The sequence below is a fragment of the Atheta coriaria genome, unplaced genomic scaffold, assembly GCF_025399875.1.
Source record: "Atheta coriaria isolate IRGN ID8LTWV9N9 unplaced genomic scaffold, Caltech_Dcor_3.1 hic_scaffold_9_pilon, whole genome shotgun sequence".
Lineage (NCBI taxonomy): Eukaryota > Metazoa > Arthropoda > Insecta > Coleoptera > Staphylinidae > Dalotia > Dalotia coriaria.
The window spans coordinates 1,832,521-2,919,601 of NW_027045451.1; the positions used below are offsets into that span (position 1 = coordinate 1,832,521).

At 37.6% G+C, this 1,087,081-nt stretch overlaps 138 protein-coding genes, 16 long non-coding RNA genes and 57 other non-coding genes across 279 annotated transcripts; 97 read left to right on the forward strand and 114 right to left on the reverse strand.

Moving 5' to 3' along the window:
• Positions 1-53,581: 53,581 nt before the first annotated feature.
• Positions 53,582-54,027, reverse strand: LOC135799054 (uncharacterized). Its single transcript, XR_010549875.1, has 2 exons — positions 53,903-54,027; positions 53,582-53,848 (listed from the first exon to the last, which is right to left on the reverse strand). It is a non-coding gene; the product is annotated as an uncharacterized lncRNA (long non-coding RNA).
• On the forward strand, positions 53,726-58,273 carry LOC135799040 (uncharacterized). Of its 2 annotated transcripts, none has more exons than XM_065312049.1 (9): positions 53,726-53,789; positions 54,191-54,360; positions 54,415-54,745; positions 54,801-54,928; positions 55,045-55,420; positions 55,479-55,594; positions 55,648-56,012; positions 56,069-56,274; positions 56,344-58,273. In XM_065312049.1, exons 2-9 carry the CDS (start codon positions 54,259-54,261, stop codon positions 58,131-58,133), a joined length of 3,414 nt encoding a protein of 1,137 aa, XP_065168121.1. In that variant the 5' UTR covers positions 53,726-53,789; positions 54,191-54,258; the 3' UTR covers positions 58,134-58,273. The 2 variants fall into 2 exon arrangements, with proteins under 2 accessions (XP_065168121.1, XP_065168120.1); XM_065312048.1 differs by lacking the exon at positions 53,726-53,789 and adding an exon at positions 53,836-54,013.
• Positions 58,130-60,593, reverse strand: LOC135799043 (BOS complex subunit ncln). 2 transcript variants are annotated; one of them, XM_065312053.1, is made up of 5 exons: positions 60,085-60,593; positions 59,297-60,025; positions 58,845-59,245; positions 58,565-58,785; positions 58,130-58,507 (listed from the first exon to the last, which is right to left on the reverse strand). In XM_065312053.1, exons 1-5 carry the CDS (start codon positions 60,254-60,256, stop codon positions 58,369-58,371), a joined length of 1,662 nt encoding a protein of 553 aa, XP_065168125.1. In that variant the 5' UTR covers positions 60,257-60,593; the 3' UTR covers positions 58,130-58,368. The 2 variants fall into 2 exon arrangements, with proteins under 2 accessions (XP_065168125.1, XP_065168124.1); XM_065312052.1 differs by having other exon boundaries at positions 58,845-59,249; positions 59,301-60,025; positions 60,085-60,586.
• A 274-nt stretch (positions 60,594-60,867) lies between these two features.
• Positions 60,868-62,420, forward strand: Task7 (TWIK-related acid-sensitive K[+] channel 7). Its single transcript, XM_065312055.1, has 2 exons — positions 60,868-61,191; positions 61,254-62,420. The coding sequence occupies exons 1-2, from the start codon at positions 61,065-61,067 to the stop codon at positions 62,153-62,155; spliced, it is 1,029 nt and encodes a 342-aa protein (XP_065168127.1). The 5' UTR covers positions 60,868-61,064; the 3' UTR covers positions 62,156-62,420.
• Positions 62,390-64,214, forward strand: LOC135799046 (uncharacterized). Its single transcript, XM_065312058.1, has 5 exons — positions 62,390-62,827; positions 63,210-63,575; positions 63,636-63,771; positions 63,841-64,022; positions 64,078-64,214. The coding sequence occupies exons 1-5, from the start codon at positions 62,764-62,766 to the stop codon at positions 64,170-64,172; spliced, it is 843 nt and encodes a 280-aa protein (XP_065168130.1). The 5' UTR covers positions 62,390-62,763; the 3' UTR covers positions 64,173-64,214.
• A 10-nt stretch (positions 64,215-64,224) lies between these two features.
• Positions 64,225-65,180, forward strand: Dph5 (diphthine methyl ester synthase). The gene is made up of 2 exons (XM_065312059.1): positions 64,225-64,439; positions 64,498-65,180. The coding sequence occupies exons 1-2, from the start codon at positions 64,305-64,307 to the stop codon at positions 65,164-65,166; spliced, it is 804 nt and encodes a 267-aa protein (XP_065168131.1). The 5' UTR covers positions 64,225-64,304; the 3' UTR covers positions 65,167-65,180.
• Positions 65,181-65,296: 116 nt separating this feature from the next.
• LOC135799048 (farnesol dehydrogenase-like) lies at positions 65,297-66,871 on the forward strand. Its single transcript, XM_065312060.1, has 2 exons — positions 65,297-66,074; positions 66,136-66,871. Exons 1-2 carry the CDS (start codon positions 65,979-65,981, stop codon positions 66,796-66,798), a joined length of 759 nt encoding a protein of 252 aa, XP_065168132.1. The 5' UTR covers positions 65,297-65,978; the 3' UTR covers positions 66,799-66,871.
• A 102-nt stretch (positions 66,872-66,973) lies between these two features.
• Positions 66,974-68,801, forward strand: LOC135799045 (E3 ubiquitin-protein ligase CHFR-like). 2 transcript variants are annotated; one of them, XM_065312057.1, is made up of 5 exons: positions 66,974-67,338; positions 67,398-67,508; positions 67,572-67,695; positions 67,806-68,125; positions 68,188-68,801. In XM_065312057.1, exons 1-5 carry the CDS (start codon positions 67,282-67,284, stop codon positions 68,545-68,547), a joined length of 972 nt encoding a protein of 323 aa, XP_065168129.1. In that variant the 5' UTR covers positions 66,974-67,281; the 3' UTR covers positions 68,548-68,801. The 2 variants fall into 2 exon arrangements, with proteins under 2 accessions (XP_065168129.1, XP_065168128.1); XM_065312056.1 differs by having other exon boundaries at positions 66,977-67,338; positions 67,755-68,125.
• On the reverse strand, positions 67,650-68,174 carry LOC135799053 (uncharacterized). The gene is made up of 2 exons (XR_010549874.1): positions 68,035-68,174; positions 67,650-67,962 (listed from the first exon to the last, which is right to left on the reverse strand). It is a non-coding gene; the product is annotated as an uncharacterized lncRNA (long non-coding RNA).
• LOC135799042 (angiogenic factor with G patch and FHA domains 1) lies at positions 68,687-71,283 on the reverse strand. 2 transcript variants are annotated; one of them, XM_065312050.1, is made up of 7 exons: positions 70,823-71,283; positions 70,550-70,756; positions 70,316-70,483; positions 69,985-70,123; positions 69,181-69,796; positions 69,024-69,123; positions 68,687-68,960 (listed from the first exon to the last, which is right to left on the reverse strand). In XM_065312050.1, exons 1-7 carry the CDS (start codon positions 71,087-71,089, stop codon positions 68,781-68,783), a joined length of 1,677 nt encoding a protein of 558 aa, XP_065168122.1. In that variant the 5' UTR covers positions 71,090-71,283; the 3' UTR covers positions 68,687-68,780. The 2 variants fall into 2 exon arrangements, with proteins under 2 accessions (XP_065168122.1, XP_065168123.1); XM_065312051.1 differs by lacking the exon at positions 69,985-70,123 and adding an exon at positions 70,169-70,256.
• A 44-nt stretch (positions 71,284-71,327) lies between these two features.
• On the reverse strand, positions 71,328-72,418 carry LOC135799049 (ribosomal RNA processing protein 36 homolog). Its single transcript, XM_065312061.1, has 4 exons — positions 72,181-72,418; positions 71,710-72,123; positions 71,536-71,653; positions 71,328-71,478 (listed from the first exon to the last, which is right to left on the reverse strand). Exons 1-4 carry the CDS (start codon positions 72,247-72,249, stop codon positions 71,345-71,347), a joined length of 735 nt encoding a protein of 244 aa, XP_065168133.1. The 5' UTR covers positions 72,250-72,418; the 3' UTR covers positions 71,328-71,344.
• A 98-nt stretch (positions 72,419-72,516) lies between these two features.
• LOC135799052 (uncharacterized) lies at positions 72,517-81,163 on the forward strand. 3 transcript variants are annotated; one of them, XR_010549872.1, is made up of 7 exons: positions 72,517-72,791; positions 72,856-73,234; positions 73,626-73,668; positions 79,293-79,343; positions 79,865-80,041; positions 80,147-80,307; positions 80,659-81,163. It is a non-coding gene; the product is annotated as an uncharacterized lncRNA (long non-coding RNA). The 3 variants fall into 3 exon arrangements; XR_010549873.1 differs by lacking the exon at positions 80,659-81,163 and adding an exon at positions 80,539-80,557; XR_010549871.1 differs by lacking the exon at positions 80,659-81,163 and having other exon boundaries at positions 80,147-80,362.
• On the reverse strand, positions 73,894-74,917 carry LOC135799051 (5'-deoxynucleotidase HDDC2). Its single transcript, XM_065312062.1, has one exon. It carries the CDS (start codon positions 74,737-74,739, stop codon positions 74,128-74,130), a length of 612 nt encoding a protein of 203 aa, XP_065168134.1. The 5' UTR covers positions 74,740-74,917; the 3' UTR covers positions 73,894-74,127.
• On the reverse strand, positions 75,022-79,125 carry Nup133 (nuclear pore complex protein Nup133). The gene is given in 9 exon segments (XM_065312047.1): positions 75,022-75,226; positions 75,284-76,066; positions 76,119-76,320; positions 76,382-76,683; positions 76,686-77,106; positions 77,174-77,953; positions 78,009-78,678; positions 78,748-78,871; positions 79,110-79,125. Coding segments are annotated over 8 exon segments (3,414 nt in total). The 5' UTR covers positions 78,864-78,871; positions 79,110-79,125; the 3' UTR covers positions 75,022-75,086.
• Positions 79,159-79,230, forward strand: TRNAH-GUG (transfer RNA histidin (anticodon GUG)). The gene has a single exon. It is a non-coding gene; the product is annotated as a tRNA-His (tRNA).
• Positions 81,164-86,496: 5,333 nt separating the features above from the next.
• On the forward strand, positions 86,497-86,569 carry TRNAA-AGC (transfer RNA alanine (anticodon AGC)). Its single transcript has one exon. It is a non-coding gene; the product is annotated as a tRNA-Ala (tRNA).
• Positions 86,570-86,657: 88 nt separating this feature from the next.
• Positions 86,658-92,353, reverse strand: FBXO11 (F-box protein 11). The gene is made up of 8 exons (XM_065312250.1): positions 92,217-92,353; positions 91,692-92,012; positions 91,267-91,628; positions 91,027-91,201; positions 90,747-90,971; positions 90,433-90,677; positions 89,121-90,376; positions 86,658-89,052 (listed from the first exon to the last, which is right to left on the reverse strand). Exons 1-8 carry the CDS (start codon positions 92,311-92,313, stop codon positions 88,923-88,925), a joined length of 2,811 nt encoding a protein of 936 aa, XP_065168322.1. The 5' UTR covers positions 92,314-92,353; the 3' UTR covers positions 86,658-88,922.
• Positions 92,354-92,494: 141 nt separating this feature from the next.
• On the forward strand, positions 92,495-94,287 carry Sras (Ras converting CAAX endopeptidase Sras). Its single transcript, XM_065312253.1, has 5 exons — positions 92,495-92,640; positions 93,225-93,330; positions 93,397-93,535; positions 93,595-93,831; positions 93,892-94,287. Exons 1-5 carry the CDS (start codon positions 92,495-92,497, stop codon positions 94,152-94,154), a joined length of 891 nt encoding a protein of 296 aa, XP_065168325.1. The 3' UTR covers positions 94,155-94,287.
• Positions 94,257-98,617, reverse strand: LOC135799239 (BTB/POZ domain-containing protein KCTD3). Its single transcript, XM_065312256.1, has 12 exons — positions 98,350-98,617; positions 97,911-98,224; positions 97,426-97,845; positions 97,283-97,364; positions 97,023-97,225; positions 96,760-96,963; positions 96,586-96,702; positions 96,200-96,220; positions 95,465-95,604; positions 95,117-95,400; positions 94,882-95,063; positions 94,257-94,618 (listed from the first exon to the last, which is right to left on the reverse strand). Exons 1-12 carry the CDS (start codon positions 98,406-98,408, stop codon positions 94,422-94,424), a joined length of 2,223 nt encoding a protein of 740 aa, XP_065168328.1. The 5' UTR covers positions 98,409-98,617; the 3' UTR covers positions 94,257-94,421.
• On the reverse strand, positions 94,779-94,849 carry TRNAG-GCC (transfer RNA glycine (anticodon GCC)). Its single transcript has one exon. It is a non-coding gene; the product is annotated as a tRNA-Gly (tRNA).
• A 135-nt stretch (positions 98,618-98,752) lies between the features above and the next one.
• On the forward strand, positions 98,753-98,824 carry TRNAE-CUC (transfer RNA glutamic acid (anticodon CUC)). Its single transcript has one exon. It is a non-coding gene; the product is annotated as a tRNA-Glu (tRNA).
• An 80-nt stretch (positions 98,825-98,904) lies between these two features.
• Positions 98,905-101,303, reverse strand: LOC135799238 (fas apoptotic inhibitory molecule 1). Its single transcript, XM_065312254.1, has 4 exons — positions 100,512-101,303; positions 100,079-100,320; positions 99,411-99,639; positions 98,905-99,229 (listed from the first exon to the last, which is right to left on the reverse strand). The coding sequence occupies exons 2-4, from the start codon at positions 100,226-100,228 to the stop codon at positions 99,018-99,020; spliced, it is 591 nt and encodes a 196-aa protein (XP_065168326.1). The 5' UTR covers positions 100,229-100,320; positions 100,512-101,303; the 3' UTR covers positions 98,905-99,017.
• Positions 101,304-101,442: 139 nt separating this feature from the next.
• On the reverse strand, positions 101,443-103,372 carry Faa (fumarylacetoacetate hydrolase). The gene is made up of 6 exons (XM_065312252.1): positions 103,190-103,372; positions 102,829-102,939; positions 102,644-102,765; positions 102,432-102,572; positions 102,120-102,373; positions 101,443-102,062 (listed from the first exon to the last, which is right to left on the reverse strand). The coding sequence occupies exons 1-6, from the start codon at positions 103,271-103,273 to the stop codon at positions 101,509-101,511; spliced, it is 1,266 nt and encodes a 421-aa protein (XP_065168324.1). The 5' UTR covers positions 103,274-103,372; the 3' UTR covers positions 101,443-101,508.
• A 213-nt stretch (positions 103,373-103,585) lies between these two features.
• On the reverse strand, positions 103,586-116,365 carry Gad1 (glutamate decarboxylase). The gene is made up of 10 exons (XM_065312251.1): positions 116,179-116,365; positions 111,115-111,345; positions 109,454-109,657; positions 109,217-109,335; positions 108,904-109,155; positions 108,769-108,836; positions 107,752-107,830; positions 106,090-106,239; positions 105,705-105,899; positions 103,586-105,640 (listed from the first exon to the last, which is right to left on the reverse strand). Exons 1-10 carry the CDS (start codon positions 116,234-116,236, stop codon positions 105,467-105,469), a joined length of 1,530 nt encoding a protein of 509 aa, XP_065168323.1. The 5' UTR covers positions 116,237-116,365; the 3' UTR covers positions 103,586-105,466.
• Positions 105,968-106,060, forward strand: TRNAI-UAU (transfer RNA isoleucine (anticodon UAU)). The gene is given in 2 exon segments: positions 105,968-106,005; positions 106,025-106,060. It is a non-coding gene; the product is annotated as a tRNA-Ile (tRNA).
• TRNAH-GUG (transfer RNA histidin (anticodon GUG)) lies at positions 106,886-106,957 on the reverse strand. The gene has a single exon. It is a non-coding gene; the product is annotated as a tRNA-His (tRNA).
• Positions 107,213-107,294, forward strand: TRNAL-AAG (transfer RNA leucine (anticodon AAG)). The gene has a single exon. It is a non-coding gene; the product is annotated as a tRNA-Leu (tRNA).
• On the reverse strand, positions 107,436-107,507 carry TRNAH-GUG (transfer RNA histidin (anticodon GUG)). The gene has a single exon. It is a non-coding gene; the product is annotated as a tRNA-His (tRNA).
• Positions 112,640-112,721, reverse strand: TRNAL-AAG (transfer RNA leucine (anticodon AAG)). The gene has a single exon. It is a non-coding gene; the product is annotated as a tRNA-Leu (tRNA).
• On the forward strand, positions 113,465-113,536 carry TRNAH-GUG (transfer RNA histidin (anticodon GUG)). The gene has a single exon. It is a non-coding gene; the product is annotated as a tRNA-His (tRNA).
• On the forward strand, positions 114,009-114,171 carry LOC135799916 (U1 spliceosomal RNA). The gene has a single exon (XR_010550081.1). It is a non-coding gene; the product is annotated as a U1 spliceosomal RNA (small nuclear RNA).
• TRNAH-GUG (transfer RNA histidin (anticodon GUG)) lies at positions 114,274-114,345 on the forward strand. The gene has a single exon. It is a non-coding gene; the product is annotated as a tRNA-His (tRNA).
• On the reverse strand, positions 115,465-115,536 carry TRNAH-GUG (transfer RNA histidin (anticodon GUG)). Its single transcript has one exon. It is a non-coding gene; the product is annotated as a tRNA-His (tRNA).
• LOC135799917 (U1 spliceosomal RNA) lies at positions 115,637-115,799 on the reverse strand. Its single transcript, XR_010550082.1, has one exon. It is a non-coding gene; the product is annotated as a U1 spliceosomal RNA (small nuclear RNA).
• A 3,218-nt stretch (positions 116,366-119,583) lies between the features above and the next one.
• On the forward strand, positions 119,584-122,110 carry LOC135798202 (uncharacterized). The gene is made up of 2 exons (XM_065310960.1): positions 119,584-119,670; positions 120,511-122,110. Exon 2 carries the CDS (start codon positions 120,512-120,514, stop codon positions 121,157-121,159), a length of 648 nt encoding a protein of 215 aa, XP_065167032.1. The 5' UTR covers positions 119,584-119,670; position 120,511; the 3' UTR covers positions 121,160-122,110.
• A 288-nt stretch (positions 122,111-122,398) lies between these two features.
• Positions 122,399-124,143, forward strand: Txl (Thioredoxin-like). Its single transcript, XM_065310959.1, has 6 exons — positions 122,399-122,612; positions 122,700-122,856; positions 122,916-123,023; positions 123,363-123,485; positions 123,540-123,700; positions 123,766-124,143. Exons 1-6 carry the CDS (start codon positions 122,515-122,517, stop codon positions 123,974-123,976), a joined length of 858 nt encoding a protein of 285 aa, XP_065167031.1. The 5' UTR covers positions 122,399-122,514; the 3' UTR covers positions 123,977-124,143.
• A 1,333-nt stretch (positions 124,144-125,476) lies between these two features.
• TRNAH-GUG (transfer RNA histidin (anticodon GUG)) lies at positions 125,477-125,548 on the forward strand. The gene has a single exon. It is a non-coding gene; the product is annotated as a tRNA-His (tRNA).
• A 1,134-nt stretch (positions 125,549-126,682) lies between these two features.
• On the forward strand, positions 126,683-129,467 carry LOC135798199 (calcium-independent phospholipase A2-gamma-like). The gene is given in 5 exon segments (XM_065310958.1): positions 126,683-126,934; positions 127,335-127,896; positions 127,955-128,093; positions 128,096-128,833; positions 128,893-129,467. Coding segments are annotated over 5 exon segments (1,743 nt in total). The 5' UTR covers positions 126,683-126,896; the 3' UTR covers positions 129,159-129,467.
• A 3,045-nt stretch (positions 129,468-132,512) lies between these two features.
• LOC135799550 (G protein-activated inward rectifier potassium channel 3-like) lies at positions 132,513-140,632 on the forward strand. 2 transcript variants are annotated; one of them, XM_065312681.1, is made up of 5 exons: positions 132,513-132,846; positions 132,958-133,001; positions 138,744-139,245; positions 139,463-139,701; positions 139,860-140,632. In XM_065312681.1, the coding sequence occupies exons 3-5, from the start codon at positions 138,823-138,825 to the stop codon at positions 140,362-140,364; spliced, it is 1,167 nt and encodes a 388-aa protein (XP_065168753.1). In that variant the 5' UTR covers positions 132,513-132,846; positions 132,958-133,001; positions 138,744-138,822; the 3' UTR covers positions 140,365-140,632. The 2 variants fall into 2 exon arrangements, with proteins under 2 accessions (XP_065168753.1, XP_065168752.1); XM_065312680.1 differs by lacking the exons at positions 132,513-132,846; positions 132,958-133,001 and adding an exon at positions 135,515-136,228.
• Positions 133,247-133,328, forward strand: TRNAL-AAG (transfer RNA leucine (anticodon AAG)). Its single transcript has one exon. It is a non-coding gene; the product is annotated as a tRNA-Leu (tRNA).
• Positions 140,633-140,737: 105 nt separating the features above from the next.
• Positions 140,738-142,176, forward strand: LOC135799551 (inward rectifier potassium channel irk-1-like). Its single transcript, XM_065312682.1, has 4 exons — positions 140,738-140,879; positions 140,935-141,394; positions 141,460-141,743; positions 141,816-142,176. The coding sequence occupies exons 1-4, from the start codon at positions 140,806-140,808 to the stop codon at positions 142,105-142,107; spliced, it is 1,110 nt and encodes a 369-aa protein (XP_065168754.1). The 5' UTR covers positions 140,738-140,805; the 3' UTR covers positions 142,108-142,176.
• An 8,380-nt stretch (positions 142,177-150,556) lies between these two features.
• On the reverse strand, positions 150,557-247,803 carry LOC135799552 (uncharacterized). 6 transcript variants are annotated; one of them, XR_010550021.1, is made up of 9 exons: positions 247,424-247,803; positions 184,217-184,431; positions 179,530-179,665; positions 171,901-172,034; positions 167,891-168,113; positions 151,557-151,806; positions 151,433-151,505; positions 151,342-151,368; positions 150,557-151,230 (listed from the first exon to the last, which is right to left on the reverse strand). XR_010550021.1 is itself a non-coding variant. In XM_065312684.1 (6 exons), the coding sequence occupies exons 1-6, from the start codon at positions 247,467-247,469 to the stop codon at positions 151,733-151,735; spliced, it is 828 nt and encodes a 275-aa protein (XP_065168756.1). In that variant the 5' UTR covers positions 247,470-247,803; the 3' UTR covers positions 150,557-151,732. The 6 variants fall into 6 exon arrangements, 2 of the variants coding, with proteins under 2 accessions (XP_065168756.1, XP_065168755.1); XR_010550022.1 differs by having other exon boundaries at positions 151,342-151,505; positions 151,563-151,806; XR_010550020.1 differs by having other exon boundaries at positions 151,342-151,505.
• Glys (glycogen [starch] synthase) lies at positions 201,647-204,850 on the forward strand. The gene is made up of 9 exons (XM_065312678.1): positions 201,647-201,970; positions 202,131-202,287; positions 202,400-202,581; positions 202,671-202,862; positions 202,923-203,123; positions 203,190-203,452; positions 203,518-204,173; positions 204,229-204,440; positions 204,520-204,850. Exons 2-9 carry the CDS (start codon positions 202,146-202,148, stop codon positions 204,748-204,750), a joined length of 2,079 nt encoding a protein of 692 aa, XP_065168750.1. The 5' UTR covers positions 201,647-201,970; positions 202,131-202,145; the 3' UTR covers positions 204,751-204,850.
• TRNAH-GUG (transfer RNA histidin (anticodon GUG)) lies at positions 224,685-224,756 on the forward strand. The gene has a single exon. It is a non-coding gene; the product is annotated as a tRNA-His (tRNA).
• Positions 227,765-227,836, forward strand: TRNAH-GUG (transfer RNA histidin (anticodon GUG)). Its single transcript has one exon. It is a non-coding gene; the product is annotated as a tRNA-His (tRNA).
• Positions 231,118-231,190, forward strand: TRNAF-GAA (transfer RNA phenylalanine (anticodon GAA)). The gene has a single exon. It is a non-coding gene; the product is annotated as a tRNA-Phe (tRNA).
• TRNAF-GAA (transfer RNA phenylalanine (anticodon GAA)) lies at positions 242,460-242,532 on the reverse strand. The gene has a single exon. It is a non-coding gene; the product is annotated as a tRNA-Phe (tRNA).
• Positions 247,804-248,059: 256 nt separating the features above from the next.
• IntS8 (integrator complex subunit 8) lies at positions 248,060-252,059 on the reverse strand. The gene is made up of 10 exons (XM_065312616.1): positions 251,587-252,059; positions 251,228-251,425; positions 250,868-251,165; positions 250,378-250,813; positions 249,849-250,317; positions 249,612-249,794; positions 249,349-249,555; positions 249,040-249,285; positions 248,613-248,978; positions 248,060-248,554 (listed from the first exon to the last, which is right to left on the reverse strand). Exons 1-10 carry the CDS (start codon positions 251,720-251,722, stop codon positions 248,103-248,105), a joined length of 2,991 nt encoding a protein of 996 aa, XP_065168688.1. The 5' UTR covers positions 251,723-252,059; the 3' UTR covers positions 248,060-248,102.
• On the forward strand, positions 252,030-254,792 carry LOC135799497 (reticulon-4-interacting protein 1, mitochondrial-like). Its single transcript, XM_065312621.1, has 7 exons — positions 252,030-252,544; positions 252,609-252,846; positions 252,903-253,048; positions 253,103-253,255; positions 253,450-254,157; positions 254,209-254,405; positions 254,762-254,792. Exons 1-7 carry the CDS (start codon positions 252,497-252,499, stop codon positions 254,772-254,774), a joined length of 1,503 nt encoding a protein of 500 aa, XP_065168693.1. The 5' UTR covers positions 252,030-252,496; the 3' UTR covers positions 254,775-254,792.
• LOC135799498 (ribosome biogenesis protein BMS1 homolog) lies at positions 254,658-260,104 on the reverse strand. Its single transcript, XM_065312622.1, is given in 6 exon segments — positions 254,658-255,241; positions 255,304-255,479; positions 255,540-255,746; positions 255,749-256,925; positions 258,312-259,795; positions 259,854-260,104. Coding segments are annotated over 6 exon segments (3,510 nt in total). The 5' UTR covers positions 259,912-260,104; the 3' UTR covers positions 254,658-254,833.
• Positions 257,255-257,326, reverse strand: TRNAH-GUG (transfer RNA histidin (anticodon GUG)). Its single transcript has one exon. It is a non-coding gene; the product is annotated as a tRNA-His (tRNA).
• TRNAH-GUG (transfer RNA histidin (anticodon GUG)) lies at positions 257,632-257,703 on the forward strand. Its single transcript has one exon. It is a non-coding gene; the product is annotated as a tRNA-His (tRNA).
• On the reverse strand, positions 257,933-258,004 carry TRNAH-GUG (transfer RNA histidin (anticodon GUG)). The gene has a single exon. It is a non-coding gene; the product is annotated as a tRNA-His (tRNA).
• A 100-nt stretch (positions 260,105-260,204) lies between the features above and the next one.
• On the forward strand, positions 260,205-289,990 carry mim (missing-in-metastasis). 4 transcript variants are annotated; one of them, XM_065312617.1, is made up of 14 exons: positions 260,206-260,831; positions 276,510-276,571; positions 276,999-277,072; positions 285,376-285,460; positions 285,536-285,863; positions 285,940-286,227; positions 286,450-286,563; positions 286,646-286,826; positions 286,905-287,240; positions 287,295-287,531; positions 287,686-287,766; positions 287,921-288,175; positions 288,243-288,874; positions 288,936-289,990. In XM_065312617.1, the coding sequence occupies exons 1-14, from the start codon at positions 260,760-260,762 to the stop codon at positions 289,041-289,043; spliced, it is 2,853 nt and encodes a 950-aa protein (XP_065168689.1). In that variant the 5' UTR covers positions 260,206-260,759; the 3' UTR covers positions 289,044-289,990. The 4 variants fall into 4 exon arrangements, with proteins under 4 accessions (XP_065168692.1, XP_065168689.1, XP_065168690.1 ...); XM_065312618.1 differs by having other exon boundaries at positions 286,941-287,240; XM_065312620.1 differs by lacking the exon at positions 286,450-286,563 and having other exon boundaries at positions 260,205-260,831.
• LOC135798989 (putative inorganic phosphate cotransporter) lies at positions 263,581-264,929 on the reverse strand. The gene has a single exon (XM_065311998.1). It carries the CDS (start codon positions 264,869-264,871, stop codon positions 263,717-263,719), a length of 1,155 nt encoding a protein of 384 aa, XP_065168070.1. The 5' UTR covers positions 264,872-264,929; the 3' UTR covers positions 263,581-263,716.
• LOC135798988 (putative inorganic phosphate cotransporter) lies at positions 264,909-266,593 on the reverse strand. Its single transcript, XM_065311996.1, has one exon. It carries the CDS (start codon positions 266,459-266,461, stop codon positions 264,962-264,964), a length of 1,500 nt encoding a protein of 499 aa, XP_065168068.1. The 5' UTR covers positions 266,462-266,593; the 3' UTR covers positions 264,909-264,961.
• LOC135798987 (sialin-like) lies at positions 266,453-268,146 on the reverse strand. Its single transcript, XM_065311995.1, has one exon. The coding sequence runs from the start codon at positions 268,110-268,112 to the stop codon at positions 266,565-266,567; it is 1,548 nt and encodes a 515-aa protein (XP_065168067.1). The 5' UTR covers positions 268,113-268,146; the 3' UTR covers positions 266,453-266,564.
• Positions 289,981-290,912, reverse strand: LOC135799499 (uncharacterized). The gene is made up of 2 exons (XR_010550013.1): positions 290,789-290,912; positions 289,981-290,730 (listed from the first exon to the last, which is right to left on the reverse strand). It is a non-coding gene; the product is annotated as an uncharacterized lncRNA (long non-coding RNA).
• A 2,416-nt stretch (positions 290,913-293,328) lies between these two features.
• On the forward strand, positions 293,329-294,571 carry RpS12 (ribosomal protein S12). 2 transcript variants are annotated; one of them, XM_065310881.1, is made up of 4 exons: positions 293,329-293,467; positions 293,603-293,632; positions 293,826-294,168; positions 294,467-294,571. In XM_065310881.1, the coding sequence occupies exons 2-4, from the start codon at positions 293,616-293,618 to the stop codon at positions 294,521-294,523; spliced, it is 417 nt and encodes a 138-aa protein (XP_065166953.1). In that variant the 5' UTR covers positions 293,329-293,467; positions 293,603-293,615; the 3' UTR covers positions 294,524-294,571. The 2 variants fall into 2 exon arrangements, with proteins under 2 accessions (XP_065166953.1, XP_065166955.1); XM_065310883.1 differs by lacking the exons at positions 293,329-293,467; positions 293,603-293,632 and adding an exon at positions 293,714-293,733.
• On the reverse strand, positions 294,556-296,109 carry Zmynd10 (zinc finger MYND-type containing 10). Its single transcript, XM_065310879.1, has 3 exons — positions 295,879-296,109; positions 294,832-295,827; positions 294,556-294,779 (listed from the first exon to the last, which is right to left on the reverse strand). Exons 1-3 carry the CDS (start codon positions 295,962-295,964, stop codon positions 294,584-294,586), a joined length of 1,278 nt encoding a protein of 425 aa, XP_065166951.1. The 5' UTR covers positions 295,965-296,109; the 3' UTR covers positions 294,556-294,583.
• Positions 296,110-297,616: 1,507 nt separating this feature from the next.
• Positions 297,617-300,685, forward strand: LOC135798136 (trafficking protein particle complex subunit 12). Its single transcript, XM_065310878.1, has 6 exons — positions 297,617-298,219; positions 298,282-298,458; positions 298,677-299,159; positions 299,220-299,410; positions 299,469-299,703; positions 299,840-300,685. The coding sequence occupies exons 1-6, from the start codon at positions 297,935-297,937 to the stop codon at positions 300,083-300,085; spliced, it is 1,617 nt and encodes a 538-aa protein (XP_065166950.1). The 5' UTR covers positions 297,617-297,934; the 3' UTR covers positions 300,086-300,685.
• On the reverse strand, positions 300,676-301,511 carry ND-B22 (NADH dehydrogenase (ubiquinone) B22 subunit). Its single transcript, XM_065310880.1, has 3 exons — positions 301,336-301,511; positions 301,011-301,153; positions 300,676-300,949 (listed from the first exon to the last, which is right to left on the reverse strand). The coding sequence occupies exons 1-3, from the start codon at positions 301,437-301,439 to the stop codon at positions 300,762-300,764; spliced, it is 435 nt and encodes a 144-aa protein (XP_065166952.1). The 5' UTR covers positions 301,440-301,511; the 3' UTR covers positions 300,676-300,761.
• A 5,186-nt stretch (positions 301,512-306,697) lies between these two features.
• LOC135799888 (follicle-stimulating hormone receptor-like) lies at positions 306,698-323,157 on the reverse strand. Of its 3 annotated transcripts, none has more exons than XM_065313121.1 (13): positions 322,799-323,155; positions 314,560-314,778; positions 314,288-314,362; positions 312,974-313,048; positions 312,234-312,311; positions 312,095-312,169; positions 311,234-311,302; positions 310,528-310,596; positions 310,315-310,389; positions 310,025-310,142; positions 308,746-309,141; positions 308,284-308,569; positions 306,698-307,919 (listed from the first exon to the last, which is right to left on the reverse strand). In XM_065313121.1, the coding sequence occupies exons 1-13, from the start codon at positions 322,804-322,806 to the stop codon at positions 306,952-306,954; spliced, it is 2,511 nt and encodes an 836-aa protein (XP_065169193.1). In that variant the 5' UTR covers positions 322,807-323,155; the 3' UTR covers positions 306,698-306,951. The 3 variants fall into 3 exon arrangements, with proteins under 3 accessions (XP_065169193.1, XP_065169194.1, XP_065169195.1); XM_065313123.1 differs by having other exon boundaries at positions 307,146-307,329; positions 322,799-323,157; XM_065313122.1 differs by lacking the exon at positions 312,974-313,048.
• Positions 323,158-325,036: 1,879 nt separating this feature from the next.
• On the reverse strand, positions 325,037-326,883 carry LOC135799892 (dual specificity protein phosphatase 23-like). Its single transcript, XM_065313128.1, has 2 exons — positions 326,151-326,883; positions 325,037-325,629 (listed from the first exon to the last, which is right to left on the reverse strand). Exons 1-2 carry the CDS (start codon positions 326,526-326,528, stop codon positions 325,372-325,374), a joined length of 636 nt encoding a protein of 211 aa, XP_065169200.1. The 5' UTR covers positions 326,529-326,883; the 3' UTR covers positions 325,037-325,371.
• A 146-nt stretch (positions 326,884-327,029) lies between these two features.
• Positions 327,030-341,801, reverse strand: Brf (Brf RNA polymerase III subunit). Its single transcript, XM_065313124.1, has 12 exons — positions 341,427-341,801; positions 341,136-341,360; positions 340,959-341,063; positions 329,859-330,008; positions 329,536-329,629; positions 329,149-329,281; positions 328,841-328,946; positions 328,642-328,779; positions 328,345-328,548; positions 327,835-328,084; positions 327,580-327,776; positions 327,030-327,486 (listed from the first exon to the last, which is right to left on the reverse strand). Exons 1-12 carry the CDS (start codon positions 341,641-341,643, stop codon positions 327,338-327,340), a joined length of 1,968 nt encoding a protein of 655 aa, XP_065169196.1. The 5' UTR covers positions 341,644-341,801; the 3' UTR covers positions 327,030-327,337.
• On the forward strand, positions 333,768-340,774 carry lute (BTB/POZ domain containing protein 3 lute). Of its 3 annotated transcripts, XM_065313125.1 has the most exons (6): positions 333,768-334,102; positions 336,215-336,581; positions 338,055-338,454; positions 338,518-338,734; positions 339,233-339,598; positions 339,660-340,774. In XM_065313125.1, exons 2-6 carry the CDS (start codon positions 336,326-336,328, stop codon positions 340,125-340,127), a joined length of 1,707 nt encoding a protein of 568 aa, XP_065169197.1. In that variant the 5' UTR covers positions 333,768-334,102; positions 336,215-336,325; the 3' UTR covers positions 340,128-340,774. The 3 variants fall into 3 exon arrangements, with proteins under 3 accessions (XP_065169197.1, XP_065169199.1, XP_065169198.1); XM_065313127.1 differs by lacking the exons at positions 333,768-334,102; positions 336,215-336,581 and adding an exon at positions 337,277-337,438; XM_065313126.1 differs by lacking the exons at positions 333,768-334,102; positions 336,215-336,581 and adding an exon at positions 337,575-337,935.
• A 523-nt stretch (positions 341,802-342,324) lies between the features above and the next one.
• TRNAV-CAC (transfer RNA valine (anticodon CAC)) lies at positions 342,325-342,397 on the forward strand. The gene has a single exon. It is a non-coding gene; the product is annotated as a tRNA-Val (tRNA).
• Positions 342,398-342,485: 88 nt separating this feature from the next.
• side-VII (sidestep VII) lies at positions 342,486-454,464 on the reverse strand. Of its 5 annotated transcripts, none has more exons than XM_065311957.1 (15): positions 453,943-454,464; positions 395,822-395,954; positions 393,219-393,427; positions 364,144-364,254; positions 355,367-355,582; positions 355,101-355,252; positions 353,533-353,677; positions 352,280-352,410; positions 352,045-352,204; positions 351,686-351,979; positions 349,776-349,888; positions 349,100-349,295; positions 348,689-348,907; positions 347,403-347,671; positions 342,486-343,951 (listed from the first exon to the last, which is right to left on the reverse strand). In XM_065311957.1, the coding sequence occupies exons 1-15, from the start codon at positions 454,058-454,060 to the stop codon at positions 343,691-343,693; spliced, it is 2,727 nt and encodes a 908-aa protein (XP_065168029.1). In that variant the 5' UTR covers positions 454,061-454,464; the 3' UTR covers positions 342,486-343,690. The 5 variants fall into 5 exon arrangements, with proteins under 5 accessions (XP_065168029.1, XP_065168027.1, XP_065168028.1 ...); XM_065311955.1 differs by having other exon boundaries at positions 347,403-347,689; XM_065311956.1 differs by having other exon boundaries at positions 348,689-348,910.
• Positions 350,661-351,694, reverse strand: LOC135798956 (tubulin polyglutamylase complex subunit 2-like). Its single transcript, XM_065311959.1, has one exon. It carries the CDS (start codon positions 351,557-351,559, stop codon positions 350,714-350,716), a length of 846 nt encoding a protein of 281 aa, XP_065168031.1. The 5' UTR covers positions 351,560-351,694; the 3' UTR covers positions 350,661-350,713.
• On the forward strand, positions 359,745-359,817 carry TRNAA-AGC (transfer RNA alanine (anticodon AGC)). Its single transcript has one exon. It is a non-coding gene; the product is annotated as a tRNA-Ala (tRNA).
• On the forward strand, positions 359,914-359,986 carry TRNAA-AGC (transfer RNA alanine (anticodon AGC)). Its single transcript has one exon. It is a non-coding gene; the product is annotated as a tRNA-Ala (tRNA).
• On the forward strand, positions 360,085-360,157 carry TRNAA-AGC (transfer RNA alanine (anticodon AGC)). Its single transcript has one exon. It is a non-coding gene; the product is annotated as a tRNA-Ala (tRNA).
• On the forward strand, positions 363,307-363,379 carry TRNAV-UAC (transfer RNA valine (anticodon UAC)). Its single transcript has one exon. It is a non-coding gene; the product is annotated as a tRNA-Val (tRNA).
• Positions 363,835-363,907, forward strand: TRNAV-CAC (transfer RNA valine (anticodon CAC)). The gene has a single exon. It is a non-coding gene; the product is annotated as a tRNA-Val (tRNA).
• TRNAV-UAC (transfer RNA valine (anticodon UAC)) lies at positions 364,834-364,906 on the forward strand. Its single transcript has one exon. It is a non-coding gene; the product is annotated as a tRNA-Val (tRNA).
• On the reverse strand, positions 370,419-370,491 carry TRNAV-CAC (transfer RNA valine (anticodon CAC)). Its single transcript has one exon. It is a non-coding gene; the product is annotated as a tRNA-Val (tRNA).
• On the reverse strand, positions 370,570-370,642 carry TRNAV-CAC (transfer RNA valine (anticodon CAC)). Its single transcript has one exon. It is a non-coding gene; the product is annotated as a tRNA-Val (tRNA).
• TRNAV-CAC (transfer RNA valine (anticodon CAC)) lies at positions 370,719-370,791 on the reverse strand. Its single transcript has one exon. It is a non-coding gene; the product is annotated as a tRNA-Val (tRNA).
• TRNAV-CAC (transfer RNA valine (anticodon CAC)) lies at positions 370,870-370,942 on the reverse strand. The gene has a single exon. It is a non-coding gene; the product is annotated as a tRNA-Val (tRNA).
• Positions 371,018-371,090, reverse strand: TRNAV-CAC (transfer RNA valine (anticodon CAC)). Its single transcript has one exon. It is a non-coding gene; the product is annotated as a tRNA-Val (tRNA).
• On the reverse strand, positions 371,170-371,242 carry TRNAV-UAC (transfer RNA valine (anticodon UAC)). The gene has a single exon. It is a non-coding gene; the product is annotated as a tRNA-Val (tRNA).
• Positions 371,322-371,394, reverse strand: TRNAV-CAC (transfer RNA valine (anticodon CAC)). Its single transcript has one exon. It is a non-coding gene; the product is annotated as a tRNA-Val (tRNA).
• On the reverse strand, positions 371,474-371,546 carry TRNAV-CAC (transfer RNA valine (anticodon CAC)). Its single transcript has one exon. It is a non-coding gene; the product is annotated as a tRNA-Val (tRNA).
• Positions 371,623-371,694, reverse strand: TRNAV-UAC (transfer RNA valine (anticodon UAC)). Its single transcript has one exon. It is a non-coding gene; the product is annotated as a tRNA-Val (tRNA).
• TRNAV-CAC (transfer RNA valine (anticodon CAC)) lies at positions 371,780-371,856 on the reverse strand. Its single transcript has one exon. It is a non-coding gene; the product is annotated as a tRNA-Val (tRNA).
• Positions 371,951-372,023, reverse strand: TRNAV-CAC (transfer RNA valine (anticodon CAC)). The gene has a single exon. It is a non-coding gene; the product is annotated as a tRNA-Val (tRNA).
• TRNAV-UAC (transfer RNA valine (anticodon UAC)) lies at positions 372,103-372,175 on the reverse strand. Its single transcript has one exon. It is a non-coding gene; the product is annotated as a tRNA-Val (tRNA).
• TRNAV-CAC (transfer RNA valine (anticodon CAC)) lies at positions 372,255-372,332 on the reverse strand. The gene has a single exon. It is a non-coding gene; the product is annotated as a tRNA-Val (tRNA).
• Positions 372,407-372,478, reverse strand: TRNAV-UAC (transfer RNA valine (anticodon UAC)). The gene has a single exon. It is a non-coding gene; the product is annotated as a tRNA-Val (tRNA).
• On the forward strand, positions 384,183-497,052 carry LOC135798957 (uncharacterized). Of its 2 annotated transcripts, XR_010549820.1 has the most exons (9): positions 384,183-384,590; positions 398,333-398,358; positions 414,939-414,966; positions 435,510-435,535; positions 441,585-441,610; positions 462,289-462,321; positions 477,499-477,554; positions 486,603-486,648; positions 496,898-497,052. It is a non-coding gene; the product is annotated as an uncharacterized lncRNA (long non-coding RNA). The 2 variants fall into 2 exon arrangements; XR_010549819.1 differs by lacking the exons at positions 384,183-384,590; positions 398,333-398,358; positions 414,939-414,966; ... (2 more) ...; positions 462,289-462,321; positions 477,499-477,554 and adding an exon at positions 486,236-486,491.
• LOC135798722 (ribosomal protein S6 kinase delta-1) lies at positions 490,376-493,372 on the reverse strand. Its single transcript, XM_065311637.1, has 10 exons — positions 493,239-493,372; positions 493,029-493,186; positions 492,852-492,963; positions 492,695-492,799; positions 492,270-492,629; positions 491,783-492,184; positions 491,459-491,715; positions 491,088-491,396; positions 490,825-491,026; positions 490,376-490,762 (listed from the first exon to the last, which is right to left on the reverse strand). The coding sequence occupies exons 1-10, from the start codon at positions 493,332-493,334 to the stop codon at positions 490,568-490,570; spliced, it is 2,196 nt and encodes a 731-aa protein (XP_065167709.1). The 5' UTR covers positions 493,335-493,372; the 3' UTR covers positions 490,376-490,567.
• On the forward strand, positions 493,703-494,903 carry Hus1-like (Hus1-like checkpoint clamp component). Its single transcript, XM_065311638.1, has 5 exons — positions 493,703-493,845; positions 493,901-494,211; positions 494,267-494,377; positions 494,431-494,608; positions 494,663-494,903. Exons 1-5 carry the CDS (start codon positions 493,794-493,796, stop codon positions 494,872-494,874), a joined length of 864 nt encoding a protein of 287 aa, XP_065167710.1. The 5' UTR covers positions 493,703-493,793; the 3' UTR covers positions 494,875-494,903.
• On the reverse strand, positions 494,839-495,625 carry LOC135798724 (transmembrane protein 222). 3 transcript variants are annotated; one of them, XM_065311641.1, is made up of 2 exons: positions 495,473-495,625; positions 494,839-495,409 (listed from the first exon to the last, which is right to left on the reverse strand). In XM_065311641.1, the coding sequence occupies exon 2, from the start codon at positions 495,399-495,401 to the stop codon at positions 494,895-494,897; it is 507 nt and encodes a 168-aa protein (XP_065167713.1). In that variant the 5' UTR covers positions 495,402-495,409; positions 495,473-495,625; the 3' UTR covers positions 494,839-494,894. The 3 variants fall into 3 exon arrangements, with proteins under 3 accessions (XP_065167713.1, XP_065167714.1, XP_065167712.1); XM_065311642.1 differs by having other exon boundaries at positions 494,839-495,403; positions 495,473-495,620; XM_065311640.1 differs by having other exon boundaries at positions 494,839-495,594.
• Positions 497,053-502,477: 5,425 nt separating the features above from the next.
• On the reverse strand, positions 502,478-508,737 carry LOC135799752 (uncharacterized). The gene is made up of 3 exons (XR_010550060.1): positions 508,581-508,737; positions 504,084-504,230; positions 502,478-503,953 (listed from the first exon to the last, which is right to left on the reverse strand). It is a non-coding gene; the product is annotated as an uncharacterized lncRNA (long non-coding RNA).
• A 414-nt stretch (positions 508,738-509,151) lies between these two features.
• On the forward strand, positions 509,152-512,802 carry LOC135799749 (probable peptidoglycan muropeptide transporter SLC46). Of its 2 annotated transcripts, none has more exons than XM_065312954.1 (8): positions 509,152-509,736; positions 510,746-511,006; positions 511,063-511,323; positions 511,402-511,576; positions 511,647-511,827; positions 511,883-512,252; positions 512,343-512,583; positions 512,645-512,802. In XM_065312954.1, the coding sequence occupies exons 2-8, from the start codon at positions 510,940-510,942 to the stop codon at positions 512,733-512,735; spliced, it is 1,386 nt and encodes a 461-aa protein (XP_065169026.1). In that variant the 5' UTR covers positions 509,152-509,736; positions 510,746-510,939; the 3' UTR covers positions 512,736-512,802. The 2 variants fall into 2 exon arrangements, with proteins under 2 accessions (XP_065169026.1, XP_065169027.1); XM_065312955.1 differs by having other exon boundaries at positions 509,152-509,340.
• LOC135799759 (spermine oxidase-like) lies at positions 512,621-514,455 on the reverse strand. The gene is made up of 4 exons (XM_065312965.1): positions 514,013-514,455; positions 513,351-513,945; positions 513,090-513,292; positions 512,621-513,032 (listed from the first exon to the last, which is right to left on the reverse strand). The coding sequence occupies exons 1-4, from the start codon at positions 514,453-514,455 to the stop codon at positions 512,792-512,794; spliced, it is 1,482 nt and encodes a 493-aa protein (XP_065169037.1). The 3' UTR covers positions 512,621-512,791.
• A 371-nt stretch (positions 514,456-514,826) lies between these two features.
• On the forward strand, positions 514,827-522,416 carry Sptz (zinc finger FYVE-type containing 26 spastizin). The gene is given in 6 exon segments (XM_065312953.1): positions 514,827-515,780; positions 515,783-516,282; positions 517,561-519,876; positions 519,934-520,172; positions 520,238-520,339; positions 520,403-522,416. Coding segments are annotated over 6 exon segments (5,742 nt in total). The 5' UTR covers positions 514,827-515,059; the 3' UTR covers positions 522,267-522,416.
• Positions 522,270-523,420, reverse strand: LOC135799751 (uncharacterized protein C14orf119). Of its 2 annotated transcripts, none has more exons than XM_065312958.1 (4): positions 523,304-523,420; positions 523,058-523,245; positions 522,657-522,877; positions 522,270-522,605 (listed from the first exon to the last, which is right to left on the reverse strand). In XM_065312958.1, exons 3-4 carry the CDS (start codon positions 522,846-522,848, stop codon positions 522,429-522,431), a joined length of 369 nt encoding a protein of 122 aa, XP_065169030.1. In that variant the 5' UTR covers positions 522,849-522,877; positions 523,058-523,245; positions 523,304-523,420; the 3' UTR covers positions 522,270-522,428. The 2 variants fall into 2 exon arrangements, with proteins under 2 accessions (XP_065169030.1, XP_065169031.1); XM_065312959.1 differs by having other exon boundaries at positions 523,058-523,183; positions 523,246-523,394.
• Positions 523,421-524,231: 811 nt separating this feature from the next.
• Positions 524,232-525,331, reverse strand: LOC135799750 (RNA polymerase II-associated protein 3-like). Its single transcript, XM_065312956.1, has 2 exons — positions 525,061-525,331; positions 524,232-524,999 (listed from the first exon to the last, which is right to left on the reverse strand). The coding sequence occupies exons 1-2, from the start codon at positions 525,193-525,195 to the stop codon at positions 524,388-524,390; spliced, it is 747 nt and encodes a 248-aa protein (XP_065169028.1). The 5' UTR covers positions 525,196-525,331; the 3' UTR covers positions 524,232-524,387.
• A 3,191-nt stretch (positions 525,332-528,522) lies between these two features.
• Positions 528,523-532,788, reverse strand: dpa (disc proliferation abnormal). The gene is made up of 4 exons (XM_065310839.1): positions 532,280-532,788; positions 532,051-532,220; positions 529,905-532,004; positions 528,523-529,848 (listed from the first exon to the last, which is right to left on the reverse strand). Exons 1-4 carry the CDS (start codon positions 532,563-532,565, stop codon positions 529,741-529,743), a joined length of 2,664 nt encoding a protein of 887 aa, XP_065166911.1. The 5' UTR covers positions 532,566-532,788; the 3' UTR covers positions 528,523-529,740.
• Positions 532,789-532,955: 167 nt separating this feature from the next.
• On the forward strand, positions 532,956-540,052 carry Dab (DAB adaptor protein). 6 transcript variants are annotated; one of them, XM_065310836.1, is made up of 8 exons: positions 532,956-533,806; positions 534,073-534,440; positions 534,492-534,629; positions 534,682-534,906; positions 534,962-535,334; positions 535,774-538,626; positions 538,682-538,915; positions 538,976-540,052. In XM_065310836.1, exons 1-8 carry the CDS (start codon positions 533,770-533,772, stop codon positions 539,800-539,802), a joined length of 5,055 nt encoding a protein of 1,684 aa, XP_065166908.1. In that variant the 5' UTR covers positions 532,956-533,769; the 3' UTR covers positions 539,803-540,052. The 6 variants fall into 6 exon arrangements, with proteins under 6 accessions (XP_065166908.1, XP_065166909.1, XP_065166904.1 ...); XM_065310837.1 differs by having other exon boundaries at positions 534,082-534,440; XM_065310832.1 differs by having other exon boundaries at positions 532,957-533,806; positions 534,962-535,370.
• A 1,690-nt stretch (positions 540,053-541,742) lies between these two features.
• On the forward strand, positions 541,743-542,699 carry LOC135799274 (putative gamma-glutamylcyclotransferase CG2811). 2 transcript variants are annotated; one of them, XM_065312302.1, is made up of 3 exons: positions 541,744-542,209; positions 542,292-542,535; positions 542,620-542,699. In XM_065312302.1, exons 1-3 carry the CDS (start codon positions 542,035-542,037, stop codon positions 542,645-542,647), a joined length of 447 nt encoding a protein of 148 aa, XP_065168374.1. In that variant the 5' UTR covers positions 541,744-542,034; the 3' UTR covers positions 542,648-542,699. The 2 variants fall into 2 exon arrangements, with proteins under 2 accessions (XP_065168373.1, XP_065168374.1); XM_065312301.1 differs by lacking the exon at positions 542,620-542,699 and having other exon boundaries at positions 541,743-542,209; positions 542,292-542,605.
• Positions 542,679-544,371, reverse strand: LOC135799272 (protein CDV3 homolog). Its single transcript, XM_065312298.1, has 3 exons — positions 544,038-544,371; positions 543,416-543,840; positions 542,679-543,151 (listed from the first exon to the last, which is right to left on the reverse strand). The coding sequence occupies exons 1-3, from the start codon at positions 544,215-544,217 to the stop codon at positions 543,010-543,012; spliced, it is 747 nt and encodes a 248-aa protein (XP_065168370.1). The 5' UTR covers positions 544,218-544,371; the 3' UTR covers positions 542,679-543,009.
• A 249-nt stretch (positions 544,372-544,620) lies between these two features.
• Positions 544,621-546,672, reverse strand: Cht2 (Chitinase 2). Its single transcript, XM_065312295.1, has 3 exons — positions 546,367-546,672; positions 545,443-546,107; positions 544,621-545,280 (listed from the first exon to the last, which is right to left on the reverse strand). The coding sequence occupies exons 1-3, from the start codon at positions 546,443-546,445 to the stop codon at positions 544,651-544,653; spliced, it is 1,374 nt and encodes a 457-aa protein (XP_065168367.1). The 5' UTR covers positions 546,446-546,672; the 3' UTR covers positions 544,621-544,650.
• Positions 546,673-547,317: 645 nt separating this feature from the next.
• Positions 547,318-548,618, reverse strand: mdlc (RING finger protein mdlc). The gene is made up of 2 exons (XM_065312297.1): positions 547,816-548,618; positions 547,318-547,714 (listed from the first exon to the last, which is right to left on the reverse strand). Exons 1-2 carry the CDS (start codon positions 548,616-548,618, stop codon positions 547,534-547,536), a joined length of 984 nt encoding a protein of 327 aa, XP_065168369.1. The 3' UTR covers positions 547,318-547,533.
• Positions 548,619-548,799: 181 nt separating this feature from the next.
• On the forward strand, positions 548,800-553,309 carry Cpsf73 (cleavage and polyadenylation specificity factor 73). Its single transcript, XM_065312293.1, has 7 exons — positions 548,800-548,941; positions 549,002-549,163; positions 549,227-549,774; positions 549,842-550,017; positions 552,017-552,584; positions 552,645-552,832; positions 552,892-553,309. The coding sequence occupies exons 1-7, from the start codon at positions 548,871-548,873 to the stop codon at positions 553,249-553,251; spliced, it is 2,073 nt and encodes a 690-aa protein (XP_065168365.1). The 5' UTR covers positions 548,800-548,870; the 3' UTR covers positions 553,252-553,309.
• On the reverse strand, positions 550,241-551,912 carry LOC135799267 (delta(24)-sterol reductase-like). The gene has a single exon (XM_065312294.1). It carries the CDS (start codon positions 551,837-551,839, stop codon positions 550,277-550,279), a length of 1,563 nt encoding a protein of 520 aa, XP_065168366.1. The 5' UTR covers positions 551,840-551,912; the 3' UTR covers positions 550,241-550,276.
• On the reverse strand, positions 553,248-554,882 carry yip2 (yippee interacting protein 2). Its single transcript, XM_065312296.1, has 4 exons — positions 554,725-554,882; positions 554,496-554,662; positions 553,849-554,421; positions 553,248-553,792 (listed from the first exon to the last, which is right to left on the reverse strand). The coding sequence occupies exons 1-4, from the start codon at positions 554,741-554,743 to the stop codon at positions 553,355-553,357; spliced, it is 1,197 nt and encodes a 398-aa protein (XP_065168368.1). The 5' UTR covers positions 554,744-554,882; the 3' UTR covers positions 553,248-553,354.
• Positions 554,883-555,369: 487 nt separating this feature from the next.
• On the forward strand, positions 555,370-556,531 carry DCTN6-p27 (dynactin subunit 6). Its single transcript, XM_065312299.1, has 4 exons — positions 555,370-555,517; positions 555,575-555,745; positions 555,810-556,080; positions 556,153-556,531. The coding sequence occupies exons 1-4, from the start codon at positions 555,501-555,503 to the stop codon at positions 556,237-556,239; spliced, it is 546 nt and encodes a 181-aa protein (XP_065168371.1). The 5' UTR covers positions 555,370-555,500; the 3' UTR covers positions 556,240-556,531.
• Positions 556,532-562,992: 6,461 nt separating this feature from the next.
• LOC135798564 (homeobox protein GBX-2-like) lies at positions 562,993-568,885 on the forward strand. Its single transcript, XM_065311429.1, has 2 exons — positions 562,993-563,531; positions 568,082-568,885. The coding sequence occupies exons 1-2, from the start codon at positions 563,096-563,098 to the stop codon at positions 568,555-568,557; spliced, it is 912 nt and encodes a 303-aa protein (XP_065167501.1). The 5' UTR covers positions 562,993-563,095; the 3' UTR covers positions 568,558-568,885.
• Positions 568,886-576,121: 7,236 nt separating this feature from the next.
• Positions 576,122-576,744, reverse strand: LOC135798449 (uncharacterized). The gene is made up of 2 exons (XR_010549707.1): positions 576,610-576,744; positions 576,122-576,543 (listed from the first exon to the last, which is right to left on the reverse strand). It is a non-coding gene; the product is annotated as an uncharacterized lncRNA (long non-coding RNA).
• LOC135798447 (proton-coupled zinc antiporter SLC30A2-like) lies at positions 576,691-578,708 on the forward strand. The gene is made up of 6 exons (XM_065311298.1): positions 576,691-576,906; positions 577,142-577,261; positions 577,316-577,500; positions 577,628-577,759; positions 577,817-578,247; positions 578,313-578,708. The coding sequence occupies exons 1-6, from the start codon at positions 576,691-576,693 to the stop codon at positions 578,450-578,452; spliced, it is 1,224 nt and encodes a 407-aa protein (XP_065167370.1). The 3' UTR covers positions 578,453-578,708.
• Positions 578,608-580,254, reverse strand: Stlk (Ste20-like kinase). The gene is made up of 5 exons (XM_065311299.1): positions 579,942-580,254; positions 579,651-579,883; positions 579,230-579,588; positions 578,948-579,175; positions 578,608-578,886 (listed from the first exon to the last, which is right to left on the reverse strand). Exons 1-5 carry the CDS (start codon positions 580,113-580,115, stop codon positions 578,816-578,818), a joined length of 1,065 nt encoding a protein of 354 aa, XP_065167371.1. The 5' UTR covers positions 580,116-580,254; the 3' UTR covers positions 578,608-578,815.
• Positions 580,244-582,099, forward strand: Rpt5 (26S proteasome regulatory subunit Rpt5). The gene is made up of 3 exons (XM_065311296.1): positions 580,244-581,192; positions 581,254-581,625; positions 581,685-582,099. Exons 1-3 carry the CDS (start codon positions 580,580-580,582, stop codon positions 581,966-581,968), a joined length of 1,269 nt encoding a protein of 422 aa, XP_065167368.1. The 5' UTR covers positions 580,244-580,579; the 3' UTR covers positions 581,969-582,099.
• Positions 582,100-582,121: 22 nt separating this feature from the next.
• Hrd3 (HMG-coA reductase degradation 3) lies at positions 582,122-585,315 on the reverse strand. 2 transcript variants are annotated; one of them, XM_065311289.1, is made up of 6 exons: positions 584,691-585,315; positions 584,130-584,567; positions 583,602-584,068; positions 582,912-583,547; positions 582,574-582,852; positions 582,122-582,519 (listed from the first exon to the last, which is right to left on the reverse strand). In XM_065311289.1, the coding sequence occupies exons 1-6, from the start codon at positions 584,959-584,961 to the stop codon at positions 582,391-582,393; spliced, it is 2,220 nt and encodes a 739-aa protein (XP_065167361.1). In that variant the 5' UTR covers positions 584,962-585,315; the 3' UTR covers positions 582,122-582,390. The 2 variants fall into 2 exon arrangements, with proteins under 2 accessions (XP_065167361.1, XP_065167362.1); XM_065311290.1 differs by having other exon boundaries at positions 584,130-584,510; positions 584,691-585,314.
• Positions 585,316-585,965: 650 nt separating this feature from the next.
• On the reverse strand, positions 585,966-587,589 carry cbc (crowded by cid). The gene is made up of 4 exons (XM_065311295.1): positions 586,811-587,589; positions 586,564-586,754; positions 586,193-586,509; positions 585,966-586,129 (listed from the first exon to the last, which is right to left on the reverse strand). Exons 1-4 carry the CDS (start codon positions 587,466-587,468, stop codon positions 586,018-586,020), a joined length of 1,278 nt encoding a protein of 425 aa, XP_065167367.1. The 5' UTR covers positions 587,469-587,589; the 3' UTR covers positions 585,966-586,017.
• Positions 587,590-587,645: 56 nt separating this feature from the next.
• AlaRS-m (alanine--tRNA ligase, mitochondrial) lies at positions 587,646-597,380 on the forward strand. The gene is made up of 8 exons (XM_065311288.1): positions 587,646-588,040; positions 588,093-588,266; positions 588,336-588,481; positions 588,534-588,870; positions 588,927-589,066; positions 589,124-590,668; positions 590,727-590,937; positions 590,995-597,380. Exons 1-8 carry the CDS (start codon positions 587,822-587,824, stop codon positions 591,196-591,198), a joined length of 2,976 nt encoding a protein of 991 aa, XP_065167360.1. The 5' UTR covers positions 587,646-587,821; the 3' UTR covers positions 591,199-597,380.
• Positions 591,230-593,341, reverse strand: LOC135798442 (adipocyte plasma membrane-associated protein Hemomucin-like). Its single transcript, XM_065311293.1, has 4 exons — positions 593,202-593,341; positions 592,818-593,140; positions 592,587-592,755; positions 591,230-592,491 (listed from the first exon to the last, which is right to left on the reverse strand). The coding sequence occupies exons 1-4, from the start codon at positions 593,339-593,341 to the stop codon at positions 591,504-591,506; spliced, it is 1,620 nt and encodes a 539-aa protein (XP_065167365.1). The 3' UTR covers positions 591,230-591,503.
• Positions 594,448-596,760, reverse strand: LOC135798444 (protein DEK-like). The gene is made up of 5 exons (XM_065311294.1): positions 596,619-596,760; positions 596,000-596,386; positions 595,043-595,948; positions 594,835-594,987; positions 594,448-594,723 (listed from the first exon to the last, which is right to left on the reverse strand). The coding sequence occupies exons 1-5, from the start codon at positions 596,658-596,660 to the stop codon at positions 594,709-594,711; spliced, it is 1,503 nt and encodes a 500-aa protein (XP_065167366.1). The 5' UTR covers positions 596,661-596,760; the 3' UTR covers positions 594,448-594,708.
• Positions 597,244-601,119, forward strand: Not10 (CCR4-NOT transcription complex subunit 10). Of its 2 annotated transcripts, XM_065311292.1 has the most exons (9): positions 597,244-597,379; positions 597,435-597,733; positions 597,792-598,194; positions 598,250-598,702; positions 598,757-599,080; positions 599,144-599,304; positions 599,417-599,605; positions 599,662-599,760; positions 600,467-601,119. In XM_065311292.1, the coding sequence occupies exons 1-8, from the start codon at positions 597,291-597,293 to the stop codon at positions 599,724-599,726; spliced, it is 1,983 nt and encodes a 660-aa protein (XP_065167364.1). In that variant the 5' UTR covers positions 597,244-597,290; the 3' UTR covers positions 599,727-599,760; positions 600,467-601,119. The 2 variants fall into 2 exon arrangements, with proteins under 2 accessions (XP_065167364.1, XP_065167363.1); XM_065311291.1 differs by lacking the exon at positions 600,467-601,119 and having other exon boundaries at positions 599,662-599,978.
• Positions 601,120-609,571: 8,452 nt separating this feature from the next.
• Positions 609,572-615,448, reverse strand: LOC135799117 (homer protein homolog 2-like). Of its 2 annotated transcripts, none has more exons than XM_065312144.1 (6): positions 615,287-615,448; positions 614,716-615,004; positions 614,484-614,655; positions 614,204-614,426; positions 611,854-612,038; positions 609,572-611,788 (listed from the first exon to the last, which is right to left on the reverse strand). In XM_065312144.1, the coding sequence occupies exons 1-6, from the start codon at positions 615,310-615,312 to the stop codon at positions 611,463-611,465; spliced, it is 1,221 nt and encodes a 406-aa protein (XP_065168216.1). In that variant the 5' UTR covers positions 615,313-615,448; the 3' UTR covers positions 609,572-611,462. The 2 variants fall into 2 exon arrangements, with proteins under 2 accessions (XP_065168216.1, XP_065168215.1); XM_065312143.1 differs by having other exon boundaries at positions 614,204-614,438.
• On the forward strand, positions 613,428-614,201 carry LOC135799122 (cuticle protein 19-like). Its single transcript, XM_065312148.1, has 3 exons — positions 613,428-613,616; positions 613,671-613,829; positions 613,881-614,201. The coding sequence occupies exons 1-3, from the start codon at positions 613,602-613,604 to the stop codon at positions 614,130-614,132; spliced, it is 426 nt and encodes a 141-aa protein (XP_065168220.1). The 5' UTR covers positions 613,428-613,601; the 3' UTR covers positions 614,133-614,201.
• A 207-nt stretch (positions 615,449-615,655) lies between the features above and the next one.
• LOC135799123 (small ribosomal subunit protein eS17) lies at positions 615,656-616,341 on the forward strand. The gene is made up of 2 exons (XM_065312150.1): positions 615,656-615,816; positions 615,892-616,341. The coding sequence occupies exon 2, from the start codon at positions 615,894-615,896 to the stop codon at positions 616,290-616,292; it is 399 nt and encodes a 132-aa protein (XP_065168222.1). The 5' UTR covers positions 615,656-615,816; positions 615,892-615,893; the 3' UTR covers positions 616,293-616,341.
• A 37-nt stretch (positions 616,342-616,378) lies between these two features.
• Positions 616,379-618,087, reverse strand: LOC135799118 (uncharacterized). Its single transcript, XM_065312145.1, has 5 exons — positions 617,947-618,087; positions 617,342-617,884; positions 616,961-617,283; positions 616,667-616,896; positions 616,379-616,608 (listed from the first exon to the last, which is right to left on the reverse strand). The coding sequence occupies exons 1-5, from the start codon at positions 618,012-618,014 to the stop codon at positions 616,558-616,560; spliced, it is 1,215 nt and encodes a 404-aa protein (XP_065168217.1). The 5' UTR covers positions 618,015-618,087; the 3' UTR covers positions 616,379-616,557.
• Positions 618,088-618,120: 33 nt separating this feature from the next.
• LOC135799114 (solute carrier family 35 member F5-like) lies at positions 618,121-621,172 on the reverse strand. 2 transcript variants are annotated; one of them, XM_065312140.1, is made up of 7 exons: positions 620,717-621,172; positions 620,460-620,657; positions 620,126-620,398; positions 619,823-620,005; positions 619,452-619,765; positions 619,147-619,386; positions 618,121-619,092 (listed from the first exon to the last, which is right to left on the reverse strand). In XM_065312140.1, exons 1-7 carry the CDS (start codon positions 620,828-620,830, stop codon positions 619,020-619,022), a joined length of 1,395 nt encoding a protein of 464 aa, XP_065168212.1. In that variant the 5' UTR covers positions 620,831-621,172; the 3' UTR covers positions 618,121-619,019. The 2 variants fall into 2 exon arrangements, with proteins under 2 accessions (XP_065168212.1, XP_065168211.1); XM_065312139.1 differs by having other exon boundaries at positions 618,121-619,098.
• Positions 621,173-621,259: 87 nt separating this feature from the next.
• On the forward strand, positions 621,260-622,352 carry LOC135799124 (uncharacterized). Its single transcript, XR_010549883.1, has 2 exons — positions 621,260-621,478; positions 621,766-622,352. It is a non-coding gene; the product is annotated as an uncharacterized lncRNA (long non-coding RNA).
• Positions 622,353-622,461: 109 nt separating this feature from the next.
• On the reverse strand, positions 622,462-626,080 carry LOC135799113 (UTP--glucose-1-phosphate uridylyltransferase-like). 3 transcript variants are annotated; one of them, XM_065312136.1, is made up of 4 exons: positions 625,940-626,080; positions 623,834-624,253; positions 623,199-623,766; positions 622,462-623,147 (listed from the first exon to the last, which is right to left on the reverse strand). In XM_065312136.1, exons 1-4 carry the CDS (start codon positions 625,967-625,969, stop codon positions 622,621-622,623), a joined length of 1,545 nt encoding a protein of 514 aa, XP_065168208.1. In that variant the 5' UTR covers positions 625,970-626,080; the 3' UTR covers positions 622,462-622,620. The 3 variants fall into 3 exon arrangements, with proteins under 3 accessions (XP_065168208.1, XP_065168207.1, XP_065168210.1); XM_065312135.1 differs by lacking the exon at positions 625,940-626,080 and adding an exon at positions 625,427-625,566; XM_065312138.1 differs by lacking the exon at positions 625,940-626,080 and adding an exon at positions 624,326-624,618.
• LOC135799125 (uncharacterized) lies at positions 625,464-626,132 on the forward strand. The gene is made up of 3 exons (XR_010549884.1): positions 625,464-625,605; positions 625,681-625,898; positions 625,992-626,132. It is a non-coding gene; the product is annotated as an uncharacterized lncRNA (long non-coding RNA).
• Positions 626,133-626,225: 93 nt separating this feature from the next.
• On the forward strand, positions 626,226-626,666 carry LOC135799760 (riboflavin kinase-like). Its single transcript, XM_065312966.1, has one exon. The coding sequence runs from the start codon at positions 626,226-626,228 to the stop codon at positions 626,664-626,666; it is 441 nt and encodes a 146-aa protein (XP_065169038.1).
• A 583-nt stretch (positions 626,667-627,249) lies between these two features.
• LOC135799116 (uncharacterized) lies at positions 627,250-629,267 on the reverse strand. The gene is made up of 2 exons (XM_065312142.1): positions 627,669-629,267; positions 627,250-627,608 (listed from the first exon to the last, which is right to left on the reverse strand). The coding sequence occupies exon 1, from the start codon at positions 629,104-629,106 to the stop codon at positions 627,715-627,717; it is 1,392 nt and encodes a 463-aa protein (XP_065168214.1). The 5' UTR covers positions 629,107-629,267; the 3' UTR covers positions 627,250-627,608; positions 627,669-627,714.
• A 12-nt stretch (positions 629,268-629,279) lies between these two features.
• On the forward strand, positions 629,280-630,793 carry LOC135799120 (uncharacterized). Its single transcript, XM_065312146.1, has 5 exons — positions 629,280-629,419; positions 629,479-629,814; positions 629,871-630,087; positions 630,146-630,484; positions 630,546-630,793. The coding sequence occupies exons 1-5, from the start codon at positions 629,368-629,370 to the stop codon at positions 630,655-630,657; spliced, it is 1,056 nt and encodes a 351-aa protein (XP_065168218.1). The 5' UTR covers positions 629,280-629,367; the 3' UTR covers positions 630,658-630,793.
• Positions 630,794-631,448: 655 nt separating this feature from the next.
• On the forward strand, positions 631,449-632,521 carry LOC135799121 (uncharacterized). The gene is made up of 3 exons (XM_065312147.1): positions 631,449-631,591; positions 631,818-631,991; positions 632,052-632,521. Exons 1-3 carry the CDS (start codon positions 631,477-631,479, stop codon positions 632,198-632,200), a joined length of 438 nt encoding a protein of 145 aa, XP_065168219.1. The 5' UTR covers positions 631,449-631,476; the 3' UTR covers positions 632,201-632,521.
• On the reverse strand, positions 631,664-631,736 carry TRNAK-CUU (transfer RNA lysine (anticodon CUU)). The gene has a single exon. It is a non-coding gene; the product is annotated as a tRNA-Lys (tRNA).
• A 329-nt stretch (positions 632,522-632,850) lies between the features above and the next one.
• LOC135799115 (uncharacterized) lies at positions 632,851-642,457 on the forward strand. Its single transcript, XM_065312141.1, has 7 exons — positions 632,851-632,993; positions 639,127-639,368; positions 639,434-639,698; positions 639,770-639,942; positions 640,006-640,259; positions 640,314-640,467; positions 641,764-642,457. The coding sequence occupies exons 2-7, from the start codon at positions 639,128-639,130 to the stop codon at positions 642,066-642,068; spliced, it is 1,392 nt and encodes a 463-aa protein (XP_065168213.1). The 5' UTR covers positions 632,851-632,993; position 639,127; the 3' UTR covers positions 642,069-642,457.
• A 2,140-nt stretch (positions 642,458-644,597) lies between these two features.
• On the reverse strand, positions 644,598-644,670 carry TRNAR-CCU (transfer RNA arginine (anticodon CCU)). The gene has a single exon. It is a non-coding gene; the product is annotated as a tRNA-Arg (tRNA).
• A 1,435-nt stretch (positions 644,671-646,105) lies between these two features.
• Positions 646,106-647,230, forward strand: LOC135799001 (uncharacterized). The gene is made up of 2 exons (XM_065312012.1): positions 646,106-646,262; positions 646,319-647,230. Exons 1-2 carry the CDS (start codon positions 646,248-646,250, stop codon positions 647,114-647,116), a joined length of 813 nt encoding a protein of 270 aa, XP_065168084.1. The 5' UTR covers positions 646,106-646,247; the 3' UTR covers positions 647,117-647,230.
• Positions 647,231-654,915: 7,685 nt separating this feature from the next.
• On the forward strand, positions 654,916-654,987 carry TRNAT-UGU (transfer RNA threonine (anticodon UGU)). Its single transcript has one exon. It is a non-coding gene; the product is annotated as a tRNA-Thr (tRNA).
• A 529-nt stretch (positions 654,988-655,516) lies between these two features.
• Positions 655,517-663,401, forward strand: LOC135799228 (uncharacterized). Its single transcript, XM_065312244.1, has 12 exons — positions 655,517-655,759; positions 657,226-657,295; positions 657,370-657,681; positions 658,649-658,808; positions 659,784-659,867; positions 661,375-661,508; positions 661,580-661,716; positions 661,777-661,931; positions 662,010-662,088; positions 662,159-662,321; positions 662,389-662,575; positions 662,635-663,401. The coding sequence occupies exons 1-12, from the start codon at positions 655,743-655,745 to the stop codon at positions 662,832-662,834; spliced, it is 1,698 nt and encodes a 565-aa protein (XP_065168316.1). The 5' UTR covers positions 655,517-655,742; the 3' UTR covers positions 662,835-663,401.
• Positions 656,502-656,573, forward strand: TRNAT-CGU (transfer RNA threonine (anticodon CGU)). The gene has a single exon. It is a non-coding gene; the product is annotated as a tRNA-Thr (tRNA).
• TRNAT-UGU (transfer RNA threonine (anticodon UGU)) lies at positions 656,711-656,782 on the reverse strand. Its single transcript has one exon. It is a non-coding gene; the product is annotated as a tRNA-Thr (tRNA).
• Positions 663,402-663,466: 65 nt separating the features above from the next.
• LOC135799230 (uncharacterized) lies at positions 663,467-664,635 on the reverse strand. The gene is made up of 5 exons (XM_065312245.1): positions 664,514-664,635; positions 664,232-664,427; positions 663,955-664,092; positions 663,745-663,879; positions 663,467-663,683 (listed from the first exon to the last, which is right to left on the reverse strand). Exons 1-5 carry the CDS (start codon positions 664,524-664,526, stop codon positions 663,563-663,565), a joined length of 603 nt encoding a protein of 200 aa, XP_065168317.1. The 5' UTR covers positions 664,527-664,635; the 3' UTR covers positions 663,467-663,562.
• Positions 664,636-665,253: 618 nt separating this feature from the next.
• LOC135799011 (uncharacterized) lies at positions 665,254-666,298 on the reverse strand. The gene is made up of 5 exons (XM_065312020.1): positions 666,188-666,298; positions 665,945-666,125; positions 665,747-665,887; positions 665,549-665,683; positions 665,254-665,485 (listed from the first exon to the last, which is right to left on the reverse strand). Exons 1-5 carry the CDS (start codon positions 666,198-666,200, stop codon positions 665,371-665,373), a joined length of 585 nt encoding a protein of 194 aa, XP_065168092.1. The 5' UTR covers positions 666,201-666,298; the 3' UTR covers positions 665,254-665,370.
• Positions 666,299-666,604: 306 nt separating this feature from the next.
• On the reverse strand, positions 666,605-669,562 carry LOC135798847 (uncharacterized). Its single transcript, XM_065311812.1, has 10 exons — positions 669,493-669,562; positions 669,219-669,420; positions 669,021-669,158; positions 668,819-668,962; positions 668,752-668,762; positions 667,939-668,409; positions 667,480-667,862; positions 667,246-667,421; positions 666,890-667,011; positions 666,605-666,826 (listed from the first exon to the last, which is right to left on the reverse strand). The coding sequence occupies exons 1-7, from the start codon at positions 669,503-669,505 to the stop codon at positions 667,690-667,692; spliced, it is 1,152 nt and encodes a 383-aa protein (XP_065167884.1). The 5' UTR covers positions 669,506-669,562; the 3' UTR covers positions 666,605-666,826; positions 666,890-667,011; positions 667,246-667,421; positions 667,480-667,689.
• Positions 669,563-669,912: 350 nt separating this feature from the next.
• On the reverse strand, positions 669,913-671,034 carry LOC135799013 (uncharacterized). Its single transcript, XM_065312025.1, has 4 exons — positions 670,894-671,034; positions 670,629-670,839; positions 670,292-670,567; positions 669,913-670,223 (listed from the first exon to the last, which is right to left on the reverse strand). Exons 1-4 carry the CDS (start codon positions 670,904-670,906, stop codon positions 670,160-670,162), a joined length of 564 nt encoding a protein of 187 aa, XP_065168097.1. The 5' UTR covers positions 670,907-671,034; the 3' UTR covers positions 669,913-670,159.
• Positions 671,035-671,546: 512 nt separating this feature from the next.
• LOC135798764 (integumentary mucin A.1-like) lies at positions 671,547-673,229 on the reverse strand. The gene is made up of 5 exons (XM_065311709.1): positions 673,198-673,229; positions 672,869-672,917; positions 672,194-672,794; positions 671,859-672,137; positions 671,547-671,789 (listed from the first exon to the last, which is right to left on the reverse strand). Exons 2-5 carry the CDS (start codon positions 672,879-672,881, stop codon positions 671,726-671,728), a joined length of 957 nt encoding a protein of 318 aa, XP_065167781.1. The 5' UTR covers positions 672,882-672,917; positions 673,198-673,229; the 3' UTR covers positions 671,547-671,725.
• A 178-nt stretch (positions 673,230-673,407) lies between these two features.
• On the reverse strand, positions 673,408-674,416 carry LOC135799150 (uncharacterized). Its single transcript, XR_010549895.1, has 4 exons — positions 674,153-674,416; positions 673,955-674,089; positions 673,814-673,881; positions 673,408-673,750 (listed from the first exon to the last, which is right to left on the reverse strand). It is a non-coding gene; the product is annotated as an uncharacterized lncRNA (long non-coding RNA).
• A 184-nt stretch (positions 674,417-674,600) lies between these two features.
• On the reverse strand, positions 674,601-676,787 carry LOC135798997 (uncharacterized). 2 transcript variants are annotated; one of them, XR_010549851.1, is made up of 9 exons: positions 676,576-676,787; positions 676,367-676,519; positions 676,144-676,313; positions 675,636-676,090; positions 675,404-675,578; positions 675,202-675,351; positions 675,007-675,141; positions 674,911-674,939; positions 674,601-674,853 (listed from the first exon to the last, which is right to left on the reverse strand). XR_010549851.1 is itself a non-coding variant. In XM_065312010.1 (6 exons), coding segments are annotated over exons 1-6 (672 nt in total). In that variant the 5' UTR covers positions 675,637-675,785; the 3' UTR covers positions 674,601-674,671. The 2 variants fall into 2 exon arrangements, 1 of the variants encoding a protein (XP_065168082.1); XM_065312010.1 differs by lacking the exons at positions 676,144-676,313; positions 676,367-676,519; positions 676,576-676,787 and having other exon boundaries at positions 675,636-675,785.
• Positions 676,788-676,815: 28 nt separating this feature from the next.
• LOC135798996 (uncharacterized) lies at positions 676,816-678,002 on the reverse strand. Of its 3 annotated transcripts, none has more exons than XM_065312009.1 (5): positions 677,884-678,002; positions 677,647-677,818; positions 677,295-677,361; positions 677,146-677,231; positions 676,816-677,085 (listed from the first exon to the last, which is right to left on the reverse strand). In XM_065312009.1, exons 2-5 carry the CDS (start codon positions 677,672-677,674, stop codon positions 676,901-676,903), a joined length of 366 nt encoding a protein of 121 aa, XP_065168081.1. In that variant the 5' UTR covers positions 677,675-677,818; positions 677,884-678,002; the 3' UTR covers positions 676,816-676,900. The 3 variants fall into 3 exon arrangements, with proteins under 3 accessions (XP_065168081.1, XP_065168080.1, XP_065168079.1); XM_065312008.1 differs by having other exon boundaries at positions 677,295-677,565; XM_065312007.1 differs by having other exon boundaries at positions 677,295-677,579.
• Positions 678,003-678,546: 544 nt separating this feature from the next.
• LOC135798612 (uncharacterized) lies at positions 678,547-679,190 on the reverse strand. Its single transcript, XR_010549750.1, has 3 exons — positions 678,967-679,190; positions 678,858-678,904; positions 678,547-678,796 (listed from the first exon to the last, which is right to left on the reverse strand). It is a non-coding gene; the product is annotated as an uncharacterized lncRNA (long non-coding RNA).
• Positions 679,191-679,976: 786 nt separating this feature from the next.
• Positions 679,977-681,099, reverse strand: LOC135798366 (uncharacterized). Its single transcript, XM_065311190.1, has 5 exons — positions 681,022-681,099; positions 680,789-680,966; positions 680,599-680,727; positions 680,413-680,541; positions 679,977-680,326 (listed from the first exon to the last, which is right to left on the reverse strand). Exons 1-5 carry the CDS (start codon positions 681,077-681,079, stop codon positions 680,149-680,151), a joined length of 672 nt encoding a protein of 223 aa, XP_065167262.1. The 5' UTR covers positions 681,080-681,099; the 3' UTR covers positions 679,977-680,148.
• A 392-nt stretch (positions 681,100-681,491) lies between these two features.
• LOC135798637 (uncharacterized) lies at positions 681,492-682,530 on the reverse strand. The gene is made up of 5 exons (XM_065311523.1): positions 682,399-682,530; positions 682,181-682,343; positions 681,977-682,108; positions 681,782-681,919; positions 681,492-681,711 (listed from the first exon to the last, which is right to left on the reverse strand). Exons 1-5 carry the CDS (start codon positions 682,403-682,405, stop codon positions 681,633-681,635), a joined length of 519 nt encoding a protein of 172 aa, XP_065167595.1. The 5' UTR covers positions 682,406-682,530; the 3' UTR covers positions 681,492-681,632.
• A 325-nt stretch (positions 682,531-682,855) lies between these two features.
• Positions 682,856-683,914, reverse strand: LOC135798870 (uncharacterized). The gene is made up of 5 exons (XM_065311837.1): positions 683,859-683,914; positions 683,614-683,800; positions 683,416-683,556; positions 683,226-683,357; positions 682,856-683,151 (listed from the first exon to the last, which is right to left on the reverse strand). Exons 1-5 carry the CDS (start codon positions 683,863-683,865, stop codon positions 682,881-682,883), a joined length of 738 nt encoding a protein of 245 aa, XP_065167909.1. The 5' UTR covers positions 683,866-683,914; the 3' UTR covers positions 682,856-682,880.
• Positions 683,915-684,206: 292 nt separating this feature from the next.
• On the reverse strand, positions 684,207-685,566 carry LOC135798348 (salivary glue protein Sgs-3-like). The gene is made up of 5 exons (XM_065311167.1): positions 685,452-685,566; positions 685,203-685,389; positions 685,005-685,145; positions 684,820-684,951; positions 684,207-684,761 (listed from the first exon to the last, which is right to left on the reverse strand). Exons 1-5 carry the CDS (start codon positions 685,456-685,458, stop codon positions 684,290-684,292), a joined length of 939 nt encoding a protein of 312 aa, XP_065167239.1. The 5' UTR covers positions 685,459-685,566; the 3' UTR covers positions 684,207-684,289.
• A 248-nt stretch (positions 685,567-685,814) lies between these two features.
• On the reverse strand, positions 685,815-686,755 carry LOC135798680 (uncharacterized). The gene is made up of 5 exons (XM_065311583.1): positions 686,647-686,755; positions 686,403-686,586; positions 686,206-686,343; positions 686,005-686,139; positions 685,815-685,939 (listed from the first exon to the last, which is right to left on the reverse strand). The coding sequence occupies exons 1-5, from the start codon at positions 686,651-686,653 to the stop codon at positions 685,879-685,881; spliced, it is 525 nt and encodes a 174-aa protein (XP_065167655.1). The 5' UTR covers positions 686,654-686,755; the 3' UTR covers positions 685,815-685,878.
• A 3,726-nt stretch (positions 686,756-690,481) lies between these two features.
• Positions 690,482-733,940, forward strand: LOC135799265 (uncharacterized). The gene is made up of 9 exons (XM_065312292.1): positions 690,482-690,812; positions 716,930-717,125; positions 719,453-719,596; positions 728,054-728,164; positions 729,459-729,592; positions 729,651-729,819; positions 729,883-730,235; positions 730,292-730,522; positions 730,585-733,940. The coding sequence occupies exons 2-9, from the start codon at positions 716,978-716,980 to the stop codon at positions 732,862-732,864; spliced, it is 3,570 nt and encodes a 1,189-aa protein (XP_065168364.1). The 5' UTR covers positions 690,482-690,812; positions 716,930-716,977; the 3' UTR covers positions 732,865-733,940.
• Positions 733,941-733,973: 33 nt separating this feature from the next.
• On the reverse strand, positions 733,974-745,056 carry LOC135798020 (uncharacterized). The gene is made up of 4 exons (XM_065310676.1): positions 744,974-745,056; positions 739,439-739,705; positions 734,537-735,079; positions 733,974-734,452 (listed from the first exon to the last, which is right to left on the reverse strand). The coding sequence occupies exons 2-4, from the start codon at positions 739,699-739,701 to the stop codon at positions 734,089-734,091; spliced, it is 1,170 nt and encodes a 389-aa protein (XP_065166748.1). The 5' UTR covers positions 739,702-739,705; positions 744,974-745,056; the 3' UTR covers positions 733,974-734,088.
• LOC135798021 (carbohydrate sulfotransferase 11-like) lies at positions 735,784-739,398 on the forward strand. Its single transcript, XM_065310677.1, has 7 exons — positions 735,784-736,429; positions 736,483-736,731; positions 737,879-738,129; positions 738,194-738,449; positions 738,510-738,677; positions 738,738-738,892; positions 738,989-739,398. The coding sequence occupies exons 2-7, from the start codon at positions 736,564-736,566 to the stop codon at positions 739,095-739,097; spliced, it is 1,107 nt and encodes a 368-aa protein (XP_065166749.1). The 5' UTR covers positions 735,784-736,429; positions 736,483-736,563; the 3' UTR covers positions 739,098-739,398.
• On the forward strand, positions 740,226-741,428 carry LOC135799473 (uncharacterized). Its single transcript, XM_065312593.1, has 3 exons — positions 740,226-740,838; positions 741,040-741,210; positions 741,316-741,428. Exons 1-3 carry the CDS (start codon positions 740,248-740,250, stop codon positions 741,415-741,417), a joined length of 864 nt encoding a protein of 287 aa, XP_065168665.1. The 5' UTR covers positions 740,226-740,247; the 3' UTR covers positions 741,418-741,428.
• LOC135799014 (putative gustatory receptor 28b) lies at positions 741,553-743,592 on the forward strand. Its single transcript, XM_065312026.1, has 4 exons — positions 741,553-742,625; positions 742,675-742,845; positions 742,902-743,048; positions 743,435-743,592. Exons 1-3 carry the CDS (start codon positions 741,687-741,689, stop codon positions 743,025-743,027), a joined length of 1,236 nt encoding a protein of 411 aa, XP_065168098.1. The 5' UTR covers positions 741,553-741,686; the 3' UTR covers positions 743,028-743,048; positions 743,435-743,592.
• Positions 745,057-745,135: 79 nt separating the features above from the next.
• On the reverse strand, positions 745,136-745,983 carry Cks30A (Cyclin-dependent kinase subunit 30A). Its single transcript, XM_065310678.1, has 2 exons — positions 745,770-745,983; positions 745,136-745,702 (listed from the first exon to the last, which is right to left on the reverse strand). Exons 1-2 carry the CDS (start codon positions 745,856-745,858, stop codon positions 745,519-745,521), a joined length of 273 nt encoding a protein of 90 aa, XP_065166750.1. The 5' UTR covers positions 745,859-745,983; the 3' UTR covers positions 745,136-745,518.
• Positions 745,984-746,219: 236 nt separating this feature from the next.
• cactin (cactin, spliceosome C complex subunit) lies at positions 746,220-748,812 on the forward strand. The gene is made up of 4 exons (XM_065310673.1): positions 746,220-746,352; positions 746,422-747,653; positions 747,715-748,466; positions 748,529-748,812. The coding sequence occupies exons 1-4, from the start codon at positions 746,339-746,341 to the stop codon at positions 748,715-748,717; spliced, it is 2,187 nt and encodes a 728-aa protein (XP_065166745.1). The 5' UTR covers positions 746,220-746,338; the 3' UTR covers positions 748,718-748,812.
• On the reverse strand, positions 748,680-750,852 carry LOC135798019 (sodium/hydrogen exchanger 9B2-like). Its single transcript, XM_065310675.1, has 6 exons — positions 750,423-750,852; positions 750,027-750,361; positions 749,781-749,956; positions 749,440-749,708; positions 749,127-749,372; positions 748,680-749,069 (listed from the first exon to the last, which is right to left on the reverse strand). Exons 1-6 carry the CDS (start codon positions 750,615-750,617, stop codon positions 748,836-748,838), a joined length of 1,455 nt encoding a protein of 484 aa, XP_065166747.1. The 5' UTR covers positions 750,618-750,852; the 3' UTR covers positions 748,680-748,835.
• Positions 750,853-752,630: 1,778 nt separating this feature from the next.
• On the forward strand, positions 752,631-761,531 carry LOC135799761 (zinc finger protein 474-like). The gene is given in 7 exon segments (XM_065312967.1): positions 752,631-753,795; positions 755,375-755,491; positions 757,137-757,235; positions 760,219-760,363; positions 760,425-760,559; positions 760,562-760,642; positions 761,275-761,531. Coding segments are annotated over 7 exon segments (1,749 nt in total). The 5' UTR covers positions 752,631-752,772; the 3' UTR covers positions 761,424-761,531.
• Positions 757,332-760,015, reverse strand: LOC135798018 (probable peptidoglycan muropeptide transporter SLC46). The gene is made up of 5 exons (XM_065310674.1): positions 758,505-760,015; positions 758,146-758,247; positions 757,871-758,092; positions 757,660-757,816; positions 757,332-757,582 (listed from the first exon to the last, which is right to left on the reverse strand). The coding sequence occupies exons 1-5, from the start codon at positions 759,496-759,498 to the stop codon at positions 757,456-757,458; spliced, it is 1,602 nt and encodes a 533-aa protein (XP_065166746.1). The 5' UTR covers positions 759,499-760,015; the 3' UTR covers positions 757,332-757,455.
• A 1,449-nt stretch (positions 761,532-762,980) lies between the features above and the next one.
• LOC135799762 (lysosomal proton-coupled steroid conjugate and bile acid symporter SLC46A3-like) lies at positions 762,981-763,736 on the reverse strand. The gene has a single exon (XM_065312969.1). The coding sequence runs from the start codon at positions 763,734-763,736 to the stop codon at positions 762,981-762,983; it is 756 nt and encodes a 251-aa protein (XP_065169041.1).
• Positions 763,737-764,109: 373 nt separating this feature from the next.
• LOC135799016 (probable peptidoglycan muropeptide transporter SLC46) lies at positions 764,110-766,253 on the reverse strand. Its single transcript, XM_065312027.1, has 5 exons — positions 765,084-766,253; positions 764,926-765,027; positions 764,725-764,862; positions 764,422-764,662; positions 764,110-764,346 (listed from the first exon to the last, which is right to left on the reverse strand). The coding sequence occupies exons 1-5, from the start codon at positions 766,009-766,011 to the stop codon at positions 764,202-764,204; spliced, it is 1,554 nt and encodes a 517-aa protein (XP_065168099.1). The 5' UTR covers positions 766,012-766,253; the 3' UTR covers positions 764,110-764,201.
• Positions 766,254-766,874: 621 nt separating this feature from the next.
• LOC135799017 (neuralized-like protein 2) lies at positions 766,875-768,113 on the forward strand. Its single transcript, XM_065312028.1, has one exon. The coding sequence runs from the start codon at positions 767,138-767,140 to the stop codon at positions 767,879-767,881; it is 744 nt and encodes a 247-aa protein (XP_065168100.1). The 5' UTR covers positions 766,875-767,137; the 3' UTR covers positions 767,882-768,113.
• Positions 768,114-768,471: 358 nt separating this feature from the next.
• On the forward strand, positions 768,472-773,195 carry LOC135797930 (eukaryotic translation elongation factor 2-like). Its single transcript, XM_065310528.1, is given in 10 exon segments — positions 768,472-768,534; positions 768,649-768,823; positions 769,271-769,485; positions 769,655-769,848; positions 770,149-770,357; positions 770,581-770,840; positions 771,026-772,352; positions 772,570-772,651; positions 772,654-772,826; positions 773,059-773,195. Coding segments are annotated over 9 exon segments (2,532 nt in total). The 5' UTR covers positions 768,472-768,534; positions 768,649-768,820; the 3' UTR covers positions 773,128-773,195.
• Positions 773,196-773,711: 516 nt separating this feature from the next.
• On the forward strand, positions 773,712-775,374 carry LOC135797931 (uncharacterized). The gene is made up of 6 exons (XR_010549649.1): positions 773,712-773,926; positions 774,091-774,150; positions 774,319-774,369; positions 774,573-774,627; positions 774,864-774,921; positions 775,165-775,374. It is a non-coding gene; the product is annotated as an uncharacterized lncRNA (long non-coding RNA).
• A 9,833-nt stretch (positions 775,375-785,207) lies between these two features.
• On the reverse strand, positions 785,208-787,288 carry LOC135798882 (uncharacterized). 4 transcript variants are annotated; one of them, XR_010549796.1, is made up of 5 exons: positions 787,077-787,288; positions 786,041-786,128; positions 785,877-785,928; positions 785,713-785,786; positions 785,208-785,599 (listed from the first exon to the last, which is right to left on the reverse strand). It is a non-coding gene; the product is annotated as an uncharacterized lncRNA (long non-coding RNA). The 4 variants fall into 4 exon arrangements; XR_010549794.1 differs by lacking the exon at positions 787,077-787,288 and adding an exon at positions 786,650-786,753; XR_010549797.1 differs by lacking the exon at positions 787,077-787,288 and adding an exon at positions 786,294-786,488.
• Positions 787,289-787,532: 244 nt separating this feature from the next.
• Positions 787,533-790,759, reverse strand: LOC135798881 (microprocessor complex subunit DGCR8-like). 3 transcript variants are annotated; one of them, XM_065311860.1, is made up of 6 exons: positions 790,569-790,759; positions 789,775-790,333; positions 789,511-789,701; positions 789,155-789,452; positions 788,725-789,095; positions 787,861-788,659 (listed from the first exon to the last, which is right to left on the reverse strand). In XM_065311860.1, the coding sequence occupies exons 2-6, from the start codon at positions 790,232-790,234 to the stop codon at positions 788,114-788,116; spliced, it is 1,866 nt and encodes a 621-aa protein (XP_065167932.1). In that variant the 5' UTR covers positions 790,235-790,333; positions 790,569-790,759; the 3' UTR covers positions 787,861-788,113. The 3 variants fall into 3 exon arrangements, with proteins under 3 accessions (XP_065167929.1, XP_065167932.1, XP_065167931.1); XM_065311859.1 differs by having other exon boundaries at positions 790,552-790,759; XM_065311857.1 differs by having other exon boundaries at positions 787,533-788,659; positions 789,775-790,759.
• A 146-nt stretch (positions 790,760-790,905) lies between these two features.
• LOC135798892 (protein jagged-1b-like) lies at positions 790,906-839,646 on the reverse strand. The gene is made up of 15 exons (XM_065311875.1): positions 839,051-839,646; positions 836,075-836,407; positions 805,645-805,699; positions 804,171-804,425; positions 803,654-803,714; positions 802,716-802,849; positions 800,042-800,275; positions 796,716-796,829; positions 796,288-796,494; positions 795,692-795,819; positions 795,096-795,249; positions 794,546-794,692; positions 794,347-794,460; positions 793,682-794,251; positions 790,906-793,616 (listed from the first exon to the last, which is right to left on the reverse strand). Exons 1-15 carry the CDS (start codon positions 839,138-839,140, stop codon positions 792,289-792,291), a joined length of 3,924 nt encoding a protein of 1,307 aa, XP_065167947.1. The 5' UTR covers positions 839,141-839,646; the 3' UTR covers positions 790,906-792,288.
• A 1,784-nt stretch (positions 839,647-841,430) lies between these two features.
• TRNAT-AGU (transfer RNA threonine (anticodon AGU)) lies at positions 841,431-841,504 on the reverse strand. The gene has a single exon. It is a non-coding gene; the product is annotated as a tRNA-Thr (tRNA).
• A 196-nt stretch (positions 841,505-841,700) lies between these two features.
• TRNAT-AGU (transfer RNA threonine (anticodon AGU)) lies at positions 841,701-841,774 on the reverse strand. Its single transcript has one exon. It is a non-coding gene; the product is annotated as a tRNA-Thr (tRNA).
• A 6,872-nt stretch (positions 841,775-848,646) lies between these two features.
• Positions 848,647-848,720, forward strand: TRNAT-AGU (transfer RNA threonine (anticodon AGU)). The gene has a single exon. It is a non-coding gene; the product is annotated as a tRNA-Thr (tRNA).
• A 67-nt stretch (positions 848,721-848,787) lies between these two features.
• TRNAG-UCC (transfer RNA glycine (anticodon UCC)) lies at positions 848,788-848,859 on the reverse strand. Its single transcript has one exon. It is a non-coding gene; the product is annotated as a tRNA-Gly (tRNA).
• Positions 848,860-850,099: 1,240 nt separating this feature from the next.
• On the forward strand, positions 850,100-850,173 carry TRNAT-AGU (transfer RNA threonine (anticodon AGU)). The gene has a single exon. It is a non-coding gene; the product is annotated as a tRNA-Thr (tRNA).
• A 431-nt stretch (positions 850,174-850,604) lies between these two features.
• On the forward strand, positions 850,605-850,678 carry TRNAT-AGU (transfer RNA threonine (anticodon AGU)). Its single transcript has one exon. It is a non-coding gene; the product is annotated as a tRNA-Thr (tRNA).
• Positions 850,679-851,708: 1,030 nt separating this feature from the next.
• Positions 851,709-851,782, forward strand: TRNAT-AGU (transfer RNA threonine (anticodon AGU)). Its single transcript has one exon. It is a non-coding gene; the product is annotated as a tRNA-Thr (tRNA).
• A 268-nt stretch (positions 851,783-852,050) lies between these two features.
• TRNAT-AGU (transfer RNA threonine (anticodon AGU)) lies at positions 852,051-852,124 on the forward strand. The gene has a single exon. It is a non-coding gene; the product is annotated as a tRNA-Thr (tRNA).
• Positions 852,125-879,452: 27,328 nt separating this feature from the next.
• LOC135799023 (flavin-containing monooxygenase 3-like) lies at positions 879,453-889,141 on the forward strand. The gene is made up of 4 exons (XM_065312034.1): positions 879,453-879,678; positions 887,674-887,874; positions 887,930-888,698; positions 888,767-889,141. The coding sequence occupies exons 2-4, from the start codon at positions 887,687-887,689 to the stop codon at positions 889,073-889,075; spliced, it is 1,266 nt and encodes a 421-aa protein (XP_065168106.1). The 5' UTR covers positions 879,453-879,678; positions 887,674-887,686; the 3' UTR covers positions 889,076-889,141.
• A 1,092-nt stretch (positions 889,142-890,233) lies between these two features.
• Positions 890,234-896,439, forward strand: LOC135798708 (senecionine N-oxygenase-like). Its single transcript, XM_065311620.1, has 5 exons — positions 890,234-890,610; positions 892,660-892,798; positions 892,861-893,160; positions 895,592-895,906; positions 896,015-896,439. Exons 1-5 carry the CDS (start codon positions 890,402-890,404, stop codon positions 896,324-896,326), a joined length of 1,275 nt encoding a protein of 424 aa, XP_065167692.1. The 5' UTR covers positions 890,234-890,401; the 3' UTR covers positions 896,327-896,439.
• A 266-nt stretch (positions 896,440-896,705) lies between these two features.
• Positions 896,706-898,643, forward strand: LOC135798706 (uncharacterized). Its single transcript, XM_065311618.1, has 2 exons — positions 896,706-897,739; positions 897,799-898,643. The coding sequence occupies exons 1-2, from the start codon at positions 896,860-896,862 to the stop codon at positions 898,545-898,547; spliced, it is 1,629 nt and encodes a 542-aa protein (XP_065167690.1). The 5' UTR covers positions 896,706-896,859; the 3' UTR covers positions 898,548-898,643.
• Positions 898,644-898,692: 49 nt separating this feature from the next.
• Positions 898,693-902,027, forward strand: LOC135798704 (uncharacterized). The gene is made up of 4 exons (XM_065311615.1): positions 898,693-898,821; positions 898,876-898,938; positions 899,004-901,237; positions 901,303-902,027. The coding sequence occupies exons 1-3, from the start codon at positions 898,726-898,728 to the stop codon at positions 900,933-900,935; spliced, it is 2,091 nt and encodes a 696-aa protein (XP_065167687.1). The 5' UTR covers positions 898,693-898,725; the 3' UTR covers positions 900,936-901,237; positions 901,303-902,027.
• Positions 902,028-902,289: 262 nt separating this feature from the next.
• Positions 902,290-905,226, forward strand: LOC135798703 (uncharacterized). Its single transcript, XM_065311614.1, has 4 exons — positions 902,290-903,446; positions 903,531-904,049; positions 904,118-904,587; positions 904,645-905,226. The coding sequence occupies exons 1-4, from the start codon at positions 902,426-902,428 to the stop codon at positions 904,960-904,962; spliced, it is 2,328 nt and encodes a 775-aa protein (XP_065167686.1). The 5' UTR covers positions 902,290-902,425; the 3' UTR covers positions 904,963-905,226.
• A 136-nt stretch (positions 905,227-905,362) lies between these two features.
• LOC135798709 (putative transferase CAF17 homolog, mitochondrial) lies at positions 905,363-906,864 on the forward strand. Its single transcript, XM_065311621.1, has 2 exons — positions 905,363-905,551; positions 905,607-906,864. Exon 2 carries the CDS (start codon positions 905,631-905,633, stop codon positions 906,714-906,716), a length of 1,086 nt encoding a protein of 361 aa, XP_065167693.1. The 5' UTR covers positions 905,363-905,551; positions 905,607-905,630; the 3' UTR covers positions 906,717-906,864.
• Positions 906,865-907,797: 933 nt separating this feature from the next.
• On the forward strand, positions 907,798-909,992 carry LOC135798705 (heat shock protein 70 A1-like). The gene has a single exon (XM_065311617.1). The coding sequence runs from the start codon at positions 907,955-907,957 to the stop codon at positions 909,887-909,889; it is 1,935 nt and encodes a 644-aa protein (XP_065167689.1). The 5' UTR covers positions 907,798-907,954; the 3' UTR covers positions 909,890-909,992.
• LOC135798707 (ataxin-10-like) lies at positions 909,982-912,341 on the reverse strand. The gene is made up of 6 exons (XM_065311619.1): positions 912,183-912,341; positions 912,011-912,107; positions 911,510-911,950; positions 910,491-911,457; positions 910,370-910,433; positions 909,982-910,206 (listed from the first exon to the last, which is right to left on the reverse strand). The coding sequence occupies exons 3-6, from the start codon at positions 911,629-911,631 to the stop codon at positions 910,013-910,015; spliced, it is 1,347 nt and encodes a 448-aa protein (XP_065167691.1). The 5' UTR covers positions 911,632-911,950; positions 912,011-912,107; positions 912,183-912,341; the 3' UTR covers positions 909,982-910,012.
• Positions 912,342-912,747: 406 nt separating this feature from the next.
• LOC135798711 (proteasome subunit alpha type-5-like) lies at positions 912,748-914,101 on the forward strand. Its single transcript, XM_065311623.1, has 3 exons — positions 912,748-912,902; positions 913,082-913,353; positions 913,476-914,101. The coding sequence occupies exons 2-3, from the start codon at positions 913,082-913,084 to the stop codon at positions 913,987-913,989; spliced, it is 786 nt and encodes a 261-aa protein (XP_065167695.1). The 5' UTR covers positions 912,748-912,902; the 3' UTR covers positions 913,990-914,101.
• Positions 914,102-914,132: 31 nt separating this feature from the next.
• LOC135798710 (tRNA selenocysteine 1-associated protein 1-like) lies at positions 914,133-915,480 on the reverse strand. The gene is made up of 3 exons (XM_065311622.1): positions 915,300-915,480; positions 914,855-915,209; positions 914,133-914,768 (listed from the first exon to the last, which is right to left on the reverse strand). Exons 1-3 carry the CDS (start codon positions 915,336-915,338, stop codon positions 914,251-914,253), a joined length of 912 nt encoding a protein of 303 aa, XP_065167694.1. The 5' UTR covers positions 915,339-915,480; the 3' UTR covers positions 914,133-914,250.
• Positions 915,481-917,653: 2,173 nt separating this feature from the next.
• Positions 917,654-923,758, forward strand: LOC135798712 (uncharacterized). 2 transcript variants are annotated; one of them, XR_010549773.1, is made up of 5 exons: positions 917,654-918,023; positions 918,114-918,152; positions 923,151-923,226; positions 923,287-923,438; positions 923,507-923,758. It is a non-coding gene; the product is annotated as an uncharacterized lncRNA (long non-coding RNA). The 2 variants fall into 2 exon arrangements; XR_010549772.1 differs by having other exon boundaries at positions 917,656-917,980.
• A 1,183-nt stretch (positions 923,759-924,941) lies between these two features.
• On the reverse strand, positions 924,942-933,471 carry LOC135798998 (uncharacterized). Of its 11 annotated transcripts, XR_010549853.1 has the most exons (19): positions 932,853-933,109; positions 932,648-932,736; positions 932,484-932,535; positions 932,320-932,371; positions 932,156-932,207; positions 931,992-932,043; positions 931,828-931,879; positions 931,664-931,715; positions 931,500-931,551; positions 931,336-931,387; positions 931,172-931,223; positions 931,008-931,059; positions 930,845-930,896; positions 930,681-930,732; positions 930,518-930,569; positions 930,354-930,405; positions 930,190-930,241; positions 925,181-925,232; positions 924,942-925,068 (listed from the first exon to the last, which is right to left on the reverse strand). It is a non-coding gene; the product is annotated as an uncharacterized lncRNA (long non-coding RNA). The 11 variants fall into 11 exon arrangements; XR_010549855.1 differs by lacking the exon at positions 930,354-930,405 and having other exon boundaries at positions 932,853-933,110; XR_010549854.1 differs by lacking the exons at positions 924,942-925,068; positions 925,181-925,232; positions 932,853-933,109 and adding exons at positions 929,647-929,773; positions 933,256-933,471.
• On the forward strand, positions 927,314-928,315 carry LOC135799171 (uncharacterized). Its single transcript, XR_010549913.1, has 2 exons — positions 927,314-927,993; positions 928,057-928,315. It is a non-coding gene; the product is annotated as an uncharacterized lncRNA (long non-coding RNA).
• A 7,902-nt stretch (positions 933,472-941,373) lies between the features above and the next one.
• LOC135798391 (MAGE-like protein 2) lies at positions 941,374-942,809 on the reverse strand. Its single transcript, XM_065311232.1, has 2 exons — positions 942,771-942,809; positions 941,374-942,705 (listed from the first exon to the last, which is right to left on the reverse strand). Exons 1-2 carry the CDS (start codon positions 942,780-942,782, stop codon positions 941,698-941,700), a joined length of 1,020 nt encoding a protein of 339 aa, XP_065167304.1. The 5' UTR covers positions 942,783-942,809; the 3' UTR covers positions 941,374-941,697.
• Positions 942,810-950,811: 8,002 nt separating this feature from the next.
• Positions 950,812-962,990, forward strand: LOC135798524 (paired box protein 1 homolog). 2 transcript variants are annotated; one of them, XM_065311383.1, is made up of 5 exons: positions 950,812-951,016; positions 955,326-955,363; positions 959,027-959,247; positions 960,130-960,364; positions 960,721-962,990. In XM_065311383.1, the coding sequence occupies exons 2-5, from the start codon at positions 955,351-955,353 to the stop codon at positions 961,362-961,364; spliced, it is 1,113 nt and encodes a 370-aa protein (XP_065167455.1). In that variant the 5' UTR covers positions 950,812-951,016; positions 955,326-955,350; the 3' UTR covers positions 961,365-962,990. The 2 variants fall into 2 exon arrangements, with proteins under 2 accessions (XP_065167455.1, XP_065167456.1); XM_065311384.1 differs by having other exon boundaries at positions 960,148-960,364.
• A 551-nt stretch (positions 962,991-963,541) lies between these two features.
• Positions 963,542-964,444, forward strand: LOC135798468 (trypsin alpha-3-like). Its single transcript, XM_065311315.1, has 2 exons — positions 963,542-963,601; positions 963,705-964,444. The coding sequence occupies exons 1-2, from the start codon at positions 963,550-963,552 to the stop codon at positions 964,406-964,408; spliced, it is 756 nt and encodes a 251-aa protein (XP_065167387.1). The 5' UTR covers positions 963,542-963,549; the 3' UTR covers positions 964,409-964,444.
• A 1,936-nt stretch (positions 964,445-966,380) lies between these two features.
• Positions 966,381-976,219, reverse strand: LOC135798937 (LHFPL tetraspan subfamily member 3 protein-like). The gene is made up of 3 exons (XM_065311926.1): positions 975,631-976,219; positions 967,026-967,268; positions 966,381-966,946 (listed from the first exon to the last, which is right to left on the reverse strand). The coding sequence occupies exons 1-3, from the start codon at positions 976,031-976,033 to the stop codon at positions 966,744-966,746; spliced, it is 849 nt and encodes a 282-aa protein (XP_065167998.1). The 5' UTR covers positions 976,034-976,219; the 3' UTR covers positions 966,381-966,743.
• A 159-nt stretch (positions 976,220-976,378) lies between these two features.
• Positions 976,379-977,918, forward strand: LOC135798697 (uncharacterized). Of its 2 annotated transcripts, XM_065311607.1 has the most exons (3): positions 976,379-976,455; positions 976,847-977,097; positions 977,161-977,918. In XM_065311607.1, the coding sequence occupies exons 2-3, from the start codon at positions 977,018-977,020 to the stop codon at positions 977,822-977,824; spliced, it is 744 nt and encodes a 247-aa protein (XP_065167679.1). In that variant the 5' UTR covers positions 976,379-976,455; positions 976,847-977,017; the 3' UTR covers positions 977,825-977,918. The 2 variants fall into 2 exon arrangements, with proteins under 2 accessions (XP_065167679.1, XP_065167680.1); XM_065311608.1 differs by lacking the exon at positions 976,379-976,455 and having other exon boundaries at positions 976,811-977,097.
• A 7-nt stretch (positions 977,919-977,925) lies between these two features.
• Positions 977,926-981,286, reverse strand: LOC135798696 (transcription factor TFIIIB component B'' homolog). The gene is made up of 3 exons (XM_065311606.1): positions 980,372-981,286; positions 979,764-980,259; positions 977,926-979,707 (listed from the first exon to the last, which is right to left on the reverse strand). The coding sequence occupies exons 1-3, from the start codon at positions 980,955-980,957 to the stop codon at positions 978,300-978,302; spliced, it is 2,490 nt and encodes an 829-aa protein (XP_065167678.1). The 5' UTR covers positions 980,958-981,286; the 3' UTR covers positions 977,926-978,299.
• A 401-nt stretch (positions 981,287-981,687) lies between these two features.
• Positions 981,688-986,538, reverse strand: LOC135798718 (NPC intracellular cholesterol transporter 1 homolog 1b-like). Its single transcript, XM_065311633.1, has 12 exons — positions 986,194-986,538; positions 985,131-986,132; positions 984,852-985,069; positions 984,500-984,786; positions 984,261-984,437; positions 983,788-984,192; positions 983,494-983,728; positions 983,184-983,438; positions 982,709-983,122; positions 982,469-982,650; positions 982,178-982,409; positions 981,688-982,114 (listed from the first exon to the last, which is right to left on the reverse strand). The coding sequence occupies exons 1-12, from the start codon at positions 986,195-986,197 to the stop codon at positions 981,818-981,820; spliced, it is 3,708 nt and encodes a 1,235-aa protein (XP_065167705.1). The 5' UTR covers positions 986,198-986,538; the 3' UTR covers positions 981,688-981,817.
• Positions 986,539-986,986: 448 nt separating this feature from the next.
• LOC135798719 (ATP-dependent RNA helicase vasa-like) lies at positions 986,987-990,004 on the reverse strand. Its single transcript, XM_065311634.1, has 5 exons — positions 989,850-990,004; positions 989,483-989,544; positions 989,340-989,427; positions 988,743-989,230; positions 986,987-988,680 (listed from the first exon to the last, which is right to left on the reverse strand). Exons 2-5 carry the CDS (start codon positions 989,522-989,524, stop codon positions 987,379-987,381), a joined length of 1,920 nt encoding a protein of 639 aa, XP_065167706.1. The 5' UTR covers positions 989,525-989,544; positions 989,850-990,004; the 3' UTR covers positions 986,987-987,378.
• A 474-nt stretch (positions 990,005-990,478) lies between these two features.
• On the reverse strand, positions 990,479-993,140 carry LOC135798246 (ATP synthase subunit alpha, mitochondrial). Its single transcript, XM_065311024.1, has 6 exons — positions 992,973-993,140; positions 992,422-992,658; positions 991,974-992,314; positions 991,594-991,912; positions 990,948-991,525; positions 990,479-990,868 (listed from the first exon to the last, which is right to left on the reverse strand). Exons 1-6 carry the CDS (start codon positions 993,036-993,038, stop codon positions 990,754-990,756), a joined length of 1,656 nt encoding a protein of 551 aa, XP_065167096.1. The 5' UTR covers positions 993,039-993,140; the 3' UTR covers positions 990,479-990,753.
• Positions 993,141-993,166: 26 nt separating this feature from the next.
• LOC135798248 (cyclin-dependent kinase 20-like) lies at positions 993,167-994,898 on the forward strand. 3 transcript variants are annotated; one of them, XM_065311029.1, is made up of 5 exons: positions 993,167-993,269; positions 993,593-993,836; positions 993,894-994,322; positions 994,386-994,613; positions 994,668-994,898. In XM_065311029.1, exons 2-5 carry the CDS (start codon positions 993,651-993,653, stop codon positions 994,812-994,814), a joined length of 990 nt encoding a protein of 329 aa, XP_065167101.1. In that variant the 5' UTR covers positions 993,167-993,269; positions 993,593-993,650; the 3' UTR covers positions 994,815-994,898. The 3 variants fall into 3 exon arrangements, with proteins under 3 accessions (XP_065167101.1, XP_065167099.1, XP_065167100.1); XM_065311027.1 differs by lacking the exon at positions 993,167-993,269 and adding an exon at positions 993,382-993,526; XM_065311028.1 differs by lacking the exon at positions 993,167-993,269 and having other exon boundaries at positions 993,584-993,836.
• Positions 994,808-997,086, reverse strand: LOC135798247 (uncharacterized). 2 transcript variants are annotated; one of them, XM_065311026.1, is made up of 5 exons: positions 996,988-997,086; positions 996,258-996,375; positions 996,047-996,173; positions 995,776-995,982; positions 994,808-995,621 (listed from the first exon to the last, which is right to left on the reverse strand). In XM_065311026.1, exons 2-5 carry the CDS (start codon positions 996,274-996,276, stop codon positions 994,925-994,927), a joined length of 1,050 nt encoding a protein of 349 aa, XP_065167098.1. In that variant the 5' UTR covers positions 996,277-996,375; positions 996,988-997,086; the 3' UTR covers positions 994,808-994,924. The 2 variants fall into 2 exon arrangements, with proteins under 2 accessions (XP_065167098.1, XP_065167097.1); XM_065311025.1 differs by lacking the exon at positions 996,988-997,086 and adding an exon at positions 996,631-996,977.
• A 291-nt stretch (positions 997,087-997,377) lies between these two features.
• On the reverse strand, positions 997,378-1,002,579 carry LOC135798695 (sister chromatid cohesion protein PDS5 homolog B-B-like). Of its 2 annotated transcripts, none has more exons than XM_065311605.1 (7): positions 1,002,311-1,002,579; positions 999,893-1,001,984; positions 999,549-999,826; positions 998,638-999,489; positions 998,295-998,573; positions 998,149-998,184; positions 997,378-998,064 (listed from the first exon to the last, which is right to left on the reverse strand). In XM_065311605.1, exons 2-7 carry the CDS (start codon positions 1,001,970-1,001,972, stop codon positions 997,957-997,959), a joined length of 3,633 nt encoding a protein of 1,210 aa, XP_065167677.1. In that variant the 5' UTR covers positions 1,001,973-1,001,984; positions 1,002,311-1,002,579; the 3' UTR covers positions 997,378-997,956. The 2 variants fall into 2 exon arrangements, with proteins under 2 accessions (XP_065167677.1, XP_065167676.1); XM_065311604.1 differs by having other exon boundaries at positions 998,149-998,187.
• A 460-nt stretch (positions 1,002,580-1,003,039) lies between these two features.
• LOC135798451 (far upstream element-binding protein 3-like) lies at positions 1,003,040-1,009,195 on the forward strand. Of its 3 annotated transcripts, none has more exons than XM_065311301.1 (11): positions 1,003,040-1,003,258; positions 1,003,428-1,003,491; positions 1,003,537-1,003,695; positions 1,003,812-1,004,033; positions 1,004,256-1,005,047; positions 1,005,104-1,005,315; positions 1,005,410-1,005,628; positions 1,005,688-1,005,918; positions 1,005,980-1,006,082; positions 1,006,142-1,006,326; positions 1,007,418-1,009,195. In XM_065311301.1, exons 1-11 carry the CDS (start codon positions 1,003,169-1,003,171, stop codon positions 1,007,448-1,007,450), a joined length of 2,310 nt encoding a protein of 769 aa, XP_065167373.1. In that variant the 5' UTR covers positions 1,003,040-1,003,168; the 3' UTR covers positions 1,007,451-1,009,195. The 3 variants fall into 3 exon arrangements, with proteins under 3 accessions (XP_065167373.1, XP_065167375.1, XP_065167374.1); XM_065311303.1 differs by having other exon boundaries at positions 1,005,425-1,005,628; XM_065311302.1 differs by having other exon boundaries at positions 1,003,540-1,003,695.
• A 130-nt stretch (positions 1,009,196-1,009,325) lies between these two features.
• On the reverse strand, positions 1,009,326-1,011,805 carry LOC135798452 (cilia- and flagella-associated protein 45-like). The gene is made up of 6 exons (XM_065311304.1): positions 1,011,657-1,011,805; positions 1,010,734-1,011,601; positions 1,010,499-1,010,672; positions 1,010,297-1,010,449; positions 1,010,010-1,010,242; positions 1,009,326-1,009,895 (listed from the first exon to the last, which is right to left on the reverse strand). The coding sequence occupies exons 1-6, from the start codon at positions 1,011,695-1,011,697 to the stop codon at positions 1,009,817-1,009,819; spliced, it is 1,548 nt and encodes a 515-aa protein (XP_065167376.1). The 5' UTR covers positions 1,011,698-1,011,805; the 3' UTR covers positions 1,009,326-1,009,816.
• Positions 1,011,806-1,012,014: 209 nt separating this feature from the next.
• On the forward strand, positions 1,012,015-1,012,812 carry LOC135799066 (small ribosomal subunit protein uS10-like). The gene is made up of 2 exons (XM_065312076.1): positions 1,012,015-1,012,175; positions 1,012,379-1,012,812. The coding sequence occupies exons 1-2, from the start codon at positions 1,012,173-1,012,175 to the stop codon at positions 1,012,739-1,012,741; spliced, it is 366 nt and encodes a 121-aa protein (XP_065168148.1). The 5' UTR covers positions 1,012,015-1,012,172; the 3' UTR covers positions 1,012,742-1,012,812.
• Positions 1,012,813-1,021,402: 8,590 nt separating this feature from the next.
• LOC135799154 (uncharacterized) lies at positions 1,021,403-1,038,754 on the reverse strand. Its single transcript, XM_065312175.1, has 4 exons — positions 1,038,532-1,038,754; positions 1,022,219-1,022,412; positions 1,022,069-1,022,152; positions 1,021,403-1,022,010 (listed from the first exon to the last, which is right to left on the reverse strand). Exons 1-4 carry the CDS (start codon positions 1,038,591-1,038,593, stop codon positions 1,021,871-1,021,873), a joined length of 480 nt encoding a protein of 159 aa, XP_065168247.1. The 5' UTR covers positions 1,038,594-1,038,754; the 3' UTR covers positions 1,021,403-1,021,870.
• Positions 1,038,755-1,071,835: 33,081 nt separating this feature from the next.
• LOC135799089 (cuticle protein-like) lies at positions 1,071,836-1,072,904 on the forward strand. Its single transcript, XM_065312110.1, has 2 exons — positions 1,071,836-1,071,877; positions 1,071,945-1,072,904. Exons 1-2 carry the CDS (start codon positions 1,071,866-1,071,868, stop codon positions 1,072,800-1,072,802), a joined length of 870 nt encoding a protein of 289 aa, XP_065168182.1. The 5' UTR covers positions 1,071,836-1,071,865; the 3' UTR covers positions 1,072,803-1,072,904.
• A 4,327-nt stretch (positions 1,072,905-1,077,231) lies between these two features.
• LOC135798682 (doublesex- and mab-3-related transcription factor A2-like) lies at positions 1,077,232-1,082,224 on the forward strand. The gene is made up of 2 exons (XM_065311584.1): positions 1,077,232-1,077,855; positions 1,080,543-1,082,224. The coding sequence occupies exons 1-2, from the start codon at positions 1,077,384-1,077,386 to the stop codon at positions 1,081,298-1,081,300; spliced, it is 1,230 nt and encodes a 409-aa protein (XP_065167656.1). The 5' UTR covers positions 1,077,232-1,077,383; the 3' UTR covers positions 1,081,301-1,082,224.
• Positions 1,082,225-1,087,081: the final 4,857 nt, after the last annotated feature.

Below are 1,087,081 nucleotides of genomic sequence, written 5' to 3' on the forward strand. Positions count from 1 at the left end.
TCACGTGTTAAACATTAAACCAGTGCGCTAGTTAAGTGAATCGATGTTTATCTTAATGATAGTGATACTAGGCGATGAACACCTTATAAAGAAAAATAATTAACTTTCAATTTCAATATTTTTTAATGAGTTTACCATAATAACATGAGGTTGTACCTACTTTAGTCTTGTAGTGATTACATAAATTGCATAAAATTGATCGTAATCTATAAAACTCGCATAGATTCTTTCACATTTTCTATTTTTGTTTATTCCTGGATGGTTTTGAAGTTATTGACTCGATTATACGCGGATTCGATTCGATCGTCTCGCAGAGCATAAGCAAAGACATTCGTTATTGGAAACGAAAAGCTTGTACTCGACAACAACATCGAAAAAGCTCTCAGAATCCAACGTAATAGATTGGTACACATTGAAATATGTTTTGTTTTATTTTTATATAAAATATTTTCACAGAAATCTTCTGTAGAAGGGAATTTTTTAAGTTTTTAAAAATTAAAAACGCTGATGAATCTTTTAACAGCTTTGCTTTCGGTGCGTGTTTTTTACGATTTTTTCACGTTTAATTTCGAAACGCATAAAGAACAAATTTAATGAGTCGCGCCGCGGCGCAACAGTAAAAAGGACACTTCGGAGTTGAAGGAGCAGCGCGGTCTTCTTAATTCGTAATTAGCTGAGCTATTTATGACTTAATTAAAAATTCAACAACGACAAACGGTCCGACGAGGGTCGCGTCGCTTCTAATGACAAACAAACGACCAAGACGTTTTGTTCAAGTCTCTGTTTTTTCTTTTTTAAACTTTTTAAACACTTAGACCTAAACTACATATGCAGGTTTAATTTTCGAGAATCTCCCATGGGGTGAGCTCTTAGCGAACATGAATAATCAGAATAATTTACGATCAAGCCCAACCTCCAACGTAACATACCACTATGTTTAGCTTCCAGCGGTTGTAGGCTTCCCAATACACATATCTCTAGTACTAGCGCTAGTCGGTAGATGGCTTTGTGTTGTTGTTGTCGTAGGACAATGCGTCCACGCTTAGGATTCGTAACGACCGCAATCGCAATCAAAATAACAACAAAGGTGATGTCCAATGACCTCTCCACCAGCATCCCCATCTTGCTAATGTGCAGCTCTGTGCAACCAACACCCAAGTGTATCAGTAATAGTATTAGTTTTACTCGTCGTGTATGCAGTTAACTCCAGTTTGAAAGAGAAGTCCGGGACGGTATTGTCACGAGTTGCAACTTATAGCAACCACACATGCAGTTATTGTCCGTGTGTAACTCCGCAAATAATAAAAGCTTAGGTAGTATAACTCTGGTGCCTGGACTTGAGACTCTTAGTTCTAGTTTGGCCGGTGCGCGACGTTTTCCTTTAATGGCGGCGTGAGTAATGGCCATTAAAGTGTCCCAAGATTGTATGGTTGCACTCCCATTGCGGCGATTTCCTCTTTTGCAATCCCACCCTCTATGAAAGTTAAAATCTTTAAATCTTTTAAACTTAAAAGAATAAAAAAGTTAGTTTATGGGTTTTTGATTTTTTTCAAATGAATAGTGTTAAATTGTATTGAATGGTGTTCAGAATTACATGCAAATTAAGCCCTCATTGGCTTTATTGCGTGTAATGCGGATTTAACACGCCATTAAACTAAATTCTACATGGGAGCGACAATCGGTGAATATTTAACCTCAAATAATGCTAACATATTGGATACTTAATAGTTTTTGGCTCGCAATTTCGCCTGTGTTTATTTAAATGAATAAAAAATAGTTTATTTAATAACTTGCTTGTTTTATAGACTAAATAAGAGCCAATTCTGTTTAAAAAAAATCAAAATTCTTAGTTAAAATGACAAAAAATGCAAAAATTCACTTGAACGTAATTTTTTGACAAATCTGTTGTTATTTCTTGAATAAAAACTATTCTATGTTCTTCACAATATTCTTGAGAATATTTATACAAAATTTTATAATAATTTGTTGCGTAGTTTATGCGTGAAAGCGAAACAAACATACAAAATCACTTCTACATTTACAAAATGAATAAAAATTTAACACTAGACTTACCCAAACCAAAATGAACTTATTAATTCGCATAAAAAAATAAATTTTTCTTCATTTTATTGTTAAGAAACACGTTTTGACTTTTATTACTGATATCCGCGATATTCCGACGCCATCCGCTGTCGATGCATGTCTCCTGACGTTATTCTTGCCGGCGTCAATTCGCATCCGTATATAATTATCATTCGATCTCGACGCACATTGCGATTATGACAACTACCGGTTGTGTGCATGTCATGCCTGGTCAAAAGATTCGCACTCTCGCAATTTTTATTCATTCCACATTCGCGTGTTGCAAAAGTGCACGTTTGATTAATCACCCTCACGATCGATTTCCGTTTATGGTGTTCAGTATTCATACAACATATCAAACATAAAACATATTGCTATTTGTAAAACAAAACATATCTTAATATAAAAATATAAAAAAAATAAACCGGTTAGTCGAAGATCTAAATATTGAGATCAATGTGGGGAATTTCAACCGGCAACTAAAAGGGTTTAATGAGTCGCATCGTTTTGATAAAATTTATATGCACCTGTACTTGCCGCCGGAGTTTAATTAATTTTTTCGGTGAAATTTTTTATATAGAAATAAATTTCGTAAAATTTATGATGAAATTGTTGTGTATTGTATTTTTTTATTATTATTATAAGTGTACATGGTTGGTTTTGAAATGTTTTGTAGGATTTATTAGTGCGGCGCGTATTTTTCGACTGGAAACATTTCATATTAATATGAATATCATGCTCGTCGGCGGCGCAAATGAATGGTCATAGTTTACAATCTGGTTTCGACCGACATTTATATTAAAATAATACGTCTATATCATCCCTCGATTTTTTGCGCGCGTTTATTAAACAAAGTAGTTTTTATAAATTTATCTAAATGTTTGAATTTCCAACACACAAAGGTCAACATTTGCATTGGTAATGCGTGTACGATTTGCCGGTCAATAAAATACGTGATTTATTTGTTCTTCCCTCCTTCGCGCTTATTCGTTGGGTGAAATTCAAACTTTCGGCGCTCGGTCGCAAGGCGACAGCACTTTATTGTCGGATGTTAGATGTTTATAGAATTTTTAGCTCTGCCATCCTCGTGATACCGCCCTTGGGATTTCGATACTGACGTGAAATCACGCGCGGATCAAGCACGTCATCGAATTTGTCATAATTTGCGTTATTTATTGCTTTGGAATCCTTGAAAATATCTGTCGTACTTAAAGTAAACACTTAGATATAAAAAAATTTAAGTTTTCACACAGAGTGTTTAAAAATATTAAATATTTATTTTTGTATTGTGCGTTTTTTTGTGTTTTAAGGAGTTAAATATTAAAATCTACTCGAGATTTTTACGCCTTGTGTCGCAGTTGTGAGTTTTATGTACGGCCATTCGGTGGTCGGCGTTTTGTGCGTTTTGTTGCGGTGCTTTTCGGTTTGTTTTGTAGTCGCTTGTGTGCTTTTATATTTTTGCGCGTTTTCATATATTCATGTTTTTCGCCCGCCCGCGACGCGACCGAATCTTGCCTCCCCCGCACTGCCCCGCGACGAAAAAAGCGAGACATAAAAATATCGTAAAACGACATGTCGTGCATGCATAAGTGGACAAACAAGGCTTCTAAGACGACGAGCCTCTGCAGCAAAAACCAGCAAAGATGCGTAGAGACGCGTTGAGTTGTAGACATTTGGCGAGGTTTTCATCAAAACAAAAACAAAAACAAAACAAATTGACACACATAATATTTATTACAACATTACCACAAAATAAAACCAAAAAAATTAATTAAAATAAATCAAATTTTATAAATTTGAAAGGGAGGAACTAAAATTAGAAAAACGCCCACACACGCCTTAAGTTTTTCAAGAGAGTAATAAGATAAATATCGAAAACTATAATTTATTTAATTCGGACCACACACATCGTAAAACTAGCATAAAAATATTCTCGTGAAATTATTTGAAAATCATAAAAGTGTGATATGTTTCACACGAGCATAATTAATATGCATAAATCTTTTACAGCAGCCGCGCCCGCACGCTACACGCCAACAGGCGTCCGCGCGTTTCATAAATTTTAATATTTTCCCCGGATTTTCCGCGTGTGTGCGATTAGTCGGTTAGTGATTTTGATTTCGGGCATGAAATGTTTATATCCGCGCAGTTATTGGATGATTTCGAGTTGATTAATAAATTGTTATCGAGCGGAATTCGCCAAATCAGCGAATCAGTTATATCCGGGTGTGCGTGCCGGAAAATACAGAAAACGCGTACAAATCACGTCTGTGTCAGTGAATTAGAGCGGAATGATGGGGGATGAAGTGGTAAAATCAATAAATGCATGAATGACACACGAATTATTAATGTCTAAATATACGGCGAATGTGTTGAGTCAACGTGGGTATTAATCGCGGTTTTCTTACACGTCCAGAGGTAAATTTATAGTTATTTGATGATAACTCGTAAATTATTAGCGATAATACAATGAATCTTTTGAAACGTGATAGATAATTAAATTATCTATCGAATTACTTTAACAGTTTGTTAATAACATTATTATTCAATAAGTTATTAATAATTGAACTTGAATTTTGTGTAAAAAATAAAAGTTTTTTTAAATTTATTTATAAATTGTGATCAAAAACTGCTATCATTATAATTATAGCATAATTAATTGGAAATTTAATAGTTTATAGGCTACCGCAAAAATAATGGTGATAAGTAAATTAGTGTTTGCGTAATTAATTAAAAACTAAAATAATCCACGTAGAAAATTCAACAAAAATTATACGCGGGATATAAATTTATAGTTTTTTGATAATGACTCGTAAATTATTAGAGATAACGCATTAATTCTTTTAAAATTAAATAGATAATTAAATTACCCATCAACTTGCTCAAAAATTTTGTCAATAAGATAAATATTCAAAAAGTTATTAACAAATCAAGTTGAATTTATTAAAAAATAAATATTTTTTTATAAATTTTATTATAACTTTTTAAATAAAATTGCTCTCAATATAATTCAAACATAATTCAATCGACAATTTAATATTTTATAGATTTCAACAAAAATTGTGCCGTTAAGTGAATTAGTATATGCGTTATTAATTAAAAACGAGAATAATCCATGCAGAAAATCCAACAAAATATTTTATGATTCATTTTTTATTGTTTTAATATCGATTTCAGCCATAAACTTAATTAAAAAACTGTCCAAGACAATAAAGACATTAAAAACATCTATCCATAGAATTTTTCGGTTCTTTATTTGATCGCCGGAGGAAAATATAATAAAGTTATAAATTGTTTCGAGTTTCGATCTGCGCGAGTTTGTGTTTGTGTCCCATTCATTAAAATGTTCGCCCCGGCGCTTGTTGCACACGGCTACACGTTCCAGTAGCCGGATTCCGATACGAATTCGGACTTCGCATCGAAGGTATTTTTATAACGTTTTTATTGCGCGTGTTTCGTCTGCTTTTTTCGTTTGATTTTTTATTACTGTATAGCAGCACGAAGCGGCTACTTATCGGCTTCGCTACATAGCGTCACATGACGATAAATAAAATCTGAATTCGTTTCTCAAGTCGGCGCACAGGCACATTGAGAGATAAATACTTTGATTTAACAGATAAATTTGAATCGAAATGAAAAATTAAATTAATTTGTTTTTTAAATTAAAAATTTGTTTTTAAAAAAATAAAATTCATATTTTTTATTTAAAAATACAAAACATAACTAAAAATTCAAGAAAAATAGTTTTAAGTAGTTTTGTTTTAAAGTTCTACTTAGAATACTAGACCCATAAACCCAAAATATTTTTTTACCTGCGCAGCATCACACAATAAATTGTTTCAGTCCCTTAGTGGCAGATGTTTGGTTACCTGAGTTACCTCTTTTATTCTCATCACATATCCACTTAATTTTTATTCCATCTCATAGAACATCCACTTTTTTATTTTCTAACTTCTTCAACTCCAACTGTTTCTTATTTTTTACCACTTCATCTCTACACTCAATAGTGTATCTTGAATCTAACTGAATATTTCATACGAATAAATATCTTATTGTTGCATGAGTCATTCTTCTTGTCTAGCGATCGACACTTTCACAATAAACTAACAAATGTTTGAATTCTCCATCGTATTGTAACTCTACGTGAAGCGTGTAGCGTTGGTATCTAAATATAAATTTTAAATTAACGTGTAATGGCAATAAATAAAGATCAACATCAGTAGACTCACTGAGGAAGCCGAGACGAGTCAATAGTTAACACGTCTGTAATTATAGGTACGAGCCGAGTGCGCTGAGATTATGAAAGGTGATAAATTTTCATTTAAAAATGAAATCAAATTGGTTTAATATCGAAGCGAATAAAATGAATAGAATTAAATTTTCGAATATGCGCGATATTGAATTGTGCTCGTTGTGCATTAACATACGTTTCAATTAATTGCGTTTCATTCGATTGCATTCCGTCGCAGTGCGATATGCTGGTTGTTTTATATATTTGCGCATTATACGCGCGCCGATGAAAAAGTATTTCCGGTGTTGCGTAATTCAACCCGCGCGCGCGTGCGTGCGAATGTTTTTTAAACGCGCGCGAACGAGTTAATTAAAAGAGGTCATTTGTTGTCCTGCTGAAACAATTCGCTTTAATTGGCCGGCCGTGTTTTTGTGTGTTTGGCACGCCGGATGCGTTGTACTATTGAGTGCGTTTCCGTTTCAATTTACGCCTCCACCATCGCATCGCGATGCTAGAAATATTCTAATAACATTTATTAACATTTTTCTATGCGTGCGTATCCATAAATCAACAATTAAATTTAAAAAAATATTTTATTTATTTAATCTGATAGAGAAAAATTAGTTAAACTAACAATTTGTTTAAATTTGTTTCAATTTTCAACCCGCATGCACTGTGTACATAATCGAATTGTGCGCTGCAATTTGATGATGTAGATTTAAAAGCGCTAAATAGATTTATTCGATTTTCGGGCGCGCACTGCCCGAAATTGAATTTTCGGGTGGAAATTTCGGACGCCGCCAACTTTTCCGTCGAGTGTCGACGCGCTGCCCGCCGGCGGCACATTTATTAAGACATTTATCTCAATTAAAAATTAATCGTTTTTAATTAACCGAACTCGTGCGACTGCCGCGCGCGTACGGAAATTGGCGCACGCTTTACGTTCCATCGGCGAAGAAGAAGGCAGGAGGGCATTCGGAAGTTTGCGTGCCGCCACCGCAAAACACCCCTTGGCATAAAATACAATTACATGACGAATTTCAAACCGAACAAATGCATTAAACAACAAAATTCACATTTTTAATCATAAAACGCATAAAACTATTTAAAAAAACATTTTATTTACTTTTTTTAAATTTAAAACTCAATTTTCTCGCATGTTGTTAAAATTAAACATGAAAACCATAAAGAGATAATAACCAAAAAAAGAACCCTTGTGGAGAATTGCAATTGGAAATCCCAAAACGCAAATCCTTTTAAAAACTCAACTTGCATTACCGTCGCCTCTGTACTCCATGCTCAGGAGCTTCAATTCCTATTTCTGTTTCAGCGAGCCGCTCGGTAATTAAGTTTCCGCGTGCGGCCCAGAACCGAGTCGAGAATTAAGTCCTCGTGTGTTTATAAAGACACACGAAAAAAAAAATCGTAATGAGAAAATGTTTCATCACTCCGTAAATAGCTCTAAACATAATGCAACTTCTGTACATAAGATGGCGTTAGTGGTATATACAAATATAGGTCACATTAATTTATTTTTCCTTTTTTAGTTTTTACGGTACATATCGCACTTTTCATTCGTTAATCTCTATTACTGGATATTTATGCGTGTTTCTCGTGTGCACGTCTAACTATATTTCCAGTAGTGTGATACTGCTGGTACAATTACCGAGTATTGCGAGCCGAGCTCGCCGCTTGCCTCATTTCAATGTTTCATACATAATAAATTTAATAACGCATTAATTCCACGTTCCGGTCTTCATGAGTCCTCTTCGTGCGAGTATTAAATTAAGTTTATTCGTTTTGTATTCTCACTTTTTTATACTGCGGAATGCACTACATACAACCTAGATATACGAGTATTCGAGTACTACTCGTAGAAGCAGGCGAGGAATGGATTAATAAATTACATCCGGTTGTAAATTTGATCGGATGTGTTATTAAATAATCTGGATGATAAGAAAAAATGAAACGTACGAATTAAAAGCAAGAAAATGTATAATTTGCTCCGCCTATTACTACTGAGTGTGCTGCGCATGCGCAGTGGTAATTACTATACTTCGATTGAGTTATTTATGCGTTTCGAATAATATTTATCTTTATTACGCTATTACTCTATTACTATTGTTATTTTTATATTTATTCCATATCAACATTACGGCAATTTTATTAGTTTGGATATATCTTCGTTAACATGCCACGAAAATTCCGTTTTGTATTGTTATTATAACCGAAATTATCGTGGCATCGTTTTTATGCGTGTTTACGCGTATTTACGGATGTTTACGTGCGTATATATCTTTTTGTTGTGGACTTGTGGTCGTCCCTATCCACGAAAATTCCTCCCTCTAAGTTTACGACCGCGTTAATCGAAGAAAACGCCACGAAAACCCAGACGGTACCAAGGGAATGGAATCATGTCGCATGATAATAACATTCTTTATATTCTCAAAGTCGGACAACCACAAATTTGACTAGTTGGATAATAGATCATACAAATATAGAACAAAACAATATTTATTTATTTTTTCTTGGTTTTGAGACACTAAAGTGGTACTTTAAACACGAGTGATTAAAGTCGTGACTAAAGGGCTTTAGTCATGGGTAAAAACAAATCAAAGAAATATTTTAGCAAAAAACAAATAAAAACTAAAATAGTTGTGGTAAGTTATTGTCACCTTAGAGCTTTAATTTCCCAAGTTGGTAATAAACCTATAAAAGCAATAAAAATCAAAGTTTTAATTTTAATCTATAACTTTTTTGTAACCAAAATAAAAAATACATTTACGACGAAAATAAAACCAGCATAACAATTTAAAAGAAGTTTTCCCACCCTTATCTTCACTATTTAGTTTTTTTTTCATTATCATCTACAAAAAACTAAAATACATAAGTACAGGTTCAACTTGAATGGTAACGAGTCGAGTGTAGACGCTGTGCATTGTCTGAACTAATTTAATTAAACATGTGTAGAGCGCTAATTGCAAGACCCGCCCGCATATTAAAGTATGAATAATTCACGCTGGGACAAAACTCCCTTATTAATTATATAGACCTATCTCTTCTCCGCACTCATTCTTAAACGCACACACATAAATTCACACACAATTCATAGTTACGAATTAAATTTTCGAATTTATAGAGATATAACAAACACTTATGTTGCGCCTGGTTGTGTATTGTGCGTCAACTGGAAATAAATTGTGACAAATTCGCTTTTATACGTTTTTTATTGCCGCTCGTATTTTTTAATGCGTGATTAATTATACAGTGTTGCGGTGCGCGCCAGCATTTTACGGCTGGTAGCATTTTCATCGCGCTACAGTGATGCGTTAAACATTTATTTCATATTTATATGCAGGTTTGCAATTTTTCAATTGTGCGGTGATTTATTGCAATCGCCATTTTAATATTTCACAAATGGATATGAATATAATCTGTGTATAATGTTACTAGCGCCATCTATTGATCATATTTCGTACCAAATTTTGATTAAATTATAAAATATGATCTTGTCTGATAATGTGCGGTGCGAATATGAAGCAATATGATAAACTAGTTAGGTTTGTGCCCCTTAATTAATTCGAAACTAATATGGAGCAACATTAACCATTAATCAAGGACCAAGGACCCAAGGTAATAACCACCCCAAATAAGTACCCTTTGCGGTGGCGCAGGTAAAAGCCATACAGACCTAATAGAGATCATATTAATTTTATAAGCATATACAAGGTGAATTAAAAAATTGAATTTTTTTGGAACACTTTGTATTTTTGTGACTTACTAAGTGGAATCTTGAGCGATCGAGATGAGGCCGTAGCGAAACACCCTTAAATGTTGTCGTGTCGACACTCCATTAGCAAAGTTGCACGCGAGCAATGTAACCAACCCTATTGCCAGTCTCTGTGTGTGTGTGTGGGTGTATGAATGTGTGCAACGTCAGCGAAGAATGTCGTCGCACACCCTCGAGCAAATCGGTCGCGATCAGCGATCAGCCGATCAGACGAAAACGTCAATCGAGGTAAAAGTCTTGTCAATGCCGGTGACATTTTAATATGATATCTGATATCTCTCATCTTCAATCTTAAAAAGGAGGATTTTAGAGCACGGAATTCAAAAGAATCTGAAAAGAAACATTTTACAGATGTTTAACATTTATTTAGTGCATTTTTCGTAATATTTAACGTACTTACCGGAATACGCATGCGCAACTTACTCATTACCACTCAGCCCGCCTACTTAATCTTCTCATGCGCAATTAAAATACAAGGCGGAGTTTAAATTTAATGCAACAGATGTTTAATTTAGTACAAAGTGGATATTTTCAAGTAAAACGTACTTAAGTATCAAATAATGGCATTCATTGTAATAAAATCTATGTAAAAAGTAAGTTAAAACCGAGTTTAAACATGTACAGTTCAAGTACAAGTACAAGTTTTCCACTTTCGTGCGTTTAAAAGCAGTTTAAACACAAAGTAATGAACGGTATTAAATTTCATTATGCTGAACAACGAAAGAAGTTCAAGTGCAAGTGCAACTTCAAGTGTCGCATTAGTTTAATCACAAGAATGTGTCTGAACTCTGCTTAACAATATTTTTAATATTTTTTTCTTAGTAAATTAAATTAAATTAAAACTTTTCACATCCAAAAACGGTAAAAATATAATTTTATTGAAAACATTTACAAATTTGAATATAAATTCACTTTTCGCTTGGTAATGTTCATAATTCGATAAATTATGATGATCATGATCGTTATGTTTAGTGCTGGAAGCACTACAAGCACTACAACTCTAGTTAAGCCTCTAACTAGAGGCTAAAATGAGTTTTTTGTTGGCTCATGACGAAAAAAAAATCGATACAAGTGTAATATTACATAATTCAAGCCTCAGGCTGTGAACCCGAACGATTTAATGATTATTACAAGCAATAAGTGAATTAGATTATAATAATTTGATTCATATTTCAATGAAAATACTTCCGCTGGAATTTTTTTCGAATATGATATTGAAGTTATTGAGTAATATGAAACTTTGATTTAATGTTAGAATAAAGTACATACTTGTATGTACTTGTACATTATAGTAAGATGATGAGTAGGTACGACATTCACTTAAAACTTTACAAATTTCCCTTTGCTGCAGCCGAGCGCAACATCGCGGCGACATATCAAAGAGATTCGCAACTAAAACTTGTTTGTCTCGACATTATTACGCCGCCATTGTGTGGCATATTCTCGACTGCTGGTGCACTCTTCGGTAAATTCGTTTACTCCCGTACTCACCCCGACCTGCCAAACAACCCTCGTAACCGACATCGACATGAGCGGTACTTACCGACCGATATTCCTGCAAGTGTAGCTAAAATGTAAATCGACTTCCAAGAGATACTTGTGTGCAAAATATGCAGCGCAAAGTTGTGGATTTTACGCAAACAAACTGTATGTATCGATGATTGGGGAGTACTAGAGTACAAATTGAGTCGGGCGGGTAGTATATAGATTTGAAAGTTTGTCGGAAAACTTGTTTTCCGCTTGGAACCCAAAAATTTGCATTAATTTGACATTACCAAACTATCCATCTCATCGGATGCGATGCGCGCTCCGTTTTTCAAAATGACGAGATTCTTATTTCGCCCGAGCGTGTCGAAAATGTGTTTGGAAAGCGTGTGTTAAAATGTAATTTATGTGCTAAACATGAAAAAAGTGCCGACTGGTGAGATGATGAGATGTTCAACCTAGTCCCACTTTTTTCACACTGTTCCGCACACGCGCTGATGAAGCAAATTTTTGCCAAATTCAACACAGCATGTTTAAAAGCTGAGAAAAAAAAACTGTCAACGCCAATGTGGGTCACTTTACAATCAAACAAAAAAAAGTTAAAACTGAAAAGTTCAAAGTGTAATGTGAAGTGTGGACATCTCCAGCATTCAGTAACTACCTTCAGAGTGGATCTCTCCCAGCTGGATGTTGAACTAGTGTAGAAAAACCGCTTGTAATGCAATTGGGAGGCACTCGACCTCTTTGGGGGTGCTTCGGGAGTGCGCTACTCTCTGGTCGAGGACGCACCCGGTTGGGGGGCGGCTGCAGGGCGCGCACCGTGACGGCGTCCCGAAAACGACTCCATTACGTCACGGCCTGTGGTTTATTACGCTCATTCGTGAAGGTTTGCGAGCGTTTGCAAAGCTTTGCGCTGTGCGCCGCGGGTCCCGGAGCTCCAGGGTCGAGAAACCGTTAGGTCCCCAGCTGTTTACCGACTTTTTGCCCACATCATAATGCGCGTTATTAGTTCCCGTTTATTTTCGCTCGACAGGGGGCTCCGCCAACATATAAGTCACCCACCTTCACATCATGCGCCCGCTTTTTGTCCACAAGCAAAGATTTTGCCAAAAAAATGAAGAAAAAAATCTAAAATATAAAATCTCGGCGGCCTGAGTGTAGGTTGATTCAATTCAAAATTAATTAAACAATATATTTTGAATATTTTAATACAATTCGTCTGCGCATCGTGTGCGCAGGGTTTTGAATTCGTAGCATCATTAGAAGAGTAACGCAGTTGTGCGACCTTGCACTCTAGCGCAGCGAGCGTTCAACTGTCCTTTAGTCTTTCAGTTTTGTTGCAATCAGTGCAACAGGCATCTCTGCACCCAAACCTGCTGAAAATTAAAGGAGAATAAATAAAGGAGAAATAAAGGAGAAAAATTAATCATAGCAAATTAGTGTTATCAAGTGCAACTCAATACCAATCGTAGGAATAAGTAAGAACTCTCATAATTTATACTTCAAAGTTTGCAAATTAGTGGTTCGTAATATAAAAATTACAACTTCGGAACTAAACATGGCATGCATAACTTTTTGTGTTTCGGCCGGCTTGTTTACTAACGCGAATACGTGTTTTGTTTGTTTGAAACGCATTTCTGCGTGAGATTCGGCGTCTTATCAGTTATTCGTTCTCTTTTTATTATTGACTGTCTTTCAATCGGTGCGAATGTATGAAAACAAAACAAGACGCGAATGTTTTGATTTTAACGTTTTTACTGCGCTGCAAAGAGATGCGCATTACGCATCGCGCACTGACGCGTCTCTCAGTCGGTTACCACTACGAGTGTCGCGTACAGCTCAACGTTAAAATCACTGAAAATAAAAGTAATCGGCAGAATATTATAGTGATCCAGTGCAACTCAGTACTAATTGCAGTAACAGGTATAATTTCATATAATTAATACTTTCGGACTTATAAACTTATTTTTAACTAGGTTTTATAAAAATTAAAATATTTTGCATGTATTAAAATACAATGTATTCGTACGTAATTCGGCTACACTGACCTCTGTTACATTGGCAAGGTGAGCGCGATCGGCGCGTGTTATCAGTTGTTTGTTTACTTTTCGCATTCTTCTATCTTTACTTCGTTGCAATATAATGCAATAAGTAAAATAACTAAGCGCGATGTATTTGATAAATGTAAATATTTTAAGATTTTTATACGAAGTGACACGCTAAATGAAACTTTGCAATATTTAAATATTTCAAACTCTTTAACTTTGCTCGTATATTAATACTGTATATTTGTAGATTAGTAAAAAATGCATTTTCGATCAATATTTCAATTGCGGGTATCTCCCAAACCAAAAATGGTAGAAAGGAACGGATTGAAGATTCTTAAAATGTACAGGAAATTCTCTTAGTACATGTAAGGTATTTTTTTGGTATATCCCTACTTTATTATAATTCGAATAATAATTTGAAAAAAAGTGAAGTGAAGTGAAGTGAAGTGCGCGCATTAATACAAAGAGAAGGTAATACTAACGCAAATTATTATTTTATTATTATTTTCAGAAACCAAAAATGTTTTTAATATGTATTGATTGTTTTTTCTGCTTGTCTTTCAGGTTTATATTCGATTTTGGTTGAAAATTTTTGTAATTCGGGCGCGTTCGATTTTCGGTTATGTATTAATTAATATTTGTTTTCAGGACCTTTTTCTCTCTGGGCCATTATTCTCCTTTTACCTTTAATATCAAATACTCATTCTACTATTTAAATTACTTTGTCTACTTTATTCATAAAAAAAATATAATTAATTTTCAAAATTAAGTCCACAATTTTTTTTTCAAATCAAAGTAACAGATTACCAAATCCTGACCCAATCCTGTCTCTCTAATAACTATTTACCTTGCAGGTACAGCAGATTTACCTCTAATATCGGTTAACCTGGAGAGGTGTAACGAAATACTCATCGAGTGCGGGTCGCGTCGCGATTCACTTAAACTCTTATCAACTCTCGGTCAAATCCTCTGACACCTATCCAAGGAGAATCGAAAGACAATCAGTGCGCTTTATTTCCGTTTCAAATTTTATCCGCATTTCCGACAAAGCGAGTGCGTGCCGCGTATAGTAACAAAAATTCGAATCAGTATCGCGTAATACTAATACGTTTCTTGCTCTTAAAGTGTCTGTTAAACACTAGTGACGATCAAAGACATTCCAAGTCCAATTCCACGAGGGTAGATGAGGGTGAGTCCACTACAAGCAACCTACCAGCGTTTGGACTCAAGTTTGGATAAAATTATCGACACTTCCTCCTGAGAAACTCTGACGTAGGATCCCAGTTTCTAGGAGCCGGATGTAAGGTAGGTGTGGTGATGACCTGGACCGGAGGGTAGTCACGAGTGCCTCTGACTGGTGTATGCGCAAAGCATTTTGCTGCGTATGTGACAGCCGAAGGGGAGACACACTCGAGGCTAGGTCCTTGGTCTAGGGATAGTCCACCCAGCATTGCTAGAAACGCCGGATGTCTTTAAGTAGTGAGTGCATTTTCATTCTGGGAATCTAGGTTTGGGTAGTCATCATTAGGTACCAAAGGGCCAATTATGAGGGAGGCTGTTGTCTTGGGAGAGGACCTGTATCATCGCTCCAATATTTTTAGCCATTTTTTAGTGCCTGGCATTGTGATAAAGGGAGGGAACCATCTCGATTTTCGTCTTGTGCAGACTTAATTGTTTCAGGTTCTTATTTCTACTGTGTCCTAGATATTTAACCAATCAAAAATCTTGAAATATTCGTTTAACATGTTTTTTAGGTTCATACTTTATATGTAGATTAAGACGCCGCGATCCGATCCTATTTATCTCTTTTAGTTTACGAGATATTCGCGATTGAAAAAAATGGTCAAAAATTGGAAAATGTCACTTTTTAGTACTTTTAGTCGCGTTTTTTGAACTGTTACTGTAAGAAATATAATTATTTTATATTTTTATCTGATAGAGCATTTTCCAATCTTCCATAATCTACATTTTTCTGGTTGCTATCTCTTTTAGTTTAGAAGATATCAGCTTTCAAAAATCGTCGAAAAAAAGTATCAAGCACCCCCCCTTGGCAATTTTTTCTTAAGAATTAAAATTTCATCTCTCAGATTTCGATTTTAACTAGCCTATCTTGTAGAGAATGTTTCGTAGATTAAGAATCTACGATTTGGCCTTCCTATCTCTTTTAGTTTAGGAGATATTCGCATTTGAAGAAAATGGTCAAAAATTGAAAAATGTCACTTTTTAGCACTTTTAGTCGCATTTTTAGACCTTTTACTCTATGAAATTAAATAATTTTAAATCCCTAGCTAATAGAGAATGATCCAATCTTTCATAATCTACTTTCCGCCGGTTGCTATCTCTTTTAGTTTAGAAGATATTCCCTATTGAAAATCGTCGAAAAAAAGAATCAAGCACCCCCCTTTGCCCATTTTTTTCTTAAGAGTGAAAATTTCATCTCTTAGATTTCGATTTTAACTAGCCTATCTTGTAGAGAATGTTTCGTAGATTAAGAATCTACGATTTGGCCTTCCTATCTCTTTTAGTTTACGAGATATTCGCATTTGATTCTTCAATTTTCTAATGGTCAAAAATTGAAAAATGTCACTTTTTAGCACTTTTAGTCGCATTTTTCGACCTTTTACTCTATGAAATTAAATAATTTTAAATCCCTAGCTAATAGAGAATGATCCAATCTTTCATAATCTACTTTCCGCCGGTTGCTATCTCTTTTAGTTTAGAAGATATTCACTATTGAAAATCGTTAAAAAAAGAATCAAGCACCCCCCCTTGCCCATTTTTTTCTTAAGAGTGAAAATTTCATCTCTTAGATTTCGATTTTAACTAGCCTATCTTGTAGAGAATGTTTCGTAGATTAAAAATCTACGATTTGGCCTTCCTATCTCTTTTAGTTTACGAGATATTCGCATTTGAAGAAAATGGTCAAAAATTGAAAAATGTCACTTTTTAGCACTTTTAGTCGCATTTTTCGACCTTTTACTCTATGAAATTAAATAATTTTAAATCCCTAGCTAATAGAGAATGATCCAATCTTTCATAATCTACTTTCCGCCGGTTGCTATCTCTTTTAGTTTAGAAGATATTCCCTATTGAAAATCGTCGAAAAAAAGAATCAAGCACCCCCCTTTGCCCATTTTTTTCTTAAGAGTGAAAATTTCATCTCTTAGATTTCGATTTTAACTAGCCTATCTTGTAGAGAATGTTTCGTAGATTAAGAATCTACGATTTGGCCTTCCTATCTCTTTTAGTTTACGAGATATTCGCATTTGATTCTTCAATTTTCTAATGGTCAAAAATTGAAAAATGTCACTTTTTAGCACTTTTAGTCGCATTTTTCGACCTTTTACTCTATGAAATTAAATAATTTTAAATCCCTAGCTAATAGAGAATGATCCAATCTTTCATAATCTACTTTCCGCCGGTTGCTATCTCTTTTAGTTTAGAAGATATTCACTATTGAAAATCGTCGAAAAAAAGAATCAAGCACCCCCCCTTGCCCATTTTTTTCTTAAGAGTGAAAATTTCATCTCTTAGATTTCGATTTTAACTAGCCTATCTTGTAGAGAATGTTTCGTAGATTAAAAATCTACGATTTGGCCTTCCTATCTCTTTTAGTTTACGAGATATTCGCATTTGAAGAAAATGGTCAAAAATTGAAAATGTCACTTTTTAGCACTTTTAGTCGCATTTTTCGACCTTTTACTCTATGAAATTAAATAATTTTAAATCCCTAGCTAATAGAGAATGATCCAATCTTTCATAATCTACTTTCCGCCGGTTGCTATCTCTTTTAGTTTAGAAGATATTCCCTATTGAAAATCGTCGAAAAAAAGAATCAAGCACCCCCCTTTGCCCATTTTTTCTTAAGAGTGAAAATTTCATCTCTTAGATTTCGATTTTAACTAGCCTATCTTGTAGAGAATGTTTCGTAGATTAAGAATCTACGATTTGGCCTTCCTATCTCTTTTAGTTTACGAGATATTCGCATTTGATTCTTCAATTTTCTAATGGTCAAAAATTGAAAAATGTCACTTTTTAGCACTTTTAGTCGCATTTTTCGACCTTTTACTCTATGAAATTAAATAATTTTAAATCCCTAGCTAATAGAGAATGATCCAATCTTTCATAATCTACTTTCCGCCGGTTGCTATCTCTTTTAGTTTAGAAGATATTCACTATTGAAAATCGTTAAAAAAGAATCAAGCACCCCTTGCCCATTTTTTTTAGATTTCTTAAGAGTGAAAATTTCATCTCTTAGATTTCGATTTTAACTAGCCTATCTTGTAGAGAATGTTTCGTAGATTAAAAAAGCACCCCCTTGCTACGATTTGGCCTTCTAATGGTCTATCTCTTTTAGTTTACGAGATATTCGCATTTGAAGAAAATGGTCAAAAATTGAAAAATGTCACTTTTTAGCACTTTTAGTCGCATTTTTCGACCTTTTACTCTATGAAATTAAATAATTTTAAATCCCTAGCTAATAGAGAATGATCCAATCTTTCATAATCTACTTTCCGCCGGTTGCTATCTCTTTTAGTTTAGAAGATATTCCCTATTGAAAATCGTCGAAAAAAAGAATCAAGCACCCCCCTTTGCCCATTTTTTTCTTAAGAGTGAAAATTTCATCTCTTAGATTTCGATTTTAACTAGCCTATCTTGTAGAGAATGTTTCGTAGATTAAGAATCTACGATTTGGCCTTCCTATCTCTTTTAGTTTACGAGATATTCGCATTTGATTCTTCAATTTTCTAATGGTCAAAAATTGAAAAATGTCACTTTTTAGCACCTTTAGTCGCATTTTTCGACCTTTTACTCTATGAAATTAAATAATTTTAAATCCCTAGCTAATAGAGAATGATCCAATCTTTCATAATCTACTTTCCGCCGGTTGCTATCTCTTTTAGTTTAGAAGATATTCACTATTGAAAATCGTTAAAAAAAGAATCAAGCACCCCCCCCTTGCCCATTTTTTTCTTAAGAGTGAAAATTTCATCTCTTAGATTTCGATTTTAACTAGCCTATCTGGTAGAGAATGTTTCGTAGATTAAAAATCTACGATTTGGCCTTCCTATCTCTTTTAGTTTACGAGATATTCGCATTTGAAGAAAATGGTCAAAAATTGAAAAATGTCACTTTTTAGCACTTTTAGTCGCATTTTTCGACCTTTTACTCTATGAAATTAAATAATTTTAAATCCCTAGCTAATAGAGAATGATCCAATCTTTCATAATCTACTTTCCGCCGGTTGCTATCTCTTTTAGTTTAGAAGATATTCCCTATTGAAAATCGTCGAAAAAAAGAATCAAGCACCCCCCTTTGCCCATTTTTTTCTTAAGAGTGAAAATTTCATCTCTTAGATTTCGATTTTAACTAGCCTATCTTGTAGAGAATGTTTCGTAGATTAAGAATCTACGATTTGGCCTTCCTATCTCTTTTAGTTTACGAGATATTCGCATTTGAAGAAAATGGTCAAAAATTGAAAAATGTCACTTTTTAGCACTTTTAGTCGCATTTTTCGACCTTTTACTCTATGAAATTAAATAATTTTAAATCCCTAGCTAATAGAGAATGATCCAATCTTTCATAATCTACTTTCCGCCGGTTGCTATCTCTTTTAGTTTAGAAGATATTCACTATTGAAAATCGTCGAAAAAAAGAATCAAGCACCCCCCCTTGCCCATTTTTTTCTTAAGAGTGAAAATTTCATCTCTTAGATTTCGATTTTAACTAGCCTATCTTGTAGAGAATGTTTCGTAGATTAAGAATCTACGATTTGGCCTTCCTATCTCTTTTAGTTTACGAGATATTCGCATTTGAAGAAAATGGTCAAAAATTGAAAAATGTCACTTTTTAGCACTTTTAGTCGCATTTTTCGACCTTTTACTCTATGAAATTAAATAATTTTAAATCCCTAGCTAATAGAGAATGATCCAATCTTTCATAATCTACTTTCCGCCGGTTGCTATCTCTTTTAGTTTAGAAGATATTCACTATTGAAGATCGTCGAATAAAAGAATCAAGCACCCCCCTTTGCCCATTTTTTTCTTAAGAGTGAAAATTTCATCTCTTAGATTTCGATTTTAACTAGCCTATCTTGTAGAGAATGTTTCGTAGATTAAGAATCTACGATTTGGCCTTCCTATCTCTTTTAGTTTACGAGATATTCGCATTTGAAGAAAATGGTCAAAAATTGAAAAATGTCACTTTTTAGCACTTTTAGTCGCATTTTTCGACCTTTTACTCTATGAAATTAAATAATTTTAAATCCCTAGCTAATAGAGAATGATCCAATCTTTCATAATCTACTTTCCGCCGGTTGCTATCTCTTTTAGTTTAGAAGATATTCACTATTGAAAATCGTCGAAAAAAAGAATCAAGCACCCCCCCTTGCCCATTTTTTTCTTAAGAGTGAAAATTTCATCTCTTAGATTTCGATTTTAACTAGCCTATCTTGTAGAGAATGTTTCGTAGATTAAGAATCTACGATTTGGCCTTCCTATCTCTTTTAGTTTACGAGATATTCGCATTTGAAGAAAATGGTCAAAAATTGAAAAATGTCACTTTTTAGCACTTTTAGTCGCATTTTTCGACCTTTTACTCTATGAAATTAAATAATTTTAAATCCCTAGCTAATAGAGAATGATCCAATCTTTCATAATCTACTTTCCGCCGGTTGCTATCTCTTTTAGTTTAGAAGATATTCACTATTGAAAATCGTCGAAAAAAAGAATCAAGCACCCCCCCTTGCCCATTTTTTTCTTAAGAGTGAAAATTTCATCTCTTAGATTCCGATTTTAACTAGCCTATCTTGTAGAGAATGTTTCGTAGATTAAGAATCTACGATTTGGCCTTCCTATCTCTTTTAGTTTACGAGATATTCGCATTTGAAGAAAATGGTCAAAAATTGAAAAATGTCACTTTTTAGCACTTTTAGTCGCATTTTTCGACTTTTTACTCTATGAAATTAAATAATTTTAAATCCCTAGCTAATAGAGAATGATCCAATCTTTCATAATCTACTTTCCGCCGGTTGCTATCTCTTTTAGTTTAGAAGATATTCAATATTGAAAATCGTCGAAAAAAAGAATCAAGCACCCCCCTTTGCCCATTTTTTTCTTAAGAGTGAAAATTTCATCTCTTAGATTTCGATTTTAACTAGTCTATCTTGTAGAGAATGTTTCGTAGATTAAGAATCTACGATTTGGCCTTCCTATCTCTTTTAGTTTACGAGATATTCGCATTTGAAGAAAATGGTCAAAAATTGAAAAATGTCACTTTTTAGCACTTTTAGTCGCATTTTTCGACCTTTTACTTTATGAAATTAAATAATTTTAAATCCCTAGCTAATAGAGAATGATCCAATCTTTCATAATCTACTTTCCGCCGGTTGCTATCTCTTTTAGTTTAGAAGATATTCAAGTATCAAGCACCCCCCCCTTGGCGATTTTTTCTTAAGAATGAAAATTTCATTTCTCAGATTTTCGTTTTAACTATCCTATATACTATCCTGATAGAGATTAGTCCGTAGGTTAAGACGCTGCGATCGGATCCTATTTATCTCCCTTAGTTTACGAGATATTCGCGATTGTAAAAAAATCATGTGTGTAGTTCACATGCGGTAGAAGTTAAACCTTCAGAACACTGTACTGCGAGAGAATGAGATGAAAGTCGTATCAGGAGTGAGATAATTTTAGGGTATATTTATTATTATAATATTGGAATCGAGTGTAACAGTTATTTAATATTTTTCTGTCGAAATTCGCGACACTTATCAGCATTAGTTTTTGGCATACTTGAAGATCGTTATTATAGTATATACAGAAAATATGTAGAATCAAGTGGCTTGTGGCAAGATAAAAGTATCGCAGAAAGAGGAGACGAAGCTAATAGGAAAACTGTATATTTGTGTTCTGTTTTTCTCTCGCGGGCTAAACCATTTAATCGAACACATTTGTTTGTTTTTAGTGTCGTTTCATTAATTTTGAAATCACAACGATTCTAAAGAAGTTTTCACTTCTAAAATACAATTCTTTTCAATTTACTTCAGCTTTAGTATCTGCCCTGCGAGGAGAAGAAATTGTATTGTTTTGTGGCTTTATTCGGCGGTAAAAAGTAAGCGACCGCAACAATGACAACTATTTACAATTTTGCAATATTTGCGTACGTGCTCGCAAGCGTACGAGCGCAAAAGCATTTTTCCGTTTTGCACCGCGTATTCGCACGCGCACGGCGAACAACGTATTCATCGCTTTCATTGAAATTCCATCCGCACGAGTAATATAATATGAGAAAAGTCTATTGTACGCGCCGCTGTCAATACAGGACGCGATTATTTGGATTGTAACGAGCCCACGCGCATATTACAAACGTTATTGTATGCAACCATATCTTCACCAACGGTATGTGTTGCCTAAATTCACATTTGATAACTATTTAAATATAGATGTCGCTTTGACACTTGTGAAAAATGTATTTTCTCAACGCTGACAGTTGTGCGGTTAAAGTTTTGATGTCTTCGGAACATATTCGCCGGAAGACATGTTTTTATTCTCGCATAAACTCATCAGAAGCGTCGAAAAATATAAAGTTTTAAAGCGGGCGACGCTGTCGAATGAAAGCAACGCGGAGCAGATTGCCACAAATCATTTTATTTGTTGTGCCGCCGCCCCCGCCTCCGCCATCTATGGGAAATCGAAGGCAAGGTTGGTCCCCGACACCAGCCACTAAAATGTTTGCGCGCAGCCAAAAATAAAAAAAAACCAAACCGTACATGAAAGTTGAAAGTTGGCGGTAGTCGCGGTCGACGGCGGCGGGGACATTTGTCATGGGAAATATTTACTCATAAATCAAACGCGCCGGCTATATCTCAAACGCATCTCGCTGGCAAACCACGAAACCTAACACACATAGATAATGTTCCAATGTTGATTAAGATCGACACGTTGTAACCTAGAAATAAAAGTCAACGTTAGGCAACTTTTTGTACACATGAAACGCGTTACAAGTTGCCTACATTATGAAAAGTAAACTTTTTATCGAGATAATAGAATAGTTTCTCCAAAAAATGTTTTTGTCGATGCCAGGGTGAGAAATGATAAATCAGTTTGCGTTCGCCATAAAACATCCCTCGGTAATGCTATGCACGACGTCAACTCTATCTAACGCACATTCGCCGCGCACATATATTACGCGTAACAAGAAGAGATATATGCGCGTTCATAATTTATACGTTCGGAAGTTGAAAACGATATAAATATTCTTAAAAGTATGCTGGTAAGAATGCTGGTAAATATGGTAATTCGCGTCCGTCTCCGACTCTCCTCCACAGCCGCTTCGATCCGAACCGAATCGAACAAAGTTATATATGAAAATATCTCGCCATATTTCACGCATAAAAAAATAACACAAGTAAAAACTAAAATTTGCAAGAATTGTCGTAATTTCTTGCTATCTGTTAAGTCATTTTTCTTCGCGTCTTTCTACTCGCATAACTTCTTGGCCATTTTTTGGTTATCGAGTTGTTTAAGTTGTTTTAACGTAAATTGTAGCCCTATTTAGTCGCGCATTTGTATGGACATCTAGTCGAGATGATAGATGGCCAAATTCGGTCATATTTCAACCCTCTACATATGCAAAACGGACGTTTTTCTAACAGTTTGTCTTTTAACACAGAATATTCTTTGTTTTTTTTTTGCTATTGGAGTAAATTTGATTGTTTTAAAGTGTTGCCACCTATCGCTATCTCACCCAAGTAGTATAAATACCTACAAACTGAATATTAACCTAACAAATATTTAGTTTGTAACGCCAAGATCGCTAGTTTCAATACAGTCGAGTATGTTTATCTAAATCGAGAGTTTCATGAACCAAACGTGCATCCCGAGTGCAAGTGCAGAGTTCAAGCATGGCGGCTAGAATAACAGTGCAAAATCAACAAAAACGAACAATTTGTAATTAATATCACTGCAATTTTCAGTTTATATTTTACTGCACTGTAAAATATTTGATATTTGAATCTCTGATATCATGTATCAAAGGTTTCTCATATTCTAGCAGGGGTTAGACGCTTGTTTCGTGAAATTCTCCCGGATGCAACGCACAAGAGTTTAGTACGTACGTAGGACGTACAGATTAGGAAAGCATATCTTGTTTGCAGGCGCACACGGAGCCTGGGATCTGGAAGAGGATCCAGGCGTGGTGCGTGCTCGTGCGGATAGTAACAATTCGTCGACAACGAGATTGCATTTCCGTGTCGTCTGCAAACGATGCTACCGCCGCCGTCGCCATTCCGAAGGTCTATTTATGTGTCGCTGATGACGATAATAAGACGCGCACGCAAGAACGTGGAACTTCACTTCGTCGTAGTAAGACGATTTCCATGAAGTGCTTTCATGTCTTCATCATGTATGTGTGTGACAATCTGTCGAATCCTATTATATTCATCTAACGAATCACAAATATAGAAAAAGTATTATTTTTTACAACAAATGTCAAAAAACAATTTTAAGCCAACTTAAGTTAATATTTTTAGTAGTTTACTACGTGTAGGTAACAATACCTAACTAAAATCTTTGCCATCATTGTAAAAACATGCATAATCTATGTCTTAACCTCACTTTTATTCAACAGTTGTTAAGTGAAACATGCTCACGACACAAACCGCTGAATTATGTTATTCCATTGCTGCGTTTTTATGCCGACATAAAGGTATTGAAAATGCTTCAAAAGGCGGTAAATTAAAAAGAATGAAAAAGAAATCACACCGAAATTTTTGAACCCACCTCTTCGTTTACACGCCGTGACTAATTGCGTCGCGTTTTCGGCACCGGCACCTTTCAACGTCCGTCACGCTCGTGACGATACACAAAAATCAAATTCAACATAAGCTCACCCCACAACTTTTGAGATTCTAACGGTCTAATAAATAAACTTCGCACCTCAACACAAATTGATGGAGAAAGGAAAAGGGTTGAAGTAAAAAATAAAATGTTTTGATACTTCTATTATTTCACCTGTCTTTTTTAACACCTGTAGAGTTATTTACTATCTGCTTCATCGAAATAGATACCGAGATTTAATGGTTTTTGAAGCGAAACAAATTAACTGTGTTTTCATGCGGAAAATTATTTTTTTTAAATTTTAAATATTTTTGTAAAAAATTTGTTTCGTTTGCGATGATAATTCCAGCTCAAATATTGAATATTTGCGTAGATATTTTACGAAAATTTCACCCTTCGTGATGCGCGTTCATCGTCTCTGCATAGTTATACAAATAAACTCGCGTCTTATCTCGCCGAGACAAACATTCGAGCGCGACGCGCATAAAGCCGAAATCGAAGACGTCTGTCCTGAAAAGTCTTAAACGACTTAAGAGATAAGAGAATGAATGCAATCCTCGAGTCTCGAGTCGCGCATCGCAAATCGCAAAGAAATCAAAGTTACGTGTGTGTTACACAAGTCGCTTGTCTACCTATCCGAACGCAAAGAATGGCTGAAGGAATGAAAGAATTACTTCGGCGTTTCTGCGAGTTCAAGAGTTCAGAACACATTCAGCATTAGACGAAAGTCGGAAAGTGAAAACCATGTTTACGGCGCGAATGAAGTGAATGAGTGAATGGGAGAATGAAGAGACGAAAATATCAATGTGACTTTTCAATGTCATGCCGATAGCCGCCCGCCATTTATATCCGCACACGGCGTAGTTTCGTGAGAATATCGGGAGTCGTACTTTCGTGTCGCAGTGAAGAATCTCTTGCCGACGTATGGCGACAAGGAATAATTGACGGGATAAAGGCACAGGGTACAACTACCCCAAAACATCTACATCTACATTTATCACTCTGAGCTATTTGATATAGGCAACCAATTATACACTATATTTATTTTTGCCGTCGTAAATTTTTCAAACTGCAGCAAGTTGTTTATCGGTAAAAATTGAGTGAAAAATATTGACTCTTGACTTATTTATAATCCCCCCTTTCGTGCGGCTGGTGGAGAAGACAAATGTTACGCGAATGTCGCGCTGATGGTCGCGTAATGCCGCTGCAATGTCGACGCTCGCAACCGCCGCCTTCGATGTAGCTTGTTTGTCCTGCAAAATTGGGTGCTATGTTTGTCTGCTTTCTGCCTTCTGCCCTTCTTCAAACTTTACAGACTGTTCTCGAAACTGCTTAAAACAGCAACAAATGTTTTCACCGCGTAATGAAACTATTTTTAACACAAAATTCTTAAAATTTAGTTAAATAGAATTATTTTTATGTTTTTACGCTTTTTCGGGTTATTTCTGGTGTTTATCATGTTGGTACCGCGGCAACACATTTTGCTTTGGGCGTAAAAAGTTAAAGAATGCGCTTGTTTACTCTCGACAGCCACGGAGACGTCGACGTATCATCTCCGCAAATTGGCTGCCACAAATAACTCGCTTTTGTTTTTATCGCGTGCCAACTCTCTTAAGGAGGCCGCATTAATCAAAAACGCGGTTTCATCAAACTTCCTTCTTTTACTGCGCTCATCGTCATTGGTATTAGCTTAAGCCAATTTGTTCTTCTCAATCAAAAATTTAATTTTCCTTACGCAGTGAAAATTTTTACTTTCTTGAGACATAAATAACGATTTTTTACTTTTTTGCGATTCTAACACTATCTATTCACTGGTCTGGTCCTGGTCACACTGTGGAATGCCATTGAATCATGTGTGATTCTTGCGGTCGCGCTTCGCTTTCGTATAAATCAATCTCCTTCTTATCTCCTTTGCACTTTCCACTGAGCATTTAATTAATTACGGGACGCGCGGGCGCGCACACATCGCGATCGTTTCTTTGCATTAATGCTGCGCGGTCATTCGCTCGCTTTTTCTTATTTGCTTATTTTCGCTTCTTTTGTTTTCGGCCGAGAGTGCCGAGGACGCGATCGATTTGTTTGGCTGCTAATCGCCAAGAAAAATAACTGCACATAGAAAAGACCATCTTTCTTACCATAGCGCAAGATCAGACTGCAGTTGAAGTTGAAGAGCAGATGATAACGTCAATTTGTGTCTCTTTTAAAGCCAGCATGACAGTGTTGTGATGACAGTTTCGAGATTATAGAGAATTTAAGTTTAAGGAGACGTAAAAAACAAAAACAAAGCAAAATAATTCATTCTTATCTATTTATTATACGTGTTTTTGTAGTAAATTATGAACGAATCAATTTCTATAACTTTTTATACCCTGAAAGTCTTCTTTAGTGTTTCTTATCTTTATGTGTGTCATTTTATGCAAAACATTTTGGCTTTTATTCAAAATCATCCATCGACTGCCATTTTCTTTGTCTACATGACATTATTTATTGTTATCATCCCAAATATAAATATTATATATTTTTAAACGTGGAAATAAAGCTAGTGACATTAAATTGAAGCAATTGCAGAAGATTTAATTCGCTCGGTGCGCAGTACGCTGACATTTTAATAGTTAAAGTTAAATTAAACTCTGCAAAAGTTCGCGGAATTTATCGCCGACGAATTGCGAATAATTGTGAAACACATTAAGCTATTTAACAAATTTTATTGTTTGCTATGTACCACAATGCATAAAAAATCGTATTCTTTGTATTTTCTATAATTGTAATCGCAATTACGATTTCTTGCATGTAATGCTCGTCACCGGTCGTAAAGTTGACACACAAACGTGTGCGTGTCGCATTTCTATTTCTAACCTACAAATTACGCTATAGAAGAAATGGTGCAAATTTACGAGGCTCTTTGTGCCGCGTGCTCGGCGCGACGTTTTATGTGTTTACGCTGCCTCCGCCATCACACCGCCGCCCGGCGATAACGTCAACTTCAACATTGACGACGAAGTCGACTATGATGTTGATGACATTACACGTTTCTGGAACGCGTTTGACGCCCAGACGTTTCCGCCTTTTCGTTGCTCCCGGACTATATACCTACTTCAGAATGAAAGAATGATGGTGGAAAAAACACACCTCAGGTGAAGTCAGATCTAGACTTGCCTTGGTAGTAGATTTCAAGCTTGTGTTGTTGTTGTTGGAGATGTCATGTTGGAGTTGAAGTCAACTCGCAGTTCGCATGCATCATGCATATCTTGATAAGGTGGACACGTCCAGGTGCGATGGTCATTCAACACAAGTTGTGCGCGCAGCACAAAGGCGCCCAGCGACAAATATTAACTGGCTTCCATGCCCACGGTGTGTTTTTAATGGCTGTATAGCGTTTTTTAATGTTTCCGTCGCCGTACAAGTCTTGGCTTTTGCACCAAGCACAGATTCGTGTTAAATTGAGTTAAATTTTGCATTTTATGCGCGTTCCAAGTCACATTGATTCGAACAGGTGCATAAATATCAGTAAAGAAACCGACACAAGGATTAAGCCATTAAAATTCACTTTTTGCAATAAAAACCAACAAAATTCCGCATAAAATCATCGATTTATTATGTTTTACACTGATTTTTATACATCAAAGTAAAAAAACCGAAATATTTTAATTAAATTTCAGTGTTAAGGAAGATTTTTGTGTAAAGAAGATATTTTAATCCATCTTCATGTAAGTGTAGGTGTAGTACAGCTCCCTTCTGTTATTACTTTCTGCAAGTTTCATGCCGAGTGCAACTGGAAGCTTCTCGAAACTTTGCCGCCGACTAAAAACACACATTCGGGCGTCGTATGTTTTCCTAGGTCCTAGATCCTAGGTCGCAGCGTGTTGTTACGATGTTAAATGATTTCAAAACCGAACCGATTAGTTAGGCAACCGCACGTACAGGGCAACGGCGTCTGGCACACAACTTGCGTTATATATATTTCAGTTAGTCCACCCGCCTCTCTTTCTTCCACCCTACCGAAACTCACGCAAAAGAGAAAGAAAGTTTTGTGTTGTGCTTGTAACTTGGGCGTGGAGGAATGTTGGCCTACTTGGGTAGCTAGGTGGTATAAATAGTATAAGTTGAGGTAAGGGTCACTTGTAAAATTGGTTGCCGACTTTTTCGAGTAAACTTTGAATGTTTAGGTTTTATTGCGGAACGTGTGCATCTAATAAGCACGAGTGTTAAGATGTGAAATGTAACTTACTTAACGCAGACAGTAAACGCAGAACTATTAGCGTCTTACGACGGAATGCAATGCAGAGTCGTAACGTAACCGTAGTCGTAACGACGGCGCCTTCGACCTCTGACTTCCTACATTCAACATTCAACATCCACAGGAACAGCTAACGTCTCCGGCAGGTCCTTCTGCTTTATGTAATAATTAGATTTTACAAGTTGAATGCTCACCGCGAACACTACTCAAACACAAAATTTACAAAAACAAAAAAAGTGATTTTAACCTCTTTAAAATTAAATATTTAATACATAACCTCAATTTTTAACTATTTCTGGTAAATAATATTAGATAGGTGCTTGTAAATAGTTGAAATTTTGTAGAAAATTGAAATTATAGTTACTGTTACAAACTGTAGAAGGTGAAAGGACGAGAATATGTGGAGAGTGGTAGGATTCGCAGAAGGTTGAATGTTGAATGTGTCTGAGGTGGCTGTTGGGGTTGCTGGAGGGGTTGGAGGTCGTGGTTGTGGGCGGGTAGTCGATGAGTGCGCTATCTGGGATTTCGCGCAATATGTGTACGCTACGTACGCGCGAAATATGTTTTACTCAAACATAACAACACACCGGGCCGGGAGTGCGGAAGTGCGGGCGCATCCGGCTTGGGCGTTTTACAGTTTCCAACGTTCGTCCTGGTTACCGCTACCTCTGCAGCATCTTGGGTGTAAATGTTTCGAATTAGTTTATGGACTTACTTCAAGTGCATATAAAGTTGCCTAACTTTGATACATTTTCAAAAAATGACTAAAAATAAATATTTTGTTCAAAAAACGTGACATTTACCCTTTGCAAAGAATCATATTAATTAATTCTGAGACTCGTTGAATGTTAAATTCTAATTCGTAAGTCTGCAAAGACAAACAGACTGGACTTGTGCCCTTTTCTCGACTTCCTCAAAATGTCCTAGTAAGAGTAAAATTTAAACAATGATCTCGGCGTAGATCTCACCATTCCCGAAACTTTCTCAAACTTTCAATGCAGAACTTAGAATATGTTGACACAATTGTAGAGGATGTAGAAAAGTGAAAAGTCAAACACAAGTTTTCCACGATTTTCAAATAATCCACATAGGAAAAAAGCGCGCCTTGATCAAATTACTATTTGAGAATGAGGTCGGAGTTAGAAACTGATCAAGAATAAAATTAAACCGGTTTGTTTCGGATTGTCGACCGTGGAGTCCTGAAGCGGTGAAGGAAAGCTGATAATTTAATATTACACTTCACAGCGGATGCTCGTAATAAATAAGAAATAAATACGTTCGGCGTTTGGATGAAGGGCGCTGAGATATCGCGCATTCGAGGTTCGAAACGATTTTCATCATCTTTTGCAGCGAGCGTTGAACGTTTAAAGATTCGCTAAACCCAATCGGGACGCGTTCGTTCCGATCTTATTCCGTGCGGCGTTGTTGTTTTTCATCCGTTCATTTTCATTGCTTGTCCAACATTTCCAATAAGTAACAAAAACACATTTTGCTTTTTCTTCAAGCTTTAAAAGAAAAAGCTCGTAATAATAATAATAATAAACATGCATCCGAAATCTTTTTTTAAACTAATATTTATGTTTACATATTTTTTAAAGCAATTACTTTGCATTGGTTTCTGTTTAATTAACGACCGACGCAAAAACACGTTTAATTACGCGCAAGTATTTATTGTAATATGGATGCACATGTTTTTGCATTAATTAGTGCAGTGGGGAAGCCTTTTTAGTTGCTTTTAATTTCCTGTTTTACACTTGGAACACCACGTAACATAAAAATGTAAAAAATCATCAAAGTACAGTTTTTAAATTAAAATAACCTCAAAATAAAACAAAATTTTAACTAACGCCATCTATCAACTAATAGTCTATACCAACACTACAAAAGGTTATATAATGATTTATATTTTGTTTTCGCTTGTTTCGGACAGTTTTATTTTATTTTTTTCGGTTGTAGCTTTTGGTGTTTGGTATTTGCCATTTACGGATGTCCCCGGTTGTCGGGTAGCTTGTTCGTGGGTGGCTTAACGCCGAGGATAAAAATGTCTCGTAATAAAGCTCAAGAGACAACGCGACACGCCAGAGCTTCAGAGGTCTGCAGAAGAGAGTTTTATTTTATAGAGTCGCGAAAGGAAAGATACAATACTTTTACCACTTTCTCCACTTTTCTTTTTTGAAATTTATTAATATCACTAGTAGAATACCATACTTTATTATTTTGTATTAGTATTAGTTTTGCGCTATTTACAACCTTTAAACACTTCGTCCCTGCCTGTTATGGTTGTAGAAACCTTAAGGATGTGCTTGTCCTGGGGATGTGCAGTCTCGCACGTAAAGATAACACGACGTAACAACATGCCCCCATCGACCTGTCCTAACATAACACTATTACAACCCCGGTAAACCACAAAAAGACAACGTAACCTTGAAAAAAATAACAAAAATGTTTTTCTTTTCTTTTAAAGAATAAAAAAACAGCAAACTAATTGGAGTGAATTGCTTTGCATTTAGGCACTAATCAAGGCTATCAGGACTATCAGGACGATTAAATCCAAGCTGAACAAACAACCATATTTTCCCTAGTCAAAGTTTTTCTGATTCCTCCTTCGCTCATTCTTTCTTGTTAATTGCAATTATTTTTTCTTTAAGGTAGCACACATTTTTGTCTGCCGGCCGAAACAAAAACCAAGTTTATGCTCCATTTTCGGTCATTTTCCTTTATTTCCCTCTACGTTTCGCTGCATTCCGCTCGGTAATTTTTTCCTCGCAGCAACTTTAGCTGCTAGTGTCTAGTCGGTCTAGTAATTCTCGCTATTTGTTTCGACTTTTTCCGAACGTCCGCACTTGCGTGGCTAAAAAGCGACTTTTTCGTCTCATTTGAAGTTAGTTTATGGCGATGAGCTGCTGGTGTGTGCGTTTTTTTCTTCCGCTGCGGTGCGACGCTGCTTTTTTGCGAGCGTTTTGCTCGTTTCTTCAATTATTTGCTTTCTTTGCGTGTTGCGACAATCGCCGGCGGTCGTTATTTCATGCCAGAAGGTCGCTCGCGTCTAATATACGAAAATACACACAGATGATAACGATACAAGCGATAAAACCTTCTCCTAGACGCTGGGCAACTAGCTCGGGATGGAATAAAAGAAAATAAAGAATACATAAAATTGTAAACGTCGTGCAATAACGACAAATTACAAACTATTTACGAAACAAAACATCAAATTAATTAATTTTAGTCTAAAAATCACAAAAAATTTAAAATAAATTAAATTTTAATCATTTTTAATTTAATTCTTTAAATATAGATGGCGCTAGTTACAAATGTACTTAAAATCACAATACTCTTTAATTTAGTCAATTTAGAAGTTAATTCTACATCTTCATCTCTTGCTGCTCATGTTTTGTCTTTATGCTGTTAAAATCTTAGAGTGTTTGAGAGTCTATTAGAGTTTAGTAGCGTTCGTGCGTTCGCAGCCAGGTTCATACTTTATATCACTCTAAAATTCTAATGTTAACTTATACGACGCGCACACTTCTTCTTGGTTACGAGTAAAATTTGTCATTCGCGTCGTAGACTCGTCTCTACTTTAAAACACTAAAACCGTACAACTCCAAACCCCGCACACACCTGAGCGCTGAGCAAACGTGCGAAGACTTTAGCGACATTTATCAAAAGTGCTTCGCGTGTTTCCCCAGCACTAAATTTTCGAAATCTTGCGCAACTAAATTTTATACGAACGCAATTTTCGTACGTATAGTTATAATTTTAGTTATAATTCACATAGTTTGCAACAAAAAGTAATATTAGCATTTTGCAAATACACAGCGAATGAAAATAGCAAAGTTGTGCATGATGAAACGGACGTGTTGCAGAGTGTAAAGTGTAAAGTATAAAGTTAGTTAGCAGGTGCAACAGTCAAGGCGACCACTGCGCTATCTTTCGTCGGATTGTTCATTAAAGTTTGCGACTCTTTACGCCGCAGCATACGCGAGGCATATTTGGTTGCCTGCAATTTTGCGCACCAACGCTATTTGTTTCTTCCACTTGCCGCATCCGGACAACTTTCTGTCTTCACCTTTACTTCTCACTATAGCATAATTTCATAACTTTTCATTCTTACGTGTAAATAACAAAAATAAAAATTTTCTGCGGTTTTTAAAACATTCACTTTCGGACATTTTCGCAAGCTGTCATTCGCTGGCTGGTTTTATGCACTTGCACACACAATTTGCATAAAGAAATCCGGGCTTCAACGATTGGCCGGAAAGCGATCAAGGCGAACCGCGCACAAATCCGCAAATCGACGAAATTTACGATAGGTGCCATCGGCATAAATTCCACCTCGGCGGGCACACCGTGTTACGCGCATCAGGTAAAAACACGCCGACGAGCCGAAAATAATGAATAAAGATGAGAAATCAAGATATCGCAAGAGGCATGTTCGAATTTTTTGCGCAGCGCATTCGAACTCAATTCGACTAAATTAGTATGACAACGAGTTGAACAACAAACTGAAGAATTAAAAAAAAAGAGATCATGATGTTGAATGCGTTTGCAGTCGAAATATATTAAACCCCTGTAAAACCTGTAAAAAATCTATTGACAGGACAATAACTTCACGATAACGAGCTTGTTTCGTGCAACAGTTGCTTATCAGTTTAAATTAAATTACAATCGTCGGGGTTTTTATTTATTTTATTTCGTTGCGGTTTATTTATTGCCAATTTATTGTTTCATTTGCTTTTATTTGTTACGCACTTGTGCGGATTTTCGACTGTCGTTTGTGGGCGCGTCTTCGCTGCGTGCTGCTTTGCGTAAATATAAAACATTTGTTAGTTTATTGCTGTTGTGTTTCACTTTTGTCTGCTGCTGCTGCCGCGCATGGCGGTGTCAAAAAGGCGACGTACCGAAAACGAAACGGGAACGCGTATTCGAGCGGAAAATTCAATCACTCCGAATAGATACGATGTTTGCGCGAGCGCCGTCGATGCTTCTCGCTCTGGGGGGCGGCATGGGGGTGGTGTATGTGGGTGAGGATGAGGCGCGTCGTTTGCGCTTCTATTTTTCTCCGCCGACGGCTCGTTTTTGCCTACTTTATTTCTAGCGCGAAGAATAGGGGAGGAATAGGGCGAGGGATGAAGTCATGAGGTTATCCATTGGTTTGTCGCGCTTGCCAAGAACATTCATACATAAACTATATTTCTACTAAAAGCAAAAATTGATATTAGTAATTTTATATTTTTAACTAGTTCAAAATAGATGGCGTTACTTGAAAAACAAATTTTTTAATATAAAAATGACTAAATTTTGTTTATACCGACGGTATATTTTGTTGTGTCATTGTGTTAGGTTCCTTCTTATGCTCATTCTTATTCCTTCATAACATAATGAATGCATATATTCATACGCAATATATATCTCTCCGCCAAAAAAGTAAAACTCGAAAACTTTCGCTGCCACCATTTTTTTTTCCTTTAAGATTATCACAAAGCGAGTAAAAAATTGATTTTAATATTAATAATTAATTAATTTTTCTAGTTTATTCTTTTTTTGTTATTACGCGCCCTTCGTACGTCACAAGCGTCGCGACGTCCTCGCTCATAATGCGCGATGACGTATTGCAACGACGTGATATCATTTCTCGCCGATGGCATAGACAAATGAACCGGAGATATTTTAACTTTTTCACCGACGACTGCGCCCGCCGACGCACACACAGACAAAAACACCCGACATGCCTCAACCTAGCCAACCTAGCTCAAAACTGACTGAGTGACTACAACTCCATACAAAGTCGAAAATCCTACCGAGTGACTCAAAAAATCACCCGCTCCGAAAGGCAGTTATCTCGCTGTGTTATCTTCAAGAACAAACCGAAAAGTTTTTTGCTCGCTTTCGACGTGAAACAATTTATGAGCGCCGCGTTTGATTTATCGCCGGCGCGCCATTATTATAACTAATAACACCAACTAATTCTTTCATATTTCTCTCGACGGCGTGCTGGCGGGGCATAGCGACGACAACTCATCACTGGCTTTATCGCAACGCGTCGATATAACTAATATTCGTAATAAGTCCGCATCGGGTTTTTGTCGTCCTGCAGGAAATTTCTAGTTACTCAACATAACCCACAAGTTTTTTGCTAGTTTTTCAATTTACCCAAAGTGCTATCGTCAATATAGCATAGATACATCTATTGATTGTGAGATTACTGATGCCATGCAATCTATTACCACCATTACCAAACTCAACATAACCTCAATTTTAAACTTTTTAAAATTTCGGCTTTTTTTGTTTTCATTTTAAATTTAATTGTTTTATTAACTTCACTGAAGTAGTTTAACCTGTCCAGCAGTTGTAATGATAATTTTTCATCGGTCGCTGGCGCTCGTCAAACTCAAAATGACTAATAACTCATGTCTCGCAACGAGCGCCGAATAAATCTCGAGTGAGTCCAAAGACCACACACTTAGCCCAGCAGAAGCCATCCCGATTCACTTCTTCACGTCAACACATCAGCATCAGCTTCTGCTTCTGTTTTAACTTTACATATTCATGCCGCACCCGCTCTCCACTACACACACACAGCGCCAAACGGAAGTCACATTGTGCGCTTGTGTCCAAGTAAGGTTATGTTGTGTGAGTGAACGAAATATTACGTGCCGCGCGCCGTCTCTAAACGTATTACGATTACGAGCCCTCGTTACCCATGCAGGAAGAGAAGAAGACGATGATGGAGAGAAGCTATGAGTAAGACGGAGAGAGGAAGGAGAGGTTTCAACCCTCGCAAGATTAATTCTGACGATAACTCGCCCGAGATATGACTAATTATCAACGCGTCGCACTATTACCATCCAGTCCGATATCTAGTCGAAATCTAGTCAGTTGAAAATCTAGTAGAGTACTATGAACACACCCTTTAGGTATTTTGTGTATTTTGGGTTGTCTACTTTTATTCGTTGTGTTTTAGGTTAGAAGTGTTTTTTTGTGTGCGGGTTTAGGTAGACTCTTGATCTGATAAATTAGTTCATTGGGTTTTTCTACGTTAACCCAAAGTTCTTTACCTGCGGGCGGCTAATTGTCGCCGAATCAAGTTTTTTGCTGCCTGGGGTCTCCTGCGGTGCGCTTTGCTTTTTCTGCGCACTATTTGTCAACCGGTCAGCGTCCCCTGTTAGCATATTAGCAGGCACATAAAACAACCCTTGATAAAACCCGAAAAAAATCAATTTATAATTAACCCACTTTTGTTTCTACCTCCGTTAATTTTATTTCGACTTTCTTGATTCGGTAAATTCAATTTTCATGGATGAAATTAGTGTTATGATTGCCACTTTACTAAGCAGAAACACGCATCGCACACATCAACATCAATATCAAACTGGTAGTTGTACCTAGATTTACTTTGAGGGTGTGCGACCAAGGTGTCAGTACAACCACAGCAGCGCACATTTTCGAATTACCTCCTGCTGGCGCACGCAGCAGGGGCGCATGCAACTTGCGCTTTCGCCTAGCCGCGTATTCGGAAATTTCGTAATGGATAACGGATTTGTGGGTGCTCGTATTACATAACTGTGTAATTTGCACCCCCTTGACAGTCGATTGCGTTTTGGTTCTCTTCGCTACCCACAGCTGAATCGAACGTCGCCGTATATACCGAGTGTCAAATACTCTCACCCACATCTTTTTAAATATAAAAAATCAGAACATAAAATCAACTACCCTGTAATATTCAAATATAGGCAACCAACATACCGCTACACTTTAACTCTACATGTGTTATGTGTGTGATGTGTGTAGCATATACTTACAATACATATTTCAGTGTTGAGTTGAGTCGTTCGTGAGTATTCGGCGTTTCCGCGTTTCGAATGTGGAATGTGGAATTCAATTTTCACGTGCAATTATCGCACGCCTCGGTTGGCATACGATTTCGGCTCGGCGGCGCATTACACGCTCGCCGGTGTTATTAGCGCCGATTTTTTATTTCCGCTCGTACGTTACACTCGCTCCGACACTTCCGTACGCGCACTGCACCCCCTTATGAGGGTTTGGGGGTGCTCGGGGGGTGAAAATCAGTTATCGGCTTTCATTATCGCCGTTATGTGTGGGCATGTTCATTATTGATTGGGATCTTTTCATCTAACTGTGTCTGTTTCTGCGCCGGCCGAAAATCCGACTTTTGGGGTGACTCGGGGTGATTTATTGATAATCCAGAGTTCTTGGTCTGTCAATATATAGGCATTGATCAATTCTAAATAAAAAAAAATTAATTCTGCGCATGCGTTTATTCATATGAGTAGGCTACTCAAAATGGGCGTGGCATAAATTGCAGTATTAGATTATGATGTTAAAAAAAGTAAGCTGAGATGAAATATAATGTACAATATGAACATCTACGATGACCTATTTAATTTTTTTCCGTTCTGTGCGTCTTCATAATTCGTTTCTTTCGCATCCTTCGCTCGCATTGTGATCGCGGTGCGTTTTTCATGCGTGCGTATCAACGCCCGATTGCTATCTGAGTTTCTTGCGCCCCGACTCGCGCTTTCATCCGCGCGTTCTTGATGATGATCGAGATAATAATAACTTTCTTAATAACGATTTCTTGCGGCGCTTCTTTGTCTTCGAAGGTCGATACTGTGCGCCGCTGATTGCGATCACGATGGTTATTTATTGAAATATCACACAAACAAACAAAATCAAAAAAATTATTAATAAAAAGAACTCAGACTTTATAAAACTCTCAACTGGATATAATAAAAATCTGGTGTTTGGTAGGAAAACGATCATAAGCTCGTAAACACACAACTGTCTGGGCATTTCGGTGAATTATTCCCACGTCGACAATAGTCCAACGACGCTCGCGACGCCTTTTCGTCCTTGCGGCTATGTTACCACACCATCTTCATCTTCATTCACATCTCCACTGCTCAAATCTGAGTCAAAGTCGAGTGGCTCTCATAGAATGTCCTTGGGCGTTAGGGGCGGCCGGGGGTGGCGGTAGTATGATGGTGGTAGTGTCCGGCGAGGCAAAACTATTACGTTCCTTCATTTCGTTTCATTGACTGCCCTTTCGGGAGCGTTCATTTCGAGGCAATAACGTGTGCGAGTGTTTCGCACTTATTGCCGCTATCCGCCAGAGGTCAGCACAAAACAAACATCAAATATTACTATTATTTTCTTCAACGTCTTCACGCAACACAAAACTTTGTACATGTTATTAACTAAGTTTACTTAATATTTTGAAAACTGCATTGATTTTTGGTCACAGGAAGTCAATGGCGATGAGAAAATTTGTATTTTGGTGACAAACAAAACACTTTTGGCTTTACAAAGTCGTAAAACAGTCCGTGGTGTGTTTTTATTGAAAATAATCGTAATAATATTTAATTCGTAAAGTTGTCGTGCCATAAATGCGTTGAACGCTTTTAAGTCAATTATACAATTACAATTATAAACGATTATAATTAATGTTGAAGTAATTAGACGCTGGGAAAAAGTGAAAAGTGTTAAACCTCGATGAAGAATTTTCGCATTTTCAGGGTTATTACAATGCCGACAAGACGAACGCCGTGCCCAAAACGTAATTCGTGCTAATTTCGAAATAATTCGGTCTAATTAGTAGAGAGTTTCGAATTTGAATTTAGAACGATTTAACAAGTTTAATTGCCAAAATCAACACGGGAATCGGATAAACCTAAAACGTCGATGTTGGGATAATATTTAAGGTTTAAATACTTTAGCAAAAGCAGAAAGAAAAAAAAACTTTTACTTTGAGTGGTAGTTTTCATCACAATTTTTCTAGCTTAGTTTCTTGTTCGTCGTAGTGTTTTTTGTGCTGCCCGAAGAAGAATTTAGGTTTCTTTCGTTCAGCTGGACTTTTCTTTGGTTTTGCCAAGGGTTTCGCACATTGGCGTGTGGTGCAGCGCCAGCTCTCCGAAAGAAGTGCTTCCGACTCGTAGAGATTAAATACTTTCGTAATCGACTCTACGTGATGACCAATTTATTTTTATTCCCGAGGCTCGCCTCGTCGAGACTCGCACACACGTCGCGGCGTTCCTTTGTCGAAAGCGCCATTAGCACGGAACGGGCAGAGGGCGCTGAAAAACAAAAACACACCTCTACGAGTAGTCCTCGTACTAGAGTTACGAATTCTAAGATTTCCGGCGTCGTTGCTGCGTTGCTTTGGCGTTTCTTAACGCTGGAAACTTTTCCTATTCCTTGGATTACTGCAAACGCATCGTGATTCTCATCCTCTTCGTCTGGTACTCACATAATCAAAGCCCATCGGCATCTCGACGTCGTCGCCCGGCGCCATCAAACAATGGATTTTCTTTTCGTCAACGAGATGCACGCTTTCAAACCGAAAAAAACTAATATTGTAATTGCACCCTTCGCGCGCGCGGAAGAAGTCTTTAAGCCGAAGGCGTCGACGCTGGTTTTTTTTGTGCGCAAGTTTCGCAAGCGTTAAAATTTTTTATTTTTATTTTGCGTTTGCCATTCTTATGGGAACTTATAGTTCTTAGCTGGGTTTATTTATGATGGCACTTTATATACAAAATGGGTTGTTTTTCTTACCCTTTTTTGCACTTCTTTACAATCCAAGATAGAAAAAAATTAACACACTGTATGTAGCTTTAAAATAAGGTTATGTGCGAAGAAAGAAAACTAACGATGTTGAGATGTATGCGATAATAATCCCGTTGCGATAAAACGTTCGCATGCCGCCAGCGCTCGAGATCCTGAGGATGTCTTCATCCATCCATTTCGAAATGATGGAGGTGATGGAAATGACGCCTGAGGAAATGATGGTGCACGACGAAAGGACGGATGCAAAAGAATGCTGTATTTACCCTCGATGTTTCCAAATAAAACAAAAAATAAACGCGGGTAAAGAAACGAGTGATAAAAGCAATGTTAGATTGTTGCGAAATGTAACACTTGAGAGATCTGGAAGTGTCGCAGCGGGCAATAAAAATAAAGAAGCGAACAAAACGCACGCACCAAACGGCTGGAAAAAATGAATAAATGTTTCGGAAGCCGATGGTATAACGAAGGGTGCCAAATTCAGCGAATTCCTCGAGGGGGAAATTTAGCGTTGACATTTGATCAATTTTACTCTTTTTTTTTTCTCTACGAACGACTGAATTATTTTAAGGGATATGTTATTTAGATATTAGATCTTAAGTAAAAACATATTAAAAACATTGCGCATGCGCAATTAGTAAGTTTTTGTTACTTTTGGATAATTTATCGTTGATTTTAGTGCGTGTGCCAAATACTAATGCTGTGCATTAACAACACTTTCGTATCTTATGCATTTTTGCATCGAGGGATGAAATGGTCTTCGATTCTTCGCCTGATTCGTTTTTGCTCGATGTATTTTACGACGCTCTCTGCGTTTACGTATTTATGCAAACTTTACGAGATTTCTCGCATTGCGCGTCGCGTCGTCGATTTTTAAGACTTATGGGAATAAGGTCGCGCTTATCCTTCTCCGCGCCGACGCCCTTATCGTCCTGGGGCGAAAAATCGCCAGGCATTCCTGCAGACCGCACTCTCACACTGACACACACATACCCATTGCGTTGTTTTGGCCCTTGCCTACAACGTTTTGCGAACGCTTTCGATATTTATGCTCTCGGATCGCGGGCGCTTCATTAGCTTTATTGAACGCGACCATAAATCCTGCGCCCGAGCGCGCGACGAACAACAACACAATAACGGTTTACGTGGTCAATGAGGTTAAATAAAGTGCATTAGTCCGGACGTTCCAAGTCGAAAACGCCGAACTCGAAATGGAAAAGTTTAATTCACACTATTTGTCTCCGGCGGGGACAAGAAACCGCCGCACTTTTTGCGTTTTCTTACATCCAACAACAAACTAAAAGCAAACGCATCACGAAACAATCAATTTTAATTAAAGAAAAACAAAAATGATTTAATATATGCAACCAACATTACACTTTAATCTTGTTATTTAAATCCGGCACGTACTCTTTGACTTGACGATTGTAAATTCACCGCACGCAGTTTATTATCGCGGCAAGCCAATAATTACACAATTAAATCAGCCTCAAGATGGCACGTTGAGAGGCGGCGTGCGTTTTTATAATCGCTCATAATCAAATAATAACACTCGTCGACGGCGGGCGGCGCTAGTGTGCCATTATGGTGCTTATTAACTACCCGACACGCGTATTTATAGCGTCGCCTTTGCGGGCGTGCTTCGACTTGTTTAAGTTGTTTATTAAAACACCCTAAACGCCAACGACGCAACTTGCCGCTGTTCCATTCATAAATCAACCCTTCTTAACCGTACTCATTATTATTTACAAGTTAATGCCACTAGCGTAGGATTCAGGCAACCAAAAGCACTCTATGCCTAAGCAATTGTAATTCTAACCGCATTTTAACACTTTTCTGAACAGCATTTGTCTATTTTTAAAAATTATGAAAATTAATGCACGGTTGTCATTTGGTATGAGATATAATACGACTTAATAGTTGAGAAATTTAGTAAATGTAGCGGTGAATAGCACTAAATTTATGACGGTCGTCGAGGCATTATATCGACTCGTTATGCGCGCATAATCGTTATGTATTAAGATTTTATGCGTCGCTTGATAAATGCCTCCCGTACGCATGTGATCGTGATCCATTCTCGATGATCGCGACGCACGCTGAGTGTAATCGCGCTTTTGTTGTGTTCTTTGTCATATTTACCTCTTGTGTTAATTTCTTCTCGAGGGGATTATGCAAATGTAAGCAGATTCGTTCACGTTTTACATTTTTGTGTTAATTTTTCATTTTTTCTCATAATTTATGTAGAATTTATGCATTTTTTTTAATTTTTAAAATAACTTACAAATTTTCTTATGATCTGATGTAGGCAACCAATTATACAAATAAGTCTAGTTCTGTTCAAGTATGCGCTATTCACATTGTATATGCGGCGAGTGCAAGACATAGAAATATTAGTCATAATTCAAGACGTCGTCTTGGGTGCGCCGGTACTTCATGGCCGGTCTTTTCCACTTGTCGCCGAAAACGCTGAACACATCGTCGCTAAGCAAGTGCAAGTGAGTGCAAGTAACACGTTGAGCCCTTTCGAGCTGCAGCGTCGCGTCGCAGCGCCGCTCGTAAGTCATGTGCAGAGTAATCCCTACATTTATAATATTTTGGACAGGTCCTTTTACTCCTTTCAAGACTGCATCAACCCACCCAAACCCTCAAACAAAATTTCAACTTTACAACCATAATAATATTAGTTTTATTTGCAAATAAATAAATTGAAGAATTGCGCAGGTCAATGGGTAACAAAGCGTTTGGAAAATGTTGGCATAATATCCGCTTTTGGATTTTGGTGTGTCGTATGCAAATTGGCAAATCGTCGATGCAGACCTGGGACGATTACGAGAATTGCAGCCGGGGAATTCGTCCTGCTTGTGCGTATCTCATCGGATTCGGCGCTCAGTGGCTCACGGTTGGCGGTGCAATCGCATGGCGGCCGGTTACGTAACCCCGGAGACATCCACCACAGCCAGCAGAGCAACCGGATGAATTGCTCTAGTAGTGGAGCTCGCATTCTGGCCCACAGCCCATCTCGCAACCGGTTGGCAGCGTTGCATAAGCTCTAACTACTCATGTAAATCCGGTTAATTGTATTGCAGCTCAGGATACTCATCTTGTCTTGGACACACTGGTACTATACGAAGTGTAAACGAAAAAAATGCATTTTAATTTATTTAATGCAAAGCATTTTCGTCTTTTTGGCCGGGAATTATGACATAACTTATTTAAAATGTTGGTAAATCCGGTCCTGAATAACACAGTAGCAGAATGAAGCAAATATGCATCAAGCCTGAAAGCTTGGCGCACTGACGGTTGCGCCGTTTTGCATGACGCGAATGTGGGGATGCGCTATCTGCATTGTTTGTTTGTCGCGCGGCTCTCGCCGTCCTAGTGAAGTGAAGGCAATTACATCCCCGAAAGCCAGCGGGCGCATTTTCCGTTTTGCTGCAGTCCTGCCGCTGGAAATCTCGACAAACGTCCGCATAGCACATGCAGTCACAGTCATAGTTATGTGGGTTGCCTATACACCATCCGCCATGACGCTCTATTGTCAGCTAGTCAGCGCTCAACATTCGTGGAAAATTCGTACAACTCGTGAATTTCAGGAATTCGCCAACTAAAATCTAAAGCCGTATAAACTAGACGCGTAGGCAGCCTGCATCAAGTGGTTATTTTTAGTTTTATGTTAATTTCAATACAGGTTAGGTTCAGTTTGAGGTTAAAATTGGTCCGGGATGCAGAAGGAGTTAAATGAAATGAAATAGGATATGGCGAGTCGTGCTCCCCGGAGAAATTACACTTTGTGTATAAATACGAGCTTGTGCGGCAAGGGTGGCTAACGCTTTATAAGTACGCCATACATCTCCACCCCGCGCGCATCGTATTTATGAGTGGTGGCTCCGAACGATTCCATGCCCCGTACGCGACGCGGCAAATTCGCGTGTCCTTCGCATTTAAATTTAAATTTGCTACCGGCTTCGTTTATTTCAACAAAATTATACAGTATGTTTACACTGTAATTCAATCTTCAAAATTAAAACAAAAACAACCCCTAAAAACACGTTTTTGCAACAAAACCTTCATAAAAATTAAAAATTTGTTTAAAAATGGTTTAAAACACATGGTATACGGTGTGGTGTAACCAAAAGATGAGGCAAAATATGCGAATATGCCCCGGTGTCCCGCGAATATGCAGAAGAGATGAAAATTTGTGCGGAGGTCGCGTGGGCGCTAGGCGCCTGCGGGTCCAGCGCGATTATCACGAAAATTGATGTTCGTTACCTACTCCCAGGACGTCAATTACGGTTATTGTTTGTGGCGATCGCGGTGCTACTTTTTTATTCGCGCCCGGCGCTTTTTTCTGTTATATATTCGCACACAAGCTAAAGTTGAATAAAAAAACGTTCGCGAATTTATCGTATGAGCGCTCGTCAGCGGTTTTCGAATCAATATACACCGAATTTCAAGCGGATGATGAATGAAAGCAACATATTTCCATCACGAGCAGAATATTTATATTTAAAGCTTATTTAGTGAAATATTATATCATAATATTTCATTGCGGGGATTTATTTTTTATAAATTTATTATTTTTGCTAATGTAATGGAGTACTCGCTAATAAATTAGTAATGGAAAAGTGTTTTGATTACTACTATAATTAATATTTACAAATTAATAAATGGAGGAACTTAAATTTAAAATGGTGAAGTAATAAAAGCAATTTTATATTTAAAACATCAAAATATAATGAAATATTATATTTATCGCCAAATTATATATTTATTATTAAAGTTTAACTAAAACTTTATAATTTGTCGTTTAATTGAAGTTTCTATCATTTTTAGTTTTAGAGTAATCAAAGATTAAATTATTTTTTCAGTTTTTCAAGTCGATTTTGTATCTATATGATTTATTTTGATTATAGGCAACTATTTATACACCTTCTAACCAAACTTAACGCTAAAACTTGTTTTCGTTGTTTTGGGTTGTTCCAAGTGGTCATAATCCTGATTGTCCGTAATCAACCTGCCTAAAAACTTGTGTCGGACAAACCTTCTTACTCCATAGCTCGAGTCCCGAGTATTTAGGACATCTCGGTAGGTAGATAGGTATCCAGTTAATTAGGGAAGAACCTGCGCGGAGTGACATTACTTGCCGGGCACTCTGTAATTAAACACACAACAAGCGAACGCGTCGGTCCTTATGCTAATGAATCTTAGCTTTATGTTTACACCCGTAAATGTCAATACGACGTAGCAAAGGGTTGCGCGTAAGAAGCGGAAGACGCAAACACGAACAAGTGACAACTCGCAATTGCGAATTGTTGAATTTAGGTCAGTTTTTATCTCTACAACAAGAACAACGACAAGATCACAAAAAGACCAGCAACTCCTAAAAGGAAATTGAATTTTCTTACTTTGCGAAATTTGTTAACTAAAATAATATCATTTTTGTTACTATCTTCTTTTGCTAAATTCTCACACTGTTCCTCTGAGCACACCCGCGAGTTGCAAGAGTTTCATTCCACTTCGAAGTTGCACTTCCAAATGAAGACAATCAAGACAATAAACACTTCCCTGTACCTTGGCACCTTTATGCGCTTCGACTGTTTCGAGTGCTCGGCGTTCCAGCACTGCGCTCTGCATTTGCAACAACTTAACATCGCACGTACGAAATTCCAAATTCGAAATTAACCTGAACATAGGGAAGGTGCGGATGTTACTACGTTGCGAAATAGTTTCAGTTTTCTTCGGCGGCAAACGTCTTCAATAGACGTGCGCGAATTGAACGCCGAACTTGCGAGATTAGTCCAGAATCCTGAGGTAATGTTGGCGTTATCAGAAGTTTCATATTTCGGCAATTCATGTTGCTTCAAAACTTGCTTATGTAAGATTTTGAAATTCTCGTTGTTTCAAGTGGTAAAAATTGTATTTTTGAAATTCCCGCCAAAATTTTAGACTCAAAATGACGACAGTGTTGAGTTTTACGCTCTCCATGACACTAAATTCAGTTTCTAGTCCAACAGGTGAGCATAATGTCCATTATTACAACATTATCAAAATATGAAGTCTTATCACAAGCCGAAAAACGCAGTCAACACACTTGAAAAATCCACGCAGTCTTTTATGCTCCCCAGACGCATTTTAATGCCATCAATGGCTCGATTCTTCTGACTCTGCCCTATTATAGGTGCTACTTACTGGCGCCCGGTTTTTATTTCCCCATTGTCGCCGCGCTTTGCATCTCCTCGACGCAAAGAAGTCACTTCCTCGCCATTATTCTCATCCTCACAATTTCTTAGTTTTTTTTTTACGGCTTGCGCCCTCCGACAATTGGACTCGCGCTCGTCTCGCTCGCTCATTTCCTGATCCGTCGACGGGCGGCGACAAATGAACGTGCTCCACGCTGATAACACCGAAATGCCATAGCTGGGCGCGAGTATATTTCACTTGCTAAAATAACCACCGCTACGTGTGTCGCCTTCTGCGCGTATAATTCTAATACCGAGCCTGAAACTGCAACCGTAAAAAAGACGAATTGAGTGGCGGCGCTCCTCAAATTGAATTGGAATAGTGAACGGCGCAGACGCGCTGTATGTTCGCGAGTTCGAGTGAAAATAAGGAAATAAAATAAAAGCGCCGAGAGTGCCAATATGCTCGAGCGAATATTTAAATTTTCCACTTTCTTACTCCGCGCGCGCGCGCTTATTTAAAGCGCACACATCGGAATATTCCAAATGAAAACCATCTGCATGTCCTTCAATGCCTTCATTTCCATCCCTCGCTATCGACTACGTCGTGCAATATAATTTGTCCTCAATTTATCTTTTATTTCCTGCTTGGGTTATAAACGCGCTATAATACAAAACATTCGCCGAATGGTTTTTATGTGTTTATTTTTATTTCGACGAGAATTAAAGTGGTGGTGCGTTGCGAGCTTCGCAACTCCGACAAAGTGGAAGTAATTTAATCGCGGTAATGAGGCGACGTTCGTCGGTGAATGATTGCGTCGATATTTTGCAAAAATTAAGCGAAATTAAACGCCGAACACTCAAACGCCCCGAAACCGGTAATATCGATGCCATCGACGAAAGCAATTTGGATAAAAGTTTCTTCTTTCTTTTTTACTCTTTACCAAAGAGAGGAAATTTCTTGTTATTTTAAAAGCATCACAAATTATACGACGTGCCATAATGACTACTTATCGAAACCAATTTCGCTTATTATTATTATTTTTTAATTTTAGCTGTAAGTAATTACATGTATGTTTGGTTTCCAACCAGCAACGTTGTGTTCTACTCGTACCGTGACATAACCTATAGTTTTGCGTAATTGACACGATTTAAATAATTTAACTGTCTGCAATGCGTCAAGATGTCAGTGGGGCGAGAGAAAATTGTTTCTGCGAAGATTGCACATGCATAAACAATTAACACGTGATATATAACCTAAAAACAAAACGAGATGAATTGTAACTAAATTGTTATATTTGTGAATTTGATCCGTATTTTTATTTATGTTTGCACACGACTATTATCTTCGTCCACAGAGTCGGGTTTAGCTCAAGGCGATGAACGCCGACATAATTATCACCTTTCGAGCAGTTGCGAGCGCCCTGCTCGTCGCTCCAGCGATTTTTTTCTCGTTCTTCGCCGTCGCCACCAAACAGATGCGCTATTACACGCGTTTACTTCTGAAGCTGTTAAAATTCTCCTTACCAGCGTGCTCGTTTGATGTCGATCGCGCGTTATAATGGCGCGCACGAACGTTGAAATCCGTCGCACTTCCTTCACCTACCTGTGGTTCTCATGAAACATACAGAGTGTTTCAGAAAACACTATTTTTCAATCAAATAATCATCATTATTATACTATACTATTAAAATGTTTGTATATTGGGTTGCATATATTATATTTCCAACTCTTGATCGATAAATTGTTTCACTTTGTATTTTCAAGCTTCTGATTAAACTCGACGCGTTTTTTTAACGAGGCATTGATTCTGTGATGCACACACTATGGATTCGTTTCGGTCGCCTGCGGCCATCTTTGCTCGACTCTTCGCGGCGGATAACAATGCCTGTTATTAAAACTCTTATTATTCCCTCGTCTACACTATCCAAACTCGTTTGCTCGCTGGTCAGCGTCATCAGGCGCCTCGCCGCGGATAAATACGTAAACGAATTATAATGTTCGGCGTTGAGGGCTATAATTTCGCCGTGTGTATTTTTAACAATGTTAACAACCATCTTTTTTCTTGCACTTCATCATTATTGACCTGCATATCGGCTTCATTCACAATCAGCGCCTCTTTCGGGAGTGAAAACCAGTAGAAACAGTTGGCGTTGCAAATAATGGGGTATCAAATTGATGATATGCGCATGAAAATAAAACGAAGAGATTCTTCAATGGAGCGAATAAATTTATAACAACCGCAGCGAATTAAGGTAGTTACGAGTTATAAATCAACCTTCACTGCTTGAATTACAATTTAATTTAAAAGATTTAACAATCAAGTTACGATGCGCATCAACATATTTAATATTGGTTGAAATTTTAGCTGGTTGAGAGAAGATTTAATTTATTAGTTAATATAGTTGGTTATGTTAGTAATAACCAATAATAACTAAATTTAATTGCATTTTATGTTAGGCATAACGAAATTTAAACTTTCATTTGAATTTCAATTCACTTTTAATACGATTGCTGTTTGATAGCGACGTTGAAAATGAATATTAATATAATTACTGTTTGCATGTTCATCAAGCGAATCAAGATTTTTTTATTTGAGACTAATTAAAACAGTGATTGTTGGTTAAAATATATAAATAGTAAATAACGTCCTCTGTATTTATAACCTTATAATATGATGCAGTAAATTTGGTTGCCTACATATAAATCATCAATTTTAATAGTTTATGGTTTGATGTCTCAAAAAATCTAAAATAAGGAAATCTGAATTCACAGCCCATGAAAGTAGCGGGTTTTCTGCCAAAATCAACGCCGATATAGCAACCCGCAATAAATGAATAAAACAAGCGCGTGTGGAACGAAACGCGAACATTTTACGGCTGTTTGGCATTAGTTTGCTTGTTGTTGTCGGTTGCGCCCGCCGCCGCGCCGTCCCCGCTCGTTGTTTTTAGGGAGTGTTAAAAAAGTAATTAAATTTTTATGGCGACGATGGTCCGTTTAGCGCGCTTTGCGTACAACACCTTTCCACAATAACAGAAAATTTGCAAAATTCACAAATTGCGCCGCTATACGCTTGTTAGCAAATGACTTGCTTAATGGACTCGAAAATAGTGCCGGCAATAATAAAATCAAACTCGGCGAAGGAAAACAAACGACGCCTTTGGCTTGCGGGTTGTTTGTCTTGGTTATTCTTAGCCGCCGCACAATGACAAACAAATTTCGAATCTCCCACACCGCCGCATCACCATCGACACTTTTAACTTTCGCCGAATTGCGAAAGACGCAATATAGTTGTGCGCCGAAGAGTTCCAAAGTCGCTTTGTTTTTTTATTCGCAGGTTTATGTTGATGTTGATGGCGCTGCGGTGTTGATGTGGAGCATTGTTTGGTCTGCGGCGCTGCGGAGAACTATAAACATGTCGTCTTCGATCCTTCCGAAACTTTAACGACAGTTGCTCCGCACTTTCCTTACACTCCGGCGTGTTCATGTTCGATATTTACTCGAATTTTTTGCAAGAAAGCTAAAAGATTTGTTTTTCTTGCAAAATTGACAGTTACCTGCACCAAGTTGCCAAATTTACCAAAAATTTAAAAATGTCAATTTTTAGCATTTTAAGTCGTATTTTTTTACCTTTAACTGTAGGAAATATAATTATTTTATATTTTTATCTGATAGAGAATTTTCCAATCTTTCATAATCAATAATCCGTTGGAAGCTATCTCTTTTAGTTTAAGTGATATGAATTTATAAAAATCGTGGGAAAAAAGTATCAAGCACCCCCCCTTGGCAATTTTTTCTTAAGAATGAAAATTTCATCTCTCAGATTTCCGTTTTAACTATCCTATCTGATAGAAAATGGTCCGTAGATTAAAACGCTGCGATCGGATCTTAATTATCTCTTTTAGTTTACGAGATATTCGCGATTGAAGAAAATGGGCAAAAATTGAAAAATGTCACTTTTTAGCACTTTCAGTCGCGTTTTTCGACCTTTTACTGTAGGAAATATAATTATTTTATATTTTTATCTGATAGAGAATTTTCCAATCTTTCATAATCAACAATTCGTTGGTAGCTATCGCGTTTAGTTTAAGAGATATTAATTATCAAAAATCGTCGAAAAAAGTATCAAGCACCCCCCTTGGCAATTTTTTCTTAAGGATGAAAATTTCATCTCTCAGATTTCCGTTTTAACTAGCCTATCTTATAGAAAATAGTCCGCAGATTAAAACCCCGCGATCAGATCTTAATTATCTCTTTTAGTTTACGAGATATTCGCGATTGAAGAAAATCGTCAAAAATTGCAAAATGTCACTTTTTAGCACTTTCAGTCGCGTTTTTTGACCTTTTACTGTGGGAAATATAATTGTTTTATATTTTTATTTGATTGAGAATTTTCCAATCTTTCATAATCAACAATTCGTTGGTAGCTATCGCGTTTAGTTTAAGAGATATTAATTATCAAAAATCGTCGAAAAAAGTATCAAGCACCCCCTTGGCAATTTTTCTTAAGGATGAAAATTTCATCTCTCAGATTTCCGTTTTAACTAGCCTATCTTATAGAAAATAGTCCGCAGATTAAAACCCGCGATCAGATCTTAATTATCTCTTTTAGTTTACGAGATATTCGCGATTGAAGAAAATCGTCAAAAATTGCAAAATGTCACTTTTTAGCACTTTCAGTCGCGTTTTTTGACCTTTTACTGTGGGAAATATAATTGTTTTATATTTTTATTTGATTGAGAATTTTCCAATCTTTCATAATCAACAATTCGTTGGTAGCTATCGCGTTTAGTTTAAGAGATATTAATTATCAAAAATCGTCGAAAAAAAGTATCAAGCACCCCCCCTTGGCAATTTTTTCTTAAGGATGAAAATTTCATCTCTCAGATTTCCGTTTTAACTAGTCTATCTTATAGAAAATAGTCCGTAGATTAAAACGCTGCGATCGAATCTTAATTATCTCTTTTAGTTTACGAGATATTCGCGATTGAATAAAATGGGCAAAAATTGAAAAATGTCACTTTTTAGCACTTTTAGTCGCGTTTTTCGGCCTTTTACTGTAGGAAATATAATTATTTTATATTTTTATCTGATAGAGAATTTTCTAATCTTTCATAATCAACAATTCGTTGGTAGCTATCGCGTTTAGTTTAAGAGATATTAATTATCAAAAATCGTCGAAAAAAAGTATCAAGCACCCCCCCTTGGCAATTTTTTCTTAAGGATTAATATTTCATCTCTCAGATTTCCGTTTTAACTAGTCTATCTTATAGAAAATAGTCCGCAGATTAAAACCCTGCGATCAGATCTTAATTATCTCATTTAGTTTACGAGATATTCGCGATTGAAGAAAATCGTCAAAAATTGCAAAATGTCACTTTTTAGCACATTTGGCCCCGTTTTTCTATCTTTTACTTTACCAGTTGGTACCAGTTGCCTATATTTTTAAAAATGTTTGTGCGTACTTTAAGTATAGTTTTATTTACGGTGTGAATATTAAAGTTAATAAAAGATGAATTATTCGGTAGTGGGTAATTAAATGCATCGCCAACTTAATTGTGGATTGTGTGTGTATGTGCGAGGGTGGATGATCGAATAGTATTGTTGGCAGTTGGGGCGCAAAGGCATAAATATGTATAGGTGGCGCGCCGATCGCGACCGCAGGTCCGATCGACTCGTTTTGTTTCGCACGATTTATCGCGCGATAAATCGTCCCGGCCGGACAATAGATAGTTGCAGCGCAATTGCTGGAGCGACGATTTTTGCGCCGCCCTACTGCGGCTTTAATTATTATTAAACCGTTTTCCGACAATCGAAAACGCACTCATTGCGACTGCATGCCGTTCGAAAGCGCAGCTAAAACCAACAAAAGGTGTCGCTTTGAAGGACAGCTGAACACAAACACCCTTTAGGGCTGGCACACCGTAATTTCGAACGCACTGTATTTTTAAATGCATAGAGCGCATGCAGTTGTAGGTTTTGGCAGGCGATTATTCAGCCGCGGTGTTCGTTAACACCGCTGGGTGGTTTTTCGATAGTCGGTGATATTTTTTGTGTTTTGCGGACGTTTTTATGCGTTTTCGACACCGTCAAATGCGAATATGCATATTTCAACTATTTAACTTCAACAAATATCTATCTAGAGGAGTACTATTACCAAATAAAACAATTACCTACCAAATTACACAGTTTAAGCGCTATTTTTGAACAAAATTGTTATTTTATCTAAAAATAATTGATTAATTGAATTAATTAACAAACATATTTATTTTTCATTGAAATAACAAACCTGCAGCAGTTATTTGCACTAAACTGAAAGTAATTTATCAAAGTTTTTATTAATAACGCGTTGTGCGTCAAAACATTGGTTTTATTTGATCACAAATTGATCTTTCATGTTTCGAGAACATTATCACGCGCTGCAGGTGAGAATATAATTATGTATGATTCAAAAAATTGAAATCGAATGCGCAAGACACTCGATCACTCGCACTTCGCACATAATTTATTATTGCTAGACCTGCGAAAGATAATTACGCTGTCGACGTATTCTACTTAATGAAAATCATGTTCAACAATAAGCCAGAAAAAAAAAACAAAATAAATTGCGCGAGACTCAATTATAATAAACAACTCAAGAAGTGAATTGAATTAGAGTTGTTTTTTATTTAATCTTCATATTGCAAATGCATACCTTTGGTAATAAGATCATATCTCAATAGAAATTGCGATGAAAAACTCAAGTGACATGATGTTATGATGAATTATTATTATGTAGGCGTCGCGACACTTTTTTTGAACAAGTTTTTGTCGATTGGGCGAACAACAGGTATTTTTAATCTGTTTATATCAACCAGACGCGTAAGATTTAATTAAATTTTACTTAAAAAATGTTTTTGTCGCAAAGAAACGGCGAGAAATGAAGTTTTTAATAAAAGTGATTTTACAACACTATAAACCTTTGTTTTTATTATTTATTATTTAAATTGTGATAATTATTATGCATAAACATAACTCATTTTTAACTAAGACATTTCACGCACGTCATGTTTGGGTTTGGAAGCGTTTAATGCGCCATCAATTAAAATACAGATTCGGGCGATTTTTAACTAGCGATCGAATGCGACTGGGCAAAACTGAAGCTTTTTTAAGTAGGCTATAAATTACGCCCTGCGTACCCTCTGGTCGCTGCTTTTTTGGAGAATGTTTGCTTCGCTCTAATGTTGTACACATCGTTTTTACTTTCGTTGCTTTCGTCCCTCGCAATAGCTATACGTTACGATAATAGCTAAAGAGCGCCGCGAGTGTAATGGAGTATAATAAATTAATATTGAATTTCTTGCTTATAAATTATTCATAAATAATTTATGCTTGCGTGGTATATGAATTACCTGGAGTTCATTACTACGCCGAAAAGAAATTGCAATAAAACACGCATAATAATATTTCGGAGCACATTATTTCAAGTTTTATATATTGCAGAAAATCTAAAACGTGACATATGCACTATATAATTGTAATTTTTAAATTTATTGTAATTGTATGCGCCTTATGCAATCATGTTATTGTTTTTTTTAACTATTTTTGTACTCACACTGTATACTCAAACAATATTTCCTTGTACATACGAATATTTCTTTATTTGTGGGTTTTTATTCAAGTGCCTGTCTGTGCTCACGAAACCGTTGCACATATTTCACTAATTCGTTTTGTTCTTTATTCTTTCTTGGGAATTCTTGTTTGGTCCGTACTGGCCGACCATTGGGCGAAGCATTTTTGGAAAAAGGCAAGGAAACGATGGATTTTCTTGTTTTGTCATTGCTTGAGGTTTTAGTAGTTTTGTTGCAGTGAATCGAGGCGTATCTAACTAATGGATAGCCAAGTTATGTGAACGTTTGTTATGACAAGCAAAAACATATTATTGAAAACTGGTTTAATACTAAACTATTCGAAAGAAGGTATAATTTAATACCACTGGCGCTGAGTTCTGACCTAATGTTTGAAAATTATTACTAATTGTACCATTTTGATACAGCTGGCGACATCTGTCGATTTCTAATTGTACTAATGTAACTTTAAACAGTTACAGAATTAATTTTTAATGGCGTAATTCAGTTTCAATTAGTATTTAGTAATATTATAAAAAAATACATTGCTTATTTAATCATTTTTATAAAGTACTTGTATCATTCAGATTATTTTAAATTTAAATTAGAAAACTGTCTTCTGTCAATACCATCATCGTTTGACTTTTGACATCTATGGTTTGTTTTTGTTATCAGCGGCTGGTTGTCGCGCAAATTTGCTCCACACATTCGGTTTGTGCAATTTCCCCATGATAACGCGATAACAAGTTCACTTCCGTTTGTGCACCGCCCTAAAATGTGCTAGTCTTTATTTATTTGTGTTTAGTTTGCTTATTATACCTTACAACATCACAGCTGTTACAATTACTGTTATTATTTGCAATATAAATATCAACCTAAAATTAATCATTTTAAAACTTACGTAATTACAAAATTAACAAGTTATGCTTATCAAGGTAAGATACCTAAATTTTAATCAAGATAAAATTATGTGGCAATTGTGTGAACCACAAGGTTATTGAAGGTCATGAAGATTAAGAAGTTGGGGAATCACCTTATTTAGAAACGCTTATCTGCCAGCACAAGAGCATTCGTGTGTGGCATAAACTCTTAATCGATTCCGTTATTTCTAGATGAGACGCCAGCTGTAGCAGGTGTGTTTTATCGAATTAATTGCAAAAAGTTTGATCAATAAATCACCATGAATCAAGTTACTCTGCAGAGTAAGCTGAGTTCAATAAGTGATGCAGGCATCAAAGTTATTGACTCATTTACTGAATCAATAGCGGAAGCATTATATAAAGTAAGTATATCTAAAGTGATTTTATGTTTCCTATTTAACAAATCAATTTTGTAGGACAAGCTGCTGTTGATTTATTTTCATGACCCAGCCTCAAGCAATAACAATTTTGTAAAAGTATTACTTAATAATGACATCAACAGCTTGTTCAATCTGGATTTTGTCATCCACATATCAAATGCACAACATATGGAACAAGAGTTCACAAAGTATTTTAAAGATACACCTGATAATATGGCTAACAAGTTGATGACAATTGGAGTGAGGTCACTCGACAAAGTTGAGCATGTATCAACCATTGATGTACTTAACACAGATCAGGAAGTCATATTATATGAGTTATATAAGCTTAATACAGCTTTTCAAGAACAACTTTTGAAAGAAAATGGTAAGTTGTTCAACATATCTAATACTAGAAGGGCTAATAAAAACATAAATTTAAGATGAAACTATTGAGCAATGTGCAAAAGTGTACTTGGATACTTTTGCTTGGTTGGATAAAAATGATTACCCATATGTTTCTTTGAAAGATGTCTTGGATATTACAATGAATCAACCTCTACCACATTTAGTAAGTGTTAGCTTAACAATATTTTGATGTTAATGTTTTTAAATGGCGGAAAACAAATGAATTACTAGTAATATTGTATGGTATGAATACAAGCATTTTGTTTTTGATGTAAACAGAGGAAAATATTGATGGTCTACATGTACAAAGAAGGAAGTGCCTTAACGAAACAATTTAACTTTTTTCTTGAATCTGGAGTGCTAAACAAGTACAATCCACTTATGATACCAGTATTCTGGAATATATCTGATGTGCGCTATCACAAGGCCTTAAAATTCGCATGTCAACGATACTTTGAACAAGACGTACTGGAGAAAACTGTTTCCAGCCAGGAGGGCGGCGTGTTTTTTTTCATGCCGGATGAACGCAGTATTTGTTCGACTCCTAGAATATTCACGAAAATAACCAGCTCCGACGAGTACACTGAGATTTCATATTTGATTGAATCTCTGGATTACATTTTTAGTGATTTTCAGGAAATTAATAAAATCACTGGTAATGAATATTTCCAATAACTATTTTTATGAATACTTTTACATTTATTTTTTCGTAGATTTTTATGAAATTGACGCAATTGATACATATCTTACGAAGAGTAACAAGTTGTTTACTAAATATATTGTGCGCCGTTCTTTGCACGATATTGCCGAACTATGTTTGCAAGTTCCGGTAGGTTTATATCATTAAAACTATTATGTAAAAATTAAAATGAAAATTTTCAGCGTAAAATGTTATTGTTGTACTTTTACAAAAGCGAATCAAAATTTCAATCGACTTTGCCGAGAGTGAGACATCTTTTGCACAAAGAGCAAGTGATTTTTTTGCCCTGGGATATTACTAACAATGCGCACAATGAACATTTGATTCGAGCACTGCAGAGAGCGTTTGGTTTGAAAAAGATTGAACAGATTTTGAAAGCGCAAAAAAGTGCCTTGTTTATGTTTCTGCCAATCGGCAACACTCTTGTATTGCATTCAGTATTGGAAGATGATTCAAGCGTTTCCGAAATTGAGAAGGCCTACAAAGCTTCGCACAAATTCCTTATGTTGGAGAGTGAGTTAAATGATGAGATTGAAAGTGATGCAGGGTAATACAAAAAAACATTAGAAATGATATATTATACTCTTAATTTCTCTCAAACAGGCCAGCTGCTTATCAGCAAGTAATGTGTGATCAGCTTGGGGACCGTGATTTCGACTGCTTCCAACTTGAACGTGGTGAAGACAAGGAACTAAAATCGAAAATAGGTTTTGCTTATTTTGGACCACCTAATGATGAGAAGGGCTATGACAAAAATCAAGACAAACAGATAAATACAGCATATAAAAAGATACTATCAGAAGCTGCAAGTAAGTTTAGAACATTTTTATGAAAATGCAAAATGCGTATTATAAATGAATGATTGATTGTCATTTTAGAACTTGGGGAAAATGATAAAATGCTCTATATTAGTTTTATGCGCGTGTGCATAATGCCTTTACCCGATGAAAAGCACAAAAAGATGGAGAAAGATGTCACGTACCAACCAGCGTTGGATTTCAATGCGCTACCACTTTTTGGAATTCGCAAATGCTTTAATTGTCCAGCAAGTAACTCGGCTTGCCGAAAGTACATTGATCATATCGGACGCACATACGAAACCTGGGAGCACTTCCTCGAGGACAACAAGTATCCCAAGGTAATGCTGATCGCTCCAAAGAACGGAAAATACACGTGCGATTATCGCGGACATGTGCAACTAGAAGTCTGCATGTCTCCTGCATGCGGTATTGGCGTAGCCGTCTTGAAAGGTTTCGACATTGGTGTTGGTATTGCCGGTGGTGTAGTGGGCGTCGTTGGGGTCGCTACATCATTTATAGCATTACCTGTGCTACCCTTTGTTGCCATGGGTGCTGGTGTCGGCGTGGGCATCTATAGTATTGTACGCAGCGGAATGATTCTGGCTGATCGGGTAAAACATGGCGAATCGATGAGTTTGAGTTCAGCAGAAGCACGCGGCGCATATTTGAACATTCTCGCTGGTTCTTTAGGTTTCACTACAGCTGGAGCAAGTTTTGCTTTATCGTACGCGGCGCGTTCTGGAGTTAATATTGGCATGGGCGCTCGTGCCGTAATGAATGGCATTACCATAGCGAATTTAACCGCTGGCGGCGCGGCACTTACAAACTCCGCGTACGATGTCATCATTCAATGGTCGGAAGATGGCCGTCCCAATGCCCTAGCATTGGTGCAACTTTCATCATCAGTGTTATTCTTCGGACATGCCGTGTACAATACGCAATTTGCTGGTACAATTGTCCGCAATGCACAGGCGACGTCGATTAATGAAATCCTCGATTCCTTATCGAGCAATCGTCAGCGCAAAACTGTTCTACGACTGATTAACTCTACAGCTGACCAGGTCGGTAGTACATCAGCCGCAAACGCCGAAGTTATAAGGTACATGCGCAACATCGATAATATCCAGGAAGTCGTCGGTGTCTTAACGCGTGATACACGCATGATGAGTCGTAATGGGGTGCGGTATTCGGTTGAAAACCAAAAGATTGTTTTCAACGGGGTCGAAATGAACGTATCCGAGTTTGGCAACATGTCCAAACTACAACGAAGCGATTTGATTACATCCATCTCGGGTGATTCAAGCGCAGTGCGTCAGCCCGGCTCACCAGTCAAAGTCAGCAAGACGAACTTCCTCACAATCGAGAGGATTCTCGATACGTACAGAACCGCATCTCCGTTTATGAAACTTATGTTAGAGAAAAACACGACGATGGAAAAACTGAACGAATTAATTAACGTCTTCAGCCCTTATATTCAACGACAATTATTGATGATCATGGGGAAGTTTCTGAATAGCATCGGCCATAATAGCAACAAATTATTTTGTTCGCTAAGTAGTCTTTACCCTGCGGTTCAGTTGCCACTGCGTGTGATGGATATTATAATACAATTCTATAAAGGCGCTGTTGATGAAAAAACGAAGGAATCAATGCCTACAATTGATTTTATCATAAAATCTATGGAGAAGATTATTATCATCAGCAGCATGTCCATGGCAGGGTTACTCGTAGAACTCACAACGTTTTGCAGTAAGTGGGTGGTGCAAGCGATGATAAAACTTGAAACCGACGCGGACCTCAATGGCGCGACTTCAACGAGAGCAATCAAGCATTGTGATAGATGCAACGGGAATTATTATCAAAGTTAACGCTTTAACAAGTTATTTTTATTCTTCAACTGACTGCTTTTAATTCATTTTTAAAGTGTTAGTGTTTTTACAGTATAAATATTGTTAGATATATTTTTATAGTAAATTTGTAGGCGAAATAAAAAAAAACAAGAATCAAACACTTGCAATCAGTAGTTGAAGGTACAAACTTATTCAACTACAGCTACGTACACGTTTCTGTACATTTTGGCAACTAGAGCATTTACGCTAGGGACTAATTAACCTTTTGTTTTTTGGTGGCGCTGCATGCCATCGTATAGACGACGGGGAAGTGCTGAATGGCGAAGTATATTGCCACCAGGTAGCCGACGATGCCGATGGTGAGGATGAGATCGAAGAATGCTGGTTTTACACTGAAAGTCAACAAAAGTAGTAGAAAAAACAATTGTTTAAATGTAAATTTAAATTACCTGTAGATGTTCATCGTGCCCTTGGTTACATCATAAAATACAAAGTCGGGATCACGTTTATCTGGCACCGCGTAGGTAATCTTCACATCACGCAGGTATTTCGAAAATGTGTCTTTGAACAAAGCCACCAAGGAATTATCCTTATTGCTCAGTAATTGCGCGGAACGTGGCTGTGAACTTAAATGATTCATCCATGCTTCCAATGAAGTCCTTTCAACCTTCTAAAAGCACATTTCAAAAATTATCCTCCAAAAATGTAAATATTTTTTGATTTACACACCAGTGATTCACCAAAGACTGATCCAGTAACATTATAAATGCTTCTAGACAGCGCATCAGCAAGAATCTGCGCATTCTGAACAAGTTGATCCATATTGAAGTTGCGACGTGTGTCCAATATCGTACCGCGTTTCATATCTTTGTGGGATTTGAGTGTGGATAACGTGAATGCCGGAAGGCGACGAATACTGTATCTTTCATGCTCCCAAGCGAGGAGATCATCAGCCAGATTGATTTTCTTGTGGACACCTTCAATTGGCTTATCGTATTTAGAATGTTCGGCCGAAGCTTTTAGATTTTTGAAGAGTGTGGACGCCGAGGAGCCTTCTTTGGGGGGTTTTGATACGTGCATGTACAACGAATCACTGGATGCCATCGCGTCCAGACACATCACGTAGGAAGCTTCCTATAAAATTAAATCTACAATAACAAAAAAATTGATTGTATATTAACTTGCTTGTATAATAGATCCATCCAAGGAGTCCAATTGATCCTCAAGCCACTTCTTGCTCCCTTGGAAGTTAAGTTTACCACCGCCAGACAACAGAAACACAATATTATACATTCCATGTGTTTTCGAATCATTGTACAACAATGCAAATAGCCGCATCAGTTCCAACAAAATGGCAACTCCAGAAGCATTGGAGTCAGCTCCATAGGCAAGATCTGGTGCCATTCCAAAACTGTCATAATAAGCAACAACAGCAATAGTGGGTACTTTTCCATCTACACCATATCCAACCAGGTTACCCTGGACAGTCGCAATCTTTACATCACTCCTTACACTTGGAGTCTTTGGATTGATTACAATTTGATACCCAGTAGCAGCTACTGATGAAAGCATCACCTCTGAGGCTGACTTGCTCCTATCATCAGCCACTGAACTCACAGCCACTTCATTAACAATACCATCCAGTTCAGGAGTTGATGTGGCAAAATACACTGGAATTGTTATTTCCTGTGCAAGCATTGCATTCTCTAGCAGTAGCAAGTGTTGCTGTTCTTCACCAGACAGTAAAGCCATGTCATCCGGGAGGATAACCAGCAAAGCACCGGCTTTACTGCGGATATTTCGGAAGTGATCAACGGTGAGCTCTTGCAATCTCACAGCAACGCAATGTCGCGACGTGGACCAGCTATTTATGGATCGGATTTCCAAGTTAATCATTGCACTTCTACATCCTATATAAATGAAGTTATTAGATTATCGCATATTATACGAGTTTATTTGTTATATTTACCGTGAGCGACTCCATGTAGGTCGTAGTGTTGCATTCGGCACACAGGGAACTCATGTGATGCGGCCACTGGGTTTGCAGGTGATACAATTATGAAAATGGGCAGAAATACTAAAAGGTAGTATGGTAAATAGCCTTTGAACAGCTCCTCGGCCTCTTCGAACCACATTTTCATTCAATACTATCGCGAATTTGTTTAGATCGTCGACGGCATAGAGCACGTACGCTAAATCGGGTGACTAGTGGAAAACTTACTAGGTTAATCGAATTATATCACTGATGCCACCGGAATCAGCACAAGTGTAAAAATAACTAAAACCGACCCTAGATCACCATAAATATCCGTTTCCGGCCATTCCACTGCCACCAACTGCAACGGATGCTATAATTAATTATACGTTTTTATTATATTAAATTAAGTTAGTGTAGTTTTCACACTATAACACATAGAACTATGCATCTGAATGTACAAATAACTATTTTATTTTAAACTCTTGTTTCCTTGGATGTTCGTATTCATATCTTCGTTGTGCCCGTCTAAAATAGCAATTTATCAGTTTATTTATTTAGTTTTATCAACATTTGAATCGTATTTAAACTTACTGCAAAAAATATCGAAACAAACACAGTTTTATTATCATGGTGATAACAGCAAGTGCAAAGAGAATGATAACAATGTATACTCCAGCGGATTCCGCTAGTTTTCTACGATTTGCAACCATTTTGAAGTTTCTGATGTTTCAAAATCATATGTGTCAAAGCCTGCTATGAGATAAATTGATGCCTGCGATGTTGGAGGAAAGCGTGCGCTTTCCACATGCGCATTGCGAATTTTCCCGTCTATCCCGAAAAGCGCGGTCGATCGATGCTTATCAAAGTGCGTGAACACGCAAACAGCTGTCCTAAATCCAATTTTTCTATTTAATTCATATTTCCTGGATGAAAACAAACTAAATTCAAGTAGTAACTAATTTATAATCACCATGAAAAGGCAAAACGTGCGCACATTGTCTTTGGTTGTCTGTACTTTTACATATTTATTAATTGGTGCCGCAGTTTTTGATGCATTAGAGTCTGATGAAGAAGCAAGGAGAGATGTAATGCTCAAAGGTAAATAGTTTATTATTTTTTGCTTGAAAAACAAAATGGCGGAATAAATATTTGCCTTTCAGATGCAACCTGGGCGTTAAAATTGAAATACAACATCTCCGAAGAAGATTACCGCATGATGGAGTTGGTAATAATTGAATACAAGCCGCACAAAGCCGGACCACAATGGAAATTCGCCGGAGCCTTTTACTTCGCGACTGTGGTCCTCGCCATGATTGGTTACGGCCATTCCACGCCTGTGACTGCCGGAGGAAAAGCTTTCTGCATGGGCTACGCAATGGTTGGCATTCCTCTCGGCCTAGTTATGTTCCAGAGCATCGGTGAACGTCTCAATAAATTCGCTTCTGTGGTCATTCGTCAATTCAAAAAGTATATGCACTGCCAACGCATTGAAGCAACCGAAATGAACTTGATGTTTGCAACGGGCATGCTTAGCTCCATCATCATCACCACCGGAGCCGCGGTTTTCTCACGATATGAAGGCTGGACCTATTTTGACAGCTTCTATTATTGTTTCGTTACCCTTACCACCATTGGTTTCGGGGATTATGTCGCTTTGCAGAATGATCACGCGCTGCAGAATCAACCTGGATATGTCGCGTTGAGTTTGGTGTTTATTTTGTTTGGCCTCGCAGTTGTGGCTGCCAGTATTAATTTATTGGTGTTGCGGTTCATGACCATGAACGCCGAGGATATCAGACGTGAAGATACCGAGCTGCAATCATCATCGCATCATGTGTTGACTTTGGATGGGGAAGTAATGGCGGTGAATGGGAAATTGTTGGCTGGGCACGCGTATGATGATGATGTGGATGTGGACCGCATGTCGGTATGTTCATGTAACTGTCTAGGGTTGAATCATGGCGACAATCAGGAGTTGTTATTGGATACAAGTTATCATCCGTCCCAGACGGTTCTTGCAGGGAACGCTGGGCATTTAAAGGTAAAACGGGCGTCTGTGTGACACATACATCACAAATACAGTTTGGAGTAAAACTTGAACTTTAAATGCAAACAAAAGTGAGAATTGAATCTTGAAAAATGAAATGATCATGAAGAGGAACATATTTCTACCAACAAAAACACAGCTTTACGAATTTTACAATGCTAATTATTCTTAATTAATTAATTAACATTATCATTACTTAATGTATGCGTACGGGTAGTTGTAGAGCATTACAAGTGTTACGATTTTTGTACTTCCATTAAAAGTTATATAAACATTATAATTGTATAGTTGTCGCTTTAGATTATATAGATTAGGTTATGTTTTGTTGGTTGTATACGTTCACACTTTGTAAATTCGTGGTTGAATAGCTGTGAGAGCCAATCAAGCGCAGGTTAATCAATCATCTAACGCGTTTTATGTGCAGCCCTTGTTGGAGGGTGGTGAGCGTGAAGTGAACGCATGTGAACCGCGCAAACGTCAGCTCATCTGATATTCTGTATTCCGATCAGATCGTCGATTAGCGCGTCAGTTTCGGTTGGAAAGTTTGTCGATAAAGTTCAACATGTTGAGGAGTCTACGCTAAAAACTCCAAAACGGATCAAAAGCCAAAATTCATTTTTAAAATGTTGAAGATTCAAGCGGTGCAAGCATTTAACAAAGTGATTTCACTTTTGGCGATTATTTTTGGTGAGTAAAACCAAAAAAAATTTAAATTTTATTTAAGAAAAAATTGCGTATTGATTTATATAAAATTGTTGATGATTTATTGTGCAGTTGTGTTAAGACACTGATTAACTACGTAAATAATTAAATATTTCGGTGTATTTGCGATTGTTTCTACTTGAATACTCAAATCGGTCACGTAGACCGCAAGAATGTAAAAAACTGTGTGCGATGTATGCGTGTTACACCCTTTGATGCTATTTATAAGACAAAAGACTGAGTTCATGTTTAAAATATTCAAACCCTAATTTAACCCTTCAATCTGCCCAATCAATTCTTAATTTTTCATTAACAAAATTGAGAATTTGTAAGCGAATGAAATAAATTGCTGTAATTCATGTTTTAGTTTGCCATTATGTATCGTGCGTACAAATCAACTATATTAAAGTCCCAAGTTCCGTTCGCAACAACACACGAAGACCAATCATCATGGATTGCAATTATTCTGTGCGTTCGGATGATACCCACCTGGTAGTGAAATGGTTTCTTAACGAAGACCCGGTTTACCAATGGATTCCACCGAAGAAACCGCAGAGTTTAGGTGTTTTGCGCGATCGCGTCGATACGAATTATTCTGTGAGCAACGACGACAAAATGGCGTATCGTGCTATGAAAATACTTAATCCTACTACAGACATAGCTGGGACTTACAAATGTGCAGTTTCTACTTTTGCCGATGAAGATTTCTCCGAGAAAAATATGATAGTCTTTGGTAAACGCATTTATTTAGGTTAATAAAAAAGACTTATGTATGTATTTTGATGCATTTTAGAGCCTGAGCGTGATTTAAAAATGATGGAAACTGTCGCAAAAGATGGTAAAGTCAATTTTACGTGCATGGCGTCAGAGGCATATCCAAAACCAAGAATTACTCTCTATCGTGACCACAAGAATGATGTTATTAATAAGTTAGTAATTAAACACGCACTTTAATCATTATTTTTCCATTGCCACTCATTCATCATTCTTGTTTATAGAAACCCTTTGGAACCAATTGAATGGGACACAGTGCGACACGAAGAAGACGGTCGTTATACAACTTTTACAACTGCAACTGCAAAAATTACTGATCTTTATGAAGGAGATTTAATAACTTGTGAATTGAGAATTCCGGCAACTGGTTATGTAAAATTAAAATCATTAGTGTACTATCCACGCAGTAAGTATCAAAATGACGTTAAATTATAGGATAAAATTAAAATGTTCTATTTTAGATATGTATAAACATAATGAAGCATCAAGAAACTACGCAACATTATTTCTGCATCATTATTTCATTATTATGATGCTCTTTTATCAATTTATTTAATTTAATCTATATTTGTGTAAAATATATTCAACTTGATGTGTACTGTGTTGCATACCAACGATTTAAACATTCCAACCACGTGAAAGAAGTGAAAACGTACAAGTTCAAGATTTAAATTTATTTCACTTAAAAATGTTCTATATAATTGGTTTAGGTCTCGGTGATTGCAAGGATATTACCGTTAAAGGACTTGAAATCGTTAGGAAGTGTTCCCGAGTATATTTAGAAGCGTACACATCGATTTTAACCTGTGGAACTGAAGCCTTGGTAAGGTAACCTGCAAAAATGTTAATAAAACATACATAACATAAACAATTTCTTAAAGGAAAAGTTTTATGGGCGTGAATTAATCGTCGCTGATCGTGATCTTGTTGAACAAGGCGCAGATGACATTCTAGCAGGCTCTGGCACAGAAGATGTAGCACTGCTTGTAGTTGGAGATCCATTTGGTGCTACAACACACACAGATTTCATCCTAAGAGCACAAGAAAAAGGCATTCCCTATCAAGTTGTACATAATGCTTCCATTATGAATGCTGTGGGCTGTTGTGGGTTACAGTTGTACAGCTTTGGTGAGACAATTTCAATTCCGTACTGGGATGACACTTGGCAACCTGATAGTTTTTATGATAAGATTGTTGCAAATTATGATAGGAAGTTACACACTCTATGTTTGTTAGACATTAAGGTGAAAGAACCTACATTGGAAAGCCTCACAAAAAAGAAAAGGGAATACATGCCACCTAGATTTATGTCTGTGAAGGAAGCTGCTGTGCAATTGTTGCAAATTATTGATAGGAAACAGGCAGGGATTAAAAAGGATGTGTTTTGTATTGGTTTGGCTAGAGTAGGTGCTGAGAATCAACAGATTGTTGGCTGTAGTTTAGAAAAGATGAGTGAGGTTGATTTGGGGGGACCTTTGCATTCGTTGATTATCGCTGGTCCGGATTTACATCCATTGGAGGTGGAATATATTGAGCAATTTACAATATAAATTGTTTAAATTTGTTTGTGTTTATTGAAATATTGGGGATTCCTTTGAATTTGTACGAGGGTAGCGGTAGAAGTGACTTTATTCGGGGCACCGTACGAGGGTAGCGGTAGAAGTGACTCGTATTCAGGGTACAGTACAGAAGCGGTAAAAGTAACTCGTCATCCTAGGCAAAATGGGGTGGGCCGGCGAATCTCGCCCTTAATGACTAGGTACTCACAACACGCGACCAATCGTGGGCCTGTGTGCCTTCCCCCACCACTTTTAGCAGGTTGCCCGTGGGTTTAAAAGACGAGCGCGGAGTGCGCACCGCGCTCAGTCGTTCCTTAATCGTCCAGCAGTCCAGTCGCAGTCCCCTAGGGTCCTCTACGCTCCTCTACTTTGCTATTTGCGTTGGTTTAGTTCACTCGCGCTGGATTTCGTCCTTTTCGGGTATTATTTCATTGCGCACAACTGATACATGCTCGCCACTTCTGCTGCACCGTGCTCTACTGTAATAAATTCATATGTTTTATTGCTTTTAAAGAATAGCAGGCGCCCTTGACGCTAAAACACGAAATTTATTTCGGTTTTTATATGTATTGATAAGTTTCACGATTGATTGAGCAATAAAATAATATCTGTTGTTACTGTTTTTATTACACGTGCATATCTTTTATAGTTATCTAGTCAATTAAATTAATAACATTAATTGGCAAACAAAAATGACTTCATCCTTGAAGCAGACATCATAAATAGAAAAATGATGCATCGAATATAAGCAATAAACCTAAGTCTGTGGTTGCTGTTGCATCAACTGTTAGTAATATTTAAAAATGGAGCGTTGGGCAGGAAAAGTTGCGATTGTTACTGGGGCAAGTGCAGGAATCGGCGCGACTGTCGCTGAAAAACTTGTCAGATCCGGTCTTGTCGTAAGTTATTCTTTAAAATAACTTATTTTCATGCCATAATTTATTTTATTGACACTAATAGGTAGTTGGACTTGCTCGTCGCGTTGAAAGAATCCAAACTCTAGCTAATTCACTTGTTGCTTCGAATGCGCCTGGAAAACTCTACGGTGTAAAATGTGACATGACGCAAGAATCCGATATTCTTAAGGCTTTCCAATGGACCACTTCCAATGTAGGAAAAGTACATATTCTTATCAATAACGCTGGAGCTAATCTGGGCGGAAATCTCATCGATGGAATCACGGACAATTGGCGTACCATGTTTGAGATAAACGTGATTGGATTGTTGATTGCAACGAGAGAAGCTATTAAAATAATGCGAGAGAATAATATCGACGGACATATCGTGAATGTGAACAGCGTCGCAGGACACACATCTATTTATATTCCGTCTTTTAATGTGTATCCTGCGACAAAGCATGCGGTCACAAATTTAAGTCATTGTTTGAGGGATGAGATTACTGCTCAAGGGTTGAATGTGAAAGTGACTAGTGTTAGTCCAGGATTAGTGCAGACCGAATTTTTCACTGAGGAAAATCTTCCTCAAGAATCTGCTGACATGTTTAAAGGATGGCCGTATTTGGAGGCCAAGGATGTGGCTGATACTATTTTGTATGTTTTGAGCACTCCGCCTGAGGTGCATATTGGCGAGTTAACATTGAGACCAAAACGTTCTCCAGCTTAAGAGCTTTGAAAACATAGTTTATTCTTTATTGTACTAATCTTGTACTACACTGTAAAAAAGAAACTTTAATCAACCTATCCGTTTTTAAATAGTTTCCAGCGACATTTATGCAACTTGTTATACACAACGGTCAGAGAAAGGTCAATTGCATACTTACACAATTTCAAAGTCTGTCAGATTATTTCCTCCTTCAAACGAAGTTTCAAAGTTTTACGTCGTGCAGAAACTACTGTGGCAGTTACTTCAATTAGTACTTATTTCTGAAGCAAACCGTTTTGCGTGTTGTTAAGCTGTTATTCTCCTAATATCGAAGGTGGCTAAATATTTGCTAAAGAAACGAGACACGTTCTTCTGTTTATTGAGGTTAAAAAACTGCTGCTCGTGTGGCGGTTTTTCACGGTTCAATCAACGGTCGCTAAAAACAAGACGTAGTTATCTGCTCTCAACGATCATTTGTTTAATAGTAAATAGTATTAGTATTACATGATGCCGGAACTGTTTGAATTTGCAACTGGGCATTATATTTCGTTGTGTGATCAGGTATGTTTCATTGGTTAAATTTTTTCCAATTGCATATCACATATTTATTTGTCTTGCAGTTTCTTGTGGGTAGAGCATTAGAATGCTCATATATTATTGCTGAACTTTTAATCAGTCGTCATCACTGCAAGTTTACAACCAATGATGGTAAATGGTACATCACTGATTTGGTAAGAACTCAAGAACTAAACTTAAGTTGTGCATATTTTGATTTTTTTACTTATTTTATGCAGAGTTCCAATGGGATATATGTAAATGATAGAAAAATAACGCCAAACACACCATTTGAATTGCATCACCATGATACTATAGAATTTTCCACATATTTATTTGGTTTTAAACTACAAAGAGATCCAGGTATTTAAAAATTTTATATTCTTAACACATAACATTTTATATTATTTACAATAATTCAGATGTAAATTATGGTGATGTGGAAATAATTAATTTGGATAACACTGCCACAGCTGTGAATCAATTAGAAGCACCTGCAAATCCTCCTCTTGTGCCCACTACAGATGTAAAACAATCTGAACAACCACCACAGGTAGTGACAGTGAATACGGTTGCATCTGGAGGATCATCAAATGATAGCAAAATTGATGATGAGCTCACATGCAGCATCTGCAGTGAGTTATTCATCAGTGCAGTCACAGTCAATTGCCAGCACAGTTTTTGTGAGCTTTGTATACTCACCTGGATGAAAAACAGCAAAAACTGTCCGATTTGCAGACAAGTGATTACTTCACAAGCTTCCAGTATTACCATTAATAACCTTGTATCACTTGTGAGTACAATGCACGAGTATGAAGTATTAATTGTATAAAAATAACTTGTTTATAATGTCAGGTGGTCGCCAAAAAGACTGAAGAAGAGAAAGCCACACGCAAAGTGGTTGTCGCCGAGCGTAAAACTGAATTCCAGCGTGCAAGTAAGTCACCTCCGGCCCGTGGTGGCCGAAGACGTGGCCGAACACGTGGTGCACGCATTACTCGCCCCGCACCCACACCAACAGGCGCCAGCAGGCGTGGTCGTACCCGTGCCTCAAACCCACCACCACGACAAGATGTCATCAATATAAGCAGCTCTGACTACTCGGAGCCGGACACGCTGTCCGATTCCGATTCGGACACCGACATGGACATCGACATCGACATCGACATTGTTAATTCGCGAATAATAATGGGACCTTTGCGCTTGGATCATTAATAATGATTGCAGATGAGTTCTTATAAGATGACGTCAATATGTCGCTGGGCCTTATGGAGTACACTCATTTCTTCAGTAAGAGGTTTGCGCGGGCCGCGTACTCCGTCTCGACACGAAGGTAAACAACCAAATAATACGATTATTACTTGTTCAGTTCTTATTTTATAATTCGTTTGCTCTCTCTTGATATGTGCGGGGCACAATATTTTATAATTTTGATACATGTTAAATATTTATAAATCCGATAAATCAAAGATGTCGTCCGGTGCTTGCGCTTGATTATAGCGCTCCTGTGCTTTACTCCAAACATTCTTCTTTGGATTTTTCGGTTGTACAATGGTGCTGGGTTGAATCACTTTGGTATCGCTTGTGGAACCCATTCCAGAGGTTCCGGGATTCGATAAAAGCTCAATCTAAACGGAATTTTGTTATGTTTTGGTGGTGTACATGTTATGTAGTTTAATTTTACAACTTACGGGTTCTAATCGTCCTTGATTGTCTTTCCCAAGTGCTTGACCTTCTTTCCAACCCATCTTTGATAGTAGTTTAAACCCTTTATTGTTTGACGCAATGGATCTAGTTAAATATTAGAATATTATTAGATTTGCATCAAAATTTAACCAAAAAACTTACTCTGTAAGGGAAGCAGTCTGTGTTTTTTCATGTGGATTTTGACTGCCGACCGTGACGCGTCTCTGTAATGCTCTATCTTTATATCCCGCCCCGGGGGCGGTCTTTCCTTGATCATTCTGCGTTAAACCAAACTTTTTCCGTAGTTGCTTCAACTGATGTTTGTGATCTATACTTTTCGTATTTTTAACTTCTTCTTCTGTAGTTGGTTCTTTGGTTTGCAAGTTTTTCAATAATCCCGGCTCGCAATGGCCGCATGTCTGATTGCCATTATGCACGTGACACAAGAGAATAGTGCTTCCTATTTGCACCCGACTGCCATGCGGAATTTCCATCGGCTCGCTTTCAACTTTTGCTGGGGATACGCGTTTGCCATTTAGGAGCGTGCCGTTCCTGGAGCCTATATCAGTTAGAAAATAGGAGTTTTTTTCAGAGTCGTAGGTGATCTTTGCATGGTGTTTGCTGGTGTTGATTTCAGGCAGAAGCAAGGCATGTCCGCCTTCGCGACCTATTGACCCACCCTCGAAAGTTATCAGGTGCAGAGAGCCTGGTTTTAAAGATGGAATTGCGGTTTCTTCGATTATTATCCGCATGCATGGGGGATATTGTTTTGATACGTCTGAAAAAAAAAAACAATAAATAGTATACTTAACACCATTGTGGACAATATCAATCAAAATTTTGTTTTAAAATGTAATTTTATAAAGGCACATTTATACAACACGAAAATTAAGGAAACGAACAAACATTTAATGTGTTTTTGTGCGTTTTCTTAATTTTAATACTTTTAGTTTCGTCTATTGTTACCAATATCACTCTCATCCGAGAAACTAGTAGACGAACTTTCAGAGAGTTCTGTACATTCGCCGTCCTCCAACTCTTGCTGTGGTTTAACCTCAGGTGAAATCTTGGTCTTCTTTCTTGCGTCTTGATCTTCGTCGTCGTCCTGCAAATAATAATTCCGCTATATTCAAACGCGTTCAGTACATACCGCATCCGCGCCGACGGTACGCCGACACTCGCAGCGAATCGAACGACATCGTCAATTCGTCCAGATTACTAATAGAAGTTTTGATTACCTGCAGCAAACAAAACGAAGATTAAAATCAACTGCATGAAGAACTGTTTTATGACTTACATGTGGTTCATCCTGTTTTGATTTTTGCCTTTTTTTACTTTTTCGCTTGGTGTGTTTTGTATGTTGTACTTCAATACCTTCTGTTTGTGAGTGGAATTCATACTCTTTTGTGTCTTGATTATACTTGAGATATGTGCCTGAGTTGCCATCATAATATAAACCATATTCCTGTTGAATATTTTTAGTTTTTGATAAGTTGGAGTCCAAGCATTTAATTATAACATATTAACTTACTGCATTGTAATAATAACCAGAGTTATAATCATAGTAGAGTCCTGATGTCTCTTCATAGACAAATCCATTTGTGTGCAGTGCTTGCTGGGCAGCTTCAGTTATTTCTTCAGTTACTGATTTAGTTAAATTTGGTTTTGCTTCAATTGTACATCCATTTTTAATGGATTCTTGATTGGTTTGAGTTGCAACTGATTTTTTCTTCACTTTCTATCATTCAAAATCAGTAAATTAAAATTTTTCTTAAGTGGTATAATGAAATTAAGGAATAGTTACCTCTTTTTTATATTTTTTCAATTTTTTCTTCTGTTTCTCAATGCATTTCTGTAACATTTTGATAAAATCTAAAATCTCAGGAAACTGCTCTAGTTTTTGTCTAAATTCAAATGAAAGCTCATATTTATCTTCTTTTCCTTTGCTTTCTATTTTCGAAGGAAGCTTTTCTGTACCAGATCCTAAGGTATCTGTTGTGATTTCTGATGAACTTTCTTCATTTGTGTTTGTTAGATCATCACATGATTGAAAGTTATCTTTGGCCTCCATATCAACACAAAAATAATTCGTAGGCACCCTTTCTAATACACTAATGGAATTATTTAATAAAAATACTAATTTTAACGTTATTAAAATCGTTTAATTCAATGTTTTTGTTGTATTTTAAGTAAATTCTGAAGGGTTTTGTTAAAATTTGACGTATTTGTAGGTTATAGGGAAAAGGTTGCAAACATTTTACTGAATGCCTGGTTGCTAGCATGGAGGGGCAAAATAATTTAGAAAACAATTAATTTAATTTGTTTATTAATTGACATTATCTAGCCTCTTTCTCTCCTTGCCCTGTAACTTTCTGGAACGACGCTCGATGTGCTTCTGAACTTTGTTATTCTTCTTAAGATCTTCATACTTAGCAACCAAGTTTTCAATTTTCTTGTCAGCTGTAAAATGATGTTTAGTAATTTACACACATAACAAAAACTAGATGAATAACTTACACTTCCTCTTGTATAATGGTTTCTCTCCTTGTTCTTTCATCTGTTGGAATTGTTCAGCATCTTGCTTTTGTTTTTGCTCAATTTTATCAAGTTTTTCACTTTCTCTAAGTTGATTATCCTGCAAAATAAAAGCAAATATTAATCACTGTTTAGAAACCAGCTTGCAGAACCTACAATTCTCTGAATAAGTAATTTAATCTGTTTCTTTTTGTCTCCATCCTTGGTCTCCTCATATTCAGCAGCAAGTTGTTTCCTTTCATCTCTTTTAATTTCCTCTACAAATTTATAATCATTTCTAAACTGATCCTTGTCAAAAGTTCCACATTTCTCATCAAATCTTGGATCCCTGCTGTATTGCTGTTTAGGCTGTGGAATATTAGGTATCTGTCTCTGAATGAGTCTTGGTTTGATTTTGGAAGACCTTTCTCTTGGCCTGTTTTTATTGACTCTAGTGAACTGTTTTTTGGGTTCTTTCTTCTTGTTGTTGTCCCCGTGAACGGTTTTGTTATACATTTTGGAACCTATTTCTTCCTTTAGTTTTTGCAGTTGTTCAAAAGACATTGTTGATAGTTCACTTCTGATTTTTAGCTAAAATAAGAAAGTGCAGGAGATAATATTTCGTTAATGTTGCGGTGTGTAAATTACTCTTTCTTCTTCTGTAACATCATCAACTTGTTCTTCAACATCTGAAGCATCTGATGAATCTGACGACATCGTTTCTAAATGTTATTTTCTGTTGGGGAAGATATTGATAAATATTTTGTTATGATCAGGTTAGACTTTCGTGGAGTGTAATTTGGGTAGCACGTGGTACAGAATCATATAGATAAGTATTTTAAATAAGGCTTCAATCATTTTACATCATTATACCACGTAAATTTATAATTCTCTACTGTTTTTAGATTTAAAATATATTCTACTGCTATTCTAGATAGATTTTTATATTATTTTCATCTCAAATTTATCTCAATTTGAATGTTTATTGTTATGATCTTATCTCATGTTGATTATAATGTCAACCTCTAAATATAAGTAAACTTCATGCGTAAATATCAATTGCATTTGATATTTTGATAGAAAATAAACAATAAGCTACAAAAATGAGCGGAAATAAAGTCGTGAAGTTCTTCCAAAAAAATGTAGTTATGATATCCGGCATTGGCATCATCATTGCAACGCATTGGGGTTGGTCTCAGCTGCAACATAATCCCAACCTAGTGCCAGAAGATAAAAGAAAGGAATTACCAATAATTATTGTACGTAAATTTGAAGTTATTATAAGGGAACTTAATTCGTTTTCAAAAACATGATTTACCCTAGGGGTTGAAACATCTATCAAATGAAGCAATGGAAATAATAAAGTCATTTTCTTCAAGTGAGACAAGTGGCAAAGCAGTTGAAAAAAAATGAATGAACAAATGCAATAGTAGCATATAGAATTTGTGACAATGTAAATACAATTAAACTATTAATTATTTGTTATGTATTAATATAGATTAGAATATTGTAAACAAATACAAGAAGTACCGGCCAATTTGAGTGGTGCAACCGGCATAACTTGTTAGTGTGGTTGCATAGGTTCTTCTGACAAACGCATATTTCAATGTCATTGCTAAACATGCAACCAGTGCGTACAACTTTCATGTTTAAATCGTGACTTCCACATCCTCTTTCTGTGATCCTTGCTGTTTTCGATTTGGTAAGCACCTTCTTCACACAGAACGACATCTCTTCGCGGCATTGCATTAATAAATCTGTTTTCATGCGCTTGTTAGTCCCGGTAAAATAAATTGAATCACATGCTGGATAGGTGTCTTGTAAACTTGACTTGCATTGAAAACATGTGAGGCCAGTTAGGTTTTTGAAATCAATGTTTAATGATCGATTGCGTCCAGCAAACTCTAAAGATGCTGATATAAAACCTAATTTCAAGAGAAATATAAGAAAACTTGTAATGTTTCTCATTTTTGATGTGAATGCTGGTCTTTGAAGGTTATTTGTCAAGTAAACAATAACAATTCAAATGCTTGGATCACACTTGCATTTAATTGGCATATTTCCGGTCATTAATCCTTTGTTTCGTATTCTAGGAAGTGACCACGACCACAGAATCTCCCACTCATCAAATTATTGGTAACTATATTCCTCTTAATTATATATTTTTAAATTACTAATGTGGAAATGGAATTTTATTTCACAATTTATTTTATCTTATGTTGAGGTAAATTTAAGAGCTTAAAAACATGAGCCAATGCTGCAAACAGTTTTGAGATTGTTTCTTTTGTACTTTATATCAGAAACACTAATATGCAAGCAAATTTGACTGCAATAATAAATAATAATCAAAAAAAAGCACAATATGAATAAAAATATTTATTATTAGAAGCTTCTGCCTGCCTTACATGATAAAGATACTTGCAATTATTAAAAGTGGTAACTACCAGAGGCTGAGATTTAAAAATTCCTTTCAACAAGTACCAATTTGTTACACTAAGTAATATCCTACCTTAAATTAAATAATTTGAAAGCTGAGCAACAGATCAACAATTAATAATTTATTATTTGTTAAATTGAACTAGTTATAGCCTCTAATCAGAACTGTGGTTGTTCACATGTGCTAGTTCCATTTGTACTTGCACCACTAAACTCCTGTCTTTGATTGAGCAGCTCTGCAACTAGTTTCCTTACGAATGGATGCTCAAACTTTCCATGAGTGCTGTCAAAGAACTCCTGTAGACTTTCTGGCGCCATATCCCTCTTCTCATACCACAATGCAGTGTAAATCATATCAAATCTATCCAAGTCTTTGACAAACTTAGCCTCATTGGTTTCCTTTGCCAGATACTCTTTATATAACGCCAGAATCTCCCCGCCGATTTCTTCACCCAGCAGCTTTGCAATATCCTCCATAGCCTGCAGCTCCTGATTGTGCTTGATATCCTCTGGCACGTTGTCCCTTGGCGTGATATCACCAACAATGCACTCTGCCAGGTCATGCACCAAGGCTAGCTGCATGCACTTATTTTTGTCGAGGCCGCTGTTTTTACCGATCAAAAATGTCATCATCGCCATGGCGTACATGTGCCCGGAGATCTGCTCATGATTCTTCACATCCATTTGATCCCATCCTTTGCGCGACGAATGTTTGAGCGTGTTGAGTAAGTTGATAAAGTTGAGCGTCTTCTTCGTGTCGAGGTCATCCATTGTTACTGATGATTACACGACACGTTATTGTGTTCTATTTTTAAGAAAAATAGCGCGTGTGGATGATGAATGTTGTTGGACGAAACACAAAGAATTTGATGAATGATTGCCGGAGCGAATGAAGCGAGTGCGTGTATGACTGAATGTGAACGTATGAAAGAAAAGGGTTATGATTTTAAATTCGATTCAAACCCTTCCATGGGCTCATAAAGGGTCACGACATCTATAAGTGGAACTAGTAATCAAAGCTAAGGTATGAATATTAATGAAAATGCAGAGTAATTCAGAGTAAAAACGCTTTCAAATTTATTTTATTATGAAAATAGTTAAATAGAAACAGACATATTCTAAATCTCCATTATATTCGAGACATGTTCATATCCAGTCCTCAGAAGGTATTCAAAACTCTTATTGTTTTGCAATTCAACAAGTTCAGGGTGATTTAATAATGAATTTAAGGGAGGCAGAAGCGATTTGGGATCAGCACCTAAACAAACACATTAATTATTAGGTATAAGTATAAATTGCAAGTCAAAATACTTACCCAAAACTAACGCCAAATCTACAATTTTAAACATAAGTTTGTTTTGCAATATCTCAATCGGGGAATCCAAGTTCTTATCGTCCCAATGATCTCTCAAAATTGCGCTCTTCCAAATATTCAACGCCAGCTTCTTTTGCAACTCTTCATCCTTGATAAAACTCAACAAATCCAAACTTTTCTTGTAATCTAATTCAGTAGCATCTTTATACTCCTCACAAGTGTATAAATGTATCAATTCCTTTGCTGGAATTACGCTCGGTTTTAAACTATCGTAGCCATACTGTTGCAGAACATAATCGGGTAGTTCCTCCTGATAAACAATCAAATCTAGTTGCATATTAATGTTCTCAATTTCTTTCTCGTTAGTTTTTGCACTTGTGAGAGCCGCCAGCTTAGCTAAACTCAACATAGTTTTTTGCCTTGTGAGCGAATCGGTTTCGTTCAACGCTAGACGCTTTAAGGTAGCTGAAGCATCTAAGAAATTTCGATCAAATGTATTCTGAATCCAAGATAACGTCGGATGTGTAGTTAAGAAACTGCGTAGATTTTGAGAGGATTGATTTGGAACGTCGTGACGATTGCAGAGATCGATAAGTTTTCCTTGTTTATTCTCCTGTAGGAACCAGTTGTAAACAAAATTAGGAAAGTCTTGATCTTTAAAACGCTCCATGTACGTGTCCAAGCGTGATTGATTGTTGGTTTTCTCACAGATAAGAATAAGTGATTCAAAATCGAGATATTTTTCAGCTAAAGTCGCTGCACCATCCCATTGCGCCTCTTCAACTGTAAAAACATTTAAGTTTATAACAATCAAAAAGTATTTATCATTACTTACTCAATGGTTGAATTAACTTCTTTCGGTCTAATGCGTACTGTTTGAACATAATATCAGCATTAGGTCCACCTTGAATGCTCTGATGATGAGATTTTCTGCCATCAAGAATTATATCAATTAGCGCAACTTGTTGTTCAAACAATGTTTTCTGAAGATCAAATTCGCTTGTTGCCTTCGCGCCGTAGTTATAAGTCAAGTATTGCTAAAACGTATAATTAAAATATTGTGTACTAACAATTTGGAGAAATCTTGTAATAACTTACGAGAGAAATCAAACTATCCATTAAACCATCCTTGCCACTTGCTGCAGTCCATGGCACAAACTCCGCTGACAGAGAACAACAAATCGGCTCATAATACTCAGCATTAGCTTGCCGATAACTTAATACTTGCTGCAAAACGTCCAAAATCACCACATTTGTGTTAAGGATCATGAGTGCCACCTCATTAGGATTCATATCTGAATGTGCAGCGGAATCACAGTTCGCCACCATCTCGATGATGACATTTTGAAACTTGTAAAGTTGAGTATAGAAAATATTTTGACTTGTTAGTCCACCCTCCTGGAAATATCCAGACCATCTACAGCTGCATCAATCGCTCGCTGGATAATATCATCCACAGGTCTTGCACGCAGTGCTAATGCTGCGACGATTTTCTCACTATTCTCCGCTAAGACGTGACCGGTTAACATAGCAGAGTTACGCAGCGTAACAGCGCCGAGCTTCTTCCAGGTTTCGGACTCTTTGAGAAACTTTACAAAAAGCGCATGAGATCTTTGTTTATCTTCGATTTGCGGCGTGATTTGCATTGCGTACGAACTGCCCAAACCAACCGGCTTGTTCACCCAGTGTGGATCGTTAGCTGGAGTGTCCGCCAATATGTCGTTACTGATTGATACAACGACTCGGTCGATGGGAGAATCAATACCGGGCTTGTAACTGTCGTCCATGGCGAAAGTTTCGCTAATAATTGCATTTCTTTCGTCCTGGAGAAACAAAGTAAGTTAAATAAATAATAGTATACATTGTTATATGTAAAATAATGTAACATACTATTTTATTATGTATGTGATACACGAATGCTGCAGAAAATTGGCTCACTGCATCCTTGTAAGCAATTTGTAACTCTTCCGGATTTATGGAATACAATGTTAAATTCCCAGCATTTGCGCCGCTCTCGAAAATAGAAGTTTCTAACGGGGTACCGGTACTCATGATGCTTGTATTAACATCGGTGTCATTAGCAGCAACAGACACCAAACCGTAATTTCTGGAGAAGAAAACCGGCGCATTGACGCAAATTGACCCGCCAAGTAGATAATCCTGCGGTGAATTAAATTCCAGACAATCGGGTTCTTCATGTGGTTTAACCACGGTGATACTACGACGATTGTGAATGTAAGAAGTATGGTTGCAAGTGATGAATCTGTATGCCAAACTTTCCAATGAATTCTCCTCGGAATAAATTCCGGTTAGTTTGAGAACATTGAAGCTGGTGAAATGCGCCGGGGTTGGTGAAGCATCGACTGTTATCAATGCGTAGTGAATTTGTGGAGAGATGTGGGTGTTGACTGCTGCAGCGAGCAAAGTGAGAGTATTGGAATCGCCTTGAATGTCGAGAATCCACGATTCGACATCGTTGATTTCACCGCCACAGGTCTCCCAGAATGTATTAAAGAAACCTTCTTTAACCGGACGAGTTAAGTCAGCGGCGTAGAGAAATTCTTCGGATTCATGATTGGATAGTTTCCATTTTTGTAGAGAATGTCCAGCGAGGACGTAAATATGCCATGATTGATTTTCTAATGCGGTAGCAAGAACTCTTACCATCCGCTGAACAATTTTAAAATTAATTTAACTTCAAACATCGTGCAAATTAATTACTTACCGTTTCTGCTGAAGTATCAGTACTAATTGGGCCAAAAATAAATGAAGACATTCTCTTACTGATCCCACCAAGCCATCCTGAAGGCATTTTCAAAGTATTGCAAGATAAAGCAGGCCTAGGAACTTCAGTCCTCTGCACCAGAACAACTGTACAAGTGGTAGTTGCCAAAATACATCCCAATCCTTCAACTGAAGTGAGACTATCACATTCTTGTCCTTGCAAGTCTATCTGTTGCTCAACTGACATGCCCTCATGAGTAACCACTGGCCAGTACCTAACTACTCCCTCAGGTGAGACAGCAATGCATGAAGGGAATGTGTTGCCACTTGAAGGAAACACAGCAACTAACTCTGCCTTGTGTGCCAAATCACTCTGTGGTAGTTGCAGTTCATAGCACTGGTTAGTCATGCCACCCCTTTTTGGTGTACCACTTTGAACCTGCAGGGGTGTAACCCTGTACTGCCATATCAGGAGGCGGCGACCACATACTAACCAGGCATATCCACACTCAGGAGATAATCTGGCTGACACTGCTGCATTTCTATCAGCAAAAGTTAGAGCTTCAGTGACAAGTACTGGCAAAGGCTGGCCAAACCTTTCAACAGTGTTTTGGGGTGTTTTCAGAATGATTTGAGCAGTAGCTGTAGAACGACCGGATAGACTTAGGCGCCTTTATGAAAAGGAAATATTTAAATTTATATTCAAAATTCAAACCGTTTTCTAGGTTATTATAACTTACGATGATTTCCTGAATGCCGGTGCAGCCAGGGTCCGTTTCGATGTTAAACTTTGTCGCGTTCGTGGTGAGAAAGGACTTTTGTTATGAAACAATGGGCTGGAGAAACTTTTATCCATGATTTTGACTGAAACTTTAACATGTAAACAAATACAGCATGTGAGTACAAATCATGCGGCGGGAATACAAATTCTAATATCTTATGTTAACATAGGCAACCAGAAATTCAGCTGAAGAATCAGCTGAACCACTGGTAAGAACAAAACATCACTTGAAAACAGTCACTAATAATGCACGTAACTAATTTTTGTGGGTATTAACTAAGTATTTAATTAAAACGTAAAGAAAAGCGTATATAAAATTACATGTTGTTTCTGTGAACAAGAATATACACACGCTGACAAGCCTTCGGTAGCCGTGATCGTCTAGTGGTTAGGACCCTACGTTGTGGCCGTAGTAACCCAGGTTCGAATCCTGGTCACGGCAATGTGCAAACATTGTCACGGTGAGGGCATTTTTTAAAACCAAATGTTTTGTTGTTGTATCAGGGTCCACAGCAGTTTAACATACCCTTGCAGAATAATAGCAGCAGTGTTAATGTGAGTATTGAAACTAATTATTAACTTTTAATCCAATTTTTGTAATGTTTCTAAATAGAAGTCACAAAATCTTTCTGTATTACAGTTTCCTGTCATAACTACTGCTAGTTGAAACATACAAAGCTAGATGGCGCCAGTCTCGCTACTTTTGAATATGTGTAATTGTTTTCGTTTTCTTCTGTTCGTGCACACGTGTACTGTTTACGCGACGACAATCAATGTGTTTATTGCGTGCAATCAAGATTACGTTTGTTTCGAACAAGCGGTAATTTTATCATTATATTCAATACTTCTAAAACCTTAATGTTTATTTAAAGATGATGATTTTATCTTATACCGCCCCAAGATAATTTTGATGAGCGTTGTTTATACTTCGTAACGTGAATTTTTTTATGTGACCCTTCGAAATATTACGGAAATATTCTTCGTGTTATCCACACGAAAGTACGACAATATTTTTTATATATTGAGCCCGAGGGAAATGTTACAGCATTTTACTAATGTTTTTTTTTTCACATCAGGTAACATTGGCTGGGAATGTGGTTCGTCACACTTGCGGGTTCACCATACTTTAATTTCACTTCTTGGAGGATGCAATAGAAAATGAAGTAGCAGATGTAGCAAGAAGTAAACAGAAATAGCTTTATATGCCTTGACATTCTGTTCCTGGAGGATTGTTGATTACCTTGTTCGAAAAGGTAAATAATTTATTTTTATTTTTTCCTAATATTGTATTTTGTTGACTTTTAATATTGAAGCAGACTGAAAATTGTCCAGTGTTGTTCTAACAATACGTTTTTTAGGTTTAAGTTTGGCATTCTCCAAAAAGATGAAAGACTGATGTGAAGCATAGAAAATGCATAAGGAGACTTAACATAGAAGAAAATGGGAGAAGGAAAATTTCATGAGGTGTCCTGACAGTCATGTGAAACCAGCTCCAAAATCCACACGTTTATTCAGTACAGTAAGTGTTTACTTTACTTTGCATAGCACAATAAGAAAGATAAATTGATGAATTACTACTTGCGCTTTTACCTATTTTATTTTTACCGTATCAAAACAACTGAGTTGAAAATGCGATGGGATGCATTGTGTTTTTACCAATCGCGAATTAATTTTCGATTCACGCGTGGCTGGTTCCGTAGACTGACATACACTTTATTTAAAATTGCAAATTGAATTTATTTTCTCCCAGGGATACGGCGATGGCCGGAATGCACTTGATTATTCGTTTTGGTATAGAGATTTACGGAAATCGTAAACTAAAAGTAAAACTTTAAACTGTTAAAGTCTACGTCCATTTCGTCTATTCTAGATCCTTCTCAATGGGGGCTTCGCAATACTGATAGTGACCGCGTGTTGCCGACGTTAGCTGTGTGCAGATCAGGGCACATTCAGTGTAATTTCGGTCACAGGGTGTACCGCGCGTGTTCATCGCGATTTATTTTGTTTCTTCAGAACATAATTAAGTACATCGATTGTTATTAAATAAAGAATAGGCGACATGAACCGGAGTCGGGCGTGATCGAGGTTTCACAAGTGCGATGGGATGAGTTGTATTTTTTGATATTCAGTTCACGCGTGTGTGGTTCCGTCGGCTGACAGTTATCTTCTCACATCTAGCAATAACTTGTATTAAAATAAGTTCCTGCAAATAGACCACGAACCATGGAGTTTACAATATGACGGTAGTATTGGAGATGTGCGTATTTTAAGGCAAGTCTTTACTGCTGCGGGATTTGATAGTCGTCAATATTTCTTTATTTAAAAAATGAATATATTGTTAAATATAATTAATAAAACACTATTTAAAATTTCAATCGCATTCACATTTCTTTGTGATATCCTCTTTATCGTTTCCAGGTTAAGCATCTTACATCATATTGCGTATGAATCTTGTGTGCGTGAAATGTGTACAACATAGCTAAGGCTTGTGTTGTTGTTTTTAAAAAGTTGAATAAAGTAGAAACATAAATAGAAGAATCAAATATTAATGATACAAACACTCGGTGGTCGAGTGGAGACGTGCACCTGCTGGCATGCTAGCGGACACGGATCGAATCTCAGGTTTAGAAGGCATTTTTCTCAAATATAAAAATATCAGATGTAATTTGGGTTGCATATATGAATTGCAACGAAATATAAGAGAAATTGAAATACAAGTGAAGGCAATAAGAGAAGTAAGAAAGTAAGTGGAGAAACGAGAACAGAGAAATAGAAGTAGGAGTAGTAGTAGTAAAGAATAAGAGAAGATAGAAGGAAGAGAACAGAGAGTAGAGTAGAGTAGAGAAGAGGAGGAGTTAGAAGAAAGAGAACAGGGGAGGATCAGATTTTTAAATTTTTTGGCACGTGTCGTTATAAGACAGTCCACGGCCCACTGCTTCGGTCCATCCACTGCTCCCGGCCCAACCTACAGCTACGATGTCTCTGCGCTTCATCCCCGAAATTATCAGGCATATCAACAATTTTTATGGTGGGGGATCACCCCCAGAGAGAGGGAACTCCTTATAAGGACAATCCTTATGAGGCCTTGTTTAAATATTTCTAAGTTTTAAGTCGCCTCAGGAGAGGTGACACTTAAAAATATTCTTACAAGTTCTGACCTGTTGCTGAAATGAAAGAAGGAGTACACAAATCATACAGGTTACCTTAACAATTTTTATAGAGGGGATCATCCCCTGAGAGAGGGAACTCTCTTAGAGACCTGTTCCTGAAATGATAGAAGGCGAACACACAAATCAAAGAAGTCAATATATCTTACTATTTCTTTATTAATAATAGAATACAAGTTTATATTTTACAAGTCAACAGAATACGTGCCGCCATATTGAAGCAGGACTTACGACCTGCATAGTCGCGCACATGCAAACAAGTACTACTTTGTAAAGTTCTACCGGGATAATCAAATTAACAAATAGCCTATTTTCTATGTGATTGAAAATGAAAACAAATATACAGGGTGTTACAAAAAGAAAATTTACAACGCAAACAAAAAACTATCACTATCACTACAAACGTCGCTCCTTTTCTCTAAACGATCGGGGAAACTAATATACAGGGTGTTTCAGAAAGAAAATTCAAAGCGCAAAATGGAAAATCCTAAAAACAACAGATGAAGCAAAATTTTCACGGACACAAAAGAAAACTAATATACAGGGTGTACCAGAAAGAAAATCCCAAGTTCAAAACAATGAACATTCAAAACTCACAAATAAAGACAATCTTCTACGTGCTGTTAGGAAAACTAATATACAGGGTTTTACAAAAGCAAAATTTTCGAAACTACAAAGATAATCAATATTCACATCATGACACGGGAAATTTATATGGAAACAACATTATTTTAATATAAATTAAAATATTTCACCCGGAAATGATCGGGAAATTAAGCAAAAAGGTGCTAGAAAAAAAAAACAATTACATTTTAATATATTGTGAATATATATTTATTCATTATTTAAACCGACGGGTAAAGCATCATCATAAATTGATAGAATATCCGGTGGAAAACATCTAAATCAACAGACGGCAAGCGACGGCGCGTGGCATTACTGTCTTTAAATACGATAAAAATAACTAGGTAATTCTTGGTAAATATTAAGATATACGGAGACTACAAAAACGAAGAACTATTCACCGTACAAGATTTTATTACGTCAACAAGAGACTTCTTAATTCAATGATGCTAACAAGTGCAATTCGATTAAAAACATTCACGTGTTCAACGAAAGGATGACCGAACCGACGGTCGACGGCAAACTGAGCGCGATCGACCACATGAATATTGTCATTTTAATAATCTACCGATTATTTTTAAAACCGTCATGGTAATAATTAAATCATGCATGTTATTTTCGGAAACGGGACTAATAATTCTGATAGGAATGAAACACGTGTTTGTAATTTGCAAGATAATACAAGCAAAATTAATATCCCTCAAATGGAATAATCAATTTAAGTTACACCTCCTTAAGTTTCCGTGAAAAAATTTATTACACACGTACCTTTGCATTGATGAGGAAATTCTATATCCTGTAATATATTCTACCAACTAAAAACTCGCGTAGGGATTGACAAACACTTATTTCTTAGTTAAGAAGACTCTAACTGCGACAAATCATTGAACGAAACAGCCGCACATGCCCGTCCCGAATATTTTGATGATGGCCGAAAGAATACACGTCGATTAATCCAATTAAAACCTCAAAACGCGTGCGGATTAGAGGGACTCGACGGCGGACCACGCGGTGTAACGACTGCCGTGTGAGCTGCGCGTTGCCAGGTACAAGGCAGGTACGTCGCGATAATACGCGTCAATCGAACAAAAAAGTTGTTTATAACAAACGTAGTGGTAAACCCGTAGTTGAGAAGACCAAACTAAAATTTCACAATGTTGAAATAACCGACATACACGAGTACAAGTGTACGAGTACGAGTACCCAAGTGCGTATACACACAACTATCATTATAACTCGCGTTACGGAATTTTCTCGCAATAAATTTCGGTACAGGGAAATAAGGAATTAAATTCCGCATCTGGGAAAATTATTCTAAACTAAGTTTGAGACCGCGTTCGCGAGTTATAACCAGAAAACTACAATTCCTAGCGCAACGAGTACTACGGCGCACATACACAACTTTCAATATAACTAGCTTTATGGAATTTTCACGCAATAAATTTCGATATAGGAGGATACCGAATTAAATTCTGCATCAGAAAAAATTATTTCGAACTTATTGTGACATCGCGTTCGCGTTTTACACTAAAAAAACTACAATTCTTAGCGCAACGAGTACTACGGCGCACACACACAACTTTCAATATAACTCGTGTTATGGATTTTTCTCGCAATAAATTTCAATACAAGGGAATACAAAATTAAAAATAACTATTTCATTGTAAATATTAAGATATATTGAGACTGCAATAAATAAAACTATTCACAGTTAAAGATTTTATTTTATCAACAAATTATTAATTTAATGATGCAATTCGATGAAAATTGTTTACGTGATCCTCGAAAACATGACCAAACCGACGGCCGACGGCAAAGCAAGTGTGGTCGACCACATGAACCTTGTCATTTTAATAATCCTCAGTTAATTTTAAAAACTGTGCTTGTAATAATTAAATGAAGCATATTATTTTCGGAAACGCGACTAAGAAGAATTCTGATAAAAATGCCACCACGTGTTTGTAATCTACAAAATTAATATTTCTCAAATTGAATAATCAATTTACGTTAAATCGCCTTAACTTTTCGCGAATAATTTTAATTATCCACCTACCTGTGCATTGATGAGGAGATTTTCTATCCGGTAATAATTCTATCAACTGAAAACTCACGCAGGGATTAACGGACACTTATTTCTCACTTTAACCACCATAAATCATTAACACACATGTCCATTGCAAATATTTTGCCGATGGTCAAAAGAATACAAGATAATTAATCCAATTAAAACCTCAAAACGCGTGGCGATTAGAGAGACACGCTCGCGGACCACGCGGTGAAACAACTGCCGTGTGCGTTGCGCGTAGTCGGGTACAAGGCAGGTATGCAGCGATATCACGCGCCCGTCGTTGTATATACACAAACGTACTGATAAACACGTAGTTGAGAAGACAAAACTAAAAATTCACAATGTTGAAATACACATACACGAAATTTACTTTTACTTTCAATATTTCTCGGCATACGAAAATAATTTATTATTGCTTTGGGATGTAATAAGATTGAGCCTTCGTAAAAGTTTACTGTATACCTTACTTAATTAAATAATTGGTGTTCACAACACTGCGCTTAATTTAAATATTCACTGTAAATAAAGTATTAAAATCGGAAAAATAATAACTTATCTCTTGTGCGAAATGGCGTGATCGCACACGGACACGGTGTGCACTCACTACCACCGACAAGTAGTATTTAACGCGAAAACGTGCATCGTAGTGCCATCTAATCGACTATCTAGTAACGGCAAGTGTAAATTCAAAACACATTTTATCAAATCCTACAACACGAGCCACTTCTACCGCTGCCCTTGTACGGTGCCCTAAATACGAGTCACTTCTACCGCTACCTTCGTACGGTGCCCTGAACACGAGTCACTTCTACCGCGGCCCTTGTACGGTGCCCTGAATACGTGTCCTTTTTTAAACTAAAATTGCAAGAGACCAACGGATCAAAGAATATGAAAGATTGGAAAATTCTATTCTTTGGGTCCTAAAGAGTTAAATTTTTTTTATTTTAGTCAAAAGGTAAGAAATAAGAATTGTATTCTTATATTCGCTTCGCTTGAAGTGACAGCACATGCCATGCAATTTTAAGCACATTTATGAATATAACAATTTATAAAACACTACGAAAATATGATAATAAAGAAAAACAAACGGCCGAAATGGAATCAATCCATGCGGTTGAGAATATTATTTAATTTACTTACTGGTTAGTATTGTAAAACTTCCATGGTAAACGGCATCCGTCGGCACCCCGCTCACGAACTAATACACAATATTTGCATTTCGCGAATATCTATTAAGCGATACATCATTAGCGAGACACAATAAGCAAAAATAATCACTAAGAACACCCAAAGTAATACGCGTTACCGAATTAAATCCTAAGAAAGGAGAGTCACGACGACCGCGTGCGAATCATCCGTCGAATACGGTGAAACTAATTTTTATTCCTGCAGCGTGAGCAAACGATACACGCAATGCCATCACACGGTCGCGTATATAGTACAAAACTATACACTACTATCGTACGCGAATCACCTGACAATAAGAGATAAGAACAAACCGGTCGAATTCCAGTGCGGAATTAAAATAGCGCAAACGGTATCGAAATAATGCGCAATTTCCACAGTAAATTTACGAAAATGACAATATTTGCACACTTTTGACCCACCGCTTATAAAAACACTTGCGCAATTTACGTTTGTAAGCAGCATTGAAATGTAAAACCTTATATACTTATGTTTTATGTATTATATTTTATGTATAATTGTGTCGACTGTGTCAACCTACCGAGGCTTAGTTAACACACATATTGTTTGTAAAGCGTACTTTACACCAAATGTTACTTCTGTTGTATTGTGCGTTCTTGCTGTTGTAGGTTTTGTGCATATAAGAAATAGCTGAAACTCAACAGGGGGCGTAGCTCAGATGGTAGAGCGCTCGCTTAGCATGCGAGAGGTACCGGGATCGATACCCGGCGCCTCCACAATGGTTTTAGAAATTTTTAAATTTTAGAATATAATAAAAACACATTCTAATGTAGTCCACGAAAATAAACTTAATAATGCAATTACTGAAATATTTAGCCATATATTTTATATATAATGTACACAGTACAATACGGTGCTAGCTAACTATTAAACGACACTCGTCAGAATTGATCTACAAGGCTGACATTTACCTCGCCTCGCTCACCTCAACTCGTCATATTGCAATAATAATTTCTCATCAAATTTTCAAGTATTACGTGTTCCCCCTCAGCTTTTCGCCTCTTTACATGTCCGCTTGCATTTCACGTGTATTTATAATAGGTCCATACAAGACGTCGCCTAAGATTAAGAGCCTTAACTTTAGAATTAGTATTATGCATTATTTATAATATAATCGCGTAGTTAATTAATTTCATTAATTAATAGAAAAGGACAATATTTTACAAACATTTGATATACATCGTTATAGTTAATTGTATGTAGTAGACTATTCATCAGTCGCAATATTGATCATTTTTATTAAATTATGTTATTTCTTTTCCAACACACTCATCCTACGATTTGCAAACGTCTTTTTTTCTACCGTCGCCTCTATTTCAAAAATAGTCACATCATTTAAATAAAATCAGCAGGCGCCAATAATGATCATCTTAATTTGCTTCACTTCTTGTGTCAAAGGCAATCATACATGTGTGTGTGTGCGGTATGTGTGTGTCGATTCTAAATTAAAGACGAAATTCTTTGCAGTTGCGGCTTGAGGCCGTCACGTGCATCTTCGAGGCAAGACTATTGCTTTATTACAGTACAACAATAAAGACACGCTCGGTCAGTCGCATTCCGTTGAATCATGAAGAAGAAAATTACACAATACAAAACAGGTTTATATAATGCTGCTTCCGCACTTGATGATGCGTGTATCGTATGTATGTATAATATAGTTTAGGCAATTTGAGTGTATATGGCACCTGTTTCATTTGATAATTACATATTTCTATACACACGTCTATCGATAAGATTTTTGTCTGCATTTGTTTTGTATGATGAAGCATTTCTGAGTGCATTTGGTTCGGTGTCTTATTGTTACCACTCGTGTATCAGGGGTGTTCCGACATTTTATTATTTAACTATGTACAAAATGCAACAACACGCATAAATATTTTTGTTTGTGGTTTTAGTTTTCCTCCCGCCCTCTAAGCAATAAATTTGTTTTGTCTTCACTTAAACAATACTGATTTATCAATACAGTTCCATACTCTATCAATTGTTTTATCAAAAAGAGAAGAAGAAACACGTTCTAACTTACTCACATAAGAACTATCACACTCTGTAAAGTTAAATTGTTCGCGCGATTTCCATTTTCTGCTGACAATTGCGTCTGGCTTTCGACCATTCTCACTCGCAACAAAATAGAGATACGAAATAAAAATAAATAGCAAAGTACACTAAAGTAAACACTATCGAGTAATTATGCAACAATCAAAAACGTTAGTGCCATGTAAGAAAAGAAAACGTTAGTGCCATCATCACTCTCTCTTTTTCACTCCTGCTTGTAACGAATTGTTGTATTCTAACATAGAAATAAATATCACCAGCAATTGGTCTGATGTTGGGAGTGTGTGGAATGAAGATAAATCGTCGACACAGCACAAGTACGCCAATAGTTATCGCATTAAAAAGATAATAATTAATGTCTATGTATAAAAAATTAAAGCTGTTGTAAAGTGCACGATTACATCCAACTTAGTTTCATTGCCGTCTTCAGCTGCTTGTTTGTGATCGCATCAACAAATAAAATAACAATCAATTTTTCGTGTCTGACACAAAACAATAATTCGATTTCTGAAAATAGAAAACATAAGTCGTTATCAGCAGCTAGCAACATAAAACATAATCGCGCACGAATTTTGTAGTAGTGGAAGCCATTGCGTTGATGATTGTCAGTAGAGAACATCTTTATACGTCTACGAATCGCAGCGGTTCGTAAATTTCTCTTTTCCTCTCGCGTCTTGTCATCCTCTCGTGTGTATGCAGCTTTTACATACGCAAATCAGTCGGTGAAATATATTGCTAAGCGATAACTTAATTATAAACAACAACAATCAACGAATCCAGTGGTGCTTCTCCGCGAGCGTCCCGTCACAAAATACACACAAAGTCACAACACGAAATTATAAAAAATGAACATCCTTTTTTTAAAACTACGATTGCGAGTTGTTCCTCTTCTGGCACACAAACCACTCTCAAATATTGCAAAATACTGCACAAACTAAAACGTCTCGTTGACATCCATATCGTTCTTCTACATAATTGAACACAATGTGTTGTGTTGCTATTTTGATTGATCGGTCACTAATTCACCATGAGCGTATGAGATTCCATCGGCGCCGCCGAATCGTACAGCGTGTCCGTGTCCTGAGTGGGTTCGCCTTGCAGCTGACACTGATTCGTTAGCGTGCCTGCACCACAATCACAGAAAAATCTGCAATAGAAATAAAAAAATTATACGTATGCACAAATGAAATACGCATGCAGGTTTGTTAATTATACCTATCATGTCTGATGAACTCAACGTCATGCCCCGCATGGCAAGTTTTGATACAGTTGACGCAGATCGCATTGCGGTCCGTCGTGTTGCAGGTCTGACATCGATAAAAGTCGTGCATTGGAAAGGACGTATAACTTGAGATTTTGTACAAACACTGGCCGTTTGCCACGGCCTTCTCGACGGCGTCCTGATTGTTGAAGATCTTGTTGCCGCGCACGATTGGCTGCACGCCACTAGCCAAACACAAACCACCGAACCGATTGTTAAAGATTTGATTAAACTCTAAGGTTGCAGTGGCGTTGTTGGTGATCTCCACGCCGGCCGCCAGCCCGTCGAATATTCGATTCCGCCGCAGTATAGGGTGGCTCTGCGTCGAAATGAGCACACCGGCCTGAGCATTTCGAAATATATCGTTCTCCTCCAGTATTCCTTTACCGCCATTAAAAATGCAAATGCCGCCGTCTCGACCGTCGAATATTTTATTGCGCTTTAAAGTCGGATTTGAATCGGTTTTAATCCATACGCCCGCCATCGCATTGTCAAAAATCTCATTCTGTTCCAGCAAACCCAACCCGCCGTTGTACACCAGCACGCCGCCATTCTGCCCGCCCCAGATTTTATTACCGCGAATAACCGGATTGCTTCCGGTGCGAATTTGCACGCCCGAATACAAATGATTAAATATATCGTTGTCTTCCAGTTTGCCGTGTCCGTTGTCATAGAAATAGACACCGACCTGCTTGCCGGAGTGGATACGATTACGGCGCAGCACCGGCGTGCTACCCGTTGTGATCCACACACCCGCTAGTGTGTTCGCATACACTTCGTTCTCTTCAATCAGACCCTGGCCCTTTTCATGAACATAGATGCCACCATGTTGACCGTGGTGGATCTTATTATGGCGCACGATCGGATCACTGTTAGTCCGGATTTGTATACCCGCGAGTGCATTGCCGTAAATGTTATTGTGCTCAATCAGACCGCGCCCTTCGCCGAAGATGTACACGCCGCCCTGGTGACCGTTGTAGATCTCGTTGCGGCGAATCGTGGGGTTGCTGTTGGAGGTGATCCACACGCCGGCGAAGTTGTTCGAGTGGATCTTGTTGTCGATGAACTGGCCGAGCCCATTTTCGTGCACATAGATGCCGCCTGTCTGGCCGTGGTGGATCTCGCAGTGAACGACGGTAGGGTTGGCGCCGGCTTTCACCTCAAAACCGGCGATACGGTTATTGTGAATATCATTCGCCTCAAAATACCCCTGGAAAATTCGCTCATAATAAATATTTCTCTCTTGAAATCCTCGTATTTTCTTACCAATCCATTGTCGAATGTGAAAATACCCACGTCCCTGCCGTGGTGGATGTGATTCCGACGCATGATCGGATTCGCATAATTCTTTACCCAGATGCCCGCCAGGGCATTCCGGCTGATTTCGTTATCCTCGTAGGTGCCCTGCGCGTAGTCGGTTACGTATAAACCCACGTTTTCACAATCGGATATGTCACAATGTCTAATGACTGGATTCGCACTCACGCCGCTCACACAAACAGCCGCACCGACTGCAAAGATTGATCATCACAGTAAGCAACAGAATTCATAAAAAAAACAAAAACAAAACCACAACTCACCGACAGACGTGCTTCGAATTATACAATGATCCACCGTCGGACTGCAATTCTCGCCTACCTCCAAGCAATAGTGCTTGTGATGGGGCACCGTCGAGGTCACATCGGGCGAAAACTTCAGTGTCAAATGACCGGCGTACGCCTGTTTCGCGCCCTCAACGAACATCACGGTCGATTCTGATTCGCGCTCTAGTATTACCGACTCTGCCACATTACCAGGAGCGGCACCTTAAAATATAAAACCAGTTATAACAAGTCAAACATTTCAATAAATACAACATACCTATCAGTGAAATGTCTGAATCTATAACTAAAAATTCGCCGCGATAAGTCCCAGCGTGTAGGAAGATGAGCGCCCCTTGACTGGAAGCTTCACCTGTGTGACTACTGGCACATGAACCACCCGATCCGGTTGTACTATTACTTCCACTACGTTCATCTGCATAATCTAATGCACCCTAAAAGCGTAATGTTTTGATAGTTAAAATCATGCGAACTGTAGTAGAGAAAACCCACAACTTACTTGTACTGTATTAAAATAACACAAGTTACGTCCTTTAAACGTGAGATCCTGATAGCCAGGTCTGACGTGAATGCCGCGATACAGCTGCCTAAACGACTCTTTCCACGGATTCGCCAGATCTGACTCCTCGGGACTAACAAACTCAAAGCGGCACGGCGCCGGATTAAAAAGCGGAAGGTCGTACTCGTACACGCTCTGATACAGCCGCTTCCAGATCTCCGTGTCGTTGGCGATCATTTGAAAGCGTTTGCAGACTTGACTAACTCTGCACAGGTCCAACTCCAGCAAGTAGTTAAAAATAGTGAGCAATACTTCGTCGGGAAGTTCGTATTGTAAGTAGTGTGCAGCTGTGGGGGCGCAATCTACAAACAAAATTAATGATTGTAGGTTTGAATCAATAGGTTATATGAAAGATGTGTACATACTTTCATAGGAGGTTGAACACGTCCGCCGAGGCCGTTTCCTGGCTGGTAACATCGCCGACGCGTAGCAAACTTGTGCGGGTGCCGTCGGCGTGGCGGGCGATGTCGGCGAGCCGGCGGTGGCTGCGCTGGTGCTCGGACCGCCCTCATGATGCGAGGGTGATTTGCGGCGGAGGTCGTAGGGCGAGTGGTGGGCGGGCACGGTGCTGCTGGTGCTGGTGCTGGGCGCGACAGCCGACGACGGCCCGCTGCCGCCAGGCGCAAGCGGCGCTGGAATGTTCTGGTTTAGGATCGGAATCGGGCAGGAGGGCTCGCACGGTTCAGCTGTAAATCAGACACAAACATCAGATAATCATAAGATAACTGTACAGCCAGCAAGCGTCGAAATTCGTGGGGCCCCCGGAATAGCATTCACAATATGCGGCCAGCGGGTGATCGTATATATGCTGTATACATCTGTGTGTGTTTGCGTTTGAGTGTGTGTATTGTAATGTAGTGTGTTAAATTCCAGCTCTTTGCTCCACTTACCGGAGGTCGTCCTCGACGGCGTCGGTATCCGGTTGGCGCCTTTCCTCCGGGATCGTCGCACGCACGACCGGGAGGCCGTGAACGAGGCGCTCGGCATGTTGAGAACGGCGCTGCAGCCCAATGAATTCCGCTCCGAAACAAAGAAGACACACTAAGCACTGCTGTCGGCCATTTTCACACTGAACGCCAGCGCACACAGACACAGACTGTGGAACAATTGTGCGGCCCGGCCAATCGACGCGCCCGTCAGCCGCTCACGTGACCGTCAAAATGTCAGAATGGAAGAAGAGCCGCAGCCGCAGCAGCAGGCCGTCCTGACTGGAATGAATGCGATTTCGGTGTGCGTTATTTCCATTTCGGCATGCCTGCTGCATTCGATCACGTACGTCGCCAGTCTGTACATATGGAACTACCCGCACGACAGGTAAATCTCTTTGCATTTGCTGCAAATTTCGTTGCTAATCTTGCGCGCACCGCCGCGCCGCGACACGGGCTGACTTAACCAATAATCCCAGCGGCCAGCACTGGCATTCACCCACGAAACTTGTCCAAAACAAAAGACGACGGCTGTGTATGCATTTGTGTGTGTGTGTGAGAGCGCGCGGGTGTGTGGCGACTGGGCGCGATTAGTTGGTGTTTGTGCGTGCGCCTACTACTGCACACAAACTGAACCAACCGAACGGTACTCCCTCTTGCTCCACTTCTCCACGTCTCCGCTGCATACTCAACCGGGTTTCTGATACCGCGTCACCGCGTTATGGTAATTTGTAATTATATTTGGAATAATCCCCAACTTTGATTATTCAAAATATCAACCGCCATTTTGAAATTAAAATGGCCGCTGAACATTTTGCATTGTCGATTTTTTGACCGTGAGAAAACGTTAAACCGGGCCGACCAGTTTAATTATTTATCTGCCAGCCCTACCTTCGAAATTCTACATATGAAAGCCGATGCATTAACATATTATCTATGAATGAAGCGCCGCTAACGATTTTTGCGTTTCAGGAATCACCCCAACAGCATAATAAAGCGCTTTATAAGCGTGTTCATTATGTTGTTCATCTCTCCAGTATTTTTATACGTGGCTTTGGATAAAGCCATTTTAAAAGAGGTATCCACACTCTCGTTGATTCAGTATCAATCGCCATCAATTAATGTAATGGTGTTTCAATTGCAGAAAACATTTTTAGAAATATTGGGCCTTCGCTTAGACGGTCTACTGCAAGCATTTACGATGCCTTTATTTTTAACAATGATCCTGTTTCTTGGCCCACTTTACATGCAAATGTTAAACGGGCTTTTTAAAGTCTACACAGGTAGATATACGAAATGTTCAGCGTACGTACGAATCGATTCGATCCGCCATTAATTACAGAACCCATGCATTGGATCAACAATCTAAAAGATTTGACGTGGATCCGTGCACACATTGTGGCACCGCTCTCCGAAGAATTCAGCTTTCGATCATGCATGCTACCACTGCTCCTGCAGTGTTTCCGTCCGTTGGCGGCGGTTATCGTCTGTCCGATTTTCTTCGGTGCTGCACACTTCCACCACGTGTTGGAGAATATCAAAATGGGCGTTCCGTGGAAACGCGCAGTATTAGTTTCGTGTAAGTTTCATTCCTGCTTGAATAAAGAATATATAAAATAATGTGCATGTATGATTGCAGTGTTTCAATGTAGTTATACGACATTGTTTGGTGCGTACTCCGCGTATTTGTTCTATCGGACTGGGCACCTGGCGGCGACGTTTATCACACACGCATTCTGCAATCACATGGGTGTGCCGGACATCGGAGAATTAATGCAGTACCAATCGAAGCAGAAGGCGTGCGTGACGATCGTCTTCATCATCGGCTTCGTTTCCTGGTGTTATCTCCTCAATCCACTCACCGAACCCAAGTGGTACAAGAACGAAATCTATTTCAAATGATGACAATGAATGCTCTCATCTGTCTTCGATTAACAAGACTGGAATGTTACATTAATTACCTCACATACAACCACACACGTTGTTGATCATTTTTAACGCAAATATAATACGAACGTGTCTTTTTATAACTAAATCCTTTACAAATTACTGTAGCCAGTGAGCAATTATTTATAACAAGTACATGAGAGCCTCTACATATGCTTGGCAAGAAAGTAGCACCGAAATGTTTATACGTCAACGAGAGAAAGCAATCAACATATTCGAATATCAATTGGAACTAGACGATTTGTCGCTGTCCTGGTTCAACTGGTTGAGGAATGCGACATTGCTCGACTTGAGGCGCACGGCGGCGGCGAGTGAGGGCGATGGCGACATGCACGGTGTCGAACACAGGCTGTTGCTCAGATCACATTGGTCCACCAGACGCAATAATTCCTCTGGTGATGGACCTCCATTCGTCATTTCTACAAGCATAACAATTCAATTAAAATATCAAAATTTACGTAATATTATAACTGCGGAATTAAATTTGGTTGTTTGGTGGCGCTAAGGGACATTACTAACATTTGTCAATCGACATTTACTATTCGTAGATCCAAGTAACAAGAAATTGTTTAAAACGTTTGCATCGGCCGGGAATCGAACCCGGGCCGCCCGCGTGGCAGGCGAGCATTCTACCACTGAACCACCGATGCTCACATAAGACAAAGTATTAAATAATTTTTACCTGTATCAGTCTTATAAGATGGATCTAATGCCGTGGTTAGATCCCACATTTGAATTGAGCCGTTCGAGTGACCAGTGAAGATGAATCTTCGCGGTCGTGAGCCCATCCGGCTGGATCCTTCGCATTCATGCACGAAGAATGCGCTTACAGTGCTTCCATCCACTGCCTTTATAACACAAACCCTGGAAAATATATTTCTTAAGCAAATACACCGAATTAATACATAATAATTTACCTTTTTCCATTACTAGCCAATCTGACATATAATTGATCATTGTCTGGAACAACCTTCTGTACGAAAACCTGCTCATCGTCCTGTTCACCAAAGGGACCACAGTCATTAGCGGTCGAATAACTAATACACGGTTCAACTGATTCAAGCGAAACAATTTTAAAAGAAGCCTCTGGAGTGGATCCTGGTTGTGTGGAAATCATCCCTCGGAAACGTGTTACACGCCAACTGCGCACATGGTTGTATTCACAACACACTGAGACTAAATATTTCTCAGATAATGTAACCTATGACAAAAATTAATTTTAAAAACAAATTGGTATTGAAAAACTTTGATTTTATTCGTGTTACCTTTGTGACAGGACTTTGATGAACTGTAAACGTCTGGAATAATTGTGGGCCATGTCCAACCGTCTCCGGATGTTGTACGATGACACGCACTGATCCCGATTTAGTACCATACGCAATCTCGATCCAATTCCCGCATAAATCTAAGAGGGAACAAAAAAAGATTACTTCATGCCCGGAAATGATCACAAGTTGAAGTTCTACTAAATTAATACAGTGCCAAGTATACAAACAGCATGATGAGTACAACAGTACAAGTACAGACAGACACAGCAACAGATAATTCTAAGTACAAGACAAGACAAAAAGAACAAAAAATAATAGAATACTGCCAAGTTTAACTAATAGTAGTCAGTCAACCATCGATAAAATCCATCGAATTTCGACCAAAAAAAAAGCAAGAATCTCACTATTGATTAATAATTAATGACAAATTGGTAATGGTTGATTGTCCTTGTGTTGGCATACCAGCACAGAACCAATTTTGTGTGTGCAACAACTACGCAAATCCTTCACCGCAATGATTTCGAAACGTCCTCCATTGAATTCGTTATAGATTACAAAAACAAACAAAAATAAACTAAAAAAAAAAGGACGAGAAATAAACAAATACTACTGGCATCGTATGTCGCAACTTGAAACATGCCTGCGTTGTCGCTCATCAAAATATGATCAATTGTAATAATAATAATTAAGCGTTTTAATAAAATAAAATAATTGTGTTTGTATAAGTCATACCTTCGCGGCCCCTCTCCGAAGCTGGCATGAAACACAAGGCTTTTAGTTTTTACGAAGAAATCAAAACTCACTGGCTATAAGGTGGAATACGGAACCATGGAGCGGATGATATACACACACTACTTCCAGAAAATCGGTAGCCAACAAACAATCGTCAATATTTCAATTATAACGTGATTAAATGGCTACTTACTTTCTGGAATGTTGTATAGTAAAATTAATAAAAAAATAAATAGATACAGATACACCGATTGAGCTGAGGTTGTGTGCGCAATAATTGGAAAGTCCTCGGAAAGTATTTGATGATGACATTGCGTGATATACAACATCAAATCGTTTAATAGCATTTTCGATAAAATTTAATGCAGTATTTGTTGATAACTTACTTGTCTTTGGTGTTAGGTAGACGGAGATTGCTGTCACTGGATCGTTGTTCGGGTCCTTGTATAATTCGGTGACAAGAAGATCGTTGTCCTTCATACGTAGTGGAAACTTTTGCATATCTAAACAATAAATGCATTTTATTAGTGCTGCATAAATAAAAATTGTCTTAAACTTACCAATATAATAAATACAACCATTGTTACAACCCAAAAGTAAAAAAGAGCCTGCTGTATCAAACGAAGCGATGGGGACGACATCTTGCGTTTGCCAGTGCTGAGTCATCGCATGCCAAACGCCGAGTTTACCAGATGAAGACAAAGCCACCAGTTGACTACCGATGAAAAATAAATACTCGACGCGCACTTGCAAATTAAAAGTACCTAAACAGAAAAATCTAAAGTTAAGTTCCTTCACATATTGATGTTAAACTTTTACTGACCAATATTAGTCCTAACGCCATCTTCTGAAATTCCCCATAACCTAACTTGACTGCCGTATGAAATCGCCACCATTTTGGTTGCTTCACCAGCACTTCCACTGCCCATTTTTGCATTAATTGCGATGCGTTCAATGCAATGCTCTATGTAAGGACTCGTAAAAACAAGTTGCCAACCACTTGAATCCTTCAGACTAAAAATTACACTTTTATATAAATAAATTAGTTATGCTCGATGCGGGATATATTTACCGATAACAGACGAAAAATGTGCATAGGCAACCACAAACCAATTGTGATGTGCTTTTATGATTTGCACGCGTAAAGGATCAGCCCAACCGGAATCTAAATCATTCAAAAATGTTTAAATCTAGTAAATCTGTGTGTATTTTTATTAATTACTTACTTGTTGTACTAAAAATAAGCCCCAAATCATTCCGAAATAATTTATTAAGATCTGCAGACGAATTACGCGCATGTCGCAGATCCAAAGACGCAGCCCTAGAATGACCAGGTCCAGGTGGACCCCTCGCTGCTAAACCTCGCAGATCCTGCGAGCTACGACTACAACTACCCGATATCCCTCGCAATTCCAGCGAAGGATTTCGTGTGTGGCCTGTGGGACGCGTTTGTAAAAAGTTCCCATTGAGTACTTGTGGTGTAACCAATGGTGCAGCAATAGGTGGACATTGCAAACCACTTACACCAGCTGTGTTTTCATTGACTGCCTCATTAACAACAACTGTATCATTTGCAGTTCTATTAGGTTTATGCACAGCTGTTGTTTCAATTGATGTGGTTGGTGCCAAGTCATTCACAGGAATTACTAAACAGATTAAAACACAATGGTGAGCATGGAATTTAAGATATTTGATTGTAATAGGTATTTACTTGGTGGTGGCAGTGAACCACAAAACAGTACATCACCACAACCAGAATGTGTCATCTCCTCGCAAAGATTCAGCCTCTTCACCAATGGTGCAATGCCATAATATTCAGCCTCATGCTTCAAAGTCCTCAGGTCAATATTCTTCAGCGATATCTCTCTGGTTCGTAAATAATTTAAAATAGACGAGAAGATTGTAGGGTCGCGGTCGATAAATATAGCGCCTTTTTCGTCTCGTAAACTCGATATGCGACCGCTGAGTAGTGATGTAAAAAATGTGTCTGGAATCCATGTCAATGTTTGTCTCGACGTGGAAAAGCTACACATTTGCAAATAAATATAAAAATCAGAGGTAACATTTGTAAATACAAGTATAGCTAGCATAATATTTATTATTATTGTTAGTGTAGTGTACGTTATTGATTTATAATCTGGATCGCTTACTTTTTTCCACCGACATTTAAATGCAGGATGTCTCCGGAGTATACGGGATGGAATGCCATTGTTGTGCACTAATTACGCGCAAGCGATCAGTTTTTACGTACACGGTGCTATTTTACTATCATTTTGTTGCACCGATGCTTCGTTTACACCGTATTTATTTAGAAACTCACACAACACAAACAAATTGATTTAGGAGGTGACAGGTCAAGGTTCTTGTTCTTGCTTGACAGTTAGAAAGTTACTGAAGCAAGTGCTGTGCATTACTACTGTGTATAGTGGCCGTACTATCAGAGCAAAGAAATCGTAGAAGTGGTAGCGCAATAGTACAGTAGTAAATATGAAGAGGGTGTTAGTTGAAAAGTGCAGTATACTTTTATAATTTACAGAAGCTAGGTAGATATAATCCGGTATTGTCTAGTGGCTAGGATACCTGGCTCTCACCCAGGAGGCTCGGGTTCGATTCCCGGTACCGGAAAACATCTGTTTTTTCAGGTTTAGTGTTTTATTTTGTCGGTCATGTCATCAACTGTCAAATTGTATTGTCAAACGTCAATATTTGAGTACATTGTATTTATTTACACAACAAAATGACACTTTCTTTCACTATTCTCTTACAGTTTGTTAAAAATGTAACAAATAACATTTATTCATGATAAAATACAATAAATCTACTTCTTCCAATCAGGCAGTTCACTATCCTCCTCAACACGTTTATGGTTAACGTACAAATTATGCACGATGCCCGCCTTGTTATCAGCCGAAGATTTAATCGTCGCTGGCGCGTCGGCCAAATAAAACCGCATTTCCGTTCCGTCCGGAACAAACGCGTTCTCCGCCTCCACTAACTGCCCGTTGACCCATATGTTAAGCGTTTGCTTTTCTGTAAATAAAAAGCATGGGTGTGAGTTAGTCACTATCGCAATGCACGTTATTCATGTTATTAATCATTCAGATTTGACCAAAACACGTAAGCACGAAACACTTAGATGTTACGTAAGGTCATGAATAAATAAATAATAAATGCAATTGTTTTGCAATTGCATGCACTCATGCACTCGTACCGAAAACGACCCTGAAGCGATTCCCATTGAACAGCACGCCCCAGGAGCGCAGGAATTTGTTTTGTTTCTCGATAAACTTTTCGTACGGCTTGCCGTCTACGTATAACATGTAGCTGAACGTGAAGTGCGGTTGTGGATCGACACGCAATTCGCATTTAGTTTGGTCGTTGCCGAGGGTGAACTTTTCGTCACCGACCAACTTGAACATCCAATCGCGACGTAGGATCTCCTGGAATCAGAACAAAAAAATTTCATTGAAAGAAAAAAAAGTGCAATTTTATTATAACTGAGTTCTAAAATTTTGCCCTTGTAGTTTTTAATATAATTTGGCCAAATTTTTATCTTTCAATTTATTTTGAGCGTTTTTCTTTTATTGCCGAAAAATTATTATCCTTTTTAAATAAAACGTGTCCTATATTTTTACAATGTCCTTGAAAATATATGTACAAATTTTCAAGATGATCGGTTGAGTCGTTCCCGAGTAAAAGCGAAACAAACAAACATTTTCATATAGCTATTGTTTTCGATTTTCTTTTTTAAATTTCAAGGTTAGATTTGTATTATAAATGCCGTCCTAATATAAAAATGATAATATTGATTATTTGATTATCATTATTGGTGACGAAAATCAAACTAATTTCCTTGAAATAATTTTAATTTGATTATACCTTGCCATCGATCCGCAGAACGCGCTTTCCACTTGTTGATCCATGCTCAAATTCGATTGTGTGCATACCGTCGCAAAGTGGGACGCTCCAGTAGGCGACCAAGTCGCTTCGGTCCTGTGTGTTTTTCGCCAAGGCGCCGCTCAACGCCATTGTCGCGCTTGTGGATGACACACGTTGTTTAATTTCTCAGTAACGGCGAGTTCAATTAATCAATCGGTAATTAGTGAGCAATACTACACCACCTGGAAACACACCATCGATTTGGTTGAATAATTTATTATTTGGGTTAAAAATAACAAAATTGATGAGAATTTCAAAAGTTTACAAAAAAAATTTAATTAAAAAAAGATTTAACATAAAAATAAGTTTTAAATAAATAGTTTTAAATTTTAAAAAGTTTTTCAAAAATTTTCTAAATATTATATTTACTTACTTGTTTTTTATTTATTAAAATATCCTTTCACATTTAATTAAAATAATCTAAACAAACAACTTGTTTTGTTATTTTTTTATACCCTAGTTCCGAATATGCGTGCAGCCGCCACAATAGTTTCGGTTTGACTAATCACTCGCTTGCCGCCAACCGCGAACGGCGCTAACCACAAACCAGCGACCGCACCGGCGAAGAAGGATACGCGAATGCAGAGCAGCATACCTTACAACAAGCGTACCTGCCCGCTTGGCTTGCGGCCACCCTCGGCGATCAATATTTTTTACATTAACATGATTTCACCATAACGGAGAAAAAGACAACGGCGTATACGCGGCTCGCAGCGCGCACATTAATAATTCAATACAGTTTATCGTTTGCTCACTTAATGGTGAATGGTACGTTGGTATGCGCGGCGTTTCATAATAACAATTTAAACGTTCATAGTGGTGTTGATATAGGGTACGGGTTGATGTAGTACATACAACAACATACAACGCTTAATTGCGGGAGCGATAATTTATAGGTTATTAGCTAACAATGGCGGAATGTGTTATAATTTTGGGTAATACATTATATCTTAACAAGGTTTTACATAAAAAAGAAAAAAACAAGTTTTTTTGCTTCTCACGACTCATTTTCCTATTTTTTTCTGTGAATTACAACAAATTAATCTTTAAAAACTTAAATTTTTGACAGATTACTTCATAACCTTAAAAATATATAAGGTTATAATCAATATTCATATTTTAATAATGATAAAAAGTGAATAACATAAGCATAATCCTTGAATCAATATTTCAAATGGAAATATTAATGTCTCCAGTAAAATATTTATAACAAATCGAAAAGTAACCAGTCCTATACTTTCCACAAAATAAAATTTCATGAAATAATCAATAAAATCTAAGTAAATCCTGCTTACGTACACATCTATTTTTGTATTCTTCATTTATTTATAAACAAACGTATGGCAACTGAAAACAACACAACCTTTGCTTTAATTCATATTTAATGCTGGAAGCAAAGTGCCTACGCAATCTCCAAAACCGATAACGCACCCGTTGCGTTCGCACGACCCACGCATGATGACTGTATCATTATCCTGCAAGAACTTACGCTGTGATCCGTCGCTGAGCGTCATTGGTTTGGTGCCCTTCCAGGACAACTCCAACATGGATCCGAATGAATCCGGTGTTTCTCCACTGATTGTCCCACTTGCAAGCAGATCCCCTGCGTTCATATTGCAACCGGTGATGGAATGATGCGCTAATTGTTGTTTTGCAGTCCAGTAGAGATATTTATAGTTAGATTGACAGATTGTGGTTGGTGTGGTGGTTCCTTTAGGCATCAATTGTACTTCGAGTTTGATGTCAAAGTTAAAAGCGTCTTCATGGCGTAGATAAGGGAATGGTTGTGGAGATTGTTCAAAGTTTGGCACTTTGAAGGGTTCCAATGCAAAAGTTGTGACAACCCAGGGAGAAATCGATGTACCAAGGTTTTTAGCTGTGAATGGTCCAAGGGGGACATATTCATACTTTTGAATATCTCTGGCTGAAATTTATATTATTTAATTGTTTGTTAATAGTAAAATAAAGAGTGACATCGTACCGCTCCAATCATTCATCACAACAAATCCAAATATCCTCTCGTGAGCTGTTTTAACATCAATAGGTTCACCTAGTTTATTAGCAGGTCCACCAACAAAGAAAGCAACTTCTAATTCAAAGTCCATGAGTTTACAGGGACCGAAAACAGGATCAGCTCCTTCAATAGCTAAAATTTGACCATGAGGCCTTCTAATTGGAGTTCCGGAAATGACCACAGATGACGCACGACCATGATATCCAACAGGTAAAAATTTCCTATAAATAAAAATAAATCAAAACAGAAATTTTAAGTTTTATTTAGACGTAGACGTACCAATTTGGCATTAGAGCATTTTCCTTGCTACGAAACATAATCCCCACATTGGTGGCGTGATGAATCGAAGAATAAAAGTCGGTGTAGTCGCCAATGCGTGCTGGTAAGTGCATTGTAGCGTGCGATTGCGCCACGAAGGCCCTGCAATTTTCAAATAGCATGCGGTTATATTTTCATACTTCATCAAAGCGAAAAGAAAAATTATAACTTGCTTTGATCTCAATGCGGCATTATTTTGCAGCGTGGGACAATCGACCGATAAAAGTTTCTGCAAAGTTTCACGTGCTTCCTTCCAGGCATTGTGGGGCATAGACATGAAACTATTGAGCGTTGTCTGCATTACAAAATAGGTAAAAAGTAAATATTAAATTGATAAAGTTTGTGGTATTTTATTTACTTCTTTAAAGACATGTTGGTTGGTTTTTAGAAGCGGCCCATCAAATAAATGTGCAATTTCTTTTAGATCTAGAATTAAATCACCAATTGCAACTCCAATTCTATGCGTGTCCTGAAAATTAAAAGAAATAGAATTAAACTTGGTAATAGTACAAATTTACGACGGTAGAGGTCTCTGGCAGTCCGTACGCTGAATTATATTCTCTACAACGTACACTTTACAAATAACAGATGGATATACCTGTACCAATCGCATAAAGTTTCTGCGTTGAATGTTTACAAGCATAGTTTATCTCCATTTGTTTATAAAGATTGCTTCTGACCTGTTTAACCTATATTAGATATTTTAAATAAGAACTTACATCGCTTGCAGTAGAAAATACGCCGTAAGGTAAATTTTCAATAGGAAACTGACAGTTTTTCGTATATTCAACAAACGACTTCATTTTTATTAACACTCACAGTTGGTTATTAACTCAGAAGTTGCGCGGCTCGCCTGCTCCCAGCAACTGGTCGTCAAGCGCAGCGAATAAAGTCAAACAAAACTGTAAGCAGTGGAAGCGTACACCTTATCAAGGCCGTATTCAAATTTTCCAGTTCTGCGCCGGTAAAGAATTGTAGAAATACAGAAAAACACATTCCTATTAGATTCTGTATTAAAACCTGAAATGTAAATAGTTACAAATTAATATTTATAAGTGTTTTAGAAATTTACACATTCAAACGTTACCATGGCAACAAAAAAATCTCAAAAACCATTCAGTTTACACTTTATTTCATTAATTACATCTCATTCGTTTGAAATTCAAACTTCAAACGCAACATACATATATTTCCAGGGTTATTTAAATTTCGATGATAGATCTCCTGTTACCCCAACCAACCAGTAACTTTAAAGATAATAATCGTAATTGATACACATGTTTAAGCGTGCTAATGATACATGATTCCAACGTTGATGTCCTCATCATCAATATCAATATCAATTCTAACTTATTCTAAATCTAAGTGAACTAAATCTTGTCCTAAATCAACTTAGTGCGCTTAATTAAGTTTATATTCTATCAACGTGTACGCGTACAAGTTAAACTGCATACCGTCGGCATGGAAGACTTGGTTTTGTTGTTAGTTGTTATACATCAACGTCATGTTATTGTAAATTGCAAAAAATTCGATAAAAACCAAAATTAAATCGATCAAATGTAAACGCCTACTAAAATACTATATATTTGGCTTCTTTTTTAGCTATTCAGTGTCATCATCAATGAGTCTGGCAGTTCTTATAAATGTGTCTCTCTAAATATACCAATTTCTTTGTTTTTCTCAGTTTTTACAATAGACTAGAATATATTTTTGCTTTCTTTTGGTTGCCCCCGATAAACTTTCAATATATACTTTTATTTATATGTTTTCTGTTCGTTTATAAACTATATATCGCAAATCAACAACAATATACTATCATTTTTATCGTAATACTCTTCAACCGAATAAGATTAAGCGTCTGCGTACATTTTTTATACAGAAACAATCATCAACTGTTTACACGATAGTTGTGAGTAGATTATTTATATTTATATATGCGTTTAGATATGAGTTTTCTTCTATACAACATTTTATTGCGTCAGCTACACATTTTTGTTCGAAATTATGATACTTTCAGTATATGTGAATTGTTTTTTTTTTTTGGTTAATTACTTTATATTAGAAATTTATACGCTACAAGTAAAACACTTAGGTTTCATGTTTTTTGTTTTAGTTTTGCTTTCAGATTCCGCTCGCGCTGGAAGGGAACTAACACACAATTTTTTTTTACATTCATAATATTGATTACAGTACAGTGTTTTCATAGATAATAGTTAACGGATAACGAAGAGACAGCAATAACAACATTACTATCATAGTCGCAGTTATGTAGTTTACGTGGACACAACGAAATAAACGTGATGAATTTTACATTTTTCAATCACAAAACTCCGTCAACTTTAAGAAACATTTGCACATACAATGCATGAATTATATTTGTTTATATTGTAGATATATGTAGTTGTATAATCAACTAGATGTTGATCTGGGAGTATATTTCGTGAGGTAGTGTTTTGTAATTTAGTAATCTGTGAGTTATTTCAATGTAAAATGTTTAAATGTTTAAAATTGCAAATATATTTCATGCACTGTATATTATGCGCATTGATATGTTTTTCTATTAGATAATATTGGTTGTTACTTCCTCGTTTGCATCCAAAGGAACAGGTTATTCCACATATTTAAATATTTTCCACCTGCTTCATCAAAATAATTAATTATGCTATAGTTTATACTCGTGCGAGTGCGCATCCGTCGCGATAACTTTAAGTTTTTACTTGTTTTGGGTTGTAATGGCGGCGTCGCATAAATCTCTCTTTAAATGTACACAACAATCATAAAATTTTGTGATTGAATCGATAACGCATCGTTAAAATCGTCAAATATAGAATGAATAATATGAACAACAAGTTATGTATAGAATTAAGTCGTCAAGTTGCAGCATGTCCGGCTTAACTACATGTGTTTTATGTTTATACATTACGTTCCACAAGAATTTATAATATACACGTCGTCTGTAACGGTTGAACTGTTATTTAACTAGATAGGCAACCAGCTTACAAGTCGTGGCCGAGGCGGTCGAGTTCCGATAACAAAAAGTCGATATCTTTTTCCGTCACCGCAGCCGAGGAAATGATGTTTCGGAAGAAGTTGGGTCTTCGATCATCGGGTTGATAACCTACCATCAGAGTACCACTCTGCATCATGCGGCCTTTCATAATCGGGCAAATCTAAACACACAAAACAAACATATATAAATATATATTATAATAATGTGTTAGTTTGGTTGCCTACCTTGCCGAGTTCAACTTCACGCTGTGCGCTATGAGCAACTCCGCGCCATCTGGTCGGGATGTACCAGAAGCTAACGTTGACCATTTCCGGTTCCAGAATAAGATAGAATTTGTCGGGCATTTCCTTGATGCGCTTCACCATGTAAGCCGATAGTTCCATCAGACGATCCATGTGCTTTTCAAATCCTTCATCGCCCTGTGTTTTAAATTAAGTCAAGTAAGGTTATGTTCCACAAAATTTTGCGTAAATACAGGTGGTACTCATCCCCAGTGGCGCAATTGGTTAGCGCACGGTACTTATAAGACAGTAAGTCGTGAGCGATGCCGGGGTTGTGAGTTCGAGCCTCACCTGGGGAATTGTTTTGTAAATAATTGCATTGTTTTACCTTTGCGCGCCATTGCAGCCACAATTTGAAGATGTCATTGTGTCGTCCGCATTGAATGACTTTATCACCGGTATCGTACTCGACATCGTAGAGCTTGTCCGGCATGAAGAGATATTCGGCGTCCATTTGATTGCAGCTCATCAACAATCCCTGCAAGACATCAGAAGGCACTGTGTTGTTATTTGTAACTGGTCTTCTTTTAAAGCAAAGAAAAGTCTCCCTCTCCACAAAAGTTATAGCCCCAAAGGGCAGGAGACGATGAGACAGGCAGTGGTTATACGGATGAATGGCCAAAATGTAACTACAATATTCTTCATCATCCGTCTTCCATTCCTAGCCATTCACCCGTCCATAAAGTCCAAGCTGTGCGTCTGTGCTTGGGCAGGAGGCAAAAGGAGCGAGAGTGAGGACACGTGCACACGCGCCAGTATAACTTGGCATGAATGGCAGGAAATAACAAACTGACGGCTGAGGAATTTCAAATTGAAAATTCCACAGCTGCTGCTCTACGGCGGCGGCGGCTCCCTTCCCGCTTAGAACATCATACAACATTCCAATATGTTGCAGGCTTGCGCGCCCTTCCTGCAATTCGTAGTTTACGCCACGGTGGTAGTATAGATAGGGGCCGTTCGAGTACGCAGACTGAGTTTAATAGGTTTTATTTTTATATCGACACGTTGGGAGTTTAGAATACCCGAAAGTTTAAACGGAATATTAAATTTATTTTAAAATTTGTTTAAAATTTTGCTTTTGTGAAAATAAAAGAATGTCTTCTCCGTGACAATGTATTATACATTGCCGTGACCAGGATTCGAACCTGGGTTACTACGGCCACAACGTAGGGTCCTAACCACTAGACGATCACGGCTACAGAAGACTTATTAATGTGTTGCTTTCGTTTAAAACAGCAACAAATTAACTTTCACGTTGAGTGCAGTTGCTCTACATTAATCTACGTAGATTGCTTCATTCGTTTGCTGTGTTGCCAGTTTTATCATCATCAGATGTAATGGCAACACCGCATATTTAACTCTAATGTAAAATTCTGCAGTAATAACCTTAAATTTTGGGTTTGCAACAATGTAGATTAGAAAATTTTAAGCTAAATTCACGTTATCAATAAGGTAGCGTGGCCGAGCGGTCTAAGGCGCTGGTTTAAGGCACCAGTCTCTTCGGAGGCGTGGGTTCGAATCCCACCGCTGCCAACATGGTTTTGGTCAAGTTAGGTTAGGTTTAAATATGGCGGATAGCAAAATGCAATGCAACTTGCATGCGTCTGCTAACCTTAAGTGTTATTTTGCTAAAATGTAAAAAGTTGTCTTCTCCGTGACAATGTTTTTACACATTGCCGTGACCAGGATTCGAACCTGGGTTACTACGGCCACAACGTAGGGTCCTAACCACTAGACGATCACGGCTACAGAAGACTTGTTATTAACAACTTTCACCAAGCCACTGCAGTTTTAACCGCTTCGTTTACTCTAGATTAATTAATTTGCATAAAACGCCTACCGTGGGTTGCATATCACAATATCGTATATTCCGTTTTATATCAAAACACACACAAATATCACATGAGACAAATGCAATCTCAGTGCCAAGGTTAACCAGATAAAAATCTGTTTAAATCTAAACATGTTGATATTTTTGTTTTTAACTTACATCTTCCTTGAAGTGAATAGTAGAGCACTGCAGCAGCGTTCCCATCAATTTGTGCGGGTTCCATGTGACGGACGAAGCCCTGAAAGTACCAAAATTAATTATTTTAAATTCTCCCGCAAAACAAACAAAGCGCACCCTCTTCTCAGCCAGCGAGACAGGCGCTAATGGTAATAAAATAAAAACGGAAAGTGTAAGTGCCGAGATTAACCACCGCCACTGCCACCGCCGCCACTTGAAATGTGGCTTCTCTTCCGCAAAAACAGACGGGGCGCTTTAAATCCTCCTTATCGCTCCATAACCATTCGCTTTGCATAATCCGTGTGTTTTTCATTATGCAATGCCGAGCCCACAAAACACTTCTTCGGCTATACAAAGTGCAAACCGATGATGGATTTGGAGGACGTGCCGAAAGGGCGATAAGCAATATATTTACTCATATTCAAATCATTTGACTTTCAAACTAGTTTATCTCGAAACAGATTGTATATAGCTATCTATAAAAAGCATACGTGTCGATGATAAGGATAAAGACCGTTAATGCTTTATCAATAAACATATTTCGCGTTTGATTTATCGCTTCGATATTGATTTTCTCCTCTTTTTTGTGGCTGTACGCCTAAGGGTGGAAAACTGAGAGTGCCAAGAGAGGAAAACCATGTTCCGAACACAAGTGAACAGCTTAATCCTTTGATTACAATGTGAAACACTGCAGATGTTACAAAATTTAATCCAAAATTTATAAAAATTGTTTTTAACAGAATAAATTTTGAAAATTTATGTTTAAATTTATTTCCGCATTGTTTTGCCCAGTTTGACACTTTGACACAGAGTTCACATCGCGGTAATAAATTGTTTCAACGCAATTAAACCGCGCAGCCGCCTGCCGCTGACTGTAATTAATTGCACGATCATTAATCAAAGTGTAGCCTTTGTTCGACGCGTGCATATTAAAGCTAAACGTGCGCCAACAGGCCAGATGAGGTCGTTTTTAAATTCTACCCTCCACATTAACCTTACCTTTCAATTCCGGTTAGACGCGGATGTCTGTACTTCTTTGAGAGTAAAAGACCACCTCCCCAAGCAGCCTTTACAAAAATTTAAAAATTTATTAAGGTATGTATTCAAACTATAAAAATATTTTGCAATTCTTACATCTACATGCATCCACATTCCATATTTCTCGCAGATATCAGCAATTTCGTTGATGGGATCAAAGGAACCCAATACAGTAGTACCAGAGGTGCAAGCAACAAAGAATGGAATGTGTCCTCTTCCTTTCCGGTCCACGACGAGACGTTCCAACTCAGCTGGGATCATCCTACCATTGATGTCAGACGGTACAATAACGCAGTTATCAGTACCAAGACCACAAACCGAAGCGCATGATTTCACTGAGTAATGACTCTGGAAACAAAACCAAAATTTGATTTTCTGCGTTTTAGACTTCCCAAAATGCAGGAATTACTTGGTCAGAAGTGAACATGACTAATTGTCCCTGGATGGTAGCAATACCCTTCTCCTTGTAGTTGGGGAACATCTTATGACGAGCAGCAAGGAAAGCGTAGAGGTTGGAAATGGAACCACCTGCAAATAACCAACAATAAATCCGTGCAAATTTACGCGTAAAAGCGTTTAATAGGCTTTTGGGATTTCGACTCCCGTGCGTAAACTGAGCATTGAATAATTAACGAAGGGTACTCGCCTGGTGCGAGAATAGAATCGCCATTCTTCCAGTTGCTTCCGATGATCTCCCGCATATGCGTCATCACAACATTCTCCATCAGAATGAAAACCGGAGCGATTTCATAGGTGAACATGTTGGTATTCGCCGTCGCCGTCAACCACTCGCCCGCCATTGACACAATATCCAAACCAGTTGACAGTTGGTTGAAGAAATGTGGATGACCTATTGCAACAATCAAAACAACAAACGACCAGGATTAACTTTAGATCCATGTAATCAATTTGAATGTCTAATGCCTGTGCCCATGAATTTCCTATTATGTCGTGCTATTGCTCGGAATAATTGAATACTCCGCTGATGTTGAAACAAAGATATTACTCGCGGGCGTATGGACAGCACCCTCATGCAACTTGTAACACATTTCCGGCATCGGCCGCTGTTTGGATCACCGAACGTTCTTTTGAACCTCCGCGCGCACACACGTGACTCCCAAGCCGTCGGATTAAGGGATAACGCGCGAAGAGGGATATCGGAGAACAAACGTAAACCATCAATCAAGTCGAGCACCTAAGCGTGCAGTTTTTTTGTTGTCTTTCAATGAGTTTTGCTTTTGTTTGTGCGCAAAGTGTGCAGGAATCGCTATGCAGAAACTTGAAAAGATTGACAAGCCGCTTGCTTAATAGCGGGATCTTGTCGAGGCGTTTTTGAGTGACAGGAATCGCGCTCTCCATCTCTGCACTTAGTGCGCGAAACACTAATCTGCCTCTGAATGCTCCTCACCCGTCTGTTTGCTTCGATCGTGTCCATCGGATCGGAAAATAACAGGGCGCACTAATCTCTATCCGGATATAACTTTATTTATACAGTGTGTTTTTATTTAAAATTTAAAAAAAATCAAAAATAAAAATTAACAGTATAATCACAGTTTATGTTATATTAGGTTATGTTATAAATTCCGCGATAAATTTTTGTCCCGTCGAAGAATATTGAATAGAAGTGTGTCGATGATAGCATTTTGAAGAGGGTTGCAGCAATATAAACAGCCTCCACACCCTGCAGACGCAAGAGTGGTGTAATTAAGGGCACTCAAATGGCCCCCTACGCTTCGATAGCCCCAAGCTGGATTAATCGCAACCCTCCACACACAGCTGTGGAATGTGTAGCATACTTTTCCTTCTTTTTTACAATTCCTCAACGTGAAACGTGAAAATTAAATTTAATTATATTGTTGTTTACGCGTCTACGGAATGAAAATATCCACATAATGCATGCGCAAATATTTAATAAACTCTTCGGCACATAATCAAAAACAGATGGCGAGACGCACGAGAGATAAACGCAAAATCCATTACTATGCTCACTATGCGCGGGATAAAACGTGTTATCGGCGTTATGAACTTGTGGGCTGATAATAATTGAATTACGGCCGCAGGGCTGACATGAATGAGCTGCTGATTTCGGCCGTGTGTCAAACGCAGGACAACAAGCAAGACTCTCGAGTGTCCGGGCAGGCACGTGCCGTTATCATTTGATTATCGCTTGCAGAATGGAGGGCGGTAACATCATCAGCACACCGCTCTTAAAAATCTTGCGTTATTGTTACACATCGCCCCTTGCTACTCGAATTTCTCACAGATTGATATCATGATTTGTGGTTTGTTATTTTAATCGCAACGTACCTGTTTTCACTTGGTATTTCAGAGTGCTGACACAATCGTTGATTAGCGTTTGTAAATTCAAGCCCTGCTCGGGTATCTCAAGGTCGAGGATCTTTTTCATGTCTTCTGGATGACGAAAGTCGAGGATTTTCACGTTGCGGTCGTTGGTCTGCATGACGAACTCCTTGAGGACGTCGACGACCTTCTGGAGGAACTCCAGGGTGACGTCCGTGTTCTTGTACGGTAGTAAATCTGCAGCAAATAGAAATGATAGAAACAGTGAAGTGGAGTTTCTATTTTGGGGCTGTAATACATTTGACAAACAGGAGATTAGAGCAAATCCCTTAGTTATGTGTAATCCACTTCTCCCCAACGGCATTTCCGACACATGCGGTGTTAGTTTCCTGCAGGGTTTTTCTTTATTTTCATTTTTTAATGTTGAAAATATCAAAAAACAAAATTTTTGTTTGCTTTATAATTAAATTAAAATTTTGACCAAAAAAGTTTGGTGTGATGGTCGATGGGTGAATAATTGATGTTTGCTGAACGAGTTCATTTACATATAATCGCGCCCGACCACTTATTTACATTTGGGCTCTGAACGTTTGCAGATTCGCGCTTCCCAAGTGGGAAAGTGGGATAAAGCCGATTCAACCACACCGTAATGCACACGATCAATATTTGATTATGTAAATTCAAATGTTTGGTTATTTCGAGCTGTTTGAAAGCGAATTACTGCTATTAATTAATACAGATTATATTTGGGAATATAATATAATCGGTTGCCCGAAACAGAGTCCGTTGGAGGGCGCTTAGTGAGGCTCTATGCTCCACATAGGAGCCAAGAACATTATATATATATATATATATTTGGGAATATTTTACAGCGATTTTTGTTTGCGAAAATTTTTAAAATATATTTTGCTTGGGGTAGAAGTGAGCAACAACTGTGATCACAATGTAATGTGGAGATAAACGCCAGAAAAAGGGCCCATGAGACTTTTAATTAAAACTCGAGCGCACCCTCAGCGGTTACAATCGCTGCGTTCATCCTTGTAGTTTTGTGCGCATTGTCACTACTACAACTAGAGTAAAATGAAATGACAAGGGGTGAAGTCACAGACGCACAGATTCAGCCTCTTGCCAGTGGCTCACGGTAAATATTTTGTGTTTATTTCTTTATTTATAGATGTATAATACGAAAAATTATCAAAATGAACAAAATTTTGATATTAAAACATTTTTGTTGATTGTTTTTTGTATTTTTGGTTGTATTATATCAAAATTGAGAAATAGTGGTCCATGTGTTACGCCACTGGCGAAAATCTTAATTCCGACCGAAATTGCGCAGCTCCACCGATGTGTATTACAAGCTGTGCATCCAGGAAGCAGATGTTACCCGTTAGATTATTCCCGACAAGAAAGGTTCGCAAAATCTACTTTTGATTGATATTCTGTCACTGAATATGTGAAAATATTTGCTTTTTTGCTCTACAAACCCGTGAATCTGTTCTTTTTCTGTCAAAAACACGAAATAAAACATTTTTGGCAGCGGTGGGATTCGAACCCACGCCTCCGAAGAGACTGGTGCCTTAAACCAGCGCCTTAGACCGCTCGGCCACGCTACCACATTGATAACTCTTATCACTCTCTGAAAATTTTCATATTTGCTAAATATTATTGATTAGTTCATTCAATTCGTCCGATCAAGCTGCGTCAGCAATAAAATGATTATTAATAGCGAAGGGGAACAAACACTGGTGCTCCAAAGCTGTTAAACACTGCATCTCGTCTAGCGTTCCATTAATATATAAAAAAAGCACGACAGAGCGTCCCTGGGGGGCATTTTCGCGAAACCAAGATAGACAGGACGGTAATGCCGCCACCAAAGCCACACTAAATAAACTACAACGAAGTACGGATTACCGCTTGAAAAATTACTCCTGGCTGGAGTCTAGCAGGAGTGCAAGGAGCATTGAAGAGCTGCGAATAAATCGCGCGCCCTTTTTGGGCCACGGCACCGAGGTTCCTTCGTCATTCCTGAAATATACGGGCTTGGTGCGCGCAGTCGGAAGGGCGCTATATCCGCGTGGATTTGCGAGGAAGAAAAATGGAAATTGAATCGTAACGTTGCTGCGCGTCTAGATTTTTTCGGTGGTAGGTACTCGTATCAGCAAATTGTGTGAGGTGAACCGAACATAAAGTTTTATGATTAATTTATATTTAGTATGCATAAAAAGAAAGTTGAGCTCTGTAGGCAACCGATATATCATGTTTTAAACTGGAATTTATTATTCATATTAATCTAGAGCAAACGGAAATAATGTGAAAGTTGATTTCTTCGAAGCAGACAAAGAATAAGTCTTCGGCAGCCGTGATCGTCTAGTGGTTAGGACCCTACGTTGTGGCCGTAGTAACCCAGGTTCGAATCCTGGTCACGGCAATGTGTAAAGGCATTGTCACGGTGAAGACATTTTTGGGACTTTTGAAAAATTCATTGTTTTACAAAGTAACGTCCATATAATCTTTCAAATCATCCAATTGGACACATTTTGGATAAAATTTGTCAAAATGCAACGATTCTAGGGCTTAAAAAAGGGCATGGTATCAAAGTTCAAAAGTTAAACTAATTATATAAGACAATTTAGAAATTTTTGCAAAAATAACAAAATAAAAACCAAGAATTCGATCCAACAACCAAAATAAAGTCCGATATATACATAGCCAGTGCAACCATTGTACCTAACTATTCAATACTAAAGACTCTTTTGAATTCAAAGTGTAGTTTAGGAAATACTTATGATTATTCACTAAATATTTTAGTAAATGTCCCTCAAAAGATGGCACTGAAGTATTTTCTACAAAAGATTTCACAATGTCTTTGCATATAATGATGAGGAGTACCGCTTGAAAGCATACTTACCTGGCGTAGGGGTTACCGTGATCAACAAGGCGGTTCCCCCAGGGTGAGGCCCTTCCATTGCACTACGGTTGGGCTGACCCCTGCGATTATCCCTAATGTGGATAACTCGGGCGCGCAATTTTTGGTCGTCGGGACTGCGTACGCGCTGTCCCGGTTTAAAACTATCTAAATAAAATATTTATTCATTGTTAACTGTAGCGTGAAAGTCGATTTCTTGCCGCGGTCGTCGAAATCAGCAAAGAAACAAGTCTTCTGTAGCCGTGATCGTCTAGTGGTTAGGACCCTACGTTGTGGCCGTAGTAACCCAGGTTCGAATCCTGGTCACGGCAATGTTAAGAACATTGTCACGGTGAAGACATTCTTTTATTTTTTACTAAATTTTTGGTTTGCGTTGGAATTTAAATCCGTTTGAATGTGTTTGTAAGCGGAGTGACACAGGTGGTCCCGTCACGAAGGTAATCCTTTAATTGGAGGCTTTAAACTGACTAATTTATTATTTACTCGCCCTCATCATCAAGCGGGATGCGCGCGCGTGTGGGAAGCGCGCCGCTTGCGTAACATCCCTTTGTGAGCAAATCGGATTTTGCATCGGGGCGCTCCCTGCCGGCGAGTCAATACGGGGACAATATGCTCACAGCAGGGTTTGGAGGTTTGTGCGTTTAGGGGCGCAATATTATAATACGTCTGGAATTAATTCGAATGAAATTATTATGTACGTCAGCTTGCGTCTTACGCTTTGCGGTTGGATTAACTTTACAATCCGGACTAATTTTAATAAAAACTGTACGAGTACTTCATTTTAATATAACACAATATTTTCTGTATTATTTTATATTTATATTTGATGTTTTATTGTTGTGGATGTAAAGGTTTTTTGCAGTTGTTTGTTTTGTACTCGAAACTCGTATATTTCGAGTGTTTGCCGTTGTGTGTCGTTGTGTGAAAAGCGCACAACAAAATCAACGAATCGTAAGTAATCGACACAGACATCATCTGACGCTGTAGCTGTAGCTGTAATCTGCAGATGACTCTTGAGTGTAATGCAAGCAAGTACTTAAATACTCATAGATTTTAGTTGAAAGCATTTGCAGTTTCTGACAGTTGTGTAGTTATGATTCAACAACAGATTAGACCGATTTATCTTTTAATTAAGTTCTTTAAAGATTAAAACTTTTGTGTTTTACAGTGTGTTTTGTGTTTTTTTTTTGTTTTTGGCAAAAATGAAGCTATTATATCCTAAACTAACACCGGCAATGACAAAACAAGTAAAAATGGTAATTATTTTCCTTAAAACAACTTGCTTTCAAAGATAAAATTAAGAATTATTTGTACGAGTAATTTACACTTTTATGATGTTTTTCAAAATGACTAACAAACCAAATAGGAACCAAAACCTAACAAAACAATATTAATAAAAATGTCTTCACCGTGACAATGTTTTTACACATTGCCGTGACCAGGATTCGAACCTGGGTTACTACGGCCACAACGTAGGGTCCTAACCACTAGACGATCACGGCTACAAGACTTGTTTCTTCGCTGCTTTCGACGACCGTGGCAAGAAATAAACTTTCACGCTACAGTTCTTATTGAATAATTATTGTATTTAGATATTTTTAAACCGGGACAGCGCGTACGCAGTCCCGACGACCAAAAATTGCGCGCCCGAGTTATCCACATTAGGGATAATCGCAGGGGTCAGCCCAACCGTAGTGCAATGGAAGGGCCTCACCCTGGGGGAACCGCCTTGTTGATCACGGTAACCCCTACGCCAGGTAAGTATGCTTTCAAGCGGTACTCCTCATCATTATACGCAAAGACATTGTGAAATATTTTGTAGAGGAAACTTCAGTGCCATCTTTTGAGAGACATTTACAATAATATTTAGTGAATATTCATAAGTATTTCCTGAAGTACACTTTGACTTCAGATGTAATCTATAGTTAGTATACAGGTTACATAACTGGTAAATCAATAAGGCAAACAACATGGCCGCCAACCGGAAACAATCAACCCTTAATTTTCTCCTTAAATTAATTTCTACCCATTTTATTTTATGACATTTTAAATATTTCCGTTTTTAAATACTAATTTTGAACACAAAACTAAGAGATTTGTTCAAATATTATAAAAATTTGTAGAAAATTTTATTGTTAACATACCTGTGCATTTCAAGTTCGCTGTGGAAGCACTTAATTTAAAATCGTGTGAGTTTGCCATGGCTGCGACGGTGGTTGCGTTGCGACGACGGGACGAGAGGCCGAAGCTGCTGGAAGCTGTGGAACGTCTAACGCTGGACCGAAGAGCTCGCTGGAAAGGTCACACTAGGTGACCCAATTTCGGGCTGCGATTTTGCGCGCGCAACCACCCACGTTCCGGCACGCGGCGCTCTTCGCTGTCGGCACGTCGCTAATGGCTGCCGGAATTTACCAAACCACAGGCGGGGCTTCGGCCAGGGGTGTAGAACACAGTCAAACTTTTACAATCACAAAAACACGTATTTCCTATACATTAACCCAAAAACTGCAAATAAAACGAAAAATTACATCAATACTAAAAAAAACTTATTTTCACATTTTTATGTTCAACCATCTTAAAATATCAAATTTACAACATTTAATATATTTTATTATATTATACCCAGGTTAAGAGCTTGCGGAGGCGGCAGCAAGTCGAGTATGCAACTCAACATTTTGGGGGCGGTTTGAGGGCGAATCCATGCGCGGTAGCCGCCGCCAATCACAAGCCCCGGCCTGCGTCGATCAATATTCAAATGGAAATGTGTTTTCCACCCACACATATACATTTATCCTGGTGGCGAACGTGCTGAATTTAGAAGCGTCTCTCAACCCACGACTTTTTCCGCCTGCTCACTAATGTTTCCAAAATGGCAATTTTCAGCGGGCACCCACGTGCCGGACTTATCTGGGGCACACGTGCCAACCCCCCAAGAACGCTTTTTATATTTTGATAAATCTGCGAGCAAAACGTGGCTGAAAAAAAGAACAACGCATTCCTTTGCGTTGCGTTGCCTTGCAAAACGTTCCAAGTCCAAGGAACTTATGGTCTAGGCTAGGGGTGGATTAGTTTGGTGTCGAGGGGTCAAAGTTTGCAACAGTGGAGAATAGGGCACGTTTTGAGATTAACATTTGGGCATAATCCACGATTACGTAATCTTAGTTAATAGACCACAACATAATTTTAGGTAATCTTGGGTTGGTTAGGTAGTAATTTTATTTTTATATAAATTTGGTTATTTTAATTTTTAATTTTATTAAATAATTTAAATCAATTTAAATTGCCATTCCAAAGTTAATTACTGCAATTAAACTTGCGTTGGGGATTTTATTACAGTGGTATGTGATTTAATTTGCTTTTTATACAAAGTGAAACAAATTAAACCAAATTATACCACAAAACTAGTGCTATAGACACACAATTTTAAGGTTATATTAATTATTTGCTCGCATATTAGTTCTTTGGTATATTTATTTAATTATTTATGTTTTTTGTTTATATATTACAAATGTGTATGTTTGGTTGCCTACCCAGAGCATTTTTGACAGCAAAATAACAGTTACTTACTTTTCCCGCTTTACAACCCACAGAAATGTCATAAATTATAACTTTATACTACCCAAAATAATAGCACAACACCCTGTATATCATATCCTATTAATTTCTTGATTTATCCTCAGCAATTACAACATTTGAGTTATCTGCGCAGTGAATTCAATTGCTGCACGTTCGGCAATAAGACTTGTTTAACGATCTGAACATTAATGTGTTTTTCTTCGTTTTATTAAAGCACCAAACAATAAATGAAGCTCTATTAATTACTTCAGATCGAACGAAGTTTGCCCTCTACGCGTTTTTTACACTGGTAGCAATAAAAACAAACCATTTTGATGGTCGGTGTTTGCGACAGCTCTCCAAGCGATAAATCACAGATGGTGGCAGTCGTAGTTTTGCTGCAGATTGTGACTTAGGACTTCAACACGACGCAAGTTTTTACATCATCGTTGCAAAGTTTTAATTTCACTTCCTGCCGGCCTTCCGAGCTTAGCTAATGGTGAAAAACGACGACGGCTCTGCTTCAATTTACTGGATACTGAAAAGTTTGGATGTTAGATTGTAGCAGGAAGCAGGAAAAGAGAAAATGAATTATAGGTAATTAGTAAAGATTTATATTCGTTTTATTTTTAGATTTTATTGGTTGAAATTGAAATTTTTGCTTAAAATTCATTAAATTGCTTGTAAATTCTCAGAATTTTGGAAATTTGTCAGGAAATTGTAATATTACAATGTAGATTATATAAAATTCATGAAATTTAATTTTTGTTTAAAATTTCTTTCTCAAAAACTTTGTCTGTTGGGCGGCGTGAGAAGAAAAAGTTAGTTAAACCGTTGCTCGCGTTCGTCCCGGCTGCCCGGGGAAATTCTCCAGCTACCTCTCAGCCTTGGGGCTTTCCAACACTTCCAACACTGGCGCTGCTACCACCGCTGCTGCTGCACGAATATAATCTTGCTTTGGAGAACGGAAGCGGCTGAAACGATCGCGACACCCGCGCGTGACGTCAAATGGAGTGGGTTTCCCGGCGGCGGCTGCCACCAACTCAGCCAGCGCCGAATTGCACGAGGCAAATTGCCCACACAGAAACAAACTTTGTTTAAATTCCACGAATTGATCGTATGGGTCATGTTCCTGTGTATAACCGGAAACTGGACTGGATGGAGGATGGCGGAAGTGTTATACTATGTAGGCAACAAAAGCAACACCAAATTGATGCGGTTGATTGATTATATTATCACATAAAGCAGAAAATGGACAAGAGAGGATTAAATAGACATAAACTAAGAATAATAAACTTTATTTTTACAGGTAATTAAGAAAAAAGCATAAATAATTGCAAATAAATGTGTTTTACTAAAATATTTTTAATTTTATCATTGAAAATGTTATTTATTTATTTTAATAAATAATGATTTCTTTCCAGGTACCACCTGAAATACTAAATATTCCATTATGGAGGAAATACCTATACACTTCCGGTTTGCTCGGAAAACCCTTTCCAGTTTCCACGGCCATATTGATACGCCGGCAGCATCTGGCAGAGTTCCAAAATCAATAGTGCCTCTCGGCTCTCAACAGGAACAGCTAAGTCCACGACTTCAATTCGGCGGGCTTTCTTAACAGCCTGGGTGTTTGTTGAAAAATAAATTATGATTTATTCACCAACCTAAAACCATTCTATTTCATCATAAAGGCAGGCATGCAATTTCTATAGAGCTTATTCAAGGAGCAAATTACAAACCACTTTTGTTGAATTATTTGTTTTAAAGCAAACTTTAATAACATACGAAAATATTTAATTTAAATATTTCTTTGAAATCTCTTAAGTAGATAATTACTTATTACTTGGTTAGTTATGGTTTTCCCACAAAATATTATTGAGATATTAATTGTTTATTGTTGCTTTGGTGCTTGACTAATGCATTGCATGTTATCAGGCTTTTGTTTTTGATCTATGGCTGTTATCTGGAAAATAATACCTATAAATTTGGATCCTCGCGCCGGAAAGGCTTAGTTTGCTGGTATCAAACCGACAGTTAACAAAGTTTGCATATTGATTCAATATAATTACATTTATCAGGTTGGTAAAACAATATTACTCACAAAATACCACAAAATAAAGATTTTTTGTGCGGTAACCCAGAAAAAGCTGTATAATTGGTTGCCAACTTCCATAATTCAAAAACCATCACCAACCTCAATTAAAAACCATTCATCAAACCATATGACTGATTCAGGTCATAGTCAATCATAAATATACCCCTGATTTATTAATTCACAAATTAATACCTATAATAAATCATTTTTTACTTTTAACAGCAAAATTTAGTTCTATTCAGTCAGATTTATGTAAATTGCAAATAAAATTACCGCTTACATACACTTATCTACATGGGTGCATGTGCATAGAAGGGATGCACGCGTAAGCTGTCCTAATAGGGTTGGTTAGCCGCGCATTGAAGCGGCAAATGGCCGCCGGTCTGGTGGTGACATCTGACGTGCTCGCTGCGATTGTTTACACGCGACGCCGGCCCTTCTTCCCTGCTGCGCCCTCGTTTCCTGCCGCTGACTGCGATTTATGATATCCACTTGCGCAACAGCCCCGCAAGGGTGGCATGATATATCGCGGCCGCTGTGATGACACTTATTAAAGCAAAACGCTTTTTGACTCGACCATAAACAGACATAAGCTGCGCTCGACGTTGAGGAGACTCAAACAAGTCAAACAAATTTGCTACACTGTCAAGACACATCAAAAGTTTAATTCATTAAACAAAATTAATTAAACATAGAATCTGAATTAATTTTAATCAACTTAATATGAAATAATTTTTGTATTTTTGAACAAAAAATTATAATTTTTTAGTTTTTGGATTTTTTGATGTTTTGTAAAACAGTGAGTGTGTTTATATGTTTGCAGGATGTCAATACTAGCAACACTGGTCCTGCTGGCAGTATCAATGGGCGTTGCAACTGCAGGACATGCGCATACAGAGGGTAGATTGAAACCAATCGGACGCGAGGAAACTCGCAGCATTTGCGCATCACTATGCCTTGCAGGACTGGGCGGCGAGCCCTGCGGCGCGCCCTGCGCCACCCTTACACCTCGCAATCAAACTCAGTCCGACGGCGGCAGTGCGCCGAGCGGCACGCTCGCCGCCGGCGCAATCAAGACGCGTCGCGACGCCTGCCCGCTGCTCTGCGAGTACCGGCTTGGCGATCCGCTCTGCGACTGCAACGAAGGCCGCACCACCGCTGCAATAAAAAGCGGCAACTATCCAGCCATCGACTACCATCGCATCTGTGGCTACTTCTGCTCTGAACACAACTATCACATCTACGGATGTCCACTATGCGGTGTCTATCGCATGCAGGATTTGGATCGTCGTGTACGTCCCACTGAAATGGACATCGACTGGGAGGAATGGTGTCGAGAGCAGTGCTCCATTGGGATGGGCGGCGTCGCCTGCGACTGTGACCTTCCACTTCCACTACCGATGAATCTAATCTCGCAGGACAGATCGCTAAAATCCTCTGAAGAAGACACTACTGATGCTTCCGAGGTTTGATTCTGAAAAATATAAAAATTTGTAAGAGAATTAAGTGTTGATTGCATGCTTTAAGTTCAATTGGCGATTTTATCGATGTATTAAATCAAAAGAAATGAAAACAAACCAAAAGTCAGTTGTACCTTGTACCTGCAACCAATTCTAAACAATATTTTTATTAATTAAATGAATTTAATAAAAAATAACTTGAATTTATTATGAATTATGTCTTGATGAACGTGAACATGAACGCAAACAAACTCACAAAGTCTTCCAAGCGTTGTAAATATACATAACACGTAAATAAATTAATAATAATTATAATAATGCTAAAATATTGTGCTTTTTAAAGGAAAAAATTAATTAATTTTAATTTAATCACTGTGCAGTTGTTGCATACACAATTCAGAACATACGCTTTGCCCAAATAATATAATTGTACTGCTTTTCAAGAAAATTTGGTTGAATATTGATTTCTTTGTGATATTCGTAGTTATTCTTAGAATAATCATATCAAGATGATGTCACATCAGTAAATTTCTAATTCGTCTGTACATATATTGACGTTTCGAAACGTTTCCATATTTTTCCTACTTATGGTCAATATTAAAAGTAATTTCTTTATACGAACATGATATGAATGTAATTTAAGGATAAAATATGTATGTATGCAACCATATATGAATATTTATAAGAAGAGTCATGTATGAAGAGAAGAGTCATAACCAATTTAGGCTGCCAATGTACAAAAACATCTAGTATTTATGGATATATAGGTATTGTAAGTATAAGAATTTTAGTTGTTGAGAATTTTGATTTCATCATTATACAAATGAGAAACTGTTGTGTAAAGACAATAACTATTTGAGGATAACTAATGTTAACATGTAATTAAGATTATATATTAAAATGTAACTATATTGTAAGCATAAATAAATATTAAAGATATATATGTATGCTGTCTAACAGAAATATTGAGTGTTTTTTCAAGTTTTTACTTGACTTTATCCATTTTTCCTCTTTACTGTCCGCTAAATTGTCAAATTTGCCTGAAAAATTAATCAAAAGGCAAGAATAATGTCTGGAAACTAATTTTACGTATTAAATTTTTTAAAAAACCCAGTCTTGTGATACAATTTAGTATAAATTTACCATATTTCAAGAACTTTGTTGTTTTGTGTTTCGATTTTTGTTTTTAATTTATTTGAAAATTTCCATGGTAACATAGGCAACCCAATATACACCCAAACGCGCATCAGATTTTGTAAACAGCAACTGTCACGTCTAAACCTGCCAGTCATTACAAATTCCATTTGAAAGTCGCCGAATAGGATAATTTCCAGTTCTAGAAGAGACTAAATCATACCAACAACACGATGACTCTAGTGCGCGCTATCGAAGACGAGACCCATTTCCAAACGGAATTAACTAATGCGTCCGCAAAACTGGTCATCGCCGATTTTACGGCTACATGGTGAATATAACCACAATTTATATTCTAGAAACATTGTTTTTAATCCTATTTACGAATGGAAAATTGATATATTATTAATTATTTTAGGTGTGGGCCTTGCCAACGCATGGCTCCAGTCTTCCAGCAATTGTCCACCAAGTATGCAAATGCTGTATTTCTGAAAATTGATGTGGACAAGTGCCAGGACACTGCATCTAGTCAAGGTGTATCAGCCATGCCTACATTTATCTTTTATCGTAACAAGGTAACAATATTTATAATAACATTCATTCAATTAAATTCTATTAAACAAAATATTTATAGGCAAAGATTGATAGAGTCCAAGGAGCTGATCCAGCTGGTTTGGAAAACAAAATCAAACAGCATTATGGTGATGGTGACACATTGGAAGGTGAAGGAGTGGGTGGACATGTATGTATATTAATACTTCATCACCTAGTAAAAATAAAATGTAAAATGTGCATAGAACATTCACTTAAATGCATTTATTTGTTTATAGATTGTGTATGAACTGCTTCAAGCTGCTTCATTTGATCAATCTTAACTGTTTTGGGAATAATCTATGAACATTTTACAAATATAAAAGAAACAATGGTTTTGACAAAAAATAAGTGGGAAGAAGAGCATTAAGAGAGTTTGTTTTTACTTTTTTTAGCGATTTTGTCAAAACTGCTGTTGTTCATGCACCTAACATACAAATTCTTTGTAAATTATTGAAATTAAATCAAATAAATGTGATTATTTTTGTAGATGGACTTGGCTCCATTCATTATGAAAGCGCAATGTGAGTGTTTGAATGAGAGTGACGATCATCCGCTTGTTCATGCGTTACAAGCTGGTGGTGGAGTTTTGCAATCTGATTGTGATGAACAAGTAAGTTTAATTATTAATAATTTAATACAAAAAATTAATAAAAATTATTTACAGCTTATTATTTCGATAACATTCAATCAAGCGGTGAAAATTCACAGCTTGAAGTTCAAGGCACCAACTGACAAAGGGCCGAAAACGATCAAGATCTTCATCAATCAACCACGCACGCTTGATTTCGACATGGCTGATAGTAATACATGTGTCCAAGACTTGGTGTACGTAAAATTAATTTAAAAAACTTTAATTTATTAATATTTCTGTTTATTATTGATTAAATTAGGATTGCTCCTGAAGATTTGGATGGAAGTCCGATTTTGCTGCGTTACGTAAAGTTCCAGAACGTGATGAACGTTCAGTTCTTCGTCAAAGATAACCAGTCTGGCGGAGAGGTAACTCAAATCAATCATTTTTCGATCATTGGCTCACCGATCAACACCACCAACATGGGTGACTTCAAGCGGGTGGCTGGCAAGAAGGGCGAAAGCCACTAGTGTCAAATAAGTGAATGTGGTTTGTAATCTAAACTTTTGTAATGTTTGGTATGATTTACTGATTTGTTTGTTTCGAGTAATAATTATTTGATTATCCAGAAATGATCAGAGCTAGTAGATTGCATTTAACCAGCTGAGATGATAAATAAATTGAAAGTTTAATCATATATTCATAGATAAATAAATTTTGGTGGTGTGACTTCCAAAATCTCTCACTCCATAAAAATTGTTGATTGTTTACTGCGTTAATGATGATTTAAAGGATTTCCACGTGAGTGTATGATGTGTACCTGCCCGTTCTCCACGTGGAGGCCAAACTGCGCGTTATATTTACTGGTCGTTTATTTGCAAAACATATTTTTTGCAACACGCTACTCTTATTTGCTATTATTACGCACCTCATTCGCCAAAAAAGCGCGTCAACAACCTAACTGTTTACTTTCCCAATGAGTGTAGCCTTGAATTCCTATTACTAATAATAACAAAGTTAAACGAGGAGCGTAAAACGAGCAAAAACACTTTCTACGTATGTACATGCACTTGAAATCAAATATTAAGTTACATATTACTACATACGCAATTCATATCATTCATAATCGCATCATATTTATAAATATGTGGTATCAGTCATCATTGATTGAAATTGTTGAATGTATAATTATAATTGTGACGTATTTAGATAATCGGATGCAGATTATTCAACGTAGTATTTTGTATGTAAATTTTAATAGATATTAACAATGCGATTTGACGATTGTTTTGAGTTTTAGAATGCGCAGTTCACTGTACGATTGTTTTTGTATTATATAAATAATTACGTTAGGAATATGAATTAAGTAATAGGAAAGGATCTGTTTGAATTGAAGATTTTTTATGTTATAATTGAAAATTCTATTCAAATCAATCTTTAGGAGAGTACACCCACACATCCACGAGTCTTCTTTATTTAATTTAATGCATACTTACTGACACCAATGCAAGTTACAAGAAACTAGTTTCTAGAAGAAAATTAAGATGACGCTAGAATGCACTTTTGCGCTAGAAATATTCAAGCGATGCGGAACAGTCCAAATCAGGAATTCAACAATGTAAACATCATACATAAAAACATCGAATTTTTACTATCTAATGTTTACAATATTATCATGCCAACAATTCCACACTACACTACACTAAATGTATTCAATTTTCTATCGCAAAACACGCGAGGTGTCAGAAAAGTAGGCTTGTAAAAACATATTTTAATGCGACGTAAATTCTCTGATGACGTGATTATGTTACCTTGAAGATATGCCAAATTATTGTTTGCGAAATATTCGTTTATTGATTTTACTGAGTTTTATCGCCCAACTGTTAAAATTCGACAAATTATTATGTATATTATTCGTGAAAGTGTAGTAACGCAAAATTATAAATTAACCACGTTATACATTTATGCAATGTTGTATAAATTTATTATCGTGATTGTTGGATAAATACGTTTTTTATAAGTCTTCTGTAGCCGTGATCGTCTAGTGGTTAGGACCCTACGTTGTGGCCGTAGTAACCCAGGTTCGAATCCTGGTCACGGCAATGTGTAAAAGCATTGTCACGGTGAAGACATTTTTATTAATACTAGGTACTCTATAAAATTTAAAAGTTAATATCCGGTTCATTACCTGTTATCACTATCTACTATCATGTCGGTTTTTCAAAACAAAAACATTGTATACCTATGAAAAACATCATAAAGTGTAAATTACAAACAATTATTCATTGTATCCTTGAAATTAAGCTGTTTTGACCAGAATAATTCGCATTTTACACTTCCACTTTCGCACAACTTGAAAACATCGTTGATCTTGATTTTCATTTCTGTTGTGCACATACCTCCTAAACACTACGTCACGCTTTGTGACTCGTACGTTCGTTGAATGGCCTGATCCTGGAGGTGTGGCTTTGCGCATCGTACGATATCATTTATAAATAAAGCAAACGCTCGATGCCAATACACGTGCGGTGTTCTAGTGTTCTAATAGCGTTAGTTTGTCGTGTTTGCAGAGGGGGTAAGTAAAGTAAAAATACACTTACGCTCGAGTCTTTACAATGCGTAGCGTGTTGTCGTGCTCCTGACGCTGTTGATCACTGAAGTGATCAGCTTCAAGTAGCGCGATTCGCGTAAATCGCGGAAATCGAATACGTCGAGTATCGAAACGGCCAAAACAATATCGAACCGACGACGTAGTAAAACCGCGTCCAACTACGAACTGATTGTGTTTAAATTCGCGCGCGCTCTCAGAATTCATCAGTCAATTTTAACAATCAGAAAAGCGAACAAGTCATAAACTTTATTTAACAATTAAGCCATTGGGCTATTATTTAATATTATTATTACTATTTATACGTAAATAAATACAAGTGAATATTTATTGAGTGCTGAAAGTTTTAATATTTTAATCTTAAGTTATTTATTAGAATTTGAATAAAAACATTTAAAAGTGTAACAAAGAAGATTTTGCGTCATGTCATTAAGCAAAAACATAAAACACTATCGGAACCTTGATCGAGGCATCGCTATAGTCAATAAAAGGTAATTATGACTGTATATTTTGAATTTGTGTGAAAGGTTATCATGACTGTGATTGTGAATTATGATGAGGCACTATTAAATTCTGAAATCTGAATATTGTACATACAAACTTGCAGTTCAGTTTCTCCATGGCAACTGCCCGCGACGGTTTCGTCAGTAATTTATTAAGTTACTTGAAAACGCAAGCAGCTACACAACTAATCCTTTCATAATTAGTTTATCTAACAAATTCTACATGAATTGTCGTTATTATTATTATTTCTATAGTTGTTTCGGCTAATTAATTAATAAATAGATAAAATTCCTATCTCTAATTCGGTGTGCAACGTTATACAACAGTTATAATTGAAAATGAGTCAGTTGAACATTGGCCAACTACAAAGCAACATGTTAGTATATTAATTGTTATTTCTACACTTAAATTAAGTAAAATTTTAATTGTTACAAGTGATTTTGTTACATAACAAAGCATTTTAGTTCTAAATATTACATTTCCTGTAAACAGGGTTGCCTAATAAGAAACTTTGACGCAATTTCTTTGTTATGCTGAAATTGTCAGTGTCAGCTGGAGTCAGCTCTATTTGTTTGTGTGTGCATCATTCGCTTTTCATCAAAATTTTTAAAAATGTGCTGTGGTATGCAAGGCCATTTAATCCAAATTCATTAAGTACATCAAATTATGTTGTAGTATTAAAGATGTGTAAGTTAATTAACAAAATCTTGTTCATCATCCTACTGTATGACTATGACTACATATCTTTATATAACTATTGGGTAATTTCATTTCAGGCCATTCACAGCAAGCTCCAATACACTAATTCCACCAAAAATGTCTTCAAAGGCAATCTCCAACTCAAATCTCAAGCTGATCAACACCCTAAAGCTTTATTTCAACAAATTCACCTCTGATAAATCATTGCAGAATGCAGTCAGCAAAGAAGTTGCTAGTATGCTACAAAAGTACCAGCCAAGTGTGTATGGTAATGAAATTGTAAGGAATTTTGATTCATCTGCAGTCACTGCAAATGATCTGGTCAAGAATAATACTAGCACCAAAGCAAAAACTGATGTGAAGAAATCAGAGTCAAGTAGCATTGGTAATGTTATCAATGGCATCTCAATGAAGTTGAAAATCACAAAAGAGGAACCAGCTGTACCTGCCATCACAGAAGTACTACCAAAGTGGAGAACTGAGGCACCTACAATATCAAGATCATCAATTCAATCAAGAACCACACAAATTATTAATAATATTACCACTGCTGGAACAGATGAGGGAAGAATTAAACATGTTTCTGAATTGGGGCAACATTTACAGCTTTATCCAGATGCTAAAAGTGCAGCTATTAAGGTATAACTGGTTTTTGTAGTTTTTTTAACGTTTTATTTAATAAAATAAATTATTACAGGAAGGTGCAATCAGATTATTATTAAGAATTGAAGAACGCACGCGTAGTAATCTTCTAGTCGGCGCAATCAATGAAGTTTTCGCTTTGCTTGGTCACATGAAACCGCTACCAAACCGAGGAATTCGCATTTTATCAATTGACGGGGAGGAGTACGAGGCATAGCAGTTATTGATATGCTGCATAAATTAGAAGAGTTAACTGGTAAAAGAGTCTATGAATTGTTTGATTATATCTGCGGAGTGAGCACGGGTGCAATTCTCGGTTGTTCATTGGGCGCAATGCAAAAATCCTGCGATCAACTACGTAAAGATTACATTGATATTAGCACGAAAGTATTTACGCAGTCTGTGATCAAAGGATCTAGTAGTTTGGTGTGGAATCATTCCTATTACAACACTCAGATGTGGGAGCAGGAAATGCGCGGGCAAATGGGCGAAGTTTCCCTGCTCGCGACAAATCGTATTCCAAAATGCCCGAAAATCGCCACTGTTTCTGCAGTTGTCAACCACGAGAGGGTTTCCGCTTATGTATTTAGAAATTATGCGTTACCATGGCGAGTGCAATCACAGTACATGGGTAGTATGGATCATAAGTTGTGGGAAGCTACAAGAGCATCAGCTGCAGCGCCGACTTATTTCGAAGAGTGTAAGTTGGGTAATCTCGTTCATCAAGATGGCGGCATCTTGGTGAATAACCCAACTGCTGTGGCGATTCACGAAGCGAAATTGTTATGGCCAGATAGTCCAATACAATGCATTGTTTCCTTTGGTACTGGACGCACTGTCTACAATCCAAATGAAGCGGATGAAAGTACTACCACGGTGACATCTTGGACGAACAAATTTAGAACTCTACTTGAAAGTGCAACTGATACAGAAGGTAATATATTAGATTATACATAAATTTTTATAAAGATTAAATTTTATTGTTATTTAAAGGAGTTCACACAATGTTGAGTGATCTACTTCCAAATAATGTCTACTTCCGCTTCAATCCGTACCTGACTGAGATGGTGGGCATGACAGAGATCCAACCGCAGAAGATTGAAACCATGGAGCGCGACGTTATTATGTACCTGCGCCGCAATGAGGATAAGTTTCAACAGGCCGCTGAGTCGCTGATGCAACCGCGAACGTATTTGCAGAAAGCCACTGATTATCTTAATAAACAGCGGGAGTTTCTGGGATTGCCGAGTAAGTTGTAAGCAAACTTAGCGCAGCAATCAGCGACCATTTCTACTGTATTAATGATTAATATTAAATTAATGGCATTCCGCATTTATTTCGTACTGGGTGTTTGGATGCACGAGGTTTTTATCAAATTGACAAAAAGGAAATTTCTAGTAGAGTGAAATTAGCTACATCTGTGATTTCATATTTATTCTATTTAATCTTGTTCTGTATGTTATTAGTTAGTGATATGAGAATATATTGAATGGTTACCATCTAAATATTAAATTATTATTATTTATATTATAGGAATATTGTAATAAATATGGTAAAAAATCAAGAAATACTACTTTTGTTCATCTGTTACTCTGTGGTGTATATTCGGTTGCCTACGTTAAAACACTACTAAATGAACTTATTCTTTGATGCGGTTTTTATCTCTTGTGATGTAGATAAGATCAAAAAAGTTATCGTAAACAACACGCATAAAAACATACCAAAACAAAGTCGTACAATGTTTAGTTAGTCTTGCAGTGTTGCTGTGGCGGTATGTTTGTGCACGAAAGTAAATTGGAAACTAATTAACGTCTTAATAAATCTACTCGCGCGCAAAGTTCTCGGTTCACGTTTGTGCTTCTGTTATCGTTCCACCTTCCACCCGCGCGAGACGGCGTAACACGTTCCTGATTTATGCGTTTAATTGTTTAATAAACTCGCACCTTCACAATGACGATATTCGCATTAAAACTCGCTGCGCGTCGGAATATATTTTACGAGCATTGATTTTTTACGCAAACGATGGGCGTCGTGAGTCCGTTAATACGGCGCGTCGGTAAGTTATGGCAGTTCACCGCATCAATTACAATAATCACTTTTTTATCGGCGATAAAGTTGCTAAAAACGGGAAGGCACGCGGCGCGCGTTCTGTGGCTCGCTTCAAATTTATATCGAATATTAATAGATAGTCTTCGATGGGGTTGTAAGAAGGTGCCGGCCTGGATTAGGAGCGCGGATGATACTTTATGAGGCACTTGAAAATCTGTAAAATCGATTTCGCTTACGAAGTTGCAGTTGGGGTCGGTTATAAATGTAAGCGCATATTCGTTTTAATAATGAAGTGATTTTTTCCAAAGCGGACATTTCTGATAAGTAGTGTTACGACTAAAATTATGTATTACAAGTTCTATTATTTTAAATGAAGATGTGAATATATACATCATTTTGTTTATTATTGTTTATTATGGCAGTGGAATAAAATTATGCATTAGCATAACAATTAGCAATTAGTTTTCTGGCGTTGTGAAGCGTATTGTTTGTTTGGGTTAGTGATGCGCGTACTTTATGCATACTTAAATATTACTCGCAAAAGTGGGTCTAGATGGCAGTAGTATGCAGTTATCGAAATTAAATTTAGAAGTCAACGTAGCGCAGCACGTTATTGCTGTGTGGTGACTGTGTATGTGAACGCACACGCTATGAATGCAGATTGTTTGTGTGTCAGTGAGCCCACATTGAGACGAATAGAAACAAGCGGCTCGGCGTGAGTTCACAAGATGTGAACATTTAAATACGCGGTATTCTTAAATATTCACCTTTCATACAAAACTATTTGTTTCATTCTAAGAAATTCAAGAAACCTTCTTTATAAATATACTTAATATTAATATAAAGAGCAAAGAGTTAAAATAGGCATTACTACTATAATATATATACGCATAAGACAAAATTCATTACAGATATGAAATAATTAGATTTGCGTTATTGCGTCATTTAGATAAGTAAAGATGTTACATTGTTAGATAATACTAGGGTAAATTCCCCGGGGCCCGACTCGCGTTGGTCGCCATTGCCTTTAGTTTAAAAGATATGCACTATTATCGTTTATTGACTCGAATAAGTGACTCGTATTCAAGGCACCGTACAAAGGCAGCGGTAGAAGTGACTCGTGTCCAGGGCACCGTACGTCGGTGCATTGTATAGCTGACTCCCAATTGTCATTTTTTTCGTATTAATTAAAATTACATCTCTTCTATATGCATTTTAATAAGCCTATCCTGTATAAATATTTACGTAGATTAAAACGCTGCGATCAGATCTTATTTATCTCTTTTATGAGAGTTTACGAGATATTCGCGATTGAATAAAATTGGCAAAAATTGCAAAATGTCACTTTTTAGCACTTTTAGTCGCGTTTTTCGACCTTTTACTGTAGGAAATATAATTATTTAATATTTTTATCTGATAGAGAATTTTCCAATCTTTCATAATCAACAATTCGTTGGTAGATATCGCTTTTAGTTTAAGAGATATTACATATCAAAAATCGTCGAAAAAAGTATCAAGCACCCCCCCTTGGCAATTTTTTCTTAAGATTAAAAATTTCATCTCTCAGATTTCCGTTTTAATTATCCTATCTGATAGAGAATAGTCCGTAGATTAAGACGCTGCGATCAGATCTTAATTATCTCTTTTAGTTTTTCACGTTTTAATTATCCTATCTGATAGAGAATAGTCCGTAGATTAAGACGCTGCGATCAGATCTTAATTATCTCTTTTAGTTTACGAGATATTCGCGATTGAATAAAATTGGCAAAAATTGCAAAATGTCACTTTTTAGCACTTTTAGTCGCGTTTTTCGACCTTTTACTGTAGGAAATATAATTATTTAATATTTTTATCTGATAGAGAATTTTCCAATCTTTCATAATCAACAATTCGTTGGTAGATATCGCTTTTAGTTTAAGAGATATTACATTTCAAAAATCGTCGAAAAAAAGTATCAAGCACCCCCCCTTGGCAATTTTTTCTTAAGATTAAAAATTTCATCTCTCAGATTTCCGTTTTAATTATCCTATCTGATAGAGAATAGTCCGTAGATTTAGACGCTGCGATCAGATCTTAATTATCTCTTTTAGTTTACGAGATATTCGCAATTTTTTCTTAAACATTAATTATTGATTATAATAGTCTAAATTGTGGGACTAGTATCTGTCGCATTCATAGATGTCACTAGAATGCACTAAAAATCTTAAAATCGAGTTATACGACTTATTTTTATATTTATCGACAAACGTGGGCACGAGAATAGTTTTGTATACAACGCTGTTATCTGCGATTCGGTGTAAACAACGTTTTTAACGCATGTGTCCCGCACGCTGTCTCCTAGTACGCATCAACTTGCTGCATGCAGTTTAGTTCAGATTACAGGTAATGTGCCTATTGAAAATTCACGCACGAGGTCGCGTGTCATCGACGCGCAGCCGACTTTGCGCATCTATTGCAATTCGCGCACAAGGTCGCGTGCCGTCGACGCGCCGTCTTTGCGCACCTCTTGCTTTCTTATCATATAGGTACTGTCCCGTCGATGTTTACGCAGTTTCGGCATGCACTATCGGCGCATTGCAGCCAGTTTCATGCCGGACGCTGGTTAATCCAGCTGTGTTTTGAAAGACTTATATCGGTTATTCGGACTTCAATATTCTAAATTTGTGTAATACTCGAAGATCAATCGACTATATATTTGTACTTTGCGACTATAGTAATTTGTTTAATGTTCGGAAATGCCGGTTTTTGATTGCGTTTGTTATGTACAAGTCACGTGATAGTGGATTTGATAACATTTTTCACTTGGCGTTGTGTGTGGTGTCGGTTACTAAATTAATCGGATATAATATATCACCTCCATGTTGATTGTCATCATTAAGAATGATCCATCAGGCTCATGTAAGTATTTTTTAACTAAACAGCACAGATTGTTTATTTTGTGTTGATTGTTAATTATAACATAATTCAATTGTATGAAATATTTTTGTTTTAATTTATGTCTTCGTTTAGTTACAGCACTCGTTGTGTCTGGCAGTCCTATAAGCGGTACACTGGTAAGTTTATAATTCAATTATATTTTTCGGTCAAATTTACATTTGCTGTTTATAAATAAGTTTTCTATTTATCACGTACTACCTACCTGCAGAACCGATGAGTATCGCTCTTAAATCGCAAACACAAAAAATTAGCAAAAAATTCACGTTTGCCGGGGCCCGTGGATTTTCCACGGGATTCGCGCTACCTCTCCACGGCCCTGAGTGTACTTTGCGTGAAATCATTTGTGAAGTGTGTCTAAGCAGGTAGCGTGGCCGAGCGGTCTAAGGCGCTGGTTTAAGGCACCAGTCTCTTCGGAGGCGTGGGTTCGAATCCCACCGCTGCCATATACTTTTCCTAATTTTTGCGTCAATATTTGGCAATTTTCACTATTTATTCGTATTTGTCCGGGTGTAGTTATAAATAATTTTGTTAGTAAATCTATATACCATTTTTAAGTTTCACTTTGTAATAAATAGGTTAATCTTAAAGTGGTCCACTCAAGCAAGCATTTCGTCTCTCAAGATTTCCTTTTGGTAGTAAATATCTAACACGATTGGATATCGTCTGAAAGCTCCGCTTCTCCAGGCTCTCCATTCATGCGGAGCGTTGTTGAAGATGGACTCACGTGTGATTAAGCTTCGATGTGTAACCATAACGCAATCAGAACATAACTTTAATCGCATTTAATCAGGAGTAAGATGATCTAATCTTACAACTCATTCCAAGGAATCGGATCGGCTCAAACCGGGCATAAATCATTCTCGCGCGAAAACCCGACCGGGACTAATTCGTCCCATTGCCAAATCCAACGTGGCGGCGAATTAACGCTTCGGCTAACAATCATCGCACTCGAACAGTGCTGAAATTTATTAAACTGCTTACGAAGACAAAAAGTCGTGTTTGCACTTAGTTATTTGTGTAAACGCATTAATCAGGCCGTTCGTTTCCCCGAATCATTTTTAATTTGTGTCAAGGGCGTAGAAAGGAGATTTCATCATGTATATCCTGGGTAACCTGGATTGCAGGATTAGGTTGGGTTAATGTTTGGGCGTTCTCTGGAATTGGTCCACCGGAATATTAGAGAACGCTGGAGTATTCCCGGAAATTGAGTTTGAACTACAACATCCGCTCATTGACATTGCTGTAAATTTATCTACTAGCCATAATACAAACAGATATATTCTTGACATTTGACGATTAATACATTAGTCACCGGGTGAAATTTTATTCAAATCAATTTGAATTGTCTCTTTGGTAAGAAACAGCCGACATAATGCTCTGGAGTTTTCCATTAAAACAAAAAGCGAAATGAAATTGGGTTGCCGAGTAAACAACGTACGAAATTGCAGTGCACGCTCGCGCATCCCCATTACAGCCGATCGCATTCTTTGCCATCGTACGAATACCATCAGCTCCTAGGCTCTCCTGCAGTCCTGGCGATACACTTGTTTCTTTCCGGTGCTTATCCGATGCGGCTGTGCGCGTTAGCGTGGCCCCTGCATCGGCTGAGGATAACATTCGAAATTTATTATTCCAATCGCATTCGTGCACCTACATGCACCGACGATAAAGTAGAAAAAATTAAGTGCCTTTATCCACTTACCTGCCGGCATTCTTTCTGGTCTTGCATGGAGTTACAAAGTACAATTTGCTAGGTAGCTGCTACAAATCAAAATTAAAACAAAACAAAATGCAAATTGGATGAATTTTTGATTCAGGCATAAAGTATTTTTCATAATAAAATTTGTGAAAAATTCTGGAGGACCTTTTGGCAGGAAAAATGTGATTAATTTGGAAATTTGAATTTTATAGAGAATTTCACTTGGATTAAGATTTTTTATTCCATTACTTTCTATTGCTTTTAGTTTTTGAGATAATCGTTATCGAAATACTAAGGAAAATGAAAAGTCCCCTGCCACCAGTGGCGTAGCATTAGAATGACAGGGCTAGCAAAATGCTACCGGCTTTTGATCCAAGGGGGCCCTGCTCCAAAAGCCTGATTTATTAAAAATAAATTGCAATTTGATTATTTTTACTGAGAAAGCTCCGTACATAAAAATTTACAAAAGCAATAAATTATATTGTTACGCCAATTGATAATAAAAACCATGAATTGTCATGATATGTTATCTAAAAAACGTAAAACATAAATTTGTCATTTTATTACAGTTGCAAACACCCATTTACGCTTTGACAATCTATTAGCAACAATTGAAAATCATACTCGCGTGAAACAATACACCACAACACTACAATACAACTAAATTTCTATAAACATGTAAAACATGAAGTTAAATCAGTTAAACATTCACATTATTTACAAATGCTCATCACGCGCATGTGTGAGCACTACGCGCAATTAAAATAAATTAATCATAATTTCAACAAATGACGCGGTTTACATACGACCGAAATTCGTGAATAAATGTGAATGCGTAATAAATATCAACGCTTTATCATCATGATGGTTTCGTGTCACGGCGATCGGTTTAAGCGTGTTTTACAAAACAAATTTACATCCTTTCACACAGTCTACAAGTGCGGTTTGTGCGATTAACAATATTATCATTATATTTGGTGTCGGCTAAATTTAATTACGAGTAGGTACGTGTAAGACAGTTAAATATAATTTGTGTTGGGTAATAAATCAAGTTATTTCTGTCAACCCACGACATATTTCAAAGTGTGTTTTATCATTATTTTACAAAAGTTTTTAAATCACATATAATAATCATATAAGTTACTAACGCGTTGGATTTCATTGACATTGATTGCATTATGTTGAATTATGGACACTAATTATTGTGTTTAATATTCGCTGCTCCGTCGTGACATAAACACTTTTCTCTCAGTTCTCGCTTAGTATTTCTTAACTGTGCACGTTTGTTGTCCGTCAGTCGTAATCCGTCGACAGCTGGTCGCGTGTCGGTTTTTTGTTTGGCAATATCTTGATTAATTAATTAACTAGTGCACATCGGGTGTTACGCAATTGAAAATCTCACATATACATTATGAAATTACACGTGGTGGAAAACTGATTGGGTTCTATATTGGATAAACATTGTACGAAGTGGAATATGGAGAGGAAAAGCGGCAACGTGACCGAACAATACGCAACGGAAGAACGAGCGGATTCGCGGAATTCGCACGAACTCTCCGAGATGCAATCGGTAGTGCAACGTGATTTTCCCGTTTTCTTGACGGGACCTCATTATAAGAAGTATCCGTCGTACAAGTCGTTCAGGTAATTAAATTTTTAGACTCGTTTTTAATTTTTTATTTCGAGAAAACTGAAATTGTATCAATTTTGTTATTGTGCACTGATACAAATCACAATACACAATTCATCCTTGTAAATAATAACGGCTATTATGCTAATGCTTGTTTAACGATGTGCATTTCAATTATTGATACATTGCAAATGTTTGTTTATTCTATGATGAGATAGGTACTTCAATAAACTTACAGTTTGATAAAACACATGAATAAATATCGCGTATTTCTGATAAAATGTATTTATTTTTTTGTATTGTGTATAAAATATTGTATTACGGATGCTGATAGATTAATGTTGACAATTTAATCCATGTAGTAGTGTCAGTGGATTAATTTAAGTAGCAATCGCAAGAAACTTAATGTGAACGCATGTGTGTAATTGTATTAGTCCAGGTTTAATATGAGTTTTAGTGTGTGACGTTACACCGGGAATATAACATCCTTGCAATTTTATTATCCTATAAATTAAAGCTAATTACGCCACTATACAATAACCGTGGCGAGATGGCACGATACCATGAATGACCAAGGGATAAACGCCGTGCGCGGACGACTTCCTCTCGCTGCTCATTGCTGTTACGGCCGCTAATGTTCATTGCTAACGTATTGTCTTTGCCGGTTTGTTTGTGTTTGTTTTACGGCTTTACGTGGGAATTTGGCTAATGCGATGTGGAGCCCAAAACGCGGCGAAATAGCGAATGTAAAAGTCAAACTGTGCTTGCACAGCCCACGAATCAATGACTATGTTAGTTTTAGCTGTTAGTCTTAATACTTCATCATCTCACAAATAAACAAAGTATTTTTTAAAACCAGAGTGACATTGAATTGTGTCGTATTCAATGCTATGCTTGGATCTTGATGAATTATTCAATATGTAATTAATAACTCGTACAAAATTTTAATTTGAAATTCAAATTCAGCGTTGTCGCAATGTCTGTGTTTAATCACGGCAATAATACGTTTCATATTGCTTCGTGTCCTTTTGCAGGAAATTCATTCTTATTAATTTAATTTTTCAGCCCGCAAAGGGACTATTAGAATTTAATTAAATCAGAGGAAGGAAACGCGCTGTGAAGGATCCATTGTTTGATATTACCACCCGAAATTCGGCAAGAAAAGTGTTTGACATGTGAAATTTTTCATTTGCATGTTTAACCTTGCCATCAACGTATAATTCAAGCACTGCGTCATTTTCATTAGGTTATTGTAGAGGGTTTAATTGGTTTTTCAAATATTTGTTCACCTGTGGTTTGATTGTTTGCTCAGCATCTTTCAATAATATTGACGCATCTCATTTTGAATAAAATTGAATTTTGCATGATGAATATCAAGAAGAAGCGAAGCGATTTTATAACAAATTCACTTTATTACTCATACACGCTGGCGCTCGCTACCAATCATCTTTGTTCGCCATCTTCTTCATTATTAGTATCCGGTTATCTACAAGTTTTCCGGGATTGCAGTTGAGTTGTGACTGGTGACTTTAACATCATACATAGTTTGCCGGCAACGAAGCCAAAGTTGGCAAGTTTGTCTAATCTAAAATGATGAAGAATTTCGGGACGCTTCCAGCTATTGGGGAAAAGTCGACGTAATTAGAATGCAAAATGCACGTCGCACGTACTAGAACTACGAGCACAAAAAGTGAAAAACAACAAGCGTAATTCGATTGCACGTCGCATGCAGACGCGTGCAAACACAATTAATGATAATTATACAATAAAATGTGTGTGTGGAGTATGTACGCGCGCTTATCGCATCTCCCAGATAGATACCGAAGAAGTAAACGGGAAGCAGTGCGGTTGGCGTGTGTGCAAATGCATTTATATCTACAAACTGGCATTCGGAATTTCAATTCGATGAAAAATGCTGGAAGCGCTAGACCGTGCGTGCGTTGCTGAGCGCACAACAAAGGAAAAATATAATTAATGCTGTAAATTGAGTTATGCCCGCACACTGTCGCCGTCGATATTCTGCACGCAATGAAATGAAGTCGAAACCAATAAAAAGAGTAGGTATTTCGTAAATCGACATTCAAGTAAAAAGAATCGTTGCTGAAACAAACGTTTTCTGGTTTAATCATGCGCAGATAGATAAAAACAAACTTAATTAATATAGATTTTCTTTTTTTTAGAAACAAATTAATTATTATTTAATTCATAAAAATTATTTCAAGCATATTTTCATCGGTTTTGAAGGAAATATACTGAAAAAACATTACGAAAATTAGTTAAATTTTATCACTTGTTATGAGATTCTTATCTAATCATGATATTATCTTAAAGTAAATACCGCGATAAAGACCTACTTGTGCCCGACAGCTCAAAATAGTAAAAATTTACCGCAGTAACATTGAATTGATTGATCCATCAATAATGTAATTCCTGCCAACTGCGCCGAAGTGCAAAGAAAAACCGTCATGCTTTGACATAATCCGTGAATTAATATCAGCAACAACTCATAATGTTTGTCCCACCCCGCAGGCGTCAAACGCGTGAACCGAAGAGATTAGTGCGTCGGCTAATTAAGAAGAATGGCGGGTCGAACGTGTACAAGGCGCGAATGCGCAACCTCTGGGACCGGTACATGCGCGACTTGGGCCACACAATCGTCGACAGCCGCTGGAGATGGACGGTGCTTTCACTCTCCTCCTCGTTTCTGCTCAGCTGGTTCATCTTCGCCGTTGCGTGGATGCTCATTGCAAACGTGAACGGCGATTTGGATCCGGATAGTCCTTCACCGACGCCCTGCCTTGTCGGCAATATAGGCTTCGGTGGTTATATGATGTTTAGTATCGAGACACAGCAGACAATCGGATACGGCTCGCGGTACATCACCAACCACTGCCCGGAAGGCACGTTCCTGATGTGTTTGCAGATCATTCTAGGGTGCGCCATATGCGGTGCGATGGTGAGCATCGTTAACGCCAAAATGGTGCGACCCTTCCAGATGTACTCCAAAGGGCTATTCAGCAAGAAAGCAGTGGTTTGTATTCATCATATTTACTCGTATAAAACATCAATCAATATATCGATTTTAATACTGTTTTGATTCTTTGAAACAAAATGAAAATCTTGCTTATTTCGCGGAGACTAAGCCGTCAAAATCAAATATTTGTTGAATGATATGCAATTTCCGGCCTCTTTCATTTCTCTCAGATATATCATTAATAATTCATTCAAAATCTAATTTAAATACACAGATATGTCTGCGGGACGGAACGCTGTGTCTGATATTCCGCGTACGCGACGAGAATGGCAGATACGCAATAGGAACGACCGTGAACGCATATCTGGTGCAGAGTCGACCGGAGGAGCCGTTCCTGAAATCGCTAGCGCTGGAAAAGACGGGGCTGCTCATATGGCCATTGGAGGTCGTTCACAAAATAACGCCGTCGAGCCCCTTTTACGATCTCTCGGCCAAAGAACTCATAACGAAACGGTAAGCCCGCCCCGCATTAGATTGAATTTAATCGTCCGCTTCCTTTGATTCACTCGACTTTCGTTTATGTTGCTCGAAAGCGTCTGGCTGTAATTTTTTGTATTTTTTATTCTCAAGCTAATCGTAGACTTTATTTACCATTTTGCACGCGTCATCAGTTTTGAGATAATCGCCACGATGGAGGGAACTTCGGCATCGACGGGTCAGTGCTCCAAGACGCGGACATCGTACCTCAGCACTGAGATTCTCTGGGGATGCGCTTTCAAGTCATGCATCTACTATAGCGGCGAGGCGAATTGTTACACGGTGAACCACGATGAGTTCAATACGACGCGCGAGATCCTTACGCCGTTGTGCAGCGCGCAGCGGCTGAGCGAAGTGCTGCAGGACATCGCCAGCGTAACCGATATTCCTTACAACTTTGCCGATGGTGAACTTCGACGCGAGCAGCTTCACAATCACGATCTAGAGGATAATGATTCCGATGCGGACGGAGAGCAGCGTTTTGTCGCTCATGATGACGACGATGATAACGATAGCGTCTACGATAACATCCCGCGCGCCGGGAAGCCTGCGTTTGAAACGATGAACTCGTCAACTTGCGATGTCGACGTCGAGGAGCTGTTGACTTCATTGGCGAACGCTGTGAAAGCAAAAAGATAATTCCACGGTTATTAGGTATAATTAAGCGAACGAAATCCGAAAATAAATTGAGCAGGCAGGTTTGAAGTTGGAACTTGTCCGTGAATGCTCAAAATGTTGTGGGAGTCGTTTGGTGCACACGTCACTAGCAGTTGTCACATTTTAAGTGAGAGTGTGAGCGCGTGCATGTAATAATACTTTAACGATTGAGTTGTAAACTTCTTAAAGTGTATTTACATCCGTGCGCATAGACTGCCAATAAAGTAATATTTATTTATGAGATAAGAAAGCGTGATGGAGTGAGCTATTTGTATCTGTGACAGATTCATATAAGGAATTTATGGGACGGCGGTAAACGCGATTTTCTCGATTTCATACGCCAGTTTTCCGTTTGATGGGCTACGTGCCGCATGAACTCGACTTCGTGCAGTAATAATTCGATTGCAATAAAAATTGACAAAAATGTTTCAGCATAGTAGTGCGAATAGTGCCGAAGGAAACTTGATTTATGCACCGAAAACAACCTGCTATTCCAGGTAAAACTATTATACGTACAGAAGTAACGTTTTTTGTTTTGTTTTTGTTTTGTAGAGTTTTGACCGCAGACGGTTATCTAAATGTCCATATAAAAGATATACCAAACAAATATCGACGTTATGCGAAAGATTTGGGTAACACACTCATAAACACCCGCTGGCGATGGATATTGTTAACATTGACACTGGGAAATGGCCTCGCCTGGTTGGCGTTTGCATTCGGCTGGATGTGTTTGGCGATGTACAGCGGCGACAATGGCAAGACTGACGGCCAGCCGGACGTTTGCATAGTGGGCACCAGACACTTCACGGGCTATTTGCTGCTGAGCATCGAAACGCTCACGACGATCGGATTCGGGGAAATTTATCCGGCCGATTGTCTCCACAGTTGGTGGATCCTGGCACTAGAAGCGATGGCTGGCGTCGCAATCGAGGGTGCGCTCGTCACGGCGGTCTACGTCAAAATGTCCAGACCCATTAAGCGCGTGAACGGACTATTGAGCAAAAAAGGCGTTGTAATTTCTTCCGACCGCTGTTCCTATTGCGCCATTTGTTGAATTTAAGTGATTTCTTTGTTTAGGTCTGCATGCGCGATGGACGATTCTGTCTCGTGTTTCGTATCTACGACCAAACAGGCCGGTATTGGACCAAGAGTAAAATTAAGGCCTTCATGATCAGCGGCAAGAATAAACGACGTTCAAGTTCCAGTCCTACTACGTGCAGTCGCAGCGAGGAGGTATTTCGCATGCAGAAATTACAACTGGAACCGTGCGAATTACTAGCTGGACCCGTCGACATCGTGCACGTTATTACAAGTCGCAGCCCGCTGTGGACGCTTGCAGCTTCCGATTTTTTGCTTGAAGGGTACGTAGCACAGCACTTCTCGAATCGTTGAACAATTGTGCACTGTTGTTAATTTGCTGTACTTAATTGTAGCTTTGAAATAGTTCTCACTGTAAATGGCGATTCGGCGACGACTGGCCAACCGTCTGAAGCGAAAAAATCCTACACAAGTCGAGACATTCAATGGGGATGTCGTTTCGTCCCGTGCGTTGAATTCGACGAAAACGCCGGCAGTTATGTGGTTGATTTTAATCGATTTAATTCAACGCGAATGTACGCCACTCCTCTGTGTAGTCCCGCACAACTTCGCCATCTGATCAGTGAGATTGACCGCAATGACACGTACGGACGCAGTTCATCCGCAGGCACTTCATTCGACAAATAATTGAAAATATCTCAAAGCGGGTTCAAACGAATCCAATTTCCCAGTAGCATTAATAAATTATCAACATCAGTTTAAATTGAATTACGAGCGGCTGGTCATGGACACGTAGAAAATTTAATTTGAGCACCGATCGTACGGCTGAGAGCACCGTCCGCCGAGGGCGTAATGACGGCGTCGTGCAAATAATCATGAAAAAATCATGGCGTGATGTCTGAAGCACTTGTCGGAAAGACTCGGCAAAGTAAACATTTTTTTGTGTTTTGCGCCTTGGCCAGCAAGAGTCGCCGACTAAGAGGATTGGATTCTTTTACTTCTACGCCTCTTCTATATTCTTTTTCGTTTGGGTTTTTTTTCTTGCACAGTGGAAAACTTTCCTTTCATATTTTAATTTGTCATTGGAATTGCAAAGTTCGCTGCGACGATGACGACTTGGAATCGAAACGACGCAAGGACTTCAGATTGAAGCTTTTAAAAGTGAAGAAAAAGTTATTGAGTCTCAAGAAGTACGTAAAATGTTGATCGCAACTTTCCCTTTCGTTGCATCGATTGATAATAATTATTGTATAGAATTTTGGTTTTAATCAAATTAATTTCTGCCGAAAGGCAGGTCCGAACTTTATGCAAAGAAATTATGCAAAGAATCAGTTATTTCAAGTTTTGTTCCGATGTCTAAATTAGTTTTCAAGTTTCAATGACCATTTTAAACCAATGTGTAGAAATCCCGGTAAGCGCGCTTGTAATGCCAAAACTGGCAATGCTGCAAAACGAATATCTCTGTATGTATGTAAACAATTTTTTGTCGGCGTATCCCACTGCTTATCGAAGTAACCGCGTGTTGGCGACGTTGGCTGTGTGCAGTTCAGTGCTCATGCAGTTCGGTTTCGGTCATCGAGTGAATCCCGCGTGTTCATTGCGACTAGTTTTGTTTATTTATATTATAATTAAATATAACGATTTATGTTGCTAGTGTGATTGCACGCGTAAAACGTTTTTCAACCGTAGAATAATCGTCAGTTCACCTGTGCGCGTGTGTGGTTCCGTCGGCCATCGGTGATTGTTGTTTCGCCTCTGGAATTATATTCAACTCAATTTTGGACTAGTACTCGTTGGTTCTCAAGAACAACCATGTAAGTAAAATTAATTGGGAATATCAGAAAAATTAATCGGAAGCGTGTCGTTTCCAATACGGGTTGTGTTAAAAGTTATCTCCAGCGAAACATGATAATCATAGCGCGAATCTTTTATCAATAATTCGATTATCTATTCGTGTATCATTAACATTTGACAATGTATTTATTAACAACGATCATATATAGTAAATCGTGATTTCGGGTATAGTTACTCGTATAACTTTTAACTAAACAGCACAGATTATTTGTTTTTCTCCACTGTTTGATTATAATATTACTAAGTCGTATGAAATATTTTTGTTTTAACTTATGTTTTCTTTGTTTCATTTACAGTATTTGCCGTGCCTTGGAGTCCCATGAGTTCTGCATAGGTAAGTTTATTGTATTTTATGAGAATAGTCCGTAGATTAAGACGCTGCGATCAGATCCTATTTATCTCTTTTAGTTTGCGATATATTCACAATTGAAAAAAATGGTCAAAAATTGGAAAATGTCACTTTTTAGTACTTTCAGTCGCGTTTTTTGACCTTTAACTGTTGGAAATATAATTATTTTATATTTTTATCTGATAGAGAATTTTCAAATCTTTCATAATTAACAATTAGTTGGTAGCTATTTCCTTTAGTTTGAGAGATATTAATTTTTGAAAATCGTCGAAAAAAAGTATCAAGCACCCCCCCTTGGCAATTTTTTCTTAAGAATTAAAATTTCATCTCTCAGATTTCCGTTTTAACTGTCCTATCTTATAGAGAATAGTCCGTAGATTAAGACGCTGCGATCAGATCTTATTTATCTCTTTTAGTTTACGAGATATTCGCGATTGAATAAAATGGGCAAAAATTGAAAAATGTCACTTTTTAGCACTTTTAGGCGCGATTTTCGACCTTTTACTTTAGGAAATATAATTATTTTATATTTTTATCTGATAGACAATTTTCCAATCTTTCATAATCAACAATTTGTTGGTAGCTATCGCTTTTAGTTTAAGAGATATTAATTATTAAAAATCATCGAAAAAAAGTATCAAGCACCCCCCCTTGGCAATTTTTCTTAAGAATTAAAATTTCATCTCTCAGATTTCCGTTTTAACTATCCTATCTTATAGAGAATGGTCTGTAGATTAAGACGCTGCGATCAGATCTTATTTATCTCTTTTAGTTTACGAGATATTCGCGATTGAATAAAATGGGTAAAAACTGAAAAATGTCACTTTTTAGCACTTTTAGGCGCGATTTTCGACCTTTTACTTTAGGAAATATAATTATTTTATATTTTTATCTGATAGAGAATTTTCCAATCTTTCATAATCAACAATTCGTTGGTAGCTATCGCTTTTAGTTTAAGAGATATTAATTATTAAAAATCGTCGAAAAAAAGTATCAAGCACCCCCCCTTGGCAATTTTTTGTTAAGAATTAAAATTTCATCTCTCAGATTTCCGTTTTAACTATCCTATCTGATAGAGAATAGTCCGTAGATTAAGACGCTGAGATCAGATCTTATTTATCTCTTTTAGTTTACGAGATATTTGCGATTGAATAAAATGGGCAAAAATTGAGAAATGTCACTTTTTAGCACTTTTAGTCGCGTTTTTCGACCTTTTACCGTGAGAAATATAATTATTTTATATTTTTATCTGATAGACAATTTTCCAATCTTTCATAATCAACAATTCGTGGGTTGCTATCTCTTTTAGTTTAAGAGATATTAATTATCAAAAATCGTCGAAAAAAAGTATCAAGCACCCCCCCTTGGCAATTTTTTTCTTAAGACTTAAAATTTTGTCTCTCATATTTCCCTTTTAACTATCCTATCTGATAGAGAATAGTCCGTAGATTAAGACGCTGAGATCAGATCTTATTTATCTTTTTTAGTTTACGAGATATTTGCGATTGAATAAAATGGGCAAAAATTGAAAAATGTCACTTTTTAGCACTTTTAGGCGCGATTTTCGACCTTTTACTGTAGGAAATATAATTATTTTATATTTTTATCTGATAGAGAATTTTCCAATCTTTCATAATCAACAATTCGTTGGTTGCTATCTCTTTTAGTTTAAGAGATATTAATTATTAAAAATCGTCGAAAAAAAGTATCAAGCACCCCCCCTTGGCAATTTTTTGTTAAGAATTAAAATTTCATCTCTCAGATTTCCGTTTTAACTATCCTATCTGATAGAGAATAATCCGTAGATTAAGACGCTGAGATCAGATCTTATTTATCTTTTTTAGTTTACGAGATATTTGCGATTGAATAAAATGGGCAAAAATTGAAAATGTCACTTTTAGCACTTTTAGTCGCGTTTTTCGACCTTTTACTGTAGGAAATATAATTATTTTATATTTTTATCTGATAGACAATTTTCCAATCTTTCATAATCAACAATTCGTGGGTTGCTATCTCTTTTAGTTTAAGAGATATTAATTATCAAAAATCGTCGAAAAAAAGTATCAAGCACCCCCCCTTGGCAATTTTTTTCTTAAGACTTAAAATTTTGTCTCTCATATTTCCTTTTTAACTATCCTATCTGATAGAGAATAGTCCGTAGATTAAGACGCTGAGATCAGATCTTATTTATCTTTTTTAGTTTACGAGATATTTGCGATTGAATAAAATGGGCAAAAATTGAGAAATGTCACTTTTCAGCACTTTTAGTCGCGTTTTTCGACCTTTTACCGTGAGAAATATAATTATTTTATATTTTTATCTGATAGACAATTTTCCAATCTTTCATAATCAACAATTCGTGGGTTGCTATCTCTTTTAGTTTAAGAGATATTAATTATCAAAAATCGTCGAAAAAAAGTATCAAGCACCCCCCCTTGGCAATTTTTTTCTTAAGACTTAAAATTTTGTCTCTCATATTTCCCTTTTAACTATCCTATCTGATAGAGAATAGTCCGTAGATTAAGACGCTGAGATCAGATCTTATTTATCTCTTTTAGTTTACGAGATATTTGCGATTGAATAAAATGGGCAAAAATTGAGAAATGTCACTTTTTAGCACTTTTAGTCGCGTTTTTCGACCTTTTACCGTGAGAAATATAATTATTTTATATTTTTATCTGATAGACAATTTTCCAATCTTTCATAATCAACAATTCGTGGGTTGCTATCTCTTTTAGTTTAAGAGATATTAATTATCAAAAATCGTCGAAAAAAAGTATCAAGCACCCCCCCTTGGCAATTTTTTGTTAAGAATTAAAATTTCATCTCTCAGATTTCCGTTTTAACTATCCTACCTTATAGAGAATAGTCTGTAGATTAAGACGCTGCGATCAGATTATATTTATCTCGTTTAGTTTACGAGATATTCGCGATTGAATAAAATGGGCAAAAATTGAAAAATGTCACTTTTTAGCACTTTTAGGCGCGATTTTAGACCTTTTACTGTAGGAAATAAAATTATTTTATATTTTTATCTGATAGAGAATTAATTATCGAAAATCGTCGATAAAAATTATCAAGCACCCCCCCTTGTCCATTTTTTCTTATGAATTAAAATTTCATCTCTTAAAGTTATAATTGAACTAACTTATTCTTTTCGTAGGCCGAAAAATGTTGAAAGTAAAAGTAAATTTTTGTATGTGTATTTCAACATTGTGAATGTTTAGTTTCGTCATCTCAACTACGTGTTTATCAGTACGTTTGTGTATAAACAACTTTTTTTCAGCTGACGCGTGATATCGGTGCAACCTGCCTTTAAGCCGGCTACGCGCAGCGCACACGGCAGTTGTTTCATCGCGTGGCCTCTGATCGTGTCCCTCTACTCGCTACGCGTTTTGAGGTATTAATTGGATTAATCGTCGTGTTTTCTTTCGGCCATCGGCAAAATATTCGCAATGGGCATGTGTGCCTGTTTCGTTTAATGATTTATGACGGTTAGAGTTTTCGTAAGTGTGAAATAAGTGTCCGTTAATCTCTGCTCGAGTTTTCAGTTGATAGAATATATTACAGGATAGAAAATCTGCTCATCACTGCACAGGTCGGTGGATAATTAAATTTATTCGCGGAAAGTTAAGGCGGTCTAACTTAAATTGATTATTCAATTTGTGGGATATTAAATTTGTAAATTACAAGCACGTGGTGGCATTTTTATCAGACTTCTTCTTAGTCACGTTTCCGAAAATAACACGCTTCATTTAATTTTATTTCATGTGGTTGACCACGCTTACTTTAATATAATAATACAAAGAAATACCTAGTTCTTATTACGTCTTTAACACGTTCACGCCGGCGTGTACCACCGGCGGTACACATGCGTCTGGTTAGTCGGACGGCGTGTACCACCGTATTCAGAATAATTTTTCCAGATGCAGAATTTAATTTTGTATCTCCATGTTTTTAAATTTATTGCAAGAAAATTCCATAACTCGAGTTATATTGAAAGTTGTGTGTGTGCGCCGTAGTACCCGTTGCGCTAGGAATTGTAGTTTTCTGGTTATAACTCGCGAACGCGGTCTCAAACTTAGTTTAGAATAATTTTCGCTGATGCGGAATTTAATTCTTTATTTCCCTGTATCAAAATTTATTGCGAGAAAATTCCGTAACGCCAGTTATAATGATGGTTGTGTGTATACGCACTTGTACTGGTTGCGCTAGGAATTGTAGTTTTCTTGTTATAACTCGCGAACGCGTTCTCAAACTTAGTTCGGAATAATTTTCCCAGATGCGGAATTTAATTCTTTATTTCCCTGTATCGAAATTTATTGCGAGAAAATTCCGTAACGCGAGTTATAATGATAGTTGTGTGTATACGCACTTGTGTACTCGTACTCGTACACTTGTACTCGTGTATGTCGGTGATTTCAACATTGTGAAATTTTAGTTTGGTCTTCTCAACTACGGGTTTACCACTACGTTTGTTATAAACAACTTTTTTGTTCGACTGACGCGTATTATCGCGACGTACCTGCCTTGTACCTGGCAACGCGCAGAGCACACGGCAGTCGTTACACCGCGTGGTCCGCAGTCGTTACACCGCGTAGTCCGCAGTCATGTCCCTCTAATCGCCACGCGTTTTGAGGTTTTAATTGGATTAATCGACGCATGTGGGCATGTGCGGCTGTTTCGTTTAATGATTTGTCGCGGTTAGAGTCTTCTTAACTAAGAAATAAGTGTTTGTCAATCCCTACGCGAGTTTTTAGTTGGTAGAATATATTACAGGATATAGAATTTCCTCATCAATGCAAAGGTACGTGTGTAATAAATTTTTTTCACGGAAACTTAAGGCGGTGTAACCTAAATTGATTATTCCATTTGAGGGATATTAATTTTGCTTGTATTATCTTGCAAATTACAAACACGTGGTTCCATTCCTATCAGAATTATTAGTCCCGTTTCCGAAAATAACATGCATTATTTAATTATTACCATGACGGTTTGAAAAATAATCTGTAGATTATTAAAATGACAATATTCATGTGGTCGATCGCGCACAGTTTGCCGTCGGCCGTCGGCTCGGTCATCCTTTCGCTGAACAAGGGAACGTTTTTAATCGAATTGCACTTGTTAGCATCATTATATTAAGAAGTCTCTTGTTGACGTAATAAAATCTTGTACGGTGAATAGTTCTTCGTTTTTGTAGTCTCCGTATATCTTAATATTTACAAAGAATTACCTAGTTATTTTTATCGTATTTAAAGACAGTAATGCCACGCGCCGTCGCTTGCCGTCTGTTGATTTAGATGTTTTCCACCGGATATTCTGTCAATTTATGATGATGCTTTACCCGTCGGTTTAATTAATTAATAAATATATATTCACAATATATTAAAATGTAATTGTTTTCTTTTCCAGCACCTTTTTGCTTAATTTCCCGATCATTTTTGGGTGATATCTTTTAATTTATATTAAAATAATGTTGTTTCCATATAAATTTCTCGTGTCATGATGTGAATATTGATTATCTTTGTAGTTTCGAAAATTTTCTTTTTGTAACACCCTGTATAATAGTTTTCCTAACCGCACGTAGAAGATTGTCTTTATTTGTGAGTTTTGAATGTTCATTGTTTTGAACTTGGGATTTTCTTTCTGGTACACCCTGTATATTAGTTTTCTTTTGTGTCCGTGAAAATTTTGCTTCAACTGTTGTTTTTAGGATTTTCCATTTTGCACTTTGAATTTTCTTTCTGAAACACCCTGTATATTAGTTTCCCCGATCGTTTAGAGAAAAGGAGCGACGTTTGTAGTGATAGTGATAGTTTTTTGTTTGCGTTGTAAATTTTCGTTTTGTAACACCCTGTATATTTGTTTTCATTTTCAATCACATAGAAAATAGGCTATTTGTTAATTTGATTATCCCGGTAGAACTTTACAAAGTAGTACTTGTTTGCATGTGCGCGACTATGCTGGTCGTAAGTCCTGCTTCAATATGGCGGCACGTATTCTGTTGACTTGTAAAATATAAACTTGTATTCTATTATTAAAAAAGAAATAGTAAGATATATTGACTTCTTTGATTTGTGTGTTCGCCTTCTATCATTTCAGGAACAGGTCTCTAAGAGAGTTCCCTCTCTCAGGGGATGATCCCCTCTATAAAAATTGTTAAGGTAACCTGTATGATTTGTGTACTCCTTCTTTCATTTCAGCAACATGTCAGAACTTGTAAGAATATTTTTAAGTGTCACCTCTCCTGATGCGACTTAAAACTTAGAAATATTTAAACAAGACCTCATAAGGATTGTCCTTATAAGGAGTTCCCTCTCTCTGGTGGTGATCCCCCACCATAAAAATTGTTGATATGCCAGATAATTTCGGGGATGAAGCGCAGAGACATCGTAGCTGTAGGATGGGCCGGGAGCAATGGATGGACTGAAGCAGTAGACTGTCTTATAAGGACACGTGCCAAAAAATTTAAAAATCTGATCCTCCCCTGTTCTCTTTCTTCTATCTTCTCTTATTCTTTACTACTACTACTCCTACTTCTATTTCTCTGTTCTCGTTTCTCCACTTACTTTCTTACTTCTCTTATTGCCTTCACTTGTATTTCAATTTCTCTTATATTTCGTTGCAATTCATATATGCAACCCAAATTACACCTGATATTTTTATATTTGAGAAAAATGCCTTCTATACCTGAGATTCGATCCGTGTCCGCTAGCATGCCAGCAGGTGCACGTCTCCACTCGACCACCGAGTGTTTTTATCATTAATATTTGATTCTTCTATTTATGTTTCTACTTTATTCAACTTTTTAAAAACAACAACACAAGCCTTAGCTATGTTGTATACGTTTCACGCACACAAGATTCATACGCAATATGATGTGTGTTATCCTGGAAACGATAAAGAGGATATCACAAAGAAATGTGAATGCGATTGAAATTTTAAATAGTGTTTTATTAATTATATTTAACAATATATTCATTTTTTAAATAAAGAAATATTGACGGGTATCAAATCCCGCAGCAGTAAAGACTTGCCTTAAAATACGCGCATCTCCAATACTACCGTCATATTGTAAACTCCATGGTTCGTGGCCTTACAAACTTCTTCCATGAGTACCCGCCATGTCTATTTGCAGGAACTTATTTTAATCCAAGTTATTGCTAGATGTGAGAAGATAACTGTCAGCCGACGGAACCACACACGCGTGAACTGAATATCAATTCGCGATTGGTAAAAACACAACTCATCCCATCGCACTTGTGAAACCTCGATCACGCCCGACTCCGGTTCATGTCGCCTATTCTTTATTAACTAACAATGGATGTACTTAATTATGTTCTGAAGAAACAAAATAAGTCGCGATGAACACACGCGGTCCACCCGGTGACCGAAATTACACTGAATGTGCCACTGATCTGCACACAGCTAACGTCGGCAACACGCGGTCACTATCAGTATTGCGATACGCGCGCTGAACACCGTAAATGTTTACATACAAATATTGCGCGCACCTAAACAATGACCTCGAATATTTTTGATCTCGAATATTCGCAGACCTATCTTCTTCTAGTGCAAGTCTTCTATCCGATTGACATACTTTTAAACTGTAACATAAAGAAGAGAGGATTAAAATTAAATTATGTTTTCACACAGACCATTTTTTAAATTCTCACATGTCAATAATTTTAATAGTCTATATTAGTTCCAAAACTCACCAGTTAGTGGACATCTGGGAGGAGGATCTAGAATAGACGAAATGGACGTAGACTTTAACCGTTTAAAGTTTTCATAAAACATTCAATTTACCTTTGGTTTACGATTTCCGTAAATCTCTATACCAAAACGAATAATCAAGCGCATTCAGGCCATCGCCGTATCCCTGGGAGAAAAGAAATTCAATTTGCAATTTTAAATAAAGTTTATGTAATACCTATACAGTTTTATTCGATTGTCGACGACGACTCCAGTACTTTGCGGCAGAAATCTTTGAGCTTCTCCGAGCCCATTCGCGACGGCAATTGAGTCGCCCGTTGGCAGTCTCCTCGACTACAAGTAGTTTCGTCGTCGAATGTGTGTTTTAAGCACATCACTATCGTAGTGTTTGTACTACACCGGAAAGGACGTCGACGGCAGCAGCGCGAGACGACGGCTTGCAAGAGCCGGGTGCACGCTGGGGGAAACTGCAACAATGCATAATCCCGTCGGATAAAGGATTTGCTTTCCGAAAAGCGGGAAGGGTTCCCCAGCCGCACTTTATTGTGTCGAGGCGTTGGTCGTGGCGCAAATAGCAGGCGGAGATCCGCTGTTGTCGGGCTAGATTCGCGCACGGTGGCGCGATCTTGAGTGATAGACGTCCAGCAAACCCAAGTGGAAAACCAGAAAAGTGCATCTTGTCCAACGTGGCGAACACAAATTCGATTGAACTAATCCACCATCGACGACGAGGGTGCGGATAACGCACAACAAACTCAAAATTCGACGCATTCTTTGCTCCCTCCAGCCACATTCGGCGTCGAATGGCGGACAAAGAGAAAACTGGGAATAAAGGCGCAATCAAACTCGCAAATTTTACCGCTCGGCAATCTCTTTATCGCGTTCAATGTTTTGGCATGGTGCTTCTGCGCTTACGGGTTTTTCCGTTTTGGATAGCAACTGTATCATCAAAGAGTAGCACGTGGAGTAATCCATACAGTGCAGGCGCATGTACGAGCTCTGATGTGATTATAACATGCCGCCGAGGGCGATACACATAAACATGAGATGTTTACGTAAAAGGTATACGCACATCGAATCCAAAATTATTTTTATTGATTGAAAGCACTGAACCCACGGCAAACCGACGCGATGTGCCAGCGGGAAATACAAAAAACCGCACGAATTGTGATGTCAATGGATAGCGTTGTTAGCGTGGACGTGAGCTTGTCCACTGTTCTGTCATTCCGCACAAAAATTCAGCGCCACAAACAGGAAGAGTATTACTACGGATTACATCAAACCAGGCTCGATGGAAAACGCTGTCGGAATGCATTGCATAATTTAGTACAATTGTGACGCAGATATTTGCATATGAGACAAACACTGCGCGTATTCTATTCTTTCATTTGTGAAATTAACAAAATAATCAAAGCGTATTTTGAATAATAGTTTAAAAAATGAAACAAGATTTATTCAAATGGAAGAACTTTAAACCATCCACAAGTAGAATGAGTAACGTAGGCAAAGAAGCACTTTAGGAAGCAGTTTACTGTTTCACGCTTGAATCCTTCTCCCTTATGGTGATTCGCAATTCTTTTGTTTTTCATTCTAAGGCGAATACAACCTGTAATGCTTTCGTAAAATTTGTTGGTCTCTGTTTAAACGTTCTTCCAAATTGTAATGACATAAATAAGAGTTAAATTGCCGTGAGCAACAACTGAAATCCCTAGATGCAAAAAATCCAAACAGTTTCCATTGCTTTGTTGGCAAGAAAATGTGGTCAGATCTAACTAGGCTCTGCATAAATCAGCAGCAAACAATGCAGCGCCAACTTGTTTTGCATGCCGTCTAGTAATATTTAAAAGTTTGCCTTTCAACTATAATTTGGAAGCAGAGGTAACTGCGTAGCGACGAAAGCATAAAGTAATTATGGATTTTTAACGAGGAAAAAGTCCACGCTGCTCGAAACAAGGTAATGAAATAAGTTGGTATTATAGTTGCTTATACCTACATAGTTTGCGTTTGCGGATTTTATACGAACACGAGCAACATGTGTTCAGCAAGTTTGAGGTTTGAGGGCGCACGCTACGCATCAACGAGACAAGAGAGCCAGACCCTCGACGAAATCATCGTTATACCGTAACATTATGAACTAATTAATGCATTAAATGTTGGAAATTACGAAAGTTTTAAGTGGTTTGCATTCGTGTGTCATAAAAAAAAGCTAAAAGTGTTTTTAATTCGCCAAGTAGAGTGTACCACTCACATCAAAGGAATGAAAAAAACTTTGCATTGCAAAAAACAAGGTCAATGGTTGTTGATTATTAAGACACATTTGCTATTTATAGCAGAACGAAGCATTCATCCGCGAAAAAAGTTTAATGCCTTTTAAAAGTGTTTTTGCGCCGAAGGCTCAAGTTTTAAGCACGTCGTATTGGTTCCTTTTTGTTGAATGATTACGGGTGTCAGAAAACCCCACGATGGTTGTAAATGATTCCTTCATTTAGTGAAAAATCCATATAACTCAAAAAACTAACCGAGGGTGAGTGAAAGGACGCGGAAAGCGAAAGCTTCCAAACGGATGCACGAAGTGGAAAAACCAGCCTTGTATATATCGATATATTCTAACTCTATGCATATACTCAACAAATTTGAATTCAAATGTATACCGCCTGCCCATTAAATCATACGCTCATGACTTTTTCTCCCCTAAACTCTACAATTCACAAAACCAGTATCCAACACAATCAAATTTCAGAGTTTAACATTTTAAATCGGTCTATTGGGAGATGAAAAATGAATCACTTGATGCGTTGTTGAAAAAACAACCAGAAGAAGGAAATTTACCGCCAGCTTAAACCTATCTTTTTTTCCGGGCTTCTTTTTCCGATAGATGCGTGCGTATATATTATGTATTGCCATATTTCGCCGCCAACCAACCGTCAAACATGCACGCCGCCGCCGATCGAGAAAGTTGTGCGGCGGCGCATTTCTTAACAAAAAAAGTAGGAAAAAAGAAAAGAGTAAAGTTTGCCGGAGGTCTTTGGGGAGAATGCAAACTTAAAGGTCCATCGAGGATAATGTATAAAGAGTTTCGACTTAACGGCTCAATTTAATATTTAAGTAGATAACATTAAGTTAATTCAACACTGGCGCGAAATTTTACTAGCCACCCAGAAAATTTTCAGCGTGTTTTTGACAATGTTGATGATAAAAAATTTATTTATTTTAAGCGAAATTCTGTGTGGAATTTGAAAAAAAGTGAGTTTTCAGCGTCGAATTTCCCGAGTTAGAACCGGCATTTAAGTGGAAACTTAATACTTTGCGGGAAACTTGTTCGTGAACCGATTTCTTGCTCGTGGTGAGCGCACATTGCTTTGCGTCCGCGGCCGCCCAACCCGCCTTCCACAACTCGGCTTTCAGCGCGCTTTAATTGGAAATAACTTGTAATAGTTACGTATTATGCATCTATAAGCGCATTAAAAACTAGTTATTACCAAGTCGAAGCCGGTTGATGCCGTGAATTACGTCGGGTATTACAGCAAACGTGCGCCGCATGCAGATTTTACATTTCGACAACTCGGTCCAACTCAAAAGCCTTTAAACTTTGGAACCGAATTTCAATTTTAAAATGTCCGAGTATATTTACAAATCATATGTTACAATAATTTTAGTATAATTAATTTAATTTCCAGTGTCGATTTAATAAAATTCCTGGAATTTTGTGCGTATATGATGTAAAACCGCCGAGATTTTCATTAAAAAAACATGAATTTCAGCGGATTTATGAAATAGTTTAATTCGGGATCAAATTAACGCGGAGCATGTTGCTGCATTTTATCGGACGCAAGCCAAAACTGTTTAAAGCTGGCGAGCTAAATTCTCAGCGTTAAGCGACGTCGAAAAGAAGAGGAAAAACTGGCACAATTAACTAAATTAGGCTATAAAACAAGCTCTAAGTGGACAATTTTTAAGTCGGATAAAAGCGGCGAAAGAATGGCGAAAGAGTCACGTCGAGATTGCGTCGTAACGGATTAAGTTATAGAAATTACTTCGCGTCCACGCGCTCGGGATAACTATCAGATTTAACAAAGAAACTAAAATCAGCTACGCTGCAATCGAAAAATCAGGTTAATCTCTTTTTAAATTCCTAATATTTTATTTATCCAGTTCAATAAAAACAAAACTTTGTGTGCATGATTTATTTGCTATCGAAAGTTATTTTTATACTAAAAATTTAGAGTAATTCGGTGAATGTTTTTCAAACAATCCATTTTTAATGAAATTTCCCTACTGCATAAACTATTTGGAGAATAAAACTCATAAAATTCCCGCTTTGAAATCTATTATCTATGAAAATCAACAAAAAACGTAATTAACGATGAACAAACATTCCATCTATAAAACATTCGCTATTTTTAATTGATTTTAATATTTTTAAACGCAGAAAACGTTAAATTTTTTTTATCATACTTTAAATACCTATTAGATATTACGCTCGTTATATTTACCAACACTTCAGTAACTTTTATGTGGTTTCCTTATCTAGCACATTTTCGTAAAATTTTTATTTTCATTTTGTAATAAACCTTTAAACTTTAGGGCGCACGGTTAATTTAAACATTATTTCGACAAGATCTCCGCGTCATAATATAGCCTCCACCCTGGCTGCAGAAGCACTCATAACAGCAAAGACTATGGCGACTGACATCATGCAAAATCCCATTTTACGTTCGTTCATTCACTTTATGGCCATATACTTACTTAGTGCATATAGTTACAAAAGGAAACGCCGCCGTTCATCACTTCTCGGTCGTGCGGTGTTTGTTAAAGCCACGCGGTAGCTCAGGGTCCCGAAAAAAGGAAAATTATAAAAATGATTTTATGAGAGACGCTCAACGTACGACTTGATGACGACGCGGACGACACTTCAATGTTCCCTCTTTTTTATGTCGCCCTTAAATCGAGCAAGCAGGTTTCGGCGTGCGAGCAAATGAGCTTGCAGATTTATGCATTTCACCTAGTCGACGATAGACTTCATTGCTTTTTTTCTTCACGCGTGCGCATTTTGTGCCCATTTTATGCTCACCGCAACGTGATATTTTTCATCACGAATGTTTACTCGTCATTTGCATAAGCATCATGCGTGATGCTGAGCATTCCAGACGTTTCGCACATTTTCATTATTAAAGCAAACATAATTACAATTGTGTACTGGAAATTTTTTACAATGTGTCATAACATGTAAGCGTATTGTATTGATGAGGGTCGCTCAACAAAATGTGAAATTAAAAAATTCCGCAAAATCCCATTAAATCACATTATAAGCATGCCTGGATATTGCTATTATTGGAATTTCAGACATGTGTGTCTTTCATCAAAAATTTTCATCAATATACTTCCGGAATAAATTAAGAGTCAATTTAAACCAGATTAAAAAGCAATGAAATATTAACAATCAAAAAGTTCACCGCCTTCACGCGTTAATACAAACATGTTATCTATAATGCATTTCATCTTCATTAAATTTTCACCGCGCGATAATTTATGACGACTTGCAAATTGGCTCTTATCTGGAATTTTCGTGTTGCACCCTACGCCCCGGTGTAATATTTTGTTCGTGCGTCCGTCTGCATAACGGAATATGCTTGTAAATAATTTAGCCCCTCACGGATATTTGCGCATAATAAATATAAAATAAAAGGAGTGTTGGGGCAACGGGGAAAAATCATAAAATTCGTGCTTGCGGTCTGCCGACTGCGAAAGGGACATTCGCATTCGGGGCGGCGCGAAGCACCCCCCTCGTTGGAAAAACGGAAGTCGAAGCGAGTGAATAAAAGCGTCGGCGGACATAGAAATGCACGCGATAAAAAAAAAAACGCCAAAAAAACTCTTTTATTTTGAATTAATCCGGAGGTGAAAAAACCGACGGCGGCGGCGGTAGCTCAACCATAAAAAGCGTTTTAATTTTTATCAAAAATCCAAACGCACACTCGTCATTTTGCTCCAATCGCCGCTTTAGAGCTCAAATCATAATCACAAGCCAACGCAAAAACTGACTTTTTATATAAAATAAAAAAGTTTTACACAAAGCGTAAATTATTTTAATACCTACAACTTTTTAAAAATTGATAAAAATCAGTTTTACTTAAATAAGTAGTTGAAAGCTGGTGGAGGCGCCAGCTTTTTCTGATGAGTGTAATCATCTTAATCACGTAATCTCTGCCGCTAATGTTAGGAAAAGCTCGAGGGGGTGCAGTCATCTCATCACCGACGAGGCCGCGAAGACCGCAGAGCAATTTACACACGTCTCTAGGCTTTCCGCATCGGCACGTGTGTTAAATCTGCGCGCGCCCACCGGTTAATGTCAAAACTGTGCGGGCAACGTGTATAATGAAGAAAGACCTTTTAAGCGCACATTCCGCCCGAGATATATTGCTGCTGCCCGTGTGTATTCAACTTCAATGCAGACGCTTAGAGATGTTTTTTTCTTCGAAAAGAAGAATTTTACTCGTCTTACGTAAAACCCTCAGCGGGTCAAAGCTCATCGCGGTTTGCAGTCAAGTAAACTTTGAGCACTTTAAGCGGCAAGAACCACAGCGGTGTACATTTTATAATGATTTGCGCTGGCTTTTTACCTTCCCGAAGCAGCAATCAGAAAAGGCATCTACGAAATTAATTAGAAAGTTTATTTAAGGTTGATTTATCTCCCTTTGAAATTCAGGTATATTTAGTTCTTTTGAAATCAAGATTTCGATGACGTGGCATAAATTAATTAGGCAATCAAAAACTTCTTTTCATAATTTATGGCTTCATACCGCTGGCAATTTAAAAGTTGAGTAATTACTTGTTGCATCGTGATTGACTAACGAATAAAAATTTAATATTATTCTAGTGGTATTTGTCTTAATCAGACACGTTCAATATTGAGAAGGACATTGATTTCCTAATATTTGCTAATAGTTACTTGGTGGCCATGTTAGTTTGATTAGCCAGAGGCCGGAAGTCAAAGCACGTCTAAGCGACCGAGGATAGACGTAGTTTACGATCCGACGTAATGGTACTGACTGATTAGATCGTGCGACGTGAGGTAATGTTGTTTATTGGACTGCAGTCTTAATATGTAATAAACTTAGCTAAGATGCCCGATTCAGTTTAAGTAATATTTATTTCGTTTTTGTAACAATAATAGATTTATAACTGCCGGAGCGGAAGATTCGATAAGAAAGTATCCGTTCGATTCTAAATCTGACTAAAATAATTTCCTCATCCATTATCTGGCCTTTTAGAGGTTGCGAGCCGTGCGCGGAAAGAAGGTATTATTACATCGCTTTTCACTATAATTTTCCTTTATTTGGTTTTTCTTTTATTTGGGGCTCAGCATGTGCGCCTCTTTTCTTTTCTCCCAGCGGGTTTTTGTTCTTTTTTCCATTCATTCTTCCTGCGGTTGCGGTGGTTTGTTCGTTCATTTTTTCCACTCCTTTTCTTGCGCGGTTTTTCTGGCAAATTGGATTTCATTTCGCCGTTTGCTCGATTCTAAGTAAACCACAGGAACGACGATTATTCCTGGTAATGTGCGGACATTATTGACAGATGCGCACGGTTCAATTAAAATCGCAATTACGGCAAAATTAACTCGCACCGAGTAGGAATCAAGCGTTCAGGATGACGCAAACAATGCAAACTTGAATTACTACTTATTTTAATGAGCAAATGATAATTTAAAAAGAAATCCGAGTAAAAATTTGATTTAACAGCGTGATAGCGATTTTTAACGTTTAATAACTTCTGTTTTGTGATAGCGATAGAGAGTTTCGAATCACGTACTCAATGGAAAATATTAAATTAGACCGCGTTGTGTTTTCTATATCCTACGGCAGCTGTCATAATATAGCACGTAGGTAAATGCGCACGCCATAAACATGCGCCGGGATTTTCGACGCAGCAGATCTGCCCGACATAGTTTTACGAGTTTCGCAGGCGGTAAATTCGCGGAATTATGAAGCTCTTTGTAAAGGTGGCAACGCTAGTGCATTTTGATGCACTGACGCCTTGTTTTGTTAGATCACATTATGTAGATGCACGTGACTTATGCAACGAGGTGTAGTTTATGTCCCAAAACAAACAAAATTCACTTAATTACTAAAAAAAGAAACTTTTACATGATTAGTATAATTGGTTGCGGAAAACACCATGCATGAATCCTTCTAATGACAAAAGCACAGGATTTATTGTGACATTGCGAGATTTTCAGATAATGGAAGGCATGCGGTATGCCACATGCGTGCCTCGATGAGCACGCATAAAAAAAGTAATTTAATCACGCGCGGTGGCTGTGCACTTCTTCTGGCCGTCCGCGCCGCAATTGTCGCTGATCTTTATTTACAGCAAGCGCGCACCCCGAGAGACAAGATGTCACACAATAGAAATACGCGCCGTCGAACGATCGTTTTTATTGCGGTTTATTTCCACGCGTCCTGCCTTAGTGACGCCATGTCAGAGCGGGTTTTTTTGCGTCTTCTTAGTGTGTACGCGCACGCAGGCGAATTTTGGCTCTGGCATTATGGTTGAAGATGACGAGCAAGCGCTCGCGCGCCGCGATGCGATGTCGAAGTCTTTTCTAGAGTTGCGAATGAAAATCCATGACGCCGCCTCAACAATAGGGATCAATTCCGGTCTCAGACCGACACCGAGCAATATACGCCCCAGTCAGAGCTGTAATACAGTTTGGAGGAGTAGATATTCATTTTGCTGGTGGCAACTGAACACAATGCAATACAATATTTGCTAATACAGGGCGTTTTTTAAGTGTTACGTTATTTTTAATGAAAAAACAATAAATTAGATTACTCTAATGTAATTTTTGCTGATGAAGTTCAGCACTCATTGAAATTAAAGCTTAGAGAGCGCTGAAACAGTGGAAAACTGGGCGATGAAAGACTTTGTCGTTTAATGCCCACGAACGAAATAACTTTGACTGAATCGCCCCGGCTTGTTCAGCGAGAAGAAAAGAGGTTTAGCGTTTTATATCTTGAGCTATGTGCGCCGCCCCGAACGCGAATTTAACGCCCATCATGCGCGATGTGTGTTTAGGTCCCGTATTCCAAGCGTCTTTGTTCGCAAATGCATTTCGCGATGTGTCGCACGTCGACAATTGTGCTCGCTGCGTAGTGTGTGCTGATTCCCCATTGGAATAAGCATCGCGTGTAAAGTCAGTGGAACCTTTGGCGGGTGTTACTTACATGGCAGATAATCGGCGCGCCGCGTCGCATCCTTTTAATATGAAATTGTCTGCCGTTTGGGATTCGGCAGTGTTCGCCGCGTCGAAGGTAGTCACAGTCGGGTCGCCTATGTGAAAGGGTAAACACACAGTTCGGTCGTTTTCACCGGGATTCACCGTCGGTCTCCTCCTTCCAGCCCGTACACCATTGTCAACCGGATATCCTATTCCTGCGCGCAGACATCGGCACTTAAATTACTTCCATTTCTTCTCCGGGGGCGGCCGGAACAAGACGGCGAAGCGATCGTCATTACTGTCGAAAAAGCTTTCTCAAGTCTCTCGCACCAAACGCCCGTATCTCCACCCCGACCATTCGATGACGAGTAGAAGAAGACGCGGAGATGCAGAACTGTGAGCTGCCGCTCGCGATCCTTCAATCCACATCAAAACGTTAAAAAGTTTGCCGAACTTTTCCAAGGCACCGCGCGGCGCGTTTCGCTACTTAGGGTTTGAGTTACTTTCGTCTGGATGCGCGCATACTTCTTAAAAGTATTAGTGCATCATCTCTACCCGAGCAAAAATAAATAAGCACACATATTTATGGCACAATATGGAAGCCAGCGGAACGTAAGTTACGGATCAAAGTTGGAAGCTTCAAAAGCATAACTTTTCGAATATGTAGAATAATAATAACGCATTTGTATACAATGCTTCGCGTTCTTATCTTCTTATTAAATTAAATTAACTTTTGTTCGTCGAAAGTCACATTTCTGGTTGTGCAGTGCACAAAAATCAATACCAAGTTCCACGTATACTACAATTACACATAATTTCAGGTCATTATGCGTTACAAATTAGCGTCGACTGCGTCAAAGAGAAAATACAACTTTGCGAATGCATAAAATCATCGCAACTACAGCTTTTTGTTTCGTGTAAATTTCACCGCCGGCCGTTTCGTTGCTTCTAACTAAATCGTTGACCATAAATGCCTGGTACTGCACGATGAACGACCTCGAAGCACAAAAAGCGCGCGCGCTCGGAATTAAACGAATCGAAATCCTGAAATTTATTAAACGCACTACAATTGCCCTGCGAGTTTATCAGATGCCCGCCCGGGCGCGCTCCACAATTGATATCTCTAATTGCTCAAAATTCGTTCAACCACCGGGAGCAAGCAATAAAACTCCCGGCGCTGTTTACGTACGGATTTTCGCAATGTTCAACTTGCACATAAAACGCTCGATGTTAACTTATGTATTTCATTGGTTTTGTTTTATGTTTGCAAACGCAGAAAAAAAACAATAATGTCGCTGGACGTAGAACCTGGCTAGTGGCGAAATGATATTTACGATTATTATCGCCACACCTGCAACCCTCCAGGACCCTCAGGTCCGACTGCTTTCCATTCGTTTTTCTCGACGCTCCTAAACACATTTAAATGAGATAAAGGCCAAGTTTATTGCTTTTATATGCGTTTGTTCGCCACGGCGTGCTGAAAAAGGACGCGCCGTTTGTCTTCTGCTACTTGGAGCCCACCGTGTGCACTTGTTTGATTTTCGAGTGCCGCATGTAGAATGCAATAACAGCCGACGACATCGCTTTAATTTTAATCAGCGCAAACAAGAGTGTTGTTTGCGCGCGCGCGCGCCTGAGCCGAATTCAATATTCAAAGTGTGTGTTATAAATTGATAATTAGTTCGGTAGACTTATTAAAAGGTAGCGAGGATGCGCAGCGAAGCGCCAGCGGTGGATTCAATTTGTAATCAAGACGAGCGACGCTTGTTTGGCGTTCTTTATTATACGCGCGTAATGCGCCGTTTAATATTCCGGTGCGAGAGTCCAAAAATTATCCCGCGTGGCAAAGTGCCATTTTGGTGCTGGTGCAGCAGGCCACCGAAAAGTGAAGTAAATGAAATAAATATAAAGAGAGTTTTAATTAAAATTCATCATGATTTACGCTTTTAAGGGGACTATAATCCACGCGCGCGCACACACAAAAAAAAAACCTTCAATTGTGCGAAGGGCCAGCGTCGTGTTTCGCAAACTCTCGGCGGGGCTCAGGGCCTAAGAAGAAAGTTTCATCCCGGCTTTTGTCTCAACCAAATCGGATCAGCGAGTTATAGCAGTGGTGAATGCGCCAACGCCGTTTGTGTGTTGTGGACTGTGGGTAAATTTCCTTTATTTTTTTCTCCTATTTACGCTAGGACACTGGGTACATTTTCCGCATTGTCATTGCGTTACCGGATTTTTTTTTAGTTTCTGCGGACGACATTGAAAATTGAATCAGAAACTTGAAGCGCGCAGAGTTAAAGAGTAAAAAAATAAATAATGCGATATTTTATAAAATACGATACTTTATCGTCATGCAGCGTGCATAATACAACAAATTAATATGATAAAATCAACGCAAACTAATTGATATAAACGTAAGTACTTTCAAACATTAATTAAAGTGAAATTTCATATAAACCACTAGATTACCAAGTTACGAGTGCTCTTCATAAATGATTTTCTAGCTCTAAATTATATTTATATGTGTAGCAGGAGAGTTGATAGAAGATCAAAGCGGTGCGTGATTAATTGTGATTTAATTTTGTTGCGAGCTCTGTTACCTACCTCGGTGTCTGCGTCTGTCTGCGAAAGTCGCAAGGGTTGACTTCGTTCTAACTCCATTTGCTAACACAAATCAATAATAATTTAATGCAGCGTAATTGCGCGCACATTTCAAACACCTCTATCAAAGTAATAGTTTATTTATAGAAATTAATCTTATTTCATGTTTATCATACAGTTCGGATAAAATTTATGTCATCATGTCGTTCGCACGCCCAACTTATTCGTTACACTTTGCATTTTAAATTCATGAATATTTACAGAGGACATAATTGCTAATCTCACAGTGGTTTTGAACAAACCTTTCATCCATCATGTTAAGAATGATTTATATTCGCGAAACTTTCATAATTATAATTTTAACTTGTCTATAAAATATGAAATATAAATCATTCTTAATACTTATAACAACATAATGCGCCAATATTTCCATTTTATCAGTCAAATGTTTCAGTATTTTTATTATATTTATATACGTTTAGTTTTAAACATTCTATTGATATTGTATTTAATCATATTCAATAAACACAACGTTGTTCGGCTTATCAAAAAACAATTCGAATAGTCTGCACACACGATCACATTTGCAGGTGCAGTTTATGTTTACTACTCGAAATGTGATCGTGTGTGGCGGCTATTACACTGTCCGAATGATTGTATGAATATTTTACAATAGTTTTCGAAACAACGCAAAAACTGTGTACGGTTTGAAGTGTTCAAGTATACGTGGACTTACGCTCTACAATATTCTATTTACTATGTACAAACAACCGTTGTTTTAATTTATATTTTGCTTAAAACTGTACGTTATCTCCATTAGGAGTATGTAATTCTACGTTATAAACTTCCATTGCTCGTGGCACGTGGCAGTTTTCGTTGTTTCATAAAAATAATACGTCCATCAGTCGCACTTTTGTTTAAAACTCGCACAAAACGTCTTTTTTCATTTGAATCTCGCTGAAAATAGTTCATTTAATCATTACAATCACCAAAATTGTTCGACGTGCACCAATATCGTAAAGAAGCATGTGATTAATGAACTGTTAATCAGTGTCGAACTTCCTGCAAACACACAAGCATAATTATTTAGTGTGTTTAAGAAAAAAGTGTTTGTGTGTGTGTGTTTGTGTGTTGTAGTATTGTAATTCAAGGCACAAAATGCTGAAATGTATGTAGATACTTTGTACGCTACAGGTCGGACGTGCGATCATGAAGAAAATATAAACAAGTTATTCGTGAGCTGTAGAAATGCTCGATGCATTATGCTTTATGATAAAACACATTTTCTCTGAACGCGATTCACACTTAAGACCTCTTGGCTTGCCATTCGCGCCCTGCGCCAGCATCTGCATTCACATACGCGTGCGTTTTCATAGTCATGGATTTCCAACAATCGGACCCGAAGTGAGTCCGCATCAGCCCCGTGATTCAGCAAACCGAATGGAATTTATTGTGTATTGGCGTCGGCGCGGCGCCGAATGCATTCGGGGAGATGCTGTGCGGAGATACGTGAGTGCGGCGTTTCAACGAAATAATTCAAAGCGCGTGCAGGGCAATGGCGGGGGATATTTGACTGGTTCGAGCGCATGAATAAATCCGGAAACTATTCGCGCGGTACGCGAGCAAGACGCATTTGCGATGAACACGGGCGAGCTGGAGCGAAACAACGCGTCTCGGCGGAGGAAAAACGCCAAAAGAGTAAAAAATAATGCCACACGACGGCGGCGGTGGCGGCGGCCGTAAAACCGTAAAACGTTTATATCGAAGTTTTGTTGCTCGGCCGCTTGCTTAGCCTTCAAAAACTCGCCGGGTCTGACCGTCTAGCAGGCAGGGGTTTAGCTTCTAGCATTTTCGAACGAGTTGAACGAGGTCACCTGCTATTATTACGGGTCCCATCCCTTGGGCGCCATATAAATACATTATATAGAATATAAAACTGGAAATCAGTTCGCTCAGCTCACCGGTGGGTGCTTTGCGAAAGAGAACGCTGCAGCAACTGCCACGTCGTGAAAACCCTCCCTTAAAACCTGAAACTATGGTTGCTTTACCCTCCAGATATCTATGTGTACCTATCCCGCCATTGACACGCTTCCCGATTTCGTTAGGGCAGCCACGAATTCGTTTTTTATTTACGGCTGCCGGCAGCCTCGCTTCTTTATTACCTGCCGATGGTCATCTAGATCTGGACCTTCAACTTCTCGTTGGTGGATTTGGATGGACGGCTGTTTGTTCTTATCAAACAAATAGACCGGCCACGGTTTCCATATCAACATCTAATGGTCTTGCATTTATATATTGGTTGATTCAGAAACCGAATAATATTTCGACTCATATGTGAAGGTTTTCTTGCTTTTAGAAACACCAAGTGGGGAAGTTTTGGAAGCAGAATAAAAAGAAGACCGCGTCATTGGAGACGTTTGTTTGTCTTGGGCTAACAATACATATCAGATGTAATGAGGAAAAACTGCTTTTGATGTCATAGAATATCGAAGAACACCACCACAAATATTAATTTCTTTCAGTTTTGACATAAATTGAGTTAAATCTCATACTGACAAAGATATCGTATTTCCTCACATTCTAAACGTACTGTATTATCACCCACATATGATAATGAAGCAAAAACATTAATTAATTTAGAAAATCAAACGCTGAGCTGAATAATTCCGAATGCTGTTTACACAAATTTGTAACCGCAAACAATAACGAAGTAAATTCACCGGTAATTCAAGTGCCAATTGATGATTGCAGAAGCAAAATCCAATCCGAAAACTTTCGCACAGCAAACAAAAGATGCGGCCCAAGCTTAAAGTTTTTAATTAAAAGTTATAATAATCATAGCGCGCGCGTTCGCGCCCAAAAGCAAACGGAATCAATTATTATTCATCATCGGATGTGCGGCTTGCCGATGCACGAGTGCCAATAAGCCACCGCGGCGACGGTGGTGGTGGTTGTACGAGATGCTCCTTTCCACGCCGGCGGTGAGAGCACGCGGAAGGAAATGCGGTGGCGCATCTGGAAACCGCCGATAAGACCGCATAATCTCTTATTGATATCAATATTAAACGTAATTAATTGGATCGTATCTCGTCGGAGCGAATTTGATTATAGCTGTATGTACCGCTCACGGCATATGCTCGCCTATCCACAATGTTACATTAATTAGCCGCATGTATTAATTAATCAAGCGGAACAATCACTACATGTTAAAATTGCATATGAGGATTAAGTGGCCCAGCACGTGAGATTATACAAAAACAAAATTATAGAAATATAGAAATAGAAAGCAATTTATAAAGCGTTGAAAGCGACAAAAAATACAATATATTATATACAGGGCGATGAAATATTTGATGTGGAATTGAAAAATGTAACTAGCGTCGTTACACGCTTCTTTAAGCGTTAACAAACAGTCTGTGAAGCGTTTACCGGCTCTTCGAAAGGAAACGAAAGTATATGAAAAGAAGAAAAATGCGAACCGGGCCACCGGTTCACATTACCGCAGGCTGAAAATGCGCATAACCGAGTTGTGCGTGTTTGTGTTTCAGCGTGCGCGCTGGATCTCTATCGCGGTGTGCGGTTTAAGTTTGTGACATTATAGTTTCAATGGCAAGATAAATGTGCAACTTTTAGTACACCCCAATCCAATTTCAAAGTACCGACTCTCCATAACTCGTCTCGTATAATCTAAATTTGAAAGTGCGCCGCCGCCTCCGCCGTTGCTCACAGTGAAGGCGGAGAAGTGGAAGACGCGATTCCGTTTCTACGTTTCGTTATGCACTTGTATCTGCGCACTGAACGCGGGACGTCTTCGTACGTATTAATCAAGATAGTTTTCGAATGGAATGTATCTGCCGCCTCCGACGCCATTTTGTGTTGTTCAGTATCAAACGCTGCATACAATTTAACGCTTAAAGGAGTTACTTAATGACATTTAAATACGTTTCAAAGCGAACTGAAACACAATTACCTTTCATCTCTAATGGAAATTGATTTCAAAAGAAAATGAAAATTTTAATACAAAAAATGTATTCTCCAAAGTAGTTAATTTGTTATGATAATGTTTGTAGTTTCCAAAGGACCTCCCAAACGCAATCATTTAACACCCGAGAGAATGTTTGTCCGAACACGCAATAATTATGTAAATAAATTACCCTTCCCTCCCGCAGAACGCGCCCGGATCGCATAAATTCGCGCATTACAAGCGAACAAAGCACGTGCACTTTAATAAAGCTGTAAATTAAACGTTCGGCTGCGGCTCAACGTTCCGCTAAGTGGAAGATATTGCCCGCTGTTGCAGTAAATACGTTCTTGTTATCAATGCTAATGACCCAACAATCCCCAGCAGTCGGGAGCGTTTTCGAAATAGTGCCTCCACCGCCGCAAGTCTCCGACAGGCCGCCCTTCGCCTAATAAGCGACGGCACCAAAACGCAACATGAACATGCGGCGGCAGCCAAAAACACAAATATCTCCAATCAATTTCGATCACATGCAGACCTTCGCGGAACAATTGAACCTGACGTGCACTTAATGTACCGAAACTGTAACCACCGCCACTGGCTGAAGGCCCGGAATGTGTATGTGGGTGTGCGCAAGTGTGTAAATGTGGTTGGGTCATCAATGCAAGAAGCGAGTGGCCCTTTCTTAGAAGGTTGCTTAAAGGGACTTAATTCCGACGGCAATAAGTTTCGAGTTGTCGGGGTGGTAGAAACTAGTAGAGATGTGAGCACCTACCGTTAAGACTGCGACCCATTAGTAATACAGAAGCGGGTTGCGGCGTATCCGGCTTGACCTCCACCTCCACGCTGTTGGCGCGGTAGAGACGGAACTGGGTCGCTTCGCACCTTAACCTGATGGCGCCCCAACTGCCGCCCACGCCGGTCAGTTCTAATCTACTGTTGGCAGTATCCAGCAGCTCGCTGTCTTTAATAATCGACGCCGACGTCGAACCCGGCACCTGCGGACACACAGACAAAACGCCAACTCAATGAAAATCACATCATTACAGATTTACTTATACTAAGTTACGCGGACATGTTTAACAACGAGTGTTAATTAATATTAGAAAGCGGGCGTGCTTTTGTCGCGCACGGTCGCTCCGCAAATATGCGAAACACAATGCCGGCGACGCGTGTTTTAATTATTTACCCCGTGAACCCCGCCGGAGGCGATACGTGTTAGCGACGCATGACCGCACCCGGCTCGAACAAAAGGTAAACTTTTCAAAAAGTCATCGAATAAATTGAGGTCTAACACACATCGAATATTCGCCGACGCCGAAAGCCAAAGTCTACTAGCGCCGAAACGCGAGAATAGAATAATTGAATCAATGATTAGTAAAGTTATTCGACAGCAATGCCTGCGCCCGGTGTGGAGGACTTTGTCGGGGTTTTCGGTTTACGAACGGTTGTCCGCAGGCGAATTACATAATTTCCATCGCAAATATAACCGCTGTTCACATGCACCAAATAGCACAAAGTCAACCTGCATACCAACACGGCTTAAACCTGAAATTTCAAAAATTTAACCATAAACTCCCGCTTTGACCTTACTATTAATTATCATCAATCCATTGCATTTAATTTATCATCATTCGACGCACGCCCATATCGACCAATTAGCACTAATGAATCAAGAGCGCAATTCGATTGTGACACAAACATAATTATCCGTTCGGCTCCATTTTATTATATTTTTACCACCCGCGATGTCATTGCAAAGTGGTATAATTATTAATTGCTCCGTTTGTAGCAGGGCCGCGAGCGGGCGCGAGCTCGGACACGTGCACGCATGTCGAACACAGGATACAGGAATTGAATCAGGGATAATTTGTACGTTTTGGTCGCGCGCGCGCCCCAATCCGCAATGTTCAGCGCGGCTCAGTAGCCGGTTAAAAGCGTGTTGGGGGTGGCGTTGGGTGCGTGTAATAACATTGCACGTCCGGACCTAAATACACGAGGTTGGGTCATGTATACATATGTGTTTGTTTATTGTATAGCGCAAGGTTTCAAGCTTACATACTTTCAATTCACTACAGTGTATTTGTTGCGCGCGCGTTTGAACCTCGTTCACGGCCATGTTTAGCTTTAATTAACAGCGATAATTGCGTTTGGATTTTACGATGCACCTACAGGTTTCCATAATTAACTAACAATAATTTTTTAGTGTTATAACGCGAAAGAGAGAATTATGTATCTCTGTAGAACCACAAACTCAATTTGCTACAAATCAGTTTAATTTAATTCTAGTGCAGCAGCAGCAATTCTGAACAAACATGTTCAATTATATCGCATACTAGTGTTGGCACAATCCCACCACAACAACAACACGCAAATCTCAATTAGCAGTTGTGCACCAGTTATGTATCCACCATGTATATTGATATATCTAATTGTTTAATGGAACTTGCATCAGATTCCGCTAATACCCCTAATAATTCTCAATCTAAGTAAACATGTCGCATAATACGTCTGCAGTGAATCAAATAAATGCAATTTTTTTGGGCGAAAATTTTAGTTTTGAAGTTTGAAAAGGTACAACTACATCCAATTATTGCTCCTGCGCATAGCTACGTCTATTGAATGAAGGATTGTTCAGTATTTCGTTCATTGTTTTGTTATGGAAGTGCAGCTGGCTATTGTTCGCCTGGCTGCGAATAGAATCGAAATTGCAATGCGGTGTTTTGTGCGCTGCGGGCGGCGGGGAATGATGAAATAACGAATTGAATTTTGATAATGCCATAATAACTGCTGGTGTTAGAACGCGTTCAATGCCAACTACCAAATAGCATACGTTAACGAGCATATCTACAGAAACACCGCACGTCGACCAAAAGCTTTAATAATTCTGGACTTGATTAGCACCCGGTTTTAATCCTTCAATTCCACCAAACTCAATTTGACGGATTTCGACGAAATATTAAAAATTCAACGTACTCGTATAATTTCCGATTAATTTTCTTGCGACGATGTTGACACTGAGTGAAAAGAAAAAGAAGTCGCAAAGGCAAAGGTATTAGCACTGGGTTTTTACGAGCTCTCGCTTTTATGATCACCGCATTAATGAAACGTGCCCCGGACAAAACGCGAAAGATAATAAACATGTCGCAAATGTGTCGAGTCAACTGAAAAAAATGTCATTTTCCAAATGACTTCGTTTCTATATTTTTGAATGCAAACGCATACTTTCATCTGAAAATCCACGTGGTTTAGAAAAAGCTAACTTTGCTTGATTGCGACGCAACGACGAGTGCTCTTTAGTTTCATGTTATTCAGCGAGGTCATGAGTGGATCATCTCTACTATATTCATACTCTCTACCAACTAGTAGTAGATAAAATTTATTCACATGTCTACAGAAACATCAAATAAATGAACTAGAAACAGTGACGGTGATTAATCTCTACCATATCAAACAGGACAATCAAAACAAATATTGCCGAGTGTAATATTCATCGCACAAAACGTCCCCACGAGTTTGGAACACGTTTGAAAGGAACTCGGAAGTAATAATGGTGTGCGCTGTGCATGTTGTGTGTGTGGTTGTGCTTTGGCGTGGACCACGCGTGCCAAAACAACCGTCGAACTCAATTAATTTCCCATTAAACGAGAGTTTAGGCAACACAACACAGGCGCGCGCGTTGCTTTGTGTCCCCGCGAAAGCGATGCGTGTGTACACCGACGGTATACGCTTAATTAATTGATTAGCGTAATACGATATTAATTATCGAAATCCCCATAATTGCCTGATGCCATGAAGATGCTCTTGTAAACCGCAATGAAGTATCGTATGCTTCAAGTGGAAGCACAATTCGCTTTGTACTCGTAGATCATTATCGTCGAATTATTTAATATGTGAGATTTATGTAAAGCATCCACCGCTACATTTGTCCAGCATGTTGAATGTTGAAATATGACAGTCGCAGAGATATTAGCTAGAGTTTAGTCCAACTTCCGATGCGTTACCGCCATTAAACAAGTTGCTTGGACGTGCAAATAGATCCACTCATCTACAGGATGTTGAATCCGCTCGGATACGTTTTAAATCAACGGAATTAATGCGGAAATACTTAACATGTAATAAACAAAGTTGGTTTGTAAATGTTTTGGTCCGAATTAATAATATACTGCAGTGTAGGAAATACGCGAGTAAAGAGTAGAGGGTATTGCAGAGATTTTGCTCGGTATAATCTGCACGAGTGGGAAAATATATAGCAGAGGTATAGCTACAGATGAATGTTGCATCGGTGGCACATATGCCCTTAAACGCAGTTAACTTTATGATAAATAGACGGATAGAGTTCGAGGGGTTTGCACACGGACCGCAGTTACACAGCGCCAACAAGCAAACTCACTTCTCTGAAGCCCGAAACTAGCTTTATACATTCACATGTGTGAGTTGGATATGTAAAATGCATTTGCGTTTACATGTCCACCAACTCCACAGCGTTGAAATAAACTCAACAGCAATGATACAAACAGAAAAAGAATAAAATATTTAACTAAATTTTAGTGTTTTGATAATTGTCTGTATAATTCTATGCAATGACAATTTGAAATGTTTTGCAGCCAGCAAACACAACACCCACAATAATGTGAATATTATGCCGCGCTGATCATATCATCTGAATGCGCACGAAATCACGCGGCATTCCACCCGCGGCATTCGACGCACGCATATTAGCATTCGATGGGCGGCAGGCGAGGGTTCGACGTAATAGAATCGAAGGTAGTGGAGTGTACTCACCCTTTGATCGTTGACATACCACGTGAGATTGGGCGCAGGTGACGCTGGCGGCGCCTTGCATTCTGCTATGAGTGGGCCGCCTCTTTCCAACCCTGCACGATCCACAGTCACCGCTGGTACACCGTCAGGAACAACTGGAAACAAACAAAAAATAAATTTATCATTTGTTCCATTACGTCGGCTAAAATTTAAAAAAATATATTCGAACAGTGAATAAATATTTATCAAACAGTTGTAATCCCCCCATGTGTCGAATGTTTATATGACGAGAGTGGACAAATAACTAAAACAAATAAATGGCAGACACTCGTTTCAATTTGGATCACAAATGCGTGTTTTATTTACAAACGACGAGACGACTTTATGGACACTGTTGATTTAGTCTACACTACGAGTAAATACGATAGGTTCGCATCCTTGTAAAAAATTTATCGTCTTTTTCGATTGCAATAGATCTTGCGTACGCGCCAGGGGTGGTGATTAATTTCCGAGGTGATAAGGTGATAAGATGACAAAGAAGGGCGTAAATTGTTTACGTCGCGGGCGAAAACATAAAGTCGAGAGGACATTTATCGTACGCAAAGAAGTAGATCAGCGGCGGTGGAGCATTCTTTAGCCGCCTCCACATCCGCCTTGCATTTTCAACAATTTACGCGCGAGCGGCACTTTTATGACTGCTTTTTGTTGTGCGCTCGCGGAATTTTTCTCTATTCACTCGCGGGCGGGTAAATGCTTTTAGCAGCGGCGGTCTGCAGGACAAAAAGCGCGTTTACGGACGTGTTTAACATAATTTTGTTTTTGCGACCTCACTATTCCTCGTCGGGCGGTGCTGAAAATGTTGTACAACACAAGACAGCACAACATTAATCACCATCAAATGTTTCTAACGATGCGCTGCGTTCAATTGAAAAGAAAATGCAATTATTTTATTTAAAATATTCGAAATAACTGTACAACACGCTCGTGGAAGTTTCACGATCGAGTAATCCGAGCTGAATTACCTTACGCTTCCAAAACCGTTTAATCCGGATTTAAATAACTTTCTGTGGGCTGTTAGTCGCCTGCTGTGCCTACGCCACACACCACCAACCCCCGCAACCTGCGTGAGGCGGTGCTTTTTGTTAAACGCCGCGTTAAAAGCCGCGCCTCATTGTGAGGCTATTGTTTTATTCGCATCTTAATTATTTTTATAATACTAATTGTGCTGCTCACTGAACGCGGGGGCGAGTTAATTAAATATTATAATCCGGTAAGCACGTATTCAAAAATTAAATTTTTTAAATAAATTTTAAAATATTCTGCATAATATAATTTAATCTGCTTTATCCCACGCGTTGTACACACGTCAAAAGAATGAAAAAAGAACGTAAACAAAAAACAATCACACACACAAATAATAAATTATGTTTTTCTAAACAAGTCGACGGGACGTCGACTAACCTTAACCGAATCCTTTTGTAAAAACCTACTTTTCATCCGTGGAGTCTTTCATTCCGCTCATTCCCAAAAACGAGTGTTTTCGGCAGTTTGTCATTGGAACTACACGGCATATTAATCAAAAAATATTCCGCCGCTCGTTCGTTTTTTATCTCCTTCGTTTAGTAAACTTTTTTTGTGCGTTTGTTGGCGGCGTCCGTGTGTGGTGCCGTCGTCTCCAGCATCCGCACACGCACAGCGGTCGCGCTTTCCAGGAAGTCGAAGTTCTTTCCGCTCATAATAGAGATGCAAACCGTCATGTGTCGAATGAAAGGAAGAGAACGCGCGGCGGTGGTAGTAGGAGCAAGCGGGAGGTCATTCATCATTCCCGCACCAAAGTGAAGGACCCAAAAAGGACCAGGAAGACGACGGGGCGTCCCCGATACAATCCGCACGCGTTTTGCATTCGCAATTTCCTACGGCGCGCGCGCGCGGTGACTTATCGAAATTACAATAAAACCGCTAGAGCGCCACCATTGTCTCCGCGATAATTTATCTCACAACCGAAGCTCCCGGGCACAAAACTCTCCAAGAGCTTTGTGTCTTTGATTGGTTTTGCTCCGCTTCGAAAAATTGATTTGCTCCGCAAATAAATTCGGCGGTCAGTTTGAATTTCGAGGTCGTAAATAAACACAGCAGTAGATAATGATAACGGTTGATGGCGCAACGTGTGGTCTAGCACACTCCGAAATTTTAATTCGACTCCCGCGAGCACCGGAAAACCATTCGGTTAGCATTTTAATCCTTTTTTTACGCTAGGTTAGTGACCATAATACGAAAATTGTCCGTAATGTTCCAGCGGTATGATATACAAGGTGATGCGAGATTAAACCGCGACAATGGTAAACGCAATTACCTCCTGGAGTAGCATGGTGTTCAGAACACCGCTGAGTTGAAGAGAGGATGGAACAAAAGAAGGAAGCGCCGAGTTTCAGTTATTCGCTTGCTCGCCACTGCGCTCGAATGGGCAATAACGGGTTGAAATTCATCCCTAATGCGTCTGCTCGACTTGGTAAACATTCGCATTAAAGTTTTCGCGATGGCCCATATTCGAATACGAAATGTTTTCGGGGTAACTGGTGGCGCGTGGGGTGTGGAGTGTAGACTTAAAGTTGGAATTATCAAGATTCAAGAAATTACTAGGTTAAAATTAAAAAATAATTCCAATAATCTTCACAAACGCACAAAACTCTATTCTAGGTTATCACTTGATGCTTATTTAACCTCTCAAATAATAATTTAATATTATCTTTGTATATTGTTTTGTCAAAGCACTCACTCAGTCGATCCTTTTAACATTTCCCTATTATCCGTTGTCTCTTCCTTTCGCAATGACGTTAAATCTGAAAACTCACACGTTCGAGATTTCCATCGCTTCCACCGCACTTAATGAATCCACACAGGCTTAATTAGTACTTAACATACGCATCTCCTCGAAGCTACTTTGAAAAGATGTCGCTTTAGCTTTGCATCTCTATTCATAAGATAATTCACTTTTCTACAGCGCGCTGCATGGCAAATTCCCCAAAATAAATACACTTTAATTAAGTTACTTGTCAAAAACAATTTAGTGCACTCAGTGTATACGTGTTGTAAAATGCAACACGAGTTCACTGAGCATAACGACATGTCACAACCTCCTAGCTGAGTTTATAGTTGATAGTTACACCTGTAATTTATTAACGACGCTGTTATTTTTGGCAAACAGGGTGTGGTGCGGTACTGAAAGTGAGCGACGACCTCGACACTGACTTCGCCCGTGATTCTCGACAAAGATGACGTCGCAGAGTTAGAATAAAGAGACGGAAGAAGAGATAAGCGCGGAATTTATTGGGAAGTTTATTCAGGACGTTCCTCACTGCGTCGTCTGGCGTCGAGCCGCTTGATATACTGAAAATTTAGTGAATCTGTGACCAAATTTGTTAAATGTCTCCAATTCCAGCGCATTCCAAGACTTGTAGAAATGAAATACTTGAGATTATTTCTTGATTAAAACTTTTTACCCTTTCATCTCGCTGATATGGCTTAAAAGCTCAATTTGTAATTATTATTCTACAAGAAAAACTTTATTTGTATTTTTACGTTTCTGTAACACTTGGTATTGAAACAAATTAAAAGACAGTTTTATCTCTTGAGCACCTCTTTGCGTGCGCCATTTCAAAGAAAGGAAAAGCATTGTAAATTTATGTAAGCAAGGTAAAGGAGTTTAGTGAGCCGGAGCGACGATTCGAAGCGCTTTTGCAGCCGATTTCAAAATTTCGTTTCGAAACTTTGAAAGTTAAATTGTGTCTGCGCGCTACTGCTATACACGCACACCTATCCGGAGCAGCAGCAGGCAAAAATAAAAATATAAAAAAATCAGATACAAAATGTTACGCGCTAAATTTCCTCGCATTCATATACCAAAGTAGCAAGCGACGCCGACGCCGTGTCGACGACGGTGGCATTATAAAGTATAAAACGCGTTTTGCTAACGTCCCAATGTCAAAGACACGGCACACGGCGCACGGCAAACGCACACCGCGCATTTTTATACAGATAATTTCGCAGTGTCTACGGCTGCAGCTTGCGGAAAAGACCAAATAAAAGACGCGCGCGCAGTAACAAACAAAAAATATGTACGCCGACGTGCAAGATGCAAAAGGAAGACGACGGGGCGCGCACAAGGCAAAGGGCGAACGAACATGCGACATCCGGTTTCCGTTCGTGCACAAACACCACTATCGCGCGTCTGTTTGTTCGCAGTGAGAGCCGCGGCGACGGAAAGATGACGGCATACGGTTGGTTTCGGTTTTTCGCCGCTTCAGAAAGCGCTAAAGAAAAAATAATGTCGCACCGACGCTAACCTTAAACTCCTGCTTTGAATTGCAAATTTTAACAACAGATTGAGCGCCGGGCGGGCCTTTTTGAACCTTACAACTTGCACACGTTGAATTGCAACCAACTTCAACATACTTTTGCACTACACAAATATTTACCTAATATTTTTATTCCCCGCACAAAAAGAAAAAAAGACGAAAGGAATAAATTTTCTACAATACTAAACTACTTGCTACTTAACTAAACCAAACCTGATATCGATTTTTATCGTGGCGTCCCCATTGTTCTCATTTCCGCTCATCCTTTTTAAACACAGACGCAATTTGATATGAAAGTGTTTCAGCTTATAATAGAATATAGAGCAGCGAATAGAAATGAAAAACATAAAAGCTGATGCAGCATAAAAGTATCGAATATATACACATTGTGGCGCGCCGAGAAGAAACGCGCAGTCTAATAACCAAATGTCGAAGCAGAAAAATCCGCCCCGCAGCGAAAAGGAGCGTCGGCGGATGCAAACGGAATGCCGAAGAGCCGCGCGCATCGTAAATACACAATGAAAGTGTCCTTGCGGGCCTTCGGAGACGGCGAGGCCGGCTGGGCGGCCGCCCAGTGAGATATGCTTTGTGCAATCGCGCAGCGGGACCACTTAACTCGAATTAAATCTGCATTACACTTGCCATAGGCTTGGCAGATTATGATCGTCGAAGCAATTAAACTAAGTAGAAACAATTTTAATTAAATTGTTGATCAAAGTCATCACTGGCAAATGTATTATACTTTTAAATCTTCTTAGAAATTCAAAGCAAATTTTCATCCTCAACAATTTAGTTAATAATTCATCCGCTTTTTCATGTGTGGCGCTAGTGTCCTTTTTTTCTAGTGTATCCAATTTACATTGGCAATTTACCAGAGTATTCCCAAATCCCCAATAAAATTTAGAAACCCAAATGGAAACGAAGTTCCTGTTTCTCGTGTGTACGAGTATTTTAGTACTAGATTCATCCGCGTGTGGCTAAGGTTGAAATGTCACGCTTGCAATTACTATGACCATTGAACCGACGCCATTTGCAATGCATGAGACGACTCCTTAAGGAAGCGATCGTCATTTATTAGCGAGAAATATCCGTGCTAATATCCTCCGACCACACTACTGTCCTTGCTGACTGTGCTGCATTGATGCTAATATCAACATATTACAGCGCCCGAGTGGTTGAGCCCAGCCCTTAGGCGGGTGTTTATGTTCGTGCTAAAAGGTCACTTTACACTTGTCCAGGGAATAGGATAACCGACATCCTCTGTGCTGGTCTGTGTGCATTAACCGGCCAAAAACATTGGGGGAAACACAAGCGGCCGGAAAAAATACTCGACTTATAACGAATTAAGTTTAACTTGACCTGGCTTCCTCGAGGGACGATAGACGGGAGAGACTAAAGTTTATCGTTTAGATCAAAAAGGGATTAAAGCTCTTCGAGCGTCTCGGATTGAGTGCGTAACATATAAAGAGCGAAATTTGATTTACTCAGTTTGCCATTTAAGCATCTCCCCCGAAAAGTTGAAAAGATCAATCAATTTTGTAATGCGTGGAGAAAAAAGGTTTGACCCACAAATAAATAAAACCAAATTGCGTCAGTGCAATAACGCGCGCATATCTAATATTGGCAATAACTCTTATCACATATAGACGGATAATATCATAAACAAAAATATACAGCGATATAAATTCATGCAATAAATTATTAATATAAATCCACGGCATGTGAGCGCATTTAATGTATGCGACGGTGAAAAGTTTTAATTCATACAATACGAGTATGAATCTCTCCCTCTCGATGTGTACGGCGTTATGCGAGTAATAAAAACTTTATTAACTTTATATGACAACCCGACTGCTTTTTTATTACAATCCTACACGTCAACTGACTGATGAGCATCATTATTTCGTATATTTAATTTATCTATATGTGTCTAAAATATTTAAAACGCATATTTCTGATGGAAAATGTAAAAAATCACACAAATACTAAACTTTATACACGATGATATTATTATTTGCAGTTATTGAATTATAATTTTCAGGTATATTAATACCATATTAATCTCATTATTTCAATCAGTCAAATATTAATTAATTGATCAAAAACCCATTGTAAAATAATCCCGAGCCATTAGATGTAACACACAATACATATTTCCCAACTAATTAACGACTATGAAACGGCGACTGATTCGTAATTAATTATGCAACCATAACACAATTAATGTTGTGTTTAAACTGACTTTTATTCCAAAATCCTTTGAAATATTTTGTATGAAATTCAACGTAATATAATAATTTTCACGTTCAAAATGAAATTAAATTCCTTTTATTGAAATTTGTGCAGCGAATTTAATTAAACGTAAAATCATCGACGAGAAAAAAAAGAATTCCATTTGGTGGAAAACTTATGTGCGGTGGTCAATGTACATGCACAAAATCGTATATCATTTCCGGCGGTTGGTGTATTGCTTCAAGCACTTGATATGGCTAAACGTAATGACCGCCCATTAAGTTAATGTAGACGAAGGGCGGCCATAAACGTGCGCGGAAAGAAAAGTAAACAATATGCGGGAACAACGAATGTTATAACGTTAGTTGAAACGATGGCTAATTAAACGCAGGAGGTATGTGATTGCGCGCTGGAACTCGCGTGCATTGTGCACTCACTCTTGGGTGGAAATTAAACGTTGGTGCACACAAAAAAAGCGCTCATGATGAATTATTGGAATTTCCAGCAAAACGCCAAGAAGCGCACTTTGCATCCATCGTGCACAAATTTTCAATTTCCTGTTCATTCTGCTAAAAGTCGGTATAAACGAAACTCAACAGTGAAGGATATGTGTCGATCATGCATACAGTGTGTTTTTATTAAAACAATGCAAGAGCAATGGAATTAATTTGTTTAATTTGTATTTTTTTACAACACTCGGTATTTTATGAAATATTTAGCATTCAATATTGAAATGCGTTCAAGACGGCTAAAAATGTCAGAATGGGTCATCAGTCATTTTAATATCGGCGATATTTAACGGGATTTTCCACCGCTCTTGCATTATTTATTTATTGTCTTTTAATAATAAAACAGGAAGCCGTCCTTTCATTCAATTCCCTCGCGTTTTTCGTTTGCACATCCCTCTCTTTCATTTCCTCATCATGCACCAATTGGTTTTCGAGTGCATGCTCAGCACGCTCGAACGAAATTTATTCTAAGGTTATGAACCACAGCAACAGACCCCGACGGCCATTTTGGGTTCGTGTGCGGGGAAAAGCCCGGGAACAAAGTTTACACTTACCGGCCACCGTCATCGGCGCAGACTTCATTTCGGTGTGGAATAGCGGAGCGTCCGCCGACACCTCGCATTGGAATAATCCGGACAATGGACGACCGACCGACAGCAGCGTCACCTTCCTGGCGTTCGAGACGGACACCTGCGAACAACACAGAGCAAAGAGAAGAATGAGTCCGGGTATGCGGAGGCGGCACAAATGAAATTTTGATTGAATGCATCGCTCTCATCAGGTTCTCGTAAATGGCAAACGATTTCTTCTCTTCTTTGATTGAATGGACGACATTGTGCAATCGAATGGATTCAGGGAAAAGAAGAAATGAAGCAAAAATCTGCAGCAATTTATATCCAATTATAATTTCGCGGAAGCAAACATTAGCATTTTAATAATCTGTCTTCTCCGACTCGTCGGTGTTAACTTTTTCTATATCATACCCTTGGGTCTTGTGCGATGACAACTTCAATAATAAAAATTGTCGTCGCATTAATATTTAAATGAAACAGATGCCTGCAAGCACTTCTTAGATACACTGTCAAAAAAAGTCGAAAAGAATTCCGGTGAAGTACAAAAACGAAATAAAAAGCCTCGTTTGACTATAGGTAGGCCTCCTCTCAGCAAATGGAACAATTCAAAGTGCGATTAATTTCGCCTTTTCGTTTTTTTCTCTTTGGCGCGTTTCCTTTAGATTGCTCACTGGTAAATGAAAAAAACCAAAGAAATGTGCTACCTTAACGAATTCCCTTATGGATTTATACAGTGGAAAAACGGAACCGGAATGAATAAAAAAAAAGAATAGGAGCGTTTAATGAGAACATCGACAGTTTTTTCTTTTCAATTTTACATCAAATGATCATCATTAATTCAACACAACATAAATTTATCAAAAAATTGTTTTTGATGTTTTATCTGAAGGGAAAACTATTAATTCTTTGGAAACAAAGCGCCAAGTGACACGACGTCAGCCACCAAACTTTCTGGTCTTATTTAACGTAATTAACTTCTCCAAAGTGTGCACACCGCGTAAGTTGGGAGCGAGTGTAACAAATCGAAACTGCAGATTAATAACCGCAGTCGAGCGGCACGACGACGCGCAAGAAACGCTGTTTTTACAAACTGCGCGCGCTGATATTGCAATCTATAGACGCACAATGAATCCCAAGAGAATAAGCTGGACTAAGATAACTACTTTAGGCAAGTAGCAGCCCCAGCTTGCACCGAAACAATAGCAAACTTTTCGACGGTTTCGTGTTTCCACTTGCAGTCGTGGTCATAAGCGCAAAAAATCCGCGTAACAAGGGTAAAAGTTCACTGCAAGTGATGCGCCCGCATACTTCCGGTTTTCCGGTACATTTAAACCAGGAACGCGCCAGCAGGTGAAATTAATTAAGCAAAAACGTAGAAAAAATCTGCAGAAACCTAGCAGATAAAAGAATTTCAAGTGGAAAATTTAAAAAATTTACAGAAAAAGTCGCGTTCTCAAAGGAAATAGATATCGCTGCTGCAGCACGAAACTTGATACATTAAACAGTCTAATTTGTCTCCCACGCCCGACTGATGCGCCGCCGGCGAAACACGAGATACTGATTAAAACGAATTAAAATCGTTAATTAAAACCCATGCAGAATTGCACCTTTCCGTCTTTGCTCTGCGCCTCAGCCTCAGCCTCTTCGAAGATTGCAAAACAAAATAAAACAAAACATTTAAATCAAGGTGTGTGCGCGGGTAAATAAGATTAATTTCGTTTTGATTTCTTTTAAAGCCTGATTAAGAGCCTCGAGAGAGTTGAAAGCTTTTTACAATCGTCTCGAAAGTTTTTTTTACATCAACAAAAACTTCACTAAAAAGATGCGCATCATTAAGTTTATAGAAAAAAGTAATACCACAATAAAACAGTCAGAAACATAAGCATATTTATTACTATACCCGGATTGGAAAAGTATGGGAAATGAAAGTGGAAAGTGTAGAAAATATCAGTTTCTACGATTGATTGATAGCGCGGAGTCAAGACTTGTTTTCGAATCCCATTTCCAGAAGCTAACATTCGTCACAAGATCACAAACAAGTCACAATGGTAAAAATATCGTATAAACGGCTTCCTGCTGCGATAACGTATAGATTTTGACTGTGATTGATTCGTATGTGGATGAAAAATATTTCATTTTATAAACCGCATAGAACTCGGCATACTCAACTAAATTACAGACTTTTATAATGTAATTTTGTTGTTGTACATCATAATCTATTCATCAAACATTTCGAAAAACGTGTCAAATCGAATTTTTGAATAAATATTTACCCTGAAAACAACTACTACTTGCAAAAGGTAAATATTGGTCCAAAAATTGAAATTGTTGATTGTTCACATACGGATTTTGTTTATTTTGATGTTTTTCCCATAGTTAAATAAAATAAATGAATATTACTAGAAGATGCCGCACTTTCCAACTACATTAATCATGAATTTCCAGTCAATATGAGACAAAACAAATCGTGAATATACATAAATGTGAAAATGATTGAATGTTATCCCTGCTCACGACTTGAGCTTGAGCACAGGCCGGCATATTATCAATAACACTCTCTGGCAAATTGCGCACGCTCGCTTAGAGATGGTCCAGAACTTTTCTATTTTTGGTTGTAAATCGCAGCCCATTTGTTTCGTCAATTTTCAATTTTACATCGCGCTCACACACAAAGCACTTCTTTACAAATTGCTCGCTAGATTTACTCGACTAACAGCTGCAATTTGTAAGTACACGCGGGCGCATTCTTGAATATTTAATACTCGACTGTCTTCTATGAACTTTATCTATCTTCTTTTATCGAATTACTTTTCTAGTGTGAATAGAAAAAACGTCGAGTGGTGCATGTGAAATTTCGATACACTTTTATAACTTTCCTTTCGATTCGGCCAATTTTACGATGTCGTTCGCCATTGTTTTCATTTTTCGCGTTCGTGTTTTATCTCCTGCGCCTTAAGTGAGAGTGCTGCAGGGCTACGGCTTCAGGTTAACGTAGTCGCATAAAAGTTGTTGTACCTTGACCCTGTCGGTTGCGGGGCTCACCAAATGGTGAAAATATACACATATACGCAGAGCGATATAAAATTTTTGTGTCCGTCATTTCCATTTCACATGCGTTTTTTGCAATGCTGTCAGGCATCAAACATCAAGAAAACCATGTGGATACATGGCGTCTACACTTTATTATTCCTTCATGTATTATTTCGCTTTTTGCTACTTTTCTAGCAAAATATAAGTTTTCTTGAGATAACAAACACGGTAAACAGGATGGAATAAACAAGCGCATATAAAAGTAGTGAATATTTTATCTTATTATGTATAAATAATAAATTATAATAGAATTACTTCTGAAATTTAATTTTTTACTTCGTTTTTAATTCCAACAATAAAGATATTTAAGCAATAAACACATAAACAATAAATTTACGATGTGCGCGGTTGTAAAACAGCGACTTAAAAAAATCATAAAATTATTATTCATTTTTTTCCGCTGCGTATAGTGTCGCAGTGCGAGTTTTTATTTCTACGTACTTTATGGTGAAGGCGCCGGGCTACTAGCTCACTGCGGTGCGTACCGGGTATTTTTATATAATCATACTCGTGTGGTCCTCGAGAGGGACACGACACCACAGTTAAGTGCAAAAATGTGACAAGTATGCGACAACAGGCCGTAAACGCAAAATAAACAAACGTGAATTTATATTTTGTTATTTATTCTAGCGATTGAATAAAAAAGCGTATTTTATAATTAGATAAAATTACATTTTTCTGTATTTGCTGGAAAATGATTATCGCGAATATTGTTTGTTGTGAGAAGTTTCCGAGAAATAATAAAATTAAAAAACGCGCAAACAAAATCCAACCACCCTGCAGCCACTCAGCACAAAAAGCGAACTGAAGCAAACCAAGCAAAGCAAAACCACAAACAAACAGTTGCCATTTGCTGCGTTATGTTCCATTTCATTCAGTTTCGAGTCGCCCCGAGAGTTCGGTTCAACCATTACGCCTCAGTGTCGGACGCATTGAAAGCGTCAACATTTCAACGTGTACTCGCATGTCATAGTGCTTTAACATCATAAGTATGCACATTCGCGCAAGCAAACAAACAAACATAATAAAAATTACAAACAAGCAAACGCAGTCGTAGAAAAATATTAAATATTCAGATAATACACAGTGTAATTGCACTTGCACGTCTGCAACGTAACGAGAAAAAGAGAATTAAAACCGGATGTAGAGAGAGCGTGCGCGTTAATACTCGCGATAATTTTTCTTAATGTAATTTAAAAACACATCTCCCAGCGTAGTGCTTCCCCCATTCAGATAATAGTTGTTATAATAACGTGTTATGTAACCAGACAAACTTGCCACAGAATAAGTAACAGAGAATTGTAAAGCCGGAAATGAGAGACTTTCGCAGAGTTTAAACTTTCCATTCATGTAGCTGCGTCGCACGCGCGCTTCCTACATGGAAGAAAAACGACAAGCTCTCGCAAGTTGTTATTCCGGAGCTGCTTTGTCTTCTACGCTTGTATTTGGATTGTAAAAGTCAAGAGAAGTTGTTCGCGGAATATAATGTGAACACGCCGACAAGAGGAGCAAAATATTAACTTTATCACCACAATATGATATTAATTATATCTTAAAATCTAAAAAAATTAATACTTACATCAACGTGAAGGCCAGGCAATGGGAAAACTCTTGTAGGTGGTGCTTCCTTCGGCACGTACCGATAGAACTCGTCCGAATTGCGATACCACTTGACCGAGTAAAGCGGTGCTTCCTCCAGGTCATAGTCGCATTGCAATGTGACGGAGTGGCCCACACGGACGGCTCGTGGCACGGTTAGGCGAAGATTTGTCAGGCTGCAGCTTCTGCAAATTTCTGAAATGAGAAAAAGAAATTTAGAAAATTTATAGAAATAGGGCTGAATTCAATCTAAGATTAACAGCCAAAGTCTTCTACGCATGGAATGAAACGAAAATTGCTGAATATTCGATGAGTGAAAGTATTACGTCGATGGCTATGATAGTAACGACGGTGCGAACGCTTACAGTAAAGTAAATCCTTCGAATCCATCCACTAAGCTTTCTCCGTTACGTGAAAAAATAACTTAATATACATAATGTTTTAAATTTTCATTTTATAAAAATTAAAATTCGTTAAAATTTTAATTTTTGAGTTTCAACTTATAAAAACTTAAATTTTTATATAAAAAATCTTGAATTTTGAATTTTTAAAATTTTTATTTAACACTCTGTATAAATGTGTGTATAGATGTAGATATCAAATCAAAAATTCGCGTCTGAAGGTGCAGGTAGTCTTCTTTTCTATTTTACTTCCCCTTGAGCGGAAAAAGTGTAGTGATGAATATCAACGCAAAGATTCACACTTTTCGACGAGTTCACATGTGTAAAGAGCGAGGCGGCAGCACAAGAGGACTCGAGCGGCCCTCCAACGCTTCTCGTCGATGTGATATCGCCGCGAATATAATCCGATTCGGCGCCGCATAGGTGACGCCCGAAGACGCGCACTGATATATCGACAAATCGGCTTTTCTCTCCTTTTGCCGGGCGCAAATAGCAATCGGCTCAGAAGCGGCACCGGCGTCACACGGCGATTGCTAAAATGAGTGATAGAAATCGGAGGAGCCGGCATTGAATCATAAAAAAGGGGTAATAGGGACGGTTTTGTTACAAAAATAACATAAATTTCCACTTTAACTTAAAATTCCAACAAACTTGGTACTTAGTCGGTAATAGGTAGAGAATAATATGTGGAAACATTTAAGCGTTACCCACACGGCAAAGTTTGCACAATTAACGCCAAAATTATAATAATAGCTTTAGTATTCCCGTCACAAACGCGGTGAACAAAGCCCTACCGCACGTAGAGATCCCGAGCAAGTCACATTCACACAGCAAACACCCGAAATCTGATATTTACTATTTGTGTAACAACATGTATATTCATACCATTGCAATGTTATAATGAAGATATGGCAAGTTAAAGCCTCAGTCAGCTGCTGGTACAAGACGTGAACGACCAAAGGGAGCGAAGGATACGCAGGCATATGCGCAGACAAATCCTGCATGCCAAGACAAGGATTCCAACGGTAGCAACATCGGATTCAGGATTGCATGTTTCGTCTCGTCTTGCTAATTCTAATAGAATCCGTAATTAATTTATGCCCGTTGAGTTTCGACTGTCGCACGAGGAATAACATAATGCGCACGACACACACATTAAACCGAAACTATTTGTTTGTATTGAATTATAGAATAATAATGCAAGATACACAAAAGGCAATTATGTGTGTGCAAATATAAATAAATTCACGTGCTCATCAGGAACGTATTCAAACAGACCGGTGAAGATTATAAAACCAATGTCGCTTTCGCGAAGCTAAATGAAGAAGACTTGGAAGCCACGAACGGAATTTAATAAATCCGCTCGCAAACGACATGAATTACCGCTTGTTCGATAACGCCGCCGCTGCCGCCGCCGCCGTTGCCTCTTGAGCACACAAATTTCAACTTCTTAAACTTTACAGGCGACACCACCATTCGAATTTGTGTCATTTGTGCGGCATTCAATCCCCCGGTGTAATAATCACATTGTCAGCGCCCCGGTTGTTTTAATTAAACTTTTATTAAATCGACGTTTCATCTTGGCGCACCACTCGTCGTTTAACATAATTTTACATAACTTCTTTAGCGCCGGCGCAAATATTTATACAATGTTTCCGAAAATAGAATTACAAGTATGAATAGTTTGGCGGCGAGTGCGCGAAATTTTCTCGGCGGTGCACACGCGCTTGAAAGAAAATAGTTTGGGAAATTATGGAAATTTCACCGGTGAGGGCCCTCAACTCTTGATTTAAATTTCAAATATACTTTAGGTAGCCTCGTTTCGGTTGAGGATGCAATTGTAGTTTACGAAAAATAAAATAAAATAAAATAAAATGCAGAATTTGTTTTTGTGATTTTGTGATTAATTTAACACTTGCAGGTTGACAAATGAAAGATTTACTTTTAACCGGGATGCAGATGAGTTACGAGAGTTAAGATTGTGTTCAGGTCCGCATTCGAAATATCGGAATGCAGAGCGAGAATTAACTGCGCGGGTGGGAGCGCGCGCTGGGAATGTCAACGCATCTGAAATGCAAATCGCATTCGCCCCGGCATTAATGTGTTTTCCCTCATTGTGTCGTCTGTCGCGGCGCAGCGTTCGCGTACTTCCTGTAATGATTAACAGCTACAACAGCAACGCCGGCGGCGGTGCGACGACATCAATAAAAACAAAAGCACTCGACGCAAAGAACTATTAAAAACCGATAAAACTAAACGCCTTCGACGATAAGCAAGAGGAATGCCTTTGGGAAACTTGAGCCGAATTGGGCGCCTTTTAATTCGACTTTAATTACGCGTCATTTGATTATTTCATCAAAGAAAAGGGCAGCTGTAATACGAATATAGCCGTAATAAGGGTCGGCCCATGGAATGCGAATGAAGTAAAAACAACTTTAATAATCTGCTTTTCCAAACAAATGCCACCGCCGCCCAAGGAGCGCGCGCGCAAGAACAACTTTATATGGGCCTAATCTAATAACGATACACAACGAAATAATAATATTGCAGAGTGCGGGCGTGCCGTCGATCCCTTCGTCTATTAGGGACGCAAAGAGGGTCGTTGAAAGGCACAACTTGACAATAACATCAACCAAATAATGAAAAGGGAAGAGCCGCCAGTGTTGGTGGCATATTTCGGTTAATTAAACTTTAAACTTAAATTACCTAAAAGCCTATGCATACTCGTACACGCTCATCACTTTTCTATTAGAATGTTTAACACAGAAAACTTTTTTTACAAAAAAAATTAAAATTAATTAATTACAAATTAATTGAATCAATTTAAAAGTTTTTCTTTAATTTCTTTGTTTGTTTAGTTTTTGCTGTTTGTTGGCTTTGTGTGCAATCGCAGCATTTTTGGTTATTTCGATTCCTTCCGATTTTCTTAACTTGCTCAAAGACCCGCATTGTCTCTTCTATTTATAGCTATTTCGCTGTTATTTCCTCTGTCGTCGCCGACACAAACAATACCTGCATCATGCCGGCGGATAAGCGCGTATTTTTCTCTCCGACTTCGAGCGGAAAATTGTATAAGCTTTATTTATAGTGAGCGGTGTGGTGTTTTGGTCTTGACTTGCGAGAATTTTTACAGCGTTCTAATGCGTTTTTTCTATTTCTACCTTTATAGCCTCTATTTTCCCTCGGTATCATGGCATGCAAAGTTACACTTTAGTACCTCTTAGTTAAAGCCGTGACTAAAGTGCCGTTTAGCACACTTGGTATTAAATATACTATTAAATTTAAAAAATAAATGCTTGTGGGTCAATTCTTGAATTTAAAAGGTTCTAATAATTCAATTTAAAAAATATGATTAGAAAACACTCCGTTTATTAATTTTATCCCAACCTATACCTCTGTTTAAAGTTATTATCATCTTGTAAAGTCGTCGGCATAAGACGACGGGCCGTCGTGTCGTAATCCGGTTAAACGCAGAAGAGAATTTGATGTCTTTTCAGAATCGCTCCTCACGCATAATAATAAGCCATTGTCCTTTTGTGTTTGTGCACGCGAGTACGTGCGCACCGCCCGCTTGTCTCTACTCCTCGAAGGAATTTCATTATATCATTGCCCATCAGCTTCTACCACCATCATCATTACGTCTCCGACAAAGTGGAAGGACGGAGCGAAGGGAAACACTCGCTCGTCCTTCGACGCTTTTGGGGACCGATGTCTTCTTGGATTACTTCCAGATGAATACAGAATTACGCCAACCGTATCGCTAATTATAGTGCGAATAAAATAAAACGGATTTATTTATGCACACATTATGTTTACTTAGTAATATAATGAACAATTTGCCAACAGATGTAGGCGTAGTGTGGTTACGTAAAATTTCTCCCTAGTTATGCGCCAAATGTTCCTGTCACATTGATGTTTATAAATAATGTATTTTATTAACAACGCACAAAGGCCCCGAAGGATTTTAATCGGTTAAACATCGTCGTTTGTAAACAAACTTCGTGTGCGCCCCGAGTAATTGAGAAATGTACAATACCATGACTAATAACATGAACAATTTGCTTACAAACAAGTAATTTTGTTCTTGGTGGCGTTCATGGCTGGAATTTTAAGCTTGAACAATCACATTCTTTCCCCACAAACAAACACAAAACATATCAACTGAAAATTGTATTTTTTTCGGGTCGTAATTAAAAAATAATCCAACTTTAGAATTTATTAACTTTTCAGCCTGCGAGTGGAGAATTTTACGGGTAAGTTAATTCAATTACGAGACACTTCTAGCCGCCAGTAGGTAACCCACTTAGCAGGAAGATGACGAGACGGAAACTGCATGACGACCAAACGTTAATTCACCGCGCGCCATGTTTGAGAACACATTCTGCATGGCTAAATGCAGCCGCCCAACTTTGCTCTAACCAACTATTCACTAGTTTGCTATAAATATGAAAGTGGATTACACACAATCAGAAATATCATGTAAGCAACCGCGGTAATTTGTGCCCTACAACACCCTGTATAATCTGGTAGGCTAGGAGAGTTTAGGAGTTGGCTGGCTGAAAGTGGATTAATTGAGTTGCTTGCAATGCTAATGTGTATACATACACAAACCCGTATATTCGCAATCCGGCAGCAAAATCGGATTATTTATTAAACGGACCGCAATATAAAGTAGGCTGAACCGTTCTCGAGAGTCCTAAGGCCAGACACAGAATTTAATCCACGATTTTTTCGTCAACTGGATATTTTTTTTCTGCTGGGCAAAGAGTTATTTAGTCGACGATCAATTAAACACTGCCATAATTCATTGTTAGACACAATATCAAAATAAAACATCCGTGCGCGCATTTATTTAATCGGGATTTATTTCCGCGGCGTGATGTGTTACATTTCGCAGGCAATTGGCGAAATTTTCCGCTGTGCATTACAAACATTTACAGAAATATATCTGTGTGTTCAAAGCGTATAGCTAAACATGTTCGCCAATTGACGATGCGTTTGCAAATACATTCATGATCAAACGCAAAGCACGAAAGTCGCAAGGGATAAAAATGATTTTTTTGTTGTTTGACGTTCACAGGTTTTATGCAACGGTCTGTAGGTGGAAAACAAACAACTAGAAAACGCAAAATTAAATCCGCCAAACACGTACTTCCAATTTATATTTTGTGCACACTGCAATTGCGGCAATATATCGTTCAATTTTCATCCAAGCACGTGTTTAACTCTCGGGAAAGATAAACCGTTGAACGCGCGTGGTGATTGGAAAGAGCTGAATTAATTGGAAATAATTTACTGCCCACTTGCATGAAAAATATTAATGAACATAAAATTCAACGCAATACAAATTATGTTTTTCACAGAATAAAAACTCTACAATGTAGACTTTAATTTAATGTGAACACGCTACTCTTTTGTAACAAGAAAACTTGTTTACTGGTAAACATACGTTCATAATAGGCAAATAAATGTTTAGTAAAGAGCCAATTTTATTGCGCACGCTGCCAACATTTTTTATGAAAAAAAAAATCACTTGAAAACAATGTTAGCACAATATTCGCCACGAAATAATTGCGAAACGCTGAAAATTCAAACCAAAATCACAAAATTCCAAACGAAATGCGCCAGTGACACGAAAATTTCCATCCGTATCATCATCATCATCACTATAATCGCACTGTGGTTAGTGGTCGGTGTTGTTATTTACGCAATTATAAAATCGCAACACGCACCCTGTAAATGTTTAAATGAAATGAACTCCAATCGCAAACCATAACATATAGATGCGTAGATGCTGCACGCCGACATTCCGAAACATAAATAATTGCAAATGAAGTCGATTTAATTCTAGGCCGAGCTATTCGCCGAATCGGAAAACTAAAATCACACACAAAGCGCGCGCCGCTTTCCGTGCGCTTTTCGGCGTGGTATCAGCTCTCGCAAAACGCAGACGATTAACGGCCCATCAATGTGCGTCGGTATAATTTCGATTGGAATGTTTTCGTGCGTGTACGGAACACCGTTGGGTAGGAGCGTAATCGATGCCGATTTCAATCAGCAATTTCCCAAAAATTAGTTTCGAGGCGATAATCAAAAATCGCGCCGGCCGACACGGAACACAATTAACTCGCACGCAGGTAGGTAATTTTAATTGAAATAGCTGCGAAAACAACAACTATCGAGACTTTGTAGATTGACAAAAATTGCATTCGGCGCGAATGCCGCGCAGTGTGTTGTATCAAGGGTGTAAAACAGCGCGCAATTTCATTTGAGCTTTTCCACCCACGGTAAACTCGTTCGAAGCGGGCGCGGGGTGGGCTTTACCGTAAGACCTCGAGTTCAAGCCCTGCATACAGAACGTCATATTATCGCCAAATAAATTCACCGAAATGCGTTGCCATGCTACTTTCAACTCAACTATCGCATAATACCGACACTTGCATCAGATCTACGTGTATTACTTTTATCTAAAGTTCAAGTTAGGTTAGGTTGTTGCATTATGACGTCACCGCTGTCATTCAATGTAATGCAAGTAATGTATACGCTAGAGATGCTTTTTTATACGTGGTGCTTTTTGAGATGATTTGTAACAACCCGGATGGAAAGAAAAACACGAAGAGAACGCCGAACAAACCGTGGAAACTAAATTACCCCATCGACGAGCGCGCGGGTTTAATGCCCAATGCCCACATACATCCGCCGCTTACCCGTTCCGAGACGGAATTCGCAAGCGGGCAAATAAAACCGACGTGGCGGCGTCCAATCAACGAACACACCGACTTCCGAACCAACAAAGATTTCCGCCTTTTTCTTCGATTGCATAGGTGCCTGCGAACAATTTATGGACGTATTTTTCCGATGACAACTTGTTGTTATTGTCCAAGTTTCAGCTGCGCGCCACAAACTGAAGAGGTTAATAAATTAAACCACAAAGAAACTCAAATAACCCCAGCACACACTGTATAAGTAACTGTTTTTAATATGTACGCTTGCATACGTTAGACTGTAGGAGACTGCGGAAACGAAATTTATGAATACTTATTGTCCTCAAGAGAATGGCAAAGAGGTCTCCGCCGTCGTCTATTCCTCGCGCACTAATTCGCACGTCTTAAAACTCCCCCGTGCCGCCGGTGTAACAATACCATTACCATATTAATATTTAAACAGCCATTTTACTTACAAACAATCTTTTCGCAGCGAAGGTCTTTGTGTGTACGAGGGGCCCGGTTCATTATAAACTTAAGCGTATTCACATCCTACGAAAAACAAAACTTTGAATCATTCGCCGCGCGTCGGAATAATCTACGAGCGAAAGTTTTACAATTTCCCTCGGCTGCTGGTACTGTTCTGTGCTTTTTGTCCAAAGTCGCACGGCGTACCGGACATTCTCGGAATATTTATCGCGTCATGCATGCTTATTACAAACGAAGACAAAGTATTGCATAACAAAGCCAGTGGGGAAGTTAATCAAATTAAATTCTTGTTTATGGAGTTAATTATAGTTGAAATTATTAGAATTTTAGATATTTCGTGCTAATTAAACATTCTGTGTGGCCTACAACTACTCCTGATAATTCTCCAGAGTTTCGATCCTTGGTAGTGACTTTGCGTATCAAAATCTGTCGTGTCTCGTGTCACTTTAGCATTCAATGACATAACTCGCGCTAATCTTTAAAGCAATTACGGCAGGTTAGTGCATGCGCGAGCGGCGTCGTGGGATTCCATTAGGAAAGTCGACGCAAACCGACATCGTCCCCCATCCATAAACCTTAAACCTCATCCTACGTCTCAAAACTCAGAATGCTTTGTACCCACGCGGAATATATGCCCTTTGCTCAGATTTAGCGTATTAATTGTACCAAAGCAACAATGTCGTATTAACTAGTCTCTCGATAAAGATGTTGGGCACCGCCGCAATATACTTTGTGAAAATTTCCAACAACACGCAAACAAACGTATGGAAGACTAAACTTTAAGTGTATGCTTTTTGGTTATAAACGTCGAAAGATAACACAAGTTTAATAGCTACATTTCCGACTACGCTGTGTAATAATAAAAGCAGTTTTATAATCCGAATCTTACATCTTTAATCTAACTACGTATAAATTTTAAAAGTTCGCAATAAACATAATCGGAGAATATCGGAGAGTTAATTCCAGTTGAATTTTTATATCATCGTAAAATTTCGTAATTTCAATTGATGTAATGTTTGATTATGGATACGCTTGGTAGATGAGCAGAATTCCACCCCCGCGTACATACCAGGATTGCGCGTATGACACATACTAGAGGAAAAGTGGAGCGTTTCAGGTATGTGCGGTATGTGCAAGATGTGCTCGCCGGCGTTTCCGATGTCATTGTAATTGTCAGCGTGGAGGACACTCATGACGGCTTCGTGCTCTCATATTCTCAACCAGGCTTCTATATCATGCATGACTACAGGTTGATCTAGTTAGTTAATGAACTATTTGCATATCAGCAAAAATAAAAATAAATGAAACGCATTATGAAATAGAAAATCGTTTCAAAACGATAAAAAGTGTTTTTGTGCAAACATGGTATGAATGTATTATAAACGAGAAGAAAATGCGTTTTAAATTGAATCTTCCGCATCCACAAAAAGTTTCTGTCCATGGAAATAATACTATTGTGGTTTTACCTTTGCAAAAGCTATTTTAAACATCAACAAAGCTCGTTTTTGTGATATTTGCGCAAAAAATCTGTAATTTCGTTTTGATATTCTTTAAAAGATAAAAATCATATATTTATGCATTTATTATTACTCTTTATAGTATAAATTAAATTGTGTTATCGATTTTAACATCAAGAAAAAATATTATGCGTTTTATTTATTTTTACGCAGACTTTACTTTTGTCATGATTAATGTCTAAGGCGGATTTATACGCCTAAGTTAATTTACAAACTCGTCAGTTCATCCAATCGTACATGATGTTATGAAGGTTAAACGATTTTTTTTCGTTCGCAGCTTTGACGATTATCCGTCTACCACCGCGACGCAAAAAAAGACTTAATTAATCACATAACTCAATTGCCCACACCCCCTGAGAATAAAGACAGAACTTTTCCGCCGACAGGACAACAACAAAACAAGAAAAAAGAAAGAAAAAAGAATTAAGTTTAATAATCTGTTTACTTTTTTTGGAATGCGCGCACGCATGCGTGTGTATTGTTTACTCTTCGTAAAGTCGCAACTAATCGCCGATACCTAATGACTCCGATGCGTCCGGCAATTAATTCATTTTATTGATTGTTTGCTTTTAGCAGCGAGCAGCGCGAAGCGATAAAACTTTTACTGTTTCGCTGTTATATGTTTTCTTCCTCAACTATGCTTTATGCCTTATTCAATGGCGTCGCTCATCGCGGAAAGCGATCATTTCTCTGTGTGTGCTAGGAGAAGTGAAGAGATAAAAATAGTTTTGACTCTCGGGCTTTAGTTTCAAACAACAGAGTTGCGACGATGGCAGCGTCGACATCGACTGGAGGCGGCAACCGGCCAACACAATACGGTCATTCGATTAGGAAGTGGAAAGTTTGTTGTTCGATTTATTGTGTACTGGCACTTACTGAATGCGCGCTGCGCTGCTGGTGCTGCCAACGATGGAACTATTACTAAGTGCCCCGAAATGCATAGCGCGAGTGAAGTAATGCAAAGTAAAGTAGTTCGATATTAGTAGATAACTTCACAAAGTCGGCAAAGGAGGATATCGCATTCCCATTTATTTTCAATATCAGAAAACTGCTTTGTAGCAAAAATAACATTTCCATTTTTATGTTCTCTACGTTTTCAAAAAACGCAAATTTTTTTTGCTTTTAATTGCATTGGAATGGCATGGTACTCAACTCAATTTGAACAATAATCGAAAAATTGAAATTTTATGCTTCAATTTTGGTCCGAATCAAACCGAAATTGCGTGCTGAATATTTTTTATTGTTTACGAACATAAAACAGCGCATTATGTGCTTATACTGATTGATTTCACTACGAAAACAAGTATAAGAATTTTATCAGACGTAATTTATTAAACCCGGATAAGTTGTGTAGTAAAAAGAAAGTTTTAAAAGGTCAATAAGTTAGTTTAACATATTAAAACATAGTTAGCAAAGCGTGGGCGCGTTGAAAACGAAAACTTGGCCAAGAATTCTCATTAAACTAGCCCCGACATGACTAATTGTTAATCTACCAACTATAGTAAAGTTTACAAGTAAGTACACTGCCATCTACAGTGTGATTCATAAACTAAATGGTCGTTTAATGTTTTTTCGTTTTTTAAAGAGAAAAAAAAAAAAAGCACATAAATACGTCGACGGTAAAGCTTAAAGAAGCTGAATGCGTGCGTATTCTGCGAATTTTCAAATTCCACCCCTTACATTGAGCGCCGGCGGTCTTTAAAACTCAATCAACATTCGATTTAAATCTGTTTTCCGTGTTCCGCTCGCGCGCAGTTTAAAATATTCCCTCAACGAAAGCAACTTTTCACTCACGTTAAGTAAATGTATCGGAAGAGTGCACTGTGCCGCCGCTGAGCGCTGTTTCTGGCATCGCTGGAGATTAAATAGTTTCACTTTATTGATTGCATCGACTGTGCGCTCGTTTCTTACTCAAATTTTTTGAAACATTTCCGGGAATGCGTTTGAGTAATTCATCCATTCCAATTGCCAACACTCGGTCTATCCGCCGCCGCCGCCGCTCGCATTCATCGCGCCGAAAAAGAACGCGAGCGTGGTGCGCATTACATCAATCAGTGTAAAACATGACTCTTGAGTTTTGTTGTCGAGGCGAACGTCGAAAGCAACAAACTCCATTCGATCGCATCACTAGAGCTGGAGCGTAAGTTTCCCGCCGCCGTTGTGATCTCGTATCTTGCAATCTTGCCGCCGCCCCCGGGCGAAACGAATGGCATTCGGGCGAGCGACCTCGCGAGAAAGAAATTAAACACCTCTTTGTGTAGTGAAAACCGTTTGACCGAAGAAGAAGAAATTTATCAACTTTTTCCGATAGTAAATCACGCGCGGCCGTACGAGTTTGGACAATCTACAAATTGAGTTGAACCGACTCCACATTAATTTATTTGAAAAGTTCGCTTAAAAATAAACCAACAGGTGTAAGAGAACAGCGAGATAACTAGTTTTAAGAGTGTCGTAAAAACGCACACGATAAATATGTCATCAGTGCTTTACAAAATCCTTTTTAAACGCAAACTAAGTAGCAACTGAAGAAATAAATTAAAATCGACTCATTGCTAGACAGTTAGTGAAGAGCTAAGCAAATTTACACGATAAATTTAATCTCTTGAATTGCCGAGTCAAGAACATTTATTCTACACCCACTTGACTAAAATTTACAAAGCTTAACTATAGGCAACCAATTGTACCGACCAATGTTAGACTAATGAGGGTTTTCTGTACATTTGGCTGCCTATAGTTGAAATATTTGTAGATATCTGTAAAATTTGTATCCACCCGATTGATCGTATGGAAATGCATTTTCCTACGGGTCTATTTTCACAATGCTCACGTGGGCATTTCCCTCGGTTCCCATTTCGAATCGCGTACCCTCGAAACTCAAGCAAAAACACGTGCGCACAGGAAAAGAGAGGAAACTGCTAAATAATGCAGACTGGTTTGTGCTTTTCTGCTGACTACACGCGCCCCCTGCATGCATGGCCCGTCTGCCAATTTGAATAATGACTATGTGAACAAATTGTTGCCGAAATGTTGAAGCTCGATATTAACTTGAAGCTCATATATCATCAACAAACACTTTTCTATACACTGTTTTTCTTTCATCATCAAATCATCAACGCTTTGTGAGTTTTTTACAAAAAGTTGACTGCAAGTGAATTCAATTCGTCTTCAATTTATAACTTTGTAATGTCCTTAAAAGCGTTCTTTGAGCAATCATTAACCGCTTGGCGAGTTAATGTGCGGCCACTCGGAATTGTTTTTTCCGCTTCCTTGTCGTTCGTTTTACGACATGTGATTTTATGATTGTGAAGGAACGAAAGAAAGAAATGCCTTTTTTATACGCACTTACACTTATTTGAACCCTTTGTGCACAAAGTGTTGCATAACTAAACAATCAACGCGTTCAAAAGAAATAAATCCCGCTTTTTATCAACAATATTCTATTCTGATTCCAGGAAATATGTGTTTTCAATTTCTGAAGTGTTCTAACGCCATGTTTACTTAATACCCTCAACCTAAGCCCTTTTTATGTCACCTGCCGTGAAACACTTGGTAGCAACCCGGGGGTGTCTCGATGCGGTCGCTGTAAAAGTTGGAATGCGAGTTTAAGTAGTTCTCGGTGTGGAAACTGGCTGTAAATGTTTATTGCCGCCCTTAAAATTTTAATACATTTTTCATCGCCCCGAAACGCGCCGCGCGCGCTGTCGTCGCCTGCGTGCGCGCGCGCACACATTTCTAATTACCCTTTGAGCGCGTTAAATAATCATTGCTGCTGGTGGCGCTCGCAACACTTAAACAAACATCCCTTTTCTCACGCAACTTTGCCCGATGCTAATCTCGAACACGTCGGTTAACGAGACAACGAAACAATACACACCCACACACATACCGCACAGTAAACAGAGGATACATTTGCGTTTACATTTACAAAATTGACTGCGACCTAGGTAATAACTTCACTTTGCACATTGTTTGCAAACATAAACAAACATCATTTCAGCTAGGTAATAATAATTTCATCGTATTGATGCTCATCAAATTGTTAATATTGATATGGACTTATGATTTGGTGCAGAAAAATTAACCTTGGCCTAGATTCAGAGATACGCAATCGCGTTCGTCGTTCGTATTACGGTTAATTGTCGTCGGTGGTCGTAATTGCATGCGAAGTATATTAGAGTGGAGGAGAGCGTGCGGAGAAAATGCGGCTCCTGGCGCGAGATCAGCAGTTTCTCGACCGCTGAGCGCAACTAAGGGTCTTCCTTCCTCGGGAGCGCCTCCGAGAGGTTACATTAAGAAGCAATTAGGTACAATGGATTACGTGCGAGTGCGGCAACAGGGAGTGCAGTAAATCTCAGCCTCAAAATGACAAAATCAATGTTTTACTATAAATTTGCAATAAAATAATTTTAAACACCCTGTAAATATTAAGTGATATTTACCAATTAAAGCAATGCACCACATCTACTTCAATGCTACTCAAAATAAATTAAACAACACGTTTATTACATTTGCCGATACACAGTCGCTAATAACGTGCAACGTGAACGGAAAACTTCCTCGCAGTCGAGGTAAACTTTGGAGTTTCATTAAAAGCGATATCAATTAGTGTTGGTGGAGACGGTTCTTTTCGCACGACGTAACTCGCCGCCCCCGTGAAGCAAGTGCCGTGTCTTGGTAGTGCTAATGCACTCTCAACATTTTCAATGCTTCGCAATAAAAAATAAAAACAATTTCCAAGCAAGCAATTAAAAAGCTTTCATTTTACGTCTATAATTGACCGAAACATAAACAGAAAAATAATCGGAATTAATTAGCGCGGTGTTAATGAATGTTAATGAGAGCATTTTTTCGTTGATTTTTCGGAAATTAAAAGTTTGCGTTTGACGTGAAAGCGACGTATCAATTTCGATACAGTCAAGATGAAAGTACGCTCCTTGCGCAAAGAGAGTGCGATTATCCAATGAATTATTAATGGCTTCTTATAATCAATTAAAAAGCCATCAGCGCCAACACCACACATAGCGTGGTCTTAATCTGGGCGCTATATAAGAGAATTATTTATCGGTTTTGCCGTTTTGCGCTTTTACGCGCGCGCCGTAATCGAGGAAAACTTGTTGGATGTGTAAAACCTTTCCGAAGCGGTTCAAAGAAAACGTGCGAGGGTGCACTGATAGGCCATGGATTAACATGTCAAGATATAGCCAAACCCTTTTATTTTCATATTTCATCTCGACCAGATTTTAATTTAAAAAGAGGTGTTTTTTTCGTGGGAGAAGAAAAATAATACTGGAATTATTTTTGTTATTTATTGTACGTGTGAAATCTATTCCCTCGACTCGGTGGATTCTTGTGTGTAAACAAGAGACAGGCTTTATGAGAACGTGAGCTGCGTGACTGACACACGTTGGGTTTAATCCGAAAATAATCGATGGCGGCCCGAAAACGTGTTATATTATTTTGCATCGTGTCGTGAAGAATATACAAAGTGTTAAAAAAATATTTCAACACAAAACATAAATATTTATAAATTAAAAATGAAAAAATTAAATTTTTGACTTAATTAATACATTATCTATTAAATAATGCAATATAATGAAACACTTGACCTCTTAAGGGACTAAAGAAACATCCAGTATCGACTATATTGGGTTTACAAGCTCAGCATCGTAGCTGTCATCGGCTTGTTAAACGTTTCGCGTGTAAGCGCGCGCGACATCCCCGCCGAGGTGTGATAAACTCGACAACATTTCGCTAACCAAACTACGACGACGCAAGAGATGCTTTTCTATAATGCGCGGCCGAGGGCGTGATGGTGATCGACTGCGATGGTGACGGAATAACTAAAGTATAAACCCAGGGCTACAGGGCTACAGCAAAATGAATGTCGACTCAGTGAGAGACAATATGTAAGGTTTTGGTGATGACGGCGCTGCTGCCCCCACACCCCGCCAAAGTCTGAATATTCATGAGTTTCTTGCCGACGCGCGTCTCCGCGGAGCACATGCCTCACGATGTCGTGATGGTCGGGGACCTAATGGAAGCCGAACTGTGGCAAGCCCCGAAGACTTACATTACTTACAAGAATAAGATCGCGTGGGTATACTCCTCGCGCGCACGTCTGTGACAGCGCTAGTTATAGATTCGCAGACACCCAGCCCACTGGTCCGCGTATTCCCCAAAGACGTCGAAGATTATGTTCATTTATATTAAGCAACGTCGCGCGCTACGCTCGCCGTGAGAGGGCAGATCAATCAGACATCTAATGAGACTTAAATTTCCTTCTCGTGGGCGTGGCTCCGCATGAGTTGATGAATGGTTAGGGTTGTGCCTGTGCAGCTTCAAGGCATTTCGCATGTCGTTTAGGAGTTTATACCAGGGCTCTGGCTATGTCTATGATATAATAACCGATTGCGGCTGATGACGGTTATTTATAAGTGGGATGCGCGTTGCGGGTTGCGTATTATGTACGCGGAAGGCGCATAAATTGAGTTGCAAATGTGGCCCATGTCAAACCGGCAGATGGATACCATTCCCACTCATCGAAATGAAAATTGTTTACTGGCGGTGCTTTATCATCGTCATACAACAACGTTGCAGACAACAAATTACTTTCGAACATATTTTTTCTACTAAATTGTAATAAATAGGAGTTTATTATGCTGAAATCTACGACCTTCGAAATATCCAGAGACTCCTTACTATTTATTCTCAGACTTGTAGAGTTATGTTGCTCGGGCACGGAAAAACTTTTCGAGTAAAATTTACAAACTAGCGATTCTTTAAAGCCAACGGCGCCAACCAACGCCAACGCCTCCTAGGAATTGGATTTATTGCTTGCCCGAATGTGCAATACTAACTATTATAGTCTATATCCAGCACATTTTCTTCGAACTGGTTAGAAACGTTAGAAACCCAAGACATCGTTTCATTTCGCGAATTGCAAATTGCATTGCAGTCGCTTTGGATTCTAAATAAACTCAAGTACTTTGTTATTTGTTAGTGTAACGAGACAAGATCTCAGCACATAAATAAAAATATTACAAGAAGATTTGCTATTACGCTACTGTTCGCAAATATTGTTCTTCATAACAGTTTAATAAATAAAATACTTGAGTGTATGAGTATTTTTTGCTTATAAAACCAAATTTAATAACCACTCGACGCTCGCCGCCAAACAAAAGAACTAAGCGCGCGCGCAGGAATGAATTTGCTTTTTGGGACTTTCGAATTTTAATTAAAATCGCCTGGGAGCACAAGGTTTACACCTCTGCGACAAGGCGTCTGTGAACTAATTGGTGTAGCTAAATGTTTGCTCCCCGATGCCTCCGGCGCGACCTTCGCGTAAAAATGTCGCCAATTTGTTTCACAGCGCAGAGTACTTGCGTCCCGTGACGAGAGGAAAAGCTGAAAGCTGCGTATTCTTATTTGCGCCGAGACACAGCGGCTTAATGACATTTAGACACCATTAGCAAACACAAAAGGTGTTTATCACTTAAAGAGGGCGAAAGCAAAATTTCACGAAGGTCAAAGAAACACTCGAAATATAATCACATAAAAGCAGCAGCGGAAAACTTTTGAGTGATTTATTAAACTAATTAATTGAAAATTACTAATTGGACATGTGTACGACTAAAATATAATTAATTATATTGCTAGCAGGGGAATTAATAGCCTTTGTATCTAAACTACTGATGTAATAATACTCTAGCCTCGAGTTTACTAGCGCAGTATGAAGAGAACTTCAAACGGAAATCGCAGAAGCTAGGGATGTCCGTGTCCGGGTCGCCAGGACTGTCCCTGCCTAGGGAACTGTCCCGACTTTTGATCGCAGACAGGAAAACCTATGATAAACAACTTGTCTTACAAAATTCTCGGATTTACAACATAAGGAAGTCAAAAATAAAAAAATTTGCAATTAAAATTTTTGTATTTTAAGCGCTGTTTTGTTTGGTTTTCTAAACTTGATGTCAAATGTCAAATGATTACGCAAGGACAATATTTCAGTCGCAATAATATCTCCGCGTGTGTTTAAAAATAACTACGCACCATTTTACAACTGTATAAGTGTTTTATTGCGTCTGCTATCTGAGATGCTCGAGTTGTAGCTCTAGTATTAGCGCATCATCGATGTGGTTGAACCCGATTAGGCATTTGACCGTTTACGAAGGTGACCTTCACAAAGTTCTAAATCAACCTTGTGGCGTCACGCGTCCAATGGCAGCGTGCGTATATACGGCACATGTTCAAACGGCTCCTACTGAGCAGGCGCAAGTTGCTTAGCATACTCACTCGGTTCGTAGATCTCGGTTCCCCGCACTGGCGCACTACACGAGCGTCTCTTTCAACCCGTCCCGCGAACCGAACGTTCAATATCGCGACGCCCGCGACTCCAAATACCGGTGCACCGCGTGCCGTGTCGTAGGTCAACTACTTTTAGCCATCAATACAAAACAGAAACGCGAAACGCGTACTTCACGAGTCGTTGCACTGCACATCCGATGGCATTGTTTTTAATGTGTTAGCGATATTATTATTTAATTGATTGTTTTAATTCGTGCCGAATTGCGGTGTGAAAACGCGTGTGTGCTCTCGCCCGGCGCGGTTGATTACTACTACGATAGAGGTATGTGTTGCAGCGCTGCGTGTGTGTTTCTACCTGAAATAGATTTCGGTGCAAAAATCGTAAACAACTCGCGGCGTATGCGCACGCGGCGCGTGTAAAAATGAGATAAGAGTCCACGATACTGCGTTGTGTGCGATGTTTATTCGATTTTGTTTTGCAGCGCCGCAGTAACGCAATGTCGAAAGAAAAACCATCGAGCCGGCGATTTTATCGCGCGGAATCCAGTACAAATCTGATGGCGTATCTGGACCGCGGTATGACGGCCGAGGAAGAAAACCGGTGGACTTTTGAAGTCGCCTGGGAGGCAGCTAATAAAGGTACAAATTATTCGCAGACCAGTTTATAAATGCATATTTAAAATTAAAAAAAAAAACATGAAACCTTGATTAATATTCAAGTTTTAAAAAAATGACACGCATATTTTTCTAGTTGGTGGAATTTACACGGTAATCCGATCGAAAGCATATGTTTCGACGGAAGAAATGGGCGACCAATATTGTTTAATAGGTCCTTATAAAGAACACTGCGCTAGGACTGAAGTTGAAGAAGGACCTCTCGGAAGTCAAGCGTTAAATGATGCTGTAGCCGCAATGCGCAATAAAGGATTTAAAGTGAGGATAATCTACGTTTTAATTTTTTAATCCTCAAGGTTGAATTATAGTCCAAAACCATGTAAATAACTTTAAATGTTATGCTCTAGGTGGTAACAGGTAGATGGCTAGTCGACGGTAACCCACAAATTATCCTGATGGACGTGGGCACAGCCGCGTGGAAATTGGATGAGTTCAAAAGCGAGCTCTGGGATAAATGTGCACTGGGCGTGCCACATTTGGACATCGAAGCGAACGATGCCATTATTTTGGGCAACATGGTTGCTGATTTCCTAGCCGAAGTATGTTTTATGCAAATTTGTATATTTAAACAAATTTTTTACTAAAATTCTGATGTTTAGTTTCATGAATCGGCGAAAAATCAAGGCGAAGGCATGCCACCGCATATCTGCGCGCATTTTCACGAATGGCAGGCGGGTGTTGGTTTGATCATCTGTCGCACGCGGCATCTTAACATCGCCACTGTCTTCACCACTCACGCTACCCTTCTTGGAAGGTATTTGTGTGCGGGCAATACTGATTTTTATAATAACTTAGACAAGGTAGTTAGTTTTTAGACCAAAAATCATTTGATTATTAAATATGAAAAAAATTGTTTTGTGATTTAGTTTAATGTAGATGAGGAAGCCGGAAAAAGACAAATCTACCATCGATATTGCATAGAACGAGCCGCTACGCACTTATCACACACATTCACTACAGTTTCGGATATCACCGGTTACGAGGCCGAGCATTTGCTGAAACGCAAAGCGGACGTCATCACGCCGAACGGATTAAATGTGAAAAAATTCTCCGCACTTCATGAATTCCAAAATTTACACGCCATATCCAAGGAGAAGATCAACGAGTTTGTCAGGGGACATTTTTACGGGTAAGATAAACATTACCATTAAATTCTTCAACCCCAAACCATAAAACTTAAATATTTTTCAATAGACATTATGATTTCGATTTGGATAAAACCCTGTACTTCTTCATCGCTGGCCGATATGAATTCGGCAACAAAGGTGCTGATATTTTCATTGAATCGCTGGCTCGATTAAACCACCTTCTGAAGAAGCACAAAAGTGACGTCACTGTAGTAGCATTCCTAATTTTTCCTGCCAAGACCAACAACTTTAACGTAGAATCATTGCGTGGACACGCAGTTACTAAATCCCTTCGGGAGACTATCAATGATATACAGCAGAAGATTGGCAAACGCATGTATGAGATATGCCTTAGTGGCCGTATGCCAGATCCAGTTGAACTCATGGAGAAAGAAGAATTAGTTCGTTTGAAACGTTGCATTTATTCATTGGGACGCAATGGTCTTCCACCAGTTACAACCCATAACATTGTAGATGATTGGAATGACCCTGTATTGTCTTCAGTACGAAGATGCAACCTGTTTAACACAACCAATGATCGCGTTAAAATAATCTTCCACCCAGAGTTCCTTAGCTCCACTAATCCACTCTTTGGATTAGACTACGAGGAGTTTGTACGTGGATGCCATCTAGGTGTATTCCCAAGTTACTATGAACCATGGGGATACACACCCGCCGAATGTACAGTCATGGGTATCCCAAGCATCACAACCAATCTATCAGGTAACATCGAAGTTCCCCATCAAACTATGAACACAATTCATTGAACTTTCTGTAGGCTTTGGTTGCTTCATGCAAGAACACATCGCGGATCCAATGTCGTACGGTATATACATTGTGGATAGACGCTTCATCTCATTGGACGACAGCATCAATCAGTTGGCGTCATTCATGCACGACTTTAGCAAACTGACCCGTAGACAGCGCATCATTCAGCGTAATCGTACCGAGCGCCTGAGCGACATGCTCGATTGGAGAAACCTCGGCGTGGTATGTATAAGCCTCGTTTATCGATCATGTGCATCTCGCATTTCCGCGCGGAATGTTTACGCCGCACTATTGTTTACAGTATTACCGACAAGCGCGCACAAAAGCGCTGCACGTCGTTTTCCCCGAGCTGGAGCGTGAACTGGAACAGGGGATCGGATCGTTCAGTTATCCGCGTCCGATTTCGGAACCGCCCAGTCCCACATCCAGCAAGCACACCACTCCAGCAACTTCGGTGCATGGTAGTGATGATGAGGATGATGACTCAGTGGATGAGGAACGTGAACTTGCCGAACTGCGCAATCGCAATTGATTCTATTAGCCTACTCAATCACATATTCACCTGCTGCCATACTCGGGAATTCTTCCGGTGCTATATTACTTTTAAATATAGTCGAGATAATACAACACAACACTTTTGTTTTGTTTACACCCACAATCCCTCATTCCATTCAGGGTTTATTTTTGTTTTTTGTACGCTTGAATTCTTTATAAAATGTTTTACCGTCGCTCTAGTGCAGTGATTACGCATAAAACCCACAAAGAAATATAAACATGCAAAGAGGAAGAGATCCTTTAATTTAGCTGAAATTTACTTACGTTTCTTCTCTCTGTGTGCGCCCTTGGGCGCAGAGTAACATTTAGGTTCTGGCGCCAAAAAACGATGCGTGCGAAAGGAGAGAACCCCTCTACCCCGCCCAATTGAAACGCGAGGCACAGGCGCACACAAAGGAAGTCTTCAAAAGTCTTTCGCTTTGCATTTCTTTTTTTGTTTTATTTAGCTCCGCACCCTCAAAAGCGTGTGCCGTTGGCGTGCGATGGTAAATATCAGGGCGCAAGGAAAATAAAAACATAAATACAATGACTCCCTCATACCCGCGCGCGTGTGGTGCAAAAAAGCGAGAAAAGTTCTGCTTCTTTTTTTATTTCGACTTTAATCCATCCGCAAATTAAATTTTGCCTCGTGCGGGCTTCGTCTTAGTGCGGCGCACGGGGTTGCTCCGGTGATTGTATCGTTAGAGACGCGAGTGTCGCTCGCGACAAAATGTCTCTTTAACCTTCAATATATGTGCTTTTTGCTCGACTCAAGCGTAATAATGAGATTCGCAAACGAGCGGCACGGCGGACGAGACACGGCGTCACTTTTAAAATGGAGCCGCTACACCCACATATGCTCCACAGCGTTAATATAATATTTTCACACTTCGTACGAAACTCATTTGAGGGCGGAAAAAAAGTTTGCCACGTATATAGTTTCAATTTCTTTTATTAAAAGAAAAAAGGAAAATTTTTGAAATTTTCTTGTTTGCGGTAAAATATTCTCGTTATTATCCCGGATATAGTTTATACAACACAACCTCAAGTTGTCGGTTGTGTGGCTGCAGCGTGTGTTTGATTCTCTGTTCGTTTGTTGATGGAGCACGACGAATACTATAGATATAGTTGGGATAAATTTAATAAAGCCAAACGTAGCAAACATCTGTCGTCCGGAAAAGCCGGCTTATTTTTACTCTGGTTTTAGTATTCGCGTATTTTTTCTGCTGACATTATACAGCTTCATTTTCTAACGTAATTTTTACCTTTCGACATAAAATATTTTGTTACACAATGCATAAATAATAAGACGTAAATAAAAATGATTCGAATACGGTATTTATCTTTAGCATTGCATAAATGATTGACGACTGCGAAATATTTTCGACGTCCGCATTGTAAATAATGCGCCGATTGAGAAAAACACAAAACACAAGATGCGGAAAAAGCAACATGACGTGATGCGCGCATTTCCGGTGTGCGCGCGAGATTTCCTCGTCGAATATCGACGCCAATTTGTTTTCATGCCTCGCAAATGTTGATTCTATCATGGAGATTTCCGCCCGCGAAGATGCGAAGCGACGAGTCAATAAACGAATAATAAGTCAGAATGTCACAACACAAAAACCCCGAATGTAAACGTATATTGCGGATTTACTTTGGAAAATAATACCGACAAGTTGTTATCTAGATTACCGTCTACTTGTAAATGAAATGTAAGGCAATAATCATAAGAGTTAACAAAAATGACTATTACATGATCATTAGATGCTTGAGCTGAATTCGGAAAAGAACGAACGCAGGCTCCCCCAATGGGGTAAGTTTTTTTACGCGTGCCCGTCCTTTGGCCTCTCCTGGGCCTCGTGTAATAACAATAAAACGTCGAATAAGGGAGAATAAAGATTCCATAAGTTTTCGACCGGAGTGGAGTTGTTAGTATCCGAAAAAATACAGAATGTTAATAAATTACATTTTAAAAGTGCCAACAATCCAAACGTATTTCTCCAGGTAATAATTTCAACTAGTGAAAGAAAATAATTGAATCTTTGCGTTGAAGTTACTTGCCAAGTCTTAAATTTCCTCTTTTCGTCGCAGTCGACGACGGCGAAGCATTTATTGAACTCGATTGAATCGAACGCCGAGCAATTATTGCGTTACGATATTTGTACAACATCCAGAATTCGATTGCGATTGGAATTCCCCGGAGCGTGCCGCGGCTAAATTTAGCCGAGCTGGCTGCGATTCCAGAGCCGCTCCTGAATATGAATCGCAGGCTCCCCATATAATAAGGAGCCGAAGAAAAGGGTAGCGTCCGTCGATAAATAACGACTCCAATAAAAATGTATAACATTTAAATATAAAAAATGTATATGTATAATATCTCCGGCACGAGTTCAGCGCATAGCGTAACATTTGTTATGAGAGTGACCCTTAAGGATTTTTCGTGTGCGTGCAAGAAATGGATTCGGCTACGTATGTTTTATAAGAGAGAAAAAGGCGGAGGCATCTCAATTACATATGAAAAATAACGAATTTCTTTCTTTGTCATAAGCAGAAGTTGTGTGACGTTCGAACTCTTAGAGGTCTTGCCTTCGTGCGGAAATGATGACAGCCAAACACAGGAAAACCTTTGAAAACTCTAGGTGGACATGGACCATTTCCACACACGTCCGATATTTATGGATATTGGTTGTTGTTTGCCAATGTTCTTGGTCGAACTTTCCTTCTCCAAAAAAGGATTATGATATTTTCTCAGCCCCGAAACCAGATGGCGTTGTACCATAAATCAAAACGTCACTCCCCGAGGTTATTTTCAGCTTTTGCAACGTCAATTTTAATTTAAAAAACGTAATGCATTGTCAGGGCGTGAGAAATAGGTGGAAACGTTAAAACAAATTGGTTCCGCATGATGGTGCGCGCACATGCTATTGAATAAATAATTTCTTGCAAAATACATTCCGGCTGGAATGTCGCGCTCGAGTTCCTCGTTGCTGGCGCACTTGGAATCCTCGTTGCACGTCCGAGGCATTTGCATCGCAGCAGCCAGCAATGCTGCACACTCACTTGCAACAACGCGCAAAATGGCCACCCGTTATGAATTTGGTGTATTGCACAGTAGTGCGCACACATGGAAATAATAAAATACGCATTAACCGTTCGTGATGCATGCCTGGCGTCCATCCACGTGTTTTCGTTCGGAGGGCATATAATTGTATGCAAAACGTATGCGAGTGCCCACAAAGCGCGAGAAAAGAAAAACATTACAATTTATATTATTTCGAGGTATAACAAGTGTTTTGTCAAAAGCATCAATAGCGCATAAAAACGCATTTTGGGCATTCAAGGATGCACAAAAAATATTGTACTCTCATTTACATATTGCTCATGGCACACAACTGTCAGTTGAATGGAAAAAATTGTTAAAAGCATGCGTTGATTTGAAATTTGTGTCGCACTCGTTGTTATACGCTTTGTGTAATGTGCAAAGCTTGTGCATCACTGCGTTCAGCGTTGGCGCATGTAACACTACAGTTTCCGCTATTTTTGTTCGACGCAAAATGCAGTTTTACGATTTTGTGGTGGAACCATGAATATATCGCCATTAACCGAATAAAAAAAACATTGTAAACGTGAATTTACACGGTAACCTCAAATATTTATTTGTTGGTTTTATTCATTTCCAAAAACTAGCAGTAATATTAAACTTTGGCTAATGTTGACTTTGTAGTGGTGATAAAAATCATTGCTGCACCTTTCAAAATGCCGTGAGTCGTGTATGTGGTTGAGTTCATTTTCGTTTTCGTTTTCGTCAATGCGCCATTTTGTTTTGCGGTGTTCGTGCGCGCCGAAACTCAAATAGACGCAGAAATAAGAACTTGTTCAGAATGAAAGCGGCGGTAGCAGTGTGCGGAAAGCTCTTCGCACGAGGGTAAAGTCATGCCGAAGTTTATTCTACATGAATACTGCATTGCAAAATTGCAAATTGGACGCCGATTCAATTTACATACATTTCATCAAACGATATAGATACCTTGACAGGTACGATAACAAAAACGAAGGGATGAAAGCATCGTTTGCTCGCCAGCAGCCACGAATATATAATATTTTGTTGCCGTGAATAAAATTTAGACATTGCGGGGTTTGAATAAATTACATATTAAATTTTCATGAAGAAACACCAAGAAAAAAATCACATTTTCAAATATTTTTGAAATTTTCCATTAAATGACTCAAATATTTTCTTTTACATAAAATATAAATATTTACACAAAAGGAAAATATTGTGGAAAATTTATTTTTACGTGTAATTCTTGTTCAAGAACAAATAAATTAACCAAAACATCATTTTTTACGTGCGGTAAAAACGTGAATCCCAAATGGTAATTAATCATCTTCGATTTGGTTATGATGTACGAGTATGCGCCGCGCCTCCTGGCATCTATGCAACTCGCGCGTATTGTGTTTAATAATAGTTATGCAGCCCCCCTTGCAATTCCGCCAACAGTATAGAAAATGTAATGCATGTGTATACGTATATACTCTGCGGACGATTCAATTAAAGTGCTCACTCGCTTTCCTATATTTCATTGTGAAAATACAATGTGTGCTTCTATTTTCCCGATGAAAACGCATTCATATATCCCCCTTGCGTGCGCAAACAGGAAAGCGGAAAGTGAGAACAATGCATGCATTTTACGTGCCGTTTATCCTGCCAACGCATCGCAATCAACTAATTCTTTTATTCTCACGTTTGAGATGTTCATTTACACAACAATTCAATCATTAATAATACCAACAAAATCTCCACTTTATTATTCAAAAATTTATAGGAAGAAGAAGACTAAAATGTGCACGTTTTTGGCATTCAGAAGAAAAAATAAAAACATTGGTGTAAAACGCAACGACATGGGAAATACCGACGAGATCGTCAAATTATTATGAAACGCTCGTTTCCGAAGCGGCTACCGGTACGTGTGTATCACATGCGCCGTCGCGCGCTGCCACCATCACAGCATAGAAAAAACAAGCCCATGTTTTATATCGTAATATCTCTCAATATAAAATCGATTCCGTTAACCGCTCGACTGTTATGAATGCAATATGAGCTTTAAGAGCCCGTGCACGTCTCGCGCGTACGTATTCGACAAACTACCCAAAAACTACTTCACTTATATGCCACTAAACTTGCAGCTTTTCCATCGATTTCCCTCGCGCTTCACAACGATAATTTCACGTCAAACGCAGACGTACTTTAATTTTTTTCCTCCGGAAATTTTAAGTAGGAAAATATTGAAAGTATTTTATTGCCTGTGTGTGATTTTTGTAACAATGACCATTGATGCAATCCCAACAGTGGTCGCTGATCTGATTAAAACCCCCTCGGCGCACAGGTAATGCAGGAACATTATTAACAGTTCAGCCACGCCGTATTCAAATGCTCCCCTCATTCGACAGTGTAACCACAAACCTCTAAATCCATTGACTGCTTTCCATTCGCACACTCGCGCCGCGTTTGGACAAACATAACGAGAGCCCACGGTTTACACGAATTGAATGTCAACATCCACCAACTCAACTCAACATTGTAATAATGACTGCCATGAGAAGGCTTTAATGCGATACCTGTGCTTTCGTAGAAGACTCAAAACGCAGTCTGATTTTTTTTTCGGTACGCTGTCTTGGTTTCTCTTTTTTTCAGGCGTTGCTTGAGGTATTATTTTTGAACTGGCCTATATTTCTCGCCGCTCTTATCCTCCACGACGCGCTTTTTGCACCATCCGCTTTTGTAACCGAAACAAGTCGGACACGACAGTGGCTGTGGTGGCAGACGATGCGCAACTAAATACTCTTAAACAAAGTAACTGACGCTTTTGTCACATAAAACTTTTTCTCCGCTAAATGCAGCCGTAAGAAGCAGCGCACCCAACGGCCCTAAACCGAGTAGCACTTAGAGCCACTACAGCAATACATACTGGTCGTTTTAAAAGCTGCTAGGGTTTCTTTTTTACTCTTACAGTGTTATATAACATAGTCAAGCAAAACGAAAACGATTTTCTAGAATCTTGAATCAGGAGTATTTTTACAAGCTAGAATAAAGACAATACGGATGTTATGGTATTTCCTAGCAAGATTTCTTTTAAAACTGTCGGTAAATTTGATATTTTCGATGAAAACCGAAAATACGTCGAGAAAAAACACGGATTGTTTTTGTTTGACGCGGACAAGAGAAACACATTTCAACAAATAGAACGACAACAATGGCTGCCAGAAGAAACGCTCAATTATAGCAAAATCACTATCGGTTTGATAGAAAACACCCGAGACGGATGAAGATAAGAATGTAGAATAAAACAACTAACAAAAGAAATCAAAAACCTTTTAAAAAATCAGAAAATCATTTTACTATTAAATAAATTAATTTCAACGCACGTACAAATACGTAAACTTAATTTCCTCTAAATAAAACCTGAGTTGAATAGAAATAATACCTTCAGAGGTTAATTATGCTCGTATTTTCTGCAATTAAAATTTCTCCGAAATTCTTTGAACGTAAATACGCATTCAGTAATATTATGGATGCAGTTGTGTGCCGCCCTAGTTTATAATAACATATGAACGTAGAATACCCAACTAAAGCAATATTAATGCAAATACGTGCCGGGGATAGTCGACTCGCCACGGCATCAATAGAATCGAGAGACCGGATAGGACAAACAAAGGTGTCCGCATTACAGATTCCTGAATGGAGTGTTTGCATTTTGCAGGTGTGGGATGTACTCTCGACGATCGTACAATCGCAGGGCGTTCAATACACATGTATATATGTTAAATGAGTGTGTGTGGTAGATTGAGTTGCAGTTGGCGAATATTGTTGAGGAAATAGACATGATCAAGTGACTTGCAGACTAAGTTTAAGTAGTTTGGGTTAACATAGACTTAGATATTAGTTCATCTATCACGATTATTATTATTGACTTAAACTAGGTCTTGTTTGTTTTGTAGTAACTTAGAAATCAAAAGTGAAACAGGAATTTTTCCGGAAATAAAAATAGTAGAAAAATAGTGAAAAGTAAAGAGTGAAAACGCTTTGTACGCGTGATGCACCTTATCTCTGGTTGTATGGATCAGTCCGCAGCCGCACGCAGTGTTTGCCTCCGTTTGTTCCGTACTCTTTCCTTTCGCCCTTGATATCAGCCGCGACTCAAACACAAACAAGATACGCACATACGAACAGAGAAAGCTCGGTCGGGACACGGATTACACACAACCCTGCGACGTGAAATAAGGATGAGAAGACTACTGCCGGCTCCCTGCCGACTTAATACACACGTTGATTTCGATGTGTTTTCGTTCAAGGCTCGAGGTCGGCGGTGGGCTCAGCGAACGGCAAACGTGCGGGAATCTAAAAAGCTGTTTGCTTAGGATCTCATGCTCTGCAACCGTTTTCGGTTTCCGAAGATGCGCCCCAGATAAAAATTACTTTCAAACGTATTCTCCATTAACAAAACGCAATGCTCAACTTATCACAACTCAATCAACAAAAATTTATTATTTTTAAAATAAAAACAATAAAATTTTAGGAAATAAAAAGGGATTTATGGATATATCTTTGCAATAATGCAATTTGTGCTTGTGGCTAAATTTCTAATGTGAGTTTTCGAAATAAAATCGTGCGCAGAGCGAAGAAAAACGCGACCGACCCCGAAATTAAATAAAGATGTCAGAATGCGCAGAATTGAATTTTGTTGTTTGCTTTCAACTGTCGCACGAAACTCGCATAGAACCCGGAGAGACAATGCGATATTGGATTTTCACTCTGCACGTCCCAACTATATATCTACCTGCACAAAGTTAATATTTGCTCTATGGTCAAGTGGATCTTTTTTCTCAGTGTAACTCATTTAAAATTTGCTTAAAACACAATTATTACCAAAAGTTCTTCATATAAGAATAAGAATAGGAAAATAATTCTCGTTATAAATTTATGTGCTTCACATAAATTCACTTTATGTTATGCTTTAATTAACTTTGCATTAATGCGGCGCTATTTTTACACCAAAGTTCTCGTTTTTACAACTTGAACGTAAATTAAAACACATGCGCATATATTATGCGGAGCTAAACGCTACAAACTGTAGCGAAATTGATTAATGGCCAAGTCTGCATTTTCCCTTCTAGCTGTATTCGGGAGTGGACACAATTTATATACGCCAAAAATGTCATGCAATGCAGTTTTCTAAACGAAACAAACAAACAAATATATCTCCATTAAAAATATTAAATCATCACTGTAAATTTTAAAACAAAAAATAATTTAATAAAAATTTACTCTTTAAATTGATTAAAAATAGTGTTGTTTATTTTTAAATTGCAAACACTATTAGTTTAATTTAATTTAATTTAATAAAAGTTGGAATAAAAATAAACGCGATTAAAATCAGATTTATGAGGTTGCATGTTATGCAATTCCGCTCGATGTAGCATAATACGCTCGATATTTGCCAGGAAGTGAGATTTTGAGAAGTGGTACCTATCGAGCAAATGAGTTATTAGGAAATTTCGTGGTTTCACTGTTGGTATCTGTCTCTGCGCCGAGCGGCCGCACCGCATCGTACAAACCCAAATCATTCGCGATGCCGTCGAGTTTCTGCGCATTGTTCCCCGCAAACTGTTTGCCGGATTGTGTCGGCTTTGCGCCACAGCTTGAAGGGAATGATAAACTTGTGTAGAACTATTGTACTATCGTTGTTTCAATTGTTAATCGCGTAGCACTGGATGTAATTTCGCCTCGGTCGCTAATCCCACATCAATCAGTAAAATATATCAACTTTTCCAACACACACACAAAACAACTTTTTCTATTATCTACTAGTAAATAAAATTCCTCATATTTTAATCCATTACGTATGGAAAATATAAATGATTTATACAAGTTGACGACTTGTTTGCGGCATAAATTTGAAAGTTCACACCGTTCGAGAAAAATGTCACCGCCGCATGTAAAATACGAAGCGGTGATTATGCCACCCAGCACCGCAGTGAGATATTATTCATCGCTGTGCGTTGATATAAAATTACAACCGATTTGTTCGTTTCAAAGGAGGCGACTAATCTCGCACCTTCGTTCGTCGCGTGAAAAATGATTCGAAACAATAACCCCGGTGCGCGTCACTGTGCACTTAACTTTAGCACAGCCCACACACAACATTATTCCTCCCTTAGAAATTACCCGCATGAATAATACTGGTGAGTGATGCCAAGTCATAATAGATATATTAACGCGGCGGGAATGCAGTGGGTTGAAAATAAAACTGCGCACAGTGACAGTTTTCACACTTTGGAACGCGGACGCTGACTAATTTGTTCATTTGTTAAACGCACCTTTTATCCTTTCCTCTTGTATTACGTAAAATGTCGTCAACATAAAAATATAACGCATTTTACATCTAGTGAATAAAATACAGTATTTTATTCGTGTATAATACGCCCCGAGATTAATTTTTAATTAAAATTTGCAGATGTTTCATTTTACGAAAATATTTTTTTGCTTTTTATCCAAAAATAACAAAAAGAATCCCAAACACATTTATACCTGGCGGCGTTTACTGCGCTTTCCCTTAAGTAACATAAAAAATCGTCGCCGCTTAATAACGGGCTGACCCCGGTAGCACCTACCAATTTTTCATGCACACACAACCCCTTTGCGCAAACATCGTACTTACGTTGTTAGCAAGCAGGTTGACGTCCGCGTGCGCGCGCGAAGATGGAAGCGGTTTTTTCCGCTGCCGCCGCCGGCGTGAAATTTAATTAACAGCTTGATGGATCGACTCACCTGTAACACACAATTATGTTTCAGTTAGAAGAAAAATTGAATCAGCCGCTGGTATATACACGCGGATTAGAACGCGTGGCGTACAGCACGCCAGGCAATGTGAAAATGAACGAGGCGTGGTGATTAATTAATAAAACGCGCGTTGAATCAGGTCGATTGTCGTAGCGGATGAATTTAATTAGTTGACGAGTTTATTTGACTTAATCGCAATTAAGTCGGTACTTTTCTTCGAGATATCGACGTGAATGATTGAAAAACAAATCGGTTTAACTCCTATCTTCATGGTTGATCATAGATGGCGTCACTTCTATTGTTAAAAATTCAGTATGTAATAAAAACGCATAATAATATTAAAAATATATTTATGGAGTTCTAGATCGCGTCAAACATCGCATAAAAACGGCAATAAAAATGAAACATTGTACGCACTCAAGACTACAATATATTTTTTTTATAACCGGAGTAGTTTTACGAATAAAAAATTCTTTATATTATTAATATTATGTAGGATCAGCAATATTTTGAAGTGGTAAACGAGTAGTTATAACAAAACGTTTATAATTTGTGTAATTGCACAAATGATTTAATCATTAATACACATTCAATTTTCAGTTAGTGTCAGCTGTTTATCAATGCTGATTACGTAGAATGTGCGCTGCAGCTAAAATTAAATTGAATCACGTTATTGAAAAGAGGCCCCCTTTCATTACGTGAATAACTAATGAATGAGTAAATTTGGAATGGAATCCATTTTCGACATGGTATTTGCCGAGCTGCGTGGCGACGAGTTTAATTCTGCACGGCGCATCCACCCAAGCGCAGCGCCAAATATAGGTTAGGGTTTAACCATGTTAACCTTGTCAATATCTAATCTAGTTTGAGTGCAGCAATAGTTTAGATTTACTTTTACGCTTTTTGTACAGATTATATCAGAAATTCACTGTTTGAAAATATTTATGGAGAAATCCACTGGGAAAATATTCAAAAAATGAAAAAAAAATAAAAATGACGTAGGATTCCTTGAGACTGCTTTTGGAATATTAAAAAAAACTTATCAATTATTTCTGAAAATAATAAGCTCCGTGAGAAAAACAAATAAAAACTTGTAACGTCCGTAAGTAAATCGCTGAAAGGACTCTTTAAAAAAGCTTTCTTCCTGTTATTGCGCTTTGTTCGCGAGCGGTTTTTCGTGACGCGCAATTTTTCTCCACACGCCAACATCTGCGTATTCAGCGCAGGTTTGTTACAGTGTAATTGCGCTCGGTGCGGCGGCGGTGCTCCAGCTCGCAACAACAATGTACTCGTTTTATTCGGCGCGTCGGCACCGCCAAGTGATTTTTAATTTGAGCCGCCGCCGCCGCCGTCCGACCTCGTCGGGTTGCGGTCGAAAAACTAGCGCGCCGACTCGCTCACGTCTCTAAAATGGGAAACGCATCAGTGGGAAAGCACTAAAAATGTGCTTCCACTAAATATTCCCGCACAGACCCCTCGGGGTGCTGGCGGTTTCTCTCCAGTTTCGGGTTTTCATCGAAAAATCCAACACTTAGCGCTTGTTCCGTTCATCTCTTCCATTGCTGGCCGAATGATGTAATGCTTGTTGGTGAGAGTTGGCAGAGTTCAAATTGAGTTTATATGCTCACGAAGTTTATTTCTGTCTTGTTTTTCGGTGTTGTTTTATTTTTTTCTGACCCCGACTGACGTAAAAACAGAGAAAAAAAACGCAATAATTACGAGGAACCGAAATTGCTAATAGCTAAACAATGTGTTTTTATTTTTTACATTTTCAGCTCGAAATAAAGTTATTTTTACATGTAAAGAAATAAATCGAGTAGAATTTAATTTGTTGGTACTTTTCACCAAGTTTTCAAACAGATATAATATAGCAATTTGTCATTCCTCATCAATATCGAATAAATAAGTTCGAGTTCTGAAATCCAATTGAAAAATTGTATCAGGAACGTCCATTAAAAATTTCATATCGCATCGACGATTGCGGCTCGAGAACGACACTCGGGAAAGTGGTAGAAGCAGAGTTTCTTGCCGGCAGTGAGCGACTAACGCAACTGAAAAGCCACCAGCACCGGGCGCGAAGTATGAAGATTAATGTTGCCGATCCACGAACGAGCGCGAAAATATGCCACAGTTTCGCGTCGAAAATAAAACACAGAAAGCAACACACTGTGAATTTTGAAGGATTAGCGTTAACTGCTTCCTTCACTTATTTCTTACTCAAAATATTTCAAAACCTTTCTTTCAATACAATATTTGAACCAAAAAAGTTAATATTCTTAAAAGTTTATAAACAGTGTTGAAATTTTTTATTTATCTTTTCAAAGACGAAAAAAACGTGTTTCCTTATGAATATTTTGACATCCGCAAAGCTTTGACACGTACTTACACCCTCAGCGAAACAACCACGTCGCTCCAGCCGTCATCCCCGCATTCCACCTCTAATGCCTCATAATTTATCGAATCGGTCACGACTTACAAGCGCCGAGACGAGACGATATATAGACGCAAAAGGAAAACCGAGCGTCCGGGCGGAGGCAGCTGCCATAGGACATTTTTCCTCATCATTTGTCAAAACCGGCGAGGAAAAACAAAATCCCACACAACAGCAACACACACAAAAAAAAACAACACGTTTATTATTTAGCGCCGAGAGTATTATATGCATTTAAGGATCGCATGAATATTGAAACGGTTAAGGAGGTCAGAGTTTTTCCGCGTGCGTCAGGGATGCGCTATCTCGCGCATAGTCAAAAATGAAAGAATAACATGCTAATAATAAATCATGCCGGTCTATGAGACGAGGAAGACGGGAAAAACAAAGCGCTGTTATGTCCGGGGATATGTTTTTATGACTTTGTGCTGCAGCGGACGCGCTGAATGCACGAATTATACAAAGTGTTTTGATCTTCCTCAAAAATAATGAATAAAATCATATTTTATTAAATATAATAGAAATTATTAAACACTCGGTATGGTGAATGTTGTTTTGTGCTGTCGTATTGGCCCACAAGTCATTTATTTTCGATTAATTTTTCTTTTCGACGAGCAAACAGTGTTTCGAAAACCATCGCCTAAATGATTCAGGCAGCGGAAAAAATCAACAAATTCGTTACTTTTTTATGAACGCCATGTGGCCCCAGCGGAGGGAATAGCATCATTATAATATCATTAATCTGACAACCGAATGACAATTATATCAATAAATGCAAAAGTTACCAAAATTACTTTCCACGCTTTTATAACCTCGAAAAAAATGCGTACAGATATTAAATAGTATTTTATTATAAATAAAATATGTGATGTGTGAAGTGCTTCGTGTGAAATCGTAGTAAAACACTGCATACGGTTTTTAGGAAGTTGTTCATTTAAATCGGAACATAACTCGCATATTTTGAACGACTTTAACACATACAATCTTATACTGGGTGTTTCCAACCAAAATATGAAAAATATATAATTATAAATAAATATCCAAAATATCATCAGTAATAATTAAGATATATTTAAATATTTATTTTTAAAATATTTTTATTTTCTGTAATTTTGTGATTTTTAATGTTTTAAACACCCTGTACCCGGAAACTATGTAGTATGGTAGTGGCCAGTCTGAGAAACGATAAGATACGATCGGCTCCAATTACACCTTCGTATAAATCAGAATGATATACGAGTTTGTTGATATAATAACATTCGCCGCAATTTTTCATTCGCATCGTACGTTAAGTTGTTGCCGTCGTTCTGCGCTACTCTGAAGTGGTGTGAGTTGGGTTGCTCGTGATTAGGTTGCGCGGCTAATCACGCTCCCCGTCCGAGCTTTAACCGGTGTTTAATTTAACAACGCCGTTTAATTATTGTAATAGTAACCATACAGAAAATATTTCCCTCGAGTTATATTCGCAATAATAAATATAAATTTTTTCGAGGAGGAAAATAATTTATAATCAGCAAGCCGAAAAGTCTACTTCATGTTGAGATAATTCACAATTTTCTCCGTATTATGCGGATCACGGATTGCGATAGCACGAAAAAAATATTACCCGCCAGGATTAACAACGCTACCTACCCGTACGTTGGAACAAGAATACGAAAATATTCAGAGAAGGACTGCGTTTCGGGCACGTAGCGTTTCAACTATACTCTCCCGACTGTAGCACAATGTGGAACACGCCCATTCCGAAATTGTAAATTATTTTCAAGTTATGTTTCATTTAATCACGCTAGTCTTGTTTTAATGCACACCGCGCTCAAGGAATGTTATTTACGATAAGCATACTTGAAAATAAAAATTTGTTGAATATATCTTGATTTTATCTGCGAAAAATATAAAATTCAAGGTTTGTTTAATTACAAACGTCACAATAATTTCCACCGAAAGATAAGGCGCACATTTTTCACATTTCAATTAGTCTAAGAGGTCAAAGTTGAATTTTATCTTAAAATAAAAATATGTTTATTTTTATCTTGTAAATATTTATAGCAATATCAGCCCAATTTATGCATATTGTTTTGCATTCAGCATTTTTATGCCTTTGTGAGCAGTACGCATAAATTATATACGATCAGTAGGCCGCGCAGATCAGCAAATTATCCGCTGTTTCCAATCATCCGAGCGTAAAATTAATATTGGAAAACAACAAAAACATCCGATGATAATTACGTGCACAGCACAGCAGATATCTTTATTAAAGTGTCAGTAAAATAAATAAAAGCCGTAATTATTATGCCGCTCTCCATGCGAAATTACTATATAAACTACATCATGGTACTATATTATGCATAGAAATGAAATTAATTAAATTCACCACGAATACTTAACATCAAAACATGCCGCGAAACAAAACCGACGGCATTCGAGCGATAAAAGTTGCGAATTAATCTTTCTGGCGAATTCAAATAAGCAATTTGAAAGTTTTCCGGCCCGGCGAAATATTTCGGCGGCGCGTTAGGTATGCCAGAATATATCCATAATAATCTAACGTAATTATTACATAAAATGATAACTGGGGAATAACAATGAATATTTTATTAAAAGACGCCTGGAAGCCTTGGATGGCGGTGACTGGGTAGAGTCTGACAGCGCGGGACATAATTAAATTGTTACGCCCTGCACAACCTCGTTCCGAATTGGAATTCTAATGATAACTAATTCCGACGCGCAAATGAACAACGCCCGAGCGCAACGAGACGAGTGTTTGTCATCGCTACCTATTTTCCATTCATGGAACGTAAATTACGCTCTTAAAGTTTTGACGCGCGCTTTTTATTTAACATCTTATTTGTTTTTATTGCGCAAGGTACTCAAAAGTTTAACCAATATAAGCGCGAATAAAACACGACGCTACAAAGCAGCCAGTGGGCTTAATAAAGACGAGGCGACATGTGGAATCAGCATAAATTTTTTTCAGAAAAAAAATAAAGTTTTCTTTTTGTGTAGCGTAGATGTTAGAAAAGTTGCATACAACAATAGAAATGGAAATAAACCAGGACGAAAGAATAACTCCTACTCATATGTAAAAGAAACTTAAGAAGCCAGTGAATGCGTGCGCATATTTTATATTCGTATCCTTGGGCATATCCGCTTATTCCAGTTTTATGTTTATTACCGCCGCCGCCACCGCATCCACCGCCGCACTCAGCATCGAAGTGGAACAAGCAGAAAATTTAAGGACTACACATGTAGCAGGCCGCGCGCATAGTTTGTCTTGGACCGAACAAGAACAAGTACCACTGAACAGTCTTGTAGACGTATGCAACTATTGAATGCGTTGGATTTCGTACAGAGTACTCGGAAAATCACTCAAGCAAAATATTATTACGTGAAATATGATGCTTTACAAAAAAATTCTGAGAATAAAAACCTCAAAAAATGAAAAATTTGTTTTAAATAAAAGAAAATATGTATGCTTTGTTTATTTTAATTAAAATTGATATATGATACACTCTGTGAGGCGTGTGCGCAGGGTGCTAGCACGCTTCGAGCACTTATTGCATTTTGACCCAATTTCGGTATTATTTTCAACCACCAATGCTCCAGACGCCCAACTGCAAGTCTCAGTAGTGCAGTAGTCATCGAACTTGTATGCAGCCGAGAGAACTATCATTAAATCAAAGAACAATGCTTACTGTGGACAGAAATTCTCCACTTATACTCTACAATAACGTTTTGTTTGAAGATATGAATCGTTTTCTTCTAAAAAGTTTAAAAATTCCTCAAAAAATAAAAAATAAATTTACAAAAACAAAATTTCTGTTTGCAGTTAAATTAATGTCCTAATAGGTCACCGGTCAACTATCCAGTGCTCAAAGGAAATGCGATAGCAGTAATCCCAGCTCAAACAAATGATTAGCCTCAGGTGTCACTTAGCAACCCATTCATGTTCATTTCGCGTGCGACCAAAGACAAATTTGCTCGTGGCGATCATGAAAAGACAAGCGTCGACGTGCCGCTATCGCCCCGCATCCATTAAACCGCTCAACCGGCGATAAAATCGCTCATGCATAATGTTATAGTTTCATACTATCGCAATCGCCCCAGCGAGTAATCTAATAAAGACTTTAAAAGATGAAGTTGACTAGTTCGCATATTATCCGAGAGTTTTATTAACTCATATATCAGTAATAACTGTGCAATAAAACGGCATATGTCATCCGCACGTTCTGCTCGCTTGTCTTCATCGGAAAACATAAGGAGCAGAATATGCGTGGCGCATAAATAAACAATGCGCAGAGCTTGTGTGTAATAATCAATTCGGTTTTACTATTGATTTCCTCAATTTCTCATTATGAATTTACGATGTTTAGTAAACGTCAAGCGCGGTAGGTTCGTTGGTATTACTTACAAGAATGTCGTAAATCGAGCGTTTCTCAACGTCTTATAATCACCACCCTCTTGGCAATTGGCACTCTAATGATAATTCGTAATAAACCATTTTATGTGCACGTTTTGGAGCTAATACGAGTACTTTGAGAATTTTAGAAGAAAAAACTTTTTTCTAATTTTTAGTACAAAATTGTGCAAAAATTTAGTAAAAATAATAAGAATTAACTCGTAATGTAAATATACACAGTCTGTAGTATTTGGTTTGGTTGCCCAGTTAGCCGTCTTCATTAATTAAATAAATTTGTAATGGACTCTCGGTTGTCCAGCCGGCGGCGGCGATTTTATTGCGACCATCAAGAGAGCACTCGCCGCCCTCGGACCGTCTAGTTAACATTAACAACCCACCAATCTTAAGCGCGTCTTCGCCGGGTTGCTTCTTTGTTCAGCGGCAGTTTACGCAGGACGGGCGCACGTTTTTCGGCCGGCCGAATCTTGTTTAGGATGTTGTGTCGGCGCGCGGCGGGCGCTGTTGTAAAAGGGATATTATGTAGGTAACTAACGCATTTCGAGGGGCTATTTGTGTTTCTCTTTATAACAGTTTGGGCTTGATGAGATGTGTTTATCTTTAGTGCCTATACTTGTTTAGTTTCAAAGAGTAACGACGTGCCAAAGATGTCGGAGGCAAGCAAGAAGCGCTAAACGAAGCTAAAAGATTGCGAGAACCCAATAAGGATAATGGACGCTTATTATATCCCCCTACGCGGATAAAACTGTTAAATATTTAAAACTACAAACACTTTAATCAAGGAAATTTTAGTCTAAAATTCGTAAAAATTAAAAAGAAAATCAGAATAATTCTGCTAATTTTATTTCTGCATTAGTATTAATTGCAGCATCTGTTAGTGCGATTGCAGCTGCCCGAGAGTCGATCAACTCTGATAGCAATAATAATCATTCGAAGGCGAGTCGATCGAAACGGCAGCAATGACGCAAATCAAGCATGACACGAAGGCTTTCACGGCGCCATCATGATTGCAGCTCCTGATGAGGAGAGACGAAATGCATTCCACTGCACAGCGCAAGATACGCCGCTTCGGTTCCATTCGCACAGCGTGCGATCGCAATTTAATTCGAGGTCGGAAACACGATTGACCCGACTTCAACCTCACCGCGCTTGCAAATCTTAAATTTCCTCCATTCCCGCGCGCACAACCGCAACCCGCCTGATTTATACTTGCTTCTACTTAAATCCACAACCACAACTTAACATCTTCCGTAATTACTTTCAAGTTTCCAAGCGCATTTTCAAACAATAATTTTTTTTGTGATTTTTATTTAAAAATAAAATAAAGACTGGGTCGTAATGTAGATGCAGATCATTATCATCGCATCCACTGTTCATCGCAAAGAGATTATCAACAAAGATGTGGAAGACTTCATTATGCGCGCTAAACCACAAGGCCGGACGAACCCCGCCGGCGTCAAGAGCGCCATCGCCCACATGTTGTATCTTCCTCTTCGTACTCGTCCTTATTCTTATCCTTATCATTCATAAGCGCTCGCGCATTATAACCTTACTTCGTTGTGTTGCTTTGCTTGCTTTTCTTTTTTCTGTGTCTCATCTGGGTGCTTCTATAAAACGTTGTTATATTTCTTAATTAATTTCGTTTCTACTTTAATTAATGATATTGCTTTTAATTACAACGGCGTTGTGTCGAGTCCTTTGCGCCATGCTCTTGCAAATACACAAATTGCAACATTTTTCACATCAAACCCGCGCAGCATTCTTAACCTCACATTTTTAACTATTGTATTTATACATGTAACGCCATCTAGTGGGGAATAAAACACTTAATGTATTTTGATGTAGGACTCAGTCATATTGTAACACTGAGCTGCATTTTAATAAAACATCACAATTGAACCTGCCGGCTGTTATTTATTCCCATTTCCCAGCAGGTTTATGCTCTACAATAAAATCCTATAAATGGATGAGGTATTCACTCACATCCAGGCTGCCTGCGCTGAACAGTAACTTATTGATCGGATCAAAAGTTTGAAAAGTTCAAAACTTGCATTGTTATTTATTCCGGCCATGTTTCAAGCAGCGTAAAAATAATGAGAAACAAAAATCATGCTTATTTAATTAAAGATATCATTTTCTAACTTTTTTTTCTCTAAAAGTTAAAATTTAACCGCCCCGATAGATTATAAATCAATTATCATTAAAAATTGGTAACGCGTGACGTGTAAGCTAATGAGCCAATTAATAAATAATCAATCAAATCCGGAAGTAATGATTATATATTAATAACTAAATAATAGTTCAATGAAAATTGAAAATATTATAATTTAAAATGTTGTAGCATTAATGCCGTCAGCATAATATAGTTTACCTTAAAAATGTCAGTGCATTTGACCATCATGCAAATGAAATGTTCATTACACACACTGATATTATGCAAAATATGCACAGGGAATAATAAATTGATAAAAATTTACAGTCGCCGAGTAAAATAGCCGCGAGGCAAATGTGGCTCAAAGTGAGGCCTGGTGGGAATATCACAAACGTTATGCATATGCACGTAAATTCATATTTTACAATCCACATTAAATTATTTCCATGTGCGCCAGCCGAGGGTTGGTTTGTATTATCCGCGTATGTTTGACTATAGACAATCCATAGTATATTTATATACACAGCGGTGTATTTTACAACGCGTAAAACAACCACTGTAAACAGTTCGGGTATGAGTGCGGAGGTGATTTATATTTCGAATAAACATAAATAATGCGTTCATGCGTAAATGCCAAGGATTCGAGGTGGAGGCGCGGGATGAAAAGGTTGATTGCGTAGAAGGCTATAACACTCGACGCAAAGGATTGCAAGGACCGTAGTTAAAGCCACAATTCGCGAAACAATGGAACGAAAAAAGTTTCCATTTCAAACATTCAAACACACGTGAATTCTGGAGATTCTAAGTTAGAGTGGGTGGCCAAACAAGCCAGGGGAATAATATTATTTTAACTCTATTACTATGTGTCTACATCCGCGTTCAGTCCAAATTAAATATCAAATAACTATCCTTGGCAAACCTTTGATACAAGGTATATATGTTTAATGTAATGTTGGCTCTGTGATAAGATCGTAGGCAACTCAATTCTCTACCTCTGTTGTGTTCATTAATTAATTAACTAAGGAAGCACAATGCGTGAAAGTTGTAATTCTAGTGCGAAGCAGGTAAAAGCAGTTAATAAGTCTTCTACAGCCGTGATCGTCTAGTGGTTAGGACCCTACGTTGTGGCCGTAGTAACCCAGGTTCGAATCCTGGTCACGGCAATGTGTAAAACATTGTCACGGTGAAGACATTTTTGAAACTTTTGGAAAATAAAAAATCTAAAAAATAATTCAATTAATTCTATTTTTGACTAAAATTTCATTTCTTGAATTTCCAATTTAACTGTCGTATCTTATAGAGAATGGTCCGTAAATTAAGACACTGCAATCAGATCTTATTTATCTGTTTTAGTTTACGAGATATTCGCGATTGAAAAAAATGGTCAAAAATTGGAAAATGTCACTTTTTAGTACTTTCAGTCGCGTTTTTTGACCTTTTGCTATTGGAAATATAATTATTTTATATTTTTATCTGATAGGGAATTTTCCAATCTTCCATAATCTATATTTTCTGGTTGCTATCTCTTTTAGTTTAAAAGATATCAGTTTTCAAATATCGTCAAAAAAAAAGTATCAAGCACCCCCCTTTCCCCTTTTTTTCTTAAGAATGAAAATTTCATCTCTCAGATTTCCGTTTTAACTATGCTATCTTATAGAGAATAGTCCGTAGATTAAGACGGTGCGATCAGATCTTATTTATCTGTTTTAGTTTACGAGATATTCGCGATTGAAAAAAATGGTCAAAAATTGGAAAATGCCACTTTTTAGTACTTTCAGTGGCGTTTTTTGACCTTTTGCTATTGGAAATATAATTATTTTCTATTTTTATATGATAGGGAATTTTCCAATCTATCATAATCTACATTTTTCTGGTTGCTATCTCTATTAGTTTAGAAGATATCAGTTTTCAAAAATCGTCGAAAAAAAGTATCAAGCACCCCCCCTTGCCCATTTTTTTCTTAAGAATGAAAATTTCATCTCTCAGATTTCCGTTTTAACTATGCTATCTTATAGAGAATAGTCTGTAGATTAAGACGCTCCGATCAGATCTTATTTATCTGTTTTAGTTTACGAGATATTCGCGATTGAAAAAAATGGTCAAAATTTGGAAAATGTCACTTTTTAGTACTTTCAGTGGCGTTTTTTGACCTTTTGCTATTGGAAATATAATTATTTTCTATTTTTATATGATAGCGAATTTTCCAATCTATCATAATCTACATTTTTCTGGTTGCTATCTCTTTTAGTTTAGAAGATATCAGTTTTCAAAAATCGTCGAAAAAAAGTATCAAGCACCCCCCCTTGCCCATTTTTTTCTTAAGAATGAAAATTTCATCTCTCAGATTTCCGTTTTAACTATGCTATCTTGTAGAGAATAGTCCGTAGATTAAGACGCTGCGATCAGATCTTATTTATCTGTTTTAGTTTACGAGATATTCGCGATTGAAAAAAATGGTCAAAAATTGGAAAATGTCACTTTTTAGTACTTTCAGTGGCGTTTTTTGACCTTTTGCTATTGGAAATATAATTATTTTCTATTTTTATATGATAGGGAATTTTCCAATCTATCATAATCTACATTTTTCTGGTTGCTATCTCTTTTAGTTTAGAAGATATCAGTTTTCAAAATCGTCGAAAAAAAGTATCAAGCACCCCCCCTTGCCCATTTTTTTCTTAAGAATGAAAATTTTATCTCTCAGATTTCCGTTTTAACTATGCTATCTTATAGAGAATAGTCCGTAGATTAAGACGCTGCGATCAGATCTTATTTATCTGTTTTAGTTTACGAGATATTCGCGATTGAAAAAAATGGTCAAAAATTGGAAAATGTCACTTTTTAGTACTTTCAGTGGCGTTTTTTGACCTTTTGCTATTGGAAATATAATTATTTTCTATTTTTATATGATAGGGAATTTTCCAATCTATCATAATCTACATTTTTCTGGTTGCTATCTCTTTCAGTTTAGAAGATATCAGTTTTCAAAAATCGTCGAAAAAAAGTATCAAGCACCCCCCCTTGCCCATTTTTTTCTTAAGAATGAAAATTTCATCTCTCAGATTTCCGTTTTAACTATGCTATCTTATAGAGAATAGTCCGTAGATTAAGACGCTGCGATCAGATCTTATTTATCTGTTTTAGTTTACGAGATATTCGCGATTGAAAAAAATGGTCAAAAATTGGAAAATGTCACTTTTTAGTACTTTCAGTGGCGTTTTTTGACCTTTTGCTATTGGAAATATAATTATTTTCTATTTTTATATGATAGGGAATTTTCCAATCTATCATAATCTACATTTTTCTGGTTGCTATCTCTTTCAGTTTAGAAGATATCAGTTTTCAAAAATCGTCGAAAAAAAGTATCAAGCACCCCCCCTTGGCAATTTTTTCTTAAGAATTAAAATTTCATCTCTCAGATTTCAGTTTTAACTATGCTATCTTATAGAGAATAGTCCGTAGATTAAGACGCTGCGATCAGATCTTATTTATCTGTTTTAGTTTACGAGATATTCGCGATTGAAAAAAATGGTCAAAAATTGGAAAATGTCACTTTTTAGTACTTTCAGTGGCGTTTTTTGACCTTTTGCTATTGGAAATATAATTATTTTCTATTTTTATATGATAGGGAATTTTCCAATCTATCATAATCTACATTTTTCTGGTTGCTATCTCTTTCAGTTTAGAAGATATCAGTTTTCAAAAATCGTCGAAAAAAAGTATCAAGCACCCCCCCTTGCCCATTTTTTTCTTAAGAATGAAAATTTCATCTCTCAGATTTCCGTTTTAACTATGCTATCTTATAGAGAATAGTCCGTAGATTAAGACGCTGCGATCAGATCTTATTTATCTGTTTTAGTTTACGAGATATTCGCGATTGAAAAAAATGGTCAAAAATTGGAAAATGTCACTTTTTAGTACTTTCAGTGGCGTTTTTTGACCTTTTGCTATTGGAAATATAATTATTTTCTATTTTTATATGACAGGGAATTTTCGAATCTTTCGTAATCAGCAATTCGTTGGTTGCTATCGCTCTTAGTTTAAGAGATAAAACTGACAACACAACAAACGAGTGAAGCAATCTACGTATATTAATGTAGAGCAACAGCACTCAACGTGAAAGTTAATTTGCTGCTGTTTTAATCGGAAGCAGCGCGTTAATAAGTCTTCAACAGCCGTGATCGTCTAGTGGTTAGGACCCTACGTTGTGGCCGTAGTAACCCAGGTTCGAATCCTGGTCACGGCAATGTGTAAACATTGTCACGGTGAAGACATTTTTTGAATTATGTCGAAATATACATACGATTTATACTCCAATAGCAACTGTAGTAGAAATAACCTCATTGGTACTGACCTGCAACAATACAAACATAAATATTAAAAAATTAATCTCAACGTTATCTTGACAAATTTATTTAAATTCAAGGTCTTGAAACCTTGGTTTTTAGATAATAGAATCATTTCCACATTGCGTGTAATGAATTTTCAACCAGCCGGCTAATATGGTCAATTTGTGCGCGTATGTCTAATGCGTATATCAATTAAAAAGGGTCAACAGACGCTAAGGTAAAGTGAAATTCGTACGTATCAACTATAACCCAGTGCCAAAAAGTTAGACCTAGCCTGGTCCAAAACCCTACAAGTTCGGCGAGTTTGGGCAGTTAGGACATGTGATATTCAAATGTGGGCAGTGCGGGAATATTAAGCAAGCCAAGGACGAAAACACTAAAACCCCAAAACCCCACTACTCTACAAAACTAACCTCCCATATGAATAAAGGGTGTGAGTACTTTAATTGCATCAACATTTACAAAGCCGCATAATCTTCTATTTAAGGTTAAATTCCCCAGAAAGAAATAAAAAACAAGATTTAATTCGAAAGATTGTCACCACTGCAAATATATAGAGCAGTCCACTTAGAAATAATAAATCATTATGTTTTATTCATCGCCACACTTGATATTGTTGTTGCTGCTGTGGTGCATTGAATCACAGCAGTAATTTAATAAGCGGAAGCAATATACAAGATGGAAAGCGGAATACATTTCGGTGATTTGTTGTGTGCGTATGTATGTATTCCAAGCAGCGTGTGCAGGACGAAATCGTGTTTTCCACCAGCCAGGAAAGCGAGAAAACCCGCGTCAAACTCCTCCTCGCAAGAGCTACAAGGTAAGCAGCAGCAAAGCAGGAAGCTCTCGTAAACGGACTCCATAACGCTCCTTCCTATCCGTTCAGCGGCTGCAATCCGTGTGTATACGAAGCGTCCCCGAAAACCCGCAAACATACCCCCGGGGCCGGTCGGTCAGTGGCCGCATTACCCTGTATTTTTTCAGCGCTCGTGCCAAGCGCCCGTTATACAGTTGGCGTTTGTCGTCGTCCCGGCCCGCCGGCGGTCGCAGTGGCGCGGCGGCTGTTGAATGCAGTGACACGGTGTAACTTTGAGTTATTTTACCTAATACCGCCGGCGTGGATGTGTCGTGCGGTTTTGCGCACGGGGAGGCGGGCGTACCTCCTCTATTACTTGTCTCTCGACATCGCCTCTACCGCGCGACTGCCGCCGCCGTCCGCAATTTATTACGTTTATTATTATGTCGAGTCTTGCAGGAAATTAACTATACACGTGGCGTGCAACGTTCCGCCGGAAGAGTCGCGACGCAATTTCAATTTGAAAACGAGCTTCGTGATATCCAGCAAAACCTCACACACATGACCCACCTCATTATTTGTATTTATTAATAAAGTGGAAGGAAATATTTTTAAATTTAAAAATTGCAGTTTTAATGATATTTAGTGAAATAAGTGAAAAACTTTAATAATTTTTCAGACGGAAATTACATTACGGCCGAGATGAGAGTTTGCTAGCAACCATTAGGGCCGAAGTAGGCGAATAGTACGAGTATAACTAGAGAAATGTAATCGCGCCGTCAAAAGCAAGGTCTGTGGCCTAAACATCGAGAAGAGGAGGCTTGGCATTAACTCGAAATACACACAGTTGCTGCGCCCGACGATTGAAGTTGCTAATAGGTGGAAATTTGCTATTAGAATTTCGCGAATTCAAATTAATAATATCTGACTCTGTGGCAATCAGGGCGATTTAAACTTTTCTCATAACTCACGTCGAAAATTCCAAATATTCTAGTTTTGACCCACTCAACGCAAAGCGTAATAAAATTACGAAAATATTAAAATTTCCACGGAAAAATGACAGAAATGCAGTGAATGAGATTCCACAACTTTAAATATACATTTGAAAGTTTGTCACAGACTGTCGTACGCTGCGTCCGCAGTACGTGACTCCTTCGGAGCTGGTTTTCCAGAAAGTTCAAGCCAAAGAATCAGTTTCCAGTTGTTCGCCGCTGTCGTTCCGTTGCTCGATAATAGACATGTTGTTAGGAGAGACAAACTAACTCGAGACGCATAAAACAAGCTTAAAGAGGGCAGCAGCACGCCGAATGCGACCGGACTCCACGTTCGACCCGCGTCGAGCGGAAAATCCAATAATATCGCCCCTCCAATGCCCAAAAAGAAGAGAAAAAACACGCACAACCTAAACCAACTGCAACCTCTTGCTTCCTTTCTTAAACTTCCTACAACTTTCCGGCAATAAAAAATACACACATACATTTACAATAAGAAAAAGAAAAAAGTCTGAAAACAATTTTGGCTCGTGTACACATCCGCGCGTAAGCTTCCTAATTCCTAATTGTTCTTTATTTTGTTCTTGTTCGATTGTTTTATTTCGCTGTTTAAAGAAATCCGCTCAACTTGTTGCCGCACCGACTGCAATTTAAATTGATTTCGTCGCCGTTGGCAAAACAAAAGTTTACACGCTCGGAATTTTCGCCCCGCAGGCGCGGGTTGTTTCGTAATTGCGCTGAAAAAAGCAAAAATCCCGTCACGCGTATTTTGCGCGCACGTCCGGCTGTCTCAAAACTTCTTTATCCACACCACGTGTGTACAAAGTGTATACACATTACCATTTTTACCACCAAACTTTTGCGGTTGGCTTACTTTAAAACGTCCGCAAAAAAACGCAAGTTTATTTATGAAGATAAATGTAGAATTAATTACAGCAAACTTTGCACTGTGTACAAAATGACAAGCATAAAAGTGTGGTTAGGTTTGGAGGACTTGGTGAGGTTTTTATGGCGGACGCCGCGAATCCGAAAACGATTTTTCATTTTCAATTCGTCCGCGGGGAGACTTCCTCGCACAGCAGCAGCACCACTCGCGCGGTTTTTTCGTTTCCACTTTTGGTTTTTGCTATCACGACACGAAATCGAACGGCTGACTAAAAGCCTTTATATAAATGTCTGTCCCTTTTCTATTATATTCAATGTCTCTATAACTGCTGCTTTTTAGATTACGTTCGACGAGTGGGAAGTTAATTTTTTCCACATTTTTTTCTGCTTCACGTATTTGATTCAATTGACGCAAATAAATGTCCCGTAGAAATTTCCATTTCATGTTAGATTGTATAATTTTTTATGGAAAAAATGTAAAATTTATGATTTTGCAGAGACACCAGCCGAAATAGCTCAGTTGGGAGAGCGTTAGACTGAAGATCTAAAGGTCCCTGGTTCGATCCCTGGTTTCGGCAATCAATTTTAGTAAAATATTTAAAATTCTAAAACTTTTGTTCATAAAAGTTTATAAAAATTTAGTTTTTTGCATTTTTTGATCACTGGAAGAGTCTACAAGACACTAGACGATTCCTCAGAGTTCAAATTCACAATTGTAACACAACCCCCCAGATTACAGTCATATATCAGTTTGGCCAAATTCATACCGCTGCCGGCGTCGCCGCCGCCACCACTTGTGAAACGGCGGAAAATTTACCACGCCGTACAGCGCGCGGATTTACTTGTCACATAACGGAAAATATTACACGTGTTTTCACAACCTCATGTTGCCGGCTTATCTCGTTCGCGTCCCGCACTTTTCCTTTTCCGTTTTATACCCCCACCACCGTTTACAAGTGGTGTGTCGGCAGGGACGTGCGCCTGCAACCCATACCAATACACATATACATGCGTTTAGGCATAAATATCCCACTCATAAATTCCGTTTGCAGGCGTGCGAAGAGCAAACGTATACGCCGCTTAATTTGTCGTTATAGATTGATGGCACAACGTATGCCAAGTTTATTTATGAATTGCCCTCGTTTTCAACCAAGAAAATATCTCATGCGGCACATATAATACTTGTACGTACTTGAATTGAAAAATAAACACTTTGTATTATATGTGATGTTTGCCTTCCGCTAGGAAAACACAATGGCGTCGGCGGCGTGTAAGTAGGATGGCAATTTACTTTTTATATTTCATAAAAATAAGTCGCCGCAATGAGTTTGTGCGAGCATGCACAATTTGTACTCGCACACGTCCTTGTTTAAGTGCGGATGACACATAATGACAATGGTAGCGTTCGCGCAATTCTAAATGAGAGCATGCCGTATGGGTGCGGGGGTGGGAAAGCGGGTAGCGAGAGCATTCCCAGCGTCAGCGCGTTAAAGAGCATTTCTATTTTTCTTCGTCGCCCCTCCAAACCGAGTTTCACGTTTTAAAAGAGCGCAAAAATGCCATACATGACATTATAGTGGAAAAACTAAACATGCTCACATACAGGGTGTTAAAAATATATTTTTTCATTAAAGTTGACTTGTGTTACTTAAAAAATAACATTATTCTGGTTTTAAACCAACTAAAAGATATTAAATTTAATAAAATAAATGAATACACATGTAAACACTTTGTAAATGTAGAAATTTCAAGACAAGTCAACGTTAATGTTGTTGCAGTGCCAAGAACGTACGACGCCGACAACGACGTCATAACAGCCAGCAAGAACCAACAAACGCATTGCACATTTCACACTGCACATTGCGTCAATGTCGCGCGTTAGCTTTCTTCATTTCCCAAGCTGCCATCGCTACCCCCATCCACCATCCGTATTATATCGAATGACATTTTCTCATGCTAAAAGTACATCGGCGCAGCAAGCACAAAGAAACGCACGGTAATGTGTCTGGATTTACATAAACTATGCAAACTTCATTTTCATTGTGTGTTTCAAACCAACAAACAATGAAGGAACACAAATACAAAAGTGAGTTTAATGCAGGAGAGGCAGAAATTTCTTTCAAAAATATTTCAAGCGTTGAAAAGGAAAATTGTGAAAATGTTAGTAATCTAATCAAGAATATGGCGGATATCAGTAGGCAAACTGCTGAGATAACCAGATGAAAATACATAATACGCACTTGGGGATAATCTTGATTAGATAAACTCGATTTTCCTCTTCGTGAAATATTCAACATAGCAAAAACAAGAATATACCGGTATTCTAGCGGAAAATAACAACTCAAAAACCGGTTTTGTTTTAAAACTTTCGACACCACAAAAAATGCTTTTAAGAAAATTATATTATGCAAAATATATACACGCCCGGACGACGTCACATCACATCAGCACGCTGCGCCTTGCCTTAATTAAGCCCCTAAAGTGTGTGCGTTAATGGCAGCGTGCAGAAATGGATGGACGCACTGGGACGCGTAAGGCGCGCGCGAGTGTCCTTCAATGAGCGGCCGCCGTCGCCTCTGCCGCACGCAACGTAAATTCCGCATGAAGATAACAGCTCGCAATCCTGCAATCGCCTTAGGATACCGTCGTGGCGGGCCGAGTGTTTGGTCGCCATGTGACTAATTAATGACCGCGACGGCCTCACATAATTTCAGTTACCGCCGCCCGAAGAGCGCGCGCCAAACAAGCTACAGCGCGCACGAAAACAACAAACCAACAACAGGACGCGGGCCTTTTAATAATTTACGTGTTGGGCACATTACCAAACAGTGCGCAAACTTTCAACATCCACAAACCACCCAGTGTTGGCAAAACAAATCACAAATCATACACGAAATATAACAAAACACCCTGTAGATGTATTTAATTTAATCTTCCCGGGTTGTGAAAATCAAAACATCTTCCAAAAAGTTGCAAAATCAGCACAACACGGCTGCTAAGTAATTAATTATCATTAAGACAACTTTCACCACCGTAACAACATGCAACACCACAATTTTGAATTGCGTAAACGCGACAGACGGCTGGTCCAGGACAGCCATCATCAATGACGCGTGATGGCCGGATGGAGTAATTAATTCCATTGCAAATTAGCAACACCATCACACAATGTGATGGCCGGAAGCCGGAAGTATTTAATAAAGCCTTCGCCGCAGAGCTGCGCGGAAAAACAACAACGCAACACAGAGTTGTGGACTTCATTCAAATTGCCAAAGGCTTACGTTGTTACATTGTGCGAATGAACCCCGCCCGAAAGTCGCAAATGGCGGCGGCGGCGGCATTATAATGAAATGGAGAATAAAGAATGCGTAATAAAATTTAGCAAATAAAGCGCGCACGACGAAATTGAAATTAATTTCGTTTGTTAGCGCAATGATAAATGGACGCATAATTCACTGGAAAGCGGATGTAAGAAATTTAAATTCAAATTCAAAATGTTGTTTACACAATATAGTTTTGGGTAATATTAAGGGAAATGTTTTTGACAAGTTTGAGTTGCTTCATTCAAACTGCCAAATTTCATTTGCAGAACATCCCACTCAAGGTGGTTGAAAGTTAAATGTCAAAAGTCAAAAATTCCCTCCGGTTATCTCCAAACCGCTTGAAAACTCAAAATCAAAAAGTCTTTCATCCCACATTGTTCAATTATGACAATTTTAAATCAAATAAAGTGGGTAAAAGAGAAGTTACTCAAATAACTTATACCAATACCTGTAATATTTGCGCGCATTTCATGTTCTGCGTGTGGAATTAGACGAACATCAGAATGCATTCGGCGTTGGGCGCAAACCGACCGTGAGCAGGCGTGAGCATGTGATCCAGCTCTACGTGTGCACAGCAAGTACGCGCACGTATATATAAGTAGGACGCATTTTAGGGATTTTCGCAATTCCCACGAATTTCACCCGGCTTACGCGCAAAAACCACACCAACAAAATATTACAAACGCAGGCACCAATACGTTAGTCTTATTTATTGAATAAACATTTTAGACTAAATCATTTTTGCTGAATTTCGCAAGAGCGCGTCGAGTTAGAAAAATGTTACTCGCTGAGATGGAAACGACGAACTGCCAGCGGCAGTCTTATAACTTCCACGAACTGAGTGTCATGGAGATTGTACACAAAGGAGTAGAGAGCCGTCGAGTAAAAATTTTTTGCGCCCGCCGAAAGTCAAGAAATCCGTAAAAAGTGAAGTGAAGTCTGATGTTCTTATCCCGGCATTAAAATTCAACTCATGTCTACAGTCTCCACACTCTGGATCCAGCAGTAGCTCGAAATCGAATTGAAAATGTTGATCGTAAGTAAATCAAATAAAAATATTTGGGTATATTATGATTAATGATTCTCCGGCGGGTGGAAAATAAATACGCGTATGAAAGAAAAATTAAATTTTGAGAGCTTTGTAGTTTGGTGAGCTTGTCAAAGTGCGCACATATTAAATTTCATTTGTTTGCCGCTTTTTGCCACATCGGTTCTCGCTTTTTGCGCGTCGAATGCGGGTGTGGAACTGTGGACATTGACAAATTAATTTGTGAATTCAACAAATTCCAAACTACCTAAGCCTCTCATCTCGCCTCTCTTCTCAATTTCCTTTCTTGCCGCCTTTCCGTTCAACATATCCGAGAATGGCCCCACGCACTGGGCACTAATCCGGAAAGTCCTGTACTCATTATCCGGATGTCACCGTGACATTTCTCAACGGCCATGCGGGGCCTCACACGCACATATGAAGCAGAGAATTCCGCCAAGTTTAAATCCACGTCTATCTTTACCAAAACACCTCTCGCAACCAGAAACATTCAAAGCTACTAGTGTTGTTCTAATCTCTCATGTTCATTATGATCATCAGTGTGCTTGAAACTTTCCAACATTACGCATTATGCGCTGTTTGGGTTACAATACAAAGTGAAATTTAATCGATGTTGTTACAATTTGCATATATAAACCCCAAAAGTCCAGAATATACCCTCGTAACTTAGAAGTTGTCACATAATCAATTTATTATTGCTCTTTTATGGATAGTATATTGGATAGTTAAGACTATCAATTGCAGCAGTTAAGAGATAAATTCCAGCACCGCCCATTATGGCTTTTTCCAACGATCGAATTTATTGGACACGCAGTAGATTCCTATAGCAGAGGACATATATGCACTCGGCAAACTCTTAAAACCGATAAGTAGCAGCCGCAGTGTTTGCCAACATGACATATACAAAGCCATAATTTCACTTATCTACCGACAAACTGTAGCCAAGTGCCAATGCGGCAAACTATCTCGACTTTTCCAACTCTGCAACCAAAGGTGTGCAAATCGATAGATTACGATCTTGTCTTTCCAATAAAATGTGAATCCACAGAAAGCAAGACAGAAAGTGTGGGAAACTTTATAAGGAATAAAATTGAATTGAGGGTTAACGAAATAAACTTATAATGTGTCGAGTGGTGAGGCCGAGAAATAAAACTAGTTTGGCGGCCAAGTGTACAGGTCTCGGGGAATTGCTATGAAAAAATAAAAAGTACCAGCTGCCCTTATACAGCGGTGGCCCTGGTGGAGGCGCCAGTGGCGCGTTGCGGTATAAAATGTCCGGAATTTACGAGCGTTCGCATCGTGCTCTGATTTAACGAACGTGTAACGGTAACCTGTGTCGATTTCGGCCGTTCTGAGCATAACGCGCCACGTAAGAAATCCGCCCGCACCACAACCGCCAGGAAACGAATTGGCGTGCGCGCACACCGCACGTGCGAACTTGTCGCTTGATAATAAATCCCATATAAAACTGTTTCGGTCGCGTTTATAAAGCAATAAAATGCGCGTGGAATTATAACATGGCGGCCACGTACGCTGGGTATAAAAACGTACGAGGAATCAAATTGTGGGCACAATTCGATGAAATTGAAAGCACGCGTCACGATAAAAATTTACCTTATAATAACCGATGCAGAGCAGTGGTAACACGGATAACTGGCTGACTTCAGATTTTGGATACTTGAAGATTAAAATTAAAACTATTCAGGAATCTTGAAGCTGCTGCAAATGTCGCTGGCGTAACGTTGAATGCAAGCTTCAGAACGCTCACTAACGGAAGTTGAACATATTTACCCGAAGTCACCCGAAGTCAACGCGCGAGATTTAAATTTAACCGAAAACTATAACCTTACAAGTAGGCAACCAAATGCGCACATAAATCACAAAATGCTAATTTTGCACCTAAAGAATGCGCAACTTGAACAGTAACTTTGTAAACTTGAAGTAGTTGCATGGAAATTGAAACGAATTGAATTTCTAACGCGATTTTTCATAATTTACAAACTTCTTGCATTCGATTTTGTTTTACTTTCGCGCTTCCTTCTCGCACGCCGCCGCCGTTTTATTAACATCCTACCTTTGGAAACTCTTTTAAACTTTGCACATTTCCTTCTACAAATTTTTATAACTCACAAAATCCAATATCTCTAGATAATTCCGTTCTATTTTCCTTATTTTCCTTGCATGCGTCACTAAAACTCCAAAATTAATTAGTCCAGCGTATATTAATCGTTGGTGTGGTTTATGTCAACATAAGTAGAGCTAACAAGACCCACAATAAACGTAGGTAAACTTAAACAAAGTGTTCACGTAAATTAATGCTATACCATTATTAGTATTGTCGCATTGTTACACCAAGGACACCACCAATTCACCGCACAAATAAAACCCTCAAAACAACAAATGACGACCCGGCTGGCGAAGGAGGCGGCGTGTGTGTTGAAAGTGTTTTATTTATTAAACAGTATGTTGCGGTCTGCGGTCGAATGGTACACGCGTACTCCTTTCGAGGATTGTATTATGGCAACGGCGGTAAACGCGCGTAATAGAATAATGCAATCGAAACCAAAAGGTGAGCTAGGGGCCAAGTTGACTACAACCGCCGCCGCCGCCCTCATTTAATAGCTGTAGTGGTTTTAATATTAAAGCAGGTGAAACACATGTCGTGGCGTGGGACGATGTACGATGTACATTTTACATTGTTTCATTGTCTAGCCCAGGCAACGCGTAACTAAGCCGCCGCCGGCGCGTTTCACGAGTATAAAATGCGGGTGCGTTGACAGAAAGGTCTTAGGCGCACATCACATCGTCCTGAAACATGTATGATGCAGGTTTACAATTTCGGGTGAACAAAGGTAGAGCAAGATTACCTCATCATGTAAGCACCTATTATTTTATTCCTAGAGCATGATGATAGGGCTACAAGTTATTTTTTTGAGGTTAAGTAGTGACACATTTGAATTATTAACCACATAACCTATTTTTATAGCTAGAACTGAGATATTTTTGTCTTTAAAGACGTGAAATTTATATTTGTCGGTTTTTCTATTGTCGTAATATATCGATTGATCCGATGACAAGAAATAACGGCAGTGGTTGCCTTAAGCAATCCATTAAATTCGAAACAAAAAGATTTCCGTGCGTCGAAAAACATTTTCGACACGAAAACCCAATTAATTTATTACGCATTATAGCGAACAATGCACGCAGATTACATTTTCGGCGACAGCATTTTAGATAAATTAATTATAGTATTATCGTCAAAATAATTAATTACTATATGATTCCAGTTTCCGGCTTGTCTGCCGCCGCCGGCAACCCACTGCGCATCATCCACATGTTTAAAACACTGACCATAACTGTCTGTTTCCCTGACGTCATACAAACTGTTCTAATCCAACGAATAGCGGGGAAAAAATAAAATAAAAACAAGGACGTAATAAAACAACCGGCTCGCCAAACTGTAAACTAAATGTAGCGCCGCCTAATTGCGTGTGTAGTGAGCAACAGGAAGGGCGGAAAATTTAGAGCATTAGCCAAGCCAACTTGGCAATAATTTCACTCTTAATAGACCACCCGGGAGCAGCCGCTACGAAGAGGGAAAAAAACTAAGGAGCGAACGACTAACGACCAACTTTTCTAGCTAGCTGCAAACACATTCTTGCCTCTTCAACGCGAAAGTTTGCTCGAAAAGAGTTTTAATAGAATTTTACACACTCGTGCCAAAATAGCAGCCGGGCGGCTCTCGGTTTAAATCCAGTTTGGTTTTTCAGGAGCAGTTTATAACAAGGACGTCGACAATATGCCTGCTTAGCGTTTTTTTCCGACAACTAAATGATAAAAAATTAAAAATTAAAGTTTCGTGTTACTATGCGCCGCTAATAAAAATTTTATAGGTTATATTTTAACACCAAAGATGAAATCTTTGCACTTATAATTTCCATAATACGCGTATCTGGAGGCGCGTTGCAGGAGGTCCGATAACCACGTGCACAATAACCACCCCCAAACACACGTAGCATTTTTATCGGAAAAGAATGACCCGATGGGGGTAAGTAGAAAGATTGTTGTATGCTGTGGTATAGAGGGTCCGTTGGAATTAAACATTGTTGTTGCGACCATGTCTGCACGCGATGTGCGTCGACCTCTTTTACACGCTTCGCCTTGTTTCACCTGCATTCCCTGATTTCTGACCGCTAAAGAAACACACACATTCTAATCAAATATTACGGATTCAACATTTGCAATACCACAATTATTACAGCGTAAATCTCGGTGTGGAATTTCGGATTTTGAATTATGCGCACGCGTTCGGAGTTTTTGTGTTAATGTGTAGCTAATGCCATAAATCTTGTACATGCGCTCGTTTCACGGTGCGTGCGAATGAAAAAATGTGGAAAAACACAACAAACGAAGCGAGCCGTGCGAAATTGTCGTAAAATGCACGCCATCTCATTTTAATATCGAGGTAATTATATGGTAACGAAGGTATTATATGAAATACATATTTTAGTATAGAGTTTCTACTCTTGGACGACTGACAGAGGGTGAAAATGAATAAAAATTTATCACGAAAAGACAGAAACAAAATTAGAAAGGAAAAAAGTAGAGGGGGAAAAGTAGACAGTTGCGAGGGGACTACTGGGCGACTCAGACACGACTGAGCACTGGGGTCGCGACGCGCTGCCTTTTATACCTGCAAATAGTGGTGGGGGAAGTCTACGCGTTTGAATGCATTCACTACGAGTACTTTGTGACTCACACTGCTCGCACTTCTAGCGCTATTTAGTTAAAAACGTTTTTTTATTATTTTTCTGAATTACTTATTCTTAGAAAACTCATTGTTCAAGTATAATATTATTATCCATTTTGAGCAAAAACCGTCTGTTCAGCTGTAGCGCGTCTACACAAAAGCAAATTTCTTTATCACGATCCTAATTGCATTACGAACAGACGTCGACATAAAGATTAGCGGATGGCACGCAATCGTTATACACTGTTATACCGTCTCGCCACCTTCATCCAACCATAAGCTGATTGTTGATATACACGATATGATGATCACATAATCTAATTCCTTGCAATTCTAATTCACACTGGCATATCAAAAAAATGTAAAATTAAAAAAAAGAAAGTCAATAACTAGAACGACATTACCACACTTAGTCAGCGAAAGTAATTTCCATGACTTCAAGCTTGAAATTTGTCGACAAGTCGACTGCAGCGCGTAAATTGTTTGTTGACGTGCTCGGCGTCAATAAAAAAATATTTAAAAATATGTAAATTTTAATTTAAATCCTCGCCTCGCATAATAATCCCGCGTGCACGCACACGGATTGCGTGCGATGACAAAGAAGTGAATTTTAATTGTCGATGTGCGAGATGTGCGCCATGTGTTCTTCCAAGAGTGAAAATTTTAATTAAATATTTTTTGCGTACACATCAAATGTGAAAAGAGTGGAGCCCCGGAGAGAGCATGTGGAATTTTAATTGGAAAATAAACTTTAAGCTCTCATTTTGCGCCCGTCTTGTGGCGTTTATATTGTTTGTACATTAAAAATTTTGCATTCGCCTACAAAGCGCTGCTTTTTATGAGGTCGTAATTATAAAACAATCGTACTTTTTTAAAGTCTACAAGCAGCACACATCTAATTTTAACAATTCATTAATATTCCAATAGCGTGATGTATATTTTTTGATTTTTTCATAAAATACGCGCAGTCTATATAATAAATTTCAAACATAAATTTGTAAATGACAGGATAGGAAAATAAATATTGAACGATAATCGTTATTGTATGTTGATTTATACGACGGGATGAAATTTGTTGCAATGTGTCGACACAAATCTTGCCAATAATAAAATATTAATTTTTTTAACCAAATTTCAATGCTAAATTTTAGTTCCGGTTGAAAAATACCTCTTAAATTTTATTATTTTTTCTTATAGAGAATTTTTCTTAGATTAAGAATCTTCAACTCGTTCATTTCTATCGCTTTTAGTTTATGAGATAACCGCAAAAATGTATTAAAAGTATTAAAGTACTTTAGTCTCGGCTTTAGTCATATGTGTCTCAAAACCGTAGAAAAAATGAAAAATCATAAAAAAAATAAAGAATAATATTATGAATTGTTGTTAAAATTAGAAATAATAAAATTAGATGAACAAATCCCTGCTCAGCTATAAATATAAAATATTCATATTTGGCAACATAATTTTAATCCAACCGCGAAATACGAATTGAATTGTATCCCTTACAGAAACATTCAATTTGCGTTGTTTAGCACCGTAATTTAAAACAAACAAACGTGTCGTCTATTTGTCAATAATAATTGCAACTACTATGTAAATACTACAAACGCGACCGCTGAATAAATACCCGCCGAGTGTTTGTTTGTTCTTTTTTTTTTTAATGCGGCTTACCAGAATATGTATCCGTCTACATGGTTAGTGCATTTTACGTGTGGTTAATAAATTTTATTTTTTAAGTCTTTTTCATTCGTCATATCAGCGATTGATTTGATTGCACGGTTCCACGGTGCGCGCACGCGATCGCTGCGTTTGTAAACACATTTAATGAATTATACGAGTACTACGCATACAAACAACAATCACTATGTAAATAATATATTTTTATTTTCAGTTTGTGATTTTGTAATAGCGTAATGCATCAATGTAGTGGCAGTCATCGCTTATGTTGACCGTTTATCAGAACATTTGTATTGTACGAGTATTGCTTGTGTGTGTAAGGTCGGTGTAGGCGATTAATATTAATTATGATTTTGGCCTTTTTGCCAGTTGAGGTGTAATTAGTTGGATTTTTCAGTGTATCGTTATTTCGCGTGCAGCATTAAGAATAGGCGCAACACAAATAAAAAGCTTGGTGACATAAAAGAGGCCGGACGCATACAGTGTGTGTGTGTATTTTTTTGTAATGTAAAAGCAGAAATAAAGATTTTTTTTCATTTTATAAAAATATGAACATCTTGACAAGTTAATTTCAAAAGAGTATTATAAAGAAATAAATGTAAATGAATAAAATTCTGCTTCTGATGATGAAAATAGAAAGAATCATTAAAAATTCTGTGTAGGGCTTAATTCCAGAAATTAATATTGCAACAATAAAGCCATAAAAATACCCTGTAAAGTCGTCCATTAAAAGTCTTTCTTTAAAATATTAAATGAAACTCATATAATTATTTTTAACAAATTAATTTTTTCACATGACTAAAAACCCTCATTATACTTTGAGTTCCGGTATAATTTTTGGGCATTTAAGCTTTTTATTTAACATATTAAATAATATTTTCAAATTAAACAAGGATATTCGTATTATTTGCTGAATTTTGCAATTTTCAATGAAACAACGAATTGGGCTTTCATGAGAAAAGTTATGACATTGGATATGCGTCATAAACACCAGTAAATGTACGAACGGCATAACGAATCATCATCAAACCCAAAAATTTCAAAATTGCTGCCGAAACCAGGGATCGAACCAGGGACCTTTAGATCTTCAGTCTAACGCTCTCCCAACTGAGCTATTTCGGCTGATACGTTGTAAATTGCTAGTCCAACAGCCGGCGTAAATAAATAACAAGGTTTGTGAATCGAAAATAAACATTTCAACAGAACAGATAATGGAACTTTAATCACAAACAACACCAGCGTAGCATGGTCGATCAAAAAATGAAACTTTTTCATTTGATTTTGAATATAGGTTAATGTTGTGTGCTGGTTGGAATCAAAAACAACTATTTCACAGTCACTCCAACAAATTGGTTGTGAACGGATACAAATGAAACGAAAAGCAAGGCCTAGTCACAATTTTGATAAGTTAATATCCTATCGCGTGCACGATTTTATCGGAAATATCGGTTGATAGTCATTAACTAGGATTTTAATCGGAATTCAAATTGTTCATAACATATTCATGTATTTACAAATAAATATTGAATATTTCCAAAATATAACCTATCATATAATATATTACTGGTATGACAACATTGAATAAATGTATAGTTGGTTGCATACTTCACGTCTACTACATCTACATAACTGAACTTGACAAAATGAAAATAAAAATAAAATAAAATGCGTGATGCAATTAATTGCATGCTGTACACCTAGTTAAAAAGTAAAAAATATAAAGAATACTCTACGTATTTGTAAAAAACACGCACCATACTTTAATTTAATTAAATTCTCTGCATATACGCCGCATCGTGCCAATCAAAAGTTTTAGCACGAACATTTGAAACTGAAATATGCTAAAAATTGGACACGGATGAGTGCACGCGCACTCAGCGAGTTTGTTTGCAACTAAAAACAAAAAACAAATGCCGGAAGAATAATAAAATATGCGGACGCGTGTGTTGTCAATCAATATGTGCCAAAAAGTGATGCGCGAGTGTTAATTAAAATATTTCACCATGCACGTCCATTTTATTGATGATTGATGATGCAGATTGCAAATATCCACTCATAATTTCCGAGTTTGTTCGCTGTTGTAAATTTAACATTGTTATTAGTGTAAAGTGATTTTTTTTGTTGCATGTGAAAAGCACTCGCGGTCAAGTGAAATCAAAAATTTTAAATAATTAAATACGAATATAAAACTACGCATTAAAATTTCGGGTAAAATTGTTAATATTTCATGAGAGTAATATCAAATGGATCCATTAAAAAGCTATAAATATGTTTGCTGAGCAATGGCCTATCCGTCCATCAATGACACGCCTGCATAATTTATAGTTTGCGTGGCTAAATAGCCTACAAATGTACACACCAGCCACACACCCGCCCGCTGATGGTATGTTTTGAATCGCTTTTTTCAATCGCGTCCGAGTTTGAGTCCGAGTCCATAATCAATCACTCCGCTCAAGTGTCGAGTGACTGTCGCGAATGTCGCAAATGTCGCAGTCTAGTCATGATCGAACGGCAGCCGAAGCGTGTCGTCCTCGCGAATATGAATGCCGATGCTAATGCGTGCAGTCAGTGATTGAATAGTTCGACGCATGCAGGATCAGGAGCAGAAACAGGCGCAGGATCACAGATGGCTGCCGCGTGCGCAGCTTATTGCTTCATTACTCGCCGAGCGCGACTTCAAAATGTCAAATATTTCATAACCAAACTGCTAGTGTAATAAATTACAGCTTTCATAAGTGGCTCCATCTGTGAATGTTTAGTTTTATTATAATTACTATTGTTTGTGTAATAACCTATTTCTTTGACTTTTTAAACGAAAAATATCAACGTCAACGTGAGGAAATGATATTCTAAAACAATTATAGCCACGTAACACAATATTTATGATATTATTCGCATTAGTATGCGTTTTATTCTATAATTTTCCATAATCGAGTTTGCCGACACGAAGTTTGCGCCCGCACCACAAAAGGCCAGCGCATTCATGGCGTGCTCCTTCGTCCGTTCCCTTCATGAATGTGTCAGTCGCGCTAACTTAAAAATATCACCCGTTGTTGTTGTTCGCGCGATAAGAAAATCGCTCGCGTTTCTGCTTGTCACGCAACAAGTACCCACCTATACTACATACTACATTATCAAGCGTTTTTCTTCGTTTAAAAACGGCACAAAAGGCCGCCGTCTGCGCGCTCCACTCGTAAACTCGTAAACTTGATGGGAAATTACCCACAATAGGGGAAATTATTGTATATAGTAAATAGGAATGGAAATTGGAAATTAGCAAAACAAATAAATCGTAAACAAAATTAGTCGGAGAGGTATGAAATTGAATTTTTATATTTTAATGCTAAAAATTAAAATAATTCGAAAACTATATAAGATAATATTAAAATAGATTCAAAAAAATTACGTTGAAAATTTAGGGAGAGTAGCCATATTTGGACCATTTTTATATTTTTGATTTATAGAGCCACATATAAACTGTCAATAAAAATTAAGTAGCGGAAAAGTAACTCACAATGCTTACCAACAAAATGATATTTTTGGTTTAAGTAAAAATTATATTTATACCCCTCATATTTCAATTTAAAAATTGTGTTTTTGGTCCAAAGTAAGAAACCGGTTTCCTAAATTGGACCGCGCGGTTTCCTAAATTGGACCATGGTTTTTTAACGGCAATTGACACAATAGTAAATTTTAGTTTTAGCAGTAACACAAGCACATTTTGTATAAACCAAAGTGCGGCATTTCATACAGTGGATCATTTCGAAGATTTGTGCTCGTCCACAAGCTTTTCTAGGAGGTCGAAAAAATGATATACGTTTTCCCTGTAAAACTCCGGTGCCTGTCTTCGGTCCAACTTGGGCAACTTGAAGAATTTATATTTAATGATCAACGACAATCTTAATATAACATAACCTCTCAAAATTAATACTATAAATTATAGATAAATAAAGAAGCTTTCTGATGATAATATAATAATCAGTAAAACTAACGTTTAAACGGCTTGACAGCTCTTGCACTTACGTCGTTATAATAGATTTGATAATCAATGATACACGAAGTTGTTGCCACGAAGAAAGCACGCGGCAAGTTTTAACCCAAATAGTTGCATTAATTGTTTATAAATACGAGTAAAACGAGGGGCCAGTCTATTTTTGCACAAACTTCAACAGTCCGCGGATATCGTGGTGGTCCAACTTAGGCGCTGGTCCAAATTAGGCTACCTTCCCTATAAAGGTAATTATCAATGTTTCCGTAGAAAATTGAATAAAATTGAATGTTTTATATTCAAATAGTTAAAATTAGAATAATTTGTAAACTAAACGTCGAAGAGGAAAGTTTTTTGTTGGTTTTGATAGATAATATTGCAAATTTTTAAAACTAGATGTAAAAATTTTATGTTGAGCATATTTGAAGGTAATTATTAATATTTTTCGTAGAAAATTGAATAAATTTGAATATTTTATATTCCACCGGTTAAAATCATAATAATTTGATAACTAAAAATCGTAGAGAAAAGTTTTTAGCTGGTTTTGATGGATAATATTGCAAATTTTAAAAATAGATTTAAAAATTTTACTTCGGGAATGTCTGAAGGTAATTATCATTGTTTTCGGCGAAGAATTGAATAAAATTGGTCTATTTTTCCTAGAAAGTTGATAAGTAGGCTAAAGAGGCGAGAATTTAAAGTGGAAAACTCTAAAAAGCACTTAATTTGCGGATCGTTGACTGCGGAATCGGTGGTGTTGGCGCCCTGGCCGAATAAGACCTTAAGACCCGAAGGGCATTAATGCTTCGCGGCTTTCTGATTTAATATTTAACGGCATTAAGTGTTATTTACTCGGATTATGCGGAGATTAACACGGGCGCGTATGGGCTGGACCATCTCAGCTCTAATGTGTTTTTAACATACTTTTCATTTACACTGAGTGCTATTCCAATCTATTTTCGACATCCTCACCGTAAATATCCTGCTCAACCATTGAATTCGGTAAATATTTGCATAAATTTTTATGAAACACGGCAGATAGTAAAATATTAATTGTAAATAATTCAAATTGCTTGTTATTTGAACAACCGAACAACCCCCACACACACAACACGTATGTGAGTATTCGGGCAATGTTGAAATCTCCACTCAAACGCAAACCCAGTTCAATTCCAGCGCATCCCGCGGATTGCCAACGGCGCAATTGAAATAAATCATGGAATCATCGCAATTTGCGATAACAATCGACGAATATTAATGACCCGATCGCCATACACATTCGTATATTAACTAGGACAAGCTAGGAAAACGACGAGCGAACAATTTACTCAAACAACAATCGCTGTTAACGAATGTTAAGCGCGCGCGCCTTGTTTTGACTGTTCTGATTGCCATCGCGCGATTGGTGATGCAACTGCCCATACCACTTAGCCACCCTTGTTGGATTTACACGCGTAAAACAACAACGCCCGAGCGCTTACTATCAATTAACCCCGAGACTGTTGATTAGCTCGTTATGATGCTGCCGGCCGCAGCAGGTAGAGATTCGAGTACAAAACCGCGGACGTGCGCAGTCCTCGCTGAAATTGTTCTTCGGGGAAATTACTTTCGTAAGCAATATGCCAATACATTCCGCCACACCGCTTGTTACAAACCAAATAACATAATATCCAGCATTAGATGCATTGACACAGTCAGTGTGTGTCTGTTTGCACATATGCGTTCGCCACACGTTATGATAGTTGCACATGTAAAATTAACGTCGGGTTTTAATTAAGTTGCAAACGACGCGGTCGCACTCCTCGCGATGAGAGCGTCAAAGCCAGCCAAATTCGCCAGTATGAATATAAAGTCGTTACACCGCAAACACGACAGTTTTCAAGCGTCGAATTAAAATTACAACGCGCTAGTTTCGGCCAGCGTAGTGCTACCAATTAAATTGCTTTGCAATATTAATGCATAAAATATGCATCATCATAAAATCAGTTATAGCCGAAACACAAACACACACATACAATCACTCACCGTTTATGAAGAGCAGAATTGCGAGGACGTGACTTGCCCACTTCATATTGGATCCTGATTACACTTGCAATCTTCGCACTTATCACATTCTTACTTGTTATTATTAAGAATCAACCGTCTTGTACTTCATGTAAATGTTTTAATTTAAGTTTTGGTCAAGTTAAACCACGCATAACACTATTTGTGTTTATTGTACGTTGATAAACAAGATAAGATGTTTTTATCTTTTGATTTGCAGACTTATACGTTTAAATTTAGTTGGTTCATCGAGCCGGACACAAACTTTTCAAATGCGGCACTACGCGAATTACGAAACGCGCGATACAGACGGCAAGCGCGTACATAACCATCCCCAATGTGCGGCACCGAACGCAACGCAAGCGAGCGCTACACTGTGTGCGATATCGCTGGATCGCGTTCGCGGGGTTGGAATTGAGATAGGACCGCACATTCCAACGAAATTCAGCAGGAATACTGAATGCTAGCGACACCTATCGGACACACAACGAACTAACTACAATAATATTTACTTACAACATTTCAGTTATCACAGTTATCAGTTCTAACAAGTGATAGTGATACGTGATAAACAATGTTATTCCATGTATAAATCGTCAAATAAGACTACAATAAATCTTGCTTATAAAACTACATCAAATATATTCAAAATACATAAAAATTACCGAACATATTGTCGACACAATGCTTGTAAAAATGTCCGCTTTCTTAAATTAACCGCCTCACGATGAATTTCATTATTATTATTGGAATTCAACTCTAACATGCCAATCGTATGCACGGCTTTCTTCTTGCGTTGATATTCGCCGCGCTTATGGTGCAAATGCACTAAATACTCCAAAATATTCGTGTCCCAGAAGCAGTGGTAGTACGCTTCGACCGAATCATTGCAGGATTTGAAATCGACGAGGCTGCGAAACGCGAGCGTAAAGTCCGGCTGCTCTAGGAATTGACAAAGCACCGCCGCCTGTGTGTGGCAGCCGAGATGCGTGCAGCACTTGATCATGCGCTTGAAAATGTGGTCGTCATTGCGCACCGGATGGTTGAAATAATCCGTTTGCACTATGAGAGATTGCAGGTAATAACGCAGGCTGTTATCGTAATTAGAATTCGCTGCAAGTACGTTTAAGATGAGTTTAGAGTACGTGGGTGTTTAATACGTAATACTTACAGAAGCACAGGTCGCCCATCAGGTGCAACCAGGCGATTTTCGTCGGGTAATATCTCAGTGCTTGCAGAACCAAGTCTGATAAAGCTTCCGTTACGGCGACGGTATTGTATGAACTTATACTGCTTATTGTAGATGGCCATAAAGTCACATACTCTACGTTTACTGAGATGCTGGTGTCGTCGTTTAGCAAATTGTAGAGGCGAGCAAGCACAGAAATAACAACTGATAAAGCGGTGGGTTCTCGTAGTCGGTTGAGGAACGATAATAGTTGTACTTTATTGTTGCTTGTGGGTGAATCTCGGTGGATTATATTCGCTCCTGAGCTGCTGCGTTTAGACTGGGAGCTTGTTGCAAAAATTGGCACAACTAAAATGTGATTTATAACGAATTAAACTAAATTTGTGACAAAAAAATGTTTAAAACATACTTAAATCCCATATATCTTTGTTTGTGATTTTCTTGTCCGTTTTACCAATCTTTGCAATATCCTGACAGGCAAGTGAGATGGCTGAGGCAATTTCAATGTATGTCCATGGCTTATTAAACGAAATCAAAAATTCTTTGCGTCGCAAATTTAATAAACAAAGTACACATTCAGCCATAACTTCAGTACGTGGAATCATTTCAGTGTTGCTCAAGCAATTCTCACAAGCTGATATTAATTCTTGTCGATCTATAATAAATATTCAATTAAAAATAAATAAAAAGTTTGTAATTAAAATATATTATATATTACCAATATGAAGAGCTGGCCATTCATCAAAATATTGCGAAATTTGCACGAGTAAAATCTCCCAACTGATTAATTTTGACAACTTGGCTTGTGATCCATCTACTTCTTTTTGTAGAATGTTTAGAAAATCAATAGAAGATCCAAAATCTTTCGAAAGCATTAATTCACGAGATTTTGCGAGTAGTACATAACTAAAGTCTTGCAAAAACCCTAAAAACATAATAAAAATTATGATTTTGTTATAAACTTATGAAAAGTATTATTACCTCGTGGAATATTTGTTACAACACTCTGGAGTGGAATTGGAAGCTCCCAATTTGGGTTAATTTTCCATATCGGGCGATTTGGGTTCTTAATTGTCAATTTCACTAACAAATCGCGTAATTCTTGCGAATCATAACAGGAAATAATTTGCAGTTCCAGCAGACGTATTTCCAACTTCGGATTTTCTACAAATTATAAATTTATATATAAAATAAAAAAAAAAATTACTTAAAACATACTGTTAGGTGCTTGTAAATCCCAATAAGCGTCCTTTAACAAATCCGGAACCTCTTCTTTCTTACTTATAGAATCACGAAGTGCGTCAACATCGATGTCAGAGAAAATATCCGATAAAATCTCATGCTTTAAAAGTCGATTTAAAAGCTCCTCAGATTCCAAATTCACAATAACTTTCATAAAATATGAGCACAGCAAATGTTTGTCTTCATTATTGATTGATTTCCACATTGCTGATGTAGCCCATATCAAAAACTCCAAATTTTGTAAATTATAATCAAATGTATGTGACGTAAATCGTCCGACAACACATCTCACAGCATTCAATGCTTGAATTTTCACCAGGAGATCATTCCCAACTGTGTATTTACCACTTGAAAGACCTCCAGCTAAATTCATCTCCAAAATAATCCTTTCACATATCGGAATTTCTCTGAGTTTGTTGTCTTGAATCAGTACATTCAATATACCCTAATGAAAAATTGTTATTAATAATGTTTAAATAATGAAACAATGAAATATATCACTTACATCATAATTATTGGCTTCACAATAATTCATCTCCTCAAATAAACTCTTTTTATCAAAGTTACCAAGGCAAGCAATCAAATAATTATCCAAAGCATCTTTGTCAACCGTACAAAACTCAACACTGTCCTGCATATCAGCTAAATATTTACTGCATGCTTGGAAGTGATTGCCTGCAAGTTGATAGTTCTCCTTGAAGAAACAAAACGTCCCGATGTCATAATGTATCTGCGCACGAAATTCCTCGCGACTGATAGGAATGGCGTCGTCCCATTTAAATTGCGGCTCGGTACTACTCTCAGTAAGGAAGATAAAACATGTGTGCGTTAGCATTTTCGGCGGTGTTTGCCATTCAAGTGATTGAGTAAGAAATTTGAGCGAGTTTTCGATGTTTTCATTCGTGCAGAATAGTTCAGTTGGTATTATGTCTCCATTCATTCTAAAAATAATTACAAAATTAAAAAATAATTTGATGAATTTATTAAAAGTTTACCTATTATTATTTGAAGTACTGTATATTTTATGCATGCAAGTAGCTATCAACCATCTATGATAAATAACCAGCGCAAATAAGTATTCGCTGGGACTGGAAGAGACTTCAGTCGGATTTGCGTTAACAATCGGAATGTTTAACCATCTGTGATATGCATGCAGTGCAACAAAATGTCCAGATGGGTTTGCATTAACATTCGGAATATTCGGTATTTCATTTGGTGCTTTATTGCCGGTAAAAAGCAGCAAATCAAGTAGTAAATTGCTTTGTATCTTGAATGGTGTACTTCTTATTGACACTGAAATTATATTTATAATTGCAAAAGGGTTTTAAGCATACAGATATATGTTTTTATATTACCTGGGTTCCATTTTATCACTGCAGCTACTTTTAGAGAAAGTATTTTCAAGGCAAGCACTTTGAGTGATAATTTTGGTTCAACTTCATATTCCACATTAGGAACTTCCATAGGTTCAATGTCTGTTCTTCTGACTTCATTTTTCATTGACTCATAGATTGCAGTTATGAATTTCGTTATTAATTCAGTTGGGCTAGGGTCTAAAATATTTAAAATTAGATTTAGGATTGAGGTTTAATATTTTTGGGTTAAAATCTTTAACAATTTATGAAACATTTAATTTCTATTATATTTTACAGTTACATATACCAATGAATTAAATTATTAAACTACAATTTAAGTAAATTTAAATTAATTATACCTGGATTTGGTTTTTGTAGATGATTTATAAGCAATGATTGGTCCAAGAGAAATTCAAACCATAGAACAGTGTCCGGAGATATTGGAACGGTTCCTGGACGTAGTAAATCCACGTCCACTTTATTTCCATTCATCATTACGTCTCTAAATTGTTAAAAACACTATATTTTTAATCGGGAGAAGATTCTGCGGTCTTGTTTACTGAAAAATGTTTGACATATAAAAGTGCGGTTAAAGTAAAGTGCGAGTGGCATGTTTGGTATGTAAGCGCGCATGCGTTAGTTGTGAAAGTCTTTAAAAAGTTTAAAATCAAAAGAGATAATAATTAGATAACAACTATTTTAGTATTTTAGCTAGTAATTTATATCAGTAGTGCACTAGTTACAAAACAAATAAATAGTTTTTATCTCCATGGATACAGATTGTTGTGGTTTGCAACAAACAATAATGAATTCAGTCACTTCATAATTTCACATGAAGTGACACTATCATAAAAAACTAATTCGAATCAACCCAAATTTTCAGTTATCATTCCTCGTTTTTCGCTGTTTATTCCTGCTATAGCTTCCCCCCACTTGAAGCACTAAAAACTGCCGAGTATGAACTGATTACCGATCACTCTGTAATCGTTCCGCTGTTTCACTAACTACACTACCCAAGAGACTTACGTCCGGTTCGATGTTCGCTAAAAATAATGTCGATCGCATGAAGATTTTTAAATAACGTGTGCTTGGCTCGCGTGCCTTTATCCTACCTCCCAGTTTCAATGTCGGCACACAAATCGCTTTGCAGGTTATATAAGTTCAAAAACGAAGACGAACACGACAACGACAATCACAAAACAATCTATTTTTATTGAGACAATGATCCACTAAGTACACACCCAACAACGCAAAGCAATTGATTTAAAAATGGATGAGTTCATGTTTCGCAGCTCGCAAAAGATCGAGCACCTGCAGGTAAGGGAGACCTAGACATGCTGCAGTTACATAATTAAAAGCATTTGTTTTAATTTACTTACAGTATCAGATGGGAGTTGCTGTGACAGAGGGATCCAAAGCAATCTCACAACTTTCATACAGTACCAAGAATGCAGTTGTGCACACACTAAACAGTCCTACTTCCATTCACATACAGGAAGCTCTTAGAAACTTTTGTAGCTACTGCTGTACAATATTGGATGAATTAAGGTGTAGTATTCTGTATCATTGCAATCCCAGAATGATCATTCATAGTTTAACAAGAGTGTTTGGAACAGAATGTAAGTTAATTCAATATATTATTATTCTATAAATAAATCTAATTTATTATTTTTAGGGAGCAGGAGAGATGTTTTCTTTGGATGTGCAGGCATTTTAGTTGGGAGTTTATTTGGGATTGGTATTGGTATTGCATTCCATAAGAAAGGAGTTGTTTTCAAACATATGCTTGCTGTGCAATGCACAAGTTATGTTGGAATAGAGGTAACATTTTATAAAACATTCATTGTCATTAAATAAATGTTAATATAATTTTAGGGTGCTTCAGCAACAGATGAAGGCATCGCGACAACGCACATAAAAGACGATGAAGTTTTAATCAACGTGAAAGCCGCATCGGTTCAAGTCATCGACGCAGATATCTGCAGCGGATATGGCCGGACACTCCGACGACTTTTGTCCACTTATCAGGTTTGTTTCCGCGTTATTTTTGCACATTGACCGACTTAGTCACGCTTCATTATATCTTTGGCAAAGAAAATAACTAATTATACGTGTACATCGCACTTTTCAAGGTGCGTGTGTTATAAATTTAGAAGTTTATATTTGGAAATGACTAATTATTATCTTTTAACTTCATCTAATGTAAAATCTTTGATTTCCAGTATTCAAAACATGATCTCCCAGTCACATTAGGCCGTGATTGTACTGGATTAGTAGTGGATATCGGTAAAAACGTAACGCGTTTTGACATCGGCGATGAAGTATGGACAACCTCGCCGTATTGGGCGCAGGGCACAATGTGTCAATATTTCGTCGCTAATGAAGTAGACGTATGCTTAAAACCTTCCGCGATTGGTTTCGAAGGCGCTTGTAGTATACCATATGCCGGTGGTGTGGCTCTCAATGTGCTTGCAGAGTTAAATACTTCACCAGAAGCGATGCGTGGTCGGCGAATATTTGTACAAGGCTGCTGCACGCCAGTGGGCTGTATTCTGGTGCAATTGTTTAAAGTATGGGAAGCGCATGTCACGACCACGTGCTATAGACGTGCCGTGCCAGTTGCCGAAGCGCTTAAGGTCGATGATGTTATCATGCTCGGTTACAACTCGGAAATCCGCGTGAAAAATGGCCAGAATCTACAACTACCCGAGTTAGATGCAAATGTGCTGCTTAAGGCGTTGGCAGCGCGTGATCCATTTGATGTTATTATCAATACGCGCAAGTGCGGAGTGGATGATGCGCAGTTTCGAGAGTTTTGTCCAAATGGCGTCTATTTCTCAACTGCACAGTCGACATTGTCCGAGGATTCATATCAATTCCCAACATCATTTCTTTTCAACTCATATGTTCGACTGAAGTCTTATTATCAGGTAAAATTTTAAGTTTTTAATACTTTTTTACCTTAAATATTGTTTCTTTAGATTTTATTCGGGAAGCAAGTACGGAATTTCGGCGAAGTTCACATTTGTCATAAAACTCTCGACGAGTTGAAGACACTGGTAGACACAGGCAAGTTGAAAACGCTCGTCGACAGGGTTTACCATCCAGCCGAAATTGAAAACGCCTTATATCACATACAATCGACTGAATCAATAGGTAGTACAGTAATAACATTTAGGTGAGTACTTATTTGATTAGAAATCATAATGGAGTATTTTTTTCAAAATGTCCGACAGTACAAAGGGTGTAAACTAATCGGGTTGTAGCAATATTATGAAGTGTGATGTGATGCGACGTAAAAATAGCGAAATGTTTTGTTTAGCAATCAAAGTCAGCTCGTAACGTAATTTTCTCGAAGTAAAACGCTACATAAACTGCTTTACGAATAGAAAATTATCGAAAATTTGTTGACCATGACGAGTATACTATATGATTATTATAAATATTTATTAATATCTCAAAGTTTTTAGAATATCCAGAGCAATCTCTCCCGAAATATCCCTTTTAACTTATTTATTTCTGTTTTAATTCCAGATGCTCCAAATAAACATAACTTCATAACAAATATGTCTATAATGAATTTTTTTATTATTTAAATTTAAATATCTAATCCAATTCATCGCGGGCGGATTTATTACCACCACCTTTTTTACCTTTGCGTTCTGCTGCAATTTGTGCTTTACTCCTCTGCCGGAACACGTTCTTTTTGATGTCACGTAGGTTCTTATTCTTTTTCATTTCGATCGCTTCAATTTTCTTGCGGTGCGTCGCAATGCGCTCCTTCGTTTGCTGTTTGAGTTGCTCCTGTTTGTGATCGTATGTAGTCTTGATCATTTTCAACATGTTGGCAACCTTCTGTTCCTTTGGTTCGCGGATTACTGCGACGCGTTCAATCTGCTTCTTTTTATCCTTGATTCTAACATCGTGCTTAGGCTTATCACGATATGGCAATGCTTGTTGTAATTTAGCTGGTATCACCAAAGGTTTAAACACTTTGGGTGCGCGTTTAATTTCCTAGAATTCAAAAACAAGAAAGTTATAAATAATGTACAAAAGAGTTATGTAACCACACTTACAGTATAAGCACTATCTTTATTTGCTTCGTTGCGGATGCCTCGTTCGCGTTTAATCTCTCCAGTAGTACGCAATCCCTTCCATGAATTCTTTTGGTCTTCAGGCAAGAGTAATGTGGTGATAGGAGTGTAAAACTTCTGTACATCAACTTTATACCAAGTTCTACAGAATATTATATCTGAAGCAATAAAAAAAATGATTATGCTCACGAAAATGACACAAAACTATATCTACATACCGCTTAATTGAATTTTATCCTCAAAAGTAGCTCGGAATACCCCTTCCGGTTTACTGGCAGCCTTTTTAATTTGTCCACGAATACCAGACACACTTTTAATACGTGCACCTTCAAATTTAGCCACTTCTAATGAACTGTTAAACATCCCTTTGATAAAAGCAGTCTTTTTGTAAATTTTCATCGGATAACCGATCAATTTTAACTTTTCATGATCTGTGTTGATTTATCTAACTCTTGTACTGCTCCAGTAGCAGCAATACGGAAACCCAGCGATTGTAACGCTTCAATATTATGATCACAACTTTGAAGTGCAAGAAAACCGGTACCTTGAGGTGTAATTGGTCCCCAAAAGTGCGCATTACACGTTAGATGTTCCGGGGTATATTTTAAATATCTGCATTTCATATCATCCTCCAACTTTGAATAAAGTGGTATTGTTTGGAATCGTCTCCAACCCAATGATATAATTAAAGGATCATTAGCCTTTAAAATCTTTTTATACCAACGATGTTTTTTGATCTTAACATTAACAAAACCAATATTTTCTTCGCCCATGTTCAAAGCCCCGAGAACAATCGGATAATTAGGATTAAAATTCGTAATAAATTCGCAGGGGACATTTTGGAATTCGATTCGGACGTACATTCCTGCACGATATCCTTCGATCTGCACGCGTAGGTCATCTGGCATGTTTTCAAACACTGATTTATTGAGTTGTGCTTGTTTCTCGGCGGTGGTTTTCAAATCTTCGTAAAACGAAGCTTTTTCTGAATTATCATACTCAGCATCGAATTTTTCCTTTAGTTTTCGCTTCTTTTCGGCTAGTGCTTCCCGATCAGCACGTTGATCCTTCTCTGATTCATTTCTCTTGCGTTTATCTGTTGTACCACCTGGATTGTTGGTTTTATCAGCACCAGAAAACTTTTCACCTGTTTCTAAGTCTTCAAAATCACCAAAACATTCCGATCCAACATCGCTGAGATCTTCCGCGTCGTCTAAACGTAGTAATTCACTGGCATCTTCAGATTCTTTCCATTTGCCAGTAACGAAACAATTCTGTATGTTTATTTTGTTTTCATTTTCGAGCCAATTGCGGATGTTGGCGTTCCATGGCATATTCAACGTGGATTCTTCTAGATCCATTTGATCCTTCTCCATTTTTCGTTTTTCTTGTTCTCTTGACGCGACTTTGAATAGCCCACCAATTTCTTCTTCTTCCTCCTCGCTTTCTTCGTTTTCTTTGAGTTTTGTTAAATGTTTAGTGTCAAATACACCGTAAACTAACTTCATAAGATTTTTGCTGGACTTTTGGCGTTCGAAGAATGCCTCTTCGGCTTTTTTAGCTAAATTATCCTTCCATTTCAAGTCTGGATTATCAAAATCATCCTCGGACTCTTCGTCTTCATCATCATTTGAAGTTTTGGACGCATCTTTGCTTTTATTTTTAGTTTCTTCATCTTCATCAGAAGATTCTTCATTTAGATCAGACATGCTGTCGCCATCGCTTTCTGCGTTACTTGGTTTAAATGTTTTTATTTCTTCACTGCTATCACTATCGTTATCATCCGAATCGGATTGCGTAAACTTCTTTTCATCAAGTTGTTTTAAAACTTCATTTACCTATAAAGTTATAATAAAAACATGTATCAAATCAATGTAACAGCTTCGTCTTTAGATTTAAAAAAATGTCTTCTCCGTGACAATGCTTTATGCATTGCCGTGACCAGGATTCGAACCTGGGTTACTACGGCCACAACGTAGGGTCCTAACCACTAGACGATCACGGCTATAGAAGACTTATAAAACCGCGGATTTATACAACTTTTACTCGATTTAATTAAACCAGTTGTGCATTAAGCGCAACAAAGTGTCTGGCCGCGCGCAGTAGCAACTTATACAAATATTAAAACAAATCCAATGTAAAACATGCATAGGTGCAGCTTGAAACAGTCAAGGTTACACGTTCCAGTCAAGTTCGCGGGGCGACATTTAATTATATCTAAACTATTGCAACATTAAATAAACATTTAAATATTTTCCGAATCTCAGTAAAAAATTGTTGAATAAATTGCAGGCTCACAAGTCTTCTGTAGCCGTGATCGTCTAGTGGTTAGGACCCTACGTTGTGGCCGTAGTAACCCAGGTTCGAATCCTGGTCACGGCAATGTGTAAAAACATTGTCACGGTGAAGACATCTTTTTGAAAATTTATTGTTTACTATATTTATATCCACAACACTTCCAAATTAAAAGCTAGCATGAAAAGAAACTAAATTTTCTACACATAACCATCGACTTTATCAAGCTTTAGTGTTCAAATGTAATTTCCTGCTGCCCAATCAAAAAATAAAGGTGCGCAAAAAACGTCTTCTCCGTGACAATGCTTTTACACATTGCCGTGACCAGGATTCGAACCTGGGTTACTACGGCCACAACGTAGGGTCCTAACCACTAGACGATCACGGCTACAGAAGACTTGTTGCATTGTTGCTTTCACCAGAAGCAAGACGTTGAAACTTTCACGGCTCCGTGAGTTTGATCCAGTTTAGTACGCGCAACGTCTATGTATATGCAGTATATATACTACACCGTAGACTCAAACCGGTTTAGTTGATATTCAAATGAAAATTATATTTTTAAAACGACATTTGTAAGTAATAACAATAAATAAGTGACTCGTACCTTATTAAAACATCCGTATCCTTATTATTTTTCAAAGTGACGTAAGGTGTAGCAGGAGACTTCATTTTCCCTTCTTGTTTGGAGTTTGGACTTCATTTTCTTCTTCAACATCCGATTCTTCCTCCTCTTCATCCTCATCACCATCATCATCTTCTCCATCAGATAAATCTTCAGCAAATTGATCATCAGGAACATCAAAAACAACTTTCCTTCGAGTCCTTCCAGCATCATCCGTGACAATCTCCGCCTTATGCTGTTTCCTCAACTCCTCCAACTCTTTATCCAAATCATCCTCCTCTTTTTCTTGAGGTTTAGCATATAATTCAACTTTATTTTCATTCTGAACTATTTTATCTTCATCATCATCATCACTATCATCAGAATCGTCTTCCCTACCAACATCTTCAGCTGTAATCTCTTCACCCTCAGTGAAAATCTTCATTTTGGAGTGTTCCATTTTAACATCCAAAGTTTCTTTAGCATCAATTAAATTTGTCATTAAATTAGTCGTTTCATCCTCATCGTCGCGTTTATTATGACTATGCGAACCACCCAACTCTACATAAACAGCATCTTTATCATAAACAATGCCACCAACACCAGAAAACGGAGCGTAGATTAATTTTTCTTTCTCAATCAACGCACGTTTCTTGATTTGATCCGGCAATGGACACGGATCAGGCAGGAATGAAATGTCATGAATTCGCAAGTCACCAAAACCCGCAACGTGAACCATAGTGTTCTTATTCAATGGTACTCCTCTAATGTATCCATAAAGTGAAATATTTCTATCACACTTTGGATTCTTCCTAACAATCTCCTGATTCGTCAAATCTTCATACCTGTCACCCAGGAGGTAACTATGTGTTGTCCTCCATGTTAAAGGTCTAAATTTCATCACAGAAATAAATCTGCCCAAGTTTTTAACTTCATTTCTCAAGTATTCTCCATGAATTATTCCTGATAAATAAAACAACTTAGCTCCTGGATACACTTCAGTCCAAAATCTATGCTTGAGTGTTTTCTTTTTAGTTTTTAAAGCAGTTTGGTTCTTAATCATGTCCAAATGTGTAAGAATACCCATAATTCTAGGCATGCCATGCACTTGACAAATATTCAAAAACTCAAAGATTTCCATTTCAAAACCAAAACTAGCATCAATCAATAGAAGAACTAAATCTGCTACCTTTGCTAAATCAATCATTGAATTGATATCATTATTACATTCAATAAATGTAATTCTTCTCTTTTTGCCAGTTACAATTGTAACAGGACCTTTGATATCTGTAAGAGGTGACCTGGTAAACAACCTGATTAGATTGTTTATAACAGTTGTCTTTCCAACCTTTGGAGGACCAACAACAGCAATTAAAATTGGTGGAGGTTCAATGGATTGTCTGTCAACTATAGGAATGTGTTGCTTTTTTGTTTCTATGTCTTCTTTACGACGAAATCTTCGTTCGGCGCGGATGGCAGAGTTAAAGGCAAAGGCTTTAGGGTTGCGCTGCTTATCGGTAAGCTCCAAAACGGGATTCTTAGCATCTTTCTTAGCTTTTTTCTTATCTGCTTTCCTGCCTATAAATTATTTTTAATAAATAAATTTAAAATAACGTGTTGAAAAGTAAATTTATACCAGAATTTCGATCTCGATGAGATTTCTTCTTGTCTTCTACCCCGGCACTATCACCCATTTTTAACACTAATTATAACAAAACAATAAACTTTATGGAAACCCGTTGGAGGGTTTTTAAAGATTATGGTTATGATGTTATACACGTGCTTTCCTATGTAAATTCACTTTAATAAAAACTCTGTAGATGTCGCTGCATGTTAAGAATGACATTTAATGCAGCCAGTCTAGTAGTGATAGATTCAATAGAGGGTGCTAGCGTAATAAAAACAAACGCTGCGCGCGAGTGGGGACTCCAGCGACTCCAGGCATCGACTTTGCGGGCCAGAATTCGTTTTGTTGTCGTTCCTCCGTTGCTCGTGCCGTACATCAACGAGCTACGATAATCTATCGCCGCAAGGTACGAAAAGTTACACAACACAGCGCTGCGATGCCATGCATTTGATCGTACGTTGAGTGCCGCGTACGTTTGTTTAGCCGTGTCTTCGATTGTGTGACCGCTGGTTGCGTGCGCGTGTGGTGTTAAAGTGCGCACAAGAGCTCCTCGCATTCAAAGCTGTGTCTCGACGCTCTCGGTACGCGCGCGGTGTTTCTCGGCGTCTCAACGTGTAATGGTCGCCGTTCGTTATCGCTATCGGTAAGTGCGCGCTTCAGTTGCAGTTGCACTTCTCCGCGTAACGAGTTTCAATAATGAGGCAGTGCGTGCAATCATAATAAGTGCGCGTCATAAACTGGACTGCGATCGGTTGCGTGTGCAGGATTTCCTCGAAAAGCACAAAAAATGCAACAGCAGCAATAGTGTCTAGCGCATAGGTCGCAGGTTTTGGAGTTCTCGTTGCTAGCAGACACAGAAAAACGTTGCAGTGCCGCAGAGAGAATTACACGGACATAAATATTGTGGCGACGACCATGGAGGGCCCTATCGAGAGAGAAACAGGAGCCCTCGGCGGACTCTTCCAGCAGATCATACAGGATATGAAGGTACTTGCCGCTTTTCTCTCTTGTTGATGTATTTGTATAGAGCGCTTGCTATGTGAAAATGGGGGGCGCGAAATATTAACTCTCCTAGTGGGTGGCTTTCTACGAGGTAAGTACAGTCGCCCTCATGAGAGTTGCTCACTTTTATTTCGTGTGGATGAAAACATGAAACACGTTTTTCTTTTGTTGCTAACCGACGAGAAAACTGCTGACGAATGTAATGCATTCTAATTTCGCATTTTTCAAACGCAATGAAACAATATTTACGTCTATAAACTTTATCTGATGTTTAAACAAGAATTTCACAACTATTTACGATAATCCTGTGTAGTATTTGTTAACCTTGCGTCTAATTAAACCAAGGAAGCTGTATTTTAAGTAAATTACAGTAAACAGTGCATGAAAACTAGATTTCAAATGTCAAACAACCAAATTTTATTCAAATCACATTCAAATTAGGTAGGTGTATGTTGATCAATGAAGAAATAATCCGATTAAGTAAGTTCTGGTTTGTTATTAGCTCACATCGCATGAAATATTGATTGTTTTCTATGTTTTGCAATACGGTATTGTTGTGCACAACTTTTCACAGCGGTATTATATTGAACTTAATTGGTGGTAATTGTCTGAGACGAGCGAAATACTCGTGCCAGATTAGTTATTAATTATGTTGTGTTTCTCTTAATTATGTATTTTCACATATTTAGACTTTAAATTGAAGGCTAGATAAAGAAAAATATATAGAGTACTTGTACTTATTTTCTCTTCATCGTTTGATGAGAGATAATTGCTGTTTTGCGCATCTGCGTTGATGGCGAATATTGCAGAACAGGAAGTTGCACATGTCTTGTTGAAACAATACAATACAATGCAAATCTGCACTTAGGTAATACAATGATTATCATATCGGTAGTGTTCTCTTGTTCAGCGTATAAAAAATGAAATAAAACGAAAACGTTGCAATTTGTTTCTGTATGATTGTGTATTGTTGGATTTTTTTTTATTTGATGATGGCAGGCAGTTCATTACCACGGCCATCCAACCACAGCGAGTGTGACTAGCGAAATATCGATTTTTCCCTCCTAGCTAATTGGCCCTTTACGCCCCTATTCGGGTGTGCTTGCATTCTGTACTAGGCCCACCGACATATTGAATTCATACAACTAGAAACATGCACTCGCCGAATTTGTATTTTGTATTTGTGTGTGTGTTTGTGTGAATTGGATCAATAATCAGCTGTTTGCCGGCTGCAATGTCTCGAAGGAGATGTGAAACCAGTCCCACCGGTGCGCCACGCGCTATTCTTCGATATTTTTTGAATGGTTTCTTGATTTTTTCCTCCTCGCCGCGTAGCTGTACATGTTTGGCTAACTGCGTTGCGTGAGACACCGTTCAGTCCTAGTAATGCATCACACCATATGCTCGACTGGTAAGTGTGTCTTTTTGTTCGCCTAATTGGAAGGTCAAACCTAAGAAGAAATCTCAGATTGTATCTGTGATTGCTTACGCATTCTGTGTTGGTTAGTAGGTTTCGGTTTCAAAATTTCTTGTTACATAATATTCTACCTGGGTTTATATAATATCTGAACTTTGAAGATAGCTTCCGCAAACAGAACTTGTTTTTTGCCCGTCCCGCATGCAGTTAATCTATAGTTATAGGTTTGCTTAGTTTAATTTGAATACTGTTTTCATTTACGCAAGCAAGTGCTGTTAGTTCGCGGAATGCTAAATTGGTATAACGATAAAACCAATGTGACCAATTAACCTTTCTCACTTTGTTTTTCTTTGTCTGTTTGATAGTAACTTATGCATTTCGTACAAATATTTATCACTTAGCACTAATTGTTCACGCGGCGCACGGAATTACCTCGCTTTTATTGCAACGCATTAGGAAAGTTGCTTTTCGTGCTGTTTTGTTACGTTAGCAACAGATTTTCTAGAGAAGTTTTAAAATTCTTGACCTAAGAGCTGTGCAAACTTGCGCCATTGTGCCATTCATACATTGTCAAGGGGGTTGTCGATGAGGTCACCCTCTGCGCCTGCAGTTGCAGAATTGTGTGCCATTGTTGGCGCTTCGTCTTCTTCGGTTTAATGTCGTGTCGCTGAATAGATAGCTAGCTTGGCTGAGCGCGCGTGATGCCATCAGGGGGACGCGAGATTAGGGGATGTAATATGCATATGGGTCTCACGCAACAAGAGTCCTCGCAGGAGCGGTGAATATATTTATTCGCATCGCCAGCAGGAGCATAATATGGATCTGGTTTTTGCAGATAGAATTTGTATATGAATAAGTGGTTATTAAGGGTTTGCAAGGGTGTGCAAGGTGGATATTTGTCTGGTGTGAGGAGAAAATGGTTAATCACAGTTTATATATTTTTTTGCTTTAAACACTCTGTATGTTGAGTAAACTAGTTTTAATTAATTAAAATTTTGAGGTAATTATCCGAGACGCTGTTTAAACATCATTAAAATTTATTAATTTGTTCCAAAAACCTTTATATTATACAAATATACACAAATTAATTTAATGTTTATAAATTTTCGAGTCTAGACTATCTAGACTGCTCTATGACAAGCCCAAACTCGTTTGCATGCCGGTGTCTCATCAACTGGAGGTTTCGTTTCATCCGGACCATAATCCCAATCTTTCCTCTCCGCTTTCGCAAACATTAAAATCGGAATCAATGTGCCGGTTGCCACTGCGACCGTGACCATCTGCACGACCTTCCATTGTGGGAATGTGTTCTGATACGCTAAACTACCAACGATGTAGGGCGCGGCGATACCGCTCAACCCGCCTGCAACATTACAATATCCATACAACAGTCCGCCATAGTTGATGGATAAATCCACTGCCATTGCGCCGGCACCAGCGTAGAATCCAGATTTTAAAACATTGATAAACAGACCAATACACAAGCCATAACCACGTGACATCGGGTATAAACCATTACTAGTAAACATGCTGATGAGATTGGAAGTCCGATGACACTACAAATCATCCTGAAAGTTAGTTTTTTCATGTATTTTTTCTTGATGATCCAATTCGATGTGAATCCAAAGACGATTCCTCCTAGGACACCAGCTACTGGTGGTCCCATTAGAACCGCACCGGTTAAGGATGTGTCTAAACCCAAGACGGATACGAAATATTTCGGCATGTTTGTTATTATTAAATACAAAGTGAAATCACTGCCCATGAAACCTATGAAGAACATCCACACGGATACGTCACTTAGAATACGCCAAAGTGGTATTTTCATCTCTGCTGGTTTAGGAATAACTTCCAATAGTTTTAGTTCTTTTTGTGTGATGTGTGGATGCACTTGCGGATATGAATATCCATAGAAAAAGAATATCACATTCCAAATTACACCGATTGTCCCAAAGAAGTAAAACACAAAGCACCAAGTTTTTGTCCATTCCATGATGAACCCACTTGCGACGTTACCAATTATCACTCCTAGCGTATAAGTGGTTAGTACAACTGTAACCGCTCCGGATTTTTTATCTTCCAAGAACCATCGGGATATTAGTGATGATGTGCATGCTGTTAAAGGTGTTTGGCCTAAACCTGCAATTGCTCTGGACACACATAAAACAGCCCAATGCATGTTATAGGCTAATAAGGGTACGATTAATGTCATAACACTAGACATTAAAGATCCGATGAATAGACACCATCTACCGCCGAATTTGTCGATTAGAAATCCAATAAATGTGTTTCCAATGACATAGCCGATGTAAAAACTCAACAGGATGTAACTTTGGATTGATTCATCCCAATCGAATTGTATGTCGTTTATTTCGAATTTTACAGAAGTGTTGACCTTACTTCTTGTACATACCACTTCAATTGTAGAATTATCTACCCAATTTGTCATGTGGACGATGGCCATACTGATGCACACACGGTGGCTGTACATGATTGTTGTACAAAAGACCAGCATAATCTGAAGGAGGATACGTTGTGGGAATATTTTCTTGCAGCACACGCAATAGCAAATGTTGCATTTTCCGTTTTCTTCTTCTTGCTGCTCCATTTTTTAATCTTTTAATTTTTGAAAAGAAAAACACGAATTTTTCATTGACATTGATTTATTTATTATTTTATTGACAGCCTTTGATTTTGTTTATACTGGTTTATAACAAGACCACACTTTTTTTCTTCCGGGTGTATTATCTTCTGGCGGTGGTTCTTCCTCTGCTGAATAATCCCAACTTTTTCTCTCCGCTTTGGAGAACATCATAATTGGAACCCATGCTATTACTGCAACAGCGATGACAATATACATCACTGTCTTCCATTCTCTGAATGTGTTATTATTGGCAAAATGGCCGACTATGTACGGAGCAATTGAACCTGCTAAACCTCCAGCCACATTACAATATCCAAACAAAAGTCCTGGGTAGTTTAGTGTTAGGTCTACAGCCATCATTCCTGCACCTGCATAGTAGGCTGACTGGAAGAACATTGCTAGGGTTACCAGGAATGAAGACATGATGGCATCGCATTCCATATAGACCATCATTAATAAACAAATTGGTGGGATAGGAAGACCTATTGTAGTACAAATCAGTCTGAAGGTGATCTTTTTGGTCAACTTTCTTGAAATGAGATGATCTCCTAGGAAACCAATAGATATCCCTCCTAGGGCCCCAGCTGCTGGAGGTCCTATTAAAATCATACCCGTCACAGGTGTGCTGAAACCCATCACGGTCACGAAATATTTCGGCATGTTGGTTATGATTAGATACACTGTGAAGTCACTACCGAAGAATGCTAGGAAAAACATCCAAACAGCAACATCACTCAGAATATGCCCAAATGGAATCTTGGTCTGTCTAGCTTTCGGTATGCTTTCCAATAGGTTTAATTCATCTTTAGTGATGTGTTTATGTGATTGTGGATTGGGATATACATAAAAATAGAAGAAAACCACCCAGATGAACCCTATTGATCCAAATATATAAAAAACCATTCGCCATGTATTTGTCCAAGCCATGATATAACCAGTTCCGACATTACCGATTACTATTCCGAATGTAAACGATGTTAAAATCAGTGTGGCAGCACTGGATTTGCTTTCTTCCAAGAGCCATCGAGCTATCAAACTCGATGAACTTGAATACAGCGCGGATTGACCCACGCCAGTTAATATTCTTGCAGCACACACGACTGCCCAATGTGTGTAGTCTGCTATTATAGGTATAAGGAGGGTCATCACACTAGAGACGAATGCTCCGACGAATAGACATATACGGCCACCAAATGCATTGATTAGGAAACCAATGCAAAAGTTTCCGATCATGTACCCAACAAAGAAACTTAGAAGGATATAGCTTTGTATTGATTCATTCCAATCGAATTGTCGGTCGTAGATTTCAACGAATTGTGGGATAGTTGTAATGTTTTTTCCTCTTGAACAAACTTCATGTTCTTCACGGGAGGCTTCAGGTACCTCCCAGCTTGTCATATTAACAATTGCTAGGTTAATGCATACGCGGTGAATGTACAAGATAATTGGACCTAGGATAAGTAGAATGGTCATTACGTGTCTTTGTGGGATAGTTTTCCTGCAACATATGCAGTAACAAATGTTACAGACTTTAGGTTCTGCCACAGTATCCATTTATTTATTTTTTTTGATTTGAAATTAAAAATTTAAAAATAAAATAAAACGTTATTTGAAGTGGTTTTGACAAACGCCACCTTTTTATATTTATTTCTATATATTAATTCTGGACTTGATTTGATGCTCTGTAACACACCCATATCCGTTTACAAACAGCTACATTATCAGTAGGATAAGGGTTAGTTTCATTCGTGTGATAGTCCCAATCTTTTCGTTCATCCTTGGCAAACATAAGATATGGAATCGTGCAGATTACACCTATACCTGTCGAAACATAATGTATGAGCATCCATTGCGGAAAGGTGTTTTCCGTTGCAACGAGACCGACGACATAAGGCGCTGTCATTCCAGCAATTCCTCCGGACATCGACGCGATTCCAATTAGAATTCCACTGAAGTGTATTGATATGTCCATTCCCATCACACCAACGCCGGCGTAAAATCCAGCTTTCATGAACATTGCCAGACAGAGAAATATGTTGGCCCAGATCAAATCGCATTGCAGTATTGTCATCAACATCATGAAAATACAAGACACAGGAATTGCAAATATTGTCGCTATTATACGCACGGTTACTTTGCGCATATGCAATTTTCCTACACCATAATCAGCAGCTAGTCCAAAGAGGACACTACCCAGGAAACAAGCAGCTGATGGTAGTATTAATAATGTACCTATCATATGGGTACTGACATTAAGGACACTCTTGAAATATTTCGGCATGTTGGTGATGATGATATACAAGGTGAAATCGTTACCAAACTGTCCGATTATAATGGACCACATTGAGATATCACTGAATATTCTTTTCAGTGGTAGTTTGAGGTGTTCAGGTGTCGTAATCTTAGCCAAAATACTTTTTTCCACTTTGGAAAGATTTGGGTGTTTGTACGGATCAGAATAGACAAAAAAGTAGAATATTAACAACCAGATAAATCCAAGAATCCCGTAGATATAATAAACCCAACTCCAGGTGTTGGTCCATTGTATAATATACCCCGTGCAGACATTCCCAGCGATGGTTCCTACCGTGAATGAAGTCAATACTATCGCCGCAATGCTTGATTTTTGTTCTTCGGGGATCCACCGAGCGATTAGACTCGTAGATCCCGGGAAAAATGTTGATTGACCTAGACCAGTGAGTATACGTGAGATCACTATCCATAACCAATGCGTATAGTCAGCTAAAGCTGGAATTATTGCTGTGGTGGCTGTGGATAGTAGCGCTCCACCAAACAGGAACCACCTAGCACCATATTCATCTGTGAAGTAACCAGCAACTCCATTACCCATTGCATAACCTATGTAGAAACTCAACAGGATATAACTTTGCACTTGTTCGTTCCAATCGAATTGGTTATTATCGATTTTCTTGCTGGTTGCGTTGAGATTATCTGTGGATCTGGGACAAAGCGCTTCTTCTTCTGTTTTGATCACAGGGATCACCATGTCTACTATAGCCAAGTTCAAACCCACTCTTTGCATGTATAGCACAGTAAGACCAGTGACCAGCATTATTGTCATGCAGTAGCGCTGGGGAAATACTTTCCTACAGCAAATACACGTGCATAAACTGCAGGAGATTGGTTTGGGTGGCGGGGCATCCGGATCATTTTCGAAGAGTTGAGGCGGCACTAATCCAGCCATACTTTCAAGAAAGATGTATTCAGATGACAGACACTGCTTCAATCAAAATCGTAACCTTGGTTATTTGATAGTACAAAATGTGGTAATTTTGGGAGATTTAGGGTTGGCACTTGTTTGTTATGCCTAACGATAATTAATGAGATTTAATTACACGCCTCAATGATCGCCTCGTGCGTCAGCTGCACAACATTGTGCGGTAAATATTTCACATTAGGGCTTCTTCTTCTGCGTTAGCTGGCTGGCGGCTGCTGGCATGTTTTCATATTTTATGCTTCGTTTCACCGTACGACGGCGTCATCGGCAACCAGACGAGTAAATAATTACAAGTGAAATTTGTGCGCGTCTCCCGCGCACTCATTTCTCTACACTATGCTGCACTAGTAGTCCTCTAGATTAAATCAAGTGGCAGCCGCGTTGCTATAGTAACCAGACACTTTCCATGGATACTTGGGACGCGGGCTCGCGCTCTCTCCGACGCAGAGGTGAATTGGCCGCCGTTTTGCAACGCTTTCCAACAATTCCGATGTTTCCATCAGCTTATAGAACGCAACCCTATTGGAGAACACAATGGAACGTCGATAGACGCAAGAATATAGCCGAAAAAAACGTGGCATGCGAAATATTAAAGAAAAAGGCAAGAAAATCAATAATTATCACGTTTATCGAAAGCCAATGATGCGTGTAATCAAATATATCCACCGAAAGCCGAATGAACGAAATTGAAAATATCTTCTTTTATTTTTTTTTTTTCGTCTTTCAATCATTATTGATACTTAAACCTGGTCTAATCAAAGGAGTTTTTCTGAAAGTGCAGAAACTTTTGTGCAAAAGTTGCAGGGGATAGAAGAGTTGATGAAGACTTAAAAACTTCCACTGAGGGTGCAGAATTGGTCCTAAGAAGTTGCAAAGTGCAGGGTTAGGCTGAGGGTAAAAGAGACCCAGCGATTTGACATCCCTCTACTATGTTATACTTCAGTATCCTCTCATCAGGATTTAATTTCCGTTGTGCTTCCGACAGCCGCGTGTAATGCTCGCGAGCATCTCGTTCAACATGCACCACTTTACTCGTAGGTCGTCACACCACTAATTTAATTCCGATACTATTGCCGGGAGTTAATTGCTCCGCATTTGCATATTCGTACCCTTTGGTGGCAGTCGCGATACATATTTTGAATTTTAATTTTTTCTGAGGACATTTCAGAGGAATTACGGTAATAAAGCGAATTTATTACCGCTGGTTTTTGTTTGAGGACGATTTGTGACCCTTTTTTGTTACATTTTGTAATATTACGCGCGTCGATTTATCATTCTTGGTTGTATGTACGTATACGAGTGTATTCACTGTCCGGTGAACGGAACCACATCGACACAAATAATGTGTACCTATATAACATTTACAACATCGAATATCAGATGCGCGGTACTCGCACACGGCTGGTCATGTTTTCGCTTCGCGTTCCAAGTCCAAGTGCGCTCGGATGCTCGTTTCGTATTTGTGTATTCGCCGGGTACGCTAGGTCAAGATACCGCTAACGCGTATGATATTACGTTATATTCAGGTATACAGAGAGTTTCAATCCATTCAAACTCATTCTAGTTTATTTTAGTAATAAATCTTTATTTTATTTCACATTTTATGATCAATATTTTCTAATTAATCCATATCACTACTAGAAAACTAATAAAATCTTAGTTAATTTTATTTTATTTACAATTTCAAGATAAATTTCCCCATTTAATTGCTGGAATAAATTAGAAAATGTGATTGGTTTTATTTTATCACCGAATGTGTGTATTTGGATGTTTGGTTGGATCCGAGTTTGCGAGTGCACGTTCGACCCAAATAATGGCCGCGCGGCGGCCGCTTCTTCTTCGCGTGAGTTTCCTCGCTTCGCATGTAACCGAATGCATTTGCGTATTCTCATTCGCGCTTGCAGCTGCATGCGCACTGCGCGGAACAATGAAGATAAACACAATTTCGAGTGCAATCGTTGGTGTGCCACAGCGCTCGCCACTGTTACTGGCACTGGCTTTCGAAAGCATATCGAAATACTACACCGCGCGAAGCGCACAGTGTTTCGGAAATCATACCTAGGTATATACTACTATGTGGGTAGCGGCGCCAATTATATCTTGATTAAACTTTTATACCAATTGTATTCAATTGTATGCCGTTTTCATTCAGAGCAAGGTCAGACTGATTATTGCGGATTGTATTTTTCGATAAATTTAGAAGAATATTTAAACGAAAAGGAATTTTTTTTTACAAAATCGTGTTTTGAAGTGATTAGGAGGTTTAATTTTGCGGAAACTTGTGAATTGTGACGTAAATCAATGTAAATTGTGTTAAATTTTCCCAGTACACGAACTATACTACTTTGTGGTTGACTAAAAATTTAAAATTTAATATTTTCCTACGTTTATATTGTGTTTTATTGCTTAAAAAGTCTTATTATTCGATTTTTTTAAATTTTTATTGTTTTGAATTTTCTATTGGTGCTTTATATCAACTAAAAACATAAATAGAGATTAATATTCAGTGTGCATACAATATTTTCGAAGGACGTCCCCAAAACTCATGCATCAGACGGCTGTGCAAACTTCTCGTGACAAGCAGCCATATTTTACTGCTGCGCATTTTCAAATTTGTCATACAAATTATACTCTCGACTTATTCGCTATTACAGTGCATGTGCAGCAAGCAATAATAACTTCTAATGGTCACATCATCATTATTTTTACAAAAAATACAAGTAAAATACATCAAAGCATCACAAAATGTTCAACCGAATAGAAATACGTTTATGTTTATGTTTGGTCTTTATTAAAAAATATATTGTATGTTTCAATTACGTTCGTGACTAAACTAATTAAGTCGTGTATTTTTTGTTGTTAAATCAGTGTACAATGTAATAATGCACCCCTCTAATATTCGAGCGCGGGAGTGAAATGATCAACGTCGTAAATAATCACGCAAATCGGCTTATTTATAACACTCCACGACGGCTTGTTAAGCCCCTTGCGCGACGCCGTGCTTCCTTCTACCTTCGATATTCTCATAACATCTAATTGCGGCAATAACGAATAGCCCAGTGTGGAGTGTAGTGGTAGTGGTTACATCGCGCCCTTTTCGTGTCGGCTGACATCAGCAAGTCAACACCTACGCGTCGTATTACTTTCGCTTTCTTACAACAAACGTTCAGATAAAGAACGTCAAATTTCTTTTTGAGGGGAAAAACACGAAAAGTTAATGCGTCTGTTGCATGATTTAACAATTTATTTAAAGGCTAGGGTGGTTTTTTTTTGTTTTTCCTGCGTGTAAATTGAGTTGCTGAAACTTTTTTGATATTTTTTCGGTGATAAGGCTGGAATGTCGGTAATTTCACTTTGTGGAAACTAACTTGCTTCTTGAATAAATTGGTGCCATGTCTACCTTCGACGGACGAGATCCTCATCGGTATGAAATATTGATGTGAGCGCCTTCCTGACAAACTAGGAAATTGGGGAAAATTGATGCGAAACATGCAGGTTGATGGGTGACTCGGCCGGAAACAAGGATTCGACGCATTACCGCCCGTCATCATCGCGTACCCCTCGCTAAAAAAGTTTTATTTAAAGTGGAAATCGACATTTTCGAAATTGTGCATTGAATAGAAGCACGGAAGTAGTTAATTATCCATGCAAAGTTTAGTCCTCTACGAAATTTGCGCTTCGTTTTTATTTTATTTTTAAATTTTCACCCTAATAATCTACTATCCACCCTTTTATATTATGAACTTTACTATACTATAGACACCCAACAGTAGTATTATGCTATAATTAACCTTGGAAAATTGTGCATCCACGAAATTTTTATTTTTAGCGTTTATCAATTCAGTTGACTCATTCGATTATCTAGTTCTAGTGGAAGCACTCCAACAACATATTATGAGTGACAAACCGGCACAGGAAATGCGTTTTGTTTGGTTGGTGATTTTATGTCATCGTAAAAATAAAAGTCCGTACACTTGCACATTGCGTTTTGTTCCAAGTCGTCGTGTTGCGTTGGTTTATCTATTTTGTCGGTTTTGTGGTTTAACTATTGTGGTCGTGGATATGAAATGTCAATGTCCTCGGAGTATATTGCATAATTTAATTTAATAAGTTATGAATTGGATTACCTTTACCTCTATTTTAATCAATTGAATTATTTAATGGGAATTTGATTTTAATGTTTTAGAATCAAATCAGATGTGATTGCAATTGAAGTACTTTGACCCAGATAGCAATAGTCAATTGATAAATTGGAGGCATAGCTTTATAAACTCATGTTTTATAAATAGATTGCGATCTATTTTGATTATCTTTGCTTCTAGATGACTTTTTAGTCACTTCAAGGGATGTTTGAATAGCACCACATGTGTTTTCATGTTTCCATGCGAAAATAATGTTTATTTCTTTGATAAACAACGCAAGATCTGAAATGTTTTCGTATCAAGGCATTAGTTCAGCTTTCTAAGCGTTGATTTATATTTAACAGCATATTTTGCATAAGTAAATGCAAAAATTGTTTGATAATATTTCATCACTTTGTTTTAAGTGTATGCCCAGACAATAAACACACCCATGCAAACCAATGCATATTTATTTGTATATATTTAAGCTGAAGAATGATGTGACAAACGCAAGTGTTCCGGGTGAACATATTTTTTTATTGCGGTGCACATTTCACTGTCAAAACCCTGATGTTTATAATACCATGATGAATTACAGCGCACGCGAACGCATGCTTTACGACTTTTCAACACGTAAATAAAACAGGCGATTGTAAATTGTGACAGATGAAGACGTTTCCAAGCACGTTTAGGCCGAATTCCGGGCACGTGTTGCCTTGCCGAGAATCTCCATTCTATCAACGTATTATATATTTTTTCTTCTCGTTTCGTTGGCCTGCTCAGATTTCCGTTGTGCTTTCAAATTCGTCTCGGAACACAAAAGCTCTTCTTCAGCTTCGATCCGCATCACATCGTATCGTGAAATATTCACACAAAGTCGAACGAGTCGAACGTGCTACGGTCGGTCTCCTCTCTTTCGACTTCTGCGTCTGCCTGCTTCTTCATATTCATGTTGAAGTCACATAGTGCCGTAAAAGTCTCGTCGGTTTTTGCGAAACCACAATAGTGCACAATAGGTACACTACCAAGAGCAGCTTGTGTGCAGCGGTTGGGCACGCACGCACTCTTCGCTTCTTCTGATGCTTCTTTTTTTTATTTTTCTTCGTAGGTCTCGAGCCTATGCACACTTCTGACGCAAAGGCACATTCTTCGGCTGTAATGTTTTCCACGAGAAAAGCTAAGATGTCAACTTTGTAAATACACTAGATTATAATACCAAGTATTGCAAACTACGCTTCATATTTTTTACAAAACACTCAGTATATTCAGCAAATAAAAGTGTTTGAAATACTTCCTAGAATATACACTACTCCGTTTCGTCTTTATTAAAGGCCGACTATTTACATTATAATTTTTTTTTGCAAAAATTATTCTAAAAACACCCTGTATATATTTTTATGCTCACTATGCGCGAACATACGAAACCCATATGTGTCAATATGTAAGGTATCTGTCGCTCATGTTAGCTTAAAGTTTTGAATTTCAACCTTAGTGATGTTTAGTCTTTTATTTTATTTTATTTAATTTCAAGTTTATCTCTATCTATGACATTTGAACTTGGTTGATGTACGTCATATGATTTTATTTCTTAATGTATGATATTGATGTTCAATTAAAGTCACGCTGACGCCACCATTATTCATTGTTAACAATGTTAACGAAGGCGATAGAATGATAGATCAATCGCGCTAATATATCAAATTATTCGGCTGCGATAATTTAATTGGGACACACTTTAATGGCGCGCTAATGTGCTACATAATTTGGATAATTTGATCGAAAAGCGGAAATTTGAAATTTCAAAAAATAAAAGTTAATTCAAGTTCACGTTTCTTTTGTGCGCTTTTTAGGATAATTTCTTAATTGCGACCAAGTTTCGAACCATTATAAATTAAGTTATAATTATTTGCGTGTGTAGTAATTATTATAATTTTTTATTGGTTTCTAGCGCATTTCACTTGAATTTTTTTAATTCTATGATAGAAAGTAATTGAATTAGCTCGCTTAAAGTTTAATAATTAATATGAATGCTTGTTTTAGTTGGTTTCGCTGTTTTGCAACTGTTGATTAACTTTTCGCATTAGTAACATTAGCACTTGTTCCATTTATCAATCTTTTACAGGTCCGCACGTGCGGTTTTACGCCCACAACGTGCATGTTACACAGACGCGCTGTTTTCATGTTTTTAGTTATATAGCATGAGGGTAACCGGGCGAAAAAGCAAGCCGCACAAAAGGGATGTTTTTAATTGGTTTATGTGACGCGGCGGCGGCGTTACTGTCGCCTGTACGCACGCACACACGTGTTTAACCATCAGCCATCATCATCCTGCCACCCTTGTCGGTTGCGTCCCTTTTAGGCGTGTTTGACGCAAACCAGGAATTTGTAGATGTAGAAGTAGAAGTAGTTCTTGAACAAGTAGTCTAGCAAGATGAGTATGAGAATGAAGATGAAGAGGTGACAAGTCAAGAATTTTGTCGTGTGTGTATGCTCGTGCCGTTTTGGGCCACGGTTACTTTACCACATGTGTCAACAGTAATAAAAGCAGAAAGTATGCGAGACACATGCCACGCACTCTGCCCTAACGCATTTTCTTCTCTTTTTTTCGTTTTCATATTTTATGCCTGTTGGTTTATGCGTTTTACACATTTAAAACGAAACCTTTTTGTGTTTTGTTTATTTATTCTTCATGGGACACCTTGTAGTTAATATATGACTTGTATGTAGTTCATTCAAATTTAGAAACGCTATGTGTGTTTTACTTATCTTTGCGCGTTGGATATTTTATCTACAAGGGCTGCTTGTTGACTGAAGGTAACGGAATATATTATAAAATATATGATAACGGTTTTTTTTCTTTCGTGAAAAATTTCTTTTTAACGTCACGAAAACAGCTCGTAAATTATCCTGTTGAAACCTGTGATTACTCTGATGATTCGTAATAAAAGTTAATATGTCTTGTTGTTGCGAATTTAATTGACAATTTTCCAATTGTCGTGAATTATAAACATTTATAGTCATAGTCATTTTGAGTTTATCGAGTTTTAAACGTTTCGTAAGCAAAAATTCAATTGATGTTTTTCATAATTCGAAATTTTTTATTTTGTGCAATTTCACGTCGTTTATTTTAAATTAAAATACAGAATCATGTCGAATTGAATAGACTTTTTGCGCCGCTGGAATTGTTGTAATCCAAGAAAGAAATTAGGACAGAAATATCGACGTATAAATAGCAGCAACTGGTCCAAACTCATAAACTACGGACATATTTCGAACGTTTACAAATACTGCTGCTGTGTATACGGCATTTCAAGTGAATAGAGTGCTGCTGCCTTGATGAGGAATTGAACTAGAACAACATAACGCTTCTTCTCCTCCGTAAATATCGTTAGTCGAATCTTATGCGTAGACCAATTTCATAAATCACATCACATTCGGCCGGCACACTAATTAGACGGAAGCAAACCCAACCAGCAGCAGACAGATACAATCTGGGAATCTGAAATTCGTCAGCATTAAAAGTTTTTCGAGTTTCGACGAGTGGAAATTAGCACACGCAGAGTTAAAAGGTCGACATTTCACATTTAATTTCATGAATTCTAATAGAGTTGAGATTAATTAAAGCTAAAATTTAAATTTTATTCTATACCAAATTGGTATGTAATAAACTGTCAAATGACTTTGATCTTGAGGTCATTATTACCAAGACACTATTTTTTTGTAATAACAATAGTCGTCTGTATATTTAACATACATTGTCCTCTCATCACGTCGATTTAAACCTTGCAGCTGAAGTGTTTCAACTGAAATTGTTACATTGTTACAGCGACTGTTCAGAAACATCATATCAAGTTATATTATAGTCTATGTCGCGAATACTGAATGATGGGAAGTATATAATAGACCCTAATGGAATATACGCGAGTACAAGTGTAGTGCTGTCTCTGAGATACTATTGTAACTCCCATAAGTGTTAAAGTAATATGCATATGAAGATATGTATTTATTTTGTTCTCCAGACACCTTATCATACTTATTTATGACTTGACACTTTATTCCTAGTTTTATTTTATTTGCCAAGGCTGAAAACTTCAATTAAAACATGCATATTTTAAGTATTTTGTCTTGCAAGATGAGAAAAGAAAAATTGTTAACAAAATGTCTTGTTCCTTGGGAACTCTGGGAGCTGGAAAGAATTCAACTTAAAAGTTCCGGGTTTTAACGTTGCTCAATTTTGTTTCAGAATGGGATGCCCCTGTGGGAGGACCTCATTGTCAAAGCTACAAAACTCCATTCAACGCTCAAGTAAGTTAACTTTTCCGTATTAGTAAATCTCGTCTCGTAAAATGTCAACAAACATGGCAGTGCCAGTATTAAAGTGGAGTTATTGACCTCTTCAGGATGTTTTTGTCGGTTAGATAATATTATGAATTTATTTTCATTGTAGAGGAATTCGGATAAATTCCTCCGCGAATATTGTGAACACTTAATTCAACGTCAAAAGCATAGTATGCGTTCCTTTGCAATTTTAGTACTTAGACTGGAAGTACAAGACTGAAATTCTTGCTTCACATTGTTGTAGAACTATTCCACTAGTCTATTTTCGGATGGTACTTGGCTCTTTGTGGTACCTAAAGTTTTTAATCTATAGATAAATCTAAAATTGATTAAATTTTTATTTGTTTTGCGGATTTAAGCCAAAAATATTTATTTGTTTTGTTTACTTTTACAGAGCGGCCATCCTCGCGGTCACGGCCTACTTGGAAGCCTTCCAGAAGATCGCAGATGCCGCCACCAATGCCAGGGGTGAGTACACTTCAATTCAAATTGTGCGAATCGTTGACCCCGTTGATCACAACTCACATATGAAGTGATGCAACGATTTGAAATTCCATTTCATCAGTGGGTAGTAAATCGAGGTTTTTGTTTGATGGCTCGCTGCCAAAACAAAAAGACTTATTCCCCTCTAATACGCTCCTAATGTTCTAATGTTCGTTCCATTAATGCCATAACTTCTTTCTTTCGCTGGGATTCGGATGTCGCTGGTATATCCGTCTGAGGATAAAGCGGCGCATTTGTGGAAACAAAACAAACACATTACGCGCTCGAAATAACATAAAAAGACTTTCCTGCCGCCTACGTTTCGGTTTTTATTTTATTTTCTTCTGCGGTTAAATGCGAGAATCACGCTTCGCGGAGGAGGAAAGTTTCAGTTACTTTGCACGCAAACACACGCCGACAAATGAATGAAACGCAACGCTGCGATATGATGAATTATACGCTCAGTTGTGACAATGAATGGGATGCGAGAAGTAGACCACAACTGACTTTTAGAAAATAAAAATCAACATGAAATTGAAACTTTTTGCACGCCGAGATAGTAAACTTAATTATTTTTCAATTTGCTGCATTTATGCTAATCAGTAAGCACACGATCTCGTCAATTTTCACATCGTGTCAGACGTTTAAAGCGAATAAATCTCCGTTTTCGTGTTGTGTGTGGGACTATTATAAAGCCACCCAAGTGTGAATTTCGTTCGCCGACACGAAAGTTAATGATAAGTTATTTGCAGAAATTTTGCGCTCGCCGTGATATCTCTTCGGGGTTAATTAAAGTTTTTCCATTTCTAACCATGAAAGCAACATTTACATTTTCATTATCTTTTTCTGTGCATATCATCGCCCAGCGTGAAATAATCTTCATGTTAATGCGAAGATACTGTTAATTTATTTTATGAGTCTGTTACTGTTACCTAATTCGAGCACATTGTGGGTGTATTTTTTTACAAATTGAAATGTACAATAAATAACTAAAGTGACGAGCTGGCCGTGGCGTGAGTGGATGTTAGTGTGCTGATGATGAAATAGCGGTTTAACATCTGCGAATGGTGGACGCTTATGTTGAACATCGTGGGTCGGGGATTGCTTAATGCCAATTCATTCCTATTTATATTATTAATCGCCTTCGCATTGAAATATCTAATCATAATAGTGTGGGTAGCAAATCTTTGGTGTTAATAACAGCTGCGAGAGGAAGAAAATTCAACTGCGGCGAATTGTTTACCGAAAACAAAAGCTTTGTATTCTTGGATGCAGTCGCATCGATTGACCTATTTTCTAACTCTGGAGAACGAAAACTTCATTTGGGAAGTAGTAATTTTAGAATGAAAATTAAATTGGATTTGCTTTTTTATTATTATTAAAAAAATTATAAGTAATGGATATGAATTATTATTGTATTGTTCGCGAAATGATATTCTCAGCTAAATTGACACGATAATAATTCAATTCAGTTAAAAAAAAACTGTAAATGACCTCGCTTTGGATCAGTGAACGTAGGAACAACAAAAATTATTACAACGGAACGCGCGACTTGACTCGATCAACACCTAGCGATGATTGTGTTCATTTCCAACTGTGGGATGTCCGGTAAGCTTTGAAGCTTTTGAAGGCTTTGAGTAAATAAATTATAGTAATTTTATGATCGCAATGTTTACGCGATGTGTTATTGGCCTTTAATTCTATAATAATCGTGTAAATGAACTTGTATAACTGTGTATATGGTATAAATTTAATAAGCTGCAAGGGGACTTCTTCGACTTTGTTTTAAATAGAAAAGCAGACGTACGACTCAGGCACGACTGAGCAAGCTGTGCACTGTGAGCTCGCCTTCTATACCTGCGGGGAACCCGCATAAAGTAGTAGGGATGAGACATGCCGGTACGTGATCCGTCGCGCGCGAGCTGGTGGACACCTTACGAGGGTGACGGTAGAAGTGACTTTATTCAGGGCACCGTACGAGGGTAGCGGTAGAAGTGACTTTATTCAGGGCACCGTACGAGAGTAGCGGTAGAAGTGACTTTATTCAGGGCATCGTACGAGAGTAGCGATAGAAGTGACTTTATTCAGGGCACCGTACGAGGGTAGCGGCAGAAATGACTTTATTCCGGGCACCGTATGAGGGTAGCGGTAGAAGTGACTTCATTCAGGGCACCGTACGAAGGTAGCGTATTTTATAGAGTATTTAATGTAGATTAAGATCTGCGACTCGTTCCTTTGTATTTCTTTTAGTTTACGAGATATTCGCGATTGACTAAAATGGGCAAAAATTGATACATGCCACTTTTTATCACTTTTAGTCACGTTTTTCGACCTTTTACTATAGGAAATATAATTATTTTATATTTTTAGCTGATAGAGAATTTTCCAATCTTTCATAATCAACAATTTGTTGGTAGCTATCTCTCTTAGTTTAAGAGATATTAATTTTTGAAAATCGTCGAAAAAAAGTATCAAGCACCCCCCCTTGGCAATTTTTTCTTAAGAATGAAAATTTCATCTATCAGATTTCCCTTTTAACTATCCTATCTTATAGAGAATAGTCCGTAGATTAAGACGCTGCGATACGTTTTTTTTAATCTCTTTCAGCTTACGCATCTTTTTTTAAAGAATAAATCCATAATTTTATTATTAATTTTTAATCAAAAAGAGATTATTATTCATGGCAGTGATATACATATAATAATAAGAAAACATTGCGTGAATATATCACATCAGTGAACATACGTAGCAGGTGCGTGCAACACGGGCGTATGTGCTAGCAGCGTGGGCGTGTGCTGGGTGAATTTATAAGTCGCCTGGTGTGTTATGGCACTGGGTGCATGATGAGCGATCGCCAGCGGTAAATGCTGCTCCGCTAGCAGAGCACCAGCGCCAGCAGTGTGATGAGCAATCAAAGGTGCATGATGTTGCACTTGATGTGTGACGATCGGCAAGTGATGCGCAACAATCGGCGCTTCCTGGATGTGCTGCACTCGCTGCCCAGGCGGATCGCGACGCACGACCGCATTAAAACCGTGTATAGAATCGGCGGTGTAGTCAACAATGCGGCGAGTGCCGTCCGGTTCGACGAGACTGTAACTTCCGTGGACCACGTCTCCATCGCGAGACTCGTGATGTTCTTTATCATCGCCAGTCAACGGATCCTACAAAAAAAACAAGGAAAATTAATCAATTTTTTGTCAAAGAGCTTTTGACGGTTTGTCGTACATTGACGCCGTAACTAAACTCGTATTTTGGATGCGAATCGAATTCATCTCCGGTTGCGACCGCAGAGATGACCACAGGCGCATCGGCCACAAGTGCAGCTGGTGTGTGCACATCGATTGGGATGCAATTGCTGCATGAAATCAATATCGCATAACACACAGCGTTCTGAAACGTCATAGAATCATTTTATACAATTTATAATTCAATTAACAATTCAAATCTATTCATTACTCGAATGTTTAATTACAACTAATTCATTTATTAGCTTGAATTATACTTAATCGCATAATCGGAACTGTAAACACGATGATTTCCGTAATTATTCGTGCTCTAGTAATATTAGTGTTACGCATTCGGCGAAAAAACTATGCGTCGTAATTTCATTTCATTGCAATCGTTTCGTTTACTGCGTTTGCGTTTACACCGGAATCAATTAAATCTGCTGACGTTTGCCGTTGTTTACAGGTATAAAACACAGCTTCTGACAGTTTAATTAAAGTCTTTGAGTTGATTGTCATTTTTAGATCAGATGAGATTTTATTCCGACAAGATTTACAACTGTTACAAAAGGTATTGGGTCTTTTATCATCTTCAAAAAAATTTATTCTCTCGTATTTTTTGCCTACTACGTTCATTTTTGATCCGATATGAAGCATCGGAAGCTTTTGTTTGAATGTTGAAAAGCCCCGAATCGCATAAATCAAGTTATATCGATATGAATATGGGTCTGGAGGAAATATCAAAAGGTTAAAAGCTTCTACATGTAAATCTATTGATTTTTATCTCTTTTATCACGCCTGACGGCGCGTAGCAGTGAAAAATGTTGGAAAATCAAAAGTTAACTTGTAAAACTTACCAGAAACTTCATGTTGCTGTTTGGGGTCTGTATTGCTTTGAGTACGGAGAACTTTTAAAGTAAAAGCTCATGATACAAAGGGTATTTATACCGATCGCGGCGCATCGGTATTGCAATGGTCCAGTTTTCTGCATTCGACATTAACATTGTCCACAGGACATTACGTAATCACGCGCGTGCGCCCTGTTATTAAATTTCCCCACCGTCATTTGTTGCAAAAATCGACGGCTGTACGCCTCCTCTGCTGGACATTGGTCTTATCTTTGCCATCTCGATCTTCTTCTGTCTTTTGTGTTAATGTCAACCAATATGTCCACTCTTCAAGTTGTAATGTACGTACGAGACACCTTTGACTGCATTACTGTCAGTCGATTTTTTGATTTATGATCAAAACAGTTTTTAATTATTTTGATATAAGATCGCTTCGAGATTGTAATAATTTGTGTTTTTAATATTTGACTGTAAGAATGCGAGAAAAATGAAAGTTGTGAATTGAGCAATGCCCTTCTTGAGGTATTTTTGTTATTGTGCTTATCATAGCATTTATTTCTTTTACTGTCGATGCGCGACGACGTTTATTTTGTTTATTGGGTTGTGCCGTGCGCGCGCATTCACATTTTCTTCATGATTTATAATATTACGTCCCCGTGGATGTTGCATCATCGACGCTGATATTTATCTCTTTGCAATCTTGGCTCGTGCATTACATACGATAATTGATTTAGGCGAATGTCAAAATTAAAAATTGAATATACTTTTCGCACACTCAGTTGATGATTTAAAGTGTGTATTATGGTAATGCTGTCGACACTGGAATTTTGCCAGAAATTACATCCAGCGCGGTAACTCAATGTGAAAGGTTAAAATATGTCGATAATTTTTCACATTCAGGCCGTTTTCAACGAGATGATTTATGCGCGCGTTAAATTATGAGCGCAGTTTCGTTTTTATGTGCTTTTAAGGACAAAATTTCAATTTTCATTGCTTATTTGGTTATAGCACTTTTATTTTCACATTTTAATGAGATTAAAATGTTAATAAAAGTTGAATGGGAGGAAATTAAATCATTAAAACATGTATAATTTGTGATCCGGTTGACGCTGCGCGACATTAAGGGAAAGACATAATTAATTTGAATTCTCTCAGCTTGTCAGCTGAATTTTTACGCTGTGGGCTTTTTTTAGCCCTAGCTGTGTGTGTATGTAACATGTAATTTAAATGTAGCCTACGCTGCCTTTCTGTAACTGCAACATAAATGCAGTTAATGACTTGTAAAACGTTTTATTTCCAAAACACTGTATGCCTGCTGCTTGCATGGTGTGTTGGCGGGTTGGGCAGAGAGCAACCCTTTCGCTCAATGCGTCTATAAATAACTTTGCCTATTAAAAGTTTGCTTACGCTGGCATAGCACTACTGGATGAAACTTGAAAGAAAGACAATTCCAGAACTTTTAATAGAATATGTATAATGTTGTCAAAGCCGAGCGACATGTGTGTGGAGTCATCTAAAATCATTACAGCACGCAGCAACACTCTGAATTAATAATTTTCTGTTTACATTTGCTGTCTAGAATGCATAATAATGTATTCAGGCGTGATGTGAACGAATAGAAATAAGTGCCAACAAAAGCGCGTGATAAAGGGCCTACCTTTTTTTTGAAAACGGAAGACTAAGGATCGATAACGCACCAAAAAGGTCACTAACCCATCCTTCACGAATACGGACACAGAACGTAGCAGGAAAGCCGGAAAGTTAAAACTTTCTCAGCTTTTTATATTTATTCGCCTAAAGTTTAAGATATTTTTCCACGTTTTGTTTTATTATAAAAAAATTCAGACAACTGCATCGACGTTTTTTACATCCCGGATGCACTCGCATTGCTTCCGCCATCGCAGACAAGGCAAACAGATTGGATTACGGTCACAGCTATGCAAACGCGTTATCCGATCGAGATTATACCTCAAGCTGCTTCCTTTTTTCGTCGCTCACACGTTTGTGTATTACAATTTAATTGAATGCAAACGCGTGCACAGCTCGAAAAAGAAAAAGCTTGTAACTTGATACCGGAGGGTAATTTTCAAGCAATCACTTCCTTCATTACCTGCGCTTAATTTTTTAATTTTTTAATAATGCTTGTTTAACGTGCTCGCGTTTCTTTATTAAATGTTTGTAAATTTAATAAACCCGTTGGTCTTTTTTTTAATTTGGTTAATGCAATTAATAATTTAATTAAACGCCAGTTATACCAAATTTACACTTTTAATTACTCTCCTGGGTATAGACAGGTACTGAGGTAACAAACATTTAATTTGTGTGCGAAATTATATATTTTGTGTGTTTTGGTGTGTTTTCATCTTCCCCTGGAACTCGTTTGGTATAATCATTCGTTTTGTATGTTTATCACCTTCGTTTCCACTTTATTTCACTCGTGGAAGCACATTTCTTTTCTCATCCTGCTGCAACCGTTGGCGTAACAGAGCATTTTTTCTATGTCGTCGTTCTCTTCCGGCTCTAAAGCAAGATTCATCTGCATCCGGAGGTCGGTGCACCACCACCACTTGAGGGAATACTTTATACTGAAATGGTTCCCGGGGAACCTTCCAGACGCTGCTGATGCATTTCAGTGAAGTGACCGCGTGCGGAACAAGCGAACTTTCCGAGATCTAAATGGATCGAGCTCTTAAACGCGCGCGGTCTTGATGGATTTCCCAACCCAATTAATTATTACCGCGTCATCAATCTTTTGATTCCAACATATATCCACCTTCAATTTGTAACTTTGAGCTGGGAGAGTATCGAAATAACTTGGTGGCAACTTTGAGGAGGATAAAAGATAAAAGTCCGAAAATCAAAAATTGAATTTGTGCTGATTCGAGCTGACACTTAAAATTCTGCGAATGTTTCACATTTCTATGGTGTCAAGACACCAAGACAAGAAACCTTTTAACTTGTCGACAATTAAATTAGCGCCCGTCAAGATACCGGAGGCGAAAAACGACGTGAAATATTACATTTAATATTTAATTGGTGTCAGTCTGTATTTGGAGTATAAAATTTTTGAGTTTTTATTGATTTTGCGTTATTTTGTGAAATATATACCATGATTGGAAGGAAAATAACCGTTAAAAAGAATCCGCTATTAAATGCGCCATTAAACGTTGACGTTAAATTTATCGGCAGGCGATTTTTTTCTCCTCTTCGTCGTGTCGTAAACACATCTGCGTGCAATTGACGAGGCGAGCAGACCAAACACGTGAACGGATACGGAAATAGATACCGATGTTGTGCAAATACATGTGATTGCTTTGCAAATCGAAAAAGATCACATTTCATTTCATACAAATATTAAAATACATTTTATATCGGTTCGCGTATTTCCGAATAAATGGCAAACATCCAATTTGTTTCATGAAAGCAGCGCAGGTTCAGTTTAGTACGCACGTACGATCGTGATTAGAATAGAAAAGGGGGGTGTAAATCACCCTTTCGCAAGACAGTATCTAAGGATACCTAAGGCAGGCTTTGTTTTATGGTTCATTGGATCGCACGTGATGCCCACATTTATTTTAGCATGCGTTAATTCCCGAATTCCATGCACTGAAAGCAGTTCCGTGAAGTTGTGTAAAACACTTATAAAACGATTAAACGCGCCAGTATGTCACCACCATTCCATTCGAGCTATTCAGTAGCCATCAATATCATCCCGTCCTGGATGCAGTCGACCATCTGCAAAAGCGTCCATTACCTTAATGGACGATTCTTTATGTCACTCGCACATATCCCGGCCAGCCGGAATGAATGTTTGAGCTATTGCTATTGATTTCAATTCAATTAAATTCAGCCAGCGAGAGTTAGGTGAATGAGTGACGCGTCGCCATTGTGTAATGGCGTCGGCTATTGTGCCGACAATTGCTCGCACGTGGGGCGGTCGAAATTAACAATCAGAGTGTGGGATTATTGTGCATTGAACAAATAATGCGCTAATAAACACTACATGCGAATGAAATAATATGGAAAGACGACGTGTGCAATGTCAAGCAAGCATTCAATGTTAAGTAATCATGATTGCGACCCAATATGGGTATTACTTGTTTCATCTGGTCGGTTAGAAGAGAAGATTTCCATTTGTGGAGGATATGTCAATATTGTCGATAATATTGATTGATTGAAACATATTTTGATTCGTTTTTCTCTTGATTCTCAGGAGCTACCAGAGAAATTGGAACAGCCTTGACGAGAATTTGCCTACGACACAAAGCAGTTGAAACTCGAATGAAAACTTTTACTAGGTAATTATTTAAATTAGTATCTATATCTATAAAAGTGTTAATTTTTGTTATAATGATTTTTATCGTTTTGCTTAGCACAATAATGGAATGCCTCGTGTTACCATTACAAGAAAAATTGGAGGACTGGCGCAAGACGGTAATGAATCTGGACAAGGAGCACGCAAAGGATTACAAACGCGCGCGCGCTGAATTAAAGAAGCGCTCCACGGACACACTGCGAATACAAAAGAAGATGCGCAAAGGCGCCGGCGGCGACCTCCAGAAACGTCTCGAGTACGGCTTGCAAGACGTGACAGAGCGCCGCCAGCTGCTGGAAGAGACCGAAAAGCATGCGGTGCGTGCGGCACTCGTTGAGGAGCGCAGTCGGTTCTGCATCTTCGTCGGCATGCTCAAGCCGGTCGTGGTAGGTTTCGTTCCCGCACGCGATGCCATTGTTTTCGCACGCGCGGTGATTTAATTGCGTGTTTTGCGCTTTGCAGGACGAAGAGGTTGCCATGCTCTCGGAGCTGTCGCGTTTACAAGAGGTGGTCGTTCAGTTGGAAAAGCACACGGCCGATCCATGCACGCTGCCGCCGGCCAGCGAGCAGGTAATCGCCGACCTGAAGAGTTCTGATAGCGGATGGAGCTTCCAAACGCCGCCGTCGAGCCCGTCCAGTCTCGGCAGCCGCAAGTCTTCCATGTGTTCCATCAGCTCGTTGAACAGCTCGTCCTCGGGTAGTTCGAAATCGCCGAGCCATCCGTCGCATTGGCATCGCTCATTATCGCAGGTAATTTCATGCCAGCTGGTTGCAATTGGAAGAAGATTCGCATGCATTATTTATTATTCATTTTTTTTGTTTTAAGTTTAAAAGTTTATCAATTCACAGCAAATTGTTTTCACTTTTATGTTTTCAATGTGGCATGATATTTACGAATTTAATTTATAGTTTATTTCTTTTTATTATGATTTTGTAAAGTAGTTGATGTTGTTATGTTATTGTTGCACACAGCCTGTAGGACGTAGTGGCACTGTTCGTTTGCCGTCTGTATGCAGCCGTGATTCGGGATTCACATCCCAGGATACTTTATATCCAAGACCACCCTCATCTCTAAGCGTTGCGCAGGTAACCATTCGGAGTTGGGTCGAATGCGTTTAGATTTTTCCTTTGCGAATGATTTAACTAATCTTGTTACTGCGGTCCGCAGGTTTCCAACATGTCTGAACACAGTGGAAACAGCAGCAGTTCGAGCACACCGTGCACGCCTTATCCTCCAAGCACGGCCGTACCGAACTCGACGTCCACCTGGCCCAATTTGCAGGAGACACTGCAGTTTGAACGCGCTGCATCCGCCATTATCGGTGACCGGCCGCATACAATTTCTTCAGGTATGTTTTTAGTAACACGCATATTGCAGCACTCATGATCTAGTTTCTCATTTTCATTCATTCACTCAATCATTGTAGCTTATGAGAAAGGCCATCAAAGACCTGCACTTACAGTGTACACCTTCCAAGCGCCAGATCAGAGTCTCTCGCAGCCGGTGTCACCGGTGACTTCCACCACGCCTACAGATGGTAACGCCAAGGTACCACCGAGTAGCCCTGCTCCTTCTATTAAGTCACTGAGCAAGCCGCCGTTGCCCACGCGTTGTTCCTCACTGGAACGTCCGTCCGTGCCGGCGAAGACTATCGCTGGCATGTCTGCGGTGCGTGTTTTACCGCCGACGACTGTCGCCGCTCCCAGCGACGTGCAGCACAAGGTCATCAAACCGTCATCACTGCCGCCACATATCGCCAAAGGTAGTGTATACTTTTATACACATTACAATTACTACTATTTGCGTGTATTAACAGCATTGCCGCAACCGACATATGTAAATATGCACGAATTGGCCAGTATGGCCGCCAGCAAGGCGCAGGAGATGGCCCTGCCGCCTCCACCTGTGGAGTTTACAGCTGCACAGCCTCCAGCCACACCGGTGACCGTCGAAGGTGAAAGCAGCAACAGTGAGAGCTCCTTGGAGTCTTCCAGCGGTTACGGCAGCCAAACAACGTTTCCTACTGTTGATTGCGATGCATTACACCAAGAAGGTACGATTCATTCAAATATATCCTTGGATGAGTGGTGTTGTTTGTTATTTATTACATGGTTTTGGCTTTAATTTTGAATTTAATATTTGTTTGCACTATTTCAACAAGTTCTCCCTGCATGTAGTGTTACTAGAAATATGTTGTGTGTGCTTAGATTTAGAAGCGGTCAAGTTCTGCACTCTCCCCCGCCATGACCCTTCGGGGGGCCCTCGCCGCCGTCCACTCTCTATGACAGGTAATAACTGTTTTTGTGAGTACGTGGTAATAACATAAATGGAATGCAGTATATGTTTCTCTCTGCATGCGTCCGGTTTCGTTTTTATCGCAGTTTTACCGCCTGCTAAGGCGTAAATAATAACACGACACTTACGAATGCCGTAATTTTTTAGCCGTGTATGGTTGTGGTACGCTGAGAGGATCGTCGACCTTGCTGCGACGCAGCTCAATCCAGGCAAACAAACCGCCCCCGCCGATAAGACGCACGGCATCAATTACCAATACTAACAAGCCGTTGACTCCAGTTAGCAGCGTGGAGAATTTGCCGCCGCCGCCCGCATATCTATTGGAGCCGAACAAAAGTCCCCAACAACAGCAACCGACACCCGTCGGCATCAATGTGGCGGAAACGATAAAGGCGCTCAATGGTGTGTTCGCATGCATTATGAACGTTGCAATTATGTCAATTGTTTCGCTTTTTTCCCGCTGGTTTAGAACAAAGACACACGCCCGCGAGTCCCAGTGCCATCCGTCGGATGTCCGCTTCTTCGCAGTCGATCTACAGCACCGGTATGCAGATCCATCAGCAGATGTCTGCCTCGCAGCAGTCGCTTTTCATGACGGGCAATCAGCATTCACCGGGTTCGCAGTCGTCCTTCAACAGTAGCGTCGGCTCGCCCAACCTCCAGAGTCCCATTTTGAGCTCATTCCAAACGAATAACTCGTCGAGTAAACTTTCGTATGTGTCGCAGTCAGGCGGAGTCATCTACGCACAGCCGTCACCATTGGTACCTGGTTCTCCAAGCTCAGTGCGACGTATGGCAAGCGCTCGATCGCAGAGCGCTGAACGTCGGCCCGAGGGACCCGGCGGTGTCGGTTCTAATTTCATCGCTGCGTTAAGCGCTAAACTTGTACCGAACTTAAGTCCTCGTAGCACACGTCGTCACAGCGAAGACCTGCAACCTATGAGCCCGCCGGCGCACATGCATCATCATCGCAAGGGACCCGGTCAGAGTTTCCTCGATTCGCTCAACGCCAAACTGACGAATCAACATATCAGCAATAACTCGCCGCAGGCGCAGCACAAAGCGTCTAAAATTAGGCAAATGATAAATAGCCGCGCGCAGGTAATTATCATACTATTTATTTATCGTGTTTTATAATTCATTGTATTTTTTCTCTTCACAGCCTGATCCTAAACTGTGCCACGAGTCACTGATGGATCAGATTAAACGCGGCGCGACATTGAAGCGCGCAAAAATAATAAACGATAGGTCTGCACCAAAGATTTACTAGCAGGCCCCACAGCGGAACGAAAAGACTTATTAATAAAACCGTCAATTTGTCGGGCGACTCTTCAAAGAGGAATATTTACGGATATTTAGTTAGGTAAACATAAAGCAAAGCAAATAAACGTTCGACTTTATCAATTACAATTGTCAAGTTATTAACGATAATATTTACACAAATATCTAAATGTTGGCGATGTAAGGAGACGGCTCAGAACTTTGCAGAATCATTTACATTCCCTTTTGATGCATTTACAAAAGTTTGAAGCAGAGCCGGAGAGCATTAGAACGTTCGCAAAAGTATTAAAGCACAGTCACGTTTGGCCATCGCTTAGTTCTAAGTCATTTACAATTTCGAAACGTCCAAAACAAAATGAAATGAGAAGTAGGCAAGAGGATGCGCAAGCGGTGAACATTGACTGACGATTATTTTTGTATTCATCGTACATATGATTAGCTATTAGTCCTGTTGAATAGTAGCGCAAACTTAACTTAGTTAGGTGACTGTACTTCCTCCCTCCCCATTTTCAACACGTACATATTATACATACTATTAAACACTAACGTAATTGTTCAACTTGGAGTATTATTATAATTTAATGTTAGGCGATAGTAGAACATTAACTTATTTCTAACTGTACATATGCGTTTGGAAGATTACGATTGCGATATGTTTTACTGCGATTTGTACATTTGTACAATGTACATAGTTTTATTTATTCTATTGTTTAGCTAGAATTTAAGTTCAGACGTAGGCTACTGATTAACGGATAACATGTAAACGAGATTCATGTGTTATTAATGTATATAATCGATGTGCCCTCGCGTTTGTAGACGTTTTGCGACGAAATGTGCATCTTCCTGTAGATTATTTTCTTCAGTTTTGCGAACAGTATTTGCTTATGTTGTGTTGTGTACTATGAAATATTAAAATAAACAAAATATAATAACGCATACGTTTATTACTCATTGATTACATAAGTGCATTTGTTTCACTGATTGAAATTTGAACAGTGCATCCTTTAATACTAGATTTTAACATATAAAACAGCGGCTGTATCGGTTCATTCTTAACATTCGCTGATTGAACGCTGCAGGGCTGTCGTAAAACGTGAACATTTCCATCTGCGGTAACAATCCGAATGGTAGCAACATATTTTTTGATTGGTGTACTCACTGATATTAGCTCAGCTGACCAAGACAAGAATTCATTTTTTACTGTTAAGACTCTCCTGATGATAAACACACAACTATCGTGCTTTAGAAAGACACCTGTTGATATCTTTTGATGTGGTTTTAATACGTCGTTGTTGTTGATTAAATGTGCGCCGTGTTTATGTGTCACATGCTCGATCAGTAGATCCATACTGTCTTTCCAAGTGCAGTTGTGAAACGTACATTGTACTGGTGCATGTGGGCATTGCAACAAGTGCTTTTTGTAGTCTTTCATTGGCATCTTGTCGGTGCATGGTGCGTTAATACATGTGAGGCTCAAGGTATCAATAATATCCTCTAGTGAAAAGTTGCGAGTGGTGGAGTTTGTAATTGATGTGGAACAGGTTGGGCATACTTTCAGTTTGTTTAGACAAATTAAGCATAAACTGTGACCAGATGGACATTGAAATATTGGTCGTGATAGATAGTCGCTGCAACCGGGACATTGAAATAACGCAATTGAAAACTTCGGATTACTCCTAAAATTTATTAAAATATTGGTATGTATAAGTTAAGTTAATAAATATGTTCTCTTACATTTCGACGACTGTCACTAACTCTATCAAGCAGGTACTAAATGGGATTTTTGTTCGTTAGATGTTTTATAGTTGGATTGAATGTGTTTTATTTTGTTTTGTGTGCAACATATGAGTACTAATCAATGAGTAATCAATAAATATATCACAAATATCATTATATTGATAAGAATATCAGATAAAATGCATATTGGGTAATGTTCTGAATTCTAAATAATAAGGTAAAATACTAAATTCATTCTGCAAACATGTAAAAAAAAAAACGCATTGTATGTACTGACTATTTATTCAAAATTACAATTAAGTATAAAATAGTTTTCTGAAACTAATACAGCGTTAAAATAAACGTAGATATATTTAGTTAACTCAGTCAGTCTTCCTCAATTGAAAGTTGAAATTCACACCCTTTTGCTTTGCTCTTTAACATACAAATCATAGACTTTTCCTTAGCTCTCTCTGAATTTTCCATGTAACTTGAAACTGGTTGCTTCAAAGTGTTACATTCACCAGTAGCATTTATTATTTTTACAATCAAATATAATTTCTTTGTAGGAACCCTAACAGTAGGTTCTGCAGTCCAAATTAAAAATCTATCCTCAGTATACCTGTGTACAAAAAATATGTTATCATTGTGCTCAATGAATACAACAGAGAATTGATGTGACATCAACTTAGCAAACTTTTGAACCAGTATTGATTTATGTACAGTTTTAATATGATCATTAACCAGGAGTTTATTATCACTCCAAGTGCATGTGGGATGCTTGCATTTAATGTTCCTGAATGCACAATCTTGGTTGACATGCTGTATATAGTTATGCAGGGGAATAATTTTAGTGCAGGACTCATTTTTGCATTGAACACTTAATGAGGACAACATGTTCTCCAATGCAAAATTTCTAGTGTTTGTGAATGCATGACTACAGTATGGACATTTTTCCACCATTAGTTTGCATTTGGAGCAGATGCTGTGACCAGTAGGGCATTGCACGATCGGTTTCTGGAAATATTCCATGCATATTGGACATTCAAAATTCTTCAGTAATGAAGGATCCCTAAACAAAAATAGTAGGTACGAGTAGTATGTAGGTTATTTTCAGTTACATTTGTTTCTTGTCAAACTTACATGATTTTTATGGATATTCTAATATGTAGAAAAATGCACTGTATTAATTGAGGTTTAGTTAAAATTATATACAAGTGCAAAGTGTACTTTCAGTCGTTATATTTATTACAACTAACAACTTAGTTCACATCTAATCATGTACTTTACACGTCTATGAAGGTCGTATCGCATCAAACCGGATTGAAAAGTACAATATATGAAGATTGTATGTAGGCAATCTACACTACATCTTGAAAATTCTTTAAACATTTACTTAAACTTATTTATTATCCTTACGATTTCAAATTACTAAATAAAACGATTTCGATTAACTTTAATTAAATACTTTATTTCATAATTATACTATAATATTATACAATTATTTTATAAAACATTTACAGTTTACATTTTAAGTTTGCGGAAGAGTGCGAGTTTTTACTGACTCATTTTTCAATTGAAAGTTGAAAGGTACACCCGGTAGTTTTGCTCTTTAACATACCAATAACAGACATGTTCTTTACGTCATTTGGATTATCCATGTAAGCTGATACTGGTTGTTTTAACTTGTGACAGCTACCAGTGGCACTTGTTATCTTTACAACCAAAAACATGTTGTTATTTGGAATCTGAATAGTTGGTTCTGCAGTCCAAATTAAAAATTTATCCTCTGTTAAGGACCGATGTACAAAATATATAATACCATCATGATAAATGAAAGCATTTGAGTACTGATGTGATATTAATTTTGTACAATTCTGAACAAGTACTGATTTGTGAACTGTATTAATGTGATCATTAACAAACATCACATGCTCTTTCCAGGTACAAGTAGGATATTTGCACTTGACGTATCTATATAGACACTTCTGTTGTACATGTTCTGAATATTCGTCCAAAGGAATTGCTTTTGAACAGTTCATATTGGTGCATTGGGCACTGAGTGTGGACAGCATGTTCTCTAATGCAAAGTTACGAGTGTTTAAAAATTCAAGGGCGCAATAAGGACACTTATCCAACTTTACTTTGCATTTTGAACAAATACTGTGCCCAGTAGGACATTGAGAGATAGGTCTCTGGAAGTATTCCATGCATACTGGACATTCAAAGTTTTTCAGTAGTTTGGGATCCCTAAACGTACAGTCGCAAATTATTAAATACATATTTGATATTTTATATGATTTAGATACTTACATGATATGGTATATGAGATATGTTCTTTAATTTTTGAACTGTAACTGCAAACTGCATACCCAGCAAGTTAATTATCCTCTTTTATATGATATCAAACTTATCTTTTAAATCTATGATAAAATTTTAGACAATCGCAGGAATCACTAACGTTTATATTGATTTGATATGATTATTAGTAATTTTTCTATTTATCTTTTATTGTTTGAGAAATAAAATATACTCATTTATGTTATCAATTTTAATCAAGTTTAAATTTAGTCCCTATTAGTTAGTTTAGTAACTTTCTGATATAGTTGGTAGTTCTGACTTTGCTCGGTTTGCTCCTCTTTCCTTACTGCGCGCGCTGCGGCTTCTCTCTTTTTGTGTCCAAGCTGTCGTGACAAGGTATGCTTTCGAAATTTTTCTCTCAGTATCTTTAAATATCAAAGTGTATTTGGCCAATCGTGCCTTCAAATACCATTAGTTGCGTGCGAAATTAAATAATGTTTCTAATACAAGTAAAATTTTTGTGTTTTTCAGTTAAAACACAGCCATGTCGGATGTTGATGTGTAAGTATTCAGTCATAACCTCCTACAATGCATGTTAATATTCGGCGTTTTCAATGATGATCTTAGGCTCCCTCTTCTGAGATACCCAAAGACACTATGCTGTAATATACCTAGTTCTGATTAGTTTTTAATACACAAATTGTGCGTTGAACGTCTTTCCCCGGATTCTAATTAACTTTTCTGTTCTTTACAGTGATGATGCTCCCGCAGTCCCCGTCCCAACGGGTGGTGCCATGGATGTAAACCAAGCACTGCAAGATGTGCTTAAAACCGCGTTAATTCACGGTGGTGTCATCCATGGCCTACATGCGGCAGCTAAAGCATTAGACAAAAGACAAGCTGTGCTTTGCATTTTGGCTGAGAATTGTGATGAACCAATGTACAAAAAATTGGTCACTGCCTTGTGCTCAGAGCATGAAATTCCCTTGATCAAGGTGGATAACAACAAGAAGCTTGGTGAGTGGGCTGGTCTCTGCAAGATTGACAACACTGGAAAGGCCAGGAAGGTTGTTGGGTGCTCTTGTGTAGTAATCACAGTAAGTACTCTTATAATTTATTAATTTTCAACTGCCATCTTTGTGTAAAAATGTATTGAACAATTTGATATCTTCTAATTTCGTGCGGCTGACATTTACGTACTTTAAAACTGCGACTATCTTCTTATTTTATTCAATCAAAAATTATTTTTTGCTGATGAATTATGGTAGGCTCCCTCTGCTGAGGAACCCGTAATAATATAGTGCTGAGAACACTACCATCTGATCTTCTTGAAAGGCTATTTTTATTTTTAAAGGCAACAAAATGTAGAATTTCTAGTAATGTAATTTTTTACAGGACTTCAGCGAAGATTCGCCAGCGTTAGACGTCCTCAAGGAGTATTTGAAGAAGTAAATAAATGTTTTTTAAAAAATAAAAACTTACAATTTAAGAAACAAACAATTGTTGATATTATCAGTTTTCAATGGCTAGTGGCGTACATTTATCTTTATGGCTCTGCCAATGTGATACTTGGCATTGTCGTGAACAGTAGAAGTCTTTCCTACATTTGGAACATCGTTGTATTGCAGGCTGGCCGCAGAGCGCACATTCTCCTGATGCGTTTCCTTCGAATTTTTCGATTACATCGGTGTTGTAAGCAGCTGACAATCTGAAATTCAAAATATTTTACTTTTGTGCGATTTTACATTTAAATGTAGTACTTTTGGGCAATTTGGGCCAATTTTTCTTTGTCGTTGCAGAAGATGACATCAATTTGCGCTTTGGCGATTTTTTTCCATTGGCCATGTCCTTGTTGGATAATATTATTTTTGACTTCCAAAATGGTTTCCATCAACAATGGCTTCTTGGCCGCTGATTGGGGATTGTAAACCGATAAATGAAACAGGAATTGTTTAAGTTCTAATAACGGGGACATTTGATCTATCACGATTGGGTTTAAAAGCGGCGCAATTTTCATCAAGTGTGATTTTCTTGAATCTGTTATTGGGTAATAGGTGTTGAAGGCTTTGTCAAGCAGGAGATGCCTTAATGTTAACCACACCTGTGCTTCAGTTGTATTGACTACATCTGAGGATACATTTACCCATTTGCCTTTGTTGAAGACTTGACCGTTTTTGTACCACGGTTTTTCGATTAATAATTGCACGAAGAGCGCTGGTACATCGTAGGTTTCATACATCCGAGAAACCACCCCCAAACTGACTCGATCCATGTACTCCGCGAGGTATCGAATAATACTCAACGATCTAATCGCAATAGTAAAATGAAGATCATTCTTATTTCTCAAAATTTCTTGCTGTCCACTCATCTGGCAGACATCTGCTGTCGGCTCGCACTTAATAACCAACAGTTGCGCTGCGTTTTCATAGACATATTCCAACAGATCCGCGGCGCTATCACCGAGTCGTTCGCAGCCAGCACCGTAGAACATTATCAACTCGAGTAGGCTGGCGGCGATTGCTTCATGGTATAGTACGGTGTACGCGATAAATGTGGTTTCTGGATTGGGAACGAATTTCAAAAGATGTGGAAGCACTTTCTGTTTCCATATACTGATAAGAATTGCTTCGTGAACTAGAATGTGGCTTTTGCCGAACGTGGTGAGAGTTTCTTTTACTTGTTCGTCGCGCATCGACGTCGCTTCAATGACAGCTTGTTGGTTGAGCTTCTGGAGGCGATCATGCCAATCCAACCAGCTAAAGAAACAAATAATTTATTAAGTGGTATTAACGTTAAATTGAACTTACTTATCGCTGCCCACTTCATGGATGGCATATTCACGCATTGTTTCGATATAGAAATCAATTTCGGCGGGAGATAAAATGCTGTCCATCTTGAAAACGCGTTTCGGAACAATTTATCGATTTAATACGGACAATTTTATCCTGTTATTGGCATGACAACGGGATAAAAGAGAAAACAGGTCACTATGACAAAAAATACAAAATTTACACAATGCATAATTGCATATTTAAAAAAATACAATGGTTTATTAAGATAAAACATGATTAGATGGTAGCAGCCATTTTGAATATTTTTCTATTTCATAATGCGACCATTGTAATAAATGTTTACACGTTTTCAATGTCGCGTTACGCTACTAGAATTAAAAATTGATATCAACATCCTATCAAACAATAAAATACTAGTTTTTCTAGTTCATTATTCGCTCAGAGTTTATTATCTGTGACAAAACATAATGAATGATCATTTTCTCCATCGACAAAGATAACATCGGCGAGTGATAACGTTTTACACCTTTAGAGTTTAGCCACACGATAAGCGATCACTTTGCGTGCCACTTTCGCATCGTCACAGTATTTCGTCTTAATGATCGAAGTAAACATTTATCTGGGGAATTTCTTATTATAATGAGAATTACGTAAAAAGTGTAAATCTACAATAAATAATTAAACAAGTGTTTTGGTAAATAATTTGGAAAATGATCAATATTTGTTTCTGCTGCCGGCGAAGAAATGATGTTACTATGACGGATGGCGACAGTAAGTAGGATTTTATCAATGATAATAATATAATAGATTGAGTAACGGTGATGGTGGAAATGATTAATGAGTATCACAACGTTTCGCTTTGTTTTAGATCAAATTTCTAATATTTCGAAAAGTGTATCTGATCAAGAAGTTACAACTATACCACCAAAACGCGCAATGGTGCGCACTGTTTCAGAAGGATCCGTAGTGAGCTTTAAATCGGTGTACAGTACAAGGACAAATGCTTCCAATTACGACGATTGTCAGAGTGTAAATAGTTTTGACTCGTTCCAGAGTATATCAATGAAATAAGCGGGCAATAAGGAATCAAATTAATTTAACTTAAGTATTTATAATGTAAATACGTACCAAATAATAATTTTTATAAGTGATTATTCAAATATTCTAACATTTACTATGTTGACTTTTGTTATCGTGTTGTCTTTTATGAATAACTTTACTGTTTGATCAATTTATCATATTTTCAATATTTGTTTTAATCTAACTTTAATGCGCAAAAATGAACACATTGGTCATGTGTTAAATTACAAATATTTACGTAGTACATATCTAACTGACAAATGTCTGACCCACACCCAGAAGATATTTAGGATGAGGGCCTGGATATTAATTATTTATAGTTGATAGCAAAAATTAATAGCGCGTGTAATTCAGAGAGCGAGAATACTACTTAGCAATTTGCTTTTTCCCATGAGCGTTCTTTCATTATGACGGAAGCGTGTTATTTAAATGCATTAAAAATTTAGAATGTTGGATGTTCTTTTTGTATTAACGTATCGATAAACGTCGTACGTTCTAGTTCTGAATTATTAACACTTTTTAATTTGCCATTAATAGTTAAATATTTTTTTAATAATGAAGCGTTAAGAATCAATACATAATATCAACTGTGTATTAAAGCAATGATAAAAGTTCATAAAAGTATAGTAAATCTTATCGAATCGGAACAGGTGTAGATTGAAAATCGAAACCAACTTTCAATTAAAACGTGCTTTATTAATCTGTCGTGGTATTCATTAAATATTCAAATTCTTGTAGGCCAGGTATGATCGTGCGCTGCTTTCTTTTCGAAGGCTCAGTTGATTAGCTACACGTCGCGCAGCAGGATCGGCAGAAACTCCTTGACATTTCTCATTTTGTGGTTAGGTTGAAGGAGTTGTGTTGTGATTCTCAGCGAGTGCTTATCCTGCTCATTATAAGTTTTTCTTTTGTGCTCCAATTTCCTTACACTTATAAACTCCTTCATTTCGATTGATGGCAAATCACCGTCACGTATCGTAACAATTACGAGATGTCGGAAAATACGCCTTCTCTGAGCGCCTACTTCGGTGACACCACCGACTCCAAGGCAGACAACGATTTTTCCAGTCAATTAGTGGAGAAGATCAGTGTACTGGACATTGACGAGCCTAAGGCAACATCGCAGAGTGAGCCGAATGTGTGTAGGTTGTTCGCGAAAACTCCGCAGCAACTTAAAGACCCTGCAGCATCTTTTTTTGATCTCATTGGCACATCAACAAGTAGCCCTAATGCACCTACAGGAATGCTTACAGATTTGGGCTTGCCATCAAGTGAAGTAAGTGATATTTACACTGTGTAATTGAGTGATTTTTCTTTAATTGGTATTTGTTTTATTAGGATGCTTATGCTCCAAGGGTGGCAATTGGATCAGAGGCAGATAGAAGAAGAGATGCATGGATACCAAGTGAAAAGACAAGACAAGTATTAATAGCTTCTGCTACTGCCGCGTCCGGAACGTATTTTCCAGAAAGGGAAATGCTTACAATGCCAGGTGTTCTACTAGAAGAAGAATACGTAAGTTATTTATGTGCAGTTTCAGTTTCCTAAATTAATGATTTTTTATGTTCATCACAGTACACCTGGGTGTTAATTAAAACTTTTTAATTGGCACATAAAACATTTATTAGCTATTCTAAATTAATATTTTTCAATGTAGCGCTACGAGCGTTACAATGAAAGATACAATCGATAATTTTGTAGTTATTCTAGATTTCCTTAATTGCTGTTTTCAGGGTGATAGTGTGGGTGAGACAGTCGCATTGTGCCTGGGCGAGACGGAAGCATCCCAACGACGTGCCTTCACCGCCAACGACGTCACGCAGGACGAACGTGGTCTGCGCGAACTCGTCCAAGCGGGCGCCTATCGTTCGGCGATAAATCTTACCGGACGCCTGCTTAAAATCTACGGCCAGGGTCGTGGTCGTGCCGGCCATCCCAGCAAGCATTCTCCTCATTCGCTACAACTTTGGTTTACTCGAATAGCGTTGCTTGTTAAAACCAAAGCATTTCAATTGGCGCAAGCCGAAGCGGAGCCGTTCGGCGATCTGGACAAACCTGATTTGTACTATCAGTTCTATCCGGAGATGTTTGGCGGGCGGCCTGGTTCGATTGCTTCGTTCTCGTTTCGTCTATTATTAGCCGAACTGCCATCCCACTGTGGAAAACCTAAGGAGTCATTGACTAAATTATTTAGTTTATTGGCGACTGTTCGACATGTACGATATTAACTGCATTTATTATATAAGTATTTGTATTTATCTATTCTTTAATTTTAGATGCTCAAAAATCTAAAAGAAGGTTTGTGCGAGGATGGTAATCCTGCGGAGATTGGCGCTAGCGATCGAAGTGATTCGATCCGGTTGTGGACAGGGCGTGAAACTCGCATTATGCATTCCATAATCAACTGCGCGCTTGCTCAAAAGGATTACGAACTAGCTATGGACTTGCTAGGACAACTTTGTGATAGGTATTTAGTTAAATGATTATGTTTAATCTTCAAAGTTATATTTTTTTTAATAATTTAGGGACGGTGCGCCCAAAGATTCATTGCTGTCAGCGTTGGGACGTTTACATTTGCAGCTGGGAGACGTCGCAGGAGCTGAAGTATGTTTTAAGGAAGCAAAGGAGCTTCGGGGGAGCGGACCACCTAATTTTAGAGAGTTGGTCGATCGGGGACTTATTTCGGTCGCACAGAACGCGTTTACTGATGCATTTGCTTGCTTTCAAGAAGCGAGTGCATTAGAGCCCTCAAATGTGATGGTAAGTTAATAACATAATAATATATTGCGTATTTTGGGAGTATTAAGAATGATTCGTTATTACTAATTTTGTAATTGTCGTAGTTGTGCTGTGGTTGATACGGGGCAGGGTTAATCTAATATTTGTGTTTGTGCAGATACTTAATAATATGGGAGTGTGTCTACTGTACAGTGGACAACTTAAGGAAGCAATCGCCGTGCTTGAGTCGGCAATAAGTTCGAATTCGGTGCAGGGCCTGCACGAATCATTGTTGTTGAACTTGTGCACACTGTACGACATGGAATCCTCAAAGGGTCGTATGAAAAAGTTTGCACTGCTGCGACAGATCTCACGTTATCAGGCCGACGCACCGGCAGCCATTTTGGAAAAACTATACGGCTGATCGTGTTTTAATTAATTTCATGTCGACAAAATGTGCATATTATATTTATTACATATTACAATTATTTTGATGGACAATCTATTGCAAAACGATGAATTAAGAAGCAAAAACATTGATTTTTATTTGGAAATTTACGTGTTAAACCAAAAGTTGTCGCACTAATAGATAGATTTTGCAAGGAAAATAACAAACAGCAATAGTTTGACCACTGGCCGTGCCAATAATACACTAATACACGCTAATTTATTAGTTTAATTCCTTCTATGAAGTCACTAAACAAATATGTAGAAGATTACCTTAATTTAAAGAACGTTGCATTGTATTACGTTTTAGAATTAACTTATTATTATAAAACTTGTAAAAATATACTAGTTAATTTTATAGTGTTAGATTTGTATTTGTTTGCACAAAGTTTAGACCAGCAAGTGTGATATAATAACATTTAGATAAGTAATTGTATTTGAGAAATGAATCAAAGGTAAAGCTTGTCAGCTAGCAAAATGATAAGTTGGAATGCACAGAATTGTCTAGTCAACTGCTTTACTAGTTGACTTTATTTACACTCCATGTTTAATATTAAAGCGAAGAACTCATGAATAACGATTTATTTCCTTTGAATGACTATTATCAATTTAATACACATAATTTTCTATTACATTGCATTTAATTTGAAGAATCAATGATGTGGTGCAGTTGTCTTGCCATATTTCTTCTGCCATGCTTGCATAAACTCGATTTTGCGTTGCTCGCGACGAGCGAAGTAATCCGGATATTGTGCCTTTTCAATAGGATGCCAATAATCAAGAACCCAGTCTGGAGGTAGGACTTCCCTGGCATAAGCAACACCCCCAGGTGAATCAGGGACTACAAAGTCACATATAAGTAAGCAAATTTGTGTTGTTCTCAAAGCAGTTTATAAACTTACATTTTCTTGGGTGCCAATGTGCTTTGTCAAATAGTTCTTTTTCTCCTTTGACAATTAACTCTTTGGCAATTCTCATATCCTTGATACTACTGTTGTCATCAAATTGTTTTCTCATCAGGACAGCATGGTACCTATATACTTCACTGCAAATGTACAAAAAAACATATCAGACATCCGTTACCTGGTATGGATCTATGGACAGATGGAAGGGCTTCAGTCAGGAACTGGGAAGGATTTAGGACTGGAATCAAGGAATCCTACAATGGTAAAATTATATAACTTAACCAAATGTTGTTGAGGAGCAATTTTAGTTCATTTTACTTACCGCCTATCATACCAACACTCTAGTGTACGTAGGGCTCTTTTGTACAAACTTTTAACTTTGTTCGTATGTGAAATGAGCCCCGGAATTGGCGGTACTCCTGCCATTGTTTTGAGAAAATATTGAACAAGATTTGTTACTCGAAATTGCTTTGCTGCAACGTCTGACAGTTTGACATCTAGATATGTTTCGGTAATTGCAGTTTCCTTCTGTTCCGCAGTACTAGCTACTATCAGCAGATGGCGACAGTGACTTTTGCAACTTTTATCTTTTCACTTTTAGTAAATTAAAAGTAATTTAAAAGTAAATTATTATTAAAATGAAACTTCTTTTGAATTGTGACGCAAAAAAGCGACACTAAACCGAGAAACTCATTTAGCTTGCGAGAGAATAAGATAGACAGCATGTAACAGTGTTTCTGTAATTTTCGTGTCTTCTTTGTGCCCGTTTTCGTATTTGATTTAAATTTTATTTTCTTCATATCATATAAAAAGAGTTGTGTGATGGACTGAACTGCATTCAGATACCCTCAAGTGTTTGGAAGCGCCCTTATATTGACCTCCAATTTTATTAAATTTGGTTATTTTCTAAAAATTTGAGTGGAAAACGGGCATTGGGATTAATGATTTCCAGTTTAGCGCCGTAGAAATTTTACTGATTCTTTTGGTGGTTCCAAAACTGGCGCTGCTATGAATTGTTAGTTTATATGGTTTAGATTCGATGTTTGTATGTAGGTAAACATTTTTTTATGTGTCCGTATCTAAATACTGATAGTGACCGCGTGTTGCCGTCGTTGGCTGTGTGTAGTCGGTGCACATGCAGTTCAATTCCGATCATCGGATGAATCGTGCGTGTTCATCGCGACTAGTTTTGTTTCTTTATACCATAATTAAGTAAATTGATTGATATTTATTGTACAATAGGCGATATATACTGGGATCGGGCGTGATCGAGGTTTCACAAGTGTGATTTGTGTGTTTTTCAATCGCGAATTCATTTTTGGTTCTCGCGTGTGTGGTTCCGTCGGCTGACAATTATCTTCTCGCATCTAACAATAACTTGGATTAAAATTAGTTCCTGTAAATAGTCATCGTGGGTACTCAGGGAAGAAGTTTGTGAGTGCATGAACCATGGAGTTTACAATATGACGGTAGTATTGGAGATGCGCGTGTTTTAAGGCAAGTCTTTACTGCTGCGGGATTTGATAGCCGCCAATATTTCTTTATTTAAAAAAATGAATATATTATATTGTTAAATATAATTAATAAAACACAATTTAAAATTATAAACTCATTTATATTTCTTTGTGATATCCTTTCTGTCGTTTTCAGGATAAGTGTTTGAAATCATATTGCGTATGAATCTTATGTGCGTGAAGTGTGTACAATATAATTGTTACCTGCCATGTTGTTTTTAAAAATTGGATAATGTGTAAACATATATAGAAGAATCAAATATTAGTAATAAAAACACTCGGTGGTCGAGTGGGTACGTGCACCTGCTGGCATGCTAGTAGACACGGATCAAATCTCAGGTATAGAAGGCATTTTTCTCAAATATAAAAATATAAGGTGAAATTTGGGTTGCATATATGAAATGCAACGAAATATATGAGAAATTGAAATTGAAATACAAGTGAAGGCAATAAGAGGAAGGAGAACGGGAGAACAGGGAAATAGAAGAATGAGTAGTACAGAATGAGAATAGGAGAAGATGATAGATGGAAGAGAACTGAGAGTAGAGTAGAGTAGAGAAGAGGAGGAGATAGAAGAATGAGGACAGGGGAGGATCAGATTTTTAAATTTTTTGGCACGTGTCGTTATAAGACAGTCTACGGTCGATCTCCCAGAGCGCCTCCGGCGCTCTGGTCGATCGCCCACTGCTTCAGTTCGTCCATTGCTCCCGGCCCATCCTACAGCTACGATGTCTCTGCGCTTCATCCCCGAAATTATCAGGCATATCAACAATTTTTATGGTGGGAGTTCATCCCCCGAGTGGGAGAACTCCTTATGAGGACATCCTTTTAAGAACTTACAAAAATATTTTTAAGTTTTAAGTAGTCTCAAGAGAGGAGACACTTAAAAATATTCTTACAAGTTCTGACCTGTACCTGAAATGAGAGAAGTCATAAGTCATAGAGGATACCTTAACAATTTTTATAATGGGGATTATCCCCTGAGGGAGGGAACTCTCTTAGAGACCTGTTCCTGAAATGATAGGAGGGGTACACAAGTCAAAGAAGTCAATATATTTTACTATTTATTTATTAACAATACAAGTTTAGATTTTATAAGTCAACAGAATATATGTCTCCATATTGAAACGGAACTTACGACCAGGACATAGCCGCGCACATGCCTGTAAGTACTATTTCATAAACTTCTACCGGAATAATGAAATTAGTAAATAGCCAATTTTCTAGGTAATTGAAAATGGAAACAAATATACAGGGTGTTACAATAGGAAAATTTAAAGTGCAAACAAAAAACTCTCAACACTACAAACGCTCGTTTTCACTCGACAAATCAGGGAAACTAATATACAGGGTGTTCCAGAAAGAAAATTCCATGTTCAAAACAGAGAACACTCAAAACTCACAACTAAAGGTGATTTTCTACGTGCTGTTGGGAAAACTAATATACAAGGAGAAAAATTTAAAAACTACAAAGGGGGTCAATATTCACAATATGAAGAGGGAAATGTACAAATTAACAACAATATTTTAATATAAAATCAGAGATTTTACTCGAAAAACATCGGAAAATCGAGCAAAAGGGTGCTACAAAAATCAAATTGTGAATATATATTTATTAATTAATTAATGGTAGCAGCAACTGTATAAGGTAACCTACGGGAGAAGCATCATTATAAATTGATAGAATATCCGGCGGAAAACAACTAAATCAACAGACGGCAAGCGACGACGCGTAGCAACACAGTTGTTAAAGATAAAAATAACTATTTCTTTGTAAATATTAAGACATACTGAGATTACAAAAACGAAAATCTATTCACCTTTCATGATTTTATTTTAACAAGAAATTATTAATTTAATGATGCAATTCGATTAAAAATGTTTACGTGATCATCGAAAACATGACCGAACCGAGCGACGGCAAAGTAAGCCTGGTCGACCACATGAATATTGTTATTTTAATAATCCTCAGATAATTTTAAAAGCGATGCTTCTAATAATTAAATCAAGCATGTTATTTTCGGAAACGCGACTAAGAAGAATTCTGATAAAAATGCCACCATGTGTTTGTAATCTACAAAATTACACACAACTTTCAAAGTAACTCGCATTATGGAATTTTCTCGCAATAAATTTCGATACAGGGAGATACAAAATTAAATTCTGCATCTGGAAAAATTATTCCGAACTTATGATGACACCGCGTTCGCAGGTTACACTAAAAAAACTACAATTCCTAGCGCAACGAGTACTACGGCGCACACACACAACTTTAATATAACTCGCGTTATGGAATTTTCTCGCAATAAATTTCAATACAAGGAGACACAAAATTAAATTCTGCATCAGAAAAGGTTACTCCGAACTTAATTTGACACCGCGTTCGCAAGTTACACTAAAAAACTACAATTCTTAGCGCAACGAGTACTATGGCGCACACACACAACTTTCAATATAACTCGCGTTATGGAATTTTCTTGCAATAAATTTCAATACAGGAAGATACAAAATTAAATTCTGCATAAGGAAAAATTATTCCGAACTCATTGTGACACCGCGTTCGCGTGTTACTTTAAAAAAACTACAATTCCTAGCGCAACGAGTACTACGGCGCACACACACAACTTTCAATAACACGCGTTATGGAATGTTCTCACAATAAATTTTAAAACAGGGGAATACAAAATTAAATTCTGCATCAGGAAGAATTATTCCGAACTTATTGTGACACCTCGTTCGCGTGTTATACTAAAAAAACTAAAAACTGCCTTCAACACGGATCTCTTCTACGGCTACCCTTGTACGGTGCCCTGAACACAAGTCACTTCTACCGCTGCCCTTGTACGGTGCCCTGAACATGAGTCACTTCTGCCGCTACCCTTGTACGGTGTCTCGCAATAAATTTAAATACATGGGGATACAGAATTAAATTCTCTATTTGGAAAAATTATTCCAAACTTATTGTGACACCGCGTTCGCGATAATGATGCAATTCGATTAAAAATGTTTACGTGATCTTCGAAAACATGACCAAACCGACGACCGACGGCAAAGTAAGCGTGGTCGACCACAAGAATATTGTCATTTTAATAATCCTCAGTAACTTTTCGCGAATAATTTTAATTATACACCCACCTGTGCATTGATGAGGAGATTTTCTATCCGGTAATAATTCTATCAACTGAAAACTCGCGCAGGGATTAACGGACACTTATTTCTCACTTACGAAGACTCTAACCGCCATAAATCATTAACACACATGTCCATTGCGAATATTTTGCCGATGGTCAAAAGAATACAGGATAATTAATCCAATTAAAACCTCAAAACGCGTGGCGATTAGAGACACGCTCGCGGACCACGCGGTGAAACAACTGCCGTGTGCACTGCGCGTAGCCGGGTACAAGCCAGGTATACAGCGATATCACGGGTCAGTCAAATAAAAAAAGTTGTTTATTCACAAACGTACTGATAATCACGTAGTTGAAAAGACGAAACTAAAAATTGACAATGTTGATATACACATACACAAAATATACTTTTACTTTCAATATTTCTCGCTATGATTATCATGTTTCGCTGGAGAAAACTTTTAACACAACCCGTATTGGAGACGACCAGCTTCCGAGTAATTTTTCCTATAATCCCTATTAATTTTACTTACATGGTTGTTCTTGTATTTTCTAATTGAAAACCAACGAGTACTAGTCCAAAATTAAGTTGAATATCAGCGGCGTAGCGTGCCTTGTCGGGGCCCCGTATAAAATTTTTTTGGAGGCCCTTATATGAAGGTAAAGGTTTTAACAATCGGCAAATACGGCGGTAGCTACGCCCCTGTTGAATATAATTCCAAATGCGAAAGAACAATCGTTTAACGCGTGCGATCACACTAGCAACTCTCTGTCGATGCCCAATTCCGGTATATGCTGACGATTGCATATTGAATATAAATTGATTAACTTAATTATGATATAAAGAAACATAATTAGTCGCGATAAACACGCGCGATTCACTCGATAACCGAAACCGAACTGCATGAGCACTGAACTGCACACAGCCAACGTCGACAACACGCGGTTACTGCGATAAGCAGTGGGATACGCCGACAAAAAATTGTTTACATACCTACATTCAAAGATATTAGTTTAGTTAGTAATACAGCCCAAAACGTAAAATAAATAACTTTAAATTTAATAACGTATCAAGTTTACATGTATTGTTTGATCACATGGCGCTACGTCTTACAAGAATAGGAATGGTTCAACGTAGGTTCCTAAAGTACACAAATACATTCGTACATTACCCTTATTAATTTCAATAACATTAGCAACATAAACGTCCATGACATATAACCGTGCTTTTTAAGCTAAGTCTTTCTTTTTACAGTCTACACGCTTATTACATCAATTTGTATATAGCTAAATTTACAAATTATCTGTCGACGTTTGCAATGAATGTCGACACTCATCAATGTCTGCTTTATTCAAATGTTTTAGTGAAAACTCACGCACTTTATTACCATTGTCTCGTTCCCGGCATCTGCCACGCGCTCCATTTCTGGAGCTATTTGTCCCGTGCAGCATTGGCACTTCCACACTGACTACAGTGGTCAGCACGGACCCGCGATGATTATTCGTGTTACCACCGCTGTGTGTTTTCAGCGTGTCTCCGGCGCTACGTTTGTATTGCCCACCCGCGCCATACGGTAATGGTTTACCGCCAATGGCACCCTTGTGTCGTTCAGCTCGATCCTTACAGAGCCCATATCTCCCCATTAAGATAAAGAAATCCCGTCGATACTGCTGTGTAAGTAACGCGTACAGACATGGATTAGCACATGAGTTCAACGGATAGAAAAACACCAGCAGAATTTTTGTGTGCGTGACAGTAATCAAAGGGTGACCTAATAAAGCAGTCATTCCGAAGAAAGCAATCGGCGCCCAGCATGCAAAGTCGGTGAAGACCAGCAGGGCCATTCGCTTGGCGACTGTGAGATCGGAGCGCACTGATGTTACGGAGCACGTGTTGCCGCCTTCTCGAATTGAGCGATACATGCTACCGTAGCACACGCAAATCAGTGCGAAAGCGATTGCGTTGAAAGCCAAGAGGGTGGATAGGTAGATGGCATCTGCTTTGCCCTTGCTCTCCAGTGGTAAGCAGATGCTCGTCTTGGAGTAGCTGCTGACGCCGATTAGTGGTAATGACGCCATGCAAATGGCGCACAACCAACCAGCGAACATTACGCGCACCGCGGTGCGTAACTTTAAACGCTTGTTGAGATGGATCGCCCAGGTGATCGTGTACCATCGCTCCGTCGTTATCACCGCCAGCGTGTACACCGAGAGCACGTTGCCGAAGATTGTTAAGAAACCCGCCACCCGACACCCATCACCTAAACATGCATTTTAATTAATGTATGAAATTACAGCACGCGTTCATTTTACAATTTTTGTAAAACTTAAATCACTTCTAACTAGTTGATATTTTTATTAGTTAATTTAGTAAGAATTAATAATAATTAATTACGATTTGTAAAATTTGACAAACAAACGGATATCTATAAAAAAAACCTTAACGTACGTCAGTAATGATAATGGCTATGTAAACAATTGTTCGTGCTGTAATGTGTTGATGAAGTCTTAAACAAACACAATGTTTTTCCAAGGTGTAAGATACACAAGTTAAAATGGATTTTCCCCGATAAAAAGGTAGAAACGGATAATGTTACAATAATAAACTTCTAGAGTTTTGCTCACCTTCTTGCCAGTCAATAGCGTAATTGAAATACGCTCCAATGGAGCACGCGTCGACGACGGCGATTAGCAGAAGATGAATGCCTATACACAGATCGGCAGCCGCCAGGTTGCACATGAGGAATTTCGAAACGGTGAGACGAAAATGCGAAGTGGCTATCACAATCACGACGAAGAGGTTGCCAATAATCGCCGATAGCGATATGAACCACACGGGAATACGCAGGCCCCAGTTTCCCATGAGGTCCTCGCACGGATTGAATGCGTCCGGGGCCGGGTAACATTTCACCTAAAATAATTAATCACAGCAATCGCCCTTTCTATTACGCACGCACTCGAAAGTCCCAGGTGTAAGGCGGGCGCGTTCGCTTTATAGACTAATGGCAGTTGGGAAGTTTGGTATTTTTTGGACGCCGCTTTAAAAGCTTCTCTAATAAACAAGGCAACTTGATTAAGTCCACTAACCTCGTGATAGTTGCGATATATTTCACCGCATACGGCTGTCGTTACGGAAAACTCGCTGCCCATATCGAGCGTGCCGTTGTGAAAAACTTGCTCATCGTCACTCCACATACCATCGTCGTCGTGTTGCACGTCTTTTGTCACAAATTGAGGCTGCTGCACCAGCTGATGGTTGGTTGCATTTGACGGCTGCAGCTTCAGGAGATCTTTGAACGTCGGATTGTTATGAGTATTACTGCCGGGAAGGTTGTATGAATTGGAGACATTCTTTCCGGAGCATGTCGATTGCATACGCTTGATGAAACGCTGATGCTGCTCGAATTCCCTTGGGTTGTGCGTATGCGGAAACTTGAAGGCGCAACAATGGTACGGGTAGGTCAGCCAGGCTTCCTTTATGTACTGAAAAATGAAAAATAAATATATCGATGAACGTTAGAGCCGCCGGCAAAGCCACTGTGTATCTTTGCGGGTATTGCGGCGGGTTTTGTGAGGTCGATACTAAATGCTTAGTTATATTTTTCCGTTTTATAGAATTGCAGCGGATTTACTGAAGAAGCTAACATGGCCAGCGGGCATGAAATATTGAAAGTTTGGAATCTAGCATTTTCAATAAATATTCTGCTGCTTTCAAGTCTCTTTTGATAAAAAAAATAACTGAATCATTATAAAATTATATTATAAATTGTGTAATATTATCAAACAAAGTAAATGAAGCAACCGAAGTATTCAATCATGAGTTTGGAACAGAATTTAATTAAATAATTTCAATATAAAAACTCCAAAGCCAATTAAAGCCACGTTCCCACATTTTGGTTGTTTCATAAATAATGTCGCTGATGTTATATTAGGTTTCAAGGAGTAATATTTGTATTAAATTACTAATTACCAAAGGGTATATACATATCTACAATTTAAACGGTCCTCATTAACCTTTGTATGAAGTTACAGCGCGATAACTATATGCATATGGATTGCTTTTATGTACATTTCTGAACCTATATTGCACATTTGCAATAAACGTTCACTGATCAAACACAATACAGGAATTTACGTTAATTTACATAAAGGTATGTTCTAAAACGTACGAAACAATTACAACAGCAATACAGTGTACTTCAGAAAACCAACTCCCTTATTGTTAAATGAGCGTGTGTAGTTTATTTGTTTTAATTTACTTGTTGGTTGAAGGAATGTATGAATAATGTGTTTTGTTTGTGCGCCAAGGCGTGTATATACTGTAATTAGTTTTTATGTTTATACTATTCTAGTTTAGCGTGTTTACCTGAAAGTTGTATACTGATGGAAAAACTTTGAGTGTCTCTGTGTCTTGGACTTTCAGCACGTCGATTTCGCGCAATCCCTCCAGCGGAATCGCGGTGATGGCCGTGCTGCTCAAATCGCTACAATATAAATATTAATGCGATGTATCTATATTAAACGCTAATTAGTAATTTAATTAAAACGTTCGGTGCATTTTAAAAAAAAGTTAATTAACAACCCGACAAAAGTTTCCGCTTTGCCAAGCCAAATGAGCGGTGTAATGGCAAAGTGAATAATTAGAAAGAGACTTACATGTGCCGCAGACTGTGCAACTCGCCGAAGGCTCGCCGGTGGAGGTTCGCGAGGTGCACGTTTCCTTTGAGGCTCCTGGTGAGATTCGGCGAAGATGACGAGGCGGAATAAACAAAATTAGGAGTGTGTGAGTGTGCAAGTAGCATAGGAAGATGGGGTAGAAATTCAACTGTCGCTGGTTTCGCTACAATACATTAAATTCACTCGACTTACAGCTTGGCTATTTCGGAACCGTAAAAGGCTTCCTCTTCCACGGTGCGGATGTCGTTGTAGTTTAAAAGCCTGCGCATGTGAAGAACAAGTTATGTCACTCATTGCTACGACCGGTAAGTGCAAGGAGCAAAGAGTTTGCAAGGTCAAAAGATACTTTTAGCGAGAATGATTTATTCTTCCGGATGCTGTGTGCATTATAAGCCGAGAAGCGATTTGTATTGCTTATTATCACGTATGAAGGAAAATAAATCATTAAAATTAAGTTTCTTTCATCGCAATTGACTAAATGAAAACAATATAAATTGTTTCGATTTAGTTTACGAAAAAAATTGAAAATAAATTCCTGGAATAAAACTTTATGATTATATTTTTGTTTATTGTTCTTTTGATTTGTAAAAAGTTGTAAAATTAAGCATGATAAATGACAACACGTAATGCACCACTTTCATCGCACGTCGTCTCATAGCAAGCGTCCGTGTTGCGCCTTCTAAACAACACAATCTAACACCCTTTGTCAGAGCTTTATAGCACGTAGTAATACCTTAAAATCGCTTTCCTTCCGCAATTTCGCTAACGTTTAACCTTGCAAACGCTCAGTTAAGCGACGCACACGTTGCAACACATTACAACCCATTTCACTAAATTGCAGCTTGCGTCTCACTGACATCGTTTGTTTTAGCACAAACCCCATCACATGTATACTCACAGTTGGTCCGTTTTCACTCGGCTTATCTGATGCCACTTGATGCGCTGAATACGATTGTGCTCCAGATCTCTGCAAAGCACGCAAATTTAATATCCTTTGGACTTGATTTGTAGCAAAACATGGCAAATTGATTAGAAAATGCGCAAATTTAATGTGAATATTTAATCTCGACATCAAACAGGAAAACTTTTCGATGTAGAACGCAAGAACATTATAAGCGCAGTTATTACATCGACCAGGATTATACGCATTACACGCACCCAGGCATCCCTCTCAGCGGGGATGATAATAATAATTTTTGTCGGCTGGACGAGATTAAAAGTCGTAAAAAAATCCGCGTTTTCATTAGGCATGCATATACATACATGCCAGCCTGAGGAAATGCCAGCAGGCATAAATTTCCCGTGCGAAGCAATTATAACATCAACGTGTGCAGTTGAAACGTGTATATGCGAGAGAAATTAATGCTTGACCATTTAACGCGGAGACTTTCTGGCATGTGACGCAACCGACGCAACTTTATTTGGAATTCTACGCAACACCCTTGAACGATTGAATTAATTTTATTTAAAACAGAGAAAAATTTTTGGAATTGGATTTGGAAGATGCAAATTTGATCTGAAATCTGCATAATCAAGAGAGATGCTCGTGCCCAATAACGCCAGATGACATTCGCCGCATACACACACAAAGAACACGACAAATTGATCACGCGGGAAGAACAAGGGTTTGCGTAATTAAATTCGTTTCGCGCGGTAACGCGAAGTAATTGATGCTGATGTAGGCGCTAACGTGCCGAGTAATATCGTAATGCATGAGCACTCGTATCGTCCTGCGTGCGTACCATATTCACATACTCACATCATATGCAGTACGGACGCCGTGTGCAGGCCATTCAAGTTGGGCATTTCCTCTAATCCGGTATTGACTATGCGTCTGCAAACATTGAAAATTCCGCACGCTGTGGGCGTGATTTTTAATTAAATCCTCAACAACTTACAGTATTTTCAATTTGGGTAGATGGACGCTGAACACCTCCGGCTGGATTTTCAATAGTTTTGGCGCCCGATGGATGTATCTATTAACAAATGCAAATAAGTGATGTTTGCTTTGTTCGACGCCGCGTTGCGACGTTTGACATGACGTGCGCGCATATTTAACTCTGTTTCGCTCCACGCACTTGGAAAAGCGACGACGCGTGCAGGACGCGCGTTTGAATAAAATGTCAAATTCATGACTCCAGAGTGAAGAGTGACGGCAGAAACGAAAAAGGTAAATTAATATTTGAGCGTGTACCTTCGTTCAATTTGGCACAAAAATGTAAGAAATATGGATCGAGATATTTCTCCGTATGATAAATCAAGTTAAAGTCGTAAACAACATTTGATTTTTATTTTGTTGAATAAAAGTCACTGAATGATGTTTGGAATAATAAATAGTCCACTCTTAGCACATAAAAACCCAACTAAATAAATCTTTAGCCAAGCCATAAAAAAACAATGCCATTCCTTTGCGTTTTTTGTCGTAAAAGAAAATCATACAGAAAAAGTACCGCGAATGAAACGTGACAAAAGCAATTTATATAGAATCTTCTTGTCCCTGATCAAAACCCCGGACTATTTTTACCACCAACGTTTGCATGCGGGCCGCACGTAAAACAAAAACCAACCAAAAACATTTCGTCGCTTTTCGAAGGATCACCATATCAGCAATATCAGCATATCATTGCAGGGTACTCACAAAGTTTCCAGCTCGCTCAAGTTGCGAAATACGCCCGGCTCAAAATAATAGAACTTCTCCAAGCCGACGAGCGTCCTGCAAAATTAATATAATCGGTTTGATGCAATTCGAGCGAATCGTAAACACACAATACGGGAAAATGTTGCGAATAAATTAGCGGCGACGTGCCGTGAGCGTAAAGTTTCGAGTGCTCGAATAAAACATAATTGTCATCGTCGTTCGTGACGTTTAATCTCGAGATTGATGTAATGACAAAACGCCTGTACGAGTGCGGTGCGCGCGTTTTATTTTTGTCTTCCTGCTCATCGCTCTTCGACGACATCGCGGCACGCGAGCAATGAAAGAAAACTTATTTGCCACCGAGCGCAACGTATGACTGCCTCCTGGGCTTTACATTTTCCTTCCTTTTTTCTGAGTTCTTAAATAATAAACGTATAATATTAATGGCTGGAGAGTGAGTTTGAACTTTCCGAGCAATAACGTCTGCTTTTTATACCCATGTGTAATTTAAAATTGTATAAAACACAGCTCAAACAAAAAACCTATTATTAAACTGTAAATATTTTGTAAACCGAATTGAACTTTAACATTTTCTTAACGTGTTATTCTTGGAATTTCAGCCTCTCAAGGTAATTCGTGTTGACAGTCGGTGTTGTCATTTCTAATCACATTCGTCTCAATGAACTTATAATCTCAGCCAAAACAAAACACATTTAAAACGCAATTTAGGTGGATTTAGTTTCAAGAGTTCATTATGTTAACACTTGCAAAATTGATATATTTAAATTTGATTTGGATCCACTCGAACTCAAACGCAGAATTCAAAATTACTCGCGAATTCAAATACGGGCAAATCCAGTTGAATTAAATTTGAATTCATTAATCAACATTTCGAATTTAAACGCGCACCGTAAATATATATTAACCTCGTCAGTGAAGCAAAAGAATGCACTTCAATCTAGATAATATGCTAATTTAATACGCATCCATTTTCGTATCAAACTACATCAAATATTTACAAGACAAACTTGCTATGCACCTGCACCAGTTTAAGATTGAGCTTTACCCAAAAGCAAACTTCCGCAAAACTGTCAAGGATGCATGCATTAAGATTGAGTGCATGGAAATCTGCTGCTATTACGCTGTCAAACTTGCAAATTGCTTAACACAATAGATGTAATTTGAATAATAATGGATTATTAGCGCAATAAACACTAAATATTGACGACGTAACGCGCTGGCATTGATTTGTTCGGTTTGAAACATGAAGATTGTAAATCTGAGACGTAGGATGGATACAATAGAAGCACTTACAATTCTCGAAGTGTCTCTGAATACGGCATGAGCGAATCCCTTTTGAGGACTTCCAATCCAGCATCTTCAATTATCCTAAACGATACAACATGAAGAATTGTTTCATTTGATATTGTATTATTTAATTCAAATATATGAATAAATACAGTTAAATTTAAACTTTGCTACTGCTTTTTATAAAGTTAAAACTGTAAAAAAGTTATGAATCCATATAAAACTTTTTAAGAAAGTTTCTTTTTAAAGATAAAATTATACAATGGTGTAATACTTACAAAACTGAAAGTCCCGCGGTTAAATTCGAAGGAACATTGTAGAAGTGATGCCCCGAACATCGACACTCCACCTCCACGTGTTCGTTGACACAAGTGCAATTGTTAGCCATCGGCGAAGAATCGATTGTGAACAGTTTGTCACCACTATCATCCTCGATGTTTCCGGCTGCCTCATGCCATGCCCAAATGCATGCCAATAGCATTGCCCTCATCCAAAACCTAATGAAACGCAAAATTGTATAACCTAATTTATGTACATACATATCTCTATCAAGTATAAATTACAATCGATAGCAATCGATGGCAATAATGGCGCAATGATGATGATTGCGAAAAAACAGCACACAGCTGGCAGAGGGCGAACCGGCTCGTAATGGCAACCAAAACACATCAATCAAGCATAAATTTCCGGCATGACGCCGACCGGCACGAGTCCACAAAGCGCCCAGTCAAAGAATTGTATCTAAACTATTCATCATGAATTGTGCGTGCGTCATTTACGCGCAAATTGAAATTACAAAAGGCGCTTAGGTGTAGACATACACAAACTGCACGCACAATGCGCCGAGTAATTAATCATCGAATCATCCGAGTGTTTAATTTTGTTGATCTCAAAAAAGGAATTAATGTGTTAACGGTATATAAAACTCGTTTAGAACTAAAAACCCTTGCGTACAATTAAACCGTCAGAGGTAGTGTCAGAAGCATTGATTAATAAATTTAAAAGTCCGAAAACTCTGCGGGCACAAAACGGAGTTGTTGGTTTTTTTTCACTCGTAAAAACACAAGCTTTTGGTTTTCTGGTGGTAGCGTACAGCACGAAATGAGTTCATGATAAATAACAGAACATTTCAGGAGCGTTGAGCCGGAGGGATATCGCGACGCAACGCTGCCCATAAAACCACCTACCGCCACCTCAGCCACGATAACGTTTTGCAAGCACCACAAACAGTCGGTTGGCGGTTGGTGGAAGGTAAAGAAACAAAAAAAAAAGTATTACTACCCTCGATGTATTTCAATACACCACGCAGGAAACATAAACTAAAACTGTAATTCTCTTCAAATCAACCATTTTCAAATACACTGATAGTTTTAAGTGTACATATTCCTTGTAGGAATATTCCTACAATCTAAAGTGAGTCTGGTCGGAATGTTGGTTACAAGTATGCAATATTGACCATGTTTCGAATCCCTAGCTGAGCTCCAGCGGCATTTAAATTAAACATTCTGTGCATATTTCAGCGATGGCTAAATGCATCCGCTGTTTTGTCATTTGTTCCAGCTTTAATTCAACCACACTACAGTAATGCTTCATTAACTTATCACTAGGTTGTCACTAACTTGTCACTGCGTTGTTCAACCGGAATCGATCTTTAATCGTGTCGCAATGCGGTTTAATGCGTGATAATTGAACGCTTGGGATAATCGCATGGGTGAATAAGCGTGCGGAATCAATAAATGATATAAAAGATGAATTATTCAATTGACCAATGCTGCGTTTGTAATTATTCAACGCGTTTACCCGCTGGTCCTAACTTTGGTTTGGTTTTCGGCTATTTCGGCATTTCCAGTGCGTAGGTTGAATAAGTAGTCGGCTCCGTAGTCAGTTTGCAGGCATTAAATATTGATGCTGCTTTTCCGGTCGGTTGATTCGTCGGGTTGAATGTTTGAGCGTTAGATCAACAGTGTTTCTACTAATCATCGTCGTGAAAATGCTTGAGTATTTAATTAAATTAAATTAACTTTATGTTTTTTTTGCAGAAAAATCGTGTTAGAGTCGAATTACATGTAGGATTGTGTGGTTTGGCAAAGGAAGATGCGAATAGAATGTCTTATTGAGTGGAGACTAACCGAAGGAGTCTGTTAATGGTTTCGGTTTGTCTGGCAAGTGACTCAGACAACTTTAGAAGCATTTCCAACTTGAGGTTTGTGTGTAAGCATGTGACCAACCGAATTGCAACCACATCATTCGTCTACAAAATCTATTTACAGACGCAAATAATTTACAACAAAAAGAAGTAAAAATTACGTCTGATACAGCGACAAAGTGTTTTAATATCGAGCTTAAGCTGGTAAATGTGTTCTTTAATACCCGCATGTTACCCGCTGATCTAAATCTGGCACGACCAAGTAGATTAACCGCCGTTTATTACTTCTGTTGTTTCGCCATTAGAAAAACAATCGCACCGCGGGTTTATTTTTCCTGGCCGCAATTGTAAGCCGGGTATTTGTTAAATAGCGCCTCGTTGCCGCCACGTGGCGCTTTGGCATGATTATTGGTCGCATCAATTTCGATTTATTGCATGCTTAAACTGCTTATAACCTTACGGCGCGTCGAGGAATAACAGCAACAATTTTACGCGCCCTGTTGTTGGTCCATTGGGTTTGTTTGCAATTAGAGCGTAATTTATGTCTTTACCTTTGTGCCTTCTGTTTCTCATATCGACGCGGCTTTATGTGCTATCAGCGACATCAGTTTCGATGCGAAACATTTAATCGTTGAGGATTAGCATTTAATTGCGCATAAAAATGACGCATTACAAACACTGACGTCAATACTGTCAATTCTATGAGATCGTTTGTCTTGTATATTCATACAACACAGTTAATTAATTTCAGAAATAACAAAAATTGTTAAATTACAAGAAACAAAACCATAATGGGACAGAATTTGTAAAGATTTGCAATCCATTAAGTGTTTGCCACAAACTAAACTACAAACTAACTCTTACAACTTAAATCTCATCTCATAAATAGCGCGTAAATAGTTTATCAAAATCCATCAACTTGGCCGGATTAAACTCGCGGATTAAACTTGAAACAGTAAAGTTTACTAAACACGTTTACATGAAATAAACTCTAAAAAAAATTATATTTCATTGAACAAAGAACACAAAATACAACATTACATAGTAAATATTTGTCAGATCCAAGGATTCTACCGGATTTCACCCACGGACGTGCCATTTAAACCAGCTGGACCAGATGTCCTTTCAACTATTGTTCCCATCCGAGACGTGAACGCCTGGTCAGTGAGTAGACGTGCTGCGCAACATCACATTGACTCGAGAATAAAAGATATCGTCTATTGAATTGAACTGAACTGAACTTACTTCCAAGTGTCCTTTCTCCGCTACAAGTAATCGAAGAGAACGAAAAACGACGATAAATGAATGAGTTTTCGAGCAGTGAACATATTTCCTCTGTATTATTATGCACATTTCCTTTATTGAATTTGCAGTCTAGTTTAATGCTTCAATATATTTGGTACTATTAAGGTCTACACGTTCAATTTCAAAGTTCTTGAACAGCCAACGATACCAGTACTGTGAGCCTGCGAGTAAATAACTCTAATAATCGGATGAAAACGCACGCTGAAAGCTTCTTGTTCGCGTATGGCCATTTCATGTTATACGAGTGAGTACATAGAAGTAGATGTTAACATCTAACAAACAAGTGGGTGCAAAGAGCTCTTCTATTTCAAGGATCCTCACATTGCTTTGGGATATTATAAAAGAAGCTTTGAGATACCTGATAGATGATACAGAAGAAAACTGCAATTTAATTAATTAACGTTTTCACCGACGCAAATACTAAATTTTATTCATGATAATATCTATTATGCACGTATCTCAAAGACATTATTTAATGTAATGTTGCGTATTGTATAATAACTCATGATTAGATAAGCTAACGACTCGCACAACTAGTTGTAAGTTCTAAAGGGTTGGGAAACTAAATGCTAGTGTAATCGGAATACCGAAAATACGAATGCATTGTACCTTTGAGCGCACTGAAAGACTAGAAAGATAACGTTCTCATTTCAGAAAGAACACTGCTTTAAAGAACGTGACAAATTAACTCATTACCTATTAAAGCTTTTCATTTCGTTCCATGCGCATTCATTAAAATAATCTAAAAATTCAATTTAATAGAACAATGTGATAAAAATTTAAAATTGTATCTTATTATGTACAATCCATTAATATTTTACATTTACATCAAATTTAAAATGTAAAATTAATTAACGTAAAACAAACTTCGTGTCTATTTAATTTGAAAAATGTGTTAAATTAAAACGCAAACCGAAGCGTGTGGATGAAATTCCACATCTCGTATCAACTATATCAATCAACGAGCCATTAACCGCCAGAATATTGAATAATGTAATACGAGATGCATGAACGAACTTGCCAATATACGCAACTCTATCATGAAACGTTGTCAACTAATTTATTTCAAACTTCAACTACAAAAGAGAAAAAAAAAGGGAACAAGTTTGTGATACATTACTCATATGTCACAACTTCTATAATTATTATTCATTATATCTAAAATGAAAGAAAACTACTTCACGCGGTAGTCACGAAAAGTACCTACTAAAGTCGATTGAAACGAACTCGTATTTCTTATCATCAGAAACTTGCTCCGAATAATTTATTTGTTTGACAAGTTTATTTCCGCTTCCTAACGATCTAGTATAAAAGAAAAAGCTCAAACTAAAGTAAATAAAATTCCTTTCTTTATTGGTATACAGACGAATGAATTATGGAAATTAATTTATTGACTTCCAAATGTTTTTAAACTTTAAAAGCAACTTTACAGAACTTTTATATTGTTTGGATTAAACGAGAATGTTTAAGTCATGTTAAATTCTTGGTAACTTCCGCAGACGAGACGGTTATGATGAAAGACAGCAAACAAACCATAAAAATTACATTCTTTCAGCGTAGCAAATTGCATCATGCACAAGAAAGTGCATAAAATGTTTATATTGAATTAATTTATGAATAAAAGACTATTATCCCGTATTTAATTTATTAAAATAAATTTATAATGTAATGCTCGCACATGTTAATGTTTTATGCTTGAAGCAAGATGAAAAACAATTTCAATTGTGTCGCTTTAGTGGTACATGGAACGCTATATTGCGTTTCTTTAATATAACCTTCCTTTGTACTCGACCTTTTTAAATTATTTATTTCTCCAGAGTGAGCAAGCGTTGAACAAGAATTTTGATTCCATGTGTAGAGATATGTCGATGTACGACCGGAATGCAACCGTGGGCTGTCAGGAAATGAAAACAAAATGTTCAAAAACTTCATAGAAGTTCGCAGATCACGATCACACGACTACCGCGAAGTAGAAACATATTACATTTTCCACTAAGTATAAGAATGTACTTTTGTGAATAGGTATTATTTATTTAACACATGAGCAGTAACTTCAGCGAAAAGCCCGAGGAACCCATTAAAGTTATCGCAGAATTGTGGTATTGAACATATATCATGATGATCAGAAAACATGGCGTAGCAGTTCGGTAATACTTTGTCACAATGTCCTAAAACTGTACCCAGGAGCTCTGTTTTACCGCTTTTTCTGCCCGAGCAGAATGTGCGAGAGAAGAACACCGATAGCCTATTTATATTTGATTCAAGACACTTGCGCTAATACTAGCTATTAGAGCAAATAACTTTTTCATATTGTGCCTCCAAGCGTTGCACATTACTTCTTCATTATTGGCAATCGCTCCGCGCCGCGACTGCTTCATTCACTTCGCCCGATATACTGAATGACAAGCGTCGTTGTCGTATAGAAAACACAAGTTGACACCCATTATGGATTATCCATCACGAGTAATAACTTCCGTCTCGTCTGCGTAAATATTAGACTAGTCATTGCAGTCCTATCCGCGCTATCCGCATCCTTGAGACTAATATCACAAAAGCAGTACCGGATACGAGGTGACAGGACTACACTGGGGTTAGTTCATCTTGCTGCTTACCGCATCGCCGACTGCAGCGAACACATTAGGACCTCAAACTTTCTTTATGTGCTCGGGAGTTGCATTTTTATGTAGCGCAAAAACTTTGACTGCATTATGCAACATTTCCGGTTTGTAAACTGAATTTAAATGCAAGATGATGAAGAGTAATCTTGCATAAACCCTCAAATGTGTACATAGTATGTAAATATTTCAAATATAGTTATTGGAATGTAGATTCCCAGCTTCCCAGGTATAGTTGGGTTAAGAACATTTGCAAATTGAAAAGTCAAGCGCGCTGATTCGTTGCCATGCGGGCGTTCGCCACGTTCGATTGCAAACAGAAGAATCAAGGTGCTAATGCGGGGGATGCATTGGAAGGCGACGCGGCGCGAATGATTGCCTGATGCCGGAAAAGAAACGGAGAAGTCGTGCAATGCTGCGAACGTTCGTACAAGGCAAACGTAATGACGCATTCATATTAATCGAATCATCGACGAGCATGCCCGGAAAAGCAAGCGGTGTGCACTCGCCCGGAAGACTTATCTGCCTTTTCCATGCTCGCACAATCCGACGGGTTTTTACTCCGTTTTAAAATTTTAAATGACTGGAATAATTTCGCGCAAAACGAAAGTAAATATTTGCTTAAAGTTTGATTGTTTGGAGAAGAGAATAGTTGCATTGTTAATGACATAATCAAAGTTGAATTTGAATTATATAAACACAAATCAATAACAATTCCAACAAAATTTTTGTTTTATGAAGTTTTTATAATTTTTTCAAACTCAAAGATTTTTATTTTTTATTCATCCTATCATGAATCTAAATATTACACAATGTGGAAACCGTAATTCACTCATCATCAATGATAAACAATTAAAATAGAAAGCGTTGTAACAACCATGCTTCAAAATATTATGATAGAGTTCTAACTAAATACCTACGTAAACAAATTTCCTTCATTCTGCTTTCTGGGCTTATGAACATGATTGCCACCCGCGATATTACACCTCGCCACAAATACACTGCAATATTCCGTTTATTGTGTAGCGTGTTCAATGTTCGTTTCTAACATTTTGCGCGATATGCAAAAGTATATTTCCTAAAATGTAAATGGCACACAACTCAAGTAATACATTTATATTTTTGCAAAGCGGTTAAAAAAAAACACGCTGTAAATTCGTTTCGCCTTGGGCTTTGCACTCCGACACGTCTGCAGATCCTACGCACATTCGTCGAAACTTTCGTGGCGGGGAAATTTGTAAGGCTAATATTTTTTCGTCGAATCGCGGGGATATTTATTGTGGCCATTTTAGTGGTGAAATATTTCCATGCTTATATATGGGCGCGCATAAAAACTTGTCGTGAAAGGTAAACAAGAAAAAGTTATCTTTAAGTTTTTAATTACTTAAACTGTTAGGGAAACCTTGAATTTATATAAATATTAGCACGTGTATTTTTTTCATGTCAAATCTAAAACATGTTTGTTTTTAATCAAAGGATGTTAACCTTTTTAAACAAAAAAAAATGTTGATAAAGTATAAGGCCAATCAGAATTATTACGTTTAGATTTTTGTGTTTTCTTTGTTATTTCCAAAAAGAAAAATTATAAATTAAGTTATACAATCCTGCGGCTCAGTTGCTTCGCTGAGCAAACCAAACACAATTACTGTACTCCTATTCCGTATGCCTCGCATGTTTTCGGTAAAAATATCTTAGCAATTTATAAAACAAATTCGCCATGTCATGCGGAGTACACCCGCCCCCTAGAGTTTTCTAATTAAAGGATTTGATTCGTTCGATTTCGTCATGTAAATCCGACGCCGCGGCGCGACGCCGATGTGAAAGCGATATAAAATGTAAATGAAGGTACGTGCTCTCAGTGAAGCATTAATCACACAGGTAGGGCATGTTTGCGCTACCAACATGGTGGCCGTCGACCAGGACGCACACGATTTTGAAGATTTTGCGATCGTTTCATATTACGCGTACTAAATTACTATTCATAGCATGTTTAATATTTATTTCTCCGCTAAAAGCGGAAATTAAAAATTATAAAGTGGTTTACCCAAAATGATTGGTCTGAATAATAAATATCTACAAGATACCAGTTTGAAGACGGTCCTAAGCGTTATTTTTAGAAATTTGATTATTTGCGTTTTGGGACGAGACAAATAAATAATTCAGCAAGCAAGACACGAGCCTAATAAAAAACTTTTTTCTTTCACTGAAAATTTCACAAAGTTTTAAAAGTTTTATTTACACCGGCAGCCCGTAGGTTTCACGGAAGGCCGGTGGGTAAAGTGTTGATGCAGGGTTTTGCGAGGACTTAAACTTCACGGCGATAAATCGTAAAGCATATTTTCAGCTCCACACTTACAGAACATAATTCACACTATAAAATCAATTCATAAAAATTTACATTTCAACTACTTTGTAAATAAACAATAAAATGTAAATAGAAAGATATCATACCTGGACATTTTATTATCACTTTGATTTATTCTCTAGCCAACGTTCATGTTTTCAATTTGTTGATAAAAATCACAATCACGTTCACATTCAAGTTTGTCTCTCAGTGTTAGCAACAAGTAACGAGAACTTCTCGGCGCGCGAATGCAGGAGCCTCAGTGGTGCATGTCGCAGGAGTACTGCTGGAAGCGAACTGGAAAGGCAGCGGGCGCGTAACGCGCAAGCCGCGCGTGGAATTTCGGCGCGCGCGAATATCCACATCTCACATCTGCGTCCAGCGCCAACCATCACCACGCAAGGCATACAGTCACACACCAACCCACCCTGCGTCGCGACATCGTCTCCCGTGGACATTACTTGTCGTTGTCGACTGATCCAAGTACCCGATTTGGGAGTCGCAGGGTCGGAGGCAAATCTAATTCCAGGGATTCGGACAAATTGTGGGCGGCATTAAGTATTTAGCACGAGCTCGTCATTTGTGACGAATCCATTAATTTTAATCTGGCGCGCAATTTTTTGTTTACACACGCATACGCATCGCGTAATGCAAACATTTATATACAAATCGATCAATTAGAAAAAGGGGTTGGAAGGCAAGTGTAAATATTATTTATTGGACGCTTTGCTTTTGATAGCTTGAAACGGTGCGATGGGTCAGAGGTAGGTAATAAAATCGTAAACCAGAACGCCATTATATTGATATAAAGCATTCTATAATATCTCATTTAGATTATATCCTGGTAAATGGTAAATCTCACCCGACGGAGATGAGACTTTTATTACATTTATATGTGCAGCGTTTACGATCATCCATCTACTTGTCAGGAAGTATTTTTGCATATTTTATAAACGGAGAATAGTAAAGACTAACATTATTTCAACGTTTCAACATGGCGCTGATGAAAATGCACAACTTTTATTCATTTTACTGTAAATTAAGTTGAAATTATTGTAAAATCCCAGCGTGCAACTCATCCTTGACTAAACAAGGGGTGTATGATAAACAAACAAAGACGAATTAACAAATTATCATAAAACCCCCTTCGCGACAAGCACAAATGAATAAGATAACAGTTACACACTGACTGTAATTGTGCATGCGCTTTGTACATAGTAATTAGTTTACAAACGGGTATGCTCCGGGCAACACCAGAAGAAGAACGATGACAAAGTGCTCACAGTAAACAATTGTCTTTTCGGAGCGCTTGTCGTGGACCACCCTTTCGTCGTTTTGGCCACAGTACGCCACACACAGCCATACACGTTTTACTCACTCTCTGTCGGGCAAATTTTCTTAACGGCGGCAATTGTAATATCCCAACGAACGGAGATAACACATAACAGATGACAACAATGGACCTTCTTGACCCTTCCAAATTACACTGCGTTGTATAATGAACATCTATGTGGAATATAATTTGATTTTCGTACGCGCGCTGCGTTATAACATCGGGACTTTTATTTTGATTGTTTTTGCCCTTTAATAAAAATGTAAATATCGCGCAGGTTTGTTTGTTGCCGCAGTATAAACAGTTCCAACATCGGGTGATAATAAAATCTGTCCTATTATTGCCATTATGTCCTTCGGAATCAATTCGGCACAACTAATCTAATCGGAAACGCACATGCAAATCAATTAACCATCGTACGGAACGATGCCAAACACGCAGCGGGTCGACATGGCGGCTTTATTAATGTTTAGTTAGTAAATAGGGTTTGAATGCAAAATGCCGCTGGTTGTGTACGGTCATATTTGGGTACAACATAACGCAGATTGTTTTTGTTTCATTATTTTTTCATGATAACTACCAGATAAAAATTAGATTAGAATATTATTTTTTTAGGTGTCACTTGGTAATTATAACTTGATAATGTATTATGATGTAGATGTAAATGTGAGTTCTACAACAAGGAAAAAATGTCTTTTATACTTACCGTATCAGTGGCAGACAGCTGAGACCAAAATGCCGGGTAGCCAAGCACGTGCCACTCGCTTTATTTGATTGGCCCCATTCGTGCGCCACAACAACTGATATAATTACACTTGAGAATTGCACCGGCCGTAATGCTGTTGATCAGTATTGAACTGGTGCAATTTATTTCTCACCGATACAGCCGAAATTATAAATGTGTGCAAATAAAAATGCTTGGATTTTATTTTATTGGGAAATTTATACTGCTGAAAGTTGAGCTGCGCACCAGTTTTCCACAACAATAACTCAAAAGTAAATCGAATGCGCCTAGCGTCAGTAAAAAGTCTATTTCGTAAATGTGTAATCAATATCCAATATAGAAATATACAACAAACAAGAATAACAACACCACAAACTGCAAACAACTGCGCTGTGCGGTGTTTTGGACTGGAAACTGTCTACGCTGTTCAGTCTACGTCTAGATTGTAGGATGGGGCACTCAAAGAATATATGAAATCATCGACACAAAGCGGAATTTTTGCGTTTCGAGAAAGAGCGCGCGCGCTGCGCGTCGAGTGGTGCTTGTCGGCGTCGTCGTTTAAATTACGCCGGCGAATAGCAAACTTATTGTTTTTTTTTTGTGCGTGTTTGTGTCTTGTATTATTATGGCTGTTGTTGTGCGACATTGGTTGAGGTGCCGTTTTGTTGACGGGGTGGCGGCGGGCCGCTGATCGTGCCTCTTACGTGATCGAAGTACTTAAAAATGACTCGCTCCTGTTCGGGGGTCTCGATGGAGTGCGGCCGCAATAATCGCACGTCGGTGATGGCGCGCTCAGGTGTGAGCTCCTTAAATTTCACCAGGTAGCAGGCAGCCATCACTCCCGACCGTCCGCGACCCATCCTGCAATGCACGCCCACCGGCTGCAAAACAAATCGGATTAGCGAAGCAGTCACAAAAAGTCTACTCAGTTATTAAATAAGTCGAAATAAATTGGTGTTGTTACAGCCGACATGCCACGTCGGCATTATCCAGATGAATTGTTTTATGAGCATGATATTAATAATAATCCTTCTTGGCGCAGTAGCGCAGAAACAAAGACAGCTCACACACAAAAAATGAATTAAGCATTTTTTGCGTATGTTTCGGACAACTCTAGCTGCTTTTTTAAGCTTATTGTTCGGACACCGTGGGTTAGCAAAAGTTTGCAAAGTTTCATAATAGTTCCCCACGGACGATAAATTGCTTTCAGTGGTAGGAAACAAAAATAAAGTGAATGCGGTTGAAGTTAACGATGCTTTAGTCAGTTTTTTGCCTCATTTCTTCACACCACATGCTAGTTTTTGATCCTGGCACGTCCCAGTGCATGTAAACTAGCAAATGCAACACAACGAAATGGCAACATGCCACTTTACGTAATGAGAGTAAACTCAGTAAAGCATACCTGATGCTTTTGTATCGCACTCTGACAGATATCCATAAATTGAATGATTTGCTTGATGGATGGATCCTCAAATTCCTCGACAGGCAGGAGCGTCCATTCAAGTTTACTATAACCCTCCATCGGCGGCATCTTCTCCTGCGACAGGGTCACAAGATGCCGGATGCCGACGTCGTAGAGATAATCCAAATTGAGAGTGTTTTGCGGCCATGCCATACAGGCCAATTCGTTGTCGACAACCCATGAGAAATTCCAGGGAGGATACGGTTCCGGATCCTCTTCTATTTCCGGTTCCAGGATAACATCGCTACACTTTGCCTGTGGATTAGGCGCCCCCTCCGCTATACACTCGTTATTGTTCTTCGCACTATCGACACTCATCTTGCGATCGAATTCGCGTCGCGACTGTTTGCGACAGAGTTCAGATTAACATTGATCGCCGCCGACGAAAAACGCCACGCCCTCGCAAGTTACATCGAGAAATGATACAAACAATGTTTATGACTATTGACTTTTTTCTGTTTGACTCATTGTTGTTGCACAATATGGTTTAATGCTCCAAATTAGATCATTGCAGTTTTTAGATTACAACAACAATGCCAAAACGTATAAAATTAATTAACGATGCTTTAATGGCAATCGCCGGTGTTTTATTTTGAGCGTGTGCAATTGTATGTGCATTTGTTTAGTTCTATTTTTGATGAGAAAGTTCATTGGATCACACGCTCGAAATAAAGTCGCGTGTACTCGTCCAAATGTCGAGCGCGCCAAAGCGCAATATATTGCGTAATCGCATTAATTACACAGAATTTACCTTTTAAACTTAATTGGGAGCTAACTGACCCGGGTGCGTCCCGTAGGACAACGAATAAAACGCAACTGTTTTCGTTCCAACCAATTATACAATGCATACGCAACATTACAACCATGCACTCGCATCGGCATTATTGATTCGCCTCCAACACCTCCTGTATAACATTTCACAAATGTAAATCCATTGCATGATAAACATGCACATTGTTCCCATCTGGGAATTACTCCGGCGGTGATGATCCACTTATCCTTCGCACAAACAATAACCAACGATTCGTTCAATTATTCATGCATAATATATAAATAAATACTTAATTATAACCAGAGGTGTACAAAAAAAATATGTCGCAGTAATAAATATTGACCATGAAGAATATTTAATATTCATCCTCGTCGTACCCCCCGCCCCCGCCGTAATAGTCCTCGTCCTCGTCTTCACGATGCTGTTGTAGTAGTTGCATCACGCCGAGTTCTTCCGCCGCGGGCTCCTCGGCATCCTCATCGTAGTCGTAATCGTCTTCTGACACTAGAAGGATATTTATGACCGTAAACGAAAAAAAAACTCATAAAGAATACGCGACACGCAACCATAAATACAAAACAGATAATATTTGCATACCCATCGATTCGTCCTTTTTCGCTGGAGTTTCCTCCTCCCTGGGCGCTGGCTCATCTGGCTCGGCGAGAGGCATACCAACCGTTTTAGTACTACGTTTAATTTTCGGCGTAACGTTAACTTTAGCGGTGCGCTTCGATGGCGAGGATGGAGGCAAGAGTGACATATCTGGCTGACTCGAAACGGAGGAACTCCGTCGTCTAAATTATAAGATAAAACAGTAAAACACCAAATTCAATTAAAGTTTTTGATGTAAACCTTTTTAGCGAATAACTGCCAACAGGTGAGGGCGGTTCGCTGATGTTATCACTTGCAGATTGATTAACTTTCAGGGTTTTCAAAACGTCGTAGTTGATTTTTGTTGAAATCTTCTTTTCTTGCAGCATTTTCTCGATGGCTTCACCCGCCGACGAGGACGTCGCGTTTATTTGCTTCTTTCTTGTGACCCGCCGTTTCTTTTTCTCCGGCTTACCCTCCTCCTTCTCCTTCGCCAATCGTTCTTGTTTGACTAAACAGAAGCAAAGTAAAAGCTAATAAACCCATCCGCGCACGTAAATAAACACATCCTCACAAAAAAATAACGCAAACGAAACCAACTAAACCCGACATAACAACAAGCGATATTTTTTGTTCTGTGGCCGTGTCTCTTTTTTATCGCCCGCAAAAATAAATGCTGTCAATTCGCGTCGACTTCACCGGGCTTCGTCAGGTTTTACCGGCTTCCATAAACGCCGGGACGCCGACGTGTGAAAAATAACTCGCACTTACTTTTCATCTCCGCCAAATAAGCGGCGTTGACTTTATGCCATAGCCCATCCTTGTATTTGATTTCGTCCTCATTCATAATGTACGAATCCAATTCTGCGTCGTCAATGTCATCGAACGACAGGTCCACCTCTTCGGGCAGCGCGTTCGCCGTGTTGACGACGTCCTCGAGCGAATTAACTAGCCCCATGCTGGCGACGTCCGGCCCTATGCGACAATATAACAAATTACACTGGACCCCACCCACGCGCGAGCGGAGAAAGGATCGCACACGCGATAAAAAGACGCTCGCAAATTTACCTAGCTCTCGATTGCCGGCAGGTTTGTCCTCGACGCCGGTCGCACCCTCATTATGGATACATTCTTGGATGGCACCGATAGTAGCGTCGTTTATAAAATGGTCCGTGTCCTCTGCCTCCTTGTCGCGTTCACTATCATCTGCGCACATTCAAACGCAAATCCATGTTTATTCAAACTAATCTAAAGCTTAAACTATTACCTTTGCATTTTTTGCGTGATCTACCCTTAATCTTGCCGTCCTTCTCCAGTTGCTTTTCAATGTCTTTCTGCAGCTCAGTTATGCTGTCGGCTTCCTCTTCCATAAGCTATGACATGACACGTTATTCATTAACATAAAATAATTGGCCATCTACAGCGTCTACAGAGGGAAAATTTGATATCTTTGAGCAGATGATGGAAAAATAACGCACGTAAAATAGTATTAAGGTATTCCATACACTTTACACTGTTAATTTTTAATGTGTACATGTAGAGAGTGCGTTAGATTAGAAATTCATGTGCGCTTACTCTTTGTAATCTCTCCTTATCCTTCTTCCGCGCCGCCTTGAACGACGGCGGATCCTGCTCCTCCTCCAAATCAACAGTCATGAATTCCTCAAGTGTCAGCGCGCTGCTCGGCGTGTCGCCAAACTCGATGAGCCTGAACATGAAAGAAAGAATACCGATATTATCGAGTGGATGGCGCAACAAACAATCGAAAAACGCTTAATCACCAGCAAACAGCCGTCGCCGCTTAATGCCACCACTTAACAACGATTAAGTAAATAAATGACCAGGCTCCAGGGTTACGCAAACACTCCGCGCACAATATAATTAAATTATCGAAAAAAATCACTCCTGTTACGATGGTCACATTAATAATAATAAGCACTTAATATAGTAAATGTTAATTACCTTTTCCTCAGCGTAGATTCGTGCACTTTAACAATTTTGACAATGTCGCTGCTCGAGCGGCTAAACTCGTGCAGTCGGGATGCCATCAGCAGCGCTAAAAGGAACATCGTGAATAATTAATCAAAATGCGTTTGACGAGCGCGCCGAGGCGGTCGAGGGAGTTAATTAATTTATTATCCGCAATCTTGAGATTAGCTAAGTACCCTACAGGTGGATATCCAAGGACGACGCCGACGAGGAGCGAAATTAATCCACGGTCGTGCGCTGCCGCTGCCGAGGGGGATCAAACAAAAGGGGGAGAATGTCAGTGGACGTGAACGTACCTGCACCGCAGAGACCCGATGGCCGTCGTCCTGAGTGCAGCGAATCGCGTTTCATTCGCTGGACGAGTCGCAGCGCCGTGTTGGCTACTTCTTGGGTTTTAGTGCCGAATTCTAATTTGGCGGCGAAGCGCAGAATGTACAGACAAGGATCTGCAAGGGAAATTATAATTAAGAAACAAAAAATCATGTGTGCAGTTTAACTATATTATCCTATATTATCGAGAATAGTCCGTAGATTAAGACGCTGCGATCAGATCTTAAATATCTCTTTTAGTTTACGAGATATTCGCGATTGAAAAAAATGGTCAAAAATTGGGAAATGTCACTATTTAGTACTTTTAGTCGCGTTTTTTGAACTTTTACTCTTATAAATATAGTTATTTTATATTTTCATCTGATAGAGAATTTTCCATTCTTTCATAATCAGCAATTCGTTGGTTCCTATCGCTTTTCGTTTAAGAGATATTAATTATCAAAAATCGTCGAAAAAAAGTATCAAGCACCCCCCCTTGGCATTTTTTTCTTAAGATTTAAAATTTCACCTCTCAGATTTCGGTTTTAACTATCCTATCTGATAGAGAATAGTCCGTAGATTAAGACGCTGCGATCAGATCTTAAATATCTCTTTTAGTTTACGAGATATTCGCGATTGAAAAAAATGGTCAAAAATTGGGAAATGTCACTTTTTAGTATTTTTAGTCGCGTTTTTCGACCTTTACTGTACGAAATATAATTATTTTATATTTTAACTGATAAAGAATTTTCCAATCTTTCATAATCAATAATTCGTTGGAAGCTATCTCTTTTAGGTTAAGTGATATGAATTTTTGAAAATCATCGAAAAAAGTATCAAGCACCCCTTGGCAATTTTTTCTTAAGACTTAAAATTTCTTCTCTCAGATTTCCCTTTTAACTATCCTATCTGATAGAGATTGGTCCGTAGATTAAGACGCTGCGATCAGATCTTATTTATCTCTTTTAGTTTACGAGATATTCGCGATTGAATAAAATGGGCAAAAATTGCAAAATGTCACTTTTTAGCACTTTTAGTCGCGTTTTTCGACCTTTTACTGTAGGAAATATAATTATTTTATATTTTTATCTGATAGAGAATTTTCCAATCTTTCATAATCAATAATTCGTTGGCAGCTATCTCTTTTAGGTTAAGTGATATGAATTTTTGAAAATCATCGAAAAAGTATCAAGCACCCCTTGGCAATTTTTTCTTAAGACTTAAAATTTCTGCTCTCAGATTTCCCTTTTAACTATCCTATCTGATAGAGATTGGTCCGTAGATTAAGACGCTGCGATCAGATCTTAAATATCTCTTTTAGTTTACGAGATATTCGCGATTGAAAAAAATGGTCAAAAATTGAAAAATGTCACTTTTGGCACTTTTAGTCGCGTTTTTCGAACTTTTACTGTAGGCAATATAATTATTTTATATTTTTATCTGATAAAGAATTTTCCAATCTTTCATAATCATTAATTCGTTGGTAGCTATCGCCTTTAGTTTAAGAGATATTAATTTATGAAAATCATCGAAAAAAGTATCAAGTACCCCCCCTTGGCATTTTTTTCTTAGGATTTAAAATTTCACCTCTCAGATTTCGGTTTTAACTATCCTATCTGATAGAGAATAGTCCGTAGATTAAGACGCTGCAATCAGATCTTAAATATCTCTTTTAGTTTACGAGATATTCGAGATATTGTAAAAAAAATTATGTATGCAGTGCTAGAGAATGAAACAAAAATAGTATTATGAGTGAAAATGTTTAATAATAGACGGTTGACCTCACGCAACACGAAATTTGCGGCATTTAAATCAATGTAAACTCAGTACTATATATATAACAACTAGATCAGATTTTAATGCAAATAAGTGCATTTCAGTGCCATCTGTGTTCATTGTAGAGCTGAATTTTAATAAGGAATATTCAAGAATACAACGTATTTTTATTTCATGGTAACTTGTGTGTTTACATAGAACGCAGATTCACCGATGCCTACAAAAAACATGTCGATAAGAACCATCCGCTACGTAAAATCGCGTGATCTTACATGTACACCACTGTCTCCTTTTATTTCATTCTACCTGCACTACTACAAACACAAACCAAACAAACAATTCTTTGATAAGCACACAAAACTTGTAGTGAGAATTGCGATGCAAATTTATTGTAAATAGTGCATTGTTGCGGCATCTATTGTCAAATCAGAGAGTTATATTTAGATAAGGTGCATCCAGTGCGTGTTATCACACGAACACGATGCCGATATATAACTCCTTTCACAAAGACTCACTCTAACACATTTCATATTGCGACCTTAGAACACGAGTAATTAAACATTGAAATGTTTTGTCGGCAGATTATATAAAAGAAAAAAACTTTCACTGTTTCACTGAACTTGCCATCCAGCCATGTGCGTATATATAACTCGTTATGTGGCGTTATGCAGTTACACGAGTATTAAGCAGTATCTTGAAGCGTTAAAAAAGAAAGTGGACGTATAAACTACACCTCATAGCGAGTCTCTCACAAAATCCACACATCCAGACATAGACATAGAGTCACAGACGTGTTTTTGTCGCCGTCATTATCAAAATTATTTAATAATACGTAGATTAATTTTCGTCAACAGAGAAACACATTATTCATCCTTAAAGTCTAAAAAAATGCATACTTGCGTAACACGTGACTGAAGTATTTGTGGCAAGTGCAAATGCAGTTATAGTTCATGTCTACCGACGATACAAATTCGAATCGTCGCATAAACACGCCTCTATTATACACGCTAAAGAAGCAATTCGAATTGCAATCATAAAATCGCGTGCAACGGATTTGCAAACGGTACTTCTAGCAGTATGCAGCATCTCGTAGAGCATGTGTCGTTCCATCGTCTTCAGAGAACGCTCGTGCTATTAGTGCGTTCTTGAGCTGCTTCGTGCATTAAAATGTTAGCTGCATTTGCATGAAAACGTACATGTTTCACATTCACCTAGCCCCAGCTGCGGCGAACGGCAATAGGATTGCATTACGAACGCGTACAGCTATGTGGCACCGATATTTTCACGATTGTAAGGTTCGCGTAGTGAACTTTTGCTAAATGTGTTTGCAGCCTGTGTTTAGACATCAATGAAATCGCAGGCGCCCAACTTGAAACGCCAGTATGTGTGTGTGGCTGTGAGTGCTAGTCACATTCGTGCGTTTTGACATTGTGCAACTTTTATAATAATAATGATAGGCGCGTTTTCGGTTTGGGAAAATAAGTTGTGTTTAATTTTAATTTTATGCCGATATGTCATCATGCGCACGCATACGCCATTTCTTTCAAGTGTCTGGAAACACACGCAAGAGATTAGCGAAACGCAAATGAAAATTATTACGTTATTAAACGTTTGTCAACAGAATTGATGAAGGTTGAAAGTACAATCAACCAAAGTTTATAGAAAAAAAACTCGAGTAGTTTATCGTCAAAACAAAGAAAACGCCACATTTATTAAATTCAACAATTAAAGTTTTTTTCTGTGTCTAAAAATAAACTGTCTGCCAATATAAAAAAGTTAATAAAACTTTTATTAAGCTTGCACGAAATTAATTTACAATTTAACGTAATTTCCTCGAAGTAATTCAATATCAGACAATGGATAACGTATCGTCTTGGATTTTCAAATTAACGACTACAAATTACTTTGAAAAACCTGACATACCCATCAACCACACACAGCGTAACAACTATTTAGCCATTCAACGATTTGTGATTTCACTTTTGTAAATATTTTACGATGTAACAAATGATGCGCATTCCACCACAGGCGACAAATGAACCAAACAAACATCGGCGTGGTGACTCTGGTGGTGGCAAAAATGCTCAAAACAAAATTCAGTAAGAAGCACAGCCGAAACCAGCCGCGACCTCGACGTCTCCGCCAGAAGTCGGATAGTGGTGCCGGCGCGAGCTTAAGTCGCTTAACTCGGAACACGGATAAGTAGTAGTTGATCGCGAACGAGCGCAGAAACAAGTCGTGTGGCAAAAGAGAAAGAAACGTTTTCATTTCGTGCTTGTCTGGCCGCCCAAGACCATCGATAGCCTCAAGACTCACTCAAAAATAAACTTAAGTTTTTTTTAAAGGACGCGACTTTGAAAGCAACAAACTAAGTGTTCGGAATTAATATTAATAAAAAAAGTTTCAATACTCTGGAGTACCCATAAAACAATCCCGGACAAAGTGTTTCAAACAGGTAAAAAAACACAACGTGATACAATTTATCGAGAGAAGAAAGTTACTTTCGATTTTTTCCACAATATTAACAGTGTTTGCGCTCAAATTCAACAAAACCGTATAAATTTAATGAATAATTAAATTATATAATATTAAACAATTATTAAATTAAATAGAAGTTAATTTTTATTAATTTATGATGCGTTAGCAGACATGCGATAAAATATTGCGCCCATTTGCATGCACCTGTCGGTGTAATGCACTCATCGGCCAAATCCATAGCGAGTATATTTCACGTTGATATTAATTTAATTTCAATTGCTCACTCATCACGTCAACAAAATTAATGTGATGGCATTTATTTAGTTTCACAGTGCAAATATGCGCAAACCGTCGAATGTAATACGAAAACAAATATTAAAAATGTTATTAGGCAATTTAAACATCGCAAATTTTCCATAAATTCCGATGAGGTACAATACGGTCATGAATCGAAACATCCTTATTTACATGAAATGTATAAATTTCAAGTTTATGCAAAACCGCACAAGTAGCGAATCGCATATAATATTCTGCCTTTTTTTTTCATATATCCGCCGGCGTGTATAACCTTGTTGACGCATTGAATATAAAATATATTAATAAGTATAAACACACGATGACAATCTCCATGTGGTCTAGCCGGCAGTTATTCTGCGTGGAAAATGAAAAGTGCAAGTATGAATACTAACATTTACATTTGCATAACAAAACATGTCAACTTCAACTTAAATTAAACATCGAATGATAACAGCCGACGAAAAAAGAATCAAGTCATTGTCCTCACATTATGTGAATATAAAATATTTAATCAAGTAATAAATTTAATTAAAATTACCATTCTTTTAATTAATTTTTGTTCACGCAAAGCATTTTAAAACTTACAAAAATACTCAATTTTTATTGTAATCGAGAAAAAGCATTCAATTTGTGTAAAATGCAGTGTTGCGTTTCAAAAAGTTGCACTCCTAAACAATTTATCTCTTCTATGAAATGCAATCCGCCGTAAAAGCATCAAACGATCACTAGAACTACAAACCGAACGCGGTTCTGCATTTCATATTTCGCCATTCGACGATTCTTGCCAAATATTAAAAGCTCCGCTGTTTTATTACAATATTTATAAAACAATCAAATCAAAATGAAAACATTGCACCACACACACACACGTTATAAAATCAAAGCGCATAAAATATTATTCAATATTCAAGGACATGCTCCAGTTGAATAAATAATTAATATTGGTAGTGACCTAATAGAATACAAAATCATTTTAGGAATGCATTTCGTCAGTGTATAAAATCACACTTCGGAGAGATATTTTGAAGACAAAATTCAAACAAAATTCGACACGGCGTAACCTTGAATAATAATCATCTATCAGAATAAACAATCAAAGCGTTCTATGGAATCTAAAAGTTAGACTAAGAAATTACTGCTCACGGTGTGTGAGCAATAATTAAAAACTGACAAGAATAAAACAAAATATGCATAACACAACACGTGGAAGTTTAAAATTGAGCAACGCATGCGATGTTTATACTATTGCCGTACAAATAAAAAAAAAAACGGTAATCACACAGACATGAAACACAAACAAGACTAATTTGACTTAGACATTGCATAAAAACCCATTTCATAAGTTTTATACTCTCCCAGTTCTTTAGCCTCAATGAAGCTGATTAGAAATCATTCATGCGATTGTTTAATTTCAACCGGGCCGCCATACGAGCGCGTGTATTGCTGTATTAGCAGTAATTACACGTTGTTGTTTAACTTGAATAATAATACCGGCATTAGATCGACGAATACGTCCCATGTCTGCTGAGTCTGGTATTAGTATTGGTATTTTTTTGGTTTTGCGCTATTGGCAATACACTTACATGCGCGTAATGTTTCGTTTAGTTGTCAATTGACACCTTTTCCCTAAAGAATATAAATTGTGCAAGTTTTAAGTAGTTTTACCGCAACGCAACGTCAAGATATTGCACTCGCTTATGTACCTGCTGTCATCATATGACTATAAATTAATGTTTTATGAATATTTTCGTTTGGATATGGAATTAACAGCGGTTGTATAACTAATTTCCAGGTGCACCCGTCGTCAAGGACAAGGACAAGCTCTCACACGACTCTTCCTGCCGCGAAAAGTACAAAACGAAAGCCGTGCGAGCGCACACACGGTGTAAATGAATCGGAGAGCATGCTCGGCGCCGAGTTGAGTGCCGGGCGACACGCGTTGGCTTGGGTGCTGGGCCAAACGGACGTCTGGTATCTTCTGTATCGGTGCGCGCACTACGTGAGTAAATCTCAATCTGCGGCGCACGGAGGCGGCGGATACGCGCCGGAAAACAATAGCGGCGTATCCATTCTGGAGAACCTGTTCACGCTGGAGGAGGATATCGATGAATACCATGGACCCATTCATGATAATCAACAGCAATGGAATCGATTCGAACGTAAGATTAAAAAACATGACAATGAATTGTTTTAAAGTGCACATTCCGTATAAAGACAGACACAGACACGGTTTACTTTTGTGTGAGAGAGTATGGTAAGCATGCGTGCGAGTCGCGCTTATCAACTTTCTAATTTATTTCGATTAGAGGCGATTTGCTAATTGCTGTTGCGTTTTAATTACGGTCGGCCGTAATGTTGTAAAAGTAAAAGTTTTATCACATTTTCAATTCCAATTCGGTAATGTCTCGGGTATAATTAATTCAAAATAAACAATCGACACCGCTCGATTGTTTGCCATTTATTTTACGATGGGTTTTATTATCGTCTGACAATGCGTAATAATTTTAAGACAATATTATTCAGATGACCACAATATTTTTATTCTTTCGGAACTGGCAATGACATCTTTTGTGCATAACTCAAAGTTTTCTCTCGGGAGATAATAAAAATTGTAAACAAATTCTCTCGGGTCTGAAAGAAGATAAGTGCGAACATTTTTATCTAGTTTTAAACTCGTAAACTTGTTCCGCTTCAATATTGCATGTCTCGAATGTGCATCAGTTTCGCATTAATTTAATGCACATATGACGACGCAAGTTTTTACTTTTACGAGCGTATTTTTGTTGGATTCAAGTAAACGTCGTTTTAAATACAATGTGCGACAGGAACTTGTGACGATACTGAATTCATAAATAAACATTTCCTGCAAGCTAGCTTAGCACACAAGCAACGACCGCAACAATAATTTTAAATCGAGGATAGCAGCTACAACGGCTTCAACATAAGTTAACAAAAAAATAGCCTCGCAAAACTCAAGTGTTGTGTAATCAAAATTTAAACTATCTATGGAATAAACGTAAGTTTTTTTGACTTAAGAAATAATATGGGGTTGAAAATGTGCGTATTTCTACTTTTATATAACAAAAATTATACAAACTTAACGCTGCATAAATTATTTGACAATTAACTTTAAAATAATACAAAGATAAGAATAATTTGCAACAAATTGCTAGAGTTCTTGTAAAGGAAACTGCAAAGGATGAATTTTCCCCTTTTCCAAACTGCGTGTGCGCGTTATTTTTCTCAAAACATTGATCCGTTGCACTTAAAGTTGCCTACATCTCAAACGCGTTCAGCCGTCAAGAACAGCAGTTAACAGTCGAGCGAATACAAGTTAGCAGTACACAAAGAAAATGGCTACCGTACAGTGACCGTCGGCTGCATCGGACTTTAAAACCCTCGGTGATCGCGTTAGCGCTATGGCAATGTCCAATCTCTATTCGAAAATATCTATAAAACCAGCCAGAAAAATGCAGGATATGTCGGTGTCGCAGACCAATGCGTGGATGAACGGTGAGCGAAGAAACTCTGTTACGATACGCCCCAAACAACATACACAATACTTATTTTATCTTTATACTAACTACTGAATATCATGAAATACTCAACATATTTTTTTGTTGAAATTACAGTGGAGATGCTCAATAATGGCTCACTCAGCCTATCACCCACACACGTCGTTTCCCAACGCGAGAATCAGCAGGTAATGCAACCAGCCAGTGCACCTGGTTCACCTCCAAGCAGTCCATGCTGTTCACCACTAGGCTCACCCGGCACACTCGACCCCAACTGGCAGGCCAGCAAGCCAACCGTTCGCGAACGCAATGCGGCGATGTTCAACAATGACCTGATGGCAGACGTGCGCTTCCTCGTCGGCAGCATGGGCTGCACGCAAGTCATACCTGCACACAAATATGTGCTTGCCACTGGTAGTTCTGTATTCTATGCAATGTTTTATGGTGGGTTGGCGGAATGCAAAGAGGAGATTGAAGTACCCGACGTGGAACCGTCAGCATTTTTAACGCTTTTAAAGTATGCTCATTTGAAACCGTTTCATGTTTTCAAATTTTTGTAATTTTTATCTATGATTGACAGATATTTATACTGTGATGAAATACAATTGGAAGCCGACACGGTGCTGGCAACACTATACGTGGCGAAGAAGTATATCGTACCACACTTGGCGAAAGCATGCGTAAACTATCTCGAGACTAGTCTGACGGCGAAGAACGCGTGCCTCCTGCTCAGCCAGTCGCGCCTCTTCGAAGAGCCGGAGCTGATGCAGCGCTGCTGGGAGGTGATCGACGCTCAGGTGAGTCTCACACAATCAATCTCAGCCCTCGAACTGAACACGCACATTCCGATTACGTGCAAGGACAATAAGCGAAGTGATTATTAAACTAAACTAAACTGTGTGGTGTATAAATTGGACAATGAAGTAATCAGCTTTAAATGTTGTATACTAATGTAACTGCCATTGAAGAATACTCTTCTAATTTAATATTAACTATAATTCGCGTCTCAGAGAATTGGCCTACATCCCTACATAACTTCTTGCTCAAATACTCAAACACTGTATTTATTGCGATTGATCCTAACTGTATCTGTTGATGTACGTTGTTTTTTTGTAATCCATGTTTAGAAGCAAAGTACTGTAATAATTGTATTTTTTTGCGCGCCACACACAATAATGTACAGTTTGTTAACGAAAGCGAAAATATATGGATTATTAAAAAACAATATTCATCTCTTAATACTTATTTTCTTCTTATTCTACATCCGCAATTACATCCCGTGGTTGTATTTCAAGGCGGAAATGGCGCTCAAGTCCGACGGCTTCGTGGACATTGACATGTCGACGCTGGAATCAGTACTAGCACGCGAGACGCTAAACTGCAAGGAAATGAATCTCCTAGAAGCGGCACTTAATTGGGCCGGTGCTGAATGTATGCGCCGCGAGATTGACCCAACACCGACAAGCAAACGCGCTGTTTTGGGCAATGCTTTATATCTGGTACGCATTCCGACAATGTCTCTCGAAGAATTTGCAAATGGCGCAGCGCAGCTAGGAATTTTAACACAACAAGAAACCATTGATATCTTCTTCCACTTCACGGCGAATAATAAACCCAGTCTACAGTATCCGATAAAACCGCGCGCTGGTTTGAAATCACAGGTAAAATATTCAAAAAACTAATTTTTGTGATTTAAAATTAAAATGATATTTTTTCTAACAGGTTTGTCATCGTTTCCAATCCTGCGCGTATAGATCAAACCAATGGCGTTACCGAGGCCGCTGTGACAGTATACAATTCTCCGTGGATCGCCGCATCTTCGTCGTCGGTTTCGGCCTGTACGGCTCTTCAAATGGCGCAGCTGATTACAACGTGAAAATCGAATTGAAACGTTTAGGCCGTGTGCTTGCCGAAAACAACACAAAATTCTTCTCGGACGGTTCAAGCAACACTTTTCACGTGTACTTTGATAACCCGATTCAAATCGAACCGGAGTCTTTCTACACAGCGTCAGCGATCCTCGACGGTGTTGAATTAAGCTATTTTGGGCAGGAAGGCATGAGTGAAGTCACAGTCGGCACGGTAACGTTTCAATTTCAATGTTCTTCCGAGAGCACAAATGGCACAGGCGTACAGGGCGGGCAAATCCCCGAGCTTATATTTTACGGGCCGAATCATGACGAACATTGAAAGTATTTTAAGATACTGTAAATATACTTAAAAACAAACACTAATATTCTAAGAAACAACAATTGCAAGCAAAAAAACGTATTTTTCTTAATAGATGTGTCTCCGTAGTCGGTTAAGAACGTACAAAGTTATTATTACTATTAAATATTAATATTAACGCCATATATGAATATGAATGATTACAAAATTATTTTTCCAACCGCTGCTGTTACCGAAGCGAGACGTATGTAGCACGATAGTTGATAGCTACGGTTTACTAGGCGTTAGAGGCATTAGTTTTACTCTTAGACGGTGACGACATGAACTTAAATCGACCACAACTAGGCGTCAACTAGCAACTGTTATTTAATTGTAACCAGCGATTGTTTTTATTGTAATGATAGGGTGGCAGCTTCGCCAACTTTTTATGTACTTGTTTAATGTGATATCTAGTAATTTGTTTACTGTTCTTGCTGTAAGGCAACTTTTTTTATTCTTGCGCACGCCAATCGTGCGATTTGTAACTCATTTTGGTTAACAAATGTATTTACTGAGTCTGTCTATACCTTGAAAATCTCACATTTACATATGATATAAGTTTTTACTATAATCTATCTCTTGTATTAGTAAAGATTACATCCTTTAGTAATAAATAATGTAAACATTTACATACATTTGTTTGTTCTTGTTCCTGCATGGCACAGTTTAGATAAAATTACATTTGTAGACATTCCACATAGGCAACTTCATATACACCTCAATAAGTTTTATAGCGCAAGGTCAAAAACGTGCAAATTCCAGTTTTAAACGTAAAAACCACGCAATCGATTAAAAAAATATATAAAAACTCACCTAACGACGGAATGTTGAGGCATAATGCTTGTGATAACTTCAAGTAGGTCCTTCCCAGCTCATAACAGCAAATTTGTAGCACATCACTAATGTCAATTAACATATCTATTTGTACATTAAGAAAAAAATCATTTTTAAACAACTATCTACTATTTGATAAGTTTTATAAAAGGATACGGGCTGTTCCCTCTGTCCTACATGTTAAATACACACAAGCAGCAAACACATGTGTATTTTTCCTGCCTCTTGTGAGATTTTGTGATAAAGCCATTTTGAAGAAATTGCATGCTGTGTCAATGCAATGCTGGTTTAATCTTAACTGACTGCAAAGATTTGTAATTCCTGCTTTGGCTTTTCTTAGTGTTACTTCTCTAGACTCAGTACCAAAACCCACATGGAATGCTAAAATTTAAGTCATATTAATTATAATTGTGATAATTTATTAAATTAAATTTTAAATCAACTTACAAGCACCAAATTTTGTTGCACCACCTTTGCTGTCAGCAGATACAAACTGTCCTATTGCACTACTGTTGCCATGTGCGTTCTCTTCGAATTGTACTTCAGCAACGATGATGTTATCTTCTAATACAGAACCGCAATTTGTACACACTGCATCACCTCGCGCTGGATCTACCTCAATATCTGAAGATCCACAATTTTTACATTTACGGCCCGACGCCATTCTAATCAGTTAAATTAAGTTAACTAAATTATAAACTAGTTACGTATATTATGCCTGATATTCTTCAACGCGTGCTACCCGTTCAAACTTCTTCTTTCAAATGAAATCGCACAATTCTCAACCTATTCATTAGGTTTACTGCGAGTTGAAGGTTAGGAACAAATATCAAAAACCCATATGGCTTTTGAACACATTCAATTTAAAGCAACATGTATACATAGTTGCCTATAGACAAGTACTATATCTTCGTTTAATTTAAACTTATTTTCACATATTTTAGTAATACAAAATAAAACGTGTGCTATAAGCAATAGTATATTGAAGAAAAATCTTAAATCTTTTCAGTTTTAACTGGTAACACCTTGAATATCAATGGTACTGTCACGAACACGAAAACGAACTCCTCTTTCTAATCCAGATGTAAATATTCTAGGCCTCGGAAACTCATTTCTTCCTCCAGGTCGAGTTTCATATAATCTTTTTGTCAAAACAATCAAGCAAAGAATGCATATAAACGTAAATAGCCCGACAATGCTAAGAATGATCATTTATTCTTAATTTAGGACGTTTTAATCTTCTTTCTATAAAATCTGGACGCCATTTTGAATTAAAATAATAAATTTTTAGAAAATTGCTTCAAATATGATTGACACTTTGATAACATTTGACAGGGAATATGAGGGTTTCGTAGTGTAGTGGTTATCACGTCTGCTTCACACGCAGAAGGTCCCCGGTTCGACCCCGGGCGAAACCAGACAAATCTTTTGCGTTTCCTGCTCAAAAACGACGACAAAACGTTGAAGAAAGAACAAATCGATGATGATAAGTTACGGTATATTATAATGATTACAAACGAAAAGTATAAAACGTGTTCTGCTAAGAAATAAATATAAATGTTCGAATTACATTTATATATTTATATTTAAATTATTACTCACAGATGAATTTGATTGGATAACGGTCAATAGTCCATGCATAATTAGTTCATTCGCACTGCGTGTGTGTATTCGTTTTTTCAAGTTGCGCCTTTCTTGTGTTTCGTTTGTTTGATTAGTTACAAAAATGTTATGTATATTATTATCGTTACATATAGGTGAACACTCGATGTTAGTCATTTAATATTAAGTACGGAATGTAAACATACGTATGTATAATATTTACAAAGGCAAAAATTATCTTAGAATTATTTACAATATGTACACAATGCTTAAGTAATAGAGACATTTCTTTATACAAATTAATCCTATTAAATTGATATAATTCTTGTTGCTTTCATATATATTTATATATTTATATAATCTTATAACTTATTAGTTTACGATATTTCATTTAAAAAAATCTAATATTAATTCATTAACACGCTTCTTCGTAAATTGTATTAACATGGAAATGTTTTGAGAATATTTTTACAATTTTGTTTTGTTTTTGGGGGTGGGTGAAGGGTGAAAATGGCAGGGTTTGGGAAAGTTGGTGGTCGAAGGAGAGGACAACATGGGGAGAATTCAAATTATCACATTTAGTTTTCTTTTTCTTTTCTTACTTGTTAGTTTTTACGATTTTTTTATTTTTAAATTCAAATAGAATGAGATTTCTTTTCATTTTCATTGGTTTGTTGTCTAATATATACACGATTTTCTTTTATTCGTCGCCATTTTTTGATTATGAAAAGATTAGCTATGTACACACAAACCGGGTTTTGATATCTTCGCAGAAAAAGCTCACATTGTTGGTTAAGTTTATGTTCTCTGTTTCGTGTGTTGCCTAAACGCCGCGTATTCGCCATGATGTGTTGTGCACCTCGCATTGTCTCTTAAAACTTAGTCAGACTCTTGTTTGAAGTTTGAAGTCATTTGCTAGCCGTGTATCCTCACCCATTTTGTCTCTGTATGTTTTGAGCAAAGTGTAATGAGCTTGCAAACATCCGGGCGTGAAATTTTGGCAGTTAATACTGATAGAAAGTATGTGGCGCGAAGGATGTTGCTGCGGCGTCGGCGGCGGCGGCAATGGCAGCGTGCTGAGATGGCTGCCCTTACAGCGACGTGACCTGTCAGACTGTGCTCTCTCGTTTGTTGACCATTAGCGGCGTGTCGGCCGACGGCTCCTCGTCGCCGCCGCCGAGCGGCTGCAGCGGGATCGGCGCGTCCCTCGGCGGCGGCCGCGGTCGTCCCTGCGGCGCTGGATGCGCACCGCGGTATTGGATCGTTGGATATACGCCCGGGGGTAGGTGCGACACTGGTCCGTATTGCCATTGCGGCGGCTGTCGTGGCAATGTGCATGCTGCATACGGCTGCATTATTTGTGGATTATGCTGGAAAAAGAAAATAAAATCAAAAAACTAGAAACTTATTTAATACCCACATTAAATAATAAATTATTTGCGCACTAGTCCAGAGATAAATATAATAACAATAATTCATCATTCTAAAATGATGGCACCCTCGTTTTATCATTTTTGTCACATAGTGACACCGCAACGCAAACGCAAAACTTTGAAAACAAGGAAAGAAACTTAAAAACTAAACGACAAGAGGGGGTATAATAATGTGACATATTGTAATATATTGCTCCGCAACTCTTATCCAGCATAATAGCGAAAGTAAACTTCTTCCGTTAAAGAAGAAATCTATCAGCATTTGCCAAGATTTTTACTTGGGCGCAAAAGTTTTAAAGTATTTCTCCTGTTGCAGTCACGGCCGGGGAGCTTTGTTACCCTCCGAGGCCGCGTCGTTCATCCGTGAAGCGCACACGTAAAGAAACACTGAAGTGCCGGAGAATCTTGATGTGCTAACCAAACTTTCGGCACGACTGTGGGACGGGGAAAGAGGGAGGCGTACAAATAGCTAAATCGCGGGCAAAAATTCAACATTTTCGCATCCGGCGGCGGAGGCTTAACGTAAGGATGAAATCCAATAAGTAGTAGAGTAACTATACCCCACCATCAATAAGTGTTTGTCCATGTGAAACTTATACAGGATAATATTTTTATATTGTGAGGTTAGGTCAACAACCTAACCTCAAATTTCTAAAAATAAGAATATGAGATCCGGAATTCCGTCCCCATGTGGGGATGACAGATAGTTTTGACGGAAAACATATGAGATTTCCACCTGCTGCTGTCGCCCGCTCCCCAAAGGTTAACATGTCCTTCCATTCGCTGCTTAGAAATAATTTATTACCCTCTCAACGATTTCTCGCCGTAAAGCTCTTCCATTTTGACCTTGCTTTTAAAGAATTACAATCTGCGAATCGCACGTGTCGTAGATAGGCACTTATATCAATCTCAGTTTTAAGGTTCGCCGCATATTGTAATTACTTGTGTGCGGGGTTGATTACCTTTGCAAGCTCAAGTGGAAAGGATGGGGCTGCCTAAGTGAGAGTCTCATAAGGGCGGCGCGCAATTTCGCGAACCGCTTTGCCGGCGGCTGGCGTTATTGTTGCTGTGCGCAGCCCGTGGCGCTGTTTGTTCTTCGCGCTTATAATACGTACATATATTTACGCACGGCGAGAATCGTATGGAATGTTTAAGGACTATTCAGGAAGTGTATGGCTTCTAAAACGTTCATTACGACGTGCTAATTAATAGGCCTTTGTGCGCGCGCCTTCATATCGCATTCGAATGAACGCGAATGAATTTCTCATTATGTTATAAATAATATTCATATTTAGGGGAAAAATATGTAGGTACTACCTGTACCCGGCGTCTCTTGACTTCAAAAATCACAGGAATGCAAGATTATGCACCGTTTCCTGATGGTTCCTTACTAAAAAATAAATATTTAACAAAAAAACTTTAACCAATGTAGTAAAATTGAAATTGTCGTTAATTTATCTGCTATTAAGAAAAATAATAATTAAAATTGATTAAAACGTTAATTTTCATGAAAAAATAGTCAAAAAAGTAATTTTTATTTATTTTTGAGACGTAATTTTGTAATTTTGGGAATGTACGCAAAAGAAAATAAACTGCAGTTGATATGATTTTGTCTTACACTTTCGCAATGCTTTCCGTAACTCAGCTGGAGGCGGCCAGGGGAAATGTATGCCGTACACGAATAATAACAGAAAAACACGGCAACCCCGCGCGCAGGAAAATGAAGTAAAGCGTAATGCCAAGAGAAAGAATACTTCTTTCTCTGCCGTTTGCTGCCGCTTGTACTTTTTGAGTCCGTGTAATAGTACACAAGTTGTTGCTCGTAGTATATTTTCATAATAAAATGAAATAAGGTATAAATCTTTGTAATTGCACGTGGAGTGGTAGGATAGAGTACATTTGTGTAATTGGAAAAATTATATTTCTTGCATTGCGGAGGTATATGCACAATTGTGTTATTAAAAAACGTACAGAGATGTTCCTCAAAAATTTGGTAATAAGTAATTTTTTTGTTTTTAAAATAAAAATATTTCTTTAATAAAAATATATATTTGGATTGAATTTGATGAAAAATATGTTAATGACAAATGTGATAGTATCCACATGGTACGTGAAAAGTTAAAAGTCTCGTTTTCCCGCACCCAGCGCGGTACATTTCAGAATTTCGAAATAAACGTCCTTCGTAATTTCCCTTTTTGCATACACCATTACATGCAGCGGAGGTAACAAGCTCCCCGCGTGGGCACAACAAACAGCGGCGGCAGCAGGAATCGGCGTGGGTAACGTTTATAATTGCAATTTGTTTTTATGCCGTTGTTATAAACGTCTTCGCATTGCGCGCGTCTTCCACGCTATTCTCGCGCAGTGTTTATCTTAATATACTTCTCGTCGATCTAAGCGCCGAGTGCAGAAAACGGGTGCAAGAGTGCAAACTTGCAAAATTCTTAAGGAGGCTTCAACTTTCGCGCAATTATAATTGCCCAATGTTTAAATTTTAGATTAATGATAATTCATAACCAAAATATTAGTTTAGGAATAAATAAGTAATATGCTTATTTCCTTTTAATGCAAAATTAAAGACATCAAACATATTTATTTACTTTTAAATCGGAATTATATCTCGAAATGTAATCTATGACCGGAATTTTGCGGGTTGATGCAAGTTCAAACGCTGCGTAAAGCAAATTGTTTGTTTGCGGTAGTGAGCGCACGCGTTGATCGCATCATACTTAAGTATAACTCGATAGAGTGACGCTAGATGTCGCTAGCATTCAGTTTCGCATGGAATTAAATCCGTGTGCGATACGTGACGCAGAACGTTGTTTATTTACTTTTACTTAAAAAAAACTATAAATACGAATATGTGTAAACACAAAACTTTCCATTATTGATGGAATAATATAATGTTACCGAAAAATACAATTATGATGCCAAACATAATTTTCCGCTCATGGTACAAAATATACCATTATGAATCTCACCTCTCAGCATGTTGCTTACGTAATTAATAATACAGTTTGCCTAGAGGTGCGTGCCGCCTCCGGTACAGCTGCTTTCGAAGCAAATCCTTCTTTTCCTACATCCCTACACCCCCATCCCTCAACCGTCCTCACATTGTGTCTCGGCGCGCCATGCGCGTTAAGAGTCATGCATCAGCCTGTCTCTTGTAGGCTATAATGCCGCTATAAATGCTTGTGACCTCACGTCGCGAACTCTCGTCGACTTTCCGGGCGAACACATGCCGGCAAACGCAAAACTTGCTAATGCAGGTACGCCATCATTCTTCGCGCATAATGTAACAACTACTCCAAAACCGTGCGCGATGATAAGCTCATGTTATATTTCAACAGTGCCTTAATTTGATCTGATTATACTCTTATCTACATACCAGTTTCTGCTGCGGTGGTGCAGACATCTCATGGATGGGTATACCATTACGCAGCGTGCAGTAACCCATATATCCCGAGTTACCCGGCGCCGCTTGATGCAGCAGGCTGCGATTCGGCGACGTCTCGATGGTGGACACATGCTGCCGCTTCCTGCTGTACTCGAGCGCCTCCTCGCCGCCTTCGGCTGGCTGCGGTATGATGTCCGGATTCTTCTCGTCGCTGTCGCACTCGCCCGCGCTGCTGTCGTGCTTCGATATTGGACTGCCACCTGCGGCAAGAAAGTACGCTGTGTGCGATTGTGTGTGGCGCAAGGTGAGTAATCGTGATTGATGACACATGAAAAGCCAGAGAAACACAAGCATGAATAAGAAAACAAGTGCAAATCAAGATGTATACGTAAACATGTCGCACAACAATTTTTTTTTGCTTCAACTTTCCTAGCTGCAGCAGCAGTGGTGATATTTATTTGTTGCGAGCGTAGGTCCATTGAAAGGGAGTTCATTTGGGCCGGAGCGCTGAGGATTTATTTCGCGATTATAAATCTTTTGCATAATGCATGTCGCATTGCACTGTGTGCACACTGCGTGCACTCAATAGAACCGGGCACGCCTGCACTCATGGCTGCCGGGATTGGCGAAAACCGCCTGCTGCTGGTCGTCCAGCGCGTCGGGGAAGAAAGACTTGCGCGGCGCGAAACACGACGCCGGCGAACTCGACGCTAATAGTGAAAGTTTTATACGCGGGGCCACGCCAGCAGCGCTGCAGTGATTAATAGAGAGACACCGATGGGAGGACTCGCCGCCGCCGCTGCCGCCACCGCCATGTAGATGTATAGCGCGCACTCGGTCGCCCGTCGGTTCCGCTCGTTTCCAGTTTCCCAGCAGGAAAACTCCCCGAGTCTTCACAACTTCATCGTCCTCGCCAGCGCGCATACAGGTTGTGCAAATCGCCCCAACAATTATACTATCAATAACCTCGCTTGCCCCCGAATATTTCCGCATTCCGCATACGCCAGTATATAACAATTCAAACTCTATCGAGACTCTCTCTCAACTTTTGTTTCAGCAATTATTTTCCTTCTCCCCGGAGTCTTGTCGACCGCCGCGCGTTCTTAGTTCGCGAACATCTTGTCTGCTCGTTTCATTGAGTCCCGGCTTCCGTTTGAAAATGATGTAAAGTTTTTCCGCTGCAGCTATATCCACTTCGACTTCTTCTTGATTTTTGCACAACCAAAAAACTTAATTGCCAAGTGCCTAATGAATATTTGACTCGCACACATTCTCACCTCCTTTGTCGCTGAGGGTGGGACCACTCGTTGAACCACGGTGTTCACCACTACCGCTGGTTACCACACCGTTTTTGTGTCGCTTCCGGCGGCCTTCATTTTGTGTACACTGCAACCGCAGCACCAGGACCACCACCAGGGAAACTATAAATAACGCCGAGACTATTCCGATGAGGACGCTCATCATTGGCGTAAACTTGAATCCGGCCTTGTGGCTTTCTACTTTTGTGAAACAGAAAAAATACACAATAGTTTTATTTGTTTTAGAACGGAGAGTACATTATACGGCAAAAAGGGTATGCTTTGTAAAGGACTTGAAAGGAATAGTTGTCGGGCGGTGGTTGTTGGCGGCGGTAGACAATTTGTTAGATTAAGCGGCGGTGGACGTGTGCGGAGAGCAATCGAACTTACCCTTTTCGGGTGTCAGTTGTTTTTCGGGCAGCCTCAAAGTGGCCGATTGCAATATCACCGGCTCGCTGCGTCCTTTGGCGTTGTACGCGAACACAGCCGCTTGATATTGACCGCCCGCCTCTAGTCCGTTGACCGAGAATCTCGCCACTGGCGACGATAGATTGCTCTTAATTTCTTGACTTTGACTCTCCCTCATCTTCATTTACATGAAAAAGAACCAGGAAAACACAAAAAATTAGCTTAAACTTCGTTTTTTTTTTTGTTTTTTTCTCTAATTAAACTCGTCACTTCCGGAAATTACACATGCTTTAAACCATTATGGCCGAAAATTTTCCGAGCGGAAATCTCGGTTCATTTTCCGCTTGGAGATCAGAGTTCCTCAACATATGCAGCGCGGTAATTGGACTCTTATATGTGCTGCCGAATCGACGTTAGAGCAACACCGCCGTACAAGAGTTGCCAACCCAATTTACTTCCGCCAACACCGCCTCTCCACGTCCTCCTTGCGTCTAATTACGTATATTCCTCGACATCTTTATTACTTTTAATTATATTCTCGTTTCGCAACTGTCTAATGGACGCCCGTTTGCTCGCGCAGCTCGACGCAATTGACGCCTAACAAGGTGCCAATTAGTAAATGGGCGCGCAAAAAACGCGCACCGGGAAAAAATTTTACCTCCAGCAGAAAAGATTGCGGCAGTCCACCGTTGAAACCCTCCGAGCAGCGGATTGAAAGCGACGTCATCGATATGTTGGTCACGCTGCAGTTATGTACCTGATCTGGACGTCCTACAAGCACAAAAAACAAAAACAAAATAAAATTACCCAACTTGCACTTCTCGAAAATTTATTGTGATAAAAATCATATTTCAACATCGAAGCAAATTTAAAACGCACGAAGCGCTTCAGGAAGGTGTAAGCACACATTGTAAACGTATTGCAGACTCGTGTCGTCCTGCCCCGTTTCTCTCTTCTCCTTTTTTTTTATTTCCGCATGCGGCGAACGTGTTATCCTCTTCGCGCGTCGACGGCAAAAGGTGGGTGAAAATGGAAATTCTGTTTGAAGGTGCATAAAAAATACATAACGTTCGCAGCGCGCTGTGTAGTAAATCGTTCAAATCGAACCCGGAATACTTGTACGCTGTACGCCTGCCTCCACGCGAATAAATTTCATATAACGCATTTCAAGAGAGAGTCCGTATCTCGTAGCTCGCATCTCTGGCGCTGCTCGCTGAATCTAATTGCTTCAAGCGCGACTCTGCCAACCCCAATTGCAAACGCCGTGAAACATTAAATAATATAATCGTGTGAATCCTCGCCAGGGCTGAAACTTTCATGCGGGTGTTACTCCTGCATTATTCTAGCTTGTGGGTGGGTGTTCGTGGCTTTTGTGGCAAACGGTATGAATATTTTGCGACTGCGGAACATCGTATTTATTCGCTTCGACGTTTGTTTCCGTCTCCACTTTGGCGCATTCTTCACATTTTCGATTTTTGTTCCGGGATTCGCATAATTCCAAATTTTACTCCGCATGATTTATTTCCACATCAAAAAATTCAAATTTTTACTGATAAATTTATTAAAAAATACAAAATAAATAAATATGTGAGTGAATTATTTTTTGGTTGTTTTTCTAGCAGCTTTATTTATCTTCTTACGATGATTAACAATTTTCGGTTTGGGTGTTTCAATATTTAGTGTTCCCTTAAAAACGCCCGTACTCAATTTGTTTACGAACACAGTTTCCGAGTCGCTGGTCGTGATAGAATTCAATACATGTCGACTGCCAGGATGCTCCTTTGCTTTTCGCTCTCTTTCATCATGAAACGCACCAAGCGTCGGTAGAAGCAACGTAATCAAATTCGATATCCATTGCGGAGGTTTCCCGGTAGTGTACAACATCTGCCAGCATGGAATACCAAGATGTGCGACACACATACGAAAGTAGGAAGTGAAATCACTAGTCAAATAGAAGAAATTATTCTCCTTGGAGCAGATCCACACGTTATTAGTGAATTTAAACTTTGAAAAAACCACAACCACACGGTAATCATCTCCAAATGAGTCAATGACAAAAAGTTTCACGTCTATACCAAGTGATGGACGTACCATCTTAAAATCTTTAAAAATTTCTATAGTATTCCCATGTGGTATCTGCACAACATCCATCAACTGATTGATTTTAATTTGACCAATCACATCATTAGAATCACTTCCCAAATTCAACAACCATTTAAATAGAAACCCATCCATCGACGAATAAAATCTTCTTATATCCGCAGGTAACAGAACACCATTAGCATGCTCCCAGTTGACGATATCATATTCACTCAAGGGTGCAAACCGTTTGAGATAGTAGTTTTGCATACCAAGTTTCCTCAATCGATTGATCAACCTTGGCAAACCCAGCAGGAGATTACCATAAACGGAGTCCTCGGAGATCTTTTCAATCTTAAACATGGCGGCCGGCCGTAATTTAGACGTGGCCGCATCGATTACCTCACGACGCGGACCGCATGTCAAATAATCAGACAGCTGTAGACTACTGAAATCGGGGACAGGCAGTGTCAGTGTTTGAACCCTTACCTGCTGCGATCAGATGGAACACGCACGGGACGCGTTGATGACCAATGCGATTCGACGCGTAGCAGAGCAGAGTGCCATAATCTAATTCCGTGATGGGCGTGTATGCGACGACACTCGAGGTGCCACTGCGTGCGATATACGATTGCGCCACGTCGACGGAGTCCGCCGAGTTGTTGAACGTCCATCGGAACTCCACATCCGGTGGATTCGCGTCCACTTGGCACGCAATCTGAGCTCGTTCTTGTTTCGCCACACCGTAGATCCTCACTTGGTTTGCCTTACACGATGGTGCAACTAGTAACAAAATCAGTAAGTTAACATTAATAAATATGAAAACCTAGAATAAAAATTATACTAACACATCACATTGAGATAAAAAGCATTGCTTTCGCCATCTCCTTCAGTGTTGTATCCAACACACGTGTAGTTCCCTGCAGTGGATCTACTAACTCCTTGGAGTACCAGGCTTTGATTGCTGATGATTACTCCGGCGCCAATGTTGTGATTTAGCATTTTACCCTGCGGAATCGAAGTGTGTTGTAGTGGTAGTGGTGGGGGGAATTATGCGCAAAGCTGACGCCGTTGTTAACTTACGTTATGCCGCCATTCGACTTTATAGACGTGAGGATGTGCGTTGATGATACAGTCGAAGTAAACGTCGGTGCCCTCGCGGATGGTGTCCGGGTTGAGCGAAGTGCCCAGGATTATCTTCGCTTCGGGTGTATCTGCAACAGAGCAGCAGTGGCGTTTGCGTCAAATTGCGCGCGGATAATCGTCCCAGAACCCCACCGACCAAATTATACTCTTTATCATGCGCAAAACTTGATTATGCATATTTAAATTAATGCTGCTCGGGCTTAAAATCAAATTGTTTACAACCGCAAACTCTTCACGTAATTAATTTGACCATTTGATGAACAAGACGAAGAAAAGGAGAAAAAACGCGGGTAAAGCTAAAAGGAAAGGAATTTAATATAAAGAAACGACGCGTTTTATTTCAATCCCCAGGTTGAACCACAGGAACGCTGCTAAAGAACGCACGGGTTTTATATTGAAGTAGAAAATCGGACCCTATACCCTAAAGTAAATAAGTTGCGAGTTTCTTCAGGCAGTCAGGCAGAGTTTATGCCCCTGCCTCGCGCAATTCTACAAGTACAAACACTAGAAACACGCCGGTGTGTTGTTGCTTTTAGGGTTTGGCTTTATTAAATTTTAATTGGAAACTATTACGCGCAAAAATACCAACTGGAGCGTACAGCAGCAACAAACAAACACAAATAGTATTATTAATTGTTTGCCCGGCTAATTAAATATTCGCGCGCGCAGCGGCGAGGAAAAAAGTTTTATTCTTAGTTTGATGTTTTTATAATTAAAACTTTGATGCGCGTTGATAAAGTGCGCAAAAAAACCTAAGACTGATGCAAAATTAAATAAAATAGTAGATAACTTGCAAGCAGGAGGAGAGGCTAAGAGCGACGTGTCTCGCGTAAAACTTGCCGCTCGTTATAGATTTTAATTAACGTGAGTAACTCGCTGAGATTCATTACGGAGACAACGATGGCGCTGCTGCGCGTCTTCGGAGTGCAAAAAATTCTGAAGACAAAATGTAGCATTCCATCGTTGGCACGTTTCGTCAATTTTTTAATATCCTATCATAAAATTTCTACTTTTATACTAAGTACATACTTTTGGCGGAGGTATAAATTATAAATGTCATGCTTATTATACTTTTTATCATAACTTGCGCGTCGTAAAAATTCATTTCGTTTTGTCTACGAATAAAATATTTCGTTTGCAACTTAACGTTTTATGAATTTTACATTTTTACTAAATAATTGTGCACTCACAATGTATTTCCAGCTTCCATCCATCTTCCAGCCCATCCGATGATAGGATCTTGTTCTCTGCCCGGCAAGACAGATACTTGCCGTCGTCCTCTTTGCTGGCAATAAAGGACAAAGTGCTGGTGGTGATGTTGCCATCAATAGAAGTCTGCACACACACAGAGAAAAAAAAAACGCAAGTAAATTAATGTTGGCGCATTTCGGATGACGCCAGCGCCAGCACCAGCATAAAGCGACGATCAAAACTCAAACAGTTAATTACTTATGGTTATGGCTGGATCAAATGTTGATTAATTATTATACGCGTCGAGTGTCGGCGTAATTACGATTTAAACGATCGCGAACAAGCGTCGCGTTCGTGCTCGCGCTCCTATTCACAGAGATGGTTGCGATAGTGCGTAATGATTGAAAGCATAGCGAAGAGAGCGTTTTGTATCCGTCGAGCACGAGGCACGCCACAACGACGTTTTCACTTCGATATGAGTTTATTATGTCGAATGTTTGAAAGCTTAATTAAGTGGCAAACCGTTTCGCCTGCGTGTGTCGATCCTCGAGATTTTCCACAAAATTTGCCAAATTTAATATCGAACCATCTCCAACGTAAACTCCGTGCATCGTTACGTTTTTCATCCGCGCGCACACATTGAGGCTTGAATTGAAAGGTGTAGGTTTTTTTATGAGGGCTCGGATGCAAAAAAAAGAAGCACTGTTTGCCGAATGCTTGACATGTACCCGGGCAGGAGCGTCCGTTTTTGCACGCACGCAGAAAAAACGCACGCAAAGAAAAGTACTTTAATCTCTGTATAAATACCAGAAAAGGTAAACATTTGATTGTGTAAATAAAATAAAATATGCCGTACCCAAACGACGGGCTTTCACGGCGACCCTGCGTGTTACTGTCAGTGATGCTTTTTCGGTCGTTTTTTTTTTTGATGACACAAACAGACGCTATGGTCTCTGACATCAATCAGTTTCCTTCGCATGTTTGTATTTCACCAGTCACCAGTGATTTTGTTTATTGAGATACGATTTCGCTTCGGAATTAAATTTATGTAAATTGGTGCGAATTTTATGCGCAAAATTCTTTAAATAATTGTGCGTATATACGGAACAATCATTCGTTGCTGCGTTCTTTCATTTGTTCGTTTGGCACATTGCTGTGTGTTATATTGATGGGTTGCAACAACAAAATGCGCATACGGATGTTGTACAATACAATGGTAATTTCGGCAAATCGATGGACGAGCAAAACACAGAATTCTATAGTCGGCGAGGCCGGCAATAAAAAATCTATTGCCGCCATTGCAGCGCATACCAATAAAAGCAGCGCCGCGTTAACGATTCGATACTATTAAAACGAAACGCACTAAATTCGCGAGCGCGCGCGCGTTGAAATATTTCAACAACGCGCACAACCACACACAATGCAAATTTGTTCATTTCTTTTCGATGTCACGTTTTCGGATTAATTTGCAAATTGATTTGGACGTTTTTTCGTGCCACGTCGAAATGCCGCGCGCGCGCACGATAAGTGCGCAATAAATAACACGGTTTTAAGAGCTTTTCCTTACCGTTTCCTTCGTCTTGTCCAAGCGCTGACCGTTCTTCCACCAGGTTATTGTGGCCGGCGGCCTCGAGCCTGAACTTTGACACAACAAGTCGTAACGTCTGCCTGCCGAAAGGGGTTGATTTGCGCCAAGGATTTTCACATCCAGTGGACCAACTGTAATGTAAAATCATCGAAATATTAAAATATTTTATATCAAAGAAAAAAATTGCAGCGCAAAAAAATCTTATGTAACTTCTATGAAAGAAAGATATTTTGCATAACACTTACAATTCATATCTAGATGTAGGGTCGATGATAAGGGTGGCGTCCTGTCATTGTTATACGCCTGACACGTGAGCTGCGAGTGAACGTCGCGCCTACCGAGGCCTGCCACGCGCAGCTCGGAACGCACGTGCGACTTGCCGCCTCCGGACGGCAGCACGACGCTCTTGTTTGTCACGACCATCTCGTTCCTGTACCAGGCGACGTGCGGAATTGGCTTGCCTGCAAAACGCGCACAATAAACAAATTTAATAATAACAGCAACAACAAAAAACAATTTTGCAGCACAAAAAGAAAACAACAACACAAAATTGCTTTCTGAGACATCCACGCAACCAGCGGAGAGAGAGATTGTAGCAATAACATGTTCCAAATTAATTAACTCAACTGCGCATAGACTGTCATTGCAGTTTGCGTTTCCATTTTCGAACCGTGCGAATGGTAACCGGTTATTCATACAGACCGAGGTGCATGCATCGTGCGCGCAAGTGGGAAGCAATTAACAAATTGATTAATTAACTAAATAAATTTACTGGAAGGCAAATTGCAACGACATAAATTGCGTGGGCCGTGTGCACGCGCGCAGACAGCGTTTTGCTCTGGAGGCGGCGAGGGCAGAGGAGAGTGCCGACTCCAGGATATGGCGCATTTCCACCCCGCCGGCTACGCGCCACGCCATGCTGAGCACGCCGCACTTAGGTGTGTACATGCGGAACACTGTATGTGCAGAAACCACTCTCCACACTCGAATGCGAAGCGAAGATTATCGCGCGATTTCAAATTACCGGTAATTGATGGCTATTTCCAATTGGAATGTTTTATTACATTGGAGCACAACATTGTTTTTATATACAGATATAAAGTTTTTCTTTTTATCCACCAGATGGCGCCACATACACTAAATTTACACAAAATAAACATAAAAATAATCTAGTTGGAATATATTTTGCAACTACATGTGCAAAGATAAATTAATGAAGCAGCCGAGCGAAATGAAAATTATATCAGCTCGCACAACCGTGTGTAAAGTACGTTTTATAGTGGCGCGCTTCATTGGAAAGTGATTGATATACGTGCATTAATTCGTAATGGCCGGCCATGAATAACGACAAGCGGTATTTTTTTCTCTCCCTCCACAGCCCGCCATTTGCGCCACGCCGACCGACCGAAGGGTTCTTACACGGGGGCACGCGTGAAAGAGTTGCGTGCGTCCGCCATAATGCCACCCGCACCATCACTACCACCTTATCACCACGTGTACATGTGCGTGCGTGTGCGGTGAGCGTGTGTATGATACGGACGGGCGAAATCAATTTTCGAATCGCCTCTCGCTCGCTTTGCTTCTACAGTTTCGCTCCGATGGGGTTCGACCCCATCAATCTTAGAGCGCTGCGCGTCCTGTCTTGTGTGACAAACACGAATTGCGCACTTATTTTTAATAATTCCTCATCAATCTCGCAAAAACACACCTTTTGCGGCCCGCCCTCACATACATTAAGCGTCCGCATGCCGGACAGATATGAACTTTGCCCTTTGGCGGCCGCAATGACCCATAATTTTTCTTTAAAATGCAACAACACCGGATATTGCCGTAATGCGCACATGAGATACTTTATAAAGTATCTATCGTGTTTTTTTTGCTTGCATAACATTAATATCCTTCTATGTAGGGAAAAATTGTTGTGGCCTTTCATAATCACATTAGAATATTATTTTCCGGCCGCAAAAGAAACTTATTTTTAGCTTTGCACGTCTACTCCGCCTCTTCGAGCAAATATTTTCCCTTCGAGCGGGCGTTTTGAACACGACCAGAATTTTTTAACATTTCAATGATTCTCGCACATCATCCAATAAAGCAGACGCGCCGAGGAGATTTTTTTTTCTCCATCAGGTCGAAGAGATTAACGTTCAGGTGTATTAACGAGCGTGGAGACGCGATTTTTTCCGTCCAACTTTCGTGAGGAAGTGAGTGATGAAAATGTGCAAAAAGGAAAATTAATCTTTAGTGAAAAGCTTATACCCACCGCAGTCGCACGTGCCTAACCAAAAGAATGACGAGATGCGTGTGCAACAAATCCAAAGAGGAGAAGAAATAATAAAAGCAGTAATCCAATATGCTATCGCCATATAGCGTATATATAGGGTATAGGCACTTCAAAGGCGGTTAAAAATACGCCATTTTTTGGTTGGCTCTCGCTTCCACCGCAGGATATACGAATGTTACAAACAAACATAACCCCCAACGACATTTAACAAAACCACGACCTTTTCTAATTAGTTTCGTTTGCATGATTTAGTTTAAAACGCAAGCGTATAATGGCTTAATTGTAGGTGAAAATCACGCTACACCACTGAGGGTGGAACAGGCGTGGGGCTAATCAAAACCGAATCGCCCAGTATTTACTTACAGAGCCGTGGCAAAAGCAATTTGCCCCAAAATAAACCTAATATGTGGAGGGCTGGCTGGAAGAGCGAAGAACAAAGAAATGTCTAAAACGCTCGTCGCCTGCCGAAAGAGCAATGGCGAGGTTCAAGAGTTTCACTTGCGTGTGTTACTTGACCTCAAACGTGACCCCCCTCAGACATCAAACGGGTGCGCACGAGTGTATTTTGCCGCAACACGCGTTTCGGATAATTCGATTCGCATCGAATTAAGCGTAGCCAACGAATTCAAATGACAATTTTTTCCATGTTTTACTACGTTCGATACTTGTACCGCAACTCAATACATTGTCCTGCCGGCGGACTAATGAACCGAAAGAATAACTTTATTTGCGTATTTTCCCAAAAAAGAAAATATGCTCTCAGATGAAATTTAAATATAAGTGAAATTGTAATATAAATTGAAAACGTTGTGAATAAAATATTCGACTTATGAATAATAAGTGAGTTCTTAATTAAATTTCTTTTAATGTGGAATATTCAAAACGCAGAAAAAACAATTAAGTTAATTTCCACGCGGAAAATAATTAAAAACTAAAATCGCACATCTTGAGAAGCAATTAATTTAACAGCTTCTGGCCCATAGATATCAAAAATATCAGCGCCGAGCAGTACAAACCGTTGTAAATTGTAAATTTACACGCGCTTCTTTGTGATATGAACCCGGGCGCGAGTTTATTTATGGTGTGCTACCTCAGCCTCAGCGCTGATGTACTACTATACGCGTCGTCCGGACTACACGAAAGAGATAATTATTAAACTCATTTTGACTTAGCATCCTCATATTTCATATCGGGGATTTGTATTCTGTCGGCTCGTACACATTCTCGACCGCATAAATAATACAAGACGACGGAGCGTCTGCGAGCGCATCGTTTGCACCCCGAGCATAGGAGGGCACGTACTTAGAAATAAATACGATGGGAATATCGGAAGCGCGCGCGAGCGCTGCTGCTGCGAGAAATAAAAGCACACCGCCACCGCCAAGGCAAACAACAGTGTTTGCATGATGGATTACATAGCTCACAGCGTTCGAGACAATGGACGTACAGGTGAAGGGCAACACGCGAAAATTTCATCTCTTGTTCAATCATTTTGAATTTAACTCGTTCAAAATTAAAACTTACTGCATCCGCGTTTTGTTTCTGAACTTTAACTTCTACATGGAGCAACATGACATGAAATATATATCAGGTTACACCGGGATATACATTTTCATATGTTCGGTGGTTATACCGCAAGTCAAATAATGTTTTTTATTGTTTAAACAAAAATTACAGTCGTACATATGTATGCCTGTACTTAACTTTGATTTATACATGTATAAAAATGTAATGTCTTTGTCTCCCTGCGTTTATTACTCGTTTAAGTGTCGTAAAGTTAGAGGGAAGGCATATGCGATGCGATACTGGGTGCTGGAAGCGAAATCACATTAAATTACGAACGTAAAATATGTGCGGATGTGCGTAGAAGGTGTAGCAGCGAGCGTTCGGTTGTATGCAGTAAACTAACGCGTTTGGACATTACATTGCGAGTGTGATATGTGACACTATAAAAAAAAGGTGATGGCAAACGCGCTGAAGCAGCAGACGCTTTATTTCGCGCGCCACAGCAAACTGACATTGATGGTTTTTGCATATAAACGACATAGCTAATATGTCAATATCAATATCTACAAACGCGCGTACGCTATAAATGAATACCGAATGAGTTGGCTAGAAAATGATAGCGAAATTGGGTGTGGTCGGCGTTATGTGTTAGACAACTCATAGATTTTATTGAGTTGAATTGGAAAGTTGTTTTGATGTGTGTTATATGGAGATTAGACTAGGAGAGACTGAGAGAGGATATTTCGTGGCACTGACATAGTTTATATGATTAGTATGGTAAAAATTAGATAATATTTGATTCGCGATAGTATGTTCATCAAATGGTATCAACAGGGGGCGTAGCTCAGATGGGAGAGCGCTCGCTTAGCATGCGAGAGGTACCGGGATCGATACCCGGCGCCTCCAAAGTTTGTTTTGTGATTTTATATCAATTTGATCCAGTTTTATAGCGTTTTGCGTAAAATTCGCGGTCGCCGAGGTATACCTTCTTTTATGATAACAGGGGGCGTAGCTCAGATGGTAGAGCGCTCGCTTAGCATGCGAGAGGTACCGGGATCGATACCCGGCGCCTCCAAAGTTTGTTTTGTGATTTTATATCAATTTGATCCAGTTTTATAGCGTTTTGCGCAAAATTCGCGGTCGCCGAGGTATACCTTCACTTTTATGATAACAGGGGGCGTAGCTCAGATGGTAGAGCGCTCGCTTAGCATGCGAGAGGTACCGGGATCGATGCCCGGCGCCTCCAAAGATTATTTTGCGATTTTATATCAATTTGATCCAGTTTTTTAGCACTTTAATTTTTACATAATTCGCGGTCGCCGAGGTATACCTTTCACATTGCAATAATCCGATGCCCGGGCCTCCAAGGATACCTTTCCCGGAATACCTTTAGTCTCTGACCAGAATAATTTATTTTATATTCTAAATTAAAATTTTAACACGTTTTCCAATAAGAGCTTCAATTAACGCAATTAATTTTAAAGCAATGCTAGCAATTCCGGCATCCAAAACACCCAAAGCGATGCGCTGCACCTCATTCCCACATCTGCCACTATTCTCGCTGAAATGTGCTGCGGCAGACAAGATCATCCCGGCTAGCAACCGACATTACGAACGTGAGTACTGCCTCCGTACCTATGGCGCAGCGAAAACCATTTAAACTCCAGCTCTTTATGGAGACGGATAAGTCTGTTCGCGTTCAAATTGAGCCAACTTGTCATCGAGCCGAACTGAAGATGCGCGACACCGCGCTGCTCCCCGTAGAGACAAGACAGTCGCCGACGCCTGGGATACTCGCGCCGACATCGGTAAGTAGTCACGGACGCTCTCACGCGAAATAACATTTGGATAACAAATTCAATTACAATCAATTCCTCTCTAACGTTGTGCGCTCCCGCTCACGCTCAGCCGGTACCCAAGCCGGTACTCGTTGGGGGCGCGCACGCGGCGTGATCCATTGAATCGAATGTGATGCGATTCGGATTCGACCTTTTCCGCCTCCGCTCTTCTTTTTATTGAAATATCTCCGATGCCCCCCGTCGTATATATATCCTTATATCCTTGATACACTCCATCCGGCCGCCGCCGTGAAAGGAAGCAGCCGATTGCGCCGCCGCGCGCACGCCAGGGTAGAATAATTTCCGCGAAGCGTCCTTTTTAATTCCCATTATTTGAGCAAACGGCAAAGAGACCGAGAGAGAGAAAGCACAGAGCGTACGATGATGCTATCTACTGCGCCCGGCGGTACGCGCGGTGCATGCGAATCGCTCGCAATTTACGTATGGGTGAAGTCGATTTCCCTTCCAGATAAAATCTATTATGACTGTTCCAAGTTGGCCTTTGTATGCACACCGCGCAGACGTAAAACTTTTGCGAGCGCCGCCATCGAAAAATACGCTCCCAATGTATCGCAATGACTTATCGTACATCAAACACACCTCGTAGAAAATAAACCAAAAAAAATGAATGCTAAAATCCTAAGTGCAAATAATGCACATCATAAATCTTCAAGAACATAGACCGTCTACACTACAGACACATGCATGGCGTTGCCATTTGGGAGCAAGTTTCGTTAGCCCCGAGTTTGCCAAAAGAAGAAAAAAGAAAACATCTAGGACCATCAGTTGAGCGCTGCCCGCGAGAGCACACCGCATGCATCCTATAACGGTCGACTTGTGGAAAGTGCACAGCTATAACCCACGAATACAAAAGGAGCAAACGTCCAGCTTCCCGGGGCCTGCGAGGTAATCGAGGGCAAGCCACATGAGGAACGGATGTTTGCATACATGTTAAGAAACGTCTACGGGCCGTGAGTGTAATAATTCATACGCCACTACTCTCTACAAATTGAGCACTTGAAATATTTATTTAAAGCTATATCATCACCGCCGCCAATATAAGTCTTGCACAATTACAGAGTGCAAGTGTAAGTTACACGTTGTTCAAAGCAGGCACTTAGTCATTAGTTAATAGTTTGGCCAACAACAATTTGCATTTCATTTTGCGCAACACAAACGTCGTGTTGACTTTCTCAGCATGCAAATATGGCAATGGCCAACATCAGCGAGCCAAACAACAACAACTGGAAACTAAGTTGATTCGACGCAACATCCGATTAGTTTTGTATAACATTCAAATTGGCTATTTAGTTTGGCCAAGCGTTTGTTTTGCGAATTTGCGCTTTCATCTGCATTCGCGCACATAGTATGTACAACATTCCAGTTGTAGTGATGAGAAGAGGAATGAGGTGCGGAAAGATCCAGCGGCAGCACAACATCAAAACTTGAACCGTATTGGATACGTATTCGACGAGAGGTGATGATATATGGATGGAATGGTAGCGCGGGCGCGCGCCGGTCGGGCTGTCGAAAATAACAAGGATATATTTCGTCCGGACCGCCGTATCGCACATCATTCGAAATGAAATATGAAAAACATCAAAGATGCAAACACTCTCTGCAAGCGAAAACAACTGCGGCAACATCCTGTATTGCATATTTTAACATTATTGATGATCTTGCAGTGACATTTCACTGTGCGTCATTCTTCACTCTTTCATATCGGTGAAGCTGACTGAAACTTTTGGAAATGTTTTGCGATAAATTAAAGCCCGCGACGAGTGATTAAACGTTTGTCGCGTATACAAGCGGCATAATTAACATCAAAAACTTTGATTAAAAATCTTGTATAAGTTCATATTCGAAGAATTCATAGCTGGAATCATCTAATATCTAGTCCCTTAAGTACGGATGCTGGTGGTGGGACGGAGTTGGTCCTTTCGCGCCCCATAATTCCAAAACTTAGCATCCAGATTACTCCGGAGACTAATGAGAGAACAAAACAACGATGTTAATCAGTCAGCCATTGCTGATTCCACTAGTAGAGCTAGTGCCGCTAGTTCTCGTGCTTGCTTCCTTCAACTTCACAACTTGGCGCGCGGCTCCTGTAAATCTGCCAGGGGTTCAAAAACCGACAAAAACATCGTTCGCTTTTCGCGCTTTAACAACGCTCTGTGTTCTTCGGCTTTGAGAGCGAACTTTGTCAGTAAGTTTTATTCTTCGAATTTGCCTTTTGCAAGTACTGCTAAAACGCAAGCTAGTAAATCGCCAAATTGATTTTACTTTTGACCAGAAAATATTTATTTTAGTTCTTTGTTTGAGTTAGTGTGCATTGAGTAAATTCTGTGTGAGAAACAATCGTATACGCACAGCTCACTTAAATTTAGTTACATGAATTGCACATAGGTGGCGCTAGCAGGTACGGTTTTAGAATAAAATCAAAGAAGCGATTTCACCTTTCTTGTTTTGCTTGGGTGAGTGATGTAGTCTGTTTAAATAGTGTTGATAAATAGGTGAGTACTTTTTATAACGACAGTTAGTGAAATACTAGGCAACTGGTTCCGTGGTGTAGTGGTTATCACGTCTGCTTTACACGCAGAAGGTCGCCGGTTCGATCCCGGCCGGAACCAGATTTCCTTTTTGCATTTTTCTTGTAACTAATAATAATAGTGTCAATGCTGATATCGCGCAAGACCAACGTGATAACGCAAGGGCGTAGTCACGTTTATTTTATGTCACTTTATTTCATTATTATTTTATTCTATTTATTTATATTTTATTTTATTTTATTTTATGTCATTTTATTTACTTATAATTTAAGAGTCATAATAATTCTTGTGAGAGTTACATTCTCTGTAACTGATTCAAGGAATAAATAAACAGATATGTAATTAAAAAAAAAAAAGCTGATATCAGATTAACAAACATTTTCAGTCCTTACTTATTTCATTGAACAAATGCTGTCATTCAGTGTTTTTGTTTATTTTGGGTCCAAAGAAACAATCTGCAGCAAAAATAATGCAGTAAAATCGTGTTTTCAACTAAGTGTCCTATAATTACTGCCTTTTGGCACAACTCTAACACAGGTTCCGTAGTGTAGCGGTTATCACGTCTGCTTCACACGCAGAAGGTCGCCGGTTCGACCCCGGCCGGAACCACACACGAGCTAATTTTTGTTCCGTGCCCAACTTATTTGTTTCCGCAAATAAAGGAAAAAGTTATCATGTAACTCGACTCGCATGAAGTTGGGAATCGATGTCAACTAAAGGCGCAGTTTCTGAAATTACTCCCGACTCACAGGTAACTCTAGTGTTAGTTACAACCAACAGAGAGAAATTGGGTAACTGGGTCGTGCACATTCGACGAAAACTTCACCAACAACCGATCAACTTACCACCAAAGACATCGCACCGTAGCGTGAATGAAGCACCCTCTGCAAACGGACCAACCACCGACGTTAATTGCGACCCAGACTCGTCCATAATGATGATCTTTTGAGGTGGAACTGCAACAAGAAGCAAAAAAATATTTTATTCAACATGACCTACAACGCTGAGAGGCGTGGGTGCAAATCAGATGCAACATATGCAAATGTAAGAATTTAATTACACATTTATTTTTTTATTGTTTAATTTATCGATTGCAACTAGTGCGCGCGTGGGCGGGCGAAAATGTATTAGCCACTCGTGAGTGTTACAATGAGGTGAAGCGTGTTTGTGCTTGAATGAGAGCCGAAGCGCGCTTTGCAACTTCACGAGTTGTGGTAATGAAAAAAGAATTATTGTCGAATGGCGTGTTCGCAGCGCATATGTTGCCTAGGCTTGGCCGATTTCGCCGCCACACTGCCGGCCACCGGCCTTTAAATGCGAGCGCAATTAACAGGCGAATAAATAAAAAAAAGTGTATGATTACACGCGGAGTTAAACGGTGCTGCCAACTGGGTCGCGGCATAAAAGTGAGCATTTGTAGAAAATTGCTTTAGGTCATTTCTACACGAAGTAAAAAATTAAAATCGATTAAACACTTAATACGTTTTAAAATTAGCAATTTCAACAACACGTAATATTCTACTAAATATATAAGTGGTTCCGTAGTGTAGTGGTTATCACGTCTGCTTTACACGCAGAAGGCCGCCGGTTCGATCCCGGCCGGAACCAGAAATTCTTTTGCTTTCGTTTTATTTGTTAATGCGATAAACTACGGTATGCGGGAATATTCCGGTGTTTCATCACCACCACTACACCGCTGCGTTGAAGCATTCGACAGCCTAATTCACACAGTTAACGTAATCTTGTAACGTCTATCCAAGCGGTTTCCGATTACGGTCAAACGATCGCAAAGACGCGCTCCAGTCGCTCGCAAAGGCGCTCTCGGAAGGAAAGGGTCTACGCCGGGGTCGGTCCTCATCTCTTCTCCGTGTTCTTCCCTTCTCAAGATCGACTTTCGCGTTTCTCATCTCGATATGCCCGGTGCCCATCCATTCGTCGTCCATTCGTCTGCACTGAGGCATTGACGAACCGATTCCGATGGCTCGCACAAAGCGAATGAACGAATCCTAACCTAAGGTCAGAATAACCCCGGTTGCCAGACAAGTGGTCCATAAATACTTCATAAAGAAACGCGAACTCAATGGAAGATTGCGTTAGAGCGTCGCGGCGACAGGAAGGATCCGTGCTCGCGCACTCGAAACTACAAACAGCTCCTCGTCGATGCACATTGAAAGCGTGAAATGCGCGAGAGAGGACACGTCGGCATAATGCTGCGCTGGAATTTCCGCCCCTCGTCGTGCAGTGTTTAGCATGTGTATGGACGGCAGTTAAACTTTGCGGAGGATTAAATAGGGCGCGCAGGAAACAATTTCCTCTCGTCGCCAGCGTTCCGCTGCAGATGTATTTGTCAGGGATGATTTGTTCAGCTGCAGGCGCGGCTGACGACGAAACCGCAGACCGGACGCGCGAGCGTGCTTCGTGTGAATGAAAATTTTTCACTTTGAAACCGCAAACTAAATCAAAATAACGCGCGTAATTTTTTTATTATTATTATTAGTAAATTGGTTCAATTTCACTTACTGCGGCAAAGAGTGCACAGTTTTATTTTATTGCCACATTCGGCATTTAACCGCACGCGTCCCGAGTGCGGGTGTATGTGCTGCTGTTTGTCGGTTGCTTCCATTAGTTGTTTATTGTGATGAAATAAAATTCGCTCGCCAATACAGCACACGCGCGTCGGCGGCGGCGGCGGAATTGAACGCGTTCGACGTCGTCGTAAACATCGAGCACAATCGTGGGGCAAATCGTCGGGGCCTTTTTCATCTATACTTTCCGCACACAATTTTCGTTTGCCTGCTGCCGCACATAAGCTACCTTCGCTTTTGTACATCTCGTTTGGGCCCATTTCAATATAACGCAAAGCGGTGCGGACTTGAAAAACACCATTAAGTATCTCCGAGCGGCAACCCTTGCGCAAATAAAAGGAAAAACATTACAAGCAGAAATGCCAGCGGTTTATTTTTCCCCGCTTAACATCGCCACCTTTTTTAATCCGGTTATTGAGAACAAGATACGAATTTAATTACGCGATGGAACTTTTTTCTACACGCGACTATTTCAATTGGATTTATTAGTTAGTGGATTACTCTCGTTGCTGTTGGCTGTGAGTATGAGAATGAATAGAAACAGTAAATTAGAGAATGGCCGCTGCGCGAATATGTGATGCCGCTGCACGTTTCCCAAATAGACCACCGTGTGCACACTTCAGCAAATGTTGCCAACGAGAGCCGCATCAAATGATTGAATATATGTGCGGTTTTAACGCCTCACCAATTTCCCAAATGTTCAATACTTCAATACAATGTGTTATCTCGCACATTTGATAAATTCCTCTCGTTTTTTACGTTTGAATTTTACATGAACTGAAACTAGTAATTTTTTTGCGTAAACAAAAAATATTAACTGTACATCATGCGGTGGAAAATGTTTCAACCTAATTTACGTATATATCCACATTGTTGCTGTGCCGTGTTTGGTTTGCCGCCACGAGTAAAATGAATCGATTGCCAATGGTGATATTATTATGCGCAAATACACTGTGTGTGTGTGTGTGTGTGTCGATGCCGATACAGCATCACATCATTATGTGAAATTATAGAGCAATCAGCGCATTTTGCCGCCGCTATACTTAGCCCTCGAGCAAGCGGTGCGTGTGCCGCCGCCGCGTGCACGAGATTCATTTGCGTGGAAATTAATGAAATGCCCAATCGATTGCGTTTCCTCCATCACGCCGCCGCCGCCGCCGCCGCTTGAATTTTCGCGCACATGCATTATATTCGAAATTCGCGTGCATTACTCATTATCCACACGGTATGAGCGACGGCGGCACATACACGCGAAGCAATCGCGAACATTTGTTACGTCGTTCGAACGTCGTCATTATGTTTCATTCAATCACATTATCCAAATGGAGTTCCATTAGTTATCGTCCGTCGGTGCGATGCTAACCATTTTACAATAAATCATACGCTACGCGAATACTATATATCGGCGTGCCAATATAGGAAATATTTTTCAGCAAACTAGTCGAGCATTATGTTGAAGCAAGCAACTTGCCGCCTCCCTGGAGGCGTTGCAATGTGCACACAAAGTTTAATCTCTGTAGTCTGGGCGCGTGCGGTTGTTTTTATATTTCCTATTCGCAAAAAGCGATAAGAGACGAAATAAGCATCCCGCTTAAACATCCACTTTCCTTGTTGTTTGGAAATATCATTACACTTAAATATTTGACTACGTCGAGGAAAATTCCCCGGAAATATCCGTCCTGGGGCCGACCATTCAAGGCAGGCGTTCGTAAACGTTTTCAGTTTGCATGCGTCGAAACTTGGGCGCCGGCAAACCGAACTCAAGGACTGCATAACTGGCGGTATTTAAATGTAAAAATCCCGTAGAGTGTTCAAACGTTCAAAAAATATAAAGTTTTTTTGCCGAGGCTCACTGGTAAGTTGTGTATATATTTCATTCAACTTGCTTGAACCCTCTGCAGAAACTTTGACAATTTATTTTCGTAGTAAAACCTTTTTTGTTTCATTTTATTTAATTTTTTTTCTTGTGGCCAACGGAACAAGTCCGGAGTAATCTTTATTTATCTCCACATTAGGATCAAATTCAGCGATATAATCAACCTGTGTCAGTCCCAATTCCTAGTCGGTGCTGCAGTACAAGGGAAAGTGTTCCGATACGATAAGGAAGTGGCGAATTTCTTGCGCCGCTCGCCCTTCCTGCTCGGTATTACCTTCAGGCCGGCGGTGGGGTTGGATTTGGCGGATGTTCGCTTCGATAATTACGCTTTCGGTCGGCGCACTATCCTTTTTAAGGCTTATCGCGCGGCAGCTAACAAATTAACGCGCCCCGAAGCAAAAAATCCACATTGCACCCCGCGCTGTATACGCATCCGCACAAACATGACCCAGAAAGGGCCCGTTAATAGCCGGCGGGCGGCGAAATGAGGAAAAAATTACGGTTGGAGTTTATGACGAGGAAACATTTAATTTGCGTATGTGCCTCAATTTCGCCGCATTAAATGCGGAACAAAGTGCGCCTCGGCTGAAAATGCGGCACAAATCATCATTTTTTTCCGCGCGCGCTCGCGAAACGCGTGTGCACTTGCGCACAAATTTCCCATTTTCTCGCCGGCACATTAATTATCATATTATTGCAATACATACAGCTTTTTCAGCGGCGCTGATTTATAAACCGGATCAAACATTCACGGCAGTTAGCATGGCATTAGCATTTCGTTATTTAATTTTGTTAATTTCTCAACCATACTGTAATCGGTAATTGATTGCGCGTGATTTTCACCCACCACGCGTAAAACCCCAGGCTACATTCATCAATAAAATGTTTGAAAATGTAAAGCCGAGATTTACAGAAAAGATATCTCGGTATCAGATTCTTGCACTGCGATTTGTCTCTGTATACGCTGGCTTTTACTTTCTGGCAAAGTAAACATGCGCATTAGAGTGTATGTACATGCAATACGTTTAGCATCGAAATACGAACGATATCAGGCTGACATTTATATCAGCCCCGACGGATTTCGACGCGGGCAATACCTTCACATACACACAGAGAGAGCAAAATGCCAGGCCAGCTTCCCACCAAAACCCTCCGCTCTCTCCTGTGGCTCGTAGCTCGCAATATAGATGGATAGATAGACGAATGCGAAATGCAAAACGTATTGTGTACTCGTAAGATTCGTTCTTGTGCGCGCAGTTAGAGTGACTGCCAGAGACCTACTGCGCCGGGTAGATATCAGATACCTAGGCGCACAATGTACCAATGCATGAATGTGTGTGTACTCGTAGATACTGTATACACAATGAGAGCCTCTGGGCCAACATGCGAATAAGAAAATGACAGTTTGAACATTTGATATCGAGACACGTAATAAGCGAAAACGCGATGCAAAGAAATTGGATATGTACGCTGCGAGCTGGTAACGATGGGAAATTATATGCTGGCGTGTGGCGCACTTCGATTTTCAATATGCAAATTGAATAAAAATTGGATTGCACGCTCGCCATGCTATGGTATTATTTGCGAAAGGATTTTATAATAGAAGAAGTGCATGCGGTTTGCTAGCAAAACGATGAAAAATCTAAATTTTTATTTCGCTAATAAAGTCATGATGTCAATTTCTTTACAATGCCGATATCAAGTATTCAAGAGTGAAAGACATTATTGTCACATCAAAATTAAATTCGTTTGTTTCAAGGAAAATCTTGTTGCAAATGTCCATCAAACTAATTATAATGACCGCACGTCGAATTGAAAACCGAACCGACAATTGTCGCTATTTATACAATCGAGCTTTAATTGAGCAGCGTGTGCTACATGATTCGCATTGTGCGAATGAAGCGCATTGTGTGTCCGAAATGGAAGTCAAAGTCCGATCGAAATGTGCAGCGCTCAAATCTGGCCCTCCGACCACGGCAAATGAACTTGCACAGCGGTTTTCCTAAAGTGCAAAGGGCAACTAGCTCTCTGTGCGCTCATTTACTGCATTGCCACCGCCTCCATCAGCAACAAAATAATATTGTAGACACGCGCGGCAATTTTTGCGAAGCGTATTTTCATTATTCACCCGCAGACGGACGAAAAACGTTACAAAAGCATTACGGTAATCAAATTACATTCATATTGCTCTCGAAGTGGGCCAGCGTGTGGGAGTTTGGCGCTAATTGGTTTTGTCCAGTGCGCGAGATTCGTGCACACACGTACGAGACAAATTTCCGCGCCGCCGGGTCGACATTCACTGCGTGCTACGTGGTGTTGCCGACGTTCTTTTCGGCAGCGGGCAGACCAGAGGCAGAAGTAGCAGTTATCAAACAGAGAAGTGTGCTCAGAACTCTACGTGGCGACACATATGAACCGAATGTGCGTGCCACCGAATTATCTCATCACAAAGGAGTTAACAATGGTAATTTGATCATCTTCTTCTGGTTGTGGGAGAGGGATATTTGCTACGACCAACTTGTACGAGGCTCCAATTCAAAGAAAAGCTAATTCCAAATCAACAAGTTAGGTTAATCTACGGATGACAATATCATATTTACCACTCTAGGGGTGTAATAGTATATTGTTTAATAAGAATGGACAGTAAGATTCAAAACGTTGGTTTCGCCCGGGGTTGAACCGGGGACCTTCTGCGTGTGAAGCAGACGTGATGACCACTACACTACGAAACCTCCTTGAACCTCCTGGATGTAAAAATTCTGGAAAAAATGAATTTCAATCCTCGGGCCGTAAAATTAATGCTAAAACACTGGTTTTGCCCGGGGTCGAACCGGGGACCTTCTGCGTGTGAAGCAGACGTGATAACCACTACACTACGAAACCTCCTTGCTCCCTCTGATGTAAAAATTCCGGGAAACAAGAATTTTAATTCCCGGCCGTAAAACTAATGCCAAAACACAGGTTTCGCCCGGGGTTGAACCGGGGACCTTCTGCGTGTGAAGCAGACGTGATGACCACTACACTACGAAACCTCCTTGAACCTCCTGGATGTAAAAATTCTGGAAAAAATGAATTTCAATCCTCGGGCCGTAAAATTAATGCTAAAACACTGGTTTCGCCCGGGATCGAACCGGGGACCTTCTGCGTGTGAAGCAGACGTGATGACCACTACACTACGAATCCTCCTTGCCCTCCTCTGATTTATAAATTCCGGGAAACAAGAATTTTTGATCCACGGGCCGTAAAACGTCAAAACAATGGTTTCGCCCGGAATCGAACCGGGGACCTTCTGCGTGTGAAGTAGACGTGATGACCACTACACTACGAATCCTCCTTATTTCTCCTGGATGAAAAAATTCTGGCAAAAATGAATTTTTAATCCCCGGGCCGTAAAATTAATGCTAAAACACTGGTTTCGCCCGGGGTCGAACCGGGGACCTTCTGCGTGTAAAGCAGACGTGATGACCACTACACTACGAAACCTCCTTGCCCTCCTCTGATTTATAAATTCCGGGAAACAAGAATTTTTAATCCCCGGGCCGTAAAACTAATGCCAAAACATTGGTTTCGCCCGGGGTCGAACCGGGGGCCTTCTGCGGGTGAAGCAGACGTGATGACCACTACACTACGAAACCTCCTTAATTCTCCAGGATGTAAAAATTCTGGCAAAAATGATTTTTTCTTCCCAGGACCGTAAAATTAATGCTAAAACGTTGGTTTCGCCCGGGATCGAACCGGGGACCTTCTGCGTGTGAAGCAGACGTGATGACCACTACACTACGAAACCTCCTTGCTCCCTCTGATGTAAAAATTCCGGGACACAAGAATTTTAATCCCCGGCCGTAAAACTAATGTCAAAACACTGGTTTCGCCCGGGGTCGAACCGGGGCCTTCTGCGTGTAAAGCAGACGTGATGACCACTACACTACGAAACCTCCTTATTTCTCCTGGATGTAAAAATGTTGGCAAAACAGAATTTTTCTCTTCTAAAACCGGGCCGTAAAATTAATGCTAAAACACTGGTTTCGCCCCGGGATCGAACCGGGGACCTTCTGCGTGTGAAGCAGACGTGGATGTAACCACTACACTACGAAACCTCCTTGCTCCCCTCTGATGTAAAAATTCCGGGAAACAAGAATTTTGGTTTCGCCTGGGTCGAATTCCCGGGCCGTAAAACTAATGCTAAAACACTGGTTTCGCCCGGGATCGAACCGGGGACCTTCTGCGTGTGAAGCAGACGTGATGACCACTACACTACGAAACCTCCTTATTTCTCCTGGATGAAAAAATTCTGGCAAAAATGAATTTTTAATCCCCGGGCCGTAAAATTAATGCTAAAACACAGGATTCGCCCGGGGTCGAACCGGGGACCTTCTGCGTGTAAAGCAGACGTGATAACCGCTTCACTACGAAACCTCCTTGCTCTTCCTGAATGTAAAAATTCTGGCAAAAATGATTTTTTCTTCCCAGGACCGTAAAATTAATGCTAAAACGTTGGTTTCGCCCGGGATCGAACCGGGGACCTTCTGCGTGTGAAGCAGACGTGATAACCAGTCCACAACACTACGAAACTTCCTTACTTCTCCTGGATGTAAAAATTCTGGCGAACAAGAATTTTATTCCCCGGTCCGTAAAACGTGAAAACACTGGTTTCGCCGGGGTCGAACCGGGGACCTTCTGCGTGTAAAGCAGACGTGATAACCGCTACACTACGAAACCTACATATACATCAATTCAATTAACTTCTGGCCGTAACCCTATCCTAGAAAATTATTTAATTACTCTTAAATTGCAAGGTGATAAATACCTTTGTTTTGAAAGTAAAATTATATTATCCTAAGTAGTCTTTTGTACACCTTCCGCTAATGCTAGTCTTCAACGTCAATTTAATTTCACAAACATTTTTAATACTTTTGTCACTATAATACCTTTCGCTTGGATAAGGCGTAAGGTGCCAAAGAAAACATGCAAAGTGTTTACTTTTTGACGCATTACCATTAATAAAAGAGCATTAATGGAGGAGCGCGTGTAAATATTTAAAATATCAACTCCATACCATACAACAACAAATTATAACCGGTGTAGCCAGCCATTGTGCGGCGACAAAATAATCTTTAATATTTAATCTGTAATTGCGCGTTTGCTTGAAAACATAACACACCTACATTTTAATAATCTTCATTGTTGTCGGTATAATTGATTGCTTACATTACAATCACAAAGGATCCGCCTTTCCCCTCGCAAAAATTTGCTGAAAAAATGATGTCTTTAATTTATATCCGCGCATTTGTGCTTGTTTTCATCTCTTTGTTAGTTGTCATAGATATTAATACCCGAGGGGTAAGATTTAATGCGCGCCAGGCCGTCAAAAAATTAATTATCAGCGTATTTATAGTGTTTTTGCTTACGGGTATCGATTTATTTCGTGTATGCTGGTGAGTAAAATGCATTTTCATGGCGTAGTGTAATCGTGGTCGTAAGCCAAAGGTTGGTGGCTGGTTATTTGTAAAGGTTGAAATCGTTAAATCTTCGGTAAATAGCCCGAGTATAAAGTTCGCCATAAATCCGTCACACGCGGCCATAGATTTCCAATATAGCGAAATGGCTTCCGTACTTACATCGGCTACGTGTAACTAGTCCTATGTGACCGGACGTGTTATATCTGCAGACATATAGATATTTTTCCTTCATATTGGTATTGTGCCAATGCTACGTCAATATAAATGGATCATATAGAAAAGCATGATCGAGTATTTTGATTTCGCAACTTTAGAGGTTAGAAAATAGAAATAGTCACATTTTGAGGTTAGATTTTTCAGTTTACGACCGATTGCAATTACGTGTATCATTGTACCCGAGTCCGTCTGAGGTAAGCATCTAGTTTATTGCATTTTCTGCGAAGACAAGACGAATGCCAGCACTGATACACTTATAAAATCAGTGGCATTTAATGGTCCGTTAATTTGCCGGATCCTGTATTATCTCGTTGAGTGGACACGCTGCTCTGCGCGTTCACAATCTGATCTCGTGCAACGCTCCATCGTCAGACGCTGATGTCGACGTGGAGCCGTCCCTTAAGTAATTTGTGGTCAGTTTCTGGTCTGCTTGCTTTTGTTACGGGCATCCCATTACGGGGCGTCGGGATTGTCAGACGAGACAAATGGCAAACGGCTTCTTTTAACGGATGGGGATAAATTGCACATTTTTGTTTTGTTTCTACTTTTTCCATCATAAAAATACGAAAACATAACTCATGCCATTTATCATCAACACTATTATTCGACAAATGTAGTTAACTATGAATGTGAAATTAACGCGTTGGTAAGTTTTATCGCTGCACGTATAATATACACGGAAATTAATTTGTGCTAGTACCTCATAACAATAGTTATTATCACAGGTTAAATTACGATTGTTATTACGATAGTAAATAGCTCAATTTCGGCGTCGGCGTTAACGAGATAATTATCGAAGAGTTGCCGAAAATATTTCGTTCAATTTGGGTCGTCGCTTCGTCATGAATAAGCAAAACGTTCCTGGTGCTTGCCCGCCCCACGCTTATAATAACAAGTGGGTTCTTGGTCTGACGCGCGTCCAAAAACACACTTCTTGCTGTGTGGCGGCGGCAAGTGGGGCGGGATACTTCAGCGCTTCAACTATAACGACTCTAACGAGTATAATGAGAGAACATCAACTTTTCGCAACGGCAGAAATTGCAATTTTAATTAAATTCATGTATTCATAATTAACAAAGCAATTTATGGAGAGACCAGAAAGAGGGCGCAATATTGTCGGCGCACATTAGTTATTATACCTGAATGAAATGAATGAAACTTGAGAATAAATTGCTTTATCTCGAAATAATTATTATACTCGTCTTCTGAGGAATCAATTCGTGTAATTTTTCTTGTTACTTTCTAATTTTATTAGGTGCGCGCAAATGTTTGCAATGAGCCTCTTTACAAATGAAATATTCTGTAGCCAGCAAGGACGAACACACGGTGATCTCCCGGCGGCGGCGCGTGAAGTCAGCGCGCGCGCACGCAGGATTTATGACCGGCTGGCAATTTAATTCACATAAAAATATTTTTACGACTGTCTTCCCAATTTCCCGACCCCCTCATTGTACACTGGCTTGTTTCGGCGTGCTTTCTTTATTTTAATAAAAACATTTGTGCAGCGCCATGAATAACAACATCGCAATCATTTATTTCTACTTTTAACGTCATTTGGCGAGATAACACACACACACCGAGAGAAAAAAAAATGTATTACTTTGCTTAATAAAAGAAGTGTACACGTGCGCGCGGCTGAAAGCATAAATTACGGTCATATCGTATTTTAGTTACCTAAAAGAATTTGAGCGCGCAGAAGAAGCGCAAAAAGTATATGCTAAAAGGAACTTAATACGCGCGCAAATAGACTATTAACTTTCTAGCATATGCGCCGGCGGAAGATATTAGAGATATTAGAAGATATGTCAAGTTCATGGAATGGGATGCGTGTGCGCGCCGTCATTTTTGGGAAGTTTTCGGCCCTGGAGGCGGTGTGTGTGCTGCGCCGCCGCCGCCACGTTTCGTGCCTAACGGCCTTCGACACACCGAGCCGCACACCCACACAATGTGTCTTTACCGCCCACGATGGCATTATGTAAATGCGCAGGCACTTATATGACATTCGCAAGACCTAACAGTCTTCTTCGCGCCCAAGTCGACGCGTATGTATGTGTGTGGAGAAGGAAATTGGATATTGGATAATCAGTATATCTTGTACATTATTTGACACCTGTTTAAAGAGCTCGTGCGCGCGCGCCGCACGGACACAACGTGCGCTTTAGAAACATATTTATATGGAAATTTTTCCACATAAAATAGCTAATATTATTATATCCAGCCAGAGACGCACATACAAATATATCGGCTGGTACGTGCGAAACTTATACAAAGTGTTTTTCTGGCTTGTTTCGCAAGTTAATAAATTTATTTTAACTCGCGGCATGAGTTTGACTTGGCGTATAAGTACCGAACGCGTTGCTATGGCCACTTACACTCGTCATCTTATACTCGTTGAATATTTGCAAGGTGTATTGTAAACCTCAATCTCGCGCGCGGCGCGAATTGTACTTTATGGCATGTTACACATCTGAATGCGCATTCAAGCTGCGGGTAATTAATATTTGTCTAAAATTACGAAGGATGCCGGTGGCGCCTAACGCCCGCCCGCGCGCCCCAGCTGGATGTAATGTTGTCGGATGTAAATTGAAAAGGGTTATTAAGTTAAATTCAACTTTTCCATCCGATTATGAATTGAAGAATGAATGGCAGCCTGCAATGCGTTCTGGCTGTATGTGTGCTCTTTCCGGCATGTCTTTTATGTTTGCACGTTGTAATTCAAAGCGGCGTAAGAAGATTTTTGATGAATGCGAATTATGTTTGGGTATTTGGCGAAAGCTTTTAAGTAAATTCCGCTTTGAGTTTGATGCTACATTTCATTTCGCCCCGAAATATTATTATTGTTTTCATTATTTACATTCTGATTCCACGTTTTAAATGCTAATAATAAATGATAATAAAAATCTATAAATTATAATCTACGCCCCCCCGGCGAATAAATCAAGATTTAAATTCGGTTAAGGTGATTTTTACGTCATTAATTGTCACAATCGGCTTTCACATGTTATCTGCTCGTACATCCAGCTTACACGCGCAAACATTTTTAATCGTTGCTCAACACCCACACATCGACCTTTTATTATCATCCCTCTCGGGACTCGCGCGCGCGCGAGCATTATTATAAAACCTCTTCTTTCAAAGCGGGCAGTGGTGGCCACAACATAACCGCAATAGTTCCAAGTGGCCTCGCCGCTCGAAAACTTTCCGAATCGGCGTATCGCGTATGCAGAAAGCTGCGCTCAACTGATTATTACAAAAAACGCGCCGAGGTTTACGCTATATTAGAACCTGTTACGGCGACCGCAGGCGGCGAAAAACGAAAGGGTTTTGCGCCGCGCACACATCCAGGCATTAATTCCGCATTTTGACCACCGAATATTTCCGCTCCAGTGGTTTAGACTGTAAACCTCATGCACGGATTATAATTATTTTATATACGTCTAGGCTCTTTTCAAATTAAAATTTTATGTAGGTTACATGCGGAAACATTTTTATAATTCATAAAAACACCGAAAGAATTGAAATAAATACGAAATAATATGCAATACGCACATAATCCGCTCAAAATTTCTCAATTAATAAATTTATTTGCACCGTCGGGCTGCAATCAAACGCAAATGAGCCTGATATATTACTAGCTGACATATACGGAGGCGATAAAAGTTGTGCACCGGCCCCGTAATTACCAATAAAGTTTTACGAGGCGCACAGCTCATGAAATCGATGCGCGTAATAGTATAATAATAAATTATATGCTTATATGCTCGAAACAACAAATAAATATGAAATAACCACGAAAACGATCAATATTTCCAGTTTTTTTATTAAAATTATGGTGACACTGTGTATATTACAAGCAATCGAATTCGATTGTGATGGTTGTTAATTGTCCATCGACTGGAAACACTTAGCAATCGCCGAGCGTAATGCAAGTGGAAGACGACGAGGCCTCAAACCTCTTACCAAGGACTTGCCCTGATCCTATTAACAAACCAATTAACAAATCGGCTCTCGGTGCGCGCAAACCGAAACGTGAATTTCCCAATTCAAATTTGCTGTAATTGTAACCGTAATAAAAACGCGCCGTAATTGAATTGAATTGATTACCTATATATGAATACATCATGCGGCTGCTGCGAGGAAAGTAATCTTTGCGCACGCTAATAAATTATTTGCGTGGCTCATGCATGTATTCACGTCGCGAATTTGACCTGGCAACCCTAGGAACTATTGCGAGAGTCATTTTACCTTTGTGCGAAGCGAGGCATTGAATGCGTAGCGGATATATTGATCAAGCTTCTTCTCCAGCGCACGCCGCGCGTCGAGAAGTGAACGGAAACAGACAGTTTTAATGTATAAATTATAATATTTTATTTTCGTCGCCAGCACGTTGGATATCCACGAGCGAGGATGGTCGTTTTGTGAATTGCTCTCTGCTCCTTTTTGAGTTTATATTAGGAATGCCACACGTGTATCAATGGAAGTGAATGTTTAGCATAATGTCACTCTGGCTGATACAGTGAAGCAGACGCATTGAACATGACGTTTGCAATTGCATTTTATTTATTTATTGAAGTTATTACATAACTTTCATATATTTTTCATCGACCAAAGTAAAAATTTTTATTGAACAATGTTTAACTGGCCAATTATCGAGATAAACTCGTTAGCATGGAAAAATATCCATAAATTTTTGCCGAATTTTTCAAATTCGAAACGTAAACACTGCTTGATACATTTCGTTTACTCTTATAAATTGATCTTCGCCCCTTGCTTCGCACGGCAATATAGGATTAAAACAACATTCGGTTTTATATCCAATTAAACCTGAGGCGCACCGCGGAAATGCGTTAGACCCGGCAAACAACATTCGCCAAACACAAACAATTTCCGAAAAAAATATTTCCACCCCACGACGAGAAGAATAATCCAGTTATCTAAATGTAAACACTGCGTTTGCACGCAGAGACAAGCGACAGCAAAAAAACGAGAAGAGTAGAGAGTGCAAAAAAAAAAGAAACGAGTTTAAGAGTGTTACTAAAATAAGTCAATTAGTTGTCGCAATATTTACACAAGACTCATTTGTATGTGCGGCGCGGACGTGATGTTAATGTCGGTTAGATTTGAGGTTCAAATCTCGCGCGTGGCACGTGATGCTCCAGTCGTAATAGAAAACGAAAGCAGCATTTTCTCCCCTTCGACACCGGGGGTAGATGTGAATGGTACTGGTCGTGGTGGTGGTGGCGTCGCCAGTGAAAGTTGTCGAATAATTACGTTTCGCTCAATTATCGCTTCGGCGCGCAAATCTGTTTTCTAATTCGCTCTCTTCCAGCTTCGGCGAGAGCCGATTACAAGAGCGCATAATGATTTCAATAGGTATAGAGAAGTCTTTCCATTGCGGGATAGTTTTTTGGTTATTACGTCCAATTAGGGTTGTTAAAATGATCCGCAGTTTATTAGACCGCTATAAAGAAGATTAGCGTTAAATTTTGCACGCGATAAATTCTGATATCCATGAATGTGCATGCAAATCATTTCGCAAATAATAATGGCCCTTATGCGTGCACCTCGATAAACTATTATTATTCGATAACGCATGCGTAAACATTGAACATAGCCTGTAGAAAAATGGAAAATTGAAAAACACAAAAACCAGTCGCAAAGAGAATAAAAACAGCTACCACGTCGCGAATTGTGTACTTAGTGTTGTTGAGAGCTTATAGATATATCATATTGTGCTTTATGACCGCCTGCAGTAACGCTGGCGGCGGCAGCGGCGCTAGTTTTATATCGCGTGCGGACGGGCGGCGGCGGTAGCGGCGGCGTGTGTGTTTACCGAATCGAAAATTTATTTTATTTACACGGGCGCCGCGCGATCGACGGTTGCTTTTTTCCCATCATCATGCGCACAACAAATATGTGCTTATATTTCCAGCCGGCGATATTCGCAAAATCGAACCCAATTGCAAACCTCCAACTAGCAGCACTGCAGCACGCGAGAATATATTTCCCAACTTGAAGAAAGTTAAATCGATTTTTAAGTGATATTAAACTCGATAATAAATTGCTGGTTATTTAAAGCAATTTTCGGCATTTACTAAAAATTTCATCACACGTATGTATTTTTAATTCTCAGTTTCTTTAGACACTGACGTGCAATTGGAGTTTATTGCGCGTAAAATTGTGATTAGGTGTGTGATATTCCTCGGCCATTTTGCCAGGGCATAAGAAATCGCTTCCAAGTGCTCTCGCGTGACAGCGTGGGGTGGCACAATGCACGCCGCGTGCAAACTTGCAGCTATCCATCGGTCGGTGGCAAAAAGCCGCAGCCGACGCCGCCGCGTTGCAGATGGTCGTGTCGGGGTGCAGGGGGGCGAGCGCGAGTTGGCAGCGTTTCCGTCTGATAAGGCACCTTCATGTTAACTTGGAAGACAGCTCGGGCGGCGAGTAGTTTTCGTCCTAATAGCAGCCATCCAACTGCCTCCGCCCGATGGAATAGCTGTTGCTATACTTCTCTCTCCGGCAATTAACCGCTCGCTCGCTTGTCCTTTTTAATTACGCCCCGTAATGTGCATGCGTCCATGTAATTGTTGCTAGGTTTTAAATCCAGCATGCGCTAACAACAACTACTTATAAAGCATAGCATTTTTGTTTCAAAAAAAACAAAAATGAAGAAAAAAACTTGCTGTGTAAGTAAAATTAAAACATGTAAACAGTTTCCCAAGAATCAGGCAGCGAGCGAGCTGCCGTCTTGAATAAATATCGCCTGCAGGCGCACTCAAGTCCCCGAAGAAGACGATGGGTGACGATGACACAATGTGCCAAGCGCGCGCGCCGAAAGTCAAGCATCCAAAGTTATAAAACAACTGCAAACAGAAGTTCCCAGATGCATGCAAAAGAGGCGATCCGCTAAAAGTGTTCGTCGAGGCCTCTTCCTCGTTCCACCCTGTTATATTGTTTGGCAGATTCGTGTGATACGCGCAACGGTAACGACAATGCCTCGCAAACGGAAAAACCATTTTCCGCGTGCCGATGTGCTCTCCATGTGTATGCATGTTCTGGTTTTGGGGGAGCTTTTAACTTCGCGAATCCCCAAGATTCCAAAGTGCTTCCAACCCACGCCTTCGGGAAACGCCGGATTGGCGAATTTCTTGCCTTTCGCAAACAATGGGAATTTTAAACTTTTGTGTTATGATAGTGCGACATTCGTGTGACACGAGCACCGCGCGCGCAATGATATCGTTCGAACCAACATAAACTACATATTACATTATCGCCGCAATCTGGCAATAAATTATAACGTCTGGACGGTTCCAACCGCGCACGATGACCAGCAGTGAACGAACAAGCAAACGAGGGACTTGTAAATTTTTTTTTGTGGCGCTGGGTGCGAAACAGGGTGCAATAGCCTTAATGTGATGGCCGTGTTCGTCTTTAATTTATGCGCACCCACACACCCACGCATATGCCATGCTATCGCGATGCATTCATCTCATTAACTGACGTGACTTCGATTGCGTGACTAGCGTACAATGTCCGGGACCTGCCTGTAAACGATGAATACATTGATGTAAATTAGTATTATAGTGCTCAGAACGTATTTTTTACAAGCGAATCAACACCGGGATTCCAGTTCAATGAATATTTATACTTGTAAAATACTATACTTTATTCACTGCGTGGATATTATTGTTGTTGAAAGAAGACAACGTAATTACGTTCTCGACGACACGTTCGTTCGTTCATTTTTCACCCAGCCGAGAAAGCTGATGTGACAAAGGTTCAGCTTTGATTAATTCGCATGTAAGCGAATGGAGATGTTGCGTGAAAAAGGGAATGAATAAAATTCGTACACCAGTGACAAAGCATCCAGCGCTTAATTCCACTTCGGCCAAAAGGAAAAATCCACTTCATTTTCCATCTTTACTCTTCAATTCTTTTATTATTATTATTATTATTATTGCGTAGGTGAGCAAATAAAACCACTTCACCTCTGATAGAATCTCAATCTATCGACATCGACATTGTTTACTGGTTTCTCGCAATAACGCAGCAAACAAATAGATTTTATAAGCAAACTGAAAATAATTGCATCCGTATTCTAAGAAAACCCCAGCAACAGCTACACAACACAGATAGTTGCTTGTTTATTGTACGTATACGATGTGCATGATGTAAAATCTCAACTGCACCGCCTTCATATTTCCTATCGCGGCAATTGTAAATCATGTAATATTGCTCGGCGCTGTGCGCAAGCGATGCGCGGGAGTTTTATTAAAACTCGTAATTTAGAACGAGTCTTGTAGGATACAAAAGTGATGAAAGGCGAATGAAAAGTGCATCGGAAAAATAAAAACACTCAAATTTTTATATATTCGATAAATCGTGTTAGCATAACTTCCCACTCTGGGTTAGTTCAATAAGCCCATAGTAAACCAGAAAAAAAGTCGCTCCCTTTGCGGCAGACAGGTGGTCAGTAGATCTAAAGGGATTTCCACTAGGTAGACTGCAGTGGAAATGCAGGGCACACACACACCTACACACACATTGGCAGTACTGGAAACTTCACAATTTAAACCTTCGCCGTGCACATTTCCTTGTGTGTGATGCACGACCGGAAATCTAATTTTCGCCAGGAAATTTGCGCACGCCGTGCAAATCCACACCTAACTCCCGGTGTCCCGGCTTAGCTGACTCCCCGCAACCTCCTCGTTCTGACATCAACACCCACATCTCCCTATATTTCGGATTCTAATGAATAAAAATTACAGATGCGCGTATTTTTCTGTTTGTTAGTTTATCGACAATTAAGTGGCATCCAAATGTGTGGAATTTATAAATAAGTGATGAGGGTGCACATCTCATGGGTAAACAATGAATCAAACCAACGGGTGGGATGAATAAAGTTTATTTTTGGCTCGCATTTCTATGCTTTTCGGGATCATTTGCTTTTATAAATGATGCCCGCACTCTCTATCAAAAAAACGGAGGAGAACTCAACTTTTTCCGGTTTTCCAAAAAGGAATAACGAATATATGTATAGATTGTGCGCGTTTGTGCGATAAATCAATTTATCAAAATAAAACCTGCATTAGTATAACGCGGTTTAGTATGCGGATATTGGCGACGTCTTTAGTCAACAGTCATTAATTTTCGAACACTTTCAATGCGTTACGCGTATTTTTTGCTCACGTGTTGTTGAAGGACGTTTTTTCGTTTGTTTTATCATTTGGCGGGCAGATACAATGCTACTGTGGGAAATTCGCGTTTCAGGGGAGCATTGTATGAGGATCGAATATTTTAATTAATTTAGCCATTTCAGCGGGGGCGCAGCACGGTGGACAGTTTCCAAAAACGGAAACCAACGCTACGCCACCACCGCTGCTGATGTCAGTGTCAGCGTCGTCGCCCTGCACACGCTGAAAAGGGTTTGCTAGACAAATAATATTTTGCGTGAAATTTCAACAGTTGCCAGCGCGCATACAAAGTGTCCGCGCGTCGGCAATTGAATGATTCAATGGTGAGAGTCCATTTAAAAATGATTTATTTAAACCGCTGCGGTTAGAGCTAAAATAATTGCTTGTGGGAATAGAAAATAGAGACAATCGACGCGAATTGTGCGATTAATAAACGGGATTGCCGAACAGATTCGCTGCTACTCCACTACGCCGATTACTGATCGATAAATTAAGCCTGGTTTGCTTAAGCTATTAAACGAATAAGGGTTCGACATTAATATTAAGGAACAGAATTATGGTCGGTTAATATTTAGTGGATGTTGTGTTGACCCTCGTTTATGGATTTAAAGTGTCAGGATTGCGTAACAACTTCTTCGATTGTATTCTCAAGTTTTCAGCTTTCAATTGTATAGAATTCACTATTAAATATAAACAAACCAACAGTTTCTTTAAATATTTATTTACTTTCATGAAACAACACAACTTAATTTTATTATTTTCTAAGTTGAATACGTAATTGAGTTTCTGATGATGCCCACAGGGCGAAACATGTAAAACTCGCATACAAAATTGTAAAATCCAAGAAAATCACAAAATTATTTTAATAAATACATTTTTTTTACAACTTAATTCAATTTTGTACGTGTACTTTCGGCTGCAGAGCTCAAGACACAAGTTTGAATTTCGTTTGCACTCGGCAGGACGCGGCTATCACACACACACATACGCATGCGCCGCGAAGAGTGCCGCCGATCTCATAGTTGCAACTGTTGCAACTAAGCGTTTAGCGCAGCGTTCCTCCGGCGAAAGTGCATCGAACATTTCTTTTATTACAACATTTATATTAATTAAGTGCGATTAATACCCATAAACGTTACCAACTACAAAACAAACAAACGTAACACGTAAGACACAAAACACAAATCCGTATTACCTATATTTCGCGTATATTCACCAAAATTAAAATTTAGTTTGATTTATCTAATCGTTTCACGACATGTTTAAACAGTACATCTAAATCGAAATAATCTATGATTACTAGTATTTTAAGATTATTTGAGAATTTACATTTATTCTATTGCAAACGCATCTTTTAAAATTCATATTACATCAAAATTACGCAGTAACGGTCATCTGTTTCATCCAGCAGATTAGGTTGCATACATTCTAATACTACGTTTGAATTTTTCTGTTTTGATTTGATTTCTCTCGACATGTTTCGACTTGTTTAGTTTTGATTCACAAAAAACAAAAACAATCTCTTCGTGTGTCTTTTCGTGCGTTGTGCAGTTCTGTTTGTTTACTTTAGACTTGGAATGTAGCGTTTGTTTATCTTATCTTTGATAAAGCGATAAGAAGTGTTTCGCGCACAGGTAAAGATGTACGCAGAACCATTTCGGTTCGCGAGTCTCTAACGCAAAGTCGTGCGCGACGCGTCTTATAAAGAACAATAAATCAAACAAAAATTAACATTTCCGTGCATTTTCAATAAATTAATACAATTCTTTCTCCGTTATTGATAACGCGTTAATACCTACGCGCGGGGGTGGTACATGTGCATGAAAAACCACTATCAAGAATTTCCACCGCGAATTCCTGCCGGACGAAACGCTGAACGCTTAGTATTCGCGTGTGTGTGAGTTGTGCACGAGGCGCCCGATACCAACATCGATGCAGTTTGCTGGTTTTGGCGTTCCAGTGGTAAGCAATTACGAAAACAATTTAATATCTTGATATACTTTTTATTATTCGCAAAAATAAATACCTACGCACACATTTGCACATTTATTACGAGTCGCGCTATTTTTAGCCAGCGCACGCTGGCGTTGGTGCTCTCCGCGCTGATATGGTTATTTATTAAATTTTGCATTCGTTTGCATATTTTTAATTTTGTATCAGCACCACAATATATTACCACCACCGGGCACGCGGTGAGCATCGCCCGAATGCAAACCCACTCTTTTTACATGCGCCATACATGATGGCTAAAAAATACACAGCAAGTTTTATGAATTTAAATTCATACATCAAAATAGTGTAAAGAACATCCATAAAAAATATCATACATATATCTATACACAAGTGTAACGTGCACTTTAAACTTTTAATTATTATCAAATTATTATTTATTAAATTTATTCAATTTCCGAAATAAATGCACAAAATGTAAATTTGCAACATTTTGTATATGCACCGGTAATAAATTGAGTGTGAACTGTAGAAATAGTTAACTTTTTTTTTTGGTTGTTGAATTTTAAAATAATTGCTATATTTCTGCCTGCAAAGAACTTATGTAAACATTGCATTCGACAATAGCCGAATTGATAAACCGATGACGAATGCGTTTTATTTTTTAAATGCCACGCGGGCTTGACTTTTAGAAAATTCAATTTGATTTTCACAGAAAAATGATTCCATGCTAAAAATACACAGACACTCGATATGATATGACATTCACGGCAAACTATCTATGCTCATGGCTGTAAGCATGATGTGCATCCCGAAAGGAAAGGATGGTGGCTAAGGTGGAGCGACAATAAAGTCCTCTTTAATCCCAATAAATTTGAATATTTCGAACCCTCGTCCGTCGTCGTATATAACGTAATGTGCAGTTTCGAGGAGAGAAAAGGTCGGCCGCGCTATATTTCAATCGGAAAGCACACGCTTTCCGAAAACTTGCCAAAGGACACGCGAGCACGCGCGCGCACAGCAATGTAGTCAAAATGTTATAGTTGCTAGTTGCAAGCGCGCCCCGAGAGGCAAATGAATGAGAAAAAAAAGCGAGTGAAATTACACAATACACACCGGTGGTAATTACAATAATAGGTCGCGTTTCGTGATTGTTTCCACTGTTTTTACGTGTGTTTATTCGCGTTTCGTGTCAAAAAAATAACCAAACTTTAGCAATTGTATGTATGTTATTTTGTTGTAATTATTCCCCAGCCAGCATATCTTTATAATTAAATCAGTTGATTTCGTTTCTGTTGTTTTGTTAGTAAATTTATTATATTTTAAATTATCCCTACTAGATGGCGCTAGTTATCTGGTTGTCTATTCAATTTTTATTAAAACCGTCACTAAATCTAATATATTTACGCTTGCTAAAGTCGCCGAGAATATTTTAAATAATATTCTCATAATTTGCGGCCCCCGCAAGGATGGCTCGACGGAATTAATTAAATCTCATCGCCGGAGCGTCCATCTACGCGCGGAAAATGCATTTCCATTAAATATTTATCAATTATATACGCTACCCCGCGCGCAAACAACGAGCACCGAGCTTTTGAACTCGTTAATATTTCAGTAAATATATTATGCTGGTCTTTTTCGCCTAATGTACCCCTTACATGTTATTTTTCATTAAATCTTCTTACAACTTGCCTCTAAAAATTTGCTTTTAAATTAGCTTCAAATTTCATCATTATATCTTGTTAATAATTGCCGGGATGAGGAAAATTAGTAGTGCGAGGGAAATTCCTCGATATTTCACATGTGTAACTAGCGTTAGGTGGTGCCTAACCGTCTAATTAAACAATTAATTAATTCGGAAAGCGTATAGGGATGCATCGGCTCCAATATCTCAAAAGGACGCGCGCGGAATTTACTTGGGTGTTGGGGGTTTGGTTTGGTAGTGGGCGAAGGAAGCCGGATAGTGTTTCTCCCGCGTGCATGTTTCCCGCGTTTCTGCATGCGTATCGCACGAGCGAGCGTGTCACATCGAAAGTTTGCTGGGCTGGCGGCGCGCTGCAAGGACAAGAGTCAGGGGTTGCGCCACGCCGTGCGGGGGATCAATACTCGAAGGACATGCCAAGCCGCACACACGCCAGCGAGCCAGAGCCAGTGCCAGTACGCCGATTGTCGAAATGTTGCCAGCGTGGTGCAAACACAATGTGCGGACTGTGGTGGGATGCTTTTCAGCTCCAAGCGAACCCCTCTCGACTCCATGTCCGGCTAACTAGGCTAGTGTGTTGATAAGTTGGGACAATTGGGGATTAAACGTTTCTTTGACCCACCAACATTCCAAGACCACTACCTTCAATAATATTTATTCAAATTCATAAATTAATTTTGAGACCACTTCTATAATTTCTCCGCATACAAAAAAACTAATCCAATACATGCATGGCTAACAATCTTCATCCTCTCTTATCCGAACAACACAAGCGTCAAATAGCAAAACCATCGGCGAGGAAACGCGGAGGTTTCCCTAATGCGCATTGTCGGGATCCTTCAGCGACACTCGTGTCGCCTCATCCTCTCGCGTTTCTTCACTCAAGATGTGCCACCGCGACCGTTACACCAACATCACGCCCGCCCCCGCTTTTCTCATTTTCGAAAGTGAATAAGCCGCGCGCCGCATAGCCTTGAATATGTATATAAATTAGGCAACTCTCACGCACTATTACGCCACTAATAGGGTTACCATTTTATATACATTTTAAACACAGGGGGTGGTAGTAGCCGTAGTAGTACGTAACAGTGGTGATGGTTGTGGTAGTGGTACTGGGTCGGGGTCGGCGCCGGGCGGATGCCGCAGATTAATACAACTATGCTGTGCAAATTAATTAAAGTCTTTAAAGTCTCCAGCTAGTTATCATGTAAATATGTCTGTTATCATTCTATGCGTTTTCCGCTTCTGGAAGCATCAAATTTAAATATTTAGTGGAAATTTGTAATTTTTGAAATAATCTGAGTACAAATCTATATAGATTTATAGCATTTATACAAAAAAAATAGTTGTGTTAGTTACAACATTTATAACTTACGAATGGCTGCAGAGATTTTGATAATTTAAGATTTATTGGATTCTTATTTACAGGAAATAGGAGAATAACTATTAAAATATCGAAAGTTTGCATTTAAAGGGTGTTAAATAGGGATTAAAATTTATGTTGGGTTCCAATGATAGTTATAGTTGAATATATTAATCAGAGATGGCGATAAAGGGCATTAAATTAAAATTTCATATCTTATTGATAAAATCCACTCATTTTAGGATCAAAAAAGTGAAAATTAATTACAAAATTACTAACAACTACATCGAAGTTGCAGGAAAAAGCGAATATTATAATTTATTACTGAATATCGGCTGAAATTGAATTTTGATGCCTAGTGTATAATAATTACCGATATCTGCTTAGCATGCATAATACCTGCACATGCCAAATGTAGCAGGTACGTTCCGCATTAAACGATGAACTCGCGCGCCAGTTGCATAATACCGCCGATTAGTTTTGTTCGTTTGATTCCGTTTACGCGAGATGCATTCACTGATTGGTACGTATCGGCAATGCGCGCCTGCCTCCGCCTGCCTCCACAGCCACCCGCCCGCATTGCGCGAGCGCGTATCGCTCCCCATTGACGATAGCCGCAAACATTTCGGCCTTACTCCCATGTCCTCTTGTGCCCACTGATTGACAGATTGCTAATTCACATCAATTATTATTATATGCGTCTCGTATACGTACGCGCCCGCCGCCGCCGCGGCGGCATTGTAATTAACGCGTGGCCATCCAATTGAAACGCGCGCCGCCGCTCACGTCACCGTGTCGCGCTGGCACAATAAACACGCTAAATATTTCGCATCACGGGGTTACGTTATAAAGCACATTGTATAATTGAACTGACGCATTCATATACATACAATGTGCTTGCATTCATAATCAATTAATCGCATTATACATTAGATATTTTCAACAAAAATAAATATTTTCTTTAGATACGCTTAAAAAACATCAGAAATTAGATTAATAGTAAGTAATTATTGAAATTATAAACACACTGTATATTAGTATATCTAATGCATGTGATTGGCTGATGCGCTAATGCAGGAATTTATTATGAATAGAAATTAACAATTTAACTTAATGTGTTTGAGTGTGTACTCAATTTTGCACGAAATTTGGCCTTACATGTCACGACCCGTTGACGTCACACGTGCAAATCATTAGTTTTTTTGTTGTTGTAGTGTAGTCAACATTGCGTTTACAATTCGCGTTATTGTCAAGCAAGTGTCAGTGTGTCACGCTGCACATTCGGTGTAAATGCGTAAAAAATATCCGGAAATCAAATTCGCATCCTACGCAGCACACGCGGCTGTTTGAAAATGTAGAAATAAAAATCGGCAATGAGCTGAAAAACACGCTACATCGACGTAATCCGCGTATACATAAACATTATGCGTAACACACACCTACAGATGTGCAATGTTGTGTCAAAGCTGTCAGACACATAAGTTTTCCGATGATATGTTTCCCTCGGTGTGTATGTGAGTTTGTAAACATTCCACATGCAAACATCTAGTGCAATAAATCAATGAAATCGTTGTGTATTTCGAATGCGCGCAACTTTCGATATAAAATTTCCTCACATCAGTTTCACATCAACGTCACGTCAGCATGGCCATTCTCTTTCGCAGTAAATATCTGTGTGCGTCCGATATATTTTGCAAATTTAAAATTCATGCGGACGGTGATTCACATCGATTGATTGTTTATTTTACGGGCGAATTTCACTCGGAAGTAAATTCCACGCGAGGGTCAATACCGCTGCGCGTGTGCATGCACCACGCGTAACATATTTTATTGCCGCACTAACTGCGCCTCATGAAATATTTCATAGTCAGCGTTTACTTACGCTCCGAACGGCTCGCAACGCATCGCATCGCAGGGCGAAATGGGACGCCGTAAAGCAGCGGGTGGAAAATGGCGCAGACCTGTGCGGAATTTTTCTTGGCATTGCCGATGAAATTTCCATACAGGCGTGCTGCGCGGCGCTACTTTGCGAACAACAAGAAGCATATGCGCGCGCGCGTTTGCTCATTGTATTTCTTTTATTTCCGGCCAATATTCTCGGCTGTGTGCATAAATTCTTTGAAGTTTTGCGCGCGAGTAAAACAATTTTCTCTTCTCGACGCACACTTGTAACATGTTAATATTTCGCTGTAGATATTGCCTTACTACCAGCGCATACATGTTATAACGTTAGTCTTTGTAAAAATACCGACAGAAACAAAATGAAAATGAATGATAATCATTGCTCAATTGTCGCGGATGAATTGGCTTGTGTTATACAGGTGATTGTTGGGGATTGTTCGAGTATCGCGGATTACACCCGAGCGCTTTGCGCAGCTCCCAGTTATAAATATTGAAGGGCAAAACGCGTAATTTACGGGCCGTCGTTATTCATGGTTAGGTCAATAAATGACCGCGCCGGACAGCCGCAGGTGCGCCTCGGCGCTAAAGTTATGAATGCGAAATATGGGTGCAAAGTTCGTTAGGACCTCGCTTTGTCCCATTCCGGCGGCGGCGTCGCCGTCGCTAACCCTTTTCGTTTCGTGTATCTCCCCCGCGCGTGCCCATCGGACTCTCTGATGCCTACACGCAACCATCACATTACCATAGAATTGAATTAATATCCGAAATGCAAATAAAACTTGCTTCAACGCTCACGTACCACAAATCAACGCAAGTGCACAAGTTTGGTGCGCCATTGTGGTTCGCGGATGCATGAATGATGCGCGCCAAGTGATGTTCGAGCGTACGAATGAATTAGAATCGACGATATCAACCGGGCGGCGGCGGCGATGTCGTATTAACATGTATGAGTTGTGTTGTATCACTGCACCAGTCCCAGCGACGAGAATGGATGCATCATCGCGTTACGTGCGTTTAATCCGCGGGTGTGGAGTCGTTGAGCTTTCTGCGTGTGCCGAGAATATAACCGTTTATGTGCTTTTGACATTCACGAATTAAATTTACGACCCGCGTCGCGATACCATCGACAAATCGCGTACCAAAATTTAAGCCGTGAGCTACGAAATATTGTGTGTTACATACACGAGAAATAAATAGGTATGAATAACACAACTGATGATCTATATCTGTATGTTTGACGCGTAGATTTGCGTGAAATTTGCATCACTATGCGCGCCGTCAACGTCGGACGCACGAAGCATGTAAATCTTTTTCTTCACATTGTCAGAAAAAGCAACGGCCGAAATCTAGTCGAGCAAACAATATCATGCGAAAACGCGGGTTATATTAGAGTAAGTAGACACAAACTGGCGTGCGGATGTATTCCCACTGGGCCGTCGCTGCCGCCCCCGCATGAAACAATATAATATTATCTAGACAGGTACGATTCTTTTGAATAATGCGCCCGCGCTGCCGGCGTTGCCACGCACATTACACAATACAACAATGCGAGATTTCTTCTCGGCGTTCGCACTGCGTTTCACACTAGCAGAGTGTGCCTTTATATTGTCTCTCATTGTGTGTCGCCGTCTCCTGGCGGCCCCCTTGACGCGTTCACAACACGTTGCGTGCCAGATCTAAGTGGAATTGCAAAGAAGCGCAATACGCTCTCACCCAGGAGCTAGTTGGAAGCAAAAGACACACACACAACACACACAGCGCTTTAAATCTTAAACCCGCCACGGCCGCTTTAAGTACTTTTATGGAAGTCTGATTAATATTGAAAACTTCCCTCTTGCGAGGATGGCGTGAAATAAAACATATGCCAACAACAAATTCTCCGTCTGCAACATTGTTGAAGAAGAAACTCTCTGGTCCTTTTAGGGACGAACACAGCGCATTGTTCTTTCCATAAATATTCAACGCCTCGCGTAGAATAAGTAATGCCGGCGCGTATGATGAAGACCTCGCGGGCGTCTGTCTAATTCTCGCAAGAAGAGCGTCACGAGCCAGGTGTGCACGCATCCTGCCATCCTGCGCCCTCCGATAAGGTGGCGGCGCCGATTGCGGACGGTTCCACTGGGAGCGCGCGGCGTCTTGAAATCACGAAACGAGTGGATGGATAGAAGCACACAGCGTACACACCGGTGGTGGTTTCCATTGAAATGCACATTTTATAGTATTCATCGTCTTGCGAGAGAGGGTGATGCCGCGCGTAAAAAACTACCAGATAGCTATGCACAAAAGGCTTTTGTACGTCGCTCTTCTAGTGTTTATGAATTTATTATTGTTACAAATGTCTTTGATGCACGGAAACCACTCAAAGGTGTTTCGCTGTACTAAATCTGCGACTATCACTTTTGTTTTTAATTTACGGCCGTGAATTTATTCCAAATTTCCAAATTGCAAAAACGTGTTTGTCAAATTTAATTCGCTTTTCTCGTTAAATCAATTTCCAGTCGCCGGCCAACACACGCGTTACACAAAGGATATTCGTAGAGTGTGTTACCAGTGGATAATTCAAGCGGGGAAATTATTTAATTTTTGGCTTTTTACGAGCAGTAACCAACAGCGATAAATTTCCACACCGCTCGAAATTATACCCACCGCCAACCCCCTCGGAAAGAGAACGAGAGCGTGAGTCCATTCGCACGCGTATACAATCCATTCGGTTTACAAACGAGCTCCGGCGCGAATTTATTAAAAATTCTAGCCTAATTCATTTTATGAATACTTAATCCACATTAACACAAAAAATAATGCCGGCGCGTTTAATGCGCGTACACTTTTCACTACCCCTCTCTCGGCCGGTGGCGGGCGGCGGCGTCTCAATGGACGCGCGCACTCACTTACCGGCCCCCGCGCTGCTAAATCGAATACGCGAAGCTTAATTAGCGCGCGCGCTTACGTTAAGTACTGATATAAATCACGATAACTTTTTCTGGCTTTCCTCATCTCGCGCCCGCCACTCACTCTTCTCGCTTTTTGCATTCGCTTTCATTGGCGTCGGAGAGTTTTCTCGCCGAAAAAAGCGAAGCGTCAAGGTTCTTATACATATAAAAGTGGAAACTTTTTATTGCGGCAATTAGGAACCTGGTTCGACTACATAAGTCATTTCGAATGCGCGCGGAGGCGAATTTTATTTCCGACATTAATATTGCATCGGTTGGTTTGCCGCTGCTGTTTTTTTTTTCTCTTCCTGTGGCTTGTTATAAGTGGGATATTAGCGCAATGATACATTAATTATGACTTTTCCGGCTGACGGACGCAATACTAGTATATTAATTAGGTTTTTAAAACTTTTTGCGCCGTCGCAGGCGGGCATTGATTAATTTACTCCACCAATACTCTCCAATAAGTAAGTTTTTCACTGGCGCGCCGTTTTTCTGCGTGCGGTTGTTACACATCCGAGGATTTGATTAATTAACGATGTAACATGTTATTATATTAGGGGCTTGTTTGAAGTCGGCTCCGGCGTCTGCGGCAAAAAGTTCCATGGCCGCGGCGGCGTTGGCATTATTTGGAGCGGCGGTGAAATGTTTTTGCGGGCACGCTCGCCTCATCAACCAACTCGCACACAGGCGCATGGGCACGACCCTTCTATGTAAATAATGTAGATGCGGATTATACGTACCGATGACGGTGAGGTTGACTTTGCTATTGCGTGTCTGCGCGACTTTAAAGTCGACGCGACACCGATACATCGCTTGGTCCGATTCTCGAATGTGGTCCACTCCCAATTCGGCGGGTTGCTTCTCGGGCATGAAGTATGCCCGATTCGCGAAGACGTTTTCATCGGACCAGCGTTCAGCTTGACCAAAGTCACGATCTCGTCCGTCCACGCTAAAACAATTAAAACATAATTATATATAAGATATTAAAAAAATTCAATTTTTAGCATTTTATTTCTTAGATTTCCAAATTAACTGTCTTGTTTTATAGAAAATAGTCCGTAGATTAAGACGCGGCGATCAGATCTTAATTATCTCTTTTAGTTTACGAGATATTCGCGATTGAATAAAATGGGCAAAAATTGAGAAATGTCACTTTTTAGTACTTTTAGTGGCGTTTTTTGACCTATTACTGTTGGAAATATAATTATTTTATATTTTTATCTGATAGAGAATTTTCCATTCTTTCATAATCAGCAATTAGTTGGTTGCTATCTCTTTTAGTTTAGAAGATATTAGCTTTCAAAAATCGTCGAAAAAAAGTATCAAGCACCCCCCCTTGGCAATTTTTTCTTAAGAATCAAAATTTCATCTCTCAGATTTCCGTTTTAAGTATCCTATCTTATAGAGAATAGTCTGTAGATTAAGACGCTGCGATCAGATCTTAATTATCTCTTTTAGTTTACGAGATATTCGCGATTGAATAAAATGGGCAAAAATTGAAAAATGGCACTTTTTAGTACTTTTGGGGGCGTTTTTTGACCTATTACCGTTGGAAATATAATTATTTTATATTTTGGTCTGATAGAGAATTTTCCAATCTTCTATAATCTACATTCTTCTGGTTGCTAGCTCTTTTAGTTTAGAAGATATTAGCTTTCAAAAATCGTCGAAAAAAAGTATCAAGCACCCCCCCTTGGCAATTTTTTCTTAAGAATCAAAATTTCATCTCTCAGATTTCCGTTTTAAGTATTCTATCATATAGAGAATAGTCCGTAGATTAAGACGCTGCGATCAGATCTTAATTATCTCTTTTAGTTTACGAGATATTCGCGATTGAATAAAATGGGCAAACATTGGAAAATGTCACTTTTTAGTACTTTTAGTCGCGTTTTTTGATTTTTTACTGTTGGAAATATAACTATTATATACTTTTATCTGATAAAAAATTTTCCAATCCTTTATAATCAGCAATTCGTTGGTTGCTATCGCTTTTAGTTTAAGAGATATTAATTATCATAAGTCTTTAAATTAAATTATCTTTGCCCATTTTTTCTTATGAATTAAAATTTCATCTCTTAGATATCTGATTTAAAAGTCTTTTACGATCTGGAATAACATAATATATAATAAATTCGCGCGCGACACTTTTTATTGCGATGAAGAAAACGTCGCGGGCCAAAAATTTACTTGCCTTCTTACACCTAGACTCTCTTTCGAAAGCAAGCAACCTATTGAGAAGCTCAGCCGAAAGCAGATGAGGAGGAGTACAACGCGCGTTGAATTGCGAGAGAACATAAAGCAACTCAACTCGCAGTTGCGAGTCGGGAGTGTAAGAAGCTGCAAGAAGCGTCGGTTGACACTGGCGAAAGTCCTAGTTTTTTCGCGACGCAGGCGGATGAAACCCATTTGGCCCTTTGCGAGCTATGCGAACGTGCAAGTATGTGCGTCGTAATACAAGAATGAAAATAAATTGCCGAAAGGAAACGAAATGATATCTATAGGCTGTGTGGTTAATGCAAACTCACGCACTGTACAATAATTTAATTTTGGTGAAAAAAGACAGATACACTTTCACGTAGAATTAAGAATCTTTGGCGGATGTGACTTTGTGCCCTGCGCGATGAAAATTCTGATTAATTAATTTTAAAACTTAATAATTCAACATGGAATAATTACACATAAATTTCCCATTTTCTAACGCGCGGTAGAAAATTAATTTTCGCACATACTTGTCCTCGCGTTCGCCTGCAGCGCCACATTCGCACATCCTCTCTGCGCGCATATATAGTAGTTATACGAAACGGAAGCGGAACCAAGCCGCATATACTCTCGACCATAAAATCTCCCATCGTCCCATCTTCGACTTGCATGCGCACGAACATTCACACACGTGTGAAATATACGTTGTCGGCTTTTCTTTGCGCGTATTAATTAAACGCGCATAAACATTTCTCCACTTGTGTAGCGCCCGCGCGCGCATTGTTTGTTTCACTCTGGTTGATGTAACGACGTGTGAATGCTGGTTCTCTGTCGCGTTGTGTTGATTTCGTTGAGTGGAAGATTGCGTTAGTGACGGCAATATAATTTCCCATTTCTCGTCAAACTAACCTCGACTGCGCTTTGTGCGAGTGCGTGAATCGCGCACACGAATGCCGGTTGACGCATTGTCAACATGAGCCATCACAATGAGATTTCAAGAATAGCAAACGCGCAGTGGAGCTTCATCTGCATCTACATTTTGCTTTGATTTGTATCCGACACTGTATTACCAATAATAACACATGCAAAACTTGTACTCGAAATGTAGAAAGTTGTAAATTTTGAAGTTTCGGAAAATACATACCTGTATATTGGTGTTCCGAGGTCTTCACGATACCACAGGACTAGTAATACTTGGTCATGTGGATCCGATGAGGTAATATCACAGGGTAGATACACCGGATCGCCTGCTACCACTTTTACGTTTACTATGGGCACTGGAACAAAAATAAAACAAAATTTTGTTAATATTTCATTTAAAAACGCTGTTTTTAAGTAAACTAAGGAGGCGTTGAACACAATTTCAGGTTTCTGATTTTTTTTCACTTTTAGACGTGAAAAAATACTTCAAAACTTTGACTTTGGCGAAAAAAATTGTCTGGATTAGTTGGTTAGCAACATAACCTCAAAATTTGCTCAAATTTTAGGTTAAAAGCATTTTTAGTGAAAAATTTCACATAAAATTTTGCATTATTTTCTACTCTGGATACGTAATGCACTGATTATTATAAATTTTCCTAGAGGGATTAACGTTACAATGCAGAATGTGTTTATGCAATACAAATAAATACATGTGAAGTTTGTTTAAGACAAAGTGGAATCCGTTTGCATTAAATCGTATGCAAATTAATGATCGGCGATCGAGCAGAGACGTAGCGAAAACAAAGCGAATGCTGCGCGAGCAGGATCGAAGGAGCCGCGCGCAAACATTTAAGCAATTTTAATTAAAAGGGCAATCTATTTGAATCAGCGCCGCGCCATACACACAGAGCACAGGGTCTGCCCTCGGGCCAATTCGCCTGTGCGCGCTCATACACACACATAGAGACGTATTAGGGATGGAAAACTACAAATTCGGGATAATGCGCATCGGGCGTACGTACGTCCGATAAAGACGCGAAGATTCGCCGCGCGGCGTCGATGAGACGAGCCCGAACACAAAAGGAGCGCGCGCGTCTAATATCACTTTGTTTATATTCATTAGCACAGCGCTCTTGCGCGAGGCTTAAATTAAATTTGCATTCGGACGCGCAAATTTGCCATGGTGCAACAGTCGCGTGCTGCATGTGTAATCATTTGTAATGTGTATCAATGGTTTGCGCACGCTGCGCTGATTTTCCACTCGCTGTACACAACTGAATTTCATATCTTTTTCGGTAGCTGAAAACTCATTTATTATTTGATTAAATAACACCACCGACACAAAATCGATGCGTAAATGCAAATTTATTAAAGGCTCGCGCAAATAAATTTAATTTAATCAAATTACAATATATGAATGTTTTTTATTCGACGTTTGGAGACGTGTCGAATGCATATTGTGTGTCGAGTGTGCGGGGGTGTGAAAGTTTACACCCCCTATGGCTGTTTAATATAATTGCGCTATAAGTACGGACACGCAGACGCCGCGAACTCGAGTTTCGAAAGTGCAATTATAATTTTACTAATGCATCTACCAGCAAACCGGCGTGAGTGAGAATGTCCAGGCGCCGCCGCCACCACCATACCATATTATTACTAACTAACTGCTGTTGTAGAGGGGCGCAAATTGAGAGAACAAATTGTTGGCTCTTTACGACCTCGGCGCATATATTTTCTCTTGGATTTTGGCTTTGGTTCATGCTCGTGTTAAGTGTTAACTAATAAATAAGTACCGGGAGGCGGCGTAATGACGTCCTAAATAAAAAAGTTTACAATTACTGCCTCAGCAAACTTTGGTAATAAATATGAATAAAATTATTTGTATTTTATTCCCATTCGTGACTAGATATTGCTAGGTAGCTAGGAAATGTAATTTTCCGAACGGATGGCATAGATAAGCCAATTGATAGAGTATGATTATGTAACTAGTTTTATGCGCATGCAACATGCAATTGCCTGTTGCTGACGCTCGTCGCCGCGATGCATGTACTTACACTTACTAGGATGTTAACTTACTGCAGCCGGAGCAGACACACACCGTAAATTCAAGCTGCCGAACGAGGCGAAACAAAATAACCGAATCAGGCGACCCACGTCGTCGCCGCCACCGCGCTACCCACCACCACCGCCGTCGAGAGAAAATTGTTTTCCAAGTTTGGATAGCGCTCGCGCGTCGCAAGACAACAACAAACACGACGACGCAATCGTTTGCTTAGCATCGACAGGTGCGCACAAAAATCAACAACAACCTGATGCGAGTTTTCCGAACTCGTTTGCGCGCCCGACGTCGACGAAATAATATTCACATTTCTCGAAGATGAGATATATCGTTATAAACCTAAGTCTATATTTGTTCGGGACGCAAAAAGAATTTAATTAAACACATAAATTGCGGTTGTAAACTTTTAGTTTGCGAATTTAACCACATCTAGGAACAACTGCGACACCGGCAAATTAGTTTTAAATCTAAAACCAAAGCCGGGTTGAATGTGTGTGCTGGGTGCGGTTTGCAGTTTTGCGTGTTTTGGCTCGAAAATAATGACATTAGCTGCTGTTTTTAGCAGGCCGACATGCTGAAATTTAATATTCGTTTAATGTGCTCCAATGAAAACTTGACCTCGACTGTGTTTTGGTTATGAAAACATAATTCTAATTTTTGTATATATTGTTTCAGATTGTCGTCCAGTGATGGAAGAAATGGTAAGTTATTTCTTATTAATAAAATCCAGACAGGGCAAATCCAATATCGAGGATAAATTTATGCGTTCGTAATAGCATAATTAAATTAATGAAGCGAAATGATTGTAATTTATTATTTTCGTCCGCTCGGCTATATGTTATGCGCCACTACAATCGGGATAAAGTTGTTCGGTCGCGTGGTTTCGACGTACAGCAATTTCGAACGGATCAATGCGGTTACCCGCGCCATCCTCCTACAGCTATCTATCTACGGGACGCCACCACCACCACCACCATTGCCATTGCCGCCGCCGTTTATGGCGGCGGTGTTGTATCTTTCTTTCCTCTGATTGTGTGCCGTATTGTGTCGTCGTCATTTGGGGATATTTCTATTTGTTTCCTTTCTTCTCATCCTCGAATCGTTCGATCTTTTGTACAGCTGCTTCAATCGCTCGACGCCGCTTGTAAGACATCCTCGGATTGGGCGCCGAACGTGTCGCTAATTTCACAACAAATTGTTTCGTTCCAACAAATTACCACGCTGCGAGAAAAGACAAATAACGCGCGTGTGTCGATAGATGGCGCTAGTTATGAAAAATTAAACTTTTAAATGACCAATATTAACTTCAAAGTGCTCGCTGATGTCATCGTGGTGCGCTCCGAAAAGTTTACGCCCGACAATTGGCGAAGGCACTCTCAAATTCTTTTTATTGCCCGCCGACGAGTTACAATTCGCACTAAGCGCGCTCGCGCTCGCGCTCTGAAATTTACTAACTCGCTTTGCAGTTTCCCTGATGCGGCAAACTCCGCCCGCCCACAGCCCAGCAGCAACACTTTGCCCGCGCGCGCTTATAATGTAGACGTTCAACTATTTTAATCAATTTGCAAGTCGTTGCAAGGTAGTGCCGCAGTCGGCCGGTAATAACTTACAACTATGCAACTTTTAACAGTCGCTATATAATGTCTTCCAACTTGTGGGTTGGCCTTTTCGGACTAATATCTCTACATCCTCGTGCGCGCACACACAGAGGTCGAATGGTCGGGCTATTCATTTCGCCCTTCTTTCAGACACATATTATAACATGTTATAAACGTTCGTAGTGTTCGCGTAATGGCTTCGTATGATGGAGGGTGGAGGGTGAATCATTCGGTTCAAAGTTTAAAAGATGCGCCGGCGGTTTTGTGTGCGAACTTTTTGCAATATGAGCGTATCGATATGATTTGTAGCAGTTTCCCGAGCGATTCTTTTCTTTCTGCGCCGCTACATGTTTAATAACAATTTGGTATTTTATTGGAATTCTTGGGCAAACACGAAGATTTTTCAATTTTAAAATAATAACTTTTTATAGTTGTGCATAAATCAGATGGTTTTATTGCGGAGCAGTATGAATGCGAGTACATATGAGTTTTAAATAACTTATTATGTTGTTGGGATAGTTTTACAAAGTTATATTTGCTTAAATTTATGTCATTTTAGTTAAATTATTTCAATGGAATTGAATTATGAAGAAAAAATTGCATTTTTTAAAGTTTTTATTTCATTTTTTTGAAAAAAACAAAGAAAATTAATTATTTTGGGACTATTTAAGTCAATAGTGAAAGAAATTAATTTACAAAATGATAATTCAATTTAATTTATAATTTATAAATGTAAATATCCGCTGTTGGTATGATTCAAAAACAAAGTTTATCTTGTATTGTTGTTGTTTGCTTGCTGATAGATGGCACCAAAATGTAAGAAGGTGAAATGAGTACAACAATCATTTCTGTATGCTCTCGGGCGTTGTGTTACGCGTTTCTTATTATTTATGAAAAGTCAAGTATTCGCGAAAATTTAAATTTCTCCCACGGCGCAAAGTAAACATTTTTCGGTTGTTCTCTCGGTTTTTTCTCCCCGTGACGCGCGCGCTCGCTTTTCATTCAACGACATTTTCAAATTTTCTTCTATTCTTCCCTGTTTCTCATATTCTTCCACACGTAAAATCCACTAACCCACTTTCGTTGTCGTCGCCAACGTGAAATGTGCGGTTATGCCCTTTTTATCCAATTTAGCTGCGTTTTTATATTCGCGACAGCGTAAAAAGGAAAAAATAACACACACCAGAGTCGAGGCAGAGAAAAAAAATCATCTACTTATCTGGAATATTCGCACACGTGAAAAAGTAAAAATGATTGTGCGACGGTGCTCAATTTAATCGATTGGACTCCAGCGGCGCATTTTTAACGCCATTAAAAGCGGACGTTTTTGCATAAACGAGTTTCGGGCGGCGGCGGCGGCGCAGTGGTTAAATTTCGCGGCAGCGCCCGTGTATGTGCGCGGTTATTCCCCGGTTTGATATTAGCGATACCGAATTGTTAAACGCATTTAAGGTCCTGCACGTCGGCAGACAAGCTGTGAAAGCGCACGTACGCGCCTCGCCAGGTTCCACCCTTGTCTTTCTCCGTACATAATGACACACATGACTCTGCTACGTTGCTACCTTACGGGGATGCGAAATTAGCAATTAGGGACCTGTTTCATCGCAAACTTGCGCGCCAAACTCCTCTCGCACGTATTACCAACCCTGCGCTACCTGTGCGAAATCCATGCCGTCGAATCGCCGCGAACTTTGTTCCGCTCCGACTGAATTCCTTTATACCGTATGATTATTTCAATTCAATGAGACGAGTGGAGATGAAATATCTTATGCCTCATCATAACCCTTCTTGTGAGGGGATTGCTAGTTTTCCAAATGTAATAAGATACTTCAGACGTAAAATTAGGACTTCTCTCGACTTGAATTTGTTCGTTTTGAAATTGAGAAGTCAAATCATCTGAATATGCTCTCACTGTATGCAACGCATAATACACCCCGGGAGCGAATGTGAGGTTAGATACAAGGTTCAGCACATCCTCACATTCCGAGAAAAGCGTATTAAGTCTAGGAAGGAAAATTAAAGAAGGGTTTTCGGCAATAACTCCGCTTTCGTTGCCATTGACGCTCACACGGCTAACTTTCACGTGGAGCTGGGAGGCGGCCAGGCGAACCGACTCCACCAGCCAAGAATGTACTCTCGCTCCCAAACAGTTTCAGTTGTAATCGCCCCTGTAACTATGGCGCGGCACAGCCCACCAACTAAAGAAAACGACGGCGCGCGGTGTTCGCAGTCGAAGGGAATTGCGCGCACGGAAGGAAATGGGCGATAGTAATTTGTCTAAAGAGAATGGGCCCCAGCGCGCCTGGTGAAACCCTGCGACGGCGACGCGCACTTGCGCAAACATAGACGTTGTTTTGCCTGCACGCCGAAACACAACATAAACACATACTGTGTGTGTAGCAAGTCGGATGGAAGATGGAGAGATGGGAGCCAGCGACAGACACGCTTTTCCAGTTTACGATTCCTTTTATCCGGGCGGGAGTGGCGAACCTGGCGCTAGTTTTAGATAGAGAAACTGTCGCAGATTTACGCGCCGCGCCAGTGTTAAGATTTACACGCGCAACACGCCATTCAGGCCAAACTAAACTGACGTAAATCCGAGATGCTACCGCATATTTCCACCGCATCCTACGCAAAGTGCAAACATTTCTGCAAAATATCGATCTGGCTTCGCTCGCAAGCTGCTATTTTCAACCGCAAAAAAGTTTGATTTACGTCGCAAAGTTTATCATTGCCGTTTTCAACATCCACGCGTACACATCTCACTAAATTCCGATGATTCCGAAGAAGTTTGACTTATTCATGATAGAACAGAGCGAAAAGGATAATAATAATAAAAGCGTCATTGGATATAAAACTTCGTTAATGCGAGACGGGGCGAACGAGCGCAGTGGAGCTAGAGCTAGAAATTAAGTTAAGTCACTCTTCCGTGAATGTCCTCTATTAAACTTAATTACATATAAATTGTGCAATGAAAGAAACGACGAAAAAAATACCCCGCACACGTAGATAAATTAAACTTTTTCCACTCTCGGCAAAAGAAAATAGCTTTAGAGACGCAAAAAATCATTAATTATTTGATTTGAGTGTTACATTTGTAACCGAAAACTAACGAATGAATTTGATGGCCTCGAAACTTCGCCACGAGCAACGCGTATGAAACCAAACAGGAAAAGAAAAAGCTCGACCGCGCACGCAAGAAGATCCTAAACTGTCCGGACTCTTCTTCCAGTTGAGACTGATTTATTTCCGGTGAGCTTTTTGCACCGACGCTTCCTATCGCTGATGGCGTGCCGCGCAAAAAACCCAAATGGAATTAGGGCCTTGACGAGGACTTGATGTTGAAATGATTTCGGCGTTTGTGTTTGAGGATGCTCCCGACTTTTGCATTAGTGGCAAAACTATTTAAAAAACGCCGGAAAGCTAGCAGCAATCGCAAGTTGACAAAAAGGGCTAATGAAATAAAAATTGCCTGTGCACTGTCACACTATACACATACACAGCAACACACATCCATGGCATTTGTAATTATTGCCGTCGGTTGCTTGCTTCCGCCACAATTGTTGATACTGTGCAGAGAAGCATCGCCATTGTGTCGTTAGGAGAACATCAAACACACAATACCCCAGCGCGGGCGTGTGTGGTACCAAAGTTGTGGGTGGTCTACGTCGGACGCATTATAAAAGGCAAGTGGAGATGCTCTGAGGATGACATTAATTCGACCCGAATTCACCAAACTTAAACATAAAGACGGCAACGCAGCGGTCCAAGACCGTGCGCGGCTAAGACCAGGTCCATAATGCTTATTACCCCCTTCGTCCGAAGACCACAAGGAACAAGCACGCAATTCGCCGCTCGCGCGCTGCATCGGCCCGAAAGTTTCAAATTTGGCAGCGCACATGCTGAGACTCAGCTAAACTAAAGCAGCGCGCACAATCTAAAGCAATTTGGATACACTTAGACGTAATTAGATTTTTGGTCCTTTTTTAAAAATAAACTTGAATAGGTTTAAATTAGTTTGATAAACTGCTAGAGGTGGCGCAGCTTGTTTCCGCTTCGTTTTGGCCTACATTGGGATGTTCGCGCGTCGCCGATGGCAAACAGCAAACGTTATCCCCGGTTTTCCTAATTAGTTCCTCTTCCTCATTTATCCAATTCCACCTATACCTCTACGTGCCTTCCGTCGATAAGGGCAATATCACTAAATTGAAAACCGACATAATTACGGGCCGAACTAAAGCGAAAAAGCGAAACAAACACTTTTTCACTTTCCGTTTCCGAATGGAGTATTTATCGCCCCGGCCGGGAATATCGCGCGTCTATTTAATTAACGACAAGTAGGAATTAATTGCAGCTAAATGAATTTCCACGTTTCGGGGCTTGCTTTCCGATTCCAGGTGCGCGCCACAATTGACTTCCGCCTTTTTCAGCTCTAACTATGCGGGCGGCATGCGGGAAGACAAACACTTTCATAAATATTTAATGCCGGGGCCTACCGGAGGTGGGATTATACGGAATGCCCAAAAACGCCACCCTAATGCCATCGCACGTACCTATGTGTGCGCGATTGTAGTGTGCTCACGCAAATGATTTTTTGCAACATGGGCTTGTATTAGCAATTTATTGTAAATCCGGTTTCGGTCATTGTTTCGCCTCCTGATCCCTTTTCCTTGCTTCTATGCCGCAGCGACGCTATCTCCCAAAGACTCCCACGGTTTGCTTCATCCCTTTATTCGCCATACTCAGTATTAGCGCCTTGTTTTTACGTTTTTTTTTTCTCTGCTGCTGCCGCTTCTCTGACTCGTGTTGCGCTCTATTCTGCTGCCGCTGTGGAACACAAACAAAGAGATTATGCTTTCCGGACGGCAGCGGCGGCGGCGGCAGTGGCGTGTTCTTGTTTCTTAGCATTGTACCTTCAGCTCCACAAGACGCGACCGTAAAAAACGCAGCGTTAATAAATTAACCGAGAGGAAACACGAAATGCGTTAGTTAAGAAGAGCTAACCATGTATTTATGACTCGTAAAATGACTTCCGACTTGTGCGCGTACATAGTTGCTGAAAATCTAACTGGATTCGCAATAATTGAACACGACTTGCCCTCTCCTCCTTGAGTCAAGGTGATGGCGGGCGGAAATAATTACAAGCCGTTTTCGGCGTGCGCACAACTTTCCGCGTCGGTGGCATTCGGATTATTTGAATAAATAGTATCCTCGGGTTTTTGGGAAGCAATCATTAATTTTCTTCCCGACTGCTTCCCGGTCGTCGTGCATCATAACCGTTTGTTTGCGCCGCTTGCCAAAAACTTGCAAACGCGCTCGGAGCAAGTTCATTGTTCCAATTTCCCCGCAGCTCTTTTAATCAATACGCGACCCGGAGGAAGACGTAAACAAATAAAGGCAAGTAGTTTGCCCTCTCGCTGAGTGTCAGTAACATCAATTGCACGTTTACGCAAGCTGTTAACACGTCAGCGCCGCGCTGCCGTTTTTATCCGTTAAGTCTTAAGAGATTGTAACATTAATGAGTTAATGGCCATTGCTTTTTTTTATTAGATAACCAGGCGTAAACATAAAAGTTAAGGCGATGAATGAGTGGAAGAAAGTGGAAATAAATATAAAAAAGAAGCGACGTAAAACGCGAGATCTCCAGAGCTGACTATTAGTCTCTTCTGGTGGTTTGGCGGCGGCGGCGGCCATTATGGCCGTGGTGTGTGCACATCTTTTTGGAAACTTGACGGATATTTTTTATTACTTTCTTGTTCGGCGCCTTGCATTCATAGCATTAAAACGCCGGACGTTCGCAGTCATCATGCCGGTGATCTTTGCGTGGCATTATTACCATTTCGAAACGACAGCAAATGGAGAGGCAAATGCGTTGGGAAAACATGTGAATTTATAAATTTCGGGGAACTTTGCCCGACAAAAGATTCCATCTCGCTGCGCTATTCACATGGGAAAGTCATGCGAAGGTTGTGAAAAGGTTGGAAAAAGCGTGCCTATTCAAATCGGCGCCCCGTCGAAGACAACCGAAACTTTGCCCGAATGGAAAACAGAGAAAGTTATCAAACATAGTTGGGGGCGCCGGCGCGTTTCTTTTTCTATATTATCCAGAAAGTTTGATTGAAACTTTTATTTTTATTCGACGAAATACAATTAACTCCAAATGGAGATTTGGAGATAGAAAAAGTCCACGGCTAGGAGCAAATTGAAGTCAAAATTCAATCATGTTAGAAAGAGACTTCTGCTCCCTCCAAACAGGGAGGGGGTCGCAGGTGCTAACGGAACATTTATGGAGAAAGCCAAAAGTGAATTGCGCACTCCGAATATTTAAAGCTTGAATAACTTTTCTTGTTATATCTGCTTAGAAAGTTTTTCAGACGCCAAACAAAACAATGGAATATTTTTATGCAAATAATACTTATCTACAAAAGTGTGTGGTTGAAGTAGTGAGCAAGTGAGTTGCTATTAAGTTTTATATCGCGAGACTAAGTTGGTTATCCATCCGTCCAAATGCACGCGGATCAATTCTTCAGCGCACAGGAAAGAGATAAAGTCACACGATTAGAGATCAGAGCGTAAAACCCCCAATGGAGCTTTAAAAGCTTTCGAAAGCGTTCGGCGTCGGCTCTTATGAAAATTGACTTTGTTCATGTCGTCGACGCTGCCGCCGCCCCCAAACTAGCCGGGCTTTGTCGCGTTTTCGTCATCGTCATCGCCGCTGGTCTAATGTACTCCGAAATTGGAGTCGGTAAAAGTTGTGCAAGTTTTCCTCGGTGAAATAATAGATACCTCAGTTTTTATTCCATGCTTACAAATCGATTCGGTGCGTGTGTACACACACCCACACACACAATGTGTGTCATTCTGGCGCGTCGTATTTGCTATCTTTCATTTATCATTTTTGTTTTATTGTGCTTCAACGACGTCGGCGGCGGCGGTGGCGGAATGGATCACGAACGAAACGAAAACACAATGGCATTCGATAAAATGGAAAATTATGGCCGCACGTGTTCGAGTGTGCACGTACGTCTAATCTGCGCGCGTCGCGTTTCAGTCTGCTGGAGCCTTGGAAAAAATGGCGCCGCCGTCGGACAATAATTTTCAATTAACGCGGGCGGCGCGCACCCCCTTTCTATTTTGCAGGCTACGCATAAGCGACATCAAAGCATCGAAGGCTAAGTGTTCACGTATTCTCGAGTGTAGCACCGTTTCGAGACGCGAACGAGCAGAAGGAGATGTTTGGCGCGCGAACGAGGGTGGCGGCTCTGAGCAATTGACGTGAGAGCGTGGAGGGAAATTTAAAGGGTACAATGGAATGGAACGCTCAGGTGCGCGCTGCGAAAATGTCGACGACAAGCGATTTATAAAAGAAAAAACGCTCGAATGAGACGCGCGCACGTCAAGTGTGTTACGTGTTCAGACACACCTGACTTTGATTTGATTGATACGACAAGTATTTCATAATTAAATCGAGGCGAATTAGTTTTGCGCCCACCTGGTGAATCCTCAAGTGAAATTTATCATTCTATATTTTTATTTGCATTTATTTCCTTCTAAATTGTTCTGAAACACGGTTTTTGTATTGAGATATATTTCGTGTGCATAAATAAGTCATTTAGAATATTACAATGTATCCGCAAACACGCAATAAGTAATCTCATTTTAAACTTAGTGTCAATATTAATTCAGGCGGTGAGACTGTGCGACGCCCCACAACTTTGTGCGCCCCTAAAAAGGACGGCACGCGGTGAATCCGTACTTGTGCTGATTTAAAATCAACACAACTCGGTATCGCTGTATGTCTTCCGCGGTGGGTACATATAATAAGTGAGTAACTATTTGTGTTACAACTTGGCGCTTATCCGCCAAAAATCGCAGCTATCGTCACGGCGCGTTTACTCAATTCCGAGTAACTTTTAATAGTCTTGAATAGTTCCGTCGTTTACGTAGTCTAAGCGGTGTTTAATAGAGACAGCGCTTAATTTACTCTCAATGCACCTGTTACGCTTCACACCACACTTGGCGCTACTGCGTCGACGCAGTAGAACAAAATCAAAATCAGGGCGGAGCAAAGATTTAAATTTAATTATGTTTTTTTATTGGGAATGTGTGTGGGTGTGTTTAACTGTGAACTGCGTTCGTGTTATTTATCAGTCGAACGAAAGAGTGGAAAACTAGCGTCGGAAAACTACCACCATTTACCACGCGATCCGGCAACCCGGCAGCCGGTCGTCGTCTAACAGTAATAGAGCGAGCGCCCCGAACAAAGCAAACAAGCCCAGCCGACGACCAGTAAAATACCACCACTACACATAGTTGTAATCCGGCATGGGCGAGCAGCGAGCGTCGAATGTAATTTTGAAGTGAGTTAATGTCCTGAACATAATAGATATAAATTGTTCTATTTCGCCGCATCGTCCATGCATCGATGATGGTCGACGCGCGCAACGAAAATAATTATTCCACTTGAAGTTTCCTGCGCAGGCAAGAAAAACACTGTATTCATGGTCAAAAGTTTCCGACTAAATTTTTTATCACGTGTGTGGTAGAGTTAAATTTATGTTGAGGTTAGGTTAGAACTTATGTGCGCGACACGACAATTATTTACACAGTCGTAAATAAATGATAAGCAGCTCGAAGACGACGGCGCATTGTTCGGTCGCTCGAGTGTTAAATTATTATATGACGCGTGCGAGGGCGATAATACTAGCTCACTATCAATTAATCTCATTGTGGTTCTACCTAGCTGGCTCAATGTCAACATGGTTGCCTATGTTGCATTTAATATAACCTCTTTTTTTCGTTGTAGTTTGCACAATAAAATTACACAAAAATTTGCAAATTTAATGAAAACATTATTTTACTATGTGCTACAATTTAGCGGGGCGTGCGCACCGAGATGATAAATTAGAATAATTAACAGCCGAGGCAAGTCGAGTCCGGAAAGTCTAGACACTGCGCCCCGACGCTAATCTCTGAAATTCAATGCACTAAACATAAACAAAACTTAACACCATAATAAAACACAAGCAGTGCACTTCGAATCGCATAAAGTGCATCCATCCAGCACCGCATAGTAAGGATGTCCTCTCATTATGGAAAACTGCAAAACTGCAAAGACACTTCAAACAACAAAATCTTACTCCACGCATAATTGAATAGATTATAATTAATGCGGTGTAAATTTAGTTCATAATGATGTCAGCTTTGCAAGAACGTTTAAAACTCATGGCCAGAACTTAAATACCCCGAAAAGAGTAAAAAATATCGCATGGTTTTAATTAAAAACCTCGTAGTAATTAAAAACGGTTAGAAGTGTGTAGTTTGGAAAATATCCCGTCCATTCATTTCGCCTGTCTTTTTCCGGAAAAGCGCCTTTTCTATGGCAGCTAGACACTAGACACTACCGCATGCATTATTGAAGCAAATATACGAAGTGGTCCTAGTGCATATGTCCGTAGACCGTAGAAAAATTCACGAAAGCTGTGTGAAAGGGTCGTAGGATTTTCTGCGCGCAGCGAGAATGAAAAAAATGGTTAATACCTCGAGGCGTATTGCGTGTTCATGTTACGTCTCTGCCACTTCGTTTGTCCGAATGTAAACGTCGCGCGCGCGTTTTTTTGTTCGAAAAATTGCCCCGTGATTACAAAATCCGAAATTAATGGCCGAATTAAAATTCACGTGACGGTAGTCACTCACTCTCGGTGCACGCGCACGCGCATTTCAGCTAAGCCCGCTTGTTGGGGGCCGTTTTGCAAGCTCTCCGGGTTTAATTCTTAATTAAATAAAAACGACAGCGTGGATTTGCAAATTTTTGGCTTGTGCTGATGTTTTTATTTTTTATTTCATGTACCTATTAGGTACTGATGCTGACGCAACGAAACACTTTGCAATGCGTTGTGTGTGTGTGTGTGTGGCGTAACCTCGGCCGGGTAATTAAATTGGGATTAGTCGTCGGTTGAATGAATGCTCCGATTTTCTTCTCCGCATACTTTCCGCACATCCGCGCGCCGCGCGCAAATTGGCGGCAATTTTGCTGTCTCGTTAACGCAAAGTTTTAACATGTATTATCCGCGTTGCGCGAATGAAATTCATTTCGTTAAGAAAGTACGGCCGCTTTTATTTCTTCACAGCGTGTAGATATACCTGTGACATTGACAGGCGAGCGCCGCGCGGCTGACGTACAGATGAAGAAAGAGAAAATCAACGGAATGCGACATGGCGACGCGCAGCACATGTACGCCGTATTAAAAGCAACGTCGGGTGTTTTACGACATCGCGGGACACCCTATGAGTGCGCGCGGGTGCGAAGAAGGGAAGATGAAGAAGCGACGATGGCGATATCTGTCACTCCATCGCAAATTGCTTTACTCACACACTAATTAGACGACATACATCAGACGATTTTAATTAATCTTACTCAGCAAATGTCACATCAAGTGTACAACTAATATGTGAATGTCGACGCACAAGCGACAAGACATTTCGGCATTTAATATTACTTCGCTCTAAATAATTAGAAAATCTTCAATGTGTTACAAATTAACATAATTAAATACTATATTACGTGACGTGCGAGTCTAGTTGGGGTAAGATTTTCGTTTATTTATGACCGAATTAATCCCCGCAAGCATTTGTCCATGATATCTCGTTAATTATTCGCAAAACACACGTGCGCCGCGAATTGAATCCGACAGGAGGCCCCCCGCAGCAGGTCGCTTTGATGTCGATACAAATGTCCGAACGTGGACGCGGGCGGTTTTGATGAGAGGGCACTCGTTGGACGCGCAAAGCACACAGACTCACAAATCCGTTGTATATTTGTAATCAACGACCATTAATTAGCGTCAGCGCCGGCCCCGACCTGCAGCACCTGCAGTGGCGATTTGTTCGCCATTAACAAATCGCCGGACCACAGCTGTGCGCGCGTGTCCCCTGCGTGTCCCTCCTGCGCTCACCTGGAACATAAAAAATACGAATCCAAGCTTAATACAATTTGATATATGCGCCGAAACAATACGCGCTATAACAACGAAGTAAATTAAACTTTCAGCATGTTTTTTTACGCTCCAGATAAAAAAAACGAGTACATAGGTTTATAAAGCACCTTTTTTCGGTTTACTCGTGCATATAATACAGTTAATCATGTTTCGTGCAGGTCGCCGCAACTTTTTTGTTTGGCATGAACCCTGTGAACAAAAAAGTTTATAACAATGGCGCGGAGTGGTGTATGCGTGCGGAAAGCTCGCGCGCGGAATGAAGAAGGTCGCGGCATACTTTCGAAAAAGTTTATATATTTTCGTATTGACGTAATTCTGGCTTTTCGCTAATTTTTTTTCTTCGAGCGCACTTTTTAAGGTGACATTGCTGGTGGGGACGCGTGTGAGTGCGCGCAGATCTTAGCGCGATTGCTCAAGGGCTGTGAGAGTTGGAATTGGAGGACACGCGTGGGGTGGCGCCGCGCGTATTTTAAACTTTTTCATCTTGTAGCAGTCGCCGTAATAGTCCTACGATGGTAGTGGAAAGCTATATATGCGGCAGTGAACGGCGACAGCCGAATGATTTATAGCTTTTTAAACAGTTGAGCCGCCGGGAAACACGCAGCTTTGCCCAGGCTAAGCTTTCGTCTTTTCCCCGAAACCGCTCGCGCGCACTTTCCAATCGCTGCGGTTATAAATTATGTAAACAGACGCCAAATGCGGCCAAATCGATGGTCGGAGTGAAATAGAAATATGATCCAGGCGCAAATCTTTAATAGTGTCGATTGAAAATTAGACATATTTAGATTAATTATGAATAAAAACAGTATTTTACTATAACTTTATCATAAAATACATAATTAAATAACAATTTGTATGACATTTACGAAAAAAATCAATTTTTTCGTTGTTTGAAAAAGTTTACGTCAAAACAAAGGAAGGTGTAATTATGTTATGGAAAAAAATGAAAAATGGGCCTAATTCTACCTAATGCGATAAGAGTTTGGAATTTTTAACAACTCGCATCCATGTCAGCTCATTATAATACAAATGTTATTAAGCCTTCAACGAAATTAATAAAGTGCATGCGCAAAAAACGGAAATTTCTGCATAAATATGCAAAGTAAATAATTCGAAATGATGATTAAAGCTATATAGCGTAAATAAAAGGGCGAGCATCATTAAAAGTCTCGACGCATCAGCGTGTTACACGTCGTGTATATCAGAAAATGAGCGAACGAATGAATAGCGCGTGTGCAGAAATGGCCTGCCGAAGAAAATGCATAATGCATGAACAGCGTCCGCGAGTTCACGCCGCCAAACTGGGTTAAAATGCTTCGCGAAGAGCTTTCACATCTATCCGGCGCAGCGTGCGATGATACAGTTTATTCTTTGTGCATTCCGCCGGGGTATATTGCTGCACACACTCACGGAAATCTCCTCTGCGGCCGATACTTTTGGTATTTCCTGACACGCGGGGCTTTTAAGTTAAAGGATGAAGGGTTTTCTCTGTATCGAAAAATATTGACAACATGCTTGGCGCTTTAATTAACGCGCATATACATTGTGCAAAGTTTTATTGTCGTTTTGTTTTTGGCACGTCTACGTAACTCCTGACGATAAATCGGAACCCTCTCTGGAAAGTGGGGCCTCGACCAGAACCAGTTCGGCGCGTTTCGGCAGGAATCGAAAGGGCGTTACGACGCGGCGGGCATTTATTTATTGCTACCCCGATACTAAAACATTCATGCCCGCCAGAGCAATAGCTCTTCCCCGTGGCGTTGGGCTGTTTTGTTGTGGTGATATCTAAAGATAACTCTGTTCGAATACCGAAGGATTGCTATATTAATGACCAATCTCGAGCGGTGAGCACAGACCTTTCCATACGGATGTATTTTAACTAAATATTCAGCTAGGGAATGTATTTTTGTTGATTTCGTGGGATGGAAAATGTGCAATGTGGAAACTGTAAGCACCCTGTATTTAGTAGTTTAGGAAGCATAGTGGCATAGTGCTGGATAAGCTTGAAAGGCTTTAGTTGTCCGGACACATCGGACGTAACGTCCGATTGGCGACAACAAATAGAAGAGCAGCGATGCGTGGCGCAGCACCCAAACCATAGAACAACATCAGCTTGGTTGGTGTGTATACCCAGAGCGCAATTGATTTTTTGCCTCCCGTGCAACCAACAAAATGCAAAACCGGCAGAAAACACACCGCAGGAATCTAATCCGCGTGTACGCATTTTTCCGATGAAATTTGATGGAAAATTGATGCAAAGATTGCGCTCGCGCACGGTTCGATGGCCGAAAATCAAATTTTCATCGCGTCTAAGTGACTGAGTGAATGAATGACTGGCATATATAAGAAGAAAATTGCCCGAGCGTTTTCTCGCCTCCTGCGCTCATCAGAAGGATCCAGGCGTGTGACGCCTGCTGGTTGGCTCGTCATCGCACATGAGATCCCGAGCGAAGCAAAAGGCAGTAAAGCAGGAAGGCGATGCGGTAAAACATCCTCGCAGCAGCGTGTGTGCGCTTGTCTGCTTTTTGATTCGCCTCGGCGAGAATATCCACGGATAAGTGCGGACGAGTGTTTTTTACTCTGCAGACAAGTGTCTTTCACACGTACCAGTTTTTTTGCGCTCACGCCACACATTAGACCAGCGTCTATTACGTAATTTCGCAGAAATTCGCTTCTGGAGCGCTTGCACGACGCGGCATAAAATATAAAAAGGGCACAAAGAAAACATCCACACAGTTTATAACAACATGCGCATACACCTACAACGGTTTTTTCCTCTCTTGCGTGGTTTTAATCAATTCTGCGAAAGCTGCATATTTTGTTACGCAATATGCCAAGAAAGAATGTGATATTAAATTGATCGTTTGTACTTTCCGCGAATTCAACAATATCCAATAGAAATGCAAGTTCAATTTAAACAAATATCTTGTTTATTTCTTTGCTTTTTTTGATTCTGCGTAAAAGTTACGGTAAAAATAAATCTAATAAATACCAAATCAGATTACATCAACCTTTTCATTGTTTTTTTCTTCTTCTTCGAAGACAACTTATGATACTTGAGCACTTCGCTGTAGACAGCAAGATAAATCTTGGAATAGCTGGTTTTATTATCGTCTGGCGGGCAGTAATAAATTAGCGGCAATTAATGCCTGTCCAAACGTATGTGCGTTTAGAATTTGATACGACGCGCGGAGCGCATTAACAGATTGCATTTGGCGATATAATGCCGCGGAGAGCAAAAACTTGTAGCGCCCCGAGCTTGACGAAACTAAATTACCAAAAAACACACACACCACCTCCGCATGACGCGGTCGCGGTGCGCGCGAAGTTTCCTTCACCCTCGAGACTAATGCGATATATAATGCGAACATCGTAGATTCCGCAATGCGAAGTGAGAATGATCAATTATGATTTCGAATTTTCGTGCGCTGGACGTTTGAGGGGATCACGCGCGCATGCGCACAGGTACCTATATACATATATGCGAGCTAATGGAGTTCATTAATTTAATGCGCGGATCGAGATTGTTACAATACACTGCTAGGGTGAGTAAAAGGAAAGGTTTTCGAACCGGCGGCGGCGGTGGTGACGGCGTGGCGGGTTCCATTAATTTATTATATTATGCTAAGGTGCGCAGAGGCGTAAGGACGCGCGTAGATAAAGGGGTGGAAACAAAAGAAAGAAACTATGGGGTAGAGTGCGGCGCTAAGTGGCGTGATTAATAACCCGACCGTGACCATGTCATTCCATGGTAAAGTAATCTTTTGCGAAAGCCTGAGTTCAGTTGGTAAATCAAATCACATAAAAATTAAATTAAAACAAAATCGGTGGCTAAAACCCGTGAATAAAATACTTTAGTCACAGCTATAGCTATCCGTGTATAAAGTATCACTTTTTGTGCCTCAAAACCGTTTTAAAGGTGGAAGTAGAAAAACCAATAAAATATATTCATACCAACACGTTGAATAAGAATGCAAGATATTCCAAATTCTTTCGTCCGAAAATAAATTCCAGCTATTTGCCAAAAGTATGCTCGCCGAAATCCTACATAAATTTGTGACTTGTGCAAACAGAGCGCAGACGACGCGCACGTCAAACAAGATTGTTTATTTATCCGTTGACAGCTGAAAGATGAACGATGATAAATAAACACTCGCTTGGCACACATACGCATCCTCGATGGATATTAATACAAGTGGCTCCGAGTGCCTCCCGACACATCGAAATCGATCTCTATCGATATTATATTTTATTCCATCAACAAACAACCCTCGAGCGTGCTTATTTGAACGCGAGCTGCATTCTATCCTAAACAGCTAAACAGTTTAATAGTTTAAAGTTTAAACTAATACGGACGGATTTAATGAAGAAAAAAGAAGCAGGTGAAACGATATTGGGCCACCATACCACATCGAGGGTAGTTGCACGCTGAGAAGCTATTGTGAAAGTTGCGGACAATGAAAATGCATTACTACCAACTGTTACCGGGCGAACTCCGGCGGGCTATTATATTAAACTTCCACATAACAATCATTCGTTTAAATTTAGTTGCCACGCTTTGGCTTGAGCTAGAATTAGGGTGGGGGTGGTCTTTGAGTAGAAGATTCAATTCCAACCACTGGCTAAATACTAATACAGGCTGTTTATAATTAAAAACAATCAATAATAATTTTATTTTTGTTTCAGGATCAGATTTTCGGTTTTCAACGTCATGGTGAGTAAAATAAATATTTTTCAATTGAATATACGAAGTATAAAAAGTGTAAAGAGTAAACACGCTGTAGATAAAAATTAAATTTAAATTTACATGAAGGTATCTCATAGAATTGCAATGCCGTACACATACTGATAGGACGTTTAAATTGCCTTCATGAGGGTTGGTGTCGTGCGCGCTGCGCGCGGATTTATCGGCACGTTTATGAATATACGCTTTTTTATTCCGCGCGATGCACATCGCTCCCGCGGGATCGATGTGTATTCCTACAATTGTACATGCGATGTATAAAGATAGGATTGGTTGGTGATATTTGATCGTCGCGTGTGTGCAAACGTTCATGAATAATTAAACAGCGCGATACGCCGTGTATAAATTATAAAAAAGAAAGCGCACATGTATTTAAATAATACAAATGTAAATTATTGTTTATGGAAACTGATTTTTTTTTTGTTGTATTTTTTGTTGCGGTTTTTATCGCGCGCATGCGCAGTTGTAATTTCCACGCTCAATCTGCCCGCCCCGAATTAAATATCTAATATGAATAATGCGCTGTATATGCATAAGTAATATTTTATTTATATTTAAATTACTTTCCTCGGGCTTTTCGCTTTCAACTTTGTTTCGACTTTTTGTTCCCGAAAGTCTCGCGACGCGCTCGCGAACTTGAAGCACTTTCTTCAATTATTTACGAGAAACGAAGTTAGCGCCGGCTCCTTAACTCTCACCGATGCTCCGGCGTTTTGCTTTCTTTTCCTGGCGCGAGCGCACTTTTCGGACGAGTTTAATTTGTGCGTGCGCAAATTCAATTTAAGATCAATTAGAATTACTAATTGGTGTTAGGGACTTTTTAGCCTTATTTAACCCGCGCTTTTACATTCGCAATAATTTTTTTTGAGGCCGGAAGAAAAATGAAAAAAATATTAGCGTTGATTTGCTCGCTGAGGTCCGCTGAGAGGAAGGAAACGTTTTTTGTGTGTTGTAATTTGTAAAATTAGCCGATGAAATATGCTTTGTGGTGATTCGCTTCGATGTCGGCGCTCAAGCTCAAGAATTCAATGCGTATTGTTGTGTTTTCCGCGGAAAAACAGCGGCTAATGGAAAAAGTAGTTTTATTTTCAATGTACACGCCGACAATGGCGGTGGGCAATAAAAGCGCACCTTTTACCTTAATAGAACACTTTTACTTCATTGCAAACCTTTTCGCTCTTTACTGTTTCCCCTGGTAGCGCGTGATGGTGATTCTTTTTTTCGCGCGCGCTCTCGGATCGGTATTGTTTTGTGTTTGCGTTTTGTTATTTCGAACGCTACCGCCGTACGTTTGTCGTCGGCACAATGAGTGAAAAGGCTTTATGGCAGCTTCAATAACATCAATATGCTGCTTGATGCGAAACAAAAACAACAAAAAATATTTGAACGGAAAATTATTTTCACTCGGTATTGTTTTAGGGCCGCGCCGAAAATTCTCCGCCGAAACGCGCCGAAATTAAAAGTACGCTACCGACTAGGGCGCCTATTTTATTATGTACAAATAAATTTCTTACTTAATTAACTTTTTTTGTTCGCCGCGCTTTGTTTTTTTAAAGAGTTGCGCGGATGAAAATTTGTTCTCATTTGAATTTTCATTCAGTATTTGTTTACTGTGCTGTTGGGACACATTAACGCAAAGCTTAATCAATGGAATTAATTTGCTTTTGTCTAGAATAATTAGTTAATTACAGCCGGCGACTGAGACTGCGAAAAAAGTGCGAATTGCAAAGCAGCCAATTCAATTCTCAACTTGAATTCCAACAAATTGTTTTCTTTATTTACGACAACACAATAAATGAAAACAATTCACCGGAAAAATTAAATTAATTTTGCATAATTGATAAATAATTGATTTTCCTTGAACTCTTTTGCAATATTTGGCGGATAATAAAAAACCAAAAAATAACCCAACAAATTACCCCATTTTCTGAAAGACGTCAGACACGCGATTTCATATTTAGACTTCACTCACCATTGTGGAAAGTTTCCGTGTCTCGTGTGGAAGTATCTGACAATACATATTTTAATGAATCACATGTATGCCGCTTCATTTATGTGCAAATATGCGTAATTACCTGACCCTAATTGGCGTTACTAAAGAATATAAATAACGCCGGATTACTACTAATACGGGTTGCATCATTACATCGCCATCAGCCGCGTTATGGATATAAAAGTTAAGTTTAAAGCAAATTTATATAATATTTAATTAGCATCTGCGGCAAGGTAAAGTAATTAAAGTTGCGCGCGCGCGCTTTTTTGCGTTTGTTGGCGCGCGCACCGCACGAAAACAGAAGCTCAGACAAAATTCGCTTGTTGTTGTTGTTTCAATATCGATTTTCGTACGTGTTTCGAACGTAATTAATTACATTTAAGAGGTTTCGACAACGGTGGCGTCCAAAGAAGCGCGCGTGCGAATCAGCAAAAAGTCTTCGTGGAAAACTTGATGGCTAGCCTTATGTAGGTTTCAATTTCTTAGCGAAGTGCTAACAAGAAAGCAAACTTTGACTTGCTTATCACACAAAAAGCTTCCGTATATTCATTGTAAAGTGCGCGAGCACAAAAATTAACAACCATAACAAACACGGCGGAGGAAAATAATTTGATAATGCTCAAATTGAAATTTGATACTTAATCCGCTGCTATAAATGCAAATTTTTATCAAATTGATTTTTAACTCTACGACTTTAGATGCAGGCGAAAAAAAGTGGTTCAAGCATGGCACATTGGTGGCATACTAAATGCGCTCGCTTTTAATTTCTTTGGGAAGAAATGTGCGCGTGGGTGCAGTCTCGGCGCCTCCACCATCACACTCACGCGTTCTCATCGCAGTGCGCGCTGCAGAAAGTTTATTATAAAGTTGATTTAAAATTCCAATCTGGCCACCGCAAAGAAGCCACTGCCTTTTACATGCCACCCAAACATTTAACTTTTAGTAAATTCTTCATAATCAAGAATTAAATAATTTTATTTATTTAATTTCTTTTATTGTGTTAGTATAAAATTAATATTTTTATTTTATTTTGTGGAAGATAAGGAAAATTTAATTATTTTTGGTAGCAGCCAGTATAAAACCATCTCCACTTTCATCTCTCATTCTTTAATTTCCTTCGACAACTCGTAGACGCAGCCTGAAACGATGAAATCATTTTCTTTGCGTTGCTTTTCTTCTAGTTCGGCTGATGGCTGACTTTTTGCCCCGCGGGTCGGCCGGTGGCGAAAATATTTATAATAAATTCGTGCCGCGATCAACTCCAACGTTGTCGAGACATATTGGCGCTCTCGACGGGCGCTGCTGGCGGTTATAAGTGTGGATGCCGAGGATGATGGGTAAAAGGAGAGCCGCGTCAACTGCAGCTTCTGCAAAATGCTTTGATCTTGGCTTCACCGCACACAGCATCTCATCCTCTGCTGCGTCTGTCTCGCATATTCATTTCTAAACCAAAAATAATCTTCTTCCAACCAACAAGCAAAACAAGATTTTTACAACAACAAAAAAAAAGCACATAGATTTATTGTGTTAGTAATTTAACGGTTAAAGGAGTGAAGTTGTGGGGCAGGGGGTGAAACTGCGAAGTTGTAGCACGTGTGCGTGTGCCATGCAATAATGCGAAACTTAACTTCTTGTTGCTTAATTATAACTTTTTGTTTGCGACCACAGCGGATGGCGTGAGCGCTTTACGGCTCCCTCCCACTCTACTCGACTCTTATCCAGAGTCGAGTCGTCGAGTATTAAAAATGAAATACCCTGAGGGCGCTTATTGTATCGCGTTATTATTACCTATAACGTTTTAAGCCGCGCTGCAACTCGAAATTTGTATTATTGCTCCCCGTGGCTCAGTTTCGGAATGGAATTTTTATAAAGGGATACACGCCCGCGCGTGGAAGAAAGAAGAACGCGCGCAATTTTGAATATCCGAGAGTAGCTTTGCAGCGCTGAAGATAAATAGAGTATTTTTCTTTTCGAGGCCCGAATTTATTTGCGGATATGCGCGCCGCTAGGACCTGTTTCAACGCATGGCGAGGCGATAAAAGAAATGTGAATGCGTGCGCTGAATGAAACACTTTTTGGCGCTGCTCTGCATTCAAGCTTTTTTCTCTCGCGTCCCTGTCTCGCCATTGACGTACGGAGAGAATCGTAAAGTGCGTGCTGCAGGAGAAGTGTATGCACATAAATTTCAGCGATACAGCAAATTTCCATCATGTTCTTATTATTGAGCATCAGCAGAAATAAATGTTTCGTAAGAAAAAAGTTATTTTTGATTAGTTTTGGGTCATAACGGGCGCCGGCGGGTGGAAGTAATTTACAATACATCATTTGGAATTAAAACGTTAATAAATTCCACGACCTAGATGACTATTAAAAGCCTGTGTAACACGCCGAAACGCGCAAAAGTTGTTTTTCCCCTCTCAATTTTTTTCCAACTCTTAAACTCGACTGAAACTTGAAAAAGCATCATTTTTCATTCGATATTGTAGAATGTATTTTCGCGTGTGTACTACGCCGAGCAGCGAAAACTTTAACTTCCGGCGCTCATCGGCGCGATGTGTGCGTGAAAGAACGCGCGCGCGAATTCCACTCTCGAGGGCGAGTTCCAATAGGTTGTTATCCGACATCCCGGCTAACGCTGTCTAATATTACATCTTCGCGCGCGCACTTTTGCCGCCGCCACCGCCACCGGAAAACGCTTGCATGCAAAACGAGCGCCGAGCAAACAAGTTTTAAATTTGAACTTTTAGTGGCGCGAATACACTCGAATACATATTCGCTGCTCCCCGGTAATAAATGAAGTTATGAAAGTAAAACAACAGAACGCCAACGAGAAGAGGTGTAGGCGTAGGCAGCAGGACTCCATTGATTTTCGTTTCAATTTTTCAAATAACTTTGCACGTGAGCTTGTTACGCGAGTGTGAAACGAGAGAAATAAAAAAAACAACATACAACAAACGCGTTTTACTCCCGCGCGAGAAAACCAATGCAAATCTACGAGAGCAATTCAAAGCTGGTGAAAGGCGGCTAATTAACACCTCACCGGTAGGGTACGCTGTAAGTGTTTCACAGTTTTGCAATACAAAGTGTTCTATTCACAAAATACTATAGTACCTAACTACTTCAACTAAAACTTCTTCAACAAATAAATTTATTTTGTTAGCTGTTATTTTGGGAGAAAATGTTGCTGATGATCGAATTAGTTTTGATGTATTTCGCAAATTGCCAGTATGTGTGTATCGTAAATTTTTTTGCGGAATTACACTGTTCGACTTTTCGCCGTGCGTATAACGGGCACTAAACGTCGGTAATATGGAGCAATAAACAAGAATTATGTTATTGGAGGCATGGAAAATAAGCGTACTTGAACTCTCGCTGCCTCTGCAGCCACGCAAAATTTGCGTATTGTATGTTTTTCTTTTTTGCGCTATTACCTATACTATTCTTATGTTAGCGCGCTGCCATCATAAAGATAAAAGGGGCTATGTTTCTTTTAACAATATTTTTATTTCACAATTATTTCGTTGAGTATAATAGCAAATAATATGAATAATATTTCTGATGCAGAATGAAATATCTGGTTGTGCTTTCGACGCTCCGCACTTGTTTCCGCACGAATACCGATTCAATAGTCGCAGTCTGCGAGGAATGCGCCTGATTGAATTGGATCGCGACTGTGTTTTCCACTTTTGAATAAAATGCACAACGTATGCCACGTACGGAGATGCCTTGCGGGGACTTGGACACGATTTCTTCTTTTGATGTAGGTACAAAATTTCACATTGCGCTGTTTTATTTTCGATGCCAATTGTCAAATGTATTCCCGGGGAAATCGCTTCAAAAAATTAAGTTTAAGTAAATAACGTAATGAAGGTCGTTTGCTGTTTTCCGTTTGATACAATTAAATCCAGTTCTTGCATCCGGTGCTCGTACGGATTGAGCACACAACCCTCGCAGTTGTTATAGTGCAGAATGGTGTACGGTCATAATTATATTGTGCTAGTTTGCCGAGGTCCCCTTCAATTAGATTCCGGCGAATCTACGAATGAACAACTAATGTCGTAATGAACAATGTTCCACTATCTGACTGCGCCCTAATTTACCGCGTGCGGAGCGCAAAGAGTGGCTGGCGAAGAAGGCGGCTGGATGACTTGCAAATCTATGCGCGGCGGCTTACATACGCGGGGAGGCGGTGTTTGCGCGCACCAGAGTGGCGTCGGGAAATTAATGTGGACGTGTGTGCATGTGCGCGAATTTCGGGGGACCGCAACATTGCGGCCGCAAAGCTTTCTAACACCTAAAATCCGTACCCGAAATCCTTACATTTCCTTCTTCACACTCTCAACTCGCCTGAGAGCAAACGCAACGGCGAAGGACCGCAGCGTGTATACAGTTAATGTTAGTTTATTATGCACAAGGGACTCGAATTATTAACTTTGAAAGAAACACTTCACATGCCATCAGCGCCGCATAGTGGCCTAAGCTAAGAAACTCTTTTGATTCTTTCATTTTAAGTGAAACCTTAATATTTTCTTTATGCAGGGTACGATTACCGGCGCGGTAACCTTGCGTTCCATTTGCAAATTGCAAAATTAAAAGACGAGCGAAAAGCCGAAACAAACGAGCGGCGAATAATCGAAAGAGCACTTCGTGCGCGCACAACAACAAAACAAAGCGACGGCAGGTTATTTGTACACACCGCGCGCGCGGCGCTTGGAATCGACGACGAGAGGCGGCAGAACGCCGCCGACTCCTTACATCCGCACACTAATACGACTTTAAACGCGCCGAGAAACAGAGTCACATTTTCGCTTGGGCTTTGCGCCATTCGCCGTATGCGCGCCGTGTTGTAAATTAAGTGAATGGTATTAATAAAGGATTTTCCTAGTATTTAAAAGGAAATTAACACACATAAAGAGCCAAGAGGCACGGCCGGGCGATGGCAGTAAGTGCACGATAAAAGGACACGCCGACGAGTATGAAGTCTTTTTGTGTTTAGTATAAATATATAGAGATGTAAATGTAATGTTACGTACTGTGCTGTGCGAGCTTTGTACACGCAATAACACGCCGACGATAAAATAATACGAAAAGGTGCTAATGGAGACACGCGCGGCTTTCGCGAGCAGCCGAGTAGTTTCACAAGAAGGCGCAGAAAAGGGTTAAGCACCCAGCAACCGGCACTAAATAGGGGAGAAAAGAGACAATGCGTGTGCGCAAAAAGAAATTACACCCTCGCTTACGTATCTTATTAAATTTAAGTTAGCAGGAGGTACTTTCACTGCGTGTGCACTGCACAAGCTATTTATATAATTCAGCGCAAATAGAAGCCGCTGCCTGCCTGGTTGGCTGGCTGGCTTAATCCAGTTTGTTTTACACATGTAAATTTCCAGAGTCGCCAAGTTGACAAACTTGAGTGTTTAGTGGTTGAACCAATAATGATATTTGCTTTAATACTCCGCATCCGGAATTTTTTTTTTGCTTCTGCTGTTGAAAAGTAACATTTTCGGCTCGAGTTACCAATTTATCTTCAGCCTGTCATTATTTTTATCACTAAAGCCTCTTTGGATAAAATTCTTTTCTTTTTTTTTTTCTTGGCTTCGGGCGTCTCACACGCCAGTCAAAGTGGCCTTTCCACTCTTTTAGGTTTTGCAATACCTATACCTTATTTCCTTCCCCCCTTAAAGGTCCCCACATCCTTTAAAGTTTCTGCTAGTCCTTGTTATTCTTATTCCGAGAGCTGGAGGCAAAAGCAACCGGCATCAATAAAGCGGACGCCGGGTAGGTCGATAAGGTCCGTATGGCAATAACTAAGGAAAGAAACTTTCCGAAAAGTCTTTGTTCTCGCAGCCATCCTCTCGATGCTGGGGTTGCGCGCACTGATTTTTGTCATATATTATATTACGCAACTTATTCGCCTATCGGTATTTTGCTCAAGGAAATGATCGGGAACTTGTGCGCGCGGCGGCCTGCTTTGACGCTGACCGACCAACGGCGCATACAAAGGGGATTATAATTTTAAATTTTTCCTCTTTGATTTACTACCCCTTTTCTTTTCTATTGCAAACGCGTGTCCTTGCGCGCGACGCAAAAAACGCACGCGCTGATTTATGACGTTAAATAACCGATGGGATGCCTTCGCTTGCCCGATGATAAATTTCGGTTCGAACGTTAATAATTTTCCGCGCGCAAAAAAATCGTCGTTTTTGCCGTTTGAAGTGCAACCTGATCAAAGTTTTCACTTTTCGCCGGTTCCACACGTCCGTGCAGAGAAGTAAATTTTGGGTACACAAAACGTGCATTGGCATATCAAAGCGGAAGGAATGAATTGCACCCGGCGGAGAAGGACGTGCGCACTGCGCTCGCGAACGGTAACGAAATCGACCTTTCATATCAGCATCGTGAACAAAAGCCAGCGAGCGAACTCTCCATGCGCTCACAACCAGCCCGAAATATTAAATACTTGAATAATTCCGAACGTGCTTTGCGAAAGTTGAAAAGGTAAACTGCAGGCACATCAAAACAAATCTTCCGAGGATGGCTTTGTTTACTTGTCAGCAGGATATCTCCACGCGCGCGCTAACCTCGCGACTGTTGGATGGCTTCGACTTCTTGGAGGAGTTGTTTGAAAAAGAATATCATCCACTACGTAAACAACAACACGAGTGCTCAGAGCATTTTCATGCTTAAGCAACTTCAAACTCGCGCTCTCGGCATCTAGCCATTTTAACAGAGCATCTGAATATATATAGAGTTATAGAATTCGCGATCAAAATTCTCTTCAATACTCCTTCAATACGCGCATTAAATACGGCTTTTACCAAGCACTGGTTCAACATGACTTATTTCTATATCTCTTCTCTTTATTCCTATGTAAATGCGCGCCGAATTGGAGACAAAATTTGCATAACAAACTTCCATCGAACGGTTACCCTGCACGACGCGGCGGCGGGGGCAGTGCGAGGGGGTGATGCAGTGTGCGGCGGCGTTCGCCTGCCAACGTCGATAAATTACTGCAAGCGCGACGCTAGTCCGAAATATATTTTTCAATCAGACAAACAAACTTTTTACCATTTTACCAGCGCCGAGCGATTTGGCTAATTTTGATTAAATCGGTGCAAGGTTTTGTTCATTTTAATTTCGTATATCTATATATGATTTTAATGACTTATTGGAAATAACGATGATTGTAGTTTTGATAATATAGTGCTTGACATTTCGCTTGCTTATTACACGTTTTACGACTTGAAATAGGAAAGCAATATAAAAGTTATTAATCATAAATATTTTGAAAAGCTGGGTATGAGATTATTACCGCCTTTATTACCTGACTTCGAGAACAATGACGGGCGGAAGGTAACTTACCTGAAAGAAAAGAAACAAATTTATTAAACTTGGTTGCCATAGATTTTTGTCTTCAAAGAAAATTTAAATTAAATGATTTATTCGCATATCAAGAAATACAATATCATAGATGACATTGAATATATAATTTGCACAACAATTCTGCTTGTAATTGTATGCAAATGTTAATTCTACATGTCACAAAATGGCGCCCATGCATAAACTAGACAAATTACAAATACCATCGGTGTTTGTGTGGGTGTATTACACGTTGCACAGGCGTAGCAGACGATTAAACCAGAAAACGATCCGCGAGCAAAAGTTGCCGATGTGCGTCCGGACGAATTACCGTTATATGGAAAATCATCGTTCATTACTATTATCTCAAATTGCAGCGCACCCACGACTCTCTAATTGTTATAAATTATTGTGCGTTTGAATAATCGCACGCAGCTGAAACGCGACGCGCGTCCAACATCGGTGTAGCTTTGCATTTTAATACGATTCAGCTTTTAATGTTACAACAACAAACACATATGATTGCGGTTCGCGGGTTATTGGCTCGGTTTGTTTAATTGCCAATCAGACGACGGCAATTGCCTCGATGGCACAACATTTTCAAAACGTTTAACAAACTGCTGTGATAATGTAATCGCGGCCGAAGCTAAATATTGGTAATTATAATTTTGTCATGGATGGATTTATTCTCCTCATCCAATCAGTATTTAAATTATACAAATTTACTTTCACAGCTGTGCGCGAGTTAATCATGAATGAAATATTTTTATAATTTTTTAATAATTGAAATTTTTATTTATTTTTTAAATTTTGTTTTTTATTCAGTGATAAAACGCTCGTGTAAGTTTTAATACCTTAACACCGCTTTAAGCTTATACTTACACTTACAGATCGGCGGATAATTCATTCGCGGATCGCGTTAAGCGCGGCGCTCGTAAAAAAACTTGCTCGAGTTTTCCAATAAGTTTCACTGCCGCAGTCACTTCGCTAATCGTTAATGGTTATTACAGCTATCGCGTGCGCAAGAGTAAAGGCAAGTGCAAACTACGTAAACTAAAGATAGCGACGAGCAGTGAACACTGATAGTAAATAAATTGTAGCTCAATAAAATGTTTGCATCGATTGGCAACTTTGTGGATAGTTAAACAATATGCGGTTGTTTTGACAATAAAAGGATGTGCAAAGTGCCTAAGTAAAGTTTTGAGTACTTATAGAAGAGATTTTCAAGTTTTTAACTTTGATTTCACTTTTTTTCTTTAAAATTTGTAAGAAAAAGTGTTCTGATATTCAATAGTGTCTAATATTTTTCTGAGGGTGTTTCTGATTGGATATATAAAGAGTATTTTGTGTGTCTGGTGTGTGAGTGTATTTATTTCGGTGGAATTGTTTATGTTTTTTTGTATTCGCAATGTTTACGATCGTCTCGACGTACTCTTCATTGTCTCATATTTGGGGGCGCATCAGGACATGAACAAGTTCTATCTATATACCAGAAATAGATCTCGATATCGGTCTATAAAATACCACCAACTAGATATATTAATACTGGGAGTATAAAAACAATTTAAAATTAAATTTTATTTTCTTAGACTTTTTTGAAAAAAATTAATTTTAAATTGTTTCGTGACTATTTTTTATATTTTTTATTATAAATTTTTTTCGTGCAACACTCTGTATTTACGGGATAAGGATCCACGCGGAATTTATTATTTACTCTTCGCCACAATTCCAATACAATACAAGAAGATATGATAGCTTCTTTCCTTTCACATCTCACTTCCTTATTTATTTCCAAGCAGCGCTGCACGTTTGAGCTTATGCTTTATTGGCGCTCGCCAACGTTACCGGAGGGTGAAACCCTTCCTTACACTGCTTTGCTTGTTTACTCATTTATTTGTTGATTTGGAAATGTGTGCGCAACAAAAAGCAAACTTTTGCACCGTACGCGAAAAATAAACCCAGAGAAAAAAAAAACTACGACATTCAAATACAAAACAAACCCTTCAATAGTTTAGCACCGCTCATGGGTTTCCAAGCATGAATATTTTATAAGCGACCCAACACCCCGCAGAATATATTAATGAAAAGCAAACAGTTTACTTTAATTTTACACGTTGTAGTTTTCATTATAACGATATAAAACTTTGGAAGCTGTGCGCACGAAACAAAAAAGTTGTTACAACCCGCCGGCGGTATATTGGCTCGGTTAGCGTCAGTGTAAATGTTGGTTTTCACTATATTGCCCTTATTGATACTCTGCACAACATTCTAATGCGCATATTTTACGATAAAACGTCATTCACATAATGCATGTAAATCTAGCCCAGCCAACTATTATATCTGGATAACATTATTTGCGCTCGAATTCCTTCAAACCACCCCCGACGTAATACGGTTTTTCCGACAGCGTAGACCCGACGCCGTTCTCTTCGTCTTCTTGCTGCGCGCCATACTATTGCTGCATTTGACGTTTACGTATGTAAGTTGCGTGTGTGCGGCTCGAAGTAACATTCTGTCGGTATCGCTTGCATCGTGTGGAAATTTTGCGCGTTTTCGTAATTTACGAAATTCGATCATTTCGCGGAAACGACGCCGCTTTCCGATCGAACGCTCTCTCGTCATTGCCGGGCTGCGAATGGCTTTTAAGCTTACAAATATTAGTTATAAATATTTATTAAAGCTTAATAAAAACGAATGTCGTTCGCGGCGCGCCGTCCGCGAATTTATCTTGCTTACAATCCTGTATTGCACCATAAAAAATGACACACACTGTGGAGAACGTGATAAAAGCCAATGATGGCATCGTGTAACACTATTTTTTGTGTGTTTTTTGGAGGTTAGGTTGGGTTAAATTAACTTAGGTGAGATATTGTTGTGTAACATGAAAGTTGTACAAGTTATTTGTACTCCTTGTAGCGTTTTTCCTACCAACAGTTTCCGGAAGCTTATAAGTGCCACTCATAAAACTTATCCCTTGTCCATACGCACCCTTCTCAATGTCCAACACTAATATTGAGTAACTGGAAGCGACGTGCTCGCTTTACCACGGTAATAAATAGATAAATGTGAGGTTAGTGTTGTGTTTAATTACAAATCAAACTATCATTTAATACTACATTTATCACAATCAATGTTTTTCTTTGATTATATTTCAAATTAAGAAGACTTTTTTTGTATGATAAAAAAAACATAGCAACACCCTTGAGGTTTGAAGCATGCACGTGTCTTTTCACCTACCCTTGATGCGTGCCGCATGATTTTTCTTTCAAGCTTGACAATAGCGTGAGCACCCTCTGCACCCTCGGACTTTGAAAATGAAAAAGCTGTTGGGGGTGAGCACTGTTCCGATGTAGCGATGGTGGTCGCAGGAAGGAAACACATAAAGGTGTAATCAAATTACCGATCTCGAAAGCCCAGCACAAATGGGGTGGGGGCGCATGGCTAGAATTAGGGGCGGGGGCGTATTGGTCAGACAAATTGTTGATTTATATTTCGCAGCGCGCGCTCCCGCCGCTGTTCGAACAATTATCGTGCGGCAAAATAGCAATTGAAACCTAGGTGTGGATGTGAATTGAATTCAAAACAGTGCTCTGACTCAACTCTCGCACTGTACTGACACGAGGGGAGAGTGTGCAAGAAAACAGTACTATTCATGTGATAATGTGATGGGTGCACTTAACGCACGTGCATGCTCGCAGTAATTACTTCATTACTCAATGTTTTTCCTAGTTTAGGGGGCAACTTGACTGCAATTTATTTCGAGTCTATGATTCATACTCTAATTCCCTAAAATATCAAACAATTGTTTGTTAAAATTCTATGTGTGTGCAACGTATCAGAAAAAAAAGAAATGTAAATTGCATTTTGAATCAAGCTTTCGCCCGCTTTCAATTTCTGATTTCCTGTGGTTCCGCTCCGGTTCGTTAGATCCTTTTATTTTATTTTCAGTCGGTTTCGTTTCCTATCTATTTCTATTTATATATTTATCGGGCAGGCATTCCACGGCTGGTATAAAAGAAAACGAGGAGCGAAAGAAAATTCGAACAGGAAACGCGTTTGTTGTGTTCGAACGCGGGCGTTTTCCCTTCACTGCCAGTCGGCATCGCCATCGCTTTTCTTATACATATCGGCGTATTTCCCAATAAGGAAAACGTAGAAAACGATACGCACATAAAAAAGGGCGCAGGAAACACCGAGTGAAATTGAATGCAAAGTTTGTGGCCGCGATGCACTTAATAATTAATTTCGATCAATTTCTTCCAATTTCCTTCGACTTTTTAATTAACTCGATCGAAAAAAATACACAAGTCATCCGGTATTATACATAGAAACTAATTAAATCGTAGTGGTTTTACAATGTCTTTCGAAATACATTTTTGTCCGCGCGGAATTGACCAAATTAGTCGTCGCTTTTTCTAAAAACCAAAGTCACTAAGATACAGCAGATAGAAAATTTCCCAGAGTTGCAATAAAAACTCCAATAACCAATAACAGCTTTAACGACCGACTGCGAGCACATTCGTAGTATGGTACAGTTAGTATTGCCCCAATAGTAACAGCAATAAAACGGGCCGAGATTAAGTATCAAATTTCATTAATCCGAAATTTGCCGTTGCAGTAGCTTCTATTTTACATCTAAATGCTTTACAGTTTACAGAAATCACACCGAAACCAATTCGTGTACCAGATCTCATCCTCGGCTCAACTTAAACAGTTTTTGTGGCGGCGGTGAGCTTAAGTCATCCGCTTGGTTGTGTACCACACCCACATCAGACCCGGCGATCCCCTGCTAAGGGGACATCGCCGCCACAAAAGCGAGAAGTTTGCATACAACGAACAAACATTAAACTTTCAGTCGCGACCAATCTACTTAGCTCTCGACTCCTTTCAGTACGGGGAGCGGCTGGAAAATGCCAACACCACCATATGCGGCGCTGCGGCTTCTTTCACAATCTCCTCAATGGCATCATTGGCGTAATTGTCTCCGAACAATTATACATATCTACTTGTGGTACCCCTGGTTAAGCGCCAAGTTTCTTTGCTGATATTTCTATGTTTCATTTGCAAGCACTCTGTATATTGTAATATAGAAACGGCAATGGTCAGCGGTGTGCCTTCCGGCTGCGTAGTGATATTTGGTGCTGTAAACAAAACTGCGCGCGTTCGCAGGAGTTTCAGCTCCGACGCCAAAGCGCCAACCGCAAGCAGCGGAACGGTGAAAACTTAGAAAGACCAGTTTTATTGCTTCAGTTGCTCGGTTATACGTGGCCAGTGTATGAGTATGTGTGTTGCTTTTCGTAATTCTCGATTTAGTCTGCGAGCTTCCGGGAAAACAATGGCGTATACTAAACTATACGATTGTCTAATTGTTTGCCAGCATGTTAATAAATTATTTGAATAACATTTACTTAGAATTTAAATTCAAAATAACAAATTAAACTGTTTATTTTTTTTAATTTCAAAAATTAGTGTTATTTTGACGAAAAATATGAATATTTTATTTTGGTGTCCGAGAAAAGTTAGTAAACTATATCAAAACTTGTGTTTCGTATATTAAAAGCACAAAGCGCAGGCGAAAATTGCAAATAAAGGAGGCAAGACACGTTTCTTCCATTATACGCATTAAAGGAAACGGAATGTTGTGCTGGTAGAGTCGTGCGAAGGTAATCATCGAGGTGTAATGAGTCCCCCTGGAGGCATCATCGCAATGCAATCAGTCTCCTGTTTATCCACGTCTTCACAGCCTATGCTTGCTCTCTGTGTAGTGGATTCGCGCACGCTGCAATTGCCACCGTAGATCTTTTCATTCGGTTAGAGACGCGCGCGCCCAACGCCCAAGTTCCATTAACAAAGCGGGCTTGCAATTCGAATTAACTTGTCCCCAAAGCAAGGACTCTCTCCTTTTGAATACCTATACGCGCGCGAGATTAATTAATCTATTTTTACGTCGCGCCGGCGAAATGGTTTCGGTCACGGATTCACATCGACGGATTTCACGGATTTTTAATAAGTCTTACTTTAATCTTCGTCTACCGATATTCAGCAGCGTGTCTGCAGGTTCTCATGAGCGGAGCTATTGTTACAATGCAGCGTCATTCACGAGCGGCGGGTATATTATGCAGGATTTTTAATATTAAATATTACACGGACGTAGTAAATGCCTCACAACCGAAAAAAACACGAACTGCGCGCGGGAAAATATAAGGAATGAGGAAATTTGCGAAAGCTCGGCGTGAGAAACTGGGATATAAATTTCGCTTGGTTGAAAGCATACTTTGAGCGACAACGTCTAACGTTTATAAAAGCGGTAAATCTTCCATCTTATAATTTGAGGAAATATTTAATACTTGCAACTAGAAGAAACTTTTTTCGTTTCTTAAATATTTCAGTTTATTTTTGAGTTGATTTCCTGTCTATACGAATAAAACTGATGTTGCGGTAGTAATTTATCAGAAACAGAGAACAAGAAGTGACATGCGGAGCAAATATAACCTCAATCAACTTATTGCTTCCATCCGGAGTGCACCGGAAGAAGTAATGTCTGATTTGGAAAGTTTGAAATCATATATTACTCGTGATGTAATGAAATTAAATTACAGTTGACTGCAAACATAAAATGTTTACTTTGTTAACGCAAAAACGTATAAAAATTGTACGTTTTTGCATCTGTTTAAATACCACCCAGGCTTCACAAAGTTTGCTTTAAATATTCATACGGCGCAGTGCCATAAAAAGATTTCGAAAATAAAAATAAAAAAACAAGTCTAATAAAGAAACGATATAAAAGCAAAACGGAAAAATGCCCGCTTCGGCTGTGATCGTTCTTTAAGTAATAGTCCTTTCATGCATATCAGAAAATGTCTAAAATAACCCAGGCATGCATTCCACTTCGGAGGTTGGCAAAAAACTTGTGCTTGAATATTGATTGAATTTATAATACCTGGGTATCACAAGAGTATCGAATGCGGGCGCGCGCCAAAGCAACGATGTAAAACGGATGCTTCTCGGGGCATTTTTCTGTTTGAAGTTCGGGCGCATATTTTACGCACAGTTTCATTCGAAATACTAATACTGTTTGGAAGTTTGTGGTGGAAATACGATTCGGTGACAAAAAACATTCGGGTAAATATCGAAATTTAATTTAGTTTCATATGCAAAATATTTGCCGAACGTTTTCATGATTTTTTGCTCGTTTTTATGACTAATGAGATAAATTTATAGGAGAATTAAATTTGACATGATTAATATGGATAATGAGTGTAAGCGCTCTTGAAATTAATTCTACGGGGTGATTGGAATTATAGCTTTGCTGTAAAAAGCAATCATATTTCCGGCATTAATTTTAAGTAATTGAAAAATGAGTTAAACACGAATCCTGCGTGAAACGAGCGTTTGGAGCGCGCTTTTAATTGCACCGCGAGATAAGACGCTTAATTAATAATTAAAGCGCTCCATTGGCGATGAATGTAATTATGAATTATGTCCATTTTATGCGCTTACTAATAATACGAATAATTTTAACATTTTATAGTGATAACATCAATAGTTTTATTTTTTGAGTATCGAAGTAAATTATGTGTGGATATTTTGCGCAGTAGCTGGCACGTCTAAATCACATTTAGAGATTTAAGCATATGCACCCCTTTTTGGTGTGCTTGTTATAGGAAAGTCGTTATTGCACGGCCCGCCCGCCATAAAACGTTCGGCGTGTGCTCATCGAAAACCTTCAACCACGCCACCCTCACCGCTTCCTTTAATGTGACGTTTACGTGCACAAGTTGCTCGACAGTTCCGTCCGCGCGCTCATCGCATTACCGCCTCACTCGCGAGGTGTCGGCCGAAACAAGACGGCGGCAGGAAACAAGTTGGTGATACCCTTATGACACCCTAGCGTGCAAATTATCACTTCGCCACTTGACAAAATACAAAGTGAATGTTTACCTTCCTCTCGACTCCTCCCTTGCCATACTCTCGCCTGCCACTGTCGATCAAAGCGAAAATCGTGCGCCATAACGACCCCAGCCGCCGCCGCCGCACATCCACCGCACGTTGACTTGTGTGCCCGTGTGCCCGGTATCGCGTTTCGCCATATTTAAGCCCCGCAAAGCTTTACAGCCGTTCATCGCGCATTTCAATATCTAATTCGTGGAAAACAAAGCCATGCGGCTGCCGCCCCCGCGTGTATAGTGTATTGAACTTCGTCAGTCGGGCGCGGCGGGTTGGAGATCACCGCGGAATACACAAATTGATAAGCTTAAGAGGATAAAGAGGGTGACGACACGTAGATATGCGCGGAGGGCGACACACGTGCTGCGAATAACGAATACGAGCACAGGGATGAGGGAATTAAGAAAGCTCGGCAGGCACCGGCGGCTTAAGATAATAAGAATTTATCTTAAAGTGAAGAGACACTTGTCAAAACATGCCGAAGTTAAAGCATACAGACAACAAGTCAAAATTTACAATTTCAAAGATTTTGAATTTAAAATTCGCGCGAGCGAAAGATTAGTGGCGTAAAAGTAACTCTGAAAGACTTTACACCATTAATACTTCTATGCGTCTATATCAATAAGTAGAAACGTGTTTTCCGCCATTTCCCGTCGTCCTTTTGTATCATGCACGACGACGCGCGCGCTCTCGATCCTCCAGAGAAGCGTGAGCAAATCTTAAAGCATCACATACATGTATGTATGTATTGCAAAAAACGAAAAGTGGAAACTTCAAAAGTGTAGGATTCTCGGCTGTGCGCGCGTGTTGGCCGAGGCTTGCAGATTGATGTTCTCGAGGGACGTGATTGATTTCGCAGAATACTGGTGCAAAGCACGTTTCGCGACGGCTCTCCACCCTCACACACACACACATGTGAATCACATACATAGAGTCATCGTTAGAGCGTGTGTGAGTTCATTGCGAGGCGGCGGCGACGGCAGGATAATGCGTGTTAGGAGCATCCCCGGCGGGATCCGAAACCAGGTGACTGAAAACCCACGAGATCACAATCCAATATCACGCGACAACCGGATCGCCGCCGATACGCCACCCACGTACGCGTATACGGTATACACCTAGCCACAACCCGCGCCGCCATACACGGAGCAGTGAAAAGTCGTCGTCACCGCCGCCTAATTGCATTCGCCATCCCGCGCGCGCATTGCTTAAACATTACGGTATTAGGTGTATAAGTTTCCGATTGTCACTTTGTGGCCTGTCAAAAAATTATCTCGGCTTAATGCTGCTCGTAAATCATTGTTTCATTTGTCGTGGGGCGGCGGTAGTGCTGGTAGTAGCGGGTTATGGATCTATTGTTTTTCTCCTGTGGCCGCCATACACGCGCAGATGTTTTCCTTAAAACTGTTTTGCGCCATTTCGTTTTTCCTAAGCGACAATCCTTCGAGTGGCGGCGGCGGCGGCGATGGTGGCAATGCCCGTGGTTGCTCCGGCATCGGGGAATATTTATTGAGATGTATATTTCGAGGCGGAAATTGCGTGAATTTGAAATATAATCCATCAAGATGTCGACTCGTTGTTGCGTCGCTTTGTCATTCAGCCTGGCACTGTGTTGTCTGTGGTGCCTTACGGATATAGATATACGCGGTGACAAAAATAAATTTGTTTACCCAAACTCGCGCATGCGCAAAATCGACGTCGATTTATCCTACTCACCGCTGCGCGAGAAAAAATCACACTTCGTTTTATTTGGATACTAATGTTATATTCAAATATTCCAGGTACTAGTAAGTGATGTTCTGAGACGGACAAAATTAAATTACAAAGTGAATTTGATCAATAAATCAAAACAAACTAACCATGTACATTAACCGAATCCAGCACGAGCGGAATTCCATTAATTATAATTATAATGCAGATATGCAGAAATCTACATCTGCGAGAGTATATCCTCGAAATGAACCTGTATGCACAGACGTATAATCCATTAATAAATTAATTAAATTTGCACAAACAACCGGCACGCGTATTGTCCTTCTATCCATCCGTGTGTGCATTATTATGCAACACAATCAACCGATGCTCTAAACCAGGTTATCGACACTTAATTTATATTTAATGCGCGCGCCGTAAAAAGACCATACTCTCGTTGTCATGTCGAGTAATTATTTAAAAGTTAATTGAGTACAAATATCGTAAAACCGCGGCGCGCAGTAAATTTTATTTCCTAGCCGAAATTTATGAGCAACATTATTAGCTCGTTGTTGAAAGAGTAGGAAAGTGCTTTGTTTTCGTGCTCGTGCTGGAAATCATGGATAATATCATAAACGTAGTTTATTTTATAATGCCCAGATATACGGGGTACGCTAAAACCTAAGTGCACGCGAACGCAACTCGACGGGGTTAAACATTTGCTCAATGTTTACGATTTTTATACAACTGACCAAAATGGCCTCTCGCATAAAGCATATTCTATAAATTCACCTGTCTGAAACAAGCGCCGTTACACGTGACTAAATAAATGAGTGCAATGCACTGATAGATCATCAACGCTGAAATTATGTAGAGAAAAAAACAACCAACATCATGTTTGCTTTATTATTTTTTAATGCGCTGGATTTACATATTTAAAACTATCCAGCTACCTGATCTAAACAGTATATTTCCACTGCGTATTTCCAGCTGAAATAATGCAACGCAATGCACACAATAACTGAAACAACAAAAAAAATCAGCGCGACGGATGAGATGTGAACATTGCACGTTGTGAAAGTGCACGCAAGAGACTAGATGCCCGCATGGTGATAACATCATTGCTTACCGAAGAGAAAAACAGCCGGATTAAACTGGATTGTAAATTTTCTATTCATACATCAGCGCGCGAGTGTTTTCGCAGTGTGCGGTTAACACCGCCACAATGAGAATGTGTGTAGGTATGTGTGCACAGCGGTATAATGCATTAGCAGTTTTATGTTATTTATCATTATTTTGCCTCCGCAAATGTAGCTGGCGCGCGCGCGAGTATTTGTACTCATTATGTTTGTTTTATCAACACATCTAGATTGTTATTTAATAGTGAAACGAGTCATATTTTATATGTCTCCTAGGGAATGCTAAATGGCTCTGACTGAAAATATTTAAGTGCTGGTACATATTTTATTCACTAATTACGCATAATCGATAAATATTAACAATGATTTATTTTATGTTTCAGGTGAAGTCATCCATTATGCTTCTAATGTAAGTGTCATTTTTAAGTTACAACATTAAAATTTAAAATTTTATTTATCAATTGCGTAAAAAGTTGTTGACAAACATGTAAGGTGTTTGTGCGCAATTTCCAGTGAAATTTTACAATCTTTCATAATCTACAATTTTCTGGTTGCTATCTCTTTTAGTTTGGAAGATATTCGCGATTGAATAAAATGGGCAAAAATTGGAAAATGTCACTTTTTACTACTTTTAGTCGCGTTTTTTTACTTTTTACTGTTGGAAATATAATTATTTTATATTTTTTCTGATAGAGAATTTTCCAATCTTTCATAATCAGCAATTCGTTGGTTGCTATCGCATTTAGTTTAAAAGATATTAATTATCAAAAATCGTTGAAAAAAGTGTCAAGCACCCCCCTTGGCAATTTTTTCTTAAGAATTAAAATTTTATCTCACAGATTTCCGTTTTAACTATCATATCTGATAGAGAATAGTCCGTAGATTAAGACGCTGCGATCAGATCCTATTTATCTCTTTTAGTTTACGAGATATTCGCGATTGAAGAAAATGGGCAAAAATTGCAAAATGTCACTTTTTGGCACTGTTAGTCGCGTTTTTCGACCTTTTACTCTGGGAAATATAATTAGTTTATATTTTTATCTGATAGAGAATTTTCCAATCTTTCATAATCAGCAATTCGTTGGTTGCTATTGCTTTTAGTTTAAGAGATATTAATTTTTGAAAATCGTCGAAAAAAAGTATCAACAATTGCCCCCCCCTTGGCAATTTTTTCTTAAGAAATAAAATTTCATCTCTCAGATATCCGTTTTAACTATCCTATCTGATAGAGAATAGTTCGTACATTAAGACGCTGCGACCAGATCCTCGTTATCTCTTTTAGTTTACGAGATATTCGCGATTGAAGAAAATGGGCAAAAATTGCAAAATGTCACTTTTTGGCACTTTTAGTCGCGTTTTTCGACCTTTTACTCTGGGAAATATAATTAGTTTATATTTTTATCTGATAGAGAATTTTCCAATCTTTCATAATCAGCAATTCGTTGGTTGCTATTGCTTTTAGTTTAAGAGATATTAATTTTTGAAAATCGTCGAAAAAAAGTATCAAGCACCCCCCCTTGGCAATTTTTTCTTAAGAATGAAAATTTTATCTCTCAGATTTCCGTTTTAACGATCCTATCTGATAGAGAATAGTCCGTAGATTAAGACGCTGCGATCAGATCCTATTTATCTCTTTTAGTTTACGAGATATTCGCGATTGAAGAAAATGGGCAAAAATTGCAAAATGTCACTTTTTGGCACTTTTAGTCGCGTTTTTCGACCTTTTACTCTGGGAAATATAATTAGTTTATATTTTTATCTGATAGAGAATTTTCCAATCTTTCATAATCAGCAATTCGTTGGTTGCTATTGCTTTTAGTTTAAGAGATATTAATTTTGAAAATCGTCGAAAAGAGTATCAACACCCCTTGGCAATTTTTCTTAAGAAATAAAATTTCATCTCTCAGATTTCCGTTTTAACTATCCTATCTGATAGAGAATAGTTCGTACATTAAGACGCTGCGACCAGATCCTCGTTATCTCTTTTAGTTTACGAGATATTCGCGATTGAAGAAAATGGGCAAAAATTGCAAAATGTCACTTTTTGGCACTTTTAGTCGCGTTTTTCGACCTTTTACTCTGGGAAATATAATTAGTTTATATTTTTATCTGATAGAGAATTTTCCAATCTTTCATAATCAGCAATTCGTTGGTTGCTATTGCTTTTAGTTTAAGAGATATTAATTTTGAAAATCGTCGAAAAAGTATCAACACCCCCTTGGCAATTTTTCTTAAGAAATAAAATTTCATCTCTCAGATTTCCGTTTTAACTATCCTATCTGATAGAGAATAGTTCGTACATTAAGACGCTGCGACCAGATCCTCGTTATCTCTTTTAGTTTACGAGATATTCGCGATTGAAGAAAATGGGCAAAAATTGCAAAATGTCACTTTTTGGCACTTTTAGTCGCGTTTTTCGACCTTTTACTCTGGGAAATATAATTAGTTTATATTTTTATCTGATAGAGAATTTTCTTATCTTTCATAATCATCAATTCGTTGGTTGCTATTGCTTTTAGTTTAAGAGATATTAAATTTTGAAAATCGTCGAAAAAAAGTATCAAGCACCCCCCCTTGGCAATTTTTTCTTAAGAATGAAAATTTTATCTCTCAGATTTCCGTTTTAACGATCCTATCTGATAGAGAATAGTCCGTAGATTAAGACGCTGCGATCAGATCCTATTTATCTCTTTTAGTTTACGAGATATTCGCGATTGAAGAAAATGGGCAAAAATTGCAAAATGTCACTTTTTGGCACTTTTAGTCGCGTTTTTCGACCTTTTACTCTGGGAAATATAATTAGTTTATATTTTTATCTGATAGAGAATTTTCCAATCTTTCATAATCAGCAATTCGTTGGTTGCTATTGCTTTTAGTTTAAGAGATATTAATTTTTGAAAATCGTCGAAAAAAAGTATCAACACCCCCCCCTTGGCAATTTTTTCTTAAGAAATAAAATTTCATCTCTCAGATTTCCGTTTTAACTATCCTATCTGATAGAGAATAGTTCGTACATTAAGACGCTGCGACCAGATCCTCGTTATCTCTTTTAGTTTACGAGATATTCGCGATTGAAGAAAATGGGCAAAAATTGCAAAATGTTACTTTTTGGCACTTTTAGTCGCGTTTTTCGACCTTTTACTCTGGGAAATATAATTAGTTTATATTTTTATCTGATAGAGAATTTTCTTATCTTTCATAATCATCAATTCGTTGGTTGCTATTGCTTTTAGTTTAAGAGATATTAAATTTTGAAAATCGTCGAAAAAAAGTATCAACACCCCCCCCTTGGCAATTTTTTCTTAAGAAATAAAATTTCATCTCTCAGATTTCCGTTTTAACTATCCTATCTGATAGAGAATAGTCCGTAGATTAAGACGCTGCGATCAGATCCTATTTATCTCTTTTAGTTTACGAGATATTCGCGATTGAAGAAAATGGGCAAAAATTGCAAAATGTCACTTTTTGGCACTTTTAGTCGCGTTTTTCGACCTTTCACTCTGGGAAATATAATTAGTTTATATTTTTATCTGATAGAGAATTTTCCAATCTTTCATAATCAGCAATTCGTTGGTTGCTATTGCTTTTAGTTTAAGAGATATTAATTTTTGAAAATCGTCGAAAAAAAGTATCAAGCACCCCCCCTTGGCAATTTTTTCTTAAGAATGAAAATTTTATCTCTCAGATTTCCGTTTTAACGATCCTATCTGATAGAGAATAGTCCGTAGATTAAGACGCTGCGATCAGATCCTATTTATCTCTTTTAGTTTACGAGATATTCGCGATTGAAGAAAATGGGCAAAAATTGCAAAATGTCACTTTTTGGCACTTTTAGTCGCGTTTTTCGACCTTTTACTCTGGGAAATATAATTAGTTTATATTTTTATCTGATAGAGAATTTTCCAATCTTTCATAATCAGCAATTCGTTGGTTGCTATTGCTTTTAGTTTAAGAGATATTAATTTTTGAAAATCGTCGAAAAAGAGTATCAACACCCCCCCCTTGGCAATTTTTTCTTAAGAAATAAAATTTCATCTCTCAGATTTCCGTTTTAACTATCCTATCTGATAGAGAATAGTTCGTACATTAAGACGCTGCGACCAGATCCTCGTTATCTCTTTTAGTTTACGAGATATTCGCGATTGAAGAAAATGGGCAAAAATTGCAAAATGTCACTTTTTGGCACTTTTAGTCGCGTTTTTCGACCTTTTACTCTGGGAAATATAATTAGTTTATATTTTTATCTGATAGAGAATTTTCTTATCTTTCATAATCATCAATTCGTTGGTTGCTATTGCTTTTAGTTTAAGAGATATTAAATTTTGAAAATCGTCGAAAAAAAGTATCAACACCCCCCCCCCTTGGCAATTTTTTCTTAAGAAATAAAATCTCATCTCTCAGATTTCCGTTTTAACTATCCTATCTGATAGAGAATAGTCCGTAGATTAAGACGCTGCGATCAGATCCTATTTATCTCTTTTAGTTTACGAGATATTCGCGATTGAAGAAAATGGGCAAAAATTGCAAAATGTCACTTTTTGGCACTTTTAGTCGCGTTTTTCAACCTTTTACTCTGGGAAATATAATTAGTTTATATTTTTATCTGATAGAGAATTTTCCAATCTTTCATAATCAGCAATTCGTTGGTTGCTATTGCTTTTAGTTTAAGAGATATTAATTTTTGAAAATCGTCGAAAAAAAGTATCAACACCCCCTTGGCAATTTTTCTTAAGAAATAAAATTTCATCTCTCAGATTTCCGTTTTAACTATCCTATCTGATAGAGAATAGTTCGTACATTAAGACGCTGCGACCAGATCCTCGTTATCTCTTTTAGTTTACGAGATATTCGCGATTGAAGAAAATGGGCAAAAATTGCAAAATGTTACTTTTGGCACTTTTAGTCGCGTTTTCGACCTTTTACTCTGGGAAATATAATTAGTTTATATTTTTATCTGATAGAGAATTTTCTTATCTTTCATAATCATCAATTCGTTGGTTGCTATTGCTTTTAGTTTAAGAGATATTAAATTTTGAAAATCGTCGAAAAAAAGTATCAACACCCCCCCCTTGGCAATTTTTTCTTAAGAAATAAAATTTCATCTCTCAGATTTCCGTTTTAACTATCCTATCTGATAGAGAATAGTCCGTAGATTAAGACGCTGCGATCAGATCCTATTTATCTCTTTTAGTTTACGAGATATTCGCGATTGAAGAAAATGGGCAAAAATTGCAAAATGTCACTTTTTGGCACTTTTAGTCGCGTTTTTCGACCTTTTACTCTGGGAAATATAATTAGTTTATATTTTTATCTGATAGAGAATTTTCCAATCTTTCATAATCAGCAATTCGTTGGTTGCTATTGCTTTTAGTTTAAGAGATATTAATTTTTGAAAATCGTCGAAAAAAAGTATCAACACCCCCCCCTTGGCAATTTTTTCTTAAGAATTAAAATTTCATCTCTCAGATTTCCGTTTTAACTATCCTATCTGATAGAAAATAGTTCGTACATTAAGACGCTGCAATCAGATCCTCGTTATCACTTTTAGTTTACGAGATATTCGAGAATTAATATTTCATCTCAGATTTGCGTTTAAAATTGTGAAGCTAGTATCTGTCATATTCATTGATGACACTAGGATGTATTAAAAATCATAAAATCGAGTTATACGGCATATTTTTATATTTATCGACAAACGTGAGCACAAGAATAGTTTTGTATACAATGCTGTTATCTGCGATTCGGTGTAAACAACGTTTTTAACGCATGTGTCCCGCGCGCTGTCTCCTAGCGCCGCATCAACTTGCTGCATGCAGTGAAGTCTAGTTTAGTTTAGATCACAGGTAATGTGCTTATTGCAAATTCGCGCACAAGGTCGCGTGCCTTCGACGCGCCGTCTTTGCGCACCTTTTGCTTTCTTATCATATACTGTTCCGTCGTTGTATACGCAATTTCGGCATGCACTATCAGTGGATTGCAGTCAGTTTCGTGCCGGTCGCTGGTTAATCCAATCGTGTTTGGAGAGACTTATATCGTTTATTCGGACTTCAATATTCTAGATTTGTGTTATACCTACATGAAGATCAATCGACTATTTATTTGTACTTTGCGACTATAGTAATTTCTTTAATGTTCGGAAATGCCGGTTTTTGGTCGCGTTTGTTATGTACATATATTACAAGTCACGTGATAGTGAATTTGATAACATTCTTCATTTGGCGTTGTGTTTAGTGTCGGTTGATTCTCATCATTCAGAAAGATCCATCAGGCTCGTGTAAGTAATTTTTAATTAAACAGCACAGATTGTTTATTTTGTGTTGATTGTTAATTATAACACAATTCAATTGTATGAAATATTTTTGTATTATTTTAAAAATAATGCTGTAACTTGTTGTGTATTTTATTCACTAATTACGCATAATCTATAAATATTAACAATGATTTATTTTATGTTTCAGGCGAAGTCATCCATTATGCTTCCAATGTAAGTTTTTTTTTAAAGTTCTAACATCAAAATGTAATATTTTATTTATTTATTGCGTAAAAAGTTGTTGACAAACATGTGCGCTGTCTGCGCGCAATTTCCGGCGCAGATATTTGCGTGAAACGCGTCGAAACAAATTTTGATAATACATTAGGCAAGTTGTTCGACGTTTCGAGGCATATTCGTCGTATTGAATTGTTGTTTCGCTTCCGCCCGCGCGCACAATACATCATCGTAAAAGTTTCCACTAAGAGCCGTGCTGACAGATGTAACTGGGGGTGCTCGACGTTAAATAATGCTCCCGGCTGCCGGCGCGCGCTTACCTCATCCGCGAGGCGGCGGCTAACGGCGGCACTATAATCCCATATGCGGTTCTTGAGTAATGAGAGGTCTGCGCCGAGGCCGCGGCGGCACATCGAATGGCACATCTTCGGATTACAGCCGATCTTCGCAGACGTTCAACTTAACTATACATGAGCTATCTAAAGGCTATACAACCATTTACTCCTCACTTCCAGCGCGCCAGCGGCAGGCGCACGACGTTAGACCAGAACTAATAGGGATGCTGGGATTAAGTTATTAGAAATGTCTATCGGATATCAAGCGTGCTACTAATTGTTTAATTAAGTACCTACCTGTGCATCATCTGCTCCTATTTAAATATCGTATAATGAGCATGATGACAATGGATAATAATTGGGGATATAGTTGCTTTAGTTGTTAAGAACTTGTATTTTAGCTAAAAAGTTTGGTTTGGTCGGTGACGTCAATGGGCATCTTTCCTTTTACCCAGTTATACTCGGTCTTGCCCGACAGCTAAAAATTTTGTTTTTCTATTCCATGCCTATTAAAAGCAATTAAAAATTTCCAAACAACCACAATTTAAATTAAGTAATAAAATTTTGATTGGCAAGCAGATTTTGAACCGCGAAAGGGTGGTGGTAGACTGGTGGAATGCCAACGAGAGGAAGTATCAACTTATGCTCACCCAAGTTTTATCTCGTTTTTACTGCCCGCTGTGTGTGTGCGCATACCTATCTACTGCGCACAGCGCAAAGCGAGAGTGTCTTAAAGAATGAATATCGGGGTGTAATTTAAAATAATGGTCCATTTGCTATCTTCCGCGCACATATATCCAGAGAGAGCAAAGAAAAGCTATTAAAGATCAGACTGCGCTTTGATGATGATACTACATCAGTAAAAACGGAAAGAAATTAATACGGAAAAAAAAACGCAGAAGGAGGAAAAAAGTTTCTTGTGCGGGGGGGGCGGCGGAGGTTGGCATGTTTTACTCCCTGTTTTATTCGCGAGTATGATTATGATCAAATGGTACGGAAAGCTAATTTCAAACAAAGGCTCTCATAACAGCAGCAAACGCCGTTTAAACAAAGACGCAGCATTTTTGAGTGTTCTACTCATTATTAAAATGATACTTTATGAGGGTATGGTAAACAAGTACTTTTTAAATGTTTACATTTTATTTTGACTGCAGAAAATTAAAAAAATATATAAATATTATTAAATTTTGAAGCTATAAAGTTTATAAATAAAAGTTGATGATATTTTAAGTAATCTATCAAAGTTTAACTTTAATTTGCTCTTGGTATAATACGAACGCAGGTACTTTCAAATGGCACAAATTCGTAATACTGTGTCTAACTTTGAGTTAAACTCTGACAAGAATTTAATAAGACCGACGACGGTCGGAAGGTAAGACTTAATTTCAGGTAGAATATGTGACGTTTTCCTGTTGATGACCTACATTTATTCAAAATTAAGTTTTCTACGATTTTATGCGCGTAGTATTTAAAAATCTAATTTATATCGTGCGTTTTTTGTGTTGCGTCATATATTTAATGCAAAAACGTTGGCGCAAAAAGCCAATCTGTCGAAATTCCAAGCTGCATAACCGAGTTACCGCCCGTGCACAATAAAGTTTATTCATGCCGTAAAGCACAACACCATTCGTCATTTAAATGGACAATATTTTTTGTTATTCGCCCGTTTCTTTATTTTATTCGGGCGCGCATGCAAACGCAACAATATATTCCGTGAGCGTGTAACACCTCACGTTCGGCGCGGGGGGCGGTCGAGGAGGGGGCCACGGGCGCTTGGAAAAATGTTCGACCGGTTTATGCGCCGCCGCCGCCGCCGCCATTGAATTTTTAATGACAATCGCTCCGGCAACATGAACATTTATGTCAGGTGTACTACTCCTATGGGATGCATGCATAGTTTATTCCAGGGATCAAGTTTGCGCACAGCTCGCCGGGATATTGTGTGCCAATACGCGCTAGCGCACTTCGGAAAGCTTGCTTTTCTATTATTGTCAAAGATTCCCGGGCGAAATTTTGCGCCAATGTCACTTTATTGCCACGGTACTTTTGTAATGGTGCATGGATAATAGAGCAGACTGGACATGCGGTGAGCGAAAAAAAATGCCTGGAAAGTCGTGTTGCTTGTCGTAAAATCGCAAATTTGTGCGCCGAGTGCAGAATAAATCATTCATTTTAATTCGTTGCTGCGAGTACGACATCTTAAACGACGTGCAGTATGTCTATACTTGGTCTGATAAATTTGAAAAAAGTTTTTTATTTCTTCTTTTCGAAATTTCTACTTGAACAAACCGCATCGCTATTCCGGGCTTTATGTTCCGCTCTTGCAGCAGCAATTTCTCACTGCATTCTTGTGCAGTTTATGTAAGGGCCACCGCCTGATGTTTCGCTCTTTCATATTTCTCACCAGCGTGCTGCCACCGGTAAATGAAGAGCAAGCGCGTTTGGAATTATAAGCGAACTTATTGGAAAACGTCCGATTCCGACCTCCGGCGCGTACTATTCCGCAAATATACTAAAATAACACGCATTTCCGACATTTCTGTTTGTTTGCATCACTGGCTTATTTTTATTTTCTTATTCTAAAAATCGAAATGTTTCCTTCAATTGCAAATCCCATTGATGGTATTTTTGCTAATAGATTCAAGCAATCATTATATCGCCAGCATTCGGGTGCAACAAATAACCTACACTTACTAGACGCGATCCATTAGCCCCTGCCAGCTCGGATGGCAGTCGTTTATTTTTCCATTTTTGCTCGCCTTTTTCTACCCGCTGGCGCGCTGTTGTTGCTTCAGCTTCCATTTGAACGCCTCCTGCCTTGTAGCTGGGATCAAATATAAAGATTCCGACCGTTTGCAGCCTCATTTCAGGGCACAAGTGCGCGCTGCACTTCCAAAGTGTTCTTCACAACTTCTGCACAGCATCATGAAATTAATAATAAAAAAATGGTGTCGTAATGTAAACCAGGATTTTATTACTTTATTTTTTCATTATTCGCGCTGTGTGTTCAATGGTGATGGAGGTTGTATTTTTTAATATAGGGCTTTAAATTTCGGAGGAGAACTGTCAGTGGTTTTCGGATAAGTTTCGAGCGGCGGGTACAAAAGGGTTCATTCAAGGTTTGTTCGGGCGTTGTTTGTCTTCGCGTTCGAAAGTGAAAATGATTTATTATTAACGCGGGTCGTTAATAACTAATATATCCACCGGCGGCGGCGGTTCGTGGGTAGCGAACATAATTCCAGCATCTGGAAGGGTCCAATCGGTCGGTAACAAACGAGAAATGCATTTACCGGATGCGATTTTTCTGGGCGGTTTGAAATCAGCGCGTCGCGTATTTCACAATTGCAATATAGCTATATATATAATCGGTGTTTGGAAGACCCGCAGGATGGTGTGCACGCCGGGGGTTGAGCCACACGGTCGAAAGCTCGCTGGCGTACAAAAGGACGTGTCTGCGTCTATTGTCACGTTGCTCCTCTCGCCCGTGGAGAACGTTCACCGAGCGTTCAAAGACCTGCTTTTCTTTTCAATTCTTCGTGCATTCGGCGTCCCTTTATTTCCAAAGCGTTTTCATTTTGCCGCTGTCGTTTTGCTTTTAGCGCTCTGCGGAACTGTGTAACGAATCAACATCAAAGTAATAATAGTTTTGTGGATATACGAATGTTTTTGCTTATTTCTGTGTCCTGTGTTGTCTGCTGTCTTGTTGTTTGTTGTTTGCGTTTTTTTGGCCCGGCGGTTGTTGTGTTCGTGTCAGCGTTACTTTTGTCGTCGGGGCAGCATTTTAAATGAAAACGTGAGAGATTGCGCCTGCACCGGGTGATACCTTTTTGGTAAATGCCTTAATTAATTAACGCACTCGCGAACACACACACACACAAGTCATGCATTTAATTTTGCGCAAAGGGCGCCATCGTTTTCGCAGTTAACACCTCGCCGAAGCCTTACAATTTACGAGATTAATGATTGTTTGCCTGAACAACGCAGACACCTAATGCTTAAGTAATTGCCACGTAAATTACCTGCCTTACAAGACTAAAATAAATAATGGACATTGTTATTTATATAAACTAACAATTTTCCCAAAACAAACGTAACTTTACATTTTAATTAATCCGGTTAACTGGTACTCGTATAACTTAACTAAACTACGCCCCTGTAGTGTGGTCGCAATCATGAATGCCTTATAACTCCGATGAAGGGTTTCATGAGGGGTGTGAGGGCCGTCAACCAGCGCATACCATAAGTGTACACATTCTCAGTCAACGGGGGATCAATTAAAGTTTGATTAATCGATACGCTTGTATGTACACACATTCGCGCCGCACCTGAGGGGTTTAAGTGGATTGTCGTGTCTCTCGTTGCGGCAACCCTCTTCCGCGCACACCTTCACCGGGCGGAATGCGAGGGCGTCGATGGACACGGGTCAAGAATCTGCGCATACTCTTTTAGTTGTGATAACAATGTCGCGCAACACGAAACCGGCGCCGAAGTGTTTTCTGCGCCCGGCTTTCAGGAAACAAAGCCAAATATTCGCGTGCGCTTGAGGGTTGAATTTCACAGACCAAACATTTTCACTTCAGGTCATAATACAGCGCATTAAAAAACCGTGTTTGTAAACACTCATCGTGAATGTTTGCTTTTCGGATTTGTTGATAAATAAAACGCAGCGGCCCTTTTTTTCTTTCGAAATGCAAATTTGTTAATTCTAATTTGCGCAGCAATCAAAATTCACGATGCAATATTTATGACCGTATATATTATTTTCATTTATAGTTAAGTAAAAATTTTAAAGTGAAAAAGTTTCCGGGCTGCCGTAAAGAGGAAAGTTATTTCCTTTGATATACACAAAAAAGCAAGCAGGACGACACCGTGCGACAAGATTAAACATGCAAAGAGACGAAACATTTTTTTCTCTCGGCGTGCTTTCCGCTCAGCGGGCGATTTTCTCCTCAGAAAACCTTCGCACGCCTGACGCGACTAGGTTTGCGCACAAGAACGTCGTTTCCAAAACTGGACGACGCGGTTCTTCTCATTAATGGGATTACTTGAGATTCCGGTCCGGAGCCCGACCAAACCTACGCCTCCACCTCCTCAGGCTCCCACACAAACGCTGAGTTTCTGTTGTGCCGCATATCTTCGCGACGCGCCGCTCCTGCAAAACCATGCTCGGCACCGCTGGCCGCTCAAACAGGCTCTTAATTAGTTCTGCAGTACTTCTCCGCAGGACTCAACTAGTCCTCAACGCAAAGTTCGCCGAGTTTCGAGTTACGGGACGATCCCTTTAAAATAAAGACATGACGGATTGAGCGCGCTCCGCCCCGCTTTATGTGCGCGCCCTTTGCCGGGCGCACACCTCTGCCACATCTCCGCCATGCGAGCATATTTGCGGGGATTATCCAAAAAGGTCCCGCGGTCCGAGACGTAAGCTGAGGCGGTAAGAAATCCTGCCGTCTCGAAATGCCGAAACATACGAAATGTTTTCGCTAGGGGATGAAGTGTGTGCTGTTCCTCAGCCGCACCGTTAAACCACAGAACATTAATATTTGAATACGCGCGAGCTAAATAAGGACGCTACACTCTCGCACAGTTGACTTCATGAATAACTGAAGATATTTGTAAAGTCCACAAGTCCGCACCCGTTAGAAACGTCTCATTGGTTGGAAAATGCAACAAAATTGCTTGCAGCATTGCAGTGCAGTAACTTTTATTGCATGTTGTAAGCAAAACAAAAAATGCAGTTAACTTACTAGTAGGTATTATTATCTCTAAAAAATGTGAGCAACTTCAGGGGTGAATATCAAGTCGACAAGATGCTCACATTCCAACAGAGAGAAAAAAAATTCTCTTCGGCGAGCACGCAGGGAATTGCATGTAGTTTGCTTTGCAACTATGTGAGGGGAAGTAAGGCCACTTGATAGCCTCAGCAATATTGTACGTTTGTGTTCGGGGAAGTGCGAGATTGCATTTCTAGACAAACTGGCAGCGGGCGAAGTTCTTAAAATGGGCATCACACACTTCCCAGATTATCCAAACTACGAAACCGATGTAACCGATGTCAGTCTTTGGCCGCATTTCGATGTCCACTTCCCTTCCCAAGTCCGGCTTTCATCAGAATGACACATATTGAATTAGGACTAAACGCACCATCACTTAACTCGACTAATTTTAATCAAATAGAAACTATTGTTTTCCTATCTACTTAATGAAGCTTAATTTTTATTTTCTGGTTTAATTAATGAATAGGAATGAATAGTTAGTAATTGAAATTTGACAGTAATTGAATTATTCATATAATATGGCTTAAATAATGCCTGAATGCCAATATATAATAGATTATAACATTGTCGGGCGTTTTCCATGCGAATTCACAGCGACTAATAATGGAGGCACGTACAATGTACATGTTGCTGAACGTGCGATTCAATTCGGCGGCGTTTTTAATTCATTAGTTTTGCCCAATATGGGGATGCGGTGTGGGTTGTGGAGGCCGGCAGGTATTGTAATGACGAGCGCTGGAAACTTTTAGATCATTAATTTTGAATGTGAGACTGCGCTGCCGCCGCTATTGTTTAATGAAAATGCGAAATCAGCGCAGCGCGGTTGAAGATAGGCGCGCGCGCGTTTTCAATTCGGTCGGATGCAGTTTTTAGCCCCGTCGGACGCCTAAAAAGTATGATTAAAGTAATAAGCCACATCGAGGAATGTATTTTGCGTGCAGACGCACCGGGCAAATGTAATTAATTCGTCGTTTATATTCATTGGTAATTACGCAATGCGAGCGTAGTGAGCTGATTTAAATTAATTACTTCGCTATACTATTAATTGATATTTGGAAACATTAATCGTTTTGTTCTTCGTTTTATGCGGCAAGCGCTAACCGAATTAATTAATTTAAAATGCTCAGTTGATGCCGCATAAATTAACTTGTATGAATAGTAGTCGGGAACATTTTGTGCATTTATATTGTATATTATTCAAAACGAAGAGAAAATCAAATTTAAGCACAAATGAAATGAAATTCTTTTCGGGCGCAAATTTATAATGAGATGATTGGCAGTATTCATAAAGTTCTTTTTTAGTTATTAACACGCGTCAGTTATTTCACAAGTATTGGAAATTAAAATAAATGAAATTACAGCGTGTAATTGTTGTGTGGATGAGTGAATAAAATTGAAATTAAATTATGAGTTTTCAATTTCCGAATAAATTCATTGAATAAAATGTAAAAGTTCAGCGCCAAGCTTTAAATACGATTTTCGTATAAATAACGCTCGCGTTCATATATTATTTTATGATTAAATAACATTTACTTTCGCTTTTATTGGAAGAAGTCAGCGCGAAACTTTTTAATCAAAACTTATCTCATGTTTTAATACTTTGATGCTTTTAGTCTCGCAACGTTTTTGTTTTTGCCTTTCAATCATCGCCATCGTTCTGGAAGCGTATCATTTTTGCGCGTGTTTTTTTCTCCTCGGTATATATTTTTTACTCTTCCTTCCGTAATTCGATTACGAGAGAAACAGTTTTCGTGTATTTCTTCGCCGGATTGCGTTTCCGTTGTTGCTCAGGCGTCACACTTTAACATTTTCGTCAAAACCTTCGACAAACTTTCTACTTTTTGACACGTTTAGCGATTTCTTTGATTTGCACTTTTCTGCCGACGCGCGTAAAAACGTCGCGCCACACGCATAGCCCTTGTGCGGGTGGGCTAACGTTAACATAAATCGAAAACTTTTGCCTGGCCATTAAAAATACAGTAGAGAGCGCTGGGGAAAGTTTATTCGGTACGAGTTATCTAAAAGTTTTCTATATTTTAGCGAGATCTAGTTGTGTGTTGTACCTGATTTCGATGCAACTCTCTCATTTTCCAAACAAGCTACATTTATAATTTACCGCCGTTTAGTTTTTACTTTTTATTTTTTGCTACGATATATTGGCGCAATTACGTGCACCCGTTGTGTGTTTAATTAAAAAATCAAAAAATCTCGAATGGAAGCATTTTTTTCGTCGAATTTAAATTGAACATGGTTTTCGAAACTATTTTTTCGACACTTTGGGGAAAACTCGTCGGGGAAAAAATTGAAACGATAAAATTCGTAATTCATGCATGATCTGCTTTCAGTGATATTCCACTCTTCTTTAACTTATGCAAGCTCTCCGGAGGAATCCGCTCCCTCGTCGCGGGACGCATCGGATAAAAGCACATCGGCGCGACATGAAAATATGAGACTATCAGGAAAGGCGCGAAAGGGCCAAACCCGCCGAAATGGACACCATCAATCTATGCGCACAGTGTTCTCGTCGGCGTGCTCTTCGTCTTTTTTGCCCAAATTTCCACCCCGACGTGTATTTTTCCGGCTAGCCCTATACAAATATCACTCTCGGACGTAGCGCATCGCTAAAAATACCGTGCGCCATCGGGAAGAGGGGCTTTAATGCTCGTGACACATAGAGACGTCTGAAATGGCGGTCAGACACTTGTTATCTGCGCGTCATCGGATGTTGGTTTTTATTGATGTGTCAATCACCTATAGTAAAACCGGTAAAGAGTGCGTAGATACGACGAGCGCAGAGGACCGGGGAAAAAAATCTCGAGCGGTCAGCGGCGCGTCCAGCACACAAAGAAGTGCGGGTGTTCATTTTATCCACTCGAAGGGTAAAGTGTGTGTCAAAATTGGTTTTTAACTGTCTCGACAAAAAAGAGACGACCCACACTGCACAAACAGTTCATCGTCCGATCGCTCATGTTCAGTTAATCTTTTTTTTTCCTCTCTGTGTGTCGACGGAAAATTGCTGCAGCAAAAATTGTTATTCAATTGGATTCGATCTAAGTGATTTCGTGTACGGACGATCGCCGCCGGTGGACGCCAATTTCCATCAATTATCCTCACATTTATTCAGCCCCCGCCCTATTTCCTGGTTTGCGCTCGCTCCGCTTCTACCTATATCGACGGCGATTGCGATTTTTCCCCGCCTCGCGCGCACGTAATCTGTGTTAACAGCATTGTAAAAGAAATTAGAATCACCGGTGCGTATAGAATTTAATTAGGGTTAAATTAGGGTTGCTAAAAAGTTCCGCTGGCATTAACTATAAGCTTATCCCGGACTTGAGTTTTCGCAAAAAAACGCACAGGCGCGCTGTAATCTTTTAAACAATTTTTTTGTGTGAAACACATCTCTGCAGGTACTTTCGGCGTTGTGGCATTGGATCGATGCGATAAAAACTTATTAAATTAAAGCAAGAAGAAGTATTTGCAATTAGCGACTTTGTCTCGACTCTTTTCGTTTGTGCGCGCGCGCTTTTTTCTCTGATGAAAAATGTCGAAAAGCTAAATGTTTTCAACTCGGGGTTGCGCTTACAGCGGTAGCGGCAATGCGGTTTGTTCTCTCATCAATTTTCTTCGCTCCCAACAAGCTCGCAGCGCATTCGTGGGTTTGTCGGGGCGCTACAGCACATTCGTCCTGAAATCGACGTTTCGTGTGCGCCCTCCGCGCTCCTATTTCTTTCGTTACCAGTTAGTTTTTACAGCACTGTCAGCATTTGCAGTTTGCTACCAAAGTAGCACTGTCAGTTCTACACTGGCCGGTAGCAGAGGTTAAGCGTTTTATGGAAGATTATATGTCGCTTGTGGTAAAATAAAGAAATTTTCATCGAATAATTCAAAATGTGGGCTGTGCGCACCTCGCCACTCTGTGGTCAAACAGTGTAATCTCAAACGCCACATTAAGTGAGTAATAGTTTTGGGCCATTTTAATCTTTGGCTAATGCGCGTACGTAGCTTGATTCCATTATAGCTTTTCTCTTAGATTTGCCTATTATTGCCGGCGGAAATTGTTAAGTATCACACAATAATAGCGAATAGGTCGTTTTCGGGCGTCGTTTATAGTGATGGCAATAGTAATAGTCAGATGGAAAGGGTGTTCTTCCAAGAGTCGCACGCGCACCGGCGAACCGGAGGTCGTGATTATCTGCAAATGGGAATTATCTAAATCTGATCTGACCTAACCTTATAAGTAATAAATTGTGCGTGAATATCGTCCCGCGCGCTCGCGCTCGCATCTAATGTGTTTGCCTCCGAACTATAGATTTTACTCAAAAGCCGACCACACGTACTTCCGCCACTTTGGATTCGCACACCAGAGTACAATTCACGAGTGATAAACCAACATAACTGCGTATTACTTGCATAGTTTCATCACATGATCAAACATATTAATTTTCCTTTTTAATTACCAAGGAAAACGCAAAATATTACAATTTTTACCTTTGGAATAAAAATTTTGCGAATTTGCATTCATTCAAATGCACAATAAATGTCTAATAATGAATATTTAAGACTATTTAATGCGACGAGTAAATTGTTGCATAATAAATATGATGCTGCAACATTTTTATGCAAATAGTGCATCGCACAGATAAAAATGAAGCATTTCTCCAACAGTCGCCGTCCGCGGCTGCCGGTGTTTTGTAAATCCAAATGGAATTCATTACTGCTGGAAACAAAGTGATGTTTAAATCCGTACCGCTGCTGGTTGGCAACAGCACCACCACACCGTGTGCGCACGAAAGTCTCGCTAATGAATTCGCGTGGACAAATTACTTAGCGTTTTGCTCGAGGACCACACCACACCACTATAATACTATTTCTACGACTAATCCTCGCACCGGCCGCGCCACACTTTCGCAACAAAAAACAATTACAGCAAAATGCATACTAATTACTGCATTTTTCAGGTGCTTGTGCTGTTGCACTTGAGGATTTGCGGCGGGCGCTGTGTTCTTCGAGTGTGTTTATGTAACTGTAACCGAAACCGCGCTCGTCGGTCCACGAAAATGCGGCTCGCACTCGAAGTAAAAAATCGTGAAAACGCCGCGCGCTGGAAGCAAGCGGTCGCGTACTTCCTGAATGAATAAATAATTTTTAAAGGCCCTCCGCACGAGAACAAAAATATATAAAGTTAAAAAGGTAGACAGCTGCAGAGAAAGCAAAAAAAAGCGCCGGCGGGTGCCATTTTTCAGCCACTGTGCGCTCTGCGAACTTCATTTTCGGCGCCTCGCGTCCTCACGCGGACGAGATTTGTCGACTATTCTTGTAAAGTGTGAGACACGCTTGTAATACACACTGTATGTGCGCACAGCAGAGCACAGCGCCGTGGGAAAACGCTCCGGGAATTGCAAAAATTACGATTGTGAAATTCTGAATTTTTTTCTTATGTTACAAAAAGCCAACGCGCAGGTAGTACACGATTATAATAAGTTTTACATGAACCAATGAACATAAACTATTTTAGAGACGGTTATAAGTTTCCGCAACGCTTTTAACTTACAAATTTCAACGAGTAACAGTAGTTAAAATGCGCTCAAAAACTAAATAAGTTAATTTCTGTTGAAAATTTAATTAGCAATTTGTGGTGTAATTTTAACCAATGCTACTAAGTATAATAGTTTATTTTAATTCATAAACAATTGTAATTAATTTTTGATTGCGTTCTGAAAGTGCTATTTAAATTATTCATATTCTGATGAATAATAATTTAATCATTATTAAATTAAATTTTATTTGAATTTTGTAAAAGCGTTTTTTGTTGTTTAAAAAAATATTGTAAAGTTTTTCAAGTTTGAAAACTAACGCCCCGCATTGCATTTTAGTATATTATTTTTCAAACTCGTAGCTAGGGCTCGCAGTATATCCGAACAGCGAAAGTTATATGGAAAAATGCCGACGCAAGTGATTTATATCCCCGCTCGTAATTTATTCCAAATTTTACACTTGATTTGCGACGATTTATATGCATTTTTTGTGTTCCGACCGGCATCGCCGCCGCCGAGCTTCTACATAGCGCTCTGGCGAGGTGGTGGCGGTGGCACCAAAAACAAACTGTCACTGATTTATTTTTTGTTTTGCTACCGGATTTCGCGTCGCAATGAAAAATTAAGAATCAACAGCTATTCATCTTCGGGTGCAAATTCCATAGAAAAAAGGTGACACTCACCGTCTTTTAAATTGGCCGCTGACACTAAATCCACGCAAAGGATTACACAGGATAATAACACCACGCAAATCCAGCACGTTGGAAACATGTCAATAGATCGAACTTTGTTGAGCATCATTTTTCCTTTTGCCGCGCGCAGGACGCAAAAAACAGTTGTACACACGTTAGGATAAAACTTTCTTCATATTGTTATTTTGTAGAAAATTGACTACATTGACACAATAATAAAATGTGTCACAACGAACGCACAAAAACCTAGACACACATTTTTTTCTGCGAAAATAAAATTTTATGCATGAACACTGACGAATCCGACGAAATTGTTATTAAGTTATTTATTTAGTTTATGAACTATTAACTTTGCGTTTTACACTTATCGTCATCATATTTTGTGTCGCATGTTCGAAAACGAATTCGGTGAGCGCGCACAAACACACCGCGAGATCGCGAAGAGTACGACCGAACGTACGACGTGATTTTCGTATCGCTGGTTATTATGGACATCGATTAGGATGGCGCCCCTAACACACCACCCTTGGTACTGGCGCTTTTCCGGGCTTCGACCCCCCTCTCTCACGCGGCAGCCGCGGCGGCGGCGGTGGCGTCGTGACGCTCCCAGCGCGCACACTCGACTCTCCTCCGTACCTGTATCCCGCACGCACGCGGCGAGAAGCCAACTTGCGAATACGCACCCAGCCGGTGTATGCGGCGCGAAATAACTTTGATGACGATGACCGTTTATTGCGTCGATAGTATTGTTCGTGTTATTGCAATATAACTAATTGCTTATGTCAAATCTATCCCACGCATCGTTTGAAACATTTGTATCTATTAGTTGCTAAAATAACAGACGCACCGGGCTCATTTTACTAAATGCGCTATACTAAATAATTGCTTTGTGTTCAGAGAATGGATAAGCCTACAATAATATTATTGCTTTTATTTAATTCCCGACAGCATGAAATGAAAAATTTCGTGTTGATTTTTCTTGTTGAGAAAGGTTACATCAAGGTCGATGAGAAAACAAAACTTTTTATGTTATAAATTATCTGCTAAATTACCAAAAATACTAAATTTAAATTCCTAATGAAACCGTACTGGCCTTTATTTCATTGTTTAACTTTTGTACTACAATCTAAATAAAATAGACATAAAATTAAGCTAAATAATTCAGAGATACAAATAAATTACTAAATATCTTTAACTTTCGATTTATATCACTGCATATTGATCAATGATTTATAAAACTTGCCTTAATGGTACATTTTCGTCGAGCGAAAAAACCGAAACACACAAGATAAATGATCAGTTCAAGAAAGAGTCCTAAAAAAACACATGATGCTCGGGCAAGACACGAGGAAACGTATCAGATATAAAGCAGAAGGACCCAACAGTACATGTAATAATGAACGTGAAGTATCTCCTTCGTCCTTATAAAGCATGGTCCTTGTTGTCGTCGCAACGGTAGCACCGTAGTTTTGGGCTTGTCGAGAAGAAAGAGAAGTGGGTTGTAAATATGAAACGTTAGATTTATGGACAAACGAGAGGGCGCACGAGAATGCGGCGGCGGCGGCGGCGGCAACCACTCATTTCGTCTCCCCGGCACCGCGGGCCATAACTATGCCGTCGCGCAGTAGTGTCGGCGTTGACTGTGTGGTGAGTCGCAACGCGAAACGGTCGCACGCCGCCGCTTGCTTGTTGCACGCCTAGGTTGGGGGGCAGCGCGCGTGGCCCATTGTAGGGTGTCGGATTCAAAAAGTATGAGCAAGCCGGCATGAACAGCAGGAAACAGCGCGCCGCGAAGAATCGGTGGAGCGGAGCTGCTGAGTGGCGGTGGCCGGGCGCCCGCCGCGATGCTTCACGGCGTCGCGGCCATTCGAAGGAAATTTACTGGAAAATGTTGGGGAAAATTAACACCGCCGCCGAATCCACCGCACCGCGTAAATGAAATAGACCCATACTTGAATTACGCTTTCTTTGCTACCACCGCCGTCGAACCGTGTCGGCAATCAGCGAAACTTGTCGACTGACAAACATAAACTGTACTTTGTGGAATTATGACGTTTCTAGTCATCACACTTTATTATTCCATGATTATTTTATGATAATGATATTTTCTACGTATGTTTTCTACGCCAAACGTCGAAAAAAGGCAATTTTCTATTTTTAGTGCGCAGTACTTTGCTCGCCGCTAAAAGCATAAAATACTGGCCTCGTCGTTGCTAATTTGTTAAACAAGAAGACGATTTTCCTTGCATAACATACACCCGCACACCTACACGCTTGATAACAGGTGCTAACAACATGGCAGGCGCCGTAGCGCTGAAATAAAGAAGAAATTTCAACGTTTACAAAGCGTTTCTAATTATTCGCAGGTGCGCTGGCCCGCTCTTTTCATAATTGTGAGTAATTCACTTCTCATTATTCATTATTATGTTGGTAAAATATTATATACACTCACAAAATCACAGGGTGCGTGTGCAAACACGTCGCCAAGGTCAGAAAAATTTGGAACTCGAGGAAAACTTTCGGTCACACCGGGTTTGCGCGAGAAATATGTGTTTGCAAATATTTTATTTTATGTGCACACACCCACAGCGCGCGATATGTGTTTATGCAAACGTTGGCATTTTTATGATGAATCGCTCCAGTCACAGTCCGCGCGCGTTGATGGGGTAACAACGAGGCGGCACTCAGGGGTGTGGGTTGGCGATGCGCGTTGCAGAGCGCCAGGGCAAACATTATCACAAACATAAACCGAAAGCCGAAAACAAACACGGAATGCGTATGAATATTTTATGTGATATATTAATTTGTCGTCACAATTACGTTGGAAAAACGCGCGCGCTCTATGCGTGTGTGTGTTTCAGTTCATTTTCATCTGATACTACAACGCTAAACCATTTTTTTTGGTAAATGACAAAGCAAAAACACAATGTGAAGAATTAAATGCACACTGTGAGCGATATATTCGAAAAAATCTACGATTGATCACTATGAAATCTATTTTAACATCGTAATTAAACTGGTGTTTGTTTTTTTTGTTGATGATTTTTATTCAAAGGGTGTTTCATACAATTAATTACGATAAGGAGCTTTTGGAATAAAATAAACAACTACATTTTGAGATAATATGTAAGTGAAAATAAAGCCAAAATAAGCGCGCGCCGCGAAAATGGAAGGAAAATTAAAAGAAAAAGTTAAAAGTGCAGAATGTTGTGTAGAGAGACTTAGAGAGTACTAGGCGCGCACGGGGACGCGAAGAAGGATTTTACTTTTCTCATCTCCTCTCGAGATATCTCTTCTTTCTCTGTAAAGCCCTCGTCTTGTTTTTCTTGCGTAGCAGGATATTCGAGTTCAGCTGCGCGCTTCCTCCTGGCCGCGGTCGAACTCTGGGAGGCTTGGCCGAGTCGTCGTTCTTGTATGGTCGGCGTCGCCGCCGACGGACTTATCGTTGTCGTTCTGGAGTGAGTGTAAAGCTTAGCCTAAGGGGATTTCCAACAGATTTCCGTGCAGCGCGCGCGCGCGCGCCACTGCTCAGTCTGGCCGCGACTAAACTTCCCCGAAAGAGATGAGAAATTTCCTTTTTAAAGTTCCTCACATGCCTACTCGCATAACAGGCCCATATCCGGTCTTGGGGTGGCGGAAATCAAGGAGACCGTTAAAACCGAAAATCCAAAAAGCTTCAAAACGACACGGAATGCCCACCGCCACCTTTTACGCTTCCAAAATAAGGGATTAGTTTATAGTATAGCGCAAAACTCGTCCTACATTCTTCTACATCAATGAAAAACAATTTTTAACCAAAAAATATTTTTAAAAACATTTCTACCAAAATAAAACACTCTGTAGCTAAACTACAAAAATAGTTTAATACTTTTTGCACTCTATTTACACCGAAATCGGATTAGTAAATATCGAACGTTAACGAGAAGTCGAGGACTCGCTTCGCATTGCCGCCTGAGCGCGGAAAAGCGCAAAGTAAAACGTTTATTAATTCTTGTTCCATTTATCAAGCAATTATCTATCAATTAATAACGAAAAAGGCGCATCCGTAGGAAATTACTACTCGCAGCTGCCCCGAGAGCCGTGTTACAGATACACCGAAGTTAGATCACTGACTGTCAGTGGCATCGGCACTATTTCATCAAAGTTTTTGCGCGCGGGCCGAACACAAACAAAACAAACCTTCATATCGACTGATGAGAAAATTTTCTATGGTTGCCACCGATTCGCGTCTACCAGTCTGCGAACGATGTTGTTTTTCTTTGTCGCTCTGTTTCTATTTCTTGTCGACTATGCGCACGGCGAGGACTTGGAGTGGTTTTCAGCTCGAGAGCAAAAATACTTGACCTAATTAGATAAAGAGTCAAACATTAGCGGTGGCCACTCACCGGTGTGATGGTCGAGGCAGTGCGGACAAACCGGGTTTAATTTTCGATTAAAATACTTTTCTTTGCGGATAACGAACAGCGGACGATTTTTCAAAAGATGCTACAAGATAATTAACTAGTTTTATAATGAGTTGAAAGCACGTCTGGGTCATATTAAATTTTGAGTAAATTTCAACTTAACGCTCGGGACAATGGATATTAATACGGAATTGTTGAATAGACGAATAGCGGCGACGGTATTTTATCGCTTACTCTATGCACGTGTTACATTGTAACGAACAGCCGTATTCGACTTAGTTATATGTTTCATTTGCGGTTTTAATTAAATGTGCGCCAAAGATCGCGGTGGTAGCGACAGCCGCGGTGACAATTGCAACCAAATGAATGAAATATTACACCCGAGAAAATTCACATTAAAAAGAATAATTTTATATCTTTTTTAAACAAAATTATATTAAATATATTAAATAATTCAAAAATTGACTTGTAACGTGGTCAAAACTCAATTTTTCCTTTCTTTTTATCACTGCACGCTTTGTCTAACTCCGATAACGGCTCTAATACAAGTATAACTTCTAACGATGTCCATTCCACTGTCCACTGGACAATAGAAGCTAATAGAAGTGCTGGACAACAAAGGAGCATTTAAAACGCACGCCGTACTTTTGCAAATCTTATCCCGTGCATCAGTCGTCCTAACGCGCCCGGCGCGCCCCACTCGTTTACACAGATGTTTCCATCCGATCTTCTTCCACCCTATGACATTTAACACGCGTGACGCCACACTTAAATTGCACTTTTATACACCATATCAAGCTGCGAATTCAAGTTCACGTCGCCAAACAAAGAAAAATCGAATTGTGCGAGGGGAATAAAAACTCTACGGAAATTTCAATTTTGGGCCGTCGTAATAAATGAAAACAAGTGTTATGAAGACCGCCGGCGTTTCAAGACGAGGGGAAGTCACTCCAGCGTTAATCGTTTATCATTTTTCTCAATTTCTGCACGCGACACCACGTGCATCCGGGCATTTAGTGCAGCCAAGCTAGATTTTTTGCATTGTGAGCGTACCCTTCTCAACGAATCGTCTAAATTTGGATAATTACCTATGTGATATGCTAATAATAATAAATTTCAATTAGTTCTAATAACGAATGTATCTTCAGCGCGCATTGTGGCATGCATGCGGTATCCATTCATCATTTCGCGTTGCGAGCGCACCCACCGAGAAGAGGGTAGCGATATGCATGTGTGGTGGGATATCGGTGAGGTTTGTTGAATTCCCGCCGGTGCAGGCAGGCCTGCCGATGTTTGCGCAGGAATGGAGTGGTGGTGTGTGTGCACGTTGAGGTTTTCGTCATTTGGCCAATTTCTCCAATCATCATTCAGTCACAAACAGTGTAACATTGTTTAATGCGACAGTGAATTCGGCTGGTCTGGGAAAGTTGACGCGGGGGGCACACATACAAAATCGATGAACGTAATTATTGATGATGTATGACGATTTCAAATTGTCACAATGCATTGCGTCACTATATTTGCATACGCAAAATATCAACTTGCAACTCAACAACTGCAATGCATCAAGATAGTGATTAAATTAAAAACTTTAAATATTCAAAATTTTTGATTTTATAGTTGAGTAAGGTGAAATTAATTTACGAGTTGATTCATGTTGAATTCCCTCTTCGCAGTCTTGTAATCGTTTGCAGGAAAATCGTTCAAACATCTACACAAATCCAAGCGCACTACTCCCTCCATGGTGGGATCTGGTGCGCGTTTTGTAAAACTTCCCGATTGCATTAGCAGTACTCGCAGTTTCAACCATGCCCACTTCGCGATGTTGCGAACATTGTCAAGTTCGGTGCACGTAATCGCCATGAACTTCGCGACTGGCGTGCATGGAAGTTTGCCACTTTACGACTCGAGACGAGTAGTTCTGCAACGTGCGCTGGTTGCCAGCGTGTAGTCTTAAACTGACATGTTAGGTGTTTCTGTTGATTCTTGTTTATACCTCGTTTAAATTTAAAACTCAAATTATTTCCAGATTAGTACTACCTTCCAACTACAAGTGGAAAGTGCAATTCGAAACTCGTAACATATTTATAACATGAAGTTTATTCCATGTTACAAGAGAGAGGAAAAAAATAAAAGATTTTTACGCTTCTAGGACCCCAAAACTACTTTACTATGTAATTATTAAAATGATAACACTGCGTGAATCGTTAAAGCTTGCTGGTGTAGTTTAATGTGTTAGATATAATACGCGCTGCTTGTTTTTGTCCTTCATGGCAACCCTCGACGTGTTGTAGTGCGAATGTCGCGCGCGACCCGCTCGAGGAGCATCTTAAGGTGAAGGCAATGACCGTTATTGCAGTATGTGCAACTACTTACATCGTCGTTTCGCCCTCATATACATTTAAGTATTGTACCGTCACCGCAGCGCGTTGCGTCGTCTGTCTAATTAAATTTATTAATCGCTGTAATTCCTCAACCGCTTAGATATTTAATATTGTGTCTTTGAGGTTACGCCGCACACCAACGCGACATGAATATATCACAGTTACCGCAGCAGATCCGTCCGAAGAACTATTCAAATCCAATTCAGTCATAGACAAATGATGCGGGGTTATTGTTCGCGCTGGAATGCAATTCGAATAAATTTTTGCAACTTTATGAACGTGGGGAATTTTAGTGCGTGCTTGATTTGAGTATGGTCACATTTCACAGAGACGGGTCTGGCCCAATGATTGCATTTAACTGTGGGCGCGCCACCTCCTTGTAACAACAAGCGTTTTCACGCCGACCGACAACAATTCGAGTGACGCCCCGAGTTTAACTCGAAACCGTGCGGCAATTCGCATTTCTCGAGTCGAGAATGCGTCGGAACATGAATTGTTTAGTTCAAGCATAAATGAAATTACCAGTGCTCGCGCATCGGGCCCAGCATGTGTGTATTACTATACTAGCTCACGTTGTGTAATGGGCGCCATGTTGTTGTCGTCGCCGTTTTGTCGAGATTGCATTATATTCGTCTAAATTCGTCGGTTATTTATTATGTTGTGAATGTGATACAGAAAAAAAACCGCAGCAACACAACAACATGGTCCTTGTTAGGTGCGCACGAGTGACGCGCGCTGAATGCAAACTTTCTGTGCGGCAAAACGCAAACGCGTTATATACTAGCGAAAACTTCCGATAAGACGTTGAATAACAGCGGCGGGCACGCTTGGTCAGTATTCCGGTACCGATGTGAAGAAAATCCGGCGAAGGCCGGCGACGTTCGCGTTTCTCTGTATGATTTATGAATGCATCTAATTTCGTTTTATTTCATTTGGAAATATGATCAATCTCCTTTTGCGTCCGATGCCTTTATCCTCGCTTTTCATTCCGGTCATTCTTTTGTGTTTGCATTTCACATTCACAATTCCACCTGCTATTGTTATTAATTAAAATAATAATTAGATTTTTACCCCGAATCGGAGTGTATTTGAATTATTTCCGAAAAGTTTTATATTCACCTGTCCATTTCGGGAGGTGCAGTTCAAAGTGAAAAAACGAAATAGTGCCAATATGTTTTCCAAGAAGGACCCTCTTCCGAGTGCTATTTATAAAGTGCTTTTTATAGTAAATGCGAGGGCGATAACCGGATGCGGGGCGCACAGAGTGGAAGCCTCTGAGGATTATGAATATCGCATAAACGTGATCGTCAAATGTATATAGTGCGTTTTTCGAGGGTGGAATGACATAGAAATTGCAAACAGCAATCGTAACATTACCACCGGCAATAGAATCTTGACTTGACTCTTCCACATTCAAGCAGAGAGCACCAGAAAGACCGAGTGTGCACAAAACATTAAAAACAAATAATTTTATAAATTATTTTAAATATAAAAAATCTAAAAATATATTTAGGATATTTTATAACTTTTTTTCTTTTTTCTTGTTTCAGGATGACCAGGATATTCTTCAAAATATCATTTTGGTAAGTTAAATAGAAATATGTAGTTTAAATGTTGAAATTGTTACGATAACAACATTTGTTATTTCCAATCTTCTATTTTGCGCCTAAAGTTTTATTTATAAAAACACATATAAGATAAGTGAAAAACTGTGGAAAACACCTCAGCGAAAGCATTCAATCATCAAAAATTGCTTGGGAGTTTCTATGAAAAGTTGTATTTCATTTTTCTTTCTTCTTCCACCTCGGCATCGTACGGCACAAAGTGAGTTTATCGTGTGGCGCGCGATGAAAAGAGAAGGATGCGTGGAAAACCCTTTCGTCGCCGAGGCGATCATGCAGAGGCGACGCGACGCAGAAACGTTTAGAAAACTTTATTCAAACTGAAACTTATACGTATATATTGAGAAGGGCGTTGTGCATGATGATATGAGAAAACTTAGCTTTAGAATTTCATTTTCTTCACATGACATTATCGCGTGTACAAGGTGTATCAGAAAGAATCAATTTTACATCAAATAATTAATATTTTTATAGATAATAATTGTAATTGCTAATTATATTCCATTTTAACACCGCGTATCGACGTTATATGAAAGTTATACTTTTCTTATTTTCTTTTGAAAGTAATTAATATGCGCGGAAAATTTCAGCATCCATTAATTCGTAATTAATTCGTTGTTGGATGTAGATGAGAATCGATCGACGCGTTATAGTTGAGGCCCCTTATTGTTGTATTGGGTTTGCTGCTGATTGGCAAAGTGAAAAGTGTCGGCCGCAGCTCCGCAAGACGAAGAATACCCTTATCGATGGGATGGCCAACCGAGGGGGTATTATTAATGCATAAAACGTTGCATTCATTAGCGCCTCAACGGCAATTAACATTAAAAATTCATCAGCGAACAGGCATCGTTTGAGCCTTCGGCGCATTGTCTTAATACGTGCCAAATTGTTTCGACCAAAATAAAAATTCGATCAAATTGAAACATATAATACGTGATTTTTCATCAAACTAGTTTATCGGGATTTATTTCATTGAATTATTTACGATTATTTACGGTCTAATGGATTTTTTTATTCATATTTATTTTGAAAACCAATTTTAGTTATTATTGTTATTCGATATGGTAAAAATAATAAACTCAAGAAATAAAAGTTGATTTCAAATTGTATAAAGTAATAAATTATTTGCAATTGTAACACGTTGAAATATTGCAAATTACAACCATAGCCGAGCAGAAATTGAGGTCGTTTTAAATTTCGATATTTGTTTCATTGTGCGTTATCATACACACACGGAGAAAAAAAAGTACAAATAGAATTTCAATCCCTTGGGCACGGAAAAATGCCGTGCGTTAGAAAAGCTCGCAGGATTTGCTTTTATCTATAACTGCCGATATTCTGCGCTTGCTTTCTCTGCCGCTCGCTGCAATATTATAACCCACCCACTCTAGTTTCGATATAAGTGCAATCGGCTTTTTAGGCCTTGATAAATATTGACACGTATTTATCTCCGGTGCGCTGCCGCATCGCGCTACAGAAAGACAGATAAATGTGCTTCTATTGTCGAGCTGAAATGAAAAATATGCAATGCCTTACCAATGTCTATACGTTTCATCAAAACCATCCACAATATGCTCACACATACAACCCAACACAGCCACAGGAAAAAATATAAAGGCACAAATGAAAACCAGAAAGAATGCGCATATAATTCCGACGGCATTTGATACAAATAAACGATCAGAGAAAAATACGCTTCAACTAATTGCTACCGATTAACTATTTTTGCTTCGGATCATTTTTTTGCTGTTACTTCAGCCTTGCTTTTTGCGGAAATATCGGCCGGCAGAATATAAAGTGCATGGGAGGTCCTCGGCGCATAAATACAATGCGGAGAGGATGAATAATTGATGTGATTTTAATTGTTTGTTTGTTCGTTGGGGTCTGAAATTGCGAAATCAATCGGAACAAAACCTATATAGAGTTCGGAATTAAACGTGATTAGAATGGAATAATATTGCTAACGACCCTCCTTCAGCTCGAAATATTCGACCTAATGCATAAGGCATCTCATAACGAACTCAACATTTTTATTGATTTTCAATAAATCATCAAATCATAGAGGAAGAAATGCTCGGGTTGTAGTATTTTAATTTTAATTCGATTCGTAGTAAATTCGTAGTAAATCAGCTTTTCCCTGAGCAACAATCTAAATCACATCCAACGAGAATCAACTTAAACCAAGAACCAAGCTACCCTTACTCCCCAGCTCCCAGCACATCCCGCAAGTCCAGGTCGTGCCTACGTTAGAATTCGCTGAGCGTAGAATGTGGAATATGCAGCCAGAGTAGGATCCTTTGATGTTGAACTCTTTATGCACCGTACACACGGTGCGGGTAATACAGTATACATGTTGATACCGTCCAAGCATTCTGAGCATAGTCATTACTCAGTTGACCAGGCCTGGACGGGGCATCACCTCTTCACTATCATCATGCTCAGTTACTCGCAGAGAGAGAGACAACTATTTTAATAATGCGGCAGAGAAATTTTTTGTTACCAGAGAGAAATAAAAAAAAATTACCTCTGTCTACTGCGCTTGTAACGCTTTGAACCCAACATCAAACATTTTAGTATTTGGTAAGTGCCTGTAATGATTTGTTTGCAATTAGAGCATTGCATTCCGGGTGTTTACACATTCCACGTTTTCTTTCAACGTCGAGGGTGTCTTGTTTGACCAAACGTGGAGATAAAATGACCAAAAGGTGTCGAATGAAGAGAATAAATGGCGAAACGTCGTAGCGACAACTAGATGGGTGGTTACTGGGAGAGTTTGTAGTAGTGGGACGACTGGTGGTGATGGTGCCAGTGCTGCGTGTTCAATTTCCGCCACAACGAACAATTTATATTCGATGGCGCTGGCCTCCTGCTGAGGACGCATTGCATGCATAACAAAGTAAGCGGGCAACAGGAGCCCCGGGGCCTGGGAGCGCAATGGGCGCCGGAATGGCATATTGACACATTTACATGGACTCACACGGTCGATGGTCAAACCTGAATGTTTAAAGCGCGCAGCCCACGAAATACGAGGCGCCAAAGAAAGCACCCAAAACGCAATATTTTAGGCTCAACTTGATTCAGGTGATATTTCCAAAATGGGTTCGAAAGGCTGCTAAATATGCATTGTCTTGCCATTCTACAAATTGGGCCACGTAAACACTCTCCGAAGACCTCCCATAAAAGATCATTCTATAAATAAAGCTCCAAAGACTGCTTCGATATTAAATAATATCATATTATATCATCATGTCAGGGCACACGCAATGAAACACTGTCAAATATGTGATTAGCGTTCTTTACTACTCACGTGTGGATATTAATGAACATGTCATAATACCCTTCCATCTTTGGCAGATATCCCACGCTTGAATAGCGACTCCCCACTCTCTTCCTGCCCTCGCGCACACACACAACAAACCGATCATTAAAGTAGCGCGCAACGTTTCCACCCAGCTCCTGACGATTCAATTCAGGAATTCAACAACTCAACAATGCATACGCTCAACACTAGCGCACACCCATAACTAGTCGAGTCGTTCCGCGCGCGCACCACGTTGATGATGATGGATAATATGCGGCGCACGAATGGAACGCCGCGTACAATACACCTACAATGCACAATGTACGACTGATACCTTCATAAAACGAATAGGAGTACAATCTCAATAAGCGATCGTATACAGGATAAAGACTTATCCAACATATTTCCTGGTTTTTTTTTCTGACAGAAACCAATCACTAACACCAATCAACATGTTATAATATTATTCAATATATAGTGAACAAGATACGTTTAATGTATAGAAATGAGTTGATGTGTATTTGTTGGTGGATCCATTGCTGAGCGTACACTGTAGATATTATATTCTGACTGCTTCATGTCACATGCAAGTAAACGCTTTCCAATTACAATAACACGGCGTGCCTAATGCTGGCAGCACTATTAGTGCTTCACGAATGCTTTACGCACACGCCTACGGTTACCTTAGTTAGGATCATGTGCACTTGAAATGGAAACCTTACATGGCCATTGTCACTTTGGCATTTCACCCATAATTACAGGTGTTAATTTTGGATATTGTTCGAAATGAACTGCTCAACCCGTATTATTCATTGTAGGGAATTATTTCTTCTACGATACCCTGTATATTATCATTTGCTCCCCCTTTTTTTTGTGGACGCTTCCGCATTTTTCAAAGTTATCATAAAACGATGCTAATTTCAGCCGAGAGACCAGGAATCACTTGCACACTCCATCATTGATTCCAAATTCCATTTATCTTGTTATATTACACCCGCTCCGAACCAACTTTGATCATTACGTCTGCTATCCCCCCGGCTTGTGCGCTTGCTTTGTCGATTCACAACAATTTGACTTGTTCAACGCGTGCGAATTTATATCGACAGTCGGAGGAAAAAAAGGAAGCATCAGCGTGCTGCGCGCAAGAAAAACAAATTTTTAATGAAATTCGCTCTTCGAACTTCTCTGGACCAGTTGGAATTTGTTTGTCCCCTGCATATATACCTACTATACGGATATGTCAATGTGTACGTTTGTGAGCACTCCGCTAAGGTGTTCCAATCTTCCGATGTCCTAACTTCGCTAACCAGTTCGAGCTGGCGTCCACTCCGCGCGCGAACGGACGAATGAAGATTAAGAAGAAAATCAAAAAATAAATAAAAAGGCTTCGGAAAGAAATTGCGTCCGTGGAAAAGCGGTCGGTGGAAAGTTGGGCGGGCGCAATTGAAACTTGAAATAAGTTTTGCTAACTTTCTCAAGTGTTTGTTGTATAAACTCACCTGCAACTCGCGCAAATCTACTACGTTTGGCACACATATGTTTTGAACCAAGTTTGAATTTCATATATAACTATATATTATTTCAGCTGGATGAGTTTAACAAAAGGATTAATCGCAATGTATTGTTCTGGCATTGCTATAATTAATTTTTACTTACTTTTGAAGTAACGCCAACAACAATGCCATAATTTTGATTAAAATTTCGTTTAGAACACTCGGTAGTAATGCGCGAGTATGAGGGTGCCTTTTAAAGTGTTTAGTTTCCTGTTAAGATAATAAATCATCAGCGACGTTCACCTTTTACCATTAGCCTTTGCTTTTATTGTGCAATTTCATTCGTTCGTGGGTCGGCAGTCGGCCCCCGCCTGAATTATCTGTATCTGCATAAGTAAATGTCTCTTTGCGGTACTGGCACGCGAAAGATTTATGCCGCTGATGGCTTCTTAATTCGAAAATAATCGCAATAACAAATGCAAAATGGCATCAAATATGATAAACAGTTTAGGGCACGCTAGTGCAAGACAAATATTATAAATGAACCAGACGCTAAACAACCAGCGAGTGTTTTTGTTATAAAATGACCTTGAAAATTTAAAGAATCGTTGTCCACGCGTACGTGCCATCTTTAGTCTGGTCTAGTCCTTTCAGCCGCTGTAGTGAGTGAGCAACCGAGCAATAAATATCGCATTTCGAAATGCTACACAGTTACGTCGTAGCGTAGGAGGTTCCGAACTCGAGAGTTTCCTTGCGAACAGAACCATATCGTGCTCGAAGATAAATGATTGTAATTAATAATATTTCATAAAACCGACGAAGCAGCACTCTCTTTCTCCGGGCATCTCGCTCGCTTATCAGCGGGCGCTGGCGGACGACGCACCCGCGCGCATCCACCGGGCGACCATTCATAGCTTCCGGGGAGAAACCCTTATTGTTGTACAATACACTTTGCTCCTTCGTCTTCTCGCCCCACCGCTCTTCGCCCGGGCGCTGCGCCCAATTCCATCGAGATTCTCATGAGTTTTGACCGGCGATGGAAGGCGGCAGAGCGAGGGGGGCCCCGCAGCACAGGATGCTTGCATAAGCGTGCTCGGTTTGTTTCTGACCACTCTGTCTCTGGCACTCGTAAATCAGCGACTACAGAGATCAGGGCTAAAATGGTCCACTCCAGAGACTAACAAACCAAAACTGGATTAAGTTATAGTTTATCATTTCACGGACGCTTTTCGGATTAACAGTGACGTAATTTTAGGCGCCGGGCCTGCGGTAATTTCCCCACCGACACATATGTCACAATTTCGTTGAGTGCACGCACAAAGGTCATATTATCACGCTAAAATATAACATGATTTCAATTTCGCTCGCACAAAAAAAAATGCGTAAAAACTTTCATTGGGTCAATTTGCGTCGAAAGCATGCAGTTTCAAATGTTTCCAAAATTCGTTAACAGGTTTTACACTAATGAACGCACGCACAAATTGCGAATCGTTCGCACGTTCGATTGCATTTGAATTGCGTGTTTTAGCGGTTTTATACCACCGAAAATAGTCAAATACGATCGCCGCTTGTTTTCTCACGGAAAACCGGAAATGACAGGCAAACAAAGCGCCCTCCGACCCAGCGACGCACGCATAATGCGCCAGAGAAACAAACATCCGCGCACCACACAAATGTTGTGAGCGTTGTGAGCGAAACTAGCGGATTTTAATTTGATCCCAATGGGCAGGGCCAGCGACATGTCGCGATGGTTTTACACACATCGCGCGCGGTGCGTTCATTGCTCAACTAAAATACGAGAGTATGTGTCGCACAGGGCGACCGATACATGCCCGCATTCGCTTTGGAGGTGCTTCGAAATATGTGCGCGCATTGCTTCTGGGTGGAGGAGATATTGTCAGTATCGTGTTTTACACCTCGCCGATTTCAATCCGCCCTTCGCTTTTAACAGATATCAGGTTCGGTTAAACTTGTACAACAATACAACTACAATGTGAACGCTGTTTACTCTTTTATTTCTGTCGATAATAACTAAAGCGAAAACACTGTGATCGTGTTTTTTATACGAGTAGCTGTCAGTGACCCGTAATTTTATACCGAACGAATTTTTAATAAATATCAGTAAATACTTAGTTTTATGGTTATATTACAACATACATAACCTAAAACATTAAATGTCAGTATTAGCGCCATCTATATGTGTGTTATTTGAGTGAAATTTTGATTTTTGCAAAAAAATTAATTCAACTTTGTTCTTTTATCGACAAAGCCATGCACAAACGATAATGTTGCTTTGATGTGTTCATTGAATTGGTTGTTGGTTTAAAAATATGATACGAGGAGTCAGTGTGAACGGTGCGAGCATTTCATGGCTGTTTATGGAAATTACAATCGGCCATAAATCACTATGCAAATTGATATGCGCAACATTTTCGTCTACAGCATCGCCTTCACAGTGCTCCGCTTTGAACGCGGCGAGATATCGTTTGCAGCTTTTCCTCTCGAATATGTGGGTGTTTATTTTTCTATAATCGATCGTAAACGCTTCATAATAGCGTTTTTTATTGCCGAGATAAAGCGCAAATCTACGACTCTATATGACTATACTCGTACAAAATATCTATCAGAAAACTTACATCCAACACTCCAAGTTCATGTTGATGCAAATTACAAAATTTCAAGACCACTCGCTTGCGGATATGGGATATCTTATTTAATATTGAATAGACAATGCCATCCGGTTTTGCTGCCGCCGCCACCATCCCGACCGCAAATGCGCCCCTAATCAATATCCCCGCTCAGCCGCTCGAACGTAAACAAAATACATCCGTCATTGGCGTCTCGGATATTTGAATGATTTTGATCTCGTGCGTGTGAGAGTCGACGGAAATTCCGGGGTTAATTCAATACGTTCTCAAGGAGCAGCGCACTACCGAGATGGAACTATGAGGCGCGCCCACGAGAACTGTGAAGTGGATGCGACGTGTTTGATGAGGCCTAACATCTCAAACGCCGAAACTTTCGAGCCATCCGACCGTTCTTAATTTATATGAATATTAATTCAACTTGGAGGGCTATATGGGTATGCCTTAGAAATATATCTTGAGCATAACTTCGACCTTGATCTCATGTTAGCAAGATGCATTCATCATAATTTTGATTAGCATCCGATGAAATAATATTAATTTATGCAAATTTTTCGTATACAATAATTAGTAATAATCTGTATATGAAATAATTTATTATGTATAACGCGTTGGTCGGTTGGCAATGCTGGAATGATGCGTTTCTCTGGGTTGGCTTTTAATTTCCACTGGGAAATTGGAAAACGTGCGTCCCTTTTATTATCTTTCGACCTGATTTGTGTGTGGTGTGTATTCTTTCAGTGCACGCATGTGTCTGCGTGCAGGTTTCCATTAAAAATAAAGTATAAATCAGTTAATTCGTACAGAATTTATCGTATCGATAATATTCTCATATAGATTTTTTTGCGAGGGGCAGTTATCTTCGGAGCTTTGTGATGAATTTGGCTGTACCTAACGAAAAAGCGATTAAAACGTTCAACAACGCAATTATTTTTTTTTCGCTGCTCATGTCGGACAATTTTATTAAATCGAAATGTTCTATAAATAAATGGGCACGAAACATTTGCACTCAATTAAACGCACTATTTGAAGCATCAATTTGTTTAAATGAGTAAATCAAGGATCAATTTTTGTATTTCAAAGCGGTTATAAATCATCTACTCAATTTTAGAGTAGTTTCCAAAATAATTGTCCAATTAATCAACATCATTAAAAACTTGCAAAGAATAAATGACCTTTAATTTAATTTTGGATGTGTTGAGGAAAAAATCAGCGTCAATAATAAACATCTGGTAACTTTATTTCGTTAACAGCGTTAAGAAAATTTTAAGTAAAATCACAGCGGGTGTTTCGTGCTCTCGAAGACTTTTCCCGTGCGCACGTTACGCTCGTTCGTGCACGAAACGAAAGCGAGTGTGCAGTGCGCGCAAAATCATTCTTCGTGAGGCGAGTAATTTAAACTAATTTTCTCGCAATCGACCATCGAACAGGGCGGCGCGACGATCGAAATTAGTTACATTCTAGTCACGTTATTCGCCCACCCAGCCCGGACACCTCAAACTCTACTTATAGAATTCCTTCTTGCTTCTTCGTTTTTCCTTCATTACGAACTTTTCACAATGCCAATTTTTGTTTTCTTTTGCAACGAGAAAGAATGTAACAAGTATTTATCAAAAAAGTTTCCGGACGATTCTCGTGTTTTTCGCTAGTTTAATTGAAAATTCTATAAAATTGACAATGAAAGCCTTGTAATTAATAATATTTTATTTTTTCTAATGTAGTTTATACACAAACAATTCGCAAACGGAACGAATATATATTTTAAGCTTTTCGGGAGAGTTTAAATTGATGGTTGTGTATTTTTCAGCAGAATTGAACATTTTCCATTATATACCGACTTCAATCGCATCCTGACGCCCAAAATAGAATTGATTAATTTTATCAAATAGTTAATTAAACGCTTCTCATTTTCGTTTAAATTTATTTCCGTTGCGCAGAGTCATATATTTGAATATTCTATGCGTAAATATATCTGAAATTTTTAAACAACCACATCTGAAAATCCAATATTTTCCAGTGCTAATGTAATTGCAACATTCGCAGAAACTGCTCCAAAAACTATCGATCTACAAAATCAATGGTCATTAGACTAACGACAGCCATTGATGTCCAACTTGTTCGTTTGTTAGTCAACCCGCTTCTTTTTCCGTTCTCATGTTAACCTTTTGACATCAACGACGCGACCGAATTGGAACAAAGCCCCGCACGCAAAAAAAAACCGTGCTGAAAAGAAGAATACCTTTTGATTTCGTCCACTCGTTCGCCCGTTCGTCCACCCTTTCTTCCAACGAACGAACGAGACCTTTTTTTTAAAGAGACGAAGTAAAAACTCTTAAGACCTTCGTATTATCGTCATCACAATTGTTTTTTGATCTTCCTTCCAGTAGATTCGTTCTCGACTATTATTTTTATTTGATCCTTTAACTTTTCAATGGCGTATGACGTACGTACTCGAGCGAACGCGTCCGAAAAATAACTGACGACGCAAAATGTTGAAATTAATAAAAAGTCGCTGCGGACGTTTTATTCGCGCAAAACAAAAAGCGCGCGGCCGAAGGGATAGTAAAAAGAAAAGATATATGCGCTGTGTTTCTGCAGTTGTGCCATTATTGTCGCCGTGGGGGCAGATTACGCTAAGAGTTCCCAACAGTCCTCCCTAAACGAATTGTGACATGGGATTAAGACGCTACGAGTGTACTCCAATAAGATATATGACTTTAAATGATTTCTTTCTTTCTTTTATTCTCCGTTAATCGCTGTCAGAAATAAAACAACACGCATTCATAGCTAATATTTTAATTTTCTTACAAATTATTTTTTATAAAAATAAATTGACGAGTGTATTAATAAAAGCGCTTTTGGATAAGTAAGTAACAAATTTTAATGTTGTGCCTGGTGGAATAATCAATGCCGAAAAGAATGCGAAGTCTGGCGCAAGGCAAACGAGTTCAATTGAGCGAAAAATTTATCGTTAGCGATTCGGGGCGAAAAGCTATTTGGCGTTCGCGCCCCGCGACTGCGCCTGCTTAGCAAAACTTTACTTTTCCGATTCACATTGATTGTCGCACATAAAACATAAATTATTAGCATATAGTTTGTTAATATTTACGTATAGGTATATCGAATGCCATTTAGATAAAACTAATAAAAGTACAGGCAAAGTAAATAAAGTTAGATTAGTTTTAGATTTACATTTGAAAGGATGAAAAAATCTAATCTAATTTGTACGTCAGTTGGGTTTTTTTTGTAGATTTTCCAATCTTAGCTTTGATTAGGTCACTGTTTCCTTTGTGCCTTTTTATATGCAATCGTTCTGGTTGCGCTCGGTGCAGTCCGTTTTTGAATGAGCGCCGGATGCACACACCAAGCCGCCATCGAATGGATGTCTTCGATTTCCTACGGGCTGGCAGCTCGGCGAATGCAAAAGAAATTATTCGCCGCGTTTTGTTGGCTTATTTGCGTATGTATCTCGCCGTCGTCGAGGCAAGCCGGCGCATGCATAGCAAATTGGATTCGATTAAACTTGCTTCCGCCAATACGTGGAACGTGCGGCAGCTCAAGACGACATTGAATTACGTAAACATGCATTTTTCCCTCATGTTTCCTTATAACTGGCGCGCATCTTGCTCGGCTTTATCTCGTTTCCTGCTTATCCCATAGATGCATAATATTTTACTTAATAAAATACACTTACTAATCGTCTACAGTCAAAATAAGTCATTCAAAAATATTTATTTAAAAAAAAAACAAATTGAATATTTCGTTTGAAACATCTAGTGGAACGTTGTTAGAACGTAGAAACGAAATCCGTTTGTATCTAGACTCCGCGTGACAGGTGGAATATCTAAAAGTCGGCTTTCTAATCATCTTAAACGCAACGTCAAAAGCACACACAATATCGCGATCAGCGCGCGGAAAGACGCAAAGGAAGGAAGCTGGGGCATCGAATCGGTGACTCCGGGCAGCCGCTGAAAAACTAGGGAAGCCGGAGACGTCCGGCGATGAATGCACAAAAGACATTCAAAGAAAGCTCAAGAAGGGGCCGCTTTTGTAAATCTTTTCGGCGAGTCCTTCTAAAATATCTAAATATTTCTCTTTTTCTAAGCACCGTACACAGAGTGTGCACCAAAAATATCACCGACAAAGTCGTAATTCGACGAACGTTGTACATTCTTACAGACTAAAGCCAAGAACACGGTCCAATTAAAGTCCTAAGCTGATTTTGACGTCAACGTTTGGCATTTGTTAAACATCTAAGCCGATTATCGCAAACAAACGAAACGATTTCGTTTACTGACGCTTTTAACGTTTTAAGATACACACATTTAAATATAAAAAATGTCAAATAATAAAATAACTGTGAATTCTTTTACGCTTTTTTAGTTTTCTGCATTTTGCTGTGTGTTATCCTCTATAAAACACAAACCGGTGTTGCATTGTCGGGTTTAGAGTAATAAATTGTTTAAAGAGTCGGTAGTTTTTCTTTTGCGCGCAAGTTTATGCATCCAAGTTTTACTCCCGGTCGCTGTCGCCGGTAGTTTTGAAACTTTGCGCCGCACAAAGTTAACAACAATATTGAACATTAGGCGAATACAAAAGTGCAAGTTTCTTGCGATTACACGAGCGCGCGCGGAACGTGAAAAGATCCTCGAAAAAACGTAAAAGAAGAATCACGCACTTCAGGTGAAAGTACGACGAGTAAAAGGTAGCTAGGTATACTCGAGATAAAAGTTAATGCAGATTTTATTCCATAAGTTTTAAATTGTTTATCGATGCATTGAAAAGAATCGACTATTTTTCAGCACTTGAAACTTGTGAGAAGTGGCAAAGTTTCGAATCATACAGCAAAATATTTATCAACTTTGATTGACGTATTAAACACGCTTAAACTGTGCATAAATATGAACAAACTAGTTGAGATATTGTAGTTGTTTTTGGAATGTTTCACACTTCACGCACATCACTTAGAAAAGTTTGTAGTTTTAATAAAACGCGCAAAATTCAAACTCGCCGAAATGAAATGCGCGCTGAATTTCGCGCATAACTTCGCGAAGATTTATTGCTTCTTTCGCTTCGCTGTGCTTACCTTCGATATTTGCAGATTTTTGCCGAAAACTTTCTTCTTGTAGTGGCTGCAACGAGTTTTCGCGATGCAACGTTGCACAAAACTTATCAAATACGCGCCCCGAACATCAATAATGCAAACCAATAAGGCAAAAAAATACCGCCGCAAAATGTAATCTGGGAAAAGCGATGATAAAATATCATACCCACTGATGCATATTAAGATTATTAAGCTTTTCCATTACAATGTTGAAATCGCATTTCACATCTTCAGATCGTCAGTGTCAGAGCTCCGCGTGTTTTTATTGTGAAATCCCGGAATGAAATATTAGAAACGACTTGGCTTTCCTTGGCAAATTTGGCAGGCGCGCGTACAAAGAAACCATTTAAAGTACGCAGAATCTATTTACTTCCCACATCATCCTCACATGTTTTGTGTATGTGGGTGTGTTATATTTAGAAAATAAGCTTTTCTTCTCGCCGGCGCGTGTGTCGTGCGAGCGCGTTCATATCTTGTATGGAAAAGTCGTAAAACAATAAGACAAGCATTATTGAACATTACTGTGAGTTTGGGGAGTCGTGCCAAGAACTGTTACATGCATGAACTCTTCGCAGAGATATTTTTCATGTGTTGGTAAGTTTTGCAAGTGAGCGCAAACAAAGCAAAAAGCATTGATAACCCATTTCGCGTCGAAATATGTCGATGGCTATCTTTTGTTCATTGAATCAGCAATAACGTCTGTTGTTGACGCTGGATATTATTTTCTTTCATTATACACGCGTAGAATACTATAGTTTATTTACTGCAGGTATTAATTTTTTATGAAATATTGATTAATTAATATTTCATAACCGCTTTTTTGTTTGATTTAATGGCAAAAGTACTGAATAGCCGAGTGCTCGGGGGTGGCCGAGCATAGTCGATGATAGTTTATTTATTAAATGGAATATCAGGTTCAGCGAAGTCGAGCGAAAAGGGACCGTGACTAGGTACACATATTAGCAATTAATATGAATTACTAGTAGTAGATGGCAGGAGATCTTTTGCCATTGACGACGTCAGCCATCAGTAATTCAGCGCCGGTTGTCTGGGTCGTCGGTGGCGGTGTGGCGGCCGTGGCGGCGGCAGCGGTGACTGAATACACAAATATTGAAGCCGGGCACGGTTAAAGTAACGCATTAATTTAGATTGAATGCGCGCCATCTCTTTGGGCTATGTTTGCGTGTGTGGACGTCGACAAAGTTTAAACTATATCCGCACACACGCACATTGGCAAATTGTCGATAATAAAAAAATCTGCTCAATATTTAATAAGTAATATTTTATGTTTGATGTGCTAATATTAAATAAAATGTGTAAATTTGTTTAATTTTGATTATGTTTTTTTATTCACCTGGTGTAGGCCATCCGCGGAAGATGAATTATGATGGAACACGTAGGCAAGGTGTAAATGTGTAAAAATGTAGCGAAGAGGAAAAAAAATGAGAATAACTGATGTGACAGATGTCCTCTTCGTGCTTGCTTGCGTTCTTTCACCACATATTGTAATTTACTTTTATTTTAATAAGATTTTATGTTTTGTTGTAGAATTCAAAAGTATCTAAAGGTACCCTGTACTTATACAGATGAATTAGAGTTTGTTTGTATGTTTGTGATGCTTTCCCCGAAAAACTAACGAACCAATTTTCTCAAATTTTGGTAAAGTGATTCTTTTGATCAAGGAAAAGCAAATAGGCTACTTTTTATCTCAGATATATAATTTAAAGAGTGTAAAATAAGAATAAAAAATATTATGGAGATTCAATCATAGTTATGGTTATAAAATTCAAACTGCGATGGCGTTAAAGTGCAAATTTAGCATTTTTTATACCATTAAATTAAAATTGAGGATATTATTGGTGAAATCACCGAGAATAAAAAACTAGTAAGTTATAAAATATTATAATAATACCTCTTTGAGAATCCTCATCATTCCCCTCCGTAAATATTATATATTCCATAAAAAATAACGAATTATTAAAACAAAATTTCGAACACTTTCGGGATAGTCCGAGCGATAAAAAGCTGGTTTTATTGCTTCAGTAGCAAAGTCTATTAAGTTATCAAAACGCAAACCGGCATGCACTTTTTGCACGAAACCATATGGAATCACCTGCACACATGCACGCACCAATCTCATGTGGCATTTGATGTTCATATAATATGCGCTTCACTTGTCCATCGCGCCGAGACTGCTACCTTTTCTTCTCGTAAAAATAAATATAAAGGGAGGACGGCGGACGCGCGGCGCATTTTACCGTAGAAAGGTTACGTTTTTACGACGCTAGTAAAACGCGCAGAAATATGGGGATTTTTGCCTTTGGAAGCTGTGCTGTTACTTCTCCAGCTCGAAACTAAAGCGTCATTTCGTCTGTCGTTTCGTCTTCGGCGTTAATGCAGTAATGAAGTGAAACGAATGGAAACACATAATTGAATGTTGGCGCTGAGTGAAAATGTTAATTTTAGTCTACGTAACTCTGTGATCACAGTCTTTGACTTGTTGTAATCTGTTTTCTTGTATAAACAAATTACAAAAAAAAATCAATCAGATTTTGAACTCACCAGCATGAAAATTATTATTTTTTTAATTTTCAGATTTTATTCCATTATCATCCAATCAACAACTATAATTGGCAACAACAGTTGATTAGGTGAGTGAAAAATATTATTTTTGACCTTGGTAGAAAGTATTTCATCCCTTAACTCATAAAACCCACGAATTCCATTGTGATTTGTGCCTTGTGACTTAATGTGGAAGTTGTCCACACCCGTAATATTTAGTGCGCGCAACTTCAAGTATCACTTAATTTCTTTAATAACCCGCACATTGTTCCAACGACGCCTTCCCTCGCCCCTTTGCCCTGGCGTACGTGTTGGAACACAGGGCAGTAAATAATATTTGTTGCGGGGCGTAGTTGTGCACGTTCCGCGCTTGGCGCGTCGACATCACGCGCTCCAAGTCGCCTCGTAAAGAACGGATGGCATGCATAAAAGTCATTATGTATTACCGGAGTACCACACAAGTATGTAACCATTTTGCCTCATTCAAATGTGCAGGCATTGCTTACTCGTTAACTTACAACATGCGCATAATATCACCACTTTAATAATGCTCGGGAATTTAAATTTTGATTTTTATTTAATTTTAAGAAATTAAATATCATTCAGAAGTAAACAAATTATAAGAGTCCAACAAACACACCTCGCTTCTTTGATATCAAATCAATTAGCCTAAAAATGCAGGGCGCGCACGCGGTAATTTGCAATTTAAAATTTTATTTACGAGTAAATCACATCCAGCCACGCAGCATCCGCAAAGCACAAATAATAAGTTAACAGGGTCCGCGCCTATACCCCGCCGCGGCGTGTACAATACCTCCGTATATTTAATTAAATCTTAATCTAGTGTAAAATCCGAGCGCGCGCCTTTGGCTCGTATAATAAAGCGGAGCGCAAAAGAAAATAAAGAAAGCGAGAAACAGAACGCAAGCAAGATGATATTGAGGATGAGGAAATATAAATATCTCGCTTCTGCTAGTGATGTTTTTAAGAAGCAGGGGCACGGACGCGGGCGCCAACCGAGGAGATATGTACGTAAAGAAATATAAAATATTGTAGATTACTTTTTCTACAAACACAAAATATACACAATGTTGTGAAAAGTTTAAAATTTCGCGCCGGTACGTGTCCGGACGCTTTAAAAACGCCATACGATAGAAATACACGTTCATTGTCGAAAGTGTCACCAGCACAGTAACAAAATTGGTTCGGCAATTTTATATAACTTTTTAAAAACGACGCCTTGCGCATCGCACATCACTTCGCGCGCGTTTATGGTGCGGTTATTAAGCAAGAAGACGCTAAAAAACATGGCGCTCATCGTCCGGGCGCATCGCAGGACGGAAACCGAAAGCAAAGAGAAGCGCGAAATATTTTACGTTGGCGCGCTCCTCCTCGCTCCTGCGAAATTAGATGCAATTTACAATAAATTCATACTTAGGCCATTATGTTCGCGTTTCGGCGGCGATAAAAATTTTTGCGCCAGCGGAAGAAACGCACATACGCGCAACAAACAGGCAAAGAGAGAAAAAGCAGCAGCCATTGCTGTGCGGTAGCGCTCGCAGCGAGGGTTTCGTTAACTAACGCGCTCGGAAAAATTTAACAAAGTACGTGTAAGCAAAACAAAACAGGCGAATGTGTTGCAGCGGCAAGCACTCTCTTGGATTATTGTTATTACGCCACCTTCATCCTTCTTCAGCGCGCTGCTTGCGCGCAAATGAAAAATGTTATCTTATATTCGGCAACACTCAAGTACGTGCATTATTTAATGAGTTGAAGCGATAAATTATAAACGAAAAAAGTAATTGCGAATTTAACTGAGAGATTAATTCTCGATGCGCTGCAAGATTATCACGTGATTAATAATGTAGAGCGAATAAATAATTGAAAAAAATCATTATGCAGTTAATTGTGTGCCTCTGGGACAGCGCACAATTTGTGTAATCTCCCATTGAAATGAAAAACCATTTCATTTCCATCGGCGTTAATTTGTCATTTGCAAAATAATACGCGTACATTTATTGTATGGATTTGTAATTGGTTATTTGCATGTAAAACCTATTACATTGTTTTATACTGCAAGTTTTTAAAATTTAATTTCTTTACAAAAAACAATTTTTACCAAAATTTAATTTCAAAGACCTGAAAAAGGAATTAAAAGTAAACATACGCAATTATTTCGTATTTAATTGAAATCAAGTCCAGGAAATACAAAATGGTGAGCATTTGTCATGTGGAAATGTGCCAGACACGCATTGCGAGCATGAATGCCCAATCTTTGATGTCTACCTATGTTCGTTTTTCTTATATTGTGAAAATGCCCATCCGCTTGTGTTTTCAATTCATTTTTTCTTCGTTGTGCGATGCTATATGCTTCATTCGGTCGAATGGGGGAGCGCGTTCGACAGTTACAAATATGCGTGTCGTTAAGGTTGAACGCAATATTTGATCTGTCCATGCCACGATGTTTAATCATATTTTTCTCTATGGCCAAACTAATCCATTGCGGAAAAATGAGCGAGCGCTCCGAAATCTTTCATTTCGCGAGCGTGTATGCGTCCGCAACATAATCATCATAACAATAAAGGAATACATTTATGTTTCTTGCAAACGTTGAAAGTGAAAGCGAGAGTGGAAACATATTGATATGAAGACAACTATGAGAACCAATTTGTGGGAGTAAAACTTTGACTCGTTTCGCGGTATTCTATTGCCAATATTCGGAAGCAATTATATCAAAGACAATCATTGATAAATCTCTGACAAGAATTTTATTGGAAATAAAAAAAATAGTGCCAGCTGAGAATTTTTTTTGGTGAAAAATCACGGAATAATTCGATTTGGATATAAAATTTTATTTACATTGAATAACGTATGCAAATTTATAATATTCAAACGCGGCGAAGAATAATGACCATCCACGGCATGTATGTTTCAATTTTAATTCGCCTAGCAAGAGCAGCCAATTTTAATTCAATTAAAAGTTAATGCCGGCAGCGCCGGCGTCGAATTCACATTTTCCAGCACGACCTGCGCGCATGTAATCGGTTTATTGTCGAAATGAATCTGCTTGTGTAATATTCTCGTTGCAAAAGAAGGGATTCGACAAAATATGAATGCTGTGTGGTACTCGCGCATATTAGCATACACCAAGTGACGCTAATTCGAGCAGAATACAAATTTTAATATAATTTTATATTTTAACGAAATGAAATTAAACTTCGTGTCAACAAAAAAAAACGTAAATGTAACTTTTAAAACCTTTTAAACATTATTATCATTAATAATAATTTTTCCTGTTTTAATTCACATTATGACATAAGACCATGTTCTTCTCGTGCATGAGAAAACAAAACACAGCATTTAAAGCATAATCTTGTTTTGTTAATGCGCAAAATGTTTTGGTTTATTGCTGTTCGTGCGTCACATCGTTCCAGCGTTGTATTCGAATGAAAGCAGGCACATCATGTTGTCTTAATGAAATTATAATGCCTTGGAGACAATCGTTAAGGCCATTTGTTGATCTTCTCAGAATGCTAGCAATTGTAAACGAACAAGAATCAAGTTAAAAAATAACTAGATAGATGTAGAATGGTATAAAATATTGTTACTAACAAATGTTAACCAAATTATATCATTTCTTCTTGGGCCTGCAGGCGGTTAGACATTTTTTCGTGATATGTCATTAGACGGGTATGTCACAAATGTAAAAAAAAAAAGAAAATAATCAAGAAATAAAACATATTTTCGTTAAAAGACCAAAAAAGTAGATTTATACTTCCTACGGCTGAGTCTACTCGAGTTTTCCTGATTAAACTCGATCGGGGATTCACATATACTCGTATTAACAGATTTTGAATTTCATATATTGCACAACTCAAGTTTTTACAAATAAATCCATAATTTTGGTGATTTTCATTGTTCAGATAAATTCGGATGATATTATTATTGACGGCTACCAAATCGAATGGAAGTAGAGGTCTCGTATTCGATTGCATAGTCAGGGTTCGTACTACCCTCATGAGCGCTCGCCAAGGCGCACAATCATAATGCATGAACTGCGAACACAATGCCGCGGCAAGTGGCAACTCAATAACTATGCATTTTGATCCTACTTACGCCTGTTGTTTCGTACTTATCCACCGCAACCACGCGCGGTGAGCATTTGCGCGCCCAATGACGAGAACTGCAGTGGCAGCAGTTTCGACAGGGCCGAAATTTGTTCAAGTACCAGCCCCATATATTCAGCCCTATTCATCATGAACAGATTTCGGCAATGAAGGAACTAACTGTGTTGAACTATTCGAATATTACGCGTCTTTACAGAGTTTTTTTGCGTTTTGTTCGAGATATTGCACGGTTAATGTATTGCTCATTGCGTCAGGAAAGTCTAGGATTTCGCAAGAGTCGTAAATTCGTGGAAATCTTATTCGGCTTACCTTCAGCCAACATGCGCCGAGCGGCTTAACTTAGATTTGACTGCCTGCAAACAAAAATATGCAGAATAAACAAATTGCATGCGGTGTGCATGTGCATGATTACAGTTTCAATACAGGTGGAATAAATAAAACAACGTTGTTATTATTAAGGAAAACAAAAACTGTTTGGAGCTGCTTTTCTTCCAATGAACAGGAAAATTGATGAACCTTTGCTGTCTGCACGCTGCACCTGATCACACTTCTTGTTGCTGTTCGGTTATGCACCATGTGTGCAGCATAAATATAGCGCTAGCGGACAGGCAACTAGAGACTACCCCCAAACCGCCACCCCTTTCCTTACTAACTGGCACAGCAACGCGAAGATTGGGCGGGCAAAACTGCACGCCGTGAAATTGCTGTGCTATGTGGAGCACTCGGCCATAGTCAGTCGTATTAGAACTCTAGTCAGTTTCGATGAGGCTGACAATTACATAATTAATTAACTCATGTCTGAAATCAATGAATCATTTCATTTCGGTTAAGTACAATCGAATATACACGGAAATGCACTTAGGAAACATTAAAATTGCATTAATTTCTTAGTCATTATTAGTTATTAATAAATTATTATTGAATCCAATTCATTTATTAATTAATCAGGTAGGCTACCTGTGACCCAAATTAGACGACCGGCACGATCGGACACAATTAGGATATATTCACAATTCCAAAAAAGGGCAAAAAAAGAAAAATTGTGTTCACAGCACCGTATGAGAGTAGTGGTAGAAGTGACTCGTGTTCAGGGCACCGGACAAGGGCTGCGGTAGAAGTGACTCGGGCTGAGGGCACCCTACAAGGGCTGCGGTAGAAGTGACTCGTATTGAAGGCACCGTACAAGGGCAGCGGTAGATGTGATTCGTGTTCACAGCACTGTATGAGGGTAGCGGTAAAAGTGACTCGTGTTCTGGGCACCGTACAAGGGCTGCGGTAAAAGTGACTCGTATTCAGGGCACCGTACAAGGGCAGCGGTAGATGTGACTCGTATTCACAGCATCGTATGAGGGTAGCGGTTGAAGTGACTCGTGTTCAGAGTACCGTACGAAGGAAGCAGTAGGAGTGACACTGCTGATCCCCATTTACCCATTTTTTCTTAAGAATTAAAATTTCATCCCTTAAATTTCCAATTTAACAAACTTATTTAATAGAGAATTGTCCGTATATCAAGAATCTACGATTCGTTCCTTTTTATCTCTTTTAGTATACGAGATATTCGCGATTGAATAAAATGGTCAAAAATTGAAAAATGTCACTTTTTAGCACTTTTAGTCGCGTTTTTCTACCTTTTACTGTAGGAAATATAATTATTTTGTATTTTTATCTGATAGAGAATTTTCCATTCTTTCATAATCAGCAATTCGTTGGTTCGTATTGCATTTAGTTTAGGAGATATTAATTATCAAAACACGTCGAAAAGAAGTATCAACCACCCCCCCTTGACAATTTTTTCTTAAGAATTAAAATTTCATCTCTCAGATTCCCGCTTTAACTAGCCTATCTTATAGAAAATATTCCGTAGATTAAAACGCTGCGATCAGATCCTATTTATCTCTTTTAGTTTACGAGATATTCGCGATTGAAAAAAATGGGCAAAAATTGAAAAATGTCACTTTTTAGCACTTTCAGTCGCGTTTTTCGACCTTTTACTGTAGGAAATATAATTATTTTATGTTTTGCTCTGATAGAGAATTGTCCAATCTTTCATAATCAACAAATAGTTGGTAGCTATCTCTTTTAATTTAAGGGATATTAATTTTTGAAAATCGTGGAAAAAAAGTATCAAGCACCCCCCCTTGGCAATTTTTTCTTAAGAATGAAAATTTCATCTCTCAGATTTCCGTTTTAACTGTCCTATCTTATAGAGAATAGTCCGTAGATTAAAACGCTGCGATCGGATCTTATTTATCTGTTTTAGTTTACGAGATATTCGCGATTGAAAAAAATGGTCAAAAATTGAAAAATGTCACTTTTTAGCACTTTCAGTCGCGTTTTTCGACCTTTTACTGTAGGAAATATAATTATTTTATGTTTTGATCTGATAGAGAATTGTCCAATCTTTCATAATCAACAATTAGTTGGTAGCTACCTCTTTAGGTTTAAGGGATATTAATTTTTGAAAATCGTCGAAAAAAAGTATCAAGCACCCCCCCTTGGCAAATTTTTCTTAAGAATGAAAATTTTATCTCTCAGATTTCCGTTTTAACTGTCCTATCTTATAGAGAATAGTCCGTAGATTAAGACGCTGCGATCAGATCTTATTTATCTGTTTTAGTTTACGAGATATTCGCGATTGAATAAAATGGGCAAAATTTGAAAAATGTCACTTTATAGCACTTTCAGTCGCGTTTTTCGACTTTTTACTGTAGGAAATATAATTATTTTATGTTTTGATCTGATAGAGAATTGTCCAATCTTTCATAATCAACAATTAGTTGGTAGCTATCTCTTTTAGTTTAAGAGATATTAATTTTTGAAAATCGTGGAAAAAAAGTATCAAGCACCCCCCCTTGGCAAATTTTTCTTAAGAATGAAAATTTCATCTCTCAGATTTCCGTTTTAACTGTCCTATCTTATAGAGAATAGTCCGTAGATTAAGACGCTGCGATCAGATCTTATTTATCTGTTTTAGTTTACGAGATATTCGCGATTAAGTAAAATGGGCAAAAATTGAAAAATGTCACTTTTTAGCACTTTCAGTCGCGTTTTTCGACCTTTTACTGTAGGAAATATAATTATTTTATGTTTTAATCTGATAGAGAATTGTCCAATCTTTCATAATCAACAATTAGTTGGTAGCTATCTCTTTTAGTTTAAGAGATATTAATTTTTGAAAATCGTGGAAAAAAAGTATCAAGCACCCCCCCTTGGCAATTTTTTCTTAAGAATGAAAATTTCATCTCTCAGATTTCCGTTTTAACTGTCCTATCTTATAGAGAATAGTCCGTAGATTAAGACGCTGCGATCAGATCTTATTTATCTGTTTTAGTTTACGAGATATTCGCGATTGAGTAAAATGGGCAAAAATTGAAAAATGTCACTTTTTAGCACTTTTAGTCGCGTTTTTCGACCTTTTACTGTAGGAAATATAATTATTTTATATTTTGCTCTGATAGAGAATTGTCCAATCTTTCATAATCAACAATTAGTTGGTAGCTATCTCTTTTAGTTTAAGAGATATTAATTTTTGAAAATCGTGGAAAAGAAGTATAAAGCACCCCCCCTTGGCAATTTTTTCTTAAGAATGAAAATTTCATCTCTCAGATTTGCGTTTTAACTGTCCTATCTTATAGAGAATAGTGCGTAGATTAAGACGCTGCGATCAGATCTTATTTATCTGTTTTAGTTTACGAGATATTCGCGATTGAATAAAATGGGCAAAAATTGAAAAATGTCACTTTTTAGCACTTTTAGTCGAGTTTTTCGACCTTTTACTGTAGTAAATATAATTATTTTGTATTTTTATCTGATAGAGAATTTTCCGATCATTCATAATCAGCAATTTTTTGGTTGCTATCGCTTTTAGTCTAAGATATATTAATTATCAAAAATCGTCGAAAAAAAGTATCAAGCAGCCCCCCTTGACAATTTTTTCTTAAGAATTAAAATTTCATCTCTTAGATTTCCAACTGAACTATCTTTTTTTGTAGAGAATTGTCCATAAGAAAAAGACTCACCGATTCGTTCCTTTCCATTATAATACGTCCTAGACTCCTGACGATGTGTTAATTTTGCGAAAAAGTTGATTATGGAAATATCACTTTGCCATCTTGTACCAATCACTACATCTTGTGCTCATGTGATTCTTAAGAGTTCCTTAATACCATACGCATCTTCCCGACCCTTTCAATCTTCTACAAGTGTTTTATAAATTATTGATTATAGTAGTCTAAATTGTGGAGCAAGTATCTGTCAAATTCATAGATGACACTTGGATACACTAAAAATCATAAAATGGTGTTATACGGCATATTTTTTATTTATCCACAAACGTGCGCACAAGAATAGTTTTGTATACAATGCTGTTATCTGCGATTCGGTGTCAACAATGTTTTTAACGCATGTGTCCCGCGCGCTGTCTCCGCATCAACTTGCTGCATGCAGTGAAGTCTAGTTTAGTTTAGATCACAGGTAATGTGCCTATTGCAAATTCGCGCACAAGGTCGCGTGCCTTCGACGCGCCGTCTTTGCACACCTCTTGCTTTCTTATCATATACTGTCCCGTCGTTGTTTACGCAGTTTCGGCATGCACTCTCGGTGGATTGCAGTCAGTTACGTGCCGGTCGCTGGTTAATCCAATCGTGTTTGGAGAGACTTACTATATCTTTTATTCGGACTTCAATATTCTAAATTTGTGTTATACGTGAAGATCAATCGCCTATTTATTTGTACTTTGCAACTATAGTCATTTGTTTAATGTTCGGAAATGCCTGTTTTTGGTCGCGTTTGTTAGGTATATTACAAGTCACGTGATAGTGGATTTGATAACATTTTTCACTCGGCGTTGTGTTTTGTGTCAGTTGATTCTCATCATTAAGAAAGATCCATCAGGCTCGTGTAAGTAATTTTTAACCAAACAGCACAGATTGTTTATTTTGTGTTGATTGTTAATTATATCATAATTCAATTGTATGAAACATTTTTGTTTTAATTTATGTTTTTGTTTAGTTACAGCACTCGTTGTGCCTGGCAGTCCGATAAGCTGTACACACTGGTAAGTTTATAAATTAATTATATTTTTCGGTCAAGTTTTCATTTGCTGTTTATAAAGAAGTTTACTATTAAAAAAAACGCGCTGGCACTCGACGGCCCTCTTAATGATATTCTCTTGGAAAGTGCAAGTTTCACCATCAGTGTTGCATTGGAACAAACTGCGCATGCGCCCCGTGCTCACTTAAAATTCAAATAATTTTTTTCTTGTAGTATTTTCATACAGGTGACCAAAAAATATACTTTATATATATTATGACATATATTCAGATAAATCACCTACAGTAAATAACACGTAAGAATAAAGTAATATGTGAAATGGCTGAGAAAATTAAAACGACGCATATGTATTTTTCATGCATCATGAATGAGCGACGACGCGGCGACGGCGACGGCGACGTAACGAGAACCGAACGAAGCGCAAAAAAACGCGAAACCTTTATACCAGTCCAACGATGCGCGCACCAAATACGCCGAAATATACGAGTTTAGCAGCGTCAAAAAAATCAACATTTTGTGTCGCCCGTCGTCCTTCGCTGCTGTCACCCCGCATGCGTCATTTAATTTCTTTCATTTCTTCCGACTCCCATTGCGCTGCGTTTGCGAGCCCAAAATGTAATGAATAAAATTAACCAGAGGGCAAATGCGCAAACTTTTCGATTACATATTAACAATAATTAGCGCGTGCGTTTAGATTTATATAATACAACCGCACAATTATTATTCTCTCGGCTGTGTTTGGTTCACATTTGCGTTTTACATTATACGCGTTTCAATTATATTTCGTTGGCGTATTAATTTACGCCGCCGAACGGAGAAAATGTTTACGCGGAATTGCGAAGAATGCGCCGCCGAAAATAACGACATTTCAAGATGCTAATGAGAAAAATGTCCTATCTACCTCTTCTATCTAAATTAATATTAAGGCCAATTTACTGTATAGAGTTAATTACGCCGTGCGCGCCCGCTGCATCTTTTTTCATCTTGTGCCTCTTCCTCCATACTCCACTTCATATCTATACACCCCTCGCAAAACAGCAAATGAGAGGCCCGGTGTGCAATAAAAACTTTACCTTCGCCAAGAAAATGAATAAAAGGTTCCCGGCTGGAATGTGTTAGTTTTTCAAGTGTGTGAATCATATGCTGCATACAGATGTCTGACTACGGACTTTTAGTAATAACAATGAGGGTTAACGCAAAGGGGTTGTGTTAGTGTGGCTATCATGCAGACAATAACCGTAATCATAAGCGCAATGATAGGAAAGTGCTCACATTCTAACATAAAAACGGAACAATTGAATGAACACACCTAGGTGTGTAATAGTGTAATAACAAGAAGAACGATAATCATGTCGTAATGTTTATCTCATTATCATTTTCATTAACTTGTAAAAAATGAAATTTCTTCTTTTCTCAAAAGTTAAAATTCTTACTTTTATATTTGACGTAAAATGTAGGTAATTATTCTAATATTTTTTGGTATTTTAAAGTTTAAACGAAAAACTGCTTGTGAATTATGAAGACTGCGGCGTGTAATTCACAAAAGTTAAACACAATATTTCATTTTTTATGTGCCGAACACAGCGCGTTTGCGGAGGCGGCCGTTACGCACCTCAAAAATGCTCGCGTTTTATGCGTGCCCACAACACTCATAATAATAACACCATTAGAATGTGTAACTTTTGAAGAACATAAAAAAGAAAATTATCTCCACGCACTCTCGCTTTGTTTGCATCAAATGTTTACAACAATAAAATAATATCTCATTATTTGCGAAAGTTTCCTAATGTAAATTTAGCGTCCGCGTTGAAACGGAAGCGAAATAAAACGAAAATTTGCAACAAATACAAGAAATTCAGCACTTGTTGTAAACTGCGCGCAGCGATAGTAAAAGTTTTCTTACTGTTTACAATTAGTTTAACTGTGGCGCACGACGATATAAAAGTAGATTTCGACGTATGTACGGCATGTATGCAAGTACATCGTGTTAATAAAACATGTGTGTTGTTTCGGCAGTGGAAAATGGTCGACGAAAAAGTTTGCAGCGTCGGCGTTGTGCGGTAGTGCGCTTGTTTCATGCGCTTTTGTTTGTTATTCATTTACTGTTGTTCGCGCACAGTTGCGGAACGAATTTACACTTTGCACATTCCATGTAATCTGCGCGCGGCCACGCCAGCCGGACGCACATTATTTATTATTGAATTATGATCCCTTTCATGAAACATTAAAAATGTGAAATGGTGGCGCATCCTTTCGGGGACATTTATTCGATGTTCTAATAATTTCTGTTGAGAATTTATAAAATTATCAACATTTAAATCAAAATTTATTAGAAAATTTCGTAAATAATTTAAGTTTTGGTCTAAAAATGACTCTACACTGTCTAAAAACGTGATATTCATAAACTGACACTTTAGTATTATGCGATGCGACCTTTCACATCTAACCATGACCAAAAATATTTCCCAAACGCGTTGTGTTTGCAATTAATGCTGAAATTTTAACTCTCGCCACGTTGAGTCCATATTCCAAGCACTCACGATCAATGAGTTTAGACAAAACTATGAATGCTGAAACATTTTTCGCACATACTTCTTTGTCCAGCCGAGGGATGTTTACAATAATTGTTTCGAATGCAAACGAGCACTGTCATAAATATGCAAGGCATGCGAGTTAATGAAAAGCAAACACACACGCGCATCCGCAGTGCAAACGGTCACGCACAAAGTGCAAACTGAAACGACAAGTTAGAGCACAAAAAGATTGCCGTTCGCTTATGCATAGTCTGTTTTTTATTGCAAATCTGCAAAATAGCGCACATAATATGCTCCATGTTCTATCATCGTGTGGAAATAATTTCTCACTGCGGCCATTGAACGAACGCGCAAAAAATACAAATACGAAATTGAAATTGAATTTGAATATTCAAATACGTTGTGTATTTGTATGCAATGCAATGCAACTCAAACTCGGTTATTGCAACTTTCAATATCCTGTCCTCGCAACTCTATAAATGATTAATTATTTTTTGAAATGAAATGAAATGTGTGTTCGTGTTGTTTGCGTTTCATATTCATTTATTTGTTGAGTTGGAGAGATATTGAACTGTAAATATTTTGTTATTACCTTTAATTAATCATGTTTGCGTTTGAATTATTCATTGGTAATTTTAACGACAATCACTAATTAAAACTGAATGCAATCATTTAACGGAAATTCTTTGAATAATTTCGAATTTATAATATTTCATCAAAAGCTACATCGCTATAGGCAACTTATTATCCATCGAATTCAGCCGAAACAAAATATTTATGTAACTTTAGCAGTTTCCGCCCAAAATATAATCAAATTTATATGGAAAATGATTAAATTATCACCCTCAACATCAAAGCACACCCCAAGTTTCAAATTCAACGGGATACATGGGGTACATTTACTGATTTTAGGTATATTGCGTGCTCGCGTGGCGAGAAATAAAAAAATATAAGATAAGCAATCGCATTCGTTTTCGTTCCCCCTCACCGATTCAGAAAGAATTATTACTTTTTAATATCCTCCCTCGCATCTGATTTTATGCGCTCGTTATTTCCTTAATTCAACTTTTTCTGCTTTACACCTGTAAACGCCGATAGGAGCAGGAAGTTAAAAGCATACATTATCAGTTACCACGTGCAATGCGCACGTGCGTGTGCAAACTGGAAGAGAAAATCAAAAAGATGATGATTAACACGTTTTCTTGTTGGAATGCTTTATTAATACTAAATGTATGTGACATAACAAATACTGAGCAAACAAATCGATACTGTTGCAAAACGTAAAGACAACAACTACCAATTATAACATATTAATATCTAATTTAGATAAATACATAGATCAGGAATGTGCAAACGTGTAAAATAATTTGTGGAGTATATAAGTATCAGTTATAATGACTCCCATCTGATAGGATTAAAGTAGGGGTGCGATTTTACCTGTTCGGATCCACCTGAACCCAGACGAATATTCGGCTCATAGATGAGTAGCTGCTTGATGAGAGATTTTGCATCCTGCGGCAGGTGTTTAGGCAGTCTCACATTCGGATAAATGTAATACCCGTCTGGATTTATTGAACTCAAAGGCTGAAAATTTTCATATTTTATTGACGTCCGCGTAAAGAACGCAAAAAGTTAATTTTTCTTACCGTTCCTACAAGTAATTCAAATAAAACAACACCCAACGTCCACCAATCTGCAGCGGGCGTGAGCATTTCAAATGTGTAAACTTCCGGTGCCATCAAATTAGATTCTCTATAAGTGTAAACACGTTTTTCTGCTATCTTACATTTATAATCCATTAATATATTATCATTATCGTCAACTTTCAGGTCGTCCAGTTTCAAATCACTGATAATAAAAATAGAACGATTATTTTTTTATATATCAACTTAAAAACGCATAAAATTACCAGCAAATGACACCACACTTGTGTAGTCGTTCAATGGCAAGAACAATTTGAGCCGCCCATTTTCGAATTTTATCCATGGGAACACAACGGCTCTGGTCATAACAACAATCATCAAACTCGTCAGATTCTTCGAGGCCGCTTGACGAGGGCATGTCAACAAACTCGAAATCATCCGATATCGATCGTTGACTTTGTAGAAATTTATGGTCTATTAACTCTTTGGTATTAACATTGGTATCTGTACTTGTATCACAATTTAAATCAGTGGAATTTGTATATTGTAATAAATATTCTGTCAGGTTAGTTGCACTAGAAGTAAATCAATATTTTATCAAAATTAGTCAATATTTACATTTCAATATTGCACTCACCTTGTGTAGTTAAACAATAAAAAAATTGCATCATCTGTATAATGCCATCGTTGCAATTTTGTCATATAAGGCACATGTTTAGGAAATATCATACAATCATTCGAGAAGCCGACCGTTTTCTGTAGAACTTTCACTACATACTTTTGATCCGTTTCAACATTCAGTACAATCATCGTATCATTATTAATCAGACCAGTTACTTTATAATTGTATAATTCGGATTGTTTTGTTTTTCGAGAGGGATTCGAAGCATTCTCCTGCAAGACACTCATTTTTACAAATGTTGTGATGGGGCAATAAATGAAAAACAGGTTGTTAAAATACCTTATCAGTTGCAGTGAGCAACTCGTCGCCGCGATAAACATATTTTTCATTTCGCAGTAAATAGGTAAGATCCTTACTTTCATTCTTCATGTGCTTATGCACGTCCATGAAGGCCATCTTGTAGTTAATGTACGCCGCCGCGTAGTTCTGTTCGTTCTCGTACTTGTTCGCAACGAGCACAAAATCCTCGGAATCGTAGCGTGAATTACGCAGTGCCGCCGCTGAAATCGCGTAATTGATCAACGATATTGGTCCAATTTCAGCGCGCAATATCAAATCATTCTCGTCGAAGTGCTGATTCATCGGCTCGAACTTTTGCAGATCAAATAGCTGCTCAAAATGTAAATTGTTCAAGTCGGAAAGCGCGACATTCGCGAACGGCTCACCGTATTGGTTCACAATCTATATGCAAACAATTTAAGTTATAAGTCAACACCTACACAAACTGATATTTTTATCTATATCAGTATGGGCAAAATATACTTACGAAACTTTTGATATCTTCATGTAAGTTTAAATAAAACAGTTTTTCGACGCGAATAAAATATTTCTCTAGTTTAAATTTAGCCATAAACTTGCGTTCGGTTATCTTATCCTCTTTGCCATATTTTAACAAGACGTAAATGCCTTGCATGTAGTGTTTCCATGCAATTTTAAACTCTTTGTGCAAGTTTTCGATCTCAGTCGCGAGTTCAAAAAACCGATCAGCATGACAAATGTACTCGGACTCAATGAGTTCGCTGCCTAATGAATTCCCAAATAATTCACAGCTGTACAACTGCAAGTCGCCGATAAACAGTTGAAATTTGATTGGATATTCATCCACTTTAGTTGAATCATCAGTCAACTATACAGAAATAGAATCAGGACATTAGTTATTCATTTAGTTTTTATCAGAGATCAAATATTTACCTGAATCATTGAACTGCTCACAGTTGATAATGAGTCTGTATCATCACTTATTGTACAATCATCATCAGAATCCCCTGTTATATCTCCTTCAGGTGTGTGACTAGTCTATAATTATTACATTTAAAAAATCTGTCACTTAATTGTGTAGAATTCTTACCTCAAAAAACTTAACAAACATATTACTAGTAAATAACTGTGAATGTAGTGAAATATATTCTAATAATCCAAGAATGAGGCCTTTTCTGTGTTGTATAACATCATCATCAAACCTAAAACCAAAAAATTTAATGTATTTATAGGTAAATGTACAAAATTATCTATTTTATGGTTATACCTTTTAAAATATGTTGATGTTGGCAAGTTGGGCACTTGGTCTTTAATCTTTAGAGATTTGTGTAGAGCCTTGATGTCTTTATGCAGTGATTTAAAGTCATTGAATCTCTTCCACACTGTGACTTTTGTAACAGCACTTGGGCAACTTTCAGGGTACAACTATAAATTAAACAAATTAAAGTATGCAATCACTATTTAAGTAGTAGCTTACCATTGATATGACTTTGTAGATTGTAAACCCCTTTTTGTGCATGGTAATGTCTGGTATATCAAACATTCTGACCCATTTTACTTCATTAGAAAACATTGTGTCAGCTATTTGCACAAATGTGTTGTTGTATGTTGTAAATTATATTATATATATTTTACATTGTAGATATTCTTCAAAATGTATTAGTTAGTTAATTATTTATTTGTACAATACGATCGTTTGTTGATTGCGTATCATTTTTAGACGTTTGTGGCGTTTGTGTTGTCACAGAACAGTAGGGCGCAATCCGAAGGCGCAATCTCCCTACAATCCCCACCGTGATTGAAGCAACGTGCTCATACTGATTGTTGAAAACATTTACATAACTCGCATGATTCCATAAGATACCATTTAATTTATAATCTTTTACTTATTTACATATTTTCACATATGAATCATACGCCTGTAACAATTATTTGAGACGCAAGTGCAGAAAACATCAATATAACCTCAAATATTTAAAAAGTCAGTTATACGATAGAATCGAAATAGAATCAAACTTTTTAACAATTAAAAATGAAATTTAGAGGCGTAATATCTGAAGCAACTGCTCTACGTGATTTTATGAGTAAGTGTTCGTATAAAACTTAATACCAAATCATGTTTGTAATAATTTATTGCAGATATTGGAGTAGGCATAACTAAACTATCAAAACACTGTATCATAAGAATTACAAGTTCAAAAGTATTCTTCATAGCTTCAGAAGATGATTCTGGTACAACACACCCTTACATTTGGTGTGTTCTACCAGTCAACTATTACTTTAGAGAGTTTGAATTTGCTGGCATGACTGAAGAACAGAATGAAATATATCTTGAGTTTGCTTCGGAGCATTTTGCACAAGCACTGTCCACCTTAAAACAAAATGGCAAACTATTGAAAATAAAATTGGCCAATAAACAAATGCCATGTTTATCATTTATAATTGAGCAGGTTATAAATAATAGTTCAAACTTTGCCTTATTATTATTTATATCATACATTTTAGGTAACTGAAGATAGTATTTTAAGTAGAGAATGTGTCCATGATATTCCTATTGATGTGATATCTAGAAAACATTGGAGTGATTACAAGGAACCAGAGTTTATTGATTTTCATGTATGTATGTTATTCTTAAAATTCATACAAACTTAAAACAGTAACATTATTAGGTGTCTATCCATCTACCAAACTTGAAATCAATCAAAAAGATTGTTGATAGAATGAAGAATGTTAACAATAGTTTGGTTGTGATGGCAAATAAAACAGGAAGGTTAACATTAAAAGTTAAATCTGATACTGTTACAGTCTCAGCACACTTTACTGATTTGATGATTGAATCTTTTGATGGTAAATATTGTCATATAAATATTAAATAATTCAACTAAATAATTTCTTATTTAGTTGGAAGTATGGCAACTGTGATGGATGACACGCAATACGAATACATATCAGCGACAATAGACGCTCGTAAGTTCATGCATTTTCTCACAGGAATGCAGTTAACTAACTGCAGAACAAAATGCAGTATAGTACAATCTCAAATGGTCAAACTACATATTGAACAGACCTCAGCTGTGTCAGTTGAATGCTTTTTAATGGAATATAATTCATGAAGTTAATAAATAATAATAAATTAATAAAACCCCACACACAATAAAAAAATAACAGTGAACATAATCAGAAATGGTAGCCAAGTCTTAATGAACCCACAGCAATTCACATATCTACATTTCCATGTGAACATAATCCAAACTTTGATCATATTCCACTGTGTGTCATTATATTCCATTAGGTTTAATGCAGTTGCCACATGTGAATGACAATTGTCACAACAGAGATTGTGCATTCTCTGCTGATAAATCCCTGAGGCTTCTTGCACTCCTGCATCCCAGCCACTAATACCATTTTTGCTCTTGTCAGGATCCAGCATTAGGTATTTAGTGGGTCGGCCAAATGCAAAGTTATCTTCACTTACATGGTAGGGTCCAGCAAAGTCCCTAATAACGCCGCTTGATAATGCAATGCCCATGTGTCCAATGAAGGGGATGAACCAAGTTAACATTGGGATTGGGGTCCATACTAAGCAAAATGGATATTTATCATTTTCCTTGTCAATTCGATATCCCATGTCTGAGCCCATTTCTGTAACTGTATCTTTAGTCATTGCTAAATGTTTATATTTATAATTTTAATCCAATAATTCCGTTTTACTTTGACTTTGCCCTGAAACGCAGATGAATTTGTTTACTGGATTTTGACAATGTAAATACAAATGAATTGTATTTACTGTGCATGCAGTACATATTCATTTGTATATTGTAGAGGGCGCAGCAGATGGCATACAGTGAACTGACTGCTGTCATTTGCCGGCTCTAGTTTGTTCGCGCCTCATTTAAAATGTTGCGCCACAGTCGGCGCTCGTGGCACGAGAGCATGTTTGAAATGCATGAACTTACACAGTTTCTCACTAACATTAATATACGGGGATGTCCGTTGTATGATTAAAAATAAAATGATGATAGACTCCTTACCACACAATCTTCCCTGAATTATTTCGAATTTCAATATTTTCTTTACAAAGTACACAAAAAATTGAATTGAAAAAAGTCACTTCTACCACTGTCCTCGTTCGGTGTCCTGAATAAAGTCCCTTCTACCGCTACCATGGCATGGTACTCTGAATAAAGTCACTTCTACCTCAACCCTCGTACGGTGCACTGAATAAAGTCACTTCTACCGCTACCCTTATAGGGTGCCCTAAATGGATGTCACTTCTACCGCCAACATCGTACGGTGCCCTGAATGGGAGTCACTTCTACCGCTACCCTCGTACGGTGCCCTGAATAAAGTCACTTCTACCGCTACCCTCGCATGGTACCCTGAATAAAGTCACTTCTACCTCAACCCTCTTACGGTGCACTGAATAAAGTCACTTTGACCGCTACCCTTATACGGTGCCCTAAATGGGTGTCACTTCGATCGCTACCTTCGTATGTTGTTTATACGAATAAGATTCAACGTCTACAATATAAAATCATTTCATTACATTATTGGACTGCATCCACAACATGAATTGTTCATAGTTCTCACTCTTGACTCTTATCGCTGTTTATGTACAAACAACTTGTTTTTTTTTTATTGGGTTGCTGCTCGTCCGGAGCGCACATCAGTGTCTGTTCTATTTCTTACTTAGTCGATCGTGTGCTGTGGCGTGGTGCGAACGCATTTATTTGAGCGGCGGTTTTCGTGATGACTTATCGCATTTTTTGTGATTTTAAGTCGGTTGATGAATTAGAATCGGTCAACAAAGATATGATTTAGATTTACCAGACAAGTGCGGCGTAAGTTATTGAGATATCGCGCGTAGAATTCGGAATTGCAAAGTACGCAGGTATTTCCCGTCGGTCGGGGGATATCTTCCGTCGGCTAAGAATCCCTAGTGGTTTTGTTTTGTGCATTCATTAAATTATTAATTTGATTAAGATTTCTGAACCCTGAATAACACTCTGAATTATAATTATTTTCTTGTCTTATCTTATAAAAAAGAGCATGATGCAGCAATATTTTTTGTTATTAATTATTTTCCTTCTTATTTTACAAATTTTATTATCTTATCTTATAAATTATTGGTTTTAGGTTTAACGCTTTAACGAGACCTTTCGGATATCTTGGACCAGCTGTGAACTGCATGCTTCTTCCGGAAGGATTCGATAGAAAATGATAATTTCCGGTAAAGCTAAAACATCTTCAACGATTTCATTTTCTATTAAATTTTGACAAGCCAAGAGGTATTTATTTAGTTTTATTTTGCAAGGTGTAGTGCTAAACTACACTTGCACACGCACTTGTACTCGTTGCGCTAGGAATTGTAGTTTTTTTTTATTATAACACGCGAATGCGGTCTTACTGTAAGGTCGCAATAATTTTATTAGATGCAGAATTTAATTCTTTATTTCCCTGTATTGAAATTTATTGCGGGAAAATTCCGTAACGCGAGTTATAATAATAGTTGTGTGTATACGCACTTGTACGCGTTGCGTTAGGAATTGTAGTTTTTTTTATTATAACACGCAAACGCGGTCTTACTGTAAGGTCGCAATTATTTTCTTAGATGCGGAATTTAATTTTGTATCTCCCTGAATCGAAATTTATTGCGAGAAAATTCCATAACGCGAGTTATATTGATACTTGTGTGTATAAGCACTTCTACTCGTTGCGCTAGGAATTGTAGTTTTCTTGTTATAACTCGCGAACGCGGTCTCGAAATTAGTTCGGAATAATTTTTGCCGATGCAGATTTTAATTCTTTATTTCCCTGTATCGAAATTTATTGCGGGAAAATTCCGTAACGCGAGTTATAATGATAGTTGTGTGTATACGCACTTCTACTCGTTGCGCTAGGAATTGTAGTTTTCTTGCTATAACTCGCGAACGCGGTCTCAAAATTAGTGCGGAATAATTTTTCCAGATGCAGAATTTAATTCTTTATATCCCTGTATCGAAATTTATTGCGGAAAAATTCCGTAACGCGAGTTATAATAATAGTTGTGTGTATACGCACTAGTACACGTTGCGTTAGGAATTGTAGTTTTCTTGTTATAACTCGCGAACGCGGTCCCAAAATTCGTTCGGAATTATTTTTCCCGATGCGGAATTTAAGTCTTTATTTCCCTGTATCGAAATTTATTGCGAGAAAATTCCGCAACGCAAGTTATAATGATAGTTGTGTGTATACGCACTTGTATTCGTTGCGCTAGGAATTGTAGTTTTCTTGCTATAACTTGCGAACTCGGTCTCAAAATTAGTGCGGAATAATTTTTCGAGATGCAAAATTTAATTCTTTATTTCCCTGTATCAAAATTTATTGCGAGAAAATTCCATAACGCAAGTTATAATGATAGTTGTGTGTATACGCATTTGTACTTGTTGCGCTAAGAATTGTAGTTTTCTGGTTATAACTCGCGAACGCGGTCTCAAAGTTAGTTTAGAATAATTTTCGCAGATGCGGAATTTAATTCTTTATTTCTCTCTATCAAAATCTATTGCGAGAAAATTCCGTAACGCGAGTTATAATTAGAGTCCGACCGAAAGTGAATTTTAGCCGAAACCGAAACCGAAACCGAAATTTCGGCCCTGCAATCAGTTTCGGCCGAAACCGAAACCGAAACCGAAACTAATTTACATAAACATATTTTTCTACTTTTACCTACACATCGCCAGTTTTTCCACGTTTTTTAGATACATAATCCATTTCGGGAGTAAAGTCCTCGTTTAGTCACTTGATACTTAATGTAGTATTAATATGAGCGAACTAAGATGGCAAGTAACGACCGCCATTAGCCGCGAAGTTAGCCGAGCGACGCACGACAATTCACGAAAAGTGAGTTTCGGTGCGGCCGAAAGTTTCGGCCATTTTTGGCCGAAACCGAAACTGAAGCCGAAACTCGAATTCTTGGCCGAAACTGGCCGAAACCGAAACCGAAACCGAAATTTCGGTCGGTCTCTAGTTATAATGATAGTTGTGTGTTACGCATTTGTGTACTCGTACTTGTACACTTGTACTAGTGTATGTCGGTTATTTCAACATTGTGAAATTTTAGTTTGGTCTTCTCAACTACGGGTTTACCACTACGTTTGTTATAAACAACTTTTTTGTTCGACTGACGCGTATTATCGCGACGTACCTGCATTGTACCTAGCAACGCGCAGCGCACACGGCAGTCGTTACACCGCGTGGTCCGCAGTCGTGTCCCTCTAATCGCCACGCGTTTTGAGGTTTTAATTGGATTAATCGACGTGTATTCTTTCGGCCATCATCAAAATATTCGGGACGGGCATGTGCGGCTGTTTTGTTTAATGATTTGTCGCGGTTAGAATCTTCTTAACTAAGAAATAAGTGTTTGTCAATCCCTACGCGAGTTTTTAGTTGGTAGAATATATTACAGGATATAGAATTTCCTCATCAATGCAAAGGTACGTGTGTAATAAATTTTTTTCACGGAAACTTAAGGCGGTGTAACTTAAACTGATTATTCCATTTGAGGGATATTAATTTTGCTTGTATTATCTTGCAAATTACAAACACGTGGTTCCATTCCTATCAGAATTATTACTCCCGTTTCCGAAAATAACATGCATGATTTAATTATTACCATGACGGTTTTAAAAATAATCAGTAGATTATTAAAATGACAATATTCATGTGGTCGATCGCGCTCAGTTTGCCGTCGGCCGTCGGCTCGGTCATCCTTTCGCTGAACACGTGAACGAGCATCATTAAATTAAGAAGTCTCTTGTTGACGTAATAAAATCTTGTACGGTGAATAGTTCTTCGTTTTTGTAGTCTCCGTATATCTTAATATTTACAAAGAATTGCCTAGGTATTTTTATCGCATTTAAAGACAGTAATGCCACGCGCCGTCGCTTGTCGTCTGTTGATTTAGATGTTTTCCACCGGTTATTCTATCAATTTATGATGATGTTTTACCCGTCGTTTTAATTAATTAATAAGTATATATTCACAATATATTAAAATGTAATTGTTTTCTTTTCTAGCACCTTTTTGCTTAATTTCCCGATCATTTTCGGGTGAAATCTTTTAATTTATATTAAAATAATGTTGTTTCCATATAAATTTCCCGTGTCATGATGTGAATATTGATTACCTTTGTAGTTTCGAAAATTTTCTTTTTGTAAAACCCTGTATATTAATTTTCCTAACCGCAGATTGTCTTTATTTGTGAGTTCTGAATGTTCATTGTTTTGAACTTGGGATTTTCTTTCTGGTACACCCTGTATATTAGTTTTCTTTTGTGTCCGTGAAAATTTTGCTTCAACTGTTGTTTTTAGGATTTTCCATTTTGCACTTTGAATTTTCTTTCTGAAACACCCTGTATATTAGTTTCCCCGATCGTCTAGAGAAAAGGAGCGACGTTTGTAGTGATAGTGATAGTTTTTGGTTTGCGTTGTAAATTTTCTGTTTGTAACACCCTGTATATTTGTTTTCATTTTCAATCACATAGAAAATAGGCCATTTGTTAATTTCATCATCAAGGTAGAACTTTACAAAGTAGTACTTGTTTCCATGTGCGCGACTATTCAGGTCGTAAGTCCTGCATCAATATGGCGGCACGTATTCTGTTGACTTGTAAAATAGGGGAAGGGGGGGCAAAGTGGGCCCCTGGGGGCAAAGTGGGCCCCCTGAAATTCAGGAGGCTTAAAAAATTGAGGGTCAAAGTGGGCCCTCTAAAATTTTTGATATATAAGATGAAGTTGCAAGAACAACTTATCCACAACAAATTCGAAGTAAGAAATAAAAAAAGAAAATAATATAAGCAAAAAATTGATACAAAGGTAAGAGCCTAATTTTTATGAGTGGGGGCCCACTTTGCCCCATATTCTGATTTTTTTTTTATTTTGATAGACACGTCTTATTAATATTGAATACTGAACAAGGATGTAAAAAATAGTGTAACGAGTAAAAAAAAGTAAACAAATTCCCTTTTTTCGCTTTTGGGGCCCACTTTGCCCCACCCTCCCCTATAAACTTGTATTCTATTGTTAATAAATAAATAGTAAGATATATTTACATCTTTGATTTGTGCGTACCCCTTCTATCACTGCAGGTACATGTCCCTAATAGAGTTCCCTCTCTCAGAGGCTGATCCCACTATAAAAATTGTTAAGGTACTAATCTTGTATTATATTACATTGTGTTTATTAATAAAGAAATGTTTAGGAATAGTATGTCTTATGCTTTGAATGTACCCCTTCTATCATTTCAGGTACAGGTTTCTAAGAGACTTCCCTCTCTCAGGGGATGATCCCCTCTATAAATATTGTTAAGGTAACCTGTATGATTTGTGTACTCCTTCTTTCATTTCAGCTACAGGTCAGAACTTGTAAGAATATTTTTAAGTGTCACCTCTCCTGAGGCGACTTATAAATTAGAAATATTTTTACAAGTTCTTAAAAGGATGTCCTTATAAGGAGTTCCCTCTCTCTGGGGGTGATCCCCCACCATAAAAATTGTTAATATGCCTGATAATTCCGGGGATGAAGCGCAGAGACATCGTAGCTGTAGGATGGGCCGGGAGCAATGGATGGACTGAAGCAGTCGACTGTCTTATAACGACACGTGCCAAAAAATTTAAAAATCTGATCCTCCCCTGTTCTCTTTCTTCTATCTCCTCCTCTTCTCTACTCTCTGTTTTCTTCCTTCTATCTTCTCCTATTCTTTACTACTCACTCCTTCTTCTATTTCTCTGTTCTCGTTTCTCCACTTACTTTCTTACTTCTCGTATTGCCGCTTTCACTTGTATTTATTTCTCTTATATTTCGTTGCCATTCATATATGCAACCCAAATTACACCTGATATTTTTATATTTGAGAAAAATGCCCTCTATACCTGAGATTCGATCCGCGTCTGCTGGCATGCCAGCAGGTGCACGTCTCCACTCGACCACCGAGTGTTTTTATCACTAATATTTGATTCTTCTATTTATGTTTCTACTTTATTCAACTTTTTAAAAACAACAACACAAGCCTTAGCTATGATGCACACGTTTCACGCACACAAGATTCATACGCAATATGATGTAAGACGCTTATCCTGGAAACGATAAAGAGGATATCACAAATAAATGTGAATGCGATTGAAATTTTAAATTGTGTTTTATTAATTATATTTAACAATATATTCATTTTTTAAATGCGCGCATCTCCAACACTCCCGTCATATTGTAAACTGCATGGATCTTGCACTCACAAACTTCTTCCTGGGACACTAACGTTGTCTATTTGCAGGAACTAATCCTAAATCCAAGTTATTCTTAGTTGTAAGAATATATCCGTCACCCGACGGAACCACACACGCAATGGTGAACTGACAATTACTCCACGGCTGAAAAACGTTTTACGCTTGCAATCACACTAGCAAACCTCTGTTCAGGTATCATTCCGGTATATGGTGTCGATTGTTTATTGAATACAAATCGATTTACTTAATTATGATATAAGGAAATAAAACTAGTCGCTATGAGCACACGCGGTTTACTCGATGGCCGGAATCGAACTGCATGCGCAGCAACACGATACGCAGTGGGATGCGCTCGCTGAACTCGACAAAAAATTGTTTACATACATACACGGATATTTGTTCTAGTCGGGTTTGCTTCATATCTAGTAACATTTAAATTTTACGGAATTTAAGTGCACTTGTTCATGATAATTGTTCATATTTTCCATTTAAACATCAAAATGTATATTAGTACACAAATCTTTAACATATGATAAAACATTTAAGTTTCAAAATATTTTCTTTAACATAATTACCGCATATTCAAGATGTTCCTAATATTAAATTTAATTACATATATTAAATATTTAGTATTTCACTAATTAAATATATTTATAAGTGTTGTTAATAAATTACAAATTATACAAACAGCAACCATAAACACTTATCTGACATATCTATCTATTAAAACAAATATCAAAGTTTCTACACTACTAACACAAGAAACATGCCTGTTTAAAACAGAAAATAACATTACAAACATTCACATTTAACACAGCAATTACAGTAATATTACAATAATCATTTGTAGGCGAATTAAAATTTTGTAGCTCTGCTTATTTCCTGATTTTGCATTAATATCATTTCTATTCTATTTTTGTATTATTTCTCCCTAAACATCCATTTAAAACTTTTTCAAAGCGAGTTCTGTTATTTTGCGGAATCAAGTGTTTCACACAATCAAACTGTAGCAACAATCCAATTTCCAGCCAATTAAATTGAAAGCAAACAACTTGTCAAGTGGCCGACACTAATAAACTTTTGATACAAGAATTTGGCAGCATTTTAAGCCAATTAAATAGGAAGTAAATATCTTGTCTAGTTTTCGTCGTTAAAAATTATAAATACGAAAACAAGATTAGCGCACAATTTAGCGTCAGTCTAAAAAAATATTCGCAAATGTTTTATGCCAAAACACTTTAAATGCAAGATTTTTCCTGGATTTTACAACAATTCAATTGAAAGCAAACATCTTGTTAAGTATTTTAAACAATTAAACATTAAACATATGATTTGCGCTGAATTTTACTACAATTAAATTACAAGTAAACTTAAAATTACAAAGAATAGTCTGCTAATCAGCAAAATCAATTAGTTTTTCTCAGCTGATGTAAATTCATCATAACATTTATAGCATAAATATTGAGTTATTTATCGCACACAAATAAATTTATAATAAATGCTTTGCGCAGCCGTTAAATTTTGAATGTAAATTACAAAAAGAAATTACGTAAAAGCATACAAAAATAAAGATTTGAGTCTATAATAATTAATATTTAAAATTAGACAACAATTTAAACCTTGAAAGCAAACGTAAAATATGAGTCTGTCGCCATCTATATTCGGGTGCGTCAACTTCAGCACTGCTACTTTAGAGTATTACAGTTTTCTATGCAAAGTTACACATATTAAGTTTGAAACTCATCACATGGGCTGTTTTTGAACCAAATTTAATTGAAAGCATTAATACAGACTTCATACGCCCAGGAATGTTGGGGTATACTAACTTCATTCTTCACTTCTTGTTCAATCTCCTTGCCCCCCCTTATAGCAAAACTTATGGATGTGTAATCCTGGTTCCAGATTCTCGACAGGACACGCAAAAATACGTAAACCTAAAAATCACAGTTTTAAAATTCTATTAATAAATTTTCAGTAAAACAGTATCATTATTATGCGATTATTTAATTATAAGAGAAATGAAACTTAAATAATGTCATGAATATATAAAACTACATCACTCACCATGTGCAAAAAATCCAATAATCCTACGATTGCAAGTTGTATACAATCTTAAAAATAATCATGACCCCAGTACTGATCAATTTTTAATTGAAACCTCTTAAGATACAAGTAGTGGAAGAAGCTGTGACGGACTGTTCCTGCAGCCACCTGATGTGAAAACCAGCATTAGTAAAGCGTAACATTATTATTAAAAATTATTTAATGGAGATAGTGTAAGAAAAGAAGGTTTTATTTTTATCACAACACGCGGCAAGAACTAGCGAACGCAAATAAAAGAACGCAGAAAAATATATATTTGTGTTCTCTTATTCTCTCGCAGGCTAAACCATATAAACGAATATGTTTGTCTCTTTTTAGTCACGATTTCACTCCAAAAATCATAAAAATTTAAGAAAATTTAATTTTTAGTACTTTCAGTCACATTTTCCGCCATTTTACCATACGATATTTAATTATTTTATATTCTAATCTAGTAGAGAATTTTCCAGTCTTTCATAATCAACAATTCGTTGGTGGCTACCGCTTTTAGTTTAAGAGTTATTAATTATTGAAAATCGTCAAAGAAAGTATCAAGCACCCCCCCCCCCCCTTGGCAATTTTTTCTTAAAAATTAAAATTTCGTCTCTCAGATTTCTGTTTTAACTATCCTATCTGATAGAGAATAGTCCGTAGATTAAGACGCTGCGATCAGATCCTAAATATCTCTTTTAGTTTACGAGATATTCGCAATTGAATAAAATGGGCAAAAATTTAAAAATGTCACTTTTTAGCACTTTTAGTCGCGTTTTTCGGCCTTTTAATGTTGGAAATTTAGTTATTTTATATTTTTATCTGATAGAGAATTTTCTAATCTTTCATAATCAACAATTTATTGGTAGCTATCGCTTTTAGTTTAAGAGATATTAATTATTGAAAAGCGTCGAAAAAAAGAATCAAGCACCCCCCCTTGGCAATTTTTTGCTTAAGAATTAAAATTTCAACTCTCAGATTTCTGTTTTAACTATCCTATCTGATAGAGAATAGTCCGTAGATTAAGACGCTGCGATCAGATCCTAAATATCTCTTTTAGTTTACGAGATATTCGCGATTGAATAAAATGGGCAAAAATTGAAAAATGTCACTTTTTGCACTTTTAGTCGCGTTTTTCCCCCTTTTACTGTTGGAAATATAGTTATTTTATAGTTTTATCTGATAGAGAATTTTCTAATCTTTCATAATCAACAATTTATTGGTAGCTATCGCTTTTAGTTTAAGAGATATTAATTATTGAAAAGCGTCGAAAAAAAGAATCAAGCACCCCCCCTTGGCAATTTTTTGCTTAAGAATTAAAATTTCATCTCTCAGATTTCTGTTTTAACTATCCTATCTGATAGAGAATAGTCCGTAGATTAAGACGCTGCGATCAGATCCTAAATATCTCTTTTAGTTTACGAGATATTCGCAATTGAATAAAATGGGCAAAAATTTAAAAATGTCACTTTTTAGCACTTTTAGTCGCGTTTTTCGGCCTTTTAATGTTGGAAATTTAGTTATTTTATATTTTTAGCTGATAGAGAATTTTCTAATCTTTCATAATCAACAATTTATTGGTAGCTATCGCTTTTAGTTTAAGAGATATTAATTATTGAAAAGCGTCGAAAAAAAGAATCAAGCACCCCCCCCTTGGCAATTTTTTGCTTAAGAATTAAAATTTCATCTCTCAGATTTCTGTTTTAACTATCCTATCTGGTAGAGAATAGTCCGTAGATTAAGACGCTGCGATCAGATCCTAAATATCTCTTTTAGTTTACGAGATATTCGCGATTGAATAAAATGGGCAAAAATTGAAAAATGTCACTTTTTAGCACTTTTAGTCGCGTTTTTCGGCCTTTTAATGTTGGAAATTTAGTTATTTTATATTTTTATCTGATAGAGAATTTTCTAATCTTTCATAATCAACAATTTATTGGTAGCTATCGCTTTTAGTTTAAGAGATATTAATTATTGAAAAGCGTCGAAAAAAAGAATCAAGCACCCCCCCTTGGCAATTTTTTGCTTAAGAATTAAAATTTCATCTCTCAGATTTCTGTTTTAACTATCCTATCTGATAGAGAATAGTCCGTAGATTAAGACGCTGCGATCAGATCCTAAATATCTCTTTTAGTTTACGAGATATTCGCGATTGAATAAAATGGGCAAAAATTGAAAAATGTCACTTTTTAGCACTTTTAGTCGCGTTTTTCGGCCTTTTAATGTTGGAAATTTAGTTATTTTATATTTTTATCTGATAGAGAATTTTCTAATCTTTCATAATCAACAATTTATTGGTAGCTATCGCTTTTAGTTTAAGAGATATTAATTATTGAAAAGCGTCGAAAAAAAGAATCAAGCACCCCCCCTTGGCAATTTTTTGCTTAAGAATTAAAATTTCATCTCTCAGATTTCTGTTTTAACTATCCTATCTGATAGAGAATAGTCCGTAGATTAAGACGCTGCGATCAGATCCTAAATATCTCTTTTAGTTTACGAGATATTCGCGATTGAATAAAATGGGCAAAAATTGAAAAATGTCACTTTTTAGCACTTTTAGTCGCGTTTTTCGGCCTTTTAATGTTGGAAATTTAGTTATTTTATATTTTTATCTGATAGAGAATTTTCTAATCTTTCATAATCAACAATTTATTGGTAGCTATCGCTTTTAGTTTAAGAGATATTAATTATTGAAAATCGTCGAAAAAAAGTATCAAGCACCCCCTTGGCAATTTTTTCTTAAGAATAAAAATTTTATCTCTTAGATTTCGGTTTTAACTATCCTATCTTATAGAAAATAGTCCGTAGATTAAGACGCTGCGATCAGATCCTAAATATCTCTTTTAGTTTACGAGATATTCGCGATTGAATAAAATGGGCAAAAATTGAAAAATGTCACTTTTTAGCACTTTTAGTCGCGTTTTTCGGCCTTTTAATGTTGGAAATTTAGTTATTTTATATTTTTATCTGATAGAGAATTTTCTAATCTTTCATAATCAACAATTTATTGGTAGCTATCGCTTTTAGTTTAAGAGATATTAATTATTGAAAAGCGTCGAAAAAAAGAATCAAGCACCCCCCCTTGGCAATTTTTTGCTTAAGAATTAAAATTTCATCTCTCAGATTTCTGTTTTAACTATCCTATCTGATAGAGAATAGTCCGTAGATTAAGACGCTGCGATCAGATCCTAAATATCTCTTTTAGTTTACGAGATATTCGCGATTGAATAAAATGGGCAAAAATTGAAAAATGTCACTTTTTAGCACTTTTAGTCGCGTTTTTCGGCCTTTTAATGTTGGAAATTTAGTTATTTTATATTTTTATCTGATAGAGAATTTTCTAATCTTTCATAATCAACAATTTATTGGTAGCTGTCGCTTTTAGTTTAAGAGATATTAATTATTGAAAAGCGTCGAAAAAAAGAATCAAGCACCCCCCCTTGGCAATTTTTTGCTTAAGAATTAAAATTTCATCTCTCAGATTTCTGTTTTAACTATCCTATCTGATAGAGAATAGTCCGTAGATTAAGACGCTGCGATCAGATCCTAAATATCTCTTTTAGTTTACGAGATATTCGCAATTGAATAAAATGGGCAAAAATTTAAAAATGTCACTTTTTAGCACTTTTAGTCGCGTTTTTCGGCCTTTTAATGTTGGAAATTTAGTTATTTTATATTTTTATCTGATAGAGAATTTTCTAATCTTTCATAATCAACAATTTATTGGTAGCTATCGCTTTTAGTTTAAGAGATATTAATTATTGAAAAGCGTCGAAAAAAAGAATCAAGCACCCCCCCTTGGCAATTTTTTGCTTAAGAATTAAACTTTCATCTCTCAGATTTCTGTTTCAGCTATCCTATCTGATACAGAATAGTCCGTAGATTAAGACGCTGCGATCAGATTCTAAATATCTCTTTTAGTTTACGAGATATTCGCGATTGAATAAAATGGGCAAAAATTGAAAAATAACACTTTTTAACACTTTTAGTCGCGTTTTTCGACCTTTTACCCTACGACATTGAAATACTCGAAAATACTTGATTTTAATCGAAATTTTTATTATTAAGCACCCCCCGCTTGCCCATTTTTTCTTATAAATTAAAATATTTTGTCTTAGATTTACTATTTAACTAGCCTATTTGATAGAGATCTGTCCGTATATTAAAACTCTGCGATTCGTTCCTTCCTATGTCCTTTAGTTTACGAGATATTTGCAGCAACCGAAGATTGATACAAGGATGAACCATGCAAAGCGACGGCACACTACAAGGTCGTGCAAAGTTGCTCTCAGTGAACGCAACAAGATTCGTTTCAAAACAACCAAACTGATAAGAGTCTAAAAAATGCGTTTACCGACTCGCGAGGAATTGTTACTTCAGCGCATAAGTGCAAATAAAGACGAAATATAAAAATTAATGCACATTTTACTCTGGTTTCAACATTATACATTTTACAAATAATATTAAAAGGTTTGAGAATTACATTACCTTAAGATGGATTAAAATCGGCGGGGAACCTCAGTAGCCTTCAGTGAACATCGATACACGGTTACATGCAGGTGTAGCAAATTAATATTTAGAAGCAACACAGACCGACGCGCCAGGCGAACAGAACTACACTAAGTGGCTAAGTCGCTGAGTGTCAGCGTGCCAAGTAAGCCGAATTCGCCCCCTATGCGCCATAAAGAGAAGCGCACAGCCTCGGCGCGTGAAGCAAGGAATAAAAACTTGTTTTGTCAACACTGATAAACGCATAGTGCAGAATACACATAGGCAGAAACCAATCTACAAATTTATATGCATTACACATTTTTGTATTATAAATTGTATAAACGCATTTCACGAGAGGCAACGTGACATAAAAACTGCAAATACGTGCAATACATTTATGTACAGTAGGGGGCAGCACCTTACGGTGAATGTACTTTGTTGCATGTTTTATCCTTTTAAATTATACGCAAGCAGGCAAAGCCGCAAAATACGCAAATACGCGTTGATTTAATTTTAAATTAGGAGATTCACAAAGATATATACTTAGTCATTTAAAAAATCTCTTCTCAACAGTATTGCACGATTCTATTTATTATTTTTCCAACATTTAACCATTTACAATGCGTTGTTACCGTATTTGTTTAATTTTTTTATCAGTGTTCAATAATATGTGATAATCAGTAATCCAGTCAAGAGACAATCGAGGTACATGCACTGAAAATGAATCCATACAAGTGTACTCGTTCTAGTTACCTAGGTGAGTGTCTATAAACACAAAACGAATTTTATAGAAAAACGTGTTTTACAAAAACGCATAAAAACCGCAAGAACGAAGTTGAAAATTGTTTTAACAGTGTGAGAGTCCAGTGCACAAAGTACGTATAATTAAAACCAACCTTGAGAAACAACAGTTTATAGCCAGAGAGGTTTAATGTTGCATCTATTTTCTATTCGATTCCACTGGATTAGAATAGTTTATGGTTAGACACGGTGTAAACAACGTTAATTCTTGAAGCAAAACAATTGTTAAACATCACATTGGATAATTCGGTAATCATCTGGAGTTTTACACTTGTGAGCTAATAATAAATGATAAAAATAGTACCAAATTCCCAAATTTGTATGATTACGATTGTGATAGTATTGATAAGAGGTGAGTCAGTTGATTTGTTTAAAATACTTTGTGCGTATACATACTTCACATTCGTAAACAAAAAACGCGAGTCATTACAAGCAAAACAAAGTTGACTTGCTTCTGTGTGGCAGCAGCTGCTGCTCAGCTGATATTTGTTTTGACATACCGAACAAACCTTTGAACGAGAATGAACGAAGCCAGCTGCACGATGACTGACGTAATATGATACTAATTATTACCTGCTACAAAGGAAAACATATAAAACGTGTCGCGACACGGAGATTAAATTCAAATAAATTTTATTTCCCACTGCCTAATAAAACAATGTGCATAAAGTTTTAATTTGGAGGAATTTTAGTATTAATTTTACGTGTTTCAAATATATACGTTGCTAACTATCATAACTTTTAATATTAGTCATTATTTATGAAGTTTTCAGCTTTGTAGTCATCAATCATTCACATTCACGTGCTTTTCGTAACAATTTCATGTTTAAAATAATTTTCTAGACGTTCAAATACTGTATGTTAAGGAAATCTTAAAAATAATATAATTAATGTCTCAAGATGCGCAATATTCAATACTTTACTCCATAATTTTAATTTTGTGCAATGTGCAACTGTATAAAGTTAAAATCTATTTTTAATTCTTTGTCCTTGGCCAGCATTGCACACGAATTCTGAATGTTGTGCACATCAATATTAATATTACATTTTAATCACAATAGAAATGTGTCAGCTCATAATATAGCATAATGTACTAGCTGATAACACAACCAATCACTGATAGTAATTTACATGAGCGCATATATTCGGTAACAAAATATACGCGGTTTTCATTTTGAAACAGCGCGCGCAGTCGCTGGTAATCATTTTACTTCCGTGTTTTGCTGCATATTATCTCTATCGGAAAACCGAGGACGAGCAAAATTGTGTATTTGATTGTGATAATGACTATATAATAGCATAGACGATAGAGCCGGCGACTGCAGTCGCATCGAGTAGTGATGTTGTGTGTTTTATTGCAGATTGATAATAAAATGGATTAAATTGGACTTTAATTGGACTTTAAATCAATTTTAAAGTAAAAAACAACTATAAAAAGTGAATTTATCATAAATAATAAACTGTGATATTATATAAGTTTACCGTCAACGTTATTCTAAGTTTTGTGATAATTTAAAGTGATTTAAACGAAAAACAAAAAGAAATAAACATCAACATGGGTTATATAAAATTAGGAATTGAATTTCCTGTGTTTTTAATATTTTTCGCACTGATGTTGGGTGGTAAGTTATTGTTTAAATTTATATGTAAACTCTTTTAATTGTTTTGTTTATTTTAGCGCCGGTAAATATGAACTTCATAATTTATCGCACATGTTATGTCATAATGAGTTATAATGAAACCGATTGTGCGAAATTAGGCATCAACACGACAGATAACGCTACGAATGAATTAGAAAAAGAGGTTGAACCGATTGCAAACTATATAAATATGACAATGGATCTAGTCACATTGATAATACCGTGTATTTTGTGTATTTTTGTTGGAGCGTGGTCAGATAAAAAAGGACGAAGGCCAATATTAATATTAACTTTAACAGGTAACGTATGCAACCAATAATACTGCTTTTTACTTGTTTGCATTATAGATGATATGTTTTTAAATGTTTTTATTGCAGGATTTGCACTATCAAATGTAATTAAAGTGGCAGTAGCTGCCATACCTAATCTTAACCCTTGGTTTTTATTCTTGCAATGTATTCCGACTCTTTTAAGCGGTGGTTTGCCAACTTTTATTATGATTTCCTTCTGCTATCTTATAGATATTACAAATGCACAAAACAGAGGCTTAAGGTATTTCATTCACATTTAATTTAAAGTAATAATTATGTACATATCTAAACATAATTAATAATATTTTTAGATTGGGAATAATGGAAGGCATTCTGGGTCTGGGAATGTTGGCGGGAACATTTTTAAGTGCGAAAATATTTGCACTGATTGGATATACAGGAGTGTTCATAATTTGTACTAGTCTCTCTATATTAGCTCTGTTAATAACATTTTGTTTTCTCAACGAAACAGTCGAAATAAGACAAGATGAAGTAAAGAAAAGAAATCATATAAATATCTTACAAAATTATCTACGTTATTTTTTAGGATTGTAAATTCTTCTCATTACACAATTTAAAAGAAATGAGTCGCACCACATTTAAAAAACGTCAGGGTTACAATCGTCTAATTCTTTTGGTTTGTATCTGTTCCATAATATTCTACGTAATGGCTGAAAACAATAGCGGAACGGAGAGTTTACTATTACGTTCGAAATTTCATTGGGATCTACAGAAACTCACAACTTATAGTACAATTCGCTCGGTTATAGCGATCTTCGGCGGATTTTTGGGGATATTTATTTTACACACCGTTTTACGTGTGCCTGAATTACCGCTGATTATTACCGCATTACTATTTTGCGCGGTAAATACTTTTATGGTTGCGTTTGCTGAATATGATTGGCAAATATACGTAGGTAAGCAAAACGTTAAAAAAATGCAACCAATTATACACATTTTGTTTCTCTATTGTTACAACAGTAATCTAATTACTATTTCATTTCCAGCTGTTTCTTTACGAATAATGTCCGCTGTCGTAAGTCCAATGGTACGGTCTCTACTATCAAAAATAATACCACACGCAGAAATTGGACAAATTTTTGCTTTTGGTATATCATTAGAATCACTAATTGCAATGACAGCAGGACCAATGTATACAATAATATACACGAATTCAATCAACGTATTTCCGGGCGCGTTTGATTTAATTCCCTTCTCATTACACATCATTAATCTCTTGTTATTTATGTAAGTTAATATTGCCTTATGAAAAACATAAATAATATAAAATGAATTAATTTATTTTCAGATTCATTGTGATATTAAAACGAACATCAAACACCATTGTATATTTAGACATCAGAGAGGATCAAGCAGAAACTCCCGCTCCTATTAATTAATTATTTTCTACTGTATCATTTGTATAAATATGTAATATGAAATTATATACATCTATTTATTTATAAATTTTGATTAACCTATCTGCTTCTCGGAAACCTGTTTCGATTGCTCCATGAACAGTGGAATAATGATAAGGATGTGTTGCTTCTCCAGCAAATTGTAATCGTGGGATACCTCTTTTGTTTAGTATAGGTTCAGCTAGGACTAGATTTGGTGATTCAGGGAAATGTTCACGAGCTATTATAGTTTGATAAGAATAAGTTCCATGAAAATGTGGATTTGAGTACCAATCACCTCTGTAATCAAAAAATATTTGTTTTGATTGTGAAAATATGTTTAAAATAAAGATGTACCTTATCATTTTGTCAGGATACGGAATGAAATACAAATCACCGAAGAATTTGTTCAACATAAACAGAATTCCTTCAATTAAAATATGTTCATCTAATAATTCTAAATCAGGAACAAATTCGCCTGTGAACCACACACTGAGTGCTTGAGGATTTTGTTCTAGGCGATAAATACTCATTATATTACGTAACCAATGTTGATCATGCTTTAAAAATGAAAAATTAATTTTTTTTCCTTTCCAAAAACAATTTTTAATAACTTACTCTAATTGGTCCATACGGAAACTCAATTGGTAACATTTCTTTATCCTCATAAGTCCAAACAAAAGTCCACCCTGTAAAATCTCCTTTCGGCCACCATCGCCATGGGAAATGAAGCATTACCTTAATAACAGCCGAAATACCTAATTCTTCAATGACCTGCGCTTTCCTAGGACTCAACGGAGGTCTGAACAACGTTTTATATTGATGTTTAAGTACTCCTAATGACGGAGTAAATATAATATGATCCGCAACATATCCAGAGCCATCCGCACACAGCGCAACAGAAAAATCTTCCTCATAGATTACTTCAACAACTTCCGTATTCACCTTGATGCGTTTATCTAATCGAAATGATTTGTCAGCAGTTGGAAAGCGTTTGAGAAGTATTTCCAAAATAGTTTTATAGCCACGTCCGTTCCAATTCTGCTCAAGATCACCCTCACAGTTTCTGTAATCATTTGTAGCGGGTACGTCCAACCAAGAGAAAGATCCTTCATCGCTAAGTGCATATCTATGAAAAGTTTCTAGACACATCATAGCAGTACGGAATTTATCTTTATCGTCACCCCATTTTTCACGAATCGTTGAATTAAATCTATAAGTAAATGGATGCAATTTAATTGGTTTCGGAAAACGATGTTTTAAAATATTTCTTAACTAACATTCGTATACAATATTCACCAACAGTAGTATCAATTGATTGATTACGGTTACCATCAGCTGTGTATGTAGAATCATACAATTCATCCAATTCATTATCGAATGATTCATCCACATTATTCCGATCAGAAAAAATCAAATGATAATCATAATTAGAATGTCGTAATATTCCTAAAGGTCTGACCATTTGATAAACAATATTATCTTCTTCACCGTGACACCATTCAGCGCCTAGGTCAACGTAAGCGTCGCCAAATTTCACGCTGTGAACACGTCCTCCGATGCGGTTTTCAGCTTCAAGAATTGTCACAGCAAAACCATTTTCGTATAATTTCCGACCTGCTGCTAGACCTGATGGGCCAGCACCGATAATAATAACTGAAGGTGAATTCACATTATCAGCAAATGCAAAATGTAGTATAGTAATTAATACAATAAACTGCATTCTTTCAAGAGAATAATACATTCATTAAATTGCGATATGAATAAACCAGGTGCATTTATAGCAAAAGTACTACAACAATGGTACAATAAATACAGTTAAACATTTGTATAATAAGATAAAACAATAAAAATATTGTTTTTTTATATAAATAATCCAATAATTGTGTTTTATGATTTTGAAAGGATTAATATTGTTTTCTGTTATTGTGTTTTACAATATCATCTATTTAATATTAAAATCATTTTGTTTCTATTTGCTTGAATATAAGGGGTGTTATTATTTTTATGACCTTTTTGAATTTAAAATGATAACAGGTGTAAACTGGGTTGCATAGCCGGTGCCCACATGACAATCAGCTGATCCACTAATTGTAAAATTATGATTAAAGTATGACTGCATCGCTTGTCAGTTGGTTTGTAAACATTAGCCATGTTTGTCTCGTCGATAAGATATTCCAATCCAAACGTTTCCGTATTACGCCTTCAATTTCGCTTTCTTTATTTGCGTCCCAGAATGCAGACGAGTAATGTCAGTGCAATGAGTCCAACAATCGAACATTTATAGTTCTATCAACGCGCAATTCGTGTCTTTCCCTCAGTGCATCATGAATAAACTACTGGAATTAATAACAAACTATCGGGAACAACAGCTGCCCAATATCTACACAAATTTCGCGTTAATAAAACTAAGTGATGACGAGTTTGACGATACAGTGCTTCCAAAATTATACAAATTATTCGACGATGGACTCCTACGCAAAGATCTCGTATTTTTCAATCTGCTAGCAAATCCCTGCACAAAACTCTTATCAAAAATCGTTGAGTATGAAATACAGCAACCATTAAGTTTACACGATGGAATTTCTTTGTTTACGCATTGTTACTATCGGCGGAAACACTGGTTCGAAGAATTGTTGCATTCTAACGACGTCACATCACGCGCATTGCTGAAATCTTTCGAACCAAGTCTACAAAACGAGATTAAAATCTTCCAACTAATTAAACTGACGAATCAACATGTGATAACCATTGAAACTGTTCAGAATCTATTAGAGTTTATTGAAACAAAGAAAGTGGACGATGAATTTATCGCGTCATACGTGACTCAAATTAAGTATATTTTAAATATCTTTTTATATTGTAAACAAAAAGCGATTGCAAGTGATTTAAATTTAACTGACACGCAATTGTTCCACGCTGTGAACCAAAATAAATTACTCAAGTTGTTTTCGGAGCTTTTGCCATTAAATGAATCTACGATATGGAATGACGTGCAAGAAAAACTGAAAGAAGAAGAATTAAGATTTGAATGCAATATTGAATCTGATACAGCGTCAGAGATGTGGATGAATTCACTTCTTTCGTGATTCTAGCGAATATTATTAAGTGTATAGGAAATTTAACAACAGAAAATATATCGCAGTATGTGAACGATGCTAGGGACGCATTAGAAAATTTGAATCCAAAGTTAAATCTGCAGATTTTAGAGGATATCTTTACGATGTGTTTCTTAAAATGGAAACATCTTCATGAAAATCTCCAAAATAATGACGCAGACACTTTTGTTTGCGCTGATAAAGAATTGAGGCTATTATTATACTTTCTTCGGCCTTGTATTGATGACTTGAAGTCGAAAATACCAATGCGATCAAACGAAGCGAATAATTTACAAGAATTAAATCGTCATGTGAAGGAAGCGCTGTGGCGATTGGAAATGTTGGATGATTTGGACGCGTTTGATATGAGTCACATGTTATCTGACTCTGAGACGTTGATTCAAACAAGTTTGAAGAAAGGACGATTTGATAAAGCGCATCAAGTGATACAGGTAATAAATTTATGATATTTTAATGTTACAACTGATTTAACATAAAATAAAAGACAACTTTTATGAATGTCACAAACTATTACGAAATATGATGAAGTATTACAATAAAAGTTTGTGAAATATATAAAAATATGTTTTTCTTTATGTTAAATCAGTGATTATGGAATTCCAGCAAAAATCTTAATATTACAACTTCATTACGACTTTTTCAAGTCTCTGTTGTGCATAATGTTCGTATACAGTAGGAGTATACTTCACTTCTTTTCCATCAATATGTAAAACACCGACCGGGTTCTCTGCTAAGAATTGTTTAGCTGCTTCGATTGTCTTTCGCGGTTTGCAGAATTTGCACCTGCAACAACAGCAGCACCAGCCGCGGGTGCACCAACATGGCACGGCGATGATTACATAAACTCCCAACCATATTAATACGAGTTTTAACAAACGTGACAAGAGTTTTTTCTGTTCGCTTTTTGGTTTCTTTGCCATTTTCGGTATGTCTTTGAAAAAACATCGGATTGCATTAAATCCGATACCTTTTCTTTCTTCAGCGGTGCAGTTTTTTCTTTGTTTGAATGATAGGATGTTTTTTGCCGAATCTTTTAATCCTTCTTTTTCTGTGACTTCGACGTATTTTAATACATTGCTAGATTTTGCGTCTTTTATCGCTTTTTCATCGTATTCTTGTTTTAAAGCCTCGTAGTTGTAATCATCGCGTTTTAAACCGGTGCCATTTTTGTTCCTAGACTTGTTAAAGCGTTTTTTAATGTTATCCTTAATAATAGAACAAAATTAAGGTTACATTGAATACAGTTATGTTTTAGTTTTATCTTACTTGTTCTGATTCATCTACTACGTCTACAAATTCTGCATTAACAGGTTCATCATTAAAATCATATAAATATTCATCTGTTTTTGTTAAGTAAAAATCTTTAAAAGTGGTTGTTTTCAATTCTTTCTCAAAAGCCTCTCGATTTTTCCTCTCAGCAAATTCTCGTAACATGAAATTCTTCTTTTCATCGCCTGGTTTTATAATATGCTTCACCTGTGACCTTTTTATTAGGTTCATATCTTCCTCACTGAAATCTTCAGCATCATCCGAATCAAACATGTCGGAAATTATAAATGTTTCAGTTACATCCAAGTGAATTACATATTCTGGTGGCCAAAGACCACAAATCAACTTAATTTGCGCAAAATATATCAAAATATTTATCATTTTAATAAATGTAATCATTTTGACTGCAAAAACTGACATTTCTATATCATTTCTTTCAGATTTTTAATTTAGAAGAAACACCGCTTGCCAAAGAAATAGTATACACGGAAAAACTGAATGATCTCCGCTCTCTACTCCAACAAGCTTTCAAACTCCAACAGCTTCAAAAACAAATGCCGAATATAAATTCGCCGCCATCTTGTTTCGACAAACACCCAAAGCGAATATTAGATGATTTTCTAAAGAATGACAGTGAAACACTGCATGATTCAACCGATGTTGCATTCATTGCTGCTATGAGCCACGACGATACCAAAGAAGTTTTAGATTGCATACAATTCTCACACAAGTTCCACAATAAAGTGACAGTATTATTAAACAGTATACAAAACGGAAATATACAGGAAATACTCACAAGCGCATCCTACGATCTCGACTTAGAAGCATACCGAACTAAATTACAGTTTTACCATGAAGTCAAACACACGCTTGCTTCATTTAATAATTATTTAAGCAATACCTCTACTGATGGAAACGATGCACAGCTACATTTAATCTACAAAACATATTCTGACTTAAAACAACTCGCAGGGATAAAAGAAGTGAATCAAACGAGTTATTTTCACCGCGTGTTTAATTATCTCAAACTTTTCCTGAGAATATTTAATACTGAAGGCAGTAATTCCGATTTAATAACTCGGGGAAATTTTGTTTCTTATTTTGATCAATTGCGACGGTGTCGTTCTGATTGGATGAGAAAATTATTGTTTGAACGCAAGATGGATCCAAGGGACTTTGAACATCTGTTTGGAAAACTCAAAATTGATCTTTTATACACCACAGCAACGAATTGCTTCCCACAAATACGATTGATAGACCGACACGCATGTGTTGATAGACTGTATGAGTATCAGGAACCTACTAAAGTTGTTTTTTCTTACATCGCGAAACGTAACTGGTTATTAGCATTCATTATAAATGAAATTTTCAACTTTGAACAAATGGAAGTCAATGAAACACGTACAAAATATTTCACTCAGTTTACTAATACCGTGGAAATTGATCATTTAAAAAGACTATTCAGTAATAATAAAATTGTCACGGCTTTACATCAGGATTATTATGAAAGATGTGTGAATTTTGTAAATAAACATATGTTGGATGAAGAAACTTCAGATGAACCAGCAGTGGAACCAGCTGAAGAAATATCAGAAGGACATTTAAGAAGTACTTGGATGAATATGTTGTTGATTATTAATAGTATACCAGAGTGTAAATTCTCACAGGAAACTTACAACTTGCGAGACACGATATTGATGAACTTGATTACTGATACCTACGATGATGAAAGTTATAAATATGTAAAATATATTAAGAGTGATGATCTACGAGGGAAAGTAATCCTGGAAAACTTTATGACATGGCCTGGAGAATTCTGTGTGTCTTTATTAAAGATGGAGGTTGATCTTGAACTGATAAAATGGTCGGAAAAGATTCAATTTTGTGAAGATGTTCGACTACGATTCAAATATGATTCGTGGTATGCCGTTCACAATTTATGCTTGGTGTCACCACAAGAAGTTTATGAAAAACTGCTAACAACACCGAAAACTAATTTATTATTAAGTTTCGATAAGTTTTACGATGCAAAGAATCTTCTGCTAAATATTCCAACGCATTACATGGCTGCCTTGTTCAATTGTAGTGAAAATTTAATCAGCATTCAAGAACTTTTATCAAAATTAGAAAATCCAATAGCTATGTGTTTGGAATTAGTAGAAACAGTCCGAAATTTAAACCAACTGGAGTTTATTATTGAATATCTAAAGGAACAAGGGTATGATGATGAAAACTTTTTGAAGAATGTCCATGTAAGTTCAAAGATATTACGAAACTTTCAACTTCATGAACGAGAATTACTATGGTGTTTAATTAACAGTCCGTTGTCATTGATAGAAATGTTAATTATGAACACAAAGTTGGATAAACTCGGCGCTATCTTGGAAGACATCCGTGGTGATTTAGAAAACTGCGAGTTTAATGACAATGTCATATCTTTAGAAGCAATCGATGAGTTGCTCAGAAAATACGCTGAGAAAAGTTTGGATATTCGAATCATTCTCGCGCCGCATCCAAGTCTCCTGAAAGGATCCGATAATAAACTTATGGAGAGTTTGGATTCCATCTACGGACCGGATAGAAAATACTTTGAAATGCCGCAGAATGTGCCGAGTAAATCTGAATGGATTCCGAATGATCAAGTGTTGGAGTGTATGTGTTGCCAGAACACGGTGTTTTCTATGTTTAACAGGAGACATCACTGCCGACGTTGCGGACGTGTGATTTGCTTCAACTGTTCAACAAAACGCATGCAAGTACGTTAGTTATTAATGTATAATGCTCATATTTTAATAAATGTTTTATGTTTAAAGGTGCCTACATACGGAGATATTTTAGTTCGCGTCTGTGTGGATTGTTATGATCAATCTAAAACAGACGCGAAAAGTGATAGCACATCAAACAAGTCAGTCGTCTGTGATTATTGGTTCCTATCGGATAGTTCTGAACACAATTCGATTGTTAGACAAGAATTTTCATACGAACATGCTCCAAGTGTTTCATTATGTCTAGCGATTATGAAATATCATACAAAAACACATTCTTATCCAAAGTACGTATTAATATACTTAATAGATTAGAATTTTGTTTATATTTACTGAAAATGATTTTATTTAGGTTTCTATTGGATCAATGTGATGTCATGTTGAAACTACTGCAACCTCCTGCACAGAACGCTCCCCAAGAAGTTGACTACATTCTAGTGATAAAAATGTTAAAGTAATTGATTAATTTTGTGAAAATAATCACGAATTTCGTTAATATTTATGTTTTAATGTTTAGGTCATTGGCGATAGCAGCAAAAATGATATCATCCGAGTGCCAACTACCATGGGGCTCTTCACAAGCTGATCGTATACTATCCCAAGCTGATTTATTTGCTTTGCTAGCTGAACGCGGTTGTTTAAATCTACTCCCGCCATCATCTTCCGGTGCACCGTATGTAGACGGTATAATTTTACGAAAATTACGCGATAAACTATTAATGCAAGAACAGTGGTCTTTCGCGTTGGACGTATCAACAAAAGCTGGCTTAGAAAATGCGGGCGTCTTTGCCGCCTGGGGAAAGAGCTGCTTGAAAGCCGGATGTTTACAAATGGCCCGCGAGAAGTTCCAGCGTTGTTTTGATAAATCCGGTCATTATGATTCTCTAAGCGTTAGCGTTGTAGATGATGATCTCATTGATGGCGCTGGTTTCCGATCGAAATTCTCACGTTCTAGTACAACAGATAATAAACCACTCAAAAATCCAGCTATTTTGGAGCAGATTATTGAGATTCTTGAAAGTAGAACGATTAGTTTTACATCACAAACTTCTCCTCGAAAAACCACCGACAAGAACAATGCAAGCGCCATTTTGATTAAAGCCAAACTACGTAATTTAAAATCTATTGCAAATGGCAACCTAGAATCTAAAACAGATTTCAAAGGCTGTAATCTTGATCCTGTTTATTTCCAAGAGTGCTTATATTATTTAAATAAGTACGGCAGTCATCTAGGATTACTGCAGTTTTATTTAAAGCATAATAATATCACGCAAAGTTTGATATACATGTATGATAACAAAGTTGCGGTTGATATTTTTATCGAAGTATACATTATCTGTCTAAAAGACGGGAAAGTAAATCAACTACAAAAAGCCATGTCACGGATTGATTCTACGCTGGAGATTTGGAAAGACTATCTCAAAGGAATCTGCAGGCATCTTGAAAAGCAAGGATTGTTAAACTCTTTATATCAACTGCAGCAATACATGGTTGATTATGTCCGCGCCGCAATGACCTGCATACGATTCTATAAGGACAATGCAACTTCTTATCAAGAATTGTCGTCAAATATTCATTTCCTCGACAAGGCAGAGGCGCATTTCCTACAGGAACTTGAACAACAACAATGGGTCGAAGTAAACGCGGTTGTTAAGAATATCAGTGACAATAGTTACGAAGAAAAACCAGCTCTTTCAAATCCTTCGCTAGTGATGAAGATGGATTCGAGAACAATCGAACAACACATTCACACGATAAAGCGCCAGAGTCAATTGACAAAGTTTTTAGCTCAACAAGAAAAGAGTGATTTACAATTGATGCAATTACTTCCACAACGTCCACATCCAAAACAACTACCTACACTTTTTGACTCTAATAGTGAGAAAGTACAGTTAGCTGTACTCTTGATCATCAGCGGGGAAAAGGTCCAGGATGGTTATGACCTGGCCTATAGCATTATACAAGATTACAAGTTAAAAACTCTGAAGGTGTATTGCGACGCAGGTCGACAATTGGCGCGTGAAGATCGCTACAATGAAATTGCTGAATTGGTCAACTGTATACGCAGTAAAGGCTTAAACGACCCGGCTGTTACCAGTATCTGCGACGAGATGTTGACATTGGCTGTGCGCACGCTTAATCGCAACGATGTACCAACCTCGCAACTCGAATCATTGATCAAACTCATCACGGACCGCGCGACGAAAATATCCATTTATATTGAGACACGTCAGTTGAAGAGCGCGTATCTTTTAGCAGCTAAATATAATCGATTCGGTGACATTCGTCGGATTCTTCGCGAAGCCGAATTGATTAATAAACAAGACATTAAAAAGCTATGCCAGAGGCTGCTGCAAGTTCATAGCCATTCGAAAGACTGAATGTGATGGAATTTTATCACAATTTAATACCACATTCAGTGACAAACATCAGAATATCCAAATGCGTTAAAAACTTAATATCAATAGCAGTTTTAAAGTAATGTATAAAAAATAAAAATGATATATATCAGCTTAATCAAAAACAGATAATGTTACGTCAGTTTAGTCTTCAAGAATCTCTTCACTTGCGATCCCGTTTGTTTCTGAGTGCGGAACACCGTTCTGCATCTCAGCGTGCACTTTGTCACCAAAACCTGGATCAATCTCACCAATCCTTCTCAAGAAATCAGCCTTGTTGTCACCATCCCATTGTGGAATCCATTCTTTAAACAATTTCACCTAAAATGATTGCAGTTAATGTAATTTGTTCTATTCATTAACATTACTTACTCTGCATTGAAAGAGTGACATTGGTTTGTCCTGAAAATTAACATTGGCAATGTTGTTCACAATTCCATTCACATGTGCCTTATTTCCATAGTTTTCCACCACAATGGGAAGAAAATCAGATCTTTGGAGTTCACTCCATTCGTGGAACCACTGCAGCATGTAGCTCATTTGATTATCCACACTGAGACTCATTTTTATTGTTAATACTGGTATCAACTAGCCTGCAACGTGATGAAAATCGTTGTAGCGAAGGAGAAGCGAACGCTGTATACTCTGTACTGATGTGAGATGCTTTGTGCATAAAAATAAATTGTTTACGATTTTGGTGAACGTGAAAGGTCACTGCCATTGAGGAAAAGTGCAGAGCCATTCTTGTTTACGCAAATATGGAAAAAACTTACGTTTCAATATTGGTTTCACCGTAATTAGGCAGTTTATTCGTCCCACGTCCTCACATAGTTTCACTAAATGCTACGTATTCGAGTCTTTTGCGTTCGTTCAGTGTTCTACGTCGACAGCGTCGGCAGCTGAAGACTTACAAGTTGTATGGATAACCAACAATCGCGTTTGATCACCTGTGTGTACCTACCTACATTCACTACATATAACTTGACTTCACTATGACTTACATAGGTTCATTAGGCTACCGTTTGCACCGTAGAAGTCAGGAAAATCGGTGTTAACGAGACAATCGCTGTGCAACTGCAGTTTGCACTTTAACGCTATGTACATACTTTGTGAACTAAAAATATGTCCAGTAATTTGTTGTAATTTAAGAAACACCCTGCATAACGTATATTAAGAATATGGAATATTGTTTTTGTCGCATATTCTCTGTACTTATAAACTAAAAAACTAGATTATCACTTTTTTAAATCAAAATAATCGATTGTTGTGTCTAAATTCCAGTCATTTTCAGTAAATTAAAATATAGAAAAATTAGAATGGATTTGGCCTGCTTGCGCCTCTATTCTGTACTTTTTACTTTATGTAAAACAGAATTATTTTTAAAAATCGGTGTAAATATTTAAAAAATAAATCGTACTAAATAAACATTGTAAAGCGTACAACTAACTTCAAAATGTATGAAGAATATAAAGTAGCTATCAAATGTTGGCATATGGTGAAAAATTACACGAATTACGTCCGGTTTCCCAATTATTTTACACACAAATTGTAAGATAAGATATTTTATAATACAAATAGGTAATATTTTAATTTCTTTTGTCACATAACTTGAAAACCCATATTTTCTTTCGTGATTCTTTACTAAAAATTAATTAGAAGAAAATCAAAGTTAATTCCAAGTTAACTTTTAATAACACAGTGCAATATTCTTTCTACCTCTTAATAAATCAAGCCCCCTTAGTAGAAAACTTCAAAGTAGATTCAGTTACTTCAACGCGACGTAGAGGAACTCTCGATCGTGTTTTCGGTGACTTTGTGAATGATTTAACTATTTCAATATCACTGCCAGTACCCGATGGCCAAAATACATTACAATCTGAAGTATTTGATGAGCTAGGATTATTTATATTTTTAGTTGCATCTTTCTCGGTTTTGCATTTTTCTATGTTTTGTTTTGTGCTTTCAGGCCGTTTACGTTCAACAACTAATTCTTTGAATGCTGGTCCAATATCTTCATCTAATAGAGTTGCACTCGTAGATGCAACTGGTTTATTTTGTCTGGATGCGGTGAATTTCGAAACGGGGCGTTGTACATTTGTTGGATTATGATTTTTCTTTAACTGAATCAGTAGTTTTTACAGGAGGTTTAAGAATCTTTTCTATTTTATCAAGTAGTTTCTGGGATTCTTTGTTTTCTGGCTCAAGGCAGAGCACCTTATCTAAATCAGCTTTTGCTTCCTTATACTGTTTCAATGCTTCCCTTGCAACTGCTCTTCTATGCATGGCTTTTATGTACTTATCATCTAGCTGAATTGCAATGGTGCAATCTGCCTCAGCACTCTTAAATTGCTCTAATTTTAAGTGACAAAGAGCTCTATTGGCATAAAATGTAGCATCATAATTAAAGCTTGCTATAGCTTGAGTGTAGCATTTTAAGGCTTCCGTATAAAGTCCAGCTTTGACATATTTATTTCCTTTTTCCTTTTCCTCCTGGGCTGTTTCAATAGCTGCCTCATCATATTCATCAGTGAGATCTGAGTCATCATCAGACTTTGATTTATCAATTCTTTCACATTCTGCATCTACATCAAATTTCTCCCAATATGTAAAATCTTTTGGGACTTTGGAAGATGCTGCAGCTGTCTGGGCAACCTCTACCTTCTTAGGTGTTACTGATTTCTCTTTTTTGGGTATTTTATTGCGGGGAAGAGGGACCTATAGGTAAATATTGATTCATCAAATGCTGTAACTGTTACCAATAAATATGCTTATTTACATCAGACGTCTCAGCAGTATTGAGTAACGCCTCTTTGCGCTTCATTTCTTCTCCCCAGGACTGAATGTCTTTATAATAATCTTGCAAATCGGCACTGTTATCACGTAATTGCTTTTGCAATAGAATTGGATCCATTTTGATAATAAAAGATTATGAAAATACAATAACCAACACTTACATACAATCGGCAAAATACGGCAAGATTGTATTATGACAAGAACATTTCCGGTTATCCATAACAACCATGTACATAAAACAGAAGTCATTGATATTCTACCTATACACTTTTCAAATGCGCGCCATCTAGCGTCATTTTATACATTCAAACTTTTCAAATTTACGTTCACTTATCACAACTTTTCAAAGTGTAATTCTAGTACTCTTAAGTTAAAATAATGCTACTATTATATTTAATGTTTGTAATGTGTTCAACTATGAAAAAGCAATTTTGTTTTAATTCAAACTTTTCGCAAACCTGTAATTTTATCTGAGTTGATATCGTGACACACCTTTTTTCCTTGAGATAACAGTGATAGGGACCCATCATACGATTTCACAATCGTCGGGTAGCGTGTCGGCAGCTTCTTCCCAAATAACTTTTCTTCATTTGCGACGTAATTATCAAGCCGCACCGACGTGCTTCGCACATTTTACTTCCATGTGTTTACCAGCTCAAAAAGACAAGGTAAAATTGTTCCAAAAACTTACGACGTCATATTGTATTAATAATTATAGTCATACGCAAACATTAGTGTACCGCCATTAGACGAATGACAATACGAATAACAAACACGGGCCTCCTTGTACACCTCAATACTCGTAAAAAAAAGTTTAATGAGAAGAATACCTTTTGCTAATGCACCCCTTTACGCAATTACGAAATATTGTGCAATTTATTAGCTAATATAATTGAATATTTACTTGGCAAATTTTATGTGCAGTTGAACTAATATCATTTAACATCTTTATTTTCTACAGCATTCCAAGAAGCCACTTATCGCGGTGATTTCGGTGACATAGCATAGACCAAAAAACATACGTTTCAAAATGGACGCAAAACGTTTATTCCGGGCATGGGTATGCTTTATGGTGTTGTTGGTTAATTGCTGTGATTTAGTTTTGTGTCCACCACAACACACTAAATACACTTTACACTGTGGAGGTTCCATGAATATAACTGAAATATCTGTGACACACCCACCCGAAAAACTCAAGCACTTGACTGTAATACCCCAAGATGATATCGAATTTATAAAACAGGAATGCATCGATTTCATTTCCGGGGCACATAATCTGACAATTCTCAACATATACGGTTTTAATGGCTTACAAGCACATTTTTCAGTTATTCTAAAAAACAAACCAATGCTAAGAAAAGCAAGATTTGAACAAACTGATATTAAAGTACTGAATGTATCTGTTTTCAATGATACACCTTCCTTGGAAGAACTAAATTTGGATAATAATTTAAATTTACAAAAAATTATTGGATTCACCAATGCTCCAATTCGTGAAATTAGCCTGCAAAATACTCCAAATTTGATAACTTTTGATCCGATTGCGAATTCTACACTTACTTCAATCAACTTAAATAACAGCGGAATACAATGCCAAGATTTAAATCCAGACTTATTTCCAAAGTTAGAAAGATGCAATGGAAAACTATTCGAACGTTATACCACATCGACAAGCTTTCCAACTACGCAACAAACTTCTCGTACATCTGTAGAAGCACCCGATGACAATAGGCACACACCATTTAGCTTTAATTATGGCAAGTTTGCGGCCATAATCATTACATTGTGCTTTGTTGTTGCCGTATTAGTAGCAGCAATTTATGTCTATAATAAGTACTGGAAATTAAATAAAAGGGAACGCAATGAATCCCCGGATACTGAAGGATTAAATCCAAAATGAATCCCTGAATAATGAAGATATGAATCTACCTGTGCAAAAATGGAAAAGTTTTTGAAAACTTTTATATGGTCTATTAAAACCAAAACTTTTCTATAAAACATGATTGTAAAATATTTCGTTTGTTAAATAAACCTTGTTTTGCAGTCAGAATTGATTTTTTAAAGTAAATTTTAAATTTGTGCAAACCTGATTAAAAATAAGGTTTGATTAATTTAATCTAATCAAAGTACTATAAATTTTCAATATATAATATTTCGTTGTTTAACTGCGCTATTCTTGATTTATAATCAATTTTCTTGATCTCTCATTGGTACGTACCCATATCTTTACTCAATAAGGAATAATTTTCCAATCTTAATTAATAAAGTTAAAGTAATTTATGATTAATTCATAAATTATTCCGATAAAAAAAAACATTTAAAAAGTGTCAATTCGCAACAATTATCAGATTTCTAAAAATAATATAATTAATCTATTGTATTATTTATCATTTTCATATGTAGATAATTTTTTTAAGAATATTCTAGACTATTTGTATAGTATATAAAAGCTAATACAGCAATAGTTAAAATTCCCCGTGTGTTTCATTATAAATTGGACCATAAACAGAGTTCAACAAAATGGAAATCAAAGAATTGAGCAACGTTTTCCAAAGAGTGATTACTTTATCTGTAGTCTTTCCATCAATGGGTTTCAAGTTAAGCTGTGATCATATGGAACCTGACAATTTACCACCACCGGAAAACCTCACCGAATTGACCATCGCCGCTGACCAAACCAAGTTTTTGAACGAACAATGCGTAGACTACATTACAAAGGCCAAAAACGTCCATACGTTGAAGATTATTGGATACCAGAACTCGCAAGCTTATTTACGTAGACTTCTGATCGACAAGAACAAACTGAGGAAATTGACTCTTCAAAATGTGGATATAAATACATTTGACCTGTCTGACTTAGATGCCTCGCCTAATTTGGAAAAACTCAGCCTGGATGATAGCGTACGTTTGACCAGAATCCATGGTACCATCAAAGCGCCAGTGAAAGAGTTGAGTGTGCAGAATGCGCCAATGTTAAAAACATTGGATGTTTATTGTCCTACGCTGATAAATCTCAACTTCAACAACAGTGGCATTGATTGTAACGCGTTAATTTTGGACTGGTTTCCGGACGCGAAGATATGTAATGGAAACTTGATTGAGAAAACGACTACAACTACAACAATCCTTCCAAGCACGGTCACCAATAGAGCACTGACATCTTCCACTACTCTATCAAATGATGGCGACAATACCAGTGAAGGGAATTTAAACAGTTCGATGATTATTGGTATTGCAGGCTCTCTTGGGATCGCAATTATAATAATTGGTATTGTTGTTATTTGGAAACGGAAATTACTTTCAAACCGTGAGAAAGATGAGAAAAAATCAGCTCAGTATCAACCAATGGTAGAAACTGTGTGAAATTAGTATGAAAAATGTATTACTCATTATCTATTATTATCATAGATAAGAGGCCCAAGTAAGGATAACCAAATAAAACAAATCACAAGCAAAATAGTTTAATAAATTAATAATCTTTAAAAATTACTGCAATACTATCAGTTATTAGTTTGGGATTTTCCTTTGCATCGTTTTAGGTTTGGCAATTGCTTCACCTCAAATTGCTTATTCTGTTGTGAGTCATTCAACTCCATGCAATTCACGTTACTCCCACTGAAATCTACGTTTTTCAACATTTCCATCTTGTATTCTCCCAACTTAATACTTTTATTCGTGAATGCTGTATTTCTGGCACTTAATTTCTGCACCTCTGCAGTTGTTGATCCAATTAATCGGTACAACTTGCTATTATTGCTCAATTTCAGTTTATAAAGATTCGGCGTATTATCCAGTACGTTTAATCGAAATGCATGTATGCCAGATTTTTCGAGTCCCAAAATCCTCAGTTGTATCTTCTTTTCTAAGAGATCTTCTAAATGCGCTTGCACATTTTGGTAACCAACGAATTCAAGGCTGATTAAATGGTTTGCTGCTTCAATGTATTCCATACAAATCTTATTTAAATACTTGCTGTGTTTTGCTTTAACTACGAGATGTAAAACTTCCTCTGGATTTTTTTGATAATCGTCAAAGTGGTCACAATGAAGAATATGTTTTTCTAAACGACTCTCCACAAGAGCACATAAGGTGATAATGAAAAACACAACTAGTACTTTGCTTTCGGGCATTTTAGTATTTTTTATGCCCAACTGGGAGCTGTACTCGACAGATTGCAAATGAACCGCGGTAAAAGCATGGGATATAAAGTCATACGCAATGATTCAATAATGGTGTATGACTTGGACAATATTATGAAATGTTATTCATTCATGTTTAGACTTGTGTACAAATTCCTTAACGAATAAAAATGCATATCTTATCAATCAGATTATCACTAAGTCAATTTTATAAAAGTTCATAATTGCTAGAAAAGTCTAGAAGTCGAAACGCCAATCAGTTTAGAAGTATTTTTCAAATGATTGCTCCCAGTTGTTTGCCTACTGGAGAGGCTCACGCTTTGTCCTATTCCTAGTTCGAATCTATTTTCGCCATGAAGAGTGTTGTTTAACTAATTAGGAAAGAATAAGATAAAGCGATTATTTTATTTAAAAAAAAGTAAGAACTACAAGTGTTCCTAATCGCCTTCGGGATTTATCAGGTATTGGTAGAAAAGTTAAATAAAAAGATAAAAATGATGTAAAATCCAATGGAGCTCTCAATTTCAATCGCGATTTTTGCAAATACGAATTGTACTCTTGCCCATCACTACAATAATACCATCGTCTTGCAAATCTTTCAAAGCATCCTCGTATTGTTCTCTTGTAATCATCTGTAAACAAATAATTGTAGTACAAGAAGTAAAAAATAAAGTGATTTAATATATACCACGCTCGAATTTTCCTTTAACTCTTGCAGTAATTTTGAGTAGTTCACAGTGGGCACTTTCCCTTTGCTCTCTAGCAACTTGCGCACTTCCTGCGAAAACTCAGCGCGGCGTTTCCTTGCCGCACTACTCAACCCAGTGGTTAAGATACCAATATCAATTTTTCCGGATAATGGATCAGTGGCGGACTGCTTCAAAGCTTCACGATGCAAACGGAAAGCTTCTTCCACATCATCCACGGATACCGTGGGTGAAAAGCGCACTTTAGCATGCGCTTCCGCGAGTCTGATCAATGACTCCAGCTGCCTAGGATAGGCTGTAATCTGACCGCGTCCAGCGCCCAATTTCCTCATTTCAACATAACTCTGAATCAACTTCTGCGACGCCTCCTCGCTCAACTTCGGATGAATGTGTTCCTTAGCGTATGCAATATAATCACGCAAAATAGACATATCAAGAAACTCATCCTCCTCTTGCTGTGTACTCTTATAATACAACGAAACCAAATGTTTCGCCAGACGGCGATCGAAGATCTCATTTTGCGGGTCGAGAATCAAAAAGATCAAATCAAAACGCGATAGCAATGTGTGCGGCAGCTGAACGTTTTCAATTATAGTCTTGTTTTTATTCCACTGCGACTCGCATGGATTCGCGCCAGCCAGAATCGAAGTTCTTGCATTGAGTTGACAAATAATACCGGCTTTAGCAATACTGAGAGTTTGTTGTTCCATTACTTCATGAAGAACACTACGTGTAGAGTCATTCATTTTATCGAACTCATCAATACAACAAATACCATTGTCAGCCAGAACTAATGCGCCGGTTTGAAGAACCAATTGACGAGTTTCCGCGTCTTTTGTAACATACGCGGTGAGACCGACAGCCGAAGAACCTTTACCAGAAGTGTACTGTGATCTCGGCAATAGATTATAAACGTACTGCAGCAATTGAGATTTGGACGTACCAGGATCACCGCAAAGTAAGATATTAATTTCAGCGCGGAAATTAGTTCTACCAGAAATAACAAACGTTTTCTTGGTACCGCCAAAAAGTTGCAATAATATCCCCTTTTTGACGTCTTCATTTTCGTAAATTGACGGTGCAAGAGCCCGAGCCAAACGATCATAAATATCAGGTTTCTCCGATAATACCTGCAATAATTCAATACGCTCCGGTGGGAATCTATGATCCTTACCATCGGCTTCCTCATACAACCGCTTATTATCAACCTTACGAAAATGAAGAACATCGATGTGTGTTTTGTACACAGATTTAATATTTCTCATACGCGGATTGACCTGTAGAGGCTGAGCACGATAAATACCGGTTACAGTGACACGATCACCAGGCTGAACACAATCAACTAAATCATTATGAGCGAATAAACCGACGGTGTGCGGAGTTTGACCGGCAGGCATGTCATCCGGCGACTCTTGCAATTTAATGAGTTGTTTATCAGTAAACTGCGAGCGGTTGTGAACCAAAGTAAAACAATGATTAGTATTGCAGTTAGAGCAGAGTGTTGGCTCTGCAATGCGACCACGATCAATTTCAACGGTAGTAGAAAACGAGCACACGATACATTTAAAGAAAGCTTCGCGCATTTCGGGCATAATATTTGAACTGCGAATAACCATCCCGCAGATAGTTATCAATTGATCAATATCTTCGGGATTCAATGAGCGCATATTACGAGTTTTCTCGCAATTGAAAGGTCGTACTTGAATCTGATGTTCAAGCACAGCTGCTGGGTAACGTTCATAGAACATTTCGTTGACTGTCATATCAAACGTTGGAATCACCTCCTGTGGGTAGCAGATCAATTGACGGTAAAGAGATTCATCGTAGGTTTCTAAATGAGCGCAGTTCACGTTCAAGAAAGGTTCTTCAAGAGTATGAATCTCTTCGAGTTTTTGCAAATACAGCGGCTCGTTGACATTCATTCCTTCGCCGACTTCATCTTCTTCTGCGTTGGGGTCGATGTAGCGCAAGATGAACTGCTTGAACTTCTCCTTGCATTGCTCAACTGACACGTTGGTACCCCAGATGACAAGATGCGGAGCATTGGAGTCTGTTTCGGTGGTTTCCTGAATGGCTTCCAGCTAAACACAATTATTAACTGTTTTGATGTGATTAATTACAACTTACTGCATCTGATCCAATATTAACTTGTCTCATTCTTTTATCAGACCTGACATCAGGTCTCATCCTAATAGGAGTACCCCTAATGCCAGATCTTGGTGTTTTTACAGAGCCCAAAGATCCAGGAGTGCCATAATTAAGTGGAGAACTTAAATCAATCTCACTCATGCCTAAACCTATTATTTTTTTAATAAAACATTGAACACATAAATAACATTTTTTAAATAATTTATACCTGCAGCTGGACTGGTTGGGGCTAAGGCATGTACCGGAGACGTTGCTGGAATATCCTGCGCCGAACCCGCTCCTTCATTTCGGTTGCGGCCCCATTTCATGGGGGTACCTTCATCCAGCTTGCTGCTGGTGCTCTTTGCCGGAGTGCCGCGGGTGGAACGCCGTGAAGGAGTTTCAGGTTGGGCGCTTGGAGGACGACGTGGGCTACTTTCTGGAGCATCGCGTGCTCTTGGGGTTGTGCGCGTTGAGCGTCGCGGAGTTCGAGGAGCGCGAGGTGGTGAAGACATGTTGGCCGTTAATCACTGGTTTCTTGAATTATGATTTAAAAACTTTTGTTGTAAACGCAACAAGTGCAAAAACAACGTAACAAAAGTAATTAATGATAAGTTTTCAATAACGACACTTTTTAATAATTAAAATGAATAAACAAAATGCGAATCAACGCAGCCGAAGCACTAACAAACTTTAACTTTGATACGTAGGTTATTGGAATTGCGCGGGTAAAATAGGCGGGAAAGTTTGTTTCGCCATTGCTTATTGACATTTGACTACTAACCAAATAAATTTAAAAAGAAAACATTTAATTTGATTACAAATAATATATTAAACGATTTTTAAGTATAAACTAAACTAGTAACATTAAATTAATGCATTATTATATTTTAAAACTGTTTCTAACAGGATAACATTTAAAATTTGTTTATGCTGAAGAAAATGTTTGCGCATGCTCTTAATTCAAAGACTTCTGTCACTTTGTGGCGCAGACCTTCAAAAATTCCATCAATTAACCAAAAATATCTTTGTTTATATTTTCGTGGAGATGTCCAGTCAGTCCAGCATTACGCGCATTACTCATGCAAATCGAGAAACACCTTAATCGCAGTGCAGCGGTAAAAAATGTTGAAACGGGAGTGGTGTTAAGCAAGCATAACGAAGTGCCAACACCAACATGATCGAGACCTGAAGCTGGAAATGCCGTCGGCGTCGCCTCCAGCAGCGAATGGTAAATTTATCTACATAAATTACTCCTCAACATCTACAAAATTTAACATCCAACGGTGGTGGGTCTTGTAAACTTAAAAAAACTTTCTGGTTTGGGGTGCTACGTTGTGTTAAAAGAAGAAACTAGAAAATCAATAAACGGCCGAGTGCGGTCTGAGCATGCCTGCAGTTTGTCACCCTGAGTAAATGTAAACCCCTGTCAACCCTGTCTCATTCACGAAACGCACGAAGCCACCCCCGTGAGGCAAATCGCCAACACGCTCCGGCTGCCGGCAATTAACTACCAATCGATATGCGGCGAATCACCGCAAGTTCACGCAATTAAATTCGGTTCCGACGCGTTTCCCAGCGCGGCCAGTAACGTCTTTCGGGCCGCGGACGAGCGCCACCCCCTTCAGCTAAGATATGTTTAGTCAATGATGATATGTGATAGATGAGTGTGCAGGCCTGAATGCTGCTGGTAATTGTAAGCAACGAACAAAATAAACAATGCAAACACTACGAAAGAAAACCAGTCCACTCAAATGTAAGTAGTGTGTTACTGTTTCACCAATTGAGTGTGTTGCATTAAGTTTTACTTTTTTTATAGCTTGTAATGCTTTTGTTTTAATATTTATTTTCTAATGTCGCATTTTGACATTAACTGACATTTGACTGACATTTTACACCGTCTTATTTAATAAAGTAAGGTTAATAGTTTTGGTTATGTTTGAGTTTGTATGATTTCCTTTTTTTTTTTCTTTTTTTGCTACCCATCTCATCAATTTCATCCTTTCACATTCTTCATTGTAGTTTTTTCAGACAAAAATGAAACCTCTCGATTCCTGGGAGAAGGGGTGAGCTTCAAGGCGAAGCTCATCGGAATCCTGGAGGTTTCAGAGGCGCGCGGTGATCGAATGTGCCAGGAAGCACTTGCCGATTTGAAAATGGCAATTCGGGCTGCTGGTGAACACAAGCAGCGCATCACGATTAACATCGCTATCGACGGTCTTCGTCTGCGTGACGAAAAGACCGGCGATTCCTTATATCATCATCCTGTACATAAGATATCATTCATCGCGCAGGACATGAGCGATTCAAGGGCTTTCGGGTATATTTTTGGATCGCCAGACACTGGCCATCGTTTTTTCGGCATCAAAACTGATAAAGCTGCTAGTCAAGTAAGTAGCTATTAATTTTCGTGTGCAGATACTTTTTTATTTGAATTTTAGGTTGTAATTGCTATGAGAGACTTATTTCAAGTGGTTTTTGCACTGAAAAAGAAAGAGATTGAATTAGCAAAGCAGCATCTGGACAAATCAAGATACAGCACGTCACCGCTGTTCTCCGAACGCTCTCTCAGTTCAAAAGTGAGTTTTTATTCATATGGAGGTAAATTTAAAATGCAATGTATTATTTTAGAGCAATTTGCAAGATACCTCAACGAAATTATCGTCAGAAGCCAAGGGCGCGACTGCCTCATCATCTGAGCATCGTTCCACGCCAGCTGTCGCTGATTTAGTCGACTTGGAACTCGAACTTAACAGTTTACAGCAAGGATTAACTCAGATGGAACGTATCACACCATCGGATCCTTTCGGACGAGGTGGAGAAGATCCATTTGGTGATAGTTTCACATCTTTTTCGGTAAAATAAAAACAGTATTTGCAAAGAATATTAAAAATCATGTCTTAATTTTTAGAAAGGAATTCTGCCACCGCCGCCATCTTCAGGTCGTGATCGTTCCACTCGCGTTTCAGAATCGAGCAGTATTTTCAGCCCCAAGACGCCGCACACAGTCGGCGGCGCATCGTGCGATTCGTCCAGCGCCGCTGACTTATTCAACAGCAGCCGCGATACACCCAAGGATTTCAGCTTCAACGAGTTCAACAGCAGCCATGATGAGCCGAGCAGTGGTGACTGGTTCACCCCACCGGCGGGTAATAGTCTTTTTGAAGACGCGCCTTCCTCGCTGCCGCCCACCGCTGGCATCACCGACAAGGAGAAGCAGCACGAGCAGGCGAAACAAGATATTCTCTCGCAATTCGACGTCTTTACCGAACTCGATCCTTTAGGTACGAAGACTTACCAGACCAATAACCAGCCGATAGGTACCTACTTTTTTTTACGATTATCGAACACACTGTATACTGATAGAACGATCACTCACGTGTGGTGTGAATCCATCGCCTCACACGTTTGCACTCTCAACGTCTCTTACACATTGCTAACCTAATTAACATTGAACAATAATCATCACTAACAGTTCATCATATCATGGTAATGTGTTTATTAACAGTTTCTTGTTTTGGTTCTGCTTGTCGTCGATGTCTTGCTTCTATGTGAACGGCACTAATGATATTTTAACCACGCTCATTATTAGCGGTGCGATAACCGAGCCGTTTCATTTATTTCAATCGATTGCAATAGTTGCGCTTACTTTGCACCTCATTTGCTTTGCTTCACAACCGGTTTGCGTGCGGAATGCGTGATTAATGCTAATGGTGATTTTAGGCACTGGAAAAATAAAGCCTTACGTCGACAAGAAACACTTCTTCCAAGAGTTGAAGAATCCGCCGAAGAAAGTGCTTAACGATTTGGTCACCGAGTCGACGACAATGGCGAGCGCTCCACCGATTGAATCGCATTCCATATCCACAAACTCGATATCAAACTTTGCGGCGACGTTCGATCAGTCGGGCAGTGGCAGCGCGAGTTCCAGTGCTACGGCGATGAACGTTTCCTCGAACAGTATTTATAACAATGATCCATTCGGTGAGGATCCCTTTGATCAAACTGATCCATTCGCCGAAGCTGATTTCAAAGTGTTTGAAAACGACATGAGCGATTATAAATTGTTTAATAACGGTTCAGCAAGCGCACCACCTACCGCCAAATTAAACGAACTTGGTGATAAAGTAACAGCTACCACACCTAAAGGCGGAATGAGCGGCGATTTGAGTCAATTGTTTAAAGCTGATTTTGAATTTACCGGTAGTAGTGCATCAACTACGCGCAGATTATTTGACCATCAAAGCTTTGATATGTCTTCGGAAGGCGAGGCACCTGATCCACCGCCGCGTCCAACGAATACGCTTATCAAACCGCCGCCATTGCCGCCCAAGAAACAAAATACCATTGACTTGTCAATGAAAGCGCCGCCTCGACCACCCCAGGAATCTCACTATGATTATATGGATAGATATGAAACAAAATTCTCGAGTACTTTGACACCTGCAAGCGATGATAATCCGCCATTGCCCGCACCTGCGCGGAAAACAACGCAAAGTCGCTTTGAATCAGACTTTGTTACGAAGGAGGATGATTATCTTACACCGATTGGTTTACTTCCGCCGCCGAAGAGCACGAAACGACGTGCGGAAAGTCCCAACGTGCAGGATACCACATCAGCCACGCCCTCAAGCTTAACCACTCCCACTAACTTTAACCAAACTAGCTTGCCCACACCCATCACGATGTCTTCCGAGCCATCGACAGAGGCCGGCCATCAATTCAATGACTTATCTCTGGACACGTTAGATATCACATTAAGTCAGCTTACGCTAAGCGGGCTGAACGAGTTCGCTGCGAAACTGAATATACCTCCTAGTCAACTAAGCAATATGACGCTTGTGCAATTAACTAGTTACCTATCAAATTTTGTTAAAAACAATAAAACGGAGAGTGAGCAGCGCTCGAAATCACCACTTGTCGAAACGAACTTCACACGCTTATCACCGCTTTCAACACATTCCACTGCGCCTCCTGCGGTGGAAACCAAAATAGAAAATACTCATGTTATATCGGCTGACTTTGCCGATTTCAATCAGTTTAACGCACAGACGATCTCACAGCCAGTCATGGCACCATCACCCTATGATAGATACGCTGCTTTCAGAGAATTATTACAAGATGACGACGAAATTATAAAGACTACGAGTATAGACGATGTTGAGGAACAAGAAGAACCTGCGGAAGTTGCAGAAAACGACGATAACAAGAATACTATTGAAGCTATTCAAACCAGTAATGATTTTTCTGCTTGTAATGTAAGTCCGCGTATTACACCGCAGAATGAAATTCTGAACGTCACCGATGATATTGTGAATGTTACACATGTGACTACTATTACTAGTGTTACTATTACTAGTACTGTTGCAAAAACTGATACAAAACAGTCGGCGATTGATAGATATGCGGCTTTAAGGGAAATATCCATTGCTGAAGAAATGCGTTCAACAGAAGACATCGACACAATCGAAGAAGATGAAGAGGAAGAAGACGATGAAGCTGATATTGATGCGTCAGCTTCCGGAGAACTTGACGCGGACGATGCAGAAGAGGATAATCATCAATTGACTACAATTGATGAAGTTATCACTGAACAAAACAACATAAATGATGATAAAAACTCGTCGGAGAATGATTTGAATATGCCAATCGCAGATATGCAGATTATAGATGACGTTAAGAACGACAACACAGAAAATACAACGTTTAAAAACTTCGAAGTCATACAAATGCAGAGACAGAATAATATTAAAGAGGAAATTATTGCACAGAGTGGGTCATTATCTGATGTTATCAGTGGAAGTTCTCCAGACGTTGATGATAATCGTGATACGGAACCTGTGAAGAAAGAGGAAAGCTGGGCTTGTTTCAATCAACCAAACTTGATTGGCGAAGATGTTAAAGAGAGTAAAGTTCAGAGTGAAGAGGGTGTATCACCGTGGTCAAGCGATTCGAAAGAGTTTGGTAATGGTTCGCCTACAGATTGGCGTGCTAGGAGAGACAGTGGCAGTGGTGATCGTTGGTCTAGTGGCGGTGGAGGAGGAGTAGGAAGTGGTGCTAGATTAGGACGAAGTCAAGAAGGTTGGTGGGACACGTCGGCCGAACCAGAAACACCGTATTACAATCGTCGATCCACGGATAGCTTTGAGGATGAGGGATATGATTACTATGACAGACCACGCAGGGCACGGCGTCCACCGGCCAGTGTTACTGGGAGTGTGCGAGATGAGTCGTGGTTTAATCAACCTAGTGGTGGACATTCTTCCAGTTCAAGAGATGTGAGTCCATGGGAAGAGGAACCACGAAGGCGGGACGGGCGTCAATCATGGGCGTCACGACATAGCAGGTCTTCCTTTGAACGGCACGCTGGTGAAAGATGGCGACATGCGGATAGTTGGGATGAGGATGATGATTATGAGTATGAGGATGAAAGGTTCCATTGGCATTCGGAACGTCCGCATCCGAGGGATATTGAGGGATGGGAAGATAGAAGGATGCGTAGTAGTGGCAGGACGAGAAGAGATGTTGATCGAGAGCGGTGGTGCTGTCCTGATTATGACGCGAAAGACGTTCCAGGTAATTAGATTATTTTGCCAAAAGCATATAGATATTATTAAATTTTTATTTTTAGAACCGCTTAGTCGCTACAGTAGCGGAAGATGGTCGAATCCAGACAGAAGAAAACATGATGAAAGATATTACACACGTGACTCACAAGAATCGCCCTGGGAGGACGAGTATGGCAACGAAATGGAACCGCATTATCTCACAGCGCGTCGTACTCGTATACGGCCGAGCAGCGCGACGGAAATGGATCGTAAAACTGGCGAGATTAAAGGTCGAGGACAATTTCATCTTGGACACGGTAATATTTATTTATTTATTGATCGAATGGTTGTATTGTCACTAATTAAATGTTGCACAGGGAGTGATGGTGAACGTGATCGTCGATACAAGTCTAGTAGACGTTCGAAGAGTCGTGATTCGCAGTATTCTGAACCACCACGTCTCTCGCGTCAGCTAGAACCGCCTCTTCGTGGACCACTGCGTAGACAGCATCAAAAACTCGAAGATTACGATTCGCCTATGCAGGCAGCACCCAAGGCGCTTCTGAAAGAACCGCCGCCGAGTGCGAAGAAGACGAATACAATGAGCGGGCGCAAGTCTCGCTCCAAGGAGAGTCCCAAGACTGAGGAGACAAACACGTTTCCGCGCAAATCTCGCGCTGACACGGCATCGCGTCCGTTGCAGGAGGTACAACCGGCGCAGTCGATGTTCGAGAACGATTTTGTGCAATTTGGCGACTTGGAAACACCGCCAATGGGAGAGAAATGGTTTAAGAAGCCGGCGGCCCCAAAGGTGCAGGCTACGCCGAAACTGCCGCCTGTTCAAACACGCGCGCAGCATAAATACAGACAGAAATCACTTTTTGAAGATGATTTCTCGCCTAGCGATAAGGAAAAGCCTATGGAATTGCCTTCGACCGGTGGAAATGTGCCGGTTGTTGATCAAGCGCATGCGGAAGAAGCAACGGATTGCCTCGGGACAAACAATTTTACACGCGTAAATAGTGGCGGAAAGAAACGCCTGAATCGGATTTCACAGCTGGAGAACAATTTGAAGAAGTCTGAATCAGTGAATATATTTGCCAGGGAAAATGATCCGTTTGACGACGATTTCTTCAGTGCAGAGAATGCCAATGGGGATAACAAATGGGCGCATCATTTTGATATGGATGATAATCGGACGTAATTGCTTGTTAAAAGTCTATTCTCTTAAAGAGAGCGAGTGACTGGCATGAATATGATACTCATACACAACACGGGTCTATACTTGTACTAATTTATAGCAATTTTCAACGGCGTCGGGATGGTTGATGTTTGGAACAACATGGATAAAAGTGATTGCGAATTTGTATGTACTATTTAAATATGAACGAACAAATTATAGGCATCAATTTAATTAATACTAATTCTATTAATAAAATTAATATATAAACAAACTTGTATTTTTGTTTAAAGCATGGTAAGACTCGAATTTCTAAACGTGAAATCCATAATACCCTATATAACCTGTTTCTATGGCGCAATTAGGATGAAATTCTGGACGAAATGATAGTTAAACAAGTTAATTTTAGGCGAAGAAATACTTTTTAAAGTTTGAATTTCGGTCGAAAGACAGGGCCAAAATATTTTGTTTATATTATTTTCTGTCGAAAGACAGGGTTGAACTAATTTATTAAATTGTTTCCGCTAGAAACTAAAATAAAAAGATTAAACATAAACATCTCTTGAAAATAACGGGCTAGGATGAAAAGAACTTCAGTTTGCTGATGCTTAAAGGATTCTTTACAGCATAACACACATACTGTTGCCATTCAAAACTTAGATTTAATAATGTGCAATACCTGACTTTGTAAGGTGAATACCACCCAAACAATTAGTCTGATAATGAAATGTTACTAAGATAAAGCGTTCCAAATCACCTTCTCTTCCATCTTCTGCAATAAAAAGTTCAAATTTAAAATTTTAAATTTTTGCCTAAGAAATGATAGAGAAATGGCAAATGCAGTTTATTGCAGTTTTCTTGGAAACTAATAGAGATAATAGAGAATGGTTTGCGGATTCGCATTCTGCACATAATTCTACATTATATAACATTTAAAAACTTTCAGTTTCTTGTACTTATGTAATTATTGAAAATGGTCAATAACTTGAAAACTAATTAAGATATCTGAACAAAAATAGTATTAATGGATTCCTTGAATCATTATGTACCTAACTAGAAAATTTCAGGAAAATCCGAGAAGTGGTTCAATTTGGTCGATTCCGATTTTCATCCAGTTTTCCGAAATATTGGTGTTATCGGAAAACTGACTAGATATCTTTCATGGCATTACAATTCTATATCGCATGGCGTTTTCCATTTTCTTCCAGCTTAAACTTTAATTTTTAGGCCACAAAAGAGTTAAGTGTAACTAACCACTTAACTATTTTCAGCTGGTTTTTGGTCAACTTTACAGAATTAAAAACTGAATCTGCCATTTTGTAGAACCTTGTTATGACATGAAGAAAGTGCAAAAAGTTACGTTGTAACTTTTATAGTTTCCGAGAAAATCGCGTCGGAAAATCAGTTTTCATTCTTTGAAAAATAAAAGTTTTTAAATCTCATATTATGTAGAATTCAATGCTGAATGTCATCCCGTTTTCCGTTTTTGATTATCTTCCTTAGTTTCCGAGATAATTGGTCATTAAGAATCGCAGCAAGTACATGCTACAATTTAATACGTCTACAAGGCAAACAATTTGAACTATTATAAAGGAAGTTGTGTAAATAAGATAATAATAAGCTGCCATTCTCAATAGTATTATCAGCTTTTAATAATTTTTACAAACACTAATTAAAATGCCAGGCGCCTCTGCCAAATTTTTGTTAATTAATTCAATCTTGTCGGAAACTAAAAAATTCTGAAAAGAGAGGCATTTTGGGGCACTTCAGATGGATTTCATGTATCCGAAAAATACGCAGGTTGTAAAAATACACATTGCTCATATAGGTATGTAAAAAATAAATTGATACTGCAATTATGATAATAAGGGATTTAAAAGTCATCCTACACGATACTATAATTCCTGTCTGGTCAATAACTTTCGAATTTCTGCTGTCGAGCAATTAGCTTCAATCAAGATGTGTTATCTGTGTTAGAATATATACTAACGGGTTATTAGCAGTGGGAGCAATATTTCATATAGATTACTGTCATTCCCACACTGTAATAATTTAGTTATATAACTTAGTCGACAAATAGAGCCGCGTTTGTGTATACTTATAACATTCCCTTTGCATTATTCAATTAAATTTGTAAATGTTTACTTGAAGTGCATACACTTTTAGGTTAATTAGTAAAATTTAACATATTATCTAGCAAATCATAAAAAACAAAACCTGTAGATTGTATTCTCAAATCAAAATAACACTTAAAACATGTTCCACAAAGTTTTCGTTTATGGAACATTAAAACGTGGTGAACCCAACCATCATTGGTTCACCAAAGATGAAGGTGGAGCTTTTAAATTTCTATCTGAAGCTTCAACAATTGAAAAATACCCGTTGATTATTGGGACCAAGTATAACATTCCATTTCTTCTTCATAAACCAGGTAACTTAACATAAAATACATTAAATAATTATATTTAAGACTCAAAAAATACTTAAAACTGATTTAAACTTTCTTTTTAAAGGTGCTGGCCATAACGTCCGTGGAGAACTATATGAAGTTGATGATAAGGTGTTTGCCAATCTGGACATCCTGGAAGATCATCCCAACTATTACGTGAGACAAGTGAAGCAAGTGAAAAACTCAGCAAGTGAAGTGGTAGACACATGGATTTATTTTATCCCCAACTTTCGCACCGAACTTTTGCAGCAAGAAATGTACGAATGTTACAGCAGTCTGGGCGCGCATGGCCGCCAATACGTTGATAGGTATCTCAGAGATCCGACATTCAGTGTGAAGTCGGGAATCCTCGACAACGAATAAAAACTAAAGCAATCATTTTCTTTTTACAGTGAAGAATCAACCCTCGATGATTTGTAAATGACGCAATCACGCATATTGAACTAAACAATTTTACTATAAATATCAATAATGTATTTTTCATTTTCATAGATTTGCATCATTCATAGATCTCGATTTCTCAAAAATTCTGCATCGTGTCCCAATTTTCGAAATGGCGACACTGTCCGTTCAGTTGTGTGTCTTGCTGGTAGCCTTGTGTTTGTGTTGATTCTTATCGCTGGCGATTCCCTTCAGTTTCTCTTTTAGTAATAATAATAATATTTCGAAGATTAGTAACAAAATTGATAATAAAACAAAAAGTTTAGGTTTATCGCCGGGGGCGGGGGGTTGGTAAAGGCTGGGTAAACGTTGGGAGAGGGCGGCGCCGTAGTAGGATGGTACTAGCTGTCGTTGCTCAGCGAATTAAAACGATTGCCGAGGCTGAGCTTTTGCGCCTGCCCGCTGTTCTTTGACTGCTCGACGAATCGCATCGAGTTTGACTTGTTGTGCGAGACCACTTCAAACGAACCCTCATTACGCCCCCTGCAACAAAATCATCTTTAGTAAAATTTCATATCATCAAGTTGGTAGCGCTACAACAATCCAGATAACGTAAAACAAGTGGCGCCATCATTACCAATAGATAAGCAAACAATATTCAAATCCGCAGACGCAAGCAATGCATTGGCATTAAAAATTTATTTAACAAACAAAAAACGATATGAAAACAGATTGTGTTAATTTTACTTTAAAATTTAAAATAATTTGTTAGTGTGGGCTACAGAAACTTTTTGTAAAAGATTTTACCTTCGGCCGTCTTTGTTCCCCGCCAAAGTTGGAAAATATTCTTCATTGTGAATATCTGGAGCAGCTTTGTGCCGCAGTCGGGTCGGCTGTAAAGTTCTCTCCTGGTGATGATCTGGCTGGTTGCGTTTGCTGGGCGGCACGTACGCACTGCCCACCACGTTCGGCATGGGACCTGTCGGGTCGGGTTTCTTCTCCTCGACAACCTTCGGTGGTTCACCACCGCCGACATGCGTGGATTCCATGCGTTTCCATGGCCCCACCTGCTTTTCTACCTCATTGCCAGCCTCATCATAGATGATCTCCTGGGTTTCACTACCGTCCGCGCCAGCACCGTTCTCCGACTGCGGGTTTATCGTCAGATTGCCAATCTTTAACCCAGTGTAGTCCTTCTTCTCCTCCTCAAAGTCCTTCCATTCGTCTTGGTCCTATGTAAATGCATGAAAAGAAACATGATTAGCAATATGGCTGCACATAACCTCACAAGTGCTTCTACAAAAGCGATTTCTGAACGTATCGCATGACAAATATTACGTTCATCATTCGTATTTCACATTTTATGTTGATGACATAAATATTATTGGCAATATTAATGATAATTGGCGAGTTTAATAAGGGTGCGTACGTGTTTTTCGGCAGTGGGGTCGTCACCCTCTTGGCTCTTCTCCTTCTTCGCGGGCTTCTCCGGTTTCTTGCTGGCATCACTTTCGAGTTTCTTGGCGACATCCTCGGTGGTGGAGAACTTGGTCTTCGTTTTGGAGCGCTTCTTGTCTTTTTTCGCGAAGAAGTCGTCTAGGTCTGCCATGGCGCGACGTGTGCGATGTTTGGCGCGCACGAAATGAAGGAAATAACAAACCGCGAACGAAAACGGGTTCTCGGCGCTGCTTTGGCGGGGCGGACGTGCGTGCCGTCGATGCGATGAACGTGGAGCAGTGAAAATTCGTGCGGCCCGACAGATGTGAACGGAGATGTGTGTGCGTGCAATGCGGGGTGGTGTATGGAGTCAACTCGTGCTCTTCTTGTCTTCCTACGTATGTACTGCATGAGAGCGAATGAGATAAAAGGTGTGCGACCTGCGCGCTTCAATGACGTCAAACTGACGTCAGTTGATTATTTGGACACAATGTAGGCAACTCTATTGACTTGTGCCACAAATTCAAACTAACACAAAATTGTGCCACGAAGAGATTTTAAAAAGTACAAAATGATAACATCTACATCCATTTAATTAATAATAATCAATACCTAACTACAAACAAATGCACAACAAACACAAGTAAAACCCAAATATTTTTCTGTATAACATTGGCACTGCTAATTTTACTATTGCCATCGCCATGAAGAATTTCATTCTCTTTATTTCGCCTATCTTCTTCCAATTCAGCAATAATTGCTTTGTTAATTGACCGCATCAACGGAAAATTCTTGAAATCCAAACCCTGTTCAACACAATCACCTTGAAAGTCGTCTGTATCAATGGACCACACCATAGCACCCGCGAGGCGTTTGGAAATGGCGAATTTAATTTTCTCCCGAATGGAACGTGGGTCATCGTAGGCAATAACTTTATTTTCTAATGCGAGGAAAGGAGTGCGTGTTTTTTCGTCCCAGTGCTGTGACCACCTAGCGGTTTTGTTCCGCATCTCGACGCAAATTTCATTATAGCCCATAAAACCGTTTTCGCGAGTGAGCGGTCCCTGAAAGCCGACACTCTTGGCAATTTCACCAAGTCGTTGCGGTTTTTTGAACGCTGGCGCTTCCGACTCCACGCTTTCCGGAAGAATAAAGGTGCGACCGTAGAGTGGAATACCCATCACTAATTTAGTTGCCGGCGCACCCATTTGCAGCATGTACTCGATTGAATATTCCTGTGAGATGAAAAATAAAAGAAGCGTTAAAAATGACAATTATTACCGGTTGCAAATTTCATGCAAAATTGCATTATTTATGCAAAATGCATTCGATTGCAAATCTATAAAAACGCAGGAAAAGAAAGTTGAAATAATCTGCGCAAAAACAGTGCAACTCACCACACTGTAAACATCAGTACTGAATAATGGCGCATTCGCTCCAGTTTTCTGATCCCACGTGCCATGGTAATCATAACACATCATATGAATGTAATCCAAATAAACAGATAAACCAGCCACATCATAAGCAACATCAATTGTATCCTTTCCAGCGCCAAACGCCGCCGTTAACAAGAAATTAAACGGATTGAAAGCCGAACGAAGTTCTTTTACCAACAACAAGAAGTTTTGTTTATCTGCTGGAGTTCCACCACGTTTTCCTGGGAATTCCCAATCGAGATCAAGTCCATCAAAGTTATACTTCTTTAAAAACTGAACAGCACTCTGCACAAATCTACTGCGCCGCATTGGATCCGCAGCGAGTTTTGAATAGTTTTCAGAGCCTTCGTTCCAGCCACCAATGGCGATCGTCACTTTTAAATGGGGGTAGCGGTCTTTCAGGCGCACAATGCGTTCATAACCGCCTTTACCATAATCTTCAGTCAAATCCTGCCAAGGATCAAGAGATCGGATAGAATCATGAGTTGTATTCAACCCAGCGAAGGAATAAACCAAATGTGTGCACATATTAGGGTCGATGTGTTCAAGAGTGAAAGAACCACGTCCCGGGCGGTAGACTGCCCATGTCCCAATGTAACAAACCACAACTTTTCCATGGCCAGGACCTGAAATTTGATTAAAAACATGTTTTAACAGATTATTTTAATCCGTAATCCTATTGACTTTAGATAAAATATTTGTAAGTTATGATATGGGTTTGGTCCGCACTAAAAATTAGTTTTATAATAATTTATTGGTAATATAAAAATAGTTTTAGTGCTTTCACTTCAAAATGTAACAGAATATGTGTAATTTGATTGCATAAAGTTTTGAATTCTCACACAATCGACTAAAATACAAATATTGCTTAATAAATCACTTCACCTGTGATTAAACTGTGAATAGATCCCACCGTTAGACAACCCAGGAGTACCACGAAGGCGAGCCGCATATTTGCACTCATTTTTTTTTGTTGTAAGTAATCTAACGTAACACTTTGCGAAACGCGCACTCTCTGTGGTCTGACTCGTGGGTGCGCACTGACTTTTCACTTTTGCGATGAACTTTTATCGCAGATTACCGTTGCTCAGTGCACCGTTGCCCCACCGCCGAATCTTTGGTAACGAGAAGTAGAAGTGCTTCTTCGACTTCCTGCGCGCACGGGCTTCTCTTAACTTCTGCAGTGAAGTCTGAAGCAGTTTACATCAACAGCAGGCAAAGAACTACTCAACTCGTTGACCTTCCACGACGCGATGCGTCGCTTCGCGGCGAAGAGGCAGACGGAAGGAGGTGGAATATCGCATGTCGCGGTCGGGCGCCTTTCACTCTTCGTTCAAGTTGTTGTGTGCAAGACTTCTTTGTCTGGCGCATTTCATAAAATCCAAAAATATTCTGTTGAGTACGCTCATAATCCACGGTAGTGTTTTCGTTGTTAATAAATTCGTCGCGGCGTCTGGCGATCGAAAACAACTATTAGTCGCGTTGGCATTTATTATATTAAAGTAGTTACGTCACGAAATTCTATTATATTTCGAAATTCTCAAAAATAATACTAGGTTTATATTTCAATGAACCGGAAATAATTACTAGTTAACATACTAAACATTTCAAACATTGTTAGGTGCATATTAATTAATTTATGTACAATATTTATAAAAGTAAATAATATTGATGTTATTCACCGTATTTCCACGAGTTATCGATGATTTATTTACGCGATTCACCCGCTTTACATTTTAATGTGAGTCACACGCTTTTTTCATTGACCTTGCTTTAATATTGTTCTTCCTTATAACGCTGCAACTCAACTCTAATAATAAAGGTACAATAATAATGTATATAGTAACGTGCGGTGTTTGCACTAGTTCAGTATGCAACCCACACTCTTTTATTCTTAACATACAGAAATGCAAAACAATGAATCACTATTTAAATAAGTTATCTAGTCACTCACTATTGAATGCATTTCAGTTCATCATAAATATGAAAAATCTAGATAAATCTTAAACCATTTTAAATTATTCCACGCTGTAAAATGAATAACTCAACAACTTAATCAGAGTCTGATAGTTCTGAATCAGAGTTTTTCTTCTTCTTCGGCGCATTTTCCAAATGTTTTATTAAATCTCTCGCAGGATTGAAAATTCCATTTGTTTGGGTGTTACATAGGGCACAACGCATTGACTTTTTGTATTGAGCTATGGCGCATTCTTCGCAGAAATAATGTTTGCACCTAGAAAACAAGAAAAATCAAATTAAATCCAGGAAATAAACTATTTATTTCTATTTCAATTGGATTTAAGAATAAAAATCGCTAATAAATAAGTTTCTTACTTGGTAATAACTGGCTTATCAAAAGGTCCTTTACAAATCCCACACTCATCAGGAAATAAATCACTATCCGAGTCAATCTCATATTTTTTATCATCCTCATCCTCTTTCCCATACTCTCCAGCATCCCATTCTTGTTCTAATTGCCAGCCATGTTTATAATCACTTCTGTCATGCAAGAATTTACAACTGTCTCCAAACCCACAGAACCCAGTCTCTTTGTAATCCTTGCAAATATCTGGCTGATAATCCCACCTGACAGTGGCCCTCAAATTAGCTGGTGCTCTAATTGGTCCTCTCCTTACTAATCCAGAACTAGCATTTCCTGCTGCTGTATCTTTTGGTTTGTAGTATTGTGCATAGTTATTGATTCCTCTATAAACTTTGTCATCTGCCTGTCCTTCTAATTGTTTGTTAATTTCTAATTTCTTTTCAAAAATAGCCTGTGCATCTCTGTCTTTCTCTGTTTCTATTTCTAATGTGGCTGTTGCTCCTTGATCTTTAGGTCCTGAGGACATAACAGACTTTGATGATTTGTAATTTACACCAAATGTTTCCTCATCATTGGAAGAACTTTCAGAATCTGATGAAGCCTTTATATTTTTGGGTCTTTTGTTGGAAGAATGTTGTACATTTGGGTTGATTTTCTGTTTTCGTTTCGGCAATTTTACAGATGTAGAAGGATTCTCTGTGGATTGATCAGCATCTTCTTCAGAGTTGGAATTTTCGCGTTTTCTAGTTGCGCGTCCTTTTACATTTCGTTTTTTGAACATAAATGTACAAGTTCCGGAGCCTGGATCAGCCATGGTGAATTATATATACAATTTAAACTATTTCACATTAATTATTTAACAACAGTCTTCTTATTTTACTTAAATATAAACAACATTAAACTTTGAAAACAAACCGCGCAATAAACGTTTGTTTTCAGGTTAAAAACTTGCTGTCATCAGCTTGCGGCATTGAATTATTGTAGGTTACTTATCTGTTGTTGATATTGTGTCTGGTAGTAAATAAATGTGAGTTCTGGTGGTTTTAAACAATAATAGTGTTTTAAAATGGCAACAAAACGCAAACCGGACACTCAGGTGCCCGCAGAAGAAAGCGATTTACTCTCTATAAGACCACTGTAAGTTAAAAAGACAATTTTCAACATGTGTTGCAATATTTACATTGTTTTTAATTACAGGGGTGCTGGTCAAGAAGTGGGTAGATCATGCATAATGCTAGAATTCAAAGGCAAGAAAATTATGCTGGATTGTGGAATTCATCCAGGTTTAAGTGGAATGGATGCTTTACCATTTGTTGATTTAATTGAAGCAGATGAAATTGATTTACTTCTTATTTCTCAGTAATATTTTATTATATTTTATTTTAAAAACTGTAAAATTATAAACAAATATGTACATTTTAGTTTTCATTTGGATCACTGTGGTGCCCTACCATGGTTTCTATTGAAAACAAGCTTCAAAGGCAGATGTTTCATGACCCATGCAACAAAAGCAATCTACAGATGGCTGCTTTCTGATTATATCAAAGTTAGCAATATTGCTACTGAGCAAATGCTATACACAGAAGCAGATCTTGAAGCCAGCATGGACAAGATTGAAACCATTAACTTTCATGAGGAGAAAGATGTGTTAGGTGTTAAGTTTTGGGCTTATAATGCTGGGCATGTTTTGGGAGCTGCCATGTTCATGATTGAGATTGCTGGGGTGAAAATTATGTACACAGGTGACTTTTCGCGTCAGGAGGATCGGCATTTGATGGCTGCCGAGATTCCTACTGTGCATCCAGATGTCCTAATCACTGAGTCCACTTATGGAACACATATTCATGAAAATAGAGAGGATAGAGAAAGCAGATTCACTGGACTTGTGAATGATATTGTTCATAGGGGTGGAAGGTGTTTGATTCCAGTGTTTGCTTTAGGCAGAGCCCAGGAATTACTTTTAATTTTAGGTAAATACCAAAATAGATTAAAAAGTTGTATGTTTGGTGATTAATTTGTATGTTTTATTAATTATAGATGAATATTGGAGTCAACATCCTGAATTGCATGAAGTACCGATTTACTACGCATCATCACTTGCGAAAAAGTGCATGGCAGTATATCAGACATACATTAACGCGATGAATGATAAAATTCGGCGGCAGATTGCGATTAATAATCCGTTTGTGTTCAAACACATATCAAACTTGAAGGTGAGTGGAATTTTTACAGGCAAATTATCTTGTTTTGGTGATAAGAGAACATGTTTGCGAGTATAATTAGAAAAATTGGGAAAAATTTAGAAATCGCAAAATTTAAAAAGTATTAATCAACATATGCGTAATATGTAACATATTTCCGCATATATTAACATTGCTATCATAGCAGCAACCAAATTAAGGTAATACATTCGCTAGTATGGAGAATTCAACTAAAAATAGTTAAAATGTTTATTTTATAGTAAACAATAAGTTAACCCATATTTAATACATCGATCTCAGGCTTAACTTTATCATACAAATGCGGGAATGCATCGGCAGCGTAATACTTCTTCCTGACAACTTCATACAAAGTTAAATCAAACATCTCTTCCAATTCTTCTCTGGTCATAAAGATATCCGCGTACAAAAATGAAAATCCACCAACATCTCGCGTAAACTTCTCCATAGTTCTCATAGCTTCAACAGGTTTATACTCTTTTTTCTTAACAACATGACCAGGCACACCATAAATACCTAAATCATTGTACATAGCAAACTTCTCTCCTGGTACTAAATCTGTAGGTCGTTTCAATTGTCCCCAATGTTCGCCATGATCGTAGACTCTGCACGGATACACCAACAACGGATAGCAATCAAACAGTTCCTCAGAAATATTAATTTGATCTTCTAATTTGTTAATTGGCAGGACGATATCTTGGAATACTTGTTTAGTGAACGTGTAGGCTCTGACTCCAGGCGTAGTTGTGAATTTTAAGAACGCAGGTTTAGGTGGCAGTAACCATCCGAACAACAAACGGAATAGTGGGTTGTTACCGAACGGAATCATACTCTCAACAACCCAGAAAATCGCACGGTTATGTCGTAATAAATACTCTCTCATCGGAATAAGTTCAGTATAAGGTCCTTTAGTAAGAAAAGATTCAGCGTATTTGTAGAACCAGGGTTTGTACCATGCTGTAAGTTGATTTACGTTGAGTGTAGAATCATAATCAGAAAAGTTTCCAACCATAATAACAGCTCTGTCTTTATCATAAATAGTTGCCTCAAGATAATCAACGTCTGTGAGTGATAATTCTCGAATTTTATCACAATACTCTTTCATTCCTTCAACTGGGATGTATTTCATGTGAATGTAGGGTTTAACAGGGATGATCTTCAATGTTAAAGCAACCAGAAAACCTAAACTACCATGCGAATACGGCAGACATTTGTAGAGATCTGCATTGTCGTTCAAATCAGCCTTGACGAATGATCCATCACCAAGCACAACTTCATAGGACTCAATCATTTCATGATAAAGACCAACTCGATGCGAATGTGTTGTCATTCCGGTACCCATTGCCAAGCCACCTAAGGTAGCATCAGCTATCTCCAGGGTCACGGCCAGAGTATAACCTTTGGGGATTAAATACCTTGTAATATCGCCGACGGTGACCATGGGTTCCACTCTCACAGTCATATTCTTCTCGTCTAATTCCAAAATGTCGAACAGATTCACGTCGATTTGATGACATTCCGTTTTCTTGAAGAATTTCGTTGATAAACTCAACCAGTTCGGGCGTGATGTACAAAGATTCTTTCTTGATTCCGTTGGTAACTTGTTCCAGAGCTGAACTTGCCTTTGAATATCCCGTACGCGTTCGTCGTGCCGTTTTGGACTGGCGAGGAACATCCGGTAGAAACATTTCTGTATTTGTAGGCCCAGATTGAAGATGAAACTAGCCGGCAGGCAGAAAAACAGGATCACGAGACCACGGTTTGTTTCCAACACGTCGATCAATATTGTCTTCCATGACTTCTCGCGCTGCTCCATTCTAGCGGATGTAAAAATACACACACTCGTCTGGTCTTGTATACGTCGACTAATTTAGTTTATTGACGGCACGTAATATGAAGCGATACGGCGGCGGTAATCATTTTTGATAAGCCATAGTCTAGCATTAAAAATGTGTGGTATATTTATATAACAAGTTGAAAACACTTATTGCAGGGAATCGATCATTTCGAGGATATTGGACCCTGTGTGATAATGGCCTCACCTGGTATGATGCAGAGTGGTTTATCCCGCGAATTGTTTGAATCATGGTGCACAGATGCAAAAAACGGTGTGATTATCGCTGGTTATTGCGTCGAAGGCACATTAGCCAAGACAATCCTATCTGAACCTGAAGAAATCACCACAATGTTGGGGCAAAAACTGCCGTTAAAAATGAGCGTCGATTATATTTCTTTCTCTGCGCATACAGATTATCAACAGACGAGTGAATTTATCCGAATTCTAAAACCACCTCATGTGGTGCTTGTCCATGGCGAACAAAATGAAATGAGTCGTCTTAAAGCAGCTTTACAACGTGAATATGAAGATGATCCGAATACTACGATGCATTTACACAATCCGCGCAATACGCACGCGGTTGAATTGTATTTCAGAGGTGAAAAAACAGCGAAAGTTATGGGTGGTTTAGCTATCGTCCCACCGAAAACCGGCAATGTTTTGTCGGGGATTCTTGTTAAGAGAAACTTTAACTATCATATGTTGTCAGCTGAGGATTTGGGAAGTACGTACTCAGTTAAAATTTAGGTGGATTAATTAATGGCGTGAGTATTTTGATTTCTAGAATACACAGACATGAGTATGACTCAAATCATTCAACGGCAGAGTATTCACTACTCGGGCAATCTGAACGTCCTCCATCATATGATGTCGCAAGTGGCTGGACTTTTGGAACTGGTCGAAGGTGATAAGAAGCTGAGAGCTTTCAACGCGGTTGAGATCACGATCGATAACAAAATTGTCACACTTGAAGTAACACACATTTATTTACTTATATTTATTATCAAATTGTACTATTAATATGTTTTTAGTGGTTGGCAAATCCTATAAATGATATGTATGCAGATGCGATAGTCGCCGCCATTTTGCAAGCAGAGATGTTGGATACGCCGATGAAGCATACATCAAGCAATGCGAAAATCGACCGTGCACACTTTAAAGAATGCACTGTTGATATGTTACAGGATATGTTCGGTGAAGGTTCTGTTTCGAAAGTTACGAAAGGTGAATGTTTAGATGTGACTATCAACGAAAAGAAAGCCGAAGTTAACCTGACCACACTGGAAGTGACTTGCGAGGAAGACGAAACTTTTCAACAAATCGTCCACACGGCTGTTACTAAGTTGTATCAAGCTTTGGCCCCGCCACAAATTGAAACAGCGACCAATTAATATATAAATTGATATATTTTATATCTTATTAAAATAATATAAGCATAATCATAGAAAATACGTAGTTTAAAATAACATAAAAATGACGTAGATTTTAAAATGTTTACATGGCTTCGACCAAGATGGCGATGCCTTGACCACCGCCAATGCACGCGGAGCCAACACCGAACTTCAACTTCTTGCGGCGCAGTTCGTGCACAAGGTGGGTGGTGATACGCGCGCCGGAAGCAGCAAGTGGATGACCCAGAGCAATAGCACCTCCGTTCACGTTCAATTTATTCATGTCCAGTTTGAGTTCCTTGGCGCAGGACAACGCTTGCGCAGCGAACGCCTCGTTGATTTCAATCAGGTCCATGTCGTCGATTGTTTTGCCAGCGGCTTTGAGACAGTTTTGGATGGCTGTCACTGGACCAATGCCCATGATTGAAGGTTCCACGCCGACGGTGGAGTAAGCTACAATGCGGGCAAGTGGAGTAAGGCCGTTTGATTTGACAGCTTCTTCACTGGCTAAGATTAAAGCACCAGCGCCATCACTAATTCCCTATTGAGAAATTTAGAAGATAATTTATTTTGTATTAATTTTATTGTTTTAATTACCGAAGCGGATCCAGCAGTAACCAAACCATTTTCTTTGAACAAAGTTGGAAGCTTCTTAAGGCCTTCCAACGTGGTTTGTGGCCTGGGATGTTCATCAAACTCAACAGGTACCATCTTACCCTTGAATTTAACGTCAACTGGAGCAAGTTCAGTCTTAAATACGCCGGCATCATGGGCTGCCTTCCATGCTGTTTGAGATTTTAGCGAGAATGCATCAACTTCATCTCGTGTAATCTTGCATTTCTCGCCTAATTTCTCAGCGGTGAGCGCCATTGGTAGTTTGCAATAGCTGTCAGTTAAACCTAGCCAGAGAGAGTCCTCTAAAACGGGACTCACTCCAAGCGGGCTGCCAAAACGAATATTTCTAACAGTATAAGGACATTGCGACATGTTATCCGCGCCACCAGCGAGGGAGATTTGTGCGGCGCCGGTTTGAATGTCCAGCGCACTGTTAACCACCGCTTGGAAACCGGAACCGCACAGACGGTTGATCTGCAACGCGGGTTTCTCCATTGGAATGCCTGATTTCAAGAGGGCATGTCTAGCCAAAAAGTTTCCATCAGCAGTTGATGACTATTACAACAATAAAAAAGTAAATTCATAACACATTCTAAAAGTGTTCTATTTTAAGACGGTAATTAACTCACAGATAAGACATTTCCCACAGTCACTGTGTCAACTTGCTCTGGTTTGATCTTTGCCTCTGCCATGGCAGCCTTGGCGGCAGTGACTTGCAATTCGCATGCTGAAGTCTTGGTGAACTTGCCGCCGAACGTGCCGAATGGCGTACGCTTAGCGCCGACAATAAAAACACCTGAACAAATATACTAATTAATATAATTAAGACTACCTACCGGTATTATAGACTTTAGTAACCTTTAATCATGGAAGACATTGCAACAAATTAAGTTGGGCGAACTGAAATGGATGAAACAAGCGCGCAGACTAACAAAAATATGCCGGATTACAGTAAACGTGTACGCTTATCAATGAAAATAAGAGCAAACGGGCGGCAAGTGCTCAAGTCCAAAGTTCTAAAGTTCAACAAACAAGTTTTACTCGTGTAGAGAGAATACAATCACATGTAGCGCATGTAGTGTGAGTCGGGTGTTTAGTATTGTCGAATTTACCATAAATATACGCCTTTTATATTGTTTGTAGCAACTTGTAAACATAAAATAATGCTGTTGAATTTTAAATGTTTTACCAAACAGTTTATTTCCGTTTATTTTACAAATCAATGCGCATTTTTATCATAGTTCTCATAAAAAATGTTAGTTGATAAGAAGGCAGTTCTAAGTTTATGTAAACTGCGCAGAATTTATTTTTAGGCACGCACTTACAGTGGCATCTAGTGCGGATCTATAGAAGTTAAATTTTGTTTGTGGGATTGTATCTGCTTCTAATATTGAATTACAATGTTGTTTATATAAAATTTGCATAATATTATTATTAATTGAAGATATAGAATATTATCTCTTTATTATTGATTTTTAACATTTTGTTACTGATTGAGCAAGTGTACTAGAAATGTATGCAACTTGTTATACACCGATGACACATCTGCTATGGTTGGTGGAAAACGTGAAGTTCTTGTAGAGAATCTTGTAAAACTAAAAGAATTTTTTGATACATTTACTACATAATACAATATGTCCAACAAGAATAAGTAAGTACTATTGTTATTGTTAAAACTCTTTAAAACATCTATTATTTGTACTTTTAGGATAACAATCCAGCATGGTGCACTGGTTTGTGATGAATCCAAACTACGAGGTGAAATAACCATTGGTGCAAACTCTATTATTCACCCCAGTGCAGTAATCTATGCAGAATCAGGCCCTATAATTATTGGTGATCATTGTATTATAGAAGAAAAGGCAAAGATTATCCATAGGCAACTACATAGTTTCATTTTTTACATTTCCCTCACTATGTCTCTTAACATTAATAATTTTTAGGGTCCCATTTGATAGAGCAGATAAAACAACAACTCCAGCACTAATAATTGGTTCAAACAATGTCTTTGAAGTTGATTGCACAGTGGAAGCATGCCAAATAGGTGACAACAATGTATTTGAGCCTAAATGTTTTGTTGGCAGCAAGGTTACCATCAGTGATGGCTGTGTTATTGGAGCAGGCTGTTCAGTCACAGAAGAGGAGATAATTCCAAAGAATACTGTTATTTATGGTGGCAATCATATGCGGCGGGAGGCATTTGATAAACCTGCAGTGTGTATTAATCATTATTTATTTACAAACATGAATATGCATCAGTATGCATATTTCATTTGAATCTTTCAGGTGCAACATGGGCAAATGGAGACATTAAAAAAGGTATTGCCAGGGTACCATCGTCTAAAGAAACCTACAGAGCCACCACCACAATAAGTAAAATAAAATGCACTATTGTGCCTGCGCACTGCTCTTTGATATCTACGGGCGACCCGTAGTAAGGGGTGGGGGTAGGCCCTAGCTACATGCGTGATGCTGGAAACTGCGGGTACATGTGAAAACCAGGGGGGAGGGATGTTTAAAAAGTCATCCCTAGTATTAGAAATTATTTAATACTATTAATTTTAAGTTAAGTTCTTAATTAATAAGAATTTAAGCTTTATTCACACTTTTTCATATATTAAATAACTCAAATGTTGAAACAATTTGCTTTAAAAGTAACAACAAAGGTATTTTTGTATTTTTATCCTGAAGTTACAATTTTCAGTTTAAAAAACACAAAAATGTGTAGTACTACAATGTGTCACTCTTTTTGGGGTGAAGAATCTATGTGCGTGTGTGGTATTTAACTCATTTGTCGGCCTCGCTTCTTTAAGTTTCCATCAAACAAACTTTTAATGAGCTTGCTGACTCCTGAAGCTGTTGGCAACGACTTTGTAATACTGCGGCGGCGGAACAAAGTCATCAGAGTCTCTTATAAACGCACGACAAGATGCATTGCAAGGCAACAACTGTAAGGTGTTCAGGCGTGAAAGGGAAACGAACGAAACGAACTAATTTCGTTTCACTGCCGAGTTTTGTCGCGCATGTGAACACGTCGCATGTGTTTCCAGGATGCAAACCAGCGCGCTGATTTATTACGCGGCGGTATTTACGAAGGCTTCCTTCAGATAAATTTAAAATGCATTTTAATTATTGCTTGAAAGACGTTTTTTTAATCAGCTGCAAAAAGTATTTGGGTTTGTATGATTTAATTGTTATTTTTGTTTACTGACGTCATTGGAATAATATTATATGTTGTGGAAATCTCTAAATATCAAGCAAATAGAATTAAACGGCCGGATGATTATCCTGAATAATTGCGGCGCACATCGAATAACAATAACGATTATGTTAATTGCGTTATGATTATGAACGTTTCGATGAAACGAAGCGCGAACACGTTGCGCCGTGGGGCTGTGGGGCGGCTGCCGAAATGAACTCGTCGAGTGCGCAAAAGGGTGATTTGCAACGCGTCCGAATACGGCGCGTTTGGCGCTCGCGGCTAATGCAATAAGTGCCGGTCTGATGACGACATTAGCCGCGACCATTGTTAGCGTGTTTCGCCTCGTGACAGCGCTTTTGTGCCACTTGTCAATCACGCCGGCAGCGATAAAACCATCCCCGCAGCCGCCCGTCATCCCCACGGACCGGGCGAGCGCAAATGGTGCAAATGCGCGCCATAGAACGCGCAATCATAATAACGCGCCCATTCGTGCGCAATACTCCGATCTTCGTTTAGACGAAAACGCGTTTAGTCACGCTCAAACGCACAAAAATTAAAGTCAGAATTGAGATGCATACATATTATCAGCGGTGAGTTTACCCTCATCTTGTAATCTTGTAATAATAGTGAATATTTTGATATGACAACCATTTGACGGAAACTAACCTAACCTATATTGAGAAAATTGGTATTATGTTAGCAAATGTTACCAAACAATCTTATTATCTACTAAACTATAATAACACATATCGTAAGACATGTGCAAGTACTTACTGAGTACTTAGTTTCATTTAACGACTGTTGTGCACTCTTTAAAAGAAAAAAAAAACCGCAAAAGAAGTGCAAGTGCAACTTGCAACCGAAAATACAAACCGCAATTCGGCGTTTTTCGACTATTTGGAAGAATAACAAACATGTGGTGATCGCATGTTGAAATTCGGCACTCGCAAAGCGGCTTTTTGTATGTTGGGGCGTGTGGGTTGACGTTTCAAGTTTCATTCGATGTCTTCAACTCACTTGGCAGCAAAGGATTTAAAACGTTTAGTATTCAGCCAATTTAAGGTCGAAAGATTAAAATTTACATGAATTTAAAGCAGTAGCAGTATTTTCATTATATTTTCATCAATAATTTACTGTCTAGGCAATATATAGTTGCATATGTATGGCAACATGTCAATAAATGTGATTCTTTTTAAATTTTTCACATTTGCATGTCGCTCAACAGGACTTTTTTATTAAAATATCCGCTCGGTTTATTTTCATTTTCGGAATTGGAAATTAAAATCGACGATCGACCAGCGAGACAAATTGCATTGTGTCCGCTGTGGCAGTTTTCAATTCGTAATCCGTTCGCCTCCACCCACGACCCAATCAAATCGTTCGACTTCATTATAAATTTAATGCGCCTTAAATACGCGCGCGTAATTTCTTTGTTAAACCGAAGCCATTCACGATTTACATTTTAGAACAGTAAATTATACACCGCGCAAGCGGTGGTTAACTAGTTATGTTTCGAGCCACGCTAGTCGTCGAATTATGATTATAGTCAGCATGCCAGCAAGTGCTTGAATCGATGTGGAAATGTATTTATTAGGTACGCTTGATGTACTTACTCGCCAACTTACGTACCTTGTTTAAGTAGGTAATGACATATTACATAAAAATCGACGAAATTGCATATCAATAAAGGCTGTATTTTTAGTTTTTATTAAAACGTAAGGTTATTGTATTCAGATGTCATCTGGGGAAAATTCTAACCAAACTTTTCTAAGGTTTTTGTGTAAAAATTTATTATTTCTTCATTTAATTCATCAAAGTGTCATAGATGCGTATTTTTTATTTAATTTCAAAGGAAAATCTACGAAATTTAGTACTCATTAATAAAATCACTACTTATTTTCAGATTCTTTAAAAAAGTGAGGTTATTCTAAACGGCTGTCAACTGAAATTAATCCTAACTAAACTTTTCTACCGCTTATTCAGTTAAAAATATATTTTCTCGCAATTTAATTCATATAACTCATAATAATTTGAATTTTTTAATTTTCTCCCTCTCTGGCCCCCCCCTGGGTCCATTTTTTTGCTGGAAGTAGGTATACATATCAAGAGGGTGCGGGTGCGGGCAGGGTTGATTTGCGGTTAAGCGATTTTCGCTGTACTCATCAGGCATGCATTGTGCCCGCAATTAAGCGGCCGACTTATCGCCATCTCCGCTGTGATTGTCTGATGTTGATGCCGCGTCACGCCGTCGCGACAATCTGAATAAACGGCCGCCGCCCCACAGCCAGACTCCCAAAAGACATGCACACCCGGATGCCCGTCGCGGCGCGCTCAGTTATGATATTCATAACCACCGACGAATTGCTATTTCCTCCCCAGCGTAATATGTACCCGAGTCGTCGTTGTCCTCAAGCTGTCTATTGCTTTGTGTGTGTGAATGTGCAGTTGGGGATTAAACACGTTAAACACTTTAGAAAAACGATTCCTCTGACAGTCGCATCGTTTAGTCAAGTAGATTATCATGCTTGTCAAATGTTGATATGAGGGGTTACATTTAAGTTGAATTTCTGCACGTCGTTGATAGGGGAAAGTAGCCATATTTGGACCATTTTTATATTTTTCGATTTATAGAGCCACATATAAACTGTCAATAAAAATTAAGTAGCGGAAAAGTAACTCACAAGGCTTACCAACCAAATGATATTTTTGATTTAAGTAAAAATTATATTTATTCCCCTCAAATTTCAATTTAAAAAAATTGTGTTTTTGGTCCAAATTAAGAAACCGGTTTCCTAAATTGGACCGCGCGGTTTCCTAAATTGGACTATGCTTTTTTAACGGCAATTGACACAATAGTAAATTTTAGTTTTAGCAGAAACACAAGCACATTTTGTATAAACCAAAGTGCGGCATTTCATACACTGCATCATTTCGAAGATTTGTGCTCGTCCACAAGCTTTTCTAAGAGATCAAAAAAATGATATACGTTTTCCCTGTAAAAACCCGGTGCCTGTCTCCGGTCCAACTTGGGCAACTTGAAGAATTTTTATTTAATGATCAACGACAATCTTAATATAACATAACCTCTCCAAATTAATACTATAAATTATAGATAAATAAATAAGCTTTCTGATGATATAATTATAATCGTGAAATCTAACGTTTAAACAGCTTGACAGCTTATGCACTTACGTCGTTATAATAGATTTGATAATCAAGGATACAAAAAGTTGTTGTCACGACGAAAGCACGCGGCAAGTTTTAACCCAAATAGTTGCATTAATTGTTTATAAATAAGAGTAAAACAAGGGGCCAGTCAATTTTTGCATAAACTTCAACAGTCCGCGGATATCGTGGTGGTCCAACTTAGGCGCTGGTCCAAATTATGCTACCTTCCCCTATATACGGAAATAGAAACTTATGATTGAAATTCTCCACGAACATTTTTCTTTAAATATTTCGCTGCCTGTCATAATATACAATTATATGTGGATTAAATAAAATAATAATGATTTAGTCAAAATATGCCTATGGTGGTTGGGTAATTTGACAGCGAGGTAATGACAAATAATTGTAAAGTCTAAATTAAAGTCAGGCGAGATTGGTGGATGCGTTTTTAGCCGGAGCACTTTATTTCTTATTGCAGTTTGCTGTGGTCGACGAGTAATTCATATTTAAAAACGCATTTAGTCGCTGGCAGCTTGTCAACGCATATTTTATTTGGTTTGCCAAAAAATATCTATCTCAATTTTAGTTTTGACATTGCCACATCCAAAGTAATTAATTATAATTTATTATTATTTATTTATAGTGCTACTATAAGTATAATTTTTATTAAAATCTTAAAATTATTCATTTTATTGAAAAAAACTTAAAGAACAATTTAATTTTTAGGTTAGTTAAATGACAGTCATCAAACCTCAAAATAATAACCTACCTTTTGTATTTTTGATATTTTTACACACAATCTGCTCCTAAATAATTAAAAAGTTGACTTGAATCTAGTTGTTAATCATGTCGAGTGTTTTGTTGTCTTGTTGTAAACTCCAATGCCGCCACCTTGGCTGCCATCGCTCGTTAGCAAACACGCTTAATTTCGTCATACAGTTAACGCGCGTTATGATTCAACAACGTTGCGCATTGAGCGGCAATGAGGTGTGCGGCGGCGAAATGTGCATCTCGGTTTCTAACGCCTCATTATACGATGCGGAGAAATGCGAGGCGAAGCGCGAGCGCGACAAATTACTACCGCAAATGAGCCGCAGATTGATGGATGCGACAGGCAGACATGCCAACAGCGGTGCCATTGAACAGTCACTTTAATAACTTACTAACTAAGACTTAAATATATTTAAGTGGGTAATATAATTATCCTGCATAACAACTGCAATTTTATTTCGATTCTATTGCACAAATTGTCAATAAATGGCAACATTGCATGTCAAAAACATAACCTAATATTTTATCTATTGTTATTTAAAGCACAGATAATAATAAAATATATATTTTTATTAGGAATATTAACAACATGTTGTAGAGGAAGTCAACATTAATAACTTTGTGCAAAGCGCATTTCCTTTCTTTGCCTCGGCGGATATTTGTAGACCAGAAGCGCAAAAGCGTTGGTATTTTAAAGCCCCCGAACGCGTCGTTCCGCTCAATAAATTAGTTTTTTCTGAAAGCAAAACTGCCGCAACACCGCATTAAGCTCACATTTACTCAGCACGCTATTTATACAAATTGTACTCGGAATTCAATTAGATGCATATCACTAACAAGTCTCTAACAACTTAACAAGACACTCATTTTGGATTAATAGCAGAAAAATTAAATTGTGCGCTTTCCAACATGAAATATCAAAGTTATTATGCAATTTTTAAGTTAAGAATGTTTAGAAAACCAATTTGTTAATTAATAATGCACATTGTAACCACTAGGTGGTAGCACCAGCATCCAGTAACATTTTGTTCTATAAAACAGAAAATATTAACATTTTAAAGTGAAATTTAATATTTTAAACATGTTTACAACTGTAAATTAATAATAATACTGGTTCCTATTAAATTTTATACATTTTTATTGCACTTTGAGGTCAAAAATTATAATTTTAACTAAACAAACAAGAAAACTAATTGATTAGTAGGCAACCATTTCTTTTTCTATCAATTTAAAGGCGTATCTATAAATATCATCACACAACCAATCAAATTCAGTAAAATTCTTGAATTTAGTTCAATATTAGCTTAACTCCGATACAGTTTATAACATGATCTAGTTCAATTTGTAACAATCACCAAAATCATGTCATGACACGACCCAATCAAACACATATATTCTTGAAGATGTCTGCAATATAAATTAACCACTCGCACGGCGACATCCTGTCGTTTCCGTCGCCGGGCGCAACAATCACTTCAATTTCAAGAATCGAGAACAATCGCAAGATACCCACCGACACGCCACACATAATAAACAATCGCCTCCTTTGTTTGCACTCCGCGATTGGAATCGAGTCTATTAGCCAATTGTGCAGGTCGTTATAAGTTTACGTGCGACGATGTGCTCTTTGTTTCCTGCTAGTAATTACACGACATTCGGATGTTCGGCGTGCAACGCGGCGTGAAATTAAACAAACGAGCGCACTTGAGATACTCCAATAAGCGGCGTGGACGCGCGCAAATGGTCGCCCTGCTCCGTCGCATCCGATTACGTTTACGACTAATTAATACCCCGACGAGATTACGGCGTGCGCTTCGCATTGGTTGATTATACATTTGAGCGGCGGTCGGATACGCCTTCGTGGGGCGTTGTGCAAGTGGAAGTGAGACTCCGCCCAGATAAACTGATTGCCCCCGTGTGGGGGCAACGAAGAATAACATCGCATCGCATCGCATACGCTTTGCTTGCGTTTACATTGCGCCAACTTTAAACCTCAACAGACTGGCGGTGAGGACACAGCGTGTGTGCGCGTGTGTGAACGCGTCGCGTGATTATCCTACCAGTGATTATATTATACAGTGCGTGAAGATGATGGATGTGAATGTTCATTTGAACAAACCTAACAATAATAACATCACGCCGCCGCCGCCGATGAGCGAGAATAATAATAAAACTACGACGACGACGACGACACCAAGTGAGAGTATGATTAAAAGCGTGCCGAAACCCTTTTCGATTGAGGCGTTGATGAGCGACTCGGTGCCGGCGAAGAAGAGACCGTCGTTTGTGGTGCATTCGTGGAGTAATCATGAGACAGGAGTTTCGCCACCTTCGCCGAATATTGGACAGCATTTTGTGGGTAATGCTAATATGAATACAGCGGTGCCGTTTCATTCACTGGATCTTGAGAGGCATGAGGGTAGTAATCATGGGAGTAGTCATCCGGAGCCAAGGGATAGTGATTCTGATGGGAGTTTGGATATGGAGTATGCGGAGGATTTATCTAATCGAAGTCAAAGAGAAGGTGAGAGTTGATAATTATTAGTAGTTTAAGTTATTATAAATTTAAAACTAAAAAATACGCTAAAAACGTTAAAAATCGCTTAAAACGCTTTATAAATCAATTTTGTAATAATATTATTGCAGTTATGCCCGGTATGCAACAATATTTACCTAAGTAATTATAATTCTTATCTATAGTTACATTTGAAGATGATTTGACAAACAGAATAACACTTCAATGTTTACTCATGCAAATCACGCTTAAATTTGTTTGTACCGAACACAAATAGAAAGTTAGGGCACAAATAATAAATAAATAGAGAAATATATAGAAATGTTTGTGTAGATTGTTCTGGATAGTTAAATTGGATACAAAAACATAGGTTATTAGTCTTATTGGACACATTTTTCTTTATTTTTCTCACAATTATCTATAAATCTACAAAATAAGTAGAAGATTTGGTAATTTTGGAAAATAAATAATTATTTCGTTACCTCCGCAGTCAAATTCTCAATTTATTGTAAACTTAGGGGAAGGTAGCATAATTTGGACCAGCGCCTAAGTTGGACCACCACGATATCCGCGGACTGTTGAAGTTTATGCAAAAATTGACTGGCCCCTTCTTTTACTCGTATTTATAAACAATTAATGCAACTATTTGGGGTAAAACTTGCCGCGTGCTTTCGTCGTGACAACAACTTCGTGTATCATTGATTATCAAATCTATTATAACGACGTAAGTGCAAGAGCTGTCAAGCCGTTAAAACGTTAGTTTTACCGATTATTATTTTATCATCAGAAAGCTTCTTTATTTATCTATAATTTATAGTATTAATTTTAAGAGGTTATGTTATATTAAGATTGTCGTTGATCATTAAATATAAATTCTTCAAGTTGCCGAAGTTGGACCGAAGACAGGCACCGGGGTTTTAACAGGGAAAACGTATATCATTTTTTCGACCTCCTAGAAAAGCTTGTGGACGAGCACAAATCTTCGAAATGATCCACTGTATGAAATGCCGCACTTTGGTTTATACAAAATGTGCTTGTGTTAGTTCTAAATCTAAAATTTACTATTGTGTCAATTGCCGTTAAAAAAGCATGGTCCAATTTAGGAAACCGCGCGGTCCAATTTAGGAAACCGGTTTCTTAATTTGGACCAAAAACACAATTTTTTAAAATTAAAATTTGAGGGGTGTAAATATAATTTTTACTTAAACCAAAAATATTATTTTGTGGGTAAGCCTTGTGAGTTACTTTTCTGCTACTTAATTTTTATTGACAGTTTATATGTGGCTCTATAAATCAAAAAATATAAAAATGGTCCAAATATGGCTACTTTCCCCTACTTAGCCAGGTAGGAACTCAAAAAAACCTTGTTTGATTTTATTCATAAAACATGCACAATTTTCTTAATTTTTCTTCACAATTGTCAAAGATTACTTTTATTAGTTAATTTTATACAATACAAGACAAAATAAATATAGAATTGACTTCAATTGAACACAGAAAAGTAAAATATTGAATGAATATCAAAAAAATCTGCATTTAAAACTAAAAAATGCCTATAATTAATTTTCTGTAATTTTATTGATTGTATATTGTTGCAATTGATATATTTTTACAGATGAAATTCACTTACAAACAAAATTATCAACTTCAATGCCAAAAAATTCATTTTTAGATTTTATTTTTAACGTTTCTCTAATAAATACTTGTTTTACACATGAATAAATATCATAAAAGTATCATAAATAATATTCTCTTCTCTAAATCGAATTACAAGTTGTATAATCTTGTTGTTTTGCACTGCTTAGACAACAAATCATTTAAAATGCACCCCATAATTGCAAGCGCGAGCAAGCGCACGCCGATGGGCGTGCACCAAAACGCACAAAATATAATTATCGAACATTGATACTGCAGAACTGCAGAACTTCCAAAGGGATGATGCACACGCATAGCCATTCTACCCTCAAGTTCAACAGCAGTTGTGACTACAACTGTGATTACAAACTCCGGGAACCTCCGCCGACGACAACGACATTAATGTAAATTATTATCATATTCATTAAGCGCACCCAGCCGGCAAAGGGTCGTGCAGTAATCGATTTCCATGCTCACTCACTCACTCACTACTTCAACTATTAATTATAGCAAACAAAAATAAAACACGCTCATTGTTTTTAATACGTAATTTAATTCGCAGCGTGATTAAATCTAGGCGGTTTTTTAGCCGATGCATGATTTCACATCCACAAAACAAAACACAATCACCGGCGTACGGCTATCATGGCAATGTAAATCGTAATATTTATTGTTCCGCGGCGAATTGTTTGGTACCTGCGTTTCATTGTTGTAGCCGCACGGTGTTAGTGCCGGTGTGATGTCGGCGTGCTTTGTCGCGCGACGCCGACAGAAATTCATAAATTCATAACTCATACGCGCGCATGTGTGCCATGCTACATCAGATCGAATGTACAATCAACGCCATTCAAATACAATACCTACATCTTATTTCGTGATTCGAATAATCCAACGGAAACTCGACGCTGATTTTATATATCATTCGCGGTAAACCAATACATTTAAGTGAATGAATCGTTTATTTTATTGTTGCGATGATTGTTTATTTGATATTTTCGATTGTATTTTGATGGGCAATATATATTTTTGGTTATATGGTCCGCGATAGTGAGAAAATTAGGTTAAGTTGGTGTTTATAGTTATCGTTCTACGAAATTGCGCATTTTTTTCACATTTTTACTTAAATGCATTCAATTTTGACATTTTTACTTTAAAATTGGTGTGTAATTTTGATACAACTATCCATTTATATTATAAATATTCTTTTATTGGCTATAATATCAAAAATATTAAAGTATTTGGTGGTATTTTGAAAACATTTTATATTTTTATGTCTAAAATTACATTTTTGACATTTTTACAGATTAATTTAGACATTTGTCAGTTGACATTTGACGTTTGACATGTAAATAACCTCAAATCTTATTTACGGGCTCTTAGAATACTACTGAAATGAAATATTAGGTTATTTTGATGTTTAAAGATGTAATTTTACAAATTTACGCGTAAAATTACCTTTTCAACATTTTTATTGACGAAAATGTCATTTTAAGTTTCTTTATTCCTTATTTAACCTCATCAATGTGTGACTTATTTGTTATATAAAAGGTTTGTTTGTTTATTTAGTATTTATTTGCGACATTTGTGAAACAAACACCTTCGAATGGTGAAAACGCTGCATAGAGTATTTCTATAATGATCGTATTAGATATACCGATACCAACAATCTAAATGTACAATGAGGTATACTATTGGCTCGGTTTAATTTAAGCAAATCATTAAGCTGACACGCGCCGCCGCCTAAAACCTGACGGTCAAGTGTAAAATTGGCAAGAAACAAAAGCGCGTTCGATGCAAAACGCGCCGCTGATCGCCGCTCGACACGCCTTGATAATGAATAATAAGTAGATACGCTAAACTGACCGGCTTAGACACGCACGTCTATGATCGGCATTGTTTATAATATTTCACTCATTTGTTATTTTGTCATGCCGCGCAAGATGAAACGCAAATAACATGCGCAAGTAACGCTACCTAGTTGAATTTACTCAATTGGAATTTTTAACGCATGCGTGCAATTTGGGTCTAATGCCGCGGCCATTGTTTGACTAAAGCGCACTTTTAGAATAAATGATTGGCCAATGACAGAATGACAAAACTGCTGTTTAAATACGTCTAGGCTATAGGATTAGGTATATCACGTTAGAGCTTTGATTAGATTAGGTAAACAAACAAGTTGTTTTTAATTAGTCTATTGGTATATTTCCAGTAGTAAAAGAGATTATTTGGTTGCATAACTAATTCAACCTTTGTTTGTTGTGCAAATATTAACCTAACCTAACGACTTAATGATTTTTGTCTTTCGTGCACGCCGCATGCCGTGCTGCTTGGTTGGTTGCGCACTCATGCATACTTAAAAGCGAAAATCGAATTATAAAGTAATAAATGGAAGCCATTCGACGCGCGCAATTAATATTACATGCGCGCTCCTGCTTCTAATGCGATTAATACAAAAACAAACAATCTATTTAATTACACACTCAGGCCTTTTCAATGCGTACCAGTGAGGGTGTGCAGTGCATAATTGATGTGTGACCGAATCACTACCAATATAACCTTAACAACAACACACAACAACGCCATCTATATTTAAAATTACGTATTATGTAGATTAAAACTACAGCAATAGAATTTTATTGGTTTTATTGCTTAGAGAAGAAAAAAAAAACAAATGACAGTAATAAAAAGTGAAATGAATGCATAATGCTCGGACCGGGGTCGAAAAGTTTAGCAATGTCTTTTTTGTGCCCAGCCAGCACAAACTGCAGTTTACGGTCGAAGGGGAAAACCACTAGGTAATAGCTTCCAACAATGAGAAAAAAAAGCATCTAGGGGAGCAATATACAATACTTACTTAGTAATAGATCTCAAGAGGGTGTAACACAAAATTATTCTCATCATTAATATTAAAAATTTTGTTCCAGGTTCAGATCTAGATGATGACCTGGAAGAAACACAATCGGAAGGACCTGGTGATGGTACAGCATCAGCAAAAGCTCGCCGTCGACGTACCGCGTTCACCAGCGAACAACTTCTTGAGCTAGAGCGTGAATTTCACGCAAAAAAATATTTATCCCTCACAGAACGTTCACAAATCGCGTCAGCGCTACGTCTGAGTGAGGTACAAGTGAAAATATGGTTCCAGAATCGTCGCGCGAAGTGGAAGCGCGTTAAAGCTGGTCTTGGTGCCGGTCCACATCAACCCAAAGGAGCACCTGGTGCAACCAAGAGTAAACTCGTCGTGCCCATACCAGTGCATGTCAATCGGTTTGCGGTGCGCAGTCAGCATCAGCAGTTGGAGCGTGCGCTTGGTGATCTAGCCGGACGCGTACTTGCCAGCCATGCTGCGCTACGAGCGGGGTTAGATCTGCATGGCTATCCACCCGGGCCACCGCATTGAATGACAAACATTCAGAGACAAAAATCACGAAAATGAAACAGTGCGACATAAGTGTCATCGTTGAAGTACTTAGCTTATAACTTGATTGATACACGAATGCGTATATATGACTATAATTACTTTTCGGATCATGAGGATACCTAATAGGACGTGTATGATGGTGCAATAAGTCAAAAAGTCATTAAAAATATTTAAAACATAAAATGCGAATTGTGAAAAATATGAAACATCTATTTAATTTATTGCGATAGTTTATTACGATTTTCCGGTGATGTTCGGCGGTTTGTCTAAGTATTTAGTTATTGACTCCTAATGATAACAGATAACAATCAGTTTGTGTATATTTCAATACCTATAGTTTGTTCTTTTAGTACCTTATAGAGTTGCGATCAAGTCAAGGTTAAGAGTTTCTTAAAATGATTAAATCTTGTAACTTTATTGAAAAGTATTGATGACACAATAAGAAAATGTAAATATAACTAGTATACTTATATTTAGATGTGTTTATTCTACCCATTCCTCAAAATATCCATCTTTTCATTGTTTTTGACATCATTTTGACATTAAAACTATCCTAAATCATTCCAATAATTGAAATAACTGTATAAATATGCAACAAAAATAAAATTTATGCACGAAAACCTCATTTTTTGCTGTTTCTAGATGAAAATTGAGGTTATGTTTTCTCTAACAGGGAAAAACTTATTCAAATTTTTGATAAATGACGTTAAGTCAATTTATATAATGATTGTACCTCTGTATTTCATATAAAAACTAATTTTAAGCATAATTTCCAACCGTTTGTCCTCTGTAACCTCTGAATAACATGAATAGTAAACGCACGTTTTGGCGATTGACAGTTTAACTCCCCGGTGCGCGTGAAACATGAATGCAACACAACAATAAATCCGAGCGGACTTGAAAAGTCACGGCGTGAAAAATCAAGTAGGCGTGGAGAAATCTTCTCACCCCTGTCGGGTGCAATTCAGTGTGCGCCTTTCTGACGCGCCCGATTGCCCAAACTGGTATAAAGTATTCACCGATCGGCATGTGCACAAATAACACGCATCAGAACGCGTGTTAAACGGTTATACCTTAAACGATCACAATGACACTGCAAAATACTTGATATAAAAAATAATAACTGCATTCGGTATACGTTTAAAGTCGTATTTTAAATTTGTTGTTGTTGTTGTTGTTTTTTTTGTGTGGAAAAAATGATTGTTACTTTGGTTGTAGTCGATGTAATTCGCTTGGTAGCACGCACAAAACGGCACAACGTCACGATCACAAGTATAAGCATTACAAGCGGTCCAACAATGGGTGCACCCCATTAGTGCGTCTCTAATGTTGGCAAATTGTCCCGTGGGAGGTCCCCGCCTCGCGCTCCGGCGATATATCACCCCGCATTGTTGCCGCATTACGCGCCGCGACTTGGAGCATCCAGCAAACAACTTCAGCGCCTAAACTGTTTACCCACTTACGGCACGGTTCATTTAGGGCACCGTTCCCCTCACAGTGTGCTGTTCCCACAATCCCGCACGAAATGCGCAATGTGCACGTTGTCAAACGTGCGGCGTGCGTAAAATGACGACATTCTGCGTGCTGCGTTTAATCCATGCATTCAAATAGTGTTGCGATATGCAAACAAATGCGGACAATGCATAAGTGATAAAATTAGGTGTAACAATAGGTAATGTGAGGCTTGTGGCTTCAATTCACAATGGCAGAAAACGGTAGAAAGTTAAATGCGTTAATATGTACGTGCCAATGAGGAATTTTAGGGTTTTAAAGCATTTTATTATGTGTTGCATAATTGTGGTTAGATTAGTTTAAGTAAAGCAACGCCATCTATTAAAAAATCATGTTTTTATCATTTTCTGCCTGCCAGAGAATAATTTAAGCAGATTTTAATGTTTTAATGTCATTTTTTATGTGTGACATAGTTGTGGTTAGGTGTATGCACACCAGCGCCCTCTACTAGTAATAAAACGAATGATTTTCTTTAAATTACTAAAAAAGGGTGATTTTAACTAAATAGCGAAAAAATATTTAGCTGCGCTAGTAAAAACGCTGACCACAAATCGTGGTGGTCTCCCCGTGCTCTCAGCAACAGAGCCCAAACTTCACTTCCGATGAATGCAGGACGATTAAGTTTAGAGGTCGATTTTATGATAATGGTCTGTCGCCGGTCCCAGATGTGCTCGCTGTGTGTGTCTCCTTGTTCTTTGTAACAAGCCAACGCCAAAGAGGAAGTGCTGAGTCAAGTGGGAAGCTGCGAAAATTCAGCAGGACCGTCAACCGGCGCCATTTTTACATTTCACACCCGAGTGCAACTAATGTTGCCTAACTAGTAATTACCAACAGAAGAAATCTACAGCAGAGTAAAATAATGTGAAATTACTTCTTATAAGGTTAAGTTTACTGAAATATTTTATGAAATTTTCTGCTTTATTTCGTCGTGGGTGTTTGAATCCGCGACGGTCCTGCATTTGTCCGTGGGCGTGTCGCTGGCAAATTGCTGCGACCACATTGCGCGCCGCAGCAGCTGACTTTTTACGACCCCTCAATTTGCCCGGACGAAAAACGAATTTTCGCCCCCGGTTGTCGACGAACCACGGACGGACAAGCAAATCTTAGCTCTATACTTTTTACTCTACTTCCGCTAGTAAATAGCAGTTTTATTCGTGGTAATTTGCACTCGAAGGAAGACTTGCAATCGCAGCAAATAAATCAATTTAAACTTTTAACAAAAAATTCTATCAATAAATCTCAAGATGTTTGTAGTTAACTTAATCGGTTTTCATTTGTCAACAAGTGTAATGAGATGCGGACACGCGGCGCTCCTTGGGCGGGGCCCCCTTAGCAATTACGGACGCTGCGGGGGCGCAACCACCCCTGGACCGCAATCATCCGCTGACTCGCATCTTCGAATCGCGCGCGACAACCACAACAATAACACACTTTGCCGTGCATTGTGCCATTCGAAAACTGTGGTTTCATCATGCAACATTTTCAACGTCTCTCAACCACACTGATTGTATCTGTACCTATATTGATCTGCTGCAACGCCATCACAATGGGCTTATTGGAAATAGATAAAATTAAGCAATAAGAGCGAAATGTGGGCGCCGCGTAATTCTTTTCAATAATTCATGATCAACATACATTCAAGTCACTTACACTCGCAACACGAACGTTATTAGTTTTTAAAATATTAAACATTCAAATTTGGGCGGATATGAAGCAGGAAAAAACGTGTTGACGCTTTGAAAAGCTCACCGTCATCGACAGTGATTTACTATTCATTGAATTTGTACGTTATTGATCTGGCCGCTTGATTAGGATAATTGAATTTACGCCTTTAAGTTACTAATGTAAAAAATTTGGTTTAGAGTAGGCAACTACACATAACAAGATCATAGGGGAAGGTAGCATAATTTGGACCAGCGCCTAAGTTGGACCACCACGATATCCGCGGACTGTTGAAGTTTATGCAAAAAAATGCTTAAAACTTGCCGCTTGCTTTCGTCGTGACAACAACTTCGTGTATCATTGATTATCAAATCTATTATAACGACGTAAGTGCAAGAGCTGTCAAGCCGTTAAAACGTTAGTTTTACCGATTATTATTTTATCATCAGAAAGCTTCTTTATTTATCTATAATTTATAGTATTAATTTTGAGAGGTTATGTTATATTAAGATTGTTGTTGATCATTATATATAAATTCTTCAAGTTGCCCAAGTTGGACCGAAGACAGACACCGGAGTTTTACAGGGAAAACGTATCATTTTTTCGACCTCCTAGAAAAGCTTGTGGACGAGCTCAAATCTTCGAAATGATCCACTGTATGAAATGCCGCACTTTGGTTTAAACAAAATGTGCTTGTGTTACTGCTAAAACTAAAATTTACTGTTGTGTCAATTGCCGTTAAAAAAGCATGGTCCAATTTAGGAAACCGCGCGGTCCAATTTAGGAAACCGGTTTCTTAATTTGGACCAAAAACACAATTTTTTTAAATTGAAATTTGAGGGGTATAAATATAATTTTTACTTAAACCAAAAATATCATTTTGTGGGTAAGCCTTGTGAGTTACTTTTCCGCTACTTAAATTTTATTGACAGTTTATATGTGGCTCTATAAATCAAAAAATATAAAAATGGTCCAAATATGGCTACTTTCCCCTAACATAACCTAAATTATACCAATTTTGAAGTTGTATTTAAAAATTTCAAAAACGACGAAACTTATGCGATGAATGCTCGTGGGTTACTGAAGAATTAGCAACAGTGCAATAATTGCGAGGTCATTGACCCGCTATTGACAAGTATGCATTGACGGGCATTTATCGACGCACTTACTTAATTTATTTATTTCCAACTAGAAATTAATGATCCCGTCAGTGCGCTCAGAGTTTTATCTTGTTACCGGGGAGCTATTTGTTAAACATAAACGAAATAATACGTAAACTTTACTGATGTAAGTGTTAATAGATTTATTGGTGTGATGAGGGTGATCTAGGAAAGAACTTTTCATAAATTCTTACTTAAGTTACTTAACTCAAGTAAAGTTGTGACCTCTAGGTGGTGCAAATTACGTCAACTAGTTCAATGACCCGGAGATTTGCATCAACTAGTTAATATTTGTTGCATTTGTTGTTGGTGAGATCAAAATTGGTGCAAGAAAGTAAATGATTACAATCACATAGTTCAAAGGATGATTTAAACCTCTGAAAAGTCTCTAAACAATAATTTTTGTAATTTTTTGAGTTCTGATCTTGTTTATTATGCGTACAAAGAGAGTAATAAAATAAAAATCATAAAATTTAATGTTTTCATTGAATTTTAATTGCGGCGGCTTTGTTCAGAGACTTGCGTGTAACAATTCCCAAATATTTTTTTCTCAGGAGTGTATTTAAGTGGGTAATTCCAATTTGAATATTGAAATGACATAAAGCAATATAATATGTTTATTGCTTCAACCGCAACATGAGCTCCTGTTGTGTTTCGGTAATATTCAAAACATAAATAGCTTCCGTTTGTAATCGTGCGATGTTTGTCTTTTCGGCACTGATTAATATTCAACGAGGTAACTCGCACCTACACGACTACTGTGTCATTGATTACAGCGTCTTGCGGTTTGGCGCTTCAGACAGGAACAAAAAAACAGCGACGATTTTTATTTATTTGTCGCCACATTTCGAAATGTCATCATCACTCAAACCGGCGTGAAGAATGCTCTTCTGCTGGGGGCATGAAATGCATATTGAGTGTCTTCATGCAGTTTTCTAGTAGAATAAGAATAAGAATAAGAGAAAATTGTGGCGATGGATGTCAAAGGAGCGCTTCTTTTGATGGTCATGATGGCGCCTATAATAATGGATTGTTTTTGTGTTATTTGAATAAATCAATTGAATTTCTAAGAATAACAACTTAAAAATTCAAATTTAATGATTATTATAAGAAGTTTTTAAAATAAAATTAGTTTATAGACATGTTAATATGTTCCACAAACAGAAATTTAAATATTTTAAGTAATTTGTTAATAATAACTAAAAATAAACAGATTTTAACAACAAAAAACACTAATTTTTAGTAATCTAACGATTACACTTCAAAAATAAACTTTTTGTTATGCCAACTTATTGGTAACAAGTTGTAAACTGCTTAAAATATATCTATAGTCAGAGAGCAACACAATTTGCGTGAAATTTATGTGTTTTCCGATTTCTGTTCTCGCATGTTCGCCTGTTTGCCTGTTTGCAACTCCGCATTCCATATACGAAATCCCAAATTGTTTCCACGTTCATTTCCGTCTGTATTGTTTCTCCTATTACACACCGAATGTTACAAATAAATTTTGTTTATACCCACATAAGTTATGATACTTTTTGTGGCGTGGTTTAAAACAGTCAGTAATAATTCGCTTGGTGGTGGCAGCGCGAAAATTGTTCATTTGTGCGTTCGCTCTTCTCTCTTCGTTGCCACCGCAGTGAAATGCGAGCGCGGCCATTTGCTGCAACGCAGGAATATAATTCATCAGCGCGTGGCGTCCCCTGAATAATTCATAACGAATTTTATTATTGTTATTATTGCGAGCCGGAAAAGCGGACTCGGAGGGTTGATTTTCCCCTAATTTTCAGTTTTATGTGCTATTATGTCGGCGTGAAATCAATGAGCAAAACAATGAGCGTTTAAATGCTCCCAGCAATTTTTTTCCAAGCAAAATTTAGCAAAAAATTAATTAAGTAATTTCTTAAAAGAAAACTGAATGAATTTATTGTTGATGTTTGAAGAAAACCGAAAGTTTTTCTTTTGCACATTCAAAGATTTCGTCGCAGTGCTTATATGACCTTATGAGTAATGGCAGATCGCCGCCCCCGTCAAGATATACTATCTATTAGATGACAAAAACACATGTCCGCCGGGCTCGCCCGCCGATGCCCGCCCTCCACTCCACGAGCGTTATTTACCACGCATTAGAGCACGTTATGATTAACTGCCGCCGTCGCGATATATTATAGCGTGTGGTTTGTGGCCGCCGCCCCCCGAGTGGACATTCGACCGCTTGCTTGCTGACACGACGCTGCCACCCAGTTTTCTTCAATTCGGCCGAGATGTCTCTTGCAAAGCAGGCTCCCCCAACTCCGGAGTGCGGAATAATACGATCCGAAGGAGGACGTTATTTACTACTCACTTGATAAGCGCACAATTGCGGCGTCCGGGCACGAAGAGATCGAGACGCGACGAAAGTTGCGGATAATGATTTTTATTGCCTTTGAACGAGAGCGAGCATTAATCAAAACTCGCCTATTGAGGCATGTTTGAGACTTGAGAGTTATTGATGTCACAATGGAATTGCCATAATAAACAAAATATGATTTTTTTGTTAGATGTTAATTAATATTATTAATATTTATTAATTTTATTAATTGTTTTGCTACATTCTCGAATCTTAATTGTAATTTAAGTTTAAATTTGCTTGACTTCCGCTTGTTGAAACTTCAGCGAACAGCGGAGGTCATTTGCATAATTTGACAAGGAAATTTACTCCGGGAATCATTTATGACACTCTTGAAGAGGGTGACTATGGTTACTACCCTTATTGAGTTGTAGAATATTTTGTAGTGAGTATTCATTGAAGATTATTGCATTTATAACATCTCTAAATGCATAAATTAATATATAATATCTAAATAATGAGTATAGTTTATTCTAATACTTATAATAACAATAATCAAAGATGTTGATATCACAATATCGATAGAAAGTTTGTGTTTATAAAACGTAGTGAAACTTACAATTTGTATGTTATTTTATGACAGCTACGGTAATGCAGTGCCCTCTATAGGCAAGATTTGTAAGCTACTTTGCGGTAGGAACGAATAAAACTGAAATCTCTTATTTTTCGTTATTATTTCAATCAAATTTATAAACATTATCGAACTGTTAAAAATGTTAAATGTAAACAGACATATTATCACTAACAAAAGCCACTTTATAGCATTCAAAACTTCTCAAGTATATCTTGAAAATGTAAGCAATTTTAACTCAATTTGAAGTACTCTCTTAATTTTATTTATTGCTTATTTAAACAATAGTTAACAATAAAATACATCACAATGATTATCATGCTTTATGCAACACTGATTGCCATAAAATTCGTCATTTACAATCGTGTATATTAAATAATCATTCCCCATAAAACTGTATGCACATAAATTCACATTATACATCATCTGTGGTAAAATAATCAATAAAAAAACATTTACGACAAATAAAACCATTAAAAGTGCTAAAACTTCACGCATCGACGCCTTCAGATCACAGCTGATTTTTACATGTCGTCAGATTGTCAGGTGACAATTAAAATCCGTTATTTATTTGAGGCTGTGTTTGTGTTTGTATTCACAGTGTTGTCACTAACCAAATCCGGTCTGAGATTAAAAACCTGGCTGAAAAAACATCCTGTGCACGTGTGCAACTGCATCAGATTGAAAAAAAAAAGACACGTTGATCAAATGTAACAAGAGCTATGCAAATTATTTACTCCACATTCCAAGCGTTTTCGTCAGCGCACTCCAGTAACATGCCTAATACACCGCGCACGTCTAACGCGATTTCCTAGACGATGGAGGGCCGTCGAGCGTTGCGTGTGCCCACATTTCTCGATGACGACGACAACCTCCTACTCGATGACGCTAACACCCAAGTGGAGAACCGATGCTGGAAGTGTCGAGGTACTGGCCTACTGCAGGACAACCCCGTCGACTGGCTTCATGCCAACCATCATCTCACCCTCACTTTAGACGAATATCAATTGGAGGACGCACCTCTGCTGAATGATGTGAGTTTCCTTTAGCAGCATTACAAAATTATTGTTCTGTAGTACTCGTACATTGTTTGGTACTTGTATACCATATTTTCTTATCAGACCAGTAATAAAATGCATGCAATGCAATGCAAGCTGAACTATTGTTCTATACTTGCAGTTGGCAAGGCAATTTATCATGGAAATACTAAGACACGTTTTTTTACTTGATCAGCACTCACTTTAAATTCTGAATATGTTGGATTCACAGGATAGAATTGGGCATCTGTCTGTGAAGAACTTTCATTGCCATGCATACAATCAGCAGGATAATAATACGCATGCATTTCGGACGTTATGCATTGTATCAGTCATTTGTTTTCTATTTATGGTAAGTTAAATATATTCACAATACTATTCTTTACTTAAAATATACATATTTTAGATATTGGAGATTGTGGGCGGTCATATTGCTGGCAGTTTGGCTGTGATGACGGATGCGGCGCATTTATTTTCGGACATTATCGGGTTTTTAGTGTCGATCATATCGATATGGATTAGTAAAAGAGCGAGGACAAGAAAAATGACGTTTGGTTTTTATAGAGTTGAAGTTATGGGTGCTTTTATCAGGTAATACTATGTTTTTACATTAATTAACATATTTTATACATACGGCTAAAAATATCTTAACTAAAAACAATCTAAAGTATTTTTAAAGTGGTTACTATTACAAATTAGCATATTTGTTATCTTTTAGTGTACTTATTGTTTGGTTATTGGCTGGAATCTTCTGCGTCATTGCAATTGGAAGAATAATCCGAAGAGATTTAGATATTGAAGTCAACACTATGTTAATTGTAGCATCATTTGGTGTTGTCATCAATATATTGTAAGTTTCACTTTTAGTTTTAAATGAAATAACCTTTAATTTGTTATTTTTTAATAGAATGGGTGCATTATTACATGGTTTGTGTATCGGAGGTTCAGCACACAATCATTCACACGGCGGTGGTCTCTTTAGTCACAATCACTCGCATTCACATGGAGATAATATTAATATCCGCGCTGCAGCCGCACATGTCATCGGTGATCTTTTGCAGAGTTTAGGCGTACTGCTCGCAGCCATCGTAATAAAAGTGTATCCGCAGGCGGCGATTGCTGATCCTATATGCACTGTGCTGTTTTCTGTGATAATCGTCGTGGTGACATTCAAAGTCGCAAGGGATTCGATACTAGTGCTCATTGAAGGCACAAATATCGATACTGCTAGTATCGCTGATGAATTGCGAACTGTAACTGGTGTTGTACAAGTGCACAGTTTGCATGTATGGTGTCTAGCGCCAGGAAAAGAAGCGGTTGCGGTTCATTTAGCAGTTGGTAAGTAATACAAAGTTATTTAAATTAAATTTAATGATAAAGTAATATGTTTTATTAATTTATAGATGAAACTAATGACAGAGATGTGATTTTAAATAATGCTACAAACATTGTTCGACGAAAAATGAATGCAATCACCTGCGCCATACAAATTGAGCCCTATGATCATGAACAAATGTCCATCTGCCTTGACTGTCAACATTGACAATACATCTCATTCGTTTCTAGTGCAGGTAAAGTCCTTATAGCATCACATTATCGCCCTGAAGTCTTTCTGGAAGAGTAACTAGTACATATTTATGTTAACATGACAGGGTAAAACATATTTAGGTAAATTCAAAGAAGATGTACAAATTCAAATGCATTTATATGTACATATATATTTTTAGAAATCAAATTTATGTTGTATCATGTTGTATTTTGCGAAGTAGCAATAATATAATTTTACTGGAACGTTACAAGCGCGATTTACATTTCTTTAAATAATTAGACGAGAAATATGGATTCAAATCAGATAATTAACGAAAACATACATCATTTACTATCACTTATCACATTTTCTTGTTGATCAGAAGTCCCAATCACAGGAGTACAATTCCATCTGGCTGAGTTTCCGCATGTTATCAATACATTGAAACTCTAAATAAAATATTAGAATTAATGTAGATTTATTAAAATTTGCGGAGAATGTTATAATTACCTGCATTATTATGAATAACATTGTTTCCAATAGGTATGGCAGGTTTTAACAATTCCGTTAAATGCATACTGCGTCGATTAATTTTGAAGTACGGATGTGTCATTAATTGCGCTGCTGTCGGTCGCCCATGCGCTTCTTTTTGTAGACACAACGCAGCGACTTCATGTAAACCATTGCTGAATTTCCGCTTCGACTGCTTATGGAAATGCATGTTTAAACCGGAATCTCCTAAGATAATCGCCAGAAATAAAAGTGAATATACAATATCATAAAATAAATTACCATGAGCTTCATCATCTTCTGGAGGAATAGTACTGCAGTCCAGAAGTTGTGGTGCAGACCCTCGCACTTTTTCTGTGAGCATTAACGTCGTAGACATATCTGCAAACGGTTCAGCGCCGTTTGCCAATTCAGTAATGAGTAGACCAACACTATAAATGTCAGATTTCTCATTGTAACCCTGTAGATTCTGCTCGAGCACTTCGGGACTTAGCCAGTTGAGATTGCGCGCTGTGCTTGTCGGAAAGGAATGTATCTGACGCTGCCAGCGGCCATTTTTGATAATTGGACATGCATAGCGAAAACCCGTGAGACAACTGTTGCCAGTTTCACTTATGAGCACATGACTTGCTCTAATTGCCCTGAAAATAATTAATCACAAATTTAATTTTCAACTCATGTTCATATGAATTGATTTGGTAACCTATGGATTATTCCTCTTCTGTGCACATATTCCAATGCATCCAAAACATCTCTTGTTATCAGTGCAATGGCATTCTCAGCTAACCCATTGATAAAATGAATGTTTAATAAATTCCTACATGAAAGGAATCCCATTAGTGGACTGACAATGCACACATCTGAACCATTCACATAAGAAGTTAAGTATTTTATGATGTTTGGATGGCATAGTTGCCTTGTTAAAATGATTTCATCCTAGAAAAATGATCATTTTGTATATAATTTAAGTTGTGGGAGGTGTAAAATGAATTACCTCAACTAATTCGACTTCGTCTTTGAGCGTGTCCAAGTTAATTCGTTTAATAACAACTATTTTCTGACTTTGCTTGTGCTTTGCAAGCTCAACAGATCCATAACCCTGGCAGCATTGGCCTAAAATTGATAATGATTGATACTGCGCATCGATGCACTCATGGTCGTTGGACATTCTGTTGGTTGTTTCAATTCAACATAAAATTTCATTTATTGTAGAGTGAAAGACGTTTTACTATTTTCCAGTATTTATTATTTTTTTGAAATATAACCCCAGATGGGTTTTTAAAATACATATGTGTAAGTCAAGCAAAAATTTGTGTCAAAATTTACTGTCAACATAAAACATTGAAATTATATTGGGAAATAGCAGTAAAAACAAATCAAAATAAATATAATATTTATTCATTCGCGATTTAAAATGTTCTGTTTCATAAATTCATCAAGTACTTAAAGGTTTGGAGAAATGTTAAGTTGGATAACTTCACTCACATCTCTTGTTGACATTTTTAACCTTGTGGACCCCGTCTGTCAAATAATCGAGTGACTCGGCTTAAAATCCCAACCGCAACCAAAACAGCGCAAACATCATCGTCTCTTCGGAATAATTTTCATACTCGTTAAGAAATCCATCCGAGAATGGCGAATTTAGAAGACAAAGCGTTGTGGGAAGATGGGGACGACACCATGGGCGAGGATATTGTCCGCATCGCGCAACGCACACGCCTGCTGGACAACGAGATTAAAATTATGAAGAGCGAGGTGATGCGAATCAACCACGAGTTACAAGCACAAGGTGAAAAAATCAAAGAGAACACTGAGAAAATCAAGGTAAACAAAACACTTCCGTATCTTGTATCCAACGTTATCGAGCTGCTTGATGTGGACCCACAAGAAGAAGAGGAAGATGGTGCTGTTGTGGACCTGGATGCACAAAGAAAAGGCAAGTGTGCAGTTGTCAAGACATCCACCAGGCAAACCTACTTTCTGCCAGTCATTGGCCTGGTAGATGAGGAGAAACTAAAGCCAGGCGATTTGGTTGGTGTGAACAAAGACTCCTATTTGATTTTGGAGACTCTGCCAGCTGAGTATGATGCTAGGGTTAAAGCTATGGAGGTGGATGAGAGACCAACTGAACAGTATTCAGACATAGGTGGATTGGACAAACAAATTCAGGAGCTGATTGAAGCTGTGGTCCTTCCCATGACACATAAGGAGAAGTTTTTGAATTTGGGCATTCATCCACCAAAAGGTAATTAATTTATAAACTTTATTTACTGCAGACTTTTATTATTAAAATGTTTTCTTTATAGGTGTTCTATTGTATGGCCCTCCTGGTACAGGCAAAACTCTTCTGGCTCGCGCATGCGCAGCCCAAACCAAGTCAACCTTCCTGAAACTAGCTGGTCCCCAACTTGTCCAGATGTTCATTGGTGATGGTGCAAAATTAGTAAGAGATGCTTTTGCACTAGCCAAAGAAAAGTCGCCAGCTATTATCTTTATCGACGAGTTGGATGCGATCGGTACAAAACGTTTCGATTCCGAGAAAGCCGGCGATCGTGAAGTGCAACGTACGATGTTGGAGTTGTTGAATCAACTCGACGGTTTCAGCTCAACTTCTGATATTAAAGTCATCGCCGCGACAAATCGTGTAGATATTTTGGATCCTGCTTTACTTCGATCAGGCAAGTTAATAAAATATTTACTAAATCATTTTTCACTAATATTTCTGATTGTATTCCAGGTCGTTTGGATAGAAAAATTGAATTCCCCCATCCGAATGAAGAGGCGCGTGCGCGTATCATGCAAATCCACTCGCGTAAAATGACCATCAATCAGGACGTGAACTTTGAAGAACTGGCGCGTTCCACCGATGATTTCAACGGTGCGCAGTGTAAAGCCGTATGCGTAGAGGCTGGTATGATCGCTCTGCGACGCAACGCCACCGCAGTCACACACGAAGACTTCATGGACGCCATTATGGAAGTACAGGCTAAGAAGAAAGCCAATCTCAACTACTACGCTTAGATGTGTGCGCCCACGACTGCATAGGGGTAACAATTTAAATAATTTCTTTTCTTTGCCGCATTTGCGATTGAACTTGTGCGCCAGATAACAAAAACTTTTATAATAAACGAAAATTTCGCTAAACTGAAGAATACGCCGCACACCGAAACGCAGTTAAAGTTTAATTAATATTTTATTAGCAATATTATTTAGTGACGGGTGTGTTTTACTCAAAAATCTTAAAAGTACAATCACATAACAAAACTTTTTACTCCCCCTCTTCGCCACATTGTTAACGATCACACAGTTTTCATTAATTCATCTGTTATACAGCGCAGCGTGTGATGCCACGCTAGTTTGTATGATTTTATGTTTTATCGCGTTTATGATTTTGTTATCTGCTTGGACACCGTGTCGCAATAAGTCTTATGTTTGGCGGTCGTCTAGCCTTGAGCGGGTTGCTGCTGCGGGCGACGGAAGTAGACAATGCCGGCGAGGAAGCCGCTCAGCGTCATAATCAAATACAAGTCCCAATTGCTGCCCACCACTTCAGAGAAACCAGCAAATGGACTCTGAAAATAATTTAATATTCAAAAATAATCACATTTTAAATTCCATCATCGTACCTCTTGGAAATTTTGTAAATTAAACATCAAATTTAACTTGAACAGTGCCAAAGCCACGGGGACTTTAGCGTCCGGTGATGATTCTGCCGCCAAATCATAACAGCGCTTCGCAAGGTGGATGTCCTGCTGCATGCCGAGTCCTTGCTCGTGCATGTAGCCTAGGTTGAACATCGCCTGTGCGTTGTGCTGTTGCTCGGAAGCGAGTCTGTAGTGCGAGGCCGCGACTTCGTAATCCACCGCGGTGCCGTGTCCATAATAGTGATAATCACCTACTTTAACCTACACACATACATAATATATTAATTAATACGCAAATTAATGGTTTTAAAAATGCATACTTGTGCAGCGGAGTATCCTTGGGATGCGCCACGTCCCCAGTACAACAGCGCGCGCTCCAAACCCTCTGATTGTTCAATCAGCGGTACTTCATTACGTTCAAGCATAAAGGCAGCATTACTTTGCGCAACTTCATAACCCAACTCAGCAAGCAACGCGTACTGCGTGAATGCTTCATTGGATTTCTTATTCCTATAATCTCCATGCGCCTGCATCAACAGTTCACCCCATCTGCCTCTTTCCGCTACATTCTTGAAGAATTCCACGGCTGTCGGGCAGGATCGCATCGTCCCCGTCCCTTGCGCATGCATTTGTCCCAAATTATAGTAAGCCAGCACGTGACCCGAGTGGGAAGCCATCGTGAAATATTTGTTTGCCATTTTGTAGTCCTGGACAACCCCAATGCCGTTGAGATACATGTTTCCAAGCTGAAGTTGACCGTCCACCCATCCTTGTTCAGCCGCAGCCAGGAAATACTTCTGTGCTTTGGTGTAGTCCTTATCAACGCCACGTCCGTACAGATACATCAATCCTAAACCGCTCAAACCCACAGGGTTATTTAATTCGGAAGCTTTCTTAAAATATTTGAATGCTGTGTCGTTGTCTTGCTTGACTTCATCACTTCCATCCAAGTAAATCTAATGAAGTGTACAGATTAGTAAAATTTAATATTTTTAATGAAATAATTTTACCTTTCCAAGATAAGCCATCGCAATCGCATTTCCAGCATTCGCTGCTTGTGTAAAATAGTGCATAGCCTTTTGATAATCCAAATCAACACCGCGTCCACCTTGGTAATGCAATTGTCCTAAACCAACTTGCGCTTGCACATCACCTTTCTCAGCCAACAACTCGTAGTATTCTATAAGATCGTTGTCGAGAATTGCTGACGTGTAACCATTTTCGTGTTCGTCGAGTAAACGAATGCGTTGGATTGCTGCACCGCCACCGAATGACACGCCTTGGCTTACTTTCTCAGCGACAAGACGATAGTACTCCAATGCGCGTTCGCATACAGATGGTACTGTAACAGCACCCCAGTAACGATACGCCATTACCATTTGCGCCCAGGTGTTGCCACCCACTGCTGCCATCGTGTAATGTACCAAAGCACGAGCTTGACTTGCATTCACCGACAATCCAGTTGCGTATAAAAATCCTGCATTTAAAAGTATTATTAAAATACAACTGATATAAAAATTAGGTTTTAAGTGATGTACCTAATCCCATATGGCCTTCATGATGACCTTGAGCTGCTAACTCCTCAAACATCTCCTTTGCATCACCGAAATCCTGCGGTAATGGATTACCGAAGAGATTTGCCCATGCGACCAATGCCTTCGCGTCATGATTGCCTTTCTCGACTGCCTGCAGTAGAAGTTTAAACGCCTCTGGTTTGTTCGGACGCGTTTTCACCAACATTTGTTGTGCCGATTCGTACAATTCAGCAGCTTCCTTCTCCGTTGGTGTCAACTCAACTGGCTCCAGTAGATTTTCTGGTAGTGCTGGCACCTCATCGTCTTCTTCTTGCAAGTCGGGTGTGATACCGCTATTACCTTCCAGGATCAAGTAGCGCAATTTGCCGTCCGCGTCTTCGATCACTTTGTAAAACAATTTCTTATTAACTGAATCAACCCGAAATTCTAAGGTGGGCTTAGCTAGAAAATTAATTAAAAGACAAACAAACTATAAGCATGCAACTAAATATCTACAATACAAAATAAAATATATAAATTGCATAGATTGAGGCAGTGAAAAGCTGTGTTTGTAAAAGGACTTACAGTTATCTTTGTCCTTGGTAAGATCTGGGGCTTGCACAATCTTTAAACCGCCACTGCCGTCACCTTGAACATCAGGTGAACTTGGAGTGAACTCCTTGTTATCTTCAACCCCCTCTTCATTGTTGTTTTTAGTTGAATCGCGTGCGTCCCGATCTTTGTTATTCACATTGTTATTGTTGTTTGTTGTGGTTGGTGGTGCTTGCAGATCACACGAAATAATCGGCAGCAGCAGCCCGAAGAGGCCGAGTGTCAGGAAAGTCTTATAACGCATCGTTTTGTACGTTCACGAGTGACGATTATTTCGCAAAATCATTACAACTTTTGTTCGTGATCCCTGTTATCACTTACGTGTCCCGAAAAAACGTCACCACTTGCCGACAATCGATTGTTTCACGGGCGCTGAGCAGCACTTACACTTTATTTACGCATTGGACCGGGACTGTAATAACACGGTAAGGTTTAATTTAGCAATTTGTAGCGTTTTATTAATGCGAGGGTTAAATTGCCGAAACTTTGGTGAATTTCTAACCACTGAGAATGTATTCGGGCTGGCGATTTTGACAAGTTCCAGCAACACACAATCATCGACGACTTGTTATACGTCAGTTTGTTATGAAACGTCAAGCATAAAAGAATGTACGTTTCATACCAGCAATATTATTATCAGTTTGCTTGACGGTTTACTTTCATGCGAAATGATTGAGAGATGTAGGCAATATTTGAGGACAAGCAGGGGTGTGGAGTGTAATTTAATTTGTGCTTTTGTCAGTAGGTGGCACTACAGTATTAGCTTTATAATAGCTACATTTAAATTTAAATACACAATCGTGAATAGACAAGACATTTGTCAACGACGCCTGCCGTCGTATCACTGATCGTTATCGGCCCAAAAAGAGAGGAGAGGGGTACTTAGAAAGCTGCAACTGGACTACTGGACGACTCAGGCACGCGGGGCGCCCTGTGGGCTCGCCTTTTATTCCTGCGGGCGACCCGCAAAAAGTGGTGGGGGTGGTGCACCGGTACGTTATGGGTCGCGCCCCGAGTGGTGCGAGCTGTGTGCAACAACTGGGTGTCCAGCAAAACTGGTTAGGCAGAGGGTAAGAGTGGGGGAAGGCTGGTGTTCCGCAGGTCAGCTCGCAGGCTCCGCTTCCCTAGCGGTAGAAGTGACTCGATTCAGAGCACCGTAAGAGGCTAGCGGTAGAAGTGGTATTCACTTCGGGTCGCGTTAAATGAGTCATCACTCGAAAGGGTAAAATAAATGTATAACCACACATGTAGCAAATGAGTTTTCTTTATTCGGATTATCAAACTTAAAATTACAATACAATCAATGACTATCCATGAATTGTACATCAGATAATAAAAGGTAGTTACTTGGTAAAGGTTTCGGTTGTGGGGATAACACCGTAAAAGTTTGTCGTTCCATATCAACATTAGTTCTGAAACAATATCATATTCATTAATATTAATAATGCATGTAAATTATAGAAAGCTAAACTTACATGCAAACAAATCCATGGCAATGATGTTTTATCATATCATCATCATCTTTCTCACCAAAACTAACAGCCAACAAATGGTGCAACATGAGAGAATTTGGCGTTAGTGAAACAAGTTTAGTTAAATGATCCTGCGCTTTCATTCCAAGCGGTAGACATGAATCCGGTAATGCAGGCGCGCCTATTTTAAAAATGTGAATATCCGCGAATTTCAAATCAAACGAATGAGGATATAAGGGATTTTTGGGGGTTCCATAGAAGTATTCTCGAATTCTTTGGTCGCGATACGCACTGCGCAAACTTTTAGATCTTTCTACGACCTAAAATCAAAATCTTTGTAATAAAATAACAGTTTATAGTGTTGCAAGACTTACCCCGCCACTTTTGGGGAGGAACACAACTCTAACAAACTTCGGAACATCGCGTACAAGTTCGTTATAAAGTCGTTCTTGATCCAACACTAAAATAACATCAACACTGAGTGATCTAGCTGCATGAAGAAGCAGTTTGTAGCCTGTATCTTTTATCCATCCACATGTGTTGATTATACAGCCAGACATTTTAGCTAAAACAATTAAATCAGCATCATTATATTAAACAAAACAAAATATGTAATCTTACTTCTCTTATTGGCATTCATTCTTTCTTGTACAACATTTCCAAGTTGTGTAAGTAATAATTTAAAAAGAGATGTGTTAGCACTGGGTGATATATGCCCATAGTGATACACTAAAGGAGCTTCCTCTGAGAATCCTTCATCAGTATGTGCAGGTCTTTCAACCAAAAGTGCACCCAGTGTTCCAGGTACTGAGATAGCTCCTTGCCCAACATCTAAATCTACATAAATAGGCCTTCTGCCAACTCTGACTGCATAATTTAAGAGTATTCTTGCAAGTGTTGATTTGCCTACATCTGTTGGCCCAACCAGCATACAAATAGGACCTGGTTTATTGTCTCTTTCTGCTTTTACCCTCAAATTATCTAAGGCAGCATGACAGTTTGCATACATAACCATTGGGGTTTCTTTGGCAATGTAGCTGACATCAGTCTTGCCTCTCAGCTCTAATGTGCATCCTTGGAATGTGAAAACAGCTATTTTCGCACCCGCTGAAAATTCGCACGGTTTTCCTTTCACTAATTCTGTTCCGAAGACCTCAGCAGTGCCTGATTTTAAGGTTAAATAGACTTTTTCGAGTTTTGTTTCTACTTCAAAGCGCAATTCACTGTCTACGTCTAGTTTAAACTCTTGTACGTGTTGTTTTTTACTATCTGGAGCCATTATGTCTTTATAAAAGTTATAATTATTTTAAAATAATAATTATTATAAGTTGCACAATTAGTTTACTAGACGAACTGCAGATCAAAACAAAAAAGTAACCTCTTCAACTTTATGCCTAGGAAGTTTTGAACAGCAGGGATATTTCACTAGTAGTTGGTGTCTGTTGGTTGGCAGTATGTTTATTTGCGGCATTTCATAATTTTGATTTGAGTCGAAAATGTTTTCGTGCAAATTAGGTTAGGCAGGCAAATCTTGTGTAACGTGAAATTTTCCAATGTTTTTTCCATACGATTCCTAAATCATTCTTTATCTGTGGCATTCGTCGAAGTGTTAATAATCGGTAATCCAGCGCAATGATTGTCCTCATTCGAAAGAGTCACACTGACAAGTTGAATCTGATTCGATTCTTGCACTCTTTTCGGAGCTCGAGTGTGCCGATTTCAGCAAAGAAGGCTCGACAAATGTTCTTGGACTTTTACATCCGGGACAATCATTACAGTTTTGTTAAATCTAGTCCGGTGGTGCCGTTTCACGATGCCACAGTACCATTTGTTAATGCTGGCATGAATCAAGTGTGTAGGAATCATTTTATTATGAATCAAAACTTAATTAATTTTTGTATAGTTTAAAGGTATATTTTTAAACACTCATAAACCACTCTATAGTAAAGTGGCAAACTCACAGAAATGCATTCGGATTGGTGGCAAACACAATGATTTGGAAGCAGTTGGTCAAGATGGTTATCATCACACATTCTTTGAAATGTTAGGTAATTGGACTTTTAAAGAATGCTCAAAGGTAGATATTTATTAAATGTCTTATTTAATTTACTAAATATGAAAATTTATAATGATTTATTTAAATTAGGAAGAACAATGTAGTCTAGCATGGAAATTATTGACTGATGTATATAAAATCAACAAGCAGCATTTGTATGTGACTTATTTTGGGGGTAATACTACACATTCTTTGCCTGCAGACAATGAATGTAGGGAAATATGGAGAAAATTAGGGTAAATAGATAAATTTACTAATAAATATAAATTGTAATGTAATAAATTTTAGAGTTCCAAGTAATAGAATTTTGCCATTTGACATGCCAGAAAATTTCTGGGAAATGGGTGCAACTGGTCCATGTGGGCCTTGCACAGAAATTCATTACGATCATTTACGAGGCCCGTATCGCGCCCAGTTTGTAAATAAAGGATTACACGAGTTAGTCGAGCTCTGGAATATTGTCTTCATTGAGTACAAGAGGGAAGCAGATGGGAAAATTGTGCCATTACCTGATAAACATGTTGACACTGGGATGGGTTTTGAGCGATTGGTTGCAGTACTTCAAAGGAAAATTAGTAATTATGATACTGATTTGTTTCAGTATTTATTAAAAGCAATATTTAAGGTACAAAATCCTTTTTAAAGTTTAAATTGCGTTTATAACTTTAATTATTGTCGTAGACGTGTAAAGATATTCCACAATATAAAAATGTGTTTGGTGAACATGACTGGAACAGTTTACACGCCAGTTATCGAATATTAGCGGATCATATCCGAATGATATCGATTAGTTTAGGAGATGGCATGATACCTGAAGAAAAGTAAGACTTTTTTGACTTAATAATTTTAGTTGTTATCAAATTTATTCTTTTTGGCAGCCAGAAGCTCCGAAAAGTACTTCGTAAAGCATTCTCGATTAGCGAAAATGTATTCAAGCGGCCAAATGGTTTAGTCAAGGAATTATCCAACTATGTGATAGATAATTTAGGAGCAGTATATTCGGAACTAGAAAGCAATTCGAAGCAAATCCACATGATCATTGATTATGAAGAGGATATTTACCAAGAACTGCGACGTAATGCAAGCGCCGAATGGGAACGCATCATTCTCAATGATACAGCTCTTGCGAACTTGGATGTGCTGGAAATGCCAGGTTTAGTTCAAGCATACAAAGACATTCGGTCTTCCAAAATAGACGATCTTACACCTCAATACGCGTATCGACTCTACGATACTTTTGGTTTAGACGAATCCGGAATCACTGCGCTGTGTAAAAGTTTAAACATTCGTTTTGATCCGGTTGCATTTGTTAAAGAACTCGAGGCGGTAAAACAAAGAAGTAAAGCGGGGACTATTTTAGATGTACAAATACCTGAATTAGCGGATGGTACACTTAAAACGGAAGATAATTTAAAATATGACTATAAAAGAACAGAAACCGGGTATAATTTCCAACCGGTGGAGATTCAAGTTTTAAAAATCTTGCAGAGTAATGCACCTGTTGACGAAGTCAAAGGTGGAGCTGAATGTGCATTAATATTAGATAAAACAAATTTGTATCATGAATCAGGCGGACAGATTAGTGACGGAGGGAATATTGACTTTTCCATTGGAGAATTTCGCGTGCGCCAGTTAAAAAAGATCAACGATTGTATTCTGCATGTGGGTAGTTGGTGTTCCGATAAAGATTTAAAAGTGCATGCGAAAGGAAAATTAACTTTAGATGAGAGTCGACGCATGTGTAACATGCAGAATCACACTGCCACGCATCTTTTAAATGCTGCGTTAAAGGAAGCCAAGGGAGCAACGTGTCAAAAGTCTAGTAAAGTTACCGATAGATATTTAAATCTAGACGTGGGAGTGTTTTCCGAAAAATTATCCACCGACGAGTTGAAATCCATCGAGGATAAAATAAATCGAATTATTCAAGATGGCGTCGTTGTTAGTGTTACCGAAACGGATTCCCAGAGTATGTTGAATCAGAATGTAACTGTGATACCTGGTGAAGTTTATCCAGAGAAAAATATTCGCCTGATTGAAATGAATTGGAATAATTCGCTGGTTTCAAGAGAGCCGTGTTGTGGAACACACGTACATAACACGAAAGATATAAAATTGTTTTGCTTTGTGGCTGCAAAATCTTTAGGCAGGAGCACTGTATCCATTCATGCATTGACCGGCGATCGCGCTATTAAAGCAAAAGAATATGGCGCGAGCTTGCATAATGAGTTGTTGCAACTACACAAGTCAGTCACAGAAAATTCGCAGGAAATAAGTGATGAACACTTGCAAAAACTGCGAAAGAAACTGAGTTCGAATGTGAACGATGTCAACGTTGTGCCTTTATTGGTAAAAGTGGAATGTTTACGAATTTTAGACGAAATCGCCCAGCAAATTCGTGAAAGATCAAGAAATAAACTCAAGTAAGTAATTTTAAAGTAAGTTTTTGTTGATAAAAGTAGTAATTATTATTATTTTTAGAGAATATATTGACTTGGAAATGAAGAGCGCTGTCGAAACGAAGATTTTAAAAAGCGACGTTGATAATAAATTCATCGTGCATTATCTGCACACATCTATCGCAGGTGAATCAGTCCCACTACAGAAAGCAACGAAGGCTGTTGACGGCATGCCGGTTATGGTTATCACTTGTGCCGATAGTGTTGTGAAAGCAAGATGCACAGTACCAGAGGTAAATTTTTGTTTATTTTCTACATAAACATGTTAATTTATTATTTGCCTTCGGTAGAGTTATAAAAACGATAAGTTTACCGCCGAGAAATGGATGCAGGTCGTTGGTGATATCTTCAAGTCCACTGTTGCACCGCCCAAAGGACAAGACAAGGAACTTGTTTGCAATCTAAAAGGTAAGCGCATTGATGATTCCGAATGGCAAAGTCTGCTGAGTCAATCTCTGCAAGCAGCCGAATTGTACGCAAAGAAACATTTATAAAGAATTATTATCGGCGTGTAGAAAAAAAGTCTTTACTTCAACCAAAGATCTAATATTAACTTTTATTGGCAACCATAAACGTAACACATCGAATTAATTAACATCAAAATATGATACACACAGAATGTCACTACGCGATAATAATGCCATGCACGATAATTAAAAATTTCATAAAAATGTTGTTATAAAAAGAGAAAACATGTATAGAACCTAAATAGGAATTAGTTGCAAGTTGCATGGAAAGTATTCAAGGGAATGGAGAGTTTGGATCACAGCTAAACTGGAATGTTGATGATCCGATTTGTTTAGAGTTTGTTGTTTTGACTAGGCGCCTCAGCGGATTTCGTTGTTGTTTTTGGCGCTTGCTGTTGTTGCTTCGAGGCAACTGTTGGTGCGGGTTTAGCTTCAGTCGGTTTTGGTGTGGCCTTAGGGGCTTGGGTTGCCTTTGGAGTTGGTTTCGGCGTTGTGGTGGTCACTTTCGGAGCTTGGGTTGGTTTAGGTGCATCTTGCTTGGGCACCTCGCGTTTTTGTTCGGGTTTCTTCGTTGTTGTTGGTGGCGGGGTTGTGGTAGTTGTAGGTGGTCTTGTGGTGGTCGTCTTGGGTGCTTGGGTAGTAGTTGGTTTGGGTGCCTGTGTTGGTTGTACTTTTGGTGCTACTGGAAGCGGCTTCAGACCTAATTTGCTCAACGGAATGCGACCAATGTATTCATTGAACGGCGATCCGAGCAAAAGTTCATCTTTGTGAATGAAAGCCTCGCTGATGGCAAAGACTTGACCATTGGTAGTGTGGAAGCTACCAAGGAGTTCGCCCGTTTCAGACACGTGGACGATGGTTGTGCGTGATGAAAGACGAAGTAATTGCGTTGGTAGACTGAAGTGACCCACCAAATGCATGCCGATTTTGGCTAAGTCATTGGGATAGACTGTATCAACCATTCGGAAGCCGAATTCTAGCAGTCCTAATCCACGCCCGATAAGTTTACGCATCCATGGGAATGGTCCAAAGATCTGAATGGGGTTAGGGAAGCTAGAATCATGGCTCGTCACCAGCGGAACAAGAATACCGCCATGACCATCGGAGTTGATATTGTCGGGCATGCCTGGCAGTCCATCGATGAGAACCTCCTGTTGGCCTGCTTTTGTGCCCTTGAGGTGGTATTTAAGCAGCGCATTTCTGTTTGTCACTGATACAATGAGATAATCTTCTGCTTTTGACAGTAGCAGACCATTGGGGAAGTGCAATTGATCAATTAACACGGTATTGCGTTTCGTTTTAGGATCGTATTTTATGACGCTGAAACAATTGTTATTTGTTAATTGATAACGAAACGCTGCCTACGCATATGGGGAATAATATTATAATTAATAAGTTAATTAATATTTGCTCACCGTCCAGACCCGTCGGCCAACAAGTCGAACACGCCATCCTTCAATGCAAATTCGGTGCTGGAATCGGTCCAGTAGATCTCGCCGGTCGATGCGACGGCGATTGAGTTGAACAATTTGGGTTTCTTGCCGTTGATTTCAACCTCAGGCGATACTAATTGCACTTTTGTCCCTAAATGAACAAAACAATCATATAATTTTTGAGATTAATGAAAGGATTATTATTTTACAAACCTGTTTTCACATCAACTTTGTAAATGCCATAATATGCATCGGCTGCGAACAAGGCGCCACTCTTATCAAATTCCATGCCAAGTGGTCTGCCACAAACTTCCTCCTCGAAATACTTGCAGGCCTTGCCGAATTTAACGATTGGAGACATGTGCTGCTCACCAGTGAGCTTCACAATTTCTCCAGACTGCAAAGAAGTGTAGAGCTCCCCATTGAAGGAAGCAAATGTTTCTGGACCATGGATATTATCTTTGTGCCAAAACTTCACCTCTGATAATTTATCATTAACTGCTAGTTTACCTTCTAAAGGTAATGTGCTTGAGACTCTAGAAACCGAAACAGAAATTAATAATCTGCATAGTCATGATTGATATACAAGATACTCACTTGTATGGTGTTTCAAACTTGCAAAAGGGTGGAATATTTGGCAGGAATAACACGATTAGCAGCACCACAGTGCCCTCCACTGCCCTCATGAAGAAGAACCTGATCAAACCACCCAGGGTGATATTACTAAACAGCCCCATTTTATTTCTGTTTGTGGTAGAGGTTTGCTTATTTATTGATTCTGAAAATATCCAAATAATTTATCACTAACAATAAATAAAAATGGAATAAACGTGTGTTAATTATCTGTATCTGATTACAAGGCTTATTTGTATAATAGTGTAATTACCGTAAATGCAAGCGAGCAAATTTTATTGCCGCTCGCGATTGTTAATGATGACACGTATCAGAATGTGGCCGGCCGCTGCCGACGCTCAGCTTACTTATAATCTTAGCGCGGTGCCACCGAATGACCGGTTTCCCTACCACAATACTCACGATAATAAACACGGCAGCAAAGTAACGAAGCGCCGATACGCGAGAAGTGAGGAATTGTTCGATGGGCAATGTGCAATGATGTTTGGACGATGCCGGTGTACATACACCCAATGCTAACTACATAAGCATACTATGTACATACACAAGAATTCATGCATAGGTAGATGAAGAAAGTTGTGTTTGTAGCAGTTTAAAAGTGAACGAAGTCCACGAAACGAAAACAGCTTATTTTTTTTGATAAGATATGTGCTGCTTATTTGCACTACTCATAGAATACAAGGATCAGCTTCAATGTTTCAAAAGATTGATTTAAGAATCAATGGTTGCTTCTATTGATTTTATGTGGACTTTCTCCTGTTAAAAAAGAAACAAATGTGGGAATTACATTATGTAGTTTAATTTATTTTGGTAATGCATGGGATTGTTTAATATATAAATGAAAAATGTTTTCGATTTGGGGATATTTGTGATGTTTTGTTGGTAGTTTTGGAACTAGCATTTTCATTACACGTTATCCGACTTTTCATTTTGAATGTCAGTCAGTGTTTGAAAGACTGAGAGAAAGTGGAAATTTGCACGAGATTTATTTCAGGGTGGAGTTAAGTATGAATTCTTGACTACAATAATTGAAAGAGTTGTGTGTGTGTATTCTACATGAAGAATAGTTTTTATTTTCTGAAACCTGGATTATTTACAGGCCAAATCTATCAAATATATTTTTGCTTTTCATATAATAATAGAATAATGTAATGCAATAAGTATATTTATATTATTTTTTATCATTAATTTTTCAAACAAGTAATCGCAATGCGGTGAAATATATTTTCGTTTCTATTTCATAAAACCAAATAATATTACATATAATATTAAGAAACTAAAAACATTCAGACGATGCATGGGGAAATTGTAGTCTTACATCTGGTGAATAATTGTGGCATGTACTAGAACGATTTATGAAAAATACCAACTCTTCTTTTTCTTTTCTTTTTGTTACGGTTTTGTACTTAAATATACGAACGAGTAAACGGAAACGTTTTGTGTGTGTTGCCTTTGATGAAGTGATGAGAAATTATGTTGATATCAGCTGAAACAAACAAAAAAGCCGCATTTTAAAAATTCATATGTATTCATTCCAAGGCTGCTTGCAGGAATATTTTAGTGGTAGATAAGAGTGATTTGTGTAATGACATATTACCGATTTCACTGTGTTTTTGATGTAATCCTTCTTGTGGGTGAGATCGAAGTCGGGATAGTGCGCGTAGACTTGTTTGCACACAGTCTTCATTGTGATTTCTTCTAAATTTGCACCGTCCAAGATCTCCTTCACGTACGTCTTAATTTCATCATCCTATAAGCAGAATCAGTTTAGATTTAGCGTGAATGATATTTAAAAATTAACTCACAGTAGGTGGCGTTGGATTCTTCGCTGATTTCTTTGCCAGTGGTTCATCCTCAGAGGAAGATGCATCCTCATGCGCCTCGCTTTCCTCTTCATCTTCGGATGATTCTTGCTTCTTGCGGCCCCGTCTCGCAGGTGCCTTGCGTTTTGCCGGTGAGGCTGCCGGACGTCCACGACGACCACGCGTCGCGCCTCCTCGTCCCTTTGTTTTATTATTAGCTACCTTGCGCTGTTTAGCACGTGGCCCTTCGTCACTATAGTCGCTATCGTCGCTGTCGCCTTCGCTTTCTTCCTCCTCTTCACTGTCATCTTTTTTCCTGCGACCGGTGCGTCCACGCTTTGCGCGCGGCTTCTCTTCCTCCGATTCATCGGACGGCTGGAAATCTTCATCGCTTTCCTCCGTGGATGTTTCGTCTTTCAGGTTTGTACGACGACCAGCGTTGCGTTTAGCGCGCGGCGACGATCGTTCATCGCTCGAGTACTCTTCGTCAGAATATCCGCGGTTGTTTGCTTTCACGGCGGCGGAACGACGCGGCCGGCCGCCATCTGCTGGTTTACCGGAATCTTTCGGTTCCAGTAGAAATTCGAGAATACGTTCGGACAGTTCATCGCGACTACCTTTTTTCTCCAGGTCAAGCATCTCGCAGACCACGCGTAGCTGCTTCAGTTCGAATGAACTGATTGAGGTCAACTTCTTTTGATACTCATCTGACGACTTCTTGAAACTGAAGCCACTGAATTTCCTAATGTTCTTTTTTAACAAAGGAGTCTTTATTGGTGATTTGTAGAGCAACTTGTGCAGCATTTTCAGGTCATCATTTTTGAATCGTGAGATTGATGCGTCGATTCGTGGAATTTCGCCTAGTTCAAGACCGGTTTCGTCATCTTCATCATCATTATCATTTTTGCTCTGAAAACATATCACTTGTGAATTTTGTTCTAGAAAATTTGCTTTACTTACATCTTTAGAATTTTTCACTGCTCCTTTCTTTTTAGGGCTGTTCTTCTTTCCTTTCTTAACTTCTTCATCATCATCTTGTCCATCCTCCTGGTCCTCTTCTTCCTCCTCTTCATCTTCAGCATTTTCATCTTTTTCACTATCCTCTGCATCAGATTTATCTTTATTTTTATCTTTCTTATCATCTTTCACTTCCTTCTTCTCTTTATCATCTTTTCCATCTTTTTCTGCAGCTAAGTTATCTTTATTATTCTCTTTTTTGTCTTCACTTTTTGAAACTTCCTTGGCATCATCATCCTTCTTAGTGTCTTCAGCCTTTTCAGGCTTTGTCGGCGTGCTCTTCTTGTCGTTATCGATGCCATCGTCTTTTTTCACATCCTTTTCATTCTTCTGCAAACCGATAACACTATGATTACAATTTGGCCTACTATCGAGTCGGTGACATTTTTCCCGCTTTTTCAATATCAACACACGGCCATATTGAATACAAGTCACTTTGCAAACATGTTGTTTATCACGTCGGTGATTATTAAACACTGAGGCAGCAGAGTGATTCCGGTATTGCGGATGTAAAATTTAAGTACGCACGCATTTATTTAATACTAAAAAGTGGTTTACTTACCTCTAATTGTGCGGTTTTGCCGTTTTCGCTTTCGGCCGACATCTCGATGCTGTCCCAGTGCTGTCGTTATGCTGCGTACCGCATCGAGAAATACCCAATGAGAAAACACACGCATTGCCTAGTGGTTTATTTACCTACTGTTAGTTCCTTCGAGCAGCCGTGCGGCGCTTGTCTTCGCACCAATTGACTGGTTGATTGGACGCTTTCCATAGTTGCATATTCCACCGGCTACTTTGTTCCTTTTTATTAAGAGAAAATATAATATATTCCGTAGAAGCAAATTCAAGAAATACATGTTTTAACAAATCAGTAGTTTTTGATTTACGGTTGATGAATAATATACGATCTGGTTCAAATAAATGCCATTGCCGCATTTAAGTTGGCAACACTGTCCACCAAACATTTCCAAACGCGCTCAGAGTATAACCGAACAAATTTAAAATTTTTAATACTCATAATGGATTTATGAAGAATTCTATATGTGTATACTTTGATAAGTAGTTGTTTCTATTAATTTATTAATTAATTCTAAATTATTGACGGCATGTAAAATATGGAGGGGAGAAAAATTGTAAATAGCTTTCCATAACCTAATTGTTTTTACATTAGACAATCGCGTATGACTCGTATAGAACTTTTGTTCTTGAAAACAATTTTTGGAAGTTTTTCGATATGAGTGCGACTAGAGAAGATGAAAAATTAGAGTGTGTTTCCGATCAAGAGCGAGATTTAGCCCAACAGGCTCTCAACGAGTTTCAAGGGTAGGTTCTAGAATAAAGTTTCACCATAACAACTTCAGCATATTATTTTCTTCAGGAAAAACTACAATGCATGTCTACAAAATCTAGGAAAACTTGACAACAAAAAGGATGACTTTAAAGTAATACACAATAAATATATTGCTGAATACTACAAAAGTGACTGTAAGAAAACCAGTATTTTTCTCAAGAATATTACTGCACTTTTAAATCAGTTTGGTTTACATATTGACAGACTGGAGGATGTAGAATTTTGTGTTGCATACTTTAATATTGGGGTCTTGTTTTATCAAGAAAGACAGTACACCAAAGCTCTTAAAATAATAGAGAGGATTTACAAATTTATTGAACCATTAGGTAATTATGAGGGTTTTCATAAAGATTAATAAATGTTATATACATGAACAAATTATAGATGAAACTCTTGGACAGCAAGTAGGTCTACTCTTAATTGAACTACAGATTTGTGTTAGACAAGTAGACAAAGCTTTATCCTTGATAACTTACTTTTACAATCAAGTTACAAATCAAACAACATTAACACAAAAGGAGGCAAAACCAAAAGGAAACAATGACAATGAACAGAGTAACAAATCAAATGAGGAGTTGCTGCAGATGTTGGAAAGATACAGGATAAGATGCAATCTATTGTTGCATTCCCTGAAATCAGCTAGTACAGATATCAAGATTCTCTCTGATGACAATGGAAATGTTGTAGAAGTATTATATTTGTTAGCTAATCAACAATATCTGGAAGGAAATTTTGTGGGTGCTATGCAAACGTTAGGGAAGGTGCCTGCTGAAGCATTAAAATATGTGTAAGTGAACATTTAAATAGATTTAGGCATTTGACAATATATTTTATTATATTAGATCTTCAGGAGAATCATCCAATGCAATGTTTTACAACAACTTAGGAGTCATTCATCATGCCATGGGTAAACCAAATCTTGCCTGCCACTATTACAATCAAGCCCTGCTAGAAGAACAGCCATTAACAAAATTATCAGCAGATGATTGCCAACTTTATATGCTTGGAGCTTCAAAATATCATGAAATCATGTTTAACATGGGTATTTCGCTTTTGTATGCGGGAAAATCAGCACAAGCATTTGATTGTTTGATTGTCGCCGTGCGGAAGTTTCATCGTAATTGTCGTCTTTGGCTTCGTCTCGCTGAATGCTGCATTCAACTACATAAACCTACAAATGCGGTGGATTTTGACATTCAGCGAAAGCAAAAAGAGTTGGTTGTGGATGTGCTAGGTAGCAATGAAACGCAAAAAGTAATTTTGAATACTAATTTGGCGAAGGATAAAAAATACAGGTATTTCAAACGGTGATAGATAAAATTTGTATGTTATATTTATTCGATCTTCAGTATTGACAGTCAAAGTTATGCGGTTCCGGTTGCTACATTGGAATTTGCGACACTATGTTTGAAAAATGCAGAGTTTGTGTTAGCTTCCGATGTGAGTTCAACTGCGGAACCCCTACTTTTGATACCAGGTGTGTCTATGCCAACATCAACTCCAAACTCGATATCATCACCTTCTAGTCCAATTCAACCGGATGATAAGACAAACTTGAAAAATAGCATATTGGTTGCTTCCGCGTATGTTAGTCTTTGCCTTGGTGACTATGTTGTAGCACTAGCGAAGGCTAAGGAATTACTGCAGCAGCCTAAGATGTCCGGCGCTCATAAGTTAGTTGTCGACAAATTATTAGTTTATGGTTTCACTATTAAATACGGATGTTTTCTTCATAGGTTGTTAGGACATTTATATGCTGTGGAATGTTTAGTACTTCAGGACAAACTTAATGAAGCTTTGGAACATTTGAACCCAGAAATTATTAAGGATATTGGTTTGGAGTGTCCTGGCGAAGATATAGATGACGAAATACCAACTCAAACGAATCCACCAGCCAGTAAGTGTCAGCATTAAATTTTGTCAAGGAGGAATTCTTGATTCAGGCTTGAAATTTATTCAGTAACTTGATTGATTATGCCCACACTTAATTTGTTATTTAATATTTCTAGCGTGGTTTCCAAATAAATTGCCCAGTGCAATTGCAGTAATGCAGTATAATGTGGCAGTGATAAATACCATTCGAGGACAGTACGATCAAGCGGCTAAATTACTAAATCAAGTGTGGCAGAGCCGTACACATGACCATAAAGTACCAGCTCAGATAATAATGTTGGTTCTGTACATAAAGCTACAACAAGGTAGGTTAAATATCAATACTTACAAATGCTATTATTTTTATTTGCTAATATTTTAGGCCACGTCGATGTTGCAAAGAATTTTATTCGACAATATTCAGTGCAGCGCAGAATATCTGGATGAAAAATATTTGTATATTTAAATATATACTTATTATGTATGTATATTAGTACTACATTTGAAAATTTTACCGCTACACGTGTGTTTGCATAAAAGGGACAATGGTACATTATAGTGAAATTGTTGAAAACAATTCTAGAACAAGGTGGCACTATTTTATATTGCAAACACGTTGTGCTGGTTGTAGAATTTTCGCAGGGCAAGGGCATTGAAATGAGTAACACGAAAAAGCCGCACGTATGACATTTTCAGTTATGACTCTAGTTTTCTTTGTTTTATGGGTCTAGCAGTACAATGCAATCAACATTTCCCCATAGCCATATTGGTTTCAGATGGTAGACATTGAAATTCTTTTAAATTTTCCTAAATGCCTAAGGTTTAGTGTATGGAACCGCAATTTTTTTGTTTCTTTTGATCTTGCTGTGTAGCTGCGTTTAAATGCTGTAGCTGCATTACAGTTTCCTTCATTATAAGTGTTTGGTGCATTCGACACTAGATGTCGCTAGTGTCGCAGCCTAACGATTTGTTTGTTGCATGATTTAGTCTTTTACAACTAGATGGCGCTAGCGTCAGCTTTCAAATTATTTTCCCGTACTTTTCAGTACTTAGCGCGGCATCGTTTGAGTGCATGATTTAATTCACCATATCTTTCAAACAAAAATTGCATTTGTCTTCTTGCACATATTTGGTTTGTTTATATTTTGATTTTTTTTTAAATTCAATTTCAATTCTATTTTCTTCAGATTAGACAGGAAGAGTTGTTTTAATGGATTGGACGACATTCAGATCTCCAATTTCATCAATTTTCATCATTTTCGAATAAATAATGTGGAATACTGGTTTTGGGATTAATAATTTCCAGTTCTGGTACCGTACAAATTTACCGAGTGCCATAGCAGTACCAAAACTCGCGCTACTATGCATTCATAGTTTAGGTACGCGCGATGTTTGTATGTACACATTTTTTTACGTGTGCAGCAAACGTATCGCAATACTGATAGTGACCGCGTGTTATCGTCGCGTGTTGTTGTTGGCTGCGTAGTTCCGTGCACATCCAGTTCCATTCCAGCCATCGAGTGAATCGCGCGTGTTCATCGCGACTAGTTTTGTCTCTTCAGAACATGATTAAGTAAATCGATTGATATTCATTAAACGATGAGCGGCATACATCAGAATCGGGTGTGATTGAGGTTTCACAAGTGTGATGGGATGCGTTGTGTGTTTATCAATTGCGAATTAATTTTCGGTTCACTTGTGTGATGTTCCGTCGGCTTTGAGATAAATTTCTGTCAATGGAGAACGTTGATGCCCAGAGAAGAAGTTTGTGAATAAATATATAATAATGAATAAATGTGTTGTTAAATATAACCAATAAAACACAATTAAAAATTATAAACTCATTTATATTTCTTTGTGATATCCTTTCTGTCTTTTTCAGGATAAGTGTTTGAAATCATATTGCGCATGAATCTTATATGCGTGAAGTGTGTACAACACCTGCCATGTTATTTTTAAAAATTGGATAATTTATAAACATATATAGAAGAATCAAAGATTAAAGATAAAAACACTCGGTGGTCGAGTGGAGATGTGCACCTGCTGGCGTGCTAGCAGACACGGATCGAATCTCAGGTATAGAAGGCATTTTTCTCAAATATAAAAATATCAGGTGTAATTTGGGTTGCATATATGAATGCAACGAAATATAATAGAAATTGAAATACAAGTGAAGGCAATAAGAGAGAAGTAAGAAAGTAAGTGGAGAACGGGAGAACAGAGAAATAGAAGAAAGAGTAGTAAAGAATAGGAGAAGATAGAAGGAAGAGAACAGAGAGTAGAGTAGAGAAGAGGAGGAGATAGAAGAAAGAGAACAGGGGAGGATCAGATTTTTAAATTTTTTGGTACGTGTCGTTTTAAGACAGTCACAGGTCGATCTCCCAGAGCGCCTCCGGCGCTCTGGTCGATCGCCCACTGCTTCAATCCATCCATTGCTCCCGGCCCATCCTACAGCTACGTTGTCTCTGCGCTTCATCCCCGAAATTATCAGGCATATCAACAATTTTTATGGTGGGGGATCACCCCCAGAGAGAGGGAACTCCTTATAAGGTCTTGTAGAAATATTTCTTAAGTTTTAAGTCGCCTCTAGAGACACTTAAAAATATTCTTACAAGTTCTGACCTGTAACTGAAATGAGAGAAGGAGTACATAAGTCATAGAGGATACCTTAACAATTTTTATAGTGGGGATCATCCTCTGAGAAAGGGAACTCTCTTAGAGACCTGTTCCTGAAATGAGAAGGGGTACATAAATCAAAAAAGTCGATATATCTTACTATTTATTTATTAACAATAAAATACAAGTTTAGATTTTACAAGTCAACAAAATACAGGTCGCCATAACAAGACTTACGACCTGCATAGTCGCGCACATGCCAACAAATACTACTTCATAATGTCCTACCGAAATAATGAAATTAGTAAATAGCCAATTTTCTAGGTGATTGAAAATGGAAACAAATATACAGGGTGTTGCAAAAGGTAAATTTAAAGTGCAAACAAAAAAACTCAATACTACAAACGCCGCTCGTTTTCACTCGACGATCAGGGAAACTAATATACAGGGTGTTCCAGAAAGAAAATTTAAAGTGCAAATGGGAAAATCCTAAAAACAACAGCTAAAGTAAAATTTTCACGGACACAAAGGAAAACATATGAACAGAGTGTTTTAGAAAGAAAATTTCATGTTCAAAACAGAAAACACTCAAAACTCACAACTAAAGGTAATTTTCTACGTGCTGTTCGGAAAACTAATATACAGGGTGTTACAAAAAGAAAATTTTCGAAACTACAAAGATAATCAATATTCACATCATGACACGGGAAATTTATATGGAAACAACATTATTTTAATATAAATTAAAAGATTTCACCCGAAAATAATCGGGAAATTAAGCAAAAAGGTGCTAGAAAAGAAAACAATTAGGTACATTTTAATATATTGTGAATATATATTTATTAATTAATTAAACCGACGGGTAAAGCATCATCATAAATTGATAGAATATCCGGTGGAAAACATCTAAATCAACAGACGGCAAGCGACGGCGCGTGGCATTACTGTCTTTAAATACGATAAAAATAACTAGGTAATTCTTTGTAAATATTAAGATATACGGAGACTACAAAAACGAAGAACTATTCACCGTACAAGATTTTATTACGTCAACAAGAGACTTCTTAATTTAATGATGCTAACAAGTGCAATTCGATTAAAAACATTCACGTGTTCAGCGAAAGGATGACCGAACCGACGGTCGACGGCAAACTGAGCGCGATCGACCACATGAATATTGTCATTTTAATAATCTACAGATTATTTTTAAAACCGTCATGGTAATAATTAAATCATGCATGTTATTTTCGGAAACGGGACTAATAATTCTGATAGGAATGAAACACGTGTTTGTAATTTGCAAGATAATACAAGCAAAATTAATATCCCTCAAATGGAATAATCAATTTAAGTTACACCGCCTTAAGTTTCCGTGAAAAAATTTATTACACACGTACCTTTGCATTGATGAGGAAATTCTATATCCTGTAATATATTCTACCAACTAAAAACTCGCGTAGGGATTGACAAACACTTATTTCTTAGTTAAGAAGACTCTAACTGCGACAAATCATTGAACGAAACAGCCGCACATGCCCGTCCCGAATATTTTTATGATGGCCGAAAGAATACACGTCGATTAATCCAATTAAAACCTCAAAACGCGTGGCGATTAGAGGGACACGACTGCGGACCACGCGATTTAACGACAGCCGTGTGAGCTGCGCGTTGCCAGGTACAAGGCAGGTACGTCGCGATAATACGCGTCAATCGAACAAAAAAGTTGTTTATAACAAACGTAGTGGTAAACCCGTAGTTGAGAAGACCAAACTAAAATTTCACAATGTTGAAATAACCGACATACACGAGTACAAGTGTACGAGTACGAGTACACAAGTGCGTATACACACAACTATCATTATAACTCGCGTTACGGAATTTTGTCACAATAAAATTCGATACAGAGAAATAAAGAATTAAATTCCGCATCTGGGAAAATTATTCCGAACTAAGTTTGAGACCGCGTTCGCGAGTTATAACAAGAAAACTACAATTCCTAGCGCAACGAGTACAAGTGCGTATACACACAAATATGATTATAACTCGCGTTACGGAATTTTGTCGCAATAAATTTCAATACAGGGAAATAAAGAATTAAATTCCGCATCTGGAAAAATTATTCCGAACTAAGTTTGAGACCGCGTTCGCGAGTTATAACAAGAAAACTACAATTCCTAACGCAACAAGTACCAGTACAAGTGCGTATACACACAACTATCATCATAACTTGCGTTACGGAATTTTCTCGCAATTAATTTTGATACAGGGAAATAAAGAATTAAATTCCGCATCTGGGAAAATTATTCTAAACTAAATTTGAGACCGCGTTCGCGAGTTATAACCAGAAAACTACAATTCCTAACGCAACAAGTACAAGTGCGTATACACACAACCATGATTATAACTCGCGTTACGGAATTTTGTCGCAATAAATTTCGATATAGGGAAATAAAGAATTAAATTCCGCATCTGGTAAAATTATTTCGAACTAATTTTGAGACCGCGTTCGCGAGTTATAACAAGAAAACTACAATTCCTAGCACAACGAGTACAAGTGCGTATACACACAACCATCATTATAACTCGCATTACGGAATTTTCTCGCAATAAATTTTGATACTGGGAAGTAAAGAATTAAATTCCGCCTCTGCAAAAATTATTCTAAACTAAGTTTGAGACCGCGTTCGCGAGTTATAATAAAAAAAACTACAATTCCTAGCGCAACGAGTACTACGGCTCGCACACACAACTTTCAATAAAACACGCGTTATGGAATTTTCTTGCAATACATTTCAATACAGGGAGATACAAAATTAAATTCTGCATCAGGAAAAATTATTCCGAACTTATTGTGACACCGCGTTCGCGTGTTATAATAAAAAAAAAACTACAATTCCTAGCGCAATGAGTACTACGGCGCACACACCCAACTTTCAATATAACTCGCGTTATGCAATTTTCTCGCAATACATTTCAATACGCGGAGATACAAAATTAAATTCTGAATCAGGAAAATTTATTCCGAAATTATTGTGACACCGCGTTCCCATGTTACACTAAAAAAACTAGTGTTATTACGGTACTCACGTTTCATGTGACTTAAGACAAAAAGGTAATTAATTATGCTTGAATAAAGTTTACAAACTTACCAGTGAGCCGGATAATCAAAGAAAGTACTGAAACAAAAAAAAGCACGTGTGTGAAAATTCGCACTATGACTTATTTAAATCCGTTCCGTCGCATAATGAACATGCACTATTTTAACCGACAATATTCCCGCGACATCGAGTCAAAGACAGACGTTAATTACACTTACTCAAAACTATTCATAGGATACATATTTCTAATTTCAATTCTAGGCATCAAAATAATCCAATAGCCGATAAATGAAGCACAAATTTTAATATCTATTGTTATTAAGTGCCAATATTTATGCCGATTTTTAATTAATAAATAATAATGTAGTTAATGTAATCGAAATGAATAAAAGGAAGATGCCGAGCGGCGTGGAGGTAAGAACAGACTGAAGCGGTCGAACGTTCGTAGCGTGAACGCAAAATTGCGCGTGTATATCGCGATACAAAAAGTTGTTTATACGCAAACCCCGATAAGCGCGTAGAATTGAAATCGAAACATTTCTGATGTGCACTAAAATAAAATATAATATAATGTTCACTTTGACGCAACTTTACAAAGATAAACACTATTGAACTAACGGATTCCGAGATAAAGCCAAATTTTCACCGCGTGTTTCGAAAATTCATGAAAATCGTGGAAGTTTGAGCGTGATTTTAAGACACTTATTTTTACTTGTGCCAATTGAGGTATGGCATAACCAACGCCCGACGGATTGTCATCAATATTTATGAAGTCATTGTCAAATACATACAGAAGATTGTAGCGGTATTACGCGTAATTAAAACAAAGATTCACGCTATGATTATCATGGAGCGACAAGTTTCCGATTATTTTTACTTACATGCTAGCTCTTGTATTTGCTAATTGAGAACCACAAGTTCTAATCCAAAATTGAGTTCAGTAAGTCTCACGTTCGATAAACCTATTACCGACGGCCGACGGAACCTCACGCGTACTTAGGTGAACAGACAATTAATCCGCGATGGATGTTTAAGGCCTACAATCTTACTTGCAAAACTCCTTTCACGTCCGATTCCTAAATATTCGGTCAATTGATCATTGTACGTAAATTTAACATCGAAAGAAACAAGACTAGTCGCCAGGAACACGCGCGATTCACCCGGTATCCGAAATAAAACTGCAATGTACATAGCCGACGGTGACAACACGCGGTCACTATCAGATTGCGATATGTTGAACGCGACCCTGGTGAACGGTTGTTTCATTTCGCTTGTTGGCTGAACGCAACTCAAAACAATGTATATTTGTAAATACTGATAAACACAAAATGACATGAAAGATCGCAGAGAAAATCTAAAATTGAAGAAGGAAACCGTTTAAAACTAACATATTTCGACGAAATTTTAGAATGATCTCACACGAAATTGAACCAAAACAATGAATAATTCAAAAGGCATAATTGCAATTGAAAAATCAAGACATAGACGCTGCACTCCCAAAGCAATTTTTAGTTACGAAATATTTATTCCATTTTATATTTTCTCGATTTGCATACTATATCTTATACAGAATTCCCCGGAGCTTAATTAATTTTCAATCCGCTACTTTCTATCTCTTTTATTTTGCGAGATAATCGCAAAACAAACCGATGAAATCGTTTGCTTCGGCTGCAGCCTCCGACGGAGAATCTCGGTAACAGAAAACGATTGTCCAATGCAATTGCACATAGTTAAAAAATAAAACAATTAAATAGATGCAAGTTAAATTTAATAATGCATTTTTTTAAGAAAAATTACATCCCACAAGCACGCAAAAAAAAGTTTGAACATGTTGTAGCCACGTTTTTAGAATCTATAAGGTCGATGAGTACTTTGCAAAATACAAATGAGACCTGCACAAATAAATTCAAAATAAATAAAATTCAATTAACTTTACACGTACATTAAATGTTTACCTTTCCTTGAATAGCCCAAGCAAAATTCCAGTTAAATCGGCATCCGACGGCAACTCACACGCTTACCAGTGGCAGTGAACAGCCGCACTTTATGAATATTCCACCAACAATAAAATAATTATAAATCACCGTATACCAAATATATTTAATGCCGACAGTAACTCTGGATTTGATTAGCAATTTTTCATATGAAAAAGAAAAGAAACGCGCCGAATAGGATTCGTTTGGATCTGCAAACGCACGTTCCGCTTCGCGTACAACGAAAAACTAACAAGTTCTTACCTGAACCAGCTACAGCACGCAAATAGTCGTCGTAGAGACACCTCACAGCAATGTTGCACACTACAGCAACAAAAAACGATGTTCTTAAATGTAAACAAACATTGATAAACGCGTTGCTGTGAAATCAACTAAAGAATCTAGAAACACGAAATTCAACCACTGTTTAGTCGTTAAAACGTAGTAAAAAATCGTCAAAATTTGAAAAACGTCACTTTTTAGAAATTTTAATCACATTTTTCGCCCGTTTACCCTACGATATTTAATTATTTTATATTTTAATCTAATAGAAAATTATCCAATCTTCCATAATCAGCAATTCGTTGGTTGCTCTGGCTTTTAGTTTAAGAGATATTAATTTTTGAAAATGGTCGAAAAAAAGTATCAAGCACCCCCCCTTGGCAATTTTTTCTTAAGACATTAAATTTCATCTCTCAGATTTCCCTTTTAACTATCCTATCTGATAGAGATTGCTCCGTAGATTAAGACGCTGCGATCAGATCCTATTTATCTCTTTTAGTTTACGAAATATTCGCGATTGATTAAAATGGGCGAAAATTGCAAAATGTCACTTTTTAGCACTTTTAGTCGCGTTTTTCGACCTTTAACTGTAGAAAATATAATTATTTTATATTTTTATCTGATAGACAATTTTCCATTCTTCCATAATCAGCAATTCATTGGTTGCTCTGGCTTTTAGTTTAAGAGATATTAATTTTTGAAAATGGTCGAAAAAAAGTATCAAGCACCCCCCCTTGGCAATTTTTTTTTAAGACTTAAAATTTCATCTTTCAGATTTTCCTTTTAACTATCCTCTCTGATAGAGATTGGTCCGTAGATTAAGACGCTGCGATCAGATCCTATTTATCTCTTTTAGTTTACGAGATATTCGCGATTGAATAAAATGGGCAAAAATCGATAAATGTCACTTTTTGGCACTTTTAGTCGCGTTTTTCGCCCTTTAACTGTAGGAAATATAATTATTTTATATTTTTATCTGATAGACAATTTTCCATTCTTCCATAATCAGCAATTCATTGGTTGCTCTGGCTTTTAGTTTAAGAGATATTAATTTTTGAAAATGGTCGAAAAAAAGTATCAAGCACCCCCCCCTTGACAATTTTTTCTTAAGAGTTTAAATTTCATCTCTCAGATTTCCCTTTTAACTATCCTATCTGATAGAGATTGGTCCGTAGATTAAGACGCTGCGATCAGATCCTATTTATCTCTTTTAGTTTACGAGATATTCGCGATTGAATAAAATGGGCAAAAATCGATAAATGTCACTTTTTGGCACTTTTAGTCGCGTTTTTCGCCCTTTAACTGTAGGAAATATAATTATTTTATATTTTTATCTGATAGACAATTTTCCATTCTTCCATAATCAGCAATTCATTGGTTGCTCTGGCTTTTAGTTTAAGAGATATGAATTTTCAAAAATCGTCGAAAAAAAGTATCAAGCACCCCCCCTTGGCAATTTTTTCTTAAGACTTAAAATTTCATCTCTCAGATTTCCCTTTTAACTATCCTATCTGATAGAGATTGGTCCGTAGATTAAGACGCTGCGATCAGATCCTATTTATCTCTTTTAGTTTACGAGATATTTGCGATTGAATAAAATGCGTTTTTCGACCTTTTACTGTAGGAAATATAAGTATTTTATATTTTTATCTGATCGAGAATTTTCCAATCTTTCATAATCAACAATTCGTTGGTAGCCACGTTTTTAGAATCTATATGATCGATGAGTACTTTGCAAAATACAAATGAAACCACCACAAATGAATTAAGTTCAATTATCATTACACGTAAATTAAATGTTTACCTTTCCTTGCATGGCCCAAGCAAAATTCCAGTTGAATCGGCATCCGACGGCAACTCACACGCTTATCAATGAACGGTCGCACTTTATGAATATTTCACCAACAATAAAATAATTGTAAAACACAGTATACCAAATATATTTAATGACGGCAGTAAATCTGGATTTGAATAGAACGCAATTTCTCAAATGAAAAAGAAAAGAAACGCGACAAATAGGATACGCTTGAATCTGCAAACGCACGTTCCGCCTCGCGTACAACGAAAAACTAACAAGTTCTTACCTGAACCAGCTACAGCACGCAAATAGTCCTCGTGGAGACATCTCACAGCAATACTGCACACTAATGCAACAAAGAACGATGTTCTTAAATGTAAACAAACTCTGATAAACGCGTTGCTGAGAAATCAACAAAAGAATCAATAAACACGAAATTCAACCACTGTTTAGTCGCTCAAACGTTTTATTGGATTTTATGGCATGGGGGTCGAATTTATTTCTCCGCTGCCAAACAATAAATGCTTTTAATATTCATATAATATATTTTTATATTTATATATCTATTTCCGATATTTTCTTATATATATATATATATTTATATATAATATTTATAAAACCAAATACAAATGGTTGCAATAAAACAAGCAATAATCGGATTGAGTCGCTTACAAAGACAAACATTTTCTTATCTTGCTAGTACTATGTATATTATTACTTTTGTTATCTGATTTGTTGCGTCTGGTGTATGTAAAAACATTTCTATACAATTATTATTAGTATTCTGGTCTAACATACGTATAATTACGTACAACAATTTGTTTAGCATATTTAATAAGTAGTAGTATAATAGAAGTTTAGCAGTATAGTAATTTTATTATGTGCGTGGCGTTTACGTTCTTCTTTTAGAGTAAAATGTATAATATCAGTTTGTAAAATGAAATCGTTGTCAGAAGAACACTAACTGCTGAAACTTAATTCAGAAAAGTTTCTTCTTTGTTTTACATAACTACAAATAATTATTTTATGCATGTAAACACGGAAACGAAATTTTAATTTAAAATACAACGGTTTCTATAGTTTGCGAATCACAAACACTGTTCTCCTCAATATATGGTTGTAGCTCACGCCGAAAATTGAACACCGTAAGAATTTCGTTAACGTATCATCGCGCTAGTGTAGTTTCTCTCTTCATCATAAAGTATTTAGATACGTATATATCGTCTGTAGTCATGAGGGTAAAAATGCGCTACTACGATAGATTAACTTCCGCATAGAATAAATTAGTACATAGGATAAATTGAAATGCACACGCGAAATGCAGAAGTCTGTATGATTATGAGGTTAATTTGTTCATTAACAAGTGCGCACAAAGCATATCATGATTATTGTTCGATTTATATTTTGTCTTGCATTATTTGCAGTACGTCGCTGTGGCATCGTTATTTCGTTACTATGTATAATTGCATTTCATTATTGGCATCATTTCTTGTTAGAGTTTAACATGCACACTTAGTGCATCCGTCCGTGGTCTTTGTTTTGACATCGTTAAAAGCATATTTACAAATCACATTCTTATATCAATGTAACGTTCCTTATTTCATATTTCCAATTCCAACATAAGTTAATTACGGCGCTCGACGGGGCAGCAAATAGAACGTTGATGAGTAGCAAAACGACTTATCCTAATACTAGGCTTAGAGTACAAATAGAGACTAATACTGGTTTACTAGTTTAAAAGCGAATATATTAGATAACGTAAATGTATTACGCGTGAATAAAATAATACTAAGAAATAATGAGTTATTTAAAGCTGCACTCGCTGTTGCTTCATCAACATTCTACTTGAATGCCCGTAAATACACATCTCGTCTCGCTACGATTTGCGAGATTCCTGCTTCCTCAGATTTAATTAATTCACGCCACACGAATATAATACATTATTCCTTGCTCTACGAATTAAATTACCTACAACAACTTGAGTTACACATTATGCAATAGTAATAATTCATCATTGAAATGTTCGCGTTAAAATATTTGAATAAATGCATTAGTAGGTGGTTATATTCATATTTTGGCTTCGCTTGATCTAAGTGGTAATACTTCCAATTCAGTCTCCGAAGTTCCTCCAATACAATTTGGGAGACTTTGTCCAAATTTAGTCTTATAAGTCTTAGTACATACACAACTCTTACAAAGAGATTTCGTCTCGTATCAACGGCTGGGAGAATCAAACAAAACAAGTATAAAGTACCAGTAGTGAAATCGCAGGACATGGTGTTTGGATGTGAAAATTAATTTGCGCCATTGTGCGGTAGGGGCGTTGCGCCGCTGTAGATTTTTTCGTTTTGGGGCTACTCATCGCGTCCGCGAGTTTTTTTCATACGTACGATTTGAACCAGCCGTCGTCCAATCCTCACGTCTGCAAAGCCGTAGAGATCTCGTGGTGTATGGCAGCCAGTTCCTGCACGCGTCCAGCGAGTTGTTGGTTGAGCGTGAGCAATACCTGTCGTTGTGACTCATGTGTACCCATTGCGACGTCCAGTTCACTCTGACTGAGCTTCGCCGTAGCGAGGAGTTCCTGGTTCTCGCGCTGCAAGGCCTGCACGTCCGCGTTCTTGTTTAACGCCGATAATTGCTTCATCTCGGCCGACTTTGTGTCTAACTCTGATTCTAATTGATCAACGCGAATGCGCAGTGATTGAATTTCTTTACGCAATTCATCGGCAATGTCACCCCCACCTACAAACATAAAAAATACATATTATTTGAAGCATTCAGTGTCACATTGATCCTATCATTATTACCTTTGCTATTCTCAAGATCATTCTGATATTTCGCCTTCATGCGCATGTTTTCCTCCTTGTACGTATGTAATTGTCGTTTCCACTCCTCCACATTCGCCGTGCTCTCCTGAAGTGCACTCGTCAGTCGTGCATTATTATTCTTCAACGTAGCCAATTCGATCTCCCATTTTTTAGCATTCGCAGAACTATAACATTAAAATGAGATTTCTTTATTAGCCATTAACTTGTCTCTCATAATCTGTATTTACACTTTCTTGATTTTCAACGGTAATTGCTATTTATTTAAAGAAATAAACAGACAGATATGTAAATTGAAATCGCAAGTGCTTGATCCTTACTCTATTAAAACGCTTACACGCCAGAGCAATTTTCGTGTTCATGCTGCGAGAGACACAAATGAAACATACACACAACTTTCATTGCAGCGCATGTTACTCGTACGGATCGTAATCGTCTGATAATCACACTCGGCAGATGCAAATGCGCTCGTGAATCATTCACACATCACAATCATCGAATACATCATCGCATGAAAGTGCAAACTTTCATGTATAAAGCAATTAATTACATGTATACTTATTCCACGTTAGGCATCGCTCCTATTAGCGCAAAGGCAATAAAATAAATAAGCGAGAATTATACAAAGTGTCGTTTATGCACCACAAACATGTCCGCAAATGGAAATTTCAGAAGGAATGTAGGATGTATTTACATGTAAATATTTGAGCACATGGTTTAATTATACAATTATTAATTTGTAATATACCGATGTTGCTGTTATATATCTGTTTTAGAATTGGATTATATAACAAAAACACGCGCATGTAATAAAAGATTTTTGTTGCATTCAATGAATCCAGCAGCCGTTGCAAGCGGTACGTGCGAGTGACTCGGATATGCGACGACGAAACAAGCTGCACCGCGTGTGTTCAGCGATGCGTAGCACGCTACTAGCTCGAAGCCTTTTATCTACGCCTTATAGAGCGTTGATTGATGTGCGTAGAAATGTACCTATCTGCCTTCTGTTCATTTGAAACCTTTTTTGCTAATTCATTTTTATGTGTTATGCTAAAAAAGCTCTTCCTACTTTTCACTCGAGTGTTTATTTCCGCCATACGGAATGCCACACGCGTATTTCGAGAACAGTCAATTAACAAATTTCTATTTCGAAAATCGGCGATTTTTCGAAGGCACCTTGCGAAATTCGCTAATGTTCCTTGGAATTCGATTATGTTGAATAGCGCCTTGTTTGGCGTTATATAAAAGCTATGCTTCCGAACGCATTTCGATTGTTATCCGGTGAATTGGACCCTGACTGATGTAAGTAATAAGTGCCAACTTACAAAGAATCCAAAAAATGAATGTAAATGCAAAGCAAACGCGAGAGAAGTCTATTAAGCAATTAATGGGAGCAACCCCCCGTGACAACCACAGAGTGTTTCATTAACTGAGTTCCATTAATAACGACAACAATCGAACATGATTTAAATATGACGGCAACACTTCGTAATAACACGAAACAAGTAAAGTCAGAGGTGAGAAGAAGCTTTATGTTAATTCGCGATGCGCGCATGTGAGAACATAAATCGGGTGGTGGAAAGCGAAAGAAAGCGTTAGTGTGCAAGTAGGGATGCGTCAACTCTGGTGGCCGACTACTATAAAAACAAAATTAGAAATCCTAGAAGTCAGTAGTGCACCAACATCTCACAACTTCTTTAGTGCAAACGTAGACCAATTAAACAATAATAATGTACACATCAACCGTAAGTTGGTGATACTGTGATTATTGGATTACAATAACAAATATAAAATTTCAGGCGTTTTATGTGCTGATATTTATCGCGCTCGCCAGCGCTGGACACTATGAAGGTGGTTTCGAAGATTTCGAAGGAGGGCACGAGGGTGGACATGAAGTTGTGGCAGATTTCGGTGATCATGGTGGTCATGAAGAACATCACGACCACAAAGATTACTATGTAAGTAATACCCCTAAATTGTATCCCGGTTATAAATACATTTTCGTATAGGCTCATCCTAAATATCACTATAACTACGCGGTGCATGATCCACATACCGGTGACGAAAAGCAACATCAAGAGGAACGCGATGGCGACTCAGTGAAGGGATCATATACGCTAAAGGAAGCCGATGGTACTACAAGAGTAGTTGAATACACCGCTGACAAGCACAGTGGTTTCAATGCCGTGGTGCACAAAATTGGAAAGCCCAATCACGAAGAACACGGACACGAGCATGGACATGACTTTGGTGGATACTAAAGCGCTCAAATTCTAGGCCCAATGTAGAATGAATTCTTGTTTGTATGTTAAGTTGTTATGAATAAAGTTACCTTTGTGCTAAAGCCAGTTTGAGTCGGTCGTTCTCGTACTTCAGCTGCATATCGTTGGTATTGCTGTTGTTTCCGCCACTGGAGGTCGATAGCGAATAGGTCTTTTCGATTTTGATTTGATGACTGGGGCTTTCGTTGCTCTGAACGCCCGAAATCGAATGACTGCGTGGATGTGGCAGGTCTTCTTCTTTTACACTGGCATTAGATATTATGGCCGAGTTTCCTACAACAAAAACTATTTATTAATTTTCGGTCAATGTATGTGTAATTTGATTATTACCTGGTGGCTCCAAGAGATTTTCAAGATTGTCAGGGGTTCCGCTAGCGGCTCGAGCGGTGATGGGGCTTGCATTGGCACTGGTCACAGGGGTAACGGCCGTACCACCGTTGGCGGTCACTTTGGTGATGGCACTGCGTGTTGCTTCCTTTACTTCATTGAATTTGTCAATAAACTAAAACAAAATGACAAAAATCAGTAAAAATAACTGAAAATTCAATGTATAAATATCTACTTTTTGTAATTCAGCTTCTGAGGAAAAACCAAGTCCATATACTGTATTCGCGCGCACGTCAGACCATTGGCCAAACTTTTGTGAGGTCTTGGTAAAAGTCATATTGTGTGTAACAGTACTGTTGATGACTGCCTTTGAACCCTCAACACTGATGATCCTGTACAAACTTCTGGAGGAGTCATAGAAGAAGGAGACGCTGACGGCGCTGCTGGAAGCCGGCATCCACGAGCGTTTCGTCTTCGGGTCGATGTGGAAGACGTGCGCCTTGCACGTGAAGATAGGCTGCTCACTGGAAGCAGAAGGCATCATGATCTGGTTAATGTGGGGGAGTGGCACCTTGTCTGCAGTATTGCGCGGAATTTCCTCGCTGGTCGCACGATCGCGGAAACGAGAGCACTGGCCCTAATTGAACACTGTCGCGCTTATAAAACAATCAGGCGGAACGATCGTCGCTTGTTTGTTTCTGAGTGGGGCATTTAACTTGTGGTTAGGTGCGTCTAGCAAATCCGCCCGCGTATTTCACGAAATGTTCAATTGCAGCCAGCACCGGCATGAAGCGCATGTTGCCTACCCCATTGTATCTTTTCCGGACGTCATCTTGTATGTGCGTTGTGCACGATTTACTATCTACTTGTGGCACGTATTTCACTTTTATTTGGGTAGCAAATCAAATATGTCAAGACATTAATCCAGCAGCTGCCGCCATACTTGAATTCTCACATGCTCCAAAAATTATAGGCTGCCAGTACGTTTGCTAGATGGAGCTACAATTCCCTGTACAAACTTGATGCATTCGTATCAAATTATATTAACATAACAAACGCATTATTTAGAATTCAACTTCGGCTCAAAACAAAATTTAAATAATCATTTTTTCAATTTCATTGAACCAAAAACTAGTAAAGTAAGTAAGCATTCCTTCGTTTATCATCGGCATGACGTCACAAGGCAAAACTAGTAATTTTTGGGGATTTTACTATACCACCAGAAATAAAGCACTGACACAAGTGGAGAAAACACTGCACCGCACTGAACCTCTCTTTCTGTCGAAACTCTCGTCGACCACGTTTCTTCGTGTGCCGTGTGAAGTGAAATAAACAAGTAAGTTAGCCCCAAATTGATAATAAACAACCAAAAGCATACAAATCTAATGCTACCTTCTCGTATTTGCTGCAGACATGGGTCGTGTACGTACCAAAACCGTCAAGAAGGCGTCCAAAGTTATCATTGAGAAGTACTACACCCGCTTGACGTTGGATTTCGACACCAACAAGCGCGTATGCGAGGAAATCGCAATCATCCCCTCAAAGCCATTGAGGAACAAAATCGCCGGTTTTGTTACGCATTTGATGAAGCGTCTGCGTCATTCTCAGGTGCGCGGAATTTCCATTAAACTTCAAGAAGAAGAAAGGGAAAGGCGCGATAACTATGTGCCAGAAGTATCCGCTCTGGAGCACGACATCATTGAGGTTGATCCGGAAACCAGGGACATGTTGAAGAGCCTGGAGTTCAACAACATCAGTGGACTGCAACTGACGCAGCCGGCCGCTGGTGGTGGATTCAACAGGAGAACTTAATTATAATATCTGATTTGTTTTGCTAAGAAATAAAAACAAAAATAAAATATTTGATTGGTTCTCACTTATTTTGGTTTAAATATATCTTATTAATTCAAGTATTCATCTGTTTTATTTGAGATTAATGTCTTTAGTAAAGTTACAACTTCTTTTAATTGTTGTAAGACGCCATTTTGAAAATTTCAAATACTGCTTCGACGCCATGACACCTTTTAATCTTTTTTTTACGATAAGGGTTTTATATATTTAATTACTTGCATTTCTACTACCAATGTAGATCAGTTTCTTCGCCGGCAGCCCCAAATACTGAACTCCTCTGAATAAAGAAGAAAAATTTACGATGTATGGATAGTTTAAAAAAAGTTTATACTCACTGGCAGTGCCATAATTTTATAGACAGTGCTTAAAAATAAATTGACCGTAAAGATGATCGTCGCTCCGCAGTTCGAGAAGAAGGAATAAAGTGATGGCGATTGTGGCGGCGGTTCCTTTGGTGGATAAACCCAGTTCCACAGAATTTCGTTGGACAATACCCACACCAAACTCGATACCAGTAACAATCCGCAGATGCAACCCAAGACGTATAAACACCACACGATCCATACTACATATACAATAACATCTCAATATTAAAATCCGCCATTAAAAAAATTAATGTTATTACTTACTCTCATCATGATGCTTTTCCTGATGTTGTGAATATTCCAGAGCTTTGAAAATGCTGTCGGTCCCAGCAAATGAAGCTGCCTTACAATGCCAGGAGACCTTATTTTTGATGTTGTACATACGGCTGCAGTTACGGCACACACAACCTTTTTCTTCAGTAGATATAGTGGACAATGGTAGCGTTACCATACTCTTTGAAAACGTGTCTTGAGTTTTTATTTCTATTGGCGGCGGAATATATGTGTTCAAGACTCGAGAGCCATTACCAGAAGGTATTTGTGATGCACATTCTGTTGTATATATCGGGTCCTTCACACGTTGGGGCCTTTAAAACACGAATTTATAAAATGTTCAATTAAAATCTGTATAAAAACAATTTTTACTCAGATGGGTCCTCGCAATTCTCAACTATTTTCTTATTTTCTACTGCAACTGGTAAAATCACATCAAAGGCATCATCATTTCTTTGCTCTTTGGTATCGGTTCTCTCTATGAAACTGTGCATTCGTCGAAACGGCCTAGGTTTATTCCTATTCTTAATATTTTCATCAGTGCCACAAGATTCTTGCTTTAATTTATTCGTCAAGTCCGCCGCCAAATCACCAAACGCATCCGCTGTGATCTGGGACCGCATTTTTGTAAGAAGATATTTGTTCTTCTTTCGGGGACTATGTTTTGGTGACGAGGGCATGGAGGAAACCGTCGGGGCCGATTTGGGTACATGCCTCATAGGATGAAATGGTGACGGTACCTTAGTGTCCGATCTTGTCATAATCTCGCAGGTTGGTGCTACTCGCGCCCGTCTAAACCTTGGATCCACCGATTTCTGTGCTGGTTTCGTTGCGTTGTGGTATTTCTCCAGACTTTGTTTACCCTTCATGGTGCTTTTATATGAAAGGGCTAACTTGCGCAATCCTTCTACGTTCCTAAACAAACAAGAAACATAAAACTAAAGATATTAAGCTTTCACGCCGATGAAAATACGTACGAAGCACCTGCGTCACCACTCAAATTATTAATACTTGTATTGTATGCGAACGGCCTTCCACCCTGCATCTCACTCTGCGCAAGCGAATCAATTATAGCATTCTAATAAGCAACAAGCGTCTGGAACGAATCAAAATGTGATTAGCAGTTGTATAAAAAAAATTATAAATCCATGTAACTTCAAGATTGTCAGTATAATACTGCAATAAACGATGCAAGTCAACGACAATAATTAAGTTTTGACAAATATTTCAATTGTTGTACATCGAGAGATATTTCTCATTTGATTTATGTAACTGCTACAATGTTACAATAACGACATCTTGTTTTTTGTTTTGCTTAATTTAACGTCATTTACATTTTACAATACAATAACTTTATATACAATAAGTACGGTCTTTGTTTTTTGTTTCTTTTTTCAGTTATGCAGCAAAGTACATACAATGTGTACGAAAATACATGACTAATTTATGAATAAAGTTATTAAAAATATATGTATATCGCATGTTATTGTATTCATTTCTTGTAAAATATGAATGCTATTATACTCTGTCGTATTTGCGTGTTCTATTACTCGAAGTCTCTCAATTACTCAATATAACAACTTCATCATAGTATCTAATGAGAACAGTACATAGTAGGTTTTGAAACGGCAAGAATTTCAATTTTCCGCTAGACACATTTACCATTCAGTACAATAAAAGTATTTAATTATTGTATGTGTTAATTTCAGTCGTTTTGTTGCGTTCGACGCGTGGTTTCCGGTTTGAATTTTGTTGCTTTCGATTAAATTATCAATAAACAAATAAATCACAGTGCGCTACAGTCCACTTGCCTAGCATGGAACACGTCTGTTGAATGTTTTACAATTTAAAAATGGAAATGTTTATGTGGCGCTAATCACTAACTTAGTTTATCCTACTCATCATGTACTTAAATTAAGATTGGATAGATTTTATAGTACGTTAATGTAAATCACAATTTAAAAACAAATTTAAAATTAAAATCACATTATTGTTCTTTTCTTTCTCAAGCACCATTTTTTTTAAATGTATATTCTGGTTGTTTTCTTTTTCACGCCTCATGGTCATTGGTAGTGTTGATCCCGATTAACGCTTCGGTTTGCTCAGACGGTGGTTCAGCAAATCTGAAACTAATTGTTATAATTAATGACAATATTTTTTGGATAATTAAAACATACCGGTATCTACGTCTAAACAGAGCGCTGCAGGCACATCGTAGAAAGTCCATCACCGGATCCCAATTGTCATAGTGCGAAAGGAAGCTGACGGCAACAAAGGCAAGAATCATCGGAACAGTGCCCAAGTAAAAAAGGCACGGGTAGGAGACGCGCTGTAAGAATACATCTGCAAGCATCGTCATTGGAATGGTCAAACTTATGGCAACGGTCGCCATCAAAGATGATGTCAGGAAACAACCCCTAGAATAAATAATTTCAGTTTATTACAACACGCATGCATATTTTATTTCGTTTTATTTATTTACCAAAGCCACAACGCTTCCGAAATGACCGTCCCCAGTACGCCGTTGACGAGCAGAAACATCAACTGATGCTTTGTCGGCAACTCAAAGTGCTCCCAGTTGCTGTAGTGGAAGAAGAAAAACAATGGCCAAAGCAGAATGAGATTAAACAGACCCACAAAGCCAAAAAACAACGGAATGTCCATTTTGTCCTCGTGTTCCACCTTGCGCTTTAGGAATACGATGTATGTTGCGTAGAAAAACGCGCTTAGAATGGACAAGGCGATGCCCAATGGTATTTGAGATTGATGAGATAATCCAGACAAACTTACTAAAACCTTTGGAAAAACAATTTAGATATATAAAAGTTAATTTCTGTAAAAAAATTAACTTACAACTCCGGTAATACTCAAAATAACCGCACCAAGTTTTGACAACGTAAATTTGTCAGTGGACCCGGAAGGGTAGATGGCAGCCAGTACCAGTGTAAATAAACTGGAGGTGGAAGACAGGACGGTGACCATGCCAGCCTCGGTTTCGGCCAATGCCAATTGAAAGGTGTAATTCGCCGCAAACCACTAAAAACACAATAAAACTCTGTTAAATAACAAAAAAGTGTTTTACACATGTAACACACATATTCTTATTTACAATAGGTGTGTATTTGGTGAGTAAATTTACTTAACGATAAAACTTACCAAAAGGCAAAAGATAAACGCAATTTTGGCAACTTTCATCATAGGAAGTTTAATGGCGGCGCGCTTGGCTAACTCACCAGCACGAACACTCGCCTGATAGCTGAGTCGTGCGAGCAGCGCTTCGGTGGCTTCCATTTCGCTCATATGTCGCACCTCAGCCAATTTATTAAATCGAACCGAGCGAATCGAGGAATCATCGCTCTCGGTGCCCGAACTGCGATCGTGCACAATCTCGCGCTCTGTTGTTTTCACAGGCACATAAACTGGATTACTCTGCAACAATAAAATAATTTAATATTTATGATAAATATTTGATTTCTTTAATAACAATTACCAGACTTGTGTTGGCTTCAGAATAAAAATTTTCATCCTCCTGATCAGGGTCAATAAACATGTAGTTGTGTGGCTTGTTGCAATAACTGTCTCTCCATGGAGGCCAGAAGCAAAACCCCAGCAGGTACAATGTGAACATTGATGTCTTCAGGTATGTGCAGAAGAAGGGCTTCTCAAATTGTTCATGCTGATAAATAAACTGTAATAAAATATGATATTTGTTTGTCCTCAAAATAAATATGAGTTCTTATTTTATACCTTTGTAAGTTCTGAAGATGACACCCAAATCACGTCGACAAGCAGCAGCACGAAGCAACCAAGCACGAAACGCTGCGCCCGGTTGAACGACAAGCCGATGCCGTCGGCGTCCATCACGATACCTGCAGAATTAACGCGACGTACCCACCGCCGGTAAACTGCGGTCAATCATTCTGAGCGCGTGTCGAGTCGTTATCAAGGCATATCAATCGTGGCGGCCTGGAGGCAATCAGCGGCAACTTCAACCCATCGACGCACTCAACGGACAATCACACACTGCTGCTGATTGGAACCCACACTCACGCAAACTATGTACCACTGCTGAATAAATTGTGAAGTAAATCTACCGGTTGCCTACATCGAACAAACCGGTTTATAGCCTAGTGAATTTTTTCACAGGTTTAATACCGGTGGCAGCACTGGATTGATGCAGCGCTGTCTCTATTCCACTTCAAAATGCTCCTATGTTTTGTTCGTTTCTTTCTTGATTGTCAATGGCGTATTTTGCCACTGCCATTCCGGTTGTTTCACAACGGTACTGAGAAATCGGTTGTTGTGCAGTGCGATCGGTGTGTACGCGGTTCTCGGTTTGCTTGCTGGTTTGTTATGGCGCACTCGTCGGTATGGAAGTATTTTACTAAATGCGGTGTTTACGAGGCGCTCTGCTCTATTTGTATGAAACAGTTTAAAACAGGCGGAGGCACTACGAATCTCCGCACACATTTGCGAACAAGACATCCCAACATTTTTAATGATCCAAAGGTAATTTTTTATCTTAACAGGCAAATGTAAAATGTATACTCAGGTATAACCGGATTTCACATTTAAAAACAGGTTATTCAAATGATTAACTCGCGAAATAAAGCCCTTTTATAATGTCAATTTTTGAAAGAATGCAGTAAATTTAATTTATAAGAATTTTAAGTTTTTGTCTGATCACAAATGTTGTGGTCTGGAGTCTCATGATAGGTTAGATTTTGTCAGTAACTTACATTATTTTAGGTTAGTTTACAAGTCGGCTTAAAGTATTAATTAATATATATTTTCAGATGGAAGCTGGATTGATAACAAAAAGAGAAATTATGGATGATTCCATATTACCCGATATGCACGCCCAACATCCACCTCCTCAATTCGGCGGCGAGCAAGACAAATCCGAACCAATAATAGAATTATCTTTAGGAGTACCGAATCTTGTTACTAACGTTGTAAATAATGGCAATATACCTGCACCTAAGCGAAGGAAACGTAAACTAGCTGAATCTCTGCCTAACATGAACGGATTTTTCGACAAACACGATCCGAAAGAAGACAAATTCGACGTGATCGGAAAAAACATTGCGTACAAGTTGCGTGATCTCTCACCAGATGTCTCACTAGTAGCGGAAAAGCTAATTTCCGACATTTTATACGAAGCTGCCGTTGGTAATATTAGCAAACATTCTAGAATAAATATCTTTGATGCCGATCCCGCGGTCGTCCTACCGATGAATTAATGACATCACTTGTTAATTAATATTAATTGATATTTTCTATTACATCCTGGGCATCACACATTTTGTACGCTTAGATTTTAAGTATTTTATCTCGTGATATTATTGTATATAATAAAAAAAGGGTACATATTTGAAGTGGATGATTAAGGAGTTTTGTTAAAATGTGCCTAAATCATATAATCATATCCGCTAGTAGCAAGCAATGTACAAAACTGGTCCACTTGAAACAATTACTTCATATCTCCACAATTTATAGACTCATATAAAAAATATATTTTTGTGACTAGCTTACAGCTGAGTCATATAACACTTTCGCATTGGATGCGTTCACATTTACCATAATCTCAATTTACATTTGTTATTACCTTACCTTTACAGTAATTACTACCACTCCTACTGCTAGACAAGCTAGTGATCCAAAATTCGCAAATTGCCCGACACGATTTTATTCTCCAGTAAAGCCCCGGATGGAATATCAATCCGATCGCCGTGGTTCGCAATGATGATAACTGTGCCCTTCAAGCTGACACTGCGTCCGAATGTTACATCACCCGAAACGGTCAGATGGTCCAACTCGATGAGATCCGGAATATTCGCGAAGCGATTGAGAAAATCGTTCACTTTAGAGAAGTTATTATCGCCGAGTTTGACTAGTGGCGTAGTAGGGAACATACGCTGCGGGGACATCACCAACGAACCATTTCGCATGCTATACAAGTTGCTCATAACAAGCAACAGGTCAGAGGTCTTTTTAACGGGCAGGAAACGACTGCGTGGTACGTTGATACCGATTGCATTCTCGAAGACTTTCATCGCAGCGCCCACGGCTGTTTCCAGCTGAATAACGTTCAAATTATTACCTTTGTGTTTAATGGTCTTGTCGTTGGTGATAATCTCCATGTTCAATGTCTTTTCGTTGAGAACACGTTCAATTGCTATAAAAACCAGCATTAGGCTAACAAAAAACACTAAATTTCATAACTTACCACTGAGTTTAGCCCAAATATTATTCGTATTGAAAAACTTGAATGTTTTAACCGATTTGAAATCATCAATGTGTTCTTTTGGAACTTGCGCGATTTCAAGCAATCGCAATTTGTTCTCGTACTGAATCAAAGTACCACCTTTAACATCAGCGCGTGTTTTATCCGTCACCTCCATCACAAACTCATGCTTTGACTCCTGTGCAGGATTGAGCAACTTGTTCAAAATCTGCATATCCACAGTTGCACCCAAGTTATCAATATTGGAAATGAAACAATATTCCCGATTGTTTTCAATAAACTTCCTCAACAATCCAGAGTTCTGGAAACTTTTATAGAAATCACCATGACCAGGCGGATACCAAGCCTCCACGTCTTTTTCAATATCATAACCATTTGTAATCGGCAGTAAGGTTTCGCGGTTGATACGCGGATAGCAACTTTGACTAAACGTATGAATCTCCACTTGGAGATTCTTGTATTTTCGTATGATCTTTTCCGTATCCTCGTCGGTGTTGAATGAGTTCATGAGAACCAATGGCACGTTGACTTTATACGTTTTGTTTAAATGCTAATAAAATACAAGTTTATTTATATATAATCTTCTAATTAGTTTCTGTTTGATAAAATATACTTACTTCGATTTGTTGGACGGTCAAATCCAGAAAAGTTAAGTTATTCCTCACGGTGATGACTGATTTCGGTCCGTGGCAACCCATGGAAGTACCCAAACCGCCATTAAGTTTCACCACAACCAATTTCTGCAACATCTGATGCACCAGGTCAGTAGTGGGCACTTCTAGTGTTTGATAATTCCGAACAGCACCGTCAGGTAACTTCTCCATGCGGTCCCATTGCACAGAAGGACCTTCTTCAGCTAGAAAACGCTCAAACAAATCCGAAAATCCTTGCATTTCTTTGTGGACAAGTTCGCGCTGGGCTGGCGGCGCCATATCCGCCAACTTGTTGAGTTCCTTATTAAGATTGTTGAGCGCATCCTGTTTGGTCTTTTCGCGGAACTCTCGCGAACTTGAGGACGACCTTGAATGTCCTTTGACCTGAAAAAACACAAACACTTCAGTTTTACCAACTTCAAAATAAGAATAGAAAAATAATAATTAATTCCATACTTGTTCTAATAAGCTCGTCATGATTCTGCGCGGCAATATAATGTGCAAACAAGTTGTTAATTAACTCTACTTAGTATGCAATTAAACACACAGCCACAAAAACTCCGCAGCGCTTGTTTACGTAATAGTTTTATCAAGGAGCACAGCGACAAAATAACAGGCTTAAATCTGGTGACTGATGAACCCCCGAGCATCAGTTCCGCACGACACACGAAAACCAACAGATGGACGGCAACGAATCGAACTTATATATCAAGTACGCGCGCTCGTCGTTAGATAAGTGCGTAATGAAAACACTGCGCTCATTTGGTGATGGTTTTATGCCCGCGCGCTGTAAAAATACTTCTTATCACCGCATTTTCAAAATAGACGCAATGCGGCGGTTCAAACACTGCTTGGACAGCCATAAGTGCTCGAATAAAACGTAAGTGTGATTGAATATGTTTACCTACACAACGTGCATCATGGATTTCAAACTTTTACATAATAATATTGTAATCAATATAAAAATAAAAATACAAGTGATATTTATATTAATAAATAAAAACGTGAAAAGTTTTAAAAGTTAATATCATTGTGCCAACTATAATAAAAATGTATATTTATGAATTTGCAAAATTATTAGGAGTTAAACGCGAGTCATTGTTATGTTACCATGACAACGCGCTAATAAAATTGACAAAGCCTTGATTTTCGATATTTTTTTCACATTATTTATTTATCGCTGGTAATTATTGAACCATCGACGGAAAATTCCTTCTTTTATTGCCTAATGACCCCGAACTTTAATGCTTGCTCACGAATGCAAATGAAAAATAAAGTGCTAATCGCTGTACGTATCATTCATAGTAATTTTCTATCAAATCACAATGAAATCGCAATAATTAACCCGTCAGCCGACACACCGCTTAATTTTTATCGGTTAATTTATATTTATTTTCGAAAAAATATAAAGATAAGAATATGAATGATTGTGACATGATTACACGCCGCGAAACAAACTGTTTTACACATCGATTCGCGACGCTATACAAACAATTTTAACTTTTTTAATTTTAGCGCTATCACAATTTACACAATAATTAATTATTATGAACTTACATCGTCCGTGGTCAGAGTCACTTGTACTGTGGACATTCGTGCGATTAGTCTCGTTTGTTCTAGTCAACTGTTCGATAAATTTATTCAACTAGCAGCGAGAGCGCGACTTGTTTTTCAATTGTATTCCAGGCTTAATTTTAGCTAGGATGTTATACAGCGCGTTTTAAACCCTTTCATTGGTAACGTTTACCTTGTGATGAAATATTATTTACAACCGTATCATAGTTGTCACTCAACTAAATCCAACCTTGCAGAGTCTGGATCAGTCTGACTTATGATTACGTGCTGCTATCGGCGTTAAAAAGCGAAGCGGTTGAATATGCTCGCAACATTTGGTGATCAGACACATCCGCGTGTATTTGTTTTACGCTGTTTGCCCGTATGATATAATATATATTGGTGCACAGTGCACATATTTATCTAGACACCTACCGTGTTGGAGTTGTGTTTATAATTAGTAGGGGAATGCAAGGTATCGTAAAACAATTGACTAGCATTTATTATGCCACTTACCTTCTCGGTTTGCGGATGTTGTGGATGCATGGATGATACTTGACTGTTACAGGTGGCGAAGTGACAACACTCGTATTCCGAATATTTCAATTTTATCTAGAGAAGAGAGTGTGGATTTGTTGATCATCAAGGACGCTACAAACTAAAACCGCAGCGGCTTGAACTAACCTCACTGCATACCTCAGTTTTACACGCAGCGGAGTCACTCAGCTGTTTTTGTACTTCGTATAAATACAAATACATTCCGCCGAGTGATACCGAGCCTACCCTATCAAAAAATTTAAATATGACACCGAAAGGATTACCACATTTTGCTGCCGGGACGATTATCAAGGGTTTCGGGCGTGGTTCGAAACAACTCGGCATTCCAACGGCCAACTTCTCCGAGGAGGTTGTCAATAAGTTACCGGAATCTATCTCTACTGGTATTTACTTTGGTTGGGCTAAAATACTAGGAAACATTCACAAAATGGTCATCAGTATCGGCTGGAATCCTTATTATAAAAACGAGCGTAAATCTATGGAAACACATATCATGCACAAATTCGACGGCAATTTATATGACAACGAATTGAAGATTGGTATTGTCGGATATTTGCGTCCAGAGAAAAACTTTGAAACTCTAGAGGCGCTTATCGCCGCCATTAATGAGGATATAGCCAACGCGGATAAATTATTAGATGAAGAACAATATGCCAAGTATAAAAATGATGCATTTTTTAAATAACACTTATTTTTCAGTTTTATCAATGCATTTAAACAATATTTCTGTTTTTTGTAAGTTGTTATGTACTTACAGGTTAATATGGGTTCATAAAAATAAAAATAGACATTTAAGTGTTTGTAGAACGTTTATAAAAACACGTTTTTAAAATAAAAGAGATCATAAATTAGATTGCTGGTGCAATGTTGTAGAATTGGTCAGGCGTGTCTTGTACCTGCGCCTGTCCCGGTTGTTCCTGACCCTGCTGGGAATACTTCTGCACAATAGCCGCCCATAAATTCGGATACCGTGTTTCTACAAATCTCGCGACACGGTTTACATTATTAAATTGTGCACGGTTGCAATTTTCGCAGTTGTTTCCAATGATTTCAGGCAAAGCAGCTGCAAAAACACAGAATTTAAAAAAGGGTAACACTTTTTGTACCCACAGAAATTGTTTTTTACTTACCTTTAACTTGACGTCCCCAAGCATCACAAGGCGCTTGATCTAATGCACATAATAATTGCCGTTCAACATAACCAGCTCCCTGCGCCCACAAACCCACAACTTGCACCAACATAAAACACAAAAAAATATTTCGCCTCTCCATATTGTTGGTGGTAAGTTTAAATTTGAACTGAAGAATTTTCAAGCGTACGCCTGACTTTTTATACACACAATTTCTACACCTTTTGTCATTAGAAGATAATAATGATTAACTTTAACGCGCCGAGGCATTGTCGTGCAGTGAGTTGTCGTTTCACTTTTTCTACTCGTTATTCGATGCTTATCGTGTTGATGGCTGCTTCTCTTAATGATTCGCTTCATAATTCATTTCGGTTGTGCTACTGCGCTTGCGCAATCGCTGCGTTGCATAAACGCGCGCACGGAAGGATGTAACAATCTTCGGTGCACAAGAACAACTGAAGGTGTAATCGAAATTGGAAGCGGTTAAATGCGCACGCCTGTTAAAGTGTAAAGCGAACCATTCAGAAACACAAAAAAAGAAAAATATTATGCAATACCTAGTTACATTTAGAGGTTATACTTTGAAACAAACAAAGCACATGATTAATTGATTTTTTCTGTTGCACATTCACCACCAGTAGTAGGTGGGGCTTGACGTCTCCATGTATCCCCGAAAAAATCTTGTCCTTTATTCATTTCTTCACAGGTCAAGGCTGGTTTCACCATTAACCAATGACCAGTGACAATTTCTTCGCTGTTACAAGTTCGACATTCGCCTGTAAATGTCGCCATTGAAAGATCACATAATCTAGTAGCAGTTAACACAAACAATCCGCCATTTTCTAATGGGGTGGAAGCCGTGATCCTCCATTCTCCGTTTTTCAGAAACCCATCACCCAAACTCGGAAGAATCGGAACATTAAAATTAATACCATTTGTTTGATCAATCTCAAAACCACCTCCAGCTAATGATGAGATCCATTTGCCTACTATTGAACAAGGAAGACCTTCCTTGGGTGCAGGTACTTTTGACTTCATAGATTCTACATCCTCCAAAATTTGTATCAACTTATCTTTGAGCGCTGCATCTTTTTGTGGGCTTCCTGATAAACTAGGAGTAGGTACAATGCTTTTTATAGGACTCAATGGGGGTAACGATGGGATACTGACACCACCTTCTGGTGTCATTGCTTCACATTCTGACTGATTGAACGCAGATAATTCAATGCCTAAACCCCTTTCCAAAACAGATCTAATTCCAAGTGTGGTTTTCATCATTTCACGAGTTTGTTTCGTAGGTTGCGTAGCATATTCTGCAAAATCCTTCCCACTTGATACTTTTTGTAAATCTTTCAAAGGTGTTGTTGCTGTAGCGAGAGCTGTTGTTTCTTCCAACACCTTTCTTTTAGTAAGCGATGCAGTTTTCCATATAGATTCAGTATGTGGTTCTGAAACTGAATCTTTTCTTGATTTTATCGCTTCATCAAACGCCTTATTCGCAATACCATCCAAATCGAATTTTACAGTGGTTGGAGAGAAATTCTCAAATCTCAAATCATTCCAATTTGAAGGATCTAATAAAGCGGTCGTGACTTTTATAGATTCTGGAATCGGTAAATGGGGATAATTTGCTCTTGCTTGAATCTGTTGATGATGAGGACCTTCAGGCATATAGGCATCATGTTGAGGCATGACAACGTAAGGATTTGTTTGCGGGGGCATTGCTGCCATGATAGGTAGGTTTAATTGATATGCAGGTGCTGCACCATGATAAGGGTCAGGTGGATAAATCATATATTGTCGTTTGGCTCGGTCGTCATATATTTTTAAATGAGATTCGTTGAATATCTGTTGCATTGGTAAACTATATTTGTGATTCTTCGGCAGTTGTCTTTTCAAGTATTCTTTGTCTTCGGGAGTTAAACTAATGTATTGCACATTTTTAACCTTTATAATTAAAGATAATAATGCGAATATAAATATATAATGCTTCATATTTTGTAAATCTTGTGTAAAATTATAAAAACTTGTCAGTGTGACGCTTATATAAGTTTAAATGTGGTTTTACTGTATGCAACACTAAATACAACATTCTAATCTAAAAAGACGCAAACTAGACTTATCACCAAATTCAATTTTAAAAATTGGTATTTATCTCTACCAGATTAGGCTTATGAGTGATAACAACCAAAATATGTGATGTTGATAACTAGTTTCATCGGAATAAACGTGAAAATTCCATTGTTTTAAAGAAAAATGTTGGTTTTACTTGTTATACTCCTCTTTGGAGTAACAGCAACTTTGCAAGGTAATAAAAGCATATTTTAAAAACCTTATAACGTTAAATAACTAGAAAACTGTTTTTAGATCCCCAAGTTATTGAAGTACAAGATAAGCAGGAGCATGAATTATCTGTTTCAACACTAAATTCAAGAGAATACTTAATTAAACTGCCTCATTCTTTCAAGTTAATCATAGAAGTGGAAAATGTAGATCTACAATCAATCTACGGAGATTATTTACTTATTAAAAGAGGTCCTGATATGGATGAAGAGGGTACTGGCATTGCACTAACTGAAAAAGGCCTTCCAGAAGGCAAAATTGTTATTTCTTCTAATATTATTTATATAAAACTATTTATCGGGGAATCAGAAGAAGGAAAATCAAAAATTAGAGAATTCAAACTAAAATATACTGCGTATGGTAAGTCATAAAATATTCTTATAAATTAATATTTTTAAAATTATAATTAATATAAGGAACTACGTCATTAACGACAACGGAAGCTCCAACATCTACATCAACTTGGCCTTCACCAGGAGCAAATGACAAAAGTCACTATAAAGCTCATTTATATGGATTGAGAGATGTCGACTACGAGATTGAGGAGAATGTGGAAAATTTACGAACAGCCATTGGCAAAATGGCGGCTGAATATTGCAAAGACCAGGCGATGCCTGTTCTAGAACCGATTGGGTATAAACAATTTAATTATATTCTTCATCAAAACTCTACTTTTCTAATTTACTTTTAGAAAAAACAATGTTCTTATTGCGGATTTGATAAGATGTCCATATTATTGGCCAGATAGTGAAAAATGTGTCACGGTAAATTTTGCTGTTCCCGTTGTGATGAAACCAAATTACGAAGGATACCAATTGTTAGAAATGCATTTAGAAGTGATGTGGAAACGATACGAAAAATATCTTACGGAATTTAAGTTAAAAAATTATATTAAACCTGATATGGATGCAGAAATGGTTTATTGGGACCTCACGATTATAGTTCTGGTGGTGCTATTAATTTTGGTATTGCTGGTTATTGCACTAGTAATGATAAGCAAACCAGGATGGTTGTTTAAACTTTTTGGAAGGTAATAACTTTTTTATTTATATTATAAGGATGAAAATACATCAAAATTTTTGTGTTTCTAGGGTGAATAGACCAGGAGACAGAGTGAACATAATTGAACATGAGGAGAGGGATAGTTGTGTGCCAAATGAATCAGAATTTGACAAATTTAAAGCAAATGCAGTACTTATATAAATCCAGCTATTCTACCTTCCCAGGAAGTATTTATCTGTATATAGAGTTGCCTATCATAAATATTCTTCGTTTAAAAAACTAAATTATGTTTTATACTAACTTAAATCGTTAAAAATAAAAATATTCGTAATTATTATATAGTATTAACACTTTTCACACCTAATAAGCCTCAAAATCTTGGAGTAAAATGTGTTTAAGTTCATATTAAATGTGTTTTTGAATGACCCTGTATAAGTTTCAAGGCGAAATCTATACAAAGCACATTGACGCTTATTCTATTGATCCGTCACCTACAGGGTATTTCCATCTCTGTTCCTCTCACACAAAATGACACTTCAACCAGTTTGTACCTCAACTAAGTTTCAAAAGACGTATCCACATGCTTTATATTCTTAAAAACCAAACAGCTGAGTTCCATCACTACAAAACTTGCCAGCTGTGCTTGCAACGAGATGTAAACAAATAAAATAAAACGTGCACCCGGTATAATCCCGACATATTTGCCCGTAGAAAACACCGCAATTGTGCATCATAATCGCGTCTTACGTTACGTGTAAATATTTAATTTATATCTATAGAAAGCACCCAACAGTGGCTGCAATGATATTAATTCGGTACAATGTGATAAGTAGTAGATAAGTAGTGCACAAAAATAAATTAGATTCCGAATCCAAATCAGAACCTTGAACAATATAAATCACGAAACACTGCACGCTACACGCAACGAGAGTGCTTCAGTGGCTGTGATCTGTGAATGACAATAATTCTGTGTGCCACATAAAATAAACCAAGCATTTTTAATTCTTGAATATTTTAAAAATGGGTTTGGTTCATTTCATAGTGAGTTGTGTCTATACTATCGCCGGAATTTCCGCGTTTATAGTCTTTTTACTAATGCATTATTATCCAGCATCGGTGTACGGATTCGTAACAGGTACGTATTCTTAGTTTATGCTAAATCATGTTGGGAAAAATGTCTAACGAATTTAAAGAACATAAAAAGATGCGCCCAACGTGGGGCTCGAACCCACGACCCTGAGATTAAGAGTCTCATGCTCTACCGACTGAGCTAGCCGGGCTGTGAACACTCCTCTGTATAATACACAGTTGACGCGACTGTTACACCTTCAAATCCTTGAACTCACGTTTTATATTTTTAGCTGCCATTAGCGCTGTGACCGCTCATATCAATTGGTTGCATAAGCGGCGAAGATTATCCTTATGGTATGAAATCCACGAACTATCACAACTCTACTGGCTGGGTTTCACTATGTTTGCATTGGGATTCGCTGGATTTGTCTATCACCTAGTTTACTATCTATTGCTGCACCAATGTAATAAATTATAAATATTTTTATTAAAATTAATTGTATTAATAATTTGTATGTTTTCAGACACTCAACGTATGGATTTGGCCGTTGCGTGCATATGGGGATTTATTACGGTCAAATCAGCCGCCATTTTGATGATTTACGCGAAGAAATATGTACGTGAAGCTGAAGGACCCAATTTAATTGTTAACGAGCAACAAGCTGAATCTTAATCTGATAAGCATTAAAACACAGACATAAATGTGATATTTTAACATTGTATGCATCATTTACACTTTATATTCTTATATTATTCTATCGAATGTAAGTTGCAATTTTATAGTGGCATATAGTTATGTACGGCGGGTTCCAGAACCAATATTAGAGGTTAAGATTACTATTTTGTTATATTTTGATCTGCTGGTTCTTAAATCTATAATCTCGGGTTTTTATATGACCAATATTTTCTCACATCGTATATTATAATTGATTTATGAATAATTGACGTTAGTTTTGTGTATTTTTGCAATAAACATTGAGTTACCATCAACCTATTTCTCGGCACGCTTGTAATTATCGATGTTTGAAGAGGTACGAACACTTGTTGCGCGTTCCTGCGTAGTCCCGTAAGCGAACTGTACTCTCGCGATGTCTGTTACATTCACGACGACGAGTCGCGAGGCGCGCGTGGTGGCTCTTAAGCTGAAGAAGCGGCGCGCAAAGCACCAAAGCTGCGGCAGCAAGCGGCCTGTTAATACACACGGCGACGGCGTCGAAGGCGTTCGCACTATTTCAGTTCTTTGCGCCGCAGTGTAAGCTCGCGCGGTTCGCTCACCTAGAGTCGTCGCGCCGGCGAATGCACCGAATCTATAGTGTTCCATTGCCTACCGCAACAAACATGCTGCTGCAAAAGCGCGCCGCAATCCACATCGATGCAGTTTAAGTTTCTATCATTCCAAGGATTGATCACATTTGTTGTTGTGTGGGTGTTAGATATCAAGTGTAAGGAACCAAGGTCAAAAACAGGTGAGTTTTAAGGTACTAGATATTTTCGTTTTGAATTTTGTTTAAAAAAATAAGAAGGAAAAAAGGTAAAAGCTCCCTGTACTACGTGCAGTGAAGAAGCGATGAACCCTATTACCGTCGAAACGCGCGTGCAGCGATTATTAACGTTAATGAAAGCATTTTAATGAACTTCCTCGGCGGCTGCCTGCAGCTACGTGCTGTACTTACTATCGCAATCGCACGAAAACACACAGAATGCGAGCAGCGACAAACATCGAACATCGGATCGCGTTGTTGGTGTTCGTCCGGTTTCTGCTTGCATCGCTGCTTGCATTCATGTTTAACAAGTAAAGCAAGCTAAAAAAATCAACAGAAATAATCTGTTACTTATCAATTTATAGATGATTTTTTACTTGTATAGCAATTTTTATCAACCTATGTTTATGTAACACTGTTGTTAATAATATATTGATGCAGTTGTTGTAATAAGCAATAAAAAATATAATAATACAGATTGAGATCGTAACAAGCGGTCTGGTTGATGGTCATGAAGTGTCTTTGTTTGAAACACTCCGCTGGACGTGATGTGGAGAGATAAAGTGCTCCGGTTACTAAAATCACGTGCATCTACCGTTAAGCATCGAATGACGTAAACATAAAACTACAATTGTTTGGAAAAGTACATACAATACGTGGGTTTCAAATCAAATGTCTTAACATCAACACTATTCAGAAAGTTTCCAGTTTGTAAAAGAAAAGTTCAAAATTTTGCAAATAATAAAGTGTTTATTTGCAAAATGATTTGAACCTCAACTGAAAAATTGATTTTTTGATTAATTCGAAATTAAAATAATAGTTTACTGCTCATTAAATGAAAATATAATTAACTGTGAGAATAGTTATAATTCACTTATAAAAATACTTAATTTAATTGGTTTATATTCATTGTGTTTTTATTGCGTATTGAATCTTATTAGCAGAAACTATTGTTGCGTTCATTTATATTTTTGCCTCACTTTTCATTGCTGCCAATTTCCATTCCATTGAAACGCTTGCGTTTTTCACTAAGCATTTTATTGCGGATTAATTAGAGCTTGCATACAATTGCGAATGGAATAATTTAATTGAATAGTTTACGTTTACCATTGAAGTGTACGCCGGGCAATTATTGTAATAGAAATCGTTTTTCCTCTCTGTTTGTGTTGGCGCGCGAATTAGATTAAAACGAATTTAGCCTAAATTTCACTTTTTTACACTTTTTCTTTTGCAATACCACACATAAAGTGCAACGATGCATAGTGATATATGGACACGATTAAGTTTCAACATTCTAAATGAAGAAAAGGCGCGAAAACGTCAATTTTGCAAATAATAACGACATTATTTGCAAAAGTAACACATTACATCTTGAAAATATATATTTTTCTTTACTCTGAGATAAAATAGGAAAATTTGTGTTGATTTATGTTGAAATTTGCGAATATCCGCTAAAAAAGCTACGATTTAAATTCATTAAAAAAACATGTTTACAAGTTACGCAACACCAATAGCCGAAGAAGACCTTGCGTTGTTTTGCGTTTGTTTTAAATAAATTACTTCGCATTCATTGTATCAATGATCAAAATTAAGTTTTTTTAGGTAACCACATGTAGCATAACGGCAACACATCACAATAACAACAATTGAATTGAATTGTTGAATAAATCGTACACCAAAGGTGTGCGCCGCAAAAAAAAAAAACACCACAACAAAACAAAATCCGTACGTACGCGAAACGATTTGCAATTTCCGCACTAATTTTGACGCAATACGTGTTCGCCTGACTCTGCCCCTTTTCGTATTTTATCGTCTGAGCGAAGCTGGCACAAACTTTAAGAGCCTCAACAATTGCGATTCGTTTCCTTGTGAAATCTACCGCTCAAAATTTGTTTCGTTTGATGGCGAAGCAGTAAAAGTGGAAAACATGCTACGCAAAGCAATTCGCAGGTCGCGGCAATGAAAACAGTAATATACCAAAGGTATCATAATGAGGAGGATGTGGATGGAGATGAAAATGAGCGGACTATGACCTCCTCAGTCATGACACTCGTTTACCAAACACTGGCAATTAAAATCGTACGGCTCTCGGAAATGAAAACAGTCAAATATGAAACTGTATGAATGTGAACACTTACAGTTTACTTTCATTTGTAAATAATGACTAATTACTCCTATGTCAATAAGTACACCTGCATTTCTAAGTGTAGTACGTAGTATTTTTTTATGAATCGAAAACAAAAGTAAAACTTTCGTCACAAAATTAATTTTCTACACTTTTATTGTTACAATTGGCAATTGGTATTGTTACATTTCTTTGTGTATTTCCCAGTTTGTATCGCCCACGTAACCGTAAGCGCTTTTTTTTTCGAAAATAATTTCATTCAGATGAGATGCGAGCGCGAAATGCGGAGCGAATACTCGTACGTATGCGAACACAATTGTAAACGTTTTTATTTGCATTTTCCTATGTTTCGAATGTGTGCTAATATAATGGTATCGAATTTGCATGTTTTCACTTTGCATTAATACAATGTATCTGACTGCTTGATGTCGACACGATATTTTATGCACTTGTGCGTAAAAGTAGTGTTTTTAACATGCTCATAACAATATTTTCCATTATTCACGGGTAATACAAATTTATAAAAATGTGTTTTTAAAAACCGTTATAAACGTGAACAAAAACAATAACTAAATTTCTCCATGATATATTTATCAAAACCAATTGTTTCAAGCAGTATTTTCCTCACAATTAAATAATATAAAGTTATTTTGTTAATTTTGCTCAAATCGCGGCTTGTTTGAACGCTGAACGTTGATTGTTCGCGAGTTAAACTGTTAAAAACTTAATTGGTTCTAAGAGAATCAACTTTGCGCTCTAATTACCGCTACAAACTTCTATTCGCTAATAAATTACATCGTCCTCCGCTACAACCGAAAATATTTTATTACCGATTCAAATTTCGCGCTTATTAAACCGTAATTGTATATGTTTATAGAAGTACTTAAAACGTGACGCCCGCCGCTGATGATTTCGATTAATTAAAAACTAAAACGGTGTTTGCATCTGACGCAAGCCACACGCCTGCCTGCGCGCGCATTTATTATTCGAAATTGTGCGAAAAAGAAAGAATAAATTCCCAAACTAGAAATTATAAAGTTATGATGAACAATTATACGATTTCCAAGTCTAATGCATGAATGTGGAGAAGATAAAATAATGGCAGAAGCGAAAGTGTATTATTATAGTTTTTACATTCCTCGAGTAATCAAATTGCGCATTGTTATATATATGTTTATATTTTGCATACAAAAAGAATTCAGACTAATTAAAAAAAGGTGTGCTTTCTTTTTATTATCTTTTTGCCGCTTTGCGTTGCGCAGGAGCATGAATTTTATGTCTGTGTCAATGCCATTGTCAAGAACATTATTAAACTCAAAGAAATGTTTCTTTAAACTATCCCTGCATCAACTTGTACTTTAAAAGTTTAAAAATGTATACTTCCAGGAAGTAATCTTCATAAAATATAACTAATCCTGTTAAGACTTATCATTGTTTAATAAACGCACGTCATAACCGTTCACCGTGAGTTAATTTGAATGCAACGTGAGATAAAACCGAAATGATTCGTTCACAATGACACAATAGATCGTTTGTCGATTGTTTTCATTGTATAGCTACCCGTTCAAAACCTATATAAGCAAAGAATTTGTTATTTGTTCGTTACGCCAAATCGTGGACCGTTATTATCATTTCACAGTTATATAGTTTAAGTTAAGTTTACACACGTATCGCTATCGCAGGCCGGTAAGTTCAGTAAGCCAGTGGAGGCGCTTGTGTCGTTGGCCGGCAGGCGGCAATCGGAAGGAACGTGCAAGCGAACGGTATTTGGTGATTCCCAAGAGACCAAGACCAAGACCGTGTATACGTCAAACAATATTAAGCTGTAACGAAACTACTTGGTCATGGTCATTGTTTCAGGGACAAATATCCAACAGTAAAAGAGTAATTTAATCATTGATCATGTTTTGCATAATAAAGGGCAGCGAATAATGTGAATGCATAAAAATAATTACTCTAATAAATTTCCCTAGCCGCACAATACTGATGTGAAGTAAAGTAAAGTAGGCAGGTCGAGTCGTGCACGCTGGTGATGAAATTGCACTGCAATTATTCGGTTAATTTTCATGCAATTTACCTACTTAGCCCATATGCCCACATCTCAAAGCTATAATCACCTAGTAAAGAGAAGTCGAGTTCAACATTTTCCCGAGTTGATGAAAATGATGAAATTCCAGCCTTGGCATTGATCATACTGACCCATTGCGGCTGATTGCCTAATAAAACGTGCAACATCATTATAAATATATTCACGTCGTCAGCGCATCTGCAGGCAGCAGGCACATTATTTACTTATACAGGTCTAATGCGGCCTAATGGTAGCCGACATATCGCAATCTTCACGCAAGGTGATAATCAATTTCCTTACAACACGAGAAAAAAAAACGCACCATCGCTTGTAGTTTAGTCGGCGTGCAGCTGCGAATGTCGGGATGGACACGAAACCAACGGTTAAATCATAATTTCTTCCTCTCGCACGGCTCGCGCGCGCCCGCCGGAGATGTATATAATTCTTCCGAGCGAGTTCACAGTTAACCGCAAAGAGCAAAAAGCTGTAACTCGCAACGACTGGCATGTCACGACGCCATGCTGCACGTTACGTTTACGTGGTTACGTCATGTGCTTTTCGGAAATAAATTGAGCGTTTAATTTGTTGCGAAGCGTGAGCAAAGTCAAGGTAGACTGGATGAAAGTCACGTTAAGACAAGACAAGACACGCTTGTCAACAGATTTATTTTATTCCGCTGCGCAGAAATGTTATCTGAAGTAAAATTAATTGTGTACTTACGATTTTTCTACAGCTCACGCACTATTCGCACGTTTTACTCATTAGATTCAAGTTAGAATTACTATTAACACTGTTGTGATACATTTCGCGTCGCGGTTCGGCTGCACTAACAAATTTTGTTTGTCCAGGTTATGACAACTTAGCGCGCATGCGAAATTTGTGCGCGCATGTGCATAATACAAATGATCCTTGCAACCCAAAATGCTTACCACCTAAAACTATGATTTTCATGTGTGTGGCATTTAGGTATTGTCATCCGATTATTATGATTAACAATGCAAGTCAGAATTCGAGCAAATGCACTTAGCCGAACACAATGCAAGTATGCAATAAATTGAAAGCACGTAGATTGAATCATAAAAATCGCGCAGAAACCGTTCGGCGTTCACTCAATCGTATGATTCACGCAGTCCTTCCTTCTTCCTTTGCCTTTGCTTCCATTAAATCCCATCCAGCTCGCGCATAGCGGTACAGCCCAACAACCGGAGCGGCGGCGCATATGCCTCACGTGCGTCGTGCACTTGGCTTTGGAATTATTACGTAGTTGGCTTTTAATCAAAGCCAATTTCTTTGTGCAACTCCTCTCGCTCGGCCAGCCAGACCAGACTTATTATGTAATAACATAAATATCACGTCGCGGGCAAGTACATCAGCGCGGAATGCAATGGCGTATGAAATCTAATATGTCGGAATGTATTAAATTGCATTTTCAGTGAGACAGCGATACGTCTACGCGTGTTCTTCGCGTGCATTGTTCCCGTAATATAAAACAACAACACAATGCGAATGTGAATTCGAATGAAACCAGAACCAGCCTATGGTATTAAATAATAATAACCTGGGTTCACTTGTTAGTTATTGACTTATTTTATCAATCACCCTATATAAGTATTAGAGAAATTGCATTGTCGTGTTTGAAGCAAACAGAAAAGGTTGTTCAACTTTAGGTCAGTGTCAGTCAGCGAGACCCTTCTTCTGATGAAATAGATTTCTGTTTTTAAATTTAATCATTAAAATTAATTGCGTCGGCAAAATGAGTAATGAGCGTAAAGATGCACACGAGAAGAATTGCGCGCGGTAATTTGCGGCGGGAATGTTCCTTTGTTGCGCGTTATGTTAATATTAATTATCAATTGATGAGTGCAGTGCGCGCGCGCGCTCGTTGCAGTCTTAATTATTTCTGAATTATCTGCTTCGTTTTCCAGAATGAGTACCAACAATAAGTCGACGAAATTTCTGCAATTGCTCATCGTGTGGATCGTCGGCAATGTGCAGTGCGCCTCGTTCCCACCGAGCGTGCGCCGTAATCTGCCCATCGCGATAAATAAAATTAGCGAGATTGTCACGTCGTGCGACAGCACCAGCTTCAATGTCACCGTGTCGATGGAACATCCGTTCAAAGGAATCCTGTTCTCCAAAGAATTTTCACAAGAATGTCGTTCATTCGGTATGTTGTTGCTAATTTTACGACCTAGAACACAGATTAATTTAATATTAATTTAATTTTATCAGGTACGATGAAGAATTCCGTGTCTGTTGACTTACCAACATCTGGCTGCGGAGTTCGGTTAAGTAAAGACTCCGAAGACATGCTCGGAGATGAAAAGAAAATGTTCTACAGCGTTACGTTGGTGGTCCAACAAGATAAACATTTGCGGCAGATCAGTGACCAGGAACGTACTGTTAAGTGCATGGTTGACACAAATGTCTTCAATGTGAAGAGCAAACCGATGGAAGATGCGCTATTCAATGAAATATTAGATAAAAAAGATCACAGGTAAACTACTTTTCTTCACATAACCTTATTTGCATTGTAAAACAAGTTGCCTAACATGAAATAAATTTTAGAACGGGGAGAATGAAAGATGAAGGCTGGTCCAAAGAAATACATCCTGATGTTGAGTTGACTGAAGCACTGCGTGCATCCAAAGCGTGGATGGAAATCGTGCCAATTGAAAATGATGAAGAAGCGCTCCAAGTTGGCGAAGAAGCACTTTTAATGGTAAAGTCTACTTTACCAGGTATGCAACCATCCATATTTAAAAGTATTAAAACAAAAAAACTTACTTTATACCTAATTTTAGTTGGTATTGGATGGAAAGTTGTCGATTGTGTAGCCCATGATGGTTTGGGTGACTCATCTCAAAAACTCCTGGATGAAGATGGTTGTCCAGTTGATGAAGGATTACTTCCCGAGTTGTTAAAAGGTCCAGTCAGGCCGATTGTTATGATGAGACATCAAGAAGCAGTTGCGAAATTTGTAGCTTTCAAGTTTCCTGATCGAGATCGTCTGCATGTTTCATGTGGTATGCAACTCTGTCGACAAAACTGTGAAATTGTAAGAATTATAACCTCATTTTTATATTTTTTTAATTTTTACATTATATTTTAGTATGATTGTGTTAATATTACCCGAACTGGTCGACGTATTGTCGAAGCAGGAGAAGATGGCGAAGTTTTAGACAGATTAGAAGTGTTTAACAGCGTTGAAGTCCTAGCGCCTGGTATAGAACTAGACGAACGAGAAAAGGACAAAATGGCGGGAGGTGAGTCGAAATGGAGACTGAATTGTACAAAGTGTCCGCTTGTAAATACTTCTTCATACAATGCACCTTTGTTTATAATAATAAATGTGTACATATTTTTACTTATTAAAAACACTGAGAAGCACTTCTGATTTTTATTTTTTATTTTATTTCACTTCACAGTGGCTTTTGTACGATATTTATTCGAGCTTTTTTTAATGGTGGCACCATACTTAACTCTTTTGTAAATTATTTTATTTTACGCAATGCAGACGTGCGTTTTTATCGTCTGTGTCGATAATAGTTACCTATCATCATCATTACGATGTTTTGATTTATTACCGTTTCGATTGCATTGCGGGGCTACTTCTCCCTACGCCACCCCGCCGCTGCGCAATAAATATTTGCACTTGGGCGCAGTTTGCCCGAACCATTTATTACATTGCGCAAAAAGTGGCGATTTATTTGTGCGCGTATCGACGCATCATCATCATCAACATGATCGGGCGGCGCGGGCGAAAGAATTCAATAAATATTACAATCGGCGGGACGTTCGTGGAAATAATTGCACGTACGCGCCTTGAAACATCAGCAGCGCACAATTCATTATCGTGATGGCGGCGGGTTGGAAAAATGCGCGTGCGCTCTAGTGGACATTTCGAATTAAGCGTTCGCTGTCATTTTTTTCTTTTTAACTCTTTTTTTTTTGTTTCAATAACACACGCGCCCGCGCGCAGTCGGTGTGCGCTTGATTTATGATTTCTGCACTCGAAATATGCGCGGGGGGATTATGTCTTACATCTTACCTCTTGTGTCTGCGCATCCGCGTTGGGTGAGACCACCGGAGTGCGAAAAAACGACGGCGACGGTGATTATTATTGCCGGCGCGATTTGCGTTGTTTTCGCGTCGTGTTTAATAATTTCAGCGCGCGGCCACGACTGACATTTTTACGAACGCGGCCACTCATCGTGCCGTCGCTCTTTTATCTGCCGGTCGATTGTGGTCGATTCGTTGTTGAGCGTTTGAATTATATCAGTATTACGGGGCTAATGCGGGACGAGCGGACGCGAAATGCGTCGAGACGGGATCTATCGTGAGTGTAATTTACTAAATTACCACGAGTAAGAGTAAGATCAGCTCTTCTTTACACTCTATCGACTACAACTTACTTCTATTCAACCAAAGACTTTAAGACCGTCGTGCTGGCGTAATTAAAATCGCAAATGAAATATTAATTCGATCACAATCTTTTTATTGTCCGCCCGAGCAATGACAATGCGTTGTATTAATGATTGAATCATTTATTGTGTTTATAGATCCATTACGAGCAACATTTGGTTACTTCCCGGGCGATCGCACGTTCTGCGTCTCGCCGGACAAGATGGCGCTGACATTCTGCGTGCTGGGATTAATCTTCTTGTGCGCTGTCATCGTCGCAGCGTTCGCTTTGTATAAAGCACGCCGTTCGGGCACGCCAATGCCGTACTACACAAGAAGTCTATTTTCTAGTAGTAGTGGATCCGGTAATGGATCCGCATATGGCAGTAAACTACTTTTACAGGATAGTCCGTGCATGGGACAATCAGCGGCGAGTATGCGAGGTTATGGCCGAATACTTTAACCGTAGGCAACCAACACGTCTCACAACACACTGTTCACTAAACATTTCCGATTGGTTACTATATTGAGCTCAATGATGACATTTTAGTTAATCTTAGTTACCTAGCAGCAAATACTCGTTCCTTTTATTTATTATTTTTGTATTATTTATATTTATACTCTGTTGAGCGATTCATGGGGATTTATTTGTGTTTACCGGGGTCTTTAATGTTTATATTGTTATATTATCGTATTTAAGAAGTTCCTACATCGACGACTATGAAAGTTTTAAATCTGCGACTGGAAACTGTGTCGTAGTCGTCGATCGTATGAAGAAAAATGTTAGAAATGTGTTTTGATATGGAAAATAAATTATATATTTACTTATAACTAAAAGTAAAATATTTTTTACATTTTTTGTTTTTTGTGTGAGTGTAGTAATAGTATAGAATCATTAATTATTAGCAACATCTTCATTAGACATTCATATACTATTCTAATCAAAAAGGCGAAGACAGTTGTGCTTTTCTGGCCAAGTTATTGTGATTTATTGTTGATTTTTTTTGGCTTTTCATTGCGCTGCCGCACAAATACAAACGAAATGACTCGGGGGTGTTTTCGAACGCGTAAGAACAAAGCCCGTAATTACATTAATTAACCGACCGACCGACCATATCTATAATTAATATCGAGCGCGCAAAAGATGGTGTCGGCACAAAACACCCCGAGACCCCGAGCGAGCCTGGCGTAATGATGATTTGCGTTTTTTGTTTTTCACTCGTTGTTGCTCACTGCGCTAAATCGGGACTGGCGGGCGTAATGCTCGTCTTTGGTTAAATTACATTTTTGCCATAGATGGTGGCACGTTTCAATGCTGTCGTCCGAGACATTCGGTCACATTTCGCATAAATTGCGACGCGGCGCCCAAAGCAAGAGCGCAATTTATTTGATGGCTGACTCCACTCACCCAAAATGACGAAAAAATTGTGCCTCGCATTACACACACCCAACTAATTCCACATTAGTCACGCCCAATAAAAACAAATTCTCAAATTTGTGGTTAGTGTTAAATTAGGTTATGTGTGCAAATTGATTGTTGGGTTGCATACAATTACATTACCGCAGCGCCACACAGGTCCCGTTTTTAATTTCAGCCGTATGCACTTTGCGCAAAAACCAAAAATGATAACGTGTTGCGTGGAAATTATGAGCCGAGCCGTTTGTTCGCACTTTGAGTTAATTCCACACTATTCCGCGCGGTGTGGACGCATTGTTTTATTGCAATTCTTCCTGGTATGATACGAGCGGGTCGCGCGCGAGTGCGCGCCGCACGGCATCGCATTAAGTGCAAGATCGAAACGAAGTCGATAGATAATTTTGTTTGTTATTAACGCCGAGTGGTAATGTGGTAATGGTCCCGTAACAATCGATGACGCCTCGGTCGTTCGTGAATGATGTGTTCGCGCTACGTTTTGCACACGCCGCTTGATCTCGTTGCGTTCGCCGAGGAAAATTGTAAAATAAATGTGTGTACATTACACATCTACGTCTACAAAATTACAAAGTGTTCCCATAATCCACAGATTATTTCATTGCTTTCATTGCATTAACTTAAATATTATATTAATATTTATATTAAATAAGTTGATTTTGCTTTGATTTCTATAGATTTTTTGGTTGTTAAAATTTGGTTATGTATGAATCTGTGTGTTTTCATTGTTTGAAAAAGGTTAGAACACCCTGAATGATTAGTAAGCGGCAAAAGGTTCCCAACACGATTTTGTAAAACCATCCTCCTCGCAAAGTTTAGCTTAACGCTGCTGTTTTCTTCGTTTTCTCATCGCATCGCCAGATATCAAGCGTTTTTCTTTCGCGCAGAGAGACTTTGGCACATCTCCGGCAGCAACCGGTCGAATGGTGAAACAAAAAGAGGAAATTAAAAGCTTCGCCTAGGCGAATCAAACGCACGCTCGCCTACTCACTCGCCTAGGTCGATCGATTACTTATATTGTTGCATTCACTGTCGAATCATCATCGCGTTTTAATTCCACACGATTGCGCAATGCGAAATGCACGTGCTTAGAAAAACACCTAATGCGCCACGAACGCACATCAAAGTCAGGCGGTTATTTATATGGGATGGGAAAACTATAATGTTCTATTGATGAGAAGGTGGATGAGCAAATAGCGTTCGACAACTATGTATGCGAAGCAAAAGCAAAGGGCTCGCGTTCGGCGCTTATCAAATCTTCGCCTGCGCTGATCCCCATTTGTTGTGAAATGAGGAAACTGCGGTGCTTCGAGGTACTTGCACAAATAGGAAACAAATCATAGTGATTTTCAGCGCGCGCATAAACAATGTGTTTGCAGCGGACCTTTAAAATGGCCTATAATTCATACTTTTGTCGTGCGCCGGCTATATATTCCTGGGATGTTTTACGAGATCGGACTGGTTCATCTGTTTGAGAAATTACTAAATTCAAATACCAACAATACCGCATGATACAACAATGTAAATATTTTCAAACAACAAAAAGCAAAAAATTCAGCTTACCCCTGGTGGGACTCGAACCCACAATCCCCGGCTTAGGAGGCCGATGCCTTATCCATTAGGCCACAGGGGCGGTAGTATTCCACCCCTAAATACCCTCACATAAACAAAATTTAATTATAAATTGTCCTAGTTTATCACTACATTGATGTTTCCACGCGACGCATATATTGATTCCGAAGTTACGGGAGTGTTGATGGACATTCCAGCGCAAAAGTGGAAATTATACGCGCACGATTTCATCCGGTGTGCGCTGATTTGGAACACGTTCGGACGTACGGTTCCTTCGTCCGCTTCGCGCACCATTTTCCCGCAAACGGCGGCATTTTTCTCGGCTTTCTTTCGCATTAAAATATCATAAGTCCGCAAGACATCGGGACGTTAGATCTAACTGAGTAACGTCGAGCAATTTTCCCATATCATCACGTCCGCGAGCGCAAGAAACGCGCGTGCATCCCACAACTCAAACACTGCGGATTCATTTATCATTTCGCGAAATAAAGAAGTCGGCCGATGACAAATCGCGCTCGAAATCAATTGGTCAAATGCGGTAGTTGCATGCGTTACGTAACGACACGATGATGGTCGATCAAGGCGTGCGCAACAAAAGGGACGATGGCCATTGTCGTGAACAGCGTTCGTTGAAGCTGTGTTGTGTTGTTGTTGGATGTAAGTGCGGTAAGTGTGCGCGGGCGACGATTAATGATCGTGGCGTGTCTGGACTGCGGCGGCGGCGTCTCGGTCGCACGTTCATCTCGCGATGAAGTTTTTGCATTCTTGTATTCATTCCGCGTCGTCGTTACTCAAATCTGCGATACCGATCGCAATTATTTCCGCGTAAATCAATTATTTTATAGCTATCGGAATGACAAACATACAAATGTACATAATTTGTTTAACTTGATTCGACAGTTAGTTGTTGGAATTCTTGGAATAACCAAAGATTTATTATTATTGGATTTTATCTTTTTTAATTATATATTGAACTACAGGATCTATCAGAAATAAAAAAAGGTTATTCCCCGATTATTGAATACTATGAATTATTTTTGCGTTTTTTTTTTAGTTTCAAAATATTCGAGTGACGTTGATGTAATGTTTTTATTTATATTTTATTGACCTCATGTTATTACATTCACGCGAAGGCCAAAATTTTATTCCTAATAACCTATCACCTCTTAGTCGATATTCAATATAATTATTAGTTTAATTACGTGTTTACTAACAAATTGATAACAATAATTTCCTAATACAGGGTTTCTTTTAATTCTAATATTGTAATATAAATTAATTTTGTTATTGTGAGGTAATATAAATGAGATAATGACGTTAATATTGTGGTTATTAATAAAGTAATGTCTTGTTTTTTAAATTATCTTCTTATTTCTATGGGTCTAGACAACAAAAGATGATGTATTAATGAATTGATTTGTGGTTTGTAGTGAATTGACTGTATCTAATTAATTTGTCTCCCGTTAATTTTTTTTCTTGCAGAAATGAGATAAATTCTGAAAACCTGTTTCGCCCCGGGTCAAAACGTAGTCCGATAATATTTGTAACGTAATATCTGTGGGTATAAATAGTCCACGGATTGTAAAATACGAATCAGTTGATGGTTACTATTTGTTGAATGATTTTATGGCCTGAGAAATGGCTAAATTGCTGGTAAGTTAATAGAAAACTGTTTGTGATTTTTTGATGTTGATATTTTTTGTTTGTAGATTGTTTTACTAGTGGCTGTGGTCGCAGTTCATTGCGTTCCATATGGAGGAGGTTATGGAGGTGGTGGATATGGCGGAGGCGGCGGTGGAGGAGGAGGATTTAGTGGAGGCGGCCATAGTGGAGGATTAGGAGGTGGTTTTGGAGGCGGTGGGCATGGCGGCGGACTTGGAGGAAGCGGAGGACATGGTGGAGGCTTAGGAGGCGGCGGTGGACATGGCGGAGGCCTGGGAGGTGGTCTTGGCAGTGGTGGTGGTCACGGAGGAGGTCTTGGCGGTGGCGGAGGACACGGAGGAGGTCTTGGCGGTGGCGGAGGACATGGAGGAGGTCTAGGTGGCGGCGGTGGACACGGCGGAGGTCTTGGAGGTGGTGGTGGACATGGCGGAGGCCTTGGAGGCGGTGGTGGTCATGGCGGAGGCCTTGGAGGAGGCGGAGGTCATAGTGGAAACCTAGTTGGAGGCGGTGGTCACGGAGGTGGCCTTGGAGGTAGCGGTGGACACGGTGGAGGCCTTGGTGGAGGACACGGAGGAGGACTAGGAGGCGGCGGCGGTCAAGGAGGAGGCTTTGGAGGAGGCGGCGGTGGCGGACATGGCGGTGGACATGGCGGCGGAGGACATGGTGCCATTCATTTCGATGATGATGACTTCGGAGGTGGTGGCGGCCATGGAGGTGGCGGTCATGGAGGCGGAGGATTTGGCGGTGGACATAGCGGAGGACACGGTGGCGGTGGACATAGCGGAGGACACGGTGGCGGCGGATACGGAGGCGGACATGGTTCATATGGTCATCATCATTATTAATTAAGATACTTATCAATCATAAAATAGAAATATTGTGATTTGCGGTTGTGAATGTGATTGCTTCCTTATATGCAACAACGCGGTTGAAGGAAATAAATATTTTTGAGTATAAAACGTGTAAATTTACTAATTATTATTACAAAAACGACTAATTGTGAAAATATATGATGATATTTTAATGATATTCCCAAAATGATGCATTCTTCCTTCTTATAACCAGAAATAATCATCACTAACGGATGTAGTGATAAACCAAAATAACTTTTCAAGATCATGCGTTAATGAAGCAAGCAAAGTCAGTGTTACTTTGTGTAAAACACTTCAAAAAATGACAAATGTAATTGTATTGTGACCACGCTCAATTTCTGACAATGTTCATATATAATTTAATTCATAACAAGCAGTCTACGCAATGATAAATCGTGAGAATGGCGAAAACGCACCGTTTACATTAGATACGTGGCAGCGATGATCTTTTGCTACCCTTTCAGCGCAGAACGAACGAACGTGTTCGCTCGCTTACCGTACAACAAGTCTAACAAGTGCTTCGGTTTTATTTTATTTTTGACGTTGTTTTGCTTGGGACTTATGAGTAAATACTTACCTGCGTATGCAAAGTCTCGTTTTTCTTGTTCCATGTGACACAACGCAACGGTGAACGAGTGGAAAAGGCACGTTTATTTATTGCTGCTTCCACGCTTCCAGCGGCGCGCGGTGACATGTTGTGACAAAAGCGAAAATGATGATGATAAAAAAAAATGAAAAAGAAGAGTGCACTTCACTGTATACGCACGTCGCGCTCGTGTACAATGCGTGTGTGCATCTCTATGAAGTTGTCGCATAATTGTTACGCGTTAAACGCGTTAAACCCCATCATCAACGTTCGTTTTCATTGTTGCGCCAACACAATGCACTTGCACTTGCACATAACCTAAAAATCACACATTTTTTTAAGTTATTGCTTAGTGAAGCAAAGAAGACAACAAACACAATTTATACAAACACAATCTATACTAAGATTTATATATAATTTGTTAGTACTTACAGTTATAAATAAAGATGTAAAGTTTATATTGTTGTATTGAAGCAATATTTAAAGAAAACTATGAAAACGTTTTAAAATTGAAAATCACTCTGGTGTATAATGGGTTGCATTCTCTGCCAAGGTTCCGCACACACCGTATTCAAATTCTCATGGCGTGATTCTTGAAGCAAGCAGTCGTAAATTTAAAGAGCTCACCGATTAGCAAACCGATATGTAATTAATTAAGATCGCCAAATACTGATTAAATAATTAAACACACCACGAAACAAAATAATTACATTTGGGTTAAGGTCGCGCCAGAAGAGCGCACCGCGCTTGCGAAAAAGTGATGTGCACGGCAAGTAAGTGTACAAAATCGAATATCCATGAAATTAATAACACAACATCGCAACAGCCATCACGACGAGTGGCATTAAATGCGTTCATAATTAGCGGACAATGTGACATGCAGATAAGGCATCTTTATACTTATATTTTGTCACAACTTGTATGTAAGTGAAACGCTGACAGTTATGTCAGTTTAATAACTCGAGAAATAGCTCAAACTCAACAAATCACGATTGAATTAGATGCAACCGAGCGATAAACTAAATAATAAGAGGTAATAATAAACATCGCATCTTTGACCTTGCTATACGTCTTCTTCGTCGTGTTCTTCGGCGATTGTTGCGTTCGCAAGCAACAACGATGGATGTTGGATGACCTCTTCGATTTCCTGCAGTCTTCTTCGTGTGGTCTTTGAAATTTTGATTTGTTGCATGTCAATCATTAGTCGGAACGCTCAATGCCCCGTTCTTTTCTCGCTCGCTCGGCGAAAATATTATAGACATTAGATGCGGCCTCTCCCTATCAATCGCAATTCATTGCGGTGTGTTTAACAATTGTTTGCGAACGTGATTGCGAGAATACGTACAACATAAGTAATTATTTTGTATTGATCATCAATTTATAAAACATTTGAAGGTTAGATAATGTTATGACATTTGACAGAATTGACATTTTTTGACAGTTTTGACAGTTTTGATGTCATTTATTGATGTTGCGTTTCGAATTTCAGCGGGACAAATTGTTTATTACTTAATACCATGTGACGGATAGGAAAACAAGTAAAACAACACGATATTTGACGCGCAATGACAAAAAAGACAAGAAAATAAAGTCGCCCATCAACGTTAATTCATTATAAACGGTCGTCATTGTCGTCAAGTGATGACTTCGTAATGGATACTGTTATCCGACGGTATGCTGCGCACCGTCTTGAAAATGTCTCTAAATGTTGTAAAACGCCGGGTTCCGGAAGTGATTAGAACGCGCGCTGTATGCCCACTAGTGTTACAAAATGATTACCAGCGCATAATTCGGTTACACACATTCGACACGCGGCCGCGTAATAAATAGCTGAAGAAGCGTTATATTATATTATTTACGAGATATATAGGTTTGTAAAAGTTAACAATAAAATTTAAGGACATTCAGGTAATAAAAAAACAACTCGAAATGAAATGCGCGCACCGTTACATATACGTTGATTAATTCGTTAATTAATTTGTGTAATTTCCATATAGTTACCTATCATCAAGTTAAAAAGTAACAATGGGAGCAATTTGTATTGTTAAATCATCAAACAAAATGTTATTAAATCAATTCGAATGAGGTCTAGGTTTTGCACCATATTTTCATGTTTTGTTTGTGGTTACAAGGTTTCGCAATTAAAAATTTTTTAATTCGTGCATAAAATTTTATGAAAGCATTACACTCTTTTTTTTTCCTAATTAGAAATCGAGTGTGAAGCGCATTGAGAACTCATTTTCGCAACTTTCCCATTGAAACTTGAATTTTTTCAATTTTATGTCGATAAAAAAAGCGCAAGGCACAAAAGTGCATTACAATGTTATTACCGCACATTGCCCACACATCTACATCTTGGTTGGCTTGCATGTGTGTGGCATGCGCATCTGGACGATTTAAAGAGGAACGCCACATCTCGGCTGTTCAATGCAATTACTCTGCAATCAAAGCGCAAAATCGAAATCGATTGCAATTGTCGCCAGCGCGTGTGGTGTGGCGAGGTGATGTGGCGTCAAGAGGAATGAGAGCACGGCGTGCATTATTGAATATCTTCGAGCAGCGACGCCAAGAATTCCCATTTTGCGCCCAAACGACGACGCGCTTTTCAATTAATCTAACGAGTGTCTGTGTGTATGCACGCAGCGGTGCGAATGTGCGAGCAATGTGCCGGCGCGCATTCAAATCGAATGCAGCGTGCGCAACGAAATGTGTATTACAACTATACCGACAGATGACTGATAGATGCGTTCTCGTCGGCGTTTTCAATGTGGGAAAATAAAAAACAACGACAAATGCGTAACAGACTATGAGGACTACCAGCGACCATCGACTCGTCACAGCCTGATGGCGATATTCAGAAAACAAACTTCAGAAATTACGGTTTTTGATGAAAAAAGGGCAAAATTTTCAAAAATCAATGAAGAAAATGGTAATACAATGAAAAACATAAACAAAAATGCCTTATTTTAGCTTAAAATAATGGAAAAAGAGACAAATGTATGTTTTTTGTCAATATAACCTTAAAACAACGCAAAAATTTAAAAAAATGTGACAAAAAACGAGAAAAATTTGTTAAAAAAGTTTAAAAAACATTAAAGAAACAAATTTGTGTGATGATTAACAAAAAATTTGATTCAATTTACTGTTTCTTTTGAACATAACCTTTAAAATAGCTCAAAATGTTCAAAACTAACCTAAAAATATAATTTTGTACCACACATAACCTAAAATAACAAAAAAAAGTGTAACATTTATCGTTTTCTGTGAAAATACTTTCAAAGTTGTTTTTTGCTTTCAGAGTTATGTAAAACATCGGTTGTGGAACATAGCAAACCGTCGACAAGTCCACCTAATAATGGCAATTCGCCGCACTAAAACGATGTTTGCCATCGTGATGGCCGAGGCCGGCGGACGTCCTCATCGTCCACATCGCAACATCGTACCAAACCGTTGCGTTGGCTTCAGATCTATACGCGCATTTAAATCAAATCATATGCTCTTTCTGTACCCTGTGCCGTTGCGTCGCATTGTTGGGCTCGTCGATCGCGAAATAACGAACCGGAGTAGCGCAACCAACAACGCCAACGAACCCAGCAGCAAATGTAACTTTGGTTGCGTGTACATCACTCTCATTGATTTGACCACGACGGCGACGACGCGCGCGCGCATCCACTGTTTGCACTAACGGTGTATATTTTTATTATTGTAATGGGTTTTAATCATGCAAATTATGCGTCAATTTGAATAACTTACCTGAAGAAATTTAATTTCAACAATTTTTAGACGTTTTATTGAAGAATATAATAAAATATTGTTGACATTTGACTTTTTTATGATTTATACTATCAGTTATTTGAAAAACATGCATTGTTTAAAGCCCTTTTGCACATAATGCACTCAAACAGCAATAAATCACACGCGCCGAGGGTTAAAAACGCGTGTTGACTGTAAAACACCAACAACACCATGCAAGTGCCAACTAGCGCAGTATTTATTCGTCGGTGCGTTGTGGAAAATTGCGCCGGGCGGGCGGGCGAACGAGTGTAACTCAATATCAAATAGTTCAGGCCTAAGTGCGCTTAAATCGTCGATTGGGGGCTGCGCGAGATCGCCGCGTGCGATGCTTTCGTCGTTCGGGTGTTCGATCTGATTTCGCACACTGGTGCAATATGTACCTACCTACACTTTATGTGCTGCTATTACTACCTTCCAACGCCGTTATTATAAACGTGTAATTACGGCGCATTTCACTTTTATAATTCTTTGCAATGTTTGCAAAAAACTTCAACGAAAAACCGCTTAGTTTACAATTCTTACACAAACAACACTTAAAAATCAAAAATTTATAAAGTAAATTATTCGAGTGTATAAAGTATAGTATTGTATTGGTATTAATCACTTGGTAGATAATGTAATATAAGATTTTTTCAAATTGTTTGTATTGAAAATTGAAGAATGAGTTTTTGATAACATGCTGTGTTGCATGGCGTCACGGAGCTGTGCGCCTACAACACACAAATCATCTAACTGCGGGAGGACGCGCGCGCAGCACTTACTTGCGCACGTTGCGAAAACGTATACGCCGGTGCTATATCTCTTCTTCGGACGCCTTCTTTTTGCGAAAACTATTGCAAAAAGTGTGTGCATTTCGTGTCCGCGCGCTTCTTGCTCTCGTTCCGCGGATTTTTCTGCTCATGCGGCGAACATTATAGATTTTTACATTGAATAAATAAAAGCCGCGGCAATCACATAACAATAAATTATACTTCACCCTGCCTCCTCTCTCTGCGCTGGGAATTCAAAGCTCAACACAACACAACTCTGGGAATACGAGTAAAATTGTTTAAACCATTTAAATCCCATGATTTATTACGTTTTACTTAAAAAATTAATACAATAAAATCGTGGAGACTAAAAATTAAAAATCAATTTGTCAGAAAGTCTAAACGTTGAAATTAGTTTTCGCGTTTGAAATTAAATTGTGCTCGCCCGGCATGCTGACAAAGTGTGTGAAATCATCATAATCTATTTAAACATTACACAAATCTCATTAATTTCCACGCGCATCTCGCTGAGCCATTGTTATACATCTTACAGCGTTTTGTGATTGTCAGTGTGTGTGTGTGGAGCGTTTGCAAAATTTCAGACAGTGAATATACGTTTGTACTTGCAAAACTGTCCGTTACACGATTCCATTCTTACACACGACGGTTGCACGTCCACGTCCGAGCTGGTTAATTGCGCGCTGCAATTGAGCATTGAACTTCGCTGAGCGTGTGCGCGAGATCGCAATTGTGCGCAAATTATTTACCGAAATGCACACGATTTTATCATTGAATCAAATGGCCAAACGCCTAATAATACCGCTGCACGCTGTGTACTGCGAATGCGATGAGATACAGAATCTCGGTCTCGTCCTTAAGCCATGTATAGTCAAGTCAACAAAAAAGATTACGCAATTTTACAGCCCTAGAGCTGTAAAAATGCAAAAATAAATTTTAAAGAGAACAAAATTCTGTTTTTTTTTTAATTTTAAAGCAAATTAATATCTGGGGTTGTTAAAAATTATGATACCAGGCCGGTAAAGATTTAACAGCCCTAGGGCGATACAAAAAAACTCTTTTTTTTTCATAAAATTTTCATTGAAATTTGCAAAAAAAATTGTTTTTTTGCACTTTGTCATTGTGTAACTCTTGTTGAATCAACTATAGAATCATCTGCAGTTGAAGTAGTAAACGTTTTAGCATTACCTGCCCTAGACGCCCGCAAATGATGCAAACTTTGGCGCTGGCGAGTGAGTCAGTGAGACAAAACGTTTCACCCAAAGACACACAAGAGCATCGTGGAACCGCGATGCGTTTTAAATCGCTGCGCTAACGTGTGGAAATCTCGCATTTTATCTAACGGACTATTCGTTTAGCTGACTTAGCAGACGGCAAGAAATTAGTTTGTTCCATCTTCAAATTGTTAACGCGTGACTACGACTTTTGCGCCGGTGTCCTACCCGGAATAGCAAGCAACTCAGCTTGTTTGTCCTTTGGCGATATTGTTGCAATGTCATTTTCGATTTCGCTAATGTCCCTGCACCGTGAAATGTCAAATTCAATTAAATATCTTCGAATGCAATGGAATATTTATATATTTTCTTCATTAGATAAATTAATTAATTGTGATGTGAAACTAAGCGCTGGTACATATTTTAATGTGGATGTTAACTCGTGTGCGCAATGCGAGCATCTCATTAAATCGAAGAACGGCAAAAAATGGGCGAGCATTAAGCACTTTGTCAAACACCGACGGCGCGCGATCATCATCAGCGTCCGCCAACAATGCGGCGAGTATTAAAGCATCTCTTCGGGATCTCAACGATCTCAACCTTTCCGCGGCTACCACAATAGTCCTTGTACTGTTATGATTCGCGCGAAACATCGCTCGTCATCTTTCTGCATACAACGCACATATATCTACAGAGAAATACGAGCTTTGCGTATTTCATGCATATCTACGCACTATTTTCAATAAAAATAAACTGCATATAAATTTTTATTAAAAAATTTCACTAGCAATTAAAACATAACCAATAAAATTATAAAAAAATGTATATTTGGTTGCCTATCTTACCGATTTTTTCTAAATATTTTCATTTTAATGCGGTCCTGTGTAAAATGTCTCACACAACGCAAAACATGTATACGTGCATAAATTGATCTTAATGATAATGCACATATACACCGATCGTGCGCCACAATGGCCTCCGAGATGCCATCGCAGATTTCTTTATGGTGCAACCCGCCTGCGTGTGTGCGTGCAATTGTGGTATAACAATCGATTAATAAACAAAATTCCATTTCCGGGTGTTGGAAAAAAGCGACGACTACCATCTACTTATGTAGATTAATCGCAGAAGCCAGATTCAATTTAATTATGATGCCGTATATTTGCATGTAATGTTTAATAATATCTAATGTTGCGGCTCCGTCACGGCGACTTTATTATTAGTTTAATAAAGCGACGCGCAGGCGGTGGTAATAATCTCGGCAGCGTTCGCTTTTATCTCATCCTGGAATAATTAATTAGCGATTTATTTGTTATTAATTTAATTGTTCAGGGAACTTTCTTCATTATCGTTTTAAAGGTGTTTAAATTGCACAGAAAGCAAAATTTAATATTTTTTTTAAAAATGTGGGCCTCTTTAGCTCAGTGGCAGAGCACTGGTCTTGTAAACCAGGGGTCGTGAGTTCAATCCTCACAGGAGGCAATAGTTTTTAAATTTTCAATTATAAAATTAATTTAAAATGTGAAATCTCACGTTTTTTTACGTTTTAAATTAAAAATTTGAGAAACAAAAGTAATTTTAGTTTTATTTGTTTATGTTTAATTCAACTTTGATGATTTCCTCTTGGAAAGCTCATCATTACACTCTACTAATTGCACGCAAGTGATGACAAATTTCGATTTCAAAAGGAACCACACCGCACACGCATTAACGTTCAATGCTAATGCATTGTTAATGCAATAATTAGGCAAACAAACAAAACAAGAACACAGGCAGAAGTAAGTAACACAAGATTGCAACCTAATGTCACGATTATTATTAATAAACATTGTGTGCGATGATAGCAAGCGTGATGTACGCGCGCACGACCAATGTCCTAGCGCAGAAAGCTTTGGTGGTGCTGCTCAAGAGCCTCTCTAGGATGGATGGCAGCCAGGCCGTGGCGGTTTTTGGCGGGGGCATATATCTAGTCCGGCGGTGCCGCTCCGGAATCACTCGCGTAAATCTTCGCGGTTTCCTCAAGAGGCGCAACTTTACTTAATCCGCTGCACTTTGAGCGTCGCATGCATCTCGCGCGGTGCGTTCGCGAAAAACACGACAAAAACAATTCAAACTTTTAAAACTCAAAAATAAAAAAAAAGATTTAATGTGTTTTAATCAGTGCGTGGACATGTGCTATCACAGTTAATAAATGTTGAACACAAAATAGTGCCTGAATATTGATTTTATCCGCTGTTATGGAATTCGCGATTAGGTAAGTCATAACTTTCACACAATAAATGTAATAAATGTAATAAATGTTAATTTGAATTTTAAATTGACCACTGCACACGCAAAGAAAGTTAAATAACACATTGATGTGTGTGTGTGTATGAAATACTTATGTGGTTTTTAATTAAATTATTTTTTACTTAAGTAGATTGCTCAAATGATAATTAAATAATGTTAAAATAGAAAACCGCGATTTGTCAATACGGTGAAACTTTTTATTCGGACGAACTTAATTATATCAATTACAAAATATTCGAATACTATATTTATTCTAAACAGATGTTAGATGTACTTGTGTACCGTAATAATAAATAATCTATATTAATTTATATGAATGAGTTGAGCACAATAAGTTTAACGTTTTTTTCTTTCTTATTATTATTATTATTATTATGATTTGGGAGTTGAATTTACATGTGAAGTATTTTACAATTGCTGGTTGTTGTCCCAAACGTGTCCCGTAAGGTTTAAACTATTTTCGACGAGTCAAGCTGCTGCAAACACACAAAAAAATTAAAAGTGATTACTCGCGCTACCTTTCCGCTTGTTAACGGCGCGAGGCGAACGCTCGCTCGCTTAGGGACAGCTTAAATCACAATAACCGCTCGAGTTTCAAGTCGCGCTTTTATAAATTACTGTTTACATTAGTTAAAAGGGATAATATATTATATTGTAATAATTGAAGGTTCTATAAATGCTTATATTTATGAGGGAGTGTATGTGTAGCCTCTTTAGCTCAGTGGTAGAGCACTGGTCTCGTAAACCAGGGGTCGTGAGTTCAAACCTCACAGGAGGCAATACTTTTTTTAATATAAAATTTTGAGTTTTTGAGGTTATTAAGATAAATTTTGAGTATTTTTTGAAATAATATTTTAAAATTTAAATTTTTGAAGAGGGTTGAATTGTAATAAATTTAAAAAAGTAAAAATTTAACTGCCTCCTGTGAGGATTGAACTCACGACCCCTGGTTTACAAGACCAGTGCTCTGCCACTGAGCTAAAGAGGCTGACATTAATATGCTACTTATGACACTACCTAAATTTCACGTTATATTACTCTACGGTGCATAGAAAAATTGATTTTTACTAGATATGCCCGCAATAATACATCGTAAACGTTGCGACGACTAGTTAATTACAAAACAAAAATGAAACTATAACTCGAGGACAACACTCTCGGCGACACTGTCGACAGTTCCGTTGAAACTCTTCTAACGGCGCTTTGTTCCGCCGTCATTAACTCGTTAGAAAATGTTAAAGAACGGAGAACACGACGATGACACCGCGCGAAAAATTCATTTCTACCACAACTGAGTATATATGAAACGTAAAATGTAAATTTAGGTCTAAAGTCGTGCCGCGGAAGGACGCGTACTACTTGTGTAGTGAAACCCATCGACGTTATCACAGCGCTCGGAAATTTATAACTCTCTCTGTGGTGTGTTCACAGCGGACGGACGCGAAGGTGCGCGCGGAAGTTGCTCCTGGTGATATTGATACTATCAACGACAGTGCCACATGTAAGTATCCATACCCACGGCGAGGATGTCCGCGCGTGGGAATTTAATTGGCGCTTTTTTTCTTCAATTTACAGTCGATTAGTGCTCAAGACGAGGAGGAGTCGAGTACGGAGGTGCAATATAGCGTGAGCAGTAGCACAAGTATTGACGTGGGTGCTGTCGGACGTAGTGCGGACACCGGTGGTGGTAGCGCCGGCAATGGCGGTGGTAGCATCATCGAAGACGTAAACAATGGTGGTTTAAACATCCCACACGATCCACAGGATGTTGTCGCATCTTCAACAACTACAAAAACAGCACAACTGCGACGTGCGCCCCCTGGTGTTGAGAAGAAACAAAACCTGACAAGGGAAGCGCTATCCCACGACGCCAGCGAACACGAATCGGTAACGTAGCAACTATTACACAATAATATAAATTCCAACGTGTATTCCCAGCGTAAAAAACAAAACCGACGTAATCGAATATTGAACAGTACGCAAATAAAAATTCATAACGCTGTAACAGTAAAAACGTTACAGGCTAACAGTTGCAAAACAGCTTCCTTGATGAGCGCTCGCTTACGTGCGCGCCGCACAAGAAAGTCTTTCTTCGGTGCCATAAAAGTGACATTAGACATTAGACACCGTCAGCTGGAACAGTATCACAACTGCTGCATTCATTGCCAGCGTTCAATCGCATCAAAACGAAACTAGTGCATTGCAATTCAAACAATTACATAATATATATTGGTTTGGTAGCTATTGAAGAAGTCTAGTAGGAACAAGTCTAGTGGAAATTCAGTAGTCGGCTTAGGTGTTTCTTGAAAGCGAAATTATGGTTATTAACCGGTGTGGAAATGCATTGCGTACGCGTAGAGCAAATGAAATGAAGACGTGTTGGGTAATTGGCAGTAAAGATGAAAAGTTAGATATTCAGTCAGGTGAAAAATTGGTGTTACATGATTTTTAAAATGATAATCAAAATAAAATTTATGTTTTTTTAAGGGTTTAAGAGTTTTCTAGCAATTTTTTGATAAATTTAAACATTTGACACAAAACTAACCTCAATTTTGAGTATATTACTATCAGTTTTAACCTATAATATATTTTTAAACTGGTTTTCATTAAAAAAAAAAGGAAATGTGAAATTTTAAGCAAAAAAAGTCTACAAAACACACTCAACAAGCGGAAATATAAAAGCGCCAAATCATTATGAGATAAAACCAACTAGAGCGCTTAGGATTGGAACGTCGTGCCGTACACGACGAAGAACTACAAAAGAACTAGTGCATTTATCATAACAAGTGTAACTTAATTTAATTCCACCTCAAACGCCTTGCAAGTTTCATTTTAATCGTGTCTCCATTTGAAGGTCGTGTTTATCGGTGAAGGCAACAACGGATACGTCCCTGTGCCACCCTTGAGACCGCGCCAGGACGAAGAAGAAGACGAAGACTGGCGTTTAACAACAGCTGTGGATACCTGGGATCGTGAATACCGCCGGTTTCGATTCAACACCACGCGCGTACAGCGTAAGTACATTTAATAACAAAGACATAATAACGATAATTAACGATTGGAAGCAGTAGCGAAGGCTTCGATTGTGCGCGGCTATTTTATGCGTTTGACGCCACTGAAAGTACGTCCGGTGACGCAAAGCCGTGATGTAGTAAGGCGTATTTGGTTCCGGTCAGGTGAGGTGGAAAGTGAGTAGCAGAGTGCTATGCTGCTAGTGACCACCAGGCGATCAGATAAGAAACGAAAATAAACGCATTCGTCGTGGTGCGCTGCTTCTTCGCCGTCCATCTTTGACCTACTTCTATGTGCGCGGCTATCATACAACTCACGCGCAGTATAAATTACTACTGAATGAAGAAGAGGACCACCGGCGCTGACGATGTGGCATTCCATTATGCGTAGCAATATGGCGAAATTTCGCGCGATTGTTACGCAACACCGGCAGTCATCCATCTTCTCGCAGACTATGCAACCGTACAACTCTTGTGTGCGCCATTTTTTGCTATTCAACGAGCTTTGGAATTAAGTACGACCTTCATCCTTGTACATTGCTCGACATTGTTTAGAAATCGACATGTGTTGACATATTACACTAATCTAACCTCAAATCTCACCTTCCGAAATGATAAAACTCGTTGAAAAATGTTTTAATTTGTTTTCTGGCGTTGATATTCACTTTTATTAATGATAACCTTCACTAACTATGCACCATTAGTGCTGGGAGAAGTAACAAAGCATTGCTGGACAGAAATAGATCAATTTGTGCGCTGCCGCGCCATCGGGCGGAAGCTTACAGTTAGACTCGCATGCGCCTGAAAACCCCTTGGAAAACCGTACATCTTCAGACCGTTAAAAACTGTCTCCGTTCGCAGCGTGATCATCATCACGTACAGAGCACCCGCTTTGCCATTGTGCCAGACGCACTAATGGCGCAATCGTAATCGTAATGAATGTCGGCGTTTATATTGTGCGCTGCCTTCGTTTTGCAGATATTGAAGCGGAATGCCAAGACGACTACATGAAAATACGCGTGGGGTTCAACGGATCCTTCACCGGGCTCGTCTACTCCGCAGGTGAGCACCATTTGTGCCTTACTTTTTCTTTCTTTCTTCTCGCCGCCGCCGCCACCGCATGGGAAATTTTACTTATGAGTAACAATACTGTATTTAAAATGTACTTACAAGCAAATTGCAATTTTGTGGAATTCCACTCACGGCAGATAAGATAGAATAATTTTTTCATCAAAATCAAAACTTTGATCTAAGATGAAATCGCAAATTCAAAGAAATAAATATCAATTCGAGCACATCACTCGAATAAATTTGATCATTGTGCACAATTAGTGTACCCGCTGGTAGCCTGGTCGTGCTTTACATTGTAGAATTCTTCAGCTCTACATCCGCACGCATACATCTCATGCGAATAAAGGCAACAATTAAATTGGAATACATAATCCGTTAAGATGAATTTCTCAATTCTACTGCGCGGATTTATTCATTGTGCTCGACGCAATCAGATGCTGTGCGCAAATGGCGCATTGTTGCAAACGAAGCATGCTGTCATTTCAATTCTCTAAACACACAATCGATAAGATTTAAAGCGTATCGCAGGTTGTTGCTTTTATAGATGAGTAAAAAACACACGTGCTTTTATTAAAATCGTCGACTGATAACCGTTACGCGTTTGCTTTTGCTTTCAAGTGGTTTATTAATGATTTAACGAGGTGCTTTTCAAGTATCTATCATTTGATTGCATCAGAACACTTTCGGAATTTACTGATAAATTAATATCAGTATGTAACTTGTTTGCGCTTAGTGATTCACTAATTGAGAAATTTATCAAATGATATCACAAAATTTCCATGAAATTTATAGATTCTTAACGTAATCATTGAACAATTAAAAAAAATTTATTTTAAAATTGAACAACATTTACTTTTTTGATGTTAGTAGCTGTCTGATGAAGAGATTAACAAGACGAATACTATAATTATGTGGTACTACACTTCCAAAATGATACAAATTCACATTAAGACCTCATCTGTCATTTTTACACCTAAATACTGCGCCTGTCGTGTTTTAGCTTTGTAAAGTTACGGTTTTATGATTGTATTGCAATTAGTCTTGCACTTGCACTCACAGAAGGCATTTTCCGACACCCACGCTATTTCTATTTATCACTGTCATAATAAAACTCTTCTTCTTCTCAAAACTAAAACAAAACAAAAAAATCATAATTTTTTGGTTATGTTTTCATATTGCTAGGTTATAACTCAACCTAAAATTCTTCTAGATAAAATACCCGTCGTGATGGTTTATTGTTTTGCTTAAACAGCAAAAAATGTTTAACTGGTTTACATTTACCGTAAATATTTGTAATGCGTTTTTGTGATGCTCTTCTTAGTAATAACATTAGCGACAGTATGCGAATAACGGCGGTCGCGTATCATGCTTGATTGATTCAAATTATTGGATTGTGCAGCGCAGCGAATTGCATCGTTTTTAACTGTTAATTAACTCGGTTAGGACGATCGGAAATGCATGAAATAATAATTGATTTGTTTCGGTGATTTCTGTTTAGGTTATGCATATGATCCGGATTGTATGTACATTAATGGCACTGGCCGAGATTACTACGAGTTTTACATTCAATTAAATCGATGTGGTACCCTGGGCAAAAACACCCATAATGAGGATAACAGAAAATCACCGACTGTAAGTGTCATAATTATCTTAATTAGATTTTAATTAGAAATTCAACAAAATGTGTTTTATTTTTTCGGTAGAAAAACTTCATGTGGAATACTGTGACGGTTCAATACAATCCTTTGATTGAAGAGGAGTACGATGAACATTTTAAGGTTACATGCGAATATGGTTATGATTTTTGGAAAACAGTCACTTTTCCTTTCTTGGATGTAGAGTAAGTAATTTTAGGTTATAATATTACAGCTCCTTGATTTTTATTTTTGAATATTTAAAGGGTTGCTACTGGTAATCCTGTGGTGTTTACCTTAACACCTCCGGAATGCTACATGGAAATCCGGTATGGTTACGGAACGCAAGGAAATCGCGTTACAGGACCCGTACGCGTCGGAGATCCCTTAACTTTAATAATTTACATGCGTAGCAAATACGGTAGGTTACATATTCCTGTAATTCTGAATAGGCAACCAAATAAACACTTTTAAAATATATATATAAATATATTCCTAGATGGTTTTGATATCGTCGTCAACGATTGCTACGCTCACAATGGCGCCACAAAGAAAATTCAACTGATTGATGAGTACGGGTAAGCTACCAGAACCAAAAACAAACAAATAAAACACCCGAGTGTGTGATTAAATGATGTGTTTCATTAGGTGTCCCGTGGACGACAAACTAATATCACGCTTCAGAGGCTCGTGGTCCGATAGCGGTGTCTACGAAACGCAGATTTTCGCATACATGAAGACGTTCAGGTTCACCGGCTCCCCAGCGCTGTACATCGAATGCGACGTGCGGATGTGCCACGGCCGGTGTCCGGTAATTAATCACATCTATTATATTCACGTGTGGCACAATGAAGCATGACTAATGAACGTCTTTGCAGTCGCAACCGTGTCACTGGCGCAATATTAAGAACACGCGTAAGCGGCGCGCCATCGACGGGCAGACTTCGGCCGCGACGGCGACGACGACACAATCGTCTTCTTCGCTATCGGAGAACGTGAATCTGTTCCAATCGCTGCGCGTGCTGCAAGAGGGCGAAGACGACGCCGAACGAAACTCAACAACCAGTAAGTGGATTTAAAAATAAACCTGATATTACTATAATACTGATGAATATTTATTACAGATGCGTACCGAGATCCAAATTCGGTGTGTATTAAAACAGGGTGGTTTTCCGCTTTGTTAGCACTTGGTGGTGTTGCAATGTGTTTGCTAGGTGGCGCGCTGCTCGCCACGTGCACACGGTTGAAACGTTCGGCCATCGACAAGGTACTATCGAGCGGCCATTTTGACGGTTACATGAACCACAAGGGCTCAATTAATTAAAGCTCGCTGCGGCTTACAATCATCATTCATCCGACTGAAATCATCTGCGTGTGCGTATTGCGCTCGAGCGCAGTGTTGTCACTTGAAGCGTGAATTGGTTTCGCGTGCGCTGAATCGAGACACATGTTCGATTTCGTTTTGGTTCAGTTGGTAAATCATTATATTAGGACGCTACTCGTGTAACGATTTAACTAGGTTTATGTGTTTTGCGAGTTTTGTTAAACTCATGGCTAGACGGATAATCGCTGAACGCACGTTCATGGATGATTCGTTTATAAATCAAAACGATTTCGATTCGGTTCTTTGAACGAAAGAGTAAATATAAACAACTCCTCCTGAATGTGCGAGACGTGTACGGCGATTATTACACCCTCCAAGTGGTTTGACTTCATTTCAATGTATTCTCATAATAATGTAATCTTACTTATAGATCGTACGTGTATATAAGTTATTTATAGATTCTTTAATGATTTAGTTATAACAAGTGCAAGGGCAATACGTATGCCGCATTGAAAATCTCTAAAACTAAAACTATAAGTACTGCGAATAAAAACATTATCTACACAACATCCGCTCGTTTTATTTTCGCCAATATCACTTATCATTGTCAAGTATTTGCTCACACATTGCGATAGATATTAAAACATTTTTTTTATTATCGAAAGTTTACGTAACACATTTTGTATTTAAGTTATTGCAATTAAATGATAGTTGTATAATGAAATAAATTAATACATTTGAAATGCGCATAAAATTAGAGTCATTATAATGGAGCCGGATGTTAGAAGGACCCTCGGTGCACTGGCAGGATAGAAAATTCCTGTATCTTCACCATCATCTTTAATGCATCTGTGAAAACCAAAATATGAATAATCATATAATTAAGGGAGCAAAAGTGTGTTATTCTTACGATTCGCATGGTGCTATGTGATCTACGTTACAAGTCCATCCAATGGGACAGTATCCTTTCACATTATCCACGTAGACATCATCACCTTCACATCGCCAATTAATTTTATCCTTGTCGCAGACTTGAGCCTTGCATCTGAAACAAATCAATGAAATGAGAATGGATTCAGGCAACAAAATTATAATTAAATAAGACATAAACAGCACTTACGGCGTACAATCTGTTCCCTCGTCACATTCAGTATTTGCTGGACAAGCAAAGGTTTGAGAAAGGTCTGTTACAGTAAATCCCGTTTTATCTTTGATACACGTATAATCTAGGGTTGGCTTGCACCCCAATTCCACACAACTAAAATGTTAAAATTATGTTAATATAATATATTTCTTTATAGATATATATATATATATATATATATATATATCACCATCGTGCGTAATATATATATATATATATATATATATATACATAATACTTTTATAAAACTTACGGCTTATAACAAGGATCTAAGGGGGTTGATGGTAGATTCTCCTTCTCAAAATTACAAAAGGAATTTTCTGGGCATTCTACTTTTAAGCCGTAAAAATATGCATAGTTTGGGTGCTCTGGTTGGCAATGAAACACAGGGCAATCACCATTAACATTAACAATTTGAGTGCATGCCACTGCACAAATCACAATAACAGCTAAAAAGTAAAACGAAACATTTTATTACAATTGTCAAAATAAATTTAAATTTAAATTTAAATTTAAATTTATGGTATATAATTACTTTTGAACCACATGATCACTACACTTCAAAGAGTAATGCACACTCCTGCAACTTCGCGATTACGAGTATAACAAAACTATTCACATTTATAGTTGCGATATTTAAACATATCATAATCTTATCAATCAGCAATTTGAGCAATTTTTCTAGTATATATCTACTAGATTTTGTTATTTGAGAACTATTAAAAGTTTATTTTGCGGAGATTATTTACAATTACACTCAAATGTAAAATATAATTTCATAAATTATTATTTTTATTTCCATCTTTAAAGCGACAGTTTTTTTACGATTTTGAGGCACAAAAAGTTACAGTTTTAACACGAACGGCCATGGTCGTGAATAAAGTACTTTAGTCACGGGTTTTAGTCACGGGGTGGAGCTTGCATCTGCGCATTTGCCAACAATGCAGCATTAGACAATATGACATGCGATACGCCGTCAGTTAAACAAATCCAAGCATGCGCGGTTGCGACATGGTCTGCCGTGCTTAGTGTATGAGCGTATTTCACAGATGTAAAGTACAAAAGTTCAGATACAAAACTCTCATCGTAAAAATAGAGTGGAAGTAGGAAAAAGCGTAAACATCACGTGACTAATCGTTGTTAAACAAAAATTCCCGTTTAGCCACTTGATACTTAATATTCAATTACACTTTATAGATATTTTGTACTGGGTAATACCATGGTAAAAATAGTAAAAACATTCTTAAAAACTGCTTACAAGCAAATGCAATAAAATTATTCAATTATTCAGAGCAAATATCTGAAGGTGTGTTTATTTCAATTTACAGAAAACATTAGAAAAGAAGAATAATTAATTTTTCACAATAAAGTAATACTTATTAGTGCAACAAGTTAGTACATTTGGAATACACCCAAAATAAATGACATTATCATAAAACTGTATGTAAACAAGGTTCTGGTCCCGCTGTTAACAGGGATAATGCCTCCGTTTTCATCTGCAATGCATCTGAAAAAACAAGATATATTGTTACCAATACGACAATAAAAATCAATATTTTGTTTAACTTACGGCGCGCAAGGAAACTCATTATTTTTGTTACAAGCCATTCCAGGTGGGCAATATCCTTTCGTCGTTGCTGTGATGACAAACTCTCCTTCACAAGTCCAGTACACATCAGCCTCTTCACATGATAGAGCCTTGCATCTGAGAAATATAATTGTAAGAGATTATAAAAAGTTCATTCAAAACTGTGAAGAAAATAATTACGGCAAACAGTCGGCTCCGGAATCATCGCATTCTGTGAATGGTGGACATTTGTTAATAGTCAGCACATCTTTCAGCTGGAATGTGGTTTTGCTTTTGCATGTGTAATCACCTTTAGCGCACACTTTCTTTGAGTCCACACATCTAAATTTTTAAATTAAAACAAAAAACTCACTAAATATTTGTTTAGGTTTTACTCACGGTTCGCACGGAGAAAAAGGAGTACCTCCGGTACACCCTTTAAAATTACAAATCTGATCTTTAGGGCATTCTACTTTTATGCCATAGATGAATACGTTGTTTGGGGATTCAGGCAGGCATTCAAAGCTCTGCTTTGCAGCAACTCTCGTTGATAGACATGCTAAACAGCTAAGAATAAATACTGCAAGAGAATAAATTAATTACAAACATAAATTAATCTTCTAACTTGTGTTATATGGTTACCTTTGAACAACATGATGATGCTTTTTTTTTTAATTTGTGAGATGTGCTCGTATCACTATAAAAACGAAAAAAATTGAACCGATTAAAAAAATGCCACGCATTTTTATTTATATATGAGTGCTCATATTTAAATTTTTTGTTTCATAATCTTATCTATCGATTCAATTGATTGAGATAATGATGTCAAAACACAGTAAGAGTTCAACCACAAATTAATCATGCTTGAAATAGTACTAGAAGTAAAATATATATTTTTTACTTCCACTTTTAAAACCGTGGAAACGGTTTTTAGATACAAAAAGTACCAAGGCCGTGACTATAGTACTGTAGTCACGCGTTTTAACCACGGGGTGGAGCTTGCGCTTGCGCATTTGCACCACAAGACCATATGAAATGTTAGTCAAACAAATCAAAGCATTTATGTCCTTAATAAACAAAACAAAATAATTTTTATTCAAAAAAAGCAAATTACATGAGGAGGCTTATCGCATGGTTTCTTATTTCCAGTAGAAAAGAAGAACCCTTTCGCACAGGATCTCAGCATTGGTTGGTACCACCAGAATGTCGGGACACATTCATAATACTCATTGCATTTGTTTGCTTGATGATAACCGGGTCCATTGCATTCAGGTACTGGAACTAATTTTCTGTTATTTATTGAATCATTTAATTCAAGCGCAATTAATGTTTGAAATATCGTACGTTTTGTTATCGTTGTTGATTCAGTCGAGAATGAAGCTGTTGTACTCCGATTATGATTAGGTTGTGGAGTGGTCCATGTCGGAGTTATCGTGGAATGTGGAATGTCTGTTTCCATTTGACAACTGTACAAATAAAAAAAAAGTTTTAATCCGTATGTCTCTATAATAAACATGATGTAAATTTTTAATAACTTCAATAAAAATCTAAATAAAATAAAATTGAGTTTTGCGGTGCTGGCAATTTTCTATACACTTGAATTAACTTGATCTAACCTCAACCGTGAAATGTTGTCATTTTAGTGTTTTTTAAATTATTCAAAATAATTATTAGCTTCTTTATTTTCAAGTTAAACTTACGGCATTTTTGAATTAGGTACACATTGATGATTTGGTGGACAATATAATACCAAAGCAGTTTCAATTACTTGTTGAAAAACTGTCACATGCACAGCAAAAGTGTTATCTGTAACACAATGAACTTCCACTTGATCACCATCCACTCTAACAATCACAATTAAAACTACAAAAAAACTCTAAAAGTATAAAAAAATATTAATACATTATTATCAACAAAATTAATTTTGGTATTACTTGCACCAATTGCAGTTTCATTTTATAACTTTAAAATTATTTATTTTATAACACAATCTTCGATATTCTTACATTCGTATAACTTCCAAAAACTAAATTTTACTTCATTTTATAGTTTTGTAAAAAGTCACACATACTTTCTCTTAAAAATATTGTACACAACATGTTAGTACTAAAATATTTGAACAAATAACATATATAAACATTTTTTTAACAAACTTTTCCCCGACATACTGGATCTGATTGAATATCGTGGCATAGCTTAATTTGGTAGTCATACCATACAGGGGAATAGTAAATGCACTTGTAGTAATAAACTTTATTACTTGGACCTGGGCGACATGGATTGATATCAGCGTGACCATCATTGCAATTTGGTATTTCTAAACAAATTAAATGATTATCATTATGCATAGTAGTATTTTGTTTTATTTAATTTATTTAATTGATTCTACTTACGGAAAGGTGGTACTGTTGTTGCGATTGTGGTTGGAGTTGTTACACTACTTACAGTTGTACTGGTACTTGCAACAGTTGTTGGTTCTGTTGAAGACAGTGTAGAAGAGGTTATGGAGACCTCGGTGCTTGTGGTTGTAGGGTTCGACTCTGAAGTTGAAGGATTGGATGTTGTTGTAGGAGTAGAAGAAGCAGCAGTTGTTGTAGATGATACATCAGTTGTAGATAATGTTGAAGTGATAGTTGTAGGGTCAGGAGTTGATGAAGGCAATGTTGTTGTAGAGGTTGAAGGAGCAGCAGTTGTTGTAGATGTTAAATCAGTTGTGGATAATGTTGAAGTGATAGTAGTAGGGAGAGAAGTAGATGAAGGTAATGTTGTTGTAGAAGAGGGTTTTGCAGAAGTTGTTTCATCCGTTACTTTCGTTGTTACTTCAGTAGTTGTTGGTATTTGTGTTGTAGTAATTGGTGCAGTATCTATTGTTAATAAAGTTTTATAAATAAATTAAATATTTCTACAAATAGTAGAAATATTTTAAGTATTTAGCAGCTAAACGAGAATTCTTGTTTAACAACGTTTAGTCACGAGATGCATACGCTATATTTTTCTACTTCCACTCTATTTTTACGTTGAGGTATTTTTACGATTATAAATATTGCTCTGCACCGTAGTTAAATGCGCATGCGCATACCCCACCCCATGACTAAAGCCCGTGATTAAAGTACTTCCGGCTTTAAAGTACAGTTTTGTTTATCAAAACCGAAAAATAACCTGGCGCTTTTGGTGGAAGTAGAAAACTGTATATTTAAAATTCTTACCTTTAATACACCTAAAAATGGATAAATCAAACTTTAGTTTAGTTTTACGGTTTAAAAAAAAACTTACTGTTCATTGCAAGGTGGCGTATTTTCTGTTTTACAGACATAACCTGGTTTACATTGTCCTTCCATATTGTTTATTGTGAATTTTGTTGGATCAGTACTGGAACATTTCCACGACATAGCACTATCGCAAACTTCACGGATGCACCTATATAAAAATATCATGTGGGTAAACAAAGATTTAAAAAAACATTAAAAATACTTACGCGGAGCAATTCGTCTTTAAATTCGTATTACATATTAAAGTGTTCGGACAGTCAAGTTCCATTCCCATGATTGACACTTTTGAAGGTTTATTTGGAACACATGCGAATTTATTACAAACCGATTTCTTGTCTCGGCAGCTATAAAAACAAACAAAAAAAATATTGCAAATATCTATAAGTATATTTTTCATAACTCACGGAATGCAAAAACTTGAAGCGTCGGCTTTTTGATAATTGTAATTGCAAAACATGTCCGGTGGGCATTTAATATTGTCGTTGCTGCCCATGGTGAAAACAGTTAAATCACTTTGATTACACTTAAAACTTTTTTCATCTTCAGTACAAGGAATAAGTCCTTGTGCATTATTAATAACAATAAGTATTGTCAACTGGACTAAAACTAATAATCACATTAGAAAATAAATTTGAATCAAATCTATATTATAATTATAATCATTATAATAACACTTACTTTGCCGATTCATCGTGTATGGAGAAGTGTTGCAGATATTTTGTTTTATAATGATATATTCTAGGTTACCAGGGCAATAAAAAATAATGCAATAAATTAAATTGTCTTCTGGGAAGCTTTTAAATACATATATTTATTATAATCCTTTTTAATTACGAAACGTCAAGGACGTTTGAAAAGCAATAAATTTGGGGTAATAATTTATTATATTGTCCTTCATTTGAGACAATTGTTCTGGTGGCATAGCAGTATTTATATTATATTCAGATTTTTAGTAAAAAATGCAATCTAAGCGTTTTTCAGAAAAGAAAAAAATATAACAAGCAAATTATAAAATGTAATTTTGTGTTTCTCGTCGTTTTATTGCTACGATATTGCTGAAAATATCTATGGGTTTATCTAACAATACAATTAACAACATTTTTGTATAAGTTTTTTATTTACAGCACAAATAAATTGTATTTTATATATTTCATGACAAATTTAACAAGTTGACTTTGAACATCTGATAACATTCTTTCAAATCTACACACACGTACTTCAAGTTGATAATACGATTGAAATTTTTCAGGTAGATGCGGACTTGTGCTGATAAATCTAGAATATTAAATAAATGATAACAGTCTACGCATGTTGAAAGCATTTTCGAAATGATGACATCGAGATATTAAAAAGTTTCAATGATTCTCAGAAGTTGGCGGCCTGATCTTTTCCCTGATTTATTAACACAGCTGAAAATAAACAAATACAATTGTTTTTAAATATCAATCTACATAATCATAATTTATATTTAACTTACTAGCATGGGAAGTCACTGTCTTTGTTACAAACTGATCCACCTGAGCACTTTCCTATGAATGAGTCAGTTTCAACATCTTCGTCAGCTGGACCAGGACACCTCCATGTACTCGGACATTTTTCGCGATAACATGGGAAGCATCCATGTTCAAAATTTTGATTGCATTTTGCTCCATCGGGACATTCAAATTCTATACCATTCAATTCGAATTTAGAAGTATTTGTAGCGACGCAATTAAAATTAAGGTTGCTGCATGCAACACTTGGTACTAAACACCTACAGTTTTAATTTATTAGTTAATTTATTATTTTTAACATTCAGTGTGTTGAGGACTTACGGTTCGCATTTGGTTGTAGCAGCTGGACCATCGTCTTTGGTGAGAACATATTGAGAATTACAGACTTTATCAGTCGGACACTTGTAGGTAAGTCCACCCCAGTCAAAACTACCGTCTTTGGTACAATTGAAAAATCTGTCGGCTTCGTCACATTTGTCCACGGCATTAGTACCCCAAGACGTAATGCAAATTAATGCAAACACGCAGAATGCTATAATATAATATGCGTTATAATATAATAAATATTTTATAAACGTAGGCTTACCTTTGAAAAACATGTTTATTAGAATGAAAAATGCTATCAAATTTCTGTTGAAATGAGAAAAAAACGCGTTTTTATATATAACTGCTTTGCATTATAAATTAAAGTAATAAACTTGTTTGTTTTTTACTTCAAATATTTGATAAGCATGAGTTTTGGTCTGATTCATTGCTAAATTTTTGTTTACTACATTACCATTAACATTAGCAACGTAGGAATAAACCTAAATTGAAAATTGTGTTTTGCAATTTTATATTAATTTACTACATTTGTTTAACCTTGCACACGCGTTCTAGAACTCAGCATGAAAAAATAAAATTAATCGGTTTTAGATATTCGTTAACATTTAACAAACTTGAATCAATTGATTCTGAAAACAAGGTTTTCTTTATGAATCAAATATGTGAGTTGCAAATCATTAGTATCAACAAAGTAGAATAATAACAATTACTTTTTATATTGGCTTTAATTCTAGACAACTCATGACATGGCTTGTCAAAATTTGTATTGAAATTTTATGGTAAAAGTCGGTCTTTTTCTTTATCGAAAAAAATAATAAATAGAAAAGTGAAATTTTGCGTGTCTTGTCGTTTGATTGCTAAAGTGTTCCTGAAAATTTCTATATACTCGTATTTATATAACAATATACTTGTGAACACTTTTTGATAATTGCTTTATTTACAATACAAATAAAAGGTATTTAATCTATTTTACATCACAATTTTAACAAATTCCTTTTAAACATCTTGATAATTTATCTGCAAGGCCATAATTTGAATGAATATAACCAAAAGTATTCAATAAACCGTACTTTCAAAATGGTGACATCAATATTTTAAAAAGTTTCAATAATTCTCAGAAGTTGACGTGCTGATCTTTTTCTTGATTTACTCACGCAGCTGTAAATACACAAATATAATTAATTTAAAGTACTTGTAACTTAATCAATATTGTCATATTAAACTTACTAGTCACATGGAGCAAATTTATCCGTTTTACAAACCGATCCATTCACGCACTTTCCTCGGAATGTGTCAGTTGTTACGTCGTCCTCACCAGGGCCACACGTCCATTTATTCTCGCATTTTGGGCGATAACACGGGAAACATCCGTGTTTGTAACCATCGTTGCATTTAAATCCATCAGGACATTCGAATTTGTCACCATTCAATTCGAATTTAGTTGAATTATTAGTATCGCATTTGAATTTATTGCCATTGCCACAAGCAACACTTGGGGGTACACACCTACGGTTTTAATTTATTAAAATTTTATATTTATTATAAGGGTCCTAGAAACTTACGGTTCGCATTTGGATGCTCTAGGTGCTACTCTATTAAGGAATTTTCGAATATTTCTACCGAGATTGGGGTCAGTAGTTGTTGTGGTTATAGGCTCTTCAGTATTTGAAGTTGTAGGAGTGGTTTCACTAGTTGTTGTGGTTGTAGGGGCTTCAGTAGTTGTTGTGGTTGGAGAGGCTTCAGTAGTTGTTGTGGTTGGAGAGGCTTCAGTAGTTGTAGTTGTAGGAGAGGTTTCAGAAGTGGTTGTGATTTCAGTAGTTGATGTGGTGGGAGTGGTTTCAGAAGTTGTTGTGCTTAGAGTGGTTTCAGTAGTTGTAGGTGAAGAAGAGGTTTCAGTAGTTGTTGAAGATAAAGTGGTTACAGTAGTTGTTGGGTTTGTAGCAGTTACAGTTGTTGTAGGCGTCATAGTGGTTGTAGTTTCATCTTTAGTGAGAATATACTTGGAATTACACACTCTATCACTGGGACACTTGATGGACAATCCACCCCACTCAAAGGAATTTATATCGTCATCTGAACATTTGAACCATTTTTCAGAATCCTCACATGTGTCAGCATCAGTTCCCCAAGACAAAAAGCAAATGAATGAAAACACGTAGAATGCTACAATAACGTCCGGTTTATTTTTATATATTTACATATTAATGCAATACTATAAGTACATTAAGTAAACTTACCTTTAAGAAACATGTTAATCAGAATTTTTTTGAATGTTTTAAATTGTTGCTGAAATGAGAAAAATCGCAGATTTATATATAACTGCTTTCAATTATAAATTGAAGTAATAAACTTATCGCATTCATTGTTAAATTTTTATTTGCTGGATTTGCATTAGCTCAAAGTTGGATTAAACCGACACATTTTAGAGATTTGTTTAATCTTCAACACACATTATAAAATTCTGCATTAAACAATAAAATTAGATCCCCAAGACAAAGCGAAAATTAATGAAAATACATAGAATTCTAAATTGACGTTCGCATTATTTTAATATACGAGTATTTACCTGGTAATACAATATAATACAGCTTAAAGAAGTTATCAAATTTTTGTTGAAACGATAGAAAACGCGCTTCTATATATAACTATATTGTATTATAAATTAAAGTAATAAACTTGTCTGTTTTCCTCTTCAAATGTTTGAAGAGAGTGAGTTTTGGTCATTTTCCTTGTAATTTTTAAATTAGTTCAAGGTAAGAAACAAAATTCAGCAAAATTGTGAATATTAATTTTATATTATATTTGCTTCATATTGCTCCCACGTTTGTGGAACACACAATAACAAATTAAAATTTGTTTAATTTAATCTAAAAATAACTATCAAACGTTTTATATATTTTTTTTTTATTCAATTGACAAATATTCAGTATTATATTTCAATTAGCAAACATCAGCATTTCTACACACTCGATTCGATTGCTTCTGGGAACAAGGTTTTGCTTGATAATCGATCCAAACTGGCGAGTACCTAACACATTGATAATAATATTTTGAATAAGGCGGACCACGTCTACACGGATTCGAAAGTCCGTTGCCGTCGTTACAATTTGGCGGAATTTCTTAAACAAAACAAAATTAGAAAATAAATTATCCAAACACATTTATATCATTCAAATAGTTACCGATTCTTAACGTTGTTGTACTAGGTTTTTGAGTAGATGGAGTAGTTATGGTTTCATCATTGATACAACTGTAAGAATAAATTAATAACATCTAATGGTAATAAGTAATTTTTTATTTCTAATTAAAATTAACAAACTTACGGCTTGCACCCTTGCTCAAAATTTTTGTTACATTTTTGGCTGCCTTCACAGACAAATAAGTTTTTACCAATTAATACTGTTTTGTCATCGACACAGGAATAAATATCAGAGCAGACGTGAACATTGTCAATACATCTAAAAGTATTATGAATACAGTTGATTACAAATATTAAAACTTAATGAGTAAAATAATCTTACGGTTGACAGGGTTCTATGTAAGCGAAATTACACACTTGGTTTGTGGCACATGTTAAATTCATTCCGAATGCAGTAGCATGAGACAAATCTTGAAGATCACATTTGTAGATGCCCTGCCACACCGGAGGACAGGGAATTCGTTCAAAAATCTCATCCGTTTGCTTTTGTACGCCAAGTATTGGGCGAGATAATAACAAAACAAAAGTAATTATAAAATAATTGAAATTACGAAAAACTGAAACGCGAGTATGAAGTAACATTGTCGCAGATTTTACATGTGCAAAAAAATGATCATTTTTATACCCTCACATCTGTTATTTTAATCCATCAAGGTTAGTTGTAGTTATAAAAAGGAGAAATTTAAAAGGATTATTTCAATAGCAGCGAAAGTGATAAAACAAAGTCTGTTTAAACATAAAATATTCTTGGAAATTTGAATAGATTAAAATTTATTACATTTTTAATGCATTTATTAACGGATTACGTTTATATTCTGATTATTGCAGTGTATACATTTTTCTAAGTACAAATTTCTTTGTTTTTCTTGCAGGTGCCGTCCAGGAATTGCCACAGACATTTTTTCTCTTCGTAATCAAAGTAGAATTTGCCGACTTTCTTGCAGGTATAATATTTTCGGCTGCCAATTGGTCCAGGTCTGCATGGATTGGAATGACCATGTCCATCATTGCAATTTGGTGGATCTAATTCAAAATATAAATAAAATATTTATGTTTGTATTTAATAAATAATATACTTACAAGTTATACCAGGGAATTTATCAACGCACCTATAAAGTAAAATAAGAAATTAATAAATAATAATAAAAACTAAAAAAAAAACAGTTAAAAACTTACATATCACAAGGATATTTGTAGTCCTTGTTGCATACTTTACGATCGCGACAGTTAATTGTTACTCCACTGACAGATACTTCAGTTTCCTTGTCAGGATTGCATTTCCATACTGGATCGCAGGTTTCTGCAATGCAACTAACAAAACAAACCAATATTTAAGTTTTTTCTTTCTTTGATTTTTTTTCATTTACTTACGGAGAGCAATCGTTCAAATATAATATATTACACTTTTGTCCCTCGTTGCAATTTACGGTAACATCATTGTTGCTAATTGTTACGGTGGCCTGGCCCATATTGGCAGGATCACAAGTGAACTGGCAAGTATCGGCATTCAATTCTACACAACTGAAATTTATAGATTAAGTAAATCAATTATTACACTATTAAACAGACATACGGGTTGCATTCATCTGTGTAATCTTGGTTGCATACTGTTCCAGGATTACATGTGCTATTGAGTCCTAGAATTTCATAATGTTCAGCATCGTGACAAGTCCAGGTTGGTTTACAGTCGTCTTTGCCAGCCGACGCCAATGCAAGCACGCAGGATATTGTCACAACGTAAAATAGCACTAAGAATAAAAATATTTAATTAAATTACAAATTAATTAAGATGTAAGTTAACTTACTTGTTTTAACTTGTTAAAGGACAATTTAAAACAAACTACTGGATAGTGCCAGGAAATATACCATTATATAACAATTAATTTTTTAAATATTTTAATACTGTAATAATACACTCATAAAACATGCTTATTTATTACCAAACAACATTATATAACTATATATCTTATCAAAGATTAAATTTATAGTGCGGATTATGCAAAAACTGGATAAACAAACAATGAGTTAGAGTTGGAATTATACGTGAACGTTAACAAACTTTGCATCAGAATTTATTACATCTTTTAAACACAAATATTAGCAACACTTCGGCATGAATCACTGGCAAGTCCAGTGCATAATTTAACATCAAAATCGAACACCATTCCGACACGTCTGCATTTGTAATAATATCCTGCACCTCGCGGGCCAGGACGACATCGATTGGTAGCACCATATCCATCATTACAATTAGGTGGATCTGAAAAATTAAAAAAATTAATCAAAAATTTTTTTACAATAAAATTTATTTACATTGTGCTGGTGGTTGAATTATTGCTGACCCATCAGTAATACAAGCTTCGCACGGAGCAACAAAATCTTTATTGCATACTTTTCCGGTGCCACATGAAAATGTAAAACCAAAAATAGTGACTACGTTTGGATTATTTGCATCACATGTCCAGAGTTTTGGACATATGCACCTAATAAATAGATTTTCATTAAAATCAAATAATTTGTGTGTTTTTTCACTTACGATTCACAAGTTGCATACAAACTGTTACAAATTTGACCAGTAGGGCACGTAAATGGTACCTGAACTTTTGTTGGAACAACCGTAATTATTCCTGTTGCAGGATTTTGTGGATCACAAGTGAATTTACACATAGCTGCACTTGGCACAACACAACTACAATAATAAAATGTAAAACGTAAAATTGTTAAAATTTGTTTAAAACATCTTACGGTGCGCATGTGTTATCATAGTCTGCATTACAAACCATTCCCGCTTGGCAAGTAAAAACAGATCCCAACATTTGATAGGTGTTAGAACTTAAGCATTGAAATGGCGGGATACATGATTGTTGACTAACCACGCTTGTAATTAACAAAATAATTACAAGACATTGACTATAGTTTTCTATTCTTGACGACAACATATTCACAATTAAGTATAATTGTTATTATAAAGGAAACACAGACTAATTTTGCTTTTATAGTGCTATATTCAGATAAGGATTAACAAAAACTTTAATATTTATTACAGCAATATTTTGACAGTTTGTTGAAACTATGCAAGACACAGATTTGCGATTCCACCACAAGTTGCATCTGCATATTGAGTTTTGCATAGTTTTACTTCGTAATCATATGAATTGGTGCCAATTGCTCTGCAATGATAGTAATAACCACCTTTTCTTGGTCCAGGACGGCATGGGTGGGTTGCACTGAAACCGTCATTGCAATTTGGGGGATCTGAAAGTAATTAATAGCCTGTTTTATTTTTTGTTATAAAAATGTAGAGAAATTTCTTACATTGAATTGGTGGTTCAACAGGTTTCGCTGTGGTAGTTGTCGTAGTTGTAGTGGTTGTGGTTACTCCATTAGAATTTTCAATGCATCTGTGAATTAATAAAAAATAAAAAATAAAATTTTTAATATTCTAATAATTAATTTGTACTTACAGTGAACAAGGAGGTTTATATAAATGGTTACAAATTTTATTGTTGGCACAAGTCAGTACAGCGTTACCTATAATCACTTCATTGGGATTTAGTGGATTACATTCGTATGTCTGTTCGCAGACGACTGGAATGCACGGTGAACAAGAGTTTAGGTACTCAGCATTACAAATTTGATCTGTTGGGCAAGTAAAAGGTTGATCTCCCTTTACATTGCTTACGTGTAGGGTTCCTGTCGTATCGGTAATACAAGAAAATTTACATACTTCTTTTCCTAGAGTGACACATCTAAATAAATATATTTAAATATTTTTCAGTTTATTTGGAAGAAACAATAAAAAAAATCAGTACTTACGGTGTACAATCAGTGGAAGTTTTACCATTATTGCATATTTGTCGAGGTGGACATGTGAAATTACTGCCTAATATTTCATAAGTGTAGAGATCAGATTCAAAACATTTGAATTGAGGGCTACAGGATGGTGGTTCGGCGATTGAAACTCCCACAATCAGTAAGAATAAAAATCCTTAATTATAAAATTAAAAAATTTTATATGAGAAACAAAAGTAGATAAATTATTTGGTTACTAACTTATTTTCATGTTTGTTAGATGAAGTTGAAGTTGCTAGGTGCAGCAATGTCAATGTTACTTGCACTTGCGACGCAAACAACTTCTATTTATTATGATGACATTACAGCATGAGTTTAATTTATTACGCGGGATTTAAATGTGTATCTAAGGTGAAATATAATTAGAAAGTGTAATCAAGTTTCTTTTTTTCAAAATCTCAGCTTAGTGATAATATAGTGAGAGTTATATTATGATATATTATGGTTCGTGGAATATAATCCAAAATCATTTAATGTAAAACACTTATTCAGAAGATATTTCCTATCAAAAAACCTTGTTAAAAATCCTCAAGCACCTCTCCTTGCTTATTTGATAGAGAATTGCCCGTAAATTAAGATTCTGCGATTCGTTCCTTTCTATCTCTCTTTGTTTACGAAATATTCGCAATTGTAAAAAATTGTCATTTGAAAAATTTCAATTTTTATTACATTCACCCTTTTACCCTACGATATATAATTATTTTATTTGCTAATCTGATAGAGAAATATCCAATCTTTCATTTTAAAGAAGTTTCCACTTCAAAAATGTGTGAAATCGTATCAAATCTATCTATGTCAGTGTAAAATTAATATCTCTGATAATTTTGAGTACAAATAAGATGTTTTCATCAAATAATTTAATACTTATGTTAGATTTTATGATTTATTATTTTATTTCATTACAATTACAAGCTGTAAACTTAAAATAATATAAAATTTCATTGACAAATCACAGGATTTCTATAACACACATCTAAACACTTCCAAAAACAACGACGTCTTACATAAGTGTAACTATTTCCAATTCTAATACATTTATAATAATATCCACTGCCAGGTTCACCTGGTCTGCATGGATCTGACGATCCAAAACCATCATTACAATCCGGTCCAACTAAAAAATATATCACGATTAACCCATAAATAAAATCATAGATAAAATAAATTAAACATACGAATTCTTGGTTTTGTTAAATCATTCGAGATGTTTGCATCAATACACCTAAAAACATCAAAAATTAATCATTGACTCATCGATTGATGTAAAAGTAACTCATGACGTACGGATCGCATGAAATTGTTTTCTGTTCGTTGCAAATTTGTGAATTAGGGCACACTTGAATACTACCGTCGATAACATACAGACGTGGATTTGATAAACATTTAAAGGACGCCGGTTCGCAAGATAACGACTCGGTTGGTATTAAAATACTTGTCAATAAGATGACAAACGAAATGAAGTGCTGATATCTATACATGATGTTAAATTTGTTGCAACTATGGAATGTTATAAAACATCGGCATTAATATAGTTAATCTAGCTATGCATTTTTATTTAACACGCAAGTGTTGGAAAGTTTAGCGTTGTAAATCTTTGCTTATCAGGAAAATTTGACTTTCCTAGAAATGAAAAGCGGCAATAACATTGAAATGAGCGTAAATACGACGTAGATTGTTTTGATACAACATTGTAACACGTATTTATTCACTCTAATTAAAATAATAGATAAATATTTATTGTATGAAATACATTTATTTAAAGAAATGAATTTTTTGTTGCTTTTGGTCTATTACTTTATGTTTTTCCATGGCCTTCACAATATTTATTCATAATATTAAATTTGATGATAGAACGCACATAGAACGATTGAGATAAAGAATACGTGGATATCTGAATTCTTACTGCAATATTTTAGTTCAAAAGTGCATACTAGCGACATCTATCGTTGCTTTTGAGGTAATACAGATAAAAGTGGATTGCAAACATTTGCAAGTTGTGTTAGTATCAACAGGTAAACATTGAGTTTAATATGAAACATGCAGGTATTAATGTATTAAGGTTAAAATTTACAGAGGAATTAGTTTCACTGTGTAATTGCGTGGACTATAACTCAATAGTACCAAGTAAGATGGCGCTAAGATGAACATATTTCATTAAATTCGCAGAAAATTTTCACAATTCAAGAAAAAATCAACATATATTCTGTGTCAAAGAAACAATCAAGTAATCAAATGTGCCAACATTTAAAAAGACATGTTTATTAAATAATATCTTGACGATGAGAAACACTAAATTTTATAGGGTGAATTCCGATTTATTGTGAATTAATGTACATTTTGTAAAGAGTTTCTTATAAAAAGATTCCTTCGACACCAGTTTCCAGTACCGGCGTTAGGGCCTGGTGCGGTTGAGCGACCACCCAGGGGCGCCGGACTTTAAAGGGCGCCGACTCGCACTTGGCCGGTTTATTCTACGGGTGCGATTGGGGACGCCGTAGAAATCTCGCCCTGGTCGCTGGTAGTGCTAAAACCAGCACTGGCCGTTTCGCTCTTGTTTTCATCGTCATCGCCTGGCGTTGACGAGCCCCCAAGTTCATTGCTATCATCATCATCGTCATTACCTTCGTTTACATCTTTAATGCACCTATGCACATTCAAAACAATATATTATATTTCTAGTCTGAATAAAAGTCTTCTAATATTTAATGATAAGTTTAAAAGTTTACGCACATTCCACAAGGTGCTTCATAATTTTTATTACAAGAAGATCCTGTTCCACACGAAAATTCATATCCATTAACCGTAAGTTTAACATTGCCATTAGCAGTGCATGTATACGCATCTCTTGCACAGATGCAACTGTCAAAATATAAAAAAAATATTATAATTATATAAGCCGCACAAAATACTGCTTACACTTCACAGGACAGTTTTTCTTTATTGCAAACTTGTCCAGCACCACATTCAAAATTGATAGTATTGATTGTTACAAGTGACGTGTTTTTGCCACATGAATATTCGCAAATGTCGGAAGGAGCGAGGCAACTGCAAATATTATTTAAGAAATTAATATTAATAAATGTATATGTATAAAAAACAAACTCACGGTCGTGGTTTAGTCTCGCGATTCAGCAATTTATATCTATCATTGCAAATTGTGTTTTCCGGACAATTCAATGCTGTATTAAAGTATGTAACTGCATTTTTATTATTTTTATCGCAAGTAAAGTCTTCTTGTGCGCTAACTAAAGCTACACAAAAGACGAGAATTATTATTGGCCCACCTGCAGAAAATTAATATTAGTATACAATTATTTACTTAGAATTTACAAATTATACCCATATTTCTCTTTAGCATTGTGTTTAGCAATGTTTTATTGGACACACTGTCGCACATAAATAAATATATAGGTATGGAATAACATAAAACTTAAACTTAACACTAATAACCTAAACTAGCTGCAATAAATTAATTGCCTCTGTTTAATCTGCGTAATAAATTTTCCAGGTATTAACAAAATTAAGAGAATTGCGCAATTGGTAACAGTGTTTAGCAAATACGCAAATTTTTTGTTAAATTAAGAGAATTAAGTGGAACTTGAAATAATATTTGGTTTCTATATTATGAAAAAAATATTATTTATATATAATCTAATATATATTGTAATAAGTAAAAAAGTTTAATTTTTAAATTTAGTGATATTACATGTTACAATTTGGTTTGGTTTTCAGTTATTGCAGAAAATAAAAGTATAAAAACAGTACAATATAAAGAAGTATAAAAATATTGCATAAAATTAAACATCAAATCATGTCAATCATATACTTTTATTAATTAAAATGAATTTACAGTTCTTAATTGTTTTATATTTCTCAAATAAGTACATATTTCGCAAACTAATGTTTAAATGATAATAAAATATTGTTGTGTAGATAGTTTCACGTCTTGTTCAAGCATAATAAGACCTCTGGAAAATGCTTCTTTTGCGAGTTGCTGGAGGACATGAAATTTTATCTTTGCAGACACATCTATAACAACAAAATGTTCAATTAAAGCTATGATTGTTAGAATTAAGTATTTTAATTGAATTGTACTTACGGAGTGCATGGTTGTACGTTATGTGTGTTGCAAATGTAGTCCGCTGGGCAGTTACCTTCATAAAGGCCAATGAAAAACTGTTCAGGTTTGCCTTCTTTGCATGAATATACGCCTTCAGCACATTTTTTTGGAACGCAACTATATAATAAAGAAAATAATATAAACATTATAAATATAAATATTTAAAATACTTACACATCACATGATGTTTTCTTGGCGTTGCATTCTGAGCCTGTTTTACAGGGAAAGCTGATTGAATTTATAATGACATTGTCGTTGTTCTTCGCGTCGCAAGAGTAATCACAAATTGCGCTTGGTGCTACACATCTGCATATAAATGTTGAATAAAATTAATTTGTTTACCTATTTTAAGTAGCTAAATTTCATATTTTTACTTACGGTTTTGGTTTGGCACTACCAACTTTAACTTGTTTGCTGTTGCAGATAAGGCCATCAGGACACTTCAACAAATTATCATAATAGTTAACAGTGTTTGTGTCTTTACATTCAAAGTCCTGGGCAGAGGACAGTGCCAAAGCAATAAGGATGAATACTGCAACGCCTAAAAAAGTTTTATTTAATTAATTTACAATTGATGTATTACTGAAAATCAGTACTTTTCATTTTATCTTGCTGTAGCAAATACAAAGTTTTGTGAGATAGTAAACTGTTATATAGGGTATTTTATTTAAAAATGAAGTTTATGAGTTTACAATGTTTGGAATGAAAGCGTTTTTAAACTTTAATACTACAAAGCTCTAAATCTAAATGATGTTGACTTTTTGACGTGCAAAATGTACAAAGCATAAAATTTTAGTTTCAGGATTAAATCAAATTGCGCCGTCTCTGAATTTCAACTATTTTATTTTAATGAAGTATTGTGTAGGTTTATGTGATAAGTATTAATTTTTCAAACAATAATAATTTAAATAGTGAGTTAGCAACACATAAACAAAAAAAACATTAAAAAGATAAGAAAAACTTAAAAGTTCAAATGATAATCAAGAAACGTGTGATACATTGCAAACTTATTTATTTATTTATTCCAATCAAAACGCAGAAGCCATTAATCAATTCATCAGTTTTGGTACAGTTTCTTTTAACAGAGTCTGTATCTATTGCAAATATTATCATCTGGCCATGCGCTGCAAGAAATCAGTCTTGCAGCATAACTGCTACTATTTATTTTAACGCATTTGTAATAATATCCTGTCGGGCCATATCTGCAAGGACCCATACTGCCGGATGGATTATTACAATCAGGTATGGGGAATGATGTCGTTCCGGTAGTAGTCGGAGTGGTCACTTCCTTGGTAGTGGGCTTCGAAGGTTCAGTTGGCTTATTGGTATTACCTGTAGATGGAATGCAGCTGAAATTTTAATAAAAATCAAAACATTTATCATTATTTGCCAAAAAAAAAATTAGAGTTTTATAAATTCTTACATTTTACAAGGAAACTCATAATATTTATTGCAAACCTGATCATCACCACATGTTTTAGTAACTCCCATGATAACAAAAGTTTTATCATCTAAACATATATACTTGTCAGTATTAGTACATTTCTCTACACACCTAAAATTTTGCATTAATATCATCATTCAAAAAACATTCATTTGTTGTGTTTAGTTACATGTTTTTGCATGAGTCCTCTTTAGTATTACATATGGTGTTGGCAGGACACTCACTATATTCGCCACCCAAGATTATTTTATTCTCATTTCCATCACCACTTACACATTTGTAATCACACATATTTTTGATGGTATCACACCTAAAACAAATCTAATTTCAAATATGTTACACAGTAAAATGTTTATTTATAATATACAAACGGCCATTGGAGTCATCATCGCAAAATTTTTCATTACACACTGTAGGGTCTCCATTAATTTTACCACAAGTTAAGCTAAGCCCATTGTACTGAACCTCTTTTTCATCGAGACATTTAAAATCGCATGCTGCATCTGCAGTATTCAAGCCTAGCCCGACAAGAAAACAGATCAAAAAAATATACACTGAAATTTAACATAAAAAAAATTAACTGAGAAATAAAGTTTTCATCAACTATCTTACTTGCCATGTTGCTGACATTTAATTAATTTTGGAGAAGAATTTCAACATTATATGTGCCAAAATTTATATTTACATAAAATAGCAAATACTCTGAAATTGTGGCGCAGTTTTATTGCTAGTTTTAATTGGATTTATTTTATTGTTACTAATTGTATTTTATTACTTTTGTTGCTATGAGATGTTAAAAAAAGATGTTACAAGATGTTTCGTGTAATAGTATATTAAGTGTCAAAGGGCTAATTGGGAATTTTGCGAGCGTTTAATCAATCGAGTGTTTAACAACGTTCAGGCACGTGATGGATTTTACCAAATACCAAGAATTTCAAAGGATTATTAAAACATCTGTGATAAATTGCAATCATATTTATTTATTTATTCCCATCAAAACGCAGAAGTTCTTAATCAATTCATCATTTTAAGTACAGTTTCTTTTAGCAGAGTCTGTATCTATTGCAGATATTATCATAGGGCCATGCGGCACAAGAAATCCGCCTTGCAGCGTAACTGCTACTATTTACTTTGACACATTTGTAATAATATCCTTTCGGGCCATATCTGCATGGACTGACACTGCCGGATGGATTATTACAATTAGGTATGGGGAAAGCTGTGGTTCCAGTAGTAGTAGGGGTGGTCACTTCTTTGGGAGTAGTAGTTGGGGTTGTTACTTCTGGTGGAGGAGTTGTCGGAGTGGTTATTAGCTCTGTTGTAGTTGGAATGGTCTCCTTTTCTGTAGGAATCTCTTCTTTTTGAGTAGTTGGCTCTTCGGTAAGCTCTTCAGTAGGCTCTTCATTAGGCTCTTCAGTAGGCTTTTCATTAGGCTCTTCAGTATGCTCATCAGTAGGCTCTTCAGTAGGTTCTGCAGGTTCAGTTGGTTTACTGGTAGTACCTGATGGAATGCAGCTGAAAATTTAATAGAAATATAAAATTAAACTACAAATAAAAATTAAAAAATACTTACATATCACATGATTGCTCTAATTTTTGATTGCAGATTTGACCTTCACCACATGATAAAGTTATTCCACTTATTACAAAAGTTGTATCACTGATGCATTCATACTTGCCAGCATTAGTGCATGTCGTTATACACCTAAAATTTTTGATGTATTAATATCATATTTAAAAAAAATGGTGTTTAGTTACATATTTTCACAAGAGTCCCCTTTAACGTTACATATGGTGTTGTCAGGACACTTATTTTCTGCGCCACCCACAATAATTTTATTCTCATTTCCTTCACCAGGTACACATTTGTAATCACACACATTTTTGATGGTGTCACAGCTAAAACAAATCAATTGTAAATTGTGTTAAATAAGATATAATTTGTTTAAAATATACAAAAGACCATTGGAGTCCTCATCGCAATAATTTTCATTACACACGGTTGATTCTTCACCAATTGTACCACAAGGAAAAGTCATGCCATTATATTTAAACTCTTTCTCAGAGACACATTCGAATTTGCAATCGGCATCTACAGCATTCAAGCCGAGCGCGACCAGAAGGAAAATCAAAGATGCATACACTAGAATATGAATTCAGAAAATAGATATGACATATAGTTTATAGTATCAATTATGAACTTACTTGTCATTGTGATAACATGTAATTAATTGTTGAGAAGAATTTCATCACTATATGTACTAAAATTTATATTTACATAAAATAGTAAAAAGTTTGTTATTGCCATCCTGTTTTATTGCCAGTTTTAGTGGTATTAATTTTATAGTTACTAATCGCAATTTATGACTTTTGTTGCCATGAAATATTATAAAGATTTAGGTGTAAATATAAGTAAATAAAAAATTGAAAATAGCAATTACGAGTACATTAAAGCACTATAATTGTCATAATTTCACGTAAGTGGTATTTAATTAAAGCAAACTTTTTGGGTTCGAAAGGATTTAACACATTTAATCAAGTAAAACATAATAAAAATAAAAATAAAAGTTGTGCTGCAATATTTATTTGGTAATAATCAAAGTACATTTTATTTGAATATTTCAAGACATAATTAATACGAATTGGTTAGCCAACTATCGATGGAACTCTTGGCCCCAGAAGCTTCAATGCAACTATAAAAATAAAAATTAAAAATTACGATTTGCTCAATCATAGAAAACATATTACAAATACGTACAAATTACAAGGTTGTATCTTTTCTGCATTGCACACCGTTTTACCGGGGCACTTGACGGTGATTCCATAGATTTTGACGGAATCGGTTCCAACACACTCATACATATCAGCATTAGCACACTTTTCTGCCCTACACCTGTTAAAAAGAATAAAATAATTGAATAAATAAAAGTACTTATATGTCATAATGTGCTATAATTACATGTGTTTGCAAGAGTCCAATTCTGTATTACAGGTTGTATCTTTTGGACAGGTAGTCTGCATTCCATTAATTTCTATAGTGCCTGGTTCACTTGGGTCTGGGCAAGTATAAGGACATAGATCTCCAATGGTAGCACACCTAAAGTGACATTAGTCAAAATTAAGTTTTTTTCAAAGTTTAAATACTGCATAATTTACATAGGAACTTTGTCAGCGATCTCCTTACACTCTTCATTGCATACTGTTGGTATATCATTAACAGGTTTGCACTCCATAGTATTGCCATAATATTTAAATGTAGTTTCATCAATACATTCAATATTGCATTTTTTTGCTTCAGCCGCAATGGCCACCACCAACACCATACAAACAACGAAAAATTCTACAAGTTTAATTAATCGTATAAATAAATAAATATTATGTCAGCAACAGATAAACTTACGCTTCATATTGCTATCAGTGGAAAACCTTCACTAAAATCCTAGCAACCGAGCACATATTTATACAACAAACTCCTGACTAACAAGATTTAGCAAGATTTATAATTCCAGTGAAATAGTTTATAAATAGTGTAATGTAACGGATTAAACGCAACTATAAAGAGATAAGCATTTATTGTATTTAATTTATGACTGGAAAATGTTTAAATAATTAAATAATTTAAGTTTATTACGTAAATATGCATAAATAACAATTTTTACTGAGTTTATTTACAAACGAATTCAAAAAATATTCAGAACTTTTATATCAAATATTAATAAATGATGTCGTTAAACAGTAGCGCGCTGTGATAATAAAAACATCCATTTGAATAATTTGCTACATTTTTACGTAATAATAATTTACGACTGTTACCCTAATTACGCCTGAGCATATGTTGTCTGCCCGTCGGCGTAAAGTGGTAAAGTTCTCACATTTCGCATTCGCGCAAACCACAATTTTCTACCGAATGACTGGAAATACCGAACCGGTTGGCACTCGCACCGATTGTAACCAAAAATCGATGCGTGACTATTGCAATAAGCAATATCATTATCCGAAGACTCTTCCGAAGAGTGATGCGCATTAAGAAACAAAAAAGAATCCGAAATGCGAATTCGTTAATAAAAATAAAATCAAAGGAACCAGTCGAGTGGTGCTTAATCTTAACGACTTTTTGTGTACAATGGCCCGGGTGTGCATTATAACTCAATCGGATAATGCCGGTTTTTCGTTAAAATACGCGCTTTTGATGCGTTATTATTATAGATCATTGATAAGGAGGCTGTAATTTAGGCGGGCTATATTGATTGTATTATAGCCAGGCATTACAGCCAGCGTGCTCGTAAAGCGTGGAGGTTTAACTGTAAACTTGCGTTTTGTGCAAATCTAATAATGGCCTTCTCGTCAACCGGTCATCCACAATGAAATCAGATCTTCGGCTTGCGCTGCAGGGTGAAAGGCAAGATTCGTTCGATTAATTACTTCATTTTGCATGATACCTCATGTCTACACCTTGTTTTAAATTAAACTGTGTTTGATATCAATAGAAATTAATTACTTTTTTCATCACTGCGTAATTCGTAATTAATTGATTGTAAAACCAATTAATTATTTGTCAGCTTTTAATTACACTAATTCTAGATTTTCGGACACAGCCAATGTGCGGTGTTTTTGTAATTAAAGTGTGAAATATTTTTACGTGCGCCGTATACCAATACCTCCTCGACGCTTTTATAAATCTTGTTTTTACATCGCCAGACACCGACTTAATGGTTATTAATGGGCAGGCAGTGTCTTCACCGATGCAATTCGGTGTGAGTTCGACAGCCGAACTCCGCCAACAAGTCATATCGCCAATTACAAGATGACACACCAAACAGTGCCACCGGTGGCTAATGAAAAAACGATGTCACGCACGAATAATGAGCGACGAGCTTACACCCGATGATTTTTGACGCTAATTCGCGTTTTCAGGTGTCGCTGGAATTTTAATGGCGAGTTATTTCGAATGCATTGTTTTCACATGTGCTGCAAGCCATTAAAACTGACATAAAAGGAATTTATGCGCTTAATTGCAATTCTTTGCAAGTGCTTTTTCATTTATTATAATTTAACATCCTGTAGCTTTGAATTTAAATTGTGCAAATGACATTTTCATATGGCTTTTCCGATGCGCTGAAAAGCGACAATGTTTTGTTCGGATGCGCGCTGCACGTGTAACAACACATGTGAGAAAAACTGCGCGTGTACCTTAAAAGATTAACGCTTTGCAAAGTAAGACGCGCTTTAAGATGCGCACAGGTCTTCCTGGTGAGCGATTCGCAGAACGGCGAATAAAAATTCCCCGCGGAGTGCGAGGAATCTGAGAAAAAAATGCTTTCAAATGCGCATCAAGTGATTTACAAGGCGGCAAACGGCCTATTTCTGGTTTAAGTTTAGCTACTTTTATAGAATTCACCACCATAATAAGATTTACAAGAAAAAATGTATTTTTCTATACAGGGCATTAAATAAAATGATTTTTAACGATATTTTAGCACATGGAGCAAAATATTTTAAAAGATTTAATTTTTTATTCTTGTTTCTTGTTTTTTATTGCTCTAAAATAGACACATTAACTGGTTTACGACTTGGAAATATTTGAGCAGTGTCAACGTGTTTCCAAAACATAATTATTAATTTATTTCGTGTTCTGCAAGTGAGTCTAGTCTTGCCATGACAGAACATTTGTCGTACATAACAACTTGAATGTTTATTATCCCATTAACAAGTTCGATCTTAATGTGTGACCAAGAGCTAAGACTAATCTTCGTGTTAGTTTGCGCAGTAATTTACAATTTTAGAGATGCATAACCAATTATTTAAAAAACTAAGCACAAAAGGAGCATTAGGTTAATTAGATTTCGTCAAAAAATAAAAATATTTAAAATGCTTTACGTAAACGATAGAAACTATTATCACGTGTTGATTTAGTGTACACGTAAGTATAATGACAAAATGGATTCTTAATATACTACACCAGAGACGTGTTAGCCTGCTGGTTGGCTAATCAACGGAAAATGGAAAATCATCGCATATCGCCGCTTGCAGAGATAGCTAAATGCTTAAATGATGTTTGCTGTGTCTGCTGTAGGTAGGCGCAACGAGCGCTGTCCCGACAATGGGACAAAAACGAATGCAAATTTAATCGCCGCGCCGCGGACAATATGCAATAATTACGGACGGAGCGCGCGCACGTCACATATCCGCGAAAAGGGCCGGCGGCCGTGGTGCATTCGCAGATACGTTGGCGCGCGAGATTTATCTAATTGTTTTTAAATCGTCGATTTATTGCAACTATTTCCGCAAGCCGTTAGCAACGACACACGCGAAGAGAAATATTCAAAGAGTACGGTCACCGACTGGCGTCTAACTTTTGATCGTGTATGAATATTTTTTTGCAAGAATCGCGCACGTGAGCACATACGGGTTCTTGGTGTTCTTGCTTCTTGCGCGCTGGTAGGCAAATTGGTAAACGCGCCGACGCGACGCATCATAATGAATTTGAATACTTAATTAGCAGCGCCCCGGTGCTGAACAGGTACAGCTAGCTTTTTGTAGGTGCATACGGGTGTTTGAATTAACAAAAAATAAGAATCAAGGCAGGTAAATGTGTGATCTAAATTGTAAAAGATGTGAGAAGAGCATTTAAATGTCACTAAACAATTGTAACGCAGTAAAATGGTGTAAAATTTGTTCTAATTTAATTATTTCATTCAAGTGACATCTAAGACTTTAAAAAAACGTCAAATCATCATTACCTAAGCGTAATTTTGTGTGTAACGGTAGTAATATTGCTTAAAAACAAAGAAAACACAGAAAAAATCTAAATTTCTTGATTTTCTGATTGAAACTGATGTAATTCCCACGAATAAAGTGTCTTTCCTTCAATAATCAACGTTAAAACATGATAATGTATGCAGATTGTTCATGTACTACAAAGACGACAACAAATAAATACAATTAACCTGAAAATCGTAAATTACTTAATTACACCAGACATTTTACCTCTTATTTTAGTTGAATTTAAGTATCACTACAATAAAATAATTACCATTGATTAAAAATGAGGAAATAGAGTAAATCGATGCAATTTTAACCTTGACATTGATAATGTAGATAATCTGGTGTCCAGTGTGTGGCTTGCGCTTGCTCTTCGCCGTTGCCAATGAATGCAACCAGAGAGAACCCCACCAAACTCTTCGGTGTTCTTTGCGCTATCGTTGGAAGGCCGCGAAGAACTCCGCGGCGCACCGTCGAGTACTCGCCGTTCGTGTGCACTTGCTCGCGGTAGCATCTTCAACATTCGTCCGCGTCTGCGCTTCCTACGCACTCCCAAACAGACTTAAGTCATATTTCATCCTAAAAGTGACTTAATTTATACTTAAATTTAAATCTAAAAAAGTGAAAATGCACTCGTTTGATAAAGACTTTCAATACTTTCTTAAAATCTAATTTAAAATGTGATTTTGTGCGTTGAGAACTAAAAACACGAACAAACAGTGCACAGCAAGTGGGTAATGACTTTATTCTTGGATCGTGCAACCGGTGACTTATTTGCTCAACGCGCCCAGACAACCTTGCAAGGTAACTACGCAAATTATTTATAACTTACACTAATTGTTGTTATCAGTGTCGATTTTGAGTTTAACTCGCGCGTAAATTTAAAATCTCATAAATCGCATTGATGTTAATAAAGTTGTTGTCGTTGTTAAACATTAACCGGGCAAATCGATACGATGGTAATAAAATTTCGCAGCCGGTTATGCACATAGCGAACATGACAAAGTAATAACCACTTGCCGCGCGTCAATTTCATCGTGCATCGTTAATCAACGCGCGACAATCATTCGCCAGCTAAAGTAATCAAAACGTTTTTTGCTTCCGTCCGCACGCTGATCTATGCACATCCATTATACGTTTATTGCAAACGTGCGTATAGGGAATATATTGATTAATCGATCATTTGATCGCGGTTGAATGACGCTGGAGAAGAATGAAAATGTTTGGATAATATTTATGTACCATCACAACAGAAATATTACCGATATTAATATTTCCGCAATAGAATAAATTAATTGCAAGTGCAAGTTCGTATTAGTTGCATAATCCGTGGAGGTTTAAATGTCTGCAAGGTTGTGGATTGCGACGCGACACAATAGATACTCATTTCGCGCTTTCGATGGTAATTATCGCGAAACGTATGTGAAATGATTGCATTTTTGCGCCGGCGATGTGAACACGCCACACATGCGTTCCGTCGACGGCTAATAATAACCCCAGTCAACAATCGGCGTGAATGTGAATTACGATCGCGAACGCAGCGGCGAGCTAACAAGAAATAAATATATTCACTTCGGCGTCGAGCTTATGAGCTTCTATTAGCATGTCATTAGGATGAATGTGAAATCAGCGGCGCGAAGAATTCAGAATAGCATCTCGTGTATACGGATAGCTTAGACGTGTACAATGCGCTCAGCGATGGCAAATCTGCATCTTAATGGACGCGCAAGTGCAGCGTGTGCGTGTTTATCATAAAGGAAACATTAAAAATTATGCATTGTTTATATTTAGAATTCATGTGTACATATTAATCATATAGTAAAACTGAAAATAGAAATTTTCATTTTTTTTTGTTTAATTTTTTTTTTCTTTGCTGTAATTATTATTGCAACACTTCATCAATTATGATTCTTCCGGTTTCTATAACAACGAAAAATATTTGCTCTCATGCATAATCGTAATAAGAAAGAATGCGTTTTCGTTCGTGTCTGCGTTCGCATTTTTCGGTATTCAAATAATAATGGTGCGACAAGCGAGCGTGCGAAAAAATTTCACTTCCGACGTGCGCCGTTTGAATCGAATTTGAATCGACGCCGGCGTGTTCGAAACATAATTCCACTTGCGCGTCCCAAGAGAAATGCCAATGCTGCTACTGCTGCTGCAGCGCAAGCCACCGAGGTCGTTAAATAATAAAAAACGAAATAAAATCTGTTCACACCGAAGTCAACTTTAATCAACCTCGGCTTTTACTCGCGGGTAAAATGAGTTTTCGGTGCAATTAGATCAAAAAATTCACTTCTAATCATCGAATTAAACTTTTTAAATGATTTTAAATTATATCACCAGATAAGTATATAAAATATTTTGTGAATTAAAGTCACAGCGACGGATTCCGATCACGACAGGTGATCGAAATCGATAGGATCAACTATTTCTGAGTGAAATTAAAAAGAAAGTCAGTCACAGGCTGTGTTTTTAAGTGTATTTAATTTTATTTTTTAAACTCCGCCTTTTAATTAGCTGGAGGATTGTTTCAGATGGTATTAAAATTTGGGGTAGCATATGGTCAGTTATTTTCTTTTTTTTTTCGTTAAATTTTCTGTGCGAAATTTGCACCGTATGTCAGAGAAAGTTTGATTGATATAAGTCAATTAAATTCTGAAACACAAGGAAAGTTTCTAGTGTTTTATCAATCAATTTGTCAATTATTAGAAAAAAATATATATTTTACGTTATTTTTAGCGAGTCGCAGTCTTTGCAGCGACTTTTGTGTTGCACCGTTGGCAAATGCGCAGGCGCAAGCTCCAACCCGTGACAAAAACCTGTGACTAAAGTATTTTTTGTCACGGCTTTGGTCGCCCGTGTGTAAAGTACCACTTTTTGTGCCTCAAAACTGTTAAAAACCAAGTGGAAGTTAAAAAATACATTTTTTACGTTTTTTACAGCTTAAACAGAATATTTTAATTAAAAAATACAAAATATGATTCTGACGTGTCCAGATAAATCCAAGAAATTACCTGAAAGCGCATGTAAATTTATAGCAACATCCATACATTCAATAAATTATAAAATACGAAGAATGTGCAATAGTAGCAGTTGAGAAAACAAGCAAGTGCAAGTACTCGTACATTTGCCTTCTAATACTCGTATTCCTCGCCCGCCGGCGTTCCGATTTTACTTCAGTCTTACACTTATAATCTACGAACGCACGCAGTGAAAGAAAACAAGCGTATGTGGGGATATGATATAATTTTCCAGCCCACGAATCGCATAAATTATTCCCGCTCGACATTGGCAGTGGCAACGCGCGACTAACACGTCGTATCGATGCAAATTAATTCTGTAATTCTACATGAGCACATGAACATGAACATTGGCACGTAAATATCATGTGTGCGCGCATGATGCCTGCCGGTTGAATTTAATATTTGAAATTAATTCAGCGTTTAATTGGTTTAGTTTTTAGAACTATCTTTCCACAAGCGTCAAGAGAAATATGTAACAGTACCTAACTCTAATGTGTTCATCAAAATTTGTTTTTCTCCTTCTTGAAGGTAACATTTCGACATTTGGACAATGAATAGTACCATTTCATGCTTGGTACATAAACAAATCGCAATTTAATTTCAGTTGTGTGAAATTGCAAAATTATTAAACTAGTTTACATCGAATTTCTTAAGCATACATAACGCGCTTAAACGAAATGTAAATGATACAGTTTTTGGTCGGTGTTGTGTTGGTTTTTATTTTTTGTTATGATTGTTACTGTGTTTGTGTCGAAATCGTTAATTCGCTATGGTTAACTGCATTCGCGTAAACTTGAAATACTTTACACTAGTCACAATTACGCTCTTACGTTGGTTGCACCATGAGCACAAGTACGCGCCTGTTACGCTAGACCGGCAGGAATTAATTTCAACACGGCACAAAAATCCACGCGATGTGATTCCGACGACCGTTAGCTCATCCTCATTAGATTGCCGTGGATGATATGCGCGACGTCCGCACTCCTTGGTTATTATCATTACTTATTGTTGTTGATATGCGTATAGGCATTGTGTAAATTATTCAAAATTAAAAGGTTTAACCTTAACTTTGCGCTGCGTTACAATGCCAAACTTTTATTGCCCTCTGTGAATGAAATTAGAACTCTAATTTGCTACGGTGGTGATATTTCAGTAGAAAATACATAGTATCCTCATACCACGTTAGATGTCGCACAAGAGACACTTATTCAACGTTGCCACATCTGCATTTTGCACATAATAAGCTACCACAGCGCATTTTGAACTAATTTCGATCCTGAGCACTAAAAAAATCAAAGAAATAAAAATAGCAGCAAATTGTGAACTACAATCCGCGACGATTGTGCTATTTCTACTGAAATTCCTACTGCAAATATCGATATCTCGCAAAAAATTAAGGTATCCTACCCAAATGACACTTACTCAACGTTGCCACATCTTAATTTTACTACAACACCGCATATTGAACTGATTTTTACACTTAACACTCAAAAAACCCAAGAAATAAAGATAGTAGCTAAACGAGTATTTAACGTGTGGCTAGTGCGAAGCCTCAAAACCAACAATTACTTTCTTGCACTTACGCGCCTGCCTCCGTACATGACTTACTGCTGCGCCCGCGAACGTGATCAAGATGGGCGCATACGCGCCGCGCAACGCAGATGCGATGTTTATTTATTTTTCATTTTCTCATCTTCATCTTCATCTCCATGCGGCGACCACGACCGTAACTTGCGGTGGGTGTCATAACATCGATGGTTTAACAACCGCGTGCGCGCGGTTGCATCGCAAACTCGCGCGGCGGCGGCTTCTTTTCATTTGGCGCTCGTGCGCTACGTACTTAACTTAACGAACAATTATTTATCTCTTTATCTGTGACTGCTCACACTACTCACACCAATCCGCATTGTACCTGTCTAATCGTATCATGATACACCAACAACCAAAGCTTATTAAAAGTTTATTTTTGAAAGGTTTTAATATTTTCACACATAAAACGCATAAAAAGATGAGTTTTATTAGATTTTATTCAAATCAAATTAAATTTTCAATTAGACATATGAATGACTGCATCTTGTGCGTACGGTAATGTCACGCGCCATGTCCAAACAGATTTGAGAATTATGAAACATGTCCCTGTCGTTTTTTCATCAGCATACGGTATGTCTTGTTTAATGTTGTCAACGGTCGTGACCACCACGTTCCATGTGTTTGATGGGCCTTACTAGTCGCGCGCCATTAATAGTCGTTGAATTAACGGCAGGTGCGACCAACTACTTGTTCATCCTTTTTTTCATCATCATCCAACAACGTCATTTATACTTACAATTGTAAAATTAACAGTTTTACTTGTTAATCAGCTATTAATGTAAAGTTTATCATTTTTTTTTACTAAAATAGCGGATTCTGCGATTAATTCGTATAAATGCACATTTCGCATGCAAGAAATCAGCGTGAACTTTCCAGCAGTCACTCACGTCACATTTTGGCAAGAAAAAACACTGACGGCGAAATTTTTCCGATGCCCTTTGAGTTTGCCGCCGTGGACCCGTCTCATATCGCCTGACAAGTTGATAGCACGATATCACATCAGTTCCGAAATGCCGTGTGCGCGCATAACAGATGCCACCGAAGCGTTTTTCGCCCGCCAGCGGATTGAGATTTAAAAGTTTCTCAAAACTTCACGAAACTTTAATCAAATCGGATCCCATCATTGAGATGAATGCATTAATTAATCGCCGCATAATTATAGGCATTATAATGGAACTGTATTAAAGACCAATATTATATAACAATCTTATTATAAAGTAATTAAGAATCGCCAGCGGGTCCAAAATTCAAATTGCTAAATAATAAATTACACGTTTGGGAAATTAGGAATCTAATAGTTTCAGAGGACCTCCCATTGAGTATAATGTAGAATATTTTTTCTGAGAAGCAATTTTATATGCTGACGAATATAAAAATACGTTTGGCGGATAGATATGCGTAAAATTGACACCTTGGACAAACGCATTAAATCATAGTGCATACCATATGTCATTACAGGCTGGTCAGAGGTTCGCCGCATGCATTAACAGGCGGTTATTATTGTATTAAGAGCGCACGAGCGGCAGCACTAAACGTGATCATACTCCTCAGGTACTTATTACCTGTGGTGTAGCTTGAAAAAACCACGAGGCACTTTTGTTCTTCATTTTCATCTGCATTATCTACATCACTGATAGAAGCGCCTTCATGTACGAGTATGAGTATTATTTATGCTTGGAGTCTAATCGCGTAATCTTGCGATTCGTGCTGGCGTACATCTGTGAGCAGTATTGTTATTGAAGAGGCTTAAATTTTCTTCGAAGTAGCCTGAAATTAAAACGCACATATGTGCAAACAGAATAAGCTTGATTTTGTAGGTGTTATTAACGATTTTATGGGAAACGAAAAAATTGCTTTTTTTATGTATTTCCGAGTTAAGTTAAGTTACTGAGTTGAAGGTACCTAGGCAAGACATCAAAAATTAATATCACTTGCCAAGCCGCCTGTCGGCTGACGATTTAAAAATGTATCTCTTTAAATATTCCACTCGTGTTGCTTTTTTAATTATAAAAATCAATCGCCGCGTCGCGTCTGCTTAAATTTTAACGAAATTAAATGAAGACTGCGTCCAGCGTTTCAGTTTTACGAGTATATTGAAGTTTTTTACCTTTGCGGGAGATGGCATTCACTATAAATTAACCATCGTGAAGGAGCAGGCACGTACGTGCTTTAACTTCAAGCGCTCCATATGCAAAACGCTTGGAATATTCACCGTAAATTGAGAAATGTGAGGGACACTGAAATTGACGGTGAAAAACGACTTAAGGCCAAGATATGTACCCACACAAATTACCTCTGACAGTTTATATAAACCCGGTCTAATTAATTCCTTGGTGGTAATCACATTATAAGAATAAGATTAGATCGTCATTTGTTGCTAATAAATTTTTATGACACCACCGAGAAATATTTGAGGTCTGATCTACTTTAAATATTCATTTAGTGTTAAAATGGTAAATTAATAAGTCGTAAACTTAAGAATGTTAAATAACATCGAACGCGTCACACTGGTACACATTTGATGGTCAGTAACCGATTAATTGCAATTTGGGTCGTTATCGACAACAATGATCCGAAATTTTGGAAATAAAACAACAGTTATCACTTAAACCAATCAATAGGAGTATCATTAATAGATTAGGGTACAAACTGGTTTTAATTTAACTAATTAGAACGAAAAAAAAAAAACAAAAAATTAAGTTTTGAGGTAAAAAATTAGCAAAATGTTAAAATAAAATTTTACAAGTAAATTTTGGTTGTTTATAAGCGTGTATATTGGGATTGCGAATGTGTCAAACATATTTGTTAACATGTAACAAAACATGACGAGATTTATTTGTATCCTGCCCGCAAATAAAATATCAGTGCTGAATGTTTTACAAGTTTCGAATGTTCGAAATGATCGCCGTTCGCATGTCGCAGCTGTTCGCAGCTGGAATAATTTAATAAATATTTAACACGAGATTCATGTTGTGTACATAACACAAATGTCATTAATATTAATGGCGCCATCTTCAATTCTTCAATTCTTCAATATTCTAACAAGTTGCAATAAAATTTAAAAAACAATTCCAATATATTTTTTTATTTTTTAGTATCGATAAATATTTATTGCTATGCAAAATTTATATTTCTGCAAGTATAATTAAATAAGTAAATTTACAAGCGTGATTAACCATGACAAGCCATAAACTGGACAAAAACTTTTTTAAAACATCGAGGGTTCATCGAATGCACCAATTTCGAGTCCCGAAATTTTGCGGACATCAGCACAATCAACATAAAATTTTTACCGCCCGTCATTAAATATATTTTATACAATTTTATACGTATTTCTGTAATAACTTATTGCGCATGTCCGAAATGTAACCGAAAACCTTCCCGATTATAATTAGCGTCCGCGGAATAAAAATGTTAATTACAACTCCACTTAACGGACGCGCAAGTTGAATGCGCGCGCGCGATTCATGCAGAGAAGAAAAAACATCATTACTTATTGCCTTGTTTACTTAAGTCAAGTCATAACTACGCATCTGCCGCCGTAGCGTCGTCCCGAGAGATTCAAATATATAATAATCCTGATCCTTGACCGGCCTAAAACGTGTTTGGCTTAAATGCAGCGTGATGTGCCAATACGCAAAACACGTGTCTGTGCTCATTTGCATAAAAGTGCAGTTAAATCTTCTATGTTTGTTTATTTGTCGTGCGTGTTTGGGGATTTTTCCGCGTCGCAAGGGAACATTATGGACATCGGCGGTGAACACAGTGTGCGAATAAACATTGCGGTGATTGTGCACGTATAACATATCGGCAGATGTCACATAAAGTAATATACCAAGTGTCAAGTGTTTTACACCAACGCCATCTGGTGTAATATTTAAAAAAATATATTATGACATCAGTCAAAGCGCCACCTAGCCGTAAAACAATACAAAATTAACCTAAAAATTTCCAGTACACGTAAAATTTGTCAGAAGCTTCACAGTTGATTATTATAATTCCGCAACGTGTGTCTTTGGTAAAACAAAAAGGAATAACTGAGATAAAAGAATGCGCTACGCGTTAATGCGCATTGCATGTGCGCATCTGCATCGAATGTGGAAATAGGAAAAGGAACATATGCGCACATTTATCGCCAAGTCTAGAGTGGCTCCCTTGCGCATTGCGCATCTTTACAGCTTTCTATAAAAAAAAATCTTCGCGCGCGGCCGTCGCCAGTCGTAATCGGCGACGTTTACTGCCAAATGCACGACGACTACTAGCGTCAAATGCTGCTGATATCGATATTCCAGCGCGCTACTTGACATTGAAATGCGTGAAATTAATTATTCGATAATTTGTCAGCTATAAACACGCATATGTTACTTGGTATGTGCTTGGATATATTTCTAGAAGTGTTACTCGTTTATTACGGTTATTAATGTGTCACCTTGATTTCGTCATTTGATGTCTTATTTACGCTTCCGTAAAAGTAAAATGGTTAATTTTATGTTATTGGTTAATTATTATGCAACCCAATGTGTTTTATTAGGTGGATCAGTTGTGTAACAACGCCATCTAGTGTCTAAACATTTAAATCATTAAAAAAAGGTTAAATTTGGTCAAATTTATTAAATTTCACTAAAAATTTATAAATCAACATTAAAATACGACTTGTATAATAAATAAGCAGCTTCCGTCTTGTTATTTTAGTGTCAACACTTCATTATTTACTGATAAGCAATATTTAAATAAACTACTGAAACCACTAAAACGAATTTGTTGTATCCTAGCCTCGACAACTTTACGAGTAGGTATTCATGGAAAGCGTTGGTCAAGAATAAGAGAAACTCCACGTTGAAAAAATAAGGTCCGCATACCAATTTAGAAAAGCGAAGTAAAAAATACCGCACACGTATCGAAAACAGGTGCACTTAAGTCACTTGTTTGTGTTATTTTTTTCGCACAAACTTTACGCACGCGCATAAAATCGTTCAAAATGTAAAAACGTTAGAAAGTGGCCGCGAAATTTTTATTCACGTTGTGCGTTTTAGCATTTAAATTGCAAATGATTAAGTGCGTTACTCATACAAATGAATTTATTTATTTAACAAAGTTAAATTTCTCTATTTTCTGTCAGGTACGAATAACTAATGGAAAATCGAAAGTGAATTAAACAATAAATTACTTATATCTACATTTTCCTTGAATTTACAAGTCTTTTAATTGATTAACGTAGTGTTGTAGCATGTAATGAATTAATTAATTAATTCGTTCAGATTTTATGTCATAGCGCTATGCTTTTGATGAGAGTTATCAAACGTGTATTTTCGCAAATTTCGCGCTTTCTCTTCTTGTGACGATGCGTGATGCTCTTAATATTTCCGTCTGTCAAGATCAAGAGTGTAGGTAATTAAAAATTTTTATGACTTATTAAGTTAAGGTTATTAGAAGGATATTAACTACAAGTTGTTGCTTTGTATGAGAATCTTCAAGAGAATTTCTCGTGGATATAGAAAAGTGCATGGTATTTGCATTGGATTAAGTGTAAGTGTTGGAAGTGTAAAGGACGTCAAATAAAACTAAACGGAAGTTAATAGGCTGCAAGACGACCATTTGCATTTGATACACTTTCAGTTTTATGAGTTTCTCTTAGTTTAAGTACACATATGTGTACTATGTCAATACTAGACCAGACAGTTTATGTTAATTTATATATTGAGTGTTTTACAACTGAAAAAAAAATCAGTTTTAGAAACAAAATTCAATAAAAAATGATTAAATATTTAGAATTTTAAGATAAAAGCTATAAAAACTAACTAATAACATCGCAGGTTAATAAAAAAGAAGATTAAATAAATTAGTCGCGTGTTATAATAAGTTATACGACACATTTTTAGAAGAAATTTGATACTTACAGTAAATTTTTGACTATAAATCACACAAAAACAAATAAAATATATTTAAACATTTTATAGTAACTTAATGAATTGTAAATCTTTACTAAATAACTAAAGACTAAGAATGTAGTATTTAGATTTTCCATTAGGTTGCAATTTGTAAAGAATGCTTCACCGTTTTGCTCGCACCAGAATTTTTACTACAATTCTATGTAAATGCATTACCTGTAAGCTTAACTCATGAAAATTGCTACATTGAAAACCAATTCTAATTATTTTCTAAAGCATATAAAATATTTTCCTGTAGATAAAATATATAATTCTAAAATCATAATAAACTACTCGTACTACAAATAAGAGATTAATAGCTTTGATATTTTATTAAAAATAACAGTGCTCCAAATTGGTTCAAACGTCATAGTTAATCATTTTTTCATCTCGTGATATAAAGATATATCAATATATTTGAATTTACAGATAGATATCAGAATATTAATTACAAATTAACATTAATTAACACGTCGTAAAAAGTAAACAATAAAAAATATATTTCTATGAATAAAAACTTACTTTAGATTTATTTATGAATGCAAAACGCAAAAACTAAATATTACGCAACGGAGGTTAAGTAAAGAATTTTTTCTTTCACCTGATCTCAGCTCTCGACGCGTAAGAAGCGAAAGAACTCTTGATCAGTGAACTGAACTTTACACTGCGACTCAAATTAGAATTGTTCTCTTGCCATTCTATTCATCGCGGTTCGCATCGCACGAAGCGCACGAATATGAAAATTGATTAGAATTATAATAATCCACTACGATGTCTGCATCTATGTTATAATCACTTTCTTCTTTCTTCAATCCGAACGATCTGATGCTCGACGCGCGCAGAATATGAACATGGAAGCGTACTTCACTTCAACTTACAGCCATACAAGGCGCACAAAAGAAGACGTTCATTATTAAAATATTAAATTATATGCATACAGCTTACTCAGCTAATTACTAAACACAGTGGCGAAAATTTGCATTCGCTGATTGTTTGCGTATTTCATTTTTTTTCACATGGAAGGAAAAAGTGCAATCGTAAAGAAGTCGTACTATTATAATTAATAGGCTAATGTGCATCATTAAGACGTACAAAATACAGTCATAAAAATTAGACATATTGCTTATTTAAATTCAGGATAATAATTTTCCTTTTTTTTAATTTTTAATTAGACAACTTTCTGTTTTATGGTGAATCTATGCTGACAAAATGATTTTTATTGAAAATTATAGATTTAAGATAGTTTTATTTTTCCCAGAGATTTTTGTAGATTATTTCTTTGTTTATAATTAATAATAATTAATTTAATAATATAATTGCGTTGATTTGAGTATGCTATGCAACCAACCTGCGTCAGATGTACCCAAAGTTGCCTAAGGTATTAAATTAGGTTATAGTATTGGAATAAAATAAAGTAAAGATGTTTTAAAACAATTTCCTCTGAAAAAAACTAATGGAACTGTTAAATATACTTCCCACATCTGATTGTGATGATAAAAAATGAGATATTTAATTATTCATGATTTCTATCGCATTATTAACGATAAAATATGACAGATATTAATGTATTTGACATATAAATGACATTAAAGAGACATTGACGATGACATTAACAAGTAAACCAAAGAAAAAGCCTTTTTCTTTTCTTCTTTTCTTTTTCTGAACTCAATAAATTTTAATGCGACTGTCTCTGTGTACTTTACCGTTTAGAATCCGTAATTCTGTATCTATATGGTGTGCTCTGCTTCACCGAAGCAAAGTGCCATCTGCATATCATAAATTCTCAATTTTTTATCGCGCCTTAATGGACATGCCCGCTTTTTATTTGCGCGAATCCAGCAAAAACAAACAAGACGCATCGACTGCACAACGTTTGCGTAATGAAGGCGATTTCTTCGCTTCTTTCTTCTTCGTTAATTCGCAGATTCGGCGCTTTCAGCGCATGGGACATTCATTTACGCCGTCGGACTTCGAGGTATTTACATATTTTAATTGCATTAAGCATTTCTGATGTATTTTCGGTAATTGCGGCGCAGCGCCAGGCTAAATGAGTATTAATTACGGCAGGGCGCTTCATAATTTACTCTTGGTGCATACAAAAACCAGAAAAATTTAAATTTTTTTGTTGGGTGGGCTAAATAGGGATGCAAATATTTTATAAACTTAAAATTAAAGTTTTTGAGGCAAAAATAAGCTTATATTTATAAATAAACAGTAAAATTTATGAAAATAAACTTGAAATAAGTGTGATAAGTCCACAAAAGTCTTATTTTTGTATTTGCAAAAAAAGAAATGATTTCAGTCCAATGGCTTTATTTTATTCGCCAATAAAACGAAGTCTTTTCACGGTAACATGCGGCCAAAACCCCAAATGAACGCATTAATAACACCATTAAGGATTCACATAATAAAGCGATCCGGTGTCGAACGATCGAAGGACCACGAAGTCATTACGACGAAAAAATCCCAAAAAAATGTAACGGTCCACGTTTTCAAAATAAATTTTTTCATATTATATATAATACTATATACTATAGACACACTCTTCAATTTCGTCTTTTATTATATTCCACACCACGTGTACTCATTGGTGTATTCAATATTCCATGGCGTTGGACGATAATCACGCTCCACTGGCAGTTGTCTTGCAGCAATCTTGCAGGAGAGGCGTCGAGCGTATCGCTTTTAATTAATACGTCATTAGAATTTCGATGTGAATCAATCACAATTTGTTTTGTTGTGCGCGCACACGCGCGGTGCGCTGACGCGTGTTGCGTAATTTAATTGCTCCATTCCACTAATTAATCAAACATATAAATCATGCCTTTAATAAAGCGCCGATTGTCTAGCTACCACGAACGATGACTTCTTATTTTCGAAATTTTATTATATTCGGCGGTGTGGTGGCTTTGGAGTTCAAATATGCGTGCGCGTCTCGCGGGCATGATTAATTATTATTGTAGCAGCGCAGGCGATTCGAATTAATTGCGTCAATTCGGAAGCTCATCAATGCTTCGGCGTGCGGAGGGCGGGGCGCACGAAAAATTAGTTGCTGAGATTTATTCAACGCCTACGGGTTGTTTGATTTTTTAATCAGTTTAATCAGATAATTATCGTAAATAGGCAATGAGAAAATAAATTTTATTACTTATTAATATAAAATTTTATTTTTTTGACCTTTAGCTTTGAAAATGCAATTTTTCATGTTTAAAAATCAATAAATCAGTAAATATACTCTCTGATAACAACGGTAGACTTGATTTATCTTTATGCGCTTCGCCTATATTTGGCAGTTGTGAAGAAAAATGCCAGAAGAGTTTATCGCGTTTATGCATCGCCAATGTGATGCTGAAACAAGTGTTAAAACGAACGCTATCTGCTATGTCATAGTCAAGTTTGTGTGGTGAATCTACGAGTCCGTAGAAGAAATTCGCTAAAAAATCAAATGGACATTCGCAATCGCGCCAAATGGACATTAGTATGCAACGACGCACGAGTCTTTCTCGCGCAGCGCACGAACATATAAATTATTCATTTTTTGAGCCTTCTTATCGCCATAACTGTAGATAACAATGTCACAAACGTCCTTTAATATGTTTTAATAACAAAAACACTATACATAACCAATTTCTAACCTCAAAAATACAAAAAATATTTTTTTCTTCTCGAGGCGTTAAAATAAAATTTAAATTTTAAATTAAACGTTTCAACTGTTCAACAAACTAGTATTTTACAACCAGATTGGTGATGCTAATGATATGTGTGTTTGATGTTTAATATTTAATGAATATACGATCTTATATCAAGTCTATTATTTAAGCTTTAAATCATACGCATAATTAAGTTTGCTATAGTTTCTAATTCAAAGCCATTCAAATTCCGCTTGATGTATAAGTGTGAAGAGCTGGAATTTCTGCCAAAATACATTTAAATTAATCATTAGAAATTCCTCAACAAGTTGTATTAATTAATATATTCATAAATGTTCTTCAACGCGATGAATCTTTGTTTATTGAAAATATTTCTATCGGTAATTAGTCAGTTTTCATTTAAAATTCGGGTGGTATGTAGCTAAGCGCCTCAAAATAAAAAAATAAAAAAAAATTAAAAAAATAGTTGAATGTCCAAATGGTAAAGTATCTATTAGACATTAGACAACTAAAGGCACTGCGTTCCTTTGCGCTACTTCTTTTATCCCGGTTTGGTATTTTTTGCTTCCTAAGAAGGAGTTCCGCAGAATAAACTCGGCGGCTTTAACATAAAAGCTCCCAAAGGTTTTAAATCTCCTCGTAGAAAGTGATAAGAAACTTAACGCACGCACAAGACGCGAATCGATAATTGGACATATTTCTGAACGCATCACCGCCAGCTGTCAACCAAACAGAAGGACTTGAAGAGAGCCAACGGAACGGACAAGTACTCTCTAAAAGTGCCTGTCGTCACAAGATAATGTTATCTGTTTGGTATCCAGTTACCAGCAGCGAATCAGAGAATCATCGCACTGAAAGTGAATTCTCAACTCGCCAGCGCCCACAAAGCAACAAGTGCGTACTTAACGCACCGTGGATAAGAGATGACGAGATGCCACTCGACGATGAAAAGATATCACTTGGACGATAGTATAACCAGAGTTGACAGAGGTGGTTACCGCAAAAAAAAAGATGCACCGATGGATCTCCAGTCTGCTGAAGACTGAAGTATTCTCATCCAGCATCCGTATTACACATGCGGCGTCGCTACACGCGTAACACACGTTCCTTTGCAAAGAATACAGCAATGCGGTAACATACAACTGAAATCGAAGATCACTTCATATCCTACTGAGGTATTCATGGTTCAATGTAACCGCGTTGCTTTAGTGGTTGTCATCTGTGCGCTAATCTAACTGTGCGTGCTCACACAGTCAGGCTTACCATATGTCGCAGTGCCTCGGGTCACTACTCCGCTAATAGTCCGTCTCAATTGAAGATTACGCGCAATCGAGTCGAAACTTATTGCGCAAATCGATCGCCGTTTATTGGCCGCGCGCTCGCCGCCATTACCGGTCTGGCACGCTCGCGAGGATTACAACTGTCGCATCAATAATAATTCGCAATTACGATAAGTACATACTTTTAATAGTAATTCACATGTATTTCAATGAATGAATGAATAAATTTTAAAGGAATGCGAGTTTTGAAATGTTTTATTCCATCGTACACGCAGTTGCAACTTGAAAACACGTGCTGAGCAGCAATGATGATTTGTTTAACTTTGTGTTACGTGTTGTAAATATACATTGACATGTCAACAATGCATGGAAATGTTTGATTTGCGTAGGTTACAAACATGAACACACAATGGTACAAGGTATCTAAACATTTTATCTGTATTTTGTGTTGAAATTTCTTCAAAAATCATTTTACACACTCCAAAACTCAAATTTAAGTTTTGCAAGTTGTAAAATGAAGAAATTATTATGAAATTCTTTGAGTAATAATTTTAATTTTCACTGGTAACACAGCAATAGATCATTATTTCCTTACAAGTAAACAGCGTGTGCGCTCGATTATCAAACAAGTAAAAAAATCAAGCAGAAGATGAAAACCAGTAATGATCCCGACGCCACTAACGAGGTGCCCAACGCATCACAACCGAAAATTTATTAATAGTAAAGCACGCACGGTGAGGTAATGGTAATGAATCTAATAAACTCCAAGTTCCCGAATTTCTGCTACGATAAATAACTCCAACACAAAAAAAAAACAAACATAAGCTTCGACTCGTTGAGCACCTGCGTTTAATTCCAAAATTTCCAAAGCTCAAAATATTTGACTTGAATTAATTGCCAGCCAACACTCGCGGCGCTCGCAGCATGTCGAATTTACATAAATACTCTTTAAACCTAGCATTTAGTGGTAAACGAGCAGTGAGGATTAGAAATTGCCGCCGGCTAGTTCGTAATATATCCATGTACAATTAGAAATTAATTGAGTTAATTGAAAAGCGCTAAAAAATTAATAATTACTACTTGTTGGTTTATTTTGAAGAGAAAAAATTATTAAAATATTAAAAGTATGCCTTGTAAGGTTTGAAAAGTGTGAATAAGTTATTATGCTAAGCGATGAGACTCGATTACTATTATTATAGTGATGGTTCGATATTTGGATCGTGCCACATCCTTAATTTCTAAACGCACAATTTGATTAAATTAGCTTTTTACGTTTTGGCGGTGCCTTATTCGGCAGATAAACACAGTTTTATTCTAGGTCGTTAATTATAGAGAGTTTATATCACTATTCTACTTTTTTTTATATAAAAATATTTTTAATATTTTGATGTTAGAAAAAATGGCGGGGGTAATTTTTCCAACGTAACGGTGATTAAAATATTAAAATTCATAATGATTAAGATTTTTGGTAGCACATCATCATCATCATCAGTCCATCAACAGCATTATCACGTCGAATAAAAAATGAAGAAAACCATTAACGCTGCGTTGCAATGCGTTGCGGTACTCCTCATATCTAAATTTAATATTTATGTAGCAAGATGTGTTATATATTATAATGCAACCCAAAATGCTCGAGTTTATTCACTGGGGAATGCGTAATGTGTAATGTGTAATGTGTAATGCGTAGTTTATTACTGTTGATTCATTTTGTTGATTCTATGCGCTGATTCTAACCTATAAGAAATTCTCGTTGTAGAGATTTATTAACGACGACAAGCAACTGAGTAATGCGCGCATTGAAAGTTTTCTATAAGTGATTCTAATGAACGAGCTTTGATTGCCGATAAAATATCACCGGCGCAATCATCATGGGCTTTGGTTTGGCAAATGCGCGTGATAAACACCCGATGTTTTCATCGGAATCGCTCGTCGCTTCTAATTGTTTTAACGAGAACTATAAGGAAGTACTAAAATGGTAATGAATCCAGCGTCGCTGTCATAACAGTCATACAGGGAATGCGCGTCGCATGAACGTGTCGCAGGCGCAAGGACATTCGTACGCATGCGCACGCGTCTTACTATTGTGCGCGCGCGCGCGTTAAGCAAAGAAGCTGCGAGATGCACGATGAAAAACTCGCATTGTCGTTGTACAGACGACACAATCGATCGATGAAGAACCGAATGCTATTGAAATATCAATTGGCGTGCCCACAGCCAACAAGTCGTTGACAATATTGTCCTACAGCCGTTAAACTTTTATTGCCAGCTACGAGAGAGGACAATCGACAATTTAATGTTAATACTTAATCCTGACTCAAATTCAGTGGAAAAACAACTACTAAATATCAATTTTATATCTTATTCTTTCTTTGAGGTTATTTCCATGTTAATACCCTGTATATTTACACAAATTTACAATAAATTTGCACCTTGCTGTCGAAGGCATGTCAAAAAGTCAATTAATTAAAACCTAATTGTCGCGCTGCGGCTTGCATAAGATCAAACCGTCGGATCAGCGCATAATGCTTAATTTAAGTCGGCTAATCGGTAGCTGCGTCTGCGCCACACGCTCCACTGCGTTCGTTAAGCCAACCGCGCGCATTCAATGCAATTGGCGGAATTAAGTCGTGACTTACATGCCACTTACCGGCAAGTAAGTTACTTTACGCACAATGATGCACATGCGCATGCGCACTGATCTAATCGCGATAGTTTCTAATTGATATTACGAAGAAAAACTAGTTACTTAAAATTCATCAACGTCACATCGATTAACTTAAGTTAAGTAACTTTATACTTATGCAAGTACTTAGAAATATACATTAGACATACGTATCTGCTATTATTCCAGATGAATTTATTACTCTAGACCGAATAAATCTTGCTTTATAAAAGCATCTTTATAAGTTAATAGCATATAATTTACTTATCTCACTAATTCGCCGCCGATGCAGCATGCGCCGCGCGACTCGCGAGCCTCTAATTGAATAATTATACATTTACACACTGTCCGCGAGCAAGAAACTCGCGCTGGCGCAGTGCACGCCTTCGAAACACTTACATTACTGTAACAAACGTATTATAAATCATTTATGTCGCGAATGAATGGCAAACCCACACGCGGCGTGACTGAGACGAATAGAAATTGATTTTCTCCAAACTCGTACAACATATTTGAAGAGTTTATCACTTTAAATATGACATTTTGTCATATGCAAAACTAAATTTTAATGATTCATTAATTTTCGTGCAAAATAATTAATTTTTGTTGGGTGGTCCGTTAAAACATTAATATTTCTAAGAAAAAATCATTTTATTATATAGTAAAAGCGGAAAACAATGAATTTTAGACTGTGTGTAAGTTTGGTTGTATATGTAATTGAGTATTATACACGATTACTGCATAATGAAGTATTATAATGGTTTTTAGATGTAAATTTTTGTCGATTTGTAAACATATCGCACCTTTACGCAAGATTGCACATCGATGAACGCGGAAAAACATCATTTTACGACGTGTAATAACTTTCCATCCAATAAATCAATATAAATCAAAAGCGCACGCGTTCGCAAACAGTGCGCGTTACTTATACGATTCATTGACGAAACTACACAGACCATAAAATAAATAAATGGTTAATGATCCGACGTGCAGCGTAATTATAACGCCATAAGAAGATGCGCTATAATCAGAAGATAAATAAATAGATACGCGGCGAATGCGTGCGCCGCAAGTGAAAAACGGTCTGCGCTCTTTTCGGTGTGCTAATGACACGCACATAAACATTCATTAAAAGTGGACGAGGTCCGTCTGCCTGTACTTATCTATTTGCACGTCTGTGTGTGTTGGTGTGGTGTATACTTGGAAGCTTCATGGAATAATTCAAACGAAGATGTGCACGATTGCGTGGAAAAAATCGATTCTATTTGGTCATTAGAATTAATGAAACGAAAATTACCCAATGGTATTTTGTTTGCCGACGAGAAGAACCAGCAGCGAAAAAAAACTTGATTCAGTTGTTGGATGAGAGACACGCGCCTATCAAACGTGCAAAGAGACGAATTGTGTCTTCACTTCAATACAAATAAGTTTTGCTTTTGTGTGTGTTTCTGTGATTGCATGTGTGTGTGTTGGTTGTTGAGTTGTGGATTGAAAAGAGTAGCGTTGCTTGTTTCATTGCTTGGTCATTTGTAAGTGGATTGGAAGCTGTTAGCTGCAGCCGCGTGGCTTGTTCGTTGAGATCGTTACATATTATTGCTATTCAGAATGTCGATCGGGAAGATTTCAAGTGATTAGGAAACAAATCTTGGATTGTCACTGCCCTACCCAATGTTTTCTTACACATTCAGATTCTGATTGAGAGATTTATTTATTGAGGATTTTAATGTTGTGTTATGTTAATGTGGTTTTAAAATATATATGTATTTATATATTTATTTATAATAAATAATAAATAAGAATGCACAGAATCAAAACAAATATTTGATAAAAACAAAGAAATACAACATGAATTGTGATCCGAATTTAATGCAAATAACTACATTCTAGTGCCATCTGTGTTCAGCATAGAGTTGAATATTGATATGAAATATTTAAGAATACAACGTATTTTATTTCGTCGCAACTTGTGTGTTTACATAGAACGCAGATTCACCGATGCCTACAAAAAACATGTCGATAAGAACCATCCGCTACGTAAAATCGCGTGATCTTACACGTACACCGATGTCTCCATTTATTTCATTCTACCTGCACTACTACAAACACAAACCAAAACAAACGATTCTTTGGTAAACACACAATCCTAGTGCAGGTAGAATTGCGATCTGAATTTAATGCATATAGTGCATTGTTGCGGCATCTATTGTCAATTCATAGAGTTATATTTAGATAAGGTGCATCCAGTGCGTGTTATCACACGAACACGATGCTGATATATAATTCCTTTAACAAACACTCACTCTAACACATTTCAAATACGCAAATAAATCTTGTTGTATCAGAATCACGCTTCAAATGTACCTACTGCAATTAAAAGTTAGAAACTGTTAAGAACTTTATCTACTTTGAAATTTACTGCAGTTAAATCAAAATAATTTAATTATAAATTAAAATTTATTGCTATTTAATAAATTAAAATTCATCATTTTTACAATCGTTTGTTAGCTCGAATAATAAAGCAATATTCACGAATTCAACGCATAGGTACATGAAATGCACGCCAAGATTATAAAAGTAAACAAACAAACGCAATCCGCGGTACAAAATTGCTGCGTGATGTCACATGAACTTGTACGTTTCGATCCATAAAAACACAAGAATACTGCACGAATTGTTATCCGAATTTAATGCAAATAACTACATTCTAGTGCCATCTGTGTTCAACATAGGGTTAAATATTGATACGGAATATTTAAGAATACGAGTACAACGTATTTTATTTCGTCGCAACTTGTGTGTTTACATCGAACGCAGATTAACCGATGCCTACAAAAAACATGTCGATAAGAACCATCCGCTACGTAAAATCGCGTGATCTTACATGTACACCACTGTCTGCATTACTACAAACCCAAACCAAAACAAACGATTCTTTGGTAAACTCAAAAATAACGCAGGTAGAATTGCAATCCGAATTTAATGCAAATAAGTACATACGAACGACATCTATTGCCAAATCAGAAAGTTAGATTTAAGTAAGAGATTAAAGCTATGCATTGGGGGCACTCCATTTATATTTAATTGTTGATAATTATGTCATCACATCCTAAAAACCAACAAATCCAGAAAAACTAAAGAAATTGAAATAAATCCATTCCGACGTGTGAGTAATTAGTATATCTTTCATCCCAGTCTAAAAAAATGAATAATAGTCTTGTCAAAACATTTACCTCTCCGAACAATTAATTACCAAAAGTAAAACTGCGTGGGATACCAAAATCCGAACCAAAACACACAACACCGCCGTTATAAACACATGTATTCTCAAAAATACACAACACAACGTGCTCAATTCGTTGCTTAATTAGTACCATCAGCTCGCGTCCACTCAACACCTTTCATTTACATATTTAATTGTCAATATTATCATCACATTGAATTTTAATTATTCCCAATCTATGCATGCCGCAGCGACGCGCATCACACAAATTGGATGATTGATCTCGGCGATGAAGACGCAAGCAATTATCGGAAATTTTCTCTGAAGACACGTCGTGTTTCCAGCAAAACGCTAACAAGCAACGCAATTTAAATAAATACTTTAAATTACTTCACAAAACCTGCACGATGTGTTCGATGTATTCACCAAAATCGAATTTTGAGCACGAAATTTTTTAGTTTAACCGAAATTGAGTGAGCCATAAATTAACTCGTAACATTACGACGTGCAAACATTAAGTCGTTGCGAATAATTTCGGGTATTGTGCCCCAAGCAGATAATTTAACGGTTAGCGCCTGGAATGAGTTAATTATAGAAGGATTTAAGTATCCAACATCTTAATTTCATCTTTAGAATAATAACAAACAAAAAAATAAAATAAAAGGAAGAAAAAAAGTTCATAGTTTATTAAATAACTAATTAATTTAAAGTTATTTTTGAATTTAATTAATTTGTCGCTTAAAATGGCAAGAATCAATTATGTTTTGCATCAACAAAATTTAAAATATTAAAATTTTAATAGTAAAATATGACGTTTTGTTTTTTAATGGGCAATTAATTATTATTTACTGTAGAATCATAATGAATCAATTACAATTTAAAAAATATTTACAGTTAAATATTAAATTTCTGATTAAATCACAACTAAATACAATAATCATGCTTGAACACGCACAAAGTCACAAAATATTAATTTTGAATTAATTGCTCGCTGGAACGTACAGCAATAAATCAGTTTCGAAAATGTAAAGTATCACAAGTTAAAGGCTTAACATGTTTTCGATTAGTTGAGGATTAACCAAAAAGTTTCAAATCAAATTACAACAATTTATGACGTTGTTGGCATTGGCACGCATAGATATCATGTCCTGGTGTTATAAGTTAGGTTATGACAGCATTTCTGCGATTTGAATCTTTTAATCTAAATTACAGATTTCTACTTTTCCACATCCACACACACACACACAGCACATAACCATGCATAGAAAGAGAATTTATCATCTATCATGTTTTGCGTGGTGTGTAAATTACAACTGCATAGCTTCTGGATCATAAACAATCTCTTCAATTATAGATTTAAATTTGAATAAATCTTACAACGCATAAATGAATGTGATTCATGCAGGTTTTCAATTTTTTTCGCATTCCAAGAGGTGACATCTGTTAAGGATGAAGAAAACGAAACCTGGCGGATGCTAACAAGAAGCAAAGGTTAAAAATCTCTTCAAGGTGGTGCATCTGCTGGCAAGCTTGTAATTGAGTGCTCACTTACAGTAGCAAACAAATCACTCAACAATATGCTTTATGTTTGATCGCAGCGTTGAATGCGTCCGGCGATGGGCGATGAATAATGAATGAAAATGAAAATCCGCTGGCGTTTAGCGTCGTTTTCATAGACCGCGCATATTCAGTCGGCGTTGATGCGAATCAAACACTTGATCTTTGAGATCGTTGAGAGCTTGAGACGTTACGCCGTTACGGTATGTTAAAGTCTAAGTTACCTTCAGCTACCTGCGGCAACAATATGTTTAATTATTAGCGCCGAGCGTTCGCTACCCGGCTGTTTGCAGCGTGTTAACAATTTTCATCACCATGAGCATCCGGATGCTTAATTAGGAATCGCGGAAGTGACTTCTCAAGTATCCCTCGAAAACCTAACCTTAAAAGACACAATTGTAGAGACTGATTGATGTTCACTGCCAAATAGAGAGCTTTTCTTCTTCACGTAGAATATAATTATCGTCTCAGCGTGTACAATGCATGTAAGAATGCCGAAGATTTTCCTTTTTCTCAACGTGTCATGTTCTTTTTTTTTCTCCTGGCGTGCCAGGCAGAGACATGTCATAAAAAGATAAATCAATCAATACAGTTACATACATAATGCATTAACTTATAAGGTTTTGTGTGAAATTACGCTCGGTTTTTCACGACGACGTAACAAGGTCGTTAGGCGTCTAGCGCGTGAAGAAGCCGCCATCAGGATTGGGCATCGTGTGCATCGTATACATCGATTCGATATGGAATTTCGTGCGTATTAACGTGCCGCCATCTCGACAGCCAATAATGCAATCTGTGCACGGACTGCATATAAATACATAATGTGCCTAACTACGTAACTACCGCACCGACCTAGGCCAATAGAGAAAAACGCAGCGATGGAATCAAAGCGTTGAAGAAGTTCAACAAAAAGCTCCGCACGGCTTTTGCGCTAACAAGTGCCGAGCATGTCGAATGTCGACAGCGATGATGGTCGAGTTTTATCTCTGCTTCAGGCACTACTCTACTAACTAACTAGACGTCATTATTTTCGACTTTTTGTCGATAAAAACGTTGAAAAATTGATTTAAAAACATCGAAAAGAAAATTTACAATCTAACTGTTTATGAATACAAAAACTAATATTTATAATATTGACAGGTGCACGCATCTGTTACTTACGGCTTCCATATTATTCAGAATATATAATATTTTTTGTGCGCAACAATTGAACGCGGAACCGTAATGTTCGCGATGTTCACACTGCGGACGGAAATAAAAATAGAAAAACTGCGATGATCGACAAGCGATCGCAATTGTGTACGTTCTATTGAATATTATCACATCTATTTCATGTGAACCACACACAACACGCACGCAGACAATTCTGTGAACTGCAATACACAATCTTCAATAACCGTTAACGTGACAAACACACGTAGTGGGGATTTCGTGCTATACTTCCAACATCACATAACCAAAAATTAAAAAACGTTATTTGATAATTTCTTTTACTTCTCATGACGCTACAGCACTTTACCAATATGATTAATAATAATCACGGCGTGTGTTGTATGTAATTACATCATTTTTTAAATAAACATTGCGAAGCGTGTCATTAGATACAATTAATACAACACAATGTGTTTCACTGGACGCGTGATAAATGCGTCATGCTTGTTCGAACACACAAACGCCGTGCTGTTATTGCTTAATCTTGAAATCTTCACTCGAAGTTAATTTATTCAGACACCTCGTTACCGGCGGGGGTTCCAGGCGTCTTGTGTTTGATGTCAATGCGCGGCGCGTAGTTTTATTTGATCAGCCATCGATAAATGAAGAGCTCGGAATAATTAATGCGTTTAACCCGCATAAACTGAAGCGACTTAAGTGAAGTTTCACATTAAAGACACACACTTCCTATTTGTGCGATAAGTTGTACTTAAAACTAGATTTATTTCTGTTTAATGAAGAAAAATGAAGAATATGAACATGTTTCTGATGCTGGCAACTGTTGCGCTGGAAATTACATCTATTTAACTATACTGTGCATTATCAAAAGGTATTTTTACTGACAATACGCAGGAATGCAGCGCAAACAGAGTCTAGTTATGTTTGAATACACATTGTTGGATGTTGTACATGCGAATATTATGACGTGAGCTTTCAAGATGGCGCGCGGTCATTCCGGTGGCAAGCTTTTGTTCACTTTTGTCTCTGCACCACCTTGCCATGTACTTCTTTGTGCACACACACCGCACATACCAGACGTGTCAATGGGAATTTCTATGTCATCACCTGGTGTGAACATATTGGTAATGCAACTTTATCCATTGAATCCATTGTGAGGTGTATCACTGAAAAGCATAAAATTCCAGTGCTCGCATTTTAATGATTCGGTTTTTATCGGCAGCTGGCAGTTAAAAAATATGTGATCTTAGTGGTTCGAGCATTTAAACCGTGAAAATAATAAAATAAAGATTAGAAACTAATCAAATACAATATGATAATTTTTCAGCGCTCGCTGAGTAGAGAAAATGCGTGATCGTATTTTGCCGCGTGCTGAGAGAGAATAAACTAGATATCTATTATTAATTATCAATAAAATGTAAATCAGCATATTCAGGTGCTATAATTAACTTGTGGCTTAGAGTGTTTTCTGTAATCTATACGGCGCTCTGCGGTTGCTCTTAGAAGTAATAATTTGGCTTCGTAATATTATTAGAAGCCTGCGTCATAAAAGTGGCCCGCTCCACGTCAATAAATAAATTTATTAGTTTATTGAATATTTATAATACCCGGGCTTTTATGCGGAGAGATTTACAAGTAATATTCTACTTCTACGAAGACTCCAATCAACCGGTGGAAAGATTTCGCGTATACATGATATTTTAATTTATTATACTCTATGGTGAGTTGAAATTACATATTATCGAATTGACTTGTTTATTAGGTACCTACCTACATCGTTACAAAATGAACAATTTCAAGTTAATTAATAAATAGTTCTATATAAAGGTTAATTTCTGTTGATATATGCAACCAAGTATACATAAAATAAAATTGAGACAAAAATTAATTAATTTGTGATTTGTTTCCACCTGTTGTTTGTAACAAATTGAAATTTTATTACTCAAACAGATGACGTTGATGCCTAATGGATTTTGTGACACGTGCGGGGCGTGGCAATAAAATAAACAACCACTAATGGGATTAATTTAATTCCGAATCGATCGCTACGCATCATCAATCCTCAAGCTTTGCATCATTTGTTTTCTACCATCTACATTTCTAATCGAGGTGATTCTGAATGTCAGCGTTTCCCATTAGGCCATCACCATTACCATTAAATATCAACCATGCACTCGGTTTTTATTCCATGTTTATTTTGATTTTCCGTGTCAGTCGTCCGCATATGACCAACGTGTAAATTTACGACAATACTCTCTTTCCACCACATTAATTCCATGCTGTTGTGTGGCTAAACGAGCGCAACATTTCAAGATCAACATAAATTAAACTGTAACAAATATAAAAACTTACCCACCGTGCTCGCAAATTGCAAGTCTAGTTGGTTCTCACGTTGGTAGCCATCATCTTGGTCTATGAACTTGGTAATTAGTGTAAAGCACAGCGAATCGATTTCACTTATGGAGTAAAGAATGCATCAAATTAATTTGTACATTACTGTAACGCCATGTAATGTTTTATGCAATTTTAACACTTATGACACTGAATCTACATGTGAAAAAAGTAATGTGCGTTGTGGAAAAATTTATCGCTGTTTGAATGAGGCATAAAAAAATGTCTTGAAATGGCGTCTGGCGTCTGCAGACGTGTAGCTAAAGCTTGTTTAATGGACCTTGCGATTGATACAGCAGGCACGAGTCGCACTTCAACAACCGTTTGAGTTACGCTCCTAACGCGCCGATTCATATCGTCTTTTAGTATTTCATGCCGCGTCCATCATGTCGATAAATGATAATCGTATCAGTGTTCTTATACCGTATATGTCTCCGTTTTGCAGATGCTGAGAGCCTGATCGAGCATGCCGCTGTAAATTCGCCGTCCACCGATGCGACGCATGCGGCGCCTTCTCTTCGCGCTGACTCTGATTTTCCAATGGAAAGTCGGGGTGGCGTTGCACCATCTTGGCCAGCAGGGCGGCGCGATTATCACTACCATCACACGCCAGAATAACGGTGATTTATTTGCCGCCCAAGGTAAAAACATAGAAGAAAATAAAATAGAAATATGAATTTATTTTAATATTGTTTATGTGATTTATTGTGACTACGCACGAAAGTAATTAATTATTTAATTAAGAAATAAATTAGAAACGCTTAGCAAAAATCATGTGTACAGTTCACACGCGGTAGAAGTGAAACCTTCAGAACACTGCACTGCCAGAGAATCAGACAAAAATAGCATTAGTAGTGGAATAATTATTGGGTTTATTTATTATTATATTGGAGTCAAGTGCAATAGTATATTAAGCAACTATCTCTTTTAGTTCACGAGATATTCGCAATTGTCAGAAAAGAGCAAAATTGGAAAAATGTCACTTTTTAGCACTTTTAGTCGCGTTTTTCAACCTTTTATTATAGGAAATATAATTATTTAATATTTTTATCTGATAGGGAATTTTCCAGTCTATCATAATCAGCAATTCGTTGGTGGCTGTCGCTTTTAGTTTAAAAGATATTAAATATCAAAAATCGTCGAAAAAAAGTATCAAGCACCCCCCCCTTGGCAATTTTTTCTTAAGAATAAAAATTTCATCTCTTAGATTCACGTTTTAACCAGCGTATCTTATAGAGATTGGTTCGTAGAATAATCCCTGAGATTTGTACCTATTTATCTCTTCTAGTTTACGAGATATTCGCGATTGAAAAAAATGGGCAAAAATTGAAAAATGTCACTTTTTAGCACTTTTAGTCGCGTTTTTCAAACTTTTATTGTAGGAAATATAATTATTTTATATTTTTATCTGATAGAGAATTTTCCAGTCTATCACAATCAGCAATTCGTTGGTGGCTGTCGCTGTTAGTTTAAAAGATATTAAATATCAAAAATCGTCGAAAAAAAGTATCAAGCACCCCCCCTTGGCAATTTTTTCTTAAGAATAAAAATTTCATCTCTTAGATTTACGTTTTAACCAGCGTATCTTATAGAGATTGGTTCGTAGAATAATTCCTGAGATTTGTACCTATTTATCTCTTTTAGTTTAGGAGATATTCGTGATTGAAAAAAAATCATGTGTGCAGTTCACACAAGGTAGAAGTGAAACCATCAGAACCCTGCACTGCGAGAGAATGAGACGGAAATAGTATCAGAAGTGAAAATGTTTAATAACGCATTTAAATCAATGTAAACTCCGTACAATATATAACAACTCGATCAGATTTTAATGCAAATAAGTGCATTCTAGTGCCATCTGTGTTCAATGTAGAGTTGAATTTTAATAAGAAATATTTAAGACTACAGCGTATTTTTATTTCACGGTAACTTGTGTGTTTACATCGAACGCAGATTCACCGATGACTACAAAAAACATGTCGATAAGAACCATCCGCTACGTAAAATCGCGTGATCTTACATGTACACGACTGTCTCCTTTTATTTCATTCTACCTGCACTACTACAAACAAAAACCAAAACAAACAATTCTTTGGTAAACACACAAAACTAGTGCAGGTAGAATCGCGATCCGAATTTAATGCAAATAGTGCATTGTTGCGGCATCTATTGTCAAATCAGAGAGTTATATTTAGATAAGGTGCATCCAGTGCGAGTTATCAGACGAGCACGATGCTGATATATAACTCCTTTCACAAACACTCACTCTAACACATTTCATATACGCAAATAAATCTTGTTGTATCAGAATCGCGTTTCAAATGTACCTACTGCAATTAAAAGTTAGAAACTGTTGAGAACTTTATCTACTTTGAAATTTACTATAGTTAAATCAAAAGTAAATCAAAAAATTTACTAGTTTTTAATTAATTGAAATTCATCATATGTATAATCGCGTATTGGTAGGAATAATAAAGAAATATTTAAGAATGCAATACGAAAATTAAATTCCCGCAACGTGTAAATAAACAAGAACGCATGATATTTTGCACGAAACCGCGTGATATCACACGAACTTGCGAATCTCGCGAATCTTGCGAATCTTGCAGATACAAACACCTCTCTGATAAACAAACCGTTGTAATGCCGCGAGAATTGCAACCCGAATTTAATGCAAATATCTGCATTCTAACGTCATCTAGATCCAATTATACGTACATTCACTACTACCAAAAAACAACTTCACAACCCAAATAAACCATTATTAAAAATTAATAAGCACACTAACTAGAACTATTTTGCAATAATTTAAATAAAAACAACCAGAATATATCCTTCCAAACATTTTCATTTCATCATTCATCTCTTTAACAATAAAATACTCATAAAATATACATTAATCTACATGCAAACTAAAATTTATCTCAAAACCATAAGTTTTTATGTTTATAGATGATGATTATGATTACAGGTGTAAAATGCAGCGCGGAGACTTGCATCGGCCTCAGCAGTGGCACGGCGGACGTATCCAGTGACACGCCGTGTACCTGTCAATGCCATTCGCATTTACCAGCGTTCCGCGAAGATCTGCAGATCTGCGTGGACGACATTCACGGTTCGTACCTACTTACTTACACACAACATGCGTGCTGATCGCTATCGACTGCTAAACATTTACTAATTGACTTTCATAAACAACTAACAGGTTTTTCTAAGAAAATAAATTAATATTTTGCTTCATATCACAAAAAACACCAAATTATTGAATATAAATAATCATGGGAGTTCAAAATGGCAAATATGCATTTTTTTACATATGATGCATACTGTTATATTTGCTAATGCAATTTATAACACCCGCAGTTATATTTCGCCAATTTGTTTTTGTTCATATTCATACATTTGTACAGTTGTAGCGGGCATAGTAAAACAACTTTCTGTTTTATACCCAGTATTCACCAGGACAAGGAATTCCTGTTTTCCTAGCGTGCATAAATCACCCAAAGTTTCCATACATAGTTTTACAGCGTGATGATTAGCACCTCTCGCCTGCAGTTTTTCGCCGTTTACAAATTAACATAATTACACATTCAGATGCGTGGCGTCGCTGCGATTTCTAATAAATCATCAAAGACCACACACAAATGCGTTGTAAAACGTGTTGCGTCTTGTAACTTTGCACTCTTTGCTGCCACACACATATAACTCGTCGTATTCGCTAATTGAAGTCTTGACACTGACCCCTTCGTCAAGTCCGCGTAAAAGAGTAAAGAATTCAGCACTTGCACATTACGAGTATTGACAGTTCATTGTTGCGCCCGTTGCTTGTTAGTTCTTGCAAGATTTTCGTCTTTTTTGTGTTGGCTGAGTTGGGTGCGCATGCGTAGTCGACGCGGACGCAAATGGTGAATGGCTACTTTTGTCGTATTTATTACACCGGATTCTCGACGCTGTTCTTTCCATAATATGCGCTTTACTCTTTATTTCTATCGGTGCACAACAAGTTACAAAGTAGCACTTGCGCATCAACACCTGCCAGTGGTCTTCAGTGTGCTTTTAAGGCCAAACGGGACCAATGCATTTAATCTACTTCTTGAAATAACAAAAAATATAAAATATTTTTTTCCTTGTGGAATTTTTGCCTGCATAATGAACTCATCGGGCTTGAATGCTCAACCTGTGGGCAATGTTTGCTCACCAGCGTGATTAATGACGAATCAGACCCGAAAGTGCAGAGTGCACTTAAATACCGATTAGCTTGATTTTTATACATATTAATAACGTGATAACCAACCTGGACGACGAAATTACAGGGCGATGCACGCCAACTTTTCACCAAGCAACGAAAAAGTATTTTTCGCTGCGCCAATGAGGAATCAATTCTGTTTCGTTGGGCACTTAAACAACCATTACGCCCATTTATTCAGCGGAACATTAATAACGCGCTAAGTAAGTTAAGCAGCACCGGCACGAGATAACAACTCTCAGATTCGGACCGTGGATGGCATTCATTAAAAAGAAATTTGCATTCAGCCATCACCTTCGACATTAATCTCCAAAAGTTACACGATTTGCATTCCAAAAATTAAGTCAAGTGCAAAATAATTGCAATTAATTTAAATTTAAACCAGCTTTAAGTTGTGATTCGTTGAAATCGCAATGGGATGTATAAAGCTAGATAAGTAATGTTCTCATTGGTAAATTACAACAACTTAAACGCCAATGAGATTCAAGTGGCGCACCTAGGTATACACTCGTGTCGGATGTGTGCTACTGCTCGCCGTGTAGTAGTAGTGCATTATCTCTCTATTCTATATTCGCTATCGACTTTCGCCGCGTGCGCCGCGCGCCTACGCGTCTTCCTGCTGTCCTGCTCGCGGCGAACGAACGGAACGCTGCGAATTGTTTGAAGTCGGAAACATCACAGCGAATTTAATGCGCGCTAATTAATTAAATCAAGGCGGGCGCACAGTCCTGTGTGCTTGCTGTGATCCTAATAATTAAATATGAAAGTGACGTTATGATTTTGCGTACTACGAGGCTACTGCGTTTGGGTGGGAACCATTGAAGCTCTGATTGATGACAACGAATGGAGGGAAACAGAGTGTACGTGGGTACTGTCAACACTTTCTGGTTTCCTAGTACGATTATCGAAATTTTAAGTTTTCGATCGGCTGCTTTCACGAGCGTGACTCGTTCGTTGAATTCGTCTATCGGGTTTTCTTGTTGTCATTTCTGAGCGCCTATTAGGAAAATCAAAAAATGGCGTCTCATGACCTGTCCTCCCGGTAGAAGCAGTCTAGAAATATTTAACACTATGATATCCTGTTACAAATGCTAGAGAATTCGTTTTACTTTGTATTTGATCAATAATTAAACACATTTTAGTAGTGTTGTTTGTGGATGTTCTAGTATGGCGAGTTAAGTAGATCAGTTAAATTAAATTGAAGAAGTTGATTACATTGACCAATGAAAGCACGCCGGAGAAGTTGTCGGCAAGCGACCTTAACCAGTCGCTGGCTCTGCGGTCCTGATAATTAAAATCAAGTTTTTACCGTTTAAATAAACTCTCGGTTAATGGCGGTTTGGACGAACTTGTTTGGTTCGTTTGGCTTGTTGTTGAGGTTCTTGTACTTCTTAATAAAGCGACAACGAACACGACAAGACAACAAACTACAAACAACAAGCACAGCAATAGGAACAACAAGCAAATCAATTAAATACTACTGTTAGATATAAATGAAGAATGAAATAAAGAAAGCTGCAATGCAATTTTAATATTTTAAGAAATATAAATGATTATATGATTAGTTTATGTTCTCCTTGTAACTGACATCAAACGGGAACGTTGTTTTAATGCATGACGTGATACGGTTTTAAAAATATAGGTGCCTTGTTATTTTAGACACTGAATGCGCTACGGGAGGATTATGAAAGAAAGTATTGTGTATTTTTATTGAACGGTGGACTGCACACTCCACGTGATACAATCCTGATAATTTCGTGTGCAATTTGAAGATTTAAACGCCTAGTCCCGCACATCTAGGACATCAAAACACCAAACCTTCTGCGATTTATGCTTTCCTAATGAATATGATGAAAGATTCGAACAGATGTTTGTCTGCTTGATGTCATTCATTCATTCATTCTTTACTAGACTGACTGTGTTGCCTGCTCGATTAAATTTTAATACTTTTTACACATTAAATAAAAAAATCTTGTTAATATAACAACAATTAAAATTTTATACAAAATCTCATTAGTTTTTTTACTTTTATTTAATTTTGGTATTATATTCGTAATCCAATCACGTGTGCTTGCCTGAGAGTGACTTTTATTGATAGAATTTGATGATGAAACAAGGCGGGCAGAAGCAAAGCGAGCGAGGAGAGAGAGAATCACGAGAACCAACCGTATTTAAACCAGACTGTTACATGTATCTTTACCAGCTGCTTATTCTGTGCTCCTAGCACTCAAAATCGGATTTTACCGTTCAAAAGTTGAGTGAAACCGGTGAAACCGTCCCCGAGTCGTACTACGTATCTCTGGCCGAATGTCATACGAATACGAGGAGTGAATCTCATAGTAATGACCAGGAGAACATAAAAACTACAAAGAAAATATATATTATTCTGTAGAGACAAACTATGTGTGTTTAATATTAATTATTTAAATTTTTAACGTCCTTGACGCAACTTCATTACGATTACGACTGGAAAACATAATAAAAGGCATGATTTAAAGACAATTAAAGTCACTTATAGCCAAATTAAGAAATTATCTCTATAACTGTTCAATTATTGTCGTTAAAATTACCTGCTAACGGACTTTTCACATTTTCGCATTTTGCATCATAACGCGTTTATATTAATTTTTACTTTTTCAAAACGCCTGATCATGGACCTACATTCACATAGAATTTTCTTAACCCTTCAGCCGGTTCGGCGACGCAGTAAATTATACTTACTTATACGCGTGCATTTGGAAAGTCTCCACTGCGAATTCTACGCAGAACGCAGAGAAGAAGAAAAAAACTCAGCTGCACGTTGCGTATATACACTATGCGAATTAGAGATGGTCAGCGCATTGATAAATGCACATTTTATACGAATACGGTAATTTTTCATCGACTTAGCGCAGACGCCGTAAACTAAAGAATTGAAGACCGCGTTAGTGCACTCATGGGAAAGCGGCGTGGATCCGTGGATGACTCGCAATTTACTTCTCTGCGCGCGACTGCCATATGGAACGTGCAGAATGTGTTTTCTCCGCGGTAACTACGGGAACGGTTAGAACGGTGAGCGCCGCTTTGACAAACTGGCTACGATGGATGTTTGACCTGTCCCCGTGGATACTGACCCGCGACAAGATTGGCTTCAATGCGGGCATAATAAACTTACATCTTTGCCCCATCACTTCGACTACTTGTGCTTCGGCTACTTTCTCCGATTCTCGTCGCCGACGCACGCGGCTGAATACTGAATATAATCGATAGCGGTGCGCGCTGCTGAACAAATGACGCGAAAAGCGCTATTCGGCTATTTGTCGGTTTATTTATTGGCATTGGGTGTGCGAGAGTATGTGGTAATAATTTAGTTGATGTCTTGCTCGACGGATTAAATTTGCAGTAAAATTTTGTAGGTCGCGATGGGAAATAAAGAGAAACAGCGAAAAAGTTGTATTTATAGGGAAAATATATTTACGAGTGGAGGATCAGATAACTTTATGTGATCCTAATAATTGAAATCGTGTTTTACAGTACGGCTGGGTTTTAAGGATACAGGTTTTGATATTTTTCATACTGTACACAAGTAAATAAAAAGATAAAGTAATAAAAAACAGAAATAAATAAACCCAGGTGAAGTAAAAATAGAAAAACGTTTTATTTCAATTTTTACCGTTGTTAAAAACATTTTCAACAATTAAAAACCATAAAAATTAATTTTTTACTTTAATAATTCAAGAATTGTTGACTTGTTGACAATATAAATACGATTAACGATTTGCATTTCAACGTCACACTTCACACTTTGAATGTGGGAGTATAGCGTACTGTTGGCATTGATTGGCCCCCCTGCTGGCTACCGCACTTTCTGTGCTCCTGCTATATAGAAAGGTAATTTCGGGACCTGACTTTACTCGGTTGACGCAAGCAAAGCGTGGACGTGACGCTCGATATCCACGTCCGCTGCGACGCAATGGAAATGAATGAATGCGAGAGACGCTCGCAGCCAGAAAGGACACATGGAATGCTCTCCTTTGCGGACTTGGGAGGTTGAGAGGACATGCGTAGTGTGGTTTTATGCTGTGCTGGCAGCAAATCAAAACTTTATAGCTTCCAGTGTGCGGAAATGGAGAAATTTCGACGAGGATGATTGAAATCATTTCATTTACTTTCAAATTAAACTTATTCGGATTCTAAAAGTTTATGATATATAAAGAAATTATTTTAATTTTTGCATTTTTAGTAATTTTAAATTTTATGCGTAGAGTAAATTTAAAAATGCAGAAAATAAATAAAATTATTGCGGAAATAAAGAAAAAACAGTTAATTTTATAAATTTAAGTAAAAACCAAAAGAAAATTAATTTTCATCTTAAAAAAGGTCTTAAAATAACATAATAAACTGATATTACATAATATTTTCCATTGGGTGATGTGATCCTCTGATTTCTGTGTTCTTGATACTTAAAATGGAGACTTAGATTTAACAGGAAACAGTTTATCAGTGATATTCTATATCTTCCCTAGTTAGTACCATAACAGACCCACAGATGTCGCTCTATATACCAATTCGCCTAATTTTACAATTGAATGAATATTGAATATTGTGCACGCACCTGTTCTCTTTTTTATGCTGTACGAATACGTTGCATGTTTCTAGAGCAAACCAAATTGTACAAAAATCAACAAAGTACTCGTAATTTGAACTCAATTGAAATCTTTCAATAAATAATTTACAGTACATGCTCTAGAAACGATTCAATTCATTTTTTTTTTGATAAAACCATTCAGGATATACATTTTCCATTGAATATAGACATGTAGTCATCTAGTGCAAATGAATAGTCATTAAATTATGATTACTTGATTGTTTGCTTATTAGTTTTTTAATGGTAACACATTTTTATTTTATTTTTTCACAGTTAAAATTTATTGCCGACTATAAAACTATAAAATTACCATAAGTATCACATGTTTGGATTGCTTACTTCCAGATGCTTTAAACAGCAATTAGATTTCCATCCGCATTAAAATACAAAAAGCTCTCTTGGCGTGCGCGACATCCAAAAACAGAACGCATTGCATTTACTTTGCATTGACTTTACCAGACCGCATTCCGTTTCGGAAGCGACAGCCAGCGACAATGGACCCCATTAATTAACCAAAAATTCACATTAATTAGCGATCGATGACTCTCCTGGTGAATATGGCAGTCGCACTATGCGCTAACGAGGAGCGTCCAGTTCGGCGACGCGAATGGACACAAAAAATAAACGTTTTCTCTTTTAGCGTCCACACGATGCGTCGTCCACCGTTACTGCCGGGATCACATTCACATTCGCAATAAGCTACACACCAATCACCAAGCTGGCGATAACGTACGTGCGTGGACGCAGGGTTATAATTTTCTGCTTCACGTCGAAATCGCATCTTGCGACTCGTCTCAAGCCGGGATAAAATGAGTTCCTCGGAAAGGCATGCGCTGATTCAATCTATTGTTTATAATCGCACGAAACACATGAATCTCTACCGAAGGTTTTCAAAACAAAAAAATAATCAAAATAAAAAACACGTCGCTATGATAAACGATAAACAAACAGAATTCCAGCTATTTTCGGAACTTATACTGCAACTCAAAACATAGGCAATATGTGGGTATGACAGTTTCACATTTTTTCAACACAACATAACCTAAATTTTCTCCCAGAGAAAAAAAAAAACAAAAATAAAAAACATTGCTATGACAACGGTAAACAAACAGCTGGAATTCTGTGTGTTCGGCACTTATACCGTAACTCAATACATAGGTAATATGTGGGTATGCCACTCAATTCGACATAACCTAACTTTTCTCGCACGTTAGAAAAGATTCCCGTGCGAAACAATTGAACGCATCTAAACAACCACTAAGCGAACCTATACGAGTTCAATAGAATCCGCCAGACAATGACAAACGCGAAGCAAGGAGCAAAAAAAACATTGCTCACTGCTTGCAGCAAGTACAATTGCTTCAAGTAGCGCGGCACGACGCGGCGCAGCACACAATGTAATCGAAATCGTTGAACTTTAAAAAACTGAGCAATCACCGCGTTTAATTAACTCACAACTTGCGCGCACCGCACAGAAGTAAGCATTCAGCATGAGCGACTAATTGCAATCAAGAGCCATCGTTTCTAAATGTATTAACATTAACGGCCCGACGAGCGCAAGCGCATTTTTGTTAATTGCAATTATTCATGACGCGCTAATCGGCGCACAGATAGAGCTAGAATGCGCGCGGGTAATAAAGCTGTAAAATCGTAATTTATTTCATTGAAAATTTTCATTCGTATGGCATCACGGCGTCAAACTATCAAAGCGCTGCGCCGCGCGGCGGCGGGTGGTTAGGAGCGATGCTATTACGCACGATTAAAAACGGATAACTTAAGACGTCAACGGAACTATTCGCGGTGGCTGCGATTTTAATGCGGGCCGTAAATTTTACGCTTATATTAATTGCCGCACGCAAGTGGATGTAATTTGTCGCGAGGCAAATATTTATAATCGTGTTTCATGTTCCAATTTGCACACTTGTCAACTAAATGGGATACTTTACTGCCTAGGTAATAAATATTATAGAAAAAAATGTTATTTATTTAATATCGGATGTTTTATTAGAGATATATTAGTTTAATTAGATTTAAAAAATAAAAATAGATAAAATGTATGTTTGTTGCACTTTCACGCCTAAAGTACTTAATTAATTTAATCAAAATTTGATATAGAGATAGATTTTATATTGAGAAATTACATAGACTACTTTTTGTTATAAATATCAAACTGAAAGGTAATAAAATATTGATTTTAATAATAAAAATAAAAATTTCATAAATATTTTCGTAAACAAATGCATAATTTAATAATTTTATGCACAAATTGATTCACTTCTTATTAACTAGTAATTCTTAGGTTGAGAAGTCAATTTTGAAGTCAACGAGGTAATTTATCTGACGTAATGAGCTTTGTATCATTACGTTCCAATGAATTAAGGTTAAGTTAACGTAATACCTTTACAAGATATCGTCGTAAGCAGAATTTGTCACGACTGTGAAAAGGACAATAAACCTTGGCAATAGCCAACGACAATTTACCTGAAAGCAAGATTTTAAATTAAATTATTACTATTTATTTAACGATCTATTGTTTAATAAACTCTAATACCTGACGTTTAGTACCCGTATTGGTAATTTATCAATTTTTATGCACGCAAAAAGAAAATTTCCAACTTAAAGAAATTGAAAATTATTTGTGACTAATAATTCATGCATAACATAACAAGCACTATAATTTCCAATTCGTTCTTTTGCAGAATGCGTCTTGTCACCGTTTGTATCTGGATCGACATCACAACAAATTCCTTTTGTTTTTCTGCCGCTCAAAGGACAAATTATACATCCAAGCAAAGAAATCAGTTTTGCCGGTAAGTCTGCATGAATATTTCGTTGTTTCAGCATGAAATGATCATGAAAACAACTTTGCATAACTGTAAACACAGACAAAATCGTAAAAATGATTTTAGAATTACGCACGGGTCATTATCGCCCGCGCTGCAAGCCGTCCGACGTAAAGTAAGAAGGTTAATCATCGACGCGTGCCCATTGTGGCCAGACAATGCAACTAATTGTAATACAAGAAGCGATCATTATATAAACGCGGCACAGGAAGTTACGCTTCGTGGGAATTATGAATTGTGAAATTTATTCCGTTTTGCGCGTCGACGAGCGCCAGATTAAAACCTAGAACCTACAATCCCTCTCGTCTTCGAAGTGTAATATTTAGTTTGTTGTATAGTTTGCGCCTTGCATTAGTTATTAAAGTTTCATTTACGTACTGTGCGCGCGCGCGTGATTATTATTAAAGTTTTATCTTTCTGCGAGAGTGCTTTGAACTCATCGCTTAACTGATTTAATGATCGCACGCATCGACTGATACAAAGACACAACACGCAGAGAATTCTCTTTGACTTTTACTTTCCGATGCTGATGCGTAGATGAGAATGAAAGCCACGGATTACGCATTAATACGCTATTAAATACTTAAACGTGTGTAATGCAATCAAAAGGAAATGATTCATAATTCAATACGCGTATCGGCTTGCAACGATTGTTTTCAGAGGCAACAAAAGCTCGGAAAAGACACGTGCATTGAAAAGACACCATTATTTCGTATAACCTCACAACATCTGCGTACTTTTCATGTTCATTTGTCTATTTTGAATAAATCCGAGTCTACATTCGTGTAATTGAAAGCCGACAGTTATCCACACGGCATGTGCGCTGCGAGAAGTCATAATTAACAACACAATTCATGATTTTTTTACTTTTAATGAATGACATAAAATAAAGTGTATATTGAGTTGCCTATACTATAACTTCATAACCATATTTGCCTTCGATTTGGTTCTCGCATAATTTTCGCATCAAAACATTCGTTGGTTGTTTTGTTTTGAAGTTTCGCTGCGAAATGGCACAGCGAATTTATTTCTGTACACAAAAGCTTTTGCCGAATTTTAAATCCGCATGCCTGGACTCGACCTCATAAAAATGCATAATAAGTGCTTCCAGCGTTCGCTGCGCGCTTGTAACACAAACACTGACTCACCGAAAGAGGAAAAAAAACGCGAGTCAACGTAATAAACCCACTGATTTAGTATTGCGTTTTGCGACCGCGGGAAGAGATTAAATTGTTCACAAATGTATCTCGTTTTATTGCAGGCATCCAGACGCCATTATGCGCTGTGTCCGGAGCCAAGTTTCTAACCGATGGCGGATGGATAGATCTACGAAATCCTATCGACACCGATGTCCCCTTCAGATTATTCCGCGACGAAGGACGAACGTTTCTACAAGTACGTGCGATAAGTGAGTGTGTGTCAATTATGAATGTTACACATTTTTTTGTCACAGTGGGTTGGCGAACCGGAACTTCGCAATCGCATGGGAGGTCGCCTCGTCCTCGTCCACCTGATGTGCAGGGAAATTGCCAGCAGCCTTGACCCAACGCCGGATCCACCAACGATATTCACGCCGTGTGTTGCATTTCGCGTTGTTGGCACTCCAATGAAATATTTAAACAGTAATAATTTCATCGTAATTAATTACTATTGCAAATATTTAATTTATTTTATTTATTTACTAGATGTTAGTGAAGTTGTGTTTGCTCCTGATACTACAACGGATAACGAATCGTCATCCGGTCTTTCCGTTTCTGAATATGTCGCAATCGGAATCTGTTCAGTTCTTTTGGGTCTCATTTATGTGGCGTCCGTTTTTCTATACTTGCACATTCGACGACGGCGGAAGGAAGTCGATAAAACTAATGAAAGAAATGATAATCAAGGATTGGCTGAGGAGGGAGTGGTCAAAAATAATCCATTGTTAAATTTGGTGCGCCATTTTCCTACACCGGAAAACACTTTCAGTGATTCTAATAGTTCTGATACTGAACCTAATATGGATGTTATGCAACAACATGAAGAACGCAAGAAAAACGTACGTCATATTAAAAACTTTTATATTAGGAATTTAATTATTTATTTATTATGTAGATCCAATTAACTTCCGTTATGATACATCCGCAATACCAACACAAATACGAAGCGCAAGCGGCAAATCAAACAATGCTCCAGGAATCTATTGAAAGACTTCCGGAAGAAAATGTTTCAATTGTGGAGACTGTAGAAGGACGAGAAGATCGACCTGATTCCGTTAAAATTATCGGCACGGCACGAAGAAAACTTTATTTCAATCCAGCTTACTTTGAACCTCATTTACTAATTGTAAGAATTTTTATTTTATTATTTGAAAATTTTAAGTTTTAATATTTTATTTCTCTAATTAGGCTCCTCCACCGGCTGCTATTGAATTTCTAACAAAAATCCGCGAAGTTATTTGCATTGCAAAACAAAAAATGGCGGCCAAGAAGTTCACTCCTAACCTAATTGGTATTCCGGAAGAAGATCCCAGTTATCTGGTGGAAGTAGGTTCGGAATTCTCTAAAACCGTAATCAATAGACGCGGGAGTTCAGTAAGTCTAAAACGGGAGAACAGTCGCAGAAAAACGTGCACCGGATGTCCGGGCTGTGAACCGCAAGAGTTCAACTCGCTGACCGGAAAGTTGCCCCAATATTCCACCCTAGGCGCTTGTGAAAACTGCGCACTGAGTTCAGACAGCAAGCAGCAAAGTATTCGCAAGTGGTTGGAAGATGTTCCTGTTATCAAACAATCCGATGGTCCCAAATCACTACAATTGCAATCAAAAAGTCGAAAACTACGTTCTCCAACCCGATCATTATCACCTGATCATCTGATTACACCCCACATACGTAAAATTGCACCGCGACCTGCAGCTGAACCAACAATCGACTGCGAAACAAAATCCGCGTCTTCAAATCGCTCAAATAGGTCACGAAAGAGCAGCAGTACAATTAAAACCGTACGTAGTACAACCAGACCAAAGGCACCGCCTCCCCTACCACCTACCCAAGTAAAAACAAAGCAATCCACAGTTAAAGTACAAAAAACACAAAAAACACATAACATCTACGACGTGGTGGCAGCGCCCAAAGGTAAAGCACCACTCCCGCCCCCGGATATGATCCATGAAGCCATCATGCTTGCGCGCACAAAGCAACACACGTCGACGAGCAGCTCGTCCACGTCAACATCAAAGGCGACCACAGTTGCTAAGCCGATTATCAATAAAATAGACAATCTAAAATTAGCATCCAAGGCGGTCTACGAAGCGGACAGCTTGGAACGCACCAAAAAGGGTTTCAGCACACCTCCTGAATACGTAGACGTGTCTTCATCACAACCCAGTCCTAGTTTGAGTGGTGCCTTGCCCATGGATGAAGAAATGACCATGCAAAATGCGATAATTAACACCAAAACCGGTAACATGACAATATCCAAACTGAATATGAGCAACGTGATGCCATCTGACGATCATGACTACGAGTTGATTGTTTTAAAGAAAGGCAACAACGCTGGGAGTATATTTAAACTTCCTGAGTTGTTACAGAGGAAAAACACTGGGTATAGTTTAGTTAGTGAGGTGTATGTTAATAACGGGTACAATTACAGCAGTCAACCATCAACACCAACTGATTCTGATTGTTCAACGTTGGAGAGAGCTCCAAAAATTATTTATGAACCTAATAAACCAGGACATTTACTTATAGAAGTTGAAGATTGTCCGGATAATTACATCAGAGCTGAGGAATCGGATGCTTTTGAACCTGACACTCTTGATAGGAAACCCAAAATGAAATTGTACAAACGTATTGATGGCGAATTCATTGATTCTTTAGAAAGGCCCAAGCCTATTATGTTGAGGACAAATGGAACCTTCAAAAAAGATGCTTCTGCTTTGACCCAAGAGGGTATTAATGAAGCTTTCGAGAAAAGTTTTAGTAGTTTACGAGAAATCTACGAAGCAAAAATTAAGAAACCTTTAAATGATGTAGAAGCACAAACAACATGGCCGCATCATGAAGAAGAAGAAGATTACGAAGGACGAATTCTAACCTTAGAGGAACGTCATTCCAAAAGACAACGAAAGTCACCAATATCCATACCACCAGATATAATACCACCTGATATGAAGGAACCGGAAGTACCAATCTATGAACACCCTAAACCACCGAGACCTGTCGAAAATACAAAACCGCCTCTACCGCCAAAAAACGGTACGCTTAAAGGCACTGGACCTGTGAAATACACAGATGTAAGCATCCTCAACAATTTCATACATTCAGAGGATGTCATTTTCAAAAACGGAATCAATAATCAACTGATTTTACAAGCGTCCATTACAAACAACGTAGACTGTCCAGTTGACCTCGTGAGTAAACCGAAAAAGATCTGGAAGAAGGTTATCAAAGTGAAACAAGATGACAGTGGATATCTAAGCACAGATTCCAATGAATCTCATCACAAAAAGAAGCGGGAATTGTGCAGTGGTGGTAGTGAAACAGACGAAAGTCTCGGTGATGGTCAAAGTGAATCAGGCGCGGAAAGTATCGAAACACATTCTGTATTCTTCGGTAGTTTTAGAAAAACTACAAATGTCACTAGTTCATTAGACAGTGGCGTTGGTTCTGATTCAAAACATCACTGATCGGGTTCCTAGTTTATATAAATATATTAGCCATACAATTATTTAAAACAAATATGATTAATTTAGTTGTAGAAATATTTCGAGTGTAATTTTTGTACATAAACTCACACACAGCATGTGAGATTAATTGATAACAGGCCGGACGTGCAATATCGTAGTGTATAAGCTACAGCAATATTAATATTAATTTATTTCCTAGTGTAAGTCACATTAGCTTAATATATTTAATGTTTATTGTGTACAATTAATTAATTAACGGCTAAATAAGCCAAATTACTGTTAATGAAACGTCGTGCAATTTCCGTGCAATATTTTTCTGTTTTATTGTTTTGATTCTGCTCAAGTAAACACGAATTTTGTGATAATGTTGTGCAATATATTGAAATTTGTGCAATATTCGTAAGCCAGTAACACGCGTAGCAAACAATTAGTGTTATAGATATTATTAAATAAGGGGAAGTTGAATTTTAAAATGGGAAGTAGTTTCAGTTCGTATCGGAGGAAGTAGTTAAGTATCGGTAGGAACAGAACGGCAGTCGCTTCAAAGTACCTGCAAAACAAAACGTTGTACATAGAAACACAAGGGCTAAGGGTTACGTAAACGTTTGGGGCGCGGTGATGGCTTTTTGTATTTTTTGCAGAATATTTAACACGTATGTAGGGCAAGACTGAAAGATTTCGAAACAGATTTAATATATTTTGTTATCTATAGTATCTTTCCAATGTCACGATCGATTATTTTAGTTATTTATTAATAATTCATAAACTATTCAACGTACATTCAAAATTTTTTTACAAACACTTTCAGTATTAAATTGTCTATATATTTATGCAAAAGTATATAGTAATCATGATTTTATAAAAAGTTACCGCACAATATGTGTCAATTTTATATTTTTTACTAAATTGAAGTTTAATTGTTTATAACTTTTTATGGAAAATTATGATTGGCAAAAATTTAGCATAATTAATGTAGAAATTAATGCTAAATAGATTTATGAAAGAATTTTGTTAAAATATCAAATAGTTTTTGAGTTATTATTGAAAAACTGGAACTAATGGCGTCGTGACAATGCAACCACAATAAAAGTAATTTAAATTAAAAATAGTTACTTAATAATCGATAATTATTAATTTTTATATCTTTACGACATGTTGTATTTTGTATTTGATGTATATAATAAATGTTTTCCATTTTTGTAAGTACTTCGTGTTTGTTTATTTTTATTTCGAAAGGTGTTGGTAGAGCAAATCAGTAGTCGATTCGTGCTGTGTTAGGGAATTTCGCATGGCGTGATATTGCTCGGTCACGTCGCATTCCGGCGAAATTTCCTTATTGCCGACAACATTCCGATGAAAATCGATAACGCTATCAATTTGTCGATGGAGGGATTCGGCGAATTTTTCCACGCTCGCATCGACGCGTTTCGGCGCCTGCGATTGCAAGTATGCCTGCGACGAGAAAATCTCATCCTCACAATCGCGGTTTGGTTTCACCAACTGCGATTTGCATTTCAAAGACATTATTGTTACGCCTTTCATGCTCGAATGCAAATGGTGGAGGACGCTGTGTAAATGTACTTTGTCCCTAAAAAAAATATATAAATAGTTTTTGTGATTAAATACAGGGTTTTAAAATAGGGTTAGTTTTAGTGTATGCAACCAATTATACCTGACATATAACTTCACCAAATTAATTTCATCTTGTTCATCAAAGTGATAAACTAAAAGACATCCATTCAAGTGTTCTGCGTTAGCATTGAGCAGAAACCATTTGTTAGTGTCAAGCACAACCTCTCGGAACATGCAGTCAATGACTAAGTAATCTCTGAGGACGCCCATTGGCAGTGTCATCGCGAGTTCTATCTCGACGCTGCAGGCCACCGCCGCGAGCATATCCTCTCGGCGGCCGTTAATTAAATGTATGTTTTTAATTTCGTGCGCGCCGCTGTTCATCTCCGCGGCGCTGATGCAAAACGCGCCTAGCTGCAGGCTGCATATGTTATCATCCGCCGCGTAGAACAGGACGACTTCTGCGGTGTACTTTTTCTGTCGCGCAAACGCTATCGATTCAAATGCGACGATTACGCGTATTTCGGTCGCTATTTTCGCTGGCGGTACGAACTTTTTCACATCGTTCGAGTAGATCGTTAGCGTGTACTGTGGTGCAATTATCGGCGACCATTTCAATGACATGTCGAAGTCCTTGTACATTCTGTGAACACACAAACAGAATTATATAAACAGGTAACGTTCTGGTACTTGTGTCACATAAATATTCATATTTTTGTTCTAAATTGAATAAATTACGTATTTTTAAAATTTAAATTATGCTATTCCGCAGTTTTAATTTATTAACTCAAAAACTATTTGAGATATTGTAGTTATTTTTTCAGTAGTTGGTTAACAATTAAATTCTACGTCTAATTGAAAAATATTATAAATATCTGATTGTTACAACAAAAGTTATAAACAATTAAAGTTATATTTTGTAAAAATTAAGAAAATTACCATAACTTTTTAGAAAAATGATCTAAAAACATTTCTGGAATATAATAAGATGCAGAATTTTCCACTGAATAAATTCCTGAAGAGATAAATCTAATAAGTTAATTAGTTTCCCAGATATTAACAAAAAACTGAAATTATTTCAAGACTCGCGCAAGAAGAATCCACCCATTAATTTACAACAGCGTTAATACTACTTTTACTCTAATTTCCTTCAAGATTTTCATATTACTTTTATAGTTAAAGAAAATAATCATAATAAATAAAATAATCTCTTAAATAAAACGAGTATAAAACGTTGCGCAGCATAGCGTTTAGCGAGAAAGGATGCAGAGCAGGAGCCGCGGCGAGCACAATAACGAGCGCATGCCCTCCGCAGTCCTGTGGCAGGATCGACCCGCTGCAGGACGGGACGGCGACGCACCGCAGTCACGCTCCCGCTGCGCCGCCGCCACGCCAGTCACGGGAAAACGCGCGAGCCCGCATCGGCTTTCTGCTCCTGCAGCCGCACATAACCTCGCGCCTCGAAAGTGCGCGATGTAGCCGCTCATCTCGCACGAGATCGCAGGCGAAAAGTCACACGGCCACGCGACACATCAACAATTACTAAACAATTAGTGAACGCGCGCGTAATGTAAACACCCGCAGTCCAACTAGCGGCACTGCGACAAGCTTATAATCAAAAATAACAAAGTTTCGCAATTCAATTAACACAAGTCTTCCAAAGTTACCTACTTGACGTTTTCAAAATTAATAATATTAATAACGTAATAGTAAATAAATATTTAAGCTCCGAGCCATTGCTGTAATCATAAGATAAAATTCCAAAAGAGCTAAAAACAAAAAATTAAAAATTAAAATAAAAAACAATCGTAAAATCAATTATATATAAATAAAAATATATAAAAGGTGCATTTTTATAACTAACCAAAGCTTCAACGTGCAATTATCATAGAATAGACATAAAACTAGAATATTTACATCATATACATCCCGGATAATAATAATACAATAATAAATATTACAACATTATCTAGTTTTACGCCTACAGCACAAGGTATTGCATTTATTTGTATTGGTTTAACAGTTCTAACCTCAATTGTTATCTAGTTAAATGTACACACGAGGGAGTACGCACGCGTGAGTGACGGCCGATGTCCGAGTGCATCACCCGAGGTGCGCGGACGAGTGATGCGATACAAAAAGCGTAAGCGAGTGGCCACGTGGAAAGTGATACGAAGATGCGTGATTTTCTTCACGGCGATCTGCGTGATACCGGTGCTACTGGTGCTGCTCGTTACGACAGATCAATATATGCGGCCGGTGCGCGCTGGAAAGTCCACATTCGATAGATCCGAGGTAAATGTTATAAACAATCATTCGAATTAAAAACAATAAAAAGCACATCTGGAGGTTTAATTGGGCTTAATTTGTCCTTGACATACAAATAGATTTAGATTCATCAGCAAATACGTTGATTGAAATTTATTTTGAAATAAAGTTTGAAGTTGCGGTTAAAATTTAATGTTTTTCATGATAATTTTTTGATAATTTGTTGGATTTTTATTAAATTAAGTTATTTATTTAATTAATCACTCAGTATATTAATTTATTTTCATTTAATAACGTTTTTTGTTAAAAAACAAAAATTTTGATTTAAAATGGAAATAAATAAATATTTCTGATAACTGTGGAGATATTAATAGATTTTGTGCAACTCATGTTTTATTACAATATATTCTCTATGTCATTTTGTGTTTTTGTGAACAATGTGCGTCTATGTGCTTGGACGACATCCAAATAATCACAAAGCGCTGCCTCCATCAAGCGTTCAATCTCAGCCTTTTGTTAAAGTTTATATTGAAAGCAGACGAAAGCAGAGCGAGGAAAATGCAGGACGGCACGCTATCGTGTTTTCCGATGCCGATCATATCTTAATACAACCATATATATATACAACATTCATGCATGTTTCAACTACCGAATTAATCGATAAGTAGGGCGGATATGTAAACCACGTGGAGTGCGTTTCAGCCTGCGAGTAGGTGTAACGCAGGGTACCAACACAAACTTCCACCAGCAAATGGTAATACTCGGGTATCTAAGGTCGAGATTAGTGCTTGGAACAAAGGGCAATTCTAAAATTAAATTCGCTTTTGCTTTCAATCGATATTTTCGCTTTTCTCGCCACGGAAGGCTTTATTCTGCACGATTAAAACCGGAAGTGACCATTTCTCAACGTCGGCAACATCTTCGCCGATTTATTGCTGCAATTTTTTACTACGGGCTCTTCAAATGCCTGCGCGCAAAGTGCTTTATGACAAATTTTCAGATTTATAGTTGTTTTTATATAGTCGCCAAACTTTCCTGCTGTGAGACGCCATTAAGACACATAATAAAACATACAAAAGAAAAAAGAAAAGAAAAAGAACCACGCAACATAAATTTCTATTAAACGTTTACACAGAAAAAAGTTTTTAACTAAATCATAATTAAATCACTTTAGCACGGCCGTTTGGATGTATTATCACACCGAGTCGCGAAAAATATGACCGCAGTTGAGGAGCGTCTATTGCAACGTAAAGCGTACCTGCGTAGGATGTGCTCTCACATGGGTCTTGACATTGAAGCGAATGATACCCTGCATAAACCTAATCCATGGGAGTTCCTCATTAACAAGCAACACCATCTCATCTGGTGTAACGTGTTCAAAGCAGCCAGTACTTCATGGATGTACAATTTTAATGTACTGGCGGGGTGAGTGAAGTGCAGCAGAGAAAAAAGAATTTTTTTATTTTTTGAACGCGCGTTCCATTTCTAGATATAATCCACAATTTTTGAAGAAAACCAAACAAGTGCCTCTAAATCTCGCCAGGCAGAGATACCCCCGTCCCAGCCTTGCAGAACTGCGCAGCGCGTTCAGGACTTCGATCTCCTTCCTCATCGTGCGCCATCCGCTCGAACGGCTGTTATCCGGTTACAACGACAAAATTCAATACTCCCTGCCGCACACTTATCACCGAAAATTGGGCAACGAAATTATACAAAAGTATCGCTCCACTAAGACAAAATTAACAGTAAATTACCTTCAATTCCTTCAAAAAACCCACAAAAATCATAAAAATATTTTTGTTTAGGGAAAATTAAAAGTTCAACGGTATCCATCATTCCCCGAATTCGTCGCTTATATATTAGATCAGGCGAAAAACGAGCAGCCAATGGACATGCATTGGACGCCGATTACGAAATTCTGCACGCCGTGTCAATTCGACTTTGATGTCATTGCGCACACGGAAACCCTGCAGGTAAAATAAAATAAATAAAATGTTTGTATTCCACCACGCGCGCGTGTATGTATGCTGCAGGAGGATCAAGAATATCTCATCCAAAAAGCGGGTCTTCAGGACGTCATAAAACCCGAGTGGAGAAACGTCGGCCATGGTTATACTGCCAAGAAGGTCGAGCAGCAGTATTCCCAGCTGACGCGTTCACAAATTTTACAACTATATCACATTTATAGGTAAGCCAAGTAAAAGCGCATAATTCACCGTGTAACATGTAAAATTCATTAAATTTCTGCCATTCTTTACGTGTATGTTACAATTTTAAAAAACAGATACGACTTTGAGCTCTTCAATTATTCACTGCAAGGATATTTAGACGTCGCGCAACCCGACAAGGATCCCTCCGACCTGCTCGCCGCCATTACGATGAAGAAGCTATGAGGCAGGCAACCAACATGACATGTATGCAATGTAGTACAGCTACCAAGTAATAAAAAACGCAATAAAACTACATATAAACCAGAAAAACTAATAAAATACCGTGAAATATTTTGTTGGGAACTAAGCTATTCGTAATAAAAGTTAACTTGCTCATTGAATAGTCGATAGGGTTATGTTTTGCAAGAAATTGTGATACTTAGAGTGAGTACAATCCTAATTACTATATTAACGTAGCCATTAAGCGACTATCAAACTTTTTAAACCTCAATATCGAGATAAATAAACAAGTTGTTATAAGTTACGCATGTTTTTCTTTCGATACGAACCCTTTTAATACTTACATTGTGGAATCTAGAGTGGCGACATCTACAATAAAGCACCACTTTCCATTGTGGTATCGCTTACACACCGAGCGTACAATTAACCTATCTTTGTCGCTTTTCATGGCCTCCGCGTCGACAATGGAACACTTTGCGTCGGCGATTGTAGTGCGTAGCTGTTGATTCGCATCTTGAACACTCTTCAACTTGCACGATAGGAAGTTATTCAATGGATTGTCCTTCAAAATGTCATCACAATCGATATCCATTGACATATCCATCATTAAACTGAAATAACCAGCAAAGAACACAATTTAATTATAATTAGAAGTTCGTATCGCTCTTCCAACATCAATAAACACTCATTAAAATATGTTTACCAAATTGGTCTGCGATACAAACAATATTAACTTATTGTAGACTTAACCAGCATTAAACTAAGACGTTTTTTGAAGTTCCGGATAAAAATGACGAGTAAATATATTAAAAGTTCGGAATATTTTGTTTGGTTTGGTAAAGTTTTCGGAATTTCCATGTTTGATTTAACAAGTCATGGTAATGATTACTTTGATTGTTTATACGCGGTGCCTTCACTTGCATTCTACGCGTATGTTTGTTATCGTGCTTTTCTTGATCTGCAAGGATACAAATCGTCTGAGATTGACTCTGATATGCCATCGACAGCTATCAGTCTTCTCATGTTGCAACATTTTCTATCGTTGTACTTCAAAGTGGTTTATTTTTATCTACGGCGGAAGACATTCAAGGCCGCGTTTTTCAAAGTGCACAAACTAAACGAATTCTTGAAGCTGCGTGAAGAGGACTACACAATGGAGATTTTGAGAGTTGTTGGGACTTTGTGCATTGCAATCGCTTTGAATTCCTATGTGGAATTGTATACGGCTTCATCAATATGGATTATTCTTGTGCATCAATTGTTTTATTTCGTGAACTATGTTGAAATTACTTTGACGTATAAAATGTTGAATGAATTGTCGAAACAATGCCGGAGTATTAATGAGCATCTACAGAAGAGAATCAGTTTTCTGGCGTTGGATAAAATTCAACCGAAAGGTAAAATCTGGAATGAATTGTTGGATGTGAAGAAGTTACGCGAGAGCGAGAAAGATTCCTTTTTTGATAGCGCGTATGAAATGGCCGAAGCTCATTTGGCTATCGGGCAAATTGCGACTGAAATCAACACGGTTTTCGGCGTGTCTGTTCTGGTTGCAGTGTTGAGTGATTTTACGATGTTGACCTGCACCACTGTCACGTTCTGCCAAGACATTCGCCAGCTTTTAAACCTTGGAAAGGTTAACTATGGAATTATGCTGAAAGCTTTCAATAATGCATTTCACGATGCGCTTATTTTAACCAAAGAATGTTATAGTATTTATTATTGGACCAAACTTAAGAAAACTGTAAGTATATTCCTCTAAATAACTAAATTTGAAGGTTTTATTAATTTTGCAAATACGTAAAGTCAAATCATAGGGAATATTTTATAATATGCAACCAACTATACATAAACATGACGTCGGTTAGTTTTTATAATACAAAAATAGATTCTTGATGCAAATATTAACTTTAACTTTGTCTGTTTACATAATTTTGATTAATAGCTAAAGGCCACAATAACATGTTTGCATAAAATGTGGAATACGCTCGCAAAGCACAACGAGATCGACGAGAAATCCAATTATTTACAATTGCTCATCGTGCAATTATTCAACGGCATGCCGAATTTTTCAACCTTCGGTATCATCATCATTGATTGGCCGTTAATTATCTACGTGAGTCTTGATAATCATGTTGATGCTCATATCATGTTTGCTATTGTTGTGCATCGCACAGAATCAATACGGGTTTAAATTATTAATGCTGATATAACATTCTAGGTCATCTCATCTGCCGCCACGTATGTTGTTATTATAATGCAATTCGAATTAGCTACTGAAGTTCAACCGAATCCTATTCGGAACGCTACAATAACACATTAATCACACAGCGAAAAAAAACAGAGAAATACTATATTTTATTCACTAGAGTGAAAAACTATGATTAATCATTTTAAATGTTTGTTTAATTTGATGATGAACGTAAAATAATTAATTTCTGGCGTAAACACGGTGGTAAATGAAAATATTGTAAAATTAATGCATTAAACGTCAATTTGTTTGTTGTCGTTCACAAGAAACACAATAATAACAACTTGATACGTTCATATTAATAGCAAGTAGATACATAAATATTCTATTGTGAGTTAAACATGTCAAAGCGAAGTTGTTACGTGAAAAGTTTCGATTCAATACTATTTCTGGGCGCATTCATCGGCGTCTCGCAATTTTCGCTCGCCAATTCAAAATGTCTGAGCCGATTCAGTTCGATTCTATTCATACCCTTTCTGGCGTCATTTATCTACTTGAGTTTGGCCAGTTACCACTTCAACACCAGCGAAATGCTGCAGGAGGAAGTGGTGATTCTGTCGTACGGCATCTGGACTGTATTCTGCGTCAATTTGCTCGCAACGCTGAGCAGATTTCCCTATTATTTCGCTGTGCGTTGCCTCTTCAAGCGCGTAATTCTAGACGTGAATGAAATCAATAAGCGGCTCCGCATGCAACCGAAATACACGAAGAATACGTTGAAAATGTGGATGGTTTTCTTCGTTTTTACCAGCGCCAATGCAATGGTGCGATGGTGTGCCGATATGCATTGGTCCATCAAATTGGCTATCTTCGCTGGGAATTTGATGTATTATTGTGAGAACATGTTCGCGTACAAGATACTCAATGAAATGGCATTACAATGTGAGCGAATACACGCACTCATGTTCGAAGGGTTGCAATTCGTACAAGATGAACATAATAGGCAACTCAAAGTACAAGCACAGCATGCACAACAGAAGGTACACAGAGTTGCCTATCTTGAAAAGTTTCAGGACTTGACTCAAATACATCTGGAGATTTGTCAATGTGCAAAGAAAGCGAATAATTTATTTGGTGCACCGATTATGTCACTGTTTATTTTGGATTTTGCAGTGGTAACTCTCACATTGTACGACGTGTGTAATGGTATTGTCGATTTAGATTTAACTACTTATGATCAACTACAATTGCTTATGATTCTTGGGAATTGTCTGCAGATTGTGATAATATTCGCTAGAATAATTATTTCTATTTATTCATGGACACATCTAGATAAAAAGGTACCATTAAAAACAGTAAATAATAAAAATAATAAAAAATAATTTTTAGTTGAAAGAAACAGTACTCAACGTTCATAAACTCTGGAACATCTTATCGATTAATAATCAAATCGGGAAGTGGGCCGGATGCATTCAGTTGACGACGATACAACTGTCAAACGCGATTCCGCAGTTCAGCGCGTCCGGCATAGTCGATATCGATTGGCCGGCCATCATTTCGGTGAGCAGGGAATATTAATAAAACGCTTAACACTCTTTAATACTGCATTGTTTCAGATTATATCGGCCGCATCCACATACGTGGTGATATTAATACAATTCGGTTCGATTAAGCGCCATATTGTGAGTGGTGAAGCTGGTGGAGGCGCGCCGCCATCACAAACAATATTATTCCCTGCATAAACAAGCAACAAAAAATTTTATGTGTGTAATATTTATTATAATGTCTGTTATTTTATTAATGTTAACTCTAGATGATCATATAAAGAGTGTAGAGTGTAATTAAATGTTTGTATAACATTTGTGGTAGTCTTTAAAACAACATCTTTGTAAAAATGGCTGCATTTTATTCTATTCACTTTATTAAAAAATATTTCAACGAATGGTTAATTACAAGTAAATTTTCGAGTGGTGGACGATTTCATGTTGCATTTAACGTTATTTCAATAATTATATTTTTTATTTTATTTGTTTATGGTTTTATAAGTGAAAATTCAATTATTGGTGGACGGTACGTAGGAAAAAATAATTAAAAAAATATTTGCTATTTTTTTACTAATTTGACATAAATCCACTAAATCCAATTCCAGATACAATTTTATTTCATCAATGCGTTTCTACGTGCAAGCATTCGTGTGCCCAATACTCTTCATTCAAGTATCAATAACCACAACACTCTTCCGTGGCCAGTACCTCTCCGCATTTGAAATTCTACGCGAGAACGACGCGAAACTAAAACTAATCGAAGTTGTGCCCCGGATCAAATACCAGCCAACAATCGCAATTTACATGCTACTCTTCTTGAGCGCCTCCGCTGCACTCACCGCCGACATTCATTACTTCAGCGACAAGTACGTATGGCCCTACTTTGCATGCCAGTATATTCCATCGCTGGTGATCGCTGTTTATGTGCTAACAATCGCAATGCTTATGGATATGTGCGGTGATAAGTTCGAAGCGATTAATGTTTACCTGCAGCAGTTTACCATGAATGATGAGAAGATAATTAAGAAGTATTATCTCAATAAACGGTCGGAATATCCGCCGAAATTGCTTGAATTGTTTCCGAATCATCGTGTTACTATATTCCAGATGGTTTTTAATATTTTTGATGCGTATGTTGATAATGTGCGGTTGTTGAATTCGTTGTTTGGGTTTGATCTGGTTGTGTTTTTGGTGATTGTCACTGTGGATATTTTATCATTTGTTTATGATGTCTGTATGGATATTGGGCAGTATATCAATGGCTATTCCATGCCGATGAGGTCTATTTATGCAATTGAGTATTGGTCGGTTGTGTGGATGTTTGCTTTGATTGTTCTAATCGATTCTTCGTCAGAATTGATGCGCAAATCGAATCAAACACGGTATTTTTTACATCAACTTAGAAATTTGTATCCTAAGTTGGAGAAACATGTAAATTGTCTTTAAAACAATTTTAAACTGGGTAATAAATATAAATTTTCAGACGGAAATGTTTTCTTTGCAACTTTTACATTCGACGTTGGATATTACTGCAGCAAGATTTCTTACTATACACTGGGGAATTATTTATAAGGTAATAATTAAACTATTTTTAAATATTTTGTTAATTTTGTTGCATTTTTTTAGCTTGTGAGTACCTGGATTACTTATATCATTATATTTGTTCAGTTAGATAATGAAGCAGATATAAATAGCAATTTTGCTGATACTACAGAGCTAACTAACGAACTATATTAATTATGATCCTAATCTTTTTCAAATTTAGTATTAACATTGAATGATATTCAATGTTACAGTTTTATTTGCGGATTGAAGTTTAAAACGTAAATTTAAGCGGCAATTATTCATTTATTATCAGAAATTTAACTAGTATTAGATATATTTTATTACCATTGCACACTGTCTTGAATTTGATACGGATTGATTAAGTTGTTTAGGAGATATTAACGAAAAACTAAACTTGTAGTTCGTTAATTTCAAACTGCCGGTAACGCTGTATTCTAACCTTCACGCATCAAGTTTCACCGCCAAATCACATGTGCTTTGCGTTTGCCGCAACTTTTGAACATGAACACCGTTTGAGAATCATATAATATCTCTACACACTAAATAAATAGTTTAATTGTTTAAAAATCTATTCATACCTTCAAAGTACAGCACTGGGAAGATGTGTACAATGGAAATTTACTCACAAAACCAAGAACACGAACTTGTAGGTTAAAAGGTTCTTTTTTTAATGCTAACAAATTGCAATCATTTCATAAGTTTTATAAATAAGATATGTATTTCGTAAATAATTGACTGTATTGTACACATGTAAAACTTTATTTATTTATTCAGTAATATATAACAGCCACAAATGCTAAACCTTATCTTATAGATACATATTAGATAAAACTAAAATAGTTACATCAACTTCTCACTTACATTAACAAAAACATCTGCAGATCATTTTGAAAGCCAGCTATCATGATGAATTAGCAATAGACAGGCATAAACTGTCCAGTATACAGAATAAAATAAAAGTAAGGCACAATTACTAATGCTACTAGTGACTGTGGTATAAAATTGCAACAATAGCATCAACTACAAATTAAATAGACAATTGTCATATGCAAGAATAAAGTGCTAAGAAATATTTGAGAGGTTTTGATTAAATAGATATATACAACATTATTGAACAGACAACCTATTCATGTGGTGGAGGAGTAGTAATTTTACGCTTGAAGAGTAGAATATGTGGCTCTGGTGAATGTGTCATGTAGTGGATCCAGCCGCGACTCTGCTGAACCCCAATGCTTCGCCATTCTGTCTCGGACATTAGGTGAGTCTTTGGAATCAGCTTCACCAATTCACGGGGTAAAACTACATGTCTGTTGAAGATTAAGATTAATGTTATACACTGATGCAGAAGCAAACAAAGTGGAAATTAACACTTACCGGTATTCGTACTCCTCATCGTAATACTTATCGGAATAATAAATATTCTTGTTCATACTTTCGACTAGTTCTTGACGTTCTAAGTTCATGGATGATGGTTTAAGAGTGCGGAGGATCTTATCCTCCAATGGCAGTTACACAAAGAAAAATAATACAATGCTGCCGGCTGGAATGCTGACTGTGCTGACTCGTGTGTGGATTTGACCGTTATATTTTCGGAAATTTGATCTGTCACGCATGCGCCCCGAGTTTATACGAAAGCGTTTTTTGTTTAAATCTTGTTTTTTACAAACGTTCTTATAAATTAGTGCATTTTATACTATTTAATAAACAAAATATTGTTTCAATTTTGTTTAAATACATAGCAATAAATAAATAGAATAAATAATAACGCTTTTAATTTCAGTGGTTCGGGTTCGCTCGTCTTTTTAAAACGATTCGGTAAACGAACTGCTCCGAACACTTGTTGGCGAAAGATTGAAGGCCGCATAACCTAAAATAAATCGTTTGTTATACGAGTGTGTTTGTGGTGATTTATTTATAAAATAACATTGTTAATAATAAATACAATGCCCAGAACAAGGTATGTTTATTATTAACATTTATATATAAATGATTTTATTCTAATTTCAATGTTCTTGTAACATTTTAGAGAAAGAAGTGTAAGTCCACAATACAAATCATCAAGCAGAAGAGATAAAACGAAATCACGACCTTCTCGGCGCTCAAGATCAACTTCCCGCAACAAAAAAGACACCTATAAATCTCGTGACGATAAGCGTTCGTATTCACGTAAGTCAAAAAACGATTCAAAAGAAAAATCTAAATCTAGAAGTAAAGACCACAAAAGCAGAAGAAAACATGATTCAAGTAGTAGTTCAAGTAGATCAAACTCCAGCAGCAGCTCAAATAGTTCCAAGAGTTCATCATCTAATAGTTCCTTAGAATTGCTAGAAAAATTAAAAGCAGAAAGATTAAGAGTAGAAGAGGAAAAGAAAAAACGTAAAGAATTAATGAAGCTAAATGAAACGCCAGAAGAGAAACGTTTGCGTCGTTTAAAGAAAAAAGAAGCAAAAGAACGCTCACGGAAAGAGCGCATGGGCTGGGATAATGAATACCTACACTACACAAACACAGACAATCCTTTTGGGGATGGCAATCTACTGAGTACATTTGTCTGGACAAAGAAATTAAGCAAAGAAGGCTTGATTGATGCCAGTCATGAAGAGTTAGAATTACGCAATCGTCATAAACAGGAAGAAAACAAACGTGAACTTGAGAAGGTGAAGAAACGTCGTCAGGAACGCGAACTTGAACGTCAACAACGCGAAGATGAAATGCAATTGATGCAGCGTAATAAAGAAGCAGCACAATTTGAGGAATGGGAACGACAGGAAGACCAGTTTCATTTGGAACAAGCTCGTCTACGTTCACACATTCGTATTCAAGATGGTCGCGCCAAACCGATTGATCTGCTCGCGAAATATATCAACACTGAAGAGGAAGTGGACGCAGTGGAAATGCATGAACCTTACACCTACTTAAATGGCTTACAGGTGAAAGATTTAGAAGATTTAGTCGAGGATATCAAGGTTTATAAGGAATTAGAACGTGGTAAGAATTTAGATTATTGGAATGATATTACTGTTATTGTGCAAGATGAGTTGCATAAGTTACGGAAACTAATTCGGCAAAATGAGTATGAAATGATGATTAGAAGGGAGGGTATTCATCAAGCGGTTGAAAAAGATGTCACGAATGTTTTTAAAGGCAAAACGACAGCACAACTAGCGCAGCTGCAGAAGAGTATTGAGGATAAGATTAATAGCAAGTCAGATGGGCTGGATATTGGGTATTGGGAGTCGCTGTTGTCGCAATTGAAAGGTAAGCACAAAACAAAATGGCGTCGTTAAGAAATTTACTTAATAAACTATTAATTTTACAGCTCACATGGCTAGAGCACGTCTTCGTGATCGTCACCAAGAAAACCTACGCAAAAAACTGGAACTTCTCAAAGCTGAACAAGCGGTAACTATTCCTATACCAACAGAAATTCCAAGATCCCCCAAAAATCCACTTCCTACTTCCGAAACAACCGAACCAGGTCCAAGTTCCAGTGCTGTCCAACCCGATGAAGAATCACCCATTCACAATGAATCCTCCCAACACGGCAGTACAACCAGCGTCGATAATGATAACGAGAACGAAACAAACGATGATCCTAGTGAATCCTACCTTCGAGAAAGTTTTGATTCCTACGAATCAGGCGGTTACAGTCCGAAATATTTATCTCCAAATGATTTAGACCCTGGTACAATAGTCGTGTCAGAAAGTGACGACTATAAACGTTTAGAATACGCTCGTGGAAGAGTACAAGGCACAGCAAATCAAAACGAAAATGTTGTGTCAAAGGAAGAGTTGTTACTTATCCGAGAGGCTCGTAAAGGAATGGACAATGACGAGGCACAATTTTCAGTTGAGACTTCATTGGACAGTCAAGTATATCTATGGTCGGATAAGTACAGACCTCGAAAACCTAGGTACTTCAATCGTGTACACACAGGCTTCGAATGGAATAAGTACAATCAAACACATTATGATATGGATAATCCGCCGCCGAAAATTGTACAGGGATATAAGTTTAATATTTTCTATCCGGATTTGATTGATAAGAATAAGACACCGGAGTATTTCTTGGTAAGTTTTTCATAATTTTGTCATTGTGGAATAAATATTAATGTTTTTTGTTGTTTTTACAGACACCTTGCCCTGAAAATCGTGAATTTGCTATTTTACGGTTTCATGCTGGTCCGCCTTACGAAGATATTGCTTTCAAAATAGTCAGCAGGGAATGGGAATATTCCTACAAACGAGGATTCAGGTGTCAGTTTCATAACAACATATTTCAGCTGTGGTTCCATTTCAAACGCTACAGATACAGGAGATGATCATTGTATATGATCACTGTAAGTATCCGGCGTTTTATTTTTATTTAAATGGAATTTAATACAATTGTATATAAAATATATCTTTTGAAAATTGAGTTTTTGAGGTAGATTTAAGTACTTAAGTAGCAGTTTCGTGGTTTTCCTGAGGAGCAGCCGCTGGAATGGTGTCCAAGAAGTTTCCTTCGCTTTTGTGAAGAAACTTTGGGCCCAAACGCATGATAAGAATAGCGCCGATTGGTGATGTGATTAAAATTGACATCACCGCTACGATTACCATAGTATTCGCGAATGTTGTAAATGTGGGGTCGTCGTTGTCCCTTGCGAGGTCTAAAGCCATTGGTCCCAACGCGGCCTAATGAAAAATAGTGAATATTTTGTTTTTAATTTAATTTTATTACGATATGTTTACCTGAACCGTAGCTTTTGGTATCCAACACGTCGCGACGAATATATGTTCCTTCAAATTGAAGTTAGTGCATTGCGTGCATGCAAACGAAACAACCATTCGTATTATCAGTGCGGCGGTCATTGCGATCGTGCCGTACAAGACTGTATCACCTTCAAGGACAGAAAAGTTGATTTCCATGCCGATTAAACCGAATGATATCGGTTCGAAGAACTTCCACAGCAAGATAAAGTTCATTCTCACAGGATTCTGCAATAATTTTGTGTTTTAACATTTTAGACATTGTTTTTTTAGTGATAGATACGAATTAACTTACATTATTGTCCCAACCTTCGGACCGCCATTTTAAACTTGCAACAAACGCAGCTACGATACATCCGAGAGCACCTGCTCCACCGTAACCGATAGCATCACTTCCCAAAGCGGATAGTACACACCCAGAACTCAAAAGTAAAGTTCTCAGGGTTACGGCATATTCGTGTTTTACATTCGGTACGTAGGAACACACCAAACCCCAAATAATTCCGTAAGTCAACCCGAGAGCCAACACAATCGGTCCGTGTAATACCTGCATTAACAGAGTACCTACACAAATAATTATAGGTAGTATGCTTTACTTTTTAAAAACATGTTAAGAGTTTTTTGAAAGTGATTTACCGGTGCTAAAGATCACCCCAATAAGTATTCCGAACAACGCGATGCAAATGATGTCGTTGAAGGTAGACGCCGCGATGACCAACGTGTGGATACCCTTGTCGACCCCGTATCCTTCATCTTGCAGTTGGAAGAGGCATGGAATGATCACCGCCGGTGAGACCGCTGCCAACAATAGTCTGCCCGGGAACCAGGCATACTATTTTTCAACATCTTGTTGTTCTTAGTTAACTTACACGTAGGCCCTACCCAAGAAGTGCCGACCAGATGAGTGGTAAGTCCAGGAGGTAGTACCCTGTCAGCGTGAGAGCTCCTACTTCAGCAGCGACGGGAACAATCGATAAGTTGAGAATCATCCCGGTAAGTTTCTTCAGCGCCTTGGGATCTAGCCCTAAACCGGCTGGAAGCATTATGTTTACCAGTGCTAATTGTCGAAGAACGGCTGCAAACTTTCGATATCCGCCGGAAATTTCAAGAAAGTTTACATTTCTTAAGAGAACTCCCATTAACAACATGCCAATCATGGGTGGTAAGCGTGCTTGGCCAAAAATATACCCAACTATTTTTGCTGATATAAACAGCACCTAAAGCATAGCATATTTAATCAGTTATTGACGCCAAAATAGTTTTTATATAATTACTTACCGCTAAACTAAATAGTTGGCTATGAATTCCAATAATTTCATTGCCGAATAACGCATAACCAACTGCCCAAAGCATTAAAACTATCAGGGCTAATGCGGGTACGTGCGAAAATTCTTTCCAAATGTTACTGAGGCGATCCTTGTGCGAAGGACGCGCATCAAACGTACCATATGCCAACGATGCAGAATTCGACATGATTGCGATAAATTGGTATAAGTAAACACTTTTCGATCAAGTCTCGTGGTTTGTTGGAGCACGCACTATCGACAATCAATGAACAAGCACTAATCACGCACTTATAGTGCGATGCGCACGAGCCACAAGTCGGACAACAACTGAACGCGTCGACTATAAATAGATAAGTATGTTTATTCACGACATGAAACGCAATCTGGAAAAAATGCCGCGATAATGAGCCTGAAAATTAAACGTCTGCATGTTAATTTTCATTATGGCCACAAACTACGTATGCGGCAGACAGAATTTTATTATTAGTATTATTATTATTGTGCAACATTGGGTAACGATTCAACAATTCAATTGAATGTTAATTGATACAATTTGATGGTCAACTTTTATGAACATGGGGAATGTAGATTACCAACGAAAAATATTTATTTGCGTATATAATTAATTCATAAGTCATAACAATGTCACCCATTCCGTATAAGTTGGTGCTAATTAAAATCATCACATGGTAATATACGTATTTTTTATTTGTCGGATGAGCTAACGTTTATTTGTGAGTAATTATCTTTTTAAATCAAGGACGCGCGCGATTTTGTCTGTTTTAAACAATGCGTTGGCTATTTTTGAAATTTTTTCGTCGCCGACATGCGGTGATAAAAAACCTATTAGAGATTATGCGTACATTAATGTACGCTGCATGCCTGGATGTTGATCAGACGCAGTAAATAAACAAATGCGGGAATGTGCGTGGAATAATTTACGCACTGTTGTTAAATAAAATGTTATTCCAGTAAAATATCACGACTATAACGGTACTTACGCAATTCGGAAAAATTTCCTTTATTTGTGCTTTATTTGTGCACATTAAACAATTGTATAAGCACGAACAATATTTACTTGTTAGAGGAACAAAAAAAAACAGCGTACAGTTAACCTGAGCGTATCAAATGATTAATGAATTGCAGGTGCAATTTTACGCAGTCCGTATAATTATACTCGTAATTAACAGGGAAATGCATTTAGTGTTTTCCGGCGTGGCGATAGCGCAAATGTGGAACAAGGTTGTTATTGTTTTCGGTATTAATCGATATTAAACAATGAATTTACTTACTTATATCTTCGTTACGTTGAGCAAAAGAGAGGTTATTTTATTTTTGAGCGTCATTTTAGTTTTACCTTTTTTATTTTCAAAAAAGAAAATTAAAGTATTCTTTGTTTGAAATTGCAAAATTACGAAACATTTGTTTATACCGGTTGTCACTTTCAATGATTAACTTATTATTGTTACGCTCAACACATTCCACATTCTCATAGACCAGCATGTTTGTAAATTTACCGGAAATTTATTTTATAGAATGTGCATATTAATATGCAATATCAGTTAATATAAGCATACGAATGTGGCACATAAAATTTAACTTTAATCCTCAAATAGAAATAAAGGTTATAGGTAAATAAAAAGCACAATAATGTAAATGAACAATCAATGATTGATTTTTTATTCAAATCAAACTGTCTATTTCACTTTCAAAATTGACATTCGAAACATCATCGCCATCATTTTCATATAATTTTTGGACCAATTTTGAACTACTACTAAATTATTATCCACGTGTCATCTCAATTCACCGAGGCGGGTCTTTTATTACATCGGAAGTTCACGGTTGATCTTATTATAACCGAACACGTAATAGAAAAACAAACAAAACTCGATTACTCCATAAATGCAACTTCGATCCGAGTTTGTCAGCGCTCAATGACGTCATTATATACCACAGCTTATTTGCATCGAAACATGGTTGAATGATTTTTATTTCCTCGTTGATACGTTGATACAGAGACAGAAGAAGACCAAATGCCTTTTACAGTAAGTAGTCCTCTGGCATTAGTCATGAATCGCGTGCGCGTCGCCATAGGTGGTGGGATTGTGACTACACCGTGTGACTACGTCCACCCCCTTGTGCTGGTTACCATCGGTTACCGTTTGTATGGATATTGTAAGTTTACCAGCGGCAAACGCACGCCGAAGTCGGTTGGTGCCGCACGTCGGTGGTCCGCGGTAATAATCGAAATATTCACGCGAAGCGTGATCACAGTAACCTCGAATGCAAATGCTCGCGTGATCTTGATTTGATTCAATTTTTTTCTACATCTAATCCAAATGCGTTGGCGAAATTACAAGCGAGCGCTGGACAATTCCCCGAAAACTTTCTTAGTGCTCCCGTTGTTACAGAAAAGTGATAAGAGTGCATCAAGTGATCGCAACGAGGACGAAATGAAAACCAATCATGGCCTACGTCTTTTCACCAAGACCTGGCCGAAGAAAACTAGTGATATTAATATTAATAATGAATTAAACAGTGAACACGATGATAACGATGATGAGTATAATCGAGAGCGGCCATTGACTGCGACATTAGAGCGTCCACAAGTCCTAGATGCGAAATATATGGACCAAATTGATATGTCGCTAATTCGGAAAGAATTTTTGGCGGTTGCGACAATATGTCGCGTGCCTTTAAGTAATATCAACCGTGCGGCGACCACTGTGCGCAAATCTCGCCATCGCACCGCGATTATAGAACGCCGGCGACCTTTACCGGTCACAAAATCCCCGGGGGAAAAGTCGAAGAAACAGCGCAAGCATGAAACACTCAGCGAAGCCGAAGCAAGCTGGGAGGACGAATCTTTATCGTCGGGACGCGAGACCGGCAAGCGCACAGCAGCGACACTCCTGCGGCCACCTCGGATCGTCACATCAGTCACATCGAAAAGCAAATTGCGAAAGCCGGCCGTGAGCGCCACCGCCGTCAACGCCGAGATCAACAATAACGCGAGTATTAGCAACAGCGTCAAACCGATATCGACAAAACTATTGCCGGAGCCGTGCACGACGTGCGGACGTCCCGACGCGCCAGAACGATTTCACAGCCATCCCACAACACCGCTCAAGCCTATTAGAAAATTAGAAATTAAGATTCCGACGAAAAATACGGTACAGAAACCTGTGGCGATTCGTTATAAATCAAAACTGGAGCCTAAGACGCCCGAAATTCCTGTAGAAATGGCGCCGATTGAGAGTAAAGTAAAATCGGCGAAAGGACCAAGGACTTTGACGTGTTACATCTGCGGGAGGGAATTTGGCACGGCGTCGTTACCATTGCACGAGCCCAAATGTTTAGAGGTGAGTAATTGATTTTTTTTAAACTTGCTATTTACGTGGGCAATGGTGCATTACAACAGGGGTTGTATTTTAATGGTGGGTGTATCGATTATATAATTAAGCGGTCGATGAGTCGCCCTTGCAATGTCATTATGGAATTTAATATTTATACTTCGATTATATCTATGTTGATACAAGCTGATTTTTTAAAATTTCTAGTTTTCACAGAAAAATTTCAAAATTCAAACAGAAAAACGTTAAAAAGATAGAAAAATATTAATTTTAAAGGTTCCCACTAAATTTTAAAACCATATTTTTTAATATATTTAAAATTTTGAAAATATTGGCAACCAGGATACTTTTTTTAGTTCTGCTACTGAATTTTGTCTTTTTTGGCCCTTTTTGGTCACCGAATATATATATTATGCCCAATTGTTACCTCAATACATTAAAATGATTTATACATGTTTATATTTGAACATTAACTCCAAAACAACAATTGGTAACGTTTTGCATTAGTAATATTTCTATTTTTAGACTTCTTAAATCATCAGCTGGTCCCATGTATAAATAATTAGCATATTCTTATATCGCCGTATTTTCTCACTTATAGAATCAATAACCTCTCTCGAATACGAATTTTCCTTCTTATTATTTATTAATTAGAGCAAATGCGGTTGTCTTTTTTTTAATGTCAACATGATGAATTCGAATTGTGTGAATATGCTTGATCCATTTTTAGCATGCTAACAAACAGTAGTCAAATCAAGGCATTCAGTCAAAGTAAGGATATTAAAAAAGAGTAATCGACTTTTACGTAACGCTACCTTTAATTATGGCTTTTGATGGATTCGTCTTTTGTAGTTTGGAGTGTTTTTTTTACATGGGTCATTATTGTAGCAAACAGCATTGTGCATATTGTTAGGATATAATAGATCTTTGAAAATTGTATAGAGAGGTTTTCAGACTATTGATTCTATTGGTTTTAGTTTAATTTTAGTGTTATATAAACGCGGTACTGAATTTAAATTGCTCGGTGTACTTTACTAATGCAGGTGTTGTTTGTGCATGATTTCGGGAATTGTAGAACATAAATATTTCTATTTTTAGTTTACTTTGCTGCAGTTAGATGTTGCTAGCTATATTGTTTTGGTATTATATTAGTTGAAACCTAATCTGAACACAACAACTTTCTTTACTATAATACGTATAAGATAAAATCAATAAAATGCATAAACAGCACTAAATTGCAACGCAAATAATAATTCCACACTTAAAACGTCAACGTGAATTAATTTTTTTTGCAATCTTTAAGTTTTGTGCTCATTACTTTTTTTTTTCAATTTGACCTATGACCTAGTGAACTACAAACATTTGCACCCTTTTCAACAATCTATCCGATTTTCCACAACTGAATAGAACCCAGGCCACGGGGCCGGAAGGAACCGCACATCTACTTCCGTTCTATCTAACTTTGTAACTCTGCTCAATTTACAAATACTTTTCAACTTGCAAACGTCAAAGGTTGTTTATTTCTTGACTTCTGGTACTTTAAACTAGTTGGTATAACATTTGCATAGTTCTCCTTATTTGTTTGTAGAAATGGGAGCGTGAAAATCGAAAATTACCGCGACAGTTGCAGAAGAAGCGGCCGATCAAACCTGACACGCCAATGACGAAGGAGGAATGGAATAAATTTGCATGGGAATCCGCACAGGTACTTGTAAACTAACGTATCACTCGTTTTATTCCAGAGTGACAGCATATTACACAATAATAAATATATTGGGGCAAATAAATATAAGGTGCTCATATAAGGTTTATACTCATACGCGTACTTAAAATCGATTAACGATTACCTACATGCGACCTTATCTAATGTCGCTTTTTTTATCACAACAAAAGTGTGAGTTTAATGGAGAAACATAAAAAATATACCAAGAGTTTTTATTAAAATAGAAATTGTTTATTTTAAATAGTTACGGTGGGTTTACTGCGATAGTTCAGTTATTATATAATTAATCGAAAAGTATTAAACTTTTATTAATGAAACTTTACAAATTCATCTGGAATTAAATTCTTTATCTAAGTATGTTTAGATTTTATTTATTGGATGATTTTATCAAAAGTTATCGAGGAAATTAGGTCAAGATAAAAAATATTTTCAAAATCAATTTGTTTTGTTTATAACATTTAGTATAACAATCTAAATATTATTGTTTAAGCACATTCTGATTAAGAATTTATATCTGATTCAATTACTGAAAGATTTATTAAAATATCACAAATATTTTTAGAGTAATTAATAAAAAAAACTGACATTTTATAAGGTTGCGTTGACTATAGAATGAATAGAATCCTATTCATAGTGTATACTTGTATACTGAATGTCAATGATATGATAATGAAAGCAGTCCACGTGCATGCGATGCACAAAGGACAAAGAAATAATGAGCCCGACAAATTGTCTAATAAAAAAGAGCGCCGTCTATGCGAATAATCAATTTTTGTTCGATTAACTTTGAACTTAACCGTCGCTTCACATTAGTTTCACTGCCATTTGTTTATAATTTAGTCTTTATTGCTTTTAAAATTTCTCTTCAATTGATGTGTGTGGATATAGTGAATTGAAAAGCACTAATGCATTGTCTATGTGAATAATTTATTCTTGCGTGAGACGCCGAATGCTACGAAAATAAAAGACGTTTAATGTGCGTCATACGACAATTTAAACAACAGGATAGTGGACAGGAAAAAAGAAGGCATTATTTATTGAGAAGGGGTGAATGTGGAATTGATCGGGGAGGGTGCGACAATGGACAATATTTTGGTCGTTATCGCGCTGTATGTTTGTTTGTTTCTTATAGATGACCGACATTATACTTTTAGACAAGGTTTTATGACCAGGGCTAGGTCATTATTGTTTGACTGTCAGTGTGATTCTAATCAGAAAATTAGTTTTTGGTGTATCACTTATTTTTGGGGAAAAGTATGCGTTTTTACGAGAAATTTTTACGTTTTATGCTGGGTTTCGATAATGTATGATAATTAAAGCGATTTGTAGGTTGCACATTCGAGGTTGCACCTAAGATTGATAACCAACAAGGTTATTATAGTGCTATGAATATGGTAAATCAAAGAAATCAATAAATTATTCCCACGTTAGGGTAATATGTTGAAGTTGAAAGGGCATATTTGCATAAATATATAGTATTATCTTTTGTGTTACAAGGAAAAATGCGCACATAATGAAAATCGTAATTAAATAAGGTCATAAATTGCTTTTATATTTGATTAGGCAAAGGGAAACCATAATATTTTGATATGGCAAATGGATTAAGTAATTTTTTCTTTCCCTGCAGGCTCAATTAATTTCGTGTAAAAATTGCCAACGAACATTCCTTCCCGATCGGCTGGAAGTTCACCTTCGCAGCTGTAAAGAACCCCAAAGAGGTCCTGTTGTAAGTATTAAGTATTGATTAACTAGATTATGGTTTATTTAATTATTATTTTATCAGGAACGTCGGTGGCGTTGAGAAATATTAACTTTCTTGAAACTTTTGTACATTTCCTTTTAATATATTTTATATTTTTATAAACTTTTCAGTATATGCATCAAATATTAATAGTAGTTATACATATTTATTAATATTACGTGTAAAATATTGAACGATGCACTTTTTATGATGGATGTTTATTGTTGTGTTTTACATTCTCTGAGGGTGGAACTAGAAGTAGTAATTTCATCTCTTGGCCTTTGTTCATTGCTTCTTCTCGTTCGTCGCGTTTATGTTCGTTGTATAACCAACTAAAAAGTAAAATAATATTAATATTATCGCGACAAAAGAAATAATGAACTAAAAACGTCTATTAATAATTACTTACATGAAAATAAGAACAGATGGAATGGTTAAAAATCCACCAGCCAAGAAAAATGCGCCTGGAAGGAAGCTTATCGTATGTTTATAGATAAAACTGTACATTGGACCGTACAGCAGTGGCATTAAAGCTTCCGAAACACCAAATAAGGAATAAATTTTCCCTTCAAGAAAAAATGATATTAAAAATTAATCAATAGGAAACATTAATTTCCTACCTAGTTCATCACCCGGTACAAGTTTTGATATAATTGATCTCATAGCAATAAACGACGTTCCATTAAGCATCTCCACAATGGCACCCAAATAAAATATAGAAGGAGTTGGCGCGAAGGCATAAACAAAACAAGAAAGAATTTTACTCATGCTGGAAATCATTCCTAGGAGCGCATCGTCCATTTTGAGGTGTTTAGATAAAATTACCAATGAGAATATTGTCCCTAAAATATATGATTCAATTTAAAAATAAGTAATTATTACTTATAATAATTACCAGCTAAATGTGCCAAAAATGTGAATGTACTGTAGATACTGTAATCAATTTCGTCCCATTGAAACTTATACCGTACAAACAGGTACATGACGTTTAATTCACCTGGAAAAAGATCAAACAGTTTGAAGAGTGTAAACATAAACACGAATATACGCAGTTGCTGATAATAATATAGACCAGTGGAACATAAGTCGAAAGAAAGAATAATAATAAGAAAGAACTGGATTTCCTTTTGTTTCTTAGTAAATATCCATGTTTACAAACAGTAATTATCTGTAAACATGGATAAAATGACCAATAAACAATATGTCAAGATAAAACTAGAATAATTAAGTATTGACACTTGATAAGGTACATACCATGCAGAGGTCCTATGATGACCATAACCAAAATCATAATAATACCGATACGCTTTTTTCTATTTCGGGCACCTTCTTTGAATGCAACTGCAAATGTGTCCTTGATATGTTTAATATCAAAGAAATCTGCTAAAAAGCCTCTTTGTTTCACATTTTTAACGTTTTCTTCATTTTTTTTAACAAATTCGATATCTTCTACTTGCTCAGCTGGTAATTCAACTTCTTTCACTCTTAACATTCCATACAAAAAGCCGATTATGTAAGCAGAAAGAGCTAAACTAAAAACTCCATAAAAACCGATTTGTTTGTACAGGATCCCGCTCAAAGCGATACCAATGGTAACGCTGACATTACTAAACAAATTCACGGCTCCTATGCGTAACGTTCTTGTCTCCAGGGTGGAAACACCACTTATATAAGCAAAAACTCCCATAAACATTGAAAACCATCCACCGGTCAATGCAGGTGGTACTGCCTCAGCAATCACATTGAAAACAATCGACAATTCGTTGAAATAATACGTGCAAATTAAAAACCCAGTCGCTGTTACCATTTCTCCGACAATCGGTAACATGATACACGGTTTCCGGCGATTATTTCGATCACTCCATGACCCAAGAAACATTAATAACAAAGAAGGCAAGAGACTTTGTATGATATTCTTGCAGGCCATTGCAGTGGCGACCAATTTCTGCACGGATTCTTCTTCTTCCTTAGAATAACCTGTTTTGTTACGCGCCGCCATTGCGTCACATATATCCGTATCATACCCCAGATCAACCCGGCAGGCTTTCTCCAGATTTAAATTCTGCATCGCCAGGGAAGCCATTACATTCGGTAGGACATAACAGACCATGATTGGTTCCACTGTGATGTTACTGAAAACCAAGCGGAATTTTTGGCACGCGGTCAAACCTGGTTCCGGTACAGCTGGCTCAGCGTCCATATCCTTGGAGGGTATTGCCTCCATGCTTATACTCTTCGCCAAATCCATTTTAATTGAGTTTTTATTAAGTTATTGGATGGTTTTAGTGGCTTTGTGTGCGCACGTGCATTTGTTTAATGGATGAGCGCACAGTGATCGCTGTTTGAGCTCAGTTCATTCAAAAACGCGAGACGCTACAAAGAAATTATCGCCTCTCAGCGGAGAGATAGCTCACTATCAATTGTTTGTTAATATTGTTTTTTCATTTGTTTATTGGCATCGGGTGTTGATAGCGACCGGCAAGAAAACGCGCGCTCAGAAATTAACTGTGTGTCTTTCACATGTACCCGAGAAGAACGAATAATGGCGTCGTGAGTCCGACGAAATTCGTAAGTTGCCTTGAATTTCGCGCTTATCATGTGTGTGCAGGAGCTTTTCGATTTTTTCTGAAGCAAACGGTTTTCAAATTCAATGCCAGCAAGTACTTATAATCCGGTAAAGCCAGAGGTGTATATTTTCGTAGAATGAGTAAAGGATTTTGATTTACATGGGGATTATGTTATTTTGTGGTAAAATATTGTGTAATATATTATATTCAAGGTACTGTATAACATATTGTCATTATGACATGTTATCGCATCGTGATGTTTACTCAATTTGTACGTTTGTCGAGCTTAGATGGAGTTAATCCAAGAAGTTGGTGTTTTTCCATGATGCGCTATTTTCTACTACTTTCAAGGATGAAATATTAGAATGTAATTTGTAATGTTGACATTATTGATATTTCAGAAATCGTCGAGTGTATCGGCAATCAGTGATTTATCACATAAGACTACCTTACCGCAGCCGATACCTGGACTGGTGCCATGTCCACATTGTGGAAAAATGTTTGGATCAAAATCTGTGAAAATTCACGAACCACAGTGCCTTAAAAATTACAAAAGGTGCAAAAATCCTTTTAAACAAATTTTATTTTATTTCTATGAAATTTACAGAAAAAGAAATGAAAGAAGCTGCGACATCTGAAGAGCGTCCATCATCTACCGATAAAAAACCTCACATGTTTCCTTGTTACCTTTGTGGTCGGTTATTTGGCGTCGCATCGATATACATCCACGAACCACAGTGTCTTAAAAATGGCGCGCCGAAAACGATAAACTACCGATTGAGAAGCGGCGGCCAACACCACCGAAACCAGATATTAAATTCACACGTAAGTTGCGCTTGGTTGAGCCGCTTTCCATCATGACGAAAACTTCATCCTCATCATCAACATCATCTACATCTATAAAAACAGGTGCTTACACACTTACACTAAAGAATAAACTGCACAAGCGGGTGAAAACTAATCGGGTCGTATTAAAATCGCTCAAGTCGTAATAATTACTAGTATTTCCACCAAATTGCAGCAATCATAAAACCAGGTCGTACGTTGTAAGGAAATACATCGTAAAGTTTTCTTACAAGCCGAAAGAAAGCGTGGTGAAATTATGATAGGGTCAACGTACTTAAATATTACACATACGTATAGAAAATGTTTATTCAGCGCAATAAAAAAGCGTAAATGAAGCATTTTTTGACCATCAACTTGAATTATCCGACACTGAATAATACAAAAGTATTGATTTTATTTTTCTATAAACACTGTCGAAAATAATCAATATTTCAAACATAGTTATGACGTTTATTGCCAGGGTGCAAGGATACACCCTCAAGGATTGCTGATCGATGAAGGTCATTGAACTCACAATCACTAATGATAAGTTCATACTCATAAGCACACTTATGCTTTAATTATTGAGGATGTGTTAGATTAGATGGCAAAAGAAAAATGCGTTTTTGCAGCCGATGGTAAAATCGACTTTCTCGCAACCGAGGAAGCCAACTGGCAATCGCATCTCGACCAACTGGTGCCGTGCCACCTGTGCAAACGCACTTTCAACCCTGATCGTGTCGATGTGCACGAGCGTAGCTGCAAGGGGCCGCCAACATAAACCACATCAATTTTCATCGACATGCGATTAACATGCACCACTACCACAACCACGCCACGTGATATCCTACATTGTGACTATTGACTATCAATACAAAACTAAGACGACGTTAACGTTTATTATAAATAGGCAATATTACTACTACAACTAATAATACTAATACTACATAATACAACAGTTAATTAAACAATAAGTTTGCTGTGAATGTAATCTGGTTAATACTCGTATGTGGTGTCGAAGCGATAAGACTTTTTTTTTTGTTTCCGAAGACGAAAAAATTGATTCGGTTGTGTTTGTATGTAGTTTTATCAGCGGGTGATTAAAATATATATTTTTCATAACATGAACTTGAAATTTTAAGTAAACAATAATAATAATAAGGTATTAATAAACTAATAACATGTTTTAGGTTTTTTTTCTGGTAGTAAATGATAACTGTTTGTTTTGTTTGTTAGCGTCTGGTGGTGTTGATTTTGTTGGCACGTTTCATCGCATTTGGGAAAACCATCTCAACGAGTTAATTCCGTGCGAAAAGTGCGGCAGGACTTTCTTTCCAAATCGTATTGAGACGCATCGAAAAGTATGCCGGGAATCATCCACATCCAAGTTTTTAAAGCCTTTTACATGATTTTATTTTGATTATATTTATTAATTGCTTTTTTCATTGGCAATTGGAGTTAATTCTGTATTATTAACTTTTTTATTTTCTGTAGTTTTAGGAATGGCACCAGTTTTAATATCATGTTGATTTTCTAGATGTAACCAACTAAAATGTGATTTTTAGTAATTTTTTATAGTTTTTATGTTGATTTTAATTTACTTACTAAAATATTAGAACAGATGGTATTGTAAGTAGGCCACCAGCAAGGAAAAAGGCCCCCGGAACAACATCAATGGTTAGTTTGTAAATAGATGTGTACATTGGACCGTAAAGCAAAGGAGTTATCGCTTCACACACGCTGAATATCGAATAAATTTTCCCTAGCTCGTTTGCTGGTACCAGCTTCGAGATGATTGTACGCATGGCTATAAATGATGAGCCATTAAACATTTCCACGATTGCTCCGATATAGAACACTGTAGGCGATGGAGCAAAAGCGAATACTAGCGATGCAAGGATTTTACTTGTGCTGGACAACATTCCAAGCATGGCGTCGTCGAATTTTAAGTATTTTGAGAATAACATCAATGAAAAATTCCTCCTGCAACATAAATCATTATTAAAATAGTTAATAGTTAATTTATTAGCATTTTTAATAATAATTACCTGCTATATGGACTACTGCATAAAAAGTATTATAGATACTATAGTCAATTTCATCCCATTCATATCGATATCTTGTAAACATATACAAAACATTATGTTCTCCAATCATAGGCCCGATAATAACCACAACTAGCAACATAATAGCTAAGATTCGTTTGCGTCGATTACGTTCACCCTCTTTAAACGCCACCTGAAAGGTATCCTTGACAATTTCAGGATTAAAAAAGTCAACCAAAAGGATTTTTGGTTCAGCGTTAATATCCTCCTCAATTTTGTATCTTTGATGCGTATCATGGTGTAAAAATTCCGAAGGTGTACGCGGATATTGTTAATACATAACAACCGTAAAAACCAAGTTTGTAGTAGAGTACACCGCAAATTGCCGAACCAATTGTCCCAGCGACGGTAATGATTAAATTCACAGCGCCTACACGCACTGTACGCTCTTCCAAGGTGGTTACACTGCTGATGTAAGCAAAAACGGCCATGTCTATTGAATGCACACCTCCTGTCAAAGCAGGTGGCAGCCCTTCGATGAACACATTGTAGATAATTGGCATTTCATAAAAGAAGTATGTGCTTATTGTTAATCCAAGTACTAATACAACTTCTCCGAATAATGGTAGGATTATACATGGTTTACGTTTCTGATGGCGATCACTCCATGATCCTAAGAATAAAACTAGGATTGTTGGTATGACGCTTTGCAGGATACTACGATATGCCATTGCGGATGCGACGTATTTTTGCACAATGGCTTCGTCTTCTTTGGCATAACCTGTCTCGTTGTGCACTGCCATCGCATCACAAATCGATGTTGTATAATTGAGATCAACACGGCAGGCTTTCTCAAGATTTAAGTGTTGCATTGCCAAGGATGCCACCACATGCGGAATATCGTAGCAGAGCATGATCGGCTCCACGGTGATGTTTGTCGCCACCATTTTGAATTTTTCACTGAATGTGTAAACTCTTTCCGGTTTGTTGTCATTTTCGACGGTTTCACTCTTCACTTGATTTAAATGCGATAATTCACTGGTTTCCATGATTGCTTAATACACAAGTTGTGTGCGATTAAAATCTATTCATTTTTCGAGTGCTGATAAACAAGTTACGCAGTTATCAAATGATAAGCTGGTAAGAAGCGCAGATCGCAGAGGCGGGCGCGACGCCAGACTCGAAATTAGATTACGGCTTAACATGGTTTAAAGTTGGCACATGCCTGGCTTAACTACTGCTTTTCGGTCAAAGCAAACAGTAATTTGTCATTACGGCGGATACACATTGTTATGAAAAAAACACATGATGCGCATTTTTTAAAAGTTGATTCGCAGAAACATCTTGGTAATTGACCATTAACAATAATTATTATTATATAACCGTGATGATGGCGCGTAAATGCAAAAAATAGACAAGTCGTTATCTTAAACAATTTTAATGCATTTAATAAATAAATAAAATATTTTTACGCAAATATATGAATTAATAATAAAATAACATTCTGGTAGGTATCATGTAGATGTTGGTTTCGCAATGCCATTCGAGGTGCCATTTGTTTTACCGTTATTTGATGTTTTCTCTAACATTGCCGTCGCTTCGTCGTTTTTCTTCTCTGCATCGAGCCGCAAATCCCTTTTGTGCTCGAAGTACAACCAACTGAAAGTGACCAATTAGTCGCGCTGATCAGCAATTGATGCACAATGAAAAACGTGAAAAGGATGTCCCACATACCCGAACATTATTACTGATGGCACGGTTAGGATGCCGCCGGCGATGAAAAACATGCCCGGCATGAAGTTTATCGTATTCTTATAGATGTAGCTGTACATAGGGCCGTAGACCAATGGCATTAGGGCTTCACACAAGCCAAACAACGAATAGATTTTGCCTAATTCATCAACCGGCACTAGTTTTGATATTATCGAACGCATGGCAATGAATGATGTGCCATTAAACATTTCAATTATTGCACCTTGAATTATGTCATTATTTTGATGGTTATTGCTTTGAGGTTAGGTTATGAGCGCTACTTACCGCAGTAAAATATTGTTGAATTTGGTGCGAATGCATAGACGAACGATGAGAGGATTTTACTCATGCTCGAAATCATGCCTAAGAGTGAATCGTCTAACTTCAAGTATTTCGAGAAGAACATCAACGCAAACACGGTTCCTAAATTACACCACAGTAATACTAATTTACAGATATCTGTAAAAGTTTTTGGTTGTCACTTACCAACAATATGTACGATGGAATAGTACGTGCAGAAAATGCTATACTCAATTTCGTTCCAATGAAAAGTGTAACGTACGAACATGTACCACACAACAAATTCACCTAAAATTTTAATCACATAAAACAACTTATTGCAGTTTCTAGCACAAAATGCACACCGTGAAGGGGTCCTATGATAACCATAACCAAAACCATAATAGCTAAAATCCTAGCCTTTCTGTTACGCTCACCAGTTTTGAATGCAACGTTAAAAGTGTCTTTTACTAGACTCCAATTGAAAAAATCCAAACAAAAGTTTTTCTTCTTTTGATTTTTCCTAGTTTCTACTTCGTCTTGGGATTTTTCTGGCCATGGTGCTTCCTCTACACACGTGTGCCCATAGTACAACCCGGTTAGATATATAACAATTGAAATAATGTACACCCCGTAGAAACCTAGTTGAATATACACAACTCCACTTAAAGCCATTCCCAAAGTATAACAAAGACTCCACAACATATTCGCCGCCCCAATTCGTACGGTCCTAGTCGCTTCCGTGGTAATACAACTGATGTGTGCATACAATGCCATTCCAAACGCATATCCACCCCCGGACATCACAGGTGCAATGCCATCGATGATCACGTTGTAAATCACGGTCATTTCATAGAAGAAATATGTTGTTAACCAGAATCCCATTACGGTTGTAAGCTCACAGACTAATGGTAGCATGATCCATGGTTTACGCCGGTTGTATCTGTCACTCCACGATCCAATAAACAGCAACAACACTGATGGTATCACTGATTGAAGAACATTTTTGTATGAAAACATAGTAGCGACGTATTTCTGCACTTCTGCTTCGTCTTCCTTTTGATATCCGCTTGAGTTATGCACGGAAATGGCGTCGCAGATGGTCTCGTTCATTGCGAGATCGACTCGACAGGCTTTTTCGAGGTAAAGTTGTTGCATGGCGAGGCTGCCCAAGACGCCTGGAATCACATAGCATATGATTATCGGCTCGACGGTGATGTTGGTCAAGACGATGCGCAGTTTCTCCGCCAATGTGTAATTCGGCTGCTCGTCTTCATTCTTCGCCGACGCCATGTTGCAGGATCAAATGGACACGGATACCATGGACACGCGCACTTTTTTCGATTCAAGTTTTATTGCAATCGCGCCACGCTCGTCTGAGTGCATTCGGCGAGCGCTTTAATTCGTTTAACTTGATAAACGGTGCGATGCGACACGCCAGACTCGCGCCTGATGACGCCGTCAGGACTTAAAAAGTCCAAACTCACAACAAACGAGTAATCACCGCGTGTGTTCACACTTGAAGAGAGGCGAGACGATGCTTTCAGTAATCTTCAAAATAACAACCGCTTTTAAGTGCTCCAGATTAGAGTGGTGAATTTCCCAATCCACATTAAAACAGTATTGAAAAAAAAAATTGTTTATTTACTTAGTTAATTGAACAGCTTTATTTTGTAATTTTTGGTTTTTAAACTGTTTCGGGGAATACAAAATTGTAATTTTTGCGTTAGGGTAAATGCGCTAATAAGTTTTAAATGCGAAAATTATCGTCATCCTCAATTTTACATTTTAGGCTACTTTAGGAATTAATGTGTGTGCTTGTACAGCAAAAGCTAATGCGAATTAATTCGGATAATTTGATATGACAAAACTTTAACTCGTAACTTTGAATATTTTTGAATTCTCATTTATTTGCTTATCTTACTGTGTACCCCCTCTATCGGTGGTACTTTGATGCCATTCGTTGATAACAACTTATGTCAATATTTATTATTACATTTTTTGCCCATGTTTTGTGTTTGTTGCTATTCTTATCAAAATGGCGGATGATATTAACAAATAAGCTTATTTTGAAAGCATTTTGAAATTCTTATCTACAAACTGACAAAACTGCGGATTTTTTAACAATTACAAACAAAAAGACTGACATAAGTTTCAAATTACGTCAAATTATAAATCATCTTTCATTTTGACGCAAAACTTTTCCTGTTTTGTAATCTTCATCTTCTGCTCCTTCCTTATTCTCATATTGACAGCCTAGTCAAGTGAAAGTAAAGAGGTTATGTTATGGTTGACTGTAGAACAACACGCAATATTGCAAGTTTGAAAAATGGAACACAGTGTTTTCCATCGAAATATCAACTAATTAATGTGACGTGATAAACCGTGTCGTCAATTTCAATTTGCAGCATTCGTAACGATGTCCGACCGGGTGACGGTCACCCGATTTCATCCATACCACGGTGAAAACATCCTCCTCACACACGACAACACAGTCGCATATCGTAAGAAAAGTTTCGCAAATGCGCTCACATTCAGCGAGAAACCACTCTTGCCTGGTGAAATATTTGTGATCGAAATCGAACAAATCGAGAGCGGCTGGAGTGGTCATCTGCGTATTGGTCTTACCCAATTAGACCCCGATACGGTATTCACAGACAAAGTGGAGCCGCGGTTCGCTCTGCCAGATTTATCCTCCAGAGGCACAACATGGATATATGGTATATCAAAGGCTTGGAATCATTTTTTCACGTATGACCCCGGCTTTAAACTAAGCCCGCATGATAATCGAATCAGGACATCCAGAGGCACAGTACCACTGAGTTTATTGAAACCTTCAAAACAAATTCTACCAACAGATATCTACAGTAGGATTGGTGTTATGTACATTCCAACATCTGATAGTCTAGCAAACATGCATTATATTATCAATGGAGAGGATCAGGGAGCTTGTGTAACAAAGATTCCCTACAGAGAAGCACCACTTTATGTTGTGGTGGACGTGTATGGGGCCACGAAAAAAGTGCGGATAATTCAGTTGTACGGAGTGCGAAGTTTGCAATCCGCGTGCAGGGAAGCTATTTTGTTGCGCATCACGCAGAAAGATGTGCCCAACCTGCCTCTTCCTAATGTTCTTAAAGAGTATTTATTAGAAGACCTGTAAGATATGTCGTTATTAATGTTTAACTTAAACAAGACTGTAAAATATTTGTTCTACATACATATGATATAATTTTAAAACTATTGTTTTTTACAATACTCAACTAGTTATAACTGCATACTTATTTCAATATTTTTCTTGATATTATATGTACAAATTTATATTTTGATGAAAAAGAAAATAATTAGTGTATAAATGAATTTTTATCAATATAAATGAGTGAATCCTCAACAAAGTGCAATGATTTGTAGATGTTAACATTGTTAATCAATGAATTATAAACATTTTGTATTCCTTTATAAAATTAAGATTCCAGTTACATTTTCTATTTCCCGATTGAGGTATATTTGGTTGCCTACTTCGCATCAACGCACAAATATTTATTTTTTATTACTTTTGTATAACTTTAGTTTAACGGATATTTTTACTCCATAATTATTTCTCGTTGGTAGTTAGAATAAAAATTGCATGTTGTTATGCAATTTTACTTGTGATAATATAACACTAAAAGTATATTTCAACATGTTGCATTGTTTGCAGCAATGAGGCATTGCACATGCGTGAAATAAATACCCTACAAAGTTTGGAAGGGAAGATATAAAAGGCCGCACAACAATTTTCAAACCCTCTTTATCTAAGATCCGTCCGTACTGAAGGTAAGATTAGTGCATAACGCCGCTCAGTTAATTTTAACCGATTTCGTTGCATCTTGCAAACGATTGCTTTTCTTATTCCCACTCTAAAAGTCGTGTGTTTCGTTTGCTTCGTAGGTCATCGAATCTCGGTCGCTCATTGGTCGAGACATTGCGACTAGTGGCGACCTCATCCAGCTAGTCCACTTCGTGGCAAGAGTTCTAGCTTGGCTCTTCCTTTTCACGGGCTGTGCGCCATAACTGGCGTTCGTGTTTTTGACTGTGCTAAACGAATCAAGGAACATCCAAGATGGCAAGTATTTTTTTCAATATATAACACAACAGAAATGTGCGGCGTGTTTCACTGCGTCGATACGTGTGCGTATTTGAACCAGATGGCTTTTTGTTTCGCGAAAAATCGACGCGTTGTGTGATGTTGCACAAGAATGCGAAACTCGTTGAAGGCTATAAATATGGAACTGCATCGGCATCGCGCTGTTTATCATATTCGAGTCGTCTGTGAACGATATACTTTCGAACGTCAGCTTTACTCGTGGCACTTGAAATTTTAACACGGTTTATATTTTGTGTCTGATATATTTTACATTTAATTCATAAATATGGTGAGTTACTATGTGGAGAGTTTTCTATGGACGCATACGATAAGCTGCAACCGCACACATGCTGCATGCTCCGTCGACATGTCGATATTATCAACCATATTGTTGAACCAACGCTAATATGTAGTTTCTAATTGCAGGTTAACTTTACCGTCGACGAAATCCGTGGCATGATGGACAAGAAGCGGAACATCCGTAACATGTCCGTCATTGCTCACGTGGACCACGGCAAATCCACGCTGACTGACTCTTTGGTCTCCAAAGCTGGTATCATTGCTGGTGCCAAGGCTGGTGAGACCCGTTTTACCGACACACGTAAGGATGAGCAGGAAAGATGTATTACCATCAAGTCGACGTAAGTTTCATTTTATATTCACTTAATTCATAAAATGATGATTTGTTCACAGACCTGTTCTGTAAAAGTATTGAAGATAAAATAACAACAAACTGATTATTACTTTTTCATAATTTTTAATTTGTGTAGATATCAAATCTGAAATCTAATGGTTTCAATTTTATTTTAGCGCTATCTCCATGTACTTTGAACTGGAAGATAAGGATTTGGTGTTCATCACCAACGCTGACCAGCGCGAAAAGGACGTGAAGGGTTTCTTGATCAACTTGATCGATTCTCCCGGACACGTTGACTTCTCTTCTGAGGTAACTGCTGCTCTGCGTGTGACTGACGGTGCTTTGGTCGTCGTTGACTGCGTTTCTGGTAATTTTGATTTTATTTAACATTTCTTGTGGAAATTAGAACATACCTTCCAGCACATTTGAGTTTTTCTGTAGCACGCGTTAAGTACGATTTTTTTGCACTTGCGTTTGCGAAGACAGAAAGGCAGTGCGCTATGGAAGAAGATTATATTTGCGATTGTGGATAAACGCTGCCACAGGACCTCTATCTTTATGTTCGGTTGGGGCATTTGCTACGACATGATCGCTACACTCGCAAAATATTTTTCTTTTAATTTATTTTGTTAATAGACAGATGTTTAATTGCTGTTTTTTATTTAAGGTGTGTGCGTACAGACCGAAACTGTACTGCGCCAGGCCATCGCCGAACGTATCAAGCCAATTTTGTTCATGAACAAGATGGACCGTGCTCTTCTTGAGCTGCAATTGGACTCTGAGGAATTGTACCAGACTTTCCAGCGTATTGTGGAAAATGTTAACGTAATCATCGCCACCTACTCTGACGACAGCGGTCCAATGGGTGAAGTTCGCGTAAGTTATTTACTTTACTTGCCAGCATGCACCGAGTTCATACAGGTTGTTCAAACATTCCATGTTTTTGCAATTAAGAAAGGGCTCGAATAGTGAACGTTCAACATTTGCCTTGCATTGGACGATTTATGTTCAATGCGATTTCCTAGTTTGAAGACAATCATAATAATTCTAGTGAGTTTTTATTATTTAGTTATGATTTCAAGTGTATTGCTTTTATTAGGTTGACCCCAGCAAGGGTTCAGTTGGTTTTGGTTCCGGTCTGCACGGCTGGGCCTTTACCCTGAAACAATTCGCCGAGATGTACGCCGAGAAATTCAAGATCGACGTCGTTAAGCTAATGAACCGTCTTTGGGGTGAGAACTTCTTCAACGCCAAGACCAAGAAGTGGGCCAAGCAGAAGGAAGACGATAACAAACGTTCTTTCTGCATGTACATCTTGGACCCCGTCTACAAGGTGTTTGACTCCATCATGAACTACAAGTATGTATTGCGTTTTAAAATTATTTATTTTCTTGAATTAGATTTTATATGATGATTGTTCAATCACAGACCTGTTCTGAAAAAAATTGATGACAAATAAGAACGGCCAACTGATGTATTTTAAGACCGTTCTCAGTCTTTATGTCTTCTAGAACCCTTAACTAATTTGAGCTGTATTCTTTTAGGAAAGAAGAGTACGAAGCGTTGCTCCCGAAATTGGGCATCACTCTGAAACACGAAGATAAGGACAAGGATGGCAAGCAACTGTTAAAGGTTGTAATGAGGACATGGTTGCCTGCTGGTGAAGCTTTGCTTCAGATGATTGCCATTCATTTGCCGTCGCCGGTCGTCGCGCAAAAGTACCGTATGGAGATGTTGTACGAAGGCCCTCATGACGATGAGGCCGCCGTCGGTGTCAAGACCTGTGACCCGAACGGTCCCCTTATGATGTACGTGTCCAAGATGGTACCGACATCCGATAAGGGTAGATTCTACGCTTTTGGTCGTGTCTTCTCTGGCAAGGTCGCCACCGGTCAGAAGGCTCGCATCATGGGCCCCAACTACGTTCCCGGTAAGAAGGAAGATCTCTACGAGAAGGCCATTCAGCGTACCATCCTGATGATGGGACGTTACGTTGAAGCCATTGAAGATGTGCCATGCGGTAACATCTGTGGTCTTGTCGGTGTTGATCAGTTCTTGGTGAAGACCGGAACCATCTCCACTTTCAAGGACGCCCACAACATGAAGGTCATGAAGTTCTCTGTATCACCTGTTGTGCGTGTTGCTGTCGAACCCAAGAACCCAGCTGATTTGCCCAAACTTGTGGAGGGTTTGAAGCGTTTGGCTAAATCCGATCCTATGGTGCAATGTATCATTGAAGAGTCTGGTGAGCACATTATTGCCGGTGCTGGTGAGTTGCACTTGGAAATTTGCTTGAAGGATTTGGAAGAAGACCACGCCTGCATTCCAATTAAGAAATCCGACCCTGTTGTCTCTTACCGTGAGACAGTCAGCGAGGAGTCCGACCAAATGTGCCTGTCGAAATCGCCCAACAAGCATAACAGGTTGTTCATGAAGGCTTGCCCCATGCCCGATGGCTTAGCCGAAGATATTGACAATGGCGAGGTCAACCCACGTGATGACTTCAAGGTGCGCGCTCGTTACTTGTGCGACAAGTACGACTACGATATCACCGAAGCTCGTAAGATCTGGTGTTTCGGCCCTGACGGCACAGGTCCCAACATCTTGCTTGATTGTACCAAGGGTGTGCAATACCTTAACGAAATCAAGGACTCTGTCGTCGCTGGTTTCCAATGGGCGTCCAAGGAAGGTGTCCTCTCTGAGGAGAACTTGCGTGCGGTGCGTTTCAACATCTACGACGTTACCCTGCACGCTGACGCCATCCATAGAGGCGGTGGCCAGATCATTCCAACCACTCGTCGTTGTTTGTACGCTTGTCTGATGACTGCTCAGCCCAGGCTTATGGAGCCCGTCTACCTTTGCGAAATTCAGGTATGTTTTTCTTTGTTAATTCTTGAATACCCCACACAACTAAGCCGGCCGTGCTCGCATCATAGAGTGGGCAAGGTGTGCTCGTAGTGGGAACATTAAACTCTTTTCATGTGTATGGTTACGTTTTTTCCATGGACGATAACCAAAGGACGATCAGAGACAATTTCACTCACAAAGTTCTTCTCTGCGTTTTACTAAAGTTCATTTTTATTCTTAGTGCCCCGAAGTCGCCGTTGGTGGCATCTACGGTGTATTGAACAGACGTCGTGGACACGTTTTCGAGGAACAACAGGTCACAGGTACCCCATGTTCGTCGTCAAGGCATACTTGCCCGTCAATGAGTCCTTCGGATTCACCGCTGATCTTCGCTCCAACACTGGCGGACAAGCCTTCCCGCAATGCGTCTTCGATCATTGGCAAGTGCTGCCTGGTAATCCCATGGAACTTGGAACGAAGCCATACCAAATTGTGCAGGTATGTTGGAAAATCAAAAATAACTTAATTGAGCCACAAACAGACAACGCTGATTGATTTTTTATGCAATCACTGTTCGCGTTTGTTGGCAGATCAACCGTCCTTAAAGTTTCGGTATTAGAGTTTATCTCTTTTGCCTGAATAGGGAGACGAACAGTTTCTTTTAGCTTTATTTAATTTTTTGTGTGCTCTCGTTCTAGCGAGTTCCTATATCTTGCGTTTTCTTTTGCAGGACACGCGTAAACGAAAGGGTCTTAAGGAAGGTCTGCCCGACCTTGCTTCCTACTTGGACAAAATGTAAACATCGGGGTGTTAGGATCTGTACAAAGTTTGAAAGATTCAAAATAAACTACAAAATCGATAAATTAACAGCGAAAAGTATCGAACTCAGCAATTACTCACATTTTAAACGCAGATCAAAATTACGGTACCGGCTGAACAACATTACCATACTTTTTATTATTTTAACTCTGAACACAATGCGGAAGATAATTACGGGATTATTAATTTAGCTGCAAGGGTAAATGAAGCTTGATTTTGATTTCCAGTGAATAGAGTGAACTTATATTTTTTATCTATTCAATTTAATTAAGCCTAGCACAAGTCGTGATCGATAGAAGAGGGAGATATACTTCAGAAACTATGAACTTTAATATAAACATAAAACACAGTTACTTTTTAATTTATTTAACATGAAAACAATTTGAAATTTGAAGTGACTCGATATGTTAATTTGTTTTTAAGGCAATAAATTTCACATTTTTATTGTTTATTTTTATATTTGATTGCAATTTCATTCAGCGAATGCAAGGATTTTTTTACAACAATATTAGGAGGGGCAGTTACATCTGAAGAATTGTGAGTATAAATTTATATCTTATTCTTAACTATCTCTAATATGATGATTGTTCAATCACAGACCTGTTCTGAAAAAAATTGATGACAAATAAGAACGGCCAACTGATTAATACTCATCGCTTATTTTGTAATAATTTAAATGTGCAATATTTTGATCTTTAAGTATTGTTTCAGGTTCTCCCATAGATTGGATTTGTTTTTGGTTAATTCTTCCCATCTACGAGTGCTACAATCGCAAACAGGTAAATAACAATTATATTAAATTAAACGATCTTTTGATGATGATATAGTTAAGCCGGAAATTACTTTGATGGTGTCTTAAAGCTCAACAGGACTGATGGTCTTTATCCTGTTCGTTTTTTTAATGGAGAAACTCTGTAATATTAATTGTTTCTTCCTGTTGCAGATGTTAATGTGTTCTATCAATTGTGATTTCCGCCACCATCAAACCTAATTAAAATAATAGGTAATTTCTTCTTCTAATACTATTTAAAAAAAAATCGATTAACTGATGATACAATTAACTCCATAAAGAACTTTGATGGCAGTTAAAGCTCAACAGGACTGAAGTTCATTTTTATAATTCAAATTTAAAATTGTTATGATTCTGTTATTAATGAAGTTGATCTTTCAGATGACTACTTTTGAGGATAATAACATTCCTGCCTCATCGTTGTTTTTTTAGGTAAGTCATCGGAATTAAATATTTTATTTGAGATTGCAAGAACAGTTTTTGTTTTGAGTATTAATGATGACAAACTTCAGACTGAAGTGATTTACAAATAGTATTTTACAATGTTTCTTACCAAAAGGATGCTGATAGCAATATTCACCTAATTTTTTGTGTTTAGTTAAAAGCAAATTAATATCATTTTGTGTTACTTTCAGGTGTTTTCGTTTCCTATTCAAGATGTTACAATTGGGATGACCAGAATTCTAAATGGTAATTATAATTTTTTAAATTAATCAGTTCACGATGAAAACTATTACCATTGTTTTTGGTAATCATACTAGATTTTTAAAGTTCAATAATTTACTGATGAAAATATTTTAAATTGAAGTAATTTACAAAGAGTATTTTACAATGTTTCTTTCCAAAAGGATGCTGATAACAATTCATAACCAAATTAATGTTGTTGGTGTAATACCAAATTTTATAGTTTTTTGTTCTAATTTCAGATGCTTTGATTTTCTCTTCACCAGAATCTCTCAATTGAGGTTGCCAGGATTATAAATGGTAATTATTATATTTTTTACTTAGAATAATAGGTTCATGATGGCAAATATTGTCACTGATTTTTATGAATTGTACAAGGATTTATAAAGATTAATAATTTAATGATGAAAATATTTTAAATTGAAGTAATTTACAAAGCGTATTTTACAATGTTTCTTTCCAAAAGGATGCTGATAACAATACATAACTAAATTTATGTTTTTAGTTTGATAACAATTTTATACCATTTTGTTTCACTTTCAGATGTTTTGGTTCCCTCTTTTCGGTCCGGTTCCCGGCCAAGGTGATTCGAAAGCACAGAAGAATGAAGATGATAAATATCGCCATTATATCCTGCCATTTTTGTCTTTGAGCTTAATTATACAAAAAAAATATGCGAAACTTCTGTTTTAAATTAAATTCAGCTGACGTGCATTGATATTGGCTGGGATACAAATATAAATTAATTATGTATTTTTCTTGTATAACTTTTAGGGGGGTGTGTAAAACCGTATTTTGTGTAGAATTGTTGAATTATCGTGTCCTGGGTTGTGTCCACAACCTTATTTTCTGGTGTAAGTGGCGTAGAATATTTTATTAAAACTTTGATTTGAATGTTAATCGTCCTGTGTCACGATTTATAAATGTTGTTTTAATACAGTTTCTACTTCGAGTCCGAAATAATAACTATTTACTTTACCTATTTCTTGCTTTCTTTTGCAATATTTTTTAGTTTAGACGATATTCACTTACGAAAATCGTGGAAATAAGTTATCAAGCCCATTTTTTCATATGAATTAAAATTTCATCTCTTAGATTTCCAATTTAACTGTCTTATTTTATTGAGTGTTGTTAGTAGATTAAGACTGCGATTTGTCCCTTTCTCACAGTTTTTAGTTTTTAATCTATAATATGTTCTAGAATCTAGATTTGACCATGTGTTAAGTTTGTGTAAAAGTTGATCATGACGGGAAATATCACTTTGCCTGGAAAACACACCATATATCTTGTACCAATGGAGCAAATCACAACATTTTGGATTCCTATGATACTTAAGAGTTCCTTAATAACTTACGCGTCTTCCCTACCCTTTCAACCTTCTACGTGTTCTAAAAATGGCTTTATTAATGACATTATTTTCACATTTCAAAAAGTTGGTTTAGATATCGGCCTGTATCTCGTGAACTAATATACATTTTGTGCGTTTCTAAAGGTCATGTTATAGTTTAAGAGAAGATCTACTTGTTAATTGTTAATATGTATTGCATACAAATGGAAACACGTGGAAACATTAATTATTAATTATAATAGTCTAAATTGTGGGACTAGTATCTGTCGCATTCTTAGATGGCACTAGCATGCACTAAAAATCATAAAATCGAGTTATACGGCTTATTTTTGTATTTATCGACAAACGTGGGCACGAGAATAGTTTTGTATACAATGCTGTTATCTGCGATTCGGTGTCAACAATGTTTTTAACGCATGTGTCCCGCGCGCTGTCTCCTAGCGCCGCATCAACTTGCTGCATGCAGTTTAGTTTAGATCACAGGTAATGTGCCTATTGCAAATTCGCGCACGAGGTCGCGTGCCATCGACGCGCAGTCGACTTTGCGCATCTATTGCAACTCGCTCACAAGGTCGCGTGCCTTCGACGCGTCGTCTTTGCGCACCTCTTGCTTTCTTATCATATACTGTCCCGTCGTTGTTTACGCAGTTTCGGCATGCACTATCGGTGGATTGCAGCCAGTTTCGTGCCGGTCGCTGGTTGATTCAGTAGTGTTTTGAGAGACTTATATCGTTTATTCGGACTTTAATATTCTAAAGTGTTATATTCGAATATCAATCGACAATCGACTATTTATTTGTACTTTGCGACTATAGTAATTTGTTTAATGTTCGGAAATGCCGGTTTTTGATCGCGTTTGTTATGTATATTACAAGTCACGTGATAGTGGATTTGATAACATTCTTCACTCGGCGTTGTGTTTGGTGTCAGTTACTAAATTAATCGAATATATATCGCTCCCATGTTGATTCTTACCATCAAGAAACATTCATCAGGCTCGTGTAAGTCTTTTTAACTAAACAGCACAGATTGTTTATTTTGTGTTGATTGTTAATTATAACATAATTCAATTGTATGAAATATTTTTGTTGTAATTTATGTTTTCGCTTAGTTACAGCACTCGTTGTGCCTGGCAGCCCGATAAGCTATACACTGGTAAGTTTATATTTTAATTCAATTATATTTTTCGGTAAAATTTACATTTGCTTATTATAAACAAGTTTTCTATATATCACGTACTATCTACGTGCAGGGTGGTTAAGAGGGCGGGGGGACAACCGGGATAAATTCCCCGTGCCCCGGCTGATCGCGCTTAAATCGCAAACACAAAAAAATTAGCAAGAGATAATTCCATAACGCGAGTTATATTGAAAGTTGTGTGTGTGCGCCGTAGTACTCGTTGTGATAGGAATTGTAGTTTTTTAGTATAACACGCGAAAGCGGTATTACAATTAGTTCGAAATAATTTTCCTAGATTGTGAATTTAATTCTGTATCTCACAGTATAGAAATTTATTGCGAGAAAATTCCGTAACGCGAGTTATATTGAAAGTTGTGTGTGTGCGCCGTAGTACTCGTTGCGCTAGGTATTATAGTTTTTTTAGTATAACACGCGAACGCGGAATTACAATTAGTTCGAAATAATTTTCGTAGATGGTGAATTTAATTCTGTATCCCCCTGTATAGAAATTTATTGCGAGAAAATTCCGTAACGCGAGTTATATTGGAAGTTGTGTGGGTGCGCCGTAGTACTCGTTGCGCTAGAAATTATAGTTATTTTTAGTATAATAAGAGAACGCGGTGTCACACTAATCACACTAATTCTGTATCTCCCTGCATTGAAGTTTATTGCAAGACACCGTACAAGGGTAGCGGTAGAAGTGACTCATGTTCAGGGCACTGAACAAGGGTTGCGATAGAAGTGACTTGTGTTCAGGACACCGTATAAGGGTAGCGGTAGAAGTGACTCGTGTTGAAGGCACCGTATGAGGGTAGCGGTAGAAGTGACTCGTGTTCAGGGCACCGTACAAGGTTAGCGGTAGAAGTGACTCGTGGTCAGGGTACCGTACAAAGGTAGCGGTAGAAGTGACTCGTATTTTTAGCACTTTTAATCGCATTTCTCGACTTTCTCCTTTACGATATTTAATGACTTTATATTATAATCCCATAGAGAATTTTCCAATCTTTCATAATCTGCAATTTGTTGATTGTTATCGCTTTTAGTTTAAGAGATATTAATTGTCAAAAATCCTCGAAATAAATTATCAAACACCCCCCCTTGGCAATTTTTTCTTAAGAATTAAAATTTCATCTCTCAGATTTACGTTTTAACTATCTATATTAGAGAGAATAGTCCGTAGATTAAGACGCTGCGATCAGATCCTATTTATCTCTTTTAGTTTCCGAGATATTCGCAATCGAAAAAAATGGGCAAAAGTTGAAAAATGTCACTTTTTAGCACTTTTGGTCGCGTTTTTCAACGTTTTATTGTAGAAAATATAATTATTTTATATATTTATCTGATAGAGAATTTTCCAGTCTATTATAATCAGCAATTCGTTGGTGGCTATCGCTTTTAGTTTAAGAGATATTAATTTTCAAAAATCGTCGAAAAAAAGTATCAAGCACCCCCCCTTGGCAATTTTTTCTTAAGAATTAAAATTTCATCTCTTAGATTTACGTTTTAACTAGCGTATCTTATAGAGATTGGTCCGTAGAATAATCCCTGAGAGTTGTACCTACTTATCTCTTCTAGTTTACAAGATATTCGCAATTGAAAAAAATGGGCAAAAATTGAAAAATGTCACTTTTTAGCACTTTTGGTCGCGTTTTTCAACCTTTTATTGTAGAAAATATAATTATTTTATATATTTATCTGATAGAGAATTTTCCAGTCTTTCATAATCAGCGATTCGTTGGTGGCTATCGCTTTTAGTTTAAGAGATATTAATTATCAAAAATCGTCGAAAAAAAGTATCAAGCACCCCCCCTTGGCAATTTTTTCTTAAGAATTAAAATTTCATCTCTTAGATTTACGTTTTAACTAGCGTATCTTATAGAGATTGGTCCGTAGAATAATCCCTGAGAGTTGTACCTATTTATCTCTTCTAGTTTACGAGATATTCGCAATTGAAAAAAATGGGCAAAAATTGAAAAATGTCACTTTTTAGCACTTTCGGTCGCGTTTTTCAACCTTTTATTGTAGGGAATATAATTATTTTATATATTTATCTGATAGAGAATTTTCCAGTCTATTATAATCAGCAATTCGTTGGTGGCTATCGCTTTTACTTTAAGGGTTATTAATTTTCAAAAATCGTCGAAAAAAATTATCAAGCACCCCCCCTTGGCAATTTTTTCTTAAGAATTAAAATTCCATCTCTTAGATTTACGTTTTAACTAGCGTATCTTATAGAGATTGGTCCGTAGAATAATCCCTGAGAGTTGTACCTATTTATCTCTTCTAGTTTACGAGATATTCGCAATTGAAAAAAATGGGCAAAAATTGAAAAATGTCACTTTTTAGCACTTTCGGTCGCGTTTTTCAACCTTTTATTGTAGGGAATATAATTATTTTATATATTTATCTGATAGAGAATTTTCCAGTCTATTATAATCAGCGATTCGTTGGTGGCTATCGCTTTTAGTTTAAGAGATATTAATTATCAAAAATCGTCGAAAAAAAGTATCAAGCACCCCCCCTTGGCAATTTTTTCTTAAGAATTAAAATTTCATCTATTAGATTTACGTTTTAACTAGCGTATCTTATAGAGATTGGTTCGTAGAATAACCCCTGAGAGTTGTACCTATTTATCTCTTCTAGTTTACGAGATATTCGCAATTGAAAAAAATGAGCAAAAATTGAAAAATGTCACTTTTTAGCACTTTTGGTCGCGTTTTTCAACCTTTTATTGTAGAGAATATAATTATTTTATATATTTATCTGATAGAGAATTTTCCAGTCTTTCATAATCAGTGACTCGTTGGTGGCTATCGCTTTTAGTTTAAGAGATATTAATTTAAATTTGGCAATTTTTTCTTAAGAATTAAAATTTCATCTCTCAGATTTCCATTTTAACTATTCTATCTGATAGAGAATAGTCCGTAGATTAAGACGCTGCGATCAGATCTTAATTATCTCTTTTAGTTTACGAGATATTCGCGATTGAATAAAATGGGCAAAAATTTAAAAATGTCACTTTTCAGCACTTTTAGTCGCATTTTTCGACCTTTTACTGTAGGAAATATAATTATTTTATATTTTTATCTTATAGAAAGTTTCCCAATCTTTCATAATCAACGATTCTTTGGTAGCTATCGCTTTTAGTTTAAGAGATATTAATGATCGAAAATCGTTGATAAAAATTATCAAGGGTACTTGACAATTTTTTTTTAATAATTAAAATTTGATCTCTTAAATTTCCAATTGAACTAATTTATTCTTTTCGTATGCCGAGAAATATTGAAAGTAAAAGTAAATTTCGTGTATGTGTATTCCCAACTACGTGTTTATCAGTACGTTTGTGTATAAACAACTTTTTTTGTTCGACTGACGCGTGTTATCGCTGCATACCCGCCCTGTACCCGGCTACGCGCAGCGCACACGGCAGTTGTTTCACCGCGTGGTCCTCTGGCGTGTCTCGCTAATCGCCACGCGTTTTGAGGTTTTAATTGGATTAATCGTCGTGTATTCTTTCGGCCATCGGCAAAATATTTGAAATGAGCATGTGTGCCTGTTTTGTTTAATGATTTATGGCGGTTAGAGTCTTCGTAAGTGAGAAATAAGTGTCCGTTAATCCCTTCGTGAGTTTTCACTTGATATAATATATTACAGGATAGAAAATCTCATCAATGCACAGGTAGGTGAATAATTAAAATTTTTCGCGGAAAGTTAAGGCGGTTTAACTTAAATTGATTATTCAATTTGAGGGATATCAATTTTGTAGATTACAAACACGTGGTGGCACACGAACGCGGTGTCACAATAAGTTCTGAGTAATTTTTCTATATGCAGAATTTAATTGTGAATCTCCCTATGTTCAAATTTATCGCGAGAAAATTCCATAACGCGAGTTATATTGAAAGTTGTATGTGTGCGTCGAAGTACTCGTAGCGCTAGGAATTGTAGTTTTTTTTTGTGTTACATGCGAACGCGGTGTCACAATAACTTCGGAATAATTTTTCCAGATGCAGAATTTAATTTTGCATCTCCCTGTTTCGAAATTTATTGCAAGAAAATTCCATAACGCGAGTTATATTGAAAGTTGTGTGTGTGTGTGCGCCGTAGTACTCGTTGCGCTAGGAATTGTAGTTCTTTTAGTATAACACACGAACGCGGTGTCGCAATAAGTTCGGAATAATTTTTCCAGATGCAGAATTTAATTTTGTATCTTGTTGTATTGAAATTTATTGCAAGAAAATTCCACAACGCGAGTTATATTGATAGTTGTGTGTGTGCGCCGTACTACTCGTTATAACTCGCGAACGCCGTCTCAAACTAAGTTCGGAATAATTTTTCCAGTTGCGGAATTTAATTATTTCCCTGTATCGAAATTTATTGCGAGAAGATTCCGTAACGCGAGTTATAATGATAGTTGTGTGTATACGCACTTGTATTAGTACTCGTTGCGCTAGGAATTGTAGTTTTCTTGTTATAACTCGCGAACGCGGTCTCAAACTTAGTTCGGAATTTTTTTTCAGATGCGGAATTTAATTCTTTATTTCCCTGTATCGAAATTTATTGCGAGAAAATTCCGTAACGCGAGTTATAATGATAGTTGTGTGTATACGCACTTGTACTCGTTGCGCTAGGAATTGTAGTTTTTTTTATTATAACACGCGCACGCGATCTTAAACTTAGCTCATAATAATTTTCCTAGATGCGGAATTTAATTCTTTATTTCCCTGTATCAAAAATTATTGCGAGAAAATTCCGTAACGCGATTTATAATGATATTTGTGTATATACGCACTTGTGTACTCGTACTCGTACACTTGTACTCGTGTATGTTGGTTATTTCAACATTGTGAAATTTTAGTTTGGTCTTTTCAACTACGGGTTTACCACTACGTTTGTTATAAACAACTTTTTTGTTCGATTGACGCGTATTATCGCGACGTACCTGCCTTGTACCTGGCAACGCGCAGCGCACACGGCAGTCGTTACACCGCGTGGTCTGCAGTCGTTACACCGCGTGGTCCGCAGTCGTGTCCCTCTAATCGCCACGCGTTTTGAGGTTTTAATTGAATTAATCGACGTGTATTCTTTCGGCCATCATCAAAATATTAGGGACGGGCATGTGCGGCTGTTTTGTTTAATGATTTGTCGCGGTTAGAATCTTCTTAACTAAGAAATAAGTGTTTGTCAATTCCTACGCGAGTTTTTAGTTGGTAGAATATATTACAGGATAGGTATAGAATTTCCTCATCAATGCAAAGGTACGTGTGTAATAAATTTTTTTCACGGAAACTTAAGGCGGTGTAACTTAAGTTGATTATTCCATTTGAGTGATATTAATTTTGCTTGTATTATCTTGCAAATTACAAACACGTTGTTCCATTCCTATCAGAATTATTAGTCCCGTTTCCGAAAATAACATGCATGATTTAATTATTACCATGACGGTTTTAAAAATAATCTGTAGATTATTAAAATGACAATATTCATGTGGTCGATCGCGCTCAGTTTGCTGTCGGCCGTCGGCTCGGTCAACCTTTCGCTGAACACGTGAACGTTTTTAATCGAATTGCACTTGTTAGCATCATTAAATTAAGAAGTCTCTTGTTGACATAATAAAATCTTGTACGGTGAATAGTTCTTCGTTTTTGTAGTCTCCGTATATCTTAATATTTACAAAGAATTACTTAGTTATTTTTATCGTATTTTAAGACAGTAATGCCACGCGCCGTCGCTTGCCGTCTGTTGATTTAGATGTTTTCCACCGGATATTCTATCAATTTATGATGATATTTTACCCGTCGGTTTAATTAATTAATAAATATATATTCACAATATATTGAAATGTAATTGTTTTCTTTTCTAGCACCTTTTTGCTTAATTTCCCGATCATTTTCATGTGAAATCTTTTAATTTATATTAAAATAATGTTGTTTCCATATAAATTTCCCGTGTCATGATGTGAATATTGATTATCTTTGTAGTCTCGAAAATTTTCTTTTTGTAACACCCTGTCTATTAGTTTTCCTAACCGCACGTAGAAGATTGTCTTTATTTGTGAGTTTTGAATGTTCATTGTTTTGAACTTGGGATTTTCTTTCTGGTACACCCTGTATATTAGTTTTCTTTTGTGTCCGTGAAAATTTTGCTTCAATTGTTGTTTTTAGGATTTTCCATTTTGCACTTTTAATTTTCTTTCTGGAACACCCTGTATATTAGTTTCCCTGATCGTCGAGTGAAAACGAGCGGCGTTTGTAGTGTCCAGAGTTTTTTGTTTGCACTTTAAATTTTCTTTTTGTAACACCCTGTATATTTATTTTCATTGTCAATAACAAGAAAATGAACTATTTGCTAATTTCATTATTCCGGTAGAACTGTACCAAGTGCTACTTGCTTATATGTGCGCGGCTTAGCAGGTCGTAAGTCCTGTTTCAATATGGCGACATGTATTCTGTTGACTTGCAAAGTCTAAACTTGTATTCTATTGTTAATAAAGAAATAGTAAGATATATTGACATCTTTGATTTGTGTGTTCGCCTTCTATCATTTCAGGAACAGGTCTCTAAGAGAGTTCCCTCTCTCAGAAATATTTAAAGAAGGCCTCCTAAGGATTGTCCTTATAAGGAGTTCCCTCTCTCTGGGGGTGATCCCCCACCATAAAAATTGTTGATATGCCTGATAATTTCGGGGATGAAGCGCAGAGACATCGTAGCTGTAGGATGGGCCGGGAGCAATGGACGGATCGAAGCAGTGGGCGATCGACCAGAGCGCCAGAGGCGCTCTGGGAGATCGACCTGTGACTGTCTTATAACGACACGTGCCAAAAAATTTAAAAATCTGATCCTCCCCTGTTCTCTTTCCTCTATCTCTTCCTCTTCTCTACTCTGTTCTCTGTTCTCTTCCTTCAATCTTCTCCTATTCTTTACTACTCACTCACTCCTTCTTCTATTTCTCTGTTCTCGTTTCTCCACTTACTTTCTTACTTCTCGTATTGCCTTCACTTGTATTTCAATTTCTCTTATATTTCGTTGCAATTCATATATGCAACCCAAATTACACCTGATATTTTTATATTTGAGAAAAATGCCTTCCATACCTGAGATTCGATCCGTGTCTGCTAGCATGCCAGCAGGTGCACGTCTCCACTCGACCACAGAGTGTTTTTATCATTAATATTTGATTCTTCTATTTATGTTTCTCCTTTATTCAACTTTTTTAAAAACAACAACACAAGCCTTAGCTATGTTGCACTCACATAAACTTCATCTGAAATATGATTTAAGACGCATATCCTGAAAACGACAAAGAGGTTATCACAAAGAAGTATGAATAAGATTCTAATATTAAATTGAGTTTTATTAATTGCATTTAACAATACATTCTTCATTTTTTTTAATAAAACGAACGTACGTACGATTCAAGTTATATCCTACGTACTATCAAGTCACAACGCTCTCTTATCAAACGTTTCACCCAAAGTAGAACTGTTAGTAGAATTGATGTTACTACTCACGTGATTTATCCCCTCTAATTAACAATACCATTTTGGCCTATAAATCCAATTCGAATCCGTAGTCCAACGAAAGAGATCCGCCGGCCGGCGGCTGATGGCTTAAGTTTCGAGTTGATTTGAGATAAATCACGTGTTCAATAGTTGATAGCAATCGATGACTAAACGATTCTAAGGCTCGCACCGTATTAAAGTATCCCGAAATGCTAACAGTCGCGATGAAGACCGGCGGTGAAACAGAACACGTGCACACAGCACAATTGCGTAGCACCCACTGACTAATCAGGAAAGAACAATAGCTAACACGACAGCGCAAAATGTACTGAGCAGTATAGCGAATTGTCACTTGAAGCCGGCGATAGACGGCGGCCAGTGCAGTACTGTTCAAATTTCAAATGGCAGCGCACAGCGTGCTGCGCATGCCAAGGTCGAATTGAAGGCATAAACAAAGTGTAGAAAATTCTGCGGAACATATAAAGAACATAGATTGAACATGATCAAAGTTTCATAAAAGTATCATCATCCTGGTATATTAATAAAACACAATCCATGTTATATATAATCCATATACTATTCAAAATGACTAAATGTAAACCTATACTTCGTGATAAACAAACAGATACAAGTTATCGACATAACGACGTACGAAACGTACAATTTATCTAACAATACACGTTCTACAGGTACATCTCCTACGACATTAGAATATAACGCAATGATGAATTAAATTTTACATCTTTAGGGACCTCGCTGATATTACGCGTTCATGTGCTAAATCCCGAAAACCAGCAAAATCAGTGCTTCGAAACACAAAAAAGGAATTTTTTTTCGCTAATTCATAAGTTGTTCATATAAATTATGTGTGAAAATGATAAAGAAATTAATTACTTACAATCTGATGCAAGAATGGTTCTCCTACGACATCAGGCTCGGGTGCAGAACACCTAAAACAAGCAAAAAGTGGTCCTATGCAACACAGAAATGCAATTTTCGTCACTAATTCATGAGCAACTCACAAAAATTAGTTATGAAAACGATAATGAAATTAAATACTTACAATCTGATGCAAGAATGGTTATCCTACGATGTCAGACTCAGGTGCAATGTCCATAAAACCAGCAAAAATTAGCCCTTTGAACATATAAATGCAATTTTGGGGGTCAATTTGTGAGATAATCTCAAAAGTTATTTAGGAAAATGATAAAGAAATTAAATACTCACAATCTGATGCAAGAATGGTCATTTTACGATGCTAGACCCAGGTGCAATACCACTAAAACAAGCAAAAATTAATCCTTCGAACATAAAAATGCAATTTTGGAGGTCAATTTGTGAGATAATCGCAAAAGTTATTTCGGAAAATGATAATGAAATTAAATACTTACAATCTCATGCAAGAATGGTCCTTCTACGATGTCAGACTTAGGTGTAAACTCCTATAAGTGCAGATTGATGACCCGCTTCCACATCCACCTGAGGTGAAAACAAAACTTCATTAGCATAATAACGAACCAGAAGTAATACAAAAGCGAAGTATTGCTGAAGTTTAGAGGTGTTTTTAGAGTAGTTTAAGTTGTATTTCTTATTTACCTCTTCTAAGGCTCATTCAACACAAACATTTTTGTAAAGGTTACTCACACTTTATATGTATGTAGGTCAGTAAAATACAACTTATTTCCATTTCAGTGCTACAGTGATACATTTATAACACTAGACATCGTAAAATTGAAATTAATAATTATATAAGTTATTACATTAATTTAATAAAAACAAATGTAAAACTTTATATATTTATGTTTTATGTAATATATTTTATGTATAATTGTGTCGATTGTGTCAACCTACACCGAGGCTTAGTTAACACACATGTTGTTTGTAAAGCATATTTTACACTTTATAAACACGTTAATGTCAGTAAACTTATACTTATTTCCATTTCAGTGTAGTGTTATAATTGCAACACTACAGCTGGCAAAAGAAAAATAAATAAATACCTCTTGGCCTGTCAATATTTGATAGAATCATTGAAATCGTTGAAGAAGCATGCGGTTCACAGCTGGTCCAAGATATCCATAAGGTCTCGTTAAAAGTTTAACCCAAAAAATAATAATTTAAAAGATAAGATAATAAAATTTGGAAAATAAGATGGAAAATAATTAATAACTAAAAAATATTGCTGCATCATGCTCTTTGAATAATTTCGGTAACAAATATCATCTAAACTAAAAGCGCTAGCAGTCAAAGGATTCAACATTATAAAAATTTGGAAAATTCTTTATAAGATAAGACAAGAAAATAAGTAAAATTCAGGGTGTAAAAGTTCAGAAATCGTATTCCAATTAATAATTTAATGAATACACAGGACAAAACCACTAGGAATTCTTAGCCCACGGAAGATATCCGCCGGCCGACGGGAAATACCTGCGTATTTTACAATTCCGGACGCACGATATCTCAATAACTATACGCCGCACTTGTCTGGTAATTCAAATTCTTTTTTTGCTGGCAGAATCTAATTCAACTACCGACTTAAAATCACAAGAAATGCGATAAATCATCACGAAAATCGCCGCTCAACTAGACGCGTTCAAACCACGCCGCAGCACACGATCGACTAAGTAAGAAATAGAACAAACACTGCTGAGCGCGCCGGACGAGCAGCAACGCAATAAAAAAAACCAGTTGTTTGTACACAAACACCGATAAGAGTCAAGAATGAGAACTATGAACAATTCATGTTGTGGATGCAGTCCAATGCAATGAAAAGATGGTGGACGTTCTCTCTTATTCGTATAAACAACATACGAAGGTACCGGTAGAAGTGACTCCCATTCAGGGCACCGTACGAAGGTAGCGGTAGAAGTAACTTAGCGGAACTTAAGGAATCATTGTATCATTATGTATTCAATCAAATGATAAAATAAATTCATAAACCACACTGGTTTCAACATTACAAAGCATGCGGTATTACAGTTAGATAATTAAATTACCTTCGTATTGATAATAATTTAATTGGCGGGGTTTCTCTCTCACGTTCAGAGCACTCACTTAATTACCACACACGGTTACAAGCCAGTTTTCTTTCGTTCAATATGGGGTGCTGGAACACATCGCGAGCAGAACAAGACTGACTAAAGTCAACATACAGAAAGCGCTGAGTGAGTGCAGCGCAATCTGCGCATGGCGGGATATTCAAATTCATACCCTCGAAGCATTAATTTACATATGTGAATGTTACATTACAGTTTCAGTACATAATTGCTAAATCCGTCATTTTATAATACTTGCACTTATAAATATTATAATTAAAACGAACGTTGTCGAATTTTCAAGTCCTCAGATTTTTACAATTATTATCTTAAAGCAATCAGATTTCTTTCTAATTCTCGCAATTTTCCCTTTAGGGCAGCACATAATTTGGTTTAATGCGGTCATTACTAAGTAAAATATAATACCGTTTATAAATCGACATTTTTCAAATTGGAGGAAGAAAAATTTGGTATATGTTCATTCTTCGGCGGTACAAAGACACCTATCGGTTTGATCGCATCGCGTTTATCCTTCAACTTGCCCAACTCTAACTTAAGCTTATTCAAAATTGCAAAATTCGGCGAATTCACCGCCGCCTTGCTCTGTAACAAGGTAATTTCTTGTTCCTCGAGCTTTTTCTCCTTGAAGGTTTTGATCGATCGATTTCCGTACAATCTAAGAATACTACCCCAATTATTGATATGGGGATGCAGTGCTTGTAGAATACTTTGTGACGCACGTTGCTTTCCATCTCGTTTGTTCTTGCAGATTACTGTGGCAGTGTGTTTACCGACAGTCATAGTAAACTCGTTCTTTTGATGCTTTAGGGTTTGACCCTGATAATTGATTTCCAAATCGCCCACCCCAAAATTCCGCTGAAGACAGGTGAGAAGAATGTCATGCGGAGATGGTTCGGTGGTTTTCGCACAGAATTCAGCTACACGCGGATCTTCAATCCGGATTTCGTCAAAAAACTGTTGTAAAAATAAATAAAAAAACAATTAATTCCACTACACTTTGAAAAATTTTTACTACTCACTGATAAATCTTGATCTTGAGATTTCGAAGTACTCGCCCCGCCTGTTTTAGCATCCGTAAGAATCTTAAACCTCATTTCTGGAATAAGAATTTCGAGGGTAGCTTTAGCCGCTTCCGATTTAGCCTGCTTTTTACTCGTCCCATAACCAACACCATACTGCATTTCGTTAATAGATACTATTGCTGCATATGGCATTGCAGCATTCTCCAATTCGTTGAATTTATACGTGGGCTGTTTTTTCAGCGCATGCTGCACATATTCATGCAGAATACAAACGTATGACTTTCCGTTGGGGTTCATTATCCATTCTTTTTTCGTTGCGCCCGGCTCACCATCATTGTCTTGTATCGGAAATGTTATTAGCTTTGTTCCTATTAAAATAATAAAAAACAATCACACTGTCATCAACAATTTTAAAATTTAATTTTACCATCAGGTAAAGTCGGTCGTTGTAATTGTTTCTCTTGTTTCTTTTTCTTGCTGAATTGTCGCCTCTCACTCCAAGATTTAAAACGCGTTACTTTAATCGTACGGAATTGGAAAAGTTTCTCACAATACGCTCGAACCTGTTCCGGATTCAAATTATTCCATTTGTTATTCTCGCTGACGGTTTCAATCTTCGCGTTGGGGAGTTCCTGTGCGGCTTTGTCCTTTTTTGCGGCTTGTTCATCCTCCAGAGCACGTTTGTAATTTAAACAAGGTATGGCACTTATTGGTAAGTCGTGTTTCTGGAAATAAACACAATGTATTCATATTATATAAATGTAGGTAAATAGTAATAATTACCCTGGCACTGCCCGGACCCAAAAAATACGGTTTCGATAAGGTGCACACGCGTGATTGTTGATGTAAGTAAATATTCATGCCACTGTTGTGTGTTACTTTTACCCACCCCTCTGGGAGAATGTCAAAATGATTGCTTCCTTTGTCTATAAGGACGGTTTTTTCTTTTTCATTGTATGGTGCAGGTGTTTCATCTAATAGTAAAATAAATATTTATTTTTAGTTATAATAACAAATCTAAATTAAATTGTGAGATTTTATAGCTACCTAAACCAGCTTCATTTGCTTTCCTTTTCTTTGTAAGTGCATCCTCCAACATTTGTTCAATTTCATCATCAGGCACATCCATATCAGAAGAATCACAATCTTCATTGTCAGATTCATTCTCAATTTCATCCAGAACATGGAATGAATTAAGATTAACTGCATGTCCATTTTGATTACCACCCATTGCAAATGAAGAACTGTCCTCTTCAGTTTTCATAGAACCATAGCTCTCTTCACTGACTGGTGAATGTAACACATTCTTCTTGATCCCATTGCTAACCACCTCTGGTAATGAATCATCTTCATTATCTTGTGGTGGTGGAGGTTTAACCACCTCATCAGGTAAAGGTGCAGCTGGTAATGGAGGATTTATCCCATTTTTAAATGGGCAACCAGCTGGTTCAGCACCAGTGTTATTGGTAGCAAAGTTTTTATTAAACTCCTCCATAAATTGTTCCATTATTGCACAACACAACTATATCCAACCGCAATTCAGTTCACTTCAGTCGCGCAGTTGCATAAATATCTGCTGCAATGTGGTAGTTTCTCCACGGCAAATCTGTAAATTAGCATTTCAATTGAACATGTGTGGGAGCCACAATTGAAATGCTCTTTTAGAAATAGCCGTAAAAAAACCGACGGTTTTTCAGTCGATGTAACTACAACACTACCAAAAACCAAAGAATCTCGACAACGTACTAACGAGTAGTTATCGTCAACGCGGTGTTAGGTATATGGATGTAAATAATGCTGAGTTATCGTTACAACCGAACTCACCACTCCTTATAACTTACAGCCATTTGCTAGGAGGTTATTGTCACAATCGATAACATTGTTACGGTTTTACTTCACTTTACACTTTGAGGAACTTCATAGAAGTAAAATTTGATTTATTTGTTATTTAAAATTCAGATTATGTGAGGCCGAAGTTGGAGAGCACTACCGATCGGCAACAAGACTCGATGCAGGGCAGTAAAACAATGGCTGCAAAGTTGTCATTGTCCACTATATACTACTGATCGGGAACTCTCGTTGAGCAAACAGCGTCGATCGGCTCAATGAATTCTAACGCTACCTTCACACATGTTAAAACCAGAACAACGTTCCAGAACAAATTATTAGAAAGAAACATATTTTCAATATTTTTTATCTGAATCAATTTTTATAAAATTAGTACATTCATGAAATTATCTTCTTTACATAATATACATCAATTATATATCAGATATTTATCGCCTTGGTCTCTATTAAACTTTAAGAACTAATTAAACGCTAGACTATTTAGCCGGGAACAGAAGTTATCTATACAACATACAATTATCTTTTATAAATAGTTTAAAATAGAATTAATTAAATCTAAAATTTCGTCACTTGAAATGTTAGTATCGCCTGTTTTCGCAACAATCGACGATATTTACGATATTCTCTTTAAGAATACTTAATGATTATTAACATTTGCAACGTTCTCTTAAACGTTCGATGTTAAGTCCCGTTAACGAAACAGTGAGTGTGAATGCCATCGATAAGTACGCGCAAATAAGACACAGATAATCGAAAATTCAACATGCGCCGTCACTTACATATCATAAATTACAGTATTATCAATATGGAATAGCTAAATTTCTATAAATCTGTCGCGACGTATCGCGCAATCAATTAATAATCTCTTAATATATACATATGTACAATTGTCGCTTAACTTAGTACAGTATCACTATAAATATAACTCTGTTCTACATTTCGACGATTGCATTTGCCAATGAAGTCGCAATAGTTTCCATTCGACGTCGAGATGTAAAACAGTTACAACTTTACAGATTTTCTTTACGTTTCATAGAACTTCTTTCTTTCTCCGGCAAAAATTATAATAAACTACAATAGTTTACATGTATATCAGGAACAAATTATAAATAAATACATACGCAAAAACATAAAATACTATAAAAAATCAAAAAACAAAAATATTTACACCAATCATCGCGTTCAACATTCATCATGATTGCCGTATTTTAATTAAATAAGTTGGTTCCTGCATTTATGTGCTCTCTCCACAAGTTTAAGTTCAACAGAAATGCATGAACCTTGCAAAAATAGTAGAACTATAGAGATTTGCTAACAAAATTGCGCAGGAAAGAAAAACAAACTCAAGTATTAAATAATATCACACTAAAGAGACAAACCGATCGTGATTTGTGACGTCCATCAGATATATCAGATACATCGATAAATACATACATAATCTTGTCGTCATTTAATTTTCTTTCATCATATCATCACGAGATCATAAATAGCTTGCTTACAGCTTGCAGCTAGCACTTATCAAAATATTCTGGCGAGAAAGTGACATTCTAAAATGTGAGGAAGAAAATATTGTGTCACATTATCGATATTATCGGTTCGGCTCGACTACACATTGCCTCGATTTACATTGTTTAGATTTGCCTAACATTGGCTTGACATTACTTTACTATTTATTACACTGGCCCCTCCGTGAGCGGTGCTACTCTAGCAAATTTAAACTAGCACCGTGAGCACATCCGCGCTTGCACTGCCGCAACCGTGCGTATGTTGCGACGATGTCCGTGGTTTGTTCACATTGATCACACTCTTACTGAAGTCCTTGTGGCCGGAAGAGTCGTCAAAGGCGGCTGTGTTTTTCCGTACGTCAGGATTCTGCGCCTTGTAGAGCATGATCTGACTGCTGCGGTGCGCCGGTTTAAGGCCGTCATGGAAGGCAATGTCGTTGATCTTCAGCGAATGCTCTGAGCTGGTACCGGGTGCAACAAGCATTCCCTTGCGTGATCCAGCGCACTCCGTTTCAGAGATCATCTCGAGCATCTCACTGGATGATTCATGCGGCAGTATTGAAGAAATTGGCCGCACTACACTTACTTTAGGCATATCCAGCCCACAACCCGCCACAGTGTTGATGCTAGCTAAACTTCCAACATCATCCTTTAAAGGATTCGCATATCTTCGGAGGTTTTCTTCATTCTGTAGATTATTCTTTTCATCTTCATGATTCCTATGGCAAGATTCCGAGCTTGGTGATAGATTCATTCCACTAAGGCCTAAATTCCGTCTGCGTTGACGCAAAAAGTATAGAACTGAAAGCCCAGCAGCGCAGAGAAGTATGATGAGGAAGAAAACTAACGTTATTAGGTATTTATTGCTGGATGGTTCTTCAGATACCAAAGCAGTCTCAACTTTAACTTCTACTATAGACGTGAGAGCTAATAACGAAGTTTGCTTGCGTGAAATTGCTTCCCCAAGGATACGAATTCCATCGATAACACCATCATTTCCACTTAAAGTAACTTCAACTGAATCGTTATACTCCAGTTTTAAGTCGCAAAGCAAAACTAAATCATTGAGAGAATCATTGGCTAGTTCATAATTTGCCAATAAACGTCGAAGATCATTACAGAGCCCTTCAACGGTAACACCTCTGGGAAGTTTACTCCTGTCCACCAAAAGAGTAAGACGTGCGCATGTGTTACTCAAAATTGCTTGATTAGGCCAACAGGAACTCGGCGCAGGAAGTGAAGGAGGTTTCACACGTCGCCCACTTTCCAAATCACGACATTCGCCATATGGATGGCACGGTGGTGTGAGACATGTTTCCGTCATCGGTACGCAAACTTGATTGTTATTACAGAGATAGTTAGGGTTGTTGTGTCCAGCGCGGCAATTACCCAGCCCACACCAGATGCGCGTGCATTTTACAGCTCCGTTGATGCAAACGCACGTGTTGCACTCGTGCTGCCATGTTGAATTGTTCTCCAGAAAATGTCCTTGCCAGTTGCAGCTTCCCGGAAGTGGTAAGTACGAGATATCATCAACTAAAATAAGAAATAATGTAAAAATTAATAAAACGTAACAAAATAAAAAGTTTTGTAAAACCTACATTGACAACGTTTACCACGTTTTCCAGGGGGACAGATGCATTGAAAATCTGCAATACCATCCACACACGTTGCACCATACCCGCAAGGATTAGAGGCGCAATCGTTAACGTTGATTCGGCAATCAGGACCAGTGAAACCATTGACGCACTGACACCAGAACCAGTTGACTCCATCGATGCATTTTCCGCCATTGTAGCAGGGTTGTGGATTGCAATCGTTGACGTCTTCCTGACAATGGTTACCTTCAAATCCTTCTCGACACAAACACTGATAATAATCGCCATTGTTAACGCAAGTACCACCATTGAGACAAGGATTTGAACGACACGCGGTTCTCTTGGATAGGTGGCATGTTGTTCCGTCAAAACCAGCAGGGCATCGACACACAAAAGTGTTGCCTAAATCTTGGCACGTGCCACCATTTTTGCACGTAGAATGATCGCAATGGCTGTCTTTCAATTGACATGTTTTACCTTTCCAGCCATTACGGCAGTCGCATTGGAAGTCAGCCACTTTGTCAATACAAGTTCCATTGTTATGGCAAGGAGTTGCACTGCATTCGTCTGTATCTATAATAATTTATTATTTTTGTTAATTGTTAATCCTTTGATTATTGTTTTTAATTTTTAACGCGTTTAAATAATTAAGATATTAGTTAACTTACTTATATTGCACAGAGCTCCCTCCCAGCCATCTTTACAAATACATTGAAAGTCGTTGATTTTGTCAATACAAGTGCCGCCATTTTCGCAAGGATTCGCCTTGCAGTCATTAATATCTAATAAAAAAAGAAAATTCAATAAAATAATTATGATTTACTCTAGAATAAATCAAATCACACATATTCTAAAATGATTACTCACTCTCATGACAGTATTTCCCTGTATAGCCCGGTTTACAGGAACACCGGTACCCGAAGCCTAGATGATTGACGCACTGGCCATGTTCCCCGCACATGTCAACGTCAGAGAGTCGGCCGCCAACCAGTGACGACAACATACAGTCGAATCCTGCAAATGCACCAAAAATTTAGGAATTTCAACAACGAACGCAGAAGTACGGTGCGGTAATGTTCCGACACGCACACACAGGTTTGCGGTAACGTTTTCTCCGTTTGCTCGTTTCTTCACGTGGGCTCTATTTCGAGGCGCAGCGGGACGCGTCCGCAAGGGACCGCCAACCGCGCGCCGGCATCGCGAGGAAGACCAAGAAATTGCCTGTCAACCGGCGCGTCACGGCGGTCGCGAATGTGCGTTCAGCACGAGTAATTCCAAAATTTATTTCGTTTTTAACGAAGAGCTTAACGAATCCTACTAACACTCCACAACGCCGCCTAGCGGCCATGCAAAACAACCCAAACCGGAAAATCAAACCGGAAAATCAAACCGGAAATCCACATACTACTGTACTTACCATCGTCGCATGGTGGATTATCGCAGACAATCCGCGGAGTACTGCAGTTCTTTCCCTGCCAACGCTCGTGGCAATGGCAGTAGTAATCGCTTTGTGTGTTAAGGCACGGGGCGTCGTTCTCGCAAGGATTGGGGCTGCAGTGGTCATGGTCGTTCTGCACAACAAGCAAACCCATGTAACATTGTACAACATGCGGCAAGCATGTAGAAGACAATAAACAATAAAATAATGAAGAGATGAATGCGATGATTGTGGCGCGCCGTGCGCTTGTGTATCATTATGATGATGAAGCTGCGCGCACGCTGCTTCTTATAAATTGTCCCTGCAGGCTGACCACGCAGTCGTTTAGACGTTTAAACACAAGCGCCAACGCGTAAAACGTAAACGCCGCCTTCAGCCTCAAGGAAATCACTAAACACCCAGTCATTATAGATAATTCAGGTGGTTTCTCTTCGGTGTAATCTTGGCACCTCGTTGACAATCATCGCCTTCATGCGGTAAAAAAAACACCGAAATGACATTATCCAATCATTCTGGACTTCTGAACTTCATTAAAAATAAATTCAGCTTTTTCTTAACACGAAACTTTTTCTTACCTCGCATTCGTGGCCGGTGAATCCCACGGGACAGATGCATCGAAAGGCGTTGACTTGATCATCGCATTCGCCGCCATTTTTGCACGGATTCGAGGCACAGTCGTTGATGTCCGTGGCGCAGTCGCGGCCTACAAAAATTAATTGCGTTATATTTTTCGCCGGTCCTCAGCCCGACCGCCGCATTAAATCTGCATGCGACGCAGCATAAGCCGGCAGCGACCAAGTCGCGATAGGGTCGCGCTCCGCTTTTGCTTTATCGCATCATTCACACGTCGGCGCGGCGATTTTAATGACACATTCACTTATTCCGCCTCGCGCGTTTCGCACGAAGTGTTTCGGCAGATGCGATCAATGTTTATTTGCTCGCCGCGCGGAGGCAAAACGAGTGTGGTGCCCCCAGTGGGAGAGATAGATCCGAATCAAAGGGTCGTAAAATATCATCTCGCGAGCGATTGCTATCCAAATTTTTTACATTTGCGTGCGCGTTCAATTTCAGAGGCGCGCGAAGCCGATGCCGCCGGGATAAGTGATTTTTGCGCGGCTTTTATTGGCATCCGCAGATAAAATGGTACCAAAAATTAAATAAAAAATTGTACCTGTATATCCAGGTGGGCAGGCGCAATGATAGTCGTTGACGAGATCGATGCACGTCGCGCCGTGCTGGCACTGGCCGACGCAATCGTTGATGTTCTGATTGCAATTGTGGCCGGCCCAGCCAACGCGACACTGGCAGTGATAGTCGCCGACACGATTAGTGCACGCCACTGCGTTGATGCACGGATCCAGCAGACACTCGTTGGCGTCTGAACATTAATCATGCAACAAACACAACCAAATTAATATCAAACATCAAAAAAACAAGATTTTTGCGAGTTACTTGAGTTTGACAACCCCAATTTGTAAATCAAACAAAACAAGCAGAAAACAAGACAAAACCAGTGAAAACAAACTCGCATAAAATCAGGAATGCACGTGCAAAACGGCAAGAAACAAGAAAGCGCCATTGTGGCTTTTATTAACTTACCAAATTGGCACAGGTTGCCCTCCCATGCAGGAGAACAGTCGCACCTGAAGGCATCCTCGAGATTAATGCAGGTACCGCCATTCTGGCACGGAGACGAGGCGCATTCATCAATATCTGCGAAGGCAAACAAAGAGCATGATTTTTTGCGTTAATATCGCCATCGACGTGGCCGCAACGGAGCGCCACTGCCGCGAGACGTGCATACTCCGACGCGCAGTCACCGGTTAATTAATAAAGACTTGATTGACGGCGATCTCTCTGCGACCCGGACTCTTTCTTTGTACCGCAGGATATCTCCGAGTATATCGTCCGATCGCTGAAAGATCTGGTATGTCCATAATCCCGAGCGCATTCGTAACGCACCCTACCGTGTGTTTCAAACATATTTAACACCATTATAAAATCAAAAGATACAGCGTATAATTACTTAGCCATAGTTCTTTACACGGTATTCAAAGTTCGGTGGAGAGGATGTAAAAAAAAAAGCATTAGGTTCAGTTCATTCATTTTCTGGTATAATTGTCATTCCAAATGAGGCACAATAAATTCCCCAAGCTGACAAGTCTCCCGGTACAGCTTGCTTTCGGACATTTAGATAAACATCTCGCTAGTAAAACGCAAGCTGACGGGAGAACGACAAGACGCACTAAACCGTGTTGCTCTCGTAAAGGTACAACGCGCATTTCCTATCCATATTTTCTATAACGAAATTAAATGTTATCGAAATGTTTTAACTTTCACCTGTTGCGCGTATACGCGTACCGTACGCAAATAGTTCGCAATCGATTATACTGCGTGCACAACGTGCACGGCGCAAATAAATGGTGCACACGTACAATTTGGCGACATGTAATCATGCTGCGCATGCGGGAAGCGCACGTCACGCGCGCCCCCAACGGATCGACATTTTATGGCGTCATTTAACAAATAACTCCGGGCGCACCGAGCTAAACTTTGGTCTCTCTTAACTCCATGACACTTCCCTCGCGTTTGACTTTACAAAAGCAGCGCGCGCGTGTGTGGCATTAGTAAAATAATCACGTGCATGAAACGAGAAGGCTGTAAAATGTAAACGCGCGTGAGCGCGCGCGCTTCGAAAAAGTCACAAAATGGAAGACACGACGTCCGTACATGCGACAAACGCACCGAGCTTTCTAAATGTTCGAATAAATAAAGACACAAATCAAATAAAAATCCAAGGCATACAGTGTGAAAATCACAGCGGCGAAAAATCACATCTGTCACAATCACAAATGTATCCCGCTGACTTGTTGATAGAATGGAAGACAAAATGTATATTTGGTAAAACAAATGTTTTGTGTGTGTATGCGAAGAGTTTATGGCGTTTCCCACGAGTGGCTTATGCATCAAGTGTTCTGTGTGCCAACTACGTAACAAAATAATCCAAAATTTCAAAAATCCGAATGCAATAAATTAAGTTTTCACAACTTTTTATTCGCACCGCGTGTGTGCGACTTAAGGGCAAACGGTAAAACGCGCCGCGCCGCATCGATCATGATTCGATCACGCGCATGCATCGCACGCAGTCGTCCTGCGCAGCCCGCCGCTGCCACAAAGTGATAATCCAGTTCGTACGTGTTCATCTCATTCAGCGGCGCGCGAGCGCGTGTAAATAAATTACCGAAACGTTCCGTTGCGCCAAAGCTAATTTATTAACGATCAATTGCGTGCGCGGCGCGCAGCGTGCACGAACGTTTTAATAAATCGATCCGCGCCGCATCGGGCTGCGCGAGCGCATTATCACTCCGCATGCGCGAAGAGCGCAAAAGTAATGCCTTCAAATTACCAGATTACACGCTGGGAACGTATAAATGTTCCATTTTCAGCTGCACAAAGCGCAAGAAATTTGCAAACATTTTTCCCAGGTTGTGATTAATAGACGCAAACAATTAAAAATTTGTCATTCTGCGTCTTAGAGCAACGCAAGCCACGGACGAACACAGCAACGTGCGCTGTATGATTCTTGCATAGTATAGGCGGAGAGAGAAAAAATCGAGTCTGCTTCGGACCGAGAGCACTAAGTTGCATGCGATGTGAGAGGTAACTTCGTGTCGGATAAGGTGGCAGGAGAGGAATGCGAGGTCAGAGGTGAAGAGCAACTCCGCGAGTTGAAAAGCGCTCCACGAAGAGCGCGTACCACACCACGCACGCTCCTATAACATGCCGGATGCAAAATCTCAAAAAATCAAAAATTAACTTAATTAATAAAAAAATATCTCACGCAACATTATATCTAATAGGCGATAAAATTAATTAAAATTTATTTTTTTTAATCTAAACACGCTGTATGTGAGGAAAGGATTAACGAAGAAGGCAAAGTGCGCGGCGCAATAATTAAGTCTCCCCGATGCACTTTGGGTGAGAGAGTCTAGTCGAGCAAATAGATATAATAACGGGGGGGCTGCTGCAGCGCTTACTTAAGTCGTGCGCTGAGCGCGGCTTACGAGGGGGGGACGATCGACGGTAATTGCTAGGTAAAGCCGCTGATTTATACCGAACGAAACACACAACCCGAACACGCCGACCGAAGAAGAGCTGCCTTCTATTTTTATTTACGCTCGCTATTAATTTCTCGATGACGCCGCCCCCCAATAATCGGCGACGGTGCGTACGCAGCGAGATCAGTAAGCAACCGACGACGCAGCAACAACCAGGATATGCGCACATTCAAAGATAATCAATGAAATATTTGTTATAAAGTTTTCCTACTCTTGCTGGTGCATCATGAAGCCAACCCTCTTGTGCGCATTCGTGTATTTGAAATTAATTAAGTTTTAATCAGGAAGGATGCGCGCCGCGATCACGACCGTTGGCCGCAGCGTTCGCTATCGATCGCAATTAAGATTTTACGTAACTTCATAATTAATCGTTCGTTTTTCAGGTTCCAGAGCGCACAGAAAAGTGAGCATTTGTTGGAATGGCTCCAACTTTGACTCGCTTTTAATTAAAAAAAAAGCCAAGCGTGTGTTGTTAATAACATGAAACCTGGTAACAAGCAGACAGGCAACACGCACAAAAAGCTAACATCTTTCTTGCGCACTGGTAAAAATCACAATACACACGCTACGCTTACGCACACGCGCTACGCTTACGCACACGCTTACGCTCGTGTAATTATACGCAGAGTCTGGAATTTTAATTGTAAAATGGTAAAAATGCAATGCCACATTTGTGCCGTTAGATTAACGCACTTGGGAGACGAATAAAACTCGAAGGACAATAATTAGGCGCGCATTTTAATTAATCCCGAGTAGCGCGTTAAGCGTCCGCAGGTGGTCAGACAAAGAAATACCGCAGATGCTTACCTATCTCGCACGTGGGTCCCGTCCATCCAGGCACGCATTCGCACGTGAAGCTGCCAGCCGCCTCCATACATGTGCCACCATGTTGACACGGCGCAGGCGCACAAGGGTTGTCCACCACCTCACAATTGGTTCCAGAGAATCCCTCGGGGCAGGTGCAACGGTAATTATCAGGGGCGGTATTTTCGCAAGTTCCGCCATTTTGACACGGTTCACGTGTCCCGCATGAATTTAAATCTGAAACAAAAATATTAACAATTAATTTTATTGACAATTAAACAACCGTAAGATGTTAAAAACTGCAATTGTTTCTCTCTATGAAGATAAACGCGCTGGGCTTTCGTGCTTTCAATTTTAATTGTTTGCTTTCGAACGTGTGTTGAGTGCTGGAGAATACAAGAGGCGCACAGGGGGACAGCTGTCAAGGAAAATATTAAGTAGTACGAACCGAGTGTGTTTGTGCGCACGCCGTACGAGAATCGAGGATGGATGTAAGCAAAATACCGTGGGATCTTCTTACAGGTGCGCGAGCGCTTACTAAACACGGAGAGGACCTCAAAAACGCACACCGGACCCGGCTGTGTGCTGCTGCTGCTGCTCTCGCGGTGCGGACGCGGCGATGCATCATTTTCATCATCATGCATCATCATACGTGCACGACACCTGAGATGAAGAGCTTCGTTTCGTGCTTTTCACGTCCATTCACACACGTTTCTAGATTTTGGCACTTTCAACGCATTACATAACACATTTCATCTCATCGCATATCAAAATTTAAATTTTCATTGCTTAAATCAAAGATTTCTTTCAAATTTAACCAGGTAACCAACATTTATTATCTCCGGCCGTTATTCTACGCACATGTTCAAAGAGACTAATGAAGCGTTGTTATGTTGTTGCGTTGTTGGTAACTGTGACTCTTCTGGCGCGACAATAAAAAGTGACGACATTAATTTATAATGTAAGTACCTCCTTTCTTCGTTTGCATTCGTTTTATTATGTGTTCTCAGTTCCAGCGAGGTGCTGTTCACAAAGGTGGCTTTATGTTAATAAATAAAATTAATTTCCGACGATGTACTTTCATGTTGCATTTCCTCGTTTGTCAGAAGCAAATGCATCCACTCGAGAACAGTTATTACTTAATTGGTTGCATAAGAGTAATTATTATTTATTTTTTGTTGGAATTAATTTTGGGCTCAACCAGAAGCTAAAAAATGTGTCAAAAGTGGTTGTTTAACCCTCTTGAATGCATGATGGTATAAAATAAAACCTGAGCTATTCGAGTTTCCCATAGATATCAAACTATTCCTAAAAACGGAAGCATTATCGAAGAACACACAAAAAAAGAACTTCAGAAGCTTAAGTAGCACTCGAATGGGAGGCTTTAAAGCCGCTTTACGATGCAGCTTCACGACGCTTCCAGCCATACAACTATAATATCTTTAATCATTTTAGCGTTTTTTTTGACTCGAGCCCCTTTTGTAGCCGCTGGTATGTAATGTGATTATATCACGTTTGCGTTAAAACATAAATTCGTAATTTATGCGCAATTCGTTAACGTTCGACGGCGTGTGCAAAAATAGAAAACTCGCGGATTTTTTGTCAGCCCGCCTAGGTTCACAAACTTTTCCTAACGAAAAGATTAACACACACGTGGAACGTGTTTCGTGGCGCAAACATTAACGGCCATTAGTCCTTGGCTGGCCGTACACGCTGCTGGCGTACAAATAAAACGCGCTTTTATGGTTTCGATAAATTTATAGTTTTGCGCGTGGCGCGCGCGCGGCCCGGCGAAAGCTCACGTTATCGTCGCGACACGATAAACACAAAATAAGAAAAACGCAGCGCATCACACCACAAGCGTTAGGTAATTCACAGCGCTAATTGAAATTAATTTTGAATAATTTGTTGCGTGTTAATGCCATCGTTGGCATTCGCATTAAAATTAAATATTCATAGCACAATTTTAATGTTTCCTGAGGTGTCGGTTTCTTCTTCGGGGAAATCTACACGTATAGAAGTTAGAGAAGTGATTATATGGAAATAATAAATCGTGAATATTAACGTTAAAAAAAAACATTACACCCCAATGACATGACGCATTGCCCCTACGACTTAATTTAGTGGCGAGTCGTGCTTGAATGCGCCGGTGACACTACGTGCCGTACAAAAATAGCCAACTGTACTCGTATAATATCTAAAAAAACATACGAATTCAACAGATGGATTAATGAAATTAATATGCGTGACCATGCAAGCACGCACTTGCCCAAATGTTCAATTTCCCTTCGCAATGAACGATTGAGACATTAAATACATAAAAAACTGCTCGAATTGATTCAATTGTAATTCAGGCCACTCTAGGGGATGCGTTACATTAAACTGCGTTAAAATAAAAAAAAACGGTCTATTGTGTTTATTTTGGGGTAACGTTGAGGTCGGATACGGGTAATAAACATGGGGCGCATTAAGTGTAGTGTACTTGATCGTATGTGTCGCGGATATACGATGACTAATTCAACCCTTTCGGTTTAGTTATTTTGATTGTCGGTAAAAAACGATCGGAAATGTAACATGTGCGTTAAATATTGTGTAATTCGCTTCGCGCACAAGTGCGCCGCGCGTCGCAAGTGTCGAGTGTGGGTTAATTTAATTCCTATTGTTGTGTGAAACTTACCCTGATCGCAGAGGATGCCACCCCAATTGGTATCACATATGCACTGCCATGAGGAACCATTGCAGTAGCCGTGCTTACATCCTGGATACGGTTCACACTGATCGCAGAATTCGCCACGCCATCCAATTCGACAACTAAGAAAAAATTAAAATTTTTAATAAAAAAAATATAAAAATATTAAATAATTGTAAGTTGGGTTGCATTATTCTGTGATTCCTAAAAGAAAATTACTAGATTTATGCCCGGCTAGCACCGAAAATTACGTGTTTGCTTTCATATGCACATCGAATGCGTTTATTTATTGTATGTGCGTCGTCTCTCATATGTTGGCCGGTTTTTTTCTCGATTCCATCCGTCGTGTGCTGCTAGCCTGTGGCTGCTTGGGTGGCTGCCACCGCGCCGGATCGCGGATGAGATTCTCCACGATCGTGACTCGATGTATGCCGGCCAGGTTCACCACACAGCCGTCCGGTGTCAGCCATTGGTCGCTGCAAACAAACGGCCCAAACGACCGCCGGACGAAGGCAGCAATTTTTGCTCCTCGATAACAGCGCACAAATCAAATTAAGCGCAATTATTCCTCGACGCGACGCCATATTCAAAAGGAAACGGCGAAACAGTAACAACACGTCACACCACGCACCGAACAACTGCACTCCGGCTGCTTTCTTTTCACAGCTTTTTGTGTTTTGCATCGCGGTGGCTGAATAGCACCAGGTATAATTTACTAGGGTGCGCAATTCCGGCTTTTTATGCTACTATTTCGTAATATTGTCTTACAGAAAACTGTAAATATGCATGCGGTTAATTTTTCTTGTGATACAAAAGACTTTCGACGAAAAAGAAACAAAAAATGCTAAACCCACTTTACATTTTACAATTACCAACATATTGAATATATTTTTTTAAAGATTTTAAGTAAGAAGATGAATACTTACTTGCATTCCCATGGATTATCGCACTTTCCATGCTCTGAATGGCATCCATCTTTACATTTAGCTGTAACAAAGAAATAAAAATATATAATAAATATTTATTGAAAAGAAGAAAGCAAAAAAAATTTTTTCAAAAAATTTTATTTTAATTGAATCACGATGTTTTTTAATTATGCGAAAAATTGAACAATGAAAGTTTTAAACTCAGCATCCAAACGTGCTGAGAAAATGGCGTGTTTACAGCCATTTCAACTCGTTGCACCGCCGCTTAATTGTCATTAACCGAACGTCCCTCCTTAGAGAGTTTCCACGTTGTTGTTGAGCTGTTATTTGGCGCTGTTGCACTCGTCGATCACGAAATGCAAAAGCTTAATAAAAGCGCGCAGTTGTTAAGTTAACAGCATGGCGCGCTGCATCACGAGTACATCACGAAAAAGCGATTCTACGAAATTAGCTCGATGCCTCACACACACCGGATAAGTAGTCAAACACGCCATTGTGCGCGATGATGTGAACTTACCCGTCTCACAATTGTTGCCCTTCCATCCATCGATGCACACCTTGTCGCCGTTTGAATCACACATGTAGTGTCCAAACTTGTCATCTCGCGGACGGCAGAATTTCGTACACGTTGCATTATAATAATGTGTATTGCACTGTACTCGTACTCGATAAGTCAACCTCGCCTGCCTCCCTTTGAAGTCCAACGTATGCCAATCTGCACTCGGATCGATGATCCCTGAATACGTGGCTTCTTCTATCAGGTTGTTACTCACTATAAACAAACAGAAAACATCGTTTAGAGATAGTTAAATCACAATCATTATTAGAATGGTTTCTGAAGCATCACTTGAGAGCGATTTTTAAAACTGTTTACATTTTCTTTTAAAGTGCGTAGGTTTCGAAAGGTGGCAGAACGCACCACTCGTAAGCATCATCATCATCAACCAGAAGTGCCCGGCAGGAGCACCCAAGTCAAGAGTACATCCTCTCGAGTGAACAGAAGACAAGAAAAGCAACGAGTTGTGTGCTGTAAACACGATGAAGATATGTTTCGAAGCGTTTCAACGATTGTCTCGACTGGTGTCGCAAGCACGTGTGATTTTTACCGTTTACACTGCCTCGGATGGACTGAAATTGACTTGTAAGATGCTGGGGCTGCACCCACGCGCCCATACTCAACAAGAGAATATCCATGTTCTACCACGAAGGCACAATGAAACGGCAATATTCATTCACGTTTAAATTCGCAATAATATGACAAGGTGTTGTTAAAACACAAAAAAAATTAAAAATTTTCAAGTTGAAAGAAAACAAATCACGGAAATGTAGTTATAACTCCTAATAAATAATGATTTTTCATCCAAGTAGATAATTTGAACGTCTAAACACTTTGTGAATGTACCCACGTGGGCGAAACGTAATCGCATTGTGCACGTCGCAAGAAGCAGGCGAAGAAGAAGTCGTTGCGGACGTCGTAAGTCGAAGATTGTTAACGTTGAAGAAGGCGCGCGCATGTAACACGGTAGCGTACCGCTTCGAGGTCTTTATCAAGCCGGTACAACCAACAGCCAGCACGAGATAAACGAATGATAAACGCTGCGCGAGACACGAGACACTCGCAGGCATTGCGGACGGTAATATATGTTCGGATGAAAATGTGGAGCACGTTTCTCCTAAGGGTGTTCTTCGCTTAATGCGTATTCATTACAAATGCCGCCCATGCTTTGGCACACGCCACGTTGGAAACAAATGAAGGTAGAAATCCAACATCCAACTACCCTTAGTAGCCGCAGGCGAAACGGTACGCGCGCACAGTGTCTCGATTTCAATCTTTATAAACGTTGAGCATGAAGAAGCTGGTAGCTGGCAGCCCCGAGCGGGGAATAAATTTAAATAATCACCCACTCGTTTGCACACCTCATCACATTCATCATGTAATTTAATAAATCAACCTGGTGATTGTTATTTGTGAAATTAAGTAATTCACTAACCTGGATCTGAATAGTTATTGTGGTCCACTGCTTGTAAGATGAGTGTGAAAGATCTCTGTAACATTAAAAGACAAAAAAATTAATATTTCGCAACACACAAAGAAAGACATTGAAAAAAAAAGTATCGCAGCAACAGGATTTCATAATAATTAAAAATATTACATTTAAAGTGCTTTTAAAATGTTGATTCGCGTGTAGTCATTTTTCGCTCTTAATAAATATAAGGTTTGTCATAATTGTAGATGTTGCAAACTCCATTCTTGTGTCACTGGCGAGCGCAATCAAAGACAATGTATGGAATGACTTTGGATTTTATGTCTTTGTGCTTTTTGCGTTTCAAGAACAAAAAGTCGCGTGGAGTTTAATAGAATAAATTATTATGTACCAGTTAAGTCTCGTCCGTTCGTTGCTTCGAACAATCACAATAATTGCGATTGAGTAATTTGAGCGGTTTGCATAACGCACACGCCCCTATATGCTGCACAAGTTATGAGAGCGTTCTTCATTTGCATTTACATATAAATCAACCGCATGGCCTGGGCTCGAACGACTCTGACATCGACTGGAATCGTTTAGGTTTCAGCTTTTTAGTTTCATATGTTTATGACGCTGTGCAAAACATTTATATATGATTTTTATACCTGCAGGTTAATATAATTATTAATAATAACTAATTACATTTATGATTTATACATGGGAATAAATTTCATCGCACAATATGACTTACAGCGGAATAAAAAAATATCGGCGATGCTTCCCTGCGCCGGCGGGCATGGGTCGATCGGTCGATATCTTCGGCATTTAATGAAAAGCGCACGCGAAATTCCAACGGTATATTTTTTGTGTGTACACACACGCGGCGCGGTTCCTTGCGAAGCTGGCCCCGCGGATGCCAACTTGCAAATTCGCGCACGTTACCTACGATACCGTTGGCTTTCGGGCGTCCGATTAACATGTATTAATCGAAGCAAGTTAATAACACCTACAGGGCGCTACGCAACCAGCTGAAACTTACTCAATCACACATGCAATACAATACGCTGTTTCATAACACTCTGTTTTATTTAATCGCTTGTAATCGAACGAAATTTCAATTAGCGGTTTTTTATTACGCACACTATGCGCACAGCTTTATACCTACTTGATAATTCAAGACTTCGTGAAGATGGAACAATTTCTACCGGCAGAGTTCACGAGAAAATTAAAACACTCAGAGGCATTGAAGGCGCACTGGAAGGCACTGCAGTTGTTGATGGTTATGTTCCGATCGGCGGACACGCGCATGCGAAGCGGAATAAGTTCATTTCGTATTTCGCAGACGCGCGATAACTTTCGGGTATTTTAAATATGAGCGCGCATAAAAATAAAAACTACATTTCATTAAATGCCTTGGTGGTCTCATGCTGCTTTAGCACTCGACGAGTTTAACGCAAGCGTATTGAATTTTTATTCAATTTTATTGATATGATTATTGCACTCGCCAGATTCATCGCAGTTAAAATCTAAATGATTGCTTATTATGCAATTAACTGTATAATCAATTATCGTTGTTGAAATAAGCAATTTTCTGCTTAATTGTGTATTAAATTAATGTCATGGGGAAAGTTTGACAATCAGAAACTGTATTTTAAGTAAATTTCCTTTAAAATACCGAAAAATAAGAGAAACAAACATAGAAATATAAAAATATTCTATTAGCGTATTACAAGCGTGCTATGCAACCCACCTTACACATTTTCACATCGAACTAGATGACAATCTCGTTATATACTTGATGCGTTGAAACAAAGAAATATGAAACCAATCTATTAGTATGTTACATGCGTGCTATGCAACCCTCCTTACACATTTTGACATCAAACTAGATGTCAAACTCGTTCACCTACTTGACGAGTTAAAACAAAGTTAAATATATGCACCTAGATTACTATTATTCGTATGTCTGACGAAATATCCTTTGATAATAATCGTGCAATAATATCTTCAGCAGTTCAGCACTCGACGGTATTGTTACATTGTACGCTGAAAGCCAATTACAACTACCGTTTGGTGGCGCGTCCGAGTTGCGCGCCATTATCAAACTATCGACCGGATCGCTCAATCCAAACGCCGCGCGAATTCAATCAGAATTATTGTGTGCTCGCAACGAAAACGCCATTAACTCTGCATTGAACGGCGCGAGGAGCTCGCACGACGTTGTTGGCAATCTGTTATCCTCGCCGCGGTCACCGCTGACTGCTTAATTTTTCATTAAGCCTCGTTAAATGCACACAGCTGAATCCTCATACATTCATATCGTATCTTTTCTTGCTGTTCAAGCTTCACATCAAAAGCAAAAAGACTGACATGTGTGAAGATGTAAAAAGCTTTGATGAAAATTTCAATTTCGATTAAATCGTCAATGAGTACAAATGATTTACTGCTGTACAAAGTAAGAAAAAAAAAACAGAGTTATATCTGTAGAAATATTTTATGATTTGTTTCTCACCTAATATAAACAAATTAATTACGTTTTTGCGCGCACCACGACCAGATTGAAAGCACGCTTTGTTTGTGGACGCGCTGAGCGCTCTCACAGCTCCGCCGGGCTCGAAGAAGCAGCAGAAGAAGAAGAGCGAGCAAAGTGTTAGCACCTGTTGACGGCGGATAGGCCGTTGACCAGCCATTATCATACGCAACTCGTCTTTCCAGTTTCTATTACGCTCGCCACTCCGCCGCGCGGCGTTTATTTCATAGGGAGTGCTGTTTCTTTCGCTGTCCTTGCAAGAGATGCGCCATCGGCCCATCAGCCCATCATCTCCGGTTACGATATTACCCAAATGCGCGCCAGTGGTTTTCTACCACATTTTCGGAAGCACTCTGTACACGCACTGCAGGCTTGCAGTTTTATGACTAACGCGGATTTTAATTCAATAAGCTTAATTAATTGTCATTTTATTATATGACCAGTGTCGTTAAATAAACAAAAAGGTCCTAAGGTAATAAACGACAGTTGGTGCATGTTAACAAATTAATAATTAATAGATAAATCAATAATTTTAATTTTCACCCTGTTAATTGAGCTGTTAATTGTTTTGTAGGAATGTACAATGCAAACAATTGTCTGTCGCACCGACTGTGAATTATCATCGATTCACTACTTTACACACTTTAAACACTGCTTCCCGGCGTCGATTGCGCATCGAATACAATGCATGTTTGCTCGCGATTGTTCGCAGTGTAATTATCAAAATAATTGCCATTCCTGTGCACTGCGCACTCAAGAAAAGTCTTCATAAACTCGACGTGGCTTCGCAAAACACAAAAAAAAAACAAATGTTTGTGTCTTGCCCTTTTGAATTCAATGCACATTCTATAAATTTATATTCCGCGATGGTCTAGATCCCTAGCAGATCTACGAACGGTACCGAACCTGTGTGTGTCAGGCTGAAAAGAAAGTGCAGCAGGATTCTCAGCGATCGAGGCGTTCGATAAATATGTATATTCAAACGGAGACAATCTTAGCGGTAGAGAGTCATAATTCATAACGTGTATTCACTGTATTCACGTTGGGTTTTTATTTTCGCTGGGCGTTCGCGTTGCATGTGTGACCATATTTAATAAGAGACTGTTCAAGCCGACGACGACGCTGACTGACTCTGTTGGCGAGCAGCGATTTCTATTTGAATTGCGTTCACCGACGACGCGCAGTACGGCCGGCCATTCAATGCGGGGACTTTTAAAAATTCATTAAAATAAAAATTTACTATACACACAGAGCGCGGGTACGGATCGCGGCGATGTGCCGAAAGCACACACGTCGTAAATCGACGCAAACACATTCCGATGGCCTCGCACCTGAGTACACACAATTCACCGCCATGATGGAATGGATGACGTTTGCGGGTTAAAGTGTTTTCGTTTTCTACAAACGTAGAAAATTTAATGATTGTATTTAAGGAGAAATTGCATGAAGTATTGATTGCAAGAGCTTAAAATAAATTTTCATGCAAGTTATGTTTGTTTTGTTTGTTCAAATATTGCAAAATCTGATCATTAAAAGAGTTGATGTGGAAAAGCGTTAAAAATCAAAACCATCGTGTGAATCCTCTTACTTTAACGCTTGATCATCGACTTTTAATTGCAATCTCCGATGGCGCATTACTTTCGATAATACAGTTCGATATTTTGCACATGTACGCAACGACGAAGCGTGATTTTCTGATTTTCGCTCGCTTTCGAATTGCATCAGAATCTTTCACGTCGCGAAGATGAAGAAGACGCTCCTCCATGGGCGCACTCTGCGCAGCGCTCTTAATACGCGTTTAATGACTTTTCACATTAACGACTAATTGAATTGTACGTAGGTACGTACTACCTGCTTCTTCTCAAGCATCTTTCGATACGATTTTTTCCACATTTCCGCAAAACATTTTTACACCGTCTGACAGCTCGATTCATACGATGAGAAGCACTACGCCACGACGCGCAAAAGTCATAAAACAATATTTTACGTATCGGGTGAAAGTGTTCGTGCTGAGTCCGTCGCTCACCACTTACTTAGCAGGAACAGCAGCCTGCAATGCAAACGGCAGGAACAAAGTGCGCACACACTCATTAAATGCGATGCAATAATGCATTTATTAAAAGCCGGCGAATGTCGACACCATGCACAAAAAGATAAAAAAACTTCTTCCGCGTGTTATAACCACGCGTAGAGATTGCGAGCGTTCGTGGAAAGTGATAAAGTGATGAAATTTATTATGCCCAAATTGAGTCATTAGATAAAATCATCGAAACGCGCACAGAATTACATTGTACAGCGTCATCTGGCGTTTATAGAAATTTGACAGCTGCCACTTAAACTTTTCATGTTATTGTTCCACCCATCGAAATCAATAATAATGATCGTACTGATATATTACATTCGTGATTACATTAAAAATCCACGTACCGTTTGTGCCGTGGCCATAAAAATCGCGTAAAAAGAAACTAATATAAATTACACATCATAACAGCATAAATTAATCATTAATAATCAATGAGTGATCAATCATTTCAATCATTTTCGTTTGCGCTTGTTATTGACGTGCGTTGTCCGTGTATCAAGTTTTCTTTCCGCCGCATCGCGATCTTCAATCCGTCTAGCACACAATGTGAGTCTATCATTACGTTCATAAATCAAAAATTACACATGCGCGCCGTGTTTCGACCCATCTAGGCATACGGAACTAGCGCGCACTCGCAAGTTACTAAGCTGAACAAACTCGGATTTGCGTTGATCTGATTGAATGACAAAAGGCGCGACGGCGCATAAATAACGGTAGCGCTTGTAATCTCGGCTCTTCTCATGATCCGCGCGTGATTTGCATTTATATTTAGATTCGTTCATTCGCTTTAATTCGGGGCGTGACTTTTGACTTTATACACACACACAGGAAATTTCTAGGTATTCATCTGAATGGCGAAGAAAAGACACAATTTACCAGTGATATAATAATATAAATTATTTGTGCCGCCCTGTATGATTCATTCATGATGCATGGTCAGTCTGTAAGCTTATGATCTACATTTTATTTGTGCGTGTTGTACTTAAGTCGAGTAGCTGATGCACTTAACCGAGCGTAAAGTGCCCTTGAGGTACTTTGAAATTACAACATCCCGCACGCGCAATAAAACCATGCGCAAAAATGTATTTTTCTACTTTTACGTCTAATCATAATTAAACAGTTGTTGGTAATTAACGTGAAACAATTTCGAGTCGAGTTTAAAAGCATCTTTCACCACAGATGCAAAGAAAGCAAATTGTTGATCGTTTACACAGCGATTACACACCGGCCAGCTATTAACTATTAGCCGCATTAGATTAGAATGTTTTTTCACCGCGCGCTGCGTGTCACGTCAAAGAGCTAATGATAAAATCGCGTTCCGTCTTCGATAAGTATAGAGAAATAAAACGGCGAGTAGGCCAGCAATTAAAAATTAAAAAGCGATTAGCCCAAACACCTTCATTAAATGACTGCGCATATTATTGGAATTGGAATTACAAAGTAAAATGTGTTCAATATTTTCGTCTCATTCTATAAATAAACGCAATAAAAATAAATTTGCAGATTCACAGGCTGTGAATCACAGCTTGCAGAACGTCGATATTCCACACGCAAACGCCATAAACAAAAACTCTTCGTATATTTATTTGATGCAGCCATTAATTAAACTACACGCGATGCGCTTGCAAAAAGTATTATATTGAAATAAATATGAATTTATCGGTGGAAAAATTGAATTCCACGTATTTACAATTCGGTAGCGAGTGTCAATGCGCAAATGGTTGGCAGGCATGCGGTGGATCAAAATAAATAAATTATTGTTTCGATTCGAAACGATGTATTACTCGCTCGGCGTGCGCGCGCCCCGGGTCGGTGTTCATTTGTTCGTGTGTACATCTTACGACGCCCGCGAGAGCATCTTCCGCAGCATCCGCACACACTCTCTGATTATTTGTTGCGGCTTGTAATGTGTGCATGTCTACAGATCTTCTCGACGACGTGCACGTCACGCAGAGCGAGCGGCTTTTCATGCCGGACGATAATCGAACCAGATCATTCACTGCGCGCAGCGCGCAATTAATTTAATTTGGTTTGAATGTTTAATAATGCGCTGGCGCCCTGCTAAGTCACATGCAAACAATCATTTGTTTGTTTGTCTTCGGCTAAAAGCATGGATTATATTCATTTGCAGTGCGCTTTTGTTCACTACACACTGTAGGTATATGTATGTAATTTTAAAACACCACAAAGTGAGCTAAACGCAGTTGTGGGTAAAGTTTTTCGTTGTGGTGCGAAGGGAAGGAAAGAAAAAGCCACGGCTGCGCCGCCATCGATGGGAACTCGACGCGACGCGCAACAACATGAGAGAAGAATTTGTGGCTTTCAATATGATGGCGTCAATGTGCCGTGACATTGCTCATACTCTCGATCGATTTCGATCATAATAAACCACTATAAATAACTATCAATAATACTACAAGGAGACGTTGCATGTCGGTGTACAATGGATCTCAAGACGAGCGGAAAACAATCTCAAGTTTTTTTTTAAATGAAAATTTTAAAAATCGCATAGCGCACGCAATATGGAATTTTGAATATATTTTAAAATTTAACATATTGCAAGTCACGTCATCTTATTTCATAAGATTTTGCAATCAGATACACACAGTGTGTTCCAGTGGGTCAAAAAATACACTTTTTACCATTCATGACCGTCGGACATTATATTTTACGAGTTTCTTCAGCGCTCACGACCAGTCGACTCATTCTGGTTTCCACTCGTATACGCATATTTACTTGAATGAAATTAATACGTTGCGCCCGACGGGCAATCGAAAATTACAGGTTTGGCCACCATCGATACCGGCTGGGATCGATATCGTATTAAAAAAATGCACACAACCCAAAATAATCATACGTATACAATAAAACATCAAAAAGCAGATTTACAATGCAAAAAAAGAAAAATAAAAAATCAAAACGCAGAAAACAGAAAGAAAAGATTGAGTCAGGTTTAGTGGATGAACAGTTAGACACTTTAAGTTATAGACGAGAAAAAAGCTTTTAGCATTAAATGATGTGGAATTATCAGACATTCAGGCGACACTTGCGCGATGAGACGACATTACGTCGCAAAAGTAGCCACAGCGGTCATAAAATACAACTCATTCATTCGTCTTGCTTTTTCTAATCACATAAAATAAATTTTCATAAAATATATTAACAAGGTTTATTATTAACGCGCAAAATAAGTAAGAATCTCCAAGATTCAAGATCCATCTCGCGCCGACAAACAGAGAAAACTAAAATAAATATAAATACCGTTAGTAGTGATATATAGTAATATCCCAACATCATCTAACAGTATAGATACAAGATACGCGAAGGAAAATTGATTATGCAGTAGAATGCGAAGCGTAATAAAGTAAATCAGAGCTCTCGCAAACGAAGCCAACAACTTAGCAAAGTGGAAAGACACAAACTCAGCACGCTGTGCGAAAATAGCATTAGACGTTGATGCAGACAAATGGTCTTCAGGTGCGTTTTGTGCATTCTGTTATTGCGCTATTCCAGTGGCATCATTGAATCGCATGCACGTAGAGCCGTACGAACGCAGAAGGAATACGAATCGATGTTATGTGTGTGGGGATGTGGATAGAGATGACTTTTAAAAGACGAAGAGATGAAAAGCACGTTCCGTCAGTGTATAGCTATAGTTGGAGGTTGTTGTGTGTTGTTATTCCGCCTCTGGGCGCTTTTTATATTAATTTATAAATTATTTCCGCTCGTTTTACAGTTTGTTTCTTTCGAACGCAGTGACTTAAACATGCAAACGCGTAATTGCGACTCATTTCACACTTCTTCACTGCGCTTACGTTTTTTCATTGATAATGTGTTTTTTTTTTGCTTTCACAAGTGATATAATTCAATGTCACAGCGTCGGAGAGTTTTCACACACAGATTAATCGATTTAACGCAGCAATTATTTTTCGATCGCGCACAATCGATCGTTGCGACTACAAATATAAGAAACTTTGTGTTGGGCTGTGTGTATAATCGAAATACGCGAGCGGACAAACATGTTTGAAAAATTAATGGAAATCGTGCCGTCGTGTTATTAGTTCTTTGGAGCGCAAAGTATGCGAAGTGTATCGATAACAATAACGTGGCTAATCGCGTTCGAAGATCAAATTATAATTTTTACAGTAATGGAGGAGGAGGCTGGAGAGGCACAACAATACGTGTGGTGTTGTTTCAAGATTTTTATCAAAATATCTCGAATATACAGTGTGTTTAAACAGTCAATGAGATAAAATTTAGCGCAGCATTCAAAAATATTCATATTTTTCAGTGTTTTAACTCGTCATGTTTGAGTTCGGTGCACATAAGTACCGAGTATGAAACAGGTATGAGCCGACAAGGCCACACCGGTAAGTTGAGGCGTCGCAGAGATTTCTCGGGCGCGGTAGCCGCAGAAGTAGCGAGAAACCCTCGGGCTCGGGGCCGATCGCTAGCCGGTGGAAGTTCTCACGCCACATTAATCATCGGAGTTTAAAACTACCATTCAACTACCCAGAGAGCGAAACAGAAAGCTCAAAACAAGAAAAGCTGAAACAACAACACCCAAAACAACAACCAGTAGTACAAGTACAACTACAAGTTGAAGAATGACTGGTGATTGACTTAAGTCACTCTTTAGCAGATTTTCTGTAATTTTGTTTCAATTGATAAGCAAGATAAAAGTTTACAGTCACGAAATGGGTCTGGAAATAGAAAGGAAAACCGATTTAATTAACTATCATTTTAAACGATGTGCGCTTAAGTCGCTTAACTTAACTTCAACTGAACTTGCTAACTAAAGAGGCTAGGTTCTCGCAAACAAAAATTATATCATATTCAAATATGCTAGGGAACTTCCTGAATAATTTAATTTTAGGGACGATTTTTTGTATATCAAACGCCTTGTATACACAAACCGCGTTATTTTAATCAGATGTAACCATGACTACGAATTTAAGTGCTAATTAAGAGTTTAAAAATGTAAATGAAGCAAACTAATTAAAAATGCAATTTATATGAAAGCACAGCGTACGTCAAGCCCTAGAAACGTTGTGAAAACATTTTAAAATAATTTTAATAAATTAATTTCAGCACAAAATTTATCACAATATAATTTTCTATTAATAAATTGGTGGTTAAATAAAGTAAAGCAAATTTGTTAACAAATCCATCATCAATTATTAAACACACACATATGTTGATGCAACGCCGGTGCGCCGCGAAGATAATTACCGCATCTGTATCGGCATCGCGGGCCGCGAGTGCGTTTTGATTGCAATTACGATAATAAGCAAATTACATAATTGAGCGTTTACGCGCTGCTCACATGCGTGTGCGCACACATAAAACGCACGTACGAGACGACGCATACACGTCGACGACGGCGTCGAGATGTTAATCATAATAACTAGTGTTGCTTCCACATCTACATCAAAGTCTTTCTCCAAGGTGTGAGTCGAGATACAAGAATTAAACTCAAACAAGAAATCATATTCGTTTCACTTTTATATCACGTCACAGAAAAAAAGGCTACACAGATAAAGAAGTGTATAAAACTAAAACTAGTTTCTTTCATATTTTAATGTGATTATTAAAGGAAATAAAAATTGTATTTTATTAAGAAGATGTCTACTGGTGTGAAGACGACGCAAGGAGGTACAAAGACACAACAGAACACAAAGACGCGCTTGTCTTTTCTTTTAGTAGTTTGGTGCTTCAATAGGAGCACCTGGAGAACGAAGCTGATGGATCGTGAAGGAAAACCGCCATGTTTTAACAGCTCCACATAATTACTCGTACTTGCTACAACTGCGAGTGCAATACAACAAAGGATAACTCAAGAAAATAAACAAGAAGAGCAAAAAAATAAAAAAATGCAAAAAAATAAAATAAAATAAACTACTGATGATTGTCTAAATCTATTATCTTAATAAGTTTCGTGACCTTAACTCCTAAGGCATTATTAAGACATCAATTGAACATTGAACATAACCTCGAAAATATTCTACTCCAGAGATTAAACTAGATTAGTCCGAATGAAATATCATTATATTGTTTTGACGATTGGAATCTCAAAGTCAAACCTCACGTCAAATCTCAACCAAAACATAACCTAACCTCATACATTGAAAATCATAGGTTATGCAGTCGATACATCTTCACAATGCGTAAAAATGTTCTATTAGATCTAAGTAACTTATGTGTATGCCTTGGCATGTCGAAAGTCGTAAGCTATATTGACTCGCATGCTATGGCAAGGTATGATACGATGGTATGATAGCTGTGATGTGTGGTTAGACGGCGCAGGTAACGAAAAGTAACGCGAACCGAGCCCCGCTGAAGAGGTAACGTTATGGGCGTTCGCGTTCGTTCGCTGTGTACGCAATTTGTCCGCGTGGAACTTCGTCTTCCATGTTCCGCTCGATCGTTATTTATTTATAATGAAATACCGACGGGAAATTATAGTGTACCAACCGGTAGGCACGGAATATACCGACTATGATCACGACGACGAGGCGTTTTATTTTCTCGAGCTTATGAGTGACTTAAGGGGATATCTTACAGTACTCGTACATATCTTACTTACTGGTACCTAATATTGTCAAAATATAGTTGATATTACTTTTAAAAACAACAAAAAAGCAAAAAAATCTTTTTTAATTTTTTTTTCAAATTTTTAAAGTAAATTCATTAGCAAATCTGTGTATTAATTAATCTCCTGATACGCACTGATAAGTAAAACGTAATACCGAAGAACGTGGCTTCTGCATTAAATTAGTATTAATTAAACAGTCCCTTTAGCGACATTTATAAATTCACTTTTAACTTGTCGGTTGATTTTTTCTCCTCTCGTTGTTTTATTTTCTTTTGTTTTTGTTTTGCGTATAACCAAAGTCTACAGCCGCAGTCAAGAAGACTCCTCTTGTCCTCTTATTAGATATACAATCTCGAATATTGTCCCACTCATAAAGATTCCATTAATGACGACATTGCGGAGCGGACGCACGACGCACACGAGCAAAGAGGAGCATCATGGACACCACCGCCGAAGAGAAGGCGCATCACGTCGGCGCAACAACATTAATTACTTAATCTATCTTCGAGATAATATCCCCGCCATGGGACATCCAAACTCTCTCATACTTCAACAGGATTCAGCACGCAGATTGCTTTTTTCTGCTTGTTTTTTGTTTTCTTTTAAAATAAAAAATTTAAAAATTCAAATAAATTTTTAAAAATTTACGCTAATATTGTGCAATACTAGATTATTTTTATTTCTGTAATTCATTGAGGAATTGCGCGGATTTAAACAAGTTTTAACGACCGATACGTTTCCGAATCGTTGATGAATAATTCATGACGCAGGAGATTCTCGGAAGAATCTGGTTTCACTGAACTCGCCGATGGCACCGTTCAAAAACAGTTCTTACTACGCCACTTAATTCGATGTGTTACATCAAGCATGCACGAAATATCTAACTGAATGTGACACAAATCGATTCATATCAATTAATATTCAAAAATGCCGAAACTTACAAATTCTGAAGTGAATAAAACTTCTATGCATTTGAGCGCGACTTCCTTTTAAACCCGCGCTGTTAATTAAAAACTAAATATACATACGAAATGTGTTGCTGCGTTACCTTGTACGAATAAATTTGATTTATTATATGCGTGTGACTCACCTGAAACAAAAAAGAAGAAGATAAAAATTGATATTCGCCATAAAATTAGATTTACAATGCTATTCTAGTTTTTTTTCGTGCGCTGCGACTAAATTAAATGCGAGCGTATTTAATATGCAAAAGTAAAATAATAAACATCGCTACAAAGCTTCATAAAAATGGTTTCACACATAAGTTAACCGTGAAATTTATTAGGAATGCGTTCAGTTGAAATTTTTTGACAAGTAAAGAGGAAATAAAATTACCAATTCCAAGAATTCCGGCACATTCCCAAAATTATAGTTTATATTTTCATGACATTCATTGATGCTCGCATTGTAAGCGAATAAGGCAAAAAAATGAACTAATTTGTCGTCGATTTATTTTCAATTACATCGCGTTTGCGCGCATGTAAACTACGATTATTCGCATTAACGTACATTATCCTATTGTAATGCGGTGTGACATTGCCGCTCATCGAAAGCTTCGTGAAATTTTTTCCGTCATTTTTCACGCCGGCAGCGCGTTTTTTCTGCCGGTTTTTGAGGCGCTAGAAATGCTCTATTATCCTCGGCGAGCGCTAGCACTTAGTCGGCTAATCAGTCGATGTTATGCTAGGATTTCTTGCGCGATGTATACCGTGGTTCAAGGCATTCGTTCGAGTAAGAAGAAATTAAACGGTGCTTTTGTGATTTTCACGGTTTGAATTTTCAATGCAGTCAATGCAGTCAATATCATTGAAAATTTTAAATGAGTGTTTATCTACAGCGCCCACTGGTGATTTTCTGAGGATAATCACATTCCTATACTTTTAGCACCTGCTAAACACAAATTTTAATTAAAAAACAGAAAATTTATGTTTTTAAACTCTTAAAAATTACTTATTTAACTAGTTTCTAAGTCAAAATTATTGTGATTATATTGTACCTACTTCTAGTGCTTTGTAAATGTCAACTGTCAAGCGCCATGAAAGCCAAACACAAAAACGCTGAATATATCGTGGGATAATAACGAAAAATTGTGCCTTTTTCATTCGGCATTCCGCGCACGACGAGTCGCGCGCCGCGCGCTTCGCATAGTATAACAAATAAATTAAATGCACATGCACACATTGAAAGTACGCTTTACATATGCAGGTGCCTACGCGCCATGTACGTCTTCTTCTTTTCGCCGTATCGTCGCTACCGAATCGGAATAACAATACATTTTCGTTGCTTTAGATGTTGGCTGCGCTTGTTGATGGACTCACCAGCGACAAGTGAACTTTTACGACTTATCTACATGCAATACATTTGTATTTCAATTTGAATAAATAAGAGAAGAAAAATTACATAAATATTTAATCTAATTATGGAAATCAGCAGCGTGGAAATTAAAACGGAATTTCAATTAGGAGCAAATGTTGTAATTACTGCGTAATGCATGCAAATCACCAGCAAACGTGACAGTCGGTGGTAAATGAGTGCAATTTCTATTCAAATAGGAAAACATATAACTAATTATTAGTAGAGGAGTGTTGACACGGAAATTTAGTTTTTTTCGAGTTCAAAATGACAATAAAACGATATTTATCTTGAATATTTTTTAAAAAAGCTATCAAATTATTTGATCAGGTCATTACCTCATTACCCAGTACCTAACTGAGCGATTCCGTATTTATTTAACATTAATTACGTACAATAAACATCTGCAAAGCGACACACACAAAAAGACCGAAACTGGAATCGATTATATTATTTTATTAATTTACTAGCCATTTATTGTGCGTTTCGGCAGTGCTTCGGTTAGGTAAATTACTAACCGTTAACGACGACACGGCCAACAAGGCAACAATGAGTCAATGAGCAAATATAAAAGGCGCTGATGATCATGAAGCGCGCCCGATGAAGATCATAAACCATAAAAATGTCTTGTACGAGCAGTGCGTTGGACGAGGCAGCGAACAATTTTACGATTTGCTTGAAGAATGAATGCGTCCTTTTTGTGTGGAATTTTCTCTTTTAGCGTTTGCCATATGAGCACTGGGACAAGCTGTTAACAACGCAGCAGAAATTAACGACGCCACTCATAAAATCCACACTGAGAAAACTGAGAATGGAAAAATGCCAGCAGGGAAAAAATGTGGAACTTTTATGCGCGCATCAGGATCATATATATATCTACTACATATTTGTATAGTGCTCTGCAAAACCAATAAATCACATATCGCTTGCCGATTTTAGGTCAGATCAATGATAGAAACCATTTATGGATGAGCTTTTTACAACAAATAAAGAAACATGCTGTAAACATGTTTGTGTTTATTCATAAACTGTTTCTTTGCTCGCCTGCAACAAAATGGTAAGCGCCATTTCCATATAGGTTATGTCTCGTTATGGTACACAGTCCGGAACAGTGCTAGGCGTTTATACACAGAGTTTTCGCGTGGAAATATGATCGAAATGTTGTACAGAACGCATTAATTGCAAATTAACATGGAAATTGCCTGTTCACGTTCGCGCGCGTCCCGAGAATAGCAAACCGACGAAGAGGTTGTGATTTAATTGCTTGTTCCGATCCAATATGTCAGCAATGCGCATCGTCGGCCGGTCTAACGAGATAACGAGAAACGAAACGACCGGCGGGGAACGTGCAGAAATGCAAAAAAGTGCCACAGCGACGTGCAAATCGAGGATAAACATGCTCCCATGCAAAATTAAATTAATTAAACCGTACACAATTGGGCAAAACACGCATAATGACGGCAATTCGTAAAATTCAAGTGATTTGTACTTGTTACAAGTGGCGCCATCTACGATCTAATAGCCTACAAGTAAGTTTTAATTGCTACAATAAGTTATTACGTGCCACGGGACATAAATAAACATTTTGTGCTTATCTAATTGAATATACAGATTGAAAGTGATCGGGAAAAAATGCGCGCAACAATTAAAACCGAAGCTTTGCATAATAAACTCGGTCGCGGGCGCGTTCGCGTCGCATCGCGCGTCCGGTGGTGATTATTCTCAACCTAGACAACATTCCAGCTTGTCTTTCACCGGCCTCTTCTTCGCTTTGTGCGCGCACTCGACTCCCTGAGTCTCCAGCCTCAACTTCAACCTCAACCGCATATCTTCGAATTGTGCGCTTGGTCGCGGGCCGCGAGATAAAAATCAAACTGGTCGTCCCAGAGCAGTCGATGAGCGGCGAAGGTATTTTAAATAAAAAGTATGCGTTTCGGATTTGGAGGCACAGGCACGAAGGGACAGCGCGCCACCAAAAATATTCGGGGCAGCCATTAGTTTTTCGATGGAATCGAAATTTAAGCGACATATGAGGACATTAAATCGCGCGGTGCGCTAACGAAGGCGAAATTACAACAACAAAGCGCGCTGCGATTGAGAATTAAACGGCGACGGGCAAAATGGCAGCGCAGAGAGAATGCGCACGCGTGTTTGAGGTTAGAGTGCGATGCACAGAAGTGAGCGCAGAAAGTTGGTTCGGTTGTGTTGGTGCACCACCCGTCGGCATTCGGGTGGTGTGTGCGGTGCGCGCTGTGTTGCAGACTCATCGGTTCCCATCCAATTAAACCAACTGATATTTTAGTTTATTATTGCTTGACTCGTCTAAAATCCTACAGCTTGTTGCATCAAATTCATCGACATAAACAATATCAACAATATTATACACCAAAACTTAATTTTTAAACATTTTATGTAGAAAAAATTAAATTTTATACAAAATAATCATAAAAATAGGTTATGTTTATACATAACCTGTTTTACAATTGACATATTCGTCCTGTATACGATTGCGGTTGTTCATACGTTTAATGGAAAGCGATTTTATGCGCTTTCGGTTTTAAGAGCTTTAAATGTTCAACCGCAAGTCATGTGAGGCAATTTTTACACTTTTTGCATACTCGCGTCGACTTCTTGCGGTGCGCGCATAAAATCACTTCATTTAACGCCGAACGCCATGGCAATAACCGCAGCGTTTATTAACAATTATTTATCACCGTCAATAAAACGTAATAATATTTATTTTCGTATAATCTTATTGATATTGCACCGTCTTAATAAGAATATTTATGCATCGGCTCGATAACGTTATAATTATAATGTTATCTAATTGGATGCAATACAATTGATAAAAGATTGTGCTGCGGCATTGTGGCAGCGCGCATTGTGAAAATTATAATCTCATAATCGACGTGTAATATAATAATCGACATCGGCGAGACGGTGTGCGTCCGACGGCGCGATAATATAATATATTCATGATGAATGTGTTGAATATGGCGAAGAGTCTTAATCATCTTTTTCACGGCGATAATTATTAAGTCAGCGGCGACGAGATTGAACGCAGCCGACAGGTTCGATTGTTACATTTTTGTTTTGCTTTTTTGCATCCCGATATATCGCGATATATCTCAATACAGCCATGCGAGGATGTCTTGAGATGAAAAAGAAGCCGTCAACAAAGAGGCACGACAAGGAAAGTTACATAACAAACGCTCGAAAACTCTATCAAGGATAACAAAAGGCGACGCTCAAATGCAATATCTACAGGGTGGTTGTTGTAGGTATCCGATGGAAAAACCGAAGGAAAAAAATCGATGATACTTTTTGTTCTGGCGGCGCTGATTGGTCGAAAGGTAAATGAGTAAATTGCCATTACATGCAAGCGTGGTCGCGATCGATCTCTTCGGTTATATTCCCCTGCGTTCGCTCTCTGCCCTTGTCGAAATCTCATTCGTGTGATCTTTTCACAACAACAAAGTCTCATCTCGAAGCGAATGGAGTATTTTCGATCGGGCCGATCGATCGTTCTTGGCCGCGCGAGATGACGATGACGCCACGAATGCACGTCGCACATAAAACAGTGACAAGAAAGATTCGAAAATATATATAACGCGCGTTGATTTTTACCACCCGGCCGTGGGGCGCTTATCGCGATCGAAATTTGGGCGATCATCGTCTCGGAGTTTATTTAGTTTTAAATACGTGAAACAAAGGCGTCTTTTATGAGCCGTACAAACATACAAAAACATTTTAAATCACCATGGCAACGCTTAATAAATGATGACATGAACAAATTGCCCGGTGTAGATGTTAATTGTCGAATATCTGCATTAAAAAAAAAACGTGACACGTTAAACTGACGCAAGTACCAAAATAGGTAATGTTGCTGCGCATGCCAATTATGCTCGCGCCGCAGAGCGAGAAAAGTCGTCCGATGTGCACAGCGACAAAATTTGAAAGTAGCACGTGAGAGATTGAAATCAAATAGCATCCAGTATCGAAATAAATAAATGTGCAAACAAATTCAATTTCGTTTGCAATACACCACAATGCACATTATAAACAACAGTGCACGATTTTATTTTGCTGCAAATTTGATCCATTAATCGAAATTTCAAGTTGATTTCTATAGTAAACTGAAAGTTGTAATTTCGTGTGGTGTGGTCTGTGATCGGCACTTGAGTAGACTCAATAGATGTATGTAATACGATGGAAAATCGTGCGCAACTTTTCGTGTTTTCACGTTTTTCGCGGCGTTGATGCCTGCCGTTTTCTTCTAATTATCCGCTTTTTGTTTTTGGCGAGCGCACGTCGAACATGATCGCGTTTAATTAACAAACTTATGTTAAATGGAAATCGATGTTTTTTCCTTTTGCGGAACGCCATGTTGAGCAATAATTTACGATCTAATTTGATGTTTACATGACATCAATGAGATCTCCGTGATCTCCAACTTTTGTTGTCATAGTTCAGTGCATATACCGCAAGTCAAAGCATGCGATTTTTGTTTTTATGTTTTCATTAGTCTAAAGACTCAAAGAATAAATATATATTTTGGTCTCGTGCTAGGGTGATATGGTGATACTAGTGATACTTAAGGCTTCGGGCGCTTGGTGGAACGAAATACTTCTTCAAAGGTGATATAAATTACAATTCCGCCGACTGTAACTTTATACCGAACACGGGCGACACTCGATATATACGCGCGCGACCAACAAAACGCACAGACCAGACAAACTTCTTGTGCGTTTGTCTCCGTACGAATACTGGAGACCTTTAGAGGTATTCAACTTTCAACCTGCAGAATACAGGATCTTGTGAAACGCGCCGCTTTTACACCGCAAGCCGTAATTATGAAAAATTTTCATTTGCATTTATCAACGATTTGAATTCGAAGCGGTGTATAATTCCAGGTTCACCAGTCTTTTATTTCCTTTTTCTGGCTCGGTGCACGAAGGAAGAGTTTTGATGTTCGAATGGTCGAAAGTAACATTAGAAAAGCATCAAATTGAAAATTATAGAGCGAGCCAGCGAAGATGTATCCGAAACGTGAGCATTTTCGTCGACGAAATAGACGAGCGCATTTCACATTTGGTAGTCTTTAATTAATAGGCAGAGTCAACATTTTCCAAAGTCTCGTGTGAGGTTGTACATAAGTTAAACACAGTCATTCCGAGATTTGTGTGCAAGTGCAAGTCGTGTTTCGTTCTCTTGCATACATACAGTGTGTTTTAACAAAAAATAAGGAATAAAACTTTGAACAACACTTCTGAAGCTTTTAAGCATCAAAAATCAAATTCTAAATAATTATGTTTGTTAAAATTTCTATCTACATGATTTTATAGTTTTATCACGTTGTTTGCATCATGTTTTCCTCATTATTTCTAACCCGATGGTTCGATGTGAAGCAAATCGCAAATTGTTATTGAATATTTGAAATATTTCACACAATTTACCGCCAGCAAATTGTTTATAGTATGCTGTGCATACACACAACGGATAATGCCCATAATTTTCGCTGATTTAGATAAGAGATACGAAAATTTCTGATACTTGAAGCATTTTAAGGTCACATTTAATATAATCAATGTCAAATGTTTGAAATTCTATGATCCTACAAGCACAAAACTGAAATTTGTTTTTAATTCCCGCACGACTGTCGTAAACCGAAAAGAATTTGTTTAATTAGTGTGAGGCTTTTAAACCTATATGCAAATTTAACAAGTTGTCAACGAAAAAACACTAATATAGACCGTGTAAATGGAACCAATCCTTAAGTTAATATTTATAATTAAGCAATTAATTCATTCCTCACTTGTGATACGCCCAAAAGAAATATTTTAATGAAATAACATTAAAAACTTTAAATGCTGAATTAGTTTTTCGATAGAAACTAATTCACAAAATGTGAAAATGCAAATGTTCCATTATCGAAATGTCACGAATGTATTTTAATAATATGTTAATATTGATAATGGTCGAAATATTAATTAGAAAGCGATGCAATAGTAATATTTAAATTTTTATTTTCACACTGCAATGGCTGAAAATATCGACGCAAAATTTACATGGACTTTTTTATATTTTATTTTACATTCCAGTCTTGCAGCGCCAATTAAAAACTTTTCAATCTTTTTGTATTGCCGGTTAAAACCATATATCGTTTGACGATAGGACGAACGATTCATTAACGCGTTTTGTTTGGCACATAATACACTAAAATATACAGTGTGTTCAAAATGATAACAAAAATTAAAAATTTTATTCAAAAGTTTGAGTTTTTCTAAAGTTTAAACCCAAGATATATTTTTGAATTTTGAAACAATTTTTACTTTTTAAAATTTTTAATTTCTATAAAATAACTAGTATAAAACCAGTGCATACTTGTACGGCTCGACATAATACACGACCTTCAAAAGAGGCAGAAGGAAGATGAAAGAACGTATCGGATGCAAGTAAGTAACGAGTGTGAGTCGGCGGCGATTAATTTTCAACGTCCTTTTGTGTCTTGCGCGCGTCCATGAAAATAAAAACGTTTTACAAATCATGCGAAGACAAAAACCAAAAAAAGCGCAATCCCCGATGACACATTCCCACTTTATTTCTTCCACATCGGCCCGTAGGATTCAAAAATTGTCGTTCTGTAACTTTAAAAAACGATTATCGCATTCTATCGATAACTCTCGGTCTGCTTGTTATTTTCGTCCAATTAATTTTAATATAATTGACTCTTCAGCCCGCGACGGGTTTCAGTTTGGTTCATTTCCAGATTTTTTTGTAGCGCTCAAATTTGACTGCACTCGCGAGAGAGGGTTGCGAGGTTTCGGAGCGCGACGAATGGTTTGAATATTTGAGCCGCGCAGTTCTAATTAAAAGAGCGCACCGCAGTCACAAACCGAGAAAATGTAATAACGAAGCCGAAACTGTTTAACACAAGGATTTAAGACGTTTCAACGGTGGAACAAAAACGCAAGCGGAAAAAAACAACGAAAATTTTTCGATGCGCCATCGATACGTTGTCGACCGAAATGCGCACTAATTAATGACGTCATGTCCGGCATATTTGTTTTTCGTTGTATACAAATAATAAACTCACAAAGTAATTAAACGATATTAATTAGGATCTTTCACATCAAGCAATACAAGTCAATTTAAAACCGTAGTGCTTTTGTTGTAGAATTGTTGATTTTTTCGCATTTTGAATTTAATTTCCAAAACAAAAAGTAGTCTATGTTCCAATCGGATTAATAATCTATAATATTGCAAAGTTTCATTCAAATTTGATGAGTAGTTTTTGAGTTATCGAGTAACAAACATACATTTACCAATAAATATGTAAATTTTGACTTCATACGACGTATAAATAAATAGTATGATAATAATTGTCAGTCTTATTAATCCCTTATTAGTTCAATCAAAAAATTTCCGTAATAAATCCCGTAAATTCATCTTTTTCTCCACCAACACGATTTATTACAATTATTACCACACCGTCCACAGTAAATTACAATAATCAACAAAATCCGCATCGCAGCGCGTATTAAATCATATTCGAAACAGATTGCCTTGTAGATTAAAAGCTAAAATGAAAAAATACGCGTTTATATCGGTTCAGTGGGTTATTAGTTAATTTCACCATTAATTCTAATTAATAACATAAATCTTCGGGCGCTGTCCGCGCTCGACGTGCGCACTGGCTCTCGAACACGCTGCGGTCCCGGTGATGCACCGTGCACTTATTAGTTGGTTAATATTTATTAGCCCGTGGTGTTGCGTAGTGCGTCGCGTACATGCGAATGAATGTCTAATTAGTGTACTCGACAGCGGTCTGCTCGCCCGCTCGTGCTCTCTGGAACGAGATGAGTAATTAAACTTCTTCGGCGCGCGATGGGACAGGACACACTTGGTGACCCGGCGCGTGCATTTTTCTATTGTTTTGACCTTTAATCTTTCGAAGGAGCAGTCATACGGGGCAGATGTAAGGCGAAATGAAAATTTTCTTTGTCAGCGTCTTCTAATCACTAATATAATTATTATGTGCGTCACGAGAATATCATAATTATCAAATTATTTAATATTTTGTTATTTTTTCCTTTTGTTGATGAAATAAATAACAAAAATCTTCAAAAAATTTTCTTTACATAAATTTGTTTAATTTTCTCTTGTAAAATTGTAAAAAATAAATTATTTTCTAATTTTATTATCTATTTATCAACAAAAACAAAGAAAAATGACTAAATTGTCTTCTAAATGTTTAAACAGAAAATTTCCCTTTGAAAACCTCTAATTTTCTAATTTTTACTCATCTAAAACTCAATTTATCCAATTTCAATTAAGATAAATTGAATTTCCCTACCGCACGATTTCTAACCACCTAATTAAAAAGCTAAATTTCTTCTCAGCGTTTGTTTGCACAAACAACTCGAATGCAATTACGCGATTTACGTTCATATTAACACAAATTTGTTAACTTAACACCGACAACTAATTTCTATTTTGTCTACATCCAGAGAGTGCGCAGCCAGTAGTATTGGAAAGTTTTTATTTTCATTGCAAATTTTATAGCCAATTGAAACGAACCGAAAGGAAATAAAACGAATACGTTCAGTGCACACATCAAATTGATTGGATTTTCTCTTAAAAATAAAGAGCTAAAGCCCAAGATAATCGCACACGTACGCGGTGAACGCAATTGAATTAATTATCAATTAACCGTATTATAATATTGACCTCGGCGCGATCGATAGAAAACGCATACCTGAGCTACACATTAGATGTGGATTACGGCACCGCGAGCTGGTCGGACAAGGAAAGGTGGTTCTCATGCATGCCAAGCATGGCGTCTTTCTTTCGTATGCAGACTTGTTGTAGTACGTGCAGTATGCTATCACCAGTGTATGCCCGCGTTAACTCAACCCGTCCGGAATGATGTCGCCGACAATCTCCGCTTATATGGAAGCGCGTAATGCACCTGAGCGTGCGGAATGCGCGCGCCGCAAATTTTTCGCAATTCGGTTTTCCAATCATCTAAATATCCGTAACGAGCGCGAAAACCGACGAAATCAATGCTGTACCATAGATACAACTAAATTTAAGACGCTGTAAACTCTTCGTAATTTAGTGTTTACAAAAACAATTAAGTTTCGGTACTAAACAGAGCAAGACCATCGTGAAATCCTACTACAATCTCAAAGGTTGATTGAAGCACTTCGCAAAGTCGGGTTCGTTTTAATCACCATCGTCGGAAAACATCATTTTCGTTTCGTTACGTTTCGTCAAACTCAGTAATTCGGTAATTAACTGCAGCGGAGAGTGTTTTTTGTCGGGTGCGAAAGGATCCTTAAGGACCTAGTTCAACATGGCCGCTAATTACGCAGAAATTGCGTGGAGAAAACGAGAAGGTAAAATTTTACAGAGGAATAACGAGGAATGCAAATACGCCGATCGGTGAACACATGAGCCAGCTTAGATGTAACCGAAAAGGTTATTATAATAATAACGCCGATAATGCGCCGGCGCGAATGGTTCAATCTCGGTGCCTCGCCGGGGTGTGGGTATGTGCGCGCACGACGCACGGTTCGTAAATTAAGAGATATGCAAAAAAGCATTTAAGCTTTTAATGTTTTCTCATTAGTTTTATAGGCGAGCGGGCGCGTTAAACTCCGCAGAAATACTACGGGAATGCTGCCTGACCACCACAAATTGACCAAACCCTTTAGACCTATGTCTAAACCTGTTAAATATGAATTTTTAAAAGTCCCTTCAGTGGGAACAATAGCAACAGTAAACAAACAGCTATTTTCTCCATAAAATATTTGTGTTTGTAGTAAAAACAAAAATTTATCAAATCTTTAAGTTAAGTTTAAGCGTGACTTAAGTGGACAATTTATTAGCAAATTTATTAGTTACTAAGCCGTGTAAAACAACGTCGCTTTCATAAATGCATTAGCCATACGATTGGGAAGACCTCAGCATAACTAATTCCTGACTATGCGATAACCGTTATAGAATTTTTGTATAATTTTCAATTACTGACTTTTTTTTCTTCTTTTCCTTCCTATATTCGCTATCCACAAATGTTTCTTCATTTCCTCTACTTCAAAAGAATCAATGACACTGTCACACTGGCATGCCTACAAGACAGCTGAATAATTGTCGACGGATTCGAAATGCAAATTTCAAATTCATCAAATTAGGAGAGGAAAAAACAAGTGTCACGGCGTGTAAAGCAACAATTTGTCATTAGAAATTTTATCTCTTCGCATGGCGCGCGCGGATATCGGCGCGTCAATCGCATCCGTATTCAAACATCACAAGCGCTTCAATCTCTAAACTAACACATAACATAACACAGCACACAACACTGAAATTGCGTGTGGTGGACGCGAGTTCAAATCAACTTGATTGATTGCTCGTGTGCTCGAGCAAAAAACTTCTAATTCATTTTGACTGGCGTCCTTCCACGAAAACAACGTATTAAACTGTTTAAACAACCAAAACGACCAATTTGAGTGTACCTAGGTACGTGTGCACGTAAAGTGACATAAAATGAGATGTAAATTTGTAAAAGAAGTGAATAATAAAATGTCTCTCCAGCCTGACGCATTGTTCATTTCGGCGCAGTTCAAAAGTGTCCGCTTTCTTTTCACGTCTGTGGATGGGACAGGAATGAAAAATGATTTTTGATGAGGTTCATAAACCTCCAGCGACGTTTATAGAGTTTCTCAAAAATTCTCAAAAAAAGTTAATTCCGCGTGATGTACGCGGTTGACGAAAAATAACAATAAATTAACGCCAAACAAGACAATTTAACGGCGGAAGATAAAACAACATTTTTCATCAAATAAAAGACTGTTAAAATTAATTTGACATGCGCCAGAGCAGTTGGCAGGCAGGAAATAAAAAGAGCACTAATTAAAACAACAATTTTATGCAAATTTATCGCCAATGACGCGTTTTAATTACCGGGACCATCGTTTGCGGCTTCACACCACGTTATTCTGTCCGCTGACCAAAAGATGAATATTCGATTATTAATTTACTCATAAATTTAGTTGCGGTGCGTATGTACAGCCGTGACTAATTGCGATTTTACGTGTCGTTATTTAAGTGACAGGTGGTTTAATAATATTTAATTACTTTTTCCAAAATCGGTTTTGCGCTCCAAAATGTACAATAGATTAACAATTAACGTAACTTTGCGGGGAATAATAAATATTTATAATTCAGTTTCTTAAATTCCCTTTCAATTCGATTTCTATGTGCTCAGCTTTCGATGCAAATATGCACGCATGCATAATACATGAGAATATCTGAAACCGAGCAATATGCGATGGAAAGTAATGCAAAAAGCGCATGCCGCGAAAAGTACGCACCGAAAAGCAATAAACACGTTGTAATAATAAGTGCGGTGAGTGTGGGGGCACGCACTCAACTTATATTCGGAGAGTAAGCACACACTCACTCGATGCGATCTTGTAATTAACAAGAGAGCAATTAATTCACGGCGCCGCTTAACGAACTGACAACTTGTTTCTTACCACTCGGGATAAATAAAATCGGAGAGAAGCTATTATTACGATTATGAAGTATTGAAGAAAATGTCAATGTTAGATTCGTCTGTCACACAACAATGCAAACAATTTGCAATTTGTTACTCATGTCGCTGATTAGTTTATTTACGATATATACACACAACATGGCTATCGCACAAGTGCACAATGGCTGTGCGCGCTCTCGGCATATTGACGAAAGGAATGAATTTCTGCGCGTTTACCTGCGCGCCGTTAGCAGGTTGTTATTTGCGCGCGCGGAATGGAACGCGTACGACGCGAAATGAAATGTTATTGTTGAATACTTTTACGGAGGCACACACACCCATAAATCCCATTGGAATATTATTACGCTGCGAATGACTTGACATGAGTAGTATGTCAGACACGGCAAGTGGGTAAGTGCTAGATATATAAATATCTACCATGTGGATAAGTAAAAAAATATTTTTTATTAATAATTTATTTACAAGCCAATAAAAATTATGTGTCTTGTGAAAAATATGAAAAATTTTTATCGGAAAACAATTTAAAAATTGGAAAATTTTCATACAATTTTGCAAATAATGTTTTGATTGATGCATGAATGATCAATAAATCAAGTTTATTACTGCACTCTAGAAAATAAATTGCCTACTGTGCTGATTTCATTTTCTATGATTTCTAACCTTCATTTTTATTTATTTATACATTTTTCTACAATTCCGATTGCGTTCGGTATCGAATGAAGAAAATTCTATTAGCGCTCGCATTAAATTTATGCGCACTTAACCGATGGAAGGTTTTTAAAGAGCATAAAAAGCGCAACTCTATGGAATTAAGATTAATTAATATGTAAAGGAAACGAGCGTAACATGCCGCAAAACGTAACATGCGTTGGGCGAGGTGGTACGCGTGTGGGGCGTTTTTCAAGGTTTCCGCTACGTCAATTAATAAATATTATTCGAGAAGTCAAGAAACACGTTTCCAATAATATGTAATTTTACGGATGTCAAGCATTTTAACAATTAAATCAAATACATAAAAAAAAATATTAAATTTACCAGCTTGATTAACCACACTATTTTTAATTCAACAAAAAAATTAGTTTGCTTTCGATTTAAATCGATTACTATGATTAAAAAAAATGTTGCGTTTTATAAACTTTTAAAACTGTGATGTGAGTGTGTGAAAAAGTTCAAGGTAACGTATGCCACCGCCCGTTTAGTCATAAATAAATCTCACACGTTTTGTTTTAGTCCATTTTTTCTTGGGACTTCGCCCAATGCAACAATGCCGCCACTCGGGTCATAAATAACGAATTAAGTAACCGCCACAGCAAACATTTAAGCGCGCGAACGCGAATCGAGTGAGAACTGCATGTGAATGACATTCAATTTGCATAATGTAATGTATTAACACTTCAATGAAAAAATCACACGAAATAATAAAACAAAAAAAACTAGGCAAAACCTTGACATATGCACTAGTTTTTTTTCGACAAGTTCTCAATGGTTATAGGTAGTAATATTATGTTCAACATTCACCAAAATTTATAAAATATAATAAAATAAAAGAATAAAATTTTATTGGAGGTCAAAATTTCAAACGCCAAAAATTAAAATTTTCAAATTATGAATTTTCTTTTTGTGTTTTTTCTGTGTCTATGAAAATAGATAGATATTCGTAAATGTGAAGATCATGTTCTTGATCATGATCATCATGAAGATCACGGCAAAGAGCGTCGTTATTCACAATTGATTAAGCCGACGTAGAGTCTCCGTCCGGCAAACGCTAATAACACGCGTTTAATAGCTGAAGTAAATACGCTCGACGTCGACAATGGGGCCGTACGAGACGATGCGCACTTTTCGACTCAATTAGTCGATAACTCGTCCCGCTAACAACTGCCGTTCGACTTCGGGCCGTTTTGTCGCTTCGCAACGCGGCAATAATCAACGTAATCGACCCGACTGCGAAATGCAAACCGTAGGCAAATAGATGCGACGCATTATACAAGAATTCCGGACAGATACGGACAGACAAGAGAAGATTAACAAACTTACAAGTTAAGCACTAGTTTAAAACATAATCTCCAAGCGTATATTAAATTTTATTAAAATCATAAGCTAATATTTAATAGATGATACTCTACAGGTTAAAAATGTAATAAATTTCCATTTTGTAGAGTTACATTTACCATGAACCTGTAAATTGGTACTTTGTGGCTTGAGTACATCGGATTAAAACGATTTTAATTAAGCATTGCACTCCGACCCGGTCTACTCGAGGATAATGTCCCAAAGAAACAAGTCTTGGATGTGCATAGTCAGACGCCGCATAAAAACGGGCGTAAACTGGCAGCGCGTTCTGTAAAATGTCGCACGCTTCATATACAAACACTCTTTGCACGACGCGACGACACATTTGATGTTTAAAGCGCTAAACACTACAAAAACGAAGACGCCGAGGTCGCTTTAAGGAGCGATCATTAATTAGAACTAATTGGTAAGAGAGTTCATGCTTGTCAAATGTAGGTATCGCTAAGTAACAAGATTTTAAAGTTCAAATACTTAAAATGTTGATTTTTAAAATTTAAATTTAAAAAAATAAATTTCTGCAAAATTAAATGATTTTCTTATAATCCAATAATAATATCACATAGCTACCGAAAAAAAAGTAGAACGCGTCGTCAAGACCCACACGCCAACACACAATTGAAAACAATCTGTCATTAAGTCCTTTTCCAACGTGCTGTGCCCAAAGTGCTATTATTATACGTTTACCATGCGTTTTCGTGTTTTCTTCGACCAGCACAAAAATGTAACTACTACTTCCACCGACGATGTATTTATTTGACGTTTTTATTTTCTTCATTTGTGGCCATTCTTCGCCGCTGCGCCCGCAGCCAACGTCCTAATAGACTAAACGACTACTCAAAGAAATTAGATAGAGGAAGAAGATGCCTTCGAGGGCCTTTTTGTTACGATTATTATCGCCATCATCTACAAACATGAACACACGAGACACTTGACTTAAAGCACGACGACAAAAAATAATGCGCAAGCCAGCGGGATTGAAGAATGAAGAAAAACTAAACGAGATGAACGACTCGAAGGCCTTTTTTATTCACCTAGGTACTACTGAAGTTTAAAGACATGACGAATAATTGAAAAGCACACTGTTTTTTTGTTTCTGTATGCATAAAAACAAAATGTCTATTGTTCACACACATTTTATTACGAGTACAGCGCGTTAACTTTGACACTTGAAATGCAAGTTTTTCTGTATTTATTTTAATGTTCGGACTTTGTGTTTGCAGTTAGTGGTTTTTCCGTTACGTTAAGTTTATTGAATTAAATTTAGTCGCGAGTGTATAAAGCTGGGTTAATCGTTTGCTCCGGTTGTAGGCCCTGGGATAGATTTAGATTTAGATCGTCGGTGCTTACATAGGTTTTAGAGAAGAGAAAAGCGGATCGTAACGACGGCATTAAATCGATCTGAAACGTACACGCACTTAAGACTACTTGCGGAACGCGAAACGAAGAAGAGACGAGGAAGCGGCGAAATTTATTTCGATTGCGCGCATTCGCCCCGTGCTTAACTAACAACATGCCGAGCATGTCTAAACTAAATCTAAGTAGAAATTCGTAAAATAATTCACCACTGAATTTAGTTATTTATTTATTTTGAAAAAATATTGAGTCGATTGGCGACATTCCAGCGTCATAATCCGATAGCTTCGTTACGATGACAATTAGTATGCAAACGAGACAATTAGGCATCTACTGAATTAGGTTTCGCGGCGCAGACTAATAACGAACGTTCGTCGACCGCATCCTTGCGTTGTGGACTATGTCCTTTGGGCCTAGCGCGTTGTAAAACTTGTATTTTTATTAATTAAAGCCGTTTTAATCACGGCAATCATTAAAATATTTTATCCAGGGCATTTGAACATTAAACACACACACACACACACACTCGAAACTTTGTTTAGCCGAGCGCGCTCCAAGTTCATTAGCATAGGAGCTAATTAATATCGACGAAAAAAAACGGTTAATCTATATATTTCACGTTTTTAATTCGTGTTTTATGTTATTATTTCACAATAACTATTGGTTAATATTTTCGGCTTAAGTTTTCGAGTTTCAGACTTAAGACGCAAGACAATTAAGCAAGCGATGCGGGCATTTATTATTTGTGCAATGCTCGCACGCCGAGAGATACCAGTGTCGATAAGTATAGTTGATATTATAAGTAGGAAGGCAATAAAAAGTTCGTAATTTATCGTCGTTGACATAATCGAACGTGTGAAAATGTAATCGCCTCATTACTATTCCTTCCTGTCGCCGGGCTTGCGTGTCTCGTCTGCACGTATTTCGCATGACTCGCCAATGCGCTTACAACTAATGTGTCAAGAGTCTAATCGATGCTTTTCGAAGAATTATTAACTATTCTGATTTATTACTGCTTTTAAGAAGTCAAAATTAAAGTTTGCGTTATTTTGACTGAAATAAGTAAAGCTACTTCACCTAATGTCACTTAAGTCATCCGAATAAATGACTTAAGTCATGTACGCATATTAAACGCATTAATGCCACGCTGACGATGAGGTTATTACTAATTGAAAGCAGTAACAATTTTAATGTTTCCGCAACAATGAACTAAATGAGTCAGGCAGTCGCGACGTTCCGATGTTTGCATCAATTTTCGCTAATTAAGCTTAATTAACCATTGTTCTCGTCCCATGAAGACCGCATTCCAACTTATCGCTGCGTGCTGCTCCCGACACACACACACATCACAGAAAATTTTGAATATTTCACGTTTCTCCAGCGAGTGAATCAAAGATTTCATTACGTTCTATTCATATTCCGTTTTCTTTTTTGGTCGTTGTTTTGTGGTGAGGCGCAAAGCGTTCATTTTCTCGCGAGAATCTTCGTCGGCGACTATCGGTCGTTAACCAGTTTCGTTAAAAACGCTCATTTCGTGCCCGTTTGCGATCGGCGGCGAGCGATGCGCGCTTCGGACGGGCCCCGACCGACGGGCGGTCTATGCGCGAAGAAGCGCAAAGATGGGGCGCGCAAGAGTCAGCGGTGGTAAGCTGGTAACTAACGCAAAGTACACCGGCAACACATGTACGCCGAGAAGAAAGACGCTGCGCGCTTGTGTGCGCGCAGCATAATGACGTGATAAGTCCCTCTTATTACGAAAAACAGGTTTACGGACATTCACGCCGCAGACGGGTTGAAAAACCATGAAAGACCACGAAATACTAACTAATCGCGCACGGCATTATCACACCAATACAAAAAATTTAAAAAAAATAACCGAAATTATTTAAATATATAAAAATTACTCACCGTCCATCGAAAGCTGAATGGCAAGACGAGTTTTCCGCGTTCAGGATCAGCGAGAGTGAAGGTATCACGACCTAACACCGGACTGGATGTGTTCCCGAAGGAACACGACCCGGTGCTGGTCACATTGCTCTGATACTCTTTGAGACAAAGCCGGAAGAAAGTATTGCACGGCGTCGTACAGCGCGATGCCAGCGAGGCACGCTGCATGATGCCGATGCCGTTTCCGACGCCAGCGCCGCCGGCATTTCCACAACACTCCCGGTTCGTCAGCTCCCCAAGCGGGTTGACCATCTCCAGCACCTGCAGTTCAAAGAAACCGGAGCCATGCGCGCACTGAAACAGATTCAACAAACACATTCATTACCAAAAAATATCAACGCATAAAAACAACTTTATTTGATTAAGGTTTTCTTTAAACTTAAGTTAAGTCCTAAGTAAATAGAGGTTCTAATAGGATTTATGACAAACTTCCTCTGTGTAGTCATGGAAATTCTCAAAGCAAATTGTCTTTCAATTAAGTTTAACGTGACTTAAATGAGAAATGAAATAAAAACGCAATAATCCAGCGCACGGATTACAAGAAACGCGATGATGATTCGGTCGGTCGCGTATTTAATAAAGGATTCAATTAAACTTTCCGCGAATCGAAGTCGAGAAAACGAGCCAAGAAAATGTTAATCACGATGCGGTTTAAATTGCTAAACGAGTCCAAATGGCTGAATTAAAATTAAACTGCCGTGTATAAAGTTTAGTTTTTCTACGAAGCGGCATTAAATTAAAAGCTCTGGAATTTTATCAAACAATTTCCAGAGTATTTAATTTCTACGCATAAAATAACATCAATAAAACAATAATTAAAATATTAAAACACTCTGTATTATATAAACAACTACGGAATTATATGTCAACCAAATGCGCAGCGTGCAGAAACGAGATAAAGACGACTGGGGAATGTAAACAAATCCGTTCAGGTGTTCAATGCGCGCTATGTGAAAAGAATACCTATTATTGCACGATATCTGCGAAGTGCATAGAGCGTCAGGTAGGTACACCATTCGAAATTCGAAGAGAGGTGCTACTTTACCGCGCATCGGCATAAAAGCGCTTTTATTGTGCGGCGCAACGACGCAGAAGGGATTCATTTCAAAGGCAGGAAATATCCGTGCGGTTTTCCGGTTAATAAAGCGATATAAGTGCACTAGAAACTCTATGTACACGTATATTACACGTGTAAATCACAATTCTAACACAAATAACACAAGTTAAAAAACAGGATTGTTTTTGAATCGTAAAAATTAAATCGTGAGCATGTTATCAATAAATAATTAATAATTATAACAACAAGAACTGTTTTATAGAATGTTGGGCGTTTTAATATGGCAATAACAATAGCAATTCATTGTTTTACTAATCAATTAATATTACTCGTTAAGTTTAGCTATAAAAATGTTGCATTTTTTTTAATAATCGTGTAAGTATTGCTTAATGCATTGTTAAAAAACATTAAAAATGAACTTTCAGAAATTTTTAAAATATTTTTTAAAGTAAAACTGCAAAAAATACAAAATTTCGGCTTAAATTCTTAGAATTCAACAGAGTAATTGATATTTAAGCAAGTTCCAGTTTTCATTTTATATAAAAAATTACTCATTGATATCACCCGTGGGAATTTGTAGAGTAAATTAAATATTTGATAACCTTTATTGCCAAGTGCGAATATATTGATAAGTAACATAGGTACAGTTCCGCTGACTGCGTGTAGTTTTTAATATTCCCACACATGATCAATCTGAATATTTAACAAGTCCTGCAGTGTAAAACATTCCGCATTGTTAGTCAATTAGGTTCAATTTTTACAATTCATAATTCATTACGTACTTAGGTTCCTACAACACCAAGCAACCACAAAAGTTGAAAAGAAATCATAATCGGAAGCCGACGGAGACTACTTCACAATGTAAACGTTATAAACATACATGAACACAATATTTTTTATCTTAATTGCCGTTAATCTAATTCGTTTACGGACGTTTAAATGTGCGAAAATTCACACGCATCAATTAATTTATACGGGGCGCTATTAAGCGTAAAGTATTTGTTTTGTAAGCGAGCCACGAAGCGTCTTAATTTAATTAAATTAATTTGAGTCGAAACAATGTCCGGCCCAACTGGCGTTTCACAAGCGCATGACATGTGGAGAATGTAAATTTCCTCCCAATTCACTTAAAACACTCGAAACGACGCTAAAGTGTTTGCATGTAATTTATAGCTACGAATGTTAACCACAACAACCGAAAATTGGAGGTAATCGTTTTCCGGTTTGTTTAAATTTCTTTTATTCCCCTTATCATCCGAGCGCAAGTGCATCCGAAAAGTTAATCTGCTTGAACGCTGAAGATACGGAACGCGGAACGAAACAAGTTTCGGAAACTCGCACCGCATGCGGTCTCAAAACACGCTGCTTTGCCTCAAGAAACAAATTTGCATACGAAAATACTTTAATTATCTTTCCATTGCATAAGTTACAAAATGCAAACATTTTAACAACACATAAACAGTATTGTGTTGAAAGACACGGAAATCTGTTTTTAAAAATAAATTCTAATATGCACTTCTGTTTTGCTTCCAATCTTATCTTAATAACGGCGTGATAGACCGCAAAATTTTCGACATTTTAAATGTTTCAGGAGAAGATTAATAGCGGACGCAACCGTAAACAATTCTTAAGCGTTTTTCGTTTAATTTCTCGTTTCTGCTGCTGCCCCGCTGACGTTTTAATATCGTGCTCTAGATATACCCAAAGTGGCCTAAGCGCCAGTCAGCTCCAAAGATGTAATTAGGCTTTTCGTGTCGGCATGAAATTATCGTTTCATTCGCAATTTTAAACTGCGACCGCTTACATAGTAGTAGTGTTTAAACCCTTTTCGGTTAAAAAAAATCTATTTCTAAGAAACAATTATTACGCAAAATTTTTACCTGTAATAAGTTGAGCAACAGAAGGAAAAAGTGTAATAAATATCCATGTGACATGCTCCTACACAAAAGTCGCCACACGACACTGCACATCTTCACCGCGAACAACAACAACCGCGAGCCGCGTTCGAATCACCAAACCTCCTCGAAAGAGCGACTAAAACAGCGACGGCCGCGACGACGTTGCAATGCGACGCTGCATCATCGTCCTCTGCGTCCTGTGCGTGCCTGCGTTATCAACAAAACAACACACAACACTCACACGCACACACACCGGCAGATAATAAACAAAAAACCGAAACAAGTTCACACAAAATTCGCACGATGTAGCAGTAACATTCCACTGATATTATCTAGACAAGTCCACAAGTACAAAATCACCAATAATGTTAATAATGAATTGAGTTTTAAGTAACGCACATTGTGTTTTAATGTTTTCGTTGGCTGCGTGTTGAATTTTCGATGGTGTGTTACCACTGATAGGAGGACACTGTGATACGTTTAGAGAGTATGCTGAAGGAGACGTGATTGTGATATGCGTGTGCGCTGCGAACGTACGCGTAAACGGACCGAACGCGCACGAACTCTGCATGCACGATGCAACGGCTCAGCAGATACTGAAGCTGGTGCACAGTCGCGGTCGCGGTTGGGGGACGACCGGCGTGAGAGACACTGGGAAAGAATTGCGTGTGGAAGAGAGAACGCCAACTCGGCGATGGATGGTGATGGCCGTGATGGGGGAAATCGTGGAACGCGAGTTGTACTTTCGTACGAAGAGAGAGAACTGAAGAAGTTGCGAGGCTGTCTGGTTGTTCGGTGGTTGCTAAACTAAAATTCTGTATTTGCTGAATTCTTACGTCCGGTCAAAAATTATTTTTAATATAAATTCAATAGAAAACATTTTTATCTTCATTTATCAATTTAATTTGGTGAAATTAAAAAATCGCGATTTTTTTAACGATTAAATACTGTTAGATTAGTAATTAATATAAAAACTCCTCTCTAATTAACTCACAATGTTGCGGTTTTGACAATGCGTACATTCGCCCGATTTGAAAATCAATTAGTTCGTGAATTTAATTTCACGAATTAATAACAATTAATTTGCGAGAAAGAGAAATTGTTCGCCACGCTACAGTTACGTCTCGAACTGACCGATGCGGAGTCTATAATTACAAGCAACTAGTAAGAATGTTACTTTGTTACTTACTGGTTATTTGCTTCTTCGCGGCGTGTTTTTTTTTTGTTGGCTCCTCAAACGGTCAGCGATATTCTCGTAAATCGAAAACAACAATTTGTTACTTGCCCTGGTATTACGTTATTATTTGCTGTGCGGATGAAATTTCTGTTTTATGCTTACAATTCTCGAGTTTATCGGAATTATTGCTGGACGGCACTTAATAATGCAATAAAAGTAGGTACGCATTTGAAATTGGAGTGACGTTCAATTCCCAGAAATAAGCAAAACACTAAGGGCTAATGACCAGAGAAGGCAAGAAATGAAGTTGGAAGTGAAAATGCATGAACTTTATGTTTACAAACTTCAAAAATCGATGTAATTTGCTTGTAAACTGTAAATTTTTAGTAAAAAAACGCAAAAAACGATTTTTAACTGATTAATTTTTTGTTTTAAAATTATTAATATTGTTTTGAGTCTTTTTTATGCACAACCCATGTTTCCCATGCTTTATTTTGTGGGATATGAGCATGTTTGATGAATAGTAATGTGTAGGTGAGTGCGTACACAAAAGAATCCATGCGTTTTCGATTAGAATCGGAATTCTGCGTTAGGAGTACAAACACGAGTGAAATTCGAGCGATTCCATTACACGATCAAATGGCGATTCTACCGGTTTATCCAATTATTTGTTAAATAACTAGACGCGCATCGGCCAAAAGCTCCAAAACACGCCAATGTTTAAATCCAACGCGATCCCAAGACGTTCGAAGCCGATACGATGTGTAATTATAGAATTACTTACCAATCGAATTGGAATGCTAGAAGTTCTCGCCCGAAATGCCAACAATTAAATGTTTTTACTCCATTTCGTTGGAGTAAGTGATGCTGTAACTGCCGCGAATGAGGAAAGAGCAAAGAATTTGCTCAGAAAACAACAGAAAATTTAGTTGAAGTGAGTGTACAACTTGCACGCAACTTGTGAAGGGTTCATCTAACTTAAGTATTTAATTACGCCTAGAATTTCACTTAAATCTGGTTTCTTTGACTTAATTTAAGTCAAATAGAATGCAATTTGATTACTTAGGTAATTTGCTTAGTAAATATTTAGGTGTATGGAGAATATAACATCTAAAGTAGAGAATATTACGCAAAACACACCAAACTGTTCGAAAAATTTCGTTTTTGGCAAGTTTTACACCGCCTAGGCCCCGGGGAGATTCGAACTCCCGATCTCCTGTTTACTAGACAGGCGCTTTAACCAACTAAGCCACGGCGCCAATATCCTTAATTATATTAGCTGAAAAAATGTTTAAAAATTTAATTTTCCTTCAAAGAAATAAACATTTGCTTATTTTGACGCCAGCCTAATATTTTAAAGTATTTTTATGAAATTTTCCTAGAATTTTACTTAGATCTAGAAAATATCAATAAAACACTGAGTTATTTTAAAAGAAACGCCCTCTATAGGACGATAGGCCCCGGGGAGATTCGAACTCCCGATCTCCTGTTTACTAGACAGGCGCTTTAACCAACTAAGCCACGGCGCCGATGAATATTAACATTTCTAAAAAATTTTGTCAAAATCTAAGATATCTTGACCATAAAATATAAATTTTAAAAGTAAAAATTTAAAAATATTGCAATATCGACTACACTAGTTAAAATGTTCATTAAAATAAGACGTAGTGTACTTAAGTCATGTTTCAAACATTCAACCGTAAGTTGAAAGTGTAACAAACAAATGTTTTACATTTGTAACCTCTTGTTAGCGTCACCAGGACTCCCTACTTAGTCGATTATTATCCACTATCCTCCTCAACTCCCGATAATGATGTATTCATTTTGGACGCAACTTCCACCTCGCCGAACAGCGTTTATTTGTTCTTCATTAGCGTGCCTCTGCCGTTGTGTGTGCTTTGGTGTGCTTCACGTCGCGCCGGCAACAGCGGCAAGTCCATCTCGCACACCGTACGCACGCCACGTGGTGCGTTTCGTTTTAATTGTTCGCCGTTTATTATTTAAACATGAACAACACACTCATCCACACGCATACACGCGCGCGCCCAACAAGCAACGAGTAACAAAACGCCAGCGTCGGTTTTCAGAAAAAACGCGCACCAAGCACGCACCTCGCATATATCCCGACACTTAATTTAATACTAATAAATATTTCACCAAACTCATTTGTATTGAAATGGGTTAAAGTAGCAGGGGGTATGTGGCCGTGTGTGCTCGGTGGAGAGACTATAAGATTGTTCGAAGGTGGGAACAACGACTTCAACACTTTTTTCGTTTTCGACGAGTGCTGCTGCGTTGTTGAGTGCTGTTTCGGAGCGCTTTTTTTCGTCGAGGGCACAACATAAATACGAAATCATTATGAGTAACGATCGGCGATCAGGCCACTTTTTTCGCTTTGCGATGCCTCGCAGCCCTTGCAGGTTGGAGGCATTCTTCGATATAATATCGTATTATGTTAAAATATAAAACGCGCGCCGGTTAACAACGTCAACAACATCGGCAAGTCGGCATTGATTTTTATTTATAAATTCGTGCACTTTCCATCGTTTATGATTGTGCACTCGGCTTAATTCTAATTGACAATCAGAGGGGAAGACGTGAAAAACTTGGCAGACGGTTTATCGTTCGATTGAATTGCGCTAATTGGTCATTCGTATGCATTCGATCACTTATTTTAAATCTCAGTGCACACGGAGCATCAACATTTTAAATTTTTAAATGTAAAACATTAAAAGCTGGTTTTTAATGCTAATTTTATTCATCTACTCTGTTAAACCACCTACGCTTTTATTTTTAAGCTGTAAAATTGCAAAATCTTGCTGCTGGGCTTTAACTTGTATTGTAGTGCATTTAATATGGGTACTTCTTTCCACTTTTCAATTGATACATCTTCCCGACACTTGCGTATCTTTCTAAACATCTTACAGCGTGTTACATGTGTTAATTAGCGCGCTTAGCAGCACGTTTAGTAAATTTGCGATTGCTGTACGCTTAAACTTTGAATGTGTTTCTTAGTCGTGCACATTTGGTTGCCTAACTATTATTTTTCTTAAATTACATGAAACATGAATTTATTCATTTAAAATTAATAAATATTCCAATTGTAAATATTTACTACTCTGTAATTTGTATTTGCTATACTACACGCATAATTTACATGTAATTGAAGCACTCCGCCATCGACGTTTACGCATCTTCTGCTTCAACTTCATTCTGCACTACTTAATAATGTTATTAGCAAGCTGCAGAAATTACACCGCTTGTTGAACGCGTATTAATTAGTTAATTACAAACTAGTATGTTAATGCAACTGCTGTGTATACAACACACACTAATCTAATGTGTTCTTATCATTACACAACAACATTATTAAAATAACAAAGAATTTTTGTTTGTTTTTTCGTTAATAATGCAGGAAGTGTTTTTAATCGAGTCCTGAAAATATATAAAACGTGCGAAATGCCTCGTAAAACAAGTCTGACTACACAAACGCAGTGTTGTAAAAAGACTGCAAATAACTTAATAACTTAGGAGTATATACAAGCGAAATTAAACAATAAGAAATTCCGTGGCGCCTCCGCAACCGCCGTAGGCGTATTGCGAAACGTGTTCGGATGATGTACGAAGCAATTGTCTTCGCTTCGAGCGCGCTCTTCGGCGGGCGACACACAATTAAAAGCAGATAATGTACTCCCGCACAGAGGACATTTTCATTCACACACCCGGACGTTAAATATGACAATAACATGATACTCATCAATGTCACCTATGTTATCAGAAGTTAATCAATGATTGTTAATGTTTGCTTGTGCTATGAGACTTGGGAGAATTGAGTTATGACTCGAAATATTTCCTTATTCGATTCTCTTCGCTGGTTAATTGCTCGCTGCGCTGCAATGCAAAGATGGCGGCCGATTGAAGAAAAAAAGATTGAAATTTATCTACGCGCATTCCTGAAATTACCATCGTGCCGGAGCCACCTTCGGCAAGCCACATTCTTATTAGTTAAACGCTGCTTAACGAACGTACGCACAACGCACCAGCACAGGCAGTGAAGAAGGAATGAAGAACCACACGTGAATCCAACCACAATGTAAGTAAGTATAAGTACCTACATACAAGCGTATGTTCAAACTGTGTGCTCATATGTTAGTCTAGCTCCAGCACATCCCGAAGAGTGAAGATGCAAAGTGCATAAACCGTGAAAACGACTGCGGAGGATGTTTCCTAGATCCAACAACATCGACATTAGTTTCATTGGATGCATTTCCTTCTCATCCTCCAGCAGTATCAGTGAATGCATAATTAAATTACGAGTATTATGAGATATCGCCGTTTCTCTAATTGGGTGTCTAATTGGAATTCTTGACTCTGAATTTCTTCTGTTGTGATGTACTTGTATGTAAGTAGTTATAACAAAAACAGAAGCGTGCAGCACCCACAAAAACCCCGCAAGAGATTTTACTTCATTTGTGGTATAATTAAAGTTTGCGTTAATTAGACAACACAGGTGTAATGAGCTGCAGCGTTTTGGGTTGAAAAATCAGATAGGTAGGATCATGACCAGCTCCATTGGGCCATGAAAAATGATTAATTTCTTTCGTGACGGCGTGTCCCTCCTAATAATCAAGTTTTTCGGTTGATGCAAGATGCACCTTCTTCTGTTCTCCTCCTTTATTTTTGCCGTGATCATCAGGTTTGAAGATGTCTAGATTACTATCGCTTCCGCTACGCTCCAAGGCATAGAACAACAACCCCCGAAGCACACTATATAATTATATACATTTATCAGTAAACAGTCGCCTGATAACAATCAGTAATCATATTAATTGTTAATTGTCATTTTCATTATTTCTCACCGGAGAAATCCATAGAGTACTGAAATATTTACCTGAGAAGAAAAAAAATCTACTGGTCTTTGGTCTGTGATGAAGGCGAGGAAAAAATCGCAGCCGGGCGAAGAAGAAGAAAAAAATCGAAGAAAGACGTACGACGTTATAATGACGCCGTCGAACCACGAGCGTGATAAAGGCCACGAAGAAAAGGAGAGATTATGAAACCTTCGCGGTGGTGCCTCGGCTAGTTGCTTGACTGACCATCGCATGCATCCACACGCAGTGGTGGTGGTAGTAATGTAGTAAAGGACGTCGATGCGTGTGAGCAGCGGCCGACTGGAGACTGAAGCAACTGAAGAAGAAGCGAGTTTGACTTCTTATTATAGCGCACCCTATCATTATACGGTCTCCGGAGTTAATAGGCGCTTTATTTGGTTTCGCTTTTTCACTCCTTCCCAAAGCTGCGCGTCTCGCGGTGGTCAAGCGGCCTTCGTATGGTTCCTAAACACCTTCCAACGAAAATTATTCATACAATGTGTTAGCATAACACGAGAATAATGAACGTAATAAAATATTATCGATGTACGTGTTGAAATGTATTATACTATTTCAGACATTGTAAACGTCAATTTTTTACTGCATCTATACTAAACTAGTTGAAAGTAATAAATCTTTTTAAGTATATTTATTATATGCGCGTTTAAATTGATTTAATTCTTTGTGATTTTCAAGTGTTAATTTACGTAGTCACGCCGCAAATTGTTTCTTAGAAGTTCGAGTTAAAAATTCACGCGAACAAAACGACCACTAGAAGGCAGCAAGCGCCGACAATCTGCAATCATAACAATAATAAGAAAAGAACATATTCGAGTGTCTTGAAGAAACGAAAACCACAAAACGCCAACAATAATAAAGATGACTATATGAATGCATCACATTTCAACAGGCGCAGAGAGAAGCGCTATTAGAAATGTAATTGAAAATAATTGGGATCTAAAGATGACCAGTTTTCAAGTGTTTATAATGAATTGTACATTTTTGAAACAAGTTTGGAATTTTTTCAAAGGTTTTTCACCGTTTCATTCAGAAGAAGAAGAACAAACTCTAAATACTCGAAAATAACAAGTTCAAGCAATGCGCTGTGGGCAAGGTTGTCTGGATTTCAAAATCGACGCGAACGGAAGGTGAATCCATCTTGCTGCAGGCATGCAGGGTCTTCGGTCTTCCCTTTTCAAAACCTTTCTTCGTTGACCGCACAGGCGTGCTTAATACAAACACAAACAACCTGAGGCACGGAATGATTTTTTTCGAAAAAATCGTTGTATTCAAGTTATACTACCAAATATACATCTAGAGAGACAATTATTTTTAAAAATTATTTCCAATGTCAAAATGGAGTCCGTCAAAATTTTCAGTCATAAATTATTTTATTATCAATATAAAACCTATGGAAGTGAAAGAGCGAAGCGTACACCAAGCATTAAATTCCGACACGGTTACAACAAATCAAGCGCTGGCAGTGGAGGCGGGCTGAATTTAGACGTGTGTCCTGTGCATTTTGCACCGGGGGCAGCAGTTGAACCGCTCATAGAAGACGACGCCCCTCCACACATCAAAGGCCGCCTTCTGCCCTCGGAAATAGAAATAGCTCTGGTAAACAGTGGGGGTGCAATTTCCCAAAAGAACTCGACGATGAAAGAAAACGAGCAAAAGCTGGCAAACAACCACCGAAAAGTAAATTTTAATATAAAATTTAATAAAATATGACTGCGTGAAATTCGGCTTTTATTCGCCAAGCTCATGTGAGGTGATGAAATAATAATATTAAAGAATGCGCCACCCTTTACGACTTTTGACGTGTGCATTTTCCACCTTGTCATCGTGCGGTTTTGTGCCCAGCTTTACGTCTCAATCCTCCTCGGACAGTGGAGTTGCGAGTCAGCGCGCGCATGCGGGGGTTATTAACGATGGTTTTGTGTTATAATCGGTCATGTTTAAAACAGTTTTGTTGTCTCGGTGGCCGCCGCCGCCGCCGCCGAAAGACGGGTCAAACTGCTGCTAAACTGTGCGCTTATGACGCGCCCGCAGAGAAAAGAAACGCATTTTATTAATCCGGTCGTTAGGCACCATGACTTTACGCTTTTTCACTTTTCGACTGAAGATGAGTCCAGTGGCCTTGCATACATACACTATGTTCAATATTACTAATAACAATTATAACTATAGTTTAATTAATAAATTAAATAAAAATTATGATGATAAATATTGATTTAAACTCAAAATTAATAAAAAGAAGTAAAATCATGAATAAAAGTGTTTTTGATAGTTTTTAATGATTTAATGTACACACTGTGTGTATAATGTTGGCACCTAAATTGTGAAGGCGTTGAAGGCTCTAATTTCCGCCGTTTGCCGCCCAATTATCAAAAAACTCGACATTTTTTTCGCCCGATCATTTCGTTGCATTTTATTATGCTCACCAGCGATAATAAGGCACGCACAGAACGCGCGTCATTGTGGTCAGCAAATCTTCGTATCAGGAAAATCTTCACACCCAGCGGAATGTTTAATAAATAACTAATTGTGACGAATAAACTCGCATGCTTCTTGTTATCGGATTTTCTCGTGGATTATGCCTCATTCAGCATCGGCTATAAATCGACTTATGTCACAAGCACTAAAAAGCCTATTTTAACAATACCAATAAAATGGTTAATGACAGCCATTTTGAATGCGTTTGCAAACCATTCTCGCATCGTACGGAAAATTTAATTATTCGCATAAACTAAACCGGCAATAAACAATTTATTTTATTGCTTAATTAAGCTTGTTTGCAAAACAAAGCACAGGCAGCCGATCGGCAGGATTATTTACGTTCATTCATCACGCACTCTCCTCTCTCGCGGCATGAGGAGAGAACTTTTGTATTTGTTCTGTTCACCACTTCGCTCCACATATTTCTCTCATCAGGAGCCATGGACTGCCCGCGTACATTCAATCCGATCTATCGACTTTTCCTTCATTCCGTCTGTGCGCGAAAATAAAACGAATGAATTTATAAGTGGAAAAGTGTTCTCATAGTAAAACACTAAAAGCAAAGTTTTCTAACGTTTGCAGAAACTTAGAACACTTAAAACTAAGAAGTTGTTGCTTGGTTCTTGGTTGGAAGCAATGGAGAGGCTTTTGCGATGCCGGAGGCGACTGGGAAGAGGGACGATATCGTGAATCGCGATCGTAAATCGCTCAAACGAGTCCGGCGAGATATATCCGCGACGGCCCGGAGCAGGAGGGCAAGCGCTGACGTGCGGATCCCGCGGATTCCGGCGTTTCATGCATGAATGATCCGCGTGGCTTTTTTCGCCGCGTTGGCGACTTCTTCGAGAGCTTGCAACTCCTGCATCACATGCACAATCGCTTACGTGTACGTCTGTGCGTTGAATTTTAAATAATGCGGATGTTTTTTCAAGCATTTCGTATTCATAACTAACCAGTTATGAACAAGAATACATTTTGTATCAGGAAGTTTAAAATTTTGACGAAATTATTCAGAAATATGCAAATTCAACGGCGCCGTGGCTTAGTTGGTTAAAGCGCCTGTCTAGTAAACAGGAGATCGGGAGTTCGAATCTCCCCGGGGCCTAAGTGTTAGTTACCAATCATTTTTTGTTTATTTTTAAGGAATAATTTTGATTAAAAACTTAAAACACTGCGATGGCCGGGAATCGAACCCGGATCAACTGCTTGGAAGGCAACTATGCTGACCATTACACCACCATCGCACATTGCACTACGCAAATTTCAATTTTCTAGCGATAAATCTTATTTAAAAGCACTTTTAAGTTCAATAACATTAAATTCAATAACCATTATATTCATAATGATTTAACACCATCCCACATGTTCTATTTTATACTCATATAATCTTCATCCCTATTTTTTAAATGTTTTGCTTTGATATGTTCAATGAACTAAAATCAAGCACCCTAATTTACAACTGGAGTGGATAGGCTGTTCTATTCAATCGGATAGTTTCCTAGACAAACTCACCCCTTATGTTACAATTTTACAGTGCAGTTGAGCAGTTGCAATAAATAGATTTAAAGGGTGTGGTGAACGCTCACACTCCCGGGAGAATCAGCAATAAACAGATCAAGTGCTACTGTACACACGTTTGCACGCTCGTGCCAACATCAGCCCCTTTTCGTTGGACAAGTGTCCAACCCCAGTGAGTTGGATACAATTGATCCAATTTAAATATATTTTAGGGGTGGGGGTTCAAAGTATTTCAAAAATGCTTCCTTCTTTTCTTTTACAATAAAACAGAAAATATTAACATATCCTAATAAACTAATTATTAGTTTATTTTTAAGTTAAAAAATTAATTTTTAGTTTTTATACTTTAAATTTCGAAAATTTCTTTTTTTGTCATCGGGGAGGGTAAAATATTCACCCTACTGGCTCACAACTCACAACGACTTGATCAATTGCCAATTCGCACCCTTCTCACCCTACTTGCAACCGCAATGATTACGCAATGTGGTCCACAGTTGGTAGAATGGGTAATTGTTTCCGTATTTCATCCTACTATACAGCATATGATCATGATCAACTACTTGCCCAGAGAACTGCACAGATGCACTTTACTTGAATGCGCTTGAATGCGGTTCATTATCGACTGAAGGTATAATCCGTCTAACTAATCGAGGACACAAAGTGCAACCGCCAACGCGGACAGAGCGGACAGAATCAACAAACCGCCAACAACTGTTTAGTTTACAAATTCGAATGTGCAACCTTTGCACATTCAACCCCCGTATCACCGTGGTCAAACGGTAGATGAATGACAGAATGACATAGATTTGTAGATTAGGGGGCGTTCATGCTTGATTGTGCAGATTTAAGATGAATAGACAAGAATTTGTTTGTGTAGAGCAGAATTTATTCGAAACATATTGTTAGGATTAAAGTACTAAAATTAAACGGATTTTCGAAAATTTTGATCTAAATTTATAACGCAACGGCGCCGTGGCTTAGTTGGTTAAAGCGCCTGTCTAGTAAACAGGAGATCGGGAGTTCGAATCTCCCCGGGGCCTAGTGTATATAAGACACAAAAGTTTTTGTGTTAAAAATCGTCAATTAGAAGAATTTCCTGCAAAAATTCCGGATTTTGTCGCAGAGTGGGACAGAATAAACTGTATTATGTACTGCAACAGTTGAAAACATAGATTTCTGAGTAATAAGTTTCTTTTAAAAGCAAGCCAAAAGATCCTATGAAAGAGTGTCTTGCTCCTTCACGTAATGCACTATTTTCTACTCTAACTATGTAATGTACCATTTTGTGAAAATGAGCGAATTATATTTTAACAACCTGCTATATTAACAAAGTAGTTTTCAAAACTTTTAAACTATAGTAACCTAAATTTACTTACACTCCTTATCTTAATCATTTCAATGTCATTACTTATCACTTGTTTTGAACTTATCAACAAAACGCAAAATTTGTTATTAAATTAGTTATGTCACCGGCGCCGTGGCTTAGTTGGTTAAAGCGCCTGTCTAGTAAACAGGAGATCGGGAGTTCGAATCTCCCCGGGGCCTAACGTCCAGTAAAGAACGTTAATTTTTAAAGAAATCAATATTGAAAATACTTATACTCTTTAAATGCAAGAAAACCTAGCAAAATGTCATAAAAACCTAGTTTTGAATAGTTTGTAACAAATTGTTAGTGCTAAAAAGGAACGGCGCCACTGTTTCTTCCTTTTTTTCCCTGCCATCTTCAAAGGCAGTGCCCACCAGGCGGTTATACCATGTACGTACAATGTACATATCCTAAACGTCACCAAACGCAGTCGACGTTATTAATAACGCCCAAAAATGGTGGCCATAACTTTTTACGATCGCATTTCGTCGGGCAGCGACAAGCGACGAATGAAATCATGAATGAACTGCAACAACACTGTCCGGTACACAAACATCGCACAAACAGCGCACGATCTCAATCCAATAATGCGCCATCGTGAGACAATGGTGAATAACAAAATGACAAAAACCCCGGCCGGGAATGTCACCAATGTCGGGGACCATAACGTGCGTCCACGCTCGCCAATCATTACCGCGCGCAAGAACGCTGGAAAGTATTAAATCAGCCACAAGACAATAACAGAAAGAAAAAAATTAACACCTGCATTCAATTTTTATGTACATATGTACAAGCTATCAGATTGACTGCATTATGTCGTGTCCGTTATACCATCGGAGATTTAGTTACAGTGTATCTCTTTTGTCTTCGTATTGTTTTCCAAGAGGTCTACGTGCGAATCGCACGTAATTGCAATCATGCACGTACCGAATGCACGCGGGCATCGAGTTATGGACGGTGTAATATTCTCATTATTTAAATATTTATTGCCTATTTATGAGTAAACGATGCGCGCGCATACGTGTCTTATTCATCAATGTGTTATGGACATTGTATTGTTATATTCTGGTATTTGTAAGCAAAAAATTTGATTTTGAATTAAAAAAAAGCAAAAAAGCTCCGTTTTCCGTTTTTGTTGATTTTTGATCCTTTAGAAAACAATTTAACTTTTAAAAATTATTTTTTTGGCTTAAATCCATGCAGGATATCGGCGCCGTGGCTTAGTTGGTTAAAGCGCCTGTCTAGTAAACAGGAGATCGGGAGTTCGAATCTCCCCGGGGCCTACCGTCCTATAAAGGACCTACATTTTTGAATAAATCAGTGCTATATTGATGTTTTCTTGATCTAAGTAAAAATCTAGCAAAATTCCATAAAAATACAGTAAAAATAAGAGTTTCTAACCAATTGTTGGTGGTAAAAAGTTGTGGTAAGAGTTTTTGTTGCTGTTGTTCGTAAAAAGAATAGGAAGCTTTAAAATTTTGCAAGCGGTTGTTTCGGTGAAGGAAAATTATAGTTTAAAACGTTTTTACTAATAAAATATTAAAGGATATCGGCGCCGTGGCTTAGTTGGTTAAAGCGCCTGTCTAGTAAACAGGAGATCGGGAGTTCGAATCTCCCCGGGGCCTGAGAGTTGATAATAACTCAATATTTTTATTCAGGTTTTTAAAAATCCATTTATTTACTGGTTGAGCAAATATCCTTGATCCAATAACGCATTTTTTTCTTTATTACCTGCGCGTTTCGAAAGCAAGAACTTTTATTATAAGCTCTCATGGAAACATAAAATGCAATGAATGGGACTCGTCGATGGCGATCGTTTTCAATCTTTTATGTTTAACAATTCGCGACAATCCCTCATACAAAGGACCGTTAATTTTTATTCTTCAGCACAATTTTATACCAAATAATAATAACAAAACTTATTTTGCAACTGTCGAATAAAATTTCACAAGATTTTTCTTTATAATTAGTTGAAAGAATGCGAAAAATGTATTTTTAGTGAGTAATATCCAGTATGTGAGCTGGTATGACTAATTGCAAACCGCTTTTCCTATTATTCCTCATAAAAATCGCTTGCTCAGCAGGTCGGCGTGGAAAAAGCAACGCTTAGCATGAAATGACCTTCGGTCGCCTGCTGGACGACGCTTTGGCGACGATCGATTGCTATTAAATTGAATTGAATCGAAATCAATTCATCAGCCGACGGCGTTGCGGTGGCGCGACTACCAAGATTTATCAATTATATTTTATACGCAACGTGTGTGTTACGCAGGCCAGACGTTTCTTCGAAGATGGCCATCAATGGCATGCCTTCGCAAATCACAACCATTGCAGGCCATCACAACCAGCCCATTGGCCATCTAAGCAATCGACACAATAACGCACGGTATACCCACCGTCGTAGCATGGAAAAAAGAAGAAAAGAAAATCCAATCAGGAGTAGACGCAGAGTGAGGTAAAGTTCGATGGACAAATTTGCAATCAATCGACGTCAAGCCTGCCATTTGAATGACATGCCGATGCGAACGGGACGATTAGAAACGTTTGATGACGATTGTCAAACCACAATCGGCAATTTTATGTCAACTCATTTCCTGATGATAACAAGTGAACCGTATGTTTGCGTAAAACTTAGCCGATAATTGCATCAAAACGGCTTGAAAAATCACCATTCCTCATTGGCACTTATTGCTGCTCTCTTACAAAGAGCAATATTGCTGCTGACTGCATTTCTCGTTACGTTTCTAATGGAAAACGTCGCTCTCTCGTGTAACGCCAGCCAGAGTACGGGTGGCACGACACAGAATTCCGATTCGCAACGGAATTACACGCCAATTTAATCGGCCTTAAAACAAATCTCGAATCATATTCCTTCCTTTCTATTTGCGCGCAGCAAATCTACTTTGAAGTAAACGCAATTTTATTAGAGTCGACGATTTGACGAGGCGAGAGCGCCTAGACCACACCGACAATTGTGTCGAAAACAAAACCACCAAACACGAAACTTAACGGCCCGTAATTGAAACTACGCACTGAATATATTAAAACGATAAACATCGCGTGATTTACTACTGAATTCGATAAATGATGCTGTATTGATTACGGTTGACGAATCTCGCAAACCTTTTTTGGAGCGTAATAAATGCAATCAATGATTAAATTAATAGCTACATGTGTGAGTTGATATTGTTGTTTCTAAGCGTGACCAATTTGCTCATATAATGTTATTAATTTACAGCCTCACTTACATTTTTAATGTCTTTAGGGATCCGTGAATAATTTTACGAGTACAATATCAATTGTAACCGATTATCCATGCACCACAATCAAAATCAGGTATTTTCGCACGCTGATATAAACATATCAACAAGTGTGCCCTGTATTTTACTTTTTGCGCTCTCATTTCAATATAAATTAACAAATTACTTATTGTTTTGTTTACAAAACAAACAAAAATCAATAAAATTGAAATTCAAGTCAAAATATTAGTAAATAAATAGTTTGTTACTTGAATAATACCTACTTACTTAAGTATAAGTAGTTCTTGTGTTTTGTGTGCCACGTCAGAGATGCAAGCTTCGATAGAGCTTTCGATGCGCATGAGTTGAATGCGCAGCACAACCGAAAGAAGTCGGCGCGTCGAGCGCAACGCGTTTCATTATTAATCGAATATTGTATAAAAGATATCGATAAGGATCGATAAAGCGCATTTATTGCATTTATTGATGTCAGCGCGCATGCGGTGTCTTCGGACTCAGCACTCGGGTAAAAACGGCGGCAGCACGAAGCGGACGGTGGCGCCTCCATGCGCTGCCAGCGCCGCATACAAATCGACGATTCTTTTCAATCGCTGCTTTTTATCGCATTCTACTTCTGTGACACTGTCTGTTGACGAAAAATCATCAACTATTTAATATATCTAAGTAAATTTTTAATATTTTTAAGTAATATTTACTTATACTTTAAATTTTAGTTGTTTTTTGATGTTAGTGATGGTTTTTTAATTAAATATTATTTAATTTTTGATTTAATATGTTTTACAGTTATCGATCACGTCGTAGAATGAAAATGATTTTTCTTTCGATCGCCGATCCGTCTCGGGGTTTCGCTAATGGGTCGCTATGCGTGCGTGCGCACCGCGCTGAATCTTTTCTTCGTTTCGGTTTCTTTTCTCTTTGCGCGCAGCCGTGTGCAGCTTAACGCGTAAAAGCGACGAGCTTTCTTCCTGCTAATGGCCAATTGCTTATTGCCTCAACCGGCTCGTAACGGTTTTATTCGCCATGACGCGTAAACCGTGCTTTTCAGCAAACAAAAAAGCAACTTTATACATTTATAAACTTTACCATCTCATAAATAAAACATTTAATATTATCAATTGAATATTGCTTGATATTTAAGTTATGAAATTGAATTAAATCACAACCAAACAAATTGATACATTTACACGCATGAAATTCGAGTGGAAAAATGTGCTTTTCACACACAACGTCATTAACTGGCGGTTAATTTATTTCATGCTCAATGCGTCACGCTGAAACGATATTTCACGTGTATTGCAAAGAGAAAACTTTGTGAAATATTTCATCTATCGCTGACTTATGGCAAACGAAATTAAAATTAATTATTTGCTACAAACGGCGACAGGCAACGGAAAAACAAAGCCAAATATTGTGCAACAACGTTTCGGTTGAGGTTTTAATTAAACTGACAACTTGAGCAAACACAAATCGTGAAAATGTGAAATGTTAATCAATTTGAACAAACAACTTCATTCAAATACCTTCTTAAGTTTAGTTTTAAAGTAGTATTCGTAAAATAATAAATTTCTCACATTTCTAACAAATATTTATCCTGTAACTCAGCGTCATTCATTCATGAATTGTTGCACAATTGTTGAAATTAAGCATATTTTCATGTGTTACCTAGTTATGTCTATATTTAACTTGAATCATCACTCGTCGGCATCTCCGCATCTCATCTTTAGCGGCAATTTTGCGATTCAATGAATCATCCGCAATCCGCCAGCGCCGCAGCGCACTTGTTGCGACTCGTTACATCTAGTCGTGTGGCGGTACATTGTTGTTGTTCGCAGGATGTCTCACAGCAGCATCGTCTTCGGCTCTGCCCGTTTGTGGAGACGGCGCGCGGCATTAAATTAGCCGTTACAATAAATAATTGACAAATTGTTTTATCTCCAATATGTATCGCCGGTCACGATGTTAGAGTTTATGCGTTGCGCTTAGCACGTTAAACATTTTGTAATATTACATAAAAATCGGCAGATTTTGCAAAAATTTTTAATTTTTTTTTTATTTTAAAACATGTGAAAAACCACTACAAACACGTATGTTGTGGATTTCAAAGGTGGGAAAGTAATAATCTGAGTTAAACGATAATCTAAGCTTTGAAGTTAGGTTTTAGCTGAGGCTTTACGAAAGCTGCTCAGATATTGCCCGGTAATAATATAAGTCCAACACGCACGCATGCCATTCATTTGTTAGCCGCGGAGGAACGCAGGGCCCATTACGTCCACTGGACCAATTGGAAAACCTATTAATAACCCACAATTCATATTAGCGGTACATACCGGCACGACTTTCCTAAGCATTCTCGCATTTGTTCAAAATTACATCACAAAATACCAAAAAATAAATAAATAAAAACACAAAAAATTCGCAAAAATTTTTCTACAATAATTTTGTGACATTATGCGATAATCGTACGATTGATTAGTGGAATTAATTATGTTGTTTGATGCGTGTGAAAAAAATTATATGACATAATGAGCTTTTGTTTGCACCTGCATTTGTATACAATGCAGCGTTGAACACGGTATATCTGCGACAACAATGAAAGTGAGTTTGATTGTTATAACAACAGGTGCTTCTTAGAATTCAAGCCACCGCACACCATAAAACAAAAAACAATCTATTAGAAGCAACTATTTTATATGATAATGTCTTTTTATGTACAAAGAATTTAATTTGATATTTGCTCAATGCGGAAAAGAAAATAAAACCGCGGCAACGATTAGAAATATGTACCTACTCTAACGAGTCGTGATAACGCAAGAGACGGCCAGATGCGTGCGCATGCATGAAATAGCGTCGTCAGCAGAAGAGAGTCATTAAAGCGTCGGTCAGATATTAATCAGATAATATCCGATTGAGGATTGAGGAATTAATCGCGCTGTATTGCCTCATCGCGCGCCACATTTCGTCGCCTCACACACGCCACAAAGGCGGAAAGATTTACATAAAAGTCCAGTTACGGCTAACACTTCATCTAATCGGCTAACATTTATATTATTTCACTGGGAAGAAACAAAACGACATTTGTTATCATCTACTATTGCTATAGTCAAGCCAGTTGCAGCATGTAAGCATTGATTTTGTTAGTTTTAGTGCCTTTTAAATTTATTTATCTTAGAATGACTTGTCTATAGATGTAGAGAGTGTTAACGCGATGGTTTTTGTTTCGTGCGTGGTTTAGAAAAGATTACTTTAATCAATGCGTGATGATGATATAATTAAGACGACCGCGAAAGGTCTTAGGTGATGTAAAAATGCATTACTATGAATAGCTCACAATTAATCGCGATTAATGGTGATATAAAGAAAGGAAACGTGTGAAGAAATACACAGAATTAAAGTTTGGGATCATGAATCGTCTTCAATTAAGTTAATCTGCTATTATTTAGCAGCATAAATGCAATAAAACACTAAATTATTTAATTTATTGTTATTTTCTTCTAAATTCTTGATTTTTTGGCTTCTAATCAAAAAATTCTTTTTGATATTTAATTTAATTATCCCCCTAAACACTAAATATGTTAATATAGAATAAATTTCCAATTTTCCAAAGAAAAAATGATTTTGTTGCAATTTTCATCAAAATTCTTGATTTTTTAGCATGAAATAAAAATTCTTCTTAGTATTTATTAAATTTAACCGTCTATACACTAAATATATTGAAATAGAATAAATTTCCTTAGTTTTACTTAAAAGTAAAAGCAAACCAATAATTTACCCACACATAACGTTACGTATTTATACATTCCACTCAAGCACTACTTCTCCGCTGTCAGCGTATGCAATATCAAGGAACTCAAACCGAAAACATGTCATTTGAAAAGGTAGCAAAAGGTAGAGCAAAGGTAGCATTTCTCTTGTGTTGCGCTCATGTTCGCCTCGTGCAAAACTTTTGGGCGATCGCGCCGCCGCCACGCCGCAGGAATAAATTACGTCCGAACGCGACGACAGCAATATCTAACTATTCGTGAGTTATACGTGCGCGCTGCCTCATCTGACAACTATCTCTCTTCGCGATATGGGCGGCCAGGCGGCGGAACAGTTTGAGAAAACTTCGACGCGGCACGAAACTGCAACTACGCTGGGAAAGTTATAGAGCGCGTTGGTTTATCGATGAGGTTTTTCCTGCAAATTGATCGGTGCCGGCGAAATTTTAGTCGGATTTTCAACGCAAGGGCGCAGCGCTGCTAGTTGTGTATGCGTGGAGTGTTTTGGCGACTAATTGGAACAAATTTTGAAATTGTAATTGAATTTGTTTCTATGGATGGCATTTATGTAGAAAGTTTCATTAATTTGACAATATTGCTTGTAAATTTATAATTTATTACTTTACTACTACTTTAGTTTAATTTATAGGAAGATAAAATGCCAATAATTTACTTGAACGCCATCTAAGTTTAAATTTTACAACTAAAAGTATTAAAAACCTACTTTTCAACTTTAATCCCAAATTTTGCACCCTTTAAGCTTTATTTTCGCCACAAAAATTATCCTATATCTTATTTTAATACATAAACTATAAAATTATAAAGTTTCATCAAAATCTGATCAGTAATTTATGCGTGAAAGAGTAACAAACACACAAATTCAGTTTGGCAACATTGTGAATTTAATAAAAAAATCTCCAAAAAAATCTCCCAGTGAAAGAAGCCATTAAAATAATTATGACCGACATTAATAAAGGCAAGTATGATGAATGACGCTTATCGATCTGTGCGTATCAACAAGATATCAATCAAACAGCGTTAACATTAACGGTAGAACTTTTATAACATTAAGTTCGTTTTTTCGCCTCTTCATAGACTGCCTTCATGCGTAGCTTACACGCTTTCGTATCGTTTAATTTGTTCGTACATTTAGAGTAGACATTAAACGATTACGATTCTTTCATGATTTGTTTTTCACCATCGTAAAAAGAGCGTATATTTATCATGGATCACGACGATGCGCCTCATGATGCGAGCCGTTAAGTTTTTATTTTTACTACACACTTTCGGCTAATAGCTTAAACACACATAGATAAATAGCACTCTTTTTTTCTTCGTGCGCGCCTGCTTTATACGCAAGCGAGTAGTTTATTACCGGCTCCTTGCGTCGACTTCCTTGCACGAGTCCATCATATTTTATTTTTATTTTGTTTAGCAACAAGATCAACGAGCAAATCAAATAAACGCGCTGAGCAAATAAACGTGAACTTTATAATCTTTAAATGATCGCGCAATTCACTTGTGTGCGATGAGTGCGCGCGAATGAATCGCGTAAAAAGTTTATTGCACGTTATTATATGTACGGTGGGCGAACGGACGCGCGATGCTAGCGAGCGCTCATTAATTAACGATCGAATCTTATTGGCTAATAACTTCGTACAAACCAACCACGATGCGCGATGGGCATTGCGATGTGTTGAGGCACTGAAAACGTTTAATGTCGTTCAATTGGCTGAGGGTATACGCTCTACGCACTTAAGTAGCTTTTTACTCTTTTAATATACAGGATGTCAGTAAATTTCAAACATATAATCAAATTAATATAAAATTAATTTCGTGAAATATGATTTCTTTTGTTTAAAAATAGTTTTATTATGTTTTTTGTTTAATTTTTATTTTATTAAATAAAATTAATAATATATGGTATTACTAGTGCCATCTAACGGCGATACCACGAATTTTATTTTATTTTCTCTCTGAATTGCGCAGAAAAATAAAAAAGTGTTTTGCGATTGCAATAAATTCCGATACGTGCTTTACGACAATTTAACACACGACAACATTTAATAAATATTATGATTTCGAATTTTATTTATATTTACGACCGGCAATCATCAAATCGTCGCGGTCGCGGTTGGCGGGCGAGCATTATAAAACAAACGTAAAAATTGCTAAAATCGTTGGGCACGGTCACGTCCGCGGTGTCGCAACCATCGGTCACATGCCATCGCTCAGCGTTCGCCGACACGCGAACGAATTGGAAAGAAAAGTGAAAAATTATCTGTTAAATTGCCAACAAAAAGCGCGCATCCGTATCATATCATCTGCGGGCCCGGCGTGGGGAAGAATTTATATTTACGACTCGGGCTTAACTTTTATATCCACATCGCGAAGGGTTCTTAAATTATTTTATGTGTACATATTGCAAAATGAGAATTTAAGAAGAAGAAAAAAAGCAAAACTTTACGGTCTAGAAAAACTTACACGTATAATAAAAATAATAATAACATTGTTAATTAATTAAGTTGGTAATATATACTTTGTTATTTAAGCATCAAGTTAAACTGGTAAATTAATTATGGTGAAAAGAGGAGACTTGCAAACAATCGTAATAATAGCAGCGGCAATAATTAAAATATTATTAAATTAAAGCTCCGCCGCTCACCGCCGCGTTTTATTGCGCTCTAAAATTACACAGACGGCGAAGGAGACCTGTAAACCCTTTTCAGGACAGGCATCAACACCGAGTGTCAGCCGGTCATCGTTAAATGAATAGGTAATCATTTAATTTCAAAACTTTTTGATGCAACACAACACAAAGTTAAAATTTAGCGAAAAAACCAAAGAATGATGTTTTGAAACTTGTCGAGAAGTAAAGATAGCACTTAGTGTGACTCAGTGGGGAGTATAATGATTCGAAATTAATAAGCCAGGTCGATAAAGACGCAGTTGGAGTTTCGGCGTCACCTTGCGTCCAATTGCGTTCGAATGCATTAATGCAAATGAATTGCAATCGGAGTGCAAATGCGATCCAAGTCCTGCCCACTTTTCCACTTCTACGTTCTTGCGCTCTGCAATTATATATTGATTCCTTGTGGTTGTTTTAGCATTAAAAGTCGCCAGCGCACACAAAAGTGGGTAGGCAGTCGGATCATTTACGTGATTGCCATTTATGAATCTGACATTTAAACATATTTAGCATCGTGTAGCGCAATTTGTGTGTCTACTATTCTACAGAAAAGAGAACATTCAATTTACTGGTATCTTTCTTTCACAAATCTTTCATTCTATTGCTATAGTAATACTCTATAAATTTAACTTTAATGGTAAAATAAATTATAATTATTTTTCTACTTCTACCTCAGTTTTTCCACGGTTTTAAGACACAAAAAGTGATACTTTATACACAAACTGCCAACGTCGTGACTAAAGTACTTTAGTCACGGGCTTTAGTCACGGGGTAGAGCGAAGAAGCGATTATTGAAGATATAAAATACAAAATTCAAATATAAAAACCGCAAAATGGAAATAGAGTGAAAGTCCACGTTTTTAATCAGTCTCGTGACTAAAACTCCCGTTTAGACACTTGACACTTAATATTCTATCAAATACACACTGAAACAAAACAATTCAAAGCTCATTAATGTCCAATTTCTTCAAACGGAAACCAATATCAAAAGATAAGCAATAAAGCAACTCAAAGCGACGTAACTAAACAAAACGTCTAAACTAATGGCGTCGATTGATTCCACATTGCGCATGCGCAGTGAACACACAACATAGATTTATATAATATTCGATTACATGTTAGCCATGCGCAAGTTCGATGTAGTTACAAAGGTACGAGTATTAAATTAAATGAGCGACGAGCGACGAATGTGCGCAGCTCACAAACTCGCAGGAATAACACATATCCTGGAGCGTTAGCAAAACGCAAACGCGAATACACCGGCAGGCGAACGCTCACACCGCCGACCAAAACAATCAATTACGCGCGTATTACCGGAGGTATTACTTTACATTTACTTTGTCTCCTTGTCGTCTTGCTCTCATCTTGATAGATAGATACAAGTGATCGCTAACTCTGCGTAAAGTCGGGCTAGATTTATAGCTGTCGCTGGGATGCCGGACGCGCCGGCGTAATGAGCATTGAGCCACGGATGTTCACTTGGTTGCCTATCACTACAAAATCTTAAAAGCTATTATAAAATTAAATTAAAAATATTTCGATATTTTAACTGATTTATTAAGAAATTCTGAAGGAATTTATTTGATTTTCTGTTATTTTAACGTTAAAATTACCGAAAATTAAATTCGACATAAATTAGGTAATTATGTATCTAAAATTACCAAAACACCGCGATATAGTCATAAATACCTTGTCGTGCAAGAATTTCAAATGATTCCCGACGATTTGGTAGGCGATTTCTACGATTGCGATGTTTTCGTGCGCAACCTGCGCGTTCGGTACACGCGCGGCGTGGCTGGCATGGCGGCGTTTTTCGTCGTGATTAATTACCCACGAAAATGTCTGCCCGTCGTGTTTGCGTTTTCGCTTCATATTGTTTGTTACACATTTGTCTTGAGCGCTTTGCGGAATTTCTCGCTGCGCATTTCTCCGCCAAGATTTATTTACTCGCGCTGTGCGAGGAACCTTTAAGTTTTCTCCGTAGACAAAATGCTATTGTGTGACTGGTTTGTTTGGAAGTAATTACGATTTGTTAACCTGTCCGACTGTAACAGTTCCAGTGCTTCCATAGAAATAAATCATGCAACAAATAAATTATCATGATTTTATTACATTTGAGGTTAGGTTAGCATTTTTAGAGGTTATGTCGTTGGAGATTTTAAATATTTGTTTAAAAATTGTGTTGTTTTGAATTATGAAGCGCACAGCGTGAAGCAAAGCTGAAAAACTGAAGTTGTTGGTTGGATGTTGGTTGCTAGCCGCGCCCCTGTAAACTCTGACCCCGAAACGCGGCTAACAGTTTATTACGTAATGCAATTCGCGCGCTGCTCTCGTAGTTCTTGCACTTCTTGCGGGAGAGGCGCTCGCGCAAGAGGTTAGCGCGATTATGGCACCATGCGATGGATAGTTGGCGCGTTTGGATTGCCAATTAGATTTCCAATTAATGTAATTATGCTTGCGCCGGCGCACGAAACAATCCGTGGGAAAATAAGTATGAATTTGACTCTAGAGATCAATTTTTTCTTCAAAACATTAGAAATCTTATCTTAAACACTTACAAAATGGCTGATCAAGCAACAAAATGGCGGATATGATAACCAGGTCGTATTGTGGTTATAATTTACATTTAAAATCGAAATTAATATTAGCGGTTGATTTAAGTTGCGGTTTTGCATCGCAAAATGCCAAAACATGAACGCATCTGATTCTATTTGTGTTCTTTGTGTCTAGTTGAATTCCACCTTCGACGATTCGCTCGGAAATGGCAAAAGATCGAAACCAATGAGCATGAAAAAGCCTCCACAGACGAAAACCAATAATTGTTTTATCGTTTGCCGTTTTGCACAGCAAGGCACTTTTCCTCCTTACGACCGCAGCACCGCAACCAATCAGCAGAGACTTCTCGCGTTCTGCTTGAATACGATAGATAACGATTGGGATTAAGGAGGCGAAAAATTAAACGACCGCACCGCATTCGGTTAACCGCGAACGCAATTCGCTAAAAACACCGGCAATCGGCGGCCATTTGCACAAGAACAACATGCGCACAACAGGCACAAATTAAACTTTTTTTTATATCAATTGCTTTCCGTAAGTGCCGTCATTATATTATAATAAGTTAATGCAAATCGGAGCGAAATTAAACTCGGCGCGCAGTGGGTGACTTCTCGGTTGCATACGTTTTAATTTAAAACGTACGTTTCTCGCATTGGTTATATGCAAATGTGTAACAAGGGAGTCCGTCCGTCGCACCGTTGGACGTTTCAATTAAAACGAATTTAACTCAATCAGCAAGATCGTTACTTATTTTATTGCGCACGGCGTCAACGTTTAAATTTCTTTTCCTTCGAATGGCAAACGCAGAAACGCCGAGCAAAATGCGTAACTTGCGTTAACTTTACGTTAACTTAAGGTTAACTTAAGTTACATAAAGTTAATTAGAATGAATTCGCAATGCGTGAGCAACAAAAAGGCGGAGTCGACAGTTGAGAGACGCAGTGCTAAAACAGCAGTAGATCCGGCAATACTTAATTATATTTAATAAAAATATTAATTTTATGTAATTTATTAAAAGAAAGTTGAAAACAAAAATTTCTTATTTTGTAATTTTTTAAATTTGCATTCAAATTATTTTTTTAAAATGTTTTTTGTCATTTTTTAATTAGTAATGCTTCTCACGTTTAAAGCGGATCAATTAGCGTGGCCTGTAAATCACGGGTCCAATTGTTTCCAAAAAACGTTGAAAAAAACAACAAGCGAGTAGATCGGTGATTGGTTTGCAACGCGCATCGAGAAACGATTAAACTCGGACAACGAACACGTCGCGAGAATACTTAATATCTCGTTAGTTTCCTCTACTTTGTCTTCTGCGAGCAGACAAGGCGCAAAGTGCAGACGGCAATATGACAATGTCAGCTGAATTATTCATTTGTTCAATTCCGATACGATTTTTTCCCAACGATTCACAAATGAACAACAAGCCGTTGTAATTCTCAGATTTTCGATTGATTCGTTTGATAATGCCACAAAATCAATTGAGGATTCTACAAGAATCAAAATACACTTATGTCATGAAAATCACGAATAGAGTAAGATTAAATTTATGACTTTTAAATTAACAGGAAGGTTTATTTTGAGTTTTATAACAAAATTGTAATTCGCAAAGATTGTGAAGCTGTTGTAGTCGTTTGGGGGCCATCGATGATGCGGTCGCGTTCGATCGGACCGCGGCACCCGTCGCTAATTTATTACATTATTACACGCTCGAAAGGATTTGCGAAGAAACGACCGGCGAGTTGCTTTTTTACACCGTTCATCTCCTCGGGAACAGTTAACAACACACAAAAAATATTATTTAATAATTCGTAAACTTAGATTTCTGATAAGATAACTTTTACATAACCAAAGTTCAAGAAGGAATGTGTGTTGCCTATACTAGCCTCTCAATAAAAAATATGTGATTTTTTTCTGAAAATTGATTTTCTCACCTCACGCAGACCTTAACATTTCGCGTCGCAACGATATGTGACTAACATTTTCGCAAACATTTTCGTGCGTATGCCGTCGTGTGCATCGTCGCGGCGTTGACATGGTTTGCATAGAAACTCCGAAACGAATGCGCTTGGTGCACACATATTGATATGGTACGTATAAAGAGCATGTCGTCGACGAAACAACAAATCTTGTCGAAAGCGCCCGAAACGTACAAACATTAGAGCTGCTCTAAGCTCGAGAAAGAGCAAGCGCATTCAAATGCACACCAGCATATGAAACAGTTCGAAAACTGTTGGAAATCAAGCAAAACACACAAAACGCAGGCGAGCACACACGCTGGAATAAGACGAAGTGCACTCTGGCGGTGTTTATGGTGCCTTCCCGGTACTGAGGACTTTTCTGAGAGCGCACCAAGCCGAAGAAAAAGAAGAAGAAGAAGGTAAAACTTCTTCGGCAGCGTCGACTGGGTTGGCTGCTGCTGCTCTTGAGGTCCCGTCACGACCGATATGTAATGCACTACTAGTGACTTCCACTCAATCTATTCAACAATTTGATTTATCGACATGCTACAATACGAAACGACGCTGCCGAGGAACCAAGGAGCGCAGTTACAACTGAAAACTGCCAGGATTATTTCCCAATGCGAATATTTAACAGCCAGAGCTTGGGTAATATTAGCAATGCATGAAAAATTGCATATATCAAGCAAAACCTGCCATCTAGCGGCAGAAAAATAAAACTTTTGAAATTTTTATTTTCTGCAAGACCCTGTAAGATAAATACATGAGTAGATAGTTTCCTGCGTTGTTGTTGGTTCTGCGAGTGCCATTATTTCAAAAGCGAGCGTAGCATCATTCTACGAGCCAAAGCAAAGAGCAAAACGGCAATTCCGAAATCAACATAACAAAAGGATTAATAGCCAATGGTATTGTAGACGAATATTGAATAGAAGAAGGTGAATTGTGCGCGACTAGCTACCGCTTGGAGGTTGTTTAAACTTTGTTTAAACTTTTCAAAATTCCCTATCGTAACAACTTAATAAAATATCGCCGCACATTTATCATCGCTAATATCGCGTTTCCCAGCGAGTCTTAGAGATGTTGTGATACAATAGAACAAAACCGACTCAAGCGGATTTGAAAGTATGATATTTTAGTTAAAAAGGTTTGCATGTTTTGAAAATATGTAAATAAATGAAAGAATTAGGTCAGATATTCTGAATATGAATATTTGATTTTGTTGGTGAAGTTGATAAAGTCGCGGAATTTAGCGCGCAAGCCCTTTGAACTTTATGCTCGGCAATAAAGCATTAAATTCCATTAAAAAGAAGCGATTTCCACTTATTTTCCGATATAACATTTCATTTTATGACGCGTTTATGACCGCCCGAACACTGCGAGGCACATTTGCACCTTATTTTCGCCGGGCTTGCATAGGCATCGATTTTGTTCAATATTTTTATTTGCGCGCTCAAAAATGACGAGTTTACTATCAATCGTACGTTTTAGCGACATTTTATGCATCGCGCACCTTTCATCTGAAGGTGGATGTGTTTCCTGACGCGAGGAGCGTCTCACGAAACGTTGAAACTTCACAAAGCTGCAACAACTTCGATTACTTCGACAACAACGTTCTTAGGCTAAGTGTAATGTAATGTTCAGTGGGAGAAAAATGCAAACGACGCTCGATTCGTCATTAAAGTTGCATTTGAAGACAATTTCGCCAAGTTCGGCGCAATATTATGAGCGTTTATCACTGGTTTTTGACACACCTATGATTTTACTATTTTATCTTTCAAATTTAATAAAAATCTAATATGCAGAACAAAATTAATCTTAAAATTCTTAAAACTTATTTACTTTTAGATTTAAAGTTGTAATTATTTTAAATATCATTACAACTCATCACAAGTCATCATCTCAAATGATGACACCAGTAGTTGAACGATAAGACACGATTACAAAAATCAAAAACGAAAAAGTTGACAGAGTTGAAATTGAATATGCCAGCCAGTATGAAAGTTAAAAGCGTAATTTCATAATTATTCAATCAAACAGCGTGTTTACTTCACTTCATGTGAAGCAAATTTTCTAATTAAACACTTTCACAGATTCAACGTCATAACAAAAAGCGCTTTTCACAAATATGGTAAAATTTAAGTAAGTTATTATTTGCAAATGTGGCAATAAAATTACAGAGTTATGTTTTGCTTTGACATTCCTAATGGAAACAGGAAAAACGAAAGATTTTAAAAGCTTTTAATTAATTAATAAATTAAAGATTTTTTGTCCACTAACTAGTTTTGGATAATCAGGAAACATATTAGTTAATAGTTAATTATCCATTATAAATTGCATCATATTGCAAAAACTTGTATAATTATTCCCAATAATATATATTAATATTATTATGGCAAAATTTTTCAAATAATAATGGTTATTAAAAGTAGAAAATTATAATTTCCCATATAAAACAACAATTAGCACCAAAGTTTTAGAAACATCAGTTAATTCCTAAAGTAAATGACGCAATACAATTTCTGCAGATAAAATATTTTGAATGCACACGCAATAAAACTTTTACAAGCCGCTTCAATTAGCCAACAAATTAATCGCACCGCACGTTAATTTTTATCAAAAAATACGCGCGCATTCATTGCTTTAGCATGATAAAGCATAGTTGAGGTTAGAAATATAACTAAAAATTAAACAGTAAATGTGTATCACTTAAACTGTAAAATACATCATTACGACCCTCATACCACTGTTACAAATCGCCGTAAAGATAAAAATTCTCATTAACTCATAAACCAACTTTGTAATAACTACATTTACACATCAACGCAACATTTCTTTGATATTAAAAATATTTAAAAGTGAAGTAATACTCTTGTCGTTTTATAGCACCCTGTAAACTAAGCAAATGTCCAAATGACTTCCGAGAGCCAGCGTTATCGTGACCTTTATCTCAAAATTTTTAATATTTAACGACCGTTGAGATTCTGATGAACACGATATTAATTAGTATTAAAACCGGAGCTAACTAAACTAACTAAGCGCCTAGCCTAATAGCCGCTCTATGATATCTGTAGCTTTATATCACAACTATCAGAAGTCACACACGTCACCACTGACTCCCAGATTCCTTCGTCAGTTCCAGTTGAAAGAAGCAGCGCTCTGCGCGCTTTGTGCAGGATGCGTGCGGCCATAACGCCGGTGAAGAGTTGCTGAAGGAAATGTTCGATATCAACGTTGATCATCAAACGTCGCCTACCGAGAAAAACCAAACAAGACGCACTGACGCATGGATTTCTTGAGCAATCGAGCAGAGGAAGGCAATAAAAATAAACTTTTGCGCCATCTCACATAGTATAGAGAATGGTCGAGATAATAAATAAATTTTTATAGCAATTAGCAATTGCGAAATAAATCAAAACAACAAAAATGTAATTTTTAATTTTTTTGTGTAAAAAATTTGTTTTAACTACTTATTTTCCATATAGTGAAGTAAAAAAAAGTTTATTTCGATTTATTAGCTATCTATAAACGTGTTGTTTGCAGTCATTACAATTTACAGTAGTTTACAGCTTGGTTTACATTGCAAACTACGCGTTCGCATAACATTATCACACTTATGCGCACACAGGGAGTGATTAATGTTATTGCACGTTTCAGCATTTCGCGTTTCTCTACTTTTTATCATTTTCTGCAGGCGCTGATTTCTTTTGATTACTTGCATTGCTACTTACACTACACGCACTGTGAATTATTACAGAAATATCAAGATACACATAAGCAAACGTTGCAAAACGATCAAAATAAGAAAGAAAAACACATTTGACTTGCTGTATAAGTACCGAACAGTTCCATAGAAACAAATCTTACATCTTTATACTAAAAAAATAAAATTTACGTTATTATTGCCTCAAAATATTAATTTTTGTAAATATTTATTTCTTGTCGGCTCCTCCATCATTTGAATATTACTCGAATGCATACAAAGCAATAAATGTAAATTAACTCGCTGCGAGTCTAGTGAAATTAAATAAAATTAAGCATGTTCAACATTTATTTACCGTAATGAGTGCATTGCGGTGCGTAGCGCATGCACAATACACGAATTTATTTGCGTTCGAATTTAACGAATTGATTTCAACAAACCGAACACGAAAATTTTAGAAAGTGCTCTCTCGCGCCGTCGCTTCACATCGCTCCATATCTCTTAACGCGCGCTTATAGGTACACCCGATCGGCGTGTATTTAACTATTTATGCGTTTCATGTTTACGTATTTATTACATACAGCGCTGCGGATACGTGTGCAGGTAAACAGCGCGCTGCTGCTCCCCGGCTACTTTAATGTAACACGATTTATAATTTATCTCATTGTTTCGCGCCTCTCGCTCCACTCGTAACGAGGCAAATGGTTAGCAAGCAACGCCTCACACAATCGACTTTTGATTGGAAACCGAACCATTTTGTTACATTCTATAAAACGTTATTTGGTGTAGAATTAGTATTGACGCATTGGTAATAAAATTTTGTGTGTGAATAGCGACGATTCGAATGATTACAAGTTGGGGCAAATTAACCCAATCGGTATAATTCACAAACTCGTAATTCGTAATTTATTAGCCGTAATTGCATGCTCCCGGCTTGGCTGGTTGTCCGACATCGTTGTCCGACGCAATTAATATGCGCGCTCGAGTTTTATGAAATAATAACCGAACGAAAATGACAAATTTCCTGCTCTACGCGCGGCTAATTTGTAAATTGTAAACATTTTCGATACCGCCGTTAATCACAACCACACCACACCACAATTTCTAATGTTCGAACTTTTAGTGCATGTCTAATCTTGTATTTCGGTGGCTAATAATTAATTAGCGATAATTAGAGACCGTGCACAGCGTGCAGCCGTTAACATTTCGTTTTTATATGCCTCGATCTGTCGAAGATCCAATTCGAAACTTTACGACTGATTAATTTAATTATGAACGTTCGAAGATTTCATCCCAGCGCGTTATTATTATTATTTTTTATTAATTCTTAATTCGCCATCGTTAGTGCGCTTTTTACGGCTAATTAATCAATCGCTCGGCGACGGCGCGTTATCGATTGGTGCCTGCGCGAAGAAGTCGGAGAGCGTTTCATAACGAATCGTGCATAATACGAATGAAGTCGAGCGAAGAAGTTCATTAATCGAGGGATTTTTACGCGTCGTTTGTAGCACCGAAATGTAATAATATGAATAATCGGCGGATAGCGTTTGGAATCGTTAGTGTATGTTTTATATGTCAGTGAATTAATGGCAATAAATTCCGTGGAAATCAACAGGTTCGCATGAGAATGTAAATAAATCGTAAATTCTCAGTGTAAAACATGACTGAAATAAATCATAATATGTAATTGATAAGAAGAAATTCCAAATATTAAATTTCTGCATTTTTTTGAGGTTAAATTTTTCTTCAAAGTGTTTAGCACCTTTTCTGAGGTTAAATTTTCCTTAAATGCGTTTTGCCACGGTTTTTGAGGTTAAATTTTCATAAAACGCGTTTTGCACGGTCTTAAAATTGGTAAACTATTTAAACATGAAATCAGTAATGACGTGAGTAAACACTACACCAAATTCTTCCTCAGTACACCTAACAAGGTGTTTAAATCGTAAATATATTTTATTATATCATATTTTATATTTTTCTGAGTACCTATTACTTTTATAACTATGTTTACGAGAAATATGCAACTAAAATACCATTTTCAATGTAAAATATTCACAAAAATTTTACTATTGTTGTAAAATTAACGAATAACATAACTTCACACTTACTTACCTATTCTTTAGCCAATACAATAAATATATTTGCTAGTTGTCTGCGAAATATTTGTATTCTTACTTAGGTGTTTACAACCACATCACAAGACTATACTTAACCGCACATTCATTTATTTCGAACTTTAAAGCTCTCTTAACCACTGCGTTGTTGGTGCGCATGATTTAAGTGCGTATTTTACAATATTTCTCTGTTTTACCAATTCTGCGTATTTACACATTATTTTTGCTTGGTTAAAAAACACTTTAAATACTCGTGCATATTTTCAGTTTTATTCGAAGAAAATTTTAAATGGGTATTAATTACGAGAAGAATTCTAACGCTACTTTTGAACATCTAGTAAATTTTAGATTTTAACACACAAGGGATTAATTAATGTTCAATATCCTGCTTCTGGATTCACACTAATTCACATAAATCTCAGCTCGAGACGCTCAATTTCTTCTTCTCTTTCGTCTCAGGTTCTTTTGCACTGCTTGAAACAGCTACTGCTCTAGCTACTTAGCTACTTCTGTTGAGTATGTGTCCCTTGAGTTACTGGAAGTATTTAATTTCTTAAGTTCTATTTAGTGTCCGACCAAAGTAAAAATTTATCCAAAAAATTCAAATTTTAAATATTTACTATCAAAAAGTTTACTTTTTTCCCTTGAATACTAATTTTACTTTATTATTTTTCATGTGTGTATATTTTATTGGAAGCTTCTCCGATTGCAACTCACTTATACTTTATATCTTAGTAAAGTAATGCTTCCGAAGTTGCTGCTGCCCAGCAGCTTTACTAACTGTACGCCTGGCGATGAAAGAAAATAAGACGCACTGCAAGTACGCGACCCGTTTAATTGCATCCAAGGATATAAATTTATATTATTTATTGTTCTTTGTCCGCGCGCTGCGACGATATCGATCAATATCGGAGCAACACATCTGCGCGGAATGCATGTGTTATGTTTGCCCTAGGATCGTCTTCGGCCGCCAGAGATAATAGTCGTTAATATTGCCATAATGCGTAATTATCCTTGGGTAATTTATTTTAATTGATATTATTTATCAGTGCGGGTCGAAGCAAACTTGTTTGCCGTATTATTACGGATTACCTTTTATGTAGAAAGTTTTCATAATAGTTAATAGTTCATAACCATTATTTTATACAAGGTGTTGGGAAATTTATTTGGCTAACTATAGAGGAAGCAAAGATGCAGCTATAAAATTGGTAAAATATTATCTATACGGGCATAGAAAATTCAACAAAAGTGAAAATTGATTGGGATATAAAATTTGTAACTGTATACTTCGGTTCATTGGTCTCATAATTAATTATTTCAAATTATAAATAATAAAATTATCAAGAGATTTTAATCTATTGATTTTTTACTTAAAAATTAATGAAAATTTTGATTAACTAGATAATAATCTACAAAGTGTACTAAATAATATTTCAAAATATTAAAAAAGTATTTTCTTCTAATAAATTATTATTATAAAACGATTTATCACAACAAAACATAATTATATTACTTCTTATATTATTTCTTTTGTTTAATAATTGAATAGATTCATAGAAGTAACATTTCATATATGAAATCTATGATTGGCCATGACTGTGCCCTGTGTGGCGCGCATGTAATATGAAATACTAGGCAGAACGCGAAAAATAATTGGCAGTCGCCGCGGCGCACACCGAACGCAGTTAGGAGTATGTGTATCTATATGTGCATCGGGAAAATATTCGCGCGTTTCAGCGATTTAACGCTCATATTCATCGAATGTTGTGCGCCTTTTTTGCAAGTGCGAGAGAAGAAGGAACGCAGGCAACAACAGGAATTCAAAAAAGCATTCGCCGCCTGTTGTCAGATCGGTTACGCATCAAAAGTTTAACAACGTCCACATGTGGCAGAGAGACAACAAAATGATATGACGCATAATCAAATTCCATTATTTTATTAGATTCCGGAAGAAATGCGCCAAGATATCAGGTTTCTAGGAATAAATCAATTATTGCTTTTATGGTGGAGGCGCGTTTTTTAATTTAAATTGAAATTTGATAAAGCTGTAGGCATAATTTTAGAAATTTGGGCTGAGGAACCAGTATTTCCGTTTCTATTTTACTTTCAAGTAGTTCAACTATAAATTAAATAGTAAATGTCACAAAAGGACTGAATAGCCGCAAAAAGTGGTGGGGGTACGATGCGCTAACACGGTATTACTTATAAAAGAGTGGAAGATTATACCAACTAAACCATATTTTTTAAGTTTGTTTCCAAGGTGGTTTGTGGGTTATTTAGTTAAATGCAGTTTACACTACGACTTCTCTGCTCTGTGCCAACATGGTGCATATAGTATAGGTCCGTGCGTGCCGCGAGTTAGTTTTCTTCACGTCGTAGAAGGTTGTCAGAGATGGAGAGGCCCACTGGTGTGGTCGCGCCGTTTTCGCTCGATTCCGCCAACCGCACATTATTTATTCGCATACTGAGAATGATAGCATTTTCAATTTCTTCCATTTCTGCGTGTAATAAAATTAGATGCAGAAAACAGTTGCGCATCATTTTCTCTTCAACCGCTTAACACATAAGATGTGCAAAAGATTTAATAATCTAGTTGGCGCGTATGCTAAATCGAACGCACAGGATGTGCACGTGCAAATTCATTACCGCATTTTGCAACACGACGCCATTCGCGTTTCCTCTCTCTGGTGTTGAGTGCTGTGTGCGTCAAAAGAGCAACAGCAACAACACTCCACATCCACACATGCATACGCGTAACACTGAGCTCTTCATCCGCCTTGAATGCTGCAGTCAACCCGGCGCATACACATCTGCATACCGCGTGTACGAAAACACAGTGCGCGAATCACACAAATGAAGAAATGAAAACCCGCCCGTGAGAACGGCGCACCGCGAGCGCTCAGATGCTCAGGTGGCACAGCGGGATTCGCGAAAATATTTATATTCAACGATGGCGCTTCGTTTCTAACTATTGCGCGCTACGTGCTCTGGTTGCCGGCTTCGTCATAATCTCATGGAACGAGACGAAAATGCCAACAAGTTACAGAACTTTTAGAAATATGTATTAATGTATCCAGGTTGTTGTAAACATGTTTTGTTAGTTAACAAGGTAAAATATTATTTGTTCCAAATTAGGAAAATTAGTAAAAAAACGACAATAAAGAAGTTAAATTGCAAAAAATATCCAAAATCAAATACAACAATATTTCCTATGTTTGGTGTTTGTACCGGATCTCAAACATGTTGACCAAAGTCAAAATATTCAATTTTTTATATAATTTATGCCTCAATTTTCCAAAAAACAAAATTCTAAACTTTCTTCAATATGTCAGCCATATTTGATTCTACAACTAACAAAAAACAAAAACCCACTTCAAGCGCCACCCATTTCCACAAAGTACCCATAAACTCATTACGCAATCGCCCGGGGTGCACCTTACTCGGATCAAATCAAAACCGCTCATTTACTCTTCACTAGCATCGCGATGCTGGTTCCCCATCATTCTCCGCGTACATTCGCCGGCGAATAACGAGGTAGGCACGATGGGCGCGTATATTAGTCTTTAGAGACAGAGGCCGGCGCTATTTGTACGAAATTGTTCGGAATGGATGAAATACACAACCACACTATAGGCATGTGAGAGTCGGCGTATATAGTTCACTCTGCGGGCCTCTCCTTTCACATCGCGGAATCGTGCTTGGGTGTGTAATCGAATCTAAGCGCTGCTGGTAATTTAAGACACGCACACATTTGCAGAAATAATACAAAAACCACACATAAGTGTAGGTGGAGGCGGAGTTAGCTAAACAAACGCAACAATCATAAATCGTTGTTGTGTTATGTTGGGTATTATAACACTTTTGAGAAAAGAACAAATTTTCAAAATTCCTTACTTAACTTAAGCTATATTTTAGCTATTGGTGTAATTCTGTGCTCCAAATATTTGAAACATTCTATTTTGTGATTTATTGCTCGCCGTTTATCTCTCAACTTGTCTGGTGTCTAGTAAGTTAAGCAAAGTCAAGTTAAACGAGCTCTAAACACCGCTAAACCGACTTAAGTCTGGTAAAATTACGCGATGGCTTTCGCTATCTCAAACTAAGTCAAACTAGAACTGAGATGGATGACATTAATGGTCTAATGGTCGACTACTCTTCGATTATGGTCGCTTCCAGTCCACGACCATCCGGCAGCACTTCTCGTTGGACATGACTTACTTTTTTGCCTCGATTTTTACGCGAAAGGAAGCGCAAACCACTAAAGCGCAAGCACTCGCGCAGTAAACTACGCAAACGTATTCGCACTTTGCGAGTGCAGTAATAGACGCGATGGGTAATAGTCATAATTATCCTAAGTGCCAGTAATTACTCAAAACATTAGTTGGTTTTAACATTTAGCGCCGTTCGGACAGATAAAATAAAATTAAATTACGCTGATAACAACGGTCGAAGGGCGCGCAAAAAGTGTGCAGAACGAATTGCGAATAGATTAAAATAAAATACAAAAATTTATGGTTACCTTTTGTGGAGTGTTGGGTTTTGGCTCTCACGTTCCGGTTTTCTGCAAAAACCTAGAATAAGAATAAAGAACATTAATTTCATTGGAAAATTGTCATATAAATTAAAATTAGAGACAATTTAAGGAAATCTCTCAAAAAATATTTGTATTTTTGCCAATTTTACACTTATTTAACTTAAATTAATTATTTCTCCTTTATTTTTTCAATAACTACTAATAAATAGTGTTATGATGCGGGTTTTAGGTACCGTGAATATAGAAAACTGTAATATCGGTAATGACAACAATAAAAAGAAGAAAACTGTAATCAAAAACGGAAAATACAAGTGTTATAATGTCAGTTTTTAAATTATTTTATACAGAAAACTGTAATGTCAATAAAAAAACGAAGAAAACTGTAATTAAAAACGTTTTTCGCCAAATCTATTAAACGAACCTCAAAATTTTGCTATTAAAGGTCTTTTAATTCAAATTATTCGACTGTATTTGCAGATAAAACTTTTTTTTATTATTTATCAATAAATATACTCTTGTCGATGACATATGCACCCATGTAATCAATAGCAATATAATAATTAGAAGTAATTAACCTGTAAACGTGGCCGTCTTCAAAGACGTGCTAGACACATCTCGATACGTCCGCAAGAAGAAATATGTAAATGCGCAAATGGAATTCGATAATTAAGCTCGCCCGGTGTAAATGTCACAGTTTAAGAGCCGCGATAAATATTAATTGATAGACACCCGATACGAGTGCATCGCGCGTCTGGGTGCGCGCGCGCGCGGGCATTAAGGAACTCGACCCTGCGTGCACGACTTGGATGCGCGACGATGCGCATCCGGGCGAAATTGCGATAGCAAATTGTGTTTTCTTCTAAATTCAATCTCCTCATTCACGTAGCCATGCGAAATGCACCCGACGCGTAAGTAACCGCTTTGTCGTGCTACAATATCACACACACAGAGTGCGTTTGCGCCCTTTTTCCTAGAAATAAATCGAGCTCGTGTGACAAATACTTTCTTTGCGTGTGTAACCCGACTAAACTAGACCTGACTTATGAATAAGTAAACTAGTAGTAGTAGTATGTAAGCTAAATCGAAATCGAAGTCGCAAAAAGCAGTTAACTCCAACGTGCGCAATGTTAACGACAAACGAATGAAAAGTGCTTTAAAACGTTCTAAAGTTACCGCTGGCGGTTGTGCGACTCTGCGCGCGCGCATATAGCTTCCAGGCTGGCAAAGAAGCAAAGAAGTTAAATAATTAAGGAAAATCGCCGACGTAAATAGCAACCGGAGACCCGACGCTGCGCCGATATGTTGTGGCATTATGTCTAATTAGATTTGGTGTTTGTTTCTAATAACATTTAAAACAGTAAACAGCGACCAACGCCGGATGATTAGCTTTCTAGCAATTTACGGTAAAAAATAATTACCGCCAGACGTTTGACAAGTGAATAATCTAAGAGTTGGTAGTTAAAATAGTGAAATTTGATAAAATTTCGCTTAATTTTGTTTTGACTGGAAAATATAATGATTGTTTTTTTCTTGGTAGACGGATATAAATTGGCAGATTGAAGAAGTTACTAATTTTCACCAATTTTAGTCCCGTAACGCGTCGCAATTTCGCTTGAGAATTTGTTAGCAAGCGTGTCTGATAGCCAACACAATGACCGGGAATATAGTGGTAACGCAGTGGAGGCGAAGCGACGCGACGCACCGCGCGTTAAACGGCAGTAAGTTATCGTGAGCACGTATTATTTGCGAATTAGGTATGGCCGATAGCCGGCACCGTCCTCGCCAGCAAACGGCACCGCCGGAGACTAATAAAGTTTTCGTCCTCTCGGCGGCCACCGCGGGCGTCTGCGCACGAGAGAAACTCGGAGGCGTCGAGGGAAACATCGCGCATGCATGTGCCTGACACGAGGGAAGACGCGTCCCGTACGTGCTTTACGGAGATCCACGAACATCATGCTCCGTTACGCGTCAAACGCCAACAATAATAACCACACACATAAAACAACATCGCGCAAAAAATCGTATTTTCGAAAACGTTGAAATTCTCTCTGCATCTCCATCTGTGAATACATTTCGTGATTGAATGAGTTCTTATATTTGCATCAAATCTCGCAATCGCAAACTAGCTCCCAAGTTGCAATACCTTCACCGCACCGAGTTGACATTCGATCCCATGCATCGACATTCATCCACAAAGCGTTCATACGTTATTGCGCTCGCAGCCAGCGAGGTATGTCTGATGATATGCGTGTATGTTGTGTTGCCCGGAGAGCCCACAATGTAAAGTAGGTACACCGGCAAACGACACGACGCGCTTATAAACCACGCGGAGCAATAAGCTAAACAGCGCAACGACTGAAGAGGACACGAAGATGATGCTGACGCTTTGTCCACTCAACTCTCAACTCCGCACAGCTTCTCAACTTGATGCTACTTTGTCTATTGCGTCTAGTTAGTTTCGTGATTCGCGCGAGCGCCGTCAGAGTGCGCGGGGTCTGGGCCAGAGGACCAAGAGTCGCACGATAATCGCTTCGATGCGACCATAAATTTTTCCAGGCTTTATGTTATAATCGAAGTTATTCAAGCGTGGACGCATTCGCTTATAGGACTGGCGACAGCAGCAATGCAGGAAGATACTGATAAACTATGCCCGGGAATAGTTTTCTCAGCGAGCGCACTACAAACCACTCTGAGCATACAGTAGCGCCATCTATACACAGATCAAGGAACTTAAATTTTATTTCTCGTATTTTCACATATTTAACCTTATTTTATCAACAAATAAATAAAAATTAATATAAAACTGTCGGAAATTAATTTTTTATGCAGTTTATCAATTAATTTCCGCATATTTTCGCCTAAAATGCAATTATTTACTTATTGTGCCATCTGGCGGGCGGCAATAAAAGTTTCTCCCCGGAAATAGTCACGTTGACACTAATCGCTCAGTTAATTATATTAATACTAAATTAATATCATCAACTGCACTTGCCAACGTTTTCCTCGCGCAAATAAAAACCGAAATTCCATAGTACGTATAGTCTAACACATGTTGAATAATCGTACAGGCATTGAAAGCAATTTGCATGCGATTACGAATTAATACCGCGCCGTTAATAAGCCTGCGTTCGTATCGGCCGTTTGTGAATGCGAGTACAAACAGCACGTACGCTCGCACGTACAAACAGACAAGCAATAATATATCGTCGGTGCCCGATTCTGTCTGTCTATAATAAGCGATAGAAGGCTCGAAAACGCTCTTGCGAACGCTCGCTAAAATTCAATTAATTAATCATCACGCTTTTTTCTACTTATTACTTCTATTACTGCACGCAGACGGCTCCGTTTGCAATTTGCAATTTATTATTTATTAATATACGCGGCGCTAATAATGCGACGCACTTATGCATGCAAATCGCAGAATATTATTAATAAATAAGCATTAGGTGCATATTATGCGCTTAAAATTATGCATTATAAATTCGCGACGATTTGTATTAATCAGAGTGTGGAGAGTGAGAACGGATCATATAACAATCTAAGAGTTTATCGGTAAACATCGGCGTGTATCATAGGAGTCAGTATGTTTGCTCTAGTGATCACAACTTGATAAGCTTGGATGTTGTACATGGATTTTGCATTAATAACGCGTTGATTAATGGTTCTATATTAATATGTAAAATTAGATATTAATATGAGTCTATAAAGATATGACATTTAAGTATGATATTATGTCCGAGGCGAATATCAATCAATAGTAATTAGAAAATGTTATGAAATATTATTTTTTAATTAATTTCACATTTAAATGTGTATGTTCGATTGAATGTCTCCAACATAGGGAATACGGTGTAATATAGGCAACCAATATTACAACCACACGCAACATGCTACTTTAACACAAAATTTATCTCGGAATATGCGCTTATCAGCCACAAACAAGTGTGCATGACCTCGACTATAAAATTCGTGCTCTCTTGTTATATAATTCACAGTTCATGGTTACCCAATAAACCTAATCAAACCATTCTTCCGAATTCAATGTCTAAAATAAAAACAGGAAATTACAATCACTGTTTAGGCTTGTATGTCCATAATTATCGAAACGACCTTTACATTTGTTCAATTTAACTATAAATTCAAGCAAAACTCGCAAAAACAAAGAGAAGGAGAGAAAAAGCATAGATTTGAAAATCAATGGTCGCATAGGCGACCAGTACAAACCGGGTGGTTCAAGGTTTAAAGTACCATGTATGAAATATGGTACGAAACTTGTCTCACATGCAGTAGCGGTCGCCACGCTGCGTCTAAACGAAAACGATCTAGGAAATAATCGTATTTGCATTCGCGTGTGTAAGCGTGGTGGCTCTGCTATCAAACTGATTCTGATAGAAACGGAATGCGCGTGTGTGTGTAAGTGGACAAGTTCAAAGCGTCCGCAGTAGTTGAGTCGATTCATCAGCGCCTGAACTCAGTCGTAATCGACTATTGTCGAGCAATAGACGCCAATACGAATCGGAGAAATTGAAGATAAACAAGTTCAGAGCGCAAAACGGGTTCAGCAAACTCAGAAGAAAGTTATAGAAATACCAAAGTACAAATAAATACATGTAAGTAATTATAAACTTTAATTTAGTACTAGAAATACGTTTAAACTGATAAAGCGCCATCTATGGCATAAAAATTTAACCAAAAAACTTACAACTGCGCAAATTTGAGGTTAGGATATATTTTTGACAGTTTGACAGTCGTAGTTATACAGTTAGGCAGTTTCAGCACCCTCTAGAGTCTCTGAGAAGTACTAATTCCTTCGTTTGTTGCCTTAATCTCAACATCGACAGACGTAGTTGCCACGTCACAAACTAGTAGTATAGTTTGTGATATACGAGGCGGTTTCGCATGATAGTGGTGAAATCGAGCATGACGATTCCATTACTGCGTTTGATTGCGGCTGAAGAAAATTGGCAATTGCACACCTCGCCCGATTTGCGTACACAAACCTCTGTGATTGTGTTTCTGTTTCTACTTCTGCGTGCAGTGTGTGATTAATTATTACCCCAGTTAACTCATGAGGTAGTTAGAATTGGAATTTAACCTACGTGTTTGTTTTTCTTCGCATTTTTTCGTCGCTGTGAAGCGAATAAATGCGGTAAATCGAGTTAAAAAAGACGTTCGGCTTTTAGATTTAGATGATTAATGATCCGACCGGTGGGACGTGTATTAAAATACATTAGAGCACTAATAACATTTGTCAGTTTTAAACTGGGTCGGCACATACTCGTAGCGAACGTGTCTACGAAGCTGTGTTTTTTTTCGTGTACTGCGCATGTAGTACAAGCGATTTCATGCGATTAAAAATTTCGAAGCGTGTGAGCCGCGCTGAAAATTTTTGAACTTTGTTACAGATATTTTTTTGACGTGTGTATATTGATATTAATGACACCTCATACTGAGTTGTAGATATTTCCGTGTTTTGTTGAGTTTACCGAACACTTACTTAACTTAAGTCTGGTTAGTCAAGTGAATGTGGAGAGTGGCGATATTGACACATATGAATCGATATTAAATTATGCTGGAAAACAACTAAATTTAATAGAAAACATTTAAATTTTGTTAAAATTACTTAGAAAATCATTTTTGTGACTAATTTTTTGGGGAGTTGATGCCAGTTTATTATCTTGTGGCCCTTGTTTCAACTTGAAAGCTCAACCTTCTTGTAAATTCCCTTCAAGTGAATGTGTGCGAAATTTGCAAAGAGCCTCCATACGTTAGCGTTATGAATGCGTCGCCAATACGCCGGTAATACGCATAATATAGTGCCGTGTTCGGCATAATGAAGTGAGTTGTAAGTTGTAAGCTGGTTAAGAGCTTAACGCATGCGTGCAAAAGTGTGCGCTAGACGCGCACATGTTGTCGAGCTTAACGTTTGAAGACGTGCGCAGGTTTTGTACGTTTGCAACTTGTTGCGCGAGCATAATTTTAGGAATGTGCAGGGGAAACTAAAACATTTCACTACAATAGTTACAAATATTTGTTTTATACGCTCATTATTGTGTTTTTTAGTTAAATAAATATTTTGTTAAAATATCAATAAAAAAGTGATATAGTCAAATGTTTAAAAGTATAAAAATCAGTGGTTTATTAATACAAAAGAAATCTTTTAGAACTTCTGATTTACTAAAACTGTTTTGCAAATGTTGGCTGACTCCTCGCGCCTGATCGACTCTGAACTATTCAAATGATTTCCTTTATGTTTATTTAAACACGCATTTTCTCTACGTGCCCTTAATTATTTTCCGCTTGTTGACACATTTATCTGTGTATTTACCTTGCACAAAACAAAAAATATTTTTTCTATTTTTAAATTAAAAAATAATTTTTAATATAGTTCTCAATGTGTTCACGTAGCTACGGTAGATGGAAGATTGTGGAAAATGTAATAGCGCAATAATCTATGCAAATCTAAGTGTTATGAAGAGGCATTCTTTCTGTCATTGGAATGAGATGTGACAAAAGCGGCCGAGCGTGTGCAAATGCGCAAGTGTTCAACCGTAAGCAACACGAGCAAAATGTGCAAATTGTTTTGCATATTGCCTTGCGCACTTGCACTTGTCGTTGTCGGTTATACAGTTATAGCCATTCAAATTCCAATTAATGACACGTAAAAATGTCTTCATTATATGCGTACCGCAGTACAAACGCGTTTTAGCATAGAAAAGAAAGGAAGGAAAGTCATGTTAAATAGAATACCGCTCGTATAACATCTAATCACTTATGTAAATTCCCAACATTCTACCGTATGATTTTATTTTGTTATGAAATTATTAGAAAAATATTTTTTTCTCGTTTGTTTGAGTGACGTATGGCATTTTATATGGTTTCGTGCTACACCGTAGGCATATGCGCAGGCGCAAGCACCAACCCGTGACTAAAGCACTTTACTCACGGCCCTAGCTGTCCGTGTTTAAAAAACAACTTTTTGTGAAAAAACTCACACTTAAAAGATGAAAGTAGAAAAAATATTAAACTGACAGGCAAATAAAACAAACCAAAAAGTTAATAGAAGCTCCATCACGCGTCAATAAAATAAAGTGCAAACACAAATAAACCAATCATAATAAAAAGCCGCTGAGCAAAAATCCGCTTTCAAAAATAAAATAAAACCCAGTGGGAATGAATGTAGATATAAATGGTGTGACGGTCGGTTGGTTGAAAGACACGAGTTGGAAACGTGCAAGAACTTGCGGAAAGCATTTAGCCATTTAATCGTCACCCAATCGTCTCATCCAAGTCCCCTCAACATCTCACACGCGCAATAAAATCCACTTCTGTGAGTAATTTAATTAAATTACATTGTTTAACATTTTACACGCCAAAATCATATTTTAACTTTAAACATATTGTATGTTCCACATTTAAGTTCACCATGTTCTCATGGCACGAAGAAATTCGCCCAATTATTTAATTGAATTTAATTTAATTCATATTTTACGATTTGGTAATTAACAACGCGCCAAACCTTTAATTACATATTAATTAGTCAATTGTAAATATTAATTAAGCATAATTTGTTGTTTGCTAATTTCACGTCTTGCTAAATAAACATCTAGCTTAAGATGTGAAAGACTATTGAGCGATAAAATTATCAAGTCTTGTGTGCTAGAAAAACACGATAATTAACATTTCAAGATTGAATTCCATAATCGCAAAGATCTCTGGAATTCCAACTGGAATAATAACTGTATCGATTTTTCTAATCGGAAATACCATCAACGGCCATCTGAGGTAATTCAGCATCGCCTTAAATACATCGTTAATTAGTCGCTTTAATTAAGCCACGCATAGTTTTCTAATAACTTTAATTTATTAGTGTTATTGGTGCAGTCAGTCATCGAAACATTTATTTGTTTTTATTCAAGTAGTTTTGATACAAAATATCGATAGCATTAAATGGTCAATTTGTCAAAGTCCACAATATCGAAATTATTTTAATGTGAATTCTATGCGTAGCGCAGCGTAAATATCCGTTAGAGGTTAGAGTAAACAGAGATTTGTTTGAATCAATTTCATATTCAAATTTGAATTCCACTGCAACGCCGAAAACGATTTCTAACAAATTAGACAAAGCATGTTACGCTGTGAGATGATTTTTCTAAATGTTTCTTTGGGTTGTATACAAGGCGAAATGAAAACTTAAAAAGTAAAGATTTATTTTTATTCTGTTGATTTGTGTGAGAATATGACTTGATTTTTATGTATCCACACGGTATCCATGCAATTTAAAAACAACTCCCCTGGTAGTCTCTAAATTCTCATGACATACGCAAATCAATCTCAGCGGAATCGACGCCGTATCGATCGGCGAATCGAACATGTTGAAGGTTTCGAAGCTCGCACTACTAAACGAGAAAAAAATGGTTTGTGTAACTTGCTTCATACACCCAACTTGTTACTCGAATTTGATTACTGTTTATGGTTAATTTGGATAAACAAGATTTCACGTTGCGTATCGCATATACTGTGTGTTATAATAACGAATTAAATTTAATAAAATCCGCCAAAATAAATGAAATATTTGCTGGTGTTTATTTAAATATACTGTGTATGTATGTCTGAAATCAAAGTATTGAGCTAACGTCGGCAGATCGTAGATCCCGGCGCTCGCGAGCTTTGAGCATCAATCGACGTCCTCCGCATTACTTTTCCGAGCGGCGAGAAGACGTCTAAACTAAAAACCGAGGCGAAAATCTGGGCGAAATGCGCTGGCGCAATAAAGAACCGCCGAGTGCTCGCCGCACCGCGCAATCCGGGCATAATGATTGATCAGTGTAGATAACATCGATTATTGACTGATGGATCCGTGTATCTATTCGGATCCGGCATCCTAATCAATTTACATTGCTCGCCATCAAGCCGTCACTCACCGGCCAAACTAATGGATTACAACAAGCCGACTGTGTGCGCGCGCGTCCACCAAGAGTCTACATTTTCGATATGTTGTAATCTGCGCATGCGCATGTGAATTACACTTCCAAAATATGCATTGAGGTTAAATTTTAACAAAAATCTTACATTTCTAACCTCAAAAACTCGACTAACCTAAAAAATTGTAAAACGTCACTTTTCTCAGTTTAAGATTGCAATTTTGCAAAAAATAATAATACGAAACGTGTTTTAATAAACTTCGATACCAATTAACGCGATATTATTAATGAAACAAAGCATAGTTAAAGGGCAGATTTATGGTTTCTCTTTTTGTGTGAATGTGAACACGTCGCATATTTTTTTCTTCTATTCTGCAGAGAATCAATGCGGAAATTCATCGCACACTATCATAAATCATAAATACGTGCGTCGTGCGTGCGCTCTCGTTTCACAACTTTTTCTTTATCAGAAACACATGTTTGCAATTTATATACAGTGTGGCCCCGCCATTATCAATCAAAACAACATCTTATATTTAATAAAAATCAATCCGCTTGATAAAATAGCTCAAAACAACTAAAAAACATTGCAAAACTCTTAATTATTCATAAACACCATTAAAATGAATTCATTAACATCAACAGTTTGACGTTTTATGTGCTTAGCTTCGACGTGTGCTTACAACTCACGCAAGATCAGAAAAAATGAAAGAAAAATAGGAGTGCTGTGGAGGCGCTGGAATTTCTGAGCAAAGAAAGAGGAATGAATTTTCGATGTGATGTGCCCGAGTCAATTTGGTATGCGAAATACCGTTTTAATAGATTTCTACAAAACTCTCATCTCTTCAGTCGTTGAGCTAGGTATAGAAATCGGTAACAAACCAAACGTGTATTACGTTTACGTGCACCATACGTGCGCACATGACTTGCAGTTAATTATTGATGATATACCGAAAACTATTAGATTTTATCGGCGAGTTTAGCTCAAGTTTTGAGTTAATTCTCTTTGTGTCAAACACGCCACATCAAAATTCCGCTAAAGTAGCATCTTATTACATGTAGATTCATATTTTTGTTGGCTAATGGCATGAAAACAAAGTATTAGTTTGGTATTCACGTGGCGTGCGCGACCGGCGAAATTCCGCCATCATAGTTTCCTCTGGTTTGTGCCGATTCACGTCGTTGGCTCGTTGGAAAACTGCTCGCGCGGTGAATTGTGAATAAGAACACAGAGTTTCGGAAACCGCAGCGTGCGCGCATGGCATTAAATCATAGTAACGAACGTAGGTGCTCCTTACCGACGTCGCAGTCTTCACCTATGCGCCCGATAAAAATATGGGAATCATAGATGCGCGCACGCTGAATATATCAGAATATCATGGCGCGTTATGATCGTCGCGTGACCCCGCGTCCATCGCCGCCAGTATAGAGGTTTTTATTTTAGTGGAAGTTGTTGATACACTTGGTATAAGGTGCATAACATTGAATTTGTGGCAGCGATGATAAAGTGGAATGCGCTAATCGTGATAGTCGTTTCATGTGTTTGCGTCGTCGCCGTGCGGGACCGCATAATGTTCGCTTTTTCTTAATGCCGCATGCAAATCAGTCGCAGGCCGCAGAACCACACTTTAGAGGGGTTTTAGATGTTTCCTGGCAGTAAATCATGTTTAGGTTTACAAAATTATTGACGAGAAAAAATTATTTTTATATTTTTTGTAAAAGCATCTTTAATTTTCATCAAAAACTTTAGAAAATTAAATTTTAAGTGTTGAATTGATGCCAAGTGATAGGGAAAAGCCGAAAATTTAACAAATAATCAGAAGAAGCCACTGATTATTGAAGAAAATCGATAAATAGATAAAAATTTCTTGAAAATAGCTTGAAAATTATTGTTTCTCATTGAAAACTTGATAGTTTTGTATAATTATGATTTTATTTTACATATTTTCACTTGTTATTAGAAAAAGAATGTTTTAAGAATAAAATCCCCCAAGAAAATTTGCTAATTGAAGCATTTTTAGCAAAGTTATGAATGAATTTTTGAATCCGAAAAACACTCAAAATAAAAACATGGAATGTAATTCGATTTACTCTCGTATTTTGTTTACATTAATATTATTTCTAAAGTAATCACAATGTGAGGTATGCGATAAGACGGCGAAATATTTTGATATGAAATTCGTCCGCATGCGCCGCGATTGTGAGATCGTTCATGTTTGTACCTGACTCGCATGCAGACTTATGACTCACATTTCCATCGCATGCGACACGGCTCAACGCAGCACGACTCAACTAAATCCGATTTCTAAAAGACCTAAAACTTTGACCAAGTTGAGCTATTTTTCCGCGAGGCCTCCAAGTTCACATCATCAATTTATTGCACGCTCGCTCGCCTTCTCAAGTTCCTCTAGCCCCTGTTCAGTCACTTACGCGCACGCCGCGTTACTTTACTTACTCTAGGATACTTTAAGTTTAAATGGCGTCGAGGACACTTACCGTTCCGATTTCTGGTTGATGCTGTACGCCGACTGCGAGTTGAGAGTATTTACAATTCACCGCACTCAGTATTTGTAATGTTTCTGGTTGCAATGTTAGCGCGCCTGCAACAGTAATTTAGTTCGGCTTTTTATTTCGGCACGCGGTTGCACTCGAGTGTGTTTTATCTTCATTGATTTCGCTTGGGTCGTCCGGTTCTCGCAGCGAGCATGTGCGAAACAAAAGAAAATTAAGCATTAAACGAATTAGAACTCCATTAAATCCCATTTAACTGATGCTGAGCGCGCCGTGAGTGCCGTGCGAGCGCAGTTTGTTCGTTTGCACTTTCGGCTATTACTTCTCGCCAGCACCGCGCAACATTTAGAACTTTCAGCCATTTTAACGGTATTAGTCGAGGATGAATAAATTTGCGCCCCGATGCACGACACAATCACTACTAGACTAATACGAGCGGGAATCTTCTGCGCATTCCTGCTCCAACTGAAACTAATGGTTGCCAACCTAAAAAAATCCATAACACCAAACATGTTCAAAAACAATACCACACTTAAAAATCACTACAATTAAGTTTTAATTTTAAATAAACTCATTTTTGTTTGTTTTAAATCGTTTGGTAACCCTACTTTAAGGACAAATGTTAAAACAAAGTTAGTACATTTAGTTAGTAACACTGCAGTTAGTGTACGTAAATGTTTCTAACTGCTGGATATACAGTTGGTTGCAGATGTTTCTCAAAAGTTGTTTGGCTTCGATAAAGAGAAATGTCGATATTACAGGGCGCATTGAACAATCAGTGGGTGCCTAGTTTGGCAGAGCATTCGACGGTCGCTATCTGCGGATCGTGTACGCCGGCGAATGGGAAATTAATTCAGCGACACAAGCAAAAGGTGCAAAACCTCGGGCAGCGCGCCGCGCATTTCCGAGTACGTATATCAAATTATCACCCGCCGCATCTGACGGGCTCTGGCTTTGGACGCGCACGCCAACACCTGCTTTTCGCGCGCCCGCAAAAACATTAAAGTTTAAACTTTAATTCCGTGCACAGCGAAACGGCCCGCAAAGTTAACTCTGCGTGAAAATCAATTTGCGTTCCATCTTTGTATGCTATCTGCTGGGAAGGGTCCTTAAAAACAAAGTATTAATGAGTCAATTAACATTTTTACGGAAATCTGTGTTTTGTTACAGAAAACTAAATAAAATGAAAATTGGAATCCTTGGTGCTGGTGCCGCAGGGTTAGTTTCGTTGAAATACGCGCTTGAAGAAGGACATGAAGTGGTTTGTTTTGAAAAATCCGCACGTTTAGGTGGTTGCTGGAGCGGAGATGGCCGAGTTGGTAAGGACGAGTTAGGCAACCATATTAGCAGTGGAATGTACAAAGGATTAACGTAAGTCTACACATAGACAACCCGACATACATATTTAAATATTATTTCTTTTCAGAACTAATTTACCCAAAGAAATTATGATTTTTGATGGTTTAGAACACAACCCACACTCAAAATCTTTCGTGGGCCAAGCTGAAATCCTTCACTATCTTCAAACATACGCAAAAAAATTTAATCTGGCGAAATCCATCCGTTTTGGTCATGAAGTAATATCAATTGAGCCATTGTCCAGCGATCCGAACACAAGATGGCGATTATTAGTCAGAAACCTAACCAAACCTGATGAAGAACCCACCACACATGATTTTGATGCATTGATGCTTGCCCCTGGTCACTTTGTTCATAAATTTATAGCTGATATTAAAGATGCCAACGTATTTCAAGGAGATATGCTTCATAGTAATGATTTTCGTGATGGAGCCAACTACGTTAATAAACGTGTATTGGTAATTGGTGCTGGACCATCAGGAGGAGATATTGCAAAACGTGTCGCACAACATGCAAAAATTACTTTTCAAAGTGTGAAGGTAGATTCACATAAATTCGTACCAATTCATAAAGATGTGGTTGAAAAAGGGGAAGTGGACCATTTTGATCGGAATGGTGCACATTTCCAAGACGGAAGCTACGAGCCACTAGACGTAGTCATTTACAGCACTGGTTATACGTACATGGTTCCATGTTTGAGTCCAGCATGCGGAATTCGGATTGAGAACAATTGGTTTAAATTCCTGTATCATCATTGCATCAATATCGAGAGGCCTTCCATGGCCATCATCGGATTGCCTTATGGAGCATCCATATTTCCGCTTGCAGATCTACAAGTAAGGATATTTCCTTAATTAAATGCTAGAAACTAATACATTTATATTGTGCTTCTTTTTCCTTGAAGGTTCGTTATTATATGGCATATTTAGCTGGAAAATTCGATTTACCAAGTCGCGAAGCAATGTTGGAAAGTGTAAGTAATGAACACGCTGTGAGAATATCCAAAGGTGTACCAGATCGAAATTTCCACAACTTTTCTGATTGTGGACGTGCATTATCGGGGGCATTGGCCAAAGAATCAGGGGTCCGTCCAACTCCAAATGTGATATTCAATATTATGGATGCTCTCCATGGGGCATGGAATGATCAGGATAAATTTGAGATTGTTGATGATGAAACTTTTAATCGTACTCCTCCTGGAAATATTAATTGAATAATTGTACATTTATATTACCGAAACAATATTTTATAATTTTATAATAAATTATAACTTAAAAAATTGTCTTTTTTATTTCTTCCTAAAAATATTTTAAGTTAATTTAATTTTTAATTATTTTAATTCAATTAATAAAATGTGGGCTATTGTAGACGGGTCAATAATCCAATACATATTAAAATTATGTCACACATTATTTTGACATCATTACATTATTGAAACTATGGCCCGAGGCGGTTGTAACCGGAATCGAGACGAATTGCAAACGATACAATTCGATAATATACGAAGTGATGTACGTCGCTACTGTTGCCGCTGCTCGTTTGTTGTTTATGTGGGACACCGAAAATACGATTTAACCTATTTTCAACTTTATCACCGACTTATCGAACTTACATTTAACGTCCATTGAACCAAATTAATGTACGGAATTTTAAAATTAAAAGCTCCAGAACATTCGAGTTTAAAATCAAATTAAAATTAATCAGGAAATCATTTTTACAATCATTAATGATGTGTTTGTTAGAATTAACAAACGTTCAAAACCTAATCTCGCACATGGAATATTTTGTTGACCTTAACGAATGAATTAAAAATTATTACACAGTAGGAAAATTACAATTTCATAAGGAAGGTATGAACTGTAACCCCATTGACGAAGGTCTTGCATTATACTTGTAACCAAACATGTTTTGCTCTTCTTGCATCAATAAAACTGACGTAAAACGCAAACTTTCGATGCAACAATAAATAACCAAAAAGTTTACACAAGTCCACAAGTTTAACTGCAATTAACTTTAATGCACAAGCTTAAACATTTCGCACGTGTAGAAAAATTAGAAAATGATTAATAAACAACTTTATATCTGAATGTTTATATGATGTAAACATTGAAACTTATTAATAATTTCCCAGATGTAAATATGTTTATCCAATTTAGTTACAAAATACGTAATAACTAAAGTGTGCGGAAAAAATGGTAAAACCATTTCGTTCAACAGTCGTTGTTGTCAAGTTAACTTCGCTTATTTGTGAATTATTTGTTTTTTCTCGGCGTGGTAGTGATAAGCGACAAGACGTTACGCGCAAACGCTTGGTGATCAATAAACGGAAGCGACTTCCTAAAACTCACATATAAAGGCAGCCTCGCGCCGGGGAAATTAATCAGTGCTCAAGTGTAATTAAGAGAAGAAATTACCATATAGACAAGTGAAGCGAATTCGTAAATTGATTAAACGCATCATAAATATTCTAATTAAAGTTTTGGAGTTGAATAAAAGTTGAAATTTTTTATTTTATTTTGGTTAAATGTAAATTTGAAAAATGTCGCTAATGAAGAGTATGAAAAAGGTAGCTGTCATCGGAGCCGGTGCCGCTGGCCTGGCTTCCGCTCGACATCTCATCGCCAACGGCTTCGAATGCACCGTCTTTGAACTTGCACCGGAACTAGGCGGCACCTGGCTGTACACAGACGATGTCGGAACCGACAAGTATGGTTTTCCGGTTTATTCTGCCATGTACAAAGGACTAAAGTAAGTTTTTTTGCTTGTTTTAGTTATATTTGTTTTTTAATGCATGAAAAATATTTTTTCTGGGGGATTTGGTCACTGATCAATTAGAATTCAATCAAAGTAATAATTTAAAAATGAAATTATGCAAAAATTTAGTTGATAATAGTTTTATATCAAAAATTATTCATAAATTCGTGATATATTTAGTTTTATTGAAGCAAATTTTAATTTTTTGCATTTTTAGTTAATTATTTTATCAAATCTTATTTTTAATCTGTTTTGCAACTATTTTAATCATATTACAATTAATTTTAGAGCAATTAAGTAATTTTACATATTTTTTGACATTTTTTAAAAAAACTATGAATTTTATTAGTTTCCCTGCCAAAAAACCTTCTCAATGAGTTCAAATATTTACCTACTTTAATAAACTTGCATTAGCCTTGAAATATTTCTACTCATAACTTATCACTACTCCAAAAACGATGTCTAGACCCAAATATGCGAAAAAATTCCGCGCTCCGTGTCAGAGTTTATCGCACAGACATAATCCAAACATTTTTGCGCTGTGCCCCAAGCAGACAAAATAATTAATTACCGCTTATTGTGCATCTTTTGCTTGTGCGCGGAATTAATCGATGGTAATAATCGATGCGCCGCGAAACCTGAGCGAAGCGCGCATCCATGACGACAAGTCGCGCGCCGCGTTTGTTCCATCCATCCGTGGCAATCGTTTTAATCATCTAAATTAACAACCGAATCGAGCGTGAACGCATGAACATCAATTAGTTTTCTCGAATACCTATAACAACGATTTTTCTTCTTCGACAATATTCTCATCTTTGACTTATCCAATTAACATTGCTCGATGTATCGGCATCGATAGTGTGATTAGTTATTTAAAATTTGTAATTTTAATGAATTTCCAATGTTTTTCAATGCGTATCTACTAAATATTTGTGCGCCTCTTAATTTATTTATACGTATGCACTTGCAACGCTGAGGTAACTAATGAATATTTGTTTTTTACCAGACGTGCACGAAAATTATTAATTACACCCACGTTATCAATCAATGCTCTCGCTCGGTACGCACGTCCGCGTGGCGGAATACAAATGATGCATGAAGTTACTGTAAACGCCAGAAAAAAATGAAAACGCCGATGTAACAGAACGGATTCCTTCTCGGGTAGTCGGAATTAGTTGTAATTAATCTTTGAGTCAAATTTTCTTCCGTCAATTTTTAAATTATTAACGAAAATCAACTAAATATCTTTATCCAGAAATTATTCTAGTGAAAAATCTAACATTCACTCTAAAAAACAGTAAAAGTTTTCTTATATGAGGTTATGTAGTAAATTTGCTACTAAAAACACAGAAATTTACCGTTTCCTGTTTTGCTACATCATAAAATCCAGATTTTTACATCTTTTAATTATTCACAAATATCAACAAAATGTTTCAAAATTAATTCCAAAAATTATTTTACAAAGCAGTCAAAGTTTATTTACCACTAAAAAACAAAGAAAATTACAGTTTCCTGTAATTTTTCTAAATTTACTAGGTTAGGACTTAGTTATAACAAATTTTATCATTATTAGCAGAGGCCGCTGCACACGTTCTTTGGCAAAAAAAGAAATATAATTATTATTTCTTAAATTTTCTCTCCAGCTCATAACAATTCCTACCAACTCAAAACCAAAGCACCCTACCATGAAAAAAGCTCATACCTATGAGCATTCTCTGCGCATCTATCCGAATCGATAATAAATCACTTCTCCATTTTATTTCTTCTTGTTTTATCGCGTCGTTATCGCGCACGTAATAGTTTCAACTTCGCATACTCACCCATACGCTGACCAGCACCGGCGCGCAATGAATAACAGAATACACATAAACGTAAGCTCACTAAAGATGTGGAAGCACGACGAACAAATAATGAACTCGCTTCGAATCAGTGTTCCGCCAGTGTCGATGGCCACTCATTGCTTCAGACAGTCGAAACGCATTGAAAAATAACGCACGCCGAAAGAAATCGACGCCAATCATAACTTATGATTACTATTTTCAGAACCAATCTGCCGAAAGAGGTGATGGGCTTCCCGGATTTTCCAATCTCTAGCCAGACAAAATCGTATCTAACACAGGCGGAGATTTTGATGTTTTTGAAAGAATATGCGAATGAGTTTAATTTGAGAGATCACATCAAGGTAAAACTAATAGTTTAAACATAAAATCTCAATGTTTAAATTATAAATTTTATTTTATATAGTTTAACCATCATGTTGTTGATGTGGTTCCGTGCGATAACAATAGATGGCGCGTGCATGCAATTGACAAACCAACCAATCAGCGTTTAGAAGAAGTTTTCGACGCTGTAATGATATGCAACGGTCATTACAATGATCCAGTTTTTCCGGAACTTGAAGGAGACGAATTATTTTTGGGGCAAATCATGCACAGTCACCAATATCGTGAACCTAAAGGCTTCCAGGATAAACGTGTGCTTGTTGTTGGCGCTGGTCCCAGTGGTTTGGATCTTGCTTTGCAAATATCTCGTGTTGCACAAAACGTAAGTAAAAATTTTAAATTTCTAAATAATTTTGAACAAACTGTATGTATGTTCAAGTAGTTAAATCAAGATATGAATAAAAGATGCAAATGTATACGCAAGTTAAGTATCACTTTTCAAATGCTTAATTTCACGTCGGTGGCGTTAATTAAAACTAAGCGGCAGCAACTTAGCTTATTAGTTAATTAGATGTAGCATTCGCAAAAACGAACGGTGAAGTACACCACGGACATGATTGTGTATAGATTGACAATAGGAAAAAAGCGCAGCAAACGCCTCAAAGAAACGTGAATATTAAGTCGGAGTCGGCTGCTAATTAGTGGCATTCTCACAATATCAATTATACGAAATTGCATCGAGTGCGCTTTGCATCGTGCACGCAAAAGGAAAAACGAAGCGTGGCGGTGGCGCAAAAAGCGCGAATGTGCGCCCGAACTAATTGACCGATTGGAGATTGGACACCGTTGCGCGCGCGAGAACAAAATCCCGCGTCCGCCGCGAAAAAGAGGTGAGGCTGTAAATTCGAGATCAAGCCGAAGCCAAAAGTCGTCGGAAACAGTTAACATTTGTAACGATTGGCTGGTATTACTTGCCATTGGCTCTCATCACGTGTTGTTAGTACTTTACCAACACAACACACACGCTGTCATTGGCCAACATAACACTAAAGTTCAACCGCAGGCTGGGATTCGAACAAAATATTAGATTTCTAACGCTCGGCGAAATTTTGCGTTGTTGTATTGATTATGGACGTGGATGATGGCTTCGAAAAAGGCTAAGCGTAATTGTCTGCATTAATTGTTAGCTACACGCCTCGTTTTTGTGGATAAAACGTAATTAACGTCGGAGCCTGCGCGCACCGTGTCGTGCGATGTGTTCCCAAGCATTTTCGTAAATTATTAATTAACAGTTTCCCGTTTGTTTCTGAAAGCCGCGCAGACGCGCATTGCTCACCGGCCGTAAAACTTATTACTTACTCGCGGCGTGTGCATATAGTTTTAATGAAGATAAGTAGTCTTCGGCGAACTTGCGCATCTTTGAAGATACGAATACTATTCCAAGATAAATTATGTTTTTGCAACTATCGGAATTAGTTTCAAGTAAATCTATTAGTACAAATAATTATTTTCCATTGATGAAATTGCTGCTATTTCATTTTTTAAATCAATTTTACGTAATTTATATTCATTTATAAGTTAAAATAATATGTTTTAATTATACGTGATTTTGAATTTCAATTTTTATGAACTAAATAAAAAAATTTTAATATTTTTACGTAATTTGTTATATTAAAACAGCAAAAACATTAAAATTTGATTATAAAACGTTGCAAGAATTTGTTTTCACTCCTAGTTACACATTATTGAGTCTGGTAGTTATTCCAATGATTTCGATAACATGAAACGACTTGTAAGTAATGCGCGTGGAGAAACTTAGCAAACAAGCCAAGATTAAACAAGCGGAAAACAGCAGCTAATAATGTATCGTGTGCACTTGTGCGAAAGCGCAGAATAAAAGTGCAAGCACGTAAATAAATGAAAATAAATTTTAGGTGCAACAGTGAAACGAGTTTTCCTTAAAACTTAAAATCTTGAAGATCTTGAAGTACTTTCGCACACGCAAAACTAATTTTCTTCAGTTATTCGCGAGAAAATTTATTATTTCCATTAAAATTTTAACTTCAAGTAAAATTATTTAAGAAATTAAATTTTTTAACCGATAAACCAGTTAAAACCTGTTTGAATGAATTGATTTTTAGCCTAGAAATTACAACTACGTGCGAAAACTCATTTGTTTCGTAACATTAATTCACATAATATAAAATAATAGACCATCGATAAATTGGGTCTATCAATATCGTAAAATCAAAGCAATTATAAGCGCGGATACACGACGTGATCGCCTCGCTCGCCTCCAATTGCATTGCGGCATCGTATTTCTAATATTATTACTGACTGACACCACCAACAACCCAGCGGTGCTCACTAACAACAAGCGCGTTATTGATTATCTCGTTTTTAGATTTATTGGAAATTCTCGCGGGCCTTTAAATAAAGGTTGCAACGCAACGCAAAGAATTTTACAGAAAAAACAACATAAAATTCAATGCGAATCCAAATGCAATTCTATGACTGTGTTTACTATGACGATATTAAGACTTATTGATACAAGAGTAATAATTTTTAATTCAAGGCTTCAGAAAAGACTTGCAGTCTTGGCTCTTGACTCAATCTGCGATCACAACTAACGCAATTTCGTTTTCATGGCGTTTCGGTTTCATTGCGTCGCCTCGCCTTGCATTTAACATCAATTAAACGTGTAAGAATCGATCACGTTTCAATCGGTTTTTATTGCACCCATCGAACATAACTCTCCGACAAAGAATTTCATGCGGATGAGAAATTTTATTACAAAATGTTTTGTTTTTTAGGTCGTATTGAGTCATCATTGTAAAGAGCTGAAGACAAAGTACCCAGAAAACGTGGCGTTGAAGCCCGATGTGGAGCGTGTTGTGGGCGCGAACCGAATTCGGTTTATCGATGGCAGTGAAGATGACTTTGATGTGATATTCTATTGCACTGGTTATCGCTACAGCTTCCCGTTTTTGCACAAGGATTGTCGCATTGAGATCGTTGAGAATCACATCGCGCCGCTGTATAAGCACATGGTGAACATTGAAATGCCGACAATGTGTTTTATTGGGATTCCGTTCAATGTTTGCGCTTTTCAAATGTTTGACTTACAAGTAAGTGACTTTAACTTTTGCAAAAACATTTTATCTTATGATTTAAAAACTCCAGTTTAATTTTATATTAATTTCTGGTAATATTAAAATAAAACTTACTTTTTACAGGCACGATTCTTTGTCGCATCCCTAAACGGTGTTTTTACACTCCCTTCCAAAGAACTTATGTACGCCGATTTGTACGATGACTTGCAGCAAAGAGAAAACAAAGGTTACACAAAACGACAAGCACATTTAATGGGACCAGATCAATTCGATTACTATGAAGATTTAGCAAAACAAGCAAAAACCACACCGATTCCTCCAGTTATTGTAAAACTTCGTGATGAGAGTGTCAAACGACTCTACGATGATCTGATCAACTTCCGTGACGATAACTACAAAATTCTTAACGATAATACTTTTGTTAAAGTCAATTAACAGTTTTAACTATGTGAATTATTTCATACCAACGTATTTTTGTAGATAGATATTTATATTATGTTCTAGTTATAAGTTTGTATTATTCTTTAATAAAATTTTAGTATTGATAATCTGATTTTGTTGATACTGCGCCAAACCTTTTTAATCAATTTTATTGACGAGATGTACAAATAAAATGCACCAGCTGGTACATACTGCGCCATCTGTCGGAACGCGCTTGTACTTTCGCAAGACAAATTCAAATGCATGCTGGATTTAAATTAATCATTCCTATTACTGCATATTTTACTAATAGAAACATTATGTATATTTTGTAATATTATTTCTGGTACGACTATTACTTATCAATTTCTTAATAATATCTCAATGCGCATTAAAATCGAGTTCAGGCTCTACATAACCTGCTAACTAACCTCGCAGCAATCTTGTTTGAATGAAGAAAACACACCGAACCCACGTGTTTGTCGATTGTCGTTACATTTCTGTTTCCTCGTGTTTTCCAATCTCGAAATAAAGTTACAACTCACAATATGGAAGAATATAAACTCGGTGCACTGGGCGACCTGATTTCCGGAGGAAAATCACCTGGCAAGGGACTTGGAAACAAAAAGTCGCCTAACAAACGTGCAGCAGGCACCCCAAATGGCAAGGCTGGACCTATTGCCAATGCAACACCAAATGCTAAACGCACACCGATGAAACGCAAAAGCAACGTGGGTCAAAACCAAAGCCCCAAGAAAGTGAAACAACTTACTACAGAAGAGGATGATGAAGATGATGAAGCTGAGGAAAATCAAAATAATTCAATAGAATTTAATCCTGAAAATGATGCAGCAGAGGATTCTGATGAGGATGAAGATGTTGATGAAGAGGAAGATATGGATCAAGATGAAGCTGAATCAGATGAAAAAGATGGTGAGGACAACTTGAATGAAGAAGATGATGATGATGACAATGACTCTGATGAAGAAGAGGAAGATGATGATGATGAACCTGAAGAACAGTCAAGTAAACCCACAAATGAGAAAAAAGGAGATGCATCTAAGCTTAGAGAACTCTTCACAGATAGAACAATTTTTGTTGGCAATATTAAAATTGGTTTACAAAAGAAACTGGTTATAAAGCATTTCAAAAAGTATGGAGTTGTTGAATCTGTCAGATTCAGATCAGTTGCTGTTGAGAATCCCATGCTTGGCAAAAAACTATCCATTCAGAAGAACAAGTTACATGCTCAAAGGACCACCTGCAATGCATATGTTAGATTTGCAAATGTTGAAAGTGCTCAGAAAGCAGTTGAGGGAGAAAATGGGAAAGAATTTTATGGATTACACATGAGAGTTACAATGTCTTGTACAAAGTCTCTTTCCTATGATAACAAGAAAACCTTGTTTGTTGGAAACTTATCATTTAGTAAGTAAAACATTCTAAAATCTCAAATGCATATTAATTTATTTCTGTTTGATTTATAGAGGCCGAAGAAGAAGCCCTGTGGACTGCGTTTGCTTCATGCGGCGAAATTGAATCAGTGCGCATCGTTCGTGATAAACGCACGAATGTATCCAGGGGTTTCGGCTACGTTAACTTCAAATCACCCGACTCCGTTCAACTAGCTATGGAAATGGGAGATGTAGTTATATTCAATCGTACTGCGCGTTTGTCCACCAGCGAGTTTGTTCAAAAAGTAAAAACTCTCGACCCGGCTAATGATTGCTGCGTATTCATCGCTGGTTTCAGCGCAGGTACACCAAAAGGCGCCGTTATATCCGCGTTCCAAAAAATTGGGCCTGTCGCAAAAGTACGTTTAGTCAAAGATAAGTTCACACACAAAAACACTGGCTGCGGTTTTGTTACATTCAAAAACACTGAAGCGGCGCAGAGCGCGTTACAGAAAGAAATAACGATCAACAACCAGCTAGTACAAGTACAAGTTCCGAGGACTACATTAAAAGGCGCGAGGAAAGCTAGAACTGAATATGATGCGAGTCCGAAAAAGTTCCCCGCGTATAAGGGAATGCTACATTTACGTGGGCCGAAACCGAAAGGTAGAGTTGGTAAACCGTTGAAAAAGAACGAGAAGCGAAAGAGTACTGGTGGATCTCCACCGAAATCCTTCCAAGGATCGCAGGGGAAGACCAAGGGAGAAAATGATAAAGGAAAAGTCAATCGCGGACAGTTGATGAAGAAAAAGATGGCGAAAAAAGTAGCACCTAGGGCGTAATGCATTTTTTGTGTTATAATATGTTTCTTTTAACTATTTTGTTCCACAACATACATTTAAACTGACTTATATAATTATACCTAATCGCTGAAATCATATTTCCTTCGAATTTGTTTTTATTTGTCTAACTAATATCTGATAAGGAAAGAAAAATTATTGGTTAGTGATATGGTGAAACATGTTCAGTCTAGTATTAGATTGCAACATGAATGGGCGTCATGAGTGCCATATCAGAGGTTTGTCTAAAGAGGATTTATTGGCAGTTATACGAACAGTATGTTTCTTTGTGGCGTATTTCACTATACACTTTTATAATAACTATTTTTAGAGCAAATTCAATGAGATAGCGGATGTAATTGAGACATTCAATATTTGTGGTAGTGATTTACTCGTGAGTATTCAGATTTTTGGCTTGTTTATGAAAATATGAACAAATCATGGATTAAAATGTTGTAGGATATGAAAGAGTATGATGCTTTGCGCAAAGTTGGACACGCAAATCGCAAACTGTTTGTAGAACTTTTGAATTGTGTCCAACAAACTCCCCAAATTTTGTTTCCTCTTAAACCAACATTGAAACCAAGAGTATCTTTTATTTCGAGACAAGTTTCATCGCCGAAAGAGACTAGTAAAGTAATTACCAATGAATTGAATGGAATGTTTGCACAATTAAACACTTCTGACGTGTTTAAATCTGGCAAAAATGTTAAAGAAGATCCATCCTTTATGACGAAACAAATTTTATCGCCTACAGAAACTTCTAAAGGAATGACCAACCCATTGAATGGAATGTCGGCACAATTAAGTAGCCCTGAAGTACTTAAACCTGTTACAAAGATTGAAGAAGAACAAAGAACACCTGAACATAATGCCAAACCTATAAAAATTACAGAAACTGAGATTAAAGATGTTAGATTACTACCAGAAGTTGATTTAGATCAAATAAAAAATTCCGTAATGAAGATGTTGCCCAATATACTCAGTAGAAATAAAAGTTTTAAAAAGCCGCCACCACCTACTTCTCCAAAACCAACGAAGCAAAGAAATAATAATAAACTTCAAGAAACTACTGCAGCAGTTGTTGAAACAGTAGATTCAAAGAAAGAACCAACAGGAACACATCAAAATACTAATGGTTTTAAATTTGCTTTCTCTCAAAAGGAATTGATTGAATTAGATTCTAATCCAAAAACACTTTCGTTCGATGATCATAATTCGGATCAATTTTACAAAATACCAAAGTCGTTTTCACCAAGAATTGAGCGAAAATTAGTCAACAATAACATCTCGGAAAAAGACGACGATAATATTCCCAAAACACTTTGGTTCGATGGAGATAATTCGGATCAATTTTACAAAATACCAAAATCTTTTCCACCAAAAATGGAACGAGAATTAATCAACAATAATATCCTGGCGAAAAATGACGATATTGTTCCAGAAACACTTTCGTCCGATGATCATAATTCGGAGCTATTTTACAAAATACCAAAGTCTTTTCCGGCGAAAATGGAACGAGAATCAAACATGAATAATATCCCGGGAAAAAGCGACGATAACGTTTCAAGAACACTTTCGTCTGAGGAAGATAATTCGGGACAATTTTACAAAATACCAAAATCATTTCCACCAAAAATGGTACAAGAATTAATTAACAATAATATTAGGCGGAAAAACGATGATATCGTTGCACTTTCGTCCGATGATCACGATTCGGAGCAATTTTACAAAATACCAAAGTCGTTTCCACCAAAAGTCGAACAAGAAGCAATCTACAATGATATCCCGGATATAAACGCCAACAAAGTTAACGAGAATATATACGAGAATACTCGTCTACCACGTTCAGACGATGAACCTCCAGAATTACCGGAGCGTCCAGCCAATCTGATATTTACAGCTAAAAAAAAACAAATCAAACAAAGACAGCAATCACCGGATGACGAATCAAACAATCACGATCACTTAGACAACGAACACTACAGGAGACTTCCAAAACTTTCCAGTCAGCCGCATATGCCACTACCTCCTTCACCAGCCGAGTCTCTGCTAGTGCCTCGAGACCCACTTAGAAGTAACCAATTTTTCAGAGATTGCACTCGTTCGGAAGCCGTGCAACTACTAGAAACGAAAAGAGTAGGCACGTTTCTCTTGCGACCCAGCTCAAGACCACAGTTTTGGGGTGTACTGGTGCTTAACGGAGAGTTAGGCGTGCAAAATATTCCACTTTGCTATAATAATTACACAAACGAGTATTATTTTGCTTCAAAATCCGGGGATCTACAAGCTACACGTTTTAATAGTTTTGATTCATTGCTTAATTATTATAAAGATCATGCTATTAATGGCGAATTGTTGCTAGGGTCAGAGGTCAATATATTAAGTTAATACAATAAAACTGGCGATAAAAAGTCATTTACACCAGGTGAACGAAATTCCATGAAAATTTACTATTTGCTTATCTCACTTTGCTCATATTTGTACTGATATAACTATGCATCATGTGAAACACAACATGGGCGTGTATCAGACATACGTGCAGTTTAAACAAAATGGCAATCAGGTACTCGTATAAATCGCAGCTTTCTGCAATGACATCGGCAGATTTAGTCAATCAAATCAAAGGAACAGAGTTTTCTGATGTTTGTGATGTTATAGAATTGTTCGAACTCTCCGGTAGCGATATAAAGGCAAGTACACATTCACAATGTGTATAATCATACATTACTGATCGTACTTCTTTACTTTATGATAGCTGTTATCTGAATTAGACTTACAACTGAAAATTGGACCGCAATTAGACAATTTAAAACTTCAGAAGTTCCGGGCGTTTGTTCACGTCGTGAAAACACAGCCACATAAATTAATGTATTATAAAGAATTAAGTACATGTGCTAACAAAATGGCTGAATATTCTTCTGATGTACAATTTAAAGTGCCACCATCACCTGATTATGAAGTACCACCGCAGATTAGTTATACTAACCCATCTTCGGCCAGAACACCTTCAGTTTATTGTCAACTGCCGAAAGTTGACACCAACGCTCCATTTTTACCAGAAGAAGTTTGTTATTTGGAACCAATTAAGGCGAAAATACTTGGTAGCACTATTATTGAATCGCATCGGTTCTATAGATGTGTGGATCGGAAGCAAGGAAAAGAATTGTTGAATAACACACCAACTGGAACTTATCTTCTGAGACCTAGTGGGGAGTCGAGTTTTTTGGCTGTCCTGATGATACACGGTAAATTTAAGACGCAGAACATTCCGATTTGGTTTAATAAGAGTACTGAGCAGTTTTACCTGAATACATCGGAAGATTATGGCTCGTTGAAGACGTTTCGCACTGTGGATGAGTTGTTACAGTATTATACAGTTAATGATATTAATGATGATAAATTGTTGAGGAATAATGAAGATAGTTTACCTCCTGTACAAGTTAAATAAATGTTGTAATATAAGGAAAAATTGCGATGGAACCATGTCTTTAACTAGTGAAAGTTAACAATGTTTTTTACATTTAAAAAGAATAAATCTCTGTATAAAGGTTGCACTAAAAGAAATACTAAATATAGCTGCGTTATAAAGAGTAAATTCATGTTAGTTCATTAATTAAGTTTGCACTGCGATTGCTTTGCTTCTATGACTTTTGCTGAATTAAGATATAATTTCAAATATATTTGGTGCCAAACGAAACGTTTTCGGTTGGCATCACTGATGCTAACCTAACCAAACAAACCCTTTTTAAAACTAACCACGTGCTTGGCTGTGGTAACCGCATTTTGAAAACGTGCTCTGTTCTCTTCGTGCGCTCGCCCTGACGAACACGTATTTTTGTATTGTTTTCTTTCGTAAACGTGTTTCAATATAAACGAAAATGACCAAACTAAAAGTAAAAACGCCCAGCAAAGCTACCCCAAAGAAAAATAATAAAGAAGTAGCAAAATCACCGGCGATTACTCCAAGTAAACTCACACAGAAATCGCCTAAAAAGCAGAAGACTCCAGAGTCCCGCAAACGCGCCTCGAAAGCCGCAGAATTGGTTGAAGATGTGAGTATCCTCAAGAAGAAGGCAAAGAAGGAAAAGAATGGATGGAAAAAGCAACCAGAACCAGAAAAAGAAAGCGATTCTGAAGAAGATGCCGCATCTGTAAATGATGTTAAGGAAGATATTGACTCTGATGAAGAATCTGACATTGAAATGACTAATGCAAATGGTGGACTTAATGAAGATGCAGAAAATTCTGATGTAGAAGAGGACTCTGAGGGTGAAGATGAAGAGGATTCGGAAGCTGAGAATGAAGAAGCGAATGGAGAAGAAGCAAGTGATGAAGAAGAAGAATATGACACATCTACAATTTCTGTTAAACCTATCAGAAGCATGACATCTCCAGAAATCATAAAAGAATATTTTGCTAAATGTGGCCAAATTACAAACTGTCAATTAATAGTGAACCCTAACACTAAAAAACAGAAAGCATTGATTACATTTCAAGATGTTGATGAAGCCAAACTTGCTGTGGCTACTTTAAGTGGATCATTATTTCAGCATTACAAAATCAAAGTTCAACTTGTCCAAACATCTTGTGGCTTTGCTGAAGATGGCTCAATTCTCATCAAAAATTTGCCTCAAGATACTGGTATTCAGTCATCAGAAGTTCTTGACTATGCAAAGGATGCTCTGACTAAGAGTTTTGGCCCAGTTAAAGATTTATTGCTTTCATCAGATATGCTTCAGGCTACTGTTCAGTTTGAGGACAAAGCAGCAGCCACTGCTGCTTTAGCAGCTGGTAGTTTCCAGTTGCTTGGTTGTAAGGTGGATATTGTTCCTTATGGAGATGCTGCTACTCCTACTGTGTCCCCTGACATTAGAGTTGTTATCTCTGGAAAAGTTGATGGTAAGTGTAAGATAATTACATAGATTATTGTAAATTTTTAGTTAATTAATACTTAATTTTTTTTAAATATTTTTGTAATTTCAGACGTTACTGAAGAAGACATATTTAAAGCAATTTCTAAAGTTTGTGATGTTACACCGGAAACCGTCGGTCAGGCTTCAAAAACCCATATTACTATTGGTGTTGAATCTGAAGAAAATGTTGTACATTTGCTGGGATTGAAAACCCTGAAAGTAAAGAAGATTCATTTTGATATCCTGCCCGACTTGGGTAGCAAACATTTCTATAATCCTGTCACCAAAGTGTACGGCAGACATCCAGCGGGTGTTTTCGTAGAGAATCTTAAAGTGAACATGGGTCATTGGGATAAATACAATGCGTTAAGCGTTTTCGGGCCCGTTCAACACCTCAACTCAATTAATAACAATCACAGCGCAATTGCTATCTATGAAAAGAAGAGCGATGCTCAAAAAATTCTGCTTGCTGAAGAGATTTACATTAAACACTTTCCTGTGTCTGTCAAGGCTGTTGATGGCGTATATAAGCCAGTTGAGAAACCTAAGTATGAAGTTGGGAATACTGTTTACATAACGGATAATGTTGGTAAGCATATAAAGATTAACTTTGTACATTATGGAAATAATAATTAAAATATTTTTTTCTTTGTTTAGATCCTACGAACGTTACGAAAGTGATGAAACAGATAAACATAATGAAGTTGCCCATTATTCGAATTGTTGAAAGTGACAATTTCTTCAAACCGGCGTTCTTTGTTGAATTTGAAAATGCAGATGACGCCCAAAAATTCGTGGACGCGACAATAGAAATCGACGGAAAAGCAGTGCATACTGAATTTTACGATCCGGCCAAACACGACAAAAGTACCGTACCTGAGGGTATAGTTTTGGTGCAGAACCTGAAGTTATTCACAGAGGAAGTTGATTTGTGGAAGGCTTTCCACGACTTTGGCAAAATCGCTAATGTTAAGATTCTAATTAATGGAAAACAACAATTGAGATGCGCATTCGTTGAATTTAAGGAGGCCGCCGGCTGTAAGAAAGCTGTAGAAGCTAAAGAAATGGACGTCAAAGGCTCAATTGTTACGATTTCTGTGCCCACAACTACTGAGATCGATGAACTCGTAAGTTTCATTGAAATTTTGATCATTTATACGTAAAGTTAATCTTTTTTTAATTAGCGCAAGAAGATGAGATTGAATAGCCACAAATTGTATAACTACGTTCGGTACAACCGTCTTGATGCACCGGGACGAGGAGGTTTTAAACCATTCCGAGGAAGTTTCGCAACCAGACGGGGAAGTTTTTCACCAAGGCGAGGAGGTTTTATGCCAAGCCGAGGAGGGTTTAAACCGTCGCGAGGAGGAAGAGGTTTTGCACCAATCCGAGGGGGAGGAAGAATGGCTACACCAACACGAGGAGGAGGAAGAATGGCTACACCAACACGAGGAGGAGGAAGAGGTTTTGGATCAGCGCGGGGAGGCAGATATATGCATTGAGAATAATTTTAATTACTTCTATACTTCTCTATACATCAAAGTTACTTGTAATATTTGTTGTTCCAAGTATTACTTTCATTAATTGCTATGAATGCCTTGTTAATGTTATGGAGGTGTTTATAATAATCAACAAAAAAGTGTGTTAACTGAACTCACATCTGAGTTATGAATGAATGCACAAGTTATGGTAATTGCCTACAGTTATGTTAGTTATGGTACTGTAGCTATCAATGAAACGCGAATATATATCCTACATGCAGCTAATTGTTTACACATGATTTTTTAAAATTTAAACCTGTTTAATCTTCAAAAATAAAGATTTAATACTGCTCTCCAAATGATTGCCACATGCTTATATGTATTGTGTAGATTTATGATTCAATAGCAATGAAAAAGAATTGCTATGTATGAACATCATGTATCTCCTTGATACCACAGTACAATAATATGAATAACATTGATTATAGGTTGAAGTTATGAAGAAATGAATGTCAGTTAGTAAATCATTAGATTATCTCAATGTTCAAATATTTTAAGGTTATCAGAAACGTTCTGTAAATTTTCTGTTTCAATCAACAACAACAACAAGGTAATTATTTCTACTATACTAAGATAAATTCAAAACATAGATTTCAATCTTGCAGACAGTTCTTATCCGGCCACTCACAATGCATTTGTCTCGCATCACACAGTGCTCAATTCGTTTAAAACCGAAACCTTTCTACAAATTTTACTCCTCTACAACAACAGAGTCTCCCCTAGTGCATGATCAGCCAAAGAACAATCTAGAACATTTACAAAACCGTTCGCTGATTAAATTAGATGGCCCTGATGCATCTGGATTATTACAAGGGTTGATAACAAATGATATCTACCACTTGCCCCAAGAAACTGGCAAACTTAGCAGTATCTATGCCATGTTTCTCAATTCAAAAGGAAGAATCATATGTGATTCCTTAATATACTCAATAGGTGATAAAGACTCATATATTGTGGAAGCAGATTCACAAATAATTGACAAACTAATGAAACATTTAAAGATGTACAAACTTAAAAAGAAGGTTGATATTGATTTATTAGATTCATACAAAGTTTTTGCACTGTATGACCCCAAAGATGACAAAGGACCAGTACCAAAGCTTCTAGAATGTTCTAGTGAATCTTCAAGTAGTGCAACTAATGGCACAGTTTTAAAAGACAAATACTTATTTACTGATCCAAGGGTGCCAGCACTTGGTTGTAGACTTCTCACAAAAAATATTGAAACTATTCCTCCAGAATTATGTGTGAGTAATGTGAATCCATCTGCTGGTGCGAATTTTCGATGGCTTCGATACAATCTAGGTGTTGGTGAAGGAATAATCGATATACCGCCACAAATTTGCTTTCCTCTAGAACACAATTGTGATTATATGAATGGCTTGAATTTACACAAAGGATGTTATTTGGGTCAAGAACTAACTGCAAGAACATATCACACCGGCAAAATTCGAAAAAGACTAATGCCTTTGTTTTTAAAGAAAGAATTAAACCAACCACCATCGGATTTAAGTTTGTTTGATGATAAAAAACAAAGTTTAGGAAAATTACGAGGTGTGCAGTTTGATGCAGCCTTGGCATTACTCCGAATGCATCTGGTTGTCGATATTGAGATATCTGTGGGCGAGACTCATGCAACTACAAAAATTCCGCATTGGTGGCCTGGATTCAAGACTGCTAAGCTGAAAGATGAAATTGCTGATAAATCATGTTGAAATCAACATTATAATAGAATATTGTTTCTCTCACAGGGGATGATTTCACTAGAGAATGATCAAACTCCCCAAAAGGAAGAAACAGATAAAATAGTAGAGAACGCGACTGAACCTGAAGAAAATACTGAAGTGATTGAAGAAAAGAAATACTTTACATGCTCCAGTTGTAATCTACGCGAGGAATACGAGTATTTTGGTCGAGAACCACCATACACAAAGAGGTACAAGTTAAATGAAGATTGCTATGTGATTGAAGATCCTTTTCAACCGCCAAGGCAAGGAGAATTCATCATTTTGGGTGCTCATTGTCAGGATTGCAGTAAACCAATTTGCAGAGATTCAATTTGTAGTTTTTATTATGATGGAACCTACTGTATTTCTTGTGCACGGTGTAAAAAGTTTAGTTTTCCAAGTGTTATTCAAGAAAAATTGAATAAAGTGGTTTTATAAATGAATAGTATTTGTTTTCTTAACAATCTGAACCCCAAATTAACATTTTAAACTATTTTGTATCATATATTCCCGAGAGTTCTAGAAATATTCCTCTGGGTATAAAGGGAGCGTAAGGTTACTGCTTCTAGCGCCTTCTAGAACCGAATTTTCTAGAATATTGTCAATTTATTTATAATTAGGCATATTTTTGATTAAATTCCGTTATATTTTATTAGAAGATTAATTTTTATTCAATTTCTTCATATTTTTCTTTAAATTTAGAAAGTTTTTATTAATTTAACATGAATTTTATACTGAATCGACTTTTATTTATCAGTTTTTCGTTATATCTTCGAAAATTGTTTGTATTTTGTTTGAAAAACAACGCCTACTAATCATAAATATTCAATGTTTACTAGATTTGTCTCGAAAACTTCAATATTAGCTCAATTAATTGAAATTCGCGAAGGTTTCCAACGCAGTTTCCTGACATTTCCCGACCTTTCTAGATGCATGCGTGCTCTGTTTCACAAGTAAAATCATAGCGAGGCACAACAAGGACAGCGCGCTCGAAAACACGAGAATAACCGAGAATACAATCGAGAACGTTCGAGAAAACTTTGTCGGGAATATATAAGCGGACGCTCCGAGCGGCAATTCAGTTCAATTCAAACAAGCGACAAGTAAACAACTAAACAGAACAGATCAAGTTCTCTGCGACCTAAAGCGATCAGAAATTGTTTTCATCGGCTAACAATAAATTATCAGTTAAGATCAAATCAAGTAAAGTGAAAAAAGTGAATACAATGTCTTCATCGAAAGCAATTGGCATCGACCTGGGTACCACCTACTCCTGCGTTGGAGTGTGGCAACAGGGAAAAGTTGAGATCATCGCCAACGACCAAGGCAACAGAACCACCCCAAGTTATGTTGCCTTCAGCGACACCGAGCGACTCATTGGCGATGCTGCCAAGAATCAAGTGGCGATGAATCCAAGCAACACCATCTTCGACGCGAAACGACTGATTGGGCGCAAATACGATGATCCCAAAATCGCCGCCGACATCAAGCACTGGCCCTTCAAAGTGGTAAACGACAATGGCAAACCAAAGATTCAAGTGGAATTCAAAGGTGAGACCAAGAAATTCCCACCAGAGGAGATTTCTTCGATGGTTTTGACGAAAATGAAGGAAACCGCTGAGGCATACCTTGGACATCCGGTGAAGAACGCAGTTATTACCGTTCCCGCATATTTCAACGATTCTCAAAGGCAAGCTACCAAAGATGCGGGTGTTATTGCCGGTATAAATGTTTTGAGAATCATCAATGAACCAACCGCAGCGGCTTTGGCTTACGGTTTGGACAAAAATTTGAAAGGGGAACGAAACGTTTTGATTTTCGATCTTGGTGGAGGTACCTTTGATGTATCCATCTTGACCATTGATGAAGGATCCCTCTTTGAAGTCAAATCAACCGCTGGTGATACCCATCTAGGCGGTGAAGATTTCGACAACCGTTTGGTTGATCATTTTGCTGACGAATTTAAGAGAAAATACAAAAAGGATCTGAAAACAAATCCCAGGGCTTTGAGACGTCTTCGCACAGCTGCCGAACGCGCAAAGAGAACCCTATCGTCTTCTACTGAAGCTACACTTGAGATTGATGCCCTGTTTGAAGGAGTTGACTTCTATACGAAGATAAGCCGCGCTAGATTCGAAGAATTATGTTCGGATCTCTTCAGAGGAACACTGCAACCAGTGCAGAAAGCGTTGGCAGATGCCAAGATGGACAAGGGGCAGATCCATGACGTGGTACTGGTTGGCGGTTCAACCAGAATCCCGAAAGTTCAAAGTTTGCTGCAGAACTTCTTCTGTGGTAAATCTTTGAATCTTTCCATCAATCCAGATGAGGCAGTTGCATATGGAGCCGCAGTCCAAGCAGCCGTTTTGAGTGGTGACACTGATTCCAAGATCCAAGATGTCCTCCTTGTTGATGTTACTCCACTTTCCATGGGAATTGAAACAGCCGGTGGGGTATTATCGAAGATCATCGAGAGAAACGCACGCATTCCATGCAAACAATCGCAGATGTTTACCACCTACGCAGATAATCAACCAGCTGTTACCATTCAAGTCTACGAAGGAGAACGTGCGATGACCAAAGATAATAACTTATTGGGGACATTTGATCTCACTGGAATTCCTCCAGCTCCACGTGGTGTGCCCCAAATTGAAGTTACATTCGATCTAGACGCGAATGGAATTTTGAATGTTTCTGCTAAGGATACCAGCTCGGGAAAACAGAAAAATATTACCATCAAGAATGACAAGGGTAGACTATCCCAGCAGGATATTGAGAGGATGCTGGCTGATGCCGAGCGGTACAAATCAGAGGATGAGAAACAGAAGAACCGTGTTGCGGCTCGTAATCAATTAGAAGGTTACATTTTCCAAGTAAAGCAAGCAGTAGAAGATGCCGGGGATAAACTCAGTGAGGATGATAAAGCTAAAGTTAAGACTGAATGCGACAATGCCCTGAAATGGTTGGATACTAACACTCTGGCTGAGCAAGATGAGTTTACTGAGAAGCAGAAGGAGCTAACGAAGATCTGCAGCCCAATCATGAGCAAGTTGTATCAACAAGGAGCTCCCGAAGGTGCTGGACGTCAGGGTGGCACATGCGGACAACAAAGCGGCGGATTTGGAAAGGGAGGTGGACCTACCATTGAAGAAGTAGACTAATTAATCAAGTCTTGAAATATTTATGCGTAATATATGTGATTGGTAAAACTTAAATTATTCCTGTATTATTAGTTCTATAATAAAATAAAGCATTTAAAATTTATTCTGATGTTTTTATTTCGATTAATTGTTCCCATTCAAATTAAGCGGTGCTATATTGATACTGTTGGGACCATCATCATGCAGTGTCAATCCCAGTTCATTCAGAACAGCTGAATCTAGAGCTCCTTGCTTATTTAAAGAAGCAATGATTTTTTGATTCTCAATGTTGTTCTCTAAGATGTTGCGGATTGCGAATACCACCCATTGAATTATAACTGGAAAGAAATTTTGATTCTTTCATACATTGTGACTTGGTGCGGAAACATCCGAAGAGACAAACAAAGATAGGTTCCTCTCTCCTTTCTCGTTTGGACTTCGGTGCTCACCTTATATGTGCGTACATCCATACATGTTAATAATTAAATATAAGTTACTTACATGGATTTCTCCCGTCTATATTACAACAATCCAGAAGTAATGGAATGACATCTAATTCTCGTATCTAAAATAAAAATATTATTACTCCATTCTTATTGTGTTTATTATATCAATTACTCACTTCATCTTGATTACATCTCATTTTCCACGCCATATTTCCCAGTATTCTTATCATATTAACTCGAAAACCAAAAGCTGGATGCTCTTTGATGTCTCCTCCCATATCCTCAACCTTAGACAACTTCCCAATCGGTGCAAAATGATTATTTCCTTCTTTTCCAGCGTCATGTATAGACTTCAATAAAAATGCGCAGTTAATCAGTAAGCTACGGTCGTATTGAATAAATCTCAGGCACTGTTCATCTGAACTTAGAGAAGCAATCACATCAGATAAAAGGGAAACCTCAAATGGTTCAATCTTGTTAATGTAATCAGCAACTGTCTTCAGTATACAATCAGATGTTTTCTTGAAATGTGATGTTAGTAATTCAACATTCTTTTTTGTCCAAGAAATTGGTTCCTTTTTATGTTGTAACTCTTTTAATTGTTGTAAAATTAATATTCTATATTGGACATCCTTGATATCATCATAGTACTTGAACACTGTACCATTTTTGATGAATAAATCCAATAAAAAGTGAGCAAATTCATTATTCTCTTCTTGAAGTAAAACTATTAAAAAATCTAAATCAACGGTGAGCTCATCATTAGCCAAAAATATATTGTAAGCTAGAGCATACATTTTATCAGATATATCCTTATTTTCAATATACACTTTAAAATCTAATGAAGTCCATATTATCTTTGCATTGTCCTTGTTGCCAATACAAATATTAATTAGGAATGTAAGCAAAACATTTTTTAAAGCAACTGGGTATTTATCATTGCTTAAAATATCTTGATAAATAACTATGAGTTGTGTTTTTGAAGAATTGGCAGCCAATATTTGGTATTTTATGTCTATGTTTTTGATTGCACAGTTTCTTAAACATCTGATAGCTTCTTTAAGTAATAAATCATTTGATGTGCTGTGAGCCTTCAGAATTATATCATTCAATAACTCTACATCCTCAATAGTAGCATTTAAACTAAAAAAGTTCTGTTGATAATTTTTCATCTACAAAAATGTATATTACTTACGATTGAGGCTCATTGTTAAGAATTTCCAAGATATAAGACTCTTTTAAACTAGCTAAGAGTTTGCCTTTATCATTATCAAGTTGAATTTGTTTTATTTTATTTGAATCCATGGTTTCCACCATTTCCACTGCTAAGCATAAATAAAATCAAAATATTTGCTTCTGGATGGTGAGTTTATTGGTGTGTGCATTATAGGTTAAATTTGAAATTATTCAAGTTGTTTCAAGGTTTGTGACCAGAGTTTTTAAGTAAGTAAAATAAAAGAGAGCATTTATTATTTATGAATTCTATTTATTTTCTGTCAGATTTTAATTTTGTGCGCACAAAATCGAATTAACTAAACTACATTTTCCTAATCAAAAGACATCATTTGGTTCTTGTTTAGCTGGTCAGGAATCTAAACAGCAGGGGTCGTGGGAGCAGCCGGGGGGGCAGCCGTGGCTAGAAATATATTAAAATTAGATTAAATAAAATCTGCTACTATATGAATTAATTAATTACTTGAGCGCCTGCATGCAGGTCCATGAGCTTGACCAGCTGGATGAACATGGGCTGGTTGGTCAGGTTCAGGTACCGGGGATGCTGAGGCAAAGCCCAACTGTAAAAATATATAAATTATAAAAGATACAATTAGTAACGAATTAAAATATAGTTAAAAATTGTTTTAACTTACCAAAGCGCAGGCAACCATTGCGATGAGGACGAAGCAATAAGTGAATTTCATTTTTGTAGATTTGGTTTTGGTTTTCTGATAGAAATGATTGCTCTGGATGTTCAGATTACTATGATATCAACTATTGCAGATTGCTGGGTATTTATAGTTAAAAGATAAACTGCTTTTTAATAACATGACAGCATAATCTGAAATCAAATGAATAATACAAAGGAAACGGCATTATTCATGATTGCCAGCTGAATACAGTTGAAATAAAATGTGATAATTGCTTAAAAACATCATTGATTACTATGACCATACTTGTGCTTGCGTTCAGGTGTCACCAAAGTCAGCAATAGTGTTTGATATTAAATAATCATTACATAAAAATAACATACATGCACACATTTCCTGTTTATTCCATAATTTAACGATCGATCATACAAACTTCACGTGAAGTTCAGCATTTCCTCCTAGTAATTATTGTAATTGAATTGAAACATAAAAATTGAGTGCAATAATGTATCTTTTACTAATTTCTTGTACGTTTTTCGTATTTTATTCTTTAAAAGTCAAGAATTCGAAATAATTATTTAGGGTAAGTGGGGATAACCTTTAGTGGACTTAGAGGTTTGGTTGTCATTTGTCATTTTGTTTGCAAGCGAAACTAAGGAACACAGTGACAGTGTAGAATCCGGCGAATTCTTCGAAAATCTCTAATTAAACAAATAAATCAAGGTATATATGTCTTGCAAAGGGTTTAACTATAACAAAATAGTATAAATATACATTTTTGAACATATTTAAACTACAATTTCTTTGTAGTTTTACTAATATTACACGAATAAAAGCAAGTCATCAACGTAACCTTACAAATTTTCATACTGGTTTTCTAAGTTTGTGATCGTTTTTTGAAGATGTTCCTCACCAGAAGCGAATACGACCGTGGTGTAAACACCTTCTCGCCGGAGGGTCGTCTCTTCCAGGTGGAATATGCCATTGAAGCAATTAAACTTGGCTCAACTGCTATTGGAATCAGCACTAATGAGGGAGTTGTTTTGGCTGTGGAGAAGAGAATTACTTCACCACTCATGGAGCCTACCACCATAGAGAAGATTGTTGAGGTTGATAAACACATTGGGTGTGCTGTTTCTGGACTTATGGCTGATTCTAGGACTATGATTGATAGGTATGGATATAATTTAGAATTCAAATTCTGGTTCTTATTGTTTATTTTGCCATTAATTAAAAACTCCAAAGGCATTCCAAACATAATTGAAAATATACAATTAAATGTTTAATAAATTCCAGGGCAAGAGTAGAATGCCAAAATCATTGGTTTGTCTACAATGAGAACATGACAGTGGAATCCTGCGCCCAGGCGGTGTCTAATCTTGCAATCCAATTCGGCGATTCCGACGACGATGGTTCTGCTATGTCTCGTCCCTTCGGTGTTGCTATTCTTTTCGCTGGCGTCGATGAAAAAGGCCCCCAGCTCTATCACATGGACCCATCTGGTACTTTCGTGCAATTCGACGCGAAGGCGATCGGTTCCGGCTCTGAAGGCGCTCAACAAAGTCTGCAAGAAGTTTATCACCGCAGCATGACTCTCAATGAAGCCACCACTTCGGCGCTGACTATTCTAAAGCAAGTCATGGAAGAGAAGTTAAACTCTTCCAATGTGGAAGTCATGACAATGACACCAAAGGATTTGTTTCATATGTTCACTAAGGAGCAGGTCGAAGAAGCACTCACGCAAGTCGCTTCAGTGGAACAATCACGAGGCGACTTGACAAGCACATCTACAACTAAAACAACTGCCTGAATTAAAATACTTGTTGATGCAAGTTACGCATACTTAAGTAAGGTCATATTGTTTGGTTTATATAATATGCATTGTATTTTTTAATAATAATAATAATTTCTTGGTCCACCAACCAGACATTCAAATTAATATTAAAGCGCCAGTTATCAATTAGAATTATTTTATTAAGATATTTCTGGTCACCATACAAAGAAAATTTGTCAAGTTAACTTGAAGGTAAAAGTTGTTTCCAGATTTAAAAAAAAAAACTGAACTACATCTCTACGCTACTTCTAAAACATCACATGGCAACCATCTTGAGCTCTCAAGTGCTCCCCAGAAACTGACATCCTGCTCGATTGTTTCTTTGTTCATCTTTTCGACGTCAAGAGGAATTGTGTGTTCAACCAACTCCAAATCGTTGTCCATCTTTTTCTCCATTTGTACATTTGCTACCATGTGCGAGTTTTCGGTCATTTGCGAAGCATCTCCACCGGCGTTGCTCTGATCATTGTAATAATTCTGCCACGTGGCGTAATTCTGCCAATATGCTGTGGTAGCGTCATAATATTGTGAATAATCTGTACTAGTTGTGGTGGTTGATGTGAAACTGGGAGTAGATGGCGTCTCAGTTGTAGTTGTAGATCCCTTAGGTTTTGGCACAGCATTGCAAATTTTAAGAGCTTTAGTGCCTAAACCTATGTATCCATTCATTGAAATAAGACTGTCCTTTTGTTCCTCCTCACTACCAAACCGGACAAAGCCGTAACCACGACTAAAGCCACTGCTGTCAATTATTACTGTAAATAAAGAAATAATCACGTTAATAATAAAGTTAATATCATATGCTAAAAGAAAACATGTGTTTTAAACGTTGTTTGAATACCTTTTGCAGTTTTAATAGTGTTATATTTAGTTGAAAACACTCTGTACAAATTGTAATCATCCACATCAGGGCTTAGATCTCCAACCCAGACAGAAAATTCACGATCCAGCAAAGATCTTCCTGTGTTACTAGCGTTATTTAAACGAAATCTAACTGAAGGAGTTGTGCCTGGTATGGGCTTGCCATTTAGTTTGTGCATAGCATCAATTGCTTCAGCATCAGTTGCGAAGTGTACAAAACAGTAACCAGCTGGTTCTCCTGTAAACTTGTTCCTCATCACTTTAACATTGAGCGGATTTTCACCCATTTTTCTGAAGGAGTTAATAATGAAAGTCTCTGTCATGTAGGGCTCCAACTAAACACATTAAGGAAACAAATGGTTAATTAATATTAAATGAAGTACTGGTTAATTGGTATTGTTTGTAAGATAGCATTAAATACATACACTGCCCATCCAGAGTTGACAATGCACCATATTCGCCATAATTACTGCTTTGGGTAAGCTTTATCGAAAATATTACAAACAATTTCAAATGCTATAAACCCAACACAAACACAAGAGGGAATACAACTTCTTGGTTATGTGCGTTATGTTTTCAGTTTGTTTTCTGTCGAAAGACAGGGCCCCCATTCAATGAAATATATAGATCTCTGCATATTCTGCAATTGTTAAGCAAAATAATAAATTAATATATTTATGATACCATTTGCATCTTTAGAAACATTGTTTGTAAATCTAAATTTGATTAAATTTACTCATAATAGTATTAACAATGTTTTAAATATAAACAGACTAGCGTCATCTAGGTTTGTGTTGTTGCATTATTTTGAATACATGCTATATACATATTCAGATTGGGAAGTGCACGTAAACTTGCAATACCCAAAATCGCTGTGCGCTGACCTTGCCGTCTTATTTCCGCGCTCTACTAGGTATATCGCACAAGAAGAAGGTCGCATACCATCGATGCGCAGCCAATAGGAACATCTTATGTAATCTTATCATAAGCAGTCGCGTCGCGTGCAAGATCAACAGGTTTGTTCTTTTTAGTAGACTACTTTTAGTTTCGTACCGGTTGCCGGTTAGACGTTTATCCATGTTCGTATAATTCTTAAGCATTTAATTCCACAAATCCGCGATATATTCCATCGATTGTGTGGTTTTTGATTGCTTGTATACAGTGTACCTACCTGTATGCCACGCACACGGCTGCGGTCTTAACAACTAGTGGTGTGCGCCGATTTCGAATTGTGTGTGTTTATCATCGCTAGGAAAGGTATTTGCGCCTGAGTCAGAAACATTAATCTCAACATTGTAGTGACGTACAGTGGCTGTGATGCCATTTTTGTTCCTCTACTTTGACGCTAGACTGGTAAGTTTATTATTCAATTATATTAATTTAAAGTTACCCATCGCGGTATTTGCATGTTCTCTTCTGACTCTGATAGCGCGAGAGTCAATCTTAACGATACGTTATTGCCGTCCCGAAAAATCATGCGCCAAGTGCTTGCAAATTTTGTAATCGGTGACTTGTGGATTCTCAGTCGACTAGAACTCCCAGAAAACAACCCCAAACATCCCCAATATTTCGGTCATTAACCTAACATTAACTTACTACCTTAGTAGGTTCAACCCCTATTTTCTTCCTGCATTAGTAGATTTAAACCCTACTCTCGCCTTGCATTAGTAGATTCTAGTCCTACCCTCTCCCTGCAATAGTAGGTTCAGGTCCTAACTTTTCTTTACGAGAGTAGCGGTAGAAGTGACTCGTGTTCAGAGCACCGTACAAGGGCAGCGGTAGAAGCGACTCGTATTCAGGGCGCCGCATGAGGGTAGCGGTAGAAGTGACTCGTGTTCAAAGCACCGTACAAGGGCAGCGGTAGAAGTGATTCGTGTTCTGGGCACCGTACAAGGGCAGCGGTAGAAGTGATTCGTATTTAGGGCACCGTATGAGGGTAGCGGTAGAAGTGACTCGTGTTCAGGGCACCGTACAAGGGCAGCGGTAGAAGTGACTCGTATTCAGGGTACCGTATGAGGGTAGCGGTAGAAGTGACTCGTGTTCAGGGCACCGTACAAGGGCAGCGGTAGAAGTGACTAGTATTCAGGACACTGTACTAGGACAGCGGTAGAAGTGATTATTATTCAGGGCGCCATACGAGGGTAGCGTATTTTATTGAGTATTTGATGTTGATTAAGAATTTGCGATTCGTTCAGGATATTCGAGATATTCGCAATTGAAATAAATTATGCTACGCGTAATATTTTCGTCTATCGTCGCGCTGTCGCTCATTTTTGTTTCATTCTTATCGCAGGTACAGCGTCTATTGCAATTCGCGCAATAGGTCGCGTGCCATCCACGCGCTGCCGGCTTTGCGCATCTATTGCTTTTATCTGCGGGGTTCAAGCAGTAGGTACATAGTCTTATTGTGAATTGTCGCATCGTAAATTCTATTCAAAGATGGCACTAGCTTTAACTAAATATTATAAAATAGAATTGTATTAGTTTTGAAGGCAGTTCTATTATCAGCGTTTGTGTACTCGTATAAACAACTTTCTTATCGCATTCGCCGTGGGAGATTTTACGCGTAAGATTCTCGTTGCGCTGTCGCATGGGGCACATTATAGTTTAGTTCTTATCACAAGTACCGTGTCTATTGCAATTCGCGCACAAGGTCGTGTGCCATCGACGCGCTGCCGGCTTTGCGCATCTATTGCAATTCGCGCAGAAGGTCGTGTGCCGTCGACACGCCGGCTTTGCGCATATATTGCTTTTTACCTGCGGGGTTCATGCAGCAGGTGCAGAGTATTATTGTGAAATATCGCATCCTTGCGTGCGCAGTTTCGGCATGCTCTATTGATGGATTGCAGCCAGTTTCGTGCCGGTCTCTGACGCATCCAGATGTATTTCGCGCAACGCGTTTCGTTTTATTCGGTCATTACCCGACTAAGTCGTAATATGCATATGCAGTGTTACCTTAATAATTAATTGTGCGTTAAATGTCCCTAAATGTTTTTTTTGCTTGCTTGTGATGTTTATATTTCAAATTACAATGCTGCGGGTTTATTGTCGATTATTGTGTGACGTGGTCGGTCGCTAAATTAACTGGAAACATATTCGTGCTTGAGTGAGTTACTTTTACCTGACCATTGCGATTCTCAGCACAGGAAGTTTGTTTTTCTCCTATGTGTGAATATAATAACATTATCATATTGTATGAAATCTTTTTGTTTTAACTATATGTTTACTTCTAATTACAGTACTTGTCGTGCCCTTGCAATCCGATGAGCGCTGCATTGGTAAGTTTATAATTAAGTTATATTATTCTGTTTAATGTTTTATCACATTTCATCTGCGTGTTGCAATAGCCCGCGAATTAGGGGGGCCGTATATATTTCACTTAATGGTAATATGGAAAACGGATCATATTGCGGAAAACCTTTGTGAATTGTTCAAATGTATCTTCGAATTCTGATAGCGCACTTTTAAACACAATTTCACAACCTTTACACCATTACGAATTTTAATTATTATCTTGTTTTATCCTATAGAGAATTTTCCAAACTTATTTAGATTAACTAGATTAGATTAGGAATTTGAAATCCGTTCTCGTCTGTCTCTTTTAGTTTACGAGATATTCCCAATTGAAATAAATTGTCAAAAATTGAAAAATGTCACTTTTTAGTACTTTTAGTGAGGATTTTTGACCTTTTACTGTTGGAAATATAATTATTTTATATCTTTATCTGATAGAGAATTTTGCAATTTTTCATAATCAGCAATTTGTTGGTTACTATCGCCTTTAGTTTAAGAGATATAAATTATCAAAAATCGTCGAAAAAAAGTATCAAGCACCCCCCCTTGGCAATTTTTTCTTAAGAATTAAAATTTCATCTCTCAGATTTCCGTTTTAACTAACCTATCTGACAGAGATTAGTCTGTAGATTAAGACGCTGCGATCAGATCTTATTTATCTCTTTTAGTTTACGAGATATTCGCGATTGAATAAAATGGGCACAAATTGCAAAATGTCACTTTTTAGCACTTTTAGTCGCGTTTTTCGACCTTTTACTGTAGGAAATATAATTATTTTATATTTTAATCTGATAGAGAATCTTCCAATCTTTCATAATCAACAATTCGTTGGTAGCTATCTCTTTTAGTTTAAGAGATATGAATTTTTGAAAATCGTCGAAAAAAAGTATCAAGCACCCCCCCTTGGCAATTTTTTCTTAAGACTTAAAATTTCATCTCTCAGATTTCCCTTTTAACTATCCTATCTGATAGAGATTGGTCCGTAGATTAAGACGCTGCGATCAGATCTTATTTATCTCTTTTAGTTTACGAGATATTCGCGATTGAATAAAATGGGCAAAAATTGCAAAATGTCACTTTTTAGCACTTTTAGTCGCGTTTTTCGACCTTTTACTGTAGGAAATATAATTATTTTATATTTTAATCTGATAGAGAATCTTCCAATCTTTCATAATCAACAATTCGTTGGCAGCTATCTCTTTTAGTTTAGGAGATAGGAATTTTTGAAAATCGTCGAAAAAAAGTATCAAGCACCCCCCCTTGGCAATTTTTTCTTAAGACTTAAAATTTCATCTCTCAGATTTCCCTTTTAACTATCCTATCTGATAGAGATTGGTCCGTAGATTAAGACGCTGCGATCAGATCTTATTTATCTCTTTTAGTTTACGAGATATTCGCGATTGAATAAAATGGGCAAAAATTGCAAAATGTCACTTTTTAGCACTTTTAGTCGCGTTTTTCGACCTTTTACTGTAGGAAATATAATTATTTTATATTTTTATCTGATAGAGAATCTTCCAATCTTTCATAATCAACAATTCGTTGGTAGCTATCTCTTTTAGTTTAAGAGATATGAATTTTTGAAAATCGTCGAAAAAAAGTATCAAGCACCCCCCCTTGGCAATTTTTTCTTAAGACTTAAAATTTCATCTCTCAGATTTCCCTTTTAACTATCCTATCTGATAGAGATTGGTCCGTAGATTAAGACGCTGCGATCAGATCTTATTTATCTCTTTTAGTTTACGAGATATTCGCGATTGAATAAAATGGGCAAAAATTGCAAAATGTCACTTTTTAGCACTTTTAGTCGCGTTTTTCGACCTTTTACTGTAGGAAATATAATTATTTTATATTTTTATCTGATAGAGAATCTTCCAATCTTTCATAATCAACAATTCGTTGGTAGCTATCTCTTTTAGTTTAAGAGATATGAATTTTTGAAAATCGTCGAAAAAAAGTATCAAGCACCCCCCCTTGGCAATTTTTTCTTAAGACTTAAAATTTCATCTCTCAGATTTCCTTTTAACTATCCTATCTGATAGAGATTGGTCCGTAGATTAAGACGCTGCGATCAGATCTTATTTATCTCTTTTAGTTTACGAGATATTCGCGATTGAATAAAATGGGCAAAAATTGCAAAATGTCACTTTTTAGCACTTTTAGTCGCGTTTTTCGACCTTTTACTGTAGGAAATATAATTATTTTATATTTTTATCTGATAGAGAATCTTCCAATCTTTCATAATCAACAATTCGTTGGTAGCTATCTCTTTTAGTTTAAGAGATATGAATTTTTGAAAATCGTCGAAAAAAAGTATCAAGCACCCCCCCTTGGCAATTTTTTCTTAAGACTTAAAATTTCATCTCTCAGATTTCCTTTTAACTATCCTATCTGATAGAGATTGGTCCGTAGATTAAGACGCTGCGATCAGATCTTATTTATCTCTTTTAGTTTACGAGATATTCGCGATTGAATAAAATGGGCAAAAATTGCAAAATGTCACTTTTTAGCACTTTTAGTCGCGTTTTTCGACCTTTTACTGTAGGAAATATAATTATTTTATATTTTTATCTGATAGAGAATCTTCCAATCTTTCATAATCAACAATTCGTTGGTAGCTATCTCTTTTAGTTTAAGAGATATGAATTTTTGAAAATCGTCGAAAAAAAGTATCAAGCACCCCCCCTTGGCAATTTTTTCTTAAGACTTAAAATTTCATCTCTCAGATTTCCCTTTTAACTATCCTATCTGATAGAGATTGGTCCGTAGATTAAGACGCTGCGATCAGATCTTATTTATCTCTTTTAGTTTACGAGATATTCGCGATTGAATAAAATGGGCAAAAATTGCAAAATGTCACTTTTTAGCACTTTTAGTCGCGTTTTTCGACCTTTTACTGTAGGAAATATAATTATTTTATATTTTTATCTGATAGAGAATCTTCCAATCTTTCATAATCAACAATTCGTTGGTAGCTATCTCTTTTAGTTTAAGAGATATGAATTTTTGAAAATCGTCGAAAAAAAGTATCAAGCACCCCCCCTTGGCAATTTTTTCTTAAGACTTAAAATTTCATCTCTCAGATTTCCCTTTTAACTATCCTATCTGATAGAGATTGGTCCGTAGATTAAGACGCTGCGATCAGATCTTATTTATCTCTTTTAGTTTACGAGATATTCGCGATTGAATAAAATGGGCAAAAATTGCAAAATGTCACTTTTTAGCACTTTTAGTCGCGTTTTTCGACCTTTTACTGTAGGAAATATAATTATTTTATATTTTTATCTGATAGAGAATCTTCCAATCTTTCATAATCAACAATTCGTTGGTAGCTATCTCTTTTAGTTTAAGAGATATGAATTTTTGAAAATCGTCGAAAAAAAGTATCAAGCACCCCCCCTTGGCAATTTTTTCTTAAGACTTAAAATTTCATCTCTCAGATTTCCTTTTAACTATCCTATCTGATAGAGATTGGTCCGTAGATTAAGACGCTGCGATCAGATCTTATTTATCTCTTTTAGTTTACGAGATATTCGCGATTGAATAAAATGGGCAAAAATTGCAAAATGTCACTTTTTAGCACTTTTAGTCGCGTTTTTCGACCTTTTACTGTAGGAAATATAATTATTTTATATTTTTATCTGATAGAGAATCTTCCAATCTTTCATAATCAACAATTCGTTGGTAGCTATCTCTTTTAGTTTAAGAGATATGAATTTTGAAAATCGTCGAAAAAAGTATCAAGCACCCCCTTGGCAATTTTTCTTAAGACTTAAAATTTCATCTCTCAGATTTCCCTTTTAACTATCCTATCTGATAGAGATTGGTCCGTAGATTAAGACGCTGCGATCAGATCTTATTTATCTCTTTTAGTTTACGAGATATTCGCGATTGAATAAAATGGGCAAAAATTGCAAAATGTCACTTTTTAGCACTTTTAGTCGCGTTTTTCGACCTTTTACTGTAGGAAATATAATTATTTTATATTTTTATCTGATAGAGAATCTTCCAATCTTTCATAATCAACAATTCGTTGGTAGCTATCTCTTTTAGTTTAAGAGATATGAATTTTTGTAAATCGTCGAAAAAAAGTATCAAGCACCCCCCCTTGGCAATTTTTTCTTAAGAATTAAAATTTCATCTTTCAGGTTTCCGTTTTAACTAACCTATCTGACAGAGATTGGTCTGCAGATTAAGACGCTGCGATCAGATCTTATTTATCTCTTTTAGTTTGCGAGATATTCGCATTTGAATAAAATTGGCAAAAATTGAAAAATGTCACTTTTTAGCACTTTTAGCCGCATTTTTCGACCTTTTACTCTAGGAAATATAATTAATTTATATTTTTATCTGATAGTGAATTCGGCAACGCGAGTTATATTGAAAGTTGTGTGTGTGAGCCGTATTACTCGTTGCGTTAGAAATTGTAGTTGTTTCTGAATAACACGCGAACGCGGTGTTACAGAAAGATAAAAATAATTTTCCCAGATGCAGAATTTAATTCTGTATCTCCCTGTATTGAAATTTATTGCCAGAAAATTCTGTGGCGCATTTTATACTGAAAGTTGTGTGTGTGCGCCGTATTACTCGTTGCATTAGAAATTGTAGTTTTTCTGAATAACACGCGAACGCAGTGTCACGAAAAGTTCGGAATAAATTTCCCTGATGCAGAATTTAATTTTGTATCTCCCTGTATTGAAATTGGTTGCGAGAAAATGATTTTCCTTGTTTGTCCTTGTCATCTTCTCACGCCATTGCCATTTGCCACATACAGCACATTTTAGTATAGTTTTGATCGCATATATGTAGTGTCAAATGTAAAAAAAATTGCACAGTTGACTATTTAATCGTAATTAGCAACTATAGTAATGTTATTTACTATTTCTGCGTTTAATGTACATTATTGAACAAAAGTGGTGATATTTAATCGTGTTTTGTGTGCATACTTATGCAAGTTGTTTTAACTGTTTTGTTTTTTACAGTATATGCCGTACCTTCTACCGCTACCTTCGTACGGTGCCTTGAATGGGAGTCACTTCTATTTTCTTTATGGATCCTGTAAGTAAAATTAATTTAATTTATGTATATGTATATTTCATTTACTTAAATATTTTCCAGTTGTTGGATGAAGCATTGGCTAATCCTGAGATGATCAAGTTTATCAATAAGTACCAACTGGAGAGGTTCCGTGGTACTGGTGGAGTGCGTATTGAGGATGATGTTTTGATTACTGAAGATGGATCTGTCAACTGGACTTGAGTTCCAAGAACGTATGTAATATTTTGGCAATTTATAATATTTTATATTTTACTATTCTGTTATTCATTCTGATTTATAGTGTCCCAGAAATTGAAGATTGGATTGCCGGTGTTGATAATGATCCCAAATACGATTGAATGAATTTACAACATTTTGAAGCTGATACTGATATCATTTTTGTTTATTTTGTTAAAAGGTATAAAAAGAGCATTAAATAATTGCATATTATTATCCTGTTTTCATGCATGTATTGTTAAAAATGCTGTATATATTGAGAAATTGAGTTTGTGATTCTACATGTATGAATAAAATTGTAGTTTAATATTTTTAACTATAAGTTTTTATTGTTTTATTTGTCCCAAACGGAGAATATAACTCGCAACATCGTTACTCCTTTAATTAATCCATAAATCCCTTCAACTTTAATGGAAATGACACTGGTAGATATGGGAAATAGTTCAAAATCAATTTTATATTGTATCAATATTAATTTAAAAACGGTATCACTAGTGTCATCTATCCATGAGTAACTAAACTACGCCGCTATTAGAAATTATCTGCCTACTGCACTTTCTGCGATCCTAATATTCAAAAGAATTTTGTGTATAATTTCACTGGAATTTCTCGACAAAATTTTTTGTGCCATTTTTGTTGTTTTTTAATAAGGATGCCATCTTGTCCAGAATTCTTCAAGGATCAGGAATATGTGGTTCTTTTTTTTCTAGCCCTTCTAGTTATCGAGAAAATTACCATTTAATCTTCATAAATTAGACTATTCCGACGGGATACACGTGTTTTATTATAATTGCAAATAAGGCCTAAACGGTTATTGCTAGCAAAAAACTTTACTAAAATAATCGATGTAGAATTAAACTATGTATCAGCAGCCTCAAACAGAATTTCAAAATTCCAACTTTTAATTTTCTACATAAAAAAGATAAATCTTTTGCATTTTTTATAACAAAATCTTTTCTTAAAAAATTTTTTGTGCCATTTTTGTTGTTTTTCAATAAGGATGCCATTTTGTCCAGAATACTTCGAGGATCAAGAATATGTAGTTCTTTTTTCTCTATCCCTTTTTGTTTAGCTTACAGAAGTTGCACTTGCTGAAAAAAGATTTTTAAACATTAATTTTACCCGCCATTACTAGTTACCGCCTCCTTCATTTACCTCCTCTCGCTTTCTGCGATCCGAATAACAAAACCTGAGTTTCGACTGTTTCGAGTCCAAATTTTGAGAGTCGACAAAATAAAGATTGAATATTAGGATCGCAGAAAGTTGAGGAGGCTGATAAAGTTTTCGCGGCAACTAGTAATGTGCTGCCTCTAGTGGCGACGAGCCGAAGTTTATATTTGAAATTGTTGTAGTTTCCAATAAATAGAGGGCGCTAGCATGCACTTTTCATAATAAGTGATTTAAGGAATCGGTAAATATGTGATCGGGTTGAAATAACAGCAATAATTATAATCAAAAAAACTTAAAAAATATTTTTTATTAAAGAAAACACACAAGCATACATTTTTGGTAGTCAATTTATGTAATAATCACAAAAGTTATTTTAGATAATAATAAAGAAATTTAATATTTACAATAAAATGCAAGAAAGGTCCTTTTACGATGTCAGACTCAGGCGCAAAATCCCTAAAACAAGCAAAAATTAGTCCTTCGAACATAAAAATGCAATTTTGGGGGTTAATTTGTGAGATAATTACAAAAGTTATTTGGGAAAATGATAAAGAAATTAAATACTTACAATCTGATGCACGAATGGTTCTTCTACGATGTCAGACTCAGGCGCAAAATCCCTAAAACAAACAAAAATTAGTCCTTCGAACATAAAAATGCAATTTTCAGGGTTAATTTGTGAGATAATTACAAAAGTTATGTGTGAAAATGATAAAGAAATTAAATACTTACAATCTGATGCAAGAATGGTTCTTCTATGATGTCAGACTCAGGTGCAAAATCCCTAAAACAAGCTAAAATTAGTCCTTCGAACATAAAAATACAATTTTCGGGATTAACTTGTGAGATAATTACAAAAGTTATGTGTGAAAATGATAAAGAAATTAAATACTTAAATACTTATAATTTTATGTAAATTGTTATTTTAAAGACAAAATATGCTTCAAACAAGAGTTATCTACTTTTTTGTTTCAATAATTTACAAACATTTGTTATATCTTCCAAAATAAGTGCTCAAAACGTTTAAATTTACATTTGATTGCAAACATCTTTAAACAACATTTTTAAACAACATTTTATTCTAGTATTTATCAGAGAAGTTGATTAGTACTCTAGTGTTTTTGGAAACAATTATCACCACCCCAAACTCAAATTAGTGACGAGTTGCTATTGCGATTCGCAGATAACTTCATAAAAGCCTGGGCAAAATGCATGTAAATATTGAAACAATTTGTAACATCACATCACACAATCAGGATGAACATTACGAACATTATAGCATTACCACCCCAATATTAGCATAAGTGAAAGTAAAGTGTGTATGAGAAACCAAACAAAAACATATGCCAAAGTATCGAAAGGAATAAGATTGAGAAAACATATTTTATATTAGTGTTATATCATGTGAGTCATATTGATCTGTTGTTATATCTATGAATTCTCTATGATCATTATGAATTATTTTTCAATGACAAATTGTATTTTAATCTTAAATATTCTATTGCGTATACGTTTTTATCAATCATTTTAATCATCTATGGTTCTATGACATAGTTTTAAGACGTAATTAAGTTTATATCATGTTGTATTTTGAGCAAAAGAAACGTTGTGCACAAACCAAAGATATTTGATAATTATGGTAAAACGAGTTGAAGTTTTGTATGAGTGGATTGAAACATTGAACAAACAACCTGTAGTTTTAAGAAGATTGTGTATTATTTTTTAGTAATGCGATGAGAGGAGACAAACTACCAAAACGAATTATATGATATTATTATAATACGTAGAGAATATTTAATTTTTTGAATAAAAAAATATCGGAAGATGCAATTGGCTGAAACAAAATTTCTTGATATTATTACTTTCATTTGTGAATACGTAATCCATTGTATATTATGAAATATTTATTTATAAACTTTACGTGAATATTGGATTTACAATTTTTATATGTTGAGTTAACATGTTTCGTTTTTACACCAGGCACTACATATATTCAATATTGTTGCAATATTATTAAAACAACTATAATATTTATTTAAACTTACCAAAAATAACATAAAACGTTTATAACGACGAGTTCGCACAATTTCGAGTCAAATATTTACTTGTTATAATAAAATTATAATTTTGTTCCCAATGAATGATTTATACACCCAGTTTAATTTCAAGGTTCTTGATTTAAAAAAGTTTTTTACTAGATTTGACCTTGGAATTAAACTGGATGTATAAATCATTCATTGGGAACAAAATTATAATTGTATCATAACAAGTAAATATTTGACTAGAATTTGTGCTAACTCATGATTTTAAACGTTTTATGTTATTTTTGATAAATATAAATAAAGTTTATAGTTGTTTTAATAATATTGCAACAATATTGAATATATGTAATACCAGGTATAAAGAGCTGTATGTTGGGTTGCCTACATTATAACTGCAAATTCTTAATTTCTCACTCCTCCAGGTTCTTGATTTTAAAAACTTTTTTACTAGATTTGACCTTGGAATTAAACTGAGTGTATAAATCATTCATTGGGAACAAAATTATAATTTTATCATAACAAGTAAATATTTGACTAGAATTTGTGCTAACTCATGATTTTAAACGTTTTATGTTATTTTTGATAAATATAAATAAAGATTATAGTTGTTTTAATAATTTTGCAACAATATTGAATATATGTAATACCAGGTATAAAGAGCTGTATGTTGGGTTGAGTTTCTACCAAAGAACCCACAACATGGTCACTCAGAAACCGGCGAAAGTATGGATTTGATAGTAAAATCTTCAGTTTTGAGTGTGGAAGACGCTGTGCCACTGGCGAAGGCATATTTGCATTCAAATGCAAGAAAGCTGAGCAATTATTCAATCTTCTACACTGTTTAGGTGCTTAGCCTTGACTGGTCGTCAGGTGGTGGGTACAGAACAGTTGGCCGCGAGACGTGTCGCCACGAGGCTTCGTCGTCAGAATAATTCAAGTTTCTAAATAATTGATGTGTAAATTTACGGATTAACTGGAAACAAACGTGTTTACTATTGTGCTAGTGATTAAACATACGTAGGAACTTGGTAAACCGGGTACATTTGTTATTAAGTGATATTTACAAACGTACCATGCGTTTGTAGCATCAATTTCCTACGTCCTGGCGAACGTATAAATGCTGGTGATCGCGAATTTGGTCACACCGATGGATGTTGCACCGATACATACAAACTTGTTTGCTAACATTTTATTTACAAGCTATCAAATCGTTTGATTCTATTAGGTTTCTTTGGATTCTGTACAGCATAAGTCAAGATGATGTTCATCGAGTACCAATGGGACTACCATCTTTCGTCTTACTGAATAGTTTAGGAAATAGTGTTTATTTCAAGCAGTAGTAAGTTTATAATATTGTGATCATAAATTTTACAAATTGTGTTAAAAATTGCTTTTGTTACAGTTGTGCCATGGCTAACAAATGAAATAGTTTGGAACTGGGAACGGCAAAGGGTGGTTTTATGTCCAGCTGCACATCGAAGCCAACGTGAACAAGGGGTTGATGAAATACTGGGAACATTTTGATTGTTATTGTTATTTATATTATTAACATACAAATTATACTTGCATATATATGTTAAAATTAATTTATTGGTCCTTTTGTGGATTGAAGTAATTAATATGACTTGATGTATGAATATGAATATAATTTATATTATTAATCACTTTTGTTTTATTTTGTATTTAAAATGTTACCCCTTTATGTCAATTTCAGGTTGAAAATTTGGTTTTCATTCCTTGAAACCCTTTAAAGGGCCTTCAGGAACTATTGCAACTGGAAGTTCCCTTAAACTTTATGATTCTATATTAAATGCACTTTCAGAATCCAAAATCAGCGTTGAAATATTCAAATTTTTAAGTTATGTCATTAAAAGTGTCCTAAAATGCCCTTTCAAAACGACTTTTAAAAGTTATTTCCTATTTTTTGATCGAAGAGCAGGGCTAAAGTAATTTAGTTAAATTAGTTTGCCTCGAAGAACCGGGCCGAACTATTTTGTTAAAATTATTTTCGTTCGAAGATGCCTCGAAAAAGTTTTCATCACAAAAAAGGCAAAAGATTTCACTTTTTTATGTCGAATGCTGTATTCATTAAAATTGCAAATAGGGCCTAAACGGTTAACGTTAGCAAAAAAAGTTACTAAAATAATCGATGTAGAATTAAATTTTGTATCATAAACCGAAAACAAAATTTAAAAATTCCAACATTTAATTTTCAACATAAAAAAGAGAAATCTTTTGCCTTTTTTATAACAAAATCTTTTTCTTAAAAATTTTTTGTGCCATTTTTATCATTTTTCAATAAGGAATCCATCCTGTACAGAATTTTTCAAGGATCAAGAATATGAAGTTATTTTTCTTCTAGCTCATATAGTTGTCGAGATAATTACGATTTAATCTTCTAATTAGAAATGTTGAAAATTAAAAATTAGAATTTTTAAATTCTGGTTTCGAATTCTGATAGACAATTTAATTCTACAATTATTTTAGTAATTTCTTTTGCTAGCATCAACCGTTATGGCCCTATTTGCAATTAGCCGTATTTAAAAGGTCCAAAATACGCTGCATTTGCTGAATAAAGATTTTTAAACATTAATTTTACCCGCCAATACTAGTTACCGCCTCCTTCATTTACCTCCTCTCGCTTTCTGCGATCCGAATACCAAAACCTGAGTTTCGACTGTTTCGAGTCCAAATTTTGTGTCATTTTGCCTCTGAGAGTCGACAAAATAAAGATTGAATATTAGGAACGCAGAAAGTTGAGGAGGCTGATAAAGTTTTCGCGGCAACTAGTAATGTGCTGCCTCTAGTGGCGATGAGCCGAAGTTTATATTTGAAATTGTTGTAGTTTCCAATAAATAGAGGGCGCTAGCATGCACTTTTCATAATAAATGATTTAAGTAATCGGTAAATATGTGATCGGGTTGAAATAACAGGAATAATTATAATCAGAAAAACTTAAAAAATATTCTTTATTAAAGAAAACACACACGCATACATTTTTGGTAGTCAATTTATGTAATAATCACAAAAGTTATTTAAAATAATAATAAAGAAATTTAATATTTACAATGAAATGCAAGAATGGTCCTTCTATGATGTCAGACTCAGGTGCAAAATCCCTAAAACAAGCAAAAATTAGTCCTTCAAACATAAAAATGCAATTTTGAAATTTGTGAGATAATCACAAAAGTTATTTAGGAAAATGATAAAGAAATTCAATACTTACAATGATGCAAGAATGGTTCTGCTACGATGTCGACCTCAGGTGCAGAACAAAAACAAGCAAAAGTTGTCCTTTGCAACAAAAAATGCAATTTTAGTCACTAATTCATGAGCTAATCCCAAAAATTAGTTATGAAATCGATAAAGAAATTAAATACTTACAATCTGATGCAAGAATGGTCATTCTACGATGTCAGACTCAGAAAAATGGCAAAAATTAGTCCTTCAAACATAAAAATGCAATTTTGGGGGTTAATTTGTGAGACAATTACAAAAGTTATGTTTGAAAATGATAAAGAAATTAAATACTTACAACCTGATGCAAGAATGGTCCTTCTACGATATCAGATTTAGGTGCAAAATCCCTAAAACAAGCAAAAATTAGTCCTTTAAACATAAAAATGCAATTTTGGGGGTTAATTTGTGAGATAATTACAAAAGTTATGTTTGAAAATGATAAAGAAATTAAGTACTTACAATCTGATGCAAGATTGGTCCTTCTACGATGTCAGACTTAGGTGCAAAATCCCTAAAACAAGCAAAAATTAGTCCTTCGAACATAAAAATGCAATTTTGGGGGTTAATTTGTGAGACAATTACAAAAGTTATGTTTGAAAATGATAAAGAAATTAAATACTTACAACCTGATGCAAGAATGGTCCTTCTACGATATCAGATTTAGGTGCAAAATCCCTAAAACAAGCAAAAATTAGTCCTTTAAACATAAAAATGCAATTTGGGGGTTAATTTGTGAGATAATTACAAAAGTTATGTGTGAAAATGATAAAGAAATTAAATACTTACAATCTGATCCAAGAATGGTCCTTCTACAATATCAGACTCAGGTGCAAAATCCCTAAAACAAGCAAAAATTAGTCCTTCGAACATAAAAATGCAATTTTAGGGGTTAAATTGTGAGATAATTACAAAATTTATTTGGGAAAATGATAAAGAAATTAAATACTTACAATCTTATACAAGAATGGTCCTTCTACGATATCAGACTCAGGTGCAAAATCCCTAAAACAAGCAAAAATTAGTCCTTCGAACATAAAAATGCTATTTTAGGGGTTAATTTGTGAGATAATTACAAAATTTATTTGGGAAATGATAAAGAAATTAAATACTTACAATCTGATACAAGAATGGTCCTTCTACGATGTCAAACTCAGGTGCAAAATCCCTAAAACAAGCAAAAATTAGTCCTTCGAACATAAAAATGCAATTTTAGGGGTTAAATTGTGAGATAATTACAAAATTTATTTGGGAAAATGATAAAGAAATTAAATACTTACAATCTGATCCAAGAATGGACCTTCTACGATATCAGACTTAGGTGCAAAATCCCTAAAACAAGCAAAAATTAGTCCTTTAAACATAAAAATGCAATTTTGGGGGTTAATTTGTGAGATAATTACAAAAGTTATGTTTGAAAATGATAAAGAAATTAAATACTTACAATCTGATCCAAGAATGGTCCTTCTACGATATCAGACTCAGGTGCAAAATTCCTAAAACAAGCAAAAATTAGTCCTTCGAACATAAAAATGCAATTTTAGGGGTTAAATTGTGAGATAATTACAAAATTTATTTGGGAAAATGATAAAGAAATTAAATACTTACAATCTTATACAAGAATGGTCCTTCTACGATATCAGACTCAGGTGCAAAATCCCTAAAACAAGCAAAAATTAGTCCTTCGAACATAAAAATGCAATTTTAGGGGTTAATTTGTGAGATAATTACAAAATTTATTTGGGAAAATGATAAAGAAATTAAATACTTACAATCTGATACAAGAATGGTCCTTCTACGATGTCAAACTCAGGTGCAAAATCCCTAAAACAAACAAAAATTAGTCCTTCGAACATAAAAATGCAATTTTGGGGGTCAATTTATACGATAATCATAAAAGTTATTTAGGAAAATGATAAAGGAATTAATTACTTACAATCTGATACCAGAATGGTCCTTCTACGATGTCAGACTCAGGTGCAAAATCCCTAAAACAAGCAAAAATTAGTCCTTCGAACATAAAAATGCTATTATAGGGGTTAATTTGTAAGATAATTACAAAATTTATTTGGGAAAATGATAAAGAAATTAAATACTTACAATCTGATACAAGAATGGTACTTCTACGATGTCAGACTCAGGTGCAAAATCCCTAAAACAAGCAAAAATTAGTCATTCGAACATAAAAATGCAATTTAGGGGGTTAATTTGTGAGACAATTACAAAAGTTATGTGTGAATATGACAAAAAATTTAAATACTTACAATCTGATGCAAGAATGGTCCTTCTACGATGTCAGGCTCAGGTTCAAAATCCCTAAAACAAGCAAAAATTAGTCCTTCGAACATAAAAAAGCAATTTTGGAGGTTAATTTGTGAGAAAATTACAAAAGTTATTTGGGAAAATGATAAAGAAATGAAATACTTACAATCTGATAGAAGAATGGTCCTTCTACGATGTCAGGCTCAGGTGCAAAATCCCTAAAACAAGCAAAAATTAGTCCTTCGAACATAAAAATGCAATTTTGGGGGTTAATTTGTGAGATAATTACAAAAGTTATGTGTGAAAATGATAAAGAAGTTAAATACTTACAATCTGATGCAAGAATGGTCCTTCTACAATGTCAGTCTCAGGTGCAAAATCCCTAAAACAAGCAAACATTTGTCCTTCGATCATAAAAATGCAATTTTGGGGGTCAATTTTTGAAATAATCACAAAAGTTATCTAAGAAAATGATAAAGAAATTAAATACTTACAATCTGATACAAGAATGGTCCTTCTACGATGTCAGACTTAGGTGTAAAATCCCTATAAGTGCAGATTGATGACCCGCTTCCACATCCACCTGAGGTGAAAACAAACTTCATTAGTATAACAACGAGCCAGAAGTAATACAAAAACGAAGTATTGCTGAAGTTTAGGAGTGTTCTTGGGGTAGTTTAAGTTGTATTTCTTATTTACCTCTTCTAAGGCTCATTCAACACAAACATTCTTGTAAAGGTTATATGTATGTAGGACAGTAAAATACCACTTATTTCCATTTAAGTGCTACAGTGATAACCTACACATCGTAAAATTGAAATAAATAATTATATAAGTTATTAAATTAATTTAATAAAGACAAATGTAAAACTTTATATATTTATGTTTTATGTATTATATTTTATGTATTATTGTGTCGATTGCACGGTCGATTGTGTCAACCTACACCGAGGCTTAGTTAACACACATGTTGTCTGTAAAGCGTATTTTACACTTGATAAAACACGTTAATGTCAGTAAACAACTTATACTTATTTCCATTTCAGTGTTACAGTGTTATAATTGTAACACCACACCTTACAAAATAAAAATAAATAAATACCTCTGGGCCTGTCAAAATTTAATAGAATCATTGAAATCGTTGAAGAAGCATGAAGTTCACAGCTGGTCCAAGATATCCGGCTCGTCTCGTTAAAACGTTAAACCTAAAAAAATAATAATTTGCCTTTGAGTTCCACAGAATATAAATCAATTAACTCTACACCACAATCACTTATTATTAAATGTTAACCAAGAAAAATTATTAAGAAACGCGAAGAGTATCTATATAGATGCAGTGGCGGATTACGGCCTAGGCGCACTAGGCGCGCGCCTAGGGCCCCGGCTGCCTGAGGGGCCCCTGGCACTTATATGTCCCATATAGACATAGTAATTCCACAAATACTTCATCAGTTGGTTTTGACCTCAGCCTTTATGAATAGCATATTGGTTTTCACTTGGCGCCCAAAACGGCATTTCACACGTGTCCGCAAAGCAACCGTCACGGATATATAGCTGACTTAAAACTTTTATCTCCGATTTTATTTCTTTATGGCAAACTGTTTAAAATAAAATTTGGATGTTTTCTGCCACGAATTTTTGTGACTTTTTCTTGAATATTGCATTAGAAAGTTGTAGCTATAATGCGAGTAGTATATTGCCAATTTTTTAAAATTTCGAACATCTGTGGAGGAGATGAGTTGAGGAATATTCCATTGAGGTTGTAAAATAGCGGGTAACTCTCTTTTTGGAATATTAATTATTTCGTCTTTCTATCATTTTTACATCTGCGGAACACGTTGTACCAACGTTTATCCTCCTACAATTTTTATCTAGATTTTTGGGGTGGTAGTTGGATTAAAAAAAACTGAGTTCAAAAGAGTTCGATCAATTTGAGACGGCACTGTTAACAATTTTCTGGAACAAACTCCTACAGAGAATCGAAATTACCAGCAAATACTTACAGCAACCAAAGACAAATATTCTTAATAGTGTTAGTTTATTAAAATCATTATACGAATTTATAACAGTGGTCAGAAATAATTTCGAAACTGTTGAAGAGGAGGCTAAATCCTAACAGCTCATTATTCTTATAAAAAGATGAGACAAAGAAAACGCATATGATGAAATGAACAAAAATGATTTTTGTCAAGAAATTTTTATTGTCAACATTTTTATATTGTATGTGATGTATTAACATCAGAAATTACTCGAAGGGGCGATGTCTATATCAATGTTCTTAACGATTTTAAAATTTTCTTTGATTTAAAATTAAGCCGTGTTGAGACTAATAATTGTGTAGAGCGATTATTGTCTAACTATGAAAAGATATTGAGCCAGAATATTTCACTGATGAGTTAACTCATTTTCTAAAATACATACAAGAAGAAAATATTAGAGATCCCCATGAAATATATGCAACATTAAGTTATGGTCTAAAATCAACTTTTCCAAATATTCACACAATACTGCAAATTTTTTGACCTTGCCCGTTTCTAATGCAAGTGGAGAAAGGACATTTTCAGTTTTAAAGCGAGTCAAAAACTATCTGCGCAATAGTCTTTCTCAAGAGCACTTAAATGAATTCGCATTAATGTTTATAGAAAATGATACATATTTTTAAAAACTAGAGTACGACAAAATTATTGAAATCTTTGCCCAAGAGAAGGCAAGAAAAGTAAATTAGTAATTTGTATTTAAATACGATCACCGTTTTTGAGCACACGTACGATGAACTCGAGAACCAAGATAGCATTGAAAACGATAATCCCATCGCGGATAGTATGGCAGAAAATTTTACCTGTGATATTTCGATCGGTTCTGAAAACAATTAACGCAGTCCATCGCGAAGAGCGAATCGGAAGATAATCCATTAAATTTTGGAATTGTGCTTGTGGATTAGGCCAGCTGGGGATACCACGATAAAAAAAACGCGCCACGTACTCTACCTCATGGTGGTGTGGAGTTTTGGCACAAACGAATGTTGAAGTAGACTTTGCGGCGCCCGTACGCTAAAACTATTAATTTTACTGGGCTAATAACCGTTTTGAAAATTTTCGGATTTAGGGGCCCCAAACTTGATTTGCGCCTAGGGCCCCACTGAAGCATAATCCGCCACTGTATAGATGGACTGATGAACAAAACAAAACGCATGCCGCACCACAACTAAACGCTCGACCGACTAAAAAGATAAACAATTGATAACCGGTACATCGAAGATGATACCAACCAGCGCTAACAAGTTCATACAAGCAAAGATTGAAACAAAATAAACTTGTTTTTAAATTGTGAAATAATATAATATTTAATTGAAAATATTGGCCAGCATTAAAATTTTATTACTTTGTAGGGTAAATCAGTAACTTCGGAAATAAATGGTATAATTTTCGGTTCACCAATTTTTGTGCTGGTTTTGTGCTGTTAAAGTTGCCTAACGTGAAGTAACATTTTGAATTGGTGTAGCTGCGCATTCCCTGGTTTACACATTGTATTTTAGCGGAATTATTTTGATCATTTGTTTGAGCCAACCATAGGGGGCGGCTATTTACGACGTATTTCCACTGAATTGATATTACATATAAAAATTACTATAAACCCTAATATACTAATGGCCCAGATGACATCCTACTTCTTATTGCTTTTGTTTGCACCTGCTGAAATTAAAACGATAACAACGCTCAAAATTCTAAAATATTAAAACATGAAAAAAACGCTATTGATTACAAATAAATATTTAATCGCTCTCTAATGCGTCTAGTACGTCCTAGTTTATTGAATAAAATAATGTTTTCCACAACCTTCTAGATTTCGGTATAAAACCGTAAAACCTTAATCATAATTGACCTCAAAGAAACACTAGAGATTAAAGTATTCAAACTTGAATAAATTAGCATGAATTTTTTTAATTTGTGTGCAATCATCTGGCTGTGCATGCAATGCGTGCGTAAAATATACATTAAAACATTATGACTTAATTAAATCGATGAAAGGAACTCTGTGTCGCTGGTCACATATAAAAAAAATGGAATAAGTGTGTTTGCACTTTATTTATTTGGTCATTACATATTCTGATTGAAAGATTGAAGAAAATGATCATAAAAAAGTGAGCGAATGGTGTCGCCAGACAATTTTAATGAGTGATTTAGATGAGCACAAAGCGACTCTCCAGAGACTTCTATCGGGATGCGACCAGACGCAGGGGCGGCGCGCGTTCCACTTCGACAGTTCCGCGACTGGCGCTAATCTCGTGCCGAAGCGGGCGCACTCATCCCACGCCCTCCCTTCGCACTGTGACTGGAATGGTCTGGGCGCCGGGATGAAAAGCAGTAATCTCTCGTTTTCGCACCATCTTTGCTCAGCGCCTAGGCAACGCCAGCACAACTAAACCAATTTCAACTTTACAATCCCAGCTGAATGCCGAGCAAAACGAGCAACCCGCAGCGCTTTGCCCGTGCCAGGCGCGGTACGTTCGGTTGCCTATTATCGTCGAGCTTATCAGCCGAGAGCCGAAAGCCTGAAGCTTGAAGTGTAAAGCCTTTCCACTTTACGTTTACGTTTACGGACGCGGCGCGCGGTTTAAACGTTTAATGAGCGAGATCACTCGGCGAAGATACGAAGATATCTTCGCACACCAACGCGTATCCAATTTAGGCAAAAATCCAAACCACAAAACTTGCCACCGTTTTTAATTTACTTTAATTAAATGTCACAATAGAGTTTAATGAAATTTTAATATTTCTATGAATGGAAATGTGCAAATGGTGGATTGAATTGTGTGCGCAATGCAGGCATGATGAAAGGACACATTCTGGACACAGTTTAGTTACTGATGAGAGTGACAGACAGATACGAATAGTTCGAATACAAATGGAAAATGCGACGAATCGGGGATCGCAAATGAAATGGCACAGCGCTGAATGGAAAATGGCAAAACTCAAAATGGAATTCTTATCGCCGCTTTTTCATAACACGCTGGACTGGGACGGTCGCACGGCCGAATGAACAGATCACGCACAATGGCACTGAATAAACAGATATAATCCAGGCAATTCAGGGAAACAAACTTTTTGAAAAGTTATATTAAAAAACAAACAAAAATAAAATAAACTCTCATTAATTAATTAAAAATATTACGCAACACAATTTAATAATACTTATTACCAAATATTCCTAGTATCAATTCATGTATCAAAACATGCGATAAAAATTAGGGAATTATAAGCACTGTGTGCAAACACTGCACCCTGAATTCTGTACACCCTTTAAACTTGAGTGGGTCGCGTGCGACTGTTATATTCGAGGGGTTGCTACTGCTACAAAGCATCATTCAATAGAAGCGAAGAGAAAACCCAACTCGTATCATAATTGTAATCTAAATAGTGACATGTAACACATTTCTGTTACATTCGTAATATTTTATTATCCGAGTTATCTTTCTCTCGACGCCCGTCTTCGATGGGCTTTCACTCGCGAACGATCTAATTTGATATCTCTGCTACTCGCTGTAATAACGGGGCGTAATATGATGCAAACATGCGGAAACTAAGCTAAACGCCTGTGGGAAAATGATTACTAAACTGCATCCGTTTCCTAATATATTAATGCATCAAAAATGAGAATAAAACGATAAAATTAAAAAAATTAATAAAATTTATGAATTTCTTACACAATCGACCTATAAATAAAAGTCTAATGCACTGGTAATGCACAAATTCTTAGAAGTTATTGCACAAGTGCAGTTTTACATCCGCTTGTAATGAATAAAAGTGAATTTGTTTCTATTTGGGTTAGCAAGGAAGTAATTACGACTTCTCGACGTCCGTTTCTGCATGTGTTCCGATTCCGTGCCGTTCGATTTATCTTAGAACACGATGCACGATATCGCTTTAATCTTGTATGCAAATTATCCGCAATTATTGCAATTGTCCGAGTTCAGATTTTAAATTAAAAATTCTTCCTGAGTATACAAGCAGAAAATAATTCAGCATCTCCAACAGTGCAAAATCGTTAAATAAATAACTAATTTCATCTCAGACACTGGTACAATCTGTAGATTTATTAGTTATCTTATGATTACAATTAAGCAATGCCTGCAACAGTCTCACATACTCGTAGAAAGCAGAACGAAAGACTTAGCAAGTGAAAGAAATTGAGGAAAAGCCACAGTCGGGCAATTAAAATTACACTGCATCAACGGCAGCGAGATTGAAGACTCAAAGAAGAAGAATTATGCAATCGCCCAATTCTATTAAATCCATTACGTTCGTTATTACTTATTACGCTTATTGTGACAGCAAAGAATACCAAATTCAATTAACTCTGCCTGAAAATAACATGTAATTTCATTGAATGCTCAAAGAGTAAAGTAAACCTACATTGTAAACATTTGAGGCGTAATCCAACACAAGATGGAAACAGACGAACCATTCTTCACTTGTCAATGATAGAAACAAGAATGACTTTCACTCATTACATCGCTGGTCAGCTGTTGCTAGCTAACTGTACAAATGCAATCACACATATAATTTTTTCTTCTGTAAATTTTCTCCGCACATGAAGCAAGATTTTCATTTCACTTAGTATTCGTGGTGTGTGAACGATTGCTGGGAGAGATTACCAGGATTACAATGTCAAGCTGCTTGTTCACTTATGTTTACCTCGTGTTAAGTGTGTTGCCGTGCGGGCGGGGCGCCATTGTGAGTAGCCCATTGTTGAAGTTGACTTCGGGAGAGTGTGGTGTGACAATGATAAGCCGATTACTGGTCGGGTCGTCGGCTTGTAAGCTCGAGATAAAACGCTCAACATTTGATCCCGTTGAATACGTCCAGCGAGAATTTTCGCAAGTTTCATTTGTTCCCACATGTGGATCAATAAAAATTCAAAGTTTGTGTTGGTGAAATGAATATTTTTATGCTGGGTATTTTGTAAATTGATTTTTTTAATATAAAATTGGATTGTTATCTAGGTTGATGCACGCGAGCACGCAGAGGAAATTTTTAAGCAAATAAAATTTGCTGCGCGATAATAAATTTCTAAAATTATATTTTATGAGGGCCGTCGAGGAAGATGCGCGCGTGTGCGCACATGCCGTCGGCTCATCTCGGCGTCTATTATAATTCGAAAATTGGACGGGCCGAAAATTGACTTGCAAAATATTGTAATTAACTGGGACGCCCGGGCAGCAGCAGCGGCTAATCTAAAGGTAATCTAAAGCTCGTATACAATCATTAAACTCTCATTTTTTATAGCGTCTCATATTAGTTTCAGCTTTCAATTTTTATAACCAAATTTAAATCATAGCACAAAAATAAACATAAATGTCGCCAAAAAGTGATGCCACCTTTTAACTGTTTTATTTAAATGTGACCACCAACGTGGTTAGACAAACGATCAAAATTGTAATGACAATGTTTTCATAAAAAGTTATTTAGTGCCACCCTCGTTGTTGCAAAAGAATGTCATCCGAATGAAGCAATAAAAGTAAAAATATTGAATGATTATATGTTATTGTGGGTTGAGTAGGCTTTTACCGACAGGTTGAAATCGATTTTTATTGATTTTTGAGGTTCACTAGTGATTTTCACTGAGTTTTGGGTTAACCGTGTATTTACCCAAAATTGAAACCATCAATTACTACATTATATATTATTTTCTTACTTTCAACCGCAAATAACAGGCGGTTAATAAAAACAACAAGAAAAGTTAATAAATTGGTGTACACTTAAAAATTTGTAACAACTTTCAAAATAAAATCAGTGAAATTGGAGCAAAATTTAATAAAAATACATATTTTGTCTAATGCACCACACTTAAAACTTATATCACAAGTCAATTCATGCATTTGTGCAGAACCGGCCTAAAAAATAAATCATTTTGTAATAAATCATCAAATTTATTTATTTTTTCACAAAATATGCAACAGTATTTATTGCAGCATCATAAATTCAAAAACATCTTTCAGACTTTGAATACATCAACTGACAACAACCCTTGAAGGCATTCTTCATTAGTAAGTGGTTCGGTGGATCTCAACGGTGGCATATAATTTATACCCGACACGTGCATACACAGGGCGCACACGTCGAGTGTTCAACCTGATATTATTGAATGATAGCGCTTGGACTACCGCCAACAACCGCACGACGCTTCTTTACAAACGACAAACGCCACCGCAACACAAACACACACACACACAATTACAATGTGAAATCTATATCAGATCGAAACTTCAATGGTGAACTAAAACCTTCGCCAGGTCCGTTCATAAGTTCACTAATTCAATGGCCAGCGGCTAGGAGGTTGATTTTTATGTTTTATTTAGTTACAGGTAGGTTGCTACCTGATCTATGCTGATATTTGAACACAGAAAATTATTATGTATGAATAAAACAAGTTTTTTCTTTAAAAATTCGCAAAAATATTTTAAAAATTTTATTTTAAAACTGTTACTATTTTTTATTAATTAATTAAGCTTAAATTTAATATTTCAACACTTTATTCGCCTTATGCTCTATTAATTTCATTTCGTTTTCATGCCACACGCTTTTCACGTATACGCATATTATGTACTCGTATAATGCAGATAGCGAACGTGCACTGCATTCGATAAATGTGATGTAAATCGCTTCCGCTAAACGCGCCGTTAATGCGAGCGCTAATTTTTATTACAAAACGCTCGTTTAACATAAATCCACGATTTACTGCGATCGAATATAAGCGCAAATAAGGTAAAACACATCGCTTTCGCTCGTGGTTCTATCGACATTTAACTAATCGCATTTTTATTGCGTTTTATTCAAAATTTATTACCACAATTTGCGTATGGTTAAGTTTTTCAACCATCAATACAAACACTAACAAATTACGCTTGCAATAAACATATTTTAAAATATAATTTTTTTTTAAATTTACTTTCTTTTTGTATTTGGTTTTGCTCATTTCTCAGCGCCGTTTTTGAGTAACATGTTTAATTGCAATTACTTCCATTATTCGAACAGTGGACAATAGAAACTTGCGCTAACTTGTGATTTTGAAGTTGTTAACTTTTACGTTGTATGGATTAATGACTATCGAGGACAAAAACGCAGTATCCGTATTAATTACGAAAGTTTTACTTTTAATTTTCTTTTCTTTTTTTTACCAAACTGCAAACATAACAGCACGAGTAATTAAAAACAATCAGTTAATATTTAAATACGTTTATTATTTAACATTAATTAACACAGAAGCAGTAACTTGCACGTCTCTCTATAAAAATTTTGCGTCAAATTAAATAAAGATAAATTAAAATTTCACAATTTTTCTACATAAAAAAATAAAGATATTTGAGCAAATCGATGTGAAAAGATGAGATTTGTGTGATGAATGTAGATAAATGTTACAGTTATAACAAATAATATTAATTAATAATAACAAATTCTTACTACAAGTCGTCCCTCAAGGTCGATTCGTGTTTTGGTGATTTCGATCGATTTTCTTCCGTTTGGTTTTTCTCTGTGCTTTACGCTCAGTAGTGATGATGTTCATGGTGTTCCTCGTGATGCGGAACCTTGATGGGAATGTGCACGGGTACCTTTACAGGGTAGGGTACTTCTTTCTCGACTGGATATGGTACTTCCTTGTACACCGGGTAGGGCTTGTCGACTGGAACCTTCACCTCGTACGGCACTGGCTTCTCCACTTCGACTGGCACCTTCTTGATGACGGTGAACGGCTGCGGCACTGGCACCTTCACGTGGTACGGCACCGGCTTGGGTACCTCAACTGGGTAAGGCTTATCTACGGGGATCTTGACTTCGTAGGGTACAGGTTTCTCGACTGGTACCGGAATGTGTTTTTCAACGGTGACGGTGTATGGTTTTGGCACGTGGACTGTGTACGGCCTGTCAACTGGGACCTTCACCTCATAGGGTACCTTCTTTTCTACGGTGTAGGGTTGGGGCACTGGGATCTCAACTTTGACTGGGTAAGGCACGCGTTTTTCAACTGTGTATGGTTGTGGGACATGTACCTTCACCTCATATGGTACCTTCTTTTCTACGGTGTAAGGTTGTGGGACATGGACTTTGACTTCGTATGGACGTGGGACTGGTACCTTAACTTCATAGGGAATCTTTTTGATGACCTCATAGGGTTGTGGGACGTAGTATGGTACTTTGATGTACTCCTTCACAGGGTAGGGTACCTTCTTTTCCACGGTGTACGGTTGTGGGACTGGTACTTTAACCTCATAAGGTACTTTCTTTTCTACTGTGTAAGGCACATGTTTCTCTACTGTGTATGGGACTGGAATCTTCTTCTCTACCACGACAGTTTTGACATGTTCGTGGTGATGCCCATGGTCGTCACCGCCGCCACCACCGCCAAAGTCATGTCCACCGAAATCACCAATGCCCTCATGGATACCACGTTTGTCGGTCTTCTTCTCCGCAACTGCTTTAGTGTCTTCCTTCTTCTCCGCAGACTTTTCCGCTGGTGCGGCCAGAGCTACCGCGCATACGCACACAAGAAATATCTGCAAACAGAAACCAATGATACTGATTAATAAATCCACTTATTCACTTTGTTTGGATGGCTTACAAATGCCCTCATGTTTGCGTCGTATGCAATGGTGAGGAAGGCTCTGACGCTCTACAAACCTGCAAACTCTTTTATACCCAGGTACCCACCGTCTTCGCCGCCGTGCAGACTTTCTCGGTGCCAACAGTTGCGCGCTCGCGAAACAACGTCACAGTGCTTAAGCATAGCATCACACATTCACTATGTTTGCACATGTCACACACGGGTCGAAACATCCTGTATAACTTGGAGCAAAGAAAGAAAACAAACGTGCGAGGTTTCACTTCCACATCCGCGCACAACGCGCACGACGGCGGCCATTGCATAATCATCAACAAACGACAATCGACAAGAGCAAAACTGCAACGAACGAGTTGAAAAACACACCGATTGCTAATTTATCGCGAGCATCATCAACGGTTTGAAACAGAAACAGTAGTATAATAAAACAACAGTAGTTTAGTCGAGCGCACTGCTTCTTGTTAGGTCAGAAGAATGCTGAATGCTAGGAAGAAGTTGATGTTACTGTAAATGGATGTGACTGGTTGCAAGCTTTGTCAAACTTTACTGCATTACGATGTGTAATTAGGAAAACCAACAAACAATAAAAACTATTAATATTTCATGCATTATTGTATTTTAAATGCCGCAATAATACGTAACCTAACCTAACATAACCTAATTGTTGTGTAATGCAATATTCTACAAGAATGTCATGTTGAATCTAATTTTAATTGCATATTGCAATATCACCATGTTTGTACCGTTTATTATTTTGATGAAAAGTTGGTAAACTTTAATGAAATTAAACTTGTTTTCGGCTGAAAACCTAAAAGATGTTTAGAATAGGAAGCCGATCCACGTGTAGATAATTAAAAGTCGTAAAATGCGAGCGAAATGCACGTTTTATGGCTCAATCAAAAATCGTTCGGCGCAGAGTGCTTTCGCGTTTTCTTCTTCATCTGATACGGGTTACAAACGAGCTGCGCCAGGTCGTCCGTGTGGCAACATCCTGATTGCAGGTGTAAATTCCATCAAATTAGCATGTTTTTTTTTTCTCTTCGTTTTGCGAGTTCATCGGCATAACAAGAACTAATGGCAGCCAATTTTCGAAGCGTATTAATAATAATCGTAAATGATGACGACGAGACGACGCGGGCTCGACCACTGTTTTAGCCCCTCGCCTTTATTAATTTTTGTTGAAAAATCGTGTCACGTGCGCGTGTGCACCTACCTAATAAAGTCATAATTTTCGAGCTTTGCAAACGCCCCGTTTTGATGTAGAAGTTCGTTTTCGACCGCAATCGAAATGTGAATAAAAAACAACGGACCCGTGTTGTGCATCTGCGCCATTTTTCAACGACACATCGCACGCGCTTCAAAGTGCATCAAACTTGGGATCGAAGCCGCCGCAAACGGTGAAGATTTATTGCGGTCGGTAGGAAATTCGATGATCTAGGTAAACATACCCAGAGATTAAAAAGTAAATGAATTTGATGAGTGTGTGCATTTGTGTTAATTTAGTTGTTTGGGCACATGTCTTTTGTGTTTCTTTCTTTTCTTAATTAAATATGTAATTATGTTGTTTACATGACAGTAATTACGATTTCTTTTACTCATTTGCTTGGTGCATATGTTTAAATTTAAAAAATTGCAAAATTTTACAAGATAATATGACATTTCAATAAAATGGCCTTTTTATTTTTGCTTTTGTTTAAAAAATTAGTTTATCAAATTGCAAACATGCAAAAATTGACCTTGAAAATGTTGTAACAACTTATTTTGCAAATATACAGTTTATTGTCACGAAGAAAGATTTGTCTAAATGTCAAATTGTATTGTTGGCTGCATACCTAATAAAATACCACGTTCAATACTTGTATTACAACTCAAGCATTGATTTTTGAAGCTTATTAAACAAGATCACTAATTAGATACGTGCCAAAACTCCCATAGCATCACCTGTTTCAAACCACCTTCAAAATTCGTTTTAAATTAAAACATTTTAAGCAAAAAATGTAATTTTGTTTCGTCCTAATTAATTTACGTTCAATTAAATTAATTACATTTCATACAACGTGTCGTAACACTAAGTAAGCATGAGCTGACTTGCTGAGTGATGAAAAAGTAAAAAATTGCACGTTCTCTTGCACGACTTATAATTGAGATGCGTAATGCGCACCTCGTAGATATTCGCAGCGAAGATTGCACCGAATAAAATCAGCAAGAAGGAACGAATGGAACGAATGTCTCTCATACACACACTAGCCACGCAAGAATTCTGCACTTCTTGCACTTTTCAAAGTGTAACACGTGTATAACAACAGCCGACTTCAATCGGCGATGTGTAATACAGAGTTTTATGTAATAAATTTCACTTTGCATCAATCTGAGACGAACAAGCTGACTAACTAACTAACGAACTAATAGCTAATTAATTAGCGACTCAAGTAATTAACTTTTTTATGCAAAAAATAAAATTTAATTAGTTTTTTTGCATGAAGAAACCTCAACTAATTTTATAACGACACTTTTTTAGTTTATAGTAAAAATATAGATAAATCTATAAATAAATAATGAATATGAACATGCTCGACTTAATTTGCTATATTTCACAACTGTGTTATTAGAAGTGTAGTATTATACTTCTAAATAAGAGAAACACAACAAAAGAATGCATTATTACACTATGGTTGACGACAGGTAGTTGAGACATTACTTTTATGCTGTGCACATTCTTCTTTCTTTTGACAAGTCTTTGCAATCGGAAATAACTCTGTAAATTCGTATTGTTGATGTTCAGATATATTGTGACAACTTCCTACTATTCATAAACATTAGGTAACTTTATTTTTGTATAAATTCAGTCAAAATTGAAATAAATTCGTAAAAAACAGCTTTTTTATAAATTTAAGGTTAAATATTTGACAGATAACCTTAAAATTTCCTTTGACAGATGATGCTAACCTAAATCATGTTACATAACCTAATTAATCAATTAATTGTATTAGAAGCAGATTGTTTTGTAGATATTTGATGTTTGATCACAGATAGAATAAGCAAGATTCAAGCAAAGCCAGAATTAGTCTCTTCGTGCGTTTGACTGGCAATGGCTTTTAGCCGGTTGCACTTTCTAATTGATAATTGCAATCCGCGTTCGCCATTAGCGAGAACTACGAGCGCATTTCGAATCGCGACTTCCATCAGACTGGACTGCGCACTGGACTTCCATAAGAATTATTCTTTCTTTATAAACGATTCCACTCGACTCGTTGACTGACTGACTGACTGCGCTCGACTCGACCGGTTCGTATAATAAATAAATAATGATTACTTTCGATTGTTTTCATTTTTTGCTTCTTTTCTTTTTCTTTGGTCCTCATTCATATACCAAGTGTTTTTAAAACTTTTACATTTATTTTTAATATACCTACCAATGCTTCTAAGAACTTTATGTGTTGAATGTGACAAATTAGCAACTTTTGAATAATTTTGTGCGATCCTGTATAAAAAATCACTCTTTACACTGTGTATGCAATATGATTTTATTTTATACATTGCTACAATTGCGTTATGGTGCGTTTAGCGTGCAATTCTTTTATTGCTGTTATTAAAGTTACAGAAAACATATGCTCGTATTTCATGCGCTAATATTATGCAACGTGTTAAGATTTGCAATTATTGAGCATTTTATAAGTTTTAAATAAGTATCTTGCTCGTTTAAATACTCATTTGTCGTTTGTATATAATTTAAGTTGTTTAATCACTACGAGATGAAATGAATATGAATGAAATTAGGTTGCTTGTAGGAACTATTACAAATAGATGGCGTTGCGGTCAGAAATATATTAAACAATGTTTTTGTTTCGGATATTAGTTGGTATGAAATTAAATTTTAATCTACGATGACCAAAGAGTGAAACTTGCAATTATCAACACTTTTGCAACAGAAACAATTAATTATATAACGATTAAATTAAATTTTACTCATTGCTTACTAATTTGCGATTAATTAAAATTTGTAATTATAATTATAAAAAAAAACTACAAATTTACTTTAATAACGGTATTGTAGAAATTCGGTTGCAGTTTAATTATAGTGCTATTATTTTGTAAAATTGCTAATTACTACAAATTACTATCAAATGAATAATTTTAAAAATATATGAATATAAATATAATGTGATTATGTGATGAAATAAATCCTTAGTATGACTGTGTGTGTTGATATTGGAAGTTATTTGCAAATCATCCCCTCTTGTAAATATCATTTCAGGTCATGATAGTTGCCTTCGCCCGACAGCGACACAATAAACTGGATGAATTACAATCGGTTGGCGGCGATGCGACAGCGCGGACAGCGAATGGGGTGTGCTGCGATGTGTGACCGACGACGGGGACGTCGTTTCGCAACAACAAACACAGGTCGCCGACGTCCACGATGAGCTTTTCTCGTTTACTTGCAAGCCACACGAACATATTACATGGGGAGAAGGTATTGTCAATGTGAAGTAGTCGTAATCAACCTGTGTAAGGTTTTATACTTTTCAAGTTTCAAGTTTTGCGTTTTTAGAATGATGTTGAAGTTACAAATTTTACCGCTAGATGGAGAATTAATTAAGATATTAGGCTTTTCCTTTGACCAAAATGTCAAAAATGTCAAAAATCAAAAGTGAATACCGAAAATACAGAAATATGTTTGAAAGCGTCATCAAAACTATAAAAAACGCTTTGAATTTAAAAGTATGTATTAAAATTCCAATGAAAATGGGTTGAATTTAGACGCTGAAACAAACTCAAAATGTGTCATTTTAATAGCCAATTTGCAATTTTTAATGGTAATTTAATTCATTTTTAAGCGTTACCATTTCGAAAACCGTCCCAAAATTGCCACCAAAACTTCTAAATTTGCATTTACATGGAACCGACTTACACCAAAAACAAAAATTGTCAATGTGTAGCATTTGTTTCCCTTGGTAGCTGAATCACAAATTTATAAATTTATTCCCGCGCGGCATGTTAATTTGAGAGTCCACTAACCGTCGAATTAAATCAACGAAAGCGAATCACAATCCACACCTCTCTCATCTCAAAAAAGGTGTCCGATGTATTTTTTATTATTATTGTGTTAAATTCACTTTTGGGTGCAAGCCTGTAATTTCAAACAGAAACACCGCCTGCGTTTCACGAAAAAACAGAAGTCAAAAAACCCACCGTGAGTATTTTTTTCTCTCGCGTCGACAGCGGGCTACAAAAAAACAGGAAAAGAAAAAGGTAACACGTAACACGTAAAAAGTGTTAATGCGCAGGTGCAGGACTCGTGTCTTGTGTTTCATGCCATTATGCCATAGTTACAGATATATTTAGATAGCAGAATAGCGATAGATGCTTCCGAACATTTATTCAAACGCAATATTTGACCCTTTTTGATGCTTTTATCAGCGCCACGTATCTTTAACCAAGCACGAGGTGTCAAAATGTTTTGATTGACCGCTGAACACCGCCAATCAACGGCCATTATCACAAATTAAGTTAAAACCAACAGGTTTCATTCATAATCTTAATCTTGATGAATATCATAAAATAAAATAAAATAAAACATCACATATGATGCAAATGGCACCCCAAATCCAACCTAACCTCAAAACCAATAATAATTCATCATATTTGAATCACTTGGTGATAATAACAGGGATGTTATCTTGTTTGATGAAGTGTTCATGTGTTGACGTGTTGATCTAGTTGTAATACCCGAAATCGAATGTAATATTACACTGGCTACCACCCACTGTGCAGTGTAAATAAGCAATATGTGTTATTGGTGGTGTGTGTAGTCGAGTGGAGGTGTTACGCTTAGTGATTTCGCATTATTAAACGCATTAAAGGGCAATAAACGGCGCACCACACAATCACGGTGGCAATCACGATGCCTGAATGCTGGCTGGCGCTCAGAGTCAGCGATAGCGTAATAGGTGCGCATATGTCCCAGGCGCGTTCCGCTCGTACGATTGTAATCACCCTGCGGTATGTTGTCGCACATGTTTCATTCGAGCGTCAAACATTCGAAACATGTGTGGACAAGTGTTCATCTTGACAAATATTGTATTATGGGTTGTCTATTGGGTTTATAAGTGGAATAGTTTATTTGGAGGTTAGGAAAATGGAGAAAAACTAAAATTTCTTTGAAAATTTCAAAAAAAATATTTTTTTTTTGATCAACTGAGTTCTTTTAAATCTTTTTGACTATTAACTACGTACACTGTTTCTTTAGACCTCTGGGAATCGTCCAGAAGATCAATTTTTTATGCAATTTTTAGTTTTTTGGCAAAATTTGTGGTAAAAATTAAAAATTTGCAAAAAATATTTTCTAAATCCAAAAATGGGAACCAGTAGCTTCGGTAATAAACTAAAAATATCATAATAACCAATTACCTGAGTAATTAATAACTTATCTCCACTTAATTAATACCCAAACCCATAACACGCCATTTTTTTGATGTTTTTCCCAATTATTAGTTATCTATACACAAAACTAGATAAGAACTTCCAAAACAAGAAATGAAGAACGGAAATAACCCTTATAAGAGGTTTCGTGACACTGTCATACTCATACCTACGTGTGAGTAGACTGTAATTTTATGAGTTTTGAGCAGCGCCCCGCACTGTAGGTACCGTTGCGAGACGCGCATTAAAAACGGGCATCTGCATCCTAGCCCGAATGCCCAAAAGGGCTCCGAATTGTGAAATGTGAAATCCAGCGACGGAAAAAAATTAGGAACGGCTTGCGTGCGTCTCGCAAATATACCCGGCGTAGTCTCGTGCGACGATCAAATTGCTTCGGACCACTACCGCCCGAAATTTGAACATTGACCCAACGTTTATGACGCGACGGATTCTTATCGCTTAATTGTTTCTTTCGGCTCTCTTCCTGACTCAAGAAGACGCAAGAAGGAAGTTACACGCGATTTTAGTTCAAAGTTTAAAATATACCTTATAAAAAAATCCGTTATTTAGCAACAAGAATAAAATCAACTAGTAGATATTCAACAGATACAAAATTGTTGTTGATATCATCAAGGGTTTTTATTTTATTGCATTTATTTCGGGTCTAATGAAGAGCAGAAGTCAACTAAACCGGTCTCATCTTCATCGTGCCTAATTTATTAGCCTCCGTTTTGCTGGTAAACTTGAAAATGCAAAAACAGTTGCCAGCTGATCAGATGAGATCTGATCTTTGATCGTGGACCTTCCGCACGTGCCAATTTTTTTGGAAATTGTTAAAATCGTCATGGCAATAAAAAAATACTAAAGTAGCACTTTATAGTCCAGATAATGAATTTTTAAAAATAAAAAATTTTTTTTTTTGCTAATTTTGTTAATAATTTCAATATTTGAAGGAAAAAAATGTTTTAATTTGATATGTGTGATCATTAAGGTCGAGCTGCCAACACTATTTGATTAATAATGTTATTATCCTACATTATCCACCCGTTCGTAGTGATTGTTTAATCAACACGCAAAGCACGCGCTCGCCGAGCTAATATCAACTAATATCTATGAAAAAGATTATCGTTTATCAATATTTAGTGATTTGTTTGCACGTTGTGCGGATTACATCAAAACACGTGTTTTTCTTGTTGATTTTCTCACAAACAACAAAAAAATATCAAAAATACGAATATCCATATCTAAATTTATCAATATTTCCATATACCTAAGGGTTCTGCTTACGTATAAACTCATCCCTTGAACTGGCTTCACGGTTTCACCCCATCGACGTCATCACGGTGCATCCCTCGAAACCCATCCACGATGAGAATAAAGTGCGCTGGGCGTCCCCGGCGTCCCCAGCTTGGATGGGCCGACAGCGGCGCTTCCTCCGATTGGGCGCGCGTGCCCTGCGCGGTCCGTGCGCTGCCCGCACATTGGCGCGAGGACATCCGCGCGCGTCGGTATGCGGTTCGTCCTTCGCACGCACCCACCGCGACGTCCCGCGCTATCACGATTGCGCGCACGGCAGGGCGCCGCGCGGCTCGCCCTTAGCTGCCCAACGCTCGCCGGTCCGTGGTGCGTGCCGTGGCGCTTTTAGTTCACGCTGGCGACCGTGACGAAGAGGACACGGTGCTAAAACTGACGACTCTGCGCGAAACCTTCATCCTGAAAAATTCACCAAACTACTTTTGACTTAAAAACACTTAAAACTGTGCATCAGCTTCAAGAAGTTCTTCAAGGGCACATTTTCAAGGACATTATAAAAATATTTATTAGTAAGTACATAAAATTTTAAAAATTTTATTAATTTTTCTCTTCCTGAAGTGTTATTAATCTCACTTCATTATTTATTTTCTTTTAAATGCAATCTGCTGTCAATAAATTAAAACAAACAGATCATCAGGTGCATGACTTTAACTTCACAACAAAATTTATCGTTTACTTGATGAAGTGCTCCATATAAATCACCAAAACAAATTCGTAAATGATTTTCAAGAGAAGCAAGAGAAAGTATTTTTGTGCAATCATTTATTATCCCTAGAAATCAATTTATAGCAAAATTGATGATTTGTTGACGTTAGTCAAAAGCAACATGTCGTTATAATGAAGCCACCCATCGAGCAATCAACATATCAACTGAGCAAACTTGCGTCCTTGCTCTTGGGCTAGCGACGGCGTGCGTTTTGAATGCGCACGAAGACGAATACAATTATTCCAACAATCCGAACGCTTTAAATTCCACTTTAATAAACGAATAATAACTAGAGCGAGCTGCGTCCGAAGTTGACTTTGTACGAGTATTTCATGGTAGAAAAGAAGAGACGGAATTCGATTTGTGGACCGCGGAATCGCTGCGATTATCTACTCGTATATGACAATTCAGAGAATGACGTATGACAGTCGGATGGGTCTTGTTGTCTTCTGCTTGCATACGATACATAAATATTAGGAATTTGATTACTTAATAAGCATTTGAGGAAGCGTCATGAATTATTTATGATTATTAGCACTTTTATTTCAAGTAGAAATTTCAATTTATTAAAAAAAGAGATTTTTGGTAATTTAATTAATAATTATTAAATAAAAGTATCTAATCTTCTTTTAACTTTAAAATTGTTTTGATTTTTAATTATTTGGGCAACAAAATATTCTTAAAACGTGTCAAATAAAATAACAATTCAAAAATAACATGAATTGGCGTTGTAAACATTGCAAATCTCGCCGGTATGAAAGATAAATGATAGGAAACGATAGGATATCTAAGATTGGAGTGTATGACCTATGTCTGCAATATCAGACGCTGTCTGGTTTAGTGCAACAGTTAAAAACACTTCATTCCGTCGAATAAAGTTGTTTGCTGCGCGTGTATTTCTGTTGCTGTCCAATTAATTAATTGTTTTCATCTATTACAATGTCCAGTAAGTGTATACTATTTACTTTATTTGATTTTTTTCATTTTAACGACAAGTATTTCTTTAATTTTTACTTTTTTGCGTATTTTTTGAATTATTTACGTTGAAAAACAACAAAATAAGCAAATATTGAAATTTACGGACTGGTATCTTTATTAAACTAAAAATCTCACAATCACTGTATTCTCGATTTAATATTGCTATTACATAGACGATAAATTCATTAGGAAGCAAGTGAAGAGAAATGAAAATTTCACAAATTAGGTATATGATTTACTTAATATTAATTAAGCGACAACAACCCCGCATTCGATGGTTAAGCTTTTTGATATGTGCAAACACGAATCGCATAATGTCCACGCGTATATTACACATACATACAAGAATAAATATACAGAGAGATACGGAAAGAGTAAAATAAAAATCATAGATGTTTGAAAACATTGATGTAATCACAACATAAAAATAAAAATCTGAAATTAACATAACGCATTAGAACACGATCTGACCTTTAATTACACATTCGACATTAATTTGTGGGTATCGGGCGCGCACATTAAAGTCAGAAATACGCAAAATACGCCGACCTATAAACACGCATCAAGTGTATTCTGGCGATTTGACTAATTATTGTTTTTAATGCCAGTAATATGTGCGTAAGCGTACGCTTTAACCGCTCGTAATCAACATATTAACATGGGTTTCCTTTCGGTCCTGCGTTGGAATAACTATTAGAATGCGACAATTTGAATGGCTAACCCATGAATATAATATGACTATAGTAAATCATTAATGTTATGACATTTTGTCATGCATACGGCACATGAATACAGAAATTCGAAGACAAAATCTAAATTAGCGGTTGTGATGCCTTCATTTTTATTTTTGGGATAATGATTGCGCGTATAGGTAATATGTTTTGTTTTCTGCGTTGTTTTTGAGCTTGTGAGTGCTTTTAATTGACTTGTTAACCCGATATTATATGGAACGCTGATTAGGTGTGTACGCTCGTTGTGTACGGAGCTTTTTTTACGATTCGCGAACGCATTTTTACGACTTGCAAATAAAACGAGCGCTTAGGTCACAACTACAACTGCAAGTTCATCTTAACCTACTCATTTTGTGCGTTTGAAACTACAATTAATACGCTGCTATGCATGATTGCATAATGTCTTAAGTAAAATAGTTTCTAACGCTTAAAACGCTTTTTTCAATTATTTGGCAATATTTAAAGGAAAAATCATTTTAAATCAAATTTTCTTCCTAATTTGATTAGTTAATCCATATATTTATAGACTAATCTAAAATTTTATATTTTCTCATATTTTTTCTCCTACAAAAACAGTTTTTCTTTTTTCTAGAAAGAATTTCGTACATTAGTAAATAGTTTGCATCCAAGACATAAAAAACAAAAACATTTCTATTTGCTTTTCCACCTCGAGTGGCGAAACACGACACGATTATTACATTCTAAACATTTTTGGTAGTGTTTGGCCGGTTTTTCGAAATTCTCGACGCGATCTCAACGCGCGATGCCGACACGAGCGTGACGAAAAGTCGTTACAGAACGCGCGTTTTTCGGATGTAAATTGTCGCCCGCGTCGCGCTGTGTTTTCATCCCTTTTCCTATTTCATACCAACATGAGCATATACCCAGCTAAAGCTTACGACGCATTAGATATTCACGCATTATGCAGATATGGAAATTGGGAAATCTTTCCATCAGGCGAGCATTTAATTGGCATGAACGTGCCCAGCGTATAGTTAATCATACATCGCGACACGCGTATATTTTTCCTTTTTTCGTTCGAATTAGCTTAGCTTTTTCATCGATCTTGTGATTATTTCCTAAATGCATCGGGTGGAATCAAGCGAAATCGCTTATTAGGCGCATTTCAGAAATAATCGTATCGCGCGTCGTTTCGATTCGCTTTTCGCTCACCAACTGAAATATTTTTAAACAGGGAGAAAAATTTTGTTCTAGAAAATTTAATAAAAATGTATATTAATATTTGACTTGCGGTATAAATACCGAACATATAAATTTTTGTTATAAATACAATCATAGCAATGTATTGCAAAAGTTATAGTTGAAATAAGTTTGTTTTAAGCATGAAAAAATAAAAAATAATTCTTTTGGCACACTGTATAAGACTTATAGTCATAAAGCGACAACTATAACGCCAATGAGATATGCAAATGAAGCACCAACACCGCGTTCGCACACGCGAATCACACGACCGCACACATTGCGAGCAAATTTCCCTTACGAACGCTATCAACTTGCGTTTTCACCCGGGTTGTTTGTTTAATGCAGGCTAGGCTAGGCGACGCTCTAAGAAATCAAAAATTTCAACCGGCTAAGTGGCTAAATGCGGTCGTAAAAATGTAAATTAAATTTGAATTTTCAGCCCCACATGAGGCAAATCGATTAGCCGAACTGAAAATCATACACAAACGCACAAAAGCATAAATGATTAATGAATCCCCGAGCGTAGTAAATTTTCACTTAAAACTTTTCACATGAGAAATTTCCACCATTTTTCTCACAGCTCCATTTCTCATCGACTGTAGAAAGTTTGACTAAGCGATGGTAATATTTTTTTATTTTTGGTTTTCGTGTAAACGTTGTTTTCTTGACAATTTCGTGTGCGCGCGCGGAAGGCGAGGGCGGTCGTGGGGTACAAGGCAAGTCATAAATTATTAATTAATGGATGTAAATATAAAATGCAAATGAGCGTTATGCGTCGCGGCGTGTAGATGGAGATCGTATTGATGGATAACGTGCGCACGTACCTAAAGCCGCGCTGGTGGTGGCGTCGTGCTTAATTTGCAGAGCGCGAATGCTTAACCTTTAACTAACGACTACCCTTGTCGGGTGGTTTGCCACCTAGTGGCGCTATTAACGGCTCTTGCAACGCCAACGCAAACGACACTCTGGCGACAACCAACTGATTTATTTGTCTTTTTTATATTCATTAGAGAAGACACATGGGTAGATGTCAAATATTTACATAAAAATTTAGTAAAATATTTCAAAATTTTGCAGAAATTTTACAAAAATTAGTTTAATTTTACAAATATCTGATTTTATTGAAAATATTTTGTAAAATTTTGTGTAAATTTTTTGTTTTTTCTTTAAAAAATCTTCTAATTCTTTGTTTTTTTACAGATTTTGAGGTTAAATCCAAGCAGGGATGCCACACACAGGTATGTTATCTTTTTTTAGTAATACTAAAACGTTTTACATCTTACATTTCCATCCACTGAAAAAAACCAAACACCTCTTCAAGTGTGTTCTCCATTTGCAGTAACAACCTATTACGCATCTACCGTTTCCTACACGTGGCGAAAAAAAATGACACGCCATCCTAGGTTATGTTTGGTTATGCGCGAGAATGCGCGTAACGATCGCGGCGCGCCATAAAAACGCCACCTTACACACGCGAACAAAAGCTCGCCTGTCGAACAGTCGAAGCGCATCTCTCGGCATAGTCGATAATAATCAGCTCGCGAGCGCAGATTGAAGCGCTCAGCCTCGCTGGTGTTTAAGCCGTGCACAACTTAACTGTCCATTATGAAGCGCGCATTTATTTATACGCATGCTTAATGCGTATGCAATTCGCGATTTGTGCGCGCTCAACTCTATTAATGGTTCGTTATGTCTTCTCGCGTCGTGACTGTTTTATTAGCTATCGCATCTACGGCGCGAGGATAATTTACAACCCGATACGGTTTCGCGCCTTCTTCCAATTATTCAATCCTACACCAACTCAAGTGATATTATACTTATGCAGTCGTTTAACTACGCTCAAACTTTACCACGACTGTCTAATTAAGGTGTAGATGCTCAAGTCAGAAATCATTAAATCGATAAAAATTGAATAACTGTATTATTTTAGTATTTGAGGTAGGCAACTCAAAATACACATTAGTAAAAATTTACAATTTTTGTTTTTAAAATTAAATTTTTTAGTAGATAAGAATGATTTTACGTTAGAAATGAAACCTGAGCGTCCTAAGTAGAAATTCCTATGCGTTTGTTATGCGAATAATAATTGCGTTCACAGTGTTCGCACATCCCTGGCGTTGATCTTCGACCTTTGCGCCGCGTCGTATTCGTTTTAGTTGCTCCGCACTCGATTGGCAATCACGTCTGGCACGTTGATTTTTGCTTAGAAAGTTAATAGAATGAGGGATTGTAAAGTTTTTGCGCGCGCTGCGTATCGAACCGGACTGTAACAAACGTCCGAGTTAACACTTAACGGCCGAAACAATCTCATTCGCATACGAAACGCACATCGCTGAGCGCGAATCTTCTAGCAAATCCCAGGCGAACATATACATAGGTCCAGTATTATATTGATGCTTGATGGACAGTTATGTCTCTCGGGGCGACGCTTTTACGACGCGCGCTCTCCGCCAGGGGGAGCGGCGGGCGAGCGACGGCCATGATGCCAATACCGTGTCACATTAAAACGATTCGAATGAACAAGTGACTCGCAGACGATCGTGAATCATTAAATAAAAGCAAGAAACGTTATGTTCTTTTCATTATTTACAGCTATGGATAGAAAAACAATAAAGCTTTAAATTGAAATCTGCTGTTTTGCTTGGGAAAAAATCCTACAATCAGCGTTAGTGTTGAAGTGATTGTAACGCGTTATTTTTCCGTGTTTTAATCATTTTTTGTAATTTTCTGTGGGTTTGTATTACGTGTCACGTGCGGGGGTAGTTTGGGGGCGCGCAACGTGAGTAATTGCCATGCTGCGCGACAAATTTGCATATTTTAAACAACCGTGCGACCTTTTTGAGCGGTTTTGCTGTTTCACTACGCACAGGGTCGATTAATAAGCATTTATAAGCTACACTAAACCATGCATCATGTTATTAAACTCAGTAGTGACCATGAAAGACGAAAGAACAAAAAACGTAGCGGTTAATTACCAATAATTAAATTTCTTTGTAAAAATCCAGAATAAATAGTGTTATTTATTGGTTACAATCACAATCACAATTCGCAATTGTTTCGTTTGTTTCTGTGTGTCTTTTTGTCTTTTCTTCTATTGCGTAGTTAGCTGCACGCTTCTCGTACGGTTCGAAATGGTCAATAAATCATGGCATCAATTTATTGACGGTCAAAGCTCCATGCATTGCAGTTCCAACAGTTTCCTCATTAGAATTTGCAATTTTCAGTTCAGTCTAGCGCGCTCACGCATTTAAACTAGGAAAACCGACGGCGAGCAATGCGGATGACACGGTTTGCTATGTTACTCGCTAAATGAACAAGAGAATTCATTTGGTAGCAATTATTTCAAGTTAATTTAGACTTTAACAAAGGTCATTCTGACAATTTGAACTTAAGAATGGTATGTTTCCGTTACTACCATCATTCTAGACGGGATATTAAAATTTTTCTGCAAAAAATGGAATTTTTTGATTTTTAAGCGAAAAATCCTTAAAAATTTAATTAATTTATAATATTTGGCGTTTACGAAATATTTAATATTTATTATTTATAATATTTATTACGGTTATTGTAATTTGAATTTATTTCGCTGAATTTTTATTTTTGAACCAAATTATGTCCAATTTTCAGCCGAGTTTTACGTAATTTGCTTCAATTCCGAGATCTCAAGACAGTGAAAAGTTCGACAACGTATTAGACTCGGCGCTCAGTTTGCAGTTGTTTAGCGTCTTTGATGCACCGCATAAAAACGCTTTTGACGTGCATCACCTGCCATGCCTTTACGTTGACTTCGGCTGAAGATCTTCGCGCACGAGACCAAAATTATGCGCGTTTATAAAAAAAAAACTTTGTATGCGCACATGCCAAGTCGCACAGATTGCGTTTGAGCGAGTTTAAGCAAGTTTGCTTAAACGTTAATTACGCGCACACTTACGAAGACAGAAAAAAGTTGAGTTTTTTTCTTTTCAAATTAACTAAGACTCACAGCCGTGTAGCAATAACAACGATATGATACGGATATTTAAAGACATTACAAAAAGTTCGCATGCGCAATATGCGGGACAATCTCAATTAATTGGCATTTGAGTTTTTCAATCATCATCATTTCCTGAAAGAATTAATTTCTTCATTAAAAAGAATGCGATTTTTAATTTTAAGTTTCAGCTGCTCAAATTTTAATAAAATTATTTAAATAAAACCAAATATTAAACAAAAATATTTGCTATTTTTTTTATTAGAAAAAAATGCATAGACATTTACTAAAAGCAGGTGATACGTGCAATTAGTACATCTTAGATCTCTTTTTGGGCAGCAAAGCAAGAAATAATCACATGTGATGGGCAAAAAGTCGTTAATACTTTTATAGTTTTAGTTTGCGATATCTGCGACTGCCTAATTCTTTTCCTTTTCTTCTTTCTCGGCAATTATTCGGCTAATATTAGAAAATTAGTTCTGCGGCTCAAGTTGCTTGTCAAGTTGAAGCACGCGACTCATAAAAAGTTCTTGCTTTTAGTTTTGCAGCGGTTGCTGCAACCGTAACCGAAAAAAACGCCGCGCAGAAAGGGCTTTACCGCAATTATTAACAAATCAAGTCGTTCCAACAACTCGGTTTCGGTTATGGAATTTAGTACTCCTTTGAGGTGCTCTACAGCTACACCTGTACTCAGTCATGCTATCTCTAGTCGTCATTTTTTTGCTTTTTCCAAATGCGCAATGTGTGTGTTTTTCCTTGTGTATGCTTTAATGACTCAAATCAAGTGTTGTCATTTTGTACCAAAACAAAAACGTGTAATGTGTAAGGTGTGCGTAAAATTTCAGCTGTCGTGCAAATTACATTTCTTTACTTTAAGGTACTTTTAAAGGAGATAAATGAACATTTGGTTACAAAATAAATTTTGTTGCAGGTCAAGCGGGAGTTAATCAACTCGGTGGTGTATTTGTCAACGGCCGCCCACTGCCCGACTGCGTGCGGCGACGGATTGTTGAACTTGCGCTACTGGGCGTGCGCCCTTGTGACATCTCACGACAACTTTTAGTCTCACACGGGTGCGTTTCGAAGATTTTGACTAGATTTTACGAGACTGGATCAATACGACCTGGGTCCATCGGTGGATCAAAAACTAAAGTAAGTTTTAATGCTTTTATATTATTTTATATTAAAAATCTAGCTTACAGAGTAGGCCACCCAAATTACACTTAAAAAATTAAATTTTTCGTGTTTCTAATATAAAAATGAAATAAAAATATACCAACTTCATATCCTTTAAGCAATTTGAGCATAATTGTGTATTGTGCACGATTAACTTATTCATTCCTGGTTGAAGGTAATGAAGTGTTAAACATAAACGTGAATACCCACATTTAATACCTTGCTTATTATCTCACACGCGTATTCAAGTTGCTCTGAAGGCATTCGAGTCTCGTGAGACTCGAGTGTGGTGAGCACGCCTATAAAAGGTGTTAATTGACTTGGAAGTGGTGGCGAGCTGGCAAGTGCGCACGTTTAATTCGATCAGGCCCTCGGACGCGTGCTGTAAAGTGAAAATGCGAAAACGGTACGTGATGGATGATTTATAAGTCCTTTTTGCGAATATATACATGCATATAATTTATGATTGAACCACATAAGATGATCGAATTTATCGTATTTATAAAGCTTCAGGCAATACTGTATCATAAATTTAATTATTAAATAGTATTTTTGGTTACATACGAAATTGCAGTCACGTTATGACCTCTAATGTAATCTAATTGCTTAATTACTTCGGGGATTAGGAGACCACTTTGTTCTCGTTAAAATAAAATTGACACGAGTTGTATTACCAGGAAAAAGAAATAATTTTGTTTGACATTTAATTATATCATTATATCTACGTGGAAATAATAGGGGTTTAGGGTAAAATTATGAAAGTGATATTGATTTACACCAAAATAATTCAAATATCACAAATAAGAATTTATTTTAATCTCAATTGCTTGAAAGAATTATTGGTTGATTGAAATGTAGACCAATTCCGTATTGCAGCAAGTAGCAACACCGACAGTGGTGAAAAAGATCCTCCGCTTCAAACAAGAGAATCCCGGAATGTTCGCCTGGGAAATTCGTGAACAATTGGTCTCTCAACGTGTCTGCGAACCGCACAACATTCCCTCAGTCAGCTCAGTCAACAGAATTCTACGCAACAGCGGCGCATGGCCAGATCCACCCGAAATTCTACATTCAAATCGCCATCAATCACAAGGTACGTTTTGTATTATTTCCAGAATATGTTGTTTTAATTATTTAAAAGACTAATTGCTAACAACATTGTCTGCATAAATAAACCGGCTGTTGAGAGTTAAATTTATGAGCAGTTATGAAGACATTATATCACGATCGAAAGCAATCCGACCATCGGAACATTCACAACAAACCGGAAGTCATATATTTTTAAATACGTCGCCGCGATGACGTTTTATTGCACAGACTTAAAGAGTTAAAGTCAACAAATTATTTTATAAATTACTTTCGAGCCAACTCGGATGTGTTACCTGTCACATTAACTTTATTTATTGTTTAAAATTATTTCATAGTTAAATCTGAAAATTAAATTTTCAGAAGCTGTTTTACGAACATCAGACGTCTACAACCCATCTTCGAAACCTCATCATAATCAAATGCAAGCAGCGTATTTCTTAGACGCGTCTCAGGCGTATCACAATAATCGCTTAGCATCTCTGCATCATCAACTGCACATAGCAACCACCGCCGCCGGGAGTGTACACGCTCCGCCCCCGCCTTCTTCCTTCTCCGATGTAATGTCTTCTTCAATGGGGAGTATCCCAGCAACGTGGTCAAATCTAATCATCCCTTATCACCACAATGCGTCTCACAGTAATAATCATCCTGAAAGTCATAATTCTGCACCGCGTGAAAGTGATGTTGATGTAATTGTTGATGACGCTGACTCAAATAATAAACATGATGAGGATGATGATCATGAAATTACAATAACAGATGATGAAAAATTATCGCCTGAAATCTGTGGGAATCATGCAGGGAAAAAGCGAAATCCTTATTCGATTGAAGAATTATTAAAGAAAACACCTGTAAAGAAGCCTAAGGTTGTGTATAGTCCCATTGCACAAGTTATTGAACAACCAATTGGTACATTAATCAATCATCAAAGTATTAGTGTTGATGCAGCGGAAAAAGTCGAAAAACAAAAAGCAGAAAGTAAAAAGATTAAAAATGAACATTAATAGGAATTAATTCGCTGAAAAACGCCATTTTTAATTTATTACTTTATTTTTTACACGCGGGATAATATACAAATGAGTATGGAAATTAATATACAAAACTTATTCATAAAAAAAGTGTGGTAAAGCATGCGTTTCAACACGAAAAGCTTAAACTCACTAACAAAGCGTTTTACCTTTGACAGTTTTGCCTCATTAGTTTCATTAGACTTTTCCACGACTTTTTCCATCGGTGAATAAGAAACGGAATAAAGTTTTTCATTAAATTGCCCTTGCAAGCAGTGGCGAGTTGGCAAGCTAACGAAATGAAAAGTAATCGCTTCTTTTTCTTTTTTTCTTTGCGCATATTAATTGCTTTAAATTAGTTATGCAAATTTATGACTTCATAGAGCCGGAATTTAAGCACTTTTTTGCTTTTCGTGTAGCTGCGATTCTTATTTCTTTATTTATATTATTGTATATATAAATTTATCATAAATTTAAAACTTAACCTAAAAAATTAAGGAAAATAACCAAAAATTTGGCTAAATTATTTTGAATTTTAAAAGAATCAAGTGTTGCATATCTATAACTGTATTATATTAGTGATAATAATTATGTACATATATTTATTTACGTTTTTTGTTTTTCTGTTGTTCTTCTTCTTCTTCTTCTTCTTTTGTAGGCATATTGCCTGTTCCTACTTCAGACAGGGTTTAGGTGGTCGCTCCATCTCTTTCGGGGTCTTCCCTTTTTCTGTTGTTGAAACAACTTAATAACTTATGACGAAAAATAATAATAAGCTGATATGAGCAAGGCCTGCATCATTTTAGCTAATAAAATTGTTTTTCGGTTTTATTTGCATTAAAACTACATGAATATTAAAAAAATTAAAAAAATTATTTGTGAAAAATATAAAATCGCTATAGCTGCATGTAAATAAAGTGTAAACTTGTCGTTAAGTAATAATTATATATTGATAAATGTTAACAACTAAAGTCATAAGTCTTAAAATGTCAGACTTGAACCATACTTGAATGTATTTGATGAATGTACAAAATATTCTCTAATTACTAACAAAATTCTTTTGAACCTGATGTATTAGTACGAATAATATTGTATAAATTACCAAATTGTTTTTATTCCTCGATGTGTTGCTTTATTCGCTTCAACATTTAATTATCGTCGGCATGTATTTTGTTTTATTGTGTTTTGATGAGTCGCAGGTAACGTGTGATCGAAACTGATAAGCATTGTGACACTCAATGCTCGAAGGGCGTACAGCTATACCCTGTGCAGGGTGAAACGTGGAGGACGTTCCTAACGAGCCAAACGAGCGATGCCCCACAGCCGTAAACGCGACACGCACGCAATTGCCCATCGTCGTTTGTTTTCTGTATTCTTTTTTTTGTTGTTTATTCGTCGATTGTCATTTGCTGTCGGGTATTGCTGGGAGAGCGCATCGGCAAATGACGGCGGGCGGCGTTCCGTTCATGCGATCGCGATGCTTATCTGCGTGGTGGCCGGCGATATTTTGCTCTTTTGCGTTTGCGGCGATGAGGCTAATCGGACAAATTGATCGCGCGACCCCTCTAATGCGCACGACAAAAGAGGGTAATTGCTGGTGGTGCCGACGAGAGGGTGTCGCTACCACCGGACGATGCAGGTTGTGATAACGCCTCGGGAGTCTCGCGACTGAATCGAATCGTGTAATTACGTAATAATAGATAATACCGTTTATAAATAAATAGAGCACCGAATTAAAATGCAGAAAATAATTCTGGTTTTAATTTTTATTAAATATTTTTATATATTTTGTACAATTAATTCGTTTTTTGATAAATTTTAATGTTCTAAATGATAAAGTGATGTTTTTTATTTAAATTTATAGCGTATTTAGAGTAAACAATTTGCGTCATTCAATTTTATTGTAATTATAAAGAAAAATACGTGAAAATGTACATTTAACAAAATAATGTCAATCACAATCACTAAAATTGAATAATGTTCCTTTTTTCGAACCACAATATTCAATAAAATACATGATTTACTTAGGAAATTAGTTTTTGGACAGTTATTGATTATTAAACAGTTGTTTTTTATGCAAATATTAAAACGTTAATTATTCATAGTTTATCTAGTTCCATGCATTTTCATATAAATAGTAAGAATTAGTTCAGAACCATTCACTTTACAGGGACTGCTCAAAATGAAGTCATTCAAAGTAGCAATTTTGTTTTGTGCAATCGTGGCTGTTCAAGGTAAATTCTTTTAGTTTCCAATTTAACATTTAAAGAAAATTTTTGTAATTTTGGTTGTCTATATTTACAATTTGATAACAAACTAAAAATGTCTTAATTTTAGGCCGTGCTCGTCGGGATGTAGCTGAAGCTGTAACTGAAGATGGAGGTACAGAGATCCCCATCTCTCAAGTACCCTACCAAGCCGCCATGTTGATTAATGGCCGTCTCTCCTGTGGAGGAAGTATCATCGCTGACCGTTGGATCCTTACCGCAGCACATTGCGTCCCTGGAGTGACTACTTCTCAAATGCGCATCCGTGTAGGATCTGCTGATTCTCTAAGTGGTGGACAAGAGCTCCGAGTCTCTCGTATCATATCTCACGCCAGATACAATTCCCGTACAATGGACTTTGATGTCGCTTTGGTTCAAGTAAGTTCCAGCATCACTCAAGGCAGAAGAATTTCACTGGCTAACACTGAACCTGCTGCTGGAACAACAGTGAAGGTTAGCGGATGGGGCGCTATGCGTTCTGGTGGTCAAGTTACGAGGACATTGAGAGGTGTAGATGTTTCCATTGTTGCTAGAAGTACCTGTGAGAGGAATTATGGTACTGGTGAGATTACTCGCAGGATGATCTGTGCTGCTCGTGATGGTAGGGATTCTTGCCAGGGTGATTCTGGTGGTCCTTTGGCTTTGGGTAATTCCTTGGTTGGTGTTGTTTCTTGGGGACAAGGTTGTGCTCAAAGAGGATACCCTGGAGTGTATGCTAACGTTGCCAATTCTGAGATTAGACAATTTATTAACCAAAATGTCAATTTTTCTTAAACACAATGAAATAATTATAGGTTAATGCAAGCAGAATTTTTATTTTATTTATTTTAAAAAAATTTCCTTTTATTATTATTCCCTTTATCGTAAATAGTATAAAAGTGTAAGATAAGTTAATTATTTATGGTCGAATAACAGGGTCGAACTTATTTGGATAAATTATTTTGAGTCGAAAGACAAAGTCGAACTTTTTTGGTAAAATTATTTTCTGTCGAAAGTCAGGGCCGAACTTATTTGGATAAATTATTTTGGGTCGAAACACAGGGTCGAACTTTTTTGTTAAAATTATTTCAGGTCGAATTACCGATGAAAAGATTTTGTCACAAAAAAATCAAAACATTTCTCTTTTTTATGTCCGATGTTAAAAGTTGGAATTTTGAAATTCTGTTTGCAGATTCCAAACACACTAATAATTCTTATCAATAAATCTTAGTAACATTTTTTAGAATAATGTTTCGTTTACGCCCTAAAATGAATTTAAAGATTTTATTCCAGTGAAACTCACGTACACACTATTTAACGTGTATCTTTTGAACCATTAGTCTAATTACAAATTGTTATTAAAATAATTTATTAATAAAGTTGTTTTCTTTGATAATCAGTAATAAAAAATATCGATTTATCAATTTCCTGAAAAATTAAATTAATTAATAAAAATTTGGCGGAGGCGCCTGACATTTTAATTAACGTTTGAAAATTTATTTTAAAACTAATTATACTATTGAATAGAGTAGCTTTTAATTACTTTATTTACACAACTTCCTGTTTAGTAGCACTAGAGATTTGCCCTGTAGAAGAATTTAATTGAAATGTGTACTTCCAGTCACACTTAATTATCGTTTATCTTGAAAACTAATGTAGATAATCAAAAACGGAAAACGAGATGACGTTCAGCATGGAGTCTTAAATAAGATGACATTTAAAAAAATGTAATTTTCAAGAAGTGAAAACTGATTTTCCGACGCGATTTTCTCGGAAACTAGAAAAGTTAGAACAAAACTATTTGCATTTTCTTCATGTCGTAACAAGCGTCTACAAAATGGCAGATTTAGTTTTTTGATTCTATGAAGTTGACCAAACACCACTCAAAAATCATCAAGAGGTTACACTTGACTATTTCTTGGCCTAAAAAATCAAAACAAAGCTAGAAGAAAATGGAAAACGACAATTGATATAGAATTACAATGCGATGAAAGATATCAAGTCAGTTTTTCGATATCATCAATATTTCGGAAAAATCGGTTGAAAATTGGTACAGCCAAAAATGAACCACTCCTCGCTTTTTCTTGAAACTTTCTAAACATGTGCAGAATGATGCCAGGAATCCATTTTTTCAAGTTGCGTTTCCATATCTTAATTAGTTTTTGAGTTATTAACCATTTTCAATAATTACGTAAGTGTTGAAATCTAAAAATTTTAAAGTGCAGTATGTTGTAAAATTTTATCCTAAATAGGAATCTGAAAACCATTTTTCTTTAACTCTAATTGTTTGCAAAAAAAGTGCAAAAAACTAGTTTATACATTTTTTCCATCATTTGTGAGGCATAAAATAAAAATTTGAAATTTCATATTTTTATTGCAGATAATTGAAGAAAACATTATTTTGAATACTTTATCTTAATTCTATTTTGTTATCAGATTGATAGTTTTGATAATAATCACAATAACTTGTCAGATATTGGTCACTTGTTTCGCGGGCTTAAAATTTAAAACACACCACTGAAATGACATTAAAATAGTTCCTAACTAGGCGTACTCTTACTAATTCACCAACTTCTTCTTGTTTTATTTTATTTTTCTTTATCTTAATTTTTTAAATAAAAAAATGCAGATTTGTCTTTATATTTAAGCTTCGCCATACACCTGTATCTGGAATTTGTGTATGTTTGGTTGCCTATATACTTACACTGCTTGCCTGGTATAATTCGTAACTTAATTCGTAATTGGTTTTAATAATAAGTACACTATATTAAATTAAATTTCATTCTTTATTTTTATAAACATAAAAAAACATCAAATATAAATAAAACTAACAATTATAATTTAATATTGACAAATTAAATTAAATTAAATATTATAAACTGTCAGTACAATACATAAGAGTACAATCAATAATAAAATTCAAAAGTCTTACTGTACATTATTAAACTATTTTTAAGTAGTGTAATAATTACATTCCAAAATAAACATAAGTTTACAATGTGTAAAAGGCATGAGATAAATAATTGCATTATGTAAATGCGTCAAGTACGCCTGAAACAATCTATAATACACAATGCAAATGTTGGAGTGCTGCAGAGTAGCTGGCGGTATTAGTTAATTAGTTAATTAATTAGTAATTGTGATTGTGATGCATGGGATGGTGCGGATGAGAGTAATGCCCGCCGTGCGTTGACCGCGGCACGGTGCGTTGGGAAAACTGCGAGTAGGTGTCGTCCTGTGCTGGATGCATCATGAGAACCGGGTGAAGGTTCAAGGACTTGCGGGATCCAGCCACGCTGCCGGTATCGTTCACGAATGCACCATTCATTTCACCTACAAATAAAAATTAAGTTAAAATTTGAAACAGTTCAGATACTGAACACTAGGTGCCGCCACTTTGTTTAAATATTACCTTTGAATAAACTTGCCGGTGCATATTGTGGATCAGGTTGCAGGCGAATATGTCTCGTTGCCAAAATGAACGCCAATGTTGATAAAATAACAGCATCCAGACAACCAATGGCCGCCAATAAATAAGCCCATCGAATACCACATATTCCCAGCTGGAATTGATTGCTATCCATGCAAATTGACTTGATTTTCTCGTCGTTCCATCCAAGAGGGAAAACCGAGCAGCCGATTATCATACAGATTGCTAAAACAACATTAATATATTAATTAAATGTATTAAAATCAAGAAAAAATGAATAAAATATACAATTTCCTATTTTGTTACCAGAATTAATTTCAGTTATTATTATTCTACAGTACTCTCTCTGAATGTACGTGAATGAAAGTGATTTCCTTTGATTTGCGCTTCGAATCGATAAAATCAATCATCCGTAGTAAATTGAAAGTTCATTCTAGCTGATATCGATAAATTAACGTCGTTATTGTGGTTAATGAACGCGACGGAAATGCAAATTGTACTAACTACCGAATGCACTACATTTACAGATTGCAATAAGGAAACCAAATCCTATTTCAAAGCGTATTAAAGTGTATCGATTGGTTTTCATTTCTACTCCTCCTCTTGATCAACAGATACAAATTGTAATGGATTCCAGAAGAGAAATGATAAATCACCGTTAATTAAACCATGTCTAATCGGATTAACTAATTCTCAATCTCATTTCTGGAAATTTGCTGATTTTGTTAGTAATTATTAAGTGAAATTTATTTTGGTTGTGCGAGTTTTATTAGAAAACATTTAAATTCATGGTAGAAATGATTTGATTGGTATGCAGATGATGCGACACTCGTTTAAATCCAAGTCACACGTTTCACATTTTCTCACACTGACGAAAAAATGTCTCCGCGTGACAGTTTTCACTCTTCATCAACGAAGCAATAAAAATACAAAAGTAGATCCTTAATTAGAACGTGTTTTGCATATGTTGCAGCTTGTAAATAATGGAAATCATGATGGAAACTATTTATGTTCACTGCAAATGTAAAGTGGGTTAACAGACGAGAGACGATACAGAAATTTAAACAAATAAATATTACTTACACTAAATAATTGATGATTTTATAAAACTAAAGAAAATTCGATCAAAAATTGTGTTAAATTAGTTTGTTTTCTAATAAAACATTTTTAATTTAAACTTCAATGTCGATACAATATTTATTACCCACGAAGTTTGTTGTTTGAGTTATTTTGATTGAAAGTAATAAAATAAATCGATATACTTTCATTTCATTGTATATTTTCATACGTTATTCTATATTATACGAGTATTGTATATAAATGTCGTTCGCAAGATGCTCTAAAAAAGAGCTTTGATAATTATTCTTACTTTTACAATTTTCTTCTTTTCTTTTCTTTCCCAAGCCGTTTTTATCATCTCCTTCACTTTCTTGTTATTAATCTTGTATAATATAGCGTTAAATTTCTTTTGCGCGCATTTATTTAATAAATCACTTTTACTTTTACTTTTAAAATGAATTATTTTTAAAAATATTGCTGTAACACTCTCCATAATAAATAAAATAAAATTAAATGTACAAGTATATTAAAAATAATTCATATATTCTAAATTGCTTCATATTATGAACAGTTATTTAGCATTGTAGGGGAGACTGGGTACGGTTGTGCCAGGGTACGGTAGTGACAGTCGTCATAATAACGAAACTATACGTCATACGGGGGAGGGTGCAAGAGGATAAAGAAGCGGGGTGCAAATTTGAACCCTTTCCCTAGTATTGCATCAGTCATTGCGCGACGTTAACGTAACTAGGAGCCCACATTGCTTTTTGACAGCCAAAAGTAAATATTTTTGTACGGCTTCACTTAATAATTATTGTTGTTTGTATACAGATAGATTACTTCTGTTTTTTGTTTCTTTTAAATTGAACATTGGTAGTTATTTATAAGCATTTGCTTTTTACGTAGATTATTTGACAAAGTCATGGCGAATTTTTGTTTTCGAAAAAGAGGTTCGGGTACGGTTGTGACAAATTTTGTGGGTACGGTTGTGACATTACTATAGTTGTTCTTTTTTGCTTCAAGATGCTTTTTTGCAGTTTTTTTGCTTTTTTGTATTCCCGTGAATACGTTATCATGATCATTTTGTTAGAGATGGACCGGTGGGATCAATTGGAACTGTAAATCCTTCAGGTTGGATGCAGGATGCCTCATTCTTAACATTTCTCGAACATTTTAAGAAATTCTCGAATGCTTCTCTAACACATCAAGTTTTTCTATTGCTGGATAATCATTCCTCTCACATTCATATTAATGCACTAGATTTTTGCCAAGAGAATGGCCATTTTAGTGTATGTTTTTGCATGTCACAACCGCACCCAACCACTGTCACAACCGTCCTTGGTGTGTGGCCGGTTGTGACAATTTGACTTTTTTTTTAAATTTATCTTATTAGTTATACGTCGTATTTAGGGCCAACATTTTAGTATTCTTGTATAGATAAATGTACAAATTACCATAAAAGTTACTTTTCTACGATCTAACTGGTAAATTAACAAAACTATTGGTAATCAAACACAAATTGTCACAACCGTACCCAGTCTCCCCTACTTGTACCTACATAAACTTTATGCAGGTTGCTTCAATGTAATTGCAATTTGTTAAATTACAGCCATCGTGGACTATGGATATAACAGTATCACACGATGTCGAACAGAATTCTATAAGATACAAGTAACACAATACTAGAAATGTATATGTTTAACGTGACGAAAGATGTTAATTAGGTTCGCTTTGTAAGGAAAATGCGAAAACGCGAAAACGAGAGAAAACGGTATTTCAAATTACTCTCTGTATGTATGTTTGTAAATTACTATCATTAGGCTATTGGAAAACTCACAAATAAGTTGAACCAGTGGCGGATTATGCTTCAGTGGGGCCCTAGGCGCAAATCAAGTTTGGGGCCCCTAAATCCGAAAATTTTCAAAAACGGTTATTAGCCCAGTAAAATTAATAGTTTTAGCGTACGGGCGCCGCAACAACATTCGTTTGTACCAAAAACTCATTTCCACACCACCATGAGGTAGAGTACGTGGCGCGTTTTTTTTATCGTTGTATCCCCAGTAGGCTTAATCCACACGCACTATTCCAAAATTTAATGGATTATCTTCCGATTCGCTCTTCGCGATGGACCAGGTGTTGTGCGTTAATTGTTTTCAGGACCGATCGAAATATCACATATAAAATTATCATAATTAATCGTATTTAAATACAAATTATAAATTTACTTTTCTTGTCTTCTCTTGGGCAAAGATTTCAATAATTTTTGTCGTTTCATGTGGATCCTTAATATTTTCTTCTTGTATGTATTTTAGAAAATGAGTTAACTCATCAGTGAAATATTCTGGCTCAATATCTTTTTCATACTTAGACAATAATCGCTCTACACAATTATTAGTTTCAACACGGCTTAATTTTAAATCAAAGAAAATTTTAAAATCGTTAAGAACATTGATATACCTAGACATCGCCCCTTCGAGTAATTTCTGATGTTAATACATCACATACAATATAAAAAATGTTGACAATAAAAAAATTTCTTGACGAAAATGCTGTATCATTTTTGTTCGTTTCATCATATGGATATTTGCGTTTTCTTTGTCTCATTTAGCCTCCTCTTCAACAGTTTCGAAATTATTTCTGACCTCTGTTATTGAGTCTTAGGGCTAAAACAGCGTCAGCTCTTGCGGACCATGGTGTATCAATTATTCTCTTGATACTTTTAGAATTCTTATCCTTCATGCATTCGGTTAAAATATTCCACCGTCTTGTAGATGTAGCAAAGAAAGTTATATATTTTGCAAAAAACATAAAATACTGTAATGCTCCAGAACAAGATTCCGCTGCAGTATTCCCAGCCTTTAAAGAATGACTTCCACATGGTATGAATTCAGCTGATTTGGAATGTTGTTTTATGTTAGCAGCGTTATCATAAGATTGGCCCCTACAGTTTGTGATATCTGAGCCATAATCATGTAACTTTCTAAGTACAATTTCTTCTAACGACTCACTGACCACTCTCTGTTATTTTTTTAATCCAACTACCACCCCTAAAATCTAGATAAAAATTGTAGGAGGATAAACGTTGGTACAACGTGTTCCGCAGATGTGAAAAAATGATAGAAAGACGAAATAATTAATATTCCAAAAAAGAGAGTTACCCGCTATTTTACAACCTCAATGGAATATTCCTCAACTCATCTCCTCCACAGATGTTCGAAATTTTAAAAAATTGGCAATATACTACTCGCATTATAGCTACAACTTTCTAATGCAATATTCAAGAAAAAGTCACAAAAATTCGTGGCAGAAAACATCAAAATTTTATTTTAAACAGTTTGTCATAAAGAAATAAAATCGGAGATAAAAAGTTTTAAGTCAGCTATATAACCGTGACGGTTGCTTTGCGGACACGTGTGAAATGCCGTTTTGGGCGCCAAGTGAAAACCAATACGCTATTCATAAAGGCTGAGGTCAAAACCAACTGATGAAGTATTTGTGGAATTACTATGTCTATATGGGACATATACCTAAGTGCCAGGGGCCCCTCAGGCAACCGGGGCCCCCCCGGCAGCCGGGGCCCTAGGCGCGCGCCTAGTGCGCCTAGGCCGTAATCCGCCACTGAGTTGAACGGTTGACTAGATGTGTCTTCAAGTGGAAAAATACGACTAATTCTTAAAATTTCATGAATTACAACAATTATTTTGGTTTATTTCAGTTTTTTTTATAAACAGGAGATAAAAAATGCATGTTTTTACAAAACATTTTTATCACTGCAAACATAACCAAACATAATATCTACATTTATGACTAAGAATTAACCTAAAAATAAAATTTTAAAATGCAAGTAATAATATAATCCACTAAAAATAACTGATTTTACTTGTATTTGTATTTTATGAATACAACACTTGAACTAACAGTAAAAAGTAAACCAACTCATGAAAAAAGTAATCACCGAAACAAGTTATAAACGTTTGTTATTCATTTCTGCGCCATGTTCTATTTGTAAGCAACAATTCGTCTAAAATTACACACGCCTTAAATACAGCTTGTCGGAATGTTACATAATCCGAACTAAAAAGATTCTTCTCTTAATTGTCCTTAAACGTTTCACCCAACCGAAACGAACTATACAATGACATTTACCAAATGCCATCTGCGACGCCATTGTTATAGTATCGAAAGAAGATTTGCATCTTGGGTGTGAATGGGAATGTGAAAGAATTTTTTACGTGCTTACATCGCGCGTGTTTATTTTGCGTTTTATCACTCACTAACAAGTCCTACAAGAAATGAATTCAGCCTGAACATTCAGGTTGCATGCAACGCCATGTTTCTGCGATTATCCGAATGGTGCTAAACAGCACGTCACAAATTCCGCTTGAATAAAGCGAGCAAGATTAACAGTTACATACATTGCATTGCATTACCACATGAAGGAAATGTTTAGTTTAGTCGCTTGATGAAAACAGGTGCTGGTTTTATTGAATTTTAGCCGAGGAGCGTTTTAAGCGTTTAAAACGGCATGTGATCGACTTGCAATTAATGAAATAATTACTATATAGGATGAACAAAATAGTGTAAAAAATTATTCTTTAAAAAATAAAGCTTCTAGGCTCAAGAAAAAGTAGGCAACCAATATTACACAAATTTATAACCAAAAACGTATTCTTCTAATTATTCTTATGAAAAAAATCTATTTTATGCTTTTAACTCCTATCTACTGTTTTAATAGTTCGATTGATTCCGCATGCACTTGTTCCACCAGTTTCTTCTCGCATATTTGGTGAGATGAGATGTTGAACTAACTTTATTGATCGTTCTTTGCGTCAAGTCGTAAACATTAAAAGCAAACGACAGTTGGCTTTTCAATTAAGGGAATGCGTTTCACTGGTTCTTTGTTTCAATGTTTTACAGAAACACATGTCGGGAGATTTTTCTCGTTTCTAACGGTATCAACATAAACACTTGCTGTAATAGGACGTATTTTTAAAGATTGCATTTTAACAATTCTTTAGATCATAATGAGCCTTGACATTTACACAGCAAATATTTAGAATATAACATTTAATAGCGAATGTAAGGAATTTGCAAGAAAATCTATTTAGTTATGCAGTTAACTGTGAAAAGCAACAGTAAAATTAAATCATTTAAGTCAAATCGTCGTTAAGTGTTATATATCCAGTTAAGTAAATGTAAATATCAACATTTTTGCATATTAATAAGAATAATAAGGACAATTCTTTGAATTATTGTTCAAATATAGTGTAAATAAAAGTATTGGATGAAAATATGTCCATTGAGTTCCACTTCAATGTTTTTTTTTTCTTTTTTTGCATAAAAAAGAATGTCTAAATGATTAAACGCTTATATCATCGCAATTGCACAACAATTCGTCATGAAACAATAGAAATTTAATAAACCACAAAATACACTAACAATTACCGCCTATCAGACAACAAACTTTTCGCACACAACACTTAAGCATGATTAATTATTTACCTCATACTAATTGCGACTCTCTATTATTTGATTAATGTTTGTATTAAATAAATCAATTTAAAATGCAAAATATATCCAACTAGGAAAACAAGAAAGGCGCAGAAAAGCAGAAAAAACAAGCATGAATAATATTAATAAAAATCACAATTGTATCCATTGTGTACGTAGGTACATATTGTTCATGTGCAACAACAATATGCGTTTTACGTTGTACCACTTAATTATGACCCGTTGCAATGGAGTTTTTTTTCTCTCAATATATCTTGTGTCTAGTCATTACGTTGGTAATTAAAAACTAAACTTCATTCAACATTATATTAATTGTTGAAGTTACAAAGTTAATAAGTAGTGTTTTTTTTTTGCTTGCATAAATTAAATAAGGAAATAGTTTAATAAACTCAAAGTTCAAATTTTAACAAAATATTAACTTTGGTGTAAAATTAACACAAAAATACTTAGATTCCCCAGTTTTTTAAATATTTTTTTAAGAATGCATTGAAGTACATAAATTATTATCTCACACTAAAAAATTAATGTTTTTCACATCTGATATTTCTTATCTACCGTTTGCAACTTTACTTAAGTCGTTTTTTTGCTTATTTTAACAACAAGAAACAAATCATTCTCAGTGCACATGATGGATGTACGCTCGCATGTGGTTTTGTGTTGATCATTACGTTTTTATTTCTTCCTTTTTCTTATATTGTTGTTAAAGTTACGTGCTTGCAACCGGGCATTATTGGTGCGAGGAGGAAACTTAGACACAGAGTTTTGTTCTTGGGCTTCTTGGGATTAAACAACTAACAATTCTTTTTGTTCGTGCTGCATCAACACGTTTGAGTGGAGTGGCACACTTGTAAGAAATAGTTGATTATTGGGATAAGACGTAATTGCGTTTTTCTGCATTTTGTTAATTCCTTTGTTTTTATTGTGTGTCAAACTGTACGGATATCAACAGAAATAAATCAAAGAATTAACGCGTTGGTAATTATAATAAAAAGTATGTGTTTAGGTTATGATTTGAAGCCTACATAAGTTCGTGTGTATTTTGAGTTGCCTAAGTGGTTAATATTATACAAAGTATATATTATCTAATGTAAGTTATAATTTGCCCAACTGAATTAGAAAATTATGTAGGTACTACCAAATAAACGGCTACTAATAATAGCACCAAAATATGTTAATGCTATTATAATGAAGAAACACGCACCAACAAAACAATGGAGGCTTTCAATTGATTGTGTCATCAAAATTATGATATTTCCACACATTTTGCATGTGGTGTATGGATAAATAAGTATTATTAGGCTGTTTGCACATACCCATATATTTAAACATGCTTATATCTTATACTTAATCAAAATTTAAAAAATGAAATATCTTAATACGCGTTAATGTGTATATAAATTTATATTCATATATTCAGTGCTTTCTTTCATCTTGGTTTCTTCATTGTATTCCTATTTCAACAATTCACTAAATCTGACTTAATTTCTACTCTACCATTGCTCAATTATGTTCAAATAACGAATGAAACAATTGAAAGAAAGAAAGAATGAATGAAGAATCCAACAACTGCCTCACATTGGTTTGCAGGGAATTTTTAATAAATTTACCAACCAAATCATAAGCGAACCAGAACAAGAACAAGGTCAATACAATTATACTTTCGGAACTAACCGCAAACAACATTGGCAGAAGCAAAACAAACAAATATGTATATCTGTTTTCATGCAGGAAAATATGCTGGTATTAAATTATTACCTACAGAAAGCTGTAGTACGATGCTAACAACAGTAATAGATCTCTTGTAATTATTTCTACAGATGTTGTGGATTATAGAATGAGAAATTGGAGAAATTTATGAGTAATCAGCAAATAAAAGTATGCTAAGACGAGTCTTAATGAAAAATGATACATCACGTAATTAACACAATATTATTGATGAAAATTTATCAATAAAATTTATAATAAACTAATAAAACCAGTAATATTAATTATTATATAAATATTGTATTGTTTTTACCTGATATTAATTGTAGCCATGCACAAACATGATACACGCTGGTGGAGTGACAGAAGAAGAAGAAAAGCATAGCACCAACTGTCATCAAAGCCGTGACACAAGCTGCGCCGACAGCGACGGTAGCACCTTGAAAGGCGTAATTCCCATTATCGTAGAATTCATCCAACCGCCCTCGGCATTGCTCGCCGTTCTCTTCAGCGTAGCATTCAGCCCACAAGCCGAATTTACCCGGCTTGTCACCCTCGACGTTTCCCAGCCATTCAGGAGTAACGAACGCCACAACGCCGATGATCGCATAGCAAATGGTGAAGATCGCCCACAACACGCCGATCGCCTTAGAGTTCCGCACGTAACTGGTCGCGTAAATTTGCGTCGAATCGACATATTCTATTTTCGAACCCATCGCGGAAATGTATTTAGTTTATTATGTAATTAAACGTCACTCAAGTTAAGTCTGTTAACAATAATATGTGAGTATGTCGCTTAAATTGTGAGTTGAACTTAAGACATCATAAGATGGCCGCTACGTGCGCACGTCGAGCGCAAACTAAATGCGGCCGCTTACCTGAACACAAGACTCACCTGCGCGCTGACTTTTCCTTTGGAGCGCGCGCACCTCAAGAATGTCGTGTATACGACGTGTTTGGCTCACCTTTTCCATTCCCACCACTGTCTAGATTGTACGTACCAGTGCTAGTATAAAATCTGTGGGTAATACATACCATATATATTTGCAGATGGTATGCATGCCATGATACATATTTAAACTTTAATTTTAATTATTTGTGGGTGTTCACATCTTCGTAACTCGCAAGATTTATTTTGGTAAGTTTTATATTCGTATATGCAACTTGTTTGATTACTTGATCACAGTTCAAGTACTTGGATACTCGCGTAGGTATCCACAGGCTACCCCCACCACTTTTTACGGGTCGACCGCGAGTATAAAAGCGCAGCCCTTAGCGAGTAAAGTGCGCAATCATTCCTGAGTAGCCCAGCGGTCCAGTCGCAGAGTTCTAGTTTCCTTTCTTCTTCTTTAGCCTTGAGTTCCATAAGAATGCTTCTACATTTACCTATATACTTATTCACGAACTTCCATTAATACATAAAATAAAACCTATTATACTTTTCGTATTTTATAAAAAAGACATGGTTGCCAGTAAAATATACTGCATACATTTATCCAAATAGAATTGTACAGTGTTGCTACTTGCAGACAGTGACGTAAGATGAAGCTTTTCAATGCTAATACTTTAGATGGCGGTGGTGCATGAGACTTTACCCCGCCATCCCAGGGCGCTGTTGATTTTTTAAAGTTACTCCAGAGAAACTACCTTAGTCATCTTTTGAACCTATCTGGAACCACGTGCGCTCTAACACTGTTACAATGTATTGTATTGTTTGTGGTCATGGTTGTGATCTGGAAAATCGCATTTATATTCACAGTTTTCCCAAAAGCCCTCTCAGGTAATTGAAAATAAGTATTTTGATCACACTTTTATTATAGTTTCCATATATTTTTATTATCAGAAGAGCTGAATGGTCAAGGATACTGTTTGACACAGAAAAGCCTTATTCAAAATTGACAAGGATATGCAGTCGGCATTTTTCACATAAAGCTTTCGTAGGACACCGCCTCAGCAGAAATGCATACCCATTACCCTGGGATACTGCTTCTTCAGATGCAGTGAATGGTTGTAAGAACAAATTGAAAGTACCTGCTGATGTAGTCAATGCCATAGAAGTAGTCAATCCATCCAACATCAAGAAAGAGTCTGGCAGATCCAAGCAGCAACAAGCAGAACCAATTTTACCCACGTCGGATATCAACAATCTCAACGTTCTTGTTCTTGACTTTAATGATCCAAGCGCTCAACTTACCAGTGAATTATCTAAGGAATTGGATTGCAAGCTCACGAAAGTTACCTTATTCATTCGCCGGGAGAATATTACAAACCAAAGTCAAATTTTATCACTGTTAGCCGCGCAGAACATAGCTTTCGCCGTAGACTCATGGCACTTACTGCACAAGACGCAGCTCGGCAACGGCATATTTCTGGTGTTTGGCGTGCCTCCCGAAGAGCTGGAGCTTCTCAAGAAAAACGATCTGAAATTGCATTATAAATTTCAGAATCTAACTATTAAAGTGACTGCCGATGAGCTATATGTGATGAAAATCATACACACAACATAAATAATAAGAAACATGACCGCCATTTTAATTATTTTGGGAATATGGAGACAGGTAAAGTTATTTTATAAATACATCCTTGCAAGTTATAAAATATTTCCCACTTTTTTTCTTTAATATTTTTTTAATTCTCCAACATCGTAACATTCTTCAACAAAAAAGGAAATAGTAAATAAACTCACTCATTCACAGTAGAAAGCATAATAATAAAAGAAATACAAATTCTCAATACACGCACGACACTTCCAAACGCGGCATTTTAACAAACAACTAAACAGCGCTTTATGAACATTCGTCAGTAATGTTCCAAGTGACATTCGTCGGTGTACTAAAATCAAGTATAGCTAGCTATAAGTAGGAAATAGCTTAGTAGTAAAATAAATTATTTAGTGTGTACTCACACGATTCGTGTCATCACCTTTACACGTTTATCAGCATTGAAGAGTTCGTACAAAAAAGAAATGCATCGTTATCAAAGTTATGGCCCGGTTTGAATAGCGACAATGTTCGCGGTTGAGTTAGTGGCAATATTAGCATCGATATCCTCGAACGAAAGAATCATGCAGTCCGCGGTGGTCGTCAGAGACATGTCTGGATTGTCGTGAAGATTGGACAAGGATATATCGGCCATTATGTTGTCTATGGTGTTATCAGAAGGCAAAATTAAAGATTCGTCTGCGTTCTCGGGTAGAGGTACTGTTTTATCACTTTTTTGATTCTTAAGCAACACATCGAGAACTCCCGGATTTAAATCCAAGGGGATTTTTTCACCATGACAGTTGACAGAGTAAGCTGTGTAGATTTCTTTACCATCAGCATCTAATGATGTAACTACAATCGAACCTTCCTCAATGACTTCAGTTTCGTTCGTTTCTTCAATTCCGCTGCTTTTCTCTACTTCAGGCATTTCAATTGCTTCAGAATTTGTATCAGCTGGCATTTCAGGGCTTGTTACATCAATATTACTGGTAATCTCAATGTTTTGTTCAATCGCGTCGCTCAAATCAATATGATTGTTGTTTTCATTGATTTCCGCTTCTTTTGCATTTACTGAATCTTCAACAACATTCGCATTTTCATCGTCACTGTCATCTGATGCGAGCAAGCTGTGTATCCCTTGTTGCAGCTTTTTCTTTAAGGCTTCCTTGGCATTTGCTGGTTTAATTATTTGATCTTCAACGACCTTTACATCTCCCGTCCACGTTTTTCTTTTCTTTTTAACTGCAGGCACTTCTTCCGCCTTAGCTTTTTCCTTTTCCTTCTTCTCCTCTCTTGCCGCCTTGCAATCTTCCCTGTATTGCTTCAGGTCCTTTTTTATTTGCTCGTTCCGCAGCTTTTCCAACTCCTGCTTTTCAAGATCACGTTGTAAATCAGTGATATCGAACTGAATCGGTTGCATCACAGCGCGATCAATCAAGGCTCGATTAACACGCTCTTCTTTTTTAAATTTCATCTTCAACTCTCGTCGGCTACGACCTGGAAACAACTCACACATCAGTGTAAAATCAGTTCCCATTGTATTCAGCGCTTTGTAAAATCGTAGAGTTTCATCTTTACTCCAGTCCTTGGAGCGTTTCACGCGTTTGAATACGCCGTACCCAGTTTCAAACTTGTCGCCATCGACCAGGTTCGACTTTTTTAGCAACTCGCGATCGCGTTTGATATCTTTGTTCTCAATGAAGAGCGATTTTTCGTCGATGATGATTTCGCCGTTGGCGCCGATTGTTATTTGGGGCGCAGGAACTGTGTTTTCTTCGTCGCTGAGTTCTGGCTCGGCGGTCGCATCCGCAGAAGGTTCGTCTGGTGCAGGTGCATCGTCAATGTCTTCTTCATGTTTGGCGCTTAGTATCGATTCAGTCTCGGTATCCTTTCGTTTACGTTTTTGGCTTTAAAAAAAGCAGAATATTATTCAAAATGTAAATAACATAATAAAAACATTTACCTCATCGGGGAGCTTCCAGGATTGTAAAATATGAGATCTATCATGGTCAATTTCTGCCTATCCGGCTTCCCGTTGTTAAACTTTTGTTGAAAATCTCGTCTTGCCTCAGCCAGTTTACGACTCTGCTCAGTCCGTCGGCATTTTCGTTGGATAACGCTGTTGAACTCTGGCTTCTTCCTAGGATTACTCACTTCAGCAACAACTGCTGGTGATTCTGGAGGTGCTGGTGTAGAAACAGACGAGCAGACAGAATCATTTCGTATTCGTACTGTTTTATACGACTTCTTCGACTCGTCTTCCGATTCGCTCGCGCTGCCGATGCTGAAACTCGGTCGACGTTGGCCCAGGCGTGGAATAGCCTTAATCCTGGCACGATTCATATATTTGCTAGGGCTGCATGCTGGAGACGGCCGAACAATCTCATCAAAAGAGTTCTTATCTGTGCAGTTCTCCAAATTCTGATTTTGACTTTGAGTGAGTGGCAATTTGGTGATACCTTAAAAATAAAGCAATAAAGGTCAAAAGTTATCAAAGTTGCACTGCTAATCAAGTTGTTACTTTGTAACATTTGTTGAAAGTAAATAAATTTAATTTTAGGTTTTGCTTACCAAGCACACTGATCTCCTTGTTGATACAATCATCTCTGACTGGAGTGTGAGCATGTTTTGATGTGTTTATTGGTGGATTTTCAGATGTTTTAGATATCACAGAAGGACAATTTGCATCTTCAGGTGGTGAAGGCTCTTCTTGAGGTTTTGTTATTTCTGGTTCCTCACTTGGTGAAGATATGCTAGGTGGAGTTACTGATTTCTGTATTGCTTTTAATGATATTGCTGGTTTTATAAGTCTACGTCGGTTGAATGAAGGCTGTGTTTGAGGTGCTGCTACAGATATGTTTGGATTTACATTTTCTGCTACATTTTTACTAATATCATGATTTGAATGAGTTGGAATATCTGTTTCACATGGCTTATCTTTATTATTTTCCACGGGAACAGCTGTGTTCAAATCAACGCCGTCAGCATGTTTTTCTTCTTTCTGTGATTCTCCGGTTGAATTTGTGATCACCTGCTGTGGTGAGAGGTTAGATTCCTCGCACCTCACATCTTCCTGCGTAGCTTCCTGTTCGACGACGGGTTTCCTCCGCTGCGGAATATTTGCGATGCCTTTGATACGCGATCGTCTCGAAGCCATAGTGCAATTTTATGCAAGTTTGCACTCTCCACGTGGTGATATACAAATGTTGGACCGGTTGGTACGAGACAATGCGCGCACGTACGAGAGCGCAATATGTATGCGATTTGCAGACGTTAGGAATGCGTGTCTTATTACAGTAATGTTCGTATGTGTAACACTCGCCGAGACATTATCGCACCACACTCGACTTCAGTCCATATGGTACTGGTACTGGAGCACCGCGCGAACGTGATACACATGGCCAAAATGCACCCGAAAAAGAAATTTTTCTGCCTCGATTTCTCGTGCACGACAACGTCGTACAGCGCCTGACTGTATACAGAAATATGCTTGACGGGTGGTCACGTGGCGCATTCACAGCCAATCAGAGACATGTTACCGCGCGAGCGCGTCGCGATCGAGGTGCGACGCTGGGGCACGTCGTGGCCGCAAAAATGAAATTCACTCGAATTGTTGGAGCAAATTACGCAACACTCACCGTATAATAATATAACTTGCTCCGGATTGCCCTCGAGCTATAGCACAAGCCACAAACTCACACATTGTAAACTTATTTTACAGAACAAACTCTTTAGATGTGGCTTAAAATAAAAATCGTAGAGTTTATATTAGTTTTAAAGTTCATCAAGTTTCCAAAATAACGAATAAATTGGGTTTTAATCTTTAAATAGCATTCATATAAACATTTAAAACATTAAATTATAAACCAGTGGTACCTATAACACACTTTTTTCATTTTACATATTTATTTAACAAATATACACGCAAAATTCATAAATACTTAACAAATAGCAAAACAATACAAAATACTATAAATAGAAATATTAACATATTAAATTTTAATAGTTTAAATAGTTTCATCTATATTTAATATATCCTAAAAACGATAAGAAAACGGGCAGAAATACTAAACCATGTAAAGCTCCTATTATAACGATGCCTAGGTACATCCGGAAGTAGAAAATTTTAAAGATTTGCGATTGTGCTTGCGACAATACAATAATCCCAAGGAATTTCGTCAGTGTAATACCAGAAAACACTGAAGCACCCATTAAACCCAAGGCATCAGTAGCACGATCCAACGGCGTATGCTTTTTACTCACTTCAAACGCGTGAACAATATGGCCGGTGAATTCAACAGATATACCCACACTCTGTAAATTAAATGTTTTATTAATATTTAATTGAAAAATAACAATAATAGCAATATAATTTACCATGACTAAGTTGACCAGAGAAACTGCGTTAAGAGTAATATCCCAGATGTACATCATTCCTGCCAGGTTTACTGTTATCATAGCAATAACAACAAGAATTGTACATGCAGCAAAAAGGTTGAAACCGCTCACTATAAAAGGCACCACGAGCACAACAAGAAGAGAATATGCAAGGGATGTTAACATGTCGTACCAAATAGTCAGATACTGCTCGAAGAATACATAGAAAATACTAAAAAAGCAAAATATATGTTTAGTATAAAATTATATTACAATGCTATTTATTTTTACCTGTAAGGAAATATCTCAACGCCCTCCATGTTGATTGTTTCGGTTAAATTATCAGCAATCTTTCTAGCAAATTTCAACGCTTCGTAATAATCCTTAGATCCTTTTAAGACACTGTGGTATGACATGAGATACGAGGCTTCAATTGTAACATGGCCGGTTTCGTTCACGTGCACATTTAGCGCCTGCAAAATCAAAGTCAGAATATAAATTAAGCATTAGCAATCGTATTAGGATGCTTACATCGCCATACGCTGGATGGCCACCTTTGCCACAATTTGTGTCAGGATTGTCATTCAAGAAATATGGTAAATGTTTATAGAAATAGTCAAGCCGATTGTCGCTTTCTTTTCGGAACGTGCACTGATCACAGCCGGGCGTTTGATGCGGGCAGAAGGAGGCATTACCAGGAAACATTCGGCAACATTCTTCCGCATTGCTCCAGTCGACAAAATCATCCATCCATGAAGACGCCTGGCGAGCAATGTAAGTCAACTCTGTTTGCTGTGACACGGAAAAGAGTTGCGTTGTTACAGAAGATGACGAACAGCCAGCAGCCCCGCAGTAAATATTTTGTATTTCTTCGTTGGAATAGTCAATATTGCCTTTTGTTACCCAATACACAGGTGGGCCTATACCCATTAATTCTTTCATGTACTGTCAAAAACATTAGAATTAGAAGTTATACTTCTAATTATAAACAAATATTATGGCTTACGTTGAAATATTTTAATACATGGCTGTCTTCTGGCATTGAAAGTTCTTGATCTAATCCGGCATTAATTGAAGGGACGACCACAATGCTGAATCCAAACCAGGCAGCAAATATGACCACAATTATATACCGCATTGGTTTGGACATTATGAAAGGTGTGTAGTATTTTTTCCACGCTTTAAAAAACCATCCTTCACTGAATGTCAGCCCATCGGAGCGTTCTTGTTTTACGCAGAAACAAAAATCCCATCGGTTTTCCTAAACATGCAGATAATTATAGTTTTTATAGGCAAACAATTTGCAAAAGGTTTACCTTGTAACGCCGTTCGTCAATTGCTAACAAAGCTATAAACGCAGTAATCTGCAGTAAAAAGTCAAACAACAGCGCAATGGTTGCAAAAAATGCAAATGTATGCACCGCTGGCATGTCCGACAGAGTTCCAATTGCGAAACAAATCATCTCAGACACGCTGGTTAATAACATACTTGGACCAACAGTCGCCATTGTTTTTCCAATTTGTGTGGCCACATCCAAATCTTGATTCTCTCTAGATGTAAACAATAATATCTATGAATAAATGTGTGTAAAACCCAATAAATTACTTACTTGAGATTAGATAAACGATGATGCGTCTGAACAATGATAAATATATTGTCCACCCCAACCGCAAGTACAAGGAACGGAATCACTTCGACGGTGAGTAACGTTGTGGTAATACCCGCGTATCCGGAAACACCAAGAGAACAACCCACCGAACACAATACGATAACTATACCTCCAATGCCAAGCACCAACTTTGAATCAAGCAGGATTGTACGAAACGAGTTGATGTGTCCGAGAGTAATCGCAATGTATGCAAACATAACTAAATAACTGATAATGATCGTGGACATTTCCGACTCGGACACACGCGCGACTTCGTCTTCAACGGAGCGCTCTGCGCTGAAAGCAATATCTAAGAGACTGTCTGATGGCTGGTTTGCTTCCCAATCCTTCAAGACTTCAATAAATCTGAAATAAAAATATTCATTAATAATCACAGTCACATTTTGGGTATTTTGACATGCGTTTTTGCTTACTTTTCTTCCCAATTTAGCGCAGGTTCCAATTCTTTAGCATCCAATTTGTTATTCACGAGAAAAGTAAGTCCAACAGCACGCGCATCTACATAGCTGGCAGATTCCATTCCACCATAAGCCAAGCCTGGTTCAATTGGTCCTCCATAAGGTGCAAGACAGTCCGGACTATATGGACTCCTGTAGGATTAACACCAAATTAGTTATATTATAAACTTCTACAGTTGAAAATAAATTCTTACGTTGCACATTTCAACATTTTTTCGACATATCTTTCATTATCTTTAAACTTCTCCAGATCGTTTTCAAACAATCCAAGAATTGATTGCACCGTGCATGCGTTGATATCTACCGGTGGAGTAAATGCACTCGACATTGGAGAATAACAGATACTTGCTAGCGTGGTACCATCATCTAACTGAATATCTTCAATGATCTTCTGTAGCTCAAAAACTTCCAGCAAAAAGTCTTTATCAAACGCTGGTCCTACTTCGACCACTAGTGACACGTTGTGGTACGAGTAGTTAAACTAAATAAGTAAAATTTGATCAATTAGAATTGTTATTGTTAGAATTTGGGTAAAATGTTACTTACGGAAGAGACTCCAACGGGTTTGATAAAAATCTGATTGGTGCGATAGAACGGCCCAAAGTGCTCATCGAAGAAGTCTTTCTCAATTCGACTACGACTGTCGGCAGACGCCCAAATTTCCACTGGATTGGTGGTAACGTTCAAACTCAACGCTCCGTAACACAGCGCGACTACTATCCAAGATGATAAACAGATTGTCAGCCAACTGTTCCTTGCAATTGCTGAAAATCGTTTAAAAAGTTTGTTTAGAATATGAGTGTTTAAAAAAGAATGAAAACGTACTCTCAGCTAATATTCTAAACATTGCTTCCCAAAGTTTGTGCATTTTGTTGACTTTTCCAACATCTTCGACGTCGGCTGCGCTTACATTGCTGATACTATCCATCCTAGCCAATTTTCCAGCGTTTCTACTTTCTATTTGTCTTGAAATGACAAAGGTAATACAAAGGCCCAATACAACACATCCAAGTAAAGTAACTCCAGCGATAAAAGACCACCCATTGAAACCGCCCACTTCAAAACCAGCTTCTTCAGCTTCGTATGAATCCAACGAACAGCTCTCAACGCAATCGATGCATCCACAGGGAAACTCATCTCCAGCATACTTATCGTCACAGGTCTTGGCCGTCAACATTAATGCTTGTTCTGGATTAAAATCTCGAGCCCTGCTGTCGTGGAAGTAAATAGGGAATGGTCCAAACCCGCTCTCCTCGCCCATGAACTTAAACATTCTTTCTGGATTGCAATTTGCAGCTCCATGCACGCCGCAGGACGCCTCCAGTACCAATCCACCGCTGGAGGGTAAAGCAACATGTTTGCAGGATTCGAACGTATCGTTCATGTACTCGTACGAAAGGCTTACGATAATGGACTCTACCACTTCCACACCATCCATTATAACACTCTTGGTTTTAACAAACCGACCCTGCTCAGGTCCGCACGCATACTGGCAGATGTGTTGCAGTAAATTACGCAGGCACGTGGGACAACGTGAGAATACATCCGACATGGCCGCCAGCCTGATGAAATTTTGCATTTGGTCATAGTCGCAGCACAGAGCCGGGTCTTCGGCGTTGTTCAGTTCTTCGTTGAGCACCGGACACATGGCGCGAAACTTTCGCAGCGCTTCCTGTTTGGCACCTTCCTCAGCTTGTAGCGGAAATGGACCTGAATCGTCATTACAATTGAGACCCTCCTTAGGCCGACACAACCCATACATGGCACAACTACCACCATAAGCTCCCATGAAACACATGGCAAGCAAAATGGTAACTTTTACTAAATCTGTATTTAAAACAAGCAAATTATGTAAAATTTGTGTATTCCACTCCTCGTTGAGACTTACACATGGTGAAGAAATGAGTATCAAATGAATTGTCGGCTGGATGTGTTCGCACACAGCATTTCGCAGTCGAGTGAACACAATGTGTGCTCCTGCAACTTTTAAAATATTTGGATAAGCAGGTGGCACAGGTGTCTGACAGACTAATCGAACGATAATAATGAATCAACGATTGATTCTAATCGTTTGCAGGTGTTCTGTCTCCAATGAGAATTATAAACATGTGCTGATTGTTTTACTCGTAGCGCGTTGTGCCTTCTTATCACTTGCCAAATCAATTACCTCTAGTATGATAAGTGATATTTCAAGTGTTCTGAGTACTTAAAAAGAATTAAAAATGTTATACTATGACCGATTACATTACAATGTATAATATTTACATTTTATGCTCATAAATTGTGGTTTTAATCTGTGGATTTGGAACCAGGCCCCTATTAAAACCGCGTAGTCTGCTTCAAAAGTCTCGTTTACTCTTCTAGTTAAGAATCACCGAAAAAAAATGATCGAGGTGTCATTTAGTTTATAATTGTATCAAGAAATTGTTTAGTCGAAAATCAATATCTGGAAATGATAATAACAAAAGTTATAAACAATTAAGTAAACAAAAACAAGGTCGTACAATTCTAGAAATTGAAATCGACTTACTTTTGAGCAATTTCCTGTATTTTTGAGGTTCTGCTTTAAATTTTTTTGAAATTCGAGCAAAAATGCTCCATTTTCTTTTTGATTAATTAATTCTAGACTATAAAATAGACACGAGATAAATAGGCAATTATCTAAGAACGAAACTACCAGATATTATAAAAAAATTTAATTGTAACATTGCTAATTTGGTATATCAAATTTCGGAATCATATTATTGAAAATATATCTCTTCTCTCATATTAAAAAACACACCGTATGCAATCTTCGTTTGGTTAACAATCATCAAATTTTCCAACAATCCACCTCTCATATCTTACCAACTTAAGTTCAACTTCACCTTCAGTCTTGCAAACAACAAAAATACATTCTTAAAACAATAAACTGGTCAAAAATATAACGCTCTAGAAGTCTAGAGTTTAAAACACTTTAAATGCTAACTGGAAAATATATGTCATCATGTTAAAACCCATGAGACCTTAGGAATAAAGAACAAGTATTAAAAATCAAACGGAGAAACGCAAATATTGTTTCGGTGCCTATAATCTACCAGACCTCTTCCACCTCTTCATGTTGAGTGGCTTCACCCAAGCCGTCGCGAATATCTGTGCCACCAAAGCCGGAATTACCATCACCACCGCCATAGCCTCCATAACCCGAAGCAGCGGCAGCAATAAAGTCCGGAACTGGCTGGCCTGCACTTTTCAAAATAAGCGATAACGGCTTTGCCATAGCCGAATCGTCGCTGGACTCGAAAAATGTCGTAGCTTTGCCGCGATTGCCCACGCGCCCGGTACGACCAATCCGGTGTACGTACTGATTGATATCCTTTGGCATATCGTAGTTTATAACGTGGATAATGTTCTTGATATCTAAACCGCGTGCTGCGACCTCGGTCGCTACCAGGATGTGCTTCCGACCGGAGCGAAAGTCGCGCAGTGCTGCTTCGCGCTCTTGTTGTGGACGATCACCGTGAATACTTGTTGTCGGCATTTGATTCTCACTCAAATTCACAGCGAGAAAATCAGCATTGCGCTTTGTATCGACGAAAATCACCGTGCCTTTCGTGCCGTGCTCGTTGAGCAACTCTAGAAGCACTTCGCGTTTCTTAAAACGCTCGACTTGAATAAAAGTCTGCTCGATGTCAGCGCACGCGCCTCCTACGATACCAATACTGACAAAGATATAATTGTTGAGATACTGACCGGCGCACGTTTGCACCTCTTCGGGGAACGTGGCCGAATACATTAAAGTTTGGCGGTTGCCACTGTTCATTGTCGGGTGCCTCATCACCGTCTCGACATCAGGCAGAAAACCCATATCAAGCATTCGATCAGCCTCATCCAAGACAACAAAACGTGTCGCTGAGAAATTGATCAATCCGTCGCGCACAAATGCGAGCAGACGACCGGGCGTAGCAACTAGAATGTGACAACCGCCAACTAATTTGTTGCGTTGATGGAACACCTGCGTCCCGCCGTAAACCTGGCAGATTTTAATGATGCTCGTGCGGGCAAATTTACGAGCTTGATCATAGATCTGAGTAGTAAGTTCGCGCGTCGGTGAGATGATGACGCAATGTGGTGTGATACAGTTGCCTTCCACCAAGAGATCGCGTTGGTTCTCTAGAAGACTATTAATAATGGGCAGTAAGAACGCGGCAGTCTTGCCGGAACCAGTTTGGGCGCACGCCATGAGATCTCGCCCGGCCATGATGATCGGAATAGAATACTGTTGGATTGGTGTTAATTTGGTGTAACCAGCTACTGTGACATTCTTCCGCACAACTTCACGGAATCCGGCTTCATCGAATGACATTATGGCAGGTGGCACGTTCTCACCGGACGTCTGAAATAATTCACAAAATTTAAAAGTATAAAATTACTAACTGAACTAAATAATTTACTTACATTAACAGGAATATCTTTATATTTATCAAAGTTTATGCCGCTAGTTATGCCAGTGTCCTGTAATTCAGCATCGTTTGCTTCTTCCGGAATATATGTCGAACGAGGTGGTTTCTTTTCTTCTCCTTCACCACCGCCTTCGGCGAATTCATCGCCAAAACCATCTCCGCCTCCGAAACCATCGCGACCGCCGCCACGACCTCCACGGCCACCACGTCTGTCACCTCGGTCTCCACCAAAGCCACGGCCGCGTCCACGACCTCTACCGCCCCTAAAGGCGCCATCATCGTCATTATTTTCGAAGCCATTACTTCTATTATCACCCCAATCGTCGCCGCCGCCGCCACTTCGACCACCGAAACCGTTCTGGTCGGCATCATCATAGTTTCGCCGGCCAACACCACGTCCTCCACGACCAAAACTTCTTCCACCTCCACGGCCACCGCGTCGAGGTGCACCACCACCGCCAAAACCATTATTTGAATTAAAACCTGAACAAACAACAACAATGTGATAAGCTTAGGTTGTGTTTTGTTTTTTAATGTGTTATTAAAAACCTACATGATAACAAACACAGGAAAAGTGAAATCAACAACTTACCATTGCTGTTTGACCCCCAGTCTTCATCAGCATCATTCTTGTCTATTGTGTAGCCTCTACCCTTGGAGAAATTGCTGCCTCCAAAGCCCTATTTTATAAATTTGAGTATAGTTTATAATTATTGGCCATTAAATACAACTTACATTCTGAGTTGTGGTATTGTCATCTCCCCAATCCTCGTCCATGATCTTTTTTTATTGTCGAGCTACCGAAATAATAACAATTACCAAAACCTCAAAATTCGTATTAGACAAACAAACAAAATTAACGATCTCAGCAACAATTGATGTTATTGCAATAATTCTGAACTAAATTGGTAGTAAATCGTTACTTCACGGCTAGAAAACCACGTGTTTACGCTTGCAGGTCTGGTACGAAAGTGACCGCTACAAGATTGATGTAGAGCTGTTTGATATTGTAGAGACTGACGATATGCGATAACAGGCAACGCTTGCTTATTCATTAAACTGTTAACAAACAAGTAATATTCCCGAAACAATCTCTACTTACCAAGTTCACGAAATATAGAAGTTGATGCTGAAACCTTTGTGGCACGACCTTCGCTGTCCAGCGCTTACAACGATCGCAGCACGAAAGAGCAGCGTAGAAATCGCGCAAAAAACAAGAGCTGACTTGAACCGCGCGAACGTTCTGCGCGCAGCCGGCGACTGAGACCAATCAGAATACGCTACCAGTTCAACGCACCAATCAGAGGAGTGATTTTTCAAGGAAGCGATAACTAAATGACACAAACAACGAACCGGGAGGTTTAAAATATGCTGACAAGAACACGCCGAGAAGTGCATGCGTCAGGAAAATAAACAACCGCTCAGAAACAATTGTCACACTACAATCTTCAAGAATTCTAAAGCGAGCAGTAAACATTTCAGACCAAAATAATTCTAAAGAATGGATTGTGTCCGTCAAGTGGGTTGCCATAAATTACCAAACTTTGCTTTCTTAGAAATGCACATGTTTATGCCCTCTCACTGCCTGGGTATTTGAGATAATGCATGAAGTCAATTCAAGTGGACGCTTAGGAAAGGAACAGAAAGCTCAAAACTAAAGATAAAACAACTCACATTACATTTTTGTAATTTGGATTTCATGCTCTCAGCAAAATAAAATAAAAACTGATATTTCGGCCTTACTCACATTTATTCTTTCGACTTTTCGTTTATATTTTCGCATTTTGCTTCATGTTGTCTTGTCCACTCCTTTCATTAACAGTAAATCAACACAATAGACAAGTTACAAGTTTTTCTTTACATAGTTACTGCTGTTTAAGTGCCCTGCATGACATATCGCTTAGAACAAAATCGCATTTTCCATGATTGGAGGATGAACGTGTACTAGATAATCAATTGTATTCAGCCCTATGAACTAAATTAGTTAAAATATGGTATCAACGCGTTTACGCGGCGAATGTCGATACAAAGTCTGTCACGACCTTCTTCAGTTGCGCATCGGATGACTCGCTGATCATACCTTCCTTGGCAATGGTGCTCAACAGTGATTGATAGTTCGACCTAAGTTATTAAAACACAAATATATTGAATTAGTAAAAATAATTAAACTATAAATGTAGTTTATTAATCAAATTCTTACTTGATGTGTGCGGAGAATTCCTTCTCGAAAGCGGTGATCTTGGCGGGGTCGACCTTGTCCAAGTGACCGCGGACACCACAGTAGATGATGGCAACCTGTTCTTCAATGGCCATCGGCACGTACTGACCCTGTTTAAGGAGTTCAGTAAGACGTACACCACGGTTCAACAGCTGCTGGGTGGCGGCGTCCAAGTCAGAGCCGAACTGGGCGAAAGCGGCAACCTCACGATACTGCGCCAACTCCAACTTCATGGAACCGGCGACCTGCTTCATGGCCTTGGTCTGCGCAGCGGAACCGACACGAGATACGGAAAGACCGACGTTGATGGCGGGACGAATACCCTTGTAGAACAACTCGGTTTCCAAGAAGATTTGTCCGTCAGTGATAGAAATGACGTTGGTTGGAATGTACGCCGATACGTCACCGGCCTGGGTCTCAATGACGGGGAGGGCAGTGAGAGAGCCACCACCGTGAGCGTCGGACATCTTAGCCGCACGTTCAAGCAGACGGGAGTGAAGGTAGAAGACATCACCGGGATAAGCTTCACGACCTGGGGGACGACGCAGCAACAGAGACATCTGAGAATGGAAATAAATCATACAAACATTAAATATTTGTGCAAAAAAACCGAAATAATTGTAATTACTTGACGGTAAGCAACGGCCTGCTTGGACAAATCGTCGTAGATGATGAGAGCGTGCTTGCCGTTGTCACGGAAGAATTCTCCCATAGCGCAGCCAGAGTATGGGGCCAAGTATTGCAGAGGAGCAGCATCAGAGGCAGTAGCAGACACAATGATGGTGTACTTCATGGCACCGGCGTCAGTAAGACGCTTAAGGATCTGAGCGACGGTGGAACGCTTCTGACCAATGGCGACGTAGATGCAGTACAGCTTCTTCTTCTCTTCATCAGCGTTATTGAAACGCTGCTGGTTGATGATGGTGTCGATAGCCAGGGCAGTTTTGCTATAAATTTCAGCAAAAATATTTAGAATAAATTCTTTTTCATAAAAGTATAAATTCTTACCCAGTTTGACGATCACCAATGATCAACTCACGCTGACCACGGCCAATGGGTACAAGTGAATCGACGGCCTTAATACCAGTCTGCATAGGCTCGCGCACAGACACACGGGGAATGATGCCAGGAGCCTTGATACCCACACGGAAGCGGGTCTTGGTGTCCAATGGACCTTTGCCGTCGATGGGGTTACCCAAAGCATCAACGACGCGACCCAAGATCTGTTCGCCGACTGGCACATCGACAATAGCGCCGGTACGCTTGACAATATCACCTTCACGGATGAGTTTGTCGTTACCGAAGACTACAACACCAACGTTGTCAGGTTCCAAATTCAAGGCCATACCCTAAAAGCAAAATTTAAAAAAAATATTAGATTACTATCATTTCTAGGTCTAAAGATTCACTAAGAGTTACATAAGATAAAATAAGTGACTTAAATATGTATTTGTACCTTAAGACCAGATGAGAATTCCACCATCTCATCAGCCTGGATGTTCTTCAGACCATAGACACGAGCGATACCATCACCAATGCTCAACACGCGGCCGGTTTCCTCGAGGTCAGACTTGGGGGCCTGGCCAAGGATGCGCTCCTCGAGAATGGAGCTGATTTCGGCGCCGCATTTCTGCGATGTCAAGTGAAGTTTGCGGGCGGCAACCGCGGTGGTTGGCAGGGCGGCGGCAGCAACCTAAATTCAACAAAATCTTCATTCAAGTGCCGTCGTACACATTCACCGTTACATAACACATGGACATAACACATGAAGTCTGGCTGCCTAATATTAAGAAAGTATATTCCCGTAGGAACCGGAGATAAATCCAGTAAATACGAGATGTTAAAGAAGTCATTTTATCGAACCATACATGAGTTTAAAAGGCTTCCACGAGTAACCATTGAATGACTTCGTTACGTGATTATGTCACTAGTGTAGGCTAGGCGATTTCAATGAGAACGTGATATCGATGAAGTACGCCGAATTTCGGCTGGAAATTGCAATCTTACCTTCGAGGCGGTGCTCGGCAGGTTCCTGGCCACGGAGGCGGCGATACGCGCTGACAGCAGAGACATTTTACCTTACACTATTGTACTAAACTCGACCGGAGCAGCTGAAAAAGATGGAGTAGACGGCGGATCGACGACAGCTCCTGCCGGATTGTTCGAGCGAGAGTACAGCGCTAGTCAAAAACGCGACGCTTGCGCACAGCGCGCATGTTACATAACACCGCAAATGATTTTTCGCTACACATTGATGAAGATTTTAAAATAATGTCAAATCGAATTACTGTCTTCTTTTCAAAAGTATTTATTATTTTATTTTAAATCAATACAAAGAATGCGTTTTTGTAGTTTTATTAGTATTTTAAATGTTGCTTTGAACTAGAAAATGGCGACAATGACATTGTCACCGCAAAAATTTAAATTCTCTGAAGTAAATTTGAATTTCTGGTTTTGCCGTAGTATTTTTTGTGGCTCAACTTAGAAAATATAAATTTTATACTTATTTTTTCTAGTTTTACAGTATTAAATAAATTTATTTATAATTTTACTTTTCTTTCGTAAGAGAAACAATCAATTAAACTTTACAATACAAACAAACATAGTGTAAAATCGTTTACTTGCAGATATTCAATAAAAATGTACCATTTAAGTAAATAATTGTGTAGGTACAAAATAAATAAAATGGATCGGTATAAAATTATTGGACGAATTGGTCAAGGCGCGCATGGATATGTGATGAAAGGAATCGACCGCTTCGACAACCAAAATGTAGCTCTAAAAAAACTAGTTATCAAAAACCTCGATGAGGGAATACCCAAAAATCTGGTTCGAGAAATTACAACACTCAAAGTCCTCAATCATGAAAACGTAATATTAAATTCGATTAATCAAATTTACATAAGTTTACATACAATACTTTTATAGATAGTCAAATTAACCGATGTAGTCCCACTTGGAATGGGCCTTGTCATAGTCATGGAATACTTACCCGCTAATCTACACCTTATGATGCAATTTCTTCGAGAAGAACTCGATTTACCAAAAATAAAAGCATATCTTTGGATGCTCTTGGAAGGCGTGATGTATATGCATGAAAACCACATCATGCATCGCGACTTAAAGCCTACAAACTTGCTTATATCTAATAACGGTGTTTTAAAAATCGGAGACTTTGGTTTGGCGAGAATCTACGTGGAAAATGAACCAGACCGCTTATACTCTCATCAGGTAGCGACACGGTGGTATCGTGCACCGGAGTTGTTGTACGGAGCACGAAAATACACAAATTCGGTTGATATGTGGGCAGTTGGATGCATTGCAGCAGAAATGATTAATAGATCGCCATTATTTCCGGTATAAATGTTTCAGATCGCTTTTATCACGTTTTTAGAAGTTGAGGGAAATGATTATTTTTAGGGTGAAACTGATATTGAACAACTTGCAATTGTGTTGCATACACTTGGTACACCATCGGAAGAAACATGGCCTGGATTATCTGAACTCCCAGATTATAATAAAATAACATTTGCACGAAATGCTGGGTCTAGTTGGAATACAATTTTACCTAAAGCTACCGTCGAATCAAGGAATTTTGTTAAAAGTTTTGTTGTTTACGATCAAGAACGACGATTAAGCGCAAAAGCAGTATGTTAACATCTAAATATTTAAATTTAACGAAATTGAACTATATTTTTATAGGCTTTGCATCACAAATTCTTCAGTGAGAAACCAATAGCCTGTCGACCGTCAGAATTGCCCAGCGCTAGTATTATTGCTGAAAGAGAAAATAATGTCGATGTGGAGATGATGCTCGGTGCCTTCGATGAAGTTTTACGAGATTTTTAATCATAGAACATTGTTTAATATAAATATGTTGTGTTGTAACAAATTTTAAAGCGTCAATCTTGTTTTATAAACAAAATAATTAAATACCAAGCGAATTTTCCAACCCGTGACTAACCAGATTGGTAAACATTTCTCAAAGATGGCGCCGGTTCTTCTAAAATCCGTACGTAGCCATCTTTACGGCCGTATTTCCACAACGCCAAAAATGGAAAATATTTCATCAACCAGAGTGATACGTGCAATGTCATATTCAAATACCATCTCCAGAACCAATGCCGGCATGAATTTATTACAAGTTGTTCAAAGTTATAAGACCATAACTGATCCTTGTTTAGTTTAGCCATCTCCTCCTTTAAAAGTTGGCTCCCTGGCGAGACCAATCTTAAGATAACGACTAGTGTTAATCCGGGACACAAGAACGGTTGCATAACTTGCATGCCTTCAACCAAAGTGCTCGCCATTTTAACAAAGAGAGGATCTCGTTGTTCAGCATACTTTCTCAATTGCTTTTCGATAATAAGCTGGCAGACAGCACGCGTATCCTCAGCAGAATGACGACAGATGTTGAATTGATCTTCAATTCCCATTAAATCACCGATGATTCTCCATAGGTAAACAAAACCTTCTAATCCAACTGGGTCTGGATGAAATAGTCCTATTTTTTCCGGGTGGGTCAAAGCGTATCCCATGAAACCAAATTGAGTGATGGCCATGTCCAACTGTGATATGCGATTGGCACCAACACAAGCGCTGCGTTTACTTGCTGTGTTGTGTTTTCTTCGCACATCTGCCATTGATTTCCACAAACTAAAAAGTTTCAAATTTATTTTACTTATTTAAGTTTCTTTTAAGTTTCCCAACCTTAATAAAGTAAAATTGTATCACTACAGGTTAAAAAATAAAAGAAATTAAACATTTTAAGTATTTTTTCGGTTTAAAACAGTTGTTACCACCAACTTACTCTGATCCAGGTTTAAAATCATCCGTATACCAAACATTCATGTGAAAAATGGTCGCCATGTAACGCCTGTAGGAGGTATAAGTTGTGGCAGACATATTAGTAAAAACAAGTATTTTTAAAATTGATGGTATGGATAAAATCGTCACTAGCCCAGTCAACTTTCCCATGAAGAGCATAAATATGTTGTCATGATAGAATTTTTGTCCCCTGTAAATATTACGAATTTATAAACATGTAAAAAAAAATAAAAACCAAATTATTTTATTCAAACCGTTTAAATTTCTCTTCGTCAAAATCAGCAGGTAATTTATATTCATTATATTTATCATTTGTATTGTCACAATTCACTCGTGCTCCGTTATTTATTAAATTATCCACAAATTTTTCAGCGTCGAAATCTAAAAATCAAGGTAATGTAATTTAGCAATGGTTAGAAGCAATTAGCATTAATAAAAACTGATTATCTTCGATTAACTACTTACTTGATGTGGAATCTTTCATGTTGTGTTCGGGCGATGATGTTAAAAGGTCAAAAATTAAAGATAATCCACGGCTGCAAACTTTCTATTCAGCTTCACTTTAGAGAATATTTTAAAATATCTACGAAAATAAATATTGATGAGTTTTAGAACTAAAGTTTTCGATTCTAATGTATGAAGCTGTGGTCATCACGCATCAGCGCTCAAGCAGCTTGTGCTCATTTTCCACTCGGCGCAAGGTTGAAATTGTTAGCTATGCCTTTCGCGTTGCAATGAGAAAATAAGAAAAGACCTCGATAGATTCACTGCGCTGCACACGAATAGAACAAATCCGCAACTTGTATAGAATATAGAAACGCGCAGAATTTTTACTTACTTCAATTGAAACTAAACATAATATGTTAATTTAAAACGTAACTTCTTGTAAACACTTTCACGCGCAAACTATTTTTATTTTGTATTGCAATATTACATCAAAGCGTCGCGTTTGTTAGAACATTCATTGTTGAATGTGAAACTTGCGCGAAAATGTGACCACTCCAAACTTCCACTTCCCGCTGCAGCAAGGCTGCGATGCGAGGGGAATGACAGGTGAAAGTTTACGCACACAGAAACTATTACGCAATTTGACGAACGAGAAGCCGCACGCGGTCTTTCCGAACTTTCGCCCAAGGCGAGCACTCACTCGCCAACCGAAATATATGTAATAATCCGTAGTGTGATGTAAACTCACCGAATTTGGTTGCCAAGTTGCACGCCAATATCCGGACACATACATTTATAGAGAACATGCTCCGGGGATTATTCCGCGCGTTATCTGACTCGCGACAAACCTCTTAAAAGCGGATTCCACTTTTGTCATAATCGATTGTAATAAACACTTGAAACAAAGCTTGATCTGAATCATTTCATCGGAAGTTAGAACAAAAGCTCTTATTATTTATAAATAAAGATACCATCAAGGTTATCAATCTCGTAATAATGCAATCCACAAATTGTTTATGTATAGTTTTTTACTTTAAGTATACATTTGTAAAAAAAATATTTCTCCAAATGTAAATTACATAATCGGGATGGAAAATGAACGCATTCGAAATAACATAAGATAAAACTACACTGAACATAAAAGAGCAAATTGTAATCATTTACACCAATCCAATACAACCAAATAAATACATAATAATGAAAAGATGTAAATGTGTTTGTGTTGAGTGTCCGTAAAACTTACATTTTAAGCTAACTTAATAGATGAATCATTGTACAACTTAAACTAGAAATCATCATAGTATGATAAAAATGAAAAAAACACAGCGGGTACTTCTTTCGGCTTTTTGAACAAAACGTTCAAGGAATATAATAGTTGCGTTTACCAGAAACGAACCACCCTCTTTCGTACTCTCACCCCCAAATCCATTCGGCACTATCTTTCTCTTATTGTACAGTACAGTTGAGTTAATGTGTCCTCCTCGCGATATTAAAATTACTGTCTTCATTCAAATACACAATCAGAGAATTCAAATAACAGTGTATAGTTATTTCTGTTATTGTTCTCTTTCGTCGGAATATACTGCTTTGTGTGGAAATTACATGCGACTGTCGACAGACGTTACAAATAAAACGTAGAAAAAAAGGAGATCGACTATCGGTAGTTATCATTTAACTTGTTTAGAAATACAATCCATATTTACAATGAGGCATCCGGTCACTTATCCATCTCAAGTTTTATTCGCTCGCGTAGACGCTTCGCCGGCGGCTCGTCGATGTCTTCCAGACCCGGGACTTGTATCTTCGTTTCCGACGCTTCTGAAGGCTATAATAAAACACACATTTATGTACATAACATTATCAAACACACACAATTCAAAATACAGCAATGTCAAACGTGTGTTTTTACCTGGGCATCTATTCCTTTAATTAATACTTGAGGCGGCTGCTTGCGCACAATTAAAACACAATTATTTTTGCACGTATGACAAATATAATGATAATGTTGCCATTAAAACTAATGATTACTAAAGAAAATAAACAAAATAAACTTACTTGGACGTCTGTGCCTAGCGGCCCACAGGGTTCCAGCTTGGTGTGCTTATTCTTCACCTTCTTGTTTCGCTCGGCGTTGATCATTGACAGTGTGATGCCGGTCTTCTTCGGTTGATACTGCAACTCTGGCGGGAGGAATACTCTCGCGTTGACGAAATCTGTCTGCGGTGTGAAGTACATCGCAGGTATTCGTGTGTCAGACGGGAAGTCCTTCATGTCGTAGTGTAACGTCTTCGTCAGGAGCAATCCGCTCGTTAAATCGCATAACGCCCATAATTTCTATTAAAAAGAAGGAAAAAAACACGTTAATTATGTTTTAGATTTTTTTTTAATTATAACTTACGTAATTAATTGAATCATCGTCAGGTCGTAGTGAATCCTTGTGATTCTTCATACGCTCGATGCAGTTCTTGTAAAATCCATAGCTAAAGTACTCGCTCTTGCTAATAAGCGGCTCGAGAATAAACCAGAGGCACAATCTCGCCTTCGTCAAATCATTCACATCGTCCCACTTGGAGAAAGCAGGATCATGCGCTAGTACTGGGATGGCAAACACCAGCATGTAATCGGGCAGTATGTGCGGCAATTCACTCATCGCCTTGTCGATTTGTCCCGCGCCCATTGTCAACGTCTTGACACAATCGCGCCGCTTATTGATATCGGCCACCATGTAGTTTTTGATAGTCTGTTTCAGCTTATTATCGGGTTCCTTGCCGGCAAGTGCGTAGTAGCCCATGAAATCCAACGGTAGGCATTTATTCGGCAAGCCGCGGCACAATCCCTTATGTAGTTTAGCAGCAAATAATTCGCGTACTTGCTTCACCTCGTCCGTCATCAGCGTAGCGAGGTTGTAGAATTGTTCGGCGGTGTACTGATCGCCTACACCTTTCTGTTCGCATACTTTCAGCATCGCGCAACCGGCGGACAAACGCAACCAGGACATTTCCGCAGGAGAAAGTTTACCTGATTGCAGCAAATCACCCTTGTGTAGAATGAATGCGTTCAGCATGCGGAATGTTTTCTGCGCGGATGCAATATCTTGTTTCAGCCCAAGCAGCCAACGAGCCATTGCTTTGAGACCTTCGATTTTACAGCGTGTTTCTTCGGGTAGGTCGTCTTCGGAGCACCACGTCGTTTCCATATCGTGGCATTCTTCGCCATCTTTGACATCTTTCACCAACAATTCTTTTACAATCTGTGAAATAAAATAAAACAAAGTTACATAATGCAATAATGTGAAATTTGTTAGTTTACCTTTCGGGAAACAATATTTTTGATTTGAACTTTGCATTTTTCGGGCACGTTAAACGCAATATGACCCAAGGTGACAATCGCCGTGCGATAGTATAAATTCTGCGGCTCCAAGTTGTTCTTCGTTGCTTCTAGGATGGCAGGGAATAGCGTATCGTGCAAATCGACCATATTCACGTATATACAGCGGATAGCCTGTTTCGCCTGCTTTGGTGTGCCGGTTTCAGCAAAGTTTTTACACATTGGGGCGAGAGACTCCATCAGTTGCGGGAAATCTTCAGCTATAAACATAAAACCACAAAATAAATACAAATTACAATTAAACTCAATTATCTAGGTTTACTTACATAAACTTTTATATTTTCCTAACCAAGTGAAAACGCTAAGAACTAAAGGCGCCACATTTTCATCCTCAATATTCAACATCTCCATCAACTCCTCCAAAACATCCGTATGATGAAAATGGGATGGGAAAACACTACTCAACATGACAAGCAGTTTCAACCCACGGTCGCCAGCAGTCGCTGGGTGTAACCCGACTTCTTCAACCGTGTTCCCTCCACGCAAACAATCATCCACATAGCCTACAAGTAGTTTAATTGCATTGTGATCAACCATTACACTGCTAACTCTCTCCAGGAGCATCTTCACTGTATTGTAGTACAAATTCGTCATAACCGGCTGGCCGAGCTTCTTTAATACACTCGCAGTAGCCTCAGAACATTCTTGACAACTAACCGACGGCCGAGCGACTGTATCCATTGCATCCAAAAGCGCAGCATCTTTTCTAAGATGATTAGAAAACTTCGTCAGAAATTCGTTTGCTTTGACAGGCTCTGGCAGACATCGCGACAGAGAAGTTACTTTACTCATCGACTCTTTAGCTACATCAGATGTTGATGGACGTCGATGCAAATCAAGCCATTCGAGGACAAGCTTCCTCACACAGAGTTGATTCTTCTGCAACTCCATGAATGCCTTGCGTGCGTGATCATCAACAGTTCCAAGAAGATGATAAAGTTTCTTCATTCTTTCAGCAGCGGGCAGTTGGAAGGGAACGAGGCACGTGTTAAGTAGACGTTCCACCAACAAACGATCCTCCATACCGGCCATGTAATAACCGTTAAGGATTTTATCCTTGATCCAAGTGACAGCTTTCTTTGTGGCGTTCGGCACGTCAGGATCAGAGAGATGTTTTCTGTAAATCATCGCAAGTCCACTCATTGCTTCCTTGCGGATTTTAAATTTTTTATCCAACGTGCGCTCCTTGACAAATTCCAGCAGGTCTTCGCTGTCAGACACCACTTGGAAATCTCTCCGAGCAGTTGTAACAATTGCCATGACAACTTCATAACGCACAGTCTCTTCCGCATCATGCTGACGCATTTTTAAAGTATCAGTGATGTCCTTCCTTAAATCTGGATGATTTAACAGGAAATGCATCGAATACTGAACGCATTTCGTCCTAATACCGACGGAAATATCATTGAAGCGGCCCAGAAATGAACGCCACAATTGAGTGTGACGACGCGCGAGTTCAGAATCTTTTTCGCTGAACATTCGCGCCAAAAGCGCCACAGCTCCTAGACGCTCACTCTCCGAAGGGCTTTTCAGTTTGCATTCGAGCTGAGGCAGCACTGCTAATAGAATATGCGGACAAATATGATTCAATTCATAAATTAAATCATAAACTTTGCCGCAAATTGAAAGTGTCTTGTCTTCTTTACCAAGAATCAACACCTGATTGAAGAAACCTTGAATGTAAGGCTCCAATGTGTCAGACGTCTTCACAACCAACTCTTTTGCTAACAAATACGCGTTCTTTTTGCTCGTCTTGTTTGGCTCAACAATATTCATCAGGATAATATCCAGAAGCTCATTGCTGACTATGTCACTTTCAGTGATCAATGGACATAAAACATCCAACATGAAACTCTTCACTCGGCCGGAGTGTTCGTCGTTGACGATTTTAAACATCAGATGAAACAATGCGCAGAAAATCTCCTGACAATCCTCCAATTCAAAACACATGTTGAATGATTTAACATATGCGAGATTTTCGAGGAGGTAAAAATATCGCTTGAAAGCGGCGTCTTTGGGGTCTTTTAACCCTGATAGTTGTGTGATTAAAAAGAGGAAGATTGTTTTCACTTGATCGGTGTCCTTATACGGAGCCTCTGGAGCGTATACGCGGAGTACGTCAGCGATGCAGCAGGCAATCAGAAGCTGAACGTCCCGAGACGGATGTGAGAGGAATTGCTCTTCAGCAAGGTGTAATGCGAGCGGGATGTACTGTTGGTAGGCGCCCTCGTCTTGTCCCATGGCCTGGAGTGTATGCGCGAGGGTTTTCAGGCGTCGGATGAGCTCGTCGGCGCCGAGGTCGTCTGTGATTGGCCTGCAGCCAGGCGGGTAAACTATCTCCGACATTTTGCAGCGGTTCTAAACAAAATTATTGCATTTAACAACAAGATAATGCTGTATTCGCTATTGTTTATTCCAAATATTATCATATTGTAAACAAATGCAAGTTAAATATTTTATTGTTAGAGTTTCCAAGAAAACAACTAGTCGCGCATCGAATTTTCGGCGTTCCTCATAGGGTTAAGTAAAAAGCAACGGTAATCAAAACAAACGAGAACCGCACGCACTTGTTCGACGCGTACGCTCTGAATAATTTTCTATATACCATGGAAACAAATACATAGTTGTAGATGAAAATCTATTGAAAAATTACGGATGCGATTGTTGAACTGCAATTTACTAACCTGAGTTGGTTACGTTGGTGACTCCAAGCGGGATTTATTTACATTTATTTCTCAAAGTCCAGGAACCAACGCTGCGCGCACTTTACACAAATCATTGACACGCGCGCGGGCGTATGATGCACATGAAAGTCGCCGCGTTGAAATCCCGTATGCGCGGTTAGCGATCGGCGCGAAACTTCCTGGTGAAACTTTGTAAGACCCGTTGGCTTGTTGGCTGTCTTCGCGTCGCGGCGTTCAGGAGCCGCTGTACTGGCAAATGCGATGCAAAATGGCGGTACGACTAGTAAGCGCTGCGAGCGCATCGCTCGAATTTACACCGTTGCCGATTATTATAGCGTCCCTATAGCCTCTTATTAAATTTGTTGATAATTCATAGTAATTGAACTTATTGGATTAGTCTTTAATTATAGCTGGCAGTTTATTCCCAAAACCTGAAATATTCAGCAGATAATCCAGTTCTGGGTGTGTTTAGGTGGCAACATAGGTAGCATCATTTGTTTGAATTATACAATGTGATTTTATTCGAGTTTAGAAACAATATAAATTAATTCATAATTAATTTTGGGTGTTGTTTTCAGTTATTTAATAATATCTGTATATATTGGGCAAATATAAATGATAATACAGGTTTAATAAAGCCAAGAGTTGGTTTCTGCAATTGGAACGCTGATTTGGAGGGGAAATTAACGTTGGTTGGTATTGCGAATCACTAAAAAAAGTCACTAACAACGCTGTCGCTGTCCGATCGCTATCAAAAGCAAAACGGGAGTTCTTCACGCGAACGGTGGGCACGCACTCCATGTTATAGATTCCGAGTAGCATAGAAGACTTTCCATGTCGGCATTGTGAATGTAAAAGATGAGTGACTATTCAGCGGTAGCGCCGCCACCACAGCAGAATTTCAACACATCGTCGGCGTTTGCCGCCGCCCTCCAACGAGCGAAACAAGTAAGACGCCTCTGCGATATTCTTCTTTAGTCCCGCGTTCTTCCGGCTTCGCCTGCTAAGATTTTGCAACGAATGCGAATTATACTTCACCCACTTTACAATCATTCGTCACTATAGCACACCGCGTTTGTCAGTCGTGCAGTTTTAGTAACTTTGTTTACCCTTGCAGATAGCGGCAAAAATCAACCCTACCGCGGGCGCGGGACAGAAGCGGCCTTTGGAAGATGGGCAAGGTAAATTAAACTTACAAGTAACTCTATCATCACTAACGTTAGAAGAAGAGGGATTAATTTTAGAGCCCGATAGCAAGAAACTAGCAACTTCAATGGTTGGAAATGTTCCCAGACCAATGGGACAGAGTATGGGGCAGCCGGCCCTTGGGGGTGGACCTCAGATTAATGAAGACATCAAGGTCCCTGATAAAATGGTTGGATTGAGTAAGTTTTATTAATTAACTTAACCTCTACCAAGTAATTTAATCAGTTTGCACATGAATTTATCTAAGAATTCATTTGATACAATTGTATTCATATGCATATAAATATTTTTACAGTAATAGGAAGGGGTGGCGAACAAATAACGCGCTTACAGGTCGAGTCCGGCTGTAAGATTCAGATGGCACCCGACTCTGCTGGTCAGCCGGAACGCGTTTGCTCGTTGTCGGGCTCGCGTGAGGCTATCACCAGAGCAAAGGAGCTCATCATGAATATCGTGCACCAGCGCGGACGTTCCGAAGGCATCGCCGGGCTCGATCTTGGACCCGGACTTGGACAGGGTAAAATATCAAACACAAGTTTGCTAAATTCACGCACGAAGCAACTCCTTGCACGTTTTGTTTCCTCTCATTTAACAGGATTGTATCCAGTATTTCACATTTCTCCAGAAGGTTATAACGGATTCTCCTCCACTCCTAGAATTCCTGAACCCGATTATTTCCAACTAATGTGTAAAATATTCAATCATCGTTTGAAGTAATTATTGCAATCAATTATTCTAGGTGCAAATGGCAATGCGGGGCGTAACTTTGTGGAAATAATGGTTCCCGGCCCGAAAGTCGGATTGATAATCGGCAAGGGCGGGGAAACAATAAAACAATTACAGGAACGTTCCGGTGCCAAAATGGTTGTCATTCAAGATGGTCCCAATCAAGAACAGGAAAAACCTCTACGCATTAGCGGCGATCCCGCGAAAGTAGAATACGCAAAACAATTGGTTTATGATCTGATAGCTGAAAAAGAAATGCAGGCTTTCAATCGAGGAGGAAGTGGCGGTGGAGGCCAGGGCGGAGGAGGTGGTCGCGATCGTGGTGACCGTGGAGGTCAAGGTTTCCAAGGTGGCAACGACTATGGTAATGGTGGCGGCGGTGGCGGAGGAGGCGGCAATGAAGTAGAAGTACTAGTTCCAAGGGCAGCTGTCGGTGTTGTTATCGGCAAGGGAGGAGATATGATAAAGAAAATCCAAGCTGAAACCGGCGCAAGAGTGCAATTCCAACAAGCCAGAGACGAAGGACCCGGCGAGAGGCGGTGTTACCTCTCTGGCAAACCACAGAATGTCGAACAAGCTCGTCAAAGAATAGAGGAGCTTATCGATAGTGTAATTCGACGTGATGGCGACGGAAACGGCGGTGGCCGAAACGGTGGCGGCAACCGAGGCAACAGAGACAGGTTTGACGGACGGGGAAATGGCCGGAATGGTGGAAATGATTATCAGGGTTGGGATGATCGGCGGCAGTCCGCTGAGGTAACGTTCACAGTGCCTGCTTCCAAATGTGGCGTTATTATTGGCCGAGGTAACAAAGAAACGAAATGGATTTGTGATTATTATCTTATAATTGAATTATTTCAGGTGGCGACACGATAAAGCAGATTAACATGAATTCGGGTGCGCATTGCGAGCTTGATCGGCGCTCACCAGCACATCCAAATGGTGACAAAACTTTTATTATTCGTGGCGAGCCGGAGCAAATTGAGGCGGCGAAGCGTATTATTAGCGATAAGGTTCAACTACCCATCAATTTTGTTGCGGCGGGTGGTAATGTCTCCAATGCTCTCCCTACTGTAAGTTTTTATTTTATTTTTCAAACTAAAAACTATGTTTACTCTTCTTTTTTAAATTTATTTTATTTTTTTCATATTTATTTTTGATTAATAGGGTTACAATCCCCAGGGTTGGGGCGTGCCAGGCTTCCAGCAGCAGTGGAACGGTCCACAACAAGCCGGTAACGGTGCCGATGGAGGACAGCAAGCTGGTGTACCTGGTGGCAGTGTACAAATGCCAGGAGGAGCGGGTCAACCAGATTATTCACTGCAATGGGCTGAGTACTACCGGTCCCTGGGCATGCATCGAGAAGCAGAGATGATAGAACAACAGGTACCTACGCTTACAATGTGGTAATGTGTATTAAATAAACGATTGTGGTTTATTTGTAGTCGAAAACCAAAGGTCCCACACCTACTAGTGCGCCAACGCCAAGTTTAGCGAACGCTGCGAATCCCACGCATTCAGCAACTGCACAAGCAGCAGCGGCCGCTGCTGCAGCAGGAGGTGCGCAACCTGCAGCGAATGGTCAACCAGATTACAGCGCTCAGTGGGCGGATTATTATCGCAGCTTGGGCAAACATAAAGAAGCTGAAGCGATTGAAGCGCAGATGAAAAACAAAGTATTTAATTTTAATAGCAGTACTAAAAGCAGTGTTTAATTTGTAATATTTAACTTATTAGAGTTCTGCACCGCCAGCTGGTACCCAACCAAACCTGCAATCTTCGCAGGCATCGATGACGACAGCTTACCAGCAGTCGTACGGTGCATACCAAGGACAAACAGGTATGTTTTTATCAAGATTAATCCTTCTTTGTTAAAATTAACATTATTTTGATATATAGGTTATTATGGTGCGCAAGCTGGACAGACAGCATCCGTTCCGCAAGGCGCTGCCGGTCAATATAACTTTGGTTACGGTTATGGCGGTGCCCCGGCACGCAGGGCAAGCCCCACCGCAGACGCAGCAGCCGTCCTCCGACTGAATGATCTCAACAACGCGCCCCCAGTCGGCATCGACACACAAAACGTGAGTACCCCATCACACACCGCCCTTTCGTGGCTTAACTGTACTTTTATATATACGTGTATTTGCGTTCGGATTGTCCTCTCTTCGATTTTGTTTATATTTTTATAATCGACTACGTCCTTAACGCTTATCATACATTACAATTATGTTTTTACGATTGGTTCGGGCGACGAACGATCCATTGAGGGTCGTCAACTCGTATTTCGAATTTTCTTTTATATCTGAGATAAATGATTACACACTATGATAAAATTTTCTAATCGAATATCGCACCACCACAACCTTGTCGCCATTTTGTATATTATATATATCTGTGTTTTTGTACATTCACGCATTTACATATTGACTTGAAAGTGCAAAACTAATTATTTGGTGATTACTTGCTGCACGTGATTTATTGACATGACTTTGAATTGATTTGTTGATTTATTAATCGATGTTTGTATTGACATTGTGTTTGATTTGTGTGCTATTATGCTCTTTCTCTCTCCTTGTCGATTCATTATTTGGAGTTAGGTATTACAGACAGGGCAGAGAGGGCAGGCGAGACTTGGCAGCAACCTGCGCGTAGGCGACCGTAGTTTTATTTCTTTCATATACAATATACCTAATTGGCTACACGATTTATTCGCTTACCTTTGTTTGCTCTTAACACTTTTATTCTTAATGTAATCACTTAATGTTTTTCATGTACTTATAATACTATCTTTGATTCATTGTAATGCTGGAGCAGAGTAAGTTACACATAGTTTTGGAGTAGATACAACAAGGGGATGCTTAGTGAGTTATTTATTATTGCAATATGTGCAGTCAGAAGAATGGATTTTGTTTTAAGGCTTTGTATTGTTAGATATCAAAATACGTTCTTCAGACGCCTATTGCAATATAAAATCTATTCGAAATTAATTGCATCCCTTTGTTTCTTCCAATAACTTGGATAACTTGGGGTTATTTGGAGAAAATGCTCATTTGTTACATGTATTTTGAATTTGTTGATAGTATTGTTAGTGAATTTACAGGCAAAAACAAAATCTGGGTCCGATGCATATAGCGACCGCTTCCAATCTTGTGTTTTCTTGTGCAATTTACAGATAAATCCTATGAATATCGCCGCCGCCACTTGAATTTGCCATTTTATGTCTCGGTCATCAATTGCCAAGGACGGCGTGCTTGACTAATTTTCGCAAATTACGGTTGTTAAACAAAAAAAAAATAAGACGAACCTATGATGAACCATGCTGATGATGATGCAGACGATGAACATTACCATAACATGTGCATAATGTGTATCCCTTTGATGAAAACGTTATTGGTGTTTGATACTGATGCTATTGAAGGTTGAACATTCACATTGAACATGTTTGATTGCGATTTGTTGGGTTGGTTGTTGCCGAAAGCGTAGAATTTAGGTGCGTCGGATGCGGCGCTGAAGAAATCATCTCGAAGACAGCCGAAGATATTCACCAGCCGCTTAAAGTTACAAATCATTCTATGAACTCTTTAATCGAAAAGTATTAAGCGTATTAAGTGCTCTATTCGGCGACGCGCGCAAGAGGAATGTGCGAAATTATATATTTGCGATTGTTTGTTTATTAAGTATAATCGATTTCTTTCGTTGAATATGTTTCTCTTTCATCGTACATTCGGTATAAGTTAAGTAATGGTTTAATCCATGCGACTTTACTTATTCCGACGTATATTTGCTTTTGTAATGGCTTAATACGTATACTTTTTGTTCACTTTTATAAAATATTAATTTAACTTTCTCACGTACCGCTTAATTATGAAAGAATTAAAGAATTTAAACTTCAATGACGAGAAAGTAATGGTATAATATATTAGATATAGGAATGATGAAAGACGTTAAGCTACATACTAAGAACTTGAATAATTGATTGTACATAGAATATTTTGAAGTATGCATAGCAGATTGGAGAGTTGACGAATTTGAAAATAAAACGAAACGTTGAAAATGTCTTCTACAAAACAAAATTTAAGAATAAAATTACTGAATATTCAAACTTAATGCACGATTAAGAGAATAAATAATTATATAGCTTCCAGATTACATTTAAATACGTTTACGACGAATTAAAGAAAGCTTAGATAGTAGTTAGTTACAACATATTTAGCGTAAGAATAAGTACATAATTGAAAAGATAAGTTTTAAATTTACTGGCCATACTGGACACAACTCATGAACATCAACACGACTAACAACACAAATGTAGCATTATAAGCGATGACATGATTATAGAAACATAAATGGTTCACACACGTTTGTAGGTTTTCCTTGGCGAAAGAAATAATTTCGATCATATGTATTCAATTCATTAATCATTATTTTATATTATATATATGCTCATGTATTTTCTATTTTCGTACGTTGCAACAAATTGTGCATTGATTTTTGCAGGTGGCAACCCACTATTCACAAATTTGTGTAGCTCAAAACTTGCGTCAAATTTCATAAACTGTGTATGTATAGCAATGTGTTGCAGGATTGCGCATGCAGATTGTACATTTTTAGGCATCGTGGATGGACTGACCTATGAGGAACGCATTTTGTTTTTATCAAATGAAAAATGAATCTCGTGTTGGCCACGCATATATATCTATTAACATATTAACGTCTTTTACTATAATATTCGTAATATTTTTGTTTCTTTGCCACGCAACGTCGTTATTTTCCTATGTTCTCTGATATAACTTGACGATTTGTATTAACCATGAGACCGAAGACATTTTTGAACACACACACATAAACATGATTATTCATATTCTATCTATACTCGATAGCGAATAATATTTAATAAGTATGCTCTTATATTATGATTATGATATGATTACGATTAAACATTAATACCATCGTGCTTTGTATGAAAACCAAATACCATGTTTTTAGGTAATGAATTTTCTACGGACGACGGACAAAAATTGAGGATTTCGAACACCAAAAAGGTAAATTTGTCAATTTTTGTCAACACTTTTGAACGATGTGTTTGTATTTGTTTGATTTATTATGCACTTGCAGTTTTATCTTTATATAATTATCGTGTGCCCAATATTGAAAAACAATAGTGTGTACTCTTTCTAGGAAGTTTTAATTCAAGCGTAACAATGTTTATCGCTTGCTTATTAGTAAGTAATCGATCTGTTAATTTAAATCCTGCCTCTAGTACGTTTGCAATAATATGATCGTTATTTAATTATCAGTTGTTGATATTGTTGCAGGCCTGGAAGTGTCTCGACGCTTTTTTTTATTTTACATTTTTTCTTGTTTATTTTGTGTATTAATTATTGCGTTATTAGCACTTTCTATTTATAGTTGTTTTTCATTAAAAAATTTATTTGAAAAAAATTCTTTGCCTTTAGATTAATTCTTATTGAAGAAGAAAATGTTTGTTACTTTTTTTGTGTCTTTTATAATTGGATTAGTTAGGAATTTGGTTTTTGGTCGAATTATTTGTTTCTTGCCGTATCGGGATGCTCACAGGAGGTGTGCTTTGATCTTCTTCTCGGCCTGACGTCTGATGTCCTGAATCGTCCGTTCCGGGATGCTGCTCTCACTGAAAACAGAATATATTTTTGCACTATGATCGTTTTTTGGACAAAATGCAGTTTTGCAATAAATGACTGACCATTTTTAAATTTTATGCACTTTTACGTAATATGAAACTTACCCGAGTGCATTTAGTTTGCGTTCTAAAGTTTCCAATAAGTCCACCTTGCGCAGCTCGTCCTCAAGACGCATGGCTTCGCCTTCTTCCATTTTAAGCCGTCTTCGATCAATGCGTTGCTTTTCTTTAAAGTTAACTTGTTTTAAAAGCTCGCGGCGATTCTGCTCGGCTTTGAGTTTATCTTCCTTGCGTTTTTCTATCTCGCGTTCGTACTGTTTGCGTTGTATCTTACAAACCTGCAAATATACTTGCATTAGTAAATTAATTCAACAAAATTCAATAACAAATACATTAGAAAATTGTTCCTGGTCTCTGGCGATCTCCAATGCCTGAGCTTCTCTAATGTCATCAATCTGTTTCTGGCGTTCGATGCGCAGTTTCTCAATGCCTTCTTTTCGTTTAATCGCTTTTTCTTTTTCATTCTTACGCCAGTCACGCTCTGCCTATAAAAATTAACTTAGAATCAAAGTTGTTGATTTTTAAATATAATACCTCTTCATGTAATCGAAAGACATTCATTTCCTCCCTTTTAATCGCCAACAATTCGCTTTCTCTGACTTTTTCGCCAAGCCGTTGAATGTCTGAATCTTTACATTGTTTTAATATGGCTTGTTGCTGTTTCCGTTCCTCTTCCTCTTTTTCCTTTTGCTCCATAAATTGTTTTAACTAAAATATTAAATAATTATATAATAATGATAATAAACATAGTTTTCCAACAATTATTTACGCGAAGATCTATCATTCGCTCCTCTTCTTCCTTCATTTGCTTAAACTTTGTTGCAGATTCGTTTGCTTTACGCAAATCTTCCCTGGTTTGCTCTTGTTTCTTTTTCTTTTCCTGAATTTCTTCCAGTTGTGCCTTTTGGAACGCAATCAGTAATTTGTTGCTAGTTCTTGCTTCTTCCTCACGTTTTTCGCGATCTATGAGTGCATGAATTTCGTTCACTTTCAATTGTTCTTTTACCTGACCAACAAATTGACGATTACGCAGTTCGATTTCTTTCTGCTTTTCTTTTTCTTCCTGCATGGCACGTTGTCTTTCCTGTTCCATCATCAAATCTAAACGACGTTCTTCATCTTCGAGTTCTTTCGCTATAATCTTTTTCTCCGCAATTTGAGCTTCTCGAATTGCCAAACATTTACTAGCTAATATAATTCCATTCAAAGTTTTTACTTCGTCTTCTTGCTCTTGTCGCAGTTCTCGTGCACGTTGTAACATGTACTGATTCTTTTTGGTAGCTTCCATTTCTGCTTCATCTAAGATTGAGCCTTTTTCCGGTGCTTTATTATGTAACTTTCGTAGCAGTTCTTTTCGTTTATCTGAATCAACATGTTGCTGCTTTTTCCTTTGTTCTGCTTCCTTAAGGAGCGCGTTTCTTTCCTCGTTTGATAATACTTTCGCTTGTTTTTTAAGACGTTCGAAATCTTTCTTTTCTAAGATGCCAGGAATGGCGAGTGGCTCTCGACTTGGAATGATAATGCTTTCACATTTTCCGGTTCCGGAAACTAAGGTAATCTGTGGTTTACCTTCTTTTGCAGTTGGAGGATGATAGTGAATAGGAACACTATTTACTGTATGGTTGCATTCTTCAATACTAAAGTTATTAAAATAAAATTATTTGCTTTAAAAAAAGTTATCGTAAATATTACGTGTGGTCTCCTTTGGCGCGTATTTTTCTTCGAGCCATCATTGCAATTGAAAATAAGGGTATATTTTATATTTTGTAGAAAGCGTTTATAAAAATTGTAGAAAATTGATTATTTGCTGTATACAGTCTGACTTTTTCCGTCAAATTATCTTGTTTATTCGTTGTTATGGCAACTATTGCGTTTGTTTGATCGAATACAACAGGTAAAAGCATAGGTATAATTAAAATATAATATGTGAATATGAAAATTAATATTTATTGCTGTGTAACATAAATATTCATTAAAAATGATTGATATCCAAAATTTAAAATTATTATGCTTGGTTGTATAGTTCCTTTTATAGTTTCTTTATGTTGGTAATGGTGCACGAAGATTCCCGAAGCGTCAAAACAAGCAACTCTGCCATTTTGTTCGTGGCTTGATCCGTGCACGCCGTTTCTGGTTCAGCGCTGATCAAATTCGCTCGAAATATTTGATTATCTCGACCAGAAGCGTTTCATTTGTTTTGAATCAACAATGGTAAGCTTATAATTGTGTTATTTATTAGTTTTGACCAGTTATTCCATGTATAAACAATGTTTTCTGTTAACATTTTGCGTATATAACCTCAAATACGTGGATCAGTTAGCTTCGAGATTTAATTTTTAAAATTTGCTTATAACTACTTAACCAGCTATATTCAATTTAAGTGTTTTGTTTATAATTAATTAATTTGCTTATAGGCAACCATGAAGGCAGAGAATCCGGAAAAGCCTGGCCAAGAGTCGGCACCTATCCATCGCATCCGCATCACGCTGACCTCTTGCAACGTGCGCTCTTTGGAGAAGGTCTGCAGCGACCTTATCCTCGGCGCCAAGAAGCAAAAGCTCCGTGTCAAGGGCCCCATTCGCATGCCGACCAAGACGCTTAGAATCACCACTCGCAAAACACCTTGTGGTGAAGGTTCCAAGACCTGGGATCGCTTCCGTATGTTGATCCACAAGCGCGTCATTGATCTTCACTCTCCTTCCGAGATTGTGAAGCAGATCACCTCAATTTCCATTGAACCTGGTGTAGAGGTTGAGGTCACCATTGCTGATTCTTAAACTGTTTATGTTTAAGCAAGTTTTGTTTTTCTACATGTATGATAGAAAATAAAGAAAAAAAAAACTGAAAATATTATCTATTGCATTATTTTAGCGTTTTCGGGAAGTTTTATAAAGAGAATTGCTATAAAGATGTTTTTTTGACATTGTATTTAGCAAAATATTTTAAATCAATAAAACTAATTTTTGTCTGTTTTAGGGTTCTGGAGGCTGTACAGAACCTAGCAGGAGAGTCATTCTTGCATTAATTTGTAAGTATTGAAAATGTTTATTATATTCATATCTTAGTTTTGTATCAAAAGAGGAAGACATAAAAATGGCATATTTGTGTTTTAAGGCTACTGGATGCGATTTCGCAGCGTGGTCATACTTACATTATATTGTAAGTATGGAAATTTATTATTTTTAAAACTTGCTTTTCACTTAACTTTACTTTGAGTCATTTTGTTAAAATTGCTTTGGTAGTTGCTCTATAATAGCTATATTGCAGTTTTCTGTTACGTTTGGCGTAGTTAGTTCCGCGAAAGCTAGATGGTGCTGGCGTACTTTACCGTCGATTAGTTTAAATTCTCACACCTAGGTTGCGCTAGTGTCGTTGGTTTTGTTTTTATTAACTTTTTAATCAATGTAGCGTTTAATTTATCTGAATAACACGTGTTTTAGTTGTTTGTGTTTTACTTTTATTTGATTTGTTTTATTAAAACACAATTCGTATATTCTATTTAACTTCTTTTTCTTGTAATTTAACCGGTACAATTTATTTGTTTTTCTAATAAATGACTCGCATCATAGTTGGAGTGAATCGTATAAATTTATCCTTGGTTCTCATTTTGACGTTTTCTGATATAGTATTAAATTACGTTTAATTTTAAGTAATACTAACAGTAGCGAAATTTGAACATGTGCATTTTAAAATAGAAACATTTAATCGATATTATTCCACATCCTTAAGTGCCGGGATGTGCTCTTAAATGGGTCTCTAATTTTATCAATTTTGGTCATTTTTGAAAAGTTATGGTGAAAAAACGTCTGTATCTCGCGTTTTCCTGCCTCGATTTTAATTCTATTTTTTTCAGATAGTGTCAGTAAGTGCCCTTAAATCAGTCAGAACTTTTATTAATTTTGGTCGGTATTAAACATTTGGGTGACAAATGGGCCTAGAGATTAAAGATTAATGAGTGTGTTAGTAGTAACAAAACTGGCGCTGCTATGCTTTCAGTTTAGGTTCACGCGATGTTTGTATATATTTTTTTACGTGTTCAGCCAGCGTATCGCAATACTGATAGTGACCGCGTGTAGCCGACGTTAGCTGTGTGCAGTTCAGTGCACATTCAGTGTAATTCCGGCCAACGAGTGGATCGCACGTGTTCATCGCGACTAGTTTTGGTTTCTTCAGAACATAATTAAGTACATCGATTAATATTTAATAAAGAATAGGCGACATGCCCTAGAATCGGACGTGATCGTGGTTTCACAAGTGTGATGGGATGCGTTCATTTTCGGTTCACGCGTGTGTCGTTCCGTCGGCTGACAGTTATTTTCTTGCACCTAACTATAACTTGGATTTAAAATTAATTCCTGTAAATAGACAACGTTAGTGCTCTGAGAAGAAGTTTGTGAGTGCACGAACCATGGAGTTTACATTATGACGGTAGTGTTCGAGATGCGCGTATTTCAAGGCAAGTCTTTACTGCTACGGGATTTGATACCGTCGATATTTCTTAAAAAAAAAATGTATTGTTAAATATAATCAATAAAAAACGATTTAAAATTTAATCGCATTCACATTTCTTTGTGATATCCTCTTTATCGTTTCCAGGATAAGCGTCTTACATCATATTGCGTATGAATCTTGTGTGCGTGAAACGTGTACAACATAGCTAAGGCTTGTTGTTGTTTTTAAAAAGTTGAATAAAGTAGAAACATAAATATAAGAATCAAATATTAATGATAAAAACACTCGGTGTTCGAGTGGAGACGTGCACCTGCTGGCATGCTAGCAGTCATGGATCGAATCTCAGGTATGGAAGGCATTTTTCTCAAATATAAAAATATCAGGTGTAATTTGGGTTGCATATATGAATTGCAACGAAATATAAGAGAAATTGAAATACAAGTGAAGGCAATACGAGAAGTAAGAAAGTAAGAAAGGAGAAACGAGAACAGAGAAATAGAAGAAGGAGTGAGTAGTAAAGAACAGGAGAAGATTGAAGGAAGAGAACAGAGAACAGAGTAGAGAAGAGGAAGAGATAGAGGAAAGAGAACAGAGGAGGATCAGATTTTTAAATTTTTTGGCACGTGTCGTTATAAGACAGTCTACGGTCGATCTCCCAGAGCGCCTCCGGCGCTCTGGTCGATCGCCCACTGCTTCGATCCGTCCATTGCTCCCGGCCCATCCTACAGCTACGATGTCTCTGCGCTTCATCCCCGAAATTATCAGGCATATCAACAATTTTTATGGTGGGGGATCACCCCCAGAGAGAGGGAACTCCTTATAAGGGCAATCCTTATAAGACTTGTAAAAATATTTCTAAGTTTTATGTCGCCTCAGGAGAGGTGACACTTATAAATATTCTTACAAGTTCTGACCTGTAGCTGAAATGAAAGATGGAGCACACAAATCATACAGGTTACCTTAACAATTTTTATAGAGGGGATCATCCCCTGAGAGAGGGAACTCTCTTAGAGACCTGTACCTGAAATGATAGAAGGGGTACATTCAAAGCATAAGACATACTATTTCTAAACATTTCTTTATTAATAAACACAATGTAATATAATACAAGATTAGTACCTTAACAATTTTTATAGTGGGAACATCCTCTGAGAGAGGGAACTCTATTAGAGACCTGTACCTGCCGTGATAGAAGGGGTACGCACAAATCGAAGATGTAAATATATCTTACTATTTATTTATTTACAATAGAATACAAGTTTATATTTTACAAGTCAACAGAATACGTGCCGCCATATTGATGCAGAACTTACGACCTGCATAGTCGCGCACATGCAAACAAGTACTACTTTGTAAAGTTCTACCGGGATAATGAAATTAACAAATAGCCTATTTTCTATGTGATTGAAAATGAAAACCAATATACAGGGTGTTACAAAAGAAAATTTACAACGCAAACAAAAAACTATCACTATCACTACAAACGTCGCTCCTTTTCTCTAGACGATCGGGGAAACTAATATACATGGTGTTTCAGAAAGAAAATTTAAAGTGCAAAATGGAAAATCCTAAAAACAACAGTTGAAGCAAAATTTTCGCGGACACAAAAGAAAACTAATATACAGGGTGTACCAGAAAGAAAATCCCAAGTTCAAAACAATGAACATTCAAAACTCACAAATAAAGACAATCTTCTACGTGCGGTTAGGAAAACTAATATACAGGGTGTTACAAAAAGAAAATTTTCGAAACTACAAAGATAATCAATATTCACATCATGACACGGGAAATTTATATAGAAACAACATTATTTTAATATAAATTAAAAGATTTCACCCGAAAATGATCGGGAAATTAAGCAAAAAGGTGCTAGAAAAGAAAACAATTACATTTTAATATATTGTGAATATATATTTATTAATTAATTAAACCGACAGGTAAAACATCATCATAAATTGATAGAATATCCGGTGGAAAACATCTAAATCAACAGACGGCAAGCGACGGCGCGTGGCATTACTGTCTTTAAATACGATAAAAATAACTAGGTAATTCTTTGTAAATATTAAGATATACGGAGACTACAAAAACGAAGAACTATTCACCGTACAAGATTTTATTACGTCAACAAGAGACTTCTTAATTTAATGATGCTAACAAGTGCAATTCGATTAAAAACGTTCACGTGTTTAGCGAAAGGATGACCGAGCCGACGGCCGACGGCAAACTGAGCGCGATCGACCACATGAATATTGTCATTTTAATAATCTACAGATTATTTTTAAAACCGTCATGGTATTAATTAAATCATGCATGTTATTTTCGGAAACGGGACTAATAATTCTGATAGGAATGGAACCACGTGTTTGTACGTGTTTGTAATTCCTCAAATGGAATAATCAAATTAAGTTACACCGCCTTAAGTTTCCATGAAAAATATTTATTACACACGTACCTTTGCATTGATGAGGAAATTCTATATCCTGTAATATATTCTACCAACTAAAAACTCGCGTAGGGATTGACAAACACTTATTTCTTAGTTAAGAAGATTCTAACCACGACAAATCATTAAACAAAACAGCCGCACATGCCCGTCCCGAATATTTTGATGATGGCCGAAAGAATACACGTCGATTAATCCAATTAAAACCTCAAAACGCGTGGCGATTAGAGGGACACGACTGCGGACCACGCGGTATAACGACTGCGAACTACGCGGTGTAACGACTGCCGTGTGCGCTGCGCGTTGGTACAAGGCAGGTATGTCGCGATAATACGCGTCAGTCGAACAAAAAAGTTGTTTATAACAAACGTAGTGGTAAACCCGTAGTTGAGAAGACCAAACTAAAATTTCACAATGTTGAAATAACCTATAAGTGTACGAGTACGAGTACACAAGTGCGTATACACACAACTATCATTATAACTCGCGTTACGGAATATTCTCGCAATAAATTTCGATACAGGGAAATAAAGAATTAAATTCTGCAACTGGGAAAATTATTCCGAACTAAGTTTGAGACCGTGTTCGCGAGTTATAACAAGAAAACTACAATTCCTAGCGCAACGAGTACCAGTACAAGTGCGTATACACACAACTATCATTATAACTCGCGTTACGGAATTTCCTCGCAATAAATTTGGATACAGGGAAATAAAGAATTAAATTCCGCATCTGCGAAAATTATTCTAAACTAAGTTTGAGACCGCGTTCGCGAGTTATAACCAGAAAACTACAATTCCTAGCGCAACAAGTACAAATGCGTATACACACAACTATCATTATAACTCGCGTTACGGAATTTTCTCGCAATAAATTTTGATACAGGGAAATAAAGAATTAAATTCTGCATCTTGAAAAATTATTCCGCACTAATTTTGAGACCGCGTTCGCAGGTTATAGCAAGAAAACTACAATTCCTAGCGCGACAAGTACAAATGCGTATACACACAACTATCATTATAACTCGCGTTACGGAATTTTCTCGCAATAAATTTTAATACAGGAAAATACAGAATTGAATTCTGCATCTGGGAAAATTATTCTGAACTTATTGTGATACCGCGTTCGCGTGTTATTCTAAAAAAACTATAATTCCTAGCGCAACGAGTACTACGGCGCACACACACAACTTTCAATATAGCTCGCGTTTCGGAATTTTGCCGCAATAAATTTTAATATAAGGAAATACAGAATTAAAGTCTGCATCTGGGAAAATTATTCCGAACTTATTGTGACATCGCGTTCGTGTGTTATACTAAAAAAACTACAATTTCTAGCGCATCGAGTACTACCGCGCACACACTCATCTTTCAATATAATTCGCATTACGGAATACGGTGCTCTGAACACGAGTCACTTCTACCGCTACCCTCATACGGTGCCCTGATTCCTAGCGCAACGAGTATTACGGCGCACACATACAACTTTCAACATAACTTGCGTTACGGAATTTTCTTGCATTAAATTACAGAACAGAGAGAAACAGAATTAAATTCTGCATCTGGGAAAATTATTCCGAACTTATTGTGATACCACGTTCGCGTGTTATTCCAAAAAAACTACAATTCCTAGCGCAACGAGCATTACAGCGCACACAATAAAATGTAAATTAAAAAAATGTAAAATTAAAAAAAGAAAAGGTAGGAAAGCCAGAGTGATAGATAAATAAAACATCAATATGAATTTTATTGCGATCCTAAAATTTTCTTTACGACGGGTTCTTCAGATACGCCACAAGCCAGACCAAATGTGTCGGCCGACGGCAAGTCATGTACACACACGGGAAGAAATTTAAATTGTCTATTAAAACACGTCTCCGCGAATGAAGCATTATGACATCAAAAGAAAATGCAAGCTAAGAAAAATGCACGCTATTAAATCGATGATTGACATGGAAAAAGCAAAGTCTGCAGCGAAACCGAAGACGCATTCGACGGCACGCGTCAATTTTGAGTTATTACGGTACTCACGTTACATGTGATTTAAGACAAAAAATGTAATTAATTATGATTTAATAAAGTTTATAAACTTACCAGTGTGTCGGATAAGAAAGTACTGAAACAAACAAAAGCACGTGTGTGAGAATTCGCACTATGATGCTCACTTCTTTAAATCCGTTCCGTCGCATAATGAATATGCACTATTTTAACCGACATTATTCCCGCGATATCCTGTCAAAGACAGACGTTAATTACACTAACTCAAAACTATTCATAGGATACATATTCCTATTTTAAATTCTCAGCATCAAAGTAATCCAATAGCCGACGGACCACATAGATGAAGTACAAGTTGTATTATCATTTTACCCGGAACTCATCTTTCGCAAAACACTATACACGTCTATTGTTATTAAGTGCTGATATTTATGCCGATTTTTAATTAATAAATAATAACAGTAGTTAATGTTTTGTAGTTTATGTAATCGAAATGTATAAAAGGAAGATGCCGACCGGCGTGTAGGTAAGAACAAACTGAAATGGTCGAACGTTCGTAGCGTGAATGCAACATTGCGCGCCTTTATCGCGATAAAAAAGTTGTTTATACACAAACCCCGATAAGTGCGTAGAATTGAAATCAAAACATTTCTGATGTGCCCGAAAATAAAATATAATATAATGTTTCACATCAGTTATAAATTTCGACGCAACTTTACAAAGAGGATAAAAACTATTGCTCCAACGGATCCCGAGATACAGCCAAATTTCCATCGAGTGTTTCAAAAATTCATGAAAATCGTGAAAGTTTACTATGATTATCATGTTTTTTTGTGTCACAACCCGTATTTGGGGGTGACAAATTTCCGATTACTTTTACTTACATGGTAGCTCTTGTATTTCCTAATTGAGGACTAACAAGTTCTAGACCAAATTTGAGTTCAGTAAGTCTGACGTTCGATAAACCAATTACCAATATCACTTTTTAGTACTTTTAGTGGCGTCTTTTTCACCTTTTACTATTGGAAATATAATTATTTTCTATTTTTCTCTGATAGGGAAATTTCCAGTCTTTTATAATCAGCAAAATGTTGGTTGCTATCTCTTTTAGTTTAAGAGATATTAATTATCGAAAATCGTCGATAAAAATTATCAAGCACCCCCCCTTGACAATTTTTTCTTAAGAATAAAAATTTCATCTCTCAGATTTCCGTTTTAACTATCCTATCTTATAGAAAATAGTCCGTAGATTAAGATGCTGCGATCGGATCTTAATTATCTCTTTTCGTTTACGAGATATTCGCGATTGAATAAAAAGGGCAAATATTGAAAAATGTCACTTTTTAGCACTTTCAGTGGCGTTTTTTGACCTTTTACTGTTTGAAATATAATTATTTTATATTTTTATCTGATAAAGAATTATCCAGTCTTTCATAATCAGCAAAATGTTGGTTGCTATCTCTTTTAGTTTAAGAGATATTAATGATCTAAATCGCCGATAAAAATTATCAAGCACACCACCCCCCACCTCTTGGCTACTCTTTCGTAATCTAAATAGTAGAACGCAGTATACGAAAAGCTATAATTAGTATATTGTTAATTTCTAATTCTGAGATAAAATACCCCGAATAACACTAACAAGACATCCGATTTATATCTGCGCTAGCCTGTCGGAGATTATTCTAATTATTTACTTACCAGTCGTCTTCCATACATCTACGGCAAGAACTGTAACAAAATAACACTATGTAAAACATTTTGCACGACACTTCGATACTGCATATCAAGTACCGTCAGGTAAAAACTAGTATTAAAACATGGTTTATCTATATTGAATGATATGTTTTACTTACAAGGTAACATGTTCGCACAACCCAGGCTTTGTAATCCACGACATCCAAGAGCCGACAGAGAATAACTTCCCGTTTACTAATATTACACATTTGTTATTATTACATGGCGTTGATTCGAAATCAAATATAACTCGATTTGCCCGATTAATTGTTATCGGAACATGGCAACTCGCGAAAAAACTACACAGAGTAAGCGACCGACATGTTTCACCGTCGACAAGTCATTTGCAACTGCGCGAATGTAAGGCACTTAAGTTTCATGTAGCGTGTGAATTCCGATAGCACACCGGCTCAAGGACGTAAACCAACAAACAGATAATAGATAAAAATAATACCTGCTGCACCAATTCGCGCGACCTCGCACGGCATGCATGTATCCTGCTAAGACTATATACACTCACTAGGTACTATCTACCAACAACTGACATGGATAACTCCGCTTAAAATTTAATGCAAATATGTGCATTCTAACACCATCTTGGCTTGATTTATAAAATTATTGATAGATTCTTTGATATTTACCAACAAGCATTTGTTTAAGGTACACAATAGTTTGCCACGGGCAGTATACAAATAAAAATTTAAGACTTAACCATTTTCTTGCAGCAGATTGCAGAAAACGTAACTAAACAAAAAAATAGACACATTCATGCAGTCAAAGATAAATTTCAAGTGATCGCAGAAACAAAATTATTATGATATATAAAAATTTATTAATACAAAAAAGTACTCATAAGATTATATAACTCACTATATAAACTACATGTAACATTGCTTCATATTTTGTTATTTTTTCATGTTTTTGTTTCTATCATCTTATTTGTAAACATTTATCGTTTTCGGATTATTCGCTACGTTTCTTTATAAATAATTGTTCATGTTCTATCATCCATATGCACTACAAGTTTTCTCATCTCGTAATTATAATAATTAATTATTAGTAGTCGTAATAATGTAGTAATAAGGCATTGTAAATATTTCGTATCAACTAGCATTAACTAGTTCGCTGCTCGTATTAAATACTTTCAATAAGGCATACAATATTTTTGTTGGGAGGATGGATAGATAGGGCTGGGCGTGTGTTAAGGGGTTGGTGCATCATCTTATTTAGTAATACGCAAAGAATACGCGTCTCGCTGGAGTGCTGTGGCTTGTATTTTAGGCCTGGCCGTTTGTCACCGGTCCAGCAGGAAGCTCAGCGTTTCCATTCATCTTCGGGAAGTCATTGGTCATCGGCTTAGTGGGCGTTGTCGCCGGGCTAATGATTTGATACACTTCACCAGTGACTGGGTTTCTCTCTAAAAACAGAAAAATATTTATTTTCAAAATGCACAAATGTTTTATAATCAATTCTACCTGAGTGAACTTTCGGTGAGCGATTAGCTTTGTTCTCCCATGTTTGGACGCCATTGCCAGTGACTGGATTACGATTTTTTACATCTAAACAAAAATAAATACATACTTTTAGAGATTTCACTGGTTGTTAAAACGTGGAGATATTATTACCGTGCTTAGTAAGAGATGCACGCCTTGGTGTAGCGACTTGAATTCCAGATTCGCCAAATAAACGATTGAAGGAGTCAGAACCACGACGTCTTGGAGTACTGGCTCCATCTACAACGGTGCGTCCATTGGTTTGTTTTCCACTTGAGGGTGGTGTAGCCAAGACGCTGTGGATTTCGGTCGGTGGGTTGCGAACCCTACAAAAAAAAGAAAATAATCTTTAATTTACTATATTTAACGGTTTGAAACAGTCAACTGTGACATTATAAATTCAACGATCCTAACTAACTTTAACACCTTGCATTTTAACCAAAAATGTATGCAACACGTTAACTACCGTCTGCTCTATGTTGTAATTAGTGCGCTCGTAATTGTAAATCGTAATTATTCTACTTGAGCACGAAGAAACATTACTTAATGCATCTTGTACTCTGTACGTTGTAGTTATAATTATGATGCAATCCGTTTTGACCGGTCTTCAACTAACCACCGTTCCGCATTCGTCAGCATCAGACCTGTGCTTAGTTACTACGTACATAGCATACGTACATTGATTCATATTGAGAAGAAATATCGCGCACGTGAAGCACGTACGACACGTATTCACTGATACGTGTAGCCCCGCTGCTCGCGTTTACTCAAAGTGCTTGCGCTTTTTATGGCATATCATACGAGCTTGATTACCCACCAACAGGCTGACTCCAACAGGAGAGAAAAAAAAACTAAGACGAAGATCTCGAAAATTACCGAGTGCTGGACGCAGTCGCGCTTTGCTATGAGAAATTAGACCGGCGTAACGACGATAGAAAACAAGTGAAGCGCCAACTTTTAATCAACAAGCTTCCAAGACTCTGCTGCGCGTAATGAATGCAGATGGTAAATTAATTTCCGTGTAGCTGTATTATACACTGTACTACTACAATCTTGCATTTATCCATTGAGTTTTTGTTTTTGTTAATTAACGTTCGCGTCTACGCTTTACGACCAGTTATTAACGTTGCAGATATAAGAAAATCATATCATATTTTGTTCTTATATGGCAACTGTGCAATCATATTTTTAGTGGTGCCATCTTACAGGCATGTCCGTAATATTGTTTCTGATATTATCGAAGAAGCAAAAAGCTGGTAGTCGTGTTATGTTTCTGGCTTCGAATGGAATTAGTTATTTATTCATGAATTCACGTTGGCGCAACTCCTCACCTTAACACTGATCTAGACATACTACAGACGTATTTCAGTTTAAATTGTGCCTTGTTACCTTGTTACCTCGCATGTCTAGTACTCCAACAATGTCTGCTAGGTATGCGTAGATAACTGGTATTTAAATATTCATTCAAAGTAAATTTTCTTTTCAATCAAGATTCAATACTGCTCAAAGCAGATGTCGAATTCATTGGACTTAATTTACATATGTAGTTCTTCGAGGTCTTGAATTCTAAATTGTTGCATATCTTTGGCAATCAAACAGTATACTCGTACATTGGAAAATCAGTTTTATGATTTGGTTCGAAATAGTAGGAGAGCGCTCTTTGCCAGCACACCGTACCCCCTCCCCTTTTTGTAGATCTCATACGAAAATACAGTATACCTGCGGCAATTAGTCAATAAAAAAATCAATCAATCAATTTCCATCAAAACTTATTTCATTTTGATGTATCTGTTTGTGTTTGTTGAACACGACGTCGATGAATCGATGTTGCCTGACAAACAGATCACAAAAATAGAAAGTAAATAATTTAGTTGATGAATTCAGTACAAACTGAAGGTCAAGTTCGTATTCTAAGTTAAATATTGACCGAAGACAGGGAAAAAAAATTCAATTGCAGCAATTACCACAGATAAACAGTCAAATATCAGTCACTTTTACTACGAGTCGGCAAAAAGCACTGACAATTTTCGGTTATGTATTTCTCTACTGTATGTAGTTTAAATAAATTCCATGACATTGTGACAAGTTACACATATTCTTTCGTCAGTGGCAATTGTCGGCATCAAGAATCCAGAAATCCGTAATAACAGTACAGCGGCATTGCCGGTCGTCGGAAAAGTTAGATGTACATTCTCTTCTATTCTCTGCTATTTCGAAGAATGATGCAACATTCCGTGTGCTCGCTGCGCGCATCGTGTGCATTCGAGGTAATTTCTTTTCGGCGCGTTAGCTATGTCAGTTAATTACAAAGTTTCCATGTAAAAACAAGTAACATTGCTTTTCTTTTAAGAAGCACTCTGCGCTGTGAGTGCTTCTTACTTTATTTTTAAAGTCGTCACTACCAGTAGTTAACAGTAGGCGATAAGTTTATGTTGTATCTACAAGTTCATTAGTTCATGTCATTATGCATAGATTAGGTTATGTATAGAATGCATTGTGATTTATTCATTATTGCCAAATCTTTTTCAACACATCTTTTGATCGTTATTGAAACGCAGCAAGCAATCTTAATAATTTATGCCTTACAAAGTTTCGAAATAATAATTCACAATTAGTTCTCTTTCATTTTCGTTTGTTCCATCAACTTTGATTTCTATCGTCCGCTTTCGAACGTAACAAACGTTTTATCATTATCTCCAATTCTGTGTTGTCTTAGATTTAGATTTAGGAGCAATAAGAGCAATCAAACCGCACCTTGTTCGTGAAAATAATTCCTATAATAATCTTGTATGCTATGCAATAAAGGCAGGAAGGATTGAAGATCAGCTACATTCTACCAAACCCTAATAATGATGCGTTGTTGTAAATATTTGCTGGTGGATCGGAGTTAGATCATCTTTGATGATATTTTTAGTTTTATGATTGTACCTGGATTGTAACTGTAGAAACATGGCTAGCAATAATTGTAAATTGTTAGCTTCGAGCTGGTGCGCGCCCTGACCAAGCCTAACCTCAAATCTGAACAGCTCCAACCTCAAAAAATCGATTGCGTTTAATGTTAGATGTTTCGAAGTACGATTTCGATTGACGTTAGAATTACGATGAGTACAATTGTGGTGTGGCTTATTATTTTGTAGCTTTCTGTGATTTCATGATTTCAATCGTGCCCAGCCGCACACAGCGCACGTAATTGTAATTAAGTTGGATTCGTTGGTAGAATTGTACGAAATTAGCAACGCTTGTGGATGAAGGCGTAGGAATGGGTGTAGGTACGGCTCGGGCGTGAAAGTTCATTCTCTTGCTCGTCTTCTCTTCCTGGTACAAATGCAACAAACTAATTTCTCGATGTTGGGCGATTCTTTTTCAAGCTCCGATCGTTAGCGAATCGCTTCCAGGTGTCCGTTTATTCCCGGTCTGAATGCATTTCAGTTTATCGCTGTAACGACCGCGACGAGAAATCAGAAATATTTCATACGCCTCCGCACAAGTGGAATTACACCGGCGTTTGGACATTAAAGGCGAAACACGTAAAATTGAAAATAGAAATTCGCATCGCAATCAATACAGTTTCACATTTTCTCTTATTTTTCTCGAATCAATCTCAAAATCGACATGTGTGCGGACATTTAAAGGTTATAGTTAATTGGGTTGCCTAACCGGAAATAACCAAAATAACCAATTCAATTGTTCGCTGTCATTTTGCTTATTATAATTGACTGGATTCAATTAAATTTACATCGATTACATAAATCTTTCGATGTGTATTGTTTACGTCGCGTGCGCTGCAAGTTTATGGAAGTAGTAATGATTTCTTGACAAAATCAATTTGTCATCATTACGCCTTACGTTGCAACAATGTTTATTATGTTGTTACAAGCGGTCGACAATGACGATTGTGATTATTGTTATTATTTAAAATGTCTATTATTAAGAATATCATTACGAAGCATTATTAGATCAAAATATTACACGGAACGCTATTGTGATTCGCGGATCTCATTTAACATTTATTAGGTTTGTTTTGTCGATCGATTAATGATTAAATGGCGCACCCAGAATAAAAACATCTCGTTTTGATTGGAACATAACATATCTTACAAGTCTGACAATCCTAGTTAATAAGATTGAGAATAAAACATATTAAAAATCCAAACTAATTTGTTTGTTGTATCAATCAAAAAAACTATTTGATTAAAGTTGTGGTAGAGGCATAATATTGTGATTGTATTCTTTGGCTGTGACCACAATTACTGAGTTATTTCAACAGGATACGCGTTTCCTTCACGACGTTTTTTCTTCGTTTTCTTGGAAATCACCAATTTGGAATTCGTGTAGCGCGTAAGCGCGTTGATGTCTTTTTGTTTTCCGCAATTTTATGCTTGTCATTACACTGCATTGATTTTACTTTCCGCTCATTACTGGACTTCTTTTTAAAGGAAACATCTCAGCGATTTTTCATGTAATGATTTTTAATTACCGCATTCGCAAGCTTCGTGATAATTGAAATCACGGTGTCACTGTTGAGTAATAGTATCGGTGGACTCGTTGAAGTGAAACAATCCGTTCCAGTTGTTCGAGTAATGTCGATGCGTCGATTAAATTTGCCAATAATCGTATACAAAAGGAAGGAAATTGCACTGCGGGTAATTTAAAACAATGAACGCGCAAAGTTACGCTCGATTTACGTTTATTCTGACATGTAGCAAATTTAAAAACTCGCACAAAGAAAAATTATTTATTTCAATGTGAAGGAAAATATTTCATTCTTTATTTAAAAGCAAGTAATAAAGTCTGGCGTGTCGTGCATTATGTAAATCATTGAGGTTTGTATTTACGGCGTACTTGTACATTGAACTTGATTTGAATGAAACATTCGCCTCGAAAGCTCGCCACTGACGTGAGGTTTTTAGGCACGGTTCCACCCGCGACACGTTGCATTCGTAATTTCGTACGCACATTCAAACAAATGAATGGACGTTATAAATATTGTAGTCAAGTAAATTCCACGCTAATGTGGTTTTAATGAGGCGGATGCTGCTTCGTTTCGGCTCTTTGTCACAACACACCCACGAGTCGTAAAAAAATCAGAAGCGCATTGCGCATATGTATGCACAATAAAAACACTAAGAATAATTCCAGGAATAACATGAAAGTGTAAGTTTATTTTACACTTTGTTTTAAAATGGCATAATTTATAGGTGTCGTAGGTTACTGTTATCGATATTTTAATAATGAATGATTTACGAGCTGTTATTACACAGTTGGTTGCCTATATTACAATATACAATATGTTCTTGGTGAAATGAGCGTGAAAATTGCAATTCTCCAATTTTGTTTTTGATGGTTTGCGATTGCAACTTTTCTCGCTGTTTTCTAGCTGTGCAACAAAGTTGATTTCCATTTTTATTAGCAGCGCACCCTGGCGTTCAGCAGCCAGCTAGGTCGTTGACTTCGACACCTATTTTATTTACTTTTGATTGATTACTTCGCTACTTGCTCGACCATGCCCGGTCGTAACGACAGAAAGATTTCGCCGTTTCATTTAGTGCCTTTTTCGCACATTTACGTTTTTGTCCTAAACCTTTAGCCAATCAATCATAACGGTGCTCAACTTTTTATTTGTTTCTTGTTTTCTGTTCAGATTCACAAGAAAAACTAAAAATAGCACAAGTTTTTAAATAAGTGACATTTTTAGCCCTATAGACTGATAAATATAGATTAATCCTATCGATCACGTAAATTATGACATTAATATATGCACTGAACCCGAAATTTCGACAACATTAACATTTACGCTTCATCGCTGGCTTTTTCCTGCGAAGCATGAGGAAGGGAAATGAGTACAATTAATTCGGCACGCAGTCGATTAGTTTCTGGTTTCGAAAAGTCGCTGGCGAAGAGCTGACCTAAATATTTAAATGTATGCGAATGGCGAGAATGCACGAAACGCAAAAAGGCAACGAAGGTAGAAGTACAAGGAAAGTACATACGAAAGGTACGATCTTCGCATACTTTCCCTGATTTATATGCCACGCATAAATTAAACGAATACTTTTTGCATGGATTCGCACGCAGTAAAGTACCAATGATACTGTAGTGTGAAACGGCGAATTCTCACACCACTAACCTTACTTTTTATAAATTATTCAATTACACATAATAATGCGCCTCTAAAAACATTGTTTGCTTTATAAATGTAATCCTTTTTCTTCCATGTCCAATTTTTATTCTTATTATTATTATTATTATTTGTGTCTTGTCTGAAGTTTTAGTCTGAGGTCCGATCGTAAGTACATTCCGGCCGTCATTGTGCATGCACGTGTGTCCCGTTTAATTCGCCACACGCTCGCCTCGAACTCTTTCTTCATACGTGTGCATATTTTACGTTGTTCCATGCGCTGTTTAACTTACACTCGCGTTACGATCTTGCGACAGACAGTGCGAGGACTTTAACGAGATGATAAGATAAATAGCGGCTGTGCTGCTCAATTTTTACGTTCGACGTTTATTTATTCTTAATTCTTAATCGTACATCACAATTCGCATCGCAATAAAGTGCAATAAAAGCAGTTTGAATGCTGTGTGTGTGTTTGATGTTAACTTCGTCCGGTCGAAAACCCACACACGTTAAGATATAAATCTTCTTTTCTCCTCTTTCCGGATCTTTTTTTTAACTTGTTCAAGTCAGTCGGGATTATATTGACTTAATTAAGTTTATTTATAGTGCGTCAGTAAAGATCGTGTGTTTCAAAAGAGATACAAAGCAATGTTATAGATCAATTATACTTTTTCGTTTGCGGTACAATGTAACATACGCGTTTATAGACTTGAATTTCCATATTGAATCTAAGTACTAAAAAAAACAATTGAATTCCGCCGCGTCTTATCTGATGTGCTCAGTCGCCGCGAGAAAACGCATAACTGATTATCCTAATCATAACCCTCGTGGCGCGCATACAGCTATCAGTTACACACATCAGACATCATCCAAAGAGATGATTGTTTCAAGCGGTGCGCTTCGCTTTGCGGCATGCGTCCAAGCATGGAATGAAGTCATACGTGCCGCGCGATGCCTAAATTGAATTCAAATTGAAATTGTCTCGAAGCACATAGACAATGTTACAAGTATGCACATTGAAATAAAATCGTAATTTACGAATCTGCGCCGTGGTCATAAAATATGTAATTTGTCTCTTTCGAGGCAGGCAATTTGGAGAATTTCGTGAACACACAAACAGACCATGCAGGCTGCGACGACGCGTGGAATTTTGTCTTGTTCACATTGTAATTATTGTTTGTTCTTCCATATTTTCATATTTCATTGTTCTCCACTGAGCACGTTAAGGTACGGTACATAGTTTAAAAATTCGTTGAATTCGTTGGCTACACTATTAAAGTTTAATTAAAATGAGTTTTATTATCATGCCGTATATGTTATGTCAACGCAAATTGGTGTTTTCAAATTGTTTTCTTCACGAGCAATAAACTTTGTTGCTATAACTAGTCAAAGTATTTTTTTTTTAATAAAAACAAATAAAGTTGCATAACTTGAATGTTTGTTTCGTTGCCTAAACTCAAATACACGTGATTTGGCATTTAATAAACATTCGGTATACTTTATTACAAGTTACAAGTATATTAATAAATGCAATTTTGTGTAAACATGCAATATTTGCGTTTGCGGTTACGTACCCGGTCGGAAAATACAGGTGAACGACTCACGACACAGGAATATCGAAATAACTCCACGGTGGAAACCGCCACGTACCACTGTGTACCGCGATTCAAATTTAATTTTCTGTTCTGCTCCACTTTATAATGTCATAATGCAAAATCTAAACGTACTTTTAATTAAAACCGTTTCCGAGACACTTCAAAATGTTATAACAAATTTACCGAATGTGTAAACACTACTAACACACTTAAATCAGGCTTGTTTTTCGCGTGTTTGTAAAATAACAAAATTACGGAACGATTTGTTTGGCTAATGATTACACCAAGCGTATGTAGCGAGTTTCCATCACGACATGGATGTGTACGGCGCCTGCATTCACGTCGTCGGTGTCGGAAAACAATGAGAGTATGCGAATAATGCGCACGTTCGATGCACTCTCACCAGCTACGAATCGAAAAGTTCGCGCCGTTCGCGTGTCGCGCATAATAATGCGAAACGCATGGGCCAAACACCACGATGATGCTATGTGATCGACGCGCGCCAGGCGTGCATTTCATTCGCGATCATTGACGTTAATTCTTTTTAGCTTCGTGCCATTAGTGCCAACTAGCAGGTTGCAATCGTGTCGAATGATTGGAAATGCAATGCGCTTCGGTGTGAATGCGATTGTTTTCCGTTGTATGGGTGTGTGATGATGGTCGGAAAGTGCATGAAAGTGCATGCGCCTACATTTGCATACTGGCAATGAAGTATGTTTGATGTTTCGCTAATTTCTTTACATACTTCTAACATGCAAACATGCAAATTGCGACGGTGTTCGATGCATTCAAAGTGATGGGTACCATACAAACAACTTTTTTATGTCGATAGAAGACAATTGTTGAATTTTAATCAGAAAAAACAAAGAAATTTAATGTCTATATACAAAAAAAACAAAGTTGTGTTAGTTATAACATTAATAACTCAAGAACGGTTCAACAAATTTTGATTATCTAAGATTTTTTGGATTTGTTTCCACCTCAAATAGCAGAATAACGAATAAAATATCAGAAATTATTATTTAAAGAGTTTTAAATAAAATATTGCCATAAAATTGCACCCTAGATGGCGTTAAAGTGCATTATTAGCATGGCTTATGTTTTTTTAGAAAATGGAGCAAAAAAGTAAAATTTAATTACATTTTTACAATGAAAAAGTTGAAATTACTATTTGAAAATGATTACCATACTAAAACGCAGCCTATAATTAAATCAGTCACTGACTTGTCGACAAGTTTCGACGCCTTTGATGAAATCAGGAATTTATAATCCAATCTAGATGTTAGGCGTCTCATGGTCTTGTAATAAGCGCATTATGCAAATTGTTGATTCGTATGGTTGACTCACAGCACCGTAACTGTACAGTCTGCCAGCTCGCGTAATAATCTCATAATGAGTTAATTGAAATGATCGGTGAGTTTCCTGCGTTTCCTTCAAACTGTAAACCGCAATAAACGATAACAATAAACAATCATACTAGTAGCTGCGTACTGATTTGAACTTCATTACCATGTAAATTTACATATATTAATCGCAATTATTTTATTTCTGCAAGCATTTAATGCGAATAAGATGAACTTTTGTTCAATTATAATTCTAATTATAAGAAAACAGTTAATAGTTGCATAATTTCCCATCACATTATTGTTGAGTTGAGTTGAGGTCGTAGTGTTTTGTTACGGTTAATATTTATTACTCATTAATTGTTTAATTCGTTCTGACGGTGTGGCAAATGTGTTTATATTGAGATTTCAATTTAATTTGAGTTTTTTTCCGGCTTCATGTTTAATTAAGACGATAATTTATTGCGGTTGCTTCAACGTGCTCTACTGTCGAGTTGAATCACACTCAGAAATAATAAAAAGTAATTAATACAAATAAACCAGTAGCAGAACTTGAAACGGCATTAAATTCCATTCCATTATGCTGAATAACAGTTTCATGAAGTATTTAGCATCGAGATTGTTTGAAACGTATAGAAAACGTTCGATATTTAGACATACTAGTTAGAAAAGTAAAGTATTTTAATTGAATTAAGGTGATAATTCAATTACAGACGAGTTTTTAGGTTAGATTTGTTTAGCAGCCTGCAACTTCCCTTCTTTGATGTTGGCTGAGTGCGTTGACTTCATCGACTTCCCATATTCAATTTCATTGACGTTTCCTTCTACGCTTTGCTTTTATATTGCTCTGCTTTTATCGATTTCACAAATTTATACCAACAGTCTAGACGTCGTGTCTCATCATGACAATCATCAATTAGTTCCACTTGTTTTACGACAGATAAAATTGCAAATTAAAAGAATTGCTGTTACAGAAACAAAACTGCAGAAAGTTAAAGTTTCCGGGACTGTTACACATCAGCAACGCGCAAAAGCATAGCAATATAAAAAACTTTCTTTTTACACGTTTTTGATGTTTTTATAAATTTAAATGCAGTTATAAAAGGAAGGAAGTTCACATCTTGAGAAAAGAAAAAACTGGTCCTACGGACGCAGTAGTCAGTCAGTAATAAAACATCAAGTGAAACAAGACCCCTCAGACATGTCTCCATCAGACGTGAACAAGTGCACTACTCCTTCGTCGATCCGATTCATAAAACACTCTATAAGAAGACGTAGACTACGTGCGATTAACATGCAGACGACTAGTAAAAGCCAGGTATTTAAGTGAGTATGTCACCGGAACTTCAAGTTGAGAATATTCATGTTCATGTCCAACATGCACCTATTAACAGTTAATGACCACGGTGAAGACGAGTCACGCACTTGAATTTACGTATTCCAAGTTAATAATTAATAATATTTTACAGACATGAGACGTAAAAACATTTTGATTAAACAGTAAAACGTTTACTTTCGTTTTTTATATGATGCAATTGTTGGTAGGAACTCTTTCGTCATTTTGATATACTTGTAATGCAATACTATTATGTCTAGAGGTATTGTTAGTGGTCACTTGCATTTCTACGACTTTCCGTTTTTACGAAGCAGGAAAAAAAGAAAACAAACTTATTGGAGATCATGTAAAATAGATATCGGAATACTTGGCGTAGGTATACTGCAGTGTGCAGTTAATGGACATTCATTATGTTCGAGTTTTATTCGTGCGCGTTTCCATCGTATTGTATTAGGTATCGGGGGAAACCTTTCGTTTTCCGGTCGGCGGTATTGTTGTGTGCGGAAAGGAAGTCGCCTTGCCTTTTCCGCTCGCCCTGCGGACTTTTTTTTATGATTTCGGGTTCGACAACTGCATTTTACTACACGACGTCTATACTTTGGGGGCTTGTGTTAAAGTTGGATTTAATTTCCTCCTGCACGACTCGTGCATTACACTAATTAGAAATGCTTTGTTATTATGCCTTTTTTGTATAAACAGATCATATACGTAAGTCGTTTAGCAATTTTAATACGTTTTAAGAAATGAAAAAGGTGAGTGAAGCTAGAGGTGCTTTGTCTGAATGGTCAGTGTACTAGATAATAGCGTCACTGTGGACGTGACACAAAAGGGTGCAACAACCCTCCGGTCGCTCCCTGTTATATCTGCTGCGGTAATAACAGACGTCGTTAGGAGCGCAGCCCTGCAAGTGTTGTAAAAGGAATAATCAATAACTGCAGGAGCAGCATTAAAAAGCAAAAAAATATGGAAAAAAACTAACAAGCCAAACAAAATAAATGCAAACATAACCTGCTTGAGTACCAACATAACCTCAACTTTAATGGATAATAAAACTCACGAAAGTCTCATTAAAGTCTTAGAAAATTTAAAAAAATGAGTTTTTGCTTTTTAAACTCAAATTTTAGTTTTTCCAGACTTAAATCCTCCTAATCCTCTAAATAAATATAACCTTATCTATGAAGTTACACGAGCCACACCAATGATCAACGTAGGTGTACCATAATACTCTGATTCATTCTAATGCTGAGTTACATGCACAATATTTACAGCTTGCGATACACGTAATACAAGTCATGAATGAAATAATAATCGTAATACAAACGGAGAATGCACCACACGGAACGAAAGGGCCAGCCTAGCTTAAAGGTAAAAACTTGAACATATATAAAATATGATCAAAACCATCTATTTAGAAACGTCGAGATAACTGTACCTGTAATAATATGGCACACGTTGCTTTCTGGTATGTATTTCGAGTATTGGAATAATATAATAGCTGGGGATATTAAATTACACATTACATATTACACATGTAAATATTGAAGAAACGCGGTAGATAAATAGATAGGTAACGAGCGTGCGTGAGGCGCACCCTTCGAAAGGCTATTAAAGGTTCATTAGTAAAAGCGTAGGTTGGAGCTGCATGCCCTCAAAAATTTATAATGAAATGTAATGCGTTTTGTTGCGTTTTTGTGGTTGAAAAGTGAATATATAAATTCAGCTACACCTAAAACACTCCTTGTTTTATTTTGTAAAACTTGTTAATATTTTTTAACCTGTTGGTCATGTTCTTCATGTATTCATTTCAATTTTCCGCTCTGATTGAGTGCTCCGTTAATCGCCTCCATTGGCCGGCTCCTGATTAAAATGCTCTGATTACAATCAGTAATTAGTCTCGACTTTGACGGCGCTCTGTTTCGCCAATTTCGCGATTTACGATTCGCACACGTAAAAGTGACTTCCGCGCGGGCCTTTTAATTAATATCGAAATAAAATCACAGAATGTGCACTACATGCGCGGTCAAACGCGGGCGATTAAAAATAGCGAATTTATGCGCGCCAATTAGCTAACAGTAATTAAATTATTATTACTTTAAGCGTGCGCGCGCGCCCGGTAAGCGCATAAATTCAATTCGCGCTTTTGCACATTGCGCACGATTTAAACGGTGAAAATGGACGAGGCGCGACTGGCGAGAACATGTAATCAACGTGTAATATTTTTCAGTGTTTCAGTACTTACTTCTTCGGGTTGTTGGGCAATTTTACGGCTTCCTGTCTTTGCAATTTGCTACGCTATTTATATAAATTAATATTATTCCAAAGCGCCAGACCATTATTTATAATTACGTATAAGTAAATATAAAACTGATTGTTCTGCCATTGCGCATGCGCAGCATTAGTCACGATAACAATATAAAGTTCTATTTATAAACCTGCTGTTTATTATTTACTAAACTCTTGAAAATCTTGATAACATTCATGTCAGCAAATGTGCGATTTTAAGTTGCAAACTGGTTCATAATTGTTTCTTCACACGACATCAAGTAAATCGTATTTTCCGAAGCGTTTTGTTTAATTATTCCTAGTCATGGATGACACAACAAAGTTTGACTGCGAAAACTTTGCTCCAACTTAATTTTAGTTTCAAATATTATCAGGTTAATTAGTTGTGTGAGAATTCTTAAAACAAATATACATTTTTAAGTTATAACACTTTTAGCATACGTGAGAAAAACGCCTTAATATTGATTAACGCCCCAAAGTACTTTGCATTGTATATTTAATTAGTTACGTTGGTCATTCACAATAAAATAGAATCATTGTGCGGCTTTATACCGCCCGTAACATGAATTTAATTTCACGGATTTTATAAGTTGAAAATTTATTAACCTTCAATTTTATTGTGTTTAATTTTTATGTTCCGTCCCATTTGTGTTTTACTTTTTTTGTAAATAGGTTATTTTACTAGCACGCCATCTGTAAATGAAAAGATGATGGTAAATTGGTTTTATGCAAAAAATTAACGAAGACAGCATCTGTCGTGACAAAAAATCTTTTCTAGTAAACCGAAGAATAAAGAAGAAAGCTTCCAACAAGTCACCGTTGGAAGTCAAAACGCGGACATTATTTTATCTTCGATTTCCAATTAAATTTATTATTATAATTGGCTCTACGAAATAACTTACAAATATAGAATAATATAATTGACCGGCCGCATACCTCACGGAAACCAAAAAACCATAAACGCACATCGCCATTGATTGGAGATTTTTAATGCGAATTAAACGCATTTTGCAACCGACACACTTTTTCCGCGTCTTGCTATAGAATTAATTCAATAGGCAATTGGAATTGTCGCTGTAATCTATCCGCACGCATTCCACTCAACAGATCAAGTAGTATTCATCCTAGTTTTCAATTCTTTAGAACTCATTACGAGTATATCACATCACGTGTTAATAATACATTCACAAAAAGATTCCTCAAACAGAAGTCGACGATAAATTAGTGAATAGCTGAACGGAACTGGGAATTCAATACACTCGATTTGAATAAGCATGTAAATATTAAATGAGAAATGATGTGGTTGTGGTACACATTTGGTAAAATATGTGCGGCCTGAATTTTATGCAAATTTATGCGTCCACTATGAATAATGAACGCCGGGCATCGACTTGCTTCTGTTCGCGTTTATTTCGATTCTTTTCCGTCGTAAAAATATGAAAAACGATGCGTATTTGAATCGACACATAAATAACCTCTACGTTACCCGAATTGTTGGCTTTAATTAAGTTTGATTTTTATTGCCCGCTTAATATACGTGATAAACGTGAATTGTGCTTGATTTATTCATCTTTCTCTTCTTGGACTCTTGGAGAGCAATAATGAAGGTAAATATTTTGTATAAATAATACAGTAAATCTTGTTTTTTGGGTTAAAAGCGTTATAAAAGATTTTCGAAAAAAAGTTGGCAATATTTACGCTGTTACAACAAATAAAACGTTGTAAAGTAAATGGTAGATTTCAGCGAATACCGGAACGTTCCAGGAAAAACGATTAAAACGAGATTTCGCTGGTACAGCGAAAACTTCTTGAGACACTGAGTCACTAATCGCTTTCTCATCTCTCATCTCAGCTTCACATCATCACGAAGCCTTGAAATCGCAAGGGGTACATCTTAAAACACGTCCCAACTTAAACAAACCCATTGAAAGCAACCCAGAATACAAACAAAACATTCATCCTTTTCAATTGTCAAGTTTTATCTTTTTTATTCATTAAATCTCTTTTATTTAAAAATGAACAGTGGACGCATTAAAAATATGTTTTAAATTTATATTTATTTACAGTTGGGACTGGTCAATGGCCGAAAAACGAATTGAAAATGCATTAGGTATGCTCGCGTTGAATTGTTATTGTTATCGAATGCATTTAAATGCCAAAACGTAATAAAATTCATACAGTTATGCGGCGATGTATGGCACACCGGAAATTTTGGTCGTTTCAGCGCTGCGCCGGAAATCAACCAATTATCAAATTCAATAACGCACTCACAAACTTGCATTTACCGCAAAACCTACTTATATACTTAACAGTAACTAGTTAAAAGAGTATCACACATAAAAAACCCATTATAATTAAGTGATTCACTAAATTAATTAATTTTAAGACCTGTCTCCGGCTTCAACTGATTGAAAAGATTTCTGATCAGTTTTTTATCATCTGTATCAATAAACAAGTGTTATAAACATGACTTTTAAATATTTTTTCTTAAAAAATTTGAGTTTCTTATGAAGATAGGAAGTTGACCAGGTTTTCAGTACATTGAAATGCATTTAAAGATAGATTTTATAACCCAAGACGCCAGCTTGTCTACTCGTAACATCATTTCCCCAGAGACTGGATGTTTAGCTGTGCCAAGAATCAGTTATTCGTTTCCTCACAGTTTACACCAGATAAGTCTAAGCTAAACTAACTGCAACGTGCGCATTTGTCGTTCAAACAACACATAAACATAGGTGTATTACACTAACTTCAACTTCAACAAGTAAGGTAAAGTAAGTTAACGTTTGGTTTATATCATAATTAAAGTTCTGTTAGGTCTGCGCACAGTCTTTAAAGCCAATGTTGACGTTACGAATTGAAGTTATCAACAAAAATTCTAGAACACCCAGAAAGCACGCAGCTTTCCTAAGAAAAGCCGGTGGAACGTCGTGAAGGCATGTGCATTAGCATTATCGACTCAACAACATTCTACAAAGCACGCCGAAACGAAAAACAAGCGCACGTAGCTCAAAAGACTCCAAAAAACACACGAAACGTGGTAATTTTCGTTATCAGCGCGCAGCGCAATGAATGTTAACTAAATTTTTAAGTGTGGCGATGTTAATTTTAGCCTGTTTAGTCAATGAACAACGCTTACTAATTCCATCAAGTTTTCGAAATAGCATCACATGCTATCAGTGAATGCGTAATTGCTTTCAAACTATTTATGCATTTGTGAAAGCACTTACATTATTCACCTAAAATTAGACACAGCTATAAACTTTTAAAACTTTTTTAAAGGTTTTAGTCAATTACAAGTGGTAATAATTTAGAATAATGTGATTTGAGGTTAAAATCTCAATTTTTTGTATTACGTTATTATAAAATAATTTTATAGTTGACCAATTTTGAGTTCAATGAATTTTTAGATTTATTTTTAAATTCAATACATTGCGGTGCCGGTTGAACGATTTGGCGTGATATTAAACGGGAATAAAAGTAATAATGGAGTGCGACATGCCGTGCACGTTCATTCTATAATAATTTACTTAAATGATAGCCGTTTCGATTGAATCATTCATTTCTCATCCGCTCGAATAACTTCCATTTGTCCGAATATAGAAAACAATCGAGCACGTCCGTTTCGGACGCAAAATAAAAAAAAATCAACAGCTGACGCGTCAATAACAAGAATCAATAAAAATAAATATTTTAATCCAATAATAATTTTAGCTGAAGTTTAATGAACTTCGCAATAAATTAATCAATATTCAAGAGAAAAAAATTACCTCTTTTTGCTGTAGCCAACCTTGTCGAGCTCAATGTGTCTGTAGGCAGCGTAGGTGGCCATTATCTCCAATTAAAAGGAAATTGCGGACGGCACACGGACGAAAAAAAGCAAACGATGAAAAACTGCGCGCGGTGATAGGAAGAACGTTTCGCACGTGTGAGTGTGGTGAACGACCGGAAGTGACGGTGCTTGCAGCGAGAGCGCGACTGCGACTGAACTCGCGATGCGGCTTCGCGGCCGCTTTTATAACCGGCGCCGTGTTGCGGTTGTGGCAGCACATACATGCCGTACACTTTATGACGTGTTTGGTGTTTTACCAGTGCCTTTACGTCGATTTATACAATAACACGCTTTCCAACAAGCGAATCAATTCAACACTATAAAAATGGCTACTGGTGTCATTCTCCTATGATATTAAAACATAGGTGGCGCTGCTGTGCAACAGCTTTTTAAGTGAACACATAATAAAATGATAAAAATGTAAACGAAAGTTGAATTTCTTGTCTTTAATGATCAATTTTAAGCGCAATAAAGACATAAATTGTAAACGGAAAATTGCTTTGCATCTTACGCTTGCAACAACGTATGCAGTTGCATTTTATTAGTGAAAATATTAATTGCAGTCGAGAGAAAATGCAGTGTTTATCTAAGACCTGCCTACTGAAACCAAAGAGGAATATTGCAATCATGCCTGATCATTATCATTAATATTGACTTCATCGGATTTAATTACATTGCATTAAAAGCGAATGATTTTACTATAAAGACTAAAATTGCAGATGCAAATCCTTCGAATTCAAATGATATTGTTAATACTAATAAATACGATGTTGTGAACTTGTGGATTTTCATTTAACTGTTACTTGGAAGATGAAACAATAGAATAAATTTCCTTCCTGTAGAATTATATAACATTTTACTTATAAAAAGTGTTTTGTGAACTAAAAAAAATTTAAATATAAAGTTGCGTTGAAGCGGTACGGATTAATGATGGAAAAGAATTGTTGTGACATTCTATATGTGCGCATATGTTGCGTTGAACGATAACAATATCATACGTCCTGCGATTATCTGCTCGCCAAGGCTCCCAGCGAGAGTGCCCATGACGATATGATGAGGAAGTTTTCTATTCTGGAGGATTTTCCCATGCGAGCTGTTATTAATAGCATAAAGAGCGACGCACACATAATGCAACAAAACGAAACGCATCATTTTGCTACGTTTTGTTGCATTCGCTGCGAGTGTGACGCGTATTCTGTCGTTAATACTAAATACCTATGCATAACTTGTTAGATTTTAGTGGATTTCGTCTTAAATGGGAAATTCCTTATGTGAACTCAATCATTACGAAGAGTGAGGATATTTTATGCAAGTTTATTGCTTTATAAGTGAATAAAATGTATGCAAATCAAAAACCTGGCCATGGACGGGTTTGATACCATTTAAAAATTACGCCTGTGTCTGATTTGATTAAATAAATTTTCCGCTTTCTTTTTTTGTTCTTTTTATTTGCTTTCTCTCTGTTTCTTCAAAATTTCTTTGTCAAGTTTATCATAATGTCTAATTTTAAATCATATCTTTGTTACGCAGTTTAAAAAATGTTGTTGTTTTAGAACGACAAAAATCTATTACACAATTGTTTGTTATTTGTCTTGTTCAGGTTATCAGTAGCAAATTACTATCGAGATTAACGTTAATATTCTATTCTCTATTGTTTATACCGAATGGGAAAATAAATAATGACTGGAAGTATGCTTCGGGCATGGTCGCATGGAGTTTAGTAATTATCAATCGTTGTAATTTTGTTATTAGCAATTAGTCGGTCGCGGAGTTATTTTTTAATTTGATTATGCAATGTTTCAGTAAACGTCAAAAGTAAAATCTTAAAAATCTTTGGAAAATACGGTTTTAAAAATGTTTATAAAGTCATTTGTCTAAAAAAACTTAACTTTTTAAGCACAGTTTGTAAGCCACTGCTTAAAATTTCAATTATGTTACGATTACAACAATCTACTTGTATATAATGACTGATGCATTGGTGTAACATTTTTAAAACGTTTGTTATTGAACATATCGCTTTGTCAAAATGTGGTAATCACAAGATAATTAATTATTTCTTATCCTAATTAAAACCTCTTTACATTTACCAATGTGAAAATTTGTTGACAGAATGACTAATTACTCCTTTCGTTCATAACCTCAAACAAACACTATTGAAACCCAATTTTAATGAAATTGCTGATTTTGTAATGTGCACTAAGTTAATTCACTTTTTTTTCTCTTCTTAATCTAAACTCCACATGCAACACACAAGATCAGTTTGTCTACATGTAGCTGTAGATGTGCATCTTGCCGCATCTAGGCTTCGAGAAGCGCGAGCTAATTTAAAAATGATTTCTAAATTAGTTGCGTGTTTTTGTTTTCGTTGCCCGGCGCGAGGCATCACACATGCGTACCGAACCCCGATGCGTGATGCGTGGTGAGATGATGCAATGCAATGTCATAAAGTGTCATTGACATCTCGCGCATTTATCCGATGCAAGTGCGCGAGAGCTAAAGCGAAACCGCACCAAGAGCATTAACGATTTATTTCTAAATTTGAACCGATTCGAACTCAATCTATTTCGAACGGGTGCAAAATGTGATTGCTTTTATTCAGCGTGATCTGTATCACATTCTGTATCACTATATCAGGTATATCAAAATATTCAAAATAAATAACTCACTTTCTTTTTGATCTTGTAATTGCCACATGTTAAATTAAATTGGTTTCTTTTTGTTTGCCAAAAATCATCTTGTTTTCATTTGTTCCACTTGCTTCTCGTTCCAGTTGTTTATTTAAATAAGTAGAAGACAAGTTTTGTTCATTTTATAAAACACGCGATGCGAATATGTTAATTCATTGTTGTTCTAATAATTTACTAAAATTTGCATTATTTGAATAACAAAAAGAAACTTTTGAAAATATTTTCGATTACACCTCATCATGGAATTTAATTCAACTCATTTTGTATTTTGTTGCTAAAATTACCTTTTGGAGGAATTTTTTAAATTAATATACTATCTACTTTCCTCATCTAAGAACATGAAAATGCAAGAATATTACTGATACCTTAAAAGTAGTTATGGTTTAAATACAACTGAAATTTTGCACGTTTTAAATGAAAGTCATTAAACATTTTGTAATTTAAATTAACTATTATATTTCTTTTGTATTACTTGGTGTAATAATAATTCCATATTAGTGGTTTTATTTGTTAAAGCATAACATTCAGAATTCCAGTAATTAGTATTCCAAGGTCCGGTTAAAGTTTAAACTTTAAAATGAAGTTTTAAATGAACGCAAAAATCTCAAGTTAAAAGCAAACATTCGCGCCATCTGGTTGCAATAAAGAGTATTACTAAACCGTACCTGAATAGATTTGATTACCTTTAGAATGTATGACATAGTTGAGTAATGATATCACATCTTCCTAACACGACTTGACTGTATACATAAGTTCAAAGCCAGTATTCGTATGCATATTTATATTTATTAAATTAATGACACACGCTCTACTTGCTACGCTAAATGTTTTCTGGTCTTCTGGTGACCGCCAGACGCCTGGCGATCGTCAACTATTCAAATGACTCAAATGGAAAATGCTTAATGTTTTTGCAAATTAAATTAACTTCACGGGAAAGCGTTAAGTACGGAGACATTAAAGTTGCATACAAAACTCCACCCGAATAAGATCATATATATGATTTATAATAACTTTGAATAAATTTAACTTTCTCAAAGACAAATTAATGCATTCCGTACGTTTAACTAATCTAAAATACCTCAACACATTTCGAATTGTTACTCTTTTGCGTTTTACCGTCTCTAGGGAAGCAAAGGTTAGAGTTATTACCAAGATTCATTGTAAAGTTAAACTGTTCGAGCTCGCGCATTTCATGAATATTTATCTGCGGACTTATCAGTCAAATTACTTCTTACTTACGCTTCGTGCTTGGAAACTTATTCAAATGGCTGAGCGCAATCTTTACTTTTAACTTTAACTTGTACTTATCCTAAACATCGCCGGCATTGACGTACTGAGCAAAGAGCCGAAGTATATAAGTACGTCAAGTGCATGTAAGATGGTTAAGTTAAGTTATTCTCAGTAACAAAAAACGTTTTTTTCTTCTTTGCTTTATTCTATGTGCTGATGCAATGGTTGCGGCTTGCGCAGTAGCGTTTAATTGAAATGACTTACTTAAATTTTATGTCCAGGAGGTTTTCTTTCTGCGCTTCTTTGCTCAAATTGTGCATGTACTAATATTATATTTTAAGCAACTAAGTAGCAAGCAACTAAAGTTGCCAACCACAAAACTTTTTCATTTACTGACTTTATTTTTTACTAAAATCAAGTAAATTGTAGTTTTTTGTTGTTTATTTTTAAACATTTTCTATCATTTTTTCAATTTTTTCTGAATAAACTTCCAAAACCATTTTTTATCAGCAATTTTAGTTGCTTGCTACAATACATATTTAAATTCATACGCATTGCGTAGATCATAAAACATTAAAACTTGCAGTCGTATAAGAAAATTGGATGCGCAATTGACGTTAAACGAGCATAAAACTTGAATTATTAGACATTTAAATTAGCATTAATTACACGCACGCACTTTTTATGACAGTAAAACCTAAACATAAGTAGATTATAACCGCATTTATCTACAACCGCAACCAGAAACTTTCTTCTCGTTATTTTTCCTCTTGATCTCAAAATATTTCACTGTCGATTCTTTTTATTACATTCGATTTGATTTGTAGATAGCGATTTGTTTGTTTTGCAGGTTATGAACTTCCTTCGCCACCTTTGACCCTAGTGCGCGTGCGTACAAAGCAATCCTTTGATATACATTCACATTTTATTACATCTATTCTTCCTATGTTCTACATTTCTTATATCGTATTTCATATCACACGCAGATCTCGCGTTTCTCAACTCATCCGAGTGTTCGTCTATAACTGCGATATTCCCGCTGTAAATCCATTAATTCCATTCTTATTTCCCGGCGTAGTGGTGTTAGAAATGTGCGCAAACACAAATGTCCGATGTGTGGCTCATGGTTTTGTGCTTTCGTGAAGAATGGCATCGAAACAGCACGAAATCCCGTGGCGAGCTTCTTCTTCTTGGCTGTCTCGCGTGCTCTCTGAATCCGAACACGTTTGCCAACTGCACGCTCCAATGCGTTTCGTTCTAGTTGGTTATGGTCTTCTCTGATCTCGCGTGTTGTGCTAATCCTCTTAATTTTATTCTTTTTATTTTCTTCCTGATGTGATATACTAGTGCAGGCGAACGGCGGCTTAAAAACTCTCTAAACTTTCAACGTGTTAAGCGTGGCTTAATATAAGTTACACAGTGAAATATTTTATCATGTTTTATCTTATGTGCTTTGCTGATTTTTGTAACGTGCGCAAAGTCTGTAAAGTTTGCAAAGTTTAGTCTAGTGTGTGGACAGTTTGTGTGCTTTGCAAACGATCGGAGTGGAAACTGGAGAGGCTTAGGTATACTTTGAATAGTTTGAGTTCTACTCAAGTATGTGCACGTGCAGGTGCACTAAGTTATAAAGTGTCATTAAAATATGTTTATTTATTAATAGGCAATTATTTCAGAACCATAAATTCAAACATAAAAAAGATACTTATATTTTTACCAGCTTTAAACACGCAGATTTTTTTAAATGTTTTTTTTGCTAAATTTTACGATTTTTTCAACTTTTTTCTTATTGTTGAAGTTTTTCCAGAATTTTCATTCGTAATTCTGCTTTTGCAGACAAAAATTCACTCAGAATATTTTATTTTTTTTGTTTTGCGCGTATTTTGTAAAATAAATTATTTTTTTTTTATAAATTCAAACCAAAATACACATTTTCTTAATATGTTGATATCTTTTCCCAACAAATCAATCAACATTAAATCTATTTGAAACACAAAACCCAATCCAAAACCAAATCGACTGGAAGTTGGTCATGTGGAAAACACAAACCGCATTACTCTTCACATCTCGCTCCTGATGCTTGTTTTACTTTTGGTTTTCAACACCTGTCTTCGCATGCTCTCCCATTAGCTCCATTCAGCTTGCGCATGTTTTATCATTTAGTTTCCTCTCATGTTTATTGCGTAGCATAAAACTCTGTGGTCTGCATTGCACGCTGGGTAATTTGCTTCATTAATTTTCTAGCGCGAATGATTCGAAATGATTTCAAGCAATTCAGAGCAAAACTCGAAATGCCATCCATGCACGTCCGACGTTCTTTGCCTCTGCATGATTGATTAACCATTTCATGGATTTCTTCATTTTCAGTTCGAATTTAAAGATTTGCGTTTGCGCGTTCTGATTGCATTTCACTTCGTACATCGTTTCTGTTTGCATTAAGATCGAACGCGCATAATGGTAATGCAATAATGCCGTAATTATTCGACGTACAATTAAAATCAACGAACGTATACAAACTTTACAAAGCAACGCGTGGATCATTAATTTTACGATTTTTTCGACCTGCACGATGATGGTTTACTGTTGACTATCGAGTATCTCGGCGAGCATTAAATGTGAAATTAAAGCCTCGCCAAGAAAAGCGTAATCTAATGAAAATCTCATATCTTTGCGTGCCGCGCGCTTAAAACTATAAAACTATCAAATAAACCATTATTATTGGTGGAATAGAGAGCCAGCGCCAGCTTTCAAAGGTGTGTGCATTTGTGCACTAAGGTAAAAAATGATTAACAGTGATTACTGCTATCTGCGCAGAGGCTGTGGCAGTGTTTGTGCGAGAAAATGAGTTTAGAGACTGAAAAGTTCGTTTGCAACACCGGCCGGATTTTAGTGGGAATTTGTATGCTTTCCTTTGGCGATATGCTTCTATCTTACCTTACTTACTGCAGTGCTAAATTATAGCTATTAATGCTTCACGACAATCATTAACAATCACCTAATAAATCACATTGTGTATAGCTCGCTGTAATGCATTTCACATTGGTTCGTTTTCGTGTCTTTCGTTCACATAATGTGTTTTGCTAACACATTTTAAAAGTTTTACTGAAATAAAACATATTGGATGTTTTATCGTAATTTTATCATCATAGATGGCGCAAATGTAAATAAAATGACAGAATAACTTAGGTTAGGTCATGATTTTACATGGCAACGTTGCATTTTTTGAAAAAAAATTTGAAACACATCAAAATTAATATTTTTATGCTTCTTTGAGCATTGCAATAACTAAAAGTAGATGTTATGATTCATATTACAACTGATTACTTGCCCACTAGAACTCACACTGACTGTAATTGTAGTCATCCAGTCATTGCCTCGACCACGGGCGAGTTACGTTGTGATGAATTATAAATTGATGAAAGCATCACTCATCGCACCAAATGCACTCCGGCCGGGTAGGTGCTCGTACTCGTATTTTAGACATAAACACAAATGCGACGTCGTAACATTAAAATTGTACGAAGCTAGAAGCTAGAAAAGACGATTACTGGATTATATCCACCGCACTCGAGGTATATTACCTTAGGTACGTTTATGTGTACCATACTCCACTGAGGCCTTAAGAAGTCCATCCGCGTCCAGCCGACCCGAGTGGAAATACGTATATTAAATTTGATAGATCTGTGCGTTATTACGCATTGCGGCGGAGCGCCGGAGCGCATTATTATTACGATTACGATTTCATGATTACGAAGTGCATTCTTATAGAGCAAATAGATTACGTCTCGGTTTACTACCTGTGCGCTGCGTTGAGCACTTGCGATTGCGATTACCGAGCGATGTGCGCATTGCCTCGAGGTGTAAACATGACTGAGACTATTTTATTTGTTACTTAAATTTAATAAGCGGCCGAGAAAATGGCGAATGTTCAATTATTTTGTGATATAAACATTTAAACAGTGATATTTTTAACTCACAACCAACTTTTATTGCATTTTATGCAACTTATGCAACGTGAAAGTAAAATTGGTTGCATACATAAGTTTTAACCAATAAAGATCACTAGAATAAAAGTAAAAAAAGTAATTTTAAAAAGAAGATTATTCATTACCTACTTTTTGAATTTCGTGTCTGACAACTAAAAATTAAGACAATATCTTTACAATAAGCAATTTTATTTTTGCAATCTAGGCCAACAAAACAATATAATTAAATCTTTCTAATATAATCTGCGGTCAGCATATCACGCATTCGATTTCGATTACTCTTCCCTATTATTACAAATAAAAAAAACACGATTTTTTCGTCAGTTTCTTTTCGGTAACTACTCTTTTCCTCGTCACTTTGCTTCGTCACTTGTTACATGCATTTCGTGCATGTTTTTCTATATTTTCCTTCAATGTGTCTTCTATTTCGGGCCAGGCTGTGCATCTAGCACGTTCGGTTTCGTTTGTCGGTAGCTCACGCACGAGTGCGCGCCGAAATTACACTTCTCTTCGCAACATCAAAAACAAGTTCGAAAAGAAACATCATCATGCATGCCCGGGTGTGTGGAACAAAGTTACATGTAATAATATTCCACACACACGCATCTAATAATTATTTTCTTATAAATTCGGTTGAATTAGAAAAAAAGTAGGAGGTAATGTTTCTCGAAACGACACGCTGGCGATAGAAGACGAGTCTTCGATAAATTCAAATTCAAATTAAAAATATTTTAATTAATATCCTAAATGACTACTTGATAAAAATAATTAATTAATATGTTGCTAAAATTATAGGCGTTACAATATGATAATCATAGTCTTCTTTAAAATTCAGTAGGTTACCCAAACGGCGTTCTTCCGGATTGTGACTTCTTATCTGATGGTATCATCTGCGATGATATAGAAAGATACACCTCATAACAACGCCAGAGATCAACGCTTTCGTGTTATGCACGCGGCACGCATTTGATTTTATGTTAATAACACGTCTAGCCCGCGCCATATCGACCACAGGCTGGGATCAAGAAGATACGTTTTGAAATCGATGTTCGAATTATTTATTAACGATCCTGATGTGCTGTTCGCGGCGGTTGTGCGCGTATTTTTAGATAACAATCTTGGTCACACTTGCTGATCACACGACACGCCACGTTTACTTCTGGTTGCAATCAATATTCGTGAGTTTTTTTCCTTTGGCGATTTTTTCCGTGGTAATGATTTCGTGTGCGCGTGTAGAGTATTAAATTATGGAATAACATATAATCTGTGTGTGACTTTTTATTGATCTTGAAAAATTTTAATTTTTTGCATTTTTAAAGAGAAAATCGTAGAAAAGTGATCAAAAACTTTGAAATTTTTTGTTCGCAATAAAGTTTGCAAACAAATTGCTAATTAACGCATCTAGACAGTTAAAATAATTAATTATTTACTAATTAACATCCCAATTAACTGAGATAATCACATTAACTTTAATGGCAAATGCTATTAATTATTATGAATATTGGCATCACATCTACACATTTAAAATGCTTTTTTTTGCTGTTAATATAAAAGCACCTGATGTAAAACAGAATATTTGACTGTGCGATTAATTAATCATTAAATTTATAGATATATAATAATTTATCAATGCAAACTTTAATCTTGATCTAAATCTGAAAAGGAAAGGAAGCTAATAAAGAAACGAAAGTTCACTTTGCACGATAATAAATAAATATGAAAACTTATATATTATAACAAAAAAGTGAACCAATAAAAGCGTAGAGATTGCGATATGTCAATAACAGCATCAATAAATTTTTTCCTTTAAAGTTTAAAAGTAAATACCTGTAACTAGAATGTTCAATAAATCATTGTCTTCTTAAATTGTACGTTCCACAACAAGATAATCACAGGAGTGATCTTAACAATGTAACAATAACACTGAACTATGCTTGTTTTGGCACTGATAGTTATAAAAAGAATTAATTTGCTCGTAGGAAACATGAGGAAACAGTTTTCGTTCGTGCTGTCAAATTAAAAGTTAAATATGTACGAGTACGTGAATTCCTTTCTATTTTCTTTCCATCCGCGTGTTTTTGGGCGTTTATTCGCCATTAAAACCAATCCCCAAGCTCCGCTCAAAAAGTTACACATTGTAATTGTGATTCTCTTAAGACTATAAAATGTTCGATGCCTGTGGGTGCTACAATTTTGTAATTTTTCTGCTTCAATGCACGAGAATGTTACTTTTCAAATTCAAATTCGATTTGATTTCGTGTTCTAAACACATTTTAATAAGCCGACGCGGATTGGATTCATCAAAATACGCCGAACATGCCCAATAAATATAATTTACATATCGAAATCGTTGCTTGAATTAGAATTCTCGGTTTGGAAGCGTCGAGAAATGGTAATTTTTGGAGTTTAATGGCTAGGATTGACTTGATTTCGGACTGTGGAACTGCATTTGTTTATTTATTTACGCCTTACTATGCGTGGCACTTGTAATGTGCGTTCTAATATACATTTAATACGATTAAACTCATATTAAAACGCTTTTTATGGATGTAGCTGATGTATATCTGTAAATATACTTCATATATTCGGGATTTTGATTTGGTAGCCTACTAATGCATCATAATAACATTCAATAGCACATGTATAAATTAATTATGCATTATTTATGATTATTTTAACAAAAATATATTGCAAAGATTGGAAAAATTATTGAAAAATTTGTAGAACACCATTAAATTAAATTTTTTCATAGAATTTTTCAATAAAAGTCAAATTTTCCATCAATTTAACTCAAAATTGTCGTCACAAGCAATCTAAATGTTTTGCAGTGGCAAAATGCGACTTTTATCAATTATATCAACAAATTCTGCAAAAATATCTTCATCATTGTAAAAATTCATTTGTATGTTAGTAGTACTTCTATTTTGCTATTTATTTAAACAAAAATCATGCATACATTACAAAAAAACTTAAACTCGTCGAATTGGTTAATTTCTTAAATTTTACGAACGTCTTAATTTATGAATATGTGCTACACGCCTCACATTCCACCATTTTTCATATTTATGACCGCCTCTCAAGCTACAGCAACGATTAAACTAAAGCCTCTTCGGCGCTGCTCTTTGTCACGGCATAATTTTACACGTTAAGACAAGAAATTTACTATCTCGAGTGTATCGACTTGTTATTGCACAATTACACTTTTTCCAAACGCGTTAGCACTCGCGAGCTCCACATGTTCATAGTAATTAAAGATTTTTATATCGTTGCGCTTTTTGTGGCGTTCATTCGTTTTTAGAGCGCTTGTGCTTTAAATCAACACTCGAATTCAGCGTTTGAGCAAGATGTGCATAGAAGCATGACGAATTTCTACGATTTTTCATGTTGAAATGTTGAAAAAATCTCACTCAGACTTTCTTAGAGTCTAGAACTTTGGAGAATAACAAATCGTGCCCAAAAAGCACGACTGCGTTCGTGGATGTCAAACTTTCTACAAAAATGTAAAATATTTTCAAAAGGAGGAAGAAGAGAAGAAATTCGTACTTTCGTACTCGTAAAACGATTTATTTTGCTAGGTTTCGCTTTGTTTCCGTTCTGTGCGCTGAACATCCTTTGAGGCAAATGCAAGATTTAGCATAAAAAGCCACCAATCGAAATCAATTAAGAAACGTGACTTCTAACAGTCAATTAATTAATTAACGAAATCAGATATGTCGCATTCAAAGAACCCGCGTCAATTTATAGCAATCCGCCTTTTTTGCCTTTATTTAAAGCTTAAAAGTTCCTAAAACGATTATAATGTAAATGTTTAGATCGATGTGTTTGGTTCCTATAAACTTTTATCGTCTAGATTCATAAATATTCATTAATAGCCAACGTGGGGTCGTGCTTGCCTAATAGACAACTAGTCGCGGTTTTATTAAAAAGAATATTCCATTAAGAAATGAATCAATTGGAAACTAACGTTTGGAAACTCCTCTTTTTCACGTTGAAACTCGAATGCTGCGTTAATTATTTGCTTTCGGTCTTCGGATGCGATGTTTCAATAAAGGCTTTACATTTTTACATCGACTAAACTATTCGTTTAAGAGAATGAACGGACACACGACACAAATATTTCAAATGCCTTTCGAAATCGTCAATTCGTTCGATGAAACACCCGATAAAAGCCAAGTTTATCATTATACTAAGACATAATTAATTGAAATCAATTAGTAGAGATAGAGGTTGCTGTCATTCATAACGTATTTATTGCTTAATCACAAATTTTTGATATTTTTTTTGTAAAATTTAAAGAAAAACGTTGTTTTGTTTTATTTTTGTGCTAAAAACTTAATATTATTGTTAATATAATTTACATAATTAGCATTTGCATTTAATCCTCTTATAAATTATCGCTTAATTACAAAATTTAAATATCACTCGATTATATGGAATTAAAGATTAAATTAGTGCGCGCGCATTAAATAAAAATAAAAAGGAATTAAAACATAAACATCAACGTAACGACGTATCAAACTCAAGAAGATGGACTAGGAACGTGATGAGTGATGCATTCATCATGTTTCTCTTGTTGGCAACGAAAAATTATAACTTAATTGGACGCGCAGTTGTTGCTTCCCTGCTGCTGTTGAACGCCCAGTTATACGGTTATCATCATTAAAATACTAATCATATCATTAAATTAACGTTAATGTTCACGTATAAATTTCGTTAATTTTGGCGAAAAGAATATAATCATTCAGATTCTAACGGAATGCTTCGCTACTTTTATTTGTATCTTGACATTAATATTGAATGACTTTTCAGAAGGTATTCCATATATGTAGATGCTAGTTATTTTCTTTTTAAGTTTTACAACTCGCTTGAAAAAGATGCGTGAAGATGTGTCGTAAAAGATATATCTTTCACTTTTCGTGTACATACGTTCTTTTTTGAGTTTGGCACGGTGTAGCTACGTCCAGTTCGGTCCAGTCTTTTTATTCCTGTCAGCGTTATGACTTTCGTGTCCCCATTTTCATCATCACCGCGCGGTTTATATTTTCGTTGCTTTTATGTTACATTTATATATTTTTTCCGTGTTTTTCTTTTGTTCACTTGTGACCCGCAGCTATAAAAACTTTCGAATAATGTAAAAATTGTATAAATTTTTGCTTTCATGCATTTAATTACTTTTGATTTCTTTATATTCAGAGTTTAAAGTTTTCTTAGATAAGTGTTCTATAGTCACATCACAAATTACGAGGTAAAAACGTAATATTTCTCAAAATAGTGTTATTTTCTTCAGAAAATTGAGGAAAATTTAATTTTTACTTCACGCCTATCAGAAGTATTAAATAAATAGTTTTTGTTTACTAAATTTTTTAATATTTTACTATAAATTTTGAATTAAATATAAGTACTGTAACTATATATATCGTAATGCATCTTTTGTAAATATATTATTAATAAAAAACGAATAAAACAAACTATAAATGTGATCCGATGGTGTTTAATTATCAACTAAGATATGCATTTAGGAATCACGATTTTATATCTACATCACATGTGTGCCCAATGCTTAATCGTTCATAATAGCGTTTATAATCACCGAGAATGGAATGTGAAGATTACAAATAACAAAATACTATTTATGGAATCTCCCAAACGATATGATTAAAAAACAATTAACACAATAAAACTTCCAACCAAATAAGCATAAATAAAATGCAATTAACAAACAATATAAACTTTCTTCGCGATAATAATTTAAAATCTTAACTTTGTGACTTGTTGATTATAGAAATAGCGTGGAATTAATAAACTTTTTAATTCCGATTGATTGATGTCCGTTTTATTGAATGTTTCCTACTGTGTTCGCGTTGAGAGTGTCATAAATTTAAATATGGATGTGGAATTTCTATTTCAGAGGATGATATTGAAAGGTAATGTGCTTGTTGGAGCCACAGCATTACCCGAAAGAAAATTACACGCAATAATAATGCAATAAACATGAAAACCTTTGCGCTTTGACTCCACTCAGCATCACTTTTGACATTGACCTGGTGGCAGCTTTGTATGCAATTCTTTTAGCTTTTTAGTTTAACAAGACACGTTTTACTCATCAACGAAAGGAGAAGCTGTTTGTATATTGCTTTAAACATAGAATTAAATTTCTTAAATTTAAGTTTATAGTTTTAGCTCATTTACGAGTATATTCAAGTAAAATCTATAAATGATTAAAATAGAAAAAAAGTGACATATCTATAAACGCTTGAATTTATTTGTTTTTGAAGTGAAAACTTGATTCTAATATTATAATAACTAAAGTCTAAACCCTATAATTATCCCACTGTACACCGTACAAGGGTAGCGGTAGAAGTGACTCGTGCTCAGGGCACCGTATTAAGGTAGCGGTAGAAGTGACTCGTGTTCAGGGCACCGTACAAGGGCAGCGGTAGAAGTGACTCGTGTTCGGGGCACCGTATGAGGGTAGCGGTAGAAGTGACTCGTGTTCAAGGTACGGTATGAGAGTAGCGGTAGAAGTGACTCGTGTTCAGGGCACCGTATGAAGGTAGCGGTAGAAGTGACTCGTGTTCAGGGCACCGTACAAGGGTAGCGGTAGAAGTGACTCGTGTTCAGGGCACCGTACAAGGGTAGCGGTAGAAGTGACTCGTGTTCAGGGCACCATTTGCTTCCCAAGTTCAATTTTTAGCACTTTTACTCGTATTTTTCAATGTTTTACCTCATTAAATTAAATAATTTTATATTCCTATCTGATAGAGAATTTTCCAATCTTCCATAATATAGGATTTCCTGGTTGTTATCTTCTTTACTTTGGAAGATATTTGCTGTCGAAAATCGTCGATAAAAATTATTTTTTCTTATGAATTAAAATTTCATCTCTTCAATTATCAATTTAACTAGCTTATTTTATTGAGAATTTTGTTCTATTTGCACTTAATTTTCAATTTAAACATTCATCTAAATACATTACCAACTGTTCGCAGCTTGGAACTAAGATTATTAGTTGATTATGCCGGCGTCAGCAGTAGTGGTAACTATTATTAGTGCTCGAAAGCCCCAAGGCGTCAATGCGATTGCGATAAGTGTCTATTATTACATTTCATTTTACATTTTAAACGCACGCCACTTGCCAATCAATCCGCGCGAGAATTTCTATTTGCAAAACTAAATGGTAGAACAAAACACCTGCAACACTTTAAAACGTAACGAAGCGGATAAAAATGAGCACGAAAACCGATGAAATGTGTGTTGAAAATGAGAGGTACGGTGTTAAAGTGCAGAAAAAATGAAGAAGAGAGTGTTAAGACGAGTGTTAAGGTCGTGTGAACAATTTGAAACGTTTTTAAAACTTGATAATTATCGCACAACACGAAGAGACTTAATTTCCAAGCTGTGCTGTTCGGTTTAATTACTGCGAAATTTATCGATTGGTTCATTTTACAAGTTCAAATGCAATAATTCAATGAAAGAAAGCCGCCGATTTGTGGTTCGCGGAAAGCTTTCATGCCATTGATGAAACGACCGCAATTGACAACAAAAACAAAACAGACCTAAATTCCCATCGCTTAGGGAAGACGAAAACTCGCACGCAGATAAACTATTCCGTTTGTCATTTAGCAAACTGCTTTGAGAGGTACACATTTCAATGACAGCATGTTGCCGCCGCATTAATGGCGGCCATTCAATTGAAGTGTCATTCGTGCGTTCCGCGGCTAGCGTTTATTGCTCCGAATTGCTTGGATTTATTCTCGGCATTTTCACCGTACTTTACGATTCATTCACTATGGCCGACCACAACGAAGTCGCTTTACACTTTCGGAAACATTTCTCCGTTTTCATTTGTTTTACGGACTTTACAGTTTATCGCTGAGCGCTAGACGCAAACGGCAAACAGTTTTTTATCATTGTGGCCCGAAACAAAGGACACTCAATTCTAATGATCTACGAATGAACATCAAGTTATTAACGTTTTCAACGAATTTTAACACTTTAGAAGCAGAGCAAACAACGTGAATATTTTTATTTTAACTTATTTGACTTATTTTTTAAACGTTTTAGCATTATTAAAACACTTTGTATTCATCTTGGGTGTTCTTCCTGTATATTTATGATGACATTAAATTTCTGAGAACTTAAAATTCTAAATTTCTGCGCGTGTTTAATTGATTCGATTTCGATTCGTTGTTTTTGTTAATTGGTCCTTTATTTTCCATTAGCTTTCGGATTTATTGCCGCCTCGCAATTGTCCGCTCGCGAATAGGGCCAACTGATGGACGTGAAAAGCGCGAAAGAAATGCTAATGCATCTCGCCGATGCACTTTCTGCGCTTTCTATCGACATTCGGCACGCATTTCACCCGTCGTGCAAAATTGCACCGATCTGCCGACAAACGTGCGTAAATGTTTTATTGATGTCATAACGCAGATGCGGTTGCAGTGGAACATATACAAAGTTAAAAATGCACGGACGTTTACTTTAAACTATTGAGATAAATGTTGTATGTTAAACGAAATAAACATTTCGTACACGCCGATGTTGAAACTGGAAATAAATTGTGCGTAAAAGAATCAAGAATGAGAAGCTGAGGAACAAAAGAAACCGGTAGTTGACAATGATGACTTGACAAGGCCATCGAAGACGACGACACGCTGTCGAGACCACCGGAAATGCCAACGCGAGATTTGCTAAATAGCCAAAGCAAACTTGTTTTATATATTTAAAATATTTATATGTATTTCGAAATTTATTTCGATGGCGATTTTCAACGAGTTACAACTTGAGGAATAAATCTAATCAAAGAGAGTTATTCTTAATTGAAACCAGACATGAAAGTCTAGTAAATAGTGGAAAACGCGTGCAAATTGTTTACAGCATGCTTCGTGTCCGCAGCCTGGATACACTGAAAGGCAGAAGACGAAGAAGATCGAATTGCAGTCATTATTACCGCAAAATAATTAACGCCGACGTGCAGCGCGTAAACGATGCCGAGTGAGGAGCGAAATTATACATTCTGTCGGGCTAATCGGCAACGAGATCCAGCGATAAATCTCTCAGGTTTTCCCATTTAGAATTTTTTGTTTTTATTGTTTCGCATGCAGCGGAAGAAATTGCAACGCGGGGATTTCTAATCGTTCTGTAAATTCAAGCGTTTAATGACGTTTTGTAAAGAGATACGATACGGTTTAATTTACTTTACTACAGGTTTAGCGACATTGAACTTTCAAGAAAATCCGCCAGGTGGCATTATTTTAGGTTATATTGACAATCTGTGCTTTTTTTATTAACATAATGCACGAGTACATGATGTTTTATTATTGAAATCATTGTTCATGTTCGTTGAGTAGACAGGTCCATAAAATGTCATGTTTGGCATGAATAACTTTTTGTTTACAAATTGTTTACATTCGTTTTATGTCGACGCACAAAAGTGTAATAAATGTGCCCAACCTCAATTCATCGCTTTTCGAATTCATCGCGCAACGCACTTGGGTTATTGTTTATTTAATGATGATATCAAAGAACTTAATAGATGCGTCCGAGGAATATGTCAATAAAGAAAGCAAAACACGTGCCAGCAACATGATGAACTTAGCCGCAGTAAAAATTTGTGGACGGAAAAGTCGAAAAGTTAATCGATTCATATTAGGCCTTAATATTACATTTATGATGATATGCATCATGTACATCCGAAGGCAATAAGTGAAAACCAGCCAAAATGGCATCAGCCTACGCGCTACATGCGTTACGTGCATGTCTGATGATCACTAAATGAAAAGACACGACACTGGGCACGCCGACACATCCTTTCCAATTTCATTTCAATTCATACACGCCAAACGCGTGAATGTTTCTGATTTTATCACAACTTTTTATTTGCTTTTAATTTGTCGCCTCCAAAATTCACCTCTCACCTACCTAGGATTTTAAGATTTTCACTCATTCGAGAATAAAAAATATAAACAAAATAAAAATGAAAATATTTTCGGTGTTACTGTAACATGTCCGAATGTCCACGACCCAAATAATGCAGAATGCAACAACAGCGATAGAAAGGCATAGATTCGAGTCATTCGTTTCATCTACTCTTAGCAGCCGGCGCAGAAAAATGTAGGAAGTGAAAGATGCACACGCTGGCCGATGCGCCGCTACATTTAAATCTCCGACAGAACACTTTTCATTGAACGCGCTTTTATTTATAGACCACTGGTGTGTTTGTCAGTTTGTCTCGCGCGCGGTCTGTGTGGCACTCTATGCATGGATTTAACTACGTATTAAATGTAGATTTGTAACGCATGTCTCTGATGGCCAGGCGCTCTTTGCGCACGGCGTAACACTAATGCGCTTGTGTACACAATAACTAGTCGTTGGTCACGAAGTAAAGAGGTGTTCTAAATAAATGCTGTGTATTTAACAGGACGTAGATGGTTAATAAGTACGCGGATTGAAATTGGCGAAAGTGTTAAATTCACGTATTAATAAGTAAGCCAAGAATACAGTTATAATTTAATTTAATTTAATTTATGTTGTGGAATATAGAATAAGTACGTATTTATTTTTTTTATTTTAATAAAGAAAACTGTAAAATTCGTAAAATTGGCAAAATATGTAGAATACCAATCAGAGCGCGTAACTCAACACTGACGTCACTTCCCCCAATGATCAAATCAGGTTATGTTGGTTGCAAACTAATAATTTAACGCGACATCTATTGAGAATCTACAAATTAACTGTGCCAGTTAACCACATTTTACAAGCGATATTTTCATATTTTCTACTGAAAACACAAAAAAATGAATTTTGACTTAATTTAATTTTTCTAATATTTTTTTAGAATAAATTATTGTTGATTTCCGTACGCAATTTAGTCATCTATATATGTGATACCCGAACACGGTCAGTTGGTGGTTATTAGCCATTGTGTTCTCGGTATTGCTTCATAGATACAGTTGTTTCGTGCAATTGAAAACGCTAGATCGGCGTGCGATAATTTAATTGACGCAAGAGTGGCTGCAGACAACGCCGGGCAGATCGATGCCATCGACGGCAATCATTCGAGGAGCGAAGAATGCCGATGCAGGCATGCGTTACAATCGTCCAACGCCGTTAGATCTAAATTCATTAAATAACTAAATAACAACCTGACTTCCAAGTTTATGCGTTCGTAAAGTGCTCGCCCGATAACAATATGCTACTAAAATACATACAAGCATCCAAGTTTAAAAATAGAATTATTTGTTTCACGATGATAGAAATCGCACTTTATCGGTGCCATCGAATATCTCTTTCGCGGTTCTCACATGAAGCACAAGCTTTCCGCGTCACTTATAATTGATTAATAAATTATTTGACTGGGCATGTTCGTATATTGTAAGAATATTCTCGTTGCTGTATGGTCGTTAGATAGAAAACTGAAAGAAAACAACAAATGGTAATGATAAACGGCGAAGAATGCGGCATGCATCGATGAGTAATGAACGCGCGCGGCGAATGTGTGTCACATTTTACAATTTATAATTTTCACAATGCGAACAAATAAGCAATCATACCATTGATCGAAAACCAGCTAACTAACTAACTAAGAACGAGAGTATTTGAAAGTACACGAGAAAAAGGAAAAGGGTTTCACTGATTTTAACGAAAAATAAAAATAAAAACATAAACAAACAAACCGGATGCATGTCTGTGTTTTTGTGTGGTTATACCAAGCTGAAAATCTCTGAGTGTGAAGCGTAAAACGAAATCAATGAAGCGGCTTACATTTATTCGCCTTTTTTGACCTGTTGTTGCAACAGAATGAATAAAATGTGCATTGCAATTGAAAGGAAGTAGCAGATTAAGCAATTTAAAATCAATGGCGAAGTGTACACAAAAGAGAAAACAAAAGGTTGCATCCGACGTCAAAAAGTTGTTAAAACTTAAACGATGTGAATCTGTGAATTCAGGATGCAATCAAGTTGAAGTTGTTACCTACATACCTACATTCTACATCTTAAACAACGGATTTTACAAAAAAATTAAATTTAAATTAAAAATGAGAAATAATTTCGAAAAATTTTCGTTTCCTGAAGAAAGTAAGAAATGCAACAAACGTAGATGGTAAGTTAGTAGTCGTCACACACTTGTATATAGTCCACATTCGGAATTTCATAGAAGACGCACAGCGACGCAAGAGAATAGTAAGTACCGTAACGTAATTAGTCTTCTTGCTTCATACTCGCGCGGTGAATGTGCATGCAACAACGTACGCATTCTTCGTGCTTCATTCTCGATTCCTCAAACTTCTCTTCGACACATTCAACATTCGAAATTCATCGTAAACTTGATAAAAACAAAAAAATCTTTCTGTGAAGTTAAATTTTCTTCTTATTTTAAATGTTTTTATATGCAGAATATATTTTTATTCTGTTGCATCGATTGGAAAATGCAAACGTGTTCAACTCGGCCATGAAATTATCATTCATCGCAAATTAATGGAACACTAACGCAATTTGACGCAACTTTATAATACAAACGCATTGCAAAGTTTATCCACATGAATACATAATATCGTAAATTACGTGAAATATCATAAAGTGCAGGTGAACGTAAATCCAATGCGAGCGTTTTCTACTAAGAAACGCATAATATTCGTAATTATTGTTTACGTTCGATGCATGACAAAACCGCACGCTTATTTCTCGTGTTAAGTATCGTAAATTTATCGATAAATTGATCTGTATTAATACATTAATATGACTTTAAGAGCAGATTTAATCTCGTAATCTTATAGTTGTAAGCTGACATAAACTGTGATTTACTTTCGGTGCGATTTAGTTTTTGATGTTTGCTACAAGAAATAAATTGCAATATGCGACGACCTGGAACTGTAAAACCGCAAAACCAGACAGTTCACACTTGGCGAAATGCGATCATTTGTTATTTGCGCGTTTCATCCCGTTTCTTGCCGCGTTTCTGCTTGTTTTATTTGATCAAGCGATCAGAGCCCGTGAAATTCAAACACGTAATAGATGTCTGAACAAGCCGGGCACGTCTACGATCGCTAATAAAACTTTATAATAATCTGTGCAGTCTGCAGTCACGAAGTATGAACTTGAAAAGTTCAACTGGCATTACAGAAAAGTGATTTACAGCTAAACACAAAATCAAAATTTATTTCAAATAATTTTCTGTATTTTTGTATTTATTAAGTTTATTGTCGCGTATGTTGGTTGCTTTGATCGAGGCGCGCTCTTAATGTGACTAATTGCATGAATAATTACTAATTGCCGTGTATTAGCAGCGGCGTGTTACCAGCTGGGCTGGGTTTATGAGTTTCTTCAACTCGATTTAAATGCACAGCGAGTGTGCTGTTTAAAAACAAATTGTTTCCACGTTTTTGGCTATCTATTTAATTTAATTTTATACATGATACTCTATGTTCCTATGGACAAGTTATAAATTAAAACGGTTTATCGCAAATGAGTGGCGGCTAACAAAGGTTTAATAACGACTTTATGCGGAATTCCGTTTATTTGTTGCGTAATTTTTGGTTCCTGCTATCGAAAACCTCAAAGCAATCATTAACACGAGAGTAATTATTAATTATTATGAGAAGGTATTAATTTCCTAGTAAATGATAAGTAATTGAGTTAATTATAAATGTTTTTTTGGTTTATCTTTTTAAATTTTGATGTAATTTGCAAAAAAGTTTGTAATTTTGCAAAATATGATTTATTTTAAATTTTGTTTGTCATTTTTAACTGTTTTTACGGTAAAAATTAACTATATTGATGCATAAACATAATCAGACATAATTTACATTTATGTACTTGTTATGACAGGCAAATATCAATATTTGTACTTAGTTGTTAGTTTAGATTTAGCATTGTCATTAGCATTAAAGCATTTATTAGCAGCCGAGTTGTTCGCAGCTGCGAAATACCACAGAATACCACAAATAACAGCAATAACTGATTGCAATTTAGATTTCTTTCACGTACGTTTTACAATGTGGCTCTTTTTCTCGAATAATTGCCCCCAACCACCTCGCAAGTGGCATCGGCGTGTGCAAAAGAGCAAAAAACGTGTAAATTCATAGCCGCGTCTCGTTTGGTTTCTCATTAGACGCGCGCATTATACGACGGCAAGACGCACACGACGAACGTGGTAATGTTGGTAATGTTTAGCATAATGTTGGTTAATGTTAGTTATGGTATTTATATGTGCGCGCGGAGCATATGCGGAACACGGCGCGCGAATCAAACAAAAAAAAGAGCAACGCGAAAATGAAGAAGAAGTCAAAGAAGCGTACGTGGCGCGCCGCGTACGGTTATTTGAGTGCAAATTGTGCAAAACTAACGAAGGCGCAAATGAGTGGAGATCTTCCGTCGTGCGTATGTAAACAGCGGGGCCGGGTTTCTGCAAAAAATGCGCAAGTCAATGAACAAGAAGCATGCGCGAACTCAACAAACCATTCAAAGAGAGCAACAAACTATTGTTACCATCATGATATTGATCTACAAAGAAATAATTGACAGTAATGAAACAGATGGGGACCTACATAGTTTTTTAAAAAAGAAAATACTTAAATTAACTTGTATTTTATGAGAAAAAAATGCTCATGTTGCGTTAGGTTGGATAATTTATCTACAATTAATTTAGAAACATTTAGCTATGCTTTTACTACTAGTTCTTTAGTTAATAAATTCAAAGGTATTTTATTACCGTCATTATGTGACTAAATTACGATAATAATTTATATTTTACTCAAGCATATGATGCACATCTTGAATTTGCATTCATGTATAAATATATTCCTAAATGCCTCTTCATTTGCCTCTTGAACTGCAAAAAACCTCCGTGCAAATATCTCTTCTCGAGTGCACATCGCACTTAGACACAGTTACAATTCAATCTGAATGGAACTGAACTGAGACATGCAAGTAATAAAACAAAAACACGAATCGACACAAAGATTTACTTAAGGATTTAGATAAATAAAGCAATATGGTTGCGTGACGCTTCATTTAAGTATGGCTTAAAGTAAACCGATACATTTAGAGAAAGATGAAGATGAGGCGAATGATTCGCACTTGCGTATAAGTGTGTTTCATTTGAATGGATTACAGAAGTACAGAGAGCGGAAGAGACTAAAAGAATAAATAAACAAATGCAGCATGGTTTCAAGTACAAGTAAATAGAATATATGTAATTGTAAAGGCTTGAAGAAGTGCATGCCGCCAAAGCTAAATTACTGCATTACTGCTGCAAGATGTATGCAATGAGTATGAATGTGCACATGTGCAATTAAATTAAAAATTAAGACTCACTGAGCAAAAATAATAAGCTTATTTTATCAATTAGTGCAAAAAACGGAAGAAAATCTGTTTTAAAATTAATTAAAATATTATATATATTTTTCATTAATAAATTATGTTTTTAATTATATTTAATACGATATATAAAAAAAATTAATATCTTCTTGTGCATCGCACGACTTTAAATTTAATATAACCATTTATTATATGCAACCAAGTAAACAGCAGTAGTTTGCAGCAGGTGAAAGCAGTGAAGAGAAGCTCGTAAGCTTTGCTAGTACGATGTCATGCACCTAGGTGGCCATACTGTGCAGTTTAAAGCTCAAAATTACGATAAGAATAGAAAAATAAGACAATATGTATTATCATGTTAATTGTAACAGTTGTTTAAGACATATTTTCGTCTTTTAAGATAAAATAAGATAATGAGAACAAAATATAAAAAGTTTTTACTGAGGAAAAACTCTGTTCATAATGATAATTGTAATTTACTTCTTTTCTTTTTTGGCCTTCCGAAATACGAGAAAACAGAAACCATACAAGTAAAATACAATTTAGCCCTGAGTTCCTGAAGGACTGCGCGGGTCGATACGAAACGTGCGCACAATCGCGCACCAAGCAACGTATTGCAACATTGGGTTTTCTATTCGGCGAATGTGCTACAGCGTCGCGACGCTTTGTTACATCTAACAAATCGTTACATTGCTCGCCCTATCCACCAATCACAAGCACGCGCTTTCCCAAAGCTTTTCCAACGTCGAAGAGACATTGGAGGAAAACGAGGAAACGCTACATTGGTGAAGAGGGAAAACTGTTTCGTTTTCCAGGCTTTTCCACCAATCACCTACCACTTTACAGTTTCCAGTTATAAAATTTAGAAATTCTTAATTTTTATATTTTAATTTATTCTAAACTAAATTATTAATCATCTACTTTCATTACTTTTTAAGTAATTATTCAATTTTCTCCGCACTTTTACTTTTCTTAGTTTTTTTTTTTGTTGATAGTTAATTATTTATTTCTGTGTAATGATGTCAGCATACCGACGGAAGAAACCACATAATTTTTGACTAGTCATTCGTTGAGCGTGTTAACTTGCCTTAATAAGTTATTACTTAAAAATTGGAGTAATAAATTGACTCTCGTTCCACTCATCGACGCGCCGACACACCTTAATACATATATTGAATATATGTTATAATAACTTTTAGAACTGAACATCGCCGACTCTTCTAAACATCTAAACATCTTCTAAATATGTAATAGGTTATTTAAATGTTATGTAGGAAACATAAATAAATCTGTAACACATATTTAAATTTCAAAGATCGAGTAGTACCCAAGAGCGTTTCACTTTCGTATGAATTTTGTTAATGAAATAAATAACAATTTGTATGTGTTGGAGTTCGTGTGGTCTCATCAATAACGCTTTCGCCGACTGGCTGACTTTGGTTTGGTTTACCTGTTTAACCATAGTGGGCAAATGTGAGTTCAGTGCTTAATTGAATTTGGAAAAAATCACGATTTTTGGGCATCATTTACTTTTTACAAAATTGTTCATCACGAATATAGCCACTTATTGATTGAAATGGTAAAGGTAATAATTAATGACGCACAAACCAAAAAAAAAAAATTGAAGAAAATGTTGTGCATTTAATAATTATTAATAAATAAATATTTTTTGCAAACCGTAATGCAAAAATTAACTTTTTATTATACAAGAGAACAAAATGCAAATAAATCTATTAATTGATTACTTTTTTATCATTTATTTTATCACATTTAGCGTAAAAACCATTTCAAACCATTTCAATCAATTTTATCAATTTGCAATTGCAAAATTTCTAATTTCTTTAAGTTTTAAACAAAAATATTGATAAAATATAAAAAAAAAATTCTTCCCAATTAATTCGCGTGTTTTTATCTACACAATTGTAATTAACTAATAAAATATATAAAATTCTGGTAATTTTTCTTCTTAATTCATTTACTCTTAGTTTAAAAAGTTTTCTAATATTCATTAAGTATAGGATGACGAAAACCATCACTTTGAACATCCGTTCGACGCGATACACTTGCGCAACTTTCCACAACGCGGTTCATTGAATAAGCGACGATGTTAGACGTTACATATTTATTTATTTCACCTGTCGGTCGGATGCCGCCTCTGCACCACTCGTAATACTCGCAATCGTAACAAGATACAACGCAAGATCACGAGATTAACTCAATTTCGTCCAGTTACATCAATTAATCATGTTTTTCGGTCGTCTTCAAACACGCTCATAAAAGTCACACACATTCACGCTCATAAATTACCATCATAGGTATATATGTAGTATACTATACTATACCCGTAAAATACAGATTTACGTGCGTTTGGGCTTGTCTGTCGCTTTCGTGAAGAATTAAATTATTCCGCGTTGGCTCACGAGCGAACTAAAATCGATAGTAAAAGATAATAAAAACGCACGTAAACATCGCCACGAATTAAAGCGACGTTGGTAATCATTCAATTAATCCAATTTTATATCCATGTTTAGTTATAGCAGTGCTCAAGAATAATATTGACGAAATCGTCATCGAAATGTTTTGCCATTAATGGCAGTGTATTTTCAGTTTCGAGCGTGGTACGTTGATTAATATTATATTTATTCATTAAGAGATAAAAATGCGATTCGTGTGCGAATGCTACATATAAAACTCTTGATTTTAAGCCATACGTATTTCTAATCCGGTTAGGAAACATTTTTGTCATGTCGATGGAGTATTTTAAAAATGCACAACAACACAGCGGATTTATCAATGGTTAGAGATAGATAACTAGCAATTCAAGTTTTTTGTTCACAAAAGTAAATAAACATAGAATGCGTTTTATTCTACGTATTTATACAGTGTTTTAAATCGCAACAATAAAAATTATTAGCATGGTTGTATTTTTATTTAGAGTATAAGAAACTTAAATTGTTGGCGACACAATAAATTAACAATTGCTCAACCATCCAGCCTTCCAAATGCACTCGTATGGCATTCAAGTGTGTGCATGCGCTAAAGTTACAACTACATTATGTCCGACGTCTTTTATTTTTTATCAGTTGGATAAATGCTAACTACTTCAACCGAGTGTAACAAAAATTTACTTCATTTCTTTGAAATTTTATTGATTTTTAATTCCCTATGGAATATTATTAACAATATGATTAAAATTGAGTTATAACCGCTTTTATTTTATTTATATAATTATTATAAATTCAATTTAATATTACTATACTTGGTATGTGTTCAAATGAGTCGTTTTCCCCTGTTCAATATTAAATCAAAATGCGATTAAATCGCGAAACAGCAGCGCTAGCGCAAGCGACTTGGCTGCTATTTTTTGTTTTCGTGATTGTTACTCTGCGATCGAATGACAAATGCGCTACATGATCAAAAAGACACTCGGGACCAACAGTTGAACGCGAATACCATACATGGCGTTTTCCTTTTGTGCTCTGCCCATTTCACAGTAATGATTTTCTTTTAATTCGCGCATGCAACGACAACAACAATTTGAATATGCATTTATAAACAATCGCTCGACTGCATTTAAGTTTACACCGTATAATAATTTAACTAGTCAACGAGTCAACAATATTTAACTATGCAATTCAAGCAATTGTTACAATTGTGCCAGTAGCGAATAAATGTTAGTAATAAATGAAACATGTACTCACTTTGAGATGTTTATAACTGCACACGATGTCTACCTCGGCGTGGCACAGAAACAATACTGATAAAAATACGTATCAAATGTTTTCGTGCAGGTGTCCAGTGAATTTGATGCAGATAAGTGCATTGTAGTGCCATCTTGATGCAAATCAAATAACTTTTGTTTTATGAACTGAAAGTATCAAGTAAACAAACGGCATTTTAGCGACGAGATTTATTTTGATAAATCGAGTGTTTAACAACGATCAACGACGAGATACTTACGCTATTTTTGTGTTTCCACGTTTAAGTTTTTGTATTATTGTATTTATTTAAAAACTTTAATCTTCGTTTGCGTACAATTGAGAAATTTAAGGTTACAAATGCTTGGGAAAAAGTTTGACGAGTTTGACTCACGGCGCATGTCATTTCAACGACAAATGCGATGTCAACGCCACTGCGGCAAATTTAGGAAGCTTTACTTCAGATTCAAACTCGTAACTTTTGTCTGTTACCAAATTATTACAGTTGGAAATTGAAAAAACACATTTTCGCTACTAAACCGTATATTACAGTTGTAACCACTAAGATAATCTCGAAAAATGCAGATAATTTAACGAAAATTCCATTTTTTAGTCGTAAAACTTAAAAAAATGACGCATATTACAATCCTGAAGCATAAATCCAGAACATCTGTGAGTTTGATTGATTGTTGTAGGCACTCGCTGCATTCATCCCTTGTGTGCGCCGCGCAAAAAGTTCAATTGTTCCAGCTCTAATGCTAATTGTTGATCTATCCACCTATGTGTGACGTTAATAATAGCGATGCGGACGTGTTCGATTGAGCGGCGCGATACGAGTGACGTTCTCCATGCTACACAATCCTTTCAAACGCCAAACGGTGATATATCCACCTCCCAGCTCATCCGATAATATCCTAAATCTAAATCCTAATGCTTGATGTGCCGGAGTGCGTGTTATGGCGGTGGCGGCGGCCGATAACTGATATCCGATGGACTGCGAACGATTTGCAAGTGCCGCCGCCGTCACCACGCCACCAACCTCCGGGGGGCATTGCGGGTGTGGGCGTCAGTGTGATGAATACAAGAGGCGCGACCGAATATGTTTGAATATGACAAACGTCCGACATTCAGGACGTATGATAAGATATGTGCATACAGTGTGTTTATAGGGAATTTGTTTTTCAGGAAAATTTTGTTTAATTTGAGAATATTTGTTTTATTTGAAAAGAAATTTTGAGGAAAAAATTAGGACAAGGTGTAGCTGTGTTTATATTATGACACTTGAGGGCTATTCGTCTCATATAAACATATTTCTATGCTTTGTTGGTGATGATGGCAATAGAGACGATTGTCCTTTGAATAATCGCAGTCACAATGCTCACACCCATTGATTGAGATGAAGTATAACCTTAAAATTGTTAAAATCTGTTTTAATTTATTAAAATTACAAAGAAAATTCAATTTTTACAAAATAAATCAAAAATTTCTTCAAAAATGTCTTAAAATTCGACATTTTATCATAAAAATCCATAAATTCATAAAAACAAAGCAAAAATCTTGAAATTTTAGTTTTATTTTATTTTAATTTTCTTTTTTGGCGGTTTGCTAACGTAAGAACTGCAATTTTGAAGCAATTTACACTCTTCCCCGAACTCTTTTCGCTCGTTAGAAGCCAGATTCTATTCCAAAGTATTATTATGTATTATTAAGCGCATGAGGATGATGACATAACCGGTAGATCGCTCCTCCTCGCTGAGTTTTACGACAAAACGCACGAGGCGCTTCGAAGTAACGAAATCGAAAGTGGTCTTCTGAGAGAACTGATTCACTTCTTCGCCTCACGAGCCGATCAATTGAATGGAAGAATCGGCCTTGACTGTCTTGTGTCTTGCGCATGGACTACTTTAAGTCGATCGCCTTTATTTCCAAGTCGCGCCGCGAAACTGGAACATTTCGAGCAGGCAAACACCTTGCATTATTTTTGCAGTGGATGCAAAAAGCAAAAAAACGTTATCGTAAACTCCTGAAGCCGAAGTGTTGCAATGAATCAACGAGGTATTCGACGTGGGGCATGAAGACTTGTCCTTTTGTAAAAATATTTGCGCGCCAAATATGTAGACGTGTTGCATTTCGCATTGAAAACATTTAAATTGCAATTTTAAAATATTTTCGCAAGTAAAGATCACGTAACATTTATATATCAATTGCAAATTGTGCGTTATGACATTTGTGGCTTGATTTTATAGATTTCACATTGACTCGCAGCAATTAGGAGTTTTAGAAATTAATTCATGATTGACAAGGACTTATATTATTAATAATAGCACAAAACAAAATTTTTATTATTTTTATTAAAATTTTACCGATTTTAATGAATTAATAGCATAAAAAATAATTGGTGTTAGGTGTCAGGTTAATAGTTAACTCATTCGGAAATTGAGAATGTTTGTAACGCAAACAAATAGCAATAAAATTACCAAAATGTCAACCGACTAACGATTACATTCATGTGTCGCTCCGCCAAGAATTCAAGTTTATTTTGTAGAATCGTAAATGTCATAGATAAAATGTAAATAAATTTCAAATTAACATCTGAATTAAAACTCATAATTATCGACGGATCTAGATTTGAAAAAATTCAACAAATTCAAGACCTTTGCCGATGTTTAAACTAAAATTTCGAATTTATTGACTATCAGATGTTGAACTTTTCTTACGGATATAAAATAATGTAAATATATAAAAAATATGTTTTTTATAACAAAAAATATACAATTTTGCTTCGAGGCATCGCAGTAAGTAGGTCCTAATGGAAGTAAAAATGATTTCAATTGAGATCCGCGACCACGAAGATCGTTAAAAAGGCATAAAATTGCGCGCACGCCCTAAAGGCAACACGAACCAAGCAATAACATTATTTAACCATTATTTAACATTAAATACAAATAGCCGCAGTATACAAACATTTTATGCATTCATTTATCTCAATATATCACATTCAAATGTTCGCAGATGTAGATTACTCCGAATAATTTACATATTACATAAAAAATCGTAAAATTTTTAGTTTTATTGGTTAACAATTAGATTTTAAGTACATTTTCTAGTATTATGTAATAATCGAAGTGAATTTCATTCAGGAAGTGAATGAAATATTTATAGGTTATGTATTGGAAGCAAATTTGTTGTAGATTGAAGTCAAAGGATAAATGTGACAGGATACAAGTGGCTGTCAAGTTTATACACTGCTCCGCATGAAATTGAAAATTGCGAGCGCTATGCAGCATAAAGTATAACACGTATAAATCGGTATTACTCGTAGGTATTACTGTAAATGTGACCTGGATCGGATCGTCGATTCGCCAAAGTTGTGTGCATGGTTAGAATGACGCACGCGGACCGGTAATGCGTGTGTTGCGGTGCACGTAAGCGTATGTACATAATACATAATGTGGATTATTAAAAATTATAATTTCACTTACGAGGCAAATGTTATAGCTACACGAATTGGCTTAGGCACAGCCACTTATTGATGAGATTTATTGTATCTTGAGATCTTTTCGGTTACTTCACCGCACGTGTGCAGAATTATCGCGGTTTGTCAATAAATTTTCTTTGGATTTGTATTTATTTATAATTATTTGAACAAATTTTAATTTTTGAATGAAATTTGCATGTTTTTCTTTGTTTTGCGGCATGAGAAGTGGTATTTTAAACACGGACGGCCAAAATTGTGAGAAAAGTACTTTTTGACATTTTCATTGCAATTATCATAGAAATTAATTTCCTAGCAATACCTATGTTTAATAACATTATTATTTAAATAATGATTACAAAACAGAAAGTTTTCACATTGCAATGAAGAATTAATTAATACGAAATGAGAATTGTCGCCAAAAAAATGCAAATTGAGCAACAATTTGTTAGATGTCAAAGAATGGAAAACAAAAGACAATTTGCATAAAACTCTAGTCACCTACGCATCCCATTCTTCAGCATAAATAGCGAGCGATTAAAATATTTATAACATGAAGAAGAAATTACGAAATTGCGAAACAATTCTAGCAGAAAATTTACGGCAAACATTCCTCTCTATACCTTATACCACCATAAAAAGAATGAAAAACTTGAAAATAAAGAAAATAAATGGAAGATAAAGAATGATCAGTGACGCATTTTATTTGTTTGTTATTTAATACACTATACACTATTAAAAAACGACATGCACACGAATACAAATGTCTTTCTTTCAGATTAAGAGGCACGTTTAAACGGCCGTTTAAAAGCGACGAACAGTAGCTTCGATTTCATTCAAATTTCCAACGTCGAACAAAAGCGTTCACAATCTGTTCTGCATTTTCCCCTCGCACGCACAATGAAACGAAACAGAAGAACTATATTATATTAAAACACGGCCGGGCAGCAGCTAGCAGAATGAAATCGAGCATTAAAAGTGTTTTCATAAAAGAATATTTTTTAATGTTTGTATTTAAACGGATCAAATTATGCTTCCTTTACTTGAATAAACTTGGCATTCTTTATATTTCAATGTTAGGTAAAAAGATAAGTACCTCATACACATTTATTACTAATTATTTCATTAAACAATTTATTAATAAGAAAAAAAATCAAAAAATTCAAAAAAAATTTAATTTAAAAACAAAGTTTTAACCTAACTTAACCTAACTTTTTACTTATCCTAACCTAAAAATGCAATATGATACCCATATCGACTCTTTTTCAACCACAAATCTTTGGTTTCATTAACCATCTTGAGAAGCTGCACTTGAATTTAGTTTCTAGTATTTCTTCCTTACACAAATCCAAATATCTTGTTTACTTTTGTTAGCTCCACTATTGTACGCAACAAAATAAAGAAAAACGCCAACAAATCGATGAGACGCTAACCTAACCTCAAATTGAATAGAATAGTTTTTGTTGTGATGTGCGGTTTGACATATCCGCCCTAGAGGCTCACCTTCTTCTATTTGCAGACTATTCCCAAAAGCAAAAAAATTAACTTTTTTTTTACCCTGCTGCTATTATATCGCAATAAAAACGCACAATGAACATTTCAATTTACGCGCGTATTGAATTTCTTTTAAGTTGGTGCCTATTACGGTTACATCATCCGCTTTTAAGCGCTGATAATAACAATGGAAAAGGGTAAAATGAGTTCGTAATTTACACGTGAGCGGGGATAATAAATCCAGTTCGATATGTTCAATGGCTATAATATATTACCAAGTGGAAATTATCGATTTGTTCCTCGTGTGGCGCAAGTCTGCAAGTTCGCAATCTTTATGCACTTTACGCGGACAATAACCATGGAAATGGAGCACTTGCGGCTGTAATTCGCGTTGTTTATTGCCATACAAATAGTCAAAACAGCAACAATATCATTATGTTGTCAGCAATAATTTTCAAAATTGTCCAAGCATCACAATACAATGCTTAGACTATAAATTTTGTAATTATTTAGACAAAAATCTTCTTAAATGTTATTGAGGGCCATTTTTGTTTAAACTATAGGTTAGAATTTATTTTGCAGCTGAATTTCTTGTTATATAAGAGTTAAAAATTAAATAACTGCAATTTAAGCCTGAAAAAACTTTTTATGAAAACATTGAATTGACATACCCTCAATTTGACATAATTCTTTCTTAAAACCTTATTGGTGGCCATCTATATATAAAATATAGGTTAGGATTTACTATGTGTTCAAAATTTTTATTATAAAACTAAAAAAAATTAATTAATTGAAAAATAAACTTTAAAATTTATTTTATGAGGACATTGAATTGACATAACCTCAATTTAACATGTATTTATGCTAAAAGTGTGGCAAATAAGTAACTGAATATTATTATTGAATATATACACAATAACATCACCTGTCAAGTCACAACAAATACTCTCGATTACGAAACCTTATACTGCGCACATATTTTAGCAACAATCAATGAATTGAAAAGTGCACCAAATTGAGGTAATATTATATAAACCTGTTGGTCTTTTCTTCGGCCGGCGTTGTCCTGTCATGTTGCGTTTTCGTCATTCAATGCGCGCATTTTTCAGAAACAATTGACATAACTTGCATGATACATGATACCGGCCGTAATAGTGCTCGGCGCGCTCATAAGCCAAGGCAGAAAAATGTAATATTGGTCCGGTGAAAGGACAGCTCGAGAGCAGATGAACGACGCCGGCCCAACCACACCTTGACGAAAAGTTCCCCACCGTTTTTGATTCGTATTCGCAAACTTTACACCTCGCTTTTTACTATAAATACGCGACGCGGCCAACTGTAACGATACAGAAACAAAACTACCACAAGTTGGTAAACATACACAGCTTACAATGGCATTCAAAGTAAGTCAAGTTCAAAAAAATTAATTTTTTTCATTCAAATTTTATTTTTTTATTTTTCACTTTTTAGTTTGTTGTTTTCGCTGCGCTTTTGGCCGTAGCCAATGCAGGCGCACCTATTGCTTACGCTGGTGCCCCAGTTGCTCATTACAGTGCCGCCCCCGCTGTAAGCTACGCTTCTTACGCTCCAGCCGTAGCTAAAGTTGCTGCGCCTGTGAGTTATGCAGCCCCAGTGGCACACTATGCTCACGCTCCAGTTGCTCAATACGCCGCGGCCCCAGTTGCCCACTACGCTCATGCTGCTCCAGTCGCTCACTACGCTGCTGCTCCAGTTGCCTACGCTGCGCCAGTAGCTAAATACGCCGCTGCGCCAGTTGCCTACGCCCCTGTTGCCAAAACTATTGTCGCTGAGGCCCCAGCAGCTTATGACTTCGGTTATTCCGTCAATGACCCACACACTGGTGACAGCAAGACCCAAACTGAATCTCGTCGTGGTGATGCCGTCCACGGTTCCTATTCCCTCATTGATGCTGATGGCACCAAGCGCACTGTTGAATACACCGCTGATGCTCACAATGGTTTCAACGCTGTTGTTCACCGTGAGCCACTGGCTGTGAAAGCCGTTGCCGCACCGGTTGCCTATGCTGCGCCAGTAGCTAAATACGCCGCTGCTCCAGTTGCTTACGCTGCGCCAGTAGCTAAATACGCTGCACCAGTTGCCTATGCTGCTCCAGTAGCTAAGGTTGCCTACGCTGCTCCAGCTGTCCAATACGCTCACGCCGCGCCAGCTGTGCAGTACGCCCACGCACCAGTCCACCATGGATATTCAGCAGCTCCATCTGTAAGCTACGCCTCTTACGCCCCAGCTGTGGCTAAAGTAGCTGCCGCCCCAGTTGCCTACTCCGCCCCTGCCTATTACCACCATTAAGTGTAAGCTTTAAGCAACAAACAAATAGTATTTATTGTTTTATGTTTTTTTAATGCCATTGTGTATAAACTATCCTAAATATAAAATGATTAATTTAGATAAGTATGAGTTTTGATTGTTTGCAAGAGACAAAGTGAATTTAAACCTCCGAGGTTTTTTATTATCTCTGCGGATTTTATGCCGTCCAAGCACATTCTCGTATATATTTCACGCAAATCGAGTGCGTTTGATCGCTTCTGACCACAGCGGCTAGTTGGGTTGCCTAACCGAAGCGTTATATCAATTACCATTATGAAAGGCAAAAAATATGAAAAATTCTCTTCCGGAAAATGAAAAATGTATGCGGTCTGCTAAGGGGTGGCGGTGGTGGGTGCACAAGCGTGGAAAATGAATTATTCTCTTACTCTCTATATCGCTATCTATATGAAAATATGGAATCATGAAAATATGAAAATGCCGTTTGGTATGTACCCGAAAAAAATAAATAAAAATGGGAAACGTTTATATCCCTCTCGATGGCGCGCCATGAAAGGATACGGGCGGAACAGAGGCGGAGAAGTCCGCACTGCTGCTGGAATAATAAAAAAAAAAATAGAAAAAGGAGGCGAACTTTGCGGCGGCGGTCAGTTCGTCCTCCCGTCATCGACACTCGTCGGCGCACGGATTTTTAGATAAAAAATATTGGACTGTACCGGACTGCATAAAACCTTCGTGATATGTGTGGGCGCATTTAACACTATTAAACATGCGCCTGGCTTTTGTTCCATTTTTTTTTTATCTTTGGAGAGAAATTTAACTCGCAGCGATTCAGTTTTTATTATAAACTTTGATTTAACGCATTTTAAGTTAGGCAAATTATTATACACCATAACCTACGTTCTATGTAATTTTAATAGTTTACTTTGATATAAACAGATGGCGCTGTTGTGTGTTTTTGTAAATGATTTGCTCATTTTACTTTTTAGCTTCAAGCAAAATCATTCCACAAACAGACACTGTAAAACTACTTGTTACCCTTTGCAAGATAAACAGATAAGTTAACTCTTGACGAAATTGTTCAGTTTGTTTGCTCTCGTCTGGTGGCTGAAAAGAGGGTGCCTAATTGCGTGGGAGCCCAACCCATGCAAAGATTTCTCCCTTTGGGGACGTTTTCACGGTTCACACACTCGTCAACCTCAGTTTTCACCCTCAGCAACACTCAACAACTTCTCGCTTTCTGCTATCTTTGATCTTTCAATATTAAACACTGTAAAATGTAGGTAATACGACATCACGTTACGTACCTCCCCAATTTCAAAATTAGCAAATGTGACAAATTCACTAGGTTCTACTTAGCTGCGAATATCCAATGTGGATGTGTTTGTTTGTTTGCACAAGATGAGTAAGTAAGATAAACGAGTGTCCCACCTGTTGAACCGCAAACATCAATACAAGGGATGAGTGCCTTCGAAAGCGCAGAGAAAGAAGAACGCAAACAAAACACAAACACACACCACTCGACAATATTCCAGGCAAGCAAATCAAAATCAGTTCAATCTACATTATGCGAGGTACAAAGAGCTATCCATGTAGTATCACTATTCACTCATGGATTCATGTCATAATATTGATCACAATCTGCATGCATATTGTAGGCGACAGTGGATTTAGTCGCACTTGCTCTTATTACCGAATTCATTTCCTGAATTCAAGATGTCTGAAGAAGGAGGAGGAGGTCATATTGCGTTTTATGTTTAAAGATGAGTGAGTATGAGTGTGAGACTTGGCAAATATTTCATTTACTTGTAGCTGAAATTAAATGTAAATGATGGGCTTTGCGTGGGACACGCATAACGTGTTAATGTAAATGTCAACGAAGATGAAGGCCAAAAATGTGAAAGTATGCGGAACGCGCCACATAACTGTTTAGTATATTTGGTTGCATACATTAATAAGTTTTTTTGGAAAATAAAAAAATGAATTTCAAGAATATTTCAATCTTGTCGTTGATTTATTTGCTTCTGCTTATTACTCAAATGCTGCATCTCGCTTGATTCTTGATTTACTATGAAGTTTACTACACAATTTACAATTCGTCGGCGTCTTGTTCGCACACCGTTTGTATTTGTTTCCTGGCAACTGAGTTGGAAACTAACTTCCAGCTCCGACTGCTGCTGCTGCCAGAATTCGTGCCAGTCGAGAATAGGAGATATTCATTTGCGAATTCAACTCTCAACTCCAGATACTCTGTTTTAACGCAATACACAGCATTGAAATCATAGAGAATGGGACAAACAATGCTCGCAAACATTATAATACTGTTTTGGGCATACAGGATGTTCCAAACAACATATTACAATCAATAAAATAAAATAAAATCATTTTTAACTAAAAACTTTAAATTTTTTAATTTAAATGGCTTGGAATTTATTAATTTAATCTACAATTGCAAAACGATGAAACCCTTGAACATCCCTTAAGAAACATCAACTGTAGGGCATTGCAATCTGTCTCCTTCCTCGGATGGCGCACACACTATTCACTGTTCCACTGTTTTGTCTTTGCCTCCTCGACGTATAATAGAGGGGAATGGAATGGGATTCCAATTGGAATTGAATAGCATTCAAACAGAATTTAATAGTAAACGGAATTATATTAGTGTCTGCGAGAGGAACCATTCTATTCAACAGCGAAGACTTCAGTTCAGCGTTGCATTGAATCTAGTTTTGAGACTTTCAAGCAGTTTCCAGGCACAAACGCCGCACAATGAACGAGTTATAACATTCAGTTGCGCCATTTTATATTTTCTGTATTAACATAACCTCAAAATTAAGCAACGCGCCAAATGAAATTCCACTGTTTCATTTTTCATGCGATCACGCCACGTGTCGCCGCGAAGAGTAATAAAAGTAATAAAGTGCGGAACATCCCCTGAATGCACGATGGAGATAATAGCGATGTGGGCGCAGTGTGAGGCCCCGAGATGTGTAAGTAACATTGAATAAAATCGAGTCGAATTCTTTGGCGCGTCGAGAATTTAATTAAATTAGTATTAGCTTATTGTGTCCTTGCTTGCCGCGCGCCGCCCTAATATATTCTGCGTCCTTGCCGACTCATCCCTTGTCTCTTTCGGGTCGCAACTCGACAGAATATCTAATATTATTGCGCAATGGAAAAAAAAGAATAAACGCAATTTTTTGTTAATTTATTTGATGTTATATCTTATAATTACATTTTACACCCCTATGGGTATTTGAGAAGCCCCAGAATTTGTAATAAATGAATTTCTTGGAGCGTCTTTGAGAGAAAATGATTCAAAGCTTTGAAAAGCGGAGAAAGCTCAAACAATTACCAAGATATGCCCATATGCACGATGACAATTGTTGCCTACTTACTTTATCATCTTTAACCCTCCTTAAATGCTCTTTAGAAGTCCCGACGCACACAATGCAAACGATTCAAGAAAGAAGATAATTTCACTGAACTGAACAAAGATAAGAAGAGATAATTAACGCGTTGAGACTGCGAATGTAAAATATTCTTCAAGGTAATCTTAATTATTTATTTAATTATGTTTGGTTTTTAAAAATTTGTTATTTTTGTTTTGTGTGTGCAATAAAATCGAAATAAATTCAATGCGAGTAAATTGAAAATGTTGGGAGGTATTGAAATATTACGAGTACGTGCCAATATTGAACATTTTGAACATTTCCAACATGTTGGCAATCAAATTAATATATTGACATGACGTGGAAACAATGGACGCAATGCGCTATATTCGAAATAAAATAACAATAATATTAATATTGGTTTAAAATACTATAATTCAATATGAAAACCATTTAAATTTAATAGTGAAATATTAAAATATTAATTTTATTTTAAAAGACGTCAAAATTTTGTTTTTTCACATTAAAATATTTATTTTCAAAATTTTTAATTACAAATGCTAAAAATCAATTTAGAAAAATTTTAAAAATCTATTTTTACTTTAAAACTACTTTAAAATCAATTTTTTCGGATTTAATTTAAAATTTTAGTTGTTATTGAATAAAATCCTATTTTATTCTGTACAGTTTACATTTACATTGCTTATATTGCTTATATGTAAATGTTTCGCGGTGTCACGATCAGACTGGTAGGGATGAAGCTTGGCAAACAGAAAATACACGAAACTACCCCAGCCCCACCGTCGCGTAGGCGGAGTCCGATCAAAAGCTCGCCGCGTGATTGGAGGGCAACTGTAGGGTTGTAGCCGCACACTGTAGCCAACTCACAGCCTTGCCGCTTTCGCATAATGCGCACCCCGTCGTTCACCCCGCCATCCCCTTGTTGCGCTCGCTCCCGTTCGGGGGTAAAGTGGCTACACACGTTTCGGCATCTGTGTAAACCTAAACCGATCTGCGCTCGTCGCCCAGCTCTGGCTACACTTTTAGTTTGCTGCCAACCAGTCATCGTACAAGACGTGGGGCACATTTACCAAAACCACTACCATCACCATCATCATAGTGACAGTTACAACACAACAATATGTGTATGAGTGAAAAATATTAACTTTTATTCTGGAAACAAGACAAACTGTGTGACCAAAACGAAAAAGATATGAGTTTACCAGGAAGTGGAATGGACATGTCTGCACTAATGTCCCAACATCCAGTGCTGGGTGCAATTCCACCAGCGTTTTTCCTACGCGCTTCTGAAAGATACCAGCGCACACCAAAATGTGCCCGATGCCGGAATCACGGGGTTGTCAGCGCGTTGAAAGGTCACAAGCGTTATTGCAGATGGCGTGACTGTGCCTGCGCGAAATGCACCCTGATTGCTGAACGGCAACGTGTCATGGCCGCACAGGTGGCGCTGCGTAGACAACAAGCACAGGAAGAAAATGAAGCCAGAGAATTAGGTTTGCTTTTTCCTGCTCCAGCACCACCAGATACTCCACCGTCGGAAACAGCAAATTCTTCCAATTTAGGCATGAGTCCAACCAGCGCGAATGCAAATGCTAACGAAAATGGTTCACAATCCTATCCGGATCAGATGGGGATGTCACCGACGGGTAGCACAAGTCCAAATTGTAAGTTTAACCCTTAAAAAATTGATTTTTCACCAGAATAATTATAATGATTTTTAACCCTTTGGAAAATACGCGGATCAATTAAAAATAATCACGTAACCACTTCAACATCCCTTAAACCGATCGACCTCGTATTTATTCTTAATTGTTGCTCATTTATTTTTGCGTGTGTAAGTTGTTCTTTTGTTTTGCGGGTTGTTTTGTGGTTTACCCTTTGGATTTAATGACTTGCACGGCTTGAAAAATGCAACAACCCCTTGTTTGTACAGTATCCATTACGCGCTGCGGGTGCGAAAGCATATGTTGCCATGCAATTAATGTCAAGTGAAAGCTCTGAGGGTTGTTATCGTTCATCTTCATCTACTTAACATGGTTAAACACAAATGAGGGATCAAATTTTTTTCCCTGTTGAAATGATACTCGAGAAATTAAAAAGTATGAAACTCTAGAAGAAAACAAAATTACAAAGAAAATTAAATTTTTATTTTTAAAGGTTTCTCGCTGGAAATAATTGAAAAACAAAACAAGGGTGCTGAATATTATTTTATTATTTTTTTGTTATACTTTTCATGAGGTTTGTGTAAATTTCGTGTTTTGTACTTTGTTTCCTAACGTGGGTTTCATCGGGTGTTTGTTTTCCACTCGGTGCTGCTTCTTGCGCTCCCACTTTCTTTCGAATGTGTCGGAGGCTTTTGTGTTCGCTGAATGTTGATGTTGATTTAACAATTAGCCGATTTGCGCCGTCGTTGGCTCGCTTTCGAGCGCAAACAAGTTGTTGAAAGCGACTCGCGCGTCGAGTGTTTGCGCATCCATAGAGTTACTTAGTAAGCATCGAGTTACCACCGATTGGTTGGTTACTATTTTGTTTGCCGTTGACATTCCGGCGATAAATCAAAGCGGCACCACTCTGCGCAGTGGTTGTCACGACACAATATTTAAAATCAGGCAAATATTTGAGAGCGCATTTACGGGAGGAGTAGAGTGTTCGTTTGTTCGCTAATGCTTGGAGACAAAAATGTATTAAACATTGGTCAACATTAGAGAATGTCACAAAATCACAGGCCGCACATTTAACACAAGACAAACGACGTGTTTATTTTACTAAATGTGTTACAACATACAAATAGAAAATTAAAATCAACACGTTTCGTTTTATTTTTAAATTTTGCATAACGTTTATTTAGTAAAATATAAATTTATTATTGATTTTTTTTCTGTGGTTTAAAGTGCAACTTCCTTCGACATTAAATTTCCAGTTCGCTTGTGCATTCATCCATTTGCTGCGGTGGTCCGAGGGCCGTTTGTATTGTTTTGTTTCGAGTGCATGAGTTGGCCGGACCACTCCCGGCCGTCGCTTTTCTGGACTGACTGAATTTTCCCTTTTATTTCGGATCGAGTGCGCTGGCGTCGAGTACCAACCGGCCGCTGAAGACTGTTGAGACTGAAACCTACACTTGTCTCGATTTTCCGTGCGGGCAAATTGCAACCGAACGCAAATGTTTTAACTTTTAATTGATGCGAAACACACAAAATCCAGCGTCACGGTTTTAAAAGAAAACGTTTTTGCGCTAGAAAGGGGAAATTAAACAAGCGCGTAAAATATTGTGTGTATGTATAAAAATAGGGGACGTTAATAATTAATTAGCGTTCGACGCTCATGCAGAATATCGTCGCCTCGGGCGGCTTAATGAATAATGCGTCAATTAGAGCGTTTAAACGCGTCAGCGGGGGCGTAGAAAAGCGCGAGCGTTTATTGTAGACGACGCTGGGGGTTGAAGAGAAGTAGGAAAAAAAGTAAAAACAGGAAATATCAAGTAAAATGTGCTCGAAATACTTAAAAATCTAGAGAAGCGTTAAAACACCTCGAATAGTGTTACTGGCGCATGCAACATTTGTGCAAAACACGATGCATGCGAAGGGAAATGTCATCCAGGTGGAAAACGGAAACATACTTCAAAAAAGACGACGCCATTAAATATTCACACTTCAATCGGCGCCATTTTGCTTAGATTACATTCATTACATTTACATAAACATTAACTTTATATAAAAGAATAATAAATAAATAAATCGATTATACAATGCAATTTGCAATGTGTAGGTAAGTGTAGTTGCCTATGTAATGAATATATCACAAAGGGGTGTGAAGATCTGGCAGTAAAACAGCGGGTAGGAAATGGTACGATCGCAACAGAAGCGTGTCGACGTCGTTAAATCGTCATTGACACAATTAGCTTCGAATAATTTACTGCGATAATGTGCACTGAATTGCTTCACACCACACAATTATAAACTTGTATTGTATTGTGCTCATGGTGAAAATATAAAACAAATTTATAGGTTATAATAGGTTAGGTTACTTCTAAATTTTTAGGCATCCACATAATTTTACTTTTCTATTTGGTGCGCTTGTGTAAGATGTCTTCATTCGTACAAATAATGACATCCGACATTCCTTTCGTATTGCGGCATTCCGCAAGTATCGTTTAACGTTAATGAAGCATCCGCAAAGCGTTTAGACTTTACTTCCCCCTAGTCCTACGCTCATGGCATTCCATCTAAGTGGATATAATGAACACGTTTCACGCCCAACGGCCTATTAAACCTAATGACATTGCGTTATAGACCTTTATCATTTTTTGTATCATAACCTAAAAATTTTATCACAATTTCTTTTTGTTTCGCAGTAAAACGAACAAAACTGGAAGATGATTCCGATTCGGAAGAAGATTCAACTCGCATCACTCCCAAACGTCGTAATTCTTCCTCACCGACATTAGCAATGCCACAAACATTCAAAGATCACACCGCTGCACCCAACACTCCATCACCTGAACCTCCACAACGTGAACGCCGCTCACCAAGTCGCGACCTGGATGTTGAAGATGACAACTCATCAGAAGCACCTGAAAATCTTTCTTTAAAAAAAGAAAGTCCGCCGAGTCCAAACTCCACCATGCCAAACCCATTCAATCAACCTTATCTACCTTACCATCATCCAAACTTCCCACCACAATTCTCACCATTCCATCACTTTGCAAATGCACATGCCAATGCACAACGGTCACCAGTTGATGTCCTTCTACGTGTATTCCCTGGAAGACGTCGTAGTGACGTTGAAGCAATTTTACAACGCTGCAAAGGAGATGTACTACAAGCAATGGAAGCAATGGTTTCCGGAGCGCAGGAACCCGACCAGGGATGTCCCACACCATCGGCATTCTCACCTCTTGGACCTCCAAACAGTTTTCATCGTTTTTCACCATCCAGGAGATTTCTATCCGCGCCATATGCAGGAACCGGGTATCTATCCACTGTAATCCGCCCACCTCAAGAATATGGTCTACCAATGGTCCATCCTGACCTCTACAGCGCTGGAGACAAAACCACCGCGTCTTCTCCAGCCTCCAACACCGGATCCGATAAAACATCTTACTCGGAATAGCAATTTGGAAGGTGGTAGGTTAAAAATCACACCGGCTGTTTATAATTTAGTATTTTAAGGGTGAGCAAGTAGTAGGGGTGAGTGTGCATATTGATAATTGCCGGGGTCGTTCCTATTATGCATGTAGGTGAAGTGGTGCTGAAGGAGATGGTTGCATACGGCGGTTTTCAACGTTTCCGCTTCAACAATCGCATCGAAATTTAATTACACATTTGAATCGTACAAACCTACAGAGTGTTTGAAATAAATTTCTATTATTTGACCAATGCATGTGATGATTGTTGGCAACACTCACTGGTGTGGGTGAATAGTCTGAAAAGGGGAACGAAACAAAAACCCCGTCGCTTGTGAATATCGTGAACATTGTGCCGGAGTTTGGGGGCGCATTGTACCTCTGTAGCGACCAGCAGCTCGCCGGTGAATTATATTATTTGGCGGGGTGCGCACGCTCGTTTTTTAATAGCAACGACCCCCGCGACTCGAAACGTATAAAACCCATTCACCACCGACACACGCGCTATGGCCACAATACAATAGCGCATCCAGATACAAAACCAAATTGAAATCAAGAAACATCCAGAATGAATGAAAATTTGCTTGTAGTGTAAAAAACAATGCTTTAAACATAAAATTTAAAATGTTAGTTGATTAATTTATTATCCACACATATGTATGAATTATTATTGAGACATGTATATAATTTTTTTTAATAATAACAATTTGTAATTGTAGAAAATATTAATTATATTTAAGTGTAGATAAAATTTAAACAAAAACAGTCATTAATATTAAAAGTGTACATTATTGCGCTTCTAGGTATAAACTATTTTAAAATATTGATATAATCACAATCCCAACTATTATACGTAAATTGTAATCAATTAAAACACTTTTAATCAGTATCTTCGTAAAAGACATCGGAAATAACGCAAAACTATAGATATCAATGTAAAAATAATTATATATTGTATTAGACAATGTAAATATTAGTATAAATAAAATATTAAATTAAACGTATAAAAATTATTTGGTGTTAAATTAAAAATTTTCAGATTTTTGAATTTTTTAATTATGTGGAGGCGCCGGGAGTCATTGCAATTGTCACATCAAGCTATACATGGCGTGATTACATGTAATGTGAGTATGAAGTAGTCATTTGCATATTTAAATTATGTACCTACACGCGTCAAAATCATCACAAAAGCAAATACGATGTGTTTACGGAGTTCAACGATTTTATTTTGTTTAATCTACAGTGTGTACGTGATTATAATTAATTTTTTGGAGTTTAATCCGCGAAAAACGTGAAAATTTTAGTTTTTGTATGATTATTCTGCTGTTTTAATTTTTTTGTGAATTTTGTTAGAAACACTCTGTATTTCACTATGTTTTGTAATAATTATTAACACTGAATAGCGTCGCAGGCCTGCGTTACGTTATTACGTCGCCAACGTTCGAGTGGCGTTCGTTGTAATGAGAAATTTAACAGGTCGCTGCGTCCCGTGCGTTCCACGCAAATTAATTCAGTTTTGCGCGGAATTATTTCGTCTAGTAATCAATTTTACACCCCTGTTACTCTAATAAACGTCGCGACGCCACATGCATTACAAGTTTTGTGATATTAAAACATTTTCTATTTCTATTTTACTCACAAAACGCAAAATTTAAACTCTTCTTTGAAATATTTCAACTTTTGTAATCCGATTCTTAAAAAAAGAACAACATGTAACAGTGCTTGATTTAATCTAAAGTTTTACATTGTGTAACGTTACATTTTGGTCTTTTATTGTGTCTTTTTTTTAATATAAAAGTGGAGGACTTGCTTTTCTAAGTAGTACCCGAAAAGGTATCAGTTATCAATCCGTTTGTCTTGTTACGATCACTTACAGATGGCAGATAGAAACGATACACCTACGCGTCTCTAAAGAAACTAATTGAAAACCGAAACCAAGAAGGGTGGGTCTTAATATACCGGTGTACATGCGCCCCACATACTGTCAAGTATTTACTTTTATTCAGATCGTGAAAAAGATAAACGGCATTCAAAAAAATTCAAAATCAGAAAATTTACGTAAAAAATAAAGTTTTTAATCAAAAATAATTTAATATTAATTAGCTGGAGCAATATTCCAGTATCTATCAATTGAATTGCCCACTCAATTGTCTTTTGTTTCATCCCTGTGTTAATAACAAATGTAATATGTACTGTACGCTACGCCACATCAAGGACCGCATCGCACACAAGCAATATCGAATTGTTTTGTCTGCGGTACGCGCATTGTTGTCCGACTGAATTCAATTAGGATAATATTAGACGTGTATCCATCCGTTTGTGGGTTCCAACCTCATAAACACACACTCATCGCACACACCCCCCGACATTCGATAGCGATAACCCAGCGTAGGGTTAACAGGAGTGGGCAAACGTGCGAGAATATGCGGTTAGCGTTGCAAACCCGAACGGTGGCTGCAGACCCGCTATTCGTATTTATATAGATGTATTAAGTGCCGCCGTCGGAGCAAACGTCGAAACGGACGACATGCACTTGGCTGTCAGCGGCAGGCGCGGCCATTCGGGAGGGCGCTTCCAAAGGGACAATAAGAGATAACTTATCCGCGCCACGGAAGATCTAAAACGGATTTAGACACCCTTTTTTTACTAAAAGTTTACCACATTTAAACATTTATCAATAAATTTGATTTTTGAATTGAAAATTCATTTTTTTAATTATTTTGCTTTAAAATGATAAAAATTGATAAAAAACAAGAAAATAATAAAAACCTGATTAATTGAGGTGTCATCTTGCACGACACCAACTTATCTTTCAATTTCAATTCCTTATAAATTCAATTTGAAATTTTTCTTCCATTCACTCTTCTCAATTCCGATTTGCAGACGCGGCAAACAATGCCGATAAAATCGAAAAAGCGAAAATTCGAAGCGATTCATCTTGGTTATACTCGTATATCCGCCGTTGCGTTGTTTAATATTAATTTAAATATCGCTAACGACGATTCCAATGCACCCCAGCTAAGAATTGTATGGAAATATCTGTAGCATGCTTCTTCAAGCTACGCGAAAAGAAATTTTGTGCAAGTGGAATTTTTCAATTCCGCGTTTCGTGCGAGAGAGGGTGGCGGAGGAAGCAGAGCTTGACGTCGCGCATCGCGTCGAAGCGGAAAATTTAATTATCGCCAACCATCGAACACTATATATCTATGCGGCGTATATAATACTCAATACTCGAACACAGACGCAGAAATTGAGAAATACGCAGCCCCTTTACGACACCCCCGTGTTTGGGTGTAAGGAACGAGCGCGACGTGGTGTCGATGCTGTATTAACGCGGATCGCGAAGGCGCGAAGATCGCGCACAATAGGAATGCTAATAGTATTTCAATTAAGTTTCATACGCTGACATCCAGGGAATATTTCGAAAATGCATTTGAAAAAATAATTGGATTTGAATGTTTTCTTGTTTTAACCTAACCTCAAATGTTGCGGACAATTAGTGTGGTCAAGTTGCGTATGCAATTTAATAAGCCACTTAAATGCAGCTAAGTAAATAAAAAAAAAACATTGATAAATCAAATAATAAATAAATACCTATTGAAATCAGTACATAAAAATCTTTTCCCACATCATATTGTAAGAATTAATTCATGTGAATTAATAGATATATCAGTTTGTATATTATAATATAATTTTTTGCTCACCCCTTTTAATATCTCTGCTGGTGAGTATATGAATTGATATTTGTTTAATTGGCCAAGCGTAAGACACGCACAATAGCCACACAAACCGAGGGGATTGAAAATTGAAAGCAAATTTCTATCTAGATACGAGTGTTGAACAAAAAATAATTTTTTAATTCAAGTATATTTCTATATTACTACTACTAGTAGTCTATTACTTGTGTGTTTGAAATTAGATTATTATCGTGATTTCAGCGGTTGTGCCTTAGCGTTTGTGTTTGTTTCGCCGCCATTATGTGTCCGCCGCAGACGATCCGGCCGGCGTTCGGCGCGGCGTCGCTAATTCGATTGCAATTGTAAAGCAATTGCATGGCGAACGCCCGGAAGGCTAATTGTTCGTGTTCGCACCACGCCAGGCGATTGTCAACTGCGCGTATTTAAGCCGCAGTTTGGTGCGGGAATATTTTAAAGCGTTTTAATCTTCGACACGCGACTTTCAAACCAGAGCGCACGTATTTGGTTAGCGCTGATCAAGTGTTAGGCAACCAACAAAACAAATGTCCATGTCTAGACTTTAGATTTTATAGAATACAAAAAGTATTGAGATTGAATTAAAATTTTATTGTGATGGAGATTTGGGGTGTGCAACGGGACAAGAAAATAAGTCCTAGTGGAAATGACATTTGACAATTTAAAAGGGTTATTATACACTGTGGTTATATTTATTTAATTTTTTTGGTTAATTTTAACAACTTTTGGTTTATTTTTCAAAAAATATTTTTGGAGACACAATTTTTTGTGGTTGTATTCATACATTCAGCATTTGAATCAAAATAATTTTCGTACCGATGAAAAGCAGAAGAGCATATCAGTGTTGGTTGGCTGTTTAGGTTGGTGTAGTTGGAAATAGAAAAGGTCACTTGAAGTGCCTCGTGGCCTTTCGAGTGGGTTTTCTGCTCCACTCCGCACCGAAACGATATCCATTTGATGCAAGAACCAGGCGAGCGAAGAAGAGCCAAGAGTCGAAGAGATAGAATTGAAAAGTTGGAAGCGTAGGTAGAGTATCAATAGCCGAAACGAAACTGGAGTATCTCCGGAGACTCCTCAAATGGAATCTCGTGCTCAATGCTCCACCAGAGCGAGTTTCTTTATATCGGCGAGAGAGCGTTGCAAGAGTTACGCGTGCAAAACGAAAACGTTTTATTTCACAAGTGGTGGATGCTTCCTTGCTCGTAATATGAGAAAATGGTCAAAAAGTCGGGATGCATGTAGTTTTCTAAAGAATTTCATTTAATGTCCACTTTTGGGCATTGGGAAAATCAACGTCAAAACATTTTTACCCAATTCATAACCTCAAAAATAAATATATAGCAGTAAAAGTGATTTTTTACATTTTTTTTTTAAATTTAAAATACAATAGAGCCTATCAAATTACCGGAAGTAGCAAAATATCGAAAATCAAGTTTATAAGCTTGTAAATATCTGCGTGCAAGATGGCGTCAGAGTTAGCCACCGGCATCACGCCTCATTTACCCTGTAATTTTCGGATTAGCAATGTGAAACTGAAACTGAATTTCAAAATATCATTCCGCTTGATACCTACGAGTATTATATTTGTAGCTGTGTTTCTAGCGTATTATATTTTCCGGATGGCAATATGCGTTTCATTTTCAACGCATTGTTACACCCCGAATAATACAAAGCTAATCGTATAATAGGGCGTACAATGTGTATTAATATATCCGTCTCCCTGGCGCATTACAATGTTGGCACGTTTGTCAAGTATCAAATAACTCACTCTGGACGACACCCAACTTGAACTACAAATCGCAACACAATGGATTTAATAAAGGTGGGATGCAAACATGATCACTAGGTATACATATGGTTTTAGTTAGAAATATTAGTAACTAATATGGATATTATGGACTATAGGTATGAGTATGGAAAGTAAGATGGCTGCCAAAATGAATTTTAATGTTTTTAAAACTTGTTTTTGATTGTGGCAGACAAGGGTTGTGATATAAATGCGTAAATGCTTAACAAATAACCACCTAAAACACCCGGGGGAGCTATATACAGGCC

Excerpts from the sequence above, each read along its gene's own strand:
- LOC135799040 (XM_065312049.1), top strand. The coding sequence starts at position 54,259 with ATGAATCAAGTTACTCTGCAGAGTAAGCTGAGTTCAATAAGTGATGCA. Across the intron at positions 54,929-55,044 it reads ATCAACCTCTACCACATTTA|AGGAAAATATTGATGGTCTA; the intron begins GTAAGTGTTAGC and ends TGATGTAAACAG. Across the intron at positions 55,421-55,478 it reads GGAAATTAATAAAATCACTG|ATTTTTATGAAATTGACGCA; the intron begins GTAATGAATATT and ends ATTTTTTCGTAG.
- LOC135799043 (XM_065312053.1), bottom strand. The coding sequence starts at position 60,256 with ATGAAAATGTGGTTCGAAGAGGCCGAGGAGCTGTTCAAAGGCTATTTA. Across the intron at positions 59,246-59,296 it reads TGGATCTATTATACAAGCAA|CTTCCTACGTGATGTGTCTG; the intron begins GTTAATATACAA and ends TTTTATAGGAAG. Across the intron at positions 58,786-58,844 it reads CAGTCTTTGGTGAATCACTG|AAGGTTGAAAGGACTTCATT; the intron begins GTGTGTAAATCA and ends ATGTGCTTTTAG.
- Task7 (XM_065312055.1), top strand. The coding sequence starts at position 61,065 with ATGAAAAGGCAAAACGTGCGCACATTGTCTTTGGTTGTCTGTACTTTT. Across the intron at positions 61,192-61,253 it reads GAGAGATGTAATGCTCAAAG|ATGCAACCTGGGCGTTAAAA; the intron begins GTAAATAGTTTA and ends TTTGCCTTTCAG.
- LOC135799046 (XM_065312058.1), top strand. The coding sequence starts at position 62,764 with ATGTTGAAGATTCAAGCGGTGCAAGCATTTAACAAAGTGATTTCACTT. Across the intron at positions 62,828-63,209 it reads ACTTTTGGCGATTATTTTTG|TTTGCCATTATGTATCGTGC; the intron begins GTGAGTAAAACC and ends TTCATGTTTTAG. Across the intron at positions 63,576-63,635 it reads GAAAAATATGATAGTCTTTG|AGCCTGAGCGTGATTTAAAA; the intron begins GTAAACGCATTT and ends GATGCATTTTAG.
- Dph5 (XM_065312059.1), top strand. The coding sequence starts at position 64,305 with ATGTTCTATATAATTGGTTTAGGTCTCGGTGATTGCAAGGATATTACC. Across the intron at positions 64,440-64,497 it reads CCTGTGGAACTGAAGCCTTG|GAAAAGTTTTATGGGCGTGA; the intron begins GTAAGGTAACCT and ends AATTTCTTAAAG.
- LOC135799048 (XM_065312060.1), top strand. The coding sequence starts at position 65,979 with ATGGAGCGTTGGGCAGGAAAAGTTGCGATTGTTACTGGGGCAAGTGCA. Across the intron at positions 66,075-66,135 it reads TTGTCAGATCCGGTCTTGTC|GTAGTTGGACTTGCTCGTCG; the intron begins GTAAGTTATTCT and ends TGACACTAATAG.
- LOC135799045 (XM_065312056.1), top strand. The coding sequence starts at position 67,282 with ATGATGCCGGAACTGTTTGAATTTGCAACTGGGCATTATATTTCGTTG. Across the intron at positions 67,339-67,397 it reads ATATTTCGTTGTGTGATCAG|TTTCTTGTGGGTAGAGCATT; the intron begins GTATGTTTCATT and ends TTTGTCTTGCAG. Across the intron at positions 67,509-67,571 it reads AATGGTACATCACTGATTTG|AGTTCCAATGGGATATATGT; the intron begins GTAAGAACTCAA and ends TATTTTATGCAG.
- LOC135799042 (XM_065312050.1), bottom strand. The coding sequence starts at position 71,089 with ATGGAGGCCAAAGATAACTTTCAATCATGTGATGATCTAACAAACACA. Across the intron at positions 70,757-70,822 it reads TGAAAAAATATAAAAAAGAG|AAAGTGAAGAAAAAATCAGT; the intron begins GTAACTATTCCT and ends TTTGAATGATAG. Across the intron at positions 68,961-69,023 it reads ATCAAGGACGATTAGAACCC|ATTGAGCTTTTATCGAATCC; the intron begins GTAAGTTGTAAA and ends AATTCCGTTTAG.
- LOC135799049 (XM_065312061.1), bottom strand. The coding sequence starts at position 72,249 with ATGTCGTCAGATTCATCAGATGCTTCAGATGTTGAAGAACAAGTTGAT. Across the intron at positions 72,124-72,180 it reads ATGTTACAGAAGAAGAAAGA|CTAAAAATCAGAAGTGAACT; the intron begins GTAATTTACACA and ends TTCTTATTTTAG. Across the intron at positions 71,479-71,535 it reads ACCATTATACAAGAGGAAGT|CTGACAAGAAAATTGAAAAC; the intron begins GTAAGTTATTCA and ends ATCATTTTACAG.
- LOC135799051 (XM_065312062.1), bottom strand. The coding sequence starts at position 74,739 with ATGGATGACCTCGACACGAAGAAGACGCTCAACTTTATCAACTTACTC.
- FBXO11 (XM_065312250.1), bottom strand. The coding sequence starts at position 92,313 with ATGCCGAGCGCCTCGTTCACGGCCTCCCGGTCGTGCGTGCGACGATCC. Across the intron at positions 92,013-92,216 it reads GCCGTCGAGGACGACCTCCG|CTGAACCGTGCGAGCCCTCC; the intron begins GTAAGTGGAGCA and ends TCTGATTTACAG. Across the intron at positions 91,629-91,691 it reads GTGTTCAACCTCCTATGAAA|ATTGCGCCCCCACAGCTGCA; the intron begins GTATGTACACAT and ends TTTTGTTTGTAG.
- Sras (XM_065312253.1), top strand. The coding sequence starts at position 92,495 with ATGGAAGAAGAGCCGCAGCCGCAGCAGCAGGCCGTCCTGACTGGAATG. Across the intron at positions 93,331-93,396 it reads ATAAAGCCATTTTAAAAGAG|AAAACATTTTTAGAAATATT; the intron begins GTATCCACACTC and ends TTTCAATTGCAG. Across the intron at positions 93,832-93,891 it reads ACGCGCAGTATTAGTTTCGT|TGTTTCAATGTAGTTATACG; the intron begins GTAAGTTTCATT and ends GTATGATTGCAG.
- LOC135799239 (XM_065312256.1), bottom strand. The coding sequence starts at position 98,408 with ATGGCATTCCATCCCGTATACTCCGGAGACATCCTGCATTTAAATGTC. Across the intron at positions 95,605-96,199 it reads TTCGGAGAGGGGCCGCGAAG|ATTTATGCGGGAATTGGATC; the intron begins GTATGACTTATA and ends GTTCCCTCTTAG. Across the intron at positions 94,619-94,881 it reads ATCTTATAAGACTGATACAG|AAATGACGAATGGAGGTCCA; the intron begins GTAAAAATTATT and ends TTATGCTTGTAG.
- LOC135799238 (XM_065312254.1), bottom strand. The coding sequence starts at position 100,228 with ATGGCGTTGAGCGGCGCCTTGGCGAAAAACACACAGGACCGAAGCGAC. Across the intron at positions 99,640-100,078 it reads TTCTGCGGATCGATGGCAAG|GAGATCCTACGTCGCGATTG; the intron begins GTATAATCAAAT and ends TTCTGATTCCAG. Across the intron at positions 99,230-99,410 it reads TCGCTTCAGGGTCGTTTTCG|AAAAGCAAACGCTTAACATA; the intron begins GTACGAGTGCAT and ends TTTTATTTACAG.
- Faa (XM_065312252.1), bottom strand. The coding sequence starts at position 103,273 with ATGAAGTCGTTTGTTGAATATACGAAAAACTGTCAGTTTCCTATTGAA. Across the intron at positions 102,940-103,189 it reads TATTTTCTACTGCAAGCGAT|GACACGCATAGAATTGGAGT; the intron begins GTAAGTTCTTAT and ends TTTAATTTTCAG. Across the intron at positions 102,766-102,828 it reads ACCAACATGTCTTTAAAGAA|ACAACGCTCAATAGTTTCAT; the intron begins GTAAATAAAATA and ends TTTGTAATGCAG.
- Gad1 (XM_065312251.1), bottom strand. The coding sequence starts at position 116,236 with ATGGCAAACTCACACGATTTTAAATTAAGTGCTTCCACAGCGAACTTG. Across the intron at positions 109,658-111,114 it reads GAAATACCAAGTGAAAACAG|GTCATCCACATTTCTTCAAC; the intron begins GTACGTTGCGAT and ends TTGTTGCAATAG. Across the intron at positions 106,240-107,751 it reads CTATTCACTTCAAGGAAGAT|GGATTGTTGATGAGCTGCAA; the intron begins GTAAGTTAAAAA and ends GATGTCTTGCAG.
- LOC135798202 (XM_065310960.1), top strand. The coding sequence starts at position 120,512 with ATGTCAATACTAGCAACACTGGTCCTGCTGGCAGTATCAATGGGCGTT.
- Txl (XM_065310959.1), top strand. The coding sequence starts at position 122,515 with ATGACTCTAGTGCGCGCTATCGAAGACGAGACCCATTTCCAAACGGAA. Across the intron at positions 122,857-122,915 it reads TTATCTTTTATCGTAACAAG|GCAAAGATTGATAGAGTCCA; the intron begins GTAACAATATTT and ends AAATATTTATAG. Across the intron at positions 123,024-123,362 it reads GTGAAGGAGTGGGTGGACAT|ATGGACTTGGCTCCATTCAT; the intron begins GTATGTATATTA and ends TTATTTTTGTAG.
- LOC135799550 (XM_065312680.1), top strand. The coding sequence starts at position 136,062 with ATGGAGAGGAAAAGCGGCAACGTGACCGAACAATACGCAACGGAAGAA. Across the intron at positions 136,229-138,743 it reads CCGTCGTACAAGTCGTTCAG|GCGTCAAACGCGTGAACCGA; the intron begins GTAATTAAATTT and ends CCCACCCCGCAG. Across the intron at positions 139,702-139,859 it reads AAAGAACTCATAACGAAACG|TTTTGAGATAATCGCCACGA; the intron begins GTAAGCCCGCCC and ends ACGCGTCATCAG.
- LOC135799551 (XM_065312682.1), top strand. The coding sequence starts at position 140,806 with ATGTTTCAGCATAGTAGTGCGAATAGTGCCGAAGGAAACTTGATTTAT. Across the intron at positions 140,880-140,934 it reads AAAACAACCTGCTATTCCAG|AGTTTTGACCGCAGACGGTT; the intron begins GTAAAACTATTA and ends TTTGTTTTGTAG. Across the intron at positions 141,744-141,815 it reads TCCGATTTTTTGCTTGAAGG|CTTTGAAATAGTTCTCACTG; the intron begins GTACGTAGCACA and ends ACTTAATTGTAG.
- Glys (XM_065312678.1), top strand. The coding sequence starts at position 202,146 with ATGTCGAAAGAAAAACCATCGAGCCGGCGATTTTATCGCGCGGAATCC. Across the intron at positions 203,453-203,517 it reads GTCAGGGGACATTTTTACGG|ACATTATGATTTCGATTTGG; the intron begins GTAAGATAAACA and ends ATTTTTCAATAG. Across the intron at positions 204,441-204,519 it reads ATTGGAGAAACCTCGGCGTG|TATTACCGACAAGCGCGCAC; the intron begins GTATGTATAAGC and ends TATTGTTTACAG.
- LOC135799552 (XM_065312683.1), bottom strand. The coding sequence starts at position 247,469 with ATGAAGTGGGCAAGTCACGTCCTCGCAATTCTGCTCTTCATAAACG. Across the intron at positions 179,666-184,216 it reads TGCCTGGCCTTCACGTTGAT|GTGTCCGTCTCGAACGCCAG; the intron begins GTAAGTATTAAT and ends TGTTGTTCGCAG. Across the intron at positions 164,217-167,890 it reads AATGGGTCGCAGTCTTAACG|GAAGTTCGACACTGATTAAC; the intron begins GTAGGTGCTCAC and ends GTGTGTTTGCAG.
- IntS8 (XM_065312616.1), bottom strand. The coding sequence starts at position 251,722 with ATGATGAATGGAAATAAAGTGGACGTGGATTTACTACGTCCAGGAACC. Across the intron at positions 251,426-251,586 it reads TCTACAAAAACCAAATCCAG|ACCCTAGCCCAACTGAATTA; the intron begins GTATAATTAATT and ends TAAATATTTTAG. Across the intron at positions 250,318-250,377 it reads GTGAAGCCAATAATTATGAT|GGTATATTGAATGTACTGAT; the intron begins GTAAGTGATATA and ends ATTTTTCATTAG.
- LOC135799497 (XM_065312621.1), top strand. The coding sequence starts at position 252,497 with ATGGATGAGTTCATGTTTCGCAGCTCGCAAAAGATCGAGCACCTGCAG. Across the intron at positions 252,847-252,902 it reads AAGAGTGTTTGGAACAGAAT|GGAGCAGGAGAGATGTTTTC; the intron begins GTAAGTTAATTC and ends TATTATTTTTAG. Across the intron at positions 254,158-254,208 it reads GACTGAAGTCTTATTATCAG|ATTTTATTCGGGAAGCAAGT; the intron begins GTAAAATTTTAA and ends TTGTTTCTTTAG.
- mim (XM_065312617.1), top strand. The coding sequence starts at position 260,760 with ATGGAGGGCCCTATCGAGAGAGAAACAGGAGCCCTCGGCGGACTCTTC. Across the intron at positions 277,073-285,375 it reads TGCCGCCACCAATGCCAGGG|GAGCTACCAGAGAAATTGGA; the intron begins GTGAGTACACTT and ends CTTGATTCTCAG. Across the intron at positions 286,228-286,449 it reads GGCATCGCTCATTATCGCAG|CCTGTAGGACGTAGTGGCAC; the intron begins GTAATTTCATGC and ends TGTTGCACACAG.
- LOC135798989 (XM_065311998.1), bottom strand. The coding sequence starts at position 264,871 with ATGGAGCAGCAAGAAGAAGAAAACGGAAAATGCAACATTTGCTATTGC.
- LOC135798988 (XM_065311996.1), bottom strand. The coding sequence starts at position 266,461 with ATGGATACTGTGGCAGAACCTAAAGTCTGTAACATTTGTTACTGCATA.
- LOC135798987 (XM_065311995.1), bottom strand. The coding sequence starts at position 268,112 with ATGGCTGGATTAGTGCCGCCTCAACTCTTCGAAAATGATCCGGATGCC.
- RpS12 (XM_065310881.1), top strand. Across the intron at positions 294,169-294,466 it reads GCTCTTGTGTAGTAATCACA|GACTTCAGCGAAGATTCGCC; the intron begins GTAAGTACTCTT and ends AATTTTTTACAG.
- Zmynd10 (XM_065310879.1), bottom strand. The coding sequence starts at position 295,964 with ATGGACAGCATTTTATCTCCCGCCGAAATTGATTTCTATATCGAAACA. Across the intron at positions 295,828-295,878 it reads CATGAAGTGGGCAGCGATAA|CTGGTTGGATTGGCATGATC; the intron begins GTAAGTTCAATT and ends TTGTTTCTTTAG. Across the intron at positions 294,780-294,831 it reads TTGGCCCAAATTGCCCAAAA|ATTGTCAGCTGCTTACAACA; the intron begins GTACTACATTTA and ends TTTGAATTTCAG.
- LOC135798136 (XM_065310878.1), top strand. The coding sequence starts at position 297,935 with ATGTCGGAAAATACGCCTTCTCTGAGCGCCTACTTCGGTGACACCACC. Across the intron at positions 298,459-298,676 it reads TTCTACTAGAAGAAGAATAC|GGTGATAGTGTGGGTGAGAC; the intron begins GTAAGTTATTTA and ends TGCTGTTTTCAG. Across the intron at positions 299,704-299,839 it reads TAGAGCCCTCAAATGTGATG|ATACTTAATAATATGGGAGT; the intron begins GTAAGTTAATAA and ends GTGTTTGTGCAG.
- ND-B22 (XM_065310880.1), bottom strand. The coding sequence starts at position 301,439 with ATGGCAGGAGTACCGCCAATTCCGGGGCTCATTTCACATACGAACAAA. Across the intron at positions 301,154-301,335 it reads GAGTGTTGGTATGATAGGCG|TGAAGTATATAGGTACCATG; the intron begins GTAAGTAAAATG and ends GTACATTTGCAG. Across the intron at positions 300,950-301,010 it reads ACATTGGCACCCAAGAAAAT|TCCCTGATTCACCTGGGGGT; the intron begins GTAAGTTTATAA and ends GTGACTTTGTAG.
- LOC135799888 (XM_065313121.1), bottom strand. Across the intron at positions 309,142-310,024 it reads CATCAGTATACAACTTTCAG|TACATAAAGGAAGCCTGGCT; the intron begins GTAAACACGCTA and ends TTCATTTTTCAG. Across the intron at positions 307,920-308,283 it reads CGCTATTGACTGGCAAGAAG|GTGATGGGTGTCGGGTGGCG; the intron begins GTGAGCAAAACT and ends ATGCATGTTTAG.
- LOC135799892 (XM_065313128.1), bottom strand. The coding sequence starts at position 326,528 with ATGAGTGTCGATAGTGCGAAGAACAATAACGAGTGTATAGCGGAGGGG. Across the intron at positions 325,630-326,150 it reads GTGCGATACAAAAGCATCAG|CCGGTGGGCGTGCATTGCAG; the intron begins GTATGCTTTACT and ends TTTGTTTTGCAG.
- lute (XM_065313125.1), top strand. The coding sequence starts at position 336,326 with ATGCTCGGCGCCGAGTTGAGTGCCGGGCGACACGCGTTGGCTTGGGTG. Across the intron at positions 336,582-338,054 it reads GCAATGGAATCGATTCGAAC|TGGAGATGCTCAATAATGGC; the intron begins GTAAGATTAAAA and ends TTGAAATTACAG. Across the intron at positions 338,735-339,232 it reads GGGAGGTGATCGACGCTCAG|GCGGAAATGGCGCTCAAGTC; the intron begins GTGAGTCTCACA and ends TTGTATTTCAAG.
- Brf (XM_065313124.1), bottom strand. The coding sequence starts at position 341,643 with ATGGCGTCGGGCCGTAAATGTAAAAATTGTGGATCTTCAGATATTGAG. Across the intron at positions 329,630-329,858 it reads ATCGGGTCTCTGCGGTGCAG|CGCTGCTGATGGCATCCCGA; the intron begins GTACGTTCACGT and ends TGTTCCTTTTAG. Across the intron at positions 328,085-328,344 it reads TTATTTGGCGGAGATGAAAA|TCAAACAAGAACGATTGGCG; the intron begins GTAAGTGCGAGT and ends GCTTCTGTTTAG.
- LOC135798956 (XM_065311959.1), bottom strand. The coding sequence starts at position 351,559 with ATGTTTAAGATTGAAAAGATCTCCGAGGACTCCGTTTATGGTAATCTC.
- side-VII (XM_065311954.1), bottom strand. The coding sequence starts at position 454,060 with ATGATGCTCAACAAAGTTCGATCTATTGACATGTTTCCAACGTGCTGG. Across the intron at positions 395,955-453,942 it reads AGCGGCCAATTTAAAAGACG|TGCCCATAGTAAACGTAAAA; the intron begins GTGAGTGTCACC and ends TTTTTGTTCCAG. Across the intron at positions 364,255-393,218 it reads AGTCAACCTCACCGTCATCG|TTCCACCTCAAAAGATCATC; the intron begins GTACGTATAATC and ends TTCTTGTTGCAG.
- LOC135798722 (XM_065311637.1), bottom strand. The coding sequence starts at position 493,334 with ATGTTTTCTAATGAAGTAAAATGGGTCAGAATGTTTGATATACCAGAC. Across the intron at positions 491,397-491,458 it reads TTATTGTTTAACTACACAAG|TGCAACTAACCTGACAGAAT; the intron begins GTGAGTGCAATA and ends ATTTACTTCTAG. Across the intron at positions 491,027-491,087 it reads AAGTGTGGTGTCATTTGCTG|TGATTTGAAACTGGACGACC; the intron begins GTAATTTTATGC and ends TTTTATTATCAG.
- Hus1-like (XM_065311638.1), top strand. The coding sequence starts at position 493,794 with ATGAAATTTAGAGGCGTAATATCTGAAGCAACTGCTCTACGTGATTTT. Across the intron at positions 493,846-493,900 it reads TGCTCTACGTGATTTTATGA|ATATTGGAGTAGGCATAACT; the intron begins GTAAGTGTTCGT and ends AATTTATTGCAG. Across the intron at positions 494,378-494,430 it reads CAGAGTTTATTGATTTTCAT|GTGTCTATCCATCTACCAAA; the intron begins GTATGTATGTTA and ends TAACATTATTAG.
- LOC135798724 (XM_065311640.1), bottom strand. The coding sequence starts at position 495,425 with ATGACTAAAGATACAGTTACAGAAATGGGCTCAGACATGGGATATCGA.
- LOC135799749 (XM_065312954.1), top strand. The coding sequence starts at position 510,940 with ATGGGTTATATAAAATTAGGAATTGAATTTCCTGTGTTTTTAATATTT. Across the intron at positions 511,324-511,401 it reads ATTAATATTAACTTTAACAG|GATTTGCACTATCAAATGTA; the intron begins GTAACGTATGCA and ends TTTTTATTGCAG. Across the intron at positions 511,828-511,882 it reads TCGAAATAAGACAAGATGAA|GATTGTAAATTCTTCTCATT; the intron begins GTAAAGAAAAGA and ends GTTATTTTTTAG.
- LOC135799759 (XM_065312965.1), bottom strand. The coding sequence starts at position 514,455 with ATGCAGTTTATTGTATTAATTACTATACTACATTTTGCATTTGCTGAT. Across the intron at positions 513,946-514,012 it reads GGTGAATATTGTATACGAAT|ATTTAATTCAACGATTCGTG; the intron begins GTTAGTTAAGAA and ends ATTTACTTATAG. Across the intron at positions 513,293-513,350 it reads TTCCGTATGGACCAATTAGA|CATGATCAACATTGGTTACG; the intron begins GTAAGTTATTAA and ends TCATTTTTAAAG.
- LOC135799751 (XM_065312958.1), bottom strand. The coding sequence starts at position 522,848 with ATGAGTCTCAGTGTGGATAATCAAATGAGCTACATGCTGCAGTGGTTC. Across the intron at positions 522,606-522,656 it reads TGTCACTCTTTCAATGCAGA|GTGAAATTGTTTAAAGAATG; the intron begins GTAAGTAATGTT and ends CAATCATTTTAG.
- LOC135799750 (XM_065312956.1), bottom strand. The coding sequence starts at position 525,195 with ATGGATCCAATTCTATTGCAAAAGCAATTACGTGATAACAGTGCCGAT. Across the intron at positions 525,000-525,060 it reads ATACTGCTGAGACGTCTGAT|GTCCCTCTTCCCCGCAATAA; the intron begins GTAAATAAGCAT and ends ATTTACCTATAG.
- dpa (XM_065310839.1), bottom strand. The coding sequence starts at position 532,565 with ATGTCTTCACCACCTCGCGCTCCTCGAACTCCGCGACGCTCAACGCGC. Across the intron at positions 532,221-532,279 it reads CCCAACCAGTCCAGCTGCAG|GTTTAGGCATGAGTGAGATT; the intron begins GTATAAATTATT and ends AAAAAATAATAG. Across the intron at positions 532,005-532,050 it reads TTAATATTGGATCAGATGCA|CTGGAAGCCATTCAGGAAAC; the intron begins GTAAGTTGTAAT and ends AATTGTGTTTAG.
- Dab (XM_065310832.1), top strand. The coding sequence starts at position 533,770 with ATGCAAACACTACGAAAGAAAACCAGTCCACTCAAAT. Across the intron at positions 533,807-534,072 it reads GAAAACCAGTCCACTCAAAT|TTTTTTCAGACAAAAATGAA; the intron begins GTAAGTAGTGTG and ends TCTTCATTGTAG. Across the intron at positions 538,916-538,975 it reads ACAATTTCATCTTGGACACG|GGAGTGATGGTGAACGTGAT; the intron begins GTAATATTTATT and ends AATGTTGCACAG.
- LOC135799274 (XM_065312301.1), top strand. The coding sequence starts at position 542,035 with ATGTTCCACAAAGTTTTCGTTTATGGAACATTAAAACGTGGTGAACCC. Across the intron at positions 542,210-542,291 it reads ATTTCTTCTTCATAAACCAG|GTGCTGGCCATAACGTCCGT; the intron begins GTAACTTAACAT and ends TTCTTTTTAAAG.
- LOC135799272 (XM_065312298.1), bottom strand. The coding sequence starts at position 544,217 with ATGGCAGACCTAGACGACTTCTTCGCGAAAAAAGACAAGAAGCGCTCC. Across the intron at positions 543,841-544,037 it reads ACCCCACTGCCGAAAAACAC|GACCAAGACGAATGGAAGGA; the intron begins GTACGCACCCTT and ends GCATTTACATAG. Across the intron at positions 543,152-543,415 it reads GGGAACAAAGACGGCCGAAG|GGGGCGTAATGAGGGTTCGT; the intron begins GTAAAATCTTTT and ends ATTTTGTTGCAG.
- Cht2 (XM_065312295.1), bottom strand. The coding sequence starts at position 546,445 with ATGAGTGCAAATATGCGGCTCGCCTTCGTGGTACTCCTGGGTTGTCTA. Across the intron at positions 546,108-546,366 it reads TATTCACAGTTTAATCACAG|GTCCTGGCCATGGAAAAGTT; the intron begins GTGAAGTGATTT and ends ATCAAATTTCAG. Across the intron at positions 545,281-545,442 it reads GTACTGATGTTTACAGTGTG|GAATATTCAATCGAGTACAT; the intron begins GTGAGTTGCACT and ends TTCATCTCACAG.
- mdlc (XM_065312297.1), bottom strand. The coding sequence starts at position 548,618 with ATGGCTGATCCAGGCTCCGGAACTTGTACATTTATGTTCAAAAAACGA. Across the intron at positions 547,715-547,815 it reads GATAAGCCAGTTATTACCAA|GTGCAAACATTATTTCTGCG; the intron begins GTAAGAAACTTA and ends CTTGTTTTCTAG.
- Cpsf73 (XM_065312293.1), top strand. The coding sequence starts at position 548,871 with ATGGCAACAAAACGCAAACCGGACACTCAGGTGCCCGCAGAAGAAAGC. Across the intron at positions 549,164-549,226 it reads GATTTACTTCTTATTTCTCA|TTTTCATTTGGATCACTGTG; the intron begins GTAATATTTTAT and ends TGTACATTTTAG. Across the intron at positions 552,833-552,891 it reads ACAAAATTGTCACACTTGAA|TGGTTGGCAAATCCTATAAA; the intron begins GTAACACACATT and ends ATATGTTTTTAG.
- LOC135799267 (XM_065312294.1), bottom strand. The coding sequence starts at position 551,839 with ATGGAGCAGCGCGAGAAGTCATGGAAGACAATATTGATCGACGTGTTG.
- yip2 (XM_065312296.1), bottom strand. Across the intron at positions 554,422-554,495 it reads CTGTGGGAAATGTCTTATCT|TCATCAACTGCTGATGGAAA; the intron begins GTGAGTTAATTA and ends TTGTTGTAATAG. Across the intron at positions 553,793-553,848 it reads TTACTGCTGGATCCGCTTCG|GGAATTAGTGATGGCGCTGG; the intron begins GTAATTAAAACA and ends ATTTCTCAATAG.
- DCTN6-p27 (XM_065312299.1), top strand. Across the intron at positions 555,746-555,809 it reads AAGGCAAAGATTATCCATAG|GGTCCCATTTGATAGAGCAG; the intron begins GCAACTACATAG and ends AATAATTTTTAG. Across the intron at positions 556,081-556,152 it reads AGGCATTTGATAAACCTGCA|GTGCAACATGGGCAAATGGA; the intron begins GTGTGTATTAAT and ends TGAATCTTTCAG.
- LOC135798564 (XM_065311429.1), top strand. The coding sequence starts at position 563,096 with ATGATGGATGTGAATGTTCATTTGAACAAACCTAACAATAATAACATC. Across the intron at positions 563,532-568,081 it reads TAATCGAAGTCAAAGAGAAG|GTTCAGATCTAGATGATGAC; the intron begins GTGAGAGTTGAT and ends ATTTTGTTCCAG.
- LOC135798447 (XM_065311298.1), top strand. The coding sequence starts at position 576,691 with ATGGAGGGCCGTCGAGCGTTGCGTGTGCCCACATTTCTCGATGACGAC. Across the intron at positions 576,907-577,141 it reads ACGCACCTCTGCTGAATGAT|GATAGAATTGGGCATCTGTC; the intron begins GTGAGTTTCCTT and ends TTGGATTCACAG. Across the intron at positions 577,760-577,816 it reads GGTGTTGTCATCAATATATT|AATGGGTGCATTATTACATG; the intron begins GTAAGTTTCACT and ends ATTTTTTAATAG.
- Stlk (XM_065311299.1), bottom strand. The coding sequence starts at position 580,115 with ATGTCCAACGACCATGAGTGCATCGATGCGCAGTATCAATCATTATCA. Across the intron at positions 579,884-579,941 it reads ACGAAGTCGAATTAGTTGAG|GATGAAATCATTTTAACAAG; the intron begins GTAATTCATTTT and ends TCATTTTTCTAG. Across the intron at positions 579,589-579,650 it reads AGAAGAGGAATAATCCATAG|GGCAATTAGAGCAAGTCATG; the intron begins GTTACCAAATCA and ends AATTATTTTCAG.
- Rpt5 (XM_065311296.1), top strand. The coding sequence starts at position 580,580 with ATGGCGAATTTAGAAGACAAAGCGTTGTGGGAAGATGGGGACGACACC. Across the intron at positions 581,193-581,253 it reads GGGCATTCATCCACCAAAAG|GTGTTCTATTGTATGGCCCT; the intron begins GTAATTAATTTA and ends TTTTCTTTATAG. Across the intron at positions 581,626-581,684 it reads TCCTGCTTTACTTCGATCAG|GTCGTTTGGATAGAAAAATT; the intron begins GCAAGTTAATAA and ends ATTGTATTCCAG.
- Hrd3 (XM_065311289.1), bottom strand. The coding sequence starts at position 584,961 with ATGCGTTATAAGACTTTCCTGACACTCGGCCTCTTCGGGCTGCTGCTG. Across the intron at positions 582,853-582,911 it reads AAGGATACTCCGCTGCACAA|GTTAAAGTAGGTGATTATCA; the intron begins GTATGCATTTTT and ends GTATGTGTGTAG. Across the intron at positions 582,520-582,573 it reads ATTTACAAAATTTCCAAGAG|AGTCCATTTGCTGGTTTCTC; the intron begins GTACGATGATGG and ends AATTATTTTCAG.
- cbc (XM_065311295.1), bottom strand. The coding sequence starts at position 587,468 with ATGGCTCCAGATAGTAAAAAACAACACGTACAAGAGTTTAAACTAGAC. Across the intron at positions 586,755-586,810 it reads AATGAATGCCAATAAGAGAA|CTAAAATGTCTGGCTGTATA; the intron begins GTAAGATTACAT and ends TAATTGTTTTAG. Across the intron at positions 586,510-586,563 it reads TCCTCCCCAAAAGTGGCGGG|GTCGTAGAAAGATCTAAAAG; the intron begins GTAAGTCTTGCA and ends TTTTGATTTTAG.
- AlaRS-m (XM_065311288.1), top strand. The coding sequence starts at position 587,822 with ATGATTGTCCTCATTCGAAAGAGTCACACTGACAAGTTGAATCTGATT. Across the intron at positions 588,041-588,092 it reads TTAATGCTGGCATGAATCAA|TTTAAAGGTATATTTTTAAA; the intron begins GTGTGTAGGAAT and ends ATTTTTGTATAG. Across the intron at positions 588,482-588,533 it reads GAAATATGGAGAAAATTAGG|AGTTCCAAGTAATAGAATTT; the intron begins GTAAATAGATAA and ends AATAAATTTTAG.
- LOC135798442 (XM_065311293.1), bottom strand. The coding sequence starts at position 593,341 with ATGGGGCTGTTTAGTAATATCACCCTGGGTGGTTTGATCAGGTTCTTC. Across the intron at positions 592,756-592,817 it reads CAAAGTTGATGTGAAAACAG|GGACAAAAGTGCAATTAGTA; the intron begins GTTTGTAAAATA and ends TTGTTCATTTAG. Across the intron at positions 592,492-592,586 it reads TTGGCCGACGGGTCTGGACG|CGTCATAAAATACGATCCTA; the intron begins GTGAGCAAATAT and ends CAATTGTTTCAG.
- LOC135798444 (XM_065311294.1), bottom strand. The coding sequence starts at position 596,660 with ATGTCGGCCGAAAGCGAAAACGGCAAAACCGCACAATTAGAG. Across the intron at positions 595,949-595,999 it reads CAGTGAAAAATTCTAAAGAT|AGCAAAAATGATAATGATGA; the intron begins GTAAGTAAAGCA and ends ATATGTTTTCAG. Across the intron at positions 594,988-595,042 it reads AGAATCCAACGCCACCTACT|GATGATGAAATTAAGACGTA; the intron begins GTGAGTTAATTT and ends TTCTGCTTATAG.
- Not10 (XM_065311292.1), top strand. The coding sequence starts at position 597,291 with ATGAGTGCGACTAGAGAAGATGAAAAATTAGAGTGTGTTTCCGATCAA. Across the intron at positions 597,734-597,791 it reads CAAATTTATTGAACCATTAG|ATGAAACTCTTGGACAGCAA; the intron begins GTAATTATGAGG and ends AACAAATTATAG. Across the intron at positions 598,703-598,756 it reads GCGAAGGATAAAAAATACAG|TATTGACAGTCAAAGTTATG; the intron begins GTATTTCAAACG and ends TTCGATCTTCAG.
- LOC135799122 (XM_065312148.1), top strand. Across the intron at positions 613,830-613,880 it reads ACGACCACAAAGATTACTAT|GCTCATCCTAAATATCACTA; the intron begins GTAAGTAATACC and ends ATTTTCGTATAG.
- LOC135799117 (XM_065312143.1), bottom strand. The coding sequence starts at position 615,312 with ATGACGTCCGGAAAAGATACAATGGG. Across the intron at positions 614,656-614,715 it reads CAGAAGCTGAATTACAAAAA|TTTATTGACAAATTCAATGA; the intron begins GTAGATATTTAT and ends ATTTTGTTTTAG. Across the intron at positions 611,789-611,853 it reads TGATCTTGAGAATAGCAAAG|GTGGGGGTGACATTGCCGAT; the intron begins GTAATAATGATA and ends TTATGTTTGTAG.
- LOC135799123 (XM_065312150.1), top strand. The coding sequence starts at position 615,894 with ATGGGTCGTGTACGTACCAAAACCGTCAAGAAGGCGTCCAAAGTTATC.
- LOC135799118 (XM_065312145.1), bottom strand. The coding sequence starts at position 618,014 with ATGCAGGGTGGAAGGCCGTTCGCATACAATACAAGTATTAATAATTTG. Across the intron at positions 617,284-617,341 it reads AATTGCGAGGACCCATCTGA|GCCCCAACGTGTGAAGGACC; the intron begins GTAAAAATTGTT and ends CGTGTTTTAAAG. Across the intron at positions 616,897-616,960 it reads GGAAAAGCATCATGATGAGA|TATGGATCGTGTGGTGTTTA; the intron begins GTAAGTAATAAC and ends TTGTATATGTAG.
- LOC135799114 (XM_065312139.1), bottom strand. The coding sequence starts at position 620,830 with ATGGACGCCGACGGCATCGGCTTGTCGTTCAACCGGGCGCAGCGTTTC. Across the intron at positions 620,658-620,716 it reads CATCTTCAGAACTTACAAAG|TTTATTTATCAGCATGAACA; the intron begins GTATAAAATAAG and ends ATTTTATTACAG. Across the intron at positions 619,766-619,822 it reads TTTTGAGTATTACCGGAGTT|GTTTTAGTAAGTTTGTCTGG; the intron begins GTAAGTTAATTT and ends GTTTTTCCAAAG.
- LOC135799113 (XM_065312135.1), bottom strand. The coding sequence starts at position 625,462 with ATGTCCACAGTACAAGTGACTCTGACCACGGACGAT. Across the intron at positions 623,767-623,833 it reads TGACCGTCCAACAAATCGAA|CATTTAAACAAAACGTATAA; the intron begins GTAAGTATATTT and ends GTATTTTATTAG. Across the intron at positions 623,148-623,198 it reads TATTTGGGCTAAACTCAGTG|CAATTGAACGTGTTCTCAAC; the intron begins GTAAGTTATGAA and ends TGGTTTTTATAG.
- LOC135799760 (XM_065312966.1), top strand. The coding sequence starts at position 626,226 with ATGACACCGAAAGGATTACCACATTTTGCTGCCGGGACGATTATCAAG.
- LOC135799116 (XM_065312142.1), bottom strand. The coding sequence starts at position 629,106 with ATGAAGCATTATATATTTATATTCGCATTATTATCTTTAATTATAAAG.
- LOC135799120 (XM_065312146.1), top strand. The coding sequence starts at position 629,368 with ATGTTGGTTTTACTTGTTATACTCCTCTTTGGAGTAACAGCAACTTTG. Across the intron at positions 629,815-629,870 it reads ACTAAAATATACTGCGTATG|GAACTACGTCATTAACGACA; the intron begins GTAAGTCATAAA and ends AATTAATATAAG. Across the intron at positions 630,088-630,145 it reads CCTGTTCTAGAACCGATTGG|AAAAAACAATGTTCTTATTG; the intron begins GTATAAACAATT and ends ATTTACTTTTAG.
- LOC135799121 (XM_065312147.1), top strand. The coding sequence starts at position 631,477 with ATGGGTTTGGTTCATTTCATAGTGAGTTGTGTCTATACTATCGCCGGA. Across the intron at positions 631,592-631,817 it reads GGTGTACGGATTCGTAACAG|CTGCCATTAGCGCTGTGACC; the intron begins GTACGTATTCTT and ends TTATATTTTTAG. Across the intron at positions 631,992-632,051 it reads CTATCTATTGCTGCACCAAT|ACACTCAACGTATGGATTTG; the intron begins GTAATAAATTAT and ends GTATGTTTTCAG.
- LOC135799115 (XM_065312141.1), top strand. The coding sequence starts at position 639,128 with ATGAGTACCAACAATAAGTCGACGAAATTTCTGCAATTGCTCATCGTG. Across the intron at positions 640,260-640,313 it reads GTCGACAAAACTGTGAAATT|TATGATTGTGTTAATATTAC; the intron begins GTAAGAATTATA and ends ATTATATTTTAG. Across the intron at positions 640,468-641,763 it reads AAAGGACAAAATGGCGGGAG|ATCCATTACGAGCAACATTT; the intron begins GTGAGTCGAAAT and ends TTGTGTTTATAG.
- LOC135799228 (XM_065312244.1), top strand. Across the intron at positions 657,296-657,369 it reads TATCAACGACAGTGCCACAT|TCGATTAGTGCTCAAGACGA; the intron begins GTAAGTATCCAT and ends TTCAATTTACAG. Across the intron at positions 659,868-661,374 it reads CGGGCTCGTCTACTCCGCAG|GTTATGCATATGATCCGGAT; the intron begins GTGAGCACCATT and ends ATTTCTGTTTAG.
- LOC135799230 (XM_065312245.1), bottom strand. Across the intron at positions 664,093-664,231 it reads TTAGATCCTTGTTATAAGCC|TTGTGTGGAATTGGGGTGCA; the intron begins GTAAGTTTTATA and ends TTAACATTTTAG. Across the intron at positions 663,684-663,744 it reads CACATAGCACCATGCGAATC|ATGCATTAAAGATGATGGTG; the intron begins GTAAGAATAACA and ends TGGTTTTCACAG.
- LOC135799011 (XM_065312020.1), bottom strand. Across the intron at positions 665,684-665,746 it reads TCCGGAGCCGACTGTTTGCC|ATGCAAGGCTCTATCATGTG; the intron begins GTAATTATTTTC and ends TATATTTCTCAG. Across the intron at positions 665,486-665,548 it reads AATGAGTTTCCTTGCGCGCC|ATGCATTGCAGATGAAAACG; the intron begins GTAAGTTAAACA and ends TTGTTTTTTCAG.
- LOC135798847 (XM_065311812.1), bottom strand. Across the intron at positions 668,963-669,020 it reads TTAAAGACGAATTGCTCCGC|GTGCATCCGTGAAGTTTGCG; the intron begins GTAAGTATTTTT and ends ATTTTTATATAG. Across the intron at positions 667,863-667,938 it reads AACAACAGTACCACCTTTCC|AAATACCAAATTGCAATGAT; the intron begins GTAAGTAGAATC and ends TAATTTGTTTAG.
- LOC135799013 (XM_065312025.1), bottom strand. Across the intron at positions 670,568-670,628 it reads GCTACAACCAAATGCGAACC|GTGTTTAGTACCAAGTGTTG; the intron begins GTAAGTCCTCAA and ends TTAAAACTGTAG. Across the intron at positions 670,224-670,291 it reads GACAGTGACTTCCCATGCTA|CTGTGTTAATAAATCAGGGA; the intron begins GTAAGTTAAATA and ends GTTTATTTTCAG.
- LOC135798764 (XM_065311709.1), bottom strand. Across the intron at positions 672,138-672,193 it reads AGAGCATCCAAATGCGAACC|GTGTGTACCCCCAAGTGTTG; the intron begins GTAAGTTTCTAG and ends TTAAAACCGTAG. Across the intron at positions 671,790-671,858 it reads AAATTTGCTCCATGTGACTA|CTGCGTGAGTAAATCAAGAA; the intron begins GTAAGTTTAATA and ends GTGTATTTACAG.
- LOC135798997 (XM_065312010.1), bottom strand. Across the intron at positions 675,352-675,403 it reads TACACAGATGAATGCAACCC|TTGTGTAGAATTGAATGCCG; the intron begins GTATGTCTGTTT and ends TATAAATTTCAG. Across the intron at positions 675,142-675,201 it reads TATTTGAACGATTGCTCTCC|TTGCATTGCAGAAACCTGCG; the intron begins GTAAGTAAATGA and ends TTGTTTTGTTAG.
- LOC135798996 (XM_065312007.1), bottom strand. Across the intron at positions 677,232-677,294 it reads TATAAACCTCCTTGTTCACT|ATGCATTGAAAATTCTAATG; the intron begins GTAAGTACAAAT and ends ATTAATTCACAG. Across the intron at positions 677,086-677,145 it reads TGTTGAACCACCAATTCAAT|ATCCCCCAAATTGCAATGAC; the intron begins GTAAGAAATTTC and ends AATTACTTTCAG.
- LOC135798366 (XM_065311190.1), bottom strand. The coding sequence starts at position 681,079 with ATGTGCGACAGTGTGTCCAATAAAACATTGCTAAACACAATGCTAAAG. Across the intron at positions 680,728-680,788 it reads CGCGAGACTAAACCACGACC|TTGCCTCGCTCCTTCCGACA; the intron begins GTGAGTTTGTTT and ends TAATATTTGCAG. Across the intron at positions 680,542-680,598 it reads GAAAAACTGTCCTGTGAAGT|TTGCATCTGTGCAAGAGATG; the intron begins GTAAGCAGTATT and ends ATATTTTGACAG.
- LOC135798637 (XM_065311523.1), bottom strand. Across the intron at positions 681,920-681,976 it reads AAGAAAACATCATGTGATGT|TTGCGTTCCAAAAAAATGTG; the intron begins GTAAGTATTTTA and ends TTTATTATATAG. Across the intron at positions 681,712-681,781 it reads AACGTACAACCATGCACTCC|ATGTGTCTGCAAAGATAAAA; the intron begins GTAAGTACAATT and ends TTGTTGTTATAG.
- LOC135798870 (XM_065311837.1), bottom strand. Across the intron at positions 683,557-683,613 it reads GATGACTCCAATGGCCGTTT|GTGTGATACCATCAAAAATA; the intron begins GTATATTATAAA and ends GATTTGTTTTAG. Across the intron at positions 683,152-683,225 it reads TATGAGTTTCCTTGTAAAAT|CTGCATTCCATCTACAGGTA; the intron begins GTAAGAATTTAT and ends TTAAAATTTCAG.
- LOC135798348 (XM_065311167.1), bottom strand. Across the intron at positions 685,146-685,202 it reads GAGGACTCCAATGGTCTTTT|CTGTGACACCATCAAAAATG; the intron begins GTATATTTTAAA and ends GATTTGTTTTAG. Across the intron at positions 684,952-685,004 it reads GGGGACTCTTGTGAAAATAT|GTGTATAACGACATGCACTA; the intron begins GTAACTAAACAC and ends CAAAAATTTTAG.
- LOC135798680 (XM_065311583.1), bottom strand. Across the intron at positions 686,344-686,402 it reads ATCGCTGACAAAGTTCCTAT|GTGTGCTACCATTGGAGATC; the intron begins GTAAATTATGCA and ends ATGTCACTTTAG. Across the intron at positions 686,140-686,205 it reads TTGGACTCTTGCAAACACAT|GTGTAGGGCAGAAAAGTGTG; the intron begins GTAATTATAGCA and ends TCTTTTTAACAG.
- LOC135799265 (XM_065312292.1), top strand. The coding sequence starts at position 716,978 with ATGCGACGCATGCGGCGCCTTCTCTTCGCGCTGACTCTGATTTTCCAA. Across the intron at positions 719,597-728,053 it reads CTGCGTGGACGACATTCACG|AATGCGTCTTGTCACCGTTT; the intron begins GTTCGTACCTAC and ends GTTCTTTTGCAG. Across the intron at positions 728,165-729,458 it reads CAAAGAAATCAGTTTTGCCG|GCATCCAGACGCCATTATGC; the intron begins GTAAGTCTGCAT and ends GTTTTATTGCAG.
- LOC135798021 (XM_065310677.1), top strand. The coding sequence starts at position 736,564 with ATGCGATACAAAAAGCGTAAGCGAGTGGCCACGTGGAAAGTGATACGA. Across the intron at positions 736,732-737,878 it reads CCACATTCGATAGATCCGAG|CACGGCCGTTTGGATGTATT; the intron begins GTAAATGTTATA and ends AAATCACTTTAG. Across the intron at positions 738,450-738,509 it reads CCACTAAGACAAAATTAACA|GGAAAATTAAAAGTTCAACG; the intron begins GTAAATTACCTT and ends ATTTTTGTTTAG.
- LOC135798020 (XM_065310676.1), bottom strand. The coding sequence starts at position 739,701 with ATGATGGATATGTCAATGGATATCGATTGTGATGACATTTTGAAGGAC. Across the intron at positions 735,080-739,438 it reads GCCACTCTAGATTCCACAAT|AATGTACAAGGACTTCGACA; the intron begins GTAAGTATTAAA and ends GTGTGTTCACAG. Across the intron at positions 734,453-734,536 it reads TTGGTGAAGTTATATGTCAG|GGACAAAGTACATTTACACA; the intron begins GTATAATTGGTT and ends TATTTTTTTTAG.
- LOC135799473 (XM_065312593.1), top strand. The coding sequence starts at position 740,248 with ATGGAGATTTTGAGAGTTGTTGGGACTTTGTGCATTGCAATCGCTTTG. Across the intron at positions 740,839-741,039 it reads GGACCAAACTTAAGAAAACT|CTAAAGGCCACAATAACATG; the intron begins GTAAGTATATTC and ends TTTGATTAATAG. Across the intron at positions 741,211-741,315 it reads ATTGGCCGTTAATTATCTAC|GTCATCTCATCTGCCGCCAC; the intron begins GTGAGTCTTGAT and ends ATAACATTCTAG.
- LOC135799014 (XM_065312026.1), top strand. The coding sequence starts at position 741,687 with ATGTCAAAGCGAAGTTGTTACGTGAAAAGTTTCGATTCAATACTATTT. Across the intron at positions 742,626-742,674 it reads GGACACATCTAGATAAAAAG|TTGAAAGAAACAGTACTCAA; the intron begins GTACCATTAAAA and ends AATAATTTTTAG. Across the intron at positions 742,846-742,901 it reads ATTGGCCGGCCATCATTTCG|ATTATATCGGCCGCATCCAC; the intron begins GTGAGCAGGGAA and ends GCATTGTTTCAG.
- Cks30A (XM_065310678.1), bottom strand. The coding sequence starts at position 745,858 with ATGAACTTAGAACGTCAAGAACTAGTCGAAAGTATGAACAAGAATATT. Across the intron at positions 745,703-745,769 it reads GATGAGGAGTACGAATACCG|ACATGTAGTTTTACCCCGTG; the intron begins GTAAGTGTTAAT and ends AATCTTCAACAG.
- cactin (XM_065310673.1), top strand. Across the intron at positions 747,654-747,714 it reads GCTGTTGTCGCAATTGAAAG|CTCACATGGCTAGAGCACGT; the intron begins GTAAGCACAAAA and ends TTAATTTTACAG. Across the intron at positions 748,467-748,528 it reads AGACACCGGAGTATTTCTTG|ACACCTTGCCCTGAAAATCG; the intron begins GTAAGTTTTTCA and ends TTGTTTTTACAG.
- LOC135798019 (XM_065310675.1), bottom strand. The coding sequence starts at position 750,617 with ATGTCGAATTCTGCATCGTTGGCATATGGTACGTTTGATGCGCGTCCT. Across the intron at positions 749,373-749,439 it reads CCGAAGGTTGGGACAATAAT|AATCCTGTGAGAATGAACTT; the intron begins GTAAGTTAATTC and ends AAATTATTGCAG. Across the intron at positions 749,070-749,126 it reads TACCAAAAGCTACGGTTCAG|GCCGCGTTGGGACCAATGGC; the intron begins GTAAACATATCG and ends ATTTTTCATTAG.
- LOC135798018 (XM_065310674.1), bottom strand. The coding sequence starts at position 759,498 with ATGGATTTGGCGAAGAGTATAAGCATGGAGGCAATACCCTCCAAGGAT. Across the intron at positions 758,248-758,504 it reads CATCATAGGACCTCTGCATG|GTGAATTAAACGTCATGTAC; the intron begins GTATGTACCTTA and ends ATCTTTTTCCAG. Across the intron at positions 757,817-757,870 it reads TGTACCGGGTGATGAACTAG|GGAAAATTTATTCCTTATTT; the intron begins GTAGGAAATTAA and ends TTTTTCTTGAAG.
- LOC135799762 (XM_065312969.1), bottom strand. The coding sequence starts at position 763,736 with ATGGAAACCAGTGAATTATCGCATTTAAATCAAGTGAAGAGTGAAACC.
- LOC135799016 (XM_065312027.1), bottom strand. The coding sequence starts at position 766,011 with ATGGCGTCGGCGAAGAATGAAGACGAGCAGCCGAATTACACATTGGCG. Across the intron at positions 765,028-765,083 it reads TATCATAGGACCCCTTCACG|GTGAATTTGTTGTGTGGTAC; the intron begins GTGTGCATTTTG and ends TTAAAATTTTAG. Across the intron at positions 764,663-764,724 it reads TTCAACAATATTTTACTGCG|GTGCAATAATTGAAATGTTT; the intron begins GTAAGTAGCGCT and ends ACATAATTCAAG.
- LOC135799017 (XM_065312028.1), top strand. The coding sequence starts at position 767,138 with ATGTCCGACCGGGTGACGGTCACCCGATTTCATCCATACCACGGTGAA.
- LOC135798881 (XM_065311857.1), bottom strand. The coding sequence starts at position 790,234 with ATGGAACAATTTATGGAGGAGTTTAATAAAAACTTTGCTACCAATAAC. Across the intron at positions 789,702-789,774 it reads AGCAAATGAAGCTGGTTTAG|ATGAAACACCTGCACCATAC; the intron begins GTAGCTATAAAA and ends TTTTACTATTAG. Across the intron at positions 788,660-788,724 it reads CTCAAGATCAAGATTTATCA|TTTTTTGACGAAATCCGGAT; the intron begins GTGAGTAGTAAA and ends TTTTTACAACAG.
- LOC135798892 (XM_065311875.1), bottom strand. The coding sequence starts at position 839,140 with ATGTGCAGTGTCGTGTGGCGACTTTTGTGTAGGAGCATGTCACATGGA. Across the intron at positions 805,700-836,074 it reads CATTCAGCTTTCGATGGACG|AGATCTTTCACACTCATCTT; the intron begins GTGAGTAATTTT and ends TTAATGTTACAG. Across the intron at positions 794,693-795,095 it reads TAATCCACCATGCGACGATG|GATTCGACTGTATGTTGTCG; the intron begins GTAAGTACAGTA and ends GTGCATTTGCAG.
- LOC135799023 (XM_065312034.1), top strand. The coding sequence starts at position 887,687 with ATGAAAATTGGAATCCTTGGTGCTGGTGCCGCAGGGTTAGTTTCGTTG. Across the intron at positions 887,875-887,929 it reads GGAATGTACAAAGGATTAAC|AACTAATTTACCCAAAGAAA; the intron begins GTAAGTCTACAC and ends ATTTCTTTTCAG. Across the intron at positions 888,699-888,766 it reads TTCCGCTTGCAGATCTACAA|GTTCGTTATTATATGGCATA; the intron begins GTAAGGATATTT and ends TTTTCCTTGAAG.
- LOC135798708 (XM_065311620.1), top strand. The coding sequence starts at position 890,402 with ATGTCGCTAATGAAGAGTATGAAAAAGGTAGCTGTCATCGGAGCCGGT. Across the intron at positions 890,611-892,659 it reads GCCATGTACAAAGGACTAAA|AACCAATCTGCCGAAAGAGG; the intron begins GTAAGTTTTTTT and ends TACTATTTTCAG. Across the intron at positions 892,799-892,860 it reads ATTTGAGAGATCACATCAAG|TTTAACCATCATGTTGTTGA; the intron begins GTAAAACTAATA and ends TATTTTATATAG.
- LOC135798706 (XM_065311618.1), top strand. The coding sequence starts at position 896,860 with ATGGAAGAATATAAACTCGGTGCACTGGGCGACCTGATTTCCGGAGGA. Across the intron at positions 897,740-897,798 it reads TGTTGGAAACTTATCATTTA|AGGCCGAAGAAGAAGCCCTG; the intron begins GTAAGTAAAACA and ends TTTGATTTATAG.
- LOC135798704 (XM_065311615.1), top strand. The coding sequence starts at position 898,726 with ATGTTCAGTCTAGTATTAGATTGCAACATGAATGGGCGTCATGAGTGC. Across the intron at positions 898,822-898,875 it reads TATTGGCAGTTATACGAACA|AGCAAATTCAATGAGATAGC; the intron begins GTATGTTTCTTT and ends AACTATTTTTAG. Across the intron at positions 898,939-899,003 it reads TTTGTGGTAGTGATTTACTC|GATATGAAAGAGTATGATGC; the intron begins GTGAGTATTCAG and ends AAAATGTTGTAG.
- LOC135798703 (XM_065311614.1), top strand. The coding sequence starts at position 902,426 with ATGACCAAACTAAAAGTAAAAACGCCCAGCAAAGCTACCCCAAAGAAA. Across the intron at positions 903,447-903,530 it reads TATCTCTGGAAAAGTTGATG|ACGTTACTGAAGAAGACATA; the intron begins GTAAGTGTAAGA and ends TTGTAATTTCAG. Across the intron at positions 904,588-904,644 it reads CTACTGAGATCGATGAACTC|CGCAAGAAGATGAGATTGAA; the intron begins GTAAGTTTCATT and ends TTTTTTAATTAG.
- LOC135798709 (XM_065311621.1), top strand. The coding sequence starts at position 905,631 with ATGCATTTGTCTCGCATCACACAGTGCTCAATTCGTTTAAAACCGAAA.
- LOC135798705 (XM_065311617.1), top strand. The coding sequence starts at position 907,955 with ATGTCTTCATCGAAAGCAATTGGCATCGACCTGGGTACCACCTACTCC.
- LOC135798707 (XM_065311619.1), bottom strand. The coding sequence starts at position 911,631 with ATGGTGGAAACCATGGATTCAAATAAAATAAAACAAATTCAACTTGAT. Across the intron at positions 911,458-911,509 it reads CTTAACAATGAGCCTCAATC|TTTAAATGCTACTATTGAGG; the intron begins GTAAGTAATATA and ends GAACTTTTTTAG. Across the intron at positions 910,434-910,490 it reads TGAGATGTAATCAAGATGAA|ATACGAGAATTAGATGTCAT; the intron begins GTGAGTAATTGA and ends TTTTTATTTTAG.
- LOC135798711 (XM_065311623.1), top strand. The coding sequence starts at position 913,082 with ATGTTCCTCACCAGAAGCGAATACGACCGTGGTGTAAACACCTTCTCG. Across the intron at positions 913,354-913,475 it reads TCTAGGACTATGATTGATAG|GGCAAGAGTAGAATGCCAAA; the intron begins GTATGGATATAA and ends AATAAATTCCAG.
- LOC135798710 (XM_065311622.1), bottom strand. The coding sequence starts at position 915,338 with ATGGCGAATATGGTGCATTGTCAACTCTGGATGGGCAGT. Across the intron at positions 915,210-915,299 it reads GTCAACTCTGGATGGGCAGT|TTGGAGCCCTACATGACAGA; the intron begins GTATGTATTTAA and ends TAATGTGTTTAG. Across the intron at positions 914,769-914,854 it reads CACTATTAAAACTGCAAAAG|TAATAATTGACAGCAGTGGC; the intron begins GTATTCAAACAA and ends CTTTATTTACAG.
- LOC135798524 (XM_065311383.1), top strand. Across the intron at positions 959,248-960,129 it reads TCGGTGGATCAAAAACTAAA|ACCAATTCCGTATTGCAGCA; the intron begins GTAAGTTTTAAT and ends ATTGAAATGTAG. Across the intron at positions 960,365-960,720 it reads AAATCGCCATCAATCACAAG|AAGCTGTTTTACGAACATCA; the intron begins GTACGTTTTGTA and ends TTAAATTTTCAG.
- LOC135798468 (XM_065311315.1), top strand. The coding sequence starts at position 963,550 with ATGAAGTCATTCAAAGTAGCAATTTTGTTTTGTGCAATCGTGGCTGTT. Across the intron at positions 963,602-963,704 it reads TGCAATCGTGGCTGTTCAAG|GCCGTGCTCGTCGGGATGTA; the intron begins GTAAATTCTTTT and ends TCTTAATTTTAG.
- LOC135798937 (XM_065311926.1), bottom strand. The coding sequence starts at position 976,033 with ATGGGTTCGAAAATAGAATATGTCGATTCGACGCAAATTTACGCGACC. Across the intron at positions 967,269-975,630 it reads ATGGCTACAATTAATATCAG|CAATCTGTATGATAATCGGC; the intron begins GTAAAAACAATA and ends ATGTTGTTTTAG. Across the intron at positions 966,947-967,025 it reads ACCGGCAAGTTTATTCAAAG|GTGAAATGAATGGTGCATTC; the intron begins GTAATATTTAAA and ends TTTTATTTGTAG.
- LOC135798697 (XM_065311607.1), top strand. The coding sequence starts at position 977,018 with ATGTATTGTATTGTTTGTGGTCATGGTTGTGATCTGGAAAATCGCATT. Across the intron at positions 977,098-977,160 it reads TTTCCCAAAAGCCCTCTCAG|AAGAGCTGAATGGTCAAGGA; the intron begins GTAATTGAAAAT and ends TTTTATTATCAG.
- LOC135798696 (XM_065311606.1), bottom strand. The coding sequence starts at position 980,957 with ATGGCTTCGAGACGATCGCGTATCAAAGGCATCGCAAATATTCCGCAG. Across the intron at positions 980,260-980,371 it reads CAAGGAGATCAGTGTGCTTG|GTATCACCAAATTGCCACTC; the intron begins GTAAGCAAAACC and ends TTTATTTTTAAG. Across the intron at positions 979,708-979,763 it reads CCTGGAAGCTCCCCGATGAG|CCAAAAACGTAAACGAAAGG; the intron begins GTAAATGTTTTT and ends CTTTTTTTAAAG.
- LOC135798718 (XM_065311633.1), bottom strand. Across the intron at positions 985,070-985,130 it reads GTTTAGAATATTAGCTGAGA|CAATTGCAAGGAACAGTTGG; the intron begins GTACGTTTTCAT and ends AACGATTTTCAG. Across the intron at positions 983,123-983,183 it reads ATGTATTAAAATATTTCAAC|TACATGAAAGAATTAATGGG; the intron begins GTAAGCCATAAT and ends TGTTTTTGACAG.
- LOC135798719 (XM_065311634.1), bottom strand. The coding sequence starts at position 989,524 with ATGGACGAGGATTGGGGAGATGACAATACCACAACTCAGAAT. Across the intron at positions 989,428-989,482 it reads ACAATACCACAACTCAGAAT|GGCTTTGGAGGCAGCAATTT; the intron begins GTAAGTTGTATT and ends TTTATAAAATAG. Across the intron at positions 989,231-989,339 it reads CTGGGGGTCAAACAGCAATG|GTTTTAATTCAAATAATGGT; the intron begins GTAAGTTGTTGA and ends TTGTTTGTTCAG.
- LOC135798246 (XM_065311024.1), bottom strand. The coding sequence starts at position 993,038 with ATGTCTCTGCTGTCAGCGCGTATCGCCGCCTCCGTGGCCAGGAACCTG. Across the intron at positions 991,913-991,973 it reads ATTGGTGATCGTCAAACTGG|CAAAACTGCCCTGGCTATCG; the intron begins GTAAGAATTTAT and ends TGAAATTTATAG. Across the intron at positions 991,526-991,593 it reads AGGCCGTTGCTTACCGTCAA|ATGTCTCTGTTGCTGCGTCG; the intron begins GTAATTACAATT and ends TTCCATTCTCAG.
- LOC135798248 (XM_065311029.1), top strand. The coding sequence starts at position 993,651 with ATGGATCGGTATAAAATTATTGGACGAATTGGTCAAGGCGCGCATGGA. Across the intron at positions 993,837-993,893 it reads AAGTCCTCAATCATGAAAAC|ATAGTCAAATTAACCGATGT; the intron begins GTAATATTAAAT and ends ATACTTTTATAG. Across the intron at positions 994,614-994,667 it reads GACGATTAAGCGCAAAAGCA|GCTTTGCATCACAAATTCTT; the intron begins GTATGTTAACAT and ends ATATTTTTATAG.
- LOC135798247 (XM_065311026.1), bottom strand. Across the intron at positions 995,983-996,046 it reads GACGAAGAGAAATTTAAACG|GGGACAAAAATTCTATCATG; the intron begins GTTTGAATAAAA and ends TAATATTTACAG. Across the intron at positions 995,622-995,775 it reads GATTTTAAACCTGGATCAGA|TTTGTGGAAATCAATGGCAG; the intron begins GTAAGTTGGTGG and ends GAAACTTTTTAG.
- LOC135798695 (XM_065311604.1), bottom strand. The coding sequence starts at position 1,001,972 with ATGTCGGAGATAGTTTACCCGCCTGGCTGCAGGCCAATCACAGACGAC. Across the intron at positions 999,490-999,548 it reads AAAATATTGTTTCCCGAAAG|ATTGTAAAAGAATTGTTGGT; the intron begins GTAAACTAACAA and ends TTTATTTCACAG. Across the intron at positions 998,574-998,637 it reads ACGATGATTCAATTAATTAC|AAATTATGGGCGTTATGCGA; the intron begins GTAAGTTATAAT and ends TCTTTTTAATAG.
- LOC135798451 (XM_065311301.1), top strand. The coding sequence starts at position 1,003,169 with ATGAGTGACTATTCAGCGGTAGCGCCGCCACCACAGCAGAATTTCAAC. Across the intron at positions 1,003,696-1,003,811 it reads TGATAAAATGGTTGGATTGA|TAATAGGAAGGGGTGGCGAA; the intron begins GTAAGTTTTATT and ends ATATTTTTACAG. Across the intron at positions 1,006,327-1,007,417 it reads TCGGCATCGACACACAAAAC|ATAAATCCTATGAATATCGC; the intron begins GTGAGTACCCCA and ends TGCAATTTACAG.
- LOC135798452 (XM_065311304.1), bottom strand. The coding sequence starts at position 1,011,697 with ATGATGGCTCGAAGAAAAATACGCGCCAAAGGAGACCACAC. Across the intron at positions 1,011,602-1,011,656 it reads CGCGCCAAAGGAGACCACAC|TATTGAAGAATGCAACCATA; the intron begins GTAATATTTACG and ends TAATAACTTTAG. Across the intron at positions 1,009,896-1,010,009 it reads CGCAAACTAAATGCACTCGG|TGAGAGCAGCATCCCGGAAC; the intron begins GTAAGTTTCATA and ends TTCTGTTTTCAG.
- LOC135799154 (XM_065312175.1), bottom strand. The coding sequence starts at position 1,038,593 with ATGGCCACCTACGCTGCCTACAGACACATTGAGCTCGACAAGGTTGGC. Across the intron at positions 1,022,413-1,038,531 it reads GTTGGCTACAGCAAAAAGAG|GGTTCGCAACCCACCGACCG; the intron begins GTAATTTTTTTC and ends TTTTTTTTGTAG. Across the intron at positions 1,022,153-1,022,218 it reads TGCATCTCTTACTAAGCACG|ATGTAAAAAATCGTAATCCA; the intron begins GTAATAATATCT and ends ATTTTTGTTTAG.
- LOC135798682 (XM_065311584.1), top strand. The coding sequence starts at position 1,077,384 with ATGAGTTTACCAGGAAGTGGAATGGACATGTCTGCACTAATGTCCCAA. Across the intron at positions 1,077,856-1,080,542 it reads GGGTAGCACAAGTCCAAATT|TAAAACGAACAAAACTGGAA; the intron begins GTAAGTTTAACC and ends TTTGTTTCGCAG.